This window comes from Lichenostomus cassidix, chromosome 2, assembly GCF_008360975.1.
Source record: "Lichenostomus cassidix isolate B80296 chromosome 2, HeHo_3.0, whole genome shotgun sequence".
NCBI lineage: Eukaryota > Metazoa > Chordata > Aves > Passeriformes > Meliphagidae > Lichenostomus > Lichenostomus cassidix.
Genome location: NC_139482.1, coordinates 75436915 through 76590347, shown reverse-complemented (window position 1 = coordinate 76590347; position 1153433 = coordinate 75436915). Strand labels below are relative to the sequence as shown.

Below are 1153433 nucleotides of genomic sequence, written 5' to 3'. Positions count from 1 at the left end.
TTAGCCAGCTGTGCTTCAGGCTAGTTCTGACCTGGAGCAGCTATTGGACTCTGAGTCTGACTTCTGGGAAAGAGCTGTGAGAATAAAAGACTTTTCCCCATCCCATGGGATCTGTATGGAAGCTCATGTGCTCAGGTTTTTCTTGAACTGAGCTAGGCTGCAGCTGCATACCTCATTTTCCAACCTACTGCCCCAATCACCTATGCTGACTCAAGAGTTGTGTCCTCGCTGTTGCCTCTCCTGGACATCACCAGCCTGTGGCCACTCCTGGCCCAGCTCAGCAGGACTTGTTGGGACAGGATGTGGCTACACCCAGCTGGGGAGAGGAGGGTAAGGTGGGCATCTGTGTAGCCCTTTGCACGAGCCAAGTTAGCACAGCTGTTAGCATAAACCTCAGAGACCCAACCAACATTTTACTCAAGCAGAAGAGACAAAATGTGACCAACACCTTTTCCCAAACATTAGAATGCACCTTGAATAGTTTTTCTCTTTTCAAGAAAATAGAAAACTGAACAGCCTGCTGATCCTCAAGTCTAAACATGACTAGTGTCCTGATCATCTTGATGATGGTATCAACAATGGAAACAGCACATAAGAAAACAACAGTACAAGCTGAAAACACTAATCATGGGAGAGACTGGACTACTAGTGCTTATGACTCAAACATTCAACTGAAATATTCTCAGCTCGACCCCATAAGTTTCAGAAACTAAAGAAATGTAAGGGTTACTACAAGGAGATAGGTTGTGAAGGGAATCCAGAACTAAAGAAAACTTGAGAAAGTTTGGGGTACCCAGGGCTCCCCATTACCTTGATCAGGATTATTTTTAGAAGAGAGCTGTGCAAAGTCTTTGTTTAGAAACTCATATCAATTTCTTGTAGTGAAATATATAGAATTCCTTAGCAGTTTTGACTTAACATTGCTTTTTCCTGTTGATACTGAGATCATTCTACCTCTAGAAAAATATAACATAGTTGGTGTTCACTAAATATTTTTAATGCAGTAATTTTTTTTAAATCTCATGGAACTTACATTTGAACTAGTAGGTACTATGGAGCTGTGTTTCATTTAGAAATTCATTGAATAAAGATACAGTTCTGCAAGGAAAGCATACAACTGGCTTTAAAGGGGGTTAAGCTTCTCTGCTTCGAGCCCTTTGAATACTCATTTTAATTCTTTCTACTAGTTATTTTTCCATAGCAAAGGGTATTGAACTAGGCTATACTTAAAGCAAAAGTAGAATTCTATGTTTTAGAACAAGTAAGATTTGTTAGTAATAAATGGACCTTTATATATTTTTTAATTGTTTAAATTGAATCATATATGGATTTTGAGGTACTGTTTCGAAGTTTTTTCATTTAATGAAAGTGAAATAAATGTTACTACTCTACATTAATTTACTTTTGTCTTCTAGAGACAGCAATGTATTTAATTGTCACAAGAGGTAGCAACCCCTGATTATATTTTTGCTTTAAGTGTAGATGAACTTGGGGAGTTTCCTCAAGCGTCATATTTACTAGGTGAACATCAGCAGCTTCTAAAAACTCTGTTCCAGCAGTCTTGACGATATTTTGCAGAAATTGCAGAAAACTTATGCATGCATAGAACTTCCTTGTTATTCATTTGAGAAGGTTCACAGACTAGATTAGATCATTACAGACAATTAGATGACTAATATCTTTCCAAAAGGAACATTTTCTCTCCCAGAAACACCTCTGCCGGGCCTTTCCTCCCTCCCTCCCTCCGTCTCTGCTCCGCTCTCCCCTCAGGCTCGCAGGGCTGTTTCCCGCACGGTTCCCCTGGCTCAGCCCCGGCTGCCGGGCAGCGTTTTGCCCTCCCTTGGCCAGGCTTTCCCCAGGCTGAGAGGCTCAGTCTGCCCTGCCATGGGGCTGATGGAATTTGCTGTGGCTGCCATGGGGCCAGGCGGGGCAGACCTGGCACAGCCACACCTGGCTAGAATCTGAGCACTGGCATTTGGTACAGCAGCAAATGCTGAACTTCAGCTGTTTTGAAAATCCAAGTAGACTGGTTCAGCTACCTCCTATCATGGCCAGGAGAACACCACCAGCCCAGATTGTCCCTGTTGACCTCTCGGGGTCCTAGTTCTAGTTTCACCATGCAAGTTCAAAAGCTTCCATGGGTAAGTCATCAAAGTTTGAAATGAGACTATAGGAGATCAAAATGTCACCTGGAATAAGTCCTGTCATTGATATCCAATTATACATGGGATCAGATAAATTTCTTCATGAAAATCTGTATTTTCATTTCCACTTTGAATGACAGATATAGCTATAATTTCAGTCTTTAGTTTTCTTTATCATCCAATACCCAGGTCTGCCTGACACATTTCTGCTTTTTTTTTTTTTTTCCCCCTGAAGGGAGCAATGAGCTATTCAGTGAAATTCCTTGATTTCACAGCAAGGTAGCAGAATCTCTCTAGGATCCTTTTCTTTTTTTTTTCAGTGGGGAGATGTTGCCGTCAGTTGGGTTCGGGGTAGATCTTGACCAAGGACACCGGCTAGCAGGTACCGACTGGGCAACAACAGTCACTGTGGTAGAGGGAGCGAAGCTCCCGGCGAGAAGCTGCCACCGCGCGGAAAAGACGACTGCGGAGATGAAGGGTTGCGGGGGGGGAGACTCACTGAAGCTCCTTTATCAGGGGACACAAATGGAACTGAAGGAGGGTGAGGGGAGCTCCGCTGCAGCCGAGGCTGCAACAGGGGGTTTTAGGGGACAGAAAATGGGGTGGAGCAAGGGGTGCGGACTAATCAGGGTGTGTTGAGGGGGTGGGTACATAGACAGGCAGCAAATAAAATTTTTGAAGGGGAGGGTAGCAACACAACAGCCAACAGCAACTTGGGGGAACAGACCTTTCTAGAAACAGGGGAGGGTACATCAAAACTTTAAACCAATAACAATTTATTAAACCTAGAACTTTCTAGGAGGAGGGGAGGGAGCTAGACCTCAGTGCCGCCCTCGGACTCTTCCCACGAGGAGGAGTCCTGGTCTTCTGGCAGGAGTTCTGCCTGAGTGACAGCAACAACTGAGGCCTGCCCCTCTACAGGGAAAGTCTCCTTCAGTACTCCCCAAGGTATGTTTTGCAACAGAGATGCATTTACTTAACAGTTTTGTAATTATCAATATTTATAAGGCCACAAGAATTACTAACACTCCATGGGGTGCCTCCTTTCCAAGTCCTTTAGCTTGCTTTTTTAGAGTATTTCAACAGACTAGTGAGCAAGCTGGTGTGACTGGATCCACCTGAAAGATTTTTGCATGAAACTGTGCTGATATCAAATTGTAATGTGGGGTGAACAACTTCTCCTTTTTATTTCTTCTGCATGATAAAAGGGAATAAAACCAGAAGTGCTATTATCATGTACAAGAATAAAATGAAGCTTCAAGGAGGAAAACTCTATCTTCCAAACACAAGTAAATGTACTTTTCTTACCAAGTAATTAATGTTTGAACAATACAAATGAGAGACAAGAAGAGTTCATTTGAGTCACTCTGCCTTCCTGATTATAAACAGGGCAGACAAATAGAGAAGTTAATAGCAATGTCAGGGTGCAGTAGGAAAAACATTAAGGGATATTAAGCTGTCTCTGTGCTGAGCAAATCAATGTACAGCAAAATCATGAAGTGAAAACCCATGCTGACACAGTATTGTTTAAGGGGCTTGAAGTTCTTATTTTGTATTACTACAAGCAATTCTAAATTACTTTTGGAAGACCTACATCTTTTTCTAAGTTTCTTTCATTTTTTTCTTTATATTTTTCTTTTTTAAATTTTCTTTCTTCTTTTTATTTTTTTATATATTTTTTCCTTTCCCTTTCCTTTTTCATCTTTTTCATTCCGCTTCCTCTTCCCTTTTTATTCTTCACTTTCTTCTCCTTCTTTTTCTTCTCCAAAACCTTTGGAAGTTGAAAACAAGTTAAGGAAAGCCCACTCTATAGAGAGTGAGACCTTATATAGCTCTTACAAGGAGATATTTCATAAAAGTTATATGTAAAAGAAGGCATATACTGCTAATGAAAATAAAGAAGTGAATAAATTTCAGTTTTCCTTCTCCTGTTAGAATTAGAAGAAATTTTAATTTATACTATTTTATATCTTTGACCATCATTGAATAATGGTATGGTTAATTACATTGTGATTAACTAGAATTATTAATTAAAAACCAGGCCTTGTTTTTAATTTTTCCTTCCAAGGTTGTTCCACTGATTTCATTTTCTAAAGAACAATGATTGAGTAGAGGTAAACTGACATTGAAGCACAGAACTGAACTGGGCAGCTGTTGGTTGTTTTAAAGTAGTGTGAGCTCCCATTGTATTTAGAAAGCACATCCTAACATAAAGATGAACCACATATACAGAAACTGGTATTTTTAACAATGGCTCTGAGTAGGAAAGTGTGGTATCTTTTGACATTATTTTAATGCAGCATTCATGCATGTAATGCAGTCTCTGCTCCAAAGCACTGGGGAGAATAGAAGGGCTCTCTGGGTGTCTGTTCCCTCTTTTTCAAAGGGATTCTGAGTTAACCAATGCCATGAACCTGGGGAAAAACACCTCAGTTCTGCTTCCAGCCCCCAGATTTGAAAGAGAAAGTGATAATCTTGGGCAGATCAGCACAGGAAAGATAGAGAATGCAATACACATTTTTTGGGTTACCCAGGAGAAATGCCCTTGATGATATTACATAAATATTTTTCAGTGAGCTAAAACACTACTTTTTTCAGTCCACTATTGAAGTGTTAAGAAAATAAAATCTGTAAGAATTGTCTTTAATAGTGTGCTTTCATCTGTAGGGTAAAGTACTTATCATTTGGGAATGAAAGCTGCCAGTTCTGTTAAAATAGCAGGGCATAATTCCTTCATGGGTCTAGAGAACCTAGGTAGTTCTACAGCTCACATGACTGTCAGAAGAACTTGCAAAACATCTCAGAGAGTGAGTTTCCTTGAAATCTCTCTCCCAGGGAATTCCTTGAAAATCACAGCCCTCATGTCAATGTGCATAAATATTCCCAATATTTCATGAGATGTCTATGATAATATCATTGTGTCTGATAAAGAGAACTGATTTAGTTTTAAAGAGAAGAGTTAAACCATTTCAATCTTATAGAGAAAAGGAAATGCACAGACAGTGAAATCTTGCTACTTCCATTGTTCTTTGTAGGAGTGTAGGAGTGTATCAGTGACTCTGCACTCTCCCCCCTCCCTCCCTATGTGGCTTTCGTTCCAGAAGTTTCTCCTTTGTTCTGCTTAGCTCTTGGTTCTTTTGAATTATGTACCCTCCCCTATCAGAAGTCTATTGGTGTGTATCCTTTTCCTTCTTCCCTCTGGCCTTCCCGGGTTGGCTCTCTGGAGCTAACTCCTCCCCTTTTCCCTTCCCTTATAATCCCCTGCCATCGTGTGCTGGGGGTTGCAGTCTCTGGGCTTTCAGTCCCTCCGCCCTTCCCCAGTTTCCCGTCCCCCTTCGCCGCCCCTGGACCCTCACCCAAAGATCCTAATAAATTCCCTGGAAGACCACAGACTGCGTCTGTACATTTCTTTGTCCCACTTCATTTCCCACTGAGCTTCTGTCCCCCGAGCACCGCACCGCTCCTGCATGCTCCCCGCTCCGGTGCAGCCCAGTGCGCGTCACGGTGCAGCCGACTGCCTTTCCGTGTGGCCTTGGGGCTTTCGGCTGCTTTTTGGGGACACAACGCCACATAGGAGAACTCAGAAAAACATCTGCCCATGCTTCTGTGACTGCTTTGAAAAGACAAAAGTGCTATGTCTGCTGCTTCTTGGGCTTTTTTCCTTGTTTTGTACAGACTTACTATTCATCTCTTCCACTTTCCCAGTGACACAAAATACAACATTATTCTGTTTTCATTTTAATTCAAATAAAGACAGAAGAAATGGATGTGACTTCATAGTTCATGCTGTATCATAGAGAATCCTGTCATCCAACAGAAAAGTGGAGGAACAATGATTTGGACTCTGTTAAACTCTCCCATTCCCTGAACTTTCATTATAGTATCCTAGAATCAGTAATTTTTGCATTATCATTCTCAGGATTATCATTCATAGGCTGAAAATAAAAACTATAAGGATGTATATTAACATTAAGATTTTTCATTATTATTTTTTAAAGTACAGTTCTTGGCTTCAGGATGCTGATAATGTAGAACTGGACATTGTGAAAGAAACATGTGCTGGCATTGAGCGCACTTCATGAACAGCAGGAAGCCCAGGAAAGATCAGCCCTAAATAGACAAGATGTGACAAATGTCACCATAATCACTATTAGGGATGGAAACTCTGTTAAAAAGCCTTGTACAGATATGCTAACTTGTAACTGGTATTGACTAATTAATTTTCCTTTTTGTTTATTGTCTCATTAAGTGATCATTTAGTATACTTTCTAAGAAGATAACAGCTCATATCTCTTTCAAAAGAAGTCTGATGTCTTAAAAGAGTGGCCTAAATGGGAAATTTCCAGTTGTACCACTACTGAGTTCTCTCAATTACTGTAGTTGGATGATTGCTAGCTCTGTGGATAGACAGGAAGAAGAAAGATGTAATCCTTTTGGATTTCAGCAAGGCTTTTGATATTGTCTCTCACTGGATCCTTCTGGACAAAATGTCCAGCAAACAGCTGTAAAAACACATCAGGCAATGGGCAAAGCAACTGACTCATGGATGCAACACCAAGGGTGATAATGAATGGGGTTATATTAGGTTTGGCAATCAGTCATCAGTGGGGCTCCCCAGGGCTCTATTTTAGGGCCTGTGCTCTTTAACGCCTTCAGAAATGACTTAGATGAAGGACTCAAAGGAGTACTAAGAAAATTTGCTGAAAGTAATAAATTGGGAGGAGCTGTTGATTCCTGCAAAGTCATAGAGGTCCTGCAGCAACCTCAACAAACTAGAGGGCTTGGCAACCACCAACCACATGAAGTTTAACATGGGTGAGTGCCAGATTCTGCACCTGGAGTGAGACAACCCTGAATGTATGGACAGATTGGGAAACCAGATGCTGATGAGTGCTGCAGAAAGGGACCTGGGGGTCCTGGTCAAGGGCAAATTAAACATAAGTCAGCAGTGCCCTGGCAGCCAGGAGGGCCAAGTGTGTCCTGGGGGGCATCAGGCACAGCATTGCCAGCTGGGCAAGGGAGGGGATTGTCCTGCTCTTCTCTGTGCTGGGGCAGCCTCAACTCGAGTGCTGGGGGCAGGTGTCATAAATATAAAATTATTGTAATGGATCTACTTTTATAAAATAATTATGTGTGTGTTGGGTGGGTTTGGGGTTTGTGGGGGTGTTTTTGTTTTGTTTTTTTGGTTTGTGTTGGTGTGGTTTGGTGTTGGGGTGTGTGTTTGGGTGTTTTTTTTTTTTTTGTTTTTGGTGTGTGTTTGTATAATGCTAATAGATATTTCTTTTAGCAGTTAAATAGACAATCAAACAGTTTGGAATTCTCTGAGGTTTTCTATTCAATTGCTTCCTACTATCAAAATTAAATTGAATGCATGCTGCCTGCAGCTTTTATAAAGTTTGGTAAGTTACTGGTTTGTGTCTTACTGTCTCTTGATATATTTTTAAACATATTTATTATGTTAGGCAATATACTAGAGATTAGAAGAAACATTAGGATTAAGTTGCTGCTTCACACCTCCATCACTGTATCTTTCCAATTGGCCTGTGAGCCACCTATAATATTTTTCTCAAGCAGCAACAGTCACTTGTTTTGAATAATTGGTCTACTGTCCAACTGTTGATCAGCGACAGAAAATCCTGGGTTTAGATGCTGCTGTTTAGTTTAAGGTCATATCAGTGACCGTCACAGTTTCTTCAGTACAAAGTCAGTAAGCTTACATCAGGCACAGGAAGCAACAATATACAGACATCAAGGCCTTACATATCAGTGTAGGAATATTGGCAGTGTGTTTCCTCACCACAGCATCTACATTGGCTGATACACTGTACAGCACAGAGAGCTACTGCAGTTCTAATGAACCTGGGAATCTGGCAAACTCTTGGGGTCAACTCAAGATCAGTGTAATCTCATAGTCTTTCTCCAACATTGCTGTTTTCTTTTTGGTTTTCCTGCCAGTTCTTAAATGCCTGTAGCATCTCATGATTTCTGTGCCACCCAGCTCAGTTCCTGAAATACCTTCCCTTAGAGATGAATTCTTTCTATTATAAGCCATTTCTGCCACTTCTCTGAGCACAAGAATAAGGAAACACAGATGCCAGAAGGCTTCAGATGAAGAGATGTATGCCAAAAACATGAATAGCTGCCTCAGCAAATGCGTACTAGGAGCCATGGTAGCAATCACAGATTGACAGAGGCACCCACAGATCCTTTTAACATAATTTTTGGACTCACACATTTTTAGAAGACTGTGATAGTCAACAGCAGCCATATAATTTTTGAATATAGCAAGCAGCTTTTCCTGTGAGCTTGCCTTTCTGTTTCAGCACACAGATACATGAGTGAGATCACCTCAATACAGTCAGGGGTAGGTCACATCTGTTCTGGGCTAGCACTACCTTTAGGAAAACAAAATATTTCTGACTCATTGCATAGAAACCATGGACAATGCAAGATCATATTCAAAAGCTGTATATTAAGAAAATGGCAATATTATATAAAATAATCCCTCTTGAAGTTAACCTCAAATAGAGAGGATTTTGAATGATTTAGTTGAAATCTAAGTCAGAAGATAAAGAATAGCTTATGATAGTCTCTTTTCTGAGCACAGGACTGTCTTTTGTGAATTGATTTTTTTTCTTTTAACTAAAGAAACTAAATGCATAGAGCCCTCAACCACAAATTCTGTAGAGCAAAATTGTATAGTGGCTACATCATGGAAACTGATTTTGCCTCTTGACTTACACTTTTCTAAAAAAGCCTAATCTATACAGTAAAACAGTAAAAAAACAAATCAACCCAAAATTACCAGATATAGAAATGTATAATTTTTTAAATCATGACTGTATCATAGACATAAGTTAAATATAAACCAAATAAGTGTCTTTACCATTTCAGACTCTGATTATTAAACTCCAGTTGATATAACTTCAAAATTACATCAAATATAATTATCAGTCGTATTATATATAACATCCCTGGCAGCCAGGAGGGCCAAGGATGTCCTGGGGTGCATCAGGCACAGCATCACCAGCCGGGCAAGGGAGGGGATTGTTCTGCTCTGCTCTGCTCTGCTCTCCTCTGGGTCAGCCTCACCTCCAGTGCTGGGGGCAGCTTTGGGTGCCACAAGATATGAAAGACATTGAGCTGCTAAAGAGTGTCCAACGGAGTGCGACAAGGATGGTGAAAGGCCTTGAGGGGAAGCCATGTGAGGAGGAGCTGAGGTCACTTGGTCTGTTCAGCCTGGAGAAGAGGAGGCTGAGGGGAGGCGTCATTGTGCTTTACAACATCCTCACAGAAGGAATCAGAGGAACAGACACCTATCACTTCACTCTTGTGACCTGTGACAGGACCCGACAAAACAGCATGAAGCTGAGTCAGGGAAGGTTTAGTTTTGATATTAGAAAAAAGTCTTTCCCCAGAGGGCGGTTGAGCACTTGAACAGACTCCATAGGGAAGTGGTCACAGCAACAAGCTGGACAGAGTTCAAGAAGCTTTTGGAAGCATGGTGTGACTCTTGTGGGGCAGGAGTTGGGCTTGATGATCCAGACTGGATGATTGTAAAGAATACAGCATATTCTTTAGGTTTTTTAGTCAATTCTTCTATTTCAAACATGTAGGATTTGACTGTTACTGTATTTATCTTCTTCATAGAAGAGATTGGGGTAAAGACACTGGGAGAAAATTGTTTTGTAGGTTTTTTTTTTAGCAGAGTAAGACAATAAATCAGCATGAGAAATCCAAGAGCTGACTCAGACTTTAATGGGCACTGTTGACCAGAAGAACAGGTAGCTACATTTCCCTTTACATAGGTTGTAAAACTGCAGCAGAAATTCTACTGTTTCCCTAAATTATGCACTTATAGCAGAGAAATATCATTGCATGAATCTATTCCTTTCCTAGTGTCCCTTGAACTCATAGAATTGCTGCATCAACGCTTGCATATGTCTTAAGGTACCTTAAGCTGATTGATACAGAGGAGGACAGCATAACAAAAGAGAGCAAAGAAGATCAGTATTTTCTAATGAAACTACGTGAAGGACTATATCTAGGATGTATTTACCATATATCCTTCAGTAAGTTGTTTTCAGTTTTATCAGAGCAGGGAAAAGCTGAAATAACTTTTTAATTTTGAGTAATACAGTATTTAAATTAGCATTGCAAAGTATGCCTTGTCAATATGCAAACACTTCTGTCTTTACACACCAGACAAAAATTAGGCAATTTTTATTGTTGAGTTGAGGAAGTTGTAGTGAAGCACACATTTTTGTGTTCATTCACATCCTAAAAAGCTTTTGAAAAAATACATGTGGGAAAGGTGCAAAGTCATGTTTTTTCCTTCCCAGAAAAGTACCATAGTCTTTTTAGAGAGGAAAATTTTATTGGTACGAAGCAACCATTTAGATATCTTTGTCAAAATTTCTTTCTCTGCTACAAGTTTCTTGTGTAATTTTGGATATGCCATATAAGGATAGATCAAAAGTTCTTCCAGCAATAGTCCGTCTGGTGGAACTAGACTGCCTCCACATTCAATACAAAAATTAAAAAGTAATTTTCTTAAGGGGGTCACCACTTCAATTAACCATTGAGCAAATCTGTTTGTCCCTAAAGGTGCAGCATACTTAAGTATCATCAAGGTCATGTCCCAGGGCAATGTTGTTAAGAACCTCTGGGATCTGGTATCAGAACAACTTTCTTGGGACTTCCAAGCTCCAAACTCCAGTTGTTTTCCAGGAAGTTTCAGTGACCACACAACTGTGACTTCACGTGGGATTGATAGATGTTCCAGAGCTTTGGAGTGCAGTTCTCTGCACTAACCCCAGTTACAGGCGGGTTTCTGCATTTTAGACTAGCCAACCTGAGGCCTCAGGAAATTTGACTTTTCCACAGCTGCAGGGTCAGAAACACTAATTTTCTGGCAGTGATGTATTTGACCAAGAATCCACACAGAATTTCCATGGATACCCTTTCTTGCCTTGGGGAAAAATGTAGTTGAGTAAGTCAGTGCAATTGAAAGACTGAAATTAAATGTGTTTATGATACAACAGAGACGACTTCTTGACCTCAATCACTGACTTTTTTTCACGAATTAATTCCCAGAATGCTTGGTAATTTTTATTACCTTCTTGTCTTAACAAACATTATTGTTTCTCTGTTGTTCAGAGGTCAGAAACAAACTCTTACTATTTTTTATTGGAGTATTACAATAGAATGTTTTGCCTGCAGTATTATATCATTCATTTTAAAGCAACAGCTTTTCGAACTTTGTTCTTTATTAATAAAAAAGTATTCTGAAACATTATTCAAAATCCATGGTAACAGATATTTATATATAAAATATGCAAGCAGTAATATCTGATCCTGAGATGTAATCACCCACAGCTGATTACATTACAAATAAAAACTACCATTTTCGATAACAAGAAGTTTTTTATTATGAATGCACATTACATTTTATTGGTGATAATACTATTTCAGTTATGTAACAAAGGAAAATACATTTTCTAGGTAGGATAGAAAGGGAACAACTTGTTCTTTTTGTCCTCTATAAGAAAGTGTTCTTCTGAGCTCCTCCTGTTTGCTATGACTTTTCCCAGAGCTATTCTTTGCTGCAGAATTTGAGGTGAGTCGTTGAAGGACAGACTTAAAAGGAGGAAAAATGATTACTTCAGAAGCGGTAGTCTTCTGAGGAAACACAGAAGTTTCTGGAATGAAGTTCTTCTTTTGTGTCATATACAAATTAATTTTACAAGTATTTTTATTAAATAGCCAGCCGCAACTAATTTTGTATTTTGGCATATATAAAACTTTAGGTTTAATTTATGTATCTTGTTTTGGTAAAGTTCATAGGATCATAAAATATGCTGAGTTGGAAGGGACCCACCAGGATCAAGTCCAGCCCCTGCCCTCTGCAGGACACTCCAAGAGTCACACCATGTGCTGGAGAGCATTGTCCAAAAGCTTCTTGAGCTGTTAGGCTTGGTGCTGTGACCACTTCCCTGGGGAGCTGTTCCAGTACTCAAACACCCTCCGGGGGAAGAACCTTTTCCTAATATCCAACCTAAACCTCCCCTGACTCAGCTTCAGGCCATTCTCTCATGTCCTGTCACTGGTCACCAGAAAGAAGAGATCAGTGTCTGCCCCTCTTCTCCCCTTCATGAGGAAGTTTTAAACCACAATGAAGTCTCCCATCAGTCTCCTCTTCTCCAGGCTGAGTAGACCAAGTGAGCTCAGCCGCTCCTCATACGGCTTCCCCTCAGGGCCTTCACCATCCTAATTGCCCTCCTTTGAACACTCTCTAATAGCTTAATGTCATTTTTATATTGTGGCACCCAGCACTGCCCCCAGCACTGGAGGTGATGCTGCCCCAGTACAGAGCAGAGCAGGACAATCCCTTCCCTTGCCTGGCTGGCAATGCTGTGCCTGATGCACCCCAGGACACACTTGGTCCTCCTGGCTGCCAGGGCACTGCTGGCTCAGATTCATCTTGCCATTGACCAGGATCCCCAAGGCCCTTTCTGTGGCACTGCTCTCCAGCATCTCATTCTCTAGTCTGTACACACAACCAGAGTTGCTGCACTCCAGGTGCAGAATCCAGAATTTGCCCCTGTTAAACTTTATATAGTATTACCTTATTCTTATGTGGTATATAAGTTATATATGTGCTCTGGTTTGTATCATGATGAAGATGCAAATGTAGACAGTACCATTCATGTACTATAAAAATTGAGTGACTCAGTGTGTCCTGTAAAATTGGGTATAAAGTTCAACTGACTTGTGAATGCACTTTTGATATTCCCCTAGTTGCAGCTATAACAGTGCTGTTAATTAAAAATGTAAGCTGCAGGTACTCAGTGCCACAAGTAACAGATGAATGTGTGATTAGAATCAAATGAAGGCAAATTGAATTAATTCCTCCTGGGGTAGAATGGTGTATCTGGCATATACTCCATGGTCCCAAAGCTTAGAACATTGCCTGTTGCACTGTATGAGACATCACTGAAATGAATGTTTGGCAGAGGACCAGAAAGCCACAGGAGAACTTCTAGATTTAACACTCAAAGAATGCTTGTGGCTCATAATTTTTAGTATGCTTACAAATTCTCTTACGCCTGTGACAATGAGTGTGATGTTTTCCTCTGAAAACTCTGTTCCAAGATTGGCATTTTTTTCTGTTAAGATGAGCAAAGATGAGTAAAGTACTAAACCTTTGCAAAAATTCTGCGTAGCCCAGCAAACGGGAGAAATGCTGACAGGCTGAACATACACTTTATGTCACTATGAACAAACACTTTAAGCCACTACTCACATGTAATGATCACAGTGGTTTGTGTGATAATGGAAATGTAGGTCAGATATAAGTGCTGTCAAATCACGATTGACAGTGAGGCTACACAAAAAGATAATCTGCTGGATAAATCCTTGCCTGTGTAAAGAAATGAAATGTGGCCACATGGCTGGTAAGACTTACATGATGGCATCTGTAATCTAGCTCTGTATCCTGCTAAGCATCTTATCTCCAAACTGTGTCTTGGAGTGTCTCCTTCATTTCTATCCCTGAGGTAGGGAGTATCCATCTTCCGCCTCCCAGCTAGGCAAGTTTTTAAGTCAGAAAAGCTGGCCATCTTATTGATTCATTGATCTAATGAGATCTGAGTCAATAGTGCAAGTCTAGAACCAAATTCTAAATTGACTCAATATAATTCCAGTGTAAATTTGTTGAAGCACTGCTGCTACTCTGTATTTACAAGAGATAGCAGAACATGATGAACATTATCATGTCAGGACTGAAACTTTGGTTGTATTCTGATGGTTTTCTGCAGCTTTGACTTAGCAAGAAAGAAAATACAATCATATAGTTGCAAAGGAAATAGCCTACTTTTGTAGTGTGCACTTTTGTGTTTCTTTTTGAAAAGATAAGTCATTCAGTAGTCAACTAACCCATGATGACTATTCACGGTTCATTCTTTGCCCAGTTGGTTTCTTTCTATATTTAAAGAAAAGGAAAAATGAAAAAAAAAAAAAAGAAACAGAGAGAAAAACTCCAAAGGGTTAGTGTTACATATATTGTAATGATGTCTGAGTATCACATGGCTGAGGTACTCAACACATTTTTTACCTCAGTCCTCAATGGCAGTCTCTCTTCCCACACTTAGTGGACTGAGAGCATAATGAGTGTTGGGGGAGCAAGGTGCTTCCCACTGTGAGTAAAGATCAGGTTCATGACCGTCTGAAGACTCCAAACATAAATAAGTCTTTGCAACCCAAGGGGATGCATCCCAGAGTCCTGAGGGAATTGATTGATGTAGTTGCAAAGCCAGTCTACACAGTATTTCAAAAGTACTGGTTGCCAGGTGAAGTCCCAGGTGAGTGGAAAAAGGAAAACTTTGTACTCTTTTAAAAACGCGTAGAAGCCCTTCCCAGAAGGACGGGGGGGGGTGCTGGTTGATGTGAGGCTGAATGTGAGCCAGCAATAAGATCTTTCAGCCTCCACAGCCAACCTTGCCCTGGGATCTATCAAAAGCAACATGGCCAGCAGGTCAAGTGGGGTGATCATGTTCCTCTACTCTGCTCTTTTGAGACCCTACCTGGAGTGCTGCAGGCAGCTCTGGGGCCCCCACAGGAAAGACATTGACCTGTTGGAGTGAGTCCACAGGAGGGACACCAAGATGATTAGAGGAAAGGAAAGTCTCTCCTATAGGGAAAGGCTGAAAGAATTGGAATTATTCAGCCTGGAAAAGGGAAGGCTTGGAGGTGTCCAAATTGCAGCCTCTCAGTACCTGAAGGGAGCCTACAAGAAAGCTGGAGAGGGGCTTTTGACAAGGCTGTGTAGTGACAGGACAAAGGGGAATGGCTCCAAACTGAAAGAGAGTAGGTTTAGCTTAGATTTTGGGATAAAATTCTTCACTGGGAGGATAGTAAAGCACTGGAACAAGTTACCCAGAGCAATTGTGGATGCCCCATCCCTGAATTGTTCAAGAACAGTTTGGATAGGTCATTGAGGAACCTGATCTAGTAGAATGTGTCCCTGCCCATGACAGGGCTGCTGGAACTAGATGATCTTTAAGGTCCCATTCAACCCAAGCACTTCTGTGGTCTCTTTTGTGCCTGTTGGTGGTATTTGGACATGCCATATGTTACTACTGTCTAAGAACATTTGTTTTCTCAAGAACACAGGATTTCTATACCATTGAGTGATTTAATACCCTGGTGACTGAAGGAAAGCTTAATTTTTAGTTTAATATATTTTTTGCCTCTGGCAGTTTCTTCTGAAATTAGAAGGTAGCAAATGTCAAACATACCTACTTGCCTGATTTGTTATCATGAAAGGGAATTGTGACTCACATTGCTATCATTTTCCCATTGAGTTTTTCTGGGATTCTTATGACAAATATGAAAATGAATCATTTATATGACATGTAATTCTAATGGATTTGATAATATAATCCTGTATAGTACTAATGTTCTGCTGCTCTTCTATCTATTCAACCTGCTGCTGTTCAATTTCTGTTTTATTTCTAGTACATGCTCAGCTTCCACAGCAACTCAGGGTGGGTAAGACTGCGTGCCAGCTGCGAAGGGAACTAACTAATGTGCTGGCAAGGTTGCTTGATCAATCTTTGACAGGCTGTGGAGATCCAGGGACTTCTCAATGTGAGAGGAAGGCAAACGTTGCCCCCATCTTCAAAATAATAGTCAAAAGGATGATCTGGGGATCTTTAGGCCATTTGCCTAGCTTCAGTTCCTGGGAACATCTTGGAGCAAGTCTTCTTGGAGGTCATTTCAGGGCATGTGGAGAAGGGACAAGTGACTAGGAACTGTCAGCATGGATTTACTAAGGGTCTATCATATGTGGTTTATTGCTGTCTGAGATTTACGTTGTCTTTAGCAGAGCTATTGACATCTGGAGGACCAGAAAAAGAGGTGATTAAAAATCTGGGTGGATAATTGGATCCAATGGGTTGTACTCAACCTCTTTGGAAAGTGAAATACTTACAGAGGTCTACGCTTGGACCTTTACTGTTCAGTGTCTTTGGCAAAAGCCTGCATTTTTTAGCACAGAGTCACTGAACCAGAAGTGGGCCTAATAATAAAGTTAACTTTAAGGGTCAGAGAACATTCAGGTTATCAAGGAGCACTGCCATCTCCAGTAAGTTTGGCATCTGATTTTAGACTAGTTTTACTGCAGATTATTAAGCTGTGGTACCAGACTACTGGGAACTGTTTCACAACTCATAACAAATAAATGAAAGTCAGGAAATACAGCTGTTGTGTTTTGTTTGCCCAGTATCTTTTTTTAAATGTAGTAGTTGCATCCGTGATTTAGGGGTTACAGTGGAGTTATAATTTCAGTTCAGCGGAGTGTTGTCATATAGGATATTTCAAAGAGTGTAGGTGCTTCTTTGGCTCATGTTTATTTGTTAACTGAAAATGAAATTGCAAAGTTCTCAGCAATATGAAATTGGTTTCAGTGTCTGAGATGCCCAGCTGTGCAATGTGCCCAGACCTGCACCATACAGAATTTTTTTGAATAGTAATATATATTTTTCTTAACTCCTTTCTTTCCTATTGATTAACTTGAAGATAAATTACTTTTCAGGTACAGTCAGTGCATTACTTGATAGTGCAGTGTGGTGAAAATGAAGCTGGTGCAGCCAGCACTAGACACTACTGAAATCAAAAAGATAAATTAGTTAACAAATAGAAGTTTTTCTTTCTTTTCTGATTTTCTTAGGCAGAGCTATATGAGAGAGTTCAAGCAGATTTGGATCAATTTAAGACTTTTTTCATGTCCTATGTTAACAGGAAAATAATCAGGAAACCTATTTATACCAAAGAAATTTGAGTCAAAATACTTTTCTAGAGGAATTATTTTAGGCTAGTTTTCTAATTCTTTATGAAAACTTATGAGTCATTGACTTTGTGCAGTGCTTAGTTACAAGTACAGCAACCCCACATTTTGCATTAACTTAGTTTATTTCCTCATAAATTTTGCAGATAGCAAAAAAAAAAAAAAAAGAGAAAAGAAAGGCCTTTGCTTTAAGGAAGCTTAATTTAAAAATCCCATGGGTTTAGAAAAGATGGAAGATATATATGGACATTCCTTAATCCAGCTCTTATTCTGTGTTGTAACTATGTAATGCCTATAGAGAGTATATCATACTATTTCCACCACAATATGTTCTTTGACATGCTTAGTTCTTGATCTTTCTAAGCTGAGCTGGGTGCTATCACTCTCTTCTTGTGATATTATCTATATCCGTCATTGGAAGACTTCCTTGCTACTCTGGAGAGTTCTTTTTTTCAAGTCATGAGATCTAAGCTGAACAGATGTTATCTTTAACACTGTTTTGGTACTACACTAATAACCTTGTTCCTCCTTCAGGTCACTTCCACTGACAAGAAGCTTCCACTTCCAGTCTGTGGAAGGTATTCTTTTTTTCATCTATCTCTCTCCAACTTCTTCATTGTCCTAGACCTGTTTTACTACACCACTGCTTCAGACTGTTTTCCAAATCTGGAAAAAAGATGTCCAAAATACCTTTCTGTATCGTTTCTTCCAAGGTATATTTTAGGAGTGCTAAGGCACTATCATCAGGTTTTAATAATGAGTACTAGATATTTTTGGGAGGCTGTTAATAGCCTCCTTACATTTTCTAGGGGACACATCATCTATAGTTTTCACATGGATAAGGAAGGATATCAAGAATAAGGAATTTTTCCTCTTGCTACCCTGTGCAAATGATAAAAAATGTTACTGTGATATACCTATGGTATGCATTTCAAGGTGCCATTGTCTGCAGCCACTGGAGAAAAGGCCTCTACCTCTTGATCACACTCACCCTTTTTTTCAAAGGCATTGCTGGAGAGAAAAGAAAACTCCACTACTTAATATATGAAGGAATGTAGAGAAGTTTCTTCCTTGATCAGATACATTTCACCTTGCTTCTCATTTAATTCATCGAAGTACTCACACCATCTGTGTCTGTTTAAAACCTTCTATGCCTAGTGTTTTCGAAGAAGCAACTAAGGGCCTGTGGCTAGCACAGGTCTTTCCCATGAGAAATCCTTTTATGTTTTATAAATAAAGATAAGGTTTGGATGTTATTAAAAACAGTGTCCCAAGACTTGGACGGTGCAGACCTGGCCAGTCAGGCCTAGGGGGAGGTTTTTGACTGACCAATCTGGGTGACTTTTGAAAACTCTATATATATGATGAAATCAAAACAATAAAGGCCTTTTTCCTTCTTGCCACTGAGAACTGACTTCCTTACTCTGCTAGCTGCTCAACAGCGACAAGGGCCTTCTGTTAAATACCCACTAGTTAATTGTCATTGAGCAGTAGAAGCTTTTCTAGTAAGAAGATTTTGATGTATTAAACTACGGAACATCTCATTATGACTGTTGTACTAAAAAAAAAACATTTCAAACTGGGATTTTAGTAGGTTTTGTGTTCATTCATCCATGAATACCTGGTAACTAGCAAATATTAACAGAGCAGAGTGTACCAGCAGCAAATGTAGTCTGTAGCACTGATACGTCCATAGTTCAGAGATTAGCAATCTCCTTGAGATAACATCCAAGCAGTTTAACATAAAAAACTTCCGGAAGGTCATGACACTGCTGGTGATGTCTGGCATGATATTTCATTACCTGTTTGACCTTTCCTAACTGGCAATATTATAGCACCTTTAATGCCATGAAGTTCTAAGATTTCTTGATCTTGTGACCTACTTTTCACGTGGGTAATGCTCAACACCAATTCAATGAGTGAAGACCTCCTACACTTATACAAACCTTGGACAACATAGCTTTTTTTTTATCTCCCCTCAGGAAAATTTTATAACTTCAAGGAGAATTCTATTTTCACAGAAAATAAAGTTCTTTCTCCTGCCCTTGCCATGCCGAGGCATATTCCTTGAAGCTCACATTCCATAGGGCCTAGAAACCTCTTATTATCTCCCCTTTATGATTGGTAGTTTATATGTACAGATGTTTGAACATATAATGATAGAATTATTTTTGTGTGAATGTCACAAACTGCTCCAATGAAACCGAGACAGTTTATCAACAAGATTAAAATAAATAAATAAAAAAAATTCAGGCAGCTGAACTAATTTCATCATTGTCGAACTGGGGTTCTGAACAAAGAAATCAAAAGGGAAATTTTGATAGGCTAAATCTTTCCTCTCACAGAAATCATAACTTTTACTAAATCTCCTCATCTGTGTAAACAGATCTATTGGAATGTTTGAAAGATCAAAAAATTACTTGATTTTTAAATTATTTTAGAAAATGATTAATTAATCTGTATATTGTCCTAGGACAAAGATAGTATTCTATGTGTGAAGTAAAATTAATTGTGTGTAGCGATTTTAACCATTGAGATTTAAATTCTACCAACTCCAATTTTCACAGGAAACATCAACAAGTAAGTGCCAGACAAATGCCTCTGTTACCTGAATGTCGTGGCACTTCCCAGTTACTGTAGACATTGTGAATACTAAAAGTTCTTGGCTCCATTCTATTCCTAATGAAACAGATAACTTGATTTCTGTCAATATTGAACACTATGTTACATAACAAAAGGGAGCCACCTCCTAATTAATTCATTTATTAATTATTAATAAATTTACTTTGGCTCACGCTCTTGTTGCCAAGGAGCCTAGTTCAATGAAATTAAGAAATAAAAATTGTTTTTAGCTTGCAATATGGTGTCCTGCTTATTAGGAAATGGACTAAGGATTTTGGAACAATGGCAGTGTCTCAGCATATTTACCCACGAGAATATCCACTGTTACACTATGAAAAAATACATTAAAATGTCTATTTTTAAATATTTTTTCCCTTTTGCATAATTTCTCCCTTCATTTGATTTTTATTGATTTTTCAAATTTTATGATGTAATTTAAGTCATATGCCACAGAAGAAAAAATTTCATGCGTAGAACAACTGCACTGACTTCCACAGCTTTCCAATGTACATATTAAAGATATTTGTTGAATTTATGAGATTTATCTCCACTCTGACTTGTTTTACTGCCTCTTTTCTCTAAGTGATATTAAAATTTGCTCAAAATATGAAAACAAATTGTAATTTCTGAAATATGCTAGCATCAGGATGACTCAGCCTTTAAAGATTAAATATTTTCTTTGAAGCTCATGCAAACATCTACATGAAAAGTAAATATTAAAGAAGTATAGTTGTTTAATTTTGACAGTATAAATTATGATTCAAATTTACTAGATGAACTGTATTAACACAACTTTTCCTAGTACAAGTCTGTACATTTCCTAATACAAATTCTTAACATTTCCATTTTAAGCACCTCTTTGGATTTCTCCAATTTATCTTGGGAAGTGACTTGTACATCAAAATAATGAAGAGATTTTGAATGTAGGAAGTCTGACAGATTAAGTCATAGTGTTTATGGTATAACCCAAAGTTACATATCAAAACAGTGAAAGACAGGAATATTTACATGTGCAAAAAAGAAAAAAATAGATAACTTTATTTAATTTTAATAATAATATTAAAAGATAGAATACTTAAAGAACTAAAACCTTGGATTTTTTTTCAAGAAAATTATGGGCAGAGCTAAAATAGTATGAAATGAAGAAGACTAAAAACCATACACTAAACACATGAAAGGAGCTCAAAATGGTCTTGGGATTTATGCAAACAATTACAAAAATTTATTATGTATTTAAAAAATGTAAGGATGAGTTCTGTTTAATCCCTTTGTTGAGAGCTTTTCTTCCACAGCATTAGTTTTAGTGTCCTCACTTGACTTGATGTTGTTTTACAGTGGTATTCCATGCTGACTTCAGTAGATTTATTCTGTTTCATGGCATGGTAAATTAAATCGAAATCTGTCTCACTAAGCTCCTTCATTGAAAGTAAGGCTACTAAAGTGGCCTTTTGCAAGTTATTTTCAATGTTTATCTAGCATTTATTATGTATGTCAGTAACCGTTTTCCAATCTGAGTGTCAATGTTTATCTGTAAAAACAAATTAGGTATGTTGTGTACATTATTTTGTCATGGAATTATTAAACTGATTGCATAAGATCAATATTGGCATCCATATCATGTTACAGCTTAGATTTTAACTAAATATTTCTTCTTCATATTTCCCTAAAGGATCTTTCTGTGCTAAGGAAATAACTAGTTTTATTAAGCATTTGTTTGGTAGATACAAAGAGGAAAACCCAAATTATTTATTTAAGTCCTATTATCTACATGTTTTTCTTTTCTGATTATGTTTTGTGCCATTGTCACTTTTGATTTCAGAGTCAGTAGTAAGAGTGAACTAAGTAAATATTTGCATCTTCTAGTAACAACTATAAATTACATTCTAATTATACTCTGCATTTATAAGACTTGAGAAGAATGTTAATGCCTGCAGCTTACATCAGTACTGTTTGAACAGAAACTTTTCATCACACAAATAAAGATTAGATGACAAAAGCACAACATTTTTTTTGTTTGACATTGGAGGATTTCTTTTGTTTTAAATTATGATGAAACCGAAATAAATGAGAAATACAGTTGAGGGTGCAGAGAAGGATTCCAGAACAACAGGAAATAATATTAGTAGACAAATCTTCACAGAAAGGGTGGTTAAGCATTGGAACAAGGTTTCTGAGAAGTGGTAGAATCACTATCCATGGAAGTGTTCAAAAACTTGTGGATGTGCATCCAGGGATATGGTTTAGAAGTGAATACGGTGGTTAATGGGTGGACTCAACAATCTCAGAGGTCTTTTTGAACCATAATGATTCTGTGATTTTGTGAAATGTACATCCAAAAGACCTTGAAAATATCTAACATTGTGATAATTGGTATCACTTTGCTTGAAGACATGGCATGATTTATCAAATAATCTCCATTTGAGATTCGTTTAGACTAGTTTAGCTGTTAATAGTCATAAAAACTTTACTATCTGCTCTCATTGAAGAGTCCTAACATGAGTTGTTCCCTCTGATTCTTTGATTTAACATTAATCTTTAATTACTAGTAAAATAAAGCTCACAGTATTCATAATAAAACAACTGAGACTACTTCAGCTTATTTGGTCTTTTCACTAGATTTTTGCTTGTTTTGTTGGTTGATTTTTTACTGGATTTAGAGATTAAAACATATCAAATTTTCTTTATCACTTTTTCTTTATAGTCTTTGTAACATTACCCTTTGAAACATGTAATATATAGTTGTAAATATCTTCCATGTAAGCCTCTTAGAAAGAGTGGTACAGTAATAATGGCCTGAATTAATATGAAAGTAATCCTTATTAAACCCAAAAGAAATCATGAGTCCTTGATGTAAAATGATCTGAAATAGAAGGAATTAACAAGATTTCTAAGGGCTTTTTCCAGTTAACTTATGTGTCTGTCATGTTAAATGTGTAATTTTGTTTTCCATTACAACAAAGTGTTGGACTTTGAGGTTTTAATAGTTACCAAAGAAGTAATATTTTTTTCACAATGCACAAATGTCTAGGTGTTTTGATTCCCACACAGCAAAACATTCTGTGGCTTTGTGGTTTCTAGCAGACAAGATAGACCAAGGTTCAGATATAAGGCAGGTTCAAACTTGCATGGACTTTTCCCATTTTTCTTGTCCAGAAATGCCAGTAACACAAAGCCACATACTTTTTATGCTTTAACACATACTTTTTATGTTTTTCTTGGTTTTACTTTTTCTGGCTGTCTGAACCTGCAACAGCCCAGCTGGACTTACTGAATGTTTAATCTGACTGGGAATCAGGCCTTTTGTCATGGTTTAACCCCAGCCACAGACAGTCACTCACTTACTCGGCCACCAGTAGGATCAGGGAGAGAATTGGAAGGGTAAAAGGTAGAAAACTCATGGATTGATATAAAAACAGTTTAATAGGGAAAGCAAACGCTGCACACACAAGTAAGGTATAACAAGGAATAATTCACTGCTTCCTACAGGCAGGCAAGTGTTCAGCCATCTCCAGGAGAGCAGAGCTCCATGATGTGTAATGGTGAAAAACGCCATCATTCCAAAAGTCCTCCCATTTCTTCTTCTGTCCAATTTATATATTGAGCATGGGGTGATATGGTCTGAAATATCCTTTTGGGTTACCTGTCCTGGCTGTGTCTCCTCTCAAGCTCCCAAGCACTCTTAGCTTCCTTGCCAGCGTGGCTGTGTGAAAAGCAAGAAAGGCTTTGGCTCTGTGTAAACCCTGCTGAGCAATAACAAAAACATGTCTGTCTCTGTTATCATTACTGTGTTCAAATCAAAAGCAGAGCCCCATACCAGCCACCATGAAAAAGATTAACTCTACCCCAGCCAGAACCAGCACAACTGTACAATATACATGGAAATAACTTCAGTGTTTGAGGGTTTGCTTAGACATATGGTACATGCAGTACTCAGTTTCACAGCACTTTTAGATGAAATTTATATGCACAGCACACTTCTATGAAAAAAATAGATCTGTGTGTAACTGTCATATGTAGAGAGAATAATGAGAAACTAGCAAGGTAGTCCTGGTAGGAAGAACCTGGTAGGAAGGACCTCTGGATTTTCTCAACTGATCTTATAGAGTCAGAGGATTTGTAACCTCTCCATACTATGAGATTGAGAAGACAGTCTTATACTATAAACACCCATTGATTCAGATTTATTAAATTTATGACATTATGTAGCTTTTATGTAATAAAATAATTGAAAAATAGAACAAACCGATGTTTAACAGATATCTTCAGACTACATTTTCTCTCACTTATGTTAATGGATTAAGTGATGACTTTGTTCTTTTCATCTCAAATTTGAAGTGTTAATAAGCAAAAGGATTGCAGTTTTGTAATTTTTATGATGGTAAAATAATTTTTTCTATATTGAAAAAATAATGAGAAAACCCCCTAGGATTAAATGGAATTCCTGAAGTATTGGAAAAGTAGGAGAATTTCCTGATGTGTTTTACATCAGCATTTTGTGGAAGCAAATGAATGCATACATATGCAAGAGCTAAGTCTTTGAAATAGGTGACTTTTCTGAATCTATAGAAAAGAGCAATTACTAGTAGTCTGAATTACGTATTTTTTCATTGTTTTCATCTGTATTACAGGCAGTTTCTGCTGTTTAAAAATATAATTGTGGTGCTTGACTCATAAAACATACAGAATTTGGAACATTGAAAAAAATCTTTGGAGAAATATTTGTATACTATACAGTAACACAATTATTGAAGTTCCAAGAAAGCCCTTCTATTGTATAATGGATAAAGAAGTGGATCACTTTAATAATGTAGACATAAGATAAGCATTGTGCATTGAAGAAAACTACCTACTGGAAAATTTGAGTTTTCACTCTAATAGTTGCATACAGCTTTAAGCTCGCTGTGATGAGAGTGCCATTGAGAGATCTTCATATGGTAAAAATAATTAGATTTGCATAGCCTTGAGATCATCAAATAGTAGTAAAATTCTCTCATTTTCAGTGCCAGGTTGTTGATTTTGCCAAGATTAAATGTAACATAATCAAATTATAATGGAAGTACAGAAAGAATAGTAAAACATCCTAGATTTAACATACATTTTATTGTAAAGCATAGATAAAAATAGCTTCATTACCAATTCTGACTTGAAATACTGTCTGCATGAAGTACTTAGATACAGTGTGTAATTATGGGCTATATATAATATAGAAAAAAAAATCTAACTTCTTAACAACAAGATTTCTTTTTTCAAGTGAAGATTTTTTGAACATAAATATTATTTAGTACACTTCATTGCAACTCATTTCTAATAAATAACTCTTTCAGGTGCTTAGTTGGTCTTCCCTACCTTTATGAGCTAGCAGTGAATGTAATTTCTTGGCTCCTTCCATCATGACAGACCATATGATTTCACTTTAATGTGAATCACCTGACCTTTTTATAGGTTTTTGCATGACTACGTAAACTGCAACATTAAATAGTAGTTTAATTTTCAAAAACTGGAAATTACTACCTGCCTGGCACAATGTAAACATGTAGAATGAATGTGGATTTTTCATACATCATCTCACTTCTCTATTTTCTTTTGATTTTTGTGTTCCTATTTTAATCTCTGTAATGATCATATGAATTCGGGTCTATGAACTGGGAAATCCTACTGAATTATTTAAAAAAAGAAAATAAATATAAATGGATTACTGTTGCATTCAGACAATGGTTTTGGTTTCTTTAGTTACCCAGTCTTAGGGAAAACTGAGTTGTCAAATGAATTATTGAATATTTTAGATGAAGATCTTGTAAATACTTTTATTCTGTGGTCTATCTTTTATAGACTTGCAGCACTAGCAACTGTCTTGGTGGTATTGTCAAATTTACTATAGTGTGTATTATACTAATAAATAACTTATTTTCCTTAATTCCTTATTCCATGTTAAAATAATGGTACCTCACTTAAGATTTGGTACAACCAATAAGCAGAATATTGAACCATCACATCTAATTTTAACAAATAAAATCAAGGACCTATATGTTAGGACCATCACAACTTGAGCAAACATATGTCAGATCTAAATCAGACAAGTTCAAAAATATACCTTGAAACTGACTACTGAGCACTTCTTTATTCTCCATTAATTTGAAAAATTTCTTCAAAGATTAGCACTAGAATTAATAGCATGGAAGATTTCTCAACAAATTTCTGTTTAGTTCCAAATGAAGTTTATTAAAGAGGACTTAGGGCTTTTCTGTTTTGTTTACATCTTATTTGTGAATAAATGAATGCTGCGATCCAGCAATCACCGCCACAGGAGGGCTGCTGATCTCCAGTAACATATGACAGTTACCAAATAACCAGTCATCAATGGCTTGTCATCTTTCTTGTGGAAAATCAACTTTTCTATAAGCTGCTTAGTTATTTTCTTACCAAGATATAAGGCTGCTGTGCTCAAACAGAATCAGTAACGTCAGGACAGTTTTGTAATTAATACTCAATTTAAAATTTAAGTGCTGCATAACAAAATATGATATATGCTTCATCTCTGTTGCATCTACTTTTTCCATAAAGTGGTTTGTGCAATGTTTGTAACATACTTGGTCTCTTGTTCCTACATTTGTCACAAGAATGAATAAAAAAAAGATTTGTATGTCACAAGAAAAAAGCAGCACCAATCAACAAATCAACTAACCCAGTTCTCAAACTCCCTTCCCTTGCCTTTCTATTATAGACAGGGAGAGTGAAAATTCTTTTTGTATGTCACAGAGGAGTGAAAAGAGTGAAGATACTTTACAGCAGAGAGAATTCTAGGAATTGCAAAAGACTTTATGTCTATCTTGTGTATGGGGAAGAATATAAAAGTGCTGAATCAAGGTGCTCCTTTTAATGTATTGCTGTTGGAAGTTTTTAATCTTAGCATTAACTTTCAAGATTTTTTTGATTCTAAGAGTTTGCTCAGTGAAAGTAGCAAGAGCAAAGTCTTCCCTTCCTCTTCCCTCCTTCGCAACAACCACACTTGGCTTGTATTATTTTAAAGTATGTAACAGAACTGCATAGCATAACCAAAACTATTTTAGAAGAGAATCTATCATTGGGGATCAGCTTCAGTACTCTTTTTCTCTTAGTAATTCATACATTTTGCAACAGGCAATTGTTTGTGAAGTTTGTTTGCATACCAGAAAGACTAACATTCCTTAAAGCTATTCTATTTCCCATGTCTTTCATTTTTGTAATGCTACTATTGCACCTTGAGCACAACTGGTATTCTGTTGTGATTATAATCACTAGGTAAAATATGGCTATCCAAAGCATTTTTGATGAAGTCAAGGGGATAGAATGAAGACATGCATCCAAAGGAATATAAAATAATAACTTGAAATTAACAAACTTGCAAAGTTTATTTTTCACAGTCTGAAAAGAGTGAGCCCAAGGCACACATTTTTAATTTATAAAATTCATTGAGGCAGGAAAGACATTCAACATGATTTGTCTCCTGACACCACCTAATCTCCAGGTGCTCAGATCCCTCCAAACTACAACTGCAAGGCTGCCAGTGTGCGTAAGCCTCAGGCTTGGGAATATATGAGTAAATTGGGCATACTCTGGAGATGAGCTTGCACATCAAGTTAACTGTGAGGTTTCATTATTTATTTGTTCCTGACTTGTCTTTGCTCAATTGCTTCCCATGCCTGCAGCCTTTGCTTCAGTTCTCCAAAGCTGACATACTTATCTATGGCTTTTTAAAATATACATGTTTTAACCAGAAGGGGGAAAATGTAATTTAGGAATCAGTCCATGGTTTCTAATATTCTTAAAAAGCAATTGTGGGAGAAGTTGCAGAGGTGTTATATTGTGTTTTCTGCCTACAAATAAGGAGAAGAATGTTAAGAACAGTGTCCCTTGCCACACAGTTCTCTCTTGCATGTTTTATGTACAAAAAGATTTGATCTATTCCCCTTTGTCAGTGGATGTGGCCACAGAAGGGCTTCTCTAGAACTGCACAGAAGGCTTAGCAGTTCTAGAGAGGAAGATCTTTTATTTTACGATACCAAATAAAAATGCTGTAGACATGGCAGAATTTCAAGTTCTGACTGAAGCTTTGTTAAGTGCCAAATCATGTTTCACATTCGCATAAAATCACATTCATAGTCCTTTCCAGTAAAATAAACTGGGTTTTCACCTGTGGTCTAAAGATCCAGCTCAGTGAGGTTCTCAGAACCCTCATGCATAATTTTGATTAGGCAGCTCAGCAGATTCACATGGCTAAAACATGCCAGCTTCTGTAACCAGCAACATACCATTGATATATTCAGCATCAGGTGTTTTTACTGTCTGACAGAGGAAAAAATTCATAAAAGTACATAAGCAGGAGAATGGATATGAAGAACAGCAGAGTTAGAAAAAGTGGGATTCCCTACACTGTTATCTTACTCCATGTTTATGCAAATAAACAAGGAATAGCTTCCTATCTTGACCTTGTGTTGCAGTACAAATACCCACAGGGAGGAGATAGAGAAGGAAAGAAAGGGATGGGAAATGACTTTGCAGGCATTACTGCCCTGTGTATTGAGATGGCCTTAAAATGCTGTTCACAATACATCTAATTTGTGCCCTGAATTCTACATATATTCATTTTGGAAATGGTAGGAACTGGGAAGATTACTCTTTTCACATAGCTACTTTATTTTGATTTCCTTACATATAATTAATTGTTTAGCAAATGTCTTAATTTTCTTTGGCTTTTGAGGAATATCTGTAACACTTTTTCGAAGTGGAACTTTTTTACTTTTTTTTTTCAGTTTAATTAGTACTATAATTTCTTTTATCTTGTTAGGAATGTCTCTATTTGTTATCCATGCTTGATTTACAAGTGTCTCCAGCTTAATAATTGAGCTGTTAGAAGTATATGTTTGTTGTCCAATTCTGATAAGAAACTGTGGCCTGGAAACAGGCCTTACTAAAGAAATACAAAGATAAAACAGCACACACAGTCTGTGCATTAATGATATATTAGGACAAACTATTACAAAATTCCATACAATTAAAAAAAAAAAATTGAAACAACTCAAGGGTATTTAAAGCTACACATCTGGGGAGTTTAACCCTTTCTTCCCTGATTGCAATGAACATTCCTTTGTAGCTGGCCAGGTCCTGTTGAAGCAGAGATTGCTATGCCTGGAGGGTAGCATGTTTCCTCTTTGCTTGGGAGTCTAGACTGCATGTACTACATCTGAGGTTCTAAAACTGAGATCGGAACCAGAAATCACCTTCTTCAGGTCCATGTCAGCTTTTAAACTCTCGTATCTTAGCAGAGATTGTGGCCACATAAATCTCTGACAGCATCATCCCGTCAGTTGTCTTCTAGTGAAGAGATTAGCTATGGCCAGCAGAAACCTGGGCTTCTGCCCATTCTTTTATTGCTGATTTCCCCAACACTGGCATTAGGAGATCTGTGCAAGCCTTTTGGTTAGACAGATCTGTTTTTTCACGCAGCAATTCTGTGTGGTCATTGTGTGCTTGCAGAAATAGCATATTCTTCTACCTTATGCCAGCTTTTCTAGCTGAGAAATGCCACTCTGCAGTAGCTACTAGAAAAGGAGAGCAATGGGAATCCAAATCACTGGAGACATACTATACATAATTTTTGCTTCCACAGCAGGAAGGCTGGCAGTTGTGGCTGCAACTGTGCTGGATGTATTATCTTTCCTTTGACCTCTATCTCAGAAACCCTGAAGGTACCAAAACCTCTCCTGCTGTATTCCCAGTGCCTTCATGATGCTAAGACCAGTCCAAACTGAGCAGCACAGCTTTGAAAGGACTCATTACTTGCGACTGGAATTTCAGAGGACAGAGAAATATCAAGTACAAACTCATTCATAGGAAGCTTCCACCTTCATAATGCATATTGCCAGGCCTGGGAAATAGGACTCCAAACTGGACATATTTGGCAAGGGCTACATGAGGCTCTAGAAATAGAAATGTCAGAGTTTTGGATTGTTTGAAGTGGGTTTGTGTCCATACTAAATAATTATGATTGATAATTTTTTTTAAGACCCCTATTTATCTCCATTTTGTAATGAGTTGTGATTGAAGCAGAGTTGTTTGAATTAAGATTTATTAATTTCTTAGCCTTCCTGCACTTTTCAGATACTTAAAGAGGCTGAATCCTGGAAAGAATTTTGTGAAAGTATCTTTCCTTTCTAAAGCATCCTAAATTTAAATTGGAGAACAGGCAGTATTATGTAACATCAAATTTAGGAAAAGTAGACAAACTTATTTTGGCATTATAACAGCTAGGTGTACTTCTGTAATTCTATCCTTTCTGCATTGACAGCATGAGTTGGAGGAATGAAAGACTTGAGATACTTGAGATGTGCAGAAATTTTCACCAAGAAAAACATGTACACATATAACAAAGGCAAAACCCAGGAAGATTTATAAAACTAATTAGTTTTCAAAATCATTATTGAGCATAAGCAAATTTCCTCCTCCATACACACTGTTTTTTTAAGTCTTAACCTTTTTACAAATAATTTTGAAGTAGGTGTATGTAGGAGTAAAATGAGTTTGCATTTGACTGCATATGCCTAGCAGAAGCAGGAAATTATTTAGTTTAACTGATCGGCTAATTATCTGGAAAAAAATAAACCACAAAAACTCATGCATTTAAAATACAAATCCCCCAAAGTAATATGCTGGGGTTTAGGCCAATTATAGGCTCATTAGCATTTGTCCTCAGTCTCATAAAACTAAGGTGATAGGTAAGAAGAAAAAAAATTTTAAGAGACAAATCAGTAAAGCTAAAAAGTTTCTCAGCAGTTGTGTTGGACTTGTTCTGTCGAATTATTAATAATTCTCTGCCTTCTTGTTCCATTCATCCCTGTCTCTCCAGTGATTCTGATAACTGGTGTTTATTTCTGTGGGAAAGCTAGTGATGACAGGAATTATTTACAGAATCTGTTAGACCTCATGCACTAGCAGCAAAAAGAATATTATGTAATAATTATTATTTCCCACAGAATTGATGAAAGATTTTGTTAAGTTTTTAATAAAAAACTATGACATTTCCAGTACACATGCCACTGGGAGAAGCCAGTTAGCATTTGGTAAAACACACAGGCTATAAAAAGCTACTAAAAAAAATCAAATGTTTAACTTAATAGTACTATTTTAGACTAGTTTTTATTTTACTGTGGTTGTTTTGTCAGTTTGCAGCAATCATGTGCCAGTTCAGAAGTACCTGTCTCATTTGCTTAAGCTAACTGACTAGCTGTCTGCAGACAGTGCCTGGCAGGAATGGACCATTTTCCCATCATTTGATTTCAGTCTCTTAGTACAACATAACATGTTATTTCCCTTTGCAAGTGAAATACATATAATATTTAGGCCTGATCAAAAAATAGTAAACTTTAAGGTATTTTTCTGCCCCAATTTTTTTTTTATCTGTATGGCAGCTCTCTCTATATTTCTGTGGTACAAAATATTGTTACTAAGCAGATAATCCCCAAAAGATTTGCAAAAGCAAAACAGCAGAACCTTATCTTTGCCTGAACATGGTCTATGAAAAAAAAAATAGAACAGAAACGCAGTTAAAAAATTTGAAAATAAATTTCATCATGTGTCACAGAGTACTTCAGGTGGCAGCTTAGTAAATGACAACACAGCGTGAAAATAAGTGCTTTGCTTTACAAAGGTCTGAAAAATACAGATTTACCTCAGCTAAAGTTTGGATGCTTCACACATTTTTTATAGTTATAAAAACTAATAAGGTTCAGATTTACATATTTACTGGAATTAAATACCATTAAAAGCACAATTTCATAGCTTCTTCCTTTTGGAATCAAAGGTAAAATGTTTTGTAACATAATATGTTCACTAACCTATTAAAAAAAAGTAAAGTTTAGCTGTTAATGAGGTTCCAGATGCAGACTGACTTTAATACTTCCCAGCCAGGAATTGTTGAGAGTGATGCCAGTATAAGATTCTCACTTCTCACGTATTTTATTGACTGTATAATTCACTCTTAAATTTCTCCACCTGAAAAGTGAGAATTATTCTGCCCTTGTTGGTCTTCCTAATTCATGACTGACAGAGTGCATAGGAATGGGTATGTACTTATAAAAAGACACACAAAAATAAAAATAATGTATAGGTAAATTGCTGTGGACAGAATAAGATCTCCCTTATCTGTGGCCATTCTTAACTTCAGTCATTTAAAGGAAACAAATGCTTGCATGTGTTTAATAACTTTTGCTTTCCAGACACAGAAGAATTTAAATACTGTAAAGGAACAGCTCCTCCTCTGTAAGTGAACACTTCTCTTTCCTGAACACTCAGGAAAGTCAATCAGAATGGCAAACCTGATTAGTTTAACAGTGTTAACCCCTTATTTGGAAATTTAGGGACTTAATAAGTATAAAACAAATCAGTGTCCACACAAAAATTTAATGCAGATAACCAATCCATTTTAAATTCACCCCCCCAATTTAAATTAGGTGGATTTTACTGAGTGTCCCTTGGATAGTAGAGATGTTATAAATCCCAGTTAAAAACCTGGTCTTCTTATATTTTCAGCTTATAGTGAAACAAAATGTTTGGGCACAAATCTTGATACATGTTATTTGGACCGAGATCTGAATGTTAAACTTTTGAGGGCCAAAACCTTCTTATTCTGCTTGAAGGCAAATGAAAAAGATTGGTAAGTCAAACCTTTCTAATGCTGTGAGACAATCTGAGACCATCTGAGCATATAGACTTACTTTTTTTTTTGCTTTGATTTGTTTTTCAAATCAGAATTTTGTTTAATGTCATAGAAAGTCAATACTGGATTCTTTAAGAGAGGCCCTGAATGTTTGAATTCACTTGAGCTCTCTAGACTATGCACTAGAAATGAAACTGAGTGTTAGGAAAATTTAAACTCTAGAGCTCAACTTTTGCAGAAACATTCCTTTGTATATGTCAATTATTTCAATTAGAAGTAACTATTCTCTGTATGATTTCTTATGTGCCCTTTCCCTCCTGTTGAAAGATTGATATTTCTACCAGATAAAATAATGCAAAAACAAATATTAAATACTGTTTTCACACAGGATACATTTTTTTCCTTACTAACTTGGGAACCTGAAGACATGCAAAGGTAAGAAGCCAACTTGCAGATGTAACTAAAATACAGGTTTCTTTCCCAGTTTGTAAACATGCTGTAATTTAATTATTTAAATACATGAGTGAGAGACTGAGTTGTACATATATCCAGCTTGCACTGCTAAATTCATCTAGGCTTAATGTTCCAATTGCCACCTTGAGTCGTTCATAATGTAGGACTAGAGTTCTGTTAGAGAGAAAAAGGGTGATTGCATCCATGCAACCGAGGTGATGCTAGAAGACACATGGATCAGCAAGAAGATGGAAGGAAAGGAAGGAGACTGTGCTATTATGAAATATGGGAAAATATGGAATATAACCTATAGAAATGATGCCTCACAACTATAACTTTTATCTATAAGTGCATAAATAAGAATATGATATTTTCATTGAATAGAAGGAACTTCAGGAGTGGGGTAGGATTAGGAAAGTAAAATAAAGATGAGAGAAATAAGGCTAATTGCAGGTATCTTTGCAGCATAACTGTTTTTATGTATATTCAAACTTTCATCAAGTTGACAATGGATAACATAACTAAAAATGCCATCGCTACACCATTACTGAAAATTAACACATTTGGTTGTTTGATCTTCTTTGGTCAAAAAGAGAGAGCATGGAAACCTTTATAGAAAACTCAATCCAATCTTTACAAATGGCGTTAATTAAAAGAAAAAACAAGACTAATTTAGCAAAATATTCTCTATTGAGGAATATACTTTTACTTAAAGAAAAAGCAATGTAATCATTAAACAAAACAATCATTAAATAAAAATACTAATTTATCCAAGCTCAGATTCTCAAATTTATGTAAGTACTGCTGAAGATGTTTTTGAAGATTCAGAGAAAATTTAATAATGCAGCACTTTGAATCCAGTGCAAAACTCCTAGTGAAATAATTCTTGAAAATAAAAATGTGTCATCTGAATTAAGATGGATTTGAGTAATCATTGCTCCAATGGTAGGAGGATGTAAGAATCAGGAAATATAAAGGCTTAAATAAATTATGTTTGCTGATGGTGATCTATTTTTAGTTCTGCTATTTACGAACATTTCAACAGAAAGCACTTCAGTTTAAAGAGAAGGCTTTGTATTACTTTAGTTTTACTTTACTAGAATGGTGAAGGTCTCCAAACATTAAAGTGGTAGATAATAAAGTGCTTTCTGCAACCACAATAGTGTTCAGAAGTACCAGTAATCATTATGAATTTATAGTCCCTGTGTTCCCAGTGTATGAAATATGAATTTTGTGTAGCGGAACAATATTCATCAGAGTGGTATATAATCATCTTTACTATCTGCCATAAACTTTGTATGAAATCACAATGTTTTTTAAAAAAGAAAAAGAACATACGAGCACTCTGCAAGTTTTCTAAATCTACTTTTGCAGAAAGCTCAGAAAGCTGGGAGTACTTGCCTAGCCTTGACCACAGAAATGTTATAAAATATAAAGTGTACTTGGAAACTAAAAAGGAAGGGACAAGAAAGGGGTATTTTGCTCTTTTCCCTTTTTCTGGATTCACTTACGGCATCTGCATTGGTACATAACCAGACAGAAGACACGTTAACCAATTAATGGTATATAAACATATTTAGACAATATTTGTTGGACCTGAGGCACTGATTAAGTGCTCCCATGGCCCAGTATGGAGTCGAGGTCCCATTGCTTCCTGATCTTTACTGGTCCTTTCCCATTGCTGTGTAGAAAGCCAGTCGTATTGCACTGTGAGAAGTCCCTGGGGAGCACCTTCATTTCTGAGGCTAAAAATGCTTTGGAAAACAGATCCACCAGTTCATGCCCCACCACTACCACAAGAAATAAAGTACATGTTCCAAGGGCACAAAGATTCAGCCCAGACCACAAACTGTTTGCATTTTCATTTCGCAAAAGACCATGGTAACACAACTTTGGAAATTTCCCCACACTGGAAAAGGAGTTTCATGGTCTGGGAAGCAGAAATAAAAAATCCAAAATGCAACTAAGTCATTCTGATTCAAGCTTAACTATACAATTATTCACAAATATATGTGACCAAAAAAAAAACAACCTTATGAGTCATTTTGTATAGAGATTTGCAAACTGATCACTTCATTCACCTAGTGTTAGCCAAAAGCTAGTTGATTTTCCATCTGTCTAATGTCTAATCTTACAGAGGACTATTATCAATAATGTTACTTTTTAAGGTGTGTCTGGATTTGTTCAGGACTATGCCTGAAAGTGATATATAAGTTCTAAATTTCAAAAACTCCATTAGTATCCTCCATATATCTTCTGGCCTATCACAGTTGTAAATTTCTAACACTAATATTTTATTTAATTTTACTCCAATGCTGTTTCTGTGGTCTGAAAACGTGAGACCCAACTGCTGTCCTGGAAAAGAATTGAGGATTATTGTTCCCATAGAATTCAAACAATTGTGTCACATGGAAAGGGTTGGGGGAGATTTTTCTGCATACTTCTGACTTTTTCCTTTAATAGCAATGAAACATTGCTCTTTAGATTAGGACAGTACACAGAGTTGAATCTGGGATTCTTTTGTAGATCACAACTGCTGTGTAAATTAGGTACTGTGAATCTTTCCCTAGAGAGGGTTATTCATCTGAATATGAGAGTAGAATATTTTAAGCATTCTAGTGTTAGGCACTGTAACCCCACCCCTCACCCCAGTTAATTCAGTGCAGACAAAAACTGAGAAAAGCCTAATGAACATTGATATGGACATGAAAAAATGGTAGCAAAAACCCCTAAGATCTTGCTATGAATAGCATCATTTCACTCAGTAGCATCTTTGACAATTTAGAATTGAAACGTTCATCTGCTGCAAAGCAATTTTCAGAGTAACAAAACCAATGTTTGGTCTTTTCCCATCTGGAAGGGAATAACAATTTGTTCCTCTGCTTTATCTTATCTCATTGGATTATAGTGCCCTGCATACCTCATTGGAAACACTTAACACTTTCAGTCAAAGCTCTGTTAACCTACTGCCTAGGGATTCAATGAGCTTGAGTTTCCTATAACCTACTTTCTCACTCTCTTCATCACACTGCACATCTTTCAAACCCTTCCTAAATATTTTTTTGGCCCGGAGGTGATTATAATCATGACAGGAGTTGGAAGTCTTCTGAGCTTTGATACTACTACCATCTGCCTCAAGTAAGAACAGTTTCTGAGATTGTTCACTTATTATGCCATAGCAGCAAGTCAATTTTGGATAAATATTCAGAGAAGGCAGCTTAAGTGATATGATTGTATTTCACTCACTGATTTGGATTGAAACAACAGGTATTTTCAAGAAGCAAATAGCAGAATGATGTCCAGATTGTGCTTTTATTGTTATAAGTGAGTTTCCAAAACAATAAAAGTCTTCTGCTTGTCTGGAATGCTATAATAAACAAACAGACTCTTCGCAATGGTTTGGCTCCAAACCTGACTGAAAAACTGAAAACAATTCTGAGGGAGTGAGCAGCTGAAATTTAGTCAACAAATTCATCCACCATGAGAATCCCAATGCCAATCTGTATACATCTGAGGGTTAATTAGGACATAAGGGATAGAACTACAAGAATGACATAGGAATTGCTTTTAATGTCAGTTGTTGAAAATTAAAAAGAATAGGCTTATGACAAATACAGCTATCAAAAAATAGCAAATTAAAAACTTTATCTAAAAACTGTCAGAGATGAGTATAGTTTAAGGATTGAGAGAGGTTTGCCCATGTCAATGGTGATATATCCCAGAAAACTAATTTATTCTCTGAGTTAATTTTAAAATTATTAAACACCTGAAAATATAGAATCATTGCCTTTTATTTGTATAGCAGCTAACATCTGATGGACTTAGGTTCCTACAATAATGTACATACAAAACTAAGTTGGATATAAGTGATATGAATAGCAGAAATTTCTGGTTTCTGTGTGCAAATTGCAGAGAAACAGACAGAGTCTAATTCAGTACAACATTCCACTTTGGCTTTGTATCCTCTTGTCTCAAATTTTTAATTGTATTTTATTTTATTTGTTCATAAGCTTGTTTCATTTTTATTTGCTCTTACACTGTTTCTACATTGCACCTAATTCCTGCTGAGTTCATGATCTAGACACCCATGAGAAGGCTCCTGGCCATCTAGGATATCAATCCACTAAAAAGTTTTACCTTACAGAATCTTCAGAGTATTTCAGTTGGTTTTTTTCCGTTGGTGCAATCTACTTATGCTATGCTCTCACACACAGAGATGGAACATTTCTGTGTTTAGGGGATTAGTCTGGGGTTAGGGAATTGAGCTTTCAGTTTCTTCCTTGATTCTGTTAATATCTGAAGCCAAGCAGTTGGTCTTCCTGTGACCCAGGGGATTAAAATAATCATCTGGATGCTACACTCCAATCCTTTCATATTTAAGTGTCTCGAAGAATGAAGCTATCATATTGTGAGGATAATTCAGCATCAGATAGTAAGCATCTAATATTTCAGAAGAATTTGATGATTTCCTGAAGATTTTTTTCATGCTATGAGAAAGGATGCAGACTTCCCTTGTAAACCTTGCCTTCTATCCTTCTTCCTCTGGCAATAATGTTAAGGGAAGTGGTTGGGAGACTCCAAAGTGAAGAGAGAAAACAAAATGTTGAGCAGAAGAACTATTTTAGAGAAAAAAAAAAAACAAGCTATTTTGTTATTTACAATAAAACAGAAAGACTGCTATGAGAAGATAGGCTTTGTAACACCAAGGTAGAGGGTCCCACTGTGTTTCAAGTTTTATAATCTATTCTTTTATTATGGCAAGTCAGGACATGAACAGAGTTTTTGGCCAACCTTGACAGAGAACATGCTGATGTTCTGCTGTGTATATTAGCACTGACCCACTTTCCATCAGAAGGTGAGCAGCATTTTCTTGGATTACAGTACTTCTCTCTTTAAGTTATTTCACTGCAGGTCTGCCACAAAACCAAACTGCAGAAGTTCCCATCATGTGATGATAGCTTCACCATATGTTGAGCCAATTTAAAGGAAAAATAAAAAAAAAAAAAAAAAAAAAAGAAGGAGAGAGGAAGCCTAAGCTGTAAAAACAATCCACTTTATTTTGTCAAGGTCCAAATATGTCCACTGTCACAGCTTGGTCATTGCAGCTGTGCATGGTACACTGGACAGAATGGTGGAGGGTAAATCTACCTCCCTGTCGTAGCATGGTTATAACTTTTGTTGTAAAATTGTAAAGTGTCTTTCAATAATCTACTATAGGTGACAATCGTAAACTAGCTCAAAGATCAAAGAAATCAACACAAGCTGAAAAAGCATCCTTAGGATCCTGAGCAGTGCTTGAGTATCTCATTCCCATCAAGTTGTGTGCTGTAATGTCCATGGGTCACTGGGCCAGGTAGTTGGAAACTAACTTGAGTATATCAGTGCATTTTCCATTATACATTGAAATCATCAGCCTGCTCATTCAGAAGAAAAGAAATATACATTATGGTTTCTAGGAAGATAAAGTTTACTTTGTTCCATGTTTCTATTCTCTTAGCACCAATAAATAACTAGCACTGCTAAAAATCAAAAATAATGTGCTCTCAATATGCCATTTCTATATTCCCTCTGAAGAAAATTTTTCAAATCACTGTGCTTAGTCTGCTGAAGTATAAAATTAAGGAATGACTTAACATCCCTTGTAAGTTGGAGAATAAAGCAAAGTTTGATGGCAAAATTTGAGTCTATTGGGTTTTCTTTTAAAAAATTGTCATTCAATATATTTCAAATGGAAATAACCCATGTTTTATATGTGGAGTTAGATCCAAAGACCAAATGAAAATAAAGTCTAAGGGGTCATATCTTATTTTCATTTATGCTGCTTGTCTTGCCATCTGCTTGCTCTCTAATTTCTTAAGTGTTCTGGCTAGTTGCAAACAAACCTCAGAAAGTGGAGGAAAGGCATTAACTTTCTATTAGGTTTGTGTGTACAGGCAAAGGAAAATGAAAAGTCGCACACTGCAGAAAATTTTGCTTTGGGAATTTCTTCCTGATTATTTGTCAAGCAGTACGTACAGAGTTCATCCCTGAGACAAAAACAGAGGGAAAATATGTTCACATGGGTGTAATTTTTGACTTAAAAATGTATTTAAATGTTTACATTGCAGCCTTTTGCAGGTCAGATGTCTGTTGTGCAATAGACAGTCCCTTAGAATTATATCTAATTAGTCCCCTAGAATTATCTCTATCTTAATTTAAAACATTATTTTTCAGAATAAGATTGTTCTGATTTAACTTTTAATAATTGCAGCACTCTGTAAAATTTCCTGTTTAACTGACTTTTTTTTAATAGCACATGTTCAGTAGCAGATTGCACTGTGGATTGCACTGCTGTTCGACAGCCAGTTAAACACTGATTATCTCACAGCTGAGAGTTTTTAATAACATTGTCTCATTTGTCTGGTTTTAATTTCAAGAATAAATAAACTGTGTTATTTCAACCAAATTATTTGCCTTTTTGTTTTGCAATGTCTTAATTGGTTTAAAGAGATTAATGTATTGGTTAATTGAAACATTACTTCATATTAAAAATTCTATCAAATGCTTAAGAAGTCATTATTACTCCATGAAAAAACAAAACAGAGCAAACCAGAAACAAAGGAAAGATTTGTGGAATGTATATTTTGTATCCTAAATGATCTTTACTGACATTCCTAAGTTATTCAATCTTTATAATCACCTTTTGGCCAAGCTATGCAACCCATGGGATGTTATCCATGCTAGCAACAAGAATCTGAAAATTATTTTATTCTTAGGTTTTCAGAGGTCTGATATTAGTCGTTGCTAGCTGATAAAGAAGCTATTTTTATTGCTCATCTATGTACCTGTGCCTATTGCTGAGATTATTATTCTCTGAAAAAAGACTTGTTGTGTGATTATGTATATGAATGCTAGGAACTAGGGTTCTGATCCTACAAATAAATGTGCAGTGTAATGCATGCCTACTGATGTGTAGCTTGAGAGAACTTATGAAAATCATTCCACACTGAGTAGAATGAAAATTCACCCAGGTTTTTGGAAACCTAGATTTCTTGTCCCTTCTTCAAGCATGGCTAGGTCAATACATGTACAATTTTATTTTCTCAGGTTAAAAGATGCCAGTGGATGAAACATGTCAGTGGTTTATCTAAAAACCAGAGTTATGAGTTTCACATACATTTTCAGTAGCAGAAATTTGTTAATGATGTGTTTTAAAGAAGCTGAAACTCCATAGTTCCTTTAACTCCATAATCATAGTAAAAATCCTGAGTTGAGGTGTAGTCCATAACAACACAGATAACCAGGATTTTTTTCCTGCAGATATTTGAATATCTTATTAGCTTTACTGACCTGATTGATTTCTTGATTTCAATGCAAACACTTGTAGTAGGAAGATATTGTGGGTATCTAACAGCTTATTTACACTGTTCCCAGAAGTGTAACTGCTGCACACAAAGATGTATCTCCAACAGTTTTAATCCACTTAATTCCAGGGAATGAGTGTAGCGGAATGGCATCAGCCTGGACATCCTCTGCCTAGCCAGTGCCCTACATTTGGAAACACCTGCTACAGTCTCCTGGGAAAACCAAGGGTTTGGCTAAGAAACAGGCAAAATTTCTGTTAACTCTTTATTAAATGATATCTGATATGATCCAAAATGAAGAGAGAACATCATGCTGCATAATTAACACTTTAATTTCCATTGAACTTCAAATATTCAGGAATTTAAAAGGGAGATAAGCAGATGTTATTTCTCTAATATAAATACACCTTTCAACCTTGAAATGTTTTTACTTCTCAGTGCAAGGAGGCAAAAAGCAGAAATGCATTAACTAAATCTATATGAAGATGCAAACAACATCAAAGTGAGAGAAATTGCTGATTGTTGTTTGAGTGCTGAATGTTTATAACTAAGCAAAAAATTAATAAATATCATAATAAATATCCCCTGAGAACATATGGAAAAAAGGAATAGAAAGTCATAGCTGGAGAAAAAGGAGAGGCTGAGATATAGAAACTGATAAAAGTATTTAATCAATTGCCAAACAGTGAGACCAGTTCCCAGAATAATTTGCAAGCACTGGTTTAAGTAACTGTTACATAACTCAGTAGTTATTTAAATTGCAGAAAAATAAAGCGAAAAAGGATTAGGAACTGATTAGTAAAACCAAAGTAATATAAATTACACCTATCACAATTAAGCATCAATCCATTTATCATAACAAAAGAAATCTCATCAACTGACAAGCATAAGAAGTGAAAAGATTGAAATATCTCTCCCTGTCTTCAAGAAGATGAATCACATAACTGGTTTCTGTTATTAAACTGAAACTGTATAGTTGTTAATTTATCAATTATATGCTTACATAGTTTTAGTATATATTAAAAAATATATATAATTAAACATATTTCAGTTCATGCTTAAAAATCTCAAGGGGATATACAGACAATTTAAAAATTATGTATTAATGCAAAAACTATTTAAAAGTCAGTATAATTTTAATTTAACATTCTTATATATACCCCTCTTAAAGAACACTCCCATCTTTCTTAGTAACACACTAATATCTCTGTTGAGGCACTGAGACAGTAAGGCCAAAAATCTCAAAAACAGTCAGTTTTCTACAACAGGATTAAATATGTCCTCATTTAAATACAGGCCATTACTTAGTGTAAAAGTTTCTGTTAATGCTTCATCCTGATAATGATCTAAAGCTTCATTTTTGCCAGTGAAAAGACAGACACTTACAGGGCAAGTTCATTTCATACTAAAGGAAATGTCTAAAATTGGTCAGATGACTCATACCTTAACAGCTTTTCTTCCTCTGTGATCTCTCAGATATATACACTTTTAAGTCTAAGTCTAGTAGCCACCACTACTTGTCCACCTACCAGGAATATTTAGAAACACAAAACATTCTCAAACATCTGTTCTTGGAAATGCAAAAAACCCGGAACCCAAGCAAATCACAAAACCAGACAAAAAGCCCCCAAAAACCAAAAACAAACAAGCAAACAAAATAGAAGGAAAAGAGTATTTACAAATGAGGTTTATTTCCATTTAACAAAATGGAGAGAGAACAATAAAAAATAAAGAGAATGAAAAAATCCCGAGGCATTCTAATATCATACTTGTAGCAAACTGACTACCACCCTGCTATTATAATTTTATTTTAATTATTGTTGTTTCTAATTTTCTATAACAGCATGAGTTTTGTTGTTAAAACATAAGATCTTTTCTAGACACTGAGGCCTGATGGGTTTTTTGTCTTTTTTCATTATAGTTTTACACTCTTTTTATATATCCTTTTACCCTTCCCCATTCCTGTACTTTTTACTCCCTGTATCTTAACCCTACATGTTTATCACCCTTGCCCTGCTCAGAATCCTTTGGGGAAGACGAAACATCCCCACAATCTCAAGAGCATGAGGCACCAACCTTGAACAGAGCCCCATCACTGAGACATGTTTTTGTAAACTAAGTTGTAACCTTTTTGGGGGGAGGTAATTTTAATAAGGGGGCAATTACTTCATTTGTTAGACTTCTCATTGGAGACTCATTGGAGACATAAGTGTGCTAACCTAGGGGGTCCATGAATTGTATACGGGAGATATCATCGGGGCTCGAGTCGTCGTGGTGCACCTGGAATCCTATTAAACCAAGGTAATACCCTTTTCCTATACTGCGTGTCTGTGTCTCAATTTTTTATCAGCATTTAGGGCATCCACACCAATAGTTGGTATTAAGTAGATTTATTGACATTTTAAATAAACATTAAACATATATAATATGTGAATGCCTGTATACAAAACTAAATGTGAAAGGAGCCTATAGCCAAAGACAATATAATATATGCCCAAGTTTATGCAGTGTTTCTTAGTTCCCAAGACAAGACCACATTAAACACAGAGGGCTTTTTGGTTGGTCTAGTGCAGGACAAGACCTTAGCTAGCTTCAATTTTCATTTGGTCATTAAACTAATGAAATTTGATCCTTTATGGGTGTCTTCCAATGAAATATTCCATGATTCAATGAATTAATTGCATGTGTTCATTAGTTATGAAAGAAACATGACCACATCAAATTGTACAGGAATCTTTTCAAAATAGTTGTTAGCTTCTTTATCATATGTTCTGAAAAGTTCATTCTTTTTGAATCTAGCTTTTCAAGCTTTATTCTATAACCGTGTGTCAGGGTCTAGTCTGCCTTAACAGCTGGTCTGTCTTAACAGACCTGTGAAAGTCCTTGAAGATAGATAGGAGGAAGTATTTTGCTGATGCTGCAAGAAACAAGCAGCTGGCCAGAGAAAACTGGATCTTGGCCAAAAGTAGAAGGTTGCTTGCTGGCCAAAGAAAACAGGAAATATTGCCCAAAAGTAGGGAATTCCTTGCTGGCCAAGGAATATAGGAAATATTGCCCAAATTAGTAATCTGCATATACCAATGATATAGTGCATGCTTAGCTTTGTTTATCACCTATAACCAATTGTATAATCTCATAAGCATGTGTACAAACCATATGTAGAGTTCCGTGTTGTGTGTACAGAAGGTAAAAAGCTTTAAAAGAAGCACTGCTGAAGAATAAAAGGGAACAACTTTCTGCATCACATTGGTGTTATGTCGTTCCCGTCTCGCATGGATTTATTAAACCCTGACAAACTGTGAATGTCTTTTTGTTCTAGTGAAAGGAAAATGACAACTGCTTCTGGTATTGAAATCCCTATGATACTTGCCAGACTATCAGAAAACAGATTAGGAAGAGGGGCTTGCTAGCCGTGTTGGACTCCTCTCTAACCAAGGAAAAGCTTTTATCTTGCAAGGAGCTTGCTCTAGAAGTCTGTAGGCACTGTTGGCACATTGTCTGTGGCTAACAGTATGTTGTATTCCAGTACTTAATCTTCACTGGGGAATCCCATAATATCTTGAACACTGTTGATTGCAGGAATGAGCTGGGAATCAAATGAACAAAATACCGCTCTCAGAAATGCAAAAATGTTTTATTCAAAAAGAATAATTTTGCTTTTAGAGAACATAACAAATACATAAAAATAATGTAAAAATATATAGATACACAGAAGTATTTAGTGAAAGAAATAAAAGTAGGGTGTCTGCTTATCTTTTTTGGGGGGGACTTTTTTGGTTGTATTGGCTTAGATATAAACGTAAAAACAATTAAATTCTTAATGAATTTTAAACTTTAACATGGCCAACCTAAAAGAGATTAATCTCAGTAAAATTTTAAATGTTGAATTGCGATGACATGAAACCCTTCTTACATATCCAGGTGGAAATACCAATATTACCTTAAGTTTGTTAAGGAACTAATCTGAGGACAGACCACTTAATTTATTTCCTAACCACATCATTTAACAGCATGATGGAGTCTCAATGCAAGACCAGAAATCCTAAGCATTGCTAAAAGGTCTACAATTAAGTCTTTTAAAAATTCTTCCAGGATGCTTATGAGCAATCTGGCTGAAGGTGTGTGGCAGCATCCTGACTGCCTGGCAGTGACAGAGCTGGTGGGTATTCTCAGAAGACAAGAATTGGATTGTCCTTCCCCATGTGCTGTTTGGAAAACATGAAGGGCAAATATACTACTCTGCCTTTGAGTCAACTCTCAAGACACAGGACAGTGTGGCCAATCTCACAGATTCTGTTTTCAAAGCATCAGCTTTCACACATATAAAAGTGAAGGATGTGCTTTAAGTGGCATAAAAGCAGCACTGAAAGTCAATGAAGTAATCTGGTAGGAAAATATTCAAGTTATCTGGGGAAAAAAAAAAGTCCAGATTAAAAAGCCTCTACATCAACCAGGTAAGAAGTGGAAAAAGTGGAGCACAAAGGATATTATCAATAATTAACAAACATAATTCAGTGGCACAGGGAGCAGAACAGAAATCAATTTGTTTCTTCTGTTAGCGCCAATTTAGTCTTTTTAAGGGATCCATAGATTTTGCATTGTTTCTGGCCATGAATCAATATATACCAAAATTTAACATCAGCTATCCCCTTTAAGAACACTGTTAAAATCATATCCTTGCTCTAGGTGTTAGGTGCCCCAAAGTGATAAATGTATCTCTATTTTTAGCACTTATGAAAAAATATTTGTAAACAAGATTATGTCTGGGAGCTATTTGTGCAAAAGACATGCAAACTGGCTGATCTCAACTTCTTTCGTGAGAACGCTGCTGAATGCTGGTGAAGTGAAAAACTGAGAAAATTACAAATGCTGTAAAATATTTCCTTAAATCTGCTTGAACCAGCAGCAGAGTATTCAGAGGTGAAAATATGTCTACTGTCGCTGAATGCCAACAGGAGTGCTTTGTGATTTGGTTGCACTTGTGAAATAAAATTTAAATCTTCAGAATAAGAAGTGGATTCTATTGTTCCTTTAAAGAAGAGATCCAAGTTTTGAATTACTTGTAGGAGCCCTGACGTCTTAACTCCAAAAAAGCATAATTCTGCCTAGACTCTTTTCAGTGCTGATAGGCAACTCGTAAGAAGTACAAAAGTGTTGATTACAATAGCAACAACACAACCCCATAAACCTCTATCTGCACTTCTTTCTAGAGTACACAATCTCTTTTTCAGTTGAAAGATATGTGCCAGTGGTTCTGAAATAGACGGAAAACTGCATCCTGGGGTGCATCAAACACAGTGTAACCAGCTGATCAACAAATTGGTTATCCCTCTCTCTTCAGCATTGGTGCATCCTCATATTGAGTAATTATACAAGTCTCGTCCCCCCAATTTAAGAAGGATGTGAAGGTCCTTGCCTGTCCAGAGGAAGGCAAAAAGGCTGGTAAAAACTCTAGAAAGAATGTCCTGTGAGGTGCAGATAAGGACTTTGGGCTTGTCTAGTTTGGAAAAACAGAGGGTGAAGGATTACCTCATTGTTCTCTGCAGTTTATTGAGGAGGTGGAGGGAGGAGGGAGGTGCTGAGCTCTTCTCCCTGGTATCCAGTGATAGCACATGTGGAAATGGTACAACGTATGCCAGTGGAGGCTTAGACTGGACATAAGGAAGCTTTTCTTTACTGAAAGGGTGGTCAACCACTGGAGCAGGTATCTTAGAGAGGTGGTAAATGCCTCAGATTACCGGTGTTTAAAAAACATTTGGATAATGATTAAATTACATGCTCTAACTTTTGGACAGCCATGAAATGGTAAGACAGTTGGAATAGATAGTCATTATCCCATTCCAACAGAAATATTTTATTATACTCTAAACAATATGAAGGAATATAACTAAGCTACTTATGCTCTGGCATAAGTAAGGAGTTTCTTATGCTCTGGCATCTTTGGCAATAGTATTCATCTACATCAACTATTTGCTTTAAATTGCATGATGTATATGTAAAGGTTATACAGGGTTATAGTTAGTTCTTATGCAGGGCAACACTAAATTTTCACCTCAGGTACACATAATCTGGCATTTTCAGTAGATTTATAGCACTAAAAATTAATTTATTGAGGTAATCTAAGTTTGTAAGCCTATAAACAGTGTCAGGTTTTCATGCTTTGAAGTGGTCTCAATATCTGGTGTTTTAAAGAGCTAAAAGAATTTTACTGTACATAGCAGAAAGTATAAGAGACTCATTTTTACAGGAAAAGAACATATTGAAGGATGTGTTGCATAATCAGAAAAAATGTGACATCAGTGTTCTGAAGTGACTGGAAGTTACATGTCCTTGTTATCCTGAGGACACTGGTTCAGGCTTTTCTGTGAAAGACTATTCAGGAATTTTTTGATAAATTAAATGAAATCATCATGCTCAAGACCCAGCATTCCCTCATATTTGTTCATTTGGATAAAATAGTCAAAAAGTATTTGAAGGAGATGGACAGTCAGACTGACACACAAAATAGTTGCTTTACCCTTGCTTTTATAGGAAAAAAATATGAAAAGTAATTTTGTTTTGTTATATACCAACTGAAAAGTTAACCCATATAACATGAAAAAGTAACCTTTTTTTACTTTAAATGTACTACTCATCATAGCAGGCTGAAGGCATATAAAATGAAGAGATGATATCTTGATGACTGCAATGGGAAGCATCACTTTCAAACAGTCTGCTCTGACAGATAAAAAGGGAATTTTTTTAGTCCTTCTTAGTGCCCATTTGTCACCATATTGAAAAATTTCAGCCACATTGTAGTTTGACAAGTTCTGTTTCTCTTTAGGTATTGCAGCTTTGTTGCCTTCATCAGGATTATATGACCAATAAGGATTTAAATTTACTTTATTATTTATTTCTTAGGACATCTGGCAAGGAGATATGTGCAAAATCCTTGAAAACTGTCAGGCTACGTATTTTTTAAATTTTAAGGATATTTTAATACTGCTTAAATATTTAAGAATACTTACTATTAATTGTTTTGATTATTATTTAGAATATATATGTGTATATTACAGCACATTTGTGTTTCCCAAAATAAGTAAATGTTATTTTTCTTACAGGGTTAAATTATATATTTTGCTTGCTTCTTGCAATCAGAGGGGAAAGAAGAGCACAAAATACACACCCCCCTCTAGCTGAAGCATTCTTTATCAGTATATACCTGTAGGCTTTCCCTGTGTAGACTATGAAATCTAATCTTATTATACAAAATGACAAATGAAAAACCTGAAAAGCAAAGTGTAGAAGATATTTTCTGTATTATGGGAGTGGAGATGGTCATGGGAGGAGATAGGAGAGAAAAAAGCGAGGGAAAAATGCTGTAGGAGGGAAAGATAATTATGGTATGTACATGGTGAAGGAAATGTCAAAAAGCATACTAGCAGTGCAAGATTAATAACTGTAGCTCAAAAAACCCCAAACAACATCTATCTTTTTTTCTCCTTGTTTTATCACTGCTAGCTACAATGAGCTCTGATTATGTTCTTAATATGGCAAGAAAAAAGATATTCATGTTTATATCCCTCATCTGCAAAGAAAAGGGGAAAAAAATACTTGTATTGCCCTTCTAAATGAGAGGCTAGGCAAGGTTGGAAAGCGGAAATACAGCAATCATGCTAGTACAAGCTTTACTGTGTTAAAAAAAATTACCTACAGCAACATTTGGGAAAAGTGTAGCAAGCTTGTTTAAAATGGGTTGTAGTAAATAGTCTTTAATTTATATCCAGACTGGGATCCAATTCTCAAGTTTCACACAAGATATTACAATTATATTACAAAACCAGCAGGATCCACTGTTTTGACTTAAATCTCCAAGGTTCAGTTTGTCTTGAAAGCAAACTATAATATATTTTGCTTCCACATAAAAAAAACAACAAACAAACAAAGCAAACCCAGATGACTCAGACCTACATAAAGGGACAACCAGTTTAACAGCACTGATGAATACTGAGTTTGCCTTACCAAGCAATTGTTCCACCAATACATGGATATAGTCTTCTTTTTGTAAGCAAATCTCAGTTTCTTTAATTGACTTACTTGATAGGGGCATATTCATGAAGTTAACATGTTTGTTGATTATGACTAGTGAAGGCATTTAACAATTTAAATATTTCAGAAAGATAGTATGTGAACCATATTCACTAATGATGTCTCTTATCTCTTCATTTGTGTGTAGCTTTTATTCTTTGAATGGATGCAATGTGAAGATCTAGGAGGAAGTCAGAGGCTCTCGGGAGAGCTTGAAATTATTAACTGCAATGGAGAAGGTAACAAGAAATGTTCATTTTCTTTTCTGGGTCAAAATCAGAAAGGTCTGCTTCCTCTTTAGACATGCTGAGATGTTGTGAGCTCGCCTGATGAGCTGCTTTTCACATCTCACCTACATTGTTAATGACCAAAGCATTTGAGAATTAAGCATTTGAGATCTGCTCCTTAAGTGCCTTTGTAAGGTCTTAGAAACCCTTCTGTTAGGCCCTACCTTAATTTCAGTCAAATATGGCCTCATCCTACATAAAAATATTTATGTTCAAGGAAAACATCCTTACTTTCAAGATTCATTTTTAAGTGTGTGGTTTTGACTGCATAATGGGCTTGTGAGTAGTAAATACACACACACACACACACACATATATATAAATGTATATATATATGTATGTGCACAATTCATTCTGCAAATATCAAGGTATGAACTGTTTGCCTCGTACATTTAGTGGACAGGCATCCAAACCCAGCTCATTGCTTCTTAAGGAACTGACAAGGCTTATCTGGAAGAGGTGATTATTCAATGATCCCAAGTTTGCAGCAAAAAGCTTGTGCTTCCTGAGCTATCTTTCCCTGTATATACTGACACAGATACTGTGGATTAGGTAACATTTAGTGGAGCACGATGTACTGTGTGCTTATCAGAATTATGTGCTCTATTATAGCCCCAAATTTTCAGCATTCACAGTGTCTCTGAGTCATTTGAGCTGCAGCATTATCCAGGAGATGTGATTTTGTTCAGCACAGTAAGCCTGGCTAACTGCAGTGAAGCATCTCATCACTGTTTTTACAAACTGGTCCAACCTCAACAGCAGGGAGGGCTGAATCTTAATTTTGGACTCCTCTCTCCTGCATGAGAGGAGAGGCAGCTCTTGACTCTGTGCCGAGTTGTGCAGGCTCAGGAGGAGGTGTATCTGCAGACCTGTAATGCCCACTCCTGTTACATCTGCAACTTGCTCATTGCCAAGCCATTCACAAGGAAAGAGATTTGGCTTTTAGTGTAAAATCTGCTGTCCAAACACCTGTTCCAATTTTATCCAGAAAACCAGCAGCCAGGTGGATGCTTATATCTTGTGGATGGCCTACAACCTTCAAGTCAGATGATGGGTGTCACTGAAAAATACCAGTCTCTGATGCCCAGCAAAAAATTCTGGATTTTTCAGAAGATAAGGAAGAGTGTCATTCCTCCCAAATCCAGTCCTCTTTTATTTTCATGGGTCGTGTGAACAAAAATTAAATAATAGACTACAACATTATTGAGTCATAGGAAGAAAATGGCTACTGGTATTGGAAGAAATTCCAATTCCAGCTTGTGAGTACTGTGGTCAGAATGATGATGATTTACAGTGTAAATGAGAAGTGGAAATAAAAATCTTACACAACCACGACCTCTGTAACATTTACTGTAAACAACTGCTCATGAACCGTCATGCGTACATAATGAAGAGGGAGACAAGCAAAACAAAAATTATTACCCTTTTAATCAGATTTCAATCAGTTTCAACTCAGCACAATAAATCTATGTGTAATTATTTTGAGACCCATTCAACTACATTGAACTGTCTACTTGGTCAGCTTCTCTGGAAATTGCCCTCTCAGCCCTCCCATAGTGCTGTGCATGAACACAGGATTTTCACATCACAAATAATTTTTAAAGATGATTTCCAATGTTGGATTTGATTACCAGTGAAATTCCTGCTTTCCCAACCTGACCTCACAGACACTTCATCTCTCGTGTGTCCTTCAGTTCTGTGTCAAGGCAGTGAAATCACAACCACAGGAGTGCTTTGCATAGAAACACCTGGCAGCTCACCAGCGATTTGCTTCAATTCCCTAATAGCAGCCACTCCCAGCATAACTAAAATGAACTGTTCTGATACCACTTTCATTTCCCCATTTGAGCTACACTGAACTTATCTCTCCTGCTTTGCATTTTCAGGTTGCAGTGTGGGCTGCATTCCCTCTGGACAGGTGAGATGTATGCAAGGCAGAAGGCAAGGATGATAACTCCCTTGTACAAGCACAGGCAACTCTCTCTGTACACATGTCAGTGAGCAGCCAAGCTGACAGCTGACCCATGACAAGGTTATGTCTTTTTCTCCATTGCCTGTAATCTAGAGTGTGCATTAGAATCTTAAGGACGCAGTGTTTGCTGATCTAAACAGACTCCATGCACACCCTTTATTAGTCTATAAGGACAAGCATTTAAAATTCCCCAACTGAAACCTCAGGGTTATTTGGACAAAGAAAGTGTCCTTTCAGCAGCTGTTGCATGACAAACTCCATTCTGAGATCTTTTTGAGCCCCAGACTAGAAGGTGGGGAAAAGTAGCAGAATGGAAATCAGTCCAGCATATATGGTCGTTGTTTAAATGTTTATTTCTTAGCTCCAGCTCTTGCTATTTGGAAAAAATAGCATGCCACAAGATCAATAAACTTCCATAATTAAGTCCACGTAGTTCACAATGGGCGTAGGTTTCTACAAATTAGATTTTGACATAGGCCAGTCCAATTCTCAAAAAAACCTCCAGAAAAACATAGCTCAATTCCATATGTGCCCTTCAAATTCTGGCACTAGGGCCAGAAAACATTCTAGTCACCACATTGCACAGCAGTCCTCTATTTAATTTTTTATAATATTTGCAGAGGGTCTGTGTTATTTAATATATTTTTGGCCCGTATTTAGGGCTGCTGACTGCTAGCAATGTGAGGAGTCACATTCAACTCTTCTCTTGCTTAGCAGAATAATGTGTATTGCTCAGGGTGCAGTGCACTTGGGCAACCTACACAGCACACCGTTAGCATACATAAAAATACAGCAACTGGCAGAAAGATGTGTTCTTGTCCTCTTTCTGTGCTCGTTGTTTATGACATTATTTAGAAATCTAAACTTGGAAGCTTGCATTTTGTATTTTTTTTCCAGATTTGCTGTATTATTGCAGAATTATTATCTACTGCAGTATGCCAAGAAATTGTTTTCTTGTTTTTCTGTGTTCCTTTAACCTGGATTTGTTACTGGCTCTGTCTGGAACAGAGCTGGCATTCAGAAATTCCTCAGGAGACTTTGTTGCAGTAGCCTTTTCTTGCTCATACGGACAGGCTGCAGGTGTCTGTTCTGTCACTTCACTGTCACTGACATGCCAGCAGACACATCCAGCCCTTTTTGATATTTATTTGACAGGCAGGAGTAAAATCTTTCAAAACAAAAGCAGCTTTTTTTCCCCGACTATGGTAAATTGATTGTTTCTTTAAATAAAAGTGGTGCTTTTTTTCCTTAAAAACTATATTATCATCAATAGCACCAAAAATAAAGAGAGTAAATAAAGCCACCCAACTAATAGTGAGGTTACAAATGCTGTCTGTTATTTTTTTCTTTATTTTTCTTTTTTTTTCCCCCCCACTAAATGCATTTGCAGTACATAAAAGCTGTGATACTTTTAGCTTGCTGGTAATAATCCATTCATTATTTGCTTGGATGAACTAACCTATTTCTAGGACTTTCTGTCCTCAAATACTCCTAGCATTCATCCCCTGGGAATTCTGTGCTTAAAAAAACCTTTCATATAAATTCAAGAATACATTTTTCTCCAGAGATCTCACCTTAAGCATTTTTAGTAGATAAATAGAAAAACAACTTTTCAATACATCCTTGAATATTTTCCTATACCCCATTTACCTTCTTTTGAAGCTATATCTTGGTATAAATAGTGCCTTTGAATTCCTAAATCCAATATTCTGCAAATTAACCTGTCATTCATCCCTTTGAATACATCTGGGAAAATATGGTTGTTTTCTGTCTCTCCATGGGATCCCAAAGGACTCAAAGCACATTTATCACTACCTCTAAATACAAACTGGAAGTATAAGTCAGACTCCTTTGAAATCCCAAGTTTTTATATGTTTTCCAGAATAAAGCATGTCAGGCAAGAGAACCCAGAAAACAGAGCAACCTATGAACATACAGTCATATATGCATTCTGATAAAAGACATGATTAATTTGATACTTATAATGCTACACAGGCATTAATGCATTTCATCTTCTTAGCTGGCATGTTGGTAGAAAAAGATAGAATAACTCCAGGTGATTTTTTTTTTCTTTCAGGAGTAAATGGAAATAAAGCTAATACCGAGTTAAAATAGCCCTTTGTTTTGCCCAAAGGTTGCTCCTATTCTTGCTGTATTTTCTTAGTCCCCAGAGGAGGTAAAATGCTTTAATATAGGTTGAAAATCTCTGCATGCCAGGCTGCAGATGATCCCCTGTGTCCCAGACAGGTGCTGCACAGACTCACACTATGGCATCTCAGTGCCTGTGCCCAAGCCTATGGCAACTGTGGAATCACACAAAGCACAATCAGAAAACCAACTGGAACCTGAGCAGCCATTCAATTATCTACTCCCACAGTATGCAGATCTTTTCACAGCATGTTTTTCATGTTGAGGCCTGAAAAATGCAATGGTTTTTTAAGCATGTGTTCATTATCCTTGCAGTGGACCATTATAACAAAGGAGCATGAGATGGAAGGCTTCTGACAAACAAGGTACCCTTCACCCTATAAATAGCCACAGTCAAACAAAAGGATGTTTAAAGTGCTGAAATTGAATGAAGGTTCAAAAGGTGAACCAAACCCAACCAACCAAGTCATCAAAAAAGATAAACCAATTAAATAAATGCAATCCACACACACACAATGTAAACAACAAACAACAACAAAAACACAGCAGGGGGTGTGGGGAGAAAGGATTATTAAAGCATTAAAATGTGGATATGATTCAGGCAGTCTCTGCCATGAATCACTGGAGACCAGCAAAGTACACTGAAGAAATATTTTCCAGGTTTCTCCTTCTTCCAAAAGGTGCTCATGTTTCACAAGTGTCATAAACAGAATAACAGGCTAGACAGACCTATTATCTAAAAAAGGCATGAGAGAATTAAGAAAAGAGAGGTGCAGGTCACAAACGGCAGTTTGGACTGCAAACTGAGATCCTTGTTTAATGATTGAAATCAGTGATAATGTAAAGAATGATATTAGGGATATGTAGTCACACTTGCTCTCACTGACAAATGCTTCAAGTCTTAAATTCATCTGTTTTAAGGTGGGTTCCTGGTTTACAGGTGGAACTTTGGTGTAAGTGCTGCCATTTAGCTTTGAAGCCACAATCTGTACTAAAGCTTTTTTTCTTCCCCTGGTTTTTTGCCTTACAACTTCAAAGAGGAGAAATGTTTTAAAGGATCTTGCATACCATAATACAGGCAAATGGAAACACAATTTTATTTGAATATAGACATACTTGGCAATAAATATATCAGATTATTTTCAAAAAGAGTCCAAAATGTATTGTAATTTTATTTTCCAAACTTAAATCAATATGCAGGGGCATTTTTGCCTCTGTTATGTTTAAAACTTCTGTTTGCCTTGAATCTGAGCAATGTAATTAAGAGAGAATTTGGAAAGACCCCCAGACAGAGTATAGCATTTTTCCCAGACTGTTATGTATTCTGAAAGACACTGTCTAATAGCTTGGATACAATTTTCTCTTTAAAATACAGTTTTTTAACTGAAACAATTTATTACAAGCAGAAACATGGATTTAAAACTTTCAGAAACCTTAACTAACCACCTAGTTACTTAAACTGCACAGTAATGCTCCCAAGGAGTAAGAGGATTCTATTCTTACCAGGTGTGAGTGCAGTCATCTCCCCCATAGTGTTGCCCTGTTCCACCTACATATACATTCCATTCATGCAGTGCAATAGCAATAACAGTTTCCTGAGTCACACAGGATGAAATGGAAATCTGAAAATATGTTAACAGTTTAGACTGTCCTTGCAATTTGGTACAACTGCTAACTGCATATAATTGTTGCCTGGCAAGAGTATTCCCAGGAGCACTATCTTAAAAATAGTTCCAATAATTTATGTCATTGCCATGGCTCCCTAAAGCTGCTCATTAGTTGAACCAAAAGGTTTCCAATGGTGAGAGCCAATCAAAATATCTTAAGAAACTCATTCATGAGGTCAGAGCACTAGGTAAAGATCTAGCAATATGTCCTTTATTTGCCCTCAATAAGAAAAGGTTAACAAAAGAATTCACAGGGCCAGAACCTCACTTTCCAGCTTCTTAATAGCTTAGAGAGCTGCTTAAAATAAGGTGACTTTTTAAAAGGAAAGTTGAGTAGCTTTTCTCTGCCTACATTTCCAGCTCTATCTTCTGCTAATCAGATCTCACATATGAAAAATAGTCATATAAGGATGATAACAGCTGAAATCTGTGCCCTAAACTGAGGTATATTGGTTGTTGTTTTTTTTTTCCTGAAAACCAGGCCTCTTTCTTTCACAATCTTGACAGCAATTTTTATATTAGAAAAACTAAGTCATGCACAAAAGGCTTAGCATGTGGAAAGTTAGCAGTGACGGGAATGAAGGAGAGATGCAGGTGGCTGAGTTGCAAAGATACAATGGAAGAAGAGTAATACAAAAAAAAATTCTGCAAGCATAAAATATATACAGTAAAAAGATATGCAAATATATGATCAAATGGGGAAAAAAGGAAAAGTGGAGCAACCCCTTTTCAAATATGTTTTTTGTGACCAAATCTTGCTGGTGTGCCTACTTATTTACAGGTATCTCACAATCAGACTGGATTATTTCATTGATCAACCATCAATGAACATAAATGTCTATTCCTATATCCAGTATGGTCAAAAAGATGAAATGCCTCAATAATTGGTATAAATTTCACAGATTTTTTTAGCAAACCAGACTCATTGTAACCAGCAGTTACATTAAAGAGAAATTAGAGAAATCATCAAAAGGTGCTTTTTTGTGTTGTTTGTTTGGCTTTTTGGGTTGGCTTTTGTTGGTTTCCTTTGCTTGTTTAGTTCGTTGGTTTTCTTGTTCATTAAGAAAAGACAAAAATATGGGAACATTTGTTTAGGCAGTGATGCCCAGAGTGATACTGGAGAAAGAATAACTAGAATAGCTGCAAAATAACACCTCTATTTGCAGCAATATTTTTCAACTGTATGAATTCCCCAAAATGTTTCATCATATCAGTATTTGTGTGTGTTGGTTTGATAACAAACCAGTGGGAGATCACAAGTCAAGATTGAAATTAAAAAAATAAGTGAAATAATACAAGGAAAAGCACTGACAAAGTCAGATACAACCTAACACCCTGTTAGGGTGGTAGTAGCAGTCCAACTGAAGTAGTCCAGTTGAAGCGGTGATCCTGTGAAGGTCTAGTCTCCAGCTGAAGATCCAGTAGTAGCTCTGGTCCTCTGGGAGCCCAGTAGACAGGGCTAGCTCAGGCAGTTCCAAGGCCAGGTTATATCCAGATGGGAACACCTGGCTCCTCCCTCCTCGGCAGAGCATCTCACAATGGGATGAGATAAGTCCATGAGTCACACGGTGGGTCCCTGATGGCCCATTGCCTGTCATGTGGGGTGGGTCATCAGCAGGTGATAGCAGCTAACGGCCCACAGCTGGTGGTAATAGAAAACTACATCTATATTGCAACCTAGGACATTGTGCTAACACATGAGGACAGCAGTTGTTTAAGCTGACATTAAAGTAGAAACTTACATGGAACCACAGTTTTAAGATCCTAATTCCTCCCTATTTGTAGCCCTAGTATGATTTGATGTAGTCAACACACCTGTACCTGGGTGATCAATAACCAGGTCACTACAGAAAATTTATGAAATTAGTGAAGCTTTGTGCAAGATTCTCTTAAGTCTTGTTGGGCTATTTTTTTATTCCTTTTGTACCATATTGCATTTCCCCTGTTCTTATTCCTGTCACATTTCATTGCACTACCTTTTAACAAATTCAGTTTGGATTGTAACTGGTCTGTTTTTGCAAAAAGTTCTTTGTTTCATCCCTTGAGATACCGGCTACTTTAAAAGAAATATAAAAGCCTGTCTACATAGGATTTGCAAGGAAATGAATAGATATTTTCATTTGTTTAAAGATTTTATCAATATAGAAACAAAAATCATTCACAAACTTAAATTCCTTAGAAAAGCCGGAATCACTGCAGAACGCCAAGATTTTGGATAGCACCTATTGCAAAAGGCACACAACTAGACAGATAACAGATGCAATAAAAGCAAAAATACACAAGGTACAATTTATCCTCAATGATTACAGCAGACTCTCCTAAACAGTGCAAACAGTAGTTCACAGATCAGGGATCATTAGGGAGCACTTCAGCCATCTGAAGTGCCTAAACATAGCACCACTATGGTTCTCAGCACCCTTAGTGAACAATGAGCTTGTTCTCCACAAGGATGAACACACAGCCTTCTCTTGGCGGTGTCTGCCAGCCCTATGAAGATTTTTCAGACAACTCAGAGCACCTTAAGTGGCACTAGATATCTGTGTTGGGCAGCAGAGAATTTCTGCCCTCTGTCACGAAGCATATCACAGGTACAGTTTTACAGCAGATGATAGCATTTAATCACATCGATTGGATTTGCATTCTTCAGAAGAAGCAATGTAAACAGCAGCTGTGTTTACAGCAAATGCAGCCCTCATCACACCATCTTAGATAAGCTATATGGTCTCAGAAATGTCCCATGTTTTAGCTCAGGGTCTGTTTTCCAGAACTTGACTAAGGCCTCCTTAAAAAGCTCTACAGCCTCAGCTACACAAGGAATGGTCAGGAGTAGGAGACTACCAGATGGCTGTTTCTTTTCTTTCTGCATCCTCTCTTCCTGCCCTCACAGAAGTCTGCCCCAGTAGTCACCAAAAGGTTTAAGGAAATAATCTTTAACCAGTGGTAGCAAGTGTCAAGTATGGAGTAGGGAAGACTCAGCAAGTACCTAACGACACAAATTGGAAAAGACATCTGAAACAGACAGACTCCTCCTAACTGAGGAGTTAGGAGAGCTGATGGGTTTTAAGTAAAGGAAAATCCAAGATCAAGAGTAGAATCTAGCATTGAGAAGAGGCTGGAAATTGACAGTGAAATTAAACTGCTTAAGAGTCCAGTCAGAAGCGCAGAGTGCAAGATGTAGGGGAGAGATGTTCAGAGTGACTATGCTAATGCTTGGCAGAGTAACATGGTCATCCTACCTACCTAATGCATCTATTATTGAATAAATAATTATTTTCTGATTAAATTGTTTGCATCCTGCTGACAGAAGTTCTTTCATGGAATAAAAGACAGCTGGAAAAAGTGAGGGAGGGTCATTCTTCCCTCTCTATTTCCATCATCATTATTACTTTTATTTTATAGGTTCCCATGTATGCCAGCAGCCTTTTGGAGACTTTCTGGTTTGCAGAAGACATTACATACCTCTTTCTGCATCCCCCGGAAGTATTTTTCATTATTTTCCCTCTGATGCCCTGCTAGAGCACCTTGATCTGCTGAGACTTTTCCTAGTCTCTATTGCGCTGATAAGTCAGTGCCGTCTGTGTTTCTCACACGCTCAATATCATTTCTTCATGGATATCCTACCCTCATGCTCTAGAAGCTTCTCTGCACAAACCTTTGTCAGTTTTTCTCAGATGCAATTTCTCGCTCCTCCATATACTTACACCCACTCTCTGTGCAGCTACCAGGACAGCTGTCCTGGCTCTGGACTGGAAAGGGTTAATTTTGCAGTGGCTGAGAGGTGGCATGGCCAGGACCCTAAGGTCCTGTCATGGCTGAGGGCAGGAAAAAGGGGCTCTCTCCCTTCCAGGGAGAAGGGGAGTCTTTCTGATCTAGAAAGACTAGATCAGAAAGAGGATCTTGACAGGGGAGCCATCCAGTATTTTTTGATTGCCATGGGCTTTCCGTGTGAATATTTTTCTTTTCTTATACCTTTTGTTATTAATATTGTTGCTGTTACTGTTTATTTTCTTGTCTCATTGCTCCTACCAGTAAACTGTGCTTATATCAATGGCTGTTCTTTGCCTTTTGTGCCTCCAATTCTCCTCTCCAGTCCAGTCACCCACTGTGGGGGTGAGGATGGGAAGGAAGAGAAGTGGGGGAGTGAGTGAGTGGCAGCGTGGCTTTGGAGAGCCTTGGGAGAATTAAATTAAGGAGTACCATTCCTAAACCATGACAACAAAACAAAGAAGCAAACTTTTAACAGAACAGAACACATCATAAAGCACAACGGAAAAATAAAATATTTCCCATTACATTTGTTAAGGATTGGATGATTCCTTAGATTTCTGTTGTGGCAGCTCTAGTCTGAAGAAATTTATTTCCTCATCCATGTGTTTCCATATACATGTCCACATTTATGCTATTGATCCAATACAGCCTATTTATTGCAAAAGGCTTGTGTAAACTTCTCTGCATCATTAAGCTTTTTATATCCAGGGATTGATAACAGCTAACAACATCAAAAATGAATATTTCCTTCCAGAAAGAACTGCTGGCACCCTATTAATATTTTTCCTTTAGAGATCATTACATTTTCAAATGGCTGTTCATTCAATATGACATTTCCTGTATATTTCATTGTTCCTGGTCATTGCAAAATATGTGTGCATAAAAAGGGTTTATTTTTCTTGCATTCATTTGCTTCTACTCTGTCATAATCATAACAGATTATAATCATATCAGAGCAATACAATAGATAAGTGGCATAGTTAGTAGGTAAAATAAATTTATAAATCTCCCATACAGTTTCCATTCCTTTTTGGGGTAAAATGATGAAAGACAGATGAAGATGTTTTTGTTGGCCATAGAAAAAATATGGGAATGTTCGCGCTTATTTTGTGGTGCAGTCTTTGGTGTTCTGCATGTCTGAATCCTGCCCTGCAGGGCCCAACCCATCCAAGTGATTCATTTCCACAGTAGAAAACACTGTGATATGTGCAAGACTCCTCTGCTTATGGGGACCTTCCTCAAGTCAGCTGTGCTTTCCTTGACATCCTGAGCAGAGACTTCCATCCCTTTTATAACATTCCTCATAGCCTAAGACGCTTCCCTAAAAGAAAAGGAAGATGCTATAGTGGCGCAGAATCAGGCATCTGTGTGCTGAGAGGTTTGTTAGTAGAATATGTTTGTTAGCTCACTGTTGCTGGATCTGATGGAATCATGGCAAGCTGGTGCTTCAAACATGAGGAGGTGAGCAAGAAAATGTCTGGGCAGCTCAACAAATACTTTGTAATACTTGTAATCTAAAAATCTGAACCAAATTTTTCTCTGAAGGAAAACCAGAGTATCATCTGCAATCTGTGACCATCTGGGTCTCAGAAGTGGCCTGCATGTGAACCACAAATGGTTGAATCTTTTAAAACAAAACCTCTGGGTCCTTTGTCATTTAGTGTCAAGGATGGTTTGAACTGAAGAGGCCTTCCTGCATGACTGCTATATTGCTCCTGAATTATTCTCCATATACAGAGCAAATCCTTGCTGCTGGACAGGACCCAGCCCTGTGAATGGAAGAATAGCTCTGATAACAGCTTTCCAAACCTGAGAGCTGGAGCAGAAAGATGAGCGTAGAGATATGGCCCACGGGGTGTGGACACAGAATGGATGCTGTGCTTTGCTGAGAGAAACATCACAAGCAGATTTCAGAACCACTTTAGATGAAGTTGTCTTTTGATAATTAAGAATAAGGATAGCCTCCAGTTTTAATTTTATTCTAACATTGAAATGGTAGCAGTGGAGTGGTTAGTGGTCAAAATCCTCCCATCTCCAATACTTAAAAAGATTTCTTTCTGACCCTATTCATGCAGTCTAGCAGAAGACTGAAGATTTACCCCATAGCATGAGTGCAAATAAGAAGCTCACAGTTGTAGTTCTTCGTCTGCCTACTTCTTCAACAGTAGTTGAAGTAAACTACCACTAAATCTGGAGCTACTGGTAAGTTTCAGCATAAACACAGTCTCTTTTATCCATCCGTCCTAGAGCTAGGGTTTGAAAGTCTCATTATGCACAGCGACTGTTCAGCTTCTCTTTCCAGTTAGCCCTTTGTTGCAGCCTTCCCATAAAAATATAAGGACACCAGTAGCTATATGTGAAGTTTAATCTTCCTTGGAAAGAATAATCAAAGACATCTTGAGAAGTCTTTTTAAAGTATTTATTGCATGTCATCCACTGTGCTTATACATTTTCACAATAAAACCTTCATTGGAATCAGTTGCTGACTTGGTAATTACATAGATACAATTCTGGAGAATGAAAAGTTCACAGCATTTTCCTCTTATGTGATTTATGATCATTGATCATTTCAGTTTGCAAAGGCTGTTTATCTTGATAAGGAGAGAAAATTCCAGTTATTTTAATCAAGGAAATTGCCAAAAAGAGAAAGAAAATTAACCTCTGTTTTTCATGTCTGATCACATGAGATAATCACAGGCCATCACATTTCAGGTTATGCTATTACATTATTATCATCTTTATAAATCAGATTGCTTGGGGACTCTTCTGAGTAACAGAAGTCAGTGACAGTACTGTAATTTAACTTGTTTTTCATTCAGGAAGTAGCTCATGGTTGCTTTGAGTAAATAGTATTGTCCACTGGATTTTAGCCCATATAAAATGCAATAAGCCACATGTTGTTTCTGGAGAAAAAATAAAGATTGTTTACCAAAAGGTTCAATAAATATTTTTATTACCAGAGTGATTGGATTTCTTTCTAAAAGATTTTTTAATTTTTGCATAAAATAATTTTTCATGTTTGAAGTTAGCAATGTATATAGAGAGGTGAATAAGAAATTGTGATATTTGTGTTTTGGGGGATTTTTGTATTTTCATTTCTTTGGGTTTTTTTGGGCAGCTTTGCCAACCTGTTCCTATTGATTTATAGCCCATCAAAAGACAGTGAACTATAACATAAGAAATGTTATTGTAACATAAATGTGGATGTTTAATAAAATGACATTGAAATGTGGTAATTATAATGAATATTAGGCTAATTAGCCTTCTTTTTCTATGTTTCCTAATAATTTTCTTCTGTGACTCTCATTATCAGTAAAGGCACAGCAAGTTCATCAGTTGAGTAAGTATCTTTCCACCTCAGTAAAAATATAAAGCATGATAAATTACACAAGACCAAAATATCTTGAGCTATGATTTATAGTCAATAATTTAAACAGTAAGTAGACATACAAAATATTTCATGATAATTAAACAACCATGATTTAATTAAATAAGGGACTGGATTGTCACATTCATCCTCATATAGTAATCTTCCTCATTAGCCCCTTGAGCCCAGAACTGTGGTTTAGAAATCTCCCCAAAGTCAGGTTTGTCTTCAGACAGGGACAAAAGAAGAGTGGGAGAAAGGGGAGAGTTTTGGGCAACCCTCCTGTATGACCAACAGTAAAGAATACTTTTCTCACACTTCAGTATATTCACTTACTCTCATGGTCAGAAAGAGACACAGCTGGATGAAAAACTGAGTACCAGTCAGTGTTGGGGGCTCAGCTTTGAGGGTATTCTCACAAGTTTCAGTCAAAAAATACCTATTACAGGAGCTCTGGCAATGCACAAATCCCAGCATCTCAAATATTGACAAATAACCAAATTTGGGAGAGCAATGTTGTACCACTTGCAGGTACCCAAGGTGGCAGCAGCCCTGGAGGTTCAGGGTGAGCCCCTTTGCAGAGCAGCAGGGGCTCAGCTGGCTCCAGAGGTTTCAGTAGCCCCGCCATAGGCCAAGGCTGAATCCAAACAATATTTGAAGAAACTCACTTGTCAAATTTAGAAATAACATATTTAACAAGTATGGGGAATCACGGGAAAAATACCTTTTCCTGTAGTTAGGTTGTAATTTGTTTGCTTCTTGAAGCACATTACAAACTTCTACCAGATAACTTTTACAGAAGTTCCTATCAAATTTATCTAGCCAGTGGTTGGTGCTTTTCTTTTCTCATCTTTTAGGATTTATTGAATTTTTATGCATAGTTTGCTGCTTAAGTATATCTAAGAAGGCCACTCAGTGGAAGAAAGGTCTGTATTCTGGTGATGAGTGGGAGCCCCCTCTGTTCATCACAACAGGTGTGCAACAATCAGAAGACAAAACTTATACTTTCTTTGATATTATGGTATTCCTTGATGAATAAAACATTTCAGAATAAGTAGGAAAGTGTATAAAACATTTCTTTCTGTCCTGAAGGTTAAGATCATAGGATGAGAAGTTCATTCAGTTTTGACCAAAATGAAAGTAGTCAGTGACGTGACAGGCAGAATCAGGAGCTGCCCACTGTTGACTGTACAAATCGTTCACATTCAGGGCACAGACACACATAGCTCTTCCGGGTTCACTGCTGGTAGATGACTGTGGAGCTTGAGTGATACCACAGGACTTCTTTTCACAGGAAGGACCACAGGGAGCATTTCCCTGGTCCACTTAGAGCACCAAAAGAGCGCTGCACTGATATGTGTCAGTTCTGACATTTAACAGTTCTTAGAAGCATTAAAATTGCCACTGTTGAGTAGATGAATTAATGTATTTCTTCTGTGAAACAAACTTTTGTACTGCTGTTCAGATGTATTGCAAATTGCTGTATCTCTTACACTCTTTTCAAGTGCTTGCTTTGTAACTATACACTTTATGATGCTCTCTTCCTTTTCTGAGGAGCTGAAAGATGAGAAATGCAAGAGTGTTTGTGAAACACAAGCTGGTACACAAGCTCCATCTGTTTCTGAACCCTGCTTCTGTTCCAGAACGGTTCTGCTTTATTTTGACAGCTGAATTTTTGTTTTACTATTTTGATGCATTTTGTGTATGCCTGTTACATGTCTTGCTTGCTAGCAAGAGGAGTTCCTTGATAGAAGAAATGCAAAGCATAAAGGAAGGATAAACATTTGTCCATTGCTGTCTGCTAATGTAGTTTTCACTATTAAGTTTAAAATTATATGTGATGGCCATATTAAATGTTTCATACACACATGGTAATGTTATACATATCCTATCCTTTTCTGTATTCAAGAATATATAAATATTTGCACTGGCACTTTGCAGTTATCTGTGTATATCATCTATCTATCTATCTATCTATCTATCATCTATCTATCTATCTATCTATCTATCATCTATCTATCTATCATCTATCATCTATCTATCATCTATCTCAACATAATATTGGCTGTTTCCAAATCTGTATGGGTATATCAGTAATGTCTACACCCTCTTTGCCATTTGGTGCTTTCTAGATGTTTACTCTCAGGATTTAATTGCAGTAGAGATAATTCAAAGGTTGAATGCACAAATATGTATATACATACATAAAAATGAACAAAACCCCATTTAATTAGCCAGGTTTAACATGTATAATTTATCTGAGCATGTACAAAAACTTATTTTGGTAACTTCTTCACTCTTCAGAAAATCAGGGGCAACACTGAATTTTGCCAGAGAAAATGTTTATATTGGAAATCCTTTCAGAGCTATAAAAACAGCAGTACACCAGTCTCATGCTTTAACCCTGACTGACAGCTCAGTCCCACCAGCTACTTGCTCACTCTCCCACCACTGGGATGGCAGAGAGAATCAGAAGGAGAAGAGTGAGAAAACCTGTGTGCTGAAATAAAGGCAGTTTAATACAGAAAGCAAAGCTGCACATGCAAACCAAAAAAACCAAACAATTCTTTCACCACTTCTCACAGACAGGCAGGTGCTCAGCCACCCCCAGCAAAGCAGGGCCCCATTACACCTTGGGAAGACAAATGCCATCACTGAACATCCCTCCACTTCCTTCTTCTTCCACCAGCTTTATATGCTGAGCGTGATGCCATATAGTCTGGAATGTGCCATGATCTAGTTGAAAGGGTGGTGTTAAGTCACAGGTTGGGCTTGATTATCTCAAAGGTCTTTTCCAACCTAGTTAATTCTGTGATTCTGTGAATATCCCTTTGGGCATTTGGGGTCAGCTGTCCTGGCAGTGTCCCCTCCACCATCTTGTGCATTCCTGGCTCCCCCACTGGTGGTGGCATGGGGAGCAGAAAAAAGCTTTGACTCTGTGTGAGCCCTACTCAGCAATACTGAAATATCTTTTTGTTATCACCACTCTTTTCAGTACCAATCCAAAACACAGCCCCACACAAGCCACTATGACAAAAATAAACTCTATCCCATCTGCAACCACAGCCATAAAATTTTCACCTAAATGTACCATACTCAGGTATATGAAAAATGTTTTTTGCTTTAAAAGAAAATACAGCTTGGTCATGTTTAACAGGCAGGACATATTTTTGCATTTTAAGAATTTCAAAACTTAATTTCTAAATGTCTAACTTTGAGGATTCTGGTTTTGTCAACATATTCCACTTTACACAGAAAAATCATGCACTTTACAGAATGCTTGGTGTTCATGTATAAACACCACCTGTCATCAGTAACAATCATGTTTCAAGTTGGATTGTGAAAATGCTGACCAAAAGGAAGTCCAACTGCAAATATCAAAAATACAAATGAGACTTGAGCGCTGGATTTTTGTAAGTTTTGTTTTGCTTTATTTTGGAGGGGTTTGTGCTTCTGTTTTTCTATTTTCCCCAATGAAATCTACCTTTCAAAATTTTCTGTGGGAAAAATAAATAGGAAGGAAGATTAAAAAATAAAAAAAAACCATATACGTATATGTCATTCTGACTTCCCAGATCAGTTCTGATGTTCAAAGATCAGCTTCAGTAGGGCATATTTCATTGTCACAGTAATGACTTTCTTATTCTCTGTTCATACACAATGTATTTTGTTTCTTTTTTCAGTAAGTTTTCCTTTCTAAGTAGGGGTCAAAATTAATTATACTGTCATGGAAGACTGGTTGGTTTCACTACTTTTGAATTTAATGATGATCCATATCAGGAACTGTGATGTAAGAGTTATTAATTGTTAATAATTTGCTGTTTACTCATTAAAACAAACACTGTAGTGCATTGCAAACAGTGTCTCCTGTCTGTTTCAAAATGGAAAAAGGAGACTTGACTGTTGTGGAGATTTGACCTTAGCTGGATGCCAGGTGCCCACCAAGCTGCTCTATCCAAGCTCTATCTAACCCAGCCACCACCCTCTATTTCAAGGAGATTTCACTTGCATGGCTCTCTCGATTGCAGCACGTTTCACATTCATGGATAACCTGTGATGGCCTCCGTGGTGAGGCCCACCCCCTTGATCACAAGCCCAGCTGTATGTGGCATGAAGTAAAGTAGCAGGAATGACACAAACCAACAAAGAATGAATTTTGTAGGAGAGCGTGCTGATGACCCCCGCTGGGCCAGTGTTGGTGCCCAACACTTGAGTGTGCTGCTTTTCCTGTCCCGACTGCCCCCTTCATGATGGAATGCAAGTCATAGCCTGTTTTTGAATATCTGATGAGGTGGAGGAAGCCCATGAAAGGGGAAAATTACATCTATCTGTATAAGGACGAATTATAGTAATTAATGAAAAGGTATAAATGTGTATGTTGGGTAGAGAATAAACCAATTCTTTTTCTCTTTGTTTTTGCTCATGCAAATTTTGTTTTCACTTTTGTAAACTGCTTTATCTCAATCTATGAGTCATTTTCCATCTTCTTTTCTCTCCCCTGTCCATCTGGGAAGGGAATTGATAGAACAAACAGCTTGATGGGCACCTGGTGTCCAGCCAAGGTCAACCTACCACAACTCTATGGAAAAAAACATCATGACCCCATTTCCACACATCAAAAAGACACAGAAATTTATTATTTTTTGGTTGTAAAATGAATATGCCAATTATATCTGATGTTCTTTAATAAAATAGTAATCTTTATTCCAAGGAAAAACAATTACAGTATGTATTAAATGAGGGATTTTATTTTATTTTATTTCTTTATGTGAAGAACGCAAAGTAGGATTTTGTAATGAACATGTTATATTTCTTATGAAATAGCACTTGGCAATTTCTTGTGTGTGTCTGTGGTTGCAAATGAAGAAGAAACATTTAATCAATCTATAAATAATTAGAAAAAGAAACAAATCACACCATAATTACAACAAATTACTTTCATTCTTCCCAAAAGGAAATTCACGTATGTCAGGTTGCATCTAAATTGCATTTCAGTGCTTGAGATACAAAATCTTAAAACAAGGTTTTATTATGGGAATACATATACAGTTCTACTCTGTGCTGCATTAACAGGATAAATGTTTAAAGCCATACTTAATTTGCCAACTAAATAGAAACTATACATTGCTCATAAATGTGACAAAATTCCAGACCATGCTATCACATTTAAAGAGTAGTATCCTTGGGATGAGGAAGAGGATAGACTGGGGAAGACACCTTATCCAGTCATTACTTGCATTTCATGAGCTCTAAGAGTGGCTACTTTACCTGGGCTGTGGCATGTGCTGAAAATCACAATCTACACTGTATTTGAAATGCTTTCATATCCAAATGCTCAGTAAGATGAAAATGTGAAGTTAATATTATGGGGAAGCCTTGGATTAGGCTGCCAGACCTATTCCACAGTAAGCACTTTAGCCCTTGGGTTTCTATTCCTTGCCTCTAAACACTTCCCAGAGAGATATTTTTCTGTGTTCTTTTCTAGGATATAGGTTAGATTATTCTCCAAGTATGTGTTCTATTTCACTTACAGTAAATTACTAAGTAAGGTTTTGGTATGTGAACCTGTCATGCTCCAGATGAAAAGAAAACATCTAGGGAGAGACATGTTAGGAAGTGAAAGGTATCCAGGTGGGACTCAGAACAAACTCAAAAACAAAGAGAAAAAGCTACACAGAGCAAAATACAAGCCTTGCTTGACTCTAACTGATCTAAACCCAATCTTTTCTTTGCAGATTTCAGGTCAGACTCCGCTTCACTGAACGTCTGATAAAACAGCACAGTCCGGGGAAAAGAATATTGTCAAGAGGCTGTTAAAATTCTCCTGTTTTCAAAATGAATCTTCAGCTCCCTGAACCTTGGCAAAGATAAAGGTTGATTAAAGTGAAGTAAGTCAGTTTATCTCAACAGAATCAGTAGGATAAATATAAATAAATGTGCAGGTTTGGGCTGAGGTAGAGTTAATTTTCTTCACAGTGGTTGCTATGAGGCTGTGTTTGGGATTTGTGCTGAGCACAGGGTTGATAACACAGAGATGTTTTTATTGTTGCTGAGCAGGGCTTACACAGAGACAAGGCCTCCTCTACTTCCCATACTTGTCACACACATGTCAAGGAATTTGGGTGGGCCTGGGAGGCTGGGAGGAGACACAGCCAGGACAGGCTACCCAAACTGACCAAAGGGATATTCCAGACCATGTCACATCATGCTCAGTGTATAAAGGGGGGAAGGGTGGGTAAGAAGGAGGAAGAAGTGGGATGTTGGGAGTAATAGCATTTGTCTTCCCAAATAACTATTACACATGATGGAGCCCTGCTTTCCAAGAGATGGCTGAACACCTGCCTGCCCATGGCAAGCAGTGCATTAACTTCTTTTTTGGCATTTGCTTTCCATATTAAACTGCCTTTATCTCAACCAGCAAATTTAACTTTCACCCTTCTGATTCTCTCCCTGATCCTACAAGTGGGGAAAGTGAGTGAGTGGTTGTGTGGTGTTTGGCTGCTGGATAGGGGGAAACTATGATGATAAGAAGTCATAAAAATAATAGCAAACATAAAGAAAACCACATAGATTTTGTTTTAAAAAACACTTCCACAGTAATCAAACATTACAAAATCAAAACTTGTATGACATTTGATTAATTCTGTACAAGTTAAAACATTGCATAACCCAAATTTGAGGTGGTGAACTGAATAATGTGTTTGACTGCTTAAAGAAAAAATACAGAACTGTAATTTATTACATTGATTAAATGACAGTTTAGATTAATCAAAACATTAAAAAAAGAAAAAAATAAACAAAGAGAATCATGGCATCCCATAAAATGCTCAGAAATAAAATGTTGTGGAATTCAACTTTAAAAGCAAGCAGTTTTGATGGCCAAAGCTGTTCTAGAACTACCTCTTGTTCTGGCTTAATATGTTCCTGTGTAGGATCTGAAGAGTAAATGGTGATTAAAGGTGACTGTGACATTTTTCAGTTCATTGTTTTCCCCAGCAAAAGGTTATCACAGATAACAGTTTCAGTCCTATGCTGACAGTCATGCCCAAGCTGGAACAGATGATCATTTCTAAAAATCAATAAAAGTAGAAATCTGGGCATTGACTAGACTCATATTGCAGGCTTGGCTTGCAGTTCCTTTGGTATTTCCAGTCAATTTATTAGCAGGTAATGACAGCGTATTCTCTGCAGTTCTCCTGAGCAATTTCATCATATCTCATCAATCAATATGTCAATGCAGTTTAGAAATTCTATGTATTTCTCAGATGATTGTCCTTCACCACAAAGTTGCTAGAACATTCATTCATTGTCTTATATTAAAGTCTAAGGACGTAATTAGGATCACTTCTGAAATCCTTCAAGATATTTGCTTTCAGATAATGAGTATTAAATGCCAGCAGACATTCAACACACGATAAAAATTCTGGGCTGTGGGAAGAATGCAGAGAGGATAATGTATTTTAGAGAATGATTCCTGTGAGCACGGTTCATTTTGTTAGCTTCTAATGAAAGAACAGAGAGATAGCTTAAGCTGTTTTGTGTGGAAGTTAAATAGTTTTATTTAAGTCATATTTTGAAATATATTGACTCTGCTTGAATCAACATAGTGGTTCTTTTTGAAACAATTTAAGAAATTATGTATTTATTTTTTCTGAACTAGTATTTTGAGTTAAAATTAGAGTTAACTTTTGACTGCATGATTTATGTCTTTTTCTTTTTCTTTTTCTTTTTAGAGGAAAACAATGGTAGTTTAGGCAAAATACCAGAAAAATTTAATGACTTCTTGACTTTAAAGCAAGCAGAAGCTCACACCGGCCCCTAACCAGTCTGCATAGATGTGTCAATACTTCCCAGAACTAAGCTCTCTGTAAGACATCTTTTACATGAATTATGAAGTCTGGCTTGCAGCCATCATGGATGCAGCAATAACAAGAAATACAGAGCAAAGTATTTTTTTATAATACAAATTTGGAATTAAAAGGGGCCTGAAAGTTAAAGATGTATTTAAAAAAATGTATAAACAATGTATCAAGATGTCTTGAAGATATTAATAAACAATTAAGAGGAATTTAATCTGAAATTGATTTCCCATTTTTTATGAGCCCAGAGATCTATTTTTTAAATAAATTCTTTCTATGTATCACCTTGTCCGTATTCTGATTCTGAAATAGAATTATATCCTTTATTCTCAAAATTATCCTTATTGTCATTATGTAGCTATGACCTGATACTGTAAGTTTTCAAATAATATTTTGTCAGTTTACCAGAATTCTTGTCTGGTAGTTTATAAAAAGACACATTCAGGTAACCCAGAGGTCAAACTAACTCAGCAATATTTTTCCCCAGTTAATAAATAGGTCTCTCTGCATTTTCTCACTGGGACATGATCAAACCCCTGAAAACAAATCACATTTTCTAGAGTGTTGTCCTTATTAGGTCTTTTTTTAATGACAGAAATACATCTTTCCTTGCTTAATACAGACTTAGTGGTAAAAAGGCTCTGGTATTGTACAGAATAGTGAGGACAAATCAGTTTTCATTTCGCCTTGAAAACTTGTTTTTCATGTTATCATAGTTTCCAACACTTTAATAATGTCACTGATCTGGCATTCCTTAAGAGCGAATTATTTTTTATCTTGGATGAAAACTAAAAGGGCTACAGATTAACACTGAGGATAAATATAATCCTGCAAACTCAAACACTCAAACTCAAGCACTGTCTTTAACAGGTCTCCTAGATGCAACCTGATCATAGGGCATTTTTTTGTTTTTTTTCGCTTTAATTCAAAAGAACATGTTCATTGGGTGAACTGAAGCATTTAGTTACATCTTTTGCTGAATGCAGTCACCATTAATGATCTGGATGAGGGGACTGAGTGCACCCTTTCTAAGTTTGCAGATGACATCAAGTTGTTTTGGAATGCTGATCAGCTTGAGGGTAGGAAGACTCTGAAGAGTGATCTGGACAGACTGGATCAACGGGTTGAGAGAGAAAAGGGCCTGGGGGTGCTGGTTGGCAGTTGTTGAACATGAACCAGGGTGTGCCCAGGTGGCCAAGAAGGCCAGTGGCATCCTGGCCTGTATCAGCAATAGTGTGGCCAGCAGGACCAGGGCAGTAATTGTCCCTCTGTACTCAGCACTGGTGAGGCTGCACCTTGAGTGCTGTGTCCAGTTCTGGGCCCATGAATTCAGGAAGGACATTGAGGTGCTGGAGCCTGTCCAGAGAAGGGCAACGATCTGGGGAAGGGTCTGGAGCACAAGTCTTATGAGGAGCAGCTGAGGGAGCTGAGGGTGTTTAGCCTGGAGAAAACAAGACTCGGGTCAGATCTTATCACTCTCTACCACTACCTGAAAGGGGGATATAGTGAAGTAGGGGGTCAGTCTCTTCTCCCAGGTAAGAAGAAAAGGCCAAGAGAAAATATGCTCAAGTTGCACCAGGGGAGGTTTAGCTTGGATTCTAGGAAAAATTTCTTCACTGAAAATGTGGCCAGGCATTGAAACAGGTTGCCCAGGGAAGGGGTGGAGTCACAGCCATTAGTAAGATGTTTAATTTAGTAACCTGATAACAGGTAGGCCAGTTTTCATTTTAGTGGAACCATAATAATACACTGACCTCATATACTACATAGAAAATGGAGAAAATTGTTCTAAATCTTTGGGTACTCAGTGACTTAATTTCCCCCTCTTAAAATACAAATTAATTCATTTAAAGAAGAGCATTTCATTACAGAGGGAAATGCAGCAACACAGATTAACTGGGAAACACCCAATATCTAATGATTTCTTGTCTTGATATTTCACTGTTTACAGACCTCTTGTCCGACAGTTTTTTTCATAGAACAAATGCTGCACCAGCTAGATGCTTCTGATTTCTAGTAACAGCTTGCATGTGGAGAACTCTGACCTACTGTGCCTTGTTGAAATTGAAAGATAATTTAGAAAATAACTCTCTGACTTGATGACAAGTAACTACTACTTCTTGCTCATAATTATACCTTATGCAAAAAGTATGTTTCTAAGTTATCTGTAAAAGAAAACCTAATTAGAAGGCCCAGAACCGTCACTCTGTTACTGTAGGCCCATGTCCAATCTCTTTCTCAAGGTGAAAAAATCCACTTTGCATTTTGTTTTGATTCCCCAATCAGTTTTTGTGAGCGTTGCATCAGTCCCCAGTTGATAGCATTTGATACGTTAGAAATCCAACTTTAGAACAGCCTGCAAATAATAATTAAAAACTCTTAAACTACAGGAATCCCTAATAAAATCTGTTTCAGTTACATGCCTAGAGAGGTGCAAACCTTTCTGAAATTTGGAAACATGTAGACACATGATCTACGTTTCAAAGATCATTACAATTTTTGGCTTATAGGACAAAGTGTCTAATACTAAATTTTTATGGCAAACACCGTAAAACCCACCCTTTTATGCAGCTAGTACATACCCACATCTGCTACTGGCTAGACACACATTGTTCAAAGCAAGTTCTCATGATCATGTGAAGCTTTGGAAGTGGCAAGCTGGCAAGCACTGAAAACATGATAGGAACAGCCATCACACATCAGGAAACCAAATAGCTCATTAGAGAAAGGCAGCAGAGGAGTGACATTAGCAGTGAATGACATGAGGGGAGAGGATTCCTGTGCTAAAAGAGAAGAGCACTGAAGAAAACTCAGTGTGTTGCAGATGCAGCAATGAGAACAGCTATTTTAAAGAAAACAAATCAGCAGTAAAGGAATAAAGGAGAAATCAGCAGTATCTGCCAAGCTCGGGAGTGATTATTGACAGGGGCAGGGAGAAATGGGATGCCACAGGCTAGCTGATGAGTGTATGAACATCCACCTGCCAAAAGCCAGGAACTGACAAGTCATTTAAAGAACTAGGAGAAAAAATATCAGGACTGAAGGCTGTCAGGACTCAAGGAAGTATTGGAAAAGCTATTCACTCTTCATAGATCCTGTCTTTCTAAAGATAATCTCACCAAACAAAAAAAGTGAAAGAAGCTTCTCTTTCCAAATAACTTAGATTTGTCACTTGCAACACAGACTGAATGTGTGTGACCCTATATGGGAATTCTTCATCAAATTGTTCCACCTGTATAAGCCATTATTTTGTTTGTAGGATTCCAGCTAATACAGAGTCATCTGACTACACTCTGTTTTATTTTGTACTTTGCCATAACAAAAAATTTATGACCTTGTACAATTTATAAGATAAGGCATTTGAAAAAAGAAGACTTATTATGAGACATGTATCACAGAGCAATATGTACTTAGCAGGTGGTATCAACATAGTGAAGCTGTATGTTTGCAAATATTTAATGAAGAGGAGAGCTCTACCCTGATCCTGCAATATTTGATCACCAATTGCTAAAATTTATGTGGATTTTTGTTTTCTTTAGTAGGTACTGCACTTCCATAATGAAATACACTTTTTCCCCTGAGAAAAAATTCAAATAAAATATTTATTTTCACATTTATTATCACATTTTTATGCTAGTATTCTATAGCTGAAAAAAAATCTATACTTTTGAGTTCTTTCATGAACAATTTTGATCAACAAATCATGGACAAGAATGAAAGCCAAATAACATGAGCAACTATTTTCAGTATCCAAATATTTACATGAAAACCCTGCTGTTTTTAAGGCATATGTTGGGAAATTAATTTAAGAAATTAATTTGAGATTTACCAGTTGTAAGAGCTAGATTTGAAAAAAACTCCTAAGTTGGAATAAGGCTAAATAATACTTGATGAGCTCCAATTAACACTCCACAAAGTCTCCTTTGTGAATATTTAAACCTTTTTATTTTCAGGGTAAGGCTTCCAAAGCATCTTCTCTCACTTAGTTCCACTGTAAATCCTGAACCATGAAGAAGTAAGGAGAGATGGTAAATGGCATATACTCTTAAAGCAGAGTAGTTTATTATTTCCTCAAAGAAGTGAGAGCTTCTGATTTATGTCAACTGAGAAGGTGGGGAACTTTTCTCACTTTGAATATAAGGAACTGGACAGCTGGCACTGATTAAATACAAAACCTGAGGTGTTCACTGAATCTTGATATCTAGTTCCTGAATTAAAATAACCAGTCAAGCACTGGACATGGATGACTAGTAAAATAAAATGCAAAATGCTACAAACCTATAATTATTATTATTTTAAAAATGTCTTGGAAATAGTTTGAGTACAAGAATTTATTTACATTAACTCTCTTGTAAGGAAAGTATAGTTATTTTTACCATTGCTCTAAAAATGCAGAATATTATTTTTGGAAAATAAGTTTTTACGTTCAGCCATTTTGTGTTTTTTTCTATTTTGAGAGTGTGACCTTCAAATAATAATAATATTTCCAAAGGTTTACTGGGATACTATGTATCCATTTAGGAATATTTATGAAAAATATTTGGAAAAATAATTAGTTTAATTTTTATTTCCTCAGAATTCTGTAACAGAACTAACAGGATAGAATATATATATCATAGCAAGATACAAGATTTTTAAAATCCTCCTCAGATTTATTTTGTATTTCATATGACAAGTCTGCCTAACTGGCCTGCTCATAGAGCAATGATCATGAAGTGTCAGATATTGCTGACTCCAGTGTACTGAGACATGCATGACTCTAAACAAATCTGCAGATATGATCCTGAATTTGGTGCAGAGGTTCTTCTTTCCTTTGTGTTTATGGACAAAGGAATTTTTTTCCTCTTGTCTTCATGACTTTTGTGTGATATACTTTATTTATTTACAGTAATAGGTGTGACATAGCTAAACTACTATAATAGGTTCTATATTAAGTGTTTTATGCAGTACGATAACGTGGTGTTCTGTGAAACCTGATATCAAAATTCAGAAAAGCTCTTAGAACTCACATGTTCACCGCCTTGGAATTAAAGATGGTACAGAAAAATTCTCGATGATTGAAGTGCTATCTTGTTATATTTAGAAATCGCCAGAATGATCATTCTTTATAGGTGCATGGTGTTCCCTTCAAATTGACAGGCTGTATTTATGTTGAAAAGTTGAAAATACTAATTTACTGTATCATTTCAAGTAAAAATGTAAGAAAACTGGTAATGGGCATGAGGCTGGGGGAAGAATTGCATTCCAGAAAGTTTAAAGCCATTTTGCTTTTAACTTATGTAAAGTGTACGCAACATCCTACAAATGAGATAAAAGTTTGGTTCAAATGCTCCAAAATTCACAAGTCAAGGTTGGATACTTCCAATAAAGACAAAGAAATACTGTGCTATTAAGAACCACAAGTATATAATATAAGCATCAGATAATATACTGCATGTCTGTGAATACACTTCTCAGAAGAGCTAATGCTTAAGAATAATGTTTCATGGGTATATTAAGAAAAATGGTAGTAAGAAAAGAGTCTATATATGGTGAAGGATTTAAAACTGATCAATACTTGCTGAGAATTCTGTGGAGAGTTAGAGATCTCTTGTTTCATTTGTTGATATGTATTGGGTTGATGCATATTTTAATTTTAAAAAGCTCAAATATTTTCTATTTGGGTTATGATTATTTAAACACTCCTGTGACATGGAGCTTGCAATATCTGAGCACTGAAAAAAATATAAATTGGTATAAAATGTAACCTGTCTGAGAAGACTAAAAAAGTTCCAAACATTAGTTCTTTTATGGCCATATCTTTAGCACTTGTTTTATTCATAATCACCATCATAAAACAAATTAATTTTAAAAGACGAGGCAATAAACATGATTTCTAGCCAACTGAAGCTCTGCAGAATGCATTACTTCATCATTTATCTTACCCGTCTTACTTGGTCAATAACTGGAAGCTTCCTGGGGTTACTACCTTCATCTTACTGGACAGCTTGACACATATTTTCATGGAGTTAATGGGTGCTTGTTTAAAATGATTGCCTGTTTATATGTAATGGGAGTTATTTTTTGGGCTGGGTTTTGTTCTGAATATAAAGTACAGGTAATGCATGCTCTTAAATAATTCCTTCAATGAACTCTGTTTTTGTAAACTGGATTAGTAGAGTGAAAGTGAGGTAAAAGAAAACTAGACAAAGGACAAAAGGAATTTCTGAATAGTTTCCAAACTGTTGATGCTTTTAACCAGCCCAGTTGTAATACTTTTGTCTGTTTATGTGTACTGACTTCTAACAGAAATAAAGGCCTTTCTGGTGGAAGAGCCACAGGAGGAGACTGACAGTGTAAATCTCCAGTGCCTTTTGATCTGAAGGCTCTGTGAATGATAACATTACACCACACTCATTAAATTAGAAAACTGTGAAATCAAGAGGTTGGGAAGACACAGTTTAAAGACTGCCTCTCAAAGTTCTACCACATAATCACAGAATGGCTGAGATTGGAAGGCACCTCTGGAATTCTTCTGATCTAACCCCCCTTACACCTAAAGGCAGTTGCCCGTGACAACATCCAGATGGTTTACTTAGTACATTCAAGGATGGTAACTCCACAACACACACACACATATATATCAGCATATAGAAGGTTGTATGTGTATATGTGTGTATATATATATGTATATCTATAGAAATGTATGTGTACATATATGTATGCATGTATATATATTAGTGTACGTATAGGATGCATGTATACATCACATATTTACATGCATACATCACTAACATATGCATGATCAAAAAGATCCACAGCAGTGTGAGGTTAATGTGAAGGGATGAACTGAATGCTGAGATACTGGTATTAGATTTTAAAGGAGAAGGTTTTCATATAACTTCCTGGTCACCTGTACTGATTTTATGATAATCCATTTCTAGGAGTGCCAAGTCAGTTAAAATGTGTTTGATGGTACTAGAGTCAGGTAAAAAATTTTAATAGATGAAGACTTTTTATAATCCTGTATATCTGTTAGCAACAGTTGTGAATCTGCACATATTCACACATGTACCAAAAAAAAAAAGGGCAAGAAAACTCATTGGTAAATGCATTTTTATTGGAATATACAACTTATTTAAGCTATTTTAATGATCGTTAAAGATCACAGTATAAATATGTTATCAAAAACAACTAAGAAAAGGAAAGTCTGTAAAAATTAGTGTGAATTATGTTAACTGCTGTACATTATTTAACACATTTACTCCAAAAAATAATCTATAAAATTTTTATGAAATCCATTAAAATGTGTAAAGATGTACTGTGTGATCTAAACAGCAATAAAATGAGTCTGTCTGTTGAAAATATATATATTTCAGTTTTATAAACCATATTTCCAAGGAGAAATTAAAAAATCCATAATAAACATAATTTAGTTGCTCTTTGTGAATAAACTTGTCAGTATTTATTGCTCTATTGGCAACCATGTTGGTTGAAATGTAAACAAGAATCCATAACTATGATCTATGCAAATAAGTAACAATGTATTATTTAAAAAGACTTGGGATATCACTTTCATTCAAAGATTTTTACATTTGCTGTGTCTATATGTAACTATACTTAATGCTCAAAAAAAGAATTGTTTTTCTTGTATGTTATTAATGAATTTGTTTTATGTCTTATTCTATACACAATAAACACCCAATAAATATTTGCAAAAAGTAGTCTCAGTAGATGCATTAAATATGAGGCTAAAACAGACCATTAACCTAATCTAATTTTGCCAGATATTTAATTCAGTCATTAACTGAATTATTTTCTATTTTTGCTAGTGTCAAACACATTGAAAATTAAATTGAATCCAATTTTTATTTGATGTGAAGTAGAGTCCTTTCAACTTGCTGAAAACATCTACAAAACTTGGTTCTCAAGAGATCTGATTGCTATATGAATATTCTCATTTGATTCTCCATAACATAAAGCAAAGACATTGAGAAATACTGAGATGTATCCTACCTTTGAAGAATATACTTAATGTGAGTTTTCCAATGTATCACTAATCCAACTCAATGACATTTTATAACTTATCAAATCACAGCATTAGCCTGTTTCACAATAATTGCAATTATGCAAATCATTTAAATGTCAAAAAAAACCCAAACAAACCAGACATAAGAAATGAAACCCAGCATTTCCATGCTTCTGAGTAGAATCTCAGACATTGTTATGGGGCCTGGTTCTTGCTGTGATGCTCTGCATTTCAAAGATGCTTAAATTTATCTTGTAAAGATTTGTCTGAAGGCATCAAACTCTTTGTATGCTGCAAATTTCTTTAATTAATCTTAACTCTTTAATTTGACAAAGCTTTCTATAATACAGAGCAGCCTCATCAACTTTTTTTCTTGTATTATTACTCTAAATGTCACATTTAAATGTACAAGCATTTTAAAGCTTCTTATTGTGCAGCAATCTTGGGTACAACTGAGTAGAAGGATACTAAATAAATGTGAAATCCAGAATTGTACTTAATGTGAAGACACAGGCAGAAACAAGGGTAATTGAAACCGAAGGTTTACAAAAATGGAATCTAGAATTTAAAAAAAATGTAAAGAATTAAATGCTTGTTCTCATTCCCAACTGAGAATATAAATGCAATACTCTAATTTTTTTTAAGACTTGAAAATCTGTTTGGTTTATGCAAGTGTAATGATAGAAGTTTTGCTGCGATCATTCCTGTAATGACTATGTTAGTGAACATTGAAGATCCAGCTTCTGACTGCTGTCTGGGAAACCCTAGATTTTTGTGGGTATTTTTCTGTTCACTCTGAATTGACACACATTTTGCAGAGCCAGCAGGTAACACTGTTGTTCACACTGGGTTCTAGGCTTTAGAAAAGTATTTGCAAGAAAGACGTCAACTTTGTGAAAGAGGATGCAGCATTTGAACTTAACCCAACCCAGCAACAACATAAACTAGACCAAACCCCACGGAAACTGCAACAAGAAGGAGGAAATGTGAAGACAGGCCTGACTGCCCATGGCAGACATGATAATTCTTCTGTTTTGCTGGAAGAAAGTAGTCCTAGATATCATCTGGGAGCACAGAAAGTGACTGGTGAGGGTAGGAGAGCATTGTGGTAAACACTTTAGAGAAGGTCTTGACATTACATTAAAGAATGGCAAGAACCTGCACTTAAATAAACTACTTTAAATGTGACCTTTCTTATTTTTAGTTGATGATGGAATAATTTTAATGAAAATTCTCTTTGTTGATTATTAAGTGATACATTAAGTAATTGGTCAGTAATGTGTCAATGTGTCACTGGACTTTGAAGTGTCAGTCACTTCAATCTTGGGATAGTTGTTCCCACCTCTTAAGAGAGGTTGTCTACAAAGACCACCAAGAGAGGTCCAAGAACACACTAAAATTATTCTCAACTGGTGCACAAGTATACTCAGGCAACAAGGGTGGTTTCTGCTTTCATACCTCATCAATCAGGGCAGTCTGAAATTCATCACAGATCCATTTACTCGGGGACAGGTTGCCCTCTTGAAAACCTGTGGTCATTTCCTTGGGTTTCAATCTATTTTTCTGATAAGCAGCATTATTTCTGAAGCAAGCTGTGCTATAGTCCTTTACAGCAGAAACACCAGTACTCCAGGTTGGATCATATTGAAAATACTTTGGATTTCATGGCCATGTTGTGAACTTGAAATATTTAATGTCTCTATACTATGCTGCGTTATTGGATGTGATATGATGAAAGGTGGACAACCCCAGACACCAGTTCCTTCCTAGTTTAGCCAATGTGCTTTTGTTCAAAAACTTTTTACCTTCACTCCTAACATAGTCAGAAGATTTACACTTGCTGTTACAAATGAAGGGCTCTTCAAAAGGCTTATTGTTCTATAGATGGAGGAATTTTTGACCCTCATATTATTTTTTAATATATTTCTATTTAGTATCACGTCAGTAGTGGGCTTTAGTGTAAATAGCTCATTTGTTTTGGATAAATTCCAAAATCAAAATATATATAAATGCAAAATATCCTTTTTACATCAATTTCAGAGGGCATACTTGAGAAGACACTAAAATACACTATAAAATTTTACTGAGAAAAAATTTGTTAAATTTTAGCTTTTCAAATTAAAATAAGATCACGATGTGAATAAGGACTTTTTCTTCCACATACAGTAGATGGAATCAATGATTATGAAACTAACAAAAAAAAAAAGAACAAAGAAGACACCTATTATACTGCTTATTTGCCATATCCACCCAGGATTTTCTGCACAAACTCTTTTAAAAACTACATTTCAGTACAAATCTCAAAAGACCAAAAAATACAACACACAGTATTAGGAGAAGAGACAAGATAGCTTACTGACATGTTTTACACAGGAGATTACATCAATATTTTCCCAGTTATTCTTCTCTGTCACTACACAACTTGACATAGGTTCAATGGAGCAAAAAATACTCGTCTACTTTTCTGGTTTTAAAAATATGTATATCTTTTCTATTTGTATATATATCCCATAGATATCTCCTTTGTCTTTTGGATTTGTCACCTCTTCTTTTTTTGACTGTCCATTGTGGTTTTACATGCTATAAGATCTATGTGGTTTTGTGCTTATGTGTTCTTTGTGGAAGATTGCATTCTGCTCAGAAACATCTAAACAAGTCACTTTGGAATCATACTCTTTTATCCCTAGCAAAATCTAACTTAGTGTGGACACCATGAAATCATTAGGGCAGTTGATATCCCTATTTTTTCCTGTTATTTTGGTTTGTCTGGGGAAAGGTAATGAATTTTAATTCTCCTCTTATAAGTTTAGATGCTGGACAGTAAAGTAAGAACTGAGAGTCTGTATAATTTAACTCTTGAGTGGACATTCTTGAAATAGTTCAAGTACATTGTTGTGGTCTAACCCTGTCCAGCCACTCACTCATTCTTGCCACATTAAGAGGGGGAGAGAATTGAAAGTACAAAAGTGAGAAAAACCCATGGGTTAAGGAAAAAAGTTTAATACAGAAAGAAAAAAAAAGGCACACAAACAAAGCAAAATATGGAATTCTTTCACTACTTCTTATGGACAAGTGTTCAGCCATCCCCAGGAAACAGGCCACATAACAGTTACTTGGGAAGGCATATGCCATCTCTCCTCATTTCCCCCTATTCTTATTTTCCCAGCTTTGTATTGTTAAATACAACGTATGGAATGTACCTTTGGTCATTTGGAGTCACCTGTTCTAGCTGTGTCCCTTCCTAACTTCTTGTGCACCTCCAGCCGACTTGATTTTAGGACAATATATAATAATAGTTTCACATTTAAATATTGCCACCATTTTGTCAAGCAGTAGAAAAATATGTGATATCACAAAAAACAAAAAAATCCCCCCAAAAAACTCAACCAAAATCCACAAAGAGCAAATAGTAAAAAAAAATATTTGCAAACGAATAATCACCTATTCCAAGGAATTAATGAAAAAACTAAAGACAATAAACATAACTAAAATGATCAAGTTTCATTACTGGATTATTTGTGATTAAAAAAACTACAGCTTTTTTATAATGAAATCTGGATTGTTGTAACCACTCTTAAACCATAAGTACAGCACAATTGGAAGCAAAATATTTTATAAAGCCAGTAGAGCTATATTACAGACTACATTTTCTGTTTAAAACATCTTAATTATGTCTGAATGGCAACATGTTTATGCTTTCAATGACTATGAAAAAAATAGTTTCTCTTAACTAAGTTGGTGATTATTTTTTGAGGGAAAATATTGCAGACCTATTGCCTTTTCAGTTTGTACAGCTTCATGATTCAATTTCAGGGTTTATTGTGGAAGTAGAAGTAAATTTAAAAAATAGCTATGCAGCTCATTGCCTTTTCCAGACTTGCCACCTTTTATGTGATTTCTATGCATTTTATGGATCAGTTATTTGTATGTAGCTCTGCAGAAAATGCATGCCAACTTTCAACCTTTGAAGAACATTAAGCAAAACAAAACCAAAACTGGATGTTCTCATATTTTCACGGAGAAAAATGTGCAAGGAGATACAGCAAAATACTTTCACTTTTTATCACATCATGCCTAAATGAAGTCAGAAGTTATTTGGGGTGATGCAGCATGAGGCTACTAGAACAAAAGTGAATGCCTTTGTCAAGTTGTGTGCTATTACATGTAGCAGTGTGTCTTTGCACTCTCCTCCCCCTTCCCCCTAGGTGGCTTGAGTTCCAGAGGTTTCTCTTTGTCCTCCTTAGCTCTGTATGTTATTGGTTTTTTTGAATTATGCATCCTTCTCTATCAGAAGTCTATTGGTGTGTACCCCTGTTCTTCTCCCCTCGGACTTTCCCGGGTTGGCTCTCCGGAGCTAACCCCCTCCCCTTTTCCCTTCCAATATATAAACCCCTGCAGCAGTGTGTTCGGGGTTGCAGTCTCTGGGCTTCCAGACCCTACATCCTTCCCGTTTCCCATCCCCCTTCGCCTCCCCTGAACCCTCACCCGAAGATCCTAATAAATTCCCTGGAAGACCTCAGACTGCATCTGTACATTTCTCTGCCCCACCTCCTTTCCCGCCAGGCTTCTGTCCCCCGAGCCGCTCCTGCGTGCTCCCCGGCTCCGGCACAGCCCTTCCCGCTGCACATCTGGCCCAGCCGTTTGCCTTTCCATGTGGCGTTGGGCTTGCGGCTGCTTATCGAGGACGCAACACCACAACTACATCTGGACTGTTTCTGGTATTTCAGCAAGAAAAGATATACCTAATTTAAAGATCTATGCACTCTTCATCTATGTAGATCCACACTGTCATTTCCTACTCCCCAAACTAAATGAAACTGTTTTCCTCAAAGCAATGTGACATTATGAGAAAAATAATCAGAAATTGCAGCATGCTTTACATGAGATGTTCCTTTTCAGTTGCAGTACGTATTCATGCTCTCTGTAGGAGTCCATGGCTAATAATGAGCTCATCCAGCAGCTCTACAATCGAGTGGACAAGTAAAGTCTCTATCCTCTGCCTAATTCTTGTTTTCAGAAGAAAATCCAAACACCGTAACTTTGTTTTATAACGTTATCTCCCTCTAAATTTTCATCAATTAAAAAAAGTTACTGGAAGCAGCTCAGAGGAACAGCAATTTGCACACCTCAGGCTATCTCTGCGCAAATGTAGGCACAAGGGTACTGTGTTCTAGATCTGAGATCAAGTACCACAAACTGCTTCCAAACCTTTCTTATTACTGTCTGGAATGCAGCCCAGGCAGCATTAAGAGGAGTTATCTAATACGCAATTCTTTCCCTTCTGTCTACATAACAAAGTGCCAATAAGTCTACTGGACAGTCTCTTTAATGTAGAAAAGATATCAGACAAACATTTTGTTGCTAAATAAAAAGCTTAGGAAAATAAGACTTAGAGTCAGTACAGTCTCTTCAAACAGGAGTGAAACTGGCAAGAAAAGCATCTTCCTTCACTGCCTACTCCCTGTGCTCAGGAGGGAGGAAAGATTACTGCAGAGGGGGTGTTTTCTGTCCCTATTTTAACTTACTGCAACTGAAGCCCAGCATGATAACTACTATGTCCTGAACTGACTCAAACATCCAGAATTTGTCACCAGAGGATGTTTCTTCTCTTGTTCATCATTTGAATCTTGAACTGTAAAGAGTGTTAAAATGAATACTGTGTATTTTATTTCAAGATTTGAATCTTGAATACCATTTTTGTCTATTGACTTTTGGAAATTGATTTTGAGCACTACAGCAATATACCATGTAGATGAATTGAGTCACAGTGCAACCATTTTTAATATTTTTAAAAGATGCTGGAGCTAGTTACAAAGCCATAGTTTTTTCCATAACATGGAAACAAAAGTAAAAATCCTTTTATAATGTCTTCATTAAAAAAAAGTGAGTTTGCATATTTCATTTTCTATACCAAAATCAGAGTGTCAAAACTTACAATGTGTTGTGGTTTCAGAATGGTGTTCCCCAATTTAGTGTTCCTATTGAAACACTCCAAACTATGCACTGCTCACTCACTTCCCCTATCCTTTCTCTTCCCCTGTGGGGAGATGGAGAGGAGAACTGGAGGCACAAAAGGTAAAGATTAAAGGCTGAGATGAGAACAATTTGCTGGAAACAGCAATGAGATAAGACACCAAGGGTAACGGCAGCAATGTTAATAAAAATTGTACCAGAAAGGCTCCCCAGGCAGAAACTGGCAACGTGCAAACTGCTGCCACTCTACCTGACCAAGGAGACTCCCTCTCCCTGCCCCAGTCAGTGATGTGGGGTGGTATAGAATAGCCCCTTCTGGCTACTTCAAATATTCACCCTGTCCTGGCTTTTGTCCTGGAACCAGGACAAAATGTGTGCCTGAATCTTGTAATTCCAGATTCTTCTTGAAGAGCAGCATTCTAGATGCTTCAAATATGTATCCTATCTATTCCTGTGTTCTTGTTTTCTATATGAAACAAAAAAAGGAAAATTTGAAGCTGGAAGGAAAAATTGAAATGCAAAATGTATTTGCAAATTACCCCAACATTATCATTATTGGTTTATTATTGATTTTACTTTTAAAGGTAAGAATAATTTCTGATAATACCTGGGAATCAAATAGAGGCGACAGTAAAATATACACAGAAACAATAATTTCATAGTGTAGGTCATGTTTTGGGGTTTTTATCCATTTTGTTCTTTTATTGAAATGTTGTTCTTTTGTTTTCTTATACATTTCTCTCTAAGAGAGTACTTCCCTAGCTCCCTGAAGTATCCAGAATAATAAAATGCATAATCTGAAACAAACCTGTCACTTCTAGTTGAAAATACATTATCAGTTTCTATAACACATTTTGTTGTAAAAAAAGACTAAAAAGGTGCTTTCCACATCTCCCACATACAACTTTGTAACCTATTCTCAATAAATTTTGCATTTAGCACATTGATGTCCACAAAGAATAAATGAAAAAATCTGTATATACACAGCCTTGATGCTGTGTTTAACTATTTATCTTATGGAAAAAGAGAACCAAGAAAACTCCACTTTGCCAAATAGCTTCTCGCAAATACTTTCACCATAGCTATATCTTGCCTGATTATTCAAGAGTAATAAATTATTTTTATACTTCCCCAACTAATTTATTTCTGAATTCAAGATCTGTTTCCCAGATGGTAGGAAAAATACTTTCTTCAGCAGGTTATTTTTTTATTTTGGCACTTGTGAATTTTAGGAAAGTTTTCTGCTTAAGCAGGTACACAAGGACCTGTGTTTGTGTAATACTCATAGGGATATAATATCCTTCTCTTCTGTAAGGTCCCTGGGGAATAAAAAGTTCTGTTTGTATGCAAAAACAAAGACAATACATGTTTTGTTCACAGCTTTCCCAGGTATGTACTTGAATATGAAATTATTGTGGTGTCTCCTCAAACTATAAGCTAGCAGTAGCAAGTTCTTAATGTATTCTGTACTGTGTCATGTATTGAAAAGTGGTTTTAATTGTCTCCTAGAGAATCTGTGATTGTTCCCCATTTGTTTGCAGATTTGCATACTCTCAGTAATGGCAGGGACTTGTCACTTTTCGTACAATGGTTGATAAGTTCTTGTTAGTAAAAATTAGAAATGTCTTCAAATGCTATAAATACCTACATTATACACTAAAACTCTTGGTTTATTATTCCTGATAAATCTTTATTTGCTTGGTATTCTTAAGAAGTAAGAATTCTGATATTTAGGTGTACACAGTGAATAGTTCCACATAAGAGTTATATGCTTTTTTCCTTCCTGGGCCTAATTTTGTTCTCAATTAGTTAGATTATAAACTTTGGAGTAAGTAAGGAGATTGATTAAAGGGAGGAAGCTTTCCAGTGCTCTAAAGGCTGTAATTTTTTTTTTTTTTTGTGAGAACTGAAATCACACTGCTCTGTGGATTCTGATTTTAGCAAAATTCAAACTAATTTGAAAAATTTAGAGAAAAAGGTATCTGATGAGCATGGAAGTTTGCCTTCAGAAAGCCATTTTCTTGACTATTTTGTTCCTGTTATAATTGTTGTTATTACCGCAACAAATTAATTAGTGAATAAAGGTAGTTTTCAATTTCACAAAGGGAATTTCATCTTGTTTAATTATTAGGAGAGCTTGTTGAGCTTCTTGGGCTTTAATGATCCAAGAATGTAATTTTAGGACAGAAGTTGAAACCAGAAAATTAGAGCTCAATGGACTGTTTCAGAAAAATATGAGCTGATCTGAATAAACCACAATTAATTCAGCTGAAAAAAATGTAGGTATCATTAATTTAAGTGTTCAGGTTTATACTCCTGAAATATTCCTGATGCATGGGAGCCAACAGACAGTCAGTCCCAGCTCTCACCTACACAACTGCACCGCAAGCTGCAGGATGGGTGGCATGGCTGTTTCCTCAGCTGCCACAGCTCACAGTTTCACATCTTAAGGTAATATGAAATGAGTGCCAGTGCAAGCTGATATTCTGGATTGTCATTTATGTCTGCTTCAGGTGGATGTTTTAACTCTTGGGCTAACATGGATAGCAGTCTTCTGGGGAGGGTGTGTTGAGGTTTTTAGTTTCTTTTGCGGTGGCATAGCAGACCTTACCAGAGAGTGTCTCTGCCCAGCCCGGGTAATCACCTTAGTGCACTAAACACTCCCTCCAAGGGCTGGTCACTGCGCTCTCACCAGCTGGGGAGCCAAACGGCTAGCTCTGGCTTTGTCTGCTGTTCCACAACACGGTGGTGGTAAAGGAGGCAAGGAGGGTCTGCGCATCGTGTCCATGGAAGATGTTTATTCACATGGCTGCACCAGAGGCCAAAGACCTCCCAGAGGCAGAGATGCCTCATGGGCCAAGACCTCATGTGCAAAGACATCTAAGTGCAAAGACACATCACGGTGGAGGGTCAGGAGTTTTCTATAGAGACAGGGGGCGGGGACAGTACACTGGCCCTGTGATCTCTGGGCACAGGGGCAGTAGATGGGTGGAGTTAGGGTACAGGAACCAAGAGGGAAAACCCAAGGGAGTGGCCAGGGCCAGGGCTGGGAAAAGCAGCACAATATGAGAAGAGTAGACAATGAGGAAGAAAAGGGGTGGGGAAATATAGCTTGGATCACAACCAGGGTGGGCAGGTAGGGAAGCCTAGTGCTTAGAATGTCCTTGCAGAGATTGTCTGAGGTTGTGACTGAAAGCCCTTCATGCAAGAACAGGTTAGCATTTGCATTATCACATCGCAAGTGCACCCAAGAAAGTTTGGTCATTCTAAAAGCAGCCTGTTTATTTAGGGAGGAAAACAGCCCAGGGAAGCCAACACAGGTAGGATATCGTTGGTACCTTTGCTGAGCAAGCAGCAGGTCTCCTCTGTGTGTTCAGAGGAGTTCAGACTCCATTCGGAGCAGAAATTTGAAGACAATATAATCAAGATGTTTATTTACTTGTAAAATATATTGTAATCCCATTGACCAAACTTAGAAGTAATCACTAAATGTTAAAATATTATTATGCTAGTTATGAAGTAAGTTTAAAGTAAACTAAGTGTCAAAAATTAAATGTATTTCAGAGAGTCATAGCTCTTTCATTCTTGCTCCTGTCTCTATGTAGGTCATACAACATGAAGCTAACAAAGCCTATGTAACGAAGGACTTTAACTGCTTTAACAGATATTTATTCCATTTCAATCTGACACTTTGAAGAGTGCAATGAGAGAAATACTCAGAATTTGTCAGAAATTAGCATAGAAAATGTCTGTAGTGTAGAGGCAAAAACATTAACCTTGACAAGATGTTTGGGAGATGCCCTTGTAAGGTATGCTGATGTTAAATTAAATTTAAAATTAAATTTAAAATAGTTCATATTCAGTATGTAGAGCTGCCAGTAAGAGAAGAGGATTTCAGCCTCTAGCATGCACAAATTCCCCATTGTTGGTGGAATGGTACTGGAGCCTATGTCACACTGTCACATGGTGCTGCACTTCTGCCAATTTTATCTATGTCTAGTTTTGGGCCAACAGTGTTACAGCACATTGTCTATTAAATCCTTTTTAAATGGGGGTCTGAATAACCATGCAATAAGAAGAACTGTCAGGAAATGGTGTCTTCTTAGCATACTTAAATTGTGATAAGAATGTAATTCCTACATGATAGGAACGTAACTCCTAATAAACAAAAATGTAAACCTATCTCCACTACCTGTGACCCTTTAACTTAATTCATCCTTGAGAAGTCCACCAGCAAAGAGTGATCCACACACGAGTCTTATGCTGTTTGCCAAACATGTTAAATTATATAACAAATGCCACTGATTCCATGTTTCTGGAAACACATTTACTGATATGAATTCATGCATCTCTCATGCTTTGATTCTGCAAAAATTATCATGTTTCAAAGGTTCATAACTGAAAACAATCCAGTAAAATTTGGATATTAAAAAAATCATATATATTCATGCTTCAATGGAATGCAGCTTCCCAAAGCACATGCATATGAATATAAAGAGAATATTGTATATAAAACATAGTTAGCCTCTTGACAGACAGTAAGTATAGACTTAATGTTACTGCATTCTTAAGTTTATTTCTCATTCTGAATTGTGTCAGTGCAGCCTGCAAAGGAAGAATGGGCTTTGGCCTTTACAAAAGGTTTTTCTGTATCTGTTGAAGCTCTAGGATGTGCAGTTCAGCAGCAGCTACTGGGAAAAATGTTGTTATGCTTTGCTCATACTTTCTTGCCTGAGGAGTACAGAAGCCTCTCAGAGTGGTGTCAACAGAATGGCTTTCAAGTTAATTGAAAAGTATAGTCAATCTACTTGGTATTTTTGTCACAGAGCAAAGGGAAGAATTCCATTTAACCAAGCCTCTGTAGCGGTTATGCATGATGTGTTCTAAGTGTCATGTCAAGCCCCAGATGAAAAGTAAACAGAAAGGTAAACGAAAAGGAATTCCTTAGAAACAGTGCAAAAACATTCTGATTAAAAGCATTACCTGTGGGATCTTGACAGTGCATTGCTGGGATGAAGCCTTTTAGAGCTCCAGCTAAGCAAATTCAAAAGTGTTCAGTTGACCTTGATGAAATTGTTGTCATCCTCAGACACTTCTCTAGACTGCTAGCTAAACAAACTCAAGTAAAGTCACTCATAGGATTCAGAAATCTTACTGATCTTCATCAGTCTGAAAAAGTCATCTATCTTTAGTATTTTAGGGCATCTTGGGACTCTAATATTTGATTGTTGAGCTACTTTTCATGTGCAAATATTTTGAATGACAAGGAGCAAGTCATCTGGTCTGTGTAATTGTTGAGGTACAGTGTATATCTGTCTAAAATTGTCTTATGAATAAATATCCTTTCATGTCTCTTTGAAGATTGTGTACCGCAGCTAGATGACCAGGAATACTTCGGTAAAATTTACCAAATTGCAAAGCCTCTGATCTCTTTTTACCTTCTTTGCCTCCTATCTTATGAAATCCAAATGATGAGTGTCATGCTAAATATTGTAATTTGAAAGATTTATTTTACAATCTTCAAATTTTAGGGCTATACTATTTTTCTTCTACTAAAGCATGCTGAGAATACCTTAATTTAAGAGAACATAACTTATTTTTCTGAACTGTAATCAAAATTACTGTTTTAGCTATATATGCATGTACTTTTAATTCCTGTGTGGTTTTTTTATAAACAGGAATTGAGTTTTTTATGTATACACATAGTCAGAGATCACCTCAGTAATGCTCCACCTGTATGTCTTAGCCAACTAAATCAAATTCTATAAACTGACAAATGATAAGGTCTTTGTGACAGCAATCAGTATATTTACCATTTTACACCTTTATTTAATGAGAGGCATAAATGCAAAGAAGTCACCCTTTTCCTTTATTTTATTATCAAAATATTTATTTCTCTCATAAAATTTTAAATACCCAGGACATTATTGACTTGCCTTATTTCTCCCATTCTGCTGCAGTGCATGCTCTGTATCTGAATCTTAAGTAATAAATAGTTTTAGTTTAAATAAATCTATAGAAAAAGATGAAAAATCTGGAAATATTGCAAAGCATTTATGGACACTGTTAAATGAAATTTTAAAGATTTTTACATTCGCCAACACACGTAAGTACGGGAGAAAAAAAGTGTTTAATTACAAATAGAACTATGATGATTACAGGTGCAAATATATTGTCAGAAATAAAATTATGCATATGGGTCACATATATATGGCAACAGGAATATGCATGTGTAATATTAAATGAAAAAAACTGACTCACATATTTATCCTTGAATAGTTTTGAAATCTTTAAAATTGACACGGAAAGCGTAAATGGCTAAAAAGCATTTGCTACCACCTCCTAAAACATAGTGGGTGACATCCATATTTTATTTGAACTTGACAGCTGCAATAGAAAGCCTGGATCACTGCTCTTATCTTTCTAAGGTAAAAAAAAAAGATTGTGTTCTGGCTGGCTTATACAATATACTCAAGGCAACAAGCAATGGGCTATGACACAGATCAATAGAGAACATTTTATTGCACTCACCAATTGTCCTACAGTGCAGAAAGCTTTATGCAACACAAAGGTATTTATAAAACAATAGGTTTTGAAATACTTCTTTTGTGACTCTGTAGATACTCTTATTTTTAATAAAACAAAATTTTAATTTAGATAAAAATTAAACCTAGAATAGAGGTGGTATTTTTAATTTGTTTGGTTATTCACAACACGTAGAGCAATTGGAAGTGCACGGTCTAATTTTCATCCAATTGAGAAGTTGTTTTATCAAGGTAAAACATATATCATCCCCTTATCAGAATTTTTACACTTGCCCCATTAACAAGTAAGTTTTACAGATTTTGCTAACAATGTAGTCTCCTTAGAATGCCTTCAGAATCTGTAAGAAGAAATTTATAAGAACAAAGCCTTACAGATTGTAAGGATTCTTTCATGTGCACGAACATTAATAAACCAAAGGAAAGAAAAAAACCCATAGTGTAACAATTTAGATCTACATGACTGCAAGCTTGTAAAATAAAAACAAGCACAAACCTTGTACTGAGCTAAATGACAAACTGTGCTAATGTCATCAGGTCTGCATAGTGAATATGATGTGTGAAATTCATAAAGCTCCCCATGGTACCTCTTTTCAAAACATTATTGGCAATCTCCAAATAAAGAATACTTCTGTCAGACAAACAGGAATTATATTCACAGCTGTGCAATATTATATGTATAAAAGACTTTATAAATTGCAGTCCTTACATATTGATGGTAGCCAGCTAATCCCTAGCATGTTGCTCTTTAATGCACAAGGCTTAGGTGCTTATTCCAGTGCCTGCATGAATGCTGCTTAAATGCAATTGTGATGTTGAATTTATTAAAAACTTTATGTGGGCATTATCATTCTTTGCACCTTTATGTGAGCTTGAGTTGCTAATAGTAAATAACATGACACGTAAGGCCAGTGCCTGAACAGCTAGGGAAACTGCCACAGCCAAGTGAAGGAAAAACAATCAGATAATGAATTATGACATGCAATGATTTAAAATCTGTAGTCACCCATGTGTTCTTAGGAGAACCTGGGATACTTTGGATGATTTTCATGTAAAACTGAGGTCATAATATTTGCACTTTTGGAATCAAATTTAAAAGGATAAATGAATATGAGTTATAGTGGTACTTAATTTAAAAGATGCAAAGAAATTACTGCAAAGGCCATTTTATGTGCATGTCTCCAACATGATAGAAAATTTGCTCTGTCAAAACTGGGATTATGAGAAAACAGTGACATTTTCTAAATTACTTGATATAGCAGTGAAAGATAAAAAGCAGTGAAATTCTTATGGGAAAAAATGCTGATGAAGGAAAAACTGATGTCTTAGAATTTAGGTGTTCTCTGTATATAAGCTGCTGATAACGTAGATAGGAATTTAACAATTATCATTATTTTAACAATAAAATCAAGGATTGTCAAGTTGCATTCATGTGGAGGAAAGAGTTCCCCCAGCGTATATGTGCATATGTGTGTGTGTGTGTGTGTGTGTGTGTGTGTGTGTGTGTATTATTCCCCTGCTGCCTCTGCTGAGCTTCTAGCCAGTCAGTCAGTTTCTACCACATTTGTTAGATGTACAGGTCTCAAAGATAAACAGGTTTCCAAAAATTCCTTGGAAAGTTTCTTTAAATTTGTGAGTCAAGAGAAAACCAAGTTCTGTTTATTCCAGTGTTCATTGACCTAGTTGCTTTGGAAATATTTTTGGGTTTCTTAAAAAGTTGAATTGTGTCTTCAACACTAAATCATTTTGATTGAGATGTTTATAGGTATTGTCTTATAAGAATTGAAATGTAGAACCTAGTATAAGAAAGAGTAAATCATGTTAACTTCTTTGGTAGGGATTGAATAGTCTTAGTCAAGAGAAACCTGGGAGACAGACTACAAACAGAGGTGAACTTCACTCTGAAACCATGCATTCAGCTATCCTGGACAAAATGAAGTATCATGGAAAGGCTGTACAATTGCAGAGAAGAGATATTCCACTGGAAGTCTGCATAACCGAGCAACCAGGCACCATTCTGTGACCATCTGCACAAGCCAAGGGCACTTATCCTTCCCAACCCCGAAAGCAGATTGGTGAGCAGTTGTCTGAGAGCCAAGGCTGCCACTCCTACTGAGGGATCTGTGCCATCTACCATGGTGGCTGATGACTCTACCCAAAAGGAGCTGCTGAAGGGAGAGGCTGAAGTGCAGACCTCAGACTGCAGGAAATGCCAATACATTTCTCCTGAGACAGGGACAAGCAGCAGACCTGCCAGCAGAAGGTGTGTCCAAGTGAGGTACCTTCTGTTGAAAGCGGCTGAGTTGCAGGAGGCAGTGAGAAGACTGGGCAGCCTCCAGGAGGCTGAGAAGGAGTTGGATAGCTGGTTTCAAGTGCAGTCTGCAGTGGACCCATGGCCCATGGCCAAACAGCTAAAACCTCTTCCATTGACACATACAGAAGGGAGGGGGCTAGTAATGTAGAAGAAATGTAGCTTGCAATGGCAAGAAGTTGCTGGAGGGCAGAACCTCTTCACCACTCTGCAGATTGCAAATGAAAGACCTGTCACATCAGGGGAGACACTGGAGCTGAGTAAGGCAGCCTAATCTTCTCCCCACATAACAATCAGTGCAACCAAGAAAAGGTGACAGTTAATAGCTGTAGGCAACTCTCTTCTGAGAGGTACAGACACAGCTCTTTGCTGACCTGATGCACTTTCTGGAGAGCTGTTCTGCTTACCAGGGGCTTGTATCAGGGATATCACTAAGAGACTACCAAGCCCACTACAGTCAGCTATTAGTCTGCTGTTTGTTATTTTACACTTCTCTTCAAGGTAATTTTGTACTGCAATTTACTTTTTCCAAATGTAAGATTACTGTCCTTTGCTAGTTATGACTGCAGCCTAACACCTGAGGTGTCAGAATTCATCTGACAGAGGAAATACCATTCAGCAGACATTGCGGTTCATGAAGTTTTGAACATTTAGGAGGAACAGCTACAAAAGGCTGCAGTTCCCAATCTTTTACAAATCGAATGACCTTATATTCCAATTGAGGAGCAGCTGTCTTCTACTCCTGAGCTGAAGACAAAGAATATTTTTCTCAGCCGTGCTCCATTTGTGCTCTGTTGTGTATCTAACCTAGTTTGGTTTGATTGACATCCACCTTATTGGAGAAAAATGTACACTTAGTTTAAATTTGCTGCAGGCCAGGCCAGATCAACGACAGACAGTCCCAGAGACTTTCTGCCTGAAAAAGTCACAAGTCAAAACTGGAGCTTAAACTATTATTCTAAAGGAGTTGATGTACATCTGATAAATGATCCTTCCCCACCTTTTTTATAAGCACCCTTTTAAGTACTGAAGGGATGCAATAAGATCTCTGTGTCATCTCCTCTTCACCAGGCTGAAGTACCCCAACACTCTTAGCCTTTCTTCAAAGGAGAGGTGCTTTTGCCTTTGCTCATGTTCATAGCCCTCCTCTGGACCTGCTCAAGTAGATCCATGTCTTTTTTATGCTGGGGGCTCCATAGCTGGATGCAGCACTCAGGTGGAGTTTCACAAGAATGTAGTGGAGAGTGAGAATCACCTCCCTTGACCTCCTGGCCATGCTTCATGAACTTCATCAAGCCTTCAACAAATGAAGAATCTAAACTTCTCATGTTTTCACTTATTCTATGAAAGTAATTTGTGTCATTATGTTGTTAAATCTTCTGCCTGCAAAAGGTTTGTTATAATTGGTACAAAGAAATCATTAATTTTATCTATTTTTTGCTGAAATACTTTGTGTTTATTAATCAATTAACTTTCTCTGAAATCAATTGACGTTAAGATATCCTTGTCTGTTAATGAACATGTCAATAGGTAATCATTCATTTAGATATTTAGTGTTGCTGTGTAGATAAAGATTATTAATCTTCAATAATGTAATTACATTCTATATGAAAATAAAATGCCCTATGAGCAACATCACAAAGAAACAAAAATCTCATTTCTGTAATTTTTCTCTTAGCTTCAAAAAATGAATGTGTAATGTAATGGGGTAAAAGATGCATTAGAATCTAAGGTCATGATTCTGCAAACTCTTTCAGATATAGAGTAAATCATCATTGAAGTACATGGCAAAAATTACCTTTTTTTCATTTTTAGTGAATCAGAATGAATGAGGTTTGTTTTGATGATCAGATCCTGAGAGTTTCAACAAAGAAAACCCCATATCCTGTAAATGTCACAATTAAGGAACGAAAGAATAAATGCATGAATAAATAAATAAACTGCTTAAAATTATTTAAAAAAAGGATTCCCATACAAGCAAAAACTGTCACTCTAGATATCTGGGAAAAAATATTCTCATCATATAAGTTGTGGAACTCTAATGCAAATTTTGTCAGGCTACTCTGTATGCAAAATGACTACAGAATATGCAGCACAATTTCCTGATGTAGATAGGATATCTGCAATGCAGATCAGAGGAAGGAAATTCTGCCTACATTTACTATATATATATGTTGATGCATGTTTATGTATTACTTACATTCCTCCTTGCAAAGAGAGCATCTTCCACATAAATACAACATTTTTTATTTTATCTACACCTCTAAAAATAAAAATTGTGATTACTTTGGAACATGTCCACTGCTATAATCTCTGCTAATAGTTTCTATTCTTATGCATTAAAGGAAGGGAAATAGAAACAACATGTGTTCTTCCATAAAGCCTATTTGTCGAGGGAAGGCATAGTTTTTCACAGCTTCCCTTCTTCACCAGCCATTTTGCTGATAGCTAATGCTTTCTCTCTCTCTCTGTCTATGTATCTATTTAATTATCTGCTGTATCTCTCACATATGCAAGGGTAGTATATTTAAAATTATTATTCACTTGACTTACTACAAGTTTTGAAAACTAAGGTGCCAGGCAGTTATTTCATTTTCTTGAATATAACTGTGCAAAATTAATGGCATCAAGTACTAGATTAGGTTTTGGGATGAGTCAAAATCTATGTCTTAGATTCAATCTCAATGGTGTTCATTAGAATGGTGGCCAGAAAACAAACAAAAAAAACCACAGCAAAAAAACCCACAAGTAAAACCCAACCAAAAAAAAAAGCATGTTTCATAGACTTACCTTTTTCCCTCCAGACTATCTATTCTTTTACAGCAAATTAAGAAAAGAATGGCTCCTTCTGAAAGGTTAGAACCACTCAGAAAAGAGAAAAAACAACTTTTCGTTGTGATTGCATCCAAAGTAAAAACTGCAACAGAGGGTCAGCAATCTTTCAACACTGAGGTTTCAGGCTGCATTTTATCATCCTCAAACCGGAGATTGAATGCAATGGCATCCTGAAGATGTCGCCTCTCAGACGAAAAGGAGTCCAAGTATCTTAATTGCTGTACTTTGTCTCTAGGTGAGGCAGCAGGTCCTGGGGGGCTTTTTTGCTGAGTTTGGACCTCCTGGAAATCAGGAGAAACAACTATTTCTCATAGATGGCACTCTCCAGATATAATGCATCAGTGATGGACCTACTGCTTTTCATTTAAAAATCTGCCTCAGACAAATCCCCTTGAACTGTCTTTGACACCTAGACTGCCTGTAAGCAGCCCCTGCTGTGTCAGTTGCTTGAAATCTTTCTCACGCTTACATTTAAAGGCACTTAAGCAATGAACTCTCTATTACACCTCTCTCTTTCTGTTACCACTTTCTGATCCACTGATGTTATTATAATGACATGGTTAAGTAAAGGGAGTTATTGCAAGAAAAGCAGAGATAATTACATTCAAATTTTTATTTGGAAGTGTTCTGTATTTTCTAATAATTTCTCTGTGTCCTCTCTTCCCCATCATGTCCTTAAAGCCCTTTTGTTTTTCCCTTGCACAAGATTCCTTTCCTATTTTTCATTTAATAAAAAAAAATGCTGGGTTCAAAGCTGCAAGTATATTGATTATGTAACTGTTTATTTAATTCTGGAAGAAATACAGGTCAGATTTACATTTGCATTTTCTTCACTAATGTAGGTCTACTCACTCACCAATTTTTACTGGATTAATAGTAAAATAAACAACTCTACTCTCAGGCAGATTAACAGAAATGACCAACATATTCTAAAGTTAATAGGAAATATATACAAATATACAGATGGAGAGAGGATTTGGCTCCATGCATCCCATTTCTTCAAGAAAGTAAGATGAAAATGCTTCATTAAAACAGTTTGATACTGCAGATGGTTTACAAACCTTTTCTCCAAACTCCATTCATGGCATTCTCTGGTGAAAACCTTACTGAAAATAGTGGATCAGAGGAAAAACAAAATGTAAAATTTATATACTGATACTGAACTGTGAATTCCCATCCCCAGATTAGAAGTATGTCTAGGACACTTATTTCTGAGAGCACTAAAACTGCTCAGAAAGGGATAAAAGGATCAAAATACATGCTCCGTGTTTTTTGAGAAATCTGTTTTACACTTTTCTAGTTATTTTAATTTATACTATGTTATTTATGAGGGCTAACTGACCAAAGCTCTCCTTAGATTAATGAAATTATGAAGCTGTATTAAGGGAGGTAGAGGACATGGTGCAAAATATGTTCTTTTGAAAATTTATGTACAACTGTTTGGTGAGATCAGCAATTCAAAAGTCTGATTGTACATTGGTGCACCTGTACTAGGAAATGAAATAATCCCAAGTTCTCTTCCCAAGTGAGGGAAATCAGTTGTTTCTATGTTTTGATGTTATCAAAATGGTCCATGGCATGAATGTGGTCCATTCTGATTAGTATCCTTACAAAAAATTCCTGAGTGTGTTTGGTGAGTCACACAGGCTAGAAATAGTTGAGGACAGTCTCTTTTAGTAGAGACTGTTGAATTAGAACAAGGCGTAATGGTTTTAAACTAAAAAAAGGCAGATTTAGATTCCTCATGTTCCCTGCCTGTTCTTCTGGAGTCTGTATCCTTGTGTTTCAACATTCCAGCCATAGGAGCCATCTTGCTATGTTTCTGTGATGCCTGTAAAATCACAGCTCTGCAGGTGTGCACATATCTCTAACTCCATTTGTTTAGCCCCAGACGGTCAATTTTGTTGGTTTTTGGTTTATATATATTTTCTATAAACTCCTTTTATTGGATAAAGCAATTGAGATGTACTTTTCGATAGTGTTTGTTTTATTTACAAGCACTCAGCATAAGAGTGAGAGCAGTAACTCACCCAAATCACTAAGAAGGGAGCATGGTGCTCCCTGTCTGGATTTTCGCTGCCAGACGGCTGTCAGGACAGTTAAAAAAACTCACTGATTTTTCACACCTATACTTCAGATTATTAACTGAGGCCTGTTCATAATAATATAAAATATAAATTTTTCCCAAACAGCCGAACTAATGAAGTTCTTTTTCTACCAGTGATTTTAAGTACCAAAGACACTGCACAATGTCATTGTCTTAAGACTGGTCTTCCCACCCTCTGTGGAAAATAAACCTTCTCGTGAACTCTAAACAGGCCCTAGTAACCCCTGGTCACTTCCACATATCCAGCAATTGCAATGCCATCCCTGAGCTGTTTTCCTACTCTCTATCCTTCCTTGCATGGCTTGTCAACTAAGTGCCACTACTTGAACTCCATAATGTAAAGCTACTTTCCAATTACCTAGCCTGGTAAATATATCCTGGCTGCCTAAGTACTATCAGTCAAATGAATGAGGATTACAAATGAACACAAAATGTAGCTGTTGCTACCTAGAAGCATTAAAATGATGTCTCTTTTTGGTGTCAGTTTTCGTTTGGCTTGTAGAGCAGGATAATATTTTGTAACTTTTGCCCCTTTTTTTCTGCTATTGTGATTAGGTACTGGATTCAAACATAGTAGGATAAGTCTAGTAGAAAAACACATATCCTTTATCAATTTGCAAGTAAGTTTTCCTTATCAACCTGAATGGCAAATCTAATGATTAGCATTTTTAGATTCCTTGAACTTTACGTCTTCCATTTAAAATTTGTTAAACTGATTTGTCACTGAAGAACACCTTCTTTTTCTGTAACATTTTTTATTTCTTTGACTCACAGTTAGAAGCTATAGCATAATAAATTTCAAAGCCAAAGTCCCTTCATTTTATCTTAAAAAAAAAACCAAAACCCTAGCAGTTATTGACTCACACCTCTTCATTCTGTTAGGATTGTTTTGGTTTTGCTTTGGTTTTGTTGGTTTGATTTTTTTTTTAATTCAGTAACATTATTACTGATTTTCTTTGCAGTTTTGCACATAAAACCTGCTCTACTATAGAAGGCCAGTATATAATTTATGTTCTATTTTTAATATTATATCTAGGTCTGTGTGACTTTCTGTACTAGGAAGGTAACTTATAATTTATTAAAAGGGACTGCTGTAGCAAAATCTATCAAAATCTAGAAAAAAAAGGTATATGTAATTTGTGAATTTTTGGTGCATATGAATATTGCTGTTATACAGAAAATTTGTGTCTGAAATAGATATTATTACATCTTTAAATATTTAAAAACCTTATAAATATACATACACATCCCCCCCTCATTTTTAATTCTTAGATGTAGCAGATTTACAGTATCACTCAAAGTAGTCAGATTTGAGCTATTTTCAATGAAAAGAGACACATGGTGACTCAAGAAATCTTAATTGCTGCTTCCTCTGTTTATTCAAAGTAATTTTTTCTGCTGTTCTGAACTGGTGAAAAATGATGGTGAGTAAAAGACTGCTCCTCACAAGATTATCTCATAACAGCATCTTAGTCCCATACATAGCTACAGAACAAAATGGCCCATATCTATACTCCTAAATTCTCTTTCTCGTTAAACAGAGTGGTTGCAAACATATTTCCTCTTGCTATTTTTTTAGTCTTTCATTTCTAAGTGTAACACCTTTGAGGAGGTGCAATACTGGACATCAGCTTTGTACTGCAAACCCTCTTCTTGAATAATCATTTTACTCTCTTAAGAGCATAAAAAACCATGGTTGAAGAAAACATCTTTCACTCCAAAGAATTCCATTAGAAGAGGTTGGCAGAGGTGATATTGGCTCATCCAAAGGTCAGTAATAATTTCCCAAAGCTACTGCCATTTTATTTTCATAAGTACTGCCACTTTCATTTTACACACTTTTGTCAGAGACCCCATGATAATGTCAATGGTTTCTTCATGTAGCAAGTTTTCCAGTGTTGGGATTCTTCAGCCAATGTATATTTCAAGATTGTTCTATTTTAATCCACTGGGCAATTGTTATAATGCATATCCAGACCTATAACAATATTTTTGCATTCTTTGCATTCTTTGAAAGAATGCTTCATTTCTGTTTTGCCAGTTACTGGCAAACACCACTAACTTTTCACAGTAACTTAATTTATGGTCCAAGTTTCAGCATCCTTAGAGGCATATTTGGTGGGGGGATGAGGGCTTCAGTGGTCACAGATGAGCAGCTGCTGCTGTACACAGTTTGCCAAAGTGGGAGTGCTTTGGTGGTAACTGTTTGAGCCAGGCAACTGTGATTTGAAACAGAAAACTGTGATCTTTTAAGTCCTTGCATCTGGGAGAAACAGAGAGAGGGATTGTCTGAACAGCCAGGGATCAGGTAAGCCCTGACAGAATCAAACCTGGCCAGGGATCTTAAGGTCAACAAGACAAGTTTCAATGAGTAAGTTGGTGAAAAAAGAAAGACTTGGTAAAATGTGATGTCACTTTGGAAGGAAATAGGAGACCTGTTTACCTGCGACATGGAGAAGGCTGAGGTACTCAATGTCTTTTTTGCCTCAGTCTTCGCCATCAATTGTTCCAAACACAACACTCAAGTTGCAGAAAGAAAAGACTGACAGGGAGAATGAAGAACTGCACGTTGTAGGATAAGATCATGTTTGAGGCCATTTTAGGAACCCAAAGGTCCACAATTCCATGGGTCTTGATCATATACATCCACAGGTGCAGAGGGAATTGTTGAAAGAGGTGGATGAGCCACTATCAATCGTATTTGAGACATCTGGCATTCTGGTAAAGTTCTCGCTGACTGGAAAAGAAGAAACATAAGCCCCATTTTTAAAAAGGGAGAAAAGGAAGATTTGGGGAACTACAGGCCAGTGAGTCTCATCTCTGTGTCTGGCATGACCATGGAACAGATCCTTTTGAAAATTATGCTAAGGCACATACAAAACCAGGTGGTGGCTGGTGACACCCAGAATGGCTTCACAAAGGGGAAATTTTGCATGACAAACTTATTGGCCTTCTACAATGGGATAACAGCAGTGGTGGATGAGGGAAGAATGATTGACATCACCGACCTTACCTGGACTTGTGCAAAACTTTTGACACTGTCTCTCCCAACATCCTTGTCTCTAAATTGGAGACACATGAACTTGACAAATGGATCATTTGGTGGATAAGGAGTTGACTGGATGATCACACTCAAAGAGTTGTGGTCAAAGTGGAAAGCAGTGACAAGTGGAATTCCTAGGGGGTCATTATTTGGACTCACACTTTTTTAAGTTCTTTGTTGGTGACATGGGCCGTGGTATCAAGTGCACCTTCAGCAAATTTCCCAACATCATCAAGCTGAGTGTTGCAGTCAATGCACTGGAGGGAAGGGATGCCATCCAGAGGGACCTTGACAGGCTTGAGAGATGGGCCCGTGCAAATCTAATGTGGTCAACAAATTCAAGTGTCAGGTCCTGAACATGGGTCTGGACAATCCCAAACACAAATACAGGTTAGGAAGAGAATAGAGGAGAAGAACTCTCTGAGGAGAAGGGTTGAGTGTGTTGGTAGATGAGAAGCTTGACATGACCTGATATACTCACAGCCCAGAAAGCAACCTATCCTGGGCTGCATCCAGAGGTGCAGAGGAGTGGTCAGCAGGTCTAAGGAGATGATTCTCCTTCTCTACTCTACTCTCAGGAGGCCCCACCTGGAGTGCTGCATCCATCCCTGGAGTGCCAAGCACATGAAAGACATGGACCTGTTGGAGCAAATCCAGAGGAAGGCCACCAATGTGATGACATGGCCAGAGCACCTCTTCTATTGAAGACCGGCTGTGTGAGTTGGGGCTGCTCAGCGTGGAGAAAAGAAATCTCCTAGAAGAACCTTATAGCAGCTGTTCAGTGCCTAAAGTGAACCTTACAAGAGAGCTGAAGAGGGACTTTTTACAAGGGCATGTAGTGACAGGAAAAGGTGTAATGGCTTCAAACTGAAAGAAGGCATGTTTAGATTAGATATAAGGAAGAAATTCTTCACTGTGAGGGTGGTGAGACACTGGAAGAAGTAGCCCAGAGATTCCCCCTGCCTTGAAGTGTTCAAGGCTGGTTGGATGGGTCTTTGAACAACCTGATCTAGTGGGAGGTGTTCCTGTCCATGGTGGAACAGTTAGAATGAGATGATCTTTGAGGTCTCTTTCAACCCAAACCATTCTATGCTTCTAGGATTAGCATTGTCACTCTAAACATTGTCAACTCTAAAGCTGAAAGCTGACTTTCGTATTCATACTTTCATTTAGAGTATACCATGTTAACAGTGGTCCTTTAATGATTTCTCACCAAAAGGTTGATCTTTGTTTTTAAATATAGCGCATGCATAATATGCAAGTTTCCAAGTTGCTTCTTAGATGATTCTGTGTTCAGCACAATATTTGAGTATGAATTTTTAAGCAAGGATTTTTAATCTGCTATGCAGTTTTTCCGCATACTTTCAACTCACCTTGTTGAAAGCATAGGCACTGTTTACAGACTCTGTATATACAGTTTCTGTCAACTTCATGTGAATAATCATCTTCTTTAATAGTAATTTGATTTATGGACTCTGTTCAGGCATCAGGAACCTGCACTGTGTAAGATCACTCAGGATCAGAGCCCAGCATTTTTCTGACAGTGTAATCAACTATTCTTCTTATGATATATTAATGGATACAGGCATATACTGGTGAAGCAAATGAGAGATTTTCCATGGAACAATAGGCTTGAGTGCTGAATCCCATGATCATGCCTAGGCAATGTACTGACTGAAATCCTAAAATCAAATTAAATCCTTAACCAAAATTGAAATCCCTGAAACTGATCAGTCATGGTCCACCCATATATAAAGAAGTTATTATGGGTTGTTCAACAGAGCCATACAAGTTTGCACAGATTAATTTTTGAGCTGCTATCACAAGCTTTTGAATGATCTTTTATTTTGGGTGAATAAATTATTTTACCTTTGCCTAAATAAAAGGGTTTGTTTATTGAAGAGTAAAGAAATTATTTTTTTATGAACTACCTTATAAAATTTAAGCTTGGAATGTTTTTAATAAAGACTGTAGTTTCTAGATGCTTTTAACAATTGCACAAAGAGAGAAAACAAATTAATTAGTTTATAACAGAAATAACTGCTGAATGATTAATGTAATTTTTCCTCCAGTGTTATGCCATTCTAAGAACACTGACTGCAAGACATTTAATTAGCTTTAAGTTGAAATGAAACATAACATTTTGCCTATTAATTATTCATGTATGCTACTTATTTGTATTTGTTTATTTAATTACTTTAGAAAGGCATCTATTAATGTGGCAAATGGGAACCTCATATTCAATTTGAGAACTTGTTTTTCATACTGGGGATATATTTGGTACATGGGGAAGTTTGTAATCTGATGGAATAGAATAAGTTGATTTTCCAGCACAGGACTGGAATGAGAGTAAGATGTAGGGGAAAAGGAATAAGTGGAAGGGACATATCATAAACCAGCTTGCCATAAATCAGTCTCCTGAAATCTGGTGCTATGACTGATACAAACGGTATCCTGCAGCAGAAAAATACAGGAAAATAAATTTTCAGCTTCTTTCCAAAACATATGGCTCTGTGCATCAAAGAGTTTGCTAAAATTTGACTCCTGAACTTTTTTTTTTTTTAAATCCAGTAAATATATTTAAATACACAGTTTTGCAGTGTGCTCCAAATGATATAATTTAAGCTCACTCAGCCACTCAGGCTAATCAAGTTCTATGGAAAAACTGGTCATTTAGATAAATGCTAAATGGATGCTCTCTGTATTTTGCTACTTTCTGGAATTCAGCTGCCAATTAATGCTGTTAATTGGTACCAATCTACTTCATGAACACTCTCATCTAAGAATAAACTTTATTAGAACTCACTAATGGTCTAACTAGCCCTCTCCTGTCCAAAATTAATTTGAATTACATGAAACCTAATTTGCATAGCATTTCCTCAAAAGAAGAGTAGTTTCCAAATGGATGAAAAAAGTAACTATCATCCAGGAAACTGGAATCTAGAGAAGTGGCCAGGGATGTATATAAACCACCAAATAACTAACAAAATCTTCCCAGAGAATATTGCATCACGTGGATTCTAGCCATTCTCCAAACAATACAAAATTCTCAACAGCAAATCAGTAAGTGATAATGTATATACCAATGGTCCAGAAAACTTGCTGTAGAAGATGAAACACTTTATTTTCTTTTTAAGACAATAGTTAGAAAACAATGAACTTGAAAACTGTATTAGAATCTGGCCTTAAAACAGAAGATAATATTTAGAATATGTCTAGTAGCTAAGTACTATTATTTTACTTTTAATTAATATTAGCTTGTTATCACAGTAATTTTTAAGCTTTCCATTAGAGTTTTAACTTCTTTTGTGTCACCATTTATTAACAGAATAGAAGGACCAAGGGAGAAAATAAAATTCTCTCATGTAAGAGTAATTTCTAAGTAACCTTGGGGTAGTTATCTTTCCAAAACTACTTTTGTAGAAAGCAAAGCAAATTGTACAGAGATTTAGTTAACTACTTCAAGCAGTGCATATAAATACCCTTTAGACACAAGAATAGACTTTAATGTCTGTTATCATTACTACAAATGCCCAAGAGTATGTATTTGAAAGAGGTTTGGTCTCACAGACTACACATTGGAGATCCCTTCTATGCCTCTCTGTAAGCAAAGCAAGAGAGAATTTTGCAGTTTTTATCAAAAATACAAACAGAAAAACAAGCCAATTTTTAATGTCATATTGAAATTTCCCTGTGGCACACCGAGAAAAAGCTTTGTACAGTATATGAGGTATATGTATCTGTAAGCAGCAATTAATGCAAAAAGGGAGATGTTCCACAATTTCCACAGCTTCACACTGCCAGCATGCCTTTCTCTGTCAATTAACAGAAGATAATGATACCTCAAAGAGTGTCAAGGGAAATCAGAGACTTTGATAAAAGCACAAACTGTTTTTAAACCAGTTTGACACTATTCAAATAAGCTTTCTCTTTTCCCATTTTCAATACGATTATATTTTAACACCTTTTTGGTGTGCAACTGTGTCTTGTCACCTTCAAATAACTGAATAAATCTAATATATGGTTAGTTCTACAATTCAAACATAAAAATATTTCCATCAGAAAAAAAGTTAGTTTTGGCATTTCCCAAACACTGGGAATTTGTCCCAAGGAGGAAATTTAACTGTTTCTTAAATGTTACCTAGAGCCAGAAAAACTTTAATTCTGCTCCCTATATTTCAGGAGCAGGGTGTTTAATAGTCAACAACATTTCAAAATCAGTGATTATCTCAGAGAATTTTCTCACTATGACTATTCACCATGAATATCTTGCAGATCCCGAAATGTTTATTCTGGGTTTAACTCCTCAACTCTTTCTCCAACAAACAGTGCTATCTACGTGTGGAGATAGCAACTGATGTAAGAATTGGAAATACAAGTAAAATTAATTTTCTGCTCAATCCTTGCACCACCATAATCACTGCATACTCTCTAAGAATCAACTGTCTAAGATAAGGATAGTATAATTTAAGACAACTATTCATGAAGATCCTATGGGTATAGGCCATCTTAATTATCTTCAAAACCACAGAGCTGCTCTACCTACCTCCTGCTATGCATGCCTGTAACTATAACGCTCTTGACTTCACTGTCTATTGAAAAAAAAACCGACCCTTTACTTATGTTCAGGAAGGCTAAGTTAGAAAGGAAAAGAAGGAAAATAAACACAAGTGACAGGGCAAGAAATGGCAAGGCAAGGGACAAAAATTACATATGTGGACCTGCTACATAGTATGGTAGCAGGATTCACTCATGAAAACTACGGTTTCTGTCATATGCTGAGTGGGAATCACAAGACTTCAGGAAGAAAGGAGAAAGTCAGGGATTGTTTTCTACCAAAATAGCTTGTTCAGCTTGCAAACCCATCTGGAGGATCATGAGGCATTAAGGGATGATCAAAATCTAATTACATTCCTTCAGAAGGAAGTACCTAGTGCCACACGCTGCTCATACTATCATATTAAACAAAAAAATTATTATAAAAAAAGATAATGCAAATTTTAAAGAAAAGCTTTTAATAGAGTGTTCCATTGAAATTGCCATGGAACTTGCAGCCAAGTTCTAAAACTGATGTATCTATGGCTCCATCGTGATATTTGTGTTAATATTCTCTCTTCAGCAGAAAGGGACTGAAGCTTGTAGCCCTTATTTCACAGTATGTTTATTCTGAATGTAATATTGTTAGTCTAAGTACAGCATTTTAGGGTATTTTATTAAAAAAAGGAAAAATCTGTAATTTTCCAATTATCATGTGTTTTGAACATCTTAATTCTTCCCTGTTTGCGAAGAACTTTTTACCCCTTCACAAAAATGAGTGGATTAAAACATATTGTTAAGTTTTGTTGACAACATATGTATTCCTTTTTCAGTTCTAATCACAGAAACAAAAATTATGCTGAGGCTATTTTATTCATCATCCATCTGTTTGTTTAGGTTTTGGTCTCTTTTTTTAATAGGTGTAATTCCAATTAACATAATGAAGAACTTAAGAAAGCAATAAATTAGTATGTCTGCTTTTTCCATTGGGTTTTAAAGACACATGGGGATAAATTATGTGCATCAGTAGTGAAAGGATAATACTCAATCATCTTTTTATGGGTGAAAATTAAAGATCTTTGAAAGAAAAGCACAGTGATTTTTCCTGTATTCCTTGTTGAATAAATCGTGGCTTCACAAATACCTTCAATGTAAACTTAATTTTTCCACACCATTAGAAAACTGTATACTTTGTTTCTTTTATTCTTAATGATATATGTAGGTTGCCAAGGAATAAGAATAGAAGTCATAAATGAGATTTTTAAAATAGGAAAGGATTTTTTTTAATGAAAATTCTCAGAACATGTTTATTTTTGCCCAGAATCTGTGGGGAGGAAAGTCGGGAAAAAGGAAAACAGAAACTATTCATAATGACAAGAATGAACAGGAGCAAGAGGCTACATGTTTGCTGACAATAAAAGTTTGCTAAGTTCTGGCATGACTCCCTGAAGAGAAAGAAAACAACAGTTCCTTATCTTGGTTTGTTGGTGAGGGAGACAGTGGCAATGGAAGAACAAAATCAAGTCACAGGGGAATAAACATATTTGAATTTAGATCCCTATAGTCTAACTAAACAATCTCTACGTGCCAGCCTTATTGTCAAAATATGAAATCTGCTGCCTGTTAAGAGATATAAAATGTATTCTTGTGCATATGGGAGCTACAGTAGACAATGAGAAATAGTAGAAAGAGCCAAGAAGGCATTGCCATGCCAAACTACGAGTGAGTATAGTGAGGACAGATCTGTTTCACTTTTCACCTAACAACAGAAATTTACATAAAAAAATAAAACAGTAACACAGCAAGTGTAATCTTTATTTCTCAGTCTGTACACCAGTCAGATAAAAAGCATCTCAAGACTGATTCTGTCACTAGAATGATAAAAAATTCTGCAGTTTAGGAAAAAATTTATTGACATTTTCATTCAACTGTCATTCAACTGATGCTCTGTTTACAGAAGGATTGAGAGTCCAACTATAGTCAAGTATAATTTTCCCATTTCTCCCTTCATGAGGATAAGAAGCTAAGTCATAATATTCCTATACTAGTTTTGAAATTTCACAACATTAAAACATTTTCTGACTTTGCAGCCAGTGGCTCTGGATTTTTTTCCTAGGTTTTTAATTTTCCATGCATAAACATTGATGTATTTCAGATGAAAATTTTCCAGAATATATGAGTTGAGGATATCACATCTTTCGTTTGTACCTTATGGTGAACGCAATGTACAAGGGTTCCTCCCATGCACACTACTATTAAGCCCATGACTTTTAGCAGATTATTTCTTTTCATTAGCTGTAGCCTCCCACTCTGTTTTGGGAGTTGGTAACTTCTTCTACATCAATTCTTTAACATCCTTATGACTTGTTTTCCCCCTCCATTGCATATCAACAAGTCCAGTCATAATGAAGGAATGGGCTGTACACACAGGATCCAGGAAGGAAATTGACATTCCTCTGGGTCTCCAATTTGCTTCTGTACTCTTCTACTTTCCAGAAGTTAGCAGAAGCTATGTCTTTGACTCCTCTCATCTTTTCTGCCTTACTGCCAGCTACTCTGGAGCATTGTTGCCCAACAAAGAACTTCTCCATTGTATTCATTTGCATAAAAGTGCGAGCTTCTCCTCTCCAGAATGATTAAAGGTGCCACCTGTACCTTTCAGAGTACCTTCCTAAGAAGTAGGAAGCTGAGACTCCTCTATATACATTTTTATGGACCAAAAAACATATTCTGAATGTTTAAAAGGTACCATCAGCATGCTGGCAAGTAAAATAATTGTCAGTTTACAGTGCAATGAAAGAGATAGAAAAACATGAAAGGAACAGGAGACACACATGCAGAACAAGCAGATGTAGAAAAACAGGGGCAGGATGGAGTGCAGAATATACAGTGAATTAAATGAGACTGTCTATATAAATAGAGTAGTAGTGCATGAGAAGCATTCACCTCTTCAAACCTGGGAAATTATTAATTTTTTCAAACCTGGATTTGGTCTGCTGTGTCTAATTTTGGGTGAATAACTTGCTTTCAGAAATTTCGAAGTAAAAATAAGATTTTGTGCATTTATTTTTATTTCAGAACAGTTTAAGGAAAATGCAGGAGTTTTTTGAAATTTGGTTTGGTATTTCAGCTGGCAAAATGCAAGAAATTGCAAAAACTTGGTGCAAAATAGATTTTATTGTTTCTCTAAAAAATGGACTAAAATATCTTCCCAGTCTTCTTTTTATCAAGGTGTTTTTGTAGTTTCTGAGCTTGTTTTCATCTACTATACCAAAGCAGATATTTTCTGTTCTTTCCAACCGAGCCTTATAAAAACACACAAGGGGAATATGAGACCACAAAAAATGTGTCTCACAGTAAGACAAAATGTGTATGGGGTGAATATAACCTGATAGAGAAATTACAGCTTTGTGGCAATTTCAACTGTGTCAGCATGGAAATTAATTACACAGGTAATTTCCAGAAACAAGGTATCTGGAATATATGGCCTAAGTAATAGGAAGTGCTTCCTCACTCCCCTGTAGCCTTACATTCAGATACTTCAGTAAAAACCAAATAGATTTTTGTCAAACTTTTGAGGCACTTCACCTCTGGATTGGACACCAGTCTGAGAAATCTCCTTCCAAGAGTTAATGCCTTGGAAAGTTATAAGCAGCAGAAATTAAGGACTTAAAAAGGATATAACATCTCAACCAAAACTGCTAAACTTGTACCTCTGTCACCTCAATCCATGAGTTCAGATCTCAAAAGATATGTGACAACAGGCTGTCTCAGTGCTCAGGTGAAAACCCTTTAGGAAATACTCAAGTAGAAACTCACCAGACAGCAGCATTCCCACTAGGCTGCTAATGAAGTAGTATCCATGCCAGGTGTTTAAGCCTATCTGAGATAAGACATAGAATTACTGTCTTATCTGTCTAGTGACATAGTTACTCTGATAGTGTCCTGGTCTGAGGCAAATTTGCATAGTTTCTATCATGTCTCAACCTCATTGGGGTATGCAGATCTGTTTCTTGCTCTGGAAGAGTCACAGTTTAGCCATCAGGGGACAGACATTCAGTGGTCTTCACCATCACTTTGTAAATATGCAGTAGGGCACTGCTAACCACAGAGGGTACTTCTCAGCTCTTGTCCATTTCCCTAGACAAACCATACCAAATGTAGTTTTCAGTCTTGTAGGCATGAAGCTAGGCTTTTAAACAAGACACTTCATCCTAATAGTATGACGTCTTGGACTGAAATAGCGAGGCCGGTCTGCCTCCTTTTACTACTTGTTTGTCCAACAAGGAATCACATTTACCTACTGGTAGGTAAATGATAGTGCTGGGCTTCAGTCAAACTGACTAATATCCTTCAGCCTATTTAGGTGATATAAAATTATTTTCTGATTTCAAATGAATATTTTGACTTAATATCTGTGCACATCTTTGAAGATGTCAGATTGTGACAATTATTATATATGTTGCACATGTAGAAAAGATGTTAAAACATGGAAAAGGTCTTGGGATCTATTTGCATGCAATTTATTTTGCACATAAGAATATGTCATCCTAGCAAACAAAAAGGGTAAAGGATGTTCATTCAGTCTGATTTGCCCAATACACAACAACTTCATCTGAAGTTAGTGATTTTTCTCTCTGAAAATTCAAGCTTTGAATATTTTATCCTGTAGTTCTACTGCTCCAAAGCAGTCATTGGGAAATTCAGTGTACATTTGGGTGGGAACATTTATGCTCTTCCCACATGTCTTTCCATTTGTTCCAGCACTAGGCTTTTTCTCTTTTTTGTTATTTTTTTTCCTATATGTTTTCTGTGTCCCATGGATAATACTAGTTCAGAATAACATTTCACAGAAATTTAATGGCTGTTGTCAAGTAACTTGTTCTACATACTCTCTTAACATGAACAATTTCTCACCCTACTACTAAACTGTTCGTTAGTATGCTCCTTAAATATCTGTAGATATTATTCTACTTTGATTTTCTTAGGAAATTAAGCTTAGGCATTTGCATGGTTTATTTATCTGTCTTTCTATCTGTGATGCCTACTCTTTGTTTAATTTATTGATCAGAGTTCAACCACACTTGGCAACTGGAAAAGCCATATCAAATATAAATAGAATTCTGAGCAAATAAACAGTAATCAGAGAGTGAAGCTGCAGTTACTGCAGGGACAGATGAAGTCATCATTTTCCTCTTCTGCTACAGACAAAAAGGAATAAAATTGATGCACCTCACAATGTAGATACCCCAGCTTCATCTTCTATGGGCCCAGCAGTTGGAGACAGATTGGATTTAATAGGCACTACAGTTCTTCCTACCTCTTCACAAAGCAAGTTACACTTTGCTCTGCTGTGGCTCTGTCTGTATTTTGCTCACCATCTTCACTGCAGTTTTATTCCTAAATAGAATTGCACAGTGCTGAATAATATCTGGGACTGGGGTGGTCTTTGCCCTACGTGCATGGAAACTGGACAGAGAAACACACAGTAAGATTTTAATGTCCCACAGAAGTTATGCCTCCAGTCGATATTATCAGTGTGACCATTACTAACCAATCATGACTGCTCCTCTTACGTAAAGGATAGAGAATGAGTTTTGATTTACCTCATCACATGTGCCACTTAAGCAAGTATAAGATGTGAGAATTCTAAACAGTCAAAAGCAGGACCAGCACCCACATCTAGGATTCACAGCCAACCTCTTCTTACCAGGGAGGCTCCCATGGCAAGAATGGTGTGTGTTAAGCCATTTTTCATAGCTGGCTGAAACGCACATTCTAAATAACTAAAGCTGCAATGAAGCACTTCAAATACAAAAGACAAAATAAATTAAACAAAAAGAAATCCACCAGAGAAATATATAAAGGTAATCATCACAAATTATTTGGCAGGCTCAGCTGAAGCACTGTGGTGCACAGCCTGCATGTCAGAGCCATATGACTTATTTTTATGTGTTCTGAAGAAAAAGGTAGTGCAGCATTCAAACTGTGGAGCTTTTATTACAAGGATTTTATCTCACCAAGTGGTCTCAGCATTTCAATTCCATCTTCTAAGACCTAAAGTGGAATTTGATCAAATACCAAATTGATTTTAAGACCGCTTTTATGACTTTTGAAAGCATTGCTCAATTTGGGGTCCTCTGTTTATATTTATCTTTAGTTCCATCTCAGCATTCAAGTTCATGTTGCTGTTGAGAACAGTTGGCCATTCTAAATTAAAGGAGTACACACTTGTCTTTGCAGTGTATACTGACAAAAGCACTGATTTCTGGCTTCAGGCTAAAATGCTCACTAAAACACATCCCTAATCTAATCCTATTTCACTTTTTGATGTTATTTATTTTGCAATATAACAGGATTTTGTTGGTTTTGTATTTAACTTTGCTAATGATGCTACAAGATAGATTTGGAAAAGCATTTCATTACATGTGATCAGAAAAGAAGGTTATATCACAAAAGAAAAAGAGTGAGGAAGGAAGGAAGGAAGGAAGGAAGGAAGGAAGGAAGGAAGGAAGGAAGGAAGGAAGGAAGGAAGGAAGGAAGGAAGGAAGGAAGGAAGGAAGGAAGGAAGGAAGGAAGGGTTTTTCCCCACCTTCTTGGTACACAAATCTCCTCCCACTGAAGCTAGTGATGTAGTACAAGGAAAATTGTGACAATGTAGAGTCCTTGTGGAAATATCACTCAAAGAAAATACAGTCCCAGGACCATCCCACCTAGCAATAGCCAACTTTCAGACAGAGACATTCCAAGGTATCAAAAAAATACAAACCCAAGAAATTTGATTTTCACCGGCCTGGTTTAGACTCTTAAGGTAATGGTTCATAACATACTTGCTATGCAGAGATATTTTTCATGTTGATGGAAAGGTTCATGGCAATTTTAATTTACTCTTGAAATCTCACCATTTTCTGAAAAACTTCCAGAAAGCAGGGATGCCAGATGGAGAAAAGAAAGTCATATGCAAACATCATAGTCTTAATATGTAAATTGAGTCTATACAGCAATAAAATTAATTTAACACTGCTCTTCCAAGAAGATTAAACAAAAACTTTAGTCTGTATCCCAAGCTACTCTTTTCTTCCTAATACTTGGGTCAAATGAGTGAAATTCAAGGTATTCTCAGGAGAAACAATAAGGCAATTAGAAAGCACTTGGAAACAGCTACATAGGTACCAAAAGACACAATTCCTATCAGTAAAATCAGATTTGAAAAAAGCTAAAAATTTTACCAAAAAAAATCAACATCAGAAACCTATTTTCTTAAACAAATAAAAGACGTAGGGATTTGCACACATCCTGGAGCAAGAGTAAATGATGGAATCTGAAACAATATCTAAACTCACCTCTCTCACAATTGCTATACAGAGTTTTTTACCCTTTCTTATAGATATTATGATGGAGGTTCCACCAGCCTTGCTGATGGGTCAGCTTTGGCTACCAGCAGGTCTATTTTGGAGCCAGATGGAACTGGCTCTGTACAACACAGGGGCAGCTCTCTCTTGCTGCAGAATCCACTTCTGTTGCCTAAAAGCTACTAATAGCTTCCGACATAAACCCAATAAAAATTTAATTTTGAAATAACTTTTTATGAAAACCATGTACCAAAAGATCCTTGGCAGTGTCCTGTCTCAAGAAAGGAAGCATTTCACAGACGGACTTCTAGAAATAGAAACATAACCTCATTTTCTCATGAGCAACCTACATAGAGTAGGAGGAGAGACAACTGTTGCACTGCATCTGTAAAGTCTCTCAAGTCTGAGAAGACATCAAAGAGCAGCAGTAATGTGAAGTATTTATTGAACCTGGTAGTTCTTCCTGTCTTCTTGGAGGCCAAGGTGGCTAAGTACAGTTCTTCCCTCTACGTGGCTCTAGCAAGTTTCCTGAAGATGAGGAAAACTCAGTAGGTTACACAAAATTATTTTTCTTTATTTACTGTTTCAAAATTAAGGGGAAAATACATGCATCAGTTCTTCTCATTAAGGTTTCCTGCTTACTGCTTAAATCCTATTGTCTGGAAGATCAGAGCAATTATAAAAGGGACTCTGCTTTTTGGTCAATTACAATGGAGGGCCAAATAATGCAGTGTGATTCATATAGTTGAACTCTTACAGAGACTTAGGTTTTGCTCTCTATTAGGGCACTTATACAGTAGACTGCTTATACAGCTTTCATTCCAACCAGTTGTAACAGCAGCCCTCAGAAAGATATCATACCCATCTATTTTTACAGATGTGAAGGACGATTATGAAAAATAAGTCAGAAATAGAACAAGGTGTGATCATGTGGGGAGCAAAACAGCAGGGTGTTATTGCTGAGATGGCTTATATTGGGCAATAGTACGCACTTTATTTTAAAACTGCGATGCTATTTAGCACTTTTAAATATAGATGCACATTATATTCAACATTAGGAAAGCAATACAGATTAAGATATTACAGAGTTTATTCTACTAAACATCTGTTCAGGGTATTCTATTAGTCTCGTGAAGTTAGTTAAAAATCCATGAAATTCTAAGCCTTTTTCTATCACCTGAAAATATGTCTTATCAGAAAACTAGGATCCAGGTTTCACATCACTGAAGCAAACAGAAAAATGTCTGTTGACTTTGAAAACATTTATATGAATATTTCAAAATACTCTTTTGAAGATCCAGAAGTTCAACCCTTTTGAATGACACCAACATTAGTGTTAATACATTTTACAGAGGAAGAGGCTAGTTTTGGATTAGCCTTGAAAACCAGGAATCTTTATGATCTCTTACAGCTGAGCATACCTCAGTGTTGTTAATTACATTTGGCATTAATAGTTTCAAAACCCAGATTCTGCTTTGCTATTTTGATGTAAACTTGATAATTGATTATCAAGTGGGTAGATTAAGAAGCCTTTTTGATTCTCTTCATTCACAATCCTTAGCTAAATATGATTGTCTAAATAGGATGTATTTTTATTATGCCATTAATATATTTGGAACAGAGGAGGCAGAAATATTTACCAAAAAAATTGAGGATTTCTTTTCTTTTTAAATACACATTAATATTTCATATCTGAATGTAGACCTAGTAGTGAAAATAGGTATAATAATAATTCACAATACTATTTGCAATGTCAGTTCCCTTTTCAGTGGTGCACGATGTAGGGGGAAAGGAGAAAGAAGAGCTTGGTAACTGCATATTTTTACTTTTGTCATGCAATGCAGTAATAGTGCATGAAGTAAGATAGCTATTGCTTCCTTAATATAATTTACCCTACCTTTCACTTGTACTTCCAGAAAAGCAGTCTTGCTAAGTTACATAAAACATAATAAGTGCTAGGCTTTTTACACAAGTAGAAAGGATGGTGATTGTCTCAGGGAATTTGCTTCCTACCGTGTTTATTTCCTCTAAAGCTAAAACAAAATTGATTGAAAAAAACAGAAGCTGGGATAATAGAAGAAAGGAAACATGAATACCAAGCAGAAAAAAAAAACAACCAAAAAAAACCACCAAAAAACCACCACCAATGACAAAAAAAACAAAACAACAAAAAACAAAAAAAACCCCAAAACTAAAATTAATAAGTTATGGGGTGAGAAAAAGTAAAACTGCAAAAGAAAGAAACAATCTCTGTGTAAAGAATAATTATAGTGCTGTCCCTAATGAAAAAAAATCCAAAAATTAGACAAATCTCCTTGTCTCAAAATAAGATGGGAGGCTGCAGATGGAACGACTGCAGAAGCAGTGCTCTCCATTTTAGCTTCTGCTCCTGGCAAGTGCTGTTCTAAGCATTCACCTAGTTGGTGTTCCATTCAACACCGAAGAAGAAAGAGCAGGCACAGACAAGATGTTGGCAGCAGGTTTTACAGTAAAGGTCCACTCTTTCTATTAGCTCCTACTGCCCACATGGGTATTTTATGCTGCATTGAAGATTCCTGGATTTTGGCGTTGATAGTGAAAATACATGGAAGGGCAACCCTTTGTTTTCAAGTCAGAGGAAAACTTTTGTAAAGAGCTTAGTTCTCTTAAAACAATATTCAGGGAAGAGATCTGAATTTCTAATAATGCAAGTTTTGAAGGGTAATTTGAACTGGGAGCTTTTGGGAATGAGGTAGAGTCCCTCTTGTTGGGGGTAAAATGGGAAAATAATGTTTGCATGAAGTACATTGCACTCGATTTTCAGAAGTACATTGCACTCGATTTTCATTATTTAGCCTAGAAAAGATAAATACAATTACATAAATTATAAAGCTCAGGAAAGCTGGAAAAGCAAACTATCTCGCTGCAATTTTTCACCTCTTTATGAACTGTTATTATGCTAGGAAGAGATACCACACAATACGCCACAAAGAAATAACAGTTTCATTTTGCTCTTCCCAATTCTTCCCTCTTTGGCAACAGAAGTTATTTCTGAACAACAACATCCATTCTGTGATCTTAATAACATATGCTTCTGTGCCAGCATGATATTATGAAAATTGCTTTCAGTTTCAGTAGGAGCTGAAATCATGCAGCACCTCTAAAAATCCATCTGTTTTTTAACCTTAAAAGGAGAAAAAATGTACCCACTTCTGTGTTATTTCAAATCAAATATACAGCAGTTAATTAATTAGAAATCAATATTCTTTAAAGTAAAAAATTAGGGTCTCTATATACTATAAAAAACCCTATAAGATTCACCTAATTTTCACTATGCAAGAATAGTAACTCGAGTTCAAATCTATATTATGGGGGAGGTTTGCATTCAGAATTTACAGGCCTCCTTTTAATACCTTAGTCACCGAGGAGCATGAGAGGAGGAAAATGACTAATATTTTTATTTTAGAGAGAAGGCAAAGACCAAGGTGGCTGATCTATTTTCAGTGGAGAGGAGATCTTCATTATGCAGTCACATTAGAATGTCATTCAGGGTATAAAAGTTATGATTTTAAGTCATCGGCAGAAACATGCTCCCAGGAAAGATAAGGAGCAAACATATTAGGAGCCTGAAGTTGACTGTATGAATACAGGTTCACTTCCCCCAGTACTTTTCAACCTCATCCTGTTTCCAAGAAAGAAGTAACTAGAAAGTTAAAATAATTATCTGGGTTAGGAGCATTTCAGTAATCCTCTCTTGCTGCTGTATAGTTCAGGCTTTTCATCCAAATGTGTCCTGAAATATTAGGAATATCTATCAAAAAGTCCACTGAAATACCTATACAATTGTTGGGAACTGTCTTTAAAGGTTGCAACACTGTCATGCACTGAAAAAATGGCTGTGCTACACAGTACCGTTCAAATAGAAATCCTTTGTTAATGCTAACAAAGGGGTACTCTGTCTTCATCTAGCTATGGAGTTATTTCAGATAATTCAAGCATATTTTGAACTAAAAGGGTTAAAAACAGTCAGCCAAGCTAGAGATCCATTCCAGTCTAAGATTCCCATAGCACAGTCACACAATGAGGCTTCAATACCTCAACTGTTGCTTAGAACAGGACATGTCCTAACAGATTCAGAAAACACCTGCCCCAGTCACTCATACACATTATTACTAGTGCAGCAAATACCCAGGCCTCAGAAATCAGAATAAATGGTTCAGTCCCTTTAAATCCCCAAACTAAGCCAAGTTGTATTAGCCCATATTGTGTTTCTGTTTAAAACAGTATTGATTTCACCTCCACAGACAAAATTATTGTTAAAAAAAAGTAATTATAACTTCTTAGGAGACAGAATACTGCAGTCTCTGAATCTGATACTCATTTTCAGCCCTCAAGCAATAATTCAAGCAACATTTTCCTTCAATATATATTCATAAATGTGTTGGATTTGTGTGGCAAGATTTTGGTATCCAGGGCAGGGGCTGCGAGGGTGACTTCTGTGAGAAGGTGATAGAAGCTTCCTCCATGTCCAACAGAGCAAGTGACAACTGTATCTAAGATAAACCCACTGCTGGTCAGGAGTAAGCGCATCAGTCACAGTGACAGTGCCTCTGGGATAACATATTTAAGTAGAGTGAAAAACAGTTGCATAACTTCAGAAAGACCTCAACAGGCTGAAGATGTGGGCAGAGAAGGGTCATCTGAAATTCAGCAAAGGCAAATGCAAGGTCCTGCACCTGGCAAAAAATATCCCCATACACTAGGACAGGCTGGGGGCTGACCTGCTGGAAAGCAGCTCTGTGGTGAAGGACCTAGATGCCATGAGTCAAAAATGTGGCCAAGAAGGCTAGTGGTGTCCTGGGGTGCATTAGGAACACCACTTTCAGCAGGTCCAGGAATGCTGTCCTGCCCCGTCTACTCAGCCATGGTGAAAATCCATTTGGAGTACTCTGTGCAGTTCTGGGCTCCTCAGTACAAGAGAGACATGGATTTCCTAGAGTAGGTCCAGCAGAAGGTGAGAAAGATGCTTAAAGGACTGCAGAATCTCTGTTATGAGGATAGGCTGGGAGAGTCATGCCTCTTCAGCCTCTTACAACCTGCATGTCTGAACAGTTACTTTGCAGCAGGTTCAAGCATAAGCATTTTTTTAAACTTACACTTTGCAAACTGGGCATTTAAAGTTAAGCTTTCAGATATTTTGTTATGCAAGATAGCATTTCACTGGAAAACAGTCTAATTTGAGGAAAGATTCTCTTGTTCCTTTCAGTTATGACTTTGTCATAGCAGCCCATTGTTCACTGATTTGCTTGTTAGGTTACTGTAAGGCAACAGTGAAAAGCTGAATATACATGAGAAAGCTGGTCTTCTCCAGTATATTGGAATTCCATAGAATTGGAAATGAAGATATATACTGATTTTTTTTTAATTAATGTGTTTTTAATATATCTTTGGAAAAAAAATACAGGACAGTTGTCCTGGCTCTAGGCAGGACAGAGTTAATTTTTGCAGTCTCTAGGAGGGTGCATGGCCAGGACCCTGAGGTTATTCTATAACATCTCACCTCATTTTCTGGTGATGAGGCAAGGGGTCCCTTCTGGGTCTTGGAGTGTGGTGGAGGGAGTGGTTGGGGATTGCTGGGGGTTTCTATGTGAATCGTTTCCCTGTTTCTTTTACCCTCTGTCATTCATATTGTTGCTGTTAATGTTCATTTTCTTCTCTCTTACTCGTGTGTAGTAAATTGTTCTCATCACACTCTTTTGTGATCTTTTCCTTTTGTGCTTCCAGTTCTCCATCCGTCCACAGGAAGGAGGAGAAAGGGAGAGTGAGTGAGCAGAGCATGGTTTAGAATGTTTCAGTGGGAGCACTAAACTGGGGAACACCATTCCTAAACCACACCACCAATAAAATAAATAAAATTCTTCATATACAGTGGGTTTTTTTGAGAGAAGGGGAGAGATGTGGGACTGCTGAAAATTTCTGCTGGTGTGAGAGTGCACTTGTTTTTCCAGAGTGTGGGAGGCAATTTTCTGTCCTGTAATCTCACAGTAACTCTCATTAAAGGGTAACACAGCTGTTGATCTTCTAAGACAACATGAATTAAAAGAATTAAAGGAAATGAGCAACTAATGCAACGTGTCTACTAAATTATTAAGATTCATATTTAAATTGCATTTAATGATTAAATGGTAGCAAAGTGTAACAAAAACATTTTTTAATAAAAGACTAAACAAGTTAAACTGGATCAGCAATAAAACCAACTCAAAACACCACTTGACAAAAATCAAACATTATATTGCTTATTTCTGCAGTACATTAAAAATAATTGGTAAAAATTATTCGGATTTCAACACATTTGCAAACATAGAAAGCAATGAGCAGTAAGGTCAACACCAATTTAGAGCACATAATGGTATTTCATAAAATGCAGAGAGTTACTTGAAAAACTGATATTAAAAATCAGAACTGCTGCATTTCAGCAATATATAAATGTTTTTTTTTAACAAACAGATTTTAAAAAGACACCTGACATCTACTACAAGAGAAATAAAAACAAATTGTCACCAGCTCTCAAAGTTCCACCTTAAATTTTCTAATTCATAACCATCCTTTACAGTGCCCTCAGTAGCCAAACAGGTGTGCTTAGAACCATGCCTTGACAAACATCAGATCTGAGTTATTCCAGGGCTGGGGTGAGGGATTATATTAACAATTTTTGCAGAAATCATTGTGCTCCCTGTCTGCCTCTAAATAAGGCAGAGAAGGGCTGGTGGGTGATGAGGTGGTCAGAAGCTTTCTTGGGCATACTGACCATGAAATGATAGAGTTTTTGGTTCTTGGCAAGGCAAGGAAGGGAGTAAAAAAACCTCCATCTTGGATTTCTGAAGGTCAGACTTTGGCCTGTTCAGGACAATGGTTCATGGAGTCCCTTGGGAAACATCCCTACAAAACAAAGGGGTACAGGAAGACCAAACACACTTTAACAAGGAAATCTTAAAGGCACAGGAGGAGGCTACCCCTCTGTACTGAAAGATGAGTCTGTGGAGAAGACTGGCCTGGCTAAATAGTGAGCTTTCATAGGAACTCAGGTAAAAAAATAGAGTTTATGACCTTTGGAAGAAGGAGCAGGCAATTCAGGAACAGTACAAGATTGTCATTAGGTCATGGAGAGACAAAATTAGAAAGGCAAATGCTCAACTACAACTCAATCTGGCCCCTGCCGTGAAAGATAATAAAAAGTGTTTATATAAATACATCAACAGCAAAAAGAGGACTGAGGAAAATCTCCATACTTGATTGGATGTAGAGAGGAACATTTCAACCAAAGAAGAGGAAAAGGCTGGTCTACTTCATAAATTCTTTGCCTCGATCTTAACAGAAAGACCAGTTATCCTTAGGACAATGAGTTTCTTGAGCTGGGGGACAGACAGAGGGAGCAGAATAGACCCCTTGCAGTCCAGGAGGAAGATGTTAGTGACCTGCCATGCCACTTAGATACTCACAAATCTACACGACTGGATGTGATTCACTTTAGAGTGCTGAGGGACTGGTCAGAAGAGCTCACCAAGCCATTCTCCATCATTTATCATCAGTCCTGGTTAAGCAGGGAGGTCCCACATGACTGGAGGTTGGTCAAGGTGACACTCATCTACAAGAAGGGCCAGATGGAGGATTTGGGGAACTACAGGCCTGTCAGCTTGCCCTTGGTGCCAGGGAAGGTTACATAACAGATCATTTTGAGTGCAATCACACAGCACATACAGGACAACCAAGGGATCAGGCCCAGCCAGCATGGATTCAGGAAAGTCATGTGCTGCTTGACCAGCCTCATCTCGTTTTATGACCAGGAGACCTGTGTAATGAATGAGAGAAAGGCTGTGGATGTTGCCTACCTGGACTTCAGCAAAGCCTTCAGTACTGTTTATCACAATATTCTCAGGAAAAGCTGTCAGCCCATGGCTCGCACAGGTGCACTCTTCACTGGGGTTAAAACTGGCTGGGTGGCCAGGCCCAGTGGTGGTGAAGGGAATTCCATCCAGTTGGCATGCAGTCACTAGTGGTGTTCCTCAAGGCTCTGCATTCAGCCTAGTCCTGCTCAATATACTTATGGATGGTCTAGATGAGGGGATCGAGTGCACCCTCAGTAAGTTCACAGATGACACAGAGTTGGACAGGAGGGTTGATCTGCTGAAAGATCTGCCCAGCCCGGATCAATGGGCTGAGACAGTGTGCTGTTCAATAAGGTCCCACTCTTGGGTCACAACAACCCCATGCAGTGCTACGGGCTGGAGACAGAGTGACTGGGAAGCAGACAAGTGGAAAAGGACCTGGACAGTGGCTAAATATGAGACAGCATGTGCCCAGGTGGCCAAAAATGCCAGTGGCATCCTGGACTGTATCAGGAATAATGTCCCAGCAGGACCAGGAAAGTTATCTTCCCCTGTATTGGGCACTGGTGAGGCCACACCTTGAATCCTGTGTTAAGTTTTGGGACCTTCAGTTCAAGGAAGACACTGAAGTGCTGGAGCACGTCCAGAGAAGGGCAAAAAAGCTGAAAAAGAAGGTAGAGAGTGAAGCGTATGAGGAGCAGCTGAAGGAGCTGGGGTCATTTTGCCTGGAAAAAAGGAGGCTCAAGGGTGACCTTGTCACTCTCTACAACTGCCTGAAAGGAGGGGGTAGCAAGATGGGGTCAATCTCCTGGGCAACTAGCAACAGGACAAGAGGATATATCCTCAAGCTACATCAGGGGAGATTCAGGTTGGACATTAGGAAGAATTTTTTAATGGAAAGGGTTGTTAAGCATTGGAATGAGCTGTCCAGGGAGATGGTGGGGTCACCATCACTGGAAGTGTTCAAGACACAACTTGGTACTATGATTTAGTTGGCATGATGGTGTTCAGTCAAAGGCTGGACTTGACGACTTTGGAAGTCTTTTCCAACCTTAATCATTCTATGCTGATGTATTAAAAAAGCAAGTTATAGCCTATTAAAAAAAAGAAAAAAAATCCAAATCAGACATCATGAGCCTGCTTTAGTTATAGGTCCACTTTTTGTGTGCTTTCACAATGCTAAGGAGAAGACAAAGGAAAAGAGGGAACCTAAACGCAAACCGTGGTTATACTTTGCTTTTATATCTGTTTACGTTCTTTCAGGGAAAGTGCCAAAAAGGGGAAGGAATGATAACAGGGAAAGCAGGTGCCATTACTCTAGACTGAGAGCATTGTCAATTTCAGGAATCAGTGCATTTGGTCACCAAAATCCCCAAAGAATGTTGGCAATTCTTACATAATCTAAGTGAGAAAAATATACCACTTCTCCTAGTGGTAGAACTTCTATAATTCTGGAGTTAAAATAATCTCGTTTAGACATCAAAAAAAGGCAAATATCACTAGCCTGCAAAAGACAATGGAAATATAGAATGTAATAATCATTCACTTTATAATTTACACAGATTAAATAATTCCTGACTTTACATGACATTTCATATTATTAGCACTATATATTTAAGTGCAGTAATTCTGTCATAAAGAGAAAATGTTCTACTCCAGTATCATGGTGGAAATTAATTCTGTCCTGAGTACGATGTCATGTCATCTATATCACTCTGCTCCCTGCTTTTTTAACTTTTCACTTATTCAGACATTATCCAGAATCTAACTAACTGCATGTTTCACTATAGTCAAGGCAATGACATTATTAATTCTTATTAGTCTTTGACCAAAATGAAGAAATGCAATTGGACATGTACATTTTAAAAGAAAGAAGTGGAAAGCCTTTGCCTTATTACCAAATTATTTGCAATAAGCTAAGGAAATTTAGAATAAACAAATTCTCACATTTTATAGCATATAAATTATAGCAAGTTGAATATAACAACAGAAAAAATGAACCACACACTGGCTATGCCAGCATTAAAAAAGAAAGATATGTCTCAGCTAAATTTAGTAAAGCTATCTTGGGTCTTCCTAACAATTCAGACAAAGGATTATTAGAGTATAGCATAGCTTCCTGAGGGTTTATGCAGGACATTGGACAGATTTTACATATTACTTGGAATCCCCTGCTGCTAAAACTATTTTTAAAATTCCTTCATGCAGTTAGCTTAACATTAAATCCCACGTAGCTTCAACTACACCTTTTGTTTTCATTGTGTTCATATCTAAAGTATAATTATTTCAGACTTTTCTAGTATTTCCCAAAAGACCTTTCATAGAGCCATCTGGTTGCTAGTATATATGGTTTCATCACACATCTCTTCTTAGGCTGAGCATTTACTTTGCTTAATAAGCTTGTGGGCTACTATTGATCTGGAAAAATAAGTTCCAGACAGACACATTCCTCACCTTGGGGTGGAACACACACCAGACTTAGCCATAAAACAGTGATCCTTGTTGCCACCTCACAACTGAAAATAGCACACTCTTTTCCAGCACGTTGCCCCAGTGCAGAGCCCTCAAGTTGTTAAAGATCATCTGCTTGACCAAGCCCAGAAACACAAGTATTCACACAGTCAATATCAGCCACTTCAGACATTGCAGCTACCCACATCCTTTTTCAGCTTTCAAGCCTGAGTCATCTCACACCTTGTCCTGCAAGAACTGGAGATGCTTTCAGGAGTACTAGAGCTGAAGTCAGGGTTTAATTTGTGTATGCACAACATATCTGACCTCAAATTATACTTCATGCAAGAGCATGCCTACTAATACAAACCCACTGGTTGTTGTTTAATACACAAATGGTTTCATGTCAGATATTTCATTGCTGATCTATGCTATAGCTTAACTACTGAGACTTCTGTATTCCTGAATGTGCTAAATAAGGCTAACAAAGTCCCTGCTGTTTCATAACACCATTTTTATACATGCTTAGAAATACAGAAATTTTCTTTCTAGAGACTAGGGTAGAAGTTCACCCAGCCATAAGAGACTTGGCTTTCAGATTTTTTTCTCCCTTTGCAGTGAAATATAAAACATATTCTCACTGCTTCCCACCTGTTCTCATTAATGAGTCTAGCAACACCATGAGCTTCAGGCTCTGGCTTGAAAACAGAGACAGTAAACAAATGAATTCACTAGACTCACAAATCCCTCTCAGATTAAAGCTACACTGTTTTCAACATCTGCATAAATAGTAGTAAAAATCAAGTAGCTCTTTCTCCGAGCTTCAAACCAGTTCTAAAAAAACTTCAGTATAGAACCTCAGCCCCTTTTAGCAGGGCTCCAATATATTGTTGAAAATCTCAGTTATGACTCCCGTTCAATGTAGAATTTTTCATGACTCAGTGACCTTTCAAAAGAACCCAGAATCAAATGCAATCCTCTTTATACATTTTCATCAAAAGGACTGGCAAGTCACAACTTTGCAAGGCTTAAACATGGAACAAAAAGAGCACTGTTGGTAAGGGGATTGTTTTGCCTGTGAGCATGTGATTATATTCCAATCAAAGCAGAACTCTCAGTCTACAATCTCATGTAGATCAAAACTGACAAGGGATTTGCATGGACTCATGATGTAGGACTGCAGGATTTTGCATATCAAGTTCACAGTGTGTCACAGTGTGACTCATCAGGATTTGTGAAGACAACAGGCTTCCTCAACTGCTGCAGCCACTCTAGATGTGACAGCCTGAGTCATGAAAGATAATGAAACCACAGCGTGCTTGAAGAAGAGACCTAATACTTGATAGTAACTGGCAGGGTGAGTTGTTTGGGTGTCTTTGTTATATTTTTGTGAAGAGAAGTGCCTCCCTTACTTAAGCCAAAGACACTCCTTTGCTTTCCTTTCTTTAGGGCTTTCAACAGAAGAGACCCTTCATTGAACCAGGAAATCATCTGGAACTCAAACAAAAACCCATTTTGAGCTTTTCTACCTAGACTAATGGCTGAACCTAAAAGATAATTTTGAACTTAAACTGTCTAATTATGTAGTACCTTCTACAAGAAAAATCCCTAGCCTGAAGGCAAGAATAATTTATTTTTAACAAAACCAATACCTTTCAACAATGCAGCATTTGTTAAGTTGGATGAGGCATATTTTATTTGTAAAAACTTGACAGATTAGAGGTACTAAATCTGAAATTAAAAACAATCTGAGACAACCCTTTTCTTAAAACAGAGCTGAGCAAACTGTTAATTTGAGGTATTTTGTAATTTAACCAGATATTATTTAGAAAAACTTCTTCAGTACTACTAAATCATAGTAATTACATAGAAACTTGAAATCTCAAACTCCTGGAAGAGACCATATCCATGAAGGGACTTCTACTATGTGTACATTATGAAGTAATATGGAGGGAATATGTGTACGTGTGTGACCTGAGCAAATGGCATTCTGGACTTGACATTGCCCATGCTTTCAATGATTAAAACCTACCTGAGATCATCCTGGACCTGGGGACAAAACACCCCAGAGAAATGGGAGTGCAGCAGGTACATTCCTGGGGTTCATCTGCCAGTTTATTTTCACCAGATGGGAAACAAGGCCAAGTTCTTGAAGTCTATTTCCTTATTGTGTCCAAAGTACGGTTAACAGGGGCAACTAGAATATTTATTTCTTCCAGTCCTCATTGTAGTGCTAGTGTAGGGACAGTCACTACTTACTAAAGTGATTCAGTTTCAAGTGTTGTCTCCATTTTTCTTTGCACTTAATCCACCAGCATTTCCACACAACTACCATGAATACTCATTTCTAAAGCAAAAATCTTCACAGGCCTCAGATGAGATACAAATGTTCAGTAAGGGGGAATTGTATTTACCTAAATAAAAATGAATTACATTTCCTTTAAAAAATGGAAAATAGGAGAGAGATAGCAGCTACAACTAATTCAGACTATTTTGCTGGAAAACATGGACTTGCTGCTGGCAGCTTGATCTTGAAAGACGTTTTTGAAACCATTTATGTGTTCTCCTTTCCTGTCTGCCCACTGGTAGACTGCGTTGCAAATAAATACCTGTGAGTGCATGTCTATTTCTTCTTTCAGGTGCATAAAACTTGTCTGATGAGTTTTAGTATAAACCTCCCTTTTCACTGAAATCTTCACCTTTCTGTCTCAAAGCAGCATTTTGTCTCCTGTGCTCCTCTCCATGTCTTGGAGAGCTGAAGAAAAGTGGAAGTGGTGAGGCAGAGATGAGTAAAAGCACTGGTCCTACAGGAAAGTGGGAAACAAGGCTACAATCTCCTTGTACAAGGCAGGTGGACCCTTCCCTTTCTTAACACTGTTTTCTGGTATAAATCAAATACTGCACTGAAAATGGCAAAATTCATAGATTAGGAGTTGAATTTTTTCTCAGATGTTGGTATCTATTGACAACCATGGAGCTGAGTGAAACAATTTGTTAAATGATGTAGATGGGAATATCGTTATATATTTAATGTTCAGCAGAGTACTCCTTCATGCACAAAATAACAGGACAAAATAAACTGTGATGACATGCAAATAATTTTCTGCCTGCAGGCAGTTAATGCAATAAATAAACTGATTCAGTTCTTATTAGGGCCTTAAACTTACAGCAAGTTTTTAGTTAATTTAATTAGTACTCAACAAATAGCCTAGAGATAGGCAAATCACATCACAGAGAAGCAATACCAACTGGCATTTATTAATCTATTTGCTGATGCTTACTTAACATCTTTAAAATAATTTTGGTAAAAAAAAAACATAGTAAACATAAGCATCCCTTGTGGCTATTCTGATTTATCATGAATTTTGATACAGTGGTCTTACACAAGTACTTCTTTAAATGACATGTCTTCCTGTTGGAAACTTCTTGATTCTGCTCTTGTACCCGGCCACAGTTAGATTTGGTACTAGCCTCATAAAATTACAGGAACCTGAAAATTTTGTGTCAGATATATTATATTTATATGATTATTTATTATAATTTCCTAAATAAACTAGTTTTCAGTTACCCAACTGTTCCTAAGGAGTAGGGAGCTTGATTAGCTTTTGTTTTGCATTATTTTCCACTGAGAAAAAAACCCCTAATTATACAGTTTTTTTAATTTCTGTTCTTAAAATCCCTTTCCTATAATGAATTATTACTCAAAGCACATTATTTACATGTTGCAACCAACTATATCTTCAATCTTTCACAGAGACCACAATTTCCTGCAACATCTTGCTTTTTTGACATTTATTACCAAAAAAATACATTGCCAAAAATTATGAAAACCTGCAAGAAGGAGCAGCTAGTGCCTGTACTACAAAACCTGCTCTGGTTTAAAAAACCTTTTCTATGTTTGTGGCAACCAGGGAAGTAGTTCTACTTGAAGCAAAAGCAAGTTCAGCACTTCAGCAAGGATTTTTTTTTTTCTTCCCTAACTGACGTACAGCTTATCTTCACTGAGATAAGAGATGAAAAAGGTGTGTTCTTGACTCAGCATACACACAGAAGTATATTAGAGAAGGAGGAAAACTGAAATACATTTGTAGATTTCCCTTCTTTAGCCTATCTCTTGCTGTCACAAGCAGCATGTTGCATTAAAATGATTCCATAAGGAAATTATGGTCTGTTTTTTGAGACAGTGTATGCAAGGTACAGTGCAACACCAATGTACAGAAATTGAAGTTTGGGAACAATATGTAATACATTAAAGACCAGTGTCCCTAGGATGAATATCTAAAATAGATAAAATCTTTTTGAATATGATATTGATATTTTTCTCCAGGTACCACAAAAGTTCTACATGTTTCCACTAGGAACAGTCCAGTCAGCTGAAGTAAGGAATTTTGTGCTTTCATATACTACTTGTATGTGCATCAATATATTTATCTCCACAGGAATTCAAGGATTGAAGTACTTGACAGAAAACACTGGAACCATAATTCAAGAATGTACTGTGTCCTAGTTATGAAAAAATACACACAAGTGTGTTGCATTCAAGTTATATTCCTCTTTTTACAGTAAGCACACTGTCTTTGCTGAAGAGTTTTGTCAGACTTCTTGTGATCTACTTCAGTAACCATAGAATAATAGGGACCCATTTAAACATATGTTGAGCTTATTTTATAGCATTATATGTAGACATACAGCTTTATTTATCTTATACTATATTTAAAACTAATTTGTTGAGGTCATTTTGGCAAAATATAGTGTTTACAGTAGCAGCTTAGGCAGCTGCACTGTGATTGTTTCACTGAATAGGATTGCTTCAGTGTGAAGATAGAGGTTTTCCTTTTCTTTCCTCCCTCCCACCCAGCACCAAATTTGCTCTCTCTAACAGCATACTTTTGGTTTCGACTTTACATAGTATGATGAGAGCAGAAAAGGCTGAAGCCATGGGATAAAGGAGCTCCACTAATCTCCAGGGCTACTAATAATGCCTGTTAGTAGTATGATGAATGTTCAATGAATGTTCAAGGACATATCTGTCCAAATGCTTTATCTGCTATGATTTGTCTTTGATTACTTTTCGTTGTCTTGATGCAATATAACTCTGTGTTCAGTGTATTCTTACCCGTCAGTGGAAGAGGATTGGAAGGGTAAAAGGTAAAAAACTCATGGGTTGAGATAAAAACAGCTTCTCAGGGAACAAAAGGGAAAAAAGAGAACAGTTTCTCAGGGAACGTAAGGAAAACAAAAACCATTAACACAAGCAAAGCAAAATGGGGAGTTAATTCACCCCTTCCCATGGGCAGTCAGGTGTTCAGCCTTCTCCAGGAGAGCTGGGCCCCATCACACATAGTGGTTAACAAATACCTTCAATTTTTGTTTGCCTTCTTGTCATGTAAACACATGAAGTAAAAGCATCTCAGGATCTCTCTTGGCTAAAAAGACACAAGTGAATCAACAATTTTTGCTTTCCCTCACTTCCTTTTTTTGGTCATGGAAGTGTTTTGAAAGAACACTTTTTCTGTTTGACCTGAAAGACAAGCATGCATGACAAAAGTAATCAGAATTGCTTTGGTGCTTACATTATCTGTAATAAATTATCTCCACATTTCAAAACATTTGTGGCAATACATTAAATACTAAAAGTTCAAATCATAGGTTCTTTATGTGTTCTGCATGCACAACAATATTCAGGTTTTCCAAGATACTACTTCAGTTACTTTAACTAATATTAATGATACACAGTGCCTGTAAAACTGAATTTTTCAAGCCAGAAAGGAGCAAAGTAGCTGAGATGCATCTAAAACTGTCTCATTGCAGGGATGAAAATGCAGAAAGAAACAATATGTCATTATTTACTTTTTTTTTTAGAAATAGAAATGTCAGTTATGAACATTTTACTGATGTAAAAAGCTCTGACTGGAACAGACATCTCACAGGTTATTATATTCTTAAGGGAAACTGGGAAGAATATACTTAATTGCTACTTGTTAAGTGAAGGATGATGGTAAGAAAGAAGCAGTGCACATATTATGCCTCTTCTTAATTAAAGGATTTCAGTAGAGGTCTTGGAAAGCCTTTGTGAAAGTTCGGCAGACTGAACTGAGAAGACTTGCAACAACGATATTTCATTGGATACCCTAACTGGATATTTGATCAATTATGTGGAAATTTCAAAACTCTTTTAAAGGAAAAGGGAATAAGATTTCCTATTGTTTCTTCCCCTCCATCATGCCTTGTAAATACAGCACTTGCTGTAAGAAGCCAGGAAAGAAAAGACAAAAAAACCAAAAAAACCATGAAAAGAGAGATGAAGACAGGATCAAACAGACATCAGATAGTGCAACTAAATAAGAAGGAATATGTCATAGAAGAGAAGCAATAAAGTGAAAAGCAATGGAGAGTAAAACAGATAGGAAAAGTGTATCAGACTTATTTTTAATGGAAACTTGAGTTTTCAACTAAACAATTTTTTCACAAAAAAATCTACTTTCTGATAAAATTTAGCTTTTCCACTGCAAAGTCAATTCTTTTCAATTGAAAATACTCCTTGGATACATTATGCTTTTAATTTATCCTCTCAGAGTCCACCAAATGCTATATGTCATGACTGCCATATCAAACTCTTCTATCAAAGGAGGAGATGATGCTACTTTGGTCTGATTTCTAAAAGTCCTGAAGAAGAAGAAAAATGGGAATATATCTGCTTGAAAATTCCTTCAAGATATCAAGTCATGACTTCCAAATCATAACAGTCAATTTTCCTGCTGAGGTTTTAATGAAAAGAACTATTTGCTTTAATAAAGAGTGAGATTATCAGGAAAGGATGCTCAAAGTAGGAAATGCTGTAAGTAAAACCACAGTCCTCAAATCTTTAACCACATTGTTAATACATTTTTGTTATTATTTATTTTTATGCAATTGTCTAGAGTGAACTACTATCAAAACTATAAGGAAATTGTACTAAAGGCAGAGTGTTGTCATTACTGGTGATTTTACTATAAACCTTTACCAGAGAAAGGAAGGTGTTTCTGTGAAAAATGGGAGGCAGAGAAGGCAAATATATTACGAAGGGCAAATCTGGAAGAATTTTAAGATAAAGATCTATTATTGTGTATCTTGGCAATATTGGAATTATTTCAAAGAAAGAAATTTCAGGACTTTACAACATGGTACAACATCAAGAACTTCTTATATTTTCGTTGAAAGTCTTATACAATCTTGGTAACGTTACATCAACTGAAATTCTAATCAGTAAGAAGCATCTAGAAATATTAGTAAGGTGAAAACTTGAAAAGAAAACTGCATACTTAGAATGTTGGTAGAAAAACAATCTATTTTTAAATTGAATTTAATGTTAAATTCCAATTTTTTTCTCACGAAATAGAAATACTTTTCAACAATATCTTGAAAAAAGAGAGCACATAACCTGTCCACAGCTTCTGAGCATTCTGACTGTAAAGAGACAGTTCTCTCAGTGAAACTGAGAAGACAATGCATTAATTTCCATTCCTGATGTAATGTGTGGATGATCATTGTTTACAAAGGACCTCCATCTCCTTCTTCTATCTTGCTGTCGCAAAGATGTGAAAGTCTAACTCTCCAGACAGCAGTGCCCACCTGTGTGTGAAGAAATGACTGACTGAGCACTAAATCTACAGCAGCAAGTTCTGCTTCACCTACAGTGCTATCAGAAAACTGCATTTGCTGGCCTCAGCCAGGCCATTGCCTCTCACCTCTTCTGGCTGCTCATAAAAGGAAGTCTGAATAGATCATAAAGCAGACCCTGAATCATCACTGTTGTCTTTTGGATTATGAGATTTAAGAAAAGATCCATCAGTCAGGGTGCACCAAGACAAAAACTGTGTTCATTCGGGAGCTATTAAAGATTTTCCCTGGTCAGTGCCTCAAAACAGAGAGGATAGCCCATGTGAGCAGCAGCTATTTAAACAGGAGGATTTTTATCCTCCACTGCATCTGTATGAGACCTTTCAATATACTACTTCAATAAGTATTCTCAGCAACTTCACAGTCCAGTAAGGTACAACTTTTTGTGCCTTGTTGTCATCTCAGCCTATTTAGCCACTGGTAAACTGACTGACAGTTTTGCTTGTGCCTTCCAGATGATTTCACTGACTGCAGTAACTAACTGCAGTAACTCAGAAATAAGTGTCGTTCTTCTCTGTGGGTATTTCTGAATTTGTTAAGAATACCAAAAGATCTTCCTCCAGTGCTTGATATGACTGTGGTTTTGTGCATGGTTGCAAGTGCAATACAGGTTGCAGAACAGAAAACTAGTAAATTAACTGAATAAAGAGCTCATGCTGAATTAGGGACATCAGGGTAAGATTTTTCTGTCTGCCTTTAATGCATAGGAAATTAAAGTTTAAAGGTCCTTGTCTGCTAACAGCTTCAGAAGAATGTACAATTAATATTACATATTGTTGAATATTATTCATCAAAAGCATTCAAGTTTAACATTATATTGCCTTGCCAGAGCTCTACTTGGTTTTCTATTACTAAGTTTATAGAAATTAGGACTTGACTGATATTAGGGTATAGTGTTATACTGTCAAGCCCCAATATAAACATTTGGAAAAAGGTATAACTAACATAATTTAGCTAGTTCCCTTCCTGTTCCTGTTCCTCTCTCCCCATTCCCTTCTCTACTCTTTTTTCTGTGTTCCACTTTTTAGGCAGTATGCTTTTCCAGATTCTCAAGACCCTGAAAGTGAGAGTTTGTTGTGGAAATTTACCTTCTGTTGACATAGTCAGGGTTGATCAATAGCTGGTTCTCTCAGTTGCAATCATCTTATAAATACATCAATGTTTATGAGAAACTAAGTCTGCCAATAAGGAAAGATTTTCTTGTATCCTGGAAGTATGCAAGGGAAGAAAAAGAAACAGGACTTTTTTGACCAGTAATTAACAAAATTTGACCATGCACTCAGTGCTTTCATTTCAACCCCAAAGAACATAACTGCTTATGTGACAAGAAAATCCTCCTCAGAGTACTTATGTCCAGATTATAAATATAATAAAGACTTTCTTCAAAGAGATTGATTTTTAGTTCAAAGTTTAGCACAAAAGTATTTCAAAATTGTGCAGATTTAGCAGTTTCAAAGCATAAGTTCTATAGCTGAATGAATGACCTCACTAGGGACAATGGGACAGGCACTGTCTGATAAGGTCCCTGCAGTGCCAGACCAAGGGATACCTTGTGGTGGTTAGCAGCCTGTAGGGAGCAACCAGCCCTCGCATCACCCTCACACTAAAACAGTAACTGCTGTTAATATTAAATTCCAGGTTGGTTTTTTTTTTCCCTCCACTATTAATATTATAAAATTTATGACTATTTTCTGGTACAATTTAGCAGTAGTCCAACATGATTTTCTTGCTCTTTTCAAGGAAAGTCAGTAGTGGTCACAGAAATTTGGCACTAAATTCTTGGTATCTTCTTTGAACAGTCAAACATAACATCTAAAGGGTAACATTTCAGAGATGTTTAAGAGGATTTAGCTTAGCAGTTACTACTGGCTTTATCTGCAAGGTGCATGCATTAACACCTGTTCAGAGTTCTGAACATTTGTCCTTATTAATATTTAGGTTATGTTTTACACTAAGAGCTCCCAGGGTAACTGCTAACATAAAATTTCTGTGAGAAGGCCATACTACATTAATTTCATCAGACATAACTGGATATGTAGTGTGCATATTTGGAAGCAGGATATGCTTTATAATTTTGCTACAGAATTGGAAGAATGTGTAAGAGTTGTATCAAGTTTGACACAGACTTCTTTATTGTATTTTCATTAATGAATGTATCTTCAAATTTCTGAGAATATTACCTTATTCTTCTCATCTGTTTTCAAAACCCCAAGTCAGCATGAACTCAATCCACAGAAGTGTATCTGTACTCTAAAGAAACTGAACCACTACCAACAAGGCAGGTAGAATTTTCCTGGCTAAGGAAATCAGCCATTTTTCCTCTTAATTCTTGTGTTAGGGTAGCTTCCCTGTCTGACCATCCAGGAACCATTCTGTCAGTCACACTTACACCACCTGAGCTGGGACCAAGGCCCCTTCACAACAGCACATCCCCACACCCAGAGGCACACCATGCCTCCTTAGTGGCTCGACCCCAGGTTTCCCACAGAAGCATCTCAGATGTCCAGATCCTTCAGATGATTTAATCTTGGTTCCATAATAAAATAACAGCTCAAGCTGAGTGACTCCAAGGAGGGATCCTGAACAAAAGAACATCTGGGCTTTTATTCTCTTACAGTCTAAGCCTGGAAAATTCTGGAGGTCTTTGGCTCCTGCCTGTCTATTCATCTCCAGTCACTTGGCCAGGCCACAGGTCCCTAGGTTGGCACTTCACAGCCCCTTGCCTTGGGCTCTTGCCACCCAGGGCTCAACCTGCAGCTCCACTGAAGCTGCACCCTGAGCTGCCTGCACAATGTGTTCCTCAACACTTGCCTGTATAGGAATTAAGTAGTTAATAATTAATCTGCCTTTTCCAACACACATGACCCTTTCAAAACCTCATGTACCATGGTGCAAGGGATAGAAAAATATGTTTAAACCCACAGAACTGTCTGTGTTGCAGAGTGTAGAGCTGCCAGAGGAAAGCACTTAAGTGGGAATTATGTTGTAGTATCATTAGAATTAGACTTATTTTAATTTTTTTTGAGGCAGTTAACACCATGTTAAGCACCTGAAAGAAACATATAGCAGCAGCATGATAAAAGTTAAATCAAATATTCATAGTCAGTGCTGGTGAAGTAAATAAGAGGTAACTATCACTGTCTTCTAAAGCAAGCAGCTACCCAAAATTCAGAGCCCCACATGTTGCTTTTCTACAGAGAAAATGAAAGGATATGGTATAACTTATATAAATCTCCTTTTTCAACAAATAGCATATCTAAAATCCTAGAACCTAGAAAGAGAAAAACATATCTTTGCTACCAAGTTCAAACTCCTTTCAAAATACACTTTATAGCTTTTCATGTCTAGCATTTTTCCTTTCTCTGTTGTGTTGTTGGCAATTCAGACATTTCCCTGATATATTCCAATGTGTTTGTCTTTCAATTTCATGGAATAGTTACAAAAATATGGGCCAACAAAAGTGTTGTCAGGTTTTTCTGGGGTTTTTTTATAATTCTTCTGTTAGATTATGACCTGCAATTCTTTTTGGAACAAGGTCATCAGATTCCTTTAGCTTGTTACAGCTGATATAAATACAGAAGGGTAATCCTACCTAATCTGTGAGCAGTCTTCTTAAATCAAAAACATTTTCACATACCATTAAGAAGAAAAACTGGCAATAAAGAAAAGACAGTTGTGTCGGTGGTGTTTTCTCAGACCTAATTTTTGAGAAATATTATCATTAAGGAAAGCTGAAAATACCTTAGCACTGACTTTCACAGTGATTTTCCCTCACAATGAACCTTCATCACACTAAAACACTCACTTCTTCTTTTGGCTGGTTGCAGGCACACTGTGCATGTGTAATCATTTACATGATGGAGAGTCTGACAGAGCATTAGAACTACCGATATTGTATAAATTATTCAATAAGAATATAGGCAGGAATATTTTACCTGACATGCTGGTGGTGTGGAGTCCTACAAGGAGATGGTCCAGAGGAAAATAAAGCCACAAATCAAAGTGCAGAAGCAAAGATAGGACTGATTAATACCAGATTAATTCAGTAGGAAACAAAGACAAGCTTTGTGTGCAAGAATGAAAAGAAAGCCTATTTATTTTATCTTCGCAGTGTCTTACCATCCAAGCATCTTGATGACTCAGACACTAATGCATTTATCCTCACAAAACCCCAGAGACAGGTAGACAATGCCTTGAAAGCCATACCTCAGATATAATGTAGAAAGTTTATGATAAAAGCAGAACAGAACTGACATCATTGTATCTTCCTTAAAAAGACCACCTCTTCCCATCCCTACTTCCATGTATGTATTCAAATGCATGGAACTGACTATTTGTTTCCTAACTGATGAACATTAAACTCATCATTTGTTTTCCTTGTACAAGTACATAAGTAGACATAGGAATAAGCGAAATAGCTTTGAATTCTGGAAAACCTTTCTTTTTTCCTCTATATTTTTAGAGACAGCTATGACAGTTATAAATATATATATGACATAAAAACCTTTGTGCAGATTTTTTTCTCTAAAAAAATACTTAAAATGAGAAATCTGATGTGCTGTTCTAGCCTTGAGAAAATAAATAACTGCAAATCTTCAGGGGTGCCAACTTCACTGTCAGACTTATTGTTGGAAAAAGAGCATTTGAATAGGCTTGCAATGTCGAATGATTTGTTTCTCCATTGTGAAATTGTTCAGCATTGGCAAACTTATCACAACCCCTGCTTCTCATCTGCTGGAGATGGATAAGTTAATCCATGGTGCTCAGATTGCTCAGTGTGAATGTTCAGTGTGAATGTTCTCATTCTTTTGCTAGTTGTCAGCTTCAAGGTACCTATACCTGTGGAGCTAGACACTATGGAGACAGAATACACCTGCTGTTTCCAACAGAGGCTTTCTTCATAACACCAGGACCTGATTCAGCAATGGCTGCATACCTGCAAACTGAGCAAATGAAACCAGCACCCTCCGATTGTTTAACTTAAAAAACTCTGCATTAATGTCTGCCAATGATTGTACAAATGATTCTGTGAGAGTACAGTAATGAGTCAATTGGAAGACAGCATGTTCATAGAACATCTACATCGTGTGCAATGGCAGTGGTGGTAAACGAGGAAAAAGGCAGCAGGGATATCAAGCAAGCTACTTGCTAACAGAAAAATTTTAGAGTACAATACTGTTGATAAAAACAAGGGAATTCTATAACCTGTTGACAACAGTCTTCCTTTTTAATAATCTAAAATTTAGTAACTGTCAGGGATGCTTGCTCCACAATAAAAAGAAAAAAAAAAAACACCACGAAAAACAACAAACCAATATTTACTAAACTATTACTAAAAACAAGTAAACCAGTAAATCGAAACCTCCCAGCGCTGTCCTATATTCAAAACGTCTGTGGTCTGGAATGAATGGGAAGCAGAAGAAATAGCAAAGATTTCACAGAAAAAAAGCACCATCTGAAACCAAATCAGCTCTCCAATTTGTATTTTCCTTCATGGTTGCATATGCACAAAACAAACTTTGAACGAACTCATATTTTTCAACATTAGAAGAAGCACTTCAGTCACTTCATGTATCTAGCATTTTGAACTCATAACTGTCTCAGAATCTCAAAGCATGTGGTGTGAATTCAGCCCATCTTTACAAATATTTTCTAAGGCATGTCATGCTGAAGCACATTGCCTACTGTATGAACTTCCTGGTCTAAGAGTTTCACAAATTAAAAAGTGTATGGTTTTATTATCCTGTGATGAAATAATGCTTTCTCTTTGAGGTAAGACATTTCAAATATGAGCTTCAGTTCTAGTTTAAAGCTCTAATGTAAGAAGATCCTTTTGATGGCTCATAGTTTCTTTGTTCTTTGTGCTTTCACATAAACAGAAAGAGAAGTTACACAAAGTGCAATCAGACTAAAAGTGTATAATTTTTTAAAATGCTTCATTCCAGAGTGACTAAGATGTGATGAAATCTGCTCATCACATTTACTCACATGACAGTTATTAATATATTATATCCTTCAGAACTAGAAAAAGCACAAATCCAGGGCAGTAAATCTAAATACTCAGAACTTTAGGTGGAGGTTAAATTCAAATTTCTCAACTCAAATCCTTTTTGTGCTCCCAGCTATTTGTCTGAGCTAAAATGAAAACTGCAAACATCACACAGATTGAAATGTCAATGCTTCAGTTTTTCTCTACTTACAACAGAATAAATGAATTTTAAATTAAGAGATATGAGATGTTTTAAATATCATATTTCATATTAATAAGCACTCCTCACCTTTACCTCAAAATGTACTTTTCACTATTGTTTATAGATAATTCATGAAACAGAAAGAGAAAAAAAAGACCTCAATGACCATAGAGATAATCTCTTGTCAATTAAGAATTTTATCAGCAATCTCAATTTTTGCTTTGACTCACTCATCCCACCAAAAGATCAAGTCTCCAAAGATCTTTCAAAAAGACATTTGTCCTTAACCTATTCAAGAGAACAGGAAGAAACTCAGAACAAAATTATTTCCTAGTCCTGACTGTTCATGCATAGGGTTAGATTTAATAAAGTCTTAATGTTATGAAAAACAATTGTGAATCTCATTCAGTAAGCACAATGATGATCATTGGGTTAGACAAGAGCTTTCGAATTTCTGCATGCTTCTTGGGAGGTACAAACATCTGTGAACATTCTCTCTGTTATGAGTCTTCAAAATTCAAATGATAGTAATGTTATATCAGATAAAACTGAAGTGATTTAATACATTTGGACTTCTAAAAGACAAAAGTACATCCAAAGCAGTGAAAGTAAAATTGATATATCTTGCAGTAGAAACTATATTTTCTGTGTATTTATGTAAAGACAGATAATTTAATTTATTTGCAAATCAAATTATTTGCACATAAGAAAACCTGACCATTGGGAGTGTGAAGCTCATATTAACTGTGTAATTGCTGGGAGGTTCCATTTACAGACCTATAACTCCTCTACAAATCAAAGAGTCTGAAGCATTTGAATCCAAGGATCCTGTAAGAAGAATTTAAATTCTGGAATTTCTTATTATAATATAACTAACTTGGTTAAGAAGGACATTTTGTGGTTTCATTGACTCTGAGAGGAGAAAAGTAGAATTAGACAGGATTACAAGTCCATATTTGGACATACAAATTTTGGAGGCATCCATATATATATATCTGTGTGTGTGTGTATATGTGTATGGTATGCATATATATATGAATTAAAAAATAAAAATCACATTTGCTTTCTAATGCGGAAGAAATTCCATCTCACCTTCCCCAACAGATCCCTGTTTCTTTATAGTATCTGTCCTGGAATGATTTTTTTTTTTTCCATTGAACACTAGGAGGAAGTGCTCAGTATCAGTGAGAAAAGTTCAGAGGACAAGATGAAACTCAACCAAAAAATCACAGCTTCCACAAGCTCAACCACTGCTCTCTGTTCATTCCAGGTAGTCTCTAGTGACAGCATTGACTTCCTACCACCAGAAATTTCAACCTGCTCTGCTTCTGAGGGAGTCCCAAATTGCCTTCTGTTCCCCTTTATACTTTCAGTATCTGAATGTGATAATAAGAATAGCAGGATTGTGATGTTTAAGATTCACAGAAGTACTTCATATTTTCCTGACTACTGTGGAAATCATATAAATGATAATAAAATTAAAAGGGATCACTGAAAATTCAATTAATAATAGAGACCAAAAAACCACATTTGAACACTGTACTTCAATTTTGCAACACATAGGGAATGGTTGATTAAAAGAGTTACAGATTATTTAATTAGTTCATCAGCTCTATAAATAAAAAATAAAAATGGGAGTCCATTGAAAAGAAATAGCAAAAAAAGAGGAAACATTTTACCAGCTTTAATCTCAGCACTCCAAACCTTGAGAATATTTTGAAGATATTCAGACAGTTCATCTTTGTGCTATCTGGTCCAGGGGACTTCTGACCTTAAAGGTTATGAAGCGAATGTCTGTCTTTTTCATGGAGTTCTTCTTGCAATTCTGTATTTCCCTTTTCACATTTAAGACTTCAGTACATCTGGTGTAAAAGCTAATGGAGGAAGCTCTGAAAACAGTAGTCAAAGGACTAAATACCTCTTACTGGATTTCGTTCTGATTAGTATTTTCTAATTAATATTTTCCTATCCCTGTTGATGTCCTAAACATCTGCCCTCACTACTCCTTGGCTAAATGATCTCTGATTCTCCTGTTTCCAGAAACAAATCAACACAATTAAATATGAGAGGTTTCTATTAAATTAGACATGTAAGGTCCAGGTAGGAGCTATCTGACAGATGGAGCAAGTGACTCACTGAGAGTCCCTGCCCCAGTTTTGTCAGTAACACAAAGCCCAGAGTTTTTCTCTGAATTCCTCAATCCTATTTTTGTCCGAAACTCAATTTATCTTTCAGGTTTCTACTGTATAACTTCCAAATCTCCTTCAGTCTCCCCAGTAGCTCAGCACATACTCACAGCACATAATAATGTAGCCTATTAGGGGATGGAAACTTTTTCTATTTATAAGTAGCTGAGACAAATTTCTGAGGAACTCCAGCCATGCCCCCTATCTAGAAAAGGCCAGATGCTCACAGTAGGTGCTGGATGATTATCTTGTTTCAAAGCCCTAACCTCTATACAGACTTCCTTCGACTTTTTTGCAACAGAACACAGTAATACCCAACTTGACTTTCTGTTTGCATAGCCATTAACAAGTTTTCTTATAGGCTTTATTCTTTCCTTGTCATTTCCATGCTTCACCTGGAGAATCTTATTTTTAAAATGTAAAATCAAAAATATATAGCTGAATCAATGGATTTTGTGTCAGGGATGATGCTGGAATAACACAAAACCCTGGTACTCCCACTCTTTTAAAGTTTTACGTTTGAGGGTTGGTTTTTTTTTTTGTTAAAAAGCTGGACTGAAATGTATATGGAAAAAAGGAGATATAATCAAACTTTGCTGCCTAGTAATGGAAAATAAGTTTAATTCATTGATTGTATTTGATTTTTTTTTTATTAGATATGAAACAGAGAAAATAATTTAAACTAAGGTGTTAGTTGCTGCTTGTCAAGAATTAGTTATTTAATTATTACTCTTTAAAGATCTTCTTAATAAAACAATAGAATTTTAAATGCAATGATTTAAATCTGCTTTTAAGTCTAAATATCTTACCTACAGAAGTTACAAACATAAAACCTGAACAAGGCAAGCATTTAATGAAAAGGTAAACAAAATAATTTTTACTTAACTAGAGTTCAATTATTTGACAGAACAAACCACCTATTCAGTAAAAAATAGATCCATTTAACAGATGTAGTAGACCAATTCTGCATAACTGTGCTCTAAGTTACAGCAAAGGATGACTTAGATAAGGAGGCAGGTTACTAGAAAAATTGCTACTCTAAACATATGGGTTCAGTTATCTGCAAAGACAGCACCGACTAGCAAGTATTTAAATCCACATTTGTTGTTTTAATATTTATTTAATATTTTTAAGCTTGTGTATGTGCTTTAAGCTTTAAGTATGTGCTTACTGGTCAAATAAAATATATTCAAAATTCTTTAATTATTTGGAATTTTTACTTCACAATTATTCTTTTAATATTCTGAGCATCAAGTCAACTAAATGACATAATATTATTTTCAAAGGGCAGTTCTATCCAAGCACTTCTCCCATTTTTTAACAAACCACCATTCCTACATGGTAAGCAAGTTAATGTGCCCAATTACATTTTTCTGTTTAGATTCGATATTAGGAAGAAATTCTTTACTGTGAGGATGCAAAGGCCTTGAAGCAGCTTGCCCAGAGCTATTGTAGATTCCCTGTCTCTGGATGTGTTCAAGGCCAGCCTGGATGGGTTTTTGAACTACTTGGTCTGGTGGAAGGTGTCTCTACAAATAGCAGGAAGATTGGAACTAGATGATCTTTAAGGTCCCTTCTAATACAAAAAATTCTGTGATTCTATATATTATTGATGGGAGCAATCTGTTGTACCTATGAATCATCCAGAGCAGGATATACTTAAGTATCTGTTTATTCTTCTAATTGTTGCAAATATAAATTTTGTCCAGTAAAAGAAGAAAGTAGTCGCAAAATATCTCAAAGCAATTGTAGTGACTTATGAAAATCAGTATTACCTAGCCAATCTAAAATCTTCAAAGTTTTGGGTTTGGTTTTTTTTTTTTAATATGACTGCTTAGAGATATATAGGACTCTGCCAAAAGTGATTCAAGAGAATTTAAATTAATTGGCAGCTCAAAATAATGCTAGCTCCCAAGCTGCTTGTTAAAAAAAGGCATTTGTTAAACTAAATTCTCATGCTGCTCTCCTACCTTTGTTCTTCTTGACAGATCATCCTCTGCCTCAAGATGATCCCACAACAGGTATAATCAGGATGTTTTTTTCCCAATCTTACTTTCACATACTCCTGACAGATCCCTATGACTGGCCCTTCGAGTTTTCATTTCACAAGGTGCCCTCACAGGCAATGCCTAAACAAAGTTTTAATTTTGTTTTTAGTAGATACTTTGCAGTTAAGTCCATTACGTTCATGATGATTTGATTCATTTTTTGGTGTGATTCATATGACTTTCATAAAAGATGCTGTATGACAACAATTTTGCAGGTTTCTAAATATACATTCTTGAAAGTAACTTTATACTTCCATTTAAAAAAAATCACCAGCTTAACAAAGAGCATTTTTACCTTGGTTGACACTTTATTAGTGGACTGAAATGAAAAGTCTCTTTTGTAAAGAGCAAGCTCATTATTGAGTAAGTGGTTAGAGGTAGGAGAGTTCAGATTAACTAGGCATCAAAACCAGTTCAAAGACTGTAAAAATTACAAAATTCAGAAAAGCTGACAGAGGGGAAATTATGTTTTCATAGTGTCTTAATGGTTGCCTCTTTTTTTTGGTTTTTGCTTGGGTTTTTTTGGTGGTTTTTTTTTTTCTTTTTTGGAAAAAAGTAACAGCAGCGATCACTTGAAATGTGAGTTGAATGCAGAGTCAAATGATGTGTCTAGTGCAAATGGTTATTTGCATTTGACTCTGTAAAAAAATTATCTTTTTTTAGCATTCCCAAAAATCTCCAAAAGTGGCTGCTGATATCTGAAAATCTTTATGTTGGTCAGAAACATTTTGTTTATATAAGGAGAAAAATAAAACAAATATTCAAATAAAAAAATGGCATTCTAAAACTCTCAATTAGTTTTGTGGCAAAAGGAATATAAAACCTCTATAATTATGTCAATATATTCATCTAAATTGACCACAAAGCAGAGGTACATAAAATACGCCATATACTTTTTACTATTATGGCCATTAGTGTTCCAAGCTTTATACCTACTTCATTATCTAGAAATTCATGCCATTTGCATTTTAATAGGGTTTTATCTGAGTTTGCCAGATCTTTCTTTTCCAATAATATTCAACCGCTACAACAAGATAGTGAATAAGGATTATAGAATTCAAATATATTCACTTAATCAATTTAGATTTCTTACTTCTTGTTAGTTAAAGTATATTCTGACACACCAACATCAATATATGACATGGTACTGATACGGGAAATTGTTTGATCTGCAAAATTATTTTTACAAATTGTAAGACAATTTTTGTGATTTATATTAGTGATTTAAAATATGTTTTCCTGGGAGTATCCCCTACATAAAATTAATTTTTATCTTTTTTTATGTAATCTGTGTACTAAGAGTACAGAGCAATCACACAATATCTTAAAGATTTTGCATATTTTTAATAGACCTCAAATACACCATGAATACACTCATTAATATCTGCTGTGTTAAACTGGGATATGGAGCAACCTTGTATATTTTAGTGTCAGCATTCACGTTTCTGATGAGAAGAAATTGATTTGAAAGAAATGAATGTTTTAAACAGGATTTCATTCTTCTGTACTCTGATCTATTACAAGATCTTTCTTGTAACTTTTAAACCAGTATTTACTCTCCTATAACTACCAAATCTACAACACTCATTCCAGACAATATTAGTAATTTGAGTTACAAAAGAAATCCAAAATCTGCGCTTTATACCTCTGGGCATCAAATTCTGTAATTACAAGAGCTATCTCTGTATATGATTATTTTTATCTTTAAAAACAAATCTGAAGGGAATGTACACTGCTATACCAAAAATATGTTCCATTAATAAAGGAGAGATCTTATCTTTAAAGTATCATCTCTATTTTAATCTGATATCTTCTCTAAAATTATACAGTGGCCCTCACTGTACATATAATTTCACAATATTGAAGATGGTTTTTAATAGGGTAAATATGTCTGTTGCAACTGTTTAAAATTAATGGTCTGTCTTATCTAACTATGGCTCTTCCTGATAAAGAGGCATCAAGGATTTCACATTAGGGGAGTTATTTTACTCTCAAAAAGGTTATATTATGGCAGTACTGTGCTGTATATAATCAGTCAAGATTAGCTATTGTCATCAGGAGCTTGTCAGACACATTTTTGCATTAAAAAGTCCTAAATACATAGGAAGAAAATTTATTAGATCAAGCATTGAAAATTAAGAGGTATCCAAAAGGTACCTTATTGTTTTCTATTTCTTTTTTTTTTCCCACCTATGTTGAGTGAACATTAGAAGGACTTTTCACATTGCTCTTCTATCAAAACAACGTTTTGCCAGCTCATTTCCCACATTTCTTGGTGGGCTCTCCAACATTTTTGCCCCTTCCTTAAGGAAGAACACTAGTGCTAACCCAATATTTGGGTGAATAATTTTAAAGTGAAGGAAAAGTGAAAGTTACTTCTCAGTAATTCAGCTTTCAGTCTTTTGTCAGCTACCTGTGTATTTTGTAAATATATTTTCTATTCAGACAGAATATTTCATAAAGACAGCATCTCTGCCATTCTATGAAATTAATGATTTTCCTGTACTCATTTTTAACACATTGTTAACCAGGAAATAGTGAGCAAAACCAAGAAGTAATGCAGTACATTTGGGACTGTTGTTCTCTGTGTAATGTTCTAGACTGTTTTCCCAATAGATATGCTTCTGAGCTTTCTAGCTCAAACCATCTGTAACATAAAGAAAAATGCTAAAGCTATAAAAAATTACAGATAAACTGTACATAAACTTTTTATTTGGCTGTCTATTCTGTTTTTAAAATGCAAGTTTATATATATTATTCAAGGTGTTTGTTTTTATACTTTGGCACAGGATGCAAACATCTTCTCTGTTTGCATTCCTGGTTTCATAGTCAGCATGATAGCAACACTACCTCCATTCTAGAGTCCAAGTAGTTTATATTTGCTGTTCAAATCTGTGGTATTAACACTGATTCAGTACTGACAAAAGGCTTCATATTTTTCTTTTGGGAAATGGACAGAATATGAAAGTGATGCTTTTGAGCTATTGCACAACAGCAGAAGAGACTCCTGACATAAAAATAAAAAAATATATTATTATTGTTAATTATAATAATTATTATAACATAACTTTTAAAAGCAGACACAAAAAGAAGCAGACAAAACCTCTCTTTTATCTAAATACTAGCCTTTGTTGGAGCGCACCATGAAATATGTCAAGTTATTACCCTTTTTCAAAAGAAAGATTTGTCTAAAAATCAGTTCAATCACCTGAAATGGCAAATACTAGAAACAGCTTATTTGCAAAGCATTTTGAATGAGTGAATGTCCTTTATTCTAAAATGTTCTTAGATAAAATTTGAAAAACTTAAGACTATGAGGCATCTGTGAGGTAGCAGAGGTACCTTGAATGGCGAAAAAAAGTGAAATATTTGGGTAAAATTTGACTATCAAATATCACACCACTTTTCAGTTCTGATTATACTTTATGCCAAGTTTTATAATACTAGGGTCTAAAAATGTCCTATCAATTTTAAAGTGAGTTTTGAATTTCACCTACTGCTTCTAGCCAGTTCTGAATGGCAGAACTCCTCACTGGAGAATCCCAAAAATAAGTATGAAAAAAAATAATGCAGAAGGAAAGGCATGTTGGACTACATCATGGGGATTTTTGGCAGTCACTTCTAATTGAAATGCTAAATTTGGAACTTTATTATTGTAGTTCTTGACAGCAGTGAACATCATTAGAACAATCCACAACATTCAACCTGTTAGTTTCAGAAAATAATTGCCCGAGAAAGCCCAGTTTGACAACACATGCTGCATGGTGTTTTATGTCAAAGCTTGTTGTTCACAGAACTTAAAAGTGAAGAATATTGCCAGATAACTCAGAACAACTTTCTGAAGCTCGCAGATAACAGTATTAAAACTTCTTCCTTAATATGTATATTTAATAAGAAGTAAGCAGCATGACTCCTTTGAGGAGCATTCTGTTTCTGCAATAAATGTTTTTTTAGGAGACATGCAGCACTTAGATCCTCTTTTTTTTTTAAGTTATAACATGAAAATCTTGCCCATGGGGAAGTCTAAATATGTTTACATAAATTTAAATCCAAACTTTAAACATGATCTATGTTACATAATATAGTTTTTTACTCTTTAACTTATGATACACCAAATCATTTACATATATGTTTTTGTTTAATAATGATTCTGAGCTCTCTACCTCATCACTAAGGAAACATGACTTTAAAAGGAATTGACTATACTGCAATGTCAGACTTAGGTAATTTATTTTATCTATAGTCTCACTCATTGCATTTTCTTTTGAATATAACAAACTAAAAGCAAATAAAAACATAGACAATAGGATAAGCCATATGTAAAGTTTTAAATATGAAAGTTTTTCAGATTTAAATGGAAATAATTCAGATTAATAAAAACCATTATTAAATGACTACAGCCACAGTAAGTCAATTAAAAGTAGTTAAGGGAGGACAGTTGACTCAACACAATACTCTGTGACAGCAATTCTCCTGTTTCCAGAGTTGCACAGCCTGATCTTTCAAAGCAGGCTAAGAAAACAATAAGATCCTTTCCAGATTGAGAGAACAGCTGACAATTACAACTGTGGTTTGCTTTGCTTTCCTGGGGCCTCATTCAGATTTTATGGTTCTCTTGCTCTCTTAGTTGCTTTCCTTTCCTGTTGACTGAAACTGACTGAAGCAGTTGGTGTGTTAAAGAAACAATTCATGCATGACGTGCATGAGAACATTTGCTGTGTGCATCAAGCAAACCTCTGTAGAGCCTCACACTCTGCTTTAGCTCCTTGTCACCCCCCAGCATGGCTGTGGCAGGGGGAACTCTGACCTGTGCAGAAAGCTGAACTTTCAGAGGACAACAGAAGCGTGGCTGAAGGGCAGCCGTAGAAGTGGTTCTGAGATGATGCCAGGACAAGGCAGCATCACTGGGCAGCACAGCACTTCGGAGCTCTCTCAGGGACAACAATTATATTTTCAGCTGCCTGACCCACCTTCCCCTCTACTGCTCGTGAAACAAGTCAGCCTTTATGTTTAAATGTGATCACTAACAAAATTTTTTTTCCTGGGCTCTTGAGTTTCTTCTCACCACCTTTTTTACAGCTTTGTCAGCACAACTTCTTTTCATTCTTGCTTTTCCCTTTCCTCTTTGAGGTATGCAGTCAAAGCAGCAGCTCCATTTTCTTCTGCAGGCAGCTGTTGGGCTAAGGAGGGCCCCAGTCTCTGTGAGCCCTCCCTTATGATTTGTGACCCACAGGTTCAGAATAGGGATTTAAATCTTGATCTTCTTATAACCCTGAAAATAAGACAGTCAATGCAACATTTATGTTGGCTGCTTTTTTTTGTTTGTTTGTTTGTTTTGTTTTTACTTTTCTTCTTTTGGTTTTTCTTAACGTTGAGAGAAATTGACTGCTTACATATCATAGTCACTTAGGTTTATGAACTTTCACAGTCTTGTGCCAAGGTAAATTTATTTGATTTACTATAGTTTTGTTTATCTTTTTCTAAGAGTAGTCCTGCCAGAGACATAGATCTGGATGCTGCTTTTGTAGGTCATTGCAGAGCATAATTTATCTCTACTTTTTGAAAGCATATACATACTGAATGAATAAATACAAAACCACTTAAATTAATATAGTCATATGCACAAATCCAACACATAAGCAAAATCAGATTTAGTGTTTTGTTGCAAATATAGCTGATAAATGTTGATTATCATTGCTTTAAAAATAAAAGAGAACACTGTCAGAAATAAGACGTATGCCAGAAAATATGCATTTTATTTTTAAATACAAATCACCTAGTAAGAATTTTCGTAGGCATAGTTCAGCTAATAATTTATCAGATTTTTTTGGAAAACTTGCCTGAAGGAACTAGAAATATATTCCTTTTAAATTTCTTGCTGTGTTATTCAAATAGTTAATTTAAGATATCCTGACAGCAACTCAAACCCATGAATTTTGCAAATACTCTGATATCTGATAAATATACAGAAATTCTTAAGGAGAAAGAAAAATTTCTCTTTAGTGTACCTGATTTTTTCTTCAATCTTTATCTGTCCTATGGGAAAGTTAAGAATATGCAGAAGAGCTAAGTTTTACCAACAAAACCATTAAGAATCATGCATATGATTCTCTTCACTTTAATTCCTATGATGCAATGTAAAGAGAGGATTCACATCAATTGGTCTGCACCACATATCTATGACAGTCAAATTCTTGGAAGTTTTGCAGTAATTATTTTTGGAAATATTCTCATGTGAACTTAATCTTGAAAAAAGTTGTTGTTACTATTTCTTTCGATCCATACTTCTTTCTGAAGATGATAGCATTTCAGTTTCATGATAAAATACTACCACAGCAATTTAACACATTTTATATCCTTTATGATCAGCAAGAGAGGATGCAGGGGGCAGTATTGACTTGGTCCTTCTGGATGATGTCAGCAGAGTCAAAAGTTCACAAAAGCGCTTAGCAACCATCACAAAATCAAACACCTTATCAACAAGCAATAACATATTAAGCCAATACACATGCAAGTGTTTGGTAATGAAAAGTAGAATATTTACCTTTATGACTACTAGATGAATATACCAGACTTTGAGTAAGAGCAAAAGGGATCTTATATGTTAAAATTAATAATTTATTTCTATGGATTATGCAAATACAGTTAGCACTTTAGTCACATGTGAATGAGAACACGTATTGTTGTCAAACACATATTGTTGTCGCTTTTTGGACTTGTACTAAAACTGGATTAAAATCTAAATTCCTTCAAATATTGCAACCTTGTATTTACATATAAACTTTCTGTGACATTTTCTTGAAATGCATATGCAGAATATATTTTTTGTTAAAAAGGAATTCGTGAAATTCCACTTGCCCTTACTACTAAGGTATCAAGCATCTTCAAATGCTTCTCACTGGTACTACTGATTTCAGGAAGGCAAAATAAACATTACAAAGAAACAACATTGCCTTCCTTCAGTTCTACTTTAAAATTCATCTCATGTCACACCTGCAAAATATGGTAGTAAAGGCTCCATTGATTTAAAAAGCATTTGTCTAATAACTCTCTCATTTAACTTGTATATTTACTGCATTAAACTATGTGTTATTCTGTGATATTCATTTACCAATGTGTATCGCTCTTAAGTAATTTGTTGCCCTTGTCAGAAATTTTTTCAATGCACATTTCCTAGCACGCTGGAAACCTCATCCTTAATGTCCTGAAAAGGATGTTTTAGGATTACCACAGAATGAATAATGATCTGAAATCAGTTTATTAAAATTAATGATTTATACAAGGGACACAGTAGTATACAGCTACTGTATTCTCCAGAGTTTAAATTTCAAATATTACCCTCATCCACAAAAGGACTTAGTTCTTAGTGGAAGGATTTAGTTATTAGTGAAAGGACTTGCATTAAAAAAATGAGGAAAAAACCAAACATATTAGTGCTCTGTGCTAATCAAATAGAAAATACATAATAAATCCCCTTTCCTCAAGTACTTAGAAGTCCAAAATTTTAGTTTGTTCTCTATGTTTTAAGTTGCATTATGGTACCCATATCTGTGTTGTGAATCTTTGTCATTAATAATTTTTACTTGAAGATTTATGCTTTTATCCTCTCAATCAAAATCCAAACCTCTGTGTGCAAATATGTATCACCCCAGATATCCATCTGTGCATTTGTAATTATATTTGTTTCCTGCAAGATTAATTTATGAAGATGCCATTGAAACTCCTTCCTCCAGCTGGACTATAAATGTTCCCTTCCAATAGCTCAGATTAAGTGTATAACATCTGCCTGCAAAAAGAGGTAAGCAGACAAAACAAGTTATGGAACATCAATAAGACACTCTGCCATTTGCTTCATATATACATATATGTGTGTGCATGTGTTACATACGTGTTTTTGCATGCAACCCCCCCAAAACAACCTAGTAATATAATAAATATGAAAAAATAGTTAAAATAATTGAGATATTATTTTCTTCCGTTAAGCAATGAAATTTTTGAACGCTCAGACACCTGACAGAATTACATGGTCTTGCTGATAATAAAGATATCACCATGTTACGTGAGGAATTGACATACATGCTTTACTCTTTTCTCTAACAGTACCTCTTTTTTTGGTTTTTAGATCAAAATGAGCTTTTTAAAATAAATGTTACATGTGGCAGTGGGAGACAAGGGAAGTTTCTACAACCTCATTGATAATCACCGGTGGCCTATTGGGCAAGGAAGGAGAAGAAGAAAGGAGATATTAGAGCAATAGACATCCTCCCTTGTTAATTCCAACACAGTATCAATATCTTCATATATGATAGCCCAGATTATCTGTTTTATACAGATTCTGAACTCAGTTTTGCCTTAGTTGAAGATACTGACCTGTATTTTCCTGGGTTAGACTTGGACTGTTCTGAATAATGTTCCAGGACTTCTACAAAAGGAACCTAGAATATCATAAGAATATCATAAGCCACCCAGTGGAAACAGATAACAGGAAAAGACAAAGGCATCTCTTTTCATAGGTCTTTGCAATTTTGGAGATCTGACAAGTAACATGCCAAGAATTCTCAATACCCTGTTATTTTAATTCCATTTTTTAAACACTTTTTATTACACAGTAACCTGACATATTTTCATTTTTTATCTCTTTAGTAGAAGAAGGAAAATAAAAATCAGCTCTAACTCCTGTGAAGAAATAGATAGAAGCTCCTTTACTGGAGGCCAAGACACCCAGATCAAGATCTATTTCTAAAAACTGAGTCACTTGTTTGTCAGATCAGTAATAGAATTCTATGAAACTTATTTTTTTTCTTCCTTTTTCTCATATAATTTTCACAGCATGAGTTAAGAGTTTAATAAATCTAAGGTACAAAAAAGCTTATAATGAACCTGTCAAGGGGCTTGCTTGTAATTTGCTTGAAAGTATATTATTTCCTGAGAATGTGATTCTGTCTTCATATAATTCTTCCTGAGATGCCCAACACAGAGCTCTGAAAATGGATGCTGACAATTTTGAATACTATCCACTGGTAGCTGCTATCCTAATAGGCTGCCTGAAATGCCCCAGAGTAAAGATCAAGTGTAAATCAACTTCACCTTGCAAAAAAAAGTAATTTGATGATTTGTTTTCTGAAAAAAATTCCTTTCTTCTGAAATGCTCAAACCCAGCAATGTATAAATGTATCTTTCTAATTGATAGCATGCTTTTAACACAGTTTAAGTACTACTGTTCAAATTAATACCATAAGTGCTTAACTCATTTTTGTTAGAATATTCATCATAATATTAGCAGTGGTGTAAGAGCTGAGTTGAACAAAAATTGTATTCCACAATTCATTTTACATAGACCAGTATTCAGCTGGTGTATGAATCAGTAATTATTCTTCACTATCTCTTTCAGTGCAGCACTTTGTTCAGCACACTTTATTCTGAAAGTTTCTGGGGGTGAGTAAGGCTGGTGCTTTTCTCCCTGGTATTCTCTGTAGGGAGTAGAATAATGGGGAGATAATCTGGTTTAGTGCAGTAGTCTTTACATTTTGTAAATCCCAAATTATACTCAGCAAGAAAGAGAACATGGCTGTTTGCCCTCAAAAGCAGTAGAGGACTGATCCCTCTGGTTTTGCCTTGTTTGAAAAAGAGTAAAATAAGACAATACTTATTGTAGAAGTTCTCTCTGCACAGGATGCAGTGGAAGTTAAGTTACATTTAACCCAAATGACAGAGTCACCAGATCTAGTCCATACTTAAATATCTACTATACAACATGGATTCAAATGTTTTCTCAGCAGTATGAATATATTTTCTTCATGTATAATTTTTCCTCTTATTCTAGGATTTTCTGGATTTCATGAAGAGACACTTTTTGAAATATTTTTGCTGGCTTAACACCTTTTTTGAAATCACTACTACTGGAAAATTATTGCCTCATTTTCTGTACATTAGACACTGAGAAATTTGAAGGAATCCAATGACTACAGCGTAACTATCCCTATTTATTACTAATACAACTGAGATTTCATTTAGTATCTCATACAGAATAGCCAAATTTCTGATTATGACTAATAATACACTAATAAAAAAAGTTTGTATGATAAATAAAAATTAGGTGGCTGATCTGATCTGAAATAGAGCAAGAATTTTCAATATTTTGGGAAACATTTTTATCTCATCTCCTTATTCATAAACATGAATGAAGAATCGTAGAAACACATAATATATTGATTTCTGCAATTACATTTTCTCTGGTATTTGTATACAAGTATACTAGTTTTCCATGTTGCTGGCCAGTCTCCTGGAAAGTGATCCAGCATTAATTATAAAGTATCTGTAATGACAGAGTGAAATGAGTGAAATACTCCTAAAGGATATACTCTCTGCCTACTTTTCTCACTGTAATATCAAAGGTTTGCCAACCAGCAATACAAACCACACAAATCTGTCTGGACATTAATGATTGAGCCTCTGGCAAAGTCATATTCTTTCATTACAAGAGTCTTGATGGATCTCTCAATTCAGACAAAATATCAAACACTATTTCTGAGTGCTGAAACAACTCTGCTGAGGTCACAATATGCCTGAGACTTTCTGGAAAAAGATTTCCAACTTCTAGTGTTTCAGAAGGGAAACTATTTTTTCCTGGGATCACAATAAGTCTTTTCAAAAATAGTTTAGTACATTTTACTTATTTACTAGAAGACAAGCAGTAGTGAAAGTTCATTTCTCAGACATCTTGCAAAATAAAGAAAGTCACATGATTACAAATATGACTGAACTCTAAAGGACACTATACCATGCATTGATGAAATTTTTCCACTGAGATTTTTGTCTCTTGGGTTGAAGGATATTTTAAAAAATGCAGTTAGACAATAGGAAAAAAGGCCTTAAACCCCCTTATTCAGCCCACAGAAGGCAGTCACACTTGTCTTCCCAGCTGTCCTTCTGCTTTTGCCAGATATCTGCTGATCAGAAGGGTTTGCCAGCCACTTCTGCACACAGATCTTTTTGTTACAGTTACTTAGGGTTACTGTTTCCTTTTCCTGATCCAAATAAAAATGAATGGCAAGTTATTTTCACCTTTAATCTCTACTTAAAAAGGACAGTTAGACAGTTATGAAGTCACCTGGACTGGCCCTTCTGCTTCCTTCCACCAATTCTGCTAAAGGTTTGTGGTTTATGTCCATTTCCTGAAAGTGGTAGTACCCTAGCTGTTTGGCTTTTTTTTTTTTTTTTGTGAACCCCAATATTATTGTCAAGAGTTACTATCACCAATCTCTTTAATATTTTATGCAGTATACTTTAATAATTTGTAGCTGAGTAGTTTACCCATTGGTGATTGGAATAATAACACAGAAAAGCTTACAGTTTTGGGGGTTTTTGGAGATAGTTGTATCAAGAGCATTTGTTTCATGTTTTCTGAAATTGCTACATGCTACTAGAAATAACTAACTGCATTATTCACAAGTTTTTCCAGTTATCAAAGGCAATTTTTCAGAATCCAACATGTATGTTTAATTTGAGAGACCAATGAAACCTCTTGTATCCCATCCATCTGCAGAAGATTAAAATTTTCTGAAAGTTGTGGTTGGCAAACTGGTTCTTATAAACTATTCAGTATACACATAAAAATCTAGTTTATTTTGAAAACTCAGCTCTTGGAAGTATTTTCAGAATGTATATTTTCCTCTTTTCATGAAAGCTGTTTCAAAATTTTTATTGTCCCAAAAGACACAAAAGTGCCTGGATTTTCAGTCTTAGCCATTTCACTTTTGGGCATGTGGAACAATCTGGTGCTTATTCTTCAGCACTAGGTAGTGGGATTTAAAAGGTATTGGAAAGATTGGTAAAGATGATCATACAACCAAACTGATGGATTACTTGAACTATACTATAATTCTTTATTCACAGGCAGGTTAAACAAACACCAAGTAGATCAGTATTATTTGGTGTCCAGTTCTGAGATTCTCAGTTTAGAAAGAACATTGAGATGTTCAAATGCATCCAGAGAAGGACAACAAGGCTGGTGAAGGGCCTGGAACACAAGCGCTGTGCAGAACAGCTGAGGGAGCTGGGGGTGTTTTCTCTACAACTGCCTGAAAGGAGGTTGTGGCTAGGTGGGTATCAGTCTCTTCTCCCATGTAACAAGTGACAGGACAAGAGGACACAGTCTTAAGCTCTACCAGGGGAAGTTTAGGCTGGACATTAGGAAAAAATTCCTCTCAGTAAGAGTGATTGGGCACTGGAAGGGGCTGCCCAGAGGGTTAATAGTCACTGACCACGGAGGTATTTAAAAAAAGACTGGATATGGCACTCAGTGCCATGCTTTAGTTGATAAGGTGATGTTAGCTCATAGGTTGGACTTGATGATCTCAAAGGTCTTTTCCTACCTAGATAATTCTTTGATTCTGTAATCACAACTTAGCCCAACCAAATATGCACTTCACTGAATGTTGCATTTTCATTAATACTTCTCCATTTCTCTTCTTTCTCCTTGTAACATGAGGATCACCAGAAACAGCAGCAGCAGAACGCTACTGACAAGGGCCACTGCACAAGTCACATCCTCAGGTGTGCCAGTTCCAGAACTAAAACTCTCACTAAGACTTCTACCCTTTAGCACACACAGGATTGTTTTGAAAACCTGAATACAGAAGTGTGTTGTGATTATATGGAAGCTGTGGATAGTGAAGTGATTAATGATAGCATTGATTCTGAAGCATTTATTTATCAAAATATGAAGAGAACCTTTTCACTTCAAAAGTAGGAGCAGTTGAAATATTGTTACTGGTCAGGCATCAAGCAAGTTGTAAAAGAGTAGTCTCCAGTCAAAACGCCTGTACAAAAGTCACCACTGTTCCTGTGAAGAACACTATTCCAGAAGAAGAGTGATAATTTCGTTTGAGACGAGGAGCTAACTGTACCTTGGGCAGATAAGATAGCAAAGGCTTTCATCACTTTTTCTGTGGCAAACCCACTGGAGCAAAAATGCAAGTTAAGGCCCAGTGAAATACATTTTATTTAAACAAACATCAGTGGGTGCATTGCCTCAACCACGAATCTAGAAAAACATACATTCACACAGAAGAGAAGTAGGTAAAGCAAGATAAAACTGCTGTGTATTTTAAATTGCATATTTTCTTTGTATTTTTGATATGTGACCGTGGGTAGAGAAGGAAAAATGGAAGATATCTGCTAATGTACAATATCACACATCACCACAAGTGGCTTGCTTTTAAACTGTATTTGGCCAAAGAGTAAGAGAGAAGAAACATTATTTACAAGGAAGATAAATCATGCCTCCATCCAAGGCATCACAGAGGTGAGGCTGCTGCAGCTCCATGATACCTGATTCAACTCACAGCAAGGCTTGCATGAACACATATATGAGCAATGATTTCATTCTGCTCTCCTCTCTGTCTGAACAGTAAGAAAGTTCACTGGTGAAAATATATTTACATGCACATGTACAAGGAGAATCTCTCCAGCAGCTGGACTGTCTGAGTCTGTCCTGTTCCTGAGTCCAGGACCCCAATCTCCCCAGCTGTGCCCTGGGCATAAAATGTCCCACTTTGCTTGCTGGTATGGATTCTTTCACACACATAAACACTCCCCTAGATCTGTCAGACACTCCCCTGGTCCCACACCTGAGCCCCCTCTGCTCTCAGCCTTGGAGACACCCAGGTGCTCTCTCACACACACACACACACAGATGAGCTCTTATGTAACCTAAAACATTGCATCATGCAAATATTTGTTTAAGCAGCTGGGAACAAAAAAATAACATTTTTGGTTGGTTGGTTGGTTTTCTTTTCATTTGGAGATTCCTGGAAGACTCATGGGCAATCAGATAAAGCATAACATTAAAGAAGTGGGGGACAGAAGTAAAGTGCTTTCTGTAAAAATACAGAAGTTTTGAAAAAACAGCAAAATGTTGAGACTTCAATTTAAAATAACATACTCACAATGCATTTGCATGTTAAAACAGTTTATGCAAATCTGGGCCAGTTATCATGTTCCTGACAGTTTTTTAATGTGAGATTAGCTCAACAGCAATTCTTTGTACTGTTACATTATTTTTTCTATTTGTTAAGTTCTTTTATAAAAACTTGTCAGTTCCATTTCTTTAATATTTATGATTTTTAATTAGGTCATAGAAATCATTGGTTTCTTTCAATAATGCATTTTCCCTAGAGTTTTCAATAAGAAGAAAAAACTTTACTTGTAAGGTTCAAACAATACCCAATTAAACAATTCAAACTCTAAACTATAAATTCTTTTCAAAGTCAGGAGAACCTTGATTAAGTAATTTCTTCTCTATATCACTCTTTATTGTTTAGGCTGCGTAATTGCTACAAAGCCTCCAGAGAAGACATTATGCAGGTTATATCTTCTTTTTCACCTTTGTAGGATGTCCTTTCTCTGATCATTCACATGCCTGCTAATTGTGGCATTCCTAAGAGGCAAAAGGGTGACACCTGATTTGTGTCAGATAATGTTTCAGCTTAGCAGAAGTAAGTCTTTCATGATCACTCTGTCTTGTTGCTTTCTTACAAATTCAAATGTCTTCCATAAAAAAATATTCATTCACTATAATACAGGATAAATCCTCAACAGTCATCTATCATTAATTAAGGGCTTATTTTTTCAATTAGACCTGAAAGACACTTATTTTTTTTTTAAGTTTGGGTGATCATCCCAGAAGAGTGCATCTTACATTTAATTAACCTTGCATTGTAAACAGAACAGAAAATTTAGAAAAACTTGATGCATTTGACTCACACTTTAGGCAATTTAAGCTGCATCTTGCCATACCAAAGACATACATAAGGACTTAGGATCATGTGATGAAAATGTCCAAAGCATGCTGCAACCTTCGTCAGGGACTTCTCCTATGGACTCTGCTTCCCCAGGGAGCACTTTTCACCTCAAGATTTGTTGTTCATCATGATCATGTCAGAAAGGCTGACAGACATTATGTAAAAAGCCTAGTAATTCTAACTGTTTGGGAGTATGTCTGACATGCTGTATTTTGGGGGTTTTTTTAATATTATCGTGAATTTTTCAGTTATTTCAGAGAACAATACTAAAGGAAATCAGAAGAATATATTTTTTTTTTACTAAGTAAGCTTTTTGAATTTTTGGGGGGAGAAAACTGTATTGACATCTGTAATCCGTTCGCATTAGAAAGCATAACTTCAGTAAATTTAAAAACGGAGTTTTGAAGTCATGAACCTAAATCTTCCTCTCAGTCTTGGGCTTACTTCAACTCAGAGCCTGGGTTTATATTATATTTAATGTCATTTTGAGCTGCTGCGACAGTATATGGTGGTTCCAGGATGCTTATCTGAGAGTAGGCATCCATCTTTCATGTATTGTTGAGGACAATTTTGGAGGCTAAAGCAGAATAAATGCAGTATTAGAGGGGAAAGAAGCAGAGAAATAAAAATTAGGTTTGGGTATGAGTATGGGTTTGAAGGGCAAGGAAGGACAGGAGTGTTTCATGGGGACATTAACTCTCTGTAAAATATGCTTTCCCTAGCTCAGGGAATTCCTGGGGAGCTGTCTGACAAAACCACAGAAAATAAGAAAGATCACTGTAAAGAGCTCTTTTGTTGTACCCTTTTAAAATATTCAGTACTGGCTATTATTCAGCAGCTACAGGAGTGAGTTAAGGAGTTTTTGAGCAGGGTTTTGTTCGGGTCTTCCTGATCTGGCTAGTGACCATCCCTGTGGCTCAGACCCTGGGCCCTGGGTTTGGCCTCAGCTCTGCTTGGCTGGTTGGAGAAGCCAAGGGAAGGATAATGTTCCTCCCACATATGGGTTTCTAGCACCCTTTCCCAGCCCCTAGGACAAACTGGGATCGTACTTGAAGAGATAGGGAAGAAGCATTTGTGTCTAGCAGAGTATAGCTCTGTCCAGATAATGCCCTACTCCAAATCCTGCTCTTCTTCTGATCAAATTCTGTGAAACCTGCCAGCAAAGCATTGCTTTTCATCCTGCCCTTGTTCTGGTCTCCATCAAGGCTAAAAACTTGGTATCAGATTTCTTATTAAGCCAATTCTTATTAAGAATGGCAACATTCTGCATGGAGCCAAAGATTTTAGCATTGCTGGTATCCTGTTAAGTATCAATGCACTGTTATAATATGAAAACTGTTTTCTCAGTGAGAGTTTTTAGAAAAAAAACTAGGAAACGGCACAAAAATTGTTCATGCTGCAGCATTCACAACCCAGAGGGTAAGAAATGCAAGATTTAAGCTTCTATATATTCTTAATTCAGAGGCTTATTAGATATGCATCTTGATTCAGTCTTAATTATATGATTGCAATGGTCTGTTCCCCTGTGTTTAGTTCTGTGCACAGGCAGGATAATGGTTAGTTAGTGAACAGCTGTTCAATATTTTGTTTTGCTCTTGTGCATTTTGTTGTTCTATACTGTATTTATTGCACAGTTTTCAGCCCCTTTATAAACTCAGAAATATTTATTTACTTCTGGGGTTTTGTATAAACGTAATCATTATACTGTATTTTTCGCAGCTATGAAACATTTTCACAATATCCCTGTGAGATGAAGGGTTGGTATTTATTATGCCACTGTTACAGATGGGGACAGACAATTTAAAATAAAAATGTCTACTTGTTCCTGGAGACCTGTCTGAGAGATTTTGCACGCCGTCTTCCAAAGTACTCTTCCTTTCCACTGCACTCTACACATTCAAAACATAACCCCACTGACCTGTCCACAGGTCAAACACACTGCTACTCCCTTCTTCAGGAGCTATATGTCTAGTTCCTTGCCATCCCAAGCTCTCAGGCCTTTGTTTATTGGGTTGTTTTATTTTTTTTTTAAATTAATATATGCAAATCTCATTCAGTAATATATCGTTCCCTTCAAACTTTGTGTCATTTTTTTTTCCCTTCCTAACTTTTGGCTAGCATTCTTGAGTTAGGGTACTCTAAAATAATCTGATATTCTCATGCTTACACCTATGAGGAAGTACAATTAATGTCATCCATTAAAGCATCTCACTATATGTTTCTCTAGCCAATGTATCAACAGAGTGAATATATATTTACTTTGCTATCTTTTGCTACAATGGATTTCCTGCTAAAACTTTCTGGATCACTTCCTACTCACTTTCTTCTTATTCCATATATTTCACTACCCATGAAAGTACAATGTAAACTGAATGATTTCTGTTGCATTGTATTGCATACTCATTACCTTTTTAATCTTACTTTACATAATTATGTATATAAATATAAAAATATTTCATTGATCAATTCAGGCAAATAGCCCTAAAAATCACAAAATTGAAAACACATTTGTCATTTGTGTGAAAGAAAACAACAATAGCAGCAGGGTTTTGAGGTTTTGCAAACTATTTAAAAATATGTATTTTACCTTGTTACATAGGATTTAGCAAACTTCAGAGGATAAACATTCATAGTTAGATATTTACTGTTTTTAAATATGGCCAGCACCTGAGTTAAACCCATGAAGTCATTGAATGTTAGATAAACATTCTAACTGTAATGACATTGGTAGGATATTACTGGTAATTCAAGTTGAACATATGAAAAAATGTGTTTAGATCTTCTCCATTTTTTGGAAGGATCATTTTAATAAATAAGCTTTCTGTCCCAAGTCAAAATCCAAATAACTTTTGTTATCATAAATATTGTGAAAGATTAATTTTTTCTAGATAGATATAGGATAAAATGTCAGAACATTTAGTGGGCTTTATAGTATGTATAAAACTGGTTATGCTGCACTCCAGGCAGGCTTTTTTCCTAGTAGTTCTTTACAGACCAAAAAAAGTTTTAAATTTAGATGTTCTAGTCTCCGTAGGTTTACTACCGTGTGTGACACTTACTTGTGTGCTCATTGCAAAAATCTGTCAAAACACAGTGATGGAGTTTTATTCACTCTTTTCACAAGTCTATATGAGTATAGAATGTGTGCCCCATGATGAAACAGTCCCAGTGTGTTTGATGTGACTGTGTGATCCCATAGCCTTTCTCTAGGTGTGCCCTGCAGTCATGTAGCTCTGTGTCTTCCACACATCAACAGAAGACATTCCAGTGGAGCTGTGTCCATACTGAATACACAGGGCAACATTGGAGCCTCAGCACAATCCTGACAATGGTAAATGAAAGAAGCTTGCTTCACGGTAGGCACTACATCTTCAGAGAAAATTCATCGTCAAATTTTGGAAAATACATCAACTTTCAAAAATCCCTTAGGATTTTCTGAATATGTTACTAATCCTAATTAACATAAAGATAATCGCTTTGAGCCCAATAGCCTTAAACTTATTAAGAATTTCAGGAAACACAATAATGTGTGCAACTCGGAGAAAATAAAAAAACCCTGTCATATGGAAATAGGCTGGCTTAATAAGGAAATAAAAATAATAAACTCAGAAATGATCATTTTATTCAATGTTCCTGAAATATTTTTTCACTGTGAGAACAAATAATTTTGATATCTGACATCTCAGTAAATAACTGTCTTGAACCCCTTTGTAAGAACTACATGTACTCAGATATAAAATGACATTTTCTTCAGTAGATCTGTACACATACTACTAAAAAGATAAACATCATCCATAGATTACAGATGGATAGTGAGACACAAAGACTTCCCTTTTTTGTTTAAGACCTATTGTCCAGCCTTTAAATATGCCTGTGAGATAAAGTATTCAGTTAGTAATATTTTTATAAGACATATTCCCTATGCAAATTATCTCAAAAGTGGATATCTGGCTTCCAGTGTATTTTCTGTAACAGCACCTACAGTAATTGCAGCATCAAATCATTATACTAAGTACTGAAGAAAAATACATGCTTGTAACCTTTGAAGAATACTTCAGATTTCACATCACAAAGACTATTGTTGGCATCCTAATTACCTCTCTCTGTGAAAACCAGGTTATCTTTCAGTTTCTGGCATTTTTAAAGTCTATTAATTTTTCTTGCCTCATCTTCCTCCTACATCTCCTTTTTGTTGAGAAAATAAATATAGCAGGATTACAAAAAAACAGCCTAACAAAGAGGTAAAGTGCAGCACTTCCTGAAATGGGATGGAGCATTCTTTATTGCATATGTATGTTCATTGTTTAGCCATTCATTTATTTTCCTTTTTTGCAGCCACTTATAGCCTGTTTGAGAATGACAGACACTACTGTGCCTTGATACTTCTCAACTGATAAAAGGCAGCGATTATAACAATAAATTATTAAATACATATTTCATATTCATTAAAGAAAAGTAATAGTACTTTGAAATATAATGGTATTATATTTAAATAATCTAACATCTAAAGATTTAGTCAAACAGCAAAGGTATGCAACAAAAGACTCATTCACCACTGTTTTGCCCTTTTTCATGGTCTGTGCTGGTGAACAAGTTGAAAGTGAATCAGAACTAGCCAATTTTAATGAGCACCTTAGAATCATTCCACATTGATGTAAATTATTGCATCCACTCTGAAGCATTTTCATTCTCTATAAATTTCTGAATTTGAGAGCTCTGTAACCCCTTTTACACTCTTCAATTCCAATTCCCTTTTACCAGTAGTAAGAAAGTCATACTATGTCTTGCTGAAAAGCCAGGGAGACTCTGATGAGGAGGAGTTTGTAAATAGATAAAATGGGTTCTGGAGTCTTCTGCCTGATAATTGTGATCCATCTGCAGAGCCACACCTGAAGAGTGTGTGCACTGATGGTCACAGTAAAGGAGGGCATTTTTTGAGTTAACAAACCCTTTGGATGTGTTTCTGCGCACAGTGTCCTGCATGACCTGGGAGGTACACACAGGCTGTACCTGGAGCTGTGCTCATGGTCTCAAAGCTTGGATAGCTGATCATCTGGACAGTCTCAGGACACAAACATACCAGCTGAGTAGGCAAGGGTATGCACTTGAACAGAGGCATAGCTTGTTCTTTGCCTCCTGAGAGTAGAAAGGCAGCTGTGAGATAAAAGTGCGATGAAATGTGTTCAGCAGCTGGCATGGAACTAAAGCCTGCTCAGTGCCAAAAATATTTCTGTTATTAATAATGCATGTCAGTGATGTTTGCATTTATCAATGCCCTGGAAAATTCTAATACCAGTGTTGACAAATTGAAAATATACTCAATATTTTCAGAACATTCAAAATTTGAGATATTTTAAAGTTTGCATGTTAATCATGTGTAGGATATACCAAGTGTTGCTTTAATTATTGCTTGATTCATGTTTTATTACACTTTGATATACTGCCACTGAGTTTGGCCTGTCCACACATACTGATAGCAGCTGGCTTTCTGGTTGCAAGCTCACCAACTGGAATATAAGCCCCGCACACGGTGTGTGCTTTCAAAGGAAAGCTTTGGAGTTAACAAATTGGCAAGCAGGTGAGAACAAACTTGAGACTGCCAGCAGGTATAATGTTCACTATCATGCCCCTAGATAATCTACCTAGCAGTAACAGGTCTGACATTAAATCACCATTATTGTCAGTATTATTAGGCTAAAATCTGTTCCCCTGAAAGATCTCTCAGTTAAACGGCATTCATACTAATATGCATCCTGATTAAGTGGAGTCTCTCCCTCCAGAGACAAAGGCTGAATTTCTATCTTTTTTATGATCCTATCCTAGCCACAGTTTAGCTGCAGCTCAGGATTAAAGCAGGACATCACATCTTATACTCTCTTATTTTTCTCTCTGTTGAAAATGGAACTGTTTCACCCAAAAGTTTAATTATTTTTGTATATTTGTTTGTGTGCATAATTTGGTTCTGCACAGACAACTTGCCATAAAATTTAAAACAATAGCAGCTAGATCGCAGGAAAACACTGTCTAATTTATATGTACATATATGTTCTATGTACTATACTCATATATTTACAATAAAATTCTTGATATGTTTAACCATTTAAAAAAATTAATGGTAACTGTACCATAGAGGCAGAAAGAAGAAAAGAACCTGCTTTAATGTTCCATAATATTTTAAAGTATTTTGTTGCTCCCATAACACTTAAGAGAGATGAGGTCAAATATCTGCAGCTGAGCACATGCAACAGTAGGAAGAAGAATCCTTGAAAATTTTGGTTTAATCGTACATTCCTTGGAAGAGCTATTTATCAGCTAGACTTCACAATGGCTAGAGAGATTAGGAATCCTTAATGTAGAAGCAACATGTGGTTTTACTGATTCAAGTGGGTTTGAACCAATATATTAAATAAAATAATTCAACACCATCAAAATGAAATCATATAGTGATTGAAACATGACAGGTGCAAGACTTTTCTGCACACTTCCTAGATTGCATTGAGCAAGTTATCTGACCTATCTGTAAAAAGAAAGGTACAGCGAACTTTTAGAAATGATAACATCTCCAAAATTTTGGAAGACTCACACATAAACAACCGTTTAGTAACGGAAATTCCTACTGCTGAATCAATGAAGCTTAGGATGTGCCGTTTTAGTCCAGAAAAATATTCCTTCTCAATCTATTTGCTCAATAAACTTGTAAATTAAGGAAAATTAAAAATGCTAAACCTTCTACTAGACATAAAATTAAGTTTCTCTTTATTTTGTTGTGCTATAGTTATGCCATTACATTACTGGTGAAAAAGCTAAGTTGGAATTCTGCTTAAATGGACTCTGTGTGTTTAATTTCTAAGTAAATATACTTTGTTATTATTTGTTTACACACAGTTTAGATTTGATTACAGTTACAATAACAATCATAGTGATTATTATTCACACAAAGGTGATGTGATTTTGATGTTGATTGAAGTTCTACTTTATTTTCCTTAAAATTATTTTATTTCTGAGAGAAACTAAAATAGTTTTTATGATTTCCTTATTTTTAACATTCAGAGGAAGATTGTTTACACTTCTTAGAGATATAAGGCATAGTTCAGTAGTATCAACATTCCTGATGTGTCCAGTGTGTGAGTGTTACATTGATGCTTATAGAAAAACCTGCACGATATTGGCTTGACAGTGTGTGTCTACCTTCCATGACACTTTTGACAAAATAGCCATTCTTAAGGCTTTTTTTTTGGAAATATCACCAAAGTGCATCTAGTATAATTGAAATAGCACACACATGGACTATTGCTACACACATTCCCCAAGCCAATGAGAAATGTGCTGCCAGAGTAAGACTGGTGTTAACAAAGTTAGTCAATTCACTGCGTTGTCCTCAGGGAATAATATTGATCCAAGCATAGGCAAGTAGACTGAGAGAGAAAGTAGTTACAGCAGTAGGCAAAGACTTCCTGAGGTCTCAAGACAATGGATATTCTTGCAGTAATATTTTCCTGACATAAAGGTCTTCACTTCTGTTCACATTTAAATCATTATTCTTCTGACTGGTTCTTTCCCTCTGCCCAGGTGTCCTACTGGCTGAAATATTGCATAGATATTACACTAGTATGAATCTGGGCAAATATCACGTTTCACACCACAAGGACGGTCCATTGTAGAGCCATTATTGTTGGGAGCAGAAGCACAATTTATATAGGAATAGAGTTGGTATAGGAGCAGTTCCTCACTGAGTGATCTGCAGCAGCCTCACAGTACATGAACAGGGTGAGGAGAACCACTCTGCTCATTGTAGTCAGGCTCACCCAAGAGTCTAGGCCACCAGACATGTCCAGTCCAATGAGGCAGCTTTGAGTTCAAGCCAGGAATTTGAGTCAGCAAGTCAGGGTCAGGATCAAAAAAAAGCAAAATTTTTTGTGGGTAGTGGTGAAGCATTACTCTGCAACTCTGTCTTTCTTTTCCTGTTCTAAATATCAAGACTATAACTCTCCACTGAAATTAGAAGAAGGTGCCACAGGAAGTAAAATGAATTAGTCTTGCATCTCTATTACCTTTTGACAGCCTTCTCTGGAGTGCACCTGCCCTGTTTTCTGCCCAGGTACAAACTCTTTATTTTGAAGACCCTGAGCAGCAATCCAAGAACACTGTAGTTGAAAAGTAGAGAAAAAAGCCTTGTGGATATTCACCTGCTGAGATTCTCTCCAGTCTGACATCTTCACAGTTCCTTTTTATGCTATAGTTTTATTTTATCCTGCTTCTAAGCCCACAGGATGGCAGGAGCACATTTGGGTCATGCAGTGAGTGCCTAAGCAAGACTCAGCAACTCCTGCTGTCAGCTTACACTTGACAGAGCAGAGCTCTTTGCTTGTTAGTGGGAAACCCGTCTTTACTTCCATTATTAGAGAAACCTGAAACCTGAGCAACCTGAGCCACTACTGCCTTGCCCCCATGAACACAGGAGTGAGCAGCATGCAGTGATATCTGGATGGCCAGTTTGCACATAGGCATATGCCTGATGGAACTTTATGCTTCAGCACTCACTTCTCACAGCTCTTGATCTGCATGACTTCCTCCTCCTTGTCCCCATGACTCCCATGCCCCCTTCAATCAGAGAGACTGTCTCAACTAGCTGTGCTGGTTTTGGACAGGAAAATGTACATGAACAATTAACGTATGTAAAAACAAGCAGAAGACACAGACTGCATGATCTTATTTTTGTTACTAGTATTCAAACAGATACTGTCAAATTCCAGAGAGACAATGGATGAAGCTTGTGGCAGGTATGTACCTGAACTTTTGCAATGTAAGGGAGAGGTGGCCTGTTCTGCTTTCCATGTAGTTGGGCCAAGTCTTTGGAACCCAGTGAAACCAGCTCCAACATGTGGGGACTGATAATCCCTAGAGCAAAGAGGTCTCTCATCTCAGTATTGAAAGCATTTTTTACAAGTTCCTTCCCAGTCAAAGTTGCCTCTTCTTGCCTGCCTTTTGCTGTGGCATTCTGGGAGATACCAGCATGAGTCACACAGTGTCCTGCATATAGTACTGTGTGTGGCATCAGTAAGGTTGGGCTCAATGACAGAGAGGTGTTACTGCAAGTGAGAAAATACGCTGGAGATCTATTTTGGAAAAAGTGTCATGATCTTCCAGGGCAACTGAACCTGAAAGACTCTGGAGAGTGGTAAAGACTCAAAAGCTTTCAGTGGAAAGGCCAAGTTTAAACATTTTGACTATTAAAGTACTTTCCTCAGGCCAGGACCACTTCACTACAGGTGAACAGGCAGGTTCAGTCACCAAGTACACAAGGTTGCAATCTGAAAGAAATTTATTCTAAGTGTGAAAAAGCTGATTAAATAAAACATGCACTGCTCATGGATGTTGCACCTTTAGCAATGAACTCATTGTGAACTGCTCAGTCTAGTTTTCAGACATCTGAGATTGGAATAGTGGAATAATACACTAGCTGCTTATTGGTGGAATACCAAATTCTTAGAAGTTCAAGTTCTGGTGCATGATTTAATCCCTGATTAAAAATACATTGTAGTCTCAAGAAGAGAAGATTGAGAGAGGCTTTTAACAGCACATAGACATATCTTAAGGCAGGTGTCAAAAGGATGGGGTGAGATTCATTTCAGCAGTGCCCTGTGACAGGACAAGGGGCAATGGGCACAAACTGAAACACAGGAAGTTCCATCTGAATATGAGTAAAAACTTCTTTACTGTGAGGTAACAGAGCATTGGAACAGGCTTTTCAAAGAGGTTGTGGAGTCTTCTCTGGAGACGCTCAAAACCTGCCAGGATGTGATCCAGTGTGACCTGCTCCAGGTGACCCTCCTTTAGAAGGGACTTTACACTAGATGATGTCCAGATGTTCCTTCCAATCCTAACCATTCCTTCATTACATGGAATCAGAGAGTATTACTGCAGTATGGTTCAGAGGAATTAGAACGTAGCAGCTCATAGGCTATGATTAGCATACAAGATTCATTACTGCTGCTGAAAAGAAAAAAAATATTATTTAAAATCCAGCAGTACAAAACATGGAGCAAATGAAAGCATTTTCCCGAAGGTGCATGAGAACAAGATAAACTTACCTCGAGACTGAAATCATGCAGAGTTTTCTAAAACTTAGTTAAGCGAAAGTCCAAAAGCTAGAAGAAAACCCGAGTGGATAAATGATCTTTATTTTGGATCCTGCAGTGTTAGCCTACAGTTTCTTAAATATTAGTATTCAGTGTGGTTTGTGTGCTGAAGAGGTGAAAATAGAGACAAACTTCAACAAACCTGCCTTCACTTCTGCAAGTTAACTATACAAAACTTCCATAAAATCAGCTGATTGTTCTGTGTAACCAGTACTTTTCTGTCATGATTTATTTTTTAATAAAACCTAGCTACTATTCTATCTTTTCTATATGGTATATTTAAATAATGAGAACTGTACAAAAGAGGTGGGGGGAAAATACTAAAAAGAAGGAAAATTACTTTTCCCCTTAAGTTCTAGGGCTCCCTAGGGTTTGCATTTCAATCTCCAGTAGGAAAAATGGACTTCCTATCCCTAAGGGAAAAAAGAAAATCCATTATCTTTGCTAGAAAATAGGAATAGTTTAATCTTTTTCAATTTTAGCCAAGTGGTTCATTCTGATTGTTAAGCAGTACATTGTACAGCCCATTGTTCTCTCTTGAAACTTTCTATCAAGACTTCAGTTTTGATATTTCATACTCTGTCAGACTTGAGCTAGTGACAGAGTGTATATTTTCTCATTTTCATCTCAAAATGTGCAAATTCTAGATAACAGAGTAGTAGCCATAGCTCTGATGGTGTGTCTGGCTGATTATTGGTTTGGACACTGCTAATTTTGGAATCCTTGTAATTATGTGGGCATCTCCATGTACATTATTTTGCTATGACTTTGTTTCTCTCAGTAGCTTTTGCTTCTGTTCCCCTTTATAATTTATTATGTATCAGCCACTATATCATCCTCTGTTTTTCATTATACATTGAATATTATATTTTGAATACAATCTAATTTTAAAGGCCTTTTAAAAATACATACACCTGTAAGTAACCTGTGGTTGCCTTTGTTCCTTCTGTACAATTTGTGACATTGAATAAGTCACACATGAGGTTCATTCTAAGAAGCAGATGTTCTCTTCCATGTGCATACCTGCAGTACTCATACAGACATCTTTCAGTCCTGGTGGCTTCAAAATGAAGGAAATTGAGGAAATTTTTGAGGTGAAGAAAGAGCTCCAAGGAATTCCCAGTCAACAGCAACAGGTCAGGAACAAAAACAGCAGTAGCAGGCACCATTATAAAAGGTTTCTCTGCAGCGAAATTAAAAGCATGGGAGAATACAAAATATAGGATTCTCATATTCTTATTTCAGATAATAAATTCTTTTACACTGATTTTAGACATAAGAAGGAAAAAAAATCCCTGTTTGTCTAGTATGTCCTTCACATGGGTGTGGAAATCCACACCACCATTCTACTTTGGTCCAGTATTTTTCTTATTTCAGTGGATATATCATGTTTGCTAGATTTATGAGGTCTAGAGGAAGAGCAAAAAAATTATTTATGCAGCTCTAATGAAATAAACACTTTCCTTAGAACTCACTGAGTGCATTCTTCATTTTCTTTTCTTAAAAGTTAGAAAACCTACTTATTTTTTCTTTCCCTTCAGTGACTGAACTACCTAACAAATCTCACCCTTTTTTATAGTTTATCTTTTCTTCATCTTTTTGTTCTCTGCTTTATATCTAAAATCTGATGCTGACCTTCATTTAAAGTCTATACTGTGTTAGTTCTTTCCCTCACAAATAGTGCTGAGAAGTGGATTTTAACAAAGTAAAGGATTTCCTTTGCAGCAATCCATTAACTTCACAAAGGACACAAAAAGCTGCTTACACTAATGAATGTCACTGAAGAGATAAGAAGGAAAAGCACTTTTTTCTTCCAATTCGGGACATATGTGTATCTTTGTCATCTTGATGCCACTAATCAAGTTTCTGTCAGAGATACAAAAAAGGAAATTGTTTCAAAATTAAAATTGGCAGGAAAAACAAACCTTTTAGAAAGGTGGTCTCACTAAAGAGTGGCATGAGTATACCTGCCTGACAATGATTGTGCTAATGAAGTGGTATCTTCTAGCATCAAATAAACTTTTTGTGTTTCAAACCTTTCAATCATAGAATCATTTACGTTAGTAAAGACTTATAAGAGCAGCAAGTCTAATGTTAACCCAGCACTGCCAAGTCCACCACTAAGCCAGATCCCTAACCACTACACCCACAGGTCTTGTCTTTTAAATATCTTCAGGGTTGGTGACTCAACCACTTCCATGGGCAGCCCGTTCCAAAAATTAATTGCCCTTTTGGTTCAATTTGAGTCTGTTTCCTCTTGTTCTCTTGCTTGTTGGATGAAAGAAACTGACACCCACCTCACCACAATCTTGCTTCAGGTAGTTGTAGGGAGAGATAAGTTCTCCTTCAAATGTGAAAAATATATATGAAATGATGCTTTTTTCTCTGTTCAACCAGATCTGAGGAAGATTACTTGAAGTTACATACTCAAAATATATATAATTCCAATTCATATTTTCAATTCAGTATAGATAATACACAGCTTACAATATATACATTGGTACAGTGAAGTATATGTGGTATATGTTACCCAAAGTACTATAAAGAATATTTCATATTTAATATTTACATATGCAAGCAAAAGATTGTTTTTAAGGAAAAAAATAACAAAATTAGAAATGTAGGTACTTTGAAAAACAAATATTTAATCCTGCTAGAGCTGAAATTTAGTCCTTAAATTTTAGAAGAATGTTAGAGCTTAATGACCTACTACTAAATCAGTATGAATACATTAAAGGAATGATAATGGGACAAAAGTAAAAAACTCAGTAAAGGACTTAAAGTAAACTTTTCTTCAAGTGAATAATATGTCCTAGGTCACTGCAAACATATTGTTTTAAGGTGTTCTGGTGTCTTAAGTTGTCAACAAACCTGTGCTGTCTTCTGTACTCTTCATTCCGGAGAGGACTGAAAACAAGTATTCCCTTTTTGGGTATGGAGGACATAGAAGAGTATGGAGGAAAGAGAAAAATATTGATGACATAGTGGTCACTTGGTAAGAATGGTTTCCCATCACAAAAAATCATGGTAAGAATGGTTTTCCATCATCAAAAATCTACATCTGTATCAAGCAATTCCTAGATCTCTTATCATCATGAAACAACTGAGCAGATTTTTCTGTATGCTGCAATTCTTTTTGGAGCACTCACCTCCTAAAACTGCCTTAGGAAAGCCTGGGTTGATTCAGACTCCAGGATTCTCAACTTAATCATCAATGTTTAAATGTTCAAAACTATTGTCAGAATGGGATAATGAGGACCCTTTTTAATGACATAATGCTCTGCAGATGGGAACAGACTCCCCAGGAAAGTGATCAAAGCACCAAGCCTGGCTTCAGGAAGTGTTTGGACAATGCTTTCAGGCACATGGTGTGATTCCTGGGGTGTCCTGCACAGGGTCAGGATTTGGACTTGGTGATCCTGGTGGGTCCCTTCCATCCCAGCATATTTTATGATTTTATGATTCTATGAAATATTTTTCCAAAGTTGACTAGTCTAAGTAAATGGGAAATTACTTGAGCTTAAAATATCCACCCAATAGATAAACCAGCACATTGTTTGATGAGTTTTAGCACAGAAAGGGAGGTAGCAGCTGAATCTATAGTATAAATCCTTACTAGCAGAAGCCTAGGACACTGCTTCCCACGAAAGCAACACTCAGGTTTACAAGAAAACCACATCCAACTCTTTTCAGAGATGCTTTAGTTCTGGCTTTTTTCTAATATCTTTATGAACAGTGAACCAGGCAGTGAGAGATAACTTGATCCTCACAGAAGAGAAGCATCTGAGTGAATAGCTAAAAATGTGAATGTAGATAAAACACCTCATTACCTAAGGATATAATTTAAAAATTGTTTGAAAAACCTGCATGATCCTTATTTTTGCAGGAAGGGAGGCCTGATTTGTACTGATGCTGGACTTGATTGATTGTATTGCAGCTCTATCTCCTCTTCTACACACTTTGTTCTATCAGGATGTGTCTCAGTCTTTCAGTGTCCAAAAATGTCAGAAGAGGAAGAAGAAGAAGAAGAAGAAGAAGAAGAAGAAGAAGAAGAAGAAGAACAAGAACAAGAACAAGAACAAGAACAAGAACAAGAACAAGAACAAGAACAAGAACAAGAAGCTCTTTCAACTCTGATTGTTGCACAAGTGGTCCCCGGTGATTATCTTAACTGGATGTGAGATAAAGATGTTGAAACTTGCTGGGGGTTTCCTTCCTTCTCTACAAGGTCCTCAGTTTGATTTGTAAGTACCCATAATAAATTGTACAATATCATAAACCAGGGATCCTTAATTCAGGTACTGACTAGCAAATCAAATTACTTTTCTGAGGGTATTCAGAAAGGAGTGGAAGGCATTTCCCAGTCATTTCCTAAGGGCAGCATTGTCTCTGTTTCTATAGGACATTAGAAAGGCTTAAGTATGTTATTCAGGCCATCCAGAAAAAGCTGTATTTGGTTAGGGTTGAAATAAAATGTATTTGAGCTCTTGAAGCTAGAAATAGACCTGAAATGTGGAATTAAAGGAGAATGGTCTAAGGAACTCCCTAAAGCATCTGTTCTACCATTCAACTGCAGTTCAGATGGAATCAAAAACTGACAGTGGGAATGGTGTTTTCCTGCTCTTCTGCCCTATCCCTTTGTCTTAAAGGTCATGGCAAGTTTCCATAGGTCCCTACAATCTATAAACTATTTGCAGTCAATATCTGGAAAGAATGAGTTGAAAAGCACCTGAAAATATAGAGTGAGACAGAATAAGTGCAATTTTTGTATTCCTCCCTTACAGAGACTGAGATTGTTCCTGAAGTCCTAACTCTGAGGATTAAAAATAAAATCTCACACTTTTAAAGAGGTCCAGGTACTTTTCTGCAAATATTTTTAAAAAAAAAATTGTTTCAACCACAGAACCTTAACTGAGCAGGTAAAAGGAGAGTGGTTTTTCACTTTCTCTTGAAGTATCAGATGGAAATCGCGAAGTAGAAGCAGGGCACTGAGGAAGGCAGAACTACTGTTCTGGTGATGTTCATTATGTGCTATTTCTTCATGACCCAGAATTTTGGAAAATGGATACAAAGAGTACTAAAGCATTGCTAAAAAACCTATCTTGTTTTCTCTTGGAAATAAAATTATTTTTTGAGTGTAAGAATAAAGTAGTTTTATATGTAATCATGTTGTCAGAATCCCTATACAGTAAACTCCATTGTAGCATCTTTAAAAAAGCATGGGAAAATGTATCAAAGGCACCAGATACTTGTCCATGTCCTGAGAGCTCCACAGGGACAAGGATAAATGAGATGGTTTGTGAAGAGCAGCTGATGTGTCCTGAAAACTGAGCCATAGTCCTGAGTAAGTTTCTGTGATCAGGCACGCTATATTCAAGATTGTGAAAAGCAATTCCATCAGCAGATGTTCGCTGAGTTCCAATAAAACCGTAAATGTCAACAGATTCTGAAAGATTATTAAGAAATAATTTGCATCATGCTAGGCATCTTAGTGAAAATAATGCGTAAGCACTGACATCAGTGGTCATATATGTCATCATGTCATCTGCACATGCAGTACTTACACAGTCAGAGCTTCTCTACTGCAAAATCCTAAGCAGTCCCAAAACAAACTGATTTTTTAAAGTAATTTTTATTCCTTCTTTAGAAAGAAATTTTGCAACATACTCAAATAGTGATCTACACAGATGATTTATTTCCATGGAGAGAGAAAGAGAAAACCTTAATGATTTTCATTTTCCCCAAAAGGCTTTTATTCAATTGGTTTTGGTTTGCTGTCTGTTTATATTTCCCTTGTTTATACAAAAACCAGCATTACTGGTTCTGTTATTGTATTTTTATTCTTTGGCGAAATCATGTGGGTTTTTTTTTTAATTTTATTAATTGGAATTTATTTTTTTCAAAGACAGAATATCAGTCTTTTTTTCTTGTCTTTCTCATAATCACCTCTACATCTAAGAAGCTCATTTTGTAAGAGGTGCCCAAACCATTTGTACCCAAAGGAAATAAAATTTCCTGACCATTTACAGAAATATATATGTACACACTTCTGGCATTTATTGAAGGTATAAGGGGAGTTTCCCTTGCCAAGCATCCACCTGTCTCCTGTATTTCCCTCGTCTCCTTTTTTTTTTTTCCTCTAAATTGTTGGGTACTTGTTCAACTATGAACACCAGAAGAATGTAGTAATTATCCTATTTTGATCATATGACAGATGCTCCAAATGCTAGCCCTCTCCTGCAGGGATTGGATCTGGGAAAATACATCAGCTGCAATGCAACTGCAGTTAGGCAGCAAAGATGTTGCATAAATTTGGTAGAAAACAAAAATCTTGCTTCAATTTCTATACTTTCATTTTAATTAAAATGGGTGTTTTTTGCAGGACTTGTTTTATCAGTATAAGCAGGTATTTCAGTTGGAACTTTTAGGTCTTATTTATACTTATTCTTGAGATATCATGCTTTAAAAAAAATAGTTTTGCCCATCTTTCCAGGAAAATATTTGGACAGTGTTCACAGTAAACAGTTGTGCCTGTAATTCATGAGAGATATTTGCTTACATTCTGTGACTCCCCACTAGCAGAGTCATGTCATTATTCCAGCTCTAGTCACAGGAAGCACAAAGGAAATCATTCTACTTCAAAGATACATTCTGCCAGCTTTGTCACAGAGAATTGTGCTTACTGCTTCATGTCCTCAGGGAGAGGCAGATTCCTCTGCAGGTCTGATGGATGCCATGTGGTCTTTCCCAGTGGGACAAAATTCATTTATGCTGATTGCCTGCTAATTTTGCAATGGGAAAAAGGCCAGTCACCATGGGTCTCATAGACCTGCAACAATTCATCGCCATGATCCGTGAGGCTAAAAGAAAATTCTCACACTTGGATTGGAAAAGATACCATATAAAGTGGCTTGGTTTACTACAGGGAAAAGTAATCTAAGATACCACAACACAATTGCAGGTGCAGATTTGTCTCTCAGCAAAACCGTAGGTTTCTGCATTAACACTTGTATCCAGGCTAGATAAACTTAGTTACCAGAACTGTATGTCAATCACCACGTCTAGATTGGTAAAATACTGAGTGCAGAGTGGAGCTAGGAGGAAAATTGGCTCAACTAGTGAGATCAAAACAGTTTTAAGATCATTATGGGTGGTATTCACCTGGTGTTGATGCTGGGACTGTTGCTGTTTAACATCTGTATTAATGGTCTGATGGGAAAGAATTCAACCTCAGTAAATATGAAGGTAAATCTAAGCAGTGAAAGATATGCTGGAAAATAGGGCTGTTATGTAGAAAGCCCTTAGAAGCTGAGGGTTGAATGTATATCATACAATCTAACAAACCTTCCAGAGAACAAAAAATTATTTCACTCACAAAAGTATTTTTAGTTCTAATAATTACCAATTTGATTTTTCTTTAGCATGAACCAAAATAAAATTCTGAGAACTATTGTTCTTTGTGTCCTCATGATAATTCTCCTCATAAAGAACCCATTTTATTTCTGTGAGATATAGATTATGTGATCTGCTAATACTTTCCCTAATAACTTTGAAGAATTGGTCCAATTTCTACCACATTTAGTGCAGAAGTAGAGGTCTCATTGCCATTAAGTTCCAAAGAGTTTCATGAAAACAGGCAGAGGAGTAGAAAGATTATTGCCCCTACTGCAAGAAAAAAAGGTCAGTTTCAGCCCTGCAGTGTTGTCAGACATATGGAAGATAAAAGCTTTTGTGGAGGACGAAAAGAGGTAAGGACAAAAGGAAAGGTGCTAGAAGGCAAGATTAGAGATGAAGTAGTAACAGTTTGAGAAATAGCTAAAAAGCTTGTGGAATGCATTTACAGGCAATTGGACTTAACCACTTCTGCTCCTCATAAAATATCTTGGATTTGGAAGTCTGAAAATTTGTAGCACAAAGTGAGAATAAGAACAGACACAGCCTAAGTTTACAGAAAATGTAAGCAATTGATGAAGCAGAAACAAAGTCTTCTCACTTGTCCACAAAGAAAAATGTACAAAGCTGTTGTCAAAAACCTGGGTGTGCATTTTGATATTTCACAGAATCACAGAATATGCTGAGACGGAAGGGACCCTTAAGAATCATCAGTCCCACTCCTGGCCCTGCACAGCACCATCCCCAAGAGTCACACTGTGTGCCTGAGAGCATTGTTAAAACACTTCTTGAACTCTGTCAGGCTTGGTGCTGTGAGCATTTTCCTGGGGAGCTGATACAGTGCCCAACCACCCTCTGGGCAAACTTGCAATATGTGATGACTGAAGAATCCCAACACTGAAAAACTTATTGGAAGAAGAAATAATTGACATTACTATGGGATCTCAGTATGAAAAAAATGTGTGAAATGAAAGTGTCAATACTTATACAATTAAAATGTCAGTAGCTCCAAAAAATTATTACTGACCTTTGGAAGAGCCAATATCACCTCTGCCAAACTCTTCTAATGTAAATCTTCAGGAGTGAAGAATATCTGATTTAATCATAGCATTTCTCCTCTTAAAATAGTGAAATGATAATCTGTGAAAGAAGTACAATCTATAGCTGATGCTTGGGATTCTACATTTTATGAGATACTAACCTCAAAAATTAAAAAAAAAAAAAAAAAGTGTTAAGAGTTCTGAAAACCCTTGTTATTTTTCCAGCACATAGCAGCACAATTTTTTCATCCTTTGCATGCATCATTTTCCTTTGCATGTTTCAGTTCTTAACTCTGATGAAAGCAAACTTTTCTCTTTGTGGTCTACTAGATATGATGTAGCAGCTATGAAAATGTACTGCAAGTATCAGACACCTTTTCTGACGAAATGAAAGTACATTTTTATTCAAGAAAATCATAGAGGTTTTTTAAGCTCTGCCAACATTTGTCCTTAGTCCCTACTAATTTAATTATTGTTCATGAGGAGATTAATCTATTTTTCTTTTAAATGGCATTCTTGGTTCAGTGGGCAATTGCAGGGTTAAAGCTGCATCTGCAGCTTCATTCTGGCAAATGCCTATCCTTTTTGTGCACCCGTAATGAAGCATGCTTATTATTCCAAGTTAGAAACACTGCAGCTATCAAGATGGGAGAAGCAGATGTTTTCAGAAAGGCCTGGGGACCAGTAAAATGAGCAAGATGGAATTAGAGTCTTTGAAGGAGGAACCTGGAATGAAGATCTTCAATTCCTTAAGGTTTTGTTTCAAAAAACAAATATCAAGGCCACTTCTTAATTTAGTCATACAGGGTTTGAGCCTCTACCCCTCTTCCAAGTTATTTAATGCATCTTAGCTGATGAGGTTACCACAGCTTGTGAAAAGAAAATGTTTGCAATGAAGCAACAAACAAGTATATGATTGGACATAACAGAACGCTTCATTGCCTTTCATTAAAAGATTTTCAGCTTCATCTCAAAACTTAACTTTTACTGGTTTGAATTAGTTCTCAAAACTAACATTTGAGGTAGTGTGGCTAGCACAGGTTTTTCCCATGAAAAATTTTCTTGTGTTTTATAAATAAAGATAAAGTTTGGATGTTGTTGGAACAGTGTCCCAGAACTTGGACAGTGCAGGCCTGGCCAATCAGGCCTGGGGGAAGGCTTCTGACTGACCAATCTGGGTAACTTTTGAGAACTCTATATATGTGATAAAATCAAAACAATAAAGGTCATTCCTTCTTGCCACTGAGAACTGATACCTTCATTACTCTGCTAGCTGCTCAACAGCGACAAGGTAGTCTCTATGAAAGAGTATGAGATATATTCAGATGACATGATGGACCACAGGATTTAATTTAAAGATCATCTTCACTGGACTGGTGTAGGATTATCTTTGTCTAAAATGTCAGGACAAATTCCCTAATAAGGGTCAACCTTAGGTGCATACTTGTCACACATTCTCAAACATTCCTTAGCAAGACTATCAGGAATATTTCTGTGCTGAATTCAAGCTTTGTATGCATTAGTAAGTTCACACTGGTGCTATTTACTTGTTGTTGCTCCCCAGTGAAACTACACTGATATATTTTAAACATGCTTACCTAAGGCTTTCAGTATTGTTTAACTCCCTCAGAACAATATCAGAGCAGATTTCTTTAAAGATAATAAAAATAAATATTCTGCAAGTCTAATCAGAATAAAAGAACAGCTAGGAAAAAAAATAGTCCTTGACAAAACCCCAAGCTAAACCAGATGTTTACTGAATGAGATAGTAAAGCATGCTCATCATTCTTTCTTTGTTTCCAGAACACCATGACAACCCCAGTATCCTGCAGAGGGATGTGTTGTCACTATACAGTAAATGCTCTAATTTTAGATGTCCTCTGTGCCCTTTTAGCAATGTTCATGTAGTCAAGTGCCAGAGAAGAGTCAAGGGTGAGTGTGGACAACTCCCATGATCTGCTCTGTAGGCACTCTAGTCACTTACACGGGGCAGGTTATACACGAGCTGCCATGAACACAACTCCAGAAGAGGGAGAAGAGTGAACTGCCTGGACAAAAACTTCTACAAATCATTCAGCATGTGGGCTACTCAAGACCTCAGATAACTACCTTTCATAAAGCAACCATAATTTATTTCTTTCGTGCATTTTTAGACATCTTTTGGGGCTGAAATAGCTAACTCAATATTGTTTTTCATTAAACATTCTTGAAGACATGGAACATGGATTTTTTTACCCAGATTTTTCTAGATGAAGAAAATACCAGATGACATGAAAACATTGAAGGACACACTGTCTTTAGGGAGATAAAATCAGACATGTTTCTAATAGCGTTGGGCATTAAGGTAATTATTGCAACACAAATAAGTCATATTTCCAATTGATATCAAAAATTGAGGAATTTAAAGGTGACATTCTGAAGAAAAAAACAATAGAATACAAACTCTTTAGACAAGAAGAAAAATCAGAAAGGGAAGCTGTGGTGAAACAGTACAATCCAACACTCACTTGAAATCTTATGAATGAGGCCTATTAGGGAGTGTCAGGCAAGGAAGCCCTCACCCAGAGATATATGACCTCTGAACAATTTTAGTGTCAATCTCGAGTTGTAAATATTACCTTCCAAATTTGTTGTAAAGATAACTGAATTAATAGAACAAAACCATAACATCTTCACCATGCATGCGAAGAGTGAATGATAAAAAGGTTAATTAATATCTACAGCAATACTGACAAATGAGAAATAAATGGCTCTAAAAGATGTGCCTTTCTGCCCCTCCATTAAGTTGCAAATTATAATAGTGTTAAAAAACGTTATGATGCATTAACATGTTTGTATGATTTTTCAAGGTTTCTTAGTAGCATATGAGAGACTCAGTCCCAAGGAACAGTATTTCCTCTGTTCAGTTTTGCAATGCCAGAAATGGAAGGAAAATGCAATCATGGCACTTAAGGCATCATAGGGCTTTCAAAGACCTAGAGCAAACAGACTAATGAAATGGTCCTCTACCTTTTAATAGTGTTTTTTTTTTCTTTTTAATTTAGTAGTAAGCAATTATTCCCTAGAAAATTCCACTGCAGGTTGAAAATTTGGAAGCAGAGCTGCTACTGTCATGCTGCTTTTTTCTACTCAAGGAAAGAGTAGTGTTTCTGTTGACATTTTAAGAAGCCTCTTCTAACTTCCACATGCTTCTTTCCTTTGCTCTGGATGCTCTTGTGCTTGACTTGCAGGAGTCAGTTTACCCAAAATTTGGTTTCTACACATAGAAATGACTTGCACTGATAGTCCATTACAAGGCAATGCAGATTCTGGGCTTCCTCTTCAGTGAGTGGTAACCTCATGTGGGTTTGGCAACAGATGGAAGAATGCTTCTTGGACAACTGCTTAGCTGCCATCCCATGTTTCTTTGCACACTGCCCATATTTAGAGAAACATTTTATCAGGACTTTTGTTTAAGTGCTCTTTCTTGATGTGAAATCATGTTCACTTGACGTGGTCTCACTCAAATTTAGCTGGCTGATGGTTGTACTTATCTAAAGTCCATACTTGTGTGACACACTGTGATACAATACCAGACCAAATACATTCTGTTGAAGTCATCAAGGGATTGTGACACTCCTTGTCAGCCTAGGAGATCACTGGGAGAAAAGAAAAAAACAACAAGCAAACCGAAAAATGCCATTTTTTACAACACAGGTGTTTGAAGCATTTGCTAAAGGGAGTAAAACATGAAGAAAATGAAACTGTAGAAGTCACTGGTATGAACTATAATGAGGGCTTCATTTAGGTTCAATAGCTGCAAATAATTGAAAACATCTACCAGTTTAATTTGGATAGGTACATTTAAGCAGATATAAATGGATTTTTAGGTACTTAATGTGATTATCCTTTTTATGAAATTACAGGCAGAAAATTGTCATGCAATCATTCCACATCAGATTGTTTTGCTTTCGTTTCTAAGAAATTATGCCATTCCTCCTAAAAAGTGCAGTTTGGGTCTATTTTTGCTTTCGGGTACATGGGAGGTACTCTCTAAGTAAGGGTTTCCAAGAGAATATGATCTGAAATCCTATGAATCAGTTATTTCATATTTGTTTGCTCTAGTTTTGAATTTTAGTTAAGTATTTATACATTTTCCATTAAAACTATTTATACCCCCTTGCACTTGGATTTGGGGGGAAAGTTAAGACACAGGCTTTTTCAGCCATTGCAAAGAATGTATAAAGTATAAAATCCAATATATTAAAAAGTGACGAAAAAGTGTAAATCAAATGAATTGTAGACATTTCAAAGTATGTAAGCTTAGAATTAAAATGATTATATTTTTAATATACTAACAGAAGGAATATAGGGCATACTTACCTATTTTCAAATTGTACATGAGTAGTCCAGATATATTCCTTGAAGTTCTCACAAAATGATAAGAAATATGATGCTATATATATGTATCACACCTTGTGAATTAAGAAAAGTGACAAGAGCTGTTATTTTTGATGCAGAAACACCTGGCATTCAATCACTGTGGGCATTGCCGTTTTAAGGATAATGTCTTTGTCCTGCTCACAACATTTTGACAACATCTGAAAGACTGTCCCATAAGCACTGATTAGGTCACTTTCCTTATCTTCACTTACAATAAAAAAACCCAACCAACCAAACAAAAAAACAAACTAACAAAGAAAACAAAGGAAAAGCAAAAAACACCCCCAAATATTACCATATAGATATCACATTCTAGGTACCAGCATATGTAGACGTGTTGATCCATATTGGAAGAGTTCTTTCCAAAGCAGCTGGTAGGCATTATCCTGTCATGACAACTGCAGGCAGGCTATCTGCCAATATGGATGAAAAACCTGCTGCAAATGATTCTTAGGAATGTGAAGATCCAGCAGTCAAAGCACAGCAAGCCTGGCACTGAGGTGGTTTGTTTCCTGTTCCTATGCAAAGCACTGCATATTTGAAGTTAGCTACTCCATAGCAAAGAACAATGTTTTGCCCATTATAGATGGTAATAGTTATAAATGGAGTCACTTGGCTAAAACAAGAGAAACAACAGGATATTTAGAAAAGAGGACCTTGGTGCTTGACCTCTGGTGCCAGAAGTGTTACTGCTTCCAGCTGGCTCCCATTTATATCAAAAAATGTGTGGCAAGAAAAATCCCACAGTGCATGGAACATGAGTTAGGGCAAGGAAGATAAAATAACTGCCCACGAGGCTCATCAAGAGAAAATCTTGCTGTGATTTTGAGAGCAGTGGGAGCTGGATGTACAAGTGAGCACATTTATGGCTCATTTATCAAGTAATGAACCATCACACAATGTGATGAAGCTCCTTCTTCCCATCAACTCTACACAAATTGAAGAAGCTCTATAACAGGTCTTGTTTCCTGATGCTTTTTCTTCTTGTCTAAACTTTCTTTACTTTGAAACACTGCCTACTAAGCAGCACAAGAATCTCCTATGTTAAACATGATTACACTATTCATAAAATGAACCTTTCACAGGCTGCAGCCATAGAAATCATATATTTAGATTTGAAATTGCTGCAATCAGACTGTACTGCAGTTTTAAATCCAATGGAAGATAGATGCATTTTCCTCCTACTCCTCAAAAACAGAATTCACCACAGATAGAGCTATCTCAGTGAATGACCACAATTCTAACAGCACAGACAAGTAAGGTTTTGTAAATAACACACTTAATTTCCCTTCAAAAGCCAATTGCAAATGCTGCTCTCTGTGATGGGTGGCATCTGATTTGGTAGCAGATAATCTTTTCTATCACAGAGCATGGCTGGGCAGAAGAATTTCTGTTTTCCTTGCTCTGCCTGCTAACCTCTGCATCCAGCAAAACCCCCTAGAGAGCAAGGGTGAGTAATGCCTCTACAGAGTGTGCTTGACACTGCTCAAGTGGGTGACTCTCCTTTACATACATGGTACAGGCAGCAACTGAAAACGAGCAGAAAACCAAAAGAAGGACTTTGGAGAATAACGGAACAAATAAATAAGCAAATGTCAGAAGTGACACAATGAAAAACCTGTTAGAGAACCAGACAAAGGGTATGATTTTTGCTGAAACTCAGAAAAATTGATGAACTGAATATGGGACTAGTTAAAAGGACTTGCCTATTGAGAACACAGTGAGGAGACTAAATAGTTATTCTCAACTCATTTTACTGTTAGCCTTCCAACTAACTGGTCTAAATCTCTGTGTTTAGAAAAGTGAAATCATTTGCTGCAATAAATTTTTATCTCTGGAGATTCAGAGCTGTGGTACTTTCAGTTTCTGGAAATGTGTATGAAAATTTTCTTCAAAATTCTAGCATACTTCTACAAAAATCTATTCCTGATATGTTTAGAAGATTAAATGACAAGGATATAAAAATAACTTCCTCTTCAAAGCAAGGAGTTAGCGTAAATGGTAAACTTGATTCTCTCCCATAAGTGCACCAGGAATAATTAATTATGTTATGGTGCAGCAGTCTCCCTGTCTGTCAGAGAAGACAAATATCCAGTTCATTGCTTAAAATTCATTATCAAAACAAACAAGGTGTCTGACAGTAATTTATAACACATGACTATAATACTGTGATTTGTCAGCACATCCACCTTAAGAGTTTCCCTTGCTTCTTCTGCTTGCTTGTGCTTATCTTTAAGGTGCCCCTCATTTTGTTCAAATAACAGTAATCCAGACACCTGAATTGACCTTGGTTAAATGCAAACTCTGAAGAACCAAGGATTGAGGAAGGTTAATATTACTGTAGTATACTCACTGTAATATTAACATTCTCTAGGTATCTGTTTGGCCTCTGCCAAGAAGGAATAGAGGGGAGGCAAACTCCAGTGCAGAGACAGCACTAAGTAGGGGCAAAAATTTATTTGGTGCTGCTGTCAAGGCACTTGGCTCATCAAACTGCACCTTGAGGTGAGAATCATGGGAGGTTCATGTTGTGCTTTGTGAAGTCTTGAACCAGGGCAATGCCTCTGGAATTCAGTATCAGTCACAATATGGTTGTGTCACACAACTGTTCATCCTGTGCTGCAGTGGCTGATGCCACAAACTGGAGAGGGAAGGGGGAATTGTACAGCAAAACACTTAGACAGATTTTAATTTTATGAAAAGAAAGAATGCTTCATTTCCTTCATTCCATCTTAAACAACCCTTAGCTAAGTAGCTTAATAGTTTTAAGAAGAGCTACTTCAATCTGATCCATGATTTCTTTTCAGTCAAACATCTGCACTAATAAACCCTCATATGTATATAATATGGCTGTGCAGACATGATGAAGAGTGATTTTTTTTGTTTGTTTGAGTTGTTTTGTGCAGATTTAAAATGCCAGTACAAAAAGGTGTTTTTGCATCACCATATCCCGACAGGGAAAGGAAAAATACATCACTTATTTGTAGCACAATTCTGTTCAGCTTTCCAACAGCAAATCCAAACAGTCCTTTCATCTTCCTCTCAACTACTTCTTCTGCCCTCTTGGTTAGCAAAGATGTGATTCAGAGTGGCTGTCTTTAACCCTCTGTTCTTTTCAATTTAAAACAAGGCTTGCTGCAACTGGTCTTGGCTATTTGCCTTCTGTCCTTTGTCCTTCTACAGGCAAATCAGGCTCCAAGTGCTCTGCCAGCTGTTCCCCAAGGGAAGGTGAATATATTGGCATTTTACCTGCCTTGGAAGAGGTTATGAGCAGTTAATTGTTCAAGATCCCATGCACAGAAGGCACAGTACAGATATAAATTTTGAGTCTAGTTACAGCAACAGAATGATAAAAGGCAACAGCAATGAGGGAGATGCTGCACAGATGTCTAATTGCTTGTATGCAACAGCTGTTGTAATTGAATTTGTGACAAGACCCTGGCATTAATGCAATGATTCTAATAACTGGACACACCAATGAAACATAAATGGGGAGTTCCCTCTGGCAGGACAAACTGAAACAAAAACTACAATTAAATAAAACACCAAACAAAAGAGAAATATCACATGCATGGCAGTATAAAAAGCAAGTTTGTGCTAGCAGCATCCTAGAAGATCAGAATTTTTCTCAGTCTCCTGATATTTAGAGCACCCTCCCATCTTTTTGAATGCATGTTGCAATTCTTTCAAAACCTGAAAATCATAAAAATAACTCCTCTATCTTATGGAATTGTTGTCTGAAGGGGCCAAGTCAAGTGCTAGTTATGTGGGTTCACCTAACCTCACCCATATGAATGGAGAAGCAATCAGTAGCTCCTTGGTAAAAATGGACATTGTATGTAATTTTTGGAACACTCTTATTTTCATTATTTATTTTCATGACAGTCTTGTGAGAATGAGAACTTAGGTTATTTTGAATAAAATTTCTGAAAGGAAGAATTGCAATACAAGAAAAATTACCTGAAAATACCGGTTATAAATATATACTCTCTGATTTTCAGACTATGTTTCTAAACAAAAATATTTTTACAATTTCAACATAATTGGAACTGTATTTTTTTTACATAAAATAAAAGAGGGATTCAATAAAATGCCAACAAAAAAGTATCAGTGAAAAACGAATAAGATGGAGCGTCTTTCCAGAGATAACATCTAGGATGCAGCTAATTCATAATGTTAATTATTATTGGTCATGGATTTATTAGTAAATATTTGTTATACTCAACTATAATTTTAGTTTGGTGCTTGATTTTGTTTCATTGTAAAACTTTGCTCCATTTTCAAACTGTATCAGCTCCAAAACCTACATCTTATGCACTTAAAACAAAGCAGCAAGCTATACGGTCTCCCAAAAAATAAAATCTAGGAATATATAGTTTAATAGTAGCTTCAATATAGTATTTTATTTCTATTTTTTAGGAAGTAATTATATTATTTAATCATTTTTCTGTGCAAATGTTTTATTAGTACTTATACAATAATGCCATTTCCTCTAGTTGGAGGGCACAGCCTAAACCCAGTGCTCAGTGATGTTGTCATGCTGCACACAATCTACCATCTGGCAGTACTGCTCCTTCCTCTAGAGAGAGAGGAGCCCGAGTTTGTCCAGATTCCTTCTCCAAAATGCTGCGTCTGGCACCTATTTTCTCATGACAATACAAATCTCACTGCAGCAAATACATTTCTGATTACCTAGGCTGTTTGCCTGCCAATGAGTAATTAATGCTGTTATCACCTAATCAGCTGGTGTTTAAATGCAGAATGTAAACTATGTCCTTGGCTTTGTTCTTTTCACTCTGAACACTGCTAAAAACAATAGGCTCTTCAATAAAATTTCCCATAGCTCAGACTTTTGAAGTGTCAATACAAAGAGATTAGAAAGAAGGTGTATTGTGAGAATTTACTTCTTGGTGTACCTAAAGAATTAAACACTTGAGTATTTTGGTTTACACATTTCCCATATTGTATTTTCAAAACCTGTGTGAGAATATTTTCACTTGTATGAATATTTTAATTACTAATAAAGACTCCTTATAGTGCCAAATTATTTCAGTAGACAATTCAAGGAACATGCAGCTCATGCCAGGAGACTGAATTTCTTCTGTCACCATGCAGTTGGCTTTTAGTTTATGTTGCAGACTTTCTCACTTATTTCACAGCATTTCAAAGAGGTGCTGATGGATTAGCCACTCCTGTGCCTTTTCTAGAGCAAATCCCTGTGCTAACAAAGCTGTGGCCATGAGGTCAGTGATGACTGACAGTAAGCAGCATGACTGGGGCAGCATACCCCAGACTCGACACTGGGCTCTCACAGCACACTCTAAGTATCTCCTCTGCAGACTCAAACATCACCTATCAGCTCTCTGCTCAGTTTGCAGCAACACTGGCCTGTTTTTCGTCTGTGGATCATCCTCTTGTGCTCTAAGAAGCATTTTCCACAGACCTGATAAAAAAATTGATAGAGAACACTAAGCTGTTCTTTTTTCCTTTTTTTTCCTCCTACAAGTAGAAAAGCAATATCCATACAACAAGGATTCCTAGCTGGAAATGTGGAAGACCCTGAGGGAAGATCATATTTTGAAGTTCTCTCACATTTCGTCTGAATCTTTTATCTATTGATCAGTTAGAATTAGGTCATTCTCAATCTCTCATACTGGGCAAAAAAACCCAAAAAACCAAAAAACACACAAACCACCAAAATAATGAAAATAACCTCTGTCATCCAAGAAGTTCTGAGGCAGAGCTTAGGTCTTCAATGGCCAAACTGACTAACAAATCTGTATGCCTCAAAGGTAGTCTGTGTCTCTCATGTCATCAATTAATTCTCTACATTTGAATGAATGTATTCTTATCCAGTTTTGATTTTTTTTATTAATTTATTTGGCTTAGCTGCCTTTGTTTTCTTTCTTCCCAGAAATCTATTGACTATTTCCATACAAGTCTTCTCCAGAGGGATACAAGCCAGGAGCCTTTTCATCATCAAGCATACAGACAGTTACTGCTGGAAGCCTCAGATCAGATCTGTCTGGATTCCTGTTCTGCAGAGGTCTTTGACAGCTTTTCACAGTAAGATGCAACCTCATGTTCAAAACTCTACTATGTGCTTCAGTGCAGGTAACTCAGAAAGTCAGTCATCAGCAACAGGATAAATTTTCATTATTCCTGGCCATAGGAGGTGACAGTAAGAGCTGTAAGAGTGCAGTACCAAAGCCCAGTTTTAACTGCTGAATTTTATGTAAATCAGATACTTAAACTGGGTTTTTAAAACCTGCAGACTTCCTCAGAAAAGAGACAGGAGTACATTTCTGTTTTCCTTCATTACTTATGTTATGAGTTTACAGCAAAAAGAGTTTTAATTTAGTTATACAAGTTAAATATCTAAAATCAGAAATATAATCCCCATATCTCACTGCTCCTCTGCACAATGCTTTTACTTTTGCCTCTTTATTGAAGTAGTGAGTAGACTTTAAAATATGAGAAAAATCAGAACAATTCAAGCACTACAGACTCCCAAAGTTTAAACAAAGCTCTTGGAATGGCATTGACCAAAAGGTCAGCCTGTGAATCTTTCTGGGACACAAACTGATATAATTTTCATTTTTATCATCTGATTCACCATTAGAAGAGCTCTTGGTGATTTATTATTTTGGATGATGAAAAAAACCAAAATTTAAAATTACTAATTTCCTTATGCATATGAAAAAGTGTATCAAGTTACATTTCAATTGAAACACTGATGATGTTTCTGACACTTTGCTTTTCTTGAAGGGTTGATACATTTTTAGACTTGTGTTTCTACCTCTACAATATTGGAAATTAAAAGCAATTATTGGTAGTTTGAGCTGTATTTGGAGGTCTTAACAGGAACCACAGGTTTTTCAGTCTTGAAATTATTGAATCACGGTTTACCTGATACTGGTTGTTTCACATTAAATCCAGTTTTACATCATTTGCATCGTATATATATATATATATGTTTGAAGCCATATATTTAACGCTGGGAGTTCCTAATTTCCAAAACTGGTGAAAAAATAAAAACATAAAGATAGGAGTGTAAAAGCAGGACACCTGTTGTCTACAGTCACAAGATCAACTGTAGGAAAATCTTCCATTCTACAGGTCTCCTTTCAAATCTCCTCAGAGAATTCTGGTAGTGCTATGGAGAAGTAGCCCTATTTGGAGCATAAAACAACCTTTTTTTTTTTTTTCAGTCAAAAGACCAAGAGAGACAGAATTGTTTAAATAGTACAAGATACAATGAAATAAAATAATATATGCTGCAAAAGACAGCACACATCCTCATGTGGAGGCCTGACAAAACACTATTGCCTTTTCTTTCACTGTGTATTTCCTGAGGGTAAATCAGTAAATTTGCTTTTATTACCATAAAATGGGCGCAAGAAATGCAGATATGTTGTTTTAGTGAAAGTGTTACATCTTTATTGAGCCTTGGACTCTCTTCTGCAAGCATGCATAATGGGTGGTTTCGTTAATGATAACATTTGGCCAAATTACTCTTGGATAAGATCTGGCCTAATGTCAATGCTCAGTTACTGAAAGAGAAAGCGTTAAGAAACCTGATAAATAACAAATTGGTGGACAAAGAAATAGCCCCATAGTACTTCTGCCCTTTTATTTTTTTAATTAGGCTTAGAAATTCTTTCAGAGTTCAGTGCCTGATGTCCATTAATGAGATAGACTCTATTAACAGTCTCCTCATCATTAATATATTTGCTTCAGACAGAGTTGCAAAATTTGAAGAAAGTGTCATGTCAAAATTCAACTTCCTGACTTTTTAATTTTGCTCCAGAAAAGAAATTATATGTGCCAGACTCTTATCAGGCTTGATTGATAAGAATCCCTTGGTCAGTGTGCTGGGATCTTTTTGCTGGCACATTCACCAGTGGTTATAGAAACAAACATTTCTATAAATAGCAGGATTAATGAAGCCTGACTTGATTTAAATTTATGGTTCAAAGGATTTTCTTACAGTACCTCTCTTCTAGAGTCTCTATAATGTGTCACAAAATGGCCTTGTGCTCCAGCGTTACTCTTTGGTGAGTTGGGACAGATTACTTCCAGAAGAGAGAGAGCTTATCTTTGTTAGGTTACCCTCCTGTATCCAGGCATACAGCTTAATAAAGGAATTTCTAACTCCATTTGTTTACTTGTCAAATTTGGATAAAAATTGTCTTCTCATATCTCTGATACCCGGCATGAAAGTTGTTGTGAGGCAGGGAAATATGCATAAACACGTACCTCAAGGAAGTGGTACAGCCTCGTTAGACTTGCTTCCTTAGAGACTCCAGCTTTCACTACCTACCAGTGACAAAGCATCTAATGGGAGGCAGAAAAATTACCTTTCTAGAATAATCTTCAAACATTTCCCTATCAGTAAACTGAATTTTTTAAAAATATATAATGCTTCATTTTTAAAATTTTCTTTTGAGGTCTTATTCAAAGTTTTCCCAGAACTGAACAAAAGAATAACAAATCCTCCAAATCCGCGAGTTTGACTTTTTTTCACTGTTAAATGGATCATGTAGCAGTAACTCATTAAGCTAAAATTAATACTAAACCTCATATCTAACAAACTAAAATCTAATTTCCTCATTTTGGAATTCAGAGAAAGAAAGCAAATGTATTGAGTCTCCTGTACCTCATTTCTCTTATGTTGCAAAATACTGATTTTCAGTTCAATAAAATTATAGAACACATAGATGCTGTTGTCAAGTCTGTCTAACTTAATTACAAATTTTGCTAGATATTTGGCACTTCTAAGATTTCATCTGTAAGACAGTCTCAGAGTCAGAAAAATTAAGGAAACAGTAATTTTTCAAATGTTCAGAGCTAGCTGTTGTTAGCTGTTTAGGCTGCTCTTCATTGTCATGAAGATCTCGGCTGAAGATGAGATGCCAGATGCCAGATCTCAGCTGTCACCTTTTTGTCCAAGCCATCCAGATATTTTAGTATGCAAAAAATAAATTCTGGTACCCTTATTGAGAATATTGGTTTATACTATAATCCCTATTCAATCCACCATAAGACTTTGTAATCCAACTACTATTTTATATAAATGAATTGATTTCAGTCCTTTATCCCCAGTTTCTCATCTTCTCTAAGAAATAAAAATTGAAATTAAAATAAAAATGTTGCATCAAGCATTTTAAGAAACATATATCTGACTAGACATTATGAATTGCTCTGACAGCCTCTGTCCCTAAATTACAAACCAACCAAACCAAACCAAACCAAACCAAAAAAACCCTCTCAACCCCAACAGATTTTGAAACAAAAAATGTAAACATAGAACTAGAAATTCGAATTCCAATAGAGGAAAATTTACAGAATTCTTTTGACTAACTTGCTTTGAATGTTGTCATAATTCAAGAGTTCTCTGCAGAAGAAACAATCCATAAAAATACTTATTTCTTTAATTTTTTTCTTTATGTTCTTTTCTTGGGTTGCACATTTTTATTTCCTTATAATCATTTCTTTGCATGAATGTCAGCAATTATCCTTATTTCTTTAAATAGTACCTTTTACAATAGTAGACACAATTTCACATGCTCAGCTTACTTTTTTTTCAAAAGCTTCTCAGGCTTTCATTAGAGAAGATTGTGCAGACAGATTTTCTGAAGCAATTGAATTTAACATTTTCTCAAAAATACTACATCCCGAAAGAAGTGTTGTAAAACACAATCTTAAGTTTTATTGTGACAGATCATAACAAAAACATTAGTTTGGGGAATAAGAGGTTCACACCACCACGTCTCTTCTACAGAGGCAGTATGAGAAAATTGGTTTTTGAAACACTAAGCTATTTGGCCAACTGATATTTTTGGTAACACTCTTTTGCATGTGCATAAAAGCTCTGCTTCCCATTCCATCCAATAAGTAGTCAAGTGCAGGAATATATAGCTCATTTAAATTTAAAATCCAGTCACTATATCTCAATGTCCCTTAACCACTTTTGCCTCATAATAAAGGCTGTTAAGTTCAGGAATATAAATATATCCTGAATTGGATTAACCACACTCATGAGGAAAATGGGCAAATTACCACCTCTTTAAGATGGAGGGTGTGGATTTTTTTTTAATGTGGGAAGAAGGTTACACAGGAAAATTTAGGAGAGAAACAATAGTTGGGTGGATTTTCCTACAACTTTTATTTCCCCTTCCACATGATCCCCTAATAAAGCTGGCTAAGTGTATTAGACTTATTCTTCTAATTGGAAACATTGTTATTCCCACAAATGTCAATGCAGGATTCTTTAGAATGCTAGAATTTATTTTAATCATTTGCTTATAAAGAATTATGGGAGTTGCACCTAATTTCCCAAAACCATCTGACATGAGGCTTAAGAATTATTTCACTTTTGATATATTATTTATCTTCTAATCTGTATTTCCTTGAGAGGGCTTAGAAAGCCAAATTCAACAAGAGCTTGTTATTTTATTTCAACTAATAATTGCAAACTGTTGAGTAAATACTGCTCTGTGTTATACAGTCACTCTATTAACAGAATTTACTCAAAATACTAAAATCCTCCAGTTCCATTCCAATATATAATTTGGTGTTATTTTAACAAATATCTCTGATTAGTTGAAATAGTTTGTTAGCTGTATCTGAAATAATTTCTTTGCTTGTTTAACTGCAATCTTTTCTGTCAGTGACACTGTAAATGTAGAGTTAAAGTCCTAAAACATAAAAGAAGAAAAGAAGTATGTTTTCCCAGGTTTTTGTAACTTTATGCTTGCTGAGTATGTGTTATGCAAGACAAGTTATTTAGTCTCACCTTTATAGATAGTATGTGACAGATATAAAGTCTGCATGATCAGACTAAAAGTTGCATCTTACATAATTTTGTATCTGTGAGAGTGAACAACTACAGTTAGTTATGAAAGAGCCCTATCCTGCTTTATTTTCCTGACTTCTACTTTGGAGTCTCCTAGAGCTTTGAATTTCACCTAAAGGTTTATTTGCAAAAGTCACTGCTTTATCTTTCCTCCATGTATGTTTGTAGTACCTTTTCAAACCAATTAAACCAATTTAGACTAAGCTACTTAGTGTAGAAACAAACTTTACAGATTATTTTTTTTATGTGCTCATAAAGTATTCCTTACTGATCTTCTCTGTGATATTTCCTGTTTTTGTATCTAACAAATGTTCCACATCCACCTTTCATGCTGATGACACTTAGCCAGTGCAGGCTTTCCTCAAAGAAATGTTCATACAATTTTGTTATTTTTGTTGCTACTTCATTTTTCCATGCAGAATTGCAATGAACATGACATACCCATCATCAGTATGACATACCCATCATCAGTAAGGCAGAATCACAGAATCATTAGGGTTGGAAGTGATCTCTGGAGATCATCTAGCCCAGTCCCCCTGCCAAGGCAGAGTCACCTCGGACAGGTTACAGCAGAATCCGCCCAGGTTGGCTTTGAATGTATGGAGACTCCATGATGTCCCTGAGAAGCCTGTTCCTGTGCTCTGCCACCCTCAAAGTAAAGAACTTCTTCCTCCTGTTGAGGTGAAAATTGTATTTTAGTTTGTGGCCATTACTTGTTGTCCTGTCACTGGGCACCACTGGAAAGGATCTGGTACCATTCTCTTGGCACCTGCCTTTGTGATATTTATATGCTCTCGGTCTTCTCTTCTGTAGACTAAACATGCCCAGCTCCCTCAGTCTCTCCTCATCAGAGATATGCTTTAGATCTCTTGTCATCTTTTTGGCCCTTCACTGGACCCCCTCCAGTAGCTCCTTGTCTTTCTAATATTGAGGGGCCCAGGAGTGGACACAGCATTCCAGCTGTGGCCTCACTGGTGCTGAGAGGGGCAGGATCACCTCCCTTGACCTGCTGGTCACACTCTTTCCAATGCACCCCAGGATACCATTGCTTCTCCTGGCAAGGACCTCCAACTGGATTCTGCTCTGCTGATCATGACCCTCTGAACTCTGCATTCTTTCGGTTCTTGATCCACCTCACTGTTCATTCATCTAACCCACATTTCCTGGGCTTACCTCTGAGGATGTTCTGGGAGACAGTATCAAAAGCCTTGATGAAGTCAAGGTAGACAACATCCACTCCTCTGCCCTGATTGATCCATCCTGCCATGACAGCCAGCCCAGGAGGCTGGACCTGGTTCCCTTGGAAGTGCACAGTGATTTAAAACCTTGTCAAAACCCACGGATGTTTGAACAAGCAGAAATTAAGTGAAGAGGGTGTTTAAATGAACTGGAACTGAAGAGGACCTGTGGACAAACTGAGACAAAATTACTGGAGCCATCTATGAGCTGGACCTGAAACAAATCAGAGTAGAAACTTGGGAGCTGCGAATGAGCTGGAGGCAAAATCGAACTGAAGCTGAAATGAGCTGGAGTCATCCACAAACTGGAGCTGTCCATGAGCTGGACACAAAACCAACAGAGGCTGAAACAACTGACATGAAGCTAACACCTGGGTCCTCTATCCAAATCCAGTCTGAAGTCAGTTGTGATCAGCATAAAGAAATCCTAGAAGTCAATCTCTCCTTAAGAGCTTTTTCTGTTCTGTGAGAATCATGTCAATAGAAAGGCATACTGGTAAGCAAATGGAAGAAGTCAAGGAGCATAGACACTTGTATCTCACAGGCTGGGTTTCTTCTTCTGTAGTGGGTGATGTGTAGGAAAATGCAAGTGTTCTTTTAGAAAAAAATCTTTTAAAATGTTGCAGATTCTCTTAAATATGCTTTTAACCCAACATAGCTGATGATTCTTGGGTTTGGTCTCTAGGGTCAGAACAATCTACAACCATTTGTATGGTTTAGCTCTTTGTATGGCATCTATTTCTGACCTTATCAAAAAAATAGCCTATGATATTGATTCAATAAATAGAAACACTCTATAAGAGCATATATTAAGGGATGTCTCATTTTCCCACTAGGAAGTTTCTAAGTGGTTAAATGGTTGCTCAACTTTAAAGCTGACCTTGCTCTGAATGGAATTTTGAACTGAAATCAAGGTAAATTGTTTTGTGAGACTACAGGAAAAGACAACTCTTCTGCCCAACCTCCTTTTACAAAATTGTTTTTCAGCAATTCCCAAATAAGAGAGGATGCTGTTAGTTTAGTTAAATGTTTCCCACAACTCAGCTCTTGAATTAGTAGAGGGCATACTTTTAGGAGACTGAATCTGTATAACTGTCTGTGAGATAGAGAGGACTACTTTATGTTCTCTGTCCACTAAAGGTTTTCACTTAAAAGAAGAAATAACCCAGAAGATATGGGGTACAGAGTCCCTGCTCCAGTGGATTGGGAATGAATCTACACAAATCAAATAAATGTTGGAAAGATCTTTCTGATCCAGACTTGGTATAGAGAGTTTAAAGCTTGATTTTATTTCATTTTGGTTTGCAACTGTGTTTTTGGATTATAACATTAATACTCAACCATCCAATAAAGGCTAAAATGCCAGACACCCTTGAAGTTGTTCAGTGTATTCTAGCTGCTGCTTCAAAAGTGACAAAACCTTTAAGGGGCATAAAGGATATCAGACCAACATTATGTGTAAAAGCCACAAAAAGTAAGACTGTCAAATACTGTGTGCAGACAGATAGTATGGCATAGTGAGAATATGAGAATAGCAACTATCTCAGCACAAAGGTTGCTAGAGGCTTTTGATTAGACAAAAAAAAAAAGAAAAAGAAAAGGGTTTAAAAAATAAAGAAAAACTGCCAGTGCAGATTGAGAATGAAAGTGTTGATAAATGTAATGTTATCAACAATGACTACATCTTCCAGGAGGGTACAGTAAAAATATATCAATTCAGTATGCTGCAGGCAACTTGAACTCTTTCTGCTCACATTGAAAATGATGGGACACAAACCATTCAGTTTCTGAATATGAGAAGACGTTCATGCTAACATACCTTGCCTCTCAGCAAGATTACCTTAGGTTTAATGCCACACTATATGGCTTTTGAAATGCACACAGAGTTTGTTCAGACATTTTTGTAATACAATATTTGGACATAACCTTAATGCCTTTCTTGTGAGTAGTCTGCAAAGCAAAAAAGGCGGACCAAGCAAGGAGAGGGCTATGGTTAAAAAATCAAAGGGAATAAACAAGTAAGGAATGTAACATTTTTGGTAAGTGACAACAAAATACCAGACTTTAAACAAAAAAGACTCCAATAGGATTACACTGAGATTCAGTTTCCAGTAGGGGACAGAAACGATGGCACAGAGGAAAGTGGACAGGTACCCTATAGGTCCTATAGGTACCTATAGGACTAAAGACAGGAAGCAGGAGGAATACTTGACCACTTGCTGATGGTAAAGTGTCAGTTTATAAGGTCTGTGTGGTTATTTTAATTAGCATTTGGAAATTTCTTTTAAAATATTGTACATGGTGGAAGAACACATTCCTGAAAGTAATTTCTGTCAGATAGGTTGAAACAGAGCAGATCTTCCCTTGGATTTTGCTCTTATCCCTGGATCCTGGCACAGCCCTGTGTCAAGAGATGAGCAGTGCACATCTCTTATGTGTGCTTGCTCCTGCATTATCCTTTTCCTTCACTATGTCAGTTGTACAGAGTTTCTGTTGTGTGCACAAGTAGACCAGCCATGATCTGGGAAGAGGCCTGATAGTGGTACTTTGGAAAGTTGTGATGCTGCAGCTAGGTGGAAAAAAATACCCCAAAAAATTGGCAAAAAAATTGGAGAATGTCATATAATTGGAATGATGGCTTAATGTTAGTTAATAGTAGGAAAGGCCATTAAAGTCGATTTGTCCTGCTTGCAATTTATGGGTACCAAAAGTACATCAGAACATAACATTTTGCTTGCTTTTGGAAACCTGTCAAAGGTCCTATCAGCCAGAGAACACCAAAGCAGAGACTTCTAAGGAGTTTTTAGTGAAAGAGCTCAACTAGTCCTTCAGGATGTAGTGTGATGAGTAGAACAATCTGAAATTGGCGCTTTGCTACTATGCTTCAATATAAAGGCCTAAGACTTAGAAGACATTCCAATCTTATATTTTTTTTAGTTATTCTTTCCAAAAAATATGAAATACATTAGTAAATATGAAATATTGGAATTTTCCCTGCTTTTCTCAGCTTAATGAATTTGAGAGTTTTCTCACTCTTGCCTTCTTACCTATTCTACGCTGTACTATATATACCATGAAGTCATCCTCCTATTCCATCTTATTATTTTTATTTCATTGTATCGAAGCCCCTCCTAAAAATTCAGATTATAATAAAATTTATAGATTTGAAAAGGAAAACCACACAGACAGAGCCTAATTGCATCTTAACTCTTCCTACAGACTTAGAAATAGCTTCATTACACCAGCCAAAATATAATACAATGAAGTAGGATACTGAACTGTGAGGAATTTTAGAAACATTAGGAGGAAAAAATATATTGCTTTCTCTTTCCTGATAAAACAGGAAAGAGAAAGCAAGAAGATCACTCAGAACATCTCTGAACTCTTGGTTCCTCAGGTGGAGGGAAGAAAACAAGTATAAGTTTGCATCTTATGAGGGAATGTAGGAGTATTTGGAAGACAATGCCTTTAGACAAATTAACTAAGAGCTACTGACAAAAGAATAGGCAAGCTTACATTTGTAGTGTCGACACTGTGTTGCCTGCCCACATGTTAATTTAAGAACAGCTAATCCATGCTTTAGAGGTTTTAATCTCTACCAAATAATTACAGAGGACCAGTGAACCCATATTTACTCTGTTTCTAAATCTTTTGAGCAAAACTAGGGGTTTGAATGAGACTGTCTTTTTTTTTCCCAGTTTAAATTACATCACAAAAAATGAGCCTCCATCTACATTTTCACACATTGTTTAGATTTAAGTGTACCATAAAAATTTACCAAAGCCTTTAAAACAGGACATTGTAGTTTCAACAGGACATTGTAGTTTAATTACTTAGTTTGAACTGCTTGGTGTAAAATTTGTCATTACTTTATGCTCCTACTAGTGTTATCCCTGTGCCTCTAAGCACTGCAAGACAAGGAAATTAATGGTATTAATTACTTAATGATAGCAATGATAATAACCTCTTTTCTTATTTTTATCAATCTTAAAATTATGACCAAATAGTTCAAATTTGCCTATTTCTATCTGAATACATCTTTTTTGTTATTTTTCTTCACTGATATTGATTCCTACAAAGAAACATAATCATCACAAGAGAGAAGCATCCTTTCTGCTTTCATTAAGTATATCTGAGAGCACGCCTCTCTGAAATCCCAGGAGGAAAACCATCAGTGCTACAAGGCAAAAAAAGGAACATATCTTTCAGAAAAGGCTTTCTTTCAGTTACTGACTGTGCTTGTTCCAGATCAGTATGAAGAATAAATTAATGAGTATGTAATTTTTCACATCTGGAAAATATAGACTTGTATATATTTCTGCATATAATGGAACTTTATTTTTTTTTGTTAATATGTTTCATATACTTCTTAATATTTTACCAATAAAAATTACCAAAATCCATATTTTTGCTTTGCACCAAAATATTTTTCATTAGTAAGATACAATATTAAGATTTTCTGCAGTGGTTGAGGATTTAATTAAGTGATGCATGACAGTATTTCAGTATTCTGTGCCAATATCATTGTACATCAAAATAACCCATCAACTTTCCTAGCAAATTAATTGAGAAATATGATTATATGCATATGTAGTCTCTTCCATTAAAAAGTCTTCTGTCTTCTTACTTTCCTCTGCAACTTCTTTCTCATTATATCCTCAGATTTCCAGCTTTAGCAGTAGAAGTATACAAATAACCTTTTTTTTGATAAAATTTCATCCTCTTTTGATCTTGCAATGATCATATGATTTACAAGGTTCAAAAAAAGAAGAAAACAACCAAAACCAAAAAGCCAAAGCCCAAGAGAATGGCACCATTTTATATGTACAGTATTAGTAGTATAAGCACATTCATTAATAAAAGGAGTCTTTTCAAAGATTTACTACCAGTATAATAATCTAAGAGAACTAGAAATTCTCTGCAGTTGCTTTAAAAAAACATATGCACAGAATTTTGCTTGTACTTTTAGATTAAAATTTAAAACACGAGCAGGTTTGGTATAAATACATTACTTCCTTCAGCTCTAGACATGTCATCTTTAGCTACCAAGTTCAGTTTTGAAGAAAATAAATAGAAGAGGAAAATTATTTTCTCCAGTGGTTGTTTTGTCACTGGTTTCATATCTCAACAATTATGTCTTAAGCAGTGACTAGTTGAGACAGAAGGCAGCTTTAACACGATCCCACTAAAGCATCAAGTTCTGACTACTCTGTGATCCACCTCAGTTAAAGCAGACATCCTTACTCTTTTTCTTCTCACTCAAAAATCAGCTGCCAAGACTTCATGACACATGTATTTAGTGAAGACATCTCTTTTCAGAACTTACAAAAGTATTACAAATTGATTCTTTGCCTTCTTGCACCGTATTTAAAATTTTTGCCATTAGTCTATCTCCCTTGAATTCAGAAGACTAATGCGGAGATAAAACAGAGACACAAAATTGGGAGTTCTGACTAATTGCTTGTCAGAATTATTTGTAGCAGAAGGACAGTTCTTGATTATAGTTTAGTTTCATTTTAAAAGATGAATTGAGTTATCTGACATTTCCCCTAGTGGGTTTTTTGAGGAAATATTTTACAAGCAAGATCATGTAGCACAATAAATTTAAAACAGGAATTGCAGATGAAGAACGAATTTGTCATCGTCCCAGGAGGTTAATTTAGCTCTGTATAAGAACAAGAATCTAGCATAAGAAAGCACTTTCTAATCAAGAAGCCTTTTTTCATATATTTTTAGTTCCCTGAACTATGTCCTTATTTATCTAATGAGGAATGGTAGATAAAAAATGCATCACCTACTTATAGCTACTCTTTTACAGTAGAGCCATTGGAGAAAGGCTACCTGAGGCTTCCAAATTCCAGTGGGAATTGCAAAATAGTAAGCTGTCTCTTCTAGACAAGTTGAAAATTAAAATTTAGACTCAACACAGAAATCTGAGTGAGGGAGGGATCTATATACTCTTTGACTGCAGAACAAATTCTGGTTTTTCCCCTGGTAGACTGTATTTGCTGCAGCCGACAAGAATGAGATGCAATCACCCAAGAAAACATGCCATATATTTTATCAGTTACAAAAATAATATAGAGATAAAATAGCTTCTTAATACTTTTAAGTCCCATTAGTTAAAAGTGTGTATTGTCACTGCTTTCCATTCCACAATCCCAGGTAGCAGACACCTAATCACTTAAGAGACTTCAATTTGGAGTCTTTGTCAGCTGCACAGTGTAACCAGATGGAATCCTCTGTGACATCTCAGGAAAGACCTACAAAACATGTGCTGATAGGCTACCTCTGCTCTTTACAGACTGTGCAAAATACCATTTGACAGGAACATTCTGAAAGATCAATTAAGTGAAGTCCAAGCAGAGCAAAGAGACACATTCATATTAAACTTAAGATTTTTCTTTGCAGCCTGAATTTTTTTCATCTTTAAATATCTTCTGAATATATAAGAATTCATCTTCCTTGGAGAAAGAAAGCTCCTTTTACAACACAACTCCATGACATTTTCTAAGCATACTAAGAAACGTGCTGTGTGAAGGGTAGAATTTCAGGATCTAGGGGCTGAATAAAATAATGTACCATGATGAAAAAGAAAAATTACACACACACAAGACAAACTTTCAACAAGCTGATTTTTTTATATTTGATTGCTTTGAAAAGAGTTGGTTCCTCCCTTATGCCCTTGTCAGACTTTCCTTCTGACTGTATAGGCCAGCATAGATTGATTGAGAAAAAGCCAACAAACATGAATTGTAGGAACAAGTTATTGGTAGCAATCAAGCTTCTTAAATTAGTATTATTTACTTTAACCTATCTTCCCAACCATAATGCAGCTGCTGCTGGAGGTTTCACATTGAGCAAGCTGCACCAAATAAAATAATTCTACAGCCTTTTAGATCACAGAGGAAAGATTTCTTCGTTTATTTGACTCCAAGTGATGTGGCAGTGCCCTGAATCTTCCACCTCATCCAGTTGCATTAAAAACTAAATTTTTGTTGCTTTCTCATTTGAGATATTGTATGTCTCAAGGCAGTCATAGATACAGTCCTAAAACTCTAGAGTCTGCAATTCTACTTGGCTGCCATGCACAGACTTGTCTTGCGCCTTATGCCTGATCATGATTCCTGCACAGTGGCAACCAGAACCTGAATTGCAATTACTCAACCACCTGGAGGTGTGCAGGTGGCAACAAAAAAACCTTCCCTATTATGCAGCACAGAGCACAGTTGTCTTTGAGTAAAGAATAATTCAGTATGTGTAATCTAATACAAAAAAGATCAAGTTCTTCAATCAAAAATTACGTATGCCTCGGTCATAAGGTTTGGCTTGAGGTACAGCTATCTTGAAAATATCTTATTTAAAAATACCTGGACTCCCTTGTATATAACGTCAATATCAATTGATTAAAAAAAAAAAACACAATAAAAATCCATTTACTTCTGTTAAAAACAGTAGCGTTATTAAGAATATCTACTTTTTGTTAGAATTTTTTCTCTGTTCATTCACTGGTGTAATGAACCTGCTTCCTTTCTCTTTGTATTAACATATTTTCCCCTTGCTTTGTAACAGTAGTTCATCCTACTTCATAAATAAAGGCATCAGGGAAGCATAACAACCCAACCAATTAATATGCCTTGTGGCTAGTCTGTCAAGGACCTATGTATAAATAAGAGAAAGAGCATCATCTAGTGAATGATTTGGGACACATAACTTCAGCTTCTATCTAAAATTACTCCATAGGGGAGCCTCTCTGCCTTTCAGCAGTCTCTGTGCATGCCAGGCTGCAATCTCACAGTGATTAAAGTGAGCTGGTATGAAACTCTCCCACGTTTTAAAACAATGCATGAAGCAAAAATCTTCTGCAATCTTAACTCTTTCTTTCAGTTTCAAAACTATGTTTTCTGATTTTTGATTAGTGACATCCTAGGTTGAAGAATGGGGCAGGGGAGTTATTTTGGGGAATTTTTGTCCAGCAGCTGCTGCAGTATGACCTGGTGGTTGTGTAATGCTGCTAGGACAAGAGTAACCAAATGTTATCAGTGTATTATCTCCACATGACATGTTGCATAAAAAACACTAGAAGCAAACCCTGCATTTCCACTGTCAATATCTAATTAAGCCACTCCAAAGGAGAATTGCACTTAACCTGTTTTTGTGAGGTCTTCTTTCACACACAGGCATTTAACCTATCATTGCTGGAGCTGCTTTTAAGACTCTAAATGCCTGATGAGCTTCAGGTCACAGATATTTAATTATTGAAGAATTGTTTTGTGCATTGACAGAGAAATGCTGCCTTCTTCCTTGATGTACTACAGTCATACTGTGGCCTCATAGAGAAAATAAGAAGGTGCATAGAATTGTTTACATAAGCCATTAAAAATTATTATGCAGACACAGTACTGATCTTTCATTCTTTTACCCATCTCCTTTTCTTACTGTTGTTGTCATTGTTTTCTATCTGTGCTTTTGGCCCAATGTCTTGTTTCTTCTGAATAATTGATTTTATGGTATAATTCCAAATGTATCTTCTTTTCCTGCTTCTCTCCTAAAATGCACTCTTATTTTAATTGTTTTCCTTCTAAAATGCTGTCTTTTGCTTTTTTTTTTTTTTTCCTGCTGCCTTTTGTATTAACCAAATAGTACCAACATGTACTCCTCAGGGATGCTGGGAATAGGAAGAAGAGGAAAAAAAAGCTGTGAAGAAAGAGGAGAAAAATGCATTTTAATTCTCTGGGTCCTGTAAAATTTCTCTTCTGCACACATTTAAGGCTCCACAGATAATTGTGTTTTATTCCCAGAATTTCTACAAGTCTCTCCACACACAGTGAAGCTTCTGTCAAACATTTCTAGTGTCTGGCCTTCCAAACCAGTATGTAAACAATACTTTCAAAGTTTTTGATCTTTGTGAGCCAAATTGGTTTATAAACATGTTTTGTTGACTGGAAGAAAGCATTATTCCATGTCTGCCACTGACTGTGGATAAGGTTTACTTTAGATGCAAGTGTTTTGATATTATCAAGAATGTGTAAAAGATACTCAGAGTGCAGTGTATTTGCGGGTCAGATCAATTGTTTCTGTATGTAGTCTTATTACATGAGAATAATTTTAATGCCTCTGTGACTCCAGTAGTGCATTAGCAATGCATAAATGTTTGTCATGTTCACCCTCTCAACTTCAAGCGTCTGTCCATTGAAGTGTTGCATAATGGGGGAAGGTATAGGTTTGAATTTTTTATGTGAGTTATAGATTGGGGACTTTGTTTTGCTAGTTTGTGTTTTTAAGAAAAATTAAAGCATCTTAAAATTTAAGATTTACAATCATTTAGACTGACTGGATCCATCAGCTTAATTTTGTTTATGGTATGTTGTCTTTTTCCTTGCAAAACTCCATAGGTTTAATAAAGCAAAACTGTTGCACATATTTCTTATCTAGTTTTTTAAGATAAAATCAGGTCAGGCTAATGAAAATCTAGATATATCTTGCACATAAAAGTAATTTTCAAGAAATAAATGCTGTGATTGTTAATAGGAGGTTGTTAATCTTTAGGAAAGGAAATGAAACTTTTTGTGTTTTTTTCACCGAGTTTCTCTTTTCACTGATTTCTGAAAAATATGTTGCCACATGTGCATCTGTGTTTCGTCTACAGGAGTTCAGAACTTAGCTCATGCTGCTCTAAACCAGAAAACTCATAGGAAATGTGTAGTATATTATTTACTTCTCCTGTTTGTAAAGTGGGATGATATCCCTCCAGGAACATGACATGCAGCTCAAGTGACTCTCTTATGCTCTGCATATCTAATGGTGAATGGTCTGAGTGATTTATTAGTAAACAGGACACAGGCAGTTTGGGAAAATATGCTTGGAATTTTCAATTCCAATTAGGCCAAATCCAAATATCTAGATGCTCTCAGCTATTTAAGCATTTGGAAATGAGACTAGGACTTCTGTGTTAATTACATGTTGCTGTGTAATTTATCCTAAATATTTTTACATCCTTTGCCTAGAAACAGTGCGGAGCTCTTATAAAATATATATTTTTTACCTTCTGCATGAGTATTTCAATAGACATGCTGAAAGAATACAGAATTTCTTTAAAATATAAATAGTATTCATTACTTTATATAGAAGGAATATGTTGTTTGATCAATAATTGCTGATATTTTCCATATTTCATATCTGTCACTGTGCTAAAATAATTTCTTATATCATTACTTTTTGTTATGTCTGCTAACTACAACAAGCATGAATGCCATTTACTCATTAAAATTAAGAAAAAGTAATATAGTAATGTATTGTCCCTGATCATTATTTCAATCTTCACACTGAGGTTTTAGGGACTTTCCTAAATGGAAAAGTTGTTATGGTGTTACCAAAAGCACATAATTTTTTTCTGTTTAAAACATCAAATCTTCCTGCATTGGAAAAAGCAATGGGGTACACAGGTATGACACAGGTAATATTTTATATTTATTGCTGGATTGTACAACATTACTATGAAACATGCACACAAAGATCAGATGAAAACAAGAAACGAAACTGCCAGAAAGAAAAGAACCAAATTGTAGTAGAGCTTTTTCTACTTGGAAATTTTCTCAAAAAATCTATATAATGCATCAAATTTCTGAGATGCAACTGAGTTGCACAGAAAAAGGTATCAATGAATTCTGGGACACAGAAACACAAGTGCTTGCAGCTACAATTCCTGAGAGATTTTTTTGAAGGGTTATGCAATAGTTGATCTTTCTGGAGCTTCTTTATCACATCATAGTATTGAAACACAATACTTTGTATGAATTTAGATGTTGTATGGCAGCATAAAAATTTAGTTTCCCAAATCTAGTACTTGCATAAGAAGCCATATATCTTTAAAAAGAAAAGAAAGGTTCAATTTCTGTAGCCAATAATCATGACAAAAATTGAAACACAGAAGTATTTTAGGGTCAGACTTTCCCTTAAGCATATTTTTTTCTTTTATCTTGTTTGATCTGCTTCTATTAGTGCATTAATTTGTGGTGGTTACATGATGCAGATGTAGCTGTTAAGAATTTTGTGTTTCTATCTTTGAACCTGTGCACTTATGACTGAAATCAAGGAAAGTAATTTTCTTTTATCCTCCTGTCTTACTCAGAACTTAGGGCTTGCAAGGCTATTAGAAGTACACAGAAGGTGCACATGGACAGTGATGGGAATTCCATTGCTTTCACTTCCAATATGCCTGCAAGCCAAAGGCTGCACTCTAGCAGAAAATCAGTCCAGAAGAAAGGGCAAGATAAAACCCCCACTACCAGCCAGCAAAAAGGTGAGTCAAACCCATTAAATTATAGTGCAGAAACATTAGGCTAGAACACTATTATTGTTTTAGATGACACAGTCACCTCTCAGCTGAAGTTCCTCTGCTCAAGTCTGATAAAGTAGTGACAACTGGGTGAAACTAAATTCTGAGCTGCATTGCTGTTCATCATTAGCAAATATGCCCATTCATTTTCTCATTGCCAGACAGAGCTTATGATTGTGTATCATTTTGGGTGATATTTGTCTAGAAGTATTTGTGATTTTCTGCATATATGTATGCATGTGTGTGTGTATACGTGTGTGTACATATATATATATATATATATATACATATATATGTAATGTGTATGCAAGTCTGGAGTAGAATAATCTAAAAAAAGTCTGTTAGTAAAAGCTTAGAAACATAATGTAAGAAGCAACACGTGGAACCATTTTTAATAATTACATAAAGCAGAGGACACTAGGGCTTGTTCAGAGGAGTCCTAGAACTGTAAAAAATTTACATTTTTTAAGCAGAGGAATATAGTAAAAGAGAGTAAGAAATAAGCGAGAGAAAGGAGATAGAAGAGAATGAGCAATCATCCTCCAGCTCTGTTTAGATAGACTCAAAAATAGTGCATAAACCTTGGAAGAGATGGTTTCTAGGCAAAAAGCTGAACAAAAATGAAAACATAGCCTCAAGGAGGCCATAATCCTAATAAAATTTTTGGTTTTGAAAATCCTAAGCAAGAGAACGTTCCCAGACACTCTGTGTTTCTCTATATGGAAAACATCACTTTTACAAATATATAGGGTTGTGAGGAGTGTCAAACTTTGGATCTTTCTTTCAGCAACCTAAGAAAAGTAACATGGGAATGAGATTGTTGAATATCAGCATACATAGGAAAAAATATCTAATTAAATATTCTTGTCTGACTTCTGAAGGTTCAGACAGTTTTTATGGTGGAAACTTCTTCAGGTCATCTTTAAATTTTTTCAATTTTTTTCTTTTTTTTTTTTTACGTTAGTGTTTGTCAATATGCATGTTTTCCATTTGGTCTGCAATTCTATACTGTAAAAATGTTTTTCTTGTCATTGCTTGCTGGACCTTTGATAGAAATGGTACAGAGAAGTACTGTTGTATATGGTATTGGAAAGCATTAGCTCAAAAAATTAAGCATTAGATAAAACTATTTAATAAAACAAAATAAATCATATCAAAAAAGTGCCGAGATTAATAATAATGAACAAGGTTTGTAGTTTAACAACAACCACCATTTGATTTTTCTAGTAGACTTTTGTCACCAGAGTGTTTCATAGCTAGTGCAATAAACTATTTAAGACAAATCAAGACAATTCCAGACTTCAATTTTGCTTGAATATATTTGGCACCTTCCCATGAGAGTACAGAGTTTCAGGGAACAGATTTTATTTGAATTCACTCAGACTTGTGTTCTGCTAGTAATACTTGATATTCTGTCCTAAAAATTAAAATCAAGTGGATGAGACTGTCTAAAGAAATCAAGATTTACCCATAGTTTTTGGTGGGACTTAACATTATAGAGCAAGCATTAGTGTTCTGGAAAGTTTCTGCAAATATTTGACTTGAGTGTGATATATGGTATCAAGATCTGGACTTAAGTAATAATATAATCAAAGAAATATTTTTTTTTCCTAAAAGGCCACAGCCATCTGGTGATTAATGCCTGTTAAAAACACAGTGATATTTCTTGTCAAGTGAGCCTTTTCTAAATCAATATCACTCAAGAAGTCCCATCTATTATAAATAACAACCTTTTACTTATTCAGTGTTTTCATTCCGTTGAGTTTGTTGCAGCTTTACTTACCATTTTAGCAAAGCTGGTCTGACATTCCTAACATCCTCGCTAGTGCATGCATAATTAATAGTAAGCAAACAAGTTCAGGAAAATTAATAGTGACAACCAAAGTGCCAAGACCATTTGCTCATCTCTTTTGCCTGTACATACGAGAAATCTTTCTTGGAGACTAGTGCAGACATAGCATGGTGTCTGAGAGTCCCATAAAAACAGTCCTCTCTCCAAGAGAAGAAAAGTTTGGAAGGACTAAATTGAAAGTTGGCCTATGCCTTGGGTCAGGCAGCTCTGAAATAAGTTAAATTTGATCTCTCTAAATATGTCCTTATTCTGTCTTTCTGGCTCTTGGAAAGCAGTGATTGTTGGGATATGCATTTCTTAATTTGCTAACTTTCTTAAATCTGAAAATATATGGAATTTCCACAGGGTGGTTTTTCTCATTTTTTGTTTGTCTGTTTTGTTTTATTTTTAAATATTAAAGGTCATGTCTTTAGTTCAGGGAAAGCAGTGAAAAGAAGGAAGACAAAATAAGAACATGAAATTTTTCCAAAAAGCTTAAGCTGCTACCTAACTGCTTAGCATTTTATATGGAGGTCTCAACCCAGACAAGTATGGTAAAAACAGTTCATTTAACAAAATCTACCTGGGCTTTTGGAAAACTGTTTTGTGAAATACAAGATGTCAGACAGCTAATAAGCTGTCTTGTGCTAATAAGCACAAGGCATCCAGGGCAAATCAGTGAGCAAGTTCACTGGAGGCAGAGAATTTGTAAAGGCTTGAGTAATGAAGAAGCAGTAGTGAGAGTGAGAACTACAGAAGGCTAAAATCACTTTTCTATTGATGAGTTACATCCTAAGCCTTTTCACTTATTTTTACATTGAAATGGGTTCTTAAGGAAGGAATGGTGCCAGCAAGGTCTGCAGTTTTATATCTAGATTCTTGCTGCCCACAGGTTCAGGTCATTACTCCAGTTAATAATACCAACATTGGCATGGTCTCACACATTAGAACACTAATCTCTAGTGAATATATGTAAATTAGTGGATTTATTTCTCTTTTACTATGATTTCTGGGCTACAGCAAAGTATTTAGGCTGATGTATTTCCCCTAAAAGTGTATTCCTAGAAAAGAACAGCTGACTTGCAAATTAAGAACTTTAACCCTTCAGAAGTATGCTGCATTGTGTGTAAAATTATGATGTTTGCATTCACTTGCAGTCCTTGAAGTGAAAAGAGTGAGATGCCAGCATAGGCTGTATGCAGATGTATATATATGTGCACGTATTTCACATGTGATATTTATAACTTGAGATAACAGCATGAAAAGCTCTTCACTGTCATGAAGAACGAACAGCAAAACATTCACAAATACCACCTTTAAAGAGAGCTTCTGGGGTTACATATTTGCATTGACAGGTACAATTGGTCTTAATGTAGAACTATGCTTACTATTTAATGTTAATTTTGAGGAAATAGAGGACAGCAGAGCAATCTATGGCCAGTGAGAAATGAAGAAAGAGATGTGTCCAAAAGATGTGTCAAACTACCTGTGGTAGTCCAAAAAGAAAAGATGGAAGCTAGCTGGTAGACCACAGCACTGGGTGAATAGTAGGAGAGGAGAATGCCTTGTCCAAGGAAGAAGAGACTTGCTTTATCTTTCCTCTTCAGCTCATCAGCTCCCCTTTCTTCCTACCAGAGGTGTCTTCATTATCCTTGTGTAGCAGAGGTACTGTTTCAGCTACTTTAATCTCTTGATATTGTTTTATCCTCTCCATCACGACCACGCACCTTCCATTTAAATTAATATCTCCATTGACTGTGTCAGAGATTTAATAACTGTTCGCATTACAAAAGATGCATTTAAAATTTATCTTTACTTCCTTTTATTTAACTAGCAGTGCTGGAAGCTGAACAAAAAGAATAATTTAATTGATCAATTTTTGAAAACTATCTTGTCATCTGGTTTTGAATGGCAAATCACTGTAGCAGAAATAGTTCATATAGTAATGGTAGATAGTCCTAAAGAAACTATTTTAGATAACTCAGGCAACACTTAATCAATGACAGTTTAGAAACTGAAGTTTACCAACGTGTGAGCATGTCAGAAGGATGAGAGTATATATAACTTAATCATCTAGACAATATGTCGAGCCCTTTGTGAACTTGGATTTGATTAGGTGTAAGATACAGAGAGCTTCTTTAAAGGAATATGCCACTGATTGATTGTAGTAAGAAGTTAAAGGCTGATGATCATCCTCTACTGATGTACTACATTGTTCCAGGTAATGTCTGAATCCAAGCACAAAATTCCATATATGCTTGTTCCTAAGGGGACAGCAAATAGGATGTAGTAGAGCCAGGTGAGGTGTTTCTTTGTTTTTTTTTTTTTTTTCTTCCTACAATTATGGATGACATCGTACACAATGTTTTGTGCTTCATTTTGCAACCTTCTGTTGCAATAAGGGTATAGAGGTTTGGCAGAAGAAAAACAAGCCTTGCCTTACAGCTGGTCCTCAAGGATCATAAGGGTTGGGTGTGGCTGGGTTAATTTCTGACTGTAGTCTGTTCGTCACTACCAGCCTGGTTGAGTTTAACAAAAGTTGCACTATCACTGATTCACAAATCATGCAGTTTACCAATCCAATACAGTGGGTCTGGCCAAGTTCAGCGAGAGCTTATATGATCCAAATTCATGAGTAGTGCAGTTTATTGAAGCAACAGAGCAGCAAATGTTTCTAATTATTGTCCAGCAGTCAAATTGATTGCTATAGAAAATTCTACACACTAAATATTCTCCTTCCTTTTGTTTAAATCATATTTTCTACCAAGTTTCTGAACAATTATTTTGCACCTCCATGTTCAAAACTATTTAATGTTCTTTAAACCTCACTGTATTTCTTACCGTGGTTGTCACCCATTGAAGAAGAATTTGCATCAGGTTGATATCAAATGCATTAACCAATCTTATAAGCAACTGTTTTTTAATAACATTTTTAAATTACACCAGAAGGATTTTCATCATGGTGTAGTCAGTTTCTGTCTTGTGACCTGGAGCTCTAGTTTCTCATCACAAATCTCTGGGAGGGGGGAATTACAGAAGCTGCAAATCTGTTAGTGGAAAATACATAAAGGATAAGAGTTATTTTCCACAAACAAACTAATTTTCTTTATGCAACAAGCTTTTCAAGATCTGCTGGACACTCAGGATTACAGAATGAATAATTCAAAATTTAAATATTTGGCTTACAGTGGGACAGCTAATTTGTTAACTCTCTTGAGTTTATCAGGTAAATATCAGCTTTTAATTTGAATCCATTCTTGAATTCTAAAGAAGATTTTATAACTTGTGTTGAAATCAACCATGGTTAAGATTTTCAGTGCTGATTTGCTTGATTTAGTCTCCCATACTACGTCTCTGAGGAAGCATAGACTTTATGTCATTCTGAACATCTTCTCTATTGAATAACATTACAGTCTTGGTCATGCCCTCTCCTGCTGATCTGGGCCAAAACAAGGACAAGATATAAAGTTATGTCTTCTAAAAGTAAGGTTGGAAGCAGGCTCTGAGCTTTGCAAAAATGCAAGAAAAAAATTTCTTTCCAAGACACCTTTGATTGTAATCTGAATCTTAATAAAATTATGGAATGCATCCCCATTCTACTAAGTTAATTGCAAAAATTCAGCTGAAATTCAGCTTTGTGTAGTGAAATTAGGGATCATATCCTGCTGTTAGTGTGGTCTAAATGTATTATAATTTTATATTGTGAATTCAGCACTAATATAAATAAATTATCTAGTAATTTAATTGGTGTTTTCTTCAACAAAACATGCCAAATTTAAGAAAAAAGACTTAAAAAGCAGTTCTCTGACTTTCTTTTCAATGGTCTATCAAAAGACACAGTGGATCATCATCTGATAATGGGATCTAATGCCATGCTCAAGATACTGGCATACAGATAGTACAACATAACAGAAAATGACACATCATAGGTTATCCTTGGCTCACTGACTCAAAGAAAGAAAGAGGGTATATTAATTAAAACCAGTGATGGTTTAGACAGGAGAGCTGCAGGGGAGGGGGACAGTATACAGATAGATAATGTACAGAAGAAATCTAACATTGAAATGATTCCCTTCTGCCTCTAACAAGAGAATTCGGTCTGTGACAAGAACAGTCCATTAACTGATGTGACCTGACTGGGCCTCTCAATGCTGCTGGCTGTGTTATTAAGACAAATGAGGGGCAGAGAAACCACAACTGTATAGGCAAACAGATCACACCTGGGTGCTTGTGCCAGATTAATACTTTTTACACTGCACGACTAAACCAAAGGTCAAAGTTGAAGAAAGTTGGTCAAGCAAATGATGGGATTATAGCTCAGGATGAAAAGATGGGGGAGAACGGGGAGGTATGATGAATGCTTTCTCCCCAGAGGAATTATAAATAAATGTAGTCTATTTTGATAAAGTACTTAATTTTTCTTTTTGTCTCAGGCCATTTAACAAATGGCAAAAAAAAAGTATGTTTCAAAATTACAGTTCTTACCTCATAATTTAAAGTATGTGTCAAAACAATTACTGAGTTTGTTACAGTTCCCTCAACACAGGAAAAAGAATTTAAGTTTTGAAATAAGTTATAGAAATGAGTGGAGGAAAATATTATCTATATTTCTCTATTATAGGAAAGAAAAAGAGAATTGGAATATAGAAAAACTGTAACTATTAAAACCTTTTTTCATTATTGATGCCAAACTAAAATCATATTCAAAACATAATGCAAATATTGAACGAATTGTCATAAAAATCAAATGAGATTATATTTTTCTGCCATTTAGACAGGGAAAGTTTAAACAAAAAAAAAAAAAAGGGTACAGACACCATTGTTGTCAGCTTATTCATCAAAAGCAACAGACAAGAATCAGTGTATTTATCTTATGTTGCAAGATGTTGGAAGGTGAAGAGAGGCTGCAGGGGTGGTGGCTAAAGCTGGTACCATATACATCTTTTTGTATGAAGGCCCTGAATAAAAAAGGAGACTTTTTGAAAGGTTCCTCAGAAAAAAAGCAACTACTCTAGAGTGAAAAACTATCAGAAGCAACCAAGAATTTCTTAAAGAAACTATATCATAAAGCACAGCTTCAAAGTACCTATTTTGAAAGAAAGATGGGAGCCCTAAAGAGAGATAAGATGTTTTTTCATAAACTTCAGGTGACTATGGACAACATACAAAGTAGATAATCACATTTACCAGGAAAAATTCTGCAGTGTAGCATGCACATTAGGACCAAAAATCAAAGCAACCTCTGTTCCCTTCATTTGCCAGAAAATTCACTACAAAATTCACTGACTACTTTTATGAGGCAAAGCTCTTCCACAACTAGTGGTTCTAAATATTGATTTCTAATGGAAAGATATGCAATCTAAACTAATGGAAGATATGCAATATCTGAGGAAACCAGAAATAGTTCTAGTTCAACTGGAGTTAAACAAATTCAGAGCAGTCCTGTTGAGAAGGACTTGGGGGTGCTGGTGGATGATAGGATGGACATGAGTCAATACTGACTGTGTGTTTGCAGCCTAGAAAGCCAGTGGTGTCCTGGGCTGCATCCAAAGCAGGGTGGCCAGCAGGGAGAGGGAGGGGATTCTGCCCCTCTGCCCCATTCTTGTATGACCTCACCTGGAACACTGCCACCTGCTTGGGGGTCCTCAGCACAAAGGAACAAAAGGGCCTGTTGGAGCAGGTCCAGAGGAGAGTGACAAAAATTATCAAGGGGATGGAAAACTTTTCCTATGAGGACAGGCTAGGACAGTTGGGGTTTCTCATCCTGGAGAAGAGAAGGCACCAGGGAGACCTTATTGTGGTGCTTCAGATTTGAAAGTGGGCTTTTTAGAAGTACAGGGAAAAAGTTTAGTAGGGCTTGTTGTGAAAGGACAAGAGCTAATGGTTTTAAATGGAAATAGGGTCGCTTCAAATTAGATATTGAAGGTGGTGACACACTGGCATAACTTGTCCATAAATGTCATAGATGCACCGTCCCTGGAAATGTTCATAGGCAGCTTGGACTGGGCTCTGAGCAACCTGATCTAGTGGACAATGTCCCTGCCCATTGGAAGAGCCCTGGAAGTAAATGACCTTTAAAGGTCCCTTCCAACCCAAACCATTCTATGATTCTATGATTTTGCCTATCTGAAACAATCAAACAAAAATACTCAAAATCCTATGTATCAGTATGTTGAGGTCTACTTCACAGCAGAAATTTGAAGAAAATAGTCCTACAGTTTACTTGTATCAGCCAAAACTCAGTTGTCAAAGATGTTTCTCTGTCTATCCAATTTTACACCTTCCACAATGCATTGACTCTTATGAATAAAGAAATATTTCCTATACGTAGACATGTGTAAAAATTGGGATGCTCTCTCATGTGACATTCCAGGGTAGGTTAGGTGAACATAACCTGACTGTAGCCTCAATCAAATGCATGCAGAACTGACCAGAAAACATTTCAGAGGATAGCCAGCTGAAGGTCAGAGTCAAAAGTACAAATAATGGGTTGAGTGCTTTTGTGTGGAAATTGGACTTCAATCCTGTACTACTCACTATTTTCAAGCTATGTAATGATGGAATAGCAGGTGCACTTCCCAAGCATGAAAACTGCACCAAACCAGGAGGTATTGCAAGCTGTGTCAGACAGCATCCATTTTATCCTGGTGTTTACACAGCTGTTAGATGCTCTGCACAGCACCCTGCTACCAATGCCTTCAATCAATGCTTTATGCACAGCCACGCTATGGCCACTGATCTGCAGACTGTGATGCTTCTTTCTCCACTGCACTTTATTCACTGAATGTTCATGTAAGTACTACACAGAAAACCTGCCATTCTGGTTCTGTTTTCAGAAAGGAGTGATACGGCATGCTGCAAATCACTTTATGAGCTTTTACTTTAGTAATAACTGGTTTGGCTTTTTCGCTCTGGTTTGTTTTTTGTTTTGTTTTGTTTGGTAGGGTTTTTTTAAAAGCCTTTCATATGGATTAATCTGTAACTGAAATCCATACTGAGTCACCATTTATTTTTCACTTGCATTCCTATATTAAAAAATCAATAAAAATTCTAGAATTAGCACATAAGCATGTAAAATATATTAAAGTACCAGTATAGATATGAAAATTCTGTAACCATACCAAGGAAAATGAAACACTGAAACCTTTTTAAAGAGAACAACATCAGTTCTGATTTAGTTTAGTATTCAGCTGTTCAAGCTGGGTAATGTCCAACAACACGAAGGGAAAAAAGTACCCTGGTGACCTGTTAATAAACTCTAGATCCTGAAATCAATGACAGGCAAAGGGTCGCTGTCTAATCAAGCCAACTAAATGATTTTAAAGCTTTCAGCTACTTTCAAAAACATGAGAGGCCCCCAAGTGCACAGAAACAGAGTTTCAACTCTATTGACATAATGAGCAAAACCACCCTGTCTGTCTTTAGTAAACACATCAGTAAAATAGCAAGGAAACCAACAGTCATTTCAGAACAGAAACATATTTAAGCAGCTGTAACTTTTCATGATTATTTGATATGTAACTTTTCATGATTATTTGATATGCATGTCTATTTGATATGTAATAAGTTCACAGAACTAAAGATAAATATAGGAGGACAGAGGGTTTTTTTTCAATTTGATCTGTGCAAATCTGTACAATTAATTATTTCATAAGATACATCTGACATATTCATACTCTTTAAATCAATTAATTTCTGAAAGGGGCTGCATTTTCCAAAATGTGAAGTATGACTTTTGTTAGGAAAATTGTCAAAGAAATATAAATCAGGCTTTGAATTTCTCTAGCAGGTTATTTTATTTTTTCTTTTAAACAGCTCTATATGTATAACCAAGATAATCATGTCTAATCTACTTTTGTCTTCAAGTCTACCTTTTTTTATAGTGGTCTTTTGAACAGTGGTGGACAAAACAGTGAGAAAAGATCAGTTGAATTCACACAAAACTAATTACACTCTGAAAGCACAGGTTAAAAATGAACTTGCTCTCATTCAAACCTTAGACACATACATAACACATTTAAATACTGCGTATTACATCGGTATGGCACTTGAACACTTGACCAGTAAAGAATTTCAGTTTTCCCAGCTGGATACACATAGTTATTCTAATGTCTTGCTATCAAACAGAGTTAAATTCCTATTAGCCAGAGAGAGTGTTCATGCACAAAGAATGAAAACTGAGTGTGGATACCTTCCTTAATGCCTCACTGATATGATATGAGTGTGTACAATTGTCAGTGTTCTTTCAAGGGAGCTAACAGAACCATCAGTTCTTGGAAAGACCATAATCTGAACAACTGCATTCCTTTGACAGCTGCAGGAATAGATGTGATTTGACATCATTCAACAGATCATTTTAACAACATCCCAAAGATTACTAATAGTCTTCACTTCTTTATCACTGACAGTCAGCTAAGTGTACAAGGATGAAGTAGGATACAACCTGCAGAATGAACTTTGGAGTTAGGGGGAGGAAAAAGTGTGTGAGTGATAAATGGATGTATCTAGATGTCACCTAGCACTGTCAGATATAATGTTCTGAAAGTCATCTCCTCTAGGACAGCAGGAAAAACCTAGGAGTGATGACCTAAGGTACAGAAAGGCAGCCTATATATCTGAGGCTTCTATTTAGCACACATGCATAATAAAATTGAACTGATCCTAAATCCTAACAAAACTGAGTAAACTGGAGGATTTTTTAAATATGAAAGTTGGAGAATTTAGCTTGAAATCTGAATTTCATCACTTGTGGAGCTATTTTACTATGCATCGTTGAGTCTTGACAGTGTTAACATATAAAGCCTTTTCCCTTCAGTGCAATACCTGAATTTTATTCAAAGAAGATATTTTTTATTTATGAATCTTGTTCAGGGGGAAGAAATGGACTTTTAATTCAAGCTTCAAATGTGTTGCATGACTACTTTGCTAACACAACACATGGGAATAGTAATCTCCATCAAGTGAAGCGAAAATGACTGAAACCATCTGAAAAGTGTTACAAGAGCTTTTTTGAGCCTTGATCACTGCTGTGGAAAATGAGAGGTAAAGAAAGCATGTTTAGAATGGACTAAAGAAAGAATTTCTAGTTTTCTTGTTCTCTGCACAAGACTACATGGAGTTTCATAGAACATTCTAAGCAATTAGATTTAAAAGCATAAGAAAATAGTGTCTTTTCCTATGCCTGAAATAAAATTTATATTGTCTTATGGCAAACACAATTATGAATGGTGATGTACAGTAACAATTTACTCAGGAATTACACCATGTACTATGCTCCAAATGTATATTATGCAATATACATTGTTTTTTTTCTTCACATAATGTGGCAGTGCTATACAAAGCTTGGGGAGATTTTTTTCAATACAGAGGGGTTTTCTTTTTGTGGGTCGTAGATTTTATCACGTCAGGATATGTTTTAGAGATTATCTTCATTCACACTGAGAAACTGATCACACTTTTGTTTGTGCTACTTCAGATTCAATTTGAAGTTGGTAGGAGTGGCAAAATCCAATGGCAAGGAGGGAATGACTTTTCCTCTCTGCAATCTTGTTTGGTAACTAGGCTTTGTTGCCAAGCAGAAAACTATTGAATATATTCTCTGAGCTAGATGTATTAAATCACATCAACTGCCCTCAAGCTATGCAAAGCAACAAAATAAGAATAGCTAGGTGTTGGATGCCAGACACCCACCAAAGCCTCTCTATCACTCCTCTTTGCAGCTGGACAGGGGAGAAAAAATATAATGAAGGATTCATAGGCTGAGATAAAGACAGAAAGAAATCACTCATCAAATACTGCCACTGAAAAAACAGACTCGAATTAGAGATATTAATTGAATTTATTACTAACAATAATCAGCATAATGAGAAGCAAAATAAGACCGTAAAACACTTTCTCCCCACTCCTCCCTCCTTCCCAGCTCGAGCTCCTCCTCCCAGTGACACTGGAAGACAGGGAATAGAGGTTGCAGTTGGTTCATTGTATGTTGCTCCTGCTGCTGGTGAGGAAGTAGGAGTCCTTCTCCTATTCTGGAATTTCTCCATGGACTTCTCCAGCAGGAGTCCATCCCATGGGCAGCAGTTCTCCACAAACTGCTGCAGTATGACTCACACATTTCAATGGGATGCAGCCCTTAAAGCACAGTCTTTCAAGTCCTACCAGGAAACCTGGTCCAGCATGGGCTACGTGCTCCATGTGCCCAAGGAGCCTGTTCCAGTGCAGGTCTCCCACAGGTTCCATGCCGCCTGCTCTCAGGCATCCACCCGCCCAGTCAGGGTTCTCCTCCACAGGCCGCAGATCTCTGCATCGCCATGGACTTCCATGGGCTGCAAGGGCACAGCTGCCTCACCATGGTCTGCACCAGGGGCTGCAGAGGAATCTCAGCTCCAGTTCCTGGAGCACCTCCTTCCCCTCCTTCTTCACTGACCTTGGTGTCTGCAGAGGTGTTCCTCTCCCATTTTCTCACCCCACTCTTCTCCAGCTGCAATTGCAACTGCACAGTAATTGTTTTTCTTCTTCATCTTCTTCTTCTTCTTCTTCTTCTTCTTCTTCTTTCTTCTTCTTCTTCTTTCTTCTTCTTCTTCTTCTTCTTCTTCTTCTTCTTCTTCTTCTTCTTCAATATGTTACCACAGAGGTATTGCTACCACTTTTGATTGGCCCAGCCTTGGCCAGAAATCTGTCCTGGAACCAGCTGGCATTGGCTCTATTGGACATGGAGGAAGCTTCTAGAAGCTTCTCACAGAAGCCACCACTGTCATCCCCCCTTACCAAAACCTGCCCATGCAAACCAAATTCACTGCGTAAATGCTGCATCATCTGAGGCCATTTCTTGTCTGACCACTAACCATGAGGAGATGCTCTTAAGTTTACAGAATGCAGGTTGGAGGCACAGTTAATTCAAAGGGCAGTCCAAAGGGCAGCAACATTCGTATTGGCTTTTATAGGAGTTAGACTGGGCAAGGTAGGGATGACATGAGAAAGCATTTTGGAAATCACACAAGAGGCTCTGAAAAAGGAATGCCAGGCATATGGACAGGTCATGGCTGTGCTGTGTCCAGATGTCCAGACTTGCACAGCCAGGGTGGGCTGCAGGAGTCACCCCTGGGTGGAGTGGCCAGGATTTGGGCCTGGGAGTGGCACCTATGGGCTTAGTGGTGCCTATGGCCAGGAAGGACAGGACTGTGGGGAGACGGAGATCAGCCCTGCTGCAGCATCACTGGGACAGAGGTGACTCCAGCACATGGTTGGCAAGTCAAACACACAAGAACACATTATCATAAGTCATTATACAATTGTCTACCCCAACCTGATAGCAAAAATTAATCATTAAATCTTTGAAAGCGTTGGAATTGCTAATGCTTTATTTTCCACTGACTGAAGAATGTAAGAAAAACAGAGAAGTTCAGGAAAAGTTTTTCTGCTCTAGATTATCTATTTGCTTGTATTTCTGCCGTGCCTGAGAGTCAAATCATACAATAAGTTAAAATCAAATTTACTTACAAATAAAAACAAGCCAGAGGGATTGCTAACAAGCATTAGGGGAGTCTAGACCTTGTCCACCCAGTCTTGAGGCTAACAAATGAAATCAAGTCTCCTATTAGACAGAGATCTAAATGCCAAACAACCTAAACAAGTACTTGAGTTCCCAGGAGTATGGGAAAGCAGAGCTTCTTATTCCCTCATGCCTATATTCCATAAGATATCAACAGCCATGATTCTCAAGTGCTGAACTGAGTTACTTCTTCATACAGAAACCTCTTTCTTAGTGTTGTGTCTCTCAAAAACAGTGTGAATACATTGCAGTTGGATGTGTGACTTACAGCAAAAATTCATTTAGAAAGCCCTGCTGGGAAGCAGTTTCACTCCATCCAGCAATATACAAAAGATATCATGCCCAGCTGCACAAAATTTAAGTCTCAGGAGAAGCCCAAAATGATGTAGGTTGGCCTGTGACTGTGATTCTGCAGGATAGAAGGACAAAACCCACCATTATATCTTTTAACACCATAGCCTTGATTTATAGGCAGTTATGTGCATTTTGTCTCATGTAGAGTGGTTAAAATAGAAAATTTTTGACTAAAAGATGTTTGAATCTCATGTCAGTCACATTTTTCCCATACAAAATATTCTGTATGCTCTGTAAGGATCTTAGGTAATGTAGAGGCATCAGCGATGGCTAAAATATAGATCAGAGCTGTGGCCACCATGGGCTTTTTGAAACAGAAAATTAAATGCCTCTAAGCACATATCACCCACTGTCATTTCTACCCTAATATGCCCCCAACATCTTGGAACGTGAAACAATTTTCTCCCAGGAAGGCTATCAGAGCAGCAACTTTGAACAAAAAGAAAATTTAAACCTATTTCAAATGGAAGCAGCAGAGCAGGGGAGCCATCCCAGAACTAAGTGGTCCCTTCAGTCCTGTGGTTCATCCTAAAAAACAGACACGTACATATAAATACATCATACAGAAATAATCTCTATCCCCAATGTTATCCCAAATGAATAAGAAGGAATATCCCAGTCAGTTAGTATATATCAGCAATCGGAAAGAGGTTTTTTTCAGTTTGATGAAAAAAAAAACAAACCCTTGCTTCTCTCGAATAAACACAACAGTAAAGATGATGTATTGAAACATTTTAGTACAAGAATAAAATCTGTCTAGTTTGACACGAATGCATGAAATTTGTTGCTCTGCTATGACTTTCTACTTCTCTCTTTAAGACACTGTTTCTTACTGTTTATTCAAACCAAGTTTTTAATTTTAATGTGTATTTAACGCGTTTAGAATGAAACAGGGGGATGTATGTGTGGTTTGACTCTGTGGAAGTGGGGGATCTGATTTATTGAGTAAAATTGGACCTGTAAGCAGAACTTTGTAATATAAGGCTGTTTCCTTAGAATATTCAAAATATTCTAAATTAAATAGGCAGAATTACTTATTTATATGATCAGTATTTTCTCTTGCATTTTTGTGCAGAAACACATTAAATGTCCATACCTAACTGATTTTATGACTATTTTGGCCGGTATATTGGTGCAGATTCAGTATAAATAAATAAGCTGTTACCATGGGTGGTAGCTGTCACATTTGCAAATGACATTGACAGAGCGAATAAAATGCTGTAAGCTAGATACAAGCCTGGGTAGAATGATGAATTTTAAAGACAAGAAACAAATAAATGTTCCACTGATCAAGAAGGAACGAAGAAATAGCTCATTGCAAAACAATCAATACCCCATAGAATTTTTGTGTATTAGCATAACACTCTTAGTATGCAAAGAATGCAATATTCATTCTGAAAGAGGAAGTGAGAATTATAAGTTTAAATGTATTTATGTGATATGTTTACACACAGAAAGACCTACACAGAGTCATTCATAGTCCTAGTTCCATACATGTATTTTATTATAATCAATATGATTATACTGTCTTTTGTTAAATTAAATGCATGACCTTTTTTTCCTCAGTAAGCAACATTTTTTTTTTCTACAAAACAGTCTATTTTTATACAGACAATTTAAAATTTTATCAGTGAATCTAACTAAGAGTGATTTATTTAAAAAGTTTAGGCACTGGAGAGGAGCAATTATAATAAAACCACTCACAAATTTGCAGGTAAGAAGTACATGTGTTTTGGCCACACATGTCTTTTCTTTCTGCATAGTATGAATAATTTATTTGCTTATTACATGGATAATGTAAAATTTATAAATTCATATGCTTAAAATATTAATTTCCTTTCTTCCAATTTATCCCATTTGAAGCAGAAAATGTGATAGTTCAACGTATTCTTCTAAATAACCACTTTCAGCAGTGGATGGATTTAAACGGTTAGTTTGGTTTACTTTGAATTTCTCAAGTTTTAACATATATAGTTGGAATCATTAATTTCAAAGTTGTCTTTGAGCTGTCCTAATACTGAATAAAGCACATAACTGAGTTAATTTCTCAACAGGTGTTTTGTCAGCTACAGTCTCACACATAAAAGGAAAGAACCATGTGAGTGTCACAGATGATGTGATTAATAGTTGAGCAATATAGTGGTTCACGTTTCTATTTCTCTTTAAAACTGATTCTCTGAATATTTTATGTGGTTTCTCTGTAATCTCAGCTCTCAGTAATTTAATTAAGTAATGACTCACTTCAGAGCATTTTGAATGGGATAATAGAAGCCTGCGGACAGTACAGGATGAGTAGAGGCCAGTAGTTCGTTGACTTCCATTTCATAACTCATTGGACCTTAAATGAACATGTGGGTTCATTTTCCTGAGTGGCATTATCTACAGATGAACCAAGCAGGCTGAAGAAGGTTCATGAACTACATCTGTAACTGGGTGACTGGCAGATTTAAAAGATACAGAAGAGGATGCAGGTAAGTATTACAGGGCTGGAAATTATTTGATGGCTTCTTTGTATTCCAAACTGTTAGGCATGAAACACTGAAACCAGTTTTAAAGCTATTGATACCAGGTCTCATTTTTAGTAACTCTTCTCTTTGCCAGAAGCCAGATTTCTTTTCATCAGGTAAAAAAACAGGATAATAGTGCAGATCAACAACACCATGCCTAAGAACAAATTACAGCTCTGTGGCTTCCAAAGCCACATCTAACATGGAAAAAAATTCTATCAGCTCTTGAATTTTACCACTCAGTTTTATGCCATGTGAAAAAGTATCTAATTTTGTTTATTTCAAATCTGTTAACTAAAAACTCATTTTATATCTCCTAGTTTTTCTTTTCACTTTTCTATTGTGAAAAATATTAATAGTAGTATTCTGTTTATTTTCCACTTGTCAGTTGGATGAGAGGTTTTATCACCCTCATGTAGATGTTAAGTCTCTTGAAGTAACAAATCTCAGCTGGTGGTAGATTCTTGCCACCCAGGTGGTGGCAAGAAGTTCAGATCTTTGTCATTCAGAAATTCTTTGGTTCCACTGCAATCTGGGAACAACAGCAGTGATTTAGCAAGGGTGGAATCTGGAGACGGAATGTTGTGCTGAAAAAGCCACAGTGCTTTTACTTAAAAATTGGATAGGTGTTATATAGGATTACTTGTCAAATCCCCATAGTCCAACAAGTGATTCAGAATATAATTAGGAGCAGACAGGCATATGGTGTCCCTACTGAGTGACTATTTCTTTGGCACTGCCATCATGCAGGTTTGCTGTACCAACACTGAAGTGAGATTAGAAACAAATTTCCTGTAAAGAAGTAGTCATTTAGTGCTAATCACGTTTGCATTTTGCATTTCCATGTCAAATATGAACTAGTGACCTTGAACTGAAATGCTCAGTGTTTCATATTAATTTTTTGAACCAAGTACATTTACCATCAAACTTTTATTAAAAACTCTGTTCAGAACGGGATGCTCCTGAGCAATACCAGGGACCATGCAGACTGCACCATCAATGGGAACTGGCCAAAGTGCAAAAACACAGATTGACCATCACAGCCTCTCACATTCAGGATAAATCCTGTCAAGCTGTGATAATGCCTGTTGTAAAACACCTCGAAAACAAGGAGAGCCTTTTCACTTTCAAAGGCCAACAGTTTTCTTTTTCACAATAACACATCATAGCAGCATCTTCCTGGCTGTCAGAATGCAGAACTCTACAAGACACCAAGTACTCTTTCCACTGACTTGAATTAGGATGTTTCTATCATCCGACCCATTTTCTCAAAAGTGGTTCTTTCCTTCTAAAATATAACTTGTGAAGAGACAGTCTGAGTTCAAGTCTAAACTGCTGACGCGACTTCAAAGTAACGTACTTTTCAATTGATACGTTGCATCTTTGCATGAACACATTATTCTTTCATTGACCTAACAGTTGAGAATCCAGCGTGGAGGTTGAATGTCCAAGACAGCCTAAGATTTTGCTCCTTTTCACTTTGTCATTGAAGGGATAAAGCTTACAGAGTAAGCTGGATAGAGCATAAGGTGCACATATTGTGCATTTATGTTCTGTGTTTCATGTAAGGTGTATGTTTTTGTGCCTTTTTTTTTTTCCGCACAAGGTAAATAAAGTGTGAACAATGAAGTCATATTAGACTCACCTAACCTGAAAATTGGTTAGATGTGAAAGAAATAGAACAGGGTTAGCACAGGTGTTCTTATGTACATCATAACCACAGCTTCCTCCAATGCCTTGTGACAATATTTTGCAGGGATACAAGCCAGGCAAAAAGTGATAGATTCCTGTATGTAAGAACATTACTGTTTTCAGCTGCAGCCATCTGGGTAGCTTTTGTCACTGTTTTTGCAATCTATAATCTTTATCAGAAAAAATAAAATGCTTCTCCAGAAGGGAGGAAGTTGTAGCAGTTTTTCATTAGAAAAGTACAGTCCAAAACTTCCTGCAAAACAAACTAAATACTTTCAAAATCTGTGTCAAACTACCAAGCAAAAAAACCTAGGAATATCAGTGGGAATCTGTGTGTATATGACTGATACAGCAGTATGGGTTATTTACAAGATCAGCAATAGAAATTAGCATAAGCTGAATAGTATAAAGAAACACAATAAGAAATAAATAAATAGCTTTTAATTAGGTCCATTCTCCACTGCATTTTTTCTGGATTTCCTAACCTATCCCCATTATATATTGCATATAAATTACATTTTTATTGACTTCTAGGAGACTAGTTATAAAATATTGCAATTTTAACTCATAAAATTTATAATAAGAATTGTAATACCATATTGAAAAATCTGTCCTGTATTACTATGTACTTTGTGACGTATTTCTGATCATTTTTGTGCAATCACATCCTTCCTGTGCTGTTTGTTGTCTACTCTACTATCCTTCAATTGCTCTTCATGCTTCCTATAATTCCCTTCCCTCCCTTATAAGTCTTTGCTTTGAACACTGAAATCAGAAATCTTGCCTTTTAAGTAAGTAATTACTTAGGCAAATGTCATTTTCTATGTGACTTAGGCACCGGGGTCTTGGACAAAATAAATGCTTAAAACCAGCAAGATTTCTTAAGTTATAATAGAAGATGATTTGAATTTTGTAATATGTTGGGAAAAAAGGGAATTCAGCTGTGATAAAGTCCAATTTAAATGTTTGCCCTGGGGTACAAAAATGAAGATTAGTACACTTGGCATCTGATACCACTGAAAAGTATTTCTATTTTGTCAGAGAGATGGAGTTTTATTCCTAGATTCCCCTGATATTCTGAACCTAAGTTATTATACTGCAGTGCTTCAAGCACCCAGTGCAAAAAGGGATAAAAAATTTAAAAAAATAAAAAAGAAAAGAAAAAGGAGATGAACAATAAAGCAGGATACAAAGTGAAAAGTATTTAACAGGATCCCTCAGCCCCACAGATGCTGGCAGAAAACATGAATAGTGTTTTACCAAAAAATACTCATTAAAAAACAGTCAAAATTCATTGAAACTTCTAATATGAGATTATGATAAAGGAACAGCTGAAGTGGGAGATTCCCATCTAACATCCTGCTCTGAAGTCAGTCTTGCACATCCTTGACAAAGTGCTTTGACCACTTAGTTATTGATTAGCCCTTGCAGATTTTGGTGAGAGGTTCTATACTGGACTTGGTCAAAGAACTGTCCTTCTGACAGACTTTCCATCAAATTCAACAGAAGTGACTTCTTCATGTTCTGAGGAAAACAAAAGAAGAAAGTTTGTAAAACAAATGCAGTGAGTCTTACTGAAAGTAAAAAAACAATTGATAAAGATACATGGAATGGTCATTTGGAAAGGACACAACATCAAGTGAGCATTAGAGGGCTTTTTTTTTTTTTTTAAACAGCACTACATGGGATAGAATATTTTTATGAGGTGGTGGTTTCTGATAAGCCTAAAGAGTTTGAGCTTCTGTTTCATGTACAAGATTTTAGAGTTTTACTTTACATTTCATTTCCTTCTCTCAGAAAATCACTTGCTATTCTTGCAGTTATATAACTCATTTAACCAACACTTAAGGCATATTGTGGCACTCTACCTTAAAAAATTATGCTAAAAACAAGTAAGAAAGAACAATAACATTATTATTTTTATTGTTGACAACATCATATGCAAGTGACTTGTTTTTCACAGCTGATAATCCAATTTGTATCAAAAAGAAACATTTTCAAGTTTTCTCCTTTTTATAGTTAGAGCAGCTAGAGATTAACAAGATTTTGATCTCTCAATTATTCTGCTCCATGTTACAGTTACACAGCTGAAAATTTGTGTAGCACAAAGCATTTGAACTATCTGAAAAATGCAAGCTTGATTTTAAAAAGAGTTAATATACTCTGTATATAGTACAGATTATGAGCTGTTTTTACTTTTTGAGAAATCTGAATGTGGTTTATATGACATAATGAGAATGTGTGTACTTTTATAAACTTTTTCACATCAAGCACAGTTTCAATTCAATAGACCTACACTAGCAAAAAACCCCCAGTTTGCTTAGTAAGAGTGAGCCTTACTCTTCAAACACAAGCAGTGTTTGATTTTTGCCCAGCCCAAATCCAATAATGAAACTGGCTCTTAGATGTGTGTGCTCGAGACTTCAAAACAGGGCTGAATTTTAATTGCAGGTGCTTTGTCCTCAGATCAGTTCCAGAAGATAAGGGAAATAATTGTTCTTAAATCAAGGATAATAATTCAGATTTAAAGAAACAATGCATAATCTTAATAACAAGGTTGAGAGCAATCCAATTCAAAACAGTTAATGTTGCAGGTAAAGGTGTGTGTTAGAACTGCAGTATGTCTCAGAATTGTGTTCACACTGTCAGACTGACAAATGTATTCAGACTGATCCATTCCTACCCAGAAGATGTGGCAGTGCTGTTACTTAAGCAGTTCACTTATTTACATGCACCTTTACTGAGCTTTCCAGACAAGAGAACTGAGAACACCAGCAATTTGGACATTGAACATGCATGACGACAAGGTCCACTACTGTGGAAGTTCCTGTGGACCCTCATTTTATTCTGGTTTGGCTAGGAATCTAACACCTTCCAAGGTCTGTGTATCTTATGATCCTCTTAAGAGCACTAATTCCAATGTTCATTTTTGCTCTGCAGGATGAGTATATTTCTGCAGGTACTGACTGCCTATCAGCTATAATATGCTCTGGTGCATGTATTAAGAGATTAAGATTAAAAACCAGATTAAGAGAGAGCTAGTGAGGAAAGTTTATTGGACCTTTAGGACTTCCTTTATGGACTTGTGAGGACTTGCAAGGACACAAAAACGCTACATGAAATCATGAAGCCCACAGAAAAAGTCTGTTAAACTCACAGGCAAAACTTTCTAGCTTTTGAAGACTTTCTGCACGTAAGTATAAATAATATATTTGCCACATATAGAAGTAGTATAGACTCCAAACAAACTAAACATCAATTTCAGGACAATATGATAGTAAGTGTTGCTAAGACAAAATACCACAAAACCTCCCTGAACTTGCATTCAGATTCAGGCTGACAATATTTATCTTGCAAATATTATCTTACCATAATCTTTTTTTTCCCCTGGGTCTGTGGTGAGGCACACGTGAAAATTGCATAGTATGGTGGTACACAGTCTAAATTGGCCCATGGGCAATAGAGTAGGGTAAGTAGGGTTCAACAAGAAAATTCTGCTTTCATTTCCTGTCCATCCTAACTTTATTTTTGAATTTTATTTCAGTCTGGAAAAGACAGCCTTGCATACAACAAGTTTGTTGTGAGCCATGGTATCATTATTTTCTAAGACATAGTTTGTTGATAAAGCCTGTTAATTCCTTTGAGTAAGAATGAGTGATTCCTACGCACTTGCATTGCCTGGGACTGAGCTTGGTCACTGTAGATGCTCTTGCCTGTTTTTGTCTTCTGTGTCAACTTTGGATAATAACCATGGCTTTTACCACCATTCTGGATTCATAGATGTGCAATTCCCCAGCTCACTCATGTGGATAATGTATTCCCCCTATAATACTGTATTTCAGTTTCAGTGATGGTTGGAGGGGAACAGTTGCCACAAGTAAAAGTAATGAACCATTTAGCAGCTATACTGCAGTCTGTTGTAAAGGATCTCATGGTTTCTCTCTATCCCTATCCATCTGTAGCAATAATCATGTGAGACAGTCTTTGCAATAGTGGCACATCCAAGTGCAATATCAGGCATTAAAGATCCGGTTCAAGTTCCCAAACCGTTTCTGACATTGGCCTCATTAATACAAGTGTGTCACATCTGAGTTGTCAAGACGAGTGTCTTTAGAGGTTCTGGTTCCTTGGTGAGTATAGAATACAGGAGTGAAGACAAAATAACACATTTGAATTATGATGAGGAATACAATAACCCGTCACCATAGCAAAGAGCACGTTTTATTTGAAAAATACGAATAAAAGATTTTGTCCCTTTTGTTTATTAAAAGAAAATGTAACAATTTCTATCAGTAACACTTGCATAAGGAGGTATACTTTACATTACTCTTTGTTAAAAAATATATATATATTTTTGGAGACTTTGGAAAAATAAGGATGGCCCAAAACTTGCAACACACTTCTAATGCTCCATAGAATGCACTGTGCCATTTATATGTACTTCAAGTACCAGGTCTTAGAACTGTATAATCCACAAAGTAACACTAGGCAGCATAATTTCATATCCTTTGCATTTAGAACACTCCCTTTGTTACCCTTGTGTGAGCTTATGTTTGGTTAATTTCAGACTGGTCCAATACTTCGATTTTCTAAAGGATGGTTTTAAAAATTCTTAGGCCACAGAAATTTTGTAATTATTTTTAAATACCAGAAAGAATACTTTCACATAAGACTTTTTTCCAGTATTCCCAATTTAAACAACTGCATCAATTAGAATTAAAACTCAAAATGCCTGCAGTTATTTTGGTTTTCTAAGAAGAATGCAAAAAAATAAAGTGCATAACAGAGTAAAATTACTTTCAACTTTTACAGTCTTCTATGTGTATGTAATAAAAGGTAACACTGGCAAACAAATTAATTTGTTTTCAACGTGTGAATCTTAATCTAATGCCAGCTGAATTCAAGCTCTTCCTTGCCTTTAAAGTGCATTAAACTACATTTTTGACAGGTTTTACTTTGACAATACAGTTTCACATTTTAAAATTCTTTTACTGACCATTTGTTCAAATGACTTGTCAAGATTACAGCATACTGAGTGCCCTCACCATTACAAGAAAGAGGGTTTGTTTGAAGGAATGCAACTAATTATTTTGGTGGAAATGTACTATTAGTTGAATGGTTGTTTCAGAAATCAAATTGTAAATAGAAAAGCCCTTAAGTATCACTTTGCATGTGCCATTTAACTTTACCCAGTATTTCCAGTTTAAGTCAAACTGGCAGTTTTCAGCATTTAGTTGTTAAGCAGCAACAGGATTACTATTTAGGCTAATAGGAAAATATTTGAGAATATGAATAAACAATAGACCCATGAAAGCTTTAAGCATAATCTATATAATCAGACTTAACCATAAACTAAGAAAGTGTTTTCTGCAATACTTTCACTGAATGTATACTTTGTTTAAATCAGCAATGTTACAAAACTATTGTGCCATCCATGGCATACAGTGTTCATTTTCTTCCACTTCAATCTAGGTCAACATAGAATTTCTCAAACATAGTTTAAATTTGTTTTTAGGACACAAAGGACCAAAGGAAAAAATTGTGAATTTGGGATAAAAAATCTGTAAACCTGTTCTTTCTGCACTGTGAGGCCTTCTTCTGTGGCCCAGAAGATTTAATATTCTGTTATTTGTCATGCAAACAACACGACACTGTGATGTGTATTTGAATAAAAAACAGTAAGCATAGCAAGCATGCAGACATATCATGACAGAAAAGCACATTTGGCGATCACTGTGGATGGGACCTACCAAACAGGACACACTGCAGCATCACAGAAGCAGCGTCTCAATAACCCCACAGAGTTAATGGATTCAGGTTTCCTGGGGTATGATGCTGTACAGCAGCAAAGAGAGCACCAGGAATGGTGAAAAGGGGATTCTTATTTCTCTGAGATGTGATTAACTTAAACAGACTATTAGCGTAAGGAGTGACTATTTGCTTATGTCACTGCACTTCTGTTGCCTTTAAGCCTGAACCTTCTTGGATGCAAATTAAAAAAAAAAAAAAACAAAAAAAAAAACCAAAACAAAACAAAACAAAAAACCCAAAAAAAAAAAACCAAAAAACAATGGCAAGAACATTGCTTGAAACACAAAACACAGTTGATTTTCCCTTCTTTGGTGTAGGGCCAGAGGGAAAAGACATAAAGATAACTAATACCTAGTTCTCAAAACTATAATACAACAATGAATGCAATTTTCATGCAGCTGTGATACAAAGTATTATGGTAGTAGTAATGCTGAAACATTTTTTTTTAACACTCTACTCATACAGCATAAAAATTTAGATGTTGGCATAAAGCAAGTGAGACCTAAATAAAAATAAAATTTCTCCTAATAAAATTGCACAACTGATAAGTTGCTTCATTTGGGACAAAACTGAAACATATCCTAGCTCTATCCCCCCCCAAAAGTCAATATATAAACCGTATTTTGTGTGTAACTCTTACTGCATTTAAACATCTGTTTAACTTCATTCTACAGTAAGAATATCTCCTTAAATGCATTTCTAGAAGATTCTGCATTTCATAAAAAGTTTTTAAAAATGAACACAAATTATTAAACTACTTTCAAGTCATCAGCATAATATTTTAGGGTTCAGGGTGTTTTCCCTACTAAATTTTCTTGTGGGTTAAGATTCTGAAAGTAAGAAGAAATATTACAATTTTCAAACGGCATAGTGTACTAAAAACCAATTCTGTAACTACAACGCAACTAATCATTTTTAGAATGTGAAAAGTTTCTTACAAAGCTACTTCCTATTTTTTCCAGAAGGCTGTTTAAACCAAAAGCAGTCAACTACATCTCTCGAAAGAGCTTATGTAAATTAAAAAAAACCCAAACTCTTCAAAGTAGAACTGATCAGAAATTTCAGTCATGTCTAGGACTAGCCAACCATAGTGTAAAGAAAAGAAGGTTTAATCATCTGGTTCACCTGTGTGGCTCACAGTAGATCAGCAATAAATATAGACCCTTCTTTACTAAGCTGAATGTAAGTGGCACCTAAAAGGCAGAGGGAGGAATCTAGTGCAGCATACAAATCTGAATCACTCTGCACACCAGAGCAGAGAGTAAGAAAACAGGACACAGCTTCTTCTCTGGACAGTTTTCCTTTCAAATGCATACTGGAAGAAGTCCATTTCCCTAAGTGAAGCTACGATTAGAAGCAGAGGACTCTTAATAGGTCATGTGCATTATAGGTCATAACCTCTCATGGGATATTATGAGTTCCTGGTCCTGTCACAGTATTATCACCAGAAAGATAAAAAAAAGGTTAAAGTTTCAAACAAAACAAAGGGAAAATCAGAATCTGCTAGGTGAGGTGATAAGCAGCCTGCTATGTTAAGCAGAACTGTTTAGCAGTTCTGCAGCTGCAATGCTGAAAAAACCAAAAACCCAAAAAAAACCCCAAAAAACAAAACCAAAAACCAAAAACAAAACCAAACTGCTGGATTAGTTGTTAAGCAGCCTACAATATTAAGGAGAACTATCAGTTCTGCAATGCTATAAAGTTACTAATGTAAGAAATCAATTTACTTAATCCGTAGGAACCACAGTAATGGTATATTTTTCCCTCACTGACTTAAAATGTTCCTGTTTCCATGATGCTTGAAATAGAGAAAAACCATCTTGTTCTGCTTAGGTGGCAATTACTCTAGGAGAAATAAATATCAGTAAATTTAACTTAAAAGAAAAAAGCATCATCATCTTATTCTCCTTGTTTCAACTTCTGCTATCCCAATGTCTTACCAGCAGCTCTATTTTGCTTTTAGTCACACACAGAAATAGAAAAACATTATGATTAAGAGCTCTGTGTTTTAAGCACACTGTTGCAGCTCCTGGACTCAGACCAGCAAAAGATTTAAAAAGCTTCAGCTCTTTACATGAATGAAGCACAGTGAACCAAACAACTGCATCGTTTAATGGTGCTGCCATTGTTGCTTTTATTGAAAAAGCCTATGCTTCATCTGCTTCGCTGCATAAAGAATACTTTGGGCCTATTCCATTTAAATGAACAATGTTCCAGTGAAAAAAACAAAAATTAAAAGCACAACACTGGAAACAGTAGTTCCTCTAGCAAGCAGTAGCAGAGCAGGTCTGGAGTTAAAGGCCAGAGCTGTGTTTGAGCTAGAGAAAATTATGCCCTCCATCTGTTAGCTGGTTATGGATGACAAGATTATGAAGGACATAATGAAATGACAGCTTCTCAATGCAAACTGCTAATTCAGTAAGACTAAATCATCAAAGGACCATTTGTTTCAGAGGACAGGTGTGGCTTATCACCTCTGTAAAGAAAACAGACTGGTAGCACTTCTCACACTGATAGTAAACCCCATTGGCTACCTCATGTTGAGATCACAAGGCCTAGAGCACAGCTAGAAATGAAACATCACAACCACCTGCAAGAGATTTGATCCTCTGTTAGCTCTCTTCTTCAACAGACACGACCATAAACTTACTGTAACTTGGAAATGTTACACATATTGCAATAAAAATGTCATTGCTTGGCTTTACTTTAGGTATTGTTGCAGATACGGTACCAGAGAATTTATTGAGCAATTAAAAAAAATACACAAGGGACAATAGATTCTTTTTTCTGTATTTTTCAAAATTTGACTTTCTTCCAATTGGAGAACCCAGTTTCAAATATGAAAAGGGCACTTGTTCCACAGTAACTGCATACAACTTACTCAGTTCCAAGTACTGTATTCACTTTTTATTTGTTACTGTTGTTGTCATTATCCGTCCAGTTGTTTAGGAACTTCTCTGTTCTGGGAATTACCAACTAAGTTGTTCTTTCTGATTCTATTTCCCCATAGAGTTCAGCTAGCTTCTTGAACTCGGGTCCCCAGTCTCCAAGGTAATTATAATCCTGGTCGGAGTGTGTTGTTGCGGAATCCAGAGAGCTGATAGACCCAGCTTCTGATCTATGACCCTCATAGGCATATGTCTGCAGGGAGTCATACGGGGGCACACTGGGGTCCAGATCAGCCTCTGCCAGTCTTTGTTTAATGAACTCCTGAACATCTATACTGTCAAGGCTTGAGGAGGGATGATGCCTGGACAGAGGCTTCACTTCAGGACGAACATCCCTCCGGTATTTTAGCTCTTCAGCAGCAGATGGATTCCGCAGTGCTGTGATGTCAAATGCTTCTGTGTCTTCCTCTCCGCCCCCCTCATCGTCATATGTCACAACGTTTTCCCGGACATCTTCCTCTGAAATGATCAAGGGCTCCTTCTTGCTGCGTCTTAGGGTGATGAAAAGGACCACAATTGCTAAAGAGAAAACTGCAGATATTAGAGTAGGTTTAAAGTCTGCATCTGAATATGTTACAGAAATAGCAGACACTACTTAAAAAATACTGAGGGGTAATATTTTCAGGCTGGTATTTTCAGAACTGGTATCTGGGATCATCTGCTACCTAGTTTATTAGGGATCTAATTAAGGACATAAGCGGAGACAACTTTCTTTCAGGTAAATGAGAGATGAGCAACTAGAGCTGGCATTTTTTGGAAGCATAGTCCAGGGCTTTCAGTGCTTCATTAAAATGAATTTTTAGCATATAGATTGAATTAACATGTAGAAAGTTTATTTTTTTTTCCTTATGAATATTCAATTTTTTGTAATAAAATACAAAATTATAAACTAAATGTATAACTATATATTTTAAAACAGCCTTCTGACAAGAAAATTCTGAAGAAAGCTGTAAGGAAAGTAGTCCTTAGAAAATGTAGTCTTTGGGGAAAAATCCTCAAAATATCCTATATTGGTCACACTGCAATTACTATTAGTTCGTGTCATCTCTGTAAGAATGCAGCAAGTCACATGAGTAGCAGAAAGTCACGTTTGCAGCAAGCTGTGTCTCTGACAGAAAAAAACCCAAACCAAAACCAGCCACAACATTAACTAATGCGTAACACAGAAATTGGCCTGGGAAAATAAAAAACCTAAAAAAAGTCAAGAGGAAATGCATTTGCAATGGCATTAATCTTATGGGTCTGTCTGTATCCTCCTATGTCCCTTGCCCCTGTGGATTATGTTGTACATTGCTATCAGTTTATTCCACAAAGGTAATTAAGAAATGGCTTTTGTAGAGTGCTAATGGTGCTTCTTACAGCATAATGCATTTCAAAAAGCTTTCTCCATCTATTTTCTATAATTTTTCACACTGTTCAAGATGTGGAATTAGAGTCAGTCGCTTTTTGAAATCTTTACAAATTACAGGAAAAAAGATCTGCAGTGCTAATTACTTGATAACCTCTGAAAAGTAATTTCTACTGGGTTCCAGATATTCATGCATGTACTTTAAAGGCATTTTTCCCTATTAATTTTAGCTAAACCTTTCCCCCCTAATCACAGCCGTGTGTTTCTAATTGCCTCCTACTACCAGGCAACCACTGGTTCAAAAGCATACCATGTTAAAAACTTGTGTCCTGTCACATTCTGAGAGGGATTGGAGGGATAGCATGTTAGATAGAAAGTTGCAAATGGCTTACCAAGGAGGATGACAACGCAGAGCAGGATTGCAATTAAAGCTCCTGTGCTCAAGCCAGCCGAGGAGAGGAAAGCTTCAGCATGGCAAGTTCTCACTCGTCCATCTCTCTCACAGGCACAAACCCGGATGGTGAGGGTGCTGCTGCTGCTGAGAGGGGGCACTCCTCCATCAGAAATCAAAACTGGGAGGTAATAGATGTCTTGAGTGGTTCGGCTGTACCTCCTTCGTCTTGTCAGGATACTGGCTGTATTATCTACAATATCAAAACAAGAGTAGCATTTCAGTGAAGTTAAAAATGAATATGTTATTGAGTGCTTGTTTCCCATTAAGTAGAAGCATGAGGCATCTTAAAACTGGGAAAGTCCTAATATGTGCAAATGCACAATCTAGAATTAAGATTTGCCAGGAAGCATTTCTGGCCAATAGAGGAGAAAGAAAAGGTCTAGCATTATGTAAATAAAATTATTTAAAATTCTTGTCTTTTTATTGGAATCTAAGTGAACTTTAACAAACATTTTGGGTCCAACTTGCAAGTGTTTTCATCCCATGTTATGCTGTTGGTAGCATGTGGACCTTTGTCAATTTCTATACCCAGAATTATGAAGATATCTGTTGTGAAATTTTTGCTCAACAGAAAATCCTCTTGATTCTCAGAAGAATATTAAAAATTCTTTAGTAAAAGCTAAAATCTGACTTTATTTTTTTACTGTTTGTGACAGGTTTTAAAGTTTAATTGAGCTTTCAGAAAATATCTGAAAGGACAGTGACTAAAGACACATGCTATGGAGATGTCTGAAGGAAGAGGGAAGACAAAGGACAGGAAAAGGAGAGGATATTACATGTCCTAAACTAGTAGAGGTTGAATATAAGTAAGCAAAGGGAAGATATAGTGATGTAAGACTTTGTCACCTTTCTGTTACTTGTGGTTACACCTAGCATATATTGCAGTCAAGGAAAATCTACTGCTTATTACACGCACGTTGCAAGAGCATTTGTAGGCAATAAGGAGGGTTGGAAGTTGCCACCCAAATCCCGTTAAATTCAAGAAATTAAGGGTCATAAAGAGAATGAAGGGGAAGAAATGCTACAATATACAGTTATAGCTAATATTCACATGTGTAGAATTAATTTTCAGTTTGTTGCCAACACTATGAAAGTAATAGCCCTTGAATAAAAGTGCAAGATAAGCAAAACTGGAGACAGTTAGAATTTGAGACAGAAGCAGTTTTGGAGAGATAACTGATAATTGGAAAGAGACATTAGAAGAAAAGAGTTTTCTTCTCGTGTTGCTTGTCACAGGGTTTCCAAATTGTGTGGTTGTGAGACTGGAATTTTTTTAACAAATAACACAAGAGAGATAAGCACAAAAATACATCTTCCAGGTTTCTCTTCCTATTACAAGCAAAAAAACAAACAAGAAATTTTCTTCATTTTCCTTACCTCTGTATCTACAGTATTAAATGGCTTTATCATAATCTATGGAAAAATGAAACCCATGTCACTTTGTGAAAATGTTGATACCACTGAAGTTCAAAATGCATTTATTTTATAAAGAAAATTGCCTCTCCAGTAACCGACTGAGCAGGGGCATTAAGGCCATGATTATAGACCACCTATACCCATATGGGTATAATCAGCAGTTTTATCTTTCTCCTACATAATCTTGAATAAAAAACTTTTTCTTTTTCTTTTTTTTTTCTTCTTTTTTTTTTTTAATAATATCTTGTCCATTTGCTACTCCACTTTTTTAATGGTAGCTAGACTGTAACCTCCAACTTCCCTGACACTGCTGGAGGACACAGGTAAAATCTCCACATTTCAAAGAGGAAAACCACCATAGACTATAAAATGATCTTTACCTGATCTGCTTCTCAGCTGTCAGAGCAGTGTAGATTGAGTTCTAGACACAACCCAAGAGAAGAAATAAACTCACCTATCTGTGATTAGAAGGGAATTTCAAATTAATGCATACTTTGCATAAAAAAAAGTTAATGTTTGCAGTATATGTAAAGTGATGACTGCTGCTTCCGCCATTCTACATTCAGAAAAATGATCCACACTATCATTTCCTTCATATGCAAGAAAAACTCCACTGACTTTCCAGAATGCAATTTATAATTGTTTCCCTTCCTTGAAATGCAACTTATTGAAGATTATTAGCAGAGCTCTTATCTAGCAATTTCTTTTTTTATCTCCTGCTGGTTGTTAAACAAAACAAGACTAGGGAGCAAGTATGATCTCTGGACCATCAACAGCTCATGCTGATGAGTTTTAACACTCTCTCTGGTATTTTGTTGTTCTGGGCCAACTAGGACTCTTACATAACACCCAAGGACAGTCACTACTATTAACATACACCAGAGACTCTTCTCAGACAGTATGAAATAGAGTTCACCAGGTTTGTTTCCTCTCACCTTTTACAGTGCCTCAAAACTATTCCAACAGTCTCCAGGTCTTTAAGTATCCCTAAACAGCCTCATGCACACACCATGACACACTGTGGCATGAAAATTCCTTCTGCAGTATGATTACACTATTCTGTTGAGCTGTAATGCAACTTTAACCTTATTTCATAAATTTAAAAGAGAAAAAAACTGTGATGATGGAATCTGTGCTCCATTGGGTTCTACACAGAGTCCAGAGGAGGTACAAGGCCAAGTGCTGCACATGTTGCTTGTGACATAAATTTAAAGTAGAGTGAATGATCCAGTACCACTCCACGGCTCCAGAAGCAGTGCTGAAAATGCTGCTGACAACCACAGCATCAGAGACTGAATATAATGAAGAAAAACAGAATTCCTTATCAGGAATCTTGCAGTAATGATAGAATTGTAGCACTGAGACTATTGGCAAAGATGTAAAGGAAAAAACATTGAGATGTGAGAATGTATGCTATGAGGGTAACTGTGGATAGATGGGGAAAAATTGTGAGAAAAAAAAGACAAAAATGAAGAAATGGGCAAATTATATAATTCAATGCTACAGTGAAAGAATATGAAAAAAGCTATAATTAAACCACGCCTCCCTGTGAGAAAGGTCTTGCCAAACAAGGAACTGACATTTTTACACTGCACAAAAGAAAAACAAATTGAAAAAAGCACATATTTTTTTATTTCAATGTTGTATTCGTTAATTCAGTATTAAATTGTTTTTTCTTATATTGTTAACATCATACAATTAATTATTAGTATAAGATACAATGAAATATTAGTATAAGACACAATTATATTAAAAGAGGGAACCAGTACAAAAATTTAATTTCAAAGAATTGCCACGGTGAATCTGTGTTGTTTGTATACTACTCTCTTGAGTAGTAAGTAGACTTCTGTAGAAACAAATGTTACATGACATATCCAGGAGTTTCTGTATAACATACTCAGTTCTGAGCACTCTCAAAAAAACAGTGTAAGATTTTCTTTCAATGAAATATCACATATTTTCACACAAATAAGAAGTATGATCTTTCAGACACTGGCATGGAAATTTTTCTCTTCCCAGGATCATCAGAGGTGTTAATCCTCACTATTACTCCATCACATATTCAGATATAGTAACTTAGTGCATATTGTTTACATGTAAGTAAAATACTAGAAAGTATTTGAACTCTCACATACTATTTTTTCCCATTAAATTTCTCAAAATATTGTACAAACAAGATATCTAACTTTTTTTCAAAAAAGGAAAGTGTGTCAGGTTTTTCAAAGGTCATTGAGAATCAAGAATAGTAGAAAATTATCAAAGCTAATCATAGTGTCATGATACAAAACTTACATCTCTAATGTTCTAGTCAGAGCTCTGTTCTTTAGGACAATAAAGGTATGCCAACAAAATGAGGATAAAAAAAGTTTAGCCAAACTGCAATGTTGACTGCATCCTTGTGGCTAGCACAGGTCTTTCCCGTGAGAACATTCTTCTGTGTTTTATAAACAAAGATAAAGTCTGGATGTTTTGAAACAGTGTCTCGAGATTTGGACAGTTCAGGCCTGGCCAATCAGGCCTAGGGGGAGGTTTCTAGCTGACCAATCTGGGCAACCTCTGAAAAGTCGATATATATTGGAATCAAAATAATAAACTTCTTCTTTCTTGTCACACTGAAAACTCGAGTCTTTTTCTCTGCTAGCGGCTCAACAGCAACACATCGTGACAACTATTCTGATGTTCTAAGCTTTCAAATTTTAATTGTTTTTGTTCTTTATCAAAAAACATTATAGGAACAGGTTGAGAGAAGATCTAGAAAGACAGCAACTTTTAAGAGCTTTGCACAGAACAAAAAACCTCACAATTTGTAGAAACAACAGGAAGCCAAGTACAAAGACAGACACTGATGACCTAGAAAAGAGTTTATTGAAAGGGGGAAAAAAGTTATATCAACTATAGTTGCTTGAAAGGCAGCCACAGGGTTATGTATTGAGAGATTTCTTTGGTATCTGAAAACAGATGCAGCAACTAGTCAGGGAAGACAAGTGTATAGGACAGCAGCAATAGCAGTAGGATGATAAGAGCTACAGATCTCATTCTTCTAGGTCTGGATGGAAAGACGTTTTTATCTCAATAGATTTAAATGGTGAACTTCCCCCCAGTGAGTATAAGAACCAGGACTCACTGGAGATTAAAAGACTAAGGGAAATTTATAACACCCACATGGAGAAAAAAATATTTACCTGATTCCTTGTGTTGTACATGGCCCCACTTAATCTAAACTTTCTAATGATCTAAACTTTTTTCTATTTGGGCTGTTTGTTGCAAATATATCAACTAGAACTTAAGATTCATCTGAAGTGAGTTTGAGGTTACCCATGGGAAATGCTGCATGGCTTTAACACAGCAAGTCTTCACCCTCTGAAGATGTGGTAGCTCACTAAGACAGACTGTACACTGCATACAAAGCTGTTATCACGGGTTTTTTTTCCATCATCATTGCCTTTTTACATTGAGCTTCTGAAGTTAGATAAGAAAGGAGGACATAGGAAAATCAAGGAAGAAGAGATACAATGATAACACCATGGAAGGTGACTACTGGAGCACTTTGGAGGATTCTCATTTATTATTCATAATTTGAGAATTCCTTTGACACATTATTCATTACAAGCAGAGACATGACAAATAAAAAAAATAGAGTAAAATCCTGTTTATGCATTAAGGCATGTTTCAATTTTCAGTTCTGCTTGTATCAGCATTTCAACCACTATAAATTTTCTGAGAAGTCATAAACTAATTAAAACCAAAGAAGATACATTGGAATGATTTGCATTTCTTACATTTCTAAAGTTGGAGCTGTTAATTTGTTTATGTGGAGTACATTGACAGGCATTTCTGTTTAGTTTCTTTACTGATAACTCTTGTAAATATATTTTCTTTTGTGCTGGCTTCAAAGCTATTGCCAGTGGGCAAAAAGCTATTGCAAGTTTCTAGTTCAGTGGGTAGCAAAAATAAAAAGTAACATAGAAAACTTTTCGGGCCTGAAATGTATTTGCTTATGGTTGGTTTGTGAACCACCAACAGGTTGCAGTCCAGAAAAGAAATGCAAGAACCTGTACACTACGTACCAACCTACCTTTATGACCAATCTTAGAGACAACTTTTTTAAATCAAAAAATTTTCAAAGATGTTCAGAGGCCTGAAGAAGGAAAATGTCTCCCTCTACAGTAGCTGGTCCTGGTTTTCTGTCTGTTGTACTCATGGTAGAATTCCTTTTTAACTTCCATCTGTTGATTCTGTGATAATACCTACTCAGACATTCAGTCATTTTCAGTAACAGTACTTCTGTGGAATGTACTTACAGTCACCATGTGTGATGTTAACTTTGCACTTTCTCAGATACCATTTCTCTCAAGTTACAACTTGTCTCTTTGCAGGATGATATTTCACAGAAGGTCAGTAGTAACTCTCAATACCACATAAGCAGAGCAAGCATGACACTGTGATGTAAACGAGAGCAGGAACTCTGAGTCTGTTTTCCCCTCGTGTTGGGCTGCAAAGTGGGGGTTTCTATCTGACTTTTTAAAGGTCAGTTCAGATGTTCTAGAACAACTCACACATGATCTGGTATCAGGCATGCTCACTGGCAACTTTAAAGCCCTGAAGTCAGTTCACAGACACATTATCCAGTATGGTAGGAAATAAGGAGGGCAGAGAGATAAACACAAGGTTCTGTAAGAATTTCACGGTGGGATGGGATCAATTACTCCTTGGAGGCTTCTCTCCTAAATAACAGCAATGATGAGAAAAATTATCCTTTTTTTCCTATTTTTTTTTTGATCTGTGACACCAGGAGAAAAGTCAATATGTATCACAGGCATGGGTGGATGAACACATTATAAATTTCATTTTATACAGGTGATATTGAAATCATTGTGCTCCAGATTTTACAGAAAACCACATCTCTACTCCTGTGGGTATTAATGTATCTTCTGACAAAAAATTAAGAAAAAGGACTCTCCAGAATTATAGTATTAGAAAAATGGCATACCTTTATTCCAATTCCAGAACATTCTCCATCACTTCAGCAATAATCAAAGGGCCAGATCTTTGAGGTAAGTGGGCAGAGGGGAAAAATAAATTGCAAATACATTTGTGATATGAAAACTCCGTCCTGAAGAAATAAAAGGAGAACAAATGCCAAGCATTCTCTAGGGAGTTGCTCTACATTGAAAGTAAGGTAAACCTAGTCTGCTATCAGAAGACAGCAATCTCAATTTATTAAAGAAAGAGAATGCACAAATCTTATTGGCAGTGTTGGATGAATGTAGGAAATTACAATACCACTGCAGCACCCATGGTAGACTGTATATCTTGCGATAAAAAATAGCACCAGCAAAACAGTGTTTTACAGTGCAGTAAATTCCTGAGTGCTCTAAGTGAACTGTTCTCTGAGGTTTCAATCTTTTTTCATCTCCTGAAAAATGCAATGTAAGTTCTGAAAGAGAAGTGTGTCTACATATTAATGGTTGGAAATATAATAATGACATGTTCACATGCATTTTTCTTCAAACTAAGAAATTTTGACAAATATATCCACAATTCTTTAAGCATCTGGAAAAATAATATTATTTTTAGGGCAAGAAAAATACAGTACAAGTCTAGAATTCAATACATAGAAACAGATCTGTTGTGAAGAACTTCTGTCATCCTTACTCTGATTTCCCAACAGAAGATGGTTTTAGCCCCATATTGCTCTGGGAAGTTTTTAATGGGATATGCAAAAGAAGATGTTTCTGATTAGGGTAAAGTGATACTACTCACAAAGGGAAAAAGGATTACAAAATTATTGATAAGATCCTAAAATAGAAAGTGAGGAGAACACAGACAACAACGAAATGAGTTATGTAGCATCTGATCTACAACATAAGAACACAGCCGAGAAAAAACTTGGCATCTCAGGTTTTAATGGAAATTGTAACAATTTTCTATGCAGAATAAAATGGAAACAACTCTGTTTTCATTAAAAGATCTTCAAAAGTACAATTCCCAAACAATCAAAAAGGCATCTTCTCTGAGTTTGCTCTCTAAACTTACATAAAATTATTACAACTTAATGCATTTTCTTTGTATAACAAAGAACTTTTATTCCAGCTCTTGCTCTGCCTTGCTTACATGAGCTTACATGCTTAGAGATACTGCATTATTTTGTTGTGTGTACTCTTGCTCATACTTGTAAGCTTTTACTCTCTCTGAATAATACTTTTTCAGTATGTAATAAAACTCAAATAGCAACAAAGAATCTCTTGTTCATTAAAAATACAGAAGAGAAGAAGTATCATATCCTGTATTTTCCTTTTTTTTTCTTTCAAATGAAAATTGTAGCACAAACAGAATCCAGAAGGGGATCCAAAGAACTCTTAAGTTCTGTTGGATGGTATATTTGGTATAGCCCTGTGACTCTCTCCTGCCCTACATTTCCCTGAGGGCTTTAAGCTCTGCATTATGAGGGTGAATACTCCATGAATGGAGATTTAATATTGTGGAGATTTTCATTTAGAAAATGCACAAGTTCAGGCCCAAGAGATAAAAGTTTAACTGGTCAAATAATCAGTTTTCTGGATTGAGGTTTTAATACCCATTTAGTCTGCTGAAGCCATAGAATATTATTGACCTGAATCATAAACATGCTGGGATTGTACATTGCTGCAGTCTGCACAGGTAGATAGGGACACACTACAGAATCTTATGCTTGTACAATCCTAGATTTCCCTCAAAGCTCATAGATACAAACATAAATATTTGAAGATCTAGTGCACTGCTGTGGAGTCTGTTGATGATAAAGGAGTAGGGGTGCATTCATGCAAAAGTCTATTCGGGGTCAAAGAAAGAAACTGTTGTTTTGGGTTATGAAAACAAGGGAAGAGAATGTCTACTGCTATTTTTATGAAATCAAACCTTTTTCCTGAAGAAACAAAGGGAGAGGATGACTGGATTAGAAGGTGACTGCAAATGAAATGTAGTTTTGTAGTCACAGATCCAGCTACTACTGACTACCATTTTCTATGTGACATCAAGAAGTCAGGCTTTATCATTCTGCAAAATACTACTGACAGTTGTCCTAAGGCGATTTCAGTAGGCTTTTTCTTTAAATACATAACATAACAAACAAACAGATAAAACCCTCCAAGAATGTCTGCCTTTATATAATTTGGAAATACAGAGGTAAAAATAGCAGCTATCTTCTCTTAAGAGTATTCTGAGTACTTTTAACACCTGATGCTTAAAAACATGAGTTTTCAAAAGTGCAAACTTGTCGCAGACCTAAGAAAAGCTTTTTCTGCCCACATTCTCTCAGCTATTTGCTAGAATAGAAAGCAAGAGAAAAACTGTTTCTGAATAGAAATAGATGAAAAATATGAGAGTTGTAAATGCTAGATAACTGCATATTGTGAATGTACTTCATAAATGTTTCCATGATACTTTATGTATAGAATGTACCACGAAGAAAAGGTCCCAATAAATAGAGTGTTTAAACAGTACATTCAAAGGGTCTTGTACCAAGCAAAATTGTAACAATCCATAATAAGAAAAATTTCTTGTTATGATGTGAGTTAAATGGTCATTTTGCTAATTACATGGCCAATTTGGAAGTTGCATTCTTGAAGCCTCTGTAGGTGTGAGAAGTTTAATTCAAGATGCTGTGGGAAGTGCATAATTTTTTACTTCCTTAGGTGAAAGTAAAACAAAATGCACAATACCCCTTTACCTTAAAAGACATCTTTTTCAGTTCCTTCCTCTTCTTCCCCCTGTCAAATCCAATCGAGGGTAGTCCAAACACTGCTTTTAGCTGTTGATTGCTAAGTCATTGCTTGCTGTTCTTGGGGAAGAAACAAGAAAGCAGCAAGTACTGTCCAAAGCTGAATATTTCTATGTAAAGCCAAATATTTCTATCCAAAGCACAATGCTGCTGCATCAAAGAATTGTTAAAAGTTTGCACCCTCTTGTAAATTTGTGCAGTTAAATAGCTTATGTGGTAATGAATACACATAATACATATCCAGCTTTAAATGTGTTCGAAACCATAAAATATCTATTTTGTCACGAGCCACAATTTTAGTAGAGCTATTCAAAAGCAATTTTTGATATAAGTATCTTGTATTGAAAGGAACATGGCCACAGTGGTTCACATGAGATCACAGTCCAATACTCAACGAGTTTATTGGAAACTTAGACTAAAATACAAAAATACATAACAGTACACCTCCTTCCTTTCAGGAAAAACAGTCTGGCTTTTGCTATAATGCTTCATCACAATCTGAGCGGGATTGCTACATTAATCTGGGAAAGAGGTGGAATGTCATTTAGGGAATATTATAAATAAATTAATTAGTCCTTCTATTTTAATGATTATTTATTAATATTAATATATACTGTATTGATCTCATTTGGAAATAGAATATGTAATCCATTAATGTAGTCCAAACAAGTAGCATGACTTTTTTTTGTGTTGTTAAGTATGGTTAAACATTGGAACAGATTCTTTAGGAAGATTATAAAATCTCCTTCCCTGAAAGATATATATAAACAGATTAAAAAGTCTGTAAAGAATAGTTTCAATATCACTGTATGTACCAAATATACCAATGATGGAGTTAATGCATTACAGAGGACTAGTGATCTGTAACATCTCTGAAGGTATTCCACAGCAATACTACAAGTATATAACTGTAAAAGAAAGCAAATCCCACACACTTCAGCCCAGGCATACAAAGAAAACCACAGAGTATGCACATGCACAAAATCTCACGAGGAAAACTCAGACAACCATCTAAAGTTTACTTTCAACAGGTGGCAAAATGGAGTCCACAAGGCAAAAAAGCAAGGCTGATTTAGGTTTGGGTTTTAGAAAGGTTAGACAGTTTTTCACTCAAGAACTTGTCAGAAACAGTTGGCTGGGTGACTCTGAGGGCTGTTTTCCCTCTGGGCCTATCTGCTATGGATTTCTGACTGTAATGTTCAGGCACACTTTGTAAGGAAGGGCATGAAGCAACAGACTATCATGCAGGAAGCACAGAAGGACCTGCTCTTGGTGTCATAGCTCTAAAAGAAAGCACGAATTCCAATTATTATGCCACTTAAATTATTTTTTTCTTCTTTCAGCAATAACCTCAACAGTACCCTGTCAGTGATATTCACATAAAAATATGCCAAATTGAAATATTTTTCATAAATCCACTTTTCAAAAACATTCCTGAATGTATGAAGTATCAATGCTAAAATAAAATGGAATATAAAACCAAAATGCAGTATCTGATTATTCATAGTTTGCAATATATTGTGTACATATGTCCTTGATAACCAACAGCTCAGTGATGACATATTACAGTTTTCCCTTTCTGTCCAGAAATGCACGGAAATTGTTCTGTTAAATTGAGACATCCCAGAGAAAACACAAGCCCATTTCTTTGAGATTTATGTATTTGATTTACCTTCATTGTTCCTTAGAGTAAAGTTGGGATTCAAAGCAAGCCCTTCATCAAGAGAAAAATGGAATCTTGCACCATTTGCAGAGTTATCTTTGTCAGTAGCCGTGATGGTCTGAATTACCTGAAATAAAAATTAACAGTAAATGTGTTTAAATTTGAACTTGACCCACATACTATCTGACCTCAGCAGGATGCTCAAGTTTACCTTATTCTAATTTTCTACTTGACTGCTGCTGAATTCAACAGATGAAATGGCTGGGTCATTAACTTGATTTCTCTAGCAGGAAATATTTTAGGAACCACATTTCAGAACCAGGTAAAAGCATCTAAAGGATCTATACTTTCTGATGTTTTGATATGGTCAGGACCTGATATAGAGGTTATCCCCATCTGCATTGCATCCTCCTGACTTCCTGAATTAAAATGTCTGTTTTTATGGAGCGAAAAGACAGGCTGAACCAGGATGGTCTACGAGAAGTATCATCTGCTTACTGTCCTTATAATTAGATGCACTTCAATATTGGTAGGGAAAAGTAATTAACTTAAATAGCAGATATATAATACTACATTTCTGCTTAAAATTCCTGTTAAGAATCAGTTTTAAATTGCCAGAGAACAGAACAGGAAGGACAGCAGCCACTTCTGGCTCCAGTTCAGTTTGCCCAAAAAGGAACAGAACTGGATGCAGCAACCATGTGTGACAGAGGTAGTTTGGAAAGGTAGAACCTTTGCCTTCAAAAGCCCTGGTGGTTTTTTAAATTTACTTTCAACTAAAATTGATCTAAGCTCTTGGAATGTGGGACCAAATAGTATTTCTACCTCTGCTTTCATTTTCATGCTGGGTCTTGAAACTGAAGTGCTAAAGTGGAATCCAATAAAAGTTGTTTCTGTGATATAGGCAGTGAAGCCCACACAGACTGCTGCACAGAGCTGATAGATATCCTGAGGGAAACATAAAAGGGGGAGGGAAAGTGGTCTTTTCATAAGAATTTTTCTGTTCAGTGTTCAGCTGTAGTCTGGACTGAACCTGAAACATAAACAGTGTGGGCTCCAGTGGTTTGGTCTGTTTTAAAACTAAAAGACACCACAGAGTTCTCTATCTCCATTCACATAAGAGAAGCAAAACAACTATATTTTAAAGCCATGTTCTGGTTTGGGCTGGGGTAGAGTCAATTTTATTCACAGTAGCTGGTATGGGGCTGTGGTTTTGATTTGTGCTGGAAAAAGTGTTGGCAACACAGAGATGTTTCTATCATTGCTGAGCAGGGCTTCAACAGTACCAAGGGCAGTTCTGCTTCTTGTACCAACCCACCAGAGAAGGGGCTGGGGGTGCAGGAGAAAGTGTGAGGGGACTCAGCCAGGACAGCTGAGCCCAACTGACCAGAAGGATTTTCCACACCACAGGGTGCCATGCTCACTTATAAAGCTGGGGGATGAAGAAGGAAGGAGGTGATGTTTGGAGTGATGATGTATGTCTTCCAAAGTCAGCGTTGCTATGTGTGATGTTGCCCTGCTCTCCTGGAGATGACTGAACACTTGCCTGCCCATGGGAAGTGGTGATTTCCTCGCTTTGCTGTGCTTGCATGTGCACCTTTGGCTATACCTATTACCCTGTCTTTATCTCAACCCACAAGATCTCTCTCTTTTATTTTCCTGATTCTCTTCCCCATCACACTGGTGGGGGAGTGAGCAAGTGGCTGTGTGGGGATGAGTTGCCTGCTGGGGTTAAACCATGACAACTCGACAGGGTATAATGCTTATTCCACTTGCTACATACAATAAAGTAATTTGCATTGACGCTACACACCTTAGACAATTAACAATACTTATGATTGTTACTAAGAATATTTTACAAGTTTGTCATAATACTTTTTCTGCTGAATTGGAACAGAGTAAGATTAATCTGAAACAATCTGACATATCTATAATCATGCATATGACTTTTGCCAAAGTCATGGTAATATTAGTTGAAAATTTTGGGAAAAGCTAATTTTTCACTACTGAATTTTGCAAAGGTAGCACAGCTGTTAGTGAAACTACAATATAAACCCAGAAATGTAATATTTTCTTTGCTATGTATATTTAGTTCATAATGTTTAAATGGTATGTGGCAAAGCAAGACAAAAAAAGGGGATAGAAGAATATGTTGAAAATAATCAGTTTCTATTATTCAAATACTAAAAATACTGTTAAATACCATACACATCTGTAAAATCTTCAGATAAGACCATAGGAAAAAGATATTATTTTTTAAATATTATTTATAAATCCTCAGTACTTTTTCTCAGTGAAATATAAGTCAATTTGCCATGCACCTTCAGCTTTTATTTGACAGCCTAGTGGATAAATTTTCATTCTGTTGCCCTTTGCTAGATAAAACATTCAGTGACATTTTACAGAATGCTGCTTCAAGAGCATGCTATTTTGCAACAAAAATACCTTTGATCCAGGCCTCAGTGCCATACAACTAGCATAACAATTATTTGGTTTTAAGACTAACTTTATAACTCAAAATATACTGTCTATATTCCCTGATTTCACTCATGGAAATTCAAATATTCCCTGCATTCATGAATGTGCGTAAAAAGTATACCAACCGGATGGTACAGAAGTCATGCTTTTTCATGTAGAAAATAAACATTGTATGTTTAATAGGACAGGTCAAAGCGTTTTTAGAGAGCTGTTTCTAAAGAGAATGCTCACACACTTTAAGAAAAGATTTCTGAGATATTCATTCAGAGGTGAAAAACCAAAGTATGTGTCATCTTGACACCCAAATGTACTATTAACCCTTTTGTAATTAATTGGCCAACTAAATAGCCTATTAGCAGACATTAACATGTACCTTACCAAACCTGGTTAAAATAAAAATGTAGACACAATCTCAGCTGCAATAATGCCTAGCTGACAATACTGATAGGATGAAGCTGAAGGGTTATTCTGTTTTTTTAAGCAAGACATGTCAAGAAAAGAGAATTTCAAGAACTGAGGAGAACTAATTGAAGAGGACAGAGTGCAGGTACTGAATTCTACTCAGAAACCTTTTTAGGAGTGAATCAATAAACAACTAAATACACACATGACAAACACATAGCAGAGGCATTCCTTGCCAGCTAGCACTGATTTCCTTTGTGTAAGATTGCAAAATGTCATTTTCCTACATTGGCTAAATTTCACAGTCATTCAGAAGACCCGTATATGTCTAGAAGTCAATATTCTCCAAGTCTGAATGCCAACTAAGATCAAATCACAGTTACGTTATCTGCTTTAATATATAATATCTACCAGGCTCCACTTGGAATCTGTTGTAGATACTTGGTCTATCTTCTCAAATATATGATTACTAGGTGACTAAAGCTGTCACTTCAGAATGGAAATGATTGTCTTCTCATAAGCATTTTCTCTTTGACCTGCCTTAGGGTTGGTCATTTAAGCTTAGGGCTTAAGCATTAAGCACTTGAAGCATTTTTATTTTATATGGGAAATAAAGCAGTGGAGGGAAGAAGAAGCAGGAGACAGAGGCTCTGCAATTAGATGATACTGTGATTTCTCTCCATAGAAGTCTCTTCTGAAAACAAACAAGCAAACACAAAAAGTCTTCCAGTGACAATCTACTGATTAGTTTATCTCACACATAATAATTTCAAAATAGATGTGCTGAGGAAAGAAACAAGGAATCTTACAAGACAGTGCAGCCTGGAAGTCCAACTCCAGCAAATGTCCCCAGCAGTACAGGATTTGTTCTTTAGAGATAAATTTTATGAAACATTCTCACAGGACGATGGATAACTCAAAGTTATACTGCCTTTTCAGTGATTCAGAACCACCCAGCTAGGAACACTTTTTAGCATATGCAACACCTGTCTTGTTCCACAATCAGTTTATTTGCCCCTCCACAATATTTGTTGAACAGTATCTTACTTTTTTATTTCCTTAGACTAGACAGTAACATCTGAGCAAAGCCATGTACTTTTGTGTTTTTTTTGGCTTTTGTATAGTGCAAAACTGTCACAGTTTATCTGAAACCTCTTTTTGAAATGCAAATAAAAATATATATTCCTTTCATATATGTAAAGGAGTCCTGTTAGTTGAAGAATACAACCTTAATAAGCATTTAATAAGAGATATTTAGTTGACAGACAGACCTACTTAGATACTTAGATTTTCCAGGGTTTTAAATGAGGTGTCTCAATAAGAGCACTGAAGAAAACCATGCAGTCATTAGATAATAGGAAAGGTCCTTGCACACCTAATTGCTCTTAAGACAGGAAATTGGACCTCTTCTGTAAATTGTCTGTTCCACAAGGAGAGAAAGTCACAGTGATTTCCTGCTTGTGCTGGGCCACTTGTTGGTCAGTGTAATAATAAATGTCTTATAAAGAGTATGATCATCAGCACACCAAATCTACTTATGATTTTGCATTTTCCAAAGAAGAAAAGAGGAAGGGCTGACATTAAAGACCTTCCAATACTCAGCAGCCAGGAAATACAAAAAGAGGTGTAATTCATTGTACATAGACATAAAGTCTTAACTTCACACACATGATGGTGTTTTCTGATCTGACTATTACCTCTTATTATATTGGCGTTATGGCAGGCATTTTTTTTGCATTCTGTGCTTACTAGTGGTTAAAAAGCAAAGCCACTCTTAGAAATTATTATGAAAGTACTAAAGATAAAAGCAGAGATCATCATGTACAATGAAGCATAGGAGTTATAAAGCACTGCATACCTGCATCTTGATTCTTGATTCCATCTCAAGGTGAATAGAGAGGAATTGGAGAGAGTTTAATGGAGGAAAAGATGAATGATCAAAAGTCTGGAAGGGGCTTTATCACGGATTGCCCCAGCTAAGTAGAACTGACTCTGTCTGGACAAGAGACAGCTAGGGGATAATATGCTAGAGATTTATGCATGTCACAGCAATAATAAATTGGGATCACCTCCCTCTCTCTCTCCCAGGAGAACTGGTAAGTATCGACTGAAGAAAATATGGAAAGATTTTAAAAAAATGTTAGGTCTTATTGAAGCATTCAATTAAATTGCAAAATTCCTTGGTGTATGAAGTAGCAGATACCAAAAGTTTATGATTGTTGCAGGAAAAGCTACACAGGTTCATGTGAGATGGTTATTAAAAGATTATTAAAAACACAGAAACCACATTTAGATCAGGAAGTGACCTGCAAATGATCTGATACCAGGGAAGTATTTGTGGTAAGTATCATACACGCTTGCCATGTTCTTATACTGTCCTTTAGGGCCCAGCTTTTGGCAACTGTTAGAGTGAAAATAACTTTGATCAGACTATAGTTAGACAAAGTATGGCATTTTTACAGTCTCAGCTTTAAAAACAGAAATATGTCACAATGCATTTGTGTATACTGCTTCTAAGGATTTATATTCCTCAGGAAAAGATATGACCTCATAATTGAAACATACAACCTGTGCAATAATGTAAAACAAGCATAGTGTTGTGGGTAAAAACTCAATCGATGCAGAAAAGCGAAAGCACTTGGCAAAATTGTCAAACCCTGGACTGCAATGAAGTGCATCAATCAGAGGAGCAGTGGCTGGAATATGATTCAGCTATTCAGTCTCAGTTGTGACCCTCCCCATGCTCAGAGTTGTGAAAAACCCATTCAAGATTTTTTGTGTAATGACCCTATGTAGACAAGGGCAACCAACATGCAAAAAGTGAGGATGTGAGCCATGCTCACTGGCATGGCTCACCAGCCATTTCTGTGAGCTGGATTTGAAACATTGCTACTATGTGGCACTCATATGAGAGATGTTAAATCTACTTCATTCACTTTGTTCAGGATATAGGCTTGTCAAATTCGATCCCTTATCTGACAGTATTAAAGTTTTACCTGTCTTTACAGAAGATAGTTTGAGTATATTTTTTTTTTTGCAGCAACAAGAAAGAGATATTGAACAAGTTCCAAAATCTTATCCCTTCTGCCTAATACAATAAAATTTCAATCAAATGCAAAATGCTAACATGCAATAAACAATAATTATGACATGTTCCAAACTTCTGATATATGTGACATTACCAAAGTGATTGTTCTTTATCTCTGGGAGAAATACAGCTGTGAGAGTTACCTGACCAGGCTTTGTATTTTCACAGACGACTACATCATAATCTCTGGCAAGCTCTGGAGGATTGTCATTGACATCCAGGATTCTAACACCAACTGGAACATGGCTCACTAGCCCAGGATTGTCTGCAAAACACAAAGGATGGTATTAAGCCTTTTGAAATACTCAATATTGCACGCCATCCTCAATTTAAAAGTGGCTTATTAACACGATAATGATGAAAACTGGATGCAGCTACAGAAATTTCGGGAACAAAGAACTAAAAGATGTTTGTTGTGCTTCATTAACTGTTTTGAAAAAATAACAGTTAAAAAGAGTGGGAAGTATGGTATGAGTCTTAAGTCACTTAAATCAAATACAAGTTACTCTGGAAATGAAGTGGGAAGAAGCTGCTGGACTTACACTGTCACGCTGTATGCTAAGAAATGATCAATTGCTTGGCAGTGAATGTAAAGTGTCATCCCAGTATTGGATTAAATCCAATTGAAAAAATATTAAAGCATTTTTCTTTTTCACAGCTCCTTAAAAAGTTTAGAAAATAAAATGCAAATGTAATAATAAAATATGAATGTATAGGGACGTAAAAGCCTTTCCCAAGCCTGAGTTCAGGTTCCTCACAAGATACTATGCTATTTCACACAGAGGTTAGTGAGTCTGGCTTTAGCAGAAGACAAGAAAGAATGTTTAACAGAAGTGAGTCTGGATTTGCAGGGAGAAAGTTACATAAAAGTAACAATGTCTTAGGTTTGATCTATGATATGCTTATGAGTGCTCACCCTGAGAAAGATTTCAGCCTCAAAAAAGCATTATAAACAGAATCCTTTCAATGAGAATATACTTTTCCATGATAAAATGAAAAAAACAAACAAACAAACAAAAAACCCACAATTCTTTTCAATCCATAACACCTTTGTTCTTACTTCTCGTACTTAAGTAATTTTATTTTGTTCAAGGAGTTATATATTAAAGCTTTTTATAAATAACTAATATATACTTTCTGGGGTCCTTACCAGTATCAATCAGTTATTTTACAATCTTCATCTTAAATTCACCAACACAGATTGACATTTTAAAAGTTCATGCCCCTGTGTGTGCTCATGAGAAGAAAAGGAAAAAAAAAACAAACCCAAAACAACCCCCTCAAAAAAACCAAACAAAAAAATTCCCAAACCAAGCAAACCACAAAAGCACCAAAAACCAAAACACAAACAAAGAAAACAAAAATCAACAAGAGAGAAACATTAGCAGTCCAAACTTCATTCAAAGTGGTTATTTTAATTGTACTTAATCATACCACGTTTCTGTTAAAAAGGGTCATTTGTAAAATGCCTTATGTTTGTCACACCTTTAATGATCTCTGCTCAGAATTCTTGAAAGTATAGATTAGATACACACTTGTCTTTAAAGCCACCAGTGATGTAGACTCACAATGAAAGAATATATGAGAATGTTGAAGTTTATTTAACAAATGGAGAGACCTATCCTCTGTTTTCACATTGGATGCTAGCCAAAGTATCCAGGTCTTAGTTCCCTCAGATTTTTCACATTCTCTTTTTAACTAATATGTGTATGTTCACATGATGATTTTAACTTTTGGAACTTAGTCAATTATCCCTATAAAATTTTAATAGAAAGGATATAAAAAGTCAACATGAAAGGAAGACTTAACTAACAGAGGACTGCTATTTTCCCAATTACCATTAGCATTAGAAGAACAAGTCTGAAGACATTTTTAGACTTGCAAATTCCATTTTCTTGCTGAAATTTTCCTTGACTGTTATTTTCGGCTTTACCCTGAACCTATGAATACCTTTGTAAGAGGTGAACTAAGGGACTAAAGTGGACTATTTCAACTGGGTTTATGCAAGACTTCATTGCTATCTAAAAAACAGTCTAGTGGAAAAGTTTCAGAGAAGTTAAAATGCTAGGTATATATGAGGTAAAGGGGAGGAAGAATGACACTTGGCTGCCCACTAAGTATTTGGGATAAGGGAACCATTAATCTACCTTTGCTGTCATTTCTGAAGGAAGCAATCTTCTCTCCAGGAGAACATTTGCAGTATGAGTATTAATACAAAAAGATGTTTGTTCCTTTCCTGGTGGTAGGTCAAGGGATTGTGCAGAGCAGCACAAGCAGGCCAGATTTAACATTTATTACTGCTCACTTAAAGGTAGGTTACAACTCAGTTATATAACTTCCTCTGTCAATGTAATCAGACAGTGAAATTACAAAACTCCTGTAATTGCAATTACAGAACAAGATATCTATGGTCAAAGAAACTTTGGTTTTCAGGCTTTGTTGGGGAGGTTCTTGCACATAATTTGTGAGGTATGTGAACTCAGAAGTGATATAAATGAAAGCTAAGACACAATGCATATAAAGAGAGCGTGCATTAAGCATATCAAGGAGCTGGAAGGCAGAGATCACTGTAAAAGGTTAAAGATAAATAAATCCATTTTGGAGGGTATTCATAAACCATAATGAAGAATTTGAAGATCTTAATGCTACAGAAAACCTGGAAGAGTTTTAGTGAGAAGGCAATAGAAGCTGTGATTATCAGATAATCACAGAATCACAGAAAAATTCCAGTAGAAAGGCACTTGTGGAGGTCACTGGTCCAGTTTCCAGCTCAAAGCAGGGCCATCTTCAAAGGTATAAGGGTGCATATTACATCTAAGAGGAAGGGAGCAAAAAAGCAGGAAGAGCACAGGGCAGAGGATACTACAGATAAAGGACTGCTCTGCAGGTCTGGTATGTTTGGAATAGTTACTGGGGAAGGAAAAATCAAACTTTTTAGTCCAGTGTGTGGCAAAAAGAGTTAAATACTTTTGTTCCAGTACAGTGTTGCTGACCTCTTTGTACCACCTTGAATGTGCCCTCTTGTATGCCTGTCAATACTACCCAGAGCAGTCTTACTCTAGTCAGATTTACGGTAGTTTCACAGAGAGATTTCATGGAGCTTTGGAAGGTTTTAAATTAGTATTTATTTCTTTTGCAGCTGTTTTGCAGTACAAAGAATTTATAAATGCCTCATCAGTTCGAAAGAGCTCTTTATGCACAAGGTAATATAAATAACTCTCTGGAAGCTGGTATCCCATGGGATCACTGACATTTGCAGGCAAATTTCCATACTGACAGGCTACTCACTACAAAATGCTAATGGGTACAGTATTAACACCACTTACCAAAACAGGCTTGAAGAGTGTGCATACAACGTAGATTTGCATGCAAGGTGACAGAAGAGTTTTTAAGGGGAGAAGAGAATGAGAAGGATTTGAAGGAAATATAAGGCTTTTCCTCTTCCCTTCTCTTTTTTTTTTTTAAGTTTTTGTTTTGAGAATCAACACAGACTCCAGTCTTTTTCAAGTATACAATTCACCTGCAATCTCCAAACCTCTCTAATAACTGGCACTTTTAATAGTACATTTTTCTTAATTAGACAAATTTCGTGCAGCAGTTTGGCAGATTTTAATTTTTAAGATAATCAGTGCTGACATATATTTCAGGCATGTGCATTACAAAATATTCTGTGTGCTATTAGCATTATGCCTCAAGTGTAGATTTTTCAAAGTGAATGCTCTCTGTTTTAAGGGGTAACTGAAGCAGAAACATTGCTCTGATTCACCTATGCTAGGGACTTGCTTTCTTATGCTTGAGACTTTTCCCAGGAAAAATACTTCTTTTTCCAGAATACTAAACATCTGTAAAATGAATCAATTTCATTATCAGATCCTCCATTGGCAAGTTTACTATAAATTTACAGAAGACCCTATCAACAGCCAAGGTGAAGACTTGAATCTTCCCTCCCATTAGTTTCTGTGGGGAAACTTTAAATCCCCTATTTAATAAGAAAGATTTTTAATATAGTTACTGATTTCTGAGACTTCCTTTTCACTTTAACAAAATTCCCATAGGCTTTATGAAAATAAATTCTATTTGAATGACTTTCAGAATAGAAGTCCTGAAATAAACAATCTCTTGTGGGTTTATTTGCTTTTTGCTTGTTTTGTTTGCTTGGATTTTTTCAAATTTTTTTTTGTTAGAATGGTTTTTTTAAGTTAGAATGGTAGCTAACTGTAGACTGCTATCCCTTCTCTGGGGCCCCACCTTGGTAGCTAAGTAGAGCCATACCCCACACCATCTTTAGACGATAATATATGAATATCTGCATTATAGCTTTTCCCAAAGAAACAGAAGAAAGTCCAGCATGCCTAGAAGCCAATGATTAAACCAATATAAAAAGGGAATAAGCATTGAAATTGGAATTAGAAGCATCCCTTCTTGAACAGGATGGACAACTAACGGCCTTTCTACAACTGTTGGAATTTTTTAAATAGCTTTTATGCAGGCTTTTCTTATTGAATTGATAAGTACATTTAAGAGAACAGCAGATGCTGCTTCATTCACATGATTTTTGAATATTTCTAGTTATTCCACTACTTCTCTGGGCAGCCTGTTCCAGTTCCTGGCCACCCTGTCAGTGAAGAATTTTTCCTCATATAAAGGGGAAACCTCCCCTGGTACAATGTAAAACCATTTCCTCTTGTCCTATCACTTGTTACTTGGTAGAAAAGACAAACCCCCACCATGCTGCAACCTCCTCCCAGGCAGTGGTTGAGAGCAGTAACATCATCCCTTTTCTCCAGGTTAAATGGTTGGATTTGACAACCCTAGAAGTCTTTTCCAACCTTAATGCTTCTGTGATGCTATAAATTCATATTGTTGTGATGTATGAGTAGGGAGCTTGCTAAGGCTGAAACTAAAGTGTGTGTCATTGGTAAGTTTGGTCAGGGTACCAGTACTGTGTCCAGCTCTCACCAATAAAAGGATAGCAGATATCCAGTTTGTCACTACACCATGACCAATACAGTTTTAAAATTCAGACATTGTAGTCTTGTTTTTACAATCTACCTTTTCAGATTTAGCAAAATACTTCTGTGGAAGATTCCATTTCTTGGAAAAGTAAAGTAAATGTTACTAACACCAACACTTTTTCTGAAACTGAGCTAGCAGGCAGAATGCAAGTGAGGTCAAAGATGAAGACTGAATGTGATTTTTTTTGTGAAGGTGGGGTTTACCATAAAAAATTTACTTCTGTTTCTGTAATGTAGCCATAGAGATGACCATAAATATAGCAAAACATTACAAAATACAATATTTCCCTGTAATGATGTTAAAAAAAAAGAGTGAATTTTCATTGTTTATTTTCGATTGATATAAAAAATCATTAGTTTTGACGAAAAAAATTGAGTCCAGAAATCACTATGAGGATATTTCATATTGAAAGAAAAAATTCACTTCAAAGAAAAACTGAGATAGGAATCTAGCAACAAACACACTGATATTAAACAATCATCTAGCTGTTCACCAGATACAAAGAGTTAGGAGATTATAAAACTGCATTAGCATTTTTTCTGATTTAGATTACTTTCTTAAAGATATTGTAAAAGAAACATTTTCTAAAAACTAATTATTTGACACAAGCTATTAGAGTTATTCTTTGGTATGTGGAAAAACTTAAAATGAGAAAATAAATTGTCATAAGTTCTTGTTCTTTTCTGTCAATGCAGTATGCTGGGAAGCTACTCCACCACAGATTTATTTCCTTCGGGCAATGCAGATATTTCTTTCATGTGTTTCAAAATAAATGGCAATGAGTTGTGGATTTTTGTCTTTTGGTTTCACTTTTTATAAAATAAATCAGCATGTCTCTTATTAGCATTAGCAGGAATACTATGTATACTTTATATCTCCCCTCTAGCTTCAGTTATCCTTCTCCATATGACAGTCTCATGTAGTGCTATAAAGAGTAATATATTTTAATATCCTACCAAAATCTTGGTAATGTCTTTTCTGCAACCATAAAATGTGAGAAAGAACTGTCAAATTCTTCTCATAACTTGCTGTTTAATGATGGTAATATGAGTAGCAATATCCCTGTGATTCAAAAGAACAGATAAACCACACCTCACTATTACAATATACTTTATCTTTTTATTTGATGTAATTATAGGACTTTCATTATTCGGCATCTCAAGGGGTTTTATACTTCATTGCTGCAAATTATTATTTGTCACTGTGAATCCTGTTTTCCTCTGGATTATGTAACTTTACTTTTCTGTTATTGTTTTGTCCCGGGTTACTTATTAAAAAACTACTTATGTTATAATTAGAAAATACACCTTAATGTTTTTTAGTCTAATTCTTGTAAAAGAACTGTTCCAAACTTTTATTCTTTTGAGCTATACTGCCTTTTCACTAATTTTAATTTTGAACAGGGTCTGTTGGCACTCTGTGCAAATACATCTGAAAGTTATTTCTTTGAGTAATTTTTTGCAATGACTGGATTTTCCTGGTAGCCTTTCCATTGCACATAGGGTATTGCATATTTTGTTAATGAAGTACTGTTCTAGCTCAACACTGGTATTTTTCTCCTGAAAAAATATGAGGGATACGCATGGCAAACTAAATACAGAAGATGTATAAACAAAGACAAATATATTTGTTTGGTTGTTTGTTGTTTTTTTTTCCAATATTTGATTTTATCTAATACCTTGGGGATTTCTGTTTTTTTTCTATAAAATCAACTGCATTATGATGCCTCTCCAGTATGTTTCTTTCTAATCCACATTCTAATCCAAAGGTTACACACAGTATCCTTTCATGTGGTCATTTTTTGCTGTCGCTTGATAGCATTTTGTTAAGTCTGGGTTATCTCATGGAACCTGGCAGGAACACTGTTATTTCAGTTCTTCTGCTCTGCACAGCCTCTCCACAGCTTTACAAATTAGGAACTCTTTATTGACACTTCAAAGTTTTTTCACCAATTATATTCAAGCTGGTCCTTTAAGTAAATAGATGAAAATTGCCTGATTTTCCATTTTAAGCCATTGCATAGCATTTTGGAGACACTCAGGAGCACCACAACTCCATCCCAAAACTACTGATTGTCTAGCAAATCCAGCAACCCATTTTTCACACTGATATGTTAACCAGCTGCATTAAGAGAAATATAACAAAACTTCTCAGTAGAAATTACCTTTAAAATCATTGAAATATAAGCTTTTATCTTGCTTTCAAGGAATCATGTTTCCAATTAAAAGAACAGTTATTATCCATCTAAATGTCCAGTATTTTATGAACTCCAGTAATCTGATGTTAACATAAACTGAAAAACATATCAAGAAACTGGTTTCCTCTGTTTCCTTCTTTTGTTTTCTTCACCACATTCAAAACTGTTCCTAGTATCAAAAAATCACAGAATCCTTGATTTTGGAGGCACCTCCGTAGATCTGCAAGTCCAACTCCTCTGTTCAAAAGCTGGATCTACTGGTGTACATTGCTCTGGGCCACATCCAGTTGGATTTTGAATATCTCCAAGTTAGAGAATCTACAACCTCTCTGTGTGACCTGTCCTAATTTTTGATTAATCCCACAGTAAAACCATTTTTCTCATTTGTTTTAAATAGAATTTTCTGTATTTCAACTTGTCCATATTGCCTACTGTTATTTCACTGGATACTACTCAGATGAGTGTTTCCTCATATTGGTAATCTTAACTCACCTTTTAAACTCCTCCTAAGAGTTATTTAAACACACTGATAATCTCCTTCTGAGCCTTCACATCTCCAGGCTGAGCACTTCCAGGTTTTTCAGCCTCTCCTCATATGCGAGATACTCCAGTCCTTAATGATTTCATGCCTCTCCACTGGAGTTAGTCCAGTATGTCCACATCTCTTTTGTACCAGGGAGCCCAGACATGGCAGCATTCCTCATGTGGTCTCACCAGGGCAGGATTAGGGGAAGGCTCACCTCTCTCGGCCTGCTGAAAACACACTTTCTCACCCCATGCAGAATGCCATTGGTCTTCTTTGTCACAACAGCATATCACTGGCTCTTGTTCAGCTTTTATCCACCAAGATCTTCACATTCTTATTTCAAATATTGCTCTCCAGCCAGTTGGCCCTTCATGTCAACTGGTGCATAGGATTATTCCTGTCCAAGTGCTGGACTTTCCATTTCCTAGTATTAAATCTTCATGAGATTTCCTGTTCACCCATTTGTCCAGCCTGTCGAGATCATTCTGGTTGTCACCATGATAGTTTGATGTATCAGCCATGACCCCAGTTTTGTGTCATTTGCAAACTGGCTGAGAGTGCACCCTGTTCCACCAACCAGTTCATTAATGAAGAATTTAAACAGTATTATACTCTGTATAAACCACCAGGAATACTTCCTAGTGCTGTACTCCAGCTGCACTTTGGTTACAGCCCTTTGCACCCGCCATTTCAGAAAATTTTCAAGCCACTTCACCCTTCATTTCTCTAGCCTGTGCTTCTATGTGTCTTGTTGTTACATGAATGTCTCTCCATCCTCCTTAATTCTTACCATCTAGGGAGGTAATTTTGGAATTTGAATCACTTCCTATCGAGTGCTATCATTACAATGAATTCTAATTGACAGATTCTACACTAGTCCTTAAAATAGCTCAGCCTTAACTTTTTCCACTTGCAAAGGGAGAGGCTGTATTTTCTGCATTACTATTACTGTATTTCTTTCTTCTAAATCAGTCTTTCATCTGTTATAAAACATTGTGTACTTGCTCTGTATTTTCCTCTTCTCATTACTCTTGTCAAAGACTTGTTCAAAAACCTTTACTAGAGTTAAGAAAATTCTAACTTCTCCCTCTTTCAAATAGACTTTTGTAAATTTTTTTCAAAGAATTATAATAAGTCAATGAAAATGTAATAATTCTATGTGAAACTGTATTTTAAAATACTACAACTACTACTACTACTTTCCCCTGCCCCAGATTTAGTCTTTAGATCCTTCAACTTTTTTATCTTATTCCCTAATAATTATCTTCAAAGAAGCACTAGTACTGAAACAATCAAAGTAGATACCAAAGTTCCACTCCTCCTCATTTGATGCTGCTTTTTAAGAACAATGCATGTTAAAGAAAAAGAAAAAATATTTCCCATCCATTCTCATAGTAATGGCGTGCTTTAAGAATTAACAGCAGAAACAGAAAAAAGCCACTGATCATTACATCAGCATTACTCCCACAGAGAAAAGTGGTAGGACTTCCACTCATTTCAGAGAGGACATTGCACCAATGCAGAGTATATATATCACATACTGAGATGAAAAATAAAAGTAAATGTCTTATGAAAGGTTCAGAAAGAATAAGGCTGAAGTATGAAGATATCATACATTTGGGGGTAGAACTATGATATCAACTTTAAATTTCATTTATGTAAAAAAAGCCTGGTTACAAAAGCGGCTGAAAGGATGATAGGTAGGAACTGAATTGTGTCAGTGAAATGAAGCACAAAGAGAGGAAAACACTTCAAGAAACTAACTACAACCAATACTTTATACCTGCAGAGCACTTCTTATTGTTGAAGGGGCACAATCTCTATGGGCTTTGCAGGTTACGCTGTGTTCCTCGCTAAGCAAATGGTGTCAGATAAATTTGAAGAATCCCATTCCCAGAGCTAAATAACACTTTGATCGTAGCCTTTGACCTATTTTCCAGCTTTGGTCTTAGTTCTGCAATACCTTGTGCATGGACTTGAAAGCAAAAGCCGTCAAAGACTGTAGAAGTGATAGATAGCACTTAAAGGAAGAGCTTTGGTCATACAACATATGCTCCTTGCTCCACCATAAGTTCAATTATTAATTTCACAATGTATTTGGAAGATAACAACAGTATTGTAATTTCAAATTACTATAGATAAGAAAAAGGCTGAGGAAACAGACACAAGGAAAGGCTGTCTGTCATTTAGGCTGCTTGTCAGTCTGTCTGTCATCTGTCTCCAGTACCGTCTCTTCCTATTTTCATAAGTGAATTTTTTTCCCAACTGACACTATGATTTTACTTGTTTTTCCAACCCCAACTTTAACAGTAAGAAAGGCAATGCAAGGAACAAAAAAATCGGATCTCTGTTTTCCTGTAACAAATTGCACCTGAAACAGAAATCTAAGCAGTGACATAAAATAAAAGTATCATTCTTATTATTCATTCCATTCTGTTTTAGTTACATAATCCTCCTTCTCCATACTATTCTCAGCATGATACTTGCACCAGCACTCTTTGGATTATGTGAAATAAATAATGTGTAGGAAGCTATGTTTAAGTTTTATGCTATTGAGATTTCCTTCTGGAAAATAATTATATTTCAATGGCTTCCAAAAAAGGGACTCATGACTACTTCTTTTTTCAGTATCCCAATGTAGCTTTTAAATATTTTTTCAAATTAACACCATACGCCTGCCTATGATTAGGATTTAATTATATTTTATTTCATTCTGCATTGAAAAAACATATTCTATATATGAAGATATATTCTTTATATCAAGCACATAGGAGTTTTAGTGTTTACCTTTTCAAAGAGCTAATAATAAAATTCTAGATTCTACAATTTACTATAGAAAAGTACTTAGCTCAAAATCTGAATTTAGTTGTGAAAGTAAGTACAATAATAAGAAACAAGATGAAACAGATGAAAGTAGATCAGGCTCCATAATGTCAGTGGAACCTGTTAGAGGTAAAACTTGCTTTTGTATTAACAAAATGAATTAAAAAAAAAGGAAAACAAATATACATATAAGTATTTCAGTTTGATCAAAATCACTGATTGCCACTGAAAGACAGTAGTATGAATAGTGCTCAGGAGGACTGAATCTATCAATCCAGGATAGAATTTTTTTCTTTCTTCATTTGCCTTGTTGAGTTTTTTAAATTTAAAACTTTGACTTTACAAAAATAAAAAGGCTAACTGAAAAGTTCTTTGAACTGTCCTTGCCTCATGTAGAAATATTTATCTTGGGCTAGTCAGCCAGATGTTTTTTTATTACTGCAGGGCTTATCTGAGGCAATGGAAATTCATCAAAGTTAGAGTACTTTCAAATATACAGGTAAGTATTTATTTTATCTTTACTTGGCAACTTCCCTATTAAAAGGCCAGAGACACAATCAGCAACTACTAGGCATCTCCCAGTTATAAATGAACATGGGCATAAATTTAGCATCCAATTTGTTAAAATAGTTGATAGTAGATACAAGAAGGAAAGATGAATTTCTCAGACGGTACTATACAGTCAACTTCTAAGACATATGAACTATGAAACACAAACAAGACAAGCTGTTGATTTTAGGACACAATGCTTAGAAATGTTGCTGGGTAAATTGGCAGCCCCATGCAGAGAAACATGGCAAATTTACACAGGTGGAATCACATAGGCATGTGGCATTTTGTTAATTGTTTTGTAGAGCATTCATACACACAGAGAAAACTCTTCTTTATCCAGATTACTTAAAATCCCACTGCTATTAAAGAGAACATCACATATAAAGATAGTATTTTTAAAACTCTAAAAGTGATTATTTTCCTTTCTAATTTTCATTTTTCATACTATGTGCCAAATAAGTTATTTACCTATCTCAGAAGCAGCCACTGTGATGTTGTACCAAGGTGTCTCCTCTCTGTCAAAGATCTTGGCAGTCTTAATGGTCCCAGTACTAGCATCAATGGTGAAATACCTATCTTCTTCTGTGTTATGATCAATGAAATATCTATGAAGAAATATAACAATAAATATATATTCATTGTAGTATTTATAATCCAAAGTAGAAGAAAGCTATATAAAAAGATTACTTTCAAGCTTTTAAAATCATAGGCATTTTTAAAAACAACCAAAAAAAAATCATGATTTGCAGAAACCCAAAGTAACCCTGTTTTAAATTTCTTTCATAATGATGTATTTCTTTTGATACATAACAATATTTCCACTGGGAGTCACAAAGATATAAATTGCTAAGAGGTAATATTTTGCACAGCAGTATACAATCCTGTCAAAGGTAAGACACATGTGTATTTTGACTAAAAATCATGAAATGGAAAAGCAGAAAAGAAAGCAGATACTAAGTTACTATTTTTCCGTTTACATTCCTGTCCCTGCAAACCAATGTGCTCAGCCTCGGTTCCTGATTTGAAGCATTCCTCTCTGACATGAAGTCGATGACATGATGACACAAGCCATTTGGAACGTAACCATTACTGAGTGTCACAAACGTCTGGTTCCCAGAGCAGCCATTGACACTACCCTAGAAGCAGAACTAAGCATCCCTGCTGTATTGCCTTAGCTTCCAGGCACTTGGCTTGGCAGGGACAGTAAAAGCCTTGAAGTGGGTAATGGAAGCAGAGGGAAAGAACACAAAAGAAGAGATTGATAAGATATTTTTTCTCAAAGCTCAAATCATTTACAATGGCTTTTAACAAATGAAACAATTACAGAACTCTATCAAGCCTTCTTAACTAACTCCAGAAAAAGCAAAAAAAGGAAAAGTATTATTTCATATACCACAACTGTTTTTCCTGACAATTTGTCATCCCTGCTTTCATTCTGTGAAGCTTTTAGATGGTATATAAAGCTCAAAATGTTTTCTTTGTCCCATCCGATTGCTCTTATTTTTATATCATCAGAAGTGTAATTCCCAGCTAATAAAAAGAGTGGTGCACATCAAAGGCACCGAGCTCAAAAAAATTAAAAACAACTTCAGTTTTATTTCTCTCACAATGTACTTATTTATACTAGTTGTGGAAAGGAAAAGCAAGCGAGCAAGCAAGCAAACATTTAATTGAATGATATATTAAAGTCAGAGATGATGTGAAAAACCAAAAGAAAGAAAGCACTTAGAGGAGAAGGCAGCAATCTGAGTGAGCCAATTTAACTGATGAAATTATTGGGCACTCAGTGGAAAAAACAGATAGGATTTGGTGACTTAGATTAGATCTTTCTTATTGGAGAGAACCTGAACTCACCTCCCCCACCTGCAAGAAATATTTTACATCTGCCTTACATTATGCTATCTTGGCTTGTGACACTCAGATTTTCTTTTCATGCTACCAGTATTTTCAGCAACTAAAGAACCATAGTTCAGCCAATGGAAAGAAATGGCCAAAGCAGCCAAGGCTGGGCTAGAATATCTTTCTTTTTGCCTATTCTCTATCTTTCCTTCCAACATCATGAAGAGTGAAAGCCCTGACATATCACCGTGGGAGTTGTTGGAGACACAGCAGACCTCAGTGCCCACCCATTTTATATTTCTCTGGAATAAGGATTTTCCTTATTCTGCTGTCTTGCAACCAAGCTAGGTGAGAACCTCTTGTGCAGCTCATTAATTACCCACAGCTGAGAATACCTCATTCCAAAGTACACCAGAAGTATTAAATAACAACACTGTGGATGCACAAAATGGCAGCTCAAGTTGCTTCAAAAAAGCAACAGACTCAAAATGTCTCAATAAAAGTGGACTGACAAGATCTTGATCATGTAGGGGATAGGGCAATTTTTAAGTCTTGAAGTCAGGAAAATTTTTTTCAGAGGACATTATTCAGTGTATCCCTATCTGGATGAAAAAAAATAAAAACAATATATTGCCAGAAAAAGATTTCTTATACTTCCAGAAAAAGAGCAAAAAAGTTAGTGAATTTGTAATTGCTGGATCACAGAGGTCTTTGCAGACATACTTCTGAAAATTGGTGCGGTTCTCCATGCTCAGCAAACTCAGGAGTGGAATTAAAAGAAAACTCTTGATGAACATTCGTCAGTCACTTATCATGACATGCTGGAGGGTGCAGACACCCAAACAAATTTATGTTGCTTTGAAGAACATTGGAATCCTCTGAGGACACATCACAAAATACAAAAAAATGAACCGCACAATTATTCTCTTGGCGTTATTTTATGTGGCCCTATTTTTCCAAAATATAATCACTCTTTAAGACTGTGCCAGTCTCAGCGGAAAAGTTGTATCTCCCATGTCCACAGATAGCATTTCAGTATTTGCAAAAACTGGGAAGACAGAGCAGTAGCAACATCTGAAAATCCATAAAGCTACCATATTTGCTAGTCATGTTTACATCTGAACTTTGTCCAGAAGATACATGCTTCAGGTGGAGAAATGTCCCCATGTCTTACACCTTAGGCTTGGCAGTGTAGGAAAACTGAGCTAGGAAAAATAGTTGGAATGTTTTGATTATGCTACTATTAACATAAAAATAATGAAAGTTTGGTTGTGTTGGGCAAGATACATACACAGATACACAAACATCTTTTACAGGATGAACTAGAAGGTTAAGAGAAAAAGCATGGAAAGCATAATTCTTAGTTTTCTTGGAGACCATTTACTGGTAGAGCTTACAATCAGTTAAGCAATGGTAAAATTTAATTACTTCTCTCCTAGTATAGCTTTGTTTTTCTTCACTCTAGGAGTCTCCTGATAACAACAAGTATTATTTGCTGAAAAAAAGAAATCAAATATTCTTTCCTGATCTGTTCTTATGGAATATGTACTGCAAATCCAAATTTATAATGCAGGCCTCTCATCCCTTCAAACATTAATTATTCTGGACATTGTTCGCCTATTATCAACATCAGGCACAGTGACTATTCTGTGAGTCACTATTATGCTGACCACAGAACCATAAAAACAGGGTTATGTATTATTTGAAGAGAGTAGCTTAAAAACAGACAGAATTTCAAATTGGGCTTCAATAAGGAAAAAAAAAAAAACCTTTAAGCAATAAGAAAACCCATCTGCTTTTATGTGTGTGTGTGTGTGACTTATGACAAAACATTACCCCTTCCTCTGAGTAACATACAGAAAAAAAAAGAAAAATATCTGTCCCAAATATGAAGCTTGCATAGAAAAACTGACATTTGATTTTCTGATGAATTCTGATTACACAGTGATTCATAAATATATTGTAAAAAGAGCTTCTAGGCTTTTTTTAATATGAACACCTTTTTCTAAATCAGTTATTTAAAAGTGTTCCACAGAATGTCAAGTCTCTTTGTTTAAAGAACTTTGGATTGGATTAATAACTTCAATTATATTTTCTGTGTCATTAATGGAAATAAAGTAGTCCTGAAGTAACTTATTGTGCTAACACTTTTACTTACAGTGACACTGGAATAATGAAAAATTTTTCTCATTTATCCACAGTAGCACTTCAGTTACAGACATATTGAAATAATCGCAGATTGACAATTTCTTTCTTCAAAAATGGATAAATAAGAGAAAGATACTTTCTTAGGCTTTACCATTATTATAATGTTCAATTCTCCTCCACACTCCAGATTCTTCCTTAAAATTGTTTTGTGCATCGTATCTAAAGCAGCCATTTACATTGCTCTGTTCAGTAAAACAAGTTACAAAATATATTCTCACACAGTAGAAAACCTAAGAATTCTAGTTCTGCTTCCAAGTGCTTTAAAAATATTTTGTACAAGAAACCCTCTTGGTAGAGCAACTCATTTTTGTCATATTGGAGGACATTTAGAACAAGTCTCACTGTATTTACAAAATTTATCTACATATTAAGAATAGAGATAAGATATATCCAAAACCAGAGCACATTCCAGAGCCAGTAATGCTTTACTTCAGCTTCTGAATTTACTTCATCTGATAAAAAAAATTAGTTTCTTCTGGATAATAGTAGCAACAGACGCAGTCATTCCCTGCCACCCCTACCCTTCCCTCCATATCTACTGAGCTGCTTTTCAAAGCTTTTTCTAGACCACAAAAAGATACAGTTCAATTTTTTTAATTTCCAAGAATCATTTCAAAAGAGATTTTTCACCTTAATTCAGCTGAAGGTTTCCGCTCACTTAGAATGCATTAATTAAAAAAGTAATCTACCCATTTGAGATATTTGTTTACAGACATTTACTCATGACAATGCTGTGTGAGTTAGCATACTTATAACCACTACATATTAAATCAGAACATTTGAGTTGCATGGCACATGTTAATAAAGACACTTAATAACAAGACATGCCTTGATAAACAGCTCCCCATAAACTGTTTGCATGCAAACCAGCAACAGAAACCAACCTGAAACTACATTAAAAAGAATCATGAATATAGAGAACTCATTAGTCATACTATCTGAAGATAATCTGAAGGAAATTAAATACCGAAATGGAATCCTGCTAGCACTGGGAAATGCAACGTGTGCCACCATTTTATTAGGCAGTGTCAGTGAGTGGAAGGGCATTCCCAGCTTCATCCATATTCTTATTACTTCTTCTGACCAAAGCAAGCCACTGGCTTTTCTGGCTTCACTCCTGACTTCCTGCCTTTTAGTGAAGCAGTGGGTCAGTGGTGACAGATATTCTCCCCATTTTTACAGAAAACTAAAAGCATTTGTTTCAATTAGAAATAAAGAGACATATATATAAATGATGGCTCTTGGGCAGAAGGTCACTCTAGAACATGTAAATCTGCTTTCACTATTAAACCTGTCAGACTAATAATGCAAAGACTACCTAAAAGGGAGAAAAATTTAAAAGGTGCTAAATTAGTTTAGGTATATTAATGATCTCCAAACATTTTAGGAGTGCATCTGAAGCTAAAACACATAAGCATTTTCAGAATCTCTCTACCTAAATTACTCAGCCTTAATATTAATATCAGTCTATCACTGGAGAGACAACTGGCATAAGCTGTTACTCTTCTGGTATGGCTCTCTCTAGTTACTGTGTTTTAAGGAAGAACCTTGAGTTTGAACTTTTACAATAGTTTTGAGCTTTTTAAGTTGTCTCTTTTACTGTTTTTAATCAAATCTTTAACTTGTCTTTTCATTATGTTATTTTTCATTTATTACCCTATTTATCAACTTCAGAAATGAACTCTGTTACATATTTCTACTCTGGCTACAAACCTCACATTGATAATAAACTTCCAAAGACAAATTTTAGTCCTATGTGAATTCAAAGATCACAGTACTTTTTTTGACTTTTGTTTTGAGACATAAGCAAATAGAGAGTTCTCAAATAACAAGTGAAACTGGTTACAAAGAAGCACTAAAAGAAATTCCATGAGAAGGGAACAAAACCTTGTCCAACCAATTATACCTTCTAGAGACCTATCAATTAAAAATAAAATGCCATTATAAGGAAACCTGTTCAGTTAAAGATTTAAGCAAGAAAATTTCTCAGAAAGATATAGAGTCAAAGTACAGAATTTTTTATTTCATTTTAAAAAATATCTCAGAAAAGGAAGAGTAAGCAACCACATAGAATGAGAGAAGGAGGTGTACCATGAGAAAGAGTAAGAGAATTGACCAGCTGCAACTCTCTGTGTTTCACCAGCTAGATAACAACAAGAAATGGCCCATGCTGGGACATAGCTCAAGTGTGTGTCTTTTATCTTCTCTCTGCCTCCTGAAAGCAGTGTTCACGAGCCTGGGAACCAGCAGCAAGCTCTTGAAGCCAAATGAGGAGGTGGGGAGACATTCTGTTGCCATGATTGTCTTGCACTACACTACCTCCATTCCAGGGCCAATCTATTTCCCCATAGTTCTAACAAACTCAGCCGGGAGAAAAAAGCAATTGTGAAGTATGAGTCAGAAGTCATATGCCAACTAGCAGGTAACCAATTTTCTCCCTGCAGCATGTGTGGTACATTAAGGAGATGTTTGATGTTCCAGATCTCCTTGGCAGAAGACTGCTACTGAGAACTGCAGCCTTAAACTGTGCTTTCCAGGTGTGAAAATTAAATACAGTTGAAGAGAGCTTTGAGAAGGCAATCCCTTTGTTTACTGTTCCTTTGCTTTCTTTTCAAACAGGAGTAGCATAACTTTGAGAAAAATACAGCTCCTCTCAGAGCATTTGAAGGAAGTTGATTCAATATGCTGCTCCCACTGAGTGATCTCTGGTGCTGTTTGCCAGCTGACATCCATCAGCTGATCAGCAGTACCTTGTCATTTCCATACAGGACTCCTGGCTCACCTCATACTGAAATCTCAGCTCAGCAGGAGTGGCAGCTTTCCATCTCCTAGTCCTGGATATGCGAATTGGCAGATCCCAGGAGAACAGGAAGTTGACAGCAGTGAACCACTGTGTCCCAGAAAAGCCACTATTGGTTTTCATTTTATGCAGAAGTCAGCTTCCTGCTCCAGTTCTCACTCCCATCCTCTATGAGTTGCTAGCACCCTGCTCACCTTGGATACAGGAAATTTGGAACACTGTTCATGTGAAGGAAATAAGCCATTTCTAGACACTCATCATTTCTAGCTGGCAGTTTCTGTCTGCTTGTGTTAACCAGTGATCATTTCTCTAGCTAATTCCACCAGCAAATGCAGGCTAAGAGCAGGCCACACCCTTCAGGCATAGTTCAGATTCAAAGCAAGATAAAGATTTGTTTTCTTTTTGTGACTTTATGAATTTTTTTATAGGATTATGACTTTCCAAATGCATTTCAGGTACATGTGTTGATGGCAGAACTATATGTATGTTATTATATCTAAGTTGCTTGCTATTTAAAGAGATTAATATTCAGAATTCAATACTGATAAGAAATAAAGTCAGTCAGTGTTACGTGAGAAACACTTTTACTTCCCCCTAAAAGCTAGTTAAAACTACAGCTACTTCTCTACAGCTACAGCTACTTTTCTATTTACCAGCTAAAGAATTGTATTTCACTTACTTACTAACTTTTTCCCTACATATTAGACTAAACCAAATAAAACCAAGATTGATAGATGTATGCCTATTTATTAGAGTTGAATAACCCTATCAAATGACTACACTCCAGAGGTGTTCAGATATGAAGGCTGACTCTAAAACCAAAAAGAATGTTAATACTGGAGAGAGAAGAAATTATAGAAATACAAAGATGATGTTCTGGCCTGAAAAATCAGTCTTTCATGGTCAAAAAAGATGATCTGTCTGTGTTTTCTCTCTCAGCTCTGGGGGAGGGATGGAGGTGGTTCTGATTGAGGGGAGATTCTGACCACTATCCTGAGATGGATGCTTGCTAGTCAGAAGAGCTGTCAGAACATCTTGCCAGTTCCTGCTCAAGGAGATGGATATTTTTGTTACTGGGAGACCTAGGACACATAGTTTGACAAGAATCAAAAATAATTTGAGGCCTCAGGGAACCAAACAGTGACAGAACTCCCACCACAACACTGTAAAGAAAGGTTTCAAAATGTTTTCTCCCTGTAAAGTAAGACAGAGAATTAGAGAAGAAATTGAAGAAAAATTCCCCTCTCTCCAGCCATTCAAAATAGGGTGATCTTTTTCTGTCTTGATTTACTGACAATCTTAGAGGGAATACTGGAGGATAATGATAGTGTTGTGCTTTGAGGTCTCTTTGAGAAGGACAGATGTCTGCCTTTGCCCCCACAAGCACAGGGCTGCTAGGATCTGGAACATCTCATGCGTTCGTCCATGGGCATGTGAGGGAGGGATGGTCACTCTACATGATGGCACTGATCTCAGCAAGCTGCCCTAAGTACAGCTAGTGAAGAGTCACGGAATCATTTAATCATAGCCTGGGTTGGAAGAGACCTTAGATATATAGTTCCAACCTCCCTGACATGGGCAGGGACACCTTCCACTAGACCCGATTTCTCGGAGCCCTATCGAACCAGACCTTAAACATTTCCAGGTATGTGACATCCACAGCTTCTCTGGGCAACCTTTCCCAGTGTCTTACACAGTAGAGAATTTTTTGCTAATATCTCATCTAAACCAACTCTCTTTCAGTTTGAAGCCATTCCCCGTTGTCCTGTTTGTACTACTTACATGCCCTTCACTATTTACATTGCCCTTTGTACTATTTACATGCTCTTGTAAATAGTTCCTCTCCACCTCTCTTGTAAGCTCCTTTCAGGTACTGGAAAGCTGCAATTAGGTCACCCCAAAACAGTCTAACAGTCCATTCATCAAATCCACCTCTTTCCAGTCTAGAGAAAATGATGTTGTGGGGGACTGTGTCAAAGGCTTTATGGAAGTGCAGATAAATGACATCTGTAACCCTTCCCTTGTCCATGGATGTAGTCACTCCATCAAGGCCACTAGACTGGTCAGGCAGGACTTGTCCTTAGGGAAGCCAAGCTGACTGTGCACAGGATAGCAGGAAACAAACTGATTTTATTCCTCTTGTATGACATTCAAAGAGCATGTAAGACAAATGAATATAACTGGGTGAAGAGATTTCTGTATTTTCCAGCAGGGGATCAGTCTTATCCATTCACCCTACTGACAGTATGGATGACTGTCATAGAAACTGAACTGATCTCAGAGAACAAGAAGAAAAGAAACCCCTAAAAATACAAAATTTTAAATTTCAGCCCCTCCCCTTGATCCTCTCATGCAATTCTGTCTTGTACCTCTCTTCAGTTTGAATCACAAGCTGTGGTTTTATTCTACCTCTACCAAATTTAAACTTTTCATCAGAAAAAAGTCTAAAACATGAATTTTCCACAATACATTATGTCTGTAAGGATTTGAGAAATAATAATAAGAGTGCATAAAAACTTACTGGATATGTTTTTTTCATCTACATATAAGCACGCCTCTTAAAATACCATTCACTGAAAATTGGGATTACTTTTTAAAGGCTGATGACAGAAAGTATTCACCTTCAGATGAATCTAAAAGATTACTATCTTTTACAACCAATGCAGGAAAAGTTAAAATAAGTTAATAAGTTAAAATAAGTTTCTCTACCTACTTTTTCTATCTAGTTTTTTCCTCTACCTACACTTCCTACCAGGAATTGTAGAAAAAATTTCTACACCACATTAATTGTAATAATCATATGCACCTGTAATTCATTAATTTTTCAGTATTCTTACTGAAAAACTGAAAGAGAACGTTGTCAATTGAAATCAAAGTAGGACAAAGGAAGTATGTATTTATTAGAGCTTCTACATACCAGGTGTGGTGTTGGAAAGAAAGTTTTTTACTCAGTAGTATATACATGCATTATAATCATTTTCAAATATCATCCATTTTAAGGCAATACCATAGGACCATTAGAAAAGTGAGAAGACAGAATCAGGGCTGAAACTGTACTTGTATTCTTTGCCAACTTAGCACAGAATTAACAGTCCATTTTTAGGAGAAAAAAATTTGAAAAATTAAAAAAAAAAGAAAAAATAATTTTTAGCACAAAAAAAAAAAAATCAAGCCTAAGTCTGAAACAATAAACAGGTTTTTTTCTGACTTTTGTTTCCTAGAGCTGATCAATCCTTGTGAATACAATACATTGTAGTAAGATATATTATAGCCTGATTAAGGTCCAATACAAAATTTACTTGAATTCCAAAATATTAATATAACAAATCAATCTTCCAAGGACCAAAAAAATACAAAGTTGTTATTAACCTAGCAATTGTACACATTCTGAAAAGGGAAGATGCTTATCTTTCTTATCATTTCACACTGCTGCCACAGGCAGAGTGCTGATCAGGACCTGTACCCTGTTCACCAGAAGTTTTCTGTTAGATACCATGAAAAGAACAATTCTTCCCAGAAATGCAAACAACCTAAGTTAAACATAATAAAGTGGGGGTAAAAAAAAAACTACAAGATGGGGCAGAGGTCCTATCATTAGTTCTCAAACCAGTAATTTACCTCCTGTATCAGTGCATGACAAAGCAGCAGCCAAAGGAGTGATCTGATGTTACAGTATTTCTATAATGGGATGTCTTATTTCTCAGACACTACTCTTTCAAGAGTATAATGTTAATAAAGGCTTTCAGTTCTTCATAGTACAGTACCAAACCAGGAAGTTATTCTGGGGGAACTGGTCTATGTCATGGAACTACTTTCACTATTACATCAGAGTCACAGAAAGCGTCATGATCCTAAAACTACGTCTTTTTCTGAATCACTAACTGGGAGGTGGCTTGGGGAACAGCTGCAGCATTATGTTTCTGAAAACCATTCCACTGGAAACAGACCAGATGCAGTCGGAAAGCTCCAAGGATCATCTGGAGTATGCGCTGTGGCTGGGCAGACTCACCACCCAGGGATCACCTACAGGAAGATGTCAGGGTTTTGAGAGGCACTGCTGCAGCCCTGAGGCAGCACTAACAGCTCTGCGGGCTGCGCTCAATGCACCTAAGTGACTTGCCAATTAAAAGCTGTTTTCAGCCCTAATCTCCATGCAAGTCTTCTGTGTATGATTTCAGGAAGAAAAAAAAGATAATTTCTAAGTAGTTATTGAGAGATTTAAAGTGAATAATGGACTAAGAAAAAATTGTAATTAGAGCATTTAATAGTCATGCTTTCTTCTATATTGTGTGGTAAGAGACCTTTCAAGACCCACTTGCACATCAGATATTATTATAGGACGTGATTTAACCCTGGCCTTTTCAAGCAACAAAAGACATGAGTTGGGAAGCAGAATACTTGACACAAAGCAATGAAAAGGGATTAGCTCCTCATAAATATTCCAGCAAGGCAGTAATACCTGTGAATGAATTACAAATAAGGATGCTTTCTGTTGATCTAGAAAAAAAAATTGAAGTAAATTTTTAAATTATTTTCAAACTACTCAAAACCCCTTTATATTTAAAATTAATATATGATGAAGTTTTAATATATTTCATTCTTATGCTTTCCATTATATCTTGTTTTCATATTTCAGTAGAATAATAATCTTATTCTAAAACAGAGCATTTTAAAAAGTTCCCCCGAAATTGTATTTCTATCAACTGAAAGGAAAAAAATTAATTCAAAAAGAAAAATATTTTAGAGTAGACCAACTTGCCAATCAGATAAGTACTGAATAAAAAGACCCCACCTGTATTAGCTACATTTGTTATTACAAAGGTTGTTTTGCTGGGGTTTAAAGATCAAAACTCTAGTGCAAGCACTGGCAAAAAGTCAGTGCCCTCAGAAGACTGCTCACCTCAGGAACAAGATGAAATTACTGTGAGGAAATTGCAGTGAGAAAACAAGGACAAAACCCACTTTGTCTCCCTCTACTGCTAGGAGTACATGCTGCTATTTATTTTGGTATTCAGTTCAAATAACTTAAAAAAGATTTCTCTTCCACATTGTTAATTACCTTAACTACACCTCCAACCATTATTCTGTATATAAGAATTGTTCCTGCCATCAAAATAAACTGTTACTTAATTGGGCAGTGAACAAATCACAGCACTGTATCTCTTTTAGCAGCTGAACAGCAAAGTGATGTGGTTTCAACTGTGTGTGCCTAAATGCTTCATCAATCTCATACACAGCAGCGAGTGTCCTCATAAAGTGGAAAGGATGCACAAGTGGATTAGGGAAGACTGATAAGCAAATCTCTCTCTGTATCTTGTCCTGTAGCCTCATAGTATTTGGAGATGTATCTGAGCCATTTGGATAAGAAGCACTATTCTGTTACTCCCCTGCTGCACATAGATCAGCAGGGCAAGTCCTATCTACACCTCTCTTCCCTGGGGACTGTGATCTGTGCTTTCTAAGACAGTTACATTGAACCTTCCTGATTATATTTTTATAAGCACGATTTTTATTTTCAATTAACTAGGAATTGTGGGGAAACAGAGACATGACCTCGTTACGCTCAGGCTATCTTTTAGACTCCCTGGGGTTTCAGACAAGCAGTGGGGACATTTTCTGCAGAGCAGCACAGAAGACATAAGTGCACTGTATGGATGCCTCTGAGGAACACAGCCACCTCTGAGTCACTCCTTTACTCATCACTGGGAGTGGAGCATGGGGCAGGACCCTGCCTCCAAGCAGAGCAGCAGCTCAGCCCGTGCAGTCTGTCCCACTTCTCGTGTCCCACCTCTTTCAAACCATAGTTTCCCAAGCTGCAGCCAGATCTTGAAACAATACAATACCCTTCTGTACCATGTCAGTGTTTCTGTGTGAATTTGAGGTAAGGGAAAGGGGATTGAAGCTGTCCATTCTCAGACCAGCCTTCCTCCTCCTGCAGGAGGATGTTCTAGGAAGATGGCAAAGGCACACCAACCCAGCCTGGTTCTTGTCTAGAGTCCCACACAGCAACGTGTTAGTTCAGGCCTTAGAGAATCAGCATCTTCATAAAAAGCCCACACCCTCACAAATGACACCCACTGCCAGTTCCACCAAGACAGATAAAGCGTGGCTGGAGAGTGGACCTGGTCACAAAATAATGTCAAGGATATCTGAGCTGCCACTGCCCTTGCTAAACCCTGACAACATGTAACAGAGCTGGCTCTCCTCAGAGCTTCATGGTTTGGTGTGTTATGTTAGCACTATATATTTTTCCCCTTTGAGACAGAGAGAGATGGAAGGAACAACACAAAAATTAATGGAGGGTAAAACAGGATAGAAAAAAGTAAGGACAATTTTTTCCCTCAGTTATATGGATAATATAGATACCTAATATTCTGCCCTCAATCACTGGTTACAAATTCATTCTTGGAAAAAGGACAAATACAAAAAGCTAAATATTTGGAAATATTTTTCCTTCTGATCCCTCTATCTCCAAATTACTGCCTGTTTCAACCACAAAATCTACTTCTGGCCTACCTAGCCTTTGTACAAACTGCGGCTGCTTCCCTATTTCCACAGTTCTCTCTTTCTACACAAAACTGTCACAGGCCACAGGCAGTTGAATTGTGGATGAACTACTCAAATCTGCACCTGCCCTTCCTACTCCAAACTTTTCTGATGGTAATATGTCTGTGTTAGTAGCTTCAGAATGATAGTATTAAAGCTACTGGCATTTGGCAGGTATTTTTAGCAAAATTTCATTATTTATGTTAGGATTTAAGCACAAATACCATAGTGGCAATTTTTCAAAGGCAATAACTTGCCACTAAGAAATTGCATATATTGAGTCTCTGATACAAAACGTTTTGAATCTTAGACTATTAGCACAGGAGAACCATAAAAACCTCATGTTTTCATTGTTCTGAAAAAAATGTTTCATCTTACCAAGACTACACACACACCCAGCTGATTTCAGCTCTATCAGGAGACTAAAAAGACGCAATTAGCTTAAGAAAAACTGCTTTCCAAGTATATAATCATGTGATTTCAACAAAGGCTATACCATTATGTTATGAAAAGGAATAGCATCAAAAATGTTTTTGTGGTTATTTTTTGGGAAAATTTTAAAATCTACTACCACCTTTGACACATAAAGTTCATGTATTGTTCCACAAAATTCATTATTACACCTACTTGATTCTTTTGATACTCCACTAAAGCTGAAACATATTACAAATAATGGGTTCATCCTCAACCAAAATTTTGTAAAGATGATCCTGCTTATCTCTAAAAGAAAGATGTATCTAAACTTGTTGCTGTCTTGCACAAGCACCTGGGAGAGCTACAGTGCAGCAAATGTGCAGAGGGCCAGCACAATACTGACAGATAGGAGTAAAACAGTGCTATGATCCTTAACAGATTTACAACGAGTGGCAGAATACCACAGGCAGATAGATCAGACCTTTGCTCATACTAGTGATGGGAATTATAGTGCAAATCAAATAGAGGTTGAAGATTATGTTATTAAATCCAATCCATACAGACTGATCATGACACTGTTTGGACTATGTTTCCCTTTGTGCACTAAAATAAATAGTCTTCATACATTCCAGATCTCATTAACCCTTCAGCTTGTGAAATTCAATGACATGATTGAATAATTAATCCACATAATTTGGATTTACTGTACCTCACTAAACTGTTTGCAGCATCAGGATCATGTGCCGTTACTGTGCCGACAGGAGTCCCAATCTTTGCATTTTCATAAACTTCCATGACATAGGAAGGCATAGTGAAGAGCGGAGGTTCGTCCACATCGCCAACGATGACCTTCAGCATCGTGACATCTTTGAATGGTCCCAAGTGTGAAAAGCGAAAATCAAGGTGGGTATTTGCTCCTTCTATGTTAAGTGTATACGATTTCTTTTTTTCATAGTTGAGTGGCTGTTGGTAGGGAAAAAAAAAAAAATAAATCTCAGAGACATTCTGTTCTCTAGTTTAGCCTGCTAGGAAGTTAAAAACATCTTTTCTCTTTAACTTAAACATTCCTTCATGTTACAGGAAAGGGATGAGATTGTTTGATATTCTGGCAGCCACTGCCATACCTTGTAAGTAGAAGGATATAAATGAAGCAGGATGGATCCAGTTTTTCTCTACAACAGAGTATTTGAAAAGGTACCAGTTTTGGAAATAAGCCAGGGTTTAGAATGAGCCTCAGATTTTGCTTTCAGGATAACATAAATGTCTGGATTTTGTCACCTCTTGGTTTTAATCAGTAAATCCTAAATCCTGAAAAAGGTAGAGACTGATGTATCCTGAATTAGATTAACTTCACATTTATAATAAAAAAGTTTCACGGACAGTAACAGGGATATTAAAATTCTTTTGGGCATCTCTTAAATCCTCACCTGAGAAAAAGCAACTTTTTGCAGGAAAATGCTCACTTACTGCAAGAGACAGGAACTTTTGTGACCAGATGTCCCTTCTAGTGAATGAGGGAAAGACTACAGATGTAGTCTGTTTCCAACAGTCTCCAAACACAGTCATATCATTAAAAGACGTTGCATATGCATGGATTTTTTTTTTTTAGAATCAAAATTTTTACTGACATTACGGCATGGCAGAATTCCACTGATTACCAGTATAATTCTGTGGGGACCTGACAGCCTGTCTAACAAAACCTTTTCATTCAAGTTTAAACTGGTATTTCCTGTCACCCCAAAGGGTGGAAAAGTAGTATGTTAGGCAAGACATATGAGGAACTCAATATATGACTTGTCACTGTCAATGTGTGTTTTGTAGACAAAATCTACAATAACTTTGACTGATGATGTATAAAAAAAATAGTTGGTCAGGATTTATATACACTTTATATAGTTCTTTGATTTCTCCTCCATGTACTTTAGGACAATTAATACATTCTCTGAACTCTAACAGTATGAGACTTTTGTGACCCTTACATACTCTTGTTTCCTTTTCCTGAATGTAAAAAATGAAAATTTTTAAAGACATGGAAATTTATCATAGTCTGGTAAATCTATTACTGTATGTGAAAAAAAGAGCTAAGTATGCTACTCAATTAAATCAATTCATAAAGAAATATAAGTTTATAAATTCTAACTCAGGAATTCATTACTTTATGATGTTTTTTTGTTATGAGAAGCAAAATATTGAATAGTGATTTTCATTTCTCTGCAGCATGTATATTCTAAGGGTAAACAGTTTAAAATGGGACTGTGACTTGTAACTTTGATGTCTTTTTGGAAAACTAAGTTTAAACTGAAAATGACTGGATTAATTTGTACAGGAAGATTAATTTCTCTCAGAAAACACATGTGGAATGACACAAAGTCTTGTAGTAATACAAGACTTTATTTTCTCTAGCTATTCAATCAGACAATGCCAACACTTTTTTGGGTTTTTTACAAGAATAATCTATTCATATAATCAGAAAAAGCTGATGTTTTTTAAAATATAGCCAAAGTAGTTTTTTGCTTTCATGTGTTTGTTTCCTTCCTGTAACATCTCAATCATTAGCTGTAGCTATAAGATGAGAGGGAGACTTGTCTTGTGTCTCTAGATTTGCAAAAAAATTTCTATATTTAATTAAAATGGTCCCAACACTGAAGGCCATTAAAACTGTTCCCCAGAAAATAAGTAAAACATTTATATTTTGGATAAACGAAACAGAATTTTTGTTCATGTCTCTTATTTTCCCAAAGAATAATTCCTTTCCATGACAATTACCAACATAACTTCTCTATGTGTTCACTGGTTATTGTGATTTTCATGCCAAACTCAAAATGCCAAGTGTAGCTCAAGTGACCAGGTACAGGGCTAACTGGAAAATGCTGCTGTACATTATACTGTGGTTTGTGTTTCTAACATGAGACTCTCAAAAGGAGTCACAGAATTTTATGAGAAATAACTATTTGTTTCTTGAACATTTCCAGTCTCATTATACAAAATGGAAGAGACATGGGCTGTTAGACACTTTTTCTGGGAAGCCTGAATGCTACTTGCTGACTTGAGGTCAGGAAAGTTCTACCATACTTTACTGAAAATCAGTAGAAAGGGGGAACATGATGGCCATTCTTTGTCTGAAGGATACAGAGAATAATGGCTTGTACTGTGCTATTTTGTTTGGGTTTCCTCTAGTCTCCTACCCAAACAAGGAAATGTGTGAGGTAAGTGGAAATACTTCATGACAGGGTTTGTAATCAACCCTTTGTAGAAGGATCTTTGAGACTGAAAAATGGCTCCACAGGTTTGTCAATACGAAATATTATAAAAGTGTTGGATGTTTTGGGTCAGCCCAGAATGAGACTGGGAAGGATTCCATCTAACACTCACAGACTTTGCAATCGTGTTGAAAAGACTAAATGGAGGTACTGAAAAAATTTATTTTTGCATCAGGATCTCACTTAAGTGAAGTTCTAATATTTTGATGAAGCTCTCAGATCATTAGACAGAATAATATATTAGTTCAGGATTTTCTGATGTGCCTATTGTAAATTCTTCTAGAGAAGTATCATTCTATTTTACTGCTATAAAATGCACTGACATCTGATATGAAAAACAGAACCAATTCTCTTCTTAGTTTAGATTATCTCTTTTGGGTAGGCTATAAGAAAATTCAGCTTGAAACCCAATCTAAATTAAAAGCAATTACAGCACACAGAATGTAATATACTTATTAAACTACATACAAGATCTGAGTAAAAAAAAAAGAGAAAAAAAAAAACAAAGGAAAAAACCCAAGATCACTATTTTTATACTGTACACAGGGATAAGTTATCTGAGGGAATAATGACAGTATTACACACAAATCTATATAACTTCAAGTGCTGAATTTCTGCTCAACTGGAATAGAGCATCACCTAAGCAAAATGTACTCCTTCTTGTCTTGATGTAAAAATTACTTAAACCACTGTCAGGTGTATGTACAAGAACAGGCAACATATGCTTTTGTCATATTCTAAAACATAGTGCAAATTTTTGTGAAGCTAGTTTGTCTGCCAAAACCAATAAGAAAAGTGATTTAACAGTTTTTTATGTGTCTTCCATTTTGTTGCAAATTCTTCCTTTCTGCTTCATGTTTTGAATATGTATAGATGTTGTAGTTAATGAGCAGTAGCCATGGTGAGAGTACAGTGCTCATTTTCAAGAAGAAGTAACAGATTATGGCATTAGCTACAACAAGACCATCAGGAAATCAATTTAGTGCTATAAAAAAGACAGTTTACTTTTATGTGGTTGAAAAAGATGGGTATTATATAACCTTTACAAAAGACACTAAGTTAAAGCTTTTTAAGAAGCTGGAAGAGATCTTTTAAAATCTTTATGAATTATAAAAATAATATTTCCTTTAGTTAGAAACTATTTTTAATATATTAAATACATACATATCTGCTCAGAAGAAAAAAAACCAAAAACAAAAAAACCCCATGTTTTATGGTAGTTTTTATTTAATCTCTTTTTTCACATTTTCTCAGGATTTCATTCCTCCAACCATTAATCAAGTCCATAATACGTATTAGCAATTTTGAATACATATTCACTTTTAATTTTTAGGGTCTATGGATATGTAATTGATATATATAATTGATGTCTACAAGACTCCATAACAACAAATCCACACAACAATTCTCAACTCACTGGGACAAATATAGGAAATTCATAAAAAATATCCTGTGTAATACCTTGACCAGTAACATTTTAAGTCTTTAGCACAATTCTGAATGATTCAGATACCAGCTGGAAAGTAAATCAAAGAATAACAGTCTATGAAAACTGAATTACTCATTTATTGTCAGAGATAAAATTTTTATGTCAAGATTCAAGTAGTTTGGGGACAACAGAAAAGTTTTCAGTCTAATTTTACTTCTTCTGTGCCTTACCTTCTTCAGAGAAAGAATTCCTTCCCTTGTTTCTTTGTCAGTAGATATGGAGAATACCCCAGAGCCATCGCCATTTATAATTGTGTACTTCATGTCTGCATTTGAACCAGTGTCTGCATCGTTTGCTTTGATTTTGCCAACTGCTGATCCAACTTGAGCTGACTCAGGAACATACAGCTGATAATGTTCTGAGGGGACAAAAAAAAAAAAAATAACATAATAGCTTGGACGCTTTCTAGTCAAACCAAATTGGAGAGCCATTATCTGCTCGATAGATGTCTGAGCAAATGGAAGAGTATTTCATATACAGAAGTGACAAAGAAATCTGTGAATGTATTTAGATCCCTGAAAGAATTCAAAACTGAATTTTGTTTCACTTGGGATGCCTTCATTCCCTATTCAAAATCCAAATTACCTAAGGTAAGATTTTAGTTTTCACAGCTATTGCTGTACATCACATAGCACAGAAATTACTGCATACCAGGATTTTTACAAGTTTATATTCTCCATAACCAAAATATATATATTTCACCAAATTACAATGAAATGCATAGTCAAGTGAGTGCTTTTGAATTGAAAAATCTGGTACTCTTTTTTCCCAAAATCCGATAATTTTTGCAACATTGCATCAACATTTTCAACACGCACATTTTTCCTAATGAAAAATGTAATAGATCTTAATATTTTACCCTTTGCACAAAAATTGTAATTGCCCTCCACAGTAAATGGAAATAACATAATGGATACAAAGAAGTATTGCACATTTGTGCCCAGAAAAATCTTCCTTTACAACTGTGACCTCCTTTCAGGAGGTTTTTGTAACAGGTTTTTGTAACCTGTTAGGTAAATAATTAGTAAGTGTAATACATTTTAAAAGACAATTTTCTTAAATGTCTCTATGCTTTTGTATGAAATCTCGTAAAAGGTACTAAGTTTTCTGGTGCCACAAGGAAATAAAAGTGGCAAACATAGTGTCATTACATAAACCTCAATCTTCATCTGAAACTAGGCCAGAAAAACAGCTTAAAAAAGTTTTCTCCAGTAATGCTACCATCATAACACAGCAGGGATGCTGAAATCTACCAGAACTGAAAAGGAGGATTCACATCCAATAGAAGGTGTGCACATACCAACAATATCCTCATTCCCCACCTTAACAACCCCAATCCAAATGCCTCCCAGTCTGCATCACCATCTAACCACCAACACAGAAAAGACAGAAAAGATAGAAAATAGATTCTTCTTCTCTGCTAGCGGCTCAACAGCAACAGGTTTGCAGAGTTTAAGCCAGGTAGAACAACTGCAGAGGTGGCCTTGGTAAGCATGTAGCAAGAGAAGAGCAAAATTTAAATTGAACTCAGAGATTAAACCTGAATTGTGGCAAAAACCTACTACTGGTTGGATGGATTGAAGTGGCATTTGGAAAGGGAATAGATGTCATCACTAAAATAGATACCTGCTAGAAAACAGAAGATTTCATAATAAATTTATCCAATTCCTTGTACAACAGTTCCTAAACCTATCTGAGGTTTTGAATGAATTTTTTAATGCTAATCCATGGTACTAGTAAACAACCACTGGTTTGATAAGGATGAACAAGTGCACTAAACTTTGTTAATCTAAAGGGAAAGAGAAATTTCCAAGTAAAAAAATGTAAGCTATTATTAATTCTGGAAATCTTAATGAAGATAAGAAATATCAGCAGAGCAAAAGTACCATTTATCATGTAAAAAAAAAACAACACTGATGTAACAGGATAATTACTTAATTCAATTAAAACTCATAGCTAATACTTTGATGCAATTCTTTGATATGCATGTAAAAGCCACCTACACAAATTTCTGAGTAATTGCCCTGCCATGTTTTGTGCTTACAGATGATGCCAATTGACACTTTCATATTGCTGGTTGCTTTATTTCATACATAAAATTACAGTAATGGGATGAGATTAATTCTGAAATTTACCTACTGTTAAAATAAATGCAAAATATGTTCTTTTGACACTTTTGCTCTTCCGTATAGGAAAAGGTTAAGGCCATTAAGAATATGTTATATAATCAAGCCACTTCAGGACTTGGATGTGTTGTAATTCATATGATAGGGTGAACTAATTGAAGGCTTCCAAATAGTTGAGCTAGTTCAAATATATCTACATGACACTACACTCTGCTTTATAATCACACCCTCTGTTAGCCATCTGTTTCAGAAAATCGTTTCACTGATACCAGCTTCAAAGACTCTTAAATACTAAAACTTCAAGCAAAACAAATATTTGAAATGACTCATTAATTATCTGTCAGTTGTTGTAGAACTGAAATATTTAAAAAATAGATAGAATTAAAAGAAAACTGTTAAAAGAATAAAAACTCTTAGATCATAAGGTCAGAAATATCTCCCAACAAACATTTAACCACTGTTTCATAGAGACAGCCTGACAATATCTCATACAGACATGAGCCAAATAGATAAATACAAAAAATACTATCTAAAAAAACCAAACACACAAGAGTATAAAATTCAGCAACCTGAGGGTTAGATAAACTATATTATAGACATTTGTTTAGGCCACTGGAGGAAAATGGAAATGTTAAACACTAAATCACTGTAAACTTTATTGCTAGTAAGAGGAACTGACTAAAGGCTCGACTGAGCAGTGGAATAGGCTCCCCAGAGAAGGGGTCACAGCACCAAGCCAGTCTGAGTCTGAGATGCATTTGGACAAAGCTCTCAGGTACATGCAGTGACTCCATGGGTGTTCTGCACAGGGGCTTAATGGCTCAGATTAGTCCCTTTAAACTCAACATATTCTGTGATTCTGATTCTACAAATGCTTCCTTGGCCACTGGATAAAGAAAATTTGATAGGACACTATAAAATATAGGTTATGTATACTGTGAATTTATGATCCTGTATTGCAATATATGAATCTGTTTCAACCCTCTCAAACAACTGATTGGGAAGATAGGAGCCCTGAGAATCAGGTGTCATCAGCCTATGGCAAAACTTTTCCACCAAACCTGCCCATGTTGAACAGATTGGTCCTACAGTCCCAGCATTGCAGACTGCCAGGATCCATTGTAAAGCAGAAATTCTTTTGGGTGTGGTCTAATTTTTTCTAGGGAAGCTGCCCTGTTTCTTATGGATCAACAATCTTGGTTGATTCAGTTGTCAAATTTTATCACGTTCACTAAGTTGCATTCACTTTGCTCATGATATGAGGAAATTGATACTCTTTTCCAGACAATGTAGTGTACAGGATAGTCACACCACTTTGCAGGACTTTAATCTATGTTAATTGAAACATTTTTCAAATTCATATATGTGAACTTCATCTTTCAATAAACTTTATGGCTTATCTGTCATTATAGTACAGAAACAATTTATTTATCTTTAGAAAAATATACTTTCATTTCAATTAGCCTACAGGAAACCTTCAATGCTGTGTCTTACTCTGAGAAAAGTAATTTCTCTGTCTGAACCTCTCACAAAATATCACAGTATTTAATGAGAATCAATAAGCATATTATTAAAATTATTGTATGTATTAATCTATCCTGTTCTGTTGATACTTTTAACTTACTTTCATAGATTACAAAGTCTTCTTGAACAATAGACATTACCTTATTTAACAATGGAAGTGAGGAAAGGCATAATACTGAACAATACCAACTCAGGAAAAGTGTTCAGTGCGCTGGAGGGCAGAGCTGCTGCTCAAAGGGGCCTGGACATGCTGCAGAAATGTGCTAATACAAACCTCCAGACAGTCAGTGATGGCAGCAGGGGAGGAATAATGCAATTAATCAGTATATGCTGGGGCCAGCTACTCGTAAAGCAGTTTTGCAGAAAGGGACCTGACAAGGACCTTTCAACACCTTACCAGCCAAGGCTCTCAGCAGCTTGATCTAACTGAACATGCTGTAAGCAGGGCTTTGGGTCAGATTACCATTTGAAGTCTCACATGAACCTATGATCCTGTAATTTATGAAAGCATATCTCAGGTTATACTGCCTGCCATATTTGATAAAACTAAAGTGAAACTCCATCTTGGTGGCTTTCTTTGACAAAGCTATTCTTCATTCACAGAGCTGCTTGTTTTTATTACATGTAATAGATTATTCTGGATTTCTTTTTTGAGAAGACTATTTCTCGCAGTATGTCTTTGACATGTGTCACATTATAGTTATCTTCCTTTACTATGCTTATTTTTAATATAATAAATCCAATTTTAATTCATCATCTTTATGAATACAGCAACTTTTATGATTGCAGAAGTTCAGTCAATATCTACTACTTTTGATCTGAATATTCTTTTTGATGCCAACAACTTTTTCATAAAATTAACTAAGAAAGAAATTTTTAAGAGGTATTATTCTTCTTCCCTGCCAAAACCCCCAATTCTATTGCACTTTCTAAATGTATTTGAATTACATGTAAATTTATTTCTTATTTGCAAATATGACATTAAAACAAACTTCAGAACTCAAAGCCTTCAAACATTTGCTTGCCTTGAAAGTGTGAAGAACATAACAATCTTGGGTCAATTTAGAAAAAAAAACCCTAAACATTCTTCTTTGATGCAATAGACTCCCTTGGCTGCAACAAGACTTGTCCATCCCCATCCTCCTACTTTTTACATCTCAATGCAAAAAAAGGAGTTTTGATTGTGATTAAGATTTTAATCAGTGGTGAGTTTGTGTTCCATGACACTTTGCCTTTAGAGACAGTAGCTACAAGTTCTTGAAAGCTTTCTCACCTCAGAGTACTGAACTTTCGATATTGGAGACCAAAAGTATTCTGGCTTCTTGTAAAAAGTGTGATGTTTATGCTGCTCATAGATAAAAGCAGAAAACTGCATTTCCTGGGTTTTCAGATTCAGTGCTTTTCTGTAGGTATTGAATCCCCAAATAGACATTTTCTATGCAAATAGCATGGGAAAAGCAACATATGCACTCCATAATAATCACTAATGAGAAACTTAATGGTTGGGCGTGATCTGTAGCAGTCTCTAGAGCTGTGCTGTATTGGGCATTTTAAAGGGGGACCATGACTACATCAGGCAGCTTGGGTAAGGCAGAGAGCAACAGCAACAGCTGTAAAAGGGTTAAACTGCATTGGGACTATATTTGTTCTGTTGTTTGTTTGCTTGCTTCTCCCTGGCACTAGCACAGCTAGGACTGTGATCACATTGGGGGTTAGCTTCATAAGGGACATGAAAATTAAGGAATTCTAAAGAACACTCCTCAAAATTGAATGGTCCTGCTCCCAATTCTCCACTCAGAGACAAAAACAAACAAAATCCCTCATTCCCAAAACCATTACTGTCTCATCCAGAGCCCCATAGAAAAACAAACAAACAAACAAACAAAGAAACACCTGCACATTTTTTTTCTCTCTAGAGTGTTTCAAAATTATTTTGATATGTATGATATATGTATTAATAATGGATCTGGTACACAAAAATCCTTATGGACAATACTCAATAAAGTGAAATAAGACTCCATGGTACTCTTATGACTAAAGCTGATGCACCTAGCTGGTGCTAAAACTCAGTATGTAGAACACATATTTATAATAAATATTTAATCTTTTATACAAATATATTTTTCCCCTATCAAACTTCCTGTAATATCTGAATTCCATAGGAACTTCTCTAATCAAATTCTATTTTCATTAATTCTTATTAAAGGAGAGTGTTAAAATAAGATATTTAATACTCTTGAAAATTATCACATTTAATTAAATAAATTTTACAGTAAAGAACTGATTATGGGAATCATTCTGCTCAGGAAACAGGACATCTTGAGATTTGCTATGTGATCAAATGCAATTAAATAACTCATCAGATTTCAGTAATAAATAAAAAAAAATCTCTTTAGATAACAAATCTCTTTAGATAACATTTTCCAGTCTATGGAAGTATGCACTCAATGTACATATACTCTTATTTCATATGTCTTAACTCCCTTTTGTACTTACTGAACATCATTGTCTCTCAAGTAATGTGTTTCTCATCTCAAATATCCAAGGCATACCATAGATGAATGACTGATTCTAGGATATTAGAAAGATACAACATGAGAGAAATTTTAGATAATCACTCAGATCAGCAAGGCTTGCCTCTTTCACCACTCTCTAAAACAGCTTGTTGTCCTTGTGCAGCACCCTTGCTAAGCAGGTGATTCTAAACACTTCTAGAGAATCAAGCCCCAATATACTTCCCTGATGATGTTCACAACTGACATCATCACCAAGTAATACAGGCACACAATAGCAGCTTCTCCCCTTTGTCGTTGCTTTGGGCTATGACATACAGGAGGAAGTTTCTGAAAACTGACAGAAATTTGCTGCCCCTCATTCAGCATCTGATGTGACACTTTAGCCATTTTCAAAAAAAAAAAAAAAGAAAAAAAGATGTCAGGGCCCTTGTGATAATTCCCTGTAAAAGCAGAAAATCAGTATACTGAACACTAACTGTACTCACAAAGGAAGCATCACTCACTAGTCATCCACTTTGAAACCTGAGCACTGAATTTGAAACCTGAGCACACACTTTAAAGCCACAATTAATTCAACCTATATCTACCTTCCAGAAATGTGAGAAGCAGAATACTTTTTAGCACCACAATTATGTTGTGCAGCTATCATGTGAAAATCTTATAACCACACAGATAGGAAGTCATGCGTGTGAAATATGAAAAAGATATTAATCAAATTATAAAGAAAAAAATCTTAATAAATAAGCAAACTTTAAATGTAGAATAATTTCTGGAATGAAATGCTTCCTACTACTCCCTGGATACTGGATCATTGCTGTATCAACACATGTCATCAACATGTGGAATCATAGACTCATAGAATGGATTGGGTTGAAGGAACCTTAGAGACAATCTGGTTTTAACTCCCCTACCATGGGCAGGGACACTCTTCACTACACGAGGTTCTCAGAGCCCCATCCAGTCTGATCTTGAACATTTCCAGGGATGGGACATTGAAAGCTTCTCTGGGCAACCTGCGCCAATGCCTTCACTAGCCCTACCGGTAAAGAATTTCCTCCTGAAATATAGTTTAAAGCTACTCTCTCAGTTCAAAAAATGTTCCCCCTTCTGATATCATTACTGGCCCATGTAAAATGTTGTTCCATCTTTTTTGTAAGTCCTTTTTAAGTACTGAAAGGCTGCAATGAGGACTCCCAAGAGCCTTCTCTTTTCCAGGCTGACAACCCAAGCTCTTTCAGATTGTCTTCATTGGTGAGGTTCTTCAGAAACCTGGTCACCTTCATGGCCTCCTCTGGATCCTCTCTAGCAGGCTCATATCTTTCTAGTGCTGAGGACTCCAGACCTGGACACAGCACCCCAAGCAGCTCCTCACAAGAGAGGAGCAGAGTGGGACAATCATCTCCCTTGACCTGTTGGATACAAATCTTGATGCAGCCCAGTTTGCTTTCTGGGCTGCAAGTGCACATTGACTGTTCATGTCCAACCTTTCACCCACCAGAACCTCCATGTCCTTCTCCACAGAGGTGCTCTCACTGAGTTCTTCTCCCACACTGCATTCATGTCTCAGATTGCTCTGACCCAGGTGCAGATTTTGCATTTGGACTTCTTGAACTACATTAGGTTCATCTGGGCTTGAGCCCATAAATGGCACAATGAACAGGATCTACATTAAACTAGATGTGGAAAACATCTAATTTTAAAAAGATACAGCTGATCAGATGTCAGCAATCTTAAGTGAAACTAGTTATCCTATCCTGTTATTTAAAATCTGAGCTTCCTGAGGACACAAAACTTCTGTAATCATTTTAACACAATAGTCTCCAGTAACTTTTAACTCTTGTCCAATGTCATGCAAATCTATCACAAGCACAGAGACCTAAAGCGTAGTCTACAAGCCTCTCAGCAATTACTGGATGAAAAAAGGAGAAAGTCCTGCTAAAAAGGAATCAGAGAAAATTTTGCTTTCCTCATCACATTTGTTAGGAGCCAGGTGCTAAAAGAGAAGGCAGATAGCCCTGGACTAGTCACCAGGTAGGACAGGACAGTCTGCAGCACATGGCACTGGTGAGTGAGAGGGTGCTGATGGTTGTGTATGGAATTCATGAGAAGTGGATGTACTACATGGAACTGGGGATTCAGAAAGGACCACATAGGAGTAAGAGTTTCAAAAGAAAATGAGAAGCAGACACTTTTGCACTTAATTAGCTAATGAGTTATATTAACAAGGCCAGATAGTAGACACCTTACTAGCACTGAACAGAGTTTTTCAGAGCTAACAGGAGCATCTTCCTATTTAAACATGGTTGTATACTTTTCAGAAAATGATATTGTAAAAAGAGAGGCCAAACTAACTGTGCATATCCATGATTTCACATTATGTTTACATACTGCCATGAAACTATCATGCCTCAACAATCAAGCTTTATAAAAAAATTATTTAAGTCGTGACTTGTATTTAAATTCTGCTTTGTCCCAAGGAACAGAGCTAGATGTATCAAAAACTCAAATCTACAAATTAGAGTCTAGACACAAAAACTACAGATCTACACACTGGACAGAATGTAATCATTAGCACTTGATGTACAAAACATGTCAGTGGAAGCAACTGCCTAGAGTGATGATGTTGATGCTATCACAATCTCTTCATACTAAACAAAGCAAAACACAGAGAATTTATTCATCTTAAGCAACACCAGAGAGAATGTATGAAAAAAAAATGTACAGAACATTCTGATGTAACTCAAGACTGATAACAGTGTCATCTGAAGATGGAATATCTTCTATCAAATTATGAAATAAATTTATGACTATGAAATAAATTTATGACTATGAAATTAGGGCTCTCAGTCATCAACCACATGGATCCATCAGTGGTAAAACTAACAAGAACTGAGAGATGCAAAAATCTTCCACATGCAGAGCACTGTCTATCAGCTTACATTAAATAAATTGTTTATTACTTGTCTCTCTAAAAAAAACTAAATTTATGATGATGAATTTAAAAAAATCAGTATTATACAAGATGCACTGAAGTAATTGATAAGTCAAATGTATTTGAGGTTTCAAGCTATTCTCCTGCTGAATTCACAACCCCTTGCTTACTTCTGAGACATACTACAGTTCTGCAATCAGATTTTTTCAGCTATGTTTCCCATACCAGAAGTCAGACTGATAAAATTATGCAGACTTATTTCATATTATTCCTTCTAGATTTTTTTGTATTTTGGAAAACTATAGCTCTTATGTTTTGAATTTCTTTGAAAGAAAGTCAGCTCTATTTAGAGTGAGTACAGAGAAAAGCATAATAAAGCCTTTAAAGCAGATATATTTACAACCTTTATTTCTAAGTTTTAAATATGGTTTTAAAGTGTTCCTTAAGGGGGAAAAAATCCTGCTTATCTTACTTCATATTGCATGCCTAATCAACACTAATCTACTGAAGCCAGAAAGGTACCATCTTTTAAATATATACAAAAATATATTTATAAATAAAACAAATAATAACAGCATCAATCAGATATACTTCCCAGCACGTTCTCAAGTAAGGTATTTATACAGTTAGAATCAGATTCAAAACTCACAAGTATGGTAACGGAGAAAAGGAAACTAACCAAAAGAAAGTCTGTGGTTTAGCTGAGGCTCAGCCTGTCCCAAGGGTTATACACTCGATATAGGCAGTTTTGGTTAGCACTTCCCTTGAATTCAAGTCTGAATGTGACAAGCCTCAGTAAGTCTCATTTAGCATTCCGTCTAATAAGGAAATTGGAGAGAAATTTAACTGAAAATCATGGCACACAAAGGAAACAGAAGAAAAATAAACAATGAAGTTATTTCTTTTAGTGCAGGACTCATGTATATAGTTCATGATGGTAAAACGGCCTTTTTAAGATGAACTGCATTTTCATTCTCTATTACTAACATGTAGCTACTGCTCTTTTGCAAGGGGTTTAAAATACAGTTCTTGCAAAGGAGTAAAGAAACAATGTCAGTGGTAACTGTGGTATGGGAATCTTCTGTAAGAAAAGAAAGCAAATGTTTGTATTCTACAAGACTTGTTCTAGAAATAACGTATTTTGTTATAAAGAATAAATACTAAAATACAATTTTATTCTGCCCTAAATAATGTTTTCATTAAATGTGAAATGTTTTGTCATTTTCAATGTTATTAGAATCCCTTAAAATGTATAAATTATAACATGAACATTTTAAATTTCTTTGATTTCTGAAAAAATATTAATACAGATAAAGAAATGCATATGTCAACGTACATTTCTGCCTGCCAGCCAGTTTGATATCTAAAACCTTCCACTCAAAATAAGAGGCCAATTCATGAAACCTGATAGGTAGGGATCCATTCCTGTGACCACTGGGTTTGCAGGAAACTTAGGACATTCCTTCTTTTTAATTTAGCCCTTGTTCAACAATAGGCCTTACCTTTTGCCTTTCTAATAGTTAGGAAGTATGAAATAGAATGATGGATGCAAGGAAAATTTTGTGGGACATAAAACTACATATATTTTTTTAAGGGTGTGTTTCAAAAGCTTTATGTTTTTATGTCTTTGTGAGACACAGAAAAAATACTCATTTCTACAACACTCTTAATAAGCTTACTTACTGTTTGACCAGATTTTATATAATGCGTATTGCCAGGGAGCTTTGTTTTTCCCTGGAGCCTTGTGATCTCTACTATTGTTTGTAAATCTTCTAATTCAAACAGCTTAATGCATTTCCTAGTGGATGTGCCTATAGATACCAGTCTATTATGTTCTACAACAGCTCACACAATGTCTGAGACCAGATTACAATATTCTTGTTGGCCTTGAGCCAGTATGCAGAGAAAATGCATTTACATTCCAGCAGATTTTTAAATAAATTGTCAACTAAATTCAGAATTCCTACAAATTCCCAGCTACTGTGTCAGATCAATGTGAACCCAATGAACTGGGTAGAAATTAACTTCCTGTTAGTGGTCTTATAAAGATATTCTGTTATTTACTCTTCATATATGCATGTGATAATATTGTTTGACATCAGCCAGCAATTCATTTAACTATAATAAAGTCACACTCCAATATTGCTCAGCACTAGTGAGACACATCTTAGATTTTGACCATTCAAAATGTAATAATTGATCTCAACAGTTTAGATGAGTATAGAGAAAGAAACAGAAGAAAAAAAATTGATAGATGCATATGGAAGCAGCCAAAGGCATGTTGGATTAAATATTTTAATGCATTGCCTTTTGCTGTTTTCTACCATAGGAACATCATCATTCCTTCATGGGATCAAAATCACACAGCTATTGAAAAATGCATTTAACAAGGGCTGGAGAATAACCCATATATGAGAACAGTACACCTTTGTAACTCATCCCTCTATTATTCAGTGTTTAACTGAAAGAAATCTTTTCTGGTTTCAGTATTTTAGCTATGCCATCTCTGTGCTTTACCTGTAAACACTGGAAAATTAAAAAATATTGTTGAACCCAAATGCTTCCCAAACTGCCTTTTCCCCATGAATTTTACCACTAATTGGATTTCACTAATAGCTTCTTACTTCACTGAAAATCAACATGATTTTCAAATCAGTTATATGTTGAAATTGTACATACTCTGAGGAAACCTGGGTGGATTGTCGTTGACATCTGTGAGTGTGATATTTACAGTTGTTGACCCTGACAGCCCTCCGACCTGCCCAGCCATATCTTTGGCTTGAATGACAACGGAATAATGCTCTCTGGCTTCCCTGTCCATGTTGTGCAAGGCAGTCCTGATGACTCCTGTGAGGGAAAGAAAACAAACAGACAAACAAAAGATCAGGATTAGCTTGTTCAAACAAGAGCAAAGGCTGGGCAAAACCTTTCTTTTAAGGAAAGGTGGAGCTAAGTTGTTTCTAGTTGTTTGTGATATATATATATATATATATATATATATATATATATATATATAACCACACAACTAACATACCATAGCATGATAAGATGTTACTTCTGGGTAACTTTTAATCATGTAATAGTTACTAATGCAAAGAATCTTAAGCAGAGCCTTGCTCTTCTGGTCAACTTTCTGTACAGCATGATTCTCAAACTTTTTGATCCCCACAGTTTCAGTTGATGTAAATAGTGGTTTCCAGAGCATTTTTTCCTTGTATTTTAAGATTACTTTCTTTGCATTTTTTTATGAAACTATTTATCCATTATTACATGCAAAATGGCATTTTTCATGTAGCTTATACCATTGTTTCAATTCTGTTCTGAAAGCAAATCACTCACAAATAAGAGATCTATCCACAAAGGATTTTTTCCTAAGCATCTGTGAAGTTTTAGAATTATTTTAACACAGTCCTGCACTGTAAGTTACTTTCCATCAGAAGTGTAGATTTTGGACAAACTGGTTAAATATAGTATACGAGTCTGGTTTAGTTCATCAGTGCTTTTTTCCTTAAAATGATATAATTTGAAACAGACCTTTGTCTCAGAAATTGCCACATGATATATTGAAAATAACCACAACTTCTACACTCTATAAATTTAGAAACGGAAATTTACAGAGTCATTTAGAGGAAAGGAACTGGTATAACTCAAATATGCATTTTCATCAAAATAAATGTGGGTCACAAAATCTGGTACTACTCTTCTGAAAATTCATTTTAGTCATAAATAGGAATATGAAAAATTATTAGAATTGAGAATGTCCTGCTTAGACTTTTTCAAATGAATTTCTTTAGTTTTTTACTTTGAAACCAAATGTATCATGCTTATGCATGTGTATGTAAGAAGTACAGGATTTTTTAAAATAACCTTCCATTTAAATTTGTAACAGACCAAATGTTACATAGCAGAACATATGTCATCTATACTATCCTCACTAGTACTAGCCACTTGCATTTTTAAATAATTTAAACAGAAATTCCTCTGAATTTTTTACTTCCTTTCCATTATTTTCCTCTTTTTTTTTTTTTATTTTGCTTCAAAGAGTATGATACTGAATCAATGCTTGTAGATAGTTAATAAAGATTTGTGAATGACTAATAAAGACTAATCATTTGATCTCTCTCACAGCAAATTCCTCTCTTCTGACAACTTAGTACATTAAATTGGGCAGGTTTTAATTTCAAAGCCTTGTATGCAAAGTTTAGAATAATAAAACTTGTTTTAAAGTTTTGATGGGCTGAAGGCAGGAAGTAAGGGAAGATTTAATTCCCTATCTTTCCTGGGTCGCATATGCATTTATACATCCTGAAATCATATAATTAGTATGAGGTTTGTGACTATGGTGAGGACCCTAATGCTCTGTCCTTGTCACTAGCAGCTCCACCAACTGTTCTGGCAGTACAGCACTAACATCATACATAATCTCAAGTTTCACTAATGGTCCCAAAATGTGAAAGGAGAAATTGCCTTTTTCACTAAGAAAATATTAAATGCTCCAGCAGTTTCTTTTAAAGTAGGAATTGCCCCTGAGCATTTTCTGCATGGTTGGCAGGCATTCCTATACATCCCACAAGAAGACAGGAAGTTAATCTCAAGAAAGATATTTCCCTGACTAAAACAGTTACCAAAAAAAAAAAAAAAAAAACCCTGAAAAAGAAAGCTGTCACAGCTTTTTTAAATTTAAACACAGCCCTAATTTTGCCTCATATTTGTTAGGCAGCACTGTGACCCTGTTAACTGAGTACTTTTCAGCTATGCCTTCAGTATTTATTCATCTTTAGTAGGAAAGGAAAGCAAGAAAATTTAAAAAGCAAGATGTAGACGTCATTACAGGTACACCCCATCCTATTTCTGGTATTAAGTGAAGAATTTTTACAGAATTTTGACTGCTGTGTCAAAACCCAAATACAAAATATGTAAGGGTGAATCTCTTGGATGAGAGTTAAGAAGAACACACAGCTCTGGACCTCTGCCCTCACAAACAGTCTTACCTATTTTCCATCTTAAAATTATGAAACTTGTTTTTTTCCCACATGGAAGTTTCTCTCAGACACAAATTTTCTTCTAACTTCTCTTCTAGGCTTACTCACCTCTGAAGGACACCAGTTTTAGTAGGGTTTTTAATTTTTTTTCTTCTTTCTTTTTTTTTTCTCTTTTATATGTGTGTGTGTAACAGTTGCTACAGTTTTGGAAAGCACATTTTCTAATTTGAATTTATCTTTCTTCACCATGTATGATGAGAAACATCCTTACTTTGCAATTAAGACTTTAATACCACCTTTTGAAATTGCAACGTGTTTATTTTTTGTACAGAATACGTGACATTGATTAATCTGTAACTGACTAACAAACCTTGGGCATTTTTCTCCAGTGACATTTCTAAATTAATGAGACCAGAATTACTGTAGAACCATGGCATATCTTCATTTGAATAGGACCAATAAGGATCAAGTCCTACTCCCTGCTACTCACAGGACTGACTACAACTAAACAATATTTCTTATAAGTGGTTTTACTGCATAATGATATTAAATTTGATTATGCTCTTCTTGCTCTCGCCCATAGCGACATAAACTTCTTTTTCTGTTCTGACAGTTCATCACAACTTTCTGCAATCAAGAAATTTCTTCTTGATGGTCCTGCATTTATCCTCAAAGCATCAGATAAAACTGAGAAAAAAGAACACTGAGATGAAAGATTGATATATCTACCATTGTGGATAGCTCCTCCTCTTTCCTTTTACCCAACACCTTTGGATTTGAGAAAGCCCTGAAAATAACTTTATATTGGCAAGTTTTACTTCCCTCTCTACTCAGTCTCTCTGCATTCCTGTTACTGAATTGCAGTCAATACCTTTTTTTTTTTTTACCAAGTTTTCTTAAAGATACCTCTAGGCTCTGCAGCATCTGACAATGTGTTATGTTGTCTTTTTTAGCATTCTGTGAAGAACCATTTAACTTACATAAAAGAAAAGCTACAACACAAGGATCGACTGTAACTGAGACTGTAAAAATCAAGACTTTTTTATTCAAGTGCAGGTTAATACTAAGAAAATGTCTGCCACAGCCAGATGCATAGCTATGCATTCACCCAAGCATTTAACTAGGTACTTACCTACCAGTCTGGTACACTTGAAAGAATTTATCTTATAACTTAGACAAAATAAGAATTCATTCAGATTCTGTAACCACTGCAGAATTTTAGTAATCTTTATTTTACAGCCTACTCCTGCATGATGTCTGAAGGGAACTGCCCCAAAATGAAACAGGGTCCATTTTAATACTTTGAGCTGAAATGTTTTCTATCTAGCATGGAAAACAAAAAGAAAACAAGCACATAACTCCACTTTAATGGAAAGCTATTTTGTCATGCACAAGTATTTTTTGATTGGAAAATTTCATTCTGTTATTGGAACATGAGTGTGGTCTCTAGAGATTTAATGAAGGGTCAATAGGTCACATTACATACCCCATATTATAGTTTCTTACATATCTGTCTTGCCATGATCATAGCCATGATTTATGTAATTTTAAATATCAATTTAGCAGCTCACTAAATGTGGGGGTTTACAATTTACTGAGGGATTTGAACTGTTGCACATGGTAATTTCATTATTATTATTTTTACTTTTGTAATAAAAGCACTGTTTTTATCACTGTTTTTTTCTAGGGTATGAATTTAGCTTATTTTATTGTAACTTAATATTCTGAACATATTATATAGATTAAAACACATTTCAAATTCTCATACTATTCTATCTTGAAAGAGAAAGAAAAACAACTTTTCCACTTTAAGACAGATACTGAACAAGTCAGCAGATACTTTTTTTTCTTAAAATTTCAAAATTAACTTCAAATTTAGAACGCCCAATAGACTTTGACTTGGATTTGTGATTTAAGTCAAATGATGACAGTAAACAGAAATCTTCAGTATAAAGCTTATGGTCATAATCCACATGCTGAATACTTCTATAATAAAGACGATTTTAGTCTAGGCCTTTGAGTCAGATCTGCTTTATATTACTAACATTTTGCTCCTTTACAGGGACATCCCTAGATACTTCATGGATGAAAGTCATAGCACTATAGAAATGACAGTTAGTGGTCAAATTTCTTCTCTGGTCATTATTATAATACTGAAGGATAGTATATCCTTTCTTAAAGAAAATTAGCATTGAAATTAAATACATTAATCCAACGTTAATCCAAGGACAACTGCTAAAAATAAAAATTACTGAAAAATATTTTATTTTAAAAGGAAAATAGTAAATTTTTAAAGAAATAGGTTAGAATAGCACTCATTTTGTATTAAAATAAGGGGAGGGGATTAACCAGAATGATTGTATTACAATGAATACCCCGAGGAGAAAAAAATCTATTTAAATTACTAGTAGTAAATTTAGCCTTCTCTAAAATCTCTGTGAGCTACAGACGGAAATTAAAAAATTAAAAAAGTCTTACGCTGATGCCTCCTAAATTTAGAAATCTAAATAAAGCTTCATTAACTGAGTGGAAAATACACCAATTTATGTGGCAATTGCATGGATACTAAATGTAATCACAGCTCCTCCCCATGATTTTGTAGTGCAAATCACAATCAAATTGATAAAGAAATTGCTTCTGTGACACCTCCCAGAAAGAAGACAATAAACTCTAATCTGCAGTATGCAAGGGTTGTAATCAAAGGGATATCTCCTCTAGAAATAGTCATCCAAAAATTTATAAATGGTTTACTTTTAATCCACACAGAAAGCAGTTGAATAGAGTTGGTCTTACAGTGATCCCTGTAGAGCCCTGACAGAGTCTCTTCCTTTCATGACAATTCTGTCTTGATCATATTTTTTTTTACTTCCCAGGTAGCCACTATTTTATATGTGCTTTGTTGCTACTGCTAATTGCTATCTATTTAACTAAAATTCCATGTGGCATGGCAATTAGCTCTTTCAATATAGCCTGCCATTTCATAAAACAAAGAAGTCAGGTTTGTTTAGCATGGGTTATTTTCCAGAAAAACACATGGAAAGGCATTATTGCTATTCCTTTTTTTTTTTTTTTTAATTATTATTGCTTAAATTCTTTCTCAGGTCCTCTATTTCTCTTTTTTACTCTCTGCCAAAATTATTTTGCTTGGCCTTTCAGAAAACTGACAAACATTTATGTTCTGTAAACTTGCTTATCTGCTTATTTCAGGGAGAATCTACTACCCTTACTAGATTTGAGGCTGGACAACAATCATAGTTCTCCACTAATGTAATTCTGTTCCTAAAAGGGTCAACATTTCAGGGTGAAGAAGACCAGCAATTCTGCCTTTTTTTTTTTTTTTGTGATGTGTAGATTCTGAAAACACTTCAAAAAAGGGTTAATTCCTCAGAAACTATTTATCAATATATTAAGTCCTGAAAATGAGCAAGTAGTTTTTGAAGTACAAATTGCAATAAGTTACAATGATTTTTCAGACATAAAAGTAGAGATAAGCATTCTTTCAAGCAAATCTCCTAAAAAGGGCTAAATGGGCAGATTCTCCATCTTGAACAATACAGTGCTCAAACTCTGATGTGTTCTGTTAATGCAGTAGACATGCATATCAGATAAAACCTGCAGAAGTATGATGCTACTGCTCTGTTGAAAATGTATTTTTTGAGAATTCAATTAAAAATATATTTAAAAAGCAAAAAAGCATCTGTACCCCAAGGGAGTGGAACAGAATAATTGTTTGGTCAAAGATGGTAATAAGGGACTGCAGGTTGTATAATAAAATAAAATATTAGGCCAAGATAGCTATGAAACATACCTAGACACAGATATAAGGGACTAACATATATTTAAATGCCATTTAGATATTGAGGACTTCTCAACAACAGTTTACTTGTCAGGTATGCAAGCAGAGGAACCAAGCAAATGATGTCACTGTGGAGGCAAGGGCAAAGAATGCTGGAAGAGATGAAATTACTCACTAAGTGCAATTTCTTCAGCTATAAAGTTCTTACAGGTGTATTTAATCCTTGGTGAGGAGGAAAAACCTAATGACACGTGACAAACAAAACAATTAAGTAAAAAGGGGATGCATTCAGTAACCTCTGAACATAGCAGATGGGAATTAAGTACATGAGTCTTCTCAAAGGAAATCACATTTGACAAGAGAGAGCTTAAAAATATCTGGAAACTACTTATATTCACAAGCTTGGAAATATTGCTCTCTTTAAATAGAATAGACTGCTAGTATTGAAAATTTCTTCTTGCAATGTCACATACCTTCTGGCCCACACAAAAATGTATTTAATCTATAGCTTGAATGAAAATGATGAAAGAAGAGACAGTTGAAGGTTAAAGCTGCTAATATTTCAGTCATAATCCAAAGCTCCTTATTATTTCCTTCATAAGAAAAGAAAATAAGGATGAAGCCACAGACTTTACTTCATATTTCCCATCTACTATTGGTAAATTAGGCATTTATGCAAATTAAACTTTTTTCGTTAGTAAGTACATAATAATGTGTCTAAATAATTGGAGATAATTAACACAGTTGTCCAACATGATGAATATTATAATAGTTTCTTTTCAAAGTAGATCATCTTGATAAGAGGTCAAGAAGAGAGACAATGACTATAAGCACAAATTCCCCCTTTTCAAATAGGTTCAAAGTGGTGTCCAACTAACCAAAAAAAAAAAATTCAACATACAGACTTGAAAAGATTCCACATCTGGACAAAATTTCATGTGCTGAATAATTTAATAACAACTGACTGACAAGGTCAAGACATACAATTCAGATTATCTTTTAGTAAGAAAACTTGCTTAGCCAACAGACCAAGCATTTGCACAGTGGTTTTGTTCTTGTCTCCCTGTGACCCTTACTCCCTACGCACCCCCAAGAATTCTACTGAACTGTGATGCTTCACTGACCCCTGCATGACATGTCAAGGATGTTACAATGGTATAGCATAATATATAATTTCTATAAGTCACTTAGAGTGCAATCTTACTGAGCACTTCAGTACACTTATTTGCAAAGTGTGAATGAAATACAGTGAGACTGGTGTCAATATGGAAATGTGAACCATTTTCTCCATGTATCCCAGGTACCTGGATTATAAGGAAACCAATTCTGCTTGATGTTATGACAGTGGTCATGCCAGTTAATATCTGTTTAAAGATAAACTATTAAATTCAAGAACCTGCAGAATACGATCAACAAAAATAAAAGTCTTAATTCTGGAAAGTTCTTCAGTGTTAGATTTAAAGTATCAGTGTGCATATATATATATACACATATATATATAAACATTTATATATGATATAACAACTACTTTAAAAATATGAGTAATTGGTTTTGTTATAGGTCCTTGAAAGAAAAATTCTAGAAGCAAAATATTATCATATTTTCTGGAAAAGTAAAATTAATGAACAAAAAATTTATAAATCCTTTGAAACCTCAGTACTTACACAAAAATCCTAATCTGTTCACACAATAAAAAATATTAGTTCCAACTCTGCATAAGAGAAAAAATTTCTAAGAACTGTACTCTGGACAAACAGAAGGCTGACTAAGGAACCATGGCAGATAACAAACAGATATTTTCAGAACACTGAAAATGTGTCTGTGGTAGCTTTAGGTGAACCACAATTTTCAAAATTTACTGATGCACACAAAAATGATGGTGGCATATAAATAAAATGTAAAGGAATCTTATTAGAAAGAAGCTGATACATGATTCACAAATGTTGTTTTCTTTCTTAGACTCAACATCCACAAAATCTTTGTGTATTAGGTGACATAAGAGGTAGCTGCTGACTTCTGTTGAGATTCAATCAGGAATTATTGATCTGAAAGTCAGGTATCGATCTAGTCAGAGAAAAGATAAATCTCTACCTGGAAGTACAATAAATCTTACATTTGGCTGAAAACAGAAGTCTTTGTTATTCATTTGTTACAGTACACTGCTATCAAGAAAATGATTACTGGGTTACTAAATTACTGGTGTAGCTTGTTGAAAAGAGGCACTCTCTCACTACAATAAATTTAAAAACTTAACAATAAGGTCACACAAAACATAAAATATGACACAACTCAATTTTATACAGCTGTTTCTCTTTCTAATTTGAATGAATACATTATTCAACAAAATGCTCGGCTTCTGCTCTACATATTAGCATTGAACACCTCTTGACCAGAAAAAAAGCATTGTCTGCATTTGAAATTATTCTGAATTTAGACAAATCACAAATATGAAAATACTAGCCCTGACTCTTACAAACTCTTACTGGCACAAGACTTTCTTAGGAATAACTCTGCATACATTTTGTTATTTGTCCTGGAAAAGTTGTAACTTTGTCACCCACAGTGAGGGAAGTTATACAACTTTATTAATCAAATCACAAGTACCATAATTTCAAGAAACATATATTACAAACTTCCATGCTGGTTTCTGTAAGAAAAAAAGGAAAGGGAAAACAAAAGTCATCTTTCCTTTACCATTCTCATTTAAAATTACTCAAAAATACAACAGTCTTTGTTTTGTACCTTCAAGTTTCAATTTTCCCTATGAGAAAATAACAAAACCTACCAACTTAAGACTCAACTTCCTTGATCTATCATCAATAAGCTTAATAAAAAATGTGCAAGAAAACAGATCAATAGCAGTGCCAGAGAGATTTTTCCCCCTTCTCTGGCATTTTATCTTGTGAAAATTCTTGCTATCTGAGGACCTGGAATGACTTAAAAAAGTGGACCTCAATATCCTCGGTCCATTGTTTCTAAAGCACATAAAATTTTCTGAAATTATTTTTAATTTCTCCATTTCATATAAAAAATTCACAGTAGGATAATACAGACAAAAGATAATAAGCCCACCTTGATTTACAGTTTGGTACAAAGTGACAATTATTGTTCTAAGTGCATGTTCTAAATAATGACACGAAGGTTCATTGAAACTTATTCAAATGTACTTGTAAACCAATCATTAGAAAATAAACTTTCAATAACAACAAGCAAAGCTATCTTTCTTAACATGGCTAACCTTAAATTATACTGTTACTGTAATTTTTGAACATAAATACAAATAAAAAAGTAACTGATTCCCCACTCTACTGGAGGAGTAAGAATGTTTTTGAAAGTTCATAAGGAAGAAAGCTTTTTATTAACGTTTCAGTCACTCACTTTGTTTAAATACCATCAGTCTAAATTGGTATTCTTGACCTAATTGTTCTTGAACACCACATCACAGGCTATACAAAATTTATAATTATAAGGGCAGAATGAAACAAGGATTCAGAGCAGCATATACGTTTTCATTCTGAACTCTTTTCAGCATTCTTCTTAAATTGAATGAAACACAGAAACTTTTTTACCCAGTGTTTTCTTTATATATGTCTGTAGAGGAAGTCTGTGCTCTAAATTTAATCTACTATAACACACATTTCTCTGAAAGTGTTGCTCCTTTGTCTAGATCGCTAGAATGACCTGAAGTAATATGAAACAGCATACCTGAAGAAAATTACATGTAACTACATATCTGACACGTAATTTAAAAAAATTGTCTCATGCACCAGGAGCCAACATGCAGAAATCCATGGTACCAGGATGAATAGGGAGTCCCAAACAGGGTGGACAGGAGTTTTTCTAGTGTAGATATTGCAACTATTATCACCTGCCATCTTTGGAACTGTAAAATATTTTTCTAGTCCACCCTCCGTAAGACTTATACTGTATAAAACCAGATACTCCATATCAAGGTAATGAAGTTATGCTGATTGACACCAGTAAAGAATCTTATCTGTTATTTTTAGGCAAAAAGCTTCTTAGTACGATTAGGACTAAGTTGTCAATCTAGTAATCTAGTTGATGAGTTTTTCGCTCAGCAGGTGTTACTGGTGACGGGAGCTCATATCAGGGACGAGTGTCTTATATCAGCAAGGTTACTGTTACAGATCCTGAGAATCTGGATAATAATTACATTTTCTTTATACCACATCATTTACAAAATCACAGGCAAAGAGCAAAATATATATTTGAATCAATGTTTTGAGGTCAGAATACCTATTTGGGCCATTAGCCTCCTCCTAGGAAAAGGCAATGAAATTAAAATCTCTCTACCTCTACTTCTCAACCTACATTTTAGACTGTCCTGAGTCTTTTACCATCTTATCTTACTGGAGAAAGTTCTGCATAAAAGGGAAGCCCATTATCTGCTACAAGGCCACAGTGATGCTCCAATGTACAACATGTAATAATTACAGAGAGAAGCTTTGTGAGTGCTATATTTCTACAAGTGAAACTCTCATGAAATTTAGAACTGCTTCTTATCAGACAAGATTTAAGTAAATCAGAAGTGTGAGTGTGAAATAAAGTTCTGACTTCCTAAAACTCAGCTATTGTAAACTAAATCAAATATTGAAAATTAAATAGATCTAAGTCAAGAGACAACTACAAAGAACTCTGTATTTCCTGGATCTAGGACATTTATTTGCAAAAATTAGTTGTGGTAACTCTCAGGAAAGTGAAAATTAAAATGAAGCATGAGTATTTTAAGGAATTTCATATTTACACAAATGCTGTGGCTATTTTTCTGCTGTAATTGAGTAGTTCTGCTGGTTCTGTAAGAAAGCTTCTGAAATATAATTGTCCATGAAGTGGCAATGGTGCACAGTAGCTGCTTTAGTATCAGTAGAGGTTGCCCATTTGTGTCAAAAATAGTTTCTTAGTTTTGATTAGACACTCTTACACTTGTAATATTCTATTTTAGCGATGAACATTTTCCTGTGTATGGGAAAATCTGCAGCTTGGTTCAGAGGCTATACTGTCCTAACCAATTCTTTTAAATACTTTCAAAGACGTAACAAAAAGTTGCTTTCTTCTTGTCAGGAGATAGAAAAGTATCCCATAAAATTATATTTTGACATGCATAAAACTTTCACATGGTGATCCCAAACAGTAACACAGATTCACTTATGGTTTTTTATGAAATGTGTTACAGAATTCCTTTACAGAAAGATTGGAGAACAAACTTTTACGACCCTTTTTAAAAGATTTCATTTATCAAAGGAAAATGTCACACATATCCTCAGAATCTTAAGATAATTTAATGGCCTATACATGCATAGTTTTCAAAAGAGAGAACTACACTGCTCTGCTTGTAACAAATTCTCTTTTTTAAGAGGAAGATAATAGAGGTTTCTAAAAGTTGTCTCAAAGCATTAAATTTTCTATTTTTGTTCTAATTCTGAAAAAAAAAATTATGCCTTAGCAAAATAATTTTCTTTACACAATAGCAATACAATACTGATAAAAGGTGAAATTTTCAACTGTAAATGTCTTAAAATGGTCATTTAAAAACACGACCTGCAATTAAGTGTGTTTACTTGTCTGAGAAACCAGTCCTAACCCTGGACAATGAAATCTGAAATCATAGTCTTCACCCTTAGATTCTTGTATCTATGAAACTGATTTGCAGAAGAATAAAAAGGATTCAGTCTTTCTGAGTAAAGCAGTGGACAGTGATTAGATTAGGGAGAAAGAGGGATTTGATAATTTATTTTGTCCTGGATTATATTACTTCTACTAACTACTGAAAACTTGTGACTGCATAAGAAATATCAACCAAATAGCAGAATCTTTAGGACCAAAGCCTAAACAGATCAGTGCTGGCCTATCATTTGTCAGTCAGTTCAGCTTCCCCATCAGTGCCAGGTGAGAATCATAAACAGGAACTCCCAAGTCCTGGGAACCGAATGAATGTCCATGACAAACCCAGTGCTTCACAGACTATTTGTGCACACACTTCTCACTCAGAGCTCTCTCTAATTTTTATGTGCAATATATATCATGATGCACAGCAAATATTTAGGGATGATTAGAAAGCAGCCCAAACCAGCTGGCTCCATAACAGCCCCTTTGACCCATAGCTATAGTCCCTTCATATTTTCAAGTTCTAGAAAGGTGCTGCTCAGAGTATGACTGCTGCATAATGTATGCATGTGATTCATACATAGATTATCATTATATTTTGATTTCAGGAAAAATGCTGTACTTTAGCGTCCAGAGACACACTATGTCTTCCCTTGCAATATCTACGGTTGTGGCTCTGTGCATTTTACAAGTTCTCACTATTTATTTGAGCTTTACAAATCCAGCACATAGGAAACCTTTTCTGAAGGCATCCCAATTCCACATAAGTGTTTTTAGAGACATTTCTGAAAGCTATTTCCAGCAAAGGACTGAAGCCATCTGTATATGACAGTCCTGCATAAACACCATAAATTCTCATAAATCTGTCAAAATGGAATTTTTTATTTTCTTTTTTTAAGACTATTGTTATTATAAAGGCATATAAAAAGACTGGCTTGTCAGCATCTTGGATTTATGAATTAAATTCACATTCTATAATGGTGCAAAGGACATCTTGGTAATTATATATCTGTTTACTGAATTTAGTGAACACTATATTCAAAGGGACATATTGAGCAAACTGTGAGAAAACATATGAAGAACTTAACTTTCTCTCATATTTCAAAAATTGTTTAATTTTTTTTTAACTGCCAGCCCTGTAATTATGACATCTGAAAGCAGCACAATTTTTTTTTTGTATTGGCATTATTAAGGCTACACTTTCTCTGGAGTGCCTATGGTCTCTTTTTAATGATGCAAAATGGAAAACAAACAAATACATCAATATAATGTACATATATTTTAATGAGCAATACAAACTAAATGATGCTGTCTGATGTTTTAAAAGTGCTTATGAAAATGCCCACGAATTTCCACCAACTTTCAAGGTCCTTCAGTTTTACACTGAACAATCCTAGAGTATGACTTGAGATCACCTAGTTCAGGAACACACCACATTTGAAGAAATCCTCTGAAGTATTCTTAACACTTTAGTATAGATTTTTTCACATAAGAACTCTTATTACGAATATTTGAATACTGGACATCAACAACTGTGAGTATTTCTGCATTGTTAAAAGGACCACTTTTCCTTCTTGTTTGTTTTCTTCTGTGGTTACTTATCTTAGTTTGCAGCATGGTGATGTTCCCACTTCTCTGTTTATGGACAATAAAATGAGTTTAATACAATAAGCTTTCACGATCAAAAATAATATTGGCTATAGCATAGAAATGCAAGAGCTATCAGTAACTTATCCAAAAAGGACTCAAATAAAAAAGGAAGAGGGAAAGAAAATACAAGAAGCATATTCCATGCTCCTGTCATGCTGTATATGCAAATGTGTCTATGTGTGTATGTTCAGTTCTTTCCTCTCTCCTTTTGAACATATATCATGTGAAAATCTAGCCTCCAATGTTCAAATTTACATAAACTAGAATCTTACACTGTAAACAATGGTGCAAAACTATACCAAGAACTTAAAACCAAAAAAAAGGTATGTTCTGTGTAACCTGTCCAACACTTTATTCTGACAGGATTTCACAATTCTGTGCATTTTCCCAATCCACAGCAAATCTAACTAGCTGATACTTCCAGTAAGGTGCTCCCTATATCCCAGTTTGGATTTACCACTGAGGTACTAAACAGATGATAAGTACTACACAACCAGTGTCATGCATCCAGGGAGCAAAGAGATCTTCCACTGTAAGTTAAGTCTTTAGATGCACCATGGTTTGGTGCATCCTGAAAGTAAAGATCTTACTGACAATGCACAGAGCAACTGCGGTTTGTATAAATAGGTGTCTAATACAGAGGAATATATATTTCTGGAAGTACCAGAGGGAAAAATGAGAATCCTTCCTCCACTGAATGAGCTCTGTGTTTACTGTCTCCTACCATTTCTGTGTTTTGCCATTCAGCCCATTCATTCAAAGATAGCTCAGGAGCAAGGATCTTCATTCCAGGCTAGGCTAATTTTGCGTCTTGAGACGAGATGAGAGATATCCCATTACTCCCTTCAATAGCTCTTGTTAGTTCTTTTTCTTATGTAACAGACTTAAAAAAAAATTAATAGTTTGAATTTCACATTTTTTAATGAAATGGTTACATTTTTCTAGAAAAAAAATAAAACCAAAATTAGTTTCACTTTTGCTCTGAGATGAGAAATGAGCATTTCACCATGAAAATCACTCTGGCAGCAATGAAAATATTATAGTCTCTAACAAACCCTCTCAAACACATTTACCAGCTTGAATTAATCTTTAATTCCTACATTAATAGAATCTACAAGGATATCAGTTTAAAACACTAGATCTTGATGTTGCAAATGCATCTCCCCAAGTATAAAGCAAAAGAATCACAGAGAAACAGGACTTCCTGTCATAACGAAGGATCAATTGTGCTCGAAGTACTATTGATGCATGTTGAGCTTTAAGAAAATTAGCATTTCTTAACAGGCAATGCATTCCAGTGCTTTAAAAATCTCATTATAATTTTTCCTAATGACTAGCCTTAACCTGTCTATTTACAGTACAAGTTCATTGTTTCTTGTTTTACTTCCATTGAAACTGAAATTCAGTGAGATACAAATGGGCTAAAGTACACATCACTGACTATAAATATATTTTTGGGGTTTGTTTGTTCAACTATTTATTTTCATTTTAACAATGATTCAGAAAGTTTTTTCTGAGCAGAGTCCAAGAACAAGATAAATACCTTACTAAAATATCTATGTACAATTACACTATTGTAGGATATTATTACCCTCTTTTTAAAAAATTACTTAATTAGAAGAAAAGCTACTTTTACATCTTATTTTACAGTACACTATTTATAAACATATTTCAGCCTTTTCACGGTGGTGTTAACTGACAAGAGTTTACTGCACCATCACTACAGTGTCACATACATCTTTTGGGCAACATTGAAATAATTTTCCAGACCATTAGGTGCATTCCGCACTTAAAAGACTGAGATTCTGATAGTAATGCAGAAATAATTCAAAGAAGTACACACAGCTGCAAGCCCATCAAATGGCAAAACATCGGAAGGAAAATGGGTTTTCAGTCATCACTTTTAATCCTCTACTTCAAAGCAATGTTTGTGTTTGGTGTATATATTTCCTGATCAGCTGGCATAATATTGCCTGACAACAATAGAGTTGTTGCAAAGCCTAAAGAATGGAACCAAATTCTGGTTAAATAAACTCACTGCAGAAGGAATTATGAAGGGAAGTGATGGTGGAGTCATCACATTTTTCAAGTCTAAATGATATGTTTTCTCTGGTTTTGTGGTAAATTGTCAGACTTGCTATGGAATTGTTTTAAGTCAGTGAAGACTGATGAGGCTTCTTGAGAAAAACATGAGCTGGGCCCCTCGCTGATCTCACAGCAGGCTTGGACCAGTCCTGATGTTGGAACAATGTCTGGGGTGAAGGGGAGTCCTCACAGCCTCTCAGAGAGGCGTAGAAAGCATCCACATCTGTACCAAACACCACCCTCACTCCTCCTCGCTGGGAATAACAGGACTTGTAAATCTCATCCTGCAAGGTGATCAGAATGCTCACAAAGGCTGTCTGGAGAAGGTCAGACAGCCTTTACTGCTGCCTCAGCAGGTAGAGGAGGAGAGAGGAGCAGTGTGTTTATTTTATCTTTGTATGAACTCTAAATTTTGACTGAAAGTAAATAACCAAGTAACCAAGGCCCTCCTTAAGTCCTGTTTACATATTAACTTTTGCATCCCTATGAATGCAAATAAAAAGGAAACATGCCTTGCAGGTATGACCACAGTCACCAGACCCCCACCTATAACATGTGATTGTTCCATTCCTTTGGGAAGAGTCCAAAATTATCATATAAACGAGAGGGCTTGGGGTAAAAAGACATAAGGGGAAAAATAACACCTCTGCTGGCTCAGGATGAGTTGATAGACTGTCTCTCCCCCTCTTCTAAAGGGACCACTTTAGGTGAGCTTTGTCCTTCCAACTGCATTGGAACAGTTGGACATAGGAATATCTGTTATATTTATATACATACATATATATTTATAGTGCTAATAGATCTGGTACTATATTTTCTGACTCCACATACAATATTCTGCAGTTAGTGCATTTATCAACAAAAATCCCCAACCTGTTGTTCTATTGCTTCAATAAATTGCACTATTTGTGAACCTGGATTCTGTAAATTCTCATTGAACTTGGACAGACTTATGGGTAGCAGACTGGCAAACTGCACTATTTGTGAATAAGTGATTTCAGAAGTTTTTATTGTATCAAACCATACCCATAGTGACAAACCTGCAGTATTTGTGACTCTGTGCTTGTGAAAGCTCTCACTGAACTCCAGGAGATTTACAGCGCCGAAATGGCTATAATCAGAAACTAAGCCCAGCTGCACATAGTCCCTCTGATCCCTGAGGATGAGCTGAAATGCAAAAGGTTTTATTCTCTTCTGTATTTCTGCACCCTTAATGCAAGTGGTATAAACCATATGGCTATTTTACATGTATAAATTAATAAGGAACTCAACTAGAAATGACAATCATTTTTTTATGTGTAATTATGGCTGTGTGCCATTATCTTCATTAATCTCTGCAGTGATTTATAACATGAAGAGGAAGTGAAATGTCTTGACATGTACACTTATGAGGAAACAAAGCAGCAGCACTCAACTTTGTGTATGTCCAAAATGATGAGTAGCAAGAAATCCCCACAGGCATAACTCCTCTGAAGCTTTCTCAGAGAGAACACCTACTTAAGCTACTTTAACACTAGGGGAATTACAGATTCCTCCACATTTCTGAAAACTTCATAATTCATGTGCAAAACATTTTGCAAGAGATATCATAGCAGTTGAAACTCTGAAAATCTTAGGCAGTAACCTTAATTTATAACTTCCAAAACAACTCCTTAAAAGTTGAAAAACTTTTTAAAAGAGTTTTTAATGACTGCAGCCTTTACTCCCTTGTTTCATAATATGGTTTTGTTGCCTGGTGGAAAAGGACCTGTGGGTGAGGGTTGACAGTGGCTGAACACGAGCCAGAGTGTGGCCAGGTGGCCAAGAAGGCCAATGGCATCCTGGACTCTATCAGCAATAGTGTGGCCAGCAGGACCAGGGCAGGAATTGTCCTCCTGTACTCAGCACTGGTGAGGCTACACCTCAAATCCTGTGCTCAGTTTTGGGTACATCACTGCAAGGACATTGAGGTGCTGGAGCGTGTCCAGAGAAGGGCAATGGAGCTGGTGAAGGGTCTGGAGAGCGAGTCATGTGAAGAGTGGCCGAGGGAAGTGGGGTTGTTGAGTCTGGAAAAAATGAACCTCAGAGGAGATTTTATTACTCTCTACAACAACCTGAAAGGAGGTTGTTGCTTAAACCATACTTGCAAAATACAAATGGAGCTGTCTTCTGTTCAATTTAATTATTTTCTACTCAGTTTGCTCCCAGATTTGGAGGAGTTTCAATCTTCCTTTCTCTTAAAACCTTTATATTAGTTCTCTACTATGGACATATGTTTGCATTATGTCATTAGCTAGATATGTCAAAAGTTGTGAAAATACTAGTTATCCATTCTTCATTTACTGATGACTGTTCCTCTGTGGATATTGAAGAAACATGGGAAAAAAAGTGTCTGGCTAAGACTCTTCATGTTCTGTCTGATATATGTTGAGTTTATTTTAAAAATATTTTTCAGTGTCTCTAGAAGTTTGAAACAGCAAAATATTTCCCCATTCACAGTCAGGATGAAAGTAAAACAGCTTCATGACTCTTAATGAGAAAAAGAAAAAAAAGATGAAAGATGACTAATATTGAAGCTGTTCATTTTAAGTGGGGTTTTTTTTAGTTGAATTCCCATTTATGAACATAAAATATTTCAAAGACCTTAAAAGAAAATCCAAACAAAAATAACTTCTTCACAGAAAGAGTGATTGGGCATTGGAATGGACTACCCAGGGAAGTGGTGGAGTCACCAGCCCTGGAGGTGTTTAAGAAAAGACTGGATATGGCACCATGGTCTAGGTCACAGGCTGGACCTGATGGACTCACAAGATCTTCACAGTAAGAGTGACTGGGCATTGGAATGGACTGCCCAAGGAGGTGGTGGAGTCATTGCCCCTGGAGGTGTTTAAAAAAAGACTGGATGTGACACTCAGTGACACGGTTTAGTTGATAAGGTGGTTTTAGGTCAAAGGTTGGACTCGATCATCTCAAAAGCTTTTTCAAACCTAGTTAATTCTATGATTCTGTGACACTGTAACTGTATGAAGTGTTTTAATTTATGTTATCCAGGCTTTAAAAAAAAAAAAAAAAGTATCTTCTAATATAATCATTGTCAGCTGTGATGGAAAACTGTATGTATCCAAAAGCTTGAAGGGGATTTTTTTATATCACAAAATTCTTATTTCTATAGCTTGATGACTTTGTGTGAAAAATGCATGCATGTCTGCAACTAAAATGCTTGAGTATTGCAATTTCCTGCCAGAGGTGACTGTTGGAAGCTGTACAGGTTTTTTATAGCTAGTACAGAATATAGCATGCTGCCTTGAAAAACTGTTCAATCATCATGCCTGTCTTTCAGGCTGACTGCCTAGAATGTGGTAGAATAACTTTATATTGTTAAAGTTATTTTTTGTTAAAAGCCTTTGATAGCATAGCCCCTAGCAATCTGTCATACTTCCTTCTTGAGTCATGTCCTGAGAAGTAACTCTGCTTATGTAAACTTGCTCTTTACAGATCATAGCTAAATCTCCTACTGTGTAGAAACAGGTGATTTTATCTGTGCTGACACATTGGCTTAGATTTGTCACTCCTATCATTTCCACTTCCACTCACCCTTCCCCATCTTATAATTTTCATTAGCAACCACAGTATTTTTTAACAAGCCATCTCTGACAATGAAGTCTCCTAATTGCCAGTTTTGCTTAGCTTTTAAATGGTTTAGTAAAACAGTAGAATCATCAAAACATTTGGATTGGAAAGGATTTCTAGAAATCATACAGTCCAACCTCTTTGCAATGAGCAGGGAGATTTTAAAACAGACCAGGTTGTTCAGAGCCCTGTCCAAACTGACCTTGAATGTTTCCAGAGGTGAGCACTGACCACTTCTCTGGGCAACCTTTTCCAGTTTTGTACCAGCGTCATTGTACAAAATTTCTTCCTTATATCCAGCTGGTATCTACCCTCTTTCAATTTAAAATCATTGCCACCTGTTGTATTACAAGTGTCTCTGCTAATAAGTTTCTCGTCCTCTTTCTTATCTGCCTCCTTTAAGTACTGGAAGGCTGCTATAAGACCGTCTCAGAGCCTTCTCTTCCCCAGGCTAAATAGCCCTTTCTCAGCCTTTCCTCATAGGAGAGCTGCTCCAGCCCTCTGATCATCTTGATGGCCTCCCTCTGGACTTGTTCTAAGAGGCCCATATCCTTCCTGTGCTGGGAATGCCAGAGCTGGATGCAGTACAGCAGCTGGAATCTCACCAGAGCAGAGCAGAGCAGAGCAGAGCAGAGCAGAGCAGAGCAGAGCAGAGCAGCACCGTCACCTCCCTTCCCTTGCTGGACAAGGATGGGATTGGCTTTCTGGGCTGCGAGGGCACATTGCCAGCTCACATTCAGGTTTTTATCCACCAGCACCCCCAGCTAGGGATAAGTTGTCAGTACAAAATATTTTTCTTGTTAGAGCTGAGATATAATAGAAGTTGCATTGGAACATGAAATATTGAAGAAATATAAATTTATAAGCAGAACCTAGTTTTGCAATTACTGTCTCTGATAACAAATACACTTCAAACCCAGAGGTCCAAGACACAGTTAAAACCAAGGCTTGTGCAATACCCTTCAAAGTGACTCTATCAGGAATAAATTCAGCAAAAGTGCACAGACTTACAGCTATGTCAGTCTGGAAAGAATAAAACAAAAAGAAAATTCAAGGTCTACATATGCTTAGTGCTTACTGCAGAACTGGTCATGAAGTGTTTTACAAATGCAAAAAAAGAATCCCTTCTCTGATCAACTTAAATACAGTTTGTGGAAATTAAACCATGCACAGGTTTCAAGTGGGAGGGAACAGACTTGCAAAGCCATTTTATCTTGTTTATTCCGTTATGTAAGTCTAATTTCAGCAACATTTGGCATTATTTTAAATTTCCTTGGTGATATATATGTACTTAGTCAAAACTGTCAAGATTTTTTTTTCTTTTTCTGTTATTGGCAACTCTGCCATGTTATTTATTAGAATCTGGAGGAATGCTAACAAGGAAATAAATGTGTTGTTCTCCACTCCACCCCACCCCACCCCTCCCCACACACACAAACTACCCACCACCTATGAGAACTACATCTGCAGAATATCTTTTCTTTTTCATTCATTATAGGGGCAGTGATGAAGAAACCATAGGTATTGGATAACTGTCAAAACACACAGCAAGAGAAGATGATCTCTTAAACCAGCAAGATCAGGTCACAGAACTCTGCTCTGTACAGTGTTGTTATTGTATGTTTGTCAGAGAAAAGGAGAAGTGAAAAGGGACTGATAAAGGACTGATGAATTTACTCATTCTCCACTAGGCCACAAGGTGCCGGAACTGAGTTTTTGAATACGAAAAATTTGGTATTTGTCTACAGAATAAATAACATCTTAACAGCTATTGGATCTTATATGAGAATCATTTGGATAAAATGCGATATCAGCTACTGGTTGCTAAACAATGCTGACACTAATGATGCTCAGAAAAGAAACTAGTTTTCATTTTCTAATATTTTAGTTATAGTTCCCAGCTAAACCTTGGCACTGAAGATCATTTTTATTCACTCTTTTCCTTCTCTCTCATCTATACTCTGCTTTTCTTCCTAAGCCACTAATTCCTTTACTCCAAAATCCAGTAAGTTAACCAAAGGCAGACGCTGGCAGATACATTCATCATACTAATTATGTGTTGCATGCTATGTTTCTCCCATTAAGTACCTCCCACATATTTGATGAAAACCTTTCAAATCAAGAAGAAGAAAAATGAAAACAAGTCTCAAAGCCAAGCTGTGTGATTGAGAAAATCACTTATCCTAGTGTCACTGAACTACAAAATCAATTAATGTCTTCTATCATCTTCAGAAAGTGCTATCTAATAGGCAGCCTGCAACAAATTACACTAGATTTCAATGCAAGTAATTTCTTCCATTTAGGATTAGCATGTAGGTAAATTGACCCTTTCTCTACATGTTCACAGCATAAGGAAACAGGTCACTTTCCATCTGAAAACATTTCAAAAAGGTTTTAAATGGCATGCTAGGACAAACCAAGGCGTAATTGAAATTCTGGTTCAGGAACTCACAAAGGAATATTTAACCAAGGTCTAATTTCTATGTAAAGTAACTTTCCCTAGATGTATTATTGCTTCATATAATTTAAACAGTGGAATTGACCTTGCCTCTAAATGGATTTAAAGAAAAAGTGAACCCACAGAGTGTCTTTTCAAGTAAACAAATCCGTACAGCTATTGCATTATCAAATTCAGTATCTTTGGGTTTTTTCTGCTTTGGTTTCACAGATATGAGCAATCATCTTAGCATCAAGTAGATGTCTGATTCCTTTTTCACACAATTTTGCCAAAATTCACCTGACAGGGTATCTAAGCTTCACACTGTAAATTTCATTCTATGGATAAAGCCTTGTCCATTTCCTCTATTAGTTTGGAGAAATAGTTGGTTTTAGAGTAAGCAGAAGCAGATTCGTATTATGTCTCAAAAAAAAACCTGTCTAGATGTCGCTGTTGAGCCGCTAGCAGAGTAAAGAACCCAGTTCTCAGTGGCAAGAAGGAAAAAGACCTTTATTGTTTTGATTTCATCATATATATAGAGTTTTCAAAGGTCACCCAGATTGGTCAGTCAGAAACCTCCCCCTAGGCCTGATTGGCCAGGCCTGCACCGTCCAGATCTTGGGACACTGTTTTTAATAACATCCAAACTTTATCTTTATTTATAAAACACAAAAGGAATTCTCATGGGAAAGACCTGTGCTAGCCACATCTAAAAAGCAGGAAAAGAACTATACTGGACTCTCACAGGAGGCTTGTGTTAGATGATTAGCTCCAACTTTTGATCATTACTGTACTTCTATTTAACTTTCAATTTTGTCAGAAGATTTTGGTTCTTGTTTTTGAATAGAACTGAAGCAGATAATTTTTAGCTGTAACTCCTCACAACAAATATACAGACCATCTTAAAGAATAACTGGTTTCATTTACCATTTAAGTTTACTGTATTATCTAAGATAGCACTTGTTAACTTGACTGAACACCTAGAGTTTAAAACTGGTAATTTTCAGTAGGAGATCCTTGACTGAAAGCTACATGAACCAAATATAGCTTTGCTGATGCATATAAAATGTTGTAAAGCCGCTTTAGATAAACTTTCCTGGGGTATTAAATGATCTAAGACACTGATTTCTCATTTACACTGTGAAGAAAATATTCTGTTGTGCAGAAGAGGAAATGTTTGAGCACTGACTTCTTTGTATTCCTTTCTTCCAAACAGGGTCTACACCTTTACTTCTTGCCAGAAGCCATTTTCTTGCAGTCAGTTCTATACAATAACACTTCTGAGATTGTCATTGACAGGTTTCATGAGTGATGTTCTTCAGTCTTCACTCTCTCTTTAATAAACAGAAAGAAATACCACTGCTCCAATCCTTATCTTGCTAGGCAGGGCAAGAGATAGAATTTGGATAAATTTCTTACCCTGGGTCCTCAAATGCCACACTTGAGGATATCTTTAATACATGATCCACTCACATTGTATGTGTTTAAATTCATTGTTGAATAAGGAAGTAAACCAGTTCACCTTTGACTGACTATTTGTAAAAGGACTGCTACTTCACTTGGATTATCTCAACTATGAACAATATAACTGTTTCTAATATAATAAATATCCTGATACAGCTCAAAAATACATCCAAATAGCTACAAATTTAGCAGACAGAAAAACACAGAAAAGCCAGCAGATTTCAGAAGCCTTTATATAATCATTTTGAATATGTTATTTGTGCATTTGGTAGAGTTTCCCCTTGTGAAGACAGCACATTACTATCAGAGTAATGGAATATCAGCTGAGCCAAAACAACTTAAAAATTCTGACATTAGATAGTTTTGAAAAATGTCATGGGAAAAAAAAAAGAAGACAGTTTCCAAAGGAAGTATAAGCGTACCATTTTTGGCTTACTTCAAAAATAAGCAATGGTTTATGGAGATCTGTAATTCCCCCTTCATTCTGCTTTCTTCTGTCCCAGAGGCCCCAAATCACTGTGACCGCCCTTCTAGATAAAAGAGCTTTGACACAACTTCAGGTGTCTGCCAGAAAAGGATGCTTCTGAATGACACAGAGTATTCCCAAGATCCAAGGATAGATTTGATTTTTCTGCAGTAGTGAATATTTATATATTCAAAGGGGGTTTGCTGCAGTGGAACAAGGAGAGAAATACTGCTAGGCCTGTTTTTTTTTGTAGGATTTTTATGTTCTGTCAAAAATGATGTTCACTAATCTGAATGAATTGGTAAAACAAGCAAAGCATTTCAATTTATACACAAGCTCTGTTCATTCACTTTAGTCCAAATCATTCCTGCATGAAAATCCTGTAATTATATTCCATTCTATTTAGAGCCATTGTATCTATTCTTTACATACACACACATATATATATATATATACACACAAGTCTCAACATAATTCTTTTCCTTCCTTTTGATACTTTTAAGATGTACCCCCTATAAACCTTTACATAAGTATGGAAGTGTGAAATGGTAACTGTGAAAAAACTATAACAGGATTAAAAGTCTTACATCTTTGTGTTTTCTATGTGAACATCTGCACGTATGCAAAAACAAGGGTTGTGTGATTGAAATCTATGAAGTGGATGCCACCCACATCAACAGTTGGCAGTAAATTTATTCTTAGTACAAATAGCTTGCAAGTCACATTCTTGTCGGGCTGTTTCCTGGGTAGAGAAACACTGTACAGTGCTGATCTTGTTTACAGAGCCCTAATGCCCCACAATTTGTTGTTTGTTGTTTATTTTTGTTGTTGTTGTTGTTTCCATTTATTTATTTTCCTTTCATTTTCTGAGCTATGATAAGATATGAACTGACACAGTAAGAATTTTATCTTAATAAAACACTTTCCCAGTCAGAGGAGGCTCAATCTTTTTGAGAACTGGCTACTTGACACATTCATGGCCGGGAATGAATTCTTTACACACAGGGATGTACACTTGAAAAATTGGGCAATAAATCTGAATGCTCTCCCTCAATGTAAAGGAGGAACAATTCAGTATTGAAACACTGAGTTTTTTACTTTTGTGTTGCTATTATTGGCAAATATATACATCTTGGATAGATTAGCTGAAGAGGACAGTGCAGCTTACTGGTCGTATTCTTTTTGCCAGTGAAGGTCTGTTCTCCAGTAAAAAATCAGCAAATTGACAATCTCATGGTGTAAAACCACTTGATGGATCTTTCATTTTTCCACCATGCTGATGGAAAAATTACTTTATTTTTGTGAACACAAAGCATCACTGAGAAAACTGAAACCAACATAGATTTATGAACTATTTTAAAAATGTCTATTGACAGAATACACCACTTTTTCTTAGAAGGTATCTATTAAAATATTTATGAAGCCATACCATAGAATTGAAACAAAAATGTGCTTGATAGACACATAAAATATCTTAAATTTCTCTTCCCATCTTCACTTTAGTGGTATATGGCAAGGTCTGTAACCCTGTAGGCTAGTGGGCTTCAGAGTCTGTTCAGTATCAAAGCTGGACTTCTGCAAGAAAACCCTCAGTATAGTGACATCACTTATACTGTGAGCAGTTGAAATATTTATTCCAAGTAAATTTTTCGTGTATTCTTTATGACACCTCAGAAAATCCTGGAGGAACTATAGTACACTGTGCAGCATTAAACATGTGAGTAGCCTGTTTCTCATTTCTAATGCTGCCATTTCATGTTTTGCTTCATCACTGCAAAAAGCACCCCTACTAACAAGCTCTGTAAACTGCATACAACAAGTAATGTACTTGTTGAGATAATTTAATTTATTAATGTACTTTCTATTCTATTCTCAGTAACTTATTTTTTAAATTTTAAAATGTTGTCCTCAAATTTGCTCATGAATGTTGTTTTAGTCTTTTTTTTTCTAATAATGCTGTCATTACTGTCATATGCATTGATAAATTTTAAAAAGTATATCCAAATGCCAGTTGAAAATACTTCTGTAAGGAGCATGCCCTTTTAAGCATGAGACATATATATAAAAGCTCTTCCATAGTTTCCCCATTGCAACTCTTGGTATTTTTAACATTTGTAACACAATGCTCCTTAGCTATTCCTTTATTCTACAAGTACTAAAATCACAGAATCTTTTTGGCTGGAAAAGACCTCTAGGAACATCAAGTTCAATGCAGACAGTACTGCCAAATCCACCAGTAAACCATGTCCGTAGGTGCCTTATCTACATGTTTTTTAAAATACATCCAGAGGTGGTGACTTAGTGCTTGGAGACCCTTCCAGCGAAGAAATTTTTCCTAATATCCAATCTAAACCTCCCCTCATGCAACTTGAGGCCATTTCCTTTTGTTCTATTGTTTATTCCTTGGGAGAAGAGACTGACTCACAGCTTGCTACAATCTTCCTTCATGTAGTTGTTGAGAGAGACAAGGTGTCCCCTCAGCTTCCTTTTCTCCATGATAAACAACTCCAGCTAGGTGGCTTGCTCTGCAGTTCCCCCCTTAGAATCACTTTGAGCCTGTGTGCTGGTTTTAGCTGGGGCACAGTAAACTTTCTTCATACTAACCAGTATGGGGCTATGTCTTGAAGCTGCTGAGTGTTGCTTGGTTGCCAGCTGAGGATAAATCATGACACCTTGCACTAACAGAGCAGATGAAGGCTTGCCTTCCAAGCTGGAAGCAGCCCTGGCACAGGGAGCTCAATTTGCAGCCTCACACTGCAGCCCTCTCCCTCCCTCACCACCACATATCTGTAAGGTCCCATGTCCCCACATGAAAATTCAAGAACCTTACATCAAGTATGCTTACCAGATGTTATTCGACCTGGTCATAGAAACTTCAGTGGTAGAAGGTTCCAAACCCTTTTGAATAACATGGATAACTTGGATTATGGTTTGGTTGAATTGGCAAGGATTTTCTCTTCCCTGTAAAAGCTAAGGTGTTGAAGGGGTTTGTTTTGGATTTTTGTTTATTTGATTTTGTTTTGTTTTCCTTTTATGTGTGTTTGTTTGGTTTTTTGGGGTTTTTGCCTATTTTAAACTCCTAAAATTATAGAACAGCTGGGGCTGGAAGGGACCTTTTAAAGGCCATCCAGTCCAAACCCCATTTAATGAGCAGGGCCATTTTCATCCAGATCCTGTCCTACCTGACCTTGAATGTTTCCAGGGAAGGAGCATCCAGCACCTGCCTGTGGAATTTCTGTCAGTGCTCAACCAACCCCATTGAAAAAAAAAAAAAAGAAAAAAAAAGAAAAAGAAAAGAAATCTTCCTTATAGCTAATCTAAAAAAGGATGACATTACATGAGACCTGGAAATCCACATTAATTAATACTTCCATATGCAACAGACACGGAAAGAAATTATTTTTCTTCTGCTACAGTCCTTTCTTGGATATTTGAGGACTCTCATTATTTATTTTCCCAATCCCTTCTGAGCAAACAAGAACAAGGCTTTCAATATTTCAACTTCTAAGTTTTTTCAGAAACTTTTTCCCAGAGCCTTTATCATATTCGTTAGCTTTACTGGACCCTCCTAGCCTCCATCATTTTTTGAGTTCCAAGAACCTGGTACAAGACTCAAGCTGAGGATATGTAAAGGTCAAACACAGTAAAAAGATTACAATAATGTGTCTTAGAGTCACTTAAGGAAAAAATTTTGTACGAAAGTGTCACTATGTACCACTTGCAACAGTGCCCTATTTATCTTTCAATCACCATTATATTCTAAGTTTCTATTAAGTGAATGTTATGTAACCTCTGTATTAAACATAATACTGGTTATACTTTTTTTTGTTTAAAACGGTAAATTTCAACTTAGAGCTTTACTACTAAAATGTAGCATCTTGGAATATATTTATACACATGTGATCAGAGGTAACTTCTATGTTCTAATTCAGATATGTAATCATGCCATCCCCTAACCAATGAAATAACTTTTCAACTGATGAAGAGAAATACATGCTTCTGGGATGTCATGGACTTTCCAATGGCACAAAAAGTGACAGAAGTACCCGTTTCCCTCAACAAACCATAAAAGGAGTCACGACCGAGTAGCAAAGAAACAGAGGGATCTATTTAAAGAGATGAACATATATAAACAACAATTTCAGAAGAAAAGCTTTATAGAAGAGAAGGAAAAAGGGATTTAGAACAAAAAATGCAAGCTTTACAAAAAGACTTATGTTTTCGAGGATTTGAATGTTCCACTGATTCATCAGCTTGGGCATGAAAGAGAACAATTTTAAGCTTTTAGAAATTTTTTCCTCTGGCATAGCTAATGGGCATTTTCTAAAGCCTTTCACAAGTGTACACTCTTCTAAGTAAAACAAGTAAATGTGGAAGAGGGAAGCAGTTCGTACAGTTAAAGTATTAAATTAAATTATTTAATTTGGTTATCATCTAGGTCATATTAAAATTTCCAACACTGTAGAAAGCTGAGCTGAAAAGTTCTAGAAAAGCCACAGAAAAAGAGACATTATGAACCTCATTTGCAAAAAAAGAGCAGGCTCAGGATGAATACTATTCATTCCTTGATAGCCAGTAAAATGCAGTCTATAAGGAAGTATTAATAATTTTTTTTAAAATAACTCATTAAAGTCTGTCAAAGGGTGAAGATTTTGGCCTGCTGGATATCTCCAAGGTATTTTTTATAAATAGGGTTTGAATTTCTTTGGCAAATTTTGAAGTGACAAATATTATACTTCAATTACTCAAGTGAATATATACCTGTTACCCTAACAAGGTATAGACCGGTGCATGCTAAAGCCTATTGTAATTCTGCTTGCCAATTATCTGGGAATTTGTGCACTCATCTGATTCAATTTTAAACACCTGCAATAGCTAAGCTTGAGCCGGTTGTCTAGATTTTCTATCAAACTAACTAAGAGAACTAGATAGTTCTCTCATCCTTTAGGTGTTTCAATGAAATGAGAACTCACAGAATTTCCCATTTCCCCAAAACATAAAAGGATTTCAGGCTGACAAGCACAGACAAAGAAAGGTGCTTTTGAACAGTATTTACATTCAGTGGTATTTTAGCCTATGACAATTTCCCAAGTGTTCCAGGTCACTGTCAGGGTCCATTCTCTATTTCTCACTCCGTTTGTTAGTATTATGAAATATTCAGTTCAAAAAAACATCAACCCACTGGCAAGTTTTTGCTAATGCACTGCAAGATGATCATATAAAGGCTCAGGACCCCAACCATGGTTACTCAACAACATCTCTTGCTGTGGTACCTCCCTTGAACAGCTAAGACAATCTGAAAGGTCAGTAGCTGAGGTTAGCAGGAATATGGTAGAACAATTTCTCTTCTACAGCAGCAGTGGACAAAAGTTTTTACCACAGACTACAGAAGTCTCAGCAACTGAGTTCACCTAGTTGAGAAAAAGAAAGCAACCCAGTAGTTAAGACATGCCCTGACACTAAAATTGATTTTCTTTTCTTTCTTGCAGGACATTCACTCCATATGGAGGCACTTCAGAGAAATAAAAAAGAGGAACATAGTGGCACTGGAAAGATTTAACTATTATATACACAGGTAATTACTTTTGTGACATCTGAGAATTCACAAGTTAACTTGTCTGCTAGGTGTAAAGGTTACACAGGTCTCCTAATATGTCAAGAGAGCTGGGAGGTGAAAGGGAAGACCAGGTAGGCATATTTCATGTTGCTATCAGGGATGTAGAAAAGTGCAAGAGTGATGCTCTGGTGGATTGCTCATGGCTTCACAGCAAGGAAACTCAAGTCCAAGGTCTCCATGGAAAATTGCCAGGTTGATATATAAAGGGATTTATGGTCTCACTATGTCGATGATAGTGTAGTGTAGAGAGGAAGAATTTTGCAAACAGAAACCAGGGAACCTTCTGAGACAAAAGAAACCTGGAAAGAACCCTCAGGTTATACTTTAATAGTAATGGAGCCAAGCTACTGTCTTTCCAGCTGCTTGGCTGGAAACTAAAAGGGTCACAGAAGACCAACTCCTGCAAGAAATTCTGTAAAAAGGTAAAAAAAAAACTGGGCAGAAAGGTGAAAGATGATCTTAGGTGCAGAGAAAGGCACAGTAATACTCTGCAGAAAAAATTACCTAAACTCTGCCTATCCATACTGCTGGCTAAAAATAAGGAAAACAAAGGTTTTCCTTTTCCTTTCCCTTTCCAGTGCTGACAATTCTAGATCACAGGAATAATGGCAATAGAAAAAAGAAATAAATGTTTGACACATTTGGATATGTATTAAGAACAGAAGAGGATGACACTGTGAAACTAATTAAATCTTACTGTGTCCACATCTTGAGTACTGAGAGAAGTTCTGGCCTTCAAGTATAAAAACACACTTCTTACAGTCCAAGCAAAGTTAAGTCAGGTACAGAAATGAAAAGTACATTGATTGTTCTGTATAAGTACTTTACAAGGAGGAACTAGAGAGGCTCACATTCTTTGATCTATTGACGGAGAACTGCAGGAAGATACATTCAAGGTTTATGAATGAGGAAGCTAATGCATTTTGCTGCAAGAAAACCAGGATTGTTACATAAATTTGTTTGCTTTTTTTTATTTGTACTATTATTCAGTATTTCTATCAGAGAAAAAATAGTGTTCAGTGAAATCCTAAAGTCAGAAAATAACAGTTCTTCTGGGTAATAAAATGTAAGATAAAATAAACAGTAAAAAATTTGTTCAGCAAATTCAACAATATTATAATTGAACACAACAAATGAAACTCCTAGGAGAGGCTGGTTTGAAAGAGGTAGAAATTACTTCTTTAAAATACAGGTGGTGAACTTTTGGAATTTGTTACCACAGAAGAGTACCAGCAAGCTCAGAAACGGCCAAACAGACAACAGATTCATAAAAAGATAGTGGAAGGACTAGGCAAGGTGACAAACCCTTACAACCTAATGCAACAGTTGTGGATGCTGGGAAAGTATTACAGGAGCTGAAGGCACCCAAGTTATTGTTTTCTCCCCAAACAGACTCAGGCAGGATGTTGTCAGAGGCAGGTTACTGTGATAGATTGACCCAGAAGGCTTTTAAAATACCTTGATTTATTAAGACTGCTTTGTTCAATAGGTTTATCTATTTTCCATCTTCTCATTCAAGACTGAATTATTCATGTATTCATGATTCAAGTAAAATAAAATAAAATCAAATATACATAATAAAATAGAGGCTTAGGTCTGAGAGGTAAGTTCAGTTCTAAGAGATTATGGGAACTTGTGCCAAAGGCAAGACTTACATAGATTTTCAATTCCATTCACTCGGGAATCAAAAACTCTGTGATGTTTCACAGGAATGTAAATAATACTAACAAGTGATAAGATAAAGGAATACATAAATACACACAAAGAGACAATCACTCAAGGTTTAAATGTCACAAGTAGGCAAATGAAGAACACTAAAATACTAGAATACTAGAAACAGAGTACTGTAGAGACTATTTGATCTAACTGTTTCCCTTGGGTAGTTACTATTTGTGAAATGATAACCCAGGAACTTTGTTTTCCAGAAGCAGCAGAAGCTGGTACCTAAGTAGTTGAGAATAAAAATGCAGCACAAAATGACAATAAACACAGAAGAGTTATTATACAGGACTTAAACACAGCAAACAGTTATTAATTTTGTTGAATGGATTTGCTTATTTAGTTCACATGTATTTAAGTCTTCAATCTGTCAATAATCAACACAAAAGACACCACCAGTTTAATCAGAAATAAATTATTTTGCTGGAGGTGAAAATCAGAGTGTGAAAGGATATTGAATTCCAAACATAAATAAATTGTGCTCTGTCCTTCCATCCACATTTTTATATTTACGTGAATTAGCGCAGTACAATCCTATTACTGGGAACTGAAATTTCAAAACTGTGTTTTCTTAAAATGATTTGATACTAGGGACAACTAAATTCAGAACTTGAAGCAGCACATCCTTCATGAAGCAAAATCTCAGGATTTCTCCCATTCTGCAGTCCAGGAAATGGGTTAATGATAGAAGATAAGAAATACTGCAAATTGAATATATATATATTTTTTAATTGAATATATTAAATTGAATTGAATTGAATATATATAATTTTTTGACTGTCTTATAAAGAATGCAAACTAGTTTATGATGATTTATTTACTAGCAATTTACTAATTTGTGATGGTTGTGACTTGTTTAGGGAGTACTTCATCCAGCTGTGGAGGTCTCAGTACAAGACATGGAACTTTTGGACAGGATCCAGAGGAAGACCACAAAAACTATCAGTGGGCTGAAGCACCTCTCCTGTGAGGACAGGCTGAGAGTGTTGAGATTGTTCAGCCTGGAGAAGGGAGACCTTACTGTGGCCTTTCATTATTTGAAGGTGGTCTGAAAGAAGGGTGGAGACAGACATTTTAGCAAGGCTTGTAGCAGTAGTACTTAGACATGTGAGTTTAACATTTTCACAAATTCAGAAGGAATAGAATAGAGAATACAAGAGAATAGAATAGACTATTTCAGTTGGAAGGGATTTGTGATGATCATCTACTCTAACTGCCTGACCAATTCAGGGTTGACCAAGTTAAAACATGTTATTAAGGTCATCATCTAAATGTTTCTTCAATACTGACAGTCTTGGGGCACCGACCACCTCTCCTGTCTAAACTTTTCCTTTGCCAGTTTTGAACCATTTCCCACACATCCTGTCACTGATTAACAAGTAGAAGAGCTCAGAATCTACCTCTCCCCTTCCCCTCCTCAAGAAGTTGTAGAGAGCAATGAGGTCACCACCCCTCAGCCTCCTTCTTTCCAAACTAGACAAGCTCAAACTCCTCAGCTGCTCCTCACAGGACATTCCTTCCAGCTCTTTCACCAACTTGTTGCCTCCTCTGGACATACCAAAAGACCTTCACATTCTTCTTAAATAGTGGGGCCCAGAACTTCACACAATACTCAAGGTGAAGCCACCCCAACACTAAATATCATAGGATAATCACCTCTTTTGACCAGCTGGCAATGCTCTTTCTGATGCAGCCCAGGATGCAGGATCACCTCTGGGCTGCCAAGGCACACACTGCTGACTCACATTGAACTGCTTCTGACCAGTACCCTCAGGTCCCTTTCTGCAGGACTGTTGGCAGACAATCCTTTCCCAGGTTATACCTGTGTTCAACATTTCCCCATCCTAATCTTACACTTAGATTTGTCAAAATTCATCCCATTAACCATAGTCAATTGCACCAATCTATCTAGATGACACTGTATGGCCTCCAGTCCCTCAAGAGAGTCAACAGCATCTCTCACTTTGGCATCATCAGCAAACTTGCTAAAGATGCATTCAGCTCCTTCCTCCAGATTATTGACGCACGGATGGATCAGGGCTGGCCCTAGAATGGCACCTGAGGAACATCACTGGTGATCAATCAGCAGCCAGATGTAATCCCATTCACCCATTCACCACAATCCTTTGAGGTCTGCCCTTCAGCCCGTTCTTCCCTCAGCGCAATGTGAACTCACTCATCCCCCTGTTGGGAAACTCCAGAAGGATGATGTGAAGGACAATTTCACATGGACACGTGGACTTGTGAACATTCATTTGACACAGCTGGTCCTTTACACTTTCAGTGTCCACAAATGGACAGTCACTGTTCCCACACTTGTCTGTACCCCTCTCCTTCCTTTGACTGCCCAGTCTATTTTTCATTCAGTAGCTTCCATGATCCCACCTCCACAAATGCCTGAGAAGCATAACTTTCCAGAAGAAATGTTTTCTCTAGAGATATATTTTCAAGGAGCTGTACTCTGAAATGTTACAGGTGTAACTCATTGGGAAACAATTCCATAAAGGACACAAAGCAAATGTAGTCACCAAATAAAGAGAACATCTTTTTCTGAGGGAAGGCTTTAAAATAATAAATAAATTTTCAGTTCCATGCCACAATACTTTTTTTTTAACTTGCATTAAAAAAAAGTTTTCCAATTTGTTGAATTATTGTTGTCATGCTAAATAAATTATTAATGTCTCACCACTCATTTCAGTGTTGTTTCAGTAATTTAAAACATTTCCATTAAACAGTTCATTTTAAATGTAAATATTATCAATTCAATTAATATTAGATGTTTGGCTACTCTTTCTGAATATAGAAAATATGCCAAATACCCACTGTAATAATATTAGAAAGTTCTAGAATGAGGACAGTTGCTTATAAATGCCACAAATGTCCTTTTCAGAGAAGAGCTTATTAACACAGGAAAAAACAACTCCCCCTTTACCCTTCAATATAAACTATTTCATGAATTTGTTTGATTAATGATTTAGTATTAGGATGGGAGCAGATAACAAATGAAAAGCAGATTCAAAGTAATGTCTGATGAGAACAGCTACCTGAGAAGCAATGAGCCTTGGCTAAACCCAGTTTTGAACCAAGTGGAAAGGGAATCTGATCTGGGGCTTCCACCTCGTGGGTATATTTCTGTAACCAATTACAGAGGATTTGTTCCTGTCATAACTGTCCTAGTCGATATAGGAAACTTTTAAATCTATTTAAATAGCAAATAAGCTTCAGTAAACAAATTTTTAGATAAACTAATTTCAAAGTGGAGTTAAAATGTTCTTTCTAAAGATATCAAAATCATAATATTGCACTGTAGAATATTATCCTTCATTTCTGGCAAAAACAATCATTGACACATTTTTTTAACCTAAAAATGCAGCTAAACAATAATTGTCTGGCCATTTCAATGATATTCTTCATGTGCAAAGTATAGGCTCAAACACCTCAAGCAAAGGAAAATATGAAACTCCATCTCCTACATAATTACCTACTAGATAAAATGGACAATGAAATCATCATCTTTCTATTGGCAGCTCTGTGATTCCAGTCTTCAATTTCTCAACTTTGTCATGAATGCACCAAAATTAAGTATATATTCAGTGTCACAGGCTCTGAACAAATGACTGAACAAAAATATTTGGGTTTTTTTTTCCAACTGAAGAATGTTATTGAAACAAATCAGCTTGACATTAATTTCTTCCATCATTTTCCCAACTCATCCTGAAATCAAACAATATAAACAAATAATTCTCTTAATGCTAAATTATCAACATGGGAAGGACCAATCTTTTTTAAGGCTCAACAACAATGTCATGCAGTTTCAGTGATGGCTACACACACGGCTGATATAATTCAGAGGAGCTAAACAGAGACACAAGATCTATTCAAGTATAAAAAGTATTTAATACCTTCTTTTAGAATTAATTACAAAAGATCGTTTTCAAAATTAAGGAAAAGTGTAGCTAAATGAAAGAGACAACAAATAATACTTTATTGCTATTGACAAAGCAGTCAAGCCAACAAACATCACAGCACAAAATCATGACTTCATAGCCAAGAAAAAAGGTTTGATTTCAGCTCCAGCTTGCACTGCTGTAATAGTATTTAACGCATAAACTAGGGTTTTGTCAGTATGACATCCCACTCCTACCACCTGGGATCCACATCCCAAAATAAAGAAGTTTCTTCATCAACATGCAATGATAGCAGCCAAAATCACTGCTCCGTAGCAGAGCAGAAGACTTTCATTATGCTGCAGGTATCAATTCCAAATGTGTTCTCTACTAGATAATTTGGCAAAAGAGCAAATACAACATTTATTATATTTATATCAGTAAAAGAAGAATTAACAAAGTGGCAAGCTAAAGGTATGTGTATCTTCACACTGAACTACAAATCCCCTGGCCTGGGCAGGGACACCTCCTGCTAGACCAGGTTGCTCAAGGCCTTACCCAACCTGGTTTTGAGCACTTCCAGGGATGGGGCAGCCACAATCTCCCCGGGCAACCTGTTCCAGTGTCTCACCACCCTTACAGTAACAAATTTTCTTCCTAATATCTAACCTAAATTTCCCCTCTCAATTTGTACCCATTACATCTTGTCCTATCACTACAGTTCCTGACAAAGAACTCCAAGCTATTGTTTTTCACTGATCTCATTAGCTTTTTAAGACTACCAGTCATTCACCACTCTCATTAAGAAGAGTCAAAAGGTGAAATCGCATACTATTAACCTAAAACATGAATGATAAAGGTGATGGCTGGCACAAGGATTTACTGGAGCATATGTACAATGAATAATTAAAATCATATTGTAAAATCAGAATAGTCAGATCATGCTTGTGATACATTAGTGTGACTCTATTGGCTTTATTAGTATTGTGAGCTTTTTCCTATTTGTCTATGTGAAAATGAAAATAAGTCAACTCTTTAATGCAAGAATAATTAAACCATTTTGCCCTTGACCCAAAAAAAGCCTACACAATGGGTAATAAGTGAGAATGATGATGTGCTAACACATTTTCCAAGAAATCAATAATCAGTCTGTTTTTAAAACGTCAGACAAAATCACTACCTGGTTATCATTTATGTAATCTACTGTATGTTCCAACCACACTGGAACTTTCCTGACCTTCTAAAATGTGAAAAAAGCATGCAACTGTTCCTTACCAAAGAGAAAAATGTCATGTCCTACTAAGACCAATTCTGAAGGTATAACATTTGAAGTATTAATAACAGAAAAGGGGAGCATTTACATAACTTGTTTAACAAAAAATGTACTGGAATTGTCAACAGTAATGAGAAAGGTAAGTGTCTGTAATAAAATAATGGATGCTTACATGGGCTTACCCGTGTTACACAACCAACATAACAATGTCCTCTCACACAATAGTAACGAAAAAGGGTTATCTGGATTTTGGCTATGTATTAAATATGCTTCCAGTCATTAGAGAATAAGAGTATGTCAGGAAATAAGATACCAAAACATTTACTATGATTCATAGTTCACTTTAAGTCCCTAAGCGAGGAAATCCAGAAACAGAGACAACAACATTTGTGGTACCTGTGACTTTCTTTTGTACCAGATCTCATAGGAAAGAATTCTGTGAGGACACATGGTTTAAAAAACAGAGAATATTAATTTCAAAGGAAGGTATAGCTCATATGAATACAGTCCTAAGGTCCTCACAGACACAAAAATCATAGACTTTATAATGAAATACTTCACTTCTACTTCAGCTAAGGTCTTCATTCATTATTTCACCTTGTCTTGCCTAGACTAATACAGTAATTTCTTTCATGGTTTCTACAAATTCCCATTTTTTAAATGAAGACTCCTGAAAGACACGTATTTCATAGGATTATCCCCAAGATAATCCTTATTCTTCTTCAACATCACATTTAAGATGGGTTTTGCTCTTGCAGTCTGGAAAATAATGGCTTTCTAACTTTCTCAAAAAGTATGTTAGTTGTTTTTTCCTATCTTCTTATTTGCCCAAATGCCATTTTATTCCTAAATATGGTCATCTTTTTACTGGCAATATCTCATATTCCATCCTTTTGAAAGAGCTTTTTCATGGGGTTTTTTTACCTCATGGCTTCTTGATTTTATAAACCTATCCATAGTGCTTTATCTCCTATTTGTAATGAAGAAGGGCAGAAATTTCTAATGTACAAAAGATATTTCACCTCCTGCTAGAAAGATGTCAAGACTGCATGAAGTGTAGGAGTTCATATGTGTAACACTCCAGATTGAAAGTTAAAAAATCCATTTCCATTATCTTTATGCATTTCATAGACATTAGGGCATTAGCCAGTGTAGACACAGGCTGGTATTAAAGCTGAGCACGCATACAACTGTTTACAAGATCAGGGCATTATCTTGGACTTGCAGAAATTAATACACACAAGGAATAACAGAACGGAAAAAACTACATCTACCAGTTCAAATAGGTCTGGATTATGAAAGCCATGAATAATGATTGTATCCCACTGATAATCAGAGCTATTGTTTAATATATTTGTTGATTTATTTTATCATGCTGGGTACAAATGTAAACACACAATCTCATTTGAGAGAATAGTTCTAGACAGAGATTTCATAGGAGGTTCTATAATCACGTTATATTGTATTGCATGGAATGACTGCAGATATTAGCAGGAAAGTTAGCTGAAACTGGGATCCAAGATATTACAATATACCAGGAATTCAAACATTTAGTTTTCATACATACTGCAAATTTGCCTTCTATAAACCAAAATGTCTTTAGAAGTTTTAAAGTCATAGTATAAAGGATCTTTAATCTTTATGTGAGATTATCCTGGATACCTTCATATTTGCAACATTGTTCCTAACACTGAGAACAAAGAGAAATTTCTTTAAATGCCTATATGCATCTCCAGTTCAGACAAAACCAGGTAACTGTTATTTTCATTTAACTGGGGACAAAAAAAATCCGTTCTTTCACACAGTAGAAATATCTTCAAAATCAAGATATTGCAGAAACAACAGTTTCTATTTCATCATGAGCACCATTTAGCTAGTTTAATTACACGTTGGCATGTAATGACAACTGCAGCTCATTGGGAGAAGCCAGTAAGTGTAACTAGAACACCAGACAACTGATGAGGTGGACAAAGGTCCTCTCTGGGGCAGAGGGGCCTCCTAAAGTAACACAATCTGTAACTTGCATCACAGTCACCTCTGCTAAGAGGAAAAGAAGGGTAGTTGTAATAGGAGACTCCCTTCTAAGGGAAATGGAGGGACTGATATGCAGACTGGACCGAACTCACAGGGAAGTCTGCTGTCTCCCAGGGGCTCAGATAAGGGACATCGCCAGAAAATTCTCCAGTCTCTAGTATTGCCCTCAGATTACTATCTGTTATTGGCTGCTCAAGCTGGCAGCATCAAAATAACAGAGTAGTCCAAGGAAAATCGAAAGGGCCCTGGGCCCTTTAGAGCCCTGGGCCCTTCAGAGCCCTGGGATGATTGGTTGAAGAATCAGGAGCACAGGTATCCTTTAACAAGGAATAATATTGATAGGAATAGGCATATCCATCAGGTCAATGTGTGGCTCTGAGGCTGGTATAGGCAAAAAAAAACCTGGGGGGTTTTTGACCATGAGATGATCTATTCAACACTGGTCTCTGGACAGCTGACTGCGTGTGCCTTTCTCAGAGGAGAAAAAGAGTTCTAGCACAGGAGTAGCAGAGCTCATTGACAGAGCTTGGAAGGGGGAAAGGGAAAATACCAGGCTTGCCAATGATCAGCAATGGGATGGTGTGCCAAATCTTAAGGAAATGAGCACTAATGGGATCTCTCAATCTGCTTCACAAGGTGTTGTCTACAAGGTGACCACACCTGAAATGTTTCTACATTAATGTACACAGCATGACGAACAAACAACATGAACTCAGAGCTTTGGCCTAGTCCTAGAGGTTTAATATCACTGACATAAGTGAAACCTGGGGGGTAAGGAGTCCAGTGACTGGAGTACCCTGTTGGTTGGTTACAGGCTCTCTAGGAGAGATAGACAGGGCAGAAGAAGCAGAGGAGTAGCATTTTATGCGAGGAAAGGGATAGAATGTATGCAGCTCAGCTGGCATTAACACAGTTGAGAGCCTCTAGGTAAGAATCAAGGAGCAAACACATAAGGTGAATGTCAATGTGGGAGTCTACTACAGAATTCCTAGCTGGGACGATGATGCTGACAAATTAGTCTTTAAGGAACTAAGGAATGCTCCCAAGTCAACCGCCCTTGTCCTTATGGGGGACTTCAACTTGCCAGAAATCAACTGGGGGCATCGCATAGCTCGTGCAACCCAGGCCAGAAGATTCTTAAAAAACCTAGACGACAACTTTTATGGAACAGGTCCTAAGGGAGCCAACTTGGAAAGATGCCCTTCTCAACCTGCTGCTTGTCAACAGAGAGGCTCTTGTGAGTGAAGTGCTGGTTAGCAGCCATCTTGGCCAAAATGACCATGAAGAGAATGAGTTTAAAATCTTTGTTGACCGGAGGAATAGCACCAGCAAAACTTCAACTCTGGACATGAGGAGAACTGACTTCAGGCTGATCAGGGAACTAGTGAGTTTCCTTGGGAAAATGTTTTTGCAGGCACTGGTGTTCATCAATGCAGGTTACTTTTTAAACATCACCTCCTGTGGCCACAGGCAATTCTCAAATGTCAGAAGTCAAGCAGACGAGCTCAGCAGAAGGCTGGCTTGGCTGAACAGGAATCTTCCCTTGGAAATCAGATGAAAAAGGAAGGTGTATGTCCAGTGAATGCAAGGTGTAGTGCCATGGGAAGAATACCGAGCTGCTGCTTGCCACTGTAGGGAGAAAATGTGTGCAGCCAAAGCTCAACTGGAGATGAAGCTGGCCACAAATGTGGGGGACAATAAGAAGAGCTTTTTCAAAGGCATTAAAGACGTGGTGAAAGACAGTGTAGAAATAACATCTGCCCATTACAGGATGAGGATGGTCACCTCATAAATAGGGACACAGACAAGGCAGAGCTGTCTAATGTATTCTTTGGCTCTGTCTTCAACACACATGACAACCAAGGGCATCTCAGCCCTGAGCTGGAGGACCACGACTCCAAGAAGTATCAGCGAGCTGAACATGAGCCAGCATGTGCCCAGGTGGCCAAGAAGGTCAAAGGCACCCTGGCCTGTATCAGCAATGGTGTGGCCAGCAGGACCAGGACAGGGATTGTCTCTCTGTACCTGACACCTTGAATCTACCTGGCACTCACTACAAGAAAGGCACTGAGGTACTGGTGTGTGTCCAGAGGACAACAAAGCTGGTATGGAGTCATGAGGTATTTTGAGGAGCAGTTGAGGCAACTGGGATTGTTTAGCCTGGAGAAAATGAGGCTGAGAGGAGAGCACATTGCCCTCTACAAGAACCCGAAAGGAGGTTGTAACCAGATGGGTTTTGGTCTCTTCTCCCAGGCAACTAGTGACAAACAAGAGGAAATGTCCTCAGTTTGCATCATCAGGGGGTTTAGGTTGGATATTAGGAAATTTTTTGTGGAGAGTGTTTTCAATCTTGGGAACAGGCTGCTAAGGCATGTGGTTGAGTCACCAAAATATATGTAGATGGGGCACATAGGAACATGGTTTAGAGGGGGATTTAGCAGTGTTATGTTAATGGTTGGACTAGATGTTCTTATAGATCTTTTTCAACCTAAAGAAATCTATGATGCTAAATGATTCTAAATAATTCTGTAATCATGTAATAGTGTCTTTCCTGATTGATTTTTGGGTTTGTTTTTCCTTTTCCTTTAACCGTGGTAGAAGAGTTGTTTTTAGCATCTTACAATTTGAGCAAGTTTATACTAGACAGAGTTTGTCAATTTTTCAGATTTATCTCTCATTTCTAGAGCTGACCTACCACAGTTTCTCTGTCATGTTATCCATAAAGGCCTCCAAGAACAGCCTTTTGTAGATCTACTCAACAGTAAGCCTATAGAACTTTTGCTGAAATACAATCACCTGACATAACAGTTATATAATAGACCATTTCAGCTTAAATAATAAAATGTATCAAAGACTATATGCCTCATAATGTAACAGTTACTTAACCTCAACTATAGGTATTGCTATCAGCTCTTTTCAGAATACAGTACAAAAATCCCAAACATCTGAAAGCTGATCTTTTATTCCTGTAAGCAGAATTTGTGCCTTACATAATTAATTCAGAGTTAACAGCAGTCTAACCTACCACCTGCCACTTTAAAGTTTCTAACTTTAAACATGTTACTTCTTATGTTCTGAGTATAACACCCACATTTCCAACAAGCAGAGTAGCAAAATTAGATAATTACGTATTACTTCATCAACAGTTACTGAATCATGAAACATAAACTAAAAATATTTGAGAATGGATTTTCTAAACTAACATGTAATGTAAGAAATATATTCAGAAGACAAACTGAGATTGTCTGAAGGTTTTCAGTAGAAATCATTTTTCAAAGATAAATGCACTTTTTTAATACACAGGGGTGCTTGTGTGCTTTTTGTTGGGCAAGGAAGCAGGTGGTTGAGCAGAAAAAGTTCTTCCTTCTCACTTTTCTACTAGACAGGAATCCCTTCTACTTAATGTCTTACACTAAGCTATCTAAAAACATTTTGACTATCAATATGAACAAAAATTCTTGAAAATGAGAGCTTTGATGTTGGAACAGAGGAACTTTTCCTAATTATTTAATAAATGAAAATTTATACCTACTAAACACACCACTAAAAATTCCATTTTGATTCAGAAAAACAATAAAAATATTTTTTCATCATTTTTTGGTAGTTATTCAAATTATCCTCAGCAATAAACAGTTATTTGCAGCCAAAACTATAAAGATTAAAAAAAAAACCCTCCATAAGGAGATTCTAAATATGTTATCATGTGATATTTAAAAAGAGATATTTTAAAAAAAAGGCTTTTAAAAATACCTTTCTTCTTCAAATAGACTTGACTTTTTTTCTATTTGTTGGTATTTCTAATGGCAGAAAGGAGACACTGCAAAAAACCCAAGCTGATAAAGTGCAGTTAGATCCTGCATTTTTATCTTAATAGTTTCTGATTCAGTACTGAAAGGTTAGACTTCAGAAGCTTAATACAAATTTCATTGAATAGCAAAAGAAAATCTCTTTGAAATGATCATAGTTTAATAAAATTTTCTACTACTGACTTCTGCTACAGCTAAGTCACTGAAGTAGGCCATCAATATGAAAAGAAAAAGGAGCAATGCCATCATATTATATTTTGGATTACACTATGGTCTACTAAGCCATTCTCTCAGAATGGGAACATCACTATACATATATTGCTGTGCTTGCAAAATTAAATCTATACAAAACTGATTTGGGCTGGAAGATCAGAAGCCCTTCCTATGGAACCAGATGACATTGCAGTGTTGCACAGGCATTATGATGATTATCACCAGAGAGGAAACCCTTTTTACCACGGATATGAGGACCAGTGATCCTCAGACAGACCTCCTTGCCATTTGATGTATGGATGTTTCAGTGTCCATGTTATAAGAAACTGGCCAGCACAAGCAAATGCTAACAACATAGAACGCTAGAATCATTTAGGTTGGAAAAGACCTTTAACATTTCTGATCTGAACATGAACTGCTCTTTCCTATTCAAAAAGGAAAATGCCATCAAAGCCTTATTCTTTCCTTCTGTTCACTATGTACCAGGCAGAGTCTGTGAGCAGAGAATGTCCACACAAGCCCAGAGCTGCAGGAAACACCAGTTCAAAGGCTGGTTGCTCCCTTTGCAAGTCCCTGCCCTCAGTCCCTGCTTGCTCCTGAAAGCAAGCATGGATATGGTCAGGGGACACTGATGGGTTAGACTATGCTGGACTGTCCTTATGCACATGTAAATTGAGTGAGCCCTGGAGAAGGCCTCAGATGTAAAGTGAATTGAGATACCTATGGCACTACGGAGACAGGTACTCTGATATTCTTTTGAGCCACAGGCAGCTTGCAGCATGGCCAGTATCATAGGCTACATTTTAAAAGTGCCACAAAAGCTGGAGGTACTGAAAAAAGCATGTGTCTGGATATCTTTCAAGTCCTATATACTGTAATTAAAAAAAAAAAAAAACAAAAAATTCCTCTCTGTATTTGCGCCAATGAGTATTTCAGCTCATATGCTCTACAAAGAGAAGTTATTTGTTGTATAATAAATGGTGCAAAATTCTTAGCAATCAATAAAAGATAGATAGTATTGCAATGAAAAGGTGAGGTAGATTAAAAAATCCTGAACATAACATGAATTTAAAGGCACTGCTACTTTTTTACCTATTGCTTTTTTATGTTCTTCCCATGTAGTACTGAAAATGAAATTTTCACTAATAATTTAGGATCTTTTAAGTAAAATGGCTGACTTAGGAGAAAGTGTAAAGGACATTTGCTTTTGATTTGTTATTCTGCCTCTGCCTAGGAATATGTGTCAGCAGCTACATGAATCATTTTTAATTTCAAGGCCTTGAAATTTACCCTGAGGACTCCCATCAGAAAGAAAGGATCCTCAGAATGAGAAGAAGAAAATATTAAGAATACAGCAATGTTGTGGCTGTCATTTGGCAACAGTTGTTAGTTGTATTATTAATTGAAAATGAATCAAGAAGAAAAAAATATATTAGATTTGGACAAACAACCTAATGCAGTGCTTGGTGAATGCAGTAGATAACCCACAACAAAGGTTTGTGGGTGTTACGGAGTTCCTAAAGTCTTGCCAGGGAGTCTCTCTTCAAAGGCAGACAAAATTCCTGTGAAGCCAGATTAATCCGCCTTCAAAGGAAATATATCTGAGGGTCTTTCACCTCTTGTATGGGTTAGCTGGTCAAAACAAACAGCCAAATTCATGCATCTCAGGGCTTGTTTGAAGACAGGTGGTAATGTGTATCTGACACATAAACCAGCAACAAATTACTATACCTGGAAGTCACTCCTATGAGAAACAAGATATTCATAACTCTTCATATCTTTAAAGAACAATACATCGTGAGAGAAGCACATGGATCATAAATATGTATCACCCTCTCTTCACCCCACACCAAAAAGTCACACACTAATCAACTATATTTAAATTTTCTTGTTTTTTTTAGATTTCATTTTACATCTACTCTTCCCTGAAAAGGAGCGACTCCAGAAATGGATGTTTCAAAAATTTTTAAAATTAACAGATGCTGATTTTAGGTACATTTGCCTAATTTTTTTCAGCAGTCCAGATTAAAAAATCCATTTGCAAGATCATTACCATGGGGAAACTATAAGCGAAAAAGAAGATTCTATCTCAAGAAAAGCAGAAATACAGAATTTACAAGACTGATGAATATCCAAAACTTATGTCAAGAAACAGTCTTTGAAAAACCATTACACAAGCCAAATTCATTTGCACTACAAGTGCTTCACGTTACATTGCGCTCACTCTTCGTTTCCTGATTTAATGGAATATTAGCTGAACAAGAAGATGGTGTCTCAAAGTAAATAAATCAGCATGTTGAATACAAAATGGAGGGGTTTTGTGCTTTAATGTGTATTAAAATTTTGAACAGTATAGCGTAACAGTAATCTATCACAATAATACATTTTTCCAATAATTATTTTACCCTCTTTCTTGATAGTTCACAAATGAGGCTCTTACATCAGCAATTTACAGCTTTATAATTAATCTTTTGCCATGGCAGCTGCTACGAAAAATATTTTGAAGATATGTGTTATGGCATTTTGTAATACATTGTATCATTTTTAATATCTCAGCATACCTTGAAACTGCTGTTTCACCAGAGCATTTTGAATGTCTTGCAGAATGTATTGCACTACACAAACTTAGGGTTAGAAGAAAATTTTGAGTACGTTAAAAAAAAAAGTATGCTATCTTACATCAATTTTTTTCAGAATGAGAAAATGCCATAGTTAACAGATATTATCAGGGCCATTGAGAATCCCTTGGAGATAGATCACATCTGAACCAAATCTAATCTATTTACCTAAACACAGTATTATAAGAAAAATCTAGAAGCAGGATTACATATGGGTACAAAGTCCTGTTGAAAAACAGGGTAAGTTTTGTCTAATTTTATTTAAAGCAGATATTCTTTTCTTATTCTCTTCAAAAGGGAAAACTAAGCCAGATATTTACCATAAAGATGTACACTCTTAAAATGGAGGGTTCCTCTCCAAAGCACAGGATACTGTATTTAAGCAAATGCAAAGGATTACACAAGTAAACACAATTTTATGTTTTTTCACTGATTCAGTTATTTTTACAGATGCTTAATCCTTTTCACTATGAAAGTTACTTTTACCCAGAGCTGATTACAATTGTATGAAAGCCTAGACTTGGGAAATTCATTCAAGTGAAAGGATCTGCAATGTGTTACCAGTCCTTGCCATTTCATGTTGAAGACAAAATAAACAGAGAAAACCTCATCATGGGAAAGATTTCTGAGGAAGAAACAGCCTTAGCTTCTGCAGTCTCCTATTTTATTTTCATCTTCAGTTCAAGTAAATGGAAGTTTAACTCATATGGTGGTTAGATACACAGGGAATTGCTGCATTTCCTGTTTGAACACTTTTAGATGCAATCTATTGATCAAAAATGTATTTCTTGAAAGAACCGTTTGGGAGAGAGAAAAATCTCATTTAATCTACCCTCTTTCCTTAAGACTGCTCCCATGATAGCTATATCTGCTTCTGGGACTGCAAGTGCTTTACCAAATTCCAGGGAGGCTTCTGCTCCTGCCCCTTCCCTAGTGTTACAGATGGAATTGAACCTTTCCTTGCTAACATCATAAGCACGCTATCAAAATACTGTATAACAGAAATACTGAGAATTTCATGAGCCAGCTAAGGAAATAGGAAGAGTTTTAGCAACTTTAGAATACTTTAGTATTGAATCATGACCATAAATATAATAAAAAATATCATGCTTTAATCCTGAAGAGTGTACCAAGAGAAAAACAAAAACAAAAAAAAAAACATGTGAAAAGAAAACAAAATACTTCCTTAGGGACCTAAATTATAGACTGTAGACTGGGCTTCACTCCTCTACAATGGGTGGTGAACACAGATCTGCTTCTCTGTCTTCTACCGTGAGCATTTTCAGGGGTTTTAGCTAAAGCTTAAAAATTGCATAAAGTATGTGCTGGCTGCGAATTTGAAAAGCTTTGGGGGTTTTTTTGACTGAAGGATGGGTTTTGGGATGGGTTTTACATAAGAAGAACATCCACCTTACAGAACTTTGTGGACAATAGCATTTGCAACACTGTCAGGGCACCAGCAGGGCTGGCAGCTTCCTGGGGCCAGGTGCCAGGGGGTCCTTGGGTTGGGATCATCCATCAGGCCAGGGTCAGAGAGACCAGGGGCACTGGAGCAGTCCCAGTCCCAGGCCTTGGTCACCTCCTTGGGGACAGGGACCTGGGGACAGGGACAGACCACCTCAGCCAGGTTGACACATGCTGAATAATCTGACTCTCAGAAGAAAACAAACCAAACAACTGTTACAATCATTCACAAGTCAAGTCATAGAATGTATGAGTAAGAAAAGATAAGTAAAAAAAGTAGAATTAAACAGAATCCTCTCCTGGAAATACAGAATCTCAGGATGTCTGGCTATAGTCTCTTCAAAATTTTAATTTAAAAATATGATGGCATCTCATAAAAGCAGTTACAAAGATGTGTTGTAAATTTGCTGGTTACTGTGTTTGATCAGAGACTATCTTCACTCTTAGAGATCAGGGAAAGCCTGCTTATACTGCTTCTGTTGCTGCTCCTGGGCTTGACAAATTTGGCAAGAGGATGAAAACACACTCTGGAGCAAGTTCAGAAAAGATGGACACCACCTAAGGGAAATGGACCAACCTTATTGCAAGGTTTCGTGCTCCCCATTAGCACAGGCACTGATGGTGTGAAGGCAGCAAAGTTGAATATTGAAGAGAAGACAAATGCTGTCACACAACTGGAAAATATTGACTTTCCTGGATAGATCACAAGTTTCATGGTGTTTTCTGAAAGTAATTTCTTTTTCCCTTGTCTGATAAGAACTGAATTATAATGGCCCCCAAATGTATCTTAGTTGTTATCATGTTATAAAACTGGTGTAAAATTTGTTCATAAATATGTTGGGCTTGTTTGTTCACATAGATGGTGAATAGATATGGAGGTTGAGTTAATTTTATAAAGTTTTCATTCTGTTTTTCTTAGGAGGAATCTCAACTGCAGATGGATTATTTTTGCTGGGTAAGATTTCTTTAGGAGCATTGTCTTTATACATAATCTTTGGCAAATCATTGTCATCAAACTAGTTTTTTGTTCTGTATGGTTTTTACAAGGGAAGATGTTATCAGACACATTTATTCAGATTGTAACTAAAAATGAATGCATTGTTCTAAAAGAGGAATACTCATAGGAAACCAGATGCATGCATATTTATTGATCTAATGCAGATTATTCATGAATTCTGAGAGTAGCTATGTTTTTAAATCACAGGACTTACGAGCATTATAAAAATGAAAATAAAAGTATTAGAAATTATATAAAAGAGAACAGTATCCTCAATGAGTTCTATATTTATAATTTCCTTCTCACATATCTACTACTACTGGTCTTTTCCACTCCAATGTGTATTAAGTATAAAACCTCAAAACATGAAAGGCAAAAATGTGACCTCACTGTATCTTATTATTAATGCTATACCATTATTAACACAATATATCTGTAAAAAACAAACAAACAAACAAACAAAACAAACTCAAAACAAAACAACACGAACCAGAATTGCAAAAAGTTAAGCCTTTCTACAAATATATAACCAGTATATCTCCAACCATAACCAGGCATTTCAGCATTACCAAACTACTAGATAACAGCTCCTGGAACAGAACCTTAATGACACTTTGCCTCATTTTCACTGCCACTGCAAAGTTTCATTTTCACCTTTAACTGCATTTCTAAAATTATTATACTCAACCATAGCAAAACATACAACAGTTTGTGAAAGGGAAAATTAAACTGGAAAAGGGAAATGTGGATCATGAAAGAAAGATAAATATGAATTAGGGCACCTCTGCCAAGTTCAACTTAAAGCTTAGTTCTAGATCTTCATTCCAGTTCCCTAGCCAAAACTTTAAGGATGTGTGTGGGGAGAAGTTGTTTTGACATCCTGGTAATTCTCTCTTCTAGAACTAGAGATGTAAGTAATAACCTCTTGTCTAGAAAAAGGACACCTGTTAGCAGAATTAAAGACAATAAAGTCACCACTTAATTTCACAACAATAAATACTGATCTGTAAAAAATTGTTAACATGTAGACTGGTCCTTTGGGGCAGAGCCTTTAAACAGTCTAGTGCACTAATCTTCTGAGTCATTGTCTTGGTTCTCATCCCAGCTGAGCTAAAAATTACACTAATGTATTATTTGCTTTAGGGTGAAATCATATTCATTCCCTTTCCCTAATGTTAAACACATTTTATCACACATGTAATTTCCATACGTTGTTTGGATTAATTAGCCTTCCTTGTTTAAAAACAGGGAACGTAAATTATTGGTTCATATCTCCCTTATGTAAAGTTCAAAGACACAGAGATAAACACGTGCTTATAAAAGTAGTTCTACTCTGGAAAAACAGATATTTTACAGACACTTGCAATGTAATGATTTCTCCATATCAAGATCTTTAACTTTTCCAATAGATAGAGCATGGTATTTTAGACCTTCAAAATAGATCAAACTCCTTACAGTCAGTCCTCAGTACCTCTGAAAATACGTGAATGTCTAGAAGTATGAAAAGTCAAGCTCAATAAACATTAAGATTAGGAACCTTTTCCAATGTCCAATGGAGAGTAAAAGCAAAACCTTGAAATGGTGAGCAGAAAGCAATTTTCCATCTAAAAGAAAGACTGTAAATGATGTGGCACAGAATCCAGCGTACCTGATCATGTATATCTCACTGCCTTCAGTTCAAAACTTTCAGTCTGGTTACACAAATAAAAACAGTGCTTCACCTGTGTAGTGGTCTTGGCTGGGAGAGATCATTTTCTCCATAGCAGCTCATACGGTTCTGTTTTGGATTTGTGAACCAAACATTGCTGATAACACAGGGATGCTTTTGTCTTGTCAAGCAGTGCTTACACAGCAATAAGGACTTTTCTGCTCTTCACACCACTCCACCAATGAGAAGACTGGGGTGCACAAGAAGCTTGGAGGGGACACAAGTGGAACAGCTGACCCAAGGGGCATCCCACATCACATGAAATCACAATCAGCAATCAAAGTGGGGCGAAGAAGGAGAAAGAAAGTGCACTTGGAGTGATGGTGTTTATTGTCCCAGGCCACTATAATGTGTGATGGACCTCTGCTTTCCTGGGGAGGGCTGAACAGCTGCCAGCCCTTGGGAAGTGGTGAATGAATTCCTTGCTTTCCTTTGCTTGTGTATGTAACTCTTACCTTTCCTGTCAAAAAGTCTTTATCTCAGTTGTATCACTCCTGTTCTCTCCCCCATTCCATTGTGTGGGGAGTGAGTAAGTGGCTGTCTACTGGACTTCGCCCAGAATAAGATATCATTATATTTTAAGTGTACAAATATATCTGTGTATTTACGGAGGAAAGGTTAAAATATATACATATATAAATAAAAGTATGTCTACCAACAAAAGGAATGCAGCTACCATTTTACAGTAGTCCTGGTTAGGAAGCCAAGATGATATTATAATCTGGGAACTTGCCAATTACCAATTAATGGCTATAGAAACACATGGGGTTTTTGTCATAATTTTTTTTAAAAATTTTTTTTATTTTGGAACTTGTGGCTGAAAAGCAGCAGTTTTTCCATGGTAGTTGTTCACACCTCCAGATGGTAAAAGAATAACAAACACAGAAGCAAACAAGAGAGGAACGACCAAGGAATAGTTTCTTCCCTAATTCTGAAATCCATCTCCAAAACACATGGTTCATCTCACAGGAGAAGAAAAACAAGGTTAGAACATCAGGCAATCTGTTTGCCCTAGCTTTTCTGCCTCCTTTGCCTGTCCTTTTTAAATATATGATTGATGCTGGGAGAGAGCATGTTGATAGATATCAAGCAAAGAAAATACAGTGCCAGAATATTGTTCCTGATGAGTGATCAATCCATCTTGTGCCCTGCAAAGCCTGCCCCAGCAGGTAGACTACAAAATTTCCTGCAGCTGGATGCCAAAAACTACACTGGGATAGTGTAAGGAGATATGATAGAAAGGAAGAATGATATACCAGCAAATATCAGTCACCAGAAGAAAAACTGAGCTAGGCTGCACAGAAAATTTTGCCCCTCCTCTTTGCAGAATTTTGGTTAGCAGAGGACCTTCTGCATTGTTTCCATGACAGTGGAAAACAAGGTCTAAGCAACAAGGCTTTTAGTTGTACCAATGCCCTCATAAAGTCTACAACTGTACCAAAATGGAGTCCTTAGAAATCTAAAAGAAACAATAGATTGTTCTGCCTATCTTTCTGATGTCCTATCTTTGAATGACTCTTGGAAAACTGTAAGATTATATCAGTATTTTGAACACAACAGAAAACTGTGAGAATTAAATCCATTGTTAAGAGAAGTTTTTTTTAAGTGTCAAAACTGTAGGTGTAGAAAATCCAATATTTACTTAAAATTGAAAGCAACGGACATTACAATATTTACTCTTAGCTGAGAGCTGGCAGATGACACTGTCAAACAAGTGCTCATGACAATATTTTTAGATGAAGCATATATTTCTGTTCCTTCAGGAATGGAGGAGTGTACTGTACAGTACCTGGTGGAATTCAAATTTTGAGTTTGAATTTCTAGTGATTCTCTTGTCAGTGAAGTGTAGACGTTGGAAAAGGTCTACACTAGCGATGCAATTTCTGTTACAACATTTCAGAAATTCCTTGAGGGAAATCAAACATACAAAAACCTGAATATGAAATACAGTTCTCAGAAATTCAAGATAAAACTTCAGTACCCATGTACAAAATAAAGTTATTTTAATCATACACACTGTTAGCAAGATGTATCACTCATTAAAACAACTAAACTTTCAAACTGATTCTTCACTGTCGCCTCTCCTTGATACTGAGTGGAAACCAATCACATATAATGAAGTTGGAGTTTTTACCAATAGGTATAAATAAGTGTTCTGCAATGCAATCACATGTGAAATTCCAAAGCTTCATCGTAAATATTTCCTTATCTAGCTCAAACAGAATGTCTCATTAGCAAAATTTTATACTTGACAACCCTTTTGGTGAAGAAATTTTTCCTAATATCCAACCTAAACCTTGCCTGGCCACTTTGTGGCCATTTCCCCTTGTCCTGTGATTTGTTACTTGTGAAAAGAGACAGACCTCCACCTTGCTATCTTGCTACCTCCTTTCAGGTAGTTGTGGAGAGTGATAAGGTTTCTTCTGAGCCTCCTTTTCTCCAGACAGAAAAACACAATCTCCCTCAGCTGCTCGTCATAAGACTTATGCTCCAGACCCTTCACCAGCTTCATTGCCCTTTACACACACAGTGTCTGATTACAATTTAAAAGCCCATGTGCAAAAACTGTGATAGATGAGGTGAAGTTTACTTTAAGACCAGTACAGAAACCTGGGAACTGGCTGTGGTGACTTAGTTGTGGATTTTTGGCATTGTCATAAGGTATTCCTTCAGAGCAGAAACCTTTAAATTGTGTAAAATACTGCTATAGACCTGTGAGATTATTTAAATTATATTGGAGCCTCTCAGCAGGAAGCAATGTGGTAGTTAAAAACACTTCATTTTCATATTCACTTAGCAGTCTAATCTGAGCCAACCTGCATTTCAGCAGGAAATCACTAACCCCAGTAAACATTCTCATTTTAAACAGATGTCACTAAGAAAGATATTTCAACTAAAAAAAAAAGTAAGAATTCTTTATAGGAAAAAGAAGGATGCTTATTCAAGAAAGTGGCAGAAATTGATTTCTTAAATGACTTTCTTAACTGATATGATGTTCTATACATGCAGAGACACAGGGTCATGAAATACCTTGTCATTATTTTGATTAGCACAGTAGATTTTTATCTGGGATACCATGGCAGGTTGTTCTACTAAAGCATGCAAAGGATGCTCTTCTTTTTTGAACTGGAAAGTTTATTCAATTTTTCTTTTTATCAATATAAATTATCTTGTTTATAATATGGAGATGAGGTAGGCCTTCATCCATTAAATCAATAATTATTATCTCACCACTAAAAATTTTAGTTTTATTAGATTCCATTACTTAATTATATTTTTAAATATTCATGCTTATTTAGTAGTATTAAACTTGTGAATAACTTGATAAACAATATATTTTTCTTATTTTGCAGAGGAATACGCATGCAACTTTGAAATTATACTCCAATTATTATAATGCTACAAAATCTGCCATTCCCATATGAACTATGGCCAAGGACTAATAAAATGTAAGAATAATTACAGATGTGGACAAAAGTCTCGAACTTCCTGGGTGGTTAATTAGTATTTATTAGGCTCATCTCTATATTTGGAAACATCTATTCAGCCACTGACTATGTTTATTTACCATTTGTATTGTGCTCTCAGTCAGGAACTAAACTAGATAATCAGTGAAGAGGTCATTTCTTGCAGGGATCCTTGAAGCTATTGTTCATCTTTTGTGAAGACAGAAAGCAGAAGGGATTAGCACTCTTCTCACACTTCATGATTAGCCTGGACTAATTTGCAGTGACATTCTTTGATAAATAGAAATACACATTTCTTTACTATTTAATATCTTAAAGTAAAACAAACAATCTTATACCTTACTAAAATCTTTGGCATATTGTTGCTGCAACAGCAGAACATTATAAATACAAATATCTAAGTTTTTTTTCACATTCAGTTCAATGATGAATTTCCTGTCCTGCCAATGTCTACATTCAAAACTCCAGTGAATGATGAGTTTATCTCTTATTTTATAAGAGTTAAAGCACAACTGCTGATTTGAATGGACATATGCCCTATAGATTATTTCACTCTATATATTCAGTTCAGAAAAGAGCACCTGTGAAGAGCTGTGTGTAACTAACATACTTCAGATATGGTTTACCATGTAAGCAGTGGAATTGGACTACAGGTTGCACTTTCATTCCTAAAGCATATGGCAATAGAAAGTGGGCTGCTCCAGATGCTACAAAAAGCACATGGTCTAATCTGAGGTTTCCCTGGAAAAAAAAAGAGCGCCTGGGGCTGGGTTACCAGTCAAATGTTGGCAATTTCTGTTTGATGAGCCACACTTGACATAAGCAAAGAACAAGCGAGGATAGATCCTAAACCAAGTTTATGGATAGGTAGAAAGATCTCATGGTTTGCGAAAGGTGAAATATTGAACTTGCAATTCAAACTCCCAGGAAAACTTTAATGCTTATTTGGGTATTTCAAAAGATGCTCAAAATTTGAAGACAGGTAGAGGCAGGGGGATGCATACATGAAAAGGTGGGAGTAGGAAAAGGGAGAACCATAATAAAATGCTAAGTATTTGAATACATTATTTGCTCTACTTTTCACTAATAAGTCAATTTTTTGCTTTATTTTCTTTTTACAGAGAAGTTAATGATACTCTGAAAATATAAGCACTTCATGTTTTCTGGGGTTCCCTGAATATTTTGATTTAAGAAAACATATAATCCTATACATATAATCTTTGCAAATATACCTGAGATCTAGAGATTGACTTCTTCCCTTTCTTTTGCCAGCGTTATTAGTACATCCTTATTTATAAAATTTCAGCAGAATGTTTTGCTGCAGTTGCAGGGGGAAACAAACAGGAATCAGCAGAGGCTATTGCAGGTAATTATTAATTACATAACTAATTACTATTACACCCCACAGATAATTACCAAAAGTAATTAATAAAAACAAATACAGAGCACTTCCTAGAAAGCCATTCAAAATCAAAGCATTTTGAAAGTCTTACAACTTTAGGTTATGCATAGAAAATAGTTCTGACATTCACAGCCAAAATTACATAGTAGCAGCAAATTTCTATGCAGAGAATTCTCAGTTTTTCCCTAGGGGAAAACAAAACAAAGCAAAATATGAGTCCTACAGCCAATCAACTGATAAACTAGATTGTTGGTAGCCTGATGGAGATGAGGTTGCTGCACCTCCCTATTTTTAATCCATGATTTAGAAGCAAAGTGAGGTCAAGCGGTGTTCCCACAAGGCACAAACACAGATGCAACACGCAACGGGTGACACACAAATAGAACCACTCAGCCCGCAAACAGCACGAACAGCCTCATGCTTCTCCAGCTGACCAGGAGGAAGGATGAGTTAGAATTGGAAATATACTCACATACTCAACATGGATTGCTCCTGTAACTTGCCATACATGGTCTATCCAGTAGCCAACACCTGGACTTTGCACTTGGTGACATCTGGACATACAGCTCAGAGGCCTACAGCTCCCCTCCAGCTCTGGATACAGACCCCCTTTTAATCCTTATCATAGTCACACATCCCACTCAACTCAGCACACTTATCGATCCCCCACAGCCTTAGACATGGAGCACTGTTGCAGTGGCTTTAGCTCAGCTGAGCGTCCCTAGCAGTGGCATTGCCCCACGGGACGAGTCATGGGAATAAAGCAACCCTAAAGGGGGTGCTCCAAGAAAGCCTTGAAGTAAAGCTATTGGCCCACCTCATCTCCCCTCCCATATTAATTCTGGAAAGTTCTCCTTTTTCTGCCTTTGCCGTGTTCTCTGATTGGAAAATTTAAAGTTCTGTACCCTCCCTCCTTGTTCCCCCATAAGATGAAATTATTGTCAATCCAGAGTTTTATGTACCCCGTTGGTTCTCGATTTCTCCCCTCTCTTTTTCTCCTGCTTTATAAGCCGCAACACAACACAGAAACCCCGCTTTTAGCTCGCCGATCCAGCCCTATTCCTTCCCTCCTCCATCTCCCCTTACCTTTTAATAAATCCCCTGGGCCGCCGGGCTGACTGCCTGCATCTCCTGTGTCTGCTTTCGATCCCTGATTTGCACTGCTCCTCCGGGAGCTCTGCCGAGCTCCGGGTCGCCCCGCTTCCCCCCGAGAGCGGCTGCCTCGCCGGGCTTCGCTTATGCAGCCTACCTGATCCCGAACTGAGTCTGGGGGTCCGGGACCCCTTTAGAGCACATCCAGTAAGAGTTCTTGGACCCCTTGTACTCTCAGTGCCCAGTGCCACCTAGCTGGGTCCTGGCTCCCTGGTCTCCCCTGGACTCATGAACAGAGACACAGCTACAAATGGGGCTCTCATTCAACCCACATACCATGCAGTTGTTCCATGGGTCTGGACCTCTTGGCTCCTCCAACAGGTGACTCCTGGGCCTTCTGGTCTGGACTTTTGGCCAAATGGATATCCATCACCCAAGCCACTCATCCAGCTTGCTAGCTACTCCAGCCTGAGACCTTGTAGTAATTCCATACTGGCATAGACACCCATGTAATGCACACTCAGTCTGCATTTTCCAGTTTGCTGGCCCCAGACTCAAAGACCCCTTTGACTTATGGTCTTGCTCCAGCTGCTAGCACTTTGATCTCCATGCACACATGCATACAAGGGAGAGACCTTTTACTCAGGAAATGGAGTTAGAAATGGAGCATAATAAAACATAGGATAGACTGCTGATCCAGGACAAGGCATGGCCATACAATGGTGCTGAGCAAAGCCTGTTTGCACATGGCTGGCCACTTTTATCCTCTTACTCCTCAATTTAACCTTGCTTTTCCCTTCCCCCTTTGTCTCAATCTTCCCTCTCCCTGCCTATGGTCCTCCTTCTAAACATCCAAAGGTCTGGAGGATCCTGTGAAATTCTTACCTGCCTCTCATAATGTGTCCCACAGCCCTGTAGGCAGCAGATTTCTCAACCTGAAGGGTGATCAGGGTACTATTTCCTTTTGATTCCTTGTGATGCGTCTCAGCCCTGGCCCACAGAGCTGAGGCTGTCCTGGGTCAACCCTGGGAGGAGCTCAAATTTGAGCATAACTAGGTCAGGCAATTTTACACACTCTGCACTGCACCTCTGCCCCACTTTGAGTGTGTGGTGAAGAACATTTTATCAGATAAGCTGACATAGCTATTCTTCTGCCAAGAGCACACTTTTTTCCTACTTCAGAGTTTGTAATTTGGTGCTGGCTCCTTATTATACTTTAAATGTATGAATTCTAGAACCTTATTCTATAATCTTATTTAAACTATTCTGCCCTAAGCTTGTAAAAATCCATAACTTTAAAGTCTTCAGATATTAAGTCATTTAAAACCAAGCACAGGCAGTACTAAGCTAGAAGTAGCAGACTTCTTAAGATGTGTATTCACACTAGAGCCATAAACACCTTGATATCTGCTTCTGATAGCTCCAAGAAGCTTTACTGATCATGATACAAGATCTTTAGGCTTCACAAACAACATTCAGTCATGAATGTTGGGACCTTTCTCTTTTCCTTTTCCCCTCTTTTGGACCTCCTTTGTTGTACAGGAAGCTTGTGCATGCCAGTGTAAATTCAGAAGACTTCCAGATAAAGTATAGTTAAGCTGGAATTGAACAGTTGAGCTATTAGGAAAAGTAGGTCACAGAAATACTTGCAAAATCAGATGAGTGATGTTTTAGAAAATGAGTCTTAAACCCCAGAAATTCAAAGTGAAATTTCATAGTGAAAAACTCTATTATTCAAGACTTTCCCATCTTTTCCAATATTCCGCTCCTTCCCATTTTATCATGCCAAAAATACAGTAACTGCTATTCTACAATTATAAAAAGGTAGCTTATAAAAGCAAAAAGCTTTCTCGTGTTTTTCACTGTTGCACTCTTTAGCTCATTTTCCTATTTTCATAGACTAAGGTATCAGAATAATTTTCATATGCTAGACAAATATCAAAAAGAGTTTAAGTTCATAAAGTGTTATTAAATCCCTGTGAAAGCCTAAGGCCTGAGGAGAGAAAATACACTACCATCTGTTGTTTCATTACAACACAGAGTAATATAACAATGCTATTTTTTGTGTGATACAGACTTGATACAGACAATATCCATTATGATTCTTCACTGACTGAATAACAGCCCCTGACTAGAAGTTCTACATCATTAAAAAATAAAAAATGCAAGCCATTTCCTCAGAGTGCCTAAACAGATGTTGAAATATGAACCAGCATTGTATTTCTAAGTATCAGAAGAGCAGGGAGGATGTGAGGACTGCACCACTGATTTTCCATTCTAGGCTTTTCTAATGAGCTCACGAATTTATGGAACATTTTAGGTTGAGAGAGACCTTCCTCTGAGGGTCACGGAGTTCAATCTCCTAATCAAAGCAGCACTAACCTCAAAGCTCTCTGAGACAGTACAGATACACTGGTCTTGTAATGAAGCAAGGGTACACCTCCATGTACCACAGAGATCAATTTACACAAGCCCAAGTAATTTAAATGCAAAAAAATTAAGATGAAAGCTATTTACACTATACTTTTTTCACTTCAGAACATTTTAAAAGTCATTATTCCCTACTGTTAATTAGGGAAAAATACACAAAGTGTTTCATTTTCCCCCCTCAGTATTAACACTTTGATATAGAGAGGGAAAAACAGTTAAAAAATCATATAAAATACACTTTCTTAAATTGTATTTACTCATTATTGAGGACTTCAAATACACACTAAAAATGTATAATCATATTATTATCATAATCATAATAATGCTCTTCAGAAAATCCAAAAATTGTAACAACTCCCATCCCCAAAAGAGATTTCTTCTCTCTTTAAATAAACCAGTTTGGATACATTATACGTAACTTCGTAGAAAAAATGGAAAAGGTGACAAATACAATTTAAGCATAAAGATTTCAGTTCATTCTACTTCTCAAATCATAGAATAATTTTTCAGTTAAATGGCAATACTGCAGTTTTATAAAATCAAGAATGTAACAATATATTGTGGTATATGTGTTGAAACACACATTCAATAATCCTCCCAAGCCTATCCTTCAGGCAAAACAAAGCATTTAAAATCATAATGTGCTAGGCATACTTGAGTCACTTCCTAAAAAGAGGCTTGAAAAGATGAAAGGGTGCTATTGCAGTTTGGGTGAATGGCTCACATCATGACATGATGCAGAATTAATTCTGTACACAGCAGGCTCATTTCAGTACTCAGCCAAACATAGCAACTCCTAAATTTCATAGTGCTAAAGCAAGAAGCAGTCTACAAAAGGAATAAGAAAAAGAAGTCCACACACCTGCATTGTGTACATTGCATTTCACCTACCAGACTTAATTAACTGAAACATATTAGCCAAATCATATCAATAGAAATATGAAATACACACCTGTTTTGGGGTCAACAGAGAAATATGGCTGTCCCTGAAGAATACTGTACACTACTCTGGCACTGTTTCCATATGTGGGGTCATCTGCATCTGTGGCTGTCACCTGTAGAACAGATGTACCTGTATATACAAGAAGATAAAAATTAATTTGCAATAAATACAATTTTCTGATAAATATTTTCAAACACATTTTAAAACCTCTACAGTCCTCACATTCTAATATTGAGAGATTAATAACATTTTCTATAACTATTATTATCCTATCATATTTTTAAGGAAAACTAGGTATACTGATTTGAAAAATACTTTTTTGTCCTTATATATGTATCTTTGTGTAAATTAATTACATACATACGAACTTAAATAGTTACTATTTAAGAAAGAGTAACTACACAGGATGCATATTTACATATGTTCCTACACACAGATCCCAAACTCAGATATTGACTTCTGAATAACTCAGATTTATGGACTTCAGGATTATATTCATCCATAATATAAATTAATGTTGTAGTATCTAAAATAATTTGTATAAATGCCCCCATATCAATAAAAGTTGATGAGGGAATAAAAAAATCTAGCTATTGGAAGGCAGCAAAGAACTCAAAAGGAAATAACTACTAGAACCTTGTTGGAGATGCAAATTAGAAAGATAAGTTCAAAAGACAATTATTTTGTGCTAGTAATTAAAACCATTAGAAGAATAAAATCACAGTTTTTAGCATATCACTAGGTGGGATAAGTCATGAGCAGACCTTTTGAGAAAATAAAGTGCATAACTATTGCACAGATAGAATGGAGACAGTGCTTTTTCCATTTTACTGTATTTTTCAAGACATTTAATGACGAATCTTCTTTGCTAACACTGCCAAACACTTCCCATAAGAAATCAGTAAATATGAGATTGCAAGTTAATAAAGGCTCAGACTTCATTCCACTTGTTTATCCTTATGCAGACACAGCTTTCTACAGGCTTTTGGTCCAGCATTAAAATACCAGAATAATGACAGAACATGCTGCTCTCATGTAACTCTACATCTGAAAGCAGATTCTCTTCTAAATTAACTACTGAGGTATCACCTCCACACTGAGGTGTTCAATTTCACATTTTAGTGGAGAGGAGAAGTATGTTTTTGAATTGAAGCCCTTGATCTGCTTCACTTGTACTTTGATTTGCCTCAGAACATTTTCAGGGCATGCTAACTAGATTTCTTCAGAAGAAACTAAACCAGGAGATGTGATTTAGCAGCACATCTGATATATTCTGACTCCTAATAGGCACGTAGTGTCAGAGACCAGACAAGAGCTAATCTGAAATAAGATTTCCCAAATACATATGTCATGGACATTGGTTCTTCAGTTCCAGTTATTCAGCCTCTTAGATCAATTTTCATTGCAGAGACATATTTGTTAATGTGCACACCCTCAGTCTACACTTGAGCTGGAAGTATCTAAAGTCATGGAGTCTCACTTCAGGTCCAGTAAACTAAGCATGCAAACCTTCACAGATTTGGTTTCTTCACTGTTTCAGAAACTCTTCATTCACTTGTGTTATGTTAACTTGGACAGCAAGAGTTGCTGTTTGTATCTCTGCTGGAGACTTCATAAAATATACAGCAAATGTGTCTGCATACTTAAATACAGTGTCTTCTGGTCTCTGAAAGGCCCAAATGCATACAGTCTCATAGATAAATATATTTAAAAAGCAAATATAAGGATACCTTGATGAATTTGAACAAAGTGAATACAAGGATACCTGGATGACTTTCAAGTTGAAGATTGTAATAAAATCAAGCTGGAGTTAGTTGTATGTTCATAATTACTCAGACATTAATGGTAAAAGTAACTAAACTACTGTATTTGTGTTCATGTGGAAAGGTAACCAAATATGAATTAAAGTTTGTGTCCTTTTTCTTAAACTTTTCTTAAAATATTCAGCCTCATTTATTTGCTATCTAACATAGAAAAAGAGGTGACTTCAAAGAACAAACAATCCCATTCTATGATACTGAAATGCTGTAACGATATATTTCTGTAGTCCAGTTTGCAAACAATTTCTAGCTTGAGAGGAACTTGAATGTTTCAATCTTGTGGAATCATTGAAGATTAATAGGTTACAGATCCACAATGATTTTATTTTATTTTTTAGTTACATAAAATCATATCCATTCAATAGGTATAGCCAGTCACCTACCAGAGTTTACTATCCAGAATGCTGGGCAAGTTCTATACCATTTTATGTATAGATTTTCCTTTTTCCAGGAAAACAGTCACCAACAGGGTGAGTTTCCATTAGCAGTTTTCACCAGAATTCTAGAAAATCAAGGTATGTCTTGAAATGGATGAACAGATTTTGGCTATTTCAGGAAAAAATACCAGAAATACTGAAATTCCATTGTTCTCTCCTTTGGAAACTTTCTTCTCTCTCTCCTTATTTTAAAAGAATCTCTGTGCTTGTATAACTCATTGATGTGAGAGAAAAGAAACAGAAGCAGTGAAAGGCAATATCTCACCTAAGCACCTGACAGGTCATTTTAGCATGAATGGAATGTGTTTGTACCTTAAAACTTGCCACAATGATTTTCTAATACAACTGTATCTCTGTCCCAAGAAACACCTGACAATAGCAATTTACTATTGAATAGTGGCAAAATGTTTTCTTTCTCCCTAAAAGAACCCTTAGAATCACAAACATTAACTCAACTTCCCACTCTACTTCTCAAGCCCTCGTTCCTGAATGAGAGCACTTCAGAAGCTTAACTTCTTCACTCTCCCACACAAGCACACTCAGCATTTTGTAAGATATGCCCATGCCAGCCTTTTGCCCAACACTTGCCTGACTTGCTGAGCACCAAGGAAAGGCAATTTGTGAAAGCTGTAGTTTAGAATGTCTTGCAAGAAGAAAAGTAAAGAGGGTACCTTTACCTTCCAACTACACCTTTCAAAGTTAGCATCATTCAGGCTCATCTGTATGACAGGCAAATCACAATTTTGGATACGTTTGTATCTTTTAGATGCAGAACCATTTTTTTAAAACGTAATGAAGGATTACATCATTAAGTGTAATGAAGGATTTAGATGAAGAATTATACAGTATAGCTCTCCTTTTATTTTAAGTGTTAACAAGTAAAAAAAAAAAAAAAAAACCAAATACAAAAGATAAGGGTAGGTCTAATTTCTCTAGGCACCACAGGAAAGATATGAGCATACCTTCCATATTCTTCTTCACTAACTTATTGCGAAAGTTCCTGTTAATAAAAAGTCAAATTTTTGCTATGAAATAATTTTGTCACTGCAGTTAGGCAATAAAAATGATTTCTTTTTTCCCAGTTGGAATCTCTGCTTATGCAGAGTACAGCTACCATTCCACATGATTTCCCACTACATTACAGAGATTACATTTTGGGAATTCTCTTTTCTTAGTTAATGCTTTATAAAGAGCTGTAAAACATGTTCATGTGCTCTGAACACCACACTGCAAGCTTTCTCTTTCTTCTGTTACAAAAAATACAGATCATTTAATTTAGGAACCAAATTTTATCTTTATTTCAAAATATCTCCACTTGTTTTTTTGTTTTTCTCTCTTTTTTTTTTTTGGTACCTCAATTTGTCTCTCTGAAGACAAATTTTTAATGTTTAATAAGGCAGTTCAATGAAATATGTCTGTTGAGAACACGAATTTGTATGCATGACTTTCCATAGTCTGCTGTATGATTAAATCTCAAATGGATCAATATAGAACAAAAAAATTAAAAGAAGTGATAAAAAGGTGAAGTTTAATGAACACAGGGATTTTCTGCATAACTAAAGTAATTCTTAGTACTGTCTTAAACCACTAAGAAGTCAACAAAATGTGATTTGGTTTCACAACACAAGAAGTCAAATAGGCACTTCTAATAAAAATAATCCTCATGAGCAACATTAATATTGTCTTCCAAATATCTGAAATTATGACTACCTCACATTGGAATACTCTCAAAAGAAGTTCAGATAAGTCTGCTGTGCTTATTAATTTCTTATGTAGAATTTATTTGGAATACTCTTCTTATCACTGAATCACAGAACGGTTAGAGTTGGAAGTCTCACCTCTAAATGACCTCAGCATTAAAAAATTAACATGGAGTGTTTCCCTCATTTTGCAGCTGAGAATTAGCACATATGAAATTTTTTTACTGATTGAAAAACATTCTTATTTCCTTTTAATTTACATAAAGATGACTTTCATAAACCTTACAACAGACCACAGAGCTCTCAATGTAACTGAGTTTTTCATGCTGCAGAAGAAAAAATTTCAAGTATAAATCTTAGTCCTTGAGCCAACTTTTAGGGAAAAGTTTCACTGAAGGCAAGGAATAGGTGTTTTCTTTCATCTCTGTCAGAATAGTACATAAAGCATATATAGTATGTTCACCTCGTGTCACAGTTAAAACTGTAATCTAATATTTGGCCAAAAATTTAACAAAGCTTTCCTGTGCTTACTTCTCAGTGACCTAAAAAAAGAGAAAAGCCATAAAAATCCTACAACTTTTACAACTAGATTAAGAAAAGTTAAAATTATGGGGAAAATACCAGCTAGCATCTTGAGGAGGCAAAGAAGAACCAGCTGCTGAAACTAAACAACATAATGGAGATCAAAAATAACACCACTTAGCATGAGAACTTTTGCAAAGAGACAGGCACTTTGAAAGACCTTTAAAAGATCATGTAAAAACCAAAAGAAATATTCATAGTGAGGCATCCTTAGAAATTCATAGAATATAATCAAGAAGTTCAGTCATGTATAGACTCCACAGCTAAATGTAAAAAACTGTGATAATTATAGAACTAATAAAAGTGACAGTATCTCCATCATTTGACACAAAGAATGTGTCCTGTGGAAGCAATAACAGAATTAGTCTTCCTGAAATTGCAAAGAAATGCTTTCAGAATGCGACAAATACAAACAAATCAATAAGAGAAAAAAGAAAATAGAGATAATAAATTTGTAATGAAAATTTAATGTATACCTACAACAGATTGCCTGTATGATAAGATATGAAAATTCAGGTTTATTCACACAACACAAAAGCTTTGTGGAATAGATATTTTAATGTTTTGCCTCAAATACAACCTGCAAAGTATTTAATTTATAAAACATATCCATTAATTCTCTACTTTACCAGTAAAACTTCATTGGCTTACCATAACCCACTCTATTTTATGACACAAAATACCATCCCAGACTATTTAAAATAATTCTTTGTAAAACAGTAACTTGTATAATGTAGTTATACAGTAATAACCGAATTCTGATTACTGCAAAATTATGACTAGCATTTATGTGAGAATGCTCCATTTCGAGAAGATAAAAAAAAACTTTCACAAACAGAATACAAATAAAGAATAATTATATTCTTTCTATTTTCAATTTAAGATAATATTGATCTCTTTTCCACTGTCTTTCCTCCTATGCAGAAAATAAAATACTTCTAAAGGTGAAGGAAATAAACCATTAAAATAGTTTCCATTAAAGACAAAGGAAACCAAAGAAAGAGAAGGATGGAGTGAAGTGTTTTTGGAAACTGTTGGTAACGGAAATGAATTACTCATTGAGACACTCTGTGGTATAATGGGAGATAACTGAGATAAAAGCTTAGGTGATTCTGAAATGAACTGCAACTCTTAACAGTAAAGCTTTGTGCCACAGTGAATTATCAAAGACAGTCAAAGAGGTTTCATATAGACGCACAATATTCTTACCGGAAACTCTATGCATTCACTGTAGTTATTCACATAAACATGTATGGCTTATATAGTCCAGGAGTTATGATGTTACTCCCAGAAATACTGCCCTTTTGTCCTTGTAGAAATTTCTGTTGGCAATTCCTCATTAAAGCAAAGTTATAAACTAATTTCAACACTAGAGAAGTATTAAATAAAGAAAACTGATTGCATAATGCAGCACCTCAAAGAATAAGAATACCTGAACTATGTAACTGGGGAAACAAAACACTGTTACTTTTTTGAACTGCACTTTATAAGAAAGTTGATAAATAAACATATGTCTAAATAATCTAGGAAACTACCATTCCTTTCTGTTTAATTATGTGAATTGTATAGACTGCTCATGTAGACATAAGAGAATGGCATAAAGTGTGCAGTTGAATGAGGATATATGAATACATCTTGTTTCTAGAATGGGAAGTACAATTTGCCAAAGAATGTATATTAAAGCATTCAAGAATAAGAGTGGCTCTCTTATTACAGCCAGCATGTGTGTGTGTACTGTTTTCTTAATATGAATGTCACAAGTAACATACAGGTTGTATTTCGCGTCTTCTTCTCATCTCTTCCTAACTCTAATTTAACATACGCTTCATGGTGCGACAATGTGTTAGAACTTTAACAGTACGTGGCATTTGAACTTGTTAAAAGATTGTTGAATAGAACAGTTTGTTTTCCTTACCCATTTCAGACATCTCTGGCACAGTAACAATGTATGGTCCATCTGTAAATTTTGGTGCATTATCGTTGATATCTTGCACTTTGATAATAAATTCAGATTCGGGCTCGAGGGGCTTGTTTGTCCGTCTATCAATAGCTTGGGCATGAAGTACATAGTGTGTCTTCTGCTCTCGATCTAAACTTTTGGTTGAATGGATGTCTCCAGTTGTGTCATCAATAATAAATATAGTCCCCGCCCCTTCTCCAGTGAGAATGTATTTGACTGATCCATCACCTTTGTCGGAATTGGAATGCAGCTGTAGAGTAAAAACAGATAATATAAAATTAATTATCAAATTCCATTAAAGGTTACTGCACATAAGATATAAAAATGATAAGATTCATGTTAGCACTCTTCTACTTCATTTTCACCCTTTCCAACTCTTGCCATAATTCCTCATATGCTTTTTATGGTAACCCAGCCATTTTGTTCAGGGTCATTTCCACCCAGAATAGTTCATTTCTTAAGCTGGGATTTCTTGGATTCTATGTCCATTCTAGAAAACTTCTCTAACTCAAGAATATTCTAGTAACTGGAATGGGTTTTGATTTGTTTTTGGTCCTTCTAGCAGTTCATTTATTGCACTCATTGATAGAAAACCTGTCCTCAGCACCAAACTGGATGCAGTCCCACTGAGGATTGTCCACTTCAATGGTGGCACTTCAATCCCGACACTTACATTTTCTTCTGTGTTCCTAAGGGCAACACCCTTTATTGTGAAATGACACTGCATAGTTTGCCAGTGGCAGATGTCTGTCCAGGATTACTTTATCCCACAACAAAATGCAGTCATTTTCTTTGGATTTTGTTTGTTTATTTTTAATTAGAAGGTAATCTAATTTGCTTGTATTTATTTATAGCTAAATGATGAAGTTTGACAGAGACTTTCAGCATTTTCATTGTTCATAACAGTTTGTGCTATGAAATATACATTAACTGTATTATACCCTTCCTTGAGTGCAATAAAGCTTTCATTTATTGGGGATGGAGGGTGACAAGGAAAAGCCAGTAAGTAGATTGGTGTGTTAAAAGATAATGTGAAATGGTTTCCCACTGCCTCAATGTTCCTAACCTGACTTTGAAGAATTGCCTACTTAGATTAAAAATGAACATGTGTTCTTTAATAAAGAAGGGTAACTTTTACATAAACTGGGAAGTTTGGCGGTTTGTTTTTTTGTGGGTTTTTTCTGAAACAACTTTGAGAAGAGAATGTAGTTTTTGAGGAGCACAATTAGAATAAAGTGATAACGCAAAAATGAATACCCTTAGATACTGTTACACTGTGAAATCGGAAGGGAAACTTTCTGATTTTAAGAAGACACTGATTTTTATCCTTATCCAACTGCCCCAAATATTTCTCAGTATCTGCAGTGTGTCATTATTAAGTTTTGATACAGAATCTGAGCAAAGCAGAAAGAAAATGACAGACATTATTTTTAATTAATAGAATGTAAGGTGTTAGTTTCCAGTTTTCATTTTCAGTTCAAAAACTATAAATGGTTGGATAGAGACAAAATAAGATTTGTAGGGTAGAAAACACATCTTTTTTTTTTTTTTTTTACACTTGAAAAACAAGATACATGGGTGATGCTGTTTCTTCACATCTAAATATATCATTTTTTTTTGGGTCTTTGTCTTGCCTTTAAAATTATCTTCCATGTTATTTGTAAGAGGAGTAAGAATATGGTGCTTGTATACATTTTTCATCTTGTCTACTAAATACATGTAATTAAGGTGTTGCACGTAATTTATATCTTGCACTGTAGGGGGGCTTGAAAAGAGGAAATCTAATAAATTCAAGTTTTTCAACACATACATTTCAGCATAACTCCAGTCAGCGCACTATATACTTATCTGAGTCGCATGAAGATCTGACTGAATAACCAAAACAAAACTGGGTTGCCACTGTGGACTCTTTTTTTTTTCTTCCTTAATGGAAGAAAGAAGCAGAAAGAAAAATGGTCTGTTTGTTTGGCTTTGCCTTCATAGGAGAGCAGAGCAGTCTTACACATTTCATTTGCAGCAGACATTTGAGAAAAATATAAAATCCCACGAATCCAAACTTCCTATGAAGTTAAAATGTTCTTCGAAGTGAATTATTCCAAAAAAAAAAAAAAAAAGAATAGTGGGTATTCTGGTACTCTAGCATAGGTTTACTGATACTCTAATTTTTCAAAAACAATTAGAATTGTAGCCTCATTTTGTGATAAAATGAGCCCTTAATGCCAGTGTTTGCAAATGCTAACAGCAAAATGACAAATTTGATGATTTTATGATGCTGTAAGGAGCTCAAAACTACTTCAAACTGGAAAAGATCAGAAAGCTTTCCATCCTACTTCTCTCCAATTTCCTCTACAGGTGTATATGTAAAAGCATATTCATGTATACCAAATATAGCAAAATGTATTATATACACATACACATACCAGATCCCAGCAAAAATCACTGCATTGGCAACTGGAATTATGAATGTATGAATCAATTAAAAAGTTGATTAAATTGCTAGGTAAGAAATACACAGAATAAGGAACGGCTGTACCATGTGAGAAGTAAGATTCTCCAAAACTACAATATCAACATAGATATACTTCAGAAAGGCACATTCACAAATTCACTGCGATGCAAAGAAATGCATGGAACATTTGGAAAATTAATAACATTAGACAGTTTTTTATTGTGAAGAAACAACTATTTGTAGTTCTCATCAGTGAAGAAAATTCAGCTGTGTTTTGAGTCAGAGGGCTTTTACGTCCAAGAGTAAGGAAAGTTAAGAAACGCAAAAGATATTCAGCTGATTCCATGTTCAACAAATGATATGTTATTCCTGCTGAACATTGTGTTACCCAACAAGCTCCAACTGAAAAATATATGCAGGAATACAGTCAGAAAAAAAAAAATCTGCATATTAATAATCACTGAAAGCCTTACATTTACAATTGGGTCTTCTAAAATGCAGTTGTAAGGCAACAACTGAAAACATGTAAAAGCTAAAACAAGTTCCTGCTTCCTTACTTCCTCATATTTCTTATATTGTTTGAAATATAACACTTTGATTTATGTTTTTTAACTTCTAATGCTGAATTTTAAATTCACACAGGAGGATTTTGCATAGCAAAGTGGCATTTTCTTTGTCAGTTGTTTATACTTCAGTTTTTCTGCAAAGTAAAGATTAAAGAACTGTTTGTCTTCTTTAATTCTTCTATCTCAGTACAAATTGGTCCAAGTAGAAAAATATCAAGACTTCTCTCAAATGCTTATGTGCAATATGTGTTCTGCTGAAGGGAGCCCCTGGGAATCCCTACTTAAGACAATGTTTACTAGATTAACAAGAGATTTATGTCCCTGAGCATGCTGCACTTCTCTCCTTTCCCTCTGTACTATGAAATCATCTCCCCAACAAATAGTTTGCTCCACAAAAGCATTTCCAATTAGAATAAATGCTATTCACCTCTTAGGTTACAAATATGTGGTTTGGGAGAGTGGATTTCTCCAGCTATGTCTATAATAGCTTATAAAATACATCAAGGGAGTAAAATCTAGCCAGGCAACTTTCTCTTTGCTAGGGATTGCTGTAAGTATTTGTCTTTCAGGTTCATTTGACACAGAGGAGAATGTCACGAAGCAATGCAGACGCAAGACAACCCATGTTTTGTTCCCTGTTGCGGTTTAAAGGATGTTGCAGCAGACTTTACCCTAGAGCTTCTCTACCCAGCCCGGTTCAGCGCCTCAGTGCTCTAAACCCTCTGTCCCAGGGCAGACACTGCGCTCTCACCGGCCGGGGAGCCATAAGGCTAGCTCTGGTTCGTCTGCTTCCACAACCGGCGATGATAAAGGAGGCGAGGAGGGTCTATGCGTTGTGTCCATGGAAGATGTTTATTCGCATGGTGCAGCAGAGGCCAACGACCTACCCGAGGCAGAGATGCCTCGAGGGCGAAGGCCTCACATGCTCAGCACACATGGAGCATAGACACACGTGGAGCATAGACAGCAAGATGGCGGAGGGTAAGGGGTTTTATAGGGAAACAGAGAGGGGCAGGGACAGCACACAGGCCCAGTGACCTCTGGGTACAGGGGAGGTACAGGGGCGGAGTTAGGAGTACAGGAACCAATAGGGGAAACCCGAGGGAGTGGCCAGGGCCACGTGGGGTTAGGGTACAGGAACCAATAGGGAAAACTGGGGGCGTGGCTAGGACTATGTGGAGTAGGGAAGGCAGGACAATAGGTGACAAGTACAGTCGTTAAGAAAGGGGTGTGGGGAACTTGCAGCTATTATCACAATAGTTCCCCAGTTCAGACCTAACTCGCGTGACCTGTAGAAGTCATCTCAAACTAGAGCCCTAGAAAGGGTGTGGCCATTTAATTTCAATGAGGTTCCATTACCTCTGACAATGATAACTGCAAGAACATGTATATATGAGAGGATGAGACAGTCACACTGTAGTACTGTGAATCAGTATCTTAGATAAACACAAAATATGGTGTTACATTTTCATTTGCTCTGCCAGTGACAGAAAGATACAACATTGCATCTGTTAATTTAAAAAGAAATACAAATGCACTGCAAACTGAAACATGATTACTCATAATGTTGAGATGAGTAATGAGCATTGAAAAGAGATGCAAGGGAAATATGCCAAACATTAGAACACAGCTCTCTGATATCTGTGTGAGGTTCTAACTATGAATATGAAAACATTACTGAAATTGTCTTGGAGTAGCTCTTAGTTTCCATGACAGTCTGATGATTATATATTGATTTGTGATATTGACTATTTGACTGTTACTTAAAGGAGCTTCCCCCCCCCCTTAATTGTTCCAACTTGCTGCCCTAAGCAATCTCACTTTAGACCCCAAACACTATTTTAAAAATGCCTTTGCAGACCAACAAATACTTTGCCTAGTTATCCACTAGAGACTAGCACATCTTAGCACTTAGCCCTCTGTAGCCCTGGAGGGCTTCCCCCCCTGCCCATGTCTCAGGACTTCATTGCAGCACCCAGGGCAGCAGTGCTGCCCTGAGATGCTGCAGCAGGGTTGGTCTCCAGCTCCCCACAGCCCTGCCCTGCCTGACCTGTCTGGCTCCATCTCCAAGGAGGTGCTCAATGCCTGGGCTGGGGCTGCCCCAGTAACGCTGGATTTTCTGGTCCCAGCTCCTCCCAGCCTGGCCATGACCCACTTGGAGGAGTCTCCAGTGTCCCAGTCCCAGGGAGCTTCCTCCCTCTGCTGATCCCTGACAGCAACATCTCCAATCCCCCAAACTGCAGTCAGTGCAGGCTTCTGAATTCTTTGTGGAAATGTAGATCATATTCTAGGCAACGGGCGATGTCGCTGTTGAGCAGCTAGCAGAGTAATGAAGGCACCAGTTCTCAGTGGCAAGAAGGAATGACCTTTATTGTTTTGATTTCATCACATATATAGAGTTCTCAAAAGTCACCCAGATTGGTCAGTCAGAAGCCTTCCCCCAGGCCTGATTGGCCAGGCCTGCACTGCCCAAGTTCTGGGACACTGTTCCAACAACATCCAAACTTTATCTTTATTTACAAAACACAAGAAAACTTCTCATGGGAAAAACCTGTGCTAGCCACAGGGCTGGCTTCTGCAAACATTACTGCTGGTTTGGTTATGCTTCTAATGAGAATATATCTGTTAAACACTCTGAATCTGTCCACAACCAGAAGCTGCCAAAAAGCATTTAATTTTTATCTGCTGTTGGTCATTACTCCTGTCCTTATTTCCCTGATTTTTTAATAGAAAAAAAAAAGCTGAAAATAATAGCCAATGAGCATAACTGGGATATCCCCTTTGTCAACCCAATTGGCTACACTTCTTGGCATCTGTAATAACAAGCTGCATCCAGGAAGATTTATGATGGTTCCTCAGTCTTTAGCTAGCCCACACCAGCAGTGTATGGCTGCTGATTTTGCAGATATCATACAAGAATGTATGATTTTGCAGAACAGCAACCAAGGTGTCCCTGTTTTGCTGAGACTTCAACATTTTTCTTCCATCAGTCCATTTAAAAGCTTAATTTTCTTTTAGAATTCATGCAGAGACTGCAGAAGGACTACATTAATCAAAGGCATGATTTGCCGAGTTATACCAAATATTTCAGTTAATGAGTTTTCTTTATACTCTTATAGTAATTTTGATACTATGAATCCTTAAATACTTTTTTTTGATGCACTAGCATACTAACTGCTGTAAAATGAATGCACAAATTGAAGGCTAATTGCCCTGACAGTACAGCGTTGTTACTATTAGTAACTGTGAAACAATCAAGTGGCTAAAGCCTAGTCACAACCCCAAATATCGGGTGGCTGCTGTTTTGTTACTGGCCTTGTTCACCACCAATCAGCTTCATACATCTGCATTGTTTTAGCTAATGCTTAGTCATTTCATACATCCAAACATTTAAACATACCTACTTGTCAAGCAACTCACCACAAATAGGCAGAAACTACAGGACAAAAAAAGAGGGGCCCAATGGGAAAAGAACACACCAGTAAGTCCTACAAAATCAGTCCTAAAATTGAGAAGAAAGCCAACATTCTGTTTCTACTGGGAATGTGGAATGTTAAGAACTCACAGTGATCATCACACTCCCTTGCTCTTGGCTAAGGAAAAAAAGCTGCAACCGGGAAACCATGCATGACCAGAAGAGAAAAAAAGCCTGGATAAGAGGGGCAATTGTAAAGTAAAGAGTTGCCTATTAGTCATTTAACTGTGTGACTGCTTCCTCCTGCTCACTTTAGCTGAACAATTTGAATTCTTGGAGTGTTGTGTGGGTGGCATTTTAAGTGGACTAGTTATGATTTTTACAGTATTTTTAATTGAACTACCAATAAATTCTTGAATCTGTTCCATAAAAAACATATTATGAAGAGATTGCCTTATATGTACTAAATTCAAATCCAAGGTTGATTTGAAAAAATCTAGAACTGTTGCACTAACTTAATCAATTTAATCAGAGTAGAAGTGGTTATGTACATATACACTAAAATTGTTTTGAAATAACTGCAGATAATTAAAAAAAATCATTGAAAAATAATAAACAATAAAACTAAAATACACAAAATTTCAGAAGCAAAACCTTAGTTATGGTAGTGACACCACCATTCAGTCTTGAATAAAATATTGTGTTCTGTTCAGTGCGCACTACTATATTTCAAGGAAAGCAGCAGAACCTCCCCTTCTTAATTCTGCTGCCATTGTCAATCAGTTTAACTTGACAAGAGAGGCCCAGCACCACACTACTGCAGCAAAATCTACCAAAGTGTGCCCAACTCAGAGGAATGACAAAATTATGTCGAAACAACACAAGTTATGAGCTGTAGCAAAAGAGAGGAATGTATTTCAAAAGAATGTAACAAGTCACTTTGCTTTTGTTACACAGGACTGTTTACTGCCTCATTAAAAACCTCAAAATGTGGAGAGATATATAAAGAATTAATGGTACAGGACTAAAATATTGATTCAAAAATATTTTAATCTTCCCTCCAATAAGAAGTGCAATCATACTGACTTCCTTTGAGGTTTATGTAGACAAAACATTTCATTTAAAAGAAGTGCTACAGTAACTTATTAATAGTAAAAACTGCACATAAAATTTTTCTGGTTGGTGCACACTGCAGAAGCAGAGTCTAGCTGATACTACTGAAACTCCCATTGTGTCTATGCAGTAAAAACATCATCAGATTTGCCGCAGACTTGCTTCCCTTGGTCTGAGCTATAACATATATTTTAATGAAAAACACTGCTCTGGGCAATGTCACACATTTTGATGGAATTTTCAGAGGGAATCATTAGCCCAGGAGATAACTGTACTATCCATAGCAGTGTCCACAAATTGACAAGAAGTTATTCCACACCCTTGTCAGACAGAGGAAGAAAATAGAAAACCGCAATTTCCCCCATCTGCTGAATGAGTTTTCTGAGATAGAAGAAAAATAATTGGATTGCAATCATCCAGGAAAAACACAACTGAAACAGCATTAACTTCACAATATAACACTATAGCACACAAACATCTGTTCTTGAAAGATGTTTCTGCTTGCAAGTGGCTTCTCTGAAGTCTGCTCCTTTGCTGCAGCCATTAGGAAGACTGTAATGGCAGAAGCATGCAGGTGCATAAGCAATCACATCTGAAACAACATCAGGTGTCCTAAAGCAGCCACAATTGGTCCACATTAGCTTCTTTTTTCTCTCTGTACAAAAGGACTCAAGGGAATGACAAAAAAAGGGAAAAAAAGAAAAAAAAAAAAGAAGAAAGAAATCCTAAAGCAACCCAATAAATGTTTGTGTATAAGACTATCATTTTGTTTTCAAACAACACTATATATTTATAAGAAAAATAGAATCCAGAATTGTTCTTTCAGTGTACTATGTGTCTAAATCTGTATGGAAGAAAAATAATGACACTCTGGTGAAGTTTTCATCTGAACTCTCTTAATAGCACCAAGCTTTTATTCAGACATCTTTTACTTGGGCAAATGCTGTGATGGGCATAGAAACTATTTTTTTTTCCCAGCAAGTAGGATTTGCATAGCATATTTGTTTTAGAGGCTTTTAAGAGTTTCACAGACTTGAACTGAACCAAATTTACTGAGAAATAAGAAAACAATCATATTTGTTCCTCAGTTTTCAGCATCTCTTCACAATTAGTGTCACCAAATCTCACTTTACAATCAATAAATACGTAATCATGGCAATAGCTTACATTCCTAGATCTATTCATGAGGATCATAAATTTGAGTGTTTGAATCCAAATGCCTTGATGATACACTGTTACTCAAATAAGCCCTGATTACACATCATCACCACTGTAATAAGAATGTTTTACTTCTGATTGTATTACTAAATCACAAGAAGGAGGTGGTATGCCAGCATAAAGCACTTCTAAAAATTTCACCATTTCTATACATGGGAAGAAGCATAAATGGACAATAAAAGCTCTTCAGTTCACAGAACTACTCTCGGGCATAGGTCCTGCAAACTTCTCATTTACTTAGACCACTGAAGCTCTGCTTTGTCTGTAAATGCCTCACCATTCAGCTACAAAGTCACAGATGAATTACACCTCAAAGACACTAAGAGAAGTCCTAGGTACCAATATCATAACTTGCATTACCTCTCAAGTAAGCTTGCTTTCATATGAAAGGATGTTTGCGTGGGATATTGAAAAGGTCAAGGTCAGAAAAATGGTAAGCACATATATTCTTTGAAAAGACCCAAGAGATGCAAGAGTTCAGGGCTTGGAAACTCACTGATGCAGCGAAAAGCTATTCGCTGAAAAACATTGCAAGTTTGTGACAACGATGGAATAAAAGCATGTGTAAAAACAGTATGTTTGCACACACTGTTTCTGCAGACTTTCTTGTACAGGGGCTTTTGACCTTCATTTGTGGTGCCTGTTCAGTCAAGCTACTCTTGTTGCACTCTATTTTTTTTTTTTATGTGTACAAGGAGAGAATCAAACTCTTCTTTTTCTTTCCATTTCCAGTACAGAAGACAAAAAGGGAACACATGCCATGTAACAGGGTCTTTTAAAAAAAAAATCTATTTATGCCTTTACTGAACAGGAATACCAACCTAAGGATTATTTAGGCTTTTCCAAAATGTGAAAAATATGTTAGTTCTATAAAACTCTGATGAATGAGTTCTGTATTTGTGTGATCTCTGTGCATAAAGCTTCTCCTTATATTGAGAGTGATAGAAATAGTTCACTGGAGCACATAGATGTAAGTGTAATGGTACTCAAACTCTTTTTGAAACTACCATTTATTTGTTTGCTTGTTTGTTTCACAGTTCTACAGCTAATACTGTTTACTCTATGAAAGATCTGAAGACAGCACATTAATTTTTAAGCTCTGGGAAAACAACTCTGCTGTGTACACATGTGATATTCTAAATTACTTCTTTTTACTTTGCTCTTCCTGAGCAATACTGTGAAGATAAAAAATAAATGTGTGATTTTCTGATGCAGTATTTGTGAGCCATGGAAAATCAACTAGAGGAAATTTTATGCCAGGGACCTGAATACTTACTCAATTACAGAGTTTGATTAGGAAAAAAATATTATGTGGAAAAGATCAAGGAGAGATAATTAATTTACCAGCTTCCTTTTATCCCTTCCTTACAAAACTCTTTCACACATTTTTGGTTTTGATGTCTTTGAAGCTAATTTGATGAGAAATTTTTAAGACTGTGTAAAGAAAACAGGTTAGCTACTGTCCAATGGCTTCTATTTCAGGTGAAAAAGTTGTTTCATTCTGAAGAAACTGAAAACAATGCACTACCATGTGTCATCAAGAACTGCATACATCATTGATTAAAAAGGATTTAATCTCCGTATTTTTGTGAGCTCCATATCAACTCATATTTATGCATTTTCCAGTAAAATAAATTCATGTTTTCATTTTTGGGAAGATTTTTTTTTTTTTTAGGTCACTGTATTTGTTAAGATTTTTTTGTTACATACTTATAAAATAGTAGAAGGTGGTATCATAACAGTGAATATCAGAATATTAATTTATTGGGGTATTGATTCACTGCACTATTAAACACTTAAAATTATGTTCTGGTTTTGCATTTGGAACGTGATTTCATCTCTTTCATGTGGTCTCCAGCTTTTCTTCTTGTCAGGTGAAATTAATATTTGTAAAAAAACTGCATCTATATAGAGTTTCCATTACAAGTCTCACAACTGATGACTCTCCTTCCACATCCCTCTTAGAAGAGAATAAGTTTTTTTTTCCCTGATTACAGACACTTCTTCCTCCAATGCAGAGCTCTTCCTGTTTGCTAGAAACGAAAAGTACTACATGACACAGGGAAAAAAAACTCTGCATCATCACATTGAGGGAATGTTTCCACAAATTTAAAAGTTCACCTGCGTCTCAAAATCCATTGATAATGAAAAATGCCAGGTCTAATACTTTGAACAACTTTGTTGTGTAAGTCAGAAGGTTCTTCTCAGCAGAAGCTTTTCACCAGCCCCCTCCACAGATATGTCATGTAGTGACTGAAATAACAAAGTGACAAAATGATCCTGACTCTTACAAAGATGAATATACTTTCACAAGTAGGAATAAAGAAATAGAAACATATCAATGCCAGTGAATGGGAATGTAAACAACTTTCCTTAACTTTATCATGCTTTTTATAGGGTGTTACAAAAACTTTCTGGATCTCATACGGATGTAAACTAAGGAAATTTAAGACTCTTTGGTGGGTATTTCCCTACTTCAACATAAGCATTCTCAAGCATAAATACAAGTTCTGAGCTCAAGGTTTTTTAATCAGGTAATTCTTCCAAATAAGCAGTTTTTTCAAAGGGGTAATGTGCTACTGCTTCTCTTGTCTTTCTAGATTTACCATGACCCGCTTCAATCCATAAAAATTGGAACTGCCATTACTGCAAGTTTTTGATTTTAAGACATAAGAAACCTCTCATTTTTCACATTTACTTCTGTACAACTTCTGGACAAGTAAAACACAAGTTCTGAAAATGTTTATAAAACAATTTTACATCACAATTAATGACTGACTGATGTTTTGAAACAGCACTCCTATAGAGGCCTGGTGTCATGTGTAATGTTTTGCTACTTTTTCCACCTGACAATGTAACTGCAAGTGCTGCATGATATCTTTTCAGGACAGTACAGATAACTTCCATCCTTTCATAGACTATTGCCATTCTTCCTTCTGACTGACAACACACAGTCTAACAATAAGAATAAGAAAATATGCTAGGCTTCTGAAATAGCTACCAAAGAGACCAAGCCCTCCAAACATCTAGAAGCTTGCATTTAAATTTGAAATATATTTCATTGTTCCTATGTTGAATCCATGAAATATCTGTTTTTAAAAGCAGCTGTGGTATATTCTTCTAAAATGGGATGTCCAAGAAATATCTGCAGACGAGGATGTGATGTAAAAAGATGTTAACACTTGGTATTCTAGTATTGCTCTAGTTAAAGCAATAACTTTTATACTAAAATTCTCCCATGTGTTAAAAAACATAGAAAGTATGCAAATGAATTTATCTTACATAACTTTAGATAAATGGATATTTTAAAATGAAATAACACCTTCTTCTCAAAGTTCCAAAATTTTCACCAAAAAAATCATGTTCTTTGCTGCCCATTGTAAAGTCACATATGTTTCATGCTTGAACTTGCTTTCATTTTTCTGTACGATAGATACATCCTCACCATGGAATTACCTTGAATTTAACACAAGAAAAACCTAATTGAGAGCTACATTCTTTCAGTTACCCTTTGTGAGTGTTTAACAGAAAGTATTTCAACAAAGCATATCAGAGGCTTATTGATTTAAGAAAATGAACAGTAATATAATCTGCATCTTACTTTTAACACAAAATCTATGTTTCTGATTAAGAACTATCCTATGTTCCCTATCATCTAATTCCAGTAGGTAGCACCAATGTTCTCTTTCTCTACATGTAAAGAATCCCAAACACAGTGTTTCATTCACTACTATCACTTGCTAGAATAAGGCATGAAAGGAAGTCTGTTAAAATTTGATCATTCTCCAAGACCAGTATTCCAATGATATTAAAAACCATAAACATACTATTCACACTTGGAGGCAAAATATTCCTCTCCTGAGTGTTTCTTATGTGTATGCTAATATATCAATAGAGATGTAATTTATCATGAGCATTTTGATGATTTTTATTTCCAGAGATACTCTGACACCTCCTCCCTTCTCAAAAAAATATTCAGGCAGAATAGGATTATAGTTCTCTAATGGCTGCCAAGAAACAATTAGGGACAAATGATTCTTTAAAACTACATGTGTAAAATGACAGGCAAAGTAATACAATAATAGTTCATTCTGGGAAGCCATTAAAATGATAATTGATAGATGCATTACTAGACATTCTTGCTAGCAGTTCAAGAGATGTCAATACAGAGTATGTATAGTCTCCTTTGGATGTATAGTCTATCCATTAACACATTTTCCATAACAGACTGTCTTCTTTGCATTTAAGGAGCCAAGGAGGAAGTGCCTATATGGCACAGCAGAAGACCCAGATGTATGATTCTGATCTCCCAGTGTCTTTTTTTCCTAACCTAATACTGTGAAGTCCAAAAATATTTATTCTTTTTCAGGAAAAAATGAAAACAATAAAAACATATTGCTTGGTACTTCAAACACCCACCGAATACATGTTTTCACTTAGTCATCCTAAAGTGAGTAAATATTACTCATATTGCTAAATCCTATTTATTCCATGTGACAAATAATCTTGCATGTTGCTATGTTCAGTAGTGCAGTATAGTCTTAACACAAGAATTCATTGCAACAAAGATGACTACTGGTTAGGGAGCAGAAATAAAATCTCATTTTGACAAGACATCAACCTTTTTTTTCTTTTTCCCCTTAAAAGACAATTTTAACACCAGGTAATCAATTGGAAATATTTTCCTTCTGACACGAACAACCTTGTGGTCTAATAATTAAAGAAAACCCAGACAAATATTGGAAACGTACTAAATAGCACAGTCACAAAAGGGGTGCTCAAGAAAACTCTGGATAACACCAGGAATGCCTCCTGCTTCCCACCTCTTCTGTTAATATAAATAAAATCTTTGTTCAGACACAAGTCCACACCTTGGAGAATTTCCTGCGTGTGCAAGAGGAGCAAACTACAGAATAAGTATTCAGCATCCCAATAATGCTGATGGTTGCAGTACAACAAGAAAGATTGTATCAAAGCTGTTCCTTTGTAAATGACAACGAAGTATATTTTGTCTTTCCTAAGGAGGATGAATTCCTGAGTTGACCTAACTTGTAGGGGGAAAAAAAATCTATATTCTGAAGAAGAGACACTTATCATTTTCATTAAAGATAAGTAACACTAGCACTGAAGTAGTTTTACTTTAGGGTAACTTTTATCTATCTGGCTCACAACTAATTCCAAAAGAAGTTATACTAAAAATATAGCAGATGTATTCTGTGACTTGTCATAATGTGTACAAAATATGCTTCAAAATTAACTCTTCTTTCATTATTTAATGCCTTTTTCTATAATGCATAAAATTAGAAAAAAGTGGAAAATTACTGTATTTTAAATATGTTTATTTTAATACAATCATCAAATGGTTGCACTTAAAAAAAAAATCATACTAAGATCCCATCCTTACAAATATCCTTTGGTCTAAATTACAAAGGTCCTTTCAGCTTACGTACAGGAGAAGAGTTGTTTCCTCTTTGGACCTGGTCTAGGTCTGTATTCCAATTGAATGAAAACAAACAAAAGGAGATAATGTATCATATTCTGAGGATGAAGCCTATTGAGCCAACAAATGAAGCTCCCTCAGCTTCAAGCAACATCTGCAGACATCACATAACTAAAGTACCACTTAGGCAGTAAGCTGGACAAATCTCCACAGTTTTCATTCACACTAGGTCATGAGTGGCAGGGTGTGGCTAGCACAGGTTTTTCCCATGAGAATTTTTCTTGTGTTTTATAAATAAAGATGAAGTTTGGATGTTATTGGAACAGTGTCCCAGAACTTGGACAGTGCAGGCCTGGCCAATCAGGCCTGGGGGAAGTCTTCTGACTGACCAATCTGGGTGACTTTTGAAAACTCTATATATATGATGAAATCAAAACAATAAAGGTCATTCCTTCTTGCCACTGAGAACTGGTGCCTTCATTACTCTGCTAGCTGCTCAACAGCGACAGCAGGGTATGATGTTTCCCAAAACATTGAATGTTTGCTGTTTCATTAATTGCTTGCTCAGGCTCAGGTCTCTATGTAAGTAAGGTCAGGGAAGGAGCAGTGAGCTCTCAGGCAAACTGTAGAGTACTCAGTGGTACAGGACATCAAAGGGAGAAGCGTTTGGCAGACCTCAGATTTTTCAGAGTGGAATTACTTTTTTTCTTCATTTCATAAACTGGAGGTGGATTGTTGTATTGAAACTTTACCCCAGAGAAAGAAAAGCCACTCCTCAGCCCAGGATATCACATCCTTATCTGATCGATCTCTTCTCCTCAGGCTATCTCACATCCCTCTGTCTTTCCAAAAGTGCCATCATGCCTCGTCACTGTCCCTCTTTACCCCAACTTCTCCTACACATCCTAGCCTGTAACACTCGTCTGCATGTTTCACATGCACTGCAGCTCCTACAGTCTCACCTCCAACAGCATTCACACTGAATGCACCCATAAACTGCAATGTCAAGGACACATGAAAATTTAAACATAATATTTTGGAATTTAAATTTTTTGCTGAATGTTATGGAGAATTTCAGAAGGATGACTGGGTGGAGAACTCTGCAGCATGCAGTGAGCTATATATGAAACATATATTGCATTTTCTAATTGAAGAAAACCCCCAAATTAAAATTGTTTGCTTTTGGAATTAAGATAGCCAATGTGGAATTTTCATTAAAGTAAATGATTCAAAGATAAGGAGCTCTCTGTCTTGGGGCCATCTGTGTTTCAGCCTTTCCAAAACACATCCAAAGGCTTCATGTGAAGGCAAAAAATGTATTTTCAGTTTAAAAACACGACTTCCCACTAAAATGTCCACATTTAGTTCTGTGAAGACAGGTGTACACCTATTTTTATATACAGCACACATACAATCTTAGTTGAGAAAGACAGCTTAGAAATACAAATATTTTAGAATACTTCACTAATATTTTGCATTTTCTTTTGAATGGGGAATTAAGACATTTTTCACAATTCTACCTAAATTTGTAATATAAAGAAGAAAGCTTCCAGCAGTCATCTTAAAGCGCATGATACAGCTGTGATAACAGCTTTGCAGAAAGACACCAAGGACACATTCCTTAAAGCATGAGTTTGCCTGCCATTTATTTCCTCCCTGAAAGTGGTGCTTTCAGTATCATGCTGTTATTGAAATTAGCATTTGAAGGGAATACTTGCTTGTGAAATTCTGAAAATGCTCAAGGACAAGTGAAGCCTTGTGAAAGCGTAATTTAATTAATGATAAAAATCCAGAAAATGGTTTCATAGCCCACAGGACATTGGGATTAGTGCACCTAGTTACAGATTAATTCCATTTATGTCTTACAGCAGTAATGTTACTTCACCTCTGTCTGTGTAATTTTACTTCTTACACTACATGCATGTCATGCTTTGTTTTGTGAGTTTTGTATTTTTTCTCTTTCTCATGTAAATAATTATTTTTCAAGTTTCATTTGATCTTAAAATTGTCCCAGGGAAAAATGAAGTCCTGTGAAATAGAAACAAAATACTATCTGATATTAAACCAGCAAATTTCTTTCTAGTGAATATGAGTTTCTCCCACCCACTCCTGACCAGTAGAAAGCACAGCTAACTGTGTATGAATGCATCTAACAAAAGATTTTTCAGCTGGCTTTCAATTTCAGTTTTAGTATGTATTTAGTAAGTAATGCAAGATTTTTTCCAGACTAGTCAGGTAATGAAAAATGTTCTCACTCCAATTCTGGACAATCGTCTCCAGAAATAATAACAATATTAATAAAAAAATATTATTCTTAATTGTAGAGGAACAAATATTTTCACAGCTATGCTCCCCCAACTCATGCAAAAGGACACAGATGATATTTCAAAACCTCATCTGCCGAGGTATCCGGACTAATTTTCAGAAATACTACCTAGTAACCAGGTATTCAAAATAGCTTTTTTTCTGACAGTTTTATATAGGAGTTCTCCAAGAAGCCTCTACATGGAAGAGGTATCTTTCTGTGAAAAAGATGCATTGGCTCAGGGGCTCCAGAAGAAAAATCAAGTGGGCCCTGGAATGTTCAGCATGAGCCACAAAACAGAAGGGAACCTCGGGACATTTTCTGATGTCCTAATAATAATCATACACTTAAAAATCATTCTAAGATAGATAAACATTTCTATCTGATTAGTTCTGGATATGATTTTATTTTAGTTTGTGATGATTCTATTTATTCCCCTCAAACATCCCCAGCTTGATCATGTAGTTTCAGTAGTTAACATACAAGTAACTCTGGCTTATGGACAATTGCCCTAGACAAAACAAACAAACAAACAAACAAACAAACAGATCCCCCCAAAAAACCCCAAATAAACAAAAAACTTAAACAAAACCCTCAAAATAAAACAAAAATAAAACAACAAAATTACCAACAAAGCCCCATTCCCAACACAACTGCCCACAAACACACATTAAAAAATGAAAACATGACAGAAAATGAATGAACAAGTAAATAAATGAATGGGATGATGCAAAAGAGTACTGATTAAATGAGACAGAGTAGACAAAACTGTTAGAAAAGGTTAAGTCATAGCTGGTCCCATAGCAGGCTCTCATTATGGAATGAATGATCTTTTGATGTTTCTTCCTGACCTAAAATTCTGTGGCCTTTTAAAAAGCATTTTAGCTATTTCATGGACAAATCATCATCTTTTAATCTGTTATCCCTCCTTGATTACGGAAAGGTAAACTAGTTCAATTCTATGAATAAATTAGACTCTAACTTTTAAAGGTAGCATTTATAAAGGGTAGAAAAAGGGTCTAATTTTTTCAGGGAATCATTATTTCATTACACATCATCAACACTTAATTTATCATGCCAACAGGAGTGCTGAAATACTACCACAACGCATTTTCTTGAGCCAAACAAGATCTGCAAAAAAACACTAAGCATCTTGTAAGAGAGGTTGTTTCTATTTCAAATTCCTTAAGAGGTATACGGCTTGACAAATAACAGATTTATTAATTTTCTTCTATTTCTCTAAAAAGCTATTTTTGTTTGTGGTTATTCCCATGTGAATAAGAGGCTTACATACAAAAATAAAGTGTGATCATACCACTGACATTAGTGTTAGAGCATTTAACATGTGTTAATTACTTGTCTTTCTTAATCATATATATGTATACACATAACAGGACAATATTCTGCTGCACTCTACACACACATTTTATGCACAGTACAAGGTCATCAGAAGAAACTCAACACATCTGGAAAAAAGAAGTTTTTACTGAGGTGCTACTTAATTATGGAGGAACTTTAAAATAAAATAACGTATGAACATATGAGTTCATATTTTGAACTCATAGAGTTACATATGTATTTGTTATATGTGTACTTTTATCCCTTGTTCATTATTTCAACAAAATGGTTAGATTTCCCTAAATGTTTGGTGATCCTCCTGTTAAGAAGTGTTTCATATTTTCTCATTTTCAAGCAAATACTGACATAAGTTTCTTTCCCCTTTGCAGCTACAAAGCAGGACAGAAAGAAAAAAAACTAAAGCTCTTGGATATTTGTACACCGATGGATGCCCTAAACCTAGCATTTTGAATTTTTTTAACTTTTTATGAAAAGGCATTGTTAAAGCTGTGAAAGATAATGTCAGTCAGTAAGACTACTCACCTAATAGATTCTATAGAAAGAGTCTATAAGAGTGCTGACTCTTATTTAAGTAACAATCCTTTCCAATGTTCTGGCAATCTGAAAATCTCAAAAGAGGGGACAGTTTAATTTAAATTAGGATCATTCTTTATGGTTCATTATTGCAGTGGATAATTTAGCAGCAAATAAATGGTGAAGCCCAAACTGACTTGAAGCCTTACTCTCCTTTCACAGTCATGCTTCCAGCTCGGGCTGTTAGCTCCATCTCATCAGGTTTTTCTGCACATGGTTGTTCCTTGCTCTTTCTACCTGTCCTATGTAATAACTCGCTATTGATCAGTGTGGTGCTGGTGTTGCTGCCCTGAGCTATGACAGAATGCATTTCCTGCACTGCTCCTCATGGCAGTCTGAGACCTCAGAGTTTGCTGAGGGACTCAGCAGTACCTTTTAGCAGTGCCCTCTACTGTTCCACCTCCTGACTCCAGCTGCTGCCTCCCTCCACTGCCACCCTACACTTGGAATACTATGTAAATCCTCAAAGCAGAGGGAAAGAAGAAAAAAATTAATAAGCAATTTAACTTAATTCAATGAGATGTACATTTGGGATAACAAAAGAGGAAATATTAATAATAAGCAGCCAAAATTTAAAGACATGAATGCACAAAATAATGTAGCTTTACAGAAGATAATATTCAGATCCAACGTAAAATGTGTCATGTCAGAATCTGACCCATAAAAATATTCTTGACACCTTTGATAGAACAGGAACAGTGACATTTATACAGAATATAAGACTGGCTTTCTTGTTGCACATTTCTAATTAGTTTAAGCCGGAAAACAAAAACTCTCCTCCTAAAATACACATTTAATTTTCCAGTCATATAGTTAAATTCAGAGTTGAACTGGGGCTTACTTCTCCTCCCTCCTGCAGAGGGTCATAAATATGTATGAAAAAATGTCTTTAGTTCTCAATTTCCCCACCTTGTCAGGAAACTAACTTCACCATTAAAGGCCTTAAATCAAGACATTTGCAATTCACCTAATCAGCAAACATGATAGTTAATTAATGATAATTAATTAATCAAGTTGTATTTGTTGTATGTCTCACATGCACAATTAATTTAGCCACAAAGCTTCTCAGTGTGTCCTCTGCTGGGCATCCCAGCTCTGCAGAATTGGTGAGAATTGTTCCTTTACATTCTTTGAAACTCCCAGTGTATAAATAACACCAATTCTTCTATTACCTCATCCAAATCCTGCTACTGCCACATAACAAAAGTCAATTCCAAATTTAGCCTCTGTCTGTCAGCTGAATGTTAATAAAAACCATAAAGCATTGCTGCAATGCTTAGGAAATTTTCTGAAGTTAGACAGGGTTCTGCAAAGTTCTCAGAAAGTAGAAATACTGATTATGATGAAGCCCAAAACTTTAATATATTAGTTTCATTTTTTAGAACTCTAATATCTCAGATAGGCAACTCTTTCCTATTAACTTGAAAAGAAACGAGAAAAAAAAAATCTTAGTAATCTGCAAATATGGAAACTTCATAGGAATCACAAAAATTGTACTCCATAGATGATAAACACAAGCCATCAATTTTATTCTCATAGGTGAGCATTTTAATTTGTTTCAAAACTCAGACATTTAATGCAACTAATATAAAGCCTAAAAAGATCTATATTTCTGCAAGAGGGACAGAACTGAAAACACTGACCCAAACAGAAGGTTTTCAAAAAAGTGATGAAGTATCTTCACCAAACAAATTCACTGTAATTTCATGCCTGAAATGTGGCTCATCTGAGATTAATCTCTACAGACACTGCACAGTGGCCACTTGGGTCCTTCTACACTTGCACTTTGTCTTGCTCCTGTAAGCTCTGTTCTGTATTTCCCACGCACATTTGCTCCACATGGGATATTTAGTGACTAACAGAAGAGAAGCCAACTTCTACATGTCACCTTATAAACACATATACTTCCTTAAAACATCTTACTGTACAAAGGTAATTCATGTTTTCCCCTCTGGGTGAGCTTCACACACTAAATTCGTGACTGGTTTCTGTCGGAAAGTCTTCAGAGAGTGCATGAAACAGACAGCAATTAGGATACAGATTTCAACATACAATTATATTGAATACAATACCCTACAGATGTGGCAAAATAATCAAATACAATTTAGAGATAAAATCCGATGATTTGCCATTTACATCAGCTAAGAAGCCAATCTGTGAAATTCAGATTGTCACATCAGCGTGGTTTGCTAGTTTTACAGAAACTCAGTGTAACCACATAAACTTCTACAATATGTTAATGTTACATTAGATGTTATTAATTACCACAGGAGATGCTACACCTACTCTCTAGTAAGCTGCAGATCTCCAATATTTTAGTACTTATGTTCTGTAAACAAGACAATAGGGATACAGATTTCTCTCTGCACAAAATCTGCACATAGAAGAAGAAACCAGGGAAATGGGAGGTGCAGAACTCTCTTTTATACTGCGTCACTACCTATTAATTACAGGCTTCAGTGGAGTGATGAACATTTCAGGGTGAAACTCTGCTCATTAAATCCCTTGTTTTGTGTTCTTGGTTTATGCCCTCAGACATATTTGAGTAGATACTGGTAGCAAGTCTGCATCTGTCTGATGTAAAATGCATTTGTCTGTTGTGGCGACAAAATGCAAAAAAACCTGACTGCCAGTCCATGTGTACACATTTTTAATTTTTTTTTTTTAATTTTAATTAATATATGCTGGAATGGGGAGAAGGCATTTCTTGACATATGCTGAACTATTCTTAAAGTTAAGATGCAGAAACGTGTTTTGAAGGTGAATTAAATGATATCGGCCAAGAATCTCTGGACACTAGACCGCAGGCAATACAAACAAAAATCATTCATATTTTTCTTATCTTGCTCTCCATTAGCAGTTCATGTAGCTGTAATAGATGAATGTAATATTTGAAGAAATAAAGAATGAAGAATATATATGAAAAATATATGTGAAGAACGAAAAAAGGTGTATTGAATAGCTTTCACTTAGCTTCTGGTGTCCACATACATAATGCTCACGTATTTAAATTATCTTTCATAAAATGGCAATGGAGCTCAGCTAATGTGAAGATTGAATCCTCTTTTACCTTCCAAAGAATTCACAAGTTAGAGCAAAGTGGTCATTTAGAGCCACACATAAAAAACACAGACAGTTTAGAAGAAACAAATACAGTCACAGATCACTGGAAAGTGGAAACTGCAGTGTGGGAAATTTCAATAAGGGAATGGAATCCAGCTGAATAATGAAGACTGAGGAGAAAGGATTTCTGCAGATTATGAACAGATTTTAAAAAGTTTGCCTCCACTTCCTTAGTAGTACTGATTATGGGGGAGGGATGCAGGTGTTAGAAAACACAGTCATTGGCAACAGCTCAAGAGAGGGGAAGACCAAGAGAAATAAGGAGCATTTTAAATGAAGTTTATTCAAGGTAAAACAGAAGGGCTGACAAACTGAAACACTCTCCCACACAGAGAAGTTTCTTTTTCTGCACTTGGTATTCAAGGGACTGAAACATTGCAGAATTTTTTTTTTAATAAAAGTATTTTCATTTAGATGTATTCAATTTAATAAACCAATATTGCACCTACAGATGTATTTAGGGGATTACATTGATGAAGACAGCTCCTGCACAGCAGTGAGTATTAAATTCACAGCCTTTTCTTCATTTCTTTTTCTTTTTCTTTTTGGGGGTGGGGAGAAGAGGGGAGTGGTGCAAAGATTACTTTTTATAGATTTCAGAAATTACTCTATCAATTTTTGGGAAACTTTAAGTTAACTTACCACTCAGTATCACTGGACCACAAGGGAAATGTCTACATTCTCTCTGGGATGCCTGAGTGATTTGATACTTGCATCTTATTTCTGCACTAGGGCTTTTTTAATCATGATTTGTTACAAAGGGTTGACAGAGAAAAATATTTCAACTTAAAAATATGTCTTTTTTTGTGAAAGAATCAGAAACATTACTCTAACTTTCTGATTTCCACTGAAGTACATTTGCATATGCTGCCTAATTAGGTGATATGCATTCCTTCCACACCTGGGATGGGACAACCCTGGATGTACAGACAGACTGGGGAATGAGGTGCTGGAGAGCAGTGCCACAGACAGGGACCTCGGGGTCCTGGTCGATGGCAAACTGAGCATGAGTCAGCAGTGCCCTGGCAGCCAGGAGGGCCAAGTGTGTCCTGGGGTGCATCAGGCACAGCATTGCCAGCTGGGCAAGGGAGGGGATTGTCCTGCTCTGCTCTGCACTGGGGCAGCCTCACCTCCAGTGCTGGGGGCAGTGCTGGGTGCCACAGTATGAAAAAGACGTTAAACTGTAAGAGAATGTCCAAAGGAGAAAAGTGAATGTGGTGAAGGGACTTGAGGGGAAGCTGTATGAGGAGCAGCTGAGATCACTTGGTCTGTTCAGCCTGGAGAAGAGGAGGCCAAGGGGAGATCTCATTGCAGTTACAACTTCCTCATGAGGGGAAGAGGAGGTGCAGACACTGATCTCCTCACTGTGGTCACCAGTGACAGGACCTGAGGGAATGACCTGGAGTCATGTCAGGGGAGGTTTAGGTTCGATATTAGAAAAAGGTTTTTCACCCAGAGGTGTTTGGGCACTGGAACAGGCTCCCCAGAGAAATGGTCAGAGCATCAAGCCTGACAGAGTTCAAGAAGCATTTGGACAATGCTCTCAAATTGAGTGCTCTCAAATAGAGTGTGACTCTTGGGATGTTCCTGTGCAGGGCCAGGAGTTGGACTTGATAATGCTGTGGGTCACTCCCAGCTCAGCATATTCTGTGAGTCTGTGATTTTATTAACCACTGTAATAATTATTGATACCCAGGTTGAAGTTAGGGAAGCCGCTACACTTGAGGGATGCAAAAGTGTCACTTTAATAAAATCTATCACTTTCTGCAGTCAATTCACCAAGGAAAAAATTATACTTAATAGATGAAAGACAGTATAGTCAAAGGTAAAAGTTAAGTAAGTAAGTAAGAAAGTGGCTACAACTAAGAGCAATTACAGAATTTTTATCTAGGAGTGCTTTGTTTTTTAAACAAGTATACAGAAGGGAATGAACTCTGGGTGTCACTGGTTTAGGGCTCATACACAGAGGCTTCTCAGTGGGATCTGCTTTCTGACAGGACCAGGTATCTATACCCAATGTCAAAACTGGAAAGAAACAAATGAAACAAGAAACAATATAATTTAATTCCTAAACAGTGCACTAAAGTGGAGCCACTGAGTGTCACTAGCCACTTGTGAGACAAAAGGGATTTTTTTGTTTGGGTTGTTTTTTTTTCCCTCACAAACTCTAGTTAATATTATAAGAAATAATACCGTGCATATATTTCAGCTTTTACCTTGAACCTACATTCCAATTTTACATTATTCTTATGATTAATGATTTAAATAAAAACAAATCTTCAATGAGTCACAGTAAATTGTCAGTTTTAAGTATGAAAACTAATCCTTGTACTTGAAAGAATCATGTCACTATGTTTTCATGCAATACATATAGAAAATCAAGAAACCACTTCCTCTAAATAAAAACAAGACTTGCTAATGCTCTAATAGACATGTTGAGGAAAGGTCTTCTGTGAAGGGGACTGGAAATTTTGAATTCATCACTGATATTCGCTGACATAATCAAGTTTAATATCACAACAAACCCTTGTGATAAAGGTGTGTGACAGGCAAAGTGATTTTTGTTAACATTTATTTGAGCTAACTATATTTATGCACATATAGCCCTGACTTCATGAATATATGGTCTTTCTGTCAATGTGCCATCATTTTTTACCTGCTGAATTACCTCAATTCATTATTTAGACAATAATTAGGATCACTGAAGTGGCATGAAACATCAAAGAATGCTATACTAAGCATTAACATTAACATACATTAACATACATTAACAACTGCCTTGTTTTCTTATTTTTAGGCTGTCAACCTTTCTTTCTGATTAGTCATTTTTATTTGGTTTGAGGTTTCTGTGGTTTTGGGGGCTTTTTTTTATGATTCCTCCTACTTGAAGGAGGGAAGGGAAACACAAAGTGAAAAACCATTCCTGGTTCATGCTACTTAAAACTGTCTAGGCCACTACCAAACGCACTTCTTTTCTTTTTTTTTTTTTTTTTTTTTTAAATTCATTCAGAAGAGTCTTCCCCTATTCAGGTGCTCCTCATACTACTTCCAAAAAAAATAAAGCCATCCTTTCCCATAAAACATCCCGTACCCAAAAAAACAACAGCTGTAGAAGAATATTAAAATTCCAGAACTGAAGTTGTTAATTGAAAATGTGCAGTTTATCAAATAATGTGACTAATAATCTAATTAGTCACTTCTCAAACAGAGGCTGTTCCATACATTACATTAGTCTGGTAGCTCTTCTCTGAAATATTCTTTTGCAAGACTGGGGAAAGAGATAAGAAAATGAGAACCATGCTTTGCATTTGAGATACAGGTGCACTGTGGTTTTACTGAGTTACTGGTGACGGATTTTTCCGTTCCAAATGATTTAGAATATTCAGTTTGTTCATTGGATTGTTCCTAAGCATTTGGCTGATGGAGTTTTGTCTTAGAGTTTGTGGAACCTCACAGTCTTTTTAAAGAGTGGTAACTGTCAAAGCAGTAAACACTACTCAGTTGCTGCTCATGTGCCTCATTCTACCTTTATCTGTATTGAATTTCAGCTAGTCTTGGAAGATCTTTCTGCTGGACTTCGCTGTGGTTGGTCTTTTCCATTTTTTTCTTCTTCTCATCAGCTTCATATAATTAATGACATTTGTCACCTAGCTATTCACTCTGCTTCCCACAAATAGTTAAAAATGCTACGTGGTACTGCTTTTCCCCACATGCAAGTTTTGGGGATTTTTTGAGGTTGTGTACTGCTTGTTTCCTCAAACTTGCTTTAATGGGTTATTTTGCTTTACAATTAACATGTAAGTCTTCTCAGTCCTTTCTATTTCTCTCATTTGGAAACAGACTTTTTTAAAGACTCTGCCTTTATTTGCCCTCATTATTGTATCATTTGGTCATTCCAACTTCCTTTAGCCCTTCACATCTTTCTGTCAGGTATTTTACATTTGCTTTAGGCATTACTTAAGTTTAGCTTTAGTTCTTCCCTTGGAGATTTAATGACTATATAACTTAGGCGGCAGCTATTTTCTATGCTTAGAGCCTTTTGATATTAGGGTTCAAGCTTAACATAAAATTCAACCTGCATTCCAGGGAGTAAGTGAAGTCTCCCATCAGTGCTGCAATTTTCCTGTCTTAGAGTCCATCTGAGTACCCTCAACACATCATCAGCAACTTTGTTATTGCAGTCAGCAGGATAAAGACGTTCTTGTAGTTTTAATATTACATCTGAAAGAGCCATACAGATGTTAGATGCTCTTTGATTGGTTGAAACAGTTATGTTGCCATGATTTGACCCAAGGCTTTCAGATAGAAAGTATTCATGTATCAAGAGTGCACAAACATTGCTTCTGTAATACTTCCAAATTAAAAATTATACTTCTTTAGGTCACTATTAACATTTACAATTAAGATTTATAATTCATATTAAGTGGTAAGACATATATATATAGCAATAAACAATTATTAAAAAGTTTACTAAAAAGTAAAGATAGACCATGCAATTCAAAATGGACTATATTTATATTAGTTATAAACATTTCTATTTGTTCTGCAGACATACACTGAAACCTCTTCCTGAAAAGGCTTTCTTAGTGTAAAGGAAGGAGTATATTTTTTGGATAGCAACTCTTTTATCAAAACCACAAGAACGTCTCAAGCAAGCCCTTTGAATATTCTGAAAAGATCTCTTCAGTAGAACAGTAATTCTTAATATGTCTTTCATAAGAGATTTTGAAAAGCTATCTTTTTGATACTGATATTTTAAGTATCAAGTATGATAATTCACAGGAAGACAATAAACCACATTTTGGCAACAGTTAAGGTTACACATTTCTGACAACAAAACAGACAAGGACATGCAATTATCTCATGCCACACAAATTAATTATACACTAAGCCCAACTTAAATCCAGTGTGTACATTTATGAATACAAATTATTAACTCTGATGATAAGAATTTTTGTTTGTTTGTAATCTAATGGAAAATTTTAAAATAGTGTAAGAGGAAAAATGAAGACTTGATACAAATGTTCAAATACAGGACAGCTACACCACTGTTCTTCAGTAAAAGACCTAGAACACGCTTTTGTGGTGAGTTTGTTCCCCAAGCCCTTCAATAACAACTTTTTGCAGAGAGAAATACTTGCAACAGTTCAATCTCCTGTCTTGAACAGTTCCATACACACAACTTGTCCTAGAAAACCTCATCAAAATTCTGGAGGAAGCAGACTTTTCAGCAAATGGACCCAAGATCACAGGAATACAAAGATGACTTTAAAATTACCCTGTTCTAATCTCAGATGTAAAGATTTATCACTGGTCAGGTTCTTGACTGAAAACCATTGTGCATAATCTGAATGCAGTTATCACCACTAGAATTTTTGTCCAAACAAAGATTGAGTTCTTTTCATTGTTACTTAAAGTATGTTTAAATTGCAGATGATAAACTTCTGGGAATAACTATTTAAGTGAGAACTAACTGCTTGCCAAAAACCAGCCAAAGCTAATCCAGCTGGGCAGAAAAAAAACCCAAACAAACCCATTCTGAAATAGTGCTTTCATGTTTTCACAGGCTGGAGTTTTACACTACAATAAAAAAAAAACAAACTAATGTGTATGAGAAATTAAATATTTACAAAGGCATTTCATCTCAATATTCATCACTATGATTTTCATTTCATAGACTATATTATATGATTAGAAATGATAATTTTTTGATTTAAACCTGGTCTCCTGCTTTACTTCTTATTGTCTCACACATTTTTATTGCCATTAAAAAGTGTGCATGTGTTCTAGAACACAAATACAATTTGACCATTGGACATAAATCTTATATGAGACCTGAAAGACCTCTTGTAACCTGAAAGATCTTCCATGTAACCAATGTAACTTACAAGGCAAAGAAGCAATTATTGAGAAGTCACCACATTCAAAATCAACAAATCTGTAATTGCCTTTATAGCTGTATGGATTATGCCATACAAATAACCATTTGCTAACTCTGCAGAGTCTAGGAATATTGCACTTTGAGATCAATTAATAAACTACTAGACCTGAAATTCCTATTCTGTTATAGCATCTTCACCTTAGAAAAGCAAGCCATAAAAGCATGTTCTGCATGGTTTCATTTGACACAGCAGTCTAGATGAAAAAAGACCTAATTATGAGGTTCAATTTATTTCACCTTTTTAAACTTTCGTAGCTTGTTATATAATAAATAAAATTATTTAACCTACAGTTTCAATTGTTCAACAGAAGTGTTCCTGTCAGGGTTTAAACACGCAAAGTCCAAATAATATTTCATTTTATGAATACATCTTGAATGAGTTGACAAACTATATTCAATAGCAAAATGATGTAGCAGAATCTTTTAAAAGACAACACAGCATGTGGGTATTGAAAGTTACACAAACAATGAGCATGAACAAGCATCCCTCTTAAAGAAAGGTCAAGAAGATACTTGAGAAGTAACTGACATGCTAATTCACACTTGAGTTTATCAGCATACCTTCAGCTTCATTACCTATTGATTTACAATTAGCTGGTAAATATCCTTAAAAAACAAAGTTACCAAGTTCATGATTAATATAAAAAAATGCAGAATCATCTTTGTTTCTTTGTTGCTACATCTAATGGATGCAATTGGCGAAACACCTCTTCTTAATGTTTTTGTTTATTTCTTTTTCTGGTTTGTTTTTTCTTTGGTTTTTTTGTTTTGTTTTTTTTTAACAGACACCAATTATTTGGGCATTTTACATAGTTTTGATATAAAGACTGTCAGAGGCTAAGAGGCTATGCATTCAGAGTATGGCATAAGGTAAAATGCAACTACAGAGCAGGCATGCTCTGTAGTTTTGAGGTGGGTCAGTCTTGGCTTTTGAACTTGGCTTTTGAACACCCATCCTGCTGCTCTCTCACTCTTCTTTCTTAAGATCACAGGGGGAGAAAATCAGGTGACGAACAGTTCATAGGTCAGGATTGAACAGAGAGATCACTGACTAGTTACCACAACAAATTTAAAGAGCAAACTGAATTCAATTTCTTGGCTATTAAAATAGAGTTGAATGTTGAGAAAAAAATACAAAAAATTAAAACCACTTCCCCCAATACCCAACTTTTTCTCAAGTTCACCTTCAGTCCTGACTGGTCTCTCTCTTCTCTCCGAGGGGCACAGGCAGATGGGGAATGGAGGTCTGTAGTCAGCCCATAGCAGCTCACACATTTCCCTGTTCCAACGTGGGTGCACCCCAGGAGTCACAGAGAAACATCTGCCCCATAGGGGTCTGTCTCTCTTTGGCTGCTGTCCCAGGGCTCTCACCCTGTGCCTGAGGGACTCAGCCATGCCCTGTGCTAGGGCTACCACTTCCATATGCAAAACCAATCCATGACCAAAATAAGAAAAAAAATAAAGGAGGGAACAAGGCTAGGTAGCAACAAGGCTGGATTTCCTCTCAAAAAATTACTGCAAAACCATTTAAGTGAGAAATTGCACTTCCACATAAAAGATGTTGGTTTCATCAATGTTATTGCTCAGTGTAAAGTAGATGCAAAAGCGACGGAACTTGGCTGCTGGTGTATCAAATTCGTTAAAAGATAAGAAGTAAAAATACATATATAAAAAGTGTGTGTGTATATATACATATATATATATATAAAAGAAATCTAGTTTTGTTCAGAGTTCTTCAGTCCATAATAACTTCAGGGAAAATTAGATCACCTTGACAAAATTATTTTGAACCATTAATTCAAATAACAGTCTCCACATAGAGAACTGATGTTTTTCAATACAGAACTGACAGACTCTATAAAGCTTCCTTATAAAAACAGTTATTACTTTGACATATTAGATTTAACATAGCTGTTTTGACATGAAAGAGCCAGCTTCTTCTTGGTGCAATTTCATGTTGACTTAAATGAAGTTAAACAAGGTAAACACTTTATCCTGTGTCTTTGGACTAGGACTGAACTGCAATATGTTCATGCTTTTCTGTTTCTTTGGTTGGTCTGTCAAGTCAAAATGCCCCTGTCAGTGTTATGCTTCAGGAAACCTCAGATATAGCTGGACACACTGGAAAAAAGTCAGACTGATGGAGCTCATGAAAACACTCTTTCCTTGACTTTGATTTTCCCCTAAATAACCTTTGAATATTTAGAGATTCTACTTAAAACCAACCAACCAACCAAACAAACAAAAACCAACAAAAACAAAAACGTAAAAGACCAGGGCATTTTATGACTTGTAGAATTCAAGCAGTGTGCCCTCAAATTTTTAACAAAGTAAAACCAAGTAATATTTGTTGAATGAAGGTAGGAGACATTAAAGTTGTCTGCAAACAAAACTCAGGACAAAACAAGTACACATGTATGCATTTTTGTTTTAAAAAGCTTTTGGGTTGGCAATAGTATTGAATTAGCTTTTTGTAAAAATTGCAGTAGAAAATGAGCTGGCTGACATGATATAGGACCATATAATGTGCTATACTGACGTCAGGTTTATTCTTCATGTTGTTATTGCTACCACATTTTCCCTAGGTATAGAGGAAAATTATTTTATATAAATACATTATTTGTGAAATCAGCAACCTAAAAGGTAGAAAGTCAGATGCATGTTATTTGAGAAGTTGCTTTTGCTGCTTATGTCACTCACCTATCTTCTTACAGAGGCATGAAAATGGCTAACAAATCATGTGCAAAATATTTAGACTATATCATCCACACTTTGCTTTTAATTTTCTCTCTTTTAAAATAAAACCCTTTTTATCAAGATAAATTTTAGAACTATTTGCTTGTGCTTAAAATGCTGAAACATCTGATATGCTTTATTTTATGTAAACCTCTATAATCAAAAGTGTTTTAATTGTTAAACTCTACTTTTGTTTCTTCGTTGGCATTTATGCTAAAACATACATAATATCCCGTTATTGACATTGAATCAAAGATGGGAAATTCTCCTGATATGATCAGAGAAGATTAGATTCACTGTCTTGTATTAGAACTAACTTATTGCAATGACCTCACATATTACTTTAAAAAATAATTTTGAATGACAAGTCTCTTATGCTCTATTTATGTTTTCAAGAATAAAACGATAAATTAAAAGAATTACTATCTTGTAAATCCAACATAACACCTGGGATTACTTTCCTAATCTAACTTTCAGTACAATCATTTCAAGACATATTAAAAGTTGATACTTTCTTCTCCCCTTTCCTGTACTTACACTCATTTCCAGCTGTTCCATACTTCCTTATCTCCTACATCAACATAAATCTGAAACTGTTTTTACATTACAGGTGAAAATACAAGAATTAAGTAAAGTGCCGACCTCCAAAGTAGGGAAGAAAAATGCAGTTGAAAACCAACATAGATCTAAATACCTGAAAAGTCATTCATATTTATACTTCAGAGGATATATGAAGTGGATTAAGAGGTATAGGTTTGGTATTTCAGAGATCCAAAGGGTCCACTGAGAAATTGTCAGTCTTGTGCATCATATTCCTCTGCTATTTGGTCTTAATAGCATGACTCACTCAGCCTCAAGTCCACAGTGATCTTCCTTTTACCACTTCTTATTTACTTCTCTCTCCAAAGTAAAAAGCACAGCAAATGTGTAGTTATGACTTGCTTCCAGTGCAACTGACTTTTTAGAAATATCCTTTTAAGAAGGAGCAGACCCTCTGGAGACAGATGTGTGAAGGTTGAAAATGGAGAATGTTATGGGCTGAAACACGTAGTCTGTTTCCATTCTTTCCTAAAATTCTTTATTTGCTATTTTTTTCAAATGCTGCATGCAGAAAATACAAGAGAAATGTAAACTATATCAGCCATGACAACTGAGAAATGTAAAAGCTTGCAGTACTACAGCCCAAGTTTTTCTAAATTTCCTCAGGAAAATCTTCCTTCCTCTAAGCTGGTGCATTGGGTAACTTATTCAGCACCAGCGCATAGTGCATTGATTAACCCTGCCCCTTTCCACTCTCACTGCTATTATTTCTTTAGAATAATTTACATCAGAGACACACAAAAGACAAGGATTCTCATGTAACTGAAAGCTCAGTCTGTGCATTCAAGTTACTTATCTGAGACAAGGATATTTAATCTTGCTTCTCAAATTTCCACAGATTCTGAACTGCAAACACACCTACACAGACACACACTTGCACCTGCAGATGAACAGTCTCTCCAAACTAACATTGCTAGATACTATTGATCATTTGGAACTTTTCCAGAAACCCTCCCCAAATAATTATTAATTTTGGAAAAAGAAGTCACTGTGGTTTTGAATACTTTAAAGATACCCTTTTTAATTTTAAAAATCTATTTTTTTGAGTTCTTTCATCAGGGAAACATACCCTGAAACATTGAAGACTCACCCCGAGCGCAACAGCACTGAACCAGTTCAATAACCTGAGAACCACAGATAATACTTAATATCTAAAAAAGGATGACTTTTCATTTCTACAATAAGCTTATTTTTCCAAGACGTCTATCTTGCCACGTTTCCAGAAAAACTTTGTGAATATGGCTAATAGGGATTAATTTCATACAAAGTCCCCAAATGACATTTTCTTAGAGAAAAGAAATAATGACTGAGGAACGGAGATAGGCTTGATGTTAAAATATAATGATAACTTGTTGTCTTAACACCGTCTCTATGATGATGGCAGTGAATTAATCCATCCTCTTGACAGTCATTTCACAGTAAGAATGAGAAAGCTTACCATTTTCATTGCAGGCCTACCCTATTCCTGTCCTCCCTGTGCATTTCCATGACAATGACTGTGATCATTATAACAGCATTGTACATAATGACTCTGCTTTCTGTGATGTTACTCCCAAATTGGGTGTGAAAAATGTGAAAGGACAGATCTCAAATGGCAAAACTCTCACCAGTGCAGCAGAGGAGTCTACAGAATTAATAATTGACAGAATTGACAGCATGCTGCCCCTGAACAGAAGCCTGGAATTAAAGGGCAGTGACTTCCCTTATAACTGAGGGGCTTTGCATGAAAATCACTTGACAAATTAAAGGCACATAAAATGAGACCTTGATGAGTTGTGTACAATTAATTGCAACATTAGTAAAACATCTATTTTTCTAAAATGTCTATTTTTCATGTTTAATGACCACCACTGAAATTTTGCTAATTACTAATATTATGACAGTATCGGCCAGGCTTTCCCCTCTCTTTTTTTTTTTTTTTTTTTTTAATTAAAAGTATATGCCTGAGCTAATAGAATTGATCTTTTCTTCAAATCAGGTCATCAGAATCATCACAACAAATGGAAAACAGAATACAGTTGCTTTTAAGTTCTACAAAACTTTTGCAAACATAAGCCAGTAATGTTATGAAGTACTCAGTGTAGAAAATTATGAACACCAGAAGAAATTCTTTGAGGAAAAGGGGAGAAAAATTGGTAAGTACAGAAGGAGAAATGTCCTCAAACAATGCAGTCACATTTTGACCACAAAGGATTGAAAGAAATTCTATTCATTGATCTCTGTAAATGTGGCATTAATAGAGTGGTCAGAGGATGAAAGGAAATACAAAATAGTATCACAAGAACATAAAATTGAAAGGGACCATGCTTTAGCTCACTGAAACCAGGCTTCTGTTCTGGCATGCAATCATGTCCATAAATGTTTTCATAAAGACAAGTATGCTGTACTTTGAAACACCTTCAGTTTTTTTTTGTTTGCTGTCTTCCTGTTAGTAGCCTCTTTCAGAATCTGGCTTAGTCTTTTTTTCGTTATAAATTAACTAAATGTTAATTCTTAATTAACTCAGGACCACCAAAACCTTATTTTTTCAAGTAAAATTACAATCAATTTAAATAGCTTTTATCTTTTCATTGTGGTTTCTTCTGAGGTGTATTTACAGAAAACTATGTGCCCTCCTCTATTATTTGTGGGAATAATTAAACAACCAAATTTTATTCCCCATTACCAACCCAGCCATAATGTTCAATTCTCTCTGTACAGTTTCACATAAAAATTCATTTTTCTTGGGCAAAAGTAACCAGTATAGCAAATAGGTTAACATTATTTTCCATAATGGCTTTGGTGCCCTTTATCCCTGTTTTTATATCTCAGCTTTTACAGCTTAGTGTCATATTCACCTTCTTTAAGGTATGACATTAGATCTAGTAACCAGATCATTCTCTTCCTCTGTCACAATAAGTCACTACTCTATAACAGAAATTCATTGCATTGTTCTGTAGTCCCAAGGTTTAGTCTTTATTTCTGTATCCAAATCATGTTCATAATATCTAGTTCTTTCCACACAATGTTTTCATTCTCCTCCATAGCTCTGCCTCAACAATACTTTTGCAAAAGATTTTTTGTATTCCAAAATAATTTATGAAAATGTTAATCAGTGTAAAGTGGGTCTGAAAGCATGTCTCCTCATTCCCTTACCCATTTTAAAAGCTTCTCTTTCAACACAAGCCACTACCTCCATGTAGAAAGGTCCTTTCTCAGTTTACATTACCTGCACATATCTCAATAATTTTTGGTATTCTGAAATACTTACTATTTTACTAAGGGTGGTATAACATATTTTTTTCAGCCTTTGTGTTAACAGAATCTTAAATACAGTTGTTCCACTTCCTATTTTTAGGTCAGATGATACTGTTCAAATTTGGAAGCCCTCACTACCAGACATGTGTGATTTCAGAAGCTGCTGGTTTCCTTGCATATCTTTCTACAATATAATTTCAGAATTCCCAGTTTCAAGGGAAACTAAAATGAAAAAAATATTTTTCCATGCCCTCTTCCAAATTAACCATCCTTCTTTACCAACCTCATATTCTATGTATTTCTCTGTTTTCATTAAGGAAATTAAGACTCATGAAACTTACTTTAAAAAAAAATTCTATCATAATGCGGCAAGACAGCCTTCAGGGAGAGGAAAACTTCCTCTGTCATGGATCATGGATTAAAGCTATACAGAGAGTTTTGTGTTGTTTAATGCAAAGTCAAAACACAAACTCTACAGACAACATTGCACATGATGAACCAGACTTCAGTTGGCCAGGCTTCAGTTCAATTACCTTAGCCTGAACTTTATGTCTGAAGCTCACTCTATATATAAAAACATAAATGCAGAGTTTTTTATTACAGACTTCTGAGGAACTCTAACAAGTAACACACCTTGTGTCTCCTTGTATGAAAAATGCCACAGAACATTTCCTTTTGGAGGAGACCTTTTCCACACTCAGAGTGGAATGAAAACCCCATAGAGCCTAGACTGCATTTGTAATATTCCCTGAAGCAGAACTGAATATAATTCTCAAATAGTCCGGAAAAGCTATTAGCAGTGACCCCATGCATTTAGGGCTCTGGAAATTGATGTAACAGGATCAACTGCACTCACTCTGTGTTTAGCTGAGCTCAGAAGAAAAACTAGTTTATCACATTTTAGTATCTTTATCCTATATACATTCATGTTTTGTTTTTTTTTTTTTTAATAAACACAGTGTACACAGGCAAGTGGCAAGTTCACCATAAATATATGTAGCAATGCAAGAGATCTTCTCCTTTAAAAGAGGAGGGGCCAACTAAGGAGATAAAAGGTTTGCCTCTATCAATGCTATATTTCAGAGAATGGAAAAAATGAAATCAGAGCCAAAAGAAGACAACGGCCTTACCTTTCCTACATACTGAGGATCTGGTCCCATGTGTTCTTCTAAAACAAAGAACTGATTCCACACCCATCCACGCTTGGGACGATGATGCACTTCTGTTTCACCTTCTATGTGTTTGGTTTGATTTCTGGTCACCTTGATGGAGCCATGGTGAGCAGCTCCATAACACCTCTGCACAAAACAGAGACAAACTAGGACTGGGCAGATACAAGATGTACTTGTAATTCTCATTGTAGGATAAGCTTCCCGTTCAAGGTTTTCCTTCTCTTGTCTTTTTCAGCTGTAATCCTTCAGTAAACTCCCGAGAGAGAAGGTGAAGTCTGGTTCAGAAATACAGTCCAAATTGGGTTTTTCTGCTTGTTCATGGTTTAGCTGCCCATTTGGGAAAGCTCAAATTATATTTACATTATGAAAAGCTGACTGGAAAAATTGGCATTTCTTCTGAGGTCTTCACCATAGAGTTCCACAGCCGACCATTTTTTATCTAATAGAAAAAGAAAAGAAAGCCACTTACTCATCACTAAAACCAGCGAATTTCAGGTTTCTGACCTAAGATTACACTCAAAGTTGTACTAAGCAGTCAGTCAAAGACTGTCACTGGAACTAAAATTTCTTTTCAATCCTTCCTGGGAAAGTGTTTCCTGATTGTTTATGTTAAAATAGTGTAAAACTTAGCATGGCTGCCACAAGCTGTGAAAATACTCAATCATTAAAACCTAGATGATTCAGAACAGTTTCTTTGGTTTTTACCTACAAATCACTGATCTAATCTGGCAATAGAACAAAATCACTGCTACAGTGTCATTAGATAGTGATTGCTAAATCATTTCACAGGAGTTTTTGACGTTCTATACACCACACAGATATCCAGCTTGATGAAAAATATCTAGTCTATAATGGGTTTTGAAATAATGCCTCCAAAATGGGCTTTGAAGATTCTGAGTCAATACTAGAGAATACTAACAGGAAGCTTCAGTCAAAATGCACATTTTTACACCTTGTGCTTTACATAAACTCCAACCAATATCATTCTAGGACCTCATAAAATTCTGTCATACTGACAGAAAGTTCATGTTGTTTAGGTATCAGTATTATTCCCAATGACAATACTTTCTCAGCCTCAAAAAGGAAAATGTAACCTTTTATATCACAATAGTAAAATGTGAATATGTGTGTGGAAATTGATGTAGCACTTAAAGCAAAGCACCTTGAAAGTAAAATATTTCTTCAACCTTAGAGAAACAGTTACATTAAGGTAACCATTTGTTCAGTTTTCTGACGATATCAAAGATCATCTTCACATCAGCCAGTCCATCAGAACTCTGAAAACATGCAACAGAATCTACAAAAATTGGAACCTTCCAATACTGGTTTTCATTGAGTATTGTAAGGCCATTACAAGCTACACAAACAGAAACAAAATTAAACTAATTTTGTTTCTAAGTTTCATGGGAACCCAACAGCATAAATTTAAAATCCCTAAAGGAGAGCCGAACAAGAATTTAGAAATCAAACAGAAAATACTGCAGTGGAAGAAAATTTATAAGCTGTCTTTTGGCTGTAATTTTTTTTTTAACTTCTGTTTCTCTCAAGTCCATAATAATAATGGAAGCCCAAACCCCTTAGCTGAGAACAATTCCTCATCAGAACAAAGGAAGAATACTTCAAAACTGCTGCACATTAGAAATACACATAAGGGACAAGTTTTCCATTGCTAGTACTCAGTTCAGGACAGTGGGTTTTGCTGAAGTAAAGGAAGAACGTCAGTCTCTTTTGGTTGTGCAGGAGCTCAAAAAGAAACTCTGTATGGCATTTTCAATTGAAGAAAGAAATTTGTAGACATTTAGCATTATCCTATGACTTGTTTCCACAACACTGTAGTCTCCCCTCAATCCCTATGAAATCTGAAACACCATTCTCTTAAATTCCTGGCATTCCATCTCAGAACAGATTTAAACAACATGAAGAATTATTATCTCCTTTAAGTTTAAATGCAATTTAATAGGATTTTTTTTTTTTTTACAGTTAAATATTGTATGAAGTCTAAGTTCGATTAGGGACACAATCCAGCTTTTCTGGGTCTCACACTGGTTTCTGAGTATATTACTCTTCTTTCTTAGTTTTCTTGCCTTTCTGCATTTTTGCTGATTCTTGTTAGAAATAATTTTTTGCCTTGAGGTATGATGCAATTTCCTTGTATAGATTTATAAAAATATAGATGAGCTATTTAAATAGATTAGCCATCATTATACTTTAGATGTACATTAAAATTAAGCAATACCTCACAAAATATTAAGGCTTTAGTTTTATCCATTCAAGTATTATTTTTCTTCTCTTTGTTTCCATCCTGAGAAATGCCTGGGAGCCATTCATAAGACCACAAGTAGCAGATAATAACTTAAAAATGGTATATAAAGTGCATTGAGATTTCTCAGAATGGCACATTTAAAATGTATTTGGAATTATTATTTGGAATTATTACTACTAAACCTTCTTTTACAAAAATTATGGGGTAGCTGTGATGGAAAATGCTTTCCTCATAAAAATATATATATGAGTGCAGAAGATACCAACAAATAAAGATTTACTAAACAAACCTTTCTTTCTCTTCCCTCTCAGAAGTCATCCATAGCAAAATAGAAACAAAACAACCAAGATGGAGCCTGCAAACTGTGTTATGCCACAGTCTGGCTCACATATGAGCCAGAACAAATATTAATATTATATTAAGTGTATGATACAGATATAGATGATATAGATTATATAGATGATATATAGATATAGATATAGATATAGATATAGATATATAGATATATAGATAGATATAGATATAGATAGATATAGATATAGATATAGATATAGATATAGGTATAGATAGATATATGTGTGTGCATGTGTATAATATAAATTATAAATAATACACATTTATATTATAATATTAAATATAATATTTAAACATATTGGAACAAATAAGATAACACACAACAAAACATGAATGGCTTCTTCATCTTAAAAAACCAGTTGTTCATCTAAGCATTAACATTAACTAGAAGGCAATAATTTTTTCATTTAGTAAAACCACTGTTTTAAATAAATTGAATTAGGAGGTTTATTTTTAAACACCTGAACCCAAAATTAAAGTTTTAAAATCCTTTACTCTGGATAATTATAATAATAATAAAAACAAAAATAACAACAGCAATAACAACAGGAAAGAAACATTAAATGACATCTACTTCCTGTTATAATCATGCTTTGAAGTTCATGCCTTCAACTATTTCTGAATTGTATGTGAAGCCTGGAGAATAATTTCCACTAAGACAAATCCAACAATTAAAAGGGGAGGGGTTTTTAATGAAGATTCTTTGAATACCCCTGGTAAACACCTTTAAAGCCAAAGCTTATTTAATGCTCAGTACAAAGGTCCTCATTCTTACTCAGCACTCTCCTACTAAAGATCTAGAATAAGCATTTAATAAAAACCTGCTGCCCACCCCAAAAAACCCCCTCAATTCTACCTTGAAGACAGCAGGGTATGTCCACAGGGGGAAGGTCAGAGGGAAGCACATCACATAGTTAACACAGAAGAGGCAGTAAAGAAAAGAATAGACAAAGGAAGTGTGAGCAAGGGGAGAAAAAAAAAGAACTGAACTTTCTGAATTCCCTTGAATTGAAGCTAACATACTGAGATGCTGCCTGTTCATTGCTCTTGTCTGCAGCTTCAGATTAAGTGTCCTGATTTATGGTTTTTGTTATAAAGATGCATGCAACTGCAGAGAAGACTTGAGTTACAGCCATCTCCTGGGACCCCTCATGAAAATGAGTTGTGTAGCTCAAGAGGCTGTCAGAGTGAGTTAAAACTAAAATAAATAATTAAATAAGCTGAGGTGGGAAAGTTCCACCAGCATTGCTGGAAATCATTACAGTAGAATAGTTACTGCTTAGTGTAAGACACTATAATGAATTCCCAGGAAGCCAATACGAGCACAGGGATGCAAAACGTGTATGCTGCACTATCACGAGGAGATGCCTCCGTTGTACTGGGGACTTGTCCTGAATCTCATTGTCCCCTATCTTCCATCAAATTGACCCATATTTGAATTCTTCTGAATGACTGAGTTTTGCAAATGCACATTCAGCACTGTTCAACCCATCTTTTATCCCATCCCTTTTCAGTTCCACAGTGACAGAGTGACAATTAGCTATGGAGCTTGTAATAAATTGCATTGCTCATATACTTTCTGACTTCTCGCCCTGCCCTCTATCCTCTAAAACTCCTCCTATCAGAAAAAAAAAAATATTTGATTATCAAAATCTGAACAGTTTCAAATCAATGCCATTGTTTGTATATAAGTAATCACCCAGAAGAATCTTACTTTTTGCATTGCCCGTGTTTATTGTTTGTTGCCAATTTTATATCCTTCAGCACTGCAGAAATAATGGCATATTGACCTGGAGACCAAAAGCAGAATAATGGACTAGTATCAGAAAGGAAAATTGGTTGTGATTTTTTGTTATATCCTTTGAGTAAGAGTTTGTTAGGTTGCCAAGAGAGTACACAGCATTCCTGAAGACCTCAGGTAACTGGCAGGAAAAAAAAAGTGACATTTCTAGGTAGATGAAGGAAAATTGTTCATCTACAGTTGACCTCCATTCTCTATTCGCAGGGTGGTAGAGAGGAGCTATGGGAAGTTACTTGATAAACTGAAGCACAAAGTTTTTCTCAGCCTATGCAAAAGAGACACAATATGTAATTGTCTGTCTTCTGCACATGCTAGTCAATCTGACAGAAGTAGTGACAATACTGTTTTGGAATGCATTTGAAATTGTATTGCATGTTGTCTTGCCTCTTTGTTATTTTTAGTTGTAGCTATGTGTATGAGACTAAAAACAAAGAAAAAAAAGTAATTAAGAACAGGTTCTTGAAATAATTTGATAGTGATTCCAATAACCACCAGTGCTTTGACACTATAGTTCTACATTGACAGACCTTCTAGAGATGGGGAACTGGACTACTTTTTTTACTTCAGTAGCATAAGGAAAATTCTTTGAATTTGTAAGGTAATTGCATGACATCTCGAACTCCAAAATTATTGTTAAATTTATGTGGAGGTACATTACTATTCTGAAACATAGTCTTTAATTCTCTGGAACTCAATCAGTTTCCTAAGGAAATAGAGAGAAAAGAGTATTGAATGTCCCTCTCCTCACCTCTTGAAGCCAGCAATTCTAGCTGATGATGTGTTATTCCTCGTACCACTCCTGCACATTTACACGCAGCCTTTTGGTAAAGAGCACATCTAATAAGCAAAAGCTATAAAGTGTCTACAGCAATCTTGTACCAACTGCTACTTTACCTATGAAATTATCTTACATAAACTCCCCATGACAAAATAAGTAGAAACAACCACAACAATGAGAAAAAAAAAGCTCCTTCATGAAAAATAAAGATTTTTTTTCATATAAGGCGCCAGAAATTCTGTCGTGGGAAAAAAGGGGTGGATATGGGAATCCAATAACCAACATGCAAGCAGAAATTATAAAAAAATAAATAGCATGAGAAAAAGTAGAAAAAAGATACAAAAGAGACACGGAGAAATCACTGGAAAACAATCAGGACAGAGATGCAGATTGGAAAGTTCAGGTGGAAACAGATGAAGCTGTGAGAGCTGTCAGAGGTGATATAAACAATCCAGCAGTACAACGTCTATGAAATGTAAGAAATATATTTAATACAGTTCAAGAGAAAGGCAGTTCAATAAAGAAAATATGAATTTGGAACCAAATCATGGAAGAAAATTCCACAAAAAATATAGATTTCTGTGAAATGGTATGCTGAAATTGGCAAAGGAAGTACAAAGCTGGTATATTTTTCCCTGTCATTTTTCCATTCCATACCCATACCCAAAAAGCTCTTCTTCTAACTTCCACATTTTCACATATAATTCAGAGATGAAGCCAATTGCTAACACATTTGATAGGAAAAAAAAAGAAAAAAAAATATATACACACACCATATAAAGTAATAAAACATTATAAGGACAACTGTAGAGGCTTAATAATTACAGGTTGTTATACAATCTGTGCAAAAAGCTGTGATATTCTTGGATTCAATTTACAATCAGAGAAACACACTATACAAAATTAATTACTTAGATGAGTACATCACTCTTGATGACACTGCCCAAATGAAAATCAAGGAAAGGAAAAGAACTGCCCTACTTTTTTGATTCTTCTCCCCCTTTATCTCCTATCTATCTACAAGGAAAGGAAGAGTTATACCAAAAGCTCAGGCAGAAACAAAAAACAGCAGCCATATCCTGGAATACTTTTAAAGGAAGGGAAATCCTATATCTTTGGCCATTCTAAAAGAGCAAAAACAAAACACCAGACAAATTTTTCACATATGTAAGCAAGCTAACTGGTCCTCTGGAAAGGAACATACATAAGAGAAAGACAATTTGGTAGCACACGGGAGTTTTACACACCTCAACAGTGTAATTAGTTGCCAAGAAATAATCACTGCCCAGGTAGAAGTAAGTTTCTCTCCTGGAGAGAAACTTACTGGATTTTTTCAAAGGTAACAGCAGCATTTAGCTGTAGAGATAGCATTAAGTCATTTAAAATTATTTCAGATAGCAAAATGTGGTGGATTTTTCAATACCACCCTGACTGACATACATGTGTCAAATAATCCATACCTATGAGTCTCCATTCCTCCTACTTGAAGTTCCACAGAGACAGTGTCAGAAGCCTCCATTAACTCTACATGTTATAGCACCCAAGGTTTGCTCCTAAAATGTTCACAATCTGGGCTATTTTTAAAGCCTAAAACTCGTTCTTTGTCTGATTCTTCTTCCATTCAAGGCAGATATTATTTCCAAATATTCCTTTAACCTTCAGTGATATACTTCATGAGTTTATTGCTATATTTTTCTAAATTAATATTTCTTGTTTTAGTAACTCCATAAATTTCAGTAGCTTCTGTCAGAGAAACCAATATTGTTCTGTGAAGATCATAGAAAATACAGCTTAGATGTCTTTTTGTACTAAATCTGCTCAATAAGTAACAAGTTTTTAATTATTTCAATAGCTTTCAGAAGCCTTACTGAAAGTTAAGTTAATTTGTTCATATTTGCATTATGTTTAGTTTTAGATAGTTTGTACCTAAACCTTTAACACAGCACAAGTATGGACTTTTCTTTATTTCTAGCACATAAAGTTTTTCAGATCTTTTCCTTTGTAAAAATATTATATAATGTTAATCATATCTTGAAACTGATAAATTAAGAAGATAAGACCAGAGATGACTTTCAATTCAGCATTAACATACTGAGTTTTCTAGGACTTTTTGTTTCATTTCTATTTTGTTGAGATGGAATAGAAAATTTCAAAACCTTCCTTTAAAATTCTAGGTGCAGCCCTGGCAACTAACCAGCATTGGTTTGATTTAAGTCCTAGATAAAAGTTAATTTTCTTTTTCCATTACTTTTATCTCCATTATAAGAAATGCTTACACTATTCAGAGTCTAGACTGCTTGTTAACCTAATTAAAAACTTACCTGGTTGGGTGGGACAGGTTGCATCGTTTAAACTGGGGTCACAAGACAGAAAAGACTTCAAATGAGTAAGAGCTTTTGCAACCTCATCACTGTCTACAACTTCCTCACAAGAGGAAGCAGAGGGGCAGATGATGATCTCTTCTGTCTGGTGACCAGAGACAGGATGCAAGAACATGATATGAACTTGTGTCAAGGGTGGTTCAGGTTGGATAATAGGACCTTCCCCTAAGGGGTGGCTGGGCTCTGGAACAGCTCCCCAGAGAAGTGGTCACACCACCAAGCCTGTCAGAGTTCCAAAGATATTTGGACAATGTTCTCAGGTACATGGTGCGACACTTGGGGGTGTCCTGTGCAGGGCCAGGAGCTGGACTTGATGATCCTTGTGGGTCCCTTCCACCTCAAGATACTCCATGATTCTGTGATTATTTTTAGAAGAGGTGCTACATTCCTTATAGAAGAAAGCATGAACTGTAGCTCAGATTTTGTTATGACGAAGGTTGTAAGGACAGCCTAGCAGCACCTGCAATTAAAAGAGCACAGAAACTCTGAAGCAGTGCAAGCAGTCCTGGCCAAACACCTTCCTGCCTGGATTAAAGGAGATTAGTCATGTGTTATAACTAGATGGGTTTCAGTGGGAGAAAAAAGCCCACTGGAATCCTATGTAACTACCATGAGAATGAACAAAGTGTGAAAAGCTGAAAGAGCCTTAGAAGATAAACAGTCACAAAGAGAACATTCAAGAGGTTTTAATGTTGCTTATGGCAAAAGAGACTCCTGAAAAGTTACTGGGCTAGCATCTGCTTTTTTTCCTTTTTTTGAAAAATAAAATTGACTGCCAAGACTATAAAATACACTGTCAAGTGTACCAAGGTCTTAAAATAGCAGATTTAATAGGAGTCCAAGGAATTTATAAAAATCAATGTGGACTCATGATCAGGATACATTCTTCTGGTATTGTACATAGCTATCACTGAACCCAAGCTTTAATAGATTTCTTAATGGATAGCATCAATGGAAGCACCACTCACAAGGAGTGAAAACCAGCCACATTACAGCTGGGTGACCAATCAGCACCTTATATTCATACCAAGCAGATTCTTACCAAATGACCCAAATAAAGGATTCTAGGCACACTGACTCACAATATGATACAATTTTTTTTTAAAAATCCACTTCCTACTATTTAAAAAAAATGTTATTCAAAGAAGAATGTTGGGTTTTTTTAATCAACAACAGTAATTTTTTTTTTTAAAAATGGAGGGGGATCTAGTCCTTATTTATACAAAAATATTCAGTTTTTACACACAAATCATCAATGCTCCATGACAAAAACCCTATCAGACCTTGAAATTTCCATCAGAAGAGGGATTATCACTGCCAGACTACAAAGAGATGGGTCACATAAGATCCTCACCTGCATTGTCATGCTGGAAATATATTAAATTCACTCTGCAATTCAAGTTTTACTGTCATAGCAGGATTTTTAAAACTGTATCTAATTGATGCTTTCGTTAGATAGATGATGTGCAAGATGAGATATGATTTTTGATGCTGGCTTTAAAAATAAATGCAAGTTGTTAACTGCAGAGATGACTTAAAACACATTGATTTTTGAAAAATAAGTTGAAGATGGTTATTAGAAGGCATTCTCATATTTATAAGTTGATACAGGAAATTATTAAACAATATCAACCAATGGATTTGACAACCTGTTGACCAAAGACATTTTATGAAATAGAGTTAAATGAGTTAAGAAACATGATCTTTCTTGAACAAAGAGGAATCTGAAAAGTTCGCAAGCAAGACTGAAAAAGTTCTTCATCTGCCAACAGCACTGCATGTACACAGGCAATTAATGCTGCAATGAACAGATAGTGTAAACATGACATTAAAACAAGATTAAGGGATTCAGTGTCATCCTCAGTTGGCATGCAAAACTGTTTTGTCTACAATAAGCATGGATATGGAAACTACAGGGTAAGAGAAATGAGCTGACATAACCAACGACTCAAGAAATATATTTGCAAGTATACCCATATGATTTGCACAGAGTTACTGTCAGAAGCACAGCACAGTAACAACACAATTAGTCAGATTAAATCCAGCCACTGTTTCTGTAACTATAATTGCACACACAGTCATGCTAGCCATTACCTGCTGTGAAAGGAACAACTGTGAAACACAGAGAGATGATTCATTAATCTGACTCACATCTTTCTCTTTTCCTCAACCAGGGAGCAACCTATCTACATTTATATCTGTGGTTCATGTAGCCAGTCAGGGATTATACAGATATGCAAGGCAACGCAAAGGTCCTTTTATATTCCCAAAGCAGCGGAGGCTTTTCTTCTGTGCTATTTCCCTTCCCAAGGAACTTGCAAGCAGAATAAAGATCTCACTGATTTCTTGAGTCATCCTTCCCATATATCAAGGTCAGGTTACCCGATCAGGGAACAAAGCAAATACATGAGACACTCATGAGCAATTACTCAGTTTAAATAGAAAGAACTTGCAACCTGTGTATAATCCACAGGTACTCTTTGTCCTAACAAATTATTTCTCAAAAAGCAAGAGCTCCTCTGAGCAGTATGGTAGCATCCCATCGACTGGCAAAAAATAAAGAAAGGGAAAATAGATCTAATGCAGACATTTGAGACTTCAGAAACAATTAAAGACATTTACCTCCCATTCTTTGCTAGCAGTTCAGCACTCTACTTGAAACTTCCTAAAATCATGTACTCTATTACTTATATTGTTGTTACAGAAATTTTAACAATACATAATATACAGTATTTATATGTTTCTTGTGTGTCTAGGTTGCACACAGCTGTTTAGCTGCAGAGAAGTTTGTGGCCTGCACTAGGCTAACAGAACAGGTGCTCAAAAACCACCAAATACGGTAAAACAACAGACAACAGAGAAGTTAGAGACACAGCCATAAGGAACAGCTCAATTTCACAGAGACATATCCTGCAAGGTCCACAGTACCCAGAGGATTGAGTACTACTCTTTAAAGATGAGACCACCTAGGTAAAGCTACCAGACATACTGAGCTTGGGTGTACTGGTAGAAAAACTAAGACAAATACGGAAAAGGTAATTATGAGCAAGGATTATTTGGGAAGGGACAAGAAGTTGGTAAAATGGAAGAACTTGAAAGAAGAAATGGTGGGGAGGAAATGCTATTAGGAGATCTGTGTAGAGCAGCCCAGTTTGAACAGGACAATAACCATGGATTTTGAACTGTGTGTTTGACTTGCTTCTGTAATCAGAAGGACAGGACATGTCTTCTCTGGAGTTCTTGAAGGATGTCTGGCAGCTGCTCTCCTAGGAATGATGGAGGAACACCTGCAGGGTACCACCTAAAAACTTTTTCATCTCATGTCTCCTATAACACATACCAGGGGCTCTCCCTGCATTTTAAGCCTCCACAGATTCTGTTATGGTTTCCACAGGCCTGGATTAATTTACAAATATATTTAATGTGGCTTGTAATTAATTGGTACCAATTCCGTTTATCCTACTCAATGTTTTACAAGTGTCCAAGTGGAATCAAATTCTGCAGCTGCTGGATCAGGTCATTCCTTGGATCTACACCTTGAGTTCAAATCAAGGAGAAATCATGGAAGTCACAAAAATCCCAATAAAAGAAAATAATTTTTATAAGAAAAACTATTACACAGGAATCCAACATTAAAGACAATTAATAGCTTGAAATTACACGATAGTGAAAAATAACTCAGTGGTCACTCTCAGGATTTCTCTTATGTAGCTTTAGAAATAAATATCAGAAAAGGAGACATCCATAAATGCTGAGTCTGACTCTCAGGTCTGTATTTAAAAACATGCCTTTTCACATCACACTTTAATTCAGATTTCCTTAAGTCTTTGATTTCTCCTGTGACATTACTTTGGCCAAACATACTGTAATCGCTGTTAACCACACAGCGCTGATGTCTCCACATAGATGTGTATATGTATGTTTGCTCTTATGTGAACAAAATTTCTACAAGCTCCCATCTTTCAGTAGTTGCACTGGTCTGTTTAAATTTATAAATAAATATTCCCTGATTAATTAATTTTGCTCATTTTTCCATTTCCATTGCTCAAAGTTACAGGGAAAAAAAAGCCTCAAAAAGAAAACCAAAAAACCTCCCAAACAAAAAAAACCCATGGAAACAATCTTGTGCAATGTGCTCTAGGATGACCCTGCTTGAGCTGGGAGGTTAGACCAGATTACCCACTGTGGTTCCTTCCCACCTAGTCCAGTCTGTGATTCTGTAATCTTGTAATTTTTTCTATCGGAAAGTGAAAATTCTCTTGTATGCATTCTTATTTACATTGTATATATATATGCATATTTCTTTCTTTCTTTGAGGGGAGGGGAATCCATAAAGAGGAGGTGAATGTTTTTTCTCTCTTAAGAAACTATGCATTACACACTGTGGTACTTATAAAACAGGTAAAAATAACTATAAAAATAACAGTGTACTTGTCAAACAACTATGTCCAGTTACCAGTGGAAGTCAAAACTGATATGAGGAAAATGGTGACATTTTCTTGTGTTGTTCAGACTATTTGATACCTTGTTTTTTCCAACATCTATGCATATTATCATCACTTTTATTCTCAGGAATGCAAAATGACACCAAAACAAAAAAAAAAAAAATTCACCTCTTTCAATTCTGATGTATGTATCAGTATCTTTGAACACATAATATTTCATTATATTAATTAATGCTGGTATCTTAAAGTAATTTTTAAGAAATTAGTTGTGTGCTAAGACCAAACCACAAAAAGTCATGTTCACTCCCACTCATCTTTTCAGAGCAGAAAGAAATATTTCCATGCTTTTATTTCAGATTGTTCTTTACTGTTTTGCCTAATCTTTTCTGTGTCATTCCAGCCGAGGTAGAGTTTTACAACTTTTAGGTTACTCCTCCACTTTTTTTTTTTTTTTTGGTCTAGATATAAAATGCCTCAGTTCTTCCTTGAAAAGTTCTCTGTTATTCTAGAATAGTGATTTTTAATTAAAACCAAAGTCAAACCTTACTAATGGTCTCAAGATAAATTGAAGTTTCATACAGCAGACAATTTTCACATACAAGTCTGTTTTAAGACTTAAATAGCAAACTGTGGTAAACACACTAATCCCACTGAATTGCCACAGACTTTGTATATGCAAATTTATTGCATTCTTGTGAAAACTTTATCTTTCGTTCTTCTCCTAGCAACTTCCCAGGAACAGATAAACAGGTAGATAAACTGAGGTTTAATGTTCAAGCCAGAAAACCAGCAAATCCTCAGAAACAGAAGGGGAGGAGAATCTAGGTTAATCAGCAGCATCATGTCTTAGGTTCTGATTGAGAAAACAAAAAAAGACCTGCTTAACTTTAGGCCTATTAATGAAAAGCTCATTCACATTAATTGGATTGCCCAACTAAAACTAAGCTTAAAACGGAACTTTTTAAAGATCATGTAATTGGCGTTTCAATGGTGCTACAAGAAGAGCTTCTGCAGACAGATAATATTATATATATAAATCCACCAGGAAAACTTAAGAATGCAGAATTCAAGTTTTAAAATACATTTCTTTTCCATTTTTACAATAATAGTCTAATGGCAAGTGAATCCTGTTAAGATCATTTTGATATTGCTCATAAATAAAAGGCATAGAACGTGGTACTAGACTTTCTACTGTGGGTTGAAGATCTTCAAGAAATCATTCACAGTGTGCTTAATAGGAAAAAAAAAAGGATTCTTTGCATTAAGAGGGAGCCTTGGATTGTAACTTACATGTTTTCTGGAGCTTAGCTTTGTTTCTGTAAGTGAGCAGGATGAGGGTTTAGCACTCATCGAGCATCATTAAAAGATCACCAGAATAAGAACTGAAGGGCCAACAAAATTGCACTCTCGATTTAAGAGGGAAGCATTTCACAGCAAAGAAAGCATTTCTGAGCAAGGATGCAGATCTCATTCTCATGTTGAGCCTCATTTGATAGTACTTACTCTGTTTCCAGAGTGCTCTATTCAAGCAAGTCATGAAAATGGTAGACTAAGGCACCTAAATGAACTTGAAAACTATCTCTGGACAAGTTGTAATAAGTTACATCCTATTTATGCAAGCAGTCATTCAACTGAGTTACTAGAGAGAGAATAATTTAATGAGTGATAGAACAATGCAAAAAAGACATTTTAAAGTGCAAAAACTTCCAGGTTTTGGGTTGTTTTTTGTTTATTTTTTTAATGAGTCTAGGAGTATATGCTATGAAACCAATCAAGATGAATAACTAAAATTGTGCGCTTATAGTTTCATCTGTAACCTGCTAATTTTAATTAGAGTAAGTAAGTATCTCTCTGTTAAGAGTACATGAATTTCCACATATTCTAGCATAGATGTACTGTTACTAAATATGGATTGGGCCATTTGTGAGACTACTTGCAAAACCTCATCACCTTTTGGGAATAAAAGGGACACAGTTATCAACAAGCCACAATCTTCAGCAAAAAGCAGAACATCATTATAAAAAGGGAAACAAAACAAAAAAACAACAAAAAAAAAGAAAAAAAAAAAAAACCACAACCAACCAACCAAAAAAAAACCCAAAAAGCAAACAAACAAAAACACAACCAGAAACTTCCCCAAAGTGATTAGAAAAGCTTAAAAAGCTAATAAAAGTTCATAATCCTGATCTGATGCAGATTTAATGGCATTAAGGAAGCTTTAGGCCTCTTTCTTCTTCACAGAGAAATTGTTTGCACAGGAAGCTAAGGCAACTTAGCTAATAGGAGACTAAGGGGCTGCCCTGACATGTCTGTCACAAAATTAATCTTTAACCCCCAGGTAATGACTGATGGAATAAGAGCTAGTACAGCAACTATGTTAAATTCCAAACCCCATCCTGTACTGGACAAACAACAGTGAAATATTTTGTTTGTTTGTTTTCTGAGGTGATTTCTTTCTGCAAGAAGCAGAACAAAGCTGCATTTTTTCATGTTTATGAAGTCACCTCCACATCATCATCATCATCATGCAGCTTACTGTAACTTTAAAACTTGAATACTGGTTTTGTTTCTACAACTCTGAATTGTGAGGTGCTGACATTATTTGGTTTATACACAACTTAAGACTGAACAGAGTTTCTAAAAGATACCAGTGTCAGATTTAAGCAATAAGGGCTCTTATGTGATTATTGCAATAATACAGATTTATGCATGAAAAGGAAAAGAGACACATGAAAAGATACATATACACACAGAAGAAAATATCCAGTAAAAAATGTCACATTTAGTGCTTAATCCAAAGATAATGAAAATAAATAATATTGCAGAATTAACACAATTCTAAATCAACACTGATTATTTAATAGAGTAATAATATTTTATAGCATTTCCCCTAAATAACAGAAAGCAAAAAGCAAGTAATTTTACTGGTTTACTGTTCCAAAATGTTAAATAATCTCTTTTTGCATTGCAAAATCTAGAAAACCTGTCTGTGTAAGGTATGAAATTTATAAAATAGTAAGTTCTGAGTTTTATAATTACATTAGCTTTTGTAACAATTTACTTCACACTTTTTACCACATGAAAACCGATCATTTTTCATGAAAACAGGTAATTCTTCTCCTCAGTTAATTCTATGAACAGAGAGAAAATAATAAAAAGGAGTTGAATATTAGATCGCACTACAGACATTACTCTTAGAAAACACTGGGGAACTGACTGAAATTCATTAAACTGCAGTCTTACATTCCTTTAAAATTTCTACAAACATTTTCACAATCAATTGTGTTGATCAGTTTGGGCTCCAAACTTTAAATTAATGAAGAGTGTGTTGTGTGGTTATTTTTTATATTATATATTTCAAAACCTGAATTTATATTTTCCTTAGAAACAGACAAAGCCCAGTTGAATTACATAATGTATATATAATAAAAAAAAATTTTAAAAGGGTGAAAAAGAAAACAAAGAGGAAAAACGTGATCAGAAACTCAAAATGCTTCCAACATAACTTCTTGATGCTTACATTCCCAGTTATCCTGTCTGTAAATGGGAAATACATATCAGAGCAATGACGTTTTGCGAGCAGCATGTCTCCAGCTCAGACAGCAAAGGGGGCTGCACATGACCAGGCATCTGAGTTAAAGTGGCAGTGGCTGCCTACCTCGGGCTCAGACACTACATGTGCACTTGTAAACCACTTTTCTAACAACTCATCCAAGTGTATTTGCACTGGACCAGGGATATTGCCAATCAGTGACATCTTCCTCTGTATAAAAAGGTCAGGAACAGACCAACATGTTACCAGGAGGCAGAGTTCAACCCTGTTCATTTCAGCATGTATTCAACCAAATATCTGAGAAATATGGCCTTCTACGGAGGAAACAGAGTTTTAATGCATGAGCAAGGGTATTTGGTATCTAGTTTTCCCAATAAGACTATTAAAGGATAAATATGTACTGTATGTACACTGCTCTTAATATACCTTGGGTAGTAAATAATTCAAATATGCAATCTTCATAGCCTACCAAAAGTAACAACTTATTTTAGCTAATAGATGAAAAAAAAAATGCAAAGCACTGATATATCTCAGTAATATTTGGTCCATAAAACTACCTAGCCATACTTTCTTCTAGAAAATATCCCATTATTTTTTCCATAGCCTTCAAGTCTTTTGCCTTATACACATGAAAGGAAGACAATTCTCTACTGTCAGTGAGTAAATTTTAGCAATGAAACAATTGTGCAGCTAAACATAAAAATCTTGTGGATTGTAGTGGTGGTTTTTTGCCCTCTTTCATCCTCTGTCCTTCACTATCTTTATTATGTGGACTGTAACTAATCAAAATAATATCTTTTTATGCAATTAGGTTATATACAAACACTATCTTATTCTAAACACAAGCATTCTAAATACAGGAAAAGTCTTATTTTCTAAAATTCACTTTCTACTGAATATCTATCTTCTCTTGCTAGCAAAGATAAAAAAAGTCACTTCATTGTAACCAATTTTTTAGAATAAAGAAGTAATAGACAGGTGGAATTCCATCTCACCTACTACAGCTGCTTTTAGCAATAGCATTATGAAAGTAACACACCAGAGACCACACTTTTTTCTAATTCATTTTTTACTGTGTTTTCACCAGGGAGCAAGGAAATGGGACTCCAGGGAAGCTGACTACACGTGCTAGCAGTAATACATATCTTACAAGACATGAATCCTTCGAGATGTACCAAAATAAATGAAAGCAACAAACTTATAAGATAGTTGTACTTCCATCTACTTCAACACTCAACCACAAAAAGCAATGGATCAAAAATTTACGTGTCAGAATAACATCAACCACCAGAACAACATCAACACACAAAAACCCCAGGCCGTCTTAATTTATCAATATTTCTTAAATAAACACAGTAACAGCTATGTACTACTGATGTCAATATACTCCCACACTGCATGGTTACAGACCATCAGAGCAACTGCTCTTCACTGAATGAATACTCCCAGGAATCATGAACCTTCTCATATGCACAGACAAGGCCCTGAAGAGCTAATGTCAAAGTAATCAGTCTTTATCCCTGACACAAACTCACTCATACATGTTGCAGTTGTGTCCTGAAAAATAGTCTTTTGGGAAATACAGGAGAAAACATCATACAGGCCCATAACACAAGTACTTTGTCCCATCTCTTCAATTAAATTCCTTAATAAGAGCATAATTAGTGCCAAATGTGTAGAAAAAACCCTTAGGTAGCAGCCCTTCTGATCCTGCTAGACCAGGCAAGATTGTTACCAGTAACCTAAGACCAGAATGTTGTTTCTGAAAATAAGATCACCAGCTATATATTGCTCCCAAAATTCATGTATTATAATTCAGGAAGTATAAGTCTTGCAATCTTTATCATTCTTCCCACTAGCTTAGTCAGAGCTTTTGGTTTCACTTCTATGACACTTGTAATTCAATGACTGCTGTCTACCACACAGCCTTGACATTGGTAACTAATACAGTATTGCAGCTACATTCCCATGGCAACTTGTTTTCAGATAATTTCTCAAGCCATATTTCTACCAGCCACAGGAGATGTCCTATAATATCACAGTCAGTCCTGAAATATGTAATATTTATTAAAAAATAACAAAACCAAACCACCTAATCTTCCATTACAATCCCAAAACCCTTCTAGTTTGTGCAATTAATCAATTTTCTCACTTTCTCCGTTCCTCCCTTCATCTTTAGCAAACCAGTTTTCATTACTCAGGAGCTGGAGCTAGCTTCCATCCAAAACCCAAGGAGACAGCAGAGGAAGGTGTGCAGTCCCTCAGTGACAGAAGAGGTGAATCTAAATTTTGAGGATAGAGGAAGGTTGTGGCTAGAAAAGACAGATGATTTCCTCCAACACTCCGAAGCTATTGAAATTTGTGGTCCACTTGCTATGGTTTTCTTCTCATTTCCTGCCATCTCACTTCAATCTAGCTCACTTAATGGACAGAAAGCCCTTCATCTTTTTGTCTGAGTCAGTCTTTCTCTGGCTATTGTGCTGCAACTGGCTTCCCAAGGAAATGAATGAGCATCAGACATGGTACAAAAAGGAGAGAGGAAACCTAACTGAGAGCTGTACACCTAGCAGCAATGAACAAGCAGATTGATTTGGCTGGGTCTAATCTGCATCTCAGGTGCATCCACAGAAAAGAAAAACTCCGTGATCCTTCCAGCTAGTCTTACTCCACTAAAACATGACACTGTCCTTTTGCTTCCCTACACTGCTCTTTGCTGCTCTTAAAGGATCAATATTGTGTGTATTCAAAAAGATGCAGAGAGTACCTTGTTCTGCTGTCAGGGAGATCTTATGGCACTCTCCTTCCCTACACTTGTCTATAAAGAAAAGACCCTACACAATATCGAAGCCATATTCATAATTCCTAAGCTAACAAAAGCACAACCATGTATTATGAACCTCTGTCTCAGCTGCTTTAATATTTTCAATTGCAAGAAAAGCAAAAAATTAATTTTAAATTGATTTGTTGAAGTAATCAAGTTTTAACATATTGTATATTAGGTGCAGAGTTAAAATATTTTTCTTGTATAACTGTCCTCAAACAACAGCTTAAGTGCTTAATACACTTACAAATACGTCTAAACACTTCTAAGTCTGAGCTTCATACTTTAATGCTCCAGCTCAGTTTCTCACATCCAAATCTATCCTGTAAGATTCAACATTATATAGTGCTTTTTGCTACAGAGATATTTTCTGCTGCGGAGGAATTGAAAGCTGTTAATACCTGCATTTTGAAATTGAAATTTTAATTTGATATGTATCAAAAAAGCATTAGAATTAAGAGACAAGCATGCTGCAAACAAAGCTGACAGTAATTTTTAATATAAAACAGAGCAGTGTTTTTAATAGCGTGCAAATACTGTTGACAGGCATGTCTTTATTCAATTAGTTCCTAGTTTCCAAGGGCAGAGATGTGTGCACACATCCAAACTGTGTTTTCTAATTTTAGACACCTTCTATATTGAATATTTAAAACTACTTAGTATCCAAATCAATTTAACAGAATGTCACTTAAGGTACTTTTCAGTTTTGGCTTTCAATAATTTACGTTGTATACCTCAACACTGTTCATGACCTGATCCATAATTACATCCAAGCAGACCTCCTGGCCTTCTTTTGGAAGTATTTCAGAGTAGTTATACTTCTATGTGTGCACATGTTTGTATGCCTCTTAGTATTATAAAAGTTTCATGCCAATCCATCTGCATCTCCTACTTGCTTCTGTGGCTAAAATAGCAGGTAAAACTGGCACTTACTGTTCAGTGGTTACAGGGCACTTCTCCACTCCTCCTTTTCTAAATGACTTGCCAAATCAAACCTACTGCCTCTTTAGCTGCTGGGAAACAAAAACAAAAAACCCACACACATGTCAGAATTCAAGGAACTGAGGGAGAGGGCATTTCACTAAAAAAAATCTCTTTCAGGGAAAGTAAAGAGCAGTGTAACGGTGGTGTTAACACTTAAACTTTTTTCTCATAACAGCTAACGAGAATTTCTGAACAAGAAATTCCTTCACAGGAGCACTGTGATGGGGCATAGAGTTAACATCTCTAGACAGCAAGAAAGAAAAAAAATAGTAGAAACAGTTTTAGTAAAAATACAAAACTAGATATAAAACCAGCTTATCTGTCTTTTTACCAAACAGTGAACTATCAATAGTTCAACAATGAATTAATTTTTTCTAATGCCTTCTCCTTTGGTCTACTGTATTAAAGGATTAGCCAAGGTTTGTCTACTACCATATTAGTATAGATTTTTTTTTTTGCTTGCAAATACAAATGTTTTCCCCTTGATAGAGAACTAAGCTTCTTTGAAGAAGCTTTTGTTATATTTATTTATTTTTTAATATAAAACCTGAAAATTTCCATTGGAGAAAGCGCAATTAAACAAAAGGCAACTGTAAGGAACAGATTTTCTGAAGTACCTGATAGCTGCTGATTGGTTAGATTCCCCAAAGGTATCAGTAAGCAATTCAGTGCTAACATTGGCTATTCAACACAGTTATTAATAACTGCAATATCAGCACAAATAAGATGTGCTGGAATTATTCCTATGACACTAATGTGATGAAGCACCTACAATTTACTGTAAGCCTCATTTACAAGATACCAGATAGCATCTTGAAAAATTAAAGTTGAAATAGCCCTTTCAAACCTAATGTATATTAGAGATGCCACTGTGTTGAACATAATTCTGTTTCACAAAGTGTGTAAAACTCATCATGACTAAAACATGAAATAGGAACAGTTTGCTTTCTAAAAGTCAGCATCCTTCTCCTACCTCTTGTCAAGACCAGAGACAGCTTTCAAATGACCACCGCCAGCAACAATAGGTTTTTCTACTCATAGCAGCTGGTTGTGATACTGAGACAGCATGAAGAGCCCCTGTTGCACTACACACTCACTTCTCACACACTGCTAGGAGACAACCCCTGTACTGCATAGGTGGATATGTATTAAAAATGTATTTTTGAAGAGAAACCTTCCCTGAATGGAAATGGATATTATTTCCATGTTACAAACAGAAAAATGATGCATGCCAAATTTCAAGGAGTAAAATCTACTTGTGAGCAGCACTCAGATAAAATGAGATCTGAACAACATCTGCCCACTCGAGTAACTTTGCACAGGACAGAAGCACAGATGAGCTGGTACCAACTTCATATCCTTGCAAGGCTACAATTAAATTTTTTTCAAGAGAATAAATTTCTATTTCTTTTTCATTGGGAGTATTATTTTTTCCAAATTTCTGTTATTCACATTTATATTCTTGCACTGCAGGAAACCTGAAGTTAGAGATGAGAGATCCTGCGGAAAAAAAAAAAAGCTCCTTTTCTGAAGATAGAGTACTTAATCAAGTGCTTAATTAATCTGCTTTCCTCACCTATTTAAATTTAATGTCATCATTCTCTACTCCAGAATGACACCTGCCAGTACACCTGTTTTACTTGGCATTTCTCTGTGTGCTCAAGTCCTGCAGAATGAAAACAAAGTTGGAGTCAGGAGACAATGGAGGCGCACAAACCAGAACATTATTGGGGCTGTTCCATGCTCTGATATCCAAGGCTACTCCAAATATACTATTAAAAAAAAAAAAAAAAAAAAAAGTTATTGCTACAATATTGTAAAAGAGACCTGGGAAGAAATGTCAAGGAATAGAAAGTGCAAAACACTTTCCTATCCTATTTTTTAGAACTCATGGAAAGTGGAAGGAAATTGCAAACCACCAAGAGCAGAAGAGGCAAAGTAAGGCTGTGGGACTACCAACTGGTTTTGCCCTTGGATCTCAGGGAAAAGCATAAGTGAAAAGTGCTAAAAGACTCCTGTCTTCTACAGTACATAACATACAGTGACTATAAGAAAAGTGGTGACAAATCATTCACCACAGCCTGTTGAAATAGGACAAGGGATCATGATTTTAAACTGAAAGAAGGTGGATTTAAACTGGATGCAGAGAAAAAACTTTTTACAATGACATGGTGAAACACAGGAACAGGTTGCTCAGAGAGGTTGTGGATACCCCATGCCTGGAAACATTCAAGACCAGGTTGGATAGGACTCTGAGACCATCTCTGGGGGATTTAGCTGAAGATGTTCCTCTCATTGCATGGAAATTGGACTAGCTGACCTTTAAAGATCCTTTCTAACCCCAACCATTCTACAATTCTATGATCACTGTGGAAGTAACTGTTTACTCTTAAGGAAACACTTAGCCAAGGAACTGGTTCAGGAAATTAAAAAAAAAAACAAACTTATCAAGAGGATCAGTAGCCTGTGAAGCAGTAAGATATTAGATCAGCTCAATTAATTTAGAAGGCCAAGACAAATTGTCTGAATGCTAAACTGTGAAAGAACAATCTAAAAAGACTCTTCGGCATTTTGGCATTTTCTTTTTACTTTTTTCACCAAACCATGAAAACAGAGTGGGCTAAGCAATCTCCCCAATAAGACCAAGCTCTTAACACTCAATCTCCAGTGGCTGGACCTAAGCCACCTACATGTCTGCTAACTTCTGTATTCCAAATAGTGTCATGTATCTTTTGCAGTAAGAGGGCCAGAATGAACATTAGTAAACAATTTTTAAACTGCATGACCTGCTCTTCTTTCAGGTTTTCAGTACAAAATACTATAAGGGTTATTTGGAAAATTATTTTTTTAAAACAATCTAATATTGGAAAAATAGTAATAATTAAAAGAAATTACGTATTTATGTTCTTGAGCTCTAGTAAAATAAAGCATGCCTCATTCCATCTACTGTAACAATGTTTATTTCAACCAAATACAGAAACATTCACCTACTCAAAGGGACAGCAAAAGATATGAGTTTGTACCTCTGTTTACAAACAAGAGGGTAATTCCTGCAGGGTTTTTGGGATGAGGTCAGTGATTTAGCTGTTCTTTCTAAAATGAAAATGTGCTCCACAATTTCTAGTACACACTGTTGCAACATCAAGCATAGTCTGTCTACTTATTAGAACAACTCCCTAACTTTGCTCATTTCTGTCTATTCTCTAGCTTGTCTTCCTCATCTTGCATATTTTCTTTTTTTGTAAGAGTTTAATGATATTATAATTAAGGCTAGAAATTTATACTCCAGAAATGGCTTTGCTTTACCAGTGCAAATTTTACTACTGGGCAGAAATAAAAAGCTTACTAAGTTATTTCAGAAACCAATTACTTTATTTGAAAACATCTATGTATAGTATACCTTAGAAGATACTGAATGCTCTGTATTCTTATAGATGTCCTTCATAATGTTACAATTTGTGTAATTATTAAGGAAGAATATAGTCAGGATGAACTATCTGCTTTGTATCATTATTAATATTTTTCCAGTTGTTCTGTTGGAAATTACTGTGTAGCATCACAAATCCAGTTACAATACAATTAACTAAAATCTCTGCTAACAGAATGACCCTAAATGATCCTTTGGAAATCTAAAATATTTATAAAATGTGGGCACAGGGGAAAATAATATAATTTAACTAACATGTATTTTCAGTGCTTGCTAAGGGAAGGCTACTTATATATTTATCAGTCCTGCCAGTGACTGACAGAGGAATCTTTTAGGAAACAATTTATGGGAACCAAATTAAACTACTGAAATGCTGTTTCTGAAAGGGTTATTTGAATTATTTCTTAAGACACCTCTTCCACTCTACAAAAGTTATTATTGCTAGGGAGAAACAAGCACTGTATGTGTTTATTCCTTTCATTTATGATTAAAGAAAAAAAACAGTGTCTGAAACAAGTTAGTACATGTTGTAACCAAGTGCTAGACAAAACAGGGTGCAATCTTGACTTGAAACTGTGAGAGGCTTCATTCCTTGAGCAGCTCCAGTAATTGCAATGGGCTTACTGGAGAATCAGGCTAAAGCTCATTGTACAGAGCAGAACACACAGCAGTAAATTTTGTGGTCTGCTACACACCTCTGAGCAGAGCAGGGAGTTATGTTTTAACTTATATTCCAGCTATGCCAATGGAAAAGCTCCTGGCAGATTGAGAAAAGAAGTAAAGTTCAACACTGCCTCCTGTGTCTTGAAGAAAATACAAAATACAGATAACAATTTAAAATAATAGGACAGACATTATCAATTAAGTTTGAAGTGAGCAAGACCAGTTTTTATTTTTCTCTGATTCTTGCCTGAGATACAGCAGAGTAAGATCACTAAGATCATTTGCCATTAGCAAGCCTTAAGGTTGGAAGTTTTCAGGTCTCTGTTAGGTGCACACATCCCCCAGTGTCGTGTTTCTATACTTAGCTGGAATCCCACTGAGCAAATGGATTGCATGTGCAAGAGCAGAACAAAATCAGGCTTTTAGTGCGACAGTTTTTCTCCCTACACTGGCTGGGGAAAGAAGATTCAAAGTATAAAAGAATAAATATAAATAATTTCAGGGAATCTATTTATTAGGCAAATGTGCAGCAGGTTTTAGAAAGCCATATCTGAGGTTTACAGGTAATCAACATTAACTAAATACTTACACAACATAAAGTCATCAAATTTCAAGAAGGATATTAAATAAGTAAGCCACTTAGAAGCTAAGTAAGTAACTTAACTCTCTTTTCAGTCTTGTTTAGTCACCATGAAAACAGAGCAAATAAAATTAGCTACCATCTGACATCAGTATTTCTAAATTCTCAGAGCAAGGGAAAAAAAAATGTACACCCAGGAAGAGCGCGCTGTAACCTCCCAAACCTTCAGGCTGTTTGTACAAAAGCACAGGAATCCTCAAACCCAGTGGCACTTTGGTGCCTTATGCTATGACACTGAGACATGAACATATGATGAAGGCAGACTTCCAACTCCATAGATATAACACCCACATGGACTGCAAAACCTGTGATTTACAACACTCCAACAGGAGTTCAGGCAATGGTCTACAAAAACTCTCTACGAAATGACTCAAACCAAACATATTTCTGATTAATTTTTGACTTGAGATACTCAATGACTTCTGCACCTCAGCCTTTATTGGAAAATCTAGTCTTCAGGAATCACAGGCCCCTTGGTCCAGTGGAAAAATCTGGAGTAAGGAAGACATTCTTGGTGGAGGAGAATCATACCAGGGAAATTTTAAATAATCTGCCCATGAATCCTGACAGAAAGAGCCCACAAGTACTGTGGGAGCTGACTGATACTGTGGGACAATCAGAAGAGGTTCTTGAAGACTGGAAGAAAGCAAATATCACTCCTATTTTCAAGAGGGACAAGAAGATCCAGCAAACTGCAGGTTGATCAACCTCATCTCCATCACTGGGATGGTGATGGAGCATCTAATATTGGAAACTATTTCCAGGAACATATAAGAAAGACAAGAAAATTATCAGGAGCAGTAGGCATGGATTTATTAAGTGGGAATTGTGGTTAACCAACCTTAATCCCCCCAGTAGTGAGGTGACTAGCTTGGTGGGGGAAGGAGGGGCAGTGGGTGTTGATGACCTCATCCTCATTAGGGAGGCTTTTGACATTCCTGTAACACCTTCATAGCCAAGCTGATGAAGGATGGGTTAGGTAAGTGCAGTAAGGTGGACTTAACACCAGCTGATGGGCCAGGCAGAGAGGGTTGTGGTAAGCAGTACAAAGTCCAGCTGGAAGCCAGCACTGTACCCCAGGTGTTAATAGGGAGGCTTGGACTACTTACATCTTCATAAATGACCTGGAAAATGGGACAGAGTCCACTCTTCTGCAGATTGCAGATGATAGAAAAGCAGGGGTGGGTGGGGGTGTGACAGATGAACCAGATGGTTGTGCTGCCACTCAGTAGGATGTCAACAGGCAGGAGAAATGGGTAGGGAGTGATCTCAGGAATTTCAGCATGAAAAAACCAGCAAGTCCTGCAACTGGGTAGGAATATGTTCACACAAATGACAGATCATTCACAGAAAAAAAAAAACATTTAATGCCCAATTCACCAAGGTAGGTGCACAAAGTATGCATTGCAACTGACTCTGCTAGGTGATCTCTTGCACAATCAACTGTTATCATGCTTGAATCAAACACAGGCAAGTAATTATGCTTTCTGCTGTTCTACGAGTTTTTTGTCACATACTTAAAGTTTTCAAGTGACCAAAACCCCTCTGGCAACGAATGCTAATTAAAATAATGACTCATGTAATGACATGACTTAGCTTTACCCTTCAAGAGCCAGTGCTGCTCAGCCTAGGGACCAAGCATATGCATTCTCTTGATACAGAAATTGTAAACTAAATGTGCAACCTAGCAGGGAATTCTAGGGAACTGTCCACAGGTAAAATCTTCTATATGGTTCTGATGATGCAAACCTTTAGTGAAAATAGACTATAAGACTGAACTGAATGATTTCCCTACATCACAGATTTTAGAGCTTCAATAAAACGTTGCACCAAAACAAAGGGATAGGTGAACAGTTCTGAAATTAATAGTAAAACTAGACAGTAATATAATCAAAATGCTTCAATTTCTCTGTGTAAGTTCTTCAAAATTAAACATCCTAACACTGTTCAGGCAGGTGTTCTCAGCAGTAATGCCAATAAATAAGCACAAACTGGTAATTTCTTTATCAACTTTTTTTACACATTTTCATATATCATGAACACTTGCTGCTGTTTCCTGTGTTCCTGTTAGTTTACTTTCCCATTATGTTTAGGGAGGGGTGATCTCAGCAGGCAATACATCTGGTCTCAGTGAAAAGTTATTATTCAGTTATTCTACAGAGATCTTTGTATCACACAGTTTTAAAGTACATGTTGTTATACATTGTTAACTCATATGCAATGAAATGTAAGAGGCCACCAAGTGTGCTTTGTAAATTACCTTACAAAATCTTTTGAGCAAGTGTATTTGAGGTTTAAGACAAGCAGAAAGAGTGTAAGCCTGACTGCCATTTTGACAGCATAAATATAAGTCAAGGAGTGAGGAACAAATAATTTGATGCAAGGCTTGTGCAGCAAGGATAACTGCAATGCCTCTCACTTTAGCCTCAAAATGGTTTAAACTGTGTGGTCTAGACTGTTTTGAATGCTATAGACAGAGGCTAGCACTTGAATTTTAACTTTACTTTACTTTAGTTGAGTTTGATTAATGACAACTGGGTAACAAACTAGCCCTTAGCTAAGTGTGCCTGCTGGATCCTGGAACAGCCAACAAGAACCCTCCAGCCAGATTTCTTGCCAGGTCTCTGGGGCTGCAGTGAGGATGGATACAGCAAGTTGACACTACAGGGCCAATGGAAGCAGGAGCATCTCCTGGTGACTGCTGTTGACCTAGAAGAATCTCTGGGACGCAGTAGGATTTTCAGGTTCACACTTATGCCTCTAGCTTTATATAACTGTGATGGATTTTGCATTGAGGTTTGACATCTGGATGTTTTAGAGTAAATAATGGAATTATAAATGGCAGTAAAGGTTGAAATCACCTGCAAATAGTGTTCTTTTACCCTAATCTCTACTTTCCTTAAAACAAGATTTACTTCAAAGAATTCAAAAAAGGTAAGCAAAGACTTATTAATGGACATAGTCAAAGCTGGCTTTCTAAACTCCTTTCAATCTCAAATGCACAATTGTTCCCTTGGGAGAAGTATTTTTACAAAAATGTTGATCTGATACACAAAAATTAAGTACGATCAATTTTGTCTATATAGCAGGAAAAAATTCTTGTTAAGAAGGTTTTTCAATGGTGTAAATCCACAAACCACATGCTTACAATCTCAAAGTTCGTACATCCTACTTTCACAAAGGCTGCAATGCTGAAAGAGCTATTCACATCAGTTCAGGCTTTGAAAATTAGGGGACAAGCTCTAAAATAATTCAGGATTATTTTAATAAAGATTACTTAGATAATAACTAAATAACAATTTATAAGGTAAAGCTAAAAAAATGCTTTCCTGGTTGCTAGAAAAGAACATCTGCAAGGATAGTTAATTCGCAAGGGTAGTTAACTGGGGTAGTTAACTAAATACAATTAAAAACCTCTCAATAAAGAGGCTAAGCTCTCTTAGTCCTGCTTTCTTTTTTTTTCCTTGGTATTTTATGCTGTTACACATTTTTCCATCAAACTGTAATTTTCATTAATTGTTCAGTGTTTTCCACGCAGTCCTAAAATCACATGAAAAATAAAGGTCGGCAAGGAAGATGGTTCAGTGACTTTAAATGGTGTTCTTCAATGACTGTCACCATTCTAATCTTCTTGATGTGAACATGTAAAAGCTCTCATTTTTGTGTTAGGAAACTGCCATTTCAAACAACAGATGAGATTCCTTATATATTCACTGTTTCACTTCCCTTTTCTTTGCCATGGTCATGATACATCCTGTTCCTATTTAAACAGCGTGCAAGTCAGATGGAGGAACCTGGTAATGAGTTCTCTTTTTAGCTGAACACAGAGTTGCAATTGGGATGCAAACGAGATACCAGTTTGAATCCACACCTTGGAAGTTAACCTATCCTCCCTCACAGTGTACGTTCTAATGCAGCAACAGTCCTCAGAAGACGCACATGAGATCACTGCCTTTGTTCAAGCAGTTTCCCAAATAAGGATCTTAAGACGTTACATCTATAATTTATGATCAAGAAGTGACAAAATGCTGACCAAAGACTTGACTAGCCAGTAACAGTATGTGTTGGGAAAAAAAATATGCAAAAGAAGAAAATAGTTATTTTTCCCAATATGACTTCTGTAGTGCTTAGAAGAGAGATATCTACATAGGTACCCCTAATAATTAAGGTGCACATTAAAAAAAATAAAATAAAAAAGAAAGAAAATAATAAAAACACTACCCTGCAAAATGTATTGATTTACCTTTATGCTGTGTAGCAATTCACAATTCTTTACTTTATTTTTTAAACTAACAGGCAGGGACTGTTTTTTCTCTCTTGAGTATTTTAACTCCAGCAAGAGTTTACCCCAAAGCCTGGAAAAAAAAATAAAACACACAGAGCTTGCTCCAACTTCCCTCATAGTCGGGGTGGGTCTCTCCACAAAGGTCACTGAAAATCATCATATATTCTATGTCAAGTCCCAGGGTTTAGCATTACAACTCGAGTAAAAAAACTTCAATCAAAATTTCCCTCATAGGGCAGATTCTAAAGGCATTTCCTGTTTCTACCAGAAATGTAATTCTCTCTGATCCAGAAAACCATTCCTTTCCCCCAGCTTACATCCTTGTCAGAGCCAGACATACCCATCTCTCAGTATAAATCAAAGATAACTGCCCAGGAATTGTACAGCCAGGTTTTTTGCATCTGTGGCTGAAATTGCTTAGGGAAAGAATTTCACATTCTTCTTACAAAAGTCAGAGGGTCTACTGGTTCACACAGCATGAAGCTGACTTGAGCTCAATGGGCAAATCATTTGCCAATTTCAAAATCTTCCCAACAATCGACTAACTCCTCCTCTCCACCCACCCACAATGATTACTGCAAAGTAGTTGAGTCAATCAATCAAGTTTAGTATTCGCAAAACAACAAGTTTGTAAGAAGTTAGTAAAGGATTCTCAGGTACACCACACCCTGACTATCATATCTGAAAGTCATTAGACTGCAAATGCTTTGAGCAGAATAGTGCAAACTGAAAACTGCAGAATACGTAAGACTAAAACTGTAAAAAATAATTATCACATGCTGCTTAATGTTACAATAACCCTTCAATATGCATAATTATAAGACTATTTCTCGTTTCATCTGTGCTTAAATTATATTCATCCCACGGAGGGCATGTTCTAAGAAAATTTCCATTCACTCATGGAACTAAGTTTCATTGGCTTCAAAGTATTTATTTCCTCTCAACTATATCATTACTTTCACGTAACTGTCAACTGAATATGTTCAAATATGTAATTTTAGGCTGTACTATAAAGAAATCTGTGAATAGGACATCTTCCCAATATATTTTTTAACTGACAGCTAATGCAAAGTAAAATTATAGCTACAGTCTGATCCTCTGTCCTGCAGCAAAGTCTTACAATAAATCTCACAGAAGGGTCACCTCCCTCAGTCCATCTCTAGGTAGAAAACAACAACACCACAGCTATCAACATGTCATTGGCTATAATTTTGACAATTTTGACAGTCAAGCCTCTACGGTTTATCAAGATGCTGTTGAAGTTGCAGTTAACAACATATAAAAATTTCTCTCTCCACTACTTCAGTATCAAGAATTACCAATACATTTCTATAAATACTTCTTTCTTTTAATTGTCATAAATAATGCTTATACTCCTTTACTGAGATAATGTAAGTACGTATGGCTGCTCATGTACTTCAGGCACATTAAAAGAAAGTTTTATTTACATAAACTGTGAAAGGCTGGAGACTTAGTACAGTATAATCACTACAGTTAAACAGAAACATTCACATCTTGTTCTTCACAGAGAAATAAACCTCTGGTTTTTATTCATGTATTTCCTCAGAGCCCAGAATTCTTGGCAAATTAACAGCACTGGAATATTTTGCCCAGATGAGAGTACATTACTCAGTCCAATGGATTAAAAAAAAAAGAAAAAAACAACAAACCAAACCAACCAAAGAAACTCAATGCCTCCATTAAAATCCATGTCAGCCTTAATTACCACTGGGAGCTTATTTACTTATATCCTCAGATATTCAGCTATTTCTACTAGGAACAGAACACACATCCACTTCTAGAAATATTAGTGACAAAGAATGCTTACTGCAAATTCACTTTCAGCTTAACCCAGAATATTTTTGTCAGGTTATTTCTTTCTGTTTAAAGAGTGTAGTGAAATGACAAAGTGATATTAAAGTCGTGGCTCTACTTCCAATAGTCATAATTTATTTTAGTAAGAATGTGGGAAATGGTTTTCACTGAATGATGTTCTGATGTAACAAAAATATTTGTCATACAAAAAGCTCTACTGATCTTTTAGCAACTGAGTGAAAAATCAAAATATGGTCACAAACCTCACACTGTTTGAGCATTTTTCCTTCCATTTATTGGTGGAACCATCATAAATAATTAAGAAATGTGGATTTTTTTTTGACAGTAGAGTTCAATTCAGATAAAGTCAGAAGCATCTTCAATGCTTATCTTGACACTTCTGAATATAGTCCTTTTCTGGAAGTCAGAAGGGAAGCTTTAAACAGGAGCTCCTAACAAGAGCTTTCCCACACACCTTTTGTTATTTGTGCCAGAAACAAACTGACAATGCTGCATTTCAGTTTCTATCTAGTTTATCAGAAATACAGCAAAGTGTTACATTCACACAATAAAGGAAACTTCAAGATTAAAAGTTACGTCTTTCAATATTTACTTTATAATCATGACACTTTGTTCTGTCTTGTTTTCAATGATCTGTCTTATTTTAAGGAGTGACTATAGAACAGTAGAATTACATAGTCTGAATGGGAACCCTGTTCAAAGTAAGGACAAGGAGATCAGGTTGCTCAAGTACTTGTCCAGTAAAGTTTAGCATGCCTTTATTACACACCACACTGGGAATCCTGTTCCAATATTTGATTGTTCTCATTATATTTATGTTTTTCTGACCAACATTTCTTATGTACCAGCTGTACACATTGTATTCTGCTATATTGTCATGCACCATTTAGAATCCATCTCCATCTTCTTTGTACTCTGTCATTTAGCAGCTGAAGAGAGCAGTAAGACCTCCCTGCAGCTTATCTTCTTAGGACTATACAAACCCAGCTCTCTTAACCTCTCCTCATTTATCATGTACTCCAACCCTCCCAACCATCTCAGTAGCTCCTTGTGTTTGCTCCAAAACATCAATGTTTATATGTAAATAGGGTGCTCAAACTGCACACAATCCTCCTAATGCAGTCCCACAAGTGTTTAATAGAGGGGGAGGTTTATTCCCCTCAGCTTATTGGCACCTTTCTTGCTAATATTCTGCAGAATGCAGTTGGCTTTTTCACTTGGCTTTCTTTACCAGGACCTGCTCATGACCTTCTCTGCAAAGATGTTTTCTATCCTGCTGGCACCAAGCCTACACTGCTGCATGGTAAATTATTCCAACCTAGATGCAAGACGCAGCATTCACCTTTGTTGAAATTCATGAACTTTGTGTCAGCTTGACCTTTTTCATGTCCTTTGTCATTAGTTCCTCTGCCCCACTGAGCAATGGGCCCAGTTCCCCTTTTGCTGGCAATGTACTCACAAAAGCCAACTTTGTTGCTTTTACAGTTCATGATCAAACTGAGCTGCAGCTTTCCTAACCTCACCTCGACACGCCCGGGCAATGCCTCTGTCAGAAATAACCAGGAAGCACATCAGAGCTTCTACCTTCTGTAGATTCTGGTTTTGCTTTTTCAGTCAAGATTCTGCTGTTCACCCATAAGGGTCTTCTGCAATATCTGTGTGGCTTCTTTCTGCAAACTGACATAGACCACTCTAACTGCTGACATTGTCCTTGAAGGTCAAGCAGCTCCCCATGGCAGCTCCTTTTGTTCTCCAAGTCAAACTCTTACGGGATCCTGCCAAGAAGATTCCTGAACAAACCAAAATTGTTTCTCCTCAAGTCCATATGATTCTATTTACCTTGTTCATCTTTTTTTTCAGAATTTTAAACTTTACAGTCTTGTGGTCACTGCAATTAAGGCCATCTCGGACATTCATATATTTATCCAGTTCTTCCCTTTTTTGTGAATAACAGGTCTGCAGGACATCTGCCCTAATTGGCCTATTGATTACTTGTGTCAAGAGATTGTCTTTAACACACAACAGGCCTATCTTTGTTTGCTTGCACTCTGCCATGTTATATTGCCCTTCCAGCAGATACTAAATTTGGTAAGATTTTCCATGATTTTTCCAGTCATGACACTTCCTTAAGCTGGTCAGACAATTAATCTATTCTCTCCATTTGGGCATGCAGTTTCTGGCAGATGCCTTCCACTATGCAACTGAGGCTGTCCTGTGACCATTACTGATGGCTCTTTACTGGCTTGTAACTGCACCAAGATGAAGCTCTGTGCACTCAAGCCACTCCTTTGCCCAGACGCTTACAGTGTCTGCTCACTGTAAAATGTCACAGTGCTCATTCGTTATGAAAAGAACTATTCCTGCACTAATTAACTTGCCTGAACCTCAAAGGCTGTTCTAGCTTCCAAGCACTTTTGCAATTCAAACAATTCATTTTAACCCTAGAACTATATGGGAACAGTAACCTCAGGTGCTGGGTTTTTCCTTCTTTTTGGTCCACAGAATTAATGCCTTGAAATCACATATTATATTTTTTCTTGTCTCTCAGTGAATAAAAGCACCAAAACTTTTAAACCTATTTCACATATAACGTGACAGCTAATATTTTACTCAGAGGTGTGATAGGGTTATACACAACTGACATTTGTATCTGCTTCTATGTATGACTAAAAGATACAGAATCATTCATTTCATCTAAACTGGTTTGCTAAATCCTACAAGGTACATCACTTACCTGAATCAACCGGCTTTTTAAAATTTGTTATACCACTTTATTTTCTTTTATTCACTCACTCCCCTCAACTGACATGCAGATGGTGAGCTAGAGAAATGAAAAAGACAGATGAGGTTTAGTTTTGGTGTTTTGGGTTTTTTTAAATAAAATATATTTCAGTATATATATAATTGGGATGACAACTTTGGATTTTTATAAAGCAAGAGAATAAATAAAGGACAATCTACACAGTTATAAATAAATACCCCACTGTATCTTTATACTGTCTCATACGCTTCATGTGCAGATATCATTCTCCCGTGAGAAGTGCGCATAAATACCTTTTTTTCCAGCTTCTCTTTCATTCCCTTTTGCACATCAATTAAAAAAATATTGATGCCTTTTATCAGAGAAACATGGGTTATCAAGATGGCAACTTTTGTTTTGATGCCTCAAATTTTTTTGTAATTCTTACAGGAGCCAAATACTGTCAACGCAAAACACTAAATTATCAGAAGTCAGCTTGGGGTGGGGGGGGGCGGGGGAGGGAAGTGAAGACTTCTTTTAATTTGGTTTCTAAGTCTGGAGGGTAAAATGCAATAATGTTTTAGATCTTTATTGCATGTCAAAGGAAGAATCCTCCCGATTTTCTTTTTAAACTTAAGCTAGAATTATAAAATAAATTTTTTGCTGCCAGAAACTGCAGTTTAAGAAAGCACACATAACAGGGGAAGAAAGCATTGATGGAATGTTATTCTCTCACACACTTTCAGGAGGAGCTGACTAGCCTGCAGGGTAAATGATTCTTCCAGAAAAGATCTTTTAAAATAAAAGCAAGAGGAACTGAGTGACAGAATGGAAAAAGGCCACAAAAGAGAAAAGATGTTTATACAAAGTGTATAAACACATCAGTTCCTCCTTTCTTCTCACAGTTGCCCCATATTTAATTTGCTGTTCATTCGTCTGTACAGGCTGGAATAAACAGTCTCAGTCTTTGCTGTTTGCTTATATTCTGCCTTTGACAACCAAGACCCCTGCACATGGGTCTCCAGTTTGCTGCCATACAAACATTTGGTCCATGGACTGGACTTTGCAACTGGAGCAAAGATAGTGAGCGTGGCCACAGTTTTAACTGCACCCAAAATACATGCTTAGAACAGACAAGTTACTCTTAATTCTAAATACAGAATAGGTGAACTCCATTGAGATTCTCTCTGGGATTCTCCAGCCTGTTCAGAGGCACTGTTTGTGGATAAGAAGGATGAAGATCAATCCTCAATCCTTCCTCAATCCTGCTGAGGAAGCTGGATTGTTTCAGTGGAAAGTGTGAACTAGGGAGCGAAGGATGACTAAAGTTAGCTCAAATAAAGCTGGAAGTGTAACCAGGAATAAAAGAAAAATTATTTTGCATGTTCTTCAGTGCACTTTTTTACTGTATCTGCTAAAGACACAGCCATAAACAAATGACCTCAGTCACTTTATTAAAAGTCCACAGATCATCCTGTCTATATACAAGGAACATAACTTGCATGGCTTTATCACACATATACATTTCTCGATTAAATATATTGATTTTTCAAATAATAAGGAAGCTCCTCAAATGTGAGATGCAAAGTGTAACAACCATGCAGAGAGGTCAAATTATGTAGGCTTAGTCCTCTGTGTGTTTGTGTCTTTGGATTCCCTGTAAACTACAGAAATAAAAATTAATAATTTATTGTACCTATACAGCAATACAAGTTCTCATTCACTAACCTAGCATGCACTTCTTTGTGGTTTGCTTTATTTTGAAAAGGTTTATAAAATATTAACAAAGGCATCAAAGGAAAATGTAAAAATACCAGTTTTATTTTTAGGTCTTTTATATACTCACTTGAACTCCACAATAAATAAAGGGTAATGCTAATCATGTTTTCCCTACTTAGAAAAAATCCACAGTGACTTGGGCAAGATCACAGCTGTACCAGTAAGAAAATTTTTTCTTATTCTTAAGGCTCACCACTAAAAGAAATTTTAGGAACAACAGTGTTCAATACTTCTTTAAGAACAAAATTCATAGCCTGCTGCTTTCATAATTCCAAACCCAAGACATATTTAAAAGAAGAAAATTCCTTCAAGAGGTAATCAATTTTTTTTTTGCTTTAACTTTCTTTTTTCCACAAATTGTACCCTATAGCAGAAATAAATATTTATTTTTCCATCATGATATCTCATTAATGTCTAAGTCTGCATAACAGCAAAGCAAATAATCACATTGAAGGACAACACTGGAAAATACAGGAGCACACAAGATTCTGTTCATGTATTAAATCTAGCTCACAAAACTGAGTTCAATACAAAAATATCCTCCATCAGATAACCCACCCCCTCTCTGCAGCTTTTCTTATGTGCATTCAGTATATATGACTTTAATTTGTGTGACAGCTGCTGTGAAATGAGGTTATTAGAGAAATATTCTCAAAAGTGATGCTATTTACCGAGGGAGACAGTGGGGTTTTTTTGCTCATTTGGACAAAGCAAAGTACCTTGTGTGTGTAATACTAATTCACCAAAGTTACAAAACAAAGATAAAAATAACTATTTGTTTGAATTAATGTCAATTACTTGAATGGGCTGGAAAAAGTCCTTCAGATTTGGCTGTAAAGAACAGAGAACATTGACTCAAACTAAAATTGGAATCCCTCTATAAACAACAGCACCTGTGAAAACCATGGAACTGGGGAAAGGTCACAAGAGAAGAAAAGAGTGCACATTTTTAACAAGACACTTATTTATATCTGAACACGCACAAGTTTCTGTCCATCTATTTGTATCCGTGATATATTCTTCATCAAATTTAATCAGGTTTTGGCTTCAGACTGCATTAATAATCCTGCACACAAAATGTTTTTCTGTGCTTTAGAGTACTATTCTTAGTGGTTTCTCCCACTTCTTCCATTCAGATAGAGCAGAAAATATATGGGCACTCTGCATTTGAATTGGAGGGCTCAGTTACAGGAATATGTAATTGTATTAAAAGATACACTTTTTCCAGTTAATTCTGATAAAGTGGTTCAGCTGGGACTGCAGCAGTGCATTTGATCTACAGTGAACCCTGGTGCACTTTTCAAAATAGAAAATTCAGGACAGGGTTCCTCTTGCTTCCTCAGGGAGTTAGGTCTTAAAATCAGAACCCTGGATCAAAAGTGGTTCCTTCCACTGAGACCCACCTCATGTCATTTAAAACTTGTCCTTTGTTAGTCATTTCAGGAAGCTGAATGAGCAACTCAGAGCTTTAACTAGCTTCAGCAGCGACCCTTTCCGTGAGGGTGTGGGAGTCATTACTTCAAAGGCAGCATGGTGTGAACAGACTGAGGCACGGATCTCTTTCTTGAGTGTGGGGAAGACATGTCCTGTGTTCTTTTCTCTCCGTTAACACAAAACAATACCAGCTGTTTTCACATTGGTTTGAAAATTTAATGGCCTGTGAAATACTATTTATTATTACTACAACTTCACTTTTTTTTTCACCCCTGTGACTTAGTATGTTAAGAGAATTAAAAACTTAGCATCCTTTTTGTACAAGTATACATCAAGGTTCAGTAGAAAAAGGTCTTCCTTCTCCTCAGGCCATTCAAACAAACCCTTCATGTGTGAAATGTAAATGAAATCAACAAATTCAAGCATAGGCTCAGTCAGTATCTGACACTGTCCTTATGTCAAAAGGATCGATATTAAACACATCATATAAAAACACCTTTGATGACTTGGTGTGCTGAAGGGTTTGGGGTTTTTGATTTTTGCTTCTTTAAATACCAAATCTAAAATACAGTAAGATAATCACGTAGGCAGAAACTAATCCTTCAGCTTTCTCTGTTTACAAATATGCATGACAGTTTGTCTGTAGTCATGTAAAAAGTAGTACAGAGAAAAAGAATGGAAAAATGGTAATAAATAAGGTGAAACTCAGGTTTCTCCACAACATCAATAAGCCTCTTCATTCCTCAGTATCAGAGAATCACAGAATGGATCAGGTTGGAAGGGACCACAGGGGGTCATCTGTTCCAACCTCCCTGCTCAAGCAGGGTCACCCTAGAGCATGTAGCACAGGATTGTGTCCAGATGGTCCTTGAATATCTCCATAATTTCCATAGTTTCTTGGATGGAGCTGTGGAACTGAAAACTCTGGACAATCAATTAAACCAAAATAGGGTAAATAGAATTCCTGTGATGGTGCTGCCAAAAGAGATGCTGCTGCATCTCTTTAATGAAGGGGAAGAGCAATCACAGAGACACTGAGGTGACAGCTGGGGTTTTGATGGCTGTAATACAGGGAAAAAAGTCCTTTTGGGACAGTTAGTTTACAGGGTATTTGTATGCCTAATCATTATGATTGGTATGATTTAGGAAGCATATTTTGTCACCTTTTTTATATACCCTGTAGCTCCAAGGAACTCAAGAAATTTTTTTATGAATATTACAATAAAAATTTATTGTAAAAAAGAGAAAAGATGAATTAATTTGAATTTTATGAGTTGGTGGAGAAAACCAGAATTAAATGCTTGTCACATTTTAATCAATTGGATTTGTATGATTGACTTCAATAGCATTAACTTAACATCCCTGTTTCCTGCAAGTTCTGTTGTTTTCTTCCTCCCTCAAACAAATTCTGAAGAAATAGCTCACAGCTTTTAAATAAATGGAGCAGAAAACACACATCAGAACAAAATAAATGACTTGGTTCATAAACTCTATGATTCATCAGAGAAAAAAAACATGCAGATGAGGAGGACTCCTTACTTTGTGCCAGTGACTGTGAAAGAAACTTTTTCTGTGAAATTCAGAAAATATAAAATATAAGTGCAAATAGCCAGTGAAGTCTCACACATTTCATGGCTATAAAAGGAGCAAGTTTTGAGATTTTGCACAGGTAAAAATCTCTGCTTTCTCTTACAGCCTTGCTCACACTTCCAGGTGGACTGAGGAGGGGATAGAAATGGGAGGGAGGGAAAAGAAAGGTAAAACTCCTTATCTGCAAAGAGCCCCATATGCTACATGGTTCCTCAAGGTTCTAGGTTAAAGAAAGCTGCTCCTGTGATGCCAGGAATCATGGCTGAATGTCCACTGGTCCCAGAAATTTTGGAAATTGCTCTTGGTTGACAGATAAAAAAGAGGTATTTTACAAGCAAAACTCAAACCTCACCACAACCAAACCTTCTCTGCTAAGAGAAGGCAACCTGCCTCAATGTTTTCTTCTATAATAGGTCCTGCAACTGCTTTATCACACTATGTGTGATTTAAAAAGAGGAGAAATGTTCAATGAAGCTAGCTCTAATGAGCTCAAAGACCTTGCATAAAACTGAGCTGAGCAGATGGAATTTCAGTTCTTGGCTGAAGACAACATTTTAATTCAACTGTCCTGTGTTCTGCAGATGTTAGTCTATAATATTTACTCTTGTGGTTCCCTGAACTGCAAAAAAGGTAACTTAAAACATAACTCTGCAGCATACATAGAATTTTTGTACACACACTTGCACACACCCATTATATAACAATAATTCAGTACTTTTCTTATTGCATTGTACCTTCTCTTTTATCTGCCTTGAAATATTTCTGATTCAATTTGAATAATAAGGACATACAAAATCCAGAAGAGAAGCTCAAAGCATTACTACTTTGAGCAATGCAGCAAAACAGCAAAAATACCTACCTTCCAAGACAATAAACTGTTTCAATTTTCAAACCCACCCTTGCAACTGTCTTATCCCTAACTTCTACAACAACACTATTCTAAAATTAAAGACGATGATCTTTTAGAAGCAATAAAAAAAAAAAAAAGGGTGAGGAATGCACATGTTTATATCATTGGCGGTTCAGTTATATCATTAGTGTTCCGGTATGTTGATTCCTATCATATTCACTAATAATAAAAAAAGATTTTAGCACTAAGTGGAGGCTGAAAAAATACTTTTTCTTCCATACCTGTGGAAGTCTGTAAAATTAAAGGATTTTAATTTCATCTTAATTTGGCTTGGATTCTCAATTTTTCACCTTAGTTTTTTTGGTTTTTTTGTTTTTTTTTTTAATTTTTAACCATTCACATGGAATATCATCAGCCTGAATATTTTTTAAATAAGCTAGTAATTTTTGAGGCTGTTGAACTAGTAATGAAATAAATTTTGTTTCATTCTATAATTTAGAACATTGAGGAGAAACGGCTTAGATAACCACGCAGAATTGTTGCCAAAGTAAATTCTTGAGCAGAACCCTATGTTTTTTTGCCAAAGATAAGACTAACTCCCACCATATTTGAAAAGAAAATTATTGCAGAGAATGGGTCCCACGTCACAAAACTCCTTCTGTTGTCTACTCACACAGCCATTGGCTGAATCAAGTTAAATGTTTTTGCTATAGAATACTTCAGTTCCATAGAAAATTGCTGTTGTATATATCTACATTAGACCATTACCCTCTTATTTTCAAATACTTCCCAAAAATATTTAAAAATATATATTATCATTCATATTTTGAGAAAAAAAAATCAATCATTTTATGATTTCAATGACCTGAAGCTACAATTTCCAGAGGTTTCCATTTTTTTCTAAAACAATATTTTCCCAAGTTTTGACCATCAAAAATCAGAAAAAAACCCCAAAAAACAGCCAAAAAAAAGTTTTAGTACCACACATGAAATTGTAGAGTATAGATTTGACAAAAGATAATAAAAAGAAGAAATCAGAAATATTAAATAACAAGAAAAAAAATCTAATTTTCTATAATATTTCTTATCTCTTACACTTGGAAAGCTCTTCTTCCTTCATCTTATAATACCAAGTAGTCCTCTTGTCACATACTTGAAGCAAGGTTATATTTATCTGTTCAGTAATGCACCAAAAAGTGATTTTTCAAAAAAAATAGCTGTATTTTTCTAGACCATTGAAAGTCAGAGAACAAAGGCAATGTAATAATACAAGGTGGGAAATATATACTCCATTGCAGAAAAAGTTATTGCTGCAAAACAAAACTCTATTATTAGGAGATGAACAATCAAAGAGAAACAAAAATCTATCATCTACCTACTTTGTTGTATATACGTGAAACAAATATTTTACTGACATATACAAACTTAGAAAAAGAAATTATGTTCAAATATTTTTCCTATGAAAGCTGGGATGTCACACTGTAAGAAATTTTCCAATCATGTTGCTGCTCTGATAAGAAATAAAATTGCCTTCCCTACAAAAATGATGCAGCTGTAGTTTTCTGTCAGGTTACAAGAAAACGCCTGCTTTTTCCATGTGTGACTTTAACATTGCTGTTATGCCCCTCTAGTACAGCCTGGGATTTTGATGGTAATCAGAGCACCCTACCAGAACCCACACTGCTCCATGCTCCAGAATAAGCAGCCAAGCTGGATAAGTGCCTGGAGCTTAAGGTATCTGTTTTCTATCTTCATGATTAGTGACAAGGCATAAATTGAACACTTGAAGGACTGCAAATGTTCTCAGACTGATTCTTAGTATGCAAAAATCATCCTACTAAATTATCTTCTTGGCTGACACTGTGAAATGTGTGATCTGGCACAAGGTATAGCTCTAGCTCTGCTTAAATGAATGCATCAACTTTCACAATGCTGTAGGAATGGAATTACAATATTCTGTGATGGCTCTGAAGATAAAGTGTGTCAGTGTCACCGTGAGTTGTTTCATGCATAAGATGCAGAAAAGAACAAGGCACTCAGTTAATTGCAGAAAAAAGCCCACCCTCCAAAACAGAATACATTATTTAGTATATTTATTGAGGAAGCAGATCAAGTTTACTGCTGTGATATATTTCACATTTTCTCAAATAATAATTTTATAATGGCATTATGCCTGTTCCCACTCACCCATTTTCATCTGGAAGGAAACATACCTGTACAAAACCATGCACTTCCCATGATATAGTAAAAGTCATAGTAAATAATCAACTCAGCTACGGATAAAATTGTGTTGAACAATGAAGAGGTCACTTACAGTACTAAATGCATAGCCCAAAACTTTAAGCTTAAGAAAAGATGCAGAGCTAGCATAACTCTTTCCAAATAAATATATACATTAAAAGCACAACCCAAAACAAAAAAAAGAAAAAAAAACCCCAAACAAAAAAACCCCCCAACCAAACAAAAAAAAACAACAAAAAAACCCCAAAAAAACCAAAGAGTAAACCTCTGGGACTTTTGGAGGGCACAGAATTTTGGCTATCTCTGCAGACTTTGAGGGTGAGAAGTCTTAACAATAGCCTGAGAGAACTGTGGTAAAAGTGGTAACTACAAGTTATCCTCATCTTTATGAAAAGGTGTGATATTTAACATTAAAAAAAAAATCTACACAGAAAAATATCACCTTATTTAGATCTATTCCTCACTTAAAGGTTTCCATTGTCACTACAAGACACACCCTGCAGATCACATTTTTTACTTAGTGTTATCTTGGCTACTCTGTCATTCAGTAGAACACTGATAAATTGATGACAGGGGATTTTCAAAATTTGGTTGAAGTGTTACAAGTGAAGGCAGCAGAGCTGGTGATCTTAAAAATGTAGTTAAACACACGCTTTGTACTTAATTGTCCTTGTTTTTCTATGTTTTGTACCACATTTCATGTAATCCAGGACTAGTAATATAAACTCTCCCTTGAATCTCCTTTTCTCTCACTTTCAGAATCAAGCACAATAATTCATAAAAGTAGGAACAATTTTCTGTTTCTACAATGCTGATAGTATTCCAAGAAGTAGTCTGGAAATGCATCTGTTTTGGAACACAAATAAAGTACTTTTTTTTTTTTTTTAATATGCATGCATTGTGTACAAAAAGGTGTTCATAGCAAGTATTTAGGATATCAGAATTTCTCTTATGTCTTTTTTTTACTACATGAAAAATATTGAATTTGGCCTTTCAAGTTAAACTCATGACTTGCAATTACCTATCTTGAATAAGACATACTGCAGGTAGACACTTGTTTTTATTGGTTGTTATGAAAATTAAGTGGCAGGTTCATTACATAGTCCTTTCTGGGTTTTGTTTTTTTTTTTTTTTTCTTCTTAATAAGAAAATTGGTCATAAATCACAGTCATTCTGCAAGCTATATTTTTTTCACATGGTTACAACTACAGGCTGACAGGACTTCCTTCTTCCTTGTTTCAATGTCTCATTTTTTTTTACTTATGCTGGACAATATACACAACATATCCAGGACTATTCTTAAACTTATTTGTCATTTCTCAGAAACAAATATCAAACAACTCATACATATCCTCCTATCATATTCACTTTCTAAATTGGATGTTTCTATTTGTCGCCTTTTTCTTACCCATTAAGACTTCAAAATAGCTCTCATTAATATATCTTTAACATGGTATGCAAATACAAATCCAACATCTATTTCTCACTTCTGGAAAGGAATCAATGCTGCTACTCAATCTGGTCAAGTAGATCTATAAGTTCTTTAGAGATGGCAAAGGGAAAAAAATGGGGACTTTATAATGCTTTCAAATGATGAGGAGAAAGAAGCAGTCCAAGATTTGCAGAAATAACTTTGTTTTCTGAGGAACAAGGAAGAGTCTTATAAGAGCTATGGTGGCTACAGATACACAACTTTTTGAGCAAGGGAAACACTTGGTTAAAATTAATTTCCTGTAATACCTTGCAGTCCATTGCAAATGTGCAGGGTAATAATGTCAAGAGTCTAAATAACAAGAGCTTAAACTTTATGAAGCATTAAGTTCAGCACTGCAGGATCCAGAAAGTATTTCACAAGTAGATTCAATTGGAAATATATTTTGATTAATGATAGCTGGATATCAGTCTGAAATATTGGGAAATCCCACATACACAATAATCCATAATGCTGTTTTGTTTATATATTTATAGAAATTTACAGAAATTTATAGAAACATGAAAAGCAAAGTCACAAGTTGTTTCAGAGGCTCTTACAAAGCAAACCTAAAATATAATTTACATAAGCCCATGTTATTTCCTGAGACATAGAATACAAGGATTGAAAGCATGGTGAGTCTATGATACCTAAATAATTTTCAAGTGTCTTTAATGCATCTATTAAACACATCAGCAGAGTGATAATGGGCACTCTGGTAAAAGCTCAGTAAGTCAGTCAGACCCTACTGAGACAGACTGGAGCTTTCAGTTGAAATGTACCAGGAATTGTGTTTGTCTTATATTCTCCAAACACTTGTATCACGTTTGTCAAGGCTGTTTAATGCAAATCATTGCTCTTCAGGAGCCAAAAGCACAACCAGCAAAAATCTATAACTATATGGGCAGCAATAGAGTTACACAGCCACCAGCTCAGTTATTTGTAAATAAAAGTAGTAATGAAAGATTTAAAAATGGATTTGAGCATATTGCTATTGCTACATCTATAACAAGAAAAAAAAAAAAAAGAGCAATACAGAGATTTGCTGAACAAATAAACCCGTAGGAAAGCCAAGTTCCTACGGCAAGTCTGATAGAAAATATATTCTGTTCAATGCTTTGTACATAAAACTAATTGTTCTCTCCATAGCAGATGATCCCAATTGCAGAGGCTATTCCATCTTGTACAATGCAGTCAGCTCTTAATGCATAAAGAGGAGCACTAATGGGCAATAGGCAAAAATTATGAACTACAGTGTCTTTATCCAACTGTATTATCTCAGAGAAAAAGCTGAGAGTTTTCCCTGTTTATATTCTGGGAAAAAAGGAAAGACACTCTGCATGAGCAATATTTATACAAGGGGTACGGTGGCTTTGGTTGATGCTAAGATTGATTTGAGTCAACAATGTCACTGATGGCCAAAAAGTTCACCCCCATCCTGGGGAGCATTAAGCATGGTAGAGCTGACCAGCTAAAAGGAGGAATGGTCCCGCTCTGCCCTGTGCTGGCATGACCTCACCTCATCACTGTGTGTGGTTCAGGGACCCACAATAGCAAAAGGATATAAAAATATAAGAATTTGTTCAAAGGAGGGCAACAAAGATGGTGAAAGGCCTACAGGGCACCTAGTGGGTATGAATTAAGAGACTAGGTGTGCTCTTGAAGGATGCCTCATCCCCCTCCTGTGAGGGGGAACTGAGAGGGAATTGATGATCTCCTCTCTTGGGTGTCTCTGGTGACAGGGTGCGAGGGAATGGCTTAAAGCTGCATCATGGAATGTACAGATTGGATATTATGAAAAAGTTCTTTGCTGGTGAAGCACCAGAACAAAGTCCCCAAGGGAAGCAGTCATGGCCCCAGGCCTGCAAACATTTAAGAAACAACTGGACACAGCTCTTAGGTATGTGGTGTAAGTTTTAGGCTGTCAGGAGCACTGCCTGTTTAGAGTCAGGAGTTGGACTTGATGATCCTTATGGATCTCTTCCAACTTGGGATATTTTCTGATTCTGTGACATATAATGATTTTACAACCTTATACTTCCTTTTCTAAAACGCCTCATGTAGTTGATCAACTTTTGTGCTCTTAAGACCTTAGGTTGTTTTTTTCCAGATACAGTTTTAATTGAATACTCTTGAAAAGGGTATTATTTTACAGGAGTAAAAAGCAAGATATTTTCATGTGGTAGAACATCTTAATTATTTATGCAAACCTTCTGCATAACCAGTGCTGATACATTTGATTAGAATGGATGATTCAACAGTTGCTGTTAAAACAATATTCTCAGATGCTAAAATATTTTACCAATGATTTTTTTTTGTTTATTCACCAAAACATACAATCAGGATTAGAAAAGAAAGCAGGCAGGTGTTCCATTTCTATTCAGACTGAATTGATATAATTATGTAAAGGTCTGTTTGGAGATTCTAATGAAAACCATTCTAACATTCTAATGAAAAACAACTCCCAAAATGTAGAAGTAAATATATGTTCATAAGGTTATATTTTATTCATGGTTTCTGCTCCCTTGAAAATAGACCACTTATGATCAAAGAAAGAAGTAATTGCTGTGAAGTACAGTAAAATTCAAAATGGAAAATTTCCAGGTATTTACATACAAAATGAGCATCATGCACACCTTCCGTCTTAGAGCAACTGCTGTCTTATTGAAACTAGCTACTGGTAGAAACTAGAAAAAGTAACACCAACTGGCCATTCACTGAAAAATTTAAAATTTCATTAGAGAGAGTTGATGCCTAATGAAATTTTAGCTTTTATTCTTCATGTATCTATAGCTGCTGAGTAGAAATCCAAGGACACTCTCGTTGCCTCAGAGCCCCAAAATATGTAAACAACAGTGAACTGGGGGAGCAAGCTTGGGGTGGTCGACATCATCACCTGAAGGTGTGACTGGAGAATTAAGGCCCAATATGCTAATAAGACAGAACTTATAAAATTAAGACCTTGTGACTCTGTGTCCATTTTTGGGTGTAGACTCACGAGTGCACTTTGTTTGTCCTGAATGTACCTAAGGCTATTAATAAATTTGTCTCCTTTTTATTCTCCTAACTCTATCTGGCCTCTCTTTCAGGCAACCCTGCATTAGGCATCAGAGTGTTCTGGGTATATAATTTAAGTACAGAATAATGAATAATTATGAAAGTTTACATTAAACAGGAAACTTTGAAACTCCTCCCCTAGTAAGGGAGACCAATAAATAAATAAATAAATAAATAGTAGTGTTAATCTTGGTTAGATCATGTACATGAAAGTAGTGGTGGAAGGTGTTTTTAAGAATGTCAAAATTATCTAGAACCTGCAGTCATGTTTTAAAAAAAACAAGTAGCTAAATTACTCTAAATTATAATTTCAGAGTTTCAGATTTTTTCAAGGTCTGATAGTCTTCACTGTAAGAACAAATTCAGATTAATGCCATGCAAATATTTATACACTGAAATAATCCTAAGTCAATGTATTTTAGAGGACAAAATTCCAGCTCTTGGAGTCTGGTTTTCTTCTATTTTCTTCAATACTTGTGTCCTGGCATTAAAAAGTAATATCCATTCCCTACACACCCTCATGCAAAATCTATTAATTTTTCATCCTCTATCCAGAAGGAGATTGTTTCAGAGCTTGATTCTGGTATCTGAGTCTTTCTTTACCTGTCAGCCAGTCTGTGAACCACAGTTACATAATGTGGAGAGTCCTCCATCTTGTGCTTAAACATCATCCATCACAGGAACTAAGCTATCTATAACTTCTGGGTCATCCATATTTGGTCTTTAGGAAGTGACTATCAGAGAAAGTTTTCCATTAGTGTGTTTTGGTAATAGTGCTATGTTATGCATGCTATCAAGACATGGTTAAGTAACTCTTGCCTATATACAGAGAAAATATTTATAGTCCATTGTATCAAATAGCACAACACCTTTTGTTCATATCTAAGAAAAAAAAAGCAATAACTCTGAAAATAATGTGTTATAAATAGGTATTTGAGTGCAAGTGGTGTTTCACAGGATGTAAATAATGTTTCCCTAACATTTTCTATGAGGTATTAAAATTCTTATTTTAACAGTCCATAAATTGTCATACTTCTGGCAGATTCCTTCTCCTGTGTATACATTTATTCCCTTTACCTGGTAGCCAAAGATTAAAGCAGTTCTAATTTGCTGAATTTTGAGATTTTTTCTGCAGTTAAAGCATATTTTCTTACTGTGTTCTCATATTGGGAAGTTCTAAATCTTTTACACATCTAGAATTTGATTTCAGCTACCAGTATTCCATTCAGAATTATATTTTACTTCAGCTTCTGGATGATACTTTCTAATTCATTCAAATTGCAATTCTAGAAGTTGCTACATAGTCATTTCAGCAACTTCTAATGTATAAACATACTGGAAGAGGAGAAGAAAATAATCACAATAATACCCAAGAAGTTTCAACAAAGTCCAAGAAAACAAATAACAAAATCTCCTTCCATATATACTAGCATAATTAAGGAATAACTTTACCATTTTGTGAAGGCACTCTGGTATAACATTGAATAGCTCTTTGCAAACTTCATAATTTGACAAACTTCATCTGCCAGAGAGTCTGTGGTGCAATTCTTTTCATATAGTCCAGGAATGAATAAGAAAAAAAAAAAATCCTTGTACAATTTTTCACTGGTATATTAAAAAAAAATAAAAAAACCCAAAATACAAGAGATTTATAAAACCACTTTTTTTACAGCAGGAATAACAAAAATACATCATTTGAAGCCCTTTTTAATTGCCAGCCATCTTAACTTTGAAGACTGTCTCTTTGTGATGCAATTAGCACCTTGTTTCACAGCAGCCCTGGAAAGATGAGAACTACACAGCTATATCATAACATAGCTAAATCAAAATAACTCGAGTATTTTCCTGATTGTGGGATACTTAGTAGAAGGTGTTATCACACAGCAATCTTTCTCCTAGAAGCAGTACTTATTTTTGTAAAATTTATAGGATATTTTACATCTTTGAGACTTCTAGCCATCTGTGAAACTTGGCAAGAACTGGCCAATGGTTTAAAAAGTTGTTAGTAGTGGAGGAGGGCAGGGTAACAGATACACATACAGACAGTATGTATTATTAGATTAAGTGTTAGACCATACCTGAATTAGACTATGTGTGTTAAAATGGTTTTATTTCTTGAGACATTTCCATGTCTCTTAGGAATGATCTCCATATGCCAATAAAAAGTAATTTTAACTAAAATACAGATTTAATCTCTTCCATCATCTGAGTGTCAATGTATATATGGTTCCCTTCACTACAGAAGAAGCTCAAAATAAAAACCACAAAAGGAATCTAACTGTATTGAATTATCTCAGGTATCAACCAAACATATGGAGTATTCAGCCATATTGGCTGAATCAAAATTAAGATTAGTTCTTTTGGATTCATTCGCTCTACTGATAAAACACCCTCCTGTGTACACCTAACTACTATCTGATCATTACAAGTGCAAAATGATCAGAGTATCGCTAAGCACTGCAATACTCAATGAGCACCAAGGATGACTGGTACCCAAGGCAGTCTGTCACCTATCCAGTAAAGGACCTAATTATGATCTTTGTTATGCACAAGCTGCTTCTAACAAGTGACATTTGCAAGTGGGATTATCTAGGAAATATATATTCAAGTCCTTGCAAAGAAAGAGGTTCCACTGTTACAAAAAACATTTGTCTGAAATTGTATTTCCATGTTGCAAAATAGTCAAACAACTGATAATACTATCTGCCTCACTTTGTTCATTAGCCAGTAAAAACCTCATAAATTTTATACAGTTGTTTGAGCAATCAGTACACACTATTTCAAGTTATAATTACCCACTAGATATTAGAAGTTTCTCCGTTCCAGGCAATTTAATTGGTTGAATAATGTTGGCTCTCTTGCACAGTGAGGACTCACAAAAAATCCTCAAAATACACTAAGACATTCTTTGTTGTTCTTTAATTTCCAGGACAAATGAAAGAACATAGTATAAGGGGATTTTTTTGTTTCTTGGTAGTAACATATAGAAACATATTGTACATCCATGACACCATGTTATTGGCAGCACCTTTTTTTAACTGAGAAAGAAATCATAAAAAATATAAATGGAACAATTTAAAAGTTATTAAGGAATAGGGGGTCTATGTAAGGTGATCCTCATAATTCAAGTGCATATAAAGATGTACAACTGAGTGACTACGAATGGCTAACAGAAATTAGCACTCAAAGAGTAAGAAAAAGAGGAAGAAGGACAATCCATGCTATATGGTTAGTCATAGTCCAACAGTTCAGGTGCATAACCCCAATACAGATTTACACACACTACTTTAGTCTAATAACATTTTTATGAGCTACGGAAAAGGAAAAGCTGTGTTATAAAAGAAAATAGGTTTTTAAAAGGTGTCAGGGTATGCCTAGCCTTTAAAGTTTCTCAATACAAAGATATGTTGAATCCCAAGATTCTGTAGGGGTTTAGGTAGCCCTAGTCGTCAGGAATACTAACTCCAACCAGTATCTTGTGAAGAGATTAAATTTTTCCCTCTAAAATGCCATTTCAACAATATTTTCTATCTACTCTCACTGAGAAAATAACCCTTGAAATAATCTCTGTACAGGGTCACATATAAAAAACTTGCAGAAATAGCACCTACTGCAGAGCTCAGTTAATAAATAGGATGTTCCTCACACTGTAAATTATTTTAAGTTTTAACTTTCATTTTCCACCTCTGAAAACTGACATAATTTGCAAACTTCATCTGCCAGAGAGCCTGTGGTGTAATTCTTTTCATACAGCAGTATTTGTCACAATCACAAGCTTTTCAGGCAGAAAAAACCCACCAACAAAAACAAACTCCAGTCTGTGTGACAAATAGCAGGATATTTCATGTGAAAAATCTTTTACAAATCACTTCCTTCTTAGATCTGATGACTCACAGGACACAACACAAAACCCTTTTCCCAAGCATAGCGGACACAGCAAATGGAGAATAGCAACTTTGAAAAGGTGTAAATTAAGTGTTTTCATTAAGATACGTTCCACTATCTGCTCCTCAGAAGTAGCACAGTATTAAATAGTAGCACAGACTCTGCTTATCATTCAATATATACTCAGTCTTTTCACAACTCACCAGTCTCTTTTCGAAGGTAACACATGATAGAACAAGAGGAAATAGGCCCAGGTTGCACCAGGGGTGGTTTAGACTGGATATTAAGAAAAACTTCTTCACTGGAAGGGTAGTCAGACATTGGAACAGGCTACCCAGGGTGCTGGTGAAGTCATCATCCCTGGAGGTATTTAATAGACCCATGGATGTGACATTCAGGGAGATGTTTTGGTGGTGAACTTTGCAGGGTTAGGGTAAGGGTTGGCTCAATGATTTTGAAGGTCTTTTTCCACACAAATGACACTTTGACCTTTCAGGCCTGTCTCTCACAAGTTACACATGTACCATCTGTGACCAGAGGCAACAAAATGAAGAAACATTTTCAACCTGGTAATTAAAAAAACCCAAACAATTTTGCACCATCATCTCAGCTAATTCTGCCTTCTGTGTATTACAAAGATCTGTAAGGTCTGTCTGAGTGGCCAACCCTTCCAGAGACACTCCTATTTCTAGATCCGCAAAAGGTAGCCTGTTCCTTTCCTTTCACTTAAATTTTCATTTTGCTGCCATGCTAAAAATGGCACGCTTATGCACCGTGCTGACAAATATGTTTTATTTTCTGTTAAGCCTGATTCCATTGGCAAAACTTGTTTTCCACACCAACTATGCAGGTGATTTGGTCTCACTTATGAATTTTCTTTCAAACCCAGAAGAACTAGAATTTTGATAAACTTCATCTGTGTGCTGTAATTATGATAATAATATCAAGGCCAAATCAAAGCATCAACAAGACAAAACAAATGAAATTTTAAGTTTTCAATTGCATTTTATCGTCCTAGCAAAAGAAAAACTAAAAAATGATGCAATGTGGCGCACAGAAATTAAATTATCAAGAAGGCAATATGTGGCTTTCCGTAAGCCATTTTATAAAGGATATGTTGCAAAATTTCGGAGATCTTATTAGCAGTAATGTGGCTGTTTATGAATATTGACACTGTGAGCCATTCATTAGTCTCAGAACTAGGAGGGTGTGAGATCAAATTACCTATAAACTTACTTAGACTGCAAAATTTTGCTAAGAATTTTGTATGAATTAATTCTAAGTGGTGTCATTCACAGCTTTATAAAAGAAATTATCTTCTTTCTTAGCTCCATTAAAACATATTTACTGAGTTATGGACTCCACAGCATGAAAAATTTAACAGATTGAGTTCAAATTACTAACTATTGATTTCTCTTGACTTTGAAAACATGGTGACATCTGTGTGCAGACATTTCCAGCTTTGTAATATTTAAAGTAGCCTTGGAAAAGGAAAGACAAAACCCGCTGATGTCACATCCCTGTCACTGCTATGTCATTGTGCTGCCAGTAATGTTGAAGAAAGTGAACACTAGTGTGTCCACATCTGGAGTCCAGGCTCCGATTCTGGGCTCCCCAGTACAAGGGAGACATGGACATATTGCAGAGAGTTCAACAAATAACCAAGAAGATGATGAAGGGCCTGGAGCATCTCTCCTAAATGGAAAAGATCAGAGAACTGGAACTGGTGAGACCAGAGAAGATAATGTCAGAGTGGACCTTACCAATGAGTATAAATACCTGAAGGAAGAGAATGAGTAAGAGGGAAAGAGACTATTCTCAGTGCTTCCCAGGGACAGGGCGAGAGGCACAAACTGAAAAACAGGAAATTCCAAATGAACTCAAGAAAACACATCTTTACTGCAGTAAGGCAGTAAAGGCTGTCTAGAGAGCTCATAAAGTTTTCTTCTGTGGAAATATTTATCCTCCAACTGGAAACATTCCCAGGCAAGATGCTGACCATGCTTGAACTGGGGGAGAAAACTAGATGATCTCAAGAGGTCTTTTCCAACCCAAATGATTCTGGGACTCCCTAATTTTTAAAAGGTCTTCTATCAAATATATGTAAAGGTATTTCCAGGCAACCATACACACAACACCACAGTAGGAATTATACTTAAATAGCAAATGCTCTAAAGAACTATGAGATACAACAAATCCAACAAAGACTTTTTAGTTTTAATCCTCTCAGTGCATTACCCATTTCCATGCATTATACTAATGAGGGCCTGTAGGTGGTATCATAGTGCAAACAATGTGTAAAAGACAATATTAATGGCCATAAGGGGAAAGATTTAAAAAAAAAAAAGTCTTGGTGAGTTTACCATCTGCCTGTGAACATATAGATGCAAGAGGGTATGAATGAAAGTTTTTACACTGAGTTTTCTAATTTTTCAAGAACATCTCTACAGATCTCTCAGTAATTATGATTCAATGATTATAACTAGGCAGTACAGCATAAGAGAATAGTCTTAAAATTTCTTCAGTACTATTAATGATTATAACTATGCAGTACAGTAAAAGAGAATAGTCTTAAAATTTCTTCAGTACTATCAGAATCCAGGTGAGATTTCTCTAGGCTTTGTTGGCACACGTCAGAAGTCTTTCAAGCCTCACAACAAGGTTTTAGTAGCGTACTTCTGCACAATACTTAACTGTTCCACAGATAAAGAAAGCATGAACAACAGCTCCTTACAGTGAGCTCCAGGCAATTAATTAGCCTTTGGTAAAATTAGGCTGTTAAACATTACAGAGCAGTTGCACTAAGATTGTTGTAGACTATCCCAGCCTAACAGAAAAGGAATAACCATTCTGATAAACTTGACTCTTCAGACAAAATATACTCTTGAGGTAAAGTAAAGCCTACAGCCACATGGAATCGGTACATTTGAGAGTTTGACATAAAATTTTCCCTGTAATATCTCCTAGATTTTAGGCTCACAATTGCAGCTCTGCTCTTACTTCTCTAGAGGAAGACCTAGATTTAATTGTTATCAGGTGACTATAAAGTCTGATCTATAGTTTGGGCAGTAAAAGTCATACAACAAAGGAGAACAACATTGAAAATAAAGTGCGTGAGCAGTGAATATGGTGAAAATTGTGGCTAGATCTGTCTGAGGTCTTCTGTGACTAAACAAACTTTTTTTTTAGCACAAATATGTCTCTGTAAATTGACATTTCCTCATATGAAACTCCATGAGTTGTTGACACAATTTAACACTCTTTTTATGGTACCAATCAAAAAAGACAAGAAGTTCAGAAGTTGACTCAAGATTCTATGCAAATTTTCTACTGTTGAACTGGATAAATCTAACCATCACAGACATTTTTAAACATGAACATACTCACTGTTTTTCAATTACAGTTTTACTAGACAGGAGGGACAAAAAAAAATCCAAGTAATTGCCAGAACTACATTTTCAAGCATGTGAATCTATAATTAAAGCTATATGTTTCTGCAGTTTTATTATAAAGCCACTTCAACTATAAGCAGGTTTTCCTCTTCGGTGAGGAAAAAGAATTAATCAAATAAAACAGACAACTTACTTATGTTACCACTTATATCCACACTTGCTGAATTATCAGAGTAGTGCAAGTTATGTGCTTATTTTCTGTCCTTTTATGTGTATACAAACACTGCATCTCAGACACCATTTTGTGACAAAAACAGATAAAGGATGACATGAAGTGTCAACACCTTTCCATATGGTATTTACCAAAAAAAGATACACTTTATATATGGAAAACAAATCACACAGACTAGATTGTTCTTCAGTACCAGCAATCAATGGGTCTGAGAAAATCTATGCACTTTACATGTCTGCCAGCCTAATCAGTAATAAGTAAAAGACCTTGCTGACAACACATAAGATAATTGGGCAATGAGACAAATGCAAACAGTATTAAAAAAAAAAAAAGTTTTAAGGCATAATAATATGAGCTGCAGAAGCCAAAACATGTAAACTAGGAGTGATTAACAGAGATTACTTTGAACATTGGATATATGACTGCACTATTTTGCACAAACTGGCCTCAAAGCACAAAGTACTAATCTTAGTTTGTACATTAAAATACACTTTTTTTATCTTGCAGTTCTTCTTATCCCAAAAACATTCTATTTGCAGCCTTTAAAAAGCATAGATTTCAGATATATGAGCCCATCATTGCACTTTTGACAAGACATAGTCAATTGTGAATCTGTTAATGTGTTTTACAAGTTAGGTAAGAATGTACTAACAAACCACATAAGCACTTAAAAAGAAACAGACTGAATTTAGATAGACATCCTTTCCAAATGTCAACTAGTAAAACACCTTCTGATATGTTTTTCACTTGGGAAAGGTAAGCAAGGTGCACTTTGAAATGTCTGTCTTTGGCTGTACAGCATGTAATTCAAAAGAACTGTATTTCTGAACCTACATTCAAGCAGAGAGGTAGAAAACATCATAAACCATCACAATTCGTAGTAGTATGTATCAAATATCTGAATAACTTCATTATTTAAATGCTTTTCTTTCCATATTCTGTTCATTTACGTGATGGAGTAAATCCATACAATGAACAAACGTATCAAACATCTGAATAGCTTCATTATATAAATGCTTTTCTTTCCATATTCTGTTCATTTACATGATGGAATAAATCCATACAATGAACAAACACTGCATGAGATTACAGAAGTGTTGACATATGCTACTGAATTGCATCACAGCTGCGTGACACCAACAGCTGAGAGTGTTGAGCTAGGTGCCTGCCTCCTGTATCTCAGGCTCATCTGAAGTATATATATATGTATGTACATATATAGATATATCTATATCTCCATCAATATTCCCCTTCCTTTCCTAAAATGGAAAAAATCTAGAAGAAATAAAAAATCTATAAGAGTATACACAACCAGCAAAATTCATCATCAGTCTTTATTAACCTGTAAGTTAAGATCTACTGACAACATAGCTATGACATAAAATGCACCTCTGATTTGCAAATCAAAATGTTGCATTCTATACTAAAAGGTGAAATGCCTTATTTAGAAGTATCTAACAAATTTAGTATTAAGTTAGCCTTGTTTACTATCCTATTGTAAACTTTGCAAATCTTTAAAACAGTGACGGTATTCCAAAATACAGTTTGAAGACTGCTGAAAAAAATAATCAAACATTTTGGGCTAAATCTCCCTATTCTAGATTCTCTTTAACACATTTGTAACACTGCAATGGTCTGACTAACCAGCACAATAAAGGAAGAGATATTTAAATGAAGAATTATCCGTGAATAGTGAAATAATCAAATAATTTATCACTAACATAAAATATTAATTGTTTTTTTTTTTTTTAAACCATTAAGAGATGTTTTGGTTTTTTGGGGTTTTTTTGTGGTTTTACTTTTGTTAAATATAAGAAGTGTTTCATGGAGTTATGAGAAAGTAAATCATACATTGGGTATTTCCCCTGGAAATGCTTTGTAGAACAGGTTCTAAGGCCTACTCTAAGACTGTAACTAAAATACTACAATGTCATACCAAAAGTCTATTCCCTCTGACATATGGTATTTATGATAAAACAAAAATAAATCAGAAATAGATATATACTGCAGCCAAACCCTGAGATAATTCCTGAATTTAAAACACTAAGGAAAGAATTCTTCCATGTATTAAATTGCTTTTATGCAGCAGTGAGAGAATACACCGTGGTTCATTTTTCTCCCTTTCTTTTTTTGATTACTTTGCTGCTCTTACTGTATAATACATACTTGATTAATGACCTAAACAAGAAAAAATTTCTAGATTATTAGTTACTTTCAGATTTTGAATCATACTTCTCGTGTTTTGCTCTTTACACAGTATTAAGTTTCAAGAATTTGGGGAGTTTGAATTTCATTCAGTGCTAACCTTAATCAAGACATTTGTTTTTCTTCAAAATATCCTATTTCACATGACTAGTGAAGTGTACCTGAGATAACCTTTGTCCTTATATAGGAAGTCACATTCCTTTTCCTTGTTCACTTTGACCAAAAAATTAACAACATGGAAACAGATATTTTTTTAAACATTCAAAGCTTCTACAGAAAGGTAAAAACCTCTTCCTATGTCCTGAATACTCACACCAGTGGTTGCATGTTGTGCACATACTTAGGTAGCCTCTTAACAATCACTGGAGGACTTTTTTCCCTGCTAATGTTTTCATACACGTTCTGAAAGCAGTCTACATGAAGTCTTTTACCTTTGAAAGCTCTACAGAGATCCCTAATTGTGGTAATCTGCAATCCTGAGCCAGGGCAACAGACTCAACAAATCAAGTTTCTTTTTTTTTTTTTTATTTTACTTTTTCAAATAAAACTGAAACACAACAAAACCAACAAACAAACCACTAACAATAAACCCAATTATAATCATCGTAATTGTAAAAGAAGAAAAGCTTAACCTGTTTATGAGAAGGGTAAAGTAACTGACTTGTTTTAGGCTCTTGTTATATTGCTGGTTGTATTTCTCAGAAAAAACCCTGTTGCTGTGGAGCACTGCTATTTCACAACCAAACTATATTTTGGATTAGGTCCAATGGACCTAATTTCTTTCCCTTTCAATATGTACCCTTGAAAATAGCTTCTAACCTATCCAGAAGACATGCTTGACATCTTGACATTTTTCACTTGTTGGCGTTCCTTTAAGCGTTGTTTCACCTCTTCAGATGTTACTTTGTTAGACAAGTTTATCCTACAATAATAATCAGCCACTTCAGGATTTGTGATAATAGAAAAGGAAAAGTCTTTCTTCTAAAGATAACAAGAAAAAGCTCTCCCTCAGAAGAAAAAAAAAAAAAAAAAAAAATTTTCTACAAGTTTTAGTTGCTAAACCACCTATAGTCAAGGATCCATCCATTTGAGAACAAAATGTGACCTTCCACTCTGTGCCTTTTATCTTGGTCGTGCTTTGTGGGTATTTTTATAGATGTAACAACTGAACCTTTCCATTTCATGTCAACTGTGTCACATATATTGTAAGGAAAGAAGCTACAACATTGAGTCTCAGATGCTCTTTTAGCCTTTGTCACCTACTCACCAGCAGGCGACCCAAGTTTGATTCTCTGCAGGTTTATCTGGGTGTCCAGCACTACAGACTGAGTTATTCCACCACTGGAACAGAATTAGACACACTACATAAAGTTAAGAATCCGTGAAAGTAGAGATCAATTCCTAGATCTTTCTCTCTTTATGATTTTCAGTAAGTCTGTAACACTGGACAAGTATGATCAGCTACCACTTTTACAAAGGAAATCTCTTAGATCTCTGGTAGGAAATGGAACTTTATCTGTACAGTAAACTTTCTGTGATTACACCAACTGTAAAACATTTGTGTTCTGAAAAACTGTAAACTGAGAGCAAAGATAAACAGTGCTATAGCTAACTAAGGCATAAAACAGATCTCAGTCAGGAAAGAAATCTCTTGTGATTTTATCAGCTCCAACCAGTTACCTGTATCTACTCTTAAAATAAATGAAAGTGTAACAGTCTCTCAAAAGTGCATTTTTTAGGCCATAACTTTTTTTTTCCTTTCTTTAATAACTAGACTGGTACCTATAGCTACAAAAACTTTTTCATTCTTTAATGGGTCAGCTAGACCCATTAGAACATGGGAACTATGCATGCAAACAAGGAATGTAATTTAAAGTGTTCTTACAATTAGTAAAAATAATAATGATATGGTGAGATAAAGACAGTGCAGCACCTGTGTCTTTCCACATATTTTTGTGAGAGTTTATCAAAAAGTCAGCCTTCATATGAGCACAGATAACCACACAGACACATGCAAGCACACATCCACCTAAGTTTATACTCCCTTTCATCTTCCAAAGTAAATCTGCGTTTCTGAAAGACATGCTAAAGAACATTTAAACATACTGCCTCCACAACAGCATTGGAAGCAACTGTGACCAATACTTCATAACTTCAAGGGTAATATTTGACTAGAAATATTTTGAGGAGAAAAAATAATTTAAAGCAATTCCAAAGAGAGATTTCTGCACATGTTCACAAGCTATTTCCAAGTTACATCCTATGCAGCTGTTTTGACTTCACTGAGGTTGCATCAGGCGTTAGTCAGCAAAATTTCTGGCTCATTATCTTCAGAGTTGATTTTTGTGAGACCTGTTCATTAAGCAGGGTTCATTCCTCAGTTCTCTAAATTTATTTAAAATGAAAGCTAATCTCATATTGAGGCATTACTACCCACTTGCACGTGGGATAAAAATATAATGTTACGAGGAAGAAAACTTTCATTTGGGTCCAATCACAGTAAGACAAAAAGCAAAAAAGGAAATCTAGAAAGAAATATTTTTATCATCAAATCTATGACATATTTTGCTAGTTTTCCACCCATCTTTTCACACTTCTAGAACTACACAGTTGTTACTAGCTTTCTTTTTGGCTGACAGTGAGTTAAGTCAAAAAGCAAAAAGTTATCATCCACAACATGCACCAGTTGCTTATTAGCATCTTTCTTCTCCTGGTGTTGCTGCCCCTGAGGTCCACAAGTTTAAGTTCATGCACAGCCAGTGCTGGTGCCAGACAAAATGTTTATTGTCAGATTAAACTTCGCTTTTAAGTGCAGATTATTTGACAGACACAAGGTAGGGAGAGGCTACAAATGCAATTCTACTGCCAGAGAGTTGGCTATAATAATTTCTGGCAGGATGTAGTGAAGAGCAGCTGAGGTATGCTCAGAGCTGTAATCTTTTCCACCAAGCTCAGCAGCAACCAAATCAGCATTTCAGACCACAGTCTTAAAGTTTTGGAGGACAGATGAGAGGAAGAAGTGGCATATTACCACAGACACAGCATTAAACTCTTTTAGAGATTGGCTATGGCTTCAAGGAAAACCTTTTGTCTAATGGAACTAAGAAATGAGAACAAAACTCCTCAGTTTTCTATGTTATCTTGCATTTATGGAATAACCAAAACCAGTAAAAATATGAAAACATGAGAATTCTCACAAGGCATGTGGTAGCATGTAATAAAACTACATCCTTACACAATAGGATTTATTCCAGGACTGGTTACGTTCATTCAGTGCTACAGGAAGTAGCTGATGTGAAGTTTTTACTCAACCCAGCAGCATATAAAATTCACTATGCAATTCTTCCCTTTCTTTGGTCATGTTATGTCCACAACAGCTGGCTCCAGAGCTTATGTGTTGGGTACACGTAAACCCTGTCTCTTTGAGTCCATTTGTTCCAAGTCCCACAGAACCAGTGGTAAAAGTTAGGCAGTGGTTCAGCCCATTTGGCTATTTATCTAACCAAGACCAATCATCAAACACAAGTAAACACTGCCTGCTATATAAGCTAAAAATTACTCTTGCAAGTAAGGAAACAGCAAATTCACCTTCTTCTTGGGCTCCAGGGCCCTGGTCTAGCCAAAAATATGTGCTTCTCCTCTCCACTTAGTTCAAATAAAATTTAGTCTCTGCTCACTTCTCAACATCTAGAAGTTAAAAGCAGATCTTACTGAGATAGCATTGGAAATACTAATTTACCACTTTCCAGAAACTGGATTAGGAGTTGTTTGTAGTCCTGGTTCTGTACCAGAGATCATAAATTTCAGATGGGAATATGAAAGGCACTTGCAAAACAGTGTAACTGTAATGTTATCTCAGCATCTTTACCCGTTCAAGTTATATAAAAGACAGGCAGTCATTAATTAACACTGGAGAAATGCCATGTTTGCTTTCTCCATGGGCAGCAGTCTGTAATAAGTTCAGAAAGATGACACACTGCTTCCATGGAAAAGAAAGAAAAGGTAAGAGTGAAGTCTTTACTTTTATAATTTCTGCCTGGATAGACCACATTCTGATTTCTATGCTGGGAAGAAAATAAAAATCTAAATTACCTTTCTCATTCAAAGAAGTAGAAAAGAAGGTGTTTCTAACAGGCACTACAACAGCAAAAATTATATACTATATGTGCTGCTTCCAAGAAATAGAAACATTTGATTATTCTGAAGTAGCTGGCCAGAGCTGGCAGTTGAACTCAATTATGGTTCTATCAGGTGCCAGCTAATACATTCAATAGTATTTGAGAAAAGATGAAAGACAGTAGTCCATGCAAATCAGAATGGAAAGGACTCTCACTAAGGGGATACTGAGCTGCACCTTACCCATAAAAAGATCACACATTCAAAAAAAAAAAATCTAATGCATTAAAACTAAAGGATAAAATCAACTTAGCAGAACAATATAAAAATATTTTTGTTTCAAAAACACACTCCTGAAGAGCTTAAAGCAGACAAACATATAACTTGGTATTATTCTCTTCGTAAAAGATCACAAATAATTACAAAGATGGTATCTTTCTTAATGCAATGTCTGCATTGTTTTCTGTGTCCATCTGCAAGAGACCTATTTTCTCCAAACTATTTAGCATATGCTGGGGAGAGATAATAACATATGCTGGGTTGTTTGAGATTTCTCCAAAGGTTGCACAATGCACTACACATGTAACATTTACTTAGGATTATCAAAAGCTGCAGTGAAAATTAGAAAATTATTTAACATATACAGAAATGAAGCAGCAGAGTTGGTCCTTTAGGGCAGCTGATGCTTCCTTACGCTTAATGCCAGCTAGGCCCCAACCCACTGATAAAAGCACTACAGATTAGTATTTTCTGCCAGGCCATGCTGTAAATTAACTCTCTTAATTGTACTGGCATGGCGCTCAAGGGGAAAAACTAATTCTAAACTCAGAGAAATCAGGAGGACTTTAATTCTGCTCTACTAAGCAAGAGGGTTATCTGAGAAATTAAGGTAATATTTTAAGCACACAAAGAATGTTTCTGTCATCATTATTTTCTAGAATGCTCTGTTGTCCATCTGAGCAATTTTGTTTCATGAGCTTAAACTTCTTTCCTTCAGACATTACTCCAGTGCCAAACAAGTCTTTGGTCCTCCTAGTCATCACTCTTTTTTCTATACCTTACCCAAAGGTGACATAAATATTTTGTTTAACCTTCTTAGGTTCATCTTTTCCTTTGGCCTTAAAGATGCAAAACTCTAAACCAATTCTGCTCTTGCCATTATGACAACCATGTCACTTATCCTTCTTGTGCTCCAAGTCTTTAATTTTTCCATTCACTTATGCTCTTACCTCTCCACAAATACTCTTACCTCTCTCAACACTATATATTTTTGGGAGAAGGGTATTTGATTTAGTAATCAGTGCACATAAAAAGTATCCTTTAAAAATGTGTCTATCTCTCTATCCTGGTTTCTCCAATTACTGAAGTTTGAAGTGGACGTTCACATCCAAAGTGACTAGAAATGAGCACTTTATAGATGCAATACATTCCCAAGTCAGCAAAATATAGTGCTGAAGACTTAGAACTGAATTTATCCCTGTGAAATCACCACACAGCTCCACAGAATTCTACAGATTGCTATTTCCAAAAAATAGCAAATGATAAAGTCAACACTTACTGCAAATAGGACTGCAGAGTGAGCAATATGAGGAAAAATGTAGGTTGAAAGGACTTTCGGAGATCCAAAAAGTCCAGATTCCTCCCAAAGGCATGGCTACCTTCTAAGTTTTATTGGGTTGCTTTTGGACCATGTCCAGATGAGTTTTAAAAACCTCTAGAGCTGGAGATCTCTCTTCTAAGCAACTTGCCCTGCTACTTAACCTTGCTTCCTGTGAAAAGCTACCTCTTCAAATCCAATGGGAGTCTCTTTCATTGCCACTTGTGGCCACTGTCTCCTGCCCTGTCGCTGTGCACCTCCCAGGGGAGCCTGGCTCTGACTCCTCTGCTGCTGCAACCAGCTCCCTGCAGTGCTGTTTCTCTAGTCTCCTGGGAATACATCCTCCAGAACCTCAAGGCCTCCCACTCATTGCTGTATTTTCTTGACCTCCTTCTTGTTTTGCAGCACTGCAAAATGAGCACAGCTGTTCCACTGCAGTGGAAGAGGAGAATCTCCTGCCCCAACCCTACTGCTGTGGCTGGCCATCAGGAAGCCTTTCTGGCTGTAAGGGCACTTTTCACCTGTAATTCATGCCCCCCAGATCCCCACATCCTTTTCCATGTGGCTCTTGGCAGGTGGGCTGCATCAATGCACTGGGAAACACCAAAACATGCAAGACATCTGCTGGTTTGCCCATGTAAAGCAAATTTATACAGAGTTTTAAGACAGATACTCCTGTCCTAAGAAATCTAAGCCTAAATTATGTGTGACAAGTAGATGAGACAAGATTAAAAAATAACTGTTCAAAAAGGCAAGTCATTAAAAAGAAGGCCAGTTAAAAGTTTTGAGACGGATTCAGAGGGACCATGAAGACAAATGCAAATTCAGGAGCTTCTGTTCAAAGTGTGGGAAACAGATAATTGAGAGGCTCAAATGCAGGAATGGATGATAGAGACAAATAAAGCAATAGTATTAGAGGGCTACCTGACTGTAAGGCATAAGAATAAAAGAATGATTGAAAGCAAAATAAGATTATGTACAACCTTAGACCTGCTGCTCATCTCTTCATTCAGTTATTTATTTTTTCACTTCTGAGATTCCAATTAGGCAACATCAAAGATCCCACAAGCCACTTAAGGTATAAAAAGGTCTTCAAAAGGAAAAGTAGTACTGCAGTCTGTCTGTACTATCTGACAAGGAAGAGTTCAATAAACCTCTACTGCATTTGAACAATGAGGAGTGAAAAGTATAACCTTAAAATATAAGTGATGGAAAGAAATAAGCATGTGACTGAAATCTCAAATTCATCATCCTAAGCTTTCAAACACAAACTTTCAACAAAATGGAGGGAGCTGAAAATACCTATTCATTTTGCTTCTGAGAAAAACCAATCTCTCATGCCTTTAGGCGGTACAGAATTATGTGGTCTTTTGAACTGAAAAAGTGCAAACTGTAGAGGATCAGACTGAATAAATGTTAAGATACCAGCCTCACAGGGCCTTTGGGAATCTACTCAGTAACAATATTTTTGAGATGCCACACACAGGAATGGTGTATTTGTTATAGTTATTTACAACTTGCAGAATAACCAAATAAAAATGAAAGGATGTGTTTATGCAACAAGGAACAGAGTCAAAGGAAATATCTGCATGGGAACACATAACCCATATTAAAAGACCCATAATTTTAAGGTAAATTGTAAAGAAAGAAGGCAAAACAAACAAGCAAAGAAGAAAACCACAAACCACCCCAAAACAACCGACATCAAACTGATAACTTTCAACTAGGCTATGCTGTAAAAAATACAAAGTGGAAAAACGAATCTATTTCAAGTGTTGAAAAGTTAGTCGGTTTAGTAGTGCTCTTTTTCTCAATTTGTGTTAAGATTTGACATGCAGAATTTATTTAGTCCTTATAGCAAGAAGAAACCTCCTTATCATAAAAAAGGCAGACTCTAGCAATGGGATAGAGGACAGTTTCCTAAATCTGCGAAGTTTGTTCCAGCCTGACTGTTACAGCTGTTGCAGATAGGACAAGAGTGGTATCCTACATCCAAAAATGAGATGTATTCATCTGAAGAAAGCTTTTTGAATAAGTCCTCATGTCAACCTTGTTGCCTGCCTCCTGAGACAAATTTTTGGTGCACTTTATTCAGGCTACAAGAACGGTGGCAGCTGTGCAGGAGCCCTTTGGTCTCTATGATGGGAAGGTTAATACCAACAGAATCCACCTACACTGCAGAAGTTCTTTCTGTGCTGTTAAGCAGAAGTGTCAATAAAAAGCTGAGGCCCTTGGCTGAGGATCTCAGAATATCTCAAGGTTGAGATCTAACTCAGTATGCAACTATATTTTGCCCTGGTGAGACAGAATTAAGCAGAAGATTCATATAATTTTCAGTATCTAGTATATTGCTTATAATATCATAAAAAAGTATTTACAAACCCTGATTATTTGGTCTAAGCCTGTAATCCTCTTTAGGAGTAAGATATCTACTGCATAAATAGCTTCTTGAGGGGGAAAAAATCAACTTCATTATGTGGCAACCTGTAAAACTGACTACATCTTCTTGTGAAAAGAAAAAGATAAGAAGGCATAAAGGAGCTGACTCTAATTGACACCTTTCCTACAATAATCTGGAACAATACTTCAAGAGAAGCAAAAAACAGGTTTAGTCATGCCCTTCTTTTCTTGTATCATATGCCAAAAAAAGGTTTCAATCTCTTTCTTAAATTACATACTTTTACTTCCTTATTGAATTCTTTATTTCATCTCTTTTATCCTTTACTTTCTGCCCTTTTTAATGAATTGCTAAAATTGGTCAGCAGAATTGCACATCAGGTACACAACACTTCCTTTTATTGGCATGAGATACATGGGAGACAGGAACTTAAAAGGCCAGTCATTATGTGCAGTCCATAAGCTATCATTTCCTGCAGACAATGTATGTTCACAGTTATAGCAGGAATGAGGCCAAATTTGACTTAAACTATCCATTTGAACTTCCTTGTTTCTGCAATTATTCAAAGTCCATCTTTGTTCCAAATATAATATTCTCTGATATCAGGACTCTACAAAAATGAAGGAAAGAACTTGGACCTTTAATGTAGCTACAGCTAAAATAAAGGCAGAAGTGAAAATATAGAGTGGGCAGTAACGAAAAAGTCATAAAAATGTGTAAAAACATAAGGAAAACAATGGGGAATTGGGAAGACAAGAACTCAGCAGGAATAACAATTGCCCCATCATCAGATTCCATGGAGGTTCATGCTTGCCTACCTGAGTGGTGTTCAGGGACTCAGCAGGAGCTCATATTGGAGTTATCAGGCATTATAACATTCTGCCTGGGAGTAGGTTAGTCTTACCTATCTACTGCTTCTATCAGACAATAAATAATTGCTGTGTACTCATAAATTCAGTAAATTCCTGCTTTCAAGTCTCTGGGGATGGTAAAAGATGTTCAAATAAAAGTGACACAGTAGAGAAAGAGTACAGAAAAGAAAATAATGTTTTGATTAAAGAGTTATCAGTTTGAATTTACTAATATAGCAGGTTTTAGAATAAGAAAAACCTGACCTTCAGGTTTTGCAAAAGATAAACAACTTTGCCAATTCAGAAAATCAGTTTATATTTTCAAGTCTCATGTTGATAAAACAGTTGATAAAACAGTATTTTTCAAACAGTTGCCTCATTTTGAAACTGACTTTTGTGGCAGCATCATGAAAGCATAGAGAAGAGCAAAGTGTTTCCCTTTAGGGCTAACACTGTATGTAGACATTACAGAAATGTCATTATAAAAAGCTTTGGTGTCACAGCAAGATCATCAGCAATCTACACAGATTGACTAGACAGACTGACAGGCTGAAGACCATGTCTACAAGTCAATTTGTATGACATTCTTTTTCCAGTTCTCATTTTCCTGAATACGGTGTTGTTGCCAGAATGCTGACAATCTTCAGATGTCAAAAACCAATTCAATATTAAAATTCCTGTATTTAGTTCACAGATGCCAGAAACCTACTTAAATATTGACTAATATTTTTCAAAAAACATAAACATAAATCTAAAAAGTGCAGATTTGGAGGTGGTGGGGTGGAGTACCAAATGACATTAATTCATGAGCTTTAATTTTAATGAATACATCACAGTCCTGAAAAAAATTTACAAGCTGCCCTTTAGTATAGGAGTGTTTTAATGAAATCACTCGTCTTTCACCTGGTATAAAATATGAATGCTAAATGCATGCATGTTTTGGGATTTCTGCGAAGATAAGGAAAGTAATGCCCTGCTTTTAAAAGCAAAATTACAGCTGTATATTGAAAATAAGTATGTGCACACAAGTCCCAAAATTTGTAACACATCCATTTAAATGAACCGTGTGCATGAAGGCACTCTTGAGTTTAGCTCTGCAGGGGAGTCACAACAGTCATTAAAATATATTAAGCTCCACAATGAATAGAGCAAGTGCTCATTATAATATAATGAGCAAAATTATCACTCAATGGTCCTGTGGAGGAAACTCACTGCATGTCAACAATGTTATACCTCTTCTTCATAAAAAAACAAACAAAAAAATCCCATACAAACATAAATGGGGACATGTCCTGTCCCAGTTCAGAACTAGAAAAATATTAGGTACATTGACATAACATAGCATAGCAAACACACTACCATAACAGAACATCATAAGCCAAACTGGCTTCAGTAGCACAGTGGACATTAACAGCTTTAGGAAATCAGTCATCTCCTGACCTATATAATCTGAAAGAGCTCAAGTTCATTAGCCTTCAAGTCACAATTCAAGGCTGCACAGTCAACTGTCTTCCTGCTGGCTGTCCTTGAAAGGTATTTATAAACCTTCTGAATAGGTTTTCATCTAGGAAGCTACTTTTCAAAGGTTCTTACAAAGGAGCATCCCTCTGGTCATCTTTTCCATTCATCTGCCTCATGGCTAAAGAAAGATTATCAAAATAACTGTGCTCTATTTTTCTTTCCCTGCATCCAGCCTGTTCCCCCAGCTTTCTCTGCTTTAGATCCAGAACATGACAAACCTTCATATAAAATGACATAACTCTCTAATCCAGTAGAAAATTAATCCAGGAAAAAAACCCACAAATCCTAGAGAGAAGCAGCAACTTATTGGCTGAATCATCTTGCACACATTCTCCGTAAGCTCCCCTATGCTCTCTGAGGATCAGTTCTCTGGTAATAAATATCCATCTACTAACTCCTCTGTAACAGAGCAAGAGGTCTCCAACGTTATGTTTTTCTCTCAGAGTGTAAAACATGGTTGGTATTAGAATGATGCAGTTGTTTGAGTGGGAGCTGAGAAATATAAAGGTCTTCTCCAGAAAAATATTCACGTAAAATGATCATTCCCCCTAAGCCCTCTAAACCTAATGTCCAATTTATAGCACACAAGTGACATGTCAAGCCAATGCATTTATGTCCCAGCAGCAAGCTGGGGACAGAACCACAGCACTTGGTCAGCTCTGGGGACCCTCTCCTTGTCTAAAAGCTATGCACAATCTATGTGCCCATAATGTGCCTGCTAAACACCTGGAAAGAGGTACTTGCTGCTTGAAGGGACTTGTGGCAGCAGCTCACATCATCTGCTCCAGGATCAGTAACTATCTTTGCAATCTGCTGCTGCTTGGGACAATTCTGATGTACCCACTGTGTTAATGCGCAGGGAACTGGTATGCCTTGGATATATTTCCTGAGAACATACAAGATGCCAAATAAATCCAGTTTAGGAAACACTAGAATTTGGATGAATCAACTTTTACTGTGAATACTCTGGCAGTCTTTACCCTGACACCAAAAGAAGCTCAACTCCATCTAGAAATGTTGAGTACCACTTGAGTGTTAGCTTTCTGGTTATCTTGCCATTTTCCAAAACCACTTAGAAGGGTTTCTAGTAAAAAGCTGCATTGGATTTCAAAGTGTTAGTTGTGCATTCATTGAAAATGAATGCACATTATAAGAACACACATTATACTTCTTCACCGGTTTTCTTGAAGAACTTTTTAGATAGCTTGTAACTTAAAAAAGACCCATACAAAAAAACCAACTTAACATACAATGCTAAATGAACGGTTTATTTTACACCTTCTCTCATGCAAACACAAAAATATTTAAGATCTCTCTAGGCTGAATAGTCAAGATAATAACTCTGAGCTCAAATTCCCTAATATGAATGCAAGAACTCATGCTTTAATGAACAGCAAATATATAACAAATTTTCTTCATCAGCAAAGTGTGTGGAAATTGCATGTAATAAATGATGCGTAGCTTTTTTCTTTTTTCTATTACTCCAGTAAGAAAGCTTATTATTTATTGAAAGACCAAATGTAAAACATATAGGAAATAGTGATTAAAGACTGTAATCCAGATGTAAATGAGTTTCCCTTTTATTTTTAAATATTGGCAGTTGCCCTGAGCAGTTAATAGCTAACATGCTACAATGCTGTTCATATGCCCTAGTTTTATTTCACCTCCCCTGAAAGCCAAGATTTTACATTTAGAACAGTCAGCACTTCCCCGGTGCTAATACAATACATCAGTGTTAAAAATACCTTTTTACAGTCAAATGAAATCTTTCAAACTATTGAACAAACTAAAGGAGCTACCTCTCCTTTCGCAATTATTTTTTTCCTTTGAATATGCACAAACACATGCATTCGCACTCCAACACCATCAAAATTAATAACAGCACTATTGTCCTGCCACAGTTGCTAAACTACTAATTTTTTCACTAATTATAGGAAGGTTCTCTACTGAAGGAGCACTTGTACTTTATGAATAGTAGAGGATTCACTGGGACACAGTCCCAAACCTGGCTCTGAATATCTCAAATGCTTGCCCTGCAACTATAGAGATTGTCTTCATGTTGCTATTTTTAAAAATTATTTGTTCTATCAATTTTCTTATTATCAACAGCACAACATGACTGAAAGTTTGATTGAATACAAGCCTGAGAAATTTCACCCCAGATGAGGTGTCATCTTAAGCCTCCTTCAAACAGCTGCCCAATATATAAATGTTGTTTACAAGTAAAAGACACAACAAGAGTGTTTTCTCAGCAAGGTGTAATTACTGAAAATGAAGGCAATCATAGTCTCTTGAACCAAAACATTTTCCTTCATAGCTTTTGCACCACCCAACAAGAGTGAGATGTAAAATAAACAGAATTCAAATCCAAATGTATAACAATATATTACCAATTTGGTTAAGCTGACTAATCATAGAACTCAAATAAATAATATAATTACGAAAATGCACATTCCTATCTGTTAACATAGGATGACCTAGGTCAAAAAATTGCTTAGTCTATTGCCACACGATGTGACGAGTATTTTTAACATGTTTTTAAGAGTACCAAACATTGTATTTTTTTAAAGAAAAATTTAATATTAATTTCTTTGTACCTTCTCAAAGAATATGTGTGTGTATGTGTACCATATATACATGCGTAACTGTGCTGTAGGGATTTAATGACAATTAATTATGAAACAATACAGTGCATGATGGAGACACTGGAACAGGCTGCCCATAGAAGTTGTGGATGTCCCATCCCTGGCAGTGTTCAAGGCTTTGAGCAACTTGGTCTGGTGAAAGATAGCTATGCCTATGGCAGGGCAGAGCAGGTTGGATTAGATGTTCTTTACAGGTCCCTTTCAAACCAAACCATTTAATGATTCTGTGATATACCCAGAAGTACCAAAACTGGGAGTCATCCAAATAAAGAGCTGGTTGTTTCCAACAGGAATACTGCACAGGGAGAAGACATGGTAGGCAGCATTTAGACCACTTTTATTGAGGCATGCACTTCTGTATCACTAGCAGGGAGAAGCAGGTTTCTCCAAATAATGGTTCAAAGCAGTTGAAGTACTTGAAAATATCTGATTTGCAAGTGCCCAGTCCACTGTTCCCATCTGAGAGAGGACCTGAATGAGGACATGACAGCTCCCACTTCTACACCCAACAGACTTTCCTGAGGAAAAGCCTGCTGGTCCTATCGCCTCACTGATCTGCTAAGTCAAGACAAAGTGGCTGATCCATCTTGTGAAGTAATTTCAGGGTTCAATATTACAGACTCTGCAGTACTACAAAGAGCACAAATCTCACAGATCATGACAGTCCTGTGGTAGAAATGTAGTTGATACCTCAGCTTGTTTGGGTATTTTTACACCACCCTGCACAAACAGCCTTGAAAATTTGTTGATGTAAGCACTGGATAAATTATACTGAAACGTAGGTAAAGTGAAGTTACAATGGAATAATATGTTTGTGACCTAAATATATTCCCTTCTACAAGAAGATTTGCTTATCAGAAGGAAGCAATTTCATAAGGAGTAGGGAGTAAAGTCTGTAATTGTAAAAAAATGTTTTACCTTTTCTATGATACAAACCCAGCCTTAACTCTGCTCAGGTTTGAACTAATTCCACAAAAAAAAAGAAAAAAAGAAAAAAAGAAAATTGCCATCAAGAAAAATATATTCCTTACAGGCCTCAAGCATCTGCTGAATGTATTTTCATTACATAAGAACTGCAGATGTGCAAATGCTACCAAGTTGATTGTCAGTTACTTGTAAAGCTACATGACTATGTCATTCTAGTTGTGTTCAATCCACAAAGACATGATTTTAAAAGAACCCCTAACCCCAAAACAAATCTGAAACAACAACTCCCTCCTCCACAAAAAAATAACCCCTAAATAGGAGATTTGTCTTAATCACTCCCTTCAAACCCCAAACTGGTTCTTTTAAATTCTGTTGGTTCTCCATAAGCATATTAAAAACAGTCCCCCCAAAAAAGTAACAGTACATTATTAAAAGCATCTTTAAAAGTATTTCAGTATTAACTATTTATCTGATAAAACATGGCTTTGGAGGAAAAAAATCTCATCCTGCCAATCTTTGTTGTCCTTTTTAAAATACATGGGGATTTTAGCTCTCAATTCAGGAAATTTTTAAAAATTCCACTTCTATTCTTTGAGATTCCAAATTCCACGTAGCTTTGTTTGCTGGAAATGAATAGCAAAACTGTGTATCAATCAAAACCAAGGAATTGAGTAATGGAGACACTAGCACTTCAGTATTAGGTTCTGCAACATTTCTTTAAAACAGTATAATGCAATATTCATTTTATAATTACCATGCATTGCTCATGTAATACATGATGTTACAAAGTGCTTTAGTGACTTGTCCAAGACTGCACATCAAGTATATGATGAAGTTTAAGCACTTCACCTTGATTTATCACCAGACTATACACATACTTTATAAACTACAGCGCCATTGGCCCTGGAAAATAAGTTTTCTACGACAATTAATGCTAGTGAGATACACATGTTGGATTATATAAACCTTTGTAGACAATGGTTTCTTCTTATGACCTTCACACCTGTATCACCCTCCTCTAGGAGAAGATGGATAGAATCTCTTCTATGAACACAAACACTTCAGTTGTTGAGTGGGTTTGCTATGTGTTTCCTCCTGTTCCTGCCATGTCAGTTGCCCACCTTTATTTTGCATTGCCTACAAGCAATGAAACTGTGCCCCATGGTGCCATGATGGCTGATTTAGCTTAGGGCTCTTTGCAGGATAGGTCTCCCAGGGCTAACTAGCTGTTAGCTGTCCAAAGAGGAGCTCATGTTCATCTGCATGGAACAGATGACTCACTGGTATTTAGCTGGTTTTATTCAATCTGATAAGAATGATAATTTTTAGCACTAATTGTATTAACAGAAATGCAGCTCTTAACCAGGAGCAGGAGCTATGGTTAACAGAATTTTTCATACCTTTCAAGTTTCATTTATCAGCCAGAGATAAAGGTTGAAATCTTCCATACAAACATACTGAGAACTAATAATTCAATTGCTCATATTTTCAATGTTTAGGGCTCACATGTTAAATGTTTCAGAGTTCAGAGACAGAATTATTAAAAAAAACCAAAAAACCATAGTCACTTTTAGGTACAGATTGTTCCCTGAAGTGTATTATGTAAATTTTACGCACCACAGGAATGTCAGTACTGGTGCAGTAACAACTGTGCCTCTCTGGCGTGCACACATGCACCCTCATACACTGATTTTGGATGTTGAAGACATTTATCCCCAGTTGTTTTATAACTTTGCATATATTCACCAGAACTAGTACCATGAAAGAGCACAGCATGCACCAACCAAGTGGCTGAGTTACAGTCTCTGCATTGCAGGACAAAAACACTAAACAACATTTTTAGTGTAGGTAGTAAAGAACAATGCTCTCAAATTAAGCTGCTTGAAGAATTAAACTGGACAAAGTATAGAAAACTTGACTGGCATTTTGCCCTAATAGCAGAGTCAGCAATCCCATCCCAGAAAGTCTTATAGGGTCCTCAGTACCTGCAAGAGGAAGATATTTAGTTTTGAATCTCATCTGTAAATGGTTCAGTCAGCAGCACAGTGCCCCCTAAGCCATGCTGGTGCACTGGATTTGCTCCCATTTAAAGGAAAGTGCTGTCTGATACACTATTCCTCCTCTCATCTTTTAGAAAAAGCAGGCAACAGTGAATACGTTGGTTTGGTTGTTCTGTTGATTTGTTTTGTGGGGTTTTTGGTAGGATTATTTCTTTGTTTTCTCTTTGATTGACATTTTCTAAGCAGCAATGAAAAAGTTATTTATTGTAGTCCTGAAGTAGTATGATTAGTAACTTTAGCTACAAAAGTATTTCCTTGTTCCCATAGGTATACATAATGAAAAAGGAGCCACACCTTAACTTGCATTAGGTAAATATATCATACTATGTCTTTTTCAGAAAAGTATGAAATGAAATGAAATGAAATATTCTGTCAAAGGCAGTGAAGCAGGTTAGGAAAGTCTTTTGGTTATTTCTCTAAATCAGTCTTCTTACCTCTACAGTTAGGCAAAATGCCAAACATGTGCCAAACTTTTAAATTAATTTTGTATTTGCTCTGAGGACAAACATTTACTATCATTCAGTAAAAGGACAATTTATGCAGAAGGAAAGCTTCAGTGTTTTCACACAACTGTGTATGGTTGACTGCAGCACAGAAGTAAAGATCTGGAAATGAAGGAGCTATGCTTAGTGTCTCAGAATGAAAAATAAATTCTGTACCTTGAATAAAGACAGTGATTTTATCACCAGTGCTAACTGAAGTCATAATTTTACCTGTGTTTTCCATTGTATTTCTTCTGATCATGAAAAACTAATGGGGCATTGATGCACACAAAATTGAATTTATCCCAACTCCTAATCTGAATGATGAACTACATTAAAATATAAGAAATGCTCATACTGCTTTACACAGACCCAGTCAGAGAAATACATACAGGCATCTACGTTTGCCACGTTTCATTGGCTTCTGTACCCTGTCCTCCTTGTATCTTGTCACTCATATACACAAAACAGACTCTCACAGGCACACACAGACACATACACACACACACAGGTTCAGGACTATGTTGTTTGCAAAGATACACATTAGGGAAGTCATCCTGAGGAACTCCTTGCCAAAACACTCGGTTCCAGACCACCGACAGTTCAATTGGTCAAAATGCGGTGTGAACTAAAAGCACATAGTAGTTTTTGTTCATTAGGAAGGGTACTGTTGGGGTGGGCTAGGGGAAAATGAAGAGAGGATTTATTTCTGCCTGTGCATTATTTACAGTGCCCTTTACGCAAAGTAAAGTTAGGTGACTGCTTAAGCTTTAACAAGCAGATAAAGGTAAATCTGCAGGAGGTCTTTTGCTGCAATTTCAATCCTCATTTATCACATAATATTACAAAAGTGGGGGAAAAAAACCAGACCCCTGAAATTGCTATTCAAATACCAAGCTTAATGTTCTTCACATATAGTACAACATGGCATGCGTTTTTATTGTATAAAAAGGCTCACATACGTGAGTTGAGCTAAAGAATCTGCCTGCCATCACCATTAAAATGCATCTGCACATTATCCCCGTAAGTTAAGGAGCAGAACTGTAGGTATTACGAACACGGTCACACACAAACACATACACAGAGCGCCGCTACCTTTCTATGCCTGCCTGTATTTTGCAGGTCCCTTTGCAACTGCCTCGGATATGCAAACACGTTCCTACAGCACCACAAGGGTAAGGCTCACGTACCAGCGGTAACTTTAACACAGACAAATTACAGGTTGTGCACCCACTACAACAGCATTATTGCACAAAATATTTTGCGCTACTTAGAAGGCTGTGTTAGCGGCACCGCTGTCCAGAAATATCCATGTTGCCACATATTAAAGTGTCATTTTATTTAAGCCTTACCTTGGCTGACTTGCCCTAACTGGTGACAAGGCACTTTAATTTATAAGAAGCAAATGGGGACTTTTCGCAGTGCTGGCGGCACAGCTGCTCGCCGTCCTCAGAGAGGCAGCCGGCTCCGCATCCCTCGGAGCCCTGAGCCCCGCGCCGCCGCTCCTGCAGCGCCGGCAGCCCGGGCGATTGGCCGCGCCGCCCGCTCGCCCCCGCCCCGCTCCGCGCCGCCCGCCTCGCCTCCCGCCCGCCCCCGTCCTTCTCCGCTCCCCGCCTTGTTTTCCCGGCTCCAGCACTTCGGGGCCGCACGCAGCCTCCCGCGCAATGGCAGACCCGGGCTAGCCCCGGCACTCGGACAGATGCGCGATTCGTCCTTCCACACACCCATCCACCCATCCATGCATCCATCCTCCCTCCCGTACCGACATAACCGGTTCGTTCGCGCACTGGAATATCTTTGTCCGGCAACTGCGCGGCGGCTGCGACCCCCCTTTTTCGTGCTTGAGGTGCAGAAGAAGGACGGCTCCGGCTTGGTGACAGCGAGCCCCTAAATTCGGTGCCGGGAAGGGGGGCCGGGGGCCGGGAGGGCTGGGCTGCCGAGCGGGGCGGGAGTGCACAGAAGGGGCGCACCGCCGAAAGCGGGCAGTACGGCACTGCTGTGGCAAGCCGGCGATAAATTTTCCTATTTCTGTGCAAAGTCGTCACAGCCTGCTAAACATTCCACTGCCGGCTCGTTCATCAGCCGTCCTGTACATGGTCCGGCGGTGGCTGTAAGATTCAGATTGAATTATGCCCTTTAATGCCTCCTTTCAGTCCTGGTGGGGCACAGGAGGTGTCACATTGGCAATCCGACCCCTACCAGATCAGCCCCACTCCTTCAAAAATTCCCTGCCCTCTAATACCCCTATATTCATATCATTACACCAGTGACTGTAAGTTGGTGTATAATTTGTGCCCTTTCAGGTTGCTCTGGATCAAGGCAGGCTGGCTGATGCAAAAGTCGTTCAAAAATCTGGACCTCATATAACATCTTTACTCCAAACACACCTTATTCGGAATTGAGATTAATGGCATCCTCCTGATTCAGGGATTCAGCAATGGGGCAGCTGTGTCAGACTCTGCTTATCCAACCTGCTACGGCAGTGCATTAGAAATGTAATTAACATATAAGTGAAAGCCCTGGCATATTCCCTGCTGGTGCAAAGGAACCTTGCTTCCAGCCAGCAGGACATGGACCCTGGAGTGAGCCATGAAACCAGAGCGTGCTTGAGTCCCAAAGCTCCGGCAGGAAATGACAGGATGAAAGAAAAGAAAGCTACTGCCTTTTTTTTTTTTTTTTTTTTTTTTTTAATGTATTATGGGTCAGAAGCAGCATCTGAAGTATAAATTATAGGTATACCGTGTACAAATGATCTAGATTTGAAAAGGAGAGCTGGAAAGAGTAATTCTACAATTTAACATAACCGGAAGGGAAGCTGTTACACCGGATTAGATGGAAAGAACAACACTGCTCACTGAGATCACTTGGAGTGCTGGATTTTGAGAACTTTTCAAACAAAATCGCTCTGAGCTGCTCAGCGTTATACATTAAAAATTATTTTGCTAGCAGGATAGGGAATTGAAGGCAAGAAGCAGCTAGTTGTTTGAATTTGGGGGATGTAAGCTGTTGGAGGGAATGAAATAGAATCTGCTTCAATTTGCTATTTATACGTCCTCTGGCTTGCAACTGCAGCACATATGAATCAATGCTTTAATACACAGTCTTCAGAATGTTCTCTCGCATGCAACTTCTGTTAGGTTGTGCATAGCTCCAGATTCAGATCTCATGATCTGGGGGATGGGCTGCTTCTATCCAGATGCTTTCACTATTTTACTGCACTATGGCAGAAGCAAATTTTTAATTTCCTTGTCAGGGAGGTAGTTCCATTAGTAACATGGGGCGGGGGGGGAGAAGGAGGGAAAAAAGGAATGAAAAGACACACCTTTCCTTTCATTCTCTTAAGGTCCAAGTAATTTCACATGAAAACGAATTCATGTCAAAACATCCTCCAAAGATTCCCACCTCAGAGCATAAAATGAAAGAGATAAAATAGAGGGTTGCCTTTCAGCCTACCTACCCTTGGATGAAATGCTGCTTAGGTATATCAACCCAGGGATACAGCTGAAAACAAAACATTTTATTTTAAGGTCTTTTCTCAGTGATTTTCTGTGAATAAGACAGAATTATGAATATTCACCAGATACTGAGAGCGTAAGTCATCAACTCATTTGTTTCTGCAATAAGATGTTCGACAAGCAGAGGGAAGTCTTGATGCTCCAGAAAAGCATTTAGAGGGTGAAAATCTGCAATTCTTTCTTCATATATATGTAGATAAAAATAAAATAAATACATGCACATATATTCATATTGACATATTTCAGAGGCTTCTCACAGGCAGAAATAAAGAATATCTGTGTAAAGAGATCATAGCCAGTATTGCAGGCTAATTTGATATACAATGATCAAAGTTTTTCTTAAGAATTCAAAATTATGCCATTTGAAAGAAAAAGCTGACAGTTTGCTAAAAATAGCCTCAATGAACTCTGACATTTCTTCTAAGCCTACATTTTAAGACTAAATACTGAGATTTGATGTTACTGATGTTATCCTTTCATCAGTTTGAATGCTAAAAGAATCTGAACTTGTCATGGGAAGAAAAAGTCTGATGAAAAGAACCTCAGAATGAAGTTACTGGGACTGCAGCAGTATAGCCAAAGGAGTTCTAGGGAAATTTGGATAGAACTCTTGGAGTCATTGCATGTATGGATCTTGCCAGAGGAATCCAGCAAACTTACACAGTTCTAACAGTATATCAAAACACAGAACTTTGTCAGTCACATTCAGTAATTCCCTTCCTAGACTTGAGAGCTTGTGACAATGATTACAGGAGGCAGAAAAAAAAGTAGGGGCTCTTTTTGTGCCTTCTAACTTGTGGACTTGCTATGTTTAAAAGCAATACTGAAAAGGAGATAAACTTTTGTGTTAAGTTGTGAAGGACTTATATAGGTGTATCAAAATTAAACCAATTTCTACAGATAAAAAAAAAATATTATTTTCCTGCTCTAGTTAATAAATTATAGGATATGCTCAGAAAATCAGTCTCTCTTTGTGGGTGCTTAATATGCTAAAGAGGCATTGATTGTCTTGCAGGTAACTGCTGGAGAGCTAATCATCCAGCTAACATTCAACCAATTACAAAAAGACTAAGTGGTTCATTAATACATAAAGTAATGAAAGTTCCAGGTCATTTATAGATTACAAAGTTCTGTACACAAAATAGATAGATTAGGAATGGCTAAGATCATATTGGGATAAGGATGTTGCCAAGTTCAAGTCCAGCTCTTTCTTTTTCTTAAACACATGTACTCTAATAACTGCAGACAAAAAAAAATTAGCTCAGTCGCTGCCAAGAACCTCTGCTCCCACACTGAGAGCAATTGCACTGGGAATTTTCATGCTCTTGTTAAAAGCACCAGGGAATAACATAGTTGCCCCTACCTCCAGCAGCAACTTCCCAGTCCTACAAAAAATTACAAACAGCTTCCCTTTTTCCTAGATTTGAAAAAGTGAAAACAAAGGATTCTAATCTTGTGTGCCACCAATTTCACATTCACAAATCATTATTTTTGTTCTCAGCTGCAGTGCATAAGAACCAGTCACAGCAATGTGTGTGAGAACATTGACACTTCCCCAATCTCTGTGTTCATCTTGTTAGATGAAGTTTTTTTTTATTTGCAGTTATTAATAAATATTCTTACAACTAGTAATTGATGCAGAAATAAATTTTCTTTAAAGTTTTATATGATCCACTAATGGCAGTTCTTTAGAAATGATTATCTAAAAATATATCGATAAGTGCAATTAACAATTGGGCCTCGAGTTTAAAAGCATAATATGCCAACTTGAATATAAAAAAATGTATCTAGTTTGATGATGCATCACAATGGGACATAATTGACTCACCACGCTACTGCTATTTCTATTTCAAAGACCTTAATGTAGTAAAACATAAAAATTCAAAAATAATTTTGACATCAAATGCATTTACAATATTGTTGCATTTCTATCTCTAGATAGCTAACAGAAAATCATACCAAAATAGATCACTGCAGTCAAAATTTTCATTTTCTGATACGTAATGGTGGGACAGAGATTTTTAACTTTTCTAGTGGATGAACATACTACTGAGCCATCTTCATGTTCCTAATGAAGACTCTCTGGAGGGTTCTCAGATCATGCCTCTACTGTATTTTTATTTTTATTTTTATTTTTAATTTGGCAATGTGCACAAATATTCAGAGGGAATAGGATTAAGACAATTCATTTTGCATATGGTCTCTCTGAATATTCTGTAAGACATGCATTTCCTCTAAAAAATTAAAATAGTTGTTTAGAAAAAGTAAATTTTTAATACAGGTTAGCAAATTCTACACTACACTATTTGCAAAGGGAATGGTACTGCTGATACTGCCTTGGCTCCTTCTACACTAAGCATCACTGGAGTATTTTCTAATAAAACAACAACAGCTGTTCCTAGATATATGATGCCAATAACAGTTGCCAGTCACAAAAACTTGTGATAATATAGTCACTTGCCTTTAGTATTGCATGAAACAGCAGGTAAAATGCACTGACAGGACTTGGAGAAAACAAAGTAATACGTAGCATTTTGCTACCGTTACCATAAAACTCTGAGCTAATCAGTCCCTCTCTGAAAGCAGGGAAGATAGAAAAAAATATAAAGGGCCACAAAAGAATAGCATGGTGTGTCAATCTCTCAGTCTCTGTATGAAAATAGAAAAGAAAGAAGACTCAGCTGAAAGCAATGAAGTGATTGACTTAGACATTAGTAGATCTCTCTGCTCATCCTGTGGAATTTCACACTAACATTTATAATAGACACCATTCAATCAAGAAACTTGCTTAACTGGGAAGTTTCCTAGGAAACTAATACAACTGTGTAATTGTAGATCATGCAGTGACCAGTGTAAAATGGGATATTCCTGGTAACTATATAATGTTCATGTGTAAAGGGTGGCATTTTTATAAGTTTTCATACACAGGCTGATATTAAACCCTCACAGGTCAAGGTTCTCTCTGAGTTGTTGCAAATGGTTATTTAGATACCCACAGAAAACATCAGAGACAAATATGTCCTGTTTCAAATGATGAACAATATATTTGGTGGAGTTTGGATCTTACATCTGGTAGTGAGATACAATCTTCTTTCCCACTGTGATAGGAGCTTTAATAAATTTTTTCTTAGAGGTAGGAAAACACTAACAAGCAAAGGCTCCTGGGACATTATAAACACAGATTTTCATAATATCATCCTAAAGGACATTATTTCTGGGGCATATTATGTATGTTTTATCTTTACTAAGATAAAGGAATTGCTTCTCTTAGACTCAGCATTCAGTTGGCTAACAGCAGATCAAAAAAAGAGAGATGTAAAATGTTACAAGATGATGATGTGACTTTTAGTGAAATGAGAGTGTCCTTTCCATTGAAACCATAATGCTGAATCATGTTGAAGATATGTGAAGGAAAAATTGGGTAATTTTTAATATAGAATTTTCACTGAAACTTAGCAGTCCTCCTATACTGTATCCTATACTCCCTGTACTATAGCTGTATGCTGTTCCATTTACTCCTTTTTAGCATTTTTTTCAACATGAAGGCATGTACAGATATTGTTTTGCTTCTTCCAAAAAGGTGGAGGACCAACAACATGTTTAAATATGGCAATATATGCTATAGTTTCATGCCCACTCAGTGGGTACCTCTGAGAAGAGTCTGGCTTCCTCTTCTTTACCTCCACTGCTTCATCAGGTGTTTTTACATTTTGGTAAGACCTCCCCAGAGCTTTCTCCTCTCCTGGCCAAACAGCACCAGCTCTCTGCTTCACCTGATGTGGTGGATGTTCTGATCCATTAATGAGGCACATGACTGATGGACTTGCTATAGTATATGCTCATGTGTCTTGTACTGGGGAGCTGAGAAAGGGACTCAGCCTTCCAGAGGGGTCTCACCAGGACTGAGGCAATGGAAACTTCTCTTAACCTGCTGGTGATGTTCTTCTAATGCAACCCAGGATTTTGCTGGCCTTCTTTGTCATAAGGGGAAAACATTTGCGCTGTATTTGTAGTAGCCATGTTTTGTTATTATATTGAGCACTAACATAGGACCAAAGTTGAATCTTGAAATTTACTGAGCTTTGTAGTAGAGCTCTGAGTTGTTGAATCACCTATAATTTATGGGACAACAGTGTTTAGTAAAGGGCTGTAGAATCAGTGCTAATCATAGGGCTTCTCTTAACTGGATTAATCTGATTTCCAATTAGAAGAGGAAAAAGGATACATCTGAGTAGGTTTCTGAAAGAGGAAGCAACTGAGGGGAAGAGAAATAAAAGATAAACTCCTTGGTCACTTCCAAATTCTGAAAGCTTAGATTGACAGTGTTTTCATGTAGAAGTGTTTAATGAGAAAACAAGATTAAACACCATATAGCGCTGTCCATGGCGGCACGCTTAATGCACTGTAGCTAATGGGGATTCTCTCCCATAAAGACCAATCTGTAGACACATCATCCTTCCTATTCTGCAGTGCCTGCCCTTGTGTGAATGTCCCCCACCAGTGTGCTTTAGCACAAGGGGGAATTCGTAACATTTTACTGAAGGTTTTGAAATTCCAGTGGAGCTAAGTCTCTGGTATCACCAAGGTAAAAGCTTCTCCCTGCCGCCCCTCTGTTGCACTCCTCTAGCCAAGTAGTAAGACAACTGAAGAAATTAAAATGGAAGTCAAAAAACAAGTGGATTTGTCTCTCTTTGTTTTTACTTAAAGAAATACTGAAGTTCCACCAGCCAACTACATGCTCCCATGCAGGTAATGTCATGGAAGCCATTTATTTAATAAAACCATAATCTACTGGAACGCTTCTCAGAGTGTGCTCTTCTTTTGCCATTTACTTATTACTGCTCATTATAATCAGTTAGAATTAAGAAAAAATAAGTTTATGACTAGTGTACTCTATTTAATAGGCCAAATAAGCAACAAGAAATAACCTTATGGTAGATGATGACAAACAATGAAGCAGAGACATATGTTTGTTCTGTTCCCCAAGCACAAACAGAACACAGAGTTTCCCTGACTAATAAATTTACTTTCAATTTAATTAAAACAGAACATTTAGTTACATTTCCTCTGTTCTGTCAAAGAATTAAATAGATAAATGGCTAGCAGGGGAAAAAATGACAACATTTTCTTTAGTGCCCCAACTGCACACATAACTGATTACTTACCCATCTGTTCATTAAAGGTGTAGGAAAGGCACATCATATAAAGCCTTATCGCCTTAAAAAGGCTTGCTAAAGTACTTTGGGTTTGATCCCATACCTTCTAAAATGCAAAAAAAGGTTTTCAAAAAGTAGAATTTGTCAGTTCTGTTTTGGTATAGCATTAGATAAACTGTTGTTATTGTTTTATTCTTCTGATTGTTTCTAGCTTTACATCAAAGCTCCTGGAGCTTTGTGGTTCCCCCTGAGGAAATGATGCAATGGCAATTCTATAGATTCTAGCCAAGAAGGAACCATTAGGTGAACAGTCACATGCAAGACAAGACAAAAGACTCCCCTCACTTTCTCTGGTAGTAAGCATAACAACTGAGGTTTGATTAATACATGTAGTCCAGGAAGATTCTAATATGGCTTAAAGAAACTGAAGAACTGGATTATCAGCCACTTCCCTTGGCATATTTTTTTCTAATGGTTAATGACTCCAATATTTGGTAACTCAATTTACAGAAAATTTACAGAAAATTTACAGAAATTTACAATTTACAGATTTACAATTTACAGAAAATCTGTTTCATCTACTGATAAAATGCCTCATTCTTTCAGTCATGTTAAAGTTACGTAGGTAAACTGGAGAAATACGAAATGGGACAGGGTTCATCCAGAACTGTCATCACTGGGGAGATACTCCCTGCTCAGAATAACAGAGAAGTTTGGGTTGGAAGGGATCTTTAAAGGTCATCTAGTTCCAGCCCCCTGCCATGGGCAGGCATAGCTTCTCCTAGATCACGTTGCTTAAAGCCCCATCAAGCTGGACTTCAACACTTCCAGGCAGTGGGCATCCACAACTTCTCTGAGAAACCTGTGCCAGTGCCTCACCGCCCTCCCAGTGAAGAATAAATCTAATATAAATCTACCCTTTTTCACCTTAACACCATTGTCCCTTGTCCTTGTACTACATGCCCTAATCATAATTTGTAGACTACATGCCCTTATCATAATTTGTAATTATTGTAGTTAAATACTGGAAGATTGCAATGAAGTCTCCCTAAAGACTCCTCCTGGCTGAACAAACCCAACTCTCTCAGGCTGTTTTCACTGGGGACATGCTTCAGCCCTTTGATCATCTTCATCCCCCTCCTCTGGACTCACTCCAGCAAGGCCATGTCCTCCTTATGTTGGGGTCTCCAGTGCTGGACTCAGTACCAGGCAGGATCTCACAAGAGCAGAGTAGAGGGGGAGAATCACCTTCCTCAATCTGCTTGTCATGTTTCTTTTGATGCAGTTCAGGGTACATTTGGCTGGCTGGGCTTCAGGTGTACTTTGCTCTCTATTAAACAAGCAAGGTTCCTCAGCAACTGAAAAATGGCAAACCATGTTGATCTTCTAAAAACAGTAAGAAGGAAGATCCACAGAACCACAAGGATGGTCAGCCTTACTTGAATCCCTATCAAATTTATAGATCAAGTTGTCCTCAAAAAGCTTTCCAGGCTTGTTGACAGCAACTTGACTTGGACTGGCAAGTATGGATTTACCAAGAGAAAATCTTTCCTGACCAACTTTTCTTCTCTGGTGAAACAACTGGATGTAGACCAACACAGCAGGGCAAATACCTTCCTGCAACCTGAGTAAGGTTTTTGACACATTCTCTCACAATATGCTCACAGCCATACTAAGGACTTATGGGTTGGGTGAAATATAAGGTAGTGAAAGTCTGGCTGGACTGTAAGACTCTTGAGAACCACATGGGTCAAGAGTCTGTGTTGGTCTAGACAATGTTTAGCATCTTCATCAACAACATGAACACTGGAAGTTGACAGATGAAACTGCATTGGATGTTTCTTTGAAACTGCAAAACTAAGCCAGATATCTTAAAAACAGACCGATCCTTTCTTTTTCCTCTCCTATATTTACAATAATAAAAATATTTTCCACGTTAGTTACCTATAATAGCTCTGCATGCCAGCCACCCAATGAACCAGCCAGTCTCATTCCTAAAGTAGTGTGAAATTCTGTTCTCAGTTGGCTGTGCTAAAGATCAGTAGCTCAAATTCTTAGATTTATAGGATCTGTAATAAGGAAAAAAAATTGCAGAAATTTGCATTTAGTACTACAAGAGTTGGACTTAGCTATATGGATGCAAAAACAGGCTACACAGAAAGAACACTACTGTTTTTACAATATTAATTTTTAATGTAGTAGAAAAGCATGATCTAAACCCATGACACTATTTAAAAAGCATGATCTAAACCCATAACACTATTTAAAATTAGGATTGATAAGGGAGAGTTAACTACTTGTTCATTCAAAAATTTTTTAAGAGAGAAATATTCAACAACAAATTTTTAAAAGGTAAAAGTTTATTTACTCTCTCTTTCCAGTCCTTTTTAATACAGGGCTGTAAATCCCTGATCCTTTCTCATTCTTCTGAATGCTTCAATAAAAGTGGAGCTTCATTGTTGTAAATGAATACTCAGTGTACAATATACATAAATTCATGCATAGAACATTTCTCTGCTTGTATTTAAACACAGTATTGAATGTTTTATGTTCAGATGTATTAAGCTTATGCTAGTTAATATTAATTAAATTTAATATTAATTTGATTTTGACCTTACATGCTGCGTTGTACATCTAAAAATATTTTTATCAGTGGCATTTAATGGAATCAGTACATCACCATTACCTAAATGAATAGGCAAAAATCGATCTCCAGCATTGTCCTTTTTTGTCCCAATGCAATATCAGTGTTAATAAACAGACATTATTAAATTCCAACACAGACATTATTAAATTTAGGGGTTTATTTCCATGTCCAAGACCTAAGTCCTTTAATATGCCTTTTAATTAATAATGTATTATTTTAATTTCATTGCCTCTGCTGTAGTATGCTTTTTAAGCCTGTCTATTGTAAAAAGGTTCATAAGTGTCACTGAAGTTGGAAGATAAACCATTCTTTATCTAATGTTAGTTATTAATTGCTTCTGTTAATTTTATGGAAACCTAAGTTCAAAGAGCCTGTTACAGAGCATACATTTTCAAAACTAGTTAGGGGTCAATTCAGACTTCTCTGCCCAGAAAGAGTAGAACTCCTCTGAAGTTCTCATATTACTAAGGGGAAAGAAGAAGGATCCAGAAGCAGAAACACTGCTTGAGAGCAGCTGCCTTTCAAGGCTGTCCAAAAGCCTTTCCCAAGCCTAGAGGGGGAAGCCAGATGATGTGCAAAGGGGAGCACCCAGCTGCACTGATGTGACCCGAGGGGCACTGCACTCCTGAAGGCAGCAGGGCACGCAGCAGTCACACTGGCACTGCATGCATTACACCATCCACCACAAGCTAATAAAATGTAAAGTAATACACACAAGGGAAAGACACTTGAATACCTATAGCCCATGTCAGGGGCTTATACTTGCCAGACAATAATTAATACACAGAATTTTTTATTTTTTTTTTTAACTGGTCACATTCCCTGTGATTAGGGTTTGCTCCTTATTTGGTACAATGGAAAAAACCCCTAAAAACCTCTTTCTTGGTTGGACTTACTCAGTCAGTTCAGCAGTACAACAGGACAGGGAAACACACAGGCCTTGGCTGAATAATTTAAAAAAAATTATTTGTTTTTCAACAAAAATTCGAGGTAATGTCTGAAAATCATGTTTTCTTCTTAGCTAATCTCAAGACAAATCTTAGTTGCATTCTGCAATGGAAAGAAAGTCAATCATCTGTGTATTGAAATTGGTTCTGGTTTCAAGTGCCTTGTATGTTACATGGTTTATCAAAGTAGTAACCCATATCTTCACTGCTAAGGTGATCTTGTGAGTTTAAAAAAAAATTATAGAACAGACTTAACTATGGAAAGAATAAGCAAGAAATTATGCATATTTTTGATGCATTATTGATGCATAATATGCCAAAATTTAGGACTGTTAAATTGATGACTCATATCAGTCTATGGTGACTAAAAATTGTTAATTGACTTGTAAAATAGATACTATTTCATAATGCCAAAGAAATACCAAGAAGCAGTCATGACTCGTTATTTTTAGAAATTCAGATTATATTAATGCCTCAGAGACACCACCATTTTCGTGCACATTGAAGTTTCCTCCCATGAAGTTCTTAGGTAAACCCAAAACATTTATTGGAAGACATTTCTGGCTTACCTTAAAGTAGATAAAATGGTTTTATAACATGTTGCAGGTATCAATATGTTTTAAGCACTAGTCTGTCTTTTCAGCTAACAGGTTTTCTTGATGACTAGCATGTTGAACTGATGCTTTGAGTGAGAGGCTCTAGAGACAAAACTATCAAAATGGTTCTCATTCACAATGTTTTAGAGAACAAAACTGGAATGATTAGAGAGATTACACTCCTGTCTTGCCTGGTAAATTGGACATAACTTCCAGTATAATAAAGTTTAGCAGTGTCAATGATGACATCCTCAAAATTGAAGACACTGTACCTCATGTTTCATAGCTGACAGATCAAAGATGCACAATCATCAACAATACACTTTTGCTTTTTCTTATTGAGACAGCTTTCAGATAAATTCTGAAATCAGTTTACTTCTTTCCTCTCGTTAAGGAATCAGGCAAAAAAACATGTAAAGCCTCCAATTATGGAATTCTTATTTCTGTACTATCTTTAACTTCATTATGACCCTCTCCTTTCCCCCTTTTCCACCATTTGGTTTCTCAGAGTAACAGAATGAGGGAAAATGACTGAGGGAAAATCAGAGGAAACTGAGAAATTATATTCACACACTAACAGGAATTACAACAGTGCAGAAATTTTAGGGCGCAATGCAGTTGCATTTCACTCCTTGCAAGAGAGGGACCTCGGTGGAATCTTGTAGCTGATGAGCCACATATCAGGCATTAATCTAGGGAGAAAAAAGATGTCTTGCTGTTGAACCAGCAACCATGGCAAGATCACAGACGTCATACTAATGCACACCTCCATCCCAAAGCTATCTGCCTCCAAGGTACCACCACCCCTCATTGACTATATCTTAGAACTTTATGCCACTCAGTGACAAAGGTATGTATGACTGGAATTACTCCAGTTTCACCTAAATTTAAAGAAATAGTATAAAAGTAAGTTAAGAATGGAAAGAAGTTAGGGAAGACTCGATTGTTATTTTTGGGATCATTCAATGGGCTGAACCTGTCTTCTTCTCCTTAGGGACTCCTGTTGGTTAAGAACTGTACTCTTATGCATGCTGATGGATTATCTCAAGCCTGCTTGTGTTAGGAAGTAGAGTTTGTCAGTGTATTGCTTTGAATATGTTTTGCAGTCAGATACTATCACTGACAATCTGCAAACCTTAACCTGTCACAATCTTGTTAATGAAGAGTGCTCTGTAAACTGTTAGCGTGAGTCCTCCGTGGGTGCTGGCAGTCGCTGTCAGCAGGTAACACACTCAAATAAAGATGTGGACCTGGGAGGGGAGCTCTCTGTCAGTTTGTGACCCTGAACAAGTCAGTCCAATTGCTCTCTGATCCAGAAGACTGTTTAGTGAAGGGTCCCTATAACTGGATGCTGACAGACTGATTGTGCACAAGGATCTCAGCTTTCCTGGGATGCTGACAGTCTTTATCAAACACAGAGGGTTTGAGGAAATTCCTTTTCACATGACACAATCTCTTTGGTATCTCCTGTACTCCATTGCTTAATTACAAATGTGATCTTCAATATCAAATTTTTCAATGGAGCACGTGGTCATTATTTTTACCACTTTGTAGAGTTTTTTGTTTTCTTTCTTTACATTCCACTGATTTCAGTGCTGTCATGCACCACAAAAGAGACACTGGTGCTTTATACAATTTTAGTTTTTGTCATTGTAATACTAGATTAGCCCCTAGATTTTAAAAATGTTCATATGCATGGCCTAATTATTTTAGAGTGAGAAACTTCCATAATTACAGTGACTATCCAATTGCTTACAGGGTCTCTGAGGTTTCTGCTGATCTGGTTGTAATAGTATATTTTTAGAACATTTCTATAGTTTATATTTTACAAATATAAATGTTTATATTTCACAAACTTCAACTATCAGATACATACTACTATTTCTCTATTAGTTAAAATATTGTTTTCATATTTAGTAGGAATCACTTGTGACCAAAAAAAAAGGTTTTGTTGGGATCTCTGTATTTCCCACAATGCTAAAAGAAAAATCTCCATCAATGAACTGGACATTGTTTTGCAGTGATTGAGATACTAATACTAGAGATATACTAAAATAATTTATGTTAAATGTTTTACAAACTCAAGATCAAATCTTGAGGAACCCCTAGCACATTCAAATCACCACTAACTACACTGAATCTACAATAAGTGAGAGTCTGACAACTCTTTACTTCCCAACCAAGGTTTAAGTCATCTACTTTGAACTGTATCAACATGATTAATTACAGAAAAAACTCATTAAGTGGGATGTCTTAAAAATACAGAGATTAATGGAATGGGAATTGGGAATTAATTCTGCTACTGTTAACAAATTTCAATGTTGTTTCCACACAGCATTTAAAAATTCACATTATAGCTGGTGATCATCTAGCAGCTGGATCACTATAGAAAGATGGAAATGTGTCAGCAGATTGAGAATAGACAAAATAACATCCTCAGCATACAATTCAGAGGTAAAACAGTCCTACTGTGGAGATTTATTTTCTGTATGGGAAAAGTATTACAGTGTTCTGTATGTCCTATGAGTAAACAACCATCAGACAGTGTAGCTCTGCAAGAATATATGTATGTACATCTGACTGCCAAATCAAGAAAAGGATACTTGGGGACCACACCATGCTAAAAGGAAGATATTTAGATGCACTCACAAAAGTGACTCACTGAAAGGATTCAAGGTAACTTCTCTCTATCTCTGTGAAAGGATCTTATGCAATATAAAATATTTAGGGTTTTTTTCATTACTTCTGTCTTATTTCTAGGGTTGAAACAGAGATATATTTGTATTTTATTCCCTTGAAAAAATAATCCCATTGAATTTCCTAGCCTTCCTTATACAGACTACTTTTTGGCAGAAACTGTAAAACCTTCTTTTATGCCTTTTTGTCTGCTACCAGCTCCTGCAGAATTTTAGTTAACTCCATGTGCCCTTAACATTAGAATTTCATCTATATCTTTCAGTTTTTATGTTTTTAATAGGTGTTAAATAAAGTTAGGTTCAGAGCTTTCAGGTATTATATTTATTCATACCATATCCTCTTTGCCTATTATTAGTGCCAATTTAAAATTATTTTATTTTTCTTCTAAATCATTATCTTTCATTCTTTCCTGCTTGCATTTTTTCCCTTCGTTCTCAGTATAGGAAATTCAAACTTAAGAATATTCACTTTCTTTTTGCTGTGGATATTTTTTTTATTTGCTCTCACATTTTGAAATTCACATAATTTTTTATATGCATTTTTATTGCTGGCACATTTTTACCTTTTTTTTTTTTTTTTTTTTTTTTGTCTGAGTATGGTTGCTACAGCATTATGTTATTCCTTGAAGACCAAGTAAAGACCTCTTTTAGTTAAAAGAGCTGTGCTGGAATAAAATTCATATTGTGGGCTTTCTACATATGCTCTTGCTTTTCAAAGGAATGGGTAAATTAAAAAGCTAAAAGAAAAAGGTTCTATCCCTTTTCCCTCTTTGTAATTGTCTCTTCAAACAATTGCTGCTGAATACGAAGATTCTTTAAAGTTGGCTGTACTGAAGAGGAGAAGAATGTGATTGACAACTTTAATCCCCAAACACAATGGGCCATTCTATTGCCAAAGTACAGCCAGTTCTTTGTGGTCTGTGCAGAGCTTTCTTGAGAATTGATGGGGACCATAAAGTGAGCTACTACTTTCATTACAGTGCACTTCAAATGCAAGATGTATTTCTTCAGCTGCATCTTCTCTGATATAAATACAAACCTAAATTTACTTGTGCATTTCTACACAAAGTAGTACATCACGCAAATGCTTGCAAGATAATGAGTGACAAAACAGCAGGAAGGAGTTCTCTTTTTGGCATAAGTGCTGGCTAATACAAACATAAATGCTTCTGAAATTGGTTTAGGGTGGCTGGTCTTTGGGAAACGACCTTATCAGAAAGGCATAGAAAATTTTCCATTAATTCAAAATACATTAAATAAAAATTTTCAAGTGAAATAATTGACTGATGAGGCAGAAATTATTTATCTTTTTTCACAGGAAGGAAAGAAAGATTTTTTGTGATGATCTGAAGAGAGAAACAGAGGAAGTTGTCCCATATGAAATATTCTCTAAAAAAACCCCAGAAAACAAAGATCTCAGCCTCTTCAAGCATTTTTTTTTATTGTGTCTATTTTTACTGAGCCTGACTGACCACTCAGACTCGAGTATCTCTTACCCACTTCACAGAGATACAATAAAAAGGATACAGCATTTACAATATAACAAACCACTCTAATTTAAATTGAATAACTGAGAAGTTTGACCTTTGATGCTGTGGTTCACCCTGTTACTCAGATGAAAGTAAGCAAATCATGTTTTTGGGGTATTTATTACCTCTTATCTCTGGAGTACAATACTAAAGCTCATTACTTGAAAAAAATGGGATTTAAGTATTTCTTTAAATTCTTTGATAAACATACATTTATATATCTTCTTTTTTTAAAAAGAAACATATAAGGGAAAAAAAAAAGAAGAGAAGGAGAAGTAATTTACAAGAAGTTACTTCATCAAAATGAATGTTAATTCACAACTACTTAGACACAAAAGGAGCTGATGAAACCGCGAAATCTTTACAGTGACCAATAAGATGATGCAGTTTATTTTTTGAAGTAGATCCCTTTTCTGTGCTTCCAAAGCACTGGAGCCCAAGCTTTGTTGTTCATCAATATACATGTACACTCCTGAAGGTAGGGTGCAAAGAGGAGGGAGCCCAGTCGTGCCTGGTGGCAGGACCAGAGGCAATGGTCACAAACTGAAATGCAGGAGGCTCCCTCCGAAAATCAGGAAATGCTTTGTCAACCGTGAGGGTGACCAAACACTCCCAAAGGTTGCCCAGAAAGATAGTGGAGTCTTCAACCTTGCAATTATGCAAAAGTTGTCTGAACATGGTCTTGGAGAACAGGATCTAGGTGCTCCTGCTTGAGTATGGGTTTTGGACTGGATGACAACCAGAAGTCCCTGCAAACCTCAGTCCTCCTGTGATTCTAGGATCCTGTTCCTTTGATCTACAGTTATTTTTGTTTGTCACAAAATGGAGCCACTCTAATCAGTTTTCATGTTAATAAATTTATTGAATTTCTGCCATTAGCCCATTAAAGACTATTCTCATCTTGGACAGTCCCTGCCTCTGTGGTGTGTGGTCTGTGTCTTATTCCCCTCCTTGTTCTGATATTAGATCCCTCCCAAATGTGTGAGACAAAACCTTCAGAAAGTATTCCATCAGATACTGGTATATAGGACAGAAGATTAAAAAGGGCCTGCTTATTCACAAAATATTCAGCTGAAAACATTCCCTCTCATCCAGCTCTTGAACAGTTCACATGGGAATTTCACACAATCTGAAAGGAAATGTGAAAGACTGCACTGACGCTTCAGGAAAGCTACTCAGTCTTCTAACAGAGGGTTAAAACATTTTACCAAGCAAAAAATGCTTACAGTGGAGAAATCACAGAAAATCAAAAGGAACATAGTATTTTGGGCACTAGAGAAGTCATCAGTATTCTGTATTTTAGTGATGCTGCTGTAATGATTTTAAAGTGCAAAAGCTGTAACCCATGGGCTCAAGCTAGTAAAGGAAAGCACAGCAGGAAAAAAATAAACAAGTGATGACTGGTGCAAACAGACTGTGAAGTGCACATTGACTCGCAGACTCTGAGCATGCCATGGCTGCTTTTGAGATCTGCATTATCAAATGCTACAGAAACCATTAGATCTCCTTCTCTGACCTGCTGTAAACTGCAGGCCTGTGAGTGTAGCACAAAGCTAATGAGATAAGTATTTTCAGAAAAAGAAAACCCGAGAAAAAACCAAGAAAAATATACAAAAAAACCCAAACAAAAAAACCACACATAACTTTCCCCGAATCCATCAAAACACACCAAGAAAAGGATTAAAATTTCTCTTTTTGAAACCTACTTCATCTTTACAGTATTGATATGCTTTCTGTTTTTCTTACCTTTATTAATTCAGTTTCATTAATTATTCTGACAGCTAGAACTCGTATGTTAGTAAAATTGCAATTTTGGACAACTTTCAATCAAGCACATTGTCACATTTTGTCACCAAGGCTGATAAAACCTGTAATTTTCAGCTATCTTGTCTACTGACACTGTTCCTATATCTAAAGATCATGCTGGAGTAAATTGAACTCTTCAACTCTCATTTCAGGGGACTTATTTTTCTCGTCTTGGGTAATTCTTCTACCACCTTCTTTTTAGAAGTACTGCATAGCTCTCTTCACATCTTTTTGGCAATAAACCCACCTGAGATACACACTATATTTTAATAGCGGCCCTTCTATGTGTGCACAAAAATAATATCACTTTCTCCTTTCTTTTCTCTGGTCCCATTCCTGCACATTCAAGAGCCAATTCAGGTTTTTTTTTTCTTTGTCATATTAGGGTACTGAAAATTATTTCTGAGGCAATTTTCTGTGATGATTCATTAGCAGTTTCCAGAGAGAGCAATTTTCAGAAAAAGATCTGCCATCATAACAGAAAACTGGATCATGAAAGAACTTAATTTTGCAGAATTAAATTTCCTTTTGTTGAATTGTTCTGCTTTCATTAGGAAATAGATTAGAGGATCATTCTAAAACCTTTCTCATAATTTACTATATAACCAATACATATTTCACCTGCATGCTCTCCCAGTATTTATTTGACCTGCAAATTACCAATACAAGAGTATGAATTAACCTTAATTACTCAGACTTCTAGTAAACATTACAAAGTTGTCTTGATTCTTAGGTAGATATTTTTCTCTCCCCTCAGGTAATCCTGAAGTCACACTTTCAATGACCATTTTTGCTATTTCATTTTTTAATCTGCCTAATATGAGACAATCCATAAAGCAAGTTTCCTTGAATCACAATGCTTCTGATAAAGCAGATAATATAGAGAATTGGAGTAGGCTGTATGAACTCGAACATGTGTATCAATTCGATGTTTGCTATGGTTACCAGAACACCCTGCTTATGAATACTTAATTCTATGCAATTAAGGTGGCTCACACTGATATATGGTATTTCCTAAACTGTATTATGACACTTAAATGATTTCCTGGGATCTGCATCAGACTAACAAGTCTATATAGATCCCAAAGCTTTATCTCTTTCTATACTATCCCATTATCTAAGTATTCATCTTGTGCAGAAAATAATACTAACAGTTTAAAAGCATTCAAAACACTCTTGAAAGATGTGTCGTCTCAAGTTTCTCATAGATTCCTGTTTGAAAACCTTTAATTTCAGATGATGTTATTTCGTGTCCTCCTTCACTACAGAGGAAACTCATCAGTCATATGAGAAAGAGGGCATCTGTGCTTCTGTTCACATAGGTTTCTGCCTAAAAGGATGAGCATGGGGAATATTATACATCTGACTACAGAGTCTACATAACAATTACAAAATCAGAGCAGACTCCGGGTTTCCCTGGGTCTGTCCAGTGTCAGCGTAGTAAGGCAAAAATTAATTCTGGCCTTAAGGCAGGGAAGAAGACCAGCTGTCAGTACAGAGATGGAATATGCATTTCTAAGTGGGATTCAGTTCCTCTTCTGTTTGAAGAAGGCTGCTATAAAAATATCCTAGTCAAATATATTTCTCTTGCAAGAATATGTGGCATAAATTTTAAAAAGATCCATTATATGAAGTTGAGAACACAGTTTTATACAAATTTAAGTAGTCAAGAAAACAATGTAATTAGCATATGCATTTAGGATAAAATTTATGAATGTAACATTTGTTTTCAAAATATGTTGACACTTTGCATGTACAAATTATAAAATTGAATTATCCATATGTATAAAAGTTACATTTAGGTAAAATATACTTCAATCCAGAATTCACAGTATAGAGTCTTTCTTTCCCAGGCTCCTGAAGTACTGCACGAGATGTAAGAAAATATGTAAGAAGCTGAAATTAAATTTACTGAAGTCAAAAGCCTTCCCCCCATGCCAGTAACAGAAAACAAAATATTTTTAATACAAAGAGTTCTGTCATTTATTGAAGGAGAATTTAATTCAGTCTTCAGTCAGTCAAATTATGTTTAAAGGCAGAATATGCAGTAATTTTAAAATTATAATTTTCACCTAATAAAGATTGTATTTACCGATTCTGAAAGAAATGAAGTATTGAAATTTGTCCTATAGCTACAACAATACTACAAAAATTGAATGTGACAGACTGAACTAGCAGGGTTTCTCTTCTCCCTATTCAACTCCTATAGGCAAATTTCAGCCTGCAAAATACAAAACAACCAAATCCAAATGGTGATACATGGCAGAGATCTCAAGAAGACTGCTGGCTTACATATTCTTAAGTCCAGACTCAGTTCTTAGAGAAACTCAAACTTAAAGAAAACCTTATATATGAACTTGGATTTTAGCTACAGCTCCATTTTATTTTTTTCCAATAATTCTTAGTCTCTTCCCATAATTTATTTTCTTGATACTATCTGACATTTTAGCTTCAGAGTAATTTTGATATTCTGTGTCTTGTAAGGAATAGATACTTTCAGGTTAATTGGTTTTATTTAGTTTATTCCATACAGTAAGATTACCATTAGATAGAAGAATGGTGTGGGTTCCTAATTCTAACTGTTCGGTAGCTTGTGAGATTTCTTTTAGTAGATTCAACTTTGATTTTTATGATCTGAAATGACTTTACCTTTCATATCTCTTCAGTGCCAGCATTCTTTTTTCTATTTGAGAACAGAAAACACAGCAATACTAGATGACTCTTTAGAGCTCTTTAAACCCTGTAGTTTTTCATTGTACCAATCTAGTGGCTGAATGTTTATTATTATTATTAATGTGAAAAAGCAGTAGAGGGCAGGCTAATTACCTCTCAGCACAGGTAAGGGTGCTTGTTATATATTGTTAAGCACCAGATGGTAGCTGACTTTTATGTTTGTAGCCAAGTGAGAAGTTATTAGCAGGACTGGTTCTCTTGGCAGCACAAGGACTGTCTATCACTGCCATGTCTACCTTCAGAAAAGCAATAGCAATATGATTCCAACTTTCTCACTTACATGGAAAAAAGATATGATGAAATTTCCATAAAGTCTGCAGAATGTTTTTACTAAACTGGTCTGACCCAAGTAGGCAGGGAGAAAGATTTATTACTGGACAGTGACATCAGGATTAAGAATAAAAAGAGAAAAACAAAACAGGAAAAAAGGAAAAAAAACAAAAATATTAAGTTCTTACCAAAGTAACACAGCTTTTCCAATTCTATGCTTCATGCCAAAGAGAAATACACTGTAAAAGGACAAGGATCCAAATACTGCAATATTGCACACATTGCGAAGTGTCATAAAGCCAATGGGCATCCATCATATAGCACATGTGAACCTCTATACTGCAGACTCAACAGGCTTGCTAACATTCTTAATATAAGTTTATTCCTTCTCTTCTTCTGCCAAATTCCTGCTCATTCTTCCTTCTGTTATTTTGGAAATGTAGGAAGAAGTGAAGAAAGAGTATAACATCATCTCAGAGCAAAAAATGCTCCTAATATAACAGCTGTAAGCACATGGGAGTTTGGGAAAAGACTGGTGTGTGCTGGTTTTGATTATACTACTCTGGATTGATTTGGATTGTGTTCTGTGTCAAAAAACTGCTGAACAATGAAGCATAAGTTCTTTGGTTTTGATCAGTTAGTTACTAAAATGACAAAGGAAGGGCTTTGTTTGAAAATGATTTTGATAGCACATTACGATTGTTACTCCCACTTTCCTATTATAAGCAAGATTTTTCTAATTTCTTACATCTCAGCAGATACTCCCTTGGAAACAGCCAAAATCAAAGCATAGCCAAAATGAATATGAGTTTAGAAATAAATCCAAATCTTTTAGACAGTCATTTACTCAAAAAACTATGTTCACATTATTTATAAGCACAGAAACGGTACAATCTTTCTAAGTTCTGAATAAATGTTGCACTGGCGGAGACATCAAAAAATAAAAACTAAAAACAAAGACTGTCCAAGCACTGCAGCACACCTGTTCAGCACTACTTCACAATTAAATAAAACACTTCAGCGTATAACCCAAAATTTCCAGACATCTGGAAAGACATAAGAAAACTTCAGATAATTGGAGAAGTCTGCTGGCAGCCTATAAATTCCCTGATCCCAAACACAGAGTTCAAACTTGCTAACAGCCTCTCCTGCTAGGTTGCCAAGGCTCAGAGAAAGGAGTTACATTTAACTCTGGAGTGCACACCTTGTAAGGAGGATCAAATTCTGATGTAATGAGCTATGTTCATGTCTGACCAGTTCAGTCTTATATTCTGGACTAAGCCATGAAAAAGTGATTTGCTTCCTACAGATCCTAACATCCCAAAGGTTAGGAATTTGAAGAGGTCAAGAAATTAGTGAGTTTAGGAAAGCATGAGGGTGCCAACAAATTACAGACAAAATTATAGTGTTATTTAAGTCGATGCTATTTGTGACATAAATTCCAGTGGAACTGAGATTGCATTCCTATCTATCACTACCATAACTGATTAATTACAATAAGATATTTGCACAAATATCTCAATTTGCAAATGTGTCAGATACCTGCTGACATCGAACACATTGATATGCATGATGCCTATTTCCATGTGGTATCTACTATGCTTAGAGTACTCTATGTACTCACATTTGTACAAGCCTCGTTCAGCCTACGAAGCTTTGCCTGTTCTATTTGGTATGGAGGGAACTAGATGACAGAGGAGTGAAGGAAAGAAAAGCATTTGCCCGAAGGTCAAAACAAAACCTAAGGAAAACATGTTCAGCAAGCCCACGAGTCGCCAGCTGTCCAGTTTTTAGCAGACACTGCTCAGCACCTCCCAAGGCAGATGGCTGCAGAAATGTTAGCTTAGACTTAAAGTTTTCTTTAAAGCATTACCAGTCCCAAGCACTAACTTTCTGTTCTGTTCGGTAAATGCCCTCTGCGTTTCAAAAAAGCCAGGCTCCTGCTGAGAAACAGAATTCTGCAAGCAAATGTTTTTCCCCTCCTGAAGAAAAGCCAGGGCTTTAGTGTTCCTCGGGTACTATCCGGAATCGATTTAACCTTAAGCCTCCCTTGCTCTGTCTGAATGATAAGTTTTGATTCTTACTTGAGAAGTTAAAAAAAAAGGAAAAAAGAAAAAAAGAAACAAAATGTGATTGAGTGATTGATAGTTAAGTAGGTTATTTCATATGATTAAATTAGGATGTGACTTTAAAACCTAATGATTTTATTGTATTAAAATACAAGGATGACAAGTTGCCATATGCACAGCACGTCCAGTAAATTAAATACCAGTGCTTGCTGATCTGTGTCACTCTGTGATGTAAATGTCGAGCACAAAATTCTCCCCTGTACATGATGAAGATACAATCCCTATGCCTTGATACAGTTATGGTGCAGCTGAGGAGACAGGCTGCATATGACAGCTGGGATGGAGGAATTTAGAGAAGGCTGCTGAACTGTGTTGGGAATAAATGGGCTGCTAATGATCAGCTCAGAGGTAAAAGCAGGAGTCTAAAACCCCTATAATTCCTTCGTAAATTATCTTGTCCAGTAAAGGTACATCTGCATACAAGACCTCAAACATGAGAAAATGAAGAATAAATTAATATCATATTACCCAGTTTGCTCCTAAACACTCCTGAGATTAACACCAGACAACTGCCATATCCTTTCCAAAAAGGGTAGCAGACTTCATCAAATCTATCATGCCCAACTTAAGTCTCTACTTCTTTCCTGCAATTTTTTTCTTAAAGTGACTGAAAGCCATTACCTATGGCTGAATAATGTGATTTTGGTAAGAGTTCAAAAAATTTAACAGCATTTTCTAGGAATCTGAAAAATTACAGGAATATTTTTTTTCCATCCTCCTGCTATTTTCATGTTATTTTTGTAGTCCTGAAGTTGGTTGAAACATCCCACTTGATGTATTCATTGTGAAGCTCACACTCAGTACACTTGGGTACAACTAATACTCAGAATTACCACTGCCAGAAGATAGCAGGTACCAAATAATAGAGAACTGTATGTGCAAGATGTGATGTGTCTGCTTGCACAGAAACTTCTTTACTGGACTGAGCCTGTTCCTGCTATCTGTGGAGAGAGCTGAAATTTACCCTGTGCCAAATAACATCAAATACATTTTAAGATGCTAACTGTCTGAATCAAACCAGAAGCAATGATCTTTTTCTTCCTGAATGACTGGGTCACTGTCAGTGTTAAGTGAATTAAATGCATAATTTATTAAATGGTCTCTCTGAGCACTGAAATCTGTCAGAATTTAAACAGATTCACTTTGCCATCATTATTTTATAAGGAAAGGTTAATTTTAATTATTTTCTTCTTTTTTCTGTTCATTGATGTCCACAGGATAATTTTTACAGCTGTCCTTCAACTGCTCTTTTATAAGGGGAAAGTGAAGTGTGTTTTATTCCCAGGACACAAGATCTAAGTTTTATAAGTCCTACCTCAGAAGCACTTGAGGCAAGAGCTCCTAAACACTTTGTGGACATCATGTATTGATTGCCTCATTGATAAATGGCTACATGCTGAAGACTGAGGTTCAGAATTTATCCCAAATTCTTATTCTCAAAATCAAACTATAGTGCTACTTCAAGAAGTCAAGAAAGGAAACTTCAGTGGAACAACTCTTGCAAGCTTATGGGTTTCACACTAAGCACTACTGACACTGACAGTGTCAATGTTCAAGAAAATGTGAGGATGACACAATGCACCAAGCCACAGATTTTTTTTTATGTAAACAAACCTTCCAGGAGACAAGTACTGCTTTCACTGTTAACACGAAAATTAAGATAAATATTTGTTACTGGTTTTAACTTCTCTGAGATTACTTTGGTCTTGCTGTCAGGTGGGTAGACTTGTTTCCCCAGGGACAACTCCCTGCACAGTTGGCATGCTGGGGTCAGCTGGCAAGAGAAAAAGAAAGAAGGGAAGCACACTAATTCAATTAGTGGGGGCACTCAGGAGGGCTGACATTGCCTTCCCTTGCTGAAATCCATCTTTCTCCTGTTGGTCTTTTGCCACCTCATCTGTTTGTTAGAAAGAAAGAAATTGATTTTTGATGTTTAATATAGATGGTGAAAACAGGCAGCTGGTTTGAAATTAATTCTTAAGATTCTTGTGCAAGTTCTAGCTCTAAAGGGTATGCACACACCCATGCACTGTTCTTTCTACAGAACAAGGGGATCTCATACACATGTCAGGGTTAAACTGTTCTATATATGAAAAAATATATATGAAGAGGAAACATAAATGTGAACTTAGTATTTGGTGTAGAGTTGACAGATTACAGCGCTCAGTTTTCCTCAGCACATTTTAATGAAAAGTTCTTAAAGGTTGAAAGAACAAAGAACAGAGGAAGGAAAACCAAGGGCTGACGAAGGTGCCTTCAGATGCTGTGTTTTCCTTTCTTTGGGCTTCTATATGGCCTTCCTCCATCGCCTGCAGCACTTCCAACCATCCTTATTAACTGAACAGAGCCAGTGCTACAGAGCGGGTAAAAAATGTACCTTGTAATGTGTACCTGCATCTACAGCTCTATAAATCCCTCTGAGGACACCCTCACCCCAACTTCACAGATGAAGAAATTAATCTTGAAGGCAAGTAGCTTTTATGACTGAAGCCACATTTCCTTTCTTTGCCCTTTAGAAGAGCCACATAATCTGTATACAAGAGCCCTACCTTTAATGTTTTGTTCTTCCTAATATGATTACAAAATTTGAAATTTCTTACCATATTGTTATCATATTCAAAAAAGTCTCTACTAGAATTAATGATTAACAGGAGGTGAAAGAATTAGAATTTCCCTTTTTTATTTTTTTTTCCCCAAAGTGATGCAAATCTCTTCTCCTCCACTCCTGCCCCCTTACAAACACCAAGACATTATCTGACATTTTGCTAGGAGGGAGCTTTTCTTTCTTCTGAGGGTAGGAGGAAAATAGAGTTGTGGGATTTCCTTTTATGTTGTCAAAACCAGAAATATATAGAACTTTAGAAAAACCCAACGACCTTCACACTTGCAGATGAAAGCATTTTAGCTTTGTGACAGCTTGTCAATTATATAGAAAGAGTACAACAGTATCACCAGATTATATTTAATTGGCTAACGTGTAGTCAAATACTATGTGTGTACGTGCATATACATATAGTAAATAAACATTTATTGATATAAAGTGATTTTTCATTTAGGCAAATTGTAACTATTTATATCCTGTTTAATTTCTCTGTGGAGGACAGCATTGTATTTTCTGATCCTGTGGATCAAATTGAAGAAATTAATTTTGATAGAAAAATAACATTTGACCAACAAAGCACATGTAATAGCTCCTACAAATAGTCATACAAAATGTAACATTTACATGGGACCCAGTCCTATTTCAGGAAGTGGCAGCGATGCTTCCTTTTTAAAATTTTTTTGTGATAAGCACTTTTAGGTCATTGGCCATACAACTCTACAGTCATTTTCACATTTATGCTCTAGATGCAGGAAAACAGTTACAGTGTTTAACTAGAACCACATCTGTAAAGTGATGCAGTATCCAAAAGTACAATTAGTGTTAGAGCTAGGGGCTACTGTAGTCCATAAAATTTGCATCCAGATGCTGTAGCTATTAATGAAGCTTCTGATTACCCATATTCTGCATTTTTTATGAGAAGCTGACTGCAGCAGGAATCACATCTTTGCATCTCTCTTTTGCTCATTCATCTTATTCCAAAGTCTACCCTCTCCACTCCTGTAGGTTTCTAAAACACTAAGCCTGTTGCAGTTTTGTTCAAACGTATTTAACAATCTTTGCAGACATAGTGTTACTATGATACTCTTCTGCTGTCATTATAGAAATGAAAATGCTATTATTCATTACTAAGAGCATCTTGTTGAACACCAGTAACTTTACAAGTATTTTTCAGTTTGAAAAAGGAATACTGATTCACAATAGGGTATAGATATTAGCAGTCTACTTCCAAGATTAATGAGAATATCCAATTAAAAATGAACCCTGTCTACCAGTTTAATTAGGCAAATCATGCTTGCTGATTTTCTTTTCCAGAGGAGAGCACAGTTATCTTGCTTAATTCACTACAAGCAGCTATTTTTCCACACCCTGAATAGTACTATTTCAATGAAATTGTCTCCAGCACACCACACCATGCTCTGATATAAGGTCCATCATATAACCCAATACAGTACAAAATAATTCAGCTACATTTACTGATTCTTTAGTAATTGCAGATATGTGAGTATAGATACTATCACCCCATCTAATTACCACGTGCCTGCCCTCCCCAGTTTAGATACACAGCCCTGCACTGCCCGTTGTAAAAGCCAAACTCTAGTGATACTTCCAATCACTTGCTTGTGTTAAGTGAAACACCTAGTGCAGTGCTGCTGAAACCACTGAGAAAAAGGAAAAACACCTTGGCAGTTGTCTTTGACAACAACTTTTTGAATTTTTAAATATTTTAAACTTAATATAAATATTTAATTAATATTAGCTCCCTGCCCCTCCACAGGACTACTTTTGCTATCCATTTATATACCATTGCTGTGGCAACCATAATTCTTCACCTCGGAAAGCTATCCATGTTTAGTTTCTCTTAGTGCAAATGAACAGTTGGAAACAAGAAGCCAACCCACTGAAGCCCTATGCAAGTCACAAGTGTCTGTGTCCCCTGCATGAGTTTAAGGCAGTGTCAGAAGAGAGATCTTTCTTTATCCAGAAGGAACATTCCTGCATGTATTAGGATGCAGGATAAATAATAAACCTCCTCTCCCTTCTAACCATCTGATTCTTCCTGTTAGCTTCCAGTTTATTTATAATGTTGACTAACAATAGTATCGTGGATATTTTCCATGACAAAGACGTTGATTCAGAACATGGGAGGATGGATCAAACAGTACATGCTTATAGTTTAGAAAATACCTACAGAATGCAGCAAAACCATGGTTGCGTGTGGCAAACTTTATTCTGAATTTCTGTGAGTTTGACAGAGCACTGAGTCCATCACAGCCTTTAAAAAACTGGTCTGCTAGTATGATTCCCCAGATATCATCTCTTATGTTACTATATACGTTGAAAAACTGTGCATCATTAGGCAGCAGACATCATATATCACAGTAGACAACACAGACAGTAAAATTTAGTATTAATCATGGCAGACATCTGTAGAAAATGAAATTCAAAATACCAAGCATAATCCTAAGAAATCTGCTCAAGAAGCTTTCCAAACAAGAAATAGTACTTTTCCACATAATTTGTATGATGGAAAAAAATATAATTAGCTCACTCAATTGTCAGATAGCAGAAAATCTGAAAAATTAGCTATCAGCAATTGGAGGTGAAGGAATTATTAACAAAAACAATTAATGTAGTCTCCCACAAATGATCTCATGAACTTTCTGTGGTATTACCATTAGATGTACACTGACAACCTGAAAAATCATATTAAATGAAGACAAAGAGGTTGGCATGTTACATGATAAAATTACAGAGTAACTGAATCTCTACCCAATGGACCAGTTTAGCTTGTTTAATCACATTTAAATAAATTAATGAGATTTTGACCATCAGTCAGTGTTTCTATAAAAAGAGTCAGAAGGAAGGACAAGAAACAACAAAAATCAGACAACTATGTATTTTAAAATCACAGTATATTTTGCAAAACATCTATTTTGAGAGTGTAGCACTCTACAGTTATATTCTATGTAATATGAATTTCGTATTGGATAATGAAGATATTGCACAACTAATTTTCCTGTAATTTTTTCTTGATAGTGTGTTTATTTAACTGAATAAAAACATTTTTGATGTTTAAAAACTGAATAATAAAGAAAATTTAAGATCAGTGTATACCCTTTGAGATACAGCAATAATTTCCAATATCAAGTAAAGTAATAATACTGGCATGAATTTAAATAGAAATTGATTCAATAAGCAGCAGCATTGTGTATTCTGGATGCAGTGCCACAACTGCAAAATTAAGCACTAGATGTGAAATGTGCTTTTAAATTTCCACATATTAAACCTATGGAATGCTCTTCAGAGATATCAGAATGAGAAGCTGTGCCTAGTGAAATCTGAACTTCAAATAAGAGTTGAGCCATTTCAATTGCTTAGAGCTCTAAGGCAGCATCACAGTCTATCAATTTTCAACTCAGAAAACTAAATTCCTGCTACAATCTAAGAAAATACTGAAATACATTCAAAGCAGCAATTTTGTAATTGAGATTAAATATACTGATTATCACTCTAAGCTGTCATTTGGCAGCCTAACATAAATGGTCAAGATTTAGTAAAGTCCTTTCCTGGCAGTCCCTAATCACATGCATGAACTTTTTTTTCTGGCAAGAAAACTCTTATCCTTGGGCTGTTTCTGCTGCTGTTGGGTGGTTCCTGCTATCCAGTTCTCTCTCTATTTTTGCATAACACCCAGCAGACAGTATCTGAACCATTGTGACCTAGTTTGCAGAAATAATCAAGGAAAAAAAGAACAAAGAGGGGGAGGGGAGATAGGTTTTAATCTGTTTTCTATTCAGCTTTTTAAACTATCCCATTATGGTGCCAGAGGAATTCCAATGCCAGCAATGAGGAAAGCAACACAAGAATGAGACAAGGAGAAAAATAAACTTTTTCAGCAACATCCTACATTTTGCTCTCAGTTGTACTGTAAAAGGACACCAGAGAATATTCAAGTACCAAGAGGCACATAAAGAGTAAGTGTTAAGGACTCTTTCATGTTAATTCCCATGCTTTCAGTATTTCATTTTGCCATGTTTTGTGGTATATTTCTTTACTTTTTAATCACCAGATTGCCATATCTTTGTATTGATAATTTAATTTCAAATTATCACAGTATTAAAAACATAAAATTATCTATATTACTGTTTAATTACTTCACGCTAAGTAAATTTTTAATACTCTGAATATCAAGACACAAGTATAACTGGCTTGAGGATCTTGTATTAGAGTGCTTTGCATGAAGTTAGATATGTCAATACTTTATTTCCCCTATTAATTGATTGACATGACATACAAAGAAGAAAAATTTCATAGTAAAATAGATGAAGCAGCTGCCTTGTGAGAAAAGAGTGAACAAGCTATGACTCTTCAGCTTGCAGGGACTTGAGAGGGGCACAACCAGGCTTTCCTAACTCTTACAGTGGTTAAGTCAAACACACAGTTCTTAGTTTTCCCATCCTAACAAAACCAAAGGATATTGTGCCTGACAAACTGGTTGGAGATTTCTTAAAGAAAGGGAAGAATGTACCACTGTACACAGCAGACACAGAATGACTGAACTGTGGACCGTGGGGCAGGCCCTGATAGTAAGCTGTATTGGCACGCTCACAAGATAATCTGTCCAGCAGAACTGGCAGGTGAACTCAGCAAGTGTTAATACCAGGAGGGCATTGGCCCACAGGAAGCAGCCAGGTTCCCCTTCTTTCCCCTCTTCCCTTTCAAATATCTTCTCCTACAATCACTAGGAAAGCAGTGGTGCAGGAGAGCATTTAGGCATTTCCAGGGCATCAGGGTCCTATCCTCAGGAGCTCTGGGAAGCTCTGGGATAAAAGGAATACTGCTCTGACAAAGCACCGACATCCTGCCTTCTCATCTTGTCCTGCAGTGCTTGCCACAGCACTGACTTACTCTTTAAGTGTTAGTTTTCCATAATGCTTGAACTTTTTGTGAAGTGACAGAGCAAAGAAAAAGATTGCTACATTTAAGTTAAACAGAAAATTCAAACTTTTCATTGCGTCGTTGAGAGCACATCTGCATGACGTTTCCTATATGCATTAATTTAAATAATTTTCTACATTCATTCATTGATAAGACAATTATATAGACTAATATATCAAGACTGTTATAACTTTGTGTTTTACACTGTAGTGCCATGCCCTGAACCAATATTCTCTTCCACTGCTGTAAGATAACACCTTCTAAATACAAACCTAGAATACCATTACAGTTTTCAGACATATATATGTAATTTAATTATCTTTCAAAGTTGATATATATTCCTGTACAGTACTATTCATTCACTAGTGGTTTTCTCTTAGACTATGATAAGATGGAAAATATTTATAGGTTCACAAAATTACCTGCCTATTTATATATGCATGACTTTTTAATGGAAAATTGGCTGTATTTTTGCGATACACCACAGGCTGTTATATTCCAGAGTGGGGTACTTCAAAATTACAGATACCTGTCCACTACTAAATTTAAGATGCCTGTGAAGCAACTGATTTGGTAAAACCCACAGATGAATCAGTAGGTAATCCTAGTTGTTAAAAATGAGGTATTTGCTCCTTCTAATTTTTGTCCTAGGAGTGATTCAATAAGCATACAAAGATAATGTGTAGGATCCCATTCTTGATCCAAGCACATTCTTCCAAATTCCTTCTATCCACAAACACAGAAGTATCAAGTCTTCTTTCCACAGGATTCTTTTCTTGGTCTTCCACAAATACTCAGAAATGGGAACAGTTTTCTATAGGCATGTTTATTATATTTCTCAGTTAGTATAAATGACTTTTTTTTAAGGCCAGTTATTTGTCAAAGGTAAACAGAATACAGAAAGTCTAAAGTGTTACAAAAAAGGCCTTGGAAATCTTCTTAGAAGGATTCTAATACATTTTCCCCCCTTATTTTGTATGAAATTCTTAGCAACTACAGGATCTGACCATAGTAATTGAAACGGGGGCTGTACTGCAGAAGTCACACCAATAAATGTGTTTTATTCAGACAAAAAAAGGTAAGGAAACTTGAAAGGGTTACAATCTGTTTGTTTAATCATGTTTTTCCTGTAAGCTCTAATGCCTAAAATACCTGGCTAAAGAAAACACAGATAAATTTTTGTTTCTTAAAAGGAGACTGCATATCTGCATCCTTTCCAGTTTAAAAATATTTCAAAAGTAAAAATTCTGAAACACAATTTATATTCAGTGCAACAATAGAATGCTAAATTATGGTTTTGTGCCATCTGACTCCTTTGACAATAATGAAATCCTTAATGCAATTTCATAAGGAGCACTTGGCTCAGCAATATGAATTTAGACCAGACATAATAACCCACAGAAGAGCAGGAACTCTGTGAATGTAGTTTCTGTGCTTTCCAAAGTATCTATACAAATATCTATAGATATTATACATATCTATATATTTCAGTACGCTCACTGAAAGCTGTGTTTTCCCCCTTCCCAATTCCCCTGAGATATTTACAAGGAGTATCTATTTCCAAATCTGCATACCTCAAGGACTCTGCCATAGGTTAAGAATTATTTCTGTAGCTAATCCTTGACACTGTTTTAGAGAGTACACTTCTTGCACGAGATGCAACATGCAAATTTCTGTGAAACCATAGAAACTATGACAATCAAACTGTGTCACAAATAGTACTCATGAGATGATTGTCATCACCATAAATGATAGCTGAACATTTGAACCTTATTTCTGTACATATTTTCTTTTTCCCTTTCTTTGTTCTGCAGTGAATTGCAGTGCTCAAGAAAATATGCTGGGAAACCATGAAGCCCAAAGATAAAGTCTAGAAGATATAATTGAAACAGACCATATTCTTCTACATAAGGTCAACCCATACAGGAAAATCTGTCTCCCTTGCTGTATTTCCCAAGACAACAACAACATCAATAACTGCATAGTAGAAATGGACGCATTCATATCTATCTTGCATCTCCTTAGTCATGGGAGAGGGGGAAGGTGGGAAAGGAAAGGAGGGAATGGAGGGGGAAAGGAGGGAGCAACACAGCACACTACAATATAAAGAACAAAACAGTGAAACAAAAATTTACTAGCAAATTCAGCAACATGAGAGCCTATACAGCAGATGTGCTGATTGAATTTCACTGGTTTAAAACAAAACTGAAAAATAAAAGATACTACCAAAAGATACTAAATTACAATCCCACATGTTTAAAGAAATTACAGAAAAGAGCGGTTTATTACCACCATTCTCACTGTTTAATAACTATGCTTAAAGATGTCCAAAAAGATTTAAATGAATACATCAAAATAAAGAAGGGTTTTTTATCAACAAATCACCAACAAAATTGCATCAAACTCCTTCAGATTTCTGGTTCCTTCTAAATCATTAACAAAATACATGCTAGTAATCTGACACAGTTAACAGCATGAAAGTAAATATGTTCAAAATTTTATAATATTTTTCTGAATACTTGAATAAAACTAAAAGCACTGACTTCTGATGTATCAGCCAAAATCTGTTCTTGCTGAGCTCTAAAGGCAAGTATTTGATTTCCATCAATGCAGTGATTTTGAGTATCAAAGAAATTTAAAGCACTCTAAAGGAGATCAGAAAAATCACTGTAAATGGCATTTCTTTAAACTTGTATTGATGTAACAGGATTAATACGTGATCCTAGGGGATATGATGACACCAACCATCTTTGGCAAAAAAAAACCCAACAGAACCCTACACAAGGTAATAAGAATGAATCTAATATTATCTGAGAGGACTGAAGTGTCCATTACTGCCCATTTTCTTCCACCTTTCCTGCCCAAATCACAAAACTGATTTCTAAGAGATGATTGCTAAAATGCAATCTCCTGCAATGACAGTCTTTCTCCCATGAAATTATATGAATATGACAGAAAACATCATCCTGCATGCTTGAACATAAAGCAGTTTGACGCAAGGGGCAACTCATGCCTTCACTGCCGTCTTCTAATCCACAAAGATATGTCAGTTCACATCCTGTGATTAAATTTCACTTGTAAATCTATGGCTGAATACAAAACATGATCTGCATGATTGGCTTGCATTTTCCCATCATCCTCTGGCCATGGGGATCTCTGTGAAACTACATTCTCCGCTACAGGACCAAATTCTCCATCTCTGCATCAAATTCTCCAGATTCTCCATCTAGACCAGGACTGAGCCAGGTGCACTTTTCAGAGGTACAACTCTTCCCAGCCCTGCTCCTGGCTGTTCCTTCACTGTCATTAGAATTGCCCACACTACCTTCAGGCCTGATTTGCTACCTCACCTCTTTCTGGATTGCTGCTTGCTGGATGTGGATCCCCGTCACCAGTGGGGATTCCCACCCAGATTCCCCACTTTTGTGGACCAGCCTCAAAACCCATATTGTAGTAACAGAGGTAGCTGTTCCAGTATAAATAGTCTTCTTCCCCATCACATTATCAATGTGACCTTTCTTGATTTTGAGATCCTTATTTACCTTTACATGTAAAAAGAAACCTTTCAGGAAAAGAAAAGAAAATATACATTTTCCATGTCTTTGATTCTTTAAAATGTGCTTTAAAATCCTCACTTTACATAAAATCTTGATGACAGTATATGACAGCAAAATATCGTATTTAAGTCCTTTGAAATTGCAAAAGAGATTTTAAGTTATTTTCACACAAATCCAAAATGAAAAGGTATTGTAAGTTATTAGTGACCTTGTGCAAATGTGCATTAAAAAGTTTTCATGCAAACTGCATAGAAATGACAAAGAATTATATCATAAAACTTTTTTATGTGGGCATGGATAGTTTAAGATCATTGATATTGTACCTCCCAAACTGATTTTATGATGAGTTGCATTCTAGTGAAAGAAAGAATGAAAATGCTATTAAAATTTGCTAAACTTGAAAACTGTTCATATCCTACTTTCCCTTATTGCAAGTATTTAGTGTCACCTTTAGACAAAACTAATGAAGACAATATATTCAATGTAAAGATGTATCTTAAAGAATGAAACAAATTAAACAAAACCCACTAATTCTATACAGTTTATCAGAAATTGAAGAAGGGAAAATACAAATAAAGTTGGTGAAGCTTGATGTCACTGTTCTCCACAGACACTCCTAAAACCTCTGCATGGTTATCTGGGTACTTTTGTTGAAAGCAAAAGGCTGGGATCAATCTTTGGAAGACACTGTCTTCAACTTCAGAGCACAATTTCTCAGTGCAATCAGAATCTCAGTGAAATTCCAGCTGTGATTATGGACAGACAGACAATGCCCCATAGTAAAACCTTCAAATCTGCAGAAAAAGGAGCATGGACTAAGTAGGCAAAAGATGCATCATGGGAAAAATGAATGCACTTTGATGCTAGCATTTTTTGAGAAGATGTAAGTGAAGCATATTCCCTGTCTCTGTCAACTAATGAAGGAATACATCTAAGACTCTAGGAAAACAAGGTGTTTTATGATCTACTTATATTTTCACAGATGTTCTAAATACCTTTGGACTTTTTTTTATAAACGCGCATGCCTAAATATGCCAGAGGGTGCAAAAACTTGGTAAGATTTAATTAGCATTTAAAAACATCGAGACAGTTATTTGAACCATATTTTGTGGTAATGGTAAGGGACATCTCTGAAAGCATAGACAGCAACTAGGTACCCAGTTCATATTTATTGCCTTTGGAGATACAGAGTATTCTAGGGGACTAAAGAAAAGAATATCACACTGCGAGGCTGAAAAATTCCAATTAAGTGATATCCATTACCGTCCTATTACACTCTAGTAGCTTTATTGCTGTTCAATCAGAATTTCAGAAATAATTTGTTTGGAATCTCAATCAAGAATGACAGAAATGGAGATGGTCAAAAGTGCCTGAATAAAGGGATCATTCTTTGTCAGGTCATGCCATAGTTTCATGCTTAAAAACATCAAAACATAGTTCTGCATGAAGCCACCACAGGTAACCTAACTTTTGAACAGAGAGAAAGCTTTAACTGGAGCTCAGGTCAAAAATCAGAGATTATGAGCTTTGAAGAAGAGGCAGGAAATTCAGAAGAATTACAAGGATGTCATGAGGTTATGCAGGGATAAAACTAAAGACATAAATACATAAAGGCCCTAAATAAAATTTTAAAAGTCTTTAAATTCTGTAAATCCATCAACAACAAACGGAGAGTTAAGGACAGTCTAAATATTTTAATTGATGCAGAGGGAAACATAAGGACAAAGGATGCAGAAAAGGCTGAGGACTTCTTTCCCTCAGTCTTTAAATGTAAGTTGTTCTCAGAGTTCCCAGTCCCCTGAGCTGGAAGGCAGGAACAGGGAGCAGAATGAAGTCTCCATAATCCAAGGGGAAATGGTCAGCTACACCACTTAGACACACACAAGTCTAAGGAGTGGAGTGGAATCCACCCAAGAATACTCAGGAAGCTGGCAGAAGTGCTCACCAAGCCACTTCCCATCATTTACCATCACTGTTGGCTAACTGAAGAGATCCCAGTGGACTGCAGTTTGGCCACAGTGATGCCCATCTATAAGAAGGGTCAAAAGGAGGACCTGGAGAGCTACAGGCCTGTCAGCTTGACCTCAGTGCCAGGGAAGATTATGAGGCAGATCATCTGGAGTGCCATTACATGGTATGTGCACGACAACCAGAGGATAAGGCCCAGACAGCATGAGTTTATGAAAGGCAGGTCATGGTTGATCGTTTCTTTCTGTGACAGTGACCAGTTTAGTGGATGAGGATAAGGCTGGGTATGTTCTTTAACTGGACTTTGGCAAAGTCTTTGACACTGTTTCCCACAATGTTCTGGAGAAACTGGCTGCCCATGGATTGTATGGGTGTACTCTTCATTGGGAAAAATAATTACTGGATGGCTGGGCCTAAAGCGTTGTGAATGTAGTTAAGTTCAGTTGGCAGCTGGTCTCAAGTGCTCAAGTTCCCCAGAGCTCAGGTAAGGGAATAGGTCTTTTTAATATCTTTACCAATGATCTGGATGAGGGAATTGAGTTCATCCCAAGTCAGTTTACAGATTACACCAATCTGGGCTGGAGTGTTGATGTGTGGGAGAATAGGAAGACTCTACACAGGCTGGATTTATGGGCTGAGGGTTACTGGATGAGGTTTAACAAGGCCAAGTGCTGCACTTGGGTCACAACAACCCCAGGCAGCACTGCAGGCTGGGGAAAGAGTGGCTGGAAAGCTGCCCATTGGAATAGGACCTGGGGGTGCTGGTTGACAGCAGCTGAACATGAAACAGTGCGTGCCCGGGTGGCCAGGAAGACCAATGGCATCCTGGCCTGGATCAGCAACAGTGTGTCCAGCAGGACCAGGGCAGTGATTGTCCTCCTGTACTCAGTACTGGTGAGGCCACACCTTGAGTTCTGTGTTGTGTTTTGGTCCTCTCACTCCAAGAAGGACTTTGAGATGCTGGAGCGTGTCCAGAGAAGGGCAATAAAGCTGCTGAAGGGTCTGGAGCACAAGTGTTATGAGGAGCTGCGGAGGGAACCAGAGTTGTTCAGCCTGCAGAAAAGGAGTCTCAGAGGAAATCTTATCCCTCTCTGGAATTACCAGACAGGAGATTTTAGCCAGGTGGGGGACGGTCACTTCTCCCAAGTTAACAAGTGACAGGACAAGAGGAAACATCTTCAAATTTCATTGGGGAAGATTAGATATCAGATTAGATATTAGAAAAAAAAATCATCACCAAAAGGGTGGTCAGACATTGGAACAGACTGCCAAGGGAAGCGGTTGAGTCATGATTCCTGTATATATTTGAAAGGCTTTTAGATGATGCACTCTGGGACATGGTTTAGTGGTGGACTTGGTAGTGCTGGGTTAACAGGTGGACTCAATGATCTTAAAGGTCTTTTCCAACCTGAACAATTCTATGAAAAAGCAGAAGAGAGTGGAACCAAAAGTCTTCTCAATAATTTTTTTTCTTTGACCTTCAAATTTTTACTGCCTTTAAATCCATACTTTCCTTTCTGTTTTTAGAATTGTTGAGTAATTTCTACAAGATCTTTCCAATACCACCTCCAACAAAAAGTTCAGAATCAAAGCACGATTTGTTCTGCAAAGTTCTGAATTCTGTAAGTCCTGAAATTAGTCATAGCACTATAAAGCCTAAGAGGTTCTTTCAATTTTTAGTCCCCATAGCTTTAAACATCAAAATGACACTCTACTGCAGCAGTGAATGATCAGCAAGGGAACTTAATGTTCCAAAGTCAAACTGACCAGTAGGTGTCAGAAATAACTTCTGCAGTCATTACCATAAATAGTATATTTATCACCTATTAATGGAAACACTACATAACAAATCAGTTAGACGTTCTACCAGTCTGGAAAGCAGGACACGATTTTCAAACAAACACTAGATACAGATAATCTTAAAACAGTGTGGGTTGGAAGGGACCTCATCAAACCCAACATCCCCAACCCAGCTTAAAGCAACACAAAATTATCACAGTTGTTAGGAGAAATGGGAAAACACAGCTTAATTTAAACTTACACCTTGAAAATGCTATATTGCACTAAAATAAAATAATAGAAATGCAAAATTCATCATGCTTTTTGAAGCAGGAAGTAAAACTCCTATCTTTATCTCACTAACTGGTTAACCCTGGGTGTAAAATCAGAAAGTGCAGTGCATTCTGCATCTTCAGCAGAACTAAACATGGAGAGTGAATTTGACCCTTCCTTGGAGTACCAGAGCCAGCTAAACAAAGAAAGATAATCCCACTGGAAATGAAGTTCTTGTTGCACTGTTGATATTTCTGCACGACTCCCAGCGCAGACTACTTTTAATTTCTAACATAGTATCTATTGCTGGTTAACATAAAACATTGTAACAGTTAATGACTAGTTTATTTTCAAAAACCAAAGCATATATTCATTGCTAATTGACAATATTAAAATGCTATGTGACTACCAACACTTAAAAGACATTCCAGTCTTAACTGGAGGCTTTGAGGCAGCTAATGCTTCAGTTTCTTCATTACATTTGTATTCATTAGATTTCTGAAACATGGTAAGTGCTAAGACACTGGTTCTCTTGTTGGTATCCTTCCAACCTCATTTCACTTATTGAAGAATTGCTTTCTGTTACTTGGTAATGCACTTTAAAACAAGATCAAAAAGAAATTTAAAATCCAAATTTTTATGCAAAATCTTGAAGAAGCTCAGGAAAATATGTAGATTTTTTTTTTAGAAAGAAAGGTATTTAGATTATAAACATTTATCAAACACTATTTTCACTCCTCAGTATAATGATAATCAGAACACAGAAACTTTTCAGAGATTTGTTTCTTGAAAATATCTCCAATCCCAGCTGCATGCAACATCAGAGTAAAATTGGAATGTTGTTGACCATTCCTGGTGGCCCAAACATTAGCTGAGAAAATAAGAGGTAAAAACCCCAACTACTACCAACAAAAAACTTCACCCAAGAGCACATTGAAATTTTATGTGTTAGCAACAGCAGAAGTTCAAAATATAAAATTTAAAATACATTATTATCTCTGGCTAATGAACAATTATGACTTACAGTATAAACTCATCAGTTGCAAAGTTATACCAAAATTATACTTTGAAGAGAGCAACATACAAGCAATATTTGCAAGCAAATTAAAATTAATAGAATATGCCATTTTTTAGTTTGAAATTAGTCTCTAGACAATGTTTCTACATAGAAATTGTTCAAGTTTCTGTTGCTGTTTTATTTAATGCAGAAAACTAATGGGAGCTACTTATTATTCTTCACTAAAACTTTCTTTTTGTGATTACATAAAAGAGGGTCCCTTTTACGGTAGCACATACATCTGCCTCTCTAGTTGAGGATCACAACTACTTTTGTTATCAAGCAGAAGTATCAAAGAAACTTGATCACTCCAAAGACATTTACATGAAGAAGTATACAAGCCTTTTAGATTTTGATATTAAATGGTAAAATAAATAAACAAATCCAGAGAAACTTGGCCCAGAGCAATTTATTGCAATGCACTTGCACGATGTCCCTTACTATCAGGAGATGGTCAAAGTCTACAAAACGTAGTTAACCACAAGTTGTCCTCTTACAAAACTACATTATTGTCTCGTTGCTTGAAGCAAAATGTCTTATCATATTCAACTTCCTATATCCAGGAAACGGGAATAAAACCATCACAAATTACACATACACTGTGATTATAAAGCACTTTGAGGTCTGTAAATCAGAACTGTTTTCTATAGCAGTTTAGCAATAGGGTGGTTATGGAAACAACGCGACTGTTCAGGCCAGTGGAAATCCACAAGTGTTGTAAGAAGAAAATAATCACTCAGCTTTCAAGAGTTTGCAGCTTCATTTACAGACTGCATGCTATATTCTTAATTAAGTTCTAAGCCCTCCTGCTTGGAGGGCACAATAGCAACAACTACAAACACTGTCTACATTAGAAAGTGGAATAGTAACTGATTACAGAGGGAAGTGATCAGCGTTGTGAATGCTATAACCACAAGGTACATTTTTCATCACATCTACTTCTAATCTCATCCCGTAATGAAGTACCACACAACAGCTATAAAATATGGGGCCATGTGCTTCCAGGAACATCTTCCAATTTAATCTTTTCAAAAAGGGAATAATGTTGAAATTGCTCAGTGATGCAAAGCAAAAAGTGACAGTTGCTAAAGACAGACCTGTTTCAAACACACTCCCACAGATATTTTGCAAATAACCAACAGGTGAAATTTCAGATTGAACATATGTAAACCTCTTAAATTTCACAGTGAATTTCTCTAACCATTATAAAATATAAAGGTGGGTAAGAATGGGGCCTTCATTGACTGACTTCTGTACGTCTTTAAATGGAGCTCAAATCTGTGAAAAGTAAGCTGATGTCTACCTTGAAAAATTTATCTAAAATTAGAGAGAACTGAATTCTGATACTTACTTTAGAACAAAAAATTTTCCTCTCTAGAACAGCTCAGGGGTTACCAACCCATCACAACACATGTACTTAAATTTAGATATCTGAGACTGAAATGATGAAATGTTATTTCACCTACTGCATCTAACCTAGTTGAAGGTTTGCAGATTTTCTACTCTTCTCCTGAGAAGAATAATATAATAAGTAAACACTGTACATTTATTTAATTAATCCTGGAGAAAGATTGAGAAATTTTAAGAATAATTTTCCTATATTGTGTTTAAGCACATTAATAGAGGTAGCTGGGTTTTGACAAAACCTAAACATGTGAATATTGCCTAAGATCCAACATGTCTACAGTAAGAAAAAATTTTTGAAACTATTCTGTACTCTTTCTATGATTTTTTTTCCATTTTTTTTGTCATTTTTAATGACAAGTTAAAAACTACATTAGAATTCAAGACTCAAGTAAAAAATTAAGTCCTCTAAACAATAGGAAATTCTCATTTACTTTAGCACTTACCTTTTTCTCTTTATAAGCTAACCTTAAAAGAAGAATGCAGAAACAGAGATGGCATGCTTATTATGCACGCCAGAGGAGTTCAAAGAAGATTCAGGGGAAAACAACCATTTGAAAGTTAAATTCCAAATTCTCCAGAATTCCTAGAAACAGAAGAATAAGTCACAGAGAATTTCAACTCATATCTGGTTTCCAGCTCCTGAGTCATTCAAGTTTTGTCAACAGTAACTTTGGAAGTATTCTCACTTGCCTCAATTATGCAGTCTTGCATCTATATATTTTGGCTGGTCAATAAAAAAAACAGCTATCCAACCATGCAAACATCTTGTTTTCATTGCAATTATACAAAAATATAGAACCTTCTGCACTCTTATATCAGGTTTTTCACAGTTATTTGTGAAAAATAGGCATTTTCACAAGTGAAACAGTGCCATCTTGTGTATTATGGACTTTTCTGCTTGTCAAAGTAGAAATATTTTTCCCAAGGGACATTCATAGATTTTTTTTATTTTCCCCTGAGAATGATACCAAGTCCCATTGATAAAGTTTGAAATTTACTGATGAAAATAGTTGTTCAAGTTGTTCAGCATGCCACATTAAAATCATGCCTTCCATTGAAGCAAGCAAAATGAAAACAGTTTTCAAATGAAACACCACAGAGAAGTTAGATTCATTTCTTCACAAACACATTTTACTCATGTAATTTCTCAGACTGCAGTATCCTTTCATAGTCTCCAAACTTTTATTGTTGTAGACAATTGGATATATTTAATTGCAAGTATAACATTCATATATCATATAAAAATGAGCAAATAATTTTAATTAATGGTTCATATTTGCATTCATTTGAATGCCAAAAATCCCAAACCCCCCAAACAAGCCCACCAAGAAAACCTTAACTCTCTTAACAAACACTACTGTGGATTCAGAATAATTAGTAACTCTAGAGCAGCTCTTCCTGACTGCTTTCATAATTTTAAAATTATGTGATGACATGTACTGCCTGTAATTTTAGTACTAGTCTTAATAGTTGTTATTTCAATGCTTTTTGTGTCCATAAAATTATTAAGTCCTGCTGGTTAACTCTAACTTTGCTTAGAAAAGCAAGCCAAAGGACACACCTGTTTATAGTACAAGAAATTCAGCAAGTGATAAAATGAATATACTTTAAAAATGGACCTAGGTATGTCACCTATTTCTATAATTTTAAATTTTCAGTATTAAGTTTCTTTTAAGTTGGAAGAAATATTAGAAAACTTTCAAAACATAAAAAGATTTTTGGAATCATAGATAAAACACACCGCATTATCCATCCACACACTTGAAGTAAAAACAACTATCATCTAAAAGGAAAATTTCTGGGGAATAAAGCACTAGACAAATGGCAAGATTGAATGTCAAGAGTTGATATGTACCCTACAGGTAATTATGAGCTGAATAATGTTTAGATTATGAAATAAAAACTCTGTCTATCACAGACATAATCTCAGGAGTACTCCGTGTCACACTTTCAACTTGCTGTGCTGAAACTGCTAGAAATATAACTCTAGAAAAAATTGTATTCAAAGACCAAATATAATTTGACACATTTTATATCAAGGAATTGTACTGTGATTGAGGAATAAAGGATAGAAACCTTTATGTGTTCTGTCTATTTCCCATGCAGTGTATAAAATAAACATTTCCAAACCAATGAAACTAAGGCAAGCAAGACTCATTTTCTGCGCATGCTTTACTTGCAACTCGCAACCCTTAAGGTATTCCAAAATTTTCAGACAAGAAATCTAGCATCTCACTAAGGAGAGTAAGCCCTCAAAAGGTTCAAACTGATACTAACCAATTTCAAAATATTAAATATGTCACTCCTAGAAGCAATCCTGGTGATGGGAGTCCCAAGCCCCAAAACTATAGAAGAGCCCTGACATGGAGATGGGATTTTAAGTATTACACAAACTAAATTAATGTTCTCTGAGCATAGGTTGGCATGAGGGCAAAAATGTACTGAAGTAGAGTAACACTGAAATGAACAGCAGTTGCAGTTAATGGGGGAGGGCATTTGCTATAGGTAAATGAAATTATTTTGTATGGAGGAGATGATGAAAGCAAATGTGTCTAGGTGAAAACTTAAGACCCGTGAACTTGGTTCACAGTTTTGTTAAATTTCTAACACTAAAACTGACATATCCACTGTGTATTTCTATCTATGTAAATGCATGTACATGCACACACATACATGTGCACGCCTTCTCTGTATACTTACAACATGCATGCATATAAAGTCATAACATAAAAATGTTACAATTTACAGACTTAGTTTTCAAGCAGAGGTAATCCATTTGGGCAGAAAGCCATGGATCTCAGGGTCCAAAGTGGTTTGGACAACTTGTTCAGTGTTTTACCACACCCCTCTCCTATCTGTGCCTCTATTTTTCAAATGCAAAAATGGGCTTCCAAGTCCATATACAGTTTATGCTTTAAAAAGATGAAGTTTCAAAAGTTGCTTTGCATATCACTAGACCAAATAAAAAAATGGTTTCTAAAAAATTCATGCATTAAAAGAAAGCCAAAGCAACCTATAAGTGTGATTTTGTTTTTAAATCACAGTCCAACAACTTCCACAAAGGTCATTTAGTTGTTAAAATGTAAAAATAAATCTTCAATGACCAAAAGGCAAGTAGGTAAATAATACAGATTTTTCTAGCTGTCTGCATGTAGTAGAGTTCACTATGTGTTAATCTACTCTATCTTCTTTACATAGAATAAAAATAAATCTATGTTTTTACAGTCATTCAATATTACAAAACACTTTCCTTATGTATGTAAGTTCAATATTAAATTGCATTTAAAATACATTATGAAAATATGCTTGAGTAGTTTGCATGCTACTGTTTGGAAGTTGCAGAAATAAGAGTAATTCAATTATCTGATTGTCTGTGATGACTAACTTGACACACAACATGCATACATTAGAAAGAAAATAGGTGCTACTCCATAAGCATAAAATGACTGTATTCAGATTTCAATCAAGCTCACGTGAAAGTGAGAGCTCCAAGTTATGATTATAACACACAGTGTTCTCTGCATTAGCTACAAAATAAGATCCCATCACAATAATAAGCAGTAGACTATATTTTAAGTTTCAAGAAGCATGCAACTGCTACTAGGACCTCAAAGGGTGACCTTATAATATTTTCATTGCTCATGTTCAACCTAGTGGTTGTGTACTTGGGATATTTGCAGTGACAGCCATCCTCTTAAAATAAGACAAAATATTAAAAAAGGATGTACTAGGACTATTAGGAGGCTCAAGAGCAGGTTGTTCCTTTATAATTGTATTATTTTCCTTTTTGTTTGTATGTCATACAGTAAAGACTTCTGACTGTATAAGTTACTTTGCACTTAGAGGAATTTGTACATACTTGCATTACCCAGGATGATTTATTAGCAATTAGGTAAATAATTCACATATCAGTCTAATATTCACAAAAAATCAATTCTGTATAGGATGTCAAAGTTGATATAAAAAAAAGTTCTCAAAACACTGCTGATTATTTCTTTTTCTTTAGCTTTGTTTTATGACTTTTAAAAGACAATGATGATGATGGTCTGAAAATTCAGGAAATAACTTGGAAATAACTTTTAATGAGAAGGATGTCAGTCTCTCCTCAAAAGTAACAAGTGATAGGACAAGAGGAAAAGGGCTCAGGTTGCACAAAGGGTGGTTTAGATTGGACATTAGGAAAAACTTCCTGAAAGGGTTGTCAAGCATTGAAACAGGCTGCCCAGGGAAGTGGTGGAATCACCATCCCTGGAGGTATGTAAAAGGTTTGTAGTCAAACTCAGGGACCTGATTTAGCGATGAAGTTGGTAGTGCTGGGTTAATGGCTGGACTTCATCCTAAAGGTCTTTTCCAACCTAAACAATTCCATGATTCCATGATACCAAAGTAAGACGAGGCAAACTGCATCTATAGAAAAATAAGGGTGTGCCATTTGAGTTCTATAATTTTAGCTACTGTATCTTTTCATGCCATCTCATATATCTGATGTGAAGAGTCAACACAAGCAGAAAAAGTGTGGTAATGGAGAAGTAAATGAAGCTACACAAGGTAATAGATTTTATCCTTTGTCTTAATTTGAGTTGCAAATTATTGGTAGAATACAATTTAAGTGTGAGAACTATCAAGAGAAATTCTTTACTTCCAACTAATTTGCTACCTACATACATCCACTGTGCTCATGGCCTAAGGCAGACAGATACTCTTTCACACATTTTCTAGGTCTGATCTCCAGTAAAAACAAATTTTTTAAAAGTGAGGTTTGGGCAGGAGGTTAGTAGGAGGGAATGGTAAAAAAATTTTTCTGTGTAATGGAAATCTAGTCTTTTAGTCACAGCAGGTAATATCTTGGTTAACAAAATAATACTGCAGATATTGTGAAAACAGATTTCAGTGCAGGCTGTCAATGAGCCACACATTTCAGGGGAAAAGGTATAACACCACTGAAACCCACTAGATCTGGATGAGAAAAATGTTGTCTGTAATCTCACCTGCCATTAGTTAGAGAAGTGTGCCATATCCTAGTGTGACTGATTATTAAACTTCAGCTTTAACTTTCAGGTTTGGTTAATTATTTACTAGTAACACTTCTAATTATGTTATTTATTAATGTTGTGCATAAAGCAAGTCCTAAAATTATTTGGAAGCCTGTGAAATGCACATATGTGAAATAAAGATAGCACCTCACATACTTGTAATAGAGAATGCACATCTAAGGGATTTGCTTATTTATTGTTTCAATATTTTGTCAGATACAATATCCATTGAGAGGACTCCTAAAATTACAATAGAACTAGAATGTAGCTTATTATATATGTTTCTTCAATATTTACATTTTTTCCTCTCTTATGGATCATAAAGCATCAAGAAAGAATTAAAATCTTGCATGAAAAGATTTCATCAGTTGGCTCCATTTCATTAGCCATCCTTAAAATGTGCCACCATCTTACATAAAATCAGCCCATAATGACTTTCAATGCAGCTCATTCATCCAGAATTCATGTTTTTTGAATTAATCATAGAATCTGATGAGTTGGAAGGGACCCACAAGGATCATCAAGTCCAACTCCTGGCCCTGAACAGAACACCCCAAGACTCACACCATCTGTGTGCCGGAGAGCATTTTTCAAACGCTTCTTGAACTCTGTCAGACTTGGTGCTGTGACCACTTCCGTGGGGAGCCTGTTATAGTGCCCAACCACCTCTAGTTGAAAAACTTTTTCCTGACATCTGACCTAAACCTCCTCCAACTCAGTTTCATGCTGTTTCCTTGAACCTTGTCACTGGTTACAAGACTGAAGAGATCAGTGTCTGCCCCTCCGCTTCCCCTTGTGAAGATTTTGAAGACCGCAATGAAATCTCCCCTCAGTCTCCTCTTCTCCAGGCTGAACAGACCAAGTGACCTCAACCTCTCCTCATACAGCTTCACCTCCAAGCTCTTCACTATCTTCATGGCCCTCCTTTGGATGATCTATAACAGCTTAATGTAATTTTTTTGTATTGTGGCACCCAAAACTGAACACAGGACTCAAGATGAGGCCGTGCCATTGCAGAGCAGAGCAGAGAGGGACCAGTATTAGATAGTTCTGTTCTCAGAAATGGTTCCCAGTAATCACTGCTATAATGCCAGTGGAACAGGAACTGTGCTTGTGTTGGGAAAAGCTGTACAGAGAGTAACAATTCACTTATAGAGGTACCCAAAACAAACAAACAAATAAACAAAAACCTCACACAAAACAAAACCAAATTCTAAAAAAAACCCATTGTCAACAGACATATTCACATTCAAGTGAAAATTCAGCCCTCAAACTTGCTTCTCTTTCATTTCCTATTTCAGGAATAATGATCAAATTGTTGTCATAACTCCAGTACAAATCAGTATAATTTTTTTTTTTTTTAAATCTAAGTAACATATGTAATAATCTATATGTCCTCACTATGTTACTTGTCAATGAAGACTTAGTGTGTGAACGCCAAGTGAACTGACGAATACTGGGAAGACACAGTTTCAGAGCTATAAGTCATTGTGATTTCTAGAGTGCAAGAGGGAAAGACTGTAGCAGTTGCAGTGCTTTGCTGGTTCAGGGACATGACTGGACCTTCACAGCCTTCCTAAAGTAATTTCAAGTAGTTCACTATGTGTTGGTGAAGAGCACAACACCAATTTTTTGATGTGGTAAACTTCTCTTACTTTCTTTAGCCAGTTTTCCACATAAATATCCTTCAAAATGCTGAAGAACATGTATGTGAACCTAATTTTCTCTTTTTATTTGTGTTTTGATAGCACAGTTATCAACCACTGCTATGGTACATTTGAACTGGCATTTTAGGGAGATTCTAAGGAGATGCAATAAGGCTTAGACATTGCAGACGATAAACATAACTGAGCTGGTATTTCCAGTCTCCTCATCTACCATTCACTGTGTATCATGTGGTGCAAAGATGGCACAGTGTTACACACAGAAGTGAAATACTTGAGATCAAATTAGTTCTCAGAATACACACACATAAAATTAGAACAAATATGCTGATTATTGGAATAACATCTGGGAAATTAAAAAAAAAGAAATAAAACTCTAAGCAATTATGGATTTCAAATATTCATGGCAGAGGAAATAGAAAACATAAACACTGAAACCAGCACTGCTGTTGACTTGAAATATCTCCAACCCAGACTGGTGGATTATGTCACTGAATATATATAGAGACAGAATATTATAGTCACTATCATTAACTTTGTATTTCATAAGGAAATTGCTGTTTAGACCTTATAATTAAAAGAATGACCCACTTATTTTAGAAACAGGATGAAGAGGGAAGAATCATAGCATTTCAAAACACTCTTGTGAACGCAATCTTTCTTTTGTCTCAAATTAATATAATTTCATTAAACCCAAAGAATTTCTGTTCTTACTGCCTAATCTTTATATTCTGCAACTATGAAACTGGTCCAGCTTCTATAATCTCATGAAATTTGTTTCTCTACAAGTGGAGAATCCAAACTTAATTCTAGCCTCATCATTCATCACAACATATTTCCTGAAGAATGATACCAGAAGAGTATCTTCTAAAAAAGCATTATTTAACGAAAAGACAGAAATGTGTATCACAAAACCTTATGCAAGGTGTAAGGCGGGGGAAAGTGATTCAACTTTTATATTATAGTGAAAGGGACTAGCAGCTCCAAAATACAGACTACAACAAAAGATGTAAAGAGCTAGATATTCTTCACACTGATGTATTTAAACTACTCTCCTAGTACACAGTTTTATTTACCAAAGAAAAGCAAATCAGTGCTACAGCTGATGTTCAAGTGCACCTCTAAAATGGGATTCATACAGCATTATCAGTCACATTCTTGTAAGGGTTCCAGTGTCTTGCTCTTCTCATTTTATCATCTTCATGTAAGATCTTTTTTGGTGTATAATGTTAATAATGTAGGCTTCTAATATACCATAAAATTCAAGTTCCGAAAATATGCTGAAGAGCTTCAAATGTGCCATAAAACAGATTATCTATCCACTTGTTCTACTTCCCAAGTAGAAGGGCTTCAACTATATCAAATATTATAGCAACCCCTGTTTTGGGGAAACATTTCTTGATACTCAGCTTTGTATGTTCTTTTTTCTACAGTGTGCCTTAGTAGTAAGTGACAACTTTATCATTCCAGTAGTCCTGCTTGTTCCAGTCTGTTATCCAAATTACTGCTTTTTAACAGCCTGTTGTCCAAATATAAATGCCTAAAACCACCCTTATTTATATCATTTCTGCTGAAGACAAGGGACTGCTGGCAGTGGAAACACATAGTAGGTACAGCTCTAATGAGACATGATACAACAGGTCCACCCATTCATTAGGATCACTGAAAGCCAATTTTAAAATTCCCTGAAGTCTCCCAGCATGTAACAGAATGCAACATCCACCACATATGATGAAAATGGCTTCTACAGAAGATTAAAAAATATACCCCTTACATATGTTCTGATGTAATTCATACTTCAATATACATATATGTTTAGGTGTAGTAATTAGAGGATAAGCACATTGATCAATTTTATGCACTGTATTTCTCAATATTTCATGGAGTCTTTCATACTAGTATTTCAGGATTAGTTAAATTTTTCAAACATAGGCATCATCACCATTTGAGCTATCCAGTGTGTCCTGGAGCTGCTGTTCCAGCATGGGCGTAATCACACACTGAACTTTCCTTTTTTTGGTATCTCCCTCCCCTTTGTGCAGGTGGACAATCAAAGGTGCCTTGAAAGACACAGATCAGCAGCTGAATGGAGTCTCAAGTGGTCAATGCACCTAAATACTGGTGGAGAGGACGGTGAACGAGACGAAGCCTGGCTCACCTCTGTGGTGCCCAGTGACAGGCCAGCAGACAATAGGCACAAATTAAATTGCAATGAATTTTATTTAAACCTAAGAAATAAAAAAAGTTTTTCTCCTCCTTACCCTTTTTATGTTTCATTGTGACTCAAGAGATTTGGGCACTAGCAAATGTAAAAAAAAAAAAAAAAAAAAATTATAAGGAGGGAATTCCTTGCATAATAACAACTCCTGAAGCAGTAGGTCAACATTAGCCAGTGTAGTTACATTGCTAAAGGACCTGGTCAAGCTAGTGAGACAATGTTTTAGCACTTCTGCTACACAAATTTTCCAGCACTACTACCATATAATATTCTTCAGATTGAAGAGCTGTATATTTAGGCCTTGATGACATAATTCTTTGAAAAATATGACAAGTGCTTGTCAGTTAATATTTGCCTTTAATCATTCTTTTCTCCTAAATACAAGAAGCAAATATCGTTTTGAACCTGAGTTATTAAGAAGGCTATTGTGCAAAGAAAGGTAGAATTTTCTTCCTGAAGACCATTTTAATTTTCATTACTTTAAGGATTCTTAACCTTCCCTAATAACGTAGTATGCCATCTCTACTCACCACTGCTTTGAAAACTGGCTAATATTTAAAATGTGCATCAGTGAAAAACAGCAATGTATCATGTCAAAAGGACATGTCTGTTGAATGCTGCTGGGATGAGTGCTAGGTCATGTTTTAATTAAATTCCTCATTAATGATCTGAAAAAAAGCTTAAAGATCATGCTAATGAGATTCACATATCTAAACTGGAAGGTGCCTTACAGACCAAACAGATAAGTTTGGAATGTGGGGGAGGAAAATATCTTATCGATTTGGAATATTTTTCCATTACCTGGCAAATTTTTTTAAAATCAAGTTCAAAAATGAAATTTTAACTCAGTTGGGTTTTCTTTCTTTTTTTCCTTTTCTTTATTTGTTTTTATTTATTTTTTTAAATGAGAAATGGAAAGCTGCTCTAATGAAAGGTGTCTTGGGGACAGTAGCGGTGATCAGAAAGTTAGAACAGATCTTTTCAGTTCCATTATGTTCACAGCTGGACACAGCCCAGACCATAGCCAAAGGAGCAGGGAATGCTCCACTGCTCCTCAGATGCTCTGCTATCATGCAATTTACACTATGCACACTCTAAGAGACTGCTACTATGCAGAGGTTAACCTCCATGCAATCTGTAAGGGGCCCTCAGACCAAGTAAAAATGGTAACTGAAAGGATAGATAATTGAGATGTAAGAAGAGGATAAAAAAAATGCTAGCTTTAGACTGGCATAACTGAACAAAGGAAGTTTGTACCAGCTCAAGCAGAATTCTACTACAGATTTTCAACATCCTTTTTCACCTTACATGGGAAGTATCAAATATTTTAGGAATTAATTCTTTGTCAAAATGTGTTTAAATGCCACTATGAGAAAAATGATATGGGAATAGTAAGAAAATATTTTCAAGGGTTAGGTGAAAAGCATGTTTATCTCATGCAGCTGTATCTAAGCAAATGTTTAAACCAAAACCAAAGTATTTTTAGCTTTATGATAGTAAACATACCCTCCTTATTGATGTTTCCTTATTATCAGGTCACTATATTACCCAAACATTACAAAAATTTATGTTGAATTTCAACTCTCCTGAAGTCAAAGGTGAAGCTTGCTGGCCCTTTGATTTTTAAAACTTTCTGAAGGTGACAGTTTAGATGAAATGCAAGATTTGGCACTAGAAATAATAAAAGGCTACAAGTTTTTCCAGAGATACTGAGCAAATATCTTTTAATTTAGTTCACTTTAGGAATTGTCCTTTAAAAATCAAATTTGAAATAATCTAAAGTCCATGGCAGTTTCATAAGTGTTTACAATAATATTCTCTTATACCTAATATGAGAAGAAAATACATTACAAATGCATGAAAGCTATATGAACTCCATTGATTGATTAAATCCATGTTTTATTTGTTATTGGTGCACACAGATGATGAAAATTAATTTTGAATCTTCTTGTCAGTTACACTTTAAGCAATCTCATTCATGTTACAGGAATATGGTTTGTGCTTAATTTACCTTAAGCAGAGGCTAAATTTCTATAACCTTTGCAGTTCTGTTAACACTTTTTCCTACTCAGGAATCTTAATGAATTCTTCTTTCTACCACTAAATTACATGGATCTACATTTAATTATGAGAGCACTTACTAAATGAAATAGAGGATAAATGAACTCTCATTTAACCTTAACACCACTTGAAAACCATAGATGTCAAAGATGAATAATAAGTGTTCAAAGCTTAAACCTTCTTCTTCTGGAACTGCAAGAGTCACTCTATCAAGAAGAAACACAATGAGACTGTTAGGATTTGGCAGACTGTGGAACTGTGACCAAATTATTCCTTGCTCCATAGATCATTGATCATGTAAGATAACAAAATGTAAAATACACAGGCAATTGAAAAGTATCACGTCGTAGAATTTTCAGATTACCCGAGGAAGACCTTGTGGAAGGATAATTTTAATTTGGTCCATGAAATGGAAGCCTGGACATTATATGTTAATTAGAAAACTCTCCTGCAAGAGAGTAACACAGAATTTTTAAGAAGTGATTTCACCAAGCTCATTTAACCTTCAGAGGCTGTCTTTAGTACACATTTATCTTCTCTTTTCCTGGCCTTAGCAGTAAATATAGCAGAGGACAAAATTTAAGAAATGCGAAGTAGCTCAGATGAGACAGAATGAAGCAATGCTGCTGAATACAAGGTCTTTAATTCATTTGACTTGTTTTATCCTCCGGAAGGTATTTATCTAACTCTGCAACATTTCTCATTGCAATTTATAGACATTCCAGTCTTCAAACAAAAAAATAAGGCAAAGAGACTAAAACGGACACTCCTGACTCGTTACACAAAGAAAAAGTCAAATCTCATTAAATGAAACATCACACACACTGTTAAATTCTAAAACCAATGACTTTATGAAGAAAAACTTCCTGAAATACACAAATACTAACAAAAAGATTTCAGTACAAGATATCTGGCTTTTTTCTCAAGCAGAAGCTATTTATACACATAACATTCCATAAACACCTAATTTAATATAAACAAACATATCACAACATGTTTCCTTCAAATTCCTTTCTAAACCAAATACCATACTGCAATTTGCAGGGTGGGGAAATGAGACTAGGAAGGACTTTGTGTTGTGCCTGGAATACTACCAAGCTGCAGCTTCTCAAACTAAAGGAAAAAACTCCAAAACAACAAAAGCAAATGGAGGTGGAAATGACTCTCTTTTCTCAACCATCACTAACTGGAAAGAAATTTACCTATAATATATAGTCACTTTAAAATTGTTTGTTCAGTGTTACTAGGAAACAATAATTAATACATTACTGGAAAATTTCTGCGATGGATGGTTTTTTCCGCCTTTCCTGCAATGTTTAGTCAGCTGTCAATTATATATTGTTAAAAACGCAAGCTAGCTTGGTTACAGGAGGAGTTTAGGTATGTTTCAACAGCAAAGTTATGTGCATATAAATCCTTGAGTGGGTGCTTGCTTGAAAATGTTTACATTTTACCCTCATCTGCATCTGTGACCTTCTGTTTCTTAATTAAATCCTGTATGTCTATTTTTAAAACCTCTAGTCATGCATTGTTATTATCTGTCCTTTTTGTGTTATAAACTCACTCTTTTAATACCTTTGAAAATTAAGACTAGTCAGTGTCCCCAAAAAGTTACTCAACCTTTCCCCCAGAACAGTCACAATTGTAGGATGATGTATAAATCATCTTGGACGATAAATAAAAAACGTGCTTTACCCATTAATAAGTTGCAATATTTTTTTTTTAATTTATTGTAAAAATTCAAAGTGGAAAACAATTTTGCATCACATTAGGAAAGATCCCAAGAACAATTATTTATTGTGAAACTTAGCAATTCAAATTTAAACTACAGGATCATATCAGCTGCCAATGCTTTGCATAAATCTTTTTAATAGGGATAATACATGTCTATCAATGGCAGAACAGGATATTAAGAATTTTATGTGTAATGTGTTTCTTTTTCAAATTTGTATGCATAAGCCTGCTTAAAAAAAAAAACAAAAAAAAACCCTTCTGTGTATCCACTTGCTTATATTGAAATATAAGGTTCAGTTGAAGTCAGTGGAACTAAGAAGAGGGGCTAAAATTTAGGCAGTTGTCTTCTACTTTCCAAATATCGATAATCATTTCACGGGTGCAACACAGCATATAGCAGGGATGAACACAGTCTCCTAATTCAGGCTCCTTGAGGAATTTTAGGAACTAAATAATGAAGAACTAAAATCCTCTACACATGCTGAAAAAGTTTGACATGAATGGAAAGAAAAAGCTCCTCATTGCAATATTTTCACAAAATATAAAACAAACTGTTCATGAACAGATCACTGGTTTAATTCAATTACAAAAACTTATTAAAATATTCAGTGAACGTTCTGGTGTGTAATTTTTTTAACTTAGAATTCTTCATTGCATCAAGGAGAGATTAATTAACCTATAGAGAATACAGAACCTTAATAGAAGCAAAGCTGGAGGGGGGTCACATGATTATCTCAAGATATACCCTTATAAGAAAAAAAAAAACCAGAAAAACCAATATAAAGAAATAGTCCCAACCATTGCAAAGTGGTCTGTCAGTCAAAGAGAGTGTAGAAAAGCTAAGAATTTCTAAGAAGGTAAAACTCTGTGCTGGGGCTTGCTCTTTGGAGAGCTGTAGTGATACCAGCCAAAGCCAGCAATGATGAAAAAACATTAGTATCCTTTAAAAAATCTTTGGGAACTGGTGCAGTAGAAAGTGGCTTAAAAAGTGACCTGCAAAGACAAAGATACACCTACATGAGACTGCAGCAAACCTGAAAGTAACTGACTGCCTAATTTATTTCTGAAATGTAGGTACAAGTTGTCCTGACTAAAAGGTTCGAAATAGAAGAGTAAAAGCTTGTGTGAGCAGACCAGCAGATATTTTCTGGCAGTTGTGAAAGATCAGTGATTTTTCTCTTAGCTAACATGTGCTTCATGAGTGGAGGAAGGTGAAAAGAGAGAGTGAGAAATCTCCCATACACAAATTTTAAAAAATTGAGAAAAACATGATTTTTTTTTTTTTCATTTGTTTTGGTTTTTGTTGCAGGGTGGTGAGGTGGTTTTGTTCTTGTTTTTTTGGTTTGATGGATTTGGTTTTGTTTTTTTGTTTTTTTTTTTAATAAAGTGATCCTGTATACTGCTGAAAGCCATAGGAAAGGAACTAATGATGACACCTATCTAGCTCTTCATGCCGATATGTCTTCACAGACAGCATAAAATAGAAATGTCCAAATATTTATATTCATCTCATTAGACTGTATGAAGTATAAAGCTTATATCTCTTTTACCCATTCAAACTACTGCATGGCTGGAAATTCTGGACAGCAGCTGTGTTCTCACTTACAATTCAATTTCTGCTCACAATTTTAACTCTGGAATCAAATGAGGTAAAACCCCTGGCTAATGACTAGTACGATGACCTGTCAAAGGTTGTTAGTATCCACTATTTATTTTTTTTTTTTAATACCAGTGATTTCTAGACATACATATTGCACAGAAACACAAGTAATTTTAGAAGAGATTATTTTTCAAAGCATGGGTGTTTCACTTAAATTAATTTCTGCTTTCTTTCCCTCTACTTGATGAAAACTGCAACTCATGAGATTTGATGCATTCAGATCTATTACTGAGCCACAGACTAACAAGGAATTCAGTCTTATTTTACATTTGGGCACAGAAGAAGACACTTCAGAAAAAAGATTTTTCTGATGACTCTAGCCTTAACAACCAAATGGATGCAGGTACTTGTTTTAAATCTTTGAGATATGCATTGTGTTTAATTTCTGCCTCTTCTCCTGTCAGATCAGGTGCCAGTAAGCCATTCATCTTGCTCATTACAGCTTCTGTATAACTTTGGATTAGAGCTTTCAGACTTGGATTAAAGCTATTCTTAGTGCTTCTAAATCAGTGTATTTGATTTTCTTTTTGTCAGGAGTAATACAGTAGCTGAATTTCATAGGACATCCCCACTCTTTCCTACATCAAACATGACACTAAGACTTCTCAACAGAAACAACTGCAAAACTAACACAGATGTTACATTGTCAGTGCATTTCATGACACTCAGAAATTATAATGGCAAATAGGAGATGAAAACCTGTAAGTATGGAACAACATCAAAACATTTTTTACACAATGTTTCCTAATTTTTTTGAAAGCATATATAACATAACATAACATATATACATGTAACAGTCAACTTTTATTTCCTGCAGACGAATGTCTGAGGACTCTTGCAGGATATCAAAAAGATATGCAAATTTTTACATGTGGCACACATGAAAAAAGTTCCTACTTACAATTGTAATAGAAATCATTGAGGCTCAACTCATGAGCAATTACTATCTACTACAAAATTTTAAGCATTTGTTTTCTTCTATTCTCACAGCCAGGCATTTATATTCATGCTGCAGCCTGCTGCTATGATCAGGTGTGAGTTCTTACAGCCTTGTCTGACCTTATTCCTTGTAGTCCTCTCAAGAGCAAAGGTCATCTTACATCAGCCAGCAGTCTCTCTCAAGGACAAATATATCTTAAGACATAATGTTAAAAAATATATTTCCTTGCTTTTTCATTCTTAACTACAAAATTCCTAAAATCTCAAAAGTTCTTTTTTAAACATTTCATCATACAAATTAAAATCAGTGTTGAGCAAATACTATCTCCAAAAAGTAAAAGGAAGTCTGAAAAAAGGAAGAAGCTCCCTAGCAACAAAATAATAAAAGCACTAATGATGGCATCAAACTCTTTCAGCTGCAACATGCAGCACCTCAATCATAATACATTTTTAAAAGATGAGTGAAAGGTTCTTGCTGTGTTTTACAGTTTTACACAGAGACATCCTTGTCTGTTCAGTTTGAAACACAGCAAATATTTTTAAATTAAGAACCACTCTGTGTCTTTAGCTGCATTTACGACCTTTCTATGTATAGATATATAAGCTACCCATCTAATTTTTTCTTTCTGATGATCTCTCTTTGAATCACATGTTTTTTGGATACTCACTGGTCTCCCCTCATGCCAAGATCTCTGTGCATTTGACCATGCATTATAAAAGCTGTCTTCTTTCTTAATCTCAAGTGTCTTGCCAGTATTTTGACTTAGTTTTTCTGCATAAAAATTTTAAATGCATCATCATTTTACTTACGACGGGTCCTGTCCCAGAGTAGTTCTGAAATTGTTTCTTTAAATTAAACTCCACACACATGGACTGCAAGCGTGTCTGTGCAGTTTCCTCATGCGCTCTGTGTTCTTCCTTCCTATTAGTCTCCACCTGGAGATGTATCTATGTGGATATATTGGTAAATAATTCAGACAGTGTCAAGTCTACAAGTGGCTTAATTAGTTGCTTTTCCCAGTCCGGGAAGCGGAATTTTCTATGTGTCAACATCTTAATCTCTATTAGGTAATGAAGCAGAGGGTGATGTCACCTAGGAAGCTAAGTGCTGATATCAATCAGTCCTGTGACCTAATTACAGACCCATTAAAACTGACACAGAATACAGAACATAGAGAGATGCTCTGTGTATAGTATGTATTTCCTTTCCAGTTTTCCCTCTTTTGCCTCAAGTTAATTGTGTGCTATCTATAGATGGCTGGAACATTATCTCAAGAGCAGGGACTGATCAGCTTCAGCATTAAAAAATTGATCCATTAAAAAGAAATAGAAAAAATTCCCTGGAGTGTTGGCCAAATGTGGACAGTGTGATTTTAGAGTATTAGGAAAAAAATAAAGCTAGTCCATATTACTTTTCAGGTAAACTCACAGGTTAATTTAAACACTATTTTGCTTGAACATGAATGTCTTTTAGAATTAAACTTATTTCACTGTAAGAAACAGGACCAACTACTGTTTTCATTGTAAGAGATATAAACTAGAACCCAGAAATAGTAAAATCTTGGGTAAAAACTGACATTCATGGATTTATATATATTAGAATTCCAGTTCTGTTGGCATTTGCGAAGCAGCTGCCATGTGTTCTGAAAGAAAGAAAACATATCTGTAGGGTTTGTTTGTGGGTTTTTTTGGTTGGTTTTTTTTGTTTGGTTGGTTGATTGGTTGTTTTTGTCTTTTGGTTTTTTTTTTTTTACTTCCTTCAATTTCAGTGGAGCAGCTAAAAAACAATAATCACTTTGAGTTATATAGATCAAGGGAAAACTGGTATTAGAAATCTGAATTTTGATGTCATTTTGGATCTGTTAGATTTTAAATAAATTCCTGTAAACTAAACCAAAGACTGTGAAAACACAGATAGCAGATTAGCAGGTGCCAGAAGCAGCTAATCAGAATCAAACTCCTGTATACAAACTGACTGACCCCTGCTGATCAGATCACCCCTAATGCATTCTTTGCAAGTGAGAAACAAACCTGCCTTTCACTCTTGTGATTTCCAAGAACACTTGCATATTGTGGTTGTTACACAATCAAACTTATAACATTTTCTGACCCACATAAGCAATCTGAAATGGTGTAAAAATATTTTTTATTTTTACAAGACATAGGCCATGATGAAGTTCTGATTAAATCTTCTGCCTTTTACATTATTATCTCAAATGAAATTAAATCCTTTTAAACCTGAGAATGATATGGATCAATTTATACTGATTTGGAAGCCAAAAATTATTTTGAAGAGAAACAGAACTTTTTTTGCAACATAATTTCAGTTTTTGAATTACTTTCAGAGTTCAAAACCTTGAAAAGCTCATATATTCAAAATTTAAATTGGCAGTTTCTTGTAAGCTTCTGTCAATTTCCTGCTTTAAAATATTTTTCAATTCCATTTGACAAAACACTGAAAACATTCTGCAATGTGTCTGAATTTTCAGGGAAGTAAAATACCAATTAGTCTTGCAGTAGTCTAAAATCCAATGTTGACTCCGGATACATTACTTTAGGCAATTAACTTCTCATTTTATATCTTGCAAAGTAAAGCAAAAATCTAGCCACACTTGCAAGAAGGCCAAGTCCCTTTAGCTCCATCACAAATACGTATCTGTGACAAGGTAGCTCTGAAACATCCATTTGCATTTACCAAATCAGGCTTTCACACAGACATGAAAATGTAGGCTGCTCCATGTATAAACTATTTTCATGTAGTAATTTTGAAAGGTAAATACACCAAAAGAATACAGTACTTATTCTGTACCTTAGCAAAATTGTACATGTGTTTATAACTACATATAAAGTCTAAATATGCATAAGAGCACTGGGAAGATCTGGTAACTTCGTTCTAAATCAGAGAAGCAAAATTGGATATCTGTATTTGGAATAGACAAATCTAAATTGGACTATTAGGCATGGAGCAACCTAACATAGATACCTAAGCCACAAACAGAAGTTTCACTCATCTGGTACAGAGCCTCTGTAGGCATTTGCAAGTTTCCATTTACTTATTTCATTAAGGTTTATTAAATCAGTAAGGCAGACTCTTTCAAAAGCACCAGCATGAACTTCATTGGTAGTTCCTAGCACTGCTTGCTCAAGAAGGCCTACATCACCAGGAGGAGATTTAAAAGTACAGCTTCATAGAATCACAAAATCATCTTTTAATCTGTAATATGAAGTCTCAGAGAAAGATTATATATATATACATACATACATATACACACACACATACCCCTTTTATTTGCTACAAGTACTATCTCTACCTCCTTCTGATTATTATACAGCATGAAGGCTCTCACATGGGAAAGTCACAGTCTTGTCTGCCACCAAGGACTATGTTTATCATCGAAATTACCACAATCAAGTAATGTGAAGTCACTTGGGTAACCTGACTATGACACCATTTCTATAACGTGTCAGAAATGTTGAACTGCCGATTAAATAATCCACTCAAATTCTATTTGAAATCAGATGTTCACCTGTCCATCAAAAAACAATCTAAAATGACAGAAATACTAAGCCAAGATTAAATAATCTTTTTTTTAAAGATGGAGTGAGAAAGGACAGACATATTTTGCTTCTTTTGTTTTTCCTCGTAATATATTATTTTTTGCATGCTGTTTTATAATTTTTTCTCCATAACAGAGAAAAAGTGAAGATTTGATAACAAACACTGCATGGGGACAGTGATGGATCAGGCTAGACAAAAATATATCAACATCACAAATACATCTGAAGCTAAAGCACACTGATTAAAAATTATTAAATGTTTTGCTTGGTGTCTTGTTTCAGCACGACCCAGTAAATTGAGATCTGTTTTGTTTTACGCATTTTTCCTCACACATTTTTCCTCATGGCTCAAGGTAAAAATATTGGCTTACCGTGCTTCTGAAAGCTACATGTATTTAACACAGATACAATGAGCTTCTATCCTTAGACTACAAATCAAATACAATCTGCAAGACAAATTGTGCCCTGAGGAACAAGTATGTATCTCGGTGGGAGTCAGGAAAAGGCCAAGGAGAATTTTCATTTATCAAAAAACATTTCTCCCAGATGTCACTGGCACATGTGTAGAGTCTCATCAAAAGTTCAACAGCAGTTTTAAATTCCTTTCTCCAATACAAAATTTAGGTATGCTGACAGATAAAAGAATAATAGGCTAAATTTGAGAATATTTGCTGATTTCTTTCTTGTTGTATATTACAGTACTTCAAATCTTTTTTCTCCAGGGAAAAATACTGACAATAAAAGAGAGGTATTTGTGATTACAAATGCTAGGAGGCAAAAAGGTATTCTGAACCTATTCACAGTGAATGATACTATACAAAGATAGTGTACAGAACTCAACTTCTCAATTCCAAAGGCTTCAAACTTGTTATTGAACATCTAAACATCTAAAGCAAAGAAAAATAAAAGAATCCTAGAGGTCAACAGTGTTGAGCAGGTACATGGTTTTTAAAGAGAGCTGAAATAAATATAGTCTTTGAGGGAGGAGAAACTGTGTTTGTGGTTTTCGGTTGTTTTTTTAAGTAAAAAAATATATTTTTGGACAAAATCTGTGCATCACTCTATGGGCTTGCAGTACTTAACAACCATGAGATGTTTGTGTCAATAGCCAAATTTCTACATACACATTCAATCAGGTCAAATCACACATATCTGATGGGAATGTAGAAGAGACAAGAGTCTATGCTGGTGAAATACACCTCCTGCAAAATGACGGAAGCTTCAGGTGAGGATTGAAGTAATAAAAGATAGAGGAATTACAGTATTTCTGTTGTGTGAAAATACCTCCTTTAAGAGAAAAAAATATCCTTTGAAACTCAATATATTGAATGAAAGAGAAATCTAGAGTTGGAAGGAGTTCCAGGAAAGTTAAACTACACAAAAATATTTCCCAAATGTAATAGAAATAATGCTTTCCAGGCCCCAGCATTTTTTGAAAGTATGAAGACCATAATTTGCTCTGTTTAAGTTTCTGAACCTGCAATGTGATAACTAGACCTAAAATGAAACTAGTATCAGCTCCATTTCCTTTGTTCCCTGTGAGATTTGCTGGTACACTTACAGAAGTGGAATGTGGTTTACTGAGTTCAAACATTTTGTAACTGAAAAACGGTGTTAAATAGGCTATTTTTAAAGCTGTGAAAAGGCACTGATGAATTTCCTTATTTTATCTTCCATTAATCTATCCACATACCGATTACTTTCTATTGTCTCCTCTATTGGGGATATTCACAATTTATTTCTATACGTGCTCTTTAACATATAGCTGACAGAAACGTTTATTGTACCTATTTAAAACACAGTAATATGTATTGCATATAAAATTTTTTACAGCTTTTTCCTGAACATTCTTATTTGGAAATTTTTCTCAGTACCTACAGCACATAAAGAAAGTAGTAACTGTTAAGTCAGAAAGAAGATAGAACCCCAGTGTTTTTCTTCAATTTGCAGGTGGCTATATCTAATTTTCTAGACAGAAAGATAGTGTCAGATAAAACAGAAGCACATTTACAAAAAATTCCCCATGTTTATTACAAAAAGACAGAGAGAGAGAGAAAAATGTATTTTGAAGTTTCCTTTCAAATGAACTACATCTGAAGATGTGAAATAGTCACTAATGTTAAAAAGCACTCACCATCACTCTCATATATAGCAGTAAGATTAATAAATAATTAACGACATTTCCAAAACAAACGTACCTCAAAGACACTGGTGTCTTAATTCTTCTGGAGAATTACTACCTCAGCTGCCTTTTTGTCTTCTGGTCTTGAATTTGTTTTGTAGCCTAGGAAAAATAAATTTCAGCTTACTTTCAAACTGAAAGCATAAGGCTAGACCCAAAGAAAAAAAACAACACTTAATAGCATTGCAGTTAATTCCGCCGTAATCCAACCTCATTATCTTAAGCAAATAAATCTCTTAAAAGGATTACCTTTTTAAAAGCAAATTAGAAAACTGAATGTCATCTGTGCAGGGAGACATTCTTTTAAAATGCAATCAGCAAGGAAGCTCATAAATAGGGCACTATATAAAAATATTCTTATCAGTCGGTCCTTAGCAGATTTTCAACAGATGTGTATGTAACTATGATTTCACAAATTCCTAAAATAAAATGCGTCGACATCGTTTACCACAAACTTTCAAGAGCCTAAAAAAATGTACTCATTTAGATTCCAGAGAAAGAACAATATCATAAAGATATGTTCTTTATGTATGTTTAACTGCAAGTGCTCTTGCCATGCCACCCAAGTTAAGAAAGGTAAATGCAGGGACTGGGAGAGTCAAAACCCCAAGCCCACTGTAGGAGAGGGTCAGGTTCGAGACCAAGGAATTTGAAAGTTCACAAGTCCACAGGACCCAATGAGATCCGTCTAGGGGTCCTGAGGGAGCTGGCAGACGAAGTTGCTAATGCACTATCAATAATTTTTGAAAAATTATGACAATCAGATTTGCGCTCAACCCAGAAAGCAAATGGAATTCTGGGCTGCATCAAAAGGAGTGTGGCCAGCATACTGAAGGAGGTGATTCTCCCCATCTCCTCTCCTCTGCTGAGACCCCACCTGGAGAACTGCATACAGTTCTGGTGTCCCCAACTTATGGGGGATGTGGAACTGTTGGAACAAGTCTAGAAGAGACCCACCAAGTTGGTAAGAGGACTGGAGCAGCTCTCCTACAAAGACAGGGTAGAAAGTTGGGGCTGCTCAGCCTGGAGAACAGACAGCTACCTGGAAACCTCACAGCAACATTCCAGTAACGTTCCCTACAAGGAAGCTGGAGAGGGACTGTTGTCAGGAACTGCATTGATGGCACAAGGGGTAATGGATACAAACTGAAAGAAGGGAAATTTAGGTCACCTATTAGGAAGAAATTCTTTACTGTGAGAGTGGTGAGACACTGGAACAGGCTGCCCACGAAGGGTTGCAGGTTCCCCAACACTGGCAATGCTCAAAGCCAGGCTGGACAAGGCCTTGAGCAACCTGGTCCCTGGGAGATGTTGGGACTTGATGATCTTTAAAGTCCCTTCCACCTCTTTTAACATTCTGTGATTCTATACAAAACATAACAAGAGTAGACATTAAATTGTCATACCTCCCAGTCCTGCACACCATTAAAATTTTTGATTTACTGAGGAGAATTTTAAAAAGGGCAAAAAACAAGTAAGGTTGTTATGTTTTTACCTTATTTCAATAACCATGTAAAACACAGGAGGCACAGCCCCTAGGAGCATCTTAACACTCATTACACGTTTTTAGAAATGCACAGGGAGTATATAAACAGGGAAGAAGCAGCACACACTATCAAGAGAAATCAAATTGCTGAAGTCACTATCATTGTTTGAATGTTTTAAGTTTTCTCAGAAAATTTTTACCAACTTTATGCACTTTATGATATATTAGTTAGAAATAGAAATCATGGGTTATCACAAGCTTGGGAAAAAAAAAAATCAATACTTTTACAACTTTTTTTTTTCATTAAAAAGAAACCAGTCTGTGATTCTGTGACTTTATAATTAACTTAAAAGAAAACAACAGACATTATTAAAAACAAACTGCCATTTGCATTTTTAGCTTCATTTGTATTGAAATTCTCATTTTCACTTTAAAATACTCCTCTTATCTTGCTCATCCTGTGACTTACTCTTTTCTTCAAATTATTTCATTTATCTGTACCAACACAAACAAGTTATTTGAAATAAAAAGGACACAGAAGAGAGCTTGCTTGAAGGGAATGCATATATAACAAACATAAGTGAACTCAGCTTTGGAAGATGATTGTGGTATATGTGGAAGAAACTAATGAAGAAAGTATTTAAATGAAAGTAATAAAAGCTACACAAAGCCAAAACAGAAATGAAAAACAACTAAAAAGTGTTCATCAGAGCTTCACACCCACAAGCCAACAATGTAGTTAGTCAGAAAGTAGTCGGGAAACTAATTTCTGTCAATAGCTGCTTCTAAGTATTTTACGTCAGTATTTCTCAAAAAAAAAGTATATAATTGCACACAAATGTGTTTGAATATATGAAAGACAATGTATCATACAGAAGCTAAAACAAGGCATGCAACATTCAGAATTATATTCAAAAAATGGCATCTATTATGATATCATTCAAGAGTCTCTAAGACCCAGGGGACTGTGTATTTCCTATTTGCAAAATTAAAATATTCACACAGCTACCATTAAAGCAAGTCTTGATTTATAACTATTTTTATGTCAGAGTGGCCACAACTTGGTGGTTTTGCATTATTTTTTCAAGTAGTAATACAATGGAGTCTCATGCAATTTTTCCTATTTCTCCTTTTCATAACAATTTTCAAGACTTGCAAGTTTCAAGATTAACTGATGTCTCTTCATCAAAAGTCTATTTTCATCTGAATGCTAGAGCATTTTCATGGTACACTGAAAACAAGATAATGGAGTGACAGTGGTAAAAATAACTCTTGCTTGAAGGAAGTGTCTTTTGATCAATATTTAGGTGAAAAGTGGCAACAGAGCAGATCTCTTCTTACTTACGTCTTTCTTTTTATTTTTTAAATACATTAAGTAAAAGGATTCAAAAGAGTTGTTTCATAGAACAAAAGCACACGTTTAAAATCAGTTTATCCTTGTGTCTTTGTATTGTTATATTACTTGGAGTATTTTCATCAGATTTAATGGTTTTATGGTGTTTGCTGAGACTTGGGAAAATGCCCAATTCTTTTAGTTTGCTAATTTTTTTCCCATTTTATTTTCTCCTGACTTTAGTTGGTTGTTCTTTGTCTGTTTTGGTATTTTAAAGGCTTTCATTAAGTCAACATCTTTGTGTCCATGTATTTGTTCAAATCTTTGAAAGCTGATGTTTTCTACTCTACTGTGCTTTAAGAGACACAACTTCAGTACCACATGCATCCATATTAGCGAAACATTTAAAGAAAAATATCAAGTAATTATTCTTAATGATACTAGATTGAAAGAAACCCTGTGATTTGATCTAGTCCCTCTTGACATTTGAAGATCCATATTTACTGTCAGAAAGGTTTTGCCCTTGCAAACTGACAGCTTTTTTATATTTGGTTTCCTTTCTCCAGTCATTTTATTGCTGTAGTGCAAAGTTGTGTGCAAGGTTAAAGTAAAGAATCACTGATCAATTTGTACCCTAACATTCAGAGAACTTGAATTTTAGTGACATCTAGATCCCTAGCTCCCTTAAGGGAAGTTTCTGCCAAAAACAAATGCTAAGCAATTTTTTTTTTTTTTTAACAAAAAAGGAAACAACAAAATACAGAACTGGGTCAGTTAGGTTGTGTTACGAAGTACAGACACGTAAGTTCAACTTTCATTGTGATACTGACCATATTCTTGGAAATCGTAATTTACAGGTTTTCTTGAAAAGAAAAATGAAAATGCTTTCTTTTACAAGTTTTTCACTGTCTTGTGACATGTAAAATCTCAAGTTATAGCTTTTAACTTAGAAACAATAGTATGAATAAAAACAGACTGATAAATTCATGACAAATTCATGATAAATTTATGTCTACAAAACAAAACAAAAAAACCAAAAAAATCCCCTAAAATCAGCCAGAAACAGCCAGAAGGTAATAAGGTTAATCAGACTATGGGAGTACAATAAACTACTTTTTTATTATTTTGATATTGTGACGTCTTACTAGCCTCACTAGCTACTTGTGTCATCCACTCTTTCATTAAAGGTCAATTTGTTTGAACATTGTGAATGTGGACTATTTGCTACTACTTGGTTGCGTTGCAGTAAACAGATGAAAAGGATTTCCCCAAGCTAACAAAAAACTAGAAAAGAGAAGACAGCTTTAAAACATCAGTTTTCTCTTGGTTCTCCTAAAGAGATCAAAACTCATAAACATCTTGGCATATCTTTACCTACAGAAAAAAACAAAGTTGCCAACAACAGAGACAATGACTAAAGCTTACATCTCAAGTCGTCAGCTATTGCTTATCTATAATCTAAAATCAATAATCAATTACTTGGTCTCAAACAATTCAAGGTACAGCTAAAACCACAACTAAATTCACTTTCTGGAGGCAAGAAGCTAAAAAATTTTGGTCCCAAATACTTGGTTCATTACCACCTGGCAAAGGAAGGAGAAGAGCTTAAGCACCAACACAGAAAAACTGTGTCTATAAGGTGGCATTGGCATCACTTAGATGTCTATACAACAAAACAAAACAAAATTTACCACACAAAAAAACAAATATCTTAAAAACAAAAGAGTTGGATGTCATTTGGAAGAAGACAAAATAATAAAAGGGAATGAAAATCCTTTTGAATGCCTGTTGATCAATGACATGTGCTAACCAAGGCATGACAGAGAGAGATAATTGGGACACTTCATCAGTCTAAATGCATTTACAGGATAATCTCCTGAATTATAGCCTATGTTCAAAACAGTACTCTCACAGATCTGTAGAGGATTTTAAGCTGAATGTGAAATATACACTGGTTGACAATAGATATGCTTTTTCTTAGTTTCTGACATTATTTTTCCTTTACATCTGTTAAATAGATAGATTTCTACTTGAACTGCTTATTAACTCTTATTAATGCCTGAGAGAGCAAAGTTCAGATTAAAATGTCCCATGTGGAAACAAGGATCAAAGTTCTTCATATCTATATTTTTTGTGCTATCGGCATAATTTTTCTTTCCCTTATTTTCCTTTATAAGTTGCTTTTCATTAAACACAGAGTTGAACTAGACACAAACGAGGGTGAGGCCACTTAAAATCCTTCGATTTCCAAAGTCCAGGGACGCTGCAACTGATTCTTTCCAGTTGTTTCTGCTTAGAGCAAAGAATATCTTGTTGTTAGAAGAATTTAAATAATATATCAATTTGCACTCTAGAAATATATTTTCAGCCAACCTCATGAACACTGTTTTACACTCAAATGCACAGTGAGGCACTTGGATATCCAAGACTGAACAATAATGCTTTCAGGACATTGCTTGTCACTTTTCAGCTGATATATTTAATTAAATTGCCACTATAATAAGACTGTTGTACTACAAGAAACATCTAAACACACCTAAAGTAAAACCTGACAGATTTTAAACTTGACTTTATTTCACTAATTTACTTGATAATACAAGAACTAATGAATATAGTTTTAGAATAAAACACAATAGAATATTTCAGTTGGAAGGGACCTGCAATGATCATCAAGTCAAACTACCTGACCACTTCAGAGCTGACCAAATGCTAAAGCATGTTAACAAAGGCATTGCCCAAATGCCTCTTCAACGCCGACAGCCTTGGGGCATCAACCACCTCTTGAGGAAGCCTGTTCCAGTGGCTGACCACCCTCTAGGTAAGGAAATATTTCCCAATGTCCAGGGTAAACCTCCCCTGGCAACCATTCCCATGAGTCCTGGGGAGAAGAGATCAACACCTCCCTCTTCTATTTCCCATCTCAGGAAGCTGGAGAGAGTCACAGCCTTCTTTTCTCCAAACTGGATAAAAGCCCAAAGTCCTCAGCAGCTCCTTCCTTTTAGGGCATTCCCTCCATCCTTTCCACCAGCTTTGTTGCATTCTTCTGAATGCATCCAAGGCCCTTCAAAACTTTCTTAAATTCTGGGGCCCAGAACTGCACAAATTACTCAAGGTGAGACTGCACCAATGCTGAATACAAGAGCGAGATAATCACCTCTTTTTAGCTAAGAACACAATTGGAATTATTTCTTACAATTCTAGTTCCACAGAGCATAAGTAACTATAAAACATAGGCTTACTTAATACCTACCTTTCCTGATGGAAGTTACCTCTCATGCCTGCAAGTTAAATAACCTGTGATGCACTTTTTTTACTTTCCCTCTTATTTTAGATTTTATAATTAAGGACATGCATTTCATAGGGAAAATCCCACCTGCCTATCAGTTGATATTTATAAGGCATTAACATCCGTATGGGCATGGAAACCTCTGAGATGGAGAACACACATTAATTCTTTCTTGACTGAAAAGAAATACAGCATTCTGAGTTTCTACTTCTAACTATTAATGAATCCTTAAATTTTAGCAGATTTCTCTTCACTAAGTAAAACGAAGCACAGAAGTACTCCTGTTTCACCATATCTAGTCTTCGCACTCCCTTCTGAAAAGGCATTCTTAAAAGCTTTTTCTCATATGTCTGCTTCTGTAAAGATCCATAGAAATATGCATAAAATATGAAAATTATCTATACCAATTCACTGCCTGAGTTTAAATATATGAGATCAGGGCCAAAATGTTGGTGGATATAAAATGCAACTATATCACAGAAGTGGGTATGTTAGTATAAGAGGTTCTTGAAAATCATGTGTTAAGCAGTTCAAGAGAAAAACTGTGTGGAAATCAAGTGGACCAATAAAATAAAAACATTGAGTAGAAATTATACACTGAAAGAATTAAAAATAATATTTCTAATATATTAACACTTTACAGTCTTTAATACATATGGATTCACAGAAATTTGTTAGAACGTGTTACACTTTTTCTGGGATGTTCTTTTCAGCTAAATTGTTAGATACCTGTTCTTTTCTTGTCAAGCACATAGCCTTGCTCTCTTCCAATTTCTGAAATAATTTTTTTACTTTATATTGGATTAATATATGATCTGAATTATCTGGAACCAATGTACCATCAGAAAATCTTCCCTGAGTAAAGAGCAATGCAGTTATTCAGTGAAAGGAGAATGAATTCCAGCCAGAATTCTGTCTCTGCCACCACTTCTCTTTTTGAAGAGGGAAGCAGCATTGATTTTTCTGTTTTGTTCCCATACACAGGTTCAAATTTATATTCAGAGGTGTGCAAAGGAGAAAGGAATTGAAGGGTGAAGAAAGCAAATGCAAATGAGTGGTTGAGTCACTGTCCCTGGAGATATTTAAAACATGTGTAGATGTGATACTTAGGGACATACTTTAGTGGTGTATTTAACACTGCTGGGTTAATACTTGAGCTTGATCTTAATGGTCTTTTCCAACCTAAATTATTCTATTATTCTATGAAAATAGGAACTAAACATGACTGTTCTATTGTTTTTCCTTCTAAACAGAAGACTTCTTAAATTTTTAGTGCTTTATAGCATTTTACTATTGACACATTAATTAGTCTAAACAGTGAATTCAAAATGACATCTATAGATTTAAATGCATCTATATTTTACTTTATTAATAATTTTTTTTGGTTTTAAGACCTGAATTAAATATGTTAAATCCCATTTTCACTTGAACAATTTGCTTCAAAGAAATTAACCACTGAAGTCCATACTATAAAAACCAATTCCTCATGGTCTATCCAAACATCCCCCGGAAGTGGAAAACTGGAAGCATAATGTGGACACAGGCAACAGTGTCCAGGTAACTGTAATGATGACAAAATTTACTAGAACAGTCCTAAGGTCATTTGCACTAGTAATTCTATATAGAAACTGGCAAACAGCATTTAGAGATCACATTAGAATTCCACTGGAAAAAGTGACCCTTCACTTACTAAAACATTACATCTAATTTACAAGGAAGCCATACTAAATTAGTTATCTAAATCTCTGGCTGAACTAGATCATAGCTGTGTCTTACCAATTAACCTTTCAATGAACAAAACCCCAAATGGTTTCTAGTGATTTTGTTTCCAACTCATTGTAAATGGAAAATGTTCTCATACATGCAGTACAACCCATCTACTGATCCCATTACTAAAAAAAAAAAAAAAAAGTTAGACATTTAACAAGTTGGAGAAGAGAAAAAAGAAAATATATTTTACTATTTCAAATAGAATTTCATTCAAACATGTATAGATAAGCACCATCAATTTTTACATACCTTAAGTCCTTAATAACAAAGTCAGATAGAAGTTCAATAGCTATTATCAGAACATTGCACAGCTTCCCAAAAGAAAATTTGATCAAATTCGGTGGAGCTTACTTTAGTAAAGTTACATTTTCTCAAATGTATACACAAATATACTCTGTTGTTAAAATTCAAGACTCATCTAACCATTATGTACTCTCAATTTAGTCCGAGACTTCTGTCTGCAGTGACATTTTAATTTATAGTACCAAAAGGACACAGCCAAATATCTAGCATGAAGAGAAAACCAGACTTATAAAAGGCAAATACACAAAAAAGTGGAATACAATTGTATTAAGCAGAAACATGAAAAAATAGAAAGCACAGGAACAGCTTTAGATTCACCATAACAGCATCATAAATCTTCTTCAGAGAATGATACTGAAAGCAAAAACTGGTATGAGCTTATTTTCCTGTCAAACAGTCAAGAGTGATAGCATATAGTTTCTCTTGGATATATAGAGGCAAAAACTCTTCCTTCCTTCAGACTGCTCCAAGTTTGATAATGTTTGTTGCATAGAAAGAAACATTCCAAGATAAAGGAAGCAAACACCTTTTTCAAGCCATGACTTAGAAGATCATTTCTGAGCTCAAAGAAGGTCTCACAGCATATTTTAAATTACACACTGACGTACATCTTGTCTTCATAAAGCATAATCGGGTCTCAGTCTGTTCAGTGAGGTTACAAAACAATTTTTGATTTCCCACAAACTTGTGTTGAAAACAATCTGTGACTTGAAGGAAAGGAGACAGCTTTGAACTTTGAACTTGAAACAGCTGAAGGCTTTATTTAGAGTACAGTGCTGACTGCAGTTGTCTGCATATCAGGAGAGCAGAGCAGCCTGTGCCTGTCTTAGGAGCAAAAGGAAAGAGATGGGAATACAACAGTTCTTGCACTAGCAGAATGTTTTGTTTTCCTCAGGTGAGTTCTGTAAATTTTAAATTTCAAAAATACAGTAAGTAAAAATGTAAAGAAAAAAATAAGACTTCTATGTCAACTCAAAACAATTTTGTGGTGAGAAAACTCAGGGATCAATAGCCTGATAAATCATTTACTGGTGTATGATCATGAGTAGTTTTGGCAGATTTTGCTTCCATTTTCTAATCTATCAAACATGAATAGCAAGATTTTTTCCCCTTGTCTTTTATTCCCTATTTTTGGCTCATGAGTGGGTCAGGCTCTTGCTGGGGTTTGCATAGGGTGATATTAAAGAACTGAATTCCTTGGAATTTCAGCATACCACAATCAAAAGCCTGCAACAAACAAAGGGTGACTGCCTATTGTGGCAGATAAAAAGACTGTACTCAAGGTTTAAATGTTTACAGAAACATTTGATTAAAAATGATGTTCTCCTTCAACCTGACATATTCAAAGAAGAAAAAAATGCAAGCCTGAGGTGATACATTGTTCCATTGGAGACATCACATAATGCCTAAATATGTGAGAATCAGAGCCAGTGAGAGTCTTGTATTATATAATAAGCATGCCATCCTTCCTGTATTTGGAAGTGCTCTTGTCTTGTTTTTATTTGAGGGAAATTCAGGTGAAAGGCAAAATTTCCTGTAAGAAAGTACAAATTCACTTGCTTCTCTTATTTTGCTTGGAATTTTCTACCTCTTTAAAGCAAAGGAGGTGCATGCGATTGAGAAAGTCTGAATGGTGTTGGATGGTTTTGGATTTCTGAAGTTTATAAGCGCCTCCTTCAATAAACCTGGAACATAGAACTCACTGAAGAAAACAGACATCTGGGAAGAAATGTTTCTCCACTTTCTGCTAATATTATTGGACAAATGTACACTGTTATTTCTCCAGCTGACCAAGGAAATGGAAAAGATACTGAAAGTCTACATCTTCTAGCCTACCTTTTCTCTTTTCAGTTTGGGACAGCTTACATCAGCATCTGCATCCACAAAATCAGACTTTGTTCTGACTTCTTTTCAATAAAATTACATTGATTGTAAAGGAAGTATTCTCAATACCACTATGGGCATTTTAGCTCAGAGTCAGAAAGATAAAACAAAATTTAAGTTTTAGGAGGCTAATAATTTGATACCAACAGAAAAAGATATGTCTATATACATAAACTATTAAAACAAAGTCACTTGAATCAATGCAAATTAAAAAAGGAAAAAAAAAAAAACCCACGTTGATTAAATATTGATTTAGGAGAAAAAAAATCTTATTCACCCTTAAGGCAGTTCTGTATTTACCCCTAAAGAAACATTCCATTATACCATGCTTCTGTGACCAAAGAAATCTGTGTGCTCCCTTCTCCCAGATAGGATGAAGAGCTAACAGATAAAGCCTTTCTTCTGCTGGCTTTGTATTGCTTGTATCTATCTGTACACATTTCTTCATATTGATCTGTTTATTTTGGTTGTCCAACTCTGTAGTGCAGGCTACACCATTTATCTGTAACAACACTCCTAAAGCAGCCCAGGGCACCATCAGCCTTCTCTGTGTTTCACTCTGTATCCACCAGGGCCCACAGTTCCTTTCCTGCTAAGCTGCTTCCCAGCTAACCAACCCCCTCACATGTACTGCCTTGGTTTATTCCTCCCCCAGTGCATAACCTCAGATCTACCCTTGATGAATTTCACGAGGTTCCTCTCAGGCCATTTCTCCAGCCTGTCCAGCTTTCTCTGGATGTCATCACAACCTCTGACTAGTCAGCCACTCCTCCCTGTGTTGTGTCATCAACAAACCAGCTGAGGTTACACTCTGCCCCTTCATGCAGATCATTAACAAAGATGGTGAGGGCTGGACATAGTGTTGACCTCTGGGGTACACTGCCAGCTACTGACCTCCAGCTAGCCTTAATACCACTGGCCACTAGCACCTGGGCCTTTAGTCAGTTTACAGTCCACCTCAATATCTGTTCATCCAATCCATACTTTTTCAGCTTCTCTATGAGGATCTTACAGGAAAGAGTGTCAAAAACCTTGTTAAAACCTAGGTAGCTCTACTGACCACCCACTGCTTTAAAATCATCTATCAAGACTCATTTTTTCATGTAAGGTTATCAGTTTAAGGTTATCAGACAGAAGGTCAAACATGACCTTCTGTCACAGCCCATGAATTTTTGCATGTCCAATTTGCTTAAATATTCCCTGACCTGATCCTCTTCCACAATGAGCACATTTTCCTCACACCAAGCATCTTCAGTACTTAAGATTTCTGAAGAATGGTTTTGCCAGTTAAAGCTAAGAGGAATTCAGAACCTCAGCTTTTTCCATGTCCTTTGTCACTAGGTTCCCTGCCTCTTTCAGCAGTGGGCCCACATTTTCCCTATTCTTCCTTTTATCACCTATGTACATATAGAAGTCTTTCTCACTGTCTTTTTATAACCCTGACCAGATTCCATTCAATCTGGGCTTTGTCCTCCTATTAGCATCTCTGCAGGCTCAAACACTGCCTCTATATTCCTCCAAGATCATCTGTCCCTGCTTCCACCTTTTGTTTGATTCCTTTTTGTTTCTGAGTTTGCTAAGGAGATCCTAGCTCGTCTATGAACTGCTTTTGATATTTTTGGCTGAATTCCTGCTTGTAGGTCTGGTCTGAGAACAATAAAATCTAAAACAGATAAAGTATTAATCAATTGGTCTTCTCAGCAGTGTAACCCATGGGAGACAAATCTAAAAAACTATGCATACGAAGATATTTTAATAATATTTAAGTAAAACATATACAAAATCAACATAGGCAGAAGGTAGACTCTATACTGGTAGTATCATCCTCGTTTTATTCTAAAGGCACTGTCAGTGGAAAAAAAAAAAAAAAAGAGTGCAGCAGCTGCACAAATTAGGGGAATTTAATGTAACTGTGAAACACTGTTGAAGGGCTGCCTTTTGTGTCTTCCAAAAGCCTTTATAATGGTATTTCTGTGAGTCACTTTTTTTCTGAGAATTGTAAAAAAGGTCTCTCCAAGGACTGGTAGGGTCCAACATGTGAAGCTTCAACAACTGCTGTATCACCCTTCTACCCAAACAGCTAAGAGCTTTCAAAAAGCACATACGGGAGAAAACTTTCTCTTTATTAGTAATTCACCTTTGCTTAAGTGCACAACTTATTGCTTTTCAGACTGCAGGTAGTTAGTTCAATTCCCAATAATGTGAGACTTTATGTACATTCAAGAAGTACTTAAACTAAAGCAACTGATTTAATGCTGCTGTCTGAATCATTAGTGTGCTAGCAGGGGACTCCCAAATCACTAGTTTAAGAACTGCTACTCAGTCGTTAAGGAATTTTTCAAAGTGCTGCACCAGCACTCAGGGAACTTCAAAGCATAAAGAACTTTTTCTGTACCCAGCAAGCTACTGACACTTCTCAATTACTGTGATATTTTACACATATTTTGCAAAAATGCGAGAACTGCACCATGTAAGAGAGAAATAAACTGCCAAGCCTTTGGTACTCATTGAGTATTTTTAATTATATGTTAAGTTTTGCAACAATTGCAGTTATCCAGATTATTATTCTGTCCTGAGCCCATTTTTTGCCCCCTCCTAAGGGATATGTAATATAGTAATAAAGCAATGAATTATCACCTCAGCCAGGCTACTAAGTCTGGTTTGTGAAGAATATTTGTACAAGAGGGGCACAGAACACAGCCAGTGATTGTCTTCTGGCAGAAAACACTTTCTTCATTTTACTACTTACTCTCTTAAAATCACATAGCAAACATAAATAAGCCAAACAAACTGTTTTCTGTTTACTGTTCACATCCACACACGTTTTATAACATGTACTCCCACACTACCTAGACAGCATGCTGATAATTTTTAGTGAAACTGTTGTGCTCTTAGCGTTCTTTCATTCCTGTAGGTAGCATGGGTTTAGCAGCCACCTTTACTAAAAATCTTACGCAAAATAAAATGATTTAAACTTCAGGAAAAGCATGACAAAAAAATTATCACCACCACCTGATGCATCGGACTTTCTCCCATCTAAAAAAATGATGCCTTCAAACAGGCATTTAAATTAATATTTAGGTTAGCTACTTACACCTCTTTCTAGTTCCAAATTTATTTGCCATTGTTGATGTCCAAAATGCCATTTTTACATAGCCTCCCTAAAATCCTTGTACACTCTGGAAGCTTGTGTTTTCTTCTCTGAAAAAAGAGCACACAACTTCCAAGCACAATAATTCCAAATAATTCTGCATGTATGATGACTGTAGAGAGAGAACATATTTAGTTATCTTTTTGAATTTGCGATCTGAGATGGAAGAAGTGCCATTTAGGATATCTCCTGTCTTTCTATTCATGTGGTCCTGAAAGACCACTAGCGGGTAGGAACAAAAATTAGGTTAGTTATTAAGCGCAACATGCTTGCTGAAGTTCTACTTCATTTTTTATGGAAGAATACAAATATTATAGGCTGAGAACTTGCCACTGTTTTGCTGTTTTATTTCATAAAGTGGAATAAAAACTTATTGGGAAAGACTACAGCAAAGCAGAGTAACTTTCATCTGCATGGTAAAGGGGATGCTTTTCATCTTAAGAACTGTAAAGAGAGTGAACACCATATGAAAACTAGTGACATATCATAAATACTCCTTTTACCCCAAAACTCTTAAAACTATCAAAAATAAAATGTCGACTAGAAAAAGTACATGAAAACTCAAAAAATATTGTGCATGTGTTAAAAAAAGTAAGATCAAAGTCTCGATTCATTCTGTTTTTACTAGGGATGTAGAACTCCCAGGTGTACATTACAGTAACCCCTGTGGGTTCACAAAACTTATCACCATAAAGACTTGATAGGACCAGTGTCTCAAAATTCTTATTGGTACTAAAACAATGGAAAATATCTGTGCAAATCTTAACCAAAAATAAATTCCATTGAATTTATCAGATTCCATTAATAATTAATTTTCTTGCCATTATAGCGTCTACATTTTGTATTGTGTTCATCTTAGTAAGGGACTTTTAAAATATAATCTTATTAAGTATCTGAATTTACTCATTACATTGTTATAATTATTAGCACATTCAGAGGGTTTGGAAAATAGAATCTGATAAGGGTTATATTTACACACACACTTTCAGTCTCCATGAAGTTATGAACAGATTGAAGATCAATTAATCTTTTAAAATTCAGATCTTTAAAATGTCTCAAGCAGCTAGTCATTTAGACCCTCCTTAGGGTCAGCAGAGGGAAACAGACATCTGTAATAGGTCAGACAAGTTGCTTACTTCTTTCCATCAAATATAAAAGCTACAGCCAGCATCTCCAGCAAAAATTAATTTTAGAGAAACATTCTATTCCTTGTACTGGACCCTGGACACCTTTTTAACTTGTGAAGCTTAAGTTCTTGCTTTTTCTCCTAGGAACTTCAGAACAATGTTACACCTACAGCTCTGGTATTCTGTATTGCCTCACAACACATGAGAAGACTCCAGAACTGAATAGCTGAGGCATATTCTCTCTGATGTGTTTTACCGCAGCTGAAGGTCTTGGAAGGCAAACCATACACAGACAAATTACTCTCCCAATGTCACATATCTTTCCCTGCCTCTAAATAACACTAATTCCTAGAGGTTTTCATTATGTACTGATCCCTACTTCTTCAATCATTCTCTCTCTAGCATTATATTTTGTTATTTGGTTTTTTTTTTACAAAACACGTCATTCTAAAAATTTTGCATGCATACTTAGAAGGTCTTTCAGAAGAAAAAGTAGGTCACCTGCCCATTATTTAAGATGGAAATACAAATTGGCTACAGCACACCAATTCTGTAGGCCTGTTTTCTTTAAAAATTACATGGTCTGTCCAGTGAAAGCACAGGAGGCTATTTGATAGCCGTACATTAGCAGTCATCACTAAAAACACAGCATGAACAAGTTGTTTCACAGAGAAAAAACATCTAAATTATTCTTCCTACAGATTTGTGTTTGTTCTTCTTTTTATGACAATGGCATCAGCTCCCCAACATCCCTTCTAAACAAAAGACTGCACATGCTGTGCCTGCAGCTATTTGTGCACTGAAAGGGTATTTAGAAAAACTACTGACTGGCTGATTAGCTGCTACAAACAGAGTGTGTGATGCTCAGGTCCTGTCCTGTCTGTCTTCCCCTCAAGGGAACAGCAGTGCTGCTCCCACATTCAACCCCTTAACCGGTTTCCCCACAAACCAAGGGCAAACAGAATGACCTTCGAGATTCCCTTACTTTCATCTTCACTACCTACTGGCAAACCAATTCAGGAGGGACTGGAAATAGAAGCAAGCAGCCTTGCTAAACCACATTTAGAAAGGAAAGCAGGCCAAGAGCAACTTAAGCATGCAGTCAAAATGTGGATGAAGGATTAATTTTACACAAAGTAGTAAAACAGTCGTTATAAATTGTAGGACAATACACACTGATGGACTATAATAGCTATGCAGGTTCTGTTCTGCCACTCTGCCACGATAGTGTTGATTGACTGAGCTCAGTACAGCACTGTGCATGAGAACTAGTTACAAAATTGTTCTTCACACTATGCTTGCCATATGTGCAGGCCTTTTGCTTAAATAAGCTATATGAGGTGTCAGAACAATTTTAGCACACTTGAAAACAGAATGCAAATTCAGAGCCTACGACTGCTTCCATATGACCATATGGCCATAACCATGGAATATATAGGGAGTCAATGCGATAGGTAGTCTGAAATATTTCCCAGCAGTCTAATATCAGTTTAAAAAATAAACTATATGATTTGTCACTTGAATTATAATGAGATAGTATCTTTTTAATGAAATGACACATGAATAACACAATAAATCAGTACAATGTCTTACATAACAGGCAAAAATCTAAAAAAACAAGTAAAGATCTAACTTGTTCAAAGAAAATCTAATAAATCACAAAAATTTAAAAGAAAAAAAAATCTATTTTTCTACTTTAGAACTCATCACAATTTTTCTTAAGTCATCTATTAAAATTTTTTTCCCCATCACCAGCTTTAGCTCGATTTTATTCCATCATAAACATTTTAAGCAAAATAAATTATTTCAAATAATGTAAGATAAATTTTGTGGAACAGCATTCTCATTTTATAATTCAATGTACAAGGTAAAAAAAATATATCAATTAGTAGCTGAAAAGACTTTTTTCACTTGAATGATTTCTAAATGCTTGTCTGTCTTTATTTCATCCAATATCAAGTGCACACCCTTAAATAACTACAGCTTTACCTGGTCTGACTTCTTCAATAATAAATACATGTCACTTTTTGTTAATTTTCTTTTCTAGTAGTAAAATATTTTTTTAATATATTTGATCCATCCTTGTGGAAAAATGGATAAAAATATTAAAAAGATGGAGTTGGAAAGTTAATTTTTTCATTAAAATTAATAAAGAAAGAAACTATGTTAATACTATTCAGTAATATGTTAATTTATCTGGAAATGATAGTTATCATCACAGCCTTACAATAATAAAAGTGAACATAAAGAACTGGCTGAGGCGATGGTTGAAGTAAAACAGAAATCTAGGAAGAAAAATCTTGAAAAGAACATCAGAATTAAACATGTATAAATGCAAAAAATACATTTTCAAGACATTAGAAACTTTGTCTTAGAAAACAACCCACTTATCTTTATAAATAAAAAAATACTATTTTTGAGATCAATACAAATATTTTCATGTAAAGTAATGAAATAAATTCCAATTTATTATCAGTATCATTTGTAGATTGTGTCACCATAACACCCCACTGAAATGTTAAAAAAATTACATGCAATTATCAATGCACTGGTTTATTTCCTTTAAGGGTTTATCCTATTAATAACAATAAAAATTACTCTTCACAGCCACTGACTAATCAGCTTGTTGCAAAAAGTAGTAAGAACATAGATTTCATTTCTTTGTGATGACAACAGTCTTATTCTGGAAAAATATGGCAGCTCTGCATTTGCGTGCACCTGGTCTCTTCCTGAAAAGGGAAATTTCTCTAAACTTTTTCCAAATTTTTGTCATTAGACCAAAAGTGAAATATTGACTTATTTTCTCCTCCTTCGAGTTTACAGCTCTTCCAAAAGATAGCTGTTTACCTCCCTAGACTGATTAATCAATTCACTGAACCAAACAAAACATCCTAGGTAGCCTTCTGATGCCATAACAAAAAAAAAAAAAAAAAAAAAAAGAAGCTTGCCAAACAGTTTTGATCTTAGCTTTATTAGCTAAGCAATTTTTCTCTTCCAGTTCCAAACACACTTATATCAACTTGCTCTATGTCAATATTGCAGTATCCCTCAAACTTCAGATGTTTCTTGGTCAAAGATAATTATCTCCTCTTTAGGGAGGAATATTTCATACACCATTATCTCACAACCCTAAAATAAATAAGGAATTCAGAGTGGTGAAGTGAAAATTAGGCAAAAGAAGGAGCACAGCTATTAACAATGACTGAAGATCAAAAAACAAACCACCAAAAACAAACCCACAAATAAATCTACTCACTTGTATCTTGGAGCCAATCCAGAAAATTTAGAGTAGCTTTTCCCAAGAGACAAACTGTAAGGATAATGAATGCAATTAAACCATCTTATTATCCACCCAAGTACTCCATTTTCTAAGATGTGATACACATGTGCATGTTCAAGTGTAGATTGAACTTCAAATCTATGGCTTAGGTAAATAACAGCATCCAAGGTGTGAAAGGCACACCCTCAATTATGCTACAAATGACACACAGCTGGCAATAGGATTAGCAACAGCTGCAACTAAACTGGTACAGAACATGATTTTAGTTTATCTTCCAGATGAATCATCCTTACAGTTTAACCAGCTGCTATAGTTAGATTCTTTGTTTTGGACTACACAGCACCTAAATCTCAGTTTCTAAGATATTCAGTAAAGAGTGTGTGTTCCTGTATGCTTGTCTAAAATTTGTAAACATTAAATACAGCGATAATTTAGTGAATAAAGCCAGAGTATTAACTTCAATAGCTTGCATTCTACACTCTGTAGTCTCATGAGGGAAGCGTTAATGATTGCAGTTAGTGAATGATTGGAACTCTAGTGACATTGTGGCCTTTGAAAAAGACATGTACAACATTCTCATCAATACCTATGATTCATCTGATTATATGTAAGGCTGAGTCAGAGCAATACTAATGGATTACTTTCCTTGGATCATTACTTAGTAGAAAAGTAGTCTGCTGGGCAAAATGCTTTTTTTAAAAAAAAATTTCTTCACTAGAAGGCACAATTAAAAAATCCAAATACAACCAGACCCCAAAAATTTGTGAAAATATTGAATGGAATAGAAGCAAACCCCTCCTTTCTCCTCAATAACAGCAAAATTTGCTCTTGCTTTGCTCAGTTCTGATCACTTTTAAATTTACTAACCTATCACTGAAGAACATTTGTATTTATATTTTCACATTGTATTCCCAATTTTGAGACAAAGGAGGGGAGAAGCCCCATAACCGTAAGATTTGGTAAGTATGTCTATTCTTAGCTTCCAATTAACAGGTTTCACTGGCAGTTTTCAGCTCGTCAGCTGCTTGACTAAACATAGAAGTAGTTTGTACACACAGCTGATTATTGTTACTCTAAAACTCCTCAGACACAAGACTTTGATGTGTGAAAATTCCCCATGCAGTTTTATGTAACAAATACTGGCTATTGCACAATTAAATCAATCCACAATTTTAGCTTTGACTAATTTATTTATCCTCTTAGGAAACTAAGAAATAGACAAACAATCATATGTAGGTTACTGAAATTCTTTGTACCTAAGATGGATTGTTTGGTTTGTTTTTTTTTTTAAATATAGCCTCAAACCAGTTTTTGGAACTATGACTTCAAATTTTTAATACCTGTATTCAATTTGAAGCTTTGTTTAACGTGACCTCTACTTACCTAAGAAAATTCTTACCCTTCCAGCCAAAATCTCAAGGTTTGAAGAAATAACATGTGCTTGTCATTGTTACTTGATCCAAAATGTATATCTTACATTTGTGTAATTACAGTGTCATAAATTTTTCTCCAGTTATAAAAATTGCATAACTTCTGAAACACTGCATTATAGAACTATATTTTTTATGTCACAATTTCTTACATAAATTCAAAAATACTGAGTCTACATCTTCATGCCAATTTTAAAACTAGTATAGTCTTTCTTGTTCATCATAGCTATTTTCACCAATAGCTATTTCAATAAACAGCCAAAACCTCATCCAGCAAGCAGAAAGTTAATACAGAATTCTGCCAGAATCCAGTGCATCTCCAGAGCAAGAGACACTCCTGAACTACACTCTTTGATACTCTCTATGTGAGATGAAAGGGAGGAGATGTTGTAGCAGCTGTTTTTGCTGTCACATGGGACACTGGGGCTGGAAAAGGCATGACAAGGAGAATGTGACAGTGTACCAGCATTGCTCCCTCCAAAGCTGTCTCATCTGGGCCACCCACGGGACCTCAGCCTCATATGCACTTCAGTCTTACACCCAAGCTCTTAGGGTTAAGAGATCCACAAATCCTCCAGGGACTCCAGGGTTGATGTCTTTTGCCCTAGTGTCCCTGGATTTCAAGGTTTTGTGACTCTCTGAAACCCAGCCCTAGTGCATTTTAAATTACAGGTTTATATGGCTGCTAGACAATCTTTGAAATAATCTCGACAAAAATTTAAAATATAAAATATAAAACTAAGAAAAAAACCCAACACAACCCATTTTATGAACGTAAATTAATTCCCTGTCAAGTACATTAATAAAGTATCTTCTTTACACATTCACAGGTATTTGAAGACAAGAAGAATGTGAAATAAATTTTACTCCTATAGTCAAGCGTGACTTGCCTTCTCCTAATCTTCATGTGACTCTCACTTGACTGTTCATCACACCCAAAGATTTTTTCTAAGTATTTTAGGGACTGAAATATTAAACCTGTTAAAAGCAACTTATGAACCACAACAGGATTAGAGAATTTATCATTTGATTAGGAGCAATTCCAAAGAATTTCTTTAGGTATTACTTCAAGTTTTAATTAATTCTAAATTTACCACCTGTAGAGTTTTTGAATATGCCCTAAGCAATCTGTTCAATTCATTAGTCCTTATTTCTTGTCAAGTAGCTGTTTGCCTATTGCAGCTGCTTCATTTTCTGAAGGCAGTGACACAGAAGTCCTTTTAAATCAACAGTGTTATACCACACAAGCTTCTCTGTAACAAGCATTCCTTCACCTACATTTTTATCTAATTACAAAAAGCAACCAACTATTACTGGAAAGTGATGTGCTACAGTTAAACTTTACTATGTTCATAGAACAGAATGGCATGGATTTCAAAAGGTTCCAATTTCTTCTTGTGAAAGAAATGCTACTATTGAAAGAGAAGGAAAGGTCTTTATTAAAAAAATCCACAAAACTGCCAAATTGAAACAAAAAGATACCTAACAATGCCAAGACCAAGACTTTGAATAAGTTTATAGTTCAGTTATGTAAACAGGAAAAAAAAAAAAAAAAGGTTGCCATGCATGACCCTCCTCAACCAGTGAGTTTTTTTACAGTTCATATACAGTCTGATAGTCTAGAAATTTCTGAGAAAAGAGCAAAAATCATGAAAATAGAATGTAAAGCTTTCCACTTCCTCCTAGATGTAAAGTTTCAGACATGATTATTCAAACATATCTCAATATTTAAGTGTATGTATAAAGCAACATGTGACTGAAATTAAATCCTTTGCTGAAATGATAAATCTTCTCTTAAACTGATACATATTATTTTGATACACAACAAACTGTGTCTTGAAATCCAGTCTTTTAAGATCTCCATATGCAAAGCTGTTGGTTTTAATGACAAAACAGAAATATATATCAGCAGAGCATCAAGTCAATAATTACATTGCTTGTTGTGATACATAAGCTGAAATTCTGCAGAAATGAGCTGGGTACACAAAAGCAGAGAGAAAAACTCAGACCATTAAGCAGAAACCAGCTACTCCAATGAAGGTCATTCTTCACTTTCTTCTTCTGATATGAACTGAACAAAAACCTATTGAATATCTAGAATTGTTTTAAGCCACATTTTAGTAATTATTTGGAAGAGAAGTAAAAATGTGTAGTTTTCACTGTTTATAAAGGAATAACATATTATTCTACCTGAGCACAACCTGACAGTACTCTCACTGGTCAATTTGCAGTGTCCTTCTACTGTGCTCACAGTCAGTTTTCATCTTAGGTACAGCTTCTTTTAGAAGGGACTTTATTTTTTTTGTTCAAAGACACATTACCTTAAAGAAAAAATGGAGTATATCAACAAAGAAAGAAAAGGGTAAAAATGCCTCTATACAAAATGCTGATGATCTTTGACCAGTTTTTTTTTTTAGAATAATCTCTTAAGTGTTGTCCAATGTGTCCATTGCATTTGAACTCAAAAAAGAGCCCAGAAAAGCTAGGAACATATTAATGGAATTGCAAGGACTTTTCACATGAGAAAACTATGGGAACTTAAGAAAATTAAGGCCATGAAGAAAATTATTGCTCTCCAGAAATTTTTTAATTGTTACAGATTTGGGACAGCAGAAAAACTATTCAAAGTAAAAGAAATTAAAGATAGTTAAAGGTAACTTAAAAAATAGATTTAAAAACTGCCAATCTCTCACAAACAGAATCTTCAAGAATTCTACATGGACAGTTCCTGGCCAGCAGCCATAGTCCTTAATGTCAGGTGTCTCACCATAACAGGACACTTCAAGTAATCTCCTGGCTAGAAACACCACTTGGACACCTACAAACAACCTGTCAAGTGTTCTTGATTAAACTGACATATTCCCACATCCACCTGAAGCCACATCTAGTTCAAACATGAGTACTGACTTCACATGATTTTGGCCAAGTGCTCTCACAGTGTCGCTCACCCATTGGCCCCTTGCCTGAGTCAATACAGTAACAATGAAGCACTCTTTTCCTCTGCATCCCTTCCCTCTCTTCCCACTGGCCTTGGCACACAGGCTTTGCTGCATGCTGCCTCCAGCTCCACAAACACCCGCCGTGCCTTGCTGTGCATGAAGTGCACTGGGATAACTGTGAAGTGCACTGGGATAACTGTGGAATTTACCCAGTGTGCTGAAGGAGAGCCCTTAGGCCTCCCTGAGGGTGCCCACAAGAGCTCTGGACACAGATCCGCAGAAAGGAGGAAAGAAAGATGGGTGTTTGAACCACCTTCAGAAAGAGCAATCCATGAAACCTGTGGGCTCATGCATATCAATTTCATCCCTGGAGAAAATCACAAAGGGAGTCTTCTTGGTCTGCAGTCCTTCCTCAGCCTTGCAGTGAGCCTTGGGAAACAAAAGGGCAGGGCAAGGGTGATGAGGACATCACGTGAAGGGGCAGATTCTTGGAAATTTTGTATTTATCTCATTTTAACTGAATATACAGAATGGAACCACAAGTTTTAGCATTATCATAACTGGATTAATAATAATCTTATTGTCAGATTAAAAATTAGACTACAGCGCTTAACAAGACTGTCTCCAATCGATGGGAATTGAAGCAAGCTAATCAGAAACTTGGATGCAACAAATTGGTAACAATTTTATACTTATCATTTTCACGTCTCACACAATTGTCTTCTTACAGAGATAAAAAAATAATTAAACTAAGTAATAACATGACAATACTGAAATAATTTATCTATATCTGATAACTCCTCCTTTTGTCTTATATTACTTTCCTATATCAATGCTATTCTAATGAGGACCCTTTCCTTCTGATAAGCTAAGGACATATTTGATTTGTTATAGCTTGAAATAAGCAAATAATTTAAATACTTCTAAAATGTTGATCATTACTAACTGTCTTATCATACAGTCACTCCTGGATATTTGCTCCTGTGCTGCTCCAATCACTTAGGGAATTAAAAATGTGCTTATATTGGGAGATGGAAAATATCAAGGTTTGTTTTCAAAACTGGGTTACATAGGGGATACTGCTAATAAGCTGAATGGCAGAAGCTGACGCCAAAGCTTGAAAATTGGGTAGGGGCATCCAAACATTGTAAAATTCAGAAATCATCAGGGCAAGGTGATGCCAAGGGCCGCTTCGTGACAGAGGCAAGAAATTCTCAGTGAGGTGAGCGCATTTGCAGGAACTTTGTGACCATGAGTGAACTATATTCCATCATGGAAGGAAATAAAATCCCACACAGACTAATTTTTTTAGTTGTAACCAAAACCAAAAACCAGAAACCAAACACATGCAAAGCAAAAAAAATCTAGGAAAAAGTATGATGTGGCCACAACTCAAATACTGTAAGTATGTACACATATATACTATATATACTGTCAATTTTCATTTCATCTGTTATTATATTTTAAGAAGTCTAGTATCAGAGCTCACTGAGATCAAACTTTTTATCTGGCATCTGCTACATCTTGTTTAGTTTAGCTCACAACTGCATATAAGCACAAAATCTTTTTTTTTTTTTTTTTTGCATTCAGAAACAATAAGACTACTATATAAAAGTCAATTTTTTTCTCGATAAATGTCATCATTTTTCACTGGGGGAGATTCCTGTATCTTCACACTAATTAAAAAAACCTAAACTAACTCAGCAATATCTAACAGCAAAAACACCAAACACATTGCTTCAAATGAAATTATGAAAACGCTCATGAATATTTCAGGCAAATTTCAGTGTCAAGGGATAAAAGTTCATAAAATTTCACAGCCTGAAGACATGATTAACTTTTAGAAATAGCTCCTCTTTACTAAAACACAAGAGATTAACTCAGTGCTGCAGAGTAAGGAACTTTAATGTGAGAACTGGGCTGTTCAAATTACAGGATGGCACCCCTTTGAGATCACTAACAAAGGCAGTTGAAGCCAAAGGATGTGTCATGTCAGTAGTTAATCCTTCACTAACAGCAATTATTGAAAGTCCCTACTGAGGATACAGGATTTCCTCCCTCAGTCCCCATCTCTACAGAGAGAAACTCAGATGTAAAGCAGGTGTTTATCTGAGATCCTCTGACACTACTTTTAAAATTTAAGAGGAAAAAATATTTAAGCAACAGAAAACCATCACACCAAGCCAACACTGAGCCTTAGGTTTGCAAGGCAGTATTAAAGGTTATCATCTTCAAATATAATTTGTAATGGTTGTGAACCATATGAACAGGGACACAATGAAGTTGCTACAGCCTGCTTTTTTTGACAGCAAACACAGCAGTCCCTTGAAATAATAACATGATAAGGAATTTGGCTGCTATGAACTCAGAAAATCAGACATTTTCATAGTGGAATAAAATTTGCTGGTTTCCTAGTATGGATTTTAAACAAACAAATAAACCGTAAAAAAACCCCAAAGTGAAAACCAGCTAATATTTTTTACACATTCTACTCAATGAAACTCCATGTATCTAAACAGCGTCAGAACTTGCACATCATAATGATTCTTTTTCTATTTGAAATTGGCCTCTCATTAGAAACTTCAATAAATCTGCAACTAAAGAAATGATCAGTGCTCCTGAAAAACTATGACTCTTTCACATCTCTTGAGCTAGGTAGTTTATTTTATTATATGCATGTGTAGGCACAAGATTTAAAAGCAGTTTGGGTTGCAATGTTGATTTGTTCCTCCCCATCCTAATAGAAATATATTTCTCTATTTAAATGCTACATGATTTCATTTCTTCATGGAGATACTTTTTTCCTTCCTGAGATATTCCTTTAACTGATTTAAATAGTTGGGTTCTGAAGTGTAGAATTTTCCTCTGCCTTTACTATGTCTTTGAAATGTACAAAGCTAAATTGAGCAAATCCAGAAATACTTTCTTTTTTTCTGCTTTTGAGGTATATATTATATAAAGGGAGATTGTATTATTGATTGGAACAGATGGCAGTTAATTTTGCCTCTTTAATGTGTTAATATTTTATTACAATTATAAAGTGTGATTTTCTCACTAACTCTTTCAAAGGGAACAAGTCTTTATATTAGGCACAGATATTCAAAATTTCTAGTAGAAAACAGCAATAAATTTATCTATAAAACTATTAAAATTTTTTTTAAAGTTTTGCAGGAAATTATCTGTGATACAGTTACTTCTACAACCAAATGCAACTTTTAGAAAATAAGTGCAAACTTTATTTATTTAGAGGGGTTGTTTTCAGTAAAATTAATGAAAAAAAACTTTTCAATATTTTTTTTCTGCAGCATTCCATGACAATTTTAGTTTTACTCCTTGTTGTGATACCTCGGGAATATATTTGAATGTACTAATGGAGTTAGTTAACAATGAATGCATGCAGTGTTGGGAATTAATCTTTAAAATATCATATCCTGTTTGAAGTGTCATCAGTAATAGGTTCTTTTATGACTAATGGTATTCCCATTACTCTCCATTTATGGTTTCATTGAAATAGTCATCTTTGGGTTGTTTTCTGTAATGGAAAACAAAAGTGCTTATTACATATTATCTGCTTCAGAGAAGAGTCATTCTCTGATATGAGCTAGTTCAGATGAAAGTTCTTTTTTTTGTAGTGATTTCATTTTAGGATAATTTAGTACTAGTTTTTTTTTTTGAGAATATTCAATCAACAACTCTTCTTATTCATGTCAAAATATAACTTCAGGAATAAAAAGTAAAAGGTAAAGAGCACCTGAAAGGCAGGAAAAAAAAGAACCTGATTGATGAAAACAGCATCCACAGAGTGACATTGCATTCAATGGCACATTTCTGATGTTTTAAAAATTGGAAGGTGAAGCACAGCTCAGTTGTGGTGCTGCTCTGCTTGTAAGAAGCTCTTTTTTCCAACACACTGACTCACATTCCACAAAAACACCAATCCAACATGCAGTGCCAGTACGTAAGACATGAAGTCACAACTCACATTTCACTGACCTTAGGTATTTTTTGAGCCTGTGCCAAGATGATTTTCAACCTAAATTGATAGGAAGCCAAAGATCCTGATGTGAGGTGGACAGAAAGTTTTCATTTTACTACTTATCAACTATTATTCTGTGACAGCAATTATGTGCTGTATATAATGGATCCTTTTACATACATTTTGAAAGTTATTTACAGTTGAATATTAATATAAAAAGATCTTGTTTTGACTGGGAAAACCCCCAAAACATACTGTGTTAAAACTAATCTTTTATCTTTCTTTGGACCACATGCTCATTTAAGTGTCTTTCCATTTAAAAAATATGATAATCTGTCCTCAAAGCAATAAAATCAGGAATTGTTCCAATTCTTTTCTGCTGTTGTTGCTATGTCTAACTAGAATCACAATCTAAATATAATAAAAGCTATGATGATACATTCCAGCAACACAGAACCCAGCACCGATCTGTGAAACAGTCAGTGAAGAGTAGATGAACACTGGCATCAGCAAGAGGTCCTAAAGATTTTTTTGATAAATTCATCCCTGAACTGACTAGATGAATTTATATGCTTTCCTTGTGTGAGTCTATAAGCTCTCCAAACTCGTTTTTATTCATCTACTATGATTCAATATTCAAGAAAGGCCTTTGGAGAAAAAAAAAAAAAACCAAACACTAATTGTAACAGAAAGACTAGGTACTAGAGCTATTTTATATGCTTCATTTGAAATTCAGAGTAGGATAGTGTTGCACACATGCACACACATACACACATTGTTCTTCCACGAAAATGTTTCCTTGTGCAGAGCAACGTACCATGCTGGACAGGCTGAACTGCATTCCTGCTCTTCACAAAGAGAGCAGATAACTCAAGAATTGGGGTAGGTGTCCTGTTGCCCCATGAAACTCACTGTGAAATAAAACTAACCACATCATCAACAGGGGGAATTTAACCTAAAATGCGTGTGCCAGACCCTTAGGGATGTGTCCACATATTCTGGATTTATTTACTCCCTGCAGGAGCAAGTATACAGCATACAATTATTTGTGGCTAAGGCAATGTAATTGTGCAAGTACTCATTTAAAGACAAAAAAGCTCTTTTTTTTCTCTTCGGTATGAAACCTTAAATGAAAGAATATAGATGGATTCACTTTCATTTAGATTTCTTGCATCTGTTTTCACCAAAGCTTACTTTGAGATGTAAGACCTTCTTTCCAGCAGACTCATTTTCATTCAGTAACACCTTTCCAACCATACAGCCCAGAAGTTATGTAATACTCTACCAATTTTCCTTCCTTTTTTCATACTCATTAAACCTTCATTCCTTAGAAATACTTATCTAAAAGCAAAAGCAAGTATATAAAAATTTTGGAAGGTGCTCATGGGACACATATTTATGTCAAGAACTAGATACATACTAGATACATATTTATGTCAAGAACTAGATTCTCTTAGATTATGAGAATCTAAGATCCTAAGTTGTATACTTGTTATGAAACTATTCCCTTATTGATTAAAAGATTTTTCAACCTCAGAAAATTTATTTATTTATGCCTCTGTTTTATTAAGTATGAAATCATTCTAAATAACTGTGATATTATAAGACAGATCCTAAACCAGATATATATCAAATTCTGGAATTTATAAAACGTATTAGAGAATATTTCAAGAACAGATCAGTCTCATACTGGGTTTATCCAAGTTACCAAGCTGCAACTGGAAGCACTGAAACAGTGAAGCTACTCCAGAAGATACAGATTAAATCTGAAATTGCTGACACAGGTCTCATTCCAACAAGGTATTTAGGAGGCCAAAAGTGCAAATGTGTTCAACTTCACAAGTGCAACACTATCAGTGACTATTAATGTGATAGACCTTATTCATAGAAACCTATGAACTACAGAAGTTGTGACAATGTATGAGGACGATCCCTTTGTCCATGTTCTTATATTCCATAATCACTAGCTACTTGTCACTGCCAGAGATATGGTGATTGCCCACATGTGATAGTTTGACAGTGTCTGGCAAATCTTATGTTGTATACAAAATCTTATGTTGTATTACTACTCCTGTGCTTTTGTCATGCCATGCCAATTTCTTACAAATGTTATTCAGCAAAATTACAGCCTCATATACTTTTAGTTTCTTAAATGGGAGACCATCACAGAAACACTTAGATATAAACCAGTTTAGCTCCTCCCCAGGTTAATAAGTTTGTAAGTCTCCAGTGTTTCAGAGATCTCCAAAGGAATCTCATTACACAAGACAGACATGCCCAAACCATGTTTTAACTTTGGAGAAAAGGGCACATTTACAGGGGATCAGACTATGACTCGGTCAAGGAATATATTTGGGTTTTTTTCCTGAAAATCTTTTCAGTGCTCATCAGCGACATTGAAAAGTTTATCATAATCCAACTTTATAAAACTAGGATTACCAGTCCATAAAAATTGTCAGTCTTAGATGTTCTGTGATCGGTATGTATCCTCATTATTAAAGTAACCAAAGTTTCCAGAATAAAGGCACAGATTTTGTCAGCAGAACAGACAAGTTAATATTAATGCTGAAATACTCAATCTATGTACTTTGCAACAGACATCCAAAGATGCTGCTAAAATGTTCCATTATAGAGAGAAAATAGCTATACTATTTGCAGTTACCAGTCTATACTATCAGAGCAGTCAACAGCTAAAATTGAATTAGATTTGACAATCAGGATTTCAACTGCAAATTCATTTTGTGTAATTAATGTAATTAACAGTCTGAAACACAGAGAACAATGTATTAGCACCATGAACATATTGTTTGCTCAGATGAAGCGTTTTCACAGTGCTGTTTAATTGCTGTAACTTTTGCTTCAGATACACTACAATTACTATATCGAGTTACTGACAGAGCAGAGAGAGGAAAATATGTCTAGATTACTGTCATTTTTTTAAAGGACAAAAACTTAATTAACAGTATAAAAACTCTGTGCTCAATAGTGTGAAGAGCTACACACAAAGGTTGAGCATGTACATCTAAACCACTCCTATTTCAACATGGAAATAACAAAGCTTGATTACTGTTGGCAAGCAACATGCAACATTCAATATATACAGAATATTACCACTTGTAGAGAGTAAAGCCTCACAGAGTGGCAAAGATAATCACCCTGTTGGAGAAAGAACATTTCCTAAAAGTTCTTTTAAGAGATTTATGATTCAGGAAAATTGAATGAGAACGCTAATACATTGTATAAAACTGATTACAAAGGCACACTAAAAGTTGTTGCCACCTCATTGCTAGTCAGCATCAACTCCCAGAAGTGTGCTTACTTAAAAATTTAATGCAATGTCTAAAGAAAAAAATTCTATCTCTCTGCAACACATTCTTTTTTGTTTCATCAAGAAAGGAACATGAAGTGGTAGCTAAATTATATGAAGAAATTGAGTAAGACTTTCTTCCACAAAGGTCTTCAGCAAACTTTCAAAATACTGTGTTTGTTATCACAGTATCATTTACTCCACAAATCATCACTGGGAATAAGTGTCAGTCACTGCCACAAAGCACTAAACTTCTACAGTTCAAGCTGAAGAAGGTATCTCTGGAGATCCAGGATTTTATCATGAGAAAGGGCCAGGAGACAACATGATCAAATGCAATTAATTAGCTCTGACTAAAACACAGCTTTGTTTGCTAGGCAAAGGTCATGAACAGTATTGGCAGCCTGTCAGAAAAAAAAGGAAATTGCAAAACTGAATGGAAAGCTTTTCTCCTGAAAGAGCAATCTCCAGTATTGCTATTTCAGTGGTTCCTAAAAAGCGTAAGTGCTTTTTCCAAAGATGGATAAAAACCAACATTTATGTCAAAAAAGGTTTCCTTTTTTTTCCTTCCCACTTCTTCTCTTTAATTACCTTGGCTGGTGTAGAAAATAGCAAAAGATGATAGCAAAAATCCAGCAAATCAAATCCATTAAATACACAAATACCTTTTTTTTTTTTTTTTTACAAGGAGCTGTGAACATTCTAGGTATTTTTCATTAAATTTCAGAGAATATACAAGCTTTTATTCTAAATCCAAGTGCACTGTAGAAAGTAAGAGTATCTTCAGCCTAGATTACATGGAGATTCTTTCAGAATTTCAGGGATCTGTGTTGCATTGAAAGCGTAATTCTGTGAGTTTGACAGTCTAAGTAGCTAGCAAACTGTGTCAACAGTAACTCAAGACAGCACTGACATGTTTAAACATGACACCATTATTTGCATGAAACCCTTAATTTCACAGTATTTCCCTTTCTAGAAGTAAACCTGCATACTACTAGAACACACCATCACTCTGCATCAGCCTTCTGGATGGCCTCCATTGGCTTCAACTTCCATTTGTATGAACAGGAAACTGAAATTAGTTATACAAGCAGCTATATTCCTACAGCTCAACAGAGTGTACCCTGGTGGCCTCGACTGATAACTCAGCCCCCAGCACTGTGCAAAATCTGTCCTCATTTCATGCAGCAGGAACCCACACTTAGCAGGCTGCACTGGAGCAACTTACAGCTACATCGCAGTTTTCTTTCAATAGTTACTCGTTATCACAGCCTTCCATGCTACTGATGTGTTTCTCTCAGTGCAGAGATCCTTCCTGTGTGCCCAACTAGTTCTGCATTATGTTGATGTTGATGATGATGATGATGATGATTTCAACTGTCCAAATCTCTGATCTCTGTTCTGATGGTGTTATGATCCAAATATTAAAGTTCTTTAGAAATACCTCTACCCGAATTAAGGTACAAACGAGACCATATGCCAATCAATAGTATGGGTTTTATTTGATAGAAAATATGAGAGAGAGAGGGAAGAAAAGAGAGAAAAAGAGAAGTAAGAAAAGAGGTGGGGGGGACAGAAAGAGGGAAAGAGAAAATATCACCATCCATGGATCCCAACGATGTCGCGTTGATCCTCTCCAGCCGGTCTTCTCGGTGGTGGTGGTCCCCCCAAAAGCACAGAATGCCATGGGTTAATATACACTCAGGCCAGGGGCAATGTCCAGGCATGTCCCCCCGGGGGAGGGGGCAGCCTCTAGCTGCAGACTCTGCTTGCATCACCTGCACTCCTGTGGTGCCAGGCCTAGCACTCTGGGGGGTCTGTGATGGATTGTGACTCCCCCTCAGCTGCCTCTCACGTGAAAGTCCCGTGGATGTGGCCTGTGGGGTTGGGGGTTCCACAGCTGGGCCAGTCTGTGTAAACCTGGCTTCTGTGAGCTGTGCTCTCCCCCACCCCAAACTCAGCCAGGGATGATTCTCAGCACAGCTGGTGGCTTTGGCCTTTGTGTATGCATACCTTTCCCTCAGCTTGAGATGATTGAACAATAGGTTTCCCTTTATCTAATCTCAGCAGTTTGACTCAGTCCAAAGTCCCAGTCAGGTATCTTCAGGGAGGCTTCTTTGATTGTAGCTTCTTTATACACTTTTTGTTATAATGAGCAAAACTTTATATCAATGTTTGAGGCATGAACTATTTCAGTCTCTGACAGATGGTAAATTTCACTTAGAAATTAATGTTTGCTGGTCTGAATGAACAGGTCAGAAGAGAACATTTGAAAGTTACTTTGAACTACATGGATTAAAAAAAAAAACAAAAAACAAGGAACAGTTCAGGTGAGGCAAGATAGCAAGACAATGATATAAAATGTTTGAAACGTGGAAGACAGTTAGTTTTAAAAGCTGATCATGGACTGCAGAAAGCAAAAACTCAATAAAAAAAAATTAATTCAGTAACTTAAAACCAACAACTACCAAACTATTTTTAATTTTCCAGAAAGAATGGGGGTTTACAACAACAGCCAAATGAAATACCATACAGGAATTGGAAACAGTGAAACACTAAATTGGTTTTCCCCAATGTTGTCAGAAGCTGATTTTCATCTCTTCATTTTGCTGATAAAGAAAGGGTAGAAATACCTATTGTTTTCCACCCACAGCTTGGAAAACAAGGCAATTTGAGACTCTGAACTCAGTGATTTTTCTTCCTATCACAAATGATCTATAAGTTTCATTACTCTATGATCTTTGATTCCTCAGGCAGAAGTTCTGTTACACAAAATCAGCTTCCTAGAAACTGAAACAAAACCAGACATGCACGGAATTCCAAGCAAATAAAAACATCTCAATAGAAAGCCTGACTGCATTTTTTTCTACTTATCTGAGCTCTGCCTGTAGAGCTGCTACCCATTGTCAGCTTGCCAGCAGGTGCTATATTCATACAATTTGCTCATTCTCAAGTGCAAGTACTTTCCTCAAGAGCAAAACAAAACAAAACTCAAGCAAAAAACCCCCAACTCTCCACAGTGAAGAACCAAGAAATCCAAACACTTCCGTCTGGCAATATAAGCCATTTTCTTTTCACTGGCTGTTGTTCTGGAAGCTGGTTTTCATGCTCCCTGTGCGCTTGTTTTCTTGCTGTGCTGGAGGACAGGCACAATGACGTAACTTAATGCAGATGAAGCTAAAAAGAATTTAAAGTATTTGTTCTCATTATTGATGTGTTATCATAAAAAAATTGGAAATGTTTAAGAACTTGAGCTGTTTATTACCAGTGACTTATTTCACTGTGGCCTCATTCACACGTCGTAGTCATGATTAGTAGTTAATTTATTTTCTTTGCTCTCTTGGGATACATGAAAGAATTAAGTAGTTAGAAACACATAGATGGGTAAGTGTAGAACACTGTCTAGTGACAGCAGAATCACAGGTAAGCAGTGATTGCTCCTACACTGGTTTTGTTTCCATAGTTTTTGTCAGGTATACTGTGCAAGTCAGAGAAAAATTCCTTTTAAAGAAAAGTATGAGAAGGCAAAAAATATTGAGGATGAAGTGTTCTCAGTAATTCAGAGTATAATTTTAGACATATTTCCGTTATACAATGGAAAACCCTCCACGTAGCGAGAGCAATTTTGCTAGACAGGAAAACCACTCAAAGTAGGCATATTATAGGCTGTGGTGGAGTTTTTTGTTCTGTTTAAAGTACAGTATATTGCAACATAAAACAGTTCATGACCACAGGAAACAACTAGTATATCTAGTACACTCATTGGCCATATCCTGAAATAGCTCTAAAGTTCCAGACTTTTGTTTCAAAAAGGGAAAATAAGACACAAAACAAAGAAAAAGATTGAGATTCTGAACTTTTTATTTGTAATAAGCACAAAAGTGAATCAACTCCAGAAATGAACAGGGTTTGAGGCAGTAAAGTGTCCTGCAAGGGACTCTGATTTCAAACAGTTGCCTGCCTGTTTTGGAATGCCAAATTCAATAGGCATTTCCATACTTCTGGGAATTTCTTAATCACTGGAACATAAAATTATGTCTTTTTCCTGATTATATAATTATTATAATGCTATACAAAATCAAAAGGCCAGAAGCAAGAACACTTTGATAGAAAGAGCACACAGTATGAAAACAAGAATATGAAAAACAAAATTGATGAAAAGTTGAAAAAAACCTGAGGTTTTAATCCTCATTCTCTCTGACTCAGAGTACCAAACTTGAAACTGTCTCTGAGATTCCTGCCTTAATTACTGACTAGTTTTGTGTGTGTGTGTAATTTCCAGCTACAACCTGAAAAAGTATTTCCAACAAATGCATTATCTTTCTGCTTTTTCATACTTTCAAATACCTTTTCCCATCAACTTATTTTATCTGCCTTTTCCCAAATTTTCCTACTGAAGAAAGGGGGAAAGGAGGAAAAAGTAAAAGAACCCAAAAACCACACCTGTTAGCTGTAATCTAAACAAAAAACTGTTTTTGAAGACAAAATTTAAATAAGACTTCTGCAATAAATTACAAATTTTAATTCCAAATATCCAAATACTTATCTGAAAAGTTTAAGAAACTTCCCCAATCAACCAAGTTTCAAATTACTTCAACATTGCATTATATTGAACAGCTGTATCTGTACTGCAGAAATACCAATGTAGAAATAAATTGTGACTATATTACATTTTCTTTCTACTGATACATAGAAAAGAAAAAGGCATCTGGACACAGAAGTAAATTAGAATTCTGTCCCTTTATTCAGTTTGATCATGTATTCTACACAGGACTTAATATCAAATCTAGAGTTACCTTCTTATTTTAGCAGAAGGTTAAATCAACTGAACTAATGTTTTAGTACTTATTTGAAGGTGGCATTCTCCTGGTCCTCCTTGTAATCACTTGAGAAGTTTTCCTTTTAACCCTATTATTTTCATGTTTTCACAAGGCAGTAAAGATCTTATTAATCAGTCAGAACAATATACAATTATGACACCAATTCCAGCCCTCTAATTAAAAAAAAAGAAATTGCTTTTCTGTCTATCAAAAGCTCCATGATCACTTTATTCAGTCTTGACATGTTCACTGTGAATATACTGCTCTTTTTTTACTATACTATAAGAATTCCCAACAAAATCTTTTCATAATTGCAAAAAAAATGTTTTAAAGTCTTACATTCATATTTCAAATTATAATTATTTGAAGCTCTGAGCAAAATCCTTTGAAATCTAATAAAGTAGACACTTATGCTATTATTATCATGAACCAAAAGAAAATATTAGTTTTTTTGAGTTTACTAAAATGCAGTTATGCAAAGAAGATACTGGAATAATATTGCATTGTGATATTGTAAAGCACATGCATTATTCAATTTACATCTGGAAAATTAATTCAGAACATAGCACACTCTCAGAGATATCTGATAAAATAGTAAAGGTAGCATTTCCAAATGTTCACACACATGAACAATTTTCCTTGAGCAAATGGCCTGTATGTATGCCTGTTGTGGGCAGTTCATGGTCCACAGAGACACAGTAACCTTTTGTAAAGTGAGAGCAGAGATGAGCAAAACCAAGTCCAGCTGCAGGCAATTGGGCAGGGCAGGGCTGGGCCATGAGGGAAAGAGCAAATGGACAAGTTAATCTGGAAACACCATAAGGCCAACATATCTAGCCCTTTGGAAGAGCAGACAAATCTCACAGCAGTGAAAAGCTGTTGGTAGAGATGTTTCACCAGAAGACAGACAGGTACACACTGAACATCAGAGATAAACACACAGATATTAAATTTCTTCAAATTTTTAAAAGTTTTTTTTTTGTCTACCACCCCATTACTTAATGAAAGAGGACAAGAGGCATGAAAAACAAGTTAAATATGAAGTGATGTCAAATGCAGTGGTGGAAACCAGAAGGAATGAGACTTTTCACAAATTTTCAACTGAAGTAGCAATAGGATTGAAGAAGACCACATTTTCATTCATAAATGGGTAGTATATATCAAAATATCTATTCTGTGACTATTCAGAGTGGCTTTGAGTATCCTGTTTCCAGCTATAAGAACTGCAATCAAGCCTTTTGTACTCAATACTACCAGACAGTCCCTACACTTCACATATTTGCACATAAAAAAATACCCCGGGGTGCCTCAAAAGCTAGAGAGTGTTAAATTGTATCTATTAAACTCCTTATGTCCTCTCCAATGCAAACTCCACAATTAAACAAAATGAAATAATCAGGTGCTCTGTACACCTTTAAGTTAGATAAATTAATGATGGTCAGGGAGCAAATCCTTCCAAAACAATTTTTTTTAAATTAAAAACAGAGACATATTTGGTAAATGTATCTCTTTGGCTTGTAATCAGGTGTGAACCTCAAATTCACATCAATCTAATGTTCACAAAGTCATCCATTCAGGTAATTTACAACCGTATGACATGATGTAAATGCCAAATCTTTTTGAATTTCAGTATCAGACAAACTTCAAAACAAGAACAATATGATGCAGAATTCTTAAATTACGAAGTATATACTCCAATACTTTTTTGCTTCCTGTTTGTTGAAATCTCATTGCTAGCCTTCCTGTTGTGACAGTCAAATTGTCAGTTACTGAGCAAAAACCAGCTAATTCTCTTTAAAATACAATTAGCCTTTGCAAACGTGTAAGACTAGGGCAAGCAAAAACTGCTATCAGATGAGCAGAGTCTGGTTTAAGGGGCATTTTCTATTCTGTTTATAAGAACATCAATCTATTAATAAACCACCAGAGGAACAACCCATTGCAGATAAGATATCATCTAGTTCGCTCAGTAGTAATGCTAACTCTAACACTTATTTCCATAATTTCCATAAAAGCTGGGATGTGAGACATGCAATATTGGAAAGATCAATAATGCATATAGTAATGTGAAAATTAATAATACAGGATGCTTTCAGAAGGTAATGGTTGGGAGGAGCCCATAATGCATCCAACAGCCATACAGAGTTCTACAGCTATAATCTCTTCCAGATACCAGTGATGCATGAATTTATCACTCCACACTAAGACTGGCAGAGCTTTTTTGCTTTAACTCATACATGTTCTCATTGTAATATCTCTTAGAAATTTACTAAGTGTTATTACCTGTGACAGTGTCTCACCCAGATGAATTTACATGCTGGCTAATGAAATATTTTCATTCACTTGAAATATGAAATATTTATCGGAAAATACTCTGTCAATAAAGTATAAAAAAGGAGGGTTGCTTTGTGGAACATTTTTTTGGTAATGACCCTCTGGCATGACCTTCTGAAACATGGCTACAAACTCTAATGAAACCCACAGCATTTAATATTTCAGTAATAACTACAAAAGTAAATTTTTTCCTAATTTTAGAAGTCAGGGAAAAAAAAAAAAAAAAAAAAGAGAAGCCAATTACTCCATTGCCAAAAGAGTCTCTGGGCAAGTACCTCTTAATGAATAAATATAACTTCTAATATGTGAAATATATTTTAAGATACCCTCATCTGCAAAGTATAATCATTGTGTGGGGGTATATCTCATTATTTTGTGGCATTCAGTGCTTTCAAAATGAAATATCTCCTGCAAATCTGTAACTGTTTTGGCAGGTGGGGAAAAATGATTGAAAACTTTGGTTACACAACCTTCAAGATCAAATGATGAATTATCTCTTTTGTACTTCCATCTATTGTGCCTTATAGAAATTGAGCAATTAACTGTAAGCAAATATTCATTATAGTTCTCTGGTAATTTATATATGGAGTAATTTCTCGCAAAGTCAAACATATCAGTTTGATATTTTGATCATAAATCTTATTCATATTCTGTGCTTTCATTGCTCTCTTGAAATTTTTAAGCTATATTTTAACATAAAATAGCCTCTAATATTTTGATACATTTGCAGGAAGTATCAGTGAAGTGAAAGAAAAGTATTCTCTTTTTCAGACAAATCCATCATATTTTTTGTAACTAAAAGAGGTGCTAACATTCTTTTAGTAATACACAAAGCCATTTTTCTCACATCCAGCACCACCAGAAGGTATGTCTTTCATAGGTGAATGTTAGCAAACAAAACTAGTTGTTTTCCACCTTACTCAAACAATCTGTGGATCTGTGATCATGGATCACACTGTTGTATGGTTTAATTGTGCCTGCAGAAGGTATCTTATTTTCCACATTTTCACAGTTGTTAGAAACAACTACAGCTTTCACCATTTCTCAGCTTTAAAGACACACCAGATTTTTTTTATTACCTAATGCCACCTTAGATTTCACAATGCTGACTTCTAGACAAAGCACAGAAAAAGCCTTATGGAAGCTATCATCTTCTTAACTGATGCATGCACAGTCTTCCCCCCTGCTTTTGTTATAGTTTGTTTCGGGTTTTTTTTTTCTTTTTCTTTTAAAGCAAAATTCCTCATTGTTACATTTTAGGTAATAAAAGTAGATGAAAGATAGAGAAAACAGATGGAAAGGAAGATGAGGGAGGAATGGTTCACATGGAAATGCAACTTAACCAACTAAAAGTGAGTAAATTTTAAAATCAACTTCAGTTTAGGATCACAGTGTTGGACAACTTTTATGTGGTAGGATAATACAAAGCATATTGTGTGTTTGTATTCCATCACACAAATACTTATCTGTGAAAAACATGCAGTATAAAATAAAAAGCCTGATCATAAAAAGCAATCCTAATTACTATTCTTCTAGATGGAAAAAATTATACTGGAAAATGCACTTCAAATGAATTTTTCATTTCATTTAAGGATTGAAAACAATTCTCCTTGAAGTTTCTGATGATACAGAGGAATCTTTGGTTCTAAAGCTGCTTTGTAAGCACTGTTTGAGGTCTAGGACACAAAGTGATCTAAACATCAACAAGAAATTCTTGGAAAAGAGCAAAGCAGCTCATACCCATTTATTCAAAAATCCCCCAGAAGTGGTAAAAAATTACAGCACATTTCTCCTGTATTCCTACTTCTTTACATCACAACCTACCTTTTCCAGTGTACAAGCAATGTGCCCTATTTAGAGCATGAATCAATCTACACCAGTTTTGGAGATACTCCTTCAACTCACTCATTTTTGATGTTTTCACCAAGTCTTAAGCTGAAAGCAAGGTAACTTCTTTCCCCAGTTCTACTCCATGGCTTTAACCCTCTCCTCCATAAAGAACCCAGCAAACATTCAGATCACGTAACAGTGATACAGAGAACATCCTTCTGCACTGATATTCTGCTGAGCCTGAAAGAAATTTCACAAAGAGCTCTGATAAGACTTTCACCTGGAAAATTCCAGGGTCTACTGTGAAGGGTTGACTTGCTACCCACATTTAAAATTCCACTCATGAACACACTATTCACTGAAATTAGTGTTCTTATGTAGAAAAGTATTTGTTGGTTACATATGAATTAATTTTCCAAAAGAATTTTTGTCTGGCATGCCATGTTCTTCAGAGGCAAAATAAGGCACTCAGAGGAAAGCGTGCATTTTAAGAGACAAAGAATAAAGTATGAAGCCCCTGCCACAACTTTATTTGAGATGTAAAAATGCTTGGTTTTGAGAATGCCAAATGTGAACATTCTCTCTTTTTTTCCCTCTTTGCACTTTGTGAGTTGTATGTTTTGTTAAAAAGAAATTACTTCAGACATAATTATATGCTGAAAACCTGTGTCAATCAACAATTACAGTGTTCACTGTCACTCCTCAAAGTTTTGATAATCAATACAGCTTCCCCTTACTTGTGAAAAGGATCAAGTAAGTACAGATTGTTTTCAAAAATAGAAGACACCTAACAGACTTGAAGAATTTAGTGCCCATCTCATACCACAGAGAAAAGTATTGTTTCAGCGGATCTGGGGTCTGGGATGAAAGGAAAATGTCAGAAAGTGTTTCTCAATTCACTAATAGAAGAAAACAAAAAAACTACTCAGCTCTTCAATTTTTCTGTCTTCTCATATATAAAGTCTTACATTGATGTTCTCATTTAACAAAAATCTACTTAATGAGTTCTCAGTTTTTCTTCTTCCCAGTTCACCCAGTTTATTGATGGTATTTAGACTTCTGTATAATTTCCCAGATACATCAGATATGACTCCTTTTATGATGTCAGTCATGTCCAATACAAATTATTTATTTCTTTCCAAAGGCCAACAGACCAGATATTCTTACCTCACTATACCCTGTCTCATTTATGTACATAGTTTCTTGCTATTGATTTTGTATTCTTTTGTGTGAGCTCGGATTTGACCAGCTTCTTTCAGAATATTCTTGCTCCTCAACAATAAGAGCTGACAGCTATATAAAAGGTAACTCTTTCAGAGTTGAAATTATGGCAACACATATTTTGAAAGAAAGATGAATACAAAACAAAAATGTGGCATATTTAAAAAATGTTTACACTAATTTGAAAGTGAAAAATGCCCCAAAATCAGTTTTATTACACTATCCTGGTAGGGATATGCTTGTATAGATGTTGTGCACCCAGTGTTTACAGGGCAAGTCTGTTACAGGACTTTGTATGCAAATTAACTCTTTTTGAATACAGTAGAGTGCTACATTTGTCATATTAAGGAACTTAGTTTTCTGTAATAGATGATTAAGACCAGATTATTTGCTAGCAGTTAATATTCACATTAACATTTAAAGCAATATAGAATTTTAAAAAAAGGAAATTATGAATTAAGATATTCATTAAATAGTATTTAAAGTAATCATAGAATTAGGCAATGGTTTGTCTTGAAAGCAACCTTAAAGATTATCTAGTTCCAATGTCCTTGCCATGGACAGGGACACCTTCCACTAGACCAGGTAACTCAGAGGCACATCCAGGCTAGCACTGAACACTTCCAGGGATGGGACATACACAACTTCTCTGGGTAATCTGTTCCAGTGCCTCACCACCCTCACAGTAAAGAATCTATTCCTGATGTTTAATTTAAATCTACCCTGTTTCAGTTTAAAGACATTGTCCTTTGTCCTAGCACTGCACGCCCTTGTCAAAAGCCCCTCTCCAGCTTTCTTGTAGAGCTCCTATAGTACTGGAAAGCTGCAGTAAAGTTTCCCTGGAGCGTTTTCTTCTCCAGGCTGAACAGACCCATCTCTCTCAGACTGTCCTCACAGGAGGAGGGCTCCTGTCCTGTGATGATCTTTGTGGCCCTCCTCTGGACTCACTCCAACAGGTCCATGTTCTTTTTGTGTAATGGTAGGTTATGATACATCTCAAGCAATGTGGACATCTTGCTGGCAAAGTTCTTTCAGCCTTTGACTAAACTATTTTCAAAAAACATGAATAAAATAACATAGCAAGTCATTAACATTACTGTATTCCTTCTGGTTCCTTAAATCATAGAATAGTATCTCTATTCTCATTTGTCACAGCTCATAAACTTATCATCTTCAGGATTAGCTTCTGTCCTCTGTGAAAGTTAGTGTGAATTCATTTCTACTTGAAGAGTGTTAGAACATACTGGAGGTCATAACAGTTGCTTATTCCTTCTTATGGGAACAGTCTTTTGTTATTTATAAAAGCCATTTCCAATAGTAGATTCCCATGTACTTTCTTTCTCAGTTGCAAAGCTACATAGATCATTCAGATAAATTAGAAAAGCCTGCAGAGATTACAAACTAGTAACTGTCCTATGGACAGCTGGGCAGCACTGCTTCAGTCAGCAGACTTTCCAATGGCTCACAATGGGTTATTCACTGTACTTTCTTCAGAAAAAGCAGGTTCTGAAGTTATGTGCTATTCCCAGAAAAATACATTGTAAAAGGCTGGAAGACTTAACATACTCTGTCATCATTAGTATTGATAAAGATTTAAGAGGCTGAGTTTTCAGAGAAAAGTCAGGGAATGGAAAAAACTAAGAAATTAATTGTGCTTCCTTCAGATATTTAATAAAGGGAACCAAACTCTGACTTCAACGGTCTTTAAAGACATCACAATACCTAACATTTATGTTGCTTAGATACTTAGATTTATGGAATACTTAGATTTATGGAACATATATTACTGAATTTAATTATATTTCAAAGTATTGCCAAAGCTGCAATCAAAAACAATCAGATTTTTTTCTTGCTTGATGATCTTTGATGGGTTGACCTTGGTTAGCTACTAGACACTCACCCAGCCACTCCATCACTATCCCTGCTCAACAGAACAGGGGGAGAAAAGAACATGAAAAAGAGATGGTTACACTCAAGATATGAAAGGACAGCAATTATTTTGCCCCTTTGCCATCATTTTTCGAGGGTGGATAATATAAGACCCAAGTGGAAAGACAGACATTCAATTAATCTGATAATCATTTTATAACTGAATGTAGAGACACTGACATCTAACTTGGACAGGCAGGTAAGCACTGTCTTTCTCTACCTTTTCTGCTGATAAAGTTTATTTTATAAAAATGGGGTTGTTTCTAATTTTAAAAAGCAGAATCTTCCCCCCCCCCTGCCATTACACTGCAATTATTTCAAACTCCAGGGTCATCACTTTTCAAAAGATATCTCAAGTCACATTTATAGCCAAAATATTTTAAAATTCTGTATCAGTGTTTGTTCACACTTCGTGTTTTGGAGGCAGTCATTAAATAAAATATAAATGGTCTCCTAAATAAGGAACAATATTATTAAACTTCATTCCAGAGAAGTAGTTGTTCTTTATGCATAACATATTTCCTCACCTTTAGCCACTTCTATTTATTTTATAACAATATACAATTTTTCTTTTTCATTAATTATTTCCTATGGTACATTTTATCAAGTGCACTGCTGACACAGAGTCATGACTCTCTAGAATTTCCTTTTAGGTATCAGAAAAGAAGTCAACCTTGTGTAAATCCTTGCTACATTTAACCTGAAATAGGAGTTATGCTAACTTGCTGACCAATAGTTCATTTTATTGCTCCCAGTTATATCTAATGTTTTTGTGTATATTCAAATTTAGAGAATTGTGAAAATTTTTAAATTTATGAAACACATCTTTCTGATCAGTTTAAAAATAATAGTTTGTTCCCATAGTCTTTTAAATTTTGTCACTGAAAGACACTGAGCTACTAAAAATAAATTAAAATGTTTTCATATTGAATATCTGACACTTGTAGTACGGAATTGCTTGAAGAGATCTAAAGTTGTTTTCAGCTCTTTTAGAATTGGATCTAATAAGGCCTTACAAATTTATCTCTTCATGAATGTGGTTGTTTGTAAATGAAACTAGCAAATTCAAATCCAAATTAAAGGTAAAATATTTAATAGCATATATATAGATCTGTAAATTAATTTTGTCAGTGTCATGTAAAAACATATTTGGGATTGACTATGGACTGTCTAATAGTGATTATCAGACAGCAGCTGGGAATTGCATTAAAGCTTGGCACAGACACAAGGTGCTTAGAAAGTGTAACAATTCTGAATAAGGAACAGGTAATTTGTAGGAGTATGTATCCATTTGGATTTCCTTAGAAGTTTCACAGTTGATGGTCAAACCACCGAGTTCAAAACCAACATCACTTAAATTGGAAGATGAAAGTAGGCAAATATAAGCTGATGGATCAAAGTAAAGTGTTGTCTTCAGTTGCTTTTGCTTTTCATCCTTGTTATACTTTACAGATCTTGCAGAACAGCAAAAAAATGTTTTGTTTTGGTGGGTGTTTTTGAAACAGATAGTATTAAAACAACCTTCCCCTCGAACTAGAGCTAAATGTATATTTCCAAACAAAACAAAGCAAACTAATTTGCACCCAAAAGTAATTGCTTTTTAAATAGGAATGAATTTTGCTCTTTATTCTCAATTCTGAGAAAAGGTTTGAATAAGCTTTGGCATAATACTGAGTCAATAATAATTAAGTTATTCCTCTGTTTAAAAAACCCAACCAAACAAACAAAATGAACAAGGAATAGGCATGTTGACAATATCGTTTTTGACACTGATCCCACCATTACCAGAGAAGCCCACAAAATAATTGTAGTTCCTTAAATTAAGAAAAAAAAAAAAAGACAAAATCTCACTTCCTTGCGGAGGAGTGGCTTACTCATTTGTTTCTAAGTCTAAACTTTTAAACAAATAACCAAAATTTCCACTTTCAGTTGTGAAATGGCCCAGCAAAATGTCCAGAGCAAAAAGCTCTAAAATAATCAACTTAGCAAAAGATAATTTGTAAAACATTTCAAACAGCACTTTGAGTTTTGTAATTGCTATCTTTTGCAATGTATACTGCAAGTAACACAGTGGGTTGATGTGGTGAGACACTTTTGCTTCATTTCCCCCCATTGTCTCAGAAGCACTTGAAAATCAAGTAGTGAATAAATTATCGGAAAATACCAGAGCCAGCAGACATAAAGTATTGCTACTCAGAGAATGTAGCATTGAGAGAACTGAAACACAAGATCCAAGAACAGCATTATAAATATTTTTAAAAAATCCAGATTCAATGTTTAAACAAACAAGCAAACCCCTGCCAATTGATGACCACCCAGAAAAGAGGCACTCATTCAGCACCTGACAGTTTTGGGAGATGTTTAAAATCAGAACAAGATCTAACTTACTCTCAATTCTGGCAAAACAAACTCTATCCAACTAAGACTTTAAAAAAATACTAAATTACTTTTATCAATCAGTAGCAGAGACATATAGCTAATCTTTGTCATCCAAGGAAAAGCCCAAACTATAAAACAATATGAAAGCTAGAACAAAGTAAACTCCATGTACATAATTCAAGTGCAAGTGTTATTATGATCTGGAGCCACAAATCATTGTAAAATAACACAAACCTTATGAATTTTGAATAACTGAAGACAAATACTTGAATAAAATGAAATATAATATTTAACACTATTGAGATGCATACAGCTTGAAAGCATGTCATGATATCTTTATGATAATAAATTAACTTTCCAGTAATTAATTACAAATTTGTCCATATAAATGAAACAATGAGGGGGAAAAAAGTGCAGCATACAGAAATTCCACAGTCTGAAGCAATGGCAGCTATAATAACACAAGGAAGCTCATCTGTCTTTACTGACTACCTGTAATATTTGCAAAATATTACCTTTATGACAGAGTGATTTCACTACAACAGAGACTTTAAAGACACTTTTTTTTCTATCATGGACTTGGTATATCAAGAGAGCATTCCAAAAATCAGGTATATCACCTGAGTTATCCCTAAATGGGATCTGAATGTCTGATGCCAAATAATTCCTGAAGTCATGCAGGCTGCAGTGATTGCAAAGGGTCTTCTTGCTTCAAGTTTATTTGTATTTATTTCACATGGTCATGAAAATTTTCCTTAGTACTCACAATGTACATTTATTAAATTAGTGGTCTCAATGACTTTCTCCAATTTGTAGAGTCTACTACTGCTTCCATATAACCACAGATATTCTTATTTGTTTGAGAAACCTGAAGTTGGGTTTGCATTTGATTTTAGGACCTAGACAGTTCTCACAGTTTTACAACTTTTATACAGTCACTGAGCCATTGCAACCAACTATCTTCTGTTGCAATCACACATTACAATAAAATAGGAGGAGCTGACCATTTCCAATGGTATTGCCTCTCATTCACTATGTGAATGACACCGTTTTCAATCCTTATTTTCTTATGATTACATACCAGTCTCAATACTCACAAAAAGCCTATTGATATTGTTGGGAACATGTCCACTGATGAAAAAGGAGTGTCTTTAATATTTTTCTTAAAGACAAAGTAATAATTTTTTTTTGTTATACACCAGCAACTGCTACATATTTAGTATTAATGACTGCATGTATATAAATTTAGACCCCAATGAAAACATATGTTTTGGGTTTTTTTTTAATCTGCTAGACATTCCAAAATCAGATCGAAAGATACATTATCTGATAGAAATAATAACCATACCTAGCAATGGACTATTCTCACTGAGTACAGAACTAAATACTAAAGGAGATAAGAATTCAGAGAAAAGCAGAGATACAAAAAAAAAGCAGAAATAAATTCAGAGAAATAAATTCAGAGAAAAGCAGAGTTATATAAAAAAACCCAAACATGTTTTATTTTTAATTTCTTCATTTGTCTTTATAATTGTTTATAGAGATAACTTTCTCCTATTAAAAAAAACCCCCAAAACCAAACAGAAAAAAAACCCCAAAAAACCAGCCACCCTAACAAAATTACTGTGTAATTCTATAATACACACCCATTCATATTTTACCTAGATTTAATAAGTGGGGAAATTTTCTCTTCTGCTCACCTGATTCTCATCTACCATCTCTCCACAGCATATTGGTATTTTTGGCTAAGCATACTCGACAAAATCTGAATTATGACTCAAGTTTTAACTTTCAAAAAAAGATCAAATTTTCAACTAGTGCTGCGGTTGAGTGTCAAGGATGGTGAGTGTCAGTTTATGTGGGTTTTGTTTTGTTTTTAACAAAATGTATTATTTTTCTGGGCCAGATACATTGTCAATATGTGTTAGAGATCAAACAATGCCTCACTTTTGACTGCAATCTTACAGAATTTCTGAAGAAACAGTCTCTTTGTAATTTATTCAAGAACAAGCATAAAAGCAATACATAATTTAAACATTCATTCATATTCCCTCTATGTACTTATCCATATACATACATTTCTCACTTTCTACCCAGTCGATTTTATTTAAACTTGGTGCTCCCATTTGTAGAAATTGAGCCTTGGTATTTATCACAATTAGACCCTAAGTGCTAGGAATAATCAGCTTTTATTTTGGATGAAGTCACCCCTCACCCACATCCTATAGGAAGGTTTTTAGCCATTTCAGGTATACACATGGAAGATTTCAGAGTATCAAAGAATCTTGGTTGCACCATAGCATTTCTCAAGAGGTAACACTATCAGGAAAAACATTAGTACTTATGAAGGGGAACAAATGTTCAGATAAATAATCAAAAGAGGGAACTTTTAAGGACTGAAAAGAGAATTTTTTTTTTATATTGCACACTCCTTTCTCCCTGTCTTAGAACATAATCTTAATAAAAAGCACACAATGTGACATGAATTTTGACATTTCTGTGTAGTAGGCTTTTTTCTTTTTTTTATAAAAAGCATCATGAGCAAGATTAAAAAACTACTGTGTGGGAGTTGACGCATGCTTCTGGTGCAAACTCTGTGTGAGCCTGTCTGCCACTGACAGCTATGTGAGAAACAAAAACCATGAAAGAAGTATTTTTACTTTTTCTAAAACAATGAGTAATAACTTTTAGTTTGCAATTTTATTCTTATACATTTTAATTATTCAAACCGTCATACAGAGCCAGAAAGGAAGCAACACATGAACTGGATTTACTGATACACATGTAGTATGTATTAAAAGAGGAGGTCAGTGACCACTTCCTTCTCACACAGTTGAACCAACCTATTCTACTCATGATATGTGTATTTCTCTATAATGTCTGTCAGGTAACTGCACAAATGTCTGATAGTATGAACCACTGTGATGAGTCACTAGGTATTATTATGCAAAAAGAAACAACAAAACAAACAAAAAAAAATTACAAAAACCCTTTTAAAGTATCAGAACAACTTAACTCTGTTCATGTGAGTATTGCCACAATTTTATTGTGTCATTGAATGAGACCACTGGATGCTACTAGTGAATTTTTTATGTTCCACTGCTGTATTTATTTTCTCTTACATTTTAAAAACCACCGTACTTAAACAGATCTTAATGTAACAGATACTTCATGCTGTATAGTACCTTTGAGTTCAGTAGAATTTAAACAAAACAATCTACATTAAATAAAGTTTAGTTGAACTTTGCTCAGCAGAAAAAAATAATTCTGGCAGATATAGAAAGGGGAAAAAACTGACTAAGAAGCCAATGAAAATTCTGGGGAGACATATTAGTGGGCAAAGTGAAGCCAAAAAGCTTAAATTATGAGCCAAAATGTGTAATTATTGCAGTATTTCACAATTCTGAAGTTTGCAACCCAACAGGTGTTGAATGTTTTATGCAGTTATGTAACAAACTTCTTTGAAAAGGTTAAGGGCCAACAGGAAATCCTTAAAAAGACTACCAGCTTCAGGAGAGGGCTGCAGAACACTCTGAAAATTCTGAATTCATGAACCAGCATGACTTAGAATCACATTGCAGACAGCTGGAAAAAAAACCAAAAACCAACAACTAACTTTTCCTTCCTTTTTTTCCTCAGGTAAGTAGAGATCACTGGACTGTTTTGAAAATACTACTGTCTCAGGGAATACTACCTGTGTTTTCAGGCTGACTTATTGCAAGACAAGGTTATAAAGGAAGGATAGAGTTTATTTTTTGAAGTTCTACAGCTCTGCAAACTACAAGGTACAACACATGAAACTCTGGCACGAGAAGTCTATCATCAAATAATATGAAGAAAAGGAAACATTTTTATTGGTTACCTAAATGCTCATCTGAAATGAAGAGTTTTAGATTTCTTTTCCAAGGAGACTTAAGATACTGTCTGTAAAAGCAACACATTGAATTACAACAAAAATTTGTCTAAGATTTGAAATACTTTTTAAAAGGAAAGTACTGATATAACCCTAACACCACTTGTAATCAACTATAAAATTCAGTGAAACCGAGACAAAAGATGCATTCATTAAACCTAAAAAATACATGACTGGAAGTGAATTTAAGCAGCTGCTATGCTACTTAGGACAAGTGAGCCTACTGGGTAGATTCTGATCTCCAGCCAAGAAGATTCCAGCCAGCTTCTAGATAATGTGAATGAATGTTCATTATTATCACACTGAAAGTTTTCCCTAATGTCAAAATAATTTTTTCCCTTGAAAATTTACTTTTTTTTTTTTTCTTGTCCTGTTATCAGTAAATATGGAGATTACTGATCATTATTTCTTTTGCACCAGCAGTTCTCAGTAGGTTGCTGTGGACCAACATGCTGTGACTACAAGCACATGCACAGGCAGCCAGACATGCCAGCAGTGGAAATATACATTTCATACCTACATTTCAAAACATTCTTATTATTTTCAGCTTTCACCTTTTTTTGCTGTACTTTGAACAAATGCAGTTCCTCCAATTTTTTCTTAGCAACTGATAGTTTTAAATACCATTCTCACTGTGTTCAGCTGTATGATCTCTAAATTGCTTTCACATGTTTGAAGAATAATGTTGTTTTTCTTATAAATTTTATGGCCTAATTTTTCTACATTTTGCACAGATTTGTTGCACTCTGACTTTTGCAATGTATGTGGGCCAAAAAAATCCACTTTCTGTACAAGGCAAGAATTTAATAGTAGATAAATTGAAACCTTAAGATTCTGACAAAGTATTTACTACCCCAGTTTTAATTACAATTGTGAAGTAAAGACTTCTGTTACAGAAACATCTCCCTTCCCCCCCAAAAAACACAGTGAAACTTAATATACAGACACTTCTTTGCATTCCATCCTCTGATACTAAGCTCATTCTTCCTCTTTTGGAATTATGCAAATAACTGCTTCCTCCTCACTCTAGGACCCTGTAGGGACTATTTCTGTATGACTTCTAACATTCTAACACCTTGATTTCTTCACTGATCCACATTTTTCTCTGACATCCCAGTGTACACTTTAGAGCATCCTTTACATACACTAATTACTTTTCTACATTACATCTCTGATTTCCAAATATCTTTTCTCCAAGGCTACGTTCCTTAAATCATCAGTAATGGCCCACTGGTGGGCTTTCCACAGCCTTGGAGACTCATGATTTTACAACTGTATTCCTTTATCCTGAATTTTTATTCACAGGTCAGAGAAAAGATATTCTGCATGAAATAATGATTTGCTACTATTGTTTAATAATTACAGAAATCTAACCAGATTATTAACAGTAAGATGTTATATCATATGATCATGTAGTAAGGCTAAGTTAAAATTGAACAAATTAGGTACAGTTATCTGACTACTACACAATATCTAACATAGTTAAAGCAATATTCAGATAAGCCTGAACCAAGTCCAGGCAAAGCAAACCTGCAAGTCTTAGCCTGGAGACCTTGCAGACTGAACATTAAAGGCTGCAATCCATCTATTAGCAATAGTAATCCTTGCTGTCTTCATAATACTCCACATGAAATATTATTAGAAATAAGAAGAGTCAGATAATCATCTCAGGTGTATGCAATAGCTGTCACATTAATTCAATAATAAAATCACCTATGAATTACACACACTGTTTATCGTATATAAAGAAGGACAATTTACCACTTACAAAAATGAAACAAAGTTAACACATTCTTGGTTAATAATCAGCTTGTACTGTGTAACATCTCCAAGAGTGTTTTAACCCATAATGATTTAAATGATTCCCCCCAGAACACATAACTCATACATCTCTAGAAAGGAATGACCTTAGGTTTAAAAATATATATATGCTAGAAAAAATTGCATCACACACTGACTGCAATGATTTCTCATGCAAAATTATGCAATCAAATTCTGGCATAGCTTTCAATAAAGACAGAATTTCTTACCAAGTACTTTCAGGATTATCATTGAGAGCTCTTTTAAGTACAGATTTTTAACACTGTAGTAAAAAATCCTCACAAATGGTTCCCATCCCCTGCCAAATGCATAAAAAACCCCACCTGAGACCTGTTTCCATCTTTGTCTACCTTCACCTATATGTTTAAATATACATAGATGTGGATTTCAGGTTAATTGTATCTAGTCATTAGAATGAAAAAAAAAACAGGTGAGCACTGATTCACTTCTTCAGAGATACTAAATGTGGTTCAAATTGTACTATTCACCTACCAAAAACTTCAGGGTAAAATACTTGGCTGTATTATCCAATTGCTGAATTGAATTTTGCAAAAAATAACCTGTATTACACAAGCATGCACAGCTTCTATTGCTGTAATTTTTTAATCTGGAATGCATTTTACTCTCTATTGAGTCAATTTAGCTCCTAAAGGTATTTCTATCAACAGTAAAATAGTGTTTTGTTGCCACATTACTTTCCTCCCAAAATTAAACTAAACTCTGGCAGGTAGATGTTAGCAAGGAATTTCTCTGTCAGATGCAGTTTGTAGAGATGTGTGGATGATTTTTTCCTTCTCTTGCATTTTAAAAATCTTCTGTCAGTGCAAGATCTTTGTGCATCAGGTACATTCGTGATGTCTTCAGCCCCTGCTGGTTTTTTTCTATAGCATGTAATACACATTACTTTTGCTGGTTTATTACGGGCCTTAGGTTGCTAACAAAATTCCATAGTACTATCATTGGAGCATGTTTTATGTTCTCTTACAGTGTGCTAGTGACCTAGTAACTTTGCTGAATTAAACCCTTGTGTGTGTCTGATGAAGATTGCACTTCAGGCCACTCAGTTATTAAGTTTCTCATATTATTATTTACAGCTACTTTTGACCTGATTTTTATTTTTTAGGCGCAAGTAGGCTTAACACAAGCATAATTTATGTTTATTTAAATGCTGTATTTTAATAAGTGATTGAAATAAATAAGTAACACAGATAAATAGAAGCCAGCTATTATAGGAAAACTAAATGTAAGAGCTTTAAGTTTTTTGAAAATATTATTAAGAATTATTTTAGAACAACTAAAAGTGCAATTATCTATGCGCTTTTTAAAATTTCTGCCTGTTTATGGTACTAAAATTCATCTTGCTTTAGAGAAGCTATTAAATGCTATGCAAAGTCCAGACTCAAACCAAAGTGCAACACGGAGTAAGAGCAACCAAAAGACCAAGTAAAAATAATTTGGGCACTTGGCAGATAAAGAGTGGCAAACAAATAAGAAGAATTTGTCACTATTTTCTTTAGTGAAAAGAGTTTGTTACCTTTACCTATATGAAAAAGAGCAAAACATCCACAATACTATTATTGCAGGCTGCCCTAGGTTTTACCCAATACTGTCAAATTACAGAACTAGAGAATCATTAAGACTGGAAAAGACCACTGAAGTCAAGTCCAAGCATTAAAAAAAAACCATTAAATTATTATCAACCAGTACAGCACAGCTAGGAAATACATGCATAATCTGCACCCCCAGGCAAACTTCTGCTCTCTCCACAGCTGCATTCTCTGCATAATCAGGATTTATTTTTTTTTTTCTCTGATATCTTCCAAGACCTGCTATTTCTTCATTGTAGCTTGAAGCCAAGTCAGGGGAGGTTTAGGTTTGGTATCAGAAAAAAGTTCTTGACACAGAGGGTAGTTGAACAGGCTTCCCAGGGAAGTGGTCACAGCTCCAAGTCTGACAGAGTTCAAGAAGTGTTTGGACAATGCTCTCAGGCACATGATGTGACTCTTGGGGATGTTCTGTGCAGGGCCGGGAACTGGACTTAATGATCCTGATGTGTCCTTTCCAACTCTTTGATTTTATGACCTTTCTGACAGAAGTTCTAGGTAACTCCATACCATATACTTAAGTTCGTACTGCTCTAAGTTGAGTACATTTTAATTATGTTATTACTAAGCAGATATATATTTAATCTGTAATTCTTTTTAAAACAATGGCACATTAAGGGTTGAATCTACCCCATAGACTGTACGGAAATACTAGATTATTTACTATTGGAACACACATGGCCTGACTATAATAATATTACCTGACTGTAATAAACTGAAATATAGGCTTAAGCTCAACAACCTAACATTGCTTTGATACTCCTCCTTGAGAGGCACATACGTTAAGGGACTAAACAATCCAACAGGGCTGCTGTCTGCATAAACAATGTTTGAATTTGAAAGCAGCTTTAGAAGATAACAGGAAAACTATTCATTTAAAGGGAAGGCTGTAATGGGTAAACTTTTCTTCTTATCCAAATTAAACCAAAACAAAACACCTTGAAGAAAAATATATTTCATAAGTAATCACAGACTCATTTCCACAGTGGGGGAAAAAAACAGTCTACTGACTAATTACTAAAAGGAAGACAAGTCATCCTTGCTTAAGCAATGGAGGCTTGGGGATTCACACAAAGCCCAGGGTATGATGCAAGTCCCAAGAGATAGAGGCCTTAGAGGCTTAACATGTGCTGTTAGTCAGAGTCAAACAGGTCCAGAAACAGGGGGATGAAGTGCTTTTGGAAAGCAGGTTCAGGAATAATGAGGCTTTGTGTGGTTATTCATCACTTGATACCAGTAAACTTTTATCGAACTGAAGAAATTGAAATCACAGACTGTGGAAGATTTTTCCCATGATCAGTAAGTGCTGGAAGACAGCACATATATCAATAGCAAAAATAGTTAACATTTATATGTCCTTTATTTAATAGTAAACTGTTACAATTCTGGCAGATAGTAGCATTTTCTTGTCATCTTTATGGGCACCTCACAATTCTTGCCTATCTGCTAATTTTTTGTAAAAGGAATAAAAGTCCTAAAGCAATGCACAAAATTCATCATCTAAATGGGAAGTCATAAAGAAAATACACAGACTAATCTTAATATGGTCTATGCTTCTGTGTTGTTTGTGTGACTAACAATTAATATAAATTGATTGTTTTAAAGAAAACATTACCCTTCCAACAAACATTCAGCTATATAGAAGATAAATTATTTTAATAGAGCTATGTGATTTTCATTATTTTTCTACTACAATACTTGACTCATATTTTGCATGTAAACTGACTACCTCTGAATGGCATTTATTGTCTTCTGTATTAATTCTTCTAATTTTCAGTGAATTAAAAAACACATTAATTAAAATTGTCTACTGTTACTCAGCAGACAACATAACTCTCTCAAAAAAAAATATAACTGAATTGCAGCATCTGTTTCACTGGAAATAATCATTGTTTTCAACAGGGACAAAACATGCAGGAAAAACAAAATGATGAATGTAACACATTTGTGATACAACAGTGTAATTACTTTACTTAGCAAAACATTACAAGAAGAAGATTTACTTTTTCTCCCTGAATAAATGTCCAAATGAAGTTATATGTTACTCTAAGCACTTCATTAATTTTGGTAATTATTTACTTTATTAAATTCCTTCAATATTCTTATTTGATTCTGAATGCTCAGTAGTGTTTGCTACTTACATATCACAACAGTAATAAATATTAAAGGCCAACTATGAACTAGAAAAACATTAAGACTCTTGAGTGCATTATGCTTGTCGTAGACCATAGAGCTCAACATTATCTTATGTTAGTTATGCTCAGCTAAACATACCCACATTCTGATTGTGTTACTTTCACAACTCCCAGAAACAATCCTAGACCAGATAATTTAGAAAGTGCCACAAGAAATGAAAAGCCCTTACTTTCATCCTCCACCACAGTGGACATTTGTAGATAAAATATGTTTCTTCCTCCAAATAATATTAATGATGGAATATCAAAAGGAGACAGGGACATAAAAACTGATAGAAATTCTAAATTCATTAGATTAGGCACAGAAGAAAAAAGGATACGCAAGGACATTTTTTTCATTTATATCTGAGATTATGCTCAACAACATGCTTTTCAATTGTTATAGAAAGCTCCACCAGCTCCATAATGTTAAGAAAACTCATAAGTGATTGATACTGTGCAAAATGTAAAAAGAAAAGAAGGGTTTTTTTTGAGTAGGCAAGCTGAAGAAGACTACAAGACTCTGGACTACCAATATATTAAATTTGTTTATATTTTTTGTGCCTCTCATATGAATTAAACATTACTGTTTCCAAATATCTCTGCTAGGAACCAACTGATTATGAATACTCACAAAATGCTGTCATGTGTAACCATGAATATACACTATTAAACCATGAATAGTGAATGGCATCATTTAACCACGAAGAGCTATGGTTCGTGTGGAATTAACCATGAAAATCAATGCTGCATTAACCTACCCACTATGATTATTCTGGTATTGTAATATGCAGAAGTATCGACCATATATGTTATAGTATATTACAGGCTCTAGCAGTAAAGAACTTACTCTTTCAGACATAAGAGATACTTCCTATTCCAGCAAAGAGATTGTTCTCTCTTTTTTTCAAGTTCAAAAAGAGTATGAACTTTCTCCCCATCCTCCTCCCCTCCTCTTCACATCACATTTTCCTTCATGTCCAGAAAGTAGAAGATATTCATCTTTCTTCCAGGTAGGAAAATGGGACCCTCATACTCCTTCTTTCTCTTTTCCTCCTCTGCTCAGGTGTGGGCTCTGTTGTAATATTTTGGCGCTCTAACTCCACTTGATTCTTCAGACAGAGACCACAACTGCACAAAATATTAATGGTGTTAAACTAGCAAAATCTGAAATAGATGCAAAATGATGTCGTCTTGCTCCTAAACATGCTCCTTCCTCATGCTTCTTGTACTCTTCCTTGAGGATGTCCCACATTTTGTTTCCTTCATTTCTACTTGATTTAGAATAATCTTCTAGATATATTTTTTCTACTAAGTACTTCAAGCTATTCATAAAATCTAGTACAAAGTAGTTTTGGCAAAAGTATATTATGCTCTAAATGACAACAGCCCTAATAAATCATTTAAGTAAAAGAGCATACCATATACTACTGCACATATTTTCTTTATTTTTGTAGTGTCACAGCATTTAAAACTCTGTAAATGTGTACATTCCTTTGTTTGCTACAAATTTAACCAAAAGTTCTTAAAAGAATTCTTCAAGTTGCTACTCTGATGAAGATAAATGCTCATCTGCCTTTTCCTGTATACAGAAAATATTGTGACTTTAATCATTCATAGCAGGTGAGATCCCATTGATTGCTTCCTTCCTGCCCTGAGGAAAAAAAAGGAACTATGTATTTAATTACTCTGTAAATGTTTATGTATTTTTTCACCTCAGTATGGTGCAGTAACATAGATGCACGTGATATCAGTAGCTTTAAAGGTGTTTTATTTTTAATCCCACATATTTTTAAAGCTACTGTCTTCTCTGAACTGTTTTCCCTCACATTTAACCTTGTAATGTCCAAAATTTTAATCTTTATTGAATTCAAAGGAACAGTGTCTGACAGTAATCTTGATTTTTAAATACAACCAGGGGCCTTCCAGATAAAAGTAAAAGAGCTGCAACTTCTCACCTCTGTGATCCCCATCCTTTTTGTTGAGGTAGGGAGTTGCATGCATACATCTGTGCACATGTTTTAGAAAGGAAACTTGCTTTCTGCTCAACACTACCAAATTTGTGGACATATTCAGTATTATAGCAACCCCAAGTCTTTGATAACCCTATCTCCTCCTTGATTCATATAAACAAGGTTGAAGTCATGTTTAAAAATAAAAGATACTAATAAAATGAAAGAACCCTGAGCAAAACAATCATCCAACACTACAGTTACTGGAGCATCAGCTCTGCTGCATAGAAAGCTACTTCTTCTTATCACCAGAAATTTAAACTGACTGTGAATATTATTTTTCAGCCATATTTCAAAAGCCACTTTGGGAAATAGAAGCAAAACCTGGAAAGCAAGTTACTTCATTCTGCAGATGGTCTAGAATGATGTCATCAGTGGTCTGTTCCATGTATCCTAATATTTGGTTTGTACTTATTTAAATTAATTTTATTATTGAATATAATAATTGGTACTGATTTTAACATAAATATACCCATTGACCGCTTCTATGGAATATTTTTTTTCCAGATTCCACTGGATACTCAAACTTTACAATCCCCGCTGTTAATATGCCTTTTCTCTGCAGCTCCCACAAACCAGTTAAAAATTGCTAACGCAAAACTCAGCTGCACAGTAAAAATTGAGAAAGATATTCTAAAAACAACTAAAAATTAAAACAAAAATGCCTTTAGTAGAATATTTTTGGCATGCTTCTTTTAGCAAACAGAAGAGTAAAGTAAAGCCTAATTATTAAAAAGCCACAAAAGCTAACACTATTTTTTGTAAGACAATTTACACACTTACAGCTAATTCCAAAGGTGATTCACAACAGTATTAACATCACACTTTCAATGTACATTATTATACCATGCAAGGCACTAAGATACTATGGCAGTGCAAAAACACCCAAAACTTGAAGTGAAAGTTCATTACTTCTCTCTGCTCTCTTCACAGCCCGATGGTTCTTACAGCAGAAGCCTGAAAATAATAATGAAATCACAGCCATTTTATCTCCAAAAGCATAATTATTACTGTAGAAAATGCCTGAGATGCCTAAATAAGGAAAGGGTTTATATATATATATATGTATGTAGTTCTGTATCATGTATATATATATATGCTCTGTTTAGATATATATATATGTATCTATATATATCTATATATCTATATCTATATCTATATCTATCTATCTATATATATGTAGCTCTGTTAATACCAACAGTCTGAATGGATCAGGAATCAGTAATGAAACTATATTTGTTACTAGCATTGCCAGATATATGACCTTTTCTACCAATCAGATTCAGAGATTGCTCCAAGAAATTCTCATGAATGAACACATGAATAATGAGCACACTGCTGTACAATCATTCCAGAGCCCTGACCTCATTCATGGCCCCTGGCTGCCAGTTTGTCACTCTGCCAGAATTGCACCTGGAATGCAAGTTGCTAAAGAGGAGGAGGCACCACTCAGGAGCTGGTGACTGCCCACCTCTTGTTTAAAATCCTGCATCACCTCTTGGTTAAAATCCTGCATCACTGCCCTGCTCTGTCACAAGACTTCAGAGGAGGGTGTGCTTTGTGTCATCATGATGAGTTAGGTGGGTACACTTGAGTGAGGAGAAGATGCACCACAGCATCCCACATGAGCTCATAGCTACACCCTTCACAAGCCTAAATTCTTCTCTGCTTTCACAGTGGATCAATGTGTCCCTGTGGGTTCATCATGCAAAATTCTACATTGTCTCCATTTGCAGTCTGTGCTTTTTCAGACCCTAAGTTTTGACTTTTTACAATACGTAAGTGAGGTAAAGATAGCACTTATTTTGACATTTTCTCAGAGTATAGTTCTTTTTTTAAATTATACTAAGGATATGAAGAAACCAGCATTTTAAGCAGCAAATAAATTAAGAAGCTTATGAGGTTAAACAGTCTTATTTCAGTGTAGAAAGACATGTCTGAATTAGTCACTGGTAACTCCCTGGAGACCAAAGAAATTGTACTTAGAATGACTGCATACCTCATCTCTGCTTTGACATCTTCACATAATTAATTTTTTAATAGCATTTTCTTAAAAAAATTCAGAATGATGTTTGAGAGAACATTTCAGAACGCTATTAGAATCATTATGCGTAATACTCTCACCTTAAAAGAAACCAAACAAAAAACCCCCAAAGCAAAAGATACTTATGTAGATCCTTAATCATAGCTAATTGTTTTACTCCATACAATATAAAATGTCCTAGTTCTTTCAATTCAACATTTAATGTATTGGAAATCAATTTAAAACAAGAAATTGGACTGGCCAAAGGAAGATTTTTATTATTATATTGTGGACAATAATGAGGATCATAACAGCACTTACTATAATCTATTATCTGACTGGAATTGTTACGTGGAAAAAAAAAGGTCAAAGAAGTGTTTAAAAAAATAAATTAAGAAGCATAAAGTTTTTTTTTTTTCTTTAGCAAACTATTTGCAACTTCAAAACCACTATTACAATAGAGTGGTGATTCTGTGCTAAGTAAGGCTGTTGCAATAGGGAAAACAATAATGGACTCAGAAAATGTCATTGTTTTTCTTTTGTAGGTGACCCCTTAGTGCTGTGGGTATTCAGGAAGGCACAAGCCAAAAAAGGCCCACTAAATAGTTTAATTATTTCCAAAGACTAAAAGGAATGCCTAGTATTGTCCATGAAGCCAAATATATCACAATCCTGCAGTAATTAGTCTTGTAAAACTAAAATGCTTGGAGAAAGCTAGCCATAAAAAAAAAATTATTAAAATAAGAATATTTCATTAAACACAAAAGAACACTGAAATGGCTGCTGAAGGCTGGTAGTTCCTGACTTCCCATATAATGAATACCACAGGGACATGAATGCACAGCTTCACAATCAATCTTTCATTTTTCTGGGAAACAAAGGAAGGAGGATTTCTGCTCTATTAGAAATAGCAGGAAATTTTAACTCTGTGCTTCTCATGTCAAAGAGGCGTGCCTCAGGCTTATCAAGAGAGATGCCCTATTCATTAAGAGAACTGCATGAAGATTTTTGCAACTGCCAGTTGGGTGTGAGACTCAGAAGGAATCTTACTTATTCCCCTCTTTCTTTTGGACCAGTAAGATCTCTGCTTATTTTATTTCTTAACTGTCCCTAACGCAGAGAACATTGTAGCAGCACAACCAAAAAAATCTTTCTAAATAACAAAAACATATAAAAGTTCAAATCAAATAAACAGCAACAGGAAAAACTTGCTTGAAAGAATTTGGGTTCTTAAAAATTGCTACTGCACCACAAAAATCCATCTGCTAGAGAAGACCACCACACACAGTGTTTTAAAGATCTCAAGCACACAGTCACTCTACCATACATATTTCTTTTCATGTTTTAGATATACAGGAGGCAATTGCGCACTCAGAAATTTTGTCTCAGAAATCTCAGGAAGTGAAACAATTACAGCAGATTCAGACACTAAAGCCTATGGATTCATGGAATGAGAATTAGGGCACTCACTGTCAGCTGGCTAGTCACATGTTGATGTTTTGGAAAAGCACAGCTCCTGAAAGGCCACTATTTCTCTGAGCCAAGTTAAGTTCAGGATGCTGTTGAGCCACTCTCTTCTCCATCTCCCTCCCCAACCATTAGCAAAATAAATGATCAGTTTTCAGGAATCACGGTCCCCTCATTCAGCTGTACAGTAGCACTAGTGCTGGTCAGGAAAGAGGCAGAAAAACAGTTGAGAGCAGTGAACATCCCACTTCAGTAGCAGCTTGTGTTTATCTTAAAATTTAAACTAGACATAGAAACTAACAGAAGACAACTTATTTTTAGACAGTTAGAAGGTAGTCAAATTCTGCTATATCTGGGATGTTACTACTGATTTTGCATTGCTATTATTTTTACACTTGTCTGGTAAATGTCAGCATGGGAAACCTTAAGAGTTATGCAGAAGTTTGTCAAAGAGTGATCAGCGAACAGAATTTAAAAAAATTATAGACTGAAACTGTTCATTGATTCAGGTTATCTTTGGAAGTTGTCTTTGCAGGACATACACAATCCATTTGCAGTTCCTCAGCAGATTCATTGATTTCATAAAACTGACAAGATTTTATAAGCAAATAAAAAAGTATTTCTTGCAAATAACCTGCTATTATTATTTCTATTTTTTAATTGCAGTCATAATTTCATTCAGCATTCAATACTGACAACTGAAAGCTTTCAGAAATTATGACAGTCTTAATTTAAAATCTGAGGTTTTAAACAAAGGCACCTCTTTTATCTTGATTTGTGTTATTTCTTAACTATTACTTCATCCTTTCAGGCAGCCTCAGAAACTGAGAGCTTTTATCTTAAATACAAGTAAAATGAGCCAAGGATCTGAAATTTTGAAAATGTCGTGCTGAGGGTCTCATGCTCACTCTTGAATGTTGAATGAAATGTCAGAATTGCAGTGCTAACACGTGTATTTACTTTGCAATGAACAGCAGAAATACCCAAACAAGCCAAAACGGTCTTAAAGTTTTACGCAACACCTTGGGATGATCATAACCAAACCAACCATACTGATGTAACCCTGAAGAATCAAAAGCAAGTGCTTTAAAATTAATTACATAAAAATATGACTATCTCTATAGAAATTATTAACAAGTTCATTGACATTCTGCAGATGGGGCAGAACAAAGCAAAACATTATTTTTCTTCCCATGGAAACCAAGAACCAGTAAAACATCCACCATTCCATATTACTTGCATGTTTGTGAGAAAACCAAGAAATTCTAAAGAAGTTACCTGGCTAAAAATCATGCTTCTAAATAATAAATATTAATGGATGATTAATTAATGTGTCATTCAATTTTAAATGCAGCAAAGAAAATTTGATGAAGCTGTATATTGCATGCTTCTAAAAGTCAAATATTTTCCCTAGGACAGGTGCACTCTCATAAGATTTTTAATTCATTTTTCTTTCCCACTGCAACTGTTGCAACTCGAATGTGAAGGAAAAAATGTCAATTGAAGACAAATTATGTAGCAAAGAATTGTTATCACATACTATAAAATCAGTGACTGACAACTAAAAGGTAATTACACTTTGCATGGTACATAACCAGAATGACAAAGCACAGTCTGTTTCACCAGTCTTCCTTGGCTGGAACAAGGAATAGCCACTTGCAATAATAAAAGCCATTTTTATACCTTAACTCTTTTACATCTATGCTCAACAACAGATTTTTAAGCATTCGATACTAAAGTGTTCAGTTCCTGCTAGTACAGATTTAATAGAGAAAAGCATAAGGGAAAAAGTGGTTTATTTATTGCAGAAGGATATACTTTTTTCACTTAGAATTTTTCATGTGTTATTGGGAGTAATTTTAGTACTGAATTTCGGAATGCAAAGTCTGTTCAAAATGTATTTTACCCTAAAAAGAACACTGAGCACTTGTTCTTCAAGGAATGTTTCAGAAAAAAATTCCAAAATGTATTGTTTTATGATAATGAAAATATAAACTGTATCACTGCATTCCATAAATTAGTAAATAAGACAGAAAAGAAAATGCACAGCAAAGTGGGAAAATCTGTTGACATTAAATTACCCACATAATTTAGACATGTACTGACTGCAGAGAAGTGAAGAAAGACTACAAATCCCCATGATTATCAGTAGAACCAAAAGTAAATGAGGGTAAATTTAAAATACAAGTTAAAAAAATCAATCCCAGCTTCACAAATTAAATAGTGGATCCTGAGTTACTCATTAAAAATTTAAGACCAAGTTCATAAGTTTTTAATAGAAAACTTTCCAGGAAAAAGCCAGTTTTCTTTTTAACAACTTTTTAACAACTCTATTCAAATATTAAGAAATACACGGAGGATTTAGGAAAAAAAAAAAAAAAAAAGAAGACAGAACAATGTGATTCCTTCTTTCATGGGAATTGTGTAAAACTGTGGTGTTCAGTTATGGTCCCCTATCTTAAAAAGAATGTAGTACAACAGGACAGAAAAATGAGAAGGATTATTGAATTATATAAAACTTTAGATAGACAGAATTAGTTTAGACAGATACGTCATACTATGTAATAAATGTATGTCATGTAGAAGATAGATAATGACTGATCACTCACAGTCTTCCAAGAATGGAGGCTTACAAAATAAGGCTTGTAAGAACCAGACTCCAAAAAAATAAAAGTAGATGCTACATGGAGTTGGCTTAAAATATGTAAAAAAAAAAAAACAACAAAAAACCTATAGATACATAAAATTTACTTGGATTCAAGAGAGAAAACGGAAGAGAGATACACTGATGGTTACAAAGTACATAGATACAACTTCTGGTATCTGAGAACATCTTAAGGCTGAGAAAATATTAGAAAAAGTTTCATATAGATCTATCCTATTTATATATCTTTTCCCTAAACATTTGTTTACAGACAGTTCTGGACACAGAATATGGAGCTCTTGGAACTTTGAGGTGTTGATGGAAGTAAAAACTACAAGAAAAAATATTTTTCATGGTAAAATAGTACCATCTGATGAACTCTAAACACAATTACATATACTGTCTTCTTTGGCTATATGCCAAAAGTCAAGCAGTGGAAAAAAGATATTTTGCTTTGGGTCCATTTAATTCAGAAATTAAATTACAATGCTGATAGTTATTCTGTTCTCCTCAGTAATTGCTGATAACTTCTTTAAAGTATTTTAATAGAAAATATTAGATACAAAAAATACAAGATATGAATAAGAAATTTCAGTCTGCTGTAAAGTATAACTTTAATTTTATCCTAAATTTCATTGTATCAAAGCATTTTCACTCATTAGTTCTGCAAAAAATCTCAGACATCAAGAAGGATGATGCCCTGCAAACTCTTAACTTACTGCATGTGAGAAATGACTGATTTCTCAGCCTAGTTTTTATGTCATTATGTACCTGGATTTTCTGGTCTTAAGCCAAGATACTGCAAATATACATGGATGAAACCAATATATTTCCACAGAACATTTTAACTTTTTAGAATCAGCTATTCATCATTATAAATAGCCAGAAATTTTCTACCTGACCTTTCTCAAGCTACTACCTGGTATGGTTGGATAAACATTTTTGCAAAATGTAATTAAATTATTGGAAGAGAATTCAGACTAACATGATCCATTGAAAGTCAAGTAAATACTGAAAATAAATATTTGCTCAGTCTCATTTCCTTCTCATCTTTTTTGCATAGTACTTTAGTGAGAATATGAAAAGCCTTTATGCTATTAAAAATAGGCATTTATATACATGCATAACATTTCTTAGTCTTTGCCAAGTAAGATAAGAGTTTTCATGGTTCTCTGCTGTAGAAATTTATTCCAGGCCATGTGCGTCAAAGCACAGAAATCCGATATTTACACCTGGATCTACTTACTTCGGAAGAATAAGGCTTGATATTTTTAAGTAATTCAATTATACATAAAAGGTAATAAAACCAAAACAAACCCATCTACAGTAAAATCTAGAGTTTCATAATAGTTTCCAGGAGAAAGTGGAATAGATAAAAAGTTGGTTTCCATTGGAATCATATAGCTTTTAAGAGATGACATCCAACCTAAAATGCAGTTCACACTTTCATCATGGTGCCATGCTTACATTACCAAAAGTCAAACACTTCATAACCACCATTTTAAATTCAAAATGTTAGTGTGTGCTCTTTGTATAAATACCTATACTATATATTACATACACTGCATAATATGTACTTAACATGGAAGCAATTTGAATTGTCCAAGGAACAATTTCTGAAGAAAGAATATTTGAGAAAAAGTGAACATCAATGACGTAGCACTATTAATTTATTGAATTTTTTGACAGATAACATTCAGCCACTTTTAGTGACTCTACATACATCACAGTGGGCTTGAAAACATATGGTCTTCTTTACTAGAGAAATTATGAACACTATCAAGGATAAGAGTAATACAATACTTAAAAGTCCAAAAGGCTTCATACAAAACATACTAGGCCTCTTTGGTAGTATTCCCTTTTCTTGTTTTAAAAGAAGACAACCCCCCCCAAAAGTAGCTTAACTAAAACACAGATCCCTTAATAATCATGGTAACTTTAAATGTGTCCATATTGATACAGGAGATTTCAATTTCATTAATATCTTTAATTACACATTAGAATCTACGCAATGTAATTCAAGTGTGTACTTTCATGAGTTGTACTATCATGTTCTATCAGCTACAAACTCTTCCCCCACAACTTCTCCCAAGCAAGACTGGTGTCCATGCATACCATAACTGAAAAGCAAATGGGACTAAGTCTCTTTTCAGGAATGGCTGATGAGTCATGGTTAGGAAACTGCAGCTAAACCTCCCTTATTTTTTACTAGATCTTCTTGCATATGATCTATGTTACACATGAGGAAAGGTAATTGACTCAATTCTAATTCTAAGGAAATTTTAAGTATTAAAGATGACAGGTATTGTAGCCTGGGTTTTGAAATAATACTAGAGGGAAAGAAAGTGCTATGGTACAAACTGAGGCTCTCATCTATGCATAGGTTAGAGTGGAAGTTTTTTAAGGATGATTCTAAAACAGAAAAAGAGATTTAAAAAAAAAGGAAGAGATTATTAATGTATAATTAGAATATTAATATTCTAATTAGAATTAATTCCTGTGTTATTGAGGACTGAGCATTGATATTTTTAGAAATGTTCCATTGTGTGTGATCAGGCAAAATTATTTTTTTCTTGTTTGCAAATCAGAGCCACTTTTTTCATTTGCAGACACTCACAGGTGTTCCCCAGAAAGAGCTACATTTTCAGCATAACAGTGCCTGTCCCACTCTTTTACTCACACGTGGAGGTGATCCATTTGATGCATCTCCACCAATCACTCCTATCTGGTAGGCAAAGGATATGGCATTAAGCTGTGACTGAGGTGGTTGTACTTGGCAGGACTCTTTCCCCTTCTCCTGAAATACTTGTACACAAACACGCACACAAACACACTTCCCACCTGCCTCAGCACAGCAGCGAGAGAGATTCTAGGAGCATGTAGGTCCTTGATAATATTTTACCTGTCTTCATACCTTCTATCCCATGAGTCAGTGCTTGGAAGCTGGAGAATGGAAATCAAAGATCTGAATGACACAGTTCAGAATCATTGAAATAAAACTTCCTAAAGCCTGCTATGCATTCCTATTTTTTCACTGTGTGTTGATGCATTATGTAACATGAGCCATTATCTGACTGGCAAAAAATTTCTCTATTTGGGTTCCATTAGCAGAAGATGATGATTGAACAATATTTGTCTGGCTCTTCCTCTGTCTCAGTGAATATGTTAAGCCATTTCCATTAAAGATTTTCATTATAACTTTTTCCAGAGAGGTATTTTCTGAACTATACTCATTAAAATCTTTTTCATAAATAAGACCAGTATAATATTTTTTCTTCTCAGAAGAAAACCCCTACACTTAAAATTTGAACTGTTCATGAAATACAATTTGTCCATTTTTTTACAGAGAATCTAGAAGGCAATATCCCAATTAGATGAAATAAAATGAATCTGAAATATAGAAATATTTCTGCATTCTTAATATTCAAATCTCTTCTATGCAAAGAAACAGTCTTTCCTTTTCATTTACTAATATTGCATAGAATTAGATGAAAACATTTTATTACTGCTCCTCTCTTTTTTTTTCTTGCAACCTTCTTTCCAAGAAAGTCTAAAATGTAACAATGGATGAGCATGCAGAGTTTTTAATAAAAGAGAAGTCAGAAAAATTTATGAGAGATTTTAGTCGGTATATTTTTTAAAACAATATTGATTTTCATGGCTTGCATTGTAGTGAAAAGTATAAATCTTAGGTGAAACCAACAGCCATTTACATGCAAAACTCTGCTTTGCCACAGAGAAATATTTTGCTGGTTTTCATAGGCAAATACATTTTTGCTACATAAACATGTTTACTCTGAAAATCTGAATAAGTATCTAAGCCTTTATTTTAAAATAGAGGAAAATGTGGATCCTTTGCAGGTATAGTTCATTCAGGAGGGACAAATAAAAACTAATTTACCTAATTTTTTAATCTACTCAAAACCCATCTTCATTACATATCTTTTTCTTCTTTTCAGACCTCTCACTTTAAATCAGATACCCAAGGTTTTAATTAACACAGAATATAATACAACAAAGTACTTCAGAAGAAAGAAGAGGTTATTTTATGAATTAATAAAGCTTAATTATCTACAAATCTGTGTTCTGCATCTACATGGTCCCTTCCCTTGCCTAGATCAGTTCCTTCATCCCTCACGCCTGCTTTTCTGGCTCCCTTCAGACTTGCCTTTCTCCACTAACCATTGCTCCTCTGAGGAGGCAAGCAGTGAAATTGGTGGGACAAGGCAGCTGCTCCGTGTTGGCTCTCAGGTGACTGATTAAATTGGTGATAGCCCGATGTGGCACAAGGTTGACAAAAAAAAGATAAGTAACGTTCTTACTGCGCATTCTCTCATCTGGTCTCATGACAGAGCTAGTGTAAAACATTCATTAACATGAGAATTCCCTGACTGCAGGCACTTAAATTGTCCAAAGGGCTTTACTTTATTTGTCTGTCACATCGGGGTTTTGAGTTCAGTCTGGAAGGTACAACAGTAGGGAGAAAAGTCTGAAAATCAGTATTGCTGCAATTTCACAAGTATTTTTAGAAAATTGAGGTAAAATGAGACTCAACTGTGCAAAACAAAGCAAAAAATACAAAATACACCTATGAAACCAGAATGGTAAATTTTGTACCAGTAATTTTCATAAAATGTACGAATCATTGCACTCGAGTAAAAAAAGCATTTATTGGGAGGGAAGCCAACATGGGCAGCATCTGACATATTCCTGTATTATTTTTTGTGTCTGATATACACACAATCTATATGAATTAGGATTATAAAGAAACACCAAATACCTGAACATGCTTTGTTTACACATACAGTAGTTTATCTAGATTTGCAGAGAATATGGCTGAATAATTTCAGGAAACAGGACTCATTTAATGATAATGGACACTAAATCAGATGCCAATTATCATACTTTAAATGTCAACATTTAAAGTCAACATCTTTCACTATCAAAGCAAGGGTAAAAAAAAACAAGTATCACATTAAAAAGAACAACACAAGCTACTCTTGTAGACTGCTCCTTAGGGACAGCTTTTATAGTAGATGATAGGGCTGAAGAAGCAGGGACAACATTTTAATCACCCACCCATAATTTTCAAACTGTTATAAAATATTACTACTGGATTAAAAGTTAAAATAAATTTGTGTTCATAACTGTCTTCTATATAATTAGAAATCTTACTAATTGATCTGTCTATTAAGGGGACAAACAGACTCATTCAAGACAAATTCTGTTTGTCCAAAAAAGAACAAAGTACATCCCACAGTAAGCAAAGATCAGGTTCATGATGACCTGAGGAACCTGAACATACTTAAATCTATGATGAGATGCATCCTAGAGTCCTGATGAAATTGTTTGATGTAGTTGGCATGCCACTCTCCATGGTATTTGAAAAGTGCTGGCAGTCAGATGGAGTCCCAGGTGACTGGAAGAAGGGAAGCATAGTACCTATCTTTAAAAAGGGTAGAAAGTAGGACCCTGGGAACTACTGATCTAGCAGCCTCACCTCTATTACTGGGAAGATCATGGGACAGATCCTCCTAGAAGCTGTGCTAAAGGCATTTGAGACAGCCAGCACAGCTTCACCAAGGGCAAGTCTTGTCTGTCCAACCTAGTGGCCTTCTATATGGAGTGACTACCTCAGTGCACAAGAAAAGGTTTACAGATGTCATTTATTTGGACTTCTGTAAAGCCTTTGATATGGTCCCACAATGACATCCTTCTCTCTAAATTGCCAAGAGATGGATTTGATGAGTGGACTGTTTGGCGGATAAGGATTTCATAGCACAGTCACACCCACAGGGCAGTGGTCAATGGCTCAGAGTCCCGACTGCCATCAGTAATAAGGAGTGTCCCTACAGGGTCCATAGTTATTTAATGCTAGTGTTATTTAATGGCCTAATCAATGACAAAATGAGAGGGATCAAGTGCACTGCCAGAAAATTTCCAGATGCTAAGTGGTATAGTTGACATGCCTGAAACACAGGAGGACACTCAGATGAAGCTGACAAGCTCAAGAACTGGGAGCATGGGAATCTCATGAGGTTTAACAAGTGTGAGCTGTTGCACTCAGGTTAGGACAACCACCCAGAATCAGGACAGGCTGGGGATGAACAGGTTGAGAGCAGCCCTACTGAGAAGAACTTGGGGGTGCTGGTGGATGGGAGGCTGGACATGACCCAGCCATGTGCACTCACAGCCCAAAGAGCCAAACACATTCTGGGCTGCATCCAAATCAGCGTGGGCAGCAGGGCGAGGGAGCAGATTCTGCCCCTCTGCTCTGCTCTACTCTGCTCTGCTCTGGTGAGACTCCACCTGGAACATTTCATCCAGCTCTGGGGACCCCAACATAGGAAGGACAGGGATCTGTTGGAGAGAGTCCAGAGGAGGGACATTAAGATGACAAGAGAGATGAAGCACCTCTCCTGTGATGAAAGGCTGAGAGAACTGGGATTGCTCAGTCCAGAAAAGAGAAGGTTTTGGTGTTATCAATTTGCAGCCTTACAGTACCTGAAGGGAGCCTACCAAAAAAGCTGGAAAAGATTTCTAACAAGGGCATGTAGTGACAGGACAAGGCTTGAGAATGCAGCTGCAAAGACTGATCCTCTGCAACACGAGTGGAGAGAGCAGAGCTGCCTCTTTCTTTGGATCTAGACCAGTGGACCTAGGCAAGAACAATGGTGGTGGAGTAAAAACAAAATGCTAGAAAGACTACAAAAGATAGAGCGTGATAAACCCTAGCCTCTCCATGAACAGTACAGAGACCGAACAGTGAAGCTCCCAATCAGTATCAAGATTCAAATCTGAAACCCCTAAATCTCAGGTAAAGGACTTCTCTGGATGGTTGTCTGGGAGAAGCATGTAATGCTGACAATAAGAGTTCAGCTAGAGTGGTAATGTTGCAGTGGTAGCCTTAATAAAGTACTCAACAAATTTCCAAGACATTGGCTCTTTATGTACTGCTGGAGTTACAAGTAAAAGTTATTTTCACATTTTTGAAAGTATCTGAGACTAGTTTTGTGAAGAATCAAGAACAAAAATGCACAGTTTTTTCAGTGGAAAGACAACACTATTCACATTTCCTAATTTTCAGGAAAGAAAGGTGTTTTAAAGTATTACAAAGTTGCCCGCACTCACAGAGTACATATCTAACACCTCTATTCTCTGAGCCCACTCATTATCACTGGGTTTCCCAATAGGAAGTAAAGAAAGTAAATAGCTTCTCATTATGCTCATTATGCTTTAATATACTATTAAAAATAGGTTTAAAAACAATCAAACAAAGAAAAACCCCACACAACCCAGGTAATCACAAATACACTGTCACAACGTAATTTTTTTTCATTTATTTATAGCTATGGGATTAACTTTGAAATCACATTTATTATAGTTGCAGCTGTAGACATAAACGTTCTGAAGATTTCTGAAAAAAAAAGTTAATTAAATGTGCTTTTTCATTATTGCAAGTTGCTTGACTCTGTGTCACTGTGCAGAACTTTTTATTCATGAACAACTTTTACTTTTTTTCTTTTACAAGAAGAATCAATATGTACCTGTCTACCTAGATAGGTCTACCTATCTGTCTGTCTAGCTCAGGAAATAATATTTCATGCATGAACTCCAGAATTACTAGCTAGAAACATCATTATCTAAAATATATTGTGTAAACTTCTTATTCTGAGTAGCTCCAGAAAATACCTTGGAGTCCCACTAAACCACAATTAACTCACTTTCCAGGAAAAATAACCAAATAAAAAACACGCAAAAAACCTGAACAGTGAGTAGATCAGATCTATTTCAAAAGAAACAAGCATGGCAATGGAACTGCAATTAGTATGCAGATCATTAAAATAAACAGAATTACAGAAAGACAGTGCTATCAGATTCCTTAAAATCTTAGAGAGAATTCTATATCTACATATAGTTTAGGTTATCACTGAGGAAAATTATGTGTAAACATGCAGAGGACATGTATTTGCAAGTTTGATGTTTTTAATGCTCACTTCTTTATATAGGTCTACCCTTGGACTAAGCCTGTCCAAATAACAAAACAAACCTGACTGCAGAGAAAAAGAGATAACATCTGTTCACTCATCATTAGCTGTGCACCACGCCAGAGAACTGGAGTGTCAAGCTGATGTTAAATCAAGGGGGGAAGGATTTGGATTAACAACCTTACCAAAAAAAAAAAATCCATATCTGAGTTATTCACAATACCTGAACTAATGGTTCATCACACTGTAAGTATTCTGACTTCTGCCTCATCCAGTGATAAAATCTAGTAGAATTTCAAACCTATACATAGCACTGCATGAATCGTTTGTTAAAATTTTACAATAATTAAGGCTTTTATTTCTTATTCCGATTGAGGTATCACTGAATTGTTACAAAATACACAATTAGTCAAGAAATTTTTGTCAAAGCATTTAAAAGTCAGAAATTGTGAAATGTGTTTCTGGATATTTTATCTGAAAAATCACTATTCTCAGCTGCAATCCAATCAGCATTACACTGAAGATAATCCACACAGTTTACAAATGAAGCAGCCTTGCCAAGAGAAACTTTCGATGGCATGTGGTCCTTTTTTTGTAGGAATACAGAGTCATTAATCTTAGAAACCAAAAAATCTGAATTAAACTAAGCTTCTGGCTAGCATTCTTTGACTTAATCAAGTACTACTTTCCTGTCAGAGGGAAATAGCCTAGCTATTAAAAAAACAAAGTGGAGAGAATCAACTGAAGAAAAGAAAGAGTAATAAGATCTTAATGTTATTTTCCATTTACAACAAGAAAATTTTCCATTTACAAAAAGAGAATAATATCATTTCAAGGCAATATTCTGTTCTGCTTAAAGAAAAAAGCCCCTTCCACTTACATCTTTGTTTTTTCGTTTGTTCTCATCACTGAAATATGGGATAACTGAAACAGGGGATCACCAGAACCTGACCATTTGAACACAGGAACTGATGTGAGTAGGGAGAGAAAGTAGAAATCCTTGCTGTGTATCCTGGATAACAATACACCCAACTAAAATCATACAAATTCTCAAATAACTATACCAAACAGGCTTTGTTATTGAGGAAACAAGAAAAATATTAGAAGAAAAAAACAAAACAAACAAGAACAACAATAACAACAACAAAAAAAACCACCACCAAAAAACCCCAACCAAACAAACAAAATAATTATCACAAAACAACAAAACAAATATAGGGTGGACGACCTTTATCTAAACCTGTTTACCAAATTTCTAAAAAGAAATAACTGACCCAAATTCAGTAAACATAATGTTACAATAAACATTCTTTTAAAGTAATTTCAGTATGGTGCATTATGGGTAAGATTGAACTGACAGATGATGAATTTTATTTTCTTTTCAACATATATATGTGCATTAAATCTTAATGGCATTTAATCAAAACCCATTAAAAGTATGAAGTGAAGGAATACCTTCAATAACTGGAATAATTGAAACAAAAACATTGAAACATGATCAAAGAATAATGACTTCAGTGACTTTGAGAGTAGCTACTTAATGTCTTGCTTGTTCTATAACCAATATACAAAAAAAATGGAAATTAATATAATATAGTGATGTCCCCCTACCAAAATGTAAAACTCTAATTGAAGAAATACTAAAAAAGATTAGTTTTTTCTCTTTGGAAAGAGATTAATAAAAATAAGACTAAAAGATGAATTAGCAATTGGTGCATAGCTGAAAGATAGGAAACTTCAGTTCTCAAGGTCTCCTAAGCCAACGAAGAAAAGACATTTAGACTCAACTCATAGGAAATTTACTTACTGGATTGCTTGATTTTTTTCACTTTTGCATATGCATACATATAGTTGCTTTTCCTTAATTACTGCAACACAGATGTGTTCATACACAAGAGTATTCTGCATTTTCATATCCTCAAAAGACAGATTCTGTTCTGTAATTGTCAAGTATGTACTATTTTTTTTTCCAGAAAGTCTCAATAAATGTACAGTTAAAAAAAAAAAAAAGAAAGATTTGTCTGAATATTTCAATTGTATCACTGAAATTCCAAATATGCTCTAAATTAAATTGTGCCAGACTTCAAATGCTGAGCTATTCACTCTGTTAAACCATTAATATGTAACACCAGTTCTAATTAACATTTTTTATTTAGCTGGATGAACCATTTAATTGTGATTACAATCAAAAGAAAGCTACCTGATTTCTTCTCTTTTTACAATATAGTTTGTTAGCTCTCTCTGGATCATTCTATATACAGCAGACATAAAGGCAAAATGTTCAGTGGCATCAAGATTGAAAGACTAAGGTTCTTATATTGGGATGAAGTAACATTATGCATGGAGTTAATTAGCAAAAGCTCCATATGTAATTCAGCCCTTAAAATTTGATTTTCTGGTCTACTGGAATTTATTCATTTGCAGCCTAACGCTGTTACTAATTTATGTATTTTGATTCAATTTATATTGTTTCTTTTAAGTTTGGTAGTATACTGCCCTAATTTTATCTTTGCATACTCAACTGGTTTTTACTAGTTTTTTATGTCAGCATCCAGACCTATTTTGAAATTTTTCAAGTGCTTAGATAGCTTGCTCTTTTCTATATCAACACCCACTTATGGAAGCTACTAACTTTAGCTACTCATTGCAAATAAAGTTAGGAAATCATCAAAATCATGAAAATATGGAAACAATTCACATACAATAGAATTCTGCTATACTCAAGAAAACAACTTTTAGGTATCTTAATGCTAAACAATAAAGTTAAATAAATGTAAGTGACAGAAAAAATGTGCAATGCCAAAATAGGGAAAAGGACGCAAAAGAGTCAAGGAAGGTAGCACAAGAAAAAGTGGAGGCAAAAGTAAGATGTTGCAATTTTCGTAAACCAAAGAAAATTCAATTCCCCTTAATCTGACCCATGCCAGAGGCTTTGGCTGCTGGTTAAAAATTATGCTAGTAACTATTCTGTGCAATGACTCAACCTTTGGCCTTTGCCAAATGTACAACTTTATGATCACAGCTGTTCTCAGGAACTATCAATGTCATGATCATAAGTGGTCCAAATTAATGACTCCATGTCCTGATATTCAACTTTGTGATTTCTTCTGCCCCCATGTAAGTTTAATTCTAGTGGCACATTCTTACAGCAGTTGATTGGCTGGGTGATACTCCAGAAGGGAGGGAAGGACTAGACACTACCGCTGTAATCAGCCAGAGAACTTACACCCTTATGTAAGTTAAGTGCCTCATTTGTTATAGTTTATTTAAATACAAATCTGTCTGCAAAATCATGATTTGTGGTACATATTACAACTATTGACTGTGGAGCCTTTCAACTCAATCAAGCATTATTTGATCTTCCAGCTTGTCTTAGCACCACGTCCAAAATTCAAGAAATCTTTTCAATCAAAAGGAGAATGGAACTAATCCAAGCCCTCATAGTATTTCTGCTGAACCCCATTACTTCAGATGCAGCATCAGTGCTCAGCCTCTCTGGCAAAGTAGCAAGAAATTACATGTTATTCAGTGCCTTTTGTGCTTCCGTAGAAGACAGCTCATTCTGATGCTGCAGCATCCCACCTGGAGTCACCAATTTACAGAGACATCTTTCTTTTTGTGTGTTTCCTCTGTTAAGACTGACTGGAAGCCACAATGCATCCTATTGCTGGGTATGATGCATAGACAAACTGAGGGATGTCAAAGTATAAAAATGAAAGTTTCTGTAGTTTCTTTTAACCCAAACTGTCATCCATATAGAGGGATATGTTGTTTCTGGGATCCTGCTGCACTCTCCTAACCAGGAGGCATGGTCCCACTCACACTATTTCTGTGCCTGTGGAAATAACAGTGAATACAAATCCCTCTTCTAAAATCTAGTCTGCATTACAGCTTAAAAGTGGGAGAGAGAGCGAAAACAAAGCTGCTGAAAATGTGTGGTTTGCAAACAAGAAGGCTGCTGGAAGAGGACAGTCTCCACTAAGGCAGTTGTTTACTATTTAGAATGTAGCAGACAAAAGAACAGATGATAAAAAATTATTTCAGAAAAGGTTTTATTGTTTGACAATTCAAACTTTGTCACCATACATAATTTCTGCTATTAATTTGTAGCCAAACCACTATTGCTAATATATCCAAGTTATAATAAGCTTTTGGGAGTGAAAGTCCCTCTACTAGGGACTGCAAAAGCTGAATCAGGAAATTTCTTGTGTAGAGATGATGACAACATAAATATTTTCCACTGAGAAACCGAAGTAATCCAAACATGAGAAACAATTCCCTTTCTTATACAGTTCAAGTATTACACAATCACAGAATGGTTAAGGTTGAAGGAACCTCTGGAGGTCATGTGGTCCAACTCTCTGCTCAGTTTGACTCACTTGGAGCAGATTGCTTATCATCATATCCAGTCAGCTTTTGGTTGTTTCCAAGGGGGGAAGATCTACGACCTCTCTGGTCAACCTTTGCCAGTGCTTGGTCACCTTCACAATAAACAAGCTTTTCCTTGTGTTCAGACAGAACCCCCAGTGAATAGATTAATAATGATATGGTAATGCATTTTCATAGATTAACTTGAATTATTTGGGGGAAAAAAAAAAAAGACCCTGGAAGTTAAATAATTTTCAAATCACAAATCATTAAGGAATTTTACCCAAGAGATCCAAGCATGATGGCCAGAGGAGATGATAATCTAAGCTTATGTTATTCACTAAAGCTTCCCTTGTATGTGTTCAACAAGAATAAAATCTAATTAACTACACACAATCCAAGGTTTACTTAAAGTTAAAATGAAACAGAATTAATCTTTTCTTCAATAAAATTTATTTCTGTTGAAATCTCCATGTCAAGCTCAGAATAACACAGCATATCCAGACATTGAATAGTACGAGTTCATAAGTAAAATAGCTTGCAAGGACTTGCCTGACACATGAGCAGCAAAATACTGATAACAAAGAACAGTAGCACTAAGTAAAATTCTGAAGAGCGAGGGCTGTTTTCAGGCTTTTCTTATGTGACTAATAGAACCATGCAGAATGTAGCACACACTGTCCCAGGATGGGTCTCCCCTTCACTTTCACATTTGTCATATAGCCACAGTTGCCATTTTGGTTTCATGCTAGCTTAAATTGAAGGCTAAAAATAATGCCTGCTTATTAAAGGAGCAATCTCTTTCAATGTCTTAACTCAATATATGCAGAAGAACAAGGTTTGCTTACTGATCAGAAGCACTATAAGTCACTTTTTTCTTCTAGCTCTGTAAGGGAGACACAACTGAGAAAATTGCTTCTACATTTAAAAAAATGTAGGCATGTAGATGAGGCTCTTGGAAAAGTTTCTAAGTTTATCACTCTCTTGTACAAAGGAAAAAAAAGTATTGGTCTACAACTGTAGCTGTTACAGTCATGGCATATTTCTTTGACATAAAACAAAGCACTGCAAAATAATGACGTGTACATCACGTATGCACAGCAAAACTGTATGTTGGAGAATGGTGAAGATGTGATAAAGTGTAGTTACCTTGTGAACAGTGAGAGCTGGCAGTTTTGCAGACTTAAATATTTAATCCACTGAGTAGATCTCATCCATTAACTGCACCAAAGGAGGCTTCACTAAGTCTTGTAATGTGAAGAAACACTTTGAAATTTGTGCTACCTGCTGAAGAGTGAATATGTCGCCAAGAGTAATGCTACCCACTAAAATATTCACACTGGTAAAACGACTTTAGCCTACACTTAATATCTGCATGCCTGTATTTCACAGGATAATTTACATATTTCAAGGACACCCATTCCATAGCCAATAACCCTGATTAGGAGAAATCAAGTTATTTGAAACTGTGCTACAAAAGAAATCCCAGCCCATTAATTATATCAAAAATGACCTTGGTATTATAGATATATTCACAATCCTCTGTGACATTCAGATAAAGTTGACTGCACTATACATCAAGCACTGTGATACTCTGAAGTGCAAAGTCATAAATCTGTACCTGTTCATGTATTTACTGACTCATATACTAGAAAACTCAAGTGCTTATTACTTCCAACACTGCTATGCATAAACAGACTCTGATGAGAATGCATCTATGGTGGACTGCATCTAGTCAGTGATAAGTCACAAAGGAGAAATAAAAGATTGCCAGAAATCATCCTGACTGCTCTACAGTACATGAAAGTAATTTTCTTGTGGACAAAACAGATTTTATGCAGACCATATAATCCCCAATAAATTCCTTCATAGGAAAAAGTAGTATTTTATATGCAAGATTTGAAAGTCATTCCACAGGAAAAAAAAACCACACCAAATTATGTTCTAACAATATAGTGATAAAGGTTGTTGGTAAATCTGTACTAAAAGGTTATCAGTCCCCTCTGAATTCTTCAAAAACAGAGACAAAAACAGCTCAGGAAAAGAAATACAAGAACAAAGCAGTGATAGGATAGTTAAGACAACAGCAAGAGTAGAAGAAGACTATGACCTTACGCAGACTGGGCAGAGAGTATAAAGCTCTGAAAAGGCATTATATGCAACAGAAAAGCCACCTACAACAAATAACATTTGAAAGTTGTGACACACATTTGCATGTATGAATTATTTCTTCGTATTAACTTACAATAGCGGGTCAAGAGAAAGAAAAACCATAAAATTATAATACTAGTCTCAAAAATCTATCTTTTCTGACATAATTTGTTAATGAATATGAATGAAGATCACTGTGCTTCCTTTATGATTCTCCTTAGCAACAAAACAAAAGGAACTCTCTCAGCACAACTTTCTGACTGAAGACCAAAAATGTGACAAGTTGAGAAATGTCACCAGCACTATATGGATTGAGCACACTAGAGCTTTATTTAAGCTTCACTGAAATTAGTGGAGACACTTTCTACACAGCAGAACCCCATCAAGCATAGAGCTATTGCACAGTTTTTGACATTAGACTTGTTATTAATTTGAGCAACTATCTATCTGTAAAACATTCTCAATCAGGCATAGTTTATAAATCTCAGAGCTATTAACTCACACTAGCTACACATGTATTCCCTGGGATGTTGGCTTATTTTCTTAAAGAAAACAGAGAAAAAATATGTCTAAATTTAGGTCAGCTTAATGTTGGAAAGAAGGCAGTTGGAAGCAGTAGAATTCTATGCTGGAATTAAGGAAACATCTAAGATTGGAAAGAGATCTTTGGTCTTCCAGAATACACTTCTCTTTGTTTCAGCATTGCATCACATAATTTCTTCAAAAGAACAATTTAACCTTCACTGTAAACTACACAGGTTGTGTGTTCCTCATTATTTTAAAAGCTTAATCAAAGTAAGGACACAGTGAAGAGAAGTAAATGAATGAAATAAAATCATGGCCAATTAACAAATATGGAGAATTTAAAAGTACCTATATTTATGTAAAAAATGAACATTTGCAGCAGATTTGGATCCATATCCAGTTCTCCATAGGCATGTATAAGTGCACATATGTTTGTATATACATATGCATTTATGTACACACACATAAATATGTGTAGTGGTAATGTGAAGGCATGCTTTTCTGCTATCCAAAACTCCCTGAATGCAAGAAGCAACCTGGTTGGTATCCCATATTCTGTTTCCCAAAAGTAATGCATGGACTTCTTTTTTAACCATGCTCTACTACCATCCATTTTCAGAAAAAAAAACCAGCTTCTGTTACCTAAGTCCGTACCTCTACTTATTCAGGTATGAATATTTTAGTCCTGTGTTCTGCTTCTGTCATTTGCCTGAAGCTCACCTGTCTGTTTTGTTGTTACAGGCTTGTTATTGCTCTGTTTCCCTCTTACCATTGTGATCATTCTTTTATCTCTTCCCTCCCAATTTCTGCTCTTCCATATAGGTTGTTGGGCAAATTTAAGTAACAGTGCATTAAAAACTGTTACAGCTTTTCACATTTAATTTTTCATTGTTTCCAGTCAATAACCACTAACATATTTTCCCCACTTTCTGTCTTTAAAAGCAGTAAGTGGTGTCCCTCTCTTTCTTCTCCTTGCCCTTCGTTTTTTAAAGCCTGAAATGCAAATTCCCCTTCCTGCTTGTTTGGACTTCTGAGCTGTTACTGCTTACATTTTGAAGGCTTTTGCCTTGACACTTCTAACTGACAGTAGTAAACAAAATCAGTAGATATCTCCCATGCCTTCAGCAATAATGCTTTTGTCTATATATATGTAATACAGAATCTCTGTAAACCAGTGTCTAAACTTTAAGCTACAACGAAGCTGAGCATGATCAAAGTCACTTCTGGAGGGAGATGACTTGCTATTCCTCAAGGGCAAAGATCTGACACTTGCAGTTCAGAAATTACTGGACTAATTAATAAAGACCATCTGCATACACATAATCTTCAAGGTTTTGACAGTGAGGTAGTAATAATAATAATAATAATAATAGTATACCACCCAAGAAATTGCTACAGCGCTACATGTTGCCTTTTAAGCCCTTATAGCAGTCATGGTAAATACAGATAACTATTCCTCCACTAGCTTGTCTGACGATTCTTTTAGTGACCAGCCTTTTTCTCTGGGTGCATACAAACAGAACACTGAGAACACCTTTGAAAGCAGAGAGATCCCAAGCTTAACTTAACACTAGAGTTTTATTTTATTAAGCTCTGGCACAAAATTATAGTTGTAGCAATCTATTAGAATTATAGAATCATTTAGGTTGGAAAAGACCCTTAAGATTGAGTCCAATCATTAACTCAACACTACCAAGCTAAGCTTACAGCTTACTGCTCTTCTGCATTATATAAAATTACACAAAAAATAAAAACAACTGAACCGTGTTCCTTTCTTCTTGTTGTGCTTGTAAGATATAACCTTAGCAATTGTCAGGTAATTTTGTTTCTTGTCTTACAGTAAATTATATCCAGCTCCTGCTGCTGAGTTGCCTGATCCCTGCAGTGTGGATGATTATTCTTTGTTTGCTATTACTATGTACAAAGTAGAGAAACACTGAGAGAAATCTTAGGAAATGCAAGCTCTTATTCAACCAAGTTTATGGCATTTGTTAGTGCGGCTGAAAACAGACAGAAATGGGATTTAGTCAGTGTTGAACAGACTGATACAGGAAATCTCTGAGATGCCAGCCATAACAAAAATTCCAATTTGCAGTAAACACACATGAGGCGATCAGATGGGACTCTGAGACACTTCAAGAAATGTGATTATTACACACTATTGGAAGAACAATTCATTCACTGGACAGTAACTTCACTCTTTCTTTACAGCAGACACAAGACAGTATCACGCGTTTGCACAAGCAGCCCTAAAATGATAATGCAGCAGTAAGATTGGGTTATTCTCTGTGGTGGTTTTGATTGGCCCAAAACATCAGCGAAGTGTTTTTAACATCTAGGAGAAATTTGGACCCCTCAGAAGCTGTTCTAGTAGGCCTGGGGAGGTGTCTGAGGGGTGGAGTGTGGCACAAAGATGGCTCCTGTGTGTCCTGAGTGCAAGTTCTGGAAGTTTTTACATCAAGTCCAGCAGAGCCAATCTCTGATGGCTCTGAAGGTGATGGACATGCTGCCGGCCAAGTTTGGGCCAATTGGAGGTGCTGGTTACGCCTCTGTGAAAACATATTTAAGAAAAATTCAAAACAAAGCAGGCGCGCACTTCTTTCACTTTGTAGTTGGAGGAGGAGGAGGTGCAGGTGAAAATATGTGAGGGAGAACAGCATGGAGAGTGCCAAGGTCAGTGAAGAAGGGGGGAGAAAGAGGTGCTTCAGTGCTTCCGGCACCAGAGCTGAAACTTTCTGCTAGCCATGGTGGAAGCTATGGGGGAGCCAGAAATTCCTCCTGCAGCCCATGGAGTCCATAAGGATGCAGAAATACACCCACAGCTCTCTCCAGAGGAGGAGGTGGATGCCTGGAAAAGACTGTGAACCAGTGGGAGTCTCATCTAAGAGTTAAAACTGCAAAAGGCCTTGACTGAGAGAGATAGGCCTTGCTCCTGGCATGGAAGCAGCCTGGCCTCAGCTCGGGAGAGTCTGCACAGCACCTTATGGACAAAAGACTCATGTTGCAGCAAAAATTCGGGCGGGATGTTGCTCATGAGATTGGACCCACGCCAAAGAAGTTCCTAGAGGACTGTCTCTCGTGGGAAGGACCCCTGGCTAAGTAGAGAACCTCTTTTCCTGATTGGACTGACCAGAGGACCCCTCAACCTGCCCCTGTCTGTGTTGCTGGTTTGGAAAGAGGGAAAGGGGGGGGGGGTGAGTGCAGAGACTGCTTCTTAAGAGGGTGGGGGTGAGAGCAGAAAACTGTCTGAAGAGAGAGAGAAACAAGTAGAGATAAAGAGTATTTGTAGTAGAAGAATTGTGGTGATGAGTAAATTTGAGAATCTGCTCTGTGGACTGAAAAGAGACCCCACACCCTGCCCCCCCCCCCCACCTGGCTTGTGGATTGTAGAGGAGGAAAGGGGGTGAATACTATAGGTTCGTAAGAGGGAGGGGGGAGTGAACAAAATAATGTATGAAAAGTATATTTTTGCCTTGCATTTATCCTCCAATTCTGTTAGGTAATTAAACACTTTTTGCAACTTTAAGCTTGAAGCCTGTTTGCCCTTTTTCGTGCGTCCTCCTGGCAAGGGTCCTGTCTCAAACCCACAACATTCTCCACCAAATTTTCATTATTCAGCAGAAGAAAATAAGTAAAACTAACTTCTTTTCATAAATAGAATCACCAGTCCTTCCTAAAACATGAAAACCAGCTCTCTTCTGCATGTGTTTTTTCCAAATAGTTGTGAACTTAGTGAAAAAATACATGCATAATATTATCTAACATATATTTTTGAAATTAAGACTACATGAGACAAGGGATATGATGATTTTGAAGCATCTCTGAAAATGTCTAGGAGAATTTCTCTTGGCACACTACTGTAAATACTGGCATTTCAATTACCATATTAAAATCTGCATGTGCAGTCAGAAAAAATCACTTAAAGGGGGCTATTTACTTTAAATTCATTAAAATATTTAGAGTAGAATGTACTGAGAAGTTTTCTTCTCTTTATTCCCCCAAAGTAGCCCTGATGCAAGTGTTGGACTAATCAAAACACTAGCTAGAACATACTACTACTAATGTAACACATCCAAGCAGCTGAAGTGGTAGATTAGATAAAGCTCAACTTCTAAGCTACATCACACTTAAAGCGAGGTGGTCAAAGAACCTGGTGGAGAATGAGAGATTACTTTTATCACAGAATAAAATCACGGAATGGTTTGGGCTGAAAGGGAGCTTTAAAAGTCATCTAGTCCAACTCTCCTACCATTACCAGGGACATCTTCAACTAGATCAGGTAGCAACCTGACCTGGAACGGTTCCAGGGATGGGGCATCTACCATCTTTCTGGACAATCTGTGCCAGTGTTTCACCACTATAATCATAAAAAATTACTTCCTTACATTTAGTCCCAATCTATTCTCTTTTAATTTAAAACAATTAATCTTTGTTGAATCACAACCAGCTCTGCTAAAAAGTTAATCTCTGTCTTTCTCACAAGGCCCCTTTAGGTACTGAAATGCTTCAATAAGGTCTGCCTGAAGTTTTCTCAAGGATGAACAAACCCAGCTCTCAGCCTGTTCTCACAGGAGAGGTGCTCCTTTCCCTGGGATTGTTTTTGTAGCCCTCCTCTGGACCCATTCCAACAGGTTCATATCTCCTTCTTGCTGGGGGCCACAGAGCTGGATGAAGTAGTCCAGATGGAGTCCATGAAAGCAGACCAGAGAGGAACAATTTCCCCCCTTGACCTGCTGGTCACACTTTATTTTATACAGCCCAGGACACTGTTGGCTCTCTGGGTTGGAAGTGCACGTGGCCAACTCATTTGCAGCTTCTCACCAACCAACCAACCGCTCCAAGCCCATGTCTGCAGGGCTGCTCTCCATCTGTTCATCCCCAGCCTGCAGCAGTAGTGTGCTCTGCCCTGACCCAGGTGCAGCACCTTGTACTTGGCCTTCATGAACCTTATGGGATTTCCATGGCCCCACTTCTCAGGCTTGTCCAGTGTCCTCTGGGTGGCAGCCTGTTCTTCAGGTGTCTCATATTGCCCACTCAGCTTGGGGTCACTCAGCTTGGTTTTCTTCAGGCAAATAAATGGGATACCTATTTTTTGTCATTGTATACAATGGTAAACATGATATACAAATGTCTTCCTTTTCCATATATTTTTTACATTTTACTAACCTTTCATCAATGTGCCATGGTCTAGTTTAAGTGTATTGTTTTGAGAGACACTCTAGGTTTCCGTCTGGTTTGAATTCCCATTACCCCCCAGTTTCATAACTGGCTCTTCTTTCCCCCCCTCTGTTAAGTATTTTCTTCAGAAGTTTTCATCAGATCTTCAAGGTCACTATGGCAGATTACCTAATCTGCATCTTCTTTAAACTAAATATTTTATTATGATCCTTTCTAATCACAGCAAAAGTCAAAGAAAGAAAACTGAAAATTGAGTAGATTGAAACTGCAATCCCTTGAACTAAATTCTCAACATCTTCAATGGAAAGAAGAAATACTCTGTCATTTCTACACCTGCTTTCATCTGCTCTCTGGGGTTCTTCCTGCTGTGAACACCCTAAAGGCTATTTCTCCTCCGAGTACATAGATCTCTTTTTAAGCTGCCATCTTATACACTTAACATTCTGTGCACTTGAGTGCACTTACCATTTGCTTTTTGCTGCAGCTATAAATAATGTTGAGAGAATATCACTGTCGAGATGCCTTATCCACACATATGCAATGGGATCAGCAGGTTTTACAAAACACTTATCAACATAACATTTGGAGTTTTCACTCTGCTTTCAATTGAAAAAGCAAGTGCTGCTACAAATGATTTTCCCTAGACAAAGTGGTATTCAATTATTCAAATTACTTTAGGCTATAATAGTTGTACTAAGTATTGTTCATTTTATTAATGTTGAACATTGTTAACATCTTAAACAGTGGTATTTTAATTCACTTTCTAGACAAAGATTTGTGAGTAAATATAATAAAGTAAACAAGGAAATATGGCTAATTTATTAGACAAATAATATACATAGTTTGTTAAATTGCTTAAGTCTTACCTGAAGTGAAATAATTCTGCTGTAGTCTAGACCACACATCATATAATGTAATCAGATGCTAGTGATTAACAACAACAAAAAAAAGTCATTAGCAAAACCCTTTAAAAACAAATTTTCTGTAAGAGGGAGGAGGATGGAACCAGTTATTGTAAGCAGAAGAAAGGAAGAAATTTGGAAATTAAATCAGAGGTTCTGTATCCTGACTAAAATGGAATTTCTATGTATCTGAACTCACATCCCTCCTACCTTCCAAGACTCCATGCACTTTTCTCCAAAATTCAAACAATAAGCATGTTTTTTGGTATTGAAGTTCAGTAAAGGTTATGGAAAGCCTTATCTTAAAGCAAATAATGCATTCCTTAGGGTAGTCTAACTTATCTATGTTTTAGATTTTACCATATTTACTCAGGTGATAGCATCTAATGCCCAGAGACCTGGCTTCTGAAGTCTTTTTAACAGACCCAAGAAGCCATAACAGATTTAATTAAATGTTCTTCTCAGTGTAGTATTTGCATCTCTTTTTGTAATTTAAAATAAAACCAGTCTGTGATTTGAATGGGGTTTTCAAAAAATGCCTCCTACAGATTACCATAATTTATAGAGTAATCTCCTGGCAGGAACCAAACATTTTTTACTGTCAGTATTACTACTTGAGTTTTTTTGAAAGAATATAAGACTCAAAGAAGAAATGAGATTCCCATTTTCTCCAAAGATTACATTCTCAGCAGCATAAAGGAGAGTGAAGATGGATAATAGTATATAAGGAAGTAGATGACACTGCCTCCTCTTCCCAAAGGAATAAATGAGCATCATATTTTCATTTTTTTCCAGATTTTAACCCATCAAACAGAAGCTTATAGCCTTCAATATGTAATCTTTTGAATAACAGTAATAAATACATTTAAGTATATATTTAAAAATTGCCACAACCCAAGTTGAAAAAGCTCTAAAATACAGAACAGCTGATTAGCAAAAATCAAGTTGTAGAGAAATATTTCTACATGTGCTAATACTAAAAATATTTTAATAATGTTTTCAATAATGCAGCTACTCAAGTAGCATATCTTTGACCACAGTAATACCTGATATTAAATTTCAGTTAGTCATCCTAGCTGTACTTATCATGTAGTTTAAAGTGTAAGGACACTAGTCTACTCATTAACAACAAAAAAAAAACCAAAACAAAACAAAGAAAAAACCCAACCAAACAAAAATAAAAAAAAGACAAAAAAACCCTGAAAGCAATATTCTGTACTCATTCAAAGTAGTCACTTTCAATCATTTTTCTTGTACTGAAGATGTTTAAGACCACCAGTGGATTATTGCACTTGACCAGGATCCTAAGTAGATTTAATACCTGTATTTATTTCTTATCATATAATTATGTGTATCTGGTAACAAAATATGACTCAAGGTCAAGTATCTAGAACAGATTACCCTGGACTCATTTACTGATTCTATCAACAGACACAGTGGTATTGTGTAATAAATGACAGTGGTGAGTCTGTCCCATAAGAAGCAATAGAGGAGCAGACTTTAATGAAGCATAACAGTGGTGACATTCTGCAATTGTATCTATGTGAGCAAGTTCCTCTGCAGTAATGTAATGATACAGATAAACTTTACAGAATCTGATAATAAAATAGGTTTTTAACAGAAAAAATAATCTGGGGAACCAATACATCTCATTTTCAGCTAATAATGTTATGATAATTTGGGCATAAACAGCAGTGTTGATTTTATGTAATAGTCTTCTGTTCAATGATAATACATTTTCTTCTTTTTGGTTTTATTTAAAATTTTCATGTACAGTTTTAAAAAGAAAATTTTAAAATTGCTGTTAATCCCATATGAAAAATAAAATGCTTCCTTTGTCTTCATGGAAGACTTCTTATTCTGATTCTTATGCAGAAAAATGTTGCAATTTCTCCAAGTTAGACTTCTTTAGGAAATTACTAATAGTAGCACATCCTCCCAATCGCTGGCACAAGATTTGGATATACATGAAATTTTAGCCTGGGAAGTCTGCCCTCAGTAAACATATTTAATGTGTGGACATGGTCCTCTGCATGTCTTTCACTCCTGGCCATCTGCTATGTGGGCACCGCTCCCATTCACAAGTGGATTGGAAATTTTCCTTAGAGTATTCATGGCAAGAAACAAGAACAATAAGCCAAGGCTTTCCCCTTCTACCAGGATCACTTTCTTTGCTGCTTATAAACCACTGACATAAATGCCCCAGCACACTGAGAACGTATGTTGCAGAAAACAATATCTGAAAAGTAAAAAAACATGTAATGAGAACCAAAATTCTTGCTTACAGTAAGCTTTGTTACAATGGCACTTAGGGAATAACAACAACCTCTTTTGGTGAGAAAAGATATAAATAAGAAAGTATCAATATGACAGGACACTCGCTGCAAGTAAAATCCTATGGCAGAAAATACCATTAGAAAATAAACTTTATTTTAGAGATAAGGGACATTTTTCAGAGAACACATATGAATATAAGTGTTCCCATAAATGAATTTGCTATTCTGAATTCCTTCATATCTGTGTAATTAGATACCTGTGTAATTAGATCAGCAAACACATTCCCAAACACCTTAGAATATAGGTAATATTTAAAAAAATAAGCTGAGTAAACTCAAACAATGAAAAACAAAATGAGCAGGAGTCTGCTTGTGAAGTTTTTGGTTACATTGTTCCCAAACAAAGAGGTCTGAATTTGCCAGTGAATGCACATGGAGGGAAGCTGAAGTTTCAGTGAGTATATGGTAAAAAAGGAGCCTATGGGGGAGCACTGTACCTTTCTTCCATACAAAGTTCCTATTTTCATCACTGTGGACTGTTTGATTCTGTAAGAGCATGATGATGACAAATCTTCTGAACTATTTCCACTGCTTCTGTATTGACATCTTCCAGACAAAACAGGCAATGAACTGAATTGGTATAACTGGGATTAACTTGAGTGGGGGAGAAACTGAGTCTCCTCTTTTTGAAAAGAATACAAAAGAGATTAAATTTCCTCCTGATAATCAAGGTGTACACAACTGATGCAAAACTAAATTATAAGGGCACAGTGATGGCTAGGAAAAAAAAATGAACAAACCTACTAAAATGGTGGGGGGTGAATTTCTTTCTCCAAGCAATATCTGCTGACACACCATTTTCACTGCCTAAAAATACATACTGCCTTCAACACTGTTCCTATTTTATTGCATTTTACATTTGAAAGCCAAGCAACTTAATTCTCAGAGCACTGAAGAAGAAAGCATTACTAATGTTAACACTGTGACAGATTATTTAAATCAATTTCTGTTTCTGGGAGTCAAAACAGAGGCTCATGGGTGCTGGGAAGGTCTGTATTTCCCCAATGACTCTACCCCACACAGCACCTTATGAAATGAACTGCATCAATGCAAATGGAAAATAAAAGGTTATCATTTCCTTCCTTCCTTCCTTCCTTCCTTCCTTCCTTCCTTCCTTCCTTCCTTCCTTCCTTCCTTCCTTCCTTCCTTCCTTCCTTCCTTCCTTCCGTCCTTCCTTCCTTCCTTCCTTCCTTCCTTCCTTCCTTCCTTCCTTCCTTCCTTCCCTTCCCTCCTTCCTTCCTTCCTTCCTTCCTTCCTTCCTTCCTTCCTTCCTTCCTTCCTTCCTTCCTTCCTTCCTTCCTTCCTTCCTTCCTTCCTTCCTTCCTTTTCTCCCTCTCTACCTCTCTCTCTTCTTTCACCCTACCCCTTACTTAGAATCCACTCTTTTGGTTTTATATTATAAGATAAGGGACTAGGTTATACCAATTTCCATGTTCTGTGTATAATGTATTAAAAAAACTTTACAAGGGTTTGTGGACCCTCTGAATTTTGTCACTGCTTTTTCACTATGGGCATCTACAAATCTTGGGCTCCCCTTCCCCTTAATGGTGGGGTGCCTCACTACCTACTGCTCAGGGCCAGCATATTACCATAGAGTATATCTTAAAGCACACTATTAAAAACACAGGGAAAAAAACAATTCTAACATGCGTTTGGGAGAAACTAAGTATAGAAGGCTAATGAAAATATACTATGTTTGAAATTAGGTCACAGCCTGAAAGCTGAATGTTGCTTTCAAAAGGCAATCTCTGCAGAGAAACAGGACTCTGAAGAAAAGCATGTATCCAATGAGTTGTCCAGGAGGACTCTGTTTAGGAAATATTCATACCCACAGGCTTGTGCATGCAGCCTGGAGTGAGTTTCTCTCTTAGTAAATCTCATTCCACTCAAAAACATTTTGCAGGAGGTATGCATCTCTAAATAAAAGCATATCAACCTAATGAAATGTCTAGTACTTCTGTCCATTCGTTCTCTGTCCCATAACTTTTCAAGAACCAGAGTGTTTCTTCTAAATCAGAAAAGCAATTTCACCAGACACATGTTGCAACTACAGAACACAGAGCAAAGTCAGATTATTTCTTCAAATCTGCATCCAGTATTTAAACATGGGATGGTGCCAACTTACCTTTTGGAAGCATTACATGTTTAATATGTATATGTACATGACTAAGGATTAATTATATTCTTTTCACAATGTTTAGACAAGGCTAAGCACCTATCATAGTGAGCTGTAACAATCTTACAAGAATATTTTCAGTAATTATCATAACTAGATACATCTCAAGAGTCCATCAAGGTGTACTTAATTGTTTTAAAATAATGATCTAATCATAAAGACTGCACATAATTAATAACAAACAAAATCTGCAAATAGCAAGCTGTCTCCCATTAATCTCTACTGTGCAACTCATCTGTATCATCTAGTTATGTAAAAATGGCATGAGGAGCCCAAGAAAGCAACAGGATTTTACAATGATTTCTTGAGCTAAGTACTCCTTCAGAAGCAATAAACATTGAAAAAAAATCCTTTATGATATGAGGGTGGTAGTGGACAGTCCTCATTCAATAGTAGTCAGCTAAAATTAGAGTAATCTGGCTCAGTTCCATTCTCATGGAACTCTTCCTGATTGTCCAAAAGACCCAGCCAGGACAGCAGCTGTACCTTGTGTCAGGAGGGAAAGCAGTGGCCCTTCTTTGCCTGAAATTCTCTTAAACTCTGCCTGGAACACAAAGACTCACAGGGCCAGAGAAAGCATGAAAGAGTAAGGATGTAATGAAAAATATCCTGACTTATATTTGGGGTAATAAATTTAATTTCTTTCAGTGATTTATTTTTAAAGTTTCTCACGTCATTAGAGAAAGTGAGATCAAAAGGGACAGATACTCAGAAACTTAAAAAAGTACAATAGCACATTTCGTACATTTTCTTACCTTTCCTCTATTTCTGTATCTGCTGTAATTCCTCTTCTCTTGGTTATACATTCTAATCAGAGCATTCAATTTTTAACCTCACATAAAAACTAAACAAAAACCAAAAAACAAACAAACAAACAAACAAACAAAAGAACAAACCAAAAAAACAACCAGAAAGCCCTAGAGCCCTAGAAATCTGCTTGCTGCCCCCTACCTGAAAAGACAATAGCATTATCATCCTTTAATAAGCACACAGATTCCTGCTAATCTATTTCGAATAATTGTTTAAAAATTTAGAGTTTTCTTCACATTCCTGTACGAATACATAGTTCAGACAGATTTTTTGTCAGTAAAGACAGAAGGAATGTTTTAAATAATCAAAAGTAAGCTTCTTCTGAAATGCATCATTCTCCCACTCCCAACACACATTACGAATCAGTATTCATTCTGTGTGTTTTTCCCAGCACAGTGTTGCACAGTGTTCAAACAGTTTTTAATGAATCCTGCACTCTATACTTATTCACTGTGGCTTTCTTTTTACATCCAGAAAGGGACACAAGACTGAAAATTACAGCTGACAAAAATATAAGGTGTGTTAGGATGAGATAAGTTACTTTCAGAAAACTAATTTCAATTATTACTAACAATCAGTGCTGGTGTCGCTCTGTAGGCTTCAAAGAGCACTTGTAGGAGCAAAGACAATGTTTTACTCACTGTCAGCAGATGTAGTTATGCAGGAATTAGCTGATACGAACCACCACAGAGATGAAAATAGCATTTATACTGGGAGTGCAAAAGAAAATGAGATGCTCTGTTACCTAAATTAGTTGAATTAAATTTTCATTGGCCTCACTGAATATTAATTACCCTCACAGTTTGTCTTCATATTGCACCCAAAATTCTTCTCTAGTTCTCATACATGTGTACCTCAAATCCCTGTCCTTTTACATCTCTTTATAGCCATATATCCCAGAATGACAGAACAAGCTGAGTTGGAAGGAACCCCCAAGGATCATCCAGTCCAGCTCCTGGCCCTGCATGGCACCATCCCCAAGAGTCACACCATGTGCCTTATCCAAACTCTTAAGCTCTGTCAGGCTTGGTGCTGCAACCACTTCCTTGGGGAGCTGTTCCAGTGCCCAGCCACTCTCTGGATGAAAAACCCTTTTTGATATCCGACCTAAGCCTCCCCTGACACAACTTCAGGCCATTCCCTTGGGTGCTGCCACTAGTCACTACAGTGAAGACTTCCCATCATCTTCCCCTCACAAGGAAGTTGTAGACTGCAATGAGGTCTCCCCTCACTCTCCTCTTCTCCAGGCTGAACAGACCAAGAGACCTCAGCTGTGCCTCATACAGCTTCCCCTCAAGGCCTTCACCATCTGTGCTGCCCTTCCATTGGGCGTTCTCTAATAGTTTAACATCTTTCCTATATTGTGGTGCTCAAAACCGCACAAAATATTCAAGATGCAGCTGCACCAGTGCAGAGCAGAGTTTAAGCCAAAACACAATACATTCTAAAGGAAGAAGGGATGATATTGTCAATAGTTGGAGAATACTATAATATCCTCTATTGCAATTTACTGTTCTACCATTCCTTGCATATTAGACTTTTACAGGAAATGTTAAACTCTAAGCATGGAAGTGTTTTCCTAAATACAAAGCTTTTATGTTTTTCTGTTTAATTGAAAAAGCTAACACTGAACAAGCCAACCCTTGATCTAAACAGCACATCCTTAGTGGTCAAAAAAAAGTTTGAAATGTCTGGAAAATGCACCTTTATGGTGGGGAAATTCAATGATATTAGCTTTTTTTTTAGTTATTAGCCAATATTTGTTAGGAGCTAAAGTGCAGAGTTTCCTGTCTCAAACATCTTTAAGGCCACAGAAGGGAGGAATTTATGACAGGAAAGTGCTAATTCCAGGCCTGGCAGAGGCCTGGCTGGGATCTGGTTAGCACATCCTGGCTAAGGCACCCAAACAGAATTTCCCCACTGTGACAGTCTGTGAAAGGAAGCAACTTCTCCTATGCATATCACTGGTCAGAGATCCCCCCAAGTTATGAGACAGAGGGCATCTGAGACCATCAATGACCACGACAGCCCCCTGACATTCCTCTGTGGATACCTGGAACTTGGACTTGATAAAGGTAGTACTGTTGTCCAGGTGCTCAGAAGACAAATACAATGACCTCAGACCTAGGGGGAGGTTTACAAAGCTTGGAAAGAAGGATGTCTTAGATTGATGATATGATAATCCTTTATCCCCTATCGTTGGCTTATATGCCCAAGAAAGAAAAAAATGTGTGGTCCTGTCTCTTTAACTGCACCCAGCCGCAAAGAAAAACGCGGGTTGTTTTGAAAACATTTTCTCCAAGCCTTGCTCCGGGAGAAGATTCGTCGCCCAGCAGAAACTGCGTGCTGGACGGGGGTCAGAGTGAGCTCTGTTCCCGTTTTTTCCATTCTTCTTCTTTTTTCCTCGTTTGGACCCCTTCTCTTCGATCTGCTTTACCACCCGGAGACCCAGGAGGGCCAGAGGACAGCAGAGCTCTCCAGGGAGCTCCACCCGGCCCCGGGTGGGGGGCGAGGAGGAGAAGAACTGCGTCTGAGAAAAGGACTTTTTAATCAGGTTGAATAACTGCCTTTCACCTTGTTTTTTTCCCTTTCCCCTGTGCCTTGTAGGGCACTCTGCGTGGTTTTGTTAAATAAATAGTTTTTTCTTCACTTCCATCTAAGAAGTTCTGTTGTAAGTGGGAGAGGGAGTGTCGGGGCCCTTCGCTCTCGGAGGAGAGAGTCTTATCATTAACCCGGGACAAAGGATTTGTCATTGATAATAGATACAGAGAATGCACAATTTAGGGGCCACAAGGAAATTTTGCAGAACTCCCAAGACAAGAAAGAAACTAATAAAACCAACTCAGCAACTGTGCTGAAATCAGCTCCAACAGGCTAAAAAGTTATTCCAGCAGGGGAAGTTTGCTACCACTGATTCATGGCCCATTGACCCAAGATACCCACAGCCTCAAAAGAAGAGAAGGACTGAGAGTGCAGACTAATTAGCATAAGAAATGAGGGAACCATTTAACCAACAGAAGATGAAATACTAATAATAAGAAAACTATGTAACATGTAGCCAAGAAACATTGCTTGCTTTGTTTGCTACAATTTACAGATAGCGAAAAGATCTGATAGTTGATGGTGGACTCTGTGGACCCAGCAACCCTTTCTGCACAGAAACTGCCAGCAGTTGAATGTACCCAGTGCCCTGCCTCACCACCGAGAGCCCCAAAGTGAAGGAGGATACCTCTCTCTCCCCACCTCTCTCTTCCCCACCTCTGCCCTCTCTCTTCTCCCTCTGCCTTGCCCACTCTTCTACCTCTTCCTTTCCTGTTTCCTATTTATTTCTCTCTCTCTCTACCACCCATTTATTATTAAATAAAATTCATATTGTTGACTTTGGCATATGGTCTCATTTGCACCTTAATTTGGGCAGACATCTCTTGGATCTTAACATCAGTGAAAAGAAAAATTCACTCTAATTTTTTGTACCTAAGTTAGTTAATTAATAAAATTTAGCATCTCAGTTGGTTCCTTTATAAATGTGTATGGGTCAAATTCCAAAATTGTACTAAATTATTTCTCAATATGATTCTTAGGAAAGTTAAATGGATACCAAGCATGAGTTGCATCCATTATTTCTGTCGAAGACATGATATCCAAAAAACAGCATAGTGTACAATGCTGATCAGAAACTATGTTCTGTTAAGACATCTTTTTTTTAATCAACTCAAAAAGAGGTTAGTGGTTATATTTCTTCAAAGCTTAAATACCTTTCTATTAGCTCCTTTTCATATACTTTGTAAAATCAACAGATGAGTTTTGGATTGTGCCTGGATCTTGAAGTTTGTCATCAGAAAGAAGCAAATTAGAAAATCTCTGCCTGCATTCCTTTAAAGCTAACTGGTTGTGTAGCCTGGGTAGAAGTTAATTGTCTTCAATCACTGTTAGGTGTATCATTCAATTAAGCCTTCACCACGTTTCTGTGAAACTACTACGTTTTTAAAGATGCATATTTATTTCTAGACATATGATTCTTCACCTCATTTGTTTTCATATACAAATAGGTACCAGTCCCTAATCTAGCACCCAATGACACTCTTGTGACAAACTGAATTGCAAACACCACTAATGAGAGCTTCCATGTATTCACAATTCACCCACTGCATTTTCTAAAATGCATCTTGCTTTTCAGACTGTTTACATTTCTTCAGGATGCAACAGAGCAGCTGGGCTACACACCAGCTCACGCCAAGACATCTTAAAGAATCTCAAACTATCATGAATCAATACCATAAAGCCAAGACAGCTGTCTCCAGACAAACTCGTCCTTCCTGGCCAGCAGAGGTCCTTCAAACAGAGATGTCATAACATTTCATACAACCATAACAATTCTACCTACACTGTCACAGTCATGAAACCCACACCATAGAAAGATGTCTTCATTTCATTCATGGCCATTTTGCTTTCAAATTGAGTGAATGGTGGCCAACAGCTACATTTCCTTCAAGTTCAGGAACTTCCAGGTCTGCCTTAGTGCAGCTGGTGCTTTATTTGCTCATATTTTAGTATAATCTTTTACTTAAATTCAGGAGTATTTTTATTAAAACAGAAAATATTTTTGAGAGATGGATTATTAATTTCTTTCCTAAAAGTGCTATGACAGGTATTTACTGAGCATGTACAAACTATTTTCAATTCACTGAATAGCAGATTTGTAGAGTTCTGTCCTAAAACTAATAACATCAAGAGAAATTTTAGCACCAACTCAGTTGGAAGTAGTTTTGTTGGTTTTTGCTTATGTTATGCTACTAATTCAAACTCACAAACCCAAATTTTCTTGTTATCATCTAAGTAAAAAGGAAAGAAAATATGGACCAAGGACAAAATAGTATCAAGGAGATCCTGAAAACTTATATTAAGTGTTCAGGGACTCAAAGACAAAAAGAAATTTATAGATGAAAATGAAACTGCTAAGACAATATGAAAGCTTATACTGATTACTTGTTACATGGTTCATTAATTAATTAATCTACTTCTTGCTAAACATACTTTCATAATACATAGCATTCCATAACAAAAGTGGTCAGGTTATGTTCTGCTCAGTAAAATAGTGTGCAAAATGAAGTCAGCTTAATCTTATCACAGCAAAGCTTGTCTCCTGCTGACATAAAAGGGAACTGCACAGCTAACACTCTTCAAAGGCTTTGAAGATATACAGCATTGCAATAGTAGTCAAAGAGATCATGAATTTGTGTGTGTCATCTGATGAGTCTCTTGTAATTGAATGCCTTTATTCCACCTCTCTGTGTTACACTTTAACCTACTCAGTGAGATCATGCCAGTGTCACACCACTCAAGCAGCAACATCTTTAACTATGACTCACTGACATCAATCACTCTTGCTTTTTTAGCACACCAAAAAAAAAAAAAAAACCAAAATAAAACTGGCTTTGTTCCCTGAAAGAGCTTTTTCCCTTTTATGTTAATGTGATAAAAGAAAATACAGAAGCAAACCAAAATTGTTCAATAGTTAAAAGAGTGCAAAAAAACTTCATGACATTCAATGACACTGAAAAAGACAGCTGTAGCATTCCCATTCTTAAAATATTCTTCTCTAACTTGGTCATACATAACTCATACCATGAACACTGCAGTTACTTAGATACAGTATGAACAAAATTATGATATATGGTATGAAAAAATTAAAACGATCTGTGTTAACTTTCTCAGTCTACGAGCAGGTGTGTGATTGAATATGTTCCCTTTTTGTATGTTTGAAGATAGGGTACATGTAAGCATTTTGCATAACCTTTTGAATGACATAGATGTGCACTCCAATGTAATAATTTCTGTCCTTGTAAATTTAATTAACTTGCTACAAAACAAGAAAAAATATTTAACTAATAAATCTATACATTCAGACTGCATTTAGGGCCTTAGAGTTACACAAAATCACAAGTATTCCAAATTAATCAAGAGTGAGGGTAGCTGTACAAATTTGCTAGAGGGGTCAGCTGATTAAAAACTTAAATTTTATTTCTGTGATTTCTAGTACTTGAATCCTGTTTCATTTTCCACTGAGTATAAGCCAAATTTTGCATCTCAGCTTTAGGTTGGATATTGCCTTCTTCTCTGAGTGCTAACTGAATTAAACACTTGAGTTTATTTAACCATCCTTCCTAACAATTCAATCAGTTCAATCAACATCTATTTTTGTTAGGCTAAATGCATAAAACAGCGTTAAAATGAGGATAAAATTCTCAATCTTTTATTTTATGAGTTAGTTGGTAATGAATGACATAATCAGTTTGAGCTATCAAATTCTAAAATAAATAATCTTTGTACTTGTTCCTTACAGAGAAATACATCTTTATTTTTGATACTGCCAAGTGGTGAAATAAGATTACATTATTGGACTGACTAATTGAAAATTATTTCCATCACTAAAATTGTATTTTAGTGCCAAAGAGCAAATAAATAAATAAGCATTACTAGTTTTCATGGACTGTGATTGTTTAAGAGCAGAAGAATATTTTGCAAAGAGATCCAATTACATATTTTTGAGACAAGTTCAAATATTGCCAATTTTTTAAACTGACAATTACATTCACATTTATGTGTTCTGTGAGAAAAATCCAAATATAAATCACTACATTTTGATGAGAACTGACCTAGACAGTGCACCAATCCTCTAATCTCCACCAGCATAATTTTTAAAAGGTTTAAGTCTGTTACCTGAGTAGAATTTGTAAGTATCATTTAAATGTTTCAGCTAGCTTCCCCCCCCAGTTTTGCAGTGTCATAGTTTGGGTTTTTTCCTATAATTTTCCTATTTCAAATGCTTTCCCATTGACCCATTTTTTTTTTCTTTAGGTTTAGAAACAAAGCCAAAGAAACCAACAAAGGTATGAAAAATTTATTATGCCACACAACAGGCATAAGATGACAAGAGAATCTGCTTTAAATGAGTGGCTTACTGTTTGTCTAAACAAATTTAAAATATTTAAGATTATATTGGTATGAAGAACAAAGTCTGTGAAACTGTAAGAAAAATGAGACAATCTGAAAATCAGTCAGGTGAATGATAATAATAGGACCTAGGTGTTTGGGTACCATGTAACTGGATTTACCTACTTTAGTAATTGATTGTTAGACACCATTCTTGACCACCTTTATCACGTTAATGGAGGAACATATTTAGACAATCAGATCATTTCTTAGTCCTACTTATGCTTCATTGTTTGGGAGTAATCCAGGTCACTGAACAGCATTCTGATAGATGCTGAAAGGGAATACTAAGTAAATGTTTCTGTTGGGTTTTTTTTCTGAAATACTTATAAGCACTGACTTAAATGGTTATAAACTTTAAAGGAGCACTAGACACGAGAGAAAAATGTTTTTATAGAAAAGAAAGTCAAAATAATGGTGAAATAATTTTTGTTATTTACCTAAGACAAAACAAAACCTTCACTGGAGGTGAATGAAAACTATACAAACAGACAAGATACTTACTTGATGACTAACCAAGAGCTTAGAAATTTGTTTTCCACCAAACAGTCTTGCAAGCCTCCACTGAAGATACCAGAAGCCTGACAATTCAGCAGCTTTCACTGAAACAGAAATAAGTTTTGAACACAATCAGAAAATAGTGCTCTTCTTTGCACTATATTTAAGCAAGCAGGAAACAGCATAGGCATTGGACTGTCCCTTGTAGTAGAACATGCAGATGTTAAGATGTTTATCCTAGCAAATGTTTATCCTAGAAAATCTATAGAGTCTGTACTACAGTAATGTACAGATTTTTATTTTTAAGCAGCTGTTCAAAATTAGAACTCTAATTGAAATAATTAAATGGGCAGCAATGGCATTTTCAAGGTTTGTAAGTAGCTTGGGAATAATATGTAAATTCGTATCTCATGCCAAATATAGGAAAATGAGCTAATTTGAAAACCTTTTGAGTAAAATCAAATTAATTACTGCCATAGAGAAATAAAGAAGCATTGATTCTGAAACTGCTCCGAAACCACTAAAAATACTCAAACAACAAAAATAATTTAGTCCTGGTTTAGTACAAATTTAGAACTAAATGTGTTTTAGAGACTATTTTTCTGCCTTTATATACATTACCAGCACTTCTCAAATATGCACTATATCAATATAATCTCATGAAAAACTTTTCTTAATTACTGTCACCTAACTAATCTCACAGTATATGATACTAATAAAAATGAATAAGCCAACCAAGAAAAAGTTAAATAAAGATATATTAAATCACCAAGAAATTATTTTTTGCATTATTCCATTAAGCATCCTATCAGAAAAATCCAGTGATATGTATGTAAATTCTAATGAATGTGAATCCAAAAACAGAATCTAGGTATAAAATATGAAAAATGTAGTAAACGTATCCATTTTTTTTTTACGTGATAATCTTTGGTGTCTATATATCTATGAGGCTGAAAGAGTCTGCCCTATATGGAAGACAAGTTAGTAAAAAAAAAACATGTTGGACAGAGAATTATTCACTGTACTGTAAATTCCACCAGTGAAGTATGTGAACTTCCTTTACTGAGAAGCTTTGCTCACTTTCTTAAAATGCACTGCTTGCTTTAAAATACTCATTAATCATTCATGATAAGAAACAGGAAAACCACAGGCAAGCCTAGCCTCGGTTCCACATGCAGGTGTTTTGTTTTGCCCCACAACAAGATATCATTTTTCAAGTCAAGAAACCTTGCTACTGACAAACAAGTCCTCAAATATACCCTAAAGCCCTTGAACAAGTGTTTGGGTCAAAGTATTACCAGAAATTGCAGACATGGCTCCACAACATATAATTTTTACTGCCCCTTATTTGCCTCTTTGTAATATAACTGGCAAGTATCAGAGATCTCTAGCTGCTGAAGAGAAACTACAAAGAGTAACAGCTAGAAAACCAGTAGTACCTACATTGCACAGTGTAAGCCATTTAAAAATAAAGTGACAGCTGTCCCAGAACAAGGCTATTGATCCTTGGTTACAACTGAAATGTGTCATCAGTGATATGACTTAATTGCAAGTGGGTCTGTAACTCTTCCATACAACAAAAAGAGCATCAGTTTGGATAAGTTTTTCCTTTTAAAGTATTATAAGATTCACTATCTGATTTTTTTCCACATTCTCTTTTTCAGAATTAGTAAATTTCTTCACTGCTAAATTCTCTGGTTTTGCCTTTGCTAACTTTTTCTGGCTCACTTCCACCAATCTGCCTCTTGATTCTGCTGTTATCACAGAGCAGGATAATTGATCTCTGGCCAGCTAGTCTTACAGGAACTGTTATTGATACCTTTACAACTTATAGTTCTGTTAGGGATAACAACAGACTATTCTTTGTATGTGTGATCCTGATGTGTTTCCTTCTAGTATTAAGGTTCTGTTGAAATTCTGAGACATAGAAGTCAGTATTATTATTAATATTCTTATCATTGCCATACTAATAATCAGTTGCTGTTGCCATTATTAATTTGTTTTAGAGCTTTTTTCCTCTAAGGTACAGGATTCACAATGAGTGGAACACAATACATTAAGACATTGTCATGTATTTATTTATTTACTTACTTATTTATTTCTATTAGTGTGTTTTCTTAAGATCTGAAATTTGTCCAAGAGTTTTTCTTACGTCTATACACTATTTCTGGGAATTCAAGACTATTTTTTTTTTCTTCTTGATGTAATGTGTAATTAACTGCCTGACATTAGATAGGTAGTGACCTGTAAGAGTCCAATTTTTTAATGGGTTTGCAAGTGTTTTGTTCAATGGCATATTAAATACTGAAAAGTATCATAATAGAAAGTAAAGCTCTTGGTAATTTGGATTAAATTAAAATTAAAATTAAATTAAAAATTAAGCTCATTGGAAATTATGGAGTTTTGGTTCAAAGGGCAAATGGACGTTAGTGGTCAGCTAACAACTTCTTTTAGACAGACATTCAGAGTCAGAACACATAGGGGAGACTAGCTAAATATAGGTACCTAATGACATCCAAATGGGACAGTCAGATATAAAACTGGATTCTACAGCTGACCTTTTGAAGTGGTCTTCTGGCCATGAGTAAATATCACAAGGCATCTAACATGACATTAAGGCAACTAAATCCCACTCAACTATGCTGTGATGTTTTCAAACCAGATTTGAGATGAGTCCTGAGTATGCCAAGAGTAGTGAAATGAGATCACTAGAAAAATACATGTGGTTTTTAGAGGATGACTCTAGAAGGCAGAGTGTCACAGACTGTCTAGAGGAGATTAAAAAATGGCAGTGAAATTCTTGAACAGAAAAAACATCTGAGAAAATAGAAAAAAAAACCAACAACAAAACAACCTAAAAAAAACCCCAAATCCAAAAAAACCAAAAAAAAAACCCCAAAATCAAACCACCACCATCCAAAAAACAACTCAGGGACATTAACACAGCAAGCATGCTTTCCCAGACTAATCTCTCCGTGATTACTCCATTGAATAATATGCTGAGCCCTACTGCCAGCTCTGCACTCTGTCTGCCCAAACCTGGTAAAGAATACAAATGTCCAGCTTTAGGGTGAGTTGTGCTTGCCCTTTACACAGTGTGGGATACAATAAGATTATCTGAGATTTGTCAGATTTCAGTTAGCATACACAAAGCAACTGCTGACCTGAGAGGATGTATGCAGCCATAGACTTTGTAACTCCTCCCTCCTCATTTTCCTTGAAGTGTTATATATTTTAAGATATTTTTTTCTTCTAGAGTTCTTAATATTAAAGGGGGTACTTATCTGGAGAAGACAGCTTAATTATAGAGAACTCATATTCCAGGATTACTTAATGTTATTCTCAAAGTAACTGAGATTAATACTAAAGAACACACAATAGATTTTTTTTTTGTTCTGAAAAACACCTACCAGACTTTCAAAGAAAAATTATCTCAACTTTTACCTCTCACAAGCGAAGAAACTCTCATTGTTTTGCAAAATTCCTCATCAAGCAACACCATATGATATATTAAAAAAACTGCCAATAAAACAAGGTCATAAAAAATTTATGTAGCAAATTCCAGTTGCACATTTCAGCCCGTAAAGTTTATTTACCTTTAGTGAGTTTCACCTCTAACCACATGGTCCTGTAATGCAGTGCTGTCATCGCCATTAGGCAAGTAAAAAGCCATTACCTCTCCACAGAGTCTGTGCAGTCTCCATCCCTAACATTTTTCAAGACCCTGTTTTTTTAATAGACTCAGCCATCTGCTGTTAACCAAGTGATTTTAGAAACACATTGCACCATATGACCTCCAAATTTCATTTATATTAACACAAATAAAATGCACACATATACCAGACCACATATTGTCTCTTTGTCAGTTATCTCCTTATTATTGCCTTATTAGGGATAATAATAAAGCTGTAAAGGGATAATAATAAAATGTAAATATACTCCTTTTTCATGTTTCATGAAATTTTTTGGCTAAATTCTGAATTCCATGAGATGGGATAGGAAAACTGCCAGTGACTTTCATGTGGAGAATTTTTATCCTGTTTGCATTAGACAAAGCGCAAATGGCAATCAGGATTCTTAACTTTTGTCACGTAAGTTCATGTGATTGCCACTGTGATTTTAAGCAAATGCTTCCATATGCACTAAAACATGTGAGGGCATGCCTAAACTGAAGAATGATGCCCACCTGAACTTTTAATGAAGTGTTTTACATTATCTCCCACAGCATTCTCCTTCAAAACAAAGTTGGGAGGAGTGGCCAATACCCCAGAGTGCTGTGGAGCCCTTTAGAAGGACTTTGACAAGTTGGACAGATGGGCAGAGAAGAACTGCCTGAAGTTTAACAAAGGCAATTGCAGAGTCCTACCTCTGGAGAAGAATAATCCCAAGCACCAGGACAGGCTGAGGGCCAACCTGCTGGAAAGCAGCTCTGTGGAGAAGCACCTGAGAGTCCTGATGGGCAATAAACTGTCCATGAGCCGACAGTGTGTCCTTATGGCCAAGAAGGTCAATGGTATCCTGGGGTGCATTAGGAAGAGCATTGCCAGCAGGTCAGGGAGGTGATCCTGCCTCCCGCTACTCAGCCCTGGTGAGGCCACATCTGTAGTGCTGTGTCCAGTTCTGGGCTCCTTAGTGCAATAGAGACATGGGGCTCCTGGAGCAGGTCCAGCAGAGGCCTATGAAGATGATTAAGAGACTGGAACATCTCTGTTATGAGGAAAGGCTGAGGGAGTTGGGCTTGTTCAGCCTCAAGAAGAGAAAACTGAGAGGGTACCTCATCCACGTCTGTAAGTATCTGAAGGGAGAGTGACAGGAGGATAGAGCCACACTCAGCTTGGTGGGACCAAGAAATAGGACAAGATGCAGAAACTGATGCACAACAAGTTCCACTGGAATAAGAGGATAAACTTCTTTAGTGTGCAAATGACCGTTCATGGGAACAGATTGCCCAGAGAGGTTGTGGAGTCTCCCTCACTGGAGATCCTCAAGAACTGTCTGGACACAATCCTGTGGCATGTGCTGCAAGTTGACCCTGCCTGAGCAGGGAGGTTGGATCAAACAACCCATTGGGATCCCTTCCAACCTGACCAATTCTGTGATTCTGTGAAACTGGCTGCTTATGTCTTGGATGGGAGCATTCATCACAGGGTGAAAAGATGGCTGGATAGCTGGGAGCAGAGAGGTGGTAAATGGAGTTATGTCCAGCTGGTGGTACAACACAAGTGGTGTTCCCCAGTGCTCTCTACTCAGACCAGTTCTGTTTAACACCTTTATTGATGATCTGAACAAGAAAATTGAGTGCGTCCTCAGTATGCAGATTACACCAAGCTGGGCAGGAGTATTGATTTGCTTGCGGGTAAGAAGGTTGTGCAGATGGATCTGGAGCAAATGGCCTCAAGTTGCACCAGGGGAGGTTTAGATTAGATATTAGGAAAAAATTATTCACTGAAAGATTGGTCAAGGGAAGCCCTGGCAGGAATAGGCTGCCCAGGGAATCAGTGGAATCACCATCGCTGGCAGTACTCAAAAGATGTGTGGATGTGATACTTGGGGAGATGGTTTAATGATGAACACAATAGTGCCAGGTTAATGATTTGACTCAATGATCTTAGGGGTCTTTTCCAACCTTAACAACTCTACAATTCTGTGTGGATGCCTAACACAAGAGAGAATGTTAGCATGCTCAGTATTAGCTTTGGGGGAACTTGGATTCAACAGCAGATGATTCAGAAGTTTTATGTTTAAATATAGTTTCACATTAGGAGATCTGAAAGAAAGCAGAGGTGTCACCTTCTGACTAATATCATGAAGCATTTCAAATGCTTCTGGTCTCAATTCTACATCACGTGAAACTATGAAAATGTCAGTAAGGGAAAAAAAAGAAGTTATTGACAGCTACATGTACCAATTTTTTGCTAAGGCTTTTGTTTCTACTGTCTCAAAAGTGAGTCATCTATTAAGTCAACATTAGAATTCAAATATCATTTATATAGGTCTTTCTTTCAGAGTTGAAATCTGAACAGGCCAGTATAAGCTTCTTAATCTGCAGGGCATAAGAAGGAATTCTCAGTACCTCTCTAGCATTAACACTTCTTACAGAGCATCTACTTACAAATCTTACATCTTACAATCTTCAGTGTTAAAGGTTTACTAAAGCAAAACCTCTGTAATGGGTTTCTACATGCATTACCTTTTAACACTCCTTCAAGATAATTCTTTTATGTGGACAGTACTGTCTGCTTGACATCTTAAATAGTGAAGAAATGGTGCAGGGGAGACCATTTGACAACTCAACATCGGAATGGGTCAAAACAGTAGTGTTCAGAAAGCTTGCTGGAATATCTGAATGTGCCATTATTTTGTTTTTATTGTTGTTTTTAGAAGTCTTGTAAGAACAGAGAAAGAAGACTGAATGAGAGAAAAAATGGCCCTAAAAATGGAGGAAATGGCAAAAGTTAGAACAGACTTTGTGTACGTCTACAATACATACATTCTCCTTCGGTGGAAACATGATGAATATTATTTAGGAATGGAACTGACCCCAACTTAACTTACATACTAGATATGATTAAAACAACCTTGTCATAGTGTTATTTCAGATAGGGATCTGAGAACTGAGAAGAAGAAATTACCCCAAAAAGGTCAGAAAATAAAGACTCCAACACAGAACAAGAAAACTGTAAAGGAACTTCCTTTACAATCATTTACACAGACTCAGAATCTACAGATTCACAATAGCTCCCAAAAAGGTAAGTCCTGCTTAAAACATAGCAATTGGACAATCTGCACAGTAAATCCAGACAGCAGAAGCACACCTGATCTACTAGGAATGTGAAAAGATATTGAAAAATAAAAAAGGTCTAGGACCTGTATGTTGTCCTACAAATTTAAGTGTACTGACCAAGTAAAAAAAGTGTTTACAACCGGAATATAAACACAGCAAATGATACAATCAAAAACAGCGTATTAATATTTTGTAAAACTATGATAGCATAACCACAAAATGGGCAAGCATTTCCCTAAGTGACTAATGTGCCTAGAAAAATTCTGACTGCACTACCTCAAGGACTTAGATTGAGATTTTTATTTTTCATTACCTTGCCTCAAAAATCAGGATTTTTTTTAATGAAATGCAGTTTTAATGAAAAGTGCAAGAAACATATTTCAGAGTTACTGTCAGAGGGCTGAAATATCATACTTTGAGGACTACACAACCCTGAAAAAGATATTAGCCTTCTTACTACTACATACTACAGACTTTCTAGTTTCTTTCATTGTTTTGTCTTCAGTTTTACATTCTTGCATCAGAACAAAAAAAAACTGAAGAACTGCCTTACAACCACTCTACAAATCCTATCTCCATTTCTGGCATATATCCCAAGAGGTTATTCACATTTCATAGTATCTTTATGCCAAAACCATGCTGTTTTTTGTCCAGCAATGAAACGCTTCCAGAATTATGACACTTTATCCACAAAACTACACAGATATCAGAGGTACCTAGATAGGTAACAGGACAGGTATGTTTTCTTGGGGAGACCTGTCAACAGCATTTTTCACTTCATTTCACATGCGCTTGCCAACACAAAACAAACTTGGAAAAAAATGTTCAGAAAGGATACTATAGAAGCATGACATCACTGTTTTACTAAATGTGTTCTCCTGTTTCAGGGTTATATTACTTGGAGAAACCAAACAGTTGGTCAATCATGATGCTTTTATTTTAATATGGCAACGAAATGCTCCTGCTAAAATTGTTAGTTATGAGTAACAGCAAAGCTGGCTCATGATTAATTTTCATTACCATATTATTTAGCTGTATGCTACAAAAAATTGTACTTAATTTTACATCTAAAATCAATATTCATCTCAACTAGAAAGGAACAGCAATAAACACCTGCAGCACTGGCTCAAGGACAAATGAGGTACAAGTTGAATGCAGTGAATATCTGCCCACCAGACTTATTTCTTTTAAAATGTTTCAGACTCAAATTTGTACCAGAAAGCAGCATCAATATATCTTACTAGCAAACATATTCTCTGAACAAGTACAGCAGGGCCTTCTTAAAAATCTAAGACCATTTGGTGTTTTTATAGTTTTTGGTCATAATTGATCACAGTGGAAAAGAGAGACTTTCACTAGCCAAGAAATGAGCGTGATTTAAGTTACAAAATATATGGTTTACATCATCTGAATCCATGTATTTCCATGTACTTGGAAATGTTCAAGTTTTAGAAATTACCAAGAAGAATTGTATCCAAAAAGAACATAGATCTAGCCTCCTTATTAAACAAACAACAAACAAAAACCACAACAAAACCTAACATCCACCCGACTAAATACAGTAATTTTATGTCTTTTCTCATTTAATATGAAACCTAGCAAAAATCTTCCCTATGAACAACTATTAAGGGCAAAAGAAAGGAATCTCAGGAACTGGACTGTATACAGAAGACAAGTAATAGCTAAAAATGTGACAAGGCTTGGTGTTATTCAAAGACCAAAACACTGCTCTCCAAGAACATTTTTCATTTTATAGCTAAATTATTGTTTACTAGACTGACTAAACAGTAACACATGAGAAAGTAAGTGCATTTCAAGCTGTTAGCTTATAGAAACACAGCATTAACATTGATTCCTACATGTCACACAAACTTACCTACAAAAGAGAGCCAAGAGATTCATTTTCTCTTTCTCCCTATCTCTGTTTCTCCTTCCTTTTTGGTGTTATGATCACTGCATATTTCTATGCAAAAAAGAATGGAAATTGAGCTGATATAATTACCAGAAAATTCTGCTTCTGAAATACTTTATTGGTGGTTATCTCTATATGTGTTTACATCTGCATCTGTGTACTAAATAGGGCCAGCGCACAGAACCAGGTAATGCTACAAAATTGCCTACGTTGTTTGATTACTTGTTGCTGTTGAGCAGCTAGCAGAGTAAAGAACTCAGTTCTCAGTGGCAAGAAGGAAAGACCTTTATTGTATTGATTTCATCATATATATAGAGTTTTCAAAGGTCACCCAGATTGGTCGGTCAGAAACCTCCCCCTAGGCCTGATTGGCCAGGCCTGCACCGTCCAAATTCTGGGACACTGTTTTTAATAACATCCAAACTTTATCTTTATTTATAAAACACAAAAGGAATTCTCATGGGAAAGGCCTGTGCGAGCCACAATTACTGGAACTTTTCTCAGCATATTTTAAACTTAAGCCCACCAGGTCCCTCCTTGACACTGACTGTGCACAGTTTGTACAAGTGCTCAGCAGCAGCAGCTGTTTCTGATAGGCAGGTGGATAAACTACAGCCCTGTTTTTGGCAAGAGTAAATTGTAGTAATGAGAGCCTGAGTGAACACTTCTGGCTCATATAATGCTCACTTTAATGGAAATGCCAGCAGGCCGCGAGAAACTAGACGAGTAATATGAGTAGGCAAGGGGCTTGAGTCCCTTGTGAATAAATTACTTATTTATTCACCCATATAGGTAACAAGCTGAAGTCACCTAAATCCCTGAAGACTAGGGAAGATTACAGAGTCCTTTCTATTATAAAGAGTATGATCTTTCTTTTGATTTACCATGAAAGGAAAATAGTTTTGTGCCTGTGAATCGGAAAAACAGCAACTGGCTGCCCTCCATATCCTAACATATAAAATAGTGTTTCTGACTAAGCAATTACTGCTTGTTCAAAAAGAAACAGAAAAAAATTATACTTGAAATGAAATTACCAACATATATCCTTGCTCAGTGTTAAGAAAATTTCCAGTTTGCTCTATAACATGGATTCATAGCCATAAAAATGGCTTCATTTTCCTAAGTGCAACAATTTGCTTTAAAATTTATAGTTGCTTAAAAGTTCTTTGTAGCACCAAAAAAAATAGTCATTAATTTACTAAAACACTAGATACAACAACTCATTAGAATGGCATATGGAAAAAAAAAAACCTAACAAAACCACACCATGAAGAAGTGCTAATACTGTGTAACTGATGTAGCAGGGTCCGAGAGGGCGGCAGGAGCCAGCTGCCCCCCCGGACCGGGTCTCTGGTCCACGTAATCCCACCAGATCTGGGGCGCCCGGCCCCCGGGGTCCCACGGCATGGTGCGAGTCTTTCAACCACAGAAATTCTAACAGGAAATGTAGTAAGATGAAGGAATGAACCTGGACTCCATCTCTGTTCGGGCAGGGAGGTTTATTTGGGCTAACGGGGAGAGAGGTTGCAGGGGAGGAGAAGGGGGAAGAAAAGGCAGGGACCAGGTAGGGGCTGCCAGCTCAGAGAGAAGCCCTCTCTCTGATGCAGACATGGGCTTATAAGGGGAAGAGAACGGGCGGGACTTTTCTCCCCTGGAGCCAGTCCTGGGAGATGGAGGGGGAGAATTGACAGGGGGAACATGCCAATAGGTTTTCAGGTACAGCAGAGTGCATATTTTAAAACGAGCCAATAGTATACAGAGCAGGGAAACAAAGAGAGCACATGGAATCCTAAAACCCCACATTGCTACATGTAATGGATCAAATGAAGAAAGGAAAAAGCTTCCTTTTGGCAGTATGGGTTGAAAATGGAGTATCTCAGTAAGGTCTCCTTTCTTTCAGTTCAATGAAATTCTTAACACTGATTTCAGTGCTCCAGTCATGCCAAAACAGAATACTGTACCTTCAGGAATCACATTGTAACATGGCTTTCTATACCACAATGGTAAAATACAAACCAAACCAATACTTTTCCACACTGTTGTTATTACACTATCAAGTACTTTTAATAAGAAAGTTTATGATATTTTATTAAGCTTTCATAAAATATTAATAACTGGGGAAAAAAAAAGTCCTGTAACCTTAAGTAAGCTAACCTTCTTCAGACAAAACAGTATGTGCAACACTATTTTTGTTAGTAAGTGTAGCTGAAAGACTGAAGTCCTATTGTCATAAACATAAATACACACATGAAATCCTCAAAGGAGAAAATGAAGAAGGGTTCACTTCTTAAATGATAATGCATATATTGTTCTGTTTACATGATGCAAACCTGATTAGATAAATAAAAACTAGTACTGATTAAATATCAAGACTCAGTAAATTAAAATGACAATAAATATTATTAATAACTCATGGAGCAAAAAGCAATCTGAGTAATTTCATACTGAAGTTACATGAAATGTAAAGAGAAGAAACCTCACTATCATTTTCCAGATTACATCCTTCACAGATTCCTGGGGAAGGGTCTGGTTACCTTGTTTTTCAAAAAATAAAGGTGTTGATAAGGAGAAAGGAAAGCAGGTCATGCCCAGACTCCCTTCTCTGCTTTTGAAGACTAAGGTTTAGAAGGAAAAAAAGGCAAATACTTTCTTGTGTTAGCTAGTGCTATCTTTATAAGAATATATGATAAAACAGTGCATGTTTTTAAAAGAGAAATCCTTTACATAAAAATCAAAATTGTGTAGTTAAATAGATTTTTACAAATTATCATTTAATAACACAAGATTTCATTTAAACTGCTCCGAGAACAATGAGAAATCTTGGTTTTCCTCATTCATTGCCATGCTGCCTATGACAAGTATCTTAAATAGTTTCAGTTCAGTTATAGTTCTAACTGGATTTTTGAAACTTTTATGTTAACCTGCAACTTCCTCTATAATGTATATATTTCTTTCTTGAATCAGCAAGATTTCGATGACTACTCATTGTCTTACTTTGCGAATGATTAATTCATATTTCATACACAGAAAACAGTCCCTCTGTGTAATATTCAGGCAAAACTATAAGCATAGAGTATTATAAACAAAATAATTCAAAAACTAAACTGTAGCTATGAAATTACTAGAAAATGAGATAATACTCATTATTGAGTATTGATACTGCCTTTGTGTCAGAAACTCAAGCTGACTTCACTGAGAACTACCATCATTGATTGCCATGGACAGTTAGACAAATTAAATTTAAATGTGGCGTCAATTTTAATACTATTTATTTTAAAGTACTTCAGAAAACATATGTTGCACTTTCACAGAGAAAAATGCTAACACATCTCTACAACAACTGCAGAGCCATCTGGAAGATCATGCTCGTGCTGTAAGAACGCACATCTACTGCACATCTACTGCCTGATCTTTCCTTATTTAGAGCTGCAGCTGCTTCAAAGCTGCTGAGGCAGCAGCTTCATCAGCACACACAAGGTCCCCAGAGGTCTTCACCTAGTCTAATCTGCGTGGGACGTTTTATTTTAAAGCCTAGGGAGAATGCTGCTGGCTCCGAACTCTATGTCACCCACATTGTGTTCCTTTCAGACCATATTGTCTTCTGTCTTCCATAATGGCCATCAGGACGGGAAACCTCCTGGGACTTTCTGGTACAAAGCTGTAGAGAAGCCTTTTAATCACTGGTGCCATAAGCTGCTGGTAAGGCTTGCAAACTGCTAGTAATCCTCCTGAAATTACACTGTTTATTCTCCTCTCTGCATCAACATGAACTTTAAAATATTGGCTATTTGAATGCTTATGACTCAGTATCAAGTTTATCAAATGTATTAAGTATGTGTTCCAAGTTCCAAAACAAAAAAGGAAAAAGAAAGGAGAAGCAATTTATTCGCCTATATTCATATAGAGGATAGGTTTTAACGTACATGCTTGCTGCGTTTCCTACATATTATATCACACGAGGAAATACTTCTGTGTCTTCAGTTTATTCCCTGCATGGTTTTTATCTGGCCAAGGAGACCATCTTTCATATATGGTACTGCCAATAACCCCTGATATTGGGAGGTTCAGGTCTGAGACAGGAGGCCAAGTGAAGTGACATTGCCTTGGAAACTTTCCCACACGCCAGGATGCTCACATGTAAGCCACCACTTCCCAGTGTTAACAATTTCATTTTTGTTCAGTTAAACAAGCAAAGTGGGTGCATATACTAAATTTATTAATTTTCTTTTCCATGGATGAATATAAAAAAGCCATTGTAAAAATAATTATCATTCTTTAATACAGATAATACTAAGGCAGCTGAAGTCTTTATTTTTATGATGACTGATTTCTTTCCAATATGTGAAACTCTCATCCACCATGCAGCACCTTATGGACTTCTCTTCCTCCTCAAAACCACCTTTGTCATTATTGTCTGGGCTTCTTCAGACAGCTCAGCTGAAAAGCTATACTGCAGTTCTATAAAACTCTGCTGAGACGAACCTATGTATTTAGCATCTGTGGTCTCTACAAGTGTCATACCAATGTGACAGCAGTGTCTAAGTTTAGATGAAGTGCCTGTTTCTAAACTGAATGGTAAAAGGTCTGTGTCCAAATGCTGCAATTTCTTATTATGTAAGAGGCTGTGAAGGCATTGCCTGTTTACTTCTCTTTCAAATAACCATCATGTCACCTTAGAGTAAGCTACTCAACACCAATATTAGAGTTTGGATTAAAAAATCTCTCTGGGATAAAATGATTAAACTTTTAATTAGGCGTGAAAATCATAATCAGCTCCTGAATTATCATTTATTACTATATATTACTTAGTAGTTTAACAAATTACATCATTATATTATCCCCCTGCTTCTCTGCATTTTATTACAGGGAGCACATTAAATGACACCTTTATGTGTCAGTTTTGGGATTCTTTGGTATGAAAGGAACTACCTAGAGATGTGCAACATCCGGAAATTAATTAATTGCAATGTATTTTCTCACATGTATTTGACCAGTTGAAACTGATGTTAGCCAGCTTGACTGCCCTTCTTTTTCCTGTCTCAATCTGGATTTTAGAGTGCTGAGTTGTCTCTCATTTGAGCTGATATACAAATATGTGTGATACATATTGTAAATTACATAGGGCAGATTTTAGGTAAAAATTGCTTTAAAATTGATATGGCAATGTCTTCTCTAATCTCCCTATTAAGTGATGGGAAAAAACAGTTTATATTAACTCCCATCAGTTAATCTCAATTTAATTCACTGAGCAGCAATGTGGATGAGTAGACTGGTTCACAAAACAGAGAAGAAAGGAAGAAAGTATGAGGAGAGATTAAAGAATAGGAATGTCTCATGGTATCGTCACTGGATAAAATGCAAAATTAAATAATGGCATCACAACAACAGTCTAGTCTTGCATAGAAAATTGAAAATTTCAAAGATTCATAACAAGCAAGTTTATCCTAATTTTCGCCTGAAAATGCAAGTATGGAAGATGAGTTGAATTGCCTGGTTGATTTCTTGTTTAAATGCCATAAAACCTGACTTGATTTAAAACAAAAAAAAAACTAGAAAAAAGGAAAGAAAAAGAAAGAAAAAGGAAAAGGAAAAGGAAAAAGAAAAAAGGAGAGGGGAGAGAAGGGGAAGGGGAAGGGGAAGGAAAGGAAAGGAAAGAGAAAAAAGAAAAGAAAAAAAGAAAAGAGAAAAGAGAAAAGAGAAGAGAAGAGAAAGAAGAGAAGAGAAGAGAAGAGAAGAGAAGAGAAGAGAAGAGAAGAGAAGAGAAGAAAAGAAAAAAAAAGAAAAGAAAAGAAGAAAGAAAAGAAAAGAAAAGAGAAAAGAAAAGAAAAGAAAAGAAAAGAAAAGAAAAGAAAAGAAAAGAAAAGAAAAGAAAAGAAAAGAAAAGAAAAGAAAAGAAAAGAAAAGAAAAGAAAAGAAAAATTTACAAGCCATTAAAACTTGTAAATCTGAGGTAAAATATTACCACAGAAAGGAGAGTAGCAAGCCCTGGTCATAGATTAAAAGAGACAATTAGTGGTTATAAAAACTAATTTTAATTGAACACAAATTGAACACAAATAGAAGAAAAAATAAAGACGACTGCATTTAGTTAATGAAATGAAACAAAAAAATCTAGAGTAAAAATAACTACAGAAGCCTGTTGATAACATAATTTGAAGATAAGCACATCAGAGACTGCATTATATTGATAATAAATCATTACCAAATAGTTTTAAAACTCTAAATGTGAGCACTGAATTCCTAATTGTTATAAAAGCTTCTTGTATAACACTGAAGTTTGATAATATACTAACAGCCACAGAGTTTTGAGTATCATCAGCCAACAACATGAAATAAAACATTTCAAGGACTTACTGGAGACCTTTCCAGTTGACCAACATAACAAATCTGTGCAGTATTCTTGACCTGACAGAAGTTATTCAAATCTGTGCAGTATTCTTGACCTGTTGGTAAGTTATTAGCAAAAAACCAAATGAAGCCAAACAAAAAACCCAACACAAACCTAAAACCTACACACAAGCAACACATAAATGTCAGGAAAGAACACAGCACAACTTGCCAAATCAAATAAACTTACTTTCATATTAAAATTCATACTTACACAAGACCGATTCTAGTTACATTAGACAAAATGCACAGCTTATTCTTTTTTTTTCGCAGAATCACCGAACCACAGAATGAACTAGGTTGGAAAAGACCTTTGAGATCATCGAGTCCAACCAATGACCTAACACCACCATGTCAACTAGACTGAGTGCCACATCCAGTCTTTTCTTAAACAACTCCAGGAGCAGTAACTCCACTACCTCCCAGGGCAGCCCCTTCCAAAGCCCAATCACCCTTTCTGTGAAGAACAAACACACATACAGGGCCCAGCTAATTTTGGATCATCTTACATAATGAGATGTTGTCTATATCCAGAAGAGAAGAGAACCAGATATACTCCTGCAATTACAGAATATGTGTTGTGCGTATCTCTAAAAAGAGATTGCATTTCACAGTGATCCCTAGTCCTCCCAAATCTGAATACATTCCCTGTCAACAAAACCCAAGTCCACAGGATATCAACAATCCATCTTGGTAGTCTCTGACTTCGTCAGCTACAACTAACTTGGCATGAAATCCATAGTAAAGATAATGAGAAACTATTTTGGGAACAAACTGCAGGTATAACCAGTGGAAAGCTATTCTCTTAGGACATCATCAAATGAAACAAATCTCACAGATGTACCCAAGACTCCATTCACTGACTTTGCATAACCAAAAAGCAATTATGTCAGTTACATTTATTAACAACTGAACTGAAAATCAGCATCTCTCCTGTACCCAGCCTCCCCATTTACTACCAGAAGCATGCTATTAGGGTCTCCTAAAAAAAACAAAAAGTACCTGTTTTTACAACACAACAAACAAAAATATCTTTGACAGATTAAGTGTGTGAACAGTCTCCTTTTTTTTCCCTGCAGCCTACTTTCCTGGTCTGCCTTTGAGCCAAGGAGAGCTGTCTGAAATGCCTTGTGCCTGCCTGACAGACTATTTCCTTAACTGCTCTTGGCATTAAGAGGAGCTAAAGAGTTCATAATCTGAAGTGTCAAGTTTGAAATATTGCAGGACATTTTCATTGCAAAGACCTTAATTATGTTTCTTCTTGGAGGCATGAATTAGTCTAAATCACTATCTTTTTTCCAATTTATTTTCCTTTATTCTGTAGCATGTAGATAAACCTGACATAATAATTCTTGTAGAGATTTGAAATAAAACATAAGGTACAGGACAGGCACATTTAATTGCAGGTGTAGTGAATACAAAAATTTGAATCATCAGATTATGTATGGGGACCAAAAGGAAGCATAATGTAAATTTCTGGATAAATAAGGGAAACCAAATAGAGTAGAAAATAACAGACAGTTTATGAAAGCAGCTGGAGCACTAAAATAAATAAGGCAATAAAATTATTGGGAGGACAAGTTAGCTTAGAGACAATTCTCTCTTGCTGTGAACCATTTACAAGGAAGTTAAAACTAGGCAAGGTGAAGTAAAAGGCAGAACAAGATCAATTTCATTTCATTTCCACAAAGTGAAGCAACATTTCAAATTGTCATAAACCACTTGTTGTTAATTGCCATTATTGATCACTTTAGTTGTGTGGCTGTGTTCCAGATAGTTTCTGCTACTCAGCTGTGCTGTAACATGAGAAATGCTTTGATTCATGCATTCTTAAATTGAAACTGAACCCCACATTTTCAGTGTCTATGTACTATACCTAGCACACAGTTAAGGTCATCTTATCCCAGCTATTTAGCTTCTCTTCACCCATCCTGACCAAATGTTGTCATCTCTATTTAGAATAACCCACCAGTGGAAAGAAAAAGACACATTCGGTTCTCCCTTTTTCAGGGACAGTCTGAAACACCCTGAAGATTGATGCCCACAGCAAAACAAGATGACAAGTCAGTAATGACATTCATTTAAGAATGCTTTTCTTCATGGAAAGTTGCTTTGAATTTTTTGAATGATTTCACTTATTAATAAACAGTGATGGAGCAGGAAGGCTGTAATACATATTTTTTCTACTTGATTTCTAGAAGCAAAATGCACTCGGAGATGTCAGAAGTGCTGCACACTTTCAGGGTCTTTCTGAATACATCAACAGTAAACTAAGGCAAAGCCTGAGTTTCAAGATTTTTAGATCATTCTGACAAACAAGAACTTACTGAGTTGAAATTTAGATATGCATTCAAAGCTAAGACCTCCAACAAACATCCGGTAAAGTGAACAGAACATACAGTGTTCTTATGATTGAAGCAAAATTCACACCAAGTATGTCATCATTATACAGAACATGCTTGTGCAAACAGAGCACATTGCAGTGCCAGTTACGAAGGCATTTAAATACATGCTGAGATACTTGGACAGAAATCCTGTCTTGGATTGCAGACAAAAAGCAGAGCAAAACCTATAAAAAGAGGTACTGACACATGAATAAAGGAACAGTTCCTAGGTGAGATACACATCCAGTGTTAACCTACTGTGGTTTAAAAAGAAAATATGTTACCTTTAGATCCGATCCTGCAAAACAAGAAAATGTCACTTGAGCTAGCACTCAAGACAACACAAATGACTGAATATATTTTTCCTATGCAAAAGTTAAAAATTAGTGTAATTTTCAGTGACAAGACTGAAACTATCAAGAAAACAGAAAAAAAAAGTTTTCATATATCTCACTAAAAATATGGAGAATTAGGCTGTTCTCCAATTCTAGCATTCCAGAACATCTGAGGAGCAAAATACAAATACTGATCCAAATTTTGTTTTGAGGACTTATAACCACTTTTACCAATGAAAAAAGTATGTGTTTCAAATATTTGTGTAAAATTGTTTCATATTTCTCTAAAGTACAAGAAAACATGCACCTGTCTCATAAATCTGTGAATAAGACATTTTAGTTTGGGGTGGGTTGACTTCATGGCAAAGTCAGGTAGCTTTCGGTATAACTTTCCAGTGTAATTTAAAACATTACCAACCCTAACAACATCGTCTCTCTTAAAATTTCTCACCAACTTAGTCACATGGCTGTTGTACTCTAACAGGTTAAGAAAGATTCCAGATTAGCACTAATGTGCTGGTGTACGAGAATAGCTTCTACTTTGTGGCTCTACTGAATGGCAAACAGCTCACCAAGCTGAGGCAGAGACAAGTTGAAGTTGGATATTTCATACTAAAATCACCAAAGTTGTTTTTGCCGCAAGTAGCTGTACATACCTAAAAGCCCAGTGTCTCATCTCCAGCCCAATATGTAACATCAGAACTGCAGAATTTCAGTTCATGGTTGCAAATATAACCAGAAATGCAAAGCTCTGTGAAGAATGAAACCTGGCACAATGGAAGGACATCTCTTCAGTAAAATTAGAGTTTCATGCAGAGGACTTCATCAGGACTAGATTAACCTACCCACTCTTTGTTAAATTATCCTACTGCCATGCATGGAAAGAATACTGTTTTATAAAGGTTATTAGCCTTCATCAGTTTTACCTCAGCTTCCAAAACCCCTAAAAATCAAGTATGAGCTTTAAACTTTAAGTGTAAATGAATAAAGGTTGCTTACAAAGATGTGAATCTCACCTTATATAAATGATTCTAATCAAGTCGAACATCAAGAATTTCTTTCTCACCTTTATGCCTTTAACACCAAAGACAGTGTGAATGTGTGTTCAGCTTGTCTTCATCAGGAATCAGAACATACAGATGTACTTTCTTCAACCACATTCTTTGTCACTTAATAACTTGACCTCAGGCTGGCGTTTCTTCTGCTTTCACTGTGTCACACAGAAAGCTGTATATGCAGAATGCACAGGCACACAGCAAATCCAGCATCTTTAAACCAGGATGGTATTTTAATTATATATTATTTAAAATATACTCCATAGACTGAATGTCTGCAGTTGTCTTCTCAATGTCTTCACTTTTTGTTGATGTCTAAGGCACAAATACTTAATTTAATTTTTGATAGTAATAAGAACAAAATGTCATCGCTCCCTTGCTTTTCCAGAATAAAGGGAAAAAATGGAAAGGCAAGAGAAAATGGAGTTTTTAAGCTAGTCAGTGTAAAACTGGCTTTTAAATTTAGTAATGTAAATCCAGTGTTCCTCTAGTCTATGGGGATGTAAGAAATGTATCTTTTACTGGTAGCAGTGAATTTCAAAGCTTGTTTTGAAGGGTCTGGGTTGTTTTTTTTAACATATGAAAACAACCATGTCTCCCATTTTAAGAGGAAAATGAATTTACGTTCATGCCTCATGCATAAGAATTTCAAAAAAAGTTTTTATTTTTAATGGGGATATATCAATTACCAGACATAAACCTGTAATCCATGTACTGAACTGATCTCTAGCTTTTTAAAAATGTAAGAAATACAAATTCTTCCCTAGTTTCCTGCTGTATTACAAGTTCTCTTAAGAACCATTCTATAACAGGGAAGAACAAGGTTAAATTTCTCATTAAATATTAATTCAAGATTTAGCTCCTGAATAAAATAATTCTTGATTCTTTAGCAAATTTGTACAGTGCCCCTGAGGTACCATAGCCCATTTAAACTAGAACTAGCGCTAATAGCTTTATGTGTATATCTGCATATCTATATTAATATATTAAGGTCAAATTACAGTATATCAAGTGCTGTTAGTAATTAACCGTGGTCCTGATCCAGCTCCTCTGAAGTAAATGCAAGTCTTGGCTGATATAAACAGGAAGTTGAGTGAAATTGCAAGTTTAGGATAGATGTGCACCAAATACACAAAAATAAAAATCATTGTGCTTGAATGGATATGGGGATAGATGGTCACTGTAGTAACTCACTTTGCAGATACTGTATGAGTTTTCCTTAAATGTATTATTATTCAGATACAAAAGGCTCTATTTTTTATTTTTTAAATTAAGAACAAGAACTATCAAAGATACTACAAGTCCCTGTTTCAGTTTATACCTGTTTACTCAACCTTAGCAGCACAACACTGCATAAAACCACACTTCATATACAACCTTATTTAAACTGCCTTGTTCTCTGGGGACTGTTCAATTTATGTGACCCATATGGTGCATTACCAAGCTTCAATGTTCACATTGAATTAAAAAGATAAAGATGGGAATGGAGAGAAGTGGAAGAATAATGTATCTGTGCATCTGTTTCCTATCTAAAGACAGAACTGGTGACATTTATGTGTACTTTTTTCAATCAGGGTGACCTTAAATGTCCTAAAATTGTGCTATGCCCCCTTATATGAACCTACAAGAAATAAACATCTGTTTGGTTTTATAAATACCCACAAGTGTGTATATACCAAGCATCCACTCCACTGTGAGTGGATATTCTCCAGTGAGAATAAGGAGAAAGCACTGTTAATGATAGGCTGAATAAAATAAAAGCCTATGTTGAAAAGGCACAGGAAACACCTTGTTATGCGCATAAAAATAAATAAATTACTACAAATTTATATATGAAAAAAATGGTTGCCCATCTTCCCAGCTATCTGGTTTTAGCTTTTATTCTTCCAACCCTGTAGAACTGGCACAGAATCTCTTCAGACAGGAGTGAAAGAGAGTGATGCACTGTAATTCTCATAACACAGTATAAGACCTTACTGTTTAACATACATGACTTCAAGACAATGATTTTTTCACCTACTACAACTTAAACACATCACAGCAAATTTCATCAACACCTTTGCATAAATGTCATCCATTGCCATTTTAGCAGTCATACTTTTTAACCTCTAGCAAACTGTCTCATATGAATTGCCTTATATTCACTCAGCCCGTGGGCATACTAAATGCAGTAGGTGTGTTGTAAATGTACTAATCACCATCTCACTAAATCACAAACGATAGCAGACAACTCTGAATGCAGCAAGGCACTAGTTCTGTCCTTGTATCAGCAGTTCCTACCTTTCTTTTGACACTGAAGATGATGGTGAGCCAAAACAGTGCCTGAATCCATCATCCAGGCACTTTGCAAAATTAGTGTTCTGGTCCACTCAAGCGTTGTTTCACAACTACACTTGCTACCCATGCTCCTTTTACATGTCTGGGAACACAACACCATAACAGCTCACAAAGTGGGGGATCATGTCAGGCAGCCTTACAGGCATCCCTGAAAAGACCACTTAACACACTTAGCTGCTTTTCCAAGTTCAAAATCAACAGCATCTCATGGCTTCAATGATTTGGGTTGAATTCAGCCTCTGTAACAGTTACAAGACTGTGCACTGCATTTTCATTAGTAACCACAGTGAGCAACTGTGCATTTCAGTACTTACACGTTTACAAAACTGCAAAGATTCAGGTTCTCAATATAGAAAGTATTCAAGCTCAATTAATAATTGTAGTGTATTTAGCTTAAACACAGTTTATTTTGAGGTCATTCTGAGAGGTTTGATAAAGATGGAAAATATCAGATTTCCAGCCCTGAAACCTTTTCCAGAAGCCCTTAGTGTTATGGTTTTTTTGGTTTAGATTGGCTTTTGGCTTTGGGTTTGTTTTCTTTTATGATGCAAACAGGTTTAAAAGAAAAGGAAAAAACTGAAGAGAAAAAAGGAAAAAAAGAAAAAAAATGAAGAGAAAGAAAAAAAAAAGAGAACAGATGCAAGGTACCAGTACTGTTAATTATGGTCCAGTTGTCAAACAGTGGCTTACTACTAAGGAGTTTCTCATCATTGCTTAGAAGACCAGACCTAAACACGTTTTGTCTCAAACATTCTGAGCATTGCTATGGTAAGGGATCCTACAGAAGTGGGGCAGGGCTGCTCTGAGCCAACTTTCTGCTCCACCTTGTGACTCATTCTCAGCTCCCCCCTCCCCACCTGCTCAGCTTCTGGAGAAGGGTTGGCTCTGCATGCACAAACAAAACAGTAGGAAAAATCTACTTTACATAAGAGGCATGCACCAGATTAAACATAAAAAGGAGTGGATCAGACCCCCTTGATTTTTTCTCTTTTTTTCTGGCTCACTTTCTCCTCTTTTTATCTTCTCTTTCTCTTTCATTTTCTTTGTCTCGCACCCTCAGCTCTGGACCATCCATGCAAGCAGCACCAGGAATCTAAAGGCTGGTGATATTCTTTGTTTTCTTCCCCTGTATTGCCTGGACAAAGTATGGATATCATATTCTGCCCCATACTCTGTTTGAAGTGTTTGTGGCTTGTGAGTACCTTTGGTTGTGTGCCGTGAGAATTAAAAACCTATTGAATACATGCTACAAGAAATACTGCATCATTTTGTAGCTCAAGTTGTGTGCATTGCCACATACAGAGAGAGATGACCAAATGTTAAATTCTACAGACCAGTGGCAGTGAGGTTCAGGTCTGATTCCAATTCATTTTCTTGGTCCTAAGGAACCAAGGCAGAAAAAGCCATTACAACATCTAAATTAGGGGTTGTGAGTTGGGTGTGGTTTTAAAGTCCATCAGGGAGAAAAAATAAACTAGTTTTCACCACTTACTGAGATTTTAAATCCTAAAATCCAATTAAAAAAAAAACAAAAAACAAAAAAAAACAAAACAACCAACCAATAACTAAAAAAACAGACCAAAACCTCTTCCTTCCCAGTCTCACAGGTAGCATACAAACATAACTCTTCATTCTCTTTTCTTTCAATAAAACTCCTAAATTGGCAATGGAAAAAGTTAATTCAGCGTGCTTTTGTTTCAATTCAGCAAACAGGACAAACAAGAAGAATAACTGACTTGCACTGAGTTGGAAATTTATTTGATTCTTAAAATAGACCTAGTTATTAGTCATATTGAGCAAAGAAGTATAATTAAGCTCATGTTAATACAGGAGGGTAAAAATTAATTAATTATATGTTATGGAACAAATCTTGCTTTCTATCTGCTAGAAAACTATCTGCAGCCATAATTTTTGTTAGTGCCTTTTCTCTGCAATAACTCCTTGACTAAAACTCATTTTGAACACTGACTTTGTAATTCAAGGGGTTTTCGTCTGGATGGAAGTACACATGGGAGGTATGTTCTCTGAAGGAATGACAGTAGCTCTGAGAATTGCAATCCCAATGTGCCTACTCCAATTTAGAAATGAGAAAATCATTTGTGAGAAAAGGCTAAATATTTTTTCTATATTCACTGTGTGAAAAAAAACAACCAACCAACCAGAAAAAAAAAACCAAAACAAAGAAGCAAAGGCAAAATAAGTTCATGTGCATGGCACATTCTAATTTTAGAACATGTATCTGGAACATACAGTGTTTCTTATTCTGTTTCTTTAGCTTTTCCTGTTGTCTACAGCTTCAGAATACCTTGGGAAAAAATTTAGTTGGATGCAAACAGTCAATAATTTATTAAGGTACCTCAGCACTACATTGTGAATGCTTCAAATCCAAAGCAGTACAAAAGAAATACCCCAAGACTCTTGGAAAAATTACTATTTTTCTGCCTATCAACTGTCTGCACAGAGACTATACTTTTTTAACATATATTTTTCATCCCTACATTGCATGTTGCTCTCAAAATACAGTTCAGGCTCACACTGAACTTTGTGAATCACCCACATCTGTATACTCATTGAAACTATAGTTGAAATGATACTACAAAATATCCTTTGCTAACAAACACTTAATATATCAAGGTAATCTAATAAGGGAAAAGCAGGTGAATACTGGTAGATAGGAACCATGAAAGAGAAAGGAATGCATGTAGTTTTGTGGAAGGATCATAGCCCTGCCCCATGGCCAACACCTGGTATCTGGGAGCTTCTCCCTTGTCTGGCAGAGCCAATGCTCCAAAATGGGCCTGCCACTGACCAAGGCTGAGCTCATCAGTGGCAGTAGTACTGAGATAACATATTTCAGAAGAGGAAGGAAGTTACTGGGCAGAAGTTGCAGCCAGAGAAGAGAGGAGTGAGAATATGTGAGAAAAGCAACTCTGCAGACACCAGGGTCAGTGAGGAATGAGGGGAATGAGGGGAATGAGGGGAATGAGGTACTAGCAGCAGGTGCTGGAGCAGATTCCCCTGAAGGTTGTGGTGAAGACTGTGGCGAAACACGCTGCTCTCCTGCAGCCCATAGAGGTCCACAGTGGAGCAGAGATCCACCTGCAGACCCTGGAGGACCCCACACTGGTGCAGGTGGATGCCCAAAGGAGGCTGTTACCCTGTGGAAAGCCAGTGCTAGAGCAGGCTCCTGGCAGGACCTGCAGGTCAATGGAAAGAGGACCTCACGCTGAAGCAGCTTTGCTGACAAGACTTCTCCATGGAGGACCCATACAGAAGCAGCCTGTTCCTGAAGGACTGTATCCTGTGGAAGAGACCCATGCCAGTACAATTGGGGGAAAACTGCAGCTTATGGGAAGGACCCATGTTGGAGAAGTTAATGGAGGACTATCTCCCATGAGAGGGACCCCATGCTGGAATTGTTGACTGATGAATTGTTGATTTCCTTGTCTTCTTCTTTGCCAGGAAAGAAAAAACTAAAACAGACATACTCTTTTTGATTGTTCCTGTACTGTTAAACTTTCTCGAAATCATTCTGATTGTCAGGTGTTCACGTGCTAGTGCTACCTACACATTCATTTTTCATCTTCATTAGCTACTAACCAAGCTCATATAAAATACATTTTCTACCTCAGGCCATTATTCATGAAAAATTAAAAGCATTGGCCTGAGGTAATACAGGCAAAACTTTTCTTCATAATTAGAGTTAAAATTGGCTTATGCTGTGTAATGTAATACAACAGAACATTTTTCCCAACAAATTATTTGATCGCTCAATCACAGCAGAAAAAAAGAAATCTTACTTTCAATTTGTAAGAGTACACATGAAAACAAATTGGAGATGTTTTCATATGATTTTGTTTTAAATTTGCTTGCATCCTAAATACAGTGAGATCTTTACAGAGTCAAAGGCAGGCATCTCCTAAAAACCATTAACACAGAAAGGGATAAACTACTGTAATGAATATAGGGTAGTTAGAATTGTGAGTTAAGCACATCATAAATGACTGCAGTAGTGACGGTGATCCCTCCATAGTAGCACCATCTTTGGCAGTGACACAGATTTAGACTGGCACAAAAAGCAGTAAATTACAGTGTTCCTTAAGTAATTTTGGCACCAGTGACTGAAAAAATTAGCCACTGCTGGCCTCAGGATAGAGGACATGAATATGGCCCTATCTGTTTCCATAGTGGAGAAGACTGTTTCTTCTGAAGGAAAATACTATTTCTAGGTCATTCTGTAATCTACAAAACAGCTACAGTAATTGAATCTACTATGTAATTCTTGCAAAATACAGTTTAATTTGAAAATGTGTTGCTTTAAAAGAAAAAAGAAGTATAAGGTGTTATTTTTTTGTTTGCAAATATGTTGGCTCCTATAAATGACCTGGTAATGTTTGCTAAGAGGTTTTTTAAACATTTAAAACAGATATAACTTTGAAAGCAGTTTTGCTTAGCTGAGACTTTTCAGTCAGATCAAGTCATCAATATTGAAAAATGAGAGCAACACGAGGATGCTTTGATAATCATTATCATATGTATGATATGATGGTCAGTAACAGCCAGTAATTTCCTGTACTAGGTTACAGGACAATGATACCATGATAACTAATATCAGCACTTGTATAAAAGAACTGGACATCTATTGTACATACACTAATATTCTGCAAATTAATAGAGAAAAGAGAACATACTGGATAACAGAACACTTGCATAAAGACTTGAAAACATTACCATTATCAGTGTTTCATTGGGAGATATCAGGCTTGTGCTTTTAAGGAATGGAATCCAAAGGGGAATTTTATGTTGCCCCTTTTAGTGCACCTTTCACTGTGCTTAATTACATTTCTATGTAATACTTTATTAATCACGATAATCACGGTCACAGTGTGGCCTAAGAAACTTACAAGTAAATCTAATGATTACAGATCTAATCAAGTGCTTCTGATCAGGTAAAGGGAAAACACTATAAAATGAACCTTGAGAAGGATGGGCAGTGGTGGTGCCAAAAGGCCTCATTGGTCTGAATGTCCTGTAATACATTCCTAGGTATTTAGATGGAAAAGCCTTCCTAGGAAAAAACGTTTTGAAGAAGTAGTCGACCCGTGACTGATACATTCTTCAGGGTAGCAGCTGGAAAGCAGTGCTGTGGAAAGGGCCCTGGAGGTCCTGGCCAATGACAAGCTGAATCTGAGCCAGCAGTGCCCTGGCAGCCAGGAGGGCCAAGTGTGTCCTGGGGAGCATCAGGCACAGCATTGCCAGCCAGGCAAGAGAGGGGATTGTCCTGTTCTGCTCTGCACTCAAGTGCTGGGGGCAGCTTTGGGTGACAAAATGTAAGAAAGACATGAAACTACTAGAGAGCATCCAAAGGAGGGCAACAAAGATGGGGAAAGGCCTTGAGGGGTCTGAGGAGCAGCTGAGCTCATTTGGTCTATTCAGCCTGGAGGAAACTGAGGGGAAACCTCATTGCAGTTACACCTTCCTCATGAGGGGAAGAGGAGGGGCAGACACTGATCTCTTCACTCTCATGACCAGTGACAGGACCTGAGGGAATGGCCTGAAGTTGTGTCATGGGAGGTTTTGGTTGGATATTGGAAAAAGGTTTTTTACTCAGAGGGTGGCTGGGCACTGGAACAGGCTCCTCCAGGGAAGTGGTCACAGCACCAAGCCTGACAGAGTTCAAGAAGCATTTGGATAATACTGTCAGGCACATGGTGTAACGCTTGGGGCTGTCCTGTGCCAGGAGTCAGACACAACAATCCTTGTGGGGTCCTTCCAGCTCAGCATATTCTGTGATTCTGTAACTGTTGATTCTACATGTGACAATAATCTGGCACCATGAACCTACTGAATTCCTAGAGGGCCACAGCACCCAGTACCAGCAACAGGCTGAATGAGTAGCTGAGACCACATTCAGGAGGGTGGTAGCTTCTATATGCCTGTAAAGACTACAGGATTCTATATGTTTGATAAAATAAAGGGCTGATTAAGGGCCTTTATAAATATCTACCCCAGAAGACACCAGTGGCTACTGGGTCCAATCTAGCCTACTTCAGTCCAACAGTTTTTTTCAGAGTATTCAGCTGGGCTTCATCTTCCAACTGTTGTCCCATTAGTTAATGTGTGAGCAAACATTTTAAGTGACTGCAGTGTGACTAGTTGTGTTACTTATGACAGCGTTACTCCACTGATAGAAGCAGCTTTGCAAATAAAAAATGTTCATAAAATTATCAGTTGCAATATCACCTCCCCCATCTCCTACTCCCTATCCCATTAAGGAAATGTTGAAATAACAAAAATATTATATATATATACATACATATATATATATCTTTATATACATTGATATGAGTTCTGCAAAGAACTACCTCTGTGTGTCCAATCCCACAGCTTATTTCAACCACATGTGCAATGTTCAGAGCAAACAGCCAGTCTTGCTGTCAGTGCTTGTTTAGAACAGAGTTGCTCCCACTGGCTGCTGCTGGAATTAAGTAGTTTTTCAGAATAGGAGATGTTGTTTTTAACTCCACCCTGGGACTGAACTATCTGCCACAATAATTAACAACACATACCTATTTGAGAAGGAATTATTCATTGACTGTGGTTTGGGGATTAAAGTCTAGGTTAATCCCAGGAAGACAGAGCTGATAATCTCATTATTTTTACTCACGGCTTCAGGAGTTATCCTCTTCTCTAAATTTCTAGTATATTTTAATTTTCTTTTTATTTAATAATAACTTCACATGCTGAGATCCACATAGAAACTACAACTGGATTGTTTAAATTCTTTTTTTTTCTGTCATGAAAAGGTGTAAAAAGAAAATTATTACCCGTCAGACCAGTTTAAAACATGGGAAGACAGCACAGACTCACACGGTATCATAGAACATGCTGAGTTAGAAGGGAGCTAAGAGGATCATCAAGTCCAGCTCCTGGCACTGCACAGGACAATCCTAGAGTCACACCATGTGCATGAGAGCATTATCCAAATGCTTGAACTGTCAGGCTTGGTGCTGTGACCACTTCCCTGGAGAGTCTGTTCCAGTGCCCAGCCAGCCTCTTAGTGAAGAACCTTTTCCTAAAATCCAATCTAAACCTCCTCTGACACAACTTCAGGCTATTCCCTCAGGTCCTGTCACCAGTCACCACAGAAAAGGGATCAGTGTCTGCCCCTCTGCTTGCCCTTGTGAAGAAGATGTAGACTGCAGTGAGATCCCCCCTTAGTCTTCTCTTCTCTTGGCTGAACAGATAAATGACCTCAGCTTGTCCTCATACAGCTTTCTGTCAACCATCTTCATTGCCCTCCTTGGTACACTTTCTAATAATTTAGTGTTTTTCTTATATTGTGGTACCCAAAGCTGCCCCCACCACTTGAGTGCAGAGCAGAGCAGGACAATCCCCTCCCTTGCCCGGCTGGCAGTGCTGTGCCTGATGCTCCCCAGGACACACTTGGCCCTCCTGGCTGCCAGGGCACTGCTGACTCGTGTTCAACCTGCCATGAACCAGACCCCCAGGTCCCTTTCCCGCATCTCCTTCCCCAGTCTGTATGTACATCCCACTGGTTGCCCCATTCCAGGTTCAGAAACATCACTTTCCCTTGCTGAACTGTCTCACTGATGGCAAGAAGGGAGAGGCGGGATACAGTGTGAAACGGGAGCAGGAAGAAGATAAAATTAGTAGCTTTGCTAAATTTTCTGGTTAGACACAAGCCAAATAAAATGAATAGGAGCAATATGTTCCACAAAATAAGCTGAAGGAAGATGCTCATTCCCTGTATTAAGGGATAAACTAGTGATTTAATGGGATCAAATATGTTTGTTGTCAAGTTTGTTTCTGCCCTTTTATCAGGATTATGTGGTCTAATGTATTTTACCCATTTACATGACCTCCTCTTCTTTGGGACTTGAGCATCTCACAGCAGCAAATATATCTGTGCAACAGTGATCAAAAATATGGCAGTACTAATGACTGTATTTTATAATTTGAAAATTGTGGTTTATACCATTTCCTATAGACTCTATGCGAACAGAATGGAGAACTGATTTCCAAATGCCAGATAACAGGCTGATCAGCAGGTCACCCTTCCTCTGTATATTATTAAAGAGACACATCACTAAAGGAATAAATATTTAAAGGCTACCAAAAGTATCAATGAACTGTAGTCACTATCAATCTGATCCCATGTTTCTCCCAAACTTGAAAAGGCTTTAACACAGTCACAGCCCACTGAGAAAATCCAAATCTCAATTCCCTTCATTCCAGCTGGCACACAGGTTAGACACATGTATATACCTTTAACAAGCGTACACAGTGCGAGCCTTCAAGCATAGAACAATGGCATATGTATTTCACCCACAGCCAATTTAATTGTATTACCTTCATTTAAACATCTGTTTCCTTCTAATTAAAAGTAAAGGAAATTGCATCAAGAATGAAAACATCCACAACATTTCATTAGATCTGAAAGGGTTGCTAACCTCCATCAAGCATGTCAGAGACACTTTCCATTTATCTTTTATGCAAAATGACTTGCAGGTAATTGCACTCTCTTCAACTAATATAAAAGTATTTTCACTAGAACTACCGATTGTGACAAGGACATCATTCTGAAAAATTATATTTGACAGCAATTCAACATCACTTTGAGAAAGCAAATTTAAAATAATCCACTTGCACTGGTGGAAAGACAGAAATATCTAATATGAAGCAGTCTAACATTCGACTATGAAGTACAAGCTCAGGAAAGCTAAGCATGAAGCAGATAGACGTTTATAGTGTAAAGCTAATGATAATTTCTTATTGATTTCAATGAAAGAAAAGCCTGACCAAAAACAAAGTCTTCAGTAGCAATGTATTTGCATTGCACAAAACAAGGCCCACAAAATCAGATGATACAGAACAAAAAAGAAAACATCTTAAGCACTATTGAGAAAGAGTTGATAAAGTGTTCTGATCATGAACCAATAGATTCAGACATACAAACTCACCCTACTTGAGGGTACTTACAGTAGGACCCTAGGACACAAGAGATTACTTGAGAATTAGTGTTGAAACTTCAATCTTGGCTTCATTTTTCAGAAGGTAGATAGTATGTCATCACTGCATATCAGTAAATTTCAACACTGGACAGAAATGTTTAGCAAATATTTAACAAATAACTCCTGTAGTTTTTTAAGGTCAATGAAGGTATGTCTAGCTTGAAATCCTTTCCAGGTACTGGGAAACAGTGAAAAAGCTAGGGAGATAACTTCCATAGACCCATTCTGTGGTTATTCTGCCCCTGTCATCCTACTACAAATTCTCAGTTTATTAACCCCCATTCTCAAGTGTTTTCTGGACCCTGCTTTCATACTGCAGTTTCTCTGTTTTATAATCCTCACTCTCAATTTCATACTAGGGCATAAAAATGATGCATTTTTTCCTGGTATTTCTGAGAAGGAGCTGCCTCACATAGTGGAAATTAAAAAAGGTTTCATGAGGATTGGGAGAGACAGAATTGGCAAACACCCCCTATTCTTGAAAAACAGGACCAGTGCTGGATTTCACAAAAACTAAATTACAGCATTTATTAGACATTTAATAAACCACTAGATTAGGATTACTCTTGCAAGGAGACTGAATTTGAAAATATCTATTAGCCCAATTAGGTTACAGTGAAGGCCACCCGAGGTCAATAGAAATACTTGTACTGATTCCAGTGCCCTATGTCTCAGATTCATAGCATTTTTCTACTTTCTGAACTGCATACTATTATTTGGCTAAAATAATTTAGAAAATCTTAGTGAAAAGGGGCTTATTTTTCCTCTTTTTATGAAGTTTCTTTTGCAATTTTGGTTTCACTGTTAACATATAAAAAGTATGATTCGTGCAAAAACAATCAATACTGACTTCTCAGAAGAAGTCACAAAGTTCAACTACTTACCACGTAATTGTGTGGTTTCAGACTAACAATTCATGTACTAAGATCCACTGCAAATCAAATTAAATGGTGAAGCAAAATACAGTATAATACTAGGAATTTTTTTTTTTCAATTCAACTGAATTACCACTCAATACCTTTTAAATATTTTCCCTGTTTCACCTGAAGATTGAATGGTTTTAAGTGAAGATATTTTGACATTGTGTATGACCAACTACCTCATTAAGGTGCAGTGGAAGCAAGACTGCTTGTTTCACTCTTCTCAAATGCTCCCTCAACTGACTTCTATTCCACTTATTTCAATTCTAACACTAACATTTTACATGTAAACTTCAAATCAGAATTTTCTACTTTTTGGATCCCATGCACTCACCTATTTAGTGCTCTTATCACACATGGCTCTTTCCACTCATGTCAGATCAGATCGGTTTTAGCAATTTTTTGATTGGTTGCTTTGTTGAGTCTAATCTGTGGCAACGACAATTTTGCAGTTCTTAAAATAGTGCAATACTCATAAATTTTTAAAAAATCACCTTTCTACATGTTTCTAAGATGAAAGCCTATCCCTCAGTTGCTCTTTTAGTTTATGAGAGTGAAAAGAGACAATACCTTGTTAACATTGTCCTGCAAATAGGACAAAATTACAGAAGCTGACACTTGTCTAAGCATCTAGGAGATTTTCTAGATAAATGTGACCTTTCATTATTGTTGTATGAATTTTCCTCTTTATTCCACTCTAGAATGAATAATTTTTTCTTGCTGTTTATCTGTCCTTAAAGTATCTGATGTCTTTTAGGGAAAAGAAATGAAGGTATAAACAAGACTACAGGAGAAATTAAGTGCATTTCAGTGTGCCTTCCCTTTATACTACACAGAAATTTCTCAGTAGGCATATTCCTGCCTTATTAGAAGAAATACTAGATTAATTTAACAGCAGCTACTAGTACTAAATTTTGTGAGGTAAACATTAGCCTGAAAGAAGAAAAATCTGTGAGATTCTTGGGAACTGCCATATGCCTATCTTGTACATCCACAATAAATGTGGATTTCAGAAGAGCTAAATTTAAACTCTTCAGGGATCTTCTTGGAACAATCCCATGAGAACAGGCCTTGCAGGGAAAAGGGATCCAGGAAAGTTGGTTGATATTCAAGGATCACTTCTTCCAGACTCAAGAATGATATATCCCAATGAGCTCAGTACAAGAGAGACATGGAGCTCCTGTAGCAGGACAAGTGGAGGGTGACAAAGATGTTTAAGGGACTGGAACATCTCTCTCACAAGGAAAGGCTGAGGGAGCTGGGCCTGTTCAGCCTCGGGAAGAGATGACAGAGAGAGGAGCTTATCCATGTTGATAAGTATCTGAAGGGAGAGTGTCAAGAGGATGGAGTCAGGCTCTTCGTTCAGCCAAGGAACAGCATGAGGAGCAACAGGCAGAAACTGATACACAGGAGATTCCACTGGAATAAGAGAAAGAGCTTCTTTACTATTCAGGTACCTGTGCACTGGAGCAGACTGCCCAGAGAGGTTATGGAGTCTCCCTCACTGGAGATATTCAAGAACCATCTGGATGCAATCCTGTGCCATGTGCTCTGGGATGACCCTGCTTGAGCAGGGAGGTTGGACCAGGTGACTCACTGGGGTCCCTTCTAGCCTTACCCAGTCTCATCAGCAATTTTTTCCAGAAGTGAGTTTTTGCATATACGTAGATAAGTACTTCTTTGACATAGCAGAACAAGCTGTACATTATGATTTTTTCATTTAAAAAATGCAAAAATCAAAACTAAACTAAATAATCCCACAACAGAAAAATTTGCTCATTTTTTCCCAAGAAACAAATAAAAACCCAAAAACACATCTTCCAGACTCTTTGGAAGTTTGGATTTTTTTGCCTAGCTCAGTATTAACACTGGGTATAAAATCTGGCAAAACACTATGATTTATTTACTTTTGGAGTTGATGGGAATGGCCACAATTTATCTTCAACAAGAGAATCAGTGTTAGCTTTTTCATAGCAAAAGGAAATCAGATCAAAAGAAACATAGAGGAGAAGAGAATTCTCCCTTCAGGCAGTTCAGTGTAGAACCATCTACCAGTCTGTAACTGTGCCAGAAGAAATCCAATTCACTTTTCAGACTCTGCTTGGATTTTATGCCAAGTACTGAATTCCCACCTGGTATACACTTGAATAGAAAGCAAAAAGAATAACACCTTGTTTTTACTTTTTTTTTTTTTTTTTTTTTACTCTCCTGTCCACAAAACTGGACCAGTTATGTATTCCATGGTATTACCTGAGGGAGAATAAACTAACATAAATTTCCAACAGAAATCTTTATTTCTGCTCAAAATCTCAAGTATTCTTGGAATTAGGTTTTAAATGTGCTATCAGACTGAAGGCTGGATGAATGCATATCCCTTGCATTCCCCTTCATTGCATAGTAATGATACCAAATGTGTATTTATTATAATCTACCAGCACTGGATTCTACAAATTTCTTTCCTAAGAAGGGTTATTTTCTGTTACCATGAAAAATTTTGTAGACTTACCCTGTTCAAGCCAAACATTTCGTCTAGGTTCAGTATCAATAGCACTGTACATGGTTTTGTCTTGTCATAGTGAATTCACTATGGAGAGATGTGCTGCTTTTTGTAATTTCCAGCCCTGTAATGAGTGAAACATTTCTAGGAAGTATTTGCTAACCTTAAGGATTAATGATGCTTAAAGAAGCACAGATTAAAAATGGGCTACATTGCAACACCTTGCAAAACATCATGACATCCTTTCTGTTCTTCCTAAACACTCACCTGAAAAGTCCAACCACTTCCAGAAATATAAGCTCCATTATTTCTACCTTATTGTTTGCAGACCTATTTTTGAATTATAAAAATCAGACTTTTTCCTATACGGTGGTGTTACTGACTTTAAAATTTGATTTTTGGGGAAAAAACTCTCTATCATATTTTCCTCCTCTTCCAACTAGTCAAAAATAAAAAAAACAAAACAGAAAAAACCCAAACCAAACAAAAAATACTTCTCTTTAAAGATAATGGTATGATTTTATGATTGATATTTTGCATATAGAGGTTTTATCTCAGACATAGCATTTTTCTAAATTCACATATGCTGAATGACCATAAAGCTTTGTGTAAGAATTTCAAAAAGCTGACTTTCCATTTTCATTCAAAAAATTTGTAACTTTAAGAATTCCCATTACATGTTGCTCATAAGTCACTATCACTTATAAGGTAACTTGAAATTGTCAGTATACTATTAATACAATGAAAAGTTTAACTTTGAAATCCTGCTGAATTTGTCTCTTTGTAATAGACTTCTTGAACTGAGTCAGCAGAAGTTGGTTAATTGTAATAATTAACAAGCTGTGACCCTTTGGCTCACAGCATAGACTGTAGCTGGGTCTCCAGAGAAGGTAAGGAATGAGGGGAAAAAAAAATACTATCACCCTGACCTCACAGTCCTGAGAATTGTGCTTGTTCAGAAGCTATCATTTTTTGCTGAAGCACCACTATATGGCAACAGTGAATTGTAAGAACAAATACTTTTATCTGTCAACAAGCATAAGTATCTTTTGAAGTTTTGGTATGAAATCAGCATCCACTATCTCAAGTCTACTTCATTACTAATTTAAATTCTCCTCCCAGTTTTTAAAAAGTGCCTAAAATAGAAAATTTGGCGTAGCACTCAAAAAACCACCACTGGGTTCTCTTATAGCAAGAGTATCTTACATTTAATCTGTTTTAATTATCTTTGTTTAGACAGGGTGGTAGAGAAGAAAGCTAATTTCATTATTTATTGCATTAACTGTGCCTTTATGCTCCCCCAGGAACACAGCTTCTTGGTTAGTGGGGAAGCTATGGTCACCCCAAGCATCTTCCTTTTTGAGCAGCACAGTGACCATGGCTGGAAGACCAAGGAGCTGGTGATCAAGACACCATTTGGCTTGTCCCTGGCTCATGCTGTGCTACACCCACAGTCTGGCACTGAGGCCACATTCCTTGACCACAGTATAAACTTCACCTTTGATGGCAACAAAGGAACCTGTTCACAGCTCCCTGTTACTACCAGTGATTCCACTTCCTGACGGGAAGCCCATTCAAGGCAGCACAAATTAGGGTTACCAGCATCTGAAGGGATGCAGTATTATTGATACTATTCTGTCTGTATAGTTTTATCTCTAATAAATGGCATTTTAAGCAATACTTTACAGAGTCTGAATGCCTTTCTCACTTGGATGATCTCTGGAGATTATCTAGTCCAACCCCCTTGCCAAGGCAGGGTAACTAATAGCAGGTTACACAGAGGAGCATCCAGGTGGGTTTTGAATGTCTCCAGAGAGGGAGATGGCATCAAATGTCTGTGTGCTAATGGTATCAGATGTGGTATGCAGGAGGGAAAAGAAGGGCTATCAGTCCTTTTTATTCCTTCCCTCCATTTAGTGCAAGAAAACTCTTAACAGCTTCATGAATGGGCCAGTTTCTTTCTATTTTTGGCAGTATCTGGAAAAAAATTGCCATGTGAGAGAAGTAGTGATGTTCAAGTTAGAATCATGAAAGATGTACTCATGCTAACAGTACAATGTGGAAATAAACAAAAAGGAAGAATTCATGTTACCATGAAATTATTGATCACTAAGGATGGGACAGTGAAGCCAAACATGACAGCAGTTTCAGATTCTTTAATAACATCAGCAACAGAGAGAAAAACCCACAAACCCAACAAAAAAGCTCCCACCCTGAACTTTGAAATAAAAGATTGATTTTGTCAGTAAAATTTCCATTACTGTTTATCTCACACAAACTCCCTTTTCCCTCCTATGAGCACAATATCTGATTTCTCATTACCATTTTTCAAACAGAAAGCTTAATCTAAGTGCCTTTCCCAGGGGCTGGGATGAGTACTGCTCCTTTCTCTGCCATGCAGTGTGACATCAGGCTGTTGCAGTCAGCCCCTGAGACCAGACCTCATTGCCCCCAGGCTTTCACCGTGTAACCTGGCTGCTCACAATTGATTTTTAGTGACTAATACCAATGACCTCTAATACAATGTTATTCATAAGTCTCAAATACTACAGTTCATAGACTGAATGAGAATTAGGACTAAAATGTAAAACAACCCCAAAAACTCACCATGAATGTGTGCTAAGCAAGTGTTATCAACAAAACTCCTAAGTGTGTTTTCAAGACTAGTGTTCCCAGGGATTTACTAGCTATTATATTGCTACAAAATAGTATAAATTTTAATTTTTTTTCTGGCATTTCATAGAGCTGGCAAAGTTTTATCATCAGTTTTGGAAAACTACATACATATATTTTCTCTTTTACAAAACCCAGCAAACATTTTCAAATAAGGTAATTGCAAGTAGAAAACCCTCTAGTAAATTATTCTTTTTATTCAAGAATTGAAATACCTGAGTGGAAATTAATTCTCCCAAATATGTTTAAATTCAATATGAATGTAAATACTTGCACCAAAGGCTATTTAGCAGGACACACACTTTCACCTCACAACCACACTGATATTCATAGACCCATTGAATATTATTATGAGCTAAGTAAATCAAATATTCATATTCCTGTCTGGATCCTACATACCTTATGCATTCACCAGTTCAGATCTTGGTACTTTGAAGATGCCACCTTACCCTCTTCCTTGTTAGCTAGCCTGGCGTGAAATTTGCCAGCAAGTCCTGTCTCTGCCAGATACAGAATGGAGAACAAGGTCACATAGAAAACAGGAAAAAATTAGTAAGAAGGGAGAACAGACTACAGTGGTCAGGCACAGGACTTGGCCCCACAAGCAGACTGATCAGTTGCTTACATGCAGCTGGCACTTTTTATCTCATCTCCTCTCCGCTCTCCTTTGCTTGCTCCTTCCTAATCCAACTCAGTCCCACCTTTCCCTGCCTTTGACCCTCCTCCTAAGTATCCCATAATAGGTCTTCACATGCACACAATGCCCTCAGAATATCCCTAGAAGTTTTATAAAATCCAACAAACATCCCCAAAATTCGCCTAAAAACTCTCTCCCAGGAGGCCCAATAATTGTCTGGTTTCTCTAGCTTCTTCTCAACTACAAAGTTCTGGTTGACCTTCTTCAAAACTACAAGTGGTTCCTTCAGTTGTCCCTTGATCATTAGCCAGAGATATGATCTTTGTTACTTTCTCTGTTATCCCCTCTCCCTTCTGATTTACCTGTCTGGCTATCTGATTTATTACTTATCCTGTCTCTTGTCTTTGCCTCTTTACACTAATGAGCTATATATCCTGACAAACTCCATATCCTTATGGTATCTTTAACAGACTAAGTCAGCTTCATGGAGTCAGACTTGCACTATAAATATCACTACAAGATTATTATTGCAAAGCTTTTCTGACAAAAAAAAAAAAAGGTAATGATATATGCATCTTTAAAGTTCAAATCTGTAGGAATCAATTAAGTTTCACTTATGTGAGTATAACAGCAAACATGCAAATGAAAGCTGCAGTCTACTGCTTGGTTAAACCTTGCTTTCCTGACATGAAAAATTATTGTCAGTGCCAGGACAGGTGTAACAAGAGATGAAAAAAAATCTGTTACTTCTATTGTGCTGCAGGGTGAGAACGCAGACTGTTATTTGCACTTAGCCTAGATTCTCAAGTAAATTAAATATGCAAGATTTTTAAGTTATTCAAGAGATTTTGATCCTTCAGATGATTATCAGTCAACTTTGAGGGTGGGCAGATAATTCAAATCCCACAAATTGTTTGAAAAAAATTTAGTAGTAACATATTGAAGAGAGATACCAATCGCTGTCCTTCCTGAGGAAACATAGGAAAACAACAACTGTTTTAATATCTGGCTAATGAGTTAGGCTCTGGCTAACAGTCAGGCTGTCATAAAGAACATGCTTAGCTCCCCAAAAGTCTTCATCTTGTATCTTTTCCCTTGTAAGAACATCAAAAGATGCATGGGGGATTTTGGAGTTGATGCAGCACAGCATAGAGGTGAAATGAAGCCAATTTGTACCAAAAGAAGTTCCATTAGTTTTGCAGATCGCAGAATTCATCTTCAGTTAACAGTCATGCTGAGAAAAAAACAAACAAAAAAGAAAAAAAAAACAACCAAAAACCCCTAAAAAACCAACCCACAAAGCAAAATACAAAGTATGACATCCCTAACTCTCCCCCAAAATACTTCTTCTCCTTTGCACATTTTTTTCCAGAGTTTCCTTTAGCCTGGGAGATGGGAGGTGGTTTGTTTGTAAATGGTTACATCACTCAGTGTAAGTTATTGAATAGCTTATCAATCACAAATTAATGAAAGACAACATAAGATCCATTTCCATCAACTTCATCATCACTCATCCTCCAACACTCTGATAGACAAATCCAATCATGTAACCCATCTGTGTACATCTACAAAGGCATTTTTTCTGTTGTAGCATCACTGCCTCCTTACCCTCAACTACAAAAAGGGAAGAGGATAATAAAATAAAAATGACTTCTTACCATTAGAAATACAGTTGTTTCTTCCCTGTATTTGTACTCAGATATGAAACAGATGACACGAAAATTCACTTATTATGTTGCTGGCACAATAAAGAATGCATTGTCTGGAATATCTAAGTACTAAAAGAATCAAACGTTAATTTTCCTTTTATCACCTGGAAAAAGAAAAAAGGGCCTGCTGTCATGAAGTATAAAATTCATTGTCTGATATGATCTAGGTTTTAAAAAATCCAACAACACAGTTCACAGTACAGCACTTGGTTTATTCAGGAAAATCAGGATTAGAAAATGTAATATTTGTTTGAGTGCATGCCCTATCTCTTCTGCTTACGATGATGAAATGAGATCTTGATCTCTTCAGCAAATTTCCTTTTCCTGTTTAAACTGCCAATCTATAATGAACTGTAGAAGGCTTGTGCACAAAGTAAGGTTTACAGTAAAGAAACAAATCAGTATAATTTCTCTAAGTACACTAAGTTGAGACACTCTAGGATAAGACATGGTCTCACACCGAATTTTTCAGGAAAACAAAGACATTTGAAATAATACAATTTATTGCAGTTCTGCAGTCACATGTCCTGAAGCTATATGAGATAAAGTGTTTGTAAAAAGTTTGTGTTTGTAAAAAGTGCTGGCTTAAGTAGCATTTGAGGATGTTTTGAGGGTCATGTTTTGCAAGATCTTGAGGTACCTAATAAGGCATCCTCTAGTGAATGAGAATTTTTTGGTAATACTGCTAAACTTTGGGAATAGGACTTTAAAATGTTTTGTTGTGTTTTATGAAGTATACACATAATAAAATATAATTCAGTACTGAAATAAAAATAAATAGTGAGTTTTTCAGCAGAAATTTATTAGATGATGGATATTAAGTGATTGCAGCTGTTGCGGCACTGAGTCCAACAGACCTACATGAACTCCAAGTCACCTCTCGAGTTACTTTGCTCTATGTGGATTAATAGCACACAATTGTAGCAATGGAATTTGTAGGTTTGTGACATTTCTCTTACCATGCTCACTCCTCTCTCAAGAGACCTGAGACATGATCCATGATATGTCCTACATGTTATATTCCCTAGCTGGCCTTTTCTAGACAAGCCCTTACTACTAATAGTGCCTGCCCACCTTAAGGAGCAGTCACATCAGGACACACCACAAGCTAGTGGTATCTGCTCTATTTATTGACACAAATTTAACCACACTGTGCTCTTCTGTAATTAATCACAGATGCTGTCTGTGCAGAAAGCTGAAATGAAACTGCACAGCAGAAGAAGAATGATGTTGCTTAGCAATCCTCAGCATTAAAGAGAAAAGTTAACCAGGCAATATAGAACAGTTTCAGTCAAAGCCACAGGTTAGAGTAAAGCTCAGAATGGAAGGTGCAATTTATCTTTACACAGCCAGAAATTTGTAAGTTATACCTATCATCATATCAAATGACCAGCTTCTGAAAATATTAACATTTAATCAGTGAAACCTATAATAATGGAAATGGTAACTGGGTGTGGGGGTTCCTGCTGCGGGGGAGGGCTGCCCTAGAACCGGAACACGCAGGATGGTCATTCCATGGCCACGAGCTGTGGGGCTGGTCAGACACGGTTCTTGTAGAAGCGTTGCAGGTTTAGAAAGGCAGCTGTTTGGTTCCTGGTCTGCATGGTGTTTTTATTGAGGAAAACAGGGGAGGAATGGGGAGACTGGGGAGGGGGAAGGGAAGGCAAGGGAGGGTGCAGGTTCCATATGAGTCCAGAACCAAAGAGGCTGTTCCGGATCTGGCTGGGGATTTTAGCTCTAGGGATGGGGGGCGGTCCTGACTCACATCCAGTCAGAAGGGGTCAGGGGGGCGGGGTCAGGGACAGGCAGGACACACGTTACAACAGGTAACATGTCCTAAAACTGCTACATTTAGAAGTTGGAGAAAGTTACATCAGATCTTTCAAATAAACATTGTTCATTTACTTTCAATTTCATAGGAGTTCCATATGCACATTGCTTTTTGGTCTGGTCTCAGTCCATTGGAGCCTTTTTGTAATCCAGAATTATTTCATGAACATTCAGTAAAAGAGTGGGGCCTGTTGCCAATATATTATTTCATGTAGCAGTACAGCAACTTAGTTCTGCTCTTAATATTTCCAAGGGATCTCTCCCAGGAGTAAAAAAAAGTGTCACCTTCTATTTACTGTATGATTTTTCTAAGTGAAACAGACTTAAATGAGGTAGGACTGATCTTGCCAGTTACCTGTATGCAGGCTTAGGACTGCCTGTTGAGCTGTACTTTTTTTTATGGGTGTTGTAGCACAGAGAGACAACAGAACAAGGCAGTACTGAAGAAATCCAATACCAATCAAAACCACCACAAGTTCACAGAGAGGGACAGAAGCAACATAACTGAAGTTAAAATTGTGAAGCAACTGTGATCCTGTACACCATGTCTTGGGCACAAATCTCTGAGAGCAGACTGAGACGATTTCCTTAAAAGCACCGCATATTTGCAGGGACATACTGGAAATCACATCCTGTAAGAGCGGGAGCAGATTAGCAGCTCAGGCCCAGCAGGATGTAGGTGCTGCAGGCAGCAAGGGAGGATACCTGTACATGAGGAAGAGAATAGCTGCACAGTGACCTGAAACAGAGCGTTTTGGCAAATGTCAAGGTGAAGTTTCAGCACCGTAGCACTCGATTGGGCTCAGCAAGGAGGAAAAGATATGTGGCACATGGAAGAGCACAAGCAAGGCAACCTGTCAAGAAGTGGTATGTTATGCTTAAATGAGTACAGTAACCAGCAGACCGTGCTCTGTAAAGACACAGTTCTGATGTCCCTACCATATTTCTAAGAGAACATTGCTTAATTTCCAACTCAGCTTACTGTTTCACACACTTTGACAAAAGGCATATAAATGACATACCTTACACAGGATAAATCTGTGGAGAAGAGATGGAGAATTTTTTCTGATTTTCTCTTTTTACTTCAGACACCTATTACAACTAAGAAAGTTTCTTCTAACTATTTTATTTTTTATTTATTACAATATATAAGATTAAATAATCATATGCATAGATGTGCAGATAAAAATGTTCCAGCTAATCAAACTGACCTGGAAGAATGGTGTTTGGAGATCAGAGCTGGCTTGAAATAAACTCTAAATATTTAGAAATGGAAAAAACTGAGTAAATTTCTCTTGCTTTTAAGAGCCTACTATATCTAAAGCATCTTGCTATACTCCCAGAGTCAAGGACTTCATTGAATGCTCTGTGTTTTCTGGCCTTCCCCATCCTTAACTGGTATTACAGAAAGTAAATTACTTTCTCTATATTATATTTCACTCCATTTTACAGTCATTGTCTCCAGTGAGTTTGAAGTTCTTTTACATAATATGAACTATAATTCATATCCAAACCACTTAAAATTCACAAATCTGGCCATCTGTAGTCTCAGTTTTTTGAAGCATTGCAAGTATTTTTAAACATATGTCCCAGCATTTCTACATTTATAAAACTGATTAATACACTACATTCAAAATAAAATTTAAAAAACCCAACAAAACCCAACAAGTGTATATGCATATTCACTTTCAAGTTCTATTAATTGTCTGTAGGATGTATTCAAGTGGCTTCTGTTCCTAATTTCTCTTTATATCAGATATTAAACAAAAGCTAAAAAGTTATTTATTAGTTACTAATTAAAATATGTGTACATTTAAAAATTTATACTTGTTAATACATAGTTAATGCATATCTAAAGTTCAGATATTTATACTGTATTTAAATATGAAATTTAATAAAAATAAAACAGCTTTTGTCACTCATAGAAATATGAAAACCTTGCAGTAAGTTAGCAGAACTCATTGAATTTGCCTCACTGTGCAGCAATTGAATGTACAAGAAATTAGTCAGCCAAAGCAATGTTTTATATGTTTTGTGCAGAACCAAAATTCTGTGAGGAGCACACAAGGCCTCTTTCTGAGGAATACCTTCAGTGCAGGTACCTCTGGGTGCAGCTGCAGTAGGACCTGCAGGATTAGCTCTTGGAAGCAGCCCCAGGAAAGAGGCAGAGAAATGCCAACATAACAAAGTGCTTTACACAACAAAGGTCCCCGGGAACCTGTGGCTCATCCAGGTGTGACTGTGTGAGTGTTGGGTGTTTCAGTTGCAGATCAGGAGGTGCTAGTGAGACTGCCAGAGTGGCTCCTGGATGGTCAGACAGTGAAGGCTGCCTAACACTCTGCTATATCCTAGAGCCCCTATTGTATGGAAACACTTTTCTTTTTGACCCAGGAAAAGCCACCTCCCCAGTGTCACACTCAATTTTTCAAGTGGTCACTAATAAAAGTTCAAGGATATTCCATAATTTTTGTGTAGCAGTAAGAGTGTAAAATTTGCTTGAAATTTTTAGAAAAAAATGAGTTCCTCTACACATAAAAACAAGCAAACAAGCAAGAAGCAACAGCAACAACAACAACAAAAAATCAAACTGAAAACCAGAAAAAACACCAGAAAAACCCCCAAATAGTGTACTGATTATCACTTCATCAAAATGGAAAGAGCAGTGTTTTACTTAATATAAAAGCATTTATTTCAAGGCCAGTAAACTTTAGCTAGCAATTCTGTCTCAAGTGTGGATAGGTTTCTGGTTACATGGAGGCAATTATGTCAAAGAGACAGAAGAGACCATTCTGCTATAATCACTTTAGTCCCCCACAGCAGCGTGATTTTTGCAGACTGCATGGACTGAATACCAAGTGAGCCTTGATGCTCTAGATACCATCAGTGTGGAACCAGAAATGGATTAGAATAACAAAGTAAAACCTTCTGGCATTCAGTACAAAATTTATTTTGCCCATGTGGCCACATATGACTCTGTCACTGAATAAGAAAGAGAAGTCAATTCAATAATAATGTTAAAATTACTGTCATGTATGTTACTGATTATGTAGGCATAATATATCCATTTTAAACTTCTGGTGTTTCCCAACCAATAAACTCCACTTTGTATTCTAGGACCAGTGAAACAATGGGCATAAATACGTGACAAACATTGCTGGACATAACACGAATCCAGAGAAGCACGTGCATTAGATTGCCTACAACCTGTATGCCTTATCAGGTGTGATACAAGCAAACTAAAAGTGAGAGATACACTTGTTTTGTGCTCAGTACACTGAAATATGTCCTTTACAATAGCTTGCAAGAGGTAAATCCCGCAGTTGTAAAATTTTGGTGCCAGACTTCACTTTGGGTGAACTTCCTGCTTGGGTGAAACCATTATAAATAATTCCAGCAGATTTTTAAACTCCTACCCAAACTTTGTTAAAAATAAGGGAACAAAAGCATTATCGCTATGTCAAGGAGGAATATTTTAGATTATCATTTAATAATATAATACACTTGAAAAATTTGGAAATAGGTGTTTTGGAGTAATAAGGAAATATATTTCAAGTAGTCTGTGCTTATGAATATGATTTTTGGTTGGATGTGGTAAAATACAATGTTAGGAACAAATTATTTCAGTTAAAATTACTCTAAAGTATTTACAGTGGCACAAGTGCATGAAATGTTGAAATGGTAATGCCAACAAAAATTTAAAACCTTCCAGCAGTGAGCGGAGGTTGCCCCAGGACTAAACACAATGTTAGTGTGTGTCCTCTGAACTTTAAAGATGTAGCAACTTTGAAATATATCAAGATAAGATAAGGTTAAAACATAATGTCATGGAATTTTTTACCAGCTGGACAATGTTTGAGCAAATTCCTCTGTTTTACAAGGCAGGATTTTTCCCTTACTATTACTGAGATATGGCAGCTATTCATGCTGATAAACACATTATGAAAGATGAGTCCTCCAGAAATGATTGCTAATTTTCAGAAGAGTTCTCCAACTCTCAAGGCCATGTACTTAAAATATAAAATATTGTGAAATGCCTCTTTTTCCTGTTTCACATATATTTTAAGAAGTGTTCACTAAAAACTGTAGATGACAGAAACGGGGTGGAGTGGCACATGAACAGTTTAGTGAGGTAAAGCCCTGTTAGAGTTTGCACTGCTTTTAAGGAAGCACACCAAATAGTCCCCATCTGGTCCAAAATAGCCCTTTTGAAACTTCAACTGAGAGAAAATCTTGCTCAGTCAGAACTAGAAGCTTCCACCAACCACTCCTGTGAGACACCCAGCAATTGATGAAGTGTTTACAAAAGGCTAAATAATTTTCAAGGGAGATTACTGAAAAAAAAAAAAAATTTAAACAAGTTCAACTTTTCCATTTGCATTGAGCCCTACACCAAATGAGTTGGTTTAAATAAATCATAATCTATATTGAATTAAAAAGGAAATGAGACTTGAAAAGATGTTTCATATTCTTAAATTAACAAAGGCAATAACCTTAAAAGCACAATTCTGCTCTTTGTTGATTCTGTAGTACATAGTTTAAATACCCGAGATATAATTGAAGAACTAATTGATGTTTTAATTCTGAAGCAAACAATTGGTTTGATACAAATAATCTTTTATTTATCCCAGATGAAAAATAATGAAAAAGTTACATTGTATTTTGATTTATCCTTTGACTAAACATGCACATCCTGATTTCATGTTGGATAATTCCTCTCAAGTCATATCTTACCATCTGAGCAAACAGCTCAACAGGCTGCACAGCGAAAGGCATTTTCTAAATTTACAAATATACAAACATACAGAGAAAAATTAAATAGATAGAATGGGAACAAGTTTTAAGATTGAGTAGTTTTTCAGCATTTAAATTGAAGACAAAAGAAAATTAAGAAAACTGTGCAGTGAATATAAAGTAAAGAATCTATCTGCCTAACAAAAACCTGGGATAATGAACAGGTCAATGCAAAAATGGTACTACTTGATAAAACAGTGTCAGGAAGAGCAAAGAGCACTTTCTGAAGTGGCAAAGCCAGTCTCAAAACAAAAGTTAACATTATTTTTTTTCACTATTGAAACGTTTTTTTTTTCCTCCTGTCTTCAGACATATTTATCTTGGAAAGGACCATGAAAATTAAGAAGATCCTTGAAGAATGATAAATATTGACCACGTAGACACAGGTATTGATTATTAGATATCATAGATTATTGATATCTGCTCTGACTACAGCCTTTCTCTGAGATTTATTCTTGTTTAATTAAAAAAATTACCTAGTTTAATTCACACAGTAATAATTTATTAAAATATTAATAATAATTTAAAAATTCAGATTTATATTTTCAGCTGTTTTTATCCGGTTAAGTTTTGCTGTACATTCATGTATCATCACTCTTTGGAAATAATTTCACTCAACTAAGCATAAAGGTTCACAACATTTTCAGACAAACTAACAGCCAAACTAGATTTAGTCAAAATTGCAGAAGCTCTACTTTCTCTTCTCTTTCTTGTTTGCGAACTGGATGAAAGATAGGCTAATATTACTTAAAAAAGCTTGCTTCATTTACTGAGCCTTTGTATTATATTTTTGTCAATACGAGTGACGACTTGCATGAAGCACATTGTAGCAGAGAAGACCTCAAGTAAACAAGTTACTTTATATTAAGATGCCCTTGAGAACACTCACGTCCTGTAGACTCTGCAATGAGCCCAAGCCTTCCATGATGGCCTCCAGTTTTAATGCTCAAAATTTTTCCAAAGAGAGATGATGGGGAATGGGGGCAGGAGGAGAACGCTTTTCAGTTCTTTTCCCAACATGCTGGGACAAAGTCAAACTCAGCAACTGGAGAGTACTCCCTAGGCTGAGTCTAGATATAGAGACACAGTCTGGGACTACAGCACTTAAAGTTGCTTATGGCTTCTGGAAACCATGTGGCCTTCTTCTACAAACTGCTCTGAAAAATGTCATTTTTCATGTGGTAACAGTAAGGTTAGTGAGCTATTCATTATATATTTATAAGAAAGAAATGTAATCACTGAACAGCACACCTGCACCTGTCAGAATTTTTTTGTTATTGTGTTGATGATAACTTACGGTGAAGGAAATACGTTCATAATTATTTTACTGAGGTCTCCAAATGGCATAAATATCATGTGTATGCACAGTATACTTTCTCTAAGTAATTATCTTTCATTCAGAATCAGACAACTGGCCAAGAGGGAATGTACATAGTTCCTAAGCACAACTCTGTATTCTGCTTGCAAGAAGCATAATTTTCTTTCCTTTACAAGTGACATGGTGGCTATTCCTTGTCTAACTGTATAATAGGCATTTGTTCCATACAGTTTATTCTTTTGCAGATGAGGAATTAAACAGCAAAAATAATGATTTTTTTTTATTTCCATGATGGAACATTTGGGTTTTATTGGTGGTCTAAAATTTCTTTGCCATCTCAAAGTTCTTGTAATATGATCTTTTTGACGGATGAGCCACAGATATTCAAACAGCAGCTGTAGCATTTAGCTGCCTTTCGCTTGCTGAGTCACATGGCAGTGGCTCTCTTTCCTAATTCATCAAGGCACTTAAAGTTTTCACTTCAATGGCAGAACTCATGTGCCTAAAGTAGTCAACTTATTAATTGCTAAATATCCAGCTTTCCATGTAATATAAAGTACATAAATGTACAGTGTTTATATGTATTATTCTGACATGAGTAAGGAAGATCCCCAAAATGCGGCCCTGTCACTGAAGGAGGGTCAAACGGAAAAGATACTCACTGCTTTCTTTGCCTCAGTTTTCAATGCCACATTTTCCTTAGGTCCCCCAAGTTATTACATGAGGACACTGAGCTCCAAGTGTAATGAAAAAAAAAGTTAAGCAAGCTAGCTAGATGTTCCTTCCAACCTAGATTATTCTGTGATTGGAGACTTCTGTCATTATAATACACAGTGTTCTAAAGTATACACCTGAACTGTGAAATGAAATCCACAGCAGCAGTGGTAACTGTATGCACATCTTCTGTTATAAATGACCACAGTATAAAGTGTAGTATTTTTTATGAATTAGGAGAGTATCCTTAGTGAAAGAGCTGAGCTTTCATTAATGTCGGTCTGACATTTGCAAAATTGATTTGTTTTGACATTTAGAGCACTTCTGTTGTAGTGTGGGCTCATGTCTGACATTAAGCAAACTAAATTACAGTGGTTTTGCTTAAAAGCTTCCCATAAAACACTGTTATTTTACAATGCAGATGACATCTGTTCTAGCAGAAGCAGTCATGTTTTACAACAACATAGCAGGTATACTGACTTATGTGGAAACAAAATCCTTAAATGAGGAATATCCAAAGCATTAAATGTTCACCACTGAAAATAAATGAATTTTCACACAACTCGAAAGTTGAGTCATAAAACTTGGAATCCCATTAAAAGTTTGAGATAATGCATCAGAAACCTTACCTACATTTTTATTTTAAGAGAAAAAAAACTGTTTCTATCTTAAGAAGGAATACGAATAACCTGAGAGATCATGGGATAGATTAGTTCAGACACTGGAACTCTTATTTTAGCAGTAATGCAGATCTTTACCTCTTTTTAGTTGGTATTTGAAATGCATAAACACATGAAGATAAGAAGGGTTCTTTCTGAGTGAATCACATCTAAATGCTCATTGATTATTAAATTTAATTTTTTTTTCTGATGCACTATATTAATTCAAATGTCATTTTAGATTCATTTTTCTACTTCATAACCACAGTGTATAACAAATCAATGGGTTCTTCTGGGATTTCTGTCTGAAAGGTACACAACACAGGATCTAATATGGTAATCCACGCGTTGTATGGTTTTTTGGGTTTTTTTTTTACACGTTAAAACTTCATAAACTAAGTTCAAATAATCTTTATCATTAATCACACATGCATGGAATATTCCAACAAAGAAGAACTATTCCAGCATGCCTTCTTTTTAGCCCGTTTTTATCCTCCATGGTAAAGGTGGATGATGGCATAGAAGCACAAGTGCTCCTAACAGTAACAACTTGGGGAACCCCCCACCCCTACTAACCACAGCAGGTTTCTGTTTACTGGGTACCTCCGCAGGTCACACTCTATCCCTATGAAGCAACATACTCTATCCTACCTTTTTCTGTCAGCTCAGGAGTGACAGCAAAGATAGATGGAGCCTTTTACCTCCTTTGTTTTCTTCCTTCTCTTCCATATTAGGATACTAGGCTTGTTTGTCAGTTACCTGGGATTTCCAGCTGGTCCCCCAGGACTCTGTTATTTCAAGGAAATCAAACCTATATGGCCAATATGAATAGTGTACCTGAAGATGTTAAACATCTTCACTTGTTCTTTTCCTGAAGTTTTGGCTCAACAACGTAAATACCACAGAACTCCACGAAAAATTGTGCCAAGATGGAAATGTACCTTGGCCTATTTATTACTTTTTCTAGCTAAACATAGCAAGTGAGTGCCTGTATGCATGGTATTCTTTCATATGATGATCTTTTCCACGTCTTATAACTTATCTCTGTTACAAAGTGCACTCATTTTATATCTCAAAATGGGTTTTGACATTAACACGGTATTCAAGGTGAAGTCCTGTCATCAGCTCCATGACATTTACTTTCACTGCTGCTTTCCAAAATGTTGTCTTTACTCTAGCATTTCTTGTCTGCTCCTTTCACTGAGCTGTGTGCTTTGACATATAGCCCTTTTGCATAATTATTACAATTAAATTTAAGTAACAACTTAAATATAACTAACTTAAATTATATTTTCTGTAGCAAACTGCATTCTACTTGTCAATCCTACATACAACCATCCACATGTTCTCTCTCCTAGATCATCTTTTCCCCTAATTTTTTCCAAACTTAATTAAATTAATGGGCTTTTTTGAGAGTTATGACTTCCTCACTCTTAGCCTATTATCTTTTTGTTTGGAATCTCAAATGGGGACATGAATTACTAAGTTTCTGAGAACACAAATGTCATGTATTTTATTCTGAGGGACAGTTCTAGAACCTATGTTATCTATAGTCTTGCAGCTTTAATACTCGTGGTAAATGAAACAGAAATATCCTAATAGTATATCCTTGTCAAGAAGACTTGCCATATTTTTATGTCAGTTCATTTGCAGGAATGTGCATAAATTTTAAAAGTGTGCACACAAAAGATAAATTTTTAAAAAAGGAAATTCCTATCCTATCAAAAATTGAATCTAGGCCCAAAACTAAATTATTTTTCCAATTAACTTTACTTAAATAAAACTATGCTTTAAGCTTTAAAATAGACATTAAACAAATTATCTTTTAAGCACTGTTAAACCTGAAAATAAACAAGATCAATCAGATTATTCTTAGATGACTAAGTATTGGTTTTAATACCTGGTAGACTATTAAGATTTTTTAAATTATTTTGTATTATTGTTATTGTTATTCTTATTATATATTTTAGGGATGGAATGAAACGTCTCAAGGGCTGAAATACATGAATTTGCATTTTAATGCATTTCTGCAGATTGATATGTCAAGCCAAGGACATGGTTCATTTACTCAGACAGAGTGAACCAACATTTATTTATGAAATTTCAGTTTTAGAGGGAAAGGACTTCTATCAAAGCTGTTTTATGTACTGCTCTTAGTTGATATTTTTCACTATCAGTGACATGACAATAACTGAAGTTCAGGGCCAGCTGAAAGCTCAAAGCAACATTATTAAATATCATTAGACAACTCTATTAAATTTAAAATTAACTGTATCAACAGTATCTAAATCAACAGTAGTTAAATAAAAAACTTTGTTGTTTTTTTTTTCTTTTTAGCCTGCAGTTTTCATCACACTAATGAAGACATAAGAAATCAGCAGTCTGTGCATCATTTCCAACAGTATTAAATCATTGTCCTTGAGAAGGCAATTATTGTAGTAATTAATATGTGCCTCTACTGATCTGAAAGAGTGATACCACTTATATTTTCTAATCATGCTAAGAAATCCATAAACATTTAAAATGTTCCAGATTATGCACTATTGGTTTCCTTGCCATTTTCAGTTCCAGTGAGTAATGAACATCAAAAGCAAAGCAATAATTTGAAAGTCCACAGGTAATTACTGGAAAGTAAACTGAAATATTAGTCTATGACTTTTACACTTTTACACACTCAGTATATGATTATTATTATTCAACACCTGTAGTTCCTTTTTCATCAAATCAATAAGAATATGCAGTCTATCAAAATGGGAAAATTTTGGTACTCTGATACCATATAAATGTGTATCAGTGATCTAGAAACTACATATAATTTTGTCCAGTGAAGTAGCACATTCACATGCTGTTTAATAAGTACACAGTATCTCCAAGTTACTAAAACGAATATGCTGGACTGTAGTGATTAATTTCAGTATCTATTGTCAACCGATAAATTTGCCCTTTGTTCTTAAAATTTTTGTTAAGAATGAAATGTTAATGATTCTAGATCTTAAAAAAAAAACCCCAAACCCAAAAACCAAAAACAAAGGTCTTTTAATTACTTGCCACTCCCTAAACTCAAACACTTCCAGAAAGTGTCTCAAATCTTGTATTGCAAACACATCTGAAGTGAGCTTCCTATCAGCAGAATTCATAGCAAACAGCTTACCATAAATGAACATCTCTGTTACTTTCAGGAAATAAAAAAAAAAAAAAAAAAAGTTTTGTTTAGCCTTTGCTTACATTTGCCATCACATTGATACTGCTGCATAAAGCAATCCTCAACAACACAAAAGCTTGTTTCAAGTGTGTGCATGCACTTTCTACATCAAAACCCCATTGGTTTAGACTCATGCACACTGTATCTGTAAGGAATAAATGTCAGAAAGAGGTAGTGGCAGTCTAGTGTATACCACACTCTACAGATCAACACCAGAAGCCAGCGCATGTTTTTTATTCAGCATGGTTTTTGTATTAACTGCAGAAGGCTTTGCCAAGATGCTTGAGAACAGATGATCTCCACAAGCACAAAGAAGCACAAAGCAACAGCAACAGGCTGAGGAACTTCAGTAACCCTGCCAGAGCAACCAGATGTCCCTCACCTGGCTCCCTCAGGGCTGTCAGAGAAGGATCAATTCGCTGATTGTCCTGCAGTAACACATAATGGAAGAGGGCCTTCTCAGACCAAGTACTGTTCCTGCCTAGCACTCTTCAAATAAAGGACAGCTCTGCTGGAAATTTTCCTCTTTTTTTCTTTTTTTCCTCCCAAGGTTTTAAAATGCCAATATGACTTAATTCAAGAAAAACTGAAAATCAACTGACAGGATGTATACTCATGACAAAATTCCACTTGAAAATGTGTTTCTGTTGAAAAGCAGAAGTTTGGCAAAATAAATTTACCAAATTCAGAATTTGGGGAAATTTCAAGTAGCTTTGACACAACTAGAAGTTTGTTATTACTCCATATCATTCAATCATCAGATAAACACATTATATTTTCATTTCTTCATTTTCCCATTACCCTTACCAAAATGTACGCTTGGCTGTAATGGAATAACTTCCAAATTTCTAGAGCTGCTAATTTTTCAGCTAAAACACCTCTGTAATCAGATGCGATACTAAATACCATCTTAGAGGGATTACCACAGGTTAGTAATCTCCAAATGCACACAGCAGAAGCGCACATTGATCAACACAGGATCCATGCATTTATCCTGCTTGAGTTCCTGGATTCCTTTTCAATTTGTTTAGAAGAGCGAAGGTAAATTGAAATATCTCCAAGTGAAGAACCTGATAAGAAAACAAGACCCCAAATCCACTACCAACGCTACAAGTCACAATATTGTCTCTGGAAAATGCTAATAGGTCTCCCAGCTCTCCCCACCCACTGGCAGGATTCATACTGTTACTTTTTATCGAAACATAACTTTTTCATAAAATGCCAGTTGGTATCTAAAAGATCACACAATCAATAGAGCAAATTTAATATCATAAAGATGGTCCAAAAATATTATATAAATTACTCCAGACACACACTAATAGAGCGGAGTAAAAAAAGGACATGCAAGTTTACATTCTTACCATGAGCAGGTAATCCTCTAAATATATGTATAGATAAAGCAAGAATTTTCAGAGTTATAAAAGCTGAATGCAAATGATGATAGAAGTCAGAAGAATTAGTACTCTCTCTTTACACAGTTTCAAAAATATTAATTTTTCTTAATGCTTCTTCTAAATGCATAAGCAGTAACATCTTAAGTACCATGAAGAACTACAAAAAAGGTAAGAAAAGAGACATGATGAATCAGTAACCAGATGTACTTCACAACGACCTGTTTTGCTCTCTAGTGTAAGTCAGGAACTCTGCAAATTCCAATAGAAGGAAAAAAGATTTTAAAAGTCTGATTAAAACCCACTTTGGAACTAAATTATATTGTAGTCCTTATATTTCTTACTGGAAACAAAGGCAGTGTGTTTTATTTACAACAAAAGTTCAAATAGTCTTGATTCTCATGTACTTTCCTTGACAGCCATGTCAACCACTAAAACTGTCACTCAAAAGCTTTCAAGAAAAGCTGCTGATTTTGATTACTAGACTTTATACGAACACCAGGCAAGTATAAATGAAGTTGCATGGAAGAAAAGAAGTACACAGAAAAAGGTCTTCTGGGTTGCCCAAACAAAAAGCAGTGGCAGCAGCTATTTCCAAGGGGACACTTAGTACAAAATATAAAAAGTCCTTCAATAAAAGGAATAGAGAAGCCATAGTAGGCACCCTTCTGACTGCTGAAGGGTTTGGGTTCATTGTCAGCTTTGCCACACATGCAGTCCTAACAGAGTACTGGTATGGCTTCTCACAAGCAAAAACTTTTTTTTTTCACTGATGGGCTTCAACAACTTAAAAAACAAGCAAGCAAACAGAACCTGGAAAACCAAACAAAAACAAACTCACAAAAATCCCATCACCCTGCACATTACACTACTATTGCATTTCTAGGAATAAGCCAAAATTATTCTTTTGCATTTTGACTCTATCAAATAATTTCTACTTCCTTTTTAGTACAAGAATGGAAATCAAAACAAAATAATCCTATCAACTCCATATAACCAAAGTTCTCCTACCCTGATGTTGAATTTTAGTGTCAGCAAAATCAAGACAATGAAGTTCAATTCCCATATCCACTTCATGCTTTTTTTTTCTTGTCTGAAAATGTCTCCTAAGATGCCAACTAATGAATATCTCATACTGAACTTTAACATAAAGACACCTTTGATCTAGAGATTGTCTTAAAATAACAGAGACGTTATTTTTTACTTGATGGAGATGCATGGAGAAGAAAGTAATTTTTTCCCTAGAGAAAGAGATTAGAATAAATCAATATTACAATAGGTAAAACTATATTATTAATTATAAAATTTTGGTATTTTGCACAATTCAGCATAAAAACTGACAGTTAAATGCTTTACTGAAAAGGAGGATACACTGATATGTACACTATGTACTGAGGGAGAATCTTGACCTATATATAAAATGTGCACATTCAGTTTCTAGGAATTTGTAAACCCAAGTGAAGTAAAGGGTTTTCACATTACTATGTACATGCAGAATCAAGACCTTTGGAGTGAACTGATCTGATTTAAGCCTATGGAGTTTTTCAATCCTATTCTATAACAATTCATACAAAAGCATTTAATTTAATACCTTATATTAGAAGATCACTAAAAATACAGATTCCTCTATTAGAAAAATAATGTAACCAAAATATGTAACCAGGCAATTGATTCAAAAGGGTTACTATGAACTGATCCTGAAATAAAATGAGAGAGACATGGGGGAAAGACACTGTATATAAAGAGAGGCAGGACTGGTTCAAAGCACGTGGAAACAGAGAAATTACTATTATGACAATTTTTGTTTGTCCCATAAGAAATCCACTCTAAGTGTGATTTTTTTTTTCCTCTCATACATTTCCTGAATAAATCAACCTTCTGAAAATCAGCTTTTGGACTATGTCCACACTGTCTCTTATTTGCTGACTTTTCATACTCAGCACTTCACTATGACATAATGCCTATTAACATTATATGAATTGTAAAAGAAGGACAGTTATTTAAAAAGTCAGTCAAGAAAATAATATAGTCTTCAATGAAAAGTAAGGTTGCTCTAGAGTCAATGTAAAACGACTGACACTAGGGGCCAGATTCAAAGTGCCCTGATGCGGAAGCAACGGTCAGTCTTTTAAATCTTGTTTTTATCTCTTTAAACCTCAAGATACAGATGTCTCATGATATCTGACTGGATACATATAACTTTAAACTACTTAGCAAAACTAAAGAGAAATATTCTGATTAATATAATTAAGCACAAAAACTAATCACTTTGCTAAGATTTTTACGTATAAAAATTTTTTAAAAATTTATATGAACAGCTGAAGCATGGATTTTTAGCGACAGAGGAATGGTTCAAAGAACCAAAGAAGCTCTAGACTTGTCCCACTATAGCAAGTGAAAGTCAGAGTGACCACTGAGTAAAGCAACAACCAAGAAAACACCCTGAATCCAGCATCCCTTTTAGACCATTCAGGGAGGGCTACAGAGCTGTTTTCTCAGACTCTTGGGAAGATTTGTTTGTTTTTCTCTGCTCATATTCCAAGCTAGCAGGAAGGACACCCTCCTCTAAAAAAACCTGTACACAAAGACACTTAGACATCGCGGCACAAAAAGTATAGTTTCTCTTTCAAGCACAGTGGCATAGCTCCAATAATCTTTCAGATCAGATAAATCCAAGCAAACATGATAGCAGCTTCCATTAATCAAATGGGCACAAATTCAAATTATATATGAACAGACTGTGATGTAGCTGATATCTCACTATGTACCCCTTTTCTGAGCCAGTACAAATTCTTTATTGCTAAGTCTATGACAGACTGGGATTCTGAAAACTCGTTTGATTAAAAAGTCAAACTCCTTGTCACCGAAGGCAAGCATGCCCTACACAAAAGGAAACTTCACACTCTCCTAATAACTAAACACAAATATGCTTAACTTTTCATCATGTAAGGAAGTCCTCTGATGCTTCTGAAGCTCATTAAATTGAAACTCCTACAGAGAACAACCTCTGGGTATGCTGGCTAAACTGTACAGGTTTTAACTTTTTTTCTTCCTGAAGTGTCAAAAGTTACTTACGAAACACTCCTATTACTTAAAAAAACCCACAAAATAAACCATCAAAAATCACAACCCCAAATAAGCAAACAGAACATAAAAGCCAAAACACAAACTAAACAGAAAACCACTGTAGCCTTAGCAGAACAGGCAGTTTTCTTTGCCTTCCCTGTATGCATCATGCATCTTCATAGAATAATGGATGCACTCAGAGCTGCTGGTGTTAGGACACATTGTTAACCGTTGCCAATTATCTTCATTTCCACTAGAGGGAATGGGAGTTGAAAGCAGCTGACACTGCAAAAGACTGGAACTTTAAATTAGGCATAAATTGTGATGCAGTAGACAGAAATTGCCATCCTAACAGTCTTAATAAATACTGGCATGTACTGAAGTGCATGCTACCCACTGCCTTCGACAACACAAACAGCCTGGCACTCCCTGGTTGCCAAGGAAACCACAGGATGCTCCCATTTTAAATTCTGCTGCAGTGCTGAGGCATCATTTCCACTGCACAATGACACATGTTTATTATCGAAGAATTCTGCTTCCACATCATCACATTGCAAGGTCACAAAAATAAGGAAATTTACAGCACACAAAAATTCTGTTCAATTTTCAAGTGTCTGCCTTACAGATACGAGCATTAGACACAGAGTACTATGAATAGAAAAAATGCCACCAACATTCTAAATGGAAAAAACCCCACACACCATTCCTTCTTTGCTTTCCGTGGGGAAAGAAAAGCTATTTTCAGTTATTTAATATGTAAGATTTTATTAACTTAAATGTTCTGTACTGGCTTTACAGTGTCACTCTTGCACACTTGGAAGAAAACCAACAAGCTAGTTCACAAAATACTTTGCAGAAAATTATTAAAAGTGGTATTGCAAAAAAAAAAAAAAAGCACGTGCTTACTCTACGAGACCTGTGAAGCCCAGATATGCAATAGCCACCTTCTCACATGTTCTGTGGTCATGAACTGCTGTGCCTGTGACTGCTCTAACAGAAAAGTCAAGCTCCAAGCATAACACCATCTTAGCATGGCAAAACAGAGATCTATGGTCAGTGTACACCTTCTTGCTATCCATTCATCAGCCATCTCAGAATTTAGATGATTTTCTACAGCAAATTCAGTCCTCATCTAATTGCAAAAATGATTTTGCAGTAAACAAAAATGTCTTTCTCTGGAAATATTTCAAAACTGTCCTCAATTGCTATTTCTAGTGTTACATAACTATAAAAACCCACTTCTGCTACTGAGGGCTAAAACTTCCCTTGATCTTTCAGACAAAAATATAGATATGTGTGAGGATGTCATTATAGGTTTTTAAGGGCTTTAATTACCTGAATGAGTAGACTGCAATATGCAGCATGAATACAACCTTGGATAACAAAAGCACTGCAGCTATTCTTATTCTCAACACTTTTATTTTTCATCATTTCAACATACAGAATAGATGCATAAAATGCTTATTTACTGTTTTCAACCTGTCCCTCTGCTCCTAGTGGGACTTCAATTCCCTAAAACAGTGTAATTGAGCTCAAAACCTCACACATTACTAATTTTTACTAATTTTACATGTTTTATCATCCCTGTAACTTCCAGGATACCTCAGGTGCTTGCTGCTTCTCTTGAGTTCCTGTGATGTCCCATGTTAGAAGCCACTCTACATTATCACTCTTTGATAATGTGCCTCAGAGGTTAGGCAAAAATCCCCAGACATTGTCTATTTAAACCACCTCAATGAAAAATCTAACACTGATTTTTTATACCAAAAATGCAGCATGATAAAAAAAAAAACCCAAGAAATAAATTGGCTAATATTGCCTTCTTGGTGCATGAAAAGAGTAAAGTTTCTCATAACAGCAATCTAACAAACAAACAAACAAAAAGTTTAAAAAATAAATGAGGATGCTACATTCACATTGCTAGTAAAGCATGAAGCAAATGGATGCAAGTTCTAAAACAGTCCCATCTTCAGAAGCTTGCTGGCTCCAAACCCAGGCTTAAATCCTCCTTTCTAAAAGGACATTTTTAAAATCCATTCAGAAGCTGTTATGCACAGGTTCGTATGCTTAGTCAGATTTTAAAAATTCTGAATTCAAATCCATTCTTCAAAGACTTTTTAACAAAGTACATTTTCTACCCCCACATCTGAGGGAAGAGTTTTAACTTGGACATGACATTCGGTATGGTGAAAGTTCTTTTTACGCTTGAAGTCATTTCCATGCGACAGAGATAGAATTTTTGAGCAGTACTCACTGAACAGAGGCCTTTTAATTCCCAGTATTTTTACTGTTCTTTTGCACAGAAAGAGCTGAAAATTGAGTCATAATCCAAAGACAACCATCTTTACACAACCAATCATTCAAAGGAAATTTTTTTTAAAAGTTCCGGTCTTCCCTATTTCACTTCTAAAAAGGTATAAATGCACAAGCAAAAGAAAAAAAATCTCCTGTCTCCTGTGGAGGTGGCTGATAGGACTCAACACTCTATCACAAGTTCAAATATTGGATTTGCTATTAATCCCTGCAATATACAAGGACTGCCCCAGCTCAATCAAATGCAGTTTGAAATGTCATTGAAACTGCTTCCCCATCAGAGAATGACACCAGATGCCAAGGCTTTGAAAACCAACCTGCAATCAGCAGAAGATTAAGTACAAAGATTCACCTGTTACACATAAAAGGGGGACAGAAGGGATAACAGCTCCATTCCTTCTCACTGTCTTCTTCCCAATACTCTCTCTCACACCAAAGCACTCTGGCCATTTGTCAGGCAAGTGTTAAGAAACAGCTGATTTTCAGAGTAGAAAAGCCGCACTTGTTTCTCAAACGTAGAAGACAGAAAATTTTGTTAAAAAATCATGTTTAAAAATTGTTCATTCCTATCCCTGTGAGATGGAATACTGAATATTAAAGAAATAAGGATAATTTCTAGTAAAAAGTACCCTATAGAAACATGGAACGGGGACTAGCTTCCTAATGCTCTCTAATGCATCCCTTTTTGATGAATTGATAATATATCCTTAGTCTACTACATCAATTTTTATTATTTAAAGACATGCTAAAACCTAAAAATATGTCTCAATAATAGTTATGTTCTGACACCAAAGTATTTTTCCTGTCATTTTCTAAAGCAAACAACAGTAAGAGTGATTCTGTTGTTACTGCTCATGGGATAATTTCTGTAAAAGAACCACTAAAAGAAAATGTTCCTCTATGACTGTAAATGTATTTGGTTAAGCACGCTCTAATTATTTTTAAAATGCTGTATAGGAATGTGGTGTTCACAGATTTAAATGGGAAAAAACACTCAAAACTTATTATGCATTCAGTGTTGGCTGTTTGCTAAAACAAGAAGGTGTCCCCGCCGATGTCAAACTTTGAGTCAAAACTTCCCAAATGATCTTTGACATGTTATGTAAAACACTCACTGGTGCAAAACTAAAATCCCAATTTATGGCCCAATTGATCTCTCCTTTTATTGTGAGATTTCAAATGTAAATAATTCACTTAAAGGCTAACTACAGGTTTCCTTCTTCTACACAGTTTTGTCTGTAAGAATAAAATACAAACAAGTTGAAAATAGAATGCATTACAGAGTGCCCTCTGAAAGCCTTTATCTTCAATTATTAAATAGTAATGCAAAGGCCAGAAAAAAGAACATATCTATGTAAGTGAAAATGTCCTACTGAACTACTCTTCTAATATATATATGGTTCCAAGAGCTAGAAAACAATTATCTAATTAGCTAATCACCAATGCAGAAGTTTATCTCAAGCTGTCTTAATTTATAGATGCTCTTTGTCAGCCCCTTAAATTTTCATACCTTCAAGAACTTCCACATGCACATCATACTTACAAAGGCTCTGCAAGTAGCTGCCCACTAGCAAGATATCAAAAAGAACCATTTTGCATTCTTTTCTGACTACTTCAGAAACAGCACAAGGATTTCAAAAGTTTAGAAATGTCATCATATATATCTGTTATTTTTAGCTGAGACAATAGGCAGTCAAGAATTTGTAGGGTTTATTCCTTTGTTTCAAAAATGCTCATCCTCACACTAGGGTTTCTACAGCACCATCATTATCACATAATAGAGAGTAAGTATTCTCTGCTCCCTTAAATCATTCCTCAATATATTCTTCTACAGACAAGCTGTAGCTGTTTAGTTTATTCTCAGCTTCTCTTTCAAAGGAAGAGAGTGTTTCTCTAAAGGTGCCAACTAAACAGCAAAAGTGTTGTGTGGCACCAATCCTGCTATGAATGTGGGCCACTGTGGAAGATTTCAAGCAGAACAGACTAAGACTTCTTTCACTTACCCTGACAGTTGGCCCCCAGAACTGTATCAAAACTCAACAGGCATGTTCACAGACAGAGAGTTAATCTGAAGTAAATTTTAGCACCTTCAAATTTTCAATTTTAATTCACCTGGCCATTCTGCAAAACCTTGCATGAGCTACCAAAATCTAGGGCATAGAGTTCACCTGCGACTGAACAGCTTCACAGATCCCTTCTGCCTCTGGAACCTGTGCACAGTCTCCATCTCAATGTACACAGTCTCCATCTCAATGTCCTATTGGCTAGCTTTAGCTCCCTAGTACTATATCTGCTTTCCTCAACCACTGTGTCCTATCTCTACTGTCCAGAAAAAGGAAGAATCTAAAAAAATCCCACTTCCTAGAAGGTCTTTGACTCCCAGAACAGATGGAAATGGAAATCTAGATGGGAGCTGCGATAATTGAAGCAAAGTGTTAAGTTTCATTATGCAGAATCCTGCACAGAATTTACAAGCCTCTGTTGATGAAATGCTTTACAGGAGCTGTACTCAAATTTCCTTTCACAAGGGAAGAAGTAATCATTCAGTATCTTCTGTTTCCCAGAAAAAAGATTTCTTCCCTCAGCTGTGTAGGTCTCCTCAAAGCCAACAACACAGGCCAAAGAGTACTATAAGGTCTCAACTGCATAGTCACCTCACACCTGAAGAATTAGCTTAATTTATCCAACAGAACAAAATTAAGTAATGAATTTCCAAATGAGACTTAAAGATTATGTACATGTATTGTATATTAACAAGCATTAGTCTGCCCAAGATAAGTATTTAGTTCTCTTATGGTGAAAATTACTACATGGAACCAATGATATATTGTAATCCTGTGGAAGAAGCTAGTACTAATTCATTGGCCTATGCAACTTATTAAATCATGTCCCATCAAAACTCCAAAATCTTTTTTCAGACTGTGGCTAGTGTGAATCTGTATGTCACTCATGCCAGCTATAACAAAAGAATCCATTGCTTTATTCTTCTTACTCCTTCCAAAACAATATTTAACTATAATGAGATTTACACATTGTGAAAGAAAAAATCCAAATACATACTTAGCTGTCCTGCATTCTTTTCCATAAATCAATGTGAAGTAGAAGGCTATTTGAAAGAACTTAACAATTTACCTTCTATAAATAAAATAAACATCCTATACTTCGACAGAACTGCATGCACTTATATATCATTATTAAATAATAACTGGCAATTTTTTTCTATTACATATATACAATGACTGAAAAATCCCACTAAATAATGAGGTAGGTCAGTTTTGATGGCATCACAACAATAGTTGTAGTATCTATAGGAAAAATAATCCCTAGAGTTCATAAATATTTTAAGCATTCCCATGACTTTCAAGTAAATAAGAAACAATGCAATAGTTATTAATTAAGACAGAAGGCTCATTCCATAGAGTTGGAATGTCAGTCATAATAAACAGTAGTTATTTACTAAGATACTAAGACAACAATGTTAAGATCTGTGCCTTAAAATTAAAACAATCTGAATTTTTGCAGAATAGGATTCCCAAGACATCAGCACAATAACATACAAAAAAAACCCCAAAAAACAAACATATAAAAATGTAGGCTCCGTAACTCCAAATAGCAGACTGCTGATGAAACAGTTCTGGATGCTGTCAACAACAAACTACATTTTTCTTTGAAAATTGCTTCCATGCTGTATCCTGTGCTGCATAGTAATGGACTGAGTTGTAGGTGAGAATGCAGAGCTGCAGAAACAGTTTGAAGTTTTTTTCTAACCAAAGAAATTGAGATTACTATTACTAAAGAAGAAAACAGAAGAGTAGAGGAATTCAGTAATTTTCAGCATTAAAAGATGTGTTGCACTGTAAAATCATTGCGTGGTGCACAATCATTCATATATAGCTATCTATTGTTCAGAACATCTTAAAATACCTATACAAAGGGAAAATCTAAATATTTAATTTTTTTTTAAATGCAACTATTGTCTCACTCATACCATTTTGCATTTATGCTCAGTAAAATGATAATAGGTTTGACTTGCAATTCTGTGTATAATTAATTTTGTCCAAAACTAGCTTATGTGGAAATTATCAATAAATACATTTTGAAAAATAGCAAAACCACCTAGGAGTATGATTCCAAACAAACAGAATGTTTCAGCTCTTTATTTATGGCCAAGGTCACTGGTAAAGATGTTCATCTCCTTTCCCAGCTCCTTCACCGACACTATAAAACCCACAGTGCAACCATTTCTTTCAGTCACAAAATGTAAGTAATAATAATTCACCAATGCACTTAAATTTTAATTTCAGCATGATTAATTTAACATTGGTTTTGTGCTGCAATTTGTTTAAAATTAGACATTTCTGTTCTCATATGCAGCATTAGATACTTACTGGAAACTTGATGCCAAAGGTGCATTACAGCACTTCAGTACCTGTTTCCCAAATGTGCAAAGAAACAATGTTAATACTCTGAGTAAAACAAGACACAGGTCAACACTGAAATACATGATTTAGGTAGTCAACAGAATTTTCATATAGCCACCTCCAATATTTTCCAGAAATAAAAGAAAATTCCATACATTATAGTAACAGCTTTTAAGTTCTCATACTAACTGTCCTGTACTTGTCAGTTAGAGCAAGAAAGATTTCTCCTTTTTCTATCTTTTGCTTTTTTACGCAAATAATGGCTAAGTGCATAACTTTTGCATGCTGCACAGTCATTCATATATAGCTATCTATATCTATAGAATATTTTAAAATACATATACAAAGAGAAAATTTAAATATTTAGTATTTTTTAAAAAATGCAACTATTGTCTCAGTCATATCATTTTGCACCCATGCTCAGTAAAAAGAGAAGAAGGTTTGACATGCAATTCTGCATACAATTAATTTTGTCCAAAACTAGGTTATGGGGAAATTATCAATAAATTGCATAAGTGCAATTATGGTGCAATTTTGAGTTTGACTAGAATAATATTTTAAATGTACTAAAGTGGCTGGTATTATATATGAAAGAAACAAACAAAACCACTGACACACTTCATAGCTAAAAACCAGCATAAGGTTCCAGTAGCTCTGCAAAAATATTACAGAATTCTGATGTACTTAATTTTTCATAAGGTGGTAAGAAATGTACGTCTGTTTCTGTTATGATTTACTCTGCCCTCTCGCTGTTGTCTCCTCTTGTACATTTCTCTCATATCTTCTTTACAACGATTTCTCCCTTCCTTCCCCACGGTTTATTTCAATGTATTAGAGTGTCCTACTCCTCCTGTACCACCACAGAGAATTCTTGTACAGTCTTCAATTATTACATTATTTTAAAAAGCCTGAAATACTTTAATGAGAATTTAGCTTTTCTTCTTTTAATCATTTAACTGTGATAAATGCAAAAATAATGCAAGACATACTTCAAGAATACAAGAAACTTCTATGCACTGCATTTCTTATTTGGAGTTTATCTCACCATAAAACTGCTGTTAAGAAGTCCTTTTTACTTCTACTTACAGTGACTTAAAAGTCACTAGACATGACTTCCAATATCAGCAAAGAATGAACAATGGATGAACATACAGAAGTTCAAAATTGGGAGGCTATTTTCATCTGATTCAGGCAGCAGCAAAAGGCATCAGCATGCCAGAAGGTGAACACATTTGCTAAAGGGGTTTCAGTATTAGAACAGCAGATTTCAGTCTTCCTGAAAACTAATTTGTCATTTGGGTATTTAAGAAACCCAAACAAACAAAAGAACAGTAGTTCCAAAAAAAAAAAAAAAAAATAAAAAAAAAAAAAAATAAAAAAAAAAATAGCAAACTTAGAAAAAAATCTGATGCTGGTTTTAACTGGGGTTGAGTTAATTTTCTTCACAGTACCTTGTATGGGGTCCTGCTTTGGTATTATGCTGAACACAGTGTTGCTACTACAGAGATGTTTTTGTTATTTCTGAGCAATGTTTCTCCAAAGCCAAAGCCTTTTCTGCCCCTCACACCACCCCACCAGCAAGCAAATTGGGACAGCTTAAGGAGGGACACAGCCTGGACAGTTGATCCCAACTGACCCTAGGGATATTCCAGACCATATGGTGTCATGCTGAGTTTGTACAGCTGGGGAAAAGAAGGAGAAAGGGGGACTTTTGGAGTGATGGTGTTTTGTCTTGCCAAATGACTGCTACATATGACGGGGCCCTGCTCTCCTGGAGATGGCTGAAAAGGTGCCTGCCCTTGGGAAGTGGTGAATGAATTCCTTGTTTTGTTTTGCTTGCGTGTGCAGCTTTGTGTTACTCATTAAACTGTCTTTAGCAGTGGAAAAACCTGTGGGTTGAGATTCTCTTCTGATTCTCTCCCCGATCCTGCTCATGGGGGAGTGAGTGAGCAGCTCTGTGGAGCCTGGTTGCCGTCTGGGGTAAACAATGGTACCTCATCAAGTGCCTCATTACCTATCAGAGCTCCCAGTTGATCTCAGTGCAATGTTTACCTTGAGTTTGATGGGGCTGCTTTTCCCCTGAAAGTCACACACAAAATTTAACGCATACAAAATCTGAGAATAGGAAATTCAAATCCATTGAATCTAATGAGCTATGACCCTACACCCTTGTAGCTAACCTTTTTCGTACATTTGTAGCCCTGTAGAAAAGTAGGACTTTTGTTGCCCAGGGAAGCCTTAACTAAAAAAAAAAAAATCAAAACAAAAAACCAAAAGATACAAATTTGTTGCATTTATCAGACTCTTGTAATAGAAAACAGCATAATGATAAACTGCATCATTCTTTATCATAACATGGTGAAAAGTACCATATCCTTTTGGGAACTATTCACAAACCTACAATACAAAAAAAAGACAGGCTTATTCCAGTAAAAAAATTGAATGTATCCTAATGTAGTTCATCCTTTATCTTGATAAAGATCCCTCTAAACTGTTTTGGGCTATGAAAATACCAACACATTCAAAAACAAGCATCTCTGGACATACATCAAACACATTGGTACGTGACACCCATACATCATTTCCCATCCGAGGCCCTCATTTCTGATGCCCATGAGAAACAGACAATTTTGCTGTTCCCATCCCATGACTTGATATATATAAAATCCAAGATCACCCAGCAGCTGGGTGATGGGGGAGAATCCAGAGGCTCTGACCACCAGTTGTGGAAGCTTATCAAAAGACATTCTTCTCTCAGATCAGTTATATTTCAAGTAGTTTCTCACATTCTTTATACATTAAGTAACAAAAATTTTTCATTTCAAACAAAATAATTATAGAAAAAATAAAACTTAAGTGGAAAAGAAATTTTACATTTCTGTGTTTTAACCTATAAATTGAAGTTTCAAGTGTCTTTCCAATTTTTTCTCAAACAAAAGCAAAACTAGTTTGTATTTAATTACACATCAACTACTCAAATGAAAAAAAAACATTTGCAAACATAATAGTACACATTTTACTGTTGATTTAAAAAAAAATATTGAAAACAAAGCAGAACAAACACCAAAACTTATTAGTTTAAATTACTCAAAGATTTAATGTTATACTGACAGGCTTAATGCAACACTGCAGTGTCAGATCAGGAGTACAATACATCTTCAGAGTAATTAATTTAAAACAGCTAAGCTGATTGCTATCATTCTCTTGAATTTTTTTGTCTAATTTGTGAAATCCTGTACAGGGACAATGTAGCAGATAGGAGGACGAAAAGGCTGCTCCACCTTTACACAGCCAAGCATAACACATACTAATTAGAAAACAGATTTCCATATTCTGATGCTCCAAAAGGCTCCCTTTAAAGGGAAAAAAAAGAAAAAGGCAGCACAAACCCCTAATTGATACAAAAGGGGAAAACACTTCCTTTTGAGAACTGTCCTATGAAACATCTTTCACAAAGCTAGCTGCAGTCATCCTAAAGTCACTACCAAGAGCCCTAAGATGTCAAAATATGCAACCTCACAAAAAAATGTGTGTGTGTCCTTGATAGGGACTGCTTGACATAGCCCAGCACATTCTCACATGGATTAATGTAGGACACACCCAGGTAAGATATATATCATCTGCAAATCTGGAGAATTTCCACACTAGGGTATTTCTTGAGCAACTTAGATATCACTTCGCTTTTCAGCTGGGAGGGGAGCTTCATAAACTGGTAAGCTATTGACTTTTAAGGTCTCATGCTACTCAATTTCAGGTTTTCAATTGGTTGAACACGCCTTTTAGAGATGAGGTTTTATCTGGAGTTGTCTCTAGCTGCAAAACATCCTAAAAAGGTGTCTGATTGTTACAATTACTAAATGTATTTGGAACAATAAGTTTGTGTGCTTTAGAGAGAGTAGATTTATGGCAAAAAATGTGAAGTAGTGCATGAGCTTTACAGTTATATGTAATTATTGCATAAATGTGGTATAGCAATTGTGCCTTCTGTCTAAAATACTACCAGCTTTTTTACATTCTATAGTAAGGAGAAGATTATTCCTTTGAACTCTCGACTATATTATTTGCTGTTAAAACTTCACTTTTAAAAACAATCACAGTGGTTACCACATAGCTGTATACATAAATATTCTGTTATGGCTCTAGAGTGGATACAATTAAACGTAAATCCTTTACAGACCTTCTGCCCTTCAGCTAAATCTTCCAGGTTTAGGATATATTTATATACTTCATCTTTTTCTGATTAAGCAGACTCTTCATTTGAAAGCATTTAGGGAAAAAAGTCACACAATGGTGACTTGATATATCTAAACCTTTTCTCTCTTCAAAAAATCCATACTTGACAGCATTAGTGAAACCTTTCAACAAAAAGAAGCAAGCCTTAATCTTCGTGCTGTTAATCAGTTAATCAGTGGCTATTAATGGTTTCCAAAACCATTAGAGGACATTATGATATTTAATGCTGCAGGGACTGAAGTAAGCCTTCCCTGAATTGTTTCCACTGGATAATGTTGCACTTGACCTTTTGTGTCCAACCATGTAAATTTTATATTTTTATTCCCTCAAATTTTACAGAAAATTTTTCTTGTTCACATTATTAGAACTGCATACTATTAAAATCCTTTTATAATAAACTCGAGATTTAGTTCTTTATTGTCATTCAAAATACAGCCATTCTTAAAGCACACATCTACATATGCAAGGAGTCATACTTCTCCCTTCTATTATAGTGACTTAGGAAGCACCCCTAAGAAGTAGAGAATTTTTTTTTATTATGCCAAAACTTGCGATGCACATCAAATTGCGTAAGTAATTTCTTTTGAATTGGCATTTCATTTTTAAATCTTAATTTATCAAGAATTCCAAAAACATGTGAAGTTATCAGTGTTGGAGTGTACAATCTATTCATATAGCAGGAAAGGCCAGAAAAAACAGGGGTTCAAATTCCATGTGAACTGGAAGAAACAGCTTTTTGTACAATACCCTCATAATTCTGAGAGAACATGACATATGAGTTACTGTCATATGCAGTATCAAGAACTGGTAACAGATCATGTGGCAGTCGATCTATGTAGAAGAAACCTTTTATGATTTGTCTGCATCTCTAAGCCACCATAATTCAGTTAATGCCAATATATATCCAATATCAAATACCTAACAAAATCCACTTTCTATTATTTGCATAACTGATATTTTCATTATTAAAGGCATTTTGTAATATATTATGTTATGAAAATATGAGTCTTCTGAAATAAGAAGGAAAAGTGGTTTAAGAAGAAAAAGAGCAACTACTGAACTATAGAGCTTACATGACAGAGCTTACATGAATCAAACACTTCTGAACATTATTTCAAGTTCTGATACAGAGATTATTCAAGTACGACAAGAAAAAAGATTGTCAGTCATACTTAAAAGAAACATATTTCCAGCACACATACTCCTTCATGTATTTGTATAGATGTACTTCACAGCTTTCTCCTTCAATATATCCCTACATATATTCGTGCCTTGACTGCCACGGGTAGTCAAGGCACAAATGGTAGTTTTCTTTATTATAAAACAGTTTGAATTGAAGAGCAGCTTCCAAGACTCCTATGGACTAACATTTTTTTAGGCATTATAGTACAAGCTGATCAATGTTTCAAAGATTTTCCACATTCTTACCAAGAGATTATACCCTGTCCTAGGTTACAATATAGATGTATTTAAGTATTCTATTACCACCAGCTGTGGGCCGTTAGCTGTTATCAGCTGCTAATGACCCACTCCGGATGACAGGCAATGGGCCATCAGGGACCCACTGTGTGACTCATGGACTTATCCTATTGTGAGATGCTCTGCCCAGGAGGGAGGAACCAAGCATTCCCACCTGGATATAACCTGGCCTTAGAACTGCCTGAGGTAGCTCTGTCTACTGGGTTCCCAGAGGGCAAGAGCTACCACTGGATCTTCAGCTGGAGACTAGACCTTCACAGGATCACTGCTTCAACTGAACTACTTCAGTTGGACTGCTACTACCACCCTAACAGGGTGTTAGGTTGTATCTGACTTTGTCAGCGCTTTTCCTTGTATTATTTCACTTATTGTTTATTTTTCCTAATAATTTTAATACTGACTTGTGATCTCCCACTGGTTTGTTTTCAAACCAATACACACCCTTTTCCTTGAAACCACACAGGAATTCTTTTCTTTTCCAGCATCAAGCTTATTAGGTTCAAATTACTAGACCATTCTCCACCCTCACACTGCTCTCCTAGGCTACACAGTCATATGTTGTGTCTCCAAATAAATATAGTGCAACAGTACAACATCATTGTTTGACCTAATACTTAGCCTACTTCACCATCATAAAAGATGACAAGTGATGTGGACATCACTACCAATTTTTGTAATGAGCAGGACCAATTTTATCAAAATATTTCTTTTACATTTCTGTTTGTTGTTTCTTGTTCTCATAACTAAATGCACTATGACTTAGAAACAAGAGATTTATGCTTTTATTCAGTTATGTAAAGACAAGAAGTGCCTTGAAACCCAAAATACACCAAAATATTTTTTTATATTAGAAAGACTCCAAGTGTCAAAAATTAAAGCGTTAGATCAGAGTTTAACATGTGCCCAACAAGAACAGTTGTTTTGCAATCCAAATTTCCTTCTCCAGTTACCTCACTTGATTAATAAATTGATAAAACTATCCTTAGTAACTAAGCTACAGCCTAATGGGAAGCCTACAGGGTTAATGAATTGCTTCTCCTTGGGTAATCATATCATAAACTCATAAATTCATTTTACCATTCTGACAGACCAATGGAGAGCTGATGGTGTGGGGCTTGAGGAACTGCTAAAAAAGTAGAGTTCTCGTTTGACTGTGGAAAGGGAAAGGGCATAATTCAAACTGAGGCACAGTTCAAAAGTTTTCAGATCAGTAAAAGAAAAGCAAATCCACAAAGAGCAAATGAAAAAAACCAAAAAACAACCCACATCTCCTGATGATTCCTGGATATTCAATGAGCTTCAAAAACACCATACTGCATTATACTTCCAGTATTTGCAATGTGTAACATCATTATCTCAAAGTAAATGTGAATTTGTTTTCATTAAATTCCTACAGTTTTATACGGTATAATGAAACCACATAAGAAAACAACTCAGAATTCCTCCAGAAAATTTTAATAATAAATAACGGAAGCATTACTCTACCTAGAGACCACAATGAATACCAGATACTTCAACATTTCTTTAATTTGGTAAGAAATGTTAACAGGATGTACACAGATAATTTACTGGGGAGTTCTGAAAGAGAACAACATATGCAAAAAAAAGTTCTTTTTCACTAGCAGGAAATTGCTATGGCTTCCAAAACAGTTCTATACAAGAATAGTATTTGATCTTTATTGGGAAAAAAATACAATTTACATGGGGTCTTCCATTTTCCAACCTGTGAAGAGACAGTGACCAATGTGGAAAAAGGATTGGGAGAAGGCAAATAACTCAGAGATTAACAGGTATAAACCAGGGGAGAAGTTCATATTTGCTGCCTACATCCAATTAGAACATTTCTTTGAACACTTTTTTTCCTCTCTTCCTAGAACTAAACCATTGGAAAAGGACATCAGTTTTGTGCTGGACTGTTATAACAAGCTTGTGGTCTCATTGCCAGCAAAAATGAAACTAAGATCCGAATCTCAGTAACGGCATCCTAATTTTGGAGCTGTGCCCCACCTCACATGGTAAACTAATTGCTCAGGTTGTAATTATTCAAGGCAGGGTCTTTGATTTCAAAGGATTCACATGCCTGGAAAATAATCTGGGGAAATAATTCAGTCTTATTTCAAATGATGAAAAATTGATACAGGGAATTATCATTTTATTGCTTTTCTTGCTAAGTACAATAACAAAGAATAGTGGACTCTTCCAGCATGGTATGGACTACATTTCTCTAATTTCTTCTTTCATTGTATTGCTGCTGCTTACAATGAAAATAACTGTAATGAGATAGTGCCTGAAAACTGAAGGATGCACAAACAACTGCAATCAGTTTTTTACAAGTCAAGTTTTTTACAACTTTTCATTGTTCAAGTTAATATTGCCATGGCACTTACCATGCAAAAGGAGATGCAGTGGAATGAACCATGCAGAAGAGTAAAAATGTGATGAATTAACTGAAGAAATTAGTTTTTTGTAACTTACAAAGATGACAGACATGCTTTACCTCGGAAGAGTGCTAGTTTGTAGTTTCATATAATTTGAAAATACTTCACAACCATTTTGAAAATAGACAACCAACTGTATGTAAAATGTTATGGCTGCTGCTGCTGCTTAAGAAGGAGAGAAAGATGTTCCATCAGACAAAAATATGACTACTAACAGTAAAGACAAACATAGCATGTCTGAGCAGAATGACTGGGAAGGAGATTATTTTTTCCATTTTGGCATATGCATTAATATGGCTCTTAGAAATACAACAATGAAACAAATAAATGGATTTCTTGGCTCTCCAAGATAGAATTGACCAGCTAAGTCACAGAAAACACCTCACAGACACATTAGAAACCAAAGACAGTCTTACAATTAAGCATTAAATTAGCTGGCATTTTAAGAAAATAGAAATGGTAACTAACAGAAAGACTAACATTGACAAATTGTCTTTGAGATATTTGCTGAGAAGTTTTAACAGAAAAAATCTCCTTGGTTCTTCTAAAAATGCTAACTGTATTTGTATACCTCATGCCAACCCGATAAACAGTACCACCTGTGATTTATCTGTATGGGGGTAAACTCAGCCCAAAGGCTGGATTTTCTTTTTTGGGGGGTTCTGCTTTGTTTATAAAGGGTTTTCAGTTGAGTGTAAAAGGGTTTTTGGTTGGAGAGGTGAAGAGGGTGTTGGGAGTGGTGGTGATCAAATACCGTCACCAGCACAACAGTTTTTTAGTATTTATGTGTATATTTAAGGACATATATATATATTTAATGACCTGTATCTTTTTCCCTCCAATATGCAGAAAATTGCTTCTTCTAGAAGTTCTGCTACATGGTAAAATAACTCTTAGGTCAAAGCTTAATTCAGTTATGTAAAGAAAATTAAAACTGCAGTCTTCCCAAATGAATGAATAGCAAGAGCAGAATGGCTTCTGTCATTTAGAGAAAGGTATAAAATTCTATTTGCCTTCAAACTTACACATTACATACAAAGAATAATTTATGCAACTTAATAATTTACAGCATAATAATGATTTGTAAAACTGAATAATTGATGAAAGAATGCTAGTCTTTAGAGGAATACTAAATGAGAACATTCTCTCCTGCATGCAGCAGTTTCACCTTATTTACAGAATTAATATTAGAATCAAATCTCCTTCTTAGAACAGTAATTACCCCAGGAGAAGGCTCTTCTCAATAAATAAGGGGCTATAACTGTCTGTGAAATATCTGTTTTCTTTTTCCTGCTCCCCACTGTTCACCTCCTTCCATTGTTACCACTGAGGCTTCTTTTTCTGATTTGCTCTTTACACTTCACTCCATGAATTCAGACAGTCTCTACTGAAAGTATACTTTACTTTACTTTAGAAAAATAAAAGTTTTCTTATGGATTACTTGTGACTCAGTTTGCCACAAGATCATATGCATCAGAAGCAGCAGAATATATTCACTCGGGAGCTTGGGCAAAATGTATGTGCTGGCATATACAATTGTAGCACCATGAACTTTATCTTTGATAAGCAGAAAAAAGTAGAAAACATGTCTTGTTCTGGAATCACCATCCCTGTGGGTGTTCAAAAAATGTGTTCATGGTACTTGGGATATGGTTTAGGGGTCGAAAAGACTGTACTGGGTTAATGGTTTGATTTGATAATCTTAGACGTTTTTCCCAAACGTAACAATTCTAATCTACTGGTTTGGCAATTTCTCTTATTTCTTGCTAGGTATTTATTTATGAGGATGAGGAAATGATATGGCAATCATCAGCTGATATAAATCCTCGTATCCAAGGAATGGAAAGACATAAACAAGCAACAAACTCTTGTAGAATAGGATCTCTGTGTGTTTCATCCATCCTGTCCATTCTGTTTGGTTTCGTTTGCTCATTTGAGGGAAGCCTACAAAGGGAAACTCAAAGGCAGTATTCACAGATTTCCCAACACTATCAAGTCACAAAAAAATAAGTACAGGATGTATCCATGATGATGCATCTTCTGTGTATGCAAGCGTGCTTGATCCCAACTGGCTGGGCTCACAATATGTTTGCAGAACCACTTGAAAGTAAATATGCATTGGCCATTTTTTCTGAGATTTTTCAGGAAAGGATCAGGAAAGTGTGCTAATGAAAAGAGGAATGAGGGCGTGTGGTAGAATATGGTTAAAACGACACATAGCAAATGTAAAACTACATACTGAATGTTGAGCAAGGCTGTAGCAGAAAATGTGTCTGAGGTTAGTGATGTGTTAATTAAGGCATTTAGTTAAAAAATATGCATTAGGTAGATGGAAAAAAACAAAGGATATTTATAATCCTTCCCACATGCTATTACATGGTGCCCAGTCATAATACTTAAAAATAAACCAGATTGCTGAATTCTATTTTATGACAGCACTGAAATTTAATTTTACCCTCTCACCCTTCTTATTGAGCAAAGACAGTCCCTCTAACAAAATGAAAAAATTATCCTAATGTAACTGAAACTTACAGTTAAATACAACAGTCATTCTGAAATGTTTTAGATTTGTAAACGCCTTCATTTCTGCTTTTAAATAAATGCATTAATTTAATCTTTAATACAGCTGGAAGAGGATGTTAGCTCCAAATTATTCCTGATTTAATTGTTTTATCTCGCACAGTGAAAATCCTTGGCAACTAGGCTGATGGAACATGAACTATTGTTCAGCTCCCCAGTAAATTTTTGACTATCCAGAGAATACACAGCATAGCCCACTAAAAATGAGACTGCTTTGAAAACTGACATCAAGCAGTCTCCAAAAGGAAGGAGAATTCTTCAGGAAGCTATCACTTGGAATGATTTGTCTTTTCTGTTACCTAGCTCCTACCTTGAAGAACTGAGTAGGAATGAAACAGAATTTACTATTGAAAGAATAGCTGATATAGTCATTATATTCATCATAAACATCATCCCAAAGTGTCAATGGTAAAACACATCTTTACAAAATTGTACTTTCAAATTTTTTTTTTTTTTGACCAAATATATTCCCACAAAGAATTCTTTACTGAATCAACAAGTTACAGAGAGCCCAAAGGCTGAAGTTACAGCTTTCCTTTATGCTCTCACTGGTGATTTTCCCCTGAAGCATGCATCCCTGAGTGCATCAAGCCCAGGGAAGCAGCACCACACAGCAGCCTATCATATCATGCAAACATAAGAAAGATAATGATTAAACAGCATGCCCTCTAACAATACAAATACATGCAAGAGTAGAATAAGCATAATATTTTCTCTGCCTGAATGATTTATAATTAGAAGCAAAAGAAAAAGAAACTTCATTTTGTAATCGTTATTTGGTAGTTTACAGAAATGTCGCACTACACTGGCAAACTTAATCCGCAATTTTCTATGAAAAGACATCTTCCCTTGTGGTTCTGAGCAAGGTGATAATACACAACATAATGAGGAACAACTGTTTTCGTGTCGTTGTGGAGGGGCAAGCACTCCTCTCCCTTCCTAAGTTAGTTTTTACCATTGAGAGAATATTCAAACCGAAATGGTAAAAGCACCCTTTTAGCTGATGGTTTCATCTTGGAGATGGAGGGTATACAAGAAGTTACTAGTGAATATTAACACATTGATCTGTTATATAGATATATATATTTTTAAATGTCATCCTTATGAGAATATAAACTGTGAGCAACGTCTCAATTCTACGACATAAATTCAAAGTAAAAGGAACTAACTTATACTGAATATATTTGCAGATTTCATAGTACTGTAGAATCACAGAAAGGCTTGGGTTGGAAGGAATCTTGAAGACCACTGTGTTCCAATCCCCCTGCCATCAGAAGGGATGCCACCCACTAGATCAGGTAGCTCAGAGTGCCATCTCTGCTGGATGTTATAATTTGGTTTAGAAAGAAAATGATGACACAAAAAAGATGCAGACATAGCTGACACCTCTGATGGCGTTGTCAGCTGTAATACAGTTACTTAGTATATAATTTAGCAACTAATCATTTGCATAGAGAATTAGATTATGGGTATTCTTGGGAAAGACAATAAACTGAAGTTGCACAGAAAACAATTTGGTAAAGCCCATAGTTTACAATTCCAACATTTTATAAGCTATTTTTAAAACCCTGTTCTTAAAATTACCACATCAAAATATGCTCAAGATGACCAACCAGAAAATAGATTAAGAAGCTAAGCATTATGAATTTTGAGACCTGAATCTGACAGCCACATATTGCAACTATTCTGTCCATTCAACTTCAACCAGGCTTTATAATCAGCACAAAATAATGACTATAATTTTCTTAATAGCATTTCCAACACACAAATGAAGACTCACAGTCACATGAATTTCCAGAAGAAGCAGAGGACTTCTGCCCTGAGATGCCAAGAGTCAAATTCTCCAGGGACATCAAAGCCATCAAACACTCCCCAGAGATTTTTTTTCAATCACCCTATTTTTCAGTGGCCAGACAGCCCTCTACCCAGTTTCTACAGGATAAAGTCCTCACTCAATAGAAATGTTAGGTGCTTCTTCATTAGTTATACACACCCATACCTCCTCTTCAATAATTTGGAAGGGGGCTTGAACAACATGTAGTGATTAGGCCTAGTAACTTTGCAGACTTTAGACTACTGAAAATCATAATACTTAATATTTTAATATTTAGAAGTAACACAAACATTGACTACATTATAAATATGTGTAATAGATGTTCATGCAATTACAGATATTTACATCTTGATAACACACTCAAAACTTGTATTAAATGCCAGATAATCTTCAAATGTAGCATAAAAATTTCTGCCAAAAAATGGAAAGAAACAGTGGTATTGATCTTGTTCCTAACTATGAGTGACTTGCTATTTTGCTCAAAATAACTTGTCTTGTCTAAAAACACATCAGGTATTCCAAATGCAGACAGCAAGACTGAGTTGATACATTTTGAGGATACATGCTTATTACAGTCCTTAATCTTGAAAAAAGGTGCTGTCATTTTGCAATCTATGACCAGCCAAGAGCTTCCACATCTGCAGTAGAAAAAAAACCTCTCCTAAAATGCTTCACAGAGAATTGTCTAAATTCATTGTTTTCATATTTCACCTTTTTTCTTTAAGATTTGAAACATAAAAAACATTTGATCATGGTATGCAACTTACACAAGTCATTTGCTATTATCTTGATAGATATCACGACATTCCTGAAGTCGCGTGTTAAAGTCACACACTCTCAATTTACAAGACTTCTTTCCCTAAGAGATTCCTTCACAATTCAGGATGTACTTAGGAAAATTTTACTCTGCCCAAATACCACAAATTTCAGTAACCCAAAGCTACCATGAAAATCAGAATTTATAAGCACTCTTTTTTTATTCCCCCCTCAAGGGGCAGCCATATAACTATGGCATTCACTGTGTGGTCTTTGATCACAGGATAACAGAAACTGCATACTGTGCTAAGAAAATGCATCAGAAAGAACCAGTGTGCTGTTTCCTCTAGCTCTTTGATCATTTTGATAGATTTCAGAATTTTTTTAAAAAGTGTTTGGAAAAAGTTATTGCTAACTCCAAACACCTTTAACTGACTTCATTAGCCAAATAATGACTATTTAAGGAAACACATTAGAAACATGAAGAGCAACGAGCCAGAAAGAAAAATTCTACCAAAAAAACAAGTTATAAAACCTAGGAAAGACAGAAGAAAGTTCCTGTTTGCTTGGGTTTTGGGGTAATTATTCTTTTTGGTGTTGTTTGATCAGGTTTTTTGCATGCTTTAACTTAGACTATGACTTAATACTTAAGAGTACTGCAATTCACTTTTTCTGTTCATAGTTAAATTTAATGAATAAAAAATATTGCTATACACAAAGAAACAAGATTTAACACTACATTAAAATAGTCATCCTTAGGAATTTTTCATAAAAGAATTGTTGTTCTTTACAAGTTTTCTTTGATCTACTTCAAATGGAAGGAGAAACAAAAAGAAACCAAGATCACATATGTTCCTTTCTTCAATGCCAGTATTCCAAGTATCCTACTCTTCACATATCCTATCCTGAAACGTCAGGTCCCAATATATGAGGAACTTGCAATTAATTCATCCAAATATTTTTTTTTAATATATTTGTACCTATAATTTGTGACAACACATTATTTCATCAGAGACATACACACACACACACACACAAACACACACACAAACACAAACTATCAGAAAAGTCTCACTGGATAGATACGCTTTAAACACAGAAATATGTACTGTTGCAATTTTTGAAAACAGCAGCTTATTTCTAGGTATGCTCACAGTCAACATCTTCATGCAACTCCCTGAATATTTTATCAAAAACTCTTTTGCTATTACCTCTACTTGCCTGAGAGACTTCTGAGCTTTTTCTTTCTCAGCTTCTTGATTATGGATGAGCTCAAAGAAACAGATTGCTATTCATGCTCTAGATAAGGTCCAGGTATGGTTCAAATGTTTACAAAATGCACATAATCTTGTGAAAGGCAGTATTTTTATCTGTAGTATTTTTTCCTCTTTCTGAAAGGGATTGCTATTTCTTTCTGGGGCATAATGTACAGCAGTTACAGCAGCTGTATTTCAGATACTACTGAAGAAAATACCTGTTCTAATATTTCCCATATTCAAATTAGAACTTAGAGAGTTTAAACCATTTCTTTGAGATGCATTGGAGCCTTTGCATTGAAGCATGGCACCTTTCATTTCACTGACCTGAAACATGAAAAATCCTAATTGGTACATGAGTTAAGAGTACCTTCTTACATATAAATCTACCTAAGTGAATGCCTTATAAAACAGCTTAGTGTGAATTCACAGTTCTACTCATATTGACTAAGCCTATTGATTTTCACCAACACTAAGATACAATTATTTAGACTTTATACCTTTCATGGTTCCATCTCACAACAGGCTTGAGAAGTCACTGAAAAAATCATATATATATAATCTTAGGTGGTGTCAAATTTTCTTCTGAGTACAGAACATTGTATTTTCTCTGCTCTATGTCACCCCATAAAGATATGTTCAAACACAAAACACCATAGCCTTTGGTTCCTTATCTGCTTTCTAGACACCTTTATAAGGTGTCAACTGACATTCGTGATTTGGTGTTTCTCTTTTCAGCAGTAGGAAGATCTGCTGCCATGAATGTCTCTTGCCTTATCCCAGGAGTGTAGGTGACCTATAAGTTTTGGTATTTCTTGTCTAAGTAAATTTGATGTTGGGTAAAACAGATATTAACTCAGACTGATGCAATGAAATTCTACAGTGTAAAACATTGAACTGCTTAACATTCTGTAAAAGTATCCTAGTGTTTCCACAATACTCTTTCTCTTCATTCCCCTAGAAAGATCTCTTATAATACAATCAAGTTAAAATTCAATGTAGTTTTAATATCAGTGCCTATAACATTTGCCACCAACTTTAGTACTTATTGATATTTAGATGTAGGAAAGCCAAAGAAAAGATGACTGTCTTTTTCTAAAGGTTTTTCACTTCCCTAATTACATTTATTCAATTACTTGTAATAGGGAAAAAATTTCTTTTAACTAACAAAAAAAAACCCTCCAGGACTTCCAGTACTAGAGTTTGTACACCGAGCTGCAATATAGTAACAAGCATCAATAAGTCAGGCATTTTGTGACACCATAACCCAGAGTATATATCACATTTCTTTAGTAATGAGTTACTACAGAATGGTAACATATAAAATTCTTTGTTTTTAGTCAATTTCACAGCTTATTCTCACCATCAGAGAAATCACAAGATTGGGTTTAAGACACCGAGAAACAGAGAGAAGAGTGAGAGATGAGGAAAATGAAAGTTGGTGGTGGGCAAAGAAAAGTTGAATCAGGAGGATCCTAAAAAGGAAAAAAAAAAGTGTGGAGGAGATGAAGATATAAGGCTGTGCTCATTTGTGATCTTCATTCATATACTTTACCTTGTAAAATTTTAGTTATTTAATTTCATAAAAAATACATTGGGTAGATCTGCACCATTATAGATTAAGTAATCTGGTGTCAGCTTCAAGTTTGGTTTGTGGGGTTTTTTTGAGCTTTGTTTGTTTGCTTCTTTGCTTTGTTTGGCTGCATTTTTTTTTTTTTTTTTTTTTTTGGCACAACATGAAGGTTTCAGGGAAAGTTTCAGTATGGTTAACATAAGTTCAAGAGGAAAAAAGCAGGAGAAATACTCCAGCAGACAGCCATTCACCAAGCACCCAGGATAGTTGACAGAGCTGGCATTGTCATAATTAGAGCAAGACATGTTCTGGTGTCAATTAATAATTTTGAGCCAACAATGTCCCAGTAATCCAACACTTTCAGCCCTGAGAAACATGAAAAATTGTATCATCCTAATAGTTTGCAAGATATCTGGAAATTCACAGAACTTCAGTGAAGTGGAGGAAATATTTTTCATCTTGAAATGTTTTTATTCCTCAAGATCAGCTCAACCAAGTACACCTAAGAGATGCAAATGGACTTGGAAAGCAAAGCCATAGTTTTATCTCAAGTTCTCTTTGCTGTCATGTCCACTGATATTCACTATGTGTTTCCTAGAAAAGAGTTTACAAATCACAACCAAATTTGAAAAAAAAAAAAAAGAAAAACTACTTTCACTGATAGCCAATGACTTTGAGCAGTCTATAGACTTTGAAGGATGTAAATGATAGTATCATTTAACTTAATTTTACAGAGTAGCAGCAGATAGATAGTGTTGCAATTCAAAACTGGAAAATTCTATGCTATCAAATTTTCTCTTCATATTAAATGCTTTATCTTTCCTGCCATGCTTAATATGTGGGGTGTTGCAAATATGAAACCCTTCCCAATCATCACTGAAAACCCTGGCTCATCTGCTTTTTTTTTTAGTCATAAATAATGAGCCAGTTTGCATGATTAATACGGGAAGAAGACTTTGTACAAGCTGCATAGTTTAATTGAAGCATAAATCATGCAGCTGGTTATAACTTAGAACTATTATAATAATAAATGATTATATTTTCTCTACTTGCTTTGCATGCTTAATATAAAACTAAATTAATGCTCATCTGGTAGCCACTACATATCTGTGGTTGTAATCAGTGGCCAAGATACTATTAATCTAACTGACAGGGGGTTCAGAAAGTTGAAGTACCTACGCTTTTTAGAAATAATTATTAGAGAAAAGCCACAGAGAATCCCATGTTCAGTGAATAATTTCAAGTCTGTGGTTAATTCTGAACATAAAGGTATTCCTACTGTTTCAGCATTGACCCATGCACAAAACTTAACTCCCTCTGTATGCCTAAAACTGTTATTTAATGATTTGGCAACAAACCCACTGACTTAATCTTGAAATTCAGTTTTTATAATCAGCTGTATTTGCCTAAAACTGTTATTTAATGATTTGGCAACAAACCCACTGACTTTATATTGAAATTCAGTTTTTGTAATCAGCTGTATTCTATTCCAATCTGTATTCTTGATCCAGAAACTACCACAAAGTATGTTTCAAAACAAACCCTACTTTCCCAGTTTCATGGGGCTTTTGAACAATTAAAAAAAAAAAAAACCCAAACAAAAAAACCAAACCAGAACAAAGCAAACAAACAAACAAACAAAAAACACACAAACAAATCCATACAAAATTGTCTCCTCTGGGAACTGTTAAAGGAGGAAATTCACGAGACTCACCCACCTTAATGCCCAGGTTACTTTGTAAGTAACTTTGTAACTTTTCTTCTAAATGCAGACATCTCATAACGGGTGTGAGGAGCCATTTTAGTTCTGGTTTTGTCTCAACACGGACTGTCAGAAGCATGGTGGGGGAAAGGTTGCACATGTGCCATTTGCGGGAAAGCCTTGTCTCTGGAGGGACTTAGCCTGGCAACACCTCACACGGGACATGCAGTCAGCAGGAGACACTGTGCTCTCCAGAGACATTCTCCAACCGGATGGCAAAAGGTCTCCACCCATGGACTGCAGTGGAAGGTTGGACTGAGCCAATTGTCTCTTGTCAGCAGGCAGACCTTGGGAGGGGCCAGGAGGTATAAAAACTAACTGTGTCAGGAGTTTGGGGGCCTTTTTGGAGACTGTGCTTCCCGCATTTGAGGCTTTTTGAGTATGGCTCGCACACTGGCTCGCTTGCTGATTCGCTCTCTGCTGGCCTGTTTGGCCCTGGCTCCAGCCTGCCTTTTGGCCCTTCTGCCCTCGCTGCCTCTCACTCGCCCCTCCTTGCCACTCACTGGGCGCTCGGCGGGACACCGGCTGACCTCCGAGCCTCGTGTGCAAACTGTGTCCTGCCCTACTTCGCCCCTCCCAGCCACCGCTTGTCCTGCTTACCTGTGTCCCTGGCCGACGATCTGCTTCCAACCCTGCCTGTCTCCGCCACGACTCTGTCCGGCGCTCTGCACCTCCTGCCTGATCTCCCCTCACTTATGTGTGCCAAGCTGAGCCTCTCCAAGCACTGCTCGGGCTCGTTAGCAGGCAGGTAGCACACCCCTGGCCCGCTGGTGGTAAAGCCACCTTTCCTCTGTCTCACCTCACTCTCTTCCCCCATTTTGCTTGTTTACAAACTGAGAATTAAGTCTTGTATTTGAAGACAATTCCATCAGCTGCTGTTCTTCCTCTATTAATTACTGTACTAATGCATAAATTGTTAATGAATGCTTTTCCATTTTCATTCCTTCTTTTCTGTCTTTTCCAGCCCTCTTCAGTGGGACAGTTACTTCTTTATTTTTGTTTTTCGTTACCAATAAACGGTTTTCAGATAAGAAGTTTGTCTCAGTTGACTTAACTTCATTCCTGACCATCTAATTCTAAAAGCACTCACGGCTCCCCTCAGTGGAATGCGACACGGGAAAAATCACTACATTTACAAAATGACAAGTTTACTTCCTAACACAGATAAGGTTCCATAACCATGCAAAAATCTCCCTTAGAAAAATGTTAAGAAGAATTTTAATTTTTTTTTAATAGTAACAGTCACATGTTTCACACTAAAAAAAACCCAAACCAACAAAATTTTTCTCCAAAATTTTTCAAATTTCCATACATAATTATTAGTGTGTGTTTACTGGTGCTATCTTACTGTAAGACTCCCGCAGCCAATCTTTCAAGTTTGTTTTTCGCCTTCATCAATCGAACACCAAAGATCTTGGACAGGAAAAACCTGAGAATTTTAGAAGAATTCCACAAAGTTTCATCTTTCAAGAGGACAGGTAAATGAAATAACTGTAGTTCATTGACCTTAGCTGGACACCAAATGCCCAAAAACCCACTCCATTTCTCACATCCTCAGCAGGATGTTAGGTGGGATGTGGGAGAAAAAACGATAGAAAAAACTTCTCTTTTGGATGAAGGCGGTTTACTAAACAAAATCAATGGTCACATGTATGCAAAAAAAGAATAAAAAAAGCTTTTCTCTATTTTCTACCAGCAAGCAATGATTACCCACTTCCCAGGAAGCACAGCTTCAGAATGTGTAGCAGTTGGTCTGGAATGCAAATATCGTAAATAATGAATGCCCCACTTCCTCCTCCTCTTTCTTAACTTTTATATTTCAGCTGACATCATATGCTATGGAATATCCCCTCTAGTCTGCTTGGGTCAGCTGATTTGGTTGTCTCCCTGCCCAAGATCTTGTCCAGCCCCCAGACTACTGGTGAAGAGATGGTGCTGGTGGCTGTGCCAGCACTGCTCAGCAGAAACCAAAACACTGGTGTTCATCAAACCATTTCTGTCAACATACAGCACTCTGAGGGATCCTATGGGAAAAATAACTCCAAAATCATATATATACCTGTGTCAGTAACAATACTCAATTGAAATAAAAGTCTAAAGTCCTGTTTAAATGGAACAGGAAGAAATTCAAAATTTAGCAACTACTAAAACACTGAAACACACTCTACATTAATCTTGAGGACTTGCTTTCCTTTAGTAAGATTCAAGTTGGGTGGGACTGCAGAAGTTAAATAAGACCAATTCGAACTTAAACACCATGACTTATTAATTGCATTGTAATACCACCACAAATAACATCTATCTTGATCAGCTTGGCAATATTTTGCATGATTTTTGCAAAGCTCCTTCCTCAGGTTTTGTTCAGTGCCCATCAAAATAAGCTGAGAAAGAGTGGGTGGCTACCCCTACTTTCTAGATTTTTGATTAAGGTATTTCAGATAAAAATCTGCTCCTTTAAAGAGAGCAGTCTTTTGTTTCAAGAAGTGTTAGGAAATGTCAGGAGTTCACATAAGGATGTCTTGCAAGAATTACCACTGTTAGCTAGTGCTGAGCTGTCAAATAATGTGCTGCATATACATCTTTCAAGGAAAAAAATTAAGCCCCCAAAACATTAAAAATCTAGAGTATATCTGCTTCACCATCCAAATCTTATGAAGTCAGAGATGAAAACGTTTTCCTTCCGATGTTTTTACCATCAAAGACAAGCTTCCCAGTGGCATTTCTCCCATTTCTGTCAAGGGTAAGAGCTTCTGTTACCATCCCTTTTACAGGATCAGTAAGGACCACTCATAGGGCAACTCTCCACAAGGAGAGAGCAAATCTTATAATTCTCACTTCTTTCCTCGTAACTCTAATGCACATAAATCTTAAATAAAACAGATTGCATTGACCTCTTCAAGTTCATTCTAACCTCATCTCCAGGTTATTATTACATGAGAAGTGCTATTGAGTAAAAGAACTACCTAACTTAAGCTTAGTGATTCAAAACTACTAAAAAACTTCCAACAATGAAAACAGACAAACAAAAAAAATCCCAAAACCCCAAAGTTGTTTTCCAAACCTTCCTATGACTACAGTTCCTTTTTTGAAGTATCTTTGTTGAGCTATAAGGACTTCAGTCAACTGATTTTTATTCTCTTTTTTTTTAACCAAAATCGAATAAAATAGTAACATGAAATTGCTAAAATAAACTAAGATTCAAGCATGGGACAAACAACACCCTACACACAGGTCAAAAATGTCTACTAACTGATAACGCAAAAATTGGAAAGAACTAAAATCACTCTGTTAAAGTGACATCCTGCAGATATCAAGATTACAGTGTTGCCTACAATCCACTTTGTAGATTACTACATCATTTAAATATGAGAGACATAAAGGAATATTTGATGAGTGGATTGCAATACCAATATAAATACTTTAGACTTTTTATATGTACTTATAGAATAGACCCAACAACCAAAGGGATGATTTTAAAAAATAAGTAATTATCATGACAAGCTTATTAACTTCTAGAAAGACTGAAAGACTACTGTAACTGATGAGCGTGGGAAGTTTCTAGAACATATTTCCAGTACATATTAGTCTCTACCTTCAATTATAGGGGCAAGAAAGTCTGGAATGTTCACATTCAAATTCCATTTAATTTTGCCCAGACTACTTCACATCATTTATCTATTGATTAAATAGTGTCTAAATTGTAATTACAAACTTGCAGGCTTCAACAACAACTTTACCACAACACTCACTGGCATAAAATCAATTAAAAAAAAAATAACCATACTTTCTTCCAAAAGCTTAAAAAAACCCCTGCAAGCTTTTAAAATTACCTGTGACTAGGATAAACTTATTTCCAGTTTATGTACATGGAGTTGTCCACAGTGCATAACAAAGAATGTCCCCATATTCTCAAAATCTAATTTATTGTGCTATGGATAAAATTTGTTGAACTTTCATATGAATGTTGTATATGTAAACTTTTATATCAGAGTTTGTGTGTATGAACTTTTTAATTTATTGTCACTTGATACATCCTTCTTAATCATCATTCACAAGGAATATGGCAACATTTTCATAGCACCTATCATCTGATCAACTTGCATATATACTACAGATTTGTAAGAGATCTCCAAATTGGCTTTTGACCAAGTTTATCGGTTGTGATTTTGCAGCAGTGTAAATTTTCAGGCAGCCCCCTCCCTGCTGTGGGGGGAGGGCTGCCCAGAAGCTGGAACCGCAGGGAGGTCTCTGAATGGCAGCGAGTTGTGGGGCTGGTCAGACTAGATCCTCGCAGAAGTGTCGCAAGTTTAGAAAGACAGCTATCTCGTTCCAGGTCTCCATAGTGTCTTTATTTATGATAACAGGGGGAGAGGTTGGGGGACTGTGGAGGGAGAAGGAAAGATAAGGGAGGAAGCGAATTGCATCGAGGCTGGAATGAAAGAGGCTCGTTCTGGGTCTCACTGGAGTTTTTATCCCTGGACTGGGAGGCGGTCCTGACTCACATCATCCAGTCAGGAGGGGGCAGGGGGGCGGGGTCAGGGGAGGGAAGAGCGCATCACAACATGATATATCTAGAGTTTCCCCTCAGAAAGTAATCTAATTTGGCTTTACTATTTCCAGAGCCACAGTGTTTACTGTAAGTTGTCCCAGTCTTTATTAACTCAGGTGGTCCAGATGAACTACATGGGCACCGCATGCTATATTGTGACCTACCAAGTGCATTAAACAGAACCAGGCAGGGTTCAGCACAGTTCAGATTATATTGTCATCCTCACACCAATGTAAAAAACACATTAATTATGTCACACATCAAGTTGTATTGATTGTCTCATCACTTAGCACTGTAAGCCTGTGCCAAATTCATGTTAAAAAATTATTATCAAAAAGGTCAATCTTATATAGCAAATTGGGTGATATTCCCTGTAAGTGGCACTATTAACCAAATTCACTTGGATGGATATATATTTTCAGGCTCCTGTATTAGGAAACTAAGTGGTGTAATTTTTATTGAGAGTCCCTGGAAGAAAATGACTTATGTAATCAGACTGCTGCTTTAAGTAATTAAATTTGAACTTGGATGTTAACTTTTGGAATGTCATTTTGAAATGCCCTGGTTTGCTTGTTGCCCAACACCATGTTGGGCTTACTGAAATTGACAGGCCATCTGGTAGTGAGAAGAAATGGAATTTTAGAAATAGACTTTACCCTTTCAAAAGTTTATTTGTGCTCCTAGATCATTTTCTGAGACTGCCACCATTGGCAGAAGCCTCTTTTTCTTCTGGATAACAAAGCCTCAATAATTTTCTGCCAATTAAGGCCCTGCAAACACTGAATGGTGTTCCTAACTTCTGAGAAGAAAAAAAGAGGAGCCAGAATTAATAAACTATTTGCAGAATTGTAGCAAGATGCACTGGAATTTACTAAAATGAAATAGCTGAGGGTAGTGGGAGGAGGAAAAAAAAGGCTTATACTATAGAGAAACAGGAAATAATAACAAAAGTCAATACAATACAAAAAGTTTTTACTTCCCTATAAAAATTAATTTAAGTTCCTCTGAAGCATATTACACACAATAATGCTGATTAATGAAAGCTCTGAAGCTCTAATGACAGGACATATTTCAAAAACAAATTTCTACCAGAGGATTAAATCTGCATTCCCTGATACAGTAGTTTTTATAAAGTGTCTTCTAAAAATTAGTGCATTAAAAAAGTAGGAATTATAATAATAATAACTCTACAGATGGATAATACCTTTGTGGTATTCATTTAAATATTAAAACTCTCACTCAATAGTACATGAAGAGAAATATGATTTCAAAACCAACATCTTTAGTTTAAGAGACAAGGCTGTACCAAAAAGTTACCACTCCCAAACCCTGTTTTCTTTGACAAATGGCATCAGCAGTATGTTGGAAATAAGGATAGTTCAGGGTATCCTGGAAGAGTTTGATAACATGATTAAAAGTTCATGAAATCATGTTTTTGAAGTGTAGAAATCAATGCTTACTTTTCAAGGAAAGAGTCTACTTCACCATAAACACAAATTTTGTGGAGCAATAGCTGTAATAGACAATACCTTTCTTATGGAATTGTAAATTGTTTATTTCCCAACATTTATCTAGGTATCTAAATTATTATTATTTGTATAATTAAAAGTTCCCTTTGTTTTTTAATAAAAGCTGCAGGAAAAAAAGGTTATTAATAAAATAATGTCATAATCGTAATAGCATTGTAAAGAAGGACAAGAACAAATTCTCCTCATAATTTGATTTTGTAAGTAAATTAAATTAGCATATAAAATGTACTTGCAGGCAGAACAATTCTCTGTCAAGGCAACCAATGTATCTGGTTGTTGGCTGGAGCAATTCTCCTATGAAGAAAGGCTGAGAGAGCTGGGATTGTTCAGTTTGGAGAAGAGAAGGCCTCAGGGAGACCGTATTGTGACCTTTCAGGATGTATAAGTGGGGCTTAGAGACACAGACACGTTTTATCAAGGCCTGTAGTGACAGTACAAAAGGCAACAGTTCTAATCCGTTTATACTGGACATGAGGAAGAAATTTTTTTAAGATAAAGGTGGTGATACACTGGAGCAGGTTGCCCAGAGAAACTTCAAGGCCAGGGTGGATGGGGCTTTGAGCACACTGCTCTAGCAGGAGCTGTCTTTGCCCATGGCAGGGAGTTGGAACTGGGTGCTCTTTACAAGTCCATTGTCACTCAAATCATTCAACCATTCTATGACTTCTTGTAGTAAATATGTGATTGATTTGATTTTCATAGATAAAGACTAAAAGAATATGAAAAATGAGCTTTCTTAAACAGAGTAACTTAAACAGACTATATTTCAATGAATTCCCTGTTAAGGAAGCACCAAGGAAATTTGTAATATATATAGGGTTACAAACAGGACTTCAGAACCGGTAAGATATCTTTTCTTCTTTAGTCCTAAAACATGATTAATTAAAAAAAAAATCATAATCATTCTCCAGACACATTCTGTGGTAATTGGTATGTGAATCACAGTTCTGTTTTTCCTCTAATTGATTTTTAAAAATTAGAGATGTAATAAGCTATAATCAAGCTAAAAGGTTTTACTTCTATTTATGTCTGTGGTGGATTGACTTTGGCAGACCACCAGGCCCAACCCACCTACTCTCTTATTTTTCCACCTCAACGGATGAGGAGAGAAAATAAAGCCAAAGAGATGGTGGTTTACGATGAAAAACAGATCACTTACTGATCACCATCACAGCCAAAATCAAAGCAACTTGAGGAAAATCAATTTAACTTACTGGAAGTTAAAAAAAAAAAAAAAAGTAGGATGCTGAGAAACAAAAGAAAAAGTGAACCACATCTTCTCCCCCTTTTCTCCTTCCCCCAACCCAGCAGCACAAGGGGGTGGAGAAACCCCTGGATTGATTTAGGTCAGAAGCGACCTCCCGAGATGAGCTGGCATAGCCCTACTCTGCTGAGACAGGAGCACTGGTAGTTGGTTGCACAGGATCATGTCCAGACAGCTTTGAATATCCTGTGATCAACTCTACACAACCTCCCTGGGAAACCTGTGCCATTGTTCAGTCATCCCCACGGTAAAAAGTGATGCTTCTCTGTGATTTCTCTGATGTTTAGAGAAAACCGTCTGTATTTTATATTGTGCACGTTGCCTCTGGTCACCACTGAAAAGAGAACCAGTCTCAGCTGCCTTTGTACCCTTGCTTCAGGTATTTTATGCACATTGATGAGATCTCATAGAGTCTTCTTGTCTTCAGCCTTGACAGTCCCAGCTCTCTCAACCTTTCTTCATAGGGAAGATGCTCCAGTCCTTTTGTCAACCTTCTGACCCTTCCCTGTGACCCTTTCCAATTTGTTCATGTCCTTGCTGTTCTCGGGAGCACTGAAGTGAACAAAGAACTCCAGGTGCAGCCTCACCAGTGCTGAATAGAGGGGAAAGATCACCTCCCTCAACCCAGGCACAACACATCCTTACTGCAGCCCAGGATGCACAAAATACACATTCAGCGTTTAAAGTACATTTGTGAAAAAAACAAAGCTAAAGTTCAGCCTTTGGGTTTTTAGCAAGCCTTATGGATGAAGGCATATGTGCTTAATGTAGCATCTTGTCCAGAGTAGTGACAGAAGAATCATTGGGGCATGAAGCCATAACCTGCAGAGAGTTAATCACAATCATTAATCACTGCACTACATTCTTTTTTTTTTTCTTTCCAAGATGGAAATGCTGACAGAAACACACTTTGTTATTTGTTTACTGCATAAATTAAGCTCAAAACACCATCACACCTTGTTGGTGATGGGGGAAGAAAAGCTAAATAGTTATTTTACTTAAAGACTGAATGTCTCACAAATCTGTATTTCACAAGATAAAAGAGCATCTCAACTCAAGGTTGCTGGTTCACAGCAAGATTAGACCAGCTTGCACCCATATTTATCATTATTCCATACTTCTAAAGTAAGACTGGTGATGGATATCCAGGTCATAACAAAAAGATGTTCTAGTTGACAAACACATTCTTCAACTTCCTTAGTATTCTTACAATCAGCAGCAGAGGACAAGGAAGAATAAAAATGGAAGTCTCAACATTCTCCTTGACAGGGGTGAACTGAATGTACAGAGACACTAAATTGTCATCACTCTTGCTATTCTGTTTTGGGAATAACAAAAGGAATAAACAGCATGCTATCTTTGCATGGCAAAAAAAACCCAACCCAAACTTGCAGTTTCTCATCCCTGCCAATCTCCTCCATTCCGACAACTTAAAGCCTAGAACAAAATTTACTTAAAAAAAAAATTGTGCATAATTGTAAATAATAAGTCTTTCTATAAATGAAAAAATGTAGTAACAATCATGCAGTTTTAAAAACATGTTCTCTTTCAATTTCAACCTTTATTTTTTTTATTTTATGCAGCATGCAGTGGAATCTACAAAACAGAAGGGGAGATTTGTTGTCTTTTATGTATAAAGATGACTGTTAGTTGCATTGCATGAATGGTGACTGCAGCAAGCTTCAGATGTGCTGGGAACACCTTCAGGAAAGGGCTGTGGAGGTGTGTGCATGCAGGAGTTATGGGGTGTGTTTATTGTTTGTTTTGTGGTTTTTTTTTCCCAGCCAATGCAGAGAGCTAAATAACCAAATAACCATCTGGATACACTTTATAAGCTAGGAAAATATGTTTGGATAATGGATTTGCCTAGAAGCATAGTGTGCCTGTGTTTCAGATAAATGAATTTCAGGTCAGGCCTAGGAATCAGCAGCACTGCTGTTTTTAAGTGAAGAATGAGATACTGCAATACCAGTTAGATCACTTTTGTTCCTCTCAAAATGTCACAAATATTTCACTTTTAAATTTCACTTGTCTTGATGGAGCGTCTGTCTTTATGTTCCTAAAGTTACAGCACACTTTCTTGGTCTGACTGTTATCTTACTAAGCAGCATCCTTAAGAGAATAACTGAAGGAGGATTCAAAATAATTTTCCAAGGTGAATTTAAGCATTAGTGCTTCAGTTGACAACTAGCTAGGAAGTAAAATCTTCAGTGTTTAGGTGTTCAAACATGGACCTAAAGTTTTGGCCTTCCATAGTTAACTACAGTGAATTGTGGCTGCAGGCACTCATCACTACTTCTTTAATATGGTTTAGTAGCCTTTTAACACTGAACAGCACTTTTTTCTCCTGGTACATAGCAGTCATTCATGAATTGGCTCTAGACACCAAGACACTGCAGGACTAACATGACAGCAGCCTTCTTCTCTTTGTTAGACCTTTCTAAAAGGTCAACGATAAACAGAGAAAGGACAGAACACTTCTTGGATCTGTAGTTTCTATGGCATTCAAGCCATCGTATAAATCAATAAAGACTTACACCACTTAGTATCAAAAGTCATGCATTAATTATGGCATCTTCAATATATTTAGCTTTTTGCAGTGTTTATATGCGGTCTGAAGAGAGATTACCATTGTGCAAACATATATGCCATAACATCTATGGCTAATTTGTCATTAAATACTCAGAATAAAAAGCAGATGGTTTCTAACTGTTTCCTCAAATTCCTGCATAGTTACTTCAATTCCTACATTTTTCTTTTCTTTCTAAACTTTAAAAAAAGGTTTAACATCTCTTTCTCAACACTGAGTTACACTGCTCCATTTTGGTACTGTTTCAGTCTCAGCTGGGGAGTGGGGGAAGGGAAGTTCCATGGGGAAAAGAAAAGCAAACAAGAAATTCAGCATTCCTGCTACAACGCTGAACTCTTAGTCTAATTAATATGTAAAGCATATACAAGGGAAAAAAAAGACATTAATAATTAAAGGCAGAATAAATGCAGGCCGATTGAGATGCCAATGATGTCTGTTTCCAATTCTGAAGGACTTTAACAAAAAGATGAAATTGGATATCATTTAAGAATTTGCATTTAGGTTTTCTACATGGAAATGTTTATGCCAATTTAACATTCTATTGAGCAACACATAAATGTGAGCTTAGCAGAATTGTTCTGTACTTTATTTCAAATCTAGAAGTGACACCCCAATATCAAAACATCACACACTCTGCAAAAAAAAAAAAATTCTTCAGTGGGTTTCTAATGACTTTCCAGTAACTACATGTGTCACAAAACACAGACATTGCAGAAAAAAAAGTTGAGACGTGCAAGACAAAAGTGACAAGTATCCAAATATGTTGATTATTCAGTATGTTCTTTCCCAAAGTATTCAAAATTGAATATCCTTACTGTTTCTTTGACATCATCTTAAATAAACATGGTACCATCTTGGACATTTGCAGAGGTATGGCATAGATGTGGGTTTTTCCAACACAAAATACATCAGTAATTTGAGTTCTAAGTGCTTTTTCAACCCATTTTCTCAACATTTTCTAGATTACAATAGCTAGAGACCAGATGAGGACAATGTAAGAGTGTGCTGTTTCAAAAGAAATGCTACACAATTGCCTAAGTTTATATATAAACTTTAGATAATCTGATAAATGTTTATGATTAGACTTGTCATCAGATTTATCATTAGGAAGAAATACTCTCCCAAAACCTAACAGATGGTGTATTTTAAGCATTTTTAATTTTCATCTGTACCACAAATTTCCTGCAATTATCTATGATTTTTATCCATGACAGGGACATTCTATGTTTGAGCTCTGCTACAAAGTGCTAGACCTGCCCTTTACAGTATCTTTCTTTTGACTTCTACTTTGCTGCAGAGGGTTCTGAAGTATTCGGTGATCTTTCAATTACTCTGTTCATAAAAAAGGAAACAAGTCGTTTTAGGATTTCCCAGTTTTCTAGTCTCTGTATCCTTCTTTGTCAGATTCTATGTCAAGCTCTAAGTGACAGATTTTTGAGAGAAACTGTGGCAGTATCTTGTAATTCTTCATGTTTATATGGTAATTAAGGCAGAAGTGTAAACAAGAAATTATTACAGAGCTCCTTGTTCTTAGAACACGATTAATTGATATTCACATTAGACACTTTCAACCCTCCAGGCACCATCCATGGGGTTCACAGTGGCTCACTCTGAAAAATGAAACCCTAGCACCTCAATACTGATTTTGCAACCAAGAAATTAGTTTCAGCAAAATCATTAACTAAGTGCAAAGTTTCAGGAAGTCACATTTCATATTTTACTGTCCACCTTCTGCTTTCCTTAATATGCAGAATGCAAGAAAGTAACTGCACAGGGTCTGCAAGTGAAAGCTGAAAAAGTGGGTTATAAGATACAGGTCTACAGCATTTTTCACACACTCTCCCTTTTATTCTCATCTTCTAACCATAGTAGTCCCTTTCCAAACTATTGCCCTGAAACCACAAGTCACCCTTCCACACATGTACATGTTCATGAAGCATTTTTCAAGCTCTTCCTGGACAAAAATTCCACCTTTAGAAGAGAGGTCAAGATTCACAAACATATGGGAGTAGGGGAACAGCTATTGCATCTGGTCCTCTGCAGCAATAGGACTCTATTTATTTTTTATTTCTTCTTTTGTCTTCCAATTTCCTTTTTGTCACCTTGGTCCAAATTCCCTCTAACAATTTTCTGCATTTCCAGATTTTTGATCTCAAGACTTGTCCCTGTGAAAAGAAAACTGTCTAGGGAATATGTAATCCCAGACTTGTAAAAGCTGCAGCTGTTACTTTATGTTGTAGATACAATTTGCTGTACAAAAGTAGTAAAATGCCTTTGAAATGGAAGCAAATAAAACCTGTGGAATGAGTCAGGGATCATAAACATAGGGACAGCTTTACTCACCCACTGTTTGTGATTCATTTTGTCAAGAGCTGACAACATAACCTGAAAAGAAACCTTTGCAACCATTGCTGTAGCATACCTGTTGCATTTCTAAGATACACAAATGCTCAATTATACACTTACAATAGTTACAGCACAAAGCCATACAGATAATTTTAAGCTTTTCTTTCTTTGTGCACAGCTCTTTTGTTTGCTCTTAATTACTTCTGATGGTGCAAGTGTCCACAACAGTAAAAACCATCAGGCATGAAACACACGACGTCAAATTTATGAATAGGCTGCTGCACTCGAATGCATCTTACAAGTTTTCCCTCATGAGTTTCCATTTCTGGTGTCATAAACACACCTGAGAGGGAAAAATGATTCATAGAAAGCCTGCTGAATCTGCCAAGGGCATCTGGCTCAACTGATGTTCTTCTCCACCCTAAAGGTTAATATAGGGCATTATCATATGTTCCTTCTACATAATTATAAATATATTTATCTTCCTGCCCCTTAATGATCACTTTAAATTTACCCCAACATTCAGGTAAAGGTCACATCTAGCCTAATAGCCGAAAACTCCCCTACATTTCTTATTGAAATCCTGTATAAACCAGCTACTTCAATTACCAGCTACTTCAAAGTCATACAAAGACAAAAATAACTATTTTATGGTATACTTTCAGAACTTGTCTAGACTTGAAAAACTCCTGAAAGACAAAAGAGCTCAATATTTTTTTTTCCTGGCAAAATACTTTTTTTCCCTTGGCAAAAATATGTGTGTTTTTCCTGTCAAATACTTGATGTCTGCTAATGTTAAACTGCACAGAAGTAATTTTTAAAATTACAGTTTTCACAAGAAGTCCCTCAAACACCAAGAGACACTATTTCTCAAGTATTCTCATTATTTAGATGAAAATTTGAATAAGAATTTTGGAAACTACATCAAATCATTTTTTTAAAGCACAAACAAGTAAAGTCTACTTTCAGAAAGTACTTGATGATCCTAGTGAGACCCTTCCAACTAAGAATATCCTGTGATTCTGTGAAGGTAGTTTTGCATGTGTCTTCAACTTCCCTCCACCTTCAAGAAAATGGTTACAAGTACATTGCATTACCTACTTTCTATGAAAAGAACTCATGGGGATTTGAGGAGTAACAGTTGTGGCCTTGCTGTCTACAGAGACATTCAAGGGCTTGTACATTCTAGAAAAGTGTTTTAAGGCTTTACTGAGCTAGAAAATTTATCTTCACCTACTTCACCCCAAAATTTTGGCATGTTCAATGCAAAGTGCAAATACTTACATTTATTTTCCCCACCCAGAAAAACAGACATGATGAAAAAATCAACATTTGACAAATACTCTGAGTTACCTGTCAATATCAAATCCCCACTCAAGCTTCCTGATTTTGAAAGGTGTACTTCATTTATTGATAATATATCTTGTTCCTTTCTTCAGGCAGAAAAGCACTGATACAAGCAGCTGAGCAATATTAAAATATCTGTGAAAATTTTATCTCATCCAATGATGCTTTAAAAAAAATCCTGAGTGACATAGGGCTGAGATAAAAACACTATGGCAAAAAAAAAAAAAAGCATTAAAAAAGATGGGATCTGATCTATGAGGACATGAGTGTATATATTTTTTCCTTAAAAAAATTAGTGAGTTAAGAGGAAGACAGAGTAGACCATCATGATTAATTTGACTGATCCTCTTGCACAGCATAGAAACAAAACCCCTGGACCAACCAACCAATCAACCAACCAAATGAACAAAAAATAAGAGAACTTATACTATTCTTTCTGCACACCCTTCCCAAAATTTACTTAAACTATACTATTAAACTTGAAATGTATTCAGTTCATTACATAAAATTTTCATGTGATGAATAATCCTTCACTTTAGAAAAGTAGCTTAATTTTAATTAATAATAATTACTGTTATAGCTTCGGTATCAATACATGTTTCCATATTTGTATTCCACACACAGCTCAGACAAGGTTTGTGCCTAAGGAGTAATGTGACTGTACGTGTCACTAATGCTGATATCAGTGACACAACACTGACTGCAGTTTTGCCTCAGAATCAATGTTAATTTGTGAAATTTTAAATTCTCTCTCATAAAGGGAAATTTTGCAATTCAAACTGGCAAATGTTAAAAGCTTACCATACCAATATTAATTAAAAAACAGCATTTACTCAAGATCCCCTAATTCGTGTAGTATAACTCATGAATTATATTATGTTCTGATATAGAGTAGAATTTAAATACTAGCTCTGCACCAACTTGGAGTTTGTACTATATTAGAACAACTCCAATAGTTGTAGGAAATTGTAGGTTGGTATCTGATGGGTGTACAATAGAAGTAAATATTCCACAAGCACAGACAGAAAGTTTTAAGAGCATGTAAAAAAAAAAAAATCATATTTAGTGAGGCAATTTTGCTAAACAACTGCTCTTTCTTATACATGTTCATATTCCCTGCTAACTTGCAAAGAAATCCTTTGTTCATCTTCCACAAAGATTTCTATGCAAGCAATTCAAGATTCTCTCTTGTTGCCTGCCACGTGTATCCCAGACAGGAAAACAACACATGGGGTGCCGTGTTACCAAAAAACACCATGATTTAGCTGGAAAAGAAAAGAAAGTATTCTACAACAAGACAAACGTATGGGCAAGACTTCAGGTCAGAATAAAATTATAACAGCTCTGTAAATTAAGTCATTATACAGGTAAGTCACAGCTCCTACACTGACCGTGTCCCACTTGCAATTTTAATGGCAGAACTCTGTATTTCACCAGAATTTGGTAATAATTCACAGGGTGATTTTGAAAATTATCATTTCAGTGCTTGGTTATTGTATTAAAATCCAGTACGAAAATTCAACACTCTTAAGAATAAAGTCCTTTATCATTTGGCTCCCAGAAGCCTCCCAGACTATTTGCTTTTTGAATTCAATGAATGGCTGTATATAATAGCCCTTGTTAGTGCAAAAAATACCAGATTCATGCAAATATTTTGACAGCCTGCAGACAACACCACAATACAATAAAAGCTCTGCTCTCACTTGTCAAATAAAATCCTGTGAGTCACTATTTAAGTTATGGACCCTTTGCTATAAAAAGTTGAACTGAAAAAATGTCTTCAGATAGCAGACTTTTCATTTGGTCCAAGGTGATAGATGACACAAGCTCTGAAATTTCAGTTGGTTGTTGGTTTTGGGTATTCTTTGTTTGCTTTGGTTTGGATTTTTTGTCTTTAGAACAAAGGAAGGAATTTATCGTCTTTGTTTTACCTAAATCATGTTTTACCTTTGTTTTCCCTAATAATTTCCTACTAATTCTGAGTCCATCTGACATAAAACAATTATAGAAAGTTATCAATTTGTGTGTATACTTGAATAAACCTACAAAACATACATCTGAATAGCAGCAGAGTGAAGAGATTGTACTTTTTACTATCACCAAGGGGCAAGAAACTAAATTTCTTTCTCACGTGGCAATTTCCAGAGTAGTTTCACAATTCACAAGAAAATTTCTAGAAACCACCTAGTTCTTCTTTCATAGTCCCAAACAAAAAGCCAGATAAATTCTTATTTTTCTTATTTTTTTTTTTAGAGAAAAAAAAGTAGAGGCTAACCAATTTTAAGTTTTACATATATTTATAGGTGACTCAATAAAGACAGAGAGCAAGGAGAACCAGAATACATTTTGGATATGTTTTAAGTGGTTTCATCACCAGTCCATAAATCTCCAATTAGAGGAAAACATGAAAAAACTGTATTTTCCCGCTGAAATAATCTTAAATTCCACTGATAACCATCCTCACCAATGTTTTTTTTTTAGTTTAACATTTGATAAAGAAGAGGGTAGAATTTGTATTATGAGTGAATGCTTATGTCTAGTATAGGTTTCCTTTTTTTCCCAGTTATCACAGTTAAGCCGATGTCACCCAGTAATATAAAGCAATCATTTCAATAAAATACAGAAGTTAACTAATCACTTAAATTTGAGTCTTAGGCACTAGGCTTAGGGACTGAGAACATAAGGAAGGTTGTTTTCATTCCCATTATGTAATTTAGCAAACAGTATTTTCACAACAGTCCAAATGGCATCAGTTATGAGTCCATTAATTCAGAAACATCCTTCCTGGTGAACTGGGAATTGCAGGAAAGCTCCTTCTCCACTTCAATATAACCTGTTTTGTGATCAGGATGATATATTGTGCTTGAAAGACAGGGCAAAATTAATCTCTGAATGTGAGCCTATGCCATAGAGCCATTGTCATTTCATGAACTGCCCATCATTTTTCTACATTTTTGTAAAAGACTGACAGCTTGAACAAAAAACTATTTTGGAAATCAAAAGACTTCTGGACCAAGGAGGTCATGGATAGTTACTGAAGTGCTATGGGAATCGCCTGCAACAGGTCTGGCAGCAACGAGTGATGACAGCTTGTTCAAGGGCTGCTCTGGCCACTGTCAATGGGATGGCAAGATTAAGTTAGACAAAGGCCAGAGAATCCCTCCATCTGCCAGCAGCCTGGCTGAATTAACTCAGCACATGAGCCCATGAAACATGCGTCAGCTGCACATCTCTCTGAGGCTCTCTGGATGTTGTCTCGTTTGGATTTTCACCCTGAACACAGAGCATTCCAAGTCTGAAACACTCAGATTAAACTGGTTTACCAGCAACACAGGAGTGTGTCGTTCAACATGATTTCAGATTTTGGTAAAAAGAGGAAAGTGAAAATAAACACAGCCCACAGAACCCCAATCCTCAGAATTGAATACTTTTTACTTCCTTATCCTACCATCATCCAGAGGTTTCCAAGATATAATACAGCCCTCAAGCCAAGGTTCCACAACATGGATCTATTTTGCAAATAGTACTGTCACCTCAAACATTTATACTACAAGTCTGGTCCTCTAGCACTCCTGCATTCACCACCTCCAGGGTGTGCCCTGCCTCTTCCTGTTTTGTCCTGAACAATTTCTTGTCTAAAAGAGTTTAGCTTTAGCTACTGGCATCTCACCTACCACCACCAGTGGCAAACAGGTCTTGGTTGCAGTTTCTCAGGTGAGTTTCCGTGAGATTTAACTCCCTGGTTCTGCAAAAAACTTGCTCTTGGCCCTCTTAGCCTGGCTGTCCCCTCAGCAGACACAACCAGGACAGCCAAAATATTCCTCTGCAGCAAACCCAGCAGCAAACAGAGGCCCCTGGCCCAGCACCAGGGTGGGTGATACAAACAACAAGGTACAAGGCTGCAGCACAGGCCTCTAAAGGAAGAGCCCCATGAACGAGTAGAAAGCAAAGCCGGTGATTTGCAGAGCTCACCTCCCCTCCTCACAGCCCACTCCTTGCCATGCCCTTCCTCAGGGGCCAGGAGATGGGAGATATCCTCCCATAGCCATGCCATGCACAAGACTGCCCTCCATCACCCTGACCCCATCTGGCTGTGCTCCCAGCCCACAGCTGTCCTGGGGTGGCACGAGCAGATCCTTCGCACTAACAGCAATTTTCCAGAAGGTTCTATAGGCAGCTCTGGCTCCAGGCTCCAGCCCCAGCCCTGGCCCAGGCTCTCACCCACGTCAGAGTGTTAGTCACCCCATAGAGGGAGCCTCGGCAGAGGCTGAAATGAAGCAACCCTTCCTTGGCATGCCTGCAAGGGACATTCAGCTACAGTCAGCGGAAGCAGGTGAGATACATCCGCACTTTACTCTCTGCTTCAGTGCAATGGTGGCCATTAGTTTGTGCATTGCTTCCAACTCGTTTAAGGGAAGTTGTTTTCCCTAAGTTGAAGCTGCCCTAACACCAGCTTCTTTTATCATTAAACCAATTATGTTATTGATGAACACATCTATCAGAGTCTCGTAGGTTAAAAAGAGATGCTTCTTGTTATTAAGCCGTATTCCAGTGCAAGCAGTTTCAACTACACGCTCTCTCTTCTCTGTAGGAAGCAAATGTTAGAGAGGCTGGTGGATTTTCTGTTTGTTTGGTGAATATTTATCAACAGTGGAACAGATTTCCTCAGCTAGAAGAAAACAGTAATGACTAGTTCATCCCCTAGTTTGCCCAGAAGGTTGATCATTATAAATTACTTTATTGACTGATGGCTCTGCTCAGCACCCTGTGCTTCAGTGGACTGAGTAATCAACACATGCTAAATGCAGGTAAGGGGGTTGTTCACAGCAAAATATTACTGCTGGACAAGCAAGCTGTTTTATCCCGATGCACAGTTTGTTTCCATTTCAGTTTTCTTGGTGGATAAATTTTAATTTTTAGAGTCCTGGAGCATTGGGACTTTTCAGTTTTCAGACAGAAGCTAATGAGTTGTGGTTACATGGACACTGATAGCTACAATTGTAGATATCTTTATGCTCTTGTTTGTGTGTGATTACATGTAAACAAATTTTAGCTGTAATTCCCATGGAGGTTACATCTTTGCATGTCAAATGCAATTCTCAGTTTAGATAATTCACAGGAAAATAGGTGAAGTTTAAATTAAGGCAGCTGGAAAACTGAGTTGAATTTGATTAATATTTTTATTCTCGCAATACATTAAGGGGACTATTATCTAGGTAATTCTAAAACTACCCTTGAACAATTCATTCTGTAATTGGCAAAATCAACAATTGTCGCTGTTGAGCTGCTAGCAGAGAAAGAAGGTCCAGGTTCAAAGTGTAACATCAAGAAGAAGATTTTATTATTTAATTCCAACTTATATAGACTTTTGAAAGGTCACCCAGATTAGTCAGTTTGAAGCCTCTCCCTAGGCCTGATTGGGCAGGCCTGAACTGTCCATATTTTGAGAAACTGTTTCAACAAACATCCAAACTTTATCTTTGTTTATAAAACACAGGAAGAAGAGAGAAAGAATTCTCACGGGAAAGGTCTGTGCTAGCCACAAACAATATTCAAATAAAATTTAAAACAAGTCTTCTGGTTTTACTCTGAGTAATTTCTCATGTAAGTAACTACCTTGGGAAAACAATGCTGCATGATAAAGAGCACACTTTTCCCTACACGATTCCAAAGTATCGAACTTGAACTTTGAATGTTTTCTTGGTTGATTTAATCTGTTCTTGTTGGTATGAAATAAATTTTGCATCTCTGATGACATAGACACATTATTCTATATCTTGAGAGTTTTATGCTGTTGTAGAACATTTTCAACAGTGTTTCAGGGCTTGCTGAATTTATGAATTATATCTACAAGAATTATATTTACACCTGTTCTTTAAAAACATAATACCTCTAGGACTATTTTTTTCCAGAAAAGAGAATGGGAGAAAGAGGACAGAAGTGTCCTTAACACAAAAGAATAACATGTAGATTTGTCAGGAAACATTACAACATGGATTGAAAGATGGGTTTATAATTCTTTGGTCTCTGTCAAGATTAACAATCCTATGTGTATGGTTTGTGTTAAAGAATTGATTTATTGTTTCAGAAAGAATTGTAAGATTAAACAACAGTGAAAAGCAGGGTCTTCTTTACATCTTGCTTTCTAGCTCCTAAAAAAGGAATTTTATACAGATTGTTTTCTATTATTTATTAAAATTTTGTTCAAAATTGTAAAGAATATATATAAATTTAATATTGTGAATAATGCTGAGTGTTAGGCACAAGGAGGAGCACCTGTGTTCATGATGATTAAAAGACACTGCAAACACCCCAGTGTGATACAAAATCACAGAATTAAATTACTGCTGGCTTCAATACTGTAAAATATAATGAAATAAGAATAATTTAAAGTAATGGAAATTATTATAGCAACACATGATCTGACATATGGTACATTAGCCAAAATTTATATGCTGCTTTATGCCAGAAGATTTTTGCTAGCTCAGAGGAAATAATCATCCTGATTCTTGGAACACTGGAGGCAAATGATGTTTAGGATCTGATTTCAAGAGAAGTAGACTGCTTGTGAGAATTAGTGACATAAGTAATTTAAAATATTCATGATACTTTTGGGGTATAGGGATAAAATTTCCAGCATACTCTGCATTTTATATGAAATAAAACTACGAGTGGTGGATCTATTGATTATTTCAGATCTCACAATGAAATTCTATAGTGACTCAGTTGTGCATACATACACACCTATAATGAGAGATTTTTAATAATATCATATAAAACAATAGCTCAATAGCTTATCTGGGTTCAAGATAATACTACCAAGACATTATTTGTAAAATGTGTTATAGTTTTGCTTGATGTTCTTTTAAGGTAATTTATTTTTTTTTTTTAAGTAGAACATTCCAGTTCAACCACTAGCTGTAGTTTTGAACATAGCTGGGCTTTTTTTATTCCCTCAAGATGATACCTTAATGTCTGTAAGACTTCACATACTGTATTTCCAGATACGTATTATCATTACTTAGAGCAGAGCACTTTATGTTACGTGGAATTTGCCTAGTTGACACATATTGAGAAAGTGCAAAAGTGAAGCAAAATCCAGAGTGGTTCACATATCATCTACAATAAAAACATGCGACAGGGTGACCTAATTATATTTAATTTCATACCCAAGTCAATGATTGATTGAATGGTGAGGAAATTAAACAAATTCATTAGTAAAGCTCTTTCAAAAGGCAGAACAGCATATTCTGCCCACATGAAATACTTACCCAAAGTGTGGAGCACCTATCACTTTATACTCACTAACTAAAAAACAACCAAGAAAAAAACAAAAACCCCACAAACAAATAAAACCAAATGCTCAAATTCTTCAACATTCTTATCCCCAAAAATAAGAAATTCCAAATTGCTACAGACTATAATGGCTGACCCAAGGTTATTTTCCTAATAAAAGACACTGCTTCCTGCCCTGCCTACTTTGGCCCATCACCTCCCCCTAAAAAAGAAAGAAAGTAAACAAATTGCTCTTGAAAGAAGAGAAAACCTGAGAAAAGTAATACAGATTTCTATGCAGACTTTGAGAAACAAAGGAAGGGAAAGGAAGGGGAAGGGCAAGGGCAAGGGGAAGGGGAAGGGGAAAGGGAAGGAGGTAATGTTACAAAGCATTCTGGTCCTGGATACAGGAAACTTGCAAATAAGTTTTTCTTTTGAAATAGACATCCTCAGCACAGCATTTGAAACTGTGCCATCTAAGAAAATGCCAACTCTCTTCAGCACAAGTGCTAGACTTGCAAAATTGTGTAAAATCAATGGCAAAAGTATCAGGGACCCATGACTTCTCCAAATACCATTCAGGCTGAAATAGTTGATGCTGCCAGTATCAGGTAGGTTTTTTCTTACTTTCAGATAGATACTCATTTGCTGCATGCAATACTTTCACATACTGTACAGCATTTCTCTCTGGATTTTAGAATAAATCTAAAACATCTACAACTATCTTCTGGAAATGAGGGTGATGAATAGTTATAGAACTAGGAAAGATGATATTCCTCAGATATGCATAGATAGAAAAATTGGTTTATGAATTTCTGTCTGAAAAAACATTCATGGCTAAAATATTCCTTGATTCCTCTTAAGAATGTTAATCTATGACAGAGTCCAAGAAAAGACATGGTGGTAAACCAGAATGGAGATTCACAGTATATAATTTATTTTTTGGTAAATGTCTGTATACATATTCTTATGCCAAGTTTTATATGAAGTAATGAAAAATATCTCTCCTTGATGAAAGGAGTTTAAACTATTTTACATGATAAAAGGTTGTGGATGACTTCATCCTGACATCCTGTAAATCTTGACATTCAGTCCTCCAACACACTAGTGTGTATCAACCACAGAAAGTGACAGTAGTTCTTGCATTAGGGATTCTCCAAAATTTTTTGGTAGGAACACTTAGTTATAAAAACAGGTGAAGAAGTTAATGAGTGTAAGATATGTGTGTGTATGTGTATGTATATATATGAACAAAAAAAATGGTAGAAATCTAAATGCCTAAGAGAATTATAGAATCATCAGAGAAAGGATTTTGTTTTAGATTGATATGTAATACAGTTGGAAAGGCTTTATGCATATTTTTGTCTCCACATAGTATAATTTCATCTAATTCTTTAAGTTGTTAAGACATTTAATATGTCCCAGGCATATTGCATTTGAGGCACTTGGGCAAGACAACATTGAAAAGATGAGCTAGAGTGGGGAGGAGATTGCACCTAATGTTGGGGGCAGGCATGTATAACTAGTTAGTTGTTCCCCTGGAAAGCAAGGCCAATATACTGTGCCATTTTAGGGTAAGGTACAACTCCAGTTTGAACTACTTTCCTAAACAGTACAAAAATTGTGACAAGAACTACTAATTATACCTCTGCATCACTTCACTGATGTTGTCTTCATGATCCCATGTATCTGAGAGTTAGTCAGGTCAGAGAGCTGTAAGTTGTTCTCCAAGGTCTTAGAGATGTTGTGGCAGTCAAACAATATATGGATACAGAGTGCAAAAGAAACATCTTTTCCCAGAGTGCTCTCTCTGATCCTCAGAGTAATCCCTGCATGGTACATCTACTTGATCATGGGCCTGGTCACGCAGTTCAGGAATGATTTTCTATTTTTGATGGACACTGTAGAGCTCTCACACATTGCTTCAGATTTGCTGGTAATAAACCACCTCATATCAGCTGTAATCCTGGGCACTGATGTTTGTTTTATTGATATGAGGTAGTAAGGAGCACATACTGGTGACATTACTGTAATTTTGCTGGTTAGATTCTGTACACATATACTGATGTATGAAAGTGCCTAGAACTAATGGACAAACATCCAAGACTGAATCCCTTGAATACCATCCAAGCTAACCTGGAGCTGGTTCAAATTTCCCATGTCTCAAAATAGGGCAGGGAACTTAAAAGTACCTTTCCCCATAATAAGTTATTGATTATTTCATTTAAGAAGATAGTTTCAAATGCTAGTTCCACACACAGTATTAAGAAGGTACAGTCTGTTATAAGTTAAATTTAAAAAATACATGAAGGATATATTTATATTATTTAATCTAGTTCAATAAAATGCAACAGTAGCAGGAATTTTCAGCTGAATTTGTTCTTATTGATGCTTGAAATTTGCAACAATAATTTCGGTACTGTCCTTACACATATCAGTGCAGCTGTGTTGCATAGAACTAAGAACTATTAATTGGTTTTAAGAAGCCGGGAAGAGCAAAACATTACAATGTATTTTCAGTAATTTTTAGAAGTTGATGAAGTCTATGTACCCCCATGAAAAACAGACATGTAGAGTGAAAATTTATGGAATTTAAAGGAATATAATATATTTTTAATTTCTGTTATATGTAATTACTATAGACTATAAAATATTGATATTGTCATTGTTAAGTATTCTGGGCCACAGAGAGACTCTATTATCTGATTATTACATAACTTTAAGAAAAAAACTATTGTTTTGCTACGTTCAAAGAAAAAAATTATCATACTAAATTTTGACAGTTAATTGTGTTCACCTTTAACAGCTTGCCCAAAGGTGAATTTGACAGGGGCTTGATGTGGGGTATTTTTTGGTGGATTTTTTTGTTTGGTTGATTGCTTGTTTTGGTTTGGTTTTCTGTTTAATATCTGATAACTGGAGGGAAGAAAACCAACTTCAGTCATATATATTAAATCAGTCACAAAAAGTTCTGAGGGAGAAAAGAGGAAGGTGTATAAATAGTCAAGGTGTTACCATAGCTTTGTCACTGCTGTAAGCACATTAATTCTCAGTGTTACAGATCTGCCAGAGGACAATGAATTACTTCCCACTATCAGCTGCTCTGCAGAACTTTGTTCACTTACTTTGTACTCCACAGAGCAGTGTTAATAGTCACTGATCAGAGCAAGATTTATCTGTGTCTTGTTCCAGAGCCAAACATAACCAGTGCTTTGCAAAGCAACAACTCTTTCGGCTCACTTCTAAATATTTTTAAAATTCAGCAAACCCAAAAATGTAGAGCTTTTCTCAAAACTGTACTGTGTGTTTTAATGGTAGTTTGTTGCATGCTGCACAGCAAAGCCTTTCTGCTATCACGTCACTACATTAAAGCAGATTATGTGAATGAAATATTTTCAATATCAGGGAAAGTAGTATTTTGTTCTTAGGGTCCTGGCATCTGATGATCTGCTGATCTGCATTACTTGGTGACACCTGTCTCATAACTTGTACTCTCAAGTGGCTTCACAACCAAAAAAACCTTTTTTTTTTAATGGAAATCAGGGAACTGGTTTGGGTTTTACATGGCAGTATTCCTAAAAATTGCAAATTCTCTATAACAGGGGTATATACTTCTCTCTGGAATACAGACGGTAAAGGATAAGCTTAAATACAGGTACATGCAGACATACTTGCACATATGTAATAGACTCATAGCATAGAATGGCTTGAGCTGGGAGGAACCCTAAAGGTCATCTAGTTCCAACATCCCTGCCATGGGCAGGGGTGCCACCATATATATATATGTGTATATATATGTATATATATATGTATATGTGTATATATATATATGTGTATATGTATGTGCATATATATGTGTATATATATGTATATATATGTGTATGTGTGTGTGTGTGTGTGTGTGTATACACACACACACTCACCCACATAAGTATATATATATATATTTGTATATGTATACATATATATACACACACATATGCATATTTATGATTATATGGAAATTTGAGGAAGTTGCAGGCTGCTGCTGCTTTGTCATTTTTTTTCTGGTAAAAACAAAATATTAAAAAAAAAGAGAGAAAAAGGTCTTGCTTTTTATTGCTTTATGATGTGTAATTTAGAGTACATTATTACTTCTCTTCAAAATATTTTGACAGTACATATATTAATTGCTTTTGCAAACTTCTCTACTTCTGAAATTTAGTAATTTGAATTATTCCCTTCATATATTATAGAAAACATGAAATAGAAAAAAATGAATTATTTCTTATTTGAATACATGTCTGAAGAATTTTTTATCAGTCCTTAAACATTCACCAGGGATTAATTATTTATTTGTGCCTAACAGAGCACCTCAGACTGTTGCAGGTTTCATTAGCTGAAGTGACTTCTGTCAACTTTGAGTGACTTCTGTTTGCCATACTAATACTTTACATTTACACAACAGTTTTTATTCAAAAGTATTTCAAACTGCTTTGCATAGTGTGTTTATATAAGGGATAAATTAACCAACCAGTAAATTAGAGTTACCTCTGGAGTGAAGTTCTATAGAAACTTTGTGCCAGAATCTTATATGGGTTTAATTTTTATATTTTACATAAAATTTCATTGATTTCAAGGAAGCAGAGCACACCATTGAATTAAACTGTGTTTTATAGAGGAGAAAAGAGTCTTACTTCTAGGGTGCTTGACTCCAACCAAGAAGTGGTCTCTGTTCCTTGCTTCTGCTACATACTTCCTGTTATCTTCCAGCAATTTGCTTGGTCTGATTTGGGCCTTAAATAAAATCATAGAATCGTAGAATTTTCTGAATCAGAAGGGAACCAAAAGGATCATCAAAGTCCAGCTCCTGGTCGTGCACAGGACATCCTTAGAGTCACACCACGTGCCTGACAGTATTGTCCAAATGCTTCTTGAACTCTGTCAGGCTTGGTGCTGTGACCACTTTCCTGGGGCGCCTGTTCGAGCACCCAAACACTCTCTGAATGGAGAACCTTTTTCTAATATCCAACCTAAACCTCTCTTGATGCAACTTCATGTAATTCCCTCAGGGCCTGTCACTGATCAGCAAAGAGAAGAGATCAGTGTTTGCCCCTCTGCTTCCCCTCATGAGGAAGTTGTAGACAGTGATGAGGTCTCCCCTCAGTCTCCTCCAGGCTGAAGAGACCAAGTGATCTCAGCCCCTCCTTGAATGCCCTCCTCAATTATCTATCTCAGAAATAATATTTGATTGATTATTGATTATTCCATATTTTTGACAATTTCATTATATTGCATGGACCTCTGCCTACACAGAACAGCAAACAGAGAGTCGAGATCCTGGTTGGAATTTTTAGATGCTGTTTAGCAGAACAGAGTTCTTCATTGAAATTTTATAAGATAGTTGCTATAAGTGGATGCAAAAATTCAGAGATTATTTGCATGTGTACTAAAACCACGAAATAACATAATATTTTAGCTTGATGATTTTTTTTTTTTTTTTTTTTAATTCCAACCTGACCAGGTTATACTCATTTGTTGTGAATGTCAAGCATTACAAAGTGTGTCAGTTCTTTTCATTTTCCTTTTCTTTCCTGAATGGAATTGGCACTATTGTAATCTCTCCAAGCTAAACAATATAAAGTAGCAAGTTGGTTCAGCATGGGTAAAGTCATTTACCAATATGGGATTTCTTCTTGGAACAGTTGGACCATTATTTTTCTTGTCTTTTGACACTCATATTTTTCCTGGCCTCACCTCAGCATGATACTGCAGTGTTTGCAACTACCTAGCTGTGCTTTAAAACAAATTCATTTATTTTCCTAAGTCTGCATTAGACTATTTTATAATTCTTTCCAAGCAATCCCGCAGTAGTTGTACAAAGTTCATAACCTCACAAAAAATAATACAACTGGTTTTGGATACAGTGGTGCAATGCATTTACAGAAACTACTAAAGGATAGTAGACAGAACAAAAGATGTTGGAATTTGGTCCGCAGAAACTTCAGTGTAGTTGCTTATATGAGTAAATGTTTTCAGAACTGAAACTTTCTTGTTTTGTGAAATAAAGAGTGATCCAAAAATCCTGGTCACATACTTGGCCCTTCTAAAAGCAAGCAGGTGAACACTATGTCAGTTCTAGATACTCTAGGTTCTTTTCAGCATAATATAACAGCCCTCAAGAGGTTTTTTAATTTTTTATTTTTTTATTTTTTAATGCTGGTTGCACCATTCTTCACAGTCATTGAAATAAATAAAATTCAGGGTTTTGGACATAAGTGGGGCTCCATATTCAGGCTGTTAACTTGATTTCATAATCCAAGGGATTGCTTCAAAATTTTTGTTGAATGTGTTCCCAGCTTGTCCATTATGGCACATAAAGTAACTTCTAGACATAACGAATAATTGACAGTTAAAGTTTTTAATTATATGCAATAAAAAACCAAAAGAAACACAAACCTCTCCAACAAACAAACATACAAAAAAACAATAGAGAGTTTTAGTTGCTCTGTATTATTAAAATGGTCCACACTCAAAATAAATTAATTCAAGTAGAATTCTTTCTGATAACAAGTCTAGTAACTAGCTATATCATTTTATTGCAGCTTGCTGTGTGATATCATAGGAGGAAAGAGCCCCCTAATGGCTTTAAGTTAGCTAGGAAAATAAAAATAAATTTCACATTCTGTGAGTTCAGGCTGGAAAGGAATGCAACATTCATTTCAAAAAGGTCAAATTAATCTTTTGAGAAAAAGGTGACATAACTGAATCAGTTTAAAGTGTTGCAAAAAGTCCAGATTAATATTAACAACATCAAAGACTTGAAAGAAAATGCAGTTTGTAGTATGTAAACTCTTAACTCTTTCTGATGTGGGTTTTTTTCATCTATTTTTTTTCTGAATCTGACAAAAGAAGTTGCTTACAATATTTAATGTGGAAATTAATAACATATGAATGGGAAAATATGAGTATAATCTAATTAATTGTGTTTTGCATTCTCTTTTGTTCTTAAAAAAAAAAAATTAAGGTTCAAATGAAATATTCCCATTGCAAAAATAAACACTTTTTAATGTTATTTGGAGGTTCATAGCTTGGAAGTAACCTGACTAGTAACAGACACGAATCTGGAGGGAACAATGTTGCTGTCTTTGAAATCACAGGATTACCATGATTTTTTTTTTCTAATCAGAAAATTATAAGGTATATTTAAAGAACACAGGTACAGTGAACAAGACTTTTCAGAGAGAAAAGAGAGATATTAATAAAAGCTGTAGGAAAGCTTTTGAGCACACATAAAGGATTACTTTTTGCTAATCAAACTGCAAATGAAATATACTGAGGTGGGCCTTAAGCCTTGTAAGGATACAAAGTGAATTAGACGTTCAATTATCTTAGCTCCTTATGAAATACACTCTACGCTTGGTAAATCTGGCACTCAATACCCATGTCTTTGTCTTACTGTTAAAATTTTCAGTCAGGTAATTAAAATGTAAAGGGTTTCTTTTCATTATTTATGGTCAGATTCTGCACTCTGACTCCATAGTCAATGTATGCAGTCCTCATCTTTGGCAGTATTTTACGGAGTAAAATGCCACTCAATAAAGCTATGGTGGCAAAATGTGCCCCCAAGAGAATTTCTGGGTACCTCAAAAGAGTTTTAGAAGGAAACATTGAAATTGATGACATGGATCAATTGTGTATGTAAGAAACAACACAAACACTATTCATAGAGAAGATATAAGTTATTGAAACAGCAGTTTCTAGTTTAAGTTACTATAGTTTAAGTAAGCCTTTAGTTTGGGCTCATCACTTTACTTCCTGTTTTGGCAGTGCTTATTCATATGATACATTATAGAAGATGAAGCTTTCTCTTAAGCATTGCATATTTTATTTATGTAGTCATTTACATACTCTTCCAAATTATCATTAGTTTTTAAAAAAAGCTCTGTATACCTAAGGTCCTCAATTTTTATGTCTTTTGCAAATTATAAATAATCATTTTAGCAACTCCACATTTGGGTTTTTGAGAAGTCATTAATTATTTAAGTATGGCATTTTATGGAAATTAAATAAACACTTCTGGGTAAAGGAAGAGAAGAATGTGTGTTTCTGTAGTCGTGATTCTTTTGTAATTGGATAAATTGGATTACAGGTAGGTGCACAGTCTGTCAGCTAGACCTTGCTATAGGCAGTTTCTTGACTGAAAAAAGTATTGTAATGCTGTACTTGGCTGGGTGAAAGTCTACTTAAATGCTTGCATTAATAGATTGAAGCCTGTATTTCATGCAGAGGGAATAATCACAACAGCTGGCATATGAAAAATTCTGCAGTTTGGAGCAAGGAGCAGAGTGCACAACTGATGAGGAAGGTGGTGCAGGTTGTCACAGCTGGAAGGAATGTGCTGCTAATGAAGGAGCTGTCTTAGCGTTATGCTCCCACGGCCTGTAAACCCCCAGTCAATCAACTTCCTGACTTACTTCAAATCCAAAAGCTGGGTTATTTCAGATATAGTCTATCACCTTCAAAATCACAGCAATCTCTCACAACCTATCACCTATCACAGCAAAGCCGCTTACAACATAGCTGAAGGAGATACGTAGAAACTTTATTCAGAGCTCGGCACTTAGGACACAGTAGTGTCAATGTCATATCAAAACGGTAATCAGTCCATGGGATGGCTGCTACAAACACACAGCACAGTGTAACAGAACGTCCTAGGTTTCATATTTCAGGTCAAGAGCCTTGATCTTCACTTTGCAGGCAGAATGCTAGCAATAACTGCTATATCTATAAAAAATGGCAGCCTAATGATATATTATTTAAGGCTGACCATATTTGCTCAGCAGTGGTAAGCTTGCAGTCAAAAGACACATACTATTTGAAACTACTGACAACCACTGAGAGATCCTTCAGGTAAATATTCTCTCTACCTGGCTTCACAATATGTACAGTAATGAATTAATAATATGGGAGAGCTTGCATGCCATTATTACTCCAGACTGCTTAGCATGTGTGGGACAAGTTACATTAAAACATCATCCAAGTAGTTAGAAATAATCTTTTCTGGTTGTTTCATTCCATTCCCTTAAAGGGTTAAGCATGATAAATGCAATGCACAAACCATGTCCTGTTAATTGTCTTCAGGTGTACATAATAATTGATACATATAATCTGTGAGTGAAAGAAATACAAGTGCAAAAAATGCATTCTGAGAACAAATGCCAAAGCTTGTATTTAACATGCAAGATACCGAAGGTATAATTCCTTTATTTAGCTGCTCAGAGAAGCAAATGATAATTTCCTTACCTGGAAGATCAAACTCTGTATATCATCAATATTATGTGAGGTAAGGGGAGAGGATGAATTTTCTGTAATAAGCCTTTCTTCAGAGATGCAGAACATGAGAGATGTAATTGTAAGTAAAACGAACTATTCCAAGATCCAGTCTGTCATCAGTTGCACTTCCTTAGAGCTGGCATCCTCTTGCAAATGAAAAAAAGGTAGCTCAGCAAGTTCTCCGCTGAAGGAGCTCAATATCAGTGTTATCAGGCACCAGCTGTCACATACTGATGCTATAGTGGGTACAGTCTCCCTCTATTGCGCGCTTTCTCTCGCTTGCTCTCCCTCTCTCTCGCCCTGACGTTCATTCAGCTCTGAATCTGAGCTCCTTCTGCTGCTGTATAATCAATCTAGCCTGTCTCAGTCTAATAGGCCTCTCTTTAACCAGCCAATCAATAGCAAAGATTCCGCTGCTGCTCCCCAGGGTCTTTTCCAGGAGTGGTACAAATAATAAGAGTTTGGCCAGCAGTTTAACTAAGTATTTTTCATTATTTTATCTCTGTTAAAGAAAAATTGTTTAGGAGAGCCCAGGTTCAAAGCCATCTTTCTCTGTGTTTTTCATGAGAGTTATGTAAACACACAAATTACACTGCAGTAACATTCTGAACACTTAAATTTTTTACCCATTCTGCATGTTTTAGAACGCATATTAAATAATAAAGAAAAGAAAATAAACACACACACACTCACCCCTTGCCCCAGTCTGGAAATGAACCTGCATGCCAAGCCTCAGGCATTGTGTTCTGAAAAATACAGTAGTGTGTTTTGTAATTGGAATTGTTTATGGCAGTTGTGGAAATTAAGCATAAACCAAGAATCAGGAGAATTGTTCTTCACAGACTGTACTTCTAACCCCTGTCAGCTTGAACTAACTTCTTTCCTACGCTGTCTATGTTTTACGTTGTATGTCTTGTGGGAGGTTTCATGGGTTTTTTATTGTTTTATTTGTGGGTTTTGTTTATTTCTTTTCTTGGGGGTTTTTTTGTTGTTTGGAGGGTTTTTTAAGAATTTGTGTGGAAATATCATACATTCAGATACAGAAGGAACTGAAAATAAAATACCTATTCACCATATTCACATGGAACAGCTAGAACAGTGGTCAGAATTAACTGATAGCAACAAATAACCATAGTATGCTGCAAGCACACTTTATCTTACCCTGCACTGCGCTTCTCACAGATGCAAGAAATAGATTGTCCCTTACTAGGTAAAGACAAAATTTCAGGAGGGATATTGTGCAAAGTAAGTATTTTTATTGCAACAGACTGGCACTCTTTTTCCATTTTCTAAAAATTAATTTTTTTTTTTGTAATTTAGGGACACTAAATCATAAAGACACTGATTTGAGACCTGTTTATTCTGGTTGCAGATGAAATAATTAACCAAATCTTGTGGTCGTGCAAACTGCGGGAAAGTACCTACGATCCTCCTAAGTCCAGAGGGTAGGTTGCATCAGTCACAGGTGTTTCTACATGGCAGAATATTGACATTATTGTATTTCTGTCCTTGATTCAAAGCAGTAACTGTAACTAAAAAGCATCATGAGTCCAATGCATCTGGTGGTTTTCCAGAGGACACATTGTCCTATTCTTGCTGATTCCCTCATATATGATTCTTGCAGAAATTCATCTGAATCCAGAAACAAAATGAGGGCTTTGATTGTCTAAATCTTCAAGGTTTGGATTATCCATCCAAAGGATCTCTTAATACTTTTATTGCATTAAGACCTTGTGACTCAGATCCTGTCCTGAGAACGGAGGCTTGCAGACTGTTTATTCCATGGCTAAAATTGCCTCCTTAGAGAGCTAGCATAGGTCAAACCTTTTACTGAAGTATGAGCACTGCAATCTAACATCAGAGTCTGGCATAAGCATAAGCAAGTAAATGTACTGATAATGAAATAAAATTTTCTTGTGATGACCTGGTTGATAGGGATTTCTACTTGACTCATGGGATTTCTTGTGTAATCTGTTAGGAGTGGTCAAAAAGTGTTGTTCCTTTCCAATCCCTTTATCAAAAAATCTCCCCTGAAACACGTTTACAGAGTCATGTAAGATAGTTTCTGCCTTATATAACCTATCTAAAAATCGAGGCTTCTTGGAAAAACACAGGCTAGTGCTACTAAGTCTTCAATTTTATGTAAGTGTCTTGAGTTATTATCCTGAAAATTCTAGTCAAAGACTGGAGGGGAAAGACAGCAAGAAGAAAGAGGCCAGCTGTTAAACTGGGGTTTGCAATACAAGAGGGAAATAAACAGTGTTCATAAACAATAAGGGGTACCTCTAAGCCTATTCAGAGAAACAGAGCTACCAGGAAAAAATTCTGTTTACTCTGAATGTTTACACAAGAGTATGTGTAAGGTCATGTGATGGCAGAAAATAACAACACATTTATGCACTTAAATAGCTTTCAATGCATCTACAAAAAATACAGGAAACAACCAATGAAGTCACAGTATTCACGGCAAGTTCAACTTATCCATTCTTCATGTGAAATATCGCAGTATCAACTTACAACCTCTGATTTCCCAGATGTATATGGAATACCTCATTAATTGCAGCCTACAAAACGCATTTAACAGATGTCTCAAGTGTTTTGAGTGCTCTGGATCAGCTAAGTGATTTTCATGGATAGAGAAAAAGATTAACATGAGAAAATAAAAGTGGAGGTCAATAGAATTATAGCACACAATTGTATGAATGTAGATCTGGTGGTGAAAGTGTGTAAGCCTGTACAGGCCTACATGATGGAAGGAGAGCAGTTAGGGTGTTCTGCCCTTGCGGGGAGGGTGGGAGCAGGGAAGTGTAGGACACTGCAAAGTTTTTTGCAGGTTTCAGTGAAAAATGCCTAATAACACATGGTGTAATAAAATAGCTGTTTAAATAGAAGATTATAAGGAGGGCTGTAGATAGAGAGTACACCTTGCTACCCTTGTGTGCTGACAAGCATTCTTGCATGCAGCACAGACCAAGGGTCGATTTTCCTACAGCACCCTGTGCAGGTCCCATTCTTGGAGACGTTCTTCTCTCCCTCCTGTGCTGTTGTACCCTTTATTTGGCATAACAAAGAGAATCACATACCGTCTCCTGACACTTTGTAAAGTTGTCTTTGTCATAACATCCACCAGCACAGCACAGACTGATGTGGGACATGCTAACAGGTTCTCTTAAAGCAGCTGCTCACACCAACATTTGGGCTGCTCAAGCCCTAAGCCTGGGGCCCAATAAAGCAGGCGTGGATTATCCAGAGCCACTGTGTCAAACACAATATTTTCCACAGGGTTCCCAATACAGATGGGAGGAGCACTGTTGCATATATTGGAATAGAAGGAGCTCATTTTTCAAGTATCTTTCTGATATTTTTCTTCCTGACTTATGTCTGCATCTAATCTATCTGCCCCATGCAAACCAAACAGTAGTTACATGTGAGGTACTATCACAAAACTGTGCATTGTGAAGTTTGTTATTTTAGTGTTTGGTTTTTGCTTTTCAGCCAAAAGCAGGACTGTCAAGGTCACATTTTTAAAAAGAGGATGACTGAATCTCAGATGCTGGACTTTTATGTAAACACTAAATTAATGATTAAAAAATATTTACTAAAATATTAGTAGTATTTTAAGAATACAAATGTTACCACACAGTTGTCAAGACAGTAGCTTTAGATTCTACGCTCTATGGAATTTGCGTTTGTATTGAATGTATGAGGAAATATCTCTTTGGCCTTCCTGTCCCTAATGAAGTATGATAAATTGTTTCATGAATGTATTGATACAACACATCACAGCATGATGATTTAGAACTGCACTTATGCTCAGGGGATAAAAGAAGTGGTTGTTATCTAGATAAATAGATGTTTAATACTGAAGGGGTTAGTGTTGAGACCAGTGTTTATACTTGAAACAGTGAGCTAAACAATGTTAAAGTATTCTGGAATAAAAGGCACACTGTATAAACTCTGTTAAGAAGCTCCAGGCATCCACCTGCTTTTCATTTTATTTTGCTTGGTTTGGGGAAAATTAAGAAGCAATTATGTCATAGAACATTTCTCTTTGCAAGCACTGTGTTTTTATATGTTATTGAGTGTAATTCTCTGTGAGAAATTGTTTTTTCACTATTTCAGATTTAATTAACAAAGAACAAATATATGTGGTCGCTATTTAATGATTCCAAAAATAATAGAGGTAGTTCTACTGTATCCAATGATTAAAGGAAAACCAGAGTATGGGATATGCAGCTCTGCAAGACTATATCATGTGAACATCTATTAATGGAATAGCAGATTTACCTTGGATAGAATCCGTCAATGGAAAGAAAAAGTCAGGATTCAACATTTTACACCTTTCCCAGGAAAGAATTAATTAAATGGGCTTTTCACATTGAACCTAAACACTGATTCTACTAATTGTACTATTGCTGAGTGCATAATTTAGGTTTCAAGTTCTGCCAAGTCTTAATACATTCTTAAAATACTCAGGCTACTCACAGGTTTGAAATTAAGCACTGCATATTCAGCTATTCAATGTAGTAACCTAAAATGCTATTCAGTTTTACTGATGTTTAAGATAAGTCTTTTTCCACAGATAAGAGACAAAACTGTTTTTAAAACTTGTTCTAAATTCTTGAATGTTAATACAAGAATACTGAGGATAGATTTTGTCAATTTTATTTCATATTTCCTTAGAAAAATTCCCTTTATGATCTGTAAGGCATGCTTAGGAAAGATGCAAGCTCTGAGACATAAATAAGATAATGGTACATAATTTCTTGTGTTCTATATAGTATTTGTCACTACTCTTCAGTAGTGTTAAGCAATAGGACGAGAAACAACAGGCAGAAACTCATAAACAAGAAGTTGCACCTGAACATGAGGAAAAACTTCTTTATTGTGGGGGTGACCAAGCACTGGAGCAGATTGTTAAGAGAGGGAGAATGTCTCTTACTGGAGATATTCAAGGATTCTCTGGATGCAATCCTGTGCCATGTGCTCTGGGATGACCCTGCCTGGGCTGGGAGGTTGGATCACATGACCTACTGTGGTCCCTTCCAACTTTCTTCATAGAATGGGAAAATATGTTACAATTTAATTAGAATCTTTTTTCTGTTTCAAGCTATAGAAGATAGTATTTAAGTTTTGTAGATATTCAATTCAGTTTTGGTAAACATGCTGGAGAATAAGAGAAGGTCAATATCCATTTATTAAAGACTTTGACTTTAGCCATGAAAGTTATGTATACGAACATGATATAATGGGATACATGTCCATAAATCACAATATACCTTATTTTCTATCTGAATGCTTTAGTGAACTTCAGGGTGAACATTGTTATAAAAGTGCAAACCAATATAAATGGAATTATTTATTGTCATCACTGTTAATATTTATAATATTATTTTTTTTCTAGGTCAGACAAATAATTCACTAGAAAAGGTTGTAAAACTAAATATGTAGCATTTCTAGGACTATATTTGTCTTCCCTGTGCAAAGATCATTCACTCCGTACATATAAACATTTCTCTTGGAATTTACCAGATCTACTTTAATTTTGTGTCTATCTATGGTCTATTTAAGACAACAGGAATTGGTCTTTTTCACAGAATTCAGAATTTTCAAAGGCCCACGCTGATGTTAGTGAATGAAATGGGCTTTGCTATTCTCAAAGCCAGCTGAAATGGAAAAGCTCCTATCCAGACACCAAGACATTTTTCTTCCTTAGCAAACACCTAAGTATTTTTCTTCCTCAGAACATGGTGGCCACATCTAAGCTACTTCTTGGAGTGTTTCTTATAATTTCTGAATGTTGCATAAGCATTGTTTGGTAGAGTTAGCCTAGGTCAAGACTTTCTTAGACATTTAAAAATACAGGCAATTACTCTATTCATCTGTGTAAAATTCCTGAGTCCCAGTATAAGAAAATTAAATTTCTCTGAGCTTCTCAGTAAAACACAGAAAAAACTAATGACTGTATTTAAAAATGAAAGGATCTTCATGAAAATTCACAGTTGCTGTAGGGCCTGTAGCTTCAGAAATTAAATATTTGCATGGGGATCCAATTCTCCTTAGAGTTTCTGTTCCCTAAAACACTGATAGTAGTGAAGTATATAAATAAAAGTATGAAAGTGACTTTTATATATATATTTATTTATATATATATTTATATATATATTTATATATATGTGAATATATATATGTATATCTATATAGTAACCTATATACATCACTAAGATACAGTTAATCCACCAGTATGACCTTCAGCCACTGACTGCAGTTCCCAGCATAACAGCTGTTTTTTGTTTATTTGCTACTTTTTTTTCAAGTTCAGAATGCTGTTAAAGGACAAAAATTAAATGCTCTCTCTCCATGTCAGTCTTTGCCCCATCTCTTGTCATGCCATACCTGTATTTTGGAGCTTCCTAGGTTCTCCTTCGCTTCTCTCGGCTCTTTTGAGCTATCTTACATCATTATGGCCTGATCATAAACACCTAAGTCTAAACAAAATAACTATTTGAGGCTACTGTGCCTGTAAAACTAAGGCTGCACTATAGAAAGGTTAGTCAAAGAAGTTAGCTGGGGGAAAAAAAGTCTGCAGTAGTCAACCAAGGTAAAAAAAAGCTCAGGTTCAAAGTCCAGCAAACCTCAGTTCTGAAGAGCAGCAGTTGGATACAAAATCTGAGACCTGCCTTTAGCAATAGCCACAGTTTATGATAGGACTGCCAGTTGCACAATTTTTCTCACAACCCATTTTCTGTACTTTTATTGTTCTTGATATTGAAGTCTTGCAAAATAGAGGTGAATTAAACGTGCTGTTATTATCTTCAACACCAGCTCCCCAGTGCAAGAGACACATAGTGAGAGATCTTTTAATAACAGAAAGCATAGTGCAGCAGCCTAAGACAATTGTAAACTTCTGGTTGGGAGTAAAGTGTATTTTCATTAAGGATCAAAACATGGAGGACCCTTTGGTGGCATTATGTTAAGTAACATTGCCTTACAAGGCTTAGAAGGACCAAACCAGGAACAACTTTGAAAGGAGGAACGTATTAGTACAAATGTTGAATTTGCCAGGAATTTAGAAAGTTACTTTTCCTGCAGTAGTATTTACTACTGGACTGTGTCTTATATCATTTTGAGCCATTGATTATGTTTGCCTTCACACACTCAATACTCCCCTATTACAGGTCCTGTTGTCCAAGAAGGTTCATGTATTTTGATGGAATTCTTGTTATTTGGAGCTTGATAAGGTCTATTAGTTTGTTTTGAGTAGTATGTTATGTACATTTTCACACCTTTTCACAATAAATTCTTAATAACAAGGTATTTTTAGACCATGCGGCTGTTCAGCTGCTTTTTAAATGGATATTGTTGTTTCTTCTAGGTCATGTATAAAGCTCAAATTTCAGAAGAAAATCTATATGGAGGAAAATGTTGCATTGAATTTTTTTTTTATTATTATTTGTGGCACTGCAATAATGGTAGTCAAGATGCTGTGCACATTGTAAGTACAATACTTACAACACACAGTACAGTCTAAATGATGATTTTAAGCTGAAAATGTGCTTACTGCACAATGAGGAGCAAAATGTAATTAGTGTTATAGTACAAATAATATCTTTCCCTATGCTTCTGTGAAATATTTACTTCAATTTTTCATTTAATTAGGCCTGCAGAATTTTGCCTATGTGCATTGAAAAAACAGATACCCCACAAGTGTTTTGTTGGGGTTTCAAATTCTGGCAAACAGGCCCATCAGAAAGATTTAACTTTAGCCTGTGAGATTCTTGTCATCCAATATTTAAACTCACAATATCCAAATATTTTTCTACTGAACAATGGAGACAATAAAAAATGCTCCAGGGACAAAAACCAGAGAAGCTGATAAAACACCTAATACTCAGAACTGAGCTCGGTATTATGTCATCAATTTGAATAAGATATATGATTTTTCTTGTGTATGCCCAAAAAAACCTCAAGGATCTCAACAGAAACATAACCAATGTAATTATTTAAAATTGATTTTGAGTTTATTTCTCTAGTTTGCACAGAGAAAGCCCAGGGAAACATTACCCTGAATTGCTAATGGATGGCAGAGTTACACTACTGTTGGAGACAGGGTTTAACATGTTGAATGCCACATTTGTAGTGGAGCAAAAGACAATGTGCAGAGTGTCCCAGTGTATATCCTACTGCAGAAAATTCTGTGTGCTATGTAGGCGGCAACCAAATGACACAAGAGAAACTCATCCTTCATGCTTCATTGCAAGTACTCACTGACTTTTTTTATTGCAAGTACTCACTGACTTTTTTAATTCTTGGAGCCATATTCAGAACCTTTCTGATTTAAGCCAGTTTAAGTTTTCCTTGGAAGTTTACAGGTAAAAAATCCACAAAAATAAAACAAACAAAAAACCACAAACAAAACAAAACAAAAAACAGGAAAAAAAACCCCAAACAAATGTAACATGCAAGTCATCTTTTAAATACAGCTGCCTGCCAAATGGAGTAGAAATTACCTAACAAACAGGTCAGATTATAATATGTTTAAATATAGTAGTAAATATTAATTTTGAAGTTACTTAATACTGAGAAACTTACAAGTGTAATGATGCAAACATTTCTGAACCACATCCAGCGACTGCTATCATTGAACCTGAAATACAATTAATAGTAATGAGAATAAGGTTTACAGAATTTTAATTAATAGACTAATTTTCAATCTTAATTAGTCATCATTTTTATTTATTGTCAAAAATACCTATTTTTACATAATCAGGAATATGCAACACGAGATTAACAATTGCCCATCAAGAAAATTGATTGAGGTTTAATGGAGACTCTAGGCTGCCTAGAAGTCTCTCCAGGATCTAAATCTTGATCAGTTATGGATTTAATGGATTTAATTTTTGATGTAATCAGAAATAAAAATGATTCTTCTTGTGCAGTGAAAGGCAGATTAATAATGACTAACCTACAAGAGTAACAGGGATAAAATAAAAAAGTAATAGCAATGCAAAATGTGTGAACTTTTTATTTCTTCCTCGGTGACAAAGAAAATAACTGAACTTCCTTTTATTTGATTTTGAGACTCTCTCACCAAATTCTGCCCAGCTGTCCTCATTTTACCTTCAGAAGGTGATGATATGTTTTCTAGGAGAGTTCTTTCCTTGACTGAGGAATTATTATCTTAATGGGAATTTTTGTGTGCCAGGAGCTGTAGCTCGTTTCCCTCCTTCCAGGAATTTAGCTGGCTACCAGGTTGTCAAGTATGAAGAGCTGCAGTGAAGAGCTGGAAAAAGTCTCAGCAGATGTTTCCAGTTTTGCATGGGACCTGCCTGCAGGACCTCCTGCAAGCTGCAGTGGACATGCTCTGGCACTGCATCATCAGATGTTTTATACCTCCCTGATCTTATCCTCTAGGTTTGACTTACTTTTCAATCTTGACTTTGTCTTCTTATTGTGATCTTACTGAGTTTGAATTGCTGATCCTACGTGTTAACTCAGAACCAATCTCCTTGCTTGGGCGCTGTGGAATGTGTCCAAGTTGGTGAGGCCACTGCCCTGCTGGCTGCGTGGTGGTCCTCTTCTGGCTCACCTTGCTCTGCAGATCAGCCCCTTCTTATTGCTCTGTGACAGATAGTTCAGGTGGGAGCCAGGAACAAAGACATCAGCTTGAACACAGCTCCTAAACAAAGCAGAGGGGACCCCCACTGAGGTTTGTTCTGGCTTTTTGCAACAACTTTAATCAGCAAGCTGACCCTGAATGCAGCAAGGTAATCTTGCAGGAGGGGAAAGTGCACTTCTGGAGCTGGCAGTATGTGTTATCTCATCATCTCACTGGAGACAGTAGCAAATACTCCGTTTGTCAAGATTATTTTTAAGTTGTGTTTTGGGGGTTGGGTTTTTTTCAGCTTTCCTTACATGTTGTTTGCAGTTTTATTTTTTGTTTTTCTTCGTGGAGAATGGAAAAAGGTTTCTTCTGTTTTCCCAGTCAGGATCACCTTAAAGGTATTATAGTGCTGTCTTTGGTGTGGTTTTTTGTTTGTTGATTTTGCTTGTTGTTTTGGGGTCTGGGTTTTTTCCCCAAAGTGAGGAAAGAAGAAAAACAAGGAAGAAAATTACTTCAATACCCTTATAATCTCTTTATTTCTTCCTTCTCCCTCACCAGCCCTCCAAGGCTCATCTTTTGCAGACAGAGCAGTCCCACCTCTTTCAGCCTCTCATACAGCAGATTCTGCAGTCCTTTAATAATTTTTATCATCACTTGCCAGACACCTTACATTGAATTCATGTCTTTTTTTCATACTGAGAAATCCAGGAGTGGACCCAGAACTCTAGGTGTGACTTCACCAGTAAAGGGGAATGGTCACATCCCCTTGACCTGCTGGCAATACTCCTCGTAATGCAGCTCCAGATGTTGGCATTCTTGCTACTGGAGACATCACTGGAACATGTTAAATTAGTTGTCTCCCAGGATCCCGAAGTTGTTCACCTCAAAGCTGATTTCCAGCCTATTGTCCTCCAGCATGTCTGAATGCATGGGCTGAATTGCCCATCTAAAAGGCAGCACAACCAATGGTGTATGAACAGCTCCCTACAGTTTTGAATAATCCACAGATTTGATCATCACCTGGCTCATGAATAAACATCTTAAACAATATTGTCCCCTTCATTAGTCCCTGAACCACACTGTCTCTCCTAACATCATGCCTGAAAGCTTTTGTCTTTATATTCTTCCTAACTCCTGTCCCTGCTTCCATCTCTTGTATGCTTTATTTTTACATTTGTGTTTTGTTGAGAGCCCCTTATTTATCCATGTAGGCTTATAAAACTATAAACCATAATCAGTGTGAAGATAAAATCTTGGCCTGCCTATGGTGTCTTGTGTTTACTCTTTGTCTCTATTCTGATGGAGATGGTACTGGTAGGAAAGAGGCATTTGGCAGTGCTGAAGGGCATTTTATCCTAGGGTAAAGCAGCTGATCCCTGGGCAAGAGGCAAAGTAGTTCTTTGGAATTCTTTGAGGAGAATATAGTGGAAAACATGAATTTACTACTTTGCCTGGAGTTGGGAGATAAAAAGTCAGTTAGTGTCTTAACACTAAAAAGGGCTTAGCGAGCTTCAGGGGAGATGGGGAAATAGTGCTTGAGGTTCACTTGCAAGAGCATCTCCTTTTGCTAAATTGTGACTCAGCAGCACCCCATAAAAAAGGGTCGTTAAGTCACTTTGACAGGTAACCCGGTCCATTAGGGAGGGAAAGGGCATGTCTTTGTCTGATATATGCTCAATCTCACAGAATAGTCCCTTTTCTTTATTGCCAATGGTAACTTAATGAGTTCCGTTTTTCTTGTCTCACTGTAAAAAACAAACACATTTCTTGCCCTTCTCCCAGCTCTCTGCTTAGATTTCAAGATGATACAAAAAAACAGGGTTAAATGTCTCCAATGTGACCTCCATGGCAGCATGTTTTAGGTTCAAAAGGGACATATTTTTTCACAGTATTTCAATAAAATATGAAGCATTGCTAAAAGAAAGTAAATAAGACAGTTCAAAAATAATTTGTTTTTTTCTTTTAGTTAAAACATTGATACTCTGCAGTGACTAGTGTGGTTTAATGCAGTTACAGTGGTGAAGTATAAAAACTGGCAGTTGGTCTGCACTGGGAAAGAAGTATCATCGACAGTATTCTTGATTGCTACACTGTATGGTTTTCTAATTCTGTCTTGGAGTTCCTTGGAGTATTTCTGTCAAACATTTCCCTATGTTGGATCAGGTTGTGTAATACTGAACCTCAAGATCAGAGAACACCTAGACAAAGTTGACATCCACAAGCCTATAGGCTTTGGGGGATTAATCCATGATTCCAGAGAGAACTGGTGGAAATCATAGATGAGTGACATTGGTCTTGTGATGTCACCAGCCAGCTTCCTCAGCTCTTGTAGCTGCATCCCATCAGGGCACGTGGACTTACGTATGTCAAATTTGCCTAATTATTCACTGACGTGGTCTTTTTCCAGGGGTACATCTTGGAGTTTGGGTAAGAAAGATGTATGATTTTTACCTTTTTTTTTATATTTAAGTAATTCTGGCATCTGTTTTTTTGTATGGATGTACTTTAAATAGAGAAATTCTACCTGCAACTTCTCATTGTCTAAGTATTGGATGCAATACTCATGCTTTCTAACTTTGAAAATTCCAGAATCTTGAGAATTATTGGAAAAAATTACATTTTGATCTCTTTAGGAAAATGCCTATTTACTTGAGAACCCCTGAAGACCAGGGTTGAAAACTTCAATGTTATAAAATATACACCATTATTTCTCTTGGATATGTCTATTAAAAGAGAGCTGCATCTTTCAAGATAACTTTTGCAAACATTTCCTTTATTTAAACCTAATGGAAGAAGATTGTCAGAGAAAGGATTCTGTTGCTGCTTACCATACATGAAGAGGTAGCAAGAGTATTATGGTATTATTCATAATTTATGGTAATATCTCTATATACCATCTCAATACCAATATAGAGATATGGTATTATCTCTATATACATCTCAATACCAATAAAAACTTTTCACTGGTTTTCTTGCTCCAGTGTTCATACAACTATTTTTATGCCAGTGTCTTTAGATCACCTTTTTCTCAACTCACTTTAGGCTAGTCAAAACTTGTCTTCCATATTGTCCTTTTCCCCTTTGGGCCATTTACTTTAGAGACATGTCATATTGCTGAAGACATAAAGCATGCATACAACAACATCCCAAATGCTGTTTATTTATTTATTTATTTATTTACATTACATTCATTAACATTACCCTACCATTGTGTTGTTAATACTGTACAGTATATTTTAGAGAATAAATGGAAGAATTTTTCCCAGGTTGTCTCCATGCATTGCTACTGCAGTCTGTATTTTGCAAACATATGCAAACACCTCATATTAGGAGATTTATGTTCTCTGCTCCGCAGTATAAAAAAAGGCCTATTTCCCAAATCAAAGGAAGCAAAAAAAGTGTAAAGTGTCTAAATACACTAGCAGAGATGAGAAAAAAAAACCATTTTCGCTTTAAAAAATCCAGAATACATTATCTTTGAACACTCTCTCTCAAGGATTATTGAAAATCTCAAAACTTGCTAGGAATAAAAGTTAGAATTTTTTTTTTTTTTTCCAGATCTAAAATTACCTTCACACATTAGAAAGATACTAGTTCTTTACTGGAACAACAGCCTGAGTGAGGAAGAGGGAGGGAGAGAGCAGTTAAATCCAGAACAATGAAAGAATTCTCTGCCTTCAATTTATACAATGAGGGGGGAAATAACCAGAAAGAAAGTAAAAGTTTGTGCTATTGAGATGATGAGAGTCGTGTATAGTATTACACAGATAGTTTACAATCATTTGATTGTGATTAGGCAGATGGTGCTTCGAGTGTCACATGAAAGAACCACATGTTGTTCAAGTTGGGAAGGACAGAAATAATAACATACTTGGAAGAATATTTGAACTATTTCTGCTGCTGTGTATCTTTGAAATTACTTAATATTTCCTGTATTTCTCAGGGGAAAAAAAAAATTCTGTAGAGAGTTCATCTTAAAATTGGATCAGAACAGCAGCCTTAGAATTGAGCCCTGTTAAATGTTTGCCCAGTGCTTTACAAAGAAGGCAATAATATTGTGACAGTTTTCAGAGGAGACAGAGATGAGACAGTAGCAATGCACGAATTCACACTGCAGAACTCTATTCTAGTAGAAAAAAGGTGAATGCATTTTAATGTGTTTCTCTGGCAAATGTCCCAAAAATAGTGATAGGGATCTATCCTTTTTTCTTCTGGAGAACGTGTGACATGGCAATCTTGACAAGAACTCTTGAAAAAAACTACATCTGTGTGAGTGGTATGAGAAAAGAGGAAAAGGTGGAAAAGCACAGCAGGGAAAGATATTCTGAAAATTGAAAATAATTTTGCAGGCTCTCTCTAGGGCGTGGATAGGACAGTAAGACTTACTAAGGTTTTTTAAGTTTCTTGAGGAGTTATTGGATGAACATAATTCACATATTGTTATCAGGCAATTTTTGCACTACCTATTGCAGGGAGAGGGAATAGCTGAGAGTCTGCAATGAAAAGATCTTGAGAATATCAAGGATTCTCTCTTAAAATAACAGACATAGAAGGCAGAATGCTGCTGACATTCCTCACTGGATTTAAATTATCAAAGGACCAGGCACTATAGAACTTGTACATATCCTCAAAGGTAAGGGTGGCATCAGGATCCACAATTGAAGAGTTAGAAATGTTTGCAGGTTTTTGAAGAAAAAGAATATGAATGGGTTTTGCTGTGGTTGTTGTTGTTTGAGAAAAAATTCAGCATGTTGAAGTTTTCCTAATGGCTTCTCTGAGAGAATGATGAACACTTAAGAAGTGCTGAGGTACTCCAGGCTGAAAAAGAAGAGGTACTTGATATTTGAAAAGAGCATTCGTCTGTATCAAGAAGAATAAAGAAATCGCCCTTTACTCTTCCAAGAGGGGAAAAAAAAAGAAAAAAAAGTACAAATTCTCAGATCAAAGTGAAAGCTTGTAAGAATTATCATATAAAAACATTTACACTTTTGTTGCTATACAGTCATTCTATGTTTCTAATGATTCTGGGCTAAATTCAAATTCTCCATTAGGGTCGTATAAAGAATCAATTGTCATAACTGCCCAGAAAATGCCAGATACACATGTCCAGAATTCTAAGTCAGCTAACAGGATGGGTTTATTTAATTTATCTATTGTGGAGCATATTAGGCTTTCATTTCTTGAACTATCTCATCTTCATTAAAATGAGTTTTTATTGTCCAGCTTTCCCTGGCCATCAAATTAAATATTAACTGTCATAAACAAAACAAATTTTCATTACTTATCTCCTAGGCATCCTCTTTGATACATAGGACCCCTTCAAGTTACTTAATTGGGAAAATCATGGACCCCACAATTTCAGCAGTTATTACTTCATCATGTTTTTTTTCAGTAAGCAAAAAGTAACTCACTAATAGAAGTGGGTTCAGTACAGATTGTGTAGCAAATCCCATCCAATAAAAACTTGACTTACATATTTGATTAACACCATGAAACCTGTTCTGGGGGTAATATTAAATTTAAGCTTATGTGAACTATGAAGTTTAAGTTGATTTAATGTGGCAGTGGAACTTTTCATCTCTCTGAATTGAAACTACGGTTGAACATTTTTACTTTTGAATGAATTCTTTTAGCAACTGTGAACACAAGAAACATCTTTTACTTAATATTCTCTCAGAGAACTTGCTTCAGGAGCTTGGCAAAGAGGGATTTTCAAGGCCTTTTGAATATATTGCTCAGTTTCTAGATATAGTGTATCCTTTTCTTGGCTCACTTCAATTGGATTAGACTTCTCACAGTATGCCTGGCTTTGATGGGACTGTACTGACATAAGAATGTATTGATAAATATGTAGATGTTGATTGATAGAACAGTGGAGATGAAAATAGAAGCAGTAATCTGTTTTCCTAAACAGACAGTGAAACAGTTTCTCATATTCTTTGTTCAAGTGTTGCAGAAAAGGTACATGAAGTAGAAAGTAGGGACAGCTCAAGTTTTAAGTATTCATATTTCTCCTTGAAAGGAGGCAGGCGGAGGTTCTGCAGTATAAAGCTGGCTGAACCCCAGGGTACAGCTGCTGCACTGCAGAGAGGCATGCAGCAACAGCAGAGCCTGTAAAAATAAACACATGTGAAGCCTAAACTGCTGAGTGCTCTAGAGATGACAGCGAGTTTTATGTGGCAGATATAACCTTTGCCTTGAAGCTGTTTGAAAGAGGAATGTCTAACAACATCACATGCCTTTGCAAGTTACTTGGAAGGCCAGGGATAGAAATACAAACAGCAATTTAGATAAATTCTTTCCTAACTCAAATGAATGGTAGTTAAATGCATAATTAGTAAATCATCCTGAGACAAAATGTGATCAGAACCCATTGAGACAACTAAAAGGTCTTTTCCTGTCAAATGAAAAACATTGACTTAGATTACAAGGGCTATTTTCATATTTGTGTAGTAAGTCATTAGTGCTATTTAGCATTTTGTCCTGTTTGATTTTGTCTGGATTCTCAAGCACTGGAATGAAAGAATAGCCCTGAAATCCCCTTTTCCTGATAAAACCACTGAGTGGTTGTGTGTAGTCTCTTGATCTGTTGCTTGATACACATTTCTGATAAAACAGTGGAAAGACATATGCTTTCAAGAAGGTATCAATTAAAAAGACACACTCTTTTTGTTTCCCAAATCAATACTAATTCCTTTTTTATGTTACCTTGCAGTATTCATGCAGATTTAGTTTGCTATTTATCAGGGTTGTTTACAAGTCCAAAATAGTAAAGTAGAAAATTAAAATTTGTATATATCAGTAGTACCTCACTATTTTAATTTTTTATACTTACCTCTCTAGATGTCTGGATTTCAAATTAGAACACCCCACAAATCACAGTAATATGTACTTGAAAGAAAATGTCTTCAAAACGGCAATTAATTTGTACATCAGTATGCAGTCTAAAAAACTAATTTGCACATATAAATAGATTTTAAAAAGGTTTTTATGTTGTTGGGTTTTTTTAGGTTTTTATTGAACTGTGAAACAGTTTTAAAATTAGTCACAATTTTTCATTTTAATCCAAAAAAGTTGCAGGAATTTGGCATCTAAATGACCAGATAAAACCGGATCATTTAGTCTTTATAGTCTTTTAGGAATAAGAACAAAGGTGTTTAGCTACATGGATAGAAATCTTTATTATTCTTTCCATCTTCCAGAAGAACAGAGTTTAAATATTGCTGATAATCTACTTGTCAAATATGGTATGACAGCAAAAGACACACCTTTAAGAGGAAAAGGGAAGAAAAAGTAGTCGTTTACATTTATGGTGAGGAACTTATGAGGGTTTTGTTACAAAGTATGGATCAAATCAGGAGGATGTCAAATTCAAATAGTCTTTTTAGTTTATAACTTGAAAAATCTCAATTTCATATTTTCTGTAGTGATGAAAATCTCAGCAGATTATTTGCTTTTCATAGCTTTCCAATTCAGAGTGGAATCTTTCTCTATTCTCAATGTGAACTTTTTTTGCTTAAGAGTGAGCATGTGTTGGAAGGATAGCATAAATTCAGTGTCAATTTCTATCTCTGTTTCTCTGTTTCTGGTAACTGAATAACCATTTTGTGAACCATTTTAATGAAAATCAGAATATCAACACAATAACCAGAGTCATTAATAAAATCTTTTAAGTAGGTTTTAAAGAAATCACTAAGCTTAAGAGTATCTCCAAATTTGTGACTATAAAGTATAGGAGGTTCTATCTGGAAAAAAAGAGTTTCAAAAATATTACTTTTTTTAGTCACTCTTTATCAGACAAAATGAGCATAATAAGATTGGAAATCAGTCATTTTTTCAACCACTGAGAGAAAAAAATACAAATTGTCATCCATTTTCTAGTTACAATCTGGACTCTATATTCATTTTTTAGACAGAGGAAGACACCCTAAAAAGTAAAAAAATATGCTTTCAAATTTGAGGACTTTATTTTGAAATTGGAGACAATGTTTTTTTGTCAATAGACTTTTCTACAAAAAAATTGCAATGAATTAATTTACTGTTTAATTTTAAAGGAAGAGAGAGATGGGTGAGGCTAACATTTATAGCCAATGTTTATAAGCTATCAATTTCATCAACAATGGATTAAAAATCTGGTCATCTAGAGTAGAATCACGCTTTGGGTTCAAGTTCACAAAATTATTTCATTGTAGACAAATTAGAATTTTTTTGTTGTTATCAATCATCAATGTGAAAAAAAGAAAATCTTGAAAACATGACTATGACAAAACTCAGCCTCTCTTCTTGCAAATAAAGAAAGAATTTTTGTCCCAACAGTGAAGGCAGTGAATAGTTTGCTGAGCTGCATTTAGAAGAGTTCTGCCAGCACGTTGAAGGATGTGACCTTTGCCTCTACTCAGCGCTTGTGACACACATCTGGAGTACAGGGTCCAGTTCTAGTCTCCCCAGCACAAGATATGGACACATTGGAGCAAAGCCAGAAAAGAGCATAAAAAATTAAGGGCCAGGAGTACCTGTCAAACTAGGAGAGGCTGAGAGAGCTGGAACTGATCAGCCTGCAGAAAAGTATGCTTTGGAAGGAGCAGGGTATCAGTGTGTATAAATATGTAAATGAAGAAAGACACAGGAAGTCTAACTCTTCTCAGTGGTGTCCTATGATAAGTCACAGTAGACACAAATTAAAATAAAAGAAATTCCAATTAAATCTAAGAACCTTTTTTTTTTTTTTTTCACTTTAAGGATGATCCATCAGTAGAATAGGTTGCCAGGAAGCTGTGGACTTCTTGGAAATACTCAAACCCCAGATGGACATGGTCCTGAGAAACATTGTGGTTGGCCCTGATTTGAGCAGGAGAGCTGGCACAGATGATACCTAGAAGTCTCTTTTGACTTCAATGATGTGACTTAAATTGTTCAGGGCCATGAACAATTTAAGCTATAGTTTGAAGACCTGAATAAGCTGATAGTAGGAGTGTATCTCTCCAGCTTGACAGTGTTGTGATGTGACTTCTGACATTGACTCTTCCTGTTTTCCTGCCATATTTTACTTGTCTTACGGATAACTTTTTAAAATCAGACCTGGACCGAACAAGGCTTCCTTGCATCTGTGAAGGTGTGGAGCTACTTTCAGCTGTCCTTTGAATTCTTTTCATCACTACTTTAAAAAGTTCTTTTATTTTTCTGCTTAGATTAATCAATTTTTTTTTTTTTTGTTAAAGTAGTTATAAAATGCATTTTTTCTTGTTTTGTTTATGATTAGTTACCAGGAAATTCATCTTGTCCAGATTTTTGGTAGTGTCTGGAAATGGGCTGTTTGTTCTCAATTACTTATTTTCTTTTTCATCTAGAATTCTGTTAACAAATCATTCCATCTAATTTTCATTTAGTTCATTCTGGGCTACATAAATGGACTGCTAGTGGTTTGTTTGTGCCAATACCTAAGGTTTTATTCCCCCCCTTGGCTTTCCCTGTTTAAATTACATTCAAAAGAGAGTCGTATTTCCATTTATAAGCCATATTTCCATTTATAATTTCATTCTGCCTTGGTGCAACAAGTCTGTGTTCAACCATCCAAACAGTTTTCTTCCTCATTGAACCCTAGAACCTTAAAAAATCAAGACAGAGTACCTTTCTTGCAATTCTTTCTTACCATGCAGAATCATGGAACATCCTGATTGGGAGGGACCCTCAAATATCATCGAAATCCAACTCCTGGTCCTGCACAGGACACCCCCAGAGTCACACCATGTGCCTCGGAGCATTGTCCAATCAGTTGAACTCTGTCAGCCTGGTGCTGTGACCACTGCCCTGGGGAGCCTGTTCTAGTGCCCAACCACCTTCTGAATGAAGAGCATTTTCCTGATATCCAACCTTAACCTCCCATGACACAACTTCAGGCCATTCCCTCAGGTCCTGTCACTGGTCATGAGAGTGAAGAGATCAGTGTCTGCACCTCCTGTTCCCCTCATGAGGAAGCTGTAACTGCAATGAGGTCTCTCCTCAGTCTCCTCTTCTCCAGGCTGCAGAGACCAAGTGATCTCAGCTGTTCTTCACATGGTGTTGGGGTTTGACCCTGACTAAATGCCAGGCACCACGGCTGTCTCCTGCCACAGATGTGCAGGGGAGGGGAAAGAAAAAAACAACTGTTAAACACACCAAATTCGTTAGTTACTCACTGGTAGGAGAACACACGGAAGAAGGGCAGACAGGCTCCAAACTTAAAGTTGCAAAGTGATTTAATTACCTGAGAGTCAAAGGATAAATGAGAGCTAGAAATAAGCTTTTTGGACACCATTTGTTCACTCACCCTCCTCCCTGTTAAGACACCATTTTCTACTCATCCCTGTCCCTCCTTCCAACCAACAGCTTGGGTAGGGGGGCAGGGTGTGGGGTATTTTCTTAGTGTTAGTCCATAAATCTATTCATCACCACGATTCTTCTACTACAAAGGCTGTTTATCTGTACTTACCTTTCTCTCTCTCTCTAGACAGTTTCTCTGCTCTCACCCCCTCCCTCTTAAGGAGCAATCTCTCCACTCACCCCCCTCCCTCTTTCCAACCAACAACAAGCACGGGCAGGGGGCAGGGTAAGGGGTTTTTTCTCTGATCAGTCCATCAGGGAGAGGGGTCCTCTGCTTAGCCACGGGGTCCCTCCCATGAGAGACAGTCCTCTGGAACTTCTTTGGCATGGGTCCAATCTCACGAGCAACATCCCGCCCGAATTCTGCTGCAACATGAGGTTTTTTGTCTGCAAGGTGCTGTGCAGACTCTCCTGAGCCAAGGCCAGGCTGCTTCCATCCCAGGAGCAAGGACTTTCTCTCCCTTGCAAGGCTTTTGCAGTTTTAACTCTTTAGATGAGACTCCCACTGGATCACAGCTTCTTCCAGGCATCCACTTGCTCCTCTGGTGTGGGCTGTGGGTGGATTTCTGCACCCCCATGGACTCCATGGGTTGCAGGGGGAACCTCCTGCTCCCCCCATAGTCTTCACCGTGGCTAGCAGAGGGTTTTCAGCTCTGCTGCCTGGAGCACCTCCTCCCTGACCTTGGTGTCTCCATGTTCTTCTCCCTTTACATATTTTTACCTCCTCCTCCTCCTCTAGCTAAAAAGAAGCATGTGCCTACTTTGCTATGATTTTGCGTTAAATATGTTTTCACAGAAGCGTAACTAGCACCTCTAATTGGCCCACACTTGGCCAGCAGCATGTCCATCACTTTCAGAGGCATCAGAGATTGGCTCTGCTGGACTTGGTGAAAAACTTCCAGAATTTTCACTCAAGACACACAGGAGCCATCTTTGTGCCACTCCCTCTTGTGAGTGGCACAGACACTGTGAGTGGGTGCCTCAGACACTTCTTCAGGCCTACTGCAACTGCTTGTGAGGGGTTTAAATTTTTCTTAGATGTTAAAGATACGTTGCTGATGTTCTGGTCTATGCTAAACCACCACACACGGCTTCCCCTCAAGGCCATTCACCATCTTTGTTGACTTCCTTTGGACCCACTCTAATGTCTTTCTTACATTGTGTCACCCAGCACTGCCCCCAGCACTCGAGATGAGGCTGCCCCAGTGCAGAGCAGAGCAGGACAATCCCCTCCCTTGCCCAGCTGGCAATGCTGTGCCTGATGCCCCACAGGACACACTTGGTCCTCCTGGCTGCCAGGGCACTGCTGGCTCAGATTCAACTTGCCATTGACCAGGACTTCCAAGGCCCTTTCAGCAATGCTACTTTCTCCTCTCTTATTCCTCAGTATGTACATACATTGAGAGTTGCCCATCCCAGGTGCAGGATCCGGGATTTGTCTTTATAAAACTTCCAAGCGCTGGTGATTGCCCAGCCCTCCAATTTGTCCAGGTGTCTCCGCACAACCTGTCCACCTTCAAGGGAGTCAACAGCTCCTCTCAATTTAGTATCATCAGCAAGTTCAGTATAAAACTTAGTACACTTACTTATTATATGTATGCTGATTTTCTCTTTTAGTTGCTGTTCCTCTTGCACTGCAGTTAGTCTACTCTTAACATTGCAGGGTAGTGACTAACACATAATCAAAAGTTCCATTAAATGGTGTTCATACTTTCTCATGGCTTCTTCTGGAGGAAAAGTATGTCCAAGTGTCCTACGTTCAGCTCCTTTAAGGTTTTCTATTTTGTGCCTTCTATTTTGGAAGTCACGTTTCTGTTCATGACCTGAAATATCTTTTCTTTAGTTGCACACCTCATTAAATTTATTTCCTTCTTCTCTCCACAGATTTCTTTCTCTATGCCTACTACTCAGTTTCTCATGGGTGAACGCCAATTACCTTACCTTGAGCAAGATAAAAACTGTTTTCATACCCTCTGATTCTTTGTCTCTTGCACTGACCTTTGAGTTCAAGAACACATGGTCTTTCATGTTTTAAGAGTATCAACAGAAATCCTAACTGCATTAAAATCTTTGTTAAATCCCTCTACAATTTAAAATATGGCACGGTTTCTCCAAAAAGTTGCAGAAGGATATGCCCTGTGAATGGCTACTGCATTATCCTTTACTAATGTTCTGAGCATTACTCATGACTCCATCTGTTCGCAAAGAGTACTGCAATCTCTTAAATTCTATTCCCAAGTGAAATTCCTTCAGGAAGAGATACAGTGTACTATTGGATTTTAAGTACATATTTATGATATTTAATAACCTTATTTCCAGTCAAAATAACATATTGAAGAGAATAATGTTTTACACAATATTCTAGATATATTCATGGTTTCATCGGACCTTGTCAGATTATTTGTGTCCTCAAATACTCAGCTGGTATCAATGTTTTCAGCAGCAAGAAAGTAAAGGGGAAAAATTCCAAAGATATTGCTCATTATTGGGATAAAGAGGTATGGGAGAACCTGCAGGTTTGCAGTCCTGCAAAACAGTGGCTCTACAGTCCTTGAGTCACTAAGTCACTAGAGGGAGGGGCCTTCAACCTCAAAAGTCTATGATTCACTTTCTTTACCTGTAAACTTTGTAGAGAAAATTTTTAAAAAGTTAAACAATCAAGAGAAATTGATTCTGTAGTTACTCTTGGGTACTCATTGGTGACTGCAGCCTGATAAAGTACGTGTTAAATGTCAACTATTAAAATGAAAGGCTATGTGTTTTTGTTTATTATGATGCCTAAATAAATAAGAGGTTTACATTCAACTGTGCTTTTTAGGGCAACTATTTTATATTCTGTGATGATGTCTTGAAACATATTGAACACAGAAAACTTAATTAAATACCAAAATAAAATTAAAAGTAAAAGAAACACTGAGAAAATTTACAAGAAAAGGGAAATGCATTCTAAATAATATCAAGTTATACTAATTTTCTCACAGGTATGTGCAGTGCAAGTTAGGATTTGTCCTAGTTTTTTTTTTTCACTTGCCCTCCCTCAACGGAGTCAAGAGCAAAGGACAAAAACTGTGAGCAGCTGATGTCCCTTTCCTGCTCTGTGCCTTTTAATATTTCAGAAGTTTCATATTTTTATTTACATTTACATGCCACTCTTACTGCAAATATATATTTTCTGTAGAACTAAGAAAAGATACACATAAGTATCAAATAATGAGCATGTCTCACTAACCAAATATAAAATAGGACTATATGGGAGATGTATTTGCTAGGTCTAGTTGCCATCATACTTTATGCTTGCAGGTGTGTCTGTAACAACTGATTTTCTACCAGATGGGAAATGATTAATGTCTCATTTTCTAATTCATTTCCTGATTTGGATAATTTCTTTCATTTTCATCCACCTCCTGCTTATCTTCCTTGTACTCAGAATGCTAATTTCTGTTTCAAATCAACTTCTGTTGAAGTCAGCACATTTCTAAGTAAATATAATTATTTTAACAATTGTGTTCCCTCTAGAATCAATTCTGATTTTCTTGAAATGTTAAGACAGTTAATTTCTTCATCTGTGTATCTTCTAATGCATTTTTGATTTAAGATTTTTGCTTCAATGTATTGGCAGTATGTTAGGGTCCTTGCTATCCAAAAACTAGAGAAAAATTTATCTGTAGCTACTGACACATATTTTCCCTTTTAGATTTTTCCTTTTAGATTTTTTCTCTTTAGGTCAAGAGAATCTAAACTAGAACAATTTTAAAAAATTATTTTGGATTTCTCTTCCTTGTAAAAATATTGCTAACACAATACTTCTCTTTACTAACCAAAAAATTGCAATTCAAACTCCCTTTGTAATGAAGACAAGAAATGTGCCTACATAATTTTTTATTGATACAACAATGTTTTTCATTAAATTGCTAAAAAAATATTCTTAGTTCAATGTAGGATCGCAAAAGCATGTAAACATGTCTCCCTTACTAATATTAGTCAGCAAAATTCTATTTATGGCAAACTTGGATAGTGATAAACATAAATTCCATTTAGTGGATGTTTGAGATTCCAGGCTTGATTCTTATTTATTTCTTCTTTTTCTTTTTCTCATGATTAATAATGACATCTGAAACTACTCATCCAAGCCTTAATTTCAGATGTATCTGGGTGTTTTTCCCTGTTTGCATTTTGGTGCTGATTTAAAATGCTTGTCACATTGCAGAGGAGTTGCAAAAGGAAATGTTTGTTCCACAAAGCTTTATGTTTTATTATAAAGAAAATTGAATCTGCTTTTTTTCCCAGCATTCTGATAATGCCTGTATAGAAGGAGAACCATGCAAAAAGCTGTGGTTAAGATTAATCCCCATAGATCCATGGTGTTGGAACACCATACTATGTAGTCTTACTCCCAAAAATCAAATGGCATGTTCTCAGCAAATTCAGACCTGTGCTTTGTCATTTTTGACATTCTGGCATATAACCTTCCAAAATAAGGTTTACATCTACATAAATCTTGTGCTTGTCTTTTAGCTGCCAATAGCTCTTTCTTCTCAAATTTACTCTCATCATTTTTTGCATACTGTTAATTTTGTAGTCTTAAAGATGATGGTTGTACTTTGTTACTTTGAGAAATAATTTCAGTGCCTGTAACTATCTGTACACATCTCAAGTTGGTTTTTATTTGCCAGGTGTTTCAGTTTCGATAAATGTTAAATGAACATTCACACATTGTGTTCTTATTAGGACAAACAACTGTCATTTTCAAAACTTCTTGATGCTACTTTCTCACAGTCTTTGTTTATTATTTTTGGCATTGTGGCTTTTGTCTGGAGTGTCTTGCAATATTTCACAGGGCAAATATAGGCTGACTGGAATAGCTGAAATGTGTATAAATTTGTAGATTGTGCTTGTTTTTCCTGACAAAAATATAATTTATCTTTCTTTTTATTTTTTTATTTTTTTTTAATTAGGCACTCTTTGGTTTTTTGTTTCTCTGTAGCAATATAGTATATCCTTGATTTTTTGTGGTCTTTATGGCTTCCTCCTCAGTCTACATATAATAACAGTAAATACTCATAGTAATTTTAAAGAGAGTAATATATATATATGTTTAAGATGGATCTAGCATGTTTTAAATTAATACCAAGAAAATTGTAATACTTATATATTATTCCTTTTTCACATTTCCAAAATACATTTCAACTTTACCATGAGAAATTTCATCTGTCTTCAAATCAACCCCCCAGCTCTTCTGGATTCAATCAGATTTTTTTCTTTTTTTGTCAATATATGCATTCGGTAAATCCAAGTCAAATTTTTGAAAAAGTGTTGAAACAACATCGATGGGTGAAAATAAACACCGGGGTTTTGTTCATGGTCAAGGGAAAAGGAGGGAAAAAAATAGAAAGAGCAACAAAACTGGTAGAAAGGGTTTATACAGAAGATTGTTCTTCATATGTGGTATCAGACCTGAACTGCACTGCTTGCATCCAGATTGGAATTATATCAAATAGTGCTGAAGGTTAGCTCTACATGAGTAGATACGTTTCTGGTTTTATTATGCATTTTGCCTAGACACATTATCTTGGGATTTTTAGCATTCAAATTATCTGAACAACAGAAAATATTTAAAAAGGAGGTATTTCAGTGGATAGATGTATTTTCTCTAGTTGAAGAATTTTTTTTTAAATGGCAACTGCCTACCATATATCTAAATCCACTTCCTCTGCTTGAACTTTTTAGAGAAAAAAATTAGCATGACACATAATTCAGCTTTGCACACTCACTGAATTTAGTGCCTAATGATAAAGACGTTTGGCAGAGGAAGACAGTTTTAGGCTTTTCTTCTGAACTCACAAAACTGCCAAAACCAATCATGTACATACTAGGATCACCCTGTAGTATTTCAAGGCATTACTACTTTCTCCTGCTAACCTGGCATTGATTTTTAAAACATACATTCCTATTTTATTACTGAAAGCAGTGGCAATAATGGGCTACCAACCAAGGCATTACCAATTTAAGCACAAGATTCATTAATGAGGTTGTACTAGTCTCTAATCCTTTTAGATATTTATACTGCTACCATTTCATTACACTTCAATTTATTTGCAGTATTAATGAAATAATTCTCAAAATATCCACAATGTTAAGAAATAAGTTACAGTGATATGGAGCAAAAGAGGACCCAAGATGCAAAGAAATTAGGACTTCCAAAGGTATTTCAGGACTAAAGAAACATCTGAATCTTTACTTTTTCTTTTTCTTTTTCTTTTTTTCTTTTTCTTTTTCTTTTTCTTTTTCTTTTTCTTTTTCTTTTTCTTTTTCTTTTTCTTTTTCTTTTTCTTTTTCTTTTTATCTTTTTCTTTTTCTTTTTCTTTTTCTTTTTCTTTTTCTTTTTCTTTTTCTTTTTCTTTTTCTTTTTCTTTTTCTTTTTCTTTTTCTTTTTCTTTTTCTTTTCCTTTTCCTTTTCCTTTTCCTTTTCCTTTTTTCCTTTTCCTTTTTCCTTTTTCCTTTTCCTTTTTCTTTTTCTTTTTTCCTTTTTCTTTTTTTCTCCCTCAAAGAATCAAACCTGGCTAGGGCCCTAAATATCCTTCAGATTTGATTAGCAGCTGCATACCTTCCATAATCACAAGACAACACCAATGACTTAACTGCTCACTTCAAACTCGCATTGCATATTTGCTTGGTATTCAGAAGCCTGGTAGTGGAGTCTAAAAATTAAGAGTAATCCCTTGACTGCTAAGAAGGAAAGGAATTTTTTTTTCAAACCTGGCTGAGAAATCAAGGGAAAGTGGACAGGTGTGTAGGCCTTAAACCTGCTCAATTAGCAGTGAGCATTTGTATTTATGCATCATAAATTTCTATTTTAAAAGTATATCTGACATAAAATACAGGACAATGTCTAGCTCAGACAGCATGTAAAACTGGGGAAAATATATCTAAGCATGCCTGAGCTGAAAGGTACCCAAATTATAGATATTAGTATAAAAAGGAAGCTAGTGCCATAGATTCTGTGATTGTGATTGTGAGGGCAGAAGAGATGAGTCATTAAAAAAACCCCAAGACATAGTAGGAAACTGCATTTCCTGTGCTGTTTACTGTTACTAAAAACCAAAAGTCACCACCATTAGCAGCCAATGATTAGTGCTGATTAGGCAGTGCAGGTAGTGGAGACAAAGTGGCCGTTCTTCCTGCCACATGGCAAGGTTTTGCTGCTGGGCAAGATCCAGGAGAGACAAAAGCAGTATTTAAATATTTTTAAATCAGTTATAAGTAAATTTTTGTACATCATGGAAAGAGTAATTATGTATTGGTCTGTTAATTTCCTTTTTATCTTTTTCTTCAGTAAAGTTTCGATTTAATCATGCTGCAAACATCTCATGCCTACAAAGACCAGTCTTTGTGATTTATGAGTTGAATTAGTAGTGTGTTAGGTAGCATAACTGTATGCAGTAGTGTATTGCAGAGTTTCTGTGATGACTTTGCTACACCTTATTTGTTAGCTGTCCTGACCAGCCCTGCTCCCAGAACTTAAAGCCTACACACAGCACAAACATGTCAAGGTTGATATGGAGCCTCTCTTAAATTTGCCTGCAACCATTGATTTCTCATAGCAAGTGGCCAATGCTTAATATTTGTCTGCAACACAAAGGAACTCATGGTGTTTCATCCAGTAAGTCACTTCATTGGAGTCGCAGCTTAAAGCCTCTATGCAAGCACATGCAGCATGAGGTAAAAGCAAACCAAGTTAGAGATGTGCACATGCCTACAGGGGTGTGATATTAGCATCACAGAGACATGGTTGGGTGGCTGCTGTTACTGTAGTGTTGGAAGGGAAGAATACAGGCTTTTTAGGAAGTTCAGGCAGGGGACATGAGGACGTGGTGTTGCCCTTTCTTTCAATGACCAGCCAGAATGCGTGAACTATGGCGGTGGATGAGGAGCCAGCCTAAATCTTATGGGTCGAGATTAAAGCAAGAGTAGGGACAGGTAACATTATGGTGGGAAAGTACCACAGGCTGCCTGACAGGATATGATGAGACATCACATGTGGATGAGACCCTTTATACAGAGATAAGACCAGCCTCACATTCACATGTGGTTCCCCTGGTCCACATGGGGACCATACACCACCCAAATTATCTGTTGGAGGGGAAACACTGAAGGGCATAAGCAATCCGGAAGGTTCCTGGAATACATTGAGGATAAATTCCTTCTCCAGATGATAAAGAAACCAATGAGGAGACATGCTGTGCTGGAACACAAGGAGAGACTTGTGGGGAATGTGAAGCTCACAAGCAGCCTGGGCTTCAGTGACCATGGAATGGTGGTGTCCAAGATCCCTAAGGAGGTTCACAACAAGCTCATTATGCTGGACTTAGGCAAGTAGACTGTGGCCTCTTCAGAGCTCTGCTTGCTGGGGTGTTATGGGATAGAACCTGGAAGGAAGAGGAGCACAAGAGAGATGCTCAGTATTTAAGGACCTCCTCTTCCAAGTTCATGATGAAGAAATCAAGAAAAATACCAAGAGGTGTGCATGGATAAGTAAGGAGCTTCTAGACAAACTCACAAAAGGAAAGCCTACAGGAGATGGAAGCAAGGACAGGTAGCCTGGCAGGAATATAAACAGCCAGGGATCTGGTTAGGAAAGCTAAAGCCCTGCTAGAATTAAATCTGTCCAGGGACATCAAGGACAATATGAAAAATTTCTCTAGATACATTGGTGAAGAAGACCAGGGAAATGTGGCCCATCTCCTGAAGGAAGCAAAAGAGCTAATCACCTGAGACATGAAAAAGTCTGAGGTAATCAAGAGCTTTTTTGTCTCTGTCTTCCTTGGCAAGTGCTCCAGCCATGCCACCCAAGTCCCAGAAGGCAAAGGCAGGGACTTAGAGAATGAAGAACCACGTGCTGCATGAGAAGATCAGTTTTGGGATCATCAAAAGAAATTGAAGGTGCACAAGTCCATGGCACCTCATGAGATGGACCCACAGGTCCTGATGGAACTAGTGGAGAAAGTGGCTAAGCTACTGTCTATCTATCATATTTGAGAAGTTGTAGCAGTCTAGTGAAGTTCCCACCTTGTGGAAAAGGAAAATACAATCTGTTTTTGAAAAGGGAAATGAGAAAGACCTGTGAAACTACCGGCCTATGAGTCTCATCTCTGTTCCTGGGAAGATAATGGAGTAGATCCTCTTGTAAACCATGATCAGACATGCTAATGTAAATTAGCCAACTGTATCCTGGGCTGCATAGAAAGAAGTGTGACTAGGAGGTCGACGGAGGTGATTCTCCTGATCTATTACACTCTCATGAGATCCCACCTGGAATACTGCATTGAGTTCTGGTGGACCCAACAGAGAAAGGTGCGGACCTGTTGGACCTTGAGAGCCACAAAGATGATCAGAGGGCTGATGCACCTCTCTTATGAGGACAGGCTGACAGAGTTGGGGTTGTTCAGCCTGGAGAAGAGAAGGTTTCAAGGAGACTTAATAGCAGCCCTCCATTATCTGAAGGGGCCTACAAGAAAGCTGGAGAAGGACTGTTTACAGGGGCATGTGGTCATATGACAAGGGAGAATGGCTTTAAATTGAAAGAGGGTCAGCATACATTAGATATTGGGAAGAAATTCTTCACTGTGAGAGTGGTGAGGCACTGGTAGAAGTTGCCCAGCAAAGCTGTGGATGCCCTGCTGTGGCAAAGTTCAAGGTCAGGTTTGATGGGGCTCTGAGCAACCTGGTCTAGTTAAAGGCATCCCTGCCCATGGCAGAGGTGTTGAAAGTAAATAGTCTTTAAAGACCCTTCCAATTTAAGACATTCTGTGATTCTATGTACTTTTGATTTGGCTTACGCACAGAGAAGGAATTAATCCACAGCAAAAATAAATGGTTTTGCAACCAGAATTTTTGCCCTAGAAAATATTACTTTTCTGCTTGTAACTCGTGGAGAAGCAAGTTCTTTCAAATAACAATCTTGCCTGTCAGCAGCTATAAATGGAGAAAGCTGCCACACATGTGCAACAAATTGTTACAGTTTAAATAAGCATTTATCAAAAGCTCTGAGATATACTTTTCGTAGTTCACAAGTTTCCATCTGCTTAATAACAATTTGGTGTAAATGACAGGCAAAGAAGAAGTCACTATCTACTAAGAGTGTCATCATCATCCCAGTTATTTAATGTACAATAGATTCATTTTAACTCTACCAGAGTTGCAATCAACACTTATTTGTATTCAGTTTTACAGAAATCTGTGTCTGAATGCAGAGTTGCAAGTTAAAGAAGAGTTTCCAGGGGAATAATATTTTGGCTTCATCATGTTTTCCTTAACAGTCTGCTAAGAAATGTTAAACCATATTTGATACTTCTTTGTGTCCAACTCCAATCGAAGATGACATCTGAGGTGTTGGGTTTTTTGTGTTTTGTGTTGTTTTTCCCCCATCATCTTGAATTCCGTCCTTGAATTTCATTTCATGGAATGTCAACACATTATGGTATTATGTACAAGGGCTGTAACTTGAAGCTTGAGGTAGCAGTGACATTGTTAGGGAAGTACAATTCTTAATATCTGAAATTCAATCTGTTGTAACTGAACAGGAGCAACCTGCATTTCAAAATATGCCATATTTTAAAAGTATGCCTCATCTGGTTCATATGCTTAAAATCTAGTTATGAAAAATGGGAATAATGAATGCATGATTAACAGAGTGGTAGTTTTTACTGGACAGCTAGGAATACGTCTCTGCAGTTTCTTGCTTAAAAAAAACCAATACTTCAACTGATATGATATTTCTCATAAAGCGATGTTATGCAGCACTTCCTGACAATTTTGCCATGGACAGAAATGTTGTTCTCAACAGATTTGCTGAACTATGTGGACAAAGAGTTACAGGTACTGAGTTTTCAGAGGCAACATAGTGTATGTATCTCAGGAATATCTGAGCACAAACTGGCAACATAAAAATCTGTGTCACATAATTTTTTTCTAAAAAAATTTAAGAATATATACTCTCAGTAATCTGCCACAGAGAAATAGCTGTGCAGACATCCTTTTCATTCTTGCTTTAGGATTTTAGATCTTGTGGTTATGTTTGAGGATGATTGACACAACAACTAATGTACAATGAGGTATATATAATCTTTTACATGACAACTATGCCACATGTCAGTTCTCTGCACTTCCAATCCAAACACCACACTACTCTGTTGGTCTGCACGGATTTATATGTCATAGGTCTCCACAAAACAAAATCCATTATTATATAAAAAGAGAAGTATGGACAGACTGATACAGTTAATAATATAAATGGCTCAAACAGATGCGTTCTATTAGCTGTAGTGGAGCTTTACCAGCATGCACCATTTAATAGCTGGTTTATAGAAATATGAATAATGTATGTTTGTGGATATTTTTATTATTATTATTTTGGATTTGTCAGGAAATAGAAGAAATAGTGTAGGAAAAAAAAGACATCACACTCTTAGGCAGAGGAAAGTAACAAAAAGATAACTATCAGGAGGAAGCACTGTATCAACATTTATCAATGAGATTTAAGCTGAAGGCTTATTTCTTGAACTTGATATACAATGAATCACTTTCTTGAAAATAGTTACTTACACAGCCTCAAATCTTGTTATAATACATACCACATCTTGCCAGTAACATAACAGCTAAACCCATAGAATAATACAAAGGCTTCTCAATGCACAGTGTTCTGCTTTACAGTGAAGCTAAAATACCACAGGAGAAAGGTATGAAGGGAAGACTTAATGCAGCCTGGCAAGCACATTCCTCAGTCTGCGAAGGATTCTAGTATTAACCTTTCAGAATATTTCCAAGGGTCTTGCCTGCATTAAGTACAAAAAAATTCCACTGAACCCAAGAAATCTCTGTAGACTATTACTAATTTAGTCATGAAAAAGAGAATACAGATTTCCTCCTAGATTACCTTTACTATGTTCCAGGTAATTATGTCACTGCTTTTATTATGTTAACTGCTTTGAGACAGCAGTCCCTTTACCTTGTCAAAATATTAGCTGTGCCATGCTCTCCTCTGCTTTGTTCATAGACTCTCTTTCATGTATTACATCAGAAGAATATTGGAAATATATTGGCAAAATAGCCAAAATTTTTAAATTATTTACCCACAGAATCATAGAATGGTTTGATTTGTGAGATCATCAAGTTGCATGGATGATCCATGCCATGGACGGGGACACCTTTCACTAGACTAGCTTGCTCAGAGCTCCATCCAACCTGGCCTCAGACACTTACAGGGATGGGGCATCCACAACTTCTCTGGTACAACTTGTTCCTGTGTCTCACCACCCTCACAGTAAAGAATTCTTACTAATATCCAGTCTAAACCTACCATCTTTCACTTTAAAAACATTATCCCTGTTCTATCACTACATGCCAGTTTAAAAAGTTCCTCTCTATCTTTTTTGTAGGCCACATTCAGGAACAGAAAGTCTGCTATAGTGGCTCCCGAGAGCATTCCCTTCTCTAGGCTAAAATATCCCAATTCTCTCAGCTTTCCTTCATAGGAGAGGTGCTCCAACACTGACCATCTTCATGGTCGTCCTCTTAACTCATTCCAACAGGTTCCTGGACTATTTTGGGGGGCTCCAGACCTGCATGCAGAACTCCAGCTAGGGTCTCATTAGAGCAGAGGGTCAGAATCACCTCCCAAATCTTTTAGTCACACTTCTTTTGATGCAGTTCAAGACACATTTAGTTTTCTGGAATGCAAACACACATTGATCTCTCATGTCCAAGGCAAGGTAATATTAATTACATTATGCTTAGTAAGTTTCTACTTCATGGATGCAACAGATATATGCATTGTCTACAATTTACACATATTATCTCTGTTCTCTGTTCCAAATATACTAATTGTTTTCCTGAAATTCTGATAAGTACAGATTTTTCTGTAATGCTTCTCTTCATGACTTTTCTAATGGTCCTTGTAGACCAGAAAAGCATGATTTTCCTCTGCAAAATCCAGCTTTTTTAATATATATTGCATTATTTTATGCTGTGTTTGCAGTTACTTTCAAAAGTATCAATGACTCTAGTACTTAATATTTCAGTATTACAATTTTAATAAGTCTCTGAATGCCACTTATAAATTATTTATATCTTTTAAGCAATTTATATGTAATCTTCATAATTACTCAATGAACTTCAACAGGCAGTTAATTGTAGTTTTGTAAGTTATTTGTGGTAATTCAAGATATCATCTTACTCTTCTAAGAATCAAAAGAATTAGACCAACCCCCAGCTTACTTAAAATAAGTCAGACTCCAACCATCTTCACAGAACTTGATTCCCCAAGGGAACCAGACCTGACTCATAGACTTGGAACTCATAGTGCCGCAGTTCCCTGGTGCTGTTCTGTACCATTTTTGAAAAACTTTTTGTTAATACATAGTTTTTAAATGAGTGATAATGCTAGTTACAGTTTGATGGATTAGGCTTTTAGGCCACATTCATTAAATGGCTGCTAAGCACTAATTAAAATCTAACTAACTAAGGTTTTTTTCCACAACACTAGGGATTTGTTGATGTTTTTCCACCTCTCTCTTGTATATGAATAATTTTTTAAGCAAATAGGTTTATACCACTGGTATTTAAAGAGTAGCTTACTGAATACTAATTGCTAATTCTGGTACATAGCTAAAATATTTCTTAAAAACTCCAGCAGCAGAGAATATTTCTGAACATCTGGCTTCCTCTCAACTGGCAAATAATTCACTACTAAGACACTGAGCTTCCCTCAGTAGAGGAAACTAGAAGTCAAATATCTTTTTGAATGCTGGGTATTTCAAAGACATTTGTAACAAATTGTTTCAGAAAGAATATTCATTTTAACCAGCTCAACTGAAAATTACAAATGTTCAATACTGCATTTTCTGAATCTATATAAATAACCTTGCTAGGAAAGCAAAAATTATATTTTACTTTATATATATATTTTGCTATACATGTTTGGTAAATATACTTTAAAGGATAAAATAATTATTTAAAAGTTTCCCCCTTCATAATGCACACATCGCAAGCAGAGAAATAAATTTTAAGTACTTTTGTAGTGGCATCTAAATATCCCAAATCAAATGAAATTCTCCCTATATCAGACATGTATAATCAGGAGAAAGGAAAGATCCTGGCCAGAAGCAGATTTTCCGTGTAAATATGTAAAAGAGAGCTTTTTATATATCTCAGAATGAGGAAAGGCACTGTATTCTGACCAATTACACAGCTGACTGTATACATTTTTAACCCTGTATAGAGGCATACTGCAGGCAACTATTTCAGTTGAATACACCAGGTCAGAAGCATTGTGCTATCTTGGAACTGATGAGAATGATTTGTCTAAGTTCACACAGTAACAAACCAATGAATGAGCACAGACCTTCTGAATATTTCATAATTTAAATAATTTTTCTCCAAATATGTACCTTTTGCCTAACTGTATAGTGTAGATGTAAATTCTCAAATTTTTTTTGGTGCAAATCACGCAGATGTTGTTTTCTTCTTCAGAATCATAGAAATATTTTCTATGTCTTGGACAGCATCCACACAATAATGAAAGACTTGTCCTCTTACAGAAAAATTTCATGAACATGAAATATAGAACTTTTAAGAAGCATGTTTTACATGTTATATTTTACACCTAAGTTCTTTGGAATTGATTCTTTGTGAAGTATAAGATGATGTTTGCTGTTGCTAAGACTGATTATTACTCCTCTTGTGTGATAGTGACTCATTAAGTACAATAATTTACTTAAAGGATTATAGGGGAGTTAAGTGATTTAATGTAGAATTTTTTGTGGGATGATTCTTTACTTCCAGGTGTTTCTTCAGTCAGCTCAATGGCTTCCTAAATTCCATCTAAATGTCTAGAACCTTCTCTGGTGCCTAGGAGGAATGTCAGCCAAGTCTAGCCATCTGCTGCACTCAGAAGATTGTGCCTGCAGAAGACTGTGCTTGTATAGAAACTCTCAGATCTTCTGAGACTTTCATCTTTTACCAGATATCTGGCCAAGTGTCTGACTGAACTTCAGATATCTGACTCCCTTCCTTTAACTGGGGATAGGTCCCAGCCAGATCCTGGGATTCCTAGAAATTTCTCTGCTTGGAGCAAAAAACTTTCACAGCAAGGAATAATTTATTTTCCCCTCCTTTCAGGGATATCACATGACCCAATATTTACTTAACAGGAATGACCATTTATGACATACACAGTTGAGGAAAAATACCTGAATATATTTTGTTTACTAAGTAGATGATTTCTTCCCTAGAAGCCAAGGAGCTATGTTAATTGCTCTTCCTTAAGACAATATGTAAAGCGTTGTCATTTCAAAGTTTAATTGGAACCTGCATTGTATAAAAGGTGGCAGAATGTGAAGAATCAACACTTGTACTTCTTTTGCTTCCAGATAATAAATGCATTTTCTTTTTTGAAGTTTCAATGAACTACATGGCAGAGTTAGTATGGATAGCATCTACTTCATGCTTGTTCCCTTCTGATTTTGGTGAAGATTTTTCTAGTACCATTAGAAAAAACTGTTGCTTGAACCAAAATGTTGTGGGAGTTTGTGCTCACTTGTTCTTTTTTTTTGGTTTGGTGGGTGTTTTGGGGTTATTCCTCCATGGATGATTCCAAGAGAGATGTTCCAGTGTCCTGTGTCATCTCATAGTAACACAGGTTTTGAGGGAACCAGACTGGTAGTGGAACAGGAAAAGGTGAATGGGCCCTTGGACTTCCCAAGAATGATTCTGACCAGTATGGATTACTGAAGGACTCTGCAGATCTTAGGCTAAGCCCAGTTTTCAGAGGTCAAACCTTTATTTCCTGTGGGATTTTTGTGTAAAAAAATAATGTATTGATGTTGCTGTATAGACAGAAACCTCAAGAATCTCTGGCTTGTACCATCTAAAATGTGCAATCTAGTTATAAATACACTAATTTGGATGTAAGAAGCAGTTCAACTAAAATGGTTCCTAAATTAAATTTGTTCTGTCAAGAAACAAGGGAGGAAGGTACTTTCCAAGCACAAGAGAGGAAGGTTGCATGTCTCTGTGGCCTTTAATTCATCATGAGACTAGACTCTGTTGTGACCACAGATTAACCCCTTAAATACAGGTTTTGCCTCTGATTTTTTCCTACTACATTTCTGCAATCTGCTTTTCAGGTTGTGAGGAATATGGTTAATTAGTTATTTCTTGTCCCTAGAATTTCTTTCCCTTCGAGAGCAGCACAAAAATTTATCTTATTTGAGAGAGAGAGATACATTTTGTCCTAGTGCTAGTGAGTCTATGAGTTTTCCCTTAGTTTCACAGTCTTCCATTTAATATAAGAATAATAAAACCAACATATGTATAAGTCCATTATTGTTAATTTTAGTTTACTCCAGATAAGCTCCATTTACTCAAGCCTACTGTATTCCATGACCTTAATTTTCTTGAACCTTCATGGTTTTCCAAATTAAGCATAAATAAAATAGCATCAATAGTGTTGTTGTATTTTATTTTTGGTAAAATAATGTTGGTAATCATGTCTAATATTTGACCATATTATTACTCTAAGTACTTCTTCACATATTTTCATCTGAGATTATAGAAATTGCACAATTCTCAATCTGATTGATGGTCAACATATGATTTTGTGGTTGCGCTTTAAACTTATGGCCCAATTCTAACTTAAAAACATTACCTTTGCAGCTTTGGTTTTTTTATTTCTTGTCTGAATATCAATATTATATTCCATAGTTGTGTTTCAATTATGGTTTTATCATTTGATCTGATGACTTATTGGTGATTTATTATTTGCTGATACACTGCATCAGTAACTCTATCTGTTTTATTTACCCAAGATCCTGGTTTTAACACAAATTTCATTTACTTTTTTTCAAATCATTGTACCTTATTTCCAAGAGGGTCTGAAAGACCATTTTATTACCAATTATATGACCTACCTGACTATTACAACCACTAAAATGACACATTTGTTCATCTTCATTACATTTGAGGCACATTTTTAAAGAATTGTCCTGCTTCATGTGGAATCAGACCCCTCTAATACTGTCATCCACAGTACTGAATTTCACCCTTGATCCCTTCCATCGTCAATCTGATAGTGAAGTTGGCTATAACATGCAGAAATTTTGGTGGATTATCTTCCATTCTTACAGGGCTTTTTAGCATTTTCACTTTCAGCTATACACCTTGGATATCCTAGTGTCACCTGGTATATCTCTGTACACCTGTTGTGATACTGGTCTCAAAGAGCTTTCAATGACTCACATTATATAATAATATAGCTGCTAGCAAATTTTAAGGACCACAGAGATCTTTAACAGCTTTTCAGAAGGTAGTAGGCTTGGGTAGTCATGTAGATTCTGCAAGTACAGTGTCTAGAAACATTGTTATTTTAAGTGGAATTTCGCAGCAGGCTTGATGTAAAAAAAAATTGTATTCTGACAGGAATACAAATTTATTTTTCCCTAAAGATATACCAGTATAATCAATACAATTGCTTTTCAAAACTTTGCAGTGTTACCTTTTTTTTTCTTTTATTTTTTGTTTTGTTTTGTTTTTATTTTCATTTGGTTTTGTGGGTTTTTGGGTTTGTTTTGTTTTTGTTTTTGTTGAATCAATCCAAGTAGAACGACAACTACTTGATGCTGTTAAAAAGAGTTATGCTCTGGCAAACATACTTCTCTAATCCTGTTCTTAACTGATGTTTGATTTATTTATGGCTGGATAAGACTTTCTTAGCCCTTTGCTTCTAGAATGGTTAGTATTTCTCAAATTTTCAAAAGTAATAGATTTATAGGCCTATGATTCAGTCCTGATACTTTGGCAGACCTGAGAACAGTAGATACTGAATTTCCATATTTCCATATTTCCAATTTCACGTACTCTGAACTTCCATAAAAATTTAGATTGAAACCTGATTTCCAATTACTTTCCATAGTTTCTGCTAAATAAAAAGTTTTCATTTGCAGTGTCCCATGTTCCTGAAAATTAGATGCTTAAATGAGATACTTAGATGCCTAATCTGCCTATTTTTTTTCTCTGAATCATCATTCCATAGATTTACATAATATTTCTTGATATGAACATTCTTCAGTTATATAATCACATATATGTTTCTTAAATAGCACTGTAGAAAAACAAATTGCCATATCATATGAGGTTAGCAATGTTCCTTGGGGTTTTTGGCGTTGTTTGGCTGTTAAATAAATTCTTCCTATTTGTTACCATGAAATCCTGGTCTAACTCTGTTGGGTACCTTGAATTCCTACTAATTCCCTGCTAATACATGGGGTCAACAGCGTTCATTCAAGACTAAAAACAGTATGCTTTAAGCAGTCCAGTTTTGACTTCATATAGAAGCCATGATAGTGCTGAAGAAATGCCTTGATAATCAGAAAAATGTACTGAAATATTATTCTCACCAAATTATGCAATTACGTTCCAGTTCTTTTCACTGCCTGTACTAAAACACCACACTTCTCTGTGGGATATTCTGAAGTTATGCTTCTGTTGACCATAAGTCTGATGTTCTAAGAAGTTTCTAGTTTGAACTAGTTATTTGATTTCAAATTTACAACTTTAAATATAATTTGAAAGCAGTATATTGATTTAAAGTGGACATCCCAATTTCAAGTTGTTGGCATAGCTAATATCATAATTTTTGTTTACAAATGTGTAAACTCACTCTTTTCCCCCTGTATGAAAATTACAATATTTGCCTCTCAATCTTGAGTAATGGTTAAAACAGATGTTGAAATACCCAAATATTTAGGGAATATATTTGTAATTTCCTAAAGTTTTTCACACAGTATTTTGGGAACCTATTCTTCCTATTTGAAACAAACAAACAAATAAATAAACAAAACCTGAAAAAACAGGTGTGATGGACACATACAGGGAAATGTTACCCAAACAAAATGAGTGACCACGTCAAATTTGATTTCAAGAATATCAATGGAGGAGCGAGTATTTCCCATCATGTAACCAAATAGACAGCTGGAAACCTCTGTTCTGAAACATCTAGAGCCTAGATGTAATGAGTAGGTGTGTGAATTGACAGATTCAAGTATCCAGGGCAACCACCAAGCCACAGCTGAAATGCAAAGCACAGATTTGTTTCATTACCTCACTAACTACGCTGGCCATCAGAGACACATGGGGTCACAGGCTCCATTAGGCTTAGTTCAAGCTAGAGGTTGGGGCAGGGAAGTTCACTGCCTGCCCCAATATAGCAAAAGGCATCTATGGTTTAGCTCAAAGCTGTGCTTTTGTGATCTCTCTCTCCCAGCAGAAGGCTCGAGCATGTCTGTGAGAGTGTGTTATCTCTACACAGGAATTCTACCTCTCAAAATAGGGAGACGACGAACAACATTGGGCATAATAAATAGAACTAACTTTCCCACACCAATATTTTTAACATTCCCAGTTGCAAGGTCACTATGAATAAAACTATTCCCTTCTCCTCACCAAGTCTTCTTGTTTTAACCCTTTCCTCCCAAAAGCAGAGAAACAGAGGAAGCTGTAGGTTACCTTGGAAAATGCTTCTGAACTATGGAGGCATCACAGAGGGACAGACATAACAAAGAGTGATTGATGTAGAAAGGAAGAGCCATCCCATGGAACAGGGTGAGAGTCCACAGATACAGGCTTTGATTTTTAAATTAAAAGGACATAGCTGAAATCCAAAGGAAAACCTGCACCTATATTTTTCTTCCTTGCCTTTTCCTAAAGAAATACAAATCAGAGCTCTTCATGGAAAGGGTTAATGGCACGATAACCTACACAGGGCAAAAGCTTCCTAATTGCATACAACCCTCTAAACCTTGAGCTTTACTTAAGCTCTGTTGTCCATGAAGTTGGAGAACTAAACTGACAACAATGACAAAAAATGGGCAGGGATGATGGAATATGAAGCCTGAGCAAAGTGAATACACCTATTTAAACTCAAAAAATTCTTTGTAAGTGTTTGTGTCTTCCAGTGTCTAGGGACTGCAGGGCATCCATAGGTCAAAGCAGCAGTCCACTGCTTTTCAAAGCACTTTACATTGAAAACTGTTTTATCTGCACTAGAAAGGGAAACTGAAGACAACTGACAGGGGTAGTGTTTCCACAGAGAGCACATGTCAACTATAAAATGCACCACTGGTTTAAAATGAAAGCCTATATTGTTCTATATCAATAAATTGATACGTTTATCAGGGACTCCATTCATCACAGATGTGGCAAAAATGATAAAGTGTCTTTCAAACTGTTAAAACTCAGGGCTAGAACAAAAGCAAACACCAAAGGTATTGGCAGAAGGGGTTTGAAAAATAGAAACTCAGAAAAGATGCTTTAAAGTGACTCAGAGAAGAGAAAAAAAGGCCCACTTACTACGACTGCTTGAAGGTAAAAAAGGATAGTTAGTGGATATCAATTAATGATTAAAACATGTGCAATCAGACATTGTAAGAAAAAAAAAATAGGAGTAATTTCTCTGACCACTGGTAAAACTACTTTGTTTTGATAATGTTATGTAAAAGAATACGTAAGAAGTTCAAAGAGCGTGGATTGATGTAGCCTGAGGGAGAAGATATATTCCTGTCTTTAAGATATTGATCAACTTCATAAATTCAACTGCTTTACATTCACTGTAAGTCTGCTAGTTTTCATAAGTTTTAAGGAACTTTTCTTTACTTTTAACAGATAAAATTAAATACATATGAAAAATAATTATGTCATTATAATTTAGTGAAAGAGAAAAGTGAAAGTTAATTAAAAAGATTTCCAAAATATGTGTTTTGACAAAAAGAGAAATAACTCTTCCGTATAGAAAGACAAAGAGTTTAAAACATGGAGCAATGGAGTACATAGAACACATACTAAATATCTGAAATATCTGGGTTTGATCAAGACACTTGAAACAAGGAACATAACTCTCCTGCATGCACACAATTTAAACATCAGAACAATGACTGTGAAGAAAAAAAGGCCTCACTTATTCTCTGTTTCTGAAGAAAACATGCTGCAAGATTCCAAATAAATGAAGTACAATCTATGTCATATGTAAAAATTGAGTAGAAAGGAGTAATTAGCTGATACAGTCAATACATCAAAGAATGAAAACATGTATTTCACTTTAATAGAGCCTTATATTTTAAAAAATAGCAAGCAAGTAAGAGAACATTAGACTCATGCACACTTCTAAAAGTAATAAAGCATTCTGTCATGAGTTCTCTCTGTATTATTCAGGCAGAATAAAAAGCTAAAAATTGCAAGCAATTCATTCATGCCTTTGGGGAAATAAAAAAACTAATGTAAATAAGGGTTTAAATGAGTTTATGCCCTGGGTGACCTTTGCAAAAAATTCTTACTTAATAATACCAACACAGATGATTATCAAATAAATTAAATTTGTCCAAATACAGTTGCAGAGTTTTGTGTTCCATGTAATTATGAATATAAGAGTCATTGTTAGTAGTGACTGGTAGTAATAATGCTTAGTCTAAATCAAATCTTCTACCTTAGGCAAATATGCACCTTATCAAGAGAGCATTCTTGTCTTGAACTGTTTACAGTCTAAAATCTACATCCCAGAAACACTTATTGGCAGATTAACTTCATGTGACTGTGTGGATCCATTGTTCTTATGACTTTGCACTTGGTGTCATTGTAATCAGATATATTTGCACTTACAGGATATGAGTACATGTAGACAAGACAGATGAAGAGTAAGGGGTAAAATGTATTTTCCTTCTTATCTAAAGAAGGAGCTGAGAAACCACTCAAGGCATTAGGTTATGGTTTTGCTGTAATCATATTTCCAGTTAATTCCTGGAAATCATAACTGGAAGCCAAATGAAATTAGTGCATGTAACAGCCTGCATCTGTTTTGTGTATTCAAGTTTCCTTTTTAAGCCTGAAGCAAAAAAATAGCTCTGTTGTGTCTGTTACTGTGAGGGGACATTACATGACCAAGCACCTGAATTCCAGGGCTTTCAAAAAACTTCAGGATATGGTAATTCAAATATATCCTCTGGTAGCTAAGGAAAGAAAATGAGTCACAATGCCTCTCTATATTTTGTGTTTTGATGCTGAGACACTGGAAATTCAGAAGCTGGATTTAATTGTGGAATTCTACAGACAGCAAAATATCACAATACAATAATTCTTTTCTGAAATTCTTTTTTTGTTTAGTTTTAGGGGTTTTGTAGGTTTAAGGTTTTTTTTGGTTTTGGTTTTTGGGTTTTTTTATTGTTGTTGTCATTTGTTTGGTTTGGTTGAGGGGTTGCTTGTTTGGTTTTTTTTTTTTTTAAATCTTTATAAATGTTGCACAAAAAAGAGTACTAACATAATAATAAACTTTAGAGCTGAGAAAAATGTGAGGGTTCCAATTCAGCCAGTGAATATCAAATGCTGAAAGCTTTGGAAAATAATGGAATTTTTATCTAAGACAAACTTTCTTCTTACATATGATTAAATAGACTTTCCATCCCATCACAGACAAGGGGAAATAGCTGGAAATGGGAAAATAAAAAAAAGGGTCATCTTTAAGTCTATTTTAATTGTCTCTAGTAAAAGTAGAAGACTGTGCTGCATATTGTACGGAGTTTGGCCCTGGAAAAATCCTTCCAAAAGCATACTTTAGAGTAGGAGCTGTGCTTCTGGTGTGCTCTGGTTTCTTGAAATTGATTTATAGGAACTGTGGGTGCAATGATGTTAACGCAGCTCTGAATGAAATCAAATAGAAATCAAATCTCTAAGCAGAAGTGCACAGAGGTCCAGATTCCACCCGAGCTGTGGTGCCCTTCTGTTGACTTACTCCAGACTTTTAGAAGCACTAAACCAGTAGAAGACTGCTGGAAAAATCCCCGGGTGGAAATTAGGCCATCTGAGTCTGCACCACAGACTGCAGATGACTGCGTCACAGCTGGTGATTAATTCACTGTCAAAACCCAGCGGCAAACAGACAAAAAGCAGGAGCTTACTGGCAAAGGAGAAAGTGAATGGAAAGAGTACTAAATATGAAATATTTTCTTTTATCATATGTGTGTAAGGCATATTTCTTGCTGAGGAAATATTATTGGGAACATTATTTCAGGACATTATGTCCATAATGTGCTTTGTTATCCTTTCTATCTTCATAGATTTATATTCAGCCCTTTTGTCTCTGTCTCATCAAGTACACACTCAGTGATAAGATAGAAGAAAGAAGGAGAAATATTTTGACTGTTTTCCTCGGTGTTCAATATTTCTCTGGTGCACTCACTGTGAGATCTGAGGAACTCCAGTGAAATAAATTGTTACACATTTAATGTTAAGGATTAAAACATGCACTTGTGACTAAGTCATGTCATGTGCCCATAACCAAGCCTGAATATTAACTTTACCTTTTCAATTTTCCTTCCTTTTCCAGCATTGTTCTTAATTCCTTGAAAGAATGTGAGTCGCTTCTGAAACATTCTAAAACAGAATTATGAAACCACAGCTCATAGAATGAAAGGGATTGGAAAATGCTTCCAGAGATCATCTGTTGTGATTAAAGCTGGGCCAATATATAGAGGTTTTCTCAGGTTCAGCTGAGATTTTTTTTACTTTTTCTTCCCCCCTCTCCCCACCCCATGTATTTCATTCTGTCATAGAGTTTATGATCTCAGTGTACAAGAAGAAATGCTAACTGGATATTTATATCAGGAATAAAGTGACAGAGTGGCTTACCCAAATGGAATAGAAAGCTGTGCATGATCAATATACAAAGGATTACTACAACTCATATCTGTGTTTCTGAAGCTTGAACAGAGTCTGTCCTTTCTTAGATGAAATGTGGGAGGGTGAGAATGGAATACAGTAAAGTTTAAATAAACTGTAAGACCTTCTAGATTAAGCCAGTAATTTTCTTGTAATTGCAAGATTATTCTTTCTTCTTTCTATTTTTGTGCATTAAATTAAGAAATTATTTATAAGGTACTGGGGAAAGAGGTGTGGGGAAGCAATTTTGTTTCACTTTCGGTAACATCACTGACTCACATAGATTTTTTAAAATCTTTTGTGTTGTGAAATATTTGAATGCAGCAACACCATGGCTTTTGCTGACTGCCAGATATGCACATGGAAAAAGAACAGTTTCAACAGTAAAATATTTTTAGAGAAAATCTGCATTTTGAATGGAAGGTAGCAAGGCAAATCAGTGCCAAAATACTGGGCATCATTTTACCCATGTATTTCAGTTCCAGCATCAAGAAGGCTATAACAGAGAATCTATCACCTTTTTTGCAGAGGACTATCAGGTAATATGTATGATAAGAGTATTAGGGAGAAGCTGAAAGAATAAGCTAAATAAACTATCTCTAGGCTGATCCCTTAAATGAAAATTATGAAAACTGTCAGCTTTCCTGTGATCCCATTGAGCTATCATGGCAGCTGGGAGATAAGAAGATACTGTGCAAATTTTATGTTCCCTACTTCTCGCAGTAGAATGAACAGTATTTCCTGATCTGACATAGTCCAAGGGCAACCATATTGGAAAGGTATCACGCTGGATGCAATACAGTATTTTGGTCCTCATTTGGCTTTGATTTTCTTCTTATTGCTCTTCTTTGGCTTTGAGACTGGGATCGTTTTGGTCTGGAAGTTACTCTTTTTCTCTACTGTTTCAGCTAGAGTTGTTGAGATTGGTATCTGCAGTCAGCTGTACCTACTGGAGGGCTACTATGAAGTAGCGGTGCAGTGCTAAATTGAAGCCTACAGCCAGCTAGCAGTGGCAAAAAAACCCCAAAAAACCAGCAGATAATAAGCTGCCTCTGAATTATTAAAAAAAAAAAAAAAGGTGGAAAGATAAATCTATCTGACAAGAAATGAAGGTTTGTTCTCAGCTTCCATACCAATTTGTCCTTGTTTCCTGTTTAGGGTCACTTCCTTGCACTGCTCTCTGAAAAAAAACAAGGGACTGCATACTGCTTATTTATCAATACATTGGTATATTCTCTATCTGTAAACTGTTGGATGGATAGAAACAGGCTGTTACATAAATATTTGTCAATAATTTACATGCACTCTTTAGGAGCACCTTGAATAATTGCATGGTATCCTCTGGAGGTAAATTACTTTACTTATTTTAAAAGCTATTTCAGCTGGAGAAACAAGATTAACTGTTCACCAACCTACAATAATAATTTAGATTGCTCAAATACCACAAATTGATGTGGGATCTAATCAAGCTACCATTACCCTACAGAAATCTTCTAAGGAGTGTCGTGGTTTGACCCCAGTTGGACATCATGTGCCCACCAAAGCCAGTCTGTCATTCCCCTTCTAAATTCCACAGGGGAGAGAAAATATAACTAAAAACTCAGTGGTTGAGATAAGGATAAGGAGAGATCACTCAGCAATTGCTATCATGGACAAAACAAACTCAGGGAAATTAATTTAGTTTACTATCATGCAAATAAAAGCAGAGCAATAAGGAGTAAAATCAAATATTACAACACTTTCTTCCCATCCTTCCCTTCTTCCTGGACTCAACTTCACTCCTGACTTCTCTACTGTTATCCCCCAAGTGACACATGGGCATGGGGAATGCAGGTTGTGGTCAGTTCATTATGAGCTGTCTCATCCACTCCTTCTTCCTCATACTCTTCCCCTGCTCCAGCAGGAGGTCCCTCTTGTGGGAGACATTTCTCCCTGAGATTCTCTAGTGGGAGTCCTTCCCACTGGTTGGAGTTCTTCACAAACTGATTCAGTGTGTGTCCTTCACAGGGTCACAAGTCCTGACAGCAAACTTTCTCCAGTAAGAGGTCCTCTCTCTCCACCAGGCCACAGGCCCTGTTGGGAGTCTGCTCCATTGTGGACTTCCCGTGGCCTCCTTTGTTCATCCATGTGCTGCAGCAGGGGGTGCTCCATGGGCTGCATTGGATATCTGCTCCACCATTAACCTCCATGGGCTGCCGGGGACAGCCTACCTCACCATGATCTTCAGAAGGTGCTTTCTTTGGTGTTTGGCAGTTTTGCAACAGTCTTTCATAGTTGCGGCAGCTTCTTAATTATATAGGTCAAGCCATAAAATGCTTCCTTAAATGCCCATGTTTTCTGAAAAGCTACAGCTATTGTATGGTTACTACAGAATGATTACTCAGTATTTGGGTTACTTTACAAAAACAATTCAACCTTTATGTTTGAAATCACTGCCAAATCAGACACTTTGTGTCTGATTAGTTCTATGTTAAAATAAAATAGTACATTAATGAAAGCAGAATTCCATCACACAGCTGCCTGATTTCCTAAAACAGAAATTGGAAGTACAGATGTAAAATGAATCGAAGACAAATTAAAGTCTAGTATTGCCCTTAGTTTGAAAAAAAAGTTATGACTAATCTTGTCCCTATCTATTTAAGTTACTGTGAATTCAGTGGTAAAAAGAATTTGTGAGTGCTCCTACTTATGCCACATGGACAGAATGGAGAAGTCTCACTAAAGTGTTTTGAAATGCTAAGAGAAAATAAATGACATATTTTCCACCATTTAGAAGAAATATTGGCAATATCACTTGGAAATATTTAAATTAAGAAAAGAAAAAATTAATTAGAATGAAAATATCTGTAGTGGAAGAAGCAGACTTTTTTTTCATATGTGCCTGCAAATGACACAACAGTCTATTTCAATATTTCATATTTGGAATCCTTAATAAAGCTTGTTTCAATTTTATTGTAACTGGTTATATCCTTGTCACCAATAAAGTGCCAAGGTAGCTTACTGTGCTTTTCTTTCCAATAGAGGAAACACTCTAATTACTTTAGAATTATTGTATTTGTTCCAAAGAGTGTGTATCCCATAGATCTTTTCTTTTCTTCTTCTTCTAGATTTTTAATTCATGGTAATATTTTAATTTTTGAAATGGCAATTTGGAAATACTTTTTGTACATATAGAAGTTTTGAGATAATGATGCCAAGAATTAGTTCTGTGTTATGCTTAGCTTAGAAGAATAGACCTGCACTTTCATTAAAATAATATTTTTATTGAACAACAATTAATATTAGCTTATATGAGATAGTTAAAGTGCTTTTCCTCAATTTTTCAGACAAGATTCCTTCTACATATATTGACTTTTGAGCAAAGGTAGGCATACCCATTGCTCTAGTTTGCTCACAGACAAAAACATTGGGTGTAAAATGTCACTAAATGTGTTATGACTTTTGTCTTACTGTAGAAGAGCTCTGTTGTCATGATACTTTATTATGAGGGGTTTCCTTCTACATTTATATGAAATTTAAAGTTGCTAAATTTAAAATTGCTAAACTGTGGCAACAGGTGGTAAAATTCTGCTATTATTTCTGAGCCGTCAGGTTTACCCATCAAGCATTCACAAATAAAGTTAAGATGGATGTGTTAAACAAGTACTTTTTCTCAGAGAAAAACATAGATGCATGGAAGTTATAACATCTGAGAATCCTGCTGAATGGGGATGTCCAGATGAGGCAGCAGCAAGAAGGTTGATGGTGACTTGAGCCAGGAAGTAGGAGACACTGTGGCTGGGTGTGGCTGGGGCAGGGCCAAGGCCAAGGCCACTTTTTGCAGCATTCAAAGTTTAAGTGTCATCTACCTCTGTCTTACAGACACACATTTGGTGATTTGCTTTTACAGCTAGGAGAAATAAGAGTTTCTTGTACTTGGTCTAAGTAAACTTTCAGAAATTGCCATGGAATACTACATCTCATTCAGTCTTAAAAATATTAAAGTAGAATCACTTTAATGTACTTCCATGCATATCCCCTATAAGTCAAAAATTTGCATACACCAGATGTACACATCTGTCATGTTTAAGTCTAGTTCAAATTCAGGGAAGTGGCTTTGGAATGTAACTTGTTTCACTTAATTCAATATACAGAATGACAAGAAAAAGAGAACAGCAATCTTAAAAGGTAATTATAGAACAGAGAAACTTTAAGAAACCTGGTGGTCACTGCAGCCCATTATTTGGTCCTTTAATGAAAGACCTGCAACTTTCCACCTGAGTAACTCTGGTACTTGCACATTATGTTTTCTTGAAACTAGACTACAAGAAGGCACTAATTGTGATTTTCCTAGAAGCAGATCCAGGTTTTCTAATTTGTAGGCCTACAGGCATCTGTCACTTTTGAGAGCCCCATAAAGAATTCAAAGCAACATCATGTCAGAGCTGTTTCATCTTGAGTAATTTACCTGAATTGTAACTACTTGGCTACTCTTCCTGGCTCCAGCCCTGCTTTTCCTCTTTGCATTCAAGTTGTGTAATATCCAAAGTGGAAGCTAAACACCTGTGTTCTTCCATGTTAAATATAAACCAGATGAGAAACCCTGTAAAAACACTTAGCCTTACAAAAGCAGTAAATAAATTAATACTACTGAAAATTAGATGAACACGTAGAATTAGTGGAAGAAGGCAAACTACTTTCACTGTATAGAATGGTAGAAATGGTAGAATTTTAAATTTCTAGGAGCAGATTCTTCAATTCAATGAAGGCACTTAAAATACTTGTTTGTATGTATTATGGTCAATGCATTTGCAAAAGGACTTCTCTAATTTCTACCCAGCTAAAGATGTTTAAAGTACAGTATGTTCCTTTCCCAGCCTTGCAGCAAGGGAAAAAGTTGCAAACCATAGTAAGAGATTCAGAATCATAATATAACCCAAAGTGGCCCAAACTGCCCTTCAGACATAACAGCCAAGTACTAAGCATTCCTTAGAGCTACAGTTCAGCTCTGTGAAAACAGTCATAAAAATAATGACATTCTTTTTGACTGTCTTGTATTAAAAGTCTCTGGAAGTCAAAATGTATATTTTCCTAAAAAATGTAAATAATAATCTAATATAGTTATTTAGGAATTTTTTTTCTGTTTTAAACTTTTGTTTTAAATATAATTACTCCACTTTTATAGTTTAATTGAACTTTGCTTGTCCCTAAATATTCCCAAATGAGAGTTTCTCATTTGTTGCCATTGAATTGGTGCTATAGCTCTTAGAGCATCGCTGACTTGAGACCTTAAGCTTTACATGAAACAAAAAAAAATACACTTTTCTGGAAGTGTAATAATTGCTAAATTGATAAAATAGAATATATGGTGCTGAAAAGATTTCAGGGTAATATGAATCCTGGTTCATATTCATGGTATGGAAATGAAATACCCATGTGATGACCTGATGGAACATAATAGATTGTAATAATAAGGATGAATATCTGCATTCTTTAGAGGTCATGCTGTTTCAAAATAAGCTAAATACATGTTAGTGCTACATAGTCTGAATTCTGCAATGGTTTTCTCTTTGGAAGGAATGCAACAATGCTCTGAAAATACTCCAACACAGCATTCTGAGGTGTTCTGGAGATGGGGAGGGGGAGTGTTTCTGAAATAATATCGCAATTTCTTGTTTAATTTTCAATTATGTGTTAATATCTATCATCTGAAAAACCTTGGTTTCATTGCTTTTCTCAGTTTGAATTTATAATACAGGAAGACTGACATTCAAAAAGAATACAAGATATCTTAATACAGGCTAATTGTGATTTAAAGAGGTTTAAATGCATTCAGCTCTGTTTTGATCACACAGTGCTTTGTTATCTTATGTGAATATTGTCATTCTTTGGTAGAAACCATTTTGCTGCAGCATGACTTTTAACTGCTTTCTCTTAATGTAGAAATCAGTCTGCTTTCTGCTCACCTGGGAATCATTACCAACAAACTGGTAGCTGCTTCAGAAGAATAAGTACTCTCCTAATGAATTGTTGTGCTGTAAACAAGTAAAGAAATTCCCCAATTTGCCTTTCTTAAACATATTTTCAATTTTTTCTGAAGCTTTTTAATTTTCTCAGTTGGTAATTTTTTTTTTGCTAATGGACCGCACATAATTGTCAATGATGTTCCTATGCCTAAACAGGAGGATTTTGTCATATTTTTATGTTTTATCCTGAAGAAGTCCCTCTATCATAGAATCATAAAATGGTTTGAGTTGAAAGGGACTTTCAAGATTGTCTAGTTTCAATGCCCCTGCCATGGACAGGAACTCCTTCCTCTAGACCAAGTTGCTCAAAGCTCCATCTAACCAGGCCTTGAGTACTTTCATGGATGGGGCATCCACAGCTTCTGTGGGCAGCCTGCTCCAGTGTTTCACCATCCTCATAGTGAAGAATTTTTTCCCAGCATCTAATCTAAATTTGCCCTCTTTCAGTTTGAGCCCATTCCCCTTTGTCCTATCCCTATACACCTTTGTAAAAATTTCTCTCCAACTTTCCTGTAGTCTCTTCAGTTACTGGAAGGTTCTCTAAGGTCTCCCCAGAGCATTCTCCAGGTGGAATAATCCCAACTGTTGTAGCCTGTCTTCAAAAGAGACATGCTCCAGCCCTTTGATCATCTTTGTCACCCTCCTCTGGACCCAGCCCAACAGGTCTGTGTCCCTCTTATGCTGGGGAGCCCAGAGCTGGATGCAACACTCCAGGTGGGGACACAAGGACAGAACAGAGGAGCACAATCTTCCCCTGGAACTGCTGGCCATGCAGCCCAGGATACAGCTGGCTCTCCAGGCTGCAAATGCACATTGCTGCATCATGCTGAGCTTCTCATCTGTGGACATTCTTTACAGAAAGTTCTTCTTGGGGCTGCTCTCCATCCACTTTCTGCCCAGCCTGTATTTGTGCTTGGGATTGTCCTGACCCCGGTCCATGACCTTACACTTGGCCTTTTTGAACTTTGTAGGGTTTTCGGAGGCCCACCCCTTAAACCTGTCAAGTTCCCTCTGGATTTGGCATCCCTTCCTTCCACCAAGTCAACTACACCACACAACTTGTTGCCATCAGCAAATTTACTGAGACTTCACTCGATCCCACTGTCCATGTCACTGATAAAGATGTTAAATGGTGCTGATCCTAATACCAATGCGCAAGGAATGCCACTGGTCATTGGTCTCCACTTGGATATCCAGCCATTGGCTACAGATCTTCTAGGGTGACCATCCAGACAGTCCCTTATCTACTGTGTCAAATCCATGTCTCTTCAGTTTTGGGACAAGGATGTCATGCAGGACAACATCAAACACTTTGCATGAGACCACACGGGTGAGGTCCATTTCTGTTTCCTCATCCACCAATGCTCATATCCCATCATAGAAAGCCACTAAATTTTCAGGCATGATTTTTACTTGGTGAAGCCACACTAACTATCCCCAATCACTTCCTTATTTTCTGTGTGCCTCCATTTTCTGCTGCAATATGTACAAAACATTGACAAATCTTCCAAAATGTCCGTCAACTAACACTCCATCTGAAACTTTTTTGAATGAGGGAGACTGCAGAACCCTGCAGAATTTGTCAATACTGTAGAACTGCAGATGTTATTTCAAGACTTTGGAAATTTAGAGTTCTGTCACTAGAAAGCCATTTCCTTTGGTATTTTCAATTAATAGTGAGTGAACTAATTAAGTTTTTGGACACTCTATGCTTGCTACATATCTACTCTGATTTAGTACCATTGACATGAAAGCTAATTTTCAACCTCATATCACAGAGGAAGAGTTATGTTTGCAACATATTTAATGGGGAAACAGTGGCAGTATACTTTATCACAGGAGTATTACAGATATTTTTTCCCCTTTGGGTCTGACAGAAAGTTGTTCTTAATCATGGCCTTATCAAAGTGAATAATGAAGGATTTCTCATCTGTTTCAACAACATTCCATTTGAGCTCTTTTTCTGTCCTTCCTGTGCTGCTGTATGTCGGAGAGATTTCATCCCAGCTATATCGACAGTGAGAATTTTTTAGCTGTCTTGATGAGCTGAAAGTGTGACATTTGCAGTCAATACAATTTATGATATCATGTTTTGACACTTTTAGAATACTTTTTCAGTACAAATGAACTTTATTTAAGGCAATTTACTTTAACTAGCTGGGGAGAGGGATAAGAAATTCTCTTTCCAGGCTTTGATAAGACATGCAAAACATTTTAGCTTTTATTTTCTTCCTTCTGTGTTTATTAGGTAATTGTATCATTCAGTGAAAAACATTCCTGCGCATATCATGGTAGCTTTCATGCTCTTTCAGTGATGAAATAGAATGATGTTCCTATCCATAATTTCATTCCTATCCATAATTTTATTCTAATATCAGGTATTTTCATGTGCTTTATGAGTACTTTCTTTATTTACTTGACTAAAATCTGTTACTGTATGCTTTTTAACTCAAGTCTATATTTTGCTGAACTATCTGAATTACTCTCATTGCATGGCTTTTCCATGTAATGAGCATATCATGGTTATAGATCTGTGGATATCTGCTTCCTCTCATTTTGTCAATAAAACTGTATGAATGATTCTCAGCCAGGAAAGACAATAGAGAGGGTTCAACATAATAAAGTAGAGGAAAATGGAAAAATAGTTCAGTACTTACTATAAAACAGTAAGCTGTACTAAATTTGCATAGCACTATTAATGTAAGTGAAGAGGAGTAGGATATATTACAAGAAAAGCTGAATTGGTACTTGGTAAAGTTTTATTCACAATAGTACACACTAGTATATTAACAGAACTGGGGACAAAACTGCAGGCAGAGGGTTGAAATAAAAAATATGTCTTTCCCAGCCTTCATCTTCTGCTGTAATATGTACAAAGCAATCAGCAATCAATCTTCCAAAATGCTCACCAAGGGACCAACAACATATCAATAGTTAAGAAGGAACTGGATGAAGCCCACAGTATATATGGGAAGAAGAATTACATTTCAGTCAGAATAATCTTCAGAGCAGCTTCTTGGGAATGGAAGTTCTGCCTAGCTGCTGCATACATGAGTATAGTTTCTGTTTCTTCTGCTGGTACTCCTCACCAGAACAGGCTTCCCTAGATCTTTTGAGGTTCTGCTGGAAGGTCATTAAATTACAGTAATTTCCAAGCCTGGCAACACTGCTTTGGCTTTCATGCCCTGTTTGCTACTGGCTCTTCTGTTCTACTGTTCTCAGCTTTGAAGTTCAATTTCTGTCAAATACAGCTTAATTTATGTAGTAGCTTAAGAATACTTTCATACTTTTTATTTCAAAGTTTTTGCTTAAAGTTCTTGGAATCTATAAATATTTTTTTACTATTGTTCATCTCCGAATATATGCTAGATTTTAGTCAGACATTCCATGTCTTCTGTTTACATTCAATACCATGTACTGAAGCTGTATTCAGTATATCTGAAAATAATTGTGTTCCTAATAAATCTCAGATTTATAAATTTATGCCATGGAATGGAGAATTGGCAATTTGGAATTTTTCTCTGAATGGCTGAGGTGCTGTTTTGGAGTTTTCACAAATGACAATAAGTGGTCTTAAGGAAATGATCAATTAGTTATGAAAAAGGAAAACAAGCAAACAGGCAAACAAACAAACAATACCACCACCACCAAAAAATAACTACCTACATGTATAGGATTATTACTTCTCTTTTGAAGTGCCCATTTCTCTGAAAAAAGTATAGGAACTGTGCTGAAAGTCAATCACAATAACTCGTCTTGAAATATTGTAATATTAAATCTGAGGATTTTCAGAACATTACCACCACTCCAAAGATGCACTATATTTTCTTTGAAGGTCTAGCTTTTGGACTCCTTTAAGTACACGTAAGTATTACCTTTTATTGAAGAAAAATACAATTTAAAATATCTTTTTACTGGCAGACAGAGGCATGACCCAAAGCCTTTGATGCAATGGCAACCTTGTGTTCCAGAGTTTCTGTAATAGAGGAAGTTTCTACTAAATGTACAAATGGTCAGACAGAAAACCTGTATGACTGTAAATTAAATAAATTTGAATTAATGGATTTTTAAAAGACTGTGGATGAAATCTTCATCCAGAGGTGAAATGTGGTGCCTGATAGTGAAAAACAGTAAACAGAATTAATGCTTTGATTTGTCAAAGTATTTCTGATAGCAATCCAAAACCAGCTATTCTAACAACCCTGATTTTGTCGTACTCTGGCATTGAATGAAAACCTCAGAGAATTTCCTGGGGATATTCACAGGGTTAGTATGAAGCAAGGATAATTAACTCAGTTTGTCAGATGCACTTTCATTAGTCAGACAGAAGATGAATGGAATCTGAAGAATGTTGTATTTATTCAGGTAATAAATACATCAAAGTAATGAGTGCACTACGTAGAGAGATTCTTCTGAAACATGTTTTAGTCTGCCTCTGTTTATCTGTAGAGACTTATTTAATTAGCTTGTGGATTTAGCTTCCTTTTGATGTGTTTAGTGACAGTCTGTGTATCCTCTTCCTCTTTAGAGATCAGTAGGTTATTGCTTCTGGTTTAACAATCAGCCTTTTTTGAATCCTAAGACTCTGAAGGATTATCCTATAGTATGAATAAATAATAAAAGCTTTAAATATGTTGTGTATTAAGAAAGCCATACCCATTCTGAGCACAAAGCTCAAAATTAAAGCAACTTGGTGTTCTTTATTGACTTCCCTCTACTGTTAGTATGCTTTCGTACACACAACATTAGGTTTTTTTCCTAGAATAATCCATGAAGACATCATATATTTTAACAGGATCCTTGTTTTACTATTTATTGATAATTGGTGTAAGATATACATCTTCAGTTTTGGCTAATCACTCTGCCTGCATTGCTTCTCCTGGGTAATACACCACTGTCATTTTACTGATCTATGGGTTATTACTACTTCCTAATAAAGCAATTGTACTGCCCATACCAAAATCAGTTATCTCTTAGTCTGTCAGAAAGTAATAGTAAATATGGAAAAATTATGCCCATTTAGTAGCTGAAGAATATAGGATAGGGTAGGCAGGAGCAAAGTCTAGGGGGCAGAGGCTCTCTATGCCAGTATGAAGAATAAGTTCATCTTCATCTGCTTTGCTAGTTCACAGAGAGTAAGATAAGGAGAGGCATGGAAGAAAGAACATATATAACAAGGTCCTATTCCACATCATTGTTTTGAGAAATAACAGATGCATGAAACTTGTTGCATTCCTTTAAAAAGCAAGCTATAATTATTTTACTTGTTCGCAGTCTACCTTGTATTTTAGCAGTGTGGTCTAGTTATAAGTGTCTTCGTTAACACTGCCACTTTTGACACTAATACTAAACCTCAGGAGGACTTTAAAATTAGGCATGGTAATAATTGCCTGCTGAGGCCACTGAGAGGTGTTTTTGTCAGAGCTGGTACCGATAATTTAGAATTCAGGGGTTGCATTAAAAATATTCATATTCATATAAAAACTTCCAAGCCACACCATTTCCATGAAATACACTGGTTTTTGGAAATAGCAGAGAATTTTATCAATGTTACTAGCTTGGCATTGGGTAAATAAGGGCATATGAAAATGGCAAAGCACATTCCATGGACCATTTTGCCGTATGAGAAAGTTTGGTACCTTTCAGTTAAGAATCTTTGACAGAAGCTATATAGTCTGTGGTTTTTTTACCAGGTGATATTAGATCTAGAAGTAGAATCACATTCTGTGATCTGCTGCTCTGCACTGAAATTACCTTCTGGCTAGTGTGAAACCCAAGAGCATCAGAATTTTAAAGAAACTTCACTGTAATACAACATTTAGATAACAGTATATTCCTCACTAGCTGTAGGCATTTTAGAGTGAATTGTAGTCGCAATAGAGGCAGTAGCTATTGAAAGAAAAAAAAATCCCCAAATTTTTTTTAGTGACAGAATGTTTTTCTACTGTTGAAGCTGGTAATGCATTTGAAGACTGTCTGTCCCCATGTGTAAAACCATTTTATTTGCTTGTATAGCTCTTTCCGTTTGGGTATCATTTCCATATGTATCACTCCCATCAGTGGAGCAGAACTTAGTAACTATATGTCAGTTACGTATCTATATATCAGTCAGGGGGAAGAGAAAAAAGAAACCAACACCAAAACCAAGATCTCTTTTACCAATGAACAGTAGATTGGGAAAATAAGTTATTTCTTGTTTGCTGATTTAACCTGTGATAGTGCTTTTCATAAGGTCTTATGGAGGCATAGAATTCTTATTTTCTTATAGCTTCATGGAGGATGTAAATGCTTGATAAGGCCATTCAATTCTTGGGAGGAAAGACGTTATAATGATCAGAGTGAATTGTGCATGCATAACAGATGAATCCTTTCTTTATTCAATCTTTTTACCTTAGTTTTGCTTTGTTTCTGGGTTTTGTGTTTTCTGATTATTTTGTTCTTTATTTTATTTTTATGAAGGGGTCACAAGAAAAAAAGAAATACAGGATTGGGAGGCATTTAAATGCCTTGGTGAAAACTAGGGAAAAGGAAATGCTATTCATCATGTTTTTTTTCAGTTTTATTCTACCTTTGCTTACACTGATTTTTTTTTTTCTGAAACACTGAAGGAAAGAAAGTAAATTTTTCTTAAAAGACGTGTCAGACAAGGCCAACACACAGATGCGTTTCATGAAGTTGTGTGATGGTTGTGCCTGTGATAGAGTTAATTTTCTTCAGAGTAGCTATTATGGGGCTATGTTTTGGATTTGTGCTGGGAACAGTGTTGATGATTCAGGGATGTTTTAGATACTGCTAAACAGTGCTTGCACAACAGCAAGTCCTTTTTTCTTTCCCATTCTGCCACACTGGTGAGGAGGATGGGGCTGCATGTGAGAGTGGGAGAAGACATCTAGAGTACTGCATGTGGTTCTGTGGTCCAACAGTCCAGGCAGATGTGTAAATTTTTGGCTGTGTCTGGAAGAGGGCAACAAAGCTGGTGAAAGGGCTGGAAGGAATGTCCTGTGAGGTGCAGTTGAGGACTTTGGATTCACTCCATTTAGAGAAAAGGAGTCTGAAGGGTGACCTTATTGCTCTATACATCTTACTGAGGACAGGACATGGAGATGGATGTGCTGATCCCTTCTCCCTCATATCCAGTGACAGGATATTTGGAAAAGGTTCAAATGTGCACCAGGCAAGGTTTTGACTGAACCTTAAAAAGCATTTTTTTTACTGAAAGGGTGGTCAAACATTGGAGAGGTGGTCAATGCCCCAAGCCTGTCAGTGTTGAACAGGCATTTGGATAACATCCTTTATAACATGCCTTAGCTTTTGGTCAGCTCTGAAATGGTCAGGCAATTGGACTAAAAGATCGTTTTTGGTCCCTTCCAAATGATGCATTCTACTCTATTCTATTCTATTCTATTCTATTCTATTCTATTCTATTCTATTCTATTCTATTCTATTCCATTCCATTCCATTCCATTCCATTCCATTCTACTCCATCTTATTCTCTTCTACAGGACTGGAAAAAAGTATTTCTTCTGTCTTTTATATATATTTCTCAAACTTTTTTGGGAGAAGAGAATTGTAGAATTTCAGATATAAATATTTACTTTTCACTTTACTACAGTTCTCTGCATTGATGTGACTTGTTAAAAAACTTGAACACAAAGCCTGTCCTAGGAGACAACATTAAAATCTTTCTTGGACTGGAACTGGAGGGAGCTTGTACTTGATGGTATCCAGGGGAAAATCCAGTGTAGCTAGGAGTAAAAACTGATTGATCTCAAAACCAAACTGAACAGAGAATGGTCAGTTCTGAGAATAAAATCCTTTCAAAAAAATATACAGCAGTTGAAATAAAAATGGTTATGCAAAGCAATATGCCAGCTATGAAAATACAGAATATAATTTTTTCTTTCCTAATAGAACATAAAAACTGATAACTCAAGCCCTCATAAAATGTCACAATAATCCATTTTTACTGGTCACAGAAACTATTTATAACTAAATCCCTTCTTAATTTTCCATGGGTGTGACCCAAAAATTTACACAGCAGAAAAAACTATGTGTCTATTGAAGTTAGCTACTGTGAAGCCAAAGTAGCTCCTCAAACATCTAGTTTTTCAAACCTCTGATTTTTAAACAAGGAAGAAATATGTATTTTCAACTCTTGATTTTGTTCCAGACATAGTCTTATCCCATTTTCACAGCTATAACCCTTGAGTGGTTTTATACAGTGCATGAAATGGTAAGACTAAAGATTTCCCATATATGGTTTGATTTTTCATTATTTTGTGACATGTGTTTGTTTCATATGTTCCACTGATGTCAAGTGATAATATCCTTCTCAAATTTTTCAACATTCTATTTCCCAAGACTCCATAGAAATATTGAAGTTTTGAAGTTAATTTCATATGGCTGTATTGGATGAGAATCTGACTTCCTTTCTATCTTTCTAAAAAAAATAATATAAGAAAGATGCCTTTATTTTAATAATACTTTGTAAAATGTTTTAGAAATTAGCCACTAAAAAAAAAATGGGTTTTGTCTTTTGATTTTCAGTGGCGGAGTTATTTTGTTTGGTTGGTTTGGTTTTTCGTTTTTTTGGTGTACAGTCACAAACTCACAAATTGTTCTGATGTTTCTTTTTTTTTTTCAATAGAAGCATATAGTTTTTGAGCACTGAATAATAGTTATAAATTAACATTGGAATGAGGGAAAATAGCTTTATGAAGACATTGTTGAAAATAGTAGTCCCAATAAAATATTAAAAAAAACCAACCTCAATGGAATTAGATAATCTGAGAAATCTGCATCCTGTAAAGGCCATTAGCCTTCTCTGACTGTATCACCCCAGATCTGTGTGAAGTCACTGCCTCTATCCCGCATGCCTAGCATGCTATCGTCTCTCCAAAGCAACTTGTAAAATCATCCTTTCCCTCCAGGGAAAGTTTGTCCCCAGGTGAGTGCTTGTGAGTGTTTGAGGCATTCTTCTTCCTGAATCATCCCCTTGATCCACAGCACACTAATGACTATGAGAATCAAACTGGACAGTCTAGGGTGCTCGACATGATACATTGAGTTATTGTCTGAGGAAATAGATTTTAAAGCTGAGAAAAATCACTAGATCATTAACCTGTTTTCACAGTGTATTGCAAGCATTATATTTCACCCAGCTAGCCTCCTAATAGATTTCTGAGATTAAATATTGATAACAGGCAAAGAAGCCCCACTGTTCCAGTTGTAAAGATCTTTTTAATACAGATAGCCTCTGTATGGTCCTATTCAACTTCTCAGTTAGGAAGACTATTTTTGACACCACGGATAGAAGTTCCAGTTCACACAGAGCTTGCATCCATAGATGCTAATTAAAACTTGAAAACACGTTAATAAGCTGACATGTTATTTAGACTGTCACTAGTTTTCTTATAAATAATATATTCTAACTCAATTAGAAGTTGCAAAAGGTATTACTAGTTGAACATTTTGTTTGTTATGTGCAATACCCTATTAAATTATAATAGTTTCTTTGGCTGTTATAGTAGAAGCAGCTGTAACTTCTGTTATTGTTACTAAGAGAAATCAAGATGTAGCTTCTGCTCATTCTCCAGTACAACAATTTAAATATAGGCTAAATAAGCTGTAATAATTTTTATCTCCAGCCGCTTTTTGTAGCAAGCAAGTAATGCTAAACCATATGTTCACAGTTAGGATGTTCAGGAGGGGAGCTGCCTCTATCAGCAATTTGTTCATCAGCTGCACTTGTGCCATGTTTTGCCACCTTGCTGGGTGGGGAGAACGAATGCAAAGAAGAGTCATCTGAAGATAGGGAACAGCTGACTAAGCATCAAGTTTAACGAGAGCATGGAGAGTTATCAGGAGCAGTTGGAAGGAGAAAATGGCACAGATTAATTCAACAACTTACCTACAAACTAACTGTGACAGTAAATCAGAAAGAAAGTTGGGAAATGGTTAAACTATACTCCTAGAAACAGAAGCAAAAAACGAAAAGACTGAATGCTTTAGTTTAAGGACCTGACAGCCAAGGTGAATGATTTTACTTTCTAGTATGCCTTTCACAGTAAATCAAGACAAAACATTATGGTTTTGGGGTAGATTTAATATTCTTCATGGAAGCTAATATTAGACTATGTTTTGGACTTGTTCTGGAAACAGTATTGATAATATAGAGATGTTTTTCTTACTGCTGAGCAGGGCTTACACAGAGCCATAGCCTTTTTAGCTTGTGGTATTGCCCTCTCAATGTGGAGGCTGGGGGTGCACATAAAGATGGGAGGGGACACAGCTGGGACAGCTGACTCCAAGGGGTCGAAAGGATATTCCATACCATAAGGAATCATACTCAGCATATAAACTTCAGGGAAGAAAGAGGGATAGGGGAGCATTTGTTGTGATGATATTTGTCTGCTCAAGTAACTGTTATCTGTGATGGAGCCCTGTTTTGGGGTGGTGGCTGAATACCTGCCTGCCAATGGGAAGTCGTGAATGAATCCCATGTTTTACTTTACTTGTGTGCATGGCTTTTGTTTTTGCTATTAAACTATTTTTATCTCAATCCATTATTTTTTTTTCACTTTTACTCTTCCAATTCCCTCCCTTATTGAGCCAGTGGAGGAGAAGTGAGCGAGCAGCTGTTTGGTGCTTGATTGCTGGTTGGGTTTAAAACATGACATGGGTCCATATTTGTGGTTATAAATATAGCTTGCATTTAAAAAGTAATGAGCTAAGGCCAGAATGCTGATTTTGCCATTTAAAATAAAGTCTTTAAAAAGCACATGGTTTCCATTTTGCTCTTGCTCACAATCTCCTTCCCTCTGTCTCACCTGAAAACTCCATCATGTGGAACCCTAGTGCTGAAACAAGGGAGTATCTGTGCAAACTGCTGCCATTCGAGTTAATGAAGTCACAGAGACTTTTAATTTGTTTGGGTTTGGGGTTTTGTTTTCTTTTACTTCAAGTATAAGAAAGAAAATGTGTGCTGATGAATCTAAGATTCCTCATATGTTACTTTGATATGGTCTTTTTCCAAATGGTTTCCATCTGGTCTCTTCTCATCTGTAGTTCTTACCCCAGGCTCATCCTCCTTGCCTCAGTAATTTTCAGACTTCGGATATCTCACTTTGCTTCCTCCAACTTCTAGTCTGATTTTTTTACTCACATAGTCTAGTTTGAACACTCACATATTTGACATATTTCCCTTCTTCCCCATTCCATGCAAGCTTTCTTCTAAATTTGTCGTGTAATTGCTCACTGATATAGTTTATATCCTCCTTATTCTGGTCTCATCAAACAAATATTTCCTTTGCTTTCTGCACATTTTAATATCCAGGTTCTTTGTACAGCCAGTTCAGTCCAGCTCTCAGCACTATCTTCTTTTTCCCAGTAATGTGTTCTGATATTGTCTAAGATATTTTTATCAGTTTACCATTGCCCTCTTTTTATTCACAGTAATTATTCCAGATAGCTTTTTGGGCATGTTCCTTACTCCTGAGAGAGGAAAGTCTTAGTCTGTTATGAGGTACTTAGACTATTCACAAAATGTAGCATTTCAATGCTTAAAGGGAGATTCTAAGTGGTTCTGTCCTTGAGCATGTTCTTGTGCAGAAAGTATGCAGGCGGGCGGGCAGTGTGAAATACAGATAAATTTAGCAAATCATTAGTCTTCTGCTTTTTCACTCATCTCTGTGCAGTCTGCCACTCTTACAATGGGTGGTGGGAGAAAATACTGCATTCTTGTCTGAATCAAAATGAGGCAAAACAGATGTATTGCAATTTCTGTGTAGAATATTTCAGTCATTGTGTGGGAGTGAAAATGTAAGTTGTGTTTCAAATGTTTTTAATAACGAAACAATCATATGTTTAAAAAGTTGGTTTATAGTGATTATGTTCAGTAACATCTTCTTGGGGTTTGCTTTTTCTTTTCTGTGATCCCTGTTAATCTTAGTGTCACAATCTATAAATTTATAATACTCTGAAAACTTTGTCTGTGTGTGTGCGTAGTTGCATATACTGGTTCCAGCTTGTAAGTGTTAAGACAAATTCCCACTAAATTATTGTCAGCTAAACGTATGAAATGTATTCTAACTTAATATTTTCTTTTTTTCTTTATTATGATTTAGTTCATGAAAGCAATGGAATGATTTTTCTTAGGGATTAAAAATTAAGAACAATATAAGTGGTTACCAAGACTAGCTATCTTAGAAGTGGCTAGTGGAAATCAGAGGGCAAAATAACAAAAGGTACAAGTAATCTGTTAAAGTGAAATATGCAAGGCAAGTCAGAAGGGTCCTTTCATAACATCCTTGTTGTCCTTGCAGTCCTTATCTTCCCCTTCTTCCAAAGGTTGTAAACTCTCTTTTGTTGCTGAGTTCTAGCAAAAACTCTTTGTGTGACCAGGATGGTTTTCGTCCCTGCCAGCTTGTTTTTCAGCACACAGAGACCACCAGCTCCTGTGACTTTAAGATTCCTCCATGAAGAATGTCCAGCTTTTCTGGACTCCTTTGCTTCTCAATGGACATTTTCTCCTAAACAGTCTCCCCTCTGTAAGTCCAAGGTACAAGTTCTAACAAACGTCTAACCCACCATGTTCTTACTTAGGTTTTATGGTTTTTTCCTTTGGAATTCCGTTAATCTATAGAATTATGTATTTGTTTTCCATTAATCTATAGAATTATGTATTTGTTTAAAAACTGTCATTCAACAATTAGTCTGAAATAAGGTACCTGTACCTATATGTCTATGTATAAAACTCTTGAAGGAAAGGGATAAAATATATACAAAGATATAAAAATATGTAAAATTATGAAAATTTCCTGATGTGAACCTGTATTTGTTATGGCTGTTATATATAAAGGAGATAGTAGCTACTTCCTGGCCAGTTTTTTTTTTTTTTTTTTTTTTTTTAATTCACTCATTGTTTTGTGATAGTTGACTATCACTCCTACATGTTAATTGCTACTGTTACTGCCCAATGATTGAAACTAAAAAATCTATTTTTTTAAAGTCTTCCTTATTTTAAATAGGTCATGAAATTGATTCCTTAGATAGAGTAAGTTTTACTTTGAGTAGAAATTACTTTCACTACTGAAAAACAAACTTACTCAGTTTCTATAAAACATGCCTTAAAAGAATGAACATGCCTGCTTAGACTGCCTAACACTTAGAAACATTATTGCTCCGTTTTTCCTTTAGAGAGAGTACTGAATAATAATAAAAAAAAATATTAAAAAATCACTTATTTGAGGGCAAAACTGCAAAGACACTTTTATTAGCTGTAGACTTATTCTGTATTTCAAATTAAAAGTAACTTCAAATTATAATTTTATTTTTAACCAAAAAAAACTTTTAAAAAATATTTCTTTTATTCTGTTGCTTAGATAATAAGGCAGAAAAAATATGCCTTAGAGCTTACAGTATTATATTCTGCTAAAAGTCTGCGTCTGAGATTTCTCCCCCTTTTCCTTCTCCATAATGTTTTACTCTACCAGACATGGCTTAGTATTTAAGTTTTATTTGCAGGTGTGAACAGAGAATGCTCTAATGTTGGGCAAGCTGATGAGTACAGATTGCTTTAACTGTGCCTATCTTTCATACAGAGTCAGATCTGATCAATAGTCCACAACATAACTAGTTGTGGGAGAGAGATTGCTCTGAACAGTTGGGACTTGGCGTAGTCAGGCTATGGAAAGAAAGGAGAATATTCAGAAAATCCAGTGGTTTGTGAGGATAAAACACAGGATGTAGTATATGAGTTTACAGAGGGCTGATTTTAAATTCCATTATTTTTTCTGTCTGATAAGAAAAAGATGTACGTTTTTTAAAAAGTTGTTTTTCCAGTTATAAATGGTGAACCTAGTTCCACAAGATCTGTCACAATTTTGTGGTGTATTGGCTCAATAACAATGTTCCAACTTGATCTAAGTTTATTACTAAACTTAAACTTTTTTAGGAGCTTTGTATTTTACTTTCATCTCTTGTCTTATATTTCTTGCTCCCTAATATGATGTTGCATTGTCTGTTGTTATTCCTCTCCTGTGAGCTGAAAATTTATTCTCTTTGGTAAAGCAGCAGGTGTGGTTTCTCAAGCTGAGTTTAACTTGTGTCTGCAACAGGAAAGCATTTTCCTCTTCATCCACTTTCCTTCAAAAAAAAAAAAAGTAAAAGAAAAAAAGAAAAAAGTTTGGTTAAAAAGAGATGTGAAAATGAAAGGTTTACCATCTATTAATAAAAAGGGACTGATGATACCTTTTGTATTTACTAACACTAGCAGCATGCAATTTCTCAATCTTTTGTGACTCTGCTTTTGTTCCCTCTGGCAACAGGAAAATACCTGAGCTCTGCATGGATTGCAGGGCTGAGCCTCATCTATTTTAGTATGGCTTTGTGCAATACTGCAGATCTGTCTTCATAAAAATGTTTTATAGAATTGAAATCTGAGGTCAAGGAGAGGCTCCATTCAACAACCTTCACAGAGATGCTCTTACTGCTATTAGCTGATTTCGAGTCCTCTTAGATACGAATTTAATATTATTTAATATTCTGTTACTAATTATATCTAAAAACTGTGTGTTACGGTTTAATTTGTTGGTGGACTCGGGTTGTGAGAAGTGCCTAGGATAATAAGGCCAGATATAATGTGCCTTACTATGAAAAGAAATGTCCTGTTCAGAAGATGGACAGCTTTATCACAGCATCACAGAATATGCTGACTTGGAAGGGACCCAAAAGGTTCATCGAGTCCAACTTCTCAGCCTTCACAGGACACCCCAAGTATCACTCCGTGTGCCTGAGAGCATGGTCCAAATGCTTCTTGAACTCTGTCAGGCTTGGTGCTGTAACCACTTCCCTGGGAAGCTGTTCCAGTGCCCAAACACCCTCTGGGTGAAGAACCTTTTTCTAATATCCAACCTAAACCTTCCCTGATACAACTTCATGTAGTTCCCTCAGGTCCTGTCACTGGTCACCACAGAAGAGATCAGTGTCTGCACCTCCTCTTCCCCTCATCAGGAAGTTGTAGACTGCAATGAGGTCTCTCCTCAGTCTCCTCCAGGATTAACAAAACAAGTGACCTCAGCTGCTCTTTACACAGCTTCCCCTCAAGGCCCTTCACCATCTTTGTTGCCCTCCTTTGAACACTCTCTAATAGTTTATTGTCATTTTTATATTGTGGAGCCCAAAGCTGCCTCCAGCACTGGAGGTGATGCTGCCACAGTGCAGAGCAGAGCAGGACAATCCTCTCTCTTGCCCGGCTGGTAATGCTGTTCCTGATGCACCCCAGGACATGCTTGGCCCTCCTGCCTGCCAGGACACTGCTGACTCAGATTCAGCTTGCCATCAACTAGGACCCCCAGGGCCCTTTCCACAGTGCTGCTTTTCAGCATCTTGTCCCCCATGTTGAGCTAAGGTTAACTGTTTCTGTCTTCTGTGGTGGACTTAGCTTGTGCCATAGTGCGGATTTGCAGAACGTGTTTACAAACATCCACAAGTCTGTTAAATGAGAAGGAATCAAAATAAAGATAATATGAAGAATTTATTACCAGAAGGCATCGATACAGATGCAGATGTTCTTATAAATATTAATACAATGAAAAACCTATCCCTCCATCCATTTGTTTTCTGCTTATGGAAAAAGATCAAACTTTGAGAGGGTGGATTACTGGTCTCTTTTCTTAAAAAAGTAATACTCCATCTCAGTTCAGGCCAGGGTAATCAGGCATGGCCTGAGTTATGCTGTCATTGTGCCAGGGTATGGTCCTGTCTCAAGCTCCTTCTGAGCAGTGATTGAACCGTCATGGATTAACCTCAGTCCTGACTTGTTGACCTTGCCTTTGGTTGAAGATCACAAAGGACTGTCATTGGAACCCATTGCTATCACCATCTAACACTGCTTATCCTGTTAAGGTGCTACAGTGAGAGCATTACCTGTGCTCTCATTGTTGGTTCCTGCCTTGTCCTTCCTTGAAGTGCAACCTTCCTGTTGCTGTCCTCTAACAGAAGTTTCCAAAACCAGATCCCAAGTAACCAGTTCTAGAATGTTGTTAGCTAAAGCTCATGCAAGTAAATAACAGAAGCAGGAAAAGTCTGTGACCTATCCAAGCTTAATGATGTATACTCTGCCCTCCTGTGAATCACTTGCCTTTAGAGTTGTGTAGCGTTGTACTTGGTAAATACCCACGAGTTCAAGTGAAAGGCAGTATTGGAGTCTAACACTCTCTAATCAGGTCCTATTAGATACTCTGTGTATGGAGGATAAAATATTTAACTTATTCAAAGTCAATGCTACACAGTGAATTTTTGGAACTTAGACCAAAGTGATACTTAATTTTTGAATGAATAAAGAATTTACAGGGTGAAAGTCTGGTGAAGGAGAATTGTGAGACACGAGGGAAAGAAGCTGGAGGCAGGCAGTATCCAGGTTTACTGGAATGCACAAACACAGGATAGATATCTTTCATTTGTTGTTCCTCATAAATGTTAATGACAGCAGTGTCTCATATCTTGGTATCTTATCTTGGCAACCTTCTCCATTGAATGAGTGATATTGGAATAATTCTGGAGCCTGTGGTTCTGCCACTACTCTGCACAGGCAGGCTCTGGCCACACTCTTGAATCCTGCTCACAGTCTGCAAAGAATGGCCATGAGGAGTTCAGCATCTCCTCCCCATCTGGTGTGGTGTGTTTGATTTTGGACTTCTCAATGCAAGAAATACAGTGGTATTCTGAGATGGGTCAAGAAGAGGGCTGCAAATATGGTTAGTTGGCTGCAGCATGATGTGAAATTAGAGACTGAGATAAATAAACTTGTCCAGTTTCAAGAACTGAAAGTGGAGAGGAAATTTTAAGTCTGACTATGACTCCTGGTTAAGCAACCATGTTGAATACAGGGTCAGACTTTCTGTGGATGTTCACAGTAGAAGGATGAGATACCAAAAACACAGGTTGCAAAAGGAGAAATGTCTGCTTGATGTAAGGAATCTTTTTCCATGAGGATGTTCAAACACTACAACAGCTGCCTCAGGAAGTTGTGAGATCTTTAGAATTCACCAAACATGGCCCTGAGCCACCTGCTCTGACTGGCCTGGCTTTTAGCAATGTCTTGGACAACATGACTTCAGGAGATCCCTTCCATTCTGCAAGATTCTGATCCTAGTTCCTTTCCTGGAGAAATGTCACATGCCAGAGGTTTAGTTGATGTAAATTACAGATAAAATTATTCTTGAAAGGAAGAACTTTGAACAGCTGAAATTAAGAAAGGATTCATCTATTTGATAAATTGTGTGCTTTCTAAAGGTTTTTAGTCTCAATAACGGAAAAGTTTTAGAGAGGGTGTTCATCTAAGACAAATGCATCAAATATTTAATATATTTAAAATCTGCAATTTTTAGTAACAGTAAGATGTTATGAAAACACTGCAGTGCAATGTCTGAATAGAGTGATATGGTTTTCTTCAAGAAGCATATCTTATATTAGTCTCCACAAGGTCCTTTTAATTGTTACATCAACTAAATTTATTCTTCACTTCTCTACTTGCTGTACACAAACCTTAGTTTACATAGAATGCTTTTACCTGCTTCATCTGAAAAGGTTGTGTGAACAGATAGATTTTTTTAAAGCCTTAAACTTCAAGAATGATGATGAAAGAACTCTTCAGCAGTTACATGACTAGTGAGAAACAGTCATGTCTTATATCAAGTAAATAATTTACTGCAATATAAATATTCTTTTGATCATGTACTTATGATAATGTATGTCATTTCTGATTTGCATTATATCAAACACAACTTTTAGGAAATAATTTGTTTTACTATTCCAAAAATTTTTGTATGCTATAGTAACTAAGACAGAAGTATTACATTTCAGTGAAGAAACTCTTAAATGTGAGATCTTAAGAATTCTGTCTCGAGGTATTTTACAACATTTTGTGACAGTACTGAAAAAAAGAAACAGTCACTTTTTTGGGAGTGGAAGTGCAGACTAGACAAAACATTTAAAAAATAACAGCTTTTGCACAATTATCTCTGATGCAATGTCTTGAATGTCTCATTATCTCAAGTGCAGTGATTTGCTGAACAAATATTTAGATTTTTCCATCTATTTGCTAACGACAACATATTAAGTTCTGATTAGCTATTCTTTATTGTAACAGCTGAGAGATGTTCTACTTCCACTATTTTCATGTTTCATGAGAAAGAATTGGTTAGACTGTGTCAGTCAAGAAAAAAAAAAAAAGAATTACTAATTTATGAGTCTTTGCATATTTTTCAGATGGAAAATTGCAGGCACCTTATGTAGAGTTTTTATTATTTACATTTGAAAGATACAAAAGAACAAACTGTTCAAGTAGCTGTTCAAAGTAAAATTATCAATGGAATTGTTATTTGTATGATTGTATTTCATTTGGAATCGACTGCTTTACTTAAAGCTTCCAGTATTTTACCTAAGAACCTCACCTACCAAAACTGTGAGGCACAACAGAGTACTGTAAGCAAAGTATTGATGTTTCTCAGTTACTGAATGCCATCACAGGCATGAAGAGATTTAGAATACCTCATTTCTATCTTCAGTCTAACTCTGAATCTCCTGTCTCCAATTTTTTTTTTAAGAATAGATGTGAAAAACTATTGTGTTTTCATGTAGGTTCTTAATAACCTCCTTCTGATATTTTTTCTCAGGAGCAACTATGGCAGAGACAAAAGAGGGAAAATTAGTAATGTAGTAAAATGTGACTGAAATGAGAAAAATACTCAATGAAACTTAGAATGGCAAGCTACTTCTGGATTTCTACTCTACTGTAAACAATATAGCAACATGTTGTACAGTCTTGGATTGTATATGTTTCACAGGAAAAAACCCTGTATATAGTAATATGAACCTTGTGGCAGATGTTAGCGTACTTCTCTTTCTCCCTATAACTGTGTAAACATGATCATGAGAGGTGAGCCATCAACATCTAGACTCCCTCACCAGGAGCAGAGTGAGGTTGATGGTTTCTTCCTCCTCACTCCTTTGTCAGCTTGTGGTAATTTTTGTCTATTTACTAACACCTTACGCTCTTTTATTTTGTTTACAATTCCCCATTGCATCCAACTGTCTTATACAATGTCTTACATAGATGCTGAGTAATTTTGGGAGGTTTGTTACCCTGAAAACTGTTTTTGCCAGCTCCCATAACATTTCTTTAATGAGCAATGAAGGACCATTGATGACTTGTTCACTGCCATTGAGCCTCCTGTGTTTATCTGTCTTGCATTAGATTCTAGGGTCATAAATAGAGATTTTATTCTACACAATTTAATTAAGCTATTGTCACACCTTGAGCCCAATCTCTTCCCTCCACCTCCCATGGCTTTTGCAGCCTGGGCTCAGGGCCAGGTTTTGGTGCAATTGTGTGGTTTTAAATCTGACTGCTGGTGAAGGACTAACTGTGCAAATGTTATGCGAGAAATGTGTGCTGCGAAACCATGTCAGAGCCCCAGCCTATGGCCCACCAGGGCTGCCCCAGCACTTGTTACTATAGTCAGTTCTAAGTGTAAAAATAGCCACAACATAATTGATATAGCCAAGAAAAATCTAGAAGTATAGAAGGTAAATTAATCAAGCCGTGTTTTGATAATTGCTGTTATACATACAAGAGCAAAGACTTGGCTACAGACAGGCCAAGATGAATCCAAACAAGTCCTGACACCACCTGAGGGCCATGAGCCTGACAAAAGGCTTATGGTCTGTTACTGGCAGTGGCAATGCCATCCCTTGTGGGCTACATGGTTACACTATGCAGCTCATCTTTTAACACCCTTACATTTATTGATCTTCACTATAGTCTATGTCTCTTCTGTTAACCAGAAAAAACACATGGTAAATTGCTGGAATTTAAAAAAAAAAATTGTATTTGGGGACTTCTAGAATAGTGGTTATCATTCCTTTCTGCATGAAGGCTAAAACTGAAATACATCCTGACCTTTAGAAATATTATTCCCCTGTTAGAAAAAGAAAAGGAAAGAGATACACTGTCATGTCTATCCTTAAACTACTAGACAGACTTCTATTACTACGCAGTCTTCTATTTTGACTGGTTTCAACCAAAACCCTAGGCTCATTTCATACATTTCATATATTTACCAATGTTCTGTTCTAATAACTTTGGTTATCTTTCCCTGAAGTTGATGTAATTTTTTACCATTTCTCTCAGTATCAATATTGTTGATGAGTGATCTTTCCTCTACAGCTTCTGCTGTATTCTGTTATATCCTTGCCTTTTTATTTTTTTTTCCCCAGGATTAATTCTAAAAGGCAAAAATCCAGGTCAATATATCTTGTGACTTCTGGGGGATGATTCTCTTAATTCTGATTTGTAATGTATCATTTTCCTGAGGATGACAATCAAAACAACAAGAATGGGAAAGGTACACTTTAAACGTGGCATGTTAGTTCTGTTATTTCATAATTACAAGTCTTTTATAACATTTCAAAATATGAACTAATGTCCTGACCTACTGAAATTTTAGGTAGGTGAGTAAGCATACTAGCTGGTGAACAGTTAAAATTAATTTGGGAATAGTAGGTATTACAGAACTTTTAAAGCATGGTTATGGATACACTCAGGTTGATAATGCCATTCAGTCAGCAAGCCACTTGAGTCATTAAAGACCATTTAGCACAGTTCTGTTTTTACCTGATGTGAAAATCAGTTTGAACTATGGTTATCAATTTCTGGAAGTATTTTGATAAAAAGGTTTTAGGTACTAGTACTTGCAGGGCTGTGTGACCTGCTATAGTGCACTCTGTGCATGTATTCTCCCTTTTCTCTCTTCAGCAGCCATTCACACATCTGAATACTCTCATCGTGTTACTTATTGCATGTCCACCACAGTCTTCACTGCAAAAGGCTACTTTATTCAGCCTTTTCTTCAGTGGCAGTTCTGGGAAACATGATTCTATTGATGCATTTTAAATAGGTTTATCTTACTCAAAGTTTAGATTTCAAAAGTATTCACAGTATTATACCTGAGGAGTTAATTAGATACAGTGCTGTTTATTTTCCCAGTGTAGCATGTGTCTCGGTTAGAACACCGTGGCAATACTAACTTCAACTGATCTCATGTCTTGCTATCATATTGTAGTGGTTCCCTAAGACTCATATGCTTTGGCTGCAAAATCTGTGAGATTCTACATGTTTTATACATGCTTATATTGCATGTAGGAGAAACCTGAAATCAGCTCACAGAAGCTGCTCATTTGCTTTGTTTACGGTTTGAGATTAGAAATGAAGAGTGTTACACGGAAGTGATCTTTTACCTCATTTCTCTAAATACAAATTCTCAGTCTTGCTGAGATCCTACTGGTTTTTTGTATTCTAGGTAGACATAAGAAAAACCCTTTCAGCTTATGCACAGTACAGGCCTCCAAAAGTTTAATGTGTTGCATTTTTTATCTTGTCCAAGCCATGTAACAGTAAAAAATTCCAACACAAATGAATGAGATGTTTTCTCACCACAGACCTGCTAAATTGCACTTGCCAATCAAGTTTGCTATATGAGAAATTTTTGATTGGTTGTAAATGCAATTTCTTCCACAGTTATCAAGTGCCAATGTTTAACAAGGATACTCCTTTTTGTTTCCAGATTTAAATTTACTTATGTTCAGTGTCTTCTCTATATAGCCAGAGCCCTTGACACTTCATTAAAAAAATATTTTCCTACTATACAAGCTACTAAAATAGTTTTGTTTTAATTATAGGTTATTCTGTATCCTTCCAAACCTAATTCTGTTTTCTGAAAAGACTTTTAGAAAGGTACCACACACAAAAGCTTAGATTGATCTAACTTACATCAGATAATTATGAGATCAATTATAATTATATTCTTAAAGCCAAATATTTCCAGTAAGACATGAGATGTTGAAAGCGTGATATTATCACCACCCAAGCAAAGCCAAGTGCGTCCGTATAGGCTAATTCTCTCCTCAATCGTGGTTACTGGACAGTTCTTTCAAAACTCTTTATTTAGTGTTTGCTCTCTTTCTGCAGTGAACTATTTTTTCCTAAAAATATCAACAACTATATATCTAGCACCAGCATTGGTTTAGCTGAGCCTATTTCTTTCTTTATTGCTCAGCTTTATTCATATAAGGCATTGGCAAATCTCTTAGTTTTGGAACTGACAAACTCTATTTCAAACAATGAATATTGAATTGTAGTTATTTTGTGCCTGATTAGCTGCAATTCTTTAAGAAAAGTTGCATAGTGTTTTTCCTATTCCTTGAATGGAATTTTCTCCTTCATAATGTTTAGAAGACTTGTGAACATTTGGCTTATAGACCTCTGAAGAAGAAGCAATTTGAACACAACTGCTAATTTTATGTACTTTTAAGTTTTTCCTTTCTGAGCCAAAAAGTTGTCTCTCCTAGAGAAAAACAAAGGAGTTTCTCAAAGAGGAAGTTGTCAAAATCAGAAGTAGCTTTCTACACCTTTATCTTTAGGTCATCTGCTTTATTTCATCAATAGTAGGTCACAATAGCTGCCTCAACCAGCCACGAGATGGAGGTATAATTGCATGCACTTGATCAAAGTCATGTCAAGAAATAGGAATATGGATTTTACTTTCACATTTTAATGCTACTCTGTGTGGCTTTGAGGTGAGTGCTTGGTCTTGGCCAAAGCTGTAGGATGCACATCCTTTTTTACCTGGACTGCTGTGAAAACTTTGGCAAGTAATGTCAGACTCTTGGTTATTCTGTAATGTTAGTTGGTATCCTCTGCCACACTTGACTTCTGGAGAGAGACAAGAGCATGAGGCCTCAATGAAACTGGGCAAACTTATGATTTTAATAGTTCATGGAAAGGTAGTTCAGTAATGCAGACCTCAAGACAGTTGGGCTAAGTATTCTCTTCCAAAGAAAACCGTGTCCTTCACAAGATCTACAATTAGTTGTTCATGTCTGGGAGAATGAAGTACTTCAGCTTTTCTCAAAGAAAATTCTCTTCCCAATTTATAATTTCCTTTTGCTCTGGAAAAATAGTTACTGCTTTTAGTGGAAGTTAAACAAAACACTGTTGTTGGTCTCCTAAATGTGAGGAAGTGGTTATGGAGATATTATATTCACTAGGCGTCTTGTGTCCAGAACTCATGGTGAAGTGCTTGGAATTCTTTTGAGAAGGAAAAACAGGAAGTAAAGGATCTTCTATAGGAACAGTGATGACATTGTTTTATTCAGCCATTGTGGGGCCAATGTACAATTCCTTCATTTTTAGAATGGAAATTGGATGCAGCCTTTCCATGGGTGTGTTGGATTTTAATGTTCTCAGAATAAGGAGAAACTGCACTTAACCCCAGTCATGCTCAAGGACAGGAAATTTTGCAAATAAAGATTTTCCTGTTTTGCTGAAATACATGTACATGGTGCAGTGAAATTTAGCAAATGTTAAGAGGATGTTTCCCCATGTGTTTGACATGAGAATTACTTTTTTTGGATACAAGAGAGCCATTCATAGCAGTTCCTGGAATTTGAGCAAATGGCAGAAAGAATATTTGCGCCTGCATTGTGAATAGAGACACTGGAAATGGAGTCCTATTTCATGAAAAACCCGTGTGAATTGAAAATAAAGAGAAAAATTCTACTGGCTTCTGATAGGTATATGTTGAACTGTCAGTCCACCTGCTAGACTATCTGAGTAGTCTGTGTATTTTCAAAACTTCTACACAACTAAAATTGGATGCATGGGGTTCTTGTGATTGAAGTGCAGGACCTGGCACTTCACCTTATTGAACCTCATGCCATTGGCCTTGTCCCATTGATCCAGCCTGTCCAGCTCCCTCTGTAGAGCCTTCCCACCTTCCAGCAGATCAACACTCTTGCCCAACTTAGTGTTGTCTGCAAACTCACCAAGTGTACATTCAATCCCCCAGTCCAGATCATTCACAAAAATTTTTAACAGGACTGACCCCAATACTGAGCCTTGGGCAACTCCACTGGTGGTTGGCCACCAGCTGCATTCAACCTCTTTCACTCTGTGAACCTGGCCATCCAGCCAGGTTTTTACTCAGCAATCAGCATGCTCATCCAAGCAATGAGCAACCAGTTTGTCCAGGACAATTCTGTGGGAAATGGCATCAGATGGCTTATTAAAGTCTACGTAGCCAACTTCTTCAGCCTGCTCCTCCTGAAGGATTTTCCTCTCTCACCTCCTCCCGTGTAATCTTCTTCACCGTTGCAAATTCTTACATTTCAGTGTGCCTATTTTATGCATATCCCCTACATATAAGCATACAGTGGTAGAAGGTCCCTCAGTTTGGAGCCATCTGGGAGGCATTGCAGTGGTATTTCCCCTGAACCTTTATATTACCAAACCCAAATGGTTGTGTGTTCTTCTTTTTACTTCTGGCAATGCTGCTGGCTTTTGTAGAATGAGAAATGGAGATAAAAACTATGTATCACAGGTCTGCAAAGAGAATAAGAATATATATTAAAAAAAAAAAAAAAAGAAAAAACCTTTACAAGAAAATCCAGTTGACTACGGTGGTTTCAAATGTTGTAATAGATATCTTAGATTATACATAAGATGGTGAATCTGAAGATTCAGTTAATCAGAATGAAGATTTTGGAGCTTAGAGAAGAAAAGACACAATGTTTTTATTGAAAATCTGGATTTGATAAAGCTGAAAAATAGATTTATACAGCACAAACCAAAATATAAGTAAAAGCTATACTGTATCTTTATATGTGCAAATGAAAATCTCATTTCATATTTTGAAATGCTCTGGTTTCACTCCATTCAGTTGCTCTTTCAACATTCGTTTTTATATTCACCTTTCCTAAAGAACTGAGGTCAAAAAACCTGTAACAATATTCTTAGATGTATGACCCTTGTACCACCTTTGGGAACTTCAGAATCTACAATTTTGCTAATAGTAAGTACATTGCATATACTATCCTTGTATGTATTCCTCTGGGGTTTTCTGAGAGGGAAGATGTGCTCATTGAACTTTATGTTATTTCTTGTTTTCTATTTAAGAATTTAGTAGGGATAGTATTATCATGGTTTTCTTAAGCATAAAAATACATATGCCCATGATGTTTACCTAGAAAAGGAATTCATCCAAGTCAGGGAAGTAAATTTTTTAAATGCAATAATACTCTAACAGCTGTATTTATTTTCGCCTCTAAGGATTAAATGTCAACATTTTTAATGGGTAATTTAATAAAATTATGAGCAAGGTATATCCATCAGGAGGTTGAAGAAGGTTATTCTCCCCCTCTTTTCAGCTCTCATGAGACCCCCTGGGAGTATTGCATCCAGCTCTGGGGTCCCCCAATATAAGGAGGAGATGGACCTGTTGGAGCAAGTCCAGAGGAAAGACACTAAGTTGCTCAGAGGTCTGGAATACCTCTACAGTGAAGATAGGCTGAGCCAGTGGGGGTTGTTCTACATGGTGAAGAGAAAGGAGAGCTTATAGCAGCCTTGCAGCACCTGAAGGGGTTTACAAGAGAGCTGGAGAGGGACTTTTGACAAGGGCATGTAGTGATAGGGCAAGGGGTGATGGCTTTAAATTCAAAGACTAGGTTTAAATTAGATATTGGGAAGAAATTATTCACTGTAAGAGTGGTGAGGCACTGGAACAGGTTGCCCAGAGAAATTGCAGATTCCCCAACCATGGAAGTATTCAAAGCCAGGTTAGATGGAGCTTTGAGCTACCAGGTAGATTTGACACCTTGGAAGGTCTCAGCTAGACTTAAGTTCTCAAAAAAGTAGAGTGACTGGCTTTCCAATCTTCCTTCTCTTTCATTTGAAACTCCCAGACGAAGAAGACAGGAGCATTAGGCTATCAAGTTCTTGTTACAGAATAGGAGCAGCCTATTTTCCTCTCTAGGAAGTCAGAAAGAAGACAAATAGATGTTGCCATCTACAAAAGCATTACTGGTGCTTTTGTAAAGGTCCTCCTAGTGCTGACTTAAAAAAAGTTGTCAATGAGGTATTCCTGGTTTTGATTTACACAGCTGAAACATCTTGTTGCTGACTGTTTTGGAAAGGTCAGAGTCAGACGATTTCTGTGCACTGTCACTGATGGCCATGCTATTAGACATGTTCTCTGTTCTATGTCCTCCGCCTCTTGTTCAGTGAATTGAGATTCCTAGATGTCTATTTGTTATCTGAACCCTAGGTGTCTTCATCACACTAGCTCTTTTATTTGTAATATTTTTGTGCCTTTGCATGATTTACATATAAAATCTGTGACATTTTTGTACTTCAACAGTCATAAAACAATATTACAATAATAGAAAAGATCTAGACTTGCTGAATACTGATTTAAGCATACTTTAACAATTTTCATGTACCACTGGCATGCTAATTTGTTGTATCAGGTTGTTGACATATTCAAAGCACACAGAAGAAGAAGTGAAGGTGAAAAGAAGAAAGAATTTTGTCTTGAACTCAGCATGACAGGCATAATTTTTCTGTTACACTTCCAGTGAGCTACTGACACAGTTGGTCACTGAAAACTTGGAGCCTGAATCCAAATAATAAAGGCATTGACTTTGAAAAGACCTAAGCATGCAAATAACTTTCATCTCATGAATACTACTATTGATTTTGATGAGAGTGTAGAAGTTCATAAAGTCCTGTGGGTGCATAAGGTTTGGGATCCAAGCCCCAGGCCAGAGATGATCTCATTATTTTTGTGTTTGAGATTCTGTAAGACAACAAAGAACATAACTAACAATTCAGTTCACATTTATCAGTGGTACTTTCTTTTTATTACTTTTTCTTTCCAGGTATGGAATTTCAGTTTTAGCACAGATAGAATGAAAACTGGCACAGGAACTAATTTTGCCTTTGGCTAAGAAATATAAAGAATATTAAACGAGCTCTTAACCATATCAAGACAAACATTCACGTGATGATTATGAGAGAATATATTAATTGTGTGTTACTCAGAGAATTGATAATTATATTACTAATGCTATGATCACCTCTTGTGGAAAGAAAGGTGTGAATATCTTTTCAAGTACTAGGGATTTCTGAAGTTGAACTAAGCTGTCTTATGCTATTTCCTAATAATTTAACTATCTGTGAAGGCAATTGTTTCAAAATCTGGGTGAGTTACACCACTTTTTGACCCTGATAAATCATAATCTGAAACATATCCATCTAGTATGTGACTCAGTAATAGCTGTCTAGAGGACTTCATCTTGTTCTTGAATCATAAAATATAAATGAGAGAGGGAAGGAACAGGGCTCCTTGACCTTTGTCAGGTTTTGTAAGAATCCAAGGGACTGTGTATGTATAACAGCCATATGTCACAATCTCTAAGTCAGACTTAATGGCTGGCAGGTCATATTTATTTATGACACCTAAAAATACTGTGCTAGATCAAAATGGGTACATTACCAAGCATATCTTAAGTCAGGCAACCTTGAGATTTTTTTTCTTATTTTTGTCTTTGCTGCATCAATATTGCAGTAGTCTGTACATTTAGACTGTCTAAAATATGGAAAAGGAAAATAGAGGCATTTCTTGTGCATTTCCTTGATGGTTTATTGCATCAGTTTCCAGTATAAAATCAGGTAATGTGGAATCTGATGTGTATTTGGAGAACACAGTTGGACAAGTCTGCCAGTTGACAATCTGCAAATGTCAGCATGAACTTAAACTGGCCTTGGCCATGTCTAGGTTTAGGTGACGGGCTTAGTTCTGTTCCCAAGAGCTAAGAAATACTTGAAATGCCTCCACAAAAAGTCTGATATCTGATCTTATACCTTCATGAATGGCAATCAGAAGAGATTCTTTAGTCTGAGCTCAACTAAAAGAAAGTGGTTTTCTTACAAACCACTAAAATTCTTGATTTGCTTGCCTTTTTGACTGAAGTAACTTGATGCTGTTGATATAAAAGCTCTTTTTGTGAGTTTGTTCCTTTTTTTTCCCTACTGAACAGCCTTTTGTAAAAAGAGAACACTGTAAAAGCTAGAAAAATTATGTGGCTGAAGGGCAAGATTTTGAATTTTTCCAAATTCTATGGATTCTGTTTAACTCTCCATTTCATAAAAATGGGCATGTTGCATTGTTAGCAGCCATTATTTATAAGTTAGAACACAAAATTTTTGTACTTCTTCTATAATCTGAACTCAAAATATTAAAGTAGTTGCCGAAGTCATGTACTTATTCTTCTTGCATTGAAACCTTGGATTCCATTGTATCCTTTTTTGCTCAGTTTCAATGGTTATCAGAGTTTTCAAGCATCATGGTGGAAATCTTTTAATAAGCTGTTTTAACTTCTCTTTTTCTACACTCTTTCTGTTTTTAAAAACACTATTACCATTTCACTTGGTGAGAATTCCTATTTCTGTTTGACTTTGAATAAAATCTTTAGACATATTTAAAATTGGTGAATGGAAATTATTACCTTAATCCCATAACTGATAAATAGATTAAAATTAACAAAAAAGTTGGATACAAAAAATACTGCGTTTTTTAATTTGAATACTTCTCTTTTTCTGTCACTTATTATTGGGAACTTAGAGTCTTAGAGTTGGGTTTTGGGGATTTTTTCAGTTTGCTTTCAAGCACTTTTTGCAGATTTTTACAGACCTGAAAGCTGATTTCAAATTCAATTGGTAGCATTTATTCAGTTTTTTTTGTTATCACACACCTTAAATGTGCATTTCATTGGAGATCATGCCCTTTTGTCAATCGACCTTTTGGTGTTATGTTGTTCAAATATGTTACTTCCAGACTGAATTTGAGACCATGCAACCACTTGGTGTTTAGTAATGATAGTTTTTATTGGTTCAGAGACACAATATTTCTAAGAAAATAACTTGTCCACATCACAGGTCACAAAAAGGGATCACTACAGTCCTTGATTTTAATGTCTCAAGTACCCAGAACTGCCTGAAGAATGCATGTTGAATGTGTATTAAGTACAGGGAGCTAAAGAAAAATCAAAAAGGCAAATGGAAGGAGAAACTGACTTCTGTCACAGAAGCAAAACAAAAGGAAATATCAAGTTTTACCACAGCAAAAATAAAACAGTCTTACTACTGAAAATCATAAGTGTTTTGATGAAGACATTGTAAATCCTAAAAAGGAATCACTAACATTGTTTTCATGAAATGCAGGGTCAGAAGGAACACTGTTGGCAGGCACAGACAGTGTACATAGACATGTGCATCTGCATTAATTGAACACCTCTATCTGCTGAAGTAGGATCAGGCAATTAAAAGATTAATTACAACAGAGAGGGGTAATGTATTCAAAAGTCCTATAATAAGAGCTCCACATGGATGCTGAATTTTTTGGATGCAAATTGTTATGCGGCACAAAGAAATAGTTACAATAAGTAGAAGGCAGACTGCTGACCTTGTAGAAGATTAAAAATGTATCACATTTGACAATGACCTATTACAATATAAAAGAGAGTGCACATGATTTAGTTTCAATCATGAAATTATTTTTGAAAGTATTTTGGTGTGTCTTCACCCAGTGTCCATCTCCTTAATGTTGACCTATCAACTTAGTTTTATTAGCTCCAGTTTTGGACCTCAGTTTAATGTACCTTATTAAGAAATATTCAGTAGCTATAGAAAAACAAAAATTTGTCAATGTAATTTGTTCAGTTCAGATTGGAATTGGCCTTACTTTTTTTCATAATTTTAATTGTTTGGGGTTTTTTAATACAACTTTTATTTTCTTCACAATATTCATGTTAAGTATCTCTTTTGAGTGGTTTTTTTTTTTAATTTTCAGTGTAGTAAATTCTTCCCTACTACTACACCCTAATCTTAATAATGGCAAACATGTTTTGACTAGACTATTAAAATTTCACATCTGTAGTTGGCAGTTCGTAACAAATAAAATAATTATCTCTTTTTAAAACAAACTAAAGGGTAAAAGGAGTTCTCTGCTTTGTTTCTTATTGGCAGATTCAAAGCAGAAAGTTAAACATAAATTAAAAGCTCTGCTTCTGAAATTCTGAAATCATATGTCAGAATCTGATAAATTTAATCATCAAATTTTTTAGCATGAGGATAGTTTCACATGGAAAACTTAAAAGATGCTTCAGAAGTTGTAGAAAAAGGCAAATTGAGGAAGATGTCTGCAGCTCACAGTTCATATTGCAGGCAAAATGTATTGCCTAGGTACAGCAGTTTTATATCTATCTTTAAATAAAGATCCTTTTGTATCTGGAATAGAGAGTCACACTTTCTTTAGATGGAAAATTTATGCTTTTTTCTCTGAAATTTGAACTTTCCGTAGCATTCAGGCTTACATCCACATTGGCTGTACTATGGTCCAGACTTTGGCAGTATGTTCTGGAATTCTGTACTGAACAAAAATAAAAATTATATCTCAGTAGAAAAGTAAATTCCCTATACTGGCACAGTGTGTTGAAGCATATTTCTTCATTTAATTTTGTTCTCTCTCTTTGCAGCAGCACAGATCCAAGAAAGAGATGGATTCCAAATCCTCGCCCTGAAAAGAAATCCTTTATGACCCACTTAAGATGGTACAATTTAACCATGTGCTATCTGGAAACCTCTTAATTATTTACATATCACACACATTACTGAAAAACCAAGACTCTTTTTTAATATTATTATAAAAAGGTGATTGTTCTTTTTTACCTCTTATTTTTAAAGGAAATGATGATAATTCTTCATGCACTACTGTTAAGATTGCTACTTGCTACAGCCTGTGTTTATGATTAGTCAGCTTCACAAATTGCCTTACTAGCTGATATATTTTGGTATAATTCAAGCCTGACTGAGAGAAAATTAGCTGACTGTGGGTTTTATTTAATCTCACCAAGCAACCTGGTTAGACAATATGTTCAAATTCCAAGTATTTCTCAACATAGGCAGCATGTCTTATACTCACAGAACACAGTATGTTTGAAGGAATCAGAGAAACCAGAGATTCAGTTCTCTGTTCTTTTACTTGCTCTCTCTCTGGTTTTGGAATTGTGGGTGCAGTTCAGCTTTCAGGGGGACAAATCAAATATTTCTTCACCCTTTAGGATGTTTATCTTCTTCTGAGCCAAAATAAAATGCCAGAGTAACTGAGTAAAATGGTTTGTCCCAAATTCCTTTTTGTTGCTGAAATGGCAAACAGAAGGTAAAAACCAAAATATGGTTAGTTTGATAAAAGAAAGTGCATGAAAATACACTGCAACCTTATTTCTGTAGTTCTAATTTCCTTATATAAAAATGTATAATAACAATAAGTTCGCACCTTTTTCAAAATCATGCACTATTAAAATAATTGCAAATGGTTAATGTAAATAATTTACTTTAAAGATCAGAAATGAAAAGTCTGGGGATTTCTTTCTCTGCTGGACTATTTGGCAGGCATAATGCAAGAAGCATTTTGGTACAGTTTTAAGAGGAAATTGACAAGAGGAGCTTGACATAACCAGTCTAGACTCTTAGATGTCCAGAATAAATACAAATGTAGATCTAAGTGACAATGAAAATCTGTTTCAGTTATGAAAAAGTAATTAAATCAAGAAGTTAACATGTATCTAGATTCCTGAAGTGCCATCACCCTTCTTTCCTGCCAAATGAATACTTGAGATTTAAAGGTGACACTTATGGTATATCAATTTCAATAATTATCACTAAACTTTTCTCTGTTTCAAAGTTTCACTAAAACATGTCTTTTCTTATGATTGAGGAGAAACGATGGTGCAGAAAAAGCTTTTTTTAAACTTTATGAACTTTGAGTTTCAAAATTATGTGTGATGTTTCTTCAAGAGCTTGCACAAAGAGCAGTACACTTCATTGTGGGTAATATTTATTCTCGAAGTCAGTATTCTTCCTGTTTATTTATCCTGATTTATAGAAAACTATTAAGAGATCAGCTAAAAGAATGCAAGTTCCTGGGCTTCCTGTACAGATGGCTTTCCTGTTTGTCCCTTAGAACAATTGTAGGAACATATTGTCCCAGTTTTCACAAAGTCACATTAGAATCTGCAGCTTCCCTGAAAGTGAATGAAGGGGAGGGTGGAGATCATGGTATTCAAAGGGAAGGAGCAATTTGACACAAGATCCCTATCTCAATACCCTCCTGTTTTTGAATGGTAGTTACATGTTGCTAGTCTGGACTGTACAATGTTTCATTAATATCTGTTCTTAACAGATTTTAGCCTGTGCTTGTGTAGATAACTGTCTGGTTTGGTGGCTGAAATAAAAAAAAAAAATTCTTTTATTTTTGTAAATCACACAGATTATCATATTTGACCCAAATTAAATATATAAATTTACAGATGTTTTACATCTTCATAAAGTAGTATTTCTTCTGTGAGTAAATCACTCTGTTCAGAAACAGTTCAGATTACTTTCATTGTGGGCAAAGAAACTATTCGTCTGAAAAATTTCTCCCAATCCTGACTAGCATTGCACAATATTAGACTCACGAAGTCCAAATATACTAAGTTTGATTTCTTTGATTCATACCTTTTGAATAATATACATTCCTGGGAAATTGCTAGGTACAAAGCACAGCATGCCCATTTTTAACAAGTAAAGTTACTATGGTGGCTGAAGTTCTTTTCACTATGCTTTGGTGTCCCTCATGGACCCTGGTGAGAATTCTGGCTTTAATATTCAAAGCCCTTTATGAGACTAGACTGTGCCATTTCAGACTGGATAACATTTTCTTTTCCTCAGGTTAACCCTGATCGTTGGTGTGACCTGATAATAGATGGGTAGAAAATTGCAGAAATATTGTGATGAATGTTAATTTTGGCCTTTCTTCCCTACTGCAATAGACTGTCTATTTTATTAAGCAGGACTTGTGAAGGTTGAACAGTTTCTTGTGGTTGTAGAGAATAAATGCATATGTTATTTGTTTGTATTTTTTATGAAAGGAAGGTAGTGCTCACAGCATCTCTGACAAGCATCAGATTTTGACAACAATTTGTCACAATATTAAGGTGAAGATGATAGTAAAATATGTTCTTAATTTGACTACTTAGGTATCCTGATATGCTGTCTGGAAATCGAAGCAAGAATTCAGTAATTTTATCTTTCACTGGAATATCAGATCTATTAGAACACAATAGGAGTCAGATGCATTCCCTGAGGCTTCTCACGCATCCGATTTCCCTCTCAGTAACCTTTCAAAATCAGTCACAGATGGTCTTATTCTAGATTATACTGGCATCTAACCTTTGTAAACTTGGACACTGGGGAGAATTAAAAAAGCAAAGTGTAAAAAGAGATACAATCTTCCATTTCAAAATGTTATCATTTCTGAAAGCAGAAACGATTTCATGACCTATAAAGTTCAAAGTTGTGTTAGCTTACTTTGCCCTTCACTTCTCTAATCTCTTAACCTTGATCACTGTTTATGCTTGTCCATATTAGTTCTCAATTTTTCACTTTTAAAATATCTTTTAAAATGAAAAAATCAATGTTTATATGGAACTTGAGATGTTACACTTTTATGGATGGAGAATTCCACAATATATGTTAGGGATATAAAGTCCTGGGTGCTCTGTTGAAATACACTGAACAGCTCAAATTAACTGCAGTGGGTTATATGGCCTCTTACTACAGAGTTTAACTTGAATCTGGTGGAGTGGTCACAGTAACAGAGTTCAGTCTCTGTAGTTCTAAAATCACTGGCTTCCTTAAGCAAAGGATCATAATAAAATATTTTTAGTAGATAACCAAAAAGAGAAAAGTTGGGAAAACCTTCTGTGTATTTTTAAAGTTGCTTTACCTATTAAACAGTATTTATCTCAAGCTGTGAGTTTTCTCAGTTTTACCCTTTCCATTCTCATTCCCATCCCACTGAGAGACAGTGAGTGAGCAGCTGGGTGAGGCTGAGCTGCCTACCTGCAACATTTGGACAGTAGTCCACAACACCAGTTAGAGCTGCTTCTACAACTATGAAAGGATAGCATGCCCAAAACATTGTCCATATATTGAAAAAACCCAAAACATCAAAACCAAAAACAACCAAAAACCTGTTATAATTCTTATGTGCTAATATAAGCATCTCAAAGATAAGTATGTACAACGGTCTGATTAAAAAAAAATTTGTCTTCAAAGTTCAGCAGAATTGTAATTTTCCCTTATAAATATCACTCTCTCTCTCTCTCTCTATATATATATATAAATTAAAATCCCTACAAAAGAAATTAACAACCCCACCCCCCCCCCCAACCAAATGAAAAAACCTATACTCCAGGCTCACTTCTGTTTAAAATTTTGCTTGGAAAATAAGAGAATACAGGATAGACGGAGAAAACTGTTTTTTTTCTTTTGACTGGTTTCCATTTTGAGCAGATTCATCATGTCTGCATGGTACCATGGTCAGCTCATCTAGGAAGTGAGAAAGTAGAAATAACTCATATCAGATCGAGATTAATTCCTTGGGAAGAGACTTTCTAAACTTCAGGGATTCCTGTTGGATTGTGTTACTTGTCTTTAAAGCTCTCTGTGTCCTCTTTCAGCCATACTGGTTCTACCTCCTATTTCATACAGTAGTAAAATGGGAGAAGGAAATGACTCACCAGGTGGATAATATTGTGGGTGAAGTCATACCCTTGTTGGAATGTTTATACCAGCTAGAGGGAGCTAACTTTATTTTATCCCTCCCCTTCCCTCTAATCCCCCATTTTTAACTGTTCAAATGCTGATTTACTCAATTATTGTCATGATCTCATGAATCAGATTTGGCCCATATAATGGACAAAGATCTGCCATGTACCTATCTTTTACCTCTTAATGTTTTATTTCTCCTTTCTGTGTCTTTTCTCTAGTTTTCATTTCAAAGTTTAATCCCATCATGTATGGATCACAACAATGAAAGGTGGAAAGAACTGGTAGAAGGCAATCTTACATATGCATCATACATCCACTGCTGCTTCAAAGCTTTCATTTTAGCATTCATTTGCAGTATTTTCTGCAATTCCTATAGAAGTGGTAAATGATGTATGAAATGAAATATTTTTGTTGACTGATTGTACTGAGAATTCAGAGAATAATGTTGTAGTCACTATTGAGGCATATTTCTCTTATTTTCAATAATACTTGATATTAAGAAAAGCTGTCAAGAGTTTACTTGACTAAAAAGTGTTAGAAAATGAGGGCAAGACAGGTTTAAGGCAAATAGACTATTCTCAGGAAAATCAAAAGAAAAGCAGTATTGTCACTGAATAACCCAATTGTTAGACCTCATCTTGGAAGTAGGTCACTTTTTCTGAGGGAAGATGAGATTGCCTGAGAGATGGAGCAATGTAAGGTTAAGGCAATGATTCAGGTGTTAAAAATCCTTATTAGAAATGAAGTTTGCACCTATTACGAGAGAGGCAGAGGTCAGGGACTATAATACCATGTAATAATAAATTATGATTACAAGAGAAACGGAGAATTCAATCAGATGAAGAGCTTAAAATTTATTTCTTATATGTAAATCAGTGGGTTCTGTTATTTGTTTTTCTGTTTCTCTTGAATTAGATTCCTAAGTTTTTCTTTTGCAGTAGAGACATAGATTCAAAGCAGCCTACTAGCAGCAGACTAGCTTTACTTCATCAGCTTGTGTGGACTGGTAGGGTTTAGAGATTGTATGAAGAGTAGGTTTAAAATCATCATTTTGCAGTAGTCTGTCTTATTATTTTAAATAGTAACAAGAATGGCAAAGTATTTTCTATTAAGGTGAATGAACACACATGTGCAGAAATACTGACTTCTACAGGCAAATTTTGTGATGTAATCTGCTCACTTGTTTTGCTCAGGTTTGCTTTCACCTTCACAGCTGCTGTGACTAGTGTCACTGCTGTTGAGGTCCTGCACTTACTGGTCTTGTGTTCTCTGGTGTCGCCCTTTTGACCTCTGCACTTGAAAATGCCAGCACTGGGAACCGACAGGTTTTTGCAGCACTAAAGTCAAAGATTCATTTCTCTGCTTTAGAGGTGAATACTTTGTTCCACCTCATTTTCTAATCTCTAATTTAGAGATGGTAAGAAGAAATAATTACATCAAAAGCACAGATGCTGGCCTCTTTCTCCCTTTCCTGAAGATTTTTGGTAGAGCTTTGCTGGCCCATTATTGTGTCCTTAAAGCAGACAATACATTTTACCATGTTGTAATGACACTTTGAATACTTACTGTGGAAATTGCCTTCCATGTTCCTTGAGTTAATAAAAAAAACCACTAAATGTAAAATAACAAATATTGTAAAAGAGTAAAATTAGGCAATGTTGCCACTTTTCTTCAGAACAGTAATTTTTATTGGGTTAGGCTTTCTAGAAAATGCTCACTGCCCATCCTACATGTTTTCTGTAGGTTGAGGGTGTAAACAGAAATCTACCATCAAAGACGTGGTAGATTATCCAGAAGATGGTTTCCAATCTAATTTTTTTTGTCACTTTTCACAAGAAATTGAAAAAATGTACAGGCTCCAACCCTTGACTGTTCTTAACCACAATAGTCAAAACGGAAAGAAAAAATGCTTTATGAATTATTAATTTCTCTTGTGTAAATAGAAGAACAAGCAAACTGTTAAAATGTAGAACAAGTACTTGTCTTTCTACGTAACCAAGCCATAACATGTAAACTTCTATCTTTTTTTGTCTGTGATGAAGGCATAATTTCTTAACAGCAGAAGAGAAAGTATAATGAAAATGTTTTTTAGTTTAATTCTTCTTGTTGTTCTATAGTTTCATCTCTCTTTTCCCCCCTCTTGTCATTTTAAGGCATATTTTCCCTGTTCTTCACTTGGTAATAGCTGATGCTGTACTTTGATAAACTTGGTCTCATTAACTGTTAGTGTCTGGTACAGCCCCAGTAGCCCTCAACAAGACTCATCGGAGGCGCAGAGCAGATCGAAAAGCAATTAGCATTCTGGCTTGTGATAATTACCCACAGTATGGGAGGCTTATCCAAGATGTAGTTTCCACTGTGTCTAATAATAGGATTCTTTAAACACTGATATATTTTCATGGACACACCAGTGCTCTCATTTCAATTCTGTCACTTATCTCAGAGAGGGGAAATAAACATCCCTCACACATTTTTTTTTCCATCATACAGAAAAGTACACTGCTGCTCTGACAACTTGTAGTGTCACCTAAAAGTCACCTTGAATCATGTTTTAATCAGCTGGAACAAGGCAACATCTCATTTATTTCTGCAGTTTCCTTGCTCTGCAATGCACTGATTGCCGAGACATAGAAATCCAAATTGAGCTCTGATTAAAATGGAATGAGGATGCAGATGCTGCTGTTGGTTCAGGGGGGCACTCTGCTCTGTGCTAGGAAAGGTCAAGGTGATTCAAGTTCCAATTAAAACAGAAAGATTTGCTGCAGTTCGTGAATATGTTGGCTGAAGCAACTTTATGCTGTGACAGGTTGAATAATTTCTGAATCATTTGTCTTTGATCTATTATCTTTTATTACCACAAGAGCTTGCTTAAAAACAAAGTCAGTATTTTTCATATTCTTCAGTAAGAACCAATCCTGCTCTCATGAAAGTATTGTTTCAGAAGCTTGAAATCATCCATCACCTCCCATTTGTAGTCACTACTCTAAAGTGATTTGACATTTTTGTCAATTTTAATTTACTGTTGATTTTTAACATCTGTATAAATAAATAATTAGTTAGAACACTTTTAACTTAATCTAAAGGTACAATAGGTAAATGAATCGGCAGTTGTCTAGATAGTCTAGAGATGAGGCATCCATGTTGTCTTCAACTCTTAGCTAAATATAGCTAAAGACAAAATGATTACAATAATAATCCACATCACACAGAGATTTTAAAAATAGACATTGATGGTTGAGCTGCAGTATTCAGAAATCATAATTCATTTATACACTTGGGCTATGTCAGTTACAAGACAATCCATTTATTGGTAACATTTTACAATGCTTAAAATTTCCTATTAATTCAAGTGCACTCCTGTAAACCCCATGGCAACAAAGATGAAAGAAACAACATGATGTAATTCTTTGCTGCAGAAAGCATGTTTTGAGTTTTGGGTAAGCAGTTCTGTCATATTATTGAGTCAGTAGATGTTATAATATCATCTTCCAGGAAATAGTAACAGGAAAATACCCAGGAGTGAGCTAATTTAAACAACACTGATTCTACTTAGACACTAATCCAAACACTCTGGAAGAACATGGAAGTTTTGGGTTTGTTTTCTTTTTGTGTTTTTCTTTTTTTTTTGTTTGTTTTTTTTTTTTTTTGTTTGTTTGTTTTGTTTTTTGAGAATATTGGCAATACCGACAATATTGTGATGGGATATTTTTCTGAATTAATAACTGATGTGAACAGTAGCACAGTCTCAGTGCAACTCCTTACCCTTACACCAGAGGAAACTACACCTGACACTCCTTCATAAACTGAACATCAGATTGGAAATGTGATGACATATTAATAAGTAAAACATGAGAGCTAATCAATTTGTGGACTGAATCTATGCAAAAGTACTGAGCAGCAAATTGTTGGGACCAAAGGAAAATTCTTGTTGAAGATACCCAGGGGAGTGGATTTCTGAATAGCAATACTTACTGACAATGCCACACTGATCCAGTTACAGCTGCTGACTTCTGAAGGAAGGGGAGTTTGCATGCAGGGCCTGAAAGAGCTGCAACATCTTCCCCCACACTCTGCGCAGCTGGGGAATCATTGCTTTTTGGCAACCTGGCTATGTATCCATAGAGCAGTCATGTGCACTCCTGTCCTTGAGAGGTGCAAGGAGACTGTTTAGTGCAGGAATGAATGGAGGCCATGGTAACCTTACTTACTCTAAAGATACATCACAAAGAATTTTTCTTCTCCTGTTCTATGCTTATTTGCTGTTTTCTTTCTGAGAACTGGGTAGATCAAAGGCTCAGCCTGTCTGTATGACTTTGATTATTTCAATATCTTAGATTTTATAGCCTAGGTGTGGTGTGATATCAGACTTTAGCTCACCTGTAGCTTCAGCCCTTGTCCTAGGCCATTATTCACAGAAAACTGTATTTATGCTGTGTTAGAAGATTAAGCTAATCCATCAAGCATTTGTTGAGTGGGCTGTCATGGACAAGAAATTCAGTCCCCAAATAACAGAAATAAGCTCTGATCTCTGTAGGCTTGGAAAGATGAATACGTGTTGGAATTATACAGAGGGAAACAAGTATTCTAATGCCCATTGTGCCTCTGAAAATCTTTCCCTTGTACTAAAATTTAAAGCTATTTTGGGCTTTATAACACTTTTAAAATGTCCTATTGAAATATTTGAGGATGTTAAATTATATCTTGTTTTTCTAGAGGATGACATAGATAAAAACGGATTGCTTGAGTCTAGACACTAGCAAAGGAAAGTCCAACTATTTTTAAATAGATGTTTTCTTATGCTCTGCTCAAAATTTATAGTATTTCTCAGTCCTGTTTACAATGTCAATGGAAAATATTTGCCACACAGGCACTAGTATTAAAGATTTCTATCCATATTTGAATATCACTTCTGATACATGGAATGTGTTGAATATTAATGACAGTGACCAAATAATATAATCCAAAAAATGACTAGCATAATGCCTGATGTTTTAATAGTATTTAGGGGCTTTAATTTTGAGGCTTACTTCATATTCTTTGCAATTCAGCAGTTATAGCTGTTTAGCCAGCTTTGTCAATGGTTTTCCGCTTTACTGAGGCTGCAATTCTGTTAGTAAATGAAGTTGTCTAGAATTTATTTTCTGCTCCTGACAGCAAGTGACATGCTACCATTTTTGTGTGCAACCTTTCCATGCTGCATTCTTTTGGGTTCATATGCACACCCTCATACCTTATTGCATGTAAAGATCTTTCCATGCTACGAAGGATGCTGGGGGATGTATCTGCTTCCCTTAGCCCAGTGGCATCACATCCTCACCTGTCCCATTCAGCCTAAATTCAGCTACCCTTTGGATACATTGAATTGCAGGAAGCTGTAGCTCTTTGGGACAGTAAAATATTCCAGGGTCTTAGTTTGGACATTTGGCATGCCTTTGAGGAAGAAATGTATTGTCGTTAACAAGGCATCTTAAATCACCCTAGGACTAACTTAACTCAAAATGTTGTTGAAAGTATATAAAACCAGGCAGAAAATGTATGGTACAGGCACAGAAAAAGAAAGAAGAAACTATATTTGATCTACTTGCAATGAGAAAGATTTCTCTCCTCATCATTCAGGTCAGTTCCTGTTTCCCTGTCTTAACTAAGACTGGCCTTGCTGCTAGCGAGCCACTCTGAGTAGTGGTGGCTTTGAGGAATTGTTCCAAACAACTTCTTTTTCAGGGATATCATAATGCTGTTCTCAGAGTTTTGTCTCACTTCCCTTAAAAAGACAGGTAGAAGTCCTCACTTCCCTTAAAAAGACAGGTAATCTGCTCCAGGTAGGCTGCTTCAAGAGTCCCTGGCCCATGCCATTCCCCAGTCTTTGTACAGGAGCTCTCTGGGAAGCTGCTAATTCGGTGTGTTCCATGCCAAGGCACAGGCAAACTGTTAGCCAAAATATACAATCATATGCCAGCACTCAAGGCTAGAAAATGGTCAGGTATACTTTACTAGCAAAAGCAAAGCCTGAGGGTACAAAAAAAGTCATTATTTTTTTATCACCCTAGAGAAGTAATAGTGTTACACTTGGAAGCTCAAAAATCTTGTGGTTGTGGATTTGTTGTTTTTCTTAAATTCCGTAGAAATTTCTATTTTATTAGAAAGATTTATTATATTCTCTCTCATAGCCTGCAACAATACCCATTGTCCTTCAAATACTGTCATTATCATTGGCTATAATCAAGGAGGGATTATATGGACCAATGGCACACTGAGTTTCTCCAATATGCCTGTGAACAGTGTGTTTAAAAAAGAATATTTCATTCTGTATTAAACATTTTGTGCTTTATTAGGTAGTGGGAAGAGGGGGGCATGAAAAGGCTGTCTTCAATTTTACTTGTATTTATTTTAATTTATAAGTCTGGATAATCAACTTTAATATTTGTTGTACTAGCAATTAGTTTCGAACTTATACACAGATGGTGCATTGCTCCTCTGCTACAGAAAGGACCTATATCTGAAGAATTAATAGCAGCACTGATTACTTATATGCTGAATATTCAAAGTTGCAGTTGCTTAAGAAAGATGATATCAAACCAATTTTATGTAAAAAAATTGCCTCATCTACCACTCTACACTTGCTGCCACTATTTTATTTGCAAGGGCTGAATTGCAGCTTTAAATTAGGAAGCACAATTTTCCTTCCTACACAAAATGTTGTTAACTAAAAGCTAGGGAAAAATGTCTGTTCTATTACAGATTTTTTGACAGGATTTGGGGTTAGGAAGCACTTCAGTCCAGATCCTCAGGTGATTTTTTGTGAACACCCACTGATACAAGTTAAATTACTTATGCGCTTATTCTTACATGCCTTAGCCTTATCAGATATTTTTAAGATATTGCTTGAAATGTGTGAGTTGAAACGAAGTACTGGGACAGAAAATGAAACCCTGGGATCTGCAGAAGTTTTGTTTTTCTTTCCCCGCTGCTGGCTATTAGCCAGCTGTATGTGAGTTCAGAGTGTCTTTGCTGCAGGGAAGCTCAGATGAGCTTCTGACACTTGTTTGTGCTGCAGTACATTTTTTGTGCCCTTGGCCACTCTGTACAGGCTCCATGAAATGCCCAGTCTAATGCACTGAAGATGAACATGTTTTTCTATGGTGAAAGGTCTGGCTTGTGGCTCTCCAAATCATATCCTTGTATTTAAATGGATGCTAGTACTTGTTGCCTCTTAAAATCTCTATATTTTTTTTTTTTTTTCCAGAGATGCAGGCCCAGGTTCTGCATCTTGCAGCATACTTGCATTTTTCTGAAGCAGAAAAGCTTTTAACTCTTTATTTTTACACATTAAGGTCTATCCTATCTGAAGGGAAAACTTGTCCTTTTGTGAAAATTTCTGCTGTATAAATGCTGTACTTTTTTTTTTTCCATATAGAAGAAAATTGTTTCATACTGTCTTGGACTCTATGAGCTGATGACTTAATACATATGATTTCTCTTCTAATTTTTCCTTTCTTTTCTGACACTAGTCTGAGATAAGAAATGGCTAGATGGCTGGTTCTTTTATATTTCTTTTAGGCTTTTAGGCTTTCTTTCAGATAGAGCTTCAGTAATTTAGAAAGACTATATTGATACAAATTTGATTAATTCAGCCTTGCACACTGTCCAAATAACTGCATATTTCTGTCTTTCCTTTGAACTTTGGTAAAGTACAGAGAATATAAAACAAGTTCCTACTTAAAGAGAAGATTGTTGACGAATTCAGTGTGTAAATTACATGGTGACTGAAATATTTCAGGGGGATGCTTTGGAGCAACTGAACAAATTGCTGTCAATAATGTCAAATATCTACTCTTGTAAGACTCAGGCTTTTGCTTTATTCTTCTAAAGATTCAGAGAGAAGAAAGAAGTACTGTTGATATGGTTAAACATAAAAAATAGGGCTATAGATCACCAGCTGATATAAAATAATAAAGATCTGTTTACCTTGAAGTTTTATAATGCATCTTAACTCAGTTGAAAATCTGACCCTGTAACTTCTTCTGTTTTCCAGTATCATACAGTATGACCTTGCTTAAATTTGTTCTCATGAACCTTCCTTGATTGAATGAAAAAGGAAATCTGATTATGTGTTGAATAGACTGAGAGATGAATGTGTAGAAAGTACTTCTCTACAGAAAATCTATGCCTCTTAAGGGTCTCTGTGTCCATTTTTTTCTTTTTTTTGTCTTTTTTTTTTCTTTTTTTTTTTAAAGGTTCACTCAGTTATGGCCTAACCTTACTCCTATGGTCAGTGGCTTGAGCTGGAACAGAAATAGTTTAGTATTACATACTTTGGAAAATTTGTGTAACGTATCTGGTTATGCTTTTATTATTGCAAAAACTTTTATAAAGTCCCTAACTTCTTAATATCATTTTTATCTAATAGACCTTGCCTGGGGTATATCTGCATTTCTAGTACTTCTACAGAGAAAGAAGTAATACCTAGGGTCATTCAAAAAACCACAAAATGGTTTTATGCAGGTGTTTCTTTCTCCCAAGCACACTTAGGTGTTCAGTAATATACTTCACTTTCGAGAAGTATCAGTTTGAAAATATGACATGACACAGGTCAGAGAAATAGAAATAAGTTTTTAACTAAAGCTGTAGATAAAATTTAGGGTCACTAGATAGCACAAAATTAAAGGCAAAACCAACTAATTTCGATGTGCAGTTATAAGTTTATAGTGATTGGCTTTAATAAATCTTTTATATTCTCATGCATCAGAAAAGAACAAAGAATGTTTAAACAAATGGACAGCTGGGGAAGGGAGAGGCAGAAATTTATCTCTCTCTCTCTCTCTATATATATATATCAGCCTGTGATGGATAGACTTGAAGACTTGTCTAACATAATTTTAATAAAGGAAAATTCATGCTTCATATCACAAGACAATCACTTTCTAGGGAAAGAAAACTAGGGAAAGAAAACCCTTGTGCAGCCTTGTAAGCATTGACTAGCTGGATACCTGGGAAGAGTTAAATCACCAATTATCCTTGAAGTAGAAAAACATGGATTTTCTCCTCATTATGCTGTTCTGAAAGACCAAGTACCCTGAGATCTTTAAAAGCTCCAGGAGATGTGCAATGCCTCATCTTCATGGGTCTAGGAGAACAAAGATTTGAATGGTGGATATGATCTCTGCCTCTGGTCTAAAAGTGACCTTCTTAACAGATCATCTGAGTCTCATGGGACAGCTCAAAATATAATTTCATATTTGTGATGCAGCACTACTTATTAAATAATGTCTTAGGTCAAAGCTGGGTTAGTTTCCCTTTTTCTTTGGGGTTTTAACCATGTTACAGACAACAAGTTCTGTCTAGAAATCTGTGTTTATAAATGGCAGATGTCAAGATCCATTTTTGGCTACAATGCTGCACTATTTTCTGGTAACATAGAAATGTGTTTTAAAATATCTTCAAGCAGTGATACAGGAATTCAGAATGACATACCAAAAAATAGCTTTACTGGGAAGAAAATTGTTTTTTAAACCAAAGCATTGCATAGAAATCATGCTGGTTTCCAAACCATTTGATAAATTGTTGCTGCATATTTGGTGAGTCAGTCAACAAATACCATTGTTGAGAACAGTCACACATTCTCTGTCCTGTCACTTTGCAGCTTATTTTTTTTATTTGATATCTTTGTCTGCTGAAGCTCATTGTAAACCTCTTTAAAAAGAGTCACCTGGTTATCAGCTGGGAATTGGGAAAGTGTCATGTATTTTTTCATACTCTTTGCTATCAGCAGATCAAACTCCCAGTAGAAACAATTCCATCTGTGTATTCATATGTATGAAAACTAGAAGGTGAACAGCACAAAAAGTCAGTATTAGTTGTCATGCTCCCACTAGGTGTTCAGCTGAAATGCATTTAAGTATGTATATTTACAGACATGCATGTGTATAAATGTTTGTTTATGTGTTTGGGGTTTTTTATCCTTAAGAGAGAAATTCTTTCCAAAGCTTTTGGTATCTGGGGTTTGTTTTCTTCAAAAATTTGCAGCATTGACTAATGTCATCTTTAGACACACAGAACTACTATTTCTTTCCTTAAAGCCTTAATTAGGGAGAGAATGCAAGATAAAAATAATTACAATTCTTTAATCATTTGCAACTACCATGATAATATACACCTGAATTAGGGTATGTTGATTTGAGTGGTTGGTTAATTTGACTCACTCACATGGTGTTATTTTATGTCAAAACCATACCGCTGAAAACACCTTTATGATTTACAGATGCTAAAAGAAAGCCATATGTAACACTGGGATGTGATGGGATATATAAATGGTGATCTTTTAATTTTAAACTGAAAGTTCATTTTCCCCTCAGTTTCAGCAGTTTCAACTGCTTAAACTGAAATACAAATTTAGTACATACAAGAGAAAGATAATCCAATGCTCATTATATTGAAAAGATATATTCTTACTGAACTTAGTAGAGACCACTAAGCCTAAAACTAGTAGAAAAATCAATTTATGGGAGAAAAGTATAAAACCCCTTGTTTAATGGAATGTAACTGGTGAGCTAATGATCAGTGCTGCAACATGGAAAAATTATTTCACTGTAGCTTCCCTTATGGCCACAAACTCAACAATACAAGAGTAAGAGAAAGATGTTTAAGAACATTCCATCACCAACTAGACTATAAATCCCAAACCATTTCTCTGAAAATTGCCTAGTCACAGCACACACTTTTTTGACAAGGCAGAATACAAATTTTTATATTTGTTCCTATTATGTACCTCTTCATAGGTTCCTCTGTGTAAACTGCAGGTGAAACAATTTTCATGGTTCCAGCTGGAAATGAGACTTTGTAAGAGGGCAACTGGTGAACAGAGCTGCTGGTTGCTGAGGCTATTTGTCTTCTAGGCTGAATGCAGCTGAGACCAAAAATCAATACAGATAACAAAGCCAAGTGAAAAGCCTTTATTGGAGTCTATATGGTTCCAGAGGGAGCTTCTGGTGCTTCCCTCAGTGATGTATTAAGACTCTTGATGTAAATAGTTTTAAAGAAGCATTTATAAATGTTTCCCCTGCCAAATAAAAGTAGATTTAAATGCCAGCATAGCTAGTTTGCCTTCCTGGAGACAGCCTTCTGGTTATTGGTTTTCTTTGCCTATTACTTCATAAGAATAATGACTAGAAAAGAGAAGATAGTTGGGGTCAGGGGCAGAAGATGAACAGTGAATGGGGATCACTTGGAACACTATTTCTAAATGGAAGAGAATAAAAGGTTCTATATAGAATTTAAGAGGATGAAAAAGGTCATTTGGCTACATAGAAAAAGAAATTACTCAAACAAGTGACTCTTTTCAACTCATGGAAGATGAGCTCTGAAACATAAATATTACCACACAGGAGAATGCTATGAGTCTTTTCTACTTGTTGTAGTAATTATTCTCTACTTTCTCTAAGATTTCTTTTAAATTAATTGGAGTCAGCATCTTAACACTTACTTGTGGCAGTAAATGGAAATTCTTCCTTTGGCTTTGTTGTTCCAGATCGTCACAAGAATTTTTCACTTTTCTCTCTAGCGAATTTCAAAAGCAACAGCTCAATTTTTGGCTATGGATTAAAACAATATTAAAAATGGCTTTTCTTGATATATATGTGTATCAGCACATTTAGCACTTTTCCCTACCAGACTGTTTTTACTGTTACTTTCAACTAGCCTGAATGGAAGGAAAATATTTGGGCATAAACAGATGGTGTCGGCTAGTGAGAAATACTTTCAATGACAACATAATGCTAACCAGCTGAATGTCTTAGTACATTTACATTATAAGATGGAAATCAGAGTAAATATTTTTAATATGAACCATTTTTAGTGTAGTGAGCACTTTTTACTGAAGTAGCTGAAGTCTGTGGCTATCCAATGGCAATGAAGCACTGATTCTTTGTATCTGTGGGTGTGCATACATAATTACTTCAATAAAGATAGAGACTAAGTCTTAACTAATGATAATCCTGTCATTTTTATAGAGTCGTACTTGGAGATATCCCTTACTCTGAGAGTTGACAGCTTTAAAGAGACAGAGAATCTCATAGATTACAGAGAAAAAAGAGAATTACATAATTACATATGTTACAGAGCTAAAAGAAAGAGAGTTTGTTTCAAGTTAATCATAGATACAGTTATTGTCTGTTTTAAACCCAGCTGGCAATGAAACTGGACAGAGCCGCTTGCTCCTTCCCCCTCACTTGAACACAGAAGAGCATCCAAAGGGTAAAAGAGAGAGATCTTGTGGTTGAGGTAACAATAGTTTAATAAGTAAAGCAAAAGCCACACATGCAAGCAAAGCTAAACAAGAAAAACAAGGAATTCCTTCACAACTTCCCATGGGCAGGGGTGTGTTCAGCCATCTCCAGGAAAGCTCTCAGGGTTCCATCACATGTAACTGACTTGGGAAGACAAAAGCCATCTTTCTAAATGTCCTTCTTTCTTTCTTCTTTCCCTATATTTATATGCTGAGCATGATATCATATAATATGGAATACCCCTTGGGTCAGTTATGTTCAGGTGTCCAGCTTTGTCCCTTCCCAACTTCCTGTGCACCTCTGGCCTCCTCGCTGTCAGATCAGTGCAAGAAGCAGAAAAGATTCTGTGCAAGCACTGCTCAACAATACTGAAAAGATGTGTGTTATCGACCCTGTTCCCACCACAAATCCAAAGAACAGCCCCATACATGCTACTGTGAAGGAAATTAACTCTACCTCAGCCCAAACCAGCACAACTGGATTAATATTTCAGTTGTGAATGGCACGTAAGCTTCATACATTCCAGTGGCATCTACAGTTTCATCTGACAGCTTTCATTAAGTCCTTCCAGAGAAAAATGGATTGGATTTCCTATGGGTCTGCCTTAGTAGACCTTTGCTATGGATTTTAATGCATCATTTTTTAATGAATAATTAGAAATGTCAGAGCTCAACTGAGACCTTAGGCAATGTTCAATATCTTGACAGTAGTGGACAGAAGAAGTTCCTGTAAATGCAGAGTGTCTACCTGAACTATTTGGAAGAAAGTAGGTCAAACAGTAAACTGTTACCTAAACACACTTGACATCAGAAAACTCAATTGGATTGTAACACCTTCCAAGTGCTGACTGAAAGAAAGGCTGACAATTGTTTTGGAAAGGGTGGGAGGCTTCCTGTGTGTTGTGATCAGATTAGTGAGAGATGTCTTTGCCTAATTAAGACGTAAATGAGACTGTACACCTAAGTCAATAATATAGATTTTATTTAACAGTAAATGTGAGGTGGGGGGAGAGAGGTGTTTATCTTAAGTTCCCCCAGTATCCCCACATCTTATGGCAAGTTCCTTCCGGACTGACAGGGCACACTGTTGACTACACTGAGCTGCTGCTCACCAGCATCCCCAGATCCCTTTCTTGAGGGCTGCACTCTTCTCCCAGTTTGTGATTGTGTGCAATGTTGCTCCATCCTAGGTGCAAATTCAGCATTTGGATTTGCCAGATTTTATCCCTTATTGATGTTATCTCCTTCATAATCGGTGGATCTTTGATTTTTTGTTTTCTGACTGTTGGGTTGCTGTGTAGAAGGGGCTTACAGGTGCACAGTAGGTGGAGAGGCTCGACCTGGCTGGGATGAACACCCAGAGACAACAGGGAACAGCACCTGGAGGCTGCTCTAGCCCGTGTGGGAGTTCAGGTGGTGGTGCTGCACGGGGCTTTGTCTCCTGTCTGGGGATGAAAACTGGGCATATCAGAGGCTCTGACCCAGATGAAGGTCCTGAGGAAAAGCTCTCTTTGGTCCTGAAGCAGCTAGGACTGCCTGTAGAACACAGTGGTCGCACTTGCAGGAAATAAGTGGTGGTAAAAGTCCTGCATTGCTGGGTCGAAATTTGTCCTGCACTTGGGACACAGCAACCCCATGCAATGCTACAGGCTGGGGGCAGAGTGGCTGGAAAGATGCACAGCATGTCCTGAAGGTGCTGGTCAACAGCAGCTGAGCATGAGCCAGCTGTGCCCAGGTGGCCAAGAAGGCCAATGGCATCCTGGCCTGGATCAGCAATAGTGTGGCCAGCAGGACCAGGGCAGGGATTGTCCCCCTGTACTTGGCACTGGTGAGGACACACCTCAAATCCTGTACTCAGTTCTGGGCCACTCACAGCAAGACAAACATTGGTGCTGGAGCTGGAGCATGTCCAGCTGGAGCTGGAGCATGTCCAGAGAATGACAAAGAGGCTGGGGAAGTGTCTCGAGGGAAAGTCTCTTGAGGAGCAGCAGAAGGGGCTGGGTTGGTTTACCCTGGAGCAAAGGTCTCGGGGCAGACCTCATTGCTCTCTACTGCTACCTGAAACAGTAAGGGTGGGGTGACTTTGGAAATCTTTTCTAACCTAAATGGGGGCAGATGAACAGGCTGTGTGCTATTAGAAAGGAAACAAACAGGGTTGGCTGGGGCTTCATAGAGACTTTAGATAGAGTAGACCCTAAGTTCTTCCCTCATAGGGAAGATCTTCTCTTCTTAGAGAAGACATATAGAGAGTGACTCATGTTTGGGAGCCAAACATGTTTGGCTATGTTTGAGTGACTCATGGATGGAGACCTGCAAGGTGAGACAGGCTTGAAGCTTTTGATTTTCTTGAGCAGGATAAGGGCTCCTCTGATGTCAGATCTCTTCTTATAGATATGGGTGCCGTGCTATAATAGCAATACAGAGGAACAAGCTCCTCTAAGGAGGGTTTATGAGAGAGCTGGACCCTAGTAGACCGTCGGCACCAAGACAGAAATACACTTTTGATGCAAATGGAAGCACCTAGCTGCTGAGCAGATGCCATCACATGAAGTTTGCTGTTTGCCATAGATTTAAGGCCTATATTTTTGGTGTGTCAGAGAGACAGAAATGGGCCTGAGACTGTAATTTTTTAATGTGAGAAGCACAGAGAGACATCTCTGTGTGGTTGAATGGTGTTAATAGTTAAGGTGTAAGCAGATCAACCTGGCACGGGGACCAATGCTTTGTTATGCTCTGAAATTTGTTGTTTCTGTGGAAGTTAGTTCAACAAAATTTGCATAAATTCTGAACTGAGCTTAAGGTAACTTCTCATGACAGGCTAATATGGTCATGGCTTTGAGTGCTCATGGAACATTTGTGCTTTGATCTGTAGTTTAGCTATAAGTACACTTACACATACAGATATACATTCTTACATAAAATGGTATGTCACTCTAAATGATAACAAATTAGTGACATCTGCTCTAGATTTTGCTGTATCAGTTAGTATTTCAGTTAACCAAGCAATTCTGATCAACATTGTTTTGGTAACCTGCGCTTGTTACCTGAGGAATTGAATATGGCATAAAACTGTTTCAACTAGTGTTGTGTGTTCCTTCATCCATATAGTTCAGGGCAACAATGTGGATGCTACATTAAATTCCAGAAACAGTAAAAACATGCTGGTATGACTAAGGATTCCTGCTCATTACTCTGGACTTTCAGTGCTGTCCTGAAGTAACTCCATTGCTTTCCGTTCTAACCTGAGTATAGACTTCTAAATGCCATTGTGTTGACACTATCAATTTCCCATTATACAGATGTGATGAGCTAAGTAGGAAAGAGTAAGGCTGATAATTCTGTTCAGAGCTTTACAGTGCTGTGACTTACATCAGAACACTACAAAAATCTGGTTGGACATCTGAAGTTGGCTTTCAATCATATCAGTATTTGTCAAAATAGCTCTGTAAAATTAGCTTTGTAGAACAGAATTTTTCTACACAATTAAAAATCCAAGTTGATGACTGCTGTAAAGGATTTTCTAAACTGCTTTCATCAAGGTGGGCAAATTTCACATTACATTTTTAAAGTCACTGTTTACAAAAATTTCATAATTAAAAACACTAGCAAAAATGTTAATACTCTTTAAACCAAAGAGTAAAGTGCCTGCAATTTTTTCTAATAAACTGTTGAAGTTACACTTCCAGTCTGGCAAAAGGCTGATCCATTTGTAGGGTAGTGCTTACGCTGATTTTCCTGAGCACTTATCCTAGGCATGTATTCAGTGATTCTTAAGAATCAAGCATGAGCTGGATAAAGTGCTGTGTTGTAAACTGTAATTTTTAAGGGCCTGTGCCATATTTATTGCCTGGTTACAAATACCTGGCATCATATGAGATGCCAAAGGTATCCAGACAGGGTTCTGGAGACTGTTTAAAAAGACCCTAGGTCTGCAGCAGGTCGGTAAAATACTAGGCAAAATGACTTGGCTAAATGCTCTGCTGTTTTTTGGCTGTGATAAGACTCAATGTTTTTCATAGGAGCTCATATGGTGCTGTGTTTTGGATTTGTGACCAAAGCAGTTCTGATAACACAGGGAAGTTTTAGGCATTGCTGAAGTGCTTTTCTCCTTCTCCCCTCAACCCACCAGAAAGTAGGCTGTGGGTACACAAGGAATTAGAAGGGGACACAGCTGGGACAGCTGACCCCAACTGACCCAAGGGTCTTCCATACTGTATGACATCACACTCAGCACATGAAGCTGGGGGGAAGAGGGAGTGATGGCTTTGGTCTTCCCAAGTAACTGCTAAACTTGGTGAAGCCTGATGTTTCTGGGCGCAGCTGAACACCTACCTGCCAATGCAAAGTGGTGAATGAATGCCTCATTTTGCTTTGTTTGTGCATGGCTTTTGCTTTCCCTACTAAAGTGTCTTTGGTTCAATCTGGAAATTTGGTCTTTGCTACCCTTCCTCTTCTCTCCAATCCCACTGTAGGAGAAAGTGAGTGGCTGTGTGGGGCTGAGCTTCAGGCTAGACTGAATCCACAAAGAATTATTATGGTTTAACACCCAAATTAAATATGCATGTCCATTTATTGTGAAGCAAATGGAGGGGGGAGGTGATCTGATCCACAGTGTCAAGCAAAAGTTTCCTATCTCAGTGAAAACCCTGGAGAATATTTAAAGTTCACAGGCCAGCTTATATCCTTCCTGATAAATGGTTCTTAAAATTAACAAGAGTACAAATTTAAAATCCAAAACACTTACCTATAATTACAGATATGAGACATCTAATCAAATTTGATAAATAAGTATTAATTTTCCTTGTTGACTGCATACAAATTGTAAATTATAAGTTGTAATTTATACCACTTTTCTAGGATTTATTTGCTTCATTCCACCTTATTTTTGTTGGGTTCCAGTTCAATTGAGAATTATGAAGATCACTTACATGTACAACAATGCAATGACTGCCGTATGCAGAAACAGGAGTGTTAAAAGCATCAACATGATTTAAGAAATAAAAATATGTGCTTCAAATACACTTGTTCTGAAAACAAATCTTCTGTACTTCATCCTCTAGTCCTTCTTGCATCCCATAATATTAACTGAATATTTCTTCCTGTGTACGGTGAGTTTGGAACTGAGGAGACAATGATTGATTTGAAAAGTCTTTGTACATAAATGTATAAAACCAAATTCAACAGTGCCATAGGGTGTAAATAAGAAAATGTACTGAAAAAGAAAACAAGGTAACTTCTATCCACTGCAGGAAAGACGTATTGGAGGCCAATAACCCTGCAAAAGCCAGAGGGTTAATAGTGTAAGGTATGTCCCATTGTGCTGGTGGTTCAAAGAGGGACTGGGTCACACCAAGGAATGTCAGGGGAAGAAAGCTAGCCAGTATCCAGGACAAAGGAGGGAGAGAACTTCAAAATCATTCCTGTCCCAGCCAGGAGAAGGAAGAAGAAATACTCTTTACAAGTATTGCACTCTTGTGAGAGGCTCAGGATGCCAACAGTTTACTGTAACTCCTCCTACTTCACCTCCTCACATGCATGCCTGCACACACTCAGGTTCCCTGGATGAATGACCCGTGGAATGTTGGGTATAACCTGAAGTGAGAGGGTAAATGTTGCTGTTGAGCAGCCAGCAGAGTAATGAATGTATCAGTTCTCAGTGGCAAGAAGGAATGACTTTTATTGTTTTGATTTCATCACATATATAGAGTTCTCAAAAGTCACCCAGATTGGTTAGTCAGAAGCCTTCCCCCAGGCCTGATTGGCCAGGCCTGCACTGCCCAAGTTCTGGGACACTGTTCCAACAACATCCAAACTTTATCTTTATTTACAAAACACAAGAAAACTTCTCATGGGAAAAACCTGTGCTAGCCACAGGTAAAGGCTAGGAGGGGATGGATGAGTTGGAGGGGATAGAATGGATTTGATATGGATTTGATTCCTATATTGAAGTGAGTGGTTAGTGAAGCTTTTTTGTTTTTGCAGCTCCTCTCAAGGTTTGGTTTGGTTTGGTGTGGTTTGGTTTGGCTTGGTTTCGTTTGCTTGGTTTGGTTTGTTTGTATGTATATATGTGTGTCTGCATCTGGGTGTGTGTTTGTTTGTGTATATGGTTTATTGAAGCCTGAGGAAAGAGTAGACACAGCTTCTGCTTTGGTCTAGCTGTCAGCTGTCCTTACCTAGCACCCAACTAATCTCATGAATTAACAACTCACAGTAGTTTGATGTAAAAAATGTGATTGTGAGAAGAGTTATTTCTTACTATGATAGTTTCAATAGGTCTCAGAGAACTTGGAGTTCTCGTGCAACAGAGCTCAGCTGAGATCCATGAGACAGACTTCAGTGGTAACAAATTTCTCATGCATTTACTGAAATAAACTGCTTCCATCCTGATGCAAAAGACATTTTCCTACTGACCATCTGCTCCACATTTGGAGACAATATGTCTCCATCTACATATAGTGTCAAAAACAAAATCAATCCCATTTTGTCTTAGAATATGACAGCAAGTGAACACGAGTAACATCAGGAGAAACATACATACCAAACAAAATAAGTGCTTCTTTACAATATGTTTAATGAAACCATGCAGCTCCTTGCTGCAGAATATTCTGGTTTGCTGCAAGTGAGGTCAGAGAAATGATCATAATCATGGAAACAAAAAGCATGTAAAGTTATGGAATGTAGAGATTTTAGTCTCAGTGGTCTTGTGTGGTCCATCTTTGTCTTGTCTAGATTATATTTCATACTATTTAAATCAGACATAATGTAAGATTTGTGGTCATTCACATTGTCCCTATATATGTATTTTTCATATGGCACGTCATAATTATTCCCCTTCCCAATATTAAAACTGTTAAGGATGTTGCTTTCAACATGTGTTTACACTGCTACGTGTATAACTCATAACTAAGTATTCAGTTTATAATTCAAGAACACACATGATGCGTAAAACAGCAAAAAGGAGTTTGGCCTGTCAGAACTCCGTCTTATTCCAGCTGAATTTCAGGATCCTATCTTTCTGTTGCACAGTCCATGTTCCTCAGTCAGATGACCATGGTTCAGTTTGAATGATAGGGGCGAGCCAGCTGTAGTCTTCTGTGTCCAAATTTAATGTGATTGGAAGATGGTTGATGATGCTTGAACCTATCCGTTTGCTTGCTAAAACCTTCTGTCTTAATCACCTTGTCTTTCAGTAATGAGAAGTCAGGCTCTGTCCCTAAATTTCTAAGGCTCCCATTTGATAAACTGCAACTTCTGTCATGCACACGTAAAACTTAGTGTATTTGGCACATTTAATTTCTCAGATGATGAAGGATAGAATATCTTCTTTAATTCTCTTCGTAAGTGTTCCTGTTCTTTGGTTTATTTATTTAGACATACATATATAAGACACGTCAAGCTGAAATTTGAATGGGCAGTCTTATAAAGGTAAAGGAAAACAGTAAAATATCTTTATTTAAGTTCCTGTCTTGCTTAAGGAAGAAACTGAGCTCATTACAACTCAATTGTATATGCATATTGGCAGTCAAAAACCTCCCAAACTTTCATTCATATTGACTTTACAAGTCAAAGATTAATTTTTGAAATGCCAATGATTTTATGGGTTAATAATTTTGGTAATACATCCCACTCTCCCAATTAGAAAAAGCAACTAATCAGAATCTTCAAATGCCCTTACCGTGTCAATCTATATCCTCATGCAACTTTATAAGAGTGGCCTTGAGCAGTTGCCAAGAGAGGAGAAAAAGAGTGTAGTGATTATTCTCAAGTTATCTTGACTCAGGGATTAGGAACATTTTAGCCTTTACCATTGCGAACACACTAATATTTTGAGTTGATCATTAATTTCCAGATTGATGATTCAGGGAAGAGAGGTTAAAAGGAAAATTGTTTAAAGTTTGGATTTGCTTACTGAAAGTGATATTTTCAAATACAGTTTCATGATTTTAACTTTTTCTTTTTTAGTTTAAAGGACTAGTTTTGTTTCAGGTGGGGAATTGCTTATGTGAATAGTATTAATAGTGTATAAATCCCCTGATGCTATTACTTGTACTACATTTGTACTTAAAGGCACCCACTGAGAATTTGCACTGCTCTGTGATCTCAACTAAGAAGAATCTTCTCAAATATTTTTGCTTCTCAAATATTTTCTCGTTGAACAAGAAGTGTTATAAACTGATAGTGTATTCTAGTATCTGTACTATTACACTTGAAATGCTAGAAAGAGTATGATTTAAAGTGTGTGAGCACCTCAGTCTCCAGGTGACTTTTTTGGCCTTTGTCACATAGATTGACTAGTTTGTGTTTGAGGAAAGATATTTGTTATATATAAGACTCTTACCACACTTCTACTGAACAAGTCAATAGATTTTGACTTTTTCAAAATTAATTGATTTCTTGGAAGGTTTCATAAAACTGTTGAATTGCTTATATGAGACAAAACAGTTTATTTCACTGTCCCTCCACCCTGCCACTTGCACTGCTCAGACTCATTGAAAGCCTGAGAATGGCAGAATTTTAGTGTGGAGTCCTCTCATAGTCACACACCACTGTTACTTTCACTCATGTAAACTGAGAGATCAGCCTGGGATAAATGCCACACTTTCACATCTGCTATTTATTGTTCTTCTGATAAGCTGCATTTTGACAATCATCTCCATTTAACTGTGGTAGGTTCTTGATTTTATCTTGTTTTCGGAATGCATTCCCACGATGGCTGGTATTAAGATAATTAGAAATATATTGTGCTTTTGTGGAGCAGATTCTTAGAAGATCCATAGTCTAGTCTGGGGGCAAACCTTAAACCTTAATTCCCATTTATTGCAGACAGCTTACTTGGAAGCCTCAGTCTTTTTCCAGAAGATTCTGTTTTTACCAGATGTCCTGAGTAATAATCCTTGCAACTTGCCCTCAGTTAACTGATTTCTAGGATTGGCTCAGATTACTTTTGTTTAATGAAACATGTTAGTTCATACTACCAGTCCCCCTGTGAATTCTTGCAGAACTTCAAGAGAACATTTCCTTCTGAAGTTTAATCTTTTCTGTCCTACTGTAAGAGACAGTCTGGTTATTTTAAATTGTTTCTCTTAAGTATGCAGATTCATCTTTGTTACAAAAGGAACCCGTTGCTCAATTTACTTGGCTAACACTCAGCTTCTGTCCTGAAAAGCCTTTCTTCCTCCCTACTGGGATATTACCTCTCAGTGGGAAATGTGTCTTAAACTTGCATGAAGCCTTTCATTCTGTATCGGTCTAGTAAGTTTACGTAGTTTATAAATGGGATAAATATGTGTACCTACCACTGGCTCTTGACAGAACACAGACATGGTTATAATTAATCACTCTGGGGTGGCACTGGATTAAGGAATATTGATCCCTAATGTCTGTAGAAGGATATTATACATGCATGGCATTGCCTTGTTGACTGTAAGTTTTATAATTAAGGGATTATAAAATAAGATTACAGTTAGAATTAATAAAAAAAGGTTTGAATGACAATGTACTTATCTCCTAAGGAATAATACTGAATTCTTGTTGCTTGAGACGTTTAAAAATAGACAAGACAGATGACCTTTTCATCCCTGACTCCTACGGTTTAAGTTTGATTTCAAATAGCCTCATCAAGCATTTGTCTTTGATATTTTTATTTTGAGAAATGACTTTTTACTGTTTGGTAGAACTTACTTTACAGAGAATACACAAAGAAAAAATTGTGACAATCTAAATTTAATCATGATTCCTTTTGGTTGAGGGCATAATACACTTAATGCTAATATCCTGACCCAGAAAAGGCAGTTAATTAAAAAGACTGGTAATTTAGTATTAGTATTTTTGTTTTAATACTGCACCTATTTTCATTTATAACACCTTAAAATTCATGGTTTATGATAGGAAATAGATCTACAGTGTTTAATTGCTTCCAGCTTCTAGCTGCAAGATTTATCACAAAAGAGCTACCTCATGGGGAAAGTGCAAAGCAAAAAAAGTATATTCTGAAGAATGAATTCTAAAAACGAGGTGTTTCTGAGAAACGTCTTTCACAGAATGTGTGTTTCTTTCTAATTCAGGTGGATTCAAATAGAGAGAGAGGACTACTCAAATCCCCACATTTGCAACATCATGGTATATTAAGATGTCATTCTTTTGCAAACTGATGTTAGTGGTTTAAGAAGAGTACTTTTGAGCATGTAAGTAACAGAGGAAAATGTCACTGTACAGAAGGTAAGAATTTCTGTAAAATACAGTGAATCAATCTGTTAATTTAGAACTGTAGAAACAGTAGAAACAGTAGAAATCTTTGAAAACGCACAGGATAAATGAGATTCTTTGTTATCTGTTGGGCGAAGAGAACAAAATATCATGAACAAGTGTAATACTCAGTTTTGCAATTGTAATCCCTCCTGTCTCCTGTGCATTTGAGAAGATCTGCCCAATTAACTCCATATTTCAATAATGAATAACCCCAAGCATATAAATCATCTCAAAGTTCATATTAAACATATGTGCAGATTAAGAGGGCTCATGAACTTGATGAGCAAGGATGAGAGTCTGTCAACAGAATCTGCAGAGAATTAAGTATGAATAGATGAATAGAGAGACATCTTAAGGAGATTACTAGTTGGATCGATGACTGTGCAGAGTAAGGACAGATTGTTCAGGGACTCTTTCTTCCCTGAATAAATTAATCAAAAAGCTGTAGTATTTCAGCTTGCCAAGTGAAGTCAAAATATAAAGTTGGTTGTAGCCACAAAGTCAGCAATAACACAGAACAAAGTGCTGGAAAGTGTTGCTTTTGTGAAAAAGGAGATCCCTAGATGGACTTTGCAGCTCCAAGAATCCATATACATAAAATGTATCACAAAGGGCTGCCTCTGCAGCCCCTTCTTTTGCCAACACCCTACCATGCAAACTCAATATAGAGGATCATTTAAGTCTACTGATGCTTACATGCTTTAGTGTGTGTGCTGTCTCATCACTGGTTACACAGTGGCACCTACATGAATGATTCCAATTATGCTATTGCAGGATGAAAATCCCATGTCTCCTTGTTTTTCTTGTCACTCACTTTGAGCAGAGTCTACCCATGGAGAAGCTCCTTATTCACAGCACTGTGGAAGGGAAAGGGTGTCATGTGCTCTTAGATGCACCCAAAGGAGGGCCTGGGTTTATCTTCTTATGGGAGCTACAACTGTGGACAGGAAAGGGAAAAGAAAGTCTAAGTGCTGAACAGCCTGTATAGAAGTCTGCAGGCCAACATAAACTTGCACAGAGACAGAATGTCCGGCAGCAAGAAACGGATAAAGCTTGAAAGAAAGATGTTGAAAGAAAATCAATTGCAATGTGCTGAAAATGTAACTGATCCATTCCCTGGGCTCCAGGCCTCCTGAGAAAGAAACTGAGAAATGTGACACTTGGTGTACATTTAGGGTACCTCTGTCACTTTTATTGAGTTACTCTGCATTGTTCATCTATGTCAGAAATAAGTTTAAGCAAATGACAACCACTCTGGGATTGGAGAACATGTAGTAAATTATGAGGTTATTGAAAGACTGGGAATGAAGGGTCTTCAAAAATATTTCAGCTTCAGTTTCAAAAGTATTGGTAGGCTTACATTTTAAGAAACCACACGTGGTAATTGTTTTCTTTTTCTTTCTTTCTTTCTTTCTTTCTTTCTTTCTTTTTTTCTTTCTTTCTTTCTTTCTTTCTTTCTTTCTTTCTGTATATTTTGATTTGTTAGATGGTGTGGTGGTTTTTTGCTATTGAGTTTGGTGGTTTTTTTATGAGCAGTGAAGATTACATCTGCATTTATCTTGCATACAAATGGAGAACATGTCCCAGTTGCATGATTAGGACAGTATGAATAGGAGGAGTTATCAAAAGGATTTCTTACGTACCTTTTAGCAACTTTCAAGCTTTAATACAAAACACTGGGTATGGTTTCATTTTTGTGATTATGTACGTTCACAACTACTGTTATATTTAAAAGTGTTGCATGTCAACTCTGACTCATTTCTTCTGCTAATCACTTGCAGCTGAAAATTCTTCTTACTGTAAAATTAATGACTGGCAAACTAGTCCTTTTCCATTTGCTTTCAATTGAAGGTAGCAGAAAATGTAGAGAAACAAGTGAAGAGAGAGATGAAGTCTCTGGCAAATATAAACCAGAGACGTTCTGCTGAATTTGGTGGAATAGTTCTCCATGGTGGGATTTGGGACCTCTGTGATGCAATCAGACCTCTGTTATGTCTGAACAAGCAGCCTGTAAAATAGCTTTACTGCACTGTGTTTCCCTCTAAATAATTATTCATTAAAAAAAAAAAAAGGCCTGATTTACAGTAATTCTTTCCTTCCAGGTTAAGTGTGAAATTATTGTACATCTTACATTCAAAAATCCTGTCTGACTTGATTTCCTAGGTAAATCTTAAAAGGAAGTCAAAATGAATTGTTATTAGAGATATTGATAATTGCCAAGTGGACAGATGAATTTATTTTGCTGTAACCTGACTGAAGCCAAAATAATCATGTAAGAGATTAAATGCACCCACAATGTTGCTATTTTTCCCCTGTTGGATGCTGTGTCTTGCCATGCAGCTAAATAATATCTTTTAATCTCAGTGTTTGGATATTCTTATGTGTTTTTTTCTGGGTCAAAGTGCATCCTTCATGTTTATTCTTGTGGCATTGCTACTCTTTATCTCTGCACAACCTTGTCCTTTAAACAGATAAAATGCCTTGTTGCCTTTACTTATGAAAGAACTATCATTCTGCCCAAGGGTATCAGTTCTACTTGGTTAGGCTTTTATTGAGTCAACATAAAAATCTCTTCAAACACAAATAACCCCTATGTGAATAAGGTTGAATTTGTGGGGAGGGAGAGCAAAGAAGAAAAGAATGCCCATGATTTCCTATTTCCAATGAGACATTGAAATAAACAAAAAATAAACTTTAAAGTGCATCATCCCTGCAAGATGGAGGAGAGAAGAAAAAAAAGGCAAAAAAGGGCAAAGAAATCACCACTGTTGCACAGGAGATGTAAAATCTTGAGTGCCACTTTGGATTTACTCCTCAAAAGAAGTGTGTCCCTGTGGCAGTTCTGAAGCTTGAAAAGCTTTGCTCTCAGTTGGAGTGACAGACTTGGCTTTATTATTGATGTTCAAATACCTCTTTGCAACACAACAGAATGATTCCTTGAGAATGTTCATGGGGGTTTGCTCCTTCTGAGAGATGGATCAAAAATGGCAGCCACACAAAATTCTTCTGTCAAATTTCTTTTGTCATTTAAAATTTGAGAACTGCATGATTAAAATTTATATAGAATCCCCCTGAGAAACAATGTATTTTGCCTTAAGTGTGTCACAGATTAAGGAAGCTGCTTATACTCTTCAGGAGCAAAGATGAGGTAACCAAATTATGTTGAGTTCCCTTACTGCAGCATTTACATTGTATGTGTTTAATTTGAATTAAGGTCTTGAATTAATGGATGTTATATGTGAAAATATAAACAAAACCTGTGTCCATGTAATTGTGGTTAAAATTCTTGAGATACAATTGCAGAATTTCAGAAAAGAGCAAGTTACTCTGTTTTTTTTTCCCTAAAGATCCTGAATACAGAAGAAAACAATGTTAATATGTTTTACTATTGCTTTATGGGAAGACAATTACTCTCTTTCTTGATCTCTCACAGTAACACATATTTATTAAGCCCCTAAAAATCATGCAGTGTAAATAAGCAGCTGGACAACAGGAGAGTTGGGAGGAAGCTCAATATTGTTCATGGTTCTTTGTGTTTTGAAACAGTGAGTCCTTATGTTTCCTTACTCTTTTCTATGTAGAGAGTTGCAAAAACAAATGTTTTTTTAGCTGAAGGATATTGATCCTTATAATGGTTGGAAGTTTAAACTTCATATTTTAACAGTACTGTGTGTCTTAATTTCTACAGATCTCACTGAAATTATATCTTTTAAAGGTAATAAAGCTTATTAGACTTTGAAATTTATTTAGGGGATCTGTCCCCTCGAGCCATGGCTTGAGCAGAAAAAGTGCACATCTATGATCTGACTACATATGAATTACTTGTACCTAAGTATTTTAAAGTAATCCATTGTACCAAAAGCAGTAGAACTTAACAAGCTGCTGCAAGAGAAATGCTGGCTGCCCCATCCCTGAAATTTCAAAACTGGGTCAGATGGACCTCTGATTAACCTGGTCTAGTGGAAGGTATCCCTTCCCATGGCAGGGGGTTTGGAACTAGGTGATCTCTAGGGTGCCTTCCAAGCTAAACCGTTCTATGATTTTATGACTTAAAAAGATAAGTAGGCAATACTTAACCAGAACACATTACAGTGTTGTGTTGGTTTTGGCTGGGACAGAGTTAGTTTTCTTCATAGTAGCTAGTGGAGAGACATGTTTGGAATTTTTGCTGCAGAGACGGGTTGGTAATAAAGATGTGTTTTTGTTAGGGTTGAGCAGGGCTTACACAGAACCAAAGTGTTTTCTTCTCCTTGTACTGCCCTGCCAGTAAGGAGGTTTGGTATGAACAAGAAGTTGGGAGATGGCACAGCCAGGACAGCTGACCCCAGCTCACCCAAGGGTTATTCCAGACCTGTCAAGTTCAGTATGTAAAGCTGGGGGAGAGGAAGGAAGGTGGGAATGTATGGAGTGATGATGTTTGCCTTCCCAAACCAGGGCTGTGTATGTTGGGCCCCCACTTTTCTGGAGATGGCTGAACACCTTTCTGCCCATGGGAAGGGGTGAATTCCTTGTTTTGCTGTGCTTGTGTTTGTGGCATTTGCTATACTTTTTAAACTGGCTTTATCCCAACCGATGAGCTTTCTCATCTTTACCCTTCCTACTCTCTCCCCCACACAGCAGGTGGGGAGTGAGCAAGCAGCTCCATGGGGTTTGTTTGCTGGTTGGGGTTAAGCCATGAAAATTGTATAAATATTATTTTCTTGTTCCAGTGAAATGGGTTTCTATCTGTACCTTTGCTCTTCAGTCATAAGTGACTTTTCGTGAGACTAACAAAAAAGAGAAGTACAATGGGAACATGTTTGGCTGTTAAGACAGTACTGCAAAGCAAACTTTTTGTTTTTTCCTTTAAGAAATATGTGCCAAATTGCTTTCAATGCATGGTCTGCTCATTGGACTTCACCAATTCCCATACATTATATCAGATTCAGTGTGTTTTCCTACTTTAGATCAGTTCTTTAATTTGAAATTTAAACCTTGTTTTCTTGTGTAGGTTCACTAGAAGTAATAGTACAATCAAGTATATTTTTCATATGAAATATACATGAGATGTTTTACTATTCAGCAGTGTTGGAGGTACTTGTAATTATCCAGTTGACTTTTGCTATAATACAGCTTTTTTTTTCAGCTGATAAATAGTTGAGTTCTGTGAAGAAAAGCATCGACAGTCCTTGCCTTTTTAAACTCTGCATTGTAATTAGGGATGCTGAAATAATTCTGCAGTTCTCTCATTTTGTATATTGTCTTGCAAATCTGTTTCATGGCCCACATGTCAAAACCAGCAAAGCAGGAAAACTAGCTTTGAATAATGTTTTTTGGTGCAGAAAGAATAGTTGTTCTACCTGCTACAAATATTACAAAGGTTCTCAGTGCAGAGCCATTTGTGCAGTAGCTTGGAAGCCATTGAAATTATTTTTAGAATTATATTCACTGTTGGCTAGAACAATGAAATTTTAACTTGTATTTACTCCTTTTAATAAACATTGTTATTTAGTGAAAGACTTTTTATTGCATATTTCACTTCAGGAGTTATTTATTATAAAACTATGTTCAATGCAAAAATATCCATTAATGGGTTATGCTCTAAACTTTTTATCTATTGAAGTCTAAGTGCATAAATTAATTAAAGTATGTATTTTTTTCAGAACAATGTAGATGTATTTGTGTTATGTATGTGTGTATGTGTACACTGCTTTCACAGTAACTGAAGTAGCTTTGGTTGCTGTTTGTGTGAGGGATAAGCTGGAACGCATGGGGCTCTGCCTGAGAACTGGTGATGAGCCAGACAGGAACTGGTGGGCCAGGATTAAAGGGTAGACTGATGTGTAAGGCTGTAAGATCACCTGATTAGGAAGTAATGTAGGAGACAGTCTTCAGAAAACTGCAAACGTTGTGTTTGTAAGCCTTTGGGTCTTATGAGGATTTTTCTGACAAGGGATAAAGGAGATGTTGCAGCAGATGCTCTGCTGTACCTGACACCTTCTGAACAGAGAATGGATTGAGAGCAGCCCTGTGCAGAAGGACTCGGGAAACCCTATGGATGAAAAGATGTACATGAGCAGGCAATATTTGCTTGCAGCCTAGAGATCCAACTGTATCCAAGACTTCATTAAAGGGAGCATGGCCACCAGGTAAAGGGAGGTGATTCTACCTGTACAGAAAATAGTTTCTCAGAAATGCTGCATTGATATGGAACATCAATATGTACAGGGTTTATCTTCCTCTTTTTTATTCTTCTCTGGAAACAGTGTGTCTTCCATGGTATATGGACTTTGGGGCCAAAAATTCCTTGTCTACAAACATTTTCAAAGTTTGCTAGAACTGTGTATAACACATGAGATTTCAAGGGTTTGAATTTTATTCTTTAAATTTCTCATTCTTTTAAAAAGGACATACAGAAAAGTTTTTTTTGAGGCCTACAAAACAACAGGGGAGGACTGTTCTTAGGTGGCAGAAGACTGCTCTTCAGGTGAGACATTCAGTCTGCTAGAGGCTTTCAGGATGCAATGACATAGAAACCAGGTTGTTTCAAGGAGGAAAGTTTGAAGAGACATTGCACTTAAGTGACAGTATTAAACAGACGGTTCATTGCAGCAAATCAGGTATGGCACTGAAGTGTACTTCAAGTGTACTGAATGAAAAGCATTGCAGCTTTAACTTGCAAAAGAAGGTCTGTTTTTAAGACTTACAGACCTTTAGTTTGGTTGGGATTTTTTTTTTTGCTTTTGATTCTTTCAGAAAACATATGTAAATACTGGTGTGGAGGAGTGAGCACAGTCTGACTTTTATTCTTGTTACTGTCCTTATTTTGACAGCCTATTAGTAGTCTCTAAACAGTCATTGAAATGTGGCTTTCAGTGATTGGGAGGCTGCAGGAGATAATGAAATGTGAAGGAATCTGTCCATGACAAACAGGTAAATAATGTGTGCCTGTGATGAAAACTAATACAAAGCAAGGCTCCTGGTCATCCAAGATACACTTATTTTGGCACATATAGCACCACACTGCTCTATTGCACACATCAAAAACCAGACACAGACATAGGTTGCAGCACACAGAATGTATATTCCTTACACAGGTGGGTATAACTCTTGAAATTAGTCCAGTGCTTTGTATTGTTGCCATGTCAATCTACTGGTTCTGCTGGGAAAAGATACAAGAGAAGGAAGATCTGTCAGATGAGGAAATTGTCAAAATAATGATTCCATGGGCTCTCTTCTTATAAGGGCTGAGTCTAAATTTCAAAGCAGGTGCCCTCTGTGATGTGCTCTCCATTTCTGATTGCCTGATTATCCAAATGAGTGCTTCCTGTCATGCAGACCAGTTCCCTCTGTGCCCTGATCCTGTGAGAGTAGGATGTGGGCATGCATTTTTGGATTTCTTGATTCACTGATTATTTAAAACTGTTGTTGTTACATTTCCAAACCTTAAACTGTACTTTATGTGAACAAGCTTGTCCTGTTTTTATTTAGTATGAGTCCACATGTCAGTCAATATGCACTGAAGTTCTCCTTCACCAATGCTGATGTTTAATACCATGGGCAAATTTTTTAAACAAGAGTAAATATTTGTTGTCATTCTTACTGAAAGGAACACACCAGTACTCTTTTCTGCCTGAAAAAATGCTCATTTCAAATGCCTAAAAGGTAATTTTCTTCTTTTGTCTTACTCTTTTGTTTTCTTTTCCAATTTGGATCACTGTCTGTTTTGGTGCCCACACTGTGAGAATGTTCTATTGCTCCCTGGCTTCTTCCTGTAGTCTTTCAGCCAGGTTTCTCCACAGAAATGGGAAACATCAGCTATAAAAACATATGTATATCTAGTAGCTAGGTAACCTTACCATTTTGGTGTGTTACAAAAATATTTATAGGTTGCATTTTTAAAATGTATCAGGTCCTTGAAGAGTTTACATAAGGCTCAGAAGAGAGGTAGAAGAACCCTTGCTGCAGTCTACCCCAAATATCTTGCAGTAAAGAAGGATATTTGCCTTCACAAATCTGCCATATTCTCTGTAGGCAAAGCAATATCATGCTAAAAGTTGGGAGTGTAACTCTGAGCAATCTAGAAAAACAAGAAGAACTGCTAAAAATAGCACTTGTTAATAACCATCATAAAGTGGCCTGATACCATGAAAATAAAGGGGAAGTAAATGTGCTGTATAGTATGTGACTGTTATATCAAGTAAGTTTCTGAGTGTGCACTGAATTTGTAGTTTGCCTTTCCATATCTGACAATAGCAATATCAGAAGGGACAGTTGTGATATAAAACAAAGAGTTAATCAGTCCTGTTTCTTTGCCATTTGTATTTCCCATGTAAACTGATTTAATTTTCATCTCGAATTCTGACATTATGAGACCACCTGTATACCTGGGGACAACAGTGTGTGCAAGTGAGTTAGAGATGGATGAATAGGACTTCAAAGGGGTATTATAAGACTAGCTGAATGCAGGGAATAAGTGAAAGACCTGATGAAAACAGGAAACGTAACGCTTGAATAAGCAATCAAATATAATATTAGTGATTCATTTCAATGTTGGACAAGAAGTAAGAAATTAGAGGTATCAGAAAGTAAATGGAAGGCTTAAGCATAATAAAAAGGAATGAGGTTTTTAGGTAGGGTCAAAAAGTTGAGTAAAGAGAAGATGTAGAAATGCACAAACTTAATTACACCAAACTATACTTTGGGAAGGTTGATTTACAGTGACATATCTTTTCAGTATTAGTTTTTTGCGGTGTGACATATCTTAGGTTTCAAAAGAAAGGGAACTGAATCACCATCTAACTGCCCTGCTACTAGAATCCCATCTCTTTTCTGGGTAATGTTAATTTAGTGATTTCTTTTCTTCTTAAAAACTGTTTCGAAGAGTGGAATTTTGAGGTTTTGATAGATTACATCAGAAAGGCAGCTGACTTTTTTTTCCCATTACATATAATAAAATATGCCAAAAGGCTCCCAGATACTTGAAGTTTTTTCCTGTAGTAATTCGTTTCTCAGGATATTACTGAAATATCAAAAATTTTAGAAATTCTTTGGAAAAGAACTAAGATCAGAGTAATTCAAATGAGGTTTTCTTACTAAGTTTTTATATTTATTTATTCATTTATTAAAATGAAACCTCACAGGATATTAATTTTCAGTATGATTGTGTTTCGTTATACCTCAAAGACCTAACTTGATATGTAGCAATGGGACATGACTAACTATTTGTTCCTGTTACTGTGAAAATGAGACTACTTCAGATGAGAGAACTTTGTTTAAACAGTCTAGGAATAGTTTCAGTTTATTTTGCCTTCTTAGCTGCCTTTGGCAAATAACAGATTTCAAGTATTAATCTTTACAAATGAATGCAAATCAAAAATAATATCTTGTAAATGGAATTTAAGTAGTGATTGGCAACTTTAAAATTTATAAGTGAGAACATAGAAAAATTAGATGTACAATAGAAGTGTTTCTGAGGCCAGTCGATTTAGGTCAAATGCAAGCATCATTATACAAATGATCTGTATTGCCACCCATGTCTACCTTCATATCTACTAAGGCAGATATTTAAGTGACAAAGAGGAGTTAAAACCATGTACTTCAAATGAAACAACTGGTTTACATAGTCAATATTATTTTAGTTTCAAAGTTATCAGGTGCGACTGTAACAGCGTTTTACTGAAAGTGATATAATCTTGTTTTCAATGAATAATAATTTACCTGTATCTGGTAATGCTGAATGTTACTTGAAAGCTACCTAATCTGAAACTAAACTGAATTTCTGGATTTACTGTTGTCATATATCTAAAATTTACTTTGCTCTCAATTCTGTGATGCTTGTGTTCTTTCTCAGAAAAACTAAAAACATTTACAGAATATTTTTCATCAACAGGCCAAAACCCAGTGACTTAGGTTGTAAAGAGATTTATTCAACTACTGTAGAGCAGACCATGCAGTAACACTAACATCCTTTACTAACATATTTCTTAGGTATAGTTTGGCATCTTTGAAAGTTGCAAGGTGTGGCAAGCACAGACCCTTCCCATGAGAATTCTTTCTCTCTTCTTCCTGTGTTTTATAAACAAAGATAAAGTTTGGATGTTATTAAAACAGTCTCTTGAGATATGAACAGTTCAAGCCTGGCCAATCGGCCTAGGGGGAGGTTTTGAGCTGACCAATCCTGGTGATCTTTGAAAGTCTATATAAGTTGAAATTAATTAATAAAAATAGACATTTTGCCGCACTGAAGACTGGACTTCTCTCTGCTAGCGGTTCAACAGCAACAGCAAGGGACTGAAACTAAAAAAGTCCCAAGGTCTATGAAAAATTTTAAGACTGCAGATATTACAGGCTTCTGTATTCATGTTTAAGTAACTTTGATTTACTTAAACATGGTAAGTAATTATGGTGGGAATTTTCGTTCCTACTGCAAGTGCAATTTTCTCATCACCTTCCCAGAAGTCAACTTCTAATACACCACTTTGGCTTTGAACAGCATTAAAGGACCAAATAGCCCCTTGTAATCTTTTCCAGTTTGTATTTCTGTACTTCGTGTTCAAACTGTCCTCATTTAGATTTTTATGTTCCTTAGACCTCTGGGTATCCTGGAAAAGGATCCATCTTCACATTGTAATGCAGTCTTCATCTCTTGGGCAATCTACAGACTGAACATTGTATTAAAAAGTGAGTATCTAGAGGCTTTATTTTCTGCATTGCTTTCATTTATAGCATATCACATACAGCGTGACACATGGCTAAATTTGGTTATCTCAGCAGAGATGAATGACCTCCTCAGTGTTATAAGAAATGTGAAAAGCTGAAAACCACATTTTCTCCCTTTGTCTTTTAAGCGATTTTATGACCAAACCACTCTCTGTTAGAATAAGAGAACATTTACTTCAATTTCGTGGTGAAAAAAAGCAATAGAAAAATTTTTCATCTCTTTTAGCACCTTACTCTGACTAAATTACAGTCTGTTACTTTAGATGGGGGGTAGGGGAGAGAGCAAATCCATTGAATGGAGCGCAATATTCCTCCCATGGAAATATGCAACCTAAATAAATGTGATATAATCTTTGTCATGGTTTTCTGTATGAGAGTGATGGAACACTGAAATAACTGAAGACCTATTCTGAAAACTGAAGTAGGTCAATGTTTGTAATAGATAGGCCCTTTTACTTTTTCTCTAATGGAAAGTTAATACTATAGTTATGGTCATGTTTCTTTGGTTCAAAGGTAGCCTGTTAGAAATTCAGTATTTAATTTCTGATTATTAGTGCTTCACATAATAATACTTCTTCTCCCATTAAATGTTAAAATTGACTTCCTGTTAACACAAAAAGAAGCTATTTCAGTTTGAAAAAGTTTGAATTTTTAAAATGTGTGAGATTTTAAATAAGATTTTAACTTACTGGTTTGAAAGTTTTTGATTCTTCTTACCCCCATCCCGGTCAGAAGGTAAACAGTAGAAAACCTCATGGGTTGAGATAAAACCAGTTTAATAAATTAAACTAAATAAAATATTATAATAAAAACAACACCAGAAATAATTAGAAGAATAATAACCATTGTAATGAAATGGAGAGAGAGAGAGAGAGAAATAAACCCCAAAGAAATAAGCAAGGCACAGTACAATTGCTCACTACCTGCTGGTCAATGCCCATCCCATCCCCAAGCAGATATCAGCAGGTTCTGGCCAACTCTCCGCAGTTTACATGCTGGGCATGACATTCTGTGGCATGAATATCCCTTTGGCCACTTTGGGTCAGCTGTCCTGGTCATGCTCCCTCCCAGGTTCTGGTGCATCTGTCCCTGGGAGAGCCTGTGGCACTGAGAAGTCCTTGACTTAGGGTAAGGAATGCTCAGCAATAACTAAAGCATCAGTGTGTTGTCAACATTTCTTTCATAGTAAATCCAAAGCACAGCACTGCACCAGCCTCTAAGCAGAAAATTAATTCTATCCCAGTTGAAACCAAGAAAAAATCTTTTCAAAACAATTGCAGATGTTCACTGAAGCTTGCTGGCTAGTTCATGTCTCCTCTGCACAATTAGTACATTAAAGCAAGAATTCTGTTGGTCACAGAGCTTCAATCATCTCATTTTCAGCTCAAGTCTATGTGAACTAGGCTTTGTCCTGAGAAACAGACTGGTGTAGGTGATTCAGACTTTCTAGGCAACTCCATAACTTTTATTGTGCAACTTTTCCTAACTCAAAAAAAACCCGCAAAAAAACCAACCAAACAAACAAACAAACAAAAAAGAGAATTGTCTTGGGAGAGGGAAGAGTGAATTTAAAAATCTGTTCATGAAGGTTAAACTAGGAATACAATGCAGAAAGTAGTTGAGGATATACCCTTTTGTAATACTTAATTATTTTTTTTTTGTCCAAACAGAATCTCTGCGAACTGGCTGGTGAAATATATAAGCTTCATATAATCTGTAATTTAATGCAGGACTCTGCAGAAGCTAATGTTTCTTGCTGAGAGACAGCCTATAGCCGTTACAAGTGTGGAGCCTTGAAGGGCTTTTTTATACACCTAGGCAGAAAAGATTCTTGAAACAATTTCAAAATTTAGGGTTTTTCTAGCCCTGAAATTTTGTGAAATATTCAGGAAAGATCAAGAGCTATACTACATTTCTAGGATCCCTTGTGACCATGCTTTGAATTAAATTACAAAAGCATGAATATGGTAGCGGAAATAACCGATCTACTTAGTTACAAGTGAAGGTTATCAACAGTAATACAGTCAAAAGTTAACAAGAATCTAATGGATGTTTTTAAATTAGTATTTTAAAAGAAACTGCTTATAATAAACCCTCTTGCAGGCAGTGTTAATGGATTGCATTTACACTGTGGTCTATTCAGAGCAATTTGTGTATCATAATATGTGCATTTCTGTAGTTCATACAGAATACAGAATGAGTCCTAGCCAGGCTGCATTCCAACAATACTGTATTTAACAGCTCTGTTCATGATTCTGCTTTGACATTTGCTGTAATGCATTACCTACCTGAGCTGTAGTTGCTTCATCATTCAGCTTGCAGTCTTTAGGGAGGAATCAAGCATCTTGAAATGTGTACAGTAGCATGTATTACAGCAAGAGATTTACAACTTTCTGTTTCATTAGAAGTCATTCAAGCAGCAGAATCCTTTAGCCTACTGGAGATGAGCGCTTATGCCACTAAAAAATGCAGAAGTTAGTCTAATCACTTATTACCTCAAAATTCTTCCTTTTTTATTTCTGTACAGAAATTGTTCAAAGAAAAAATCCTCAGCAACCTTGTACGACTGAGCTCTGGTTTTATGAAGCTAATGCCATAATGCATGAATGCCAGGAAGATGTTAAAGACTGCATCTGTTCTAGGTATAAGGACTGGCTCTGAACAGAATTTTAGGGCTTGGCATTTTGAGTGACTTGCACTTGGAGGCTTCTTTTGTGTTCATGTAACCACACTATGGTTGCACAGCTCACTCTGATAACTTAAGGAAGCCCAAAAGAAGTATGCATATATATTTTTTTCACTGGTTTCTTAAAAGATAGGCTACATCACTGCTGATGTTCATGTCATCGGCCCATGTAGATAAAATTCCTGCGGCTGTTTCTGTTGGGAGGTTATTTTTCCTTTCATTTTTATGACCTTCAAAATAATACATGTAGTAGGATGCATCCAAGGAGGCTTTAGAAACAATTTATACCATTGCTGGCTTCGAAACACTCCTTGTTTCATCATGCACATGTAGTTTGTTTTGGCATCAGTGCAGTCACTTATTTTCATAAATTCTGTGTAATAGCATAACCATCAAATACCCTTTTGAGCTCAAATAATGACAGAGTTTGTTTAATTTATGTCAGCCTATATAATCTGACTGGCACTATTATCCTCTTCTGATTGTATATTTTTATGGTCCCAATTTGAACTGCATCACAGCCTAATTGCATTTAATCTTTTAATGACAATGCTTAGAAATGCCTGTCATAAGCATGAGCTTTTTGTAATTATGGCTATTCTAAAATTATTATAAAACAAAATAATATTTTAAAATTGTTAGTGATTCAGATATAAGAGGTCAGGCCATCAGTTGTACAGAACACAAAATTCTGGGATTATCTATGTTATTGAGACCATGCAACAGTCAAAATAATGTAGATTTCATACCATGGTAGCTAGGACTCTGTTAAGCATATAATAATTCTAAAATATCAGGTGACAGTGTTTTAAGTAGAGATTTGTAATAAAAGAGGAAGAGAAATTTGTTAAACTGACATGAATTGAGAAAGAAGGGGTATGTCTGGTTGTACAACCACCAGATGGACAATGTTTCAATAATGTGTGGATTTTGATAACACCTGGATAACCAGAACTGGATGACTCTTGTCTCTTGTTATTATTGTCATTGTTAATCTTTACTAGACCCCTGGATATATGTCTTGGTGCTGTTGGCCAAACTACTTAGACTCAACTGTTTTGGTGGTTGATGGTGATGTGAAAGCAAAAGTGTGAGTGAATAAAATTATTTTGTGTTAAAACAAACTCACCTTCCTCTCTTGTAGAATCTTAAATTGAGTTTTGCTACACCTGTTAGCTTCACAATATTTCTTTGTGTGATGAATGTCCTATGCCTGTTAGATTTCCTGCATTTAGCTTTCTTTTCAAATGAGAAGATCTCCAAATCTACAGAAGGCTCTTATGAACAACTGGAAAGTTGTGCGAATGTGTTGAATTGCTCTTCTCCCTAGGGAGTGTTAAATAACTATAGATCTAAATAATTAGAATTGTTGGGGATTAAACTAATTTTAATCTGTAATAATCCTAAATATATTGAGGCAGTTGTTTATCACAAGTCTGCACTTTCTATACTTGGATACAGACACCACATACAATACTTCACCTTGATGTGGGTGCTGAGTTTTTGGCTTGTATTTGTACTCATCTGTCTGCTAGACTGTCCATATGCTTTGTGACCAGGTGATAAAGAAACTAAAGTGTTGTCATGTGTTCATGAGGATCCCCTTGGTGGCAAGCAGTCCTAAATGGGGAGCACATTCATGACTAATGAAGGCGTTCTGCTGCCAAAATCTTCTTATTCATCCCAGCTCATAATCACTGATGTATCAATCCTGAGAAAAGACCACAAAGGAGAAATATGTTGTAAATACTCCCTTGAGAGAACCTTTTGATTTCTAAGCTGTGTTTTGAGACTTCGCACTTCCCTACAACTTTTATAACAGAATATTAAGATTCAGCTCTGCTTAAATCACAGGACCGTGTCACATTGTTCTGGTTTAGAGTTTTAAATGCTCTTTTCTGTTAACTGTGTATTTATGTTGTGATGTTAATGTGCAAGTGAAGAGTGCATGAGTGCATGTTATTAGGTGTAGTGGAAAATAAAATTTTTCATTATTTTTATCAAGCTTGTGCTTGTAACAGTCATAGAGAAGTGTATTATTTTACAAACTCTTTTCATGAAATGAATGCTAGATTCCTAACGAAGATAACATAGCTCCATGAAAAGCAGCAGAAATGGGACCATTTTATGAAATGTTAATATTGGAAATATTGTTTTTGGCTGAAATGCAACTGACTCATACAGTGATGCATCACTAATGACTAAATAATACACTTTTTAATTTAATTTATTTGTCCTTGTCCCTTTGTTTCTGTTTTGATAAAGATTCCACATGGCAATTCTTGAATGCTGTTGTCAAAGGACTTCATATTTATGACATTTTACTGGGAAAAAAAAAGCTTATTCATTTAAATAATGAGTCATGGTTTTATTGGACCAATATGACTCAAGGTTGAGAAGAGGTGTTAGATAGCAAGAGAAAGCTGTCTACAGAACTCTGGTGATGGTGTGAGTATGTCAGATGTACTGCCTCATTCTCCCTTTCTTTCTTTAACACATTCTTAAGGTACCATACTTAAAAATTTCCCTCCTTCCAAAATACAGAGCAAGTGGACTTTCATGCACTTGTGTAAGGAAGTCTCCCTGTTTTCTCCAGTGTTTGCCCTGGATGGTGCAGCTGAGGGAGGTACCAAGCTAAGAGTTTTAGAAAATTTGGCCTCTGTTTCGACAAGTGGGAATGAAAAAACTATATCTTTAATATTAGAGTATTTCTTTAGAGAAAAATACTATCCAGATGCCTCACTCACTTCTACACATATCTATTTCTATCTAGAAATGATGACACAGGATGGCTTGGACACTGTGTGGAGACACAGCTTCTTGATCCTCTAATTCTTGCTTCCTGATATCTAGACTAATTTGAAGAATTGGTAATAAAAATATTTTCTACTCTGTTTGCACTGAGAAATTTTATGAGGATAGATATCAGGAAAAAAATATCAATGAACAGTTCTGAAAAAAACCCCACAATCACATAAATTAAGTAAATACCACTTGTAGATATTTTCAAAATTTTAAGTTTTAAAAGTGTCATATGATTTCCTTTATACAAAAGTACATGGTTTTTCTAAGGGGAAGAGGGGCAGCAATGGGAGGGGTGAACAAAGCAAGATATAACAAAAGAAACAGAAAAATTGAAATACTTTTTTCTTATAATGGCTTTCTAGACTGCATGCAAAGTCCCCAGTGATGCAAAACTGATAAGATGAATGTCTTTAAAGAAATGAAAAGTTGACACGACAAAAAGCAGTCAGATTGATTGTTGCATAATTTGAATAAAGTTTTGGATAATTCTTTGATGAGTTTAAATAAATTAACTAAAAAAGAACTATAATCATAAGATGAAACATGAGATTTCTAGGAGAGAAAAGAAAATCTTCAAGTTGTAAAGACAATGGAAGTGGGATTACAAATGCTCAACTTGATAATGGCATAAATTAATGTGATTATATTCTATTTGTTGGCTAAGAACTTCAATAGCACAGAATGTTTTAAAAGGCTATATGAAAACTTCCAGTTCAGAAAAATATGGTGAATGAGATCAAGAGAAACCCTTGTACTTGCATGTATATATTTTGTTTTATTTTGAATTTATAATCTCAAAATTTGGTTCTGAGGTCCAAGATTTATTATGTTTAGCTTCTCCTTAGTGCAAATCCTAACTGAACCCAGAATGGTAGAACATTTAGGTCATATTATCAAAATAGATCAAGGAGCTTGAAAAGTCTCTTAGTTGTGTCAGGACCCAGAGTGCACCATGGCATACTAACTGTCCCAAGTAGCCTCCCTTGGATTCATCCTTCACACTCTGCATGGGGGTCCAGGACCCCATTTCAGGGCAGGCCAGATGCCCCCTCCTTGTCAGAGCCCTGCTAGAGGTGTGCTTTCTCAAGGTCTGTCTCTGGATAAACTGTGGTCCTACACTGTAATCTTGTTTCCAGCCATTTTTCTGGCCCCATCTCCTGACTAGATTCACTAGATGGACTCTGGATCCATTTGAGTGTTTCAATTTCTCTGGGACAGACAGTGCAGCCTGTCAGCCACACCTTGCTCTGCCTACATCTTTCAGATGTTGTGCTATTGCATCCTGGCTGGTAAGCTGGGATCACCCATGGCTTCCACCTCATCCTCCCATGTGAATGGGTGCCACTCACTGAAATTTAAGTTCTAATTCATATGTTGGCATTTTTAGCTTTAAAACATGCAACATTTTGAGTATGTGGTTTAGTTATTGGAGTTTTTAATATAATGAACCATATAGCAATTTTGTTGGGTTTTTTAAAATCTATAATCTACTGGAAGTTCTATTTGGGAAAAACAAAGTGGTAAAATGCCAAAGGTTTTCCTGTTTAATTATGGGCTGTGAACTTCAATATCAGAGAAGGCTTATAATCCACAGTGACATTAAGACCAGATGTTTGAAAAAGATTAGGGAATGAGATCATCAGCTGCAAACATGGGTTTAGAAAGAGCAAATCTTGTCGAAGTCTCTGAAAACGTTTTTGGAAAAGTTTTCAAAAAAAAATCTGAGGGAGAGAGAAGAATCTAGTCTTATATTTTATTGGATATGTTTTATTGAAGAGTCATTAAAGTATCACTTGGCCTAATCTAAACCATCAAAAGAGCAAGTATTAATTTTTACATAGTCTTTGGTCAAAAGTTTACCAGAAGAAAGAATTTAGGTTATTATTATTAGACATATCAAGCTGTCTTTGGCAGATATGAGCATTGGCAGTAGTTTTACTGAATGTATTTGTTCAAATAATGATTTTTGAACCTGGTATAAGCTGTCATAAACACTCACAGAAAGTATTAAAAAAATGAACAGCCTGCAGAATAACATCCATCAAAGTTCTGTAAAGGAGCAAGTAAAGAATAAAACTATTTCAAAATCTAAAGCCATTCATGTTGGCAGCATCCAAGAACAAGTGAAAAGAGTAGAGTAAAAGGAAGTGAAAAGATTTTCTGAGAAATTACATACATATTGTACGTAATGTGTTATGAGATGGATGGTTCATGTTGAGTGCAGAAAATACAACTGAAGGAATTGAGTTTAACTTTAGTCAATAGCAGTCTTCAAGGTTGTTATGTATGGATTTTGTTGCTCATCTAGGTGTATGGCCTGTGGGATGAGAGGCAGAATACATGAAAAATGTGTAGATTCAGAGAAGATATAGTTATAATAACTTAATTTGGAGGGGAAAAAAAGAGAAATTTCTGTAACACTAAGTGACTGTACACTGTCAGGTCTATAAAATTATTTTCATTGTGAGGTCTATGAAATTATATTCAGGAAATTTTTCAGTTTGTACTGAGCATCAGGGATAGTAGAATAAAAGCTATCCTGTGTCCTTAGTCCAAATTGCAAAGGAGAGTAGATAGAAGACAAAAGGCAATTTGCTTTCTGTTTCAGGACTAATAGTTTTTACACAAATGTGAAGGTACAAGTGACATGGATCTTTTTTCAGAGAAAGCTGTTGAAATATTTTGGGTATACTAAGTATATTTAAACTTTCACTAAGTAAAGTGAAGAGCGTATGGAGATAAGATTCTTTCTATTTGAGTTTTTCACTTCATCTATAGCTCAAACTTACCCCTATAACATTTCACCATTTTTCTTGCATTTGTTCATGACTGTAGAAGTGCTCTTGATGGAAAGAGTGAACTCTAACTGTAAGAATCAACAAGTGTTTTCAACAAGCTGAGTTAATACATGAACAACTAGGTAAAAATAGCACTGGCAATGATTAAGTGGATCAATATCAGTTTTGTTTGTTGATGCATTAAGTTGCAATGCAATACATAAAAGGTTAAATTCTCAATATTCAATATCTCTTCACTGCCTTCTGAAGTGGAAATAAGAAAATGAATCTTATACATTTTGCTGGCATAGATTAATGCTGACAATAGTGATAGCAGGAAAGAAATTGAGCTGTATTATCTGCAGAAATTATTTCAGTCAGTGGAGTGACTCACTTTGATGCTTCCTTTGGTCAATTACACAACACTAAGAAGATACTAAAAGGGAGAAGGCGTCAAAGGATAAAGTCATACAAAGGACTATTTTAAAAGCTTGGATCAGCTAAAATAGAGAATATTTCTTTCTTTTTCCATTAGAAAAGGGGATTAATGCTTCAAGGTGTTTTTTAATCCAGTGTTTAATGTAAGATCAAGGATACATTCATGTTGAAGTAGGACAGGGAATTATGGAATTTACACCACAATTGTATAGTGTTTGGATCCTATTGGATTGGCTGGAGCACATAAATTCAACCTCAAGTCTTAATGGACATGGAAGGAAATAGTATAAATTGAGTATACCAGGGACAACATGTCAGATTCGCCTCTTCTATTGCTTCTTCTGGTTTTGACCAAGCTACATTAAACAGATGCAGTCTGATCATTTATAGAACATCTGGTATAGTGTCAAATGAAAAGTACTGGATTAAAGTGAGGAATAAATACTGAATTGCTGTGTGAGTCCCTGGTTGAAATAATGGCTACATGAGACAACAAGAGTTTGCACCTAAATGGAAAATAGGGGGCAAGGTTGTCACTAAATGTGTTTTGAACACTTACTTGTTGGGAAGTGTATTTTCTGTCTAAAATCTTCCCAGTAGGAAAAGCAGAAGTGGTCTAAGGATACCTGCAGCCACAGAGGTGAGAAGTTTTAAGGAAGCAGGGAGATAATAGTATCAGCTAGGAGGAACTAAAGAGCCTGAGTGATTATGATAGTACAAGTGGCATAACACTGAGCATTATAGCACTTAAAGAGGAATAACAATAGTATTGACTGCAGAGTGGGACCTTGTGGTGCTTACTAAGGAGGAAAATATCTGGGTTCTTGTGAACATCATCACAGGTCTAGGTCATTAATGTGATAATGTCATGAAAAGAGTAAGAATCATTTAATCATATCATATCCCGATTTGGAAAGATCCACAAAGATCATTGAGTCTAAGTCCTGGTCCCACACCTTCCCAAGAGTCACACCATGTGCCAGAGCTCATTGTCCAAACACTTGAACTCTGTCAGTTTTGGTGAAGATCTTTTCCCTAATACCTAACCTAAACCTCCCCTGACAGCTTCATGCCATTCCTAGCACAGGTCATCAGAGAGAAGAGCACTCATCCCTCTGCTTCCCCACTTGAGGGAACAGTGACAATAGTGAGGTCTTAGTGTCCTCTGCAAGAATGAATCCTTAGTCTGTAAAACATTAACACAGAATACAGGGAGGTATTAATACAAGAAGGCACTAGAATATCTTGGTGTGAAATAGCATGAATGATTGATGTGACATAATTTCTTGAAATAAGAAGTTCATAGAACATAAGTGTGTGTGTATATATACACATATATGCATGTAGGAATAAAAATTCTACTGGGTACATCCAGTGATCTTGTTGCTTCATGTTCTGGCTTATGTCAGCAGAATGAGATTACAAATGCATGTTTAGTTGACATATCAGACTGTGATATGACACACTGGTCATGCATCAGACTATGAGAACACCTCCATCATTAAATCACCAGTGAAAGGTAAGGGAGTGGAATGTCACAGACAAAAACTGTTTAACTAGCAGAAAAGAGTAGCAAGCGAGTGTGTAAGACTGGCCATGGCCCCTCTAGAGAAAGCTAGAATTTTTTTGATTAACAGTTTGCTTCCCTTCTAATGGAATTTTCTGCTAGGAACTTGGAGGTACATGGTGCATGCATAAGGGCTATGCAATGAATGAATTTGGTAGATCGATTCTGTGTGTTTTCTTTTGCCATAGTGCCAATGCATATATGCATATGTCTAGGGAAGGGCAGACAGAATTTAAATAGAGTCTTGAATCTAAAATTCTCGTTCACACAGCCACCTAGCTCCCCCCTAGACAGAATGCAGGAGCAGGGAGAGTCTATTGAAAGGTTTTGGTTTTTTTTACTTGAGTCTTGAAAAATTAAAATATGGCACTGTAAAAAAACCCAAACAAAACAAAACAGCAGCCCAAAGACTTATTGTCTGAGATGAAAAATTAATGTTTTGAAAACAATAGAAGTACACTTGATAGGCAAGTGAGGAAAAGAGGATGTATGGAAGCATAGATTGTTCTAGAAAAGGGAATCAGACCACATAAATGACTGTACTGGTAATCTCTATGTGAACAAAACAGCACCAACTGTGCTTTTTATCTTAGAATGTAAGAAAAAAAACAGTGGCTTCATTTAGCATATGAATCTCACAGTATTTTACTTTATGTAAATTCTTCCTAAAAAGAACATGAGTGGGTTATACCATAAGACAAAAACATGTTGATTTTGTTGAAGGGAAAGTTTTAAACCTACTTCTGCCTGAAAGTCTCGTGTTTTACATTTTTAATCATTCCATCCTTCTGTGAACTAAAATTCTGCCTCCTTTCCTTATTATATTCTAAAATCCAATACTACTCAGAAGTGCAATTTGCAAGCAAAGAAATTGAAATAGTTGCTTCAGGCTTTCGTTTTTCATTAGCTGAAAGATCATAAATTGTCAGTGAGACAAATGCCTCTGCCTGCCTTGCCATGCTCAGCTCCCAGCTCCTTGTCCCTCCCAGAAGCAGCCTGCCCTTGTTGTTCCCTGATATTTTATGCCTAATGATATATGACTCCTTATATTTTATTCTGAGTAAAAGTACACATGAGCTTATTCAGAATGATTCCTTTATGATCCAGAGAAGGAAATGAGCCTTCCTGCATGGCTGGTTAGTCTTAACAGGACTAAGGAAGTTACTGGTAGATCCAAAGCACCTCAATTTTATTCAACACTGGAAGGCTGCAGGCACAAGAAGCTCACATAATACAACACTGTAAGGAGAATCAGTTTCAGGAAAAAGGATATTATCAGAGTTGAGTTACCACCATAAAATCATTCGTGCAGCTTAGAAATCAAGCGAGTACTAAGGCTTACAAGTCCCACTGCTGGGATCACACAGCCAGCCCTATGCAGGACTTGGCTTTCTGATACATCAAAGAGGGGACTTCAGAGTGATGTGTAGTTTACTCTGAGTCGCTTTTAAAGAAACAAACAAAAAATCCTTATGTTTTTATTTCTTAGATTAGTTGCTCAGCAGCGTTACATGAAATATAGGTAAAAATCAGGCAAATTAATGTGATTTTCTAATGTGACAAGTACAGATGTTGGAAGGGAACAAAAAGAACAGAGTGACATCTTGAAGGCTTAAGTGAGTTAGTAAGATACAGTGGCCTGATAAATAAAAGTGGAAATAAACTGGTGATGATATTAAAAAAAAAATTAAAAAGCAAAAAAAAAAAAGAAGACTGATTTCTGTTTACTATTTTTAATAGTAAGAAAAGATAGCTGGATAATTAAAAAGTGATTAAAAACAATGTTCAAGTAGATTTTAATTGTTGTTAACAGTTGACACCATTGATTTTAATGACATAAAAAATTGAATAAGATAAAACCCAGAAAATTAGTTTTAGAACCTTGCAAGAAGAAAAGAAATCTCACATAACTATATAAATACAGAAGTCTTTATAAAGATGCAAAAAAATTACTTAGTATAAACCCTAATAATATAAAGTAAAGAAACAGAGAAAATAAGAAAAGCATTTGGGTTAGAGATGCATACAGAGAACTACTGTGACCAGGGAAGTAAATAGAATTGCTTGATTCATTACTTCTTTTTAATATCTAATCTCTTGAAATAACCTAATTTTTTCAAAAAGACAGTTAAAGTATACTTATAATGGAAATAAAATAATCGTTCAGTTTCTGCAGTCATTCTTCTATAAATGAATTGTAAGTATATTTGATTTCAATTTAAAAAGTTGGGGGTTTTAATGCAAATATATTCTTTATTTATAATAGGAACAGGGAATATTTCCCACAGCCACTGTTTTTTACAAATTATTGGGAGATCTGTTCAGTTTGGGAAAATCAAATACTTAAGTCAATACTTTGGTGATTCAATGGTTAGAATAGAGATTCAGTTAATGAAATTCAGAGACCAAACTAAATTTGCCATGCTGAAATTATGGTAAATAATATTAAAAATGAAAGCATATTTTCGGTAGAAAAAGAATTAATCTAAACTATAGGTTTTAAAAGGCTGTGGTAATATGAACAACAGACTGAACATGTGATGCAATGAAATAAGACCAACACAATGACCAGTATCTCTGACTTTGCTTCACTGGATAACTATTCTGCTGAAAGGATATTTATGGTCCCATTTAGCACAGGAATTGTAGCATGTGATTAGTATTTATTGAGAAGTCCATTAGATACTTTGTTAATATAATTGTACTAAGGTCTTTGATATGTTACGTTGTTGGAATCATTTATAAACACTACATAGAAAATGCAAAATTAGTACCTACTCCGAATTTCTTGAAACCTATGTTTGCCCTTTCAAGTTTTGCATATGCTGCAGTTGCTTGAGTTGTAATCAGAATCCTCATGAGACAGATTAGATTATAAATTTCAAGAAATGTAGTGTTTGTAATACCTTAGGGATTAAACACTGGAATAATCTTAGGAATCACTTTGATTGGAAGGTTTAAAAGTTGCAGCAATGTCGTTTATTAAATTGTTTCCATCTCATCTACAGAAACATCCACAGTGATATTGTTCTGGGAACATTGCTTCTCCTTTTTTTATAGAGGTTTCTGTATCTGATATTAAGAGTATTACCTTTTCTGTACAAAAAATCATTCTGCCAGCAAAAATATTGCTGGTACAGTGTATTAGATGGCTACTGATTCTACCAGTAGGAACACTAATCAGCAAATGTCATCACTCTCTTTACACAGAACTTTACTAATTAAATGAACTAAGCCTTTCGCCTAGTTTGGCAAGACCAGAACTGTGCTTGTAAGTTAAGAATGTGGATAAGGATATACAATCCCAGATAACTGTTTGTCCTGTGTGAGATTCAGAACATTTCAGAGCTCCTACCTAGACACTGATACCCTGAAACCAAGAAATTACATGGAATCCAGGAAAAAAAAAAAAAACTTACTGAGCTCATTTGTAGGTTTTCCAGATAACCATTTTCACAAGGTAAGAGACTTAATTTCAGGAACTTTTCTCCCATTTTTAGAATTCTTCTGTTTGCACTTCAGGAAATGGTTAGAGGTTAAGTGAGAGAGTATCTTTTTGTCACTCAGCTAAGAAAATTGCATTGGGTCTGGCTGAGATAGAGTTAATTTTCACTACAACAGCTCTCACTACAACAGCTCTCAGTGCTGTGCTCTGCACTGGTGGCTGGAAAGCTGTTGATATTGCAGCAGTACTCTGGGTACTGCTGAGCAGTGCTGGCACAGCATCAGCGCTGTCCCTCCAATATTCCCCACCTCAAGGGGCAGGATCCTGGGAGGAGACACAGCTAGGCCAGCTGACCCAAATTTCTGAAATGGATATTCCATGAAATCAGCTCAAATATAAAAAGCTAAGGAAAAGAGGAGGAAGGGGGGACATTTGTTATTTATAATGCTTGCCTTCCAGAGCAAACACTTTGTGTGTTGGAGCCCTGCTTCCCACAAAGTGGCTGGGCATCCCTTCCTAATGGGAAGTGGATAATAAAATCTTTGGGTTTTTTCTTTGCTAATGCTTTAGTAAACTGCCTTATCTGAAATGGACACTTTTTAAATTTTATTTTCTCTCCCCTCTCCAGCTGAGAAGGGGGAGTGATTGAGCTGCTTGGTTGGCGCTTGGCCTCCAGCTAAGGTAAACCTACCACAAGTGTACAGTTAGTTACTCAGGACTAGTATTGCAGTAAAAGTGTTGGATTTTATGCTCTTTTATTACTCAGTACATGTTTCTAGAACTTATCTGTTCATGTAGATTAGCTAAAAGCATTGGAGGTCAAAGTAATTTCACAGAGATTACATCTTCCATGATTTTGTTTCACCAAGCTCAATATGAATGTGTTGTTAGCTTCTTGTATTAATAGTGTCATATAATAGTTCACTTAGTAAATCAGTATTCATCTTACACATATTTTTTTCAGCAGCATGCTTACCATAAAAGCTTTGCTTTGATTTTTTGTTTGTTTGTTTTTTTAATGGAATGGCATTTCCATATTTGGGAAATAGTAATATGCAAATATTTTTTAATAAATTTTAATGATAAAATTTTTAAATTCCCATTCCATATCATTTGGCATAGCAATTATCTAAAAATAATTTTCCTGCTGGAATTTTCTTCTATTGTAGAGCAAATAGTTCAAATTGAAGCTTTCCATTCCCAAGAGAAAATTCTCATATGGCAACTCTCAAAGATTATTTCTGACAACATTTTGTATTTTGAGATAATAATGTACTTCATGTCTATTGACCCCTAAAGGACTACAATTTATATTGTTTTGTAATTTCCTCAATATTGTGTAACTGTAACTATACTCATCATATCTATAAGGCAGTGAAAAGAGTTTCTAACTTATACAATAGTTAATAACTGAAGCTTCTTCACCTTCATGATATAAATATGCAATAATGTGAGAGACAACTCTTTTTATTGTCTATTCTGTCCAGATTACTAGTACATTCCTGTTGGGGTTCTGGCTCCTTGTCATGTGTACTTCTAGTTTAACAGGTCTCACAATGTGGAAGGATAAATATGGTTGCATCCAGTTATTGTATCTTAGTCCTTTGTAGTCTTTTGATATGTAATCAGCTGAATTGGAACTTTGCTGTCTCAGACAATCTAAATCTCTTGTCTGTAATTTATCATGAGTCAGGCAATGCTAGAATTCACACATAATTTAACAAGCAGTTATCTACTCTTCATTTCTTCTGTAAAACAGCTTCAGAGGTTCTTATTTGAATTGTCATCCCCTTCTTCATTGTTCATCAGATGTTCACATACATTTTTCTAGAAGTGTTCTACCTCAGTCCAGAGTGCCCTTCTTGGAAGTGCAGGTTAACAGAGCAATAGTCAGCAAACACAAGTTGCAGCAAGGGAAATTCCCGATATAGAGAGATTCTTCCAGTGAAGGTCATCAAATGTATTGAACAGGTTGTTAGGAAAGACTGGACTGTCTGTCCACGGAGATGGACTTGACTGAACAAGGTCATGGACAACCAACCCAGGAATTACATTAAATGGCTTCCAGTAGTGTCCTCAAATTTAAATTATTCTGTAATTCTGTTGAATGTTAAAAGAAGTTGCTTACACCCAGATTTGATGTAGGAATGGAATATTTATTATCCTTGTTTGGACTCAATCCTGCATCATTTAAGCAATTTTTTTTCTCCTTGACCAATAATATAATGAAAACATTTCTTGACAAAAGTACCTGGGATTAATTAGTGTAGGTATGAAGTAGTCAAAACTTCCACTGAGAATGAGACCCATGAATGCCAATAATTCTGAAAAAATCTATACTTTTTAATTTTTAATTCAGTCTTTATGGCATTCAGACAAAGTATTTTCAACTAAGTGCAACAAGACCATATTTGTGAAGTGTGAACAATAATCCTATCTTGCTTAATGGATGTCTTGTGAATATTAAAGCCCTTAAATTATTGTCTTGATAAAAAAAAAGCAGTAATATAGAAAAGCCCAACAGGAAATTATTAATTCTATTCTTTGTCGTGTATTATTGTGGAAAATGGTAAGATCTGGTTGTGTAAATTGAATGATGTAAATACGAAGTAAAATTGAAGACCTGCTCATTCCCTAAGCAGCTTTTATACTGGAGATGGAATCAAGGAGAAGGCAAGAGAGGACAAAACATTATATGAAATACTGTATAACTTGTCTACCTAGTATGCAAAATCTAAATCTGAATTCTTCACTGGGTGCTCTTAAACATAATGTGAGCATAGAAATTTTCCAGTGCAAAAGGTATTTCCAAAATTAAGATACTATTACATAATAGTATGTAGTTTCTTTGGTCTGGCCAGATTGGGATTGCCATTATTTTGTATAAAAAAGTGAGAATAAAACATTTGTTTTACACACTTTTCCAGATATTTAAAGAATTTATTGCATTTTTCACAGAATAGACTGAAAGGGGGGTTCCAGGAAGCAGAGAATTATGGACAGTACAGGCAGTTGTAGGCACAGACAAAGTTACTATGATCTACTTCTAGCCTGCTATTGAGAATAAATGTGCTGGACTTAAAATAAAATCTTCAGAAATGGAAACAAAAAGCAGATGAACATTTTTACACTTTTTAAGGGAAAAAAAATTCTTTGCAATAACAGTATCAGAACAGGTAATCCCCAGAAATCATGTGTGTATGAGCATGTATGACCAATATATCTTTAACTTGCAGCTGTGTTAATGGGAACTTGCACCCCTGAATTTTATACTCTTCCTGCTCTATTTTTCCCTAGATTTTTACATCAAAATGTCTTTAGGGTAAGGACTTTTTTAATTAGTGTGCAAAATACACAGAATAAATCTTACAGCCTTTGAGGACTCCCATACTACAAGATTTAAAAAATAAATGTTGATGAGGCTTGCACAGTACATCTCTGTAGTGTTTTAACCACAGCCAGAAGCCAAGCCCCTCTCAGCCACTCACTCACTTCCCCACCAACACGACTGGGGGGAGAATTGGAGGGGCAAAAGGTAAAAAACTCATGGGTTGAGAAAGAGTCAGTGTAATCGAGAGGCAAAAGCCACACACACAAGCAAAGTGAAACAGAATTAATTCCCTGCTTCCCAAGGGCAGACAGGTGTTCAGCCATCTCCAGGACAGCAGGGCCCCATCACACATAAAAGTGACTTGGGAAGACAAAAGTCATCACTTCAAACATCCTTTTTACTTCTTCGCCTCATTTTATACACTGAGCATGATGTCACATGGTCTGGAATATCCCTTTGGTCACTTTGGGTCACCTGTCCTGACTGTGTCTCCTCCCAACCTCCCACACCCCCAACTTCCTCACCAGCATGGCAGTACAAAAAGCAAAGCAAGCCTTGACTTAGTGTAAATCCAGCAATAACAAAAACATCTCTGTATTATGAACCCTGTGCTTGGCACAAACCCACTATGAATAAAATTAACTCTATCCCAGCTCAAACCAGCACAAAATAATAAGAATGGACTGAATTACTCACAGGAAGGACACATTGTATATTCTCATATGATGCATGTATTAAGTGTATGTATTATACACTTCCATATATTTTCACAGTATATTCACACATACTGCATTCTGAAGTAACAAAAATGTGTTTCTAAAATTCTATTTTGAAGCAAAAAGAAAAATGAAAGCTCGTAGAAAATTCCATGACCATTGAGATGATGCATGCTTTGTTAGGTTCAAGTAGACTTCTTTGTGAACCTTAGTCATAGAATATTTATGCCACCATGCCTTTTCTTTTTCAATTTAACTTTGTACTTTAGCTTTCAATGAATTACCTCATCTTTCTATTCCTGCATTCCTGTAAATTTTGAAACATGGTCTCATCAATTTGGTTAATATGTTTCAGTGGATAAACCCACTGAAAACATATATAATATATGTTGCTGTTTCAAGGCGTATATATGTATATTTTTATGGGTGAATACAGAAATAAAGAATACACACTGATATTACTGGTTTATTTTGCAAAAGGCAATCATTGGAACACCCACCAGTTCAATTTTAGCACTACCACATGTGAAGTACTTGGATTATTTTAACAGATCACACAGAGTAATGAAACAGCTCTTTGCAACCATTTTGGTTTGAGTTTATAATTGGGTTTATGCTTGCATGTAAATTTTGACACAACAAATGCATGCTATTTTTTTTTTCAAATTCAGATTGAAACCTCTGTACTTGTGGCAAACAGCATTTATCTGACTATGCAGTTCTCCATCTTCCTTCTACCCTTTGCATATTCTTATCTAATCTTGCATGAATTGATTCAAAGTATTTTGAACTTTATTAAAAATATTCTACATAGCTTATTATATGTAGATTTGTCTTACCTGTTAATATGACCATTAAGAAGGTCAAAATTATATATTCCTATCTGCAAAGGTAGTAATGCAATTAAAGAGATCTGCTTGACATTTTAAAATGTTAACTGGTATACATTATTGTCCAATGTGATGAATTAACCTGCCAAAAAAATTTTGTTTATTTAAGTATGAATAAGACTGCAAGAATCTTAGAATCATGAAGTACCAGGCTTAAAGGGGACCTCAGGGATCATGTGGTCCAACCTTTCTTGGCAAGAGCATGACCCAGACAAGATGGCCCAGCACCCTGTTCAGCCAAATCTTGGAAATGTTCTACATTGGGGAATCCACAACTTCCCTGGGAAGATTATTCCAGTGGCTGATTATTCTCCTTGTGAAAATTTTTCCTTTTTTGTCTAACAGGAGTCACTCCAGGAGTTACTCATACCTGTGACTCTTCGTGAAAAGGGAATCTCCATCTCTTTTGTAGACACTTTTTAAACACTGGAACATGGCAGTGAAGTCTTCCCTAAACCTTCTTTTTTCCAAGTACTCTCTGTCCTTCCTAATATGGCAGGCTTCCCCATCCTTTGATCATCTCTATTTCCTTTCTCTGGACCCTCTCCAGCCTGCCCACATCTCTTTTGAATAGCAGGTACCAAAACTGAACACAATACCCCAGGTTAGTGTCCTGACAGGGGAACTGATAGTTATAGTCAAATTTATTCACAAATATGCCCTTGTTCTAAGGTCATTAATAGTTCAGTCTAAGTATCTATTTATGACAATGTCACTGGTATGTTCTCAAAATTTACACATTTTACATAAGTGTATAAGGATGTATCATTCCCAGAATTTTCCCACTGAATATATATCACACTAATACTCTTCTTTCTCTCCATTGCAGAAATAGCTCTTGCATTGTTCTCTCTTAGATGAACTTTAGTATTTGCCACACTTTCACCTTCCTGTCCTTTCTTCTTTATTAATGTTAAAATAATTTATTGAAATCAGTTTTGTAACACCTGGGAATTAGGTTTTCTGGTAAAAAAGCTGGTTCCAAAGCCTACATCTACTGGGTCCCAATTATGCCTAGATTTCCCCTTCTGTTTCCCTAGCAATCTTTCATTTTCTTTTCTTTTTTTTAATTAATATAGATGAGAGGATATCCCTTTTTCTCATTGTTTATTATTTTGCCAGTGATTGTTTTTTTTTCCTCTCCTCTTTAATTTCTTACATCCTCGTGCCCCTTTACTACTGTCCTATTTTTGTGTTTTGCCTTGGTTACAGATTACCTTTTAAATTATCATGACATGTGAGTATCACATTCTCTAAGTTCCTCCAATATTGTTTCTTTCTGTATGTTTTCTCTCTCTTTTTTTTTCCTCAGAAATCTAATACCTGTCTGCTTTCTTCATTCTTTCATTATTCTTTGATATATAACCTTGTACAATAAACATTCCAGTTGGATTCAGCACCTTCACTATTGGTTAGTCTAAGCAGGACTGACAGAAGGTTCAAAGATATGTATAGGTGCTGATTCTAAAGGAGGCCGCACCATAAGGGCTATAGCTACAGATTCTTAAAATTATTTTAAAATATACTATTTATTGTTTCTTAGCAGGAAGATGGAGAGAAATCATCCTGGGAGAAATCATATTACTTCTGCTCTCTGACAGTGGTTTTCCCAAGAGTTACATGGGTTGCCTACAGCTGAGTTTTTATGTGGCTGGGTTTTTTCTTTTTTCTTTTTTTTTTTTAAGGTAAATGGATCTTTCACTAAATTTTGAAAGACATTCTCGTCAACACAGTATTTACAGGCATTTAATTCACAAATAAATTTGCTTTAGTAATCATGTTATGAATCAAAGGAAACCTTTCATTCAGTAAAGCATGTTTTATAAATTCTATGTAAGTCCTTTACTATAATTATATGTTTATGTATTTTTCCCCAATTTTGATATAAGGCGTCATCTTACAATGGAAGCTTTGTTACCTGTGAACAATATCTTATCCTGCAAATCAGTTTCTCATTTGAAAGGCCTGAAGAAAATATGCTTTGGCCAACATTTCATACAAGTAAAGATGCAATAATTATTAAATACAAAGATTCATAAAATTTGGCATATTATAAAAAAGTGTACCTGTGTGTCCCTAATGCTAAAACCAAGCCAGGCTGAATTCCTTGTTTTGCATGCCCTCCTAGACGATGAAGACGATATATTATGTTCTATCTTAACATTTCCACATTTCATATTTGCTTCTGACTGTCAAACTAAATGAAATCTGCTATGATAAATGTTTTAACTTCTGTCTTCATAAGTCAGTTCCAAATCTCTGACCAGCTTCCTTATTGAGCCCTGGAGACCTATAGCAATTATTGCTATATATTTTTCCTGTCATATTGATCTGTCCTCCCACTTTGGGCAGACTGCTTTTCTGCTCATTTTGGACAACAGATATCTCTGGATTGAGGCAGTACATTAGATTTTTAATTTGTATTGTTTCTTTCATCAAAACTGTGCATTGGGCTAAACTGTATCTTTTACAAATGGCTTCCGGTTAAGAGCAGCTTCTAGAGACAGCTCATCTCATGAAAGCACCACATTTTTTGGAGTTCACACACAGGATACCCACACCAACTTACTGAAAATGTGACAAAAGTCATACTGGGTCAGACCAGAAAATCAATTTCCCAAGTACTTTCTCTCTACACATGACCAAGCTTACCCCAGTCCCAACCACTGTGAGGGTGGGGAACACAAAAAGGAGGAACTTCAAAGTTTCAGGGCAACATGGACTTGCAGACAGTGAAGAAAACAAGGTGTAAAATGTGTTAGGAAATACATAAAATTACTCCAAACAGATCCTAGAGTGAGGAGAAGGAAACAATCAACATGATAAACAAACCTGAACCTCCCAGGATAGGACTAAGAAAATTCTGTAGTTTTGCTTTACCTTCTCCCTCACCCCCAGTAGTCCAGACTGAAGACATGAACATTAGATCCTGGTGGGAGAGCAGAATAGTGACTATAACATCAAAAAGAGACAGCTATTGGGAAATGTGAGCAGTTCAGATTATATTATTTTTATTGATTTTTTAAAATAAAATACATATTTCCTTTCAGTTTCTCTTTGTTTAATTAGATCTGGACTTGTGTAAATCACTGATCAGTTGGGATTTCAGTTATAAGAACTAAATTTTGACTTTGCATAAGATATGTGGGGATGGTCTTTTTTTTTTTTTTTTCCAAATAGCAGTCCATAACAATGTTTTAAGTATAACTCTTTAGCTTAATTACTTCCTGTTACTAAAGAACACTCAGATTTGAGCAACCTGAACCACATGTTTTATGAAATTTAGTTGCAGGATACTGACTTGGTAGGGATACTCCTCATGTTCAAGAAAAAAAGGCTGGTTCCTGTTTCTCAATCTGAAGCTTTTTTCCAGGTCTCTACCAGCTCTTTGTACTGTAAATGGCTTAGATTCACAATAGACCAGGATCATTATCCATTCTTTCTTCTGGCCTTTGGTTTTCACCTGGCACTGAATGTATTTAATGAGCAGGTGTTCAATGACATTCCTGGTTCCAGTGATAGCAAGCTGTAACCTTCAGCCTGTCACTTCAGACCTCATTTGGCACAACACAGCGGTGTGATCTTGATTCATTTTTATTATGAAGTCTGTTGCTAAGGAATGAGAAAGGACATGAGCTAAAGCCCTGTATGGCGGTAAAAGGGAGAACACAGGCAAAACTGGAATTTTTGAGATGGTGACAGCAGCTCAAGGATTCAAGAGAAAATGAGAATCTATGAGACACCAAGGAAAAAACAGTGAACATGCAGATAGCAATTTGATAAGAATGGGGTCTGCCCACTCTGAGAAGAGGTAGAGACCACCTTTTCCCCATTTTGTGGGACTGGTGTGGCAACCAGGGACACTGTATATAACCTGACAGCAGAGTTTTGCTGAATTATGTGAAAGATACCTGAGCAAATTGTTACACTGGTAAAGGTTCTGATTCCTGACAGTCAGATGCTGAAGCTACATCCATGTCTTGGTAACTGACTGGAAAGGATGAATCTTGTTTCTTCAAGCAGTTAACTGCATGAACAACACCACAGGAATGCTGGGTTCTCTGGCATCTAGCATGCTCAGCAGATAGAACTCCTAAGAGCCCTATCAAAGTCTACAGCAGTGAGGATTTTGATCAGCCTCATCTCCTCTCTGTACACCAGCCACCATACACTGACAAAATCCCTTTTGTTTCTTGTTCACATGACAGTATGTTGTCTCATGCTGCAGGAAGTTGGTAGATCCTGTTCCACCCATTGGCACAAGAAGTTGACCCTTCAAATTTGGCTCTACTTGGATGTTACCTAGTTAGATATTTGCTTCCTAGAGATGTGAATTCATGCATAAATCTATACACTGGAAGAAAAGACCTAAACTGTGCATAGAACCATGTTCTTTCATGGAATCTCTTCCAATCACAAGGTAATTTTTCATTCATCCATACTGGGCAGGGAGCACAGTTAGAATGTGTAGCCCAAGGTGTCTGTGCTGTGAAGACTTGGCAATCATATTCTGGCAGTATTCAGAAACTCAGACTAGTCAGGGACGAGTATCCCACTACTCCTCCAGACATTGCAGTTTCAAGTACTGATGAGATATAATACTACTGTTGTCTGTTACTGCAGCAGAACATGAATCCCCTTTTTCTTCAAATATAGGGCCGCTTTTTAGAATTGGTGTATGGGCCACAACATCCATCATCCATCATCCAAATCTACCTCCTGAGTAACACAAATCAGCTATTGCAGACTCCAATAAAAGATACATGGACAAATGTCCTGACACCAATATCCTGAGATGAGGATATCACTGAAATCACACTCCTCACATCAGAGTCCAAGAAGTGTTATGTTTTCTGGCTCTAAAATACATTTGGAATGAATAGTTTCTTTGAATATGTATTGATAATGAATGAGAACTGTCCACTGGAAACATGTATTCATGTTGAACATCAATGTAGTAAGTATTTTGAAGCATGGAATTTATCTGATTGTTCAGTTTTTTAAACACTGACAAGCCAATAATGTCTAAGCCTGTAACAGAGAAATATTTCTTAAGTTCTTTATTTGTGATACCAGCAAATACTTCACCAGAATTTCAGTTATAATCATCCACATCCATGTGCCAGGATGTTGATATTTCCTAGGGTTAGACAGTAGTTCTTCCTGCTTAGAAAGGGACTTGTTTTAATAGCAAAAAACTGTTGATCACGTTGAGCTAGCACAGTGAATGAAAAACATTTTTAGTAGGATTTTCTCTTGGTTTAAGTTCCTCAGGAGTGAGCTCTTCTCTTTTAGATTAAAGAAATCTGGCTTTTCTGTTGTTCAGTTGGCAGTATTTCAAACCTGTTTTTCCAGTACAACGTTACAGAATACTATTCCATTTTCTTCATCAAAAATGTCTTAAGACTAACTAGGATTCACACTTTGGGACCTTCTTCCATAGAAACACTTTCATATTCTTCCTGATAGTCATAGTCTTTGCATTTATGGCTACTTTTTCTCTGTCATACTTTTCTCTGTATACAGTATCCCTGCATTTATTATTCCTGCTAGACACTTTTTATAAGGTTCAGACTTTCTGGTGATTACCTTCAACATGTTTTACATAACAACATCCTTTTCTGTGTTCTATCAGACTGGGAAATTGGTTTTACTTTTTCTCCCACTCCTAAATCTCAGTCTGCTTTCTTTAAGTTATGCTGTGACATATTAGATGCTTACAATTTGCTATATTATTGCATGCTGCATTGAAGAGAAATTATACCCAGTTTTATTTCAGAGCCCTTGGGGGGAAATAAGTAAACAGAAAAAATGCAAAATTTCCATTAGAATTTGAAGCCTCTTGAACATTCTCAGTGACAGATTTTATTATCCTAATCTGAAGGTCACGTTGATCATCTGTGTTTGAATTTTAAAAAAATATTATGTACTTAATATGGATAATAAACTGTATTCCAGGTATTTGGTCATTGGCTAGCCATTAACATTTTTCCTGTTAGGATAACTTACGTAATTGTCATCCAAGTTGTGTTTATTATTGTCAGTAATGTACCCTGGAAGAATTAAATTTATAACCTCCATCACTTCATTGCTGATAGCTTTGTGTGTACATTCAGTGCAATTTAATCCTTAGTGAAATAAGGGTCCTCTCAGATTTTAAGTTTAAACCCAAAAGAAAAAAGTTTATATTTATAATCTCAGTTTTGCAAAGTCAGTGTGTTCAAATTGGGATTGAGTGCTTCTTAACTCATTTATTTATTTGTTCACATTCAGCAGTGCTGGGGATTAAGCAATGGGCTGAAGAAAGCTTGATCTTAAAAAAAAAATATTTTTAAACCTTGAAAATATAAACACAGCTGGGACCTACATGCTTTTCAGTAATAAGATGAAAGAAAGGCAGCTAGGAAAACAGTTCAGAAATGTGTCTTGATTTTAATCATGGTATTTTGTTGGTTTCAAATATTTTATGTTAATAAATCTCATTAATCCTAATAAGTGTGTTATAAAAAACAGTGTTACCAGCCTGTAAGGTTTAATATGTGTTATTGGTGCAGACATGAGTGTATATCATCATATTTGCTCTATGTACTTGTTTTTACTTTCTTGCCTATAAGTATTCAGTGCTTAATATTTGTTTGGGGGAAGCTTAGTATCCAACACTCCCTTAGGAGAAGCAGAGCAAAAACTCAGCATCACTTGAAGGCAGATTGCAGGTGCAACCTTACCCAAAATTCCAACCTGATTTCAGGGCAGAACATGGAATATTTCCTAAACCCACCTGGATGCTTTTCTCCTGCATCTGACCACAGGCACAGCAAAGCTTGGTGTCTCATCTGTGCCGCAAGGCTCAACAGAAGCATTCTCTGTAAGGAGCTGTGAGTTTGCAGGAGTTTCTCCATGTGCTTTGTAAGAGCTGCTCTGGCCAGAGGATTGTCTGCCTTTTGTGTGTTCTGAGGAGAAAGCAGCTCTGTTTTGAATTTTGTTTGTGAAAAAGCACTTGGTTAAGCTAAGGTTTTTCAACTTTTTTGGCATTATTTTTCAGACTGAATATTTGTTTCTTAAAATGTTCCTTTATAAATTAAATTCTTAGGCTTGCTTTTTTCCCTTTCTCCCCCTGTTCTCCCTCCAGCTTTGCTTATTTTGTATATGAATATTCAGTTTTAGCTATTAACTGTGCAGGGCTACATTCCAGACCTTAAAGAACTTTTCTTCTCCAAACCTTACAGTTTTATCTGCTGCAGTGACAGGAAGCCTGGTTGTAAGTCTGGGGTGCAAGATGGAGATACAAGAGAACTGAATGCGTTATACGCTCTGACAGAGTTTTCTGTGGGAGGGATCTTGAGAAAATATCTGCAATTTCTTGTTTCTTCCTTCCTTATCTTTAAAATAGGAAGATGGACCTGGAGTTATTTTGAAGATAACCATAGCTGAGATACAACAGTTTGAAAGTGATAATCACTTCCATAGAGCTAAATCTGTCTCTGACTTGGTAACAATGTGCAAAACCATATTAAAAGTTAGAAATCCTTACTCAGGTGCAGAGATATGAACACATTCATACAAGCTGAGCTTTTGAGTAACAGCATGTGTTACTTTAATAAATGAAGACTAAAACTAGCAAGATTAATCTAGAATTTCATAATGTCTCTTGAAGAAAATTACTTTGGGAGTTAGAAGACACTGCAGAAAAATACAAACACTGCAAGTTTTTTATCAAGGTTATTTCAGAAAAAATTTCATCACTAATCTAGACATATATTAGATTTCTCCTTTATTCTGGTAATGGTTAGAGAAATAGAATGACATTATATGCAACTAAAAATATATTGATCGAGCTTTTTTAATACAGCATAAGGATATTGCATTTTCTGTACTATATGATCAACAAGGCTAGTTGCATTCAAAGTATGAACACCCTAAATTGCTTATATTCGTGAAAATTTGTGCATATTAAGTATTGTGCATATTGTGCATATTAAGTAAAGGTCTATAGAATTTTAAAAAGATAATATTTTATATTTAAGCAGAGAGGGGTGATTGCTGAGCAGAGCACAGAACTTCCAGCTGAAGTTTGAATTGGATTTGGATTTCTAATCTGCTAGGGTAGTGCAATAGAAACAAAAAAATATTTAGCATACTCTTTCATAAAAACAACTTTTATTTAGCTGTTTTTTATTATTTGTAAGGACAGCACTGAAGAAAATTTTTCAGGGAATCTAGGGGAATGCGGAAAAAACTCCCCAACCTGGGTATGCAAGTCTGCTGATATAATAGTCTGTTATAATAGCTTTTAAAAATATTATTTAAAAATACATGCAATACTTGTAGCAAGGCCTTATAAAGTTCCCATGCTGTCTTCAGCAATAGAAATTCTCTGTATGGAATCTGTTTCTTACATCATAATATGTGTCTAATTGTTCTCAATGTAATGAAATAGATATGATTAAGAAACATCAAAACTTATGCAGACTTCATTTTGAAACTTTTAAGACTAAAACTTTGTAAGAGCCTATATAATTATTTGTTTACTTTGTTGTGTTCCTACACAATAGATAATCACTGGCTGGTGTTATCAGCATATGTGTTTTGGACTGTTTTATTCATGAACACTGCAGCCAGCAGCATTCGTTTTAAGTTATGTATGGTAAGTAGAGTGTGCATTTGTAGAGAAAGGAGACAAACTGTTGCAGCTGTGAAATGCTGGCTGTGTAACAGCATGGTTCTTGAGGACATGGCAGAATAGGGAGAGATTTTTACTGACTTGTATTTATTTCTTGAAATATGTAGTGCTAGCCTGTGACACTGAGTATGTAGGTAAAGATATGCAGCAATATTTTTTTTTTTTTATCGAAAGGTGAATTAGGATATAGTGGAAGAGAAAGAAGTATTGGGTTTAATTGATGAAAAACAAAAGTTTTTCATTTGTGCATGACCAAATCTGGGGGGAAAAGTGCTATTTTTTTTACTTAAAATAAAAGATTGAATCTATTTCATATATCCATTTAATTTTTTGCCTTTGAAAACTTAAATAATGTCAAGCATAAACAATTTCAGGATCAATTTTTTAAAATATATTTTCAAAATATCCTAACAGAGGTGTTTTAGGTTTTTAATGTAAATAGAATTCACCAAAAATTATGTAGTTAACTTTTCACATAGATATGAAATTTCACATTTAACTAGTTACATATTTGTCAAAGCTTACCGAAAAAGGAGTTGTTCTCAGCAAGTGTATGTCAATTAGAGAGAATAATAAAAAAAAAACCAAGGTGGGTCTACACTTCTAGAAACCCTATTCTTTCCTACAGAAAATGTTGCATGAAAATCTGGCTCAAAACCGAAAAGAGGCTGTAAGTGCGGAGGTGTGCCTTCCAAAAACTTAGAGGTGTGGGAAAGGTGATTCCCAAGAGTTTGCAATTTGCTGCCAGTTGTGATCCAAGTTTGCTTTGTTTGCTCAGCCTCCCAAGGGTGCTATACCTTGAAGGAAAATTGATGTTAGGAGGTTAGATGGGTCTTTAGGCTATATGCACTAAGAATGCTTCAGGGAATGGTTGCACCAAAACTGTTTGCAGCTGGCTATTGACAAATCAATATTTTATAAGGCAAGCCCAGGAGACTCAAGATGCACTGGTGAGAGAGCTGCTGGTTATAGCCAGCCCATTCACACTGGGGTGTATGTGATCTGAACATGTAATGTAAGGAATGCTTGATTTTATTTCTCTGTTGTGATACTGCATTTCAGTGGGGGAGAACTAGTTTCAGTTTGTATTCTTGTGACCAATGGCACTTTGTTCTGTAAGGCTACCATATCAGGAGTCCATCAGTAAAATTCTTTTAATCTTGTGTTTTAATCTTCTACATTTCCTGTAACTTAAAAAAAAAAAATGTAATCCAAATAATCTAAAAGTTAGAAGCGTAATAAGTTGTGTTTCTAATACTGTTGAAAATACTTCTTTTATGTCACACAAGATGTGATAAATAATCCCTGCAATACTGTGCAGGTTTATTGTGAAACTGCAAGTGTTGCTGAATTGTGTATTTTACCACAGCTTGAAATTGCACAGGGACCTCAAACAGTAGTTACATATTACTACCTACTTTGTAGCAGCTAAAACTGAACATCATTTATTAGGAATATAGCAAACTTGAAAATAGTTGTACTTTCCAGTTGGGAAAGTGGGGGAGGTTCAGCAAACAAATGCTACATTATGTAAAATAATTCCCAAAGGTCTGCTTTACTGGTCTTGGAGTTTTTACTTACCAAAAAGACTTCAGTAAAAGCCTTGGAGATATTTTGTTGCAAACATTTTTATCAGAAAAGAAAGATAACGTGTCACATGGACAACATCAAACTGACGAGTAAGTATAGCCATGCGGTTGGTCACTAAACAGTCTAAAAATCAAGAGGTATTTTCAGAGTGTGCCATTGAAAAATACCCAGAAAACAGAAGGTTTCAGTAAAGCATTCTACTGTGGTTTAAAATCCTTGAAAATCTAGCAATTTCTTATTTTCCTAATGTTTATTTACATTTCAAAATGTGACTGCAGCTAGTAGAAATTTACAGAAGTAAGAACATGTATTCTCAAATCAACAAATTATGAAATTAGACTTTTATTTTTGTACAGAAAGAACTTTCTCTCATTCAGTTCAGGGTTACTGAGTTAGAGTCTTTCTTTAGTAGAAGATTGCCACAGTTTAAGTTTTATCAATATAAGTATTTATCAGCAGCAAGATAATTATATGATCAATAAATCTGAACACAGTCTTGCCATAAAAAATCAAATCAAATGTTCCAGTAGTGAAAAACAAAGTAGTTGATTGAACTGTATGATATTAGTACAAGATGTCATATATTGACCATTTTGCTAGGGGGTTATTTTTCTAATTACTTTATTGAAATTTTTTCTCAATTTTAAAGAAGGATCCTAATTATACCCTTTTTTTTTAAGCAGTAGAGTGAGGAGAGACTCAACTGAGAAACAGTAAATAAAAGGTAGCATCAGGAGAGTAACCTAAAATCATGGAAAAGTACATGTAACTCAAATAATTAAAGGGTAAGAGAAAAAGAACAAGGAAAAGCAGGTATGAGAACACTTACATAAATTGCCAAGTGAGTTTCTTCATTTTGTATTCTCTTTTCTCTTTTTGGGCATTCATCAAGAGAGCAGATTTCCCAGACTTGATCAGTTGCAATCAATTTTGCTTAGTTTTGGTCAAATGCTTTGGTTTTGGTAGAGACCCCAATACAGTACAAAGTCAAATTTCACTTGTTACAAGTTTCCAGTTAGTGTCCAAATCATTAGCCATGATTCTCTGAGTCCAAATATTCACCTATTTATTTGTCTATCTAGCAGTTCAACCATCCAGACCTTAATGTGGGAGTGTTGAAAGCCTTGTTACTGTCAAGATAGGAACATGGATAGGCATCCATGGCTTTCCCCCTTGTCTATGATTCATTCAATGACTCATTTTATTATAGAAGCATAATATGGCATTTTAGGAAGGCACTTGAAGACCAGGACACCTATAGTATCATTCTCTTAAGTTCTCAGTGTTGTTTTGGAAATTCCAAGGAAGGCAGATTTTTTAGTGCCTGGCTATTGAAGGGGTATAAGCAGGAATTCAAATTCTTCTGAGACAGGAAATGCCTCTACTATAAAGAAGGCCGATGCAATAGAGGTGTACTTATTTTGATTTAAGAGCTAGGACTTTTGATATTGAAAACTTTTGATATTGACTCACTTATGTATAAATTTATGAACACTGTAAAGTCAGCCACACTGAAAGATACCATTGTTCATTGTGGAGTTTGCTGCTGCTGATGAAATCACAGAAATGTTGTATCCTTAAGCAAAGATGCAAGAGGTCTGAAATTTTCAGTTATAGAGCCTCTCCATAACAATAAACATGAGGAAGTTATATTCAATATCCCTGCAGATTCAATCAGAAATCACTGCATCTCTACTCAGTTTCAAAAAGGGAAGCTACATGAAAACAAGATTGGCAAAAAGTCCCTACAATGACAGTGAATAGCTGTCCCAGTTTGCCATGACAATCCCAAGTACAATGACTCATCGTGTCACTAGTCACCTAATGTGCAATTTATTAGCAGCAGCTACAGAATATATTACATATGTGAAAATAAAATCTGTTTCAAATAAGAGTATGGTTAGATAAGGTCTGAACCAATTTATACACCATGGAGGGGACCGAACAGTAAGTTATTTCTTGAGTTCTGGAGGTCCTTTCTGAATGTAAACAGATCAAAACATTTAATTACTCTCTACTCTGCTTACCCAATGAAGGATTTTTATAAGCTAATGGATGCTTTCTAAACTGCATGAGACTGGATGCCTGTGATATTTTTGATGCTGAATTATTGTGTGAAAAATATCACCTCCCATAGGTTATGTGAAGTACATTGCAACTTGTGGCATGCTGCAGAAAACTTTTGTGAATCTGTCTAAAATAAAAGCTTGGTTGTGGGACAAGGGCCAACTGTGATGAATTGTAGAAAAATTTTACAAGATTCAGTGATCAGCTAACAACAAGGAATTCAATGTAGAAAAATTTAAAGTGATATTAACTGATGATAAAGGGAGTGGACAAACCTTAAACTGCTATTTAAAATAGATTCCAAATCATTGTAGCCAGATGGTAGAGTTCAGTGAGAAGGAGTGAGCTCAAAAATGTAAACTTGCTCATCACTGGCAGTCACAAAAGAATTGTTAGGGGTTATTAGGAAGGCAGTAGAGATCAGAGCAAAGAAAATAATGAAACCACTGTGTAATTGAATGCTTTACCAGATGATGTATACTTTGTACAATTTCCCTTTACCCTGAGAGAAAAGAATGATACTAAGTGAGAGAATTTAGGGAGATAAAATAGTGATAACCAAAGACATGGAACAAGTTTACCCCTGAGAAATAAGTAGGCTAGAGTAGACCAGGCTAGTCTTTTCAAGACTCTTCAGCCTTGAAAAATTATGTCTCAGAAAGGATACGACCAAGAGGTTTATTGAGTTTCCATATGGGTTACATGAGAAGAGCAGAAAGGAATGATTATGCCCTCTCTCTTCTGATATAAGAACTTGGCTATTGATTTAAACTAAATAGGTGTCACATTTACAGTAAACAAAACAGCTCTTCTTGTATTGGTTAGTTTGGCAATGGAACTGGCAGCCACAAAACATTGGGGCTCCTAAAAATATACAAAGATTTGGGGCAAGACAGAAAGAATTGCAAAACATTTCCAAATGTGGTTTTTGTGGTTTTTGATTTCTGGCATTCAAATTAAACTGAATGATTTTAAAACAAGCGAAGCATTTATAATTCACTGAGTTTTCAGAGTGCTTTGAGTACTGAACTCTGATTTGAAATGTACAGTTAATTTTCTAAATAGGATTTGAAGTGGGCATTGAGAAAAAACCTTTGCAAATTGTTTTCTTTTGCAAATTGTTTATTATATATAGACTTCTGCAAATTATTAAAACACTCTAAGGTAACCAAGCAAACAGAAATTAATCTTTTTCCCCAGAAGCATCTCCTTCAAATAACACATGCAGAAAAACCTATGCAATTATCTGGCTGCATTTTGCATCTTTTAGAAGTTCTGGTAATCTAAATTTAAATATTTCAAGTTGTCTAATAAATGTTGTGACATATTTCAGTTTGAGGATTTCTAGGGGAAAAAAAAATGTCCTGAGGTCTGCATTTTCTATTTTGTCTGTATTGATGTCTTTCTTGATAATCCTTCTCAATTGCAATAAGATTGCCAAAAATCTGAGTAAGAGGAACTCTGATGAAAAGTGCATAAAATAAAGTTACATGCAAACATCTGAAGTTCAGAATATAGGAAATGGGAAATACAGTCCAAATAGAACCAAATGAAAGAAACAGTCAGGGAAGTATGAATTTAGCACGGAGAGAAGTTTTACTGATTTATTTAATCCAAATCCTTCTTTTCCTCTGCTCATTCAAAAATGCACTTTTTGCTACCTTTGATGTAAAAAATGGTTGCTAATTAACATGTACTCTAAGACATAACAACACTTTTAATTTTAAAACAAGAGACTCTTCTAAATTACACAACTGTTTAGAAACTCCTCACAAAGCACCGTGATTCAGAAGTGTTTCTACATGTAATAATTTTAATAATTTCTATATTTAAATAAAATTATTCCTTCAAAAAAAGATTTTATTTAGTAAATTCTTCTTGTAGAGGTCTATGAAATTATTTTTTGCTTTCTCCATCATTAATACTTGTATATTTTGTCTTCAGAGTTCAGTAACGATTTCATCTAACCAAAAATAATTTAAAAAATCTATTTGAAGTAAAGTGAATTCTTGAATTTCAAGCCTGTTTTTTATTACTGTTAAGATGACAGTGTGGCAGAAGTAGTGATTGCTATTCTGACTGAGTTGTGCTCTTTAGTGTAAAGGCTGTGATTTAAAACTGCCACAAATTATTTAATTAAAGCCATATTCAGGGTTGTATGCACTATAGTAACATCAAGGTCAGACAAGTATATTTATATTTTTTTAAGAATTATATCAGTGGAAAGCACTGAGTTCTAACTCAGTAATATCTATTTTTTCCCTGAAATTCTAAATCCAAGAGCTTTTTTTAAAATAAAGATTTGAATACATTTCTCTTTCTTGCCTGTCATTAGTAACATTGGTAAGCTATTTTGCAATATGTAAATTTAAAATGTATAAAAGCTGTTGAGGTTTTGATGGGAGCTATTTTTTTTTTTTTTTGGCTTGGAGATTTTTAGGTTGTTGGTTGGTTGTCTGGTTGATGTTTTTTCTTCTGCAGAAAACAGGATTGAGAAGGCAGAAAGTAAAAAAAAAGTCAAATACCCGAGGCATTTTAATTTTATAGTGTGAAATTATTTTTGCAAGCATTTATTTTAATAATTATTGCTACTTAGTTTAAGTACTGTGGAATAAATCAAAGAGAAATATTAATTATCAAGAATAGACTTATTAATATAAAACACTGTTTCTGAAATTCAGGTTATCTGCTTTTATGGTTCAGTATAAGATCCAAGGTAAAACAGCATAATTTCTTGGCAGGTGAAATTTCTTGCGTCTAGTCTAATTGATAGTGAAAATACTAAAGATGAGAGTGCTACAAGTCCACCCAATTTCCCAAAAGAGTGGAAACTGAACTATCACTTGCCTCACCTGTTTAGTCTTTGAGTGTAGGTGCAATTAAGGCTATAATGTGGTATTAAGCTATACAAGCTTTTATTTATGCTGAGAAAGGAGGGCAAGGTATTTATCCAGTATTTTCTTCCTGTTTATGTCCTCACCTATTTTGAGATAGGTCAATCAGGTTTGACTTAATTTTGCATGTTTGTCTATGCTAAAGTAGCCTGCTTCTGTGCTAATATTGTGGTGAAGTCCTGTAGCATTTTTATTGCTTTTTAAAATTTGCTCTTCCCAGAAACTTCTATGTTGACATTTCAGGTGCCAGTGGGGTCTACTGAGTATTAAGGTGTTTTGTTATTTGCTCTGCTAGTCAGGGGTGGGAGCTGCTGCTGCTAAGTCTGGGGGAAAATATTGCATGTGTGAATGGATGCGCATGGTTGGATTGTGCTTTCATTTTAATTTAGTTCTTGGTCCTGTCATCCTTTGAAGTGGAAAGTGTGCTTGATGCCTGGTTGAGGTGACTTGTGAAGCTGAATACTCCTTTTTCTCAGTTGCTGAGCTTTGGGAAATGGTGTGGTACTAGCTTGTAACAGATATTGCTTGAGTTCTTATGCATATCAAGTATTTGTTCCTGGAAATGCAAATTTAGGATTTATATGAAGGATTTGTTCCAGTCACATTAGTCTGTCATTAAAACTGGAACTTAGGTTTCACTCTGCGGTGGTTTGACCTTGGCTGGATGTCAGATGTCCAACAAGCTGCTCTATCTCTCCCCTCCTCACTGTCACAGGGAGGAAAGTATGGTGACAGTCTTGTGGAATGAGATAAAGACAGGGACAGATCTCATCACCATAATGGGTAAAACAGACTTTTCTCATACAAATTAATTTAATTTATTGCAAATCAAATGACAGTATGATAATGAAAAATAAACCCAAAACTTAAAATACCTTTTCCCTACCCCTCCCTCCTTTCTTCCCAAGCTTAACTTTACTCCACATTTCCTCTATGTCTTTGCCAGATGGTGGTGCAGGTGGGTGGGAAGTGGGGGCTGTAATCAGTCCACTTGTCTCTGCCATGGTTCCTCCTCAAACTCTTCCTCTGCTCCAGCATGAGTCTCCTGCAGGGTCACAAGTCCTACCAGAAAACCTCCATGCTCCAACATGGGCTTCTCTTCCCTCAGGTCCACAGGAGGAGTCCCTGCTCCAGCACTGGTTTCCCACAGGGTCGGTGCTCTTTCCAGATGCAGATGTTGTTCAGTTTTTTCCCCCTTTCTGAAATCCTTTACCCCAGAGCTGCTACCACCGTCAGTGATGAGCTTGGCCTTGGCCAACAGCAGGTCCATCCTGGAGCAGGCTGGCATTGACCCTGTCAGAAATGTAGGAAGCTTCTGGCAGATTCTCAGAGAAGCCTCCCCTCTACCCACCCTGCTACCAAAACCAGGCCACTCAAACCCAATACACAATCCCAGAACATAGTTATTCTTGCTTATTTGAGAGAATTTTGGTAGTTTTTGGATAAAAGATTGATAATACGGGAACAAAATGACTGAGGACATTGCCCTTTTGTGTCTTGCAGGGTTCTGTTTGGTTTTCTCTTTCCCTGTGACTTAACAGAAAGCTTGTAAAATATATGAGTGAGGACATGTATTTTCCCAGCAGCTTCACCTTCTAGCACTCTGGAGAGTGTTGTGTTAGATTAATCAAGATTGAACAATGAGGCTTTTTTTGACATCTGAGGCCTGGGAAATGTTTGCCTATTTCATTTATTGTTTTAATGTATCTGTTAATTAAGTGTTTATGCAGTAAGAATATGTGGTATTCTTTCACTCTCTTATTTTTTGTTAATTTCAAGGACCACAGAGTAGTTGTGAATATTATTACCAATCCATATATATCACGATGGATATCTTTGCATGCAGTAATTTTGTTAGCATTTCCTATATTTTATATCAACATTGTGTCTAAATTTAAAATAAAAATGTCATAATTTTTAAGGAGTAAAATGATATTTTATTTTGATGTTATATTTGACATATCCTCAGGATTGCATTAACTTCCATAACATATATTTGAATGTTTTTCTTAATCTTTTACAGAATTATTAATTTCTCACGTGTATTTTGAGAAGTTTCAATATTGGTATTCAAATTTAGCTAATTTTATGTCAGGATTATTTTTTGGACTCAAGTGCACAGGGTGAGGCAATGGTACACTCCCCTTTGACTCTCAGAAGACAGATTGAGTTATACTTGTTGATTTACAGGTACAGGACACAGACAATTTAGTAGGACCCATCTCTTCAATTAGAGATGTATGTGTTGAAGAAGCAGGCACACATTTTAACCAGTAGGTGATGAATATTTTTTTTTTTTACTCCAAGGTATTTCCCCAGTCAAACTGCAGATTTAATGGGGATGGGGAAGGAATTGTGGTCAGATGAGCAGAAAGCATCTCTGCTGTCCCTCTGCTGGGCAGTGAGACTGGTTAATCTGACAAGGTCTTCACTGAAAGCTCAGCCCCAGCTGTTCATACATGAGCTCCTTGTTGCCTTGTTCCCTTCTATCACTGAAGTAAGTTGTGAATGCTGCCTGCACTGAGGTACAGTGTGTCTGAGGTGATACAGTGTTGGGATATTAACCCCCAGATTATCTGATTCTGTTCCATGGAGGCTGTGGAGTAGTCTGTATGTCTTATGGAATGGAATACTTTCTTTATTCTGGCTGATCCGCATGATAACAGTGAGTGTTCAGATCTCTGCAGTGGACTTCCCCATGGATGTGTAAAAGGGAAACTCCTTTCTTGTCCTGGTGTGAGGTAGAAATAACAGTTGCAGGAGTATCTTCCTCCTGAGGTGTATCTACCTCATTTCACCCAGCAGGTCCATACCAGCTTCCTCTGAGCTGGAAGCAGCAATAGTGATGTCACAAGGATCACCACTGGTACCCTTCTCTAAAGCTTTAATAGTTTTCATTTTATTAATTCAACTAATGGTTGATGGAACTGACATCTATCAGATATTTGGTTTGTATTTAACTATTTTCATTAATTTCTGCAGATTACTGTCTGTAGAGCACAGATTAATAATTATATAATGCAGTGATAAAAACACATATGCCTCTATACAAAATAATATTTCTCTCTCTGGTGTGAAAAATTCTCTCGGTATTTTTAGCACATAGAAACTTTTATGTAACATTTTTCAAGCCTTTATGTAATATTTTTTGATTTAGGATGCCTATCATTTTTGCTCCTTTGAATTCTGAATGATTGCTTTGTAGTTCACTGACTATTTCATGGAAGTCTATTTCATTTATTGTGCTAAGTGACAATCAGTACAGTTCAAACAAAATATAACTGGATTAGGTTCCAGGTCTTGTGCATGTAACAGCTCAGATGATCTTATAACTTCCTTCTCAGCTTGGATCTGATGTAGCTGTTTTAAAATCATTAAAAATAAATGTGAACTGGAGTGTATCTCATTGTCCCCTTTCACATCAGCACTGGGTACAGTGCAGTGCAAACCAGCTCTCTCTGCCTAATGCAGCAGTAGTTGCCCATCATGCACCCACTTGCAGTCCTATTTGCTTCTCTTATTCTCTGTATTGTGTACTTCCTTACGTTTAGCTGCTTGAACATTTTCATTTAAAATCTTTATTAGGTTGAAAAGGTTAATTTTGTAGTGTTTCTTTTTTGCTGTTACTAAGGGTCACCAGTAGAAAACCAGTAAAATGCAAATAACTTATGCATTCTGATGAACAAGTTCCTTGAGGGTTAAAAGAAGCTTCAGCATTTTCACTGTAGCACTCTGACAGTGAATCATTAGTGATGCCCAGTTTGCCAAAGTCCCAGGTGTGCAGCTTCCAAAACAGACACAAACCAGCAGCATTTTTTCTTCTCATTCATCAATTTTGTTAAGTCAAATTGGCTTTCTGGAATCCCCACAGCAATTTACAAATGATGTATGAAATCAAATATTCCTTCCTGCACAGTGCACCGAGAAAAGAAAAAAGGAATAGCTTTCCTATCAGTGCTCTGACATGCTATTTCAGTGATACTTGATATCCAGTCAGACGCTGCCAAAAATAAGATATTAGTTCCAGACGCTGGGAAAAATACCATTTACAAAAATCTTTGTCACACTTTTCTTCTTCAGCTTTTCTGTTTGTTCTCTCAGAGCTATTAACCTTGATAGTTTTGTCTTTTAGAAAACATATTTGTTCATGCAGGTCCATCAAGATAGTTTTCAGAAATTTTGAAGTGATTTTTCTCTTTTTCTCACTCATCATAGCTTGGGGAAGCATATGAGTTGGATGATCTTTCAAGTTGTATTGCTCTATTCTGTGATTCATTAAGATTAGCTATGCATTTTTTTCCTCATTGGTTTGCTTGCATTGTATTTAATTCCCTAGATATTTTTCATCACTCTCTGTAAGAGTAAGTAGAATAAAAAACTTTTTTAAGTGTCAGCTTGTCTTTTTTTTACTGTTCTTTTAATTTTAGTAGCAAAACTGCAGTTTTTCTTTCAATTTGGCATGGAATATTTACTACAGAAAAAGTTAGAACTTGTATACCATTTTAGAATGTGTAAAACTCTGCATATTATTAATCTCTTTGTTAGTTAAAAACCAAAATCTGTTCTGCTTAGTAGTATCAAAAGTGACCTGGTAGACTTAAATAGGTGATATGTTAATTAACACCTGACAGGTCTCCAGAATTTATTATTTGTTCAGGTGCTGTTAATGAAGACAGTTTATTTTTAATTCAGATATGAAAACAAACAAAAAACCAAAAAAACAGGAAAAGAATATGGTACACGATGTGTCATCACCATAGAAATACACAATAGTTTGGCTTGGAGGAGACCTCTATAGGTTGAATACTATCAAGTGAAACACCTTTTTTCATTTAAGCTTTGAAATGAACCTTGCTGTCTAGGGGTTAGTGGGGTCAATGACCTACTAAAGTAGATACTCCTTCCAAGCATTCAGCTGCAGTCACAAACTGTAAGCATCCGTGCCAGAAACATGGTGAATTACTGTGCACATCTCCACACAAGCATAGCTGTATTACTGTATTTTGATACCTGAGGAAGGATGTTTTAACTTTTCTCAGTTAATTCATTGTAGCACCACAAAATAGAGTGTTGTATTAAAAAAAAAGAGACTGTGATGATCCTCTTGGAAAGTCCCTGTCAACACTGCAGTATCTTTATCCTTTTTTTTTTTTTTGTATTCAGCATCAAGGGAGATTAAAAATTCAGGAAGGAAAAATGTTCCTTTTTTCTCTGTTTTTTTCTTCAAGGTTAGAGATATTTACCCACACATCCAAAGATTTTAATGACAGAACTCTGTATAATCAGGATTTTATGATTTTATAGCAAGAACTTCAAAACATGGAAAAGAATTAATATCTGTAAGAAACTCTGTTGTTATTGAAGGGACTTGCTGGCCCACTATCCTTTAGAAATAAAGCATGATTAGTTGTCCTTGTGTCTGATAAGGTGTAATGCTGTATTAAACATGTTTTGGGGCAATGCTGCTCTTTCCTGACTGGATATTTGACGTCTAAAGGAAACTGGCATGTGAGCTCATCCATCTTCTGAGTATAAGCAGCTGCACAGTTTCTCTTCTCTTGCCAGGCTTCCTGCTTGCATGCGGCTTCTAGGAACACAATGTGTGCAAGATCTCAATGCTTTTGGCAAATGGTGCAATTTTTCCATAAGAAAACCAACTGAACATGTTTACAGGTCAAACTTTGGTTAGGAGCTATTTAAAAATGCCTTGTCACACATATATATGTCCTATTTTCCCAAATTCCTTTCTTTTGTTTTTGTTGATACTCTGATTAACCATGCCCATGCAAAAGTAGGTATCCCTTTAACCTGAATCCCTAAATAGATATCCAATTTGAACTCACTCAACCATAGTTAGTGCAATTTAGTTTATCTTCTTGGCAGTAAACATGCCCTTTCAATGTGTGTATCAGTAAAGGTCTTTATGTACAGCAGGATTTCATATACCTGACAGATCAATAACTCAGATCAAGTTAACCATGTCCTTTGAAATTTGATTTACAAGGACTAGAGTATCTTTTTTAATCAAAGTCACAAAGAAATTTCTGAAACACTATGTGTATTGCATCTCACTTATATGGTGCCCAGAAACAGGGCAAGCTACAGTGGCCACAGACTGAAATGCAGAAAGATCCATCTGAGCATGAGGAAGACATTCTTTACTGTGAGGGTGACAGAATAGGGGAACAGACTGGCCAGAGAGGTGGAATGTCCTTGTTTGTAAGTTTCAACACCCACCTGGATGCCATCCTGTGCAACTTGTTCTAGGTGAGGCTTCCTTGCATGTGTGGTTGTGTTGGAAAACGCAGTTTTCCAGCAAAACTCATGCTAACTGAGCAAGCCTGAGCAAGGCTTCAGCATGGTCAGGCCTCAGTAAAATTCCAACAAGCTACAGTGGTTTGTTTGCCTGAGAATGTTCTGTGAGAAGAATGTCATGAGAAAGATTAGGGAGTCAGGAGTGTTATGAGAAAAGAATAAGGGAGTTAACAGGAGGATCCCTGAATGTGTGAGAAGCAGACTGCAGGTGTGTGTATCTATAATTAGAAATATCTGTAACAGTATGTAAGTCTCTCGTTTGGTGAAATAAAATGGAGCTTACTTTATATCTCATATTGAGACTGCCGTGAGTTCCCTCTCGTCGTTTCTCTTTATGGTTGGACAGGATGATCTCCAGAGGTCTCTTTCAACCCCAGCCATTCTGTCATTCTCATTCATCCCAAACCCACAATGCCTGTTTGAGCATTCTCTGCACGAAGAAAACTGCAAACTGCAAACCATCCTGTAAAAACAAAGCACAAGATCTCTACAAGTTCATTATTTTGAGATCATCTATTATACTGGAAAAAAGTCCTGACTCTCTCTGTATTATCAAACTCTTCTCTCCATCCTTTGTGGGGCAGATAAAGATAAACCTGTTGAGAATTAATCCAATAAAATTCAGGTATTACTTTATGTGATATGTGTAGCCCACAAAGGAAAAAATAATAGTTTGGTATTTGACTGTCTTTAACATGGATTGAATGGGTTCAGGAAACATCCTGTTATTATAAGGAAATTTATTTGCCACAGATAAAGAAATTAGCTCCTGCTGTGATCTTCATGAACAAGTAACCTTAACAGGCTATAGACAGATGAATTTATTTAAAATTCCTAATAGATGAACCTCATGAACCTCTTCGGGAGAAGAAAGAAAATAAAAAAACGACACTTTTTATGACACAGTGGCTTGAAATTGCATATAGAACTAAGTTCAGCTTGATTAGGTCATATGCTTTGTAATACATTAGATCCTGTGTTATCCATCTGCTTTCTGTCTCTATGCTGATAGGGATTTCTCTTGTATACTTACCCACGCCTGCTGTACAGTTTCTTTCAGCTGGCAAACCCTTTCAGGTAAGGAGGCATCCTTTGGTGTATATATGCATATTATACAGTAAAAAAGGATTCCGTTGTGTTTGAGTAAGAAAAAAAAAAGTTCAAAAAGTATACTATGTCAATCCCACACTCATTAGAAAGTGTATCTTGTAAAACTAATTTTTGTGTGGTGAGTGTGGGAGGATTTCTTGTTCCATTTCATTAATGCAGTGGTAGAGAGAAGAAATTTTCACATGGCAGATGCTATATGAACTTTGAATAGTCAATATTGATTTTACTCAACTACAATTTAAGAGAATAAAGGAAGTGCATTAGCTGAGGTTCAGTAAAGGGCATTAATATAACAGAAAAGATATTGTGGGTCAGAACAAAGCTTCATCTAGCCTAGTAACCTGTGCCCATCAGAGCTTATAGAGCAAATGTCTAATAATAAGGACAGGGCATATAAGGGTTTTCATTTGAACTATTTTCAATTTTAAACTGGTTTTGTCTCACAGGACTTTCTGAACCAAGTGTGCTTTCAGAGTGTTTTGCTTCCATGTAATGTTACAGTTTACCCTGGAGGCTCTGTAAACTCAGCATTCACTACATCTTGTGGCACTCTTGCATTGCCTGAGCAGCTGTCTCCTTTGTTATAAAACTGGCTTATACTAGTTTCATTTTATGCCCCCAGATCTCATACTGGAAGAGACAGTGTGCAATTTCTGCATGTCTACTGTGTCTATGTCAGCTTGATTTGATAGTCCTCTGTTGTCTCTATCTCTCGTTTCGAGACACAGCAGTCTTTTTAAGATACCAAGCCAGTCTGTGGCTTTTCATGCGGGAATAGTCCCATTCCACTGAATGTTCTTACCAACATGCTCTGGACTTTTTCCTGTCTTACCAAATCTTACTTTGAAGGACTCAAAGAGCACCATAATAACATTTCTGTTTCATTCTCTATGCCTTCGCTAACAATTTCTGTTTGGGTTTTTGACTGCTACTGAGCACTGAGCTGCTGATTTTACAGAGCTATGATAATTCCACAGTGCCCACCTAGTCAGCTCAGGACTCATAATTTCACATGTATATCACTTACATATGCATGTTTCCCTTGTGCTTCACTGTACATTTACCTACTCATTTGTATTTCTGCTGCTTCTCTCTCTGTTCAAGGTGATTTTACTTGTCATGTTACAATAAGAGCAGAGAAATCAAGAACCTGGATAGCTTGTTTGTTCTTTTTCTCTCTTGACAGACAATTAGCTTTCCTAGGATTTAAAAATGTTGATTTAAATTTTAAAAAGTTGCCTGGAGCAGACAATGAACACATTTATATAAATAACGGATGCTGAAACTTGCAGGCTGTTCCTTCTGAAAACACAGGCTTCAGACACCTCACGTGGTGTTTCTTCCATCAATCCTTTCTTGTCCTTGGCAAATCCACAGGGCAATATCATGTACTATGCAAAGCCACTACCTGGCCCTTGAATGTATGCTCCAGATAACCAATATAGACTCAGCTCATTCTGCATTTGATGAATTGTCTTTCAATTACAGATGTTTGTACACGTTACTATGGTGTTTATATGTAGAATTAATGTCTCCAGTAAGATTTAATCAATTATTTCCTCTGTGACACTTTATTTTATCCTTTTTGCCTATTATTCATTCTATACTCTTCTCTTGGAATAGTTTGCCAGTAATATTGTACAAGGAATTCTGGCCAGTTTCACTGAGAGTTTCATCACTGTCATTCTAGCAATTTATTTACAAATTGGTGTTATAAGAAGAAATTATTTAGATGTTCTTAACAGCTCACCATCAGTGCCTCTTGAGCTGATATTTACAACTTTCCCTGAAGGCATTGAAAGGTCTTAGTGGTGTTTACCATACTATTAAATTTCTCAATTGCCACAATAGTATGTGTGTTGCACAATGTCTTCAGGGAGGAGAAAAGAATTATTTATCTAGGTCAGGTCTAACAGTCAATGATTGATTTTTACCTTGAGTATTAGAAAAATTGCATCCGTTTGAGGAAGTAGGTACTTAGGCATCTGATTCAAAAGTCTCTGATTGAAAAACACGTCTATTATAAAACTGTGCTCATCTAATGTAAGTTGTTCACAAGCTATTTGTTATATCTATTGACTTTAAAAAACGTATACCACAACTCTAAATATTATGTGCAATTACTCACTTTCTCCCATTTAATTTCAGAAATTACTTTGAAAGGTATCTCTTTAGAGCTCTGAGTCTTCAGCTTTCATTTCTTTGCACAGCTATGGAGTTGACCAGAACTCCCTTTCATCTGGTAGGGCATGTACAAAATTTTAAAATAAGGAAAATGGTTTTATTTGAACCACCCGGTCTGTTGTTTTGTAAAGACTTCATCAAACTTATTTCTTCCTGCAATATAATTACGGAACAATTTAGACTGTAAAGGATCAAGAGCTGTCTAGTCCAACTTCCCATGCAAAGCTGGGCTTGCTACAAGGGTGCTCAGGACTTTATGCAGTAGAGTATTGAAAACCTCCAAGGACAGAGACTACACAACCTCTCTGGGCAATACACTCCTCTCTCCTCAGCTGATTTTTTTTTCTCTTATGTCCACACTCTACCAGTCATGACTCGTGTCCTGCCAGGTGCTGCCATGAAGAGGCAACCTCCATCTTCTCAGCAACCAGCACACAGGTATGGGCAGGCTGCTGTTGCAAGCAGGACAAGTGGTTTAGCATTGTTTGTGTCTGGTCTCACTTCAGCCAAATGAGAATGCCTTATAGAATAATACAGCCACATTTTCTCTTGCCAGGCTTTTCCTGTTGATAGAGCACTTGATGCTCTAGTTGTGTTTGAAATCACTTGCAGGTAGCAATTCTAGGTGAGCCTTGGCTTTCGTCACACTGCCTTTCCTTGTCTGAGCAATATTACTATAGTTCTCCCTTGTAGTTTTTTCCTGCTTCCCATCCTGTGGACTGTTTTTTTGCTTTGAAACACAGTTGTGTGTTGCCTGCTAAACTGATGTGCTAATCTTTTTTTCCTGATTACTGTGAGGGACTCCTCCTCACAATAATCAGGAAGGAGCTAAAAGATTGCTCTTAAAGACCTGTCAGCTTTTACAAGCTTTTTTCACTTCCAGAGCTGCATCTCTTTGGGTAACTCATGGATTTACCCAAATTCTTCACTTCTAGAGCCCTGATCTAGAGTGTACCACTTGCTACCTTCACTTTCCTCCCCTGGGGATCTTGAGCTTTTGCATTTCATGGTCACTGCAGCCAAGGGTACTACGGATTTTTACTTTCCCACTGAGTTTGTCCCTGTTAGTGAATAGCAGATCCATTGTGCAATTGCCTCATTCATTCCTTGTATCAAGGAATTATCCCTGGCACCTCCCCGACAACTCAACTATTTGGATCTAACTGTGTTGCCATTCCAGTAGAGTGCAGGAAGATGAAAATCCATCCTAAACATCAGGGTCTGTGTTTCAGAGATTTTCCTAAATTATTTAAAGAAGATATTTTATACCAGTATGACACCCATACTGTCATCTCCTTTGATCCTGACCTAATTTTTCTATGAAACTGATCCTTCTGGAGAAGGGTGGAAAGAGTCTTTGTGAAAAACATTTTCAACAGACTGACCACTTGTCATTGCTATAATCTGAGAATCAATCTTTAAAGACTAACCATGTACATGAAAAGTTTGTAAAGTTTGTGTGCACTTTACGGTATATATTGCTAGTAGCCCTAAAACTTTTAAAAGCATGTTTTATCTGTTTAATAAGTAAAGCTCAAATACCCCTATAGCCTGCGCCTAACTTGGTTTTGAAGGAAATTCTGAAAAACCTGGTTTAAGCATCTGCCTTAAAGTATAGGCATGTTTAAGTATTTTGTTTATTTTAAGCTTTCTTGCCTCTCTGTCACAAGCACCTTTCTTTTCCAACAATCTTCATTTCTCCGCCATTATTCTTCTTAAAAATTCACAGACAGACACACTGAGCACTATTTGGAATTGTTATTGTAGTAGGATGACTCCTTCTATGTCCTTTTCCTATACAATTTAAAAGATGTTAAAGAACTATTGGGTTTGATAATCAAGTAACAGTGACTCATTAACGTGGTTGTTGGGTGGTGTGTGTTGGTGTGGGGTTGGGTGTGGGGGTGGGGTGGGTGGTTTGTGGTTTGTGTTGGGTTTTTTGGTTGTTTGGTTGTTGGTTTTGTGTTTTTGTTTTTTTTTTTGTTTGTTTGTGTTTGTGTCCTTATAACTGTTGTAGAGCCTTTGTTCTGGGCTCTTCAGATGTCTCTCCAAACTCTCCTATCCCCTATGTAACCCCCAATAAAGCTGAAGAGACCATCTCGTTCTCTCGCCTGAGTCGACTTCCAGAAGCCCAAATTCATCTCCTGTGTAGCTCAAAACAGCCCTTCTCCCCACTGAAAGAACTTTCCTGTGGCATTTAAAGCACTTCTGGTTATGACTTCAGAAGTAGCCGCCGCATATGGTGGCATAACTTAATTTTTAATTATTAATAGTGAAATATTTTTGATAATCTGAAGTTATGTGAAAACAGCCTGAAGAAGCAGTGTGTAGAGTTTTCACATTGCTGCTTATGCAAAATTGTACTTCTTTTGGTTCTCATTAATGTTAAATCATCGAATTCACACAATACAGCACTCATCATACCTTGCTATTTCTAATTGAATTTGTCATAATTTTATTATAATTCACATTTTAGCTCATCTTTGCTTGACAATCTTTCTAAAATAGAAGAGGTAATTTATTTACAGAGTGGGTTTTCACCTGACATGGTGGTGTTTTCTTCCTTACATGGGAGAAGAGAAGAATTAGCAGCAGTGGTATTTTTCTTCTTCATAACAGAAGAAGCTAATCTATTTAGAGATCTTAGGTTTGTTTATAGCTGTGAATTAACATTTTTTTTCCATGCAGCACAATTTAAACTCACTTTTCTGTAATTCTCCTTTCTATATTTGCAGGTAATTGCTATGTGATAAATGAACACATAGTAGAGAATTGTTAAATGAGTAATCTCATTTTAAATGTATTTATTCTATTAGCTACTGTGTATCTGAGAGGGCTACACAGTATTGTGGTGTATACCCTGGGGTGCTAGAAAGCCATTGGCATAGAGTTCTTGCACAATCCATTTATTTAGTTTCACTGTGAGTTTTAGTAGATCTTGGTTTCTCATAAGCATATAAGATTTCTGTTTTATGTGAAGAATTTGATTGCCCAACCACCTTAAGATTTAGTCATTCCATAGCTGAGGAGATGAGAGTTGTTAACCTTCCTCTTGAAACAAACAGCCTGAAACTGTAACTTTTAAGAACAGTAGACAATTCAGGTCTGAAATCGATCTATTATTAACAGTCTTAATGGAAGTGTAATGCTGGAAAATACACAGATGCATGTAATAAACTATTTCCTTGATGGTTTTTTTAATAGACATTTAGTGTCAAAATATGTTGAGTGAACTTAAGTTGCACAGTTGTGTGTGGCACTCACCAAGAGGATTTTGTACTAAAAGATGGGTCTAGAAAAAAATTACCTTCTTGCACTTCAGAGGAAAGAGGAATAGATTGTCATGTAAGATTACAGTTACCCACCAAAGTTATTTTTTATCTAATGGCCTTTCTGACATTTTTCTTCAGTTTTGCTGGTAGAGAAGAGTATTATACTTGTCAGTGTTGCATATTGCCCCCTCCACTTGTGCATTCTGACACTTTCACAGTCTTTTCAGAGTTTTGACAGAGTTGTAGGTACCCCTACTGGAGTATTTGAGCACAAGGGTTTGATTTCAAATATTTATTTTTCCCTGAGCAGGGCTATACCCAAAGTTGGAATTATTTCAGCATTGACATCTCAGTATTTATGTTTCTACATTATAAGGTTATATTGAAAGTTATATTAAAATGGATCAAGTTAATAATTTAAGCTTTTTGAGGAAAGGAGCAATGTTGTGAACCAGGACCTGGTATGCTGAAGTGATGGTCAGTATAGGCAGTATAACTTAAGGACCCCCTACAGCAACAACACAGAAAAATTTGGCCAAGAGGGACAAGAATTCTGCAGGGGTAAAGCCCTGTTGGATATTGCAGAATTCTGCTGGGAAAGGAGGCAATGGATTTATAAAAAAACCCTGTAACTAGAATTAACATGTTTCATTTTGAGTTACCAACATTATTAAGGAATCTTAATTATGACACAGTAAAATATCTCAGTGAGATATTAAGCCTGTGGTTTTGTCTCTACTGAATCTTTTGCTGTTTCTTGTACTGTTCAAACATTTTGTCAAGAAACAGAGAAATGTTCTTTTAATAAATATACAAAGTCATTATACTATTGTAAAGTTCCTTTTCATAAGGAGAGCTTCTTTTTCTGAAAGACCAATTTCGTGGGGTTTTGGGGTTTTTTTTGAGAACCCAGCTGGACCTTCACAATTGTGGCTGCTTTGCAAATTAACTGCCCTAATAAAGCAATAGCATTTTTAACAAACCAGGAAATTTAAAATTAATCAAATATACCCAAATGCATGTAATAAGCAGAACAAAAAATATTTCAGCTTCTTCCTAATATCTGCTGATACATTTTATGTCTGTTTTAGTAAAACAGGATTGGGGCTAAAATAATTGTACCTATTTCTGTTAATTTTGCTAGAACTAATTACTGCATAGGAATTAGACAGAAGCCTACAATATGTGATTTTGTACTTCATTTTAGAAAAATCCAAGCATTTGTTTCTTTGTTGTTTGTTTTAAAACAAGATTATAATCTCTTTGATCAGTACCAGTTTTTCAGTTATGTGGTCATTTGGAGGCATTTAATATACTGTTTTACAGTCATCAACAGTATTATGTTTACAAAAAAGTGTTTGATTTTTAATTAAAAATGCCTGATTCTTTCCAGATCCCATACACCAATGTAGTACTAAAAAACTGATCTGTCCTTGACTCTCACCATTTGCACATCTAGATGATGAGAAAGGGGAATTTCACCTGTGAGGCTCAAGAAAAAAAACCTCTTTCTTTGTGAGTTGGGGACTTTTTTTAAGGTTGTTGTTGTTTTGTTGCTCTTGTTTTCTCCAAACACCCTTTCTTCCTGCTTCTACAGAAAGAGAATTAATGCTGGCTATCATACTCCACAAATAGATTCTGAATATGTTGTTTCTGGAGAGGAAGAGGCTCAGAAAGAGATTTCAGGCTACAAGGCTTTATCAAGATTCTGAATATTTTCAGCTTTTTATCTTGAAAAGATAATTACAATAAAAGCTACAGTAATGTAGGTATCTTTATTTCAGAGGAGGGTTTCCTGTGTTTTGGGTTTTGGTAGGATTTTTTACCCTTTTGTATTTTAGACATGACATTGTAAAAAGCTAAATATTTAAAAATGGCTTACACACTGGTTGTTAATGCTCAGCTGTGCTCAACTATAACTTCTTTTCCCTTGAGTAATAAGATATTCTCTGGTTCCTCATTCCTTTAGCAAAATGTGCTTAGGCTTTGCATGATCACTGAGAAACTGAAAACAATTATTTCTTTATTCTGACACTAGGATAATTGGCTCAGTCACTCTTTTTACTTTTGATATTGCATCTTATAACATATTTAGTAAATGAGGAGGCATCAAAAGGACAGTCATTTCAGGCATGCCATTCTATACTGTATTTTTACAACATGAATGAGAATGTCCCACTCTTTTCAGAATTTGGTTTTAAATTTTGATTCTTTCATTCAGTTGAAACTAGTGATAATGCCCTGTTATCATTAGTTGAAGTATTTTATCTATTGATGTGCTTTGGGTAAACATTATCTTTTCATGTAGAGAATTGCAGTTTCTCCAAAGTTAACCTGGGGCATTATATGAACCTTTAGAAGCCAATGGATAAGTGTTGGGATTTTGTGAAAGATTTTGTTCTTTGGTATTATTGCTGTTCAGATTTTTATGGTCGGTTTTTGGGGTTTGAATCAGAGTTGCTTTCCACTTATTTTTTTTCATTTTCCTTCCGCAGCTTCTGTCTTCAATATAACTTAGCAAACATCTTTATTTTAGAGATGTAATTTTTCCTTTGTTTCTTTTTTTCCGATTTCCCCCTTCACTTTGTTTCTGTGGGATTTTGAAACATAGAAATGACACAGATGTATTCAGTCATTAGAAGTTATTATAAATGTCTTGAATGTGACAATGAAAGCGTAAGGTAAATCCATTCCATTTTCTTCCCTGTTTGGTTTTGCTATGTAAAGAGAAGATATTTATATTTTATTTTTATTTTGGTTTTAGCTTAGTACAAAGATTAAAATAAAATAACTTAAACTCCTTACCAAAGATTTTCTTAAGACCTAGTACCAGGTATTAATGAAATCAATGAGGTTACAACTTTTGAATATGTCAAACTTCATCTCGAATTCTACTTTTAATTTTATCTGAAAGGGTAATGTGGTGGAACTCTGCTATGTTTTTTGTCTTTTCACATTTATTAAATCGGGATAGCTTATGCCTTTTAAGTATAACATTAACCTTGTGATGTAATGAAACACCTGAATAAAAATACTCTTTTATAAAAGAAAAATTAAAGGGAGCTCTTGGTATCAGAAACCAACTGTAACACATCATTGAGTTTCTATAGCAAATCTTTTCATGGTTGGATTCCCAGCTCTGCATTAGACTGAGCCATGCAGAAAGCTTATTCTTATTCCATTCTGAGTGTGCTTAGTTCTTTTGTTAGGTTGCTCTAGGCCAATATCATTTACAGGGGAAGATAAAGAATAGGGGCAGCTCAATGAAACAAGTTTTTATTCCCTGAATAATCTCTGGATTATCCTGGATTCATTAGGATGCTGGGAAGGTAATCTGTGGTCGTGGATTGAATGTCTGACCTTCAAGAGGTATCCTTTTTCATTTGGACACCAGCAAGGAACAGTGGTGAGAGAGAAATGCATAAACTCACATAAATCCACCTTTGTTGAACTGACAAATGGGAATCATGGAATGGTTTGGATTGGAAGGAATCTTATATATCCCTTAGTTCCAAAGCCTCTACTGTGGGCTGGGATACCTTCCACTAGACCAGGCTCCATCCAACATGCCCTTGAACACTTCTAGAGAGGGGGCATCCACAGCTGCTCGGGGCAATCTCTAACAGTGCCTCACCACCCTTAAAATAAAGAATTTCTTCCTAATGTTTAATCTAAATGTCTCTTTCAGTTTAAGCCTTTCCCCCTGATCTTGTCACTACACGTCCTTATAAATGTAGGATTGTGGGACGCTGTTTTGAGACAGCCTGAGCAGATTTGTTAGGAGTGTTTAAGGCATGGTTTGATAAGCACAGTATTACATACACTTACAGTGTTGAAATAGCAGATGAACGAGTCTTACTCTCCTTGGTGGGAAGAGATATCCCATTCATCTTTGGGATTTTGTCAAAGCATATGTTAACTAGAGACACAGGGTCTCTAGTCTGAGTCCATGGTTCTGTATATCTACATGTACAGAAAAGATATTTTAAAGCATATTTTAAAATTATTAAAAAAAAAATGCCAAAATAAACTTAGAAAAAAATCTGTTTCTTCTGTTTTTGCCATTAACTTGCTTTAATAGATTATAACAAATACCATGTGTGTGTGCGAGTTGGTTAATTACTATTTGTTAAGTGCTTTGCACATCTGCATATGGTAAGTAGGCTTAAGACACTCCTTTCAGGAAGTAGAAAATATAGAAAAGCAAAATCAAGTTAGAAAAAGAATTAACATTTGAAAAATATTTGGTCATATCAGTGAGAAATTAATGAGTTTGAACTACCCCTTCCAATAACTTCAGAACTTTGCTTGTGCCAATAACTAAGGAGTTACTTGAACTTCTTTTTCATATGGATATGGTAATCATATATTAGGTAAAAAGAACACAAGTCAAATGATGCCTCTGGCAGAAATTTAGTAATTTCTTAAACAGTGTTGAAACAGGGACTTACACCATGTTGCATTAGGCTCTGTTAAAGAATCTTGAATACCGAAGAGTCAGGCAGTAAACCTGTACAAAATAGCATGGATGATCTTGGTGATGATCTTTGCTGTAGTTCTATCCGTGTTGCTTACTGCACTCTACTCTTATGTTCCTCAAGTTTGCAGCAATATAGTGACACTTATTGCTACTCATGTAATTCAATTTTGGATTTCAAAAAATCTATTTGTGGGGATCATGACCTTCTCCTTTGGATTGCAGATGATACTGTATTAAATATTGTAAGTTTCTGAAGTCAATGTGACCTAAGGAGTATTTTTTCTTCCTTTTTTTTTTTTTTTTGGTGAAAAAGGAATTTAATGTTTCGACTTTTTTACCCCTGCTTATAAATTATATGATATGGTAGAAGTAAATGAATAGGTATATTGCTGTCAAATGGAAAATGTTGCTTATTCTGTGATGGAGTCATCAAACCTGAATATGTAACCTTTCTGCTAACCTAGCTTTCAATGATAATTGTCTGACATACAGGTGAATCACACTGTCTTAAAATAGAATTAATGAGCATTTCCATTGAGGGTGCAATCTACTACATTATTAAAGAGCATCTGTGTTCTTTCAATTATGGTAATTTCACTGTTTTAAATAGTGTTTTACATTTCCGGATGGGAATGTAACTATATCCAGCATATGCTTATTAAGCCACGTAGCAAACATCGTTGTATTAATGAAATCCAAGGTGTGTTGTTTCCTCCAGTATTCTCAAAACCTGTAAAATATAAGTTCCAAATACAGGACCAGAATCCCAGAATCAGTGCAGACCATTCAGGAAAAGTCACCTCCAAGTACCTGGAAGTCTGCATGAGTGGTTTTCATCCTGTATTTCACAGCATACTTTCAAGGGATTTACAAACAGTAGCCAAGGTTGAGTGTATATGTGTATATATAGGTTTTTCTGTGTATATGGAATTTTCAAAGGGCTCTAGCTAATAATTATGTAAGAAAACTATGTATCTTTTGGGTTGCAGTTATATTTATTGAGGTGAGCAGCAGTTATTCTAGTATTTTGAGGGTCAAATTGTTTCCATTGATTTAGAGGAATTTGGAAAATTCCTCAATACCTCGAAAGCCAGTTGTGTTTTTGAAAAAAGTTAGGAGATCTGTCTCAGAAAGCCTGGGCCTGTGATCAAGTCTCTTTTTTAGTTATACTCATGGGACAGAAACTTATCTGTGTCTTGCAAATGCCATCTGGATTTCGGTAATATTGGAGACTGAAGAGGATGTAGTAGTCTTTGGAGTAAATAACCCAGCTTCTTATATGATACTTAGAGGCTGTTAGGAAGACCTGCTTCATAAATACTGGAAATGGAGAAAGGTCCTTGGGTGTGCATGAGAGAGGGCCTGAGGTGAAAAAGACTCGTAATAAAAGAAAACCTAGGTACTCTAATATCTAAAGGATAGAACTATCTAGAAATATACACTGTTTGGGGATCAGGCCAATCTTTCTGTGCATCTCCTTCTGATACAAGGACCTGAATTTTGTCAAAGTATATCATCAGTGGGCTGATGAGCTAATCCAAGAGTTTACAGAATATATTTTTACAAATGTCCGTATTTGAAGTACGATTGTGATTAGTGTGGTGATATCCTCCACAGCTGCTCAGTTAGAGGTGAAGCGGTCACCAGGAGACCAACCATAACTGCAGAGCCAGGACTGTGCTATGGTCCAGCAGAGAAATCCATGTCCTGAAGATCAGGGGAGGCAAAGATGAAGTGGTTTGTTTTGCAGTTTCTGTGATATGCAGAAATGTTTCAAAAAGCTATGCTTCCTGTGTTTTCTAGTAAGTCATCCTATTACAGATGATAGTTGATTGAATCCTGAGAGCTTATTATAGAAAGGTTTCAATATCATTGATACCTTGGACTAAAAGATATTAGGGAATGGCAAACTATGTTGTTTGTAGTGTTTGTTTGTTTGGCATGCTTTCCTGAATGGTACAAATTTGCTTTCAAATACCCCATAGAGTAAAATTAAATTGTAACACTTAAGGAAGGAAACTGCAATAAAAAGTCACAGCAATATGTGAAAACTAGGCAGTTATTCTGTATCTCCTTGTGGAACTGTATTTCTTTGAAAATGTGCATCCCAAATAATTTTCTTTTTAAATTACAACAAAGAATAAACACAGTGATTTTATTTGTCAAATATCTCACTAGGAAAATTGAAGTGCCTCAGCAACTATTACATAGTCTGGACAGCTTAACATCTTACTTGAAGAAGCAGTGTTCGTTTCTTAGATAATTGGTGCAATTGAGAAAACCTGCAAACCCCAAAAATGTTATTAAATAAAGTTAATCATTGCAAGAAGACACTAAGGTTTCTTTTTTTTTCATATCTTCAGAGATACAAACTGTCCTTTTTCTTCATATGCACAGTTCAGAATTAATAGGAATGCAATTAACTTGTAGAGATAACAAATCCAATTGATGAGTGTGATAAGAAATGTTAAAGTAGCTACTAAAGCCAAACAAGGGAAAGGAAGTGTTCTCTTTGGTGAAGAGCCACAGGTTCCTATGACAGTAGTCTGGGTCATGAAGGATGTTCATTTAGTCCCTCAGCTCTTCAAAGAACCAGAAATATTGATTTCACTTTCAAGAATACACGAGATCTGGTTACCACATTTAATGCAGAAGTATTTTTTCTTGTCAAATGTTTAGTTAAAGCAGATGCAGTACTGTGAGTGCGTGATGCAATGAACCTTAATCCAAAGTTTTTCTAAATAGCCTGGAAGTACACGGAAGGCTATTTAACCTGGCAGGAATGGTTTTCAACTTGCACTGTCATTTCTACAGATAAAAGACTCACTCATTGTATTTGCATGACCTGAAAATAGACTTAGCCTTTGCAGACTCATCTAACAAATATTCAAACCGATAGCAGGACTTCAGTACACATTGGATTTTTCCTTCAAAGGAAAGGAAATAGCTGTTAATTATTTTAAGTTAGATTTATAAAAAATAGTCATCCATATGGAGGAAGGAAGACCATCTTAGGTAGTTCAGCAATGGCTCATTACAACACATCTTGATGTAAACATTCACCTGATATCCAAGTATATGCTTAACAAAAGCAATCCCTCTCTTGCCTGATTGCATTATTCTGTCCTCGTAATGTTGGTGCTGTGGTTGTCTTTATCGTAGAAACACAGTTAAGATTGTTGTCCTTGGTATGGGAGGAGAATGGTTTTTGCATGAGCAGATCAAATGTGCAGGTTAGAAGAATTAGTGGAAGGACTTGCCAGGAAATATTGGCAGGGTAAAATAAATCAATAAAATGTGATGAATAGCACCAAGTGAGCAAAATGCTGTAGCCCAACTTGAAATGGAAATATAGACACTATCCCTAAGAAAGAAGACAGGAAAATTAAAGGTCTCTCTTAAGCGGATAATGCTGTTGGAATATTACTTGTCTGCCTCTCAACATCTACCGCTTAAAAGTAATATGAAATTGTATATAATTTTGCTAATGCTTTATGGAGTTTGCCTAATCTTCATTTCTCTAGCAAAAATGTTCCAGTTTTTTGAGTCTTTATCTTGTGGCTATAAGCGATAGTATTAGCAAAGTACTTAATTTAGTAAATACTCCTTAGAGACTACTGTGAGGTGAATGGCAAAGCTGTCCTAAGACAAACAAAGTTGTTAATATCAATAGGTTTGACATGTTAGATGTTCATTGGTTTACAGGTATTCAAGCATTCTATCTTTCTCATCCTTCTGTCAAGTAATTGTTGGAATGCTGGGAAAATTAGGATGAAAGCAGCAGAAAGCAGTGTGCTATCTCTAACTAGCAAGCTATCAATCCTGCTGGAATTCAGGACCAAAAATTCTTTTCCGAATAAGGAATAGGAAATTGTTTACATTCAAGTTGTGTTTACACTAGTTATAGCTGTTTATGTTTTATATAGCTGTAACTTGTTTCTTGCACAGTAGAGCAAAAAGAGCCTTGGTGTCCCTGAGCAATACTTAATACTCTAAGTGTGGTATATGGTTAATGAAAAGTATGAACCAAATGCATTGCTTAAATTTTTTCAAGGGCCACTGGAAATACGTAGTCTTATAACCTGCAAGACAACATAATTTATTGTATCTATTTTACAGCTGATTAAATTAAAACAATGGGAATTGACATTAGGGTTGTTACATGAATTGCTTCACCTACAGAGTACTGGAAACAATAAATCACAGTTATTAGTGATAAAATGCTGAAGTTTGTTATAATCACAAAAGTAGTACCATTACAAGGATAGCTTATCCCTACAAATATTATCTTACTATACAGTAATATAAAAAAAGGATGAAAAATTAGAGATGGTTGTTCAGAATGCTGAGGAGCTAAAAATCTGTTTAGTTGTTTTGTTGATCTTTTCTTCCAAGTAGCATGGTGAATATGAAATGAAGCTTGTTATGAGCAAGTTCACAAGGCTGAAACAAACCTACATGAGAACAATCAAAAAAGGGAAAAACTTTCTCAACATTTCCAGAGCCTCAATCTTTGAATTTGGCTCAAAATAATTAATCAATGGGCTTTTTGTTACAGAGCTCATTTGTGTAACTCATAAGCCAAAATAAAATAATGGAATATTCTGAGCTGAAAGGAATCCATATACAGTCCCACTCCTGACCCTGCACACGACAACCCCAAAAATCACTGCATATGCCTGAGAGTGTTGTTCAAATGCTCCTTGAACTCTGGCAGGCTGGTGCTGTGGCCACTGCAGGTGGCCCTAAAATGGAGCCCTGTGGAGCCCCACTAGTAGCCAACCTGATGTAATCCCATTTACTATAATGTTTTGTCCAAAAGGATACTGTGAGAGAAAGTACAGAAAACTTTACTGAAATCCACAAGATGTTTTAGCTTGAATTTTCTAAATATAATCTTTATAATTTTTATCTTATTCTTGAAAGCCATCTTAGTTACTTTAACAATATTAAGACAAGGTTCCTTTTAGAAGATTAAATACGATACCTAAACCAAGCTCTTCAAAGTGCAATTGTAAAATTTTTTCTTCATGTATTGTGGGAGTACTGTAATGTTCTGAGGTATGACTGATTCTGTATATTCCTGAATCATAAAAAAAAAACCCTAGACACAGACATATAAACAACTAAAAAACAACTAAAAACACCCAAACAATTTTCTTAACATCAGGAAGATAAGATTTTCATGTTTGAATTTTTTTTTGGGGGCTACAGCATTTTTATACATTGTGTATTTTCAGAAACTCATGCATGCCATCTGGTATGCAGTCAATACTGAGAATTTTACACAATTCTTTTGGAAGCAAATACTGTAGGAGTATTTCTTTCATAGCTTTCATATCAGGAAAGAAAATTACTTCAAAAAATAGGAAGAGTCAGCATGGGAAGGAAATTGGGCAGGAAATTTTGATGACTAATTGAGGAATTAAGGGATTAAGAATGTGAAAGTCTTTGATGTTAATGATTGCATACTGGAGAACTGAAAAATAAGAGGATGGTATGTGTCCAACAAACTGATGTTGCTCTTTAATGTTGTTAAGACTTTTAAACAATTTTTTAAAGATTGTTTCTACTAAATCTAGGTATGCATGATGAATGGATCTTTGTCATGCGTACTTAGATTTAGTGGAAATAATCTCAACTTCAACGATAGCTTTCCTTTTGTTGGATCAATGTTGTTAAGCTTTGCAGCATTTTTTTGAACATGTATTAAATTTTTTGAAACTTACGTTGTAAACTGATTGCAATGTTTCATCACATCCAGCCACATTTGAAAATCTCTAAATGTTGCATTGTGTCTGATGGTTGTTTAAGTGTCACCTCAAAAGCTGCTAAAAGGAACATGGGTTTGTGTAGTGTTATGTTTCAAAATTTGTTCTTTCAGTGCAACTTTTCCTTTGATCATCTGATAAACTACATTACGGTGGTTTAGTTTTCAGTGGTTCAGTGCACAGTGAGAACACTGCCTAAAGTAATACATTGGAAACTTTGGCTGTTCCTTCCGTATTTTTTGCTTTTGATAGGTATTAATATGCATTGCTCCAGATTAATCAAGCATTTGAAACACTCAACATGCTTTTCTTTTCAAGTTTAAATGGATGTAAGAAGCAACAAAACATCAGTATCCAAAAATCCAACAGAAATATAAAGTACAAGTAGATCCACTAGCAACATTTATCTTGAATTCTTCCATATATTACAAGAGTAATGAAATTCTTGAATGCTGCTGGTAATGACTGGATTCTTATGACAGATACAGCTCCATGAAGTCCAACAGAGACTTCCTTTCTGTGAATTAAGTCCTGTATCCCATAGTATCCAATACATAATTTTCTAATGACAGTGCTGTTGACAAGTTTCATGAGAAGAACATATCAAAAGAGGTAAAATTAGAAGTGGAAGCTATAACAGTTTTCTTAACTGGGGGAATGACTGAAATCAGCTCATCAATTGATTTTTTCTTGCTATTATCAGTCAATTCTGTAAAATGAGTCTGTATGGGAGTGGAAGGAAAAACTAAGGATACTGTGGAGGCTGCACTCAACCTTCACTGCTTCTCTGATCGTATCCATCACAGAAGCATGTCCTCTGTGGAGAAAACATCTTATGCAGAAATACAGGAGTTTTTAATTTTTTTTTTCTTTACAGAACTGCTATTGGCCTTTTAAGAACCTGACATATTGAACAGATTAAATATACTTGATATCACAATAAAAGAGGGAAGTTACTTTTCTAGGACAAATGGAGAATGTTTGGTTTAGTTCCAAACAACGTTATGTTTTGGCTCATTTGCATAAAATGTAGCTCACACTGGAAACTAAAGCTTTGAAAGTGGATAAGAGCAAACTAATATGAGAACATATTGGGTACTCTTCTGTCTAAACACGTAAATTTTATTAAAATAAAAACCTATGACCAATATGGATCCAGAAACCTTTGTTAAAAATCTTTGCTTTCTTGAGGACTTTGAGCTTCATCATTTCTTTCCTCTGTTTTCCTCTTTCAGTTGTAGACTGAAGAAGTAAAAAAGAGTGGGGTCCATTTAAATCCAAGATAACAAGAAACTAACTCAATATAATATTATTTCAAATAGTATCATTTTAATTGTGCCAGATGTTATGCAACTAGAAAATAACTATTAATGTCAGTGAAAGCTATTCATCCTGAAAAATAAGTGTTAGTGTTTTGATTTGAATTAATGCTTAGACTGGATTATCATATTGTGGAAAAAATAACCCTTGTGTTATTTTTTGGCTCATCAGAAAACCTAGTACCTTATAATCCAGTGCAGTAAACTATTTATTGCATATATTTTGTATTTACAGTAAAGTATCTTGGATAACAGAGATTTGATTTAAGGCAAGGGATTAACCAAAAGAATATAACTATCAGCAAATATTTTATGCTGCACTGATATTGCTGTCTTATAATGGAGGTCATTACATTGCAAGTTTCTTTAAAAGAACAACTCAGACTTTTATCCCTTGCTCCTGCAAATATAAAATGTTTTTTGATGCTATTACCAAATACAAAACTATTCCTATTTTAGAACATAGGTTATTCTCTTTTCTGTCTCTCTAGTATTGCAGACTTTGCCTGAGTAAATATTTTTTCACTAAATTCAAAAATCAGGGAAAAAAACAACAGGAGAGGAAAGTCTTCCAGAGTTTTCTCTCAAGTCAAATATTGTTTCACTTAGACTGAAATGAAATTAATGATTTAAGATACCAACTCTATTACACAGTAGTCTCATGTGATGTTTTTGAAAGAACATAGTGGTTGTGGTATCATATAACATAATTTTCAAATGCATTAATATCTTACACACCAGGAAGCATAGTGCTTACATGCTTTGCAGGCTTTATTCCCTGTTTCATCAGAGGAATGTCATTCTCCTTTGCAGCAATCCAACTAATTGGTCACTGCATAGGCAATACCTTCTCTAAACTCTAGTGAAATAATCTATATTGCTGCATGACAAACCATTTTTTTCCCTAAACACTAGAAGTTTTCAGTTTGAATTCATATTCAGGGGGCTGCTGAAGGATGCCTAGGAATGGACATCTATAAGAACACTTTGAGCTTTGGCAGATTCCTTTTGTTAGATTTAGGGCTGGGTGCTTTCAAGGTATCTGATGTCTTCTCTATCCCTGGGAGGAGCCTAAAGGAGTCAGCACAGCTCCCTGTACTGTCAGTGGTGAAGGAGACAGTCTTCTGGCTTGAGGGTCTGAAGTGTCCTGCAGAAGATCTGACATTCCCTCACGATAAAGGGACCCCAGCTTTCCACCTTGGGTGCCTTACAGCAAAAGCTTTCTGAATTTATCTTAATTATGAAAGATTGAAAGTGGCAGTCTCTAATAGAATTACTCTCTGTTGGAAGAGACTGGTAATGTCATACTATTAATTTATGATGGAGAAGTGTAAATAAAAATATTTTTATTGCCTTTAAATATGATCTGATTCTCCAGTTAGCACTCAAATTAACCAATAATTTTTGTTCTTTTATTCGCATGTTAGAAGGATGTAAAGAATGAAGTATAAAGGGGTTATTTGCATTTGAATGGGTAAAAAACTGTTTCTCTGAACATTTTTGACTGTAAAATAGTCTAGTTATTACCAGTCTTCTCCATGTATTGTATATGAACTCAGCATACATATGCTAAGTAGTAAAACTGAATATTTATGGAGTACTGTTTGTCTATAAATATGAAAAGCTTGTTACTTTCACTAAAGATGCTTGTTAAAATTCAGAGGTGGATAAATGAATAGTAGCTTATATATTGATATTATCTAATGTTTTGTTTTTTCCTTTTTGGTTAACTCTGCTGAGAACCTGACCCAGACTGAGTCTGACTCACTTAGAAATCCCATCTTTCTTTACAGCAAGCCATAAAGGGCCTAGTACTTGGAAGATCTTGCACAATCCTGTCTTTCTCATATGATGTATAAGTAGTACTAGCAGGTAGGTGGCTCTGCTGGAGCAGATCCAGGTTGCCAAGTTGTCCAGTGCAGGGTGTGCATCCCTAGGGATTGTGCTCATGTCTGTGCTTCATGATAACCCTATTAAATTCAGCTCTGCCTTTCCTCCTGCCCAGGTGCTGAAGTGAATGGATGATAGGTTTGCCCTTCAGCCTGGACCAGGAACTATTCCTTCAAAGCAGTGCAAATGAATCCACTAAACTTCTCCAATTTATCCTGATTTGTTTGTTTGTTTGTTTTCTTTGGTTTGTTGTTTTTTTTTTTTTAACTATAGTGATACTTAATTTAGCCATATAATTTGCATTTATGTTGTATCTTCTCATAGGGAAAACTGTGTTTTGTAGTCAGTCTTAAGATTAATTATTAATTCAGCATAGGATGCAGCTTACGGAAAAATTTGAGTTTCAAAAAATGAGGTTAGAGTTTTATATGTGAAACAAGAAAATTCCTCGTAATTTTTTATTCACTTGATTCTTAGGTATAGTGTTGGTGTTCTCAATTAATCTTGGGTTATATGTTATGGAAAGGTCCATCCATCTGTTTTATTTTTACTTTTGAATTCAGGAAAAATTGTGTTACTTCATCTTTTGGTATATACAAAAATGTTAGAGCATTTATCCTGGAGTGATATGTGCTATCAGTTCAAGAAAGACTTTATGAACAATGTTTCAGCCAAAATATTTTAGATAGTCTTAATCTACTCATTCACATTGCTTTTTGATATACTCATGTAACTTATTTTTGCATCTTTTTATTTCTAGCCAAAAAAAAGGTCATTTTATTTGTAACAAAACTTTGCATCTAACAACGTGAGAAATTTTGATGCTAATAACAATCCATTATTGATTGATCCATTATTGATACAGAGACCTTTGTGATGTTGACTGAGGTGAAAATGAAATTGAAGTAATTTTCTGTACATACTCTTGTCTCTAATGTAAAAAAAAAAAACATATGTCTTGACAAAAACTAGTAAATAGGATAAACTGTTGTTTATTGAGGGTTTTCTGCTAGTTTGGAGTAGGTATTAAGGTTTTCCTCAGAAGGATGTGTTGTCAAACTTTTAGCTTAAGTGCTAGGCAAGATTTTTAAGATTTTGTTCATTGTTTCTTTAGGGAAAAAAGAAATAATGGTGAATAATTTCCCTGTTCCCTCCCTCACTTAGTTATGTTTCCCGCAATAAAAAACAGCTAATTTTTTCTACAGTCTGGTATAGAGAAGGAATTATATATAGTGACAAACAAAGCCATTATTTGTATTTTAAAAATGGTTTCAGTACGCTATCCACTGCTTTTTTCATCACACTAATTTTAGACAGTCTCTGCTTATTTTCAGTAAGCAACACAATTTTTTTAATTATGTGCATGTGTGAGCACACATGCATGCATAGGAGAAACTAGTTAGTGCTCTGACCTTGGTTTTGCCAGTTCTTTAACAGAGCTTTTCAATTGCATGGCATAAGCTAGCTTACAGCTTTACTCTGTAAAGGCATATGTTTGGTTTGTTTTTTCCCCCTAATTTTTTAGCACTCATTAAACAAAAGTTCTGTTAATTGTTTATCAGCAACTCCCTAGTCTGGCAGCTTTCCAGCTCAGCAACTTCATCAAAACGGTGTGATGTTTAAGTCTTTGTGCTGTGTTATTGAAACTTCATGGGCCAGAAATAACAAATGTCTATTAATCACCTAAACTTGTTTACAAATGCATCCTTCCCCTGTGGTGACCTATCTCAACTAGAGAAGCTATAAATGTGACCAATCATATTGTCATTGACACTTGCAATTCATGTGAGGTGTGGTGGGTTGATCCTGTAAGATGTTATGTCCTAAATTTCTGATGAATTTAGTGGATTTTAATCTCTCAGCGTTAGGTCTTTCTTATCCTACCTTAAATATTTAAGTAATGCAAACTTCTGTCATCAAGGCACATGCTTCTGTTACTGATGCAGGCATGAGTTGCATCTGTAATTGCATCTGTAAAATCTTGACAAGTTTTCCAAAACATAAATTATAGTCTGTTCTTGGAGAAAGAACTTTGTTTTTCCCATGGTTTTGTCCCCATTGTGAGAAACCCAGGCATAAAAAACCCCTCTATTCTCTTTCTGTAAAATAGCTGGCATGTTTTTATTCAGGTTTTCAAATTAAGATTCAGCAAATCAATGTGTTCTCCATCAACAGGGAAAAGCTGTTGTGGTGGGAAAAATGTTGTGCAGTCTGTGCCTATCTGTGTTATCTTGAAAACAGCAGCAGACAGCAGCATATGATTGGTAGCAATGTGACTAGGATGTCCTTGCAGAGAATAAATGTCAGCATTTAATACACTGCATTTCTTGTACTTCTTTTCCAAGCACAGTATCTGAAGTAGATATATCTGTTTTAGAGACAACTTAAGAGATGAATTAAACTTCACCCTCATATCCTGCTGCTGTTCATGCATCTTGTTTAAGTGGGAATAAGCATCCTTTTGCTATTCTGGCCTTTCTATTTCCAAGAGATAAATCACAGACCATTCCCATTTAGAATGACTTGGAGTGGAATAGTCTTTTGAGGTGCTTTTCATGAAGGAAACTCAAAGTTTATTGTCTTCCATTCTACAACACAAAAGGTTAATGCCTTCTATTCATGTTCAATCTTGGTAGTATACCAAGCATTTTGTATTAGATATATATTTTTTGAAGGAAAAAAGGAATATAAAATGTGGTTAAATTTATAGTGGTTGTAGCACAGCATGCACAACTAAAACTATAAGAAATATTATAAAATCATTTGTGTACCAAAAGGGTAAGATATGCACAAAGCACTGCTTACAAGATCCAGTGATCTAGGAAGCAGAAATGCGTTATTTAAACTTCCCTCATATGTATTTAGTTTTTACTAAATTCTGTACTGTATTATAACTTGATGCAGTTAATACTAATACTAATAAATACTAATACTAATACTAATACTATAATGATAAAAATACTGCCCCCCTAAAAAACAAAAAAGCAGATGAAGCACAACTTTATTTTCCTTAAATTCCCTAATTATCAAATATTTGCGTGGTCTGAGTCTTGATATACATGAAAGCTCTTGACAAACTACATTTTCTTTTTTCTGCCTTATCTCAAATTGAGCTTCTGATACAGTGCATAGTGAGAATTTATTATAGACAACTTCTAAGCCAAATGCCTGGCACTTTAGGCATGCCCATAAACAACTTCTATTGCATTCAAATGGGACTTTAAAACATGTTCTTCTCTTTCTCATGTTTTAGTTGTTTTGAGCTGAACTAGATGATGTTAAGGTGAGAAATAATTATGAGCCCAATCTCATGGGGCACGCAAAGTACTTAATTTGCACTGACTTCAGGCCATATTGCTGGGAAGAAAAGCCAAAGAAGCAAAATCTAATGAGATCTGAATACACTAATTAAACATCCCAAGCCAAGGGGTTGATATTTATAAACAACTGTTGTATTTGACACTGCTCTCTTTTATTATTGTTTTTCTGAATATTTCTCTACATTCCTGGGTGGCTTTCAAGTCACCTTTTTGTTCAGTGCTGTCAATAATGCTTTTTGAGAGGAAAATGCTTGGGATGTTTTTTGGCCTTTTTCATGGGTAATGAAACAATTAACCTGTGCTGCAACAACCTTCAAACTTTTTAAGATGTTTTTTTCCTTATCAGGTCTAGTAATTCACTTCTGTGGAACCTTGATCTATGTGCTTGATATTTTCAATAAAATGGCAAGTCCATGTGGAAACAGATGCAGTGAAGCATCCAGTCATGAACTTGACCTTTTTTTTATTCTTGTGGCTTGATAACATTTTTACAATACGTGAAATCATTTTTAACTTAGCCAAAGTGACATTTTTACTTTTTCCATGTACAAACAAAAGTAGAAATGTAATTTCATTGTGCCTTACTTTTCTTTTCCCATTGAACTGGCTAGACCTTTTCAAATACCTTTTTGGATTATCAAAAGAAAACAAACATTGCTTTCTTCATTGCTGTACATTTCTGCACTCTTACATAGATGTTGATGGCAGTACAATTTAAGAAGTTACACAAAAATGTGACTATACCCAGCCAGCTCTTTGTCCCAACACCATTGTGACAATATACAACGTAATACCATATTGTATTATGAAATAATTATAAAGAATATTTTGGAATGTACTGAGCATATTTTTGACAGAAAAATACGGAAAAGTATGATATTATACCAACCTTCTGCAACTACATTTGTTTAGCTTGTTTTTAATCTATGAGTTGCTCCTCTGGAAGCATCTTGAAACACATTTTGCAAAGTCACAGAAGATCCGAGGTATTGAGGGATCTCTGGAAGACACCTCATCTAATTCTTGCCCCTGCTCCAAAGCAGGGTCAGCTAGAGTCAGTTGTTCAGAACTTTGTCCAGTCATGCTCTTAATATCTCTAAGGATGGTGACTCCACAAATACTCTGGGCCATCTGTCCCAGTATTTGATCATCATCATGACAAAAGGTGTTTATTTCTTTTAATTCTTTTATTTTTAAATGCAGTTCCCTGTTATTTCATTTTGTGTCTGTTTCCTCTTGTCCTTTCACTAGGTACCAATGAAACAAATCTGTCTCTCTCCATTCCAGAGTGTATAAATACACAGAGATCCTCTTGAACCTTCTCATTCAGACACTAAACAGTCCCAGATGTCTTATCCTCTCCCTGTATGATAGATGATCCAAGACTTTTATCAACTGCATGGCATTAAGTCTTGCCATGGAAAAAAAAGCTGTTTCTTTGGCATAAATGCAAAAATACATGCTTCCTAGAGGACAATATACCTCATATATCTATTTTGTTCATTTATGTTCATGCACTATCTACAGAATTTTGTTACTTCTAGTGCTGTTTAAAGCAAGAAGTCTGGATCTGGAGTGTCTATATGGAATATCTAAGTTTTTTAGATTCAGTTCTTATTGCATATACTCATAATCTGTGGTGCAAGGAATTCCTATCATGTACATGAACAGAGGTTAAAGCATTGTACTCAAAGTGCTACCAGTGTTCCCTTTGGGCTTAGGGGATGCATCAGCAAACAGTTTTGCATTTTTGCAAAATGTCTTTGGTGAGCCAGCAAAATTCAGTTCTAAGTGCTTTAATCAGCAGGGTTAAAACACAGTCAAATTGCCAGTGATATTCACAGCTCATTCTGCAGACTTTTGCAGCAAATATAAAACATTGACTCAGGGACTGTGATGATTCTCTTTTTCAACAAACTTTTGTAAATACTTATGAGAGTAATTGCCAATGCGGTAAAAAATCTGAATATCACACAACTGTCTTTCTTTCAGAAACTTTTTGCAGTATTATCATTCATTACTCTTATTGTATTAGTAAATATGGTCCTGCCACCTAGCAATAGAAATTCCATGTTGCAACAGAAATTTCACCATTACAATACCAACACTTTTCCTAAAATTTCTCAAAGGATGCAAAAATAAATAGAAATATTGACATCGATACTTTACATCTCACAGGATTTTAATTTAGAGGGTATCGATTGACACGTACATTTTACCTCCACTGTCTAGAGTTTGTACATTCTTATGATGAATAAAATCAGAATTTTAAGTTTTATATGGAGCTAGTGGTATAATAAGAACTGGTTTGGCTTTAGCCTTTGTCAGTATTTTATTTCAATGAAGAAACCTAGCTTATTGGGAAGTTGTTGCTGTTGAGCACTTTCATGTCCAAGATGTTTGCAGAAAATGCATATTGGTTTAAAGAAAAAACTAATAAATATTCAAAGAACTGTTTAAAATCTATAAAGATGAGGAGAGAAATGTGCTGTACATTTTCTTCCATGTCTTTTTTATTATTATATTTTTCTCTTTAGCCTCTGCTTTTTAAGTAGGTGACAGCTACTTTCCGCCATAATCTCATTGTTTTATTTCTTTAATAATTTTCTTCTTTTTAACTGCAATGTGTGCAAAAGTGAAAAAGGCACTTATTGTAGATTTTTAGTCAAGTAAATCAGTCACATATCTGGCCACAGCCCTCTAGAGCTGCTTCTATTAATTTTCTAATAAATTAGCATCTTAAGCAAGTTCTAACAGACATATATCTGTTTAATTAGATGTTAGACAGTTACAGATGCCACTTACAGCTCCTCATGTTTCTGGAAGATGATATATCAGAGTTAGCTGTGGGCTTATGAGAATTTCCTTATTACGATTAGTTTTTGGCACTCCACCTCGAAACAGGGAAAATGGATTGTTTGCAGCTCTTACAAAAGGATAATGAGGCTTGGGACAAAGACTTAGGGCTACCAGCTGCTTTTCTTAGAGTTACTACAATCAATACCATACAGATCACTTGATCAGCATTTGAAAGGGTACATAAACAAAACATATTTTAAAATTATTTCCTTTTGCCTTTCAATAATTCTTTTTAGGAAGTTCCCAGAGTTATCCAGCTCTTCCAGCATATTCTGACCCTTTTAACACCTATAATTTCATTTAAACACATTTATTTTCAGTTGACCAACTGAAAAGAGTATGCTGTGACTGTTTTCAAAGAGATCCAGATTTCTAAAACTTAGACAAAAATAATCAGAAATGTGAAATTTGATCTGGTTCTATCTCAAATCACTTTGACTTATTGAACTTCTCTGTAAGCCTCCAAGTTTAGTAAAAATAAAATGCCTTGAGGGTGACATTTTAAAATTTAAATATAATTTAGACATTTTAGCAGTAGAGTATGCAACACCTTTTATAAATGAGCTAATTTCAGAGATTTTGATCTTTTGTTTTATTACCATTTTTCATTTTGAGCAGTCTGAAGGATTTGGATATGACAGTACTAAATTCACTACTTAAAATTCACTGCTGCTTCCTTTTTTTTTTCTTGGGGGGGGGAGGGGAAGAGTGGACTGGGGGGAGGAAGGGAGCAAGACTCTTCCAGATCATCATATTTCTAAAAGCATTTTAAAGACCAATGTCTTAACCACCATAAATGAATCTTCCTCTTAAAGAGAAAAGGAAACTCTCACCTTTTTTCTTGTCCAAATTCTGAACAATATAAAAATTCATGTTTTGATTGTACTTCTGACGAAGAAAGTCTAAGTTATAATGTAAATATTACCTACCCAGTTTGGGACTTCAGAGGGTGACACTGCATATTAAAGGTAAATACACATAAGATTCAGCAAACACCTAAACCTGTTTAGGAATAGGATGTCCCTACGTCATTTATTGGAGACAAAAAGCATTAGGAAACCCATAAATAAACATGTCCTGAAAAGATTGCTTGTCAGTTGAAATGACTTAGTTCTTAAATTATAGTCTACAAATAGTCTACAAAATGGTAGAGCATAGGGGAGCCTCTGGATTTTCTGGTCTGTAGCAACATGAAGGTATGGCCTGTGTTTCTGAACCATATTCTGTCTTGGGCTTGCGGTACCAGAGAATTCACAAAATTCCAGGTAAATAGCTCCAAGCGTTTATTTTAACCTGTAAAGACAAAAAGCAATTTATGTAATTTTATGTAATAATGTCCTCTCATCTTTCTACTGCTGCGTCTCATTTTTTCCTCCTCTGTCCAATTATTGAGTCCTCTTTTAAAGCAATCTTGTATAAATTTGGGCTGGGAAAATATGTATACTAAAATGGACAGATTTTTGTTTTTGTCTTACCAAAGAATAACTATTTCAAATAATTAATAATTCTTCCAGCTTGCTTCTGAAACTAATCTTGGGTTTTCTTAACACATTTTAAATAAAGATCCCAGAAATTCTGTATGTATTAATTGATAAAGTTGGACATCAACTTTTACTTGAGATTATGACATTTATAGGTGCAAGTGTTACACTTTGCTTTTAAACTTGATGTTCTGTTTAAAGCTAATATTGAGTGAGTTATTTCTGAACACCCATGAAGTAATTCTGAATTAATGCCTAAAATACATGGGGTCGGAGCCATCAGATCACAGGTAAGATATCCATATTATGTGATCACTGAGCTGTATACCCCTACTAATTTAATTAATCTTTTTAAGCCCACAGTTTGAATTTTTGGTGTTGGTTAAAGTATCCATATTAGCCATTACTAGTAAACACAAACCTAAGTTTGGAAAACACTGCTGTGACAATTTTCAGCATGATGTTTGTATCCTGCCTGAATGAGAATTTTATAGGCAAATTCCAAAACATTACGTAATTATCCCTATACACTTACCCAAAAACTCAAAGGAAAGAAAAGCCTTGGAGACTTAACTCCTCTGCAGATATGCATGGTAGCTGACACATGTCTATTCACAAAGGAATTTATTCTCTTAAAAATGTGATATCATTCCATCTGTTACAATGGGGATGCATTCGTATGGCAGTACCCTGAATCAGAGCATGTCAAATGCAAATTGTCTTGGCTTTGGAAGCTACTTGTCAGTGGTACTGTGCTAACTAATCATGTCACTGCCCATGGATTCTCCACTTCAGGGCTGTAGTTCACTTCAGGGCTGTACCTATAATTCCTGCTGATGAATATTTTTTTACGGAGGAAGTATTAACTTTTATATTTTGTGTAGAAAATAACTGTGATGATAACTTGGTCACTTAGATTTGAACTCTGGAAATAGCTTCTCAAGTGAGTGAGAGCAGAAAATTATTAAGAAAAGAACTGAAGTCCCATCTGTACGAGTGTGTTTGTTTACTTGCGTTTCAATAAAGAAGCCTTCAACTCCACATTTAGAATAGGATGCTTGTCATCTAAGCTGCTTTTTATATTTCTTTTCTCTATGGAACAGTGTATTTTCCCCACTTTGCTCTTACAGCAACTAAAATAACCACAGGCAGTGACTTTGAAGTAAGGAAACTAAGCAGGAAGAGGGAACCCTTTTCTAAAATGGTTACTTGCAGGAGGTATGTAGCTGTGATAATTCACTTGATTCAGGTTGCTGTTGTGTGACTTCACGACAGGGTTAGAGTGGTGAAGATTTGCAAAGCATGGCAGGGTCACAGTGATTTCACTTGCAAAAAACCCAGCACCTTAAACCCATGAACCCCAAACGCCCAAATTCGGAGTGTCAATTAGATATTTTTAAGCACAATCTCCACCTTGCACTCCCAACTTTGTTGCATCTCAGACCCAGACTAGGTTAAAATGCAGTGTTCAACCCATAAAAATGTGTGTGGAGGATAGAGAATTTCATTCAGTCCTTTTCCATAATGGCTATCATTGCCTTTCTTACATTGGGGAAGTTGTGGTATGGATATAGGCTGCAGTAGCTCAGCATGAAGGAGCAGCAATCCCTGCCCAGCACTGGGTGTCTGCTGCCTGGGGGTATGAGGGGAAGGTCAACACACTGTAATAATCTCCAGTGGTTTAAATATCAGGTCAGGTAACAAGAACCTCCTTTTTAGTTGAGCTGATTCTATTCTCTTGTTATAACAAATGAATGAGTGAATGAATGAATAAATGAGTGAATGAATGTGAATGAATGTGTGTGAATGAATGTGAATGAATGAATGAATGAATGAATGAATACTGTTTTCCTCCCTTGGTTAGCACTTTGTTCCATTCTTACACCCCAAACAAGCTCCGGCTCTGAAGGATGCATGCATTTAGTCACTGGTAATTAGTCACTGAAGGGTTGTTTACAGCCCTGGGTCTTTGTGCCTGTACTTTCAAGGCCCATGCTTTAAGTACAAGCCCATGCTTTGAAAGTACATCATCACACATCCCATCATTCATGCTGCATTTTTCTTTCTCAGATCATAAATTAGTTTATTCTACAAAGTAGTCGTTACCACTGCTGATCAGAATATACATTTTATGTATTTCACCTTGTAAATGAATTGCTGCCTCCCAAGTGCATTGCATCAGGTGTGAGAAAACAATTACTATTTCTCTAAGTGAAATAATCCTGGAAGTGTGCTCTTCTTCCCCTAAGTGTGTACTTCAGTGTGTAACCAGATTTCTTTTACTCTTTTACTTTTGAGGGGCAAAAACATTGTGCAAATAAAGAATGAGCTGAAAGTTGCCAGACAGTACAACAATGAAAACAGTCCCTTTCTATGTTTCCTTCCTCTCCTTCAGGCTGTATTTGCAGGCACTGAGAAGAGCACTATTAACAGTATGTTATGATTTAGTTTAAACACAGAAGAGCAGAGGAAACTAAGTCTCTGCAAATAAAGTGGCATGTCTAACAAACAAATAATTCTCTCCTTCTTTTGTAGACATATTATTATGGTCAGCAGAGAATTAAGAACCAAATAATTGCATGCAGCTAGGGAAGCAGCAGTGTGACTTTCTAGGTAGCTGGGCTACAGGACTGAGCTGGTTTGCTGTTCATCTCTTCCATCCCTGAGCTGTCCAGGGCGATTCCCGAGCAGTAGGAGTGGGATAGACTAACAGTGTCCTGAAGTATGCTGGTTGCTAATGGCTACATGGCTAATGAAAACGAATTACTAACCAAATAAAGTGCCAGAATCTATCCCTTAACGTTTTACATGGGTCCTCTGTCAATACTGAGTTTTTTTATCTACGCTGGAGCTATTTGGTGGAAATCTTAAAATTCCCTGCAACAGCCCAGGGGCTTACCTGGAGTAGAGGTAATTTATACTTCATTGTAGCTGCAGTAGTGCCATGTTTTGGATTTGTGGCCAAAACAGTATAGTTAACATAGGGATACAAATACTACAAGAAGTGTTTCAACAGTGTCAAGGTCTCTTCTGTTTCTCACAGTGCCCCACCACCGAGTCGTGGGTGCACAAGAAGCTGGAAAAGGACAAGAACAGGACAGCTGACCTCAACCAAGCAAAGGAATATTCTACATCACATGATGTCACGCTCAGAAATAAAATCTGGTGAAAAGGAGGATGATACACTCATAGAATTACAGCACGTGTCTTCCCCAGTAACCACTGGTTGTGATGGAGGCCTGTTTTCATGGATATGACCAAACACCTGCCAGCCATTAGGAATTAGTGAATTAATTCCTTATTTGGCTTTACTTTTGTGTGCAGCTTTTGCTTTCCTTATAAAATTGTTTTTATCTCAACTTCAAATTTCCTCACTGTTATTCTTCCCATTCTCTTCCTGTTCCAACCAGGGGGGAGTGAGTGAGCAGCAGAGTGAGACTCAGCAGCCTGTTGGGGTAAGCTAACAGTGCTGCAGTATGAAAAGGAATAAAGAAAAATCTATCCATATATATATATACATTAAACTGAAGTTGCAATTTGCAGTATACATATGTCTCTCTCACCAGTAATAACATGAATGCAGAGTGTAAAATGGTTGAATTTTCTGCACAGTAATTAGTAAAGAATTGCCAATTTCTCTTCTTTCCTACACCTCATTGAGGTTTGTAATTTTTTTAAGAGTGGCATGTAACCTGCAATTTGCTCACTACTTACTGCAAAGTGAGCAGGAGTTTATTTTTGGGTAAAGCTTTTCAGGTTAACTTTTGGGCTGTTGTCAGTCACTTTCCTTCAAATTTTAGTATGACGCCAGAGTCTTTGAAAGCTTTTGGTATGAGATTTGTTCATGACTGGTGAAACTAAACACCCTGTTAAAAAATATTTGCAGAAAAAAATGCAAGCGTGCCTTAGCAAAGCATTCATGTTTCTCTATTTGTTTAAATCTCTAGCTAAGTGGAGACCTTCCTTTTTAAGGGTAGATGTTGGGGAAAGTGGGCAGACAGCAAAGCAAAATCTACAAACACAGGAAAGCAGAGCAAAGTGCATATGATGCTAAAATGCACTTTTCTTGCTAAAATTTATTTAAGCCATAAGAATTTTTTCTGACTATGCCTAGAACAGTGCTGCTGTTCTACAAATTTCACTTCTCTTATTGTACCCTGTACTATGTTGCCATTACTTTATGCAGAAATCTGGGTGTAAAGGTTAATAGAATTGCTCAGTTGGTGATAACACTCAAATCTGTAACTGCCTCTGGATCCTGAACAGTACTGAAATTATACTATTAACATTGGCTTTAATGTTTCTCCAACAGTGGTCACGTTTTTCCCTTAGAGAAATAATCAGCAGAAGGAGAAATTGGAGATGTATTTGCAGATTTAAAATGCTTAGCCCTAACAAATCTCATGGCTAGCTGAATTGAGGGCAGGTGTAAGAAACTAAGTTGCCCTTTGAGCACCATCAGGCAGTATTTCCAGGTCTGAAATTTCCAAGTTCCCTTTTGTACTCTGGATTTCTTTCCCAGGAATCAAGTCCTGCTTTATGGAGGAGTAAAACACAGGTTCCCTAACACATTAGCTACATTTTCCTTTTGCATTTATTTGTTTAGGTGCTAAACAATATGTGACCTTTGATAAAAAGAGCAGTGAAGACTTTTTCTGCACTTCTGTTCTTTGAGTTCTTTCCTGAAAAGTTTATTGGAGTTCTGCAGTAAAACAGACTGCTCAACATGTGTGTTTTCCCTGACTCATTTGCACACCTTCCTGAAAAGAGAAAAATCCCTGGGTCTCTAAATTATTTTGGAATAAAAGTTTTAGCAGTCATGTTCAATTTGAAAATTGAAGAATTACTTCACTGATGCTCTGATACCGAAAACATAACAAAAATATTCATTATTACCACTGTGATTGGATCAAGACCTCTTATTTTGGCTTTAATTCTGGCAGTGCAATCCTGGTCCAGTTGAATACAGTGATAAAACTTCCATTAACTTCACTAATGCAGAACTTTGCCTGAGGAGTTTCCATTGCCATTAGTAATAGAGGTAGTAGCCTCCATTAATGTGATCAAGGTCATCCAGATCAGATTCTGTGTTGTAGCAAAATAATAATATTCATGAAGCAGAGCACAATCTATAAAACACTGCAATGTGCTAAGGCTTTTATTCTTTTCACATCTCCATTAAATTACAACAGGAATACATGTTTTTTCAGTACAGCAGTCCCATTCTTCAGTGACAACAGGCAGCTTCACCTTTCAGTGGGCTCAGAACAACTGCATGATCTTTTCAAAGACTCAATATTAGGGTGTGAAAACATGGCAATGCTTTTATCACATTCAGGTTATGTTCTCATTCCTTACTCATCTAGCTGTGTTCATCAAATAGCAATCTGTTTCTGCATCTAGGTGCTGTGTAGGTAAAATCTGTCCTTCAAAATGGAGAATTAGTCTCATTTCTCTATTAGCCACTGGAATGTTTATATTAAAGCTTAAAATGACTCAGCCTTGACTATGTGCACTAATCAAAGGCAATGCTATTTAAGGCAACTGAGACTTCTGTGTCTCATTTTAAAGCAGGTGTTCATGTCTTCAAAATAACCACTGTTTTGTTTGGTGTTTTTTCTTTCCTCATTAGTGTTCTAATAGTGGGTAGAGAACGTAGTTAAAGATACAATAACTAGCTTGACATAGTAAATTTAACACAGAAGGAATCTAAGCCTGGATATGTGTTTTAGATCAACATTTTCGTGGTTGCTTTCCTTATAGTTCTACCACTTGCATTGGAGTGTGTTATCTCATTACAACATCTCACTGCATAGTGTGTTGACAAAAGAGGTCACAAACCTTATTCCGTAATTGGAAAGAATACTGCCATAGTACCTCTAAATCTGCAAAGTCATCAAGGACAGTACATGGTAGATGAGTAAGCAAGCAGAAAACAAATAGTACTGAAAATTGAATATGACATGATTGAAATTTTGGGGTTTTTTTGGACAAGGTATCTACAAGCAAGATGTAAATGGAAAACACAGAGCTTGAAACAAAAGGTGAAGAATTGCCTGTTTTTATCAGAAGAATTGCCTGTTTTTATCAGAAGAATTGCCTGTTTTTATCAGATATGGTAAAGATAAGTGCAAGCTACAAACAAAATATTTGGTGTCAGACAGCAACTGATATTAATTTATGTAATGGAAGCTATATACGCGTGGCCAGCATAAGCAAGTTCATTTTCCACAACAACAGTTTTTATGTAGAGTGAGATTTAGCACAGATCTTGTTTCTTTAGCTCATCCGAGACCCCTGGCTGAAGGGTCCAAGCCTACATGACTGAATAAATTTCTTCTTGAGCAAAATCTGTACAGGTTTTGACCTGCATAAAAATTAGATAATGAGAGGAGATTGTGCTTGTGACTGACTGCCACACAGGTCTGTGCATTGGGTTTGCAAGGCCAGGTTTTGGTTGTGCTGGGGGCTACAGGTGTGACTTCTGTGAGAAGCTGCTGGAAATTTCCCCTGTGTCTGGCAAAGCCCATGTCAGGTGGCTCCAAGACCCTCCACTGCCCAAAGCCAAGCCCATCACCAACCATAATGGGTCTTAATGGGTAATACCTCTGGGATAAAGTAGTTAAGAAAGGGAAAAATATACTGCACATCAGCATCTGGGAGAGAGGACTGAGACGAGCAGCAGGAGCAGGACTGAGACGAGCAGCACACCAAGGTCAGTGAAGAAGGAGGGGAAGGAGCTTCTCCAAGTGAAAAGAGATGCCCCTTAAGCCCATGGTGAGGAAAACTGTCTCCCTGCAACTCATGGAGGTCCATGATTGAGCAAAGATCCACCTGCAGCCTGTGGAGACCCCCATGCTGTAGCAGGTTGATATGCCCATAGTAGGCTGTGATCCCATGGGAAGTCCGTGCTGGAGCAGCCTCCTGGCAGGACCTGTGTGTCTGTGGGGAAAGGATCCCACTCTGGAACAGCCTGTTCCTGAAGGACTGCACCCCATGGAAAGGACCCACACTTGGAGCAGTTTGTGAAGAATTGCAGCCCACAGGAAGCACTCACACTCTGGAAGGTCATGGAGAGCTCCCATAGGAGAGACCCCATGGTGGAGCAGGGGAAGAGTGTGTGGATGTGTCCCTCTGGGGAATAAGGACAGGCTGAGACAATGTGTATTGAACTGACCATGCCCCCCATTCCCTGACACCTGGTATCATTAGAGGGGGAGGAGACAGGGAATTCTGGAGTAAAGTTAAGCCCAGAAAGGACAGAGAAGTGGGTAGAAGGTGTTATTAAGATGTGGGTTTATTTCTCATTATCCTACTCTGATTTGATTAGTGATAAGTCAAACTAATTTCCCCATGTTGAGTCTGTTTTGCCCATCATAGTATTTGTTGAGTGATATCTCCCTGTGTGTTTTGACCATGAGCTTTTTGTTATATTTTTATTTCCTTACCAGCCAAGAAGGAGAGTCATAGAGCAGCTTTGGAAGGTACCTGGCCTCCAGTCGGGGCCACCCCAATACAATATGACACAATGTTCTGTGGATAAATGCCAGGAGTCCTGTCTCTCTACAGCAGATGTGATAAATGGAGAGCCAAACTACAGAGCAAAATAGGATGCCTCTGAAAGAAAAGCAGCGTCCATCATACCTCTCATAGAGCCAGTTTCCTTTTTCAACTTTTTTTTTTTGAAGGGAAGAAAAAAACTCTGATACAAGACAATTAATAACTTCAGTGCTGTGGGTTTGCACTTCAAATCATCTGATATGGCTCAAAGAACAGCAAGAGGGTTTCAGCTCTAAAAGACTACATAGGTAACAGGAATTTTTCAGTAACAGATTCATTAGAATGTTCTTGCCATACCTTAGGACAGGAGACAATTTTTTCTCTACTGCCTATGTTATCTTTTTTAATTCTCCAGGCAGGTGCTTCCTGTCCCCTTCATTATTTGTAGTGAATTTTCTACTTCCTCTTTTCATGTATTCTGTCCTTCTTGGTGGCCAGAGGTGAACAGCTAATATTTCTGTCATTATTTTTTCCATTCAGACTCTGCTCCCTTGTGCAATTCCATTCATATTTTTATGTACTACAATGTTTCATTCTCAGCAGTCAGAATTAGATTTGTTACCACCAGCCATCCAGTACCCATTAGATCCAGAGAGGATATATAAAAAGTGCTTGAAAGGCATTGATGGTGTGAGCATCTACAAAGGGAATATCTCCATTGAAGGCTCATCTGAGCTAATTAGTACTGGGATTAGAGTGTTCCAGTTAGCCTAACCTGAGTGTAAGTATTCCCACAGCAAGGCCTTCCGTGTGTTGCTGTCCCTGAATCAATGTTCATGTGTGCCCAGGAGACCAAAGCCCTGCTGCTTTGTGCTATTGTGCTCTGGGATTTGTTCCTTTACAGGTGGGTCAACTGTGAGAAAATGTCTCGCTTTGGAAAGGATTGTTCAGACAATGCTGGGGCAATCATCATGTCTCTTTTGTTTCTGAAGACAGATTCTGGGCTAAGCTAAAGGACAGAATAGATGTTAGTTCATACAAATAGCTGAAATCCAGTGTCCTTGGGGGCAAATAAACATGTAGTAATGTTGTTGATAGGTAAAAATAAGGGGTTTTTAAGACTAAAGTCAAAGTCTGTAGTAGATATATGTTCTTGTTTCCCTAATTTATACCCTGGTATCTAGTCAGACATGTGACCAAATAAAGATGCCTCCACATAGTTTAACTGTCCAGCTTAACACTAAAGCAATCCAAACAAACATCTACTTAGGAATCTATTTTATTGCTATATGCAACTAAAGCTTACGGAAAGAGCAAAGAGTGATGTTGTTATTATTTATATTTTTTTCACTTATAATAGCGAAGAAAGTTCACAGTAATATTTAGTGAAAGCTGATAGCTATTTGGAACAGAATTAAATATGATAATGCTGATATACTAATTCATTGACTGGTGAGGCTTTTTAATAACCTGATAGTTTCTAATCACTAACAATTACAACAATGGTAAATCCTTTAGGAGTAATATATTTGCCCTCAAAATCTAGTCAGAAGAATTAATTGACCTCCTATCTCCAAATGAAATTGTAGAATAGCTGAGTTTGGAAGGGAATTCTAGAGATTATCTGGTCCAACCCTTTCCTTCTCAAGCAGAGTTACATAGACCTGGATACCCAGGATCATGTCCTGACATCTTTTGACTAACAGTCCAGTCACTCTCCAAGGATGGAGACTTCGCAACCTGCCTGGGAAAACTGCGAGTGTTCACTCATTCTCACAGTAACAGGATGTCTCTTGATGTTTGTAAGGAACCTCCTGCATTTCAGTTTATTCCCACTGACTCAGATCCTGTCACTGGGCAGCACTGAAAATAGCCTGATTCTGTCCCATTTCTGTCCTTCCTTCAGGTGGGCAGAAATATTTTCACATACAGGGAAAATATCGCTCCAGGTACCTCTCTTTTCCAGGCTGGACAGTCCCAGCTCCCTCAACCTCTCCTCATATAGGAACTGTTTTAGTCTATTCCCTTCATGGCTGTTTGCTGTACCACTATGTCCATGTCCCTCCTGTGCTGAGGAGTCCAGAACTGGACATTGTCCCACCGGTGCTAAATAGAGGGGAAGTATCCTCTCTCTCAATCTTCTGGGAACACTTCTCTTTATGCAGCTGTTGGCACCATCAGCCCTCTTTGCCACAATAGCACACTACTGACTCATATTGAGCTTGGGTGTCCCTCAGAAATTTTCTGCTAAGCTGCTTTCTAGCTGCATATGCCTTAGCATATACTGCTGCAGGGGTTTGTTCTTTCCCACGTACAAATTCCAAATGTCCCTTTGTTGAATTTCATGTGGTTCCTGTCAGCCCATTTCTCCAGCCTGACCAGGTCCTTTCAGATGGCAGCACAACGTTCTGGTGTATGAGCCTCTCCCACAGTTTTATGTCATCAGCACAAATACAGTTAATGAAATTGCATAAATTAACTGAAAAGAACAATGTAAGCCTTACCAAGCATATCCCTAATGAGAATGATAAGATATAAGGGCTATCTTCTCATAATGATGAATGTGGTCAGTAATCGTGCAATTTGTTTTTTTTTCACTTAGAATAGAGTAGAATATTAGACCCAATAGAAAAATTCCAGTTTAACCTGAGTCTATATGAGGCATTATTTTGTCAGTATTGGGAGTTGTCTGTATGAAAAAAATGTGAGCTGAAAGGAAGGAAGAAATAATATATGTGTAACAGAAAAATTACATTAGTAGAAGTTGCTTGAAAGGCCTCCTGATAATAAAGGAAAAGTGAGCTATGTTATCATGAAAGAAAATACCAGATAGGAGTTGATAGTTATTCCCCTATGAGAAAATACCTTTGAAACTAAAAGCTGGCAAAATGGTGGAAATGTTCATACCTATAATGGCAAAGGCAATGTCTTCAAGTTCTCACTGCTTATCATTAAAAAGAAATTTGAAGGAGGAGTTAACTGCCCTGCTTGTAACTTCCTCACAAAGTGATGTTTAATGCAATACAGGTAACATTTCAGTTGAAAATACAGGTGTTAAAAATTCTCAGAAAGCTGCAGATGACGTGTGATCCAGTTTGAAAATGGCATGTTTAATAACAGAAAGATTGCTGTCAGGCAATCCTGCTTGGGACAGGAGCTTGCTCCTGACATGTGTGTGAATGGCTCTAGGCAGAGGCTCATATTCCTAAACCTCTTTACATTTGGACAGACAAATAAATAGTAATGATGTTCAGCCAGAGATTTAATTATAAGAATTAAATCCATGGGTTATTTTGTACATGACTTAAAAATGGGAAAAATCCTCACAATATTACAACCAAATAGTCAGCCAGTTTAGGGTTCAACTTGACATTAGAAGGAAATGCAATTAAAGTCTAAAATAGAGATTTGAAATTTTTTACCAATCCCCCGTGTCGCATTCAGCATAAGAACTGAAGCTAAGGGATACTTTTGTAAATGTACTTCACTTGAGGATTTGTACAGTAACCAAAAGTACTTACAACAACTTCAAGTTTAATGGAATGACTTATAAAAAACAATTTTTCTAACTAAATTGCATTTTAAAAAAATGTCGTGTAAGGTAGCGTACTCCAAATGTATGTCTTCTTAGAATGATATGCAGTTAATTTCTTTGAAGTCACCAGTTAATAAGATGTAGGTAAAATTTCACATTATTGGTTTTGGATGAAAAAAAAATAGAAAGCTGGAAAGAAAAAGGTGTATTCATATAGTTTTTGGGTTTAAGAAAAAAATCCATTAGTCTTGCTGCTTGTCTCAGTCTACCTGAGAACTTGACATCCTCAGACTGAGATGAGGGCAAAAAGGGAAAAATAGTGGAAAGTAGAAAAAAAAGAAGATTTTTCCTGGAAAGATTAAAAATAATTGCCAATTACTAATTGTAATTTTTACCATAGTCTGCAAAAATTCATGGTATAATGATTTAAATATTATGCTACAGAGTACCTATAGCTTAGGTATACATTGTGTACTTTAGAAGATATATAATAATGCCATATTTATTGCATAAACAAAGTATTGAAAGCAAAATCTCTATTTAGACAAAGGTGAAAAGATTAGATTTGATTTTATTTTGTGTTTTATAGACATATAATAGACAAACTCACTAAACTATATTCTTCAAATGCTTATGCGTTGCATTTCTTTAGTTGTTCTTCACATCCTGTAATGGTTTATGGATTTTTCTTTACAAAAATTCCCTTATTTTTTCCCGTGAACCTTTCTCTGAAATGTTTGAAATTTATCTAAGTAAACTGCAGTCTGCAACATTTCCATCCCTCAATGGCAGTGGCTGAATGTGTTTCAAGACAGTAAATATGTCTTTGTTTTCAACCTCATCATTACTGCATCCAAGGACACATTTTGTGTGGAAGTGATTGACAACAGTGAAAGATAATAAAGTTATAGAGAGGGCAGGGTGTTCACACATTTGGCCTCTAAATAGACCCATATTTTGGGATATTAAAACAACAACATGAAGTCCTTAAGGGTCAGTCTCTGGCACTTGAGGTTTCAGGTATCAATATAGATGATTTTCTTTGCAGAAGTAGAAAACAGTATTTATACTTCTCTAACTTTCTTCTAACACCTGGGTAACATTGTGTAAAGAAATGATCAAAAAGAAATATTTCTAAAATAAAGTGTATATTGATGATAACTTGCCCTTTTTCAGGACCAAGTAGACAAATATTTCAGTGGGTCATTTTTACAAAATCCACGCAGAGGACCCAATTGATATTTTTTCAGAAATTTCTTGATTTCTCCGTGTGAATCTCAGGTATATCATCAAATGTAGTTAATTTAACATTGAAAAGGTGAAACAAATTAATTCCCTTTCTTCTCTCCTCTCCTCTCTCCTCTCCTCTCCTCTCCTCTCCTCTCCTCTCCTCTCCTCTCCTCTCCTCTCCTCTCCTCTCCTCTCCTCTCCTCTCCTCTCCTCTCCTCTCCTCCTCCCTCCTCCCTCTCCTCTCCTCTCCTCTCCCTCTCCTCTCCTCTCTCCTCTCCTCTCCTCTCCTCTCCTCTCCTCTCCTCTCCTCTCCTCTCCTCTCTCTCTTCCTCTTCTCTTTTTGAGTTTTTCACTATTAATTCCACAAGTCACCAGGTCTTGGAGTTACTAACATACCCAGTGCTTGCAAAAGTTGTGTTTCATATTGTTAAATAATGCAATGGTTTCCAAAGGGGTAAAATTCTCTGTCTTTAAATAAAGGCACTCTGAAAGTCAGAAGATTTCATAGTGGGTTTTAAAGCTATTAAATAGCCTTTAGCAAGTAATGTTATGTAATCCTTTAAACTACCATTTGTGGCTAGCTGGTTTTCCCTGGGGTGCATATCTAAATAGGTTTCTGTAATGCTCTCATTTAGGAAAAACTTATAATCTGCAGATATAAAGCCAGAAAAACTTTTTTTTTCTTTTTTTTTTCTTTTTTCCCCTATTAGTAGAGAGAGAATGTTGGTAAGGTGGGAAGATTTCACACATCTGATGGCATAGATCATCAGAAATCCTAGATATGCCTATCAGGTTTAAACAACCAGTCTGGATAAAAGAGTCACTTATAAAGTACATGTTTTGAAGATTGTTTCAGCTTAGTAATGAACACAATACTGTGCCAGCTGGAGTTCATGGCGGCCATTAACATAAGTAGGAGGATATCTGAGCTACCTATGTTTGTTATGGTTTGGTTTTCTTATTTGCTTTCTTTTCATTAATCCATTTGCAGTATTTTAATGAAGAGATATCACAGAGAGTGTGAAAGTGTACTGTATAAATATGTGCTTATATTATGGTGATATTTGTCAGCTGATTTTTAATTTTTTTTTGATGTCTAGCTTGTAATGGCTTTGTTGGTTTTGTTCAGAGTTGTTTTCTTCTCCCTAAATACCAATTTTCCACCTTTTTTTGATTAATATATCATAGTTCTCTCCTTTTTATTGTGTTCTTCTTTTTCAATTTCAAAGAAGAAAATGATCCTGAGGGATAATCAACTCTCTTTGCTTCTGTTAGTGGAGAGCACGATGGAGCAGAAATGGGATAAATCTTTTTCTCCTTCAGTGTAAAGAAGAGGTTACCCTAGGGCTGAACAAAGCTCATACTTGAAACCACACAGAAAAATATTGTATTTTTGATGTTGGGAACTCAAGGGAAATATAAATTCATTCTATGCCAAATTCTTCTTCCACAAAAGGTTTGATTTAGTTTTTTTTTTTTAATTAACTTGGTTTAGAAATAGTACAAATAATAGAAAATTGAGGTTTACCTGTGCATTTATGCAAATGGGCTTAGCTCTTTAATGTTGTACTTGAAACAATTATATTTCTGAAGTTATAAAGAAGATACCTATCCCCAAGGAATGATGACCCCTCATTAAGTAAGATTTTTGACTAAAGTCACTCAAGCTCCACCTAAACACAAATAAAGAGTATAAAAGTGAATTAGGAAAGGGGAACAGTTGGGGAAGACTCCGTTGTAATTTCTGGCATCACTGCCCAGGTTAAACCTATCTCTTCCCCCCTAGAGAGGCCTTTTGGGTAAAAACTGTACTCAGAGAGCACTGAATTATGATCTCAAGCCAATTCAGGGGGATTAGAGCTTGTCTGCATAGATCTTTGAATTAATACATTGCTTTGAAATGTTTTTGAAGTCAGACATGATCATCAGCAGTCCTTTAACCTTAACCCATCACTATATAATTGATTAAGAGCATTATTATGCAAACTCTTAATGCAATTCCTTCAAGAGCTCTGGCAGTCACTGGCAGCAGGTGAAGGCGCAGAGACCCAGGACTGGGTCTCTCTGTTTGGTGTGACCCTGAACAAGCCAACTGAGCTGCCCTTGGATCTGTGAACTGCTCAGAGAAGGGTCCCCACAGTGGGACATTGACAGAATGGTTGGGCACAAGGGTCTCAGCTTTCATGGGGCTCTGACAGAATAATCAGACACTAAGGGTTTGAGTAAATCTCCCCCTTTTATGTAACAGAGGGGTAGGGAATGATTTCATTTGGACAGAAAAAAAGACTGAACTAACTTACATGCATTACGTTTTATATGGAATTGATATTTAAGAGGGAACAGAAATACGAAGATATTTGATAGTGTACATGTAAACAGAATATACCTTTCAGATGCATAAATAGTTGTTCCCTGTTCTTTTAAGCAGCCTTCTTTAAAGAGAAAGAAGACAGAAACTGATTGTTTAAAATACATGAATAATTATTAGAACTGGATGTAATTATTTTCCACGCAGGTTAAGATTTCATGACTCTCAAGTACTCAGTCACTGTGGCAGATGCTATCAGATGTAAAAAAGATATTTCTGTAGAAGTACACTGTTGCTGAGCAGAAAGGCCTTGCAAATTGAGGGCCTTGCTGCCCTTGTAAAATCCTTACTCACTTCTGTTACTTTGGCTGACTAGAAAAGCATTCTGGAAATGACTCAGCTGAACTAGAAGTGAAAAACACGTTACATAATTGTAAAACAACTATTAGAACCAACAAGTGCTCACACCATGCTGCTCATGGTTGGTTACACCTGATGCCTGGTCCTACTGTGGTCTATGGTAGTTGGTGAGGCACATTTGTGCCTCACAAGTATGTAAACTCATAACAAACGAACAGTTTAAGAATCCTGGATTTTGCAAGAAAGTGCCTTCACCATACCATTGTAGAGTCTGTGTGTGCCCTTAAAAAACACCGCAGTACACTTTGGACACACCATGAAGTTGCACTCGCAAATTTAATCTTGTGAAGTCAGTAACTTAACTTTATTCCGCACATGCCCCAACCTCCTTCACTGGGAAGATCTTAAAATCTTTTCAGCAAACTTGTCTGAGATTCTCTTTTTTTCTTCAGTGACAAATCAGATGCTTAAATATTTTTCATAGAAAAGTTAAGATCTGTTATTATATTCCTGGTATTTAATGACAAAGCAAATATGAGATGCCTTTGAAAAATGACTTAAAGTAGAAACCCATATAGCCAATATATTTAAGGAGGAATTTACCTTTGTCATATTTAATTGTTTAATGTATGTGAACTTTCATCCCAGTTACTGACTTAAATAGTCTCCAAAGCATATCTAAGTGTTGAATTGTTTTTTACTTAGAAAGTAATCTTCCTGTCATAAACTGAAGGAGGGAAAAACTTGTACTAAACCCAGAAACTGCCTTTTTCAAAATAATTTGCTAAAGCTTCAGGGTTTTTTTTTTTTTTTATTTTCACTTTTGAGTTTTCAATTTCTGAAGAGCGAAGCTCTCCTTGTAGCTATTTAAAAGACTGTCAGAAGTCTTTTGTATTTCTAGTAAACCTGTAGTTTATTTTTGAGTGACTGTTTTGCTTTCCAGATTATTAGGGTTCTTTGTTAGTTCTGTGCTGTAAATCAGCATAGTAAAAGGGAACCATCATGATTTGTGAAAGAATATTTCACTTCAAGGGCTTTGCTCCTTATTAGTTATTTATTTAGTGAGATTTCCAGGTTTTTGTTTTGTTTTTTTTTGGTTTTTTTTATAATAAGTATGTAATACATAGGTCAAATATGTTCACCCTTTCATCTCTTATTCCCCAATATCAACTTCTGCCTTTCTGCAGACCTCTTTTGTTTAATAGTACACATTTTTCCAGAACTATTGTTCCTTCCCTTGCAGCTTAATTCTCCCAGTGAAGGCCCAGTGATGCCAGTATGACTTGAATTAAAAAAAAAAAAAAAAAAAAAATTAGAAGCAGAAAATTAATTTGCATGCTTGTGATGTTTTCCTGGAACAACCTGTGTAAGAAGTTTGAAATCAATATTAATCTCACTACCTCCACCAACTGCAGGGACTAAATACATCCATTGCAAAATTAGTAGACAGACATTCTGTGTTTGAACCAGGTAATCTGAAAATGAGTGTATATAATTACTATATTTCGCTATAAAGTGTTGCTGAGAAGAAATACTGCGGAATATATAGGAAAAAAGGAAAAGCAAGCTGCCTAAATTCACTGACCCAAATGAAAAATTAGTTATGAAGGGATTGAATTCGTCTTTCTTAATACAGACATTTCAAGTAATAGGTGATAAGTTCTTCCATGGGCTATTCTTCTGATTATATGGGATGTTATTTGAAAAGAACAAGGAAAAGGGTGTTTTAATTTAGTCTAATGTTTTCATTTATATAGCTTAGGAAGTGGTCAAAGACTTATGAGGGGACATTATTTATATGTATATATTAATTTTCACCCGTGAGGATCAGTCAGTGGTGTTTCTCTAGAATCCCATCCAGAGCTTGCATCCTTCTACTTTTAAATATGTCCATGGAATGGCTGGGATTCAAAGCCACATGTTTGTGCTGGAGCCAGGGAGGCATGTTTTAGTGGGACCGGTTGGAGTTGAGGTGAGTATGCCTTTCTTGGAAATGGCTCTTCTTATCTTTAGGTAGAGAACTTTTCCCTGCAGCTCATATTCTCCCTCTCACTTAATAGTCTGTGAAGACAATTTGCTAGCATTATGTTTGCATTGCTTGTATATGACAAACCCCCAAACACATTGAATGCTTTAATTTCACCCCACTGCTATGTAACAACATATTTTAATACTCTATTTCTCTAGATTCTCCTTTACAATTCCTTTTCAGTAATTCTGTGAGAATATCAAACTTTTCATTTCAGTATCTAAGCATGTCTCAGACCATGCCAGTTAATCTTATAAGGACAGCAATGCACTTGTCCCCTGGTGTCCCAGAAACTTTATGGGTTTTTCACTGTTATGTATCTCCCATGTCTGTCTAGGTTTGATGTGCAGCAAGAGCTATTAGCTGCATAGAACAGGAAAATGAAAATATATGTCAAAAGTGTCCCTTCCTTTAGTCTGATAACACATGCCTACTGTAGGGGCCCTGCAGAAAACTATGGAAGGAATATGATCAAGGCTTTGCAGGTCAGGCTTGCTCTCTTACTTGGCAAATGTCCTTACAACCATTTTGGTTAATCCTCTGTCACACTCCAAAATTCCTTTGTAAAAACTTCTTGTTTGAGTTTTATATTTCCTGATGTTTAACCTAAAGGCAGACAGTTAAGACTTGAGATATTTTGTAAGACAGACTCTTAGTAGTAGTAGTAATAGTAGTAGTAGTAGCAGTAGTTGTAGTATTACAAAGTTTTCTTCTTTAATGCATGTATCTTTGATTTTTGTTTGATCTGAAGCTGTGAGATAATGCAGTAGGTGTAAAAATACCCAGCACAAACATCCCTCTAAAAGATCCCAAAACCAAAACAACTGCACCCAAAAGCCCTCCGCATTGCCAGACTGCCTGATGGTGTCATCTATTATAGACCCCAAAAAGCCTCCCTTGGTCGCGTGTACCCATGCACATCTTGAACTGAGGGGCCCAGAACTGGACACAGGATTTGGGTTGTGGCCTCACCAATGCTGAGCACAGGGGTCGATCACTACCCTGGTCCTGCTGGCCACACTATTGCTGATCCAGGCCAGGATGCCACTGGCCTTCTTGGCCACCTGGGCACAGCTGGTTCACGTTCAGCCACTGTTGACCAACACTCGGAGGTCCTTTTCCCCTGGGCACCTTTCCAGCCACTCTGCCCCCAGCCTGTAGCACTGCATGGGGTTGCTGTAGACAAAGTGCAGGACCCAGTGCTTGGTCTTGTTGAGCCTCATACCATTGCTCTTGGCCCATTGATCCAGCCTGTCCAGATCCCTCCGCAGCGGCTTGCATTCAGCAAGAATCAGCAAGAATCATAAATGAGGCATTGCCACAGTGTAACGCTGTTGTAACACTGCCAGTCCAAATCCTACCATCACATTACTCTTCAGCTGAAAATTTCTTGTAGACTGGAAAGCAAATAATTGCATAAAGGCTGTTTACAAATTCCAAAGTTAATATCTTGCATCTGCTTTCAAACTAATTTGAGCAAATTCTGAACGGAAAGGTGTGTTTACTCTTTTTTGATAAATATTTTCTCATATTGCTCTTATGTGCCTCAGGTTGGATCCTCTGTCTCTTACTTGCTGAATGGAAAGAATGTGGAAAGGAAAATAGGACTTTGTCAGGCAGTGAAAAAATCAGTGTAATGACAAAAAAATGCTTGCATGTGCAAAGCCCTGCATTTATGCAATAATATCAAATAGTTCTTTGCATAATTACAACTTTACATTAATGGCTGCCAAATTTCCATGGATATTTCTGTGTTTCTGGATTCTGATGTCCAAAATGGGAGCTCATACAATTTCTAGATTTAGACTTTATCTCAGAGTCAGAGGGGTCTGAAAGATCCTCTATAGTGCTCTCCATGCTGCTGGAGCTGGTCAAAATGTCCTTTTCAGAAATAAAATAATAATTAAAAATCCAAGCAAACAAAGCAAAACTAAAATAAAGCAAAACAAAAAAGCCCCACAAAAACCAACCAACCAAACAAAAAAACCCAAACAAAACAAACTCCAGCAGGTGGAGTAAAGGATAGTCTTGTCATAAACTTTTAGACAAATTTTGCTGATTATCACTTAAGTGGAAGAAACCATAAAAAAAAAAATATTACACACTTTATTTTATGCTCCTCCATTCACTGATCTTCAGTACATAAAATAAATTGCAAAAATTTCAAAGTGAGTAAATTGGATAATAACCTTGAGTTTTAATAAATTCTCTTTGCTGGTTTGGGTTTTTAGGTTGAATTGGGGATTTGTTTTGTTGTTCTTTTTTGCAGTCCATCATCAGTGTTGAAGACTGAGGCAAAGAAAGCATTAAATATCTTTACTTTGTTTGTGTCCCTGTTTGTGAAGTGACCATCCTCATTTCTGGTCTCCCTTTTGCTATAACTTAAAATTCCCTTTTTGTTTGTCCCCAAATATGGCTTGCACTACTATAATGAAAATTCATATCAGCAGTGCATTGTCACTGCTTTTGCTGTGAAAATTTCAGTGACTTAATGCCAAATAAATCAGAAAATGCTCAATTTGGATACAAGAGTGAAAAATATGTGTTATCCAACCAAATTGCTACTGACATTAGGGGGGGCTTGTCAGTTGGTTTAGCTAGGAATGGTTTAAAAATGGAGATAGAAAAAACACATGAAATATGGTAGTAATGCTTACTTCAGGGAATCATGCTCTGAACTGCTTTGGAGAGTTCTCTGCCTGCATAAAATTTGGGAATGTTTATTTGAGAGACTAAACACCTGAAAGAGTAAATATCTCAAACACTCGGCAGAAGAGAAAATGAATGTTACCATGCCAACGAGATAAGGTGCAGTTAGAAAAGAGGGTCTTGTGGAGGCAGGATACCACTTTTCTGGGACCAGCTTCCTTGTCCTGGGGAACTATCTCCCAACCAAATTTGAAGTAGCATTGCACTTTTGTCTCTGACAGAGAGAGCGGGTTTGAGACCATAAGACTCCCCCAAAGCCTTTCTGGAAAGATTGAAAACAACAAATTGTGCATGTGAAAGGACTAGACTGTAAATAGCTCAATGAGAGGAGCTGCGTGTTCACCTACCATCCAAAGGAAATGGACCAAAAATGTCCAGAACCCTGCGTGGTGATCCAGATCTTTTCCTCTATCTCTGTTCTTCTGTCTTTCTTTCTTTTTCTCTTCCTCTCCCTAAAAGTTTAAACCCTTCTGTGGTGGGCTGTTCAGCCTGTCATAAGGTTAAAAGTACAAATTGCTGGGGCTGTTTAGAAATTGTTGCCATTTGCTGTTCAGAAAAGTTAAAGTCAGAAAAGTTGGAATTGCTGTTCTGCCGCTGGGTGCTCAGGAAAGTTCAATCGTTGCCGCCACAGGCGATTCAAACTATCTTAATGATTAGGGTTTAAATCACTGCTGCCATAAATAAAGCTTTCTAACTGGACATTGGGCATTTTTTTGCCTTAATTCAGCCCAAGGGTTTCCCATACCTGAATGCATTACTGAATGTAGGACTTATCTGCAATACTTTAAAAATTATTGTGTTACTTTCACAAGTGAGAGTTTGGAGGATAGGACATAAAGTGACAAGCAACCCATTTTGTATTTGTAATGATCTATGTTCTGTTTACTGGAAGCAGGACTATAAGAGGCTTCTTTTCTGCATGCAGAAATAGAGGAACACAAATATACTCCTGACAGAAGATCACTGATTTCGATAAAACCATCACATCCTTCCCCCAAGAAAACCAGGGTAAATCATCCAACCCTGTCATAAACCAAAAGCAATTACACAGTTAAAGACCATTTTATAAATCATTTGTGTTGGGGAATACCTTCTCTGATACATGACAATGTGAGGGGCACAGCTGAGTATTATTTCTTTCTATTTAAGACTTTTATTCACAGAAGTGTCAAAATAAATCCTGTATTTTTGGAAGCTTTATTTAAGCTTAATACTCTTAACACAATTGTCTGCATATGCTTAATCATATTCTAAGCATTCAGCAAAAGAGTAATTTTAAAGAAGTCCCACTACTATTTGTGGCATATGATCTGTCATGCACTGTCAGTTTTTTATTATGAAAAATGCTTTCCTTTCTCTTGGAAGCAAGTTGGGTACCACAGGGATAGATGTGAATATGGGGATTTGGGGCTTTTAAATATTTAGAATTTAAACAGCACCACTGAATTTAATGACTTACTGGAGAGCATTGTGATAAGCACATTTTTGCAAGCAAGTTTCTTAAATTGTTTTTATGGCCAAATTTTACTTTAATGCTTGCCAAGCGTCCATGAAAATGCTAATAAATTTTTAGGGCTTTTAAATAACACATCCTCACTTCTCTTAAAATGTATATCTTTGGTATGAACTGCACAATAAGCACAATTAGAAGATGCTGTAAATGTGCAGCTGCATGCATATTCCTAGACTTCAATAAAGTTTTGACAGAATTTGAAACTGCAAAAATATTTTGTTACTCAAAACTCACAGTTTGTGAACATCCATGAAACACAGCATTAAGATGGAAGTCTGTAGATGCATAACCTTTTCTTTTGAAATCATGCAAGTGGTTCTGAAAGCATGTGCATTTCTGTCGTGTTCAAATTCTATTTTCTCTATCATTGTAGTAGGCCAAAAAATTTCATCTGTATTTAAACACTGAAGATATCAAATTCTTTATAAAGGTTTTTTTGGAAAGACACAATCTCTTAGTCTTTCCTTCAATGAGATGAAGATGAGAGAGTGAGTATATTTCTTAGAAAACAGTAGAAAAACACAATTAGAAAAAACACAAACCACCAGGTCCTTCCTCCAAACTTCTAAAGTGTATTTTGAATGAGGGACAATTCAAAAGGTAAAAAGGGTCAAACATGTTTTTCTAATGCTACAGATGAAAACTGGACAGTTCTTAAATGGCCACAGTAAAAAAAAAAAAGGTGAATGAAAGTATTCTGAGGCACTTAAGAAAGAATCACATTGAATTTGGCACATATTTATTTTATTTTCATTTTAGATAAGCTGGGAAATAGCAAAATCAATGAAACTTCTTTCTTCTGTGGGTGGAAAAATATTTGGATTGTCATGGGGAGCACAGACCAGTGTTGTATATATTTGTAATTTTTTTCATAATTGTTGAAAAAAATGAAATCCTGCTGAGTCACTTACTTAGAATAATAGAAATACACATCTGAATTTCCTCTTTAGCCAAATCATGATGAATCATGTTGCCATTATTTCAAAGTAATATACTTCACCCTGCAAGTGTTCCAGGGAAACAATGGAAAGAAGTGCAAAGCAACCTTGAAGCAATGTCAAGCAATACTTCAGATGCTAGGAATGAATTAATTTCTTGAACAGTACTACATTGACTTTTTAACTTTTCCTAGAATAAGTTATAACAAAACCTGTTTTTTGGCAGTAAGATTAAAGGGCAGCAAAATAATCAAAAGCCTGGTTTCTGTAGTTTCTGATGCTTTTGGAGACAGACCCAATGATTCTTGTAGGTCGCTTCCAACTCAGCATATTCTATAGTTCTATGATTCTATAGATGCCATTTAATTTACCCCACATATTTTTTTCATGCTTTCATGCATTATTTTGATAGCTGGTATTCAAACCTTACTGATACTGACAATCTATAGTTCATGGCCAAAACCACTTGTTTCTTTTTTTTTTTTTTTTAATGCACTGAATGATGTCTCCTCACCCACATGCATTTTATGAGTTGCAATAATATGGTAAAAGATAAATTCATAATTATTACTTACTGGTAGAATGTCCTATTTGAACTTTTGAACTTCTGGAATGGGTGCTGTATTCCATGCTGGAAAGGAAATATGTGATACCATTTCCTAAGGCTACCCAGTATATGCTTCCCCACAGACTTTTTCTACACGCATAAACAAACTGAATTGAATTTTACTAAATTTCCTTCTAAATTGACTTTGTTGAATAGGTACAACTCTGGTTATCCAGAATTAGAGTGCATTCATTTAGCTTGTTAACAAAGTAAGCTCAATCAATATAATTCACTTATACTGATTTAAGAGAGTTAAACTGATACGATTCCTTGTTGTGTGTGTTTTTTTCAAATATTGAGAAGAAATGCATGGAAGTTTGTGCCATTTTTATATGTTTATGGGCTTAGAATTAGTATTTTCATACCTTTTGTTGGAAGAAGACCAGCTAGAATGGGGACTTGCCTTACAATAAAGTAAGAAGGAAAGAAAAGAAAAAAAAGACAACGTGTACTATATTCATGTTTAGTATGGGAAACTCAAGCTACTTTTTTAGGACTGGTGTCCAGTCTTGGCCCATGGCAATCATGACTTATGCAGAATTTCCCAGATAAGCTCTCTCATCATCCCAAGGAACCCAACAACACTTGCAGAACATCAGAAATCTTAAACTATGTTTATCTTAGATATGGATATAGTTTTAGTTTACTTATGATAAATTTCAGTGTGGATGACAGATGGCAGAGGAATTTACTGAAATTATCTAGCATTTGGGCATAAGATGAAGCCATATGAAGGTATTCAATCTTCATAATAGTATCAGGGTTTAGATGGATTGTGAAAATTTAAACCTAATAAAGTCAGTCTTTTTAGTAAAACACAAACAATGATCATCTTAATTTCTTTGCTGCCTCTCATAGTTCTATTAAGGATTTGGAATGCTTTCTGAATTTAGACTCTTGATTATAAGTTGCCTTGCAGTCTAGCAGAATTGTAATCATCAGGACAAACTGCCTTTAAAGTCCTTTAGTAGAATGATAATTTTCCTCTTTTTTGAGTCTTGATTAAAAGTATTCTTGACCAGGAAAAATGAAATATTTAGAACAGCTGTGGTGGCATCACTTTTATCTTTCAATTTTGTCAGTCACAAGACATTTCTGAATAGCTGCTTATAATTGCTTGCTCAAAACCTGTATTTCAGATGTAAGACAATTATTTTATTAGCAGCATGATATACATACATGTTTTTCTACTAAATTAATTTTAAGATTATTTAGATGAACCAAATGTTACTAATTTCACAGAAAGTTTGAGTAAACTCATTTTTTTGGTCTCTATTTCATGTTAATCTAAGAAAAGGAGGAAATTATTTCATGGATTAGAAAATAAGGATACCCACTTAATCGTTTTCAATTTCTTTATGGTGCTTTTGATTGTTGCTTTTGGGCTATAATGCATAGTTTCCTCCAGCTTCAGTGAACTATTGCAGAAAAACACAGGGGAAAAAGTTAGATATTCATCTATTGTATCTAAGTGTCTGTAAATTATAGTATTTTAAAAGATGAAGAGACATTTCATGTTTTGTCATACTGATACCTAGCTATAATGTAAATTATGTAAATTGAATTTTTAAGCACCTTAGTTAGGAGGGACTCATTTGTCCCTCCTAACTCCTCATTTGGCAAGACATGCAAGGGGACAGTGAGGCAATGGTCTGGTTGATCCCAACAATTTAGAATAAATGGTTTATTTTAGTGATAATACCCAACTTTTTTATATTGTACCTACTTCTACTACTTCCAAAAAGAATTAACTGTTAAACAATTCACCTGATATCTCCATTCCTATTAATAAGTGCTAGGGCCTAAAATAAGGTAAAATCATTTTACCTGAACTATGAATTGTTAGTGCATGGTGGCATGCATCACTTAGAGTTTCTTGCAAAGATGAAAAATATTCAGCACATTTGTTTTTTGACAGCAACAAGTACATGTTCTTTTAAAAAAACAAACAAACAAAAACCCCTCCTGAAACAGGCAAAGGATCCTGCTGAGTAAATAATTCTTGATTTCGTTAAAGAGCATGGTTGCTTTCTGTTTCTTCATATTTTTTTCTAAATATTGCTGGTATAAGTGTTACTGTTCCAGGCATAATAAAAGAATATTCCTGGAGTTTCTTTTCTCTACAGTGACATTTAGATCATTAAAGCTGCTTTGATGGATGCTTCCTAGTGGGCAAATCTGTTGTACTTGAAAATTCTGATCATAGTGTTTCCACAGCATATATTATTATCCTTTCTGATGTTTAGAAACTTCATTTAAGCATGAATTCCAATGATGGTGATTTTTTTTTCTCTTAAGAATTAATACATTTATTCTCCATTTAATTTCCAGGCTCCCTTTAAGTAACTCCCCCCCTCTTCCCACTCTCAACTTCCCCCTCACCCAGAAAATTACTTCTGGTTTATAAACAGAATATAATGTGATTCCTTGCTGACTTGCATCCAAACCTTTGTTTTGTGGCATCAGTCTGACAAAATCCATGTTGAAATCAAAGGAGACACATAGGACTTATTCTTGAGCATCCAGAACGATTCTTTAGAAACTTAAATCCACTTTAGTTGAGATTTAGTTTCAATAGACTGGTCTTCTGTGTAAGTGCAAGCAAGGTGGAATGGCTCTCTGGTTAATTAACTGCAGTTTTCAGAGGAAAAAAAATTCATTTTCTTTCAGCTTGAGCACAGAGTGTTTTGCCAAGATTTGTACATTGTAAATACTTGGCTATTCTGATAGTACAGAATATCTGATTTGTGTTAGCTGATTGAACAATGAGCAGACTTGGCTGTGAGCCCTCCATTTTGAAGGGACTGTGGGCTCTTTTCCCATCCTTAAAGGAATACTTAGTCTTTACTGCAGGTAAGTGAGTTTTGTTTGGCCACTGCCTTTACACTCTCACTGCTGTCTAAAGGACCCCTTGGGTTGCAGCATTTCATTGTTACCTCCTGTGCTTCTGCTACTACACATCTGTAGTGCTCCACATGTTCTCAAGGACTGTTCATCCCCTCCAACCCAAGGATGCTTAAGATAGCTTTTCACTGTCTTTTGCTAACATGATTCATGAGAAATCAAATGAAATTTTCTGTGACTTTTCAATGCCAAATAGGAAGTTTAGGAATGGTTGATCCCAATGTCAGAGGGAATAATTAACACCCCCAGTCCCAGAAGGCTAACAGAACCACATCTCTTGAGGATGGTAGATTTAAAAGACAAGAAAGCACTGCATCCTTCAGCCCTATGGGGAAAAAATATTTCAGTCACATTTAGTATGTTGCAAATCATACTATTTCAACTGAAACAGACTAATCTAATACAGTTATCAGATATTATGTGGGATAATGTAACATGAAAAAGGATGATGGTTATGAGACAGGTACCCATGATGCTTGGTTTGGCAATCCACTATACTGCATCTCTTTAATTCTTTCTGTCAAATTCTAACTGCAGGAAACAGAATTAAAGGAGCCAGAAGAATGGAAGGGTGAGAGGGGATAATCCTCTTTGGGACCAGTATACAAAGACCATAAAGAAAAAAGTTTTGAAAACCTCTAACCTTTTTCTCTCTCTACAACCAAACACTTGGAACATGACAAGCTTGAGCTGTGACTCTTGTCCCAAACAGAAGAATTTGTGACCTTAGTTTGGTGACCACCTTCATCTGCAAATTACAGTAAAATGCACCCTTTTGGGGGCAAAATGAAGATTAGTGCAAAGATACCTGAGTTCACATTTTACATATCATTCACAATTCATAGTTATGATGCACTTCAAGATTCAGATCAGAATCTAGATCAGAATTCTGTTTTCTGAAACTAAAAGTTTGGTAACAGTTTCATCCTGTGATTCTGGACCTAGTGGGAGTTCAGTGTTGTCTTTATCCTCTTTTCTCTACCTCTCAGAATGGGCCTGAAGGCTCTGTGGCATCTCTTAAGGTCTGGTTGGCAGTTTTGTCACCCACGAAAGGTGAAATACCAAGGGGAAACTCCTCTGACCAGAAACTCTTCCTACCCCACAAAAGGATACTTTCTCAGAAGAGGTAGTGCTTTCACGAGTGGATATATTTTTTTTCTCTTCTGTTTCCTGCCTGTTTAGGAGAAATTAGACCCCTTGGGAGGAGACAATGACACCCAGCTTTGATTCACTTATATTAGGCATTGGTACAGCAAATTAAAGTGGCTACACTCCTACCTGAGGATGACTTCTGGATGCTCTTTTATATAAAAAACCCAAAGGATAAGCCTTAAATGCAGATTAGCTTTTCATTTTGGCAGAATGTTCCTGCAATATACACCTGCAGTACTTCTTCTCCCAGTGTTTCCAAATCTAACTGAAGCACCATATTTCCACAGAAAATTATCTTAACACTAAACCAAGAAGCAACCTAAAAGAATTTGTGAATGTAGTAGTGAGTTCTTTTTATATCTGTAAATTATAATTTGAAAAATGATTTTCCTTATCAATACATTGAGTGTGTTTTTCACCCTGTGTCCAGATAGTGTCAGGTATTTCCTATAATTTCTTCTTGTTTTCCGCCATCCTTTGGAATCAGGTGGCAGTTCATGTCATTATTGCCATGAAGTAATGAATGTCAGTGGCATCAACATGAAAAATGGTAATCTGAGTAATGTATTATGCTTGACTATAGAGCTCTGTTAAAAATGGACTATACCAAAGCAGTGAATTTGCCATGATATATTTCTGATTCCAAAGTAAAAATCAGTAAAGAAATTTCACTTTATCTGAAGAATAGGAATGAAGATTTTCGGGAACCTAAAGGCCTAATTTTGCAAAAGTGAGTGTGAAAAGGACTCATTTTGCATCAGCTGAATTCCATGCACAGAACTTACTTCATCCCCTGCACTGAATGAAGCAGTGAATTTTGAATTGGGAATAAGAAGTAAGAATAATTAGGCTGTATCTTAGTGCTTGTACATGCAGGGCTGAATTACATAAAAGTGTTGTATCTTCTCGATGAATACAGAAAATCATAATTAAAATTTAAAAGAAAAAAGAAAAAACAATCACAAAACAATCAACCAAACCAAACCAAAACCCCACAATTTAAGAGTGTGGCTACTGGCAATTGTTTGGAAGTGGTTTTCTCTCTAGGTTAATACCTTCTATCCCAGAAGGACAACCATATCCTGAGCTGCATCAAAAGCCTGACCAAATTAGATAATTATGCTCCTCTACTTTGCTTTAGTGAGATCCCACCTGGAGTATTGTGTCCATATCTGGAACCCCCAACATAGGAAGGACATAAACCTGTTGGATTGAGTCCAGAGAAAGGTCATAAATATGATCAGAAGGCTGGAGCACTTCTCCTATGGAGACAGGCTGAGAGAGGAGAAGGCTCTGAGGAAACTTTAAAGCAGCCTTCTAGTACCTAAAGGGACCTACAAGAAAGCTGGAGATGGATTTTTAATAAGAACATGTGGTGATAGGACAAGATGGAATGGCCTTAAATTTAGAGTAGGTTTATATTTGATGTAAAGAAAAAAACCTTTACAATGAGGGTGGTGAGGCACAGGAACAGGTCACCCAGGGAAGTTGTGGATGCATCATCCCTGGAAGTGTTCAAGGCTGGGTTGGATGGGGCCCTGAGCAACCTGATCTACTGGAAGGAGTCTCTGGCCATGGCCAGGGGTTGGAACTAGATCATCTTTAGAGGCCCTTCCATCCCAAACCAGTCTATGATTCTAATATTCTAGCTACAACTATTTCTATGCCCATGTTTTTAATTTAGCTGGAGATGGTGGTCCTAAGCTGGTTGTGCTTTAGAACAGTTAAATAAGTTGCTGGATAAATAGACCTCAGGTAGACTTTTAATGTTTTGACATCTAATTACTGAAGAACCTCACCAGTTTGATTCACACATTAGCAAATCTCTTGCTAACCTGTAGTGAGTCCCCCTGCTCTTAATGCTGAATTCTCCCATACTACTTCCAAGGCATTTATTTTATGAAGGTGTGATGATTTTATCACACTGCGCTGCTTAAGTGATGGAGTGATTGATGCAGAGTGTGGAGGCCTCAGGCAGGAAAGTCCTTTGTGACATACAGACTTATTCTGGTCATTATGCAAATAAAAGTGTGAAAGCTTAAGCTCCCTGCAGCTCTTAGTTCTCAGAAGAAGTTTATTAGGGAGTTCATCTGTCTGGCTTTCTTCATCTTCCACAAAGAAGTACCAAGTTGTCTTCTGCTGGGTTTATGTTCACAGTCTCTGGGAACACGGCTGCCTGCTGGCACTTGCTGTTGCTAGAGCAGCAGGAGTTTGTGAGAAGGAATTCTGACAAGCTTAATTGCAAAAAGTATTGGGGCTGCCTGCTGCCGAAGATGGTCACAATATCCCCAGGCTTTTTTCTTTCACTTTTTTTCCTTTCCCCTTCAAAAGAAGAGCTTCCCTCTTCTAAAAAACTGCATGGAAGTGTAATTTACAGTTCAGCTGTTCATATATCAGTATTGTTATGTGAGTTTAAAATATAATTACCTAAAAGCATTAATAGAAAATCAGCGATTTGGTGTAAATCCTGTATGCCAATTCTCTGGCATCCTTGCTTGTAACAACCAAGATTAGTGAAGTGGGAGCTGCTGGTAGGAAAGGGAGAGATGCTGACTTTTTTTTAATCTTTCATCACACTATCTGCAGATAGCAGTATGCAAGAAAAATGCCTTTTCAGATAAGCCTAAAACTTATTTAACAGATTAGAATCTTTTCCAAAATAGCATATGTTAAATGCCAAACATGTCTGGATGGTTATGAGCAAAACGTAATACCAGGCTAACGTGATAAGATAAAATAAACAGAACCATTTTTCAAGTTGTGCTCAGAAGTAGTACCGACTAAAACACTGCAAGTAGGTAGTTTAGGCTGTTACTTTCCGTGCAGAGTTTGTAATATCAATGAAAAATTATGTTCTCTTTTCTGTTTGGTATTCTGACTTAAAATCTGTTTTATCATATTATGTAGCCTACATGTGATAGCCCAGTTGAGCAAGAGCTGCAGGCTGGAAGGAGAATGCCTACACAAGTTTTGTGTGAGGCACTGGGGTGTGGTCTTTTTTTCTTTAAATAATGACAAAAATTAGGTCCGCATAACTGAAATAGCTACAACAGGGAAGAACATCTTGGCCTTTTCGGGGCAATTTCCCTGCCAAAGTTTCCACATGGGGAGCTGGTGGGTGCTGCTATTTAATAAGATTTTTGGGTCTCTTTGGAAGTTTCTCTTAAAAAATGAGGGTCTGTTGCTGGATTCCCTACGGCTTTCTGGCAGTTTCCTTGATGGTGAAAGTAGTCTGAGGCATCACTCTACACAGCAATTAAAAGGAGTTTAAACTGAGTGGAATGAGAAGCTATGCAGTGGTAAGCTAGTGAGATGGTGTTGTAACAATAAAATCTCAAAAATTTTATTATAATAGTAGTGCACAGTAAAGCATTGTGGATTGGTTTGTGGGAGGCATGCTTAGCAGTTTATTTGTTGTGTTTTATTTTGGTTTTGTATCCTTTCCTTCCCAAGCCAGCCCTATAGCAGAGTACTCAGAAATGTATAATAAAGGCTCAGCCACTGAGAAGATGTTCTGAGTTGACTCCAGCAGGCAGCTATGCACTACACAGGCACTTTTCTTTCACTGTCCAGTAGGATGGGGGAGAGAATTAGAAGGGTAAAGTGGGCTGATAAATATCTTTTAATAGAGAAAAAAAAGAGAGAGATGTGCATGACAGCAGAGCAAAATAAAGAATTCATCCACTACTTCCCATCAGTGGGCAGGTGTTTGGCCACCTCCAGGCAAACAGTGCTCCATCATGTACTACAGTGACTTGGAAAAACTACTGCCATTACTCCAAATATCCCACCCTTCTTCCTTCCCCCAGCTTTATGTGCTGAGCATGATGCCATATGTATGGAGTCTCCCCTTTTGGTCCATTGGAGTCAGCTGTCCTGGCTGTGTTCTCTCCTAATTTCTTGTCACCCCAGTGTACTCACTGGCAGAGCACCTGAAGCAGAAAAGTCCTTGGCACTGTGTAAGCACTGCTCAGCAAACAGTGCTGAAACATCCCTGTGTTATCAAAATGAATCCAAAGAGTAGCACTATAGCAGGTGCTGTAAAGAAAATTATCTCAGCCAAAATCAGTACACCAGACAAGAGAAAACCTGCATATTCTCAGACAAAGATTTAATCCATTCTGTATGACCAGGGAGCAAGATGGACCTGTCCAGTGAAGTGCACAGACACATTGCATAGGGTTCATGTCCTGTGATTCAGTAAATGACCAGGCTTGTCAGCAATGGTTGGCCTGTGTCCCACTGTAACTCTTGGGAAGCTGTTTCAGACCCTCACACCATAAATGATTGGGAGCTTTCTTCCAGTCACCAGCTTGATTTATTCAGACCTTGTTCATCTGCCAGCCTCTTTGTTTAGCTGAATTATCTCTTTCTCCTCAGTATTTGCATGCTGATTTATTTGCAGGGAATGCTTCCATTCCATCTTAGCTTTTGGTATGGTTAATCAAGCCAAGTTTCTTGAAATCATTTATGTCAATATAAAGTCAAGAAAGATTTACATGAGTGACAGAGATACACTCAGCATTCTAAATAGGATTTTTCATTTAGCAGTCATATGGTCTTGGCAGGTGTAGGTCTCCTAGAAGAGCTTTGCTAGATAAATAAAAAGATTTTTTGTTTTTCTTTTTGCATGGCTATACCACAATTTCCAGGACTGACATAAGCAAAGTAAGCAATTCTCTTGGGTACCAGAATGTTACAGCAAAAAAATAGGCATGGGTTTCTGTTAATTTTGCCTTCAGTTTTTGGGGGTTTTTTTGCCTAATTTCTGAACAAATCTTGATCTGAATGATTTTGTGGTCAAATAAAACATACAGAGCTTTCTCTGTTTTGAGGAGCTTGGGTAAAAAAATCCTGTTTACTTCCTATGGCTATTGTTTAATTCTGGATGATGTCTGTTCATCCTGGCCAAAAAACTGATACTTCGGTCTTGTACACTGAGGTACCACTCCTGTTTGGATCAGAATTGAATACTTTTCTGCCTTTTTGGTGTGAGAGTTATTTCAGGTTGCGTGACCTATAGACATCCACATAAAGAGATACATTTAATTAGGTGCTTGAATGTCAGAATACCAAATCTTCTGAGACTGAGTACCTTGCAACAAATCTAGACGAAAATTTTTGGATGTTTTTCCTCAAGGTTTCAAATTTTTCTTTGCTTTATTGTGTTTACTTAAGCTAAGAATGGCAGTGATTATTTTACTGTACTGTGAAATTTCTTAATTTTGTCATTATATAATAAAATAAGTTTTTTATTGTATTAGGTGGATATGCCATTGTTATAAAAAAATCACACTTAAATTAAGTCATAATGGGAAATGCATTAAGTTGACTGATTCTTGCAACTTAGCAATATGACAAGGAAGGGTGAAGGTGTTACTAGAATGGCAACTTTTCTAGACATTTCCCTTTCATGGTATACCAAAATAGAGGAGGTTGGAGATCAGTAACAAAAAACCAACCAAACAACAAACAAACAAAAATTGTAATTACAATTACAAAATTAAAATTACAAAAATTGTGGTATCTTGTCTTGATCATTAAAGAATCACCTTGAATTATTTCATTTAGATGTTTGAGTCCTGTATACTTTTTGATACAAAGATTGATACAGGATGCAAGTTGAAGCGAAAAATGCTTTATGCAGTGAACTTATACTTCAAGCAGCTATGAAATTTAAATCAAATTGCTAACAAGCACATTTTTATTAAATAGAAACAAAAAAGCTCAGGAAAAGTAAGTAAACACTGTACTTAGTTCTTAATATATAAGTAGACCAATAATATTTTACTGTGTTTTCTTCAGAGGAAGCAGCTGCTAGGTCAGCTTGTTGCTTTTTCTCTCCTGTAATAATTGGCACTCACTGTTCAAGGCTTTTGAAGTCTTGATGGGGGGTAAGGCTGCATTTAAGCTGAGTTGGTGTATTGATCTCACCTGGTTCTGATTTTGTTGCATCTCCCGCTGGCACCCCCCATTCTTGCTGTTCTGCACTACCCACTGTTCTACTTCTCATCCCTTTAGACATGCTTCACATTACTTCTCCCCCACCCTCCCACTTTCTCTACCTCTGCCTTGTACCACTTCTATTGCTGGATGTGCTTCACAGTGCTTCTCTCCCTGTTTTCTCACTTCATTTTTTGCACTGTGCCAGCCACTGTAGTCAACTTCAGCACTTTGCTGCTGTGGTGGTTTGACCTCAGCCAGAAACTAAGCACCCATGAGCCACCCCACCACAAGGTAAGGAAGACAATTTGAGGATCATCAAGAAAAGCCTGTGGGTCAATGGAGAGTTTAATATGTGAAGAGGGGAGAGGGGGTGTAAAAAAAAAAAAAGAAAAGGTGGAAGAAAACCCCAAATCAAACTCCAAGTGATGCTAATGTAATCCCTCATCACCAGCACAAGGATGCCCAGCTATTCTCTGAGCAACAGCTCCTTTGGAATAACTTCTTCAGAGTTATTGTTGAGCGTGATGATACGTGGTGTGATGCACATCTGTCTGGTCAATTCTGCCACCTGTTCCAGCAGTGTTCCCTCCCAGACTCTTGCCCATCCTCAGCCTCTTTGGGGGTGGGGGCTGAGGTGCCACAGAACGATAAACAGGAAGCTTGGGTGCTGTGCAAGCCCTGTTTGGTAACAGCTAAAATGCTGTTGTCAACCCTTCGAGTCACAGTTACAGCACCACATGGCCTGGCACTATAGCTCTTGCTTGACAAGTAATTCTTAATGCTAAAGTCAGAATTTTCTTTTTCTAAAGTCTTCATTTGTTCCTTTCTATTGCAACACTCTAAAGTATTAACAAGGATTGCTCTTACAATTTATTCCAGATATTACTGTATATTAGAACAGAATATCACTGTAAACTCAGAACTTTCATGCCCTAATTGTCATAAATAGGTCCCTCCACTCCTCAACATGCTCTCCTTCAGGCTTCTTGGAGCTGAGGAAAAGTGTGGTGAAATTTTCTTGTACTTCAGTCCTCAACAAACACTCTTTCTTAAGGATGGGAAATAGTCTTTGTTTAACTAAAGGATTGACTGAACTCTCCTTGAATAAGCATGAGGCTGAAAAAGAATTTCAGATGAAAGATGAAGTCTGCAAGGACTGTCTCAAAGGCAAATAATCTTGAAGGGAATATTTGCCGCAAAAACTAACATTCTTCACCATGAGGCAGTTGAATGGCACCAGTATCACTGGAGGTGTCCTCTAATGGGAGTGCTTTGGGAGTTTGTTTTTTTTTTTTTCTGGGGCTGAGCTTCCCGACAGGCTTTGTAATAACTATAGCTGATACAAAGCTTGAAACATTTTACCACGTTGTCAGAAGAAAGGAGGAGAAATGGGAAGACAGCAAGGTAGTGGAATGAGCAACAGAAAGGTGTTTTTGAGATAACGCAGGTGTAAATATTTTAGGTATGGTTCTGTTTTCATTTCTTCCTTTCTATCCTTTATGCACATTTATATATTTTATTTGATGTGGATTTCATAGAAAAAATGATGTTGCATTTTGTGTTAGTTATTTTTTATTTGATGATTTTAATATCTGGGTAAAAGTGAGGCATTTCCCATTTAAAGACGTGCTGAATTTCTGTACGTGCTGCTTGAAGGAATTTCACGTGAGCTTTTGCCATATGAGCCAGATGGAGTTTCAGGGGCCAGGGCCAGCAGGAATGTTGTCCAGTGGCTACTGGTGACAGCTCAGGGCTTTATGGCTTTTGGAAGGGCATGGGGAAATATGTTTAAACCCTGTGGGTTGTAAAAAGCCTGAAAGAGTCACAGAGCATTGCTGGATGTAAGAAATGGCTTTTTCTCTGTATGTCTAAGGGGTTTAAATATATCTATCAAGAACAGCAAGGCACACATATTTTATAGCAGGCAGAACAGTTAAGTACCATGGAATATGAGTTCCAGGTAAGGATTCAACAGGGATATATATACAGAAGCATGGTGCAAACACTAAGGATTATTTTTCATTTGACTTGTTTATATGTTATACATGCTTTGAAATAAATTTACTGACTAATAGATTTTTATGCTAATTACTGCTATAGATTATTGACTTTTTGGTAATACATTACTACTTACAATGGAAGCAATTGTTTTATTTTTTCCTCCTCCAAATGAAATGCCATGATGGTTATATAACTGAAAGGCTAAATTTGGAGCTTTGAATTTACATCACCTCTGCATGTATTATGAGCAAATTATATCACCTGAACAAAAGGAAAATAAAGAGACATGAAAAAATCTTCACATTTTTTGTATGGTCTTGGAGAAGTAGTGTATAGATACTAGAAAGTAAATGCAGAATTTTGGGGATTAGATTCTTCTTTGCAGAAGGTCAGTCAGGATAAATCTCAAAGTCCTTGTTAGTCTTAGGAGCTATAATTCCTGTCATTAATAGGACAGAACTTTGTGTTACATGCCTAGAATATTCTGGACCACGAGGGATGTCAACTACATGCCAATCAAATTTCTCCCTGTTTTATGCATATCTGCCATTTTTAAATTTTTAAAATTGCAAAGGACTTATTAAAAGAAAGTTCCAAACCTTCCTTACAAAAATATTTTTACACTCTTTAATGTAACTAAGTGAAGTAATGGACTGTCTAAACTGTTTTCTGGAGATTCTAAAGACTATTCTAATACAGCCCACTCCCCTACTAGTTTTGTATTTCAGCAGCTCAGAGTTCTAGACTACCTGTATAAAATATCTTCTGTGTAATTAAGAGTATGTAACATGCTAAAAATATTCTGAAAGCATATTCACTTTTAAGAAGTTATTGTGTCTTCTGTACAACTATAGACTTCTTGGCATGAGATTCCACCTACACATGGCACTAATAAATATATATTCAAGAAGGAACAAATGAACTGTGATTTTTGCATCCTAGGTAAGAGGAAAATCCACCTGCTTTTCAGTAATGTTCATCTTGTTTAATTGGAAAGAGATTCTTTATAAACTGATTATTTTCACTTTTAAAATAAGAAAAAAGAACCCCACACAATCTTTTTGCTGAATGTCAAGATGTGATATGCATACCTTAGAACATATTAGGTAAGCTACTTCCTCAAAGAGCCAGCACAGCTGATGACTAAGAAATATTTACTCTAATCCTGTAGTATTCTGCATAGCAATTAGGTGCAAGTGCAGCTGTTTCATGACCAGGTTTATCAGCCTGTTCATGCTCAGTCTGGTGAAATGTCAAGTGTTTTTCTGAAGGCCTTGTATGAGGGTTTCTCCCTCTAGTGAGGGTGAGGACAAGTCCATAATCGGAGAAATCCACCTAGAAATCACTGATTTCGTGTGTTTGAACATCATATGGGGGCTCTATGCAAACTCAGTGGCAAGTAGAATGCTTTAAATGCAAAAGTTTAGAAGTCTTCAGTTTGTTGTATAGTAGAATGTATAAGTGTTTGTAAATATAGAACACTTTATTTTAAGAGGCTACATAAATAAGTTATTTGCTTGAGATCCAAATTTTGAGAATTATATATTTTGAGAAACTAGGAAAAATCAAAGTCCATTACTCCCAAAGACATCTATTATCTCTGTTGAAAATATAGCTGATCTTTTGAAAGAAGAATCTTTTTCTGGTACCTTAAATCAACTAGCTATACTTCTTCTGTTCTGACAGAAGAGAAATCGACTTTTCATCAAGTACTTTTGCCATGTACCAGAAAAAAGCACACTTTTTTTTCTTTCTTGATTAGTGTATTGTATGTGCTCCTTGTAACAGCCTTTCTCTTTTTCCCCTATAACAAGTGCCCAGAGAGGGATTCAGAATGGTATTTTACCAGATGAGGCCCATAACACTCTGCTCTTTGCCACTCTTCTGAACCCTCTGTGCCCATGAAAGGACTACGGTGGGAATGGCCCCTTGCTGAAAATATGCAGCAAATGTCAGGTTTAGAAATTGAAATATCTGAGACAAGACTGATGTCCTTGGAGAACTTTCTCTTAATAGGAACATATGATTCTAGCTGGACACCACAACTTAATGTGCTGCACAGAGCAGTGGGCTTGTCCTTAGCTGTCCACACTTGCTGACGGTTAGTCAGCAAGTTCACTGGGATCCTCAAAACCCCCTGCATTTGTACAAATTAAGCTCTTCATTATCCACCTGATGCTATCTGGTACAGGACATAACATTTAGCATTCAAATGAAAACACATTGGGGGGAATTGGTTGAAACAATTAAAACACAAGTGAGGGACAGCTGAAAATGAAAGCAAGCACATGATTCAGTGAGATTTAAGAACTGTGCTGAGTTCTAGAGGATTTCTGAAATCGTGCTGCACCTTATCTTAAGAAAAGTTTTAGAAAACCTTAAACCACTGTAATGTCTCCATTAGTAACAGCCCTGCTATACGATGGAAGTTGTTTATGAAAAACCCACAAAAATGAATGACAGGAAGGTTTTGCAGGTGGTTATTGTAAAACTGTTTCCCAGATTCTTTTTGGATGGTAGGTGAAATATTTATTACATTAAAAAGAACATATATGAAAGCATTTAGCTCCAGCTTTGCTTGGGAATACTGCTTTGGGTATGGAAGTGTGTATTTCACTTGAATAATTTCACACCTGTGTGTAAAGTGTTTTTTACATTGACTGGAAACTTGCAAAAATTATCATAAATTGTGATGAAAGGTACTGAAATGCTATTCATACTATGTAGAAAATACTGTGCTAACCTGAGAGTCATTCAGCTATGTCCCCACTTTATGAGTTTTATGTAAGGGCATATTTGTGGACTAATGTAGAAATGCAATTCATTAAAACAAACCTGAACTTATGTACATTTGTCTCATCTCTGCTCCTCCAAGACTATTCCAAGGTGTCTTCTGGTGAGACAGGTCCTCACTGTGGACAAACTTGGTAATTAATTTATAATCATGTACCATGGTAAACCAGACAGAGCTGCAAAAATTTATATTGGCCAAAAATCAAGAGATTTTTAAGGCCTTTGCTCTCTACAATAAATGGTCACTCCAATCCTGACATCCTTTTATCTTTGGAAACATATGGTTTTTGAATAACTTGCCTCATTGTACCAAGCTAGAGAAGTAAATCTGTTGTCTTCTATATTGTTCTGAAGAATGAAGGTGGCACAACAAGTATTCTTCCTCAAAATATCCCCTTTTTTTGATTGTACTGGATGGCTGCTCTTGTTTTTACCACCCAGACTTGACACAAGTAAAATCTGTACCATCCAGGTAAATTTTCTTTGAGTTCTGTGTCTTTTCCCAATCATCTGGCTCAAGTCAGATGCCTGGGGGAAATCATACACTTAAGGTAAGCACAGAGCAACATTTCCACTGAAAATGAAAGCAGTAAAAAGCAATGTATGTGGTATCAGCACTGTCTGAGGTGTTTTCTGAATGAAAGAAGTGTCTCTGAAATATCACATGATATACACAGTGCAGTTTCCTCCTTTTGGGAATGGTAAATTTAGGATAACATCTATGGGGGAAAAGAAATGAGCCTTCTAACTACAGGTTCTTGGAGCAGTTGAAGAGGCTTTGGAAATTCTCAGTACTTAATTGCTTTTAAATTTTTGTGTAAAGTTTGGAGGCTGTCTTGCTTTTTGGTTGTTCTGATTGATCTGTGTCTTCAGAGTATATCTTTTACCCTTGGTATTTCTGCTACTCCCCTCTGAAACAGTGTTCTCTAAGAGTAATTTTTGGTTAGCAATCCTATTTCTGCTTAGTTACAGTCATGATTTTCTCCTCCTGTGCCCTCTCTCATGTCTCACCGTAAGTCAGTCTGTGCAGTGAAATATATTAATGGGTTTTTTGTCCCTAAAATATTCACAGGTTGTTTTAATCTTCTTTTCTAAATCCCTCTTTTTTTTTTTTTTTTTTTTGGCTGTTCTATGCATATTCTTTCTCATCTTTGCCTTACTTTGATTTTAAAAGCTTCCAGGAAAAGGCTTTATCCTTTTGCAATCTCATTCAAGGATCATGCAAACTTAATAGGTTGTATGAATGTTTAATAATAATAATAATAATATTCATGGAGATGTATTTTTTTTTATAATGATGAAAATTCTGTAGCTGCGCAAATATTCTATGGTATTGTCACTTTAAATGTTGACATTCAGGATCAAACTTTCTGAAATAATACAGTTTTCCCCACTTATCTGTATGACCAATATGTTGTCTAAATATATGCTAGGCATTGATTGCACTGTGCAATATGTGCAGACAGGCTCCTAAATCTGTAGGCTAGCTGCCTACATAAATCTTGCTGATACTGCTGTCGACAGAAGGGCTTATATGTGTGTTACAGGAGTCTGCAAATCAGGCACATAAATACCTGTCTGCCCAGGAGTTTTCCTGCAAAATTAGAGATATAGAAATGAAAGTTTGGATTAATCTGGCATGCTGCAGTAGAGCTGTAAACAAGGAAGCTGTACAGCTGCTCTCTGAAGCAGGCAAAATTTTTGTTCCTATCAGACTGTGTGTTTTGTACAAGCAATGACAGACTAACCAGATTTGTTGATGAGTTTAATCTGTTAAGCAATTTAACATTTGCAGGCAAGTTTATTTCATTCAGTTGACAAAGAATTTTGCAATGGACTATTACCTAGTTTGGGGAATTTGGTCCCTTCACCTTCCCTTCCATTAGGTATCCAAAAGGACTTCCAGCTCCCCAGTTTCCTTCCAGTATGGGTAATAAGGCCAAGGGAGGTGGTCAGTTAACTGACTCCTTGCTTTTAAAAATTTGATCTTCTAAATGGCCAACTGTGTGAAAACCTTACTTCTGGTATCATTGGCTTCCAACCAACTCATAGGTAGTTGGATCTGTTGCCATGTGAGCAAGCTGAAAAAATTGCCTTTCTGTTTGGATTAGTTGTTAGAAAAATTCATATATTTTTTTATATCTCTTTTCATGAGAAGCAAGGTTGAAGTAGATGGAAGCACATATAGGAAGAAGTAGCAAAAAGTTAGAATGCAGAAGAGACCGTAAACTGAGGAGAACATGCTGTGCAGACTTGTAAGGATTATTTAAGGAAGACATTTTAGCAGTCTCTCAGAAAGTCATAATCCACACTTGCAGGCGCACTGGCAGCCAGATTTTATGTTTGTCTGCTGAGAACAGCACTGTCCTTGCCAGTTTCTAGTATATAGCTCATCCTTTTCAGCTTTGTTACTTATTAGGTAATAAGTATAATATAATTATAATAATATTTCTGACTTCTTAGCTCTATCAAGGATCTGTTGGCACTGTCATTAATGTTTTGGGTTTTTAGGTGGGGTGGGTGTTACCTGTGTTATCACTCAAATGTGTTTTTCTTTACATGGACATCACTAATTTTCATTTGAGGAGATCAATCGAGTCATTATCTGACTCTTATTTCTGTTGCAAGAACCCTTCCTTGTTACACAGCTCAGTGATTCTTTTGACTGGTTTCTATAAGGTCATGTTTTATACAGATTTTAAATGTGTATTTTGTAGGTGTTTAAACGATTGGTTATGTAAATAACACAAGGTGTGTGTACGTTTGATAAACATGCAATCTTGCACACACACATATACATTTTTCATGGACTTACTGCTGTCCAGCTGCAGTTCCCATGGACACTGTTAGAGGTTACTGATAGTTAGAGGCATTTCTTTAAAGACATCCATTTTATGAAACTGTCAGTAAGATGAAGATAGTATTTTCCTCCTTGCTTAAATTGTGTAAACTGAACAACACAATTTACAGTAAAGAAACTGAGGTTCAGTGTTATGCTTCAACACTGATAATGGATTTTCTTTATTTGCTTCCTCCTGCTCTCTTAACGTTTGAAGATAGGGCTTTGATTATGTGTCTAAAAACATAATTGTTTGCTGCCTTTCTTTTCACGTTTGTTCATGTTAGCCACCGCTGCTTGTAATTTAGATTTCTTCGTTAATCCTGAGCACTCTTTTCAAACCTCTTCATTTACCACTCCTCTAGCACTGTCTGTGTAAATCACCGTGCCATTCCATTTCACTGTTCCCTGTCTGAGAATGGAATCCTGGCCCCCCAGAGAAATCAGTGGCAAAGTACATCAGCTTCGCTAAGCACATGGTTATGTCCTAGCAGTTCTGTATCCTGCCATCCCTTGATTTGACACACAATGTCCTATGTCTGGAATTTAGAGCAGAACATTTATTGTCTGCCATTTGCTCTCTGATTCTATAAAAACTTTCGGAGAAGCTGGATGAAATTTTATTGTACAACTGAAGACAAGTCAAATTGTAGTCCTTTCCAGAAAGAGAAGACAGCACAGATGACTCATTTTGTGTTAACCAGGGCTTGAATGACACTGGGCAACATCAACACAAAGCCTGCACAGCTGAGCTACCAAAGTTCACTTGTTAATTGTTTTTGTCTTGCTATGATGTCAGTCTGAATTGCAAGTACACATACTTCCCATTTTTGTGCTTGGTATCTCAGACAGCTACTGAGAAAGATAAAATTAGTATGTGAGCATATCTTGAAAAAGGTATTATCACATTTTATTAATAAAAACTACTGTAGCCTGTTTTGTGTGCTTTGCTAGCTCCTGAGAGGTGCGCCATATTCTTAAGTGGTCATGGGTTTTTGAGTAGATATTTTCATTGTAAGATAAAAATAGGACATTGAGTATCTTTAGAAAAGGATCAAAATATTCTTGATTACTAATTGCCATTCTCAGTAAGAGAATTTGGTAAGAATTTTTTAATATAAAGAAGCTGCTTATGTCAATGAGATATATTTTGAAATATAGTGCTGCTCAGCATAACCACTAACAGGGACAACAGTGTGAGAGTCTGGCCCATAATTACTGTTTACAATGAATGAAAGCAAGACTTTCATTTGCAATTTTGTAAAAAAGTACAATATTTCAATATTCTGTAGCATTTTGTTGTTATATTTTATGATAATTGTCATGATGTATCACTTTGGAGTTATGTTTCCCTATCTTTCTTATATGACTCTGGCCAATTTTTTTTATAATTTTTCTTCTAGCTCCCTCATTTACTATTAAAATTAAAAAAAAAAAAAAGATTTTGCTATCAGCCCTTCTAAGCGTAATAATGACATCAGAACTTTAGTTCTTTGTTATTTCTGTCATTTACTAGCCCTCCTTTCTGGCATTGAAACAGGTAAGTTTTATCAGTAGATTAAATTAGATGCTCTTTGCTGTGAATAGAATGATTAAAGGTATAAGAAGGTACAAAAATGAAGGAAAAAGCAGCTGTACTTTCATGAATTGTAACTAGCAGTTTTGAGAGTTATTTTGTGTATGGATGGATTCTCATTCCTCACGTGACAATCGGAAGAGATAGAGAATATATTCATTTCTTGTATACGTAGGTATATGTATGTGTTTATGTCTGCATCTGCCTGTCTGCTGATCTCCTCTGTGCTTTCTGCAGCCAGGGGTACCTGCAGTAAGCACCTGTACCTGTATTGCTAGTCTGTTGAAGATTTAATTACCTGCATGTAGTTGCTGTTTCTCAGTCTGTTTCAGGCTATAATTACCTGAAACTTAAATCACATTGCTCTGTGTGTGTGTGTGTGTGATGTGTGTGTGTGTGATGTCTGTGCACACGCTCAGTGGAGGGATTCAACCTGGAGTAACATAATGATTAGCAGCTAGGTCTGATCTTTATCTAGCTCAAAAGCTATTAAAAATAGATAAGGCAGAAATGCAAGATTAATTACAATTTACTCTGCTAATATCTGCTTTATATACTTTATATCTGTCAGCTGCAACCATAAAAAATATTGTTTTTCATAAGTTCTCTCTGACTGAATTATTGTCTAAAAGTTTTTCACAGAAGGTGGTCATGATAGAATTTCTTTAAAATAGATAATCAAATTACGTAGCCATAGTAATACCCTATTTATGGCAAAATCCAAGCTTTGTGTCAGAAGCCTGACACTTGGGGGGCAGGGGGGAAGAATTAGGCATCCAATGGTTTTGTAGTGAGAAGGTTGTCTCTTTATGTATATGAAGTGGTTAGATGAATTCCATCAGGCAGTCATTGAAACTGGAAGGAACATCTAGAGGTCACCTTGTTACTACAGTTACTTAAGACTGTTACTTTTCAGGTTCTGCATATCTTAAAAGGAGAAAGACTGCATATCTTCCTTCTTGTGTTTGACCACTTCAGAGTTTTTTAAAAAAAGAAGATGTTGGTTTTTTGGGTTTTTTTTCCAACAGATAATTGGAATTTCCTGTATTTCTTTTTGTACCCACTGTTGCTTGTTCTCTGCGCTGGCTTCAGCTGGGACAGAGTTCATTTTCTTCACAGTAGCTGGAACAGTGCTATGGATTTAGGATTTAGGATTTGGTAATGTTGATAACACACTGGTGCTCTCCTAGACACCACTGAGAAGAGTCTAGCTGCAACCTTTATTCCTTTCATCATGTACTTATGCCTTTTTAATGCAGAGTGTAATTACTTGAACTGCCAGTCTATTAAATAAATTTGGGGAGTTTTATTACATTTTACCTAGTTCCTTAGGTGATGTCCATCCTCTGGCATTTACAGAGTAAATCAGGGTAATTCTCTTTGCACTGTATGGAGAACTGTGAGATGCTCCAAAGACTTGGTTTTGAGTAGAGGAGGATTTATAATTGTGAACGTATAGAGTAGGGACATGATAAAAAATATTCTGACCGCAAGTTTTTTTGAAGCATAGTCCAGATCCAGTTAATCCATCCATAAGTGCTTTAGAGAAAGAGTAAATAATTGACCTAGCTGTGATAGTTACTTGTCCAGCGTCCTGTGGTGAGCACAGTGGTCTCACTACAGCAGTGTTTGGTGTAGGTTCTTGAATTTTAGCCTTGACCACTTTAGCCACAGTCATGCTGTGGCTGCTGTGATTACCTTTAGAGCTCTTGGGGCACACAGATGACTTGGAAATCATGTTTCACTGCAACTTGCTGGACCAAAAGAAATGGATTAGTAGGGGCTGAAATTGGGTTGTTTTCATATCATTTGATGGAAAGACAGCACAAGGATTTTATAAAATACTTCAGAACATGTCATCACCTAAGCCATGTTACAGGTGTTGCTGTGGTCTAATTTCCATGAAGGTGAGATGGTTTCAGACCATTTCTGGCTGGGAGGTTTCCCTATATAGTGGGTAATATAATACTACCCCATTTCCTGATGGTGTTAGCTCAATATAAGTATGCAAATGTGTCCCTTGAAACTTCATACAGGTTGGTAATGATGATTGCAACATTTCTTTCTAATTGGAGTTACGGCTAACCTCCAGAAGGAGCATTTGGAAATTCTAAATAAGTGATGAAATGTTGCATACCACACTTCCTGGACAGATTTATCTGATTCCTGCTTACATCTAAGATGAAATGGGAAAAAAAATTGCAGATGTTTTAGTATATCCATTTATTACAAGTTGGTAAAACAAATTCATTGCCCTGGAAACAAGATCATTTTTTTAATAAACCATGGCACAGGGCTGATTTAAAGTAATCTGATAAAAATAATTAAGGAAGAGGAGACTTTATGTAACACACTCAGCAGGAATACCTGTGTGGCTTTTAATAGTTTGCAGACCCTTCACTGTGAGGTTGTTAACTTGATACTCCAGGTGTTGTGGTTTATGTTTTTCATGCTGTGCATCTTTGGGAATTGAAATATTTGTCCATGTCACTAAACCAACAGAGATGGATTTTTCTCATTAACTGAATCCCAACAAGATAATCATTATAGACTTGAAATGGATCTGTATATTTGATGTTTATTATTCATTCCACCTAGGAAAAGCCTTTAGCTAATCATATTTTAATGACCTAAGAGACTTCAAGGGAATTATAATTAATATTCAGAAAGTAGTCTTTATTTTCCTCTGGAATGTGCAGTTTAATTAAAGGGAGAAAGCTGAAAAACAAAACAGTTTTGAAAAAGATTATTTCAATTGAAATCTCTTAGTGGAGAAAGTTACCACAGTAAAAAGAAAGTAGTTGTTTCTAAAAGTTGAATAAAGACCAAGTTATTAAAACCATCTAGCTTGTGAAAATAAGTTTTTGGTTTTATATGTTCTTTTTCTGCAGTCCCAATGTTTTTAGGTTAAAGGATTAGAAAAAATCATATTACGTTTCATTTGGTTTGTAAGGAAATGATTTATGATTATACTGATTTTAATAAGGAGCTACTTCTCTTTCACAGAAGTTTTTAATGGGGTTGTGAAAGGTATTCTTCATATATGGTACATGCCCTAAATATATCTTTATAGAACAGCTGTTTCTTGCATCATGTATCACTGTGTGTTTCTACTCCTATAGTGGAGCACATCAGCACTTTACCATACTATGCAGCAGAGAGACCCAACCTCTGATCTCTTGGCATGAGCTGTGTCCGTAATTTGAAGGTCCCAGCAGCACTTTGCTCTTCCTTAGTTGATTAACCATGAGTGGAAGGTATAACTGGTCCAGGACTGATGCCATTCCAACGGAGCTGCATTGCTACAGAAATCAGAGGTAGTATTTTCCCAGTTCACTGGACTATGTAGACTTCACCAGCTTGAATTGCTGTTAGTATTGGATTTAATCTGTGTTCTGCTGTGCAATGCAAAAATGAATAAAAGGGTGACTTAATGTTGAATATAGTGAATACTCAGCTCAGCAAAATTAGAATGATGATCTGACTTTGGCTGATGTACATATAAAACGTGACAAATCTTAGCTGCATGATATGCATTTATGTAATTTTATATTTGTCATGATATAGAAGGACTCAGAGAAATTCCGCCCAGTATCTGGTCTCATTTCTGACTGTGGAATTATTTTCACCTATTGTTGAAATTGCTGGAGGGAATATAATTTAGTTAATCCTAGAGTACTGAGGACTCATTCTAAATTTGAGGAAAAAGAGAAAAACTACGTTTTTTTCTTTATATGATAGTTTTCATAATATGGTTTTCATTTGGAGGAACATGAATCCAAATGTACCAATCATTGCAGGTTCCTGATAGTCTATTAGAGATATCAAAACTAGATCTGTGATACTGGGCTTTTAACAACCAACTGGCTAAAATTTCTAACCACATTAGGAATTATGTAATGCAATCATCACTGGAAATTTTTGGCTGAGAAAAAGTGGGTGAAAAAATCTCAAGGATGTGTACATTATTCAGTATAATTTACTGTTGCTTAATGTTCTGTACTACTGCTGAGTTGTTTACAGGCTGAGATGCATTTAAAGCTCCAATGACTTATAGAAATACTATACCTTTAAAAAAAAAAAAAACCTTAGTGTACAACAACCTCTGCTAAGCATTTTTCCTTTTTTTTAATTTTTGCTTACTGAGACCATCAGTACTTGTCTCTCACTTGAAAAAAATCCTATGCCATAACCAGTAAGATATTGACAGTCATTGTTTCCAATATTTCTAAATTGACCTAAATAATTCGCAAGCTGTAATAAAAACAGATTCCAAGGTCACAAACTATGGTATTTGATGCCATAGTCATCGCTTTAACTTACATATGGCTTATATCCTGGGAACCGTTGTAGTCATCAAAAAGGGAAAAAGATTTGCTAAATGACTAAAGTTCTGAATTAATCTGGTCTCTGATATTGGAAATGAAGATATTTTTTCCTAAAATACTACTCTCCTGGTTTTGTTTGTTTGTTTTTTACCCTTGTCTAGAGATGTTGCTATTTGCCGTATAAATAGTTAAAAACAAGCTTAGTCAAAGAGTCAACTGCTTTGTCAAACGCCGGCATCTGCCGTTTTTTCACCTAGAATATTTGATGATATAATTCACGTCTCAAATATGGTCCTTATATATGGTGTTTTGGGGTTGCATAGGTCTTATTTATAGTGCAGTGATATATTAAGTGATTGATTTAATATAATGCTGTTGATGACAATGCCTTGTATACAGGAGTTTCAGAAAGGGGCCACATCTTTAAAATCTTCAAAGACGTAAATTCTTGTGATAGCATGATTTCCTAAACTGAGTCATAATGTCTACTTTTATTTCATCATCAAGAAATAAAGTACAAGTAGTCCCAACAAGTAGTTTGGGAATCTTAGTCCAGATCTGTATAGGTATGCAAGAGCCTAATATATACTGAGACTTCTAAAAGCTGCTAATATTGTTCAGATCTGTGTAGCTGCATGTGAAATCTGCAAAGAGCTGTTGCAGTAATCTGCCATGATATAAATTTTGGTGTTTGTCCTTTTTTTCTTTGTTTTTCTTTATGAATGTTTTTGTTTGACAAACCATAATTTTTAGCATTTCTTAACTGATTGAAGGTAATCTCTTTCATATTGTGTTAGATATTTTCTGGTTTTACCTCGCTAGTACTTTGCCAAGTAAACACTGCTAGAAAGAGATCTGATTATTAAATTCTTATCATAAATAAAATCGTAATATTGCAAGTAATATACAATTTTAGATTTAGTGCTGTTTTCTCTTGAGAGTTTCACTTTAACTCATACTTTTTCCTCATGTCACCTCCAGGAGGCTCCCAATAGGTGATTTTCTGAGTGATATAGAAGGTTTAAAAACCTGTTTAGACAAAGCACGTTTGAAACAGAATAAAAAAATGTTTCTTGAGCATTGCCCTAGATACCAGAAACACTTTCATACATTCATAGCTGGAGATACTTAGGACAGCACTTCAATCTTGCAGGCATTCGTGCCACCTCTTTATGACTTCTAAATATGTGTGTACTCAAGTGCATTTATTTCTTTTTGTAATTTTCTTCATATTCTTTCCACTAATTTTTTAAGATGCATAGATAATGTAGCAGAAATTATAAAATAGATGGTTTTTTTTTGTTGTAAGACAAATTTTGTACTCCATCTCAAATCAATTTGAAGCTTCCCTGCATATGAAGAAGGGGGGGACAGGAAAGGTGGAACAAAATAGTGGAAGGAAGATTAGACCGCAGACCCCTGAGGAGATTGTTTAGTTTCTCTGTGTGTGTGTAATTCCTGATGCCTTGCTTTAAAGAGAATGTAAAACCTAAAAGCCTAAAATTTTCTCTGAGCAAATAGCTTTCACTTCATGCATTTTCAGATAGTAACTTTGGGATATTTTGAAATAATCAGAAATTGACCAGTCCCAGGATAAAACTCCAGATATTGTCTCTCATGTTTGAAAAGACACTATACCACTACTAAAAACATCCCCTGTGTCTTCATTGACATTATTCAAAATCTGGGAGCTCTTTTGACTATCCCACAAGGTAATTAAACTACTATCAGGTATATTTAGGGGCTTCCAGTTGCAAGTGTGATTAAAGCATTTTACTAACTGGGTTATCTCACAGTTTTTTAGACATTTTAAATTGTTCTTGGATATTATCTACTTGAGCTTGGATATGATCTACTTGATCATTTAGATTAGGGAGATACAAAGTACAGCATTAGCCACTTCTTTATCTTCCAGTTTATTTTGTGCTGACTAAAACATTACACGTGGTATGAGTGTTTTTGCAGCTACACATCCTGTGTATTTCATCTCCTACCAATGTATAACAGATTCTCAATTGACCTCTCGTGTTTCAAATGAGCCATACTAACTTCACCTATTTTCAGTGTAGCATACTCTGGCTCAAGTGAATAGTTGCAAATAATTCAGAAGAGGTTTAGAGTATAGTTTAGTTTACAGAGAGTTGTGGTTGGTCCATTAGTCCTTCACAGAACTTAATTCAAGGAATTGTGTTACTGCATGCTGTGGAAATCATATCTAGGAAAGTGGACATGTAATTAATTTACAGATCTTTAATTATCCTCTTTGTTTGAGTCTGTGCAGTTTTCTTACAACTTCTCTGGTGTGAAACCATTTTTCTTGCCAAAAACCATTCTTCTTGCAAAAACCCATTCTTCTTGCTGTATTGAATTTTCTTGTTTAAAAAACAAATATAAATTAATTTAAACATTTTTTCTCCATGTGGGTTTTTAAAAAAGATTATATACATTATGTGAGTTACTGTAAGTAATGTTCATATACAGCATAGAGAACGCAGGACTTTGAATGATGATGTGAATAATCTTAAAATTAATTCTGCTCTGGTATCTGTTCTTACCTTTCCCACCTTTTAGCTTTTTTCTTTTCACACACTTTTCACACTCAGTAAGAATCAGACTGTGTCACCTGAATGCCCTAGAATATGTCACAATTAGGGGGGACTAGATGATCTTTAAAGTCCCTTTCAATCCTTAACATTCTATGTTCTTACTATTATTTTCAGGTTTTCATGTTTACTACCAGAAGCCCAAAATATTTCAAATAAATATTTTAATATCATGAACTGTTTTATGTGTTTATTATTTTGCACTATTAAAAGATACATAATGTCAATACAATGATATGCTGACATATTATAATTTAAAATTTTTTTAAGTGTATCGCTTTACATGAGAAGTCCAATTTCCTATCAACTTAAAAGAGCTAGTAGAAAAAACTTTATTTCACCCATAGGATGGGTAAGGTTGGACAGGACCACAGGGAGTCATCTGGTCCAACTTTCCTGGTAAAGCAGGATCACCTTAAACACAGGGAACAGAATTGCATCTGGAGAATTCTTGAAAACCTTTGGTGAGGGAGACTCCAAAACCTCTCTGGGCACAGACAACCACACAGTAAAGAAGTTCTTCCTCATAGGTGGAAATTCCTGTGCATCCATTTCTGCCTGTTTCCTTCCCATTGCTCAGAATCACTGAGAGGAGCCTGCCTCCATCTTCTTGACACCCTTTCTCCAGGCACTTGTATACATTGATAAGACACCCTTTCAGTCATCACTTCTCAAGATTGAACAGGCAGAGCTCCCTCAGCCTTTCCTCATAAAAGAGGTGTTCCAGTCCCTTAATCATTTTTGCTGCCCTGCACTGGACCTGCTCCAGGAGCTTCAGCTCTCCTTGTACTGAGAAGCTCAGAACTGGACACAGCACTCCATCTGTGGCCTTACCAGGACTGAGTAGAGGGGCAGGATCACCTCCCTCAGCTTGCTGGCCATGCTATTCCTAATGCACCCCAGGATACCATTGGCCTGCTTGGCCACAAGGACACACTGCTGGCTCATGGATGGTTTGTTGTCCATCAGGACCCCCAGGTCCTTCTCCACAGAGCTGCTTTCCAGCAGGTCAGTCCCCAGCTGGCCTTGGTCCACGGGGTCGTTCTTCCCCAGGTGCAGAATACTGCCTTTGTTGAACTTCAGAAAGTTCTTCTCTGCCCATCTCTCCAACCTGTCAAGGTCCTTCTGGAAGGCTGCCCACCACTCCTCCCAGCTTCCCCCCCTTTTGTTCTGTGTAGTATTTAGACTGTGAATTATTTATGTATTGTTTTGTTTCTGATTATTATTTTGATTTATAAGTTTGATCTTGTTTTTCATCACTGTGATTTGTGAACTGAGAAAAAAGCACAAGTAGATTTGATTCTCAACATTATGCAAGTCCACTGTCCTTATATTTAAAAAAAAATCTTTATCTTGCAGGTATCTTTGTGCATAAGCTTCCTGATTAAAATAAAAATGCTACCTCACAAAATTTATTTAAAAGCAACTTCCTGATAAACATTCATACTCCCATTTGATGAGGTGAAGGAAACCTGGAGATGCACAAATTTTTGTAAACAGCATAGATGTATGCACTTTAATTTAAACCAAACAAATGAACAAGCAAGTAAAAATTGTGCACTTCAAAATCCTATCCAGCTGTCATATCTGACAGGCTACAAATGAATATTGGAAAATATTCATTTGTTTTCCCCAGGTGACAATTCTTATCCTGAAAGGAAAGAATTGGGAAACTGTATGTTGAAGGCTTGCTAATATCTTTGTAGCTGCAGAGAGACAAGTGGGTTGTAGCTATTTGAGCAGCCTTTCTTTCCATTTAAGGTTTTACCTGATCACTGATCTGGAGATATGTCTGAATGCAGTAATGGTCTATTACACTTTTACATGCTACATTAAGGTGTATGCTACGAAAGTGCTGCATTGAACCATCAAACAATAATATCTGAGAGAGCACCTTCCTATTAAATAATGCTATGAAAGGCTGGCCTCTGCAATTACATAGAGAATATGACCTTGTGGAGGAGAGCATTTTTTTTTAGTTGCATGTGTACAGAAATCCAACATAAGGGAATAGATTTCAGCATTCAGTGCTTTTCCCTAGTGAAAGACTGCCCTAACTGCTGCTGTCTGTAAAGAACATCTAGGTTAATCCTTTATCCACTTGCAAAAAGATGAATAGTGACCTATAGCAAGGCATATACTGCTCTTTTATTGCTACAAGGGAAGCTTTATTTCAGAATATTTTTTTCGTATTTGCTTTTATCACAAATTAAAAGTGTGATTCTTAAAACACTAGTACAGAAGAGATGAAGATTAAAAAAGGAACTACTTGTGGAGGAAAAAAAAAAAAAAGAAGCACCAAATCCTGAAAAACACACTAAATATGTAATTGGAGTGTAGAAAAATTGGGTGAGAGTTTGTATTTTTCTGACAAAAATAGTCAGAAGATTACTTCATGAGTTCTCAGGAATTGTAGCCTAACTGTAACCTTGTTGTTCAAAGTCAACAAAAAACAAAGAGTTGTGATTGTCCTTAGGTATTTATGTTGGTACTTAATTAAACCATGGAGTTACACAGTTTCCTTTGATTTTGCTCTAATGTTGCCAAAGGTGTGAAAAATTATGTGTAGGGCTTGAAAGAACCAATAAAAATGGATTCATGAATCCCCATATAAGCTCCAAGTATCTAATAAACCAACAATAAAGCACCTAAGTATATAGCCAGATTTCTACAGAAGATGGGGAGTTAAAATATAACATTGGTTTTGGGTTAAATCTTTTTTTTCCAAATGTGCCACATGAAAAGGTAAAATTTTCTCAAACCCTTAGTTGTCTGATTATTCTGTCAGAGCCCCATGAAAGCTGAGACCCTTGTGCCCAACCATTCTGTCAATGTCCCACTGTGGGGACCCTTCTCTGAGCAGCTCACAGATCCAAGGGCAGCTCAGTTGGCTTGTTCAGGGTCACACCAAACAGAGAGACCCAGTCCTAGGTCTCTGTGCCTTCACCTTCTGCCAGTGACTGCCAGAGCTCTTGAAGGACTCACATTAACAGTTCACATAATAACGCCCTTTATTAATATAATTTTGAGTGGTTAAGATTTGAAGATTTTGTCTGACTGCAAAAGGGTATTCAAAACAGTATAGTAACAAGATCTAATCCCTAAAGAACCTAATACAGGATAATCATTCTGCACACATATAGTACAGTTCTTGCTCCCATGGGGAAAAAGACAGGTTAAGCCCCTTCTCAACTTTTATACTCTTTATTTGTGTTTAGATGGAGCTTGAGTTGCTTTAGTCATACGTCTTACTCAGTGAGGCATAGTCGTGCCTTTGGGGTGAGTATCTCAGTGTAGCATCTGAGATAACCTGGGGATGGGGACATGCATCAGTCCAAGGAGAAAGATTTCACCACAGTTTTTGATTCAGCAGCAGAACATTTTCCTTTATCTCCCTTGGTTTTCAGCTGCTGTGCATCTTATCAGCTAAAAAGTACCACTGCGTTACCTCCTCTGCAAGGTTTCTAGCAGAGCCTGACCACGGTGTTTCCACTCCATTTCAACCTCTGTTTAGATGTCCTTAGGTTGTGTTGTGTGAGGGAGGTCAGATATGTTGACCACCTTCCATCCAGGTAGTAGCAACCGTGTTTTCCCCTGTAATTTCTGTGTTGCTATCTTTTTACCCCCAGTCATTTTCCCACAAAAGGCATGCCAACAGACTTCTCCACAATAGTAGTTCTTGTATATTCAGCATCATACTCAGGTAATAAAAAACAAAAAAAAAAAGCCAGGTAGGCTGGCAATCTGATTCCAGTCACAATGATTTTTAAATTACTAGGGAAAGATTAGTTGGAACATAGACATTACTGGTTTCAAATAGCAGAGACTTATGAAACTAAATTTTGGTTATTTTTAATGATAAGTAAGAAAGTAAATTGTAAACCATTAGTTTACATCAGACAATCTGCTTGATATTTATTGACATCACATTCTCTTGTATAGAATAATATAATACACTAGTGACTTACACAAAATTTAGTCATTTTATTGAGAAGCATTAACCAGGGTATTTGCTCTTTTTTCATAGTCTGAATTAGGTTGTTAATCAAAAAATATTGCAGGAAAGAGAAGAAGAAGAGAAAATAAGAGGCTACAGGCTCCTTCTGAGCTTTCTTTCATTTCACAGCCCTTGACTCAAATGGGAATTAGAGATTTAATATTCTATAAAGTTCCCAGAGGATAAAAATGGGACTCAGACTTTAACCCAGCTCTGATTTCTAAATGCTTGCAAAAGGAAGAGAGGTGTTACAAAAATCTGTTTAAAAAGAAAAATTTCTAGACAGAGAAGCATATGAAAAAGTTCATTATAATCATTTTATCATCTTTGATTATGGTGCAAAGGGGCAGACCATAAAGCATAAATCATAAACTATTAGTAGGTGTAGGGAGAGGCTGAACTGAGCTCTGAGTTACTTTAAAGTGAAATTATAGGTTTGTGACACATACTTGAATTCAGACCTTAATGCCACAGCAAAGATGATGATTTTTAAGTTCCAAGGAAGACAGTTCCTAAAGGCTGGCTGTTTTATGGACAGAGCTTTTGTACAAAGCCTCTTACAATAAGGAGGCAGAATTCATGTACTCAGATTTTCTTCATCCAAGCGCAAGTTTTCTGTCTTTGGGATGCCACTGATAGCTGTCCTCTCTGAAAGAAACAGTCATGAGACACAGCCATGATTTTGCTAGGGTTTTTTTTTGTTTGTTTGTTTTGTTACCCTGACTTTTCTTTTTTCCCTCAGGTGAACATTTCACCCAGTAGTCTGTGTTCAGTGCCTGACAGTAACAAACATGATCCACACACAAGGAATACTGGTAACACCAGCAGCAGCAAGCATCCCTCTTGATGGGATAGTGGAGGTGTGGTGGGACGGCTCTCATGACTAGAGTGTTGAAATGGTAAGATGCAGGATCTTTAGGATGGACAGGCCAGAAGAGTAAGTAGAGTGAGTTGCCTTTTATGTGACAGATCATCTTGAGGGCATTGAGCTCTGCCTGAGGATGAGTGAGGAGCCAAGTGACAGTTTATGTGTCACGATTAAAGAGAGGGCTGGCAGAGACATAGCACATGTCTGCTACATGCCACCTGACCAGGAGGAACAAGCGGATGATCCTCTTGAGACAGAGAACAGCAGCCTCACATTTGCAGGTCTTCATCCTCATGGGGGACTTTAAGTATCCTGGTATCTCTTGGAGGGGCAGCACAACAGAACAGAAGGAATCCAGGAGTTTCCTGCTGTGAATCGATGAAAACTTCCTGTTCCAGAATTATGCCCTTGCCACAAAGGGTCAGTGGTATCCTGCACTGCATTATTGCCAGCAGGCTGAGGGAGGAGCTCCTTCTCTTCTACTCAGCACTGGAAAGACCACATTTGGAGGACTGTGTCTACTTCTCTGCTCTTCAGAACAGGAAGGGCATGGATATACTGGAAACAGTCCAGCAAAAGACTGAGAAAATGATGAAAGGACTGGAGTATCTCTCCTATGAGAAAAGTCTGAGAGCTAGGATAGTACGGCCTGGAGAAGAGAAGGTTTGGGGGGATCTTATTAATGTGCACAAATACTTGAAGGGAGGGCACAGAGAGGACTGAACAGGGCTCTTTTCTGCTGTGCCCTGGGATAGGACCAGGAGAAATGGGCACAAACTGAAACACTGGAGGTTTCCTCTGAGGGTCAGGAAACACTTTTATACTGACAGTTAGTGAGCACTGCACAGGTTTCCCAGAGAGGTAGTGGGGTCTTTCCTTCGAGGCATTGAAAATCCACCTGGATATGATTCTGCTCAGCCAAACCTAGGTGTTCCTCCTTGAACATGAGGGGCTGTATCAGGCAACCTCCAGAGATCCCTTCCAAATTCACTAATTATGAGATTCTGTGATACCAATAGGCATTAATCTTTTCCCTACAAACATACCACAGAGCTTATCCTAAGCTTACTTTTTGTTCTGCTTTTGTGTTGTCTGTATCAATATCTTATTTTGGGAGGCGTTCGATGCTCAGGGTTTTTTTTTTATAGCTGTTTTTACAGTAAGAGTAAAAAGAGCAGAGAGGGTGTAAAATTATTTAGTCTACTCCCTGGCAAAACACTTCAGCATCATGAAATTCACTGCTATAGTTCTTTAGAGCAGCAATAGATGTCTTGATGAACCAAATATTTTAAAATAATTACACCATTAAAATTATTTTGAGACTTTGTACCTTCTTCTTTTGCTAAGTGTAAAATTGGAACCTAAGATAAAAGGAGCTATTTTTCTGCATAAGAATTTTTTCCTGAATCCTGTGTAAAAATGCCTCCTATAATCTGGTAAATTTTTGGGTCCAGTGTACATTCAGCCACTAATGGGCATAGAGGTCATATGTAACTATGGAGAAACCTATAGGTTTCTATCATTTGAGGGCTAAAATCTGATCTTTGAACACAGGATTTGTAGGTATCCTCTGGTCTACACATTTCTGAATTTCTTTGTGTACTTCCCTTTTTCCATATAAAAACCTTTGCTTGCATTGCCATTCAGTAGTGACTATAGTCAAACAGCTGGGCAGAATTAAGGCTGTGTGTTTCACTGTTATTTTTAAGCTGACTAGATGTTTTTTTTGTTTGTTTCCTTATTTTCCAAATGAATTTTTGAGTGAGTTTAGAACTTCTTTTCTGATAAACTGAGTAAAGTTTTTATTATTTTGTTATTTTTCTTTTCATCTTGTTATCTAGACCAGGTCATTATATTCTGTGTGCTTGTATTGTGCAAGATCAGGTGAGCAACCAGCAAAAGTGATAACTTGTAGATGCTTAGATTCAAAATTAAAAGTCAATGGAATTTTATTCTTCATGTAGTTATCTTTTCTGATCAATACCTCATGACTCCAGAGCCTGATTTTCTAGGAAAACCATGAAAATTCACCCTGAAATTATAGCATGGACAGTATTGTGCTAATGTAAAACATTTTGAGGCGTACAATGACAGTAAATGAAGAATTCAGAATTTTCTTTTTCTTTCTCTGATATGAACTGTATTATATATGTAAGTTTATTTTACATAAAGGATAGAAGTAAATGCATGAGAGGAAATATTGAAGATATTGGTTAATAGAGATTCTGCTTTTTTTAACCACAGAAAATCCTTTTTGAAAGAACCAGTCAGCTATCCTGAGTTTGATATGGATTTTCTGCCTTGCATCAAATGAACGACATTATTGCAGTGATATAGGATTTGAAATTTCTCCCGTGTCTTCCAGACAGAGATCCATCTTTAGATGTACTGAGACATTTTTGTTTTCTGTGTGCACCTTGGCAGCTATGTGCACCTTGACACAGACTCCTCCATTGACATTAGGAACCACTCAGATGTGTCAGCTCTCATGTGAGCTGATCACATACATGTGCACTTCCCACTTTACAATGCTGCTGCTGATCTGAAAGGGAAGCTAAGGGCTTGGAATCCTTCCCAACATATTTTCTGCACAGTTTCTCCTTTTCTATATGTTTGTCTGTCACTTCAAGAATTTCTCAGTTCTACTTTGTAACCATAGAAGCTTAAAGCCTACTAAATACAAACCCACAAAACACAGCAATCCATTGCCATCATCTTAAATATATCAACTCATTTTCTTAAAATTGCATGCCAGAAGATTGCTTATTTAGACTCATATTCTCCCCTTACTCTTCTTCACTGTTCATGAACTTGTAAAATCCAATCTCAAAATTATTTGCCTCTGAGAGGATAAGCTTTTCAACAACTTTGAACCTCTGATGATTAAAAAACTCCTATTACCCCATCAAACCACACCAACCATAGTATGTTACATCATCACCCAAGAAGATTCTCAGTACAGCTCTTTGAACCATAGAATAATTACAGCTGCAATAAGCAGTGAAGGCTGGCTTTTACTAAAATACAAAAAACAGCTAAGCACTCCTAAGTAACATAAATAGATCTCATATCCTGGTCAGTAACTAACTGTCATTACAGCTTTCTTATTCCTAACACAAAAAATAAGATTGTTTTAACATCATGCCTTTACTCAAATAAGCCTGGAAACTCTTCTCCACATCAATCTGGTTTAAATAAATCTTGTATTTTTAAATATCTACCAGATGTCTGTAAAGGATTATCCACAAGGCATCTTCAGTTCTTTGTGGATAAGTACACCTAGTTTCCCATTGTTGAATGCCTCTCAGTTCTTGCATGTCAGAAATTAATTTGGGTCTTTTTCAGTCAAGTCATAATAATCATCTGCAATAGTAGAATCAACCAACATTTCCAGTCTCATCTTAGGATATATATTCTTCTTTATCTCTAAATGCATGAAAATTTCTGTTAGAGGTCGGGTGGTTTTGCATGTGTGTGTGTTTTTGTTTGTATGTTTGATTGGTTTTATCTGCAAAGAAATTTAATTATTCCTGAAGGATAGTAATGCAGGCTTTGGTAGTGATACTGCCTCTGAAACTTCCTCTGAAATTTGTCTTGCTAGAATTCCTCATATTGCCATCACCAGTAAAAATAATAAATGGGATCTGTATCAAGGTCTGTTATTAAAGAACAACTTTGGCATCTCTTGTGTAATAACCTACCTTTCAACATAAATTGTTCTCTTTTTTTACCTCTTTTTTTTGGGGGGGGGTGGTTGGTTTGGGGGTTTTTGTTCTTGCTATTTTTCTGTTCATGTAAAATTTCTTGCTGTAAGTCAGTTCTGTAAAAACTGATCTTTTCTGTATTAAAAAATAATTTCCTGTGAGGCATTTATATTAGAGATCCTGCTTAAATTTAGATAAATTAGCATAGATGTATTTCAATTGTCTGAGAAGAGTGATAAAACAATGAAGGCACATTTTCATGTTTAAAAAAATAGGTTGATTTTAGTTCTCTTCCCTCCATGTAAAATTACCTTTTCTTTGTAGTTTCCTATCTGAGTTGTTTCTGAAAAAGAGTCAAACAGGCTTGTAGTAGTTGAGGCATTTTTCTTTCCTTTTTTTTTTCCTCCTGCACCAACTTCTGAGAATAACAAGGCTTTCTATTTGTTAGTCAGAGGTTACAACCTCTATGTGAATGATTAATTGAAAATTTATTACCAGAAGTCTATAAATATCCCAGTTTATGGATTTTAATTCCCTTCAGTTTTAACAAAGTAAGCTTGCTTCTACATCTGATGCAGTCATTTCTATTACTCTACCTGTAGATAGCTAATTTTATGCTATTTTAATATCCTTAGGAAAGTGAAGTTCAAATGTGCTTGTGGGTATTTGTATTTCTGACTTAGATTGGTGTAACTCATTGATCCTTTATCCATATGTTTATAGATATTGTCTCTTTTACAAATTTGGCTTTTTTGCTTACTTATTCAAGCAGACTGTCATCCTTCTGATTTTCTCTTTTCTTTGTGAGGACTGATTCCAGATACTACACTGCTATTTAAATTCAGTATCCGTACCTCCACATTCAAATTGTTGTGTTATTCTGTTGACTCCCTAATTTTTCTGTCTGCCATACTAATCAACCCAGGTCCTTAGGTGTTTATCTATTTCTTTCTTTGGTACCAATTTGAAACAAAATTAATTATCTTGAGATCTCTCAGCCAAAAAGTGGATGTTTCTTTTCACAGCATCTTGAGTGTTTATCGGAGCAGCATGAGTCAATTGATTTAGGAATTTACTGCTTATTTATATCAAAGCATGCCTGAGAATTACCATTGTGAATTGATACAGGTTGGATGATAAATGCTAAGAAAGTCATAGGAATCATAAAAGTAGTACTACTATATATATCTCATATAAACTTACAAAACCAAATTAACTATTTTCCAACCTTGATGCAGAAGAAGTACTAGGATATACCCAAGAAGTCGTCCCAAAAATTGGGATTTTGTAATCTAATGGGGAATATTATTTTATTTAATCAGTCATTTTTGTGAGTACACAGTACTGTACCATCACCTTTAATTTTAATTCCATCCTTTCTAAACAGTTAATTCTTTCATCCAGTTGTATCCCAGTTATAAAAGGTCTTTTTTTGTGTTCCTGTTTTGACTATAATGAATGGTTTTGTATCTTTCACAGATATCTTTGAAAGCAGTTGTTTACCAGTGGCTAACTCAATGTATTGGCAAACAGCTGGTTGAGTTGTTTCCTTCGGCCTATCTTTGTTTTCCACTGGAGGCAGAGTTAATTTTCTGGCAGAAATTTCTTGCAGACTTATGCTAGTAATAACAGAAGGTTTATCCTTTTCCCTAGTGTTTCTTTTTCTTTGTCACACTCTTTTTCAAGGGATTTCTCCTCTGCTGTGCAGCTTTGAAACTTTAGCAGCCTTTCAAATTCTTTCCCTGCCCCCAGCTGCAACCCCACAAAGTGATGGTTTCTTTTGAATTCATTTGGCATTCAGACTGTATTTGGCATCTCCCCCCCAGTGCATTCCCAGAGTTTCACCCAAGAAGCACCACAGTATTCAGCTGCAACTTTGATTCTTCATTGATCTCTTTTGTGAGGTTTTCAAGTAGTAGTCCCTGACACTATTCCCTTCAAGTCAATATGTTTAGAATTTTATGATCTCTGATGTACTTTCCAATCTTGTTTTGTATTACTATTGTCACAGTGTTCCTTACCTAGGACAAAGGAGAATGCTTTTAAGCTGAAGAAGGGTTCATTTACTTGAGTTGATTAAATACGAGTGAAATTTTTTGCAGTGAGGGTGATGAAACATTAAAACAGGTTGCCCAGAGAGGTGATAGATTCTCCATCCCTGGAAACATTCAAGGTCAGGTTGGATGGGGCTCTGAGCAATATAGTTGATGTCCCTCTCTACTGCAAGGGCTTTGGACTAGATGACCTTTAAATGTACCTTCCAACAACTCTGTGCTGTGATTCTATTTTTCTTTAAAAAGAATGAGGAGTGGAGGAAGAAACAAATAGAAGAGGCCACCCAATCACATGTTTTCTAAATATGTCTAAATAAATCTTCTTTGGGAGCAGAAAAACAGTTGTGTATATATGAGAAATGAGAAAAGGTGAAGCATTTAAATTTCCACTTCTAACTCTGATTTTAACTTAGCATTGTCTTACCAGTTATGTCTTTCTAATTACCTTATCATTGGTGAAGTTCTCTCTTAAGATACAGATATATCAAGCTTAAGGGTTTCACAAAATCATATACATATTTTTAATAAGCTTTTTTTAATTTTTAAAGCAGGTTGATGTTAATATGTAACATCTGCCATGTTCCCTTATTGAGTTTCTTACTTGGCTTTAAAATAAGAGCTGATTTTGTTAACATGTGAAAATCTGTTAAAATTAATACTGTAACCTATTTTCCTATTTATAGTGATTATGGTTCCGCTACCTTATTAGTAAGTACACTATTATGTCTCAGTACAGCAGAGAAGATTATTGCTACTGTAATAAGTGATTTATTGATTATCATTTCTAGAATACATGAATAGTTGCCAGTACTTTTTCCATCTGCAGTGAGAATAGCAAATCTCTTCAAGACACTTCTAGCACAACTGTAAAAAGCCTGTAACAAGGAATTGATTTTTGAATAAGTTGTTACAGGTGTAGTTTTATCATGGTGTCAGTAGGTACAGTGTAAAAATCGCCCTTATGATGTGCAACTAATACACCCACTCTCTGCATTTTGTCTTTTCACAGGCAGCTATATAGAAAGGATTTTTCTGCTGGGAGGAAAAGTAAAGCAGTCTTGTTCTCCTACTTGCTAATTTGAATCAATGCATTTTCTATTAACTTCCTTGTAGTGTACGGACCTGATCTTCCTATGTACTTGTGGTGCAGAATTACATCAATAGTGTCTCTGTGGAAATCTCTGCATGTTAAAAAAAAAAAAAAAGTCAAAATTTGCTTTGTGTGGTGTTACTTGTTTTGTACAGCAACTGGTGTTCTTGGTGCCCTCCTGGTAGCAATGCCATTGCCCACAGCTTCTCCTGGTGAAGGGAAGAAACCTGTGGGAGCAAGAGCCCAATTATTTTACGCCTGAATGCCCAATTATTTCATGCATGAATACCCAATTATTTCACGCATGAGCACACAATTATTTCACGCATGATTGCCCAAGAATTTCATGTATGAATGCTCACTTGCTGCATGTCTGAGCACCCAATTACTTCATCCATGAGCACCCAATCAATACCCACCCAATTAATATCTGCATGAGGAGCAAACCTTGCTGGGCTGGTTGGTCAGCTCTCCAGACACCAGGGTTCCATTGGGCATGAGCCTCGTGTGAGTGCCAATTATTTCATGCATGACTGCCCAATTATTCACGCATGAGCGCACAATTATTTAATGCATGAGTGCTCACTTGCTGCATGTCTGAGCACCCAGTTACTTCATCCAGGAGCACACCCAATTAATGTCTGCATGAGAAGCAAACCTTGCTGGGCTGGTTGGTCAGCTCTGCAGGCATGAGAGCTCCATTGGGCATGAGCCTTGTGTTTGGCAATTATTTCACGCCTGAATGCCCAATTATTTCATGCATGATTGCCCAATTAATTTATGCATAATTGCCCAATTATTGCACGCATGAGCGCACAATAGTTTTATGCATGAGCACACAATCATTTCACACCTGAACGCCCAATTAGTTCACGCATGATTGCCCATTAGTTCATGCATGAGTGCCCAAATATTTCACGCATGAGTGCACAATTAGTTCACTCATTAGCTTCAAGTGAGTTTTCTGGTTGCCTTGTTTCACATGGTCTTCAAATAGTCCTCTGTTATCAGTAGAATGTGAGTTGGTGAAAAGCTTTTTATATTGGTCTTCAGTAGTTAACGTCTAAATATTGTTACTAGAAAAGCAGATTTGATCTTAGCCTCTTATCTAAGAGACAGCAGCTAATTTGTCTGCCTTGTGAAACTAATCCTTACTATGAATATTTCCTAAATCAAGTGAACATTTCCAAATGATCTGTGTGATCTGATTTAGTAAATTCATGAGCTTAAACAGCTCTTGTTTTACTTACTTTAAAGCAAATATAAAATAAACAAATTTCACCTTAGTAATTTCTTCATAAATGACTAAGGTTTGCATAGCTCTTTTGTTTCTAATATACTGGGTCATTTCAAAGGAGCAATTTTGTATCTCAAAAAAAAAGCATCAAAACAAAAAGACTTTATTATGTATTGAACTATTAATGGTTTTGTGTGTCCAGACCACATATAATGTACTAATAAAGTTATATCCTCCTGCCTTCTCTGTCATCTAGCCAAACTTTTTCCTATACAGACTGAAGATTTCTTCACATCTCTCTTTTATTTGATCATGATTTATTATACAAACATTATCTGAATTGTATTGAAAGTATTATTGCACAAGTTAACTATGTAAAAGGAGAATTATTATCTTTGTAAGCAAGATGTTCACTCAGTTTTCATTACAAGACTTTTATTAGATTATAGCAATAAAATATATGTATAGTGTGCTCTGCAATCTGTGCCAAAATCTATAGTGCTGACCTCTCTGTGAACTGACATAAGCCATCTTTGCCTGCCTGCCTGCCACAGAAGCCTAGCTAAATCCGTAAAGTTATCAAGCTTCAAATTTAATTTACATTTCAAATTTACATTAGTGATTAAGACCCTGCTCCTGCATACACTAAGTATATCTGCTGACTTCCATGTGCATGAAGAACCATGTTTACTCTGAAGATTATTTGCATACATTCATTCTAATACATGTTCCTTCTTTTTTTTGAAGGTGAATGGACCACAAATTCTGATGTAAAAAAATCAGTATTTTACTTCCATTCTCTTAAGTTACTACTGTTTGAATAGATACTCTACTTTTGGCCTATATCTTTTATCCTTAAGCTGTTGACTGAATTACCCTAGGATAACATACTAACTCAAAAATTTGTACAAAGTGGATTCTCATGTTATTTCCCTGAAAATAAAAGTTGTCTGGATATATTCTACAAATGCCTAATAATTTTCAATGCAGATTTTCTGTTCTGCAAGTTAGATCTTTTACAGTGTAGTGTTAAGATGGTTTGTTGCTAATATCTATTTATTTTGGAAGAAAGGAGAATAGAGTTACAGATGGAGACCAAACAAATTTTCTGACACTTGCTAAGACAGACAGTCATAGTTTCTACGTAGTTAGGGTGTTGAATGGCCTCCTAGAAGATGGGAAGGACTAGTACTGTGACCTCTGAATTTAAATTCAAGCAAGATTAATCAGCCAACCTGTCCTGTGAAATTGCTGCCAGCAGAGGACCCTCACTGGGGTCAGAGTACCAGGTTCTGTACTGTGGTTCATTCATAAAATAGGACTTGATTTTGTACTTTGAGGTAGCATGTAATTCGAATTGGTCTGTAAATGTCCACTTGTGCATAAGTGTGCAGTGAAGGATTGAGCATGCTGTGCAGTGATAGGCTGCTGTGTCTTTAAGAAGACTACACAATAAACAAGAAGGACAGATTGTACAGGGAAGAACAGGCTGTGTCTAAGGAGTCTTTGAAATTAAGCATTAAGTACACTGTAGTAACTAAGGATCAAGTTCTAACACTGTTTTTTTCTAATTTAAAAGGTCTTTTTAATACGTTCTGACACTTGGCTCAACGTAATAAGCAATCTTATGTTTTAAAATATCAAACTGTTATCTAATTTCATATTCTAATGAAAACTTAGTAGGTGCTATTTCACTTAGTGTTTATGGAAATATTAACTTCTACTTTTCCCTACTTTATTAAAAACCCATTAATATGGAGTCATTAAGTTCCAGTGAAAAACTACCAGACATTCTCTCATGTCATTGCAGATCTAAACAAATGAAGTAACAAGGACTAGTTACTGAATTTAACAAACTACAACCTATTCATTCAAAAATTCATGATAGTTCACTGATTTAAATAGAAAGACTCCTAAGTGAATAAAGCAAGTCCTGCCTGAGATACTTGGTCGCCTGCTGTGTTTTGGTTTTGCTGGCTCATTTATCACTGCCAGCAGAACCTTTGAATTGGAACATTTTTGGTCAGCCCTCTGTCTCAAGGTATCCTGTCACAACATGCCAGTATTTCTAAAGTGAGTATATTTTTCTTCTTTGCATCCTGTCTTTACACAATCTATCTGGAATATATATCAAATATAAGAAAGAAAAATCTATGTTGAGGTGGACTTTCCTTACCACATACGTTTAGACACATGGATGTTGGGAGATGGAGCACTGAACATCAGAATTGCCTTTGGGGAAGACATTACTTATGGAGAAATTACTTGTGGGCGCCACTGTGTGGAAGATAAGTTATGCTTTAGAATAATAATGTGCCCAAGAAGTATCTGAGATACTTCATCATCTTCAAATTCCTAAACACAGAATACAGCCTTGTGCTCACACTAACCCAAATTTAGACCAGAGTGTACAATAACATTAACTTAATTGTCTTTTGCAGAGTGGATATGTTCCCTGCAGGTCAGAAAGCTGCATGCCGAGTGAAAAGAACCATATTTCCATAAATGTTTGGGTCTAAATATCTGGGTAAGTGATTTCATTTATACATAAAAATACTTATTCCAAATGGAAAATTTTATTTTGAAATTGTATTTATATGTTTCCTTCTCTAAAATGAGTCAGTCTCCTGCTTTGAACTGGGATATAGATTACTGGTTTTCTTATCTGAAATTCAGTAAAATAAAATAACCTGTAATTCAGAACATTTAGAGCCACGTATTTAGAATAAGTGATTTTAACATAGTTCCATTAATTTATGGTTGTGGTAGCCTGTCTGTCTAAAATCAGGACTGCCAAATGGTTGTGTCACTAGAGAGTGATGAAAACTGCAGGTTGGTCTGATGTGTTGAAGCTTTGCTTTCATTGAGAAAGACATAGTTCAGGCTACACTTCTCTGTTACTCTCTTGATTCAATAAATACATTTCATATTTTCTCACAATATTCTGTCAGGTATGTTTATACCATTTTATATTATTTGCTCCTCATGACAAAAAGGGATGTACCCAAAGTGTTGAGGGAAATAGTGGATGTCATTACTAGGCCACTCTCAATCATCTTTGAAAGGTCATGGCAATCAGGAGAGGTGCCTGAGGATTGGAAGAAAGCAAATATAACCCCAATGTACAAAAAGGGAAAGAAAGATGACTTGGGGAACTACAAGCCACTCAGTCTCTCCTCTGTCCCTGGAAGGGTGATGGAGCAGCTAATGCTGGAGGCCATCTTGAAGCACATGGAGGACAAGATCATCAGGAGTAGTCAGCATGTAGGCGCAAAAATGAAATCATGCTTAACCAACCCTATTGCCTCCTGTGATGGGACAACTGTCTGGATAGATGAGGGGAGAGCAGTGCATGTTTTCTGCCTCAACTTCAGCAAGGCTTTCAACACCATGTCTCACAATATCCTCATATGTAAGCTCGGGAAGTGTGGGCTGGATAAGTGGACAGTGTAGTGGATTGAGAACTGCCAGAATGGCCATGCCTCAGAGAGTCGTGATCAGTGCCACAGGGTCTGGTTGGAGACCTGTCACGAGTGGTGTCCCCCAAGGTTAAATATTGGCCCAGTATTGCTTAACTTATTAATCAATGACTTGGATGAAAGGGCAGATGTTTCCTCAGCAATTTTACTGATGGCATAAAGCTGGGAGGAGTGGCCAATACCCCAGAGGGCTGTGCAGCCCTTCAGAAGGACCTTGACAGGCTGGAGAGATGGGCAGAGAGGAACCTTCTGAAATTCAATGAAGGCAAACCCAGGGTCCTGTCTCTGGAGAAGACTAACCCCATGTACCAGGACAGGCTGGAGGCTGACCTGCTAGAAAGCAGCTCTGTGGAGAAGAGCCTGGGAGCCCTGGTGAACAGTAAGTTGTCCATGAGACAGCTGTGTGACCTGGTGGCCAAGCAGGCCAATGGTATCCTGCGGTGCATTAGGAACAGTGTTCCTGGCAGATTCAGGGAGGTGATCCTACACCTTTGCTTAGCCCTGGTGAGGCCACATCTGGAGTGCTGTGTCCAGTTCTGGGCTTCTCAGTGCAAGAGAGACAGGGAGCTCCTGGAGCAGGTCCAGCAGAGAGCTACGAAGATGAGTAAAGGACTGGAGCCCTTCACTTATGTGGAAAGGCTGAGGGAGATGGACTGTTTAGCCTGGAGAAGGCTGAGATGGGATCTTATCAATGCATGTAAATATTGGAAAGAAGGGTGTCGAGAGGATGGAACTGGACTGTTCTCAGTGCTGCTGAGCAGTAAGATGAGAGGCAATGGGCAGAAACTGATGCACAGGAAATTCCACATCAATAGACAAAGAACTTCTTTAACTTGAAGGTGACGCAACACTGGAACAGGCTGCCCCAAGAGGTTGTGGATTGTGCTTCCTGGAGATATTCAAAAGCTGTCTGGACACAATCCTGAATGATGTGATATGATGTGCTGCAGGGGAGACCACTTTAGCAGGAAGGTATGACTAGCTGACCTCCAGTGGTCCCTTCCAACCTTACCTATCCTGTGATTTTATGATTCTGTCAGAAATTTAGATTTGATAAAATGTTTTGAATTCTTTGTTATGTAGCTATGCTGTCTTACACGAGGCTTGCAGGAGTCAAAAAGTTGGTTTCTTCTATTTTCTTTTATATATACTCTGGTACAACCTCAATGAACTATTAGATGTTAACTTTTATAACCTTCAAAGGTGGTGATTTTAGACCTCCTGTGTCTAAGGCTCCCTAGTCTCAGAAATTTCCTTTTCCTCTAGTAGACTAGGTTGCTCTAAAGATTCTGGCAATTTCACTGTTCAGTTACTTTGTAATTTAGGGCTATGTGTGGTTTCATCTTGTCTATGCTTTCCTTGAATTTCTGATGTCAATATAGCTACTACTAGAACAAAAAAGAACTAAGACTGTGAGTGTGAATCACCACAGATAATATTTGGGTTCACTCAAGAAGAATGTTAAATAAAAGGTATGGTATTTTGGATAGGAATTCTGTCTTTAGGATCCCAAGAAGTGAATTTAATTTCAAATATCTTTGAGCAGAACTATGCCTACAACTAGCAATGAAAGAGACAACAAAGAAAAAAACAGGAGGAAAGAAGACTTGAGTTTCTTTCCTCATTCACCCTGTTCCCTTTGCATGCCAGAGCAGTTCTAATGTTTGCGCGTGAGGGAACACTTCATCATTTGTAGTATCATGAGACATATTTCATAAAGTGGCAGGGAACACACATGAAGAAAATAGCTCCATCATTATTTTACACCAACACATAAAACAAATCAGAGGACTACGAAAGGAATCATTGTCCATTCACAATAAGTCATGATCCACAGCAGGTGGTCCTGCTTAGTGAGGATAGAAATGAAAAGAGGTGTTTCCAGTAAAATGAGGAACAATTGTTGCTCTGTATCCTGTTGAGAGACTGGATCTTTTCTACAGTTAAATCAAAACTGCATCATTGACAATATGTCTTTGAAACAGCGAGTATGTGCTCAGAGCATCAGAGGTTTGGGTTGTTTGTTTATCTTATACAATAGTTTTGAATCAAAGAAAAAGCTTTGCTAATTTTTTCTCTTTCTATTTCCATTCACTCTAAGTGAGAACTTGTGCCATTGGCAATCACATCTTAGGGCATGTAATTTGTTTGCAGTGCAGAGGTCATTATGTCTCTGCTTTTCCAGATTCCCTTTTCCTCCTATCAGCAATTTCTAAAACACAGGTACATTGTCAGTATCAAGTAAGGTGACAAGACGGGGTCCTGAGGCATCACAGCCTAAAGGAGGAAAAATATCAAAATATGATCCTAAGATTATTAATATTATTAATCTTGTTCTTTATAAAAAGTAATGCTGTCTTTGAATAAACAATTGGTTTGTATTTTCCTGACCAATACATTACATTAATAAGCCACTACACTGAATTTTAGATGCTATTGCATCTATATGGTAATGGAAAAATGTTTTCAGAAAGTTCATTTTAATCATCCTTTCTTATAGGAACCTTAAAATAGTTACTTTCAAAATGCTTCCATTATTTGTATTGGATAGAAAAAGACATCAACCTAAATAACAGAAGAATTTTTTTTTCAAGCTATTTTTCCAAGCTATTTTTTCACCCAGAGTGGAGCGTATGAATATCCTGGAAAATAACCATGAAATTGTTCATTCTGAGGACTTATATATCCATTCAATTTTTGATGCTAGGTCTAAATTCCAATACATATAAAACTGTCTGGATGAAGCACCAATATCTAAAAACAGAGTCTAAAAAATATGCCCTTTCCACTTGCCCAGTTATCTATATCACCAGAATGACAGAAGAGAAACAGCAAGTCAGCTTTAGAATACAACCCTTGTCTTACTCTTCTGTTGAGTAGGACATATCATTTAAAAATTCAAGCTCCTCAGGAGTGTTTTGGGAATATCTCCACTAGGAGTACATTTTAAATTATCCTTTGTATCATTATTCCCTCCTAAAGTTGTTCTTTAAGTTCTTTAGCCGCATGAAAGATCTAGTAACTGCTACTGCGAATGAATAATGGAGATAATTACACTTTGAGTCCCAGCTAGAAAAATGAGACATGAAAACAGAATAAAATCCTTATTTTTGATTATTGGAATTTGTTTTAGCGAGAATGTGAGCTTTGAGCAGAATAGTTTGTACAGAGCACCAACCAGAAGAGTGTGGGAATGTGCTAGAGGGGCCACTGGAACTTTCAATCACACCACAGGCTCCTAACCAGCACTTGGATAACTCCACTGCCACTGGCCTAGAAACAAAACATCAAGTTAGAAATATCCCTTAATTTGTTTTACATGGCTATGCTGAGAATCTGTACCTAAATAAGGCCTTCAGTACATGCATCAGATATTCTGTGCCATTTTCCAATGTCTGCCATGCAACATAAGCAAAGAGAAGTCTGATGGTCTAGAAGGAGCTCTTGCTCAAGCAAGGAACATAGTACAAGTCTTCTGTCATATGTTACTGCAGCTTGGAATGATTTATAGCTGTTGCTTTCCTGCCTATCTTTGGAAGTCCACACATCTCTTGGAAGGATTCAGCTTCTAAGTAGAGTGAAAACTTGGAAATAATCCATCATGTCTTCCTATAAATTTCTCAGTATCGCTTAGAGCCTCAGCTGAAAGAATGAGTCCTGCTTTTCTGTGCACAACTGTGAACATGAAAGTCCTTCTCATATCTACATTCAAATAGCTCAAACATGCAGAGGCAACTCTAGAGCAGAGGCAGGTTTTAAGAAAAAGAGGTAGTTCCATGAAAACTGCCTACTTCCCCAAATTACTGAATAAAACCACTGGTCTAGCCCATGTTGGATGAAGTATGAGGATAAGAAGGCATCACAATCATGGCTGCTTGAGCAGATTAAACCGCTGGTTCCCACAGAGAAGTGAGACCATCTGAGCCCCAAGATTGTCTTCTGTTTGAAAATACATGGCTGTGGGCAGATTATCCAAAATGGTGTCAGTGAAATGGTCTGTCAGCAAAACTACAAGGTAATTTTTTTTCTCTGAAATGGTTAAATTTACCATACAAAACAATTCTTTCCTCTTCCTGCATACACTTTTTGATTCCAGTTTCAATCCTGCAGGTGCAGGACACAAACAGTGCCCTTTATTTTAAACCAGTCTTGGTAAATCTGTTTTCTTATCATGGCTGGTGCTGTAGTCAGTTTGGTCTGTTGGGATTGACAAATTCCTCTGGGAATGGTAATTATTTGGCAAGGAATGTGTGCACAGCAATTGCAGTGACATTATGTTTTGTATCATAGGGAAAAGTAAGGAAAGGATCCATGTCTGAATAATTTGAGGATATATTGTGACGGGGGAAATAAGAATGGGGAAAAGTTACTACTAGAAGGGGAAAACACTACGACATTAAAAAAAAAGGGGAATCTGGGGCAGATGGAAAGAAAAAGTATCCTTATGAGAGCAAAAAAGATATTTTGAAATCTTAAGCATGGTCAGGTTTTTAAAATATTATTTTAATTACACTGCTGTCTTTAAATTTTAATTACACTGCTGTCTTTAAAACACTCATGAACAGAAGAAAGGAATGAAAATGGAGTTAGGTTACACTGGAGAAGGAAAGAAAACAGATAAAGGCTAGAAGAATCCAGATAGGTTACACTAAGATTTAAGGCTGACCAAACTAAATGCAGAGGCAGTTTTCTTTCTGTTTTCAGTAAAAACAATGTTACAACAGTGTGTGTCGTTGTATAAAGTCCAAATTTGGCCAGCCCTGCTCAGTTTCTTTCTTACTAGTGGTCCCGCTGGTTGCAGTACAAGTACATATGGAATAAAATATTGTATATGTGTGATGGACTGACACTAAGATATTAAAAAGTATATTTGCACAGTAAAAATGCCTAAAATAATTTTTATGAAAAATACAATATCTGAAGTGTATTTTATTAGAAAAACTACAGACTTGTTCTTGCACAAGAACATATATTTTTAATGCTATACCATAACAATAAATAGAGGACAAGGAATGGGACTGATCATTACCCTGAAAGTAAATACAATAAGCTGTATACCCATTTTATTGAGTCCAGTGGTCCCTGAAGCAGAATGCTGCTCATGCAGTAAAATCTTTGCACTCTGTGGAGGCAGATAAGCTTTGTTTTTGTTTTGTTTGGGTTTTAGGTAGGGAGTTTTGGTTGTTTTGGTTTGTTTGTTTGTTTTTTAAGCCTGAAATACCTGTCTAGATGTCCTTTGTTAGGAGTTTAATAAAAGGAGATAAACATTCTCATTTCCCTGGTTTATATATCCAGGTGTGGACCACGCAATAGGCTCAGGCGAATTAAGTGTGATTCACATAAGAATTTTTCTGGTGTCATCATTAATAGAAAGTGTATTTTCACTAATTTGCTTTTAATTTATTTTACTGTTTGGGTTTTTTTTTTTTTTTGTTTGTTTGTTTTTTTTAATCTAATGTAAGAGACAAAATTTAGAATGCAAATGTGAAGTTTCTCTACCCAGTGTCTTTGAAATTAGTTGTTGCTCTCATTTCAGCTCCTAGGAGACTCAGGTGCCCATGATTAAAATGATTGGTTACTGTTATCCATCATTAAATCTCTGTCTGGATAGCATGGATTGAAAGGTTAAAGGTAGGATTGCTCTTATTCCTTGAAGAATCTCCCTTGCCTCAGAACTGAGGAGCAGTGGTGCAACAGAACAGAATAAAATGATTTGACCTATTTCCAAGACTGATATTTGCAGGATAAATAGAGCTGCTACAGTTAAAAACCCAAACTTTTTTATTCTTCATATGTTTGAGCCAAAGGTCAGCTTATTCAGCATTTTTGGTGAAATAACTGTGAATTTTAACTCCAAAACCCAACAAACTTCTCACATCTATTGCTCATAAAACTTTTTCTGTCTATCCTGTAAGAATAATCCACACTAAAAGGAGCACTACATGAAAACCTCATTTTATAGAAGTATTTTTCATTCCACATGCTGTTCTTTATTAACTGCAAACAATATTTGATGGACAGAAGTATTCCAAGCCTCTGGAGACAAACATACTTTGTCTCAAGAGAATGTTTTGGGAAGAGAAAATCGTGAGCCAAGTTTAGATAGGTGAAGTGAAGCATCTGCTTCTGCTTGAATTTGCAGAGCCTGAAATGAAGCAAGCCCAGTTCTATCTCTGTGAAAACAGAGGTGACAGGGAAGTCAGTAAATGCTTACGCTCATGCCAGTTATAATGGATGAGTTCCATCTGCTTAGAAACATCCAAAAACATAAGTCTGCTGGTAGAAATAGTTGCCCCAATAGGAAGAGTTGCAATGCTCTCCCAGTCAGCTTCCTAGGTTTGAGATCCCAGAGGAAGCAGATATACACCTTTTTAAAGCATCATTTCATCAGTGAATATAACTAAAAAAATAATCATTTAACCACCTAAGGACACAGCAACAGAGAAGCAACTTCCTTTCTGCTGGGGAAGAGGAGGAATCTGGCAATGAATTGAGATAGCTGCATGCAGTGACCCTGCTGTCTTACATTTTGAATAATTCCTGGGGCTCTTGTAAATCATATTATTTATGCTTAAAGTAATACAGAGTGCCAGGAGCTAATGTGAAATGTAACAGATAGGGTTCAAATCTTTCTAAAGGCAGGTGACTCATATCACTCTTATGCTGACCTTGCACATTTCAGTAGCTGCATAAATTATTGGTGTATTTGAGCTTTTACAGCTGCTGATTAATTGAATTATTGACTACTTAATGATGCTTACTTGTAAAGATACGTTTTCCCTGGTAAGAGGCTTTTAAAGTACATTTCATTTCAGAAAAATGGAGTGCAGCCTAGATGGCCTTGCTTATTTATGCTACATTTATTTTTGATCTCTGGAAAGGTGAGGTGGATGAGTCACAGTTTCTTGTCTCCTGCTCTGCAGTGGTGCAACAAACTGGAGTTAGAGGAAATAGGTTAGGTACAGTGCATGAATGGCGTTCTCATAATCCCTCTGTAAGATTTCTCCCTAATGTTGGAATGTCACTGAAAACTTTTTTCTCTCTTGTTGTATATGGAGCAGTTTGTGTAAGAAGGGAACTCCTCCCCTCTCACTCAGGACCCTTGGCAGGATCCCTGACTGATGGGCTCAGGTTTGAGTAGGTCTGAGTGAAAACTGGCAGAACAATGGTAAGAGCCAGAAGGAACATTGCAAGGGCTGATTTAAAAAGAAAAAAATAAAAAAAAAATTGTGTTTTCCCTGAATTTCTCTATCACAAAAAGAAATGTTTCTTATCTTAATACTTGCATGATGCAGAGATATGTATGGCATGGAGTACCAGCATGAGTGACTGTATTTCTCTACATTTTTTTTTTGCTGTTGACCTTCAGTTTTGCACATCTCTTTCATGGTAGGGATTGGCAAAATGAATGTCAGGAACTTTGCATAAAACCTTTATTTCTGTGACTGATTATTCATTCTTTCCTTTATAGAGAAGAGAAGGCTTAGGGGTGACCTAGTTGCAGCCTTCCAGTACTGAAGGGAAGTACTTGAAGTAGTACTTGAAGCCTACAAGAAAGATAGAGACTTTTTACAAGAGCATGTAGTGACAGGACAAGGGGGGATGGTTTTACACTGAAAGAAAATAGGTTTAGATAAGGTATTAGGAAGAAATTCCTTACACTAAGGATGTTGAGACACCAGAACAGGCTGCCCAGAGAAGTTGTGGATGCCCCATCCCTGGAAGTGTTCAAGGCCAGGTTGGATGGGCTCTGAGCAACCTGGTCTAGTGGGAGGTGTGCCCGCTCATGTCACAGGGTCTCAAAATAGAGGATCTTTAAGGTCCTATCCAACAAAAAACGTTTTATGATTCTGTGATTGCATGAAAAGTGGTTGATTATGTTACCACAGAAGATACCTTCATTAATGGCTCTTCTGACTAGAAGAGAGAAAGAGAAACTAGATGTCTAAATAGATCCATGCCAGGATTTACTAAATTTCTGTTGTTTGTGCTTAGAGAAGTAGAAAAGATTATTTTATGCTAATAAATATTCTGTTAGAATTTTATATTTATTGATCTTTTTGAGTTCCTAGATTTAACTCTTTCTGGAGGATCAAGTGAGAAATATATGTTTGATTTTTAAATTTCTCAATTCATCAAGACAAGGAGGACAAAATAAGAAGTTAAAAAGAAGAAAGAATAACTTCTGGATACCAGTGTTCAGATTGGCAGTAGAGCACAGGAGAGTAAGGACAGGGATCTCAGTCCCATTCCTTGTAGACAGAAACTAATTTAACCAGACTGTAACAACAGCCATTTCTGTTGTGAGACTTATTGCATGTCTCAGGTAAAACTCAAAATTCACAGTTTGTTATGTTTAAGTGAATTAAAACATGCAGAATCAGTGCAATTATTTCACAATTTTTAACATTTTTGTGAGTCTTAACTCTATGGAAATTACTATTACTTCACTTTTTAAAGAACACAGGAGTTTTTCCTTTTAAAAATATTCTGGATTAAAGGCTTTCCACAGAGATGGAAAGACTGCTTGACTCTTATTTGAAGTTTTTCAATGAACCTCAGTAGAAGCAGAATCAAACCTTTCAGATTACCAAATGTTTGTGACTGGAAAAGCTTAGAGAAATAATGTTCTTAGGATGAAAGTAGCAGGGAGAGTCCATGATATTTTGTGATGGAATTTCTATTACACAAAAATGTCAGAGGGCGTGAAGTATTTGAAGGAGGAAAAGAATGAAATATAATGTCAGGTAATACTGGATCTAAAAGCCAAATACAAAGTGTGCACCATGTAAGGAAATGTTTAAATCCTAAATTATTCTAGAGTTTTAATGAATAGCCCTGTTAACGTTCTTTATAAGCTAAGTAAATCTTCTTAGAATTCTTCACAAATCTCAGCTGCTTTTAAAAAATTACTTTCTTTTGACAGCTATATTAACATGTGGCTCTGCCTAAATGAGTCATGTTGAATACATGCAATGTAATATTGGGATATACATTTTAAAAAAAGAGATGAGAGGACCCAGAAATATAATCTTCTTCTTGTAATCCTGTATTAATCCGTTCTGCAGTGCTAAAGTTTTCATTTGAATGTGGAGCTCACAAAGATTCCGGCAGAAGCAAAAAAGGAGAAAGAAAATGAAAAGTCTTCTGTATATAAATCCCTAGAGCTACACCTATAAAGAATTTTTGCAATCTGCAAAGAAAGGAATAGCCCTGGGAACTAATCTCCTATTGCATGGATTTCTCTCTTTTTGTCCTGACCTTCACTCTTCCACAGCCCCAGTGAGTGTGCTTCTGCCTCGTGATGAACTTTGGGCTGCTTCTCTTTTCTCTCAGGGCTTGCCTTTGCAACAGCAATTTACTGTTTCACTAATCCCATGGTGAGATCACTCAAACACTGAAAAGGGGTTCTGTTTCACTATCAGATAGACCTGCAGAGATAACAAATCAATTGATTTCGTGGCACGTGATGAAAATGCTGATGTTTAATTATCAATGCAGTTAGTGAACTTCAGACTGGGGTCTGATATATGCAGGAAGTGGATCACACAGCATTTGCTTGGAGTTGCAGCCCACCTTAAAAGATAAGAATACCAAGAATATGTTTGCCTCTAGCATTCCTGTAAAAAGTGGTTTAAAGAAGGTTGGCAAGGGAGAAAAATTTGGGTTTTTTTCTGAAGCTTAAATCAACAATTTCAATATTAGAAAATGAGTGAATTTAAATCTTATAAAGTAGTAAGTCTGAGAAGATGTTCCTAAGGGTAGGAAATATTCTAATTCTTATGTTCACAGTCTTTAACTGTTATGGACTGTAATGCTAAATACTACTATTGTTACTATTTGTAATCATTATATAAACAAATCATCTCTTTATTTGAGCAGAGAGTGCAAAACATATCTAGAAACTGAAGCACATGAGTGGACACCTTGGTAAAAGCAGGCATTACAGCAGTCTTAAATTTGGAGCATTTATATATTTTTTCTTGCATGTCTTGCACTGCTCATTCACATTTCTGGTTTTCAACAACTTTAGATTTCATTAAAGATATTCCTCAAAATATATTTTATTCTCTCAGACGTGGAAATAATTCTTTTATATCTGGGAAACCAAGCCTATTTCAGTTCTTGGGACACTCCTCTGTCTTGTCAGGGCAGCCTGCTGTTTTGAGTTTTGCTAAGGGTCTCTGTTCACAGACCTCACATTTCCTCTGTGCTTCTGACAAAAACTTCTCTATTTATTCAAGGGTAAGAAGACTGCAGAGATATTCTTCTTGTACTAACCAGCATCTTGTCCTATTTCTGGCTTTGCAAATGACTTTTCTTCCAATCTGCTAGGTGATTTTGACCATCTCACAAACTGTCTTTGTCTTGTTATACCATGATCCACTGGTGGTGGTTGCCACAGTACCACACACAAAGTGATATCACATGCTGTCAAAAACATAAATTAAAATGGAAATTGTGTATCCAAAGCCACTTATTAAATGCGTAGATTTATGCATTATATTTTTGTGCCTTTGCTGATGCTGACAAGATTGTATTTAAATGATCTCTGCTTTGTTGATAATATTTTCATATTAACACTGACTCCTCTTAATTTCTTGGCATCAGGTTTTAATGTTTGCTCAAGAGCACTGCTTCATATTATTCCTCAGATTTCACAAATGAAGACTGTGGAAGATTTCGCAGCTGTTGATTTTCTCCTACTTTCAGCCCTATTTTCCGCTTTTTTGAGAGTGGGCACTATGCGTTCAGTGTTTTGATATTTTTAGGGCAAGTTTTCTTGACATTCATTTTTAGGGTTTGGCAGACAATGCTGCATTTCTAAAATTATCCTTATGCTTCTTGCTGTTAATGGACTGATCCTTTTGTTAGTTTTTTTTTTAGTACCTTTCTGTGTTTGATATTTGCACTGTATTCTCCTTTCATTAGATTTTTTATATTCTATGGTTTTCTTGGTTACTAAGATTTAGCTGACCCTATGAATTTTGAACTTTAATGAATAATTTAATCCCACAGTGAACTTTATATATATTAATAGAAGTATGCACATTATTTTCCAGAATTGAGTCATTGCTGATGCATAAAATACAGATGAGATGCATTGCTTGAATCATAAAATCCTTCTAACCCTTGCTGCAACTTACTTGTGTAGACCCCATTGTATTTTTCCTTGCTTGTTGACTTGAAAATGCTGAATAAGAAAACAAAGTTTGGTCTTGCAACTACAACACTTTCTATGAACATGAATAGTTGGAGCATTTTCTCATTTATCTAATTGTAGAAGGTCAGAAATGTCCACCATTTTTGATGGAGCATGTGTGGTTCAGTAATAATTTGTTATTTTGATAATTGAATTTATAACTGCATTATTTCCAAGACTATATGATATATGTTGGAATAGAAGTAAAGAAGGACAACCAAAAATCCTTCTAATATACTTCCCAATCCACCCTTTTGCTGAAGATAACTAGCTTACATATATCATTTTTACGTATCTAATTTTGGTTGTAAAATAATTATTCTTTAAAAATGCTAACAGAAAAATGCAGTATCATGAGGGAAACAAAGCAGTATGCATTTAAAAAACCTCACTTTCAGTTTCTATTAATCTTCATCCCAACAATGGCTTTATTAAAACAGTGACTTCTCATAAAGGGGGAGATTTGAACAGATGGGCTTAATAAAGCTTCTGCAGTGTATCTGCCACAAATGGTTGAGCACTGCTACTAAAGTAGGACTAAGATATGACTGAGAGTAATGAACTTTCAGATGGTTTGAGCTCTCAGTGAAGAAGTTTTAGATTAAAAAAAACAAAGGTTGTGATGTAAATGTGCATAATTCTAAGAGGACACGAGTGAACCTTGCTATAAAAGGAAAATCCATTTTCTTCCAAAGTAATAAAATTTCCATGTGCTGCAGTGGGAAGACAGCAAATCCTGTGTTGTTTTGGGGTTGGTTTTGTTTTTGTTTAATTTATTGCCACTCCTAGTTAAGTTTTTTTCATATTTTGTGTCAAAAAAATTCAAAAAAAGGAGATTGCTTACAGTGTCACCAAATATAATACTATGAAGCTTTAGATTTTCATAGGTATCCCTCTTCTGAATCATTATGCAAGGTCAGAAGTTCAGTTATAATTTTTTCTCTGCTATAGACTTTTTCTTCCCAATGACGCAAGAAAAAAATGGAAGAAGTATTTACAACACCTTGTTTGGAAGGACAAATCACTTCAAATATTTAGTTACTGAATAAAGTGTCAAAATGAGGACAATATGGTTTTTGTTTGTTTTTAATTTCCAAAACATGCTGATAGACCTAAACTGAATAAATCTAAACTGTGTTGTTGTCTAAAACCTAGTGAAAGGCAAAATTCAGCTCCTTTGCATATTTAAACATTAATAGTTAGGGAATTAGAGAAGAAATATCATGTACTTTTAGTCTCTGTATTTTGATGAGAAACTCACTGCCCAGGGGAATTGCAAAACTGTACTTCAGCACATCTCTGACTTGGCTTTGGTAAAACTGGGTAGAATTGTGGATTTCTTCGTGTTGAATTTTGAAATACAACTTGAAGTGTTGTCTTCCACAAAAACACCCATCTCCTTTATATACAAAAATTTCCATTGGAGTCACATCTCAAAAATTTATATCAAGGTTTTGCTTTATACAGAGGAAAAAGTTACTGTTGGAATTCTGAGTACTTGGTGAATAATTTTGGAGTAGATCTTGCTTTTAGCTATTCCAGTACTTTTGTTTAGAACACTCTGATTTAGGTATCTGGTTTGAAAAGTTTTTTTTTGGTTTTTTTTTTTTTAATACATTCAGTATGAGTTCTGTCATTTCCTCAAATACGGATATTTCTTTAAATTTTGAGTTTGAATCTTCTGTTGATATGAAAAATGACTATCTAGTCTCAATTGCCAAGATTATTTTATATGGAGAAGAATGTTTATTGATGTGTTGTCACATATTTGTTTTGTTTCATGCAAATTTATATCTAACAGCTTTACCACAACAGACAAATGGTGCTGCCTTATTCAAAACAGGTAAATATGCAGGTGCTGATCTGGTGCACCTTGTTTTTACATGGAGTCCTGTCACAAAACTTGTCAATTCTTACTGAAAGGCTCCACTTTTAGAGAAGTCTGTTTGGTCTTTTTTTTTTAAATTAAGGTACCTGCTGCCTACACAATCTGAAAAGAGAACTGAAAATGAGTATTCTTGCTCTATGACATTGTATTTCATGCAGTTCTGTGAATCTTGAAGTGTATTTGGGAGTATGTTCCCCTTCTTCCCTGTAGGAGTTTAGCTGATTTTTGGCTGCCACCTCACTGAAAAAGCCTGCTGAGAAGGAGAAGGCAGAAGCCCAAGCAGCAGCTCACTCCACCTGTTGTTGGGGCAGGGGCTGAGTTCTAGGGGTCCTGTACTTGGTCCCCATCCAAGCTGGGCTGTGGACACCATGATGCTACATCTGTACCCCATGTCATTCCTCCCTGGTCCTGATCCCAACCTGACAACTTGGCTTTCTGGTTTGACCTTGGGCCTTTCTCCTGCCTATGGACTTGATGGATGTTTTCTGGGCTCTTGCCTGGTCCTGGTTAGCATCACTGGGCTTGATCCTGATGCTGACTTACTGACTTGATTTCCTGGTGCTTTTTCAGGGAGACTGCTGCCCGTGACTGCCTTGTGATGCTCAGCTCCTGTCTTGCCTTCTGCAGGGCAACCTGCCCTTGCTGCTTCCTGACAGGGCTAAAGGGAAAGAATCACACTTCTCTCTAAACCCCAGTATTTGTATTATTTTGACTAAGTCACTGCCCTTTGCTACTGCCACCCAGTCTGAATCTGTTCACCTGTAAGTGACCTTGAAGCTGGTAAGCAAATACTTATGGGCACTTATGTTCTCCCAATTCCCTGCTTCCCACGTTTAAATCACTGCATCCATCATGAAAGTGCATGTCCCTTCACACTAATGGCTATTTGATTAGCAGCAAATTGAAATTATCTGGATGAATTGTCAGTGGCAATGATTTAGGTAACACCAGGGTGAAATGTAAGGGGCATGGAGCACAGGAGCTGCACTGAGCTCCTGAAGAACGATCAGAATAAAGGGTAGGATCATTAGCCTCAACTTCCCAGTACCTTTGTTGGAATGAGGCAAAGGAACAGTTTAACTGGTTTGAAGACTGCTACCATTTTGAGAGGCTGCATGCTTAATTTGACAATGGTCATTAAGAATTAAGCAGCTAGTCCAGTAGCAGTGATTCTCTTTGGAGGAGGTTTTATTACCTGAATTACTGTGGAAGAAAATGTGCAATTAAAAATGCAAATGTTCTCATGCTTCTGATTTATTTGAGTATTTCTAGTGAGAACACAATTCTGCTTATAAAGAAGTCAAAAAGAAAAAAGAAAATAGGTTTATAAATAAAACATAGAGGAAGAAATAGCTTCATTCCTTCCAAACTCAGTCTATTCCATCTAAACATTTAAAATAAGCAACTTTAAGACAGGAGACATTTTAAGAAAAGGACATATGTCTACACTCTTAATACATTAGATTTTAAATGCTTTTTATTTTTCATGAATATCTATGTGATAAGTCTTCATAAAAGTTATTTAAAACATTTATTGAATTCAAGGACAGGGAAATAATTTGTATTCAGTCTACAAGGTAGAGAGATTATATGTATTTATTTGCATAATACGGAAGCACAAAAACCAAAGACCATATTCTGTCATAAACAAAATAAGATTGTACAGCTATTAGTAACGGGTGAATACAGGACCAAAGTAAGTACAGGTACTTTATGGAGGAGGAATTATTACATGCTTGAGTGTAGCTGAATGGAATAATAAAAGGGAGTTTCGTCTAGGATTATAACTACAAATGGGTCTTTTTAGCTGCCAGCTTATGCTTAGAGAAAAAAATAGAAAGAAAAAAATCCTAAGTGGCTTTTCCAGTGCAATTTAAAACTGAGCCAAACAGGGCTCAGGATTTCTAGTTCTGTGAAGTAGCAGGTGGGGGCAAAAGCAGGGTATCCTTGAAACCTCGTGTGGTCCTTGTGAAGATTGCCCACAAGTACACACCCAAGTCCTACCAGCTGGGGCTGACAAAGGCAGAAGGGTGAGCAGAGCAGAGAACAGGGCAAAAAAAGGACTCCCAAAAGAATTTTAAGAAGTAAGTGAGGACTTAGAAAGTCTTGCTATGGCATTGATCAATAGAGAGGAGATGATATCTGTTAACTCAGCATTTCAAGCATGAATTACATCTATGTAACAGACAATTCCCAGTTTTGCTGGCAACCTCAGAGCACAGCTGTGACATAGTGCATACAAGAAAATAATAGTACAGAAACCAAGATCAAAAGATCTGTGCATTTGTTAACATTTCCATTTATCACAGGATGAAACATAAAGGTGTCTAAAAGGTAAATGAAATTTTCTTAAATAAAAATTATAATAAAGATATGGAAACTGCATATTTAAATCTGGGAAAAATCAGCAACAAGGCCTCTAGCAAACCACATCTGAATTTACTTGGGAACCTTCAGAAATGTGAAGCAGACTCCTTCTCTTTTTTTACAATTACTGTCTGTTCTAACACCTTCTCTCTGAGTAAATCTGTTGCAAGATCCATGTTCCATGGCAAATTCGTGTGCCGTAATATATGAGATGAGAGTTAAGTCCTTCACAAAATGTACTTAACAAAATCTCCCATTCAAAATGTTGAGAGGAACACATTTCTGTTTTAAGGGCAGCATAGAAAATATCCGAGTGTATTTTCTTTTGAAATCTAAAGGCTGGTTAATACAGCCTGAAGACAGGTGTTAACATATCAATATATCAACTCTGTGATGAGGATAAACAGAATCAAATAGGTCAGAAAAGGTCCTGAAATACAGACAAGTTGTTGAAAAAAAATTCTGAAGGAGCTTATTGTCTTATCCACTTTCTTCTTATATGTTTGACTTAGGACAAGGGAGAAAGCATTGGATTTCTTTTCATTTTTCAAGGTCTTATATTTATTGATTATCTTAAAGTGAACTATGTAGGATTAAGTTAGTGACGTACATGTTGACCTGATCACGAATTATTTAACTATAACTCTGGAAAAAGACAAGACATAATTAAGTTTAAAGCAACTAACTAGACATTTATTCTGTATTAATTACTTTAGTGTTTACTGAATACATCAGTCTGTGAAGACAAGAATTTGGCAAATGGTTGCACAAAAGAATGTTATGATATGTTAAAAAAAATCTGATTATTTTTCATGCAAAAAAAGGCTTTGATTATTCATAGGACTCTTCAAACAAAGCATATGTATTTCAGCTAATGGGCAGGTAATCTTAAGTATAAAGCACTGCTCTTTCTACTTTCTTTGAGTTCTCAGATCTGTATGCATATGTTCTTTGTAGATGACTGTAGATGGAAAGAAAAAAGCTACATACGTATAAGAATAAACATACAGGGGTTATTTCTTTTGGTGAAGAGCTATTAGTAATTGCTTTTGCTAACCCTGGTTTTGTGCTGAGATCTGTGTAAAGTATCATCTCATCAAAGCAAAGCAAATGAGAAGGAAAACTCACTTCTAAAGCTTGAGTGAGCAGCCATTTGCCTTTGAAGATTGCTCAAGGTATAAAGTTTAGGGGCCAGTTATGGAAGAATTAATAATAATTGTAAATGAAGGGGGGAAACAGAAAAGATCTTAGCATAAATGTCAATTACTTCACAAATATATATACATATGTATCTGAAGTCTTCTGGATAGATTACACCTGATGAACTCACACTATTAATACAAAACTAGTGACAACAGCTGAGCTAAAGGTGAAATCAATAGTTTTTTGTCAGAAACTCAGTAACATTCTTTTCCCTTTTTTTTTTTTTTTGAGAGAAAACTTATTGGATATAGGGAAGTGATTATACAGGTACATTTAAATGACCTGATTTAGATTAAATTTTCAAGCACTCACAAGAGTGCTTTCATCTCTACAAATTACATCTGTAGCAAATGCTAACAAAAGTGTCTGGTAATATCATATGAGGATTAATTTCTGCACTTTTTTTCTTTTCAAGTCTGCTCATTTTAGACATTTCCGTGAGATACTGAGGCAGACTATCTGATTAACAGGTGAGCTAGCTACTGTGTTCTTATTGATTTTTTTTGTGGTGTTGGGGTTTGATTGACAGCCTTACCTATGAGGTTTTTTTTGTTTTGAGACCTTGGAGTGACCGCAGGTTAACATAATTTAAACAAGATATTAAGACCCAAAACATGTGGCTAAGTCAAAGCCTGGTCTTGATTTCAAGTTTAGTATATACATTCATGTATCAAACTGCAGGTAGATTTTGTTATTGTTGGCACAGTAAAATTCATTCTACTATAAAATGACTTCATTGTATTATATATATCACTTGTAACCTTACAAAAATAATGATTTATTAACAGAAATAATGTATTATACATTTCCCAGATTGGTTAGTTGTCTAATTAAATAAAGTCTGAGAAACATAATTTTGTTGATAAAATAAAACCTGAGGATTTTTCTGTGTAATAATAAAGATTCAAGTAAATATGTTTAAAATTTATGTTTTGCTAAACATAATTTGGCAGCTTCAAATAATTAAAGTTGTAAACATTTATACAACTCTCTGAAGGAATTTAGTTAATGAATGTCAAGTATAGAGATAGATGAACTAAAGTAATAATGGTCATGAGTAGCTCAGCTTTGATTTTGTTATTACTGACCTTGCTGTATGAGAAGACAAACATACTGAATAACTGTGTGTATTCAAACATGTTATCTCTTCCTTTTCCAGCTGTCTGCAGTACTGAGGACCATGTGTATTTGTGTATATTCCTGTGTGTGTGCATTTGAAAGAAAATTTGTCAAAATTTAAAAATTTTCTTCATAGAAAGAAATATTTCTATTGTTTCTTGAGTATCCTTGACCTCAAAGAGACTTCTTAAGGGTTTTCTAATATTAGATGCTAGATTTTACAAAAGTTGAGGGCTTTTGCTGAAGTTTGATTACTCTTTGGGTCTAAGGGACAAAAGGTTGAGTGAACAAAGGGAGAAACTATATAATATTATAGTACTATAATACTATGATTAGCATAATATCATATATATTATAATATGACTCCCAAGGAAAAATTACTGGTCACATCTGGTCAGGAAGGGCCCAGAAAATACTAAATGACAACCAAAAATAATATTGATTTGTTAATAACATCAAAATGTTAATCTCAGTTGCTCTTAGCATCTATATTACACCAATATGTGCAGATTGATCCTTGTTCTGCCGTATGGCAATACAGATTATACATGTATGTGCTTAAAAGGTACTTTAAAATATGGTTTAATAGTTATGAGTCTGGGACTGCAATGTATTTTTTCAATGCCTGAGATGGGGTCAGTACTAAATAGATAAATCAGTATAAAATATCCATATTCACCTTCCCCCCTCTGACTACCCTGTGTTGTGCCATGGACAACCAAAACTCCTTTCTAGTGGAAAAAGTAGTTTTTGGATTTTCAAACTCACACATACCATGTATGAAGCTCCCTGTATTTACCTGTAGCATATTATTCTGATTAACTACCTGGAGTTCATGTTTTAAAATTTTAAATTCAATTCCTCATATATCTTACTGAGAGATCTTTATTTCTTTGCTGTCTTGAACTGTGTTCCCATGCCACAGCCAGAGATCAATGCAGTGTAATCTCAGAGCTTTGGAGCTGCTCCTGGTAATTTTGCTTCTGTGAAGAGACTCACCTTATGTCTCTATTACTAGGAATTTCTCTTTTGCAGTATTGATGCACATATTGGCCTAGAGCTGTAGGATTCAGAGTTATCTACCACTTATCCTTTGTCCTGATTCAATGGCAAACAACAACCAACAATTTTAAACCTTTTGAAGAGATGGTAATTTAAGCATTAAAACTTGAAAACTGTAAGAAAGCTTTCCTTTTTATTGACCTCCCTATTTATTTTCCCTTTACCCTGTGACAAATTTTATGACGAAAACCTTCTCAGTTACTTTTAGTTACTATTAAGCCTTGAAGTTTTCTTCTAGGGCAGGGAAGATGATCAGGTGTATTAGAAATGTAACTTGTGTTTGAACTGCATCCTCAGAAGGGAGAACAGCAGATATAAACCCTTGCCGATAACTGGAAAAAGAATTAAATATTGCATTTTTGGCATATCGTATTTGGAAATATAGAAAACTACTAATGAGTTTTTTAAAGCTTCACTTTTGCTGTCTTGTGAGCTCAAGCTAATGCTTTTGTTTGGATCTTAACTGGTTAAGGCAGGCTATAGCAAAACAAAATTAAAGAGCTGTAGGGATTCCAAATGGATGGCATAAAAAAGTGACAATAAAAGTGAGCTCTTCCTTCACATATCCAAGTTAAATTAAGTATTTTAGAAAAGAATAATGGCCAAAATAATTAATCTTATTTTATTCAGCAAATTTCCCTTGCACTGAATTTTCTTCCTCAGTTTCAAAGTGCAATCCTGTAGTCTACAACAATCCTCTATTATGGTATTGCTTCACCTTTGTGTTCAGTTCAATTTAGTCTCTCTTACTTTTGATACAGTTTGTGAAACAGACAATGATATTTTCTTGTCACAATGAAATTTTAGGCCTCTGCACGGGTCTTAGATTTACTGATGTCTTTTCTTTATGACTTCTGTATATTCATGTTATTTCCTACACGCCTAAAAATCTTCTAATCTTCACAAACTTTTTCTGATCCATTGTACAATAAATAGCCTATTTTATTGCCCAAAATTTGAACTGAATGGTGCAACATTTCTCTGCATAAGCAGAAGTTTCTGTGTCCTTGTAGGAATAAATGACAATTCACTTCTGAACCTGACTGATAGGGTTATATCAATTAGTTAACTTATTTGTACCTGTTTCTGGTCAGATAAGGAATTCTAGCAGAAGTGATGAAGGTTTTTGGACTCTGCATGTGAAGTAATTGATTATCTCCCCTTTCATGAAGCTCACATCTCAGGCAGAGAACTAAACTGTTTCAATAGCTCAGACTGGGTCAGGTGGAGAGTTCATAGATCTGATCTGAGAGACCACAGCTCTTTGGGGCTTTTTTTTCATTAACTAAGATAGAGTTCCAGATTAAAATAACTAGCTAGCAGCTAAAGGACTCTGAGAGTCAATTTATTTTGTAACAGTGGAAGCCTTCTCCCCAGAATCCATTTTTAGTTCAGAAAATATGTTAGATGGAGTTATAAAGAATAAGACCTAAAGTTGATGGAAATTTTTCTGGAATCAGGACAGGCTACAGCTGGGCTACAGCTACCTTAACGTTTTAAGTACCTTTGGAAAGTTTTCTAGATAAGACATATTTAAACCTGTTCTAAATATTTTCCATGTGCTCTGAAAAGATGCACATGTATTTTCAGCTTGACAATTTGATTTGCAGTGGGATGATAAAAAGGTAACAAGACAATAAAGACATTCTTCTTCAATGTCTGTATTAGAGTTAAGCTGAATGGGATAGCCTTCTTCCAAAGAATATTAATTTTCTAAAACTTAAAACGTACTTATGTATTTATTCATATTTTTAGTTCATAAACAATCTTCATCTAAATTCCAAGTCCATATCTATTGAGCTCATGGGCTCACCAGCAGTTTACCTCTTGGATTTTTAAGAGGAGTGAGATGTATTCCTTAGTGTCTGAAGAAAATCTGAAGAAACAGTAAGTTTCTAAATTAACAATCCAGGCACTTCTAGTTGCATTTCTTATGCAAAGACTGGTAGGTAAAAGCCACTAAAAACATTTCAGTGAGATTGGTCAATTCCTAGTCCTGGCATTGCTCCATTTCGACAAGTGGAGAACCTTGGCTTGGAGGAGTTCTCTGGAGGTCGCCTGCTCCTGTGCCCTGCACAAAGTGGAGCTGTACTCCAAGTCAGGGTGGACACCACTGGTGGGATATTTTGGCCTGGCTGTGCTGGGAAGCCCTCAGGACAGAGGCCCCTTGACCTGTCCCCATGCCCTGCTCCCCACAAGGGGCACTGCTGACTCCTCTGCAGATGTGTTTGAAAGAAAAGGGTTTTTTTCAGAGAAATTCTGAAGAAATATGGCTTTAGATGTTTGAAATGTATATATTTCATTAAGCATGCCTATATCAGCACTTTGAATTAGCTAGATGTCAAAAAAACCCCATTGTGTATTTATAAAAATATTCTTACTGATGTTTATCGTCAGCAAGCACTGACTGAAATAGGTGGAACAGGTGATATTTCAAGTCTGATTTATTACTAAAATTACCTTACTACTTACTTTCTTGAGTTTTATAAGACAAGTATTTAAGTCATACTTTGGTTTGCTACATTAAAAATTTGCAGATTACCATCATTCACCTAGGATTTGTTTATAATTTTAAGCTTATTTAAATTCTGATTTATAATGAAGACTCATGCAAATCTAATGCAACATAATAAATGGTTTTTGGTTTCTGCATGCTTACCATGTATGTCAGGAAAGAAATTTGGTAAATTAAAAATTGGTAAATAAAGTTATGTGCCAGACATACTTTTGATTAAACTTTATCAAGTATGTCTTATCGGGTATTTTACTTCTGTTTGTTCACTCAGTTTTTTTTTCCTAAGAAATGCCTGTGTGTGTTGTCCTTTATTACAAACTATTAAGATGGAAAAGAATTAAAAGTGTTTGCTGACTGGCTTCACTGACAGGTCTTTTGATACAAACACACAAAAAAAGTTTCTTCTAAATATGAGAGACAACAGAAGGAAAAAGGATCTTCCAGGTTCATTTTTTAAATGTTCTGTATTTCAAAAGAAATATAATTTTTTTAAGAAAAAAAATATTGGTTTGTTTTCTGTTTAGACAAAAACCAAGACTTTAAAAATGGTATGACTTTATTATTAAGGTCCGAAGAAAAAACAGACTGGAAGAGAACTCGGGTAATTCATTGCATAATGGTGTTGGTTTAGTGGATTACACCTGTATTACCCCTCAACATTCCTCATTTTAAAGCACTGCTCCATTCAGTCAATGAACTACAAAACACAAAACAGAACAACATGTTTTTAGTCATCAGAGATTGCCTCTTACATGTAATTTAAATATATCAGATATTTCTGAAGTTTCAATTTCCATGAATTGTTTCTTTCTGCCTTCCATTGTTCTCGTTTCTCAACTAAAGAATTTATTAAGGAGCCAGGATTTGGTGTTTAGTTTGCAAACTCAGCCTCCAATTTGTGTGTATAAAGAGAGTACAATACTTCATTTCCCTGGTATAGCTTTCCAGTTTTTGCTTCAAGATCTTGAAGGCAGAACTTAATACAATAAGGACCTTATCTTTATTGTATGCTTTTTTAGTGTTGTCTACTTTCAGTACATTAATCATTAAAAGTATTAAACTCACTTTCTACAATGTCTGCAAGTTCTTGATGATATAAAAGTGAAACTTTACTTTTCTCAAAGATCAAGATGTCTCCTTCAGAAGTTAATTAAAGTGAACACCTTTGACCAAGTTTTCAGTGGAAATAAAAAAATGGCAAAAATAAAAGCCAAAAACCATCAGTGGTTCAGAGAAAAACTTCATGTGATTTAATTCAAAGAGCCAAGTGAGTGAGCAGGGTGAGTTTCATAAAGGGTTTCATCTTGGCATGAACATAAGCAATATTTACACATCTCATGTTACAAAGAGCAGTGCAGCTTTTGTTTCTTTGCTCTGCCCCCTGAAGCACAGTAAAGGCAGAATTTACACCTTTGGTGGAAAACTCTTTCCATTTGCCTTGAAATATGTGTCCAGCAGACTGAACTTCTCTATACCTAACTATTAGTATTTATTTACTGGTCAATAATTTTTCAAACACAAACAGTGGTGAGGTTTATTTTTATTGGTCTCTTTTTGTTGAAAAATAGGCAAAATCCTAGTTATTATAAGATTGAGTTTTGGAGATTGAAGAAAGGTCTTCTTAACATGCATACTTATGATTCTAAATAGAACCAATTTAATTGTAAAATTACCAAACTTTCTGTGTGTCCAAAATAAAGACAAATAAAAAGTCCGGGGGGAGAATTCAATCATTATGGGAATCCAATTTTTTTGTTTTGTTTTGTTTTAATTGAGGCTTTGGCTTGGTTTGGTTTTGTTTGTGAGTTTTGGGAGCTTTTTAGTGTCTCAATGCAGATTTAGGGAGCTTTATATTTAAAAGAAAAGCTGGACAGTTTTATGGGAAAACTACGTATAAGGCAGAAATTTATCTTAACATTGGTTATATGTAATAGCAAAACAGTGAAACTAGACTCTGATCTTAGCCTCAGACTTACACCCTTTTTTAACCTTCTCTTAATCTATTCATTTGTTATTTTCACAACTAAAAATGTTAAAAGATAACTGGCATGAAAAAGTGAGGAATCATATTCCCCAGTACACGTAAGAAATTCTTGCCGAAGTTGTAGAGAATTTGGTTATTTAAAATAGGGTTGACTTAATGTGACAAATGCTTCTGCTAACAATATGTCAAACAGACAACGACCTTGTTATTTTCATAAGGTAATATATAATATAAGAACAGAGCGTTCTTGTAGTTGATAGGAATAGTAACACTAACAGGATTCTGCCAACATTGCTCCTTTCTGAGGCATTTAAAAAATCTCTCTACCAGTATTTGATTCCTCCCCAAATTCACCAGCTGCTAATATGAATTCTCAGAGCACTGAATCAGTTATTATTTTATAAAATAGTAACTTATAGCTGATGTGTTTTGATATGAGAGTAATTTATATGTTTTTTAGTAGTTTGCACACGGACTGCCCATAGAAGAAAATACCACTTGTAGGCCTTGTGGACTTTTAAATATAGTTTTGGCAGTTCCAAACAGTAAAAAGAGAAGGTTGTACACATTTAATTTTAGTCCTTTGAGGATTGATTTTCCCTTGGGTTCATATGGATTCAATGGGAAGAGATTAATTTCTCTAGAAAGGAAATTCAGAGCCGTTATCTTACCATGATCTTCTATAGGAGTTTGTTCTTTTATACCCCTGTCTAGTGATGTTACAGGATTTCTTCTTCTCAGAAAAAAACTGTTTGAGTGTAGGTATGGGCTACCATTTAGAATCTAAAGTCTCATGTAACCATTGCCAGCTTAGTAGAAGATTTGATTACAAATAAGAATTTGACCTCAAAGCAGAATTCCAATGGTCAAAAGTAAGAATCTTTTTGCATTTATGTGTATTTAATTCACATATGAACAGAGTTTGGGAATTTCAGAGCCAAAATGCTTCTAGCATCTACTCTTTAGAGGCATCTTTATTGTTGTGGAATGCAGAGATTTCATTTCTATCCAAGCTGTTGTGCTACAGCCAGGTTAGTCAGACACTCCTACGGTGAAAAGCTGTCATCACAGACTACACGCAAAAACTTTCACATGCAAAATGTACTTACTGGATGATATAAACAAATGAGGAGGAGATTGAAAATATTAAAAAAGGTTTGTTATTTTGTAAGTGTGTGTAGTCTAAGATTTCTGGAGAAATCTTTCTGGAAAAGCAAAATCATTGCATAAAGCAGAGAAGAGACTGTGAAGTTTGAATGAGCCATGTTTATGGATTATTTAAATATTCATTTCACTAGAGAAAGATAATTAGCCTATAACTTCAGATGCAGAAAAAATTATGACAGATGAGAAACTTTATTATTATCCATAAAAAAATGAACTTGAGTTTTTGTTCTCAGTGTGCCTAAACAACCCTTCTGAGGAGACATTCTCTCCAGCTTACATAATATGTAAGGAGCGCGTCCATTATGGTGAAACCACAAGAGAGAAATCTAAATCCACAAGGGCTTAACATGCAACAGCATGATGCTGATTCATTTATATGGTATATCAAAACTTGGTTTCATTTGGAGATACAAATTCAACCTTGAAAATACTTGTGAAAACAAGTGGTTTAAATTTTACCTTGTGAAAACTCCTGGTTTAAATTTTTCCTTGTGATATATTGCCCTGATGTATTTCACACACAATATTATTAACATTCAGCCACAAGAAACTGGAAAATATTTTGCACTTTTCATTTATTCTGTTTTATGGTATATACTACATCACAAAATATGTCAGCATTAGTAAAAGTAAAACTTTAAAGTATTTTGAATTCTATTTTCAGCTGAAACTACTTGGTCAGCTTTGACACAAATTTGGAAGTACTTTTCCGTGACCTCTAAGTTCAGGTCTGTGAACTGCTTTCTGCCTCTGTGAGTCAAAAATGTCACTTGACAGCTGGAGTTAAACTTGGCAACAAAATGCTCAGCCTGGAAAAAGGTTTAAATCTGCTCCAGTGAACTCCTGGTGCTGTCTTTGCTGCCTCTCCATCTCTGTCATTTGAGTTAAGCTCCAAGGAACTGTAATTGTGACCCAGGGTGGCATCAAATGACACTCATTTGAGCCCTTGGTCCTGCAGTCTTGCCTTAATGCAGCTGGGGACACTCACTTTGGTAGGGTGGTGGTCAGGATTAAGTTTGGGATTATGTCTGCACCACAGGGACTAGAAAGGAAAAGTGGCACATGATGCCTCCTATGCTCTTCCTCATTCTTCTGAATTAAGATATAGAATTTCTTGCAGCCTTAAGGCAGGAGGAGAGGAGGTGAGAGATAAGGGCTCACTCTGCTTTATTTAACATCAGGTGTTGAGTGCATGGGAGGAGGGATACCTGGGATCTAGCTCTACAGGGATGAATGATAGTTTTTAACAGTGAAGATAGTCTGCCTGCCAGACAGCTCTTCCATACAAGGGTGTGCATGTATATATTCACTTGAGAGAAGAGTGGTTGCATGCAAAATGTTTTGGATGTAGGACAACAATATTGTTGGTCTCCTAGCAAATACACAAAAAGGATTCAATGATTCAACTGTAGCAAAATTTAGGAGTTTAACTTTGCAAATGTATCTGAATATACAGACACCTGAAGCCCAAGAAAGACACAATTGTATGTGGGGATATATTATTTTTTATAATTGCAATGAGTTGTCTCAGTTACCCAATAGAAGGAGATGTGGACTTTCTAAACAGGTAATAGAGGATTTAGGCATTTGCCTAAATTTGAATCACCTGTATGTTCATCATTTACAGACACTATTATATGGTAATGGAACTGTATTATCCAGTATTAAAAGTGTTATTGGTGAGACTCCTTATTGACTTGGAATTTTAAGATAACACAGAGTAAGTATTTATAGCTGTAAAGAAGCATGTCTTTCAATGGCAACTAATGCTTGTTGATTTCATTTTAAAGTGCTGGATTTATTGTTAGTAATAAAGCTAATTTCATTACTTCTACCAATACTGGTCATTGATTATAACAAGTTGCCTTTTTCCTTCCTCAGCCATCAACAATAGCCCATTTATTAGAAGGCATAAACAGTATGAGGATACATATTTTTGTCAGCAGTTTTGCGCAGATAATACGTAACTTCATTTCCATCAGCTTATTGATAGCAGAGGCACAGTGCCACTGTTTCAGTGGTATTGCCACACAGAAGCAGCCTGGGAACAGCAGTAGAAGCAGTAGAATAGTGTCCATTCTGCTGCGTCTCTTTCTAATCCTTAGCTAAACTACACTGACTTCATTGAGAAATTCAACACGGGTCATGCAGACAAAAGGCTTGTTCTTTACAATTCCCTCGGCTTTTCCCAGGCCACTCTCCCTTCTGCTCCAGCTTGTGGCAAAGATTCTGGGCATAAACTTCTATGTGATCACAGCTGAATTAGTAAGAGAACTCATAGCTGTGGGGTGTCCTAGAAAGGTTTTACTAATGACCAAGCTGTGACCAAACATTAATTAATCAATGGCTGAATGAAAGGCAAATGGCAATCAAATGGTGATTCATTTTTAGTCAAACAATGATTTAGCAACAATCTGACAATTATTTAAATTATAATTTAGGCAGTAACTAGATGATGACTTAGAGGATGATTTGGACAGCTATCAAACTAGTACTTCCTGCACTTCCAATAATTAAGCTATAACTGGCTGCATATAAATGTCAGTAGCATGCAATCTACCTTTAGGCTTAATGCAAAATGCCACTTACTTCATTACAGATATCACATGTCAGGTAAGGGGACTGTCAGTCTCGAGGGGCAATCTCAAGAGTAGTCTATCCTTAAGGGGAAGTTCACCAGCTTTCACCCTGCTGCCACTCGGGAGAGCCTGATGGGCTCAGAAAGGCTGCAGATTTTGTAGCATGAAAGTTATTGACTGGAGGTCAACCTCCCCACTTTGGTGTGTGCGCAGGGGTACAACTGTAGCAGTTTTAGCTCTAAGTCCCAGCTTGGGCTCATATTGTTTCCTGTTCATGAGACACAACCTAAATTCCTTAGTTCCTGAGAAGATGCAGACTGGCACAGATGGCACAGTTTGCACAGCAGGGCTGATTTCAGTCAGGACCACTTGTCAGTGAGGACTGCACCCCAGCACTGGGCACTTGCTCAGATTGGGTGCATCTGTCACAGAGGTCATGTAATTAGTGACCCTGTAAAAGGGCACGAACAAGGTGGCAAAGAAAACCTGATTTGCCGAAGTATTAACTACGTAACCTTAGGCTTACTTTTTGTATATAATTTATGAACCCAGTAACAAGGGAAGTTTGTACTTCTGATATAACTAATTTTGTTTATTGCCACTGCCAACTGATATGCAAAGACTTTTGATACATCATAACTATAACAGTACAAAATTTACTTTATAGTTCATTATAGCTGTGGTAAATATTCAGGGATGAAGTTGGCCTCAGTGCATGTGAACATGAAATTACTTACATATAAAGATGCATTATTGACCTTAGTAAAGCAGCACTGTCTTACTATCACATCTGACTATTGCTTCATCTGTAGTATATGTATGGGCTGACATTGTTATACTAGTGTAATTTCATTTAGAAATACAGTACTCTAGTGATTTACCCCTTTAAAATTATCACCACAGAACGTTTCTCCAATTAAGCATTGCTTTACTTTACTGGAAATAAAATTTAAAGTTTAATTAATAATAATTTTGAAGCTAAGCTTCTATATATTCAAGTTTCTTTTTGTTTACAAAAAAAAAAACAAACAAAAAGATCATGAAAAGCATTTATCCAATATCCATTAACTTCATAGAGTGGCATTTTAATATTGAGATTATGTGTATGAAATATATCCTATTACATAAAGTGCACCCTTATTTGAGGGGTGTATTCCTATCTATGAATAAATACTATGCAGAAGCTTTATGTAGTGAAATATTTGGTTTTTTTGAAAAGCTTCTTCATAATATATTAACTGTACATATTACTTAAGATACCACCATTAACTATGTTCATAGAAAACCCTGACATATCATACCTATAAACAGTATGGGATTTGTTTGGAAACTCTTAAAGTTTTTCAAAGGTAGTAGAGTGTAACCTCTCTTAATTCAAACTTTATTGCTTATATTCACCTGCTCCTATTTTTTTTTAAATGAAGCGACAGAATATTTTGATTTCCCCTGGTAAAAACAATTCAAACAAACTTGCTGTCTAATAATATTACATGGGATGGCTCATCTGAAGTTTCTGGTGAAGTATATTTTCTCATCCTTTGAGCACTGACTTCAAAATAAATGCTCTGTGAAGTCTATTTCCTTGTTTCCATCTAGTTATGACTTCTAGTTCTGGTGAGAAACTGGAATTATATCTCATGGAATGTGCAAGTTATTGAAGCAGTTCTATTACATGAACAAGCTGATTAAAAAGGTAGTCAAATATGCTGTTTTATAGATTTGTCTTGTTTTAGAAGTATTTTTTTTTTTGCAAGCAGCTTTGCAAGAGAAAACAAGCTAAAAGGAAATTAGAAAACACTGTAGATTTTCTTCCTAGCAATTTCTTCACTGTAGGCAATAATAATGCCAAGAACAAAGAAGTGACATAATTTTTTTAAATAGAAAATGCACAAGGGATGGTTACCCTTTGGCTTTTTTCCTTGTAACATTTATCTTCTGCATATATATTTTTAAAACAAACAGCAAACAACCAAAATTTCCTGAAATCATAACCCCAGGAGGGTTTGAAGCAGTGATACAGTAAATTTTGTCTTGTATGATTGTTTCTATGCTGAGAAAAGAAATATTTCCTCCAAGGGAACAGGGAATGTCGTTCCACTGAAAATTATCTTTAGAAGCCTACTAAAGTAAAAAGCTGTCTAGAAAATATGGGAAGAGTGAAAGAAAATTATTCAGATATCTTTTCTGATACTAAAGTAGTAATTATTTTGCAGTCATTGCCTCATTTCTGAAGCAATCCAGTTTATTTCTAGTTTAACCAATAATGTTCTCTATTTTAATATGCCAAAGAGTTGCTGAAGACCAGAAAAAAACACATGCATAGTTTTATTCCTGCCTATAAAATCTATTCTATCAAAATGAAGTAATGCAAAGACATCAAACTGGTGCCAGATATTTTGTCTCTAGTAAATCTATTTGCATTTTTTATTTGTAATCTTAACAATTTTTTTTATGATAGTCCAAATTTTTAGGTAAAACCTGGCATGTTTTGAGGCTTTTAGTAGTCTGAATCTCCTTTACACTCATGCTGATATTTTTCTTCTCCTGTATATGCTACTGGAATATTACTGCCAATTGAAGAGATTTGCTTAAAATATTTGCTGGAGATATTTATCATTTAATGTGCCAGTTTGTCCAGTGCTCAGGAGAGTGTCTTTTTTAGGCTTATTTTCATTGCCTTCCCTTATTTTCCCAGGCTAAGCTTTCAGTTCTGATTCCAATTTGGATATGAAAATTCACATATCCAGGTGTCTGTAGTTACCCTGCCTTTGCTCCAGCATTAAATACTGTTGTTCAGAGAAAAAATATTGATTTTAGGGTCATATGTAGAGGTATCTCTAATGTGTTACTCTTACAAAACAATTCAACTCCAGGTCTTATATTTGTTTATATAATCAGAAGATTTGCTGGAAAAAATATGACAGAGAAAAATTTGTTCTTAGGAGTTCAACCTCCATTTTAGTAGATGCCATTCTCATTTGAATGCAATATTTATTAATTTATAAAAGATACCTTTCTTCATTTCAGATAAGCTGTTTATTCTGAAGTTGTGATGCATACATCTTTACATATTCTCCAAATTTTTTCATTCCCCTTTTCCTCACTACCTGAATTTGAAATGCCTTTCAGATATCCTGAAAACTATTTCACATTCAATAAACATGAATTTATTCATGTTGTATCATGTTGTATCTAGTTTGTCTCTTTCAAGGCTAAATGTTTGCTGTTTGGAAACCTTCAGAGGATTCTGTTTTGATACCTTTCAATCATAACTTTTTGAGACTATGCGTCAGGATTCTGAAGGATGGTTCACTTTCCATGCACTTAGGTTAATAAAAGTCATCTGGTACAATGTGTGAACTTGTGTTTGTGTTAGAAATCACCCAAGTAATTGAGCTTTCAGTTTATCCTGCCATCCTTTCCTTGCTCATGCCTTCCCTTCTCAGATCTGTCCCATCTCCATGGATGATGAGCAGCTTGAACAGATCCAGATGTTGTTCTTTGCTGTCTCTTTCCTCAGTTTCTTCTTAAATCTAAAATCACTTGTCTCTACCTACTAGATATGATAATTGCATTGTATTTCTCTTTTTTCTTCTTTTTTTTATTTAGATCCAAACATTTCCTGATAACAAATGTAGAGAAAACAGTTCAAAAGATTTAGAGAAGAGACAGAATTAAAAAAATTAATATTAGAAGCCACTAGACCCATTCTGGATAGGAAGAATGAAGAGAAAAGAGTTGAAAAAAGGAGTAATAACAGAACCAGAGGATAAAAAGAAAAACAAAAAAAAATTTACATGAATCCTTAGGAATCCCAGGACATCATTTGTAGAGTGAAATTCAAACAAATTTGTTATATAAAACACAATGAATACACATTAGTGGTGATTTAAAATATATCTCAAATGCATGCAACCTTGAAAAGAGGCCATTTTATTTTGTAAAACACTCAAAAAGTATTTTAATAAGGACTGTTACTTTCTATGTCCTAACTGCAACACCTAAATGGACATTTAACAGGAGTATAGTACAAAGAGTTCCTCTTATTTGCTCTTAAGCACAGTAATAATGTATGTGACAACTTTTATTCTGCAGATGTAAATGGAACAAGCTAAGTAAGCAGGCAAACTTTTTTTTTTTAATTGGCAGTGATCATAGCTTAGTCATATGGCAGTTCTTCTGTCAAAATTCTATGCACATACCAGTCACGTACAATACTCAGCTGAATCCTGCAAAACAAACAAGCAAACAAACAAACACACAAACAACCAAAACCCCCATGGCTCATTAACAAAGGTTATGAAGCAACATAGACATCATTACCAAGCTCTGTAGAAATACATCCTGGACACTATAGTGTGCTATTCAAATGGAGTCTAACAAATTTAGGAAGTTATTAATTAAAAAGCAGTGTACCTTATAATCTAGTAACATTTTTCCACCAGTGACAAGGACTGAGATTTTCTGCTGACACTGTATATGAAGAGAACTCAGATAATTCCACTTAAATTTTACTTAAACTTAACTTAAACTTAAACTTAACTTCTAGAGCGATTTCTTCCATACATGATTCATAGGATTTTTGAAAATCTAAAGGGGCTATCATAAAATATGCAGTAACCAAAAACCGCCTAAATGAATTATCAAATATTTTAATTTCAAAATTTAAAAGAAAATAACAAAAAAAGGATGCATTCTCAATGTACTATGCAAGCTTCTGTTTATTTTTCTGAAATCAGATGCTTTTAACAATACAAGATTTGTCAGACCATAGACAGAATATTGCCATGATTTAATAATTAATTGATCTGAATTACGTGCTAGAGCTTGTTGTTGTTGTTTTTTGTTTGTTTTTGGTTTGTTTTGTTTAGTTTAGCTTGTGTTGTGGCTTTGTTTTGTTGTTTTTTTGTTTTTTTTTTTTTTTAACAGCCTACGATTATAGCTTTTTTGGGAGGAAAAGGAAAAAACTCTCATGAATGGTGCCCTGTGTGGGAGGATTGTACAATACCTACTTCAGTAGTTTTGACATTCAATGCTTTATTCCTTCTGGCATTTTGGCCCAGGGACTTAGAGGAGCACAAAAGTTTCATGTATGTCTTTATGCATAGCAGCATAACTGATTTAATTACAAGACATGCTACACTGTAATCTTTTGGGGCGATGTTGGTATGCTTAACACATTATAGGTGTTAATGGGACACAGCTTTTAATAAAAAGAAAAACCTAATGTAAACAGAAAGATGGATTTCTACTGTTGTGTGCTAACATTAGGCTGCCAGTTGTTACCTAAAAGTAATTTTGTCACTGCAGAAAAATAGAAATTTCAGTTTCAGATTCATCTGACCTATTTTTTCTCTCTACTTTATTATGAGGTGAATCACAGCTAAAGAGTTCAATGAGTTCTGGGAGAACCCCATCAGACAGCTCTGAAGTATGCATACATATTTTTGCAAATCAAATCCTAATGAGAATGGACAGACAAACCTGAATTGATTGAATTTGTGTTGAAGTTATTCTTACTTGTGGAGGAGTACCAGGGGAGGAGAGTGGGAAGTGGTGGACAGCAGTGACACAACCTATAAGTGGAATTTAATATTGCATAAAACTATTTAACAAAAATAGCCCTCACAAGCCAACACAGAAAGAAAATATGGCAATCTTCCAAACCTAGTATTCAGCAGATACTGAGTGACCCTTCAAAGTCAGTGACCATAGACACCCTGAGTGAAATAGGGGTCTGTCTTTGAGTGAAGCAAGTTCACTGATAACTTCCATAAAGAAGGAGATGTGTGTCAGAGCCCTCCAGCCCTGATGAAAATAAAGGCATCATCGTGTGCAGTGAAAGTTACTGCTCTACTTAATCAGAGCTGCTAAGCAGGATGCCCATATCTTTACCTGTTACTTGGAGGAATAGATATTATTTATCCCAACAGACTATTTCCGGGGGTAAACTTTTATACTGCCTTGGTAGGAGGCAATGGTAGGTGGTATTATCCAGGAGGTTACAACCCTTAGACATCTGGGTTTACTTAGCCTTTGAATGAAAACTGCCTGTTGCTGTTTTCCGACACTGTAGCTTCTTGTCAGAGGTTTGACTGAAGCTATTTCTTTACTTTGTTAAGAGGAACTAAATTGCTGAGCTGAGACATGAGAACATAGTTGACTGAGGTACAACTTAAAATGCAAAGTTGGTTTTAAAGGTACTGCAGTCTAAGTTGTAATTTTACATCTTTTCCTGCTGTTATTTCCCTCTTATGCACTTGAAAAAAAAAGTTTGCAAAATCTGTGATAGAGGTTAATAAAGAACCCTTCACAGGAGCTGACAGGAAATATTTGAAAGAGAAATAATCAAATATTTAATCTGTAAGAGTGAAAATTACACTGTTTCCTATTAGTCATGTGGTAGAAAGCACTTTGATTTTTACAGAACAGACTCTTTTTCTCAACAGATTTCAAAATTTCTCTCTGTTCCAGATGAGAGGGAAAATAAAATGTTTTAAGTTCACTACTATCATGGTTTCCACTCAGCTGGCAGCTGAGCCCCATGCATCTTCTCACTCTCTCTTTCTGCTGGGATGGGGGAAAGAATCAGAAGGGTAAAAGGAAGAAAACTTGTGGGTTGAGATAAAGACAATTTAATAGGGAAAGCAAAAGTTGTCACACAAGCTAAGCAAAACAAGGAATTAATTCGCTGCTTCCCAAGGGGTGCTCTTTTTTGCTGAGGTAGAGTTAATTGTCTTCAGAGTGGCTGGTAAGGGGCTGTGTTTTGGATTTGTGCTGAACACAGGGCTGAAAATACAGATATGTTTTGGTTATTGCTTGGCAGGGCTTACACAGAGACAAGGCCTTTTCTGCTTTCCATACTGCTCTACTGATGAGGAGACTGAGACTGCATGGGAATAAGTTTGGGAGGAGACTCAGCTGGGACAGGGGACCCAAACTGACCAAAAGTGATATTACAGACTATATGACATCATGCTCATTATATAAAGTGGGAGGAAGACAGAAGAAGGTGGGAATATTTGGAACGATGGTGTCTGTCTTCCCAAGTAATGGTTACATGCTATGGAACCCTGCTTTCCTGGAGATGGCTGATATTGTTAATTAAAAAGCCCTAATAATTCTTGAGCTTAATCCATTTAATTTTAGGCTTTTTACTTCAGCCAGGTAAATTACCAATGGTATTATTTCTCAGACCTATATCCATAAGTTTTTTCTCTTTTTACTGTGTTCTTCCTTTAAATGGACGGGATAAAGCTTCTATTTGCCATTTTCATTATATGGTGCTACTTTTTATGAATCATGAGAAACCTGATCTTTTGGTTTGAGATAGGTATTATTATTATTATTATTATGCCACTCAGACGTTAAGATGACCACAATGACAACTTTTAACAACAGTCCATTAAACCTGTGCCTGTACCTGTACCATGAGTTTTCCCTCTGTTTTTTGACCACAGAGATCTCATTAATAGCTGAGTCCCAAGAGTAGACATATTTTAGTTGACTTAGCATAATGTACAGATATATGTGGGATAAGTGGAATCCCGCTCTTCTTGGCAAAGTTGTAAAGCTTTCACTCTTCCATAGAGGAAAGTATACATTTTAATGGCTAATAACAATAAAAATAGAATTTTATTTCTCACTGGATACAGAGATAGTCTGAAGAATGACATTACATATCTTTGGCATCTAAGCTCTGTTTCATTACCTTTTATTTTATGCAGTGAATCCTTAAAATGTCCGTTCAAATGACAGTGTAACACAATTTAATGAATGTCAGATGCATCCTTGTCCAGTATAGTTAATGTTATAGACAGTAGCTCTCAAGTACTGCAGTCCATTTAAATATAATTTTATTCAAGATGAAATTGAGTAATTTGCATTTAAATGCACTCCAATAAAAATACTTACCAACTTGATTCTCATTCAGTTGCATGGGTCTGAAATCTTTCTGGAACTTCAGTGAACTCATGCAAGTCTGTCAGTAGAAGTATCAGTGCCCATGAGATCATTAATGCTCAGACTTTTCTTTAAATGCAATTTTTGGAGATAAAATTATGTAATTAAAAAAATCGCAAACAATTGATTGTGACAATGGACCTTAAAATGTTATATTACTTGAAATCTCTGGCCCTTATTATATTTAGAGTGTTTGCATGTTGAAGTCATATCTTTGCCAACAACTTCATAAACTCTTTAACAAAGTTAAACATTTTCAAAATGCCAAAAGCTCTTTTTATTAGCAGTAATGAAATTTAAAAAGAAATGAGCTTCAGAGATACAAGCAATTGTTTTCAAAATCTTTGCTAATTGAAAGGATTTTTCCCAGGATTCGGCCAGCAACATTGTTAATATTGAGATCTGTTAAAAACATATTTAGGAATCTTTCAAACATTCCCTAACATCTCCATTTTTTTATCTTTCAAAGAATTAATACCCAATCTAAAGTTTAAAAATAAGAATATTTAACTCTACTGTTATATCCAGGAAAAAATTAAGTCTGAAATCAATATTCAAAGAACTATCATAGCTACCACTCAATGGAACAAAAAATGTAAATATATTTTAATGTACAATATCAAGATAACTTTCATGTTTGAAGAGCTGTTTTTTTCCTGCATCAAGTAGGATTCAGGACAAAGATAAACTGAATGGTGCAAGCACTCTGCTTCTTTATGTATATACTTGAAGAAATACCTCTATTTCTTGCTTCCTTCTTCAGAGTAACTCTGAAAGACTTCATAATGAATTAGAAAAAATAAATTAGAGGATTGCATGGGATACTTTCTGCCTCAGGAGCTGCTGTTCATCAAAATTTAATATGTTTAACAAAAAAAACCTTGAGATTGCTTGGGAATGCCCATAAGAGCATGCAAATTGGGGTTTTTTTAACATGTATTTTAAAAATATATGAGTAAGCAGTTTCCTTTTCCATTACATTTTTTCACACTGTAGGTGTTTATTAATTTGGGGACCAAAAAAACCCAAAAACCAATGAGCTAATTAACTTTCAGAGTCCTGAACCTATAAACTTCGACTGGAAAATCCACAAAACCTCTGGTGTACAAAATCTGACTTTATAGAAGCATCCTTACCATTTAAATTACACAGCTGGGGTATGTTCCTGAAGTAGAATATATTCTTTAAGGTTTAAGGTGAATTTTTAGTATTGAATATTTTATGTAAGGATGGCAAAACCAAGCTCTAGCCTTAGTTTCTTTAAATAATCAGAGAAGATCAAGTGTAGAATTGGCTTGTGTTTTACAAGCCCTCCTCCATATGGAAATGCATGTTTAGTGTTTATGTTCCTCTTAGATGCTCTACACTAATTATGTTGCCCATTAAACCTGGGTTTAACTTTTACTTCCAAAATAATTTTTCTTTTCTTTCTAAGCTCAAATTTAAAAGGTAGGACTACATGCACCTTCTACACCTAGAATATTTCTAACTCTCTTGGGAGAAAAAAAAAGAGAGGTTTTTTTCTTTTGTGTGCAATATGCAGCAGAGATTAGGTTCATTTCACAGTATTTATTAGAGGGCTGGCTTTACTTGAGAGTCAAGGCAGTATCACATAGCAAGTAGATTTACTGTCTACTTAGATTTATTACTTTAGAAATACCTATTTACTCAACCTCTCTGTTAGTGCTGGCAGAAAATAAATTGTTTTACTATGATCCTCTCTGTGGAGGTCTCTGTCTAATATCAGGTTATACACAAGAATGAAGGTGCTACAATTAGTGAATTAGTGATATTAAGTATTGAACATAAATTCAGACAAGATTGAATTTACAGATTCAAAAAGCGGAAAGGGGTTGCAATTTTTAAAAGACAAGTAAAATGAACCCGTATAAATTTATTTAAAGTACTGTAAAATCTAGATGTTTTCTTTTCTTTATTCTCATTTTTGGTTGTGTCATGTGTCTTAATAGCTGTCCTCTCTGTTTGTACCACAGAAATTATTCTCAACACTTTATCAAATTGTATGTCAATGACCTTTCTCTTTTTTTGGGCAGGTATTTTGACATATTTCACCACATATCCTTTTTCTTTTATTATTGAGGTTGGAAAAGATCTCCAAGATCATCGAATTCAACCAACACCTCTATTGACCCAACACCTCTATGCCAACTAAACCATGGCCTGAAGTGCCACATCCAGTTGTTGGAAACTTAAAACATTTCCAGGGATGGTGTCTCCACCACTTCCCTGCGCAACCCATTCCAATGCTTTGCTGCACATTCAATGAGGAAATTCTTCTTGAACCTCTTCTGGTGCTGCTTGAGTCTGTGCCCTCTCATCCTGTCACTAGTATCCTGGGAGAATAGGCAGAACCCCACTGGACTGCACAGACTACAGCAGAGGAATCCCAGTAGTGATCAGCCATCAACTGGATGTAGCACCACCACTCTCTGGTTCTGGCCACCTCAGAAGTTTGCTTTCCTTTTTTTTTGAATAGTTCTCTCTCATTGATACTTCTAACTTCCATCAAGATTATACACATAATTCAAGATGTGAATTCTTTCCTGAGCCTTAATGATAAACAAGAATTCATAAATATGGACCACTATGCTTCCAAAGAGATCCACGGAATTTTGCTTGTACAGTTTCAGTGATTGCAAGATTCATTTATTACCTGCTTGCTATTTTGAGTTAATGTAGAGTTCTGTTTTATTTTCACAAAACATTGTAACATGTGTGAAGAAATTCACAGAAGAAAGAAGGGTAATATTAACAAACACCAGGAGCTGGCAATAAGTAAAAGAATAGCTACAGTCTGGGGAATTTGTGGGAGAGTTTCTCATGCAGATAGAATTGAAAAAGTAACTTGTACTTAATCTGAATATGTAGCGGTATTGTTTATCAGACTGTGCTTTTCACTGAACACTGTATATGTAAATTTCACTGTGAAATAAACTCTTAATAAAGGCCTCTGATGGGTATTCAAAGATTAATGACAAGAATCTGAAGGAAGCTTGACTTTCCAATTATGCTACCTTTCTAACTGGGTTTACATGTAACAGCTCATTTCTTAAAAAAAAAAAAAAAAAAAAAGGTGTAAAAACACTGCCTTTTCCCAGTACAAATCAGGATAACTTTTTCCTCTGGATAAAGCCATATTTTATCATTGGATGAAGCCAAATCTTCTCAAATAAAAGAAAACCTATATCCCGACAAATAACAGTAATAATAAGTCATTTTTTTATTACCAGTATCATACAATTGGACCAGAAAAAACTCCTATTTCTTCCCTCTCATTTCTGTCTTCTCAACCCTTTCTTATGAATTTTAAATTGGAAATGTTACTGACATGACCCTGGAATACAGTACAAAATCTGACTTGTATTAGTATGTACAAAATTACTTATTATTACGATAGCAGTAAATAATAGCTCTAGTTATTATTTGCAAGAAAATGATAATTTGCTATTGACTTAAATTTTCAAAGGGAAAATATCTTTTTTCTTCTAGAAATGTTGACAGTCACCATTTCCTGCCCGTGCCTTCCAACTTGATGATGATATACCAGGTATTTTAAACACAAATTCTAATTTGATATAGCATTTTGATATGAAAGTCACATGCCTGCTAATGAAGTTTGATTTTGCAACCCATTTTGCCTTGTAAGTATGTGGCTAGCACAGCTTTTTCCATGAGAAATTTTCTTGTGTTTTATAAATAAAGATAAAGTTTGGATGTTGTTGGAACAGTGTCCCAGAACTTGGGCAGTGCAGGCCTGGCCAATCAGGCCTGGGGGAAGGCTTCTGACTGACCAATCTGGGTGACTTTTGAGAACTCTATATATGTGATGAAATCAAAACAATAAAGGTCATTCCTTCTTGCCACTGAGAACTGGTGCCTTCATTACTCTGCTAGCTGCTCAACAGTGACATAAGTAATTCAATATTTCACAGATATTGAATTCAAAGGATGCTGAAATTATAGAAATTACAATTGTTCTGTATCTTAACATGTAAAATATGTGCATAACAATCAAACACAATAAAACCATCAAAATGGGAGTGTTTCTAATGGTAGCTACTGGAGTATGCTTCTTAAATACATTAAAAGAACTTCCATTTCCTCTAGTCTCTTTCCTGTAGTTTTTACTCAGTCTTTACTGGTGCAAATCCCCATTGTTATCTATAATTGATAGCATTTGAAATAAGGTTGGAGCTGCAAATTCATTACTCCTTTATAAACCCTGAATATTCAGCAATACCTCTTCAATACTTGCATTTTTTAAAAGTAACTCACAACACAGTTTTGCTGTTTTTAATGCTGAACCATCTAAAAAACATTTAGTTTATTATTTTTTCCTGAGGTTCAAAGTAATGCTGCAAGAATAATGGTGGTTCTCTTTAAAGCTGGTGGTTGAACTGCAAAACTAGGTGGAAATTAGTTCAAGTGGAACAAAATTATTTTGAATATTTTTGACAAAGTGAAAAAAAAACTCCTCAAAAATGCTAATTTTTCAGTCAATTTTGTAATTTTTTTTATAGTTGCTATAGTAGGTATGCAAAACCTTTGTTAGTGAAAGAACTAAAAAATGAGAGGAGAGAAAATATGAATTTCAAATGAAATGTTGAAAATTTTATGTAAAATTATTTTGATATTTCCAAATGAACATTTATTGTCCTTCAAAAATTCTCTTTTAATGGTTTTCAGGTTTTCTTTTTCCTATCACTACTTGAAAAACCCAGCATTTGTAATGGTTAATATCTTCTCAAATGTCCACTTTTTGGGAGAAAGACCTCCTATCTTACCAAGAGTTAGCAAAGCTTTGAAACCTTATGTAATACAAATGGCTTTTAAACCTGTGGACATTTGCTCTTTCTATATAGTGCATGAGAATTTATGTGAGATTTCAATGTTCTTCCTGAAAAAAATTTGCAAGGGTCATTTTTTTGTAAGGCTTAGTATACAAACCCTCTAGGTTTTCATATGATGAAAAATAATAGAGGGAAAATACAGAGAAATACAATCGATGTACATAACACCTAGAAAACTACAAAATAATCAACGTCTCCACATAAACTTAGCTGTAAGGAAACATCATCATAAGGAAGGCCAGTAGGAACTTTTCCTAGGGCTGTGCAAAACCCCACCAAAAAAATTTACCTTAGTATTCAAACTAAATAACTTTCCAGGAAAAAATTCCCATTTCCACAATTTCTTTCCCAGAGCATCATCTTTGCTTCCGCTTCTGAGCTCAAGAATGCAAAACCCACCATTTTGTGGAGGTACAAGGATATGAACTGGGTGGATAAGGAGCTGCAAAACAGGGAGGCACAGGTCAGCAGTATTTTGGAAAAAGTGGCCATTAAATAAATAAATAAATAAATAAACACAAAAAACCCCCAAACATAAAATCACTTACTCTGGCATCCGATTTACATCCATCATCTGACAGCTTTAAGAAACTCTGTTTTGAATAAGATATGTAAGAGATTTTTTTTACCATCTGAGACTGTTCTCCACTAATCCCAAAGGATATGAACTACACTTGATTACTAAGTATGATAAGTAGCTTAATATTTTGACTAACTGTTGCAGTCTCCAAAACTGTCCATAAAAAGCATTTATATTTTCTGATTAAATATCTCAGTTAAATTCCTAAATTTAAAGTTCTTGAAGTTTTATTTTAACTTTCCAAACTTGCTCTTTTGCCTTCTCTCTGATTTCAGGTGCATGTGTGTTTGCATGTGTGTATGTGTGCAGATATTAACATACCTAAACCAAGATGTCTTCTGCTTGTAAGGAAATCTAGATGTCTGCAACAATAAATCCACAAGTGATTTGACTTATCATGCCAAATACCTCCCTGTAACCTTCCTCAAAGCGTAGATGTTGTAGACACTCTGCCATGAGTTCCTGAATTTTGCCTTTTGACTTGTGTGCTGTCTTATTTCATTAAGAGTCTTGACTGAGATGATTTTTCTCTGGGAGCCGAATTCTAGACTGTTACAAATTCTGGTCTATGTAAATCATATGAGATTTCTCTGAACTAGTTACAGAGTTTTTATACGTGTCTTGATGCCAGATAGACTAATCCTGAGAGTTTGATTAAAAAAAAAAATTAAATTATTACATTTTGTTGCTGTGGCTCTTGCACAAATCAAAATTTTCCTGGAAGTACAGAGAAGGGGAATAACTCTTTGTTACAACTTTCACCCCCAGTATTTTCACCTTTGTTCATTTTTAGACCTTAGAATTTTGAATAATAATAGTCTCCATTACCGTTAATAAGACAATATTTATATCCAGGAATCAAAATGCTGCTACAAATATCTTGGATTTATCAAGTTGCTGCAAATCCAAGAGAAGCAATGTATAGGAGCACCAGTTTCTTTGGTGCACAGTTGCTCTAATCTGGGTGAAAGTAGAATATCAAAGTCTACCACTACTTCAAACACTGGACTTTTAGAAAAAGGGTGAATAGTGAACATTTCAGGGTTTTAAATCTGTTTTTCTTTTGTTGTTTGTAGTTTTCTTTGTAGTTCTTTTTTGGTGGAAAATACTGCCTGCTCTTCTTTCATGTGCGCCATTGGCTGGTGGCTGACAGCAATAAGAACAGTCTGAAGCCTGAACTTAATTTTTTTCTACTCTCTGAAGCTTTTTAGACAGTCTGTATTGTCCTAGTGTAAATATCAACATTCATTTATTTTCTTCATCTTATATAATGATTAATTATTTGCACTGAATAATATGGAGAGGATGAGTTTTCATGGGGAGAAAAACTTGTAGATTCTACTGTGGTATGATGAAGGAACTATTATTAATATATTTTTGTAGCACTCATGTCTTCCTCTTGCATTTTGAAAATTGAAGCACCTTTTCTGGAATGCTAATGGAAAAAGAACAAAAGAAAGGTAAATGTAAATAAACTATAAATTAGTTTTAAAGTTTATCAAACTATTTGCAGAAAACTGTTTGCAACAGTCACATAGCTCAGAGCATTAGTCATACCTGTGCTAGTCATTGAAGGATGTTTTTTAGTAGTGTTCTAGGAATTTGGACTATAACCATTTATTTTACTGCTGCTCTTGTAAAATGAGGTTAGTTTCCTGAAATTTTTTCTTTCTTAACTCATCTTTTGACCTTTACTGTAGACTTTGATAATTTAGATTCATACAGTTTTTCTTTTTTCCTTTGTGTTTTTAATGGAGTGACACTGCCCAGGGTGCCCCCACATATTTCTCTTCCTACTGCTACTCTAAAACACCCTAAGATTCTGGATATTTTTTTGTCTTGGCTACAATGACTACAATGCTTTGTTTTATTTCTTATTTTTTTAATCATCTTGCTCAAATTACATATATCAAAAAATTTGTTCGTCTTTCAACTATCTATCACAATTATTATCTGAGTCTAGATGCTTCACCTGAGAAGCACAGCTGAAAAAATAATTTCCCATTCTCACTCTGGAAGAGTAGGTAAATCTGAAGTGAATTAAGGTGCTTTAACCTCAGTGCAAAGAGGCTGATTTAGTCCTGATTCTGGCTACAATGATTTAATCTACAGATCCTTCCAACAGCCTGTGTTTGATTTTTTTGGTTTTTCTCCCCATACTATACAGTACTGTTGTAAAACCTATATTTTAACCAAACAAATCTTTCATAAGGACTATGTCCTTATACATAGAATAATCCTATAAGAGAATCCTTTATTTTATGGCATTCCATGGATTCCTATGGATTCGGTAACCAAACTACTTTCTTCCCATGGTATAAATTCACAGCTGCAGAAAAGAAACCCAAGTCATCACATGCTATGAATGTCCATAAAAAATGAGCTGACGTACAAGGCAGACTGGAAGAGAAAAACCCCTTGCACTGAAAAACTTGTATCAAAATCTATCAGAAAATTACAGGGCTTAAGTCACTTCTGTTTCTCATTTCCAAAGTAATGATCTATTTCGTTTTGATTGGAAACAACACAAGTGCATGTACAAACAAAACCTGGATAGGCAATGCAGCACATTTTGTGGAGAAATAGATTTTTAAATATGTACCTGTCAATGTAATGCTGTGAGATAAAACCTTGGGGATCCCTCGAGGCTTCTCCTGTGGATGTTTCACTGGTCCAATGAAAACATTCATTTTGTTTACTTCTTCTCAAACCCATCTCTATATTTTGAAGATTACCAAGGTGACAATGTGACATGCTACATTAATTTAAACTCCTGTCTACTGAAGAAACTAGCACTGCACATGCTTATTATAGCAAAAAGGGGAAGAAGATATTTCAGGATATCTGCTTCCTGAAAATGCAATTTGTTAAACTAAGCAACACATTAGTAAAGCATTACTTTTTAAGGTGTGATCCTAGACAAGTGATACATTCTAAGAAAACACATTATTGAATACAAAGTGTATGATAGAGTCCATTACTAAGCACATTCATACCACATTACTTTTGGCAGCATTACTAAAATTAGCATTTTTTGCAATCAGATTCTTTGATTGCTGTTAAGATTACCAACACTTTTTTTTGAGTTTTTGTCAGATTTCTGTGTTTCCTGGCATCACTGATTATTGGAAGAGAAAGTGACCTCATATTTAAATTCCAGCCTCTAGTGAAGAGGAGAATAAATACACAATATTATACAATGAGATTTTATTAAATTTCATCTTGACTTTTCTTGAAACTGTGCAATCAGAAAGTTCAACTAAGGTGTTTTACTAAGAGAAAATTAGAAAAAATGCAATTAAGAAAGTAAGACCTTTTTTTTGGGTATGTAAGAATAAAAGCTTTAACATCATTAATTCTTCATGAACCTGATGAAAGATACATTTGCAAAACAATTGTTCTTTAAGTAACACACAATACAGCATAAATGTCAGGAAAGAACATCAATGTGGGAAAGTGAAAGAAAGTAATCAAAAGGGAAATGTTCTCAAATGTTTACACTGACAGTTTTGATGTGCTTAACTGACTCCCTTTTGGTGTTCTCTTTGCCTGACATAGGCAGAAATAACAGAAGAAAATGTTGGTTTCTTAACACTTGTGACACTTCAGGAGGAAGATAGATGTTGTCACACTTTATGTCATAGATTGTCAGAACGATGTGTATTTGAGAAGAGGAAAATTAATTAAATACTCAGAATCTCCAGAGCTTCATTCAGAGCTTCTGATTTCTTGTTACTTTGAACCACTGGGGAGATCATCAGTGTTGTACTGCAGACATTGGGAAAACTGGGGAGATGGGAAACTGTAAATTCATATAGGGAACTTTTTCCCTACTGAACTGTTTTCCTGTTACCTATATTATAAGGGGTAGCATTTCTCAAGTTAAAACTGGACTATTAACTTTGGCAATTAAGTTATTTATTGATATTCATCAGATGAACTTCCAAAAAACTAGATTATTTTAAAAAAGGTCAAATTACAGTAAGATATCCAGTAAGATTCAGTTTTTAACAGCAACTGATTGGTGATGAACATACATTGGTGTAGTGTAACTCAAAGGGGTAGTGTTTCTGTGTGAGGATCCAAGACTTGTTCCTTGAAATGGCTGTTTCTCAAAAGCACTTTAGTGACAATAGATATATGAAACTCCTCTGACATGGCTGTGAGACATTTCCATCAATGTTATGAGAGAAAATAAATAGAAACCTTATTTTATACTTAAAGAGTTAACAGTAAACATTAAACCCTTTTTGGCAGCATTATCATAGCTACAAAGAATGCAGTAACTACATGAGAAATTAAATGAACACTAGGTTGGACTGTATTTTGAGTGGCAAGTGTTCTGGCAGGACAAGACTCTGAGGGCACGAAGAGAGGGTCCCACTGAAATACAGTTTAATATGATAAATTAAAAGTTGCATAGTAAAATCAGATTCTCATTCTTCAACTAATGTGTTTCACTTTGCCTTCTCACATACCTTTTATGTCTTATCTTGCTGTGTTACAAAGATGTAACAAAGATGAGTGTTTTGGAATATTTTATTTTCTACTCTCTTTTATTATTAACCAGTTCTTTCCTCCGCCTTTTCTTCTTCAACTCCTTCCCTTTGTCTAGCCTTGTTTCAGTAAATTGGATCTTTTTTTTTTTCTCTCTGATTTAGATATATAAGCCCCAAAATAAATCTGAAATAATCACTTTATCTTCTCTGTACTGGTACTTTTCAACTGTAGCTCTTTCACCCACAGACTTAAATTAACAATCATTAAAAACATCCTGCTTATTTAAAATCCCCACTTGTTAGTTTTTATACAGAACAAAAAGTAGATATAGGATTTTCTAAACTAAATAATGTGTAGACAGCAAGGAAAAAAGCCCACCCATGTATATGTGCCAAAAACACATTGCAAGGATTGGGGTGAAATATACTCTGAATTAAAAATAATTAAATAACTTTTTCATACCTCTTGGTATTGTGAAAAAGAAGGTATTTTGATAGTTATAGTAATTAACCTCTTGTGAAGTCAACAGTTAGATTGATCCTATGAGGGTTAGAACTGTTATTTGTAATTAAGCTGCCACACTAATGAGGTTATTTGAAACCCTGACAATACATGTATATTAATATTTATATATCTTGAATTCCACATGATAATGCCTCATCACTGGTAAAGAGAAAAAGATATTATAAATACTATGAATCAAGAGAGCCTAAAACAAGTTAGTTTTGCTTTCTGTTGTCGCATTTCTGACCAAGATAAAAAAAGACTGGCAATGCAGGATGTGATTGCTGATCCTGTTCATAGTAAAAGACATGCTTCCTGAGGGCCAGATTTCAGCTTCTGATTTTTCAGCTTCCTACAGTGCAGCCAAGATCAAAGTAGGATTATTATAGCACCAATGTTGGATAGCAGGCATTAGAAAATGCTGGAAACAACAGTCATTATACACAGGACAGACAATTCATCCTCTATATGAAAAAATGTATAAAAAGTCTATGTTTTTGAAAAATTGAAATGGGGTCAGACAGGAAGTCTCATGTGAACTTTTTCACTCAGACCATGAAATATAATCACAGATTATGAAAAAACAAAGCTCACATGTGACTTCTGTTCATTTCGGCTTTGTTTTCAAAGTGCTGCTGACCAAGAAGGTACCTGGAAGGCACCAAATAAATTTTGTTTACATAGGGGAACTTTCCTAGTCAGACTAATAAAATTCTGTTTGGACACTTTTATTAAAAATGTGACCTTATACAATGATCTCTTAAACTGCATCCTGCCTGATGAAAAGAAATATTGCTCATATCAGTAAGATATTTTACACAAGGTATAACACTTAAACCATGAGGACAGTCCAAATGCACCTACTCACCCGTGGGGAAACAGAACTATCTAGGGTAATGCTCTTTCATCACAAATTTGTCTCCTGTGAAGGTTGCATTTGCCGTGGATTAGGAAGGGGGACAATCACAGTCATGCCCAGTGACTTGTCTGTCGTGAATTGTAACTCTGTGACATATTTTTTGTTGTTCTTCTGAGCTTTAACATAGTTGAAGAAGAGATTAGCTCAGAGTTTGGTATTTATATTAACAGAAGAATTTTATGTCTAAAAATCTTTTGCATATATTCAAGACCTAGAGGATTTTCTCCCAATAGGTGTGCCTCTTTTTGGACTGTTAAAAACACTTAAAGACTTCTTCAATTAAGATAAATATTCTCCATAGGTACTAATTTAAATAATTAGTAACATTGAATTCTGAAACTTTAATTGTGATTTTTTTTTCCTCTATTCCTTTCCAGTTTTGCAGCATAGAGATACAGGGGCTGAATGGGTAAAAGAAAGATCTTTCTACTGTCCTTCACCATTCTGTCCCACAACCATTTCAGAAAAAAAGGAAGATGGCTACTGAGGCCTGTGAGATTCCAAATGTAATTGCAATGACAGCTAGTGGGATGTAGTATTATGCATAGCAGTGATAGAATACATTGCCCAAAAAAGCTATGTTTTATATGAGTCTATCATGTGAAGGAGCAGTGGAGTGTTCACAAGCAGTTTCTGCTGCAGTGTCATTTCAAATAACATATTCAAATCCATGAAAAAACCACCATCTATTATGATTTTTTTTCATTTAAAGCATCACTGTTTTTTTGGGTTTTTTTCCTTTTGAAGTGGACATTTCTGTTCAGTGATATTGGAACTCATTCATCATTGGATTGCTCTGAAAAAACATAACAAATCTCTGTATGCTAAGAGGCCCTTCAAAAATACTTGGTTTGGAGAAGCCAGTCCTCATGGTAGGGAGCTATCTTCAACTTCATGAGAGGATATTTTGTAAGAATTCTATGAGAAAAAAGCAGAACAGTAGATAGGAAAAAAATCTCCCAAACCAGCAAAAATTTTATTCTGAGCTTGGCTTCAGGAATCAAACTCAGTAATTTAAACAAATTTACAAGAAAACTAAGGCCAGCCCATATTTTGACACAAGCTGTAAAACCACCCACTGCTCTCATTGTATCACATCTTTGCTGCACTGAATCAGCAGCATCTCTTGTCACTTTTTCAAAAAAGTCTTGCTGCTGTAGATTTTCAGGAGAGCAAGCTATGAGCAAAGGACATTGGGAGGGAGGCCTTTGAAGAGTTATAAAAAGTAATCTAAAACAAAAAGGAGATCAACAAAAGAAGCTAGAAGAGAATACAAAAGTGAAGGCATAGGGTGGGCTGGTGGGAAATAAAGAAAATTGCACAAGGGTGGGAAATGATTAATTTTCTGACAGTTTATAAAAATAGATTGTGAATCTGTAACAGAATCATGATTGAGCCAGCTGAGAAAAACTTATGTACCTTTATGCATGTTATTTGTGAAGGAATGTAAAGAGAAATTGTTTCATTTCAGACATTGAGGCTCCATAAGACTGGGGTAGCCTCTCCATCTGTGTGTAGCATCTCTGTACAAAATACTGAAAAATACAATTATGTCCAGAAGCAGTTATTCTCCATCACTCTGCTATTTTACTGTGAAATGTGAGTATCTTAAAAATTGTAAGAGATGGGTAATCAGGAAAATATGTTCATAATTCTTTTTTTAAGGATAGAAACGTGTTAGTTTTTTGCTCTTAATAACAGTCCAAAAGAAACCCATCTGAAGATGTCTGCAACCTTATCACAGAACTCCCACATTAATTTGTGAAATTTACCTTATCTCCAATTTCTCAAGTTTACCTTATATCAAAAAACTTAAGCTTTAAATAGCTTTAGATATCATTGTTCTTCAGTGTTGCTGATTTGTTTGATCTATGTTCTTTTAAATTTGCTCCATATTTAGTCTTCCCTGAGGAACTGAATGAGAGCCACATAGGTGATTTGCTCACAGGAACATCAGAATCATACCTGGACCCTGGATTTCAGGAGGCTGAGGACAGTAGGGCGAAAGAAGGATCAAATGAGCATTCATGTACAGGATAGAGTACAATCTAGAAAACCACACTGCAGCACTGCAGGTGAACTTGCAAAATCTTGCAAGATAGGTGCATTTCTGCCCAGTGAGGAACACAACAGTCTTGTCTACACGTCCTCTTTCCCCTTGCAGCCCAGAACTGATTTCCTGACAGTACTGAACACATATCAGACCTTTATGTTATGCCAGAAGATAGCACACCCAGGAGCAAGTGCTCTATTGCATGGAGATATTGCATCCCTAAATTATATTGCAGCAAGAACTGACCTTCATGGCTAGGATATAAAAATGGTTTTAATTTCAATATAGCGTGTTTCAAGGCATCTTAGGAACCTACTTACAGGATACTTCAGAGTATCTTACTTTGACAGTTTGTGTACTTTTTGAGTTCTAAGTTTTTCTCTTTCATCTTTCTCTAGCTTCTATTACTCTTTGTTTTATTTAAAGTATGCATATGAGAGACAATGGTGTATTCTGAAAGAGAAAATCATACAATAGCTTCAGTTAACATTGCTACATGATCCATAGTTTGCTGTCACTTTTTCTTTACTGTGCATATTTCATTATACCTCTTATATTGTTTTTTACCAGTAGTTCTAGCACAGGCAAGAATTTAAATAACTGCTAATTTAAGAATGTATTGAGTCCCATTTACTGCAGAATAACAAACATTTGCTTGAAACTGTGTATCTGCTAAGTGCTGCTGCAAAGCTGTGTCGGGAGCTGATCTCTTTGTTAGGCTTCTTTATGTGCAACCTAGGAATTCAAAGGAAAACATGCTCTTTTATATGCAGAAATTTGAGAAACTAAACTCTAGCAAAGCCAAAATGAGAGAGTATTCCTGGACAATAAGTGTATTAAAAACAACTACTAGAATTTACACAGTATCTTACATTCTTGATGCTATATGCCATGTTTTGATTAATTTTTCTGTTTGGATGAGTTTAAATAAAATTATTTATTTATTGGAATTCCTAGCATTATTGGTATCAGATGGAGAAAAGAAAATTCTCAGTAACTCTAAAACAGCATTTAAACCATCATAAAGGAATGCTGGAGCAATGAGGAGTCCCCAGGAAGAAAATACAATAATTCACTGTTTGTTTGACAACTAATTGTTTAAATAAATCCAAGCAGAAACTATAATAGAATATAAGGTTAATTAATAACTTGGTGGTAGTTGGTAGGATGAAAATACAACCTCAAGTTACCTATGATGACTAAAATTCACATCCGCAGGGAAATTAATATATGTAAACGATAGTATAATTAACTGCAATAAGACCACCACATGCAAATTAAGAATTTTGTTGTGGAAGCATGAGTAACAAATCACCTGCTTCAGTATCATTCTTTGTTACCTTTTTGGTATCTAAAAGACTTGCCTTTCCTTAAAGGGGTGCCAGCTTTGTTAGAGGCCTGTCACTCTATTCTGGAGAATGGTAATAAAATCCAATGTCTCAAATCAGTGCATTGGTTTGCTTTGGGACACTGGGTGAAAGAGCAATGCTTTAGGGACAACTTTGTGGGATAAAAAACATGTGACTGTTGCATGTGTGAGCTATGTGAAATAAAAGCCCTGACCACTTTATTAAAATAAAAAGATATCTATAGAATTGTTTCTTGTATTAAAATAGCAGAATTTAAATTGGATGCATATGTGCTGAAAAACTCACCATCATTTTTGTATAAAACAAGAAAAGCAGGATAGCAAGTCTGTTTACATAATCTGTTTTGGTCCTACCTATAATACAGGATGAAAATATCATTATTTCCTTCTTGTCTTTGACTTCAAGTAGCTCACTCAGGTTTTTATTAGGTATTCATTAACTTCTCTCTAAGTCAAATAATTTAGTTTTGTGGCCCTTATTCATGCTGTAAACCTCCATTTATCAATTATAGAATATGCAATTAATTAGAAGCCACTTCATCCTTAGAAAAATGAGGATGGTTCCTTGAGTTCATTTCTGACCTCTCAGGCTTTGAGCAAATCTTAAAGAAGGGAGACAATTAATGTCCTGACAGTCAAGAAGTAATTTGAACAGAGATTGTTTCCAGTCTGCTGGTTGTCACAGAAATACTGAACTACTGCACGACCTCACAAAGCAAATGATGCTGGTGTATTATACAATTAGAGTATTATAAAACTATTTTTATAGTTATTTTTTGTTATTGTGTTAGAGAAATGTCAAATTTAAAACAAAAAAAAAATGAAAACAAAATCTAAACCCATGAAATTTGAACAACTGTATTGATATTTTTTGAAAGGTTGAATTCCTACTACAGTGTTTCAGAAATTATTTAATTAAGAGGAGTTCCTCAAATAGTCTAGGTTATACTCAGCAACACATAGTGAGATGTTGATAAAACCTCTTACACTCTTTCTGTTCTTTAAATATTTGGAAAGGAAGTTCTTTCATTTTTAACTCTGAAGAGTTAGATTTTAATCTTTTGAGGCAGGATCTCTCTCTTTTGCACACGGGACTGGCATTACTTATCCTGTTTACTGTCCATAAGACATACTGTGGTACACAAAATTTAGTAATATTAATATATTTTTAATTAAAAAAACTTGGTCTTGCTTACTTGTGTATATATATTTCACATCACAGAAATTGTGGACCTGAAACATTGCAAAGTGAGGTGATGGGAATGTAAACCTCTGCTAACATAAATGTTATTCTTGGAATGTTGGAACTTAGTTGCATAGACTGAGTCCTTCAAGTAAAACTTTTCAAGAAGCACTGGCATGACAAATAATAGGTGATGAGAACAGGCAATAAGGTGGAAAGATATATAAGAAGGACAAGAATGGAGGGAGAAATCTATGGCAATTAAATTTGTGAAGAAAAATAAAATGAAAGAGCATTGATGTGAAATGAAGTTGAAACTATTTGGAATCAAGAAAATTAAAAGATGTTTTAATCACCATTAATAAGATGTCATACGTATAATTTTTGTATAATATTTTTAAACTTAGTTTAAAATCCTTCTAGCCACTTTTGAAGGAATTCTTGGGTCATTACAGTTCTACTCTGAATGTATTTACCAACATCCATGAGCATTAACCAAGTTCATTTCTCTGGGGTTCTTGCTGCTTATGCTGATAAATCTTGTATTCAGAAAGTCAGTCATGGTCACAAAGCTCTGCAAAACCGAAACCTTTTTCCAGTTCAGCACTTGCAGACTATTTTTAATCTTTATGAATATATGCTAATGCTCTGTAAATCAGAGGTGATGAATAGATGCATTTTGAGCTGTGAGCTGAGGGCACTAGAGAAGAAAAACCAAAATTGCCAAATTGTCCTGTATTCAGAAGCACGTCTATCTCAGTCTCATCTTCCAATGAAATGTACAAATTGTACAATGTACAAAAATGTACAAAAATGTACAATGAAATGTACATTTTTTTATGCTGTGGAGCTCCCTCACACACTCTTCAAGGTTCTGTCCCCTGCCTTCTCTCCTGCCAGACTGCCAAAGTACATTGCACTTGTCCTGTGATTCAGCAATGTGGATGTTGAGACAGGTGAGGAAGAGCAGGGATGGTTTTGTGACCATCTTACTGAAGGATTATAAAGAAATCAGATGAATCTGTGTTTAGAGTAAGGTGGGTCTCTCATGACAAAGCTGGTCATGAAGACCAATCTTCACTCTGTGAACAGTGTTGGGAGTATAGAAGTCACTTTACCTCATTAGGGAGCCCTGTGGAACGTGTCAGAACATTTCAGAATTTGTTGTGAAGGAAAATGAAGATAAGGGAATAGACCACAGTATGAGAAATGTGATGGATACTGGGGACTAAATTGTCACACTAATATTTTGTCTCATTTAAAAATAAAAATGCATGTGAATAAGAGACTTAAATACCTTCTATGCATCCAGAATAAGGAACAGTTTTAGATCAAATATCCCATTAGGTAAAGCATCTCTAAAAGGTAAAATCTGAAGGCATGCTTAAAGCATACATTCTGAATGAGAATAGACTAAAAGTTGTGGTTTGTGGGTTTTTGTTCTGAATAAAAATTTAATTCAATAAGTATTTATCTGGAAACTAAATGCTGGTGAATAGGCATGCTTTACAAAATGACAGAGGTTTGAATTTAAGATGGGATATAATGGATCTCTGTTGTGGAGGTCCCACTGGGAACAAATTCAGAAGAAAGTACAGATTTCTGGCTCCTGCATCTTCCTGAGTTTGTATTATTGTAGGAGTGGGAAGACCTTGCCTTTCAGAGAGGTACCACCATTTCTCCTTGGGAGGCAGCTGCTTTGGCTCATTATGGACTCATTACCGACATCCATGTCTGGCCTCAGAAGCCACCATGGCTTATAGCTGTTATTGTAAACCCCTTTCTCTCCTCTGCTTTTTGGTGCCTCTTTGTCTTCTTTTTGTGTGACTTACAATAACTTTCAGAAGGAAAACTCAGTGTTTCTCTGCTGAAATACCAAAATTAGTGTGAGTACTAAAAGGAAAACATCTTTTCTAACAGCCTAAGAAAGCTCTTCTATAAACAGCTAAACCTCTTATATTTAATTCAGTTTAGAAGGATTCAAGCAAAAGGAAATACCTCTTCTCCAGCCCTGTAAGGTGGCTTTTTTCACTTAAAAGGTAAAAGGTCAGCTAGGTTTCACTGCTCTATTGTGTCCTTGCAGAGGTGAGGACACAGGATGTTGTGAGGAGTATTTTGTATGCAGATTTTCTCATATTAAATGTATAATGAGTTTGTACTACTGTATACAGTGTACAATGGTATGTAGTATTGTACTCTGTAGAACTTTTCTCCTTATATCAGAATATATGAAATATACATTTACCTTGGGAATAGCTTGAAAAATATCTATGTCTATTTGTTTTTGTCTTAATGTAAATCCACAGACAATTTGCAAGATGTTACTGGAGCAATCACATGTACCTCTCACTAAACAATAGTAGATACTATGTAGAAAAGATTTTTACTTTCATATCCAGTGGGTTTTAATTGAAATTACAGATGATAATTTGAAAATATTTGTTTCAGGACTATCTGGCTTAATTTTTATAGCCATAGATACTTTGGTAAGTTATAGATAAGACACTCAAATTTTCAAATTGCTGTTGCAGGCTCTCTTTTATTTTTTCTTTTTTTTTTTAATTGATGTTATGCACAATTAACTGTTGCATGTAAACTGAAAGATACCCCGGCACATTTTCATAACCATATACTAAAAGCAGCTATTTATATTCATCTAAACACAATCTAGCACAACTAATATTTGTTATGATAGTGCCAGTGAACTGCAAGTGACATGCTGTTAGAAGAGAAAAATAGCAGCAGTAGTGAAAATTAACTTGTCAAGACAAAGACTGCTGGATAAACTCTCTATACAATGCTCTGTTTCTTGTCAAATGTGTTACTAGATGAGATTTATAATAGAAAACCAACACTATTTAATGATATGATTTTTGGATGCATTTTTTTTCAGCTGGAAATCAAGTTGGGATGCAAAGTGTCTTTTAGTGCATGTGTTTTAAGCCATGATGCTACTGGGTCTCCTAAATAAACGTGGGATTTGAGAGACTTTCCTGGTCCTGTAGTTTAGACATAGCTGAAGAGACTTGGTAGTTAGAATATTCATTTTAGATTCTCAAGAAAATTCACAGCTGAAACTAATACTCTTGCTCCTACAGGAGGTACTCTGACCTGGACTCACAGCATCCAGCTGGCTGAACAGGGGACCTCTTTTTTGCCTGTAAGTGACAACAGATTGTGTTAATGGTGATAGGTATGCCAAACATATTGCCTTTAGATTAAATGAGAAAAGCAATGGAACTGTGCATGGAGTTAAATAGCTGGAAAACTAAGCTGGAGCAAAAAGCTTCTCATGGGGAGTGAGAGAGAATGATTTCTGAGGAGTGACAAAAGAAGAGCAATTTTAATCTGTTGCCATGTTTTCCTACATGTGTATATGAAGGAAAAAACAAAAAAAGGGAAAGTAATTTGTGCCAAGAGAGGGCTAAAAGATGAGATTCCTAAAGTCACAGGCCTGTCTGGAAAAGTAGCATGATTGGAAACCATATCATGTTTGTTCACCGTCTTTGAGAAAGTAGGATTTAATGGGGATTTTTTTAAATAACAACTGAGAAAGCACCAAAAATTAAGTAATGGTAATAACCCTTCTCTTCCTCCCCTCTCCACACCAATTCCCACAGAGAACAGTACAGCAGGATGCTGGTAGGCTGGACAATATCAGAGAAGGGTAAATGCCAGAGAATATGATTTCAAACTATGATGTCATAATTTTAGCTTTCCTAGCATAAAATTCCTGTTAATCTCTAACAGATTTCTTTATTTGTCCACATTGAATGCAATTAGTAATTTGTTTTCCATGTGAAAATGTGACCCATCAGAGAACCAGTTTGATTTAGAATATTGCAAAAGTTAATGCTCCGTTACTCAATAAGCTATAATACCATTATCTTGTTAGTATTTGCAATAAATGACATTTCATTACCCTATTACGAAGCATCTGGTCTCAAGTCAAGAACTTTGTCACAGTGCAAATTGAAGGACATTTAGAGCTGTGTCACATACTGACAGACCAAATGTCTTCCATATTTATGCTATTACAGTGAAGTATTAATCATCTGGGTGTCAGAGACATCCATGGTCAAAATAAAAATTTGCTCAAATAACTTAGCCACAGTTTTTCCATGAACTGCATGGGAAAGAGAGAGTGAGCTTTGAGGGATGTGACTAATTTGCTGCTACTTGTCCTCTAAGGCTAGAAGTCTAAAAGGAGAATAGTTGGTTTTAAAAAAAATCAGAAATAAATCTGTTGCTGGCTTCTCTAGAAAGTACTGGGTTTGCTTAGGATGGGAGCTAAACTGAACTTCATTTTAAAACAAAAACAATTGTGAACTTGGGTAGAAAAAGCTGAAAATGTGGTCAAAAACTTTCTTGTTTGCTTGGATATTGATGACCAAAAGTTGTAATATTTTATGGTTTGTTTGCACTATAATTTTTTCTTGGTTTATGACAAAAATAAGAGCAGCATGCAAGAAATTAAGGCATTTACACAGGGTTGAACATAAGGCTGTCGTGCGGAGCCAGAGCAACAAAATAGATGGGCTTAGATACCAGCTGTTTGGACAGAGCTGAAAGGCAAATTCAAGCTTGAGGGGAATGACTGTAAATCAGTGACTGCTGGAGTACAATTTTCTCCACTACTGGAAGGGTTCTGATACACTTAGGTTAACTAAAGCTGCATATACTTGATAATAGTCAGCATGAGGTTTTTAGAGAACTGATTTAATTGTAATGTTTATGAAAATTTTTTTTCTTAATTCAAGAAAATAGCCTGCTGGTTGTATAAGCATTTGGGTAGCAGAGTTTGATCAATCTTTATGTCTTACACCAGAAGAGCCATTTAATTGAAACTTTATTGAAGGTTTTGTTCTGCAAAGTAATTTTGATTATGTTTGGTAGGTTATTTCTTTCTGTGTCACTGGAAAGAAAATTGTATGACATATGTTATTATTTTTAAAATGAACAAAAAAAAAAGCCAATTGTTAAAATATGTGTTTTGGGCAAGAATAGATATCAAGAAGAAAAGTTAAATTCTGTGATGCTCTTTCCTCTGTGTAATTATTGTCACACAACTCCAGTGATTCTGTGAACATGATGCTGTTACAGGGTTATGGTGCTTTTACAGTCCTAATCAATAGACTGATTCTAGATAACATCAGGTTGATCTTCTGGCTGCATGGTTGCCTTACTAAGAGTAAATAATAATCATCACTTGATCTGCTTTATTTCCTTGTCAAGAAACTCTTGCAGTCATTTCCTCTCTTGCTGGTTCACAGGAAGGGTAAAGAAATAAAGCAGATACGCTAAGGCTATCAGATTCCATCATCAGGTCCAGATGAAAAACACACCAGTTCACTCATGTTGATAAATCAAGGCTGTCTAGATGATGTCTGTGAGTAGAAAAAGAATCATATTTTCTCTGCAACAACTTAAGAAATTGTGAAAGGATGTTGAAAACTCACCTCTTACATTAGTATTTACAAGTACAGGTTGTATTTAAGTACTGAAAATTAGGAAAGATCATTGTTCTGTGTTCTCTTGATTCTCTTGATATAGCTGAATGGTTTATCTTAGAACACAAATTTTACATGTGCATCATTGTATTTTCAGTTCAGCTTGACTAGCACATGATTTTTCTTTCCTATTTCAGAAAATTTGTGTCAAGTCAAATAACCAAAACTTTGCCAATGATATTATTTTCTTGCCACTGCAACTTAAATGTTTATTGCTGGTTTAATTCTGAACCTCTTTCATTTTAGTTGAATCTATTTAAACAATAAATGTGCTAGAGATGCAAAGAGAACATCTTCTCTAAATTTCAATAGTTATGGATTAGGAGGGGTGGAGAGGGAGGAATGAAAAAGGGTGATGAAATAGATTTTCCTCCAACACAGACATCCAAAAATTGAGGAAAAAACTCCTCTCGCCAGTTCAGTCTTTCCAAAATGTGTGGATGACTTTTTCTCTATATGCAGTATTGAAAAATTAGTTTATGAGATGTATTCCTGCCTACAACAAGTAAAATTCCCTTTAATATTCCAATTTTGTTGTTGAACAGATTTCTGTAGTGTGCATCATTCATCAGAAAGCTTTTTAACTAATATATAAAGCTCTCCCCTCGTATACATTATTTTGCTTGTAACATTATTCCTTTAAATATTTTGAGTAGCTCTTAACTTAATATTGGCATACAACGTGCCAATATAACCTAATTTACTTTATTATGTTTCTAGAAGTGTGTATCTGCATAGTTTAGTAGTCTTATCAAATATATTATAGATTAACTCAATACTGATTGCTTTTGGCTTGTCAGAATATATGCTATAAATCATCTTTGTTTTTCAAAGTTCCAGTTCAGAAGCTTTAAAAAGACTGTCTTCCAATCAACTGTATCGAATGATGATTCTTCCAGTATTAACGTCTTCCACTTTTCAATCCTCTTGGAAGTTATTTGTAAATATAAATTACCCACCCCCCACCCCCCTAATTGGGATGTCATCTGTTATGTTAGATGGTGATATGTTACTGACAATGCAATTATTTATGTTTTGTATATCCCAACTGTTGTGAATATTTGTGAGGAAGCAGTTGTTTCAAGAAATATGAACAAGATCAGACTGCCATAAAAGTTTCTGTATTGATAAAGAGCTGCCATAATCCTCTAGGTCAATGTGATTTTTGGGAATACCCTGAAATCGTGAACTAAATGGGAAATTTAACACAAGATCAAATTTTCCCTACAGATTTTGTAATTGTGCTAAGATATCAGGCTATAAGCATTACCATGGACATAAAAAGCAGTGGACTAGGGCAGTAGATAGTAGTCTAGTGGCAGTAAAATATTCCTCTTTTGTTAGTTTCAGCTGCTTGTCTTTGTTCTAGGCCAGCTTTCATCTTGGGTACCTCTAGCAGGATTCTCTGCCTAGAATGGGGTAAAGCAACTCGAATGATGCCCCATTTACAAAGCTATCAGTGGTGAATGGAAAACGGAGTGTCATGCTGCTTTTGGTGTTAAAGAATGTTGAAACCAGTCTGACTCATCAATTCCAAAGTTAAACATCCTAATAGTGAGGTGAAGATCTGGTAGAATGGTAAAGTATTCAGAAAGAGTAACAAACAAGTGATGCTGCTACTAACTTACCTAAAGCTGCTGAGGTGACACAGATGGCCTGGAGACATTGAGTGACAGTCATTCACTTTATACTGTAAAAGTCCAATCCCACTTTTTAACAGCAGGGTCTTCTAACCTGCCCCTGCTTGGGGCGTGTGTAAAGATTTCTCACTTGAATAGTGACACCCTTCAAGGTGGCTGAGCAAAAGAGATTTGATCACACTTGTTGGTATGGATGAATAGCATCAATCTGTATTTAATTTTGCATTTGTTAGCTTTAAAACAATGGCTTTAATATAATTGTTTCAATATGGCTTATAAAGGCTGCACTATACTATATCAGTAGTTACAGTTCCTATAGTGTGTGGTAAATAATTCCAATTAATATACTTTTGCTTAATCACTATCATAATAAATATTTCTGTTTATATAAATATATCAAGTTTGACATCCTTAATCTGAAAGGACAAATTGTATAAAGGTTCAGTTACACCTGTACAACCCTTTAGGCATAAACCTTTGACAAACTGTGAGGCTAAGGTTGGATCCAAGCACACCTGGGCTTCTCTCTGAGGAGTTTAGAAAGCAAAGGAGACTGATCTATCTGAACATTCTGCATTTGCAGGAACAGTCTAAACTGAATATTGATGTTGTCCTATTTATCTACAGTCTAGTCTACTTTGCAGCAGCAACCACCCTGGGGGGTATTTGGGATAACCAGATTCTACATTTGGAATGCCAGTTAATAATTGAAGCATGCAGATCATGTTTACCAATTTGTTTAGGCACAGCATGAGCTGCCTGGGAGAATCTCCAAGTATATAACAGTACAAGCTTTACACATGAAGGTGGACAGGAATTCATTTAAACCTGCCTCTCCAGTCAGTCTACTGGTTCATGAGCACAGAAAGCAGAGTTGTGGAGTTCCTGGAGCACCCAGGGAACTCCTGACTAAATGCACTGTGTGTGCACTCAGGCACAGCCCTGACACTCAGCCAAGCTGGAACTACTGGACGACTATGGGACAACTGAATTTTTCTGTTGTGTTGCAATATAAACTCTGCAGCTTTTGTCACATGAGACTGAGTACCATGAAGGACAATAAGGTGAAATCCCTCCTGAGGAATTTGTTTTGTCCTCATTCCTCATCTGAAAGAATTCAACTTTTTCTATACCCCTGAAAAGCCTGGAGATGAATCTGAATATAGTTCTGATGATTCACAGGGCCTCCTGGAAACATTCATCACCTTATTCATTGTATATTTTTCTGCTATTTTGAAGACCTGTTTTATATCTTGCACCTAATTATAATTCTGGTTTAAATCCTGGACTCTAAATAAACATGAAGTGCTGAGACATAGCACATTAAAACCAACCATACAAACAAAAACCAAAACAAAATTACAGAGTTACCCAGGTACACAGCTAGTAGAAGAATGACTCCCCCAAAAGAATGAAACATTTTCAGTTGTGATTAATTGAAACTGTCTGTGACATCCTGAATTGACATAAGGGGAAAGAAATTTGTCCACCTTGTGCATAATTAAGCATTGGCATGTGTAGCTCAGAGACCGTAGAAGATCTGTCCTCAGAGCTTTTTGCAGCCCAACTAAGCAGTCTGCTGCATTCAGTGTTTTCTGCTCTGCATAAAAGACTGGATGTGAGGATTTCTTCAAATCTCTTCCAAGATGATTTACTCTGTGATTCTGTGATTCCATGAGAATTGGAAAAAATAAACAAAGGAATCAAGGAGACAGCCATCTGAATATATAGAGAAAATATTTTTTAACAGTTTAATTCTAACGTTTCATTTCTCCTTTTTTTTAGTCCCAAAATGGGAGCAAACATCTCTGTGAATTTTCTGTTCTAGTAAAAATTGAATATTAACTATAATATTGAGTGCAAGATTTCTTTTGTATTATCCTAGGGGCAGATGTGGTTAAGTCCTTTTTAAAGTACGTGTCCACACTGTACACAATGTCATTTGCACAAGATGAAAAATAAAAATTAAGGACATTCATCAAAAACAAAAGGGCCCAAGGAAGTAGGAATAATGCTGTGAAAAGTTCGACCTTTGTTTACTTCACCTTTGCAGCTATAGGACTACAGCAGCTTCTTCACAAGTAGTTTCCATGTAATAGAGTCACTTCTGCAGAAAATCTGGAATAACATTATGGTGAATCTAGTTCAAAAGGGGCTTTTTTATCTACTTTACAGGACAGGATCAGGTCCATAAATCATAGCAACTCTGGTCTGAAGGGAAAAAAGATTTTCCAGTGTCATACACATTCCTAACAGAATGAATTGCCTAAGGAAGGTATTTATGAAAACACTAACCAAAAGTGTGAGCCAGAAGAAATCTTCTGTTGAAATTGGAGTAATATATCAAAGTGACAGAAATAAGACAGTAGGGTTTCTTTTAATCAGTGAGTTCTGTGTAATTAAATGTGGAGTAACCAAAGAGACTTTTACTGCAAAGAAATGAAAATATAGATGTGTTTACATGTTTGCTATCACACATCTTTGGTAAGAGTGAGAAATAAAATTACAAGGAAGGGAAAAGTAGATTTGTTTTTTTCATGGGTAAAATACAACACTACAGCTTGGTTCAGTGCATGTTGTTAGGATCAGTCAATGCTCTTTAAATTAGGAGCTCTCTGGTTAAAAACAAAACAATGTAGAGAGGCAAAACAACATTTCTCTTATGAGATCACAAAAGACAGAAGAAGAGACACTAATAGTTGTGAATGTTCCCATGCATGCAATTCACAGGCAATGTTCAGTGTAAAATAAACAAAATTCATGGACTATTTCATATTTCATTATTCTTGCAACTTAGCAACAAATATGGGGGAAAAGTGATTTTTGTCAGTGTTACAAATGCCATGCTCCAAATCATTGCCTTAAAAACTGAACAGTTCAGTCATGAGAGCTAAAAGACTACACAGGAGGATGACAAGCACTGCAGTATGTGGGTAAAATAGATCTGTTATATTCTAGCATTCTGTCTTGCAGCAAGCCCTGTATTTGAGGGTGTTTCATATACAGTTTCTTGAATTGATGTGCAGTGCAGAAAGCTGATTTATGTAATGAGTTCCATGTGATAGTCAAGTGTTTCCATTGCTGCTAAAACTAATAAAATCCAGAAAAACATTTCTATATTAAATAGAAAGTCAACTTTTATGAGGTCTTAAGATTATAAACCACCTTAACATATGCCTGGCCCTGAAATGCCATCTGATTTCCATGAATTTCTGAATATATCTTACTTCATATTCTACTGTCTTTTAAGAGTGATCATTAAATCCTCTAAAAATATTTTTTATCAAAAGTCAGGACTCTGTGTTCAGTGTGAATCCCCAAGTCAATATGTAAATAGTCTGAAGACTGACTAAAAGATTTAACAACTTCTATTCTAGCTTGCTTACAGCGACAACAGTTAGCTTTCTGCAGTGCTGCTAAGTAACCTTCTCCTTTCCTAACTTTTTCCATTTGCAGCTGCCTGTCTAATTTCCTCTCCAATGACTCGAATTATAATTGCAAAAGAGAAGGGAAATATGCAGCATTTTCATACTGATTCATAGGTAGGAAAGCAAATGTTTTAGTGCCATCTCGCAAGGGCTGAAGCCTTTCACCTTTACTTATCTCTTAGGTTTGTATGCTGACGGGAAAAAAAATGGTGAGGATGCGAGATAATACAGAAATATAAGTAGGATCGATCTGGGAAACTGGCAACAACAATCTATTCAGACAGTTGTTTCAGAATACTGTTGTTTCAGGAAGTCGGCAGTGATGGATGCCTTTGATTAACATCTAGCCTGATGCTCTTTACTGTTAAAGCAAACTGCAGATTTGCACTAGGGTATTTTCAGCCTTTGTCTATCTCATGGTAAAGTACCATGAAGTTTATATCTCACTGGATTAAAAAATGTCTTTGGGAATACTCTACAATGTAAAGTTGTGTGTGTCCTGTTTGTTCCTTGAAACCTTTATAGCTGAACAGTGTGCATAGCACACAGACACAGTGCCCAGTCTCTTTGGAGTACTATTTACCAGGATCTTTCATAGACTGAAGTTTTAGGACACTCTCTTTAAAGGAAAAATCCTATTACCTGGCGTAAAAACTTATGGGTTTCCAAGTATGAGGAGCAACATCTGCTCTCACAAACAGATATCTGAACTTCATTAATCCTCTACATCCCCTCTGGGTGTATTTGAAGAAAACTGAAATAAAACTTTTACAGCCTTTATTTAAGAGAATTTTACCCCATCAGAAAATTCTATAATCACACTTGCAGCATGTTGCCCTTTACCTTGAGACATGAGGAAAATAGTAAAATTTTGGCCTTGATATGAAGACAGTGTGATCAGATCTATCAGAAGCTCTAGGAAAGCTGAGTTTTCAATTGTATGTGAATGTCAGTGGGAGTTGAACATTTTAAGAATTATATTCTGTACCTCAGAAATTACTATAGGTTTTATATTATGTTTTGAGTCACCACTGTGAATCACTGTAGCTTTTTGTTTTCAAAGATGTGCACTTCCCACACCAAGTTATTTATGGCACTCAATGCCTGCATTTAGGTTGCTGTTTGACAGCTTCGTTTGTACTCAGAATTTTTAGTATTGCTATTGGACAGGTAGGTTTTCAGAATTTCATCCCAAAGTTGCATCCTGAGTGGAATTGTCCTAGATAGAAGAACTTAAGCTGAACTTAATTATTAACCAGATGTAACAGCCTGTGAAAATCTTCCACATCATCTTAAGACTAAAATGATATTGTGGTATTTCTGGGCAATAGTGCACTTTTTTATGAACAGGAACAAAAATGGTCTCACCAGAAATTACAGTTTTATACTCTGATTTGAAACCACAAGGGAATCAGGATGTTTCTCTCTGGCTATCTACTGTGATATCACCTTCTCTGCAAATACAGGCACAACCAAAAGCCACCATCTGGTCAGATAAGCCTACTAACAGGCTCAAGTGAATTGCCTACCCAATCTTGCTAAGACTAGTAAAAATCCAAAGCCCTATATTATATGTTCTGTGTTTAGCTCCTAGTGGCAGGAGCAGGAGTGAAATGGGGAAATGAAAATAAAGCAACGGGAGAAAAGCCAACTTGATGATTTATGAGCCTGATGTGTCAGATGGTCTAAAAACACAGATTTCCTTGAATTGTATTGGCAATAACATTCAAAGCATATACTTAAATGTCTGGATCTTCACCACTTTAATATCTGCTTTAAACCTGAGGGATTTTTTTCTTAAGGAAACTTTCTGTTTGCCTTAGTATGTCTTCTAGTGGGATGCTTCTGCTTAATTGATCTAATGAATGTCATATCCTCATATCCATACTCCTAACTGTCATTTGTATTTAACATTGTATTGATGGGAAAATTCATGACTCCAAGATATGTTTTTGTAGAATATCAACAGGCCATAGTAATACTTTCATACCTTAAATTTGGATAGAAGCATTTCAAAGCTATGAAACATCTTCATTGTTGTCTGCCGTTTCTCCTGGTAGTAATATTATGTTGACACATCATGCAAGAAGCATGTGTAAGGTGCTAGCTTTGGTTAAATAATTGAAAAAAATATTCTTGGTCAACAGAATTTCATCTTAAACCTACTTTTTAAAAGAAATATTATTAAGGTTAGTTGACTTTTACTAAGAAATATAGCACACTGTATAAAAGTTTCTAAAAGCTTGTTTTCATTGACTGTCATATTCATCAACAAAGAAAGACCTTACTGAATATATTACCGTCATAAATTATGTAGGAAGCTTTTTCAATGTTTAAGGAGGGTGAGGTCTTCTTTACTTACCAAAGAGAGCTTATATACATTCTCATACTAAGACCATAAAAAACGTAGATAAGGTGGAAAGAAACCTCCTTCATTGTTAGAGAGTTCATGATAAATTACTTGTTTAGGCAAGTCTCTGTGGTTCCTTAACATATAAGCATTAATATTTCTTTTATATGTTGCTGCGTGTAGTAAAACAGAGAAGGAAAAAAATATCAGTGGAGACTCAAAGCTTTATTTTAAGAAAAATAGCTTCAATATCACAATTCAGAGCTTTGATAAAGCAGTGTTCAGAAGAGGATGGTGAGAAGAAGTCCCTGTGATGTTTATTGCTTTATCTGGTTTAATATCACCATAACTTGTGATAAAAACTTGTGGAGATCAGGCTTTAGGAAGTTCTTGGGGGACAGAAAGGGTATCAAATGTTCTGACAAAGCCCTCCCTTTCAGTATTAAATTTGTGATTTTTCCTTAATGTTTATAAACAACTGTAAAACTAATTAATACAAACTATTTTTTCTCAACTTTTCAGCATAAATATTTTGAACAGTTGTGTTTGAAGCACATGGACTACTTTGTGGCTTGACAAGACTGTAACCTTTTTCTATGGGACATTATTCTGCTTGAAATTTTAGGATGCAGCTCACTACCTACAGGTACCTGTCAGACTTAGTGCATTGGAATGACCTTGGTTTGTGCTCCACCTGTGCAGCTTCTGACAACAGAGAACTGTATTGGTATGGATTTGTGCAGGTATGCAAACCTGGACGAGGTGCTCTGTGTTCTTCAGTATGGCAACAAAGGGGTATTCGCTCACAGAGCTGGTTAGTTTTTCTTTCCAAAAGCCTTGCCTCTGCAAGGGCAAGATCAGACTCCTTTTTTTCCATAGTTTTCACATCAGCAGCTATTCTCTAATTGGGTCCTTAGTACAGTCCCTTTCCAGTCTGCCATTTGTCATCACAGAATCAGGAAAAGAGAGTAGATTAATGGCAGTGCCTACTCTTGACTTATGGCTTATCCAGTTCATTGCACTGGTAAGTAATTCACACAGAGTATTCACAGAGTAAAGCTACATATTTGATGAGACCACTTTCTGAGATTCCATTAAAAACTCCTTTTATTATATTACTTGCTTATGCTATTTTTACCATAGACAACAGCAAATTCTACATGCTTTGAATTGTATTCAGGCTTTAAAAAAATGTCTCAAAGTACAATCTAAGCACAGAAGCGTGTCCATGCAAATTTTCACATTCCCCAATGCTTTACATTAATATATATAAATACACATCTTGAGATTGCATGAGATTAATTTTAAATATAAGGCAATATAGGAATGGCTCATAGGAACTATCTTGGGGTTTTGAGGTGGTTTGATTCTTGTGTAATTGTAGCAGTTTATCATGAATCTGGTGAAAACTTTTGTTCTCACATAACCTTTATTACTTCCTTTTTCTGTGGCAAAAGAATGCATAATTTCCTTTTTGTTATTGCCCTCTCTGATCTGACCTTCAAATGTCAGACTCTCTGCTTTTTGATCATGCATATAATATGCACCTTGACTCTCTTATGTGAAGATATATCAGACAAAGGTCCTTTCATGATTCAAGCTTTGAGTGAAGTAATCATATTATATCCATCATTTACACCAAAAGAGTGGATATTTTATCCAAACTTGACATGTTTCCTACTGATGTAAAATAAAAGTGACAGAAATAAAAAAAAAATGCAGCTTAAAGCACAAAACCAAATGTAATATATGCTCCTTTTCAGACAGTACTGCTTGAGCAAAATCATATTGGATTGTTTAGAAGCTAAAGTAATTGTCTTCTAAGTACACTTCAGTCTTTAGGCTATATTGTATTTCACACTACAAGTGTTTTCAGAAATGGCTCAATGCTTGCAAAGTATACTTAGTACCATTAATCTTTCCAATTATTGTGTGATTGCATAAAAAGCCAAAACATTTTCTTCCTTACATAATTATTTAGCACCAATGACTGCAAATTATGAAGCATCAGGTGTCTTTAATTTACTTAATTATCAGTTGCATTTCTCTTTATCAGTTGAAAGCTTTATATAAACCAGTAAAAAAATGTTAATTTGTTCCCAGGGCGAGTCAGCAAAATGTTGTTTCTGATTTTGCAAACTGGAAGGCATTAAAGATGGATGGTTAACAGAGGAAGTTTACGCATAAAATCCATTTTTTTGAGGGATTGAGTATTTTCAAAGAATGAAGTCTGTATAGAGCTCTCTACATGAGAAAACAAAGAGGGAGAGCTTAGAAGGCCTCATTTTCTTCATCCATTTATCTGCCTAGATCAGAAATTGCATGCTTTACTGAAGTCAAACGAGTTACATAGATGCAATATGGTTATGAACGAAACTCAATTCTTGCATTATTTAAATTTGTTAAAATTTGATTTATTACTACTACTTCCGTTAAAATTTCTTTATAAACTAAATCTGTTCCATGAAATCTTGAAAATTATGATTTCTTTCATCATGATAGAGAATCAAATTTAAGGGCTTTCATGAGAAAGTATTCCTGTGGATCAAAGCAACACTTGAAGTTACATGATCAGTGGAGAATTTTCTCCTTATTGGCAGAAAAGGAAAGAAAAACAACTTTTCCATCTCCATCTGCTGGGAAGACTGTCCACCTACTTTTTGGATAGAGCAATTGTGCTTATTTTGCTCTGCATTTTTACACAGCTTTTCTATGAAAAATTTATCTCAAAGAAAAGTTCTTCAGCATCACCAAACTTTACACACTATAAATACCCAACAAATGAAATTATTAAGTAACTAGATGATTTTTTTTTTTAATTCAAATTGTCTAAGAGATATATCGAGAGCTGGAGTGTTATGTGATGAGACTACATGATGGGATAGAAATGCCAGTCCCTGAAAAGTTCCAGGTAATTTCCATGTGGGAAGGAATCTGGTCTGCTCACCACTAGAAACTTATATCTTTATTTTCCAATGAAACCAAGATATCCAGGCTTTTGCAGTGTGCTTTGGGGAATCTCATGCTGAGGATGCCTGGAAGCCAAGGACTGAGAAGCATCACACAATGCCCAGTAGTGTCTGTATTTATGTAACTAACTAGTGCAGGACATGATCTCACAAGAATCTCCTCACAGCAGTATAGCCAACTGATGTAAAGGCAATGCATACTGAGGTGTAAAAGTCTTCTCCAGCCTGCTTTCTTGCAGAATTTATTGTTGTTACAGTTCTTCTATGTTGGAAATTTTTAACCAGAAAGTGTTAGGAGACTTGTTTTTTTCTACCTCTTCCTCTTTTAAATGGAAATTTTTCTAAAAGAAAGGAGGAAAAAAACCCTATTTATTTGTTAAGAAACTAGTTTATTTTAAAAGCATTGTGTATAATTTTTCACTGTTGCAGTTTTTATTCCTCATGTTGTTAAACATTTTACATTTATATCACTTCCACTAATTATATGCTTGGATTAATGGTTTTCATTAAGAATTCTTGTTAAAGTTTTTTGAATGATGATTGATTCATTTTTCTCTTAGGAAGAAAACTCTGATGAATTTTATCTGAATTTTTACAATCTCTTTTTAAATGCATGTGAGTAACTGTATCATAATAGTCCTGCCATTACTCAGTTTGTGGGAAATTTGTGCTTGGGGAGGACTATGATACCCCAGTGGTTTAAGATTTCCCAGAAATAATAAGCTTGTAGGCAAGAAAGGCTATGTAATTAGTGGTTTTGTCAGAAAGCTTTCTAGTGGAAGGACAACTGTAAGCTAAATGTAGGAGAAAGAGAGTCTGAATGTATGTCCTTAAACTGCAATTAAAAATTAGACTGTTTTAAAGGTTTTGTCCTGTCAAGGTATCATGGCCAGGACACTTATTTCACCTTAAACAGGAGAACTGAGTGTTTGAAATAAGAGGTGGAGACTCCTCTTTAAAATTTTTTCAAAATAATTTGTTTTGAAAAATGGGATTTAGGCATTTTACTGTTCTCCTGGTTACATGCAGGCCAGGGTTAATTTTTGCAGTAGTCAGGAAGGTACATGTCTAAGATATTCTACACCACCTCAGGTCATTGCAAGGTGCAGGAAAAGGGGCTTGGGGTGGGCAGGAACTCTCTTCAGGGGAGAAGGGTTTGCAACAGTTGATCATTTTGCATGTGAATCACCCTCTCTTTCATAGGATTTTATTCTTAGTATCACTGCCATTACTGTTGCTTTCTTATCATATTGTTCTTTCTAGTAAATGGTAACTTATCTCAACCCATGATCTTTGTCTTTTTATGCCAGCACTTCACCTCTCCAGCTATCCACAGGGTGGGGTGGGGTGGGGTGGAGGGGCTAAAGATGCAAGAGGCAGCGAGTGAGTGGCAGCCTGGCTTGGTGGGCCTTAGTGGAAGAAGGAAATTTTGGGGTCCTATTCCTAAATCATGACAACTATGAAACGAATCAGTGAAACTTAGAACTCATGTCTTACTACTGATTACCACTGTAAACAATTTAGATATGAATCTTTAACTGGTTTCACAACCACAAAACAAAAAACAACAAAAATAACAGACAACTCTGAATGGCTTTTTTGGTATTTCTTTATGTTGACTCTTTTGGAGTTTCATGGATGAAGAGATTGTATCTGTAGTTTGGGAGACATTTTGCTACATATCTTAACAATATTATACGTTAGCTTTCCCTTACCATCAACTAAGAGTTCTCTGCTTTCTTGAAATATGCATTCTGAGAAATAATGAGATAATTTCTTTCTCTATGTTTGGTAACCTTATTGAGCTCTGTCCTGGGACCTGTCAGTTCTGGGAGACAGCTTCCACTACAACAAGATTGCTCATGTACCAGGGAAAGCAGACCTCTGTGTATCAGCAGAGAAAAAGAATTTAACTGATAGAAGTTTTTCATGAGAGAAATGAAGCTTTTTAAGGTGCAAGGTAAATAATGCAAGAAAAAATTATATTGCTGAAAATTTGAAATATTTTATCTATTTCAGCTTGGCAAAAGAAGTACAAGAAAAGGTTTACATTCTCTGTACATTTAAAAAATAGAAGCTGATAACTAGTGGTATGTCTTGGCTCAGACAGAACTCTCTCAGGGAACGCAGAAGTCAAGTCTGGGGCAACAAGGAGTAATGGAATACCTCTCCAGGAACACCAGCAGCAGAGATTAGTCAGGGCCCTGAGTCACCAGGGTGAGGAGCTGCAGGGGCAGTGGAGTGGACTGTGTGCTTTTAGGGACAATTAATGTGATCTTGACAGGGGCTTCACAAGGAATGCTTCATGGGGAAGATCTGAGCCCTGTGATGCAGGGAAGGAGGTGCAGTTAAAGACCATACTTGAATGAGTGATGGATAAAGACTCCCAAGGTGGGAGAAGCATGAAGCTTGTGACAGCAAAAGAAAGACTCCTTATCTACCTTCAGATCTGAACTCATGAAATTAATAGTAACATCCTGTGAAAGGGAACAAGTTACATCCAGAGAGACCTCAGAGCGAACTGGGCATGCACAGAGGACCAGCAGAAAGGCAAAATGCAGACTAGTAATGGTTGGAGGTCACTCTTTTGCAGGGTGGGAGCACCCCACATCTGACCAGAAGTGCTAGGGCACACTTCATTTGTCATGAGGTTTGCTGTTTGCAAACATCCAGGACTGGGATAGGAAGGATTGTTCCTCTGAGACTGCCAAGGGTTTTCCAACTCTGAGGCTCCCTTTAATTTTGTGCATATGCATCACTTCTGAGGGACACCTGGGAAGAAATCAGGAGAGCTACAGAAGTCTGGAGAAAAAGATAAGCACATGGAGTACCTAGTGTGGTGTGTGTGACTGCAAAACTAAGATGTGATTACAAAAACTGAGATGGGGACAGCCTGTGTATCTGGAGGGCTGTGATGAGTTGATATCTGCATTCAGGCTGCTTAGGATAGATGGGAGGTAAGGAAAAGGAGATGAGGTTGCTGGTGCCCTAAGGAGCAGCTCAGATATATGGAGCTCTTCAGCTCTTCAGACAGGTGACAAACTCATTGAGGGTCTGGGGGTCAGAAAAAAAACCGAAAACAAAGCAAAAAGAGCAACACTGTGGTGAGAATTTATTATGGACCAACTGACCAAAGTAAGCAAGCGAACAAAGTCATCTTTTTTGGGCTCAGACAACAAAATCCCTCCTTTGATATGTTTCTCAAGGAAAGCTAAGGCAAACACAGCCTGCAGCAACATAGGGAATGAAGGGGTTAAGTTCAATGCTTCATTTACTGCTGTGAGATAGATAATAAAACTACAACCCCAAAATGTGCTACAATGTATTAGAATTCTTGACAGAATTTTAATATAATTGTTGTTTATTCATATAAATATGTTATCTTTCCTTGGAAGTAGGATGCCGAGATAAGAGCATTGATATCATAAAACAGTTTTACTTTATAAAACGCATATCAACATCCTATAAGTATTTTTTTATTCCCATGTCAATTTTTTGTATGACAATAAAATCATTGGACAGTTAAGTCATTCATTATTCTAGCCTTACATCACACCGTTGTTGATGAGAAAAGGTTCTCTTTCTTAAGCCCTGAACTTTCCATTTCCTTGTTAAATAAAGCAGAAACTCCAACTTCACTAATGCAAGTAATATTTATGGTATTATATTCCCAGGGATTTTGCATAAATGATGACTGACATTTGGAGATCCTAGCAAGTGGTAAGATCTCCAATTAGACAAGATTAACTAGTATTAGCCAGAAATTCTGTCACATATTGACCTCCTAATCATTTGCATTGAACAAATCAAACCAAATATTCTATTACTGCTCCAAAAAGCTAGTATGAGAGGTAGGTATAAAAGGCATATATACACACCTTGAAAAGTGAGCGAAAACAATTCAATAATTAAATAACATCTTGAGGAGATCTATGTATTTTTTTAATTAGTTGAAGCATCCATCAGTTATATGCATTTAAGTGCATTACAGTATTTTGGAAAGCTATGTTTTTATAACAAGTCAAGAGCGTATTTGTCCATGTCCCTTGCCATTGCAACATTGTTCCTGCCTTTCCAATAAACTGGTTTAAGAAACTAAAGTGATGTGATCTTTCAAAAAAAAAAGTTATAATACTCCCTATTTGACCATATTTTTATTTAGTTTTGTCTCTTGGGAAAAGAGATAGAAATTTTGAATAATCTGAGAATCACAGGATTATAGTAATTATTTGATCATACTTTACAGGCTTTTATTTTTATTTTTTAAAAGCTTGTCCAGCAAATGAAAATAATTTTACCAGATATTAAATTTATTATTAGAAAATCACAGAATTTTTCCCATCTTGACTTTCTCTTGAAATACATATTCTGTTTTTTTAAAATTATACTTATATTACTTATTAAACCTCTAGATTTTTAGGAAAATACAAACTTTTCTATTAATATATTCATTTGAATATGTAAAATTACATGCTGGGGAATTTTCAGTTTTAAAAAGATGCCAGTTTAAATTAAATGCTTCAATTTTTATCACAATTAAATTTATAATGAAATGCTTATATCCTTGCAAGCATTCAGTGGTGTGGGAACTGGGCTGTAATAGAAAAGGCAACAAATGGTCATTATGAAAATGCTAGAAATGCCATCTGAGCTGGAGCAGTGCCTACCATGGTACTTCCCTGCTGGCACCAAGAGTGGGAAGCACTCTCACCACAAAACACTGAGTGTGGCAATGGCCAGTGGCCTCACACTTCTAGAGCCTGCATCAAGCGTCATTCCCTTTGGACAACTCAGCCCTCTGAGCAAGTGGCTGGTGCTAGCCTTGGTCTTTACCTCTTGATCTGCTCCAATTACTAAGCCCTGTTATTAAAGAAAACCACCTTTGGCTTATATTAATATTCAATTTAAACCGTGTTAATTTGGCTGAAAGTTGGGGGTTCAGGGACCATTTAACAATCAGCTCAGACATTTCTGCCTCAAGGGTGGTACTATCAGTTGGAAGGTTTTGACAGTTGGAGGCAATATTGGTAATATCCTTTAATATTTCCCAGGAATCTGGGCTAAATTGTTTAAAGAATGCAATTGTTAATGCATTAGTATTTATCTCCCATAACATTCACACTGGTTTGTTGAAGGTGTTGTGCAGGGTAAGTAGTTATTCATACAGAATTAATTATAAAGTGATATACAGATGACATAATTTATAATCCATAAAGAGGGTCGCTTTCATCATTAAGATGGCAATATAATCAAAAAAATTATAGTATGTAAAAGAAGCAGCAAATAACTATACAATTGTAGAACACAAAACTGCTTAGTGGAGTATTTAAGATGAAGAAAGTACATTTTTGAAAATATTTCAAAAACACCCTTTAAATGTGTTCTCACATGTTAATTTGTGTTCAAATGCTTAGGTCTTTTCTGAGACAGAATTTGCCTGAAGCTTACGTTGAAATGTGGGGTTGTTTTGCTTCTTGCTTGTGTATATTTTCATGTGGAGAGTCATATATATTTCACAGTTTCATTTTTGCTTTTTTTTTGGAACAAACCTATAATTTTCTGATAGTTGAGATGTTTTGAATCAATGAGCAGATTAAAACCAAAATTTCACTGTCAAAGTCTTGTAGTTTCCAGATGCCAGACAAGTTTACTTTAGTTCTGGTTTTTGTTCAAAACTACTTAGCTCCTACATGTCAGAGAAAACCTGTACAAAATCATCCAGGAATTACTGCTTTAAAAAAAGCTGTTTAAAAAGCAGGATTTTTCATTAATACTTCCACTAAATACTCTATTTTTAAAAAACACAGACTTTCCCAAGTCCACTTCATCCCTCTATTAAGGGATTGCATTTGCAATTGACACAGGTAAATTTGAAAGAATAACTAAACAACATGAGCTAAGAATGAACAAGCTTTTCTTTAACATTATGATGAATATAAAATTTAAGACAGGTTTCTCTTTAAATAATGATTCTCTCCAAGTTGGATATGGTAAAGGGTTTGGGGGGAATTTCAGTGCAGAAATCCAACTATTAGACAGGAAGAAGCACTATAAGTAAATAATTATCTAGAAAATAAATCCACAGTCTCTTAATTAGCTGTTTCTTGCTGGGTTTAATCTCAATGTTTGAAGTAAGTGGACATTCAGCTATCTTCTGTTACTTCTGCTTTTTGAATTTTTGTTTAGGATTTATTTGTCAGCTCTCTGAAAATTCCTATTCCTTTTCCCCCTCTCCTCTCATTTATTAGATCCCTCAGAATAGGAAAATGATTTGCTGTTAGTGTCTAAAGTACATCTGCCACCTAACAGGGGAATGACTGTCAGTCAAGATGATGCTGTGCATGGCTCTTAGCATCCTGGGGAAGCGTGCATATCTAGGATTTGTGAAATAAAGTAGCAGTTAATGACTTTTTTTTTAAATCCAGCCTCCTTTCTAGTTGCATTAGCCCAGCTGTAAAGCTTCAAGTACATTGATTTGTTTTGTGAACAGCACTGTCATTTCAGTGGTATCCATTTCAGCTGAGATTGTCCTTAGTAGCTGATGGTTTTTTAATGTTTTAATTATCAAGTGTTTGTTGGTTACAGTCACAGGCTTCCATGTAATAGAGTGTGTTTAATCTTCATATTTTTATGCGATGGAGACCACTCAGTTAGAAATTAACATTTTGCAGCTTTATTCTTCTCTTAAAGGAAATATTTTCTATTAGCTCACAATTTATTACTTTACTTGTGTGTTAATGTGTCTAAAATTTGAATTTTGATGTTTACCTTTTCTGTTTCACTGTTTCTTCTATGTTTTAATGCATCACAACCAAATGCTACTTTTTATAATATAAATTTTTCGATTGTCCGAAGCATCGTAAGCAATTGGTCTTTGCTTTTCCCAATAACTTATTTCTCACTGCAGCCTTTCCATATTGATTATGTGCCACTGGCATGGTAAACTGCTGTCCACAGTGGAACAGTTTGATGTACAGAAAAATTAATTCCTATGAGCTGGACTGAGACCGGTATTGTGATTTTAGGCAACAAAATTACCGGTAACTGACCTTGGCTTAATCTCTGGAGGTTTTCTTTGCAACTGATGGAGGAAAGAAAACAGGCATACATCCCCCAGAAATTTCAAACCCATGGGTTCCCTCTCTCTTCTTCATTCTTTCACTCCCTTTCAGGAAAGCACCCAAATAAGTTTCCTGCTCTGACCTGTATTTACCTCCACCTCCTCACTATTGAAAGGATTGTTGGAGATCCTCCTTGAGCTGAGAGAGAACTTTCCCCTCCCTCCCTCCTGCCCTCCTTCTACTCTTTGCTCTTCACAGATTAACAATCTCATGGAAGCAACAGTCTTACTCTGCTCCACTTAGGGCCTAAAAGCTAAACTCATTTTAGTCATTTTTATTGTATATAAACCCTTTCATGCTGTTTCTTCCCATCTTCTTTCTTTCATATCTTATGTGATGCCTTTTACTGATCCTCAAATCAAGAGCAAGATACAGCTGGGTGACAAAAATGCAATTACCTTTATAAAAGACCCTTTAGGTCCACAACACACCAAAATACATGCCGAAAACACCCCAAAAGTGCACAAGTGACATAAAGCATGCAAGAAAAACCCTCTTGTCAAATCTATTTTTAATCACTTGGGAGAAACACATTTTCTGCTCTCAAGATACGATTAAATACCCATCTCCATACTGACACAGGCTTAAATCTCTGACTGCTTTCCTGAAATTTATAGGAACTCAAGGAACTCAGCTGTTTGATTGTCTAACCACAGCATTTTTGATGAGGTAGTCCTGCCAGCAACACCTTTTATCGAGATTTGTTTGCAATAATTTATTCCCTTACACTCAAACTCTTATTGTGGGTCAAAGGGAACACACTGCATATAAGGAGCTGGGAGTGTATTGGTTGTTTTAAAGTAGTAATTTTCTAAATAGATACTAAACATTCATTGTGTTTCAATCCCATCATTATGATGTCTTTTCTCCCAGGTAACAAGTGTCTTTTTCACTTACCACTACAGATTTAAATCCTGGCCTTGATTTGGCAGGTCTGTGTGGGGATCTAGAGGCTCAGATTCGCACACAAAGATGAAATAGAAAAATCAGTCGAAGTCCTCCAAACACTTTTGTAGCATTCATAGCTTCAGAATTTGATGACAGAACTTGTATCAACTCACACATAGTGACATTCTCAAACAATTAATAGATTTCCAAGGCTGATCATTTGCCTGGAGTGGAAAGCAGTACCTTGATTATTTGTGAGTTGCACAAAAATATTCAGGGTCTGTGAGCTGCAAGCATTCCCCATGGTCAATGGAAATTCTGAGCACTGAAATGTAAAAAGAATTGATCAATCTATTGGATTAGCATGTCCCTAATCTACTATCCAATATTTATATTAATGAAGGTTGACAAGTTGCTTTAACCCAAAGATGTGTTTGCTTTTAGGTAATTTGCAAATAGTGCCCACACATTTTGGGAGTCCAATACAGAAAAGGGAAAGTCTATTTCTGGATCTCTAACTCTTTGAACTGTTCTGCCAGTGCCATCTGTGGTTTGTGCACTGGGATTTCAGAACTCAGCAATTCTGATAGGGATCATTTTCTTCTCTGTTGACCATCTGTCACAGGTGTAGGCACCAGAACATATTATTAATTCTATTGATTAAAATTGCAGTTGGAGTGGCATGTCTGTTTATTACTGTCTGCTTTGGGCCTATGTCTTTCTTTTTCCTTTTCACTTTTTGGTTTTTTTTTGTCACATTCAGAAATGAGTTTGTGGATCTCAAGTAAGTCTCTGTAGAAAAAAAGGGAAAACGTTAGATTAGATTCTCACTGATTTATGAAGCAGAAATTTTTTGCAGGAAGAAGTCTTGAACAGCTTGTTTGTTCAGCTCAGCAGCAGGGACAGCCTGCAGATGATTAGTTCCACTCATGCCCATATGTGTCATGGCAGTAAATACTGATTATTACAAATGGTTTTTGTAGGAGATGAGGCTAATTGAACAAAAGTTAAAAAACAAATATATACTGATTGTTTTAAAATGCGTAAATAATAAGGGTCTGCTACATGTTTGCACTATTGCATTTAAAAGGAGCAAATACATGCAAATATCTCTCCAGGGTGTTATTGGTTATCATGTATCACTGTTTTCCATTTTAGAAAGCTGTCTCTTTAAGACAAAACATAAGGACCACATTTCCAAAAGTGCCATGTACTAGAGAGACCTTGAGAACGTGACAGATTCATTTCACGGCGCTTTGAGGTTCCAAAATTGTGGATTTATTCCATAATGGGACTAAAATCAAATGTGTTCCAAAGCCTTTATTAAAATGGATGGCTGGAAAGAATGGTTTTGTTGCCCCTGTACAAGTGCAGTCCTAGTTCCCACTTTGAATTATTATTTTCCATCTTTTCAGTATATAATGAGTCAAAACAGGATTTCTTGGAGAAATGTGGGGTTTTTTGTGATTGCTGTGGTTCTGCAAGCAAGCAACTTCTTTTTATGTTGCTGCTTCAGCCACCATATAAACAGTGCAAGCTTAGGTATGTATGTAATTTCTACGAATGCTTGTAATGAAGAGGCTATACCTGATTCTGAATCTTTTTGTCAAGGCCTCACAACGCAGAGGGAAGTGAATGAACTGTAAAATTTTTCATTAAGAAGCTTAATAGATTTATTAAGTGTAATCACTACTCCACTGATGTCATCTATTAGTCCTCATCAAGGGCTGAAATCCTTGGCAGGAAGTCACAGCAGCCTATGCCTTCCCTCTATAATTGTTGAAGTTACCATCAGCTTTGTTAATATGAGGATCTTGCCTCATACACTTCTGGAGGATGTCTGCAGTGACAACAAGCAAGAAGTGTAACGTGTTTCCTCTGAAAAAGTCTCTTGTGCACTCATTATCTTGGAGATTACCTTCAGAAGAAGGTTAAAAGAAGCTGCCTTTTTTTTTTTTTTTTTTTTTTTTGGTGAAGTGGAGCCTTTGAAGTCTGAGTGTTGGTGTCCTGCACCCTCCTTTAAGGAAAAAATTGATTTGTGTTACTCTGGTCCGGATTTTAGGGGACTACGGAATGTCTGCTTGAGTTTGAGTTTGTGGAGGGGTACATCAAGTTGCTCAGAGATGTATTCCTCCTCTTCCTCCATGAACTTAGCCGGAGAACTTGAAGACCAATAATAATAGTAGCAAAACTCAACAGTAAGTATTTCATCATGGCTCACCTACACTGCTGACCTGGCTGGATGACAGGTTGCAGATAAACTGATAGCAGTTCCTTAAAGCTGCGAACATAGTAGGCAGTATGTAAGACCTATGATTCTGCATTAGTTCTACAAAAGATTATCACAGCTCTTCCTTTAGAAAAAAAAACAAAACAAAACAATGAAATGTTCCCTGTAACTCTGTTTAGTCATATTCAAGAAAAAAAAAGAAATCAATATAGAAATGAGTACAAAGAACAGTTGTTAGGGTGAGCAGAGAAAGATAGTATTTATTTTACAAAGCTGGGAGCACTTATCCTGTTCAGTCCAGAAAGAAAAATGAAAATATAGAGAGTAAAGGTCTGTTATCAGTAAGTACAGAAAGTTGCCGAATTGGCAAGATACAGGGAAGAAAAATTAACTGTTGTTTCCAAACTACTGCCCCTGGTGGAGAGCAAAGGGTTATCTAGAATATTTCTTAACACTGTGTTGGAGTTTTGTTTGTTTCTGATGGAAAAAACTAATGTTTTCTCTTTGTTTTTTTCTTTCATTGTTTCTGAAAGATTTTAAAGGTGAACAAAGAGTTTACTAGAATCTTTCTGGCACATTTGCAAATTCTATAAAAAATTTGCAAGTAATTAACAAACACCTTTTTCCTGAGCTTTGCTAAAACCTGTTTCAGAAGTGAAAGATGAGTTTCCAATTCACAGAAGGCTTTCTTCACAAATTCATGATTCACTTTCTCAGATGTATTCAATGTTTAGACAAGAGACTTCCAGAAGAATTTTTCTGTTCAATGAGGCAAAATGACTACAGAGGAAGATAGGACCTTTACGGTAAAGGGGTGTTTGACTGTTGGACTCTCTTGTGAGGGAGATTAGATGAATATTTGTCTTCTCTCATCTTAAAAACTGAGATAAAACTCCTTTTTCCATGTGCTTAACATGTGATTGAGTGGTAGGGAAAGTCCTTGACCATATAGCAACACAAGAGATAAGCAAAAAATGTCATACTCTCCAAAAGACTAACAATTCTAACTGTGCATCTGACTGATTTAATTACATATTGCCCTTTTATAAGTGATATTTCTGAAATGTTGCTTTCTGCCATAAAATGAATGAACTGATTTCTATGTATGAAAAAAAATTTCAGTATGAACTACGCTTTTGCTCAAATTTGAATCATTAAAATTTCTGTCCCAGCTTTTTTTAGTGATTTCTTATAGAATGTTGTTTTAGGGCTTTTTTGTCTGGCGGTGTCTAATGAGGGAATTTCCTACTTCTTGTTGGGTTTAGATAATCCTAGAATCATAGAATTCTGCTCCTCTCATGTCTATATAAAACTAAATCATATGGTCAAGAGTGCTGATCAGATGCTTCTTGAACCCTGAGATGTTTGGTGCCTATAAAAATTGTATGTTTTTATATTTGTCCACATTTAATTACATAAGTCAATTACTGGCTTTATACTATGTCTGCACTCATGCAGACAAATATTTATGTTGTTTCTTGCACTGCATCTTCCCTAGTTTAGAATGGTTTTGAAATGCCACTCATCTATTTCTCCTTTCTACAGAATTTTGAGTTCAATGAAGAGTAAGTCAAGTCACACGAAGCTGTAAGGATGGACTGTGACACTGAAGTGTGTGTCTCAACTTAAAAAAGCTCAGTACTAAGCAGGCTGATTGCCCAATTTCCTCTGTCTCTTGAATATAATTAGTTTATTGGAGGGCTGTGTACAGCAGAATATGACTTAGAAAAATTTGATGCCTATTGCTATTCCACAGTAAAATAATTCAATCATCAAAACTTTATTTGGCACTCTGTATTGACCATTTAATGAAATTAATCTTAATGTGATGGAAAAAGCTTGGCTGTTTATACTTTGGTTGAAGATTCTTTATCATAACAAATGTAGCCATGTTCAGTAAAAAAGTGATATACATTTACTGTTAGCAATATTGTGCAGCTTTCTTTTTTTTGAGAGGGTGTGAGGGGAACCAGGAAAGTGTTGAGTCTCCATTCATAATTTTGGTGTTTATTGGGTGGGGTTTCTTTATTTTTGTTTTTTATTCCTGCTTCTTCATAATAAAGGCATTCCAAAAGGTATGAACTTCCTTTACTGCCTTTCTTTTTTTTTTTCGCCCTAAAGACATACTCTTCAGAAGGTGAAGCACAATGAACTCCTCTTTAAAACTCCTCTTTAATACTTTTACTCTGTCAGCCTTGCAGATAACATGTATGTAATAATTTATGCCATGCACAAAACCCATAGGAAAGAGCTTATTCCAGATTCTCAATATCCAGTGTAAAACTGTAAAGCAGAAATTTCATTAACCCTCAGTCAAACACATGTACATTGTCTCTCTTCTTCATCTCTGCAGTAGTCATCACACAACCTTTCTTTAATGGCTGCATCAATTTTTCTGTTTTCCATTCAGTATCCAACAATTTCTAGTCTCCTGTGTGCCCAGAATATTACTGTTGATTTTCCTGCGTATTCAATTTCACTCATAGTGTAAACATGGGGGTTTGAATAATGTAATCCTCAAAGAAGTTCTCAGAGTATGAGAATAAAATAAATTAAGATAGCTGAAACCCTGGGGTGCAATGCAGAAAAATGTTTAATGTTTATAAAGTGCCTAACAGGTGATTAACTGCTAATATGTCTACTCACAGCCCTAGAGAGTGTTCAGTTATAATAAATAAGCAAAAAGTAGCTGTCTATTTTTTTAACTGTGTTTAAGTGTTTTCCTTCTATGTTCCAAGGGCTATCCTTCAGATCAGTTAGTTATTCCAAGCAATGGAGAGTCCATTAAGACTCAGATCTCATGGGGTTTTGAAGTTGGGTTATTACTCATAACAAAGATTATACGAATTTTTGAGATGACAAAGAATTTCCCTTTGTGCAACAGCCTCAGTGATGTCACACCATTGCTGGAATTTAATCTAAAGACATATTTGTTTCCTTCCTTCAATTCTTGCTCTTTCAGATATTAATTATTATTTTTGAAGTTGATTTAACTTGTAATGATACAGTATCCAAGAGATACTTCCAAACTCTAAAATAAAATTGGACAGTGTTATGTTTAACAGGATTAGTTGTAATGGGGAGAAAAATTGAACTTCCTAAATTTTAGTGTTAGATAAATGCACAATTGCTTAAGTTTATTCCTTCTGGACAGACATATACTCATTGGTTATGCTTTATAATAAGTGTCAGGAGGAAATGCAAGAGCTTTTGATCATGAACTCATGTTCACTATACTGTAGAAATAATTAATTCAATTGAACATCATTATCACTGAATAGTCCCAACTGTCTTCAAATGATAAATCCCAGTGCAACATCTATTTTCATCCTTTGTTCGATCTGCATGGTTGACTCTCCAGTAATACTAGTACTCCTACCACGTGTATGAACTGAAAAGATCAACCTGGGATTTGAAACGTTATGTAAAAATTAAGCACCTTGACCAGCAACAGGACATTTTGTGCTCAGTGACCTCTTCTGGGATCCAGTGGCTGGATGAAAGAAGTGGTGTGCCTTCAAATTTTGCCATCTCCAAGTTTACCCTCGCCTTCAGAGGTGAGGTCTATGGGTTTGTTTTGTTAGGTGTCTTTCTGAGCTGTGAGAAAATGCAGAACTCAGAGATTATCAAGAGATAAATTTCCATGATTTATTAGTGTACTTGCACTGCTTTAGCTACTTTTGGCTAAAACTTTCTGTGGTAGAAGTTAATGTAATAGTATATATTTCTGATTTCTATATATATTCTTTTTAAATAGTTGCAAATTACACAAAACTCATTATTGGCAAGGTGTTGTGCAAAGGCCCTCTGCATACTTGATAGAGTATATTGACCACAAGATCAAATTAATTAGGTCTATCAAATAAATGGTATACAGTATCTCTTTGTTCAGCTCAAAACATAGAAATAAACTCTCTCTTACATGCAACTTTTCAGCTCAAGCAAAATATGTGTCTGTGATCAGGACAGAGCTTTAATTCTAATACCATTCTATCATTCTAAGTAATACAAACAGTCATATGTCCTTGGGGGAAATAGCTCAACCCAAACAGCTCCTGCAAAGCAGGCTAAAAGACTATAGATCCTTTATACGTGCAAGTACAAGACAACAGCTGGTTTGAGAAGACTCGCTTTGAGAATCAGCTCTCATCCTGTTTTTTGCATTGTCCTTTTAGGATTAAGAACTTCCTCAGTCAGTTTAAGAAATAGCTCTGGAAATGTAGAATGTTATAAAAAATTTAAGTGATTTCTATGCTGATTCATCAGTACCTGAGGCAACTACTTTCCATAATATCCATCCTTCACTTAAAATCAGTTTCCCATTCCAGCAATGCACAGCTCTTCTATGGCACTGAAAAAAAAGGGAGTATCTTTAAATCAACATTTTCCACAATTAATTTTGTGAGCTTTTTGAAGAGAGTCAAATAGTTTTCTAGTCATCTTTCAAAGTTTCTTCTAGACTAATTTTATTTTATGAATGTAGGAAGCTATTGTGAATCCAAAAGTCAGCATTAAGACAAACTATGCATCAGCCCAAAAGCCCTGAGTAGTGAGGAGATGCATTGCAAAGGGCTCTGTGTAGGCATAGAGAAGGAATTACCAGGAGACAGCTTCACTTCCTTCCATATTAAAATACATTTCTGCGTCTCTTTTGTTCTCTCTGGATTTCCTCACCTCTTACCCTTACTCTTCTAATCTCTAATTGCTCTAATTGCTCTACTGTCTGTCCTGGTCCACTTTGTGCTCAGTTTACCACCCTGTGCCCGTTTTCTTACTGCCAGACACCCAGTTGAAACAGCTGGAGAGAACTGTAAGAGAGAGCTGTAGCAGTGTATCTGTAATACACAGCAGTTACAGAGGGGAAGAGCCAGAATACAGAGGCTGGTGGAGCAGCGAGGAGTGTGACAGCCAAAGGGTGGTGTGGTGGCTTGCATGCACCAGGTTTATGGAAATATTGTCACATGGGAAGTTGTCAGTGGCACTCGATAGGGTGGTCAGGGAGAGATGAAGGAGCAGGTATTCTGGTAACGTGGGTTGATGCAGGGCCAGTCAACACAACAAGAAAGCAATAAGAGCTTCTTATTGGATAATAGAAAAATTCCTCTTGGTCAAATAGAGCATGTGGAAAGATAAATACTGTGCAATTCTACTTTAATTTTTTTTTTTTTTTAATTTCATAGAACACTCCATTAACATTCAATATTAGGTCAATATTATGCCAAAGGGAAAAGTGCACACCTGGTAATTACTGTCCCATAAACCTAAATGCTAAAATTAATGTGGAAGTTTTTAACAAGAAGTCAGTAAGAGTCAAAGGCAATATAAATTACTTTTTCTTAAGTAAACGAGTACTGGAAACTCAGAATGCCAAAATTCACTGAATTTGCACAGTTCATTTGAATAGTTGAGACAGGAGTCTAACACATTGAAAAGTAATGATTAAGAAATAGGTCTCAAATCAGACTAGATTTCTAGCTCTTTGTATAATCTATTGCTTCCTATGAGTGATCATTCTTTAATAATCAACAAGAAAACAAATTAAGCAGCATACTAATGTAATTACACAAAAGAGGGCATGCACATGTTCTTAGATTTACATGCAATTGCCATAAATGCATCTTTTGAGATGTTTTAATAAGAAGAAATATCACTGTTAAGGGATTTATCAATTGAACAACTGCATCAGCACATTATTAAAAGCATTATGTTTTATTTCAGAATACTTTAGTATTTATCCTCAGTAAGTAAATTCTACATGTTATACAAAATGAAAAGACTGAGGATGTTTTCATATGCTAAATACTGTCAGTGTTGAACTTAACTTGTGTAGCTTATTCCCCATTTTGTTACTTCTTATTCCTGTATTGAATTTCACATTGTCACAAAAAAACAGACTCAAAGGCTGTTTTTCAATTGAAATTTTTTTCTTTTTTTTTATATTGGCTTTGTTCATCTGTCGGGTGTAGATAGCTTACATCTCATCATAATTGTTGCAAGCAAAGTTTTGCACTTTACATTTTCAGTTGGATTGTTGGGGTTTTGTGGGGGTTTTTTTGAGATAATCAATTCCAATCATGTTGCAGCTGATCATAGGTAATGTCCTGTGTCATGGTCTGTTTGAATTTCTCAGCTTCATAGTACAATGTACTATGTGAATTAAATTGTATTTTGTGAGCTCATTTGCAAAGAAAACAAATAAAACATCTAAGGGCTCAATTCTGTTTGTACAGAGTTGTCTATCATGTGAATTTACCTATTCATCACGTAATGAGGTTTATAACACACAAGTTCTCTAACCTGCAGCTTGTGTACCTATGAACAAAATAACAACCTAGCTGATAGGAAGGGCGCTCATCCTTCCTCCCCCATCCTGGTGTGGGTGTTCCTTGTATCACACTGGGAAGCACAAAACCCTCAGTGTTCAAGCTGCTGTTGGAGCTGCTTCAAAAACTCTTTTGGGTAAGCTGATATATTTATACCTTCCAGCTTGGAAGTTTGGTCTACATATTTTCCATTAGTTAGCAGATTCTGCAGAAACTGTCAGAAAACCAATACACAGGATTACAGCTGCAGGAGACAGCAAGCAGCAGGGGACATTGGCTGTAAAATGACTTTTGCCCTTCCTGGCCACAGTCCTGACTACATGCTGCCCTCACTTTGACCTAGTGGCACTGCCCCCAACATAGCTTAGCCCTTAGCACAAGCTTCATATTAACCAAAATCTAAACAGGAGTTCAGAAAACAGTCACACTCCTACCACATGATTGCCAAATTCTTCTTTATGCAGCCAATCCAACAGCTAGGGAATGTAGCTGTTTTTGCAGTATGTTTTTTTATGCAAAAGAAAGCTTTCTGGGCCAAAGAATGTGTGGATTTGACTTGGCTTCTTCTTCATCACGCATCACATCACACAACACAACATCACAATCCATTTTTTCCCCAGAACAACTATTTTTTTTCAACCTGATAAAAAAGTCAGCTATTGAAAATAAAATTATTCATCTATTAAAATCTGGATTCCTAGAGTGTTTCAGAATCCTTGTACTATGCAAGTCTATTAGATTATTGTTGCCCATGGAAGCAAATATTTATAAAATTCCAGGTTAAAATATCTGCAAATGATGACAAATTTCAGAGAACTTTAAGAGGTGGCTAGGAAGCCTTATCTCTAAACATTTTAAAGAAGAGCCATACTGCCACCAGCAAATTAAAAATCATTAGTCATACTTACAAAAATTAGAAGCAGTTATAAGGTAAAGAACTTCTAGGCATTGATTAAGACTGATAATATAATTCACTTTGTAGGCCACATTAGAAAGCAAGGGGAGCTTCTGCTCTCTTTCAAGTTGTAAACAGCCTAACTTTTACTTTGGGGAGATAGAAATGATGATATCAGCTTTTCCTTCAGTTGAATGAGCAAACAAAAATTAATTGAAGCTGTAGATCTGATTTCCTTCCTCCCCATACACTTTATTGCAGATGCCAAGCAATCCATTATCCCACATGGTCTATGTCAGTTTAACACACGATTTTGTCAAAGTGTCACAAACTATCAAGGAATAAGCAACATGCAAAGATATTACCAGAGAAGACATCAGGTTTGTTCTTTAATTCTGAATTCTGTGGGTCGGTTTTGGTGAAGTGAGGGTTTTTGGTCTTTTACTTGTAAAGCTATTGTCTCCTTCACGGAACGACATACGTAAGAAAGCATTTGAAAAATATGTCAGTACAAGTAGGAGCTAGAACTAGGCTATTGTGTGTCCAGCAGGAAGGTGAAATATTTTTCCTCCAGATGTCAGTTTCTTCTGACTTTCTACAATAAAAGGAAGGATGAATTAGTTATGCTTTCCTAAATATAAGTAGTAATTTCGAGGGTGCACAACTGCAGATTGAAATTGTGTGCACTGAAAAGGGAACTGAGAAGATCAGAGGTTTTGCATCTAAAAAGAGCAAGAGTATGGTGAGGGATAAAAAATTTCTGGAGTACTCTAATATTTGTTACTTTGATGTTTTACTACTTTACTTTTCATACATAGTTACTTATATGGTATTACTCAGTGATTTCTAATAAAGGAATTCCACCCCAAGTGGTTTAAATAATTTCTGTTTCAAAACTTTAGAATGCTACTTTTCAGCTGTAGCATTCCATGGACTTGTATGCATTCTTAGCAAATTTAAAGATAACCATAGTATTTATAAAAAGCTTCATCGGCTGCCAGATTTTCCTCTTACTTTATATTCAATATTAACAGCAGATTTACATTTCAGTTTCTAGTACAGTGATCTACAGCTATCTTTTTTTGTCCTTGATCTTCTATTTAATTGGAAAGGAGAGTCTTTCAAAAAACAGCTTCAAAGTCCACAAAATGCTGCTGGCAATGGGAACAATATTTAACAAGCTGTATCTTTGAGTATGGAATTCAAATGGACTGAAAATTTCACCTTTTTGAATGCATCAAGTGCAAGGGAATACCAGTTATATGCCTTAAAATTATTAACATTCACTCTGAATAGATATTTCATAAAAATTTTTGTTTTACCTTCTGTAAATAGAAAACAAAATAGAGGCATTTTTAAAAATAAAAAATATTCTTCAGGTCTCTTTTAAAGTTTCCATGTCTGTAATAGTACCACTCACAGAAAACTATATTGAAGGGAAAGTATTAAAATTACTGTGTCGGACACTCAAAAATACCAAGGAAATTTGCCTGTGGCAGAAGTTATTATGTGATGATTCAAATATAGATTGTTGTATGACATGTATAAGCAGTATAAAACTCTTTCCTGGGCAATCTTTCAGTATGTGGCATCTCAGTATTCATCCACGTATTTAGGTATATATTTTCCAAAGATGAAAAATTTCTATTACTCTATAATTTATCCATTGGTTTAGAGCCTCTACACCTTTTAGAAAGGTTTCTGGTAATGCTGTATCCTAATTAAGAAACCAAGGATTTTGTCATCCCGTGGATGGCTCTAGGTGGAATGGGGACATAGATAGATAAATAAATAGACAGATAGATATATCTAGGTCTAGATCTAGATACAGATATAGATACTTATGTAATCATGTATGTAATTTTTTGCATAAACATAAGTTTTAAGACTGACATCAATTTGCAGTTGACCTGCTGCTGTCCCAGGACTGACCCTTGTTTCCCCTGATCATGATTTTTTAATCTTGCTGTGCCCTCAGTTGTAACCATTTTAACTGTGGGTAATCTGGTGCTTAGGTGTTTGCTCAGCCATATGCTGCCACACTGCCTGAGTTTTGGCTAGGACAGACAATTTATTTCAGATACTTTCATTCTGAAATTATTACAGGTTGCTGCTCCTGTGGAATTTCTCTGGTTTTTCTGCTTTCATTTCACACTTCCAAATTTACCTCTGGAAAGTAGCTAGCTCTCAGTCACGGTAGCACTTATCAGACATTTCAAACGTTATTGATGGAACTCTCAAGTACCAAAAGCCTCCAAATCTGGAAAGTTTTAAATCCAGTAGGCACAAATCAGGAGAAAGGGCTTGTTATCTGCGCTGGCACACAACAGTTATTCTGTAGCTGTGTGTTGAAAGCATTTATCAATTTCTTGTAGCCATTTAGCAATATTTGCCATAAGTTTCTTTTGTAGATGGATTTTAAAGGTTAATTTCGGTAGATGAAATATAAAATATGTAATTCTGGACTAAATTCCTTTGTCATCCATTGTAGTGGGTCAGAGACTTAATGTCTGAGCAGGATCACATAAAACTTATAACTTATTTCTCCAGTAGATTTCACAAATTTTTAAAGATTTCAGAAGTGCGCTAAGGTTTCAAGAGGTAAGTTTCTATACTCAGCCTCTTGATGAGCATATACTCTGTTGTGGACAAGCCTTCTGGCCATTAACCTTTGCTTTCTTGTCTACCCAATATTAATTTTTCCCCTAAATCCTACTTTCTCACATAAAGGAGTTCCCTAGTTTTTTTTCTTTTTTCTTTTTTTTCCATGTTGCTCTTTATCAGTCTTGATCTCACTTATCTCACTTAGGCTGCCTATCTTAGTTCTTGGTTATGGGCCTGGATTTAAAGAATTTGGAATAGCCTTCCCAAGTAAATTGTACCTGAAATTTCAAAGTTGTCATGCTGTGCTGGAGAAAGAACACTCATTTTATTCAGTGGGGATTCTCCCCATGTGCCCAGTTGCAGATAGGAGCTGCAAAGGGACAGAGCATACTCTGTGCAGTTGCCACCTTTTGAGATCTTGAGAACTTTGCAGCTAATGTGGGATATCCTACTGAGAAGATCATACCACACATTTCAGAGGCTTATATTGAACACAATTTTTCATGGTTGGCAGAAAGCTTATCTTTTTCAGAAAAGGATTTGGCATCTCTTTTATGGTTCAGGTTCTCGCTCCAATATCCCTACTTCCACCTCTCACTGTACATAAAAATATGCTTTATTTTTTCTATCAGAAAAGAAATAACTACTCTTTCACTTCCCCCAGACAAGAATCGGACTTATCAATCATGTCACTGGGGACAACTGCAGTAAAAATGTATAAAGTGGCAAAGATGTTTACATGGAATACAAGATTAGCATAAAATGAAAAATAGGAAATATGGTAAAAAAGTATAAGTTTTTAGAATGACAGAAAACAACTATGGGTGTTAAAATCCTTTATATTTAACTCTGAGATCTGTAATGCTGATTTTTATATTTGCATACAAATGATGCATGTTCTTTAATATGTAAATTGGCTTACAACAACTAGAAGTCTCACTTATAGAGTTTGCTGCACACCTGAGTTTTGTTTATGTAACTTCAAGCCTCTAAATATAAATTTAAGCCAGCTCATTTCAGTGGCTGAAGCATCTTGGAAGTATCTTTAAGCTGTGTTTAAAAATCACTATTTTGTTCATTATAAAATAATCCTAACCCATATGGATAAAAATTCCTTAAAACTTTAGCTTCCCACGGTTTTGTAAATGTCATTAAATGATGTATGAAATGGCAATCAGTATAAAGCAGATAACCCTACTCTAGACCTAATTTAAGCAATACCTTCATATAGGATAGTGCAGCAGTTTTCAACAGTATATTTTAGTCTAGAAACAACAAACTGTTTTTTTTGTGCAGAAACTTGCCTAAGATGATAAACTACAGACTATTAGGAAAGTTTTCAGAGCATTTTTCTATTTCTGGCCCTAGAGAAGACAGCTTGAACTGGAATATGTTATGCAGTAAAACTAACAGAATAGACATTTAAAATTACTTAAACTAAATTGAAATAACATTCTCAAGTGGAGAAGGCCCAATTACTAATTGTAAAAGTACATAATTTGAAGTACCCTTTTAATACAGTTGCAAGGTATTTAATAACAACAAATTTGTATCAGTTTGTAGATGGAAGAATTAATTATCAGATCCACAGATAGCTATATATGAATCTATGTATTTTTATATAGATTTAATGCCTATATACTCTTTCAATACCATATAATCTATAGCAAAACTTGAACCTGGCTAGATTTGATATTTGAACTGGGACTATCTTCATCCCACTTTCTGTCTCTACAGTCTTGAAAATAACTAAAGACTAGACCTTCTTGTGAGTTTTATTTACTTCCTCTGTTTAAGAAACAAAATTCACCACACCCTTTCATATCTGTATCAATTTTGCAGGTATTTTGTATGGTCTCTGAGCTTGTTTTTCTCATGGAGGTTAATGATTACTAAAAACTCAAGACTGGAAATTCATCTGCTAAGTTAATGTGGGTATCTGCCTTCTGCATCATACTACCATTTCAGCTAATGTAACACAACTTTTAAAAAATATTTTACTGTATTCGTGTGCACTGGAAAAACATGGACAGCAGGAAGAACTAGAGAAGTTTTTCAGTCAAACAGTAATATGAACACTTTATAAGTCTATATGAGTTTTCAGTTAATATATGTGAACTCCTGGAAAAAATAGAATTCTGTTAGAAATGACTGGTTCCAATTTCATACAGAAGAACAAACAGGAGGAGTAAGGGAGCAGTAGGCTTTGAATTTCACATTTAGCTGATATCCCTAAAATTGAAGTGTGTACATGTGTATGGTAATAGTATAACTCCATGAAGAATTATTTGCAGCCTGCATATTTACAAAATATGGGCAGTACAAATTACTGTACTCTGCTCTCTGTGTGTGTCTTGCCTAAACAAGGGAAGTCTGACTTTATAAGATTAGAATATCATGAAGAATAAAATGTAAGGTGGTGAAATTAAATACTCAGTTGCTTCCAACATCCATTACATAGTACGCACAGATAAAGGTGTTCACAGTATCTTCTTTCTGAGGAAATTTCCTGCTCGTGCAAGGGTACTCTTAAAATAGGTGTGGGAGCAAATCACCTACTCATACACCATGTGGAGGATCCTGCTGTGCTAAAGAACTGATGTGATAATGATATGTCTGGAAGTCCCTCAGGCTGGATGGATTCTCACGCTTCAAAAGCTGAAAAAAAAATTTGTCTCCTGACCTGCAGTTTGATTTGCTAGTACCTCAGCAAAGATTTCAGGGTCACATTTTCCCTCCCCTAGACACTCAGAGATGGTTGCAAAGTGTTCAGTACAATTCCATCCTGCATTTAATGCTGATGCACAGGGGTTGAGAGGAAAATATGGAGTAAAGAGAGAAGTTTTGTTTGAATATTGAAGGGGAAAAGAGGTTGTTCCATAGCTATGAGTGGGGAGGAAAAAAAGAGAAACAGTCTTTGCCTATCAATAAATGTAAGTCAGCAGAATGTAAGATTTTTTTTTTTTGAAAATTAGGAGATGAAAAACATTAGGAGAACAGCTTAGGGGTATAAGGGTTTAAAAGTCCTGAGGCTTACAAACCTAAGCAAATGCTAAATTCAGAAAAGTAGGACTTTTCTGATCTTCAGTGTTGTGCTATTTTTGGAAGAAAATTGACAAAACATGGTTACGTTGGCATATGAAATATTATCCCTTTAGGAAGAATGTATCTGAAATAATAGCTTATTCCCTCCCATTCTCCCTTTTAATATACAGTTGGGTTACAGAAAGAATTGATCTAAATTACCTGGGTAAAACATAAACACATAGAATTGCTATACACTGCAGATTCTGGAGCTAGCTATCACATGTAATAATTTTAAGTTTTAAACACGCTAAATTCATACTGCATTAGAAGAAAATATGGGAAGATTATGGGAGTTCTGTTTCTTAAAATGTATTCTCAATAAACAGCCTCAAAAAATTGAATATTTTTTAATGGAAAATGAAAATGAAACTAAAAAAATCACTCCATTTTAGTTGACTAATGTTTCACATTTCTTCTTTTTATATGTTGTCCCATTGGCTGCAGTTGACAAGATTTGTTTTCTTTATCTTTTTCTTTTTTTCCTGGTATCTTGCAAATTAATTTTTACATTCTGTGGGCAGAAGCTTTTAAAGAGCAAAAATTAGGTGCTGAACAAATTGCTAAATCCTTTACATGTTATCTGAATTACTCTGCAAGTCCAGTTAAATGGTCAAGGTGAAAATCGTACTTTTGCATAGCATTCATTTGGATTATTCTTTTTGTGGAGTGGCTTGAACTTTGGGGCCAAAGGGAACAATTTGGTTTGTAAAGAGTTGTCTGTTATTTTGTAGACACTGCCAGATGGTTAACAAAGGAAATTTCAACTGGAGTCTTCCTCATTGATTATTTTAAGCTTGAATATGTTTTGTGCTTTATTTTTTTCTGTAATGTTAAACATGGAAACTTTCAACATCTAAGTGAAGTTTTGTCATTCTCTTCCATACTGTCAGAGGCTGGTTTACTCCTCATTTTTTTAAGATCATCCAGAAAACCTCTGTATGTTTCTGAATGTAATGTGCACCACATGGACCCAGTTTATTGCTTTTAGAGTCCACTGTAGACTAATCATCACTTTGAGAAGGGTTTGCAAACTTTGCTGCTTCCAGATATAAAACTGAGATGCTAAGAGTTCATCAAGTCATTTAATTTCAGTGTACTTCAAACAAGTGTGCCAGTGCTGGCAGAAAAGGGAGCTCTTATGTGGGGGAAATTAGCATTATTAGTGTTGGGCTTGTGCAAAGTCAGTGCAGTAGCAAGCGTCTAAAAAAAAGTGCTTGCTGGTATTTACCATGTTTATATATAAGAAAGACACTAAATATGGTTACATTACCTGAAAACTCCTCTTATATTTGCAAATAATTGATCATTTTCTTTGGCAGTCTTCAATACACTTCCAGGAATCCTTGATCTGACTTGAGTAGTTACCTTATTATGGCAGGTGCTATAAAGGTGCATCATGGAAATATTTAAAATAAAAACTTCCTCTTCATCCTCTTCCCTTTTCCTGCAGTCCATTATGAGGAAATGAACCTCTAAAGCATGGCATCTTGGAGCACTTATACAGGTGAAACACTTAGTTCATTCTGTGAGGCTTCACTGTAGTTACTAAGGTGGCAACTAGGTCAGCTGTCAAATAAAGTTATTTGTTAACATTAATGTTAATACAGTTCATCACCCAAAATTCAATGAACATTAATACATATCGTTATTTCAATTTATCTTACTGAGGACCATGTTGTGTGTGAGATGCAGTAAGCAAAATAGATTTGACTATTCTTCACTAGCAAGCCATGATATTCTGTCTGACAAAGATGAAGTCATGGCTTCTCAAAATATTTGTGAAACGGCTTCTTTCTATCTTTGTTTCTTCACATATGTGCATAATTATTTAATTCTCTTGCTGAAACCACTTCTAATCAATTGGAATGTTATGCCCTCTATTTGCACACACAGTCAGTTAGGTAGCACTTCAATATCTGACCTTTGAATCTGGGGACTGAATGTTCTCTGAGTTGTCTGCTGATTTGTTGCATTCATTGCTCTGTCTCCAGACACTTGCTGATTTTCCAGAAACAGTCTCTGCCAAATTTCAATTTGAACACAATGTAATTTTTTCCTCTTCTTATAAGAAGTTCTCTACCTTTGGCACAGAAAAACTTCTCTACAAAGAACTTGTAAAAATTCTCTGCTTTCCAGGGATATTATGATGTACAATATGACAGTCCCCAGTCATGGCTCAGTTTGTGTGAGCATGCAGCAGCTGTAGAACTTTCATCAACATTTGCCATAAATTTTGCAATCCCAGATATAAGCACTGTCTGGCTGTGCAACTTTCTTTCATAAGCTGGCTAGTTCCTAAGTAGCTTTATTACTGTGGATACATGCAAAAAGAACTATGCTTTAGAAAGCACCAGGGTTGCTGAAGAAGAGCTATGTCCAAAGCAGCCTTTTGTGATAATAACACAGGTACATGTTTAATTTTAAATGTACTTTGCTTCTCTTTTTATACAGTGCATTAATAGATTGCTAATATAGGGAAAAGGCAATAAAGGTTTAGGCTGAATGTAGTTCTGTGCTGAAAAGTCCTTGTCAAAAAAGGTGACTTGCATTTCTTCTGTAAAATTAACTCTTAGATATTCAAGATAATAGTCTTAATACACTTGAAAAAACATCCTGTGGTCAGGATAAAGTTTTTTTCTTCATTTGACATAATCACAATTCACTGGAGGGAGTAGCAGGTGTTATGCAACTATTCCTTACCATCTTCAGCCTGCTGTTTAAACATATCAATAACTCACTGTATGGGTAACTGAAATATTTGTAATGTAGATAGTTGATAGATGTTCTCATTAACAAAAAGCTGCAGGCCATGTTATTATCATCATATTCTTTCTTCTTTCCAGCATTATTGAGTGCATTGGCTTGCTACGTATTTGCATACATCTGGGAGAGAGGAGGGTTCTGCTCAGCAATTCTTCTTATCAATTCAGGTTCCTGATGATTTGCCCCTCCTTTCTTTTCCTTTTCCTCTTTTAAACTGTGGTAGTGAAACAGAATTTTAAATAAATTACATTTAGGTCAGTAGATCTAGACAGAGATTGTTTGGTAGAGAACTATGTTAAACGAAAGTGTCCTTGAACACAATGATGATAGATTTACCATGTCTCCTGGTGTATTCAAAATTGGAATACAATGCTATATGACTAAATCTGGTTTCTTAAACTAGAAGATGAATGCTAATGTAAGAATTCTTCATGAATATTTGCTCAAATTTCAAATATCTGGCTTTACTCTTGTGGGATTCTTCTGGCTTTTCTTAATTTTTGGGTTGTGCCAATGGTCTCAGATCTCTGGGATGGGGCCAATGTTTCAAGCTCCTTTTGTTTGTTCCTTGTATTGTGTGCATTGGTGTAGAAACATTTCAGGTGGGGTTTGTGGTAGCTGACACTTTTCTGGAGCTGAATGAGAAATGCCATTAGTGCTTGCTTCCTCAAGTTTTGGCACACCATCCCACTGCTTATCACAGGAAGGCCTGGTTTTGTCACTTCCCACATATAATGGTAAAAGAGAAAGAACAAAGTATGGATAATGGGACAGATTTTGGTTTTTACACATTCTTTCTTGTATTTTGCATTTAAAAACCTCAGCTCTGAGAATCATATTAATCTCTTCTTATATTTAAAAGCATAATAGGGATTTCAGATGGCTCACGGGAATAGAATGGAACTATTAACTTTCCAAGGGCAAATGCCAAAAGGCTTAACCACCTAATTTCTATATTGTTTCATGGTAAAAAAAATCGAAATGATTTATTAACTTTAGAATACATTGCAGTGCGACAATATTTAAGTCCTAGAGAACCAACATTAGCAATAAAAGATTTACTGCAGCCATACCTCAAATATCATCGCTCTTTCAGCTACATCCTTTCTCATAGAATTGTTATGTAACTGTTTTTTTCACGTCATGGATAATAATAGAATACTTTGGCTTGGAAGGCACCTTAAATAATCTAGTTGCATCCCCACTCCCCTTGTCAGGAACACTTTCCACTGGACTTGGTTGTTAAGAGATCTAAGCTTGCCTTGAACAGTTTCAGGCTTGGGGCATCCACATCTGCTCTGGGCAACTTGTTCCAGTGCATCACCACCCTCACTCTAAAGATTTTTTCCTAATATCTAATCTAAACCCACACTCTTTCAATTTGAAACCATTTTCACCTATTTTGTCATTACATGGTCTTGTAAATAGTCCCCATCTTTCTTGTAGCCTCTTTCAGGTGCTGGAAGGCCATAATTAGGTCACCCTGAAGCCTGTGTTTTTCAAGGTTGAACAATCCCAATACTCTTAGCCTGTCTCCTTAGGGGAAATGCTCCATCACTCTACTCAAGTTGGTGTCCCTCCTCTGGACTCTTCCCAACAGGATGATGTCCCTCCTGTGCCGGGGACCCTAGAGCTGATGCAGCACTCCAGGTGGGGTCTCACCAGAGCAGGGCAGAGGGGCAGAATCACCTCCTTTGCCCTGCTGCCTATGCTGCTTTGGATGCAGCCCAGGACATGGTAATGTTGCTTTTAGAAATTACAAGAAAGGATATACTTTTTAAGATATGGGTTTATTATTTCATACTGTACAAAATGGTACAGCACAGTGGTTTGTTTCCTTTGTAGTGCTGCTTGATTTCTTTACAAGGGTTGATCCCAAGCCTAGCTTGAGATGTGAAAAAAACCCAGCTTTTCTGGCTTTACAGGAGTCACTGTGGAATGACAAGAAGAACTTGTAAAGAAGGATTAGCAAAAACCTCTACTCTTAAAAAAATCACAGGAGAACTTGTTTTCAAATCTCCTGTTTTCTATTTTCCCCACTGAGCACTGATATGTTTCCTTTGGAAAGATGCAGTATATGTGACTTCATGTTCTAATGAAATATATATTTAAAATTCTTGCTGTATTTTTCCATATTGTAAGGAACAGGGAAGGAGTTGAAACTTGTGACCTGTCTGGGACCCCATGACCAGTTTTGTGGTCATATTCAGAGAAATTTTTTATTCTACCACCTATACAAGCAACAAAAATCAGTCTAGGAATTCATGATCAGACGATACATGGAACAGCATGGAGCACAAATATGAAATTTTGAGTTTCAAATATGAAATAAAAATACATTTTCCTGACCACCAGAGATTAAATCCTTGGAGAACCAGTTTCCTCTGTATTCCCTGCAATGCTTTGTTCATACAGGCTGTTGCCTGCAGGAAGTAGTGAACTCACAAAAACTTTTGCATATGTTTCTGATCAGCAACCACTTTATCTTGCCGATGTTAAAGAAAATCACAAAAACACAATGACACACTTGCAAGTTTGCAGTACAAATTTGTGACCTAAGCATATCAACATTGTATAAATAATACCTCTAAATTTGAACAACTCAGATTCTAGCAGTAGTGCACATGAAAAGAAAGAGAATTGTCATGACTGAAATCAGCTCCAGATTTTGGCAATTTACTGATTAGAGCTCTCCAGCTTATCAGAGTTGAGAATCACTGTTTCATATCACTGAGTACAATTTGGATGAATGAGCTGCTGTCCAAATCAGTCACCATTTCGTCCAAATCACTGTAAAGCTGGAGACTTGAATGCACAAAAAATTATCAGATTTTGGATATAACAGATCTCTGCCCTTCTGTGCAGTCACTCTTGAGTGGGTTGAGTTTTTCTTACTTTGGCGTGGAAATGAACTCCTGATGGCTTTGAGAGATGAAGTAATCATGAAAGAAATTGTGTGGTGTCTTTGAATAGAGTAAATTTGTTCCTCTGCTAGTCGAGCTGAGTTTCTTTATTATTCGCTCCTTCCTTCCTTCCTTCCTTCCTTCCTTCCTTCCTTCCTTCCTTCCTTCCTTCCTTCCTTCCTTCCTTCCTTCCTTCCTTCCTTCCTTCCTTCCTCGGTTTCTTTCTCTCTCTCTGTCTCCCTCTTCCTCTATTTTTTCTCTCTTTCTCTCTTTCTTTCTCTCTTTCTCTCTTTCTCTCTTTCTTCTCTCTTTCTCTCTTTCTTCTCTCTTTCTCTCTTTCTCTCTTTCTCTCTTTCTTCTCTCTTTCTCTCTTTCTCTCTTTCTCTCTCTCTCTCTTTCTCTCTTTCTCTCTTTCTCTCTTTCTCTCTCTCTCTTTCACTCTTTGTTTCTCTCTTTCTTTAAGAAAGGGCTCCTGGAAGCTAGATCTCAAAAATCCAAGGAACAGCTCACAATCCCTGATTTTGCAGTCTCATGGCACCATGTGGGGATAAAATCACAAAAGAACATGAGCATTACAAACTTTTGCAGAAACTTCTAAGTTGTTGGTTACTTCTACCATAGTTGTGAGTGAGGTACTGCACTCTGTGTAATTTCATGGAGTGGGATACAGGGGTCCAAGAACTCTGATTGGGAGTCATAGTCAATGACAAATCTCGTGGAAACTATCTTGTCCTAAATCTTATTATTTCCTGTCATGCAGTACTTTCCCATCACCTTAAGGGAAAACTGCCATCTTCTGGGGAATCAGAACCTACATCTTGTTCTGGAACTCACACTTGAAGTTTGATTGTTGTTTTGTTTTCTAAAGGAAATATGTATTCACTTGTAATGCTCTGACTTGGACTGGTTTTATCAAATAGTTTGAATGTTTTGGCATTTGATTATGATGTATGTGTAACTATTTACTGTCGTCCCCTGAGTAAGCATGGAATAAATCTGTTTTGCTGTTATTCCTACAGATAGTTTGCTCTCAAAGAATAGGGGAGAATACCTTTTCTTCTTTCTGTTGAAAACACCTTCTGGCCCAGAGAGATTTTCCCAGATCAAGCAAAGCATTCAACATTTGTCACATCAGGGTTTTTTTAAAGGTTCCCAGAAGCTAAACATGCAAAAATCTTGAAAGAAGCTTGTAAATCAGTATTCCTCATGACATCTAATTTGCTAAGTTATACCACCATGTTCTATGCAGCTTGTATGTAGAGGAAAACAGCCTCAGGTAAGGCACCAGAATGAGTCTGATTAAGATAACAAAATCAAATCTTAAGAGTTCTTGAGGAGGAGAGGAGATCAGACCAAACCAGACCAGAACACACGAGAAGAAAAAAAAACAGAATGCCCTGCACTTCCGTGTGTTGCATCACTGCCCAGTCACAGGGCTGCTTTTCCCGATCTCTTGTGAAGGACAAACGAATTACAGTATGCCATTGTTTTAGGGTATAAGGAAGGAGCTCATCAGAGATGCTCTATGAGGCAGTCTCCTTTCACTATGAGAACAGGAAATATTTAGAGCTCGTCAGGACATTACCTCTTGGTATGATTTCTCAAGCTAGTAGTATATCCTCACAAACTTAGAGCCAGTCTAAATGGCTTAAATTTTAAATGTAAATCTTAATCATATATTTTTAACTTTTATTGCGTTTTTGTAACTGTTTTGCAAATGCATCTTCTTTGGTCCTTTCATTTTGCCTATGCTAATTCTTGGTAATATAACAAACTCTGGGGTGAGTTAATTCATTATGGCAGACTGTAATAAGCAGTTATTTGAGTGTCTACTATGCACAGAGTTGTGGACTACCAGAATGCTGTAGAGTAACTCTAGAGCACCATTGTGCTTCTGAAGCCTTTTCATACATGAGCAGTACATGCTTCCCAAATTTAACAGGGATTTTGTCATTAGTAAGAGTCCTGCTTGCCAGCAGAAAAATAATATGAAAAGAGAACAAAATTTTGACTCTTCAGAAGCTGCTGGCAACCCATTGTCCAGATAGAACATATTTAAAATTATTTAGGGTCATCAGCCTGGATAAGAGGTTGTGAAAAGGATCATGACTTTGAAGCCTAGTGATGACAGCAATCATGAGTAAGTGCTCACATCTTGCTTGACTAACTGTTTGATATAGGGTTAACACAAAGGGCCAAGGGTGGTTAAATGTAAAATAACTGAAAATTTATTGAAGCCAAGACAACTCAGCTCCCTCGTGAGTGTCCCATCACAAGACTAGACAGCCAAGATCACTCACGTCTCTAACCCTCTCAATCCATCAAATCATCAGTTATTCTCCTGAAAGCCAAGTAGGTTCAAGCCACTTCTCATCACAGGCATCACAGCTTTTGTTGTGATGCATCTTGAACTCCTTTTTGGCATAGAACAAACCTATTGTGTGGAGAATTATTGATCTGTGACAGCCTAAATTCTGGAGTCTAGTACATTTCACAGGAAATTTGGACCTGGGATTGAGGTGAGGAGATTGAGTCCTGGGAGCTGAAGTACGAAATGCCAACATTTCAGTACACACAGTCTGTGAGTATCCTCAGAGTCAGACATTTAAGTGGAATTGTAGTTGTGGATATAAAAAATTTGTGCTCTTAAAGTACCTGGTTCTAGATTAGAGTACTAGGCTGGACTTCAAGTCTGAGGATTTTTTTAATGGTCTCACTCTTTGGTCGTCAAAACAAAAAAAGATCCCACAAGCTTTTCCTACCATGAGAATGTGCAACAAAGTCAAACCCCATTTTAATCTTGTTGGAAACAATAACAAAATTTCACTGAGTTACATAACACAGGGTGGATAAAAATGCAACACATCCTTGCAAGCCCATCAGGAAATTCACCTGTACTGGTGTTCAGCATTACCCCCTAACTGGTGTATATCTCACTAACTGAGTCATCATTAGCTTATCGAGGTGACAATTAAAGGTGCATAACATTACTCTTTTTGTTCTTCTTCTTATTATTTTTGCTTTTATTATTATTTTAAATCAGCTCTTAATATTGGTTCAAGAAATGCCTGGCAAAACCCAGAAAGAAAATTGCAGTATTTGAATTGTATAAGGACCTGGGTTTCATGGCTTAGAACAAGACTGACTGATAAAAAATAAATTTGCATACATGGTTAGCTTCTACCTGGATTGAGGGAAAAAATCTTTTCTTTTGACAACTGGTGTCAATGTTAGTTTGCACAGAGCATTTTGGCCTCTAGCAGCCAAAATGTTGTTTTTCTCTCATGCCAGACCCCTGTGACTACAACAGTGCACAACTGTCACAGTGAGAAACACAGAGAACAGAGAGTCACACTTGTCTTCTGAGTGCCAAGTTGGCAACTAACTTTGTTTGGCTCATGAGCATGTTCCTGACAGCATGTGAGAGGCAGCTCCGAGCTGAGATGGCACCTGCAGTGCACAGAGAGCCAACTGCTATTCAGAAATGAACAAAGGTGTCCACTACAATTTTAAATATATTTTGACTAATTGGAAGGTTTTTTCCTCCATTAAAGATTCACAGAAAAGATGCCTACCTTAATACCTATTACAAATACAACATCTATAGCATAGATGAACAGTATTTTAGGGGATAATGAAATTGTTTACTTTTGATAACTTTAAAATACTTGATCTCATTTCATCTTCTAGTTGAATGTGGTTTTAGTTTCAAAGTTAGTTTCAGCTGAATATCAAAATTGTCTAAGTGCAGTGCTCCTGAGCTTAAATGAAAGAAAAATGCTTTGAAGTAAGGAGGGAAATTAAAACCAATCAGGTTTGTCTGAAAATTGTTTTTAATGATTTAGAGAATTTATGATCAGGCTAGCTTACTTGCAAACACTTGGTTATAAACAGAGTTCACTATGAGAATTAATATATTTTGACTCTTTGAAAATCATGCACTTTGTTTTAGATGCACCACAGCAGCTCTCCTATGGAATTCAGAACAACAGGTGTTTTCACAAGAGAGAGAGTACCTGGTCCAATTTCAGTCACTTTTAGAGGAGGTAGACTACTATGGCAAAGAGAAACATTGTGTTGCAGCCAGCTGTACATGCAGTATTCTGTACCATATCTCAGTCACTGCTGAGATGAGCAGAGTAATAGCATTGGTTTCATTAGAAATACTCAAGCCTGTGAGTGGAAAAATGTAACAGCCCGATGCTTTTAGCTGAATAAATTTGAAATACAGTTGAATAATTAGTTCTGTATCTGGACTTCTCATAAAATGAGTGCTGTTAGACACTCTTCAATGGGTGTGAACCATTGTAGTTCACTAGATATTAATGATTCTTTTCCTACTTTATGTCACTTTGGAACAATCTCTTGGACTAATTATAAAAGAAATTAAAAAGTCACATCTTGGGAAGGACAAAGGGATTAGATGAAAAGATGGCTAGGATGGAAAGTGACAATCAAGGTATAAATGTTCTTAGACTATTAATACTCTTTGCTCTTGAAGTTTTTTCTTCTTTTCCTTTGGATAAAATTTCAAAGAAAACCTCTAACTACTTGTTTTAAACCAAGTTCAGACTAATACAACAAAATGCTGCAAGACAGTCATTTTGATAGCAAGCAAAGTCATTAAAGATTTCATTAATTCTTAACATTTGACACTCCTATTTCAAGAAAAAAAGCCTTTTACTAAACAGTACTAGCTAAGAAATCTCCACAAATTTTTAAGCCTGTATCTAAAAGACTGTGTTTTTCTTTTCATACGTGTTATTATAAAATATAACAAAAAGGTTTAAAATAAATCACCTTTTTAATTAGTTACACTTTCTGAATTTTATATTCTCAGTGTAATGTTAATATTTGAACCAACTAGAGGTATTGGAGTTTTATATTTGAATCAACTTTTCTATTAATGCAAGTAATTATAAACACAAAGAGAAATGGTTTCTCTTGAGTAAATGTACAACAGGAGGATTATGTGGAGAATGTAATAGAAGGTAAGTTATTAAGGGCTAAAAGCAAGTGATCCTGATTAAAACGTCTATTCTAAAATTAAGGATTTACTTACTAAGGTTACATCCTCAGTTTCATCCAGAATAAAAAGGATGATGTAACATTTATCTATTACAATTCAGATTCTTTTTTCCAACAGTCTTGTCTCCTTTCTTTATCTCATGATTGACTATTCTCATTTTTACTCTATTTGGAAAGTTATATGTAAGGGTCATTATGCCAAAGATTTGGGTAGTTCCCCCATTTTTTCATGGCACATAATGAACATATTGTGCTAGATAATACATCCATTTTGGGCTTTTCTGTCAATACATTCTGGCTGATGTGGACATAGGTTCACATTCCCAATTCATCAGAATATCTATATTCCTTTTCCCCAAGCTGATCACCCATTGACAGGATTGTTCTACCATACAGTCACACATTTCTTTAAAGATTTGACAGACATTGGCCATCTTCTGTGTGAGAAGAGGAATGAATATGAGAGGGGGTATATAGTAATCATCTCCCAGAACAGCACCAACTCTACACCTGCTCCTGCAAATTGATGTTTTGGTGACAGAGACATTGGGAAGTTCCTTCTCACCTTAAAGTCTAGAACTGGGGGAATGCAAGGTAATTTTATACATCTATATATACATGTGCCCAGGTGTCTGTTAAATGCTGAAAAGCTCTGATTAGGCCTGCTGTTAATCCTGAAGTTGAGATACCTGCATGTGCTAAGAGGAGTGTTCATCTTTATTATTTTTGGTCTATATTTCTTTTTCCTGCAATTCTTTCTTAATGCTACTGCAAATTTTTCTAGGAAGTTTGACTTTTTATCACTAGATGGTAACCAAGCTTGGTGGTTGCTCATTTTATTTTATGTACCTTTTGTGGCTCTTTATCTCTACATTTTGAGAAAAGAGAAAGATTCAAACCTCTGAGCCAGAGAACAGATTGACAGGCACTGCTGTTGTTGTCAGCCATTTTCAAAGAGCACGGCAGGACAGAATTATTAGACTCAGGACGACTGAAGTGATTGTGCCTTACCATCAGTCATTTTTCGACCTCTCCATTTTTTTCTACTCTCTCCTTTTATCAAAGACTTGTGGATGACTGCAGCTCTATGATCTTCTCCCACTATGCTCTTGCAAAATAGCTTGACATGTGTTCATTCTTCTCCTACTTCTTTCTCCTTTTTTTATGTGTCTGCAGATCTTTGTCTGGCATTTTTTCTTTTTCCTGTTTTCCTTTTTCTAATATTATGTGCTCTCTTTCTTTCTCCATTTCCTTTGTATAGCAAATGCGAGAAGAGAGTAGCCTTTGTTAGTGCAACAGGATGTAAGGCCTCTAGATACAGCTTAATAAAAAAAGGAAAAAAATGTGGAACAGCAAGTAAACAAACAACCGACCCTTATTTCCCACCCAAAAAAAAAAAAAAAAAAAACTTCTCCCCTACAGCCCCCTCATTCCAAAGACTCACCTTGCATACTTATGTTCAAGGGAGGTTGAACAATGGAATTACAGACCCACTGCTGAGTGATTTTATCCTCACAAATCCTCGGGACCCAACCGGCACTATCCAAGGTGCTGAAGATGGCCAATATCCTTTCAAAGCTGCTTTCTGTCGTCTTTGTAAGGTTGCTGTGGAGTTCAGGAGAGAGCAGCAACAACTGGAGAAAGGTAAATGCCACATCCATCTTCAAAAGACAAACAATCAACTCATGGTTGCCTGACTTTGATGCTGGAGAGAGTCCTCATGAGCCCCATTTTTGGGCACAGACAGGAGATGATTGGAAACAGAAACCTTGAAATTGCTGAAGAGTAAATTGTGCCTGACCAGCCTGATTGCCTTCTGTGATCAAATGATGAAAGATGTGGGTCAGAGAAAATTGTGGCCATTTTTTATTTGGATTTCAGGCATGTTTTTCACATTATCTGTCACTGTATCCCTGTATCCCAGTTAGGATGCTATGGACAGGTACAAAAAAAGGGTGGATGATCAAGTCTGGAGGGGTGTACTTGGTAAGGTATATTCTACCTGGAGCCTGGTGTCAAGCAGAATACGAAATTAGTCTGTCCTGGGAGTGGTCCTGTTTAATATTATTTTTCAGTAGACTGAAGGAGGTGATGAAGAGCAGTCATTTTAACTTACAGATGACTCCAACCTGTGAGGGAACAAGCAGGTAACACTCTTAAGGACAATGCTTCCAGCTAGAGGGACCTAGACAGGCTGTATGAAGGGTCAGTAAGAACATTACAGGGTTCAACACAGCCAATGTCAAGCCTAGCCCCTCGGCAGGAAACACCAGTGCAAGCCATACAAAAACAGCACATATTTGTTATACGATGTCTGCTGTGAGGGAAGGCAGTGGCTTCTGATGGGACTGGCACAGCTAACATGGGCACACCACTAAGTAATGGACAGCCACACTAACAGGAGATTAATGTGTGCCAGTTTCCATAATATAATTTCAACCTACCTAAAATTTGATCTCACACATAGCAGCTCCTTTTTCACAGTTAAAAATATATGATCTAAGAGATACACATAAATAGGACGAGCGGGAAGGCATTTTAAAAATCATACTAAAGGTTTTCTTACATGTAAAACACAGAAATAAATAGAATACCTTGCTACATTAGCTGCTGTAAGTATTTAGGAATTTAGGGTTTCTTTTGGGGTTTTTTGTGTTTTTTGGAGGGGGGTTGCCTTTTCTGGAAAATCTTCCCTAAATAAGAATAATACTGGTAATAATAGGGTCTTATGAACTTTTGTGAAACTTTATTATCATAAACCACTATAAAGGTCTCCAGGCACTACTACAGGAACTATACAATACTCCAGTTCCTCTAGAATTCAAATGTTCATGCTGTTTTTAGCAATCTGAAGTGTTAAAGCCACTAAAATTAAAATTATTTTATGTGTCTTTAAGCAGAAATGTTATGAAGGACTGGACTTTGGACAATACCCCTCCTGAGCAAAGAATAACTTTTTCTTTCTGACCAGCTATGTACACAGATTTACAAGGTGATGTAGAACAGTAATTTTCATGTGGAGGAAAAGTTCAGTGTAAGAAATGGGTACAAAAAATCAATGGAAACACAATGATATTTCTCATGTGTCTTAGAGAAAGGAATCTTATTTTAATTTCTTTTTGCAAGTGGAAAGACATAGGGAAAGTAGGACTTGTGTTTCTGCATGGGGCCAGTGAGAGGTGATTTTGTTTCTTTTCTGTTGCATCTTTCTTTCTCCTCTGCTGCCCACATATTTCACAGAGGCATAAATCATGTCAACACACATGCACACCTGTTTTGGATTTACAAGCATCTGCTATGTGAGCAAGTTGTTTTGGTGAAAATCTGTAAGCTCCATTGCAGCAAACTGGAAAAAGGGGAAAAAAAACCCCACAACCAAAACCAAAACCAAACAAACAAAAAACCAGCAAAAAAACCCCAAACTGACAGGTTATAAATCTTGCCTATGGCCATCTGTTTAGTAAAGAAACTTAGTATTTTTCACTTGTCATAGTATGCAACTATTAATAAATTAATTATGCCAGAAATTAAAAAAAAATAAATTTAGGCTTTAAACCCTAATATTAATGGTTTCAAACTCAAAAAGAGATTGTGTTTTGAGTAGTTCCTCTATAATGTTTTTTACAACTCAGAAGACTTATTCTTAGAAACACATTCAAAGCTTGGCCATACTCAAGAAAGTAAACTATCTGACTTTTTCAAAGCTTTATTTAGGCAGTGGAAGCCCCTATGTCTTTCTTAAGGCACCATCAGAACTTAACAATTTTCAGCCTACCTCACAAAGAATTGGCAGCTGTTTTACATCTTCTCAGTTCTTTGTACCATAGATTTTCTGACTCTTCATAGAGGCTGTTTTTGTAGCTAAAATCATTATTTCTGATTGAAAACAGTGTTGATGTCCTTAAAGCCATTCATAGATTGGCAGCATTATTTGAAAGTCCCACTTCAACCATTGGAACAGGCTGCCCATGTAAGTGGTGAAGCCACCATCTCTGGAAGTGTTGAAAAGACAAATACACATGACAACTATGGATATGGCTTAGCGGACTTGACAGTGCTGGGTTAATGCTTTGAGTTGATGATCTTAATGTTTTTTTTCCAATTTCAATGATTTTACAATTCTGTGATTCCTCTGTGTTGTATTTCAGCAGACTACATGTTCAATGTACTGTCTCCCAGGATTATTACACTGGTTTTTTTTTAAGAAATTTTGATCTTCTGCATGATGTATAGGGACAGTCATCCAGCCACTGGTCTAAACAACAATGGCTCCTTGTATAATTCACTGAAGCCATTAAGAAAAGTAATTTAAATGTTCCTGTTAGCATTCAGAAATTCTTCTTTGTGCTTCTTTTATCCTGCACAATAACAGTTCTTACATAATGCTTGGCTACTCTTTCATGAAGAGTGGGTGGAACGGGATCAGGGACAAACCTGCAAGATGTGCTGAAGAAAGCTCCATTGTTTTGAGCAGCTACTAGGGATGCAAAACAATTAGAGAATGGTAAAGAAAACAGTATTTTTTTTGCTCAGATTTAGAGGCTTGTGCTGTTTTGTTCCCTTGACGATCAGCTCAGGCCCTTCTTCAGTGCTTTAAAACTATGAGCAGAGCGGCACATCAGCTGGAAGGTGGTGAGTGAGGATCACTTCTAACTTCACAGTACTTGCTGATTATGGCTGTGGATTGTGGTTCCACAGCAAGTAGACTAGACCCATAATTTCCAAATTGACCTTTTTCCACTTCTTGATCAGTGAGCAAGTGTTTTTAGATAAAGACTGGTGAAACTGAAAGGGGTGAACAAAACTGATGATTATGCTGAACTGTTCTTCGAAAACTGACGACAAAAAGACTAAGGTAGTCCTTGGTACTATGACAGCTGCTTGCTTGGAAGACTGAAATTGAGCAAGAGGGCTAGTAAGCAGTTTAATCACATAGCTCTTGTAACCAAGCTGATGAATAAAGATTTTTCTTCCATTTAAATCAAAATTAATCGGGGTGAATACAATGGTTGTATATTGCAGTGCCATCTGGTGTCAAAAGAATGAGAAACAGGAAAATTAAAGCATGTTTTCTGAAGATCCTGCTCCTAGTGAAACCGCATCACATTTAGAGATAGAGAGAACGTCTCACTTCAGAAGAGGTTGTGGGACCCATGAAGATTGGCAAATTGTGATAAGCTTTGTCTGTATCTGTATTGGATTTATGTGGCAAGGTTTTTGTAGAGGTGGTGACAAGGGTGGCTTCTGTGAGAAGCTGCCAGAAATTTCCACCATGTCTGACAGAGAGAATGTCAACCAGCTCCAGGATGGATTCACCACTGGCCAAGGCTGCAGTAGTTAGAGAAGGCAGTAGTGCCTCTGTGATAGCATATTTATGAAGGAAATAAAACGTCATTGCACATATGGAATTGTGCTCAGAGAAGAGGGGAGTTAGAATAAGTGAGAGAAACAGCTCTGCAGACACCAAGGTCAGAGGAAAAGGAGGGAGAGGAGGTGTTCCAGTCTCTGGAGCTGAGATTCCCCTGCAACCCCTGGTACAGCCCATGGTGAGGCAGCTGTGCCCCTGCAGCCCATGGAGGTTCATGTGGCTGCAGAGGTCCACCTGCAGCCACTGGAGCAGGCTGTGCCTGAAGGACTGTACCCCTCATGGTGAGGGACCCATGCTGGAGCAGTTTGTGAAGATTTGTGAGAAGGATTTACACTGGAGAAGTTGGTGAAGAACTGCCTCCCATGGAAGGGACCCTGTGCTGGAGCAGGACATGGACTCCTCTCCTTGTGCAGTGGCTGGAACAACGTGTGATGAATTGACCATAACCCCATTCCCTCGATCTCCCTGCACTGCTGGGTGAGAGACAGTAGAGCTAGGAAGGTGGTGAGGTGTTTTTAAGATTTGTTTTACTTTTCCTTATCCTGCTCTGATTTTGATTGACAATAAATTAAATTAAGTTCTCCAAGTCAAGTCTGTTTTTTGTATTTTCTCACCCCTTTCCAGTTAGATAGAATTACTGTGGGGGGCACCTGGCATCCAGTCAGAGTTATCCCACCATAGTATCATGCTTATATAAGCTGCAATGCCCTTCCAAATGTTTTTGGATTTCAGGCTACTCTATAATTCTGAATTAAGCAGAAATCCTACCTTCATAAAATGTGGTATATCGGGTCCTTGAACATTGGAGGATATTAATCACAAGTTATTATAAATTGTGTAATAAAGAGTACATTTAAAGTAGGTGAGAGACTTACAGATCAAAGTTGCCTCAAACACTGTTAAGGCCACAGAGGGAAATTGCTGTAAGACAAGCCACCGTAGCAGGCGGCTATTATTTTCTATCTCTTTTTGTCTCACATTTACCGTTAAATAAAATCCGTACTATTAACTTCAGTATATGATGCAGTTCTCACCTTAATTTGGGCTGAGGCATCTCTCAATAAAGGGGTAATAACAATGTATCAAAAGCTTTTTTAAAAGTAATTTTTTTCTTTTATTTTACTCTCCACTGATGCTCATTAACATAGCAATATAAAGGATAAGGATAAAAAGTAAGTTTTCTTTTTAAGGTGTTTATTTGCTTCATCATAATTGAGTCCCAATTCCATATTAATTTACATTAATGAATTGTTCTTATGACACTATCTGAAAATGCATACCTCAAAGGTAAATAGTGGTGTGTCTGACTCAGCTGTCTGTCCCCTACCTTGACTTCAACATACATTGCAAAACCTTTCTAAAAGTATGTACTTGTGCATAGGCTACCTAGGAGTATGGTTATGGCTATTTGTATTATAGTATCTCGTGCGCTTTGGGTGTTTGCATTAAAACAGCATCTTGTGGCCCCAGGGAAGGCTGAGGTTCATTCCAGTGACTGCAGCTCATAAAGATGTAGATACTGCCCCAAAGCATCTCTATATATCTTTACTCACAGGTGCAGAGGGCCGTGCAGCTCTGTTATTCCTGCTCCAAGACAAGCTGATGCAGGCTGTTTGTAACCTGGAGTGCTGCAGTAAAGGCAGCATGCTGTGCTGAGTCAGAGCCCCAGATCACGAGCCATAGCAGTATGGTTGAACAGCTTCCAGCTACCTCTGAGCATAAGCAGAGCAGATGCACAGATGTTTGCAGCTGTCTGCCTAGATATGACCCCAAAAACCAGTTCTTCTATATAATTTTGTAGCTGTAATGTTGTAATTGTCTCCAATAATTAGAGGTTTTAGCAGTTTAGTTTGCTCTTAAAATCTGCCAAGACCAACTTGGATTGGTGTTCTCTTATAAACTAGTAATTGAGGAGTTCCTGTCTCTAAAAAATGTGCAAAATAGTAATAGCTATATAGCAAACAATATTATAGAAGCTTATAATGGCTGTGTAGTTAAGGAAAAGGAAAGGAGATGAAGGGCTGGACCAGGTGTTGTGGGTTGAACTTCTCTGGATGCCAGGCACCCACCAAATCCTTTCTATCACCCCACTCCATGTCTGGACAAGGGAGAGAAAATATAATTGGAAGGATTGTTGAGTTGAAATAGGGGCAGAGAAAGATAAATCAAAAAATACTGCCACAGGCAAAACAGACTTAAATTAGAGATATTACTTGAATTTATTGTTACCAAAATCAGAGCAGGATAATGAGAAACAAAATCACTTTTTTTTTTTTTTTTTTCTTTTTAAATATGCTATCACAGAGGTGTTACCACCATTTCTGATTGGCCCAGCCTTTGCCAGGGGCACATCTGTCTTGGAGGCTGTTGGCATTGACTCTGCTGGACATGGAGGAATCTTCCAAGAGCTTCTCACAAAAACCACTGTAGTAATGCAATTTTCAGATCTCCATGTGGCTTCCTTTGTTCCCCTGCCTTGTATGCTATTGGTTCATTTTAAAATATGCACTTTGCTGTACCTGAAAACCTATTGGTGTGTTCCCCCTGTCAATTCTCCCCCTCCATGTCCAGGGACTGGCTCCAGGGGAGAAAAATCCCGCCCCTTCTCTTCCCCTTATAAGCCCGTGTCTGTATCAGAGAGAGGTCTTCCATCCCTGAGCTGCTAGCACCTGCTACCTGCCCTGTCTTCCTTCCCCCTTCTCCTTCCCTGCACCCCTTTTCACCATACCCCAAATAAACCTCCCTAGCAGAACAGAGATGGAGTCCAGTTCATTCTTTCGTCTCACAACATTTCCCACTAGAATTTCTGTGGTTGGGAGACTCACGCCGAACCGCGGGACCCCGGGGGCTGGGCGCCCCAGATCTGGTAGGATTACATGGACCAGGGACTTCACTCTGGGCGGGAGCCAGCCTGTGCCACCCTCCTGGAGCCTGCTGTAACAAACCACCTTTGTGCCCCCCCCACTACCAAAACCTGGCCATGCAAACCCAATGCACCAAGTAAGAGATTTCAACAACGAAATCTACTAAAGAAAATAACAAAATAAACTTCACCTCATGTCCTCTGGGAAAAGTCATGATGGGCTTAAACTGCAACAGAAGAGATTTAGACCTGACATTAATAATAGCTTTTTAATGGTAAAGTCAGACAAGCACTGTAACAGATTGGCTAAGGGACTGGGAATCTGTTTCTTTTAGATGTTGTTATAGAGATGTTGGAAAAATATCCCACAAGCACTTTGGAGATACAGATGATCCTGCACTGGAGCAGAAGAAATTTACTGATTTGTTGAGCTAACCTCTTTCATCTCAAATCTTCTAGGCTTTTGTGAGTCACAGATCTAAAAGAAAGCAGATAGAATAGTCACTGATAAAGACTTACAGCCTGTGTCAATCTTACGTTATGAATCATACCCTTTTTGGAGAGTTCTAAAGATTCATTTGTGATGGTAGATTTACTGTCAATGAACTGAGATGCTCAATCCATTTTGTATAGATTCTCATCATCCTGATCACCGTCTATACACCTCAAAAAGCCTGAAACATGTTCTCTAGTATTGTCAGTCTTACTCAGCTTGTTTTCACCTTCCTGGTGCTGCTGAAGGTGAAATGGAAGAGAAGAAAAAAGGATTGTGAAAACTCGGTAGTGTGTTTCATCAGAGGGGGAATTTGTTTTATTGTATTGATGAATGTATGATGTATTTGCTATAATTTTGAAATTAATTTAACAGCCGATACATAAAAAAGCTGAGGGTGCTAGAAGATTGGGAAATTTGTGGTAAAACTATATTTCAGAAAAAAGATACTTCTTTGAAAAGACTGAAATGTTTCACAGAACCAGATAGCATTTAGCCTCCTGGACTGTTTTCTGCCTGATTGCCCACTGAAAATTAGATCAAAACCTCTAATTTTTAATATTGTATGTTGACTAATCCATTATTGAATATTGCCTTAGAATAAGGTTACCAATGCTTCAGACTTATCAGCCTTACTCTAAGAAACCCTGACATGTGAATGACCTGGAATTCAGTGCTTCCTGGCTCCTTTTCATGGACTCAGCAGTCAATTTGGCAATAAAGTAGGGGCTGGAGCAGACTTCAAAGTGCACTACAACTGTGGTGTTAGACATGCAAATGCCTGGGGGCTTTCAGAGCGTGTAGGACCAGATAGATATCAGATAAGCCAGGATTTGGCTTTCTCACTGTAACTCTGCTTTTGTTCTTATGTTTAACATTTAAATTGTTATCAAAGCAGGTAAGAAAAGCTTAAATTTGTGTGCATAGGGATTATATTTCTTTTAATATGCACAGATTTTTTCACAGAATTTATTGCTTATTGAACATTCTTTCTCACTGCCATATGCATAGAACCACCTCTCTGTGACATTATTTTCTAATGGTGTCAGAAAGGTAGAAACACCCTGAATGACTTGCTGTCATTCTTATCTTCATTTATATCTCCAAGGACCATATGCAAATAACTTCTTCCTAGCTTCTTGAGCAGCATCTTTAATTCTTCTTAGTGTTTTTATGCCATCTACAGGTCTCTTCAAATCACTGAATTCTTTAAATATTTTTTCCTATAAGGCTTGATGGCAGACAGCTCTATTTTCAAATCAGTTTTCATTATTTTGTAAATTTACACACCACTTAAATAAACATTTCTGTAAATTACTTATTAATTGTAAAATCCAGGTCAGAGACATCAGTTGAAAGGGCATGAAAGCTTCAAAAGCCCTGACTTTTTCCATATTATTTGTTTTTCAGTGTACAATAATTTAGTGGTGGCTTATGATAAAAAAAAATCTTTGTCTTAAATATTTATTTCAACAATTTCACAAAAATGGTAATTTTTTGGAAGACCTAATTGTGAAAAGTAAGGTTTAAGAAAAAAACTTTTAAAATGTAGTCCAATAACTATTATAAATGTATCTACAATATGCATAGACTAAGTGCTATTTTTATATAAGAATTATTAGAAAACTAAAATATAGATTTTTTTAAAATGTGATTAATGAGATTAATTTTATAGTCAAAAGGATACAGGAAGCATGTTTTCTTCAATATACTTTTTTTTACCAAAATGCCTTGCAGTCTAATTCTAACCATGAACAGACAAGTTTTGATGAAAAGATATAAGGTGGAAATAGAGTATAAAGAAGTACAGAGATTTGTTACAACAGGATTACATGTATTTCTTGAAAAAGATAGGGCCTTTCAATCACATTTGTGCTGTGTACAGTTAAAGAATCCACTGATGAGAATTCTACCTTTGCTGTCAAGGAAAAAATTTAACTCTAGAGACCTCTTCAATGAGGTTCATTGTGCTCTGTATAGATAAGGCAGACCACTTAACACTAACAAAAGGTGTCACAGAGTAGTTCCAGACATAAGTACAAATAAATGAATGCATTAAAAATCAATATACAAGAGAAATGCAAGAAGCTGAATCCTAAATGGAGATTAATCTATAATATTCAAGTAAAGCATATTAGGATAAAAAATATGGCTGAAAAGCATTTTTACTGAGATATACTCTTTCCTACAAGCAAAACTTAATCTCTCTTGTTTTCTCCTTGTGTTCGTTTTCTACCAAGAAAAAAGAGTAACTTTTATTTTACCATTGAATACTTTTTTTTTACAATATATGATTCCATTCCTTTCTGACAACTGAGGAAAAGTATGAAAGCAACCTTCCTTTCAAGTAGATTTACAACATGCTTCCCCTCTAATGGAAATGAGAGTTCAAAAATACAATTGCAGTTATGCAAACAGTGACTCATTGCCATGAATGGAATAATGCACCTCACTTGTGAGAGGAAAACTATAATATACTCTATTTAAAACATTACCTAATTAATAAACTTCAATGGTAAATATGATAATGATTTAACAAGATTTGATGGCAAAGTTTTGTGGGACTTAATTAGGACTTGCTTTAAATACAGTTTTCAGACATGTAGTCCAGCTTCAGATGTATATGTATACACTTAGAGCTGAAAGAAAACATGGAAGAAACTAAGCAATAGAGTTTGTTAATTTGACATAATCTAATAATTTTATGCAATTTTTTAATTATGTATTGACTTATTAGATATCGGGGTCAATCAGGTATCACAGTGTGTTTCTTGCAGTGTGTATCCTCATCATTAGTGCATAACCATTTATCTGACCAAAAAAAAAAAATTATTTCCTGTTCTTCTTCCAGTTTCAGCCATATAAGGACTATATTTTACCATCCAAAATATCATATTGCTCACAGATGTGAGAAGAATTCCCAAAAATAAAGTGCAAACATTAAAAAAATACCGTAATCTTCAAAATATATCTTTATCAAAGCTATTCTTCATGTATTGCGGGAAGTCCAAAATTTTAGCAGTTGAATCTTAGTCCACAAAAGCAAACTTCTGCATTTTACTGATACAAAAGAACCTCAGGAAAAGGTTGACTTCATAATCATTACTCTACTGCATTTTAAGATTTGACATTGAGAGGGAGATGAGAACAGAGCCAGGAGAGAAACACCTGTTTGTGGTTCTTCATCACCACAGAGTTTTCTTGCGTGCACAGGAAGCTTCTGCTAGAAACATGATGAAGCACTGCCAAAACTGCCCTAAATTTAAATTACCCCATCAGTTTAATAGTCACCAGATCACCAAAATAACATGCAGTCATATAAAAAATAACTGTGTAGGAATTAGAAGCAAGTGTTTGTTGTCTAGTTGAGTGCTTTTTGGAGGAGTTTTTAAGCTGCTCATGCCCACAATGTTGAGTGTATTTGAAGGACTTGAATTACTGCGTTATTTTACTGCTTTTTTTCCCTTCCCCACTTCAAAATATTTTGGAAAATTTGGTACTCTGTAGATCCTCTCTTTCTAGCTGATCATAGGATCTTCTGTTATAATAGTCTTGTGTAGCTAAGTTGAAAAAATTCAGTATCTACTCATGGAAATGCTGGATATTAAGAGTAGAGGAAGAATATGTTGGATTATGAAGGCAGTTTGATGATGCAATGGTAAAAATCTTATTTATCTGACCATAGACCTGAGCTTGAATATATGCTGAAATCAACTTCATTTGAATCGAGTATTGCTGCTATCTGCAATTTTTCTGGTAATTTCTAGTAGATTATTCTACCATGCGTGTGCATGTGACCTTTATGAAGTAGTTTGAAGTTAAAGACTTAAAACTCTTGAATTTTTTTTGCCTAAAATTTTAGAATTCGGGTTATTGAAACTGTGAAGACCATAAGTAATTTTAGGAGTATAACTGCATCAAAGACTATCATTGAAGCATCTGAAGCTTGGAAGAACACTCTGGTATGTGTGATGTGTTTCTTTGAACGGCTACTATTAACATAATCCTGCAAGGAGCTTTTGAATACCTGTTTAGCTAGCATAGCATAGAGAGAAAAAACGTGTTAGTGAGAAAAACCTCCTATGCTAATTCAAGAAAAGAAAATATAGACAAGAAATGACATCTTACTATGTAGAGCAGAATAATCTAACAGTTATTTGCCACTTTTAAAGTTGACTAGTTGTGACCTTTGACTTGACTAGCTCTGGTAAAATAGTACATGGAAATCACAATGAATCATATTTATAGTGCACTGACTATAATCTGAAACCCCAGATGAAGAGAAAGGTCTTCTAGAATGCTTTAGGTAGCTAAAATGAGATACAGAAAAAAAAAAACCAAACGTTTATCACGGACACACATACACATTTCATTATTGCAATTAGAGATTTCACCAATAGAGGCATTATACCATTTCATTGATATCAATAACTTTACAACTTAAAGCTCAAAACTGGTAATTCATTCACAGGCAGCAGTATGGATGAAAAAACCTGAGAAATCTGTAATCGTACTAAAACAATTCAATCAATAGAAGATGTACTATAACTTGTGTAACGTAGTTTTGTGTTTCTGTTTTTAAACAAGATTCACCATCACAGATGTATTGAAAGAATTCCAGTCTTTTTCAGAGTATTTAATAACAAATTCTTGCTAAAGTCTTGTCTGGGCTATGCACCAATGCAAGGCAAGAGGTGGTAACCCAGTCTTCCCATGACAGGTTTATATCAGGTTGTTTGTCATTGAACTTTTGAAGAGTTTTTCCCCAGGGTGGTTAAATATCACCTAAAAATATAGTCATATTTATAAGTTGTTTTATGTTGCTCATGAATTTTAATTACATTGTTGTGAATAGGATTATATGTCTTTGGTTAGCATTAAAGAAAGAAAACTTTTATCTATACCATGTATTTTAAGTATGTGGTTAAGAATATTAGGAGTTAATGTTGCAGTTCTTTTGGTAAATGTAATAATTTACTAAAAGAAAAAAAGAAAGCCTTTTCTAATTTTCAAGTAATTGGAAATTTAGCAGTCTGCAATATCCAGAGTTACTGCTACCTTCTCATATATTTCCTTGCCATTTTGTTGTTTTACTGAATGGTAATACACATGCCTGAGTAATAATGCCATGTGCTATATTGATTCAATGTACTATAACTGCCAAGATGATGGAAATGCAGTTTCCAATGGTCCTTGACAGCTCATATATCGGCATTATGATTTGCATTTATTCCCATGGGATTTGGTGATTGTCTGTATCTGTATGCCCTTTGAGAATGATGTACTTTAAATCTCCAAGTAGAAGAAATCTGTGTGGGTGATGAACCATTTTATTCATAGCCCTGTGGGAATCTATAAACATAATTTGTCCTCTCTTGTCAGTTCATTGGCTCCTAAGTACAACTTTCTATGGCTTCCTTCCAGGTCACAGCATATTTTGTGAGAAAATTAAAAAGCAAAAAGCAATGAAGTTTGAAACATCCGTTTAAAAATCACATTCTGAATCAGGGTTGTAAATAATGATCTGAAGTTCTCTATAGCGTGGATGTACTGAAAAAAAGGAAAACTTTTGTCTTTTATTTTTCTGTAGCAGTCATTTGGAAACATTGCAAGTGTTTGATGAGGCAGTAAATTCAGGTTCACATGAAATCAGAGTTTCCTATTTTGTATTTTGAATTAATTTCTGTTTTGCTGTGTTTCTGTCAATTAATACATACATCTGGTTTCTGCTCCTTGTGGTCTATTAAACTAAGTTGATCAGTAAATGTCCTGTGTTGATGAAGATCTGTTGATATTTCAAAAGCAGGTGTTTATGTACATGTACATAGACATGACTGTCTGTCCTTATGAGAATATATATATAAAAATGTATTTATATCCCCTTTCTTTGACATAACTTTAACACCTATTTCCTAATTATATCTAGCAACTCATGGAGCAAACAGAATTAAAGTGCCAGTAGAACCACAACTTTACTCAAGACTAGCAGAATCTTCTCAGTGGCCACTTTTTGAAAAAGATGTGACAGCACCAAGAGTGCTCTCCATATAATTTTAGATCAAACTGTGTTATTGTTGGTGATTTGTGATCTGTTATAAACACAGTCTACCGAGAAATACTTGTGTAAGTTTGATCTTGAAAAGATGCCTGGTATTTCTTCATTGATTAAATCCCTTATTTGCAGGTTTCCTAAACAGGAACGCAGATATGTGTTAGAATGTTGGAAGCCATATGGGTGCCTATGATGCATAACACTTGCTGACAAATTCACTTGTACATAAGAACTTTGCTTAGAGGGCAGATTTTATTCTTATTGTATAGCACAGCAAAATTTAACTGACTTTAGTACTTTGCTTTAGCTGTGTAGATTTGTACTGACTTCAGCATGAACGATGTCCTCCAGATCTATGCACATAGGATCAAGTCTTGTGAATTTATTAGAAAAATAGGTTCATTTTCTGGAGAAAAATATCTCAGATTTAGCCATATGAGAAGGGGCAGATACCTTTATCTATTTTAATGGTGTTTGCTTTGCTGGTCTTGAGCCAGCTCCTTCCAAACTGGTTAAAGTTTGGAACAATTTTCCACAGTATCAGCCAAAAGTGTTCTACAGAGGTTATTCTTCCCTCTGTTGCACCACATGGTGCATCTTCATTGCATCACTGATCATGTTGTTCCTCAGAAACAATTGAATATCCACACTTTTTACACATGGTAATATTTATCATATTTATGAAGGAGTAATAACTGTGTTTTCTAGATAGGAAAACTATTTGATTGCAACATCTGTAGCTGGATAAGAATATATTGCAGGTTGCTAATAATCTTAATTACTGTAAAAATGAAATTGGATTTCATAGGCTGTGAGCAGGCATCACTGTCCTGTTTACATGGAAACTACTTCTGTGGGATTCCTTTAGACTTATGGAGATATTGACAAATGACTGCAGATGTTCATTGCAGAGTATTGTTGTTCAAAGAAAATATTATTGGTGAGTCTCTTAAAACTTGGGTTAAATTTGCCTGTTTTATCAGTGAATTTAAAATCCTTCATCAAAGCAGTCATGTGGAAACTTGTGGTATTGTTTTTTGGGTTTTTTCTGCAAAAGTCAGTTGGTTCCTGGTTCTTAAGAAAAGGCTTTTAAGGTTTTCACTTCCACAGGAACATATTTATTTCTTTATTTATTTACAATAACAACAAGCTGAAACTGAATAATTTAGGGCATAATCAAATATGTTCTCTTTTTTTTTTGTCCCCATTTCATAAATGTGAGGGGAAAATGAGTCTTGTTACAATGAAATTCATCATTATTGCTTTACCACTTTGAATCTGAACTGATTGAGTCAAACATGGTCCTAAAACTAGGACAGAATAATTTTATGAGTTCTTACTTTTGTTTTCCAACTCCAGTTTATATTATGGCAAGCATGATTTTGGCATTAAACTGCGTGCCATGCAATACTGAATAAGAATGTATCAAGTTGCAATTTTTAAAAAAAAATTAATACTTCCTTCAAAATTCAGGATTGAGAATACTGAATACTTAGGGTCAATTGCTTTTTCAATTTGGGCCAGACCTTGTATTAATAAACTTGGTAATCAGGGTCTTCTCATAAGATGAATGCGGAGAAGTGTCTAAGAATTCCAGCTTTACTCATGCTTCATATTGATGATATCAGTCATAAAATGAGTTGTCACACTGTTAATCAGAAATATATATAAAAACTTAATATTGAAATGGATTTTGCAACCTTTAGTCTGGCTGCTATGGGGTAAAATTATCTTTGATTTTGTTAGAAAGATAAATACTACTGAAAATGACAGGTAATATTGAGCTAGGCAAAGCTTAGAGAACAAATGATGTTAATAATAACCTTGGATCAATCTGGATTAAGGTGATTCAGTTTAAATTAAATTAAATGGATGAACTAACAAAAGCAAGAGTAATTTTCACACTGAATTTCAAAAGACAAAAAGTTACGAACAAGGTTATGGAGATAGGAGAATGCATTAAGCTGCTTCTTGAAACTATGATCATGGCAAAGGCCTTTATGTCTACAGAACTAGACCTATCAAAAGCAATACATTAAAAAGGGATTTTATTCAGAAATTGGGAGAAACAGCCTGAAGATCAGTGAAAAGCTCTATTTAGTATACTGTGGCCCCAGTCTGGAAATTTGATTTAGAAGAAAGATATACTGAAATATCTTTTCTGACTGTCTAAATTAGCATTATGCAGGACCAAAGAGATTTGCCATCCTTTGAATGTGGCATGTATGAGTTCAAAGAGGAAAATTCTCCCAGTTTTTGAGCACTTAATTCACATTGTTTACAGCTGGTTGCTTGTCGAAGGTGTGGGCTTGAGAGGATGGAGGGAAGCCTTCTTTTCTAGACAGGGAAAATTAGAAGGGACAGGCAACTTTGTAAAATATTCTCTAACCCCACCTATCAAGGTTTTTTTATAATTATAAGTATTGCCTCACCTATAAGACAACCTCGGTTGCATTATTTTGTGTCACTTCTAAGCCCATCGACATATTATGGATTTTCATTCTCAAGTGATCCTGCAGCTAAAACTAAAAGGAGAGTCAGGGGAGGAATCAATTTCTATCTGTAGCAATGAGTTTGCTCTAAAATACACCCCAGAGTAACTTGAGGAGCTCCAGAGTCAAACCATATTTTCAAAATATTTTGTCCTCTGACTCAATTTTCAAACATTTAAAAAGTAGGTATCCAATATATTTTTGTTCTTGGCTTCCGTTCTCATCTGTTTGTTTACTTTTGGGGCCTTTTTTTAATGGAAAGGCAAAGTACTGAGAAATAATTCTTTCCTACACATTTTGTATGCATAGCTGTGTTTTGTGTAGTGATTCTGGGTATTTTAATTCAAAGCAATTGTACCCCTCAGTCTCTTTTTTCTGTCATGGTGTTTAGTCAGAGGTAGTGTTGCTCCTTTCCTTGAGGCCTCCTACTGGAGTTTTCTGCACTCCTGAGTGCAGGCAGGATTGCTCCCAGAGGGCTCCTTCACACACTGGATTCTAGTGTGCTCAGGGACAGATGCCTCTTTTATGCATTTTATTTTCTTTCTGTTTGAATTAGCTTCCACTTAAAGTAAACACCTCAAACGGTGTGACATATTCTCTACTGTTGCCTCTGACATTGCGTTTAAAGCTCCTTTTACTTACTGACTAGCAAACAGTGACTGTGGCTCTATGTGTAATTTTCCCTCAGGCCAGGTTCTGGTGTGAGACTACAGCGTTCTTGCATCTCCTATAAGTATCTGATCCTCTGTAGTGTTAAGCAGTACAAAGATTGTATGAAGGAATTCATTTTACTGAGAGGCAGTTTGGAAGCCTAAATTTTTCAGCAAAATATATTTTTCTCCCCTTCTCTGCCTGCAGAGGATTGATCCCAGTCAACAGCTAAATACCAATCTAGTTTCCTGCTCACTCTCCCCATTGAAGAAACAGGGAGAGAATTAAAAAAGCAAAAGCTGTCCAGTGGTGAAGGGGAGTGATAGAGCAGCTTTGGTGAATACCTGGCATCCAACCAGGGTCAACCCACCAGAGGGTCTCAGTCACTTCATTGAAAATGGTAGGAAATCCTCTAATAGACTAGTCAGCCTTGTTTTACTGGGTTTCATGTTGAAGTCAAGGTTAAGCATATTGCAATGATATTGCACAAATTATAGCAACATCTTTGTCACTGCAACCTCAACGCTGAATTAATGAGCTAATATTTATTAATAGAACTGATTGTTACCACATTTTTTGGTGCTAAAATTCAGCACCAAAAAAGGCGTAAAAAAGGTATCTTTTTTTCAGGCAAGCCTTCTCAACAACCTAAATTATTTTATTTTATTTTCCAAGCAGGTAGTATTGCTCATGGTACTAGAAAGATATCTGCAATCACAAGCATAACATGGAGGAGTGACCCAGATGTGCTCTAGAATGTAAAGATGGACCTATCTTATCATTTTAAGTCTTATTGTAAGGCTGATTTAGAACCAAATTTCTGGTTGTCTCTATTAACATCTCATGTCATGGAGAAGTCCTGGGGCAGCAGAACTAAATTTCTTTCAGGTGAAGGTGAAGAGGAAGTACTCAAGACAGGTCATGCACACAGCTAGTAACAAACACTGGGACTGCAGAGGAAAACTGCCTGTAATAGAGATGGTACAAACTGTAGCCCCAGCGACAGCTGTCAGGCTCTTCTCTTGCTGTGCAACACTACTTGCTAATTTCTGCAAGAGATACAATAAAATGCAAGAAAACATAATCTTCAGCAAAATATTCTGTTAAATTTACCTAAGATAGCATAGAAAACCAGGTGTACTTTCCCAGAATAGTCCAAACAGGCATATCAAATTGTATCTGGGAAAATGAATAGTTGCCTCAATGGGATGCTGCATCCTAGCTAATTGTTAGTACTCCTCAATGCCACATAGATGCAGATTCAAATCTCTTCGTATTCAAAAAGTAGTATGGTTTCAGCTTAGGTATTTCAGGATGGTGCTGCACTGTGTGTTAAAAAACAGCTCCTTGGTTTGCAAATGGTGCTGATGAAATCACGAAAGAGAACTTCTGGTCTGTTCTTCCCTGCCAGAACAGGACATCACCAGGAACACTAGGTTTTTAGAAGATATTACAGTAGCCATGGCTACAATTATTTTTATGTCTCTATTTGTACTCCTAATTAGCTATTAGCAGAACTCAGGCATCTAATTGTTCCATAGATTCTAGATGGACAACAACATGAACTGAATTTAAAGTCAAGCAGGTTGCTATTAAGGCATTAGCTCAGACCCTCTTATAAGCCAGGAAAATAAGCCCAGGCTTTCAGGGCTTAATCAGTATGTCTCATTTAAATGCACTCAGGTTGGTGTGACCTGGTTCTGTCAGTTTCTTCTTGCTCTCCTACACTCCTCTCATCTACCATCTGTCCTCTCTTGACAAAGTTAAGGGAGTCTTCCCCTCTCATCAGCTGTCCTGCAAAGTACCACTTACAGCCTTTACCCACACGAGCTGCTTCCAGTAGCCTTGAATTGCTTTGCTATCTGCACCTTGCCACCCCTTTCTGCCATCTCTGGCAATTTTGACGGCATTTTTTATTTTCCAACTGTTGGAAAACTGCATGTGGCACTGAAAACAAAACACCACTTTCAAATCACAGGAGGTCCTTCAACAGCTTCTCTTATTCTCCCTTTATGTGATAAGACATCTTTTGTTGTTAGTTGTTTGTTTTAATCCAGTCTAAATCAAGCTCTATCACTCCAGAGCTGGAAAACATTGCTTTAACTCAGCATGACATCTCTCTCTAGGCAGATTCAGATGTTGTTGGCTTACACTTCTGTACACTATTACAAATTTAGGGTTTCCTCAATTTGTAAGTGAAAAGTCACTCAAACAGTAAAACAGCATGTGCAAACAAAAACCAGCTCCAGACTAGCAACTGGCAATTTTATCTCCTATTTTCATCTTCAGATACAACTCAGGCACACCTGGTTTCAGGCCCCTATCAACTCTGGAGTTATTGGAGGAAACTAGAAATTAGACATTTGCTTTGCACATGTTCACACAGCATAAAACAAAATTATTTCTTTTCCCATCAGCAAAATTCAGACCTCAATTTTAAAAGCAAATTTTCAAGCACCTCAACTAAATTCTCCTAAACTCTACTAGTATTATTAAGCATGAAGTTCATTTTCTGAAGGAAATACTGTAAGAAGGGTGTAGTGATATAAAGACAAGGACCTCCTTCTTCACCTCCCGCATATCAGAAACCATCTCCTTGAAAATAATGAGAACATGATTAAATTCTAAGGTCAACAGAATGAAACATTTAATTCTAGAAAATGAAACAAAGATATCCAGCAAACACATCATGTACTTTTCTACTTTTCTGTCTGCAAGGTAAAACTTTATAAAGACAGGAACATATTAATATCAAATTCAGCACTTGAAATGCTACTGTTGGAAAAAAAAGCAATCAAGCGCACAGAGGACAAAAGTATATCTCAGCTCAAGCTGAGGAGGCATTGTGTCTGGTGTACTTCATGACAGTTAACTAAGAAACAAAATCTAAAGGGGGAGCAGTGGGAAGAGGTTCAAGAATTTTAATGGTTAAGTAGTACTTCCACTGTTAATCACAAATTTAGTTAAATTACAGCCATTGCCTTACCATTGCCCTGATGAAATACCTATTAAAAAAGTGTATTCCTAAACTCATGTTGAGGTATTGCATGATTTCAAATTTATTATGGTCTCACATCATCTGATCTTAAGGAAGTCTAAGTGCTCTGTTGGATTCCTTTATAGAACTGAACACAATTGAGAAACTAAACCCAGCATTCTTAGTCTGGATAAAATGTGCAAGGTTTTTTATCCTTCACAGGTGGTGTACTTTTTAGGAGTTTTCTTTAACTTTAACATGTTAGTATTAATAGTGTATAAACTAATTTGAAAAACGTGTTAAGCGATCGAATGACATCACCCTCCATTTGCATCTTACACACTTAAATAAAACCTTTTGTTCATAAAAGCTCAGGCCAATGTGTAGATTGATTTAAATCAGCCAAAGTTACTTGGTTTTGCAGTCAACTGACAAACTCTAATATTTTGTTGCAGTAGTCATAAGTAGAAACTCTGTTGTAACCTGACTGTTCTTCCAAATATCATGTTTCAGTGTCAATGGACCTTTCTAGACGAGAAGAAACATTCTCATGATCTTCAGAAGACCTATTTGTCATGGACATTTCCATGCTGTTTGCATCTCACTCATCCTCCCACAAAAACATAGCTCCCATGATTTCTCCAGGTCGCAGAAGTAATTTTCATGTGGGAGGAATGAAAGAGGGCAGTGTGGGGGAAAGAACTGATAAAGTTCATGGCAGAGCTGGATGGGCAGTAGGACATGATTTTTCCCTGTAAGAGATGACTCAGAAAATGTAGATTTTTAATTATTCCTATCTTTACTCTGAAGCTGACATTGGCCAAAATTACATGAGAAGAACTTTTCTCTATGCAGTTTTTATAATGTGTCTCAATATTCCAATGTCTGAGCTAATTTACATACATTTTGATTAAACTTTTGTGCTCATGGCAGCAAAGGACAATTGGAATTGCCATTACAGGTCAAACCACTGATCTGGTAATCCAATGTGCTATTTCTGTCAGCAGTCAATACCAGCTGCTTCAGGGAACAAGAACACATAATAAACAATTATGGAATAACCTGCCCAGAGGCAAATAATCTTCTTAATCTTATCTACTTGCATGTGTATCATTAACTGAGAAATTTAAAATGTAGAGAAACTTGGAAAGATAGCTGTAGAAGCAGGGAATAGCCAATTATTGCAATATGCGATCAGTAAATTTGGAGTCTTTGACATACATTGTAGAAGTATTTTGTAAGAGTTTTCATACTAATAATTGTAAGCAAAGTGTTTACTTGATCTTACCTTTGCAATATCTACCTGCATGTAAAAATTGGTCTTTAAAATCAAAAGAATCATTGTACATCCTGCTTTTATTACCTTTGTATGCATTTAGGGTATTCTGGCTCTCAAGGTCAGAATTTTGCTGGAGGGTAGGGGAAGATTTTTCCTACCCACTTGAATCACATAAGAAAACCAAATGTTTAAATTCATCTCATGTTTGAATGAAAATGAGCATTCCAGACTAGACTTTTTCATTGTGTTTTGGAAAAAAATATTTTTCTCTGAATACACTCATTTTGAATAAATATATAGAACAAGATGGTGTCCATATATGGACATTCATTTTGTTCTGCACTCACATTCTGCAGAGATGTCTTTAAACCCTCTGTACCTTAGTGTTCTGTACTTCATGGGTTAGAGAGAGAGAGAGAGAGAGAGAGCTCTGGAGCAAAAATAACCTGCTATATAAAAGCAGTTTCAGCTTCAATAACCCCAACTATTGTAATGGCCTCCAGATAGAGATCATCTGAATTTAATGAATCCTTCTTTTTAGAAACAATACAAAGTCTCAACTTTTGTTTCTTTGATATGATATAATAGAAACCAAGATGCCTGATTAATTTTAGGGTGTCCTGCAGAGACAACATATGGTTCATACTTGCAAATGTCTTTGTACATTGACAGCTCTTTGTTTTTGCTGCTAAGTTGTGACTTTCAAAGCTGCCTGGTAGATTTAATTTTAACAGGGACTGGGGAATCTGAATCTCTCACATGGCTTTGGAAAAAACCTTCAGAAAAAAAAATCTTTTTCTTGATGCATCACAAATAAATGCAAAGTCTGAATAAGGTATTTTAAAGATTGTGGCTGCCTTCTTAACTGAATGGTATGAGTTACTTTTCTCTTTCATTAGTGGAATGTAATTAGTGTTGTGATGCATCTTGTAAATTTGGAAGAGACCTGTTGGTCATACAGGACACCCTCAGTGCAAGTCTGTTTTCCTGTGTGTTGAGAGAATTCCTGCAATTAAGACCTTAGTACACAGTGACGTTTTATCCATGGCTATCATTCTCATTAGCAATCCATTTCTCATATTCTGTCTCTGTTTTGCCACCTTAATTTACTTTTCCTGCTTGTCCTAATTGCTAAACTGTAATTGCTTCCTCTGTCACTAAGCTTTAATTTCATAGCAGTCATGCTGTGAATGTAGTACTATAGATAATACCATGCATGTAGTGCTGTAGATATATAAACATAGCAAATGATATTTTCTGTTACAAAGAATTCACAAAAGCACCATTATAAGCACTGTACACCATCTCAGAAGGATTATGTACTTCGTCTAAATAAGATAGGAAATTGGTAAGAGCACTTGGAATTAAAATGAGGTCTTCTGAATGCCATCCCATTGTTTCCAACTGTTTTTGTCTACCCCCTTATCCTCTTGTTAGCTAAGAAACATGCAGCTGGCAGAAAAACAACAGGTATAGCAGGGCTTCACAGAAATTCCTGGCACTATACTGGTGTTGGAGACATTTCAGATTAGGCTCATTGCTTAAAACTTTAATTCTTTCTGTGCAATTTAGTAATTGGAGGTCTCTGAAGTGTGCTGTTTTCTTTGGAACTTGCAAAATGTCTATATTGGTGTGATTGTCTGATACTCATAATACAACAACATATCTGCAGTGCAGTAAGAAGAGCCCTTAAGGGACAGTATCTCTGAGATATCTCTGTGTTTAGTATCCATACATTTATTGGACTATTCCTACAGACATATATTAAAAAAAAAGTATAATATAATATTCATTACCAACTCTTCATCCATCTGCCTTTTATTTTCTATAAATTTAGGCAGTGGATTAAAGTGAACAGTTGTTTAGGCTGGGATAGTCTATACTGTGCAAATTAGAACTAAGTAAACTGCTTACTTCAATTTATTCTTTGTTAAACCCATTCTTGACAAAGTATTAGTGTTTATTTCCACACATATATGATTACATTGTGTTTCCCTTAATCCAAGCTGAATATCATTTTGCTTTAATTTTCTACTCTCTTTGAAGTCTGTGGTATTACATCTTTGTTCCAAGTGTTTTCTGCAGTTCGTCTAGTGAGTTTTATTTTGAAATATTTTGTTGAAGTCTAAATCACTGCAGTTTCCACTTTTCCTTTAGGGAGCCGGTTTTCCATTTTTATAATCTAATCTTGTCTAAGCCCCTTCATTATCCCATCTACTCCTCTTATTTGTACACTGGCAGTTATTTCCATACAGAGGTAGGCTGGTGCCATGACTTGGCATTTGCAGAGAAGATTTATGTTGCAAAATGATCAACTGCCACTAGCAAGGTTCAGCTTTGGGGATATACTTCTCACTTGTGTAAGCACCCAGAATATCTCTTTGTGGCTTGAAGTATGACAGGTATGTCCTGGATCTCACAGCAACAGTCTTGATAAAGAATGGCAGCCTCTCATCTAGGTATCAGTGAGAGATTTCAGAAAACCTTAATGAATGTGTGCATGAGAGATCAGATCAGTGCAAAATCAGTGAACATAATTGCCTGCCACACTAGAGATCACTATAGCTTTTCCCAGGCGAAAAAGTGGTGGAAAACCCTGTATGAAAAAGTATTTGGAGATTTCTGACAAAGAAGACAGCTTTTTCATTGACATAAAGTATAATTGGGTCTAAAAAAAAAAAACCAACCAAAAAAACAAAAAAAAAAACCAAAAAAACCCCAACACCCAAAAAAACCCCACAAACAAAAAACCAAACAAAAAAATCCCCACCCACAAAACCCAAAGGAAGGATACTTCAGAAATATGTTGACAAGTTCTGATATGTGAGTAATTAAATAATTGAAAATTCAGAGAAATGAAAGCATTTCAACTTATATGCAAGTTTTAAACATAAACGATCTACTAACAAGAGAAACAATTAGTTAGAAGAGCTCTATATATGGGGCTATATGTTGGATATTGAATTGGATCCTTTTTAATTGTGTCTCTGAGTGCATTCTACTGCCATGATTACACACAAAGTAAAAGATTTAAAGTAATTAATTTTCTGGATAATATTTTTTAATGGAGTGGAAGGCCTATAATGTCAGACTTCTAATATTTCACTTAAGCTTCCCAATAGATACATTTCATTTGTATATCTCAATTGAAAATGGTGTCAGTTCTTTGATTTATCTTATCTGAAGAAAACAGAAATATATACAGTTATTAATATTGAAAGGCCTTAAGGCTTGAAGTTGAACAGCAGCAGAACCAAAGTCAATATTAAGCATTTTGTCAGAGAAAGCATCTCTATGTGGAAGACTTTTTGATATTTGCTTAGATATGAACTTTCTAAAAGACTACAAAAGTATTTTAAAAGATGCAAGCAGGAATTATGGACCACCAGGGAAAAATAAAAAGTCACTAAAAATAGTTGAAGTTAAATGAATTATTTCTTCAGAATGTGTGTTCTCAATTTTGAATGTGCTATCTGAGAAGATAGAAAGCTTGAGTGCAGAAGAGTGGATGGATTTATAAAAGAAATGAATAAATTTATTGTCTGTAGTAACATTGAATTTAGTGTATGTAAGAAAACGGTAATGAAATCCCATAGTTGAAAATCTAGGCCCTTTACCCCATCTGTCATGTTGGACTCATTCCTACTATTGAAAATTTTCTAAGTCCTCCTTAGATTCCTCCACACTCCATGTTTTGAGGCATCAGGTTATCCACATTTTCAAATCCACACTGAACATGAAATTTTTTCAGGGATGGAAAAGTCTGTATTTTCCTGATAGAAACATATATCAAAATCCTTATAATTAGTCAGTAACATGATTGGAATGGGGAAATTTATATTTAAAAAAGGCATAATGCAGTAGAATGGACAATCTAAATCTGGAAATTATGGTACATTTTCAAGCCTTTGACTTGATAGACTACACACTAGGTTTGCTTACCAACCAGACTGAGAAATTTTGAAGAGCAACGAGGGTGTTTTTCAGATGTGACCACTTGCACAGAAATGCAGATATCTGGAGAGAGGAACACTAACAAAGTTTCATTTGAATTTCTTGCTTTGCAAAGTCATGATTTTTTTGTCATTTTTTTAATGTTAAAGTATTTCCTAGACATTTGTCTCATATAAATTTTGAATGGATTTCTGCCATTGTTAAGCACAGAATAATCCCAAGATCTCTGACATTCTTGTCATGAAAGATGCCCTGAGATTTAGCTCGTGCTTTCCTTACATTTTGTTACTATATTTTGGCTTAATATAATTATGCAAAAAAAGAAAAAAGGAATTATTTATATCTCAATATGTCACACAAAAGGAACACTTCTAAACTAAAATAATCAAATGGAATTTGGACATAATGCAATATTACAAATAAGTGCTAACATTCTTTTCATCAGTACTATTAAAAAAAAGCATTGTAATATTATATGTTATGGGACAGAACTATTCACAATCTCAGTATTCATCTCTCAGTATAAAGATGAAAAAAAGCTGCACACTTTTAATAAAAATATCAGATGTAGAGAAACTTATTGAACATGTTACATGAATTTAAACTTCAAAGTTGTTTTAGGTTGCACCAGTTTGAAAACAGTTACAAATGCTAGTTCTTTGTAGATTTCTATGCAATTCATAAGCAGATTCATTACTAGACCATGATTGCACTTAGCTTACTTTGAATGTTACGATGGATTTTTTTCCTAGAAATGTACATATAATCAAGCCATGTATTTCACTGGTATTAGGATTTAACTTTGCCTTTTTGCATGCTCAATTCAGCTTGTATGGGAGAATTTCAGAATATTCTTATTGTAGATATGACATATATTGGAAAGATTTATATCCGAGATGTTAATTCTGTTTAAAGAGCGAATTCAGCTTTGGCATAGATTTGGTTCTCTGGTATGAGTTCAGTACACCTTTCAGGGAGAAACTAAAGTTCTTGTAAATTCAAGTTAAAGTCATGGTTAAATACATTGGCTTGAATATTTTTCTTCACATTTCTCAGCTGTTACTCAAATAGGTGCAGCATAGACTCCACTCACATTCTCACACATTCCTTTTCACCTCCCAGCAACAAAGTATGACCTGTATTTGTCCCTAACGTTATGGTTACATAGCCAGCCACACCCCTCTGGTGAGCCCCTCTGAATGGCACACCTTCCATCACCACCACCTGACATCTGCAGTTCCAAAATACACAGTATACTGCCAGCATGCAGACTGTTGTGAGAAAATGAGGTGAAGGACATTACTCACTGAAAATCAGAGAGGAAGACTTGGTATATCCCTGGATTATGGTAGGTCTCTGAAGTATTTATGGGCATAAGTGTGATTCATTAATAAGGGACATGTAGATGCCCCATGGTAAATATTGCTTTGATATTTCAGTCTTTTTCTTTTTTTTTCCAAAATTCATTATCAAAACCAAAAACTACCTTAATTTCCCACCTTTAATAACAGTAATTTTTTGAGACTGAAGTGTGAAGAGCTGTCAAAAGATAATGTATTCTGTTCCAGTTAAGCTCTTTCTGCCCTCAGCAGTTTCCTGTAGTGACAGTAGGTCAAGTTTCCTGTCAGCTATTTTCTCTACAATTAGCTGGTAAGATCCCATCCACCCAAAGTATCATCAGGTAAAGTGAGTGGAACATGAATCAAAGACAATGTATGTGTCAGGCGTGGGGAATTCCACGTTCCAGTTCGCAGAAGAGAATAGTGATTCTAGATGCATCTGCAGCACAGGCAGGATGAGGCAGAACTTCAAATCCTTTATTCAGGTCCTTCTCCCAGAGGAGTGAAAACAAATTTTTAGTTTCAGGATGTTTAACTATGTCTGACCTATTTTTTTTTCAACCAACAATGTTATGAAATTCTTTCCACCATAACAGTCATAGAGACTCAAATAAAATAAAGCATTTTTTTTATTATTCATGGCCACCCTGAATAGATTGCACCTATCCTACGACCTCCCTTTTTATTCTGTGGAAGGAAAAATTTCTTTAAACTTCTAGCCCATTCGATTGATCTTTAGCTTATTTAGGTATGAAAATTCAGGAAAAGTTGAGTAACCCACTGCCTTCAGACTGCAAAGAGACCTTTTTTCACTTGTTAACCTAACTCTGGTCCAAGTAAATAACTTGCCCTTGATCAACAATAGTTAACAAAAAACTGGTGATGATGAGTTGTCTTGATAACTTAGGAGTTGTTCCAGGCTAAGAAAAGGAAACTGAAGTGCCTTTCAAACAAAAAATAAGGTGACACAGGGAAAGAAGTGTTTACATATTGAAAAGAAGATTGGGGAAAAGCAAAGCAAGTCTCAATAAACAAATTGGGGGGTTAATATAAATTGTGTAGTGTAACCTTTCTCCTCCTGTAACAGATTTTCTCAGGTTATTCACAGTACACATTCACAAGACATCCACATTACAGAAGAGAAGACTTAGTTCAGGCTTGAAATATGAAGGAAGTTGTGGTGGTTTTGACTGGCCCAAAACATCAGTGAAGTGTTTTTAACATTTAGGAGAAATTTGGACCCCTCAGAAGCTGTTGTAGTAGGCCTGGGGAGGTGTCTGAGGGGTGGGGTGTGGCACAAAGATGGCTCCTGTGTGTCCTGAGTGCAAGTTCTGGAAGTTTTTACATCAAGTCCAGCAGAGCCGATCTCTGATGGCTCTGAAGGTGATGGACATGCTGCCGGCCAAGTTTGGGCCAATTGGAGGTGCTGGTTACAGCTCTGTGAAAACATATTTAAGAAAAATTCAAAACAAAGCAGGCGCGCACTTCTTTCACTTTGTAGTTGGAAGAAGAGGAGGTGCAAGTGAAAATATGTGAGGGAGAACAGCATAGAGATTGTCAAAGTTAGTAAAAAAGGGGAGAGAAAGAGGTGCTTCAGTGCTTCCGGCACCTGAGCTGAAACTTTCTGCTAGCCGTGGTAGAAGCTATGAGGAGAGCAAGAAGTTTCTCCTGCAGCCCATGGAGTCCATAAAGATGCAGAAATTCACCCACAGCTCACTCCAGAAGAAGAGGTAGATGCCTAGAAAAGACTGTGAACCAATGAGAGTCTCATCTAAGAGTTAAAACTACAAAAAAGCCTTGACTGAGAGAGAAAAGCCTTTTCCTTGCTCCTGGCATGGAAGCAGCCTGGCCTCGGCTCGGGAGAGTCTGCACAGCACCTTATGGACAAAAAGACTCATGTTGCAGCAAAATTCGGGCGGGATGTTGCTCATGAGATTAGACCCACGCCAAAGAAATTCCCAGAAGACTGTCTCTCGTGGAAAAGACCCCTAGCTAAGTAGAGAACCTCTTTTCCTGATTGGACTGACCAGAAGACCCCTCAACCTGCCCCCTGTCTGTGTTGCTAGTTTGGAGAGAGAGAAGGGGGGGGAGAGAGTGCAGAGACTGCTTCTTAAAAGAGTGGAAGTGAGAGCAGAAAACTGTCTAGAGAGAGAGAGACAACAAGTAGAGATAAAGAGTATTTGTAGTAAAAGAATTGTGGTGATGAGTAAATTTGAGAATCTGCTCTGTAGACTAAATAGACCACACCCTGCGGCTTTGACTGTAAAGGAAAAAAGGGGGTGAACAGTGTAGGTTCGTAAGAGGGAGGGGAGAGTGAACCAAAACTGTATAAAAAGTTTATTTTTGCCTGCATTTATCCTCCAACTCTGTTAGGTAATTAAACACTTTTTGCAACTTTAAGCTTGAAGCCTGGTTGCCCTCTTTTCGTGTGTCCTCCTAGCAAATGTCCAGTCTCAAATCCATGACAGAATTTAATACTTCCAGCTCAAAAATATTTCACTTATTTTGTTTCTTCTGCGTAATTCTGCATTCAGTTTTTTTTATTAGCTCTGTTGCAGAATGTGCTATTTTCTCAGTTTGCAAGGCATTCTCAGTAGTAAAAGATAGATGCAGAGAAGTGGCACATAGGTTTTCTTCGAAGTTCTACATTTATTCATTGAATAAAGACTGCAAATTGTCAGTTTTCATTGTTGGTGATGTTCTTGCTCCTACTATAGCAAACAGTTGGCTAGAGTGTTTCTGATGTTTTGAATACATCCCGACCTAAAGAGAGGCTCACATCGCTCAGGGTGATCAAGCATGCCAAGTTGCTGTCTTGCTGCAACTGGGTTGTGATTTGTCAAGCTGCAGTGCGATGGACAGGGTGTCTGGGGCCTGTACATGCTGTTTCTCAGATATTCTGCAGAAAGGTCAGCTAAAAATCAGCAGGTGATATTTGAAGATAAAAAAATGCAGCCTTGCTGTGCACAGAACCAGACTCTAACAAGAACTACATGCACTTCTGAAATCAAGTAATTTGTTTTACTCCTCTTTGCCTGTGTAGCAAAGTAGTAGTCCAAGCTCAACTTCCTGGGACTATCATAAATATTATTTGTAATGTGCTTTGGCAGTGTGGAGTTGCCTTAGATGAACATGCTTTACAGAAAGTAACCATTTGCAAAGGTAGTGGTTAAGAATAGTCCCTAATATCCATAAATTAACAATTAAGAAAGGAACTTTTAAATTAATATGTCTAAGGCCTTAAAGAGGAAAAGCAAAAGAATGATGACCTTATAAATGAATGTACTCTCCATGCATTATACATGAATATATTTCATAAAAACCGTAGGACACTCACAAATTAATACCTATTTAAAGAGTAGATATGTTAAAAAAATAAAATTAATTGCTACATAATTATTAGTTTGAAAGGTTTTTGTAGACTTTGAGACCATTTGTAGACAGAGACAATTCTGAAGGACCTAAATACTGATGAATTCTATGACCTTTAGTCAATCTATGCAAGCTTGTCACATCTAAACCAAAGCACAATCACTAAAGCTCTGCCTTAAGTTGCAGAACTATACTTTTGGGATAATGCATCTAATGGTATTCCTTTTATTAATTTACTTACACAGATATCCACATGAAGATCAGAGGCCCCTTAGAACAACTAATGGATAAATAAATAAATGTTGTGAAACACTCCTTGCCCCAAAGATTTGCAGTTCAAGAAGAATAGCCAGGAAAACAGATGCTACAAATTGAGTCTCCAAAGTTCCAGTCCAGTAGCCCAAATATTGGTGCATGTGGTGTTTCCAAAGGCAGTGAAACCTTGTCTCTTACATAGTATTGAACTCCAGACCAGGAAAATGTTCAGATCTAAGACTGGAAGTAAGGGGTGAAACAATCTTGTGTAACTACTCATGGGAATGCAGGTATGAGGGAAATTCTTTCAGATCAGGACCAATAGATCAGGACCAATAGACCTTTGACACAATATGAACAATTGTTTAATTGTAAATTATATTAATAATGAATTAACAATGCAGTAGTGCATGCTGCACCCCATGAAACAGCCTCCAAATTCTGCTCTACTTAGGCCTCTTCTCAGTTAAATATTTCTCTCTGACTAGATAAAATTTATTTCTGATGTTTCTATTATTTTCTTAATTAAGATAATGTTATTTTAAAATGGGTTTTAATACTGATGTTCTCCGTTGCCTATTCTTTCCTGTTCCTTCAAGTGATACTTACATGGTAGATGCAGAGAGAAAACAATCAGTGCTCTTTCTGGATAAATGTAAACAACTCCTACACTACTCTGCTAATATTAATTTCATTGTTATGTTGCCTGAAGACACACATAACTGGCTCATAAAACCAATGCTGCCAGAAAACACTTGCTATCTCTCTTGCAAAAAAAACAAAAAAACAAACCCCTCCAAAACAACGACTCTGGTGATTTTCCTACACGGCTCATCTATTTTTCTATCCCTGGACTGTTTTTCATTGAAAAAAATCTAAAGCTAAAATGTTCCCTTGTTTCTTGCATGCCCTCCTACTATTTTTTTATACATCAGACTCAATAATGCTGATCTGATCTATCCCTTCTAAGTTATTTGCATACTTACCATCTGAAGCCCATTCTCAATTATTTAGTTTATGTGGTGAACAAAACCTTTTTATTATTATTCATGAACTGTGAAGAAAGAAGAATCAAGAAACACATGGTAAAAATCCCACAGTAGGAAATAAGGTTGAGTTACATGGGTGATGTTCAATAACAAACTGAATTTTTGCATAGTAATTCATCATTTATAAATTATTTGGGATATTATATATAAAAATGTTATTTACTAAGCATAGAATTGTCCTAGTTTCAGCCAGGACAAAGCTTTTTTTTTTTTTTTTTTTTTTGCAGTAGCTGAGGAAGCATGACTTTGGGTGGATCTAGGAGGTTATTTGTCATTGCCAGGGGCAGGAGAAAGGGACTCTGAAGTTTTGATTTTAAGGATGATAAACCATTGTAACGATGAGGAGAGAAAACTTTCCCAAGTGTACCCTCAATTAGAGTTCACCTTGCCCACAGTGACAAGGTACCACGGTTTGAGAGTAAAGCCTAGTTAAGGAAAATGGGAAAGGTGTTCATTCAGCGGAAGCACACCTGAAAATTTAATGCAGGACCAAGTCATCTTGCCATTAATCTGCAGAGATCAGTGACCTAGTGAAACAGAGAGACTCACATCAGGCAGTGTGACATGGCTGCAAGTTTATGACCACATAGTCATGTGTTGATGTTAGAAGCCCCGCGATAACTTCACTGTGGCACTTCACTGCAAGGTTAGCAACAAAATTCTTTGCATTTTGGACTGTGCCAGACCTGAAAAAAGAATGGGCACAAGGGGGAAGGGCTCACTCTAAACTGGTCTTGTTATTTAACTCCTGACAGCACTGACAGGAAAACTGAGGAAAAGCAATCACTAAATGTCTTCTAGCTAGCACTTCTCGGTTTCAGTTTCTTGATATTTGGGGTGTGCAAATGAGGAAAATTGTCCTGTCAAAGGAAACTTGGAAACATGCTTTGTTTTGTTCTGGGTTCTTTTTTTATTTCATTTAGTGTCTTCAGCATACCTGTACAAGTACAACAGTTTTGTATGTATTGTTGGCCCCATAAGATCCCTCTGGGAGTTGATCTCTACTATTGCCACTGTTTTAGCTGCAGCAGAGGGATATACCAATTTGAGAAAGTATGAGCACAGTGGAAATGTAGCCAGTAAAGACAAGTGCCAACATTCTTGGAGTGTGGCTGTGTTTCTACAGTATTTTTGGTGCCATCTTTGGCAATTAAAACTTCAAACTCTTTCACTGCACATATTCACAAGTGTAGTGGGTTGACCCTGTACGGATGACAGGCACCCATCAAAGCTGCTTTATCACTCCCTTACACCACTGAACAGGGGAGAGAGAGAATATAACAAAGGGTTCATTAGCTGAGACAAGAACCAGGAGAGATCAGTCATCAAATACTGTCTTGGGTAAAACAGACTAGAACTGGAGATATTCAATGAGTTTGTTGCTAATAAAATCAGAGCAGGATAGGAAGAATTAAATAAGACCTTAAAAACACCTTCCCCTGTGGCAGGATGTCCCCCCCTTGTAGTAACATGATTTCCAGATTCCATGTGGCTCCCTTTGTTCCCCTGCTGTGTATACTATTGGTTCATTTTGAAATATGCATTCTGCTGGACCTGAAACCTATTGGCGTGTTCCCCCTGCCAGTTCTCCCTTCAGACTCCCCGGGACTGGCTCTAGGGGAGACAGTCCCTCCCCTTCCTTTCCCCTTATAAGCCAGTGTCTGCGTCACAGAGAGGTCTTCATCTCTGCGCTGGCAGCCCCTGAATGTCCTCTGCCTTCCTCTCCCCTTCTCCTCCCCTGCAACCCTTTTTCCTTACCCCAAATAAACCTCCCTGGCAGAACAGAGATGGATTCCAGGTTGTTTCTTCGTCCCATTATATTTCCTGCTGAATTTATGTGGCTACGAGACTCACGCCACACTGAGCGGACCCTGGGGGCCACCCGCCCCGGATCCGGTGGAATTACGCGGACCAGGGACCCCGTTCTAGGGGGGTAGCTGTCTCGTGCCACCCTCCCAGAGCCTGCTATATCACCCCCTCTCTCCCTCTACCACATGGCTGGTGAATAAGGATAAACTCAGGTTAGGACAAAAGCCCATCAAGGGTTTATCTCTTCATGAGCGAGAGTCTGGAGCCTCCAACCCAGAATCCACATTTTGGTGTGGAGAGCAGATGTGGAAAGAGATGAAAGAATAAATATGTGACCGAAAGACACACTTTTACACTATAAAAGACACAAGAAATATCACAGAGGCAGAAGTTTCCTACATTCCTCTGGAAATGTTCAAGGAGCTTCTCCCTGGACTCTGGAAGAGTCTGGACCCAGGTTCTGCTGGGTACTTTCCTGGGGATTGAGTGAAAGAATTCTGAGGTATACTTCACCACCAAATTGGCATTGGTAAGATACACTGGTTCCCGAGTTATATCATTTTTTGCTAGCTGTAATAACAGGTACTTTTTCGTGAGCTAAATTCTTTCTCCTAGTAGATACGTTTTTTTTATTCCTGTGTAATATGTAGTTTTGTCCTAAGTCTTAGGTCTGTTATTTTCTGTGTCTAATAAATGATAATTTATGTCATATTAGACCTAATAAGCCATTATTAAAGAACTTGCAACGAGACCGGGTCTTGGGGTGCTGGTCGCCCCGATAAGAGCTACTGCCTGCTGCCAAAGGCCTAGGCAAAAGGCAGTGATTTATCAAAGCTCCTGTCTCCATTCATAACACCCTCCACCCCTCCTTCCTTCCCAGATCTACCTCCTTCCCCCAGCAGTGCAGGGAGACAGGGAATGGGGGTTATGGTCAGTTCATCATCTGTTGTTTCTCCTGCTGCTCAAGGGGAGGAATCCTTCCCCTGCTCCATTGTGGGGTATCTCCCATGAAAGACAGTTCTCTGTGAACTTCTCCAATGTGTGTTAATCCCACACGTAACAATTCTCCAGACTGCTGCAACCTGGGTCACTCTTCCACAGAGCCAAATCCTTCAATGACAGGCTGCCCAGCATATACGACCCATGGGGTCACAGTTCCTATCAGGAAAACTGCTCCAGCACAGGCCCTCCACCGATTTACAGCCTCCCCTCAAGCACCCACCTGCTCTGGCATGGGCCTCTCTGCATCCCCATGGTCCTCCATGGGCTTCACCATGGGCTTCACCATGGGTTGCAGGGGAATCTTAGCTCTGACTCCTGGAGTACCTCCTCCACCTCTTTCTTCCCCAACCTTGGTGTCTACAGAGTTGTTCCTCTCACATATTCTCACTCCACTCTTCTCTGGCCACAATAAAATCTGTGCAATAACTTTTTTTCCTTTCTTCGTAAATACGTTATCACAGAGGGCTTACCATCATTTCTGATTGGCCCAAACTTGGCCATTGGCACATCCATCTTAGAGCCACCTGGGATTGGCTTCCAGCAGCTTCTCACGGAAACCACCTCTGTAGACCCCTGCTACCAAAACCTGACCATGCAAACCTAATATAGCAAGTAAAAAAAAAAAAAAAAAGGTTTATAGATTCAAATACTTTTCATTAAGGAATCATCTCCTGTGTTTAAATCTGCTCAAACTGTTCAAAGAAGTTCATTACACAAACAGTCATGACTGAAGCACAGACAATTTCCTGGGGATTAATAACTGGTGATAGAAGCTGAAGGGATGAACTACAGTCAAGTGCCATTAAATACAGTCAGTCATTAAACTCCTTGACATGCCTTATGCTCCAGTTGGTATTTGAGAAAAAGAAGAAAACAAGGATCTGGTTTATTCTGGCATAAATTTTGGATCATTCTATTGACTTTGAATTTGCTTTGATTTATCAGGCAGTAGAAATTGATTTTCTTCATTATGAGATTCAGCTACTTCCTTTATCTTGGCTTTTGCCTTACCTTGAAATGTGCAATACTGCTACATGAGCAATTCATTGTGGTCTATTGTTATTTAGATTATTGAAGGAAATAATATGAAATAAAACCATACTTACAATTACCTAGATAAATTACTAACATGATAAAATGTTGTCAGTCTTCTCGCTTTCCCTGGAAGAGAAATTCAAGATAATAAAAAACTACTTAATGCTTGATCTAAGAAAGCCATTGAACCATATTGAAAATGTACAAAAAACGTAAATGTTATGTGCAATTTGTTTTTAATTAATTGGCTTTTATGTGTGATCATTCACCTGTAGTTTCATTGTTTAATGTATTGTTGTCAGCTCTAACCTTCAATTTTCTCTTGTGATTTGACTCCTCATCCAGAAGTGTGCTTTGTTATATTACTGTGAGTGATGGTCAGAATTTCTTGCTCATCAAAATAAGAATGAGAAATCTAATTGCAGATCTGCCTCTTGTTTCAAAAAGGGGTTTTAATATCAGTAAATTAGAAAAGTAGTCTCTAACTATAAATGCCATATATTCCTATTCTTTGCCTCTTCCCCCTTCCGTTTTCCAAAGGATGACTTGGTAGAGTTGAGAAATATATTAACTTGGATTTGTCTAGGATTTCAGTGAAGTAATTTACAATACTTTGCTACATCAGAAATAGGCTTCATGTCTTTTTAATTCATAAATATGCCAGTGTTTAGGTGACAAGGCAAGATCTGTATCTTGAGAAGGTTTCAAAAATGTGTAATTCCTGGATTATATGTAAACACAGGGAAAAAAAGGGAAAGTTGTGAGCCATTTCAATTATTTCAATTCAACACAAGTTTTGTAGAGGACACAACCAGCCAAGCCAGAAAATACAGAAAACCTGATCCTCAGAGGAATAGAAAGAGAATAGTATGACCACTGCAGTGATAAGCTAACTGAAAGTATTGAGGGGAACAGGAATGGATTTTCTATATACAATGGGAAAGAAAATGAAACAGAAGGAAGAAAACACTTCAGGTTAAGAAGGATTTCATTAGTTAAGTTCAGACAATTAATTGAAACAGCTGAACCATTTGTATAAAATACAGTTAAAAAATCACAGAAAATATAATCTACTAAATATTATAAGTGACCTGTAATTAAAAATATTAAGTTGTAGGGCTAAACAAGAAGACTGAAAAGGTGAGAAAATACATTTATAAGAACTGCAGCAGCTAGAGCAGTTACAGATTAGGCTGTTAAAATGTAACTGCATTGGTGCTAAAAAAGGGAATATTTCCTTTTTAAGGCACTTTATGTGATTTTATACACAATGATTTTATACTAATTGATTCGATTCACATAAAAATACTTTAGAGCTGTAAATATTTTTGAGTGAACACAAATATCAGAAGATCATGCTGAATTCAGTTTTAGCTTATTTATCATCAACAATCAATAAAAGATCAGATTCTAAAATCTTTCCACTGTTGTTCCAGAAATAAACATGGATAAATTAATAGATATTAACAGGAATAATAGGTAGTAATAGTAAAGTATCTTTCCTTTATCCAAAAATAATTGAGATCACAAATAATTTCTTGTGGTTAGATTTGAAATGTAAATAAATGGTTGAAGAAAACAAAGGATTTAAAAATGAAGGACAGTTTGAAACAGAGGTGTGAACACACACAGTTTGTCATAAGATCTGGACCTCTGGCCCCATCTCACAAGAGGGATTTTACCAAGGTGCTGTGCAGTGTTGCAGACTTTATGATTTTGCCATGACCTGCCACGGTGTCCCTTAGTTGCAGCAGGAAAATCAAATGTGCTAATGCTCAGCTCACGCAACAGTGAAACAGCAGAAACTGCTGAGGAATGAGTTTTAAGGCAACACATTTACTTCTGTTATAGTTCACTGTTCACAGCACTAGCTAAAACTGACAAGGAGCATGGCTCAGGTGAATGTATTTACTGCAAGATGCAGCAGCTGAAAAGTCAACACAGTTTGAGTCCACCAACACTGCTGTGATAAATTTCACATGGAGAAGAAGGGCAGACACCATGAGTGACAATGTTATAAATCAACGAAGTTACACAGGCCAGAGCTTGTGGGAAAATATAAACCTCTAAACTTATAGCTGTATAGTTCATGATGAAAAAGGGAATCCAGTCATCTTTTAAAATGCTAGTTATTGCTGCTGTAGACCATTTCCTTTGTACATTTTGCCAAAAAGTAGCGCTCCTTCAATTGAATTAAAAATTTTCGGGTTCTCTCATCTTCTCCCACTCTCCAGTTCTGGGGAGAAAAAAGCTCTATGTAGTCAGACATCCTTTCAGTGGCCTTTATTATTCTGATTATTATGTATTCTCCTTGTTTTGTTTTGGGGGTCAGTTTCTGCCTTTCAAAGCATACAACATATTCATAGCAGATGAAGAGTTGTACTTTCCAGCAGTTTGCAAGACAAGTTCATGATACCTTTTCTGTTACTCTGTCACATTTTCTTCTTCAAGAGAACAATGTTTTATAAACATAGTGTTTCATTGATACTTAAATTTGTTTGTCTTTGTGGCCATATTTGAAAATACTAGAGTAGGGAGAATCACATTTACAGACATGTTTTACTTAAGATTTCAGAATAAGCTATAGTTTCATAGAGATCAAATTCTCCAAAATGCAATTGGTCTTTTTTGATCTGATTTTTTTCCTTCCTAGGTTATGTTCTTTGAAGGTATGTCAATGCTATTACAAAAAAATAACTGTTAACATTTTAATAGAGATTCCTATAGCCTTTCTATCAATTAGTCATAAAGCCACGGAGCCCAGGAAATATTTCAACTTTATTCTGAATTCTTTGCACAAATTTATGAAATGGCAAATATTAAGTAGAATGACATAGATTAAGATGATTTTGCTAACCCTCTGTCAAGCTAATATAAAGACCAGTATCTTATAAAGTAAATATCTTGGCTATCCTTGAGTAACTAATCTTGCTGGCATTTTGTGCTGTTGCAATACCAACTGGAATCAACTATGAACATTTCCTCTACTGTGCAGTAAAAGCTTCCTTTAAATATTGCAGTGCCTATTTAGAATTAAAGCAGCAATATTAAGAAGTCCGGTCTTGGAAAACCAATACCAACAAATATAAATCCAGCTGTAGAATACAAAGTAGAGGGAATATCAGCTGCTACACACAGAGACCAGCTCAGAATAAGTTTCCATATAGCCTGTACTATTAACAACCTGCTCTGGGGGACCAATTGTGCAGAGCAGGAAACCGTGTCTGTGGAAGGTGTGTTCACATATGACAGGAGAATGATAATCTTTTTCGAGAACGATGCACTTCTCTAAATGATACCAAGTGCACTGAATAAAACATGTTTATCAAGTGTCTGTTTTCTTGCTTTAGCAAGTTGAAAATGCTGAATGCTGTATGGATGCTGACCTAGATAGTGCATTTATGGGCATATAGGGATCAGATTAGCATCACCTTCTACAGGTGACAGCACCAATATTTCATTTGTTCTGATTTACCTCAGTGTGAGACATCCCTTCAGACTCTAAACAGTGGAAGCTCATGAGTTTTTGTTGGACACCATGTGACATGAAGAGTAACAGTGGCATTTACTAAGAAACCAGAAAAATTAGTTGTTTCTAGTTTTTTCTGTCATGTCTGCTATTCTTAGCGTAGAGAGCAAATGAATATTTTTTCCTCATTGCCTCACCTGTAGCAACAGAAAAGGACTGATGGAGTAAATACAGATTACAAGAACTCAGAAAGAATTAGGTATGGGGAGCCCATCTGACGAGACCTCAGCAGCTATGTTGTAGTCTCCTTCATTTATACACTACTCTACTTTCACATTCAATTTTTAGGGATGCAGGGTCTATCCACCTTGTGTTGTTCTCACTATCTGGAAGTTGATACTAACATTTCTCTGCTTTTCTCATGCAGTGAATGCATACCCAACTGTGAACCCAGATGCAAAGACAAGATAACTATGGGTTCTGACTTTACTTTTCATAAATCATTAAAACTAGTGTGTCATCCCAGGCTGCCTCTGGGAGCTTATCATTTGCCTATAATAGCAAATTTTTAAGAGTGCCTAGGGAAGTCTGGGAGAGTGATAAGTGGCATGAACTGTAACTGTCCCTGAAAGCAGGCTTACAATAGAACAGTGATGCAGTTGCAGGCAGATCATAATCAGACCCTTCTGAGCCTCTGGTGCAGCACTAATATGAAAGTGTTCTTTGCTATATTGTACTTTCCTTGTGCAGAACACTTTCCTGGTTATTATATTGCTTACCAGAAGACTCTTCTTCATGCTGGAACAAAGCTGTGGGGAACAGGATACTTCTAGATCACCTTAGAATCCATTTTTAGGAGTTTTCACTTTCCCCTTTTCACACCAAAAATTATGGTAGCAGCTCGCCAAATTCAAAATACCCAATATGCTTTTGTATGGATAGAAACTTCTACATAGGTTTAATAAGGACCTGAAATAAAAGAATTTAAAATAAATTAATTTTGTTTATTAATGTTTCAGTTAGATTTAAAAAAATATTTTGTCATATTAACATTGAGTTGAAATGCAATAGATGCTTCACAGTCTTTGTAAGAAAAGACTAGTTCTTTCACAGCCATTAGTCATCAGATTTTCTTTACACAGCTGAGTCTAGGCTTGGAGGGGAGCTCATTTCACATTATACTCTGTGTCAGAGACTGAAATAGCTCATGCCTCAAATATTGACATAAAGTTTTGCTCATTATAACAAAAAGTGTATAAAGAAGCTACAATCAAAGAAGCCTTCCTGAAGATACCTGACTGGGACTTAGGACTGAAAGTCAAACTGCTGAGATTAGATAAAGGGAAACCCTATTGTTTAATCATCTCAGGCTGAGGGAAAGGAATGCATTCACAAAGGCCAAAGCCACCAGCTGCTCTGGGAATCATCCCTGGCTGAGTTTGGGGTGGGGGCAGAGCACAGCTCACAGAAGCCAGGTTTGCACAAACTGGCCCAGCTGTGGAACCCCCAACCCCACAGGCCACATCCACGGGACTTTCACGTGAGAGGCAGCTGAGGGGAGTCACAATTCATCAAAGTCCCCCCAAAGTGCTCCCCAGAGGCCTTGCACCGCAGGACTGCAGGTGATGCAAGCAGAGTCTGCCGCTAGAAGCTCTCCCCTGCCCTGGGGGGACATGCCTGGACATTGCCCCTGGCCTGAGTGTATATTAACCCACGAGATCCTGTGCTTTTTGGGGGGACCATCACCACCAAGAAGAGCAGCTGGAAAGGATCAATGCAACATCGTTGGGATCCATGGATGGTGATATTTTCTTTCTCCCTCTTTCTGTCCCCTTCACCTCTTTTCCTGCTTCTCCTTTTCTCTCTTTTTCTCTCTCTCTCTATCATACTTGCTATCAAATAAAACCCATACTATTGACTGGCATATGGTCTCATTTGCACCTTAATTTGGGCAAGGTATTTCTAAAGAACCTTAATATTTGGATCATAACACTCTCTAATCCTCTTCAGGTTGAAACAATGTTTGGAAAGGAACAAGGACAGTTTTTCAGATTCCGAATATTTTATCTTTCTCTCCACCTCTGCTTCCATTTAGAAATGTTTAGTTTGCATTTCAGGAAAAATACTCTGTACATTCATATGTATATACGTAAGGGTATAATTTCACAGCCATTCTTTACAAAACATGTGAAAAATGGAGTTAATGGGTACACCTTTTATCCATGCTTTGATAAGAGCACAAGAAAAAAATAAATCATGCTGAGGTAAAGATATTCTTGAGGTATGCTGATGGTTCTGACTTTCAGGAATACTCTTTAGTATATTTACTTCTCTTAAATAAACAATTGTAGAGTGAAAGTACGAGATCTCGGGTTCTTCAAGAAAAAGGTCGCAGGGCAGGGAGGAGGATGGGAGGAGGGGACCATATAGGATGGTAGGGGAACAGATGGTGGGTATAGAGATGATGGAAAGAACCACAGGGTTTTCAGTGAGTTTTCAGTCCCATCTTTCTTTTTCTCTGCAGTGACCTCCTAATAATGGCCAGGTCACTGCTTTATTTCACTGCAGAAATCCTTCTTGGTATCTTTTGCTCAATAAGAGAGGAAAGTTGTCTGTTAAAGTTGCCATTTAGCATCTGGCTTGGTGAAAGGCTCTGCCCATCTGCCTGATGAGTATTTTACCTCCATATAAATTTTTGCTGACATAGCACTCTCTTAAATACCTGAGGAAATTTAAAGCTCAGACCTTGACATAGTATTCTGTGACTACTTGCAAGAATTTGACCCTAGGAGTGATTTTTAAAATATTCCTTTCAGACAGCATGTGAAATACGCTTTTCTTCTGGAATCTAAAACAGTAGATAAGTCTTTTACAGGTGACTTATCACATCTGATCAGATATTTAGTGCATGTTGCATTAAATAAATTGGTATCAGAGGAATAACCCAGTAATTCTGAAAGAAACTTAGTTATTTATGTTTCCTGTAAATGGTGAGGGGTCTGTGAAATCAATAATTTTGGCAGTGTGAACCAAGCATTCCCCCACCCATTGTTGTAAGCTTTCTCATTTTTTCAGCACTAACCTATGCTGACTGGTTTTGGCTTCTCCATGAAATACAATCAGAAATTCCCAGTTTTGTGTAAAGGTGAAATTCTGTTTTCTCTGAACGAGCAATGCATTGCGGCATTGCCCCTTTTTTCCATGGATGGGCACCCCACACCGCACAGAAGGATGCCGTCTGGAGCTGAGACATGCCGGGGCACAGGTGGAGACAGCGCACTGCAGCAGGCAGTGGGGCTTGGGAGACACGAGTCGTTGAGGAGGTGCATGGGATAGAGAAGTGCAGATTCGCAGTCTGGGATTCTGAGGGAGTTTATTGGGATCCACGGGCACAGGGCAAAGGGAGGCGAAGAGGGGCGGAGAGCGAGGGGCTGCAGAGGGGAAGGGAATCCAAGACTGCGAGCCCAGAACAAAGGGGTGCAGAGGTTTAAAAGGGAAGGGAAGAGGGGCGTGGTTAGCTCTGAAAAGCCAACCAGGGAAGGTCAGAGGGGTGGAGATAGGGATAGGAGAAGGAGTTACAACCAGTAGGTGTAAAACAGAGGAGGGTACAAACTCAGGGAACCAATAAGACATCGAACTGGGGAGAAACTTCTGGAACATAAGCCATATACAGAATGGGGATGGGGAAGAGTGCAGGGCCAATGATCTCTTACTAAAGTGCATGCTTAATCTTCCAACCGCAGGGACTCATGGTTGGTCTCTATAAGTCTCTGTAACCTAAACAGCCCAGGCCAGCTCCTCTGTTGCTGGCCTCCTCTGTTAGCTGGCCTCTTCCTTGTTCATTGACCCCTGTGGCTGGTCTCTTGACCTTAAATCCTACATAGCCACCGCAACAATGCATTGTAAAGTAAAATCAGCCTAATGAGTCCAAATTCTTATTCCATTTTTTATAAGAACATGTGTTAGAGTATTTGTAGCCTCAATGAATGAATAAAGCAATTAAGCTGCTCTATTTTCTATATTCAAATAATATGAATTTCCCAATATACTATAGAAAGCAAATGAGATATTACTTCCCTTCCTCCTTTTTTTTTTTTTTTTTTTTTTTCCCACAGGAGAGTATGTATATTAGTTGTGACTTTAGTTTAAGTAGTGATAGGCTACCATCTGAAAGAAGTAAACCTGGAATAACACAGGGGTCTTACTTGAAACATCCACCTTTCTACCAAAAAGCTTGACTCTACAACTTTTTCATCACAGACAGGGAGAAATTACCAATCAGATTATGCTGGGAGCTTCAAAGTCCTCTAATATGTGCAGTTTATGGTAGTGAAGTTTCTTTCACGTGGTTTCTCTGGTGGTTTTGCATTTTTATGTTTCAGAATGTCAGAGCAATATGGCTGTGCTCACATAATGTGCTCCGGCTGTCAAACTAATGGCTAGTCCTAATTATGAGATTTTTTGGTTGATCCCATGTGATTGGATTTTCAAAAGAGAACCGAGGTAATGAGGTACTGAAGATCATCAAGTCATTTCCTGATGGTCAGAAAGGAGCAACACAAATGGACATTGTTGGAATATAATCTAAATATAAAGTATTTTCCTGTCATCAGACATTCAGTGTGTGTGTTGCCTACTCCAGAGCAGAGTACTTAATTCAAAACTTCAAAGAATGTTATTTGCATAATTTATTCTATTTCCCATAACTTCCTGTATGATTCATGCTCATATTTTAGAAAAAAATCCTTGCATGTAAATGGAAATATTATAGTGTTAGAGTGGTTTAGAATCATATTACTAGTGTATTAATAAATGCTTCCTGTGGCCATTTAATACAGTCTTTGTGTCTATAGAAAAATATATGTTTTTCTGCATTATATATTCATAAAAGGAATGCAGAATATGCCCTTACTTCAGCTGACCAAGAGGAGGGTAAGCCTCATCATGTGTATCTTAAGCAAACTGAAATTGGTTTTGGAGGTTCCAGCTTTTCTTTTCTGACTCAGACAGCATTTTGGGCATCTCAAAATCTTAAAATTAAGTGTGAAGTATTTGGGCCTGTACCATGGGCTTTGCAGTAATGATTTTGTTGAGGGAACAAGAGGATAACAAATTTCAAATGTCACATTTCCCATCAGCCACATAGATCTTTTTTATCAGGTGAGCAGGTGTGAACCTCACCTCCTGGAACTGTGCCTACTCAGGAGGATTCTACCCCAAAACAGGCTTCTACCCCCAAGACAGGATTCTACCCCAAAGTAAACTGTATTCTACACATTAGTAGTCCCCTGCATTGGCTTGGACACGCATGGATATCATCTAAAGGCAGTTAAGGCAAGAAAACTATTGTCTTCAAAAGTTCACTCGTGAACCACAGTTTTAGCTACTTTAGTAGTTTTAGCTACTTGTGAACTAATAGTATTGATTCTAGCTTTTATTCACACCTCTTAAAGCAGAATGCAGAGAAAGTTGCTCTCATTCTCATTTTACAAAGCCAGAGGTACAGGCAACAATGAATTCTCTTGGCCTGACGCACAAAATTGGCACAGCCAGGAGAACTCTGACCAGGTCACTCTTGCATGTTATGCTTGAGATTTTCCTTCCTAAGCCATGAGGCCTCTGTCCAGAAAAGGAGGATTAAGGACTATGGTAACTGTTATCATCTATGCCAAAGAGAGTTGAATTGTGTGTCCTGCACATTTGGTTATAGAATAGATTATTTTAACTGTGATCACACGACATACACAAGACAAAGAGGGCACTAGGCTCAGCCATCATGGATTTAGGAAAGGCAGATCCTGCTTAAACAACCTGAGCTCTTTTTATGACCAGGTGGCCCACCTAGTGGATGAGGGAAAGACTGTGGGTGTTGTCTACCTGGACTTCAGTAAAGACTTTGATATTGTATCCAGGCGGGGGGAAGTGTGACTGGAAATCTGCCCAGTGGGAAAGGACTTGGGCATGCTGGTTGACAGCAGCTGAACATGAGCCAGAGTGTGCCCAAGAAGGTCAATGGCATCCTGGCCTGGATCAGCAATGGTGTGGCCAGCAGGACCAGGACAGTGATTGTCACCCTGTACTTGGCACTGGTGAGGTCACACCTTGAGTTCTGTGTCCAGTTCTGGGCCCCTCATAGCAATAAAGACATTGAGGCACTGGAGTCTGACAATGAAGGTGATGAAAGGTCCAGAGAATGACAATGAAGGTGGTGAAAGGTCCAGAGAGGAACTCCTATGAGGAGCAGATGAGGGAGCTGGAGTTGTTTAGTCTGGAGGAGGATGAGAGGCTGATGATTTTTTGGTCTCCAAAATTGCCTGAAAGCAGGTTGTAGCCAGGTTGGCCTCTTCTCCCAGGCAACTAGTGACAGGACAACAGGAAATGGCAAACAGAAGAGGTTCAGGTTGGATGTGAAGAAGAATTTCCTCACTGAAAGGGTGGTCAGGCATTGGAACAAGCTGCCCAGCAAAGTGATGGATTCACCATCCCTATAAGTGCTCAAAAAATTAGTGGAAGTGGCAATCATTGCTATGGGCTAGTTGGCATGGCGGTGGTGGGTCAAAGGCTGGACTCCATGGTCTTGGAGGTCTTTCCCAAGCTTAATGATTTTATGATTCTTTGATCTGCTGATCTGCTACATCTATGGGATCACAGAGCAGTAGAAAGGTCTGCATCCTGATCTGCATGCTCAGAGGAGCCTAGAAAGGAGCTACATTTTTCTACAACAGGTCCGAGCTACAGCATTGCCTCTGCTGTGTGGCCAAAGCTCCCCTCTGTTCTCTCATGACCTGCTATGTATGGTATCACCATATCACCAGCTGGTCAAAAAAAGTGTTTGTTAAGTGTTTAGGTTAATTGTCCCCAAATTCTTTTGATTTTAATACAAATAAAAGCCTCCCACTTTGACAAGGACATGAAATACCTTATCTTCAATGCGTCAAGTTTTAATAACAATACAGCCCATGAAACACCATGTGAGGAGGAAAGGATTATGCTTATTTGACCAGAAGGTTAGTTATGCTTCAGTTATGCTATCTCCAAAAATTTTAGGACTGAGCACTTTTTTTTCCTTTCTGTGTTTTTTACTGACCTCTATTTTGCCTATCAGATTACAGTGTTAGGAAATATGAACTACTTGACAACTTCACATGATTAGCTTAAAGTTCAATACAGTGCTGGCCAATTCTTTCTTCAGTACTTGTGGATACAAGGCAGACTGCAGGGAAAAGAACCATTGTCCTTTGAAGTCTCCTGGCAGGAGGAGGTGGGTACCAGTGTCAGCTTCAAAAGCCCCTCACTAATAACCTCGAGACCCTAACTCAGCAATATTTTGTGACCTTTGTTCCCTCACGCTCATTTTTTTATTTATGTGATAAAGAATGGATGTTCTTTAGTCCACAAGCTACATCTCAGAGGACAGACAGGCTTGTAAACTCAAACAACACATTCCTAGACCAATCTTCAAACACCAAATTCTTTTAAGATATGCAGCTAGTTTATTTTTTTAATAAAGTACATTCAAAATAGTAAAGAAATAGAGTTTATAATTCTATTGCTTGATATGTTGGCATAAATCTCTGATAAAGAATATACTCTAAAATATTGTGGTCTTTTTTCTTTTCTTTAAATTGTTGATAAAGCAACATATTTGTTCTTATCACTCTGTAGAATGTGAGGTCCTGTATCTTAAACAGGAAACTCTACTCACAGAGAATGGTACCATACTAGTTCCATTTTTTAAAGTGGAAAGGGCAGACATTCAGTGAGGCTGAGAACAATAAAATGACTAAACAAAAATGATTGCAAAACACTGCATAGGTGGCAAAAATCCTTCATTTCATGAGAAGTTCAAACATTTCATACTCTCATGACAGTCATCCGAGTTAGGAGCTGAACTAGAAATGTACAGAGCATAAAAATTCAAATTAAAAAAAACCAAAAAACAAAAAACAAAGCGAGAAAGAAACTAGAACTAAACAATCCAACAAGCTTTTTTTCCAGCCTGATGTGAAGGATTAAATATAAATTAGTTGAAACTATCAGATACTTAACCTCAATTTGATTTTTTTCCGTTTTCTCATTATTTGCCAGCCAAATTGTCCACGTTTCTTTAGCGGAACAACAGTAACCCATATTGCAAGCCTTTAAAATAAAGGTCCCACAGTCTTTGTAATAGGGTACAAAGGGTAAGGGACACCCTCACTTTGATTTATAAGATTTAGAGTAAACTCCCGCCCTTCCGCCCCACCTTGCTTTCAAAACTCCATCCGAGTTGTAATCTGAGTTTTCTGATGGCTGAAATTACTCCAAAGGACAGTACCAATGGTACCATTCCACTCAGGCTATCATTCAGGTGAGTAATGTTCCAAGGCTGTCAGGTCTTTCTTACTTTTTTCCCTTCTTGATATGGGAACAGGTATCCCTGGTGTGTGGATAGTGCACCCCACCTAAGCCATGAAAGAGTTCCTGGTATGGCCAAGGGCCACTCACCTCCCAGCCCCTTACACAAAGGTCAGGGCCAGTTTGGAGGTACTCAGGTTGTACAGCAGCCCTGAGGATGAAGGCAATGAGAGGCAATGCACCACCACACTCGGGAGAGATGAAAGTCTGGAGTGTTTATCACACAATACCACTTTTGGTGGCAGCTGGTTTGATCCTTACACATTATTTCCATCCTTTGAGTGGAGGCCAGATAGACAGTTTTGACCACAAAATACAAATCTGCACAGTCCTGATGCTTACCCATCATTTACTGTCCATGTAGCACCATGGCCTAATTTTGGTTGAGAACACTGATGAAGATGAAATGTTTTAAAATAAGTGTGGTAATGGCAGCTTTTTAATAGACATTTCAAGATACATGAATTGTAATCCACATCCTTCATCCCTTCAGTTTTATTCAAACTGCATTCTGTTCTCAGCCTGGTGTTATCCTTAAGGCTTTCTATGGAACAGAGCTAAAAAAACAAAGTTTGACAGAAAAAAAAGAACATTTTTACGGTCTCTTTCTGCTGTGTTGCTTATCAATTTTTTTCCATTTCAATGTAAAGGTAATGTGTATACTAATTAAATTATTTTTTTCTCAGTCACAGGAGTGACTTGCAAGTAAAGTATCTTTGCTATTGTGTTCTCATCTGTATCCAATACTACTGATAGTAAGGAAAAATAAGGCATATAGTGGGATAAATGTTAAACAAAAAGCAAGACACAATAAATAGTAAAAGTAAAAAATGGGAGCTTTGTTCTCAAAGTGCCTGTAGTAAAATTAATGTACCTTTGTACAAGGAAATAAAGGGTTTTAACCTATGCATTACTGGTTTGACTGCAGCTTCGTGAGTGTAAATTATCAGGACACCTTTAAAAATAGTATTTTCAGAATTCATTTCATGAAGTTTTGCACTAATGAAAAAAAGTGAGAGGCAGAAAAAATAGGAGAAATTTAGAACATAAGTGATGCTTGCTTTGTCTATCCTCTCCCTCAGCCTTCTCCAACACAAAAGAGGGAATGGGGCACCAAGATCTGGTTCTTAATAAAGTCTTAAGATGCAGCAATCTCAGCTCAATAAAACTATTTCAAGGTAAAGAAATGGGAAAGGGTAAACTGGAAATTGTACCTACATTTAAAAATATTTGCAGTCAAAAAATATAGCAAGCTTTATGAAGAATAACAAGTACAGCAACTATCAAAACTGCCTATTAGATAGAAATATGGTCCTAGGGTATAATGAAAATTAAAAGGCTGAAGTCTTGAAAATGCTGCAATGCATATTTTCAGGGTCAGGCTTAAGGTAAGTATCTGTCAGTACTAAAGAAAAGAGAGAGATATGTACTTGTTTATTAAAACAAAACAAAACCCAAAATCAAGCCCAGCCACACAATACATACAAAGAACAATACAAACAAACAGAAAAACCATCAAAAACCAGTGTTCCAGAAGAAAACTGGCTTCTGGATTACGCTAACAGAAGGTGCCACATATCATGGAGCTGTGCATGGTAAAGTTGTTTTTCCTTGATATAGTGCCAGACTGTCATGTCCATATTTCCATGATGACTAGAAATGGAATACTGTATGAATCAGCAGAACCATATTACTGAGTCTGAGCAATGGCACATAAACTTGTTCAAAATCTTTTTTTGAAATCTCCTTCTTGTGGCTATTTTAAATAAGATAACTACTATAAATAAATATCAATATTCTCCAGTAGAAAGCAGTTACACATTATAAAGACAGATTAATGATGAATTAAATTAATTTGTTTTTAATGACTATTTCACATAGGAACTGGTTGTATTGTTGATGCACTCCAGTTTCTAACTTATTTTAATTTTTACCTTGCTGTTGTCTTTGATTAAGATTAAGCTGTTCTTGATTTCTCTTGTTCTATTATTTTTAAGATAACAGGTGACTGCCTCTTTTCAGTGGTTTCCTGATTTTGTACAATAAGGTTTTCTTTTTAACGGGAGATATTAAATTCTAACTTTGAATAACTGAGCTTAGATCCAGTTGTCTGGATTAGCACATGCAATTTCTAGAGCAGAAAAATAACTGCTTGAATATGTTTTATTTTTTATGATCTCTCATTCATATTACATTTTGAAGTCAAAGTTTTTGGAAAACAAAGGAAGCACAATCAGTGAAATCGTACAGTTGCTCTTTTCTCTTTTTGAAAACCATTAAAATTATTCATGATATTCCTTATGAGGAAAATCTATTTTTTCCAGTTCAGTATGAGCTGTCCCTGAGATTCAAACCCATTTGCTTCAGTATGAAAGGTTTTCTCTTTGCTTCTGTTTACTGTGCTAATCCTGGGACCTGTGCAAAGGGGGTTTCTACCCCCTCAGGTGTCACCATCTTGGCTGGTTTCTACTCCCTCAGATGTCACCAGGTAGAGCCAGCTGGGGCCACTGGAGCTGTCTGTGTCCAGGGAAGGACAGCCCCAGCTGCTCCACTCATGGTCCACCCTGGCAGCATCCTCTGTGCTGTTGCTGCTGCTCCACCAGCACCAGAGTACCTGGAAATGGAACAAAGGCGTGGGATAAGTCCTTCAGCATGGCCTCTGATTCCAGCACTGGCAAAGTCCTCCCAGGTCCTCCCAGTCCAACCACATTTGTAAGGGTAAATCTCAAATGCTTTATGAAGTAAGCTCAGGATGCAGAAGATGATAGAAAATGGGTTGAAATCTTCTGCCCTGTTGCAGAGGGTGTCAATAAATGATGAAATATCTGGTACAACCCTCTGCCTGGTGAATGATATCTGCACCCTTTTAAGTGTTTCTTACAAGTTCTGCATAGTCACGTCTTGCTGTTGAGTGTTCAGTGTTGATTTTGTACCCCCACTGCTTTTCATAGCTACTTCACTGGAACACCATGTGAGTCTCCATCTTCGAAGCTGACTGGTGGTATAACTGAAATACAGGTGTTTTGCCTCATTGATTCACTTGGAATTTTTTAAACTTCTATTTGAAAATGTCTACTAATGAAAATCTTCTGCCTGTCAGGACTGACCTTCCTAACCAAGGCATTCCCATTAGTACTTCAAGCTTTCTTCCCAGGAGTCACCAGCTTTTACCCATTTATGTCCTGGAGAGAGTCAAAATGGCTTTTAATAATTTCTGAAACAATTTCCAAGGCCAGCTCTCTCCATGGACCTGCAGGAAAACACATCAGGCAAAGCTGTCACATCCCTGGAGTTTCTTCTTGTGTAAGTGCTCAGTAATGGTGCAGCACAGGGAAAAGATGACATTGTCATTAATTTTCTCTAACACAGCAAGGACAAACGAGACTATCAAATAAGTAAACACAATGCGAAAAAGCCCCACTTGAATTACATAATAATTGTCTCTCTCAAATGTTGCCCCCCCTGCCACCTTGTTTTTTTACTCCTATTGGAATGTTACAAACCATGGCATCAATACTCTTGGTAACGTTTAAAGGCCCCTGCTTTCAACACTCTCAAACCTTCAAAGTTCCCAAAAGCTGTAGGAACTTCAGCCCTGCAGAACTCAGAATTCGAACAATTGAAAATTATAATTCTCCCGGTGTTTTTATTTTTGAACTAATTTTCAAGAGTATGTCCATCCACCTCTACAAAACTGTAGTCTGTCTGTCTGTCTGTCTTTAACTAAGACTTAGGCACATACCTTAATTCTTGTATTCTAAAATCAAGGCTGGGGACAGTGGACTGAATGCAAAACTGATGAAAGCAAACACAGTTCTTATTATATTTATCAGGAACAAATTAATACCTGACTTAACAGAATTAAATGACATGTGGAGTCTAAAATGTTCTGAAATTCAAATCAAATTAATTTTAACTGCCCAGAATTTATGCAAACAAACACATTGCTTTGGCTTGGTGTTCACATTCAGACCACAAAATAAATACGTTTTTGCTCATGATGTTGTGATAAATTGTATTATAAGGGGCTAGAAAAAAGTCATTGACCAAATGTAGTTCTAATGAAAATGGATCAAAATCAATTGTCTTTTATTTTTCAACATATGCTTCTGAAATTTTGAAGGCCAACCCCTTGCTGAATGTCACTACCTAAGCACATTCACTGTGTCAAGGTAACGCTCAGAAACTGTAGCCTCTGTTGTATATGCAGAAAATATTTTCCTGATTTCAGTTTATTCAATTAATTAAAATAAATTGCCAAGTCGTTCACAGTTGAAAAAGGTAAGTAAGCCTGTCTTTGTTATTCTTCCTTGAGAAATATAGAAGTGAGCTAAAATCTACCAGTGTCCAAAAATCTTATAGATCTTCTGCCTCAGAGCAATCAATTTAATACACTCACTAAAAGGACGACTTTTCTTAAAATCAGTTTGAATTAAATTCAAAACACGGTATGATAAATGTAAGATTAATATTTAGTTGGAACACTTGAGGTAATTTTTTTTCATTTATATATGTTAATGTCGTCAGTTGGACATTAGACTATTAGAGTAAAGTAACCATCTGATAATTTTTAATAATCTTTTCCAAAAATGTTTCTTACAGTTTGATCTACAAACTAAAGGTATTTAAGTCAAAACTTTCACTGCTCACTTCTGAGGTTTTTAATGTTTATTTCTGCTTCTGCACTATGTAGGACTTTGTGCTGCCTGGGCAATAAACAAAGCTGTGGGATAATTAAATCTAAAATCAACTTCTAAATGTATGTACATTTATAAATCTATACACACAGAGAAGAATTATACATAGATATTGTTGGATTTATCTAGATCAGCATAAATTCACTGTTTGACCATAGAACTATAATTAAAGACTCCAGAAAAAGGGCTTCAACTATGTCAAGATACAGATTACTTCTTTTTGTGGCAATGCTGGGTTTCCTGACATAAAAAGTGTGTTAAATTCCAAACTTAAATTCTCTCTTCACTGTAAAGACATGTGTGCTGTTTTCCCAAGAAAAAAAAAATAACACAAATCTGCCATATATAAAGTGGTATTATTTTTTTCCTTCTGCATAACAGCTAAAAGCCAATAAGATGCATTCTGACTTGGAGCTTACCTAGAGTTGCTAATAAAAGCAGAAGTTAGTGACTCATTTACACTAAAATGCTTACTTAGAAGAATGAACACTCAATAACTGATTCATTTTAATGAGATAATTCAGCTGATCTAACTTAAAGTAGAACTATCTTGTTTTATTCTGTTTATTCCAGTGGGTGTAGAAAGCTGACCTGGAATTTTCTAGCTTTGATTATGTTAAAAAATAAATAAATCCACTTGCCGTTGTTTTCTAGACAATATTACAAAATTGTTAAAGTATCCTCTTCCTGTTAAATAAGCTTTGTAATTTTTGATGTTTTCAGTACATTTTTGTTATCAAATGGAATAGGAATGTTTTTGAATAATTCACATTCTCATAGTATGGGAATTTCTTTGCATATTTATGAAAGTGTGCATCATATTGCTGAAGAAGCATTTATCAGACACTCAGATAAAATATTTAGATATTGTGTCTTTTAGAAGTAATTTGAAAGCAGAGTATTTGACTTTTATTGCATCCATAGAAAATAGTGCGATATTTTCTGCACTGTGTATATCAAAACAATGGATATCTATGAGGTGGATAATGAAGTGTGCTCCCTGTTTCACATACTAGTGAATATGTATACAGGGAGCTCAGCTGCCTGTGGCATTTTTAGCAGCATGACTCTACATGTTTGGGGTTTTCAGCAGTCAGCAGATTCATGTAGCTCCCACCTACTCTGCTTGTTCCCACATCCACAATTACATGGGTCCTTCAGAGCAGACACCACCATGAATTATTCTTTTGCATGAGTGGTGAACTCTCTGAATTTAAAAGAACACTACTAACCTCACAAGTTATTCCAATACATGCCTTCTAACCTCACTAAATCTTTTTGTAAGTTCCCCTACCATTTTAAAAGTTCAGTTGGAAAACAAAGCCCTATTGTACACAGATACACTGACCCCCGTCTTTCTCAATGCATTCTTACCTACTTGTTTCCTGAGCTGGTCAAAGCAATTTAGAAAACGTGCATCAAGAGCCAAAATAGCACTTGTCCAGCTTTAAGAGTATAATTGTTGGTAGTTGTGTGTTACTCAGCTGTATTACTGTGGTTATATGCACCTGCACTCTCTCTGATCTCTGTGGCTACAGCTGACGTTTATTTGATGGTCAGCTCACAGTGCTGATTCACTGATTTTGTGGATATGGGACTGTGGCCATTTTCTGTTTGTTTTATTCACTGTGGTAAAGTTAAAAAATTGATGCTTTGAAGTGTTATAAAATTATTATGTTTCTCTTCCATCATTTATAAATAAGGGATTTAATATTTCAGACAGCTGTAGGATCTCTATATTTGAAACAAATCAATGAGCTTAAGTTGTGGAGATCAAGAAGCAAAATTTCATACAGGGAATTACATCATACAGTAGCTGAGCAGCTAAAACTTCTGTGTAATAAATATTATGGTAAGAGTTCAAAGCACTTAGATTAATTTCTTCTTACTTTGAATTCCAATTATAAATGGCAGTTCAGAATATTTATAGAAAGCTTTTTAAAAATCATTGGTATTGCACAACTCCAAGTTTATAGACATAAAATTACTGAAGCTATTCATTAAAAAATCATACTAAGGAAAAAGAGACCTTCTTATGAGCTTTTGATTCCTCAAAGCACTGAGGTGCGCAGTTGATTTAACCAAAATGAGTTGAAATTTGGTACTTATGTAAGAACTAAAATGTCTCAAGACGCAGACCAACTGAGTGCCAGTGTAGACACTCACACATTTCCTAAATCTCACTACAGTACTTTTTGAGACATACAGTAACCTACAGAAATGAATCATAATGTGTGTCTAACCATTTTCAGAGTTTCAATGTCCTTAAAATACACATGCAGATGGAATTAATTCCATGGAATTGCCCATGTTGCTTGTGACACTTTTTGAGATGCTTTTATCATACTATAGGAACTGTTGGTATTTTGTTGGATGTTAATCTTAGCAATATAAGCAGCAAAAATTTTCATCTATCCTTTATATACCAACCTGAAAAAAAAGAGATGGCAAAATAAATTTCAAGTGTCCAGCCCAATAGAAACTTAAGAGTTCTGAATGAGTTTAGTTACAGTTGTGTTATATCACTACATCAATTTTCTATTGGATTTTCTTTTAAATGGTGGCTTTGAAATTGAGTTGTAGTTTATTAAGAAGTCTTCTTGAAGGATCCAAGGGAAGCTTGTGAATTAAAGCCTGAGTTTATTCATAGTTGAGAAGAAAAGTAGAGATCTCTCTGTGGGGGAAAAAAAAAAAAGTGAGTTTTAAATTTATTCCTTTTCCTTTAAGGAAAACCACAGCTAAGATACAGACAGCCACTCACAAAATTTAATTGGTCCTTTGTTTTTTATTTTATATATATGTTTAAGTGTTTGTGTGCATTACCACAGTTTAGCTGACAGTGCCAGTTTTGTAATGTTTACTTTTACACATACAGTGCTTTGCAAAATCTAAAGTAATATAATTTTTGTTCTAATATACTCTACAGATTGTATGAAAATGAAATCTCTTGGAGAATTGTTCTTGAAGATAACTGCTTCTAATTGTAATCTAAGGTATTCATTTAAAATCACGATTATATATCACAATATTCCTCTATAAAAAGAACCAATATATTCTCAATCAGTAATGAAAAGATTAAAGCTTTTTGCAGTACAAATCCAAATTCATTTCAGCTTTACAGTTCTTCAGGCTTCTTATGCACAATTCTCTAGGAGGAGGTAGAAACACTGGGGATGAAATTCAGCCCAGGGAGGAGGGAGCTATGGGGGAAGGTGTTTTAAGATTTCTTTTATTTCTCATTACCATACTCTGATTTGACTGGCAATAAGCTCACATAATTTTCCTAAATTAAATCTCTTTTGCCTATTACAATATTTTCTGAATGATCTCTCCCTGTTCTTATCTCTATCCATGAGCCTTTGACTGTATTTTCTCTTCCCTGCCAGTTGAGGAGGGGGAGTATTAGAGCAGCTTGGTGGGCACCTGACACCCATCCAGGATCCACCCTCTACAAACAGTTTTCAGACATTTTTTGTTTTTTTGTTTCTATTTCTAATCATTTTTAACCATATGTATGATGACTTTCAATTCAGGGCACCTGCAGCCTCTTCAGAAATAAATGAAAGCCACAAGTATGCAACAGTTCTGAAAACCTTGTTTCTTTTTTGATGTGTTGAAATAGGCTGTTGTAGCTAACTTTAGGACAGCTTCATAGGATAAGGCTGCTTTTTAAAGAGCAATCACTGAATCTAATCTGTGAAGCCACAGCTGTGAGTTACGTGGACAGCTTCTTAAATGAGGAATACTCAAGTCACACTACTTCCCAAGAAAATTATATTAAGAACCAAATATAGTTATTCTTTTTGGCAATGTATAAAAACATGAAGTTAACTGGTATTTGGAACAACTTCATAGCAAAATGGAACCCATTATAAATACAGCCAGACGTTTCAAATCCTGAATACAATAAAATATCATCAATAAATAAAAAAAAGAAATTGGTTTATTTTTATTAATTAATTAATTTTGTTATTATTACATTTTCTTGCTACTTCTAAAAATTCGATTTTTTTTTTCGAAAGCTGATACTGACCTTACTTTCTCAATGTATTTACCAAAACTGTATACATTATGCCTCTCTGTCAGTATTTTTTTTTCTTTTTTGCCTTCCTTTGTTTGCATAGATTTTCTGTAAAGTGTGTAAAAAGGAAAAACCAGATTCAGGAAAGATATTTCACTGTTATTACAGAAAGGTTCAGAAATACTTCATTTTTATTTACAGTCAGACTCTGAAAGCTGGTCAGAACAGGACAATATAGCATGGTCTCCCTCTTGATAGACTATGTGCTGTCTCATCCAGAGGATACAATTTAGCCCCATAGTAAATTAACACATTCAAACATAATATGGTTAAACAAAGCTCTTCCTGAATATGGTTCCCCTATAAAAATAATAATGTGGAAAAATAATTTCATTAATTATTCAGTAATTAATGTTTGCTTAAAAAAACAACAACTGTAATAATCTGCTTATTTGCAGTAAAGTATTTAATATACTCAGTGACCTTCACTAATTTCCCAGGTCATTATTTATTTCATTCTTATTTCAACTAACTCCCATGGATATCTATATTTTTGGCTTTTACCAAAAACAGAATAAAAAGTGTTGCCTCAGGGTTTTATCAATCAGATTTTTTTATATGAGTAGCAGTAACAATTTGTTATTAAATGATATTACCTGATCAGTTTTGTCTATCTCAAGAGCTAAGGAAATACACACAAATCTAATACTGAGGCAAAGCAAATAACAGAGTTAGCTTTAATATGTGCAGACTGTTGCACACATTCCATATGTATCAATTACATTTTTGCTGTTCCCATCTCCGCAATTCCCAGAGCTGTCTTCTAATGGTTTAATATCAAAATATCTTTATGACAAATTGTATAGCCAAAACACAACCGACCTTTAGCTATAATGGAAATTTCTAGAGAATAGATGAAAAGATGATTTTGTAGCTAAGACAAAATCATCTTAAGTGACAGAGTAGAACCAAAGAGCTAAACTTGTGCTGTTAAGGAAGTCTGGGTAGCTGCGCTCATGGACAGTGAATTCCACAGCAAGGCCAAAAGTTCTCATCCCAGCACAGGGTGTATATTCTCCCAGGACTGAACTTCACTTTTATGACATTCTTTAACTTGTCCCTAGATTAATGACAGTGATACAGGTGTAGGGTCTAGTCTCGGACAGCCCAGAAGATCAGAGAGTCTAACATTAACATTTTATTTATCTATTCTTTAACACTACATCAGGTATGGATGGCTACACAAGTTCATTCTAATGATGGCCTTAATTAATATGTGCTTCTCTGCTGTGCGGGACTGATTTTTGTCCTTCTTAATCCACCAGCATTTTTTGTTCTTCATTTACAATGCTACTGATTGTTTTCATTTATATCACCTAAACCATCCTTCAGGCCAAATTCAAGCACTGACAGTGGAAATAAATGAACAGAACACATGCTGCCAAGAAGATGATGCTGCACTCTCTGACAAAATAACCAACAAGCTTGCAGGAAGCCAACCTTGTTTATCCAATTGTCGTGGTTGCTGGGGAGTTCCACATGTATTAGTATCATGAAAACAAATAAGAAATAAAAATTATTATTTGAATTTTGAACAATCAAAAGACTACTTAGTCAGCAACAGATGAGAAGGAAAGCAGTCTGAACTCATTTTGTGAACACATACACTTCTGGTATTGCTGCTCACAGAAAACAATTCAGAAATTATTGCCACTTTAAATATAAAGCTGCTAGCTGCTTCAACAGGATGAGCTGACAAAAGGTTTATGTCTGCATTTTGACAATAGTGTGGATTCTTGACTGCTTTATTGCATTAAGCATTTTCATTCAGCTGGATACACATGTGATATTGGATCCAGTGGTATCAGTTTCAGCCCAGGAAGATTCAGGAATCTAACCTCTCACTCTTGCAGAGGCTTCTGCTGATGCCTGGGTGAAGGAGTGATGAACAGCATTATTATGAATATGGAAAAGACAGGAAAGGACAACTGAAACATGGTAACCTCAGTTACACTGGCTAAATAGTGTGTACATTGCTGGTTCCAGATTAATTTAAAAGGTTTAAGAAGAGAGTTTCCTCTTCCTCTCTTTATTTTTTTTTAGTGGTCACTCTGGCTTTACTTCTGTAAGTGGTTTTATTTTATTTGCTTTTCTTCTATTTTCAAATCCTGGATTCTGCTTCCCCCACCCTCCCCAATTTACACAAATATGCATAAATTTCAACAATTTTCTAATATGACAGATGTAGTAAGAATAGAGTGATGACCTACAGTGCAATGATTTCTCCAGCATGAGTCAGGTTTCTCATTTGAAATTTGGTAATATTAAAGGCCTGTAATAGAGATACAGGCTTCTATTATATTTAGTAAAAAGACATTTCTCTTTAGAATAAAGAGAGCATTTAAATTCTCATTTGTCTTATAGGTTGACCATGTGTGTCATAAATTGCTGTTTAACAAGAGTGTAATGGTGACAATCCTTGAGTAAGGAATAACATGGAGAGAGAAGTTGTAGCACATTATTGTGTCTTAGACAGCATCTAATTCTTTTGAGCTATTGCTGTTTCCCTTCCTTCCAAGGCCATATATTAATTTTATAGCTTGTAGGTCTATGGTGAAGAGGATTGAAAACACAATGATTACCACAGATAGAAATTGAGAATTAAAAATCCTTTCATGTGAAGAGACTCATGCAACTCCATAATTCAGTTTGCATGGTAGGAAACTAAAATTATTTCAAACACTGAGGGATATAAATATATGGATTTCCTAGATTCAAAATACAAATCACAGCTGGTTATGGGTGACGGGAGTGAATGTGATCATTTTGTGTTGCTATCCACAGAAAAAATGACTAAGAGTATTCTCTTTTTCTAGCTATCAATGTAAATACTCTCAAACATTAACAAAAGCCCTCTTTTACAGTCTTGATATCTGCCACCTTTATGGACTTGCTTGAAAGAATATGCTGTCTGAAAGGTGCCACACGTGGCATTGACAGGCAGCAATTCAGCATATGGCAGACAGCCAGTAAATCATTCAGTAGTGTTTTCTGTCCTTCCAGACATATCTTATAGAATCCACAATTTTGGCCTTCACAGTATACTTCAATGTCAGAGGTTATATTCTTTTTAAACTTCTATATGTGAAAGTGACAAAAAAGTTACACATTCTCCTGCTAATTAATTTTTCTTTCCTTTCAGAGCTTAAGTGCACAAATCCCAGCATGTGTTAACAAGCCTCCCACAGTCTTTCCAAGTAGTCTGTGTGAAAAGAGTGGTTTTTTTTTCCTCCAGTCCAGGAGCAGAAAAGAAAAGAAGATAATAGTAAGAGGTTTTTGGGTCATTCATACTATTAGCAGTTTGTTAAAAATCTATGAAAAATGTTCATACCTGAAATTAAATTTTCAGTTCTTGCCTGATTATAAACTGATAGAAAAAAAAAAAAATTAACCTTTGCCTACTTCTTGTACATTCATTTTTTTCAGCTGTTCAAATGTTTCTGGCAGTGAATGAACTCTTCTAAGAAATACTGCTACAAAGACTGCATTAAATACCCTAGTAAAACCTCTGTGTGTGTTAAACTTGTAATAAATCACTAGTCTTACCTGTTCTGCCAAAGTGTCAGCCCAGCCTAGAAATTTCCTCCATCAATGGATTTACATCAACATCCAAGAAGGAGTAAGGAAAGGACAAGAACACATGATACCTACTCTATGAATGTGTATATTATTACCTCATAAATTAGTCTTATTAAACACTGCAGTCACAAGGTAACACTGATCATGACCTCAGATGCTGTAGTAAAACCTGTTTTCAAAAAAACTCTGATCTCTACCCCTCTGAAATTACAATTTTCTGTGGGATGGCTCAGATTTTCTAGATACCTTCTCCAGTTTTAGAGGATTTGAACCTTTATCACATAATCTTATATTTAGATCTCAGGAATGTAAATCTATTATTATATAAATATGAATGCATTTAAAGCAGAAATTATAAATTTAAATGTGGTATATAAACCATGGTAAAGTTTGGGCTGTGGCTGTGTGAGAGACTGGGAAGATTGATGCCTCGAGACATTTTGGGGTGCATGTTTGAGGGGAATGGGCAAGTCAGGCCTTGCCCTGGAGAGGCAATGCCCTTCTCCATATCCCCCTACCCCTAAAGCCTGTATCTCAACCGTGCAGTGGCTGCCAATAGCCGGCATATTGGAGGCAGTGCTCTACACCAGCCTCTGGAGCCCCTAGCCCAGCTCCTGAGTAGCTAAATTACTGGAATTCCCACCTGGGGGAGAGGTCCCAGGAAGGCCAAGGGGTGTTTAAGGCCGAACATGCAGCAAGCACATGTCTTGACTCTACCTCCTCCTGGAATTTCCATTAGCTGAACACTTCTACAGGATGAGTAGTAGCTATATTTGCTCTTTTCTATATCTTTTCTGTCTCTTCCTCTTCTAATTCCCTCTTCTTGGAATTTATGTGTAAAGTAAAATGAGACCGGCATAGATTTTGTGAAGTTGAATGGGCCAAGTAAAATCTTTGGGAAGTGTTTTATATTGACTGAATGTTGCTTAATACCTTTTGCTTAAGTTCTTTGATATTCTAATGTTGCCAGTTAAGTTCTTTTTGTTGTTTTGACCTCTTGAGAATATTTTGTCAGTATTTCTCCCATGAACCTAACTCAAAGTACATGAACAACTTGTAAAAGTCTGGTTGAGCAAGTTCTTTGGGGTCTTAAAGAGCTTCTGTGTATTCTGTAACAGCTTAAGTAATTCTGGTCTGACCTTATACAGGTCTGACCTTATATAATATACTACCTGTTCTTCCTTCATTTTATATAAAATAGTACGAGTACATGGCAAAATAATAATTTATGGGCATCTTTTGTTTGCACAGTTGTTCCCTATATCTGTTCTGAACTCAAAAGGGATCTGCTCTTTTTCCCTTGTCTCAGCTATAGATAGATTTAGTAAATATTTCTCTTAACACAAACGAAAAATTGTCACAGTGATTTGCTAATCCTCTTTCTTTCTTTGCTTCCTCAGGCACACAAAGTATATTTTCTGCCTGGTCAGAGCCAAGGGTATATAGAGTTCCTACTGCATTTTGCTCAAGGATCCTGCACCTTGCTCAAGGATCCTGCACAGGGCCAGCCAGCATACATGGGAAATGCACACATGCTATGTGTCCTGGCCCCTAAACCAAATTTTAACCCAGTAGGATTTGTTTTGCCTTCACTGTAAGAAAGACATCAGCCATGGGGGTGATGGGAGGTGCTGTCAGGTCAATGTTACTTTGTGGAAGCATTAAATATTTTCAGGGAATATGAAAATCAAAATACATGGCAGCTTCTACCACTTGTAGCAGGCCTTCAAGAAAAAAATATATCAGGAAGATAACTAGAACAGCAAACAAAACCTCCAATCAGACCCATTATCATCTTAAGTTACATTCTAGTGCTGCCACTTGAAATAGTATGGGCTGTTTAGCAGTCCCATTTTCTTCCAGGTTTAATCATTGGTGTGTTGCAGCATGGCAGCAGGTTTCAACAGCTTTTTACCTGTAACTGTGACCTGGGAAATCTGGACATATTACATTTAGTATTTAATTGCCAAGCATATTGCCTGGAAGCAGCTTAAGAGTCCTCATGTGCCTTTTCCAGAGATGAAATTGTCTCCAGCAATTTCTTCTTCTGAGACTTCAGAAATAAAATGTTGAACCAAATATTCACAACAAAATAAATATCTCTCTGTCTGGCATGAATGTTGGAAATGGTCCCAAGGTGATATGCAACAACCCTCGGTAACACTAAAAGGAGTTACAGCTTCCTTTTTTCAGTTTTATCTTCAACTGTGATTTAATTCTGTTTTGTCATTTTCAGAATTCTTCAGTGTTTGGATTCTGAGGCTAATGGATTTAGATAAAATGTGGGCTGAATGAAGGAAAGATTTTTAACAGTGTATTTTTAGAAGAACTAAGCTGTAGAGAAGGGAGAATTCTGCTAGGGGCAGGGAACGACTTCTCCAGGGTTTCCCAGCCACTGGCAAGGACAAGAAATGGAATCTTTGTCTCCTGGGGCTGTGCCTGCTGTTTTGTCCACCAGCCTCCACAGCTGCTTTTCATAAGTAACAGTCACAAAAAGCAGGGCTAGGAAAATGCCTTCATCATAAACCAAGAAGCAAGATGTATTCAAATGCTTCCAGCAATTGTTGAGCTGTTGATTCACAGTCATCCCTCAACACATGAAGCATGAAGAGCAGCAGCTCTTTTTATTCCTGAAATGCATATCTGCACTGCTCAGGCATTAGGCAGAGAAGGAGCTGCCTAATTAGGAGGGCTTGTCCTGGCTTTAATGCAGCTTAACAACAGCTGCTTTAAGTTGCATTATTGGCCTATGGATGCCACTAAAGATGATTTCTCTCCTTCAAAATGGATCTGTTCCGTGGCCTTCAGCAAATCAATAAATCTACTTAAATTGAATGGAAATACTCTGATTCGGTGTCTTGTGTAGGGTGTGCCAGCAAGTTATTGGCTGCTCGGTGTTAACTCCAAATCCAAAAGGAGTCGTCACCATTTAAAATGACATATTGCACTATTTGTAGCATTTTCTAAAAGGCTGCTTAGCCAGGTGCAACTATGATCCCACAGGGGAAGGAGCTACAGCTGCAAAGGGGTGGAAATACGGAATTTTGTAGTGGTAGTGAGAGAGGATCGCCAGATGGGAAATTTAGCAGGAAATCTCAGTGCCATTATGAATCTCACTCTCTACATTTCCAAGTGAAAACGAATGCTTGAATGCTTGAAATTATGACATATTAAATCATTATTGTGAATTGCAGTTTGCTGGCTCAGATATACCTGAGGTTCTGGAATTACAGATGGCAAATTTAACCAAGCATTGTGGCGTGCTTTTGCTGCAGATATTAGGGAAGCAGGGAATAGTGCACACAATCTCTGAAAACATTCTCCAACAGTATTGGGAAATCCAAACAAAGGCAAAGAGGGAATTAAAACACAGTTGTTGATGTACTCTGCTCAGAATAACACAATCTACTACTTCTGCCATCACCTGTTTAGTAATAAAAGTTATCTAGTGAATACTAAAGGTCTGTCCTTATAGCAAAGGGGTTGCACACAAAGATATAGGTGTAGTATTAGATTAGTTAGATCACTGGAAGGTTATTTGGGAGCACTTTTGTGTGTGTGATGCATAATGTCCCATGGGCAAGTTGGGAAAGTGGAAGTAGGGGTGGATAAAACTCTTGGATATTAACTGTATTTGCAGTGGGAATAATTTGGATTTTGAAGAATGATAAATAATTTTTCACAAAATAGCAGCTTCCTAGAACGTATTGATGAGAGCAGGCACATTTGATCATCACAAATATCATGTGTAACATGTACTCATAGATGATAAACTTAACCCTGCTGCATCACTGCAAAACAATGGGGATAAAAGGAGATGTAATAGGAATAAAAAGAACAACTATATTCGTTTCCATGTACTTCTAAATCTATTCTCAATATCTGGAGCTTCATTTTATTCTAAAAGCAATGAATCTAGAAATTGTTTTAGACATTGAATATTCTTGAGGACTTTATTAATACCAAATTACATTAGAAGTCTTGTCAAGTTTTATAGTCAACTTTGCAAATAAATTAGATGCTCAGGAGTTAATGTGTAAGTTAAGAGATATTCCCAGTCTGGTTTCTCCAGATTGTTTTACTTAACAGCCTCTCTTCATTTTTGTAGCATGCTCCATCTCAGACCTTTAACTGTCTTTGGGTAAGATATTCTCCAACATCTTTTAACATGGCTCATTGCATTGGTCATAGATCCTATTATTTTACTTCCCCCATGACATGTAACTTCCTTTTGAGAAGTGATAAACAAAGTTATGCAGGTTCATTTAGGAGAAAACTGCTTTTTACTTTCATAAAAATTGTCCCTTCAGCAAAATAATTTTATTTGCATTATATCATATGTATCAATATATAGAAAGGTAAAAAGGGAAGAGCAACAGGTAAAAAAGAAAGGAGAGTCTCTGAAGACTGTCCATTTTTTTGGTGTAAAAGACAAGTTGTGCTTTTGACTGAGATATATCAGTAGCACATAAAGCAAAACATGTGCCTAAAGTCTTTAATTTTGTCTAAAGGCAAGACAGGTGATGATATTATCCAGTGTTTTGAACATCGTGTAGTTATGGGAACTAACATAGGAGATAAGCTAGAAAAGAGCAGGATCAAATATGAGAAACTGCAGGTATTCTCTTCAGTCATTTAGTAGCTCAGACCTTTTGGATGCAAAGTTTTACAGATGGAGATGACTCAGACAGATTGTCTCGCATATCCAAGCACTGTCAAGGCAGCTGCCAGAAAAACAAGTGGAGAAAGCAGAAAATGGGTGGCCTTTAATTGTTTTGATGACATTCTGAGAAATTACTGTAGCACCTCACTTACTTTTCCTGGCTTCAGAATTTTTATTGTTGCACAACAAAGACTATATTCAGGTACCATGAAACAGGGTAGAATGTTTGAAGGATGTGCTCTAGTCCTAAAGGTAATTGTTTGCTCAATATCTGTGTCCTAGCCAAAGACTGCAGAAGGTTATTCTGTCCTCTAAAATTGCTTAATTTGCCTATCACAAGGTACCTAAAAGAATGGTTTGCAGTCAGTAGCAAAGATAAATAGGGATCAGCACTTCAGCCTCCAAACCTTAAAATGTCATGCACCTTTATTACAGCTATTTATCTTATTTACTATCTGATCAATTTTATTTAAGACCAAGACTCTGAATGAGACACTATCACTTCAGAATGGCCTTTTCTCAGAAAGCACACTTCTAGAAGAGGTTAGGTGAACTGAATCACAGAGAATGTGGCTTTCTTCACTACATGACTTAGATGAAAAATAATTAGAAGTGGCAGCTGTATATTGTTAGGAAATAGTTCCACTCCACATACAATCATTTCAAGTGCATCGTAAAACAGCAAAAAGTTGATAAATCATAAACCTTTTTGTCTCTGTTTTGTACTATCCTTGTGTCGGTACTATTTTTTTTACAGAATTCTGAAACCTTACAGGACTCTTGTGACCATCTCATCCAAGAGGCCACAGAATTTCGTTAACCAGTTTCTGCATCAGACCTGTAATTCCTGCCTGAGCAAGAGTAGGTACCATTCAGCAGACCCTTAACACTGGTTAAAACATTTCAAATGGTGGAATATCACTCACAGTCAGAGTAAACTACTCCAGCTGCTAGTCATTCATAATTCTTTCTCATTTGAAATTGTCTAGAGTAATGCCCAGTATTTTGTTGTGATTTTTCCCCTCTAAAGTTTCAAATCTTTTATCTTAAATTTATAGGTTTGCACAGGTGATGGGAAAGCTGATCTTAAACATTAGTTGGATAAAATAGATTGCTTCTATGTGAGGTCAGTATTCTAAGTAGCTGACTTATACCTCTTGGAACTTTTTGCTGCAGTATTCTAGAAAATAGACTTATTTTTAATGGCATTACAGTCCTTTGTCATCAATAAATCCCCAGAGATAGCTGGATATTTTTTTTTTCAAAATTTGATCATAACTATCTCAAACAAATATTGTTACACTTCTCTGTACTCCATTCTACTAAAAAGAAAAGTATTATTAATTTATTTTCTTGGTAGCTGCTGCACTAATATTGCAAGATATTTCAAGTGTCAAGAAGGACCTCATACTTTTCTTTTGTATTGCTGGAAATGCCACTAATAGTTTCTTTATTTTAAAACTGCCTTAAGCAGCATCAAAGAAAAGAACTTTTTAATAAACGGGGTCTACTTACCAAGATCAAAAGATATAGATATTTATCTACTATAAAGAAGCCTAACTCTATGAAATTCTGTCAAAGTGCACTGATTTACACCAGATCATGGTATGACTCAGAGGTTTTGATCCTGACAAAACAGATATGTTCAAACTCCCTTTTTTCACACTTTTTGGATGAAGAATATTGCATTTAATGAAGAGTAGAAATTTTAACATTTTAAATAGAATGTTAGTTTGAAATTAGTCTGTTTTATTGGTCTCAAAACTATTAAATACTTTCACTATTCTCAGTTTTGAAATTAAAATTGCTTTCTAGGTCACAGATAATTGAATACATAACATTTGATAATACAGGGAAGGAATCCATCTTAAAACAGCAAAAAAAAATATAACCAAAAGTAACCCTGAAAAATCTTAAATTGGGAGAAAGCCTGAATGTGACATTTATTAAAATAAAAATAGTGTACTTGTACACATAATATAATGACACTTTGAATTACAAAAAAGAGCTGTGCTCCAAAATTACAAAGAAAAAAATTTTGGTTAGCTGATGAAAGGAGAAGATCCTTCCCATTGCTATGTCCTTCTAAAGACTTTTCTTACTGCAAATAAATTCCTAACAAGTCTCTTAAAGTTTTATATAGGGTATGAATGCATACATGTAAAATACATGCACATATATTAAGTAAATGTACATATATACATAATCTTTTTAAGGGAAGAGAAAATGTTGAACTCAACTCCTTAATGCGGGGTGAATTCTTAAATGAGAAGATTATTACACAAAGGAGAAAAATATCATCATGTTCATCCTCTTTTCAGTTTCATCCTGAAGGTTTGTGCCTTCAAATAGGGTAAGACATAGAAATGTTAATGTATTTTGATTTTTTCTGCAGAAGTACGACAAAACAATTTCTCTTTTGCTCTTTCACCAAGTAGTCCCAATTTTCCTTCCTTTTTTTTTTTTTTTTTTTTTTAAGTTCTGACCGTGAAAAGTGCTAGCTCATGCATTTTCTGCATGCCCAGAAAAGAAAACCAAACTTCATCTGGGTCAATATAAATTTTATGAACAGTGGAGAATGACCTGGAAGATAAAAGCGACTGTTAACATGTATTACCTCCGATAATTTACTGCCACCACCTCATCTCTCAGCTCTATGGAGCAATGGTGTCTCCTAGTGGACACACAGCTGCAAACGGCAGGCAACAACTTTTTCAGAAAATATTCCGACTTCATTGCAGCTGGTATTAACAAAGGTACTATCCTAATAAAGCTAAGGCTTGTGTAAATTGTTTATGTTGGAAGTGGTTTTCTTGACAATTCATTCAAGTACTTCATATACCTGGATTTACATACTTTGGAAATAAATAACTTATTTTGGTAAAAATTTATTAGTAACAACAAACTTTGTACTTGTGGCCTTACTCTTCTTTGATTATGACTCAAAATTGTCTTCCCTTCCCTGGCCAAAGGTGTATTGACTGGATTAATTACAAAAAAAAAAAAAGGAAAACACAGATGAAGAAATTTAGTTTTGCCGAGTCTTTAAACATTTCTATGTGCCTTGCTTGCAGTTAATGGGAAATCTCAGCCCCTTGTGCAAAACAGTGCTTTATAAATCATTCTAATTCCTTCCATTGTGTTTTCTCCTCTCCACACAAAACCAGAAGAGAGTAAATGTCTCCCTATCTTCAAATTCAATTTGAGACATTTTACATGATGAAATGCATATTTGCATAAACATTTCTCACTGGGGATGGCATCTAAATTTGCACTGTGGAACTTGACAGCAGAGCTTTATAATCTTAAATTCTACTCATTGATCTCAAGCTCCTGTGTACTAAGTAATTTCCTATTCATATTTGGCTTAAATTTTAAACAATATAAGGTCCTATGCTTTGTATACAAAGACATGTTTTGCATGAAAATACTGAGGACCGGGTATTGTTACTTGTATGTCTGACAAGTAAAGTTGAATGGACTTAGGCAGTTTTTCCATGCATCATTTACAGACAGAAATGAGGTTTTATTTAGCAGCAAACTATTTTTGAAATGTGAGAAGAATATAGTAAGATACTCAAATGCATGTATAAAAGCTAAGTGAAATATAAAGCTGGTGATATTCTGGCCTCTGTGAAAAATCTCATACAGAACAGATAGAAAAAGAGGTGCTCCTTCAGAAATACAAGCAAACACATTAATTGATATCAACACTGATTGCCAGCAATAGTTAGGAAAGTGTTCAGAGGGCTGAACTAATTTTCCAAGAGTTTTAAAATTAATGTGCCATTAACTTCTTTCTTTTCTCTTTTTTCTTTTTTCTAATTTTTTTTTTTTAGTGACTAAATGTGACTATAAATTTGTGAGACCCAGTTCTATCACTGCAAGCAGATAGAGACATGCTTACACCAGAAGCCTTAAAGCGGACAGAGAATGACATGAAACCAAGTATTTCTCAGCTTAAATCAGGTTTGTTGAAGTGACATACTGGAAAGTATTGCCAAGGCACAGGGCTAAAATACGTTTCAGACTTGCTGAATATAATGAAATATGGCAGTTATATTTGTTCTAGGAAATGTTATGCACTTGAAGACTTTAACTCTCAGCAGGAAAAATTGCATATTTTTAAACTAAACTTAAATGCAATTGATACATGGACATTCAAAGCCATCTGAGTGCTTTAATTTTTTATGTTTTTCCTCACTAAAACTTCTATTCCTACTACATCCAAGTTCACTGTGAGTTCCCATGTATGACACTTTGTAGAAATTCATAAAAAGTTGTTAAACATACTGAACTAAACATTAATATTTGCATAGGCTACTTGTTATATAGATGGCATATTATTTTAGTTTTATTTGAATTTCAGACCCTCTAGTTTTTCAGTAGTTTGAAATATTGCTGTTCCAAAACTCTGGTATATTTTGCACAGGAGGTTCACAGAGAAAATTCAGATGCTGTAAAGAACAATCTTGGAGATGCTTAAGGCATGAGGTTGTCTATTAATTCCATTTCTACCAGGGCTGTGATTACAAAAACATGTTGGTCTTGTTATTAAGGCATTTTATGATGCTTTGCATCGTTCAATAGTGGGGTGCTTTCTAAAGGAGGAGGTATCAATGCCTTCAGGTTTCAGTTCTAACAAATTCTTGTCTACAAAGTAAGCCTTCTAATGTCTTTGGCAACACAGCACTGTACAGCTCCTCTAATCCTTGATTGCATGAGAGGTTATTCTCATAGGTGAAGTAAAGATCCTGGAAAGTGAAAAGACGCAAAACAACTCTGTCCAAGTTAACCTGTGGTAGAGCAGGGATTACTTAGTGGCTCCAATGCAGTTTTTGCAAACAGAATGAGGTACAGCCATTTAGCTCCTTTAATGGAATTGAGTGGAAGTGCAGAGTCATCCTTATCTTTGTATTTCTGCCATTAAAGGACTCTCAGGTGTGGATCACGCTTTTCTTTTTCTTTTCAGCAGCAGCTTTTAACATGAAGGGAATACTGGGAACAGCTGGCTGGGTTTTCCTAACTCCATCACTGCCTTTAGAATTATTCAAACTGTTCAAAAAACATTACTAATTTGCACATAGTGTAAGCTAGATTGTCAGAGAAATTGTAACAGAATGCAACTTTCACTTGCACCTCAGGCTGGCCCATTTCTAATTTGACTGTTTCGAAACCACTTTATACTGACCAAAAGCTGTTGCTGCAGAAAGACATTGACTGTAGTTCCATTTTTGCTAATTTTGGATGCAAACAGGCAAAGTGCTTATCAATAAAATTCACAAGGTTTAAGAGTCTGTATTTTGGGCATGACTCCCCTGGCATTCAAGTTGCCAAATAGGACTATCACTTATAAGTTAAGATAGCCTTGTTTAAAATATTACTGACTCGCAAAATTATCTAAAATCAACAAAATTCAAGAGGATTTACCAGAGGTTTACTTATAAACATGTACATAAAAACTGCTTACATAAAAAACTGTTTACTTCAATATGGGAAAGCTAACAAAGGATTTTTATTGATTGCTATCTATTTTTAGCTGCATGCGGGACCTGTGAGCAAAATAGGTGACACTTCCACTTACATTTATCTGCAATGCAGAAGAATGAGTGAGAATAAATACAATTCAACAAACAAGGGATGTCTGTAGTTCCAAAAAGAGAAGGGAACAAAGGAAGGAAAGGATGATTTCTGAAATTATTATCATTAACTTATCCTAGGAGATACAACTGCACTATATGAATTTTATCTGTATTTCTACCATTTGGCCAGAAACAAAGTCTAAATCAAAGTCCTATAAACAAATGCAGTCAGAGAACTAATGTTATTATAGAATGAATTATAGCAATGGTTCAGCTGATGAATAGCTGTCATTTTAAGTGTTTAGTTTTCAGGACATATGAAATTCAGCTTTCTGGTTCAGAAAAAAAGGCAGTGATAAGTTACTTTTAGACAGCCTTAGAGAAGACCCAGTGACAATTTCCAATCTAATTTTTTTTGCTGTGACATTGTGAACCTGAACTGTGCTATCTATTACAGCTGGTTTACAGGCCAGATTTTCAATAAAAAGCCAAACACTTTATTATATCTCTGTTTCTGAGACATGGATGTAAGTGGGCCATTGTCTTTGAAAAATATCTCACTGTGAGCATTTGACTGAGAGAGGCTGCAGCATGATCACACCTGACACTAAGCTGTTCTCTTGAAATAACTAGACTTATTAAATTCACCTAAAATTCTTTTACTATGGGTCTGGAGCTTACAGATGCAAGCTGTCTTGTATCTGATCAGACTGGAGAGGGGTACAGTATGTGTGTGATTCTACCAGATAAGATACCTGATATGAGAAACAGAGAACACACAATGGTATCCAGATTTGTCTAGTATCCCTGTCTCCCTGCTCAGGTCAAGGTAAAAGGAGAAGATAAAACTGTTTCAACCCTGGGTTAGGTTAAAACCCCTTCTGTAGCTAGCGGGTACTTTGCCCTACACTGATCCACCACTGTTCTATACTAAGAGACACACTGTGGTTGTAGTGGATCTATGTGAGTTAACTTCATCTGAAAGACTGATGCGAAACTTTCTTAAGAAAAGGTGATTTGCAATTTTTCAACAGGTTTAATTGAATCCAAAATTCAATCTGTTCATGCTATCTGCAACCTTTAAACAATCAATGGCTATGCAATTTCAGCAATGACTCTTTAAAATTAGAATTATTGAAAAGGCTTACATGTAGTGATAAACAGAGTGAGGTGGTATTGATTGGCCAGTGGAAGACATTGATTTGAACTGTAAACAACTTTTATGCTAGAAGAATTGCATTACTGCACCTCTTTTTGCCACTCTTATTCTGAGTCACCTGTAAACACATTCAAGCCATTTATTTGATTATGGCTTTAATATGCTTTTAATTGCTTGAGGGGATTTATGGTTGAGGAAACATGAAAGTATAAAAACCATCATGTGAAATGAATTGAAGGCACAAGTTTCCACAGTCTTTTCTTATTTAATAGATTGTGAATGCTTATGATTTACTGAACAAATATGTTTACCATATAGATGTATTTATACTGTGCTTGTAAATTAGCTTTCTCAGGAAAGATTAAGGGTTGTGTACATTCTTCTTCATTCCACCCTTACTTTAGCCAAACAAAAAACTTTTGTACTGATTTGTGAAATATGTAAGATATATATGCCTATTCACGTGCTTTGTGAGTGTATCATTTAAGAAGAACAAATTTGAAAATTACTATGAATCTTCCATTTTCAGTCAAGAAAAATAGAATGATATTTGGTCTAATCCACAATTAAATATATGGATCTATCAAATGACAAAACAACATAAGTAACTGAGGGATCAGGACTAGAATATTTATAGGCACTGTTTAAATTCAAAAATGATACTCTACTCATCAATGGTCTTTTAATCCAAATGTGACAGATGAAGGCACAGAGTGACTAATCTAGCAGCAGAAAATGGGTTAATATATTCTCATTCTAACTTTAATTAATAGGTAAACAACTAAATGGGAAAAAAAGAGAAAGCTACAGCAAGAAGATTACACATAAGCGTTTAAATCATGTAGAGAATAAAAAGAATAAAAAGAGAATTAAAAGAGAGGAACAAAAAGCATGTCTGCACAGGTTACAGAAAACTCAGTGAAACTTAAGTTCTACAAAAAGAAGATCAAAAGTTTCTGGCAGACTTAGACTCTTACCCTTCACATCTGCTGCAGGAGTCTTGGTTTTGGCTGTTGTTTTTCATCCCTTCTTTCATCAGCATGGATACATGTTGCTAATTCTGTACTTGCACTGTGTGCAAGTCTCTTATCTATGTCAGTTGAAATGTCAAGCATGAAATGTGTTTAGTATATGAAACAGATTTGTACTGAGAGGAAAATTTTGCCTCCGTTTTGTCTTCAGGCTTAACTCAGATCTGACCTTAGAAAAGTATTGGACTTGGAACAAAGTTTGAGTCACATCTTTTAAGGAGCTGATTGCCACCTCATACTGACTGTATAGCCACCAATTCTGGTGAATTCAATGCAATGACACCCACTGGACACATTTCTGAGAGATAGTTTAAGCCCTCACAGTCTGTCACTATGTGTCACTTTGGTAGATATAGGCTCTAAAACAGTTAAAAGGCATCACAGTTCTATTTTTTACTGGCCTCGGTAGGAGCTGAACACTGCAAAATCCAGAAATGGGATGTAAATATCTAGAGGACAGCTGGTGGTTTTGAGAAACGAGGTTACTTTTTCAACTTACATAAAATCTAATGGCTACAAATATGTTCAAATCTAAGTCCAAAGTTTAGGAAAACTGTGTTTATAATCCATGGCAGCTCTATATTTTTCTTTCTTTATGCATCAATTTTTAAAAGATCATGGGGTTTTTTTACTTTTATTCCCATTTTGCTGTTTGCTGAATATACACCACTGTAATGCAGCATGACTTCATAATTTATCTGCAAGTTTGCATGTGTCCACAATAAGAAATTCCCTTCTGTTATATTTGAAAAACAGAATGATTTGTCTTTTATAAGTTTTCCCCACCTGTGTTTATGGAAAGTGTAGTGAAGAACTTGTCTTTTGCTGAAGCCGTTGAGGAACATAGCAGATGCCAAATTTTAAAGCTTATGCTCACCACATGATATGGAAGGGACTGAAGTGTCAAAAGAAAATGTTTTGAATTTGG

The 1153433-nt window shown here is 36.1% G+C and overlaps 1 protein-coding gene and 2 long non-coding RNA genes across 6 annotated transcripts; 1 reads left to right on the top strand and 2 right to left on the bottom strand.

Annotated features, from left to right (window-relative positions):
- Positions 1-227429: 227429 nt before the first annotated feature.
- On the bottom strand, positions 227430-728721 carry CDH18 (cadherin 18). 4 transcript variants are annotated; one of them, XM_085052105.1, is made up of 15 exons: positions 728370-728721; positions 617910-618007; positions 522552-522637; positions 407504-407583; positions 388133-388613; positions 352883-353177; positions 346438-346557; positions 288324-288491; positions 276717-276904; positions 272507-272760; positions 258459-258595; positions 247020-247141; positions 240918-241035; positions 230009-230260; positions 227430-228799 (listed from the first exon to the last, which is right to left on the bottom strand). In XM_085052105.1, exons 5-15 carry the CDS (start codon positions 388358-388360, stop codon positions 228297-228299), a joined length of 2385 nt encoding a protein of 794 aa, XP_084908231.1. In that variant the 5' UTR covers positions 388361-388613; positions 407504-407583; positions 522552-522637; positions 617910-618007; positions 728370-728721; the 3' UTR covers positions 227430-228296. The 4 variants fall into 4 exon arrangements, with proteins under 4 accessions (XP_084908231.1, XP_084908234.1, XP_084908232.1 ...); XM_085052108.1 differs by having other exon boundaries at positions 227430-228787; XM_085052106.1 differs by lacking the exons at positions 617910-618007; positions 728370-728721 and adding an exon at positions 540132-540188.
- On the top strand, positions 489629-495332 carry LOC146441643 (uncharacterized). Its single transcript, XR_014849999.1, has 3 exons — positions 489629-490481; positions 492436-492523; positions 493260-495332. It is a non-coding gene; the product is annotated as an uncharacterized LOC146441643 (long non-coding RNA).
- A 399700-nt stretch (positions 728722-1128421) lies between the features above and the next one.
- Positions 1128422-1131877, bottom strand: LOC146441641 (uncharacterized). The gene is made up of 3 exons (XR_014850465.1): positions 1131456-1131877; positions 1130821-1130963; positions 1128422-1130327 (listed from the first exon to the last, which is right to left on the bottom strand). It is a non-coding gene; the product is annotated as an uncharacterized LOC146441641 (long non-coding RNA).
- Positions 1131878-1153433: the final 21556 nt, after the last annotated feature.

Bases quoted from the DNA above. Each gene is read 5' to 3' on its own strand.
- CDH18 (XM_085052105.1), bottom strand. From the start codon at position 388,360: ATGAGAATTACAAGTACATCTTGTATCTGCCCAGTCCTAGTTTGTCTC. The intron at 346,558-352,882 runs GTAAGGAAAACA...TTGTATATACAG, and splicing joins GCCAGAGATGTCTGAAATGG to GTACATCTGTTCTACAGGTG. The intron at 247,142-258,458 runs GTAAATAACTTA...TGTGTTTTGCAG, and splicing joins AGTGGCTGCTTCTGAGATAG to ACAATCCTGGGCTAGTGAGC.